The sequence below is a fragment of the Mauremys reevesii genome, linkage group 5 (genome assembly GCF_016161935.1).
Source record: "Mauremys reevesii isolate NIE-2019 linkage group 5, ASM1616193v1, whole genome shotgun sequence".
Classification (NCBI taxonomy): Eukaryota; Metazoa; Chordata; order Testudines; family Geoemydidae; genus Mauremys; species Mauremys reevesii.
Window position 1 is genome coordinate 114,091,788 of NC_052627.1, and position 1,052,649 is coordinate 115,144,436.

At 41.5% G+C, this 1,052,649-nt stretch overlaps 9 protein-coding genes and 2 long non-coding RNA genes across 39 annotated transcripts; 7 read left to right on the forward strand and 4 right to left on the reverse strand.

Moving 5' to 3' along the window:
- Positions 1–34,865: 34,865 nt before the first annotated feature.
- C5H4orf50 (chromosome 5 C4orf50 homolog) lies at positions 34,866–102,421 on the reverse strand. Its single transcript, XM_039542653.1, has 18 exons — positions 102,138–102,421; positions 100,210–100,348; positions 98,045–98,749; positions 92,767–92,896; positions 91,528–91,667; positions 84,984–87,530; positions 83,578–83,679; positions 81,269–81,415; positions 77,127–77,288; positions 73,000–73,056; positions 72,361–72,543; positions 64,103–64,151; positions 62,930–63,060; positions 61,654–61,899; positions 60,090–60,513; positions 41,217–41,347; positions 37,970–38,023; positions 34,866–35,132 (listed from the first exon to the last, which is right to left on the reverse strand). Exons 1-18 carry the CDS (start codon positions 102,419–102,421, stop codon positions 34,866–34,868), a joined length of 5,898 nt encoding a protein of 1,965 aa, XP_039398587.1.
- Positions 102,422–109,232: 6,811 nt separating this feature from the next.
- JAKMIP1 (janus kinase and microtubule interacting protein 1) lies at positions 109,233–379,191 on the reverse strand. Of its 3 annotated transcripts, XM_039539676.1 has the most exons (24): positions 378,944–379,191; positions 282,497–282,687; positions 246,867–247,072; positions 238,920–239,198; positions 219,649–220,143; positions 205,652–205,861; positions 204,705–204,824; positions 195,788–195,934; positions 195,007–195,147; positions 192,559–192,618; positions 175,299–175,427; positions 172,697–172,825; positions 167,621–167,704; positions 163,657–163,719; positions 161,479–161,577; positions 158,196–158,297; positions 156,097–156,150; positions 155,186–155,251; positions 149,788–149,856; positions 146,088–146,165; positions 144,177–144,380; positions 117,479–117,544; positions 112,772–112,816; positions 109,233–109,296 (listed from the first exon to the last, which is right to left on the reverse strand). In XM_039539676.1, the coding sequence occupies exons 4-24, from the start codon at positions 239,046–239,048 to the stop codon at positions 109,264–109,266; spliced, it is 2,523 nt and encodes an 840-aa protein (XP_039395610.1). In that variant the 5' UTR covers positions 239,049–239,198; positions 246,867–247,072; positions 282,497–282,687; positions 378,944–379,191; the 3' UTR covers positions 109,233–109,263. The 3 variants fall into 3 exon arrangements, with proteins under 3 accessions (XP_039395610.1, XP_039395608.1, XP_039395609.1); XM_039539674.1 differs by lacking the exons at positions 109,233–109,296; positions 112,772–112,816; positions 117,479–117,544; ... (5 more) ...; positions 158,196–158,297; positions 246,867–247,072 and having other exon boundaries at positions 161,404–161,577; positions 378,944–379,074; XM_039539675.1 differs by lacking the exons at positions 109,233–109,296; positions 112,772–112,816; positions 117,479–117,544; ... (8 more) ...; positions 282,497–282,687; positions 378,944–379,191 and adding an exon at positions 220,260–220,373 and having other exon boundaries at positions 161,404–161,577.
- Positions 379,187–416,680, forward strand: LOC120405841 (SWI/SNF-related matrix-associated actin-dependent regulator of chromatin subfamily E member 1-related-like). 8 transcript variants are annotated; one of them, XR_005598914.1, is made up of 14 exons: positions 379,654–380,006; positions 386,396–386,487; positions 388,488–388,621; positions 388,966–389,045; positions 389,579–389,702; positions 389,792–389,918; positions 391,251–391,300; positions 394,052–394,160; positions 396,330–396,521; positions 402,276–402,367; positions 403,444–403,573; positions 410,975–411,037; positions 412,230–415,037; positions 416,432–416,680. XR_005598914.1 is itself a non-coding variant. In XM_039539678.1 (13 exons), the coding sequence occupies exons 2-12, from the start codon at positions 386,463–386,465 to the stop codon at positions 410,986–410,988; spliced, it is 1,077 nt and encodes a 358-aa protein (XP_039395612.1). In that variant the 5' UTR covers positions 379,187–379,278; positions 386,396–386,462; the 3' UTR covers positions 410,989–411,037; positions 412,230–415,327. The 8 variants fall into 8 exon arrangements, 7 of the variants coding, with proteins under 7 accessions (XP_039395612.1, XP_039395616.1, XP_039395611.1 ...); XM_039539678.1 differs by lacking the exons at positions 379,654–380,006; positions 416,432–416,680 and adding an exon at positions 379,187–379,278 and having other exon boundaries at positions 412,230–415,327; XM_039539677.1 differs by lacking the exon at positions 416,432–416,680 and having other exon boundaries at positions 412,230–415,327.
- On the reverse strand, positions 379,701–381,016 carry LOC120405843. The gene is made up of 2 exons (XR_005598915.1): positions 380,739–381,016; positions 379,701–380,555 (listed from the first exon to the last, which is right to left on the reverse strand). It is a non-coding gene; the product is annotated as an uncharacterized LOC120405843 (long non-coding RNA).
- Positions 416,681–441,429: 24,749 nt separating the features above from the next.
- WFS1 (wolframin ER transmembrane glycoprotein) lies at positions 441,430–486,189 on the forward strand. 6 transcript variants are annotated; one of them, XM_039542102.1, is made up of 9 exons: positions 441,954–442,157; positions 443,805–444,011; positions 446,015–446,224; positions 469,199–469,281; positions 474,355–474,499; positions 475,364–475,534; positions 476,355–476,438; positions 481,352–481,497; positions 483,495–486,189. In XM_039542102.1, the coding sequence occupies exons 3-9, from the start codon at positions 446,020–446,022 to the stop codon at positions 485,304–485,306; spliced, it is 2,646 nt and encodes an 881-aa protein (XP_039398036.1). In that variant the 5' UTR covers positions 441,954–442,157; positions 443,805–444,011; positions 446,015–446,019; the 3' UTR covers positions 485,307–486,189. The 6 variants fall into 6 exon arrangements, with proteins under 6 accessions (XP_039398037.1, XP_039398038.1, XP_039398036.1 ...); XM_039542103.1 differs by lacking the exons at positions 441,954–442,157; positions 443,805–444,011 and adding an exon at positions 441,430–441,630; XM_039542104.1 differs by lacking the exons at positions 441,954–442,157; positions 443,805–444,011 and adding an exon at positions 441,834–441,945.
- A 5,225-nt stretch (positions 486,190–491,414) lies between these two features.
- Positions 491,415–504,084, forward strand: LOC120406187. Its single transcript, XR_005599127.1, has 3 exons — positions 491,415–491,603; positions 493,506–493,552; positions 503,963–504,084. It is a non-coding gene; the product is annotated as an uncharacterized LOC120406187 (long non-coding RNA).
- On the reverse strand, positions 501,327–781,066 carry PPP2R2C (protein phosphatase 2 regulatory subunit Bgamma). Of its 6 annotated transcripts, none has more exons than XM_039540603.1 (10): positions 776,980–777,139; positions 776,664–776,744; positions 576,941–577,038; positions 575,138–575,303; positions 570,413–570,525; positions 569,602–569,779; positions 545,307–545,471; positions 524,087–524,256; positions 516,598–516,689; positions 501,327–504,088 (listed from the first exon to the last, which is right to left on the reverse strand). In XM_039540603.1, exons 1-10 carry the CDS (start codon positions 776,993–776,995, stop codon positions 503,797–503,799), a joined length of 1,371 nt encoding a protein of 456 aa, XP_039396537.1. In that variant the 5' UTR covers positions 776,996–777,139; the 3' UTR covers positions 501,327–503,796. The 6 variants fall into 6 exon arrangements, with proteins under 6 accessions (XP_039396537.1, XP_039396539.1, XP_039396541.1 ...); XM_039540605.1 differs by lacking the exons at positions 776,664–776,744; positions 776,980–777,139 and adding exons at positions 634,563–634,714; positions 700,045–700,117; XM_039540607.1 differs by lacking the exons at positions 576,941–577,038; positions 776,980–777,139 and adding an exon at positions 780,956–781,066.
- MAN2B2 (mannosidase alpha class 2B member 2) lies at positions 777,200–836,040 on the forward strand. Of its 2 annotated transcripts, none has more exons than XM_039540602.1 (19): positions 777,200–777,318; positions 788,372–788,518; positions 797,620–797,725; positions 800,062–800,234; positions 803,710–803,825; positions 805,150–805,327; positions 810,335–810,533; positions 816,860–817,050; positions 817,950–818,136; positions 819,966–820,099; positions 821,432–821,688; positions 825,627–825,818; positions 828,147–828,399; positions 828,505–828,615; positions 828,725–828,917; positions 829,494–829,637; positions 830,139–830,251; positions 832,062–832,179; positions 835,773–836,040. In XM_039540602.1, exons 1-19 carry the CDS (start codon positions 777,313–777,315, stop codon positions 835,868–835,870), a joined length of 2,916 nt encoding a protein of 971 aa, XP_039396536.1. In that variant the 5' UTR covers positions 777,200–777,312; the 3' UTR covers positions 835,871–836,040. The 2 variants fall into 2 exon arrangements, with proteins under 2 accessions (XP_039396536.1, XP_039396535.1); XM_039540601.1 differs by lacking the exon at positions 777,200–777,318 and adding an exon at positions 781,136–781,278.
- A 7,624-nt stretch (positions 836,041–843,664) lies between these two features.
- Positions 843,665–853,608, forward strand: LOC120406526. Its single transcript, XM_039541437.1, has 5 exons — positions 843,665–843,824; positions 846,990–847,334; positions 848,273–848,389; positions 848,921–849,036; positions 852,125–853,608. Exons 1-5 carry the CDS (start codon positions 843,770–843,772, stop codon positions 852,233–852,235), a joined length of 744 nt encoding a protein of 247 aa, XP_039397371.1. The 5' UTR covers positions 843,665–843,769; the 3' UTR covers positions 852,236–853,608.
- An 18,916-nt stretch (positions 853,609–872,524) lies between these two features.
- Positions 872,525–886,842, forward strand: LOC120406492 (S100 calcium binding protein P). 2 transcript variants are annotated; one of them, XR_005599318.1, is made up of 2 exons: positions 872,525–872,755; positions 886,562–886,694. XR_005599318.1 is itself a non-coding variant. In XM_039541376.1 (2 exons), exons 1-2 carry the CDS (start codon positions 880,678–880,680, stop codon positions 886,709–886,711), a joined length of 288 nt encoding a protein of 95 aa, XP_039397310.1. In that variant the 5' UTR covers positions 880,489–880,677; the 3' UTR covers positions 886,712–886,842. The 2 variants fall into 2 exon arrangements, 1 of the variants encoding a protein (XP_039397310.1); XM_039541376.1 differs by lacking the exon at positions 872,525–872,755 and adding an exon at positions 880,489–880,815 and having other exon boundaries at positions 886,562–886,842.
- Positions 886,843–939,772: 52,930 nt separating this feature from the next.
- KIAA0232 (KIAA0232 ortholog) lies at positions 939,773–1,043,777 on the forward strand. Of its 8 annotated transcripts, none has more exons than XM_039540133.1 (9): positions 939,773–939,851; positions 965,179–965,220; positions 988,075–988,212; positions 1,012,072–1,012,138; positions 1,014,208–1,014,289; positions 1,017,641–1,020,917; positions 1,039,001–1,039,109; positions 1,041,420–1,041,517; positions 1,042,492–1,043,777. In XM_039540133.1, the coding sequence occupies exons 3-9, from the start codon at positions 988,165–988,167 to the stop codon at positions 1,042,669–1,042,671; spliced, it is 3,861 nt and encodes a 1,286-aa protein (XP_039396067.1). In that variant the 5' UTR covers positions 939,773–939,851; positions 965,179–965,220; positions 988,075–988,164; the 3' UTR covers positions 1,042,672–1,043,777. The 8 variants fall into 8 exon arrangements, with proteins under 8 accessions (XP_039396067.1, XP_039396064.1, XP_039396069.1 ...); XM_039540130.1 differs by having other exon boundaries at positions 939,834–939,851; positions 965,179–965,682; XM_039540127.1 differs by lacking the exon at positions 939,773–939,851 and adding an exon at positions 940,197–940,342 and having other exon boundaries at positions 965,179–965,682.
- Positions 1,043,778–1,052,649: the final 8,872 nt, after the last annotated feature.

Here is a 1,052,649-nt window from a genome sequence, read left to right on the forward strand (position 1 = left end):
GCATGCTTTTTTTTCTGACTGTGTCAGAGAGGACAAAGTGCAGCCACTCCCTCTGAGATGATGATCAAAATGGCTTCTGCTGACCCTTCCTAGTATGTGAGGTAGGCTCAGCTCAGCAGTAAACAAGAAAAAAACAGCATGTGATTCTAACCATTTCACTTCCACTGTGTGATCGATCCCAGCGAAAAACTTACAATTTGGAATGCATTGGAACGTTGCCTCACAATGTTCTCAGACACTTCATATGCTTAGGGCCACATTCGTCAGTATGCTCCCCGTGCTGTGTGCTGCTCTATGTATAAATAGCACCCATAAACCCATCTTCAAGCCAGCTTTCCAGCTGCTTTATGTCACTAGAGAGGTGCAAACAGACCACGACATACCAGTGAATCTGGCTCTTTATGTTAAACATCGATGAAAATAACACTGCTGTGACACTTTTTTGAAGACCCTGAAGGCTCAGGAAGCAGTTCACACTTCCTGAACAGCAAAATCCAAGTATTATTAATTTCCAGTGGAAAGTGCTGCTCAGCTCCAGCTCTGCCCTTCCTAAGGACCGGAAATTCCTCTCACTTTTGCACCCACTGAGGCTCTACTGACTTCCATAGCATCACTCCTGATTTACACCAGTGTGAGAGTAGAAACAGGCATTAAACACTTGTGCACTTAATGTCATTTACTAACAGATGCATTGAAAACTCCCAGGGTAGAACAGATATTACATGCAATACAGCTAACAGAGCCATATTCAGGCACTTTTCCATTTAAATTGCAGAAAAGCAAACTTCTATGTGGCATTATCTTAGTAGAAAAAGATCCATGGTAAATGATTTCTTACGTGTTCCAGGGTATTTTCAGATATTTTCTAATACACAAAAATTTTGTTTACAATAAATATGATGACCCATCAATGACAAAATGGACAAAAAATGTACAATTGCAAGAAAAGGAATTATAACAAATCTGTATTTAGTAATGAAACAGATGGGAACGCTCAGCAGCACTGTAAGATAATGTTACATAACTAGTGGCTTATTGATATTTATGAAAACCCTTTGATTTCTGTGTTTCAAAAAATCAAATGGTATTCCATGTACTCTTTTCATTAGTGGCCTGCTGTGCTTAAACTTCGTTTTTAATTGATGGATTCATGGGAGAGCTCAAGATGGGCTGATTCTCATTAAACTGCGGTAGAGATGTATTGATCCCACTTACAAACAAAGGACAACAAAGCTTGCTTATATGTCACAGAAATGCAAAAGCTTTCCCAGTTGCATCCATGGAAAAGAAAAAAAAAACATTGCAGTTGTTGAAATTGTTGTGAATCAGTTATCTTTTCCTTTATTAGCAAGGCGTAAGACTATTTTCTATTTTCATTTAAAAAACTTCACAGAGCGTAAAGTTTATGGACCTGATTTAAAACTGCTTTACTCTAGGTATATGCCAGTTTGTTCTAATGAAACAATGTAGGTACACTGGTGTAAAACTGGAGTAAAGCAGTGGTGAATCAGGCATTTTTTAGTTTGACTGTGTGTAAAATATGGAAGTTACTTACTTGTAACTGGAGTTCTTCAAGATGCACTCTGCATATTCATACTCTTAGGGATGCTCCAATCCAGAGAAGCTAGGATGGTGAACCTTCTAGTAGCAGTGCCCGTTAGAGGTGCCTCATGTCTCCCTTTCTGTCCCTAGTGCTCCCACCAGAGCCTGGGCATAGCTACGAGAGAGGTATGGCTCAGTTGCCACCTCAGTTCCTTCCAAACAGTAATGTGGAATACCAGATTAGGACTACAGAGAAGCAGGGAAGGCAGGTGGGCAGCTTGAATATGCAGAGTGCATCCTGAAGAACTCCAGTTACAGGTAAGGAACTTCCACATCTTCTTCAAGTGTCTTCTGCATAGTCCCACTCTTGGGAAAGTGTGATGAACAGTATCTCAATAAGAAAGGAAGGACAGAGCCCTACTTGAACAATGATTGAAGTCCCACCCTACCAAAACAAGCATCGGACCTGGATTCCAAATCTACAGCATAGTGAATTGTAAAAGTGTGCATTGTTGTCCATGTGGTGGCCTTGCAATCTCAACAATAGCAACATGCTTGAGAAATGCTGTAGATGTGGCCACCCCACTGGTACTATGAGCTCTAAGAAGATCAGGAGGGGAAAGCGAAGGTGATCTAAAGCTCTCCTCAATACAAAGTCTGACCCATCTAAATAGTGATTGAGCTGAAGTGGCCCTATCCTTTGAAGAACATGTATAAGAGAGAAACAATTTAGAAGAAGATCTGAAGACCTTGGTTCTATCCAGGTAACATGAGAACTCTTTTTGTGAATAAGGAATGTAATCTAGCATCTCCCTTACTCATATGAGGTTTCAGGAAAAAATAAAAATATGTTTATATATTGATTTACATTTAAATTGGAGGCAATCTTTGGAATGAATCTGGAGAGTGGTGTAAGGACCACCCTGTCCCTATGAAAAATAGTATAGGGAGGATCAGCCATTAGTGAATGCAATTCACTAATTCTTCTAGCAGCGGTGATACATCAATTGAGTCAATACTAACTTCAACTTCCATATGGGGACAGGATCTCTTGTGGGCGGATAGAGATTCAATAAACAATCACCCGTCAGGAATGGTTTAGATAATATAGTGCAGGGGACTGGACTAGATGACCTCTCGAGGTCCATTCCAGTCCTATGATTCTATGATTGCTATTATGAAAGCTGTTTTTATCAAAAAGTGAAAAAGGGAGCAATCTTGTAATGGATCAAAAAGGGTCAGGCATCAATTGAGTCAATGCTAACTTCAACTTCCACATGGGGACAGGATCTCTAGTGGGTGGATAGAGATTCAATAGACCCTTCAAAAATTTCTTCACCATGTTATGTGAGAATATTGTGTCTCTAACCTCTGTATGTACCGATGAAATAGACACAAAGTGTTCTCTAATAGATGACAAAGATATACCCTCTTTTTTAAGTGTAATAGATATTCTAAGATCATCTGTATGGGGACTGAAACTAGTCGAGGATTTCCTAGCATTAATAAAAATTTGCTGAACTTCAGTGGAGCAGGAAATTTCTATTTCTGTCAAAGTCCTATTGCCCAAGCTGTTAGATGTAGTGATTCGAGGTCTGGGTGGAGCACTTTCCCCGGTTGCTGTGATAAAAGATCCATTGATAGTGGCAGAGTCGAATAGTTGCCCTTGGATAAGAGGAGTCAGTGTGCCATTTTTGTCTTGGCCACTCCAGAGCATCGAAGATCATCCTAGTCAAATCTTGCTTTACTTTGTTTAGAACTTTGGAAACCAAAGTGAATGGGGGAAATGAATATATTAGATCCAATCCATTCCCCAGTTTAGGAGAAAAGTGTCTGTCAAAAACTGGCTGTCCATACCCGCTCATGAGCAAAACAGAGGGCATTTTGTAGTGAAACTGGTGGCAAGATCTATAGTCAAGAACCCCCAATGTTTGAAGATATCCTGAATTACTGGGTTTTTTACAGACCATTCATACATCTCAGATGATCCTCTGCTGAGGCTATCTTCCAGGTCATTGTATTCTCTTAAAATGTGTAAAGCTATCGGGGAAATTTTGTCCAGTATGCACCAATCCCATAGCTCTATCACTTCATTGCACAGGTGGATCGAATGAGTCCCCCATTGTTGTTCACGTAATAAACTGCAGCCATGTTGTTCGCGGCAACCTGGATAACTAACTTGCATATCTGTGGAAGGAATGCTTTTAGAGCCAAATAGATAGCCCACAGCTCCAATACATTTACATTAACTGGTATTCTTTGAAACTCCTTGAAAGTCCTTTACTACCTGAGTGTGGACATGTGCCCTCCAGCCTGTTTTTGATGCATCCCTGGTTACTATTAGGCATAAGTCCTAGAAAGCTAGCTGTGGACTGAGTCTATTTTAATTCTCCCAGTGTATCATCTATCTTAATGCTAACTAATCCATTTCCTTTGAAAGGTAAGTCCTCTGTTTTAGCCCTGGTGTCTAGTGGGAGAGAGGATGAACATAGCCAGGAATGTCTACGATGAAATACTGCTATTGCCAGCAATCTAGAGGCAGTATCCGACACTTCACATGGTGCCCTAAAGATAGGGTGATGATAAAATTGGGACTGTCCCGATATTTAGGCATTTGTCCCGATTTTTCTCAGCATTCTTTTTTTTTTTTTTTGCTTCGCTGGCGAACCCGAAATCCCCCCCACACACACACGTGTCCCGATATTTTCTTCCTCTCATCTAGTCACCCTACCTAAGGGTGTGTTTGGCCACATTTTGGCCTTCATGAATAATGGCTGATGTTAATTTCCTTTGGTCCTCTGGTAGATGTTTGGTAAAAAGAGACATCTTCTCCCACAATCAAAACTGATATCTACCATCACAGCTTGTTAGCTGTGTAAGCATGGGCAGACTCACCTGGTGGCACCTCCCACTGGTTGTCCTCGGGAATTAGCATCCAGCCTCCGCAGCGTGCTCTTCAGGCCAGTGGCTCTCTGCCACTGCTGGCCCCCGTGTCCCTCCCAGGACCCCAGTGCCCCTTTAACTGGATGCTGCCCCCTGGCAGTAACACCACAGTTCTGGGTCTCCCCCTCCCAGGGGAACCCCAACCCACTATCCCCACTTTGCCTGAGTCTTGGCTACTGCCCAGTCTCCATCTAGCCTCCATTCACTGGGGGCAAACTGCAGTATAAACCACTCATCACAGGCAAAGGGGTTCAGACATGCTGCCTCTGCCTACCCATGGGCTGCCCCGTTGCAACCCTGCACCTATTCGGCCTATAATCAGGCCTGCAGCCTGGGGCTTTCCAGGCCGGAGGTCCCAGCTCCTCTGGCCCTTCCTTAGCCCATATGAATGACCAGAAAAGCTGCTAAAAAGATGCTTAGCTTTCTTAGAACTCCAGAAGATATTCTGAGCACAGACTCTTATGACTCCTGTCCAAATCCAGGGCTGGTGTAGGTTGTACTTTGGCTGAGGTTATATCCAAGGATCTGACCATCAGAGCCTCAACTGACTTGGAATCACAGTCTGGCACCAGAGCCAAAGCTCTTATCACAGATCTGGATGACTTCTTGGATCTGGAAGAAGACACAGCTGCTCCAGTCTCCTCCTTTTTCCGCCGGATCCCTTTGATGTCTCAGATCTGGCAGGCATAGCAGTTAGTACCTCCTGTAACAGAAGGACCTGCAGTCTGTTTTGTCCTTCCTTCCTGGCTCAGGCAGTGAATGTGCTGCATATTTGGCAGCATGCCAGTGAGTTGATATAGCTCATCAGTCTTTTTGGAAACTAGTTGACACCACAAGGGTTTGGACCAAAGGGACTTTGCCAGTTGCCATAACCCTTCTAATGTGGGCAAATTCAGCACTGATGCCATCCTATCCACTAACTCGTGGAAATGAATTGTGTCCTAAGAGGGAGATGATGCTGCTGTCATTCCAACATTGTCATCAGGAGATGAGCTGCTTTGCAGTTCTCCTGAATCATAAGGAAACTCATCTTGTGGAGATTCCTCTTGGTATTCTTCTTCTGAGATTATCTCATGTTCTGCAGGCAGGGAACAATCTGATGGTCTTTGACCCATACCTGAAGGATCCTGACCTCTCTGTTACATAGAACGTGGTGGAATTTGTTCTAGCTTTGGATAGTTAAGTGATCTAATATGTGTAGAAAATTGAGGAGTTGGCCAATGCGGCCATGGTATCCAGGGAGGCATAGGCCATAATCTTGCCATCTTGTCCAGTCTGGTATAGCAGTGCATGAAGTATACCTGGGAAATTTGGGATCCCTCCTCAGAACACTTCTTCCAGGAAATGAATATCCAGTCAACACCCATTCTGTATCCAACTAAACCTCTAACCTCGGATCTGATCCCAAGGCCAACCCATCCTGGACAATAATCCCTCACTTTCACAGGCCTTGGGTGGCAGGCCAGTCCTTGCCCACAGACAACCTGAAGCATATTCTCACCAGTAACTGCACACCGCACCATAGTAACTCTAGCTCAGGAACCAGTCCATGCAACAAACCTCGATGCCAACTCTGCCCACATATCTACACCAGTGAAACCATCACAGGACCTAACCAGATCAGCCACACCATCATCGGTTCATTCACTTGCACATCCACCAATGTAATATACGCCATCATATGCCAGCAATGCCCTTCTGCTATGTACATCGGCCAAACTGGACAGTCCCTACGGAAAAGGATAAATGGACACAAATCAGATATTAGGAATGGCAATATACAAAAACCTGTAGGAGAACACTTCAATCTCCCTGGACACACAATAGCAGATTTAAAGGTAGCCATCCTGCAGCAAAAAAACTTCAGGACCAGACTTCAAAGAGAAACTGCTGAGCTTCAGTTCATCTGCAAACTTGACACCATCAGCTCAGGATTAAACAAAGACTGTGAATGGCTAGCCAACTACAAAAACAGTTTCTCCTCCCTTGTTTTTTGTACCTCAACTGCTAGAAGAGGGCCTCATCCTCCCTGATTGAACTAACCTCGTTATCTCTAGCCTGCTTCTTGCTTGCATATATATACCTGCCCCTGGAAATTTCCACTACATGCATCCGACGAAGTGGGTATTCACCCACGAAAGCTCATGTTCCAATACGTCTGTTAGTCTATAAGGTGCCACAGGACCCTTTGCTGCTTTTACAGATCCAGACTAACACGGCTATCCCTCTGATACTTGATGCCAGTGAGTGTTTTTCACACAAGCATTTCAAGCATTGTACATGTGCATCAGGGGAAGGAAAGACTACCAGACACGGCCCATATATCATGAAGCTGTATTCCCTTGTCCATCATAGTTATAATTGATTTTTAATCTAATTAAGAAAAATAAATTTTGTTCTAGCTATAAGCTATACTAATTACTTAACTACTAAGTTGCTACTGTATCTACTCATCTAAAATTACTATCACTAGCCTATTTATTTATTATCTATGCATTTTATTTTATTTTAGGCTATGGCAGAAACTATAGAAAGAAGCAGATGTAAGATAGTTCATGTCCTAATGCTGCAGCTATTAGAAGGAACTGAGTCAGCAATGGCACCAATGCCTCTCCTATAGCCACCTCCCATGTTTGGCGCAAGTACTAGGGACAGTAAGGGTGGGGTGAGGGGCTTCCAATGGGCACTACTGCTAGAAAACTCCACTGTCCTAGCCTCATGGGATCAGTGCATCCCCAAGAGCGTGAATATGCAGAGGGCTTTCGAAGAAGAAATGTTTGTTCTTTAAACAATGTCATCAGATCCAAAGTACGTAACAGTTATGAACAGTGCCCCCATTGCTCAGGTTATGGAAATCTTTGGGTAAAATATCATGCTCTCTAATTTTCATGTTGCTTGAAGAAGAACAATTCTTAAAGAGTTCTAATTGGGGCTGGATGAACACAGTGAAAATAAAAAAGGACGTGCAAATATCCGCACAAATTTGCATGAACAGTGAAATTCATCTTTGGGTCAATTGCCATTCTATAAGTGCAACCTACCTTTTTTTTTAAATCATGTTCTGTAAACATGCATAGGACAGATACATTTGTTTGCAAGAATATCTGTGAAAGTGGATATTCTTGCAAATACTTATGTATGCGTGCTAGGGCATAACAGTAAAGCTGGAAATGCTTGCAAAGCAATCCACGATCACTTTGATTTCTATCCTCTTATTTTTGAACATTTCAGTCTTTTTAAACAGCAAATAGAAACAACACCATGTGACTCAGGTGACCAATCACCAGCAAAAAATATTTGAAGATGCAGTTAAGGCCGATAGTTTGCAAACAACACAAATTCAGATATACATTTATGTAAAGCAATAAAAAATTGCAAATAAACAAATTAACAAAAAATCAAAGCTTCTTTGAAGATAATTTTGAAGCAAAGAAAAGGGCTAGATTCAGATAAAAGAATGTTCTCTATATGTTCACCCAACTATGTCTAATTAAAGAGCAACACTATTCTATCTTAAAATAAGAATCAATTAAGACATCCTTGCATTCAAAGTATCCTATCATGGGTCCCCTGTTCCTTTACTGATTTCATTTTCATGTAAAGCCATCACTCCATTTTTACACCACAGATCATTTATTAGTCTTGAAATCTCTACAGATGTTTACTAGGTATAGTTTGGATTTTTTGTTGTTGTTCCAAAGGTAAACTAAGGACATGGATCTAGTGTTATTTACCTCTCATTAAAACAATTATAATGGATTTAAAGGCTAACAACCACATATTAACCTCATACAACAGCTAAAATAACAGTATGGCACTGCTTACACATGAGACATAGCTTTTGTAAAAAGAAAATACATCTCAGAACAGTGAGGTATCCAAGTATAATAAAAACATTAAATTCTAACAGGATTACATTTTTAAATCAAAACTGTGACTATCTTACAAACAGGATTATCATAAAATAACCCATGAAGATGGTAACAACAACAGCAGTGGCAACAAATACCTCACATTTATCTAGCGTGTTTCATTCTAAAGGACCCCAATCTGCTTTACAAGTTTAAACTAACATACAGACCATATTTTATTCAGTGCCGAAATGCAAATCCCCGTGTAAATCTAGCAACTGGTGAACAACCCACAGGAACAAAGAGACTCTAGATGTATTTGCTGTATCACTGGACTCACTCTCCCTGGAGCAAGGAGATATAAGTTGCATCGTCCAGATCTGAGGTGAGCTGGGGTGGAATGTTGTGCCCTAGATGGGCTACATCTGAGTGGGAGGCGAGGTAGTGTTTGTGCCTTGAGAATCCTGCTGGGGAAAGCAGTCACAAACTGATGTCAGGACACCATAGGAGCCTTGCAAGCGCAGGTTATCTAGATATGCCTTGACTCTGTACAGTCTCCACTAGCTCGGGGAGGCCACCTTCCCAGACAGCAGCACTGACTTTTTAGACTACAGTAGAAGAACCAGGGTTGCATTCACCCTCACCCCAGATGGAGTTGGGACTGCTGAGAGCACTACATCCTCATGTAAGACAGGCTTGGATCTGGTCTCTGGTCCTTTAACACTTTTTATGAACTGAGAAATTCTACATATATTGCTAGAAGAAAACCAATTTACGTAACTCATTCAATTCAGCAAATGTCATCTCATAGGTATATGTTTAAAGTCAGGATTATTAAAAACATCCAGCTAAACATGGAGATCAGTATATTATGACTCATAGCAGAGTGGGGGAAATATTAGCAAAACTGTGCATTTATAACATCTTGGTATTAGCACTTAGTCACTGAAGATGGAAGACGCACAGAACACTTTCAAAGAGATATCGCTTCCTTAAATATATTTTCTAAAATTGCTGCAATACAACTGCAGCAATAACAAAGGAAACACTTCCCTCTAAAGTGTGGTCATAATTTAAATGAATGGTCTATAAACAGAAGATTTGCTTTTGCTGTTGGCACTCAAACACTGCCTTCTAAGTGAAGTCACATTTCATCAGACAGTTTCTATATTCCAGTTTCCTTTAAATAGCACACTGATGAAATGACGTATGTTCACACAAAGAACAGATGATGCAGCAGAAGGAAGATTTGTAGGTGCATTGCACCATGGCTCAATATTTCAGCAGTTTGTCACACATTCTGATCTATTTAAATGCCTTTTTCAACTGACCTTTACAAAGTCCTATTACAAACAAAAGACACTGCAGTAGGTTGAATTTTGTTTTAAACCAGAAGACAATTCAGTATCAGTATGAATGTTAGCTAGTTAACAACAAATCTTATTACAGCTTCAAAAAAAATTCACATACAATAGCTCAGTTTCTATATAAACTATAAACAGATTCACCAAATAATTTATCCAGGATCAAGTTCAAGTTTAGAAAAGTTTAATCTACTCATAAATACATACTGCTCATGAAAACCCCCCACAAGTCTAGAGCCTTACATTAAGTAGTACTTTACTATTTGGTTATTTCTGCTGAAACCAACCAGGAACAAGATATGACCCAATGTGAGCCAGAGTATCAGAATCCAGCCTATGGTTTGTTTTTAATAATAAGGGTTTTTAATAAAGATTTGGACTTGCACCATATATGCTTATTCTGTAAATAAAGCTGGAGGCTAAACACAGATTCCAGTGAACAGGTGCTAGATTTGTTAGCTGCAGTTCTGTCTAATTCTTAATTTAACTAAAGAGCTGTGTGTGTTGTGCTGAGAGTTCAGATACTCTGGATAACAGCTGGAAGAACTTCACGTTCTTCAAGGTAGGTGGCTTTAGTCATCTCAGTCACACAAGGTGAAATTCACTCCACCACATGACATCCAAATATTCAGGCTTTATGTGAGCGGAGTCCATGGAAGTTGGAGTCCATGTAGTCCAAATTCACCTCTAAATCCAGGAGCGCAAGGCTGCTAAAGCAGTTCCCCATGGCTGCTGCTGCAACCAATCCACAGTGATTGTGACAGGGTCACAGTCTCTGTTGCCCCTTCCCTGTCTTGCTATCAGACCAACCCCACCTGTCCCTAAAAGAGATTTCTGCACCCGTCTTTACAGGGCCAATGCAGAGACTATTTGCTTGGTGTCAAGTATCAGAGGGGTAGTCGTTTTAGTCTGGATCTGTAAATAGCAACAGAAAGTCCTGTGGCACCTTTAAGACATCTGTTAGTCTTAAAGGTGCCACAGGACTCTCTATTTGCTTGGTGTATATGATGCGTGTAGGCACGTCTACACAGGCTCTCAACTGGCAATCCCCATAGTTAGTCCTAGTGCAGGGTTTATGTGATGCAAAGAGTCTTATGAAGGCCCTCCAAACTAGGAGTGAATTTCACCCGTAAGCAGCAATATTACTCCTTACAGAGCTGTTGGGCAACACACAGTGTTGCCCTGACACATTTTAATGTATTACCAGGAATAAAAATGTAGATCTTTCTTAGAATCTAATAACTTGAAAATTATTAGCTAAGCAAAGACATTTGCTATTTGCATCAATAGTTACAAAGGCAAGAAGCTGTATGGTTAAGTTTTACTTCTGTAGCAAAGGATGCAGCATACACCATATAACCTCCATAGTGAGAAGTCAAACTTCTTTGCGACCATTTCCCTTTGGGCACTGAAAAACTTGGAAACCTGACAAGCTGAACATATTGGCACTCCAATGGTGCAAGATCACTCTAAAGTTGGCACAGCCTGTATTGGGAGGATCACCCCAGTGGTGGGGCTCCTTTGAACAGGTTAGGGCAGCTGTACCCTATGGCTGGCATAGGAACATGGCCAAGGGAGAGGCCAGACCCTCCTGCATCCCACTGATTCCTCATCTCTGTAATAGCCCCTTTGTGGCCACTGGTTATTAGCATAAGTTAGAGAAGTCCTAAGGCTTCTCTAATTTACACAGATGCCAGCCCAGTGCATGGCTGACCCAGCATCAGCAGATCACAAAGGTGGTTTAAAGACCTAACAGGCCAAGTTCTTAGTATGGGGCTACTGTGTACAGATATTGCTGGTGTGCGGCACATCGCAAACTCAGATCCTACAGATGAACAGAACTCTCATTACCTACCAGATTATATTTTCACTTTCATATTCCCTTCTCCTTATTCCCTTCCTAAGGATCCCTCCCCCCTGCCCCATTATTTTTGTTTAATTTTAGATTGTAAACTCTTCAGGGCAGAGACACAGTCTTTTAAAAATGTATCTGCATAACTGTGTATATCTGCACAACAACAACAGCAGCAGCACAGCAGCTGCCACCACCTAAATAGATGTTCGCTTCACTTCTGCTAGGTTGAAAGGGACTTACACATCTCGTATTCCTATCAGCACAAAGCTCTGCAGTCTGGCCAGCAGGCTTATGTAACAGTGATGCATCTGGCAAATAAGAAGTAAGCAGGATTATTCTGATACTACTGCAATAAAACTGGGTCCCTGCTCATCTATGCCTTCATATTCTGGGTCTTTTGTTCAGTGGGAACCACTGAAACCACAACATTCAATACTCCAAGTACCTGCAGTAACCATGGTAACATCTGATATTTACAACAGGAAATAGAATTGTTGCCATGTGGCAAATACTGCGTTTTTATTGATGTCAGCTAAACTTACTATAGTTTTTCTTCTGGATTGTGCAATTTTCAGGACACTGGCAGTATTTTACTTTACGTTTGTGCAGTTCCCAGCACAAATTGGAGAGGGTGCAGAAATAAGCCACACAAGTTATTTGAGGGCTAAGAAAATGTCTTACCGTGAGAGATTTCAAGAGGTCAATCTGTTTAATTGATCAAAAAGAAGATTGAGAGGTGACTTGATTACAGTGTATAAGTACCTTCACGAGGAGAAAATACTGAGTACTGAAGGTGGTCAGTTACAGACAGTTGACCTCTTGTCAACTGTCTGCAATTGACCATCTTGATTTATCACTACAAAAGTTTTTTTCCTGCTGATAACAGGTCATCTTAATTAACTAGCCTCTTAGAGCTGGTATGGCACCTTCTCTGTATGCATATATATACTCTTCCTATATGTTCCATTCTATGGATCCGATGAAGTGGGCTGTAGCCCATGAAAGCTTATGCTCAAATAAATGTGTTAGTCTCTAAGGTGCCACAAGTACTCCTGTTCTTTTTATGGATACAGACTGACACGGCTGCTACTCTGAAACCTGAGTACTGAAGGACTCTTTAGTGGAGAAACACAAAACAAGAACCAATGGCTGGAAGTTAAAGCCAGATAAATTCAAACTGGAAATAAGGCACAATTTCTTAGCAGTGAGGGTAATTTAACTATTGGAACGACCTATTAAGGGAAGTAGTGGATTCTCCATCCCTTGATGGCTTCAAATCATGATTAGATGCCTTTCTGAAAAGCCAAATACAAGTTATTGAGTTCAATACTAGGGTAACTGGGTGAAATTTTATGACCTGTGTTATACAAGAGGTCATTATGGATAATCTAATGGCCCCATCTGGCTTTAAAATCTAAGACTTTATACACCTACAATTCTAGAGGATTTTGATAAATTGGAGAAGGTTCAGAGAAGAGCCATGCCTTATACTGATATACTCAAAGAGAACAATCTTATGTGACAAAGTCAGACCAGACAGCTATAAGAGAGTGGTGGAACACAGGTATATCAGTCCTAGAAAGGTGAAGAGCCTTTTCCCTATGAACTGCAAAAATGTTACCTCAGATTAATTAGATACGTGAGCCCAGTTAAGGGCTGCTGGTGACCTTTAAAAACTCCTCTTCTGGTGAGAGAGAGGGAGGAGGGATGAGAAACAAGCTGTAGCAGGGAGAAAAGGCTTCTCCTAGGTGGAAGGCTGGTCTTTTCCCCATAGGGGAAGTAATCCAGTTTACTTTTGTTTGGGGAAGGGCTGGCAACCAGAAGCCAGTGTAATAAATTGGTGCTCTCGGGAGAGGGCAAGCAAATGTTTATCTTTTGTATTGTGAGTTTGTTTTTGCTTAAAAGAACCACTCAGGCCTATCCTGAGGCCCCCCTTTAAATACTGAAAAACAAACCAAAGCAAATAATTAAAAACATCCAAAGTAGGACTGATTTACGCCAGGTCCACTCCCCAACCACCAGAGGGAGAAACACTGCGGGTGACGAGGTGAAGGAGGTTAGCCACATTATTTAGCTTAACAAAGAGAAGGTAAAGAGGTGACTTGATCACAGTCTGTAAGTACCTACATGGGAAACAAATATTTAATAATGGGCTTGTCATACTGGGAGAGAAAAAGTAGCTCTTTGGATGGCAGATCACCTAAATGTATTTAAAGACATTTTACATAGTCACATGCAAAAGTCTGCAGGATTGACTCTAGAACAGTGTTTCTCAAACTTTAGCAACCCAAGGACCCACATTTTGTTTGAAAATTTTTCATGGACCCTTAAATCCCCCACTCAGCCCCAGGCCCCGTCCCCACTCCACCCCTTACCCTAAGGCCACACCCCTGACATGCCTCTTCCCCACCTCTTTCCACCCCTCCCCTGAGCGTGCCCCGTCGCCGCTCCTCCCCCTCCCTCGCAGCGCCTCCTGCGCGTCACTGAACAGCTGTTCCCCGGAGTGCAGGAGGCACTGGGAGGGAGAGGGAGGAGTTGATCAGCAGGGCCGGCGGCCCCAGACATGACTCTCAGACCCCTGGAGTACCCGCGCGGACCCCCAGGGGTTCACAGACCACAGTTTGAGAAACCCTGCTCTAGAATCCACCATACTCTCCCTGAGCAACATTCCACCAACACAAAGGAGCAGTGAAAGCCCGTGGATCTGGACACGATGGAATTCTCACAGTACATCAGGAATCCGTAGGTGATGTATGGGGCTAATCAGTGACTCTATGCCAACCCATCTGTAGCCCCAGATGGATGGGGTACAACCCAGGGAAAAGTGGGTGTGGATGGACAACCTCTGAACTCTGATTATTCATGTCTGCCTAAGTGGCCTCTTGGGAATGTGAGTAGTTAGACATAAGTTAGGGTGGTCCTGAGACTGCTGTAAATGTAGATCTGGGGTCTACCTGACCCAGGTCAGGCCACAATTAGAGAACAAAGGACCATGTTGTGCCCCCACACCTATTTTCTGATGAGCACTGCTCAGCCAGACACAAGAATAGGGGTTCTATCTGGTAGATTAAACTTTCTTCTCAGAAAAAGTTATCCTTTAGGGCATAGGACCCATCCAAGTAACAAAGGAGCTGGGGGGACATGGAAAGACTCCTTCAGCCATGAAGTCTTAGCTCCCTTCAGGGTCTTTGCTGCAGGCGTCAACAAGAATGACTCTGTGGGCTAGCCAAGGTTTAGAATGAACAGCTTGATCATGTGACGTCTGTGACCTTCAGTTAAAAAGACTGATCCTGAAAACTCTCCTCTCACTTCTGGTGAAGTGCTTTAGAAAGAGAAGTAGAGATCTGTATCCACATGACTTGTACAATTTGGCCCAAAGTAGTAGAAAGTGACAGTTTTGTTGGCAATAAACTATTGCCAACAGTTTTATAACTAATCCCAGGCAAGAACAACATTTCCTAGAGTCTGTTTTTATAGCTTTTCCCTGACTTGGCATATAGTAAGCAGATTGTTCCCTCCATTTCTTATGCATTTTCAATCTGGCTATTTATAAAGCAATTAACCTTTAGGAATGACCTTTACACTAACATTAAAACCTGTTTGCCCTAGGTTTTGAAAAAAACACATTTTCAACTTTTGAAAAATGAATTAAATGCCTTGAAAATATTGTGATCATAACCAAAAAGGAGATCAGTGTTCTAATATGAAGAGTGCTGGCTGTCATACAGTATATGAAAGATGGAGGGAATATAGTCCTGAGATTCAGACAACTGATAGTCAGATGGTGATAGTGTAAAGCTACTCAGGAAAATATGCCAGGATGAAAGAACATTATTTTTATGCTTTCCTGACATAGCGAGTCTTTGCAGTAAACTATTCCCATTGATTCTTTTTACCAGAATAAACAAACATAGCATACTTTATTTTTACAAATCAAATACCTGCCAAAATTAACTAAGAGTTGGATTCCTTGGCAGTTTCATTTATCCAGTTCTCCTAAGCTGAGACTGACAAACTTGAAGCAATGACTTGGCATGGAGCTGCTTTTCTGACCTTACTTTCGCTGTTTTCTTGTTTCTAGGGAAACCCACAAAGCGAAAGAAAGAAAATCTCGGTTTTAACCTTTCTTTTCACATTTAGTGTAACAGTTAACCCTTGACTTTAGATATAGAAATGAAGGAGCAAATGTAATTCAGAATCACAATCATACTGATGTAAGATACATACTATCTTTATTGACCGCAACAGCGGAAAAAATTAATGGAAAGAATAAAGCGAATTGCAACTCTGCACTGATTTCCCCATGCAGCTTTGCACGTTAGCAAGCTATTTCATATAAATAATCCATGCAGATACCTTGGGTGCTGTACCTTCACTGTATTTTCTTTAGTTTCTTTGGTCATCCAAATTAATTTCTTCAAGGAAGACAATGGAGCTAAACCTTGCCTTCCATTCACCTTTAAAGAAATAGACAAACAGTCAAGCAAGCTTAGGTTTTCTCCAAAATAAAATATATACATAAAGGCTCCAAAATGCATATTTCTATTATATGTAATACAATGCCACAGCAAGTAATGGAAACATTTAATCAGGCTTAATGACATTGTGACAATATGAAATCAGAGAAGGAATATAATCAACCACAGAAAAAGCAGAATTTAACTAAACAGCAATGTTGTTATTGCATGTGCACTTCACGGACACTAACGACTAGTTCATACCTTCGGGCCCAGCCCTGAGCAAGAGGCAGGGCATACACAATACCCATCCCAGGAATGGCTCCAGGACACACACTGCCATTTCTTGTTCCACAGATGGGTAAGTAAGCTATAGCAGCCCTTGAAGAAGGCACAGCTTTGTTTCTGCTCACATCTGGCCAGCTACTCAGGCCAGGAAGTAGGAGGAGGTAGAGCCATGGTTCTGTCTGCTTCCTACTTCTGTCTGCGCAATCTCCCTCTCCTCCTGCTTGCTCACAGTGGGGAGTACCTGGAGAGCCATGTCTGTGCTTCATGGCAGATCAGATACCGTATTCCCCCTCACTTCCCAGCTTGGCTAAATAGGACAGGGACATAATCATGCCCTAACTGATTGTCTCACAACACCTCTATGAGGTTATTAGGGTAAATATTATCTCTGTTTTATAGATATGGAAACTGAAACACAGAGTTTAAGTGAAATACCCTAGCCCACACAATACAGGATAAGGGGTATGCTGAGAGATTAATGAATGTCTCTGGCTCCACTCCTTGATGCTTCAGTTTAGCATAACATGTTTTAATAGTGCACGGGGAAGAAAATCATTTGGATTTAGATCAAGGTTAAGGGCTTTGGCCAGCCACATAGCTGTCCCCACAACTCACTTAAGTATGGACTGAAATGCATATAAGGTGGGTTTGGAGGGGAACCGCTAGAACTGACAGAGCTGATTGGTCCAGAGAAGAGGCTAACAAGCAGATAGCAATGTGCACTGGGAAGCTGGTGAGAGGCAATCATGAGGCACAAAGGATGAACTTCCTAATCTCTCTCATAAGGCTGGAGTGTATAACTCTGATGTGGGTGCAATGTACATCCCTAGATGCTTGAAACTGTTTGTGGTTAACCCATTGGGGTTCAAGGAGTGTCTGTCCAAGTTAATCTCTGGCAACCCTAATAGCAGGAATCCAGTGAGGTACAAGGACACTAGCTGGGGCAATTTAACTCACTCCTGTCCCTAGTATAAGACTGAGAGTGATCAAAGACAGGACCGGCAGTGAGGATTGAGACAAGGTGTTGGATTTCTACTTCCAGCATAGACTGAAGCATCCATCATCAGTGTCATAATTCTGAGTATGAAGAAGAGGCAAGAGTATGAGATTTTGGTACAAAGCCCAATCCTGATGGCTGGCTTTGTGAAGAGAGGTTATGGGTGGTCTCTGTCCCACGGGTGAAGGACCTTTATGGCAAGCTGCTAAGTATGGCATACTGCATGGGACACGTTTGCTGCTGAGTAACAACAGCAGTGATGTTAAATGTCAAATATTCACAGTTCATAAGGTTCGGTTGATTTAATTAATAAAATTGAGACTAGGCATAATCATCTGGATGGTGGCTCACCACTTCATGTCCTCTCTCTGCTCCTACACAGATGCGTAAAGGGGAAAAGAACTTTCACATTCCCATTTGCTGATTTTGAGTGCTACCTTATCTTTCCCCCCTTGTGGACCTGAAAAGGAGTGGTATTAATCATCAGATAATTTCCTTCTTTGACTTAAATTTATTCTTCATTTGAGATGAAATATGACCGCACTCTGACATGAAAATCAAGGTCAGAGACCTGCATGCGGTCGATCAGCCAACACTTTCATGCAGATAGCAATATTTGAAAAGGAAAAACTGAAAAAAACCTCTCTCTCTCAACCTGCATAAGTACCAATATGTGTTACACATACTTGATCCTGTTTCCTTCTGTTTGGAAGATACCAGAAGCATAAATTGTATCACAGTAATGTAATCAGGAAGCTTAACATTAAGTTTCAGCATGCATCTCCTGAGAAAACCATTACAGTGTTTATATAGGGAAAATCCAACTTAAATAGAAATACAGAAAATGAAAAATGAAAATATAAATTATCAATGCAAGTGTTTTTTAATGTTAACAGATGGCTCTTTTTAGAGATTGAGGGCTGATGCACTCTCTCTTCCATACTCCTCATCAAAATATATCGCATCCCCCTTGATAGCTACTATTTCTGCAGAACAGAAAAGACCATTCAAATCTTCTTTACCCCCAACAGAGTAACAATATTGTAAGCAAACAATACTGAAATATCAATCAGGGCTTGATGGGGAGAACATACTGGAAAAAAATAAACTTTCCATTTCACGTATGAGAAAATTTTAAATATATTTTTTAAAACAATTATAATTTTCTTCTCTGTTTCCTCAAGTCTCATTGGAGCACTGACATATAGCAACTAGTTAAAGTGATAGGATTCCCGGCAGATGTAGAATGACATGACAAATTGTAGTCTGGCTTATTTCTTGCTTTCCTGTACATGCATCTGTGATCATCAAGCTAACCAAGCCCTCCAAAGTTTTAATCCCAAGACAGCTTTTGAAATTGTGGTATCAGACAGCAGAGCAAAAAGGTCAGGTCACTAAGCCATCTTAGCCCCAAACTGGAAGGAAACAGTCATAACCCATTAACCCTGAACTCTGCACCCTATACCTTCTCTTGATTTAAAAAGTTGCTGAGGATTTTGGATTTCCAGCTTATGCCCAATTATCCTTGCAAATCCTTTGTCTCTTCTCAAGTTCAATGCTATGGAATTTATTAAGAATGACACCAGAGAGCTTCCAGAGTGCTGTAAATGCACTGAAATGCTTACATATGTTTTGGAGAAGTTACACATTCTTTATTTGCTTCAAAATATGTGAACCATTGTCTTTTGTGGGGGGGAATGTGTGTGCCTTTAAATGAGGGACATCCCCACCTACCACCATTAATTGCAAATGATTTAAGCATATAGCTGCTATTTCAATTATTCAAATAATACGAACTCTTGCATTTATGTATCCCAATGTATGAGTGGATGTCTCTCTCTCTTACTCTGTGACAGATTTTGATAGGTATTCAGCAATTCTGAGTGTATGCTCTACACATCTACATACGAAACAATTTTTACATAAAGGTAATGTACACAACAACTCCCACTGTCATCTATATCTATCTGTCTGTCTGTCTATCTATCTAAGAGAGAGAATAAATTAAATGAACATAAGCCAGATCCTGTGAATACTTATTCATTTAACTAGACTTGATGCAAATAGTTTAATTCCAGCCTGAGTAAGGGGTTTTCAGGATCACATCTTTTATCAACAGAATTTATGGCCCAATCCTTCTCATATTGAAGTTAATGGGAAAATATCTATCAATTCAATAGGTGTCGGACTAGTTCCTTTATTCATCTCTGCATGCAGTATCTGGGAAGTTGGCTGGAGCTGTTTGGAAACAAAGGGAAGTGGAGAGTTCACAATTCCACTTTTCACCAACTTCCTGCTGAAACTTAGTTTCAGTGGAATTTTTCTGACCAGCTCTGAAGCTTACAGTCTTATTAAAAAACAACAAAAACTTGAATGATCAAACAAACATAAATAGCCATTTCTTAAAACCAGCTTTTAAAAAAAAAGATGAAAATATGGGGAAAGTACTTTCTCTCAAGGCTTTTATATTCAACAGGATCATGAAATCATTCCTATCAAGGCTTCAGCAAAAGTGTGTGCTTTTTTGTTAGCTATTCAGCAGCTGTGAGGAACAATCTACCACATAGTACAAAAGTCCCTTTAGTATGTGAAAGACAGCAGCGGTGAGGGGAACTTAGCATCCAACAGATTCAGGCCATGTGCTCTACCCATTTCAACATTCTCAAGGCAGAGTTAATTTCACAGCCAAACTTTTTAGCAGGATCCTGAGCACAAACAAAACATCCTTTGTACTTGGAGGGAAGGAAAGCAATACAAGCTGAATTTCTGATGCAGGGTCCTTTTCCCCCCTCCTAAATGTAAAATGCAGCCAATACAGTACTAGACACTCTCAGAGAGCTGGTTGACAGTCTCAACAAAGCAGGTAGCAAAAATGATCTGGCTTTTCAGGGTATCACACAAAGACGAGAGCTGGGATCCTTTTAAAGAAATGAAATGCTTTCTTTGTAAAACAGAAGATGTCAAGAAGGTTCACAAGAGAGAACAATTTTAACTCTGTTTCATTTAGCTGGCTTACACTTGAGAGTTATTTCATTGCAGAGCAGCGTCACTCTGAAATTCCAAATGGAAGTACAATTCAGATGTGTCTACATTAAATTATTTTCCTTAAAATTTCCCATCAATGTTACAATTGCTACAGCTCCCTCAATGGAGTAACAATAATTTAAGTGCTAGATAGAAAAGGGTGCCTGCATTTTAATCACTGGTTTGTCTAACCCTGCTCAGAGCAGGTTTTCCTATAGGAGGAAACTATCTGGCCCTCTACTGGTATTGCATTTAACTTTCTGTAGTTTGGTATCGCATCGGTACTCAGTGTAGCCTTTCGTGCAATAATTTAGTGAACTTACCTTTGCCTCACAAAAAACATCCTTTCTTGATCAAATATACCCAAACAATATCTCCTTCCCTGAAGTCAAGTTCACACCTGAGGTGAATTTTAGGATCATCTTCCAAGGACATATAATTGTAGACTGCAACAAACTAACATAATGTGTCATAACACTAGAACACTTCAATGAATGGCACCTTTGTAATTAGTACCATGTCCCACATGAACAGCCACACAAAGTCTTAACTTTCAAAGCTCTCTCTGATGCAGGGCAAGCCAAGGGCCTAATCCAATGATTTACCCGCCCTTAACATTAATCAGGGAGTGTATGCCTATATATATATATATATATTATATATTATTCCTCCCTCTTTTGGCTTGCAGGGTTACTATAGCAACCTGTATGTGACCTGCATAATCAAGATAGCTAGGAAGAGCTGTTAGTTAATGTATTTATGGGAATGAATGGGAAACTTTAAAGATTAATGGTCCAAGGGATTCAGATATATTATAAACATAGCTTTAAAACACATTAGGCCAAATCCATGCTTGGTGTAACCCCACTGAAGTCAGTGCAGCTACACATCATGGATGAATTAGTCCCACTGCAGGAATATCCTATCATTAAAGTTTTGACTTCAAATATGTAAAAGGCAAACTGTATTTTGCTCTTGGAGTAATGTGCAGCAGGCAGATGCTTAAGGGAGTATGGAAAGTTGGACCAAAAAGGGCACAAATAACTCAACTCTGTCATCCATCATTGGTGGCTTTATTTTGCTAGTAGCTAGTTTTGTAAATTAATAGCTAGTGTACTGTGTGTATGTTTTTCCATTTTAGTCTTCTTAGAGTCTCATTTCATCCATTACACCAAGTAGGCTATACAGAAAGGACAGTCTCGTCAATGCAACAGTCAGCCCATGATAACTTCGTATGCCTTAGGGTACGTCTACACTACGGGATTATTCCGAATTTACATAAACCGGTTTAACAAAACAGATTGTATAAAATCGAGTGTGCGCGGCCACACTAAACACATTAAATCGGTGGTGTGCGTCCACGGTCCGAGGCTAGCGTCGATTTCTGGAGCATTGCACTGTGGGTAGCTATTCCGTAGCTATCCCATAGTTCCCGCAGCCTCCCCCCACCTTTGAATTTCCGGGTTGAGATCCCAGTGCCTGATGCAGCAAAAATCATTGTCGCGGGTGGTTCTGGGTAAATGTCGTCAGTCACTCCTTCCGCTGGGAAAGCAACGGCAGACAAGCATTTCATGCCTTTTTTTCCCTGGATTGCCCTGGAAGATGCCATAGCATGGCAATCATGGAGCCTGTTTCGCCTTTTGTGACTGTCACCGTATGTGTACTAGATGCCGCTCACAGAGGCGATTCAGCAGTGCTACACAGCTGCATGCTTTTGCTTTTGCATGATAGCAGAGATGGTTATCAGCCATATTGTACCATCTACCATACCATAAATTGGTAATAAGATGGGCATGGCTACCAGTCCTTTTGCACTGTTCCATTTGCTGCTGTCATAAGTGCCCCTGGCTGCTCTTAGCCAGGGGCAAAGCAAAAATTGGGAATGACTCCTGAGTCAATCCCTCCTTTTTGGTATCTAAAAATAGAATCAGTCCTGCCTAGAATATGGGCAAGTGTACTAGAGAACCACTGTATCAGAGAACCAGAGAGCACAGCTGCTCTGTGTCAGATCCTGCATAGATTATGAGCTGTATGCTATTCACAGGGGGTGCTCCTGCAACAACCCCACCTGTTCATTCCATTCTTCCCCAGCCTTCCTGGGCTACCATAGCATTGTCCCCCCACTTGTGTGATGAAGTAATAAAGAATGCAGGAATACTTGTTAGTGAGAAATGAGTGGAAGGCAGCCTCCAGTTGCTATGATAGTCCACATAGGACATTAAGGAGTGTGGAGGAGAGGAGCCCAGCATCCTGCTGCTAGTCCAGGGGCAATTGAATCTTTTCTTTACACATGAAGGGTGGGGGCTGATGAAGCTCAGCCCCCTGTTGCTATGATGATGATGGTTATCAGCCATATTGTACCATCTACCAGGAAAAATTAGGACCAGGCGCCCTTGATTGACCTAACAGATGCTGGTCATCATGGTTACCAGTCCTTTTGCACTGCCCCATGTGCCAATAGGCTGATGACGAGGACAGATACCAGTCGTATTGTACCATCAGCCAGCCATAGCGTGGGGGGAGCAAGGATGTTGGTGTTGAGTGCTGCACCATCGCGTCTATCTGCAGCATTCAGTAAAGATAGGGTGACATGTAAAAGAGTCAAGAGAGGATTGTTTTCCCTTTCACTTCTGGGGATGGGTGGGGGGGGTGCATAAATTGCCTAGCTATGCCCTGACCCACCGCGGACACTGTTTTTGACCCTAGAAGCATTTGGAGCTCAGCCAAGAATGCAAATGCTTTTCAGAGACTGCAGGAACTGTGGGATAGCTTGAGTCCTCCAGTCCATGAGCGTCCATTTGATTCTTTGGCTTTCCGTTACGCTTGCCACGCAGCAGTGCGCTGAGTCCCTGCTATGGCATCTGTCTGGAGATATTTAAAAAATGATTTTGAATTTCGTCTTCTGTAACGGAGCGCTGATAGAACAGATTTGCCTGCCCTTACAGCGATCACGTCCGCATGGTCCATGCGGGAGCTCTTTCTTTATTTTGATTTTTAACTGCATCACCACCCATGCTGATCGGAGCTCCACGCTGGGCAAACAGGAAATATTCAAAAGTTCGCGGGGCTTTTCCTGTCTACCTGGCCACTGCATCCGAGTTCAGATTGCTGTCCAGAGCGGTCAGTGGTGCACTGTGGGATACCGCCTGGAGGCCAATACCGTCGATCTGCGGCCACACTAACCCCAATCCGATATGTTAATACCGATATTAGCCCTACTCCTCTCGTTAGGGAGGAGTACAGAAACCGGTTTAAAGAGCCCTTTATACCGATATAAAGGGCCTCTTAGTGTGGACGGTTGTGGCGTTAAATCGGTTTTACGCGCCTAAAACTGGTTTAAACGCGTAGTGTAGACCAGGCTTTAGTCTGCAGTCAGTCACAGCTGGTGTAACATACCCATTTGATTTCACCAGCCACACACAGCAAAGAATGGCTGACTGGCCAAGTGCACTGCTGCTCTTTCCTCATACTAAAAAGACATTTGCGTCACATACTAAAAAGATTGTACGTGGTAGATTGTTCCACACAGCTGCTGAACAGCTAACACACACACACAAACACACTTTGGTGAAGCCAGCAAAACAATTTTGAAAGTATAAACATTGGCGGAAATGGTGCCGGAGTAAGCTAGTGGATAGCTTAGAGCAGTGTTCTAGACAGATTACAATACATGTGACTGGTCAACCACAAAGCCAAGGAGTCAGGGTTGAACACATGGCAAATATTGGACCATAGAAACAGAATGAAGACTGGAAAACGAAAGAAGAGGATGCTGGCTTGGTCATCACCTGGCGAAACAAAGGCCACTTTCACCGATCATAAAGAAAGGTCGGGTCAAAAAGTATGAGAACAGAACAAATACAAACATAACATGGAACTACATGATGTAAGATTATACCAGGCTGAGGCACTTGCAGTAATGATGCATGAGTTGAAAAGTTATTAGTGGGAAATCAATCGGTCTATGCAAAACAAGGTGGGATGGTAAAGGAAAATTCTACCATGATGAACATAGGATATTGACATCGGGAAGAGAAGATGATGGACACCAGGATGGACTTGCATTCGTTCTGAAAACTGAAGGCAAGCCAGGCTCTTATGACATTTAACCCAATATCTCCTTGTATGTTGAAGGAGAGATTCAGAATCAAATCTGGTGCAGTTACAATAGTACAAGTATATGTGCTGACAGTAGCGGAACCCAAAGAAATTGACAAAATTTATAACAATGTAAAGAAAACAATACAGGAAGTTTTAAGACAAGTTATTGGTGATGGGAGATTTTAAGGCAAAACTGGAATTGGACTGGAATGCCTGGGCTAGCATAATAGGCATGTCTGAACTAGGGGTAGAAAACTAAAGAGGAGAAAGGGTACTAAATTTCTGCTTAAGCAACAACCTGGTGATAATAAACATGCTATTTCAACAAAGAAAGGTGCAGAAGAAGTGGACATGGGTATCTGCTGATGGGCAAATGAAACGCATGGTAGATTTGTATTTGTGAATCACAGATGGAAATCAAGTGTGTTTCTGTACAGATCATTGCAGCCAATGTCGAATCAGATAATAAGTTAGTGCTGGTATCAATAAGGTTGAGGCTGAAAGCAATAAAAAAAGTGCCAAGAACTAAGATCTGTGAAGGGGACAAATTGAAAGAGCCAGATTTCAGGAAAGAATACAAAGAAGATGTAGAAAAAGATCACACATCTGGTGAAAGAAGAAATGAACATTGAAAAGACATGGGACAGTTTAAAAATGGGATTTTCAGAGCAGTTGAACAAGTGTTGGGCTACAAGGCCAAAATGAAGAAACCAAGGTGGACAATGGATGAAGTGCTGTAGCTGAGTGACAAGTGTAATAAGATGAATGAGAATAAAAGGAGGACATAAGAGCTGAGTACAACAGGCTGACCAGAGAGAGAAAGCAGAAAGTGAAGGGGGGGGGGGGGGAAGAGAGAAATAACTGGATACGTGAACAATATAGAGAAGCAGAAAAAACACATGAAGAGAAATGCAACACAAGTGAAGTGAGTAAAACATATGAGTTGAAGATATTGGCAGTGAAAGACAAATTCAGACAAATAACTGAAGATGAACAAGTAAAGAATAAGTGATGGAAATAATATTTTGAAGAGCTATAAACTGTGCAGAACACAGTAGATGAAACAGTCCTGGAGAAGCTTCCCAGAACAAATGAGGGAGAGCAGATGCCAGAATTCTTAGAAGAAAAAGTAAAGATCTCAATAGGAAGTTTGAAAAGGAAAAAGGTGCCGGGAAGTGACAACATAACCACATAGCTGCTGCATGCAGGTGGGGAACCTATGGTAAAGGCAATGCACAAGCTATTCAAGAAGACTTACAAACAAGAGCAAGTGCTGAGCGAATGGGGGAAAGCAATAATAGTACTGATCTATTAAAAAGGAGAGCAATCAGCTTATTAAGCATGCCGGGAAAAGAATTCACCAAGATGTTGCAGAGGAGAATGAAGAGGTATATGGAAATAGCAATTGCAGAGGAACAAGCTGGATATAGACCAGGATGAAGTACAATAGATCAGTTATGTGTGAGAGGACAATTATCAGAGAAGTACATAGAACAACTTTATATACTTCAGACAGCTTTTTTTACAACATTTGGCAGAAAAGATTATGGCAAGTTATGAGAATATATGGCATCCCCAAAAAATTGATCAAGCTGTTAGAAGACATCTACAGCAAGTCAGTGAGTTTGGCAAGAGTCGACAAGAAGCCAATGGAATGCTGCAGGATGACCATAAGAGTGAAACAAGGATGCATGCTACCACCAGATTCGTTCAACTTGGTGAAGGAAGCAGTAATGGCTGTAGCACTGACAGATGAAACAGGAGAAGTCATATTATGTGGTAGGAGAGATCATAATCTTAGATTTACAGACAATATTGACCTCAGAGCATTGACCGAGGAAGATTTACAGAGAATAATTGATAAGGTAGATTGGGAAAGCAGAAAATCTGGATTGAAGATCAGCTCAGGGAAGACACAAATTACAAAAATTGAAAGACAAAAGAAAGAGGTGAAATTAAACTCAGAGGGAAAGGATAGAACACATGTAAAAATGATGTACCTTGGAGGAATAGTACTGAAGAATGGGAATTGTTAAAATGACATAAAAAGAATTAGTTTAGCTGCTACTGCATTTGGAAACCTGCAAAATCTGGAAGGCTAAAAACATTTTGCTAAAAACAAAAATCAGCATACATGAGACAACTGTCATGCCAATACTTTTGTATAGATTGGAATGCTGGAGTATGTGGAAAACTGAGGAACAAAAGATTTTGATTACAGATATGAACTGGCTGAGGAGAATACTGAGGGTTTCGAGACTACAGAAAATAAAAAACGAAGAGATAAGAAACCAGCTAGGGCAAAAAATAAGGCTGTTACAGAAAATAAAAGAAAGACAACTGCAATGTTTTGGACATGTGTCAAGAATGGACCCAGAAATTATACCATACATGGTGATACACACCAAACTGCAAGAAACAAGAAACAGAGGAAGACTGAGTATGCATTAGATAGACATGGTGAAGAATGACATGGAACAGAAAGGCTTAAAGATGAACAAAGCCATGAAACTCTTACAAGATAGAAAGTGGTAGGCAGACTTCATACAGCCCCATGATTGCTGTTGAACTGATGGATGGGAATCAAAGAAGAGGACTCCAGAAAAAAATCATGTGCCAAAATGTTTTGCCAAATTGGTATCAGAGCTGGCCAGGAAATGATTTTCCCATCTTGCAAATATTTTCAAGAGCTTAAAATGTTTTCCTATCACAAACCAGGATGAAAAGTCAAAATCTCAAAAATATTCATGAACCTAAAACTGATTTTTGAGGAGGGAGGTTTCAGCTAAAATGTTTTGTTTCAGTTTTGACCTTTTTATTTTTTAAGCTTTTTTTCATTTTTTATTACCTTAAATTCCAAAACAAAAAGTTTTTTCAAACCAGAAAACTGGAATTTTTTTTTGGAATCGTTGAAACTAAATGTTTCAACAATTTCAAACCTTTTTTTCTTGACTTTTTTTCAAGTTTGGAAATTAATTGAACACAACCATGTTTCATGACTGGTTTTGGTTTTGACAAATCAGCATTAAAAAAAATTAATTTCAAAAGTTGTGACCAGCTCTAACCATGATGGGTATTTCTATTTCTACCTCTGTCTATCATTGGATTATGAAGTATACATTTTTCATTTTAAAATCATGAACTGATTCAATATTTTCTTGTTCAGTCTCCAAATAAACCAGAAAATTCAGTCTCTGTGTTAAACAAAAGAATATTGAACCTAGTTGCAAATGTCCAAAATAGAGCTTGTTAATCTTTGTTTTTTTATCGCCAATCAAAGAAGAATCTCCACTCATAATAAATAGAGGGTAATAAATGCTTTTTGTGTTAAAACCAAGCTGTAATTCACTCAAGAAGCTCTGCTGATGTCAAAGGATAAGACTGCAGCTTGACAGCACCGAAGGCAAAAGAGTAAATTTGCCTGTGCATTCAGGTATTTATCCTGCCTTGTTGAAGCTAATGGGAGCTCTGCCATTGATTTTGATGGGAGAAGGCTCTGACCATCATTTTGGGAAAAATTATTAACAATATACAGTTAAATATCGGGGACAATGAAGTATTAACACCACATAAAACCTCATGCCCCCCAAATAACCATAGTTCATTTAGATTATAAGCTTATTAAGGCAGGGATCCTGTCTTCATACCTATCTGTAAAGTATCAAGTACACTTTTTACACTTTATAAAGAATAAATACATAAATATTACTTTAAGATGGCTGTAGCATTTATATGTATTTAAAGAGTTTTCCTGTTTTATTACATATATTTAGGTGGAAGGAAAATTTGTTCATTTCATAAAGTTAATCATTTATCAGGTCCATTTTCAATTGTGTTTCACCTGTAGATACATCAAAATGAGTTTATTTCTTTAGGGTCAGATTTAGAAAGTCACCTAAAGATGCAGAGAGGTACTGTAATGGGGTGTGCTGAGTCGGAAGCTAACAGCACCCTGTCACTCAAATCCCCACCAGTTTATATAAACTGAGCTCTCATTGAAAGACAGGCAGTTGGCAGAGGAGGCCAATTAATGGAGTGGAGATACAACTGAGGGGCTTGTTGGGTGGAAGTATCTCCAGCAGCTAGGACTATATAAGCAGACAGGAAGGAAGTGCTGAGGAGAGCAGGGAGCCTGAAGGAAGGCAGAAATAGGCTGCTGCTACTGTCCCCTTCCCCAGAAGCAATTGGGGAAGCCTGCTACTGATTGTGAATATATTATAAAGCACAGTGGTGGTGAAGTGGTCAGTTACTGAGGTAGAAAGGACTCTCAGGTAACAGGCACCTGGTGGGATTTTCAAAAGTGTCCATATAGACTGTGTGCCTAGCTGCCACTGACTTCAAGAATTATGGGATTTAGGCACCTAACTTGCTTAGGCACCTATCTGTATCTTCAGGCACTAAAATACCTTTGTACATCTAGCCCATAGTCAGGCACACATGAAAGGGAAAAATCACATTCCCATCTGGAAATTTGCTATCTACTATTGCTACAAGAACACTTACAATTACTGTAACTGAAAAGAAAAATATATTTCTTTTTTTCCAGAGTATTTACTTCGGATAATAACACTTTGTGTATATTCAGTTTCACTCTTTGTTTGTTTTTTATGGTCACTTGCACTTCCTGTCTCATGTTACTAGCATGATTACATTAATCTCATGCGCCACTCTGGACAGATCTCACAGGAACACGTTTTCCCATGCCCAACAAGAAGCTCTTCAGCAGCAGCAGCAAAACTGAAACTGAAGAGGCAATTTTGGAGAGCACTATAGTTAAAGGTACTGGCTTGCCTGCTGCTGAGGATGAGAGAGGAAGCAGGAGCCTTTTTAAAAGGCTTCCTAAACATCAACTGGGTGGTCTCTTTTGACATCATCTGTAGGTCTCCCTTCACGCCCACAGCATGTAGAGCAGTGAAGTAAGCCTTGTTTCAGGAGTCTGCACTGGAGCACTAGTGAGAATTAGTGAAGTTTGGGGATTACTGGATAATAGAAACCAGGCCAGTACAGGTTACACACTGTCCCACACTGCCCTGTGGGGAGAATTATTTCACTCACATTGGCTCTAGCACTCAGTAATCCATAGACCTCACCGTGTACCCTCCCCTGTTCCCCTTTAGCATGGACTAGTGATGCCTAGATACTATGATGATGGGAGAATGAAAAAGCAGGCAGTCACAATATTCTAAAATGACTACAATTCTAAGCCAAACAATTGGAACAAAGGGCTTGAAGGACTATTGGGTGGCACAGAGGGTAAGTGCATTAGCATGAGAGACAAGATTAATAAGTACACATGAATTTGTTGTCTCACTTTGTCCACATTATGAAACCAGCAGCCAGTTCAGCATGATGGTCCTTTCTTACTCGCACACTGGGCTAATAGGGATACTGCAGGTCAGCACTGAGGTGCATATCAGAACTATGCTGTCAGGGATCATGGGTCTTGAATGTGGGTCCTCATATTGCAGCCACCATCTATCAGCATACAAGTACCAGGATGAGTGTGGGCTAGTGGACCCTAGCTCACCGGAGGCACTGCCTATGAAGCTCTTGATTGGAAGAGATATCCAGCTTCTCTGATTGGCTCAGACTCACTATTTAAGCCAGAAAGAAGGCACAGGAAGTTATCTCAGAAACTAGGGGAATCCCTGGCTGGCTGCTACATTGGACTTGTCCCATCCTGTTCCAAATCCCTACTTATATGCTCCCACCCATGGCAACAGATGCTGATTCCAACCTTTGGCTTGACTTCTGACTCCATCTCCGACCCTTGGCTTGACTCTTGACTCTGTTTCTGGTTCTGCTACATTCGTCTCTTGGACCAGATTCTGTGCTCCACTTAGGACTAAATCAAGAATTGCCTCTTCTCTTGTGGGTTCCAGGACTAGCTGCTCCAAGAAATAGTCATTTATGGTGTCAAGAAACTATCTCTGCATCCTTTCCTGAGGTGACATGTACCCAGTCAATATGGGGATAGTTGAAATGCCCAATTATTATTGAGTTCAATATTTTTATAGCCTCTTTAATCTCCTGGAGCACTTCACAGTCACCATCACTATCCTGGTCAGGTGGTTGGTAGCGTATCCCTACTGCTATATTCTGATTAGTCAGGCATGACATTTCTATCCATACAGATTCTATGGTACCATTTAGTTCATTTACAATTTGTACTGCATATATTTGTACTATATATATATATATATATATATATAGTACACCTTTGAAAGCTTTGAGCTTCACCATCTTTGAAAGCTTCAAGTACTAAACCAAAAATGGTAAGCAGCTAAAATATTGTGAGTGACTTTAATGTTAATGGATATAAATGACTGATAGCACAGGCTAGAGGCAAGCAGAGTACAAAATTTCCTGCATATGTTATGGATTGGGACGAAGGTGGTCAGACCTAGGGCTCATAGTTTGGTTGAAACTATAGTAAAGAACAGACTTATGAGACGCATTGAACAACACAATTTGTTGGGGAAGAGTCAACATGGCTTTTGTAAATAGAAATTCTCTGAGGGGGTCAAACAAACATGTGGGCAAGGAGGATCCAGTAGATACAGTGTACTTGGACTTTCAGAAGGCCTTTGACAAGGTCCCTTATCAAAGGCTCTTCAACAAAGTAGGCAGTCATAGGATAAGAGGGAAGATCCTCCTACGGATCAGTAACTGGTTAAAAGGAAACAAAGAGTAGGAATAAATGGTCAGATTTTAGAATGGAGAGCAGCAAATAGTGGTGACCCCTAGGGATCAGTACTGGGGCCAGTGTTGTTCAACATATTCATAAATGATCTGAAAAAAGGGGTAAACAGTGAGGTGGCAAAACTTCCAGACAGTACAAAATTAGTCACAGTAGTTAAGTCTGAAGCAGACTGCGAAGAGTTTCAAATAGGGATGTAGAAGGTTAATTGGTTAACTGGAAAGCATTAGGCTTACCATTAACTGGACCTTAACCATTAATCGTTTAACCAGTTAACTTTTTTATCTGATATTTACATCTCTAGTTACAAAGGGATCTCACAAAACTGGGTGATTGGGCAAAAAAATGGCAGATGAAATTCAATTTTGATAAAAACAAAGTAATGTACATTGGGAAACATAACCACAACTATACATTGGGAAATGGTGGGGTCTACATTAGCGGTTGCCATTCAAGAAAGATCTTGGAGTCACTGTGGATAGTTCTCTGAAAACATTCACTCAATGTGCAACTCAAAAAAGCTAACAGAATGTTAGGAACCATTAGGAAAGGGATAGATAATAAGACAGAACATATAATGGCTCTATATAAATCCATGATATGCCCACACTTTGAAAACTGCATGCAGATCCCATCTCAAAAACAATATATTAGAATTGAAAAAGGTACAGAGAAGGGCAACAAAAATGATAAGGGGAATGGAAAAGCTTCCCATATGAGGAGAGATTAAAAAGACTTGGACTTTCAGCTTTGAAAAGAGATGACTAAGAAGTGATATGATGGAGGTCTATAAAATCTTTACTTGTGTGGAGAAAGATAATAAGGAAGTGTTATTTACTCTTTCACATAACACAAGAACCAGGGATCACCCAATGAAATGAATAAGCAGCAGGTTTAAAACAAACAAAAGGAAGCAGCAAAGAATCCTGTGGCACCTTATAGACTAACAGATGTTTTGCAGCATGAGCTTTCGTGGGTGAATACCCACTTCTTCGGAAGTACTTCTTTACACAATGGACAGTCAACCTGTGGAACTCGTGGCCAGGGGATGTTGTGTAGGCCAAAACTATAGTAGGGTTCAAAAAGGAACTAGATAATTTCATGGAGGATAGGTCCATCAATGATGGTCAGCTTACAACCTCATGCTCTGACTGCCCCAGACTCTGATTGCCAGAAGCTGGAAGTGGATGACAGGGGAGGGATCACTTGATGATTGCCTATTCTGTTCACTCCCTCTGGGGCACCTGGCATTGGCAACTGTCAGAAGACAGGATACTGGGCTAGGTGGACCATTGGTCTGACCCAATATGGCCATTCTTATATTCTAACATATGCAAACATTTATCAGAGGCTGATGCCAAGGGATTTGGTTTAATGAGAAGAATAAACTTTATATTTAAACAGACTTAAACACTATAAGTACTTATTCAGAATTTACCATGTGAAATGAGTGACTCAACGTAATCAGTACATGCTCCCAGTTTAGTGAGAACAGGCCAGAATGCAATGGGTAGTTCCATTTAACTATCATTCAGCTACATAAATGGGCTGAGCAAGTGAAGCTAAGAAAGAAATCCCTATCTTATCTGCCCATGAGAAGGTTGTTTTCCTTTGTTTCTACTATCAGATTTCTGAGTATGCTGAAGCCCAAGATTTGTTATAAATGACAAATGACAGTTTTATCTTTCCGATCTAAAAGGAGAAAAATAAAGAAAGCTCAAGGTTTAGATGAGGATGTTTGCATTACATTTTAGGTGATCATTTTAATTTACATGGAGACATGGACAGTACATCATATTTGCACTCAGCGTGCATACATAGCTGATACAGGGAGATGTTGGTCTGTAAGTGATAAATTGAAGGATTGAATAAATTGGACAGTACATCATATTTGCACTCTGCGTGCACACATAGCTGATAAGGGGAGATGTTGGTCTATGAGTGATAAATTGGAGGATTCTCTTTCTAAAGGAAAGCTAGGACCAAGAAAGGGGACCTTGTAAAGGATGTTCACACCTGAACAATTAATCATGCTGCACTCTGTAAAACTTGCCCTTATGCCTCACTATCATGTCATGCATTCATAAAAAGTCAAAATTCATTATATAGTCTTTTAAGCTAACATACCTCTCATGATTATCTTATATTTATGTGAAGCCCTGAAAATAACCCTTAAGCAAGAGGAAAGCTTATGCAAGCTACCTGCTTTGACAAAGTATGTTGAATTAGAGCTAGCCTGCATGCTTTGTACTGTGTTCACACAACAGCACACTCACACTTTGCCTCCATTTTCATTCTGGGATGTATATAATGCAGAATCATTCAGGGAATGGAGGAAAATCTGAGCAAGGTAAGCTGTTTATTGTCTCAAATAGTGCCATGTGAAGGATTCACAACAAAACCCCCTTCCAACCCCAGATTTCAACATCTAGGAATTAAAGGCAAGACATTCTTGGGGAGGGCCTCTGACTCCCCAATTTACTGCCCTTGTGAGCTGGGTGAGCCTGAGTTTTCTGATGTTTGGGGTATGTATTTCTGTAGCCTTGAGCTGGAACACCAACAACAAACGCCAACTAGGAAAATTTGGATTCAGGTCCAAATCTGGATCCAAACTCTGCAACCTACTAACACCTTAACCACAAGGCCAACCTTAATCTCCTCTCTGCACAAAGTGTACTATGGTTTTACTTACATTCTTCCTCAGTGAGACAGAAATCTATTGTGCATCTTTTACTTACAGTGTTTCCCAAAATACTTCAAACTTTTATTTCCTTATATTTCTAATCCATGGGACCTTGAACATTAACAATCTTAATTTCTCTAGCTGTGCTTTCCCATAGCTGAATACCTTCGTACAGCTCCTTACTAATAAACCCTCTCTATGGTATAGTGAATTCAATCTGTTCATTGTCACTGATCCAAGATACCCCTTATCGCTACACTATAGATCATCTACTCTTTATTGGTCAATACCAGAGCTAACCAGTCTCACTTTTAAGCCAATCGGCTAATTTTACCCCACACAGTTGGGACGGACAAGAAGCTAGCTCTGCAGATACCCACAATCCCAGTTTTCCTCATCATTAAATTAACTCCAGCACTGACATGCCAAACCGGCAAAAAAAAAAGCAGAAACTGGGCTTGTTTTTGGCTTAATTGGCTTGTAAATTGCTTGTTAGCTAGTTGTTTTTGGCTTGTAGCTTGCTACTTCTTTTTTTATCAGCTCCCAGGAAGTAGGGACATCGGGGGGAGAGAGTCAGGAGTGCACAGCAGGCCCACCACAGTCCCAGACACCACACCGGGGGGATCTAGTCACATAAGTGTTGGGTTCTTAGGGATTTGGACTTGTTTTGAAATGGGATTAGCTTGATTTTTGGCTTATTCTGAAAGTTGGGCTGCTTATTTACCACATGAAAGTTGGCAACTGTGCTCCAGCAGCACCTCCATCCACAGTTACATTACAAATTTCCTTTTCTAAGGCAATGAAACTCTAATGTGTGTATGCAAGGTACATATTAATGAACAGCCATTATATGCTTCACTAAAAATGCAGCAGAAAAATGCTTTTCATTTCTGTAGAACTACTTTGATGTACAGTGTATTACTGATAACCCACAGGTTCTTTGGTATTACAACTGCCTAGTGATTAGAACACAAACATGCATAAGTTGTAAACAGGTGTTTGTCAGACAGGTGCCTACTGATTAGAACACAAACATGCATAAGTTGTAAACAGGTGTTTGTCACGAGGACAGTAAAATGTATTCAGTCAGAAATGACCAGAGGATAAGACTTTCCATTGATAACAGAGCAGTTGCTGTTACCTCATGGGAGCTGGCATCAGGCTTTTCGTCTTCAGGGTAATCACTAGAGGCAAATGATGAAGCTTCCTTTTTTGTTAAAGGACAACTAAATTGAACATTCATCTTCTCAGAAACCAAACCAGAAGAACCAACAGTCTGAACGCTGATTTGAAATGGCACAGAAAGATCCAGATTTTCTAAAATAGTCTGAAATGAGAGATCTCCATTTTAAAATGAGCTTAAGTCATACATTAAAGCAATACTACTATTTATATAGAACTTTATGTAACATATATTAGGCCAATTTTCCACTGGTACAAATGGGCACAAGCGCCTTTGATTTCAATGGAGTTTTGCCTGTTTACATTGCAAAGAATTTGGCCCAGTGTGTGTGCACATGTGCCCGTGTAAAATAAGGGGGCAATGGGACAGGGTGAAATGGTATAAAGCAGCGTAAGTTTGGGATGTTCACATTACTCATGAGTGTCAAAACCACTCGTGAGTAATGCAGGTCATCCCAAGCTCATCCCAAGAAAGCCTTTGCGCCATCCCCCCCCGTTCACATATTCTGTATATATCACATTACATAAGAAAACATTTTACACATGTTTAGAAAGATTTTAAACTATCTTCTTCTCATCTTCCCCTTTTGGGGGGAGGGGAAAGCACCTATTGGCTGCCTGGGTGCATATGTGGGCCCCGGGAACCCAGCTGTAAAGGGCTCAGAGGGAGTCATAAAACTCTTTAAAAGAGCTTTTCCATTCCTAAAGATATCATTGTTGTCAAGTCTGTGATCTCAGTCCCTTCTAGGGCTAGAAACTGTTAGGTTGTTTTCTTATTTTGTTTTTTAATGGAAGCTGTTTGAAGTTGCTCAGTGGTCTGGAATGTTAAAATAAGTCCTCAGAGTAGAGTGCAAGCAAGGCAGTCAAAGGTGCACAATAAATTAATTTCTCACATGTCTCTGCAATTTAGCACATCTCTCCTCTACCTAATGCATATTACCTACACATATGTGGTATATACATAAACAGGAAGACTAAGAAAAACTAATCCACATAATCAGTTCTGTTAAAAGAATTTCCAGTGGATTGACTACACTTGGAGTTCATTACAAAACATGTTTAAAAGACCAAATAACCAAATGTTGCCAATTTATTGTCTACAGACAAAGCAGTACAGTACAGAAAGGAAAGCATTGATACCATACTAATCCTTCTGAGGAGCTTGTTTCTCACAGCATGTAGTTCATCTTACATGGAAGATGTACTTCAAAATATGTCCCTCGAACCACTTATATTTATAGCACAGTTGCTTATAAGTTTGAAAGCAACTTATATGTCACTTAAGATCCAACCCATAAGTTTAGGATGGAGGGGGGAGGGATAGCTCAGTGGTTTGAGCATTGGCCTGCTAAACCCAGGGTTGTGAGTTCAATCCTTGAGGAGGCCACTTAGGGATCTGGGGCAAAAATTGGTCCTGCTAGTGAAGGCAGGGGGCTGGACTCAATGACCTTTCAAGGTCCCTTCCAGCTCTAGGAGATTGGTAGTCTCCAATTATTACCTATTACATACCAGTTCCTTAACTTGTTCTGTACCTTTCCTTATCTCTGTTTTGGATATTATACTTTAAACCAGTTGATCATGAAGATACCTGTACTAGGACATAGAACAGATGTATCTTGCCTTTGACAGACTTTATATTTGCTAATGCCAAAAGCTACATTGAGCTTTGCAAAGCATATAGCTCTTGACGCATGTGAACAAAGTGAACAGAGTTGTGGGAAAGAGAGATCATTCAGTTAACATAACTGACTACATGCTGGGCATAATACAATATTAATATGATATGCTTTACAGCTAGCATATATATATTGGCTAACAGTCACTTAAGAAAAAGCATACTATTTAATTTTTAAAGGCAGTGTGTTCACCAGAACACACAAGGATATTAAATAAACAGTAAACACATATTTATTTATAAATTTCATACTGAGTCAAGGACAATTAAGATGTCTGGAAAGAGAGACATGTATGAAAAGCATGGCTGAATGTTCCATGATATTACATGAAACAAATTACTTGAGTCACATGTTCAGTTAATCTCTACTGCCTAATATGATAGCGCTGGTCTCTGTATACTTTCAGTAATAACAGGAAATGATACTATGAAATTGCTGTCAATAGCTGACTTGGAATGAGACGGCATTAAAACCCAATGATCGATGTTGAAATGACTAACCAGGAATCAGGGGCGGCTCCAGGTCCCAGCACGCCAAGCGTGTGCTTGGGACGGCTCCATGGGCCATGGGCGCGGTCGCCAGGCGCAGGCAGAGGGCTCCAGTGGCTCTCCCGCAGCGGCCGCGCGGGCATGCCTGCGAGGTCCGCTGGTCCCGCCGGTGGATCCGCGCATCCACGCTGCAGGAGTCCCCACTGGCCGCGGGACGGACGACGACAGCGCGCGCCGCCGTGGCGTGCCGCCATGCTTGGGGCAGCGAAATTGCTAGAGCCGCCCCTGCCAGGAATCATGCTGGTGGAAGGAAGCTGACTCTATCTCACCTGTGGTTATGAAAAGCCACAAAGCATCTGATGGCAGATTTTCAAGAGGTGATAGGAAAGAAGCACAGAAACTCCAGGTGGAATTAATGTATGCTTGATGATGCGCATCATATATGATGTCCTGGGAACTGACCTTGCAGTGTCTTGCAACCCATAAGCAACCCAGTAGACCGGGTAAAACAAGCAACCATATCCTCAAAATAATTTCAGGCAAATGATTTAAGAGATATATATGTAATACCAGGTACAATTATCTTGTTTCAGGTTCCTCCTCTTCACTCTAATACAACATCCAGTGATTATTTCTATTAGTTACATTGCTGCAAAAGGATGATGCTACGAAGCACTATCTTCAAAAATTACACTGTAATCAAGGAAATAACATACTCCCCATCACTGCACTGTCTACAAAATTATGCAGCTCAATGGTTTCTCCAAATTAAACAGTGATAACAAATAATATCTTTTCACAAAAAAAACTCTGCTTACCTTGGTGCAGGCTGAACTCATAACAGATTTGTGAAATTCTCCACCTGTATATATCTGCAGTGTAATATAAAGTTCAGTTAAAGGTTAACGAGAAAATAAATAGCTTGTTTAAATTACCTAATGTAGGTTGTGGAGGCTATTTGGAAATTTACCTACTGTAGCTGTGAATTTTTAGATACTTATTCAATAGTGATTTACATTTTACTACATTTCATTTAGGGTGACTTGATTAAGTGAGATTAAGAGGCACATACCCTTATACTGGCTCTCTGCCAATGATTTCACAGGAGCTCTATGATGCTGGCAACATGGCGTGTGTTCACATGGGTAACTGCCATTGACACTAGTCTATGAATGAGTAACTTGTGTGCCAAAAAACTCCAGCCTTTAAACATATCGGGCCAAATCCTAAAGTCTTTGCACTGATTTTACTCCGGGCCAGATTTTAATGGGAGTTAGGCACTTAACCTTCCTAGGCAATTTTGAAAATCTACTAGGTACCTATCTGCATCTTTAGGCACCTAAATACCTTTCCAAATCTGATCCTCAGTTCTTATTCAAGCAAATACCAACTGAAACCACTGGCTAAGGGCTTGTTTATAATGACCTGTAGTTCAGATTATGAGGCTGTGAATTGCAGTGCACACTAACACACTGTGCGCTAATTGCCCTTAGTGGTTGCTGCTGGTGCAAATTCAAAAGTTCCTAGCTCGTGTTAACAGAGTCCTGTTTGAAAGAGGACTACATTAAGGAGAACTAGGTAAAAATATTATCTAGGTACCTTTTAGTTCACTCCAGCAGTGTCCACAAAGGTCAGTTAGAGAGCAACAATTTGGGCACTCTGCAGTGCAATTCACACCTCCATAGTCTGCACCGCAGCGCAGTGTAGACGCATCCTAAGTAAGGACCACAAGCCATGTTCTGCCACTCATATGCGCCAGAAGCAGTAATTGATTTCAGTGGGACTATTTAAAGAGTAAGGGGCTATTCAGCAAAAGACAGCGCTGAGCAAGGGCTTCAGGGTCTGGAGCATTGTTTTGTACTTGCCACAGAGTTCCCGCAGGAGTACCACAGTGCAAAGACCTTACACAAAAAATCATCTTGGTTTTTTTTCAAAAATTTCCAAAGTCTAGTACATACACAACAGTAAAGTGGGAAATGTAAATAGCATTCCAAAACTACTGCCCTAAAGTTATGACACATGTAAGGTACAATTTAAGGCAGTTTCAAGTAAAGGCCCCGTATAAAATATATACCTATGTCTGCCATAAGCCTGCAAACTATACACTTACTGTACTTTGGAGACTGCACCTGCTCCTAGTGAAATCAAGAGGAGTTTTACCATTGTCTTTAATAAGACATGATCAAGTCCTTGGTTAGGAGATTGCAATCACATCCCTTTAAAAATTCATCAGTGAGCTCAGCCTATATATACATGAATTCAGGTGCATGCATGAATAAAAGAAATGTGTGATAACTTATTACTCTCACAGAGACTACAGTAAAGGGAGATGGGAAGGCAGGGACAGCATCTCTTTCAAAATTGATTAAGCATATAATTGATGTAGGAGAATTATTAATATTATACCATTTTAACTACAAAAAATGGGAACAAAATATACCATGCAGCCACAGGTCTTAAATGCATCAATCATTGATATAACTGGGATGATATATATTACACAATCACAAATTGACACTGGAATAGGCTTTCCAAAAGTCACTTCAAAAGGGAGTTGTTCATAGCTTTTTAAAGAAAAAAGATACAAATTTATACCAAATAAAATAATTGAATAATAGTTAATTGAGTTTATTCTTGCCAGGTTACAGGTCAACATTTTTTTTCAAATTATGGCAAATATAATTAAATTATATTCACCCCTTATTCTGGACATGTAACTCACATTAATGTTACATGCTCTGATTGAGGTAGCATGTTATATTGCAGAGCAGCACGTTATTGACAACCAATGTCTTGTATATCCATGTATAACTATGGGAAATGAAATATTTTTCTTATTACATTAGCATATTTTATATTTCTGATTAGAGCCATTTGCACCCTAGAATTATGAAGGGAAAAACTACTTGCTATCTTTCTTCTCCTGAAATGAGTTAGAGAGAGAGGCAAAATGTATCACAACAAGTGGCAATTCAGCATCCAGAGAAAAACAAAGAACTGGAGTGTGGAGACTGAAGTACCCTGCTCCCCTGAGAAGTACCTGCCTTCCAGGTCTGGAGAAGCCTGCACTGTACAGCTGATCTGCTCTGCTGATATATAAACGATTTCTATCTTCAGGGCTATCAATCTGGCACCTTGTACAAAAATTAAATTAACTTAAAAATAAAGTAAAATCAATTTCCCGCATTATTATGGGCCAGATTATGATACCTTTACTCATGTTGAGTAGTCCTTCACTTCTCAACTAGCCCTATTCAAAGGATGACCCAGTGGTTAGGGCACGGACTTAGGAGACCCAGGTTCAATTCCCTCATCTATTACAGATTTCCTGTGTGATTAAGACAAGTCACTTAGTATACTTCTCTGTACCTCAGTTACCCATCTCTAAAATGGGAATAATAGCACTGCCCCACCTCACAGGGGTGTTATGAGGGTAAATACATTAAAGATTGTGAGTAAAGGGGGGCTATAAAAATACCTACAATAGACAGATATTGAAATATTTAGCAAACCCAATGTAAGTGTAGCAGAATCAGGCTCCATTAATGTATCTGCAAAGCACAGACAATGAGCTTTTCACAAGCATTGCAGAAGATACAAAATGAAGAATTTGAAACCTAAACTTCTGCAATTAATAATGACCCCTCACTATTTCTAGGTTCATTAAATGGGAATTTTAAGTTTAGTTAGACCCTTGAAAAAGAAATACTCTTAAATGTCATTTTAAAATATTATGATATTTAAGCAATATCAAGACTACTACAGGGGAGCATATTATTTCTACTTGTTTTTTTTCTAAATTAAACTCAGTAGCTTTTGCGTCAATAACCATTGAACAAGAGTGTAAGATATGCCTTTGTAATAAAAAATGACTTTATGGATTTTATTGAGTGTTTAAAAATCAATGTGCTATACTAGGTAGCATCCAAATATTAACACTTTGAGTATTTGAAACAAAAAAATTACGCATGCGAAAAAAACTACTCAGGAATATTTAAGAAATGTTTCCTATTTAGCATGGCATAAAGCATTTTATGTAGTGTTTTACCTGGTATTTAAACATACCCTGTATCCTGTAATGAAAGTTCCATTGCTACATCCTAATTCATCTACCACGGGTCTCTCCCAGCCAATCATCATGCTGCTATTTCCCACAGCTTTAATAATATAGACCGAACCAACTGGAGCAGGAGGTCCTAGAGAGAAAACATAAAAGTAATGCAGCAAGACGTTTCTGTCCAACAGCTTTTTAAACCACTGACATAGCATGGTCCTAGTAGTGGTAAGCTACCTTTTTCTCTCCAACAACAACCAGGAACAGGGTACTACGTTCAATAGTATAAATTCTAGAGGGTATATGGAAACTGACATGCTATGTCTCTCCCTCCTTTTATTCCAGAAATATCATATCCTTAACAACAAAGTTCAAATAGGCTTGCAGGCCTGGACAAAATAAAAGGGAGGTGAACCAGTTGCTCTCAATGGGGTATTATAAATAAAATGGAACTGACCAAGTCTAAAATGTTGTTATGAGCAAATGTACGCAGTGTTGGTCCCAGGATATTAGACAAACAAAGTGGGTGAGGTAATATTGGACCAACTTCTGTTGGTGACAGAAACAAGCTTTTGAGCTCACACAGAGCTCTTCTTCGGGTCTGGGAAACATACTCAATGTCACAGCTAACTAACAGATTAAACAGATTATTTAGCATAAATAGTTAACACATATTTCAAGGGACCATTCAAGGTGCAGTGACCAAGTAACAGCCCTCCAATCATAGGGAGGAAAGGAATGGGGGGCGGGGAGAGCGGAGACAGTAGAGGCAACTGTTATGAACAAGTGCAATTTCATTGTCAGATAATGACAGACCCAGAACTTCCTGGCAACCACTCCAAGTCTGGAATTTCAGAAAGCTCTTGACACCACACAGAATGGCCAATATGGTTAAAATTGTTATAGGCCCAAATTGTGGCTTCCTCATAGACTAGTCAATGCCACTCTCATCCACGGTTACACACTTTTCACAATGCTGTTCCATTCCTGTATCGTCAACCTTATTGAAAAACATGCAGTTGAGTGGAACGGAGCAGATGGTATTTTGAGCCCATTCCTACTTTCCTTGTGCACAGAAAACACCCACTAATATTAAGCAGGAGCTGGTCCTTTGCTGCTTTTCACTTGGTTAGCGAGAGAAGGGGATTAATCTTTATAGCCCCAATTCAGCAAAGCATTTCAAGCAAATGCTTAACTTTAAGCAAGTGAGTAATTTCATCCCTAGTCAGAAAAGCTCTTAAGTTGCATTGTAAACTTAAGCACATGCTTAAGAGTTTTGATGAACTGGGACCTATGTTTTTATTATCAAAATTTGCTTAATTTTTTATAATTAATTAGTAGTAGTAGTATCACTGTAAGTTCCCTTCTTATTTCTCTATCTCAGGCAATCAAAAAAGCTTTGTTACTCATCTTTGTTCCTAATTATATCCAGTAACTAGCTTTCCACATTGAAAGCTACATAGTCTGTAATCATTTTGATCGAACTGTTGAGTCATGCATGCTCCATTTGATTACTTCAATGAAGAATGGTTAAAGGAGACTCCTATTTAACAGGCAAGCAGTAGAAATATCAAGGAGAAAGCAAGATGAAATTGTAGAATATACAGCAAACCTGATAATGCCTGAGAAAGAGAGCTGACAAACCCTCAGTGCATTAATTGGAAAAAGTGACACTTTTTATCAGAGAAGGCTGATCCTGCAACCATAATAATGAATGACAGAACTCCTCTGTGCTTACATAGGAGCAAAAGCAGGACTTAAAAATGTAGTTGCACTTAACCCTCAAAGGCCTAATTTAGGACAGATAGAGAGGGCAGATGAGATCGTATGAAACACTAAAGCTAGAAGCCCATATTTGAACTCTGAGGAGCTGAAAGAGAGGGTACTCTGAGCCTGGCTTTACCTTTGACTCTGAAATTCACTTCCCCATTAGTGTGAAATTGAATCTGAGTCAATGACCTTCAGGGCTAGTTTTAAGGCCTATTTAATCGCTCAGGCCTAGATCCTTGGCGTCTGTTCTGGCTGCTTTGCCCTGAAGCAGCACAACGCAGCTGGAGAGCTCTCCAAAAGAGGTTGCTGAGGAGTCCCATGACACAGAGGAATGCTAAATGATATGAAGTAGCCTCTGGCAAATGGAGATCAGCTGGCACAGAGAAGCAGGCCCATTCAGAACCACAGAGAGTAGTTCTTCTATCCCTCATTTATTATTGTCTTCCCCCTCACCCTTCATCTTGCATTGTCTATGATTTGTCTAGCAAACAGCAAGGCCCTTGAGGCCAGGAACTTATCTTTTCACAAGGTTCACACCTCCCAAATACAGAAGAGTTTGGTTGTGAGCTGGAATTAACCCCAGGGCTGTACTTTAGCCTTTTTAAATTTAAGAAGGGGTGGGGATCAAAAACATGGCCATTAAACTAGTGCCTGCAATTCTGAATGAAGACGATTTGGGGGCATCATTTTGGGTGCCTAGAAGTATGCATTGACCATAAATAGCAGGCACCAGATTCAGTGTTCTGGTTGTGGCCATTTTGAAAATTTGGTCAAAGATGCCAGCAGTTAACAAGACCTACCTTTGTTGGCTGCTAGACAGAACCAGGCATATATTTTATGTGTACAAGTGGAATGCTGTTTATTTGTGAAAGTAAATTTAGTATAAGAAGTGCTGCAGGAAACACAAGAGTATTTGTCTAAAATGTATCATGCCAATTTCCAGGCAAGAAATTTAAAAAACTGGCTATTTGCTGTCCCCAGATACCTCTAGGATACACCAGCTGAATACTTAAAGGATGCAACTGCCTGAGAAAGCATAAATCAAGCTTCAAGGAAATTATTGCTAAAACTGCAGCATCAGTTGCCTGAATGCTGTCACCATCAATCTACCCAAAGCATGACCTTGGTACTTCCATAGATGTTGGCCTGTCGATTGAGCTCAGCTTCTTAGGCTGGCTGCACTACCTGTGTATTGATGTCTTTATTACATTTTACCTTTCTCTGTTTTCATATTTTTGTGGTATAAATGAAATAGAAAGAGTCTGTACATTTGTGTGAATTATGACTCCAGGGCAGTGACAACAGTATTCATGTCCAGGACCAACTATGGGATCATGCTTTTTATTGAATGTTCCATTTGCACAAACAATTGGAGTTCGTTCCCTTTTGTAATAAGTGAAGAATGGTCTGGATCCTCAGGTGCACCCAGTAAGTGCTGAGCACGGCTAAGAGAGAAAAATGCAAAGGAGCCATTCACAATTCCCTGATCCTAGGGCAATTTTGGGTATGTCTACCCAGCAGTTGATTTAATTAATTGTGGTGTAGATGTTCGGGATCGGGCTGGAGCTCAGGCTCTAGGAGCCTCTGAGGGAGGAGAGTCTCAGAGCTCAGGCTGGAGCCCGAGCTCAAATGTCTAAACAGCCTCTTAGCCCGTATCCCACAAGCCCAAGTCAGCTGGCATGGGCCAGCTGTGGGTGTCTAACTGCAGTGTAGACATACCCTTTCTGCTGGCCCATACCCAACATAGTTAAGGAACCATTATATTGACAGGAATTGCTGAAGCGCAGTTAATTGTATCCATACCCGCTTCTGTTCTTGGTATATGTCCCCACTCAGAGCTAGGAGCAGACAGCTCCTTTTATTTTGGCCTGCAGGGCTTTGATTGGCTATTGCTGAACCCCAGCCCTTCTAGTAGCGGAGGACCAGATGTCAATGGTTCCCAAGATGGCTCCTCCCAAGATGCTTTTCTAGGCAAGGCTAAAGCTCTAATAATACTTGCTGCTCTTTTCCTCTCAGAAAGCTGTTTCCTGGGGCAGGGTACAGAAAAGCAATGGGTCATGAAGGCCTGGTATGCCCTGTCACATAGATTATAACATTGTTCTTTGTAGGCAACACCCAGTCTTATGTGGGACTCAGGTCAGAACCCCATCCAAGCAGGAGCCCAAGGAGCACTGAGAAAGTGATTCTCACAGCTTCTGAACAGAGTGTGGGATACACTTTGTTCCATTGCACTTTGGGGAAATGGAAGATAAGCTCTGTGGGGAGCCATATTTCCATTTTCACTACAATGGAAACCTACTGATTGCAAACAGGATGGGATCTGTGGACTTTCCGGCTGGATGCCTGGGACATTGCTCTATCTGGCAAGAGTCCTCAATGGAGGTAGGTAAGTAGTAGATAAAAAATGGGTTTTCAGGAAGGGTTTGGGCTAAAGGCTCACTCCTCCATTCCCTCAGCTCCAGGATTTGTGGATTCATTTGGATTATTTATTCTTATTATTCATTTTATGTTGGGCACTCCACTCAAATACACAGCATAAACATTTAGAACTTGATGCTACACAGAGAGGATGCAGATATTGCACGTATAAATGCAAAGTAAAATGTATGTCACAGGGCAACCAATTCCATTAATGAGAGCACCACCGAGTCAGCCCTGTCTGTTCACAGGAGCACTTTATCATGAGCAGGATTGCAGTTAAGTCCTTGTCTGGCTATAGCAAAAGAAAAACAGGAGACACTGATATGGATTTAATCAGGCTGCAACTTTAATATTAGCGGTCTGGGACTACCTAGCAGATAAAAGTGTACAGTGCAGGCAACTCCATGTTCATTCAAATAACTACCTACAGCTTCCACCGGCCCCCTTTTATTTTCCATCCAGGTCCACCAGCCAACCCATGGCTTGGACCTTACCATCTACCCCCTCTCCCATCATAGGAGGGTTAAGGTGGGCTAAAAGAAAGGGGGGTTGGCTCCCTGCTGTACTATTCATAGGTGCCCCACCTTCCCCCCCCCACACACACACACTTGTTTCATTCCTTTAACAAGCACTTCCTTTACCAGGCCATTTATCTGGTCACTGGCTGCCTGCCAATGTACCACCTGCACTGGACATCTGCCCTGCACTTACAAAATAAGTTGTGACATACAGCCTAACCGCTCTATTTTCCTCACCATAATAGGTCCTCCCTGACACCCGCTGTGAAGAAGGTGAAAAAACCTCACTCCACAAAGCCGATATGGTGGTGAGGGAAAAATTCCTTCCCAGTCACCTTACAACCGAGCGACTAGTGTAATGCCCACAACAAGTCCTAACCCAACCTGATATTCTCACCTCGGGATGAGGGAGGGTGTGTGCTGCCTTGCCTGCTGCATGGAGAAAGGACTTCCCATGCCAGGGCTTGCACCTTTTAAAGCCTTCCTGCTCTCACATTCCCAGGGTGCGAGTCAGTACCGCAAAGCTGAGCATCACCCACCTTTTTGTAGCAGTTTCTGATCTTTCTCCCCCTGCCACAAAGCACTGCTACCCCCCCACCCGACCCACAGTGCAGTCAATCCCCTTAGACATGCCAATTCTCTCTCCAAGCCTTTTTTAACCTGCCTTCTTGAAAGGAAGTAGGTGTACAGAGGGCTTAAGATTTACTATACTTAGCATATAACCTTATGTGAATTCATTTGTGGCCTCCACTTGCACTTATGCTGGAGTAAAACTACCTTGCACAAGGTCTTAGTAGTAAGTGACAACTGTTTGAGAAAGATCGAAGCTGAACAAAACTCTAGATACAAGAAACAGCTGTACTAAATTTCCTATTTTATGCTGAATCAGCACATTTGGAAGCAGTACTTGCTCTCACTGATCAGTGCCAGTGGGGTTGTCTCCTGACACAGCAATTTAGCAGCAGCAGCAGCAAAGCTATTTTAATTAAGAGGAATTCCACGGGTAAGTTTCCAAGTGATCTGAGGCTGATCAGCCACTCTTCCTTATGGCAAATTATTAAAAAACAACCAGAATACAATCATATTTACTTAGTGCTATAAAGTATTCATCTCCAATATCTGCATTTCAGATGTACATGACTAAACAGAAATCAAACTGAGCTATTCTTAATGCCCAGAGAAACCAGCCATCTGAACAAAACTGGGAAAGAGAAAACAACTCAGAACACCTGGTGAAAAGAAAGAGGCCAAAATGATCAAAAACATACAGGACTGAATGCTAGACAGGAATGACTCACTGTCTATTTTTTTACAGACTAAGCCCCTGCAGTCTCCTTGGCCGGTCTCCATCTGGTCATGCTGCAGCGTCATTTTTGCAGCAGTGTAACACATGATATTTCCAATTCAAAGTGTTTTTTAGATATAGGCCACTTGTCGATCTATGTTTATCTGATTTGTATAGCGTGCCCTTTTGCTGCAATGTACTAGCACCTCCAAATGTATCTTGTGAAGGGAAAATAGGATTCAGTATGTATATTTTATATAAACATGCACGGAATTATGGAATGGGATCTCCTTGACTGAAAAGTGAAAGCTGTTTTCTCAGACTCCAACAGAAAAATTTCTAAGTGGTCCAATGCAATCTAATATTTTGCATTTAGAATTCAGCAATTTCATTGCAACAAAACACAATTTTCTGTGTAACAGCTTTGCAAATTATCTCTCACAAGACTTCACATCTTTGATGTCCATAACAGAATTGTAGAGTCAAATAAAAAACAACAAAGGCAGAGAGAGAATTTAGGAGATATATATGTCAGACAAAACATGTATTTTCAACTAGGATTTGAAAGGAGATGGAAAATCTGAGCAGTGGAAGGATACAGGATAGCTGCTTCAGATAACAAAAGCTTCAGGGGAGAAGGTTCTCAACAGACACAACAGACACAAGCTTATGTGGCCAGCACTTGAGAAATAAGAGAGGTGGGAAGGAGTTAAAAGAGACAGAAGGCCTGTAGGATGGCCAGGCATGAGTCTATGGAGGATTTTAAAATCAAAGAGGGCATTTTAGAACTGAAATGAATGAGGCTTCAGGTGAAGTTTTCTGAGGTTGCACTGAAAGTCTAAGTTGTCTGAGGTGATTCTTAATGTGATAATGCTTCTTTGCATGTTTGAGAAGGGCAAAGAGGGGTGTTTTGCATCTGTTAGAAAGCCAGTCCCACCAAAGGCCATAGAAAAGGGGATTCATATACTAAACAAATCTAAATGTCATAGTATTTACATTATTTATGTTTTTATTTTTCATATGCATCCTTCTGCTGGTTATTTAATTAATATCTGTATATAATGTTGGGGTCAGAAAGAAATTTCTCCAGTGTGCAGATTATTCCACTGTAGAGTTTCTTGAACCATTCTGTCAAGCATCTGGCAGTTGCTACTGCAGTGACAGGATCTTAGGCTAGATGAGCCATGGTCTGAGCCAGTATGGTAATTCCTATGTTCCTATAGTGGACACATGGAAAGCATGACATGCATATCTCTCTCCCCAATCCTGAAGAAAATCTCTGTTTTAAGAAGTGGTCCCCAGTATGAAAACCATTAATCTAACAGACTATTCTTTTATTCTAATCTATTTTATGTTTTTTAAAATATTTCTACTCTAGTAAAATGTCTCATATTTTACAGAAGCAATGACCACCTGCCTAAATGGAAGAATATGGACCCAAAACAGAGCAAAAACTAACCTGCACCCAATGTCTTTTCCTGCCACCCACCTGAGACAACTAAATGTAAGTCTGCACTTGGGGGAAAAGAGTCTTTTGTTCCAAAAATTAAGAAATCTGCTTGGAGAATCTGAGCAACTCATAAGTGAGAGACAAACAAAGTGCAACATCTGTGTTAAATGTAATAATGCACACCTCATATGGATGGAATAGCTAAATTTCCCTCTGGGTTGAAAGAAATTGAACAGATTGCTTAGAAATATGTAAACCCTCATTTTCCTTAGTGCAAGGAAGCAACCGCCATCCAGATGGAGAATATCAAAAGTATCAACTGGCACATTTTACTCACATTTTCTCTACTGATCACTCAGTTTACAAGAGGGTTCTATTATGGCCAAGTCCCCCGTGCACAGAGAGTGGTAAAGAGCACCATTTGTCATTCACTCATTCAAAACATAGCGCATTTAAAGGTTTCCCCAATAAGGGATTGATATCACCTGAGAGGGGGAAAAAAAGTCTCTCTCAATATGTCATCATCATCATGGCAAATACTAAAGGGACTTAAGCCTCACTGCAAATGGAGCACCAGCTAGGTCCTTAAGGCGGCCTAGCTGGATACTCAGTTTATGTCTATCACTGACCATCTTATCGTGCCACTGAAACTTTTGACAACCGTATGCTCACTGGCTGTGTAGCAGCATTCCTTGGTAAACATACTTCAGAATTCATTGGTCTCCCATCCTAATGTGTCCATACCAAAAAAGCCACCAAAACTGAACCAGTGCTGAGGGAGGTGGTTGCTGGGTTTGGCTTTGAATATCCTCATTCTTGATCGTGTCCTGCCACTACTATTGAGCAGCTAAGGAAGATGACAAGAATCAAAAGCATCATTCTGGTGCTCTTCAGCCTTCCTCAGTTCCCAGGTTTCACTGCCATACAACAGAGTCGGTATAGCCATGGTTCTATAGATCTGCAGCTTCATAGCAAGCTTAATGTCACAACGTCCCCACAGAGGTTGCCGAAGGGCCCCAAACATAGCAACAGTTGCTGCTACATGAGTGTTCACATCTTTCAAGTATCCTCCAGCACTGCCTATGACACTGCCCAAGTATTTGACAATTGCCACCTGTTTGTTGTCCCATCCAGACAAGTTAACACTGAGCTGGTTGTAATCTGGAGCTAGAGACTGCTTAAGGATAATGATCAGGGGACTTTGTTTTGTCTGGATTAATAACAAGACCATAACTGCTGCTTCTTGCCTGACTACATTGGCCATCAGCAGCAGCGATTCACCAAACTGAGCCAACAAGACAATGCCGTTGGTTCTCCAAGCAAAGTGGTGGTCAACTGAAGGCCATCCAATATGTGCATTTGTTTAAAAACTAGAGTCCTTACAGCTTCCTATTAACGCCACATTTGGTTGAGGGTTACATTTTCTTTGTAAATTGGAAGTCAATTCCAGAGCCTCTTGATGGTTCACAGTACAAGCCTTTTCAGCAGTGCTATTCCTTAATGAGTTTTAAGAAAAACAAACCCACAGTCTCAATGAGTCAAACCCTGGTGTTCTTGCTCAGGTGGCTTTACAATGTGTGACACTTCAATGTGAGCTTCCCGTAATAAGAAGACTGAATGCTTGGCCCAATATGAATCCGTGACTGAGTTAAATCATTCAGGGGGAAGATTTTCAAAGGCAAAAGGGGCAGTTAGGCACCCAGCTCCCATGAAAAGTCAATGAGATCTGGGCACCTAGCTCCTCTGTAACATTTTTAATACTTTAAAATTATTTCTTTGTAATTGAAGCCTTAAGAGGCATTTTCTTATGTTTATTAATATTTATCTCTTGTATTATTGAGTCAGATGGATGTCTCCTGGCTATGTTTTTTTTTCTTCTTGTAACATGGTTTTCTTTAGCCTGGAAGCTTAATACTACACAGGTCCAGCCTTTTAGATGAGGACTGCTATACAAGAACAGCTGTGGCTGCGTGACAGAATTAGATAAAATGCATCCTGTCTGACTGGGCCATGTAGCACAGCCCTTTACTTTCCATTACTCTTTGAGTAAAACTAGTGACATAGGGCTATGGGATAGGGCTAAATTGATACATAAGGACCACCGGTCTTCAAGGTGGTGGGTGCCCTCAAGTCGTCAGCTTCAATCATTCTAAAACATCAGGTTTCCCACTGTTTCAGGAAAGGAAGACAAGCAAGAGTCACGAAAGTGAAAATGAACAAAGCACCAATAACATTAATCATGGCTCTGGGGTCTATGTAAGAACGCTCAATCTAATAACAAAAGCGCTCAGTGGAACTGATACATGTAAATTGTGCATGAGCTATGATTACAATGGTGTCCTATTACCACAGTATCATGGGTAAGCCCAACAGGCATGCTGCACATGGTTGCACAATATGCTCCTCGAAAAGCTCAGGAAATGAAGAAATTAAATGATAGAGAAGGGGTGGGTATGGAGGATATTATGCATATGGAACCCAATGTAAAGCACATTGATGGAAATGGGATTCTTTGCACTGATATCAAGGGGCACTGCCTCAGTCTCCTGGTTATTTTGCTCAGTTATGTAAATTTGTGAGGATTAGAAGGAACAAGCCCCTAAGTTTCCAGGGTGTGTGAGGAGAGACAGAAAACAGAAGTATTATGACCTTGGTTTAACAGAGAACATAGAAATAGTCACGATCTGATATTCAGCATAGGATTCAAATCTAGTTCTTAATATCCAATATGTAAATTATATGGATGAGATTATGTGACCTCTTTTTTGATTAGAGTTAGTTTGGGGAACAAAATCTGAGTTTCTTTATATTCAAAAGAATATAACACAAATTACCACTGCATAATAATAATAGTACAATTACTTTATTTACAAAGTGCCTCACTTCCAAGGCACTCGGAGTTGCACAAGCAATTGAAATATAGTCCTTTTAAAATAAAAAAGAAAGAGCTTCTCCCTCACTGGAGAATTTTGATATCTTTTTCATTTACTGCCATTATCTGAGGTGGCCAATTCTTTTACTCATGGTGGAGCAATTTATGAAACTGAAGGCTGTGTTTTGTCAATGTTATTATTCTCTCCTCAGTACCCAGCTTGCCATTGTGGACAGTCATGCTCATCCTCTGCAGACACATATTCTTCTGGCGATTTGTAGGAATAGGAGAGATTATTTTTATTCTGACTTTCCTCTCCCTACATAGGCATCACCAAAGAAGTGAATAAACCAGCTTCATTCTCTTTTTAATAGCTGCTTATTCAATTAAGGAGCATGGGAATTAAGGGAATTAGGAGGAGGACACAAAGCAGGCCTACTGACCCCAATATGAAAAAAAACCCATATGCTTAAACAGCCTCATAGAGAGAGGAGGGTACTTAACTACAGAAGGAATTTCACAACAGGTCAGGCTTAATCTTCCCATGTATTTGAATATGTCCCTTAATACACTGTTCTTCTGCCTTCTGCAGCAGAGATGTTTCATATTATGTAAGAGGAAATATGTGCTCGGCTCTCAGATAAACAGTGAGTTTGTCTTCACCTTGCGCAAGGGCTCATGAGTATTAGTGCAGCTGTTAGACCTGACAGATGCCTATTGCCTGACCTGCATGTGCACATAATCTCTGACTTTCTGGGCATGAAGAGAACCTCTTTCAGGTATGTATACAGGGCCGGCTCCAGGCACCAGCTTAGCAAGCAGGTGCTTGGGGCGGCCACTCAGGAGAGGGGCGTCAGGTCCAGCTATTCAGCGGCAATTCAGCAGAGGGTCCCTCACTCCCAGTCAGAGCGAAGGACCTCCCGCTGAATTGTCACAGATCGCAATCGTGGATTTTTTTTTTGGCTGCTTGGGGCGGCAAAACCCCTGGAGCTGGCCCTGTATGTATAGCTGAAGGCTTCTACATACATATGTGAGATTTTCCTCTGTATTTCACATAAATGTAAGACATTTACCAATCGACACCTGAATACCTAACAACAAAACCAATACAGCTCATGTGTCAAAATAAAGGCAGAAACATACGGCTAACCTGAACCAAAAGAACAAGGGCAAACCCATTAGTCCTCAGGCAAACCTCACAAAAGGGACCAGTTCCCAAATAATAGAGAACATAGGGATGAAAAGTTGGTAACAAATACAAGCAGACAGAAAACAAGGGAAAGGGGCCCAAAATGCTATAATTATTTCTATGTACACAGGAAGGATGGTCCAGTGGTTAGGGCAAAAGCCTTGGTTTTGAGAAGCCTGACTTCAATTTCCTGCTCTGTCACAGACTTCTTGTGTTACCATGGGCAACTCACTTGGCCTCTTGGAGCCTCAGTTTCCCATCTGGAAAACAGACATAATAGCACTGCCCTACCTCTCAAGCGTTTGGGAAGGATAAATACATCAAAGATTGTGAGGCACTCAGGTACTATGGCAATGGAGGCCATATAATTACATTCCATAGATATATTTAGCATCCCCATGGGCACCCCATTTTACCTCCAGACATCGTACACTGCCCCACAACCCCAGCACAAGTTCCAGCATCCATCAAGGATCCCCCACACCCAGGAGAGGAGGAGTGCAAGAGAATTGTAAAGATGGCAGAGATGTACAGAACTCAGCCACACAGCAGCCCCTTATTCAACACTTCTTCCTATACAGAAAATCATATAAGAGGAAAGAAAAATAGCAATAGCCCCTAACAAAGCTCCAACCACAAAGAGCCAGACAGCACTGGTGTCATCCAGCTGCTGCCCCACCTCTAGCTTTTTGAAGCCTGCTCACCAGAAGGGACTGCCTGCAACCAGCTGTAAGTGTAGGTGGGGGCTACTCAGAGATGTAGTCCTAAACCCAGAAATGGGAAAGCAGAGAGGCAGCACACAGCAGATGTTTAGGACAGTGGAGAGCAATAAAAGCTAGCAAAGTCCTGCCTTTCTTGTTGCTTTGCAGGTAGAGTGGCTGGTTGGAAACACGAGAGAAAGAATTTCTTGTGGTTCTCAGGTTCTGAGAATGTGCTTACGGAGCTTCCCACCTGAAGCAGCTTTTACCAGCCAGTCATGAATGTGCTGCATCACACTGTGAGGCCTTGGCCTTTCAGATGCTCTTGCTATTGTCTAAATAAAATTAGTAAAAACCCAAGGAAGGTGGAGGCATGACAATCTCTGTATTGTAATATAATTTTCATGCAACAAGAGTAGGACTTCTGTCAGTCCCTCCATCCATGTTTTCATACCATGTCCATCACTACTGTGTTTGGGCACCTATTTCTGTTCTTGTGAGAACAGGAAGCTAAGAGTCCTTGTTTGCTTTTATCTGTTGATGTTAAGCAGGGAGTCACTTGTCCAAATCACATGCCTAGCCTACCACACAAGTGATATATCTAATCTGAGGTAATTGATTATGCTGATTAATTGCTCCAAGTAATGAGTAGAAGGGAACATTTAATATACTGAGATTTGGGGCCAGATTCATCCCTACACTGGCTGCTTCAAGCCATTCCTGTTTTAACCTACTGAGTAAGCCAGGCTTACAGCTGATCTGCATCACCAGAGTGACACGAAGTTGCTGAAGCATAACGGTGAATCTGACCCATCATCTGTCATATGATGCTCTGGTTTGTCTCTGGATTGCTATAAATTGTTTACTCCAGAAGTTACAACTTTTTATCTCTTCAGCATTTGTTTCACAACCCTGAATTCTGTAAGGAATGAACACATCATTTTGCTTGTATTATGGGGGTAGAGGGGTTAACAAAAGTCCTCTAGAGATTAACTATCTGAATTTGGATTTTCCCAGGTAGATTTAATCCTGGACAGCAAAGGTGCACAGTGTAAGGTATAAACACATGGTTAAAAAAAAATAATGTGAAGGACACATGGATCCAGTCATTCATTATTGAGAATGCTGATTCATAGCTGCAAAGATACTCCCGTCTTGTAGAAGTAGAGAGGCCTAAGAAAGAACTGTCTAGCTACGTCCCTTATTAGTTTGATTGGGTTTAAATGTAGGTCTTCTAAGGCTATGTCTACACTATGAGCTAAGTGTGTGATTCCCAGCTCACATACTCACCCTAACTCTCATTGAGGTAAGGCTGGTCTTCACTATGGGGAGAGCGACACTGCTGCAATCGATGCAGCAGAGATCAATTTAGTGGGTCTGGTGAAGACCTGCTAAATTGATGGCAGAGCGCTCTCCGGTTGACTCCGGTACCCCACCTCACCAAGAAGAGTAAGCGAAGTTGACCGGAGAGTGTCTCCCATTGATGCAGTACAGTGAAGACACCTGGGTAAGTCGACCTAAGCTATGTTGACTTCAGCTACATTATTCACATAGCTGGAGTACCGTAACATAGGTCAACTTACCCCCGTAGTGAAGACATATAATGTGAGTATAAATAGCCGTGTAGCTGTGGTAGCACAGGCAGCAGCATAGCGTAATAGTGCCGAGTATGTATCCACTGGCTTCAGGTGGGTTTGTATTTGGCATGGTTAAGCTGTGCCACCATTGCCCATGTTATGATGGCTACACTACTATTTATACTTTGACTAACTCAAGGAGACTTAGTGTATCAATATGATAGCTGGGAATCTCAACATTAGTTCAGAGTGTAGACATAACCTAAAAGGCTTTCATTCTCTTCCTGGGCCCCACTTCTTTTTTCCCTTTGTATTTTCAAGTAGACAAGGGGGCCATGCAAAGAGCTCTGCCTACTATTTAACACTCCTGGTGCTTATGCCAAGCCTACACTTGTAGTAGAAGGCAACAACCTTACACACAATGTACTTCACCATGCAAAGACATCCAGGATCAAGGCCATAGAAAGGACAATGGTAATCTTCCTAGCACAGTATTATGAGCCAGAGCTTCTGAAACAGTCAGTTTTCCATTCTAGCACCTTCTGTCATCCTATTTATACCCCTGGAGAAGAAGTTGTCTCAACAGAAATGGACTAAAATCAAAGCTACCAGCTGGCTGACCTGATGAGACTGTCGATGTACAAACAGATGTAGGCGTTTCTTGATTTAATCAGGCCTTTAGCAAAAGGACTGCACTGTATAAATCTTGCTCCACACTTCCTCTGGCTTCAATAAGTGGCTTTAATGCTAGTCAGCTTAAGGCCTAAACAAAAAAGCTACCTCTAAGGAGAAATTAAGTCAGTGTCTTTCTACAGCAGGAGTGATGTCCACAAGATACACATGCTTTCTTAACTACAGAAGAAATATGTTGCATTTTACCTTAAATATAGGGGTCCAAATTCTACTTGTATTTACGTTGATGCCAGTCAAGAGAAACCTCACTAACTCAGTTTCTTCATAGACCCGACGGACTCAGAGCAGGATTTGACTCTGGTTTTCTTATGCAAATTTCATGATACAAAATACAAGATATGCAGGACATGAGGATAGGAAAATAGTCCTTAGTTATAATGGAATTTAATATCCATTTCATGGGAACTCAAAATCCTCAAGTGAACATGCAAGTGGATGCTGGTATAACCCACCACCATGAGTTTTGCCACCTTATCTCCTTTCAAAGGTTTTCCAGATCCTCCTCCTTCCCCAGTGGAGATTCCTTGACTCCCAACAGGCTACACAGACCATGTGTGTCCCGTTGGGAATCTCTTGAATGTCCTGGAATTAATGACACTACAACTGGGACTTTATTATTTATGGGAAAGCTATTTCATGTCTCTTTTTTAGAGGTTTCTAAAATGTTATTGGTAATCATTTTAATTTTCCCTTTCAAACCTGCACACTAAGGGACCCTGGAGTTATAGGTAGTAACTCATTTATGGCCTGTCAAGATATGTATTGTGTCTTTTTAAATTTGTAGCCAAAAAAAAAAAAAAAAAGGAGGCCAGGAAGGGAATGGGATTTAGGCATGAGATTTTTAGTGAAGCTGAGAGTCAAAGAGGGAGAAAGCATCATTAGAAATATTATTGGTTTTCTTGTTCTAATAAAGTTCCCTGTTCCATGTTAGAAGAAAGTGAATGCTTTTTTTACCATTCTCACATGACAATGCCTATGAATACTTTATTCATCAGATCACCATATACTTCATATTATATTTATACTCTATTGATTTTTTTAAAGAGTTTGCCCTTAAGATTAAATGCTTTGGCTTTAAGACCCGGAATCTCATATGTAAAAAATAATATAATCTGAGCAAATATTGCAAAAATATGCTCATGAACACTCATTTCAAAAGGTACTGTCAACTCTATTTGTTTGTTTTCTGTGAACTTTTAAACGAGTTCTTTTTCTGTGCAAGAATTTGAGTGGGAAATTAAAGTCTTGTGAATCTGTATGCAGCTTCATGCTAAAAGTGTTTGTGTGGCCATATTGGAATCCATTTTCCTTCCATTCATAAATGTTTTGATCATTCAGATGGAGCAGAAATAATATCATTTGATTAAGGTAACCACTCACAGGCCACAATTAACAAATAGAGAATCTCTAAAGACTTAAATAGTGGGAAAGCAATCCATGGCCACATGTTCATGTAACTTATTTATCCAGGTCTGATTTTTATTGAAATTGTTCACACAGAATAAAGAGCTACAGTCATTGATTTATTCTTTATGAACAGTTCACCAAGCCCTAGTCCCAGAGGCCTCAACTTGGCAAGACACCAATATATGGACCATCTGGCCTGTGATTGGCACAGTTTGGAGCTAGCTTTTATACATAATGAATTATTATATTTAAAGAATTTGAAGGACGCAGTTTGTTGATGTAATATATCCTCTAGTCTTTATTCATATATATAGATACAAACTGACCTATCATTTCTCACTTGAACACTCTATTGGGGGCTGTGCTGGAGAGGGATGGAGGGGAAGATTAAGGAAGTAAAACTTAAGGTGAACTGCCTTTTCTTATGTTGCTGCATACAGCAACCTATGGAGGTTACCATTAAAAAATTGGAGCAAAGAATCCTGTGGCACCTTATAGACTAACAGACGTTTTGGAGCATGAGCTTTCGTGGGTGAATACAGATCCAGACTAACACGGCTACCCCTCTGATACTTGACACCATTAAAAAATTGGCATTTTCCCAGCGCAGTATCTAAAATTCTACATTTGTCCATTATACTGATAAGAAAGCTAACTTATAACCATTAGCCAATGGTAACTAATGGCAACCACTATATTTGCACTTATTTTTGCATTTAGAAATAATGTACTTGCTACATAGATTTTTTAATATGTAAGGGTTATTAGTATTTAATCAAAGTCCACTGTGTCTAAAAAGACACAATCTTGCATTCGTTTAATTAATCCATTTGCTTTATTTAATAATTCTCTTTTACACTATAGTGATGGTGTTCAAAGGAAATGTTTATCAGAATCTATTACACTATATATGCTGGTGCACATATGCAAAAAAAACTCTGGTAAGTAACCCTATTCACAGAAGTATTCCCACTGATTACTTACAAGAAAGACCCTACAATGGTATGATTGGGCCAACCTTCTTATGTAGTAACATGTTTAATATACCAGGGTTTGGCCTACAGACTAAATTTATGAGTAAACATCCCTCTCATAGCTTATATCAGGAAGGCAGAGCTTCAATAAAAATGGCTATTAATGTACTTTATCATTTTACCAGCACACATATTGCCATTTTTAAAATATACACGTTTTCCATATTGGAAGCTTGTTAGCATTAAGCAAGGCAGTTTGATATTTTATTTACTATGTGTTTGTGTCTATAGAATTGTTGGCTAAGCATTAGGAATTGCAGGCAGAGATCCTGAGTTTTGGAGCCCCAAGGGGAATCTTATCTGTCTGGAAAGCATGCTGAAATATTCTGCTTTTCCCTTGGCAGCTGGTGCGTATCTATTATAGAATGCTCTGAACAAGGATCAGTTTCATTATTACCATGTGTAATTGTACCCTTACCGTCCCAAGCAAAAAACAGATGTTTCCCCATGAAAATACAGTCCTTGTACATGTGTGTTAAGGTGTCCTCACAACAAGTCAATGCCCTGCATTTCTGATCTCTGAAGGGTAGAATAATGAGCAAAATACTCCTCTGCTGGGCCAAAAGAATGATCAACCAGCTCGGAAAGGAGGAGCATGTAACTGACATGCCAAAATGGGTACTTCACTGATAAAAAAAAATAAAAATCTTGTTTTAAAAAGTACAGAATGATGGTTCCGTTACATCTTCTGAACTGGCAACACAATAGAAAATTTCCACCAGAGCTAGGGCTAGTGGGAACTCAGTATAATCCAAGGCTCCAGTGGCTTTGGCATTTTTACTACCCTGTTCATGGTTTAAGCTGCTAAAAAAAATGACAGAACTGGCAGGAATGTTTTCCTAAAATTCACTAATACAGGCGTATATAATTTTAAAAGTTATTCCTTGTTAAATAAAGCTTTCCAAATGGTAATTAAAACTCGTAGAGCTACTCCACTGAATCACTTTATCCTTCTTCTCGAAGCACTAAGATTACCCTGTATCACCCTATATATCCCATATTGCCTTTTTAATATCATCTGTTCACATTTCTATGTCAAACTCTGACTCTGAGAACCAACTGCCTCCATCACTGACTGATTTATGGGGTGTTCTGCTTTTATGCATCTCTTCCAGGTGCTATCCACAACTAAAAGAGAAAGAGACTACACTGCAGGGATGATACAACAGGCTAAGCTTAACATGTGTGGATGAAGATATCACTTAGACCAGATTGTGACTTCCTTTAGTCACAATGATAAAAAGTTACTCTCACCAGTACTTATATTTCAGTCAATGGGACACCCTGAGTGAGCGAATTTTCCAATATGAGTAAGGGGCATCCAATCTGGTCCTTAGGAAACAACTTAAACAGCCATGCAGTGATATTTTTCAGATCTTAAACCCTGCAGGAATACACTGCTTTATCATTCAGCTAAACAGAAAAATGTATAATTTAAGATCCACTGACAATAAACAAAACTACCTGTCATAAAACCTATGTCCAGTATATATTTCGTTGAATTCCAAAGGAAACAGTCATTAAACAAATAAAGACTCTCCTGTAGTATTTGCCATTGTACATTGAAGCAAAGGGCTATAAATAAACCTGAAACTGACTTAATTGATTTTCATAATCCAAACCAAGAGAAGTGAAAAATAGTAAACTAACAGTAGAAAGAAAATTGGAAGGTAAATTAGATGTTGAAAATTCTGTAGGTTTGGATGGTTTGCGGTGTTATTAGCAGAATTGGTGACAAAATGGAAGAAAACTGTTGGTAAAATTTTATTCAATTTGTTGTAAAAATTTTGTTTCCAATACCTTTTCTAGCCACCTCCAGTTATTAGTAACATAGGTCAGAGAATCTGTACGCTTAAAATAGATTATTTTAAAGTTGGCACGTTCCCTTAGTGGTCTGTCTCACAGAGAGCAGACACAAAAGATTAATGTCTTTATAACAATGGGAAAATCACATGGTTAAGGCTTTTTACCTTGTTTTATTTCTGATGCTTTTACTCTTTCCAGTGAAGCTGATTTCTCCCCAGTAGGATTTTGACCTTTATTACTTGCTGACAACACATCTGACAAATAGCTTTTTGCTGTGGTAGCTGAGGTTGAGCCATCTGGTTTTTCTCCCGAGATCCATGTGTTATTCATAATGACATTTTTCTTTCTCCTTCCCTGGAGAACAGCACCTGCAAGCTGATTTCCTGGATGACTGTGGAATACGTCATCAAATTTAGACAACTGGTACCTCCCATTTATGAAATGGAAAGAGCTCCTGTCTGAAAGTTTCAGTGAATTGTTCATTTTTGACACTACAGGCTGGGAAGTCACATCTTGGGCTGGATGACAGACTGAGGACAAATTGCAATCCGCCTTCAGTTTTGAACTGGAAGAGGCAAATGAAGGTATCTGAGGAGGACAGAGGGAAGAGTATGTAACCTTTGAATGTTCGCAACCACAAAAAGGCATCTATCAAGATATAGTAAAACAGACCACGTGATCCTGTGCATTACGACAGCTTTCAGCAGTACTTCTCCATTTTATGAGCTGTACAGTATGTCTGTTATGCTTTCATTGGAATTTAACTCTCAAGCTCCTGCACTAGCAGGGAAATGGACTAGATGATCAAAAAGTTCTTTGCTTTTTGCCATCTCTAAGATCTATAGTTCTTTGATGATAATGGTAACATCATTGGTCCTTTATATACATGATTTATTGTAGTATAGATTGCCAGAAAGCAGGGGCTGAGTGGCACAAATATACAGCTGTCTAAATAGTTCTGTTTGCTAATACATTGTCAGAATAATACATCTGTTACTGTGCTATTAGTATAAGGAGCAGTTTCTTGCCTTAAAACACACGTCATTTGGAACATGCTTGACTCTTTACGTGGCTACTATAATAAAACAGAGAATGTGTTTCTGGTGGGTTTATTTCAGTTATTTATTCTCAGGTCATCATGAAAATTCAGCAATGTAATGTTGCAAGATCTGGCATGGATGTTTTTTATTCCAGCAGTCTCTCATCTTCCTTGTACAGTTAAAAGGTGGTTGTATTGCCTTGAAGTGGATAAAATCTCTTGCTTGTTTAGTATAGCAGCAGACTGTCACAAATGCAATTGCAATTGATCAGCTCTGTCCTTAACAGAATTCCTGCAGTTAATGGAAATTACTACAAAGAGCTTCAGGGCACAGGAATAATTGGATCATTAAAAAAAAGGGAAGAAAGAAAAAGGCAGATCAGTAGCTACATATTGGTTAGGTTTTGCCATTATCTTTTTGTTACCATCCTGGAATTTCCAAAGCTGATCTTACTGAGAGCTGCAAGGGTAAAAACAAACCTCATTTTTTTTCACATCCTCTAGGAGCAACTATCAATTCTTAAACAATAGGTAAGAAGATTCATAATGAAATACAATGTGTGTTTATCTGCCTCAGATTGTCCTAACTACCAATAAAGAAGTTATTTAAATATTTATGTGATTCATGAACTGACAGCTAAGAATAATTGATCTCATTAAATTAATAACTATGAAAGTGATTTATTGACCTGGTAATTACTGCGATGGTTTTGTCTAAGCTCTCGATGCAAGGCTATGATCCTCTCTGGGCACGTTAATTTTAAAGGAGAAGTAGTGCACTTGTTTTGAGTTGTGTGAGCACAGCAGATGTCATCTGACTTCTGTAGAAAGCTTGCAGGAATTGGCCTTGCCTTCTCATTCGCTTCAGCCTGGTAGGTCCCATGATTATTTGGCAGTCTATTGACCTGTGAAGTGTCTACAACAGGATGCAGTAACTGCAACCAAAAAAGCTGTTATCAGGAATTCAGGTTAGAAAATGTTTCTGATAGGAATGGTTTGTTTTTCGATCAACAGTAGTCATTACATTGAACATGTTGCAGGAATATTTATAAAAACAATTTTGCAGAAACCACATTTACGGAATTCAAGAAGGATAATACATTATTTTTACTTTGAACATTTGTAAGTACCCTGGAAGCATCCTTTTGTCAATCCAAAGTGGAAATGTCTCTTACCATAGTATATGCTTGACTCTAGATAGCTCCTAGAAATCCCTCTCACTGCCCCACTTTCAATCCCAAAATAAAAAAGCTAAGTGAAAATATCCAGAGCTCTCCTACCAAACAAACAAAAATCCCCTGACCTACTTTTGTTCAGAGATCTTGGATCACCTGATGCTATTTCTCATTGTAGGGCCTAATTTTGGCCTAACGATTGATGGGAGCCCAATAATTAGGGCCTAATAGTTAATGGGAGTCTCTCTTTTGATTTTCAGTGGGGGTTAGCTCAAACTGTTATTGAGTTAGGGCTTGTCTTCACTACCGCACTACATTGGCGCAGCTGCCTTGATGCTTGTCTTCACCAGATGCGCTATGTCAATGGGAGAGTGCTCTCCTGTCAACGTAATTACGCCACCTCAACAAGAGGCAGAAACTATGTCAGTGGGAGAGTCTCCCCTGACAACATAGCCTGGTGTAGACACTGCTTTAAGTCAATATAATTTACGGCACTCAGGGGTGTGTTTTTTATCACACCCCTGAATGACGTAAGTTACATTGACTTAAGCAGTAGCGTAGACAAGCCCTTAGTTGTTATAATTAAATTTATTAGCAAGACTAGTATGGAGACAGTGAGGTAAGCCAGAGAAGGCTTCAGGAAGTCACAGCAGGTCTGCCCAGTTACTCACATACATACATTAGAAGGCTGACAGGCTGTAAGGGATGGAGAGATTACAAAAGACACTCTTCAAACATTTTAGGGCATGAAGAGATCGGTTCTAAAATTAGTGGATCAGAATTTACTCACTACAGGAAGCACAGTTTGAGGCATCTCTGGTGACAGATGAAAGTCAGCAGTAGCAGTGCAGGTTCTAGAATGCAATGACCCACTCAGATGCAAATCACTGTCTTCCCCAGTAGGCATAAGAGTCTGTGACGCTAAGAGAAAAACACAGCAGCAAATCATCAAAAGCTTTGTAGTTGTGATACATTTAGTTTCCTACACGCTACATAAAAATCCACTTGGATCCAAAATGACCTGATACATGAAGTGTCCTTTTTACAAGCATCTGTTTCTCAGTACCAGCACTGTTGTGTGTCTCAGGATACTGAGGGCTCCAGGAGTCAAAGTACTAAAACTCAGTAGTGAGGTATATAACCATGAGCATTACTGAACAAGAATGATGTAAATGTTTATCTTTACAATATGGACTAAACTCCCAAAGTATACACTGCGTTACATTTAAAACCTTGGGTGAGTTTCTGGGGACAGGCTCTACTTTAATTGTCCTGAAGTCCTGGTCAAGAACCTGGGGCGGATGGGAGGGGATATCCCTAGAGCATTACAGGCAGCACTGAGAATTTTGTTCCCAAAATGTGACTCAACCCTACCACAAGTCATTTCCCTATCTTACTCTCAGGGTACATGTGCTTCCCCCTCAAAGTTACATGTTGAATTTTCTTCTATTAGTTAATTTTTGCCCCTTCATTTTTTCAATAATTAATTCCACCTTCCCAAACTCTCTTTAGAACGAGTTTCATCTTCCTCTATAGTTTCTTTAAACTATGCCAAGTGGGAGGGGTGTAGGAGAAGAATCTGCTAGAATAGTTCAAAGAATTTGCTATTCCACCAGTGAGGTCACACAGTGATAAGACCTGAAAAGCATTCACATTTTTTTTTAAGCATTTACATGTTTGGAGAAGAAAGAGTTAATGCTTCTGGGCAATTTTCATTGCACATTTTGTCTGAAGCTAGGAGGCAACACTTACCAGGAAAATAAAAGACCATCAAGAACTTTAGGAAAATACTTTAACAATTGACTATGGATGCTACTTTACTAAGCTTTTTTTTTTCCTGCCTATATATTGAAGCAAAACCTGTTGCTAGACATCTATAGTGTATTATGTGTGAGGTCAGAAAACAATTTCCAAACTACCTAAGCTACAAGCAGTTTTATTTTAAAATAAAAATGATACTAACCTCGTCTGTGTGCTGTCTTCTCAGGCATTACAAATTGCTGGGATCGTCTCTGAAAGAACAGACATTAAAACAATTATTGATCAGAACTGCTTATCTGAATCAAATGTGACATCTAAAAGGGCACTGGGTCCAGCACTTTATATATATATGTTATTTTGTATCCCGCTATTTTCAATCATCTTTTTGAAGGTCAAATATAGCATGCCTCGCCCAATGGATTTGCCCTCGTGTATTTAAAAAAAAAAATTACAGTCTTCTCTATTCCTTCCCCTTCTCCCCCTAGGATTTCTAATAGAACAAAAGTCACCTTTGTCTGCTCCTGTGATGTCATAACTAGAGGCCTGATCCTGTGACCAATCTTAAAAAGGGAGTCAAAGGCACTCATCCCCTTCCAGGAATGATCAACACCTCACAGGAACAGGCTTTAGAGCTGAACCGGAACTAGACTCCAAGATCCGGAGCAACTCTCCTCCCTAAATGCTGGGTAAGTTCAGATTCTGACCCTTTATGCGGAGATCTTTTTTTATTATGGGGGTTTGGAAAGTCATTTCAAACCTATTTTCTTCAAATTTGATACACATGACAGTAGGAGATAAAGCTGTATTTATACAAAGATAGACCAGATTCCATTGTTCCACCCAAGAAGCCTCAGAAAAAGTTGTCCTAGCACGGTGGAGGAAGCAATTCTACTGTTCTGTTCATCATTTAGCCCCCGCCCTAGAAATCAAAGTGCTAACTCAATTGGAGAAGTTCTATACCTGGTACTTCCTTTCTTTAAACCTTTAGGCAAATGTATAAAAATCAATGTGTCCCATGAAAGCTGAAAACTTCTGGCCTGCGTTGTCTCAGGATCTGCTCTGGAAAGGAAATGTGATTCAGTCACAATTCCTCCAGAGCTCCAGGTTTGTAGGAGGGAGAGAGAAGAGAGGGGAGTATGCGGCATTGGCTCATTGCCTGGTTCAGCTCAGAGGTTGGAGAGGTGGAGCCATGGCTATGCCCACTCCTTACCCACTTGAAGTATTGAACCTGCAGCCAGGGGCGGCTCCAGGCCCCAGCACACCAAGCGCGTGCTTGGGCGGCAAGCTACGCGGGGCGCTCTGCCGGCGCCGCGAGGGCGGCAGGCAGGCTGCCTCTGTGGTTTGCCTGCAGAGGGTCCGCTGGTCCCATGGCTTCGGCGGACCTCCCACAGGCGTGCCTGCGGAGAGTCCGCCAAGGCCGCGGGACCAGCGGACCGTCTGCAGGCAAGCCGCGGAAGGCAGCCTGCCTGCTGTGCTTGGGGCGGCAAAATTCCTAGAGCTGCCCCTGCCTGCAGCCTCTACTCTCCCCTCTCTGCCTGGACTCAAGACAAGATCTAGACAGATCATGCATAGCTGGCAGGGCGGGGGTAGTGGTGGTGGTGGTGGTGGTGGTGATGGCAGGGGCTGATGGAGGCCATGTTAAACTCTCTTAGTCCCCTGCACTGCCATGCAAGCAAGTCACAGTTTAGCAATCTGAAGCACAAGTGAGATATAAACAGCCCCCATTCATGCCAGGTGAAGCTGGTGTTCTTACCATTTAAACTATTACTATTTACCCTGAAGGCTCGCAGGTTGGTTTTCACTGATATCCAGCCCAGATTAGAATATTATCTCCAACTCTGGCCACATTGTCTCCTTGTCGTCCAAATTCTCCCTCAGAACTTGATACATATCTCAGGAAATTTGGAAAATATGCAATAGAGGTGGTGCCCCTGACAGCATTGTTATGGTCCAAAACAGAATGGAACGGAGTAGGGAGGAATGATACATAATTATCAGGACACGTTGACAGAGTCTTTATTGGGAAGGGCTTATTTATTAATTATCCTTATTATTCTGCAAGGCATGTTATAAGCAGGGAGGAAGAAAACCTGCTTAGCAGAAAGATCTTCCAATCTAAACAAGCAACACTCAAAGAAAGGACAGACAAATTGGATGCAACAATTGACCATGTTACTATTAATTATTATTAATTTGTATTACCATAGAGCCGAGGTAACCTAATCATGGACCAGGACTCCATTGTGCTAGGCTCTATACAAACAGAACGAAAAGACAGGCCCTTCTCCAAAGAGCTTATAATCTAAGTAACCGTTGGTTACATACTTTTTTATTTTTTTAAAACTTCATCATGTTTTGTGTTTACGATTTTCAGTTGTCTAGTTAATTACAGTTATGGACCCACAGATCCTCAGTGCTCTTGAACTGCTCTGGAACTGTCCTTGGGAGGACCCATTTAGTGCGTCAACCCCCTTATAGTCACACTCTCTCACTGGGGTAAGCCCCTTGGCTTCACTGCCTCCTGGGTCTGAACTTCGGAGCTTTCAGCACCCCTGCTTCATGCCATGAGCGCCCTTCAGTGAGTCCACCTGAGTTGGGCACCTGAGGGAGACTTACACACCCAAAGGGAGCAAGGCACCCCCAACTTGCTTTAACTGGAGTGATGCTCAGTCAGTGTTGTAAAAGCAGGAGGGTTTATTAGATGTCTGGAACCCAGCATAGGAAGTCCTTAGTTAACATAGAAAACAGAAAGTGACAGCAAAGAACATCTGGGTCAGTCCTGAGCCAAGAGTCCTCTCTCACCCCTCTGTAGTCCCAGTCCAGAAGCTTCTCCTCCCCTCCAGCAGCCCACACTGAACAACCCTAAGGGACCCTGTCTTAGTCCTTTGTTCTTGTTCCAGGGAAACAGGGTCACCTGGCCAGCCTCCTTAGCCCTTTGTTCTCCAGGGGGTCACAAGCAGCTGACTTCCTGCAGAGGGTGGGCCATCCATGGTCGTTAGTTGCTAGGTACCAAATGTCTTGGTAATTGGAATGGCCATTGTCTTTTTCAGGCTCTCCATGGGCATGGGCCCAGTCCCAAACCCCACACAGGCAGGCGTCAATCACACCTGAATCTCTGCAGAGAGTAAACAACCTTTCCCCCCTCACGTAGTTAACCAGGCAGCTCATAGGGGAAACTGAGGCACACACAGTATTCATACAAAATATTATGAAAAATTCCCACTCCATCACAATTACCATTATTATAAGGAGGTCTTCAGGAGTTTAGGCCTTTTGGAAGAATTCACAATGAGACCATGTTTAGAAATAAACTAGTTATTTCTCCACCTGCCCAGCTCTTCCTGTTTATATTAGACACACATGAACATTAAAAGTGCCCCAAACAACATATGCGCCTCTAACACAACTTGTAGAATTGATGCAAGGTCTTGTGTACAGGCCTTTATTTTTGGCCACACTGAAATACATTCTGGGGATGAACAATAGCTGAAATTAATCTTACAGTTTAGTTGTGGCTTCTAAGCAAGTAAATTAATGATAACAAACAATACTGCATGTGGTGCATTGTTTAGAAGTGAGGAAAACCTTCCAGCGCAATTTAAACTGAAGCTGCCCATCTTATTGGACTTAGACCATGATCCCAGAGGTGTTTCTTCCGTTAAGCTTATTAGTTCAATTTGTATCCTGGCATTAGTGGGAAGCCTGGTATTTAAACAGGGATACTGAAGGTTAACTTAGGAAAACACAACCTCATTGTGGCTACCCCTCTGATACTTGACAACCTCATTAGTCAACTGAATTTGCTGTGTCACTGAAAACCAGTTTAAATATATAATGTTGAGCTGTAAAACTAACCAATCCAGGAAATTCAGAGTGATGGCTGCTACCCTGTGCTTAACTCAAGCTAGATCTTTGGCTGCTGTGAATCAGCATAACTCCTTTGAAGTCACTGGAGAATGCTGATTTACACCAGTTGAGGATCTAGCCAGCACTATGAACTCAAAGTCACATCTTCCAGGTTGTTCATTTCATATCATATAGCCTTAATATTGTTAACAATTTTTCAAATATAATTTAGTTGAGAGGGTTTTTATGGCAAAGAAAGCATTTTTTGTCAAGTAGTCTTAATAAATTCATACTCTATGGAACACAATGGTCACCAGCCACTTGGGCCCCAATTCAGCACAACACTTAAGCACATGGTTAACTTTAACCATGTGACTAGCCCTAGTGATGTGCATAAGCCCCTTGCTGCACTGGGAACTGTACTAACTCAAATGAAGTGGAGAATCAAAGCTAGCACCTTAAAAAGGGATCTAAAATAGCTTTTCTATGAACCACACTGTTATAATTTTAAAGTCTGATATCTCCTGAACCACAAAAACTAAGTACAAATTGTTTGTGGGCCTTAGACTTCAATGGGTTTAGGATCAGCCCTTATATCACTGCAAAACCTTGAATTCCAGCTCCCCAATAGGATAAACAAGGTGTGTTGAGGCCTGATAAGTTTCAAGATATCAGGCCTTAAATTAATCTCTGGTCAAGAAATGAGTAAAATCAATTCTCTATCGGGAATCTTAGGAGGGGGAACTCTGTCTATGTGGGGGTTTTCTATAGCACCCTTTGAAATGCTGGGGATGATTTATGAGGAAAGAAGGAAATGTTTGGGTTAGATTCCTTTCTGATTGATTGTTTAGTGGCAGTTTGAAAGCTGGTCGTAGCTTTGGAATGTTAGAAATAGTTTTTGCTGAGAACAGTAGTGACAAAATGTCAGTGAAATGGTCAAAGATGCAAAATAAATTCAATTTACTATAGGACTGCGTTATTAGTTGATTATGAAAATCAAAAATGTATCACATGGATATAAATGAACGCTCTCTGTCTCCTCAGTCACTGCAATCATTATTTGTTAAATTATGAATTAATTTAGGCTCCAATTTTGCTTTGTAATCTACTAAATTGGCACATCTGCACCTGTACAGAGTTCCATTGCTACAGACTGGAAGCCCTTGGGAGCAGATATCCTCTCTTTTATTTGTCTGTTAAGTCGCATGAACAAGTATAATCTATCACAGGATATATATATATTTATTGAGCCTGATCCTGCTGACAGCGAGGCCAATTACAAAACTCAATCCATTATTTTTATGCTGGTACCTATATTTATTGAACATTTCTGAACACATAACTGGGTAAACATGTCTTTCAGCACTGTATTTTTTAATACAATTGATTGGCTTTTCCATGGCGCTCATCCACAGCAATATCTGAACACCTCACAAATATTAATTAATTTGTCTCCCCAACAGCTAACTGGGAGCAGTGAAAGGTTACCTGCATTTTAGATGAGGAACTGAGGCAGACAGAGAATAAGTGACTTGTCTAAAGTCAGACTCAAAGCATAAGGTAGAACCAGGAACAGAGCCCAGACTAATTCTTCAAGTACAACACCACTCTTCCATCTCACATTAACTTTGAGAATAAATATTTTCCAGGATAGAATGTAATCACTCCACTTGTCATGTAAATTAGTGATTAATCTCTTTCTAGTTATAAGATTTTTGTGACGATAGATTAAAAGAACAAAGTTTACCAATTAAAACTCTGTTCAAGTTTTTGCATACAAAATTACAGTACACACAAACACAGAGAGAGAGAGAGAGAGAGAGAGAGAGAGAGAGAGAGTAGCTGAATGATAAACCTGGTTGGTTTTGGGGAGTACGGGAAAGTGAAAACTCCAAAAGATTATGGAACCAAATGACAATCTTAAATCACTTTCCTAATTGTAGTAGTTAAACTGAACACAGTTTTGAGTCTTATCAAGACCCCAATGTACAACTAACATACAATTAACTCACTCTTTTAACAAGATACAGAAGCAAGTATTATTTCTGGCAGCTCTTAAAATGTAATGGATTAGAACAACAAACAAACCTCTTCAGTGCCATATGAAATACAATGAAACATGCAGAAAAACACACCAACATAACCTTATGGTCATACTTTGCCATAAGTTATTGTGTTGCCTTTCCCTGAATGGCACTACATTCCAAAACCCCATACAACTTCATGTTGTTTATATATGTCTGAGCACAGCAGGAGCTAAGAAAGTGCTTTAGAAGCATGAAACAAGTAGTTCTTATTGCATATGTGTGTCGCTTCTGCTCTTGAGTTTCTTGGTGCAATTTGTCTGCCAAACAAATGAAGTACAGTACTGAGAAAAAGCCTTTCCTCGGTCAATCTCTTAATGGACACTCCTAGCAGAAAGGCCATTTAATAATAAATACTTTAAAAATGTAATTAAGTTTTGTTGCAAACAGGCATATCTGCAGTAACCTGGCATATATCCATGCTGAACCATCTCTGTTCCTGCTGGTAAATAAACTAGAAGTTCATAAGTGAAAAATGAATAAACTTTCTAGGAACCAGTCCTGCAATGCTACCCTCAGTATAATGCTGGGAGGCTTTGGAGAAAAAATAGGGCACCATATATCTTTCATCTTTAATTTGTATTAATATTATCTACAGGGTAAGCACCTCAATTTTACAAAACACTCTCTAACCCAAATGTCTTTATTCCTCCAGCTATACAGTAGGCTTCTGTATGAGGCTACCTAATGTTATGAATCCTGGCACTTACCAAAAGTATTTGAGAGACAAGGTGTGGGAGGTAATATCTTTTTATTGGACCAACTTCTGTTGGTGAGGGAAACAAGCTCTCGAGCCACACAGAGCTCTTTGTCAGACCTGACCCATCTTGTCTCTAATATCCTGGGATCAACACAGCTACAGTCATTCTGCATAGAACTGCATTACCCAGTTCTGAGGATAAAGGAAATTGAAATCCAAAATTAAAAATTGCGCTGTACGACAAGTGTGCCAGCTCCAAGATGTCTTGTTTGGTGCAGTTCTTCAGGAACAGCTTCTTTGGAACCTTGCACGCAGACCCCAGATAGTTATGCAGTTAGTGCTTCAGTTGCTTACAACATAGCTGAAATCCAGCTTCACACAGTATTGTCTCCATCATTCTCTTCACCTTCACTCTTTGCTTCTCCTTTGCCAGACAGAATTTGAAGTCATAATCTCTTTGGCAGTCAGTGTATTACTGGCCAGGGCAATCCCCCGGGCATGAAGCCAGAGTTACAGTATCTCCATTTGGAGATTTCTTCCCTATCCCCAGCAGTCCTGGATCAGTTGCTGAGCAAATGCTGGCTGGATTTGTTCAGAAGTGCCACTGTCACAGCAGAGGTAGAATAAACACTGAATGCTGAGCTGTTACTTTTCCATCCTTTTCTCTATTATGTTGCAGCCAGCATAAAACTGGAGGAACACAATGGTGAATCAGCCTCAAAATGTGTATATTTGACAAGGCGGAAGCACAGGAGATTTGAGGATGGCCGCCAGCCAAGACCCAATAAAGGGTAGGTTGGACACTAGGGTCAATGGAGCATTAAAAGAAATGAGAACAATAAATCAGAGTGAAATAAATTTACCTTCAGCCCAGCCGTATGTTCCATGCTCTTCAAAGGAAGGATTTCAAGAAGTGTGGAAGGAGGGTGAATCCATTAAAGATTGTGAAGCCCTTTGAGATCTACTGATTAAAAGCACTATATAAGTGCTAGATTTTATTATTTATGATTATATTATAAGTATTAAACTGAGGACAGCTGCTCCAGTGCTCTGGAACACAGAGTGCTCATTCCACTAGGGCACTCACAGGCAGAAGTGGTAGCATGTAAACAAATAGCTTGGCAGCCACACTTTCAAACGTGACCTTCAGCACTCAAGCCGTCACTGTTTCAGTAAAGGGAGTAACCTACAAATTTGACCTCAGACCCACTGCCCCTCACCAAGGATTTGGTGCAATAAATAAGTTGAGGGGAGCTACTGGAGGCATACTACGTTCAGGCTGAGGAGGGCGCGGGAAAACAGGAAGAAGAGCAAAGGAGGACGAGAAGAATGGAGGCAGGATGGGTAATTCTCCACTCTATTAACAACAGTTTTCAACATCAGCGGTTATGTACTTTTTTGGGGGTAGTCTTCACCTAGCCTAGCACAAGGTGTATCCCATCACAAGCTTACAGTGATGCCTCACTTCTTATCACAAAATAGAAAATCTATATTTGGAGATGGGTGAAGAAGACATTTTAGGGAATTTGAGCATATTATGTCTATTACATCTTCACCTCACAGTCTTATGGGTGGCAGACATACCATGTGACCTCCTCCAGAGACGACAGCCCAGTCTACAGCAGGGGTAAATTGGCATAGCTCCACTGATTTACCACAACTAGGAATCTGGCCCCATATATTTTCTGATAAATGATACTTTGGGCCCCCCAGCATTGGTTTAATAAAAGTCAGTAACATTTAAGAATACACATTTCACCATCTGGCTACATACATTTTATACAGAGTGCAGGTATTGACTGGTATGATTGGGAATTTGTATGCACTTACCTCTCGATTGCATACAGATGTAAAGGTGGTAGTGTACTCTGCAAGCGCCATGTCATTCACCAAATTCTTTGCCTCTTCATTGAAAATGGAATCCATAATTCCATGCCTGTGAAATTCCCTGACCAGCTGGGTAATCAAGCTGTTTCTTTCGTGGCATTTCCGGACAAGGCAAGCCAGCTTAGCCTATGTAGCGTAACAACAGACAAATAGACTTCAGTTCCCCAGTGTATTTATATTTTTTGTCTAATCTGACTAAGCAGATTTTGATATCAAGGTTTAAGACATTGCTCATATTCCTATATTTCTGAGCCATCAATCTCTGCAGCATCACAACCGCAACCAACACATGCAGGTAACTAGTAATGGATAGTTCAGTTCTCTGTGTACTAGTTCCCTCTGGTGGCAAGATGAACAGCAATAGTAGCAATGATACCAGCTTCCCCTCCTAACTCCAGGCCTGCAGTCCAATTAAAGTCAAATGGCTAACATTCAGGAGGGTCTTCCTGGAAACAGGCATACCACACACTACAGAAAGAGTGTGGCTACGTATACTGTTACTAAGAATAACCAAATTAAGCTTGCTTTGTAATCAATGAAAAAGATCAGAGATGCTGCAACAGTTTCAGCAAAATACATTACCTTGAGCGGAGCTACTGTCAGGTCAGTTTCAGTCTTTCTTTTCTGAAGTTCCTCAGTCTAAATGAATGAAAAACATTTTGTACTCAGTTATTCAAGATTCCCTTTACAATGTTTTGGTAGTTTAAGGAGCTCCTTTATCACTGGCCACCTCAGGTTACTTAATCACAGCAGCACCACATTAAAAGCCTTATTCTGGTATCCATCATTATGCATGCATCTCTTCAGGTACCCTATGAATCTTCTATCCCGCTTCTCCAGAAAGTAGTTTCCCTTTTTCTCATCTATAATGTGTGGTAACATGCCGGAACTCAGGAGGGATTTTCTCCATGAGCATTTGATGACAGATTTCAAATGTGTGCATAGAAAAAAACCCATACTCTGCACTCACCTGAGGTGGTGAAGGTACAACTTTCAAAGATATATGTACAAGATTGCATACTGTACAGCCTAGGATAACAATGTTTATTGCTTTTAGGAAATCTGCTTTCAGATCTCTAGGACAAAAGCACCCACTATTTTCAAAATATAAAATCAGCTTCATATTAATAACTTAGAATTACACAATAAAATATGGATTTCTTTATGTTCATGTGTATATATTTTATTTGACTGATAATGATTTGCATTTATATAATGCAATTATGACATACATTGTGTGTGCACATGCACACATAAAATAATTATTGCATGAGAACAAACATGCTCATGCTGGAAGTGCTCACGATGCCATTTTACATTATTATTTGTGGGTTTGGGAAGGAATATAGTATGTAGCAGAAAAGAAAGAATTTTTTAAATTGTATTATGATTGGGGGAGCAAAGAAGGGGGCCAGGGAGAGATCCTTTCACTGGACACACTTCATTTATGTTGAAGCAAGAAGTGAAATGCCAAGATGGTGAGGTGGAGCAATTAACTTTGGTACAAAGATCTTTATTTCATCCTGTATTCTGTTGCTCAACTTTGACATGTTGCACTGATAGTGAGGCTGATAAACCCTGCAGGCATGAGTCAGAGATGGGTGTAGGCAAGTAGTAAAGGATAATAAGTAGGCCACAATTTCAGCAACAGCAAGGTGGGCAACTGGTGCATCTTCTACAGGGCCAGCTCCAGGAACCAGCGGAGGAAGCACGTGCCTGGGGTGGCACATGCTAAGGGGCGGCATTCCGTCTATTCTTCGGGTGGCACAGTCTGAGCATTTTTTTTTTTGCTTGGGACAGCAAAAATGGTAGAGCCGGCCCTGATCTTCTGCAAGGTGTTGAAGGGGTCGTTGCCATTGCTGTGAGATACAACTCTAAACGCTGCCCTAAATGGATAGTTGGGAGGATGACCTGGGAGCTGTGTCTGCTCCTCCTGCTGTTAGGCAGAACTCTTTTGCCACTCTGACTACTCCTGCTGTTGAACGGGATCATCTATTGACAAAGCCCATTATCCTGGAGTGAACCAGGCAACCCACCTAGAACCCAGCGTGACCTCTGAACGATGGCCACTCCCATCTTCATTTATGTTTATTTGCTTATATTGGTTATTTAATGTGTGTGGGGGGGGGTTAAGTGTAAAAGGTTTTTTTAAAAAATAAAGTAAAATAAAAATAAATTAAACTAACATAACTAAAACCCAAACAAAGCAACTAAAACTCTAGCAAAGCATCAGGAGATTTCATTCTAAAGGACATATCCGCAGGCTTCATCAGAAGTATAGTATGGCTCCCTTTAGTTGTTCAGTCATCAATTCTGTTTTCAGAATAGTGAACAACAAAACCACCTTCTATTTAAGCTATTGGCTTTTGGCTTATTATATTTTTTAGTTAAAGTTTTTATATGGTGAATATTATTCAAAAGGCAAGGAGTTACCACACAGTGGTGTCTGTAATGTGAACATATTCTCCTGCACTTAGGAACAGGAAATAACTGTGGCATCTCAGATGGCACTGTGTGGTAACTGGGGGCAGATGTAGACTTTTTAATGTGACCACTGTGTTGTTAATTCACACCTTCTTGGTGCACTGCTGGGTTGTCCAAGAAGTAGGGTGACCAGACAGCAAGTGTGAAAAATCAGGACAGGGCATGGGGGGATAACAGGCGCCTACATAAGACAAAGCCCCAAATATTGGAACTGTCCCTATAAAATTGGGACATATGGTCACCCTACAAAAAGGAAATATATTGTCTGCAGCACTCTGCCTGCCCTCAGCAGAAAGACAGCAGAAGCTGAACTTGTCTAGGCACTTAACAGTGAGGTAGCTGCAGACTATACTGGTGATAAGGAACTAAAAGTTATGATCATTAATAACTTGTCTCTGAACCTCCAGTCATCAAACATAGTAGATCTTCAAAAGATGAGATATGATGAGATATGGAACTGTGGCACTCCTTGCCTGAGGAGGTTGTGAAGGCTAGGACTATAACAGGGTTTAAAAGAGAACTAGATAAATTAATGAGGATAGTCCATTAATGGCTATCAGGGGCGGCTCTAGGTATTTTGCCGCCCCAAGCACGGCAGGCAGGCTGCCTTCAGCGGCTTGCCTGTGGGAGGTCCCCAGTCCTGTGGATTCGGCGGCATGCCTGCGGGAGGTCCGCCGAAGCCACGGGACCAGCAGACCCTCCGCAGGCATGCCGCCGAAGGCAACCTACCTGCCGCCCTCACAGCGACTGGCAGAGCGCCCCCCGTGGCTTGCCGTCCCAGGCACGTGCTTGGCGTGCTGGTGCCTGGAGCCACCCTGATGGCTATTAGCCAGGATGGGTAAGGAATGGTGTCCCTAGTCTCTGTTTGTCAGAGGGTGGAGATGGATGGCAGGAGAGAGATCACTTGATCATTACCTCTTAGGTTCACTTCCTCTGGGACACCTGGCATTGGTCACTGTCGGTAGACAGGATATTGGGCTGGATGGACCTTTGGTCTGACCCAGTATGGCCATTCTTATCTTCTTATGTGCAGTGCCACTATAATCATATGCATCAGAAATGAGCACACCTAATTAGAAGATAACTTTTATACTGTGTTATTGGGCATAACTTTTGCAGTTGGATTGGCTTTGAGAGTATGATCCACTGGGTTTGACACAATATTTTAGTTTCATGTTCTTTCCCTCACCAGGACAGAGAGCAGAGGCTACAGCTTTTCACCACAGCTGCCGCTGTGAGGAATAACTCCTAGGTGGTTCTACACTGAGGCTACCTCCCCTTTCACGAGGGGTGTGGGGAAGGGGAAGATGAGGGAAAGAGATTTTCCCCAGTGAATGCCACATGATTTGCTGTTAACATTTTGGCAACACTGATCATGCCCCATTTAGGGCAAACTGTTAACACTAATCAACTTGCCACGGGAATTTCTCAGATAAGTGGCACTGAACAAAAATTTGATGACACACAAAAACAATTAAGGCCTGTCTATGCTTAAAAGTGTTGCTGCTTTTACTATGCTGTTATAATTAAAGCAGCAAACCCTCCTCCCCTAGTGTAAGCACAGTTATAAATGTGCTTATACCAGCATAGTTTATTCTGGTTTGGTGAAATGAAATAAGCTATACCATTATAAAGTAGCTTCTACAGGTATAACTGCATCTACACTAGGCTTCTATCAGCATAAATATTTGAATAAAAAATAATCACACTCCTAACTGACATAGTTATGCTGGGAAACTTTTTAAGTGCATACAAGGTCTAATACCTTGAACAAAAGAAATGCTGGTGGATCTTGGCACAACTTTGATAGACTTTGCTAAGTTTTGTAGTCTTGTACAGCATCTATATATCACAGTGATGGGAATTTTAGAAATCCAGACATTGGAGAGAGGAGAGCAAGATTCCCCAGAGAAAAAATGTGGATGCCATTTTGCCTGCAGTTAGGCTACAGGAATTATAATGGAATTTGGCAGCAGCCTTAACCATGGAAAGACTATCAATCTTTCCATGTCAGCCACTCAGACATTTTACCGTCATCTTTTCTCTCCCTTCAGATGATCAGCTTTATGTAGCTGCACTGCACACACCATTTTATTGCCCTTATAATCATTCCTTAGAAAGAAGAATATTTTGGTCCTTTCATGTCAGAAGAATAAAGTGGAATCAGCAAGCTAAGCCCATGTTAGTCCACTCAGTTAAGCACATAACAGCCAGCTTTATTATACCTTTTCACACAGCTGAGCCTGAAGGCGTTCCACTTGGTTTTGCAAGTCTTGAAACTGACTTTGTAATAAAGTCTGGTCTCTTAGTTGGGATTTCAGGGTCCGCACTTGCTGTTCTAATCGCTTATTGGCTATTCTATCCTCTTTCAGTTCTTCAGCTTCCTTCTGTGTGTATTCAAGAAAACAAATATACATATATATTTTAATCTATAAACTCATAAAACTATTCTTAGTACAGAATACTAAAAGAATACCCAAAATCTGTCAATCAAAATGTGCACTCACCTCATAAGTCAAAATTATTTTTTTACCTTTAAAGCCAGTGTAGGTGTATAATTAAAGTATCATAAATATATTAACGCCTGTCAAACAACAAAGTTAAAGCACCTTTGGAACAATGAATTCACAACACCCTTGTGAGACGGCTATAAAAAAATACCTATTTCACATATGGGAAAACTAAGGCACAGACAGTTTAAATGAAACCAGAAGAACTTCCAGAGTAAATATAGTATTGTTCATAGGTTTTTAAGGCCAGAAAGGATAATTTATGATCATCTGAATAACCTCCTGAGTAACAAAAGCCATTGAAATCACCTGTTATGGGGTAAGATTTTCATAACGGCTCAGCTCCCATTTAAACCCCCAGATTTTCAAAAGGCTCAGCATCCAGCAGCTCCCACTGTGAAACCTATGGCCAGATTTTCAAAATATCACACCACTAACATGCTGAAGTTTTAAAAAAAATATTGGGCACATCATTAGTTCTCTAAATGAGAGCTAAGATCTTCTGAAATATCTGGCCGTGATTATGCCTACTGAGCAGTTCTGAAAAAACTGTCACAAGATTGGAAAGGGAGCATGTCTAGTGGTTAGAGCACAGGACTTGGAGTCAGAAGTTTTATGTGGGCTCTGCCATTGATGTGCTATAGGACCTTGAGCTTTCCTCTCCTATAAAATGATTACCTCCTGTATGGCAGCTCAGTGCCCCATATCAACTTACTGCATGGTGATGCAGAAAATCTTATATCTGCACTCAGTACTCGAGTTAATATCACGAAGTGTGCAGACTCTGAGGTAAGTGATAAACTTCAACCAGTGCTTTCTGTAAGCAACAAACACTCATTTAAGAGCAAGCTGACAAGCAATCCTAGCTATATGCCTGAGATATCTTATCTCTCTCATCTAGACCACTAAACACCATCGCATCCTGCATCTGCATTAAAGGCTGTGAGATAGGGTAGCTTAGCACTGAAATTAAGCTATAGTTATTTATTGCAAATTGATTATGTAACTATCTTCCTGGGGTGAAGTGCGATCTTTTGTCTATGGTGGCAACCAGACATGCCAAACCCAGGAACAAAACGCAGAAATTGGGCTTGTTTTTGGCTTAATTGGCTTGTGAGTTGCTTGTTGGCTAGTTTTTTGGCTTGTAGCTTGTAGCTTCTTTTTTTTTTAATCAGCTCCCAGCAAGCAGAGGTAAGTGGGGGAGAGAATCAGGGGTGCACAGCGAACCCACCACAGTCCCAGACTGCACGCCGGGGGGGTGTCTAGTCACATAGTGTTGGGGTTCTTAGGGATTGGTTTGTTTTGGCCTTGTTTTTAAATGGGATTAGCTTGATTTTTGGCTTATTGTGAAAGTCAGGGTGCTTATTTACTGCATGAAAGTTGGCAACTGTGATAGTAACTTACTGTAAATACAGCTGCAATCCTCAGCCCAACAAGTTACAATCAGCAGGGGAGATATGCCCAGACAAGCAGCTCATGGTAGTCACAATGCCAAAACTCTTACATTTGTTTGTTTTAATTAAGAGATGACTTTCTTCCAAGAAAATTCAGATCACTTTCTTCACATTGCACAAAAAGTCATTAATATTTAGAGCTTCATGGCTATAAAAAGGTTTCTTGTAAAACGGAAAATTCAAACAGAAGCAAATTGAGACTAGAACACTTATTAAAATAAACTCACTCTGTATCTCAGCAATAGAGCCTTGGCTATTGTTAAGATAGTTTGTGTATAATAAGAGCTTTTCTCCCTTTCAGTTCAGTTTCCGCTTTTGTTTAATCTTGACAGCGAAGTCAATATCCTGTGTTTAAGGCATCACAGACTCTTGCCATGGAAATAATTGCGGTGTCACGTACATCATAAGGGAGCAAACTCTGCCTTCAGATGTATGTTTGTAGCCCCTTTGATCTCAGTGGGAGCCGGGTATGTACATCCAAGAACAGAATTTGATCTCACTACTTGTTTGAGTTGGACAAAGAGAGGGACTCTGAAAGGGGAAGGGGAAGCTATTGCATAAATGAACATCAGTAATTAGCAAACACTAAAAAAATGTATGAAAGCAGGACAAGATCAGCAATGAAGATATTTAAGGCTTGGTTTCAGCAACTTGTCAGGCATTAACATATTATTGGGCGGGAAGACCAACAAATTAGAAAGTGTGTTTACTAAGGAATGCTGCTACATGGCTGGCGATCACATGGTCACCAAAAGTGTCAGTGGCAAGATAATATTGCCAATGACAAAGACTGAACATCCAGATAGACTGTCTTAAGGACCTAGCTAGAGATGGATCTGGGTAGCACTCAATCTGCAAGGAGATTACGTCTCTTTGGGATTTGCCTTGATGGTGATATTTATTTGAAGGTGTTCCTCAATACAAATGTTTATTTAAAACTTTGTCCATAGCACTTGTTGCAATGCTGAATGAGCACCTCATGAGCATTAACTTACCTTCATGACACGCCTGTGAAGTATGGAAATATTACTTGAAGGGCTGGTTTAAAATTTTCCATCCAAACTGGTTTTTGATGGAAAATTGGATTTTCAACTAAATGAAAGTTTTCAAGAAACAATTCTGCTTTCTTCAAAGTTTTTGATCTTTCATCAAAAAACTAACCCCCTGAAAACCAAATAGGTTTTGGTTTAAGGACAAAAACCAAATTATTTAGATTCAGATATGCCACATGCCTCATGGGAGATGAATTTCAGTTACTTCGTGTCTCTATTCTCCTCTATGAGCTGGGCTCTCCTAGACTACATCTCCCACAAGTCCCGTGACACAAAGAGGGGAGACTGTGGTGTATCCTGGGAGATGTAGACATGCCAGGGAGCTGGATCATAGAGGAAAGTGGAAGCATGATCAGCTCTAATTACTACTGCATCTCACCATTGAGGGACTGAGGCACAGAGGAATTAAGTGACTTGCCCAAGGTAAACAGGAAACCGTGGCAGAGCCAAGAAAGAGAATCCACATGTTCTGAGCTCCACTTTAGTTCCTCAATCTCTTATCAAGTCCCTGTATAAATCTGTTTTTATATTTATTTTGCTTGAATTTTCATTTACTTTTATTATATAATTTCTGCTGTTTACTTTTTTTAACTATATAATTGAGGATACTGGTCAATGGAGTTACTCAGGATTTATGCTGGTTGAACTGAGAGCAGAATTTGGTTCAGCGGTTCCTATCGTTCCTTTTAAGATTGTTTCTCAACTCCCCTGAACTGGTATGTATTCACCCCAAAGTTCAATATGTAAATGTAAAGGATTCCATAAAGCCTAGCTGGCATCATGGCAAAACTCCCATTGACTTCAATAGGGCCAGGATTTCACCTAATGTGTCCAAATACCAGAACTGATCTTGAGAGATGCAGAGCATCCATATCTCAGTGGGATTTGTGGGTACTCAGCACCTTCCAAGATCAGGTCGAACAACGGTAGTAATGCCAACAGCAGCAGCACTCAAATACCCCTGTGGAGTGAGAAGACAGCAGCCAGGCAAATAACCAGGGTTCATCACATAATGCATAATGGTGAGGAAAGGGGAAACTTTAGCCAAGGACAGCAGGGTGATCCCTGTTATAAAAAAATATGTGAATTCTTTAGTGTCCCTGCAGAGCAAAAAGACTTTGCTTTTAAAGTTGTCATCTACAATATGCACAGTAAACTGCTCAACAGTCAATTCATCTATTTTGGAAAGGTGGAATCATCCCTGCCTGGATTTGAACCTCTGCTTCCAGTAAATCTAGGAGTTTCAGGCTTGTTTCAAAAACTGTTATTCTGAACACTAACCCATCTTCCGCATCCAAGTTGTCTTCCTCCAAGGAGTAATTTTTTTCCTCCATTCCACTTACATACATACCATTAATTGGCAGCACTGCTTTCTAAGCCTTTCCCCGCCATCTGCTAGTTTAAGTTGATGTAATTCAGAGAGTGTCTGTGTCAACTGAGTTCTGACCTCTTCATATCTTGCTTCCACAAAGCCAAGTTCTCGGTACCACTTCTGAGCCTACCAGAGAAAAGGAATGAAAAAATAAAATTACAGACAGTACTTAATATCACGTCCCAGTATGTACTTACAACCAATGATTCTGATCTTGCGGACACCAGCTTTACACTGATGTAACTCTACTGAATTAAATGGAATTAGACCACGTAAAGCTGGCCTCGCAACCAAAACAGAACCAGGCCCTTGGAATAAATCCTAAAAGAACATTATCCATCTGGAGCACATGCACTGGAAAACTCTGAGTGAAGCTCAAAAACTGATATACACAGTATTTCAAAGTATCTTAAGTGAAAATCAAACTAAAAGTAGGATTTTATCAGCAGGAAAAAATAAGATAATGTTGCATTAAAAAAACTGGGAATGGGGAATACAAAGGGAAAAAAATCTGTCTGTTTTTGCATTATTTCCATGATGCATTATCATAGATTCCACCATTAATTGTAATTTTGAAAATGTAATTGCAGGATGGCATGCTATTAAGCAGGCGTGGCCAATCTGTGGCTCCAGAGCCACATGCGGCTCTTCAGAAGTTAATATGTTGCTCCTTGTACAGGCACCGACTCCGGGGCTGGAGCTACAGGTGCCAACTTTCCAATGTGCTGGGGGGTGCTCACTGCTCAACCCCCTGGTTCTGCCACAGGCCCTGCCCCAACCTCACCCCTTCCCACCCCCTCCCCATAGCCTGCCATGCCCTCGCTCCTCCCCCACCCCCCAGAGCCTCTTGCATACCACAAAACAGCTGAAGGAGGGAGGGGGAGGCGCTGATTGGTGGGGCTGCCGCTGGATGGGAGGCACTAGGAGTGGGGGGCCGAAGAGCTGATCAGGGGCTGCTGACATATTACTGTGGCTCTTTGGCAATGTATGGTGGTAAATTCCGGCTCCTTCTCAGGCTCAGGTTGGTCACCCCTGCTATTAAGCATCTGACTATTCTGCTACCCCTTTATATGTAAGACCTCAAGTCTTCTTCCTTCTGACTGTTTGAAAACAAAGGCTACACCTTCTTCTAATTTAACAAAAGAAGTTTTTTGAACTTTTATAAATAAAAGAAAATGTTCAAAGGACCAAAGTTGGTCAGGTAAAGAGCCAGTTACTGGGACAGTCCTTTCACATGCAATCTAAAAGTTATTGGTCACCATCTGAACAGACAAATGCATGAACAGCATCACTCATTCAAAGCCATAAAAAACAACCACTTCTTCTCTTCCTGAGAGAAATGAGTTTATCTTTAAAACATTTTTTTTAAATAAAACTTTCATGGAACTATCCATACATAAATGTACCACTATGCAATCTTATTACTGTTAACCTTTCCCTTGCTCACCATGTCTGCTTGTTACTATGAGTTATTGCACCAGGTCTAAAATGATTTATGCCAACACCTGTTTTGCAGCAGCTAGGAAATGCAAACTTGCCATCAAGCTTTGGAGAAATATATTCCCATTTAGATAATAGATAATGTGGTTTGGTTTTGCAACAGGAAAAGACGAGGAACACTGAAGTTGGTCTGTTATGAAACTCAAGAAGAAGTTTCCTTTACTTGGAGTTAGGTGGGTGATCTTTGGCATTGTGATTCAATTAGATGGCTGCACACACCAAAACGTAGACTTCCAAAGGCAAGGGTACTCATTCAGTGAAGATTATTCCATAATATGGAACTTCATGGTTACTGTGTGGCCTGTGAGTGGACACGGCAATTTGTTTCTCTTTATCCCTTGGTAAAGGAAATGCTTTATGTGTGCCTCAGGTTTTCCATGTTTCTGTTTCTTGAATAAACCCTTTTTATTTGAAAACTGGAAACTTTGCATTTAGCACTGTCTTAATCATCAGAGTTTCTAAGTTACCACAACCATTCATATTTACCTTTCCTAACCGGGGCGGGGGGGGAGCTCTGCCCAGAATCTAGACGATAGACTCTTTGTGCAAGAGTCTCCTTATTAAGCACTATCTGTTGTGACTCTGATAAGGGAATGCAACTGTAATTCAAATTCTGACCAATAATCAATGACTGTGCAAGTCATCACTTAACTGGAGGCATCAAAGAGACACAGGTTGGTTCTCTAGATCAGAGACTTTTTCCTTTTGTAATTCTTTTGAACACTAGTGGAAACACGAAAAGTATGAGAAGAAAACAAGAAAAGGATTTGCTTCAAATTGGAGAGTACCTCTTTTTTGGCCTTTTCTAATTCCCCTTGTTGTATTTTTAGTTCTTCCTTTGACCTTTCCAGTTGTTCTTGCATTGCACTGTAGCTTTCAGAGGTGCTGCCCTGGATAAAGGGCAGAAAAAGAAACAAGTCCCTTCATGCATGTAAAGTAACACACAACTTCCTAAAGGTGTGTGAGAATTATCTCCAGCTCATGAAAGGAGGGCTTTAATTTAGGAAATGTAAGAGTAAGCTAGGTATGGTACTTCCATCTCTGTGTACTGGGGGTCAAATCAACAGCAAAAAGGAGACTTAAGATTGCCTTAAGGAATCAGCAAAGGATTCTCCTAGTGTACATTGGCTGCTCTTGGCCCCTTGACACAATGGAAGCCCTGAGCCAGGCTGGGGTGGGGTGGGTGTTGTGTCGAGGACAGGAATCTACTTGCTTCTTCTATTGCCCTCTTCTCTCCAGATGTGCTGAGCACTGCTCTGTTGCAAGTAGGGATTTAGCCCTGTGTCTTTTGCAGTATCTCAGGGCAAACTCAACATCGTTTGGATTCCCTTTTTAAAGAGATACAGACACTTCATGCAAAACTATCTGAGAACATTTTGGACCCGACTCACCAGTACATTTACTCCTATTTTAATGGGGTAAACTTGAGCCAATGTGGCAAAATAATTCTGCTGGTTTATAGTTTCTAGGGAGGTTTTTTATTTCTTATTTTTTCATTTAAATGACTAAGAACATTTGCATGAAAATAAGATCTTAGAGATAATCCTCAGCGGCAGTCAAATTCTGTGAAGAACCATTAAGGAACAAAGATCCTGTGTTCAGGCAAATATCCCTAGCAATCAAAATAATGAAGAGCAACACACACTTTTTTTTTCTAAATGTGAACATTTTTCACAGTTTGCCATAAGACATCACTGCTAAGGGACCCTAAACATTTCATTCCTATGGAATATGTACATGGACAGAAGAGCTGGGAGGGAACTGGATTTCCATTCTGAAATGGAACAGAGCCAAAAAATTTCAAAATTTCCTGTGAAACAAAATTCTGAAAAAAAAATCAGCTTGATCTAAATGCTTAGCTGTGATAGAACTGAAATGTCTCATTATGAATTTCAAGTTTTAAAAGGTCAAAATCATTGTTTTTATATATTTTTTTAGTTCAAAAAGTAATTTCAAAATGAAAAAATCAAAATATTCTGTTCTGACAATGTCAAAAAGGCAGGACATTTTGACATTGAAATGCTTCATTTGGTCAAAAATCAATGTTTTTAACAAATCATTTGTTTCAGCTAAAATTTTCCAACCAACTCTAGTGTAAATAAAGTGGCTTTCTACACTAGCAACTCTGACATTTGTGAAAAGAATGCATTTTTATCATAAAAATTGACAACTGGCCCATCTGGGTTCATTTTACCTTTGCAGATTCTTGTTCCATATTCTCCAGCACTTTAACACAACATTCAGAAAAACTGTTGCTTGATATTTTGTCTTCTGTTTCAAAGGCTAACTTTGTCACCTCCAGTCTCTCAGAAGTCTTTTGGGGCACCCTGGAGATCATAATGTTTTGATCACCCAAAAATGCACTTATCCCAACATTACTAAAATGGCATTTAGAAGTCTCAGTGTTTTTAGAACATCCCACTTGACAATATCCTTTAATGCTACCAATATCCTCTTCCAAACAGATTTCTTTATCTTTTCTAGTGAGATAGTTTGAGTGTTCTATAACTTGAATTCCTTTTTCTTTAGTCTGTATTTTACCAGAAGCCATCTCTGTTTCCTTTGCTTGCATTCTATGTGGTAGACTCTTATTTTCTTGCTTCAATCTTAACAACTTTCCTTCCATTCCAGAAATTTTATCTTTTATCAGCTCTTCATAGCTGATTCCAAGAGCAGACATTATTTCCTTCAGTTCATTGTTTTCTTGAAGAATGTTCTCAATCACTTTCTGAGATTCTAGAAGCTGTTCAGAACTTTCCCTGTGGACTCCATCCATATCATTTTTCAGTATATGTTTTTCCTCTTGTAGATCAGAAATTGTTTGGTAGCATTTGGTTTTGCACTCATTCAGTTCAGAAATCATTGTCATGTATTTATCTTGTTCACATTTCAGCTCACTCAAACTTCCCAATAAAGTTTCTTTGTCTCCTTCTAGTTGAGATATTATCTGTAAATTTCTCTCTCTCTCTTCTTCCAGTTCTTGAGTTTTTCTTATATATTTTTCTTTGTCTTGTAATAGTTTAGCTATTTCTCTGAAAAAGCTATTTCTCTCCTCTTTGAGACCAGAAAGCAGCTGGAAATATTTAATCTTCTTTTCATCAAGAGCTACAATTTTCTTGAGAAATTTATTTGATTCCATCACTGGTATTTCTTTTTCAGAATTTCTATCTTCCTCTTTAACCAGGTCAGAGACGTTCTTGGAAAGGATTTCAGTCTCACCCAAGAGAACACAAATCGCTCCTGGGCACCTAAAATTCTTTTCTTTTGAAACACTGTTATAACATTTACCATATATTTCCTCCTTGGCTAATAACTTTTGGGAAGAGTCAACATCAATTTCATGTACTGTTAATATGTTTCGAGAATATGCATCTATCTCCTCTTCTAGTGCACACATCTTCTGATAATATCTATCATTCTCTTCCTGTAACATGAGGAGTTTCTGTGAGTAACTCCCATTCTCTTTCATCAGTGCAGATATTCTTTGAGAATATATATCCACTAACTTCTCTAACTTATCTATTTCCAGGGTATATTCATTGTTTTCTGCTGCTGCTGATAGATGACCATGTTCAGAATATTCTTCCTCTAGTGCTAACCCTTTATTTAAGTATAAATTTCTCTCTTGTGCAGGAGACAATATATTCAGTGGATACATATACTTATCTTCCTTCAGTGCAGATAGTTTTTGAGAGCATTTACTATATTCCTCTATCTGACGAGTCATTTGTTTGCATGATGACTTATCCTCATCTTCTCGTTCATACAGTTTCAAACATTGCTCTCTCTTTTCTTTCAGTTCAACCCTTTTTTGTACACACACTTTTATTTGGTCAGTTAGATTCTCAGGTTGTTTACCCTTCTCTTGTGTCACAAAAATGTTATTTTCTAGGCATTTTCTGTTCACTTCATCAAAGGTACAGATTGCTAAATGTTTTCCATGTTCATCCTTAAGTTCAGAGTTCTCTTGGGGATATCCCTCTAATTCCTTGTGTAGGACAGACAGGTTTTGGTCACCTGGAATGCTTGCTGTATGAAATGTTGGTTCTGCTTCTTGCGCCGCAGTTTCAGCATGTGCAGCTTTGTTGGCTTTTTCAGAAATGCAAGTTATTGTTCTGATTTGTGCTTTCTCATCCCTTTTTTCTTCTCGCTGAGATTTCTCTGGACCATTTCTACTTTGATTTTTTCCATCATTTATTTCTTTATTTGAGTTTTTCTTTTCATCTGTGCTTTTTTGTATAGCTTTTTTATTTTGCAAACATTTTTCCATATAATCTTTTTCAACCTGGAGTTTGAAAATTTCAGTCTCAGTGTTAGCAACCTTTTCTTTTAGAGCTTCAGAATCTTTACCAGAAGAAACTCCTTTCACAACATGCAAGACACCATTAGAAAGACAAAAGTTATTATGATATGTCTGGTTGTAATTCAAATTCAGCATTTTGTTCACTGGGAAAACAGATTCTGATCTGACACATAAGACTCTGTGGATTTCAGGTTCTAGCAAGACAAACTGAGGCTCAATCAAAGTGGCAACCGTGAAGACAGGCAAAGGATTAGCTGGTTGATTTATAGATTGTTCCTTTAAGAGAAAGAAATATTCTTTTTCTTTGGTCCTCTTACTTCTCCCATCATTGCTTAGTCTCTCAGAGCAAGATAAGATTAGCTGTCTGTTTTTAAGCTGTCTTGGAGTACATCCAAACAACAGAGAAGCACCAGCTGATCTTTGTGCACCAAGTATGACCTGGTAATAAAGAAAAGAGAAAGTGTCTCAAATTGAAAAACATAAGCTATAAGGAAAGTTGCCATATTGCTATTTCATATATACTTGCCTTTTGACTTGACCATCTTGAAACATTTTAATACATATATATTGTTAGCCAATATCATATAATCTCTGAATGTCTTATACTCAAGCTAAGCTTTCTTGTGGAAATCTACTAGTAGTTAAAGTGTGGTAACCTCTGTTCTTTATATGTGTAGAATTATCAGAAACAAGATGTATGTGCTGTTAAGATTTGCCAAATAGGAATTGTGTGCTAGGTACAGTTAGTGTAAATGTCTCTATGGTCTACTCACATCTGGAATGTTATATATAAAACATAGATTTAAAAAAAAGGGTGTGTGAGGTCTGTGGAATCTGTGAAATTTTCTGTCATAAACGAGGGCAATATAAATATGGACAGAACTGAGTTCATAATTTGGAACAGAGTAATGATATACCTGCTGCAAGGCTCTGTTCCAGACTGGTAATGTATTAACCTTTCTGTATTGTGCTTATCCGTCTTTAATTAATAAACTAATTAATTAATTGAGCCCAGTTAACAGACCTCTTATCAATAAAGTAATTGAACCCTCAGTAATATTATTATATATTTCGCATATATTATTGAATGCAAAAAAATCCTTTGCCATGTAAACTTCCTTAACACGGGAAGCTAGAGAACCTAGAGAATTGTAATGAGATAGAGCTTTTCCCTTCTTGGCTGCTAGTTTAATCTAGCCCAGGCTGGTAAAGAATGAAAGTTGACATCCTTGTAAAGCTGTTGGGTAGCCAATGTGATGCAAGTTTGTTGTCATTAGTGAACACGGGTGAAATCCTGACTCCACTGAAGTCAATAGCAAAACTTCCATTGCCTTCAAAGGGGCCAGAATTTCAGCACAAGCATCTGAATCACATCTGTTACCACAACTGGCAAAAACTGATATCCTTGTCTGCAGACTCAGTAAAGACAAAGAGTCTTGAATGGACAAGGAGTTGAACCTCTAAGGGATCCCCGCCAAGTCTGGAGATGTCTGTTCACGTTCTGTGGAGAGTAGACTTCAGAAAGCCTTTCTCTTCTGCCTCCAGAGCTGTCAATGTGATACTTTTCATAAGCACAAAACTCACAAAATCCACATGAAACCTGCACTAAAAAGGTACTGCATAGTCACTGACCCATCAAGACAAGAGTCTTCTAACAATGGTGGAAATAATAGTAATTATATTTGTAAATTGTTTGTCTTTAAAGAAGTCCTTGAATAAAACCCATAGGGATAGTATTAGAGGGAAGGCTGACACTTCCCATGATAAGACCCCGTTTTCAGTTGCTTCATTCCAAAACTTACTTTAGACTGAAATTTTCTATGCTGGGTATCTGCCTCAGGCTGAATTATTCTTGAAAGTTTCAACCAAAACAGTTCCACCATTTTTGAGAATTTGGCAAGGGAAAAATACATTGCTTTTCCACTAAAACAATTATGGAAAACTTTTCTTTGAGAACCTCTAATGCCCCCATGCTTTGGAGCAGGGACTTGAAAGTGCACAGATGGGTGCCCTTTGTGTCAGGGATGTATCTTTTACTGTCCTTGTGAAAAACTACCCACATTTGGCTAAATTATATGTCTTTAAAAAAATCTTAGTTTGCACATGCTCAGGACAACTCAAAAGTCAGAGTCAGAGTTTAATGCCCGAAGGGACCACTAATCACCTAATATGACCTTCTGTGTATCATAGGCCACCAACATCACCCAGCACCCACACGATAAACCCAACAATTGAAATTTGACCAATGTATTTCAGCCCACAAGAGAACTCTTTTCTGCAACTGTTTCAGTTTTAATCCATTTTTCTTGAACATAGGTGACCAGACTTCTACACAGCATCCCAAATTAGGTCTTCCTAGATTGTCCATGCAACCTTAATTCAGCCTCCTCGTGTGTCTGCATTATGATACAGTATTTAATTACATGATTACATATTATTTTTTCCATAGGATCCCTGCCTCATTCAGGGTACAGGATAGACCTGTTCTGGGAATGAATGAGGGCTGATTAACTGTAGGAATTCCACCTCATTTGTTGCAGAAGTAGAAAGTTGTGCAATGAATGAGGTGGGAAATTGCAGGAAGAGAAAGGATGGTCCCAGGATTAAGGCAGTTGAATGGTTTCCGAGAGAATTAGATTCTATTCCTGCCTCTGCCACAGAGTTTGTACATTATGCTAGTCAAGTCACTTAAACCACATTTTTCACAGGCGATCACTGATTGTCTGGTCCTCTTTTTCTGAGCATCCAACTGGAGACCCCGGTGTAAGGGACCAGGGCATAGGTGTTCACACATCAGGGACAGTGGCAAGAGTTGGGGTCAAAGTCAGGCTGGGGTTGGATACTGTAAATCAGAGGTAGTACCAGGCTATAGTCAGGATGCAAGAGTCAAGATCAGAGTCAGGCTGGGATCAGAGGCCAGCAATCAAGATATGAGGTGAGGTCTGGAGAACCAGGAGGCCCGAAGTCTGTGTTATTGCCCAAACAACTTCCTAGGACACCCTCCTTGCTTAAATGGGTGGTCGGCCAATCAGAGGGCCACAGCTACTGTCACTCTAGCTGCCTTGGGCAGTACTTCCAGTGGCTCCTATTCTCCACAGTGCTCCCTGGGTGTGGCTCTGCATGGTCTCCCTGTGGCACTGTGAGACCATCAGTCTACCAGGCTCTGCAGACCCACATTAGAGTTCCTGCATCCTTACACCTCTGGGGCCTGAAGTGCTGAATTCATAGCTGCAAGTGAAGTCAATGGGAGCTGTGCTTTGAACATATAAAGTGCTAGATAATGCTAGGTACTCTGCAAAATCAGACTCTAGGAGTCTTAAATTGGGTACCCAAAATTAGTGGCTACTTTTCGCCTTAATCTTTTCTGTGCTTCAGTTCCCCATCTGTAAAATGGGGATAATACTATGGATATTGTGAAGATTAACACATTAACATTTGTGAAGTACTCAGATAAAATAATGGTAAGTATGGCTACTTTAAAGTGTAATTAGTGCAAAGGAAAATGACTGTTTGCTGACTATGTTTTGTCTACCCCACAGTAAATAGTTGTTTTCCAGGAGTCAGTTTCATATCTTTAGGATTGTTCTCACTATACACATTGTTATAAAAACAAGAAACTGTGGTATTAAAATGCAAATACATATTTTTTCATATATATATATATCCCTCTGGTGTCCTAGGTAACATTAGTACTATGCCTGTAAGAACTGACTGCATGAGTGAACTCACTATCATGAGTATAACTCCCTGTTGACTAGAAACACTGCAATGATGATCACTCTCCAATCGCTGGACAGAACAGACAGCCTTACTGCACTGTAAGAGCAATATTTGTTATCAAATGCTGTGTGAATTGTCCACTGATTTTCATAATATGCTAAGTACAACACTACAATCCCCAAGGTTTTATCAAAGTAACTTTTCTCTTTCTAAGCAAGGACATAACATAAGTACTTAGGATAAAAACCTACCCTTCCATATTCACTGTCGCTCTCTATTGCCTATTCTGCACTCGAACATTATGTGGAGTTCTCACTGCCATTGAAGGTGAAATCCTGGCTCCATTGAAGTCAATAGTAAAACTTCCATTGATTTCAATGGAGCCAAGACTTTACCCTGAACACAGAATATGTCATCAGGATCCACAGTAGAGATCCAAGAGCTGGAATTCATTATTTTATTATACAATCAGAAAATCTCTGTGTTATATATGCATAGTAATAATGTCTGTAAGGGGAAAATACCAACATGTAAATAGTAATTTTCTCGGTAGATCTGTCTTCACCTTAGAGCAAAATTTTGACAGCTTGTTCTGGAAGACATACTTGTATACTAATTCCTAAATTCACTCTGTCTGCTCCTTATTTATCTTGTGAGTCAAAGATAATGCTGTGCTTGCAAAGTTAGCAAAAAATAGCAACAACTTTCTTCTCACCTGTTCAGCGTCAGCTAGCCTGGGTTCTTCAACAATTTCCACCAAGGCACTGGAGCTGTGCTCTAAAAATGGTATGAGAAGTTCCTTTGGCAAACCCTCCACATTATTAAGCCAGCCATAGCCACATTCTGATGCTATCTCTGTTACGATAGAGCATTTGAAAAGGTGTAAGGCTGCTGAATGACGTAAGCCAAGTAACAAAAAATCTGGCATGAAGCATGAGAATGAAAAATATTGTAAGCTCTATACATGCAAAACCAATATGATATGAGATTAATCACACACATTTTGATGGGCAGATGAACACTGTGATTTGATAACAACATATACTAATTAATAATATTTACAATATAACCCCTTTTTCACAAACTAGTTGGGAATTGAGGAGTACATAAAATTGAAACTTTCATAAAATTGGACATCACAAAATTACAGTAGGTACGATGCATATGTTGCAGTATGGTACACTTTCTTTTTGTCCTTCAAATGAGTGCAAAGTAATTTCCAATGCACTGGAGGCATGAGAATGAGAAGGGATGTCAACTTGTTTATTATCAATATAACTTTCACTATGTGATTTTTCTTCCATCTAGAAAAATGGTTTGTATAACCGGCATTTATAAGATTGATGTTTGTAAAAACTGAGGTTGTACTGTAATAGTAATAAGTTCTTATGTAGGGTTTTTCATCCACAAATCGCAAAGTGCTTTACAAAAGGAGGTTAAGTGCTATCCACATTTTATAGATGGTACAGAGAAGTTATAGATGCGATTTTCAAAAACGGCCTACATTTGCTTCCATTGAAATCAACTGAAAAATTCCTATTGACTCCAATGGGAACAGCTGGGTGAATGCTGAGCTCTTTTGAGATCCAAGTGATCAAGACGTTAGTTTTGTATCTGATCTGAAAGACAATTCCTCCAGTCACACAGCACACACAAATACTGCACTGCAACACTGGTTCAGTAGTGACTTACAGGGAGACGTGTCTCGTAATGAATCACCTCTACAACTTCTTGCAGCTCCTAGGCTTTTCCTCAGAGGTCTCACATTCAAATACTACCAAAGCCCAACTCTCTTCAGCTTATGAGATATGTTGGGATCAGAGTTCACAATAGCACGGCAGCAGACCACATACATCTGATAAATCCAAACATCTCCTTAGACACATACAGATGCACCCCTTAATGAAACACTTCCATAACTAGTAGTGCATATGAAATAAAACAGAATTCCTACTTGTTGTTGTATGAGACTGTTTGGTATGTTGTAGAAAAGATGGAGTTTGACTAGCTTTGTTTCTGACTGGATCCAAGACTGCCTCCCTCTTCAGAGTTAGCTGCTCATCCTGGAAAAATAGGTCCGCATTCTTAATGGGGGAAAAATGGGGAAAGGAAAAAAATAGTATAATAAAACTATAAGTTTTAGTAATATATCACAAACTGCTGCACAATTTTCTTTATTGTGTTCCTTACATTTTTTTCCCAATCCCAAGTTCTCCTTCCCAACCAGTCAAACTTTGTAACAATAAATATTTTCTTTTCTATAGCACCTTCCAGCTAATGTTTTCGGCATGCTTTATAAATGTGCAAAGAAAGTGGAGGTTGGTATTAGCCTGATTTTATGCATGCGGAAACTATGGCACATGGCAGCTAAGGGACTTGCCCAAGTTCATAGCAATAGTTTGAAGGAGTTGGGAGTAGAACCCAGTTCTGTGACTCACAGTCCTGTAAAGACCACAAAGACCATTCTTCCTTTCCTAGATGTAAGAAACCATTTAATTATGCATTTAACTTGGAGGTCCCTGGTGTCAGCTGAGATGACAGCAATCGTACTAGTGCAGCTGAGGTGGTAAACCAGTAGCAAATTACTAACCCTAGGGAGGAAGGAGAGCATAGAAGGAATTGTGCCTTTCAGATCATGCACCCCTCGTGGCAGAGTACAACAGCAGAGGAGATCCATTTAAAGGACTTGCACAGGAGATAGGTATTGAAACACAGAAATTTCCATTCATTTCAGAACAGAAGTGTTCACAGATGTGTGTGACAATGCAGGAATTTTGAAGTTATTTGATAAATTCACAAAAATACATCAGACAACCTTTTTTTAAAAATTAAACCCTGTTTTTCTAAATTTCAGGGTGACTTTTCATGTCTAAACACCCCTAGGCAGTGTCACATTGTCCATACTTTATAAGGAAATAATCCAAAAGATAAGATGGCTTCACAGCAGTGATATAATAGAAAATGCTGTGACACCATAGATTGTTACATGAAAATATATATTATGGAATTACATTGCCTACCAAATCAATTCAGCTGTCCCCTCCCACATCCTTCTCCCTCATTCCATCCATTCACCTGGGCTCTGATCTTTATTTCTTGTGAATACCTAATTAACAAAGGAACTGATGTTTTCCGTCAGTTGCCTGTCAAAAATTTGTTGTTCATGTGCACACTGGGGAAAACGCAGCCGAGCTGAGCTCAGTGCCCTGCTCATATCTCTGAGAGTGCGCCATAAGAATCCAGACCTTTCAATGAGCTTTGCGTGATTACAATCTGGACCCACGTGGAGCTCACTGCAGGACCAGAGCCTAATTCAGTAATATTGCATGAAGCCGTTTAGCAACTAACTAGCTTTCAAGCATTGTAGACATGCCTATTGCTTGATGCTTTTACTGATAGCTTTACCATCCTTTATGCCTTACGATGATATATGTATGTAGGCACATTTCCTTTCTGAGTGGAGAACAGTCAAATGTTCCCATTCATTGCTTCAATAACAAGTATTAAATAATGATTAATCGCATGGACTGGCAGAAAAGTTACCAAACTTTAAAATCCTCCTTTTTATATTTCATACTGTTCGTCATTTTACAGTAATGATGGGACACTAATGAGATTAACATGTAAATCATGACACTTTGCAAGTTCTCCGTCTTGGATACTACAAGACCAGTGCAATGAGAAGATCAGTGAACCCTACTGAAATACAGGGGGAAAAAACCCTCAGCAGTACTACAATATACCACTGGAGGTCTCCCTCCTCCTTTTACTATACACAGCTTATAGCTGTGCCTCAGTATCCTAAAGTAACGTTTCATGCTAGAATACTTCTCATTAATGTTTTACAAAAGAGAAAAAATATAACCACCAATCCAGAAAATTACATGTAGTGTTGTTGTTGCTGTTTGACATGGCATTTAAGGGATTCAACCGTCTATCAAACAGAAAGAAATATGCTGTGTAAATCAATCAATCAATGAATTTAGGGACAATTTGCACACTGAAGGATACCAATAGTTCTGTTCCTTGACATCTTCCAACAATACAAGGCTATATATTATAATATATGGAGATATACCTACCTCATAGAACTGGAAGGTCATCAAGTCCAGCCCCCTGCCTTCACTAGCAGGACCAAGTACTGATTTTTGCCCCAGATCCCTAAGTGACCCCCCTCAAGGATCAGCTCACAACCCTGGGTTTAGCAGGCCAATGCTCAAGCCACTGAGCTATCCCTCCCCTATTAGTCCCAATCAAAAGCCTGTCAAAAAGAAGTTATTAATATGAGAGGGAAAATGGTCTTGTGGTTAAGGCACTGGAGTGGGACTCAGAAGATTTGGATTTGATTCATGTGTGTGACCTTGGGCAAGTCAACTATCCTCTTGGTTTCCCTTCTGTAAAATAGAGAGAATAAATACATCCTTTATCTGGACCTTTATCTGCCTTATCTATTTAGAGAGCAAATTCTCCAGGCCAAAAATTGCTCCTTAACATGTGTACTATAGCACTATAGGGTCCCAGTCTCAGTTGGAGCCTTTAGGTGTGTATGTGATATAAATATTAATAAATATGTTTCAATGAAGCCCAGCTAACAATGTAAAACAAAGTGCACTTTAAAAAAAAAAGCCGTATCTTTTAAAAACTTCAAATGTTAAAAAGCCTGGAATATCTGAAGTCTGCCCAAGAGATAATTGGTGTGCAGGGCTAACCTGCAAGATAATTAAATTCCCGTGTTATAAGTTCAAACACCATCACACCCAAATATAGTAGTGTTACGGCACATTGCTTCTTTAGATACTCGGTGTGAGATGAGATTTTACACAATATACCATGTCAGCCTCTAGTAATTGGATGTCACTGTCTCCACAAGACTTCTTGGCAAGTGATAACTTGCACTGGCACAAAGAAACGAGCCCACATTGCCCCTTTCCAATGTGAGGCACATCTCCACAGTAAATAGACTTCACTCTCTTCTTTAGTTATGTCCCTAACTGTTCTTATTAGCCTAACAGCACCATAGTTATGCAAAGGTAAGTATTGTCCTCCAACTCCTTATTCAGGCAAAACTCCTAGTGGCTTCAATACTTGGAAAACACTGGACTTCTGTGAGAGTTTCTGCCTCAATAGGGATGGCAGGATCTGGTCCTAAATGAACAGTGGGCTCACTGAAGCCTTTGAAAGGTAGAACAAAGCTTTGGCAGATTGTTAGGGAGAGGGTCAACAAATTCAATTGCCTCAAACAAGTCACTGTTCTACTGAATGCTGAGAAGTCGGAATTTTTTTGTGAAATTTATCAGCTGACTAGAGTAACCATAGGATAAGATAAATCTCATTATCCTGCAATAGGTGCAAGGGCAAGTTAACCTCTTCTCAGGCACACACTACAAAGGTGGTACACCTCTACCCCGATATAACGCTGTCCTCGGGAGCCAAAAATTCTTACTGCATTATAGGTGAAACAGCATTATATCAAACTTGCTTTGATCCGCCTCCCCAAAGCGCTGCTTTACCGCATTATATCCGAATTCATGTTATATCGGGTCACATTATATTGGGGTACAGGTGTACTTCAAAGGAAGAAGAAAATTGAGCTTTATTATTTCTTACTAATAAAGCCATGAAGGCACCCTCGTTGTTAGCCCAGAGATAAGGCAACAAAATTGTCCTTCAAGTTCTCCTTTTATACACCCTGCATCATATTTTAAAAAGCTGGAGAAAGAGATGGGCTTCCTGTTTCTTAGGCAGCTTTAACTTTTGTGACCAACACTAACAGAAAACCAAAGCTCAGACCTTAACAGCTTTACAGATATTTTTTTCCTGACTCAATTTTCAAACATGCTGTGACAGACTGACAAAATCCTACCTTATTAAATTAAGTTTGTTGTATTAAAAATGCAAATGTTTATATACTATCATGGACTTGCATGGAACTTCCTTAGCTGGAAGACAGAATTAATACAATCTCTGGGAGACATGAGGAACCTCAAAGAACTACTAGGGACAATGTGTGTATAGTGGATTTCCTAGAAAATATCTGAGGGTCAGGGGAGGGCAAATAACACACTTCAAATGCATCCTTTTGAAGCTACCTCCGGGAGAGAGAAAACAATTATCTGTTAATTACCTGATCCTGGAAACTCCAAATTAGAGACCCCAAAATTGTAGGAAGGGCGGACTGAATATGTAATGAGTGTGCTGTTCTGACCTGAAGCTGAGAGTAACTTGAAACTACAAAGAAACCCCTTGGGTTAGGTTTTGAAGGATTATTCCTTCCGTATTAGAGTTGGTGTGATGTCTGGTAAGTAGGTTCTTTTATTATTTTCAGTATGGTTTCTCTGTAGTGCTTTTACCTTAAGAATAAAATAGGCTTGCACAGGAAGTTCTGGACAGTAACTTATAACTCTGGGCAATCACTCTAGTATTAGTCTCTGAAAAGAAGGCAAAAGAAGCTTGCTTAGAAGCCTGTCTTTTGCTGGAGTAACACAGTGAGGGTAAGGAACTGTTCAGCCTGGAGATACTCCATTCAGAAGGTAGAGAGAGATGTGACTCTCTACCTATGAGATGTGACAGCCAGGGAGGCTGTACCACAGAGTGGGAGAACAGGTGCAGTTGCCTGAACTGTGAAACATGCATTCTCCATCTCATCCATACAGACTTCCTTTTTCTACCTACTTTAAATAAACAGCAAAGAGTCCTGTGGCACCTTATAGACTAACAGACGTATTGGAGCATGAGCTTTTGTGGGTGAATACATGCATCCGACGAAGTGGATATTCACCCACGAAAGCTCATGTTCCAATACGTCTGTTAGTCTATAAGGTGCCACAGGACTCTTTGCTGCTTTTACAGATCCAGACTAACACAGCTACCCCTCTGATACTTTAAATAAACAGTCCCTCCACAGCACACTTCATTGTCCGTGTCTGAGTGCCTCTCTGCCCCTCTAACAATGTACCAAGGACGCAACATATTGGCTTTCAAGTTTCTCTGCCTTTTACTCTCCCTTGTAATAGCAGAAGTCAACAAATGCTGTAAAATATTACTTTTGGGCCCAAAGTTGCAGCAGTGAGCAGAAGAGTGATGCTTCCCACTCAAGCAGATGATAACCATTCATCCCGTCAGCCCAGAACTGTCAAGAGACACACGCAGTGAGGTCATTCTTAAACATGTGGGGCTCTCTTTCACACCGCTCCCTATTGAGCATAAAAGTAAAAGTTAATCACATTCTGTACCCAGTTACCACTTACAGCTTTATTTTCTCCATTTTCCATTCCTGCAGGCAATAGCTCCTTTTCTGCTTCTTTTGGTAACTTTGCTCCCAGTTTGTCCTTTAACATGCTGTTTTCTTCCATAAGTTCCTCCACTCGTTCCTGAAGGCCGATCTCAGACAATTTCAGCTCATAAACACGACAGCAAGATTCCTCGAATTTCCTTGTCAGGAAGTCTTCGTTGTCCTGGGAGTGCTGAAGTTTAGTTAGTAGGTCTGCTTGTTCTCTATTATTACCTTCTTCTTTTTCCTGTAACCTCTTCAGATTTTGCTGCAGTGTCTGTAGGTGGCTTTTCATGTAATGATCCACATCTTCAATGAGAGTTTTTATTTTAGTTATATTCACATCAAAGTGTAAAGATCCCTGAATTCCACTGAATGCTGCTTCCAGTTTGCATCGGAGATATTGTACAGTTCCCTCTCCTAGCTCAGAGAACAGAAAAGCTGTAGTGGCATTGAGATCTAGGACTTCCTTTTCCAGCCTGGACACATGACCCTGAAGGGACAACTCCCGTTCTCTCAACACTGCTGTCTTCTGCTTCTGCTTTTGTTTGTAGTGCTCAAAATATGCTGACTGACTCTTTTCTTCATCCTCTTTTGTCTTCAACTGGTCCTGAAGTCGCCATAGCTTTTCTTTTTGTTTTCTTTCTGCCTTTTCTTGTTTTTGAACCTGCAAGTTTCAGGGATTAGTATGGGAATGAAAACAACAATAGGCTCACGTCTATGATTCAGAATCTCTTTTCACAATATTATTTCCTTTTCTTAATTGAGCGATAATTTTGCCCATCTCTTCTGAACCATCATATGGCCAAAGCCCAGGAATAATATGAACAAAAACTTTTCAGAAATCAATAGGACTATATTATGTGGAGGTCAGAGCAGAATTTGGCCCATTACCTTGTCGCTTCAGCCACCATCAAAACATCTCAATTAAAAACCATGTTTGCTTTGATATTTAATATTTTAGTTCATTTTGCATAATGTAGGATACTCATCAAATCAAAATCCTTTTATGGACTAAAACACATATAATCAGTTCCTAACTATACAACATATTATTGTTTAATATTTATACTGTAGTAGTGTCCAGAGGTCACAATTAGGTTCTTAGTCCCTGTGTACTAGGTGAGGGGGTCTCAAAGTCCCTGCCCACAGGCCACCTGCAGCCCGAGAACCTCCCCAATGTGGCCTGCAGGGCTCCAGCAATTTTGGAGCTGAGTCTCTCCCTTGACCCTGCCTGCCACCCCCGGGAGCTCCACCCTCCATGCGTCCCCCGGGCAATTTAAAATGGCCTGGGGCCCCATCCACCACCGGCAGCGCAGCCCCTGGCCCAAGTGTCCCTGCGGCCAATGAGAAGCTGTGGGCGCGGTGCCTGAGGGCAGCAGTGCACGGAAGCCCCCCAGCCTTCCCCGCCTTGGAGCCCCAGGTAAGTGCCGCATCCCCCCTCCCCACATACCCCCTCCTACTCCCAAACTCTCTCCCAGAGCCTGCACCCACTCACCACACACCCCTCAACCCCAAACTCCCTCCAGGAGCCTGCACCCCTCCCCTGTCCCAGATCCTGCACCCCCACCATCTGCCCCAGCCCAGAACCTGTACCCAGCACCCAAACTCCATCCCAGAGCCTGCACCCCAGACCCCCTCCCCCACTCAAACTCCCTCCTAGAGCCCAACCTCTCACCCCTTCTGCATCCAAACTCCCTCCCAGAGCCTGCACCCTGTACCCCAATCCCCTACCCCAGACCTCCTCCCCCACTCAAACTCCCTCCCAAAGCCTTAGGCAAGTGGGGGGCAGGTTCTGGGAGGCATGAGTGACATCATTGGCCTGCTGGGAGTATTTGAGGACTGCACTGGCCCTAAGGTAAATTGAGTTTGAGACCCCTGTACTAGGTGCTCTTCAAACACATGTGAAAAAACAGTTTCAGTCCCAAAAAGCTTACAATCGACATATGTGGAGGGAAGAGGTGCAATGAAATATATAAATCAGAATTTATATAATCATAAGAGTCAGTTAATCCATTTGCCCTCTAATTTAGCCATCATTAATCAGCTCAGTTATTACAGATTGATTTGCAAGTCATTCACATGGAGATAAGCAAAAGCATTTCATTTAAACAATATCCAACTTACCAAATCTGTCAGTTCCTCCTGAAGGTTTCGGAGCTTCCCTTTAACACGTAGGTTTGCATTTTCTACCTGCTGTAGCTTTGCATTCAGTTGGTCAACTGTTTCGAAAAGTTTCTTCTGTGACCCTTCCAGCTCCTTTGCTCTACATCATTGAAAAATAGGATTGCTTCTGAATCAATACCCACAATATTGTTTCAAGAGAATAATCTATCATCAATTCTCTATTTACACTTTTTTCTCTCGCAACAATAATAGTAATTAACACTAAATCACTGATAATTGATAGTTAATAACTGATCATTGATAACTAATTAACAATTAATTATAAATAGTGTTTGCATGCATGTAGCACATTTCACTGGAAAATCTCAAAGGCCTTTATGGGCTCTACTTAATTGTAAATATCTACATTTAATCTTTCTCTGGGATGCAGAGATGCACAAGGAGGAAAGGATACTTGCGGTTTGAAATGCATAAGCAAACAGAAGCATTTAATTAGTGGTTTATGGCAGCCCATTGTGGCATACAAAATGGACACCTACCATAACTGGGCATACTTTGTAGCCAAAAGAGACATGGTTATCTGACACCAGGATTCTGCTAGACCCATGACTGGTGAATGTAAATGTTACCATCATCAACAGTAACATCATATATTCCTCCTGTTTAGAGAACCAATAGGAAGTACCCCACCATGAGTTATGCTGGCTTAATGCAAGACATACTGCCATGTAACATCTCTTGTAACATATCTTTCATACTGGATATTAAAGCTTGCTATGACTTATACCCATCTGCTTTGGCTTTTGGAAATAAAACTGAGATTTAGCACAAAATATGTTCCTTTCCTTGTTAGTAACCTCTCTGTAGCCTAAGCTCACAACATGGGAGCCAGCTTAGACTCCTCCCTCTCAAACAGGCCATATTCAAATCTTCTCCACATTCTAAACACTTCTAAAACACAAATCTTCCTCTGGCTTATGGGCAAAAATGCTTTTCTAGTCTCTGATCATCTCCTGTCTTAAAAATAGCACAAACTCTTTTTCACCAGCCTCACTGATACCCACCTCATCTTCTGCCAGCCTGTATCCTACCTTAGATTTTGTCTCCTTGTTATGTCCTCCCACAATGATGCCCCATTCCTCTCCTCTTCTCAATCCCATCTCCATACGTTTTACCATATAGTCTTCTAGGAGTGAAGGGCCCTTTCTAATCTAATATGCCAAGTCACTAGCCTCTTGTTATACAAGTCTCTCTTGGAAACCCCACTTCTTCCACAAAGCATATGTTTAAAATAACTATACACTCGCTTCTCAAACAAACAACCTTACAAAGTCCTGCCCTCCTCTAGATTTCTCTGTGCATCCTGCAAGATCTTCAGGCCACAGACTGTCTTTATTTGTGTGCACACTGTACAGGCTGAGACTTTTGGTAATAAACAAATAAAATATACTGATGCAGGCAATTAGCTTTGAACGTCCTTTCGAACCTACCCGTATATCTTCTATCTCATCTAGCTTTGCTTTGAATAGCACTATTGCCATGCATCAAGAACCATTCACCCAGGGCAACTGATGCTTAATGGAGTCATTTGTTTGAGCAATACTGTTACTGATTTTGTTTGACAATACAAAGCAAAATTACAAATGGACACATAATTGACATCAACCATTATTTGATTCCAAAATAAACTTTTCACTTTGAAAAGAGGAAGAAATATAAACTATGTTACCAAGTCCAGTGGTCTTGAATGTGTGAATTATGTAATAAAATGACAGACTTTGATCATTAGAATTATAATCTGATAATTCAGTCAGTCTGGAATTCATGTTTTCATTCGTTCTAGAACTGTTAAGCTATATTATGACATCCAATAGAAAAAGCACATATTTAATATACTTTAAAATCTAAAATACAAAAAATGTATTTACCTGTTTCCTAGTACAGAATTTGACTTTGTGTAGTCCTCTAAAATGTCTTTCAGTTTTTGCTCTGACTTTTCCAGCTGCTTTATTCTGAGATTCAAGGTCTCCACTTCAGCACTTTTTACTGCCCCTTCAGACTCCCTTGTACTTCCATGCTCTACATCTTCTAAATCCTGGAAAATCCAGGAAGTATCAATTTTAACATTAAGATTCAGAACATCAAATCCTTCATTACTGGGTGCTCTAACACAATAACAAAATTCTTGTCCTCTTTCAAACGAAGGCTCCATGATTAAAAAAATATACTGTTTAAGTTTAAGTTTCACCACTTGTAATGCAATCTGAATATTTTCTTTTTTCAGAAGATGTTTAAGTGCTCGCCTTAGCGTCTGTGGTGCTCAGACGAATGCCTTTTATTGATACTGAACACGTTTATTATTCATGAGAGAACCACATACATTTCATTAGCCCAAAAGTCATTGAAAATATATGAAGGGAGTCTCAGTTTACAGCAAGAGAGAATGCCATACAAGACGTTATGAGTCGAATTCATGGAGGAATTATGCATCACACCTGGGACTGAAGTGGATGTAATTTCCTGGTAAACACAGAGGAAGATAACAATATGAAGTACTTTTATGGGTTTACAATAGTTCTTCTGCTCCTAGCACAACTGTGTCATTCTTTGGATTGTCTGAATGCAGAAAAAGAGAGAGTAAGCAGAAGAGGCATTTACTGGTTCAAAAGGCAAATTATGAATATTTATGAGAAACATTCAGAATCTTTAATTGATAGTTAAAAGCGTGCAGGGTGAAAATGTATTTCTGCTTTGGTCTTTTATAGAGTTATGTTCCAAAGTATTTTCTGAACAAAAAATGTTACAACAGAGATAAAGTGACTCACACACAACCAGAGAAATACTGGCTAAAGTCTTCTGATATACAGACATCTCATAACTTTAAAAAGTCTCCTATGCAACAGAAGGAAAACAAGAAAGTCTTGCTTGCAGCTAAAAGCCTACAGAAGAATGTTTTCAAGATGGTATGAGAAGATGCACATAAAAATTCCATTACTTATTAGCAGGATTTTATCTTCACATTTCCAGTACATCTCTACCTCGATATAACGCTGTCCTCAGGAGCCAAAAAAATCTTACTGCATTATAGGTGAAACCACATTATATCGAATTTGCTTTGATCCACCAGAGTGTGCAGCCCCGCCCCCCTGGAGCGCTGCTTTACCACATTATATATGTATTCATGTTATATTGGGTAGCGTTATTTTGAGGTAGCAGTGTATATCATATTGGAAAATATATTAATTATTATTAATTTTGTATTGTATTTTCGTATTGCCTTGAAGCCAGAGTGTTATTGTGCTAGACATTGTACAAACATATAACAAAGAGATGGCCCCTGCCCTGAAGAGTTTACAGTCTAAACAGCGCTTGCATTCTAAATCTAAGTCCTGCAAGTAGAATGTTTGTGTTCCTGCACCCACACAGAGCCCTACTGATTTCAGTGGGGCTCCATGCAGGCACAGGGGTTCCCTCAAACATTGTAACAAGCAGGATCAGGACCTTAATCTACAAAGACAAACAGCTTATATGTTGCTCAAAGTGTGGTTCCACTCTGAAAAATGTTAAAATTTGCACCATAGGTTTCCATGTTTACTGCCTCATAATTAGGGTGACCAGATGTCCTGTTTTTTAAGGGATGGTCCCGTATTTCAGCCCTCCTGCAGGTGACCCGACTTTTTCTTATAAACGGGCAAATTGTCCCATATTTTCTGTCTCCCTCTCATCAGTACTGGTGGGGCCTGCTGCTGTCCGGATCCCTGCTCAGCAGCCACCCGCCCACCAGCGGTGAGTGTGGGAGTGGGGTCCAGTGTCCGACTATAGGGGTGGGGGTGCAAGATTAGTGGTGGGAAGAAGCTGCAGCATGAAGGGCCGGCCACTCCCTCTACTGGTGCCTTGGCACAGTCCCCACTGTGTGCTGTCTCTCAGCCAGCAGGGCTCCATGCCCCCATCCCATTTCCAGCCGGAACTGGCTGCGTGCTGCGGCGGCCAGTGAGTGCGGGCAGGCGCCAGGTAGCATCCAGTTAACACCCATCGGCCCTTTAGGTGCTCCCCCTCTCACTGCCCTCTCCCTGCTTTGCCCCTTTACCCACCCCCCCAGCCCGGCTGCTCCTCCCTATCCCCCCCCAGCAGGTGCGTTCTGCTCCCAGTGCTGTGCGGAGAACCAGCTCCTGTTCAGAGCTCTCAGCTCACCAATAGCCTGGCCAGCAGGTTCCCTCCTTCCCCCACTGCCCCTGGCTGGGCCGGCACCCTGGGAAAGCCCAAGACCCTCCGGCCCGGAGCTCTAGCCAGGAGGAGCCAAGCCCTGCATGTGCCAAAGCCCCGCACAGCGCTGGCACAGGGAAAGAGGGAAGCAATCTGCAGCCTGTTCACACCCCAACCCTGCAGGCTGTACAGCAGCTTCCCGGGAAGAGTTTAGCACTATCTTCACCTGCCCCTCCCATCCTGGGTCCTACCCCCAGGCAACACGAGGCTGTTCCATCCCCTAGGCACCCTCCTCTGAGCCACCTCTCTGGCTAGTTCGCTGAAACCCCTGTAGTCAGGGTCCCTGGGCCCTGGTGCACAATCCATCCTTAGGGCTTACCCCCTTCCTGCCCATGCTGTAGCCAAGGGACAGGAGGCAGCTGGGTTATGTCGCTGGCCAGCAGCAGCCTGGAGGTGTTATTTGCCTTTCGACACTGTGTAGGCAGGAAGGGACAATCTGCTTCCCGCCACAGGGGAGCGGGGGTGAGAGATGAGCTCTGCAAAGGCACAGGCCAGGGCATCCCTTCCCCGTCCTCCTCCCCTGTGCCCGGAAGCAGCTCCCGCCCCCGCACAGGGCCAAAAGGCTGCTGTTGGCCACATTCTGGTGTGAACCCTGGCAGAAATCTGGGCAGGGGGGCATGTGACCCTGTGTGCCCCCCATGTTACTTCGGGAAGACATAGCACCAGGTACGGGTTCATCCCGGGGGCTCAGCCAGGCATGGAGGGTGGAGAGCGCTGGGCAAGGCGGATTGGGTTGGTCAGTCACCCTCCCTATGTAAGAGAGGCTTACGGGAGTGTGTGTGCATCATCCCTCCCCATGTGAACCCTAAAGCCATAAAGATAAGAAAGTAAATAAAAAGAATCCAGCTAGGCAGTATTTCTTTTTAATAGGGGCTCAGTCAACTTGACGTTAATCTGAATGTTGCATGGTTTTGATTGGTTGCCGTTGGACTCTCTTGAACACGAGTAATTTTACCAGGTGTCCCGTATTTAGCATAGGGAAATATGGTCTCCCTACTCATAATGATTTCCTGCTGCAATCTGCCAGGTTTGTAGTAAAAGCATGTTGATTTTTTTTCCTAACTGCCAGCCCTGCAATGCCAACCTGGGTTTTGAAAGTCAAGCTGCATTTTTTACTTCATCGTCATCAACAACAGTACTAAAAGTTCTTCAGGCCCTACTACATCCTCATTTACACATTTCTTCTTCAGCATAGGCCCATAAGTGACATCTGTGCAACTCCATTGCATTCCATAAGTTTGTATAGGTGTAACTGATAACGGACATATAATAGAAACATTGAATAAATGCTGATAATGGACCCATGCACACTAGTGATTTTATATGCATAAATGAAGGACAAATTAAGGGTCTTTTAAAAAAATTTCCTTAGTGTCCTGCCATAAAATGTAACTCAAATGGCAACATGAAAACAATCAGTAAAAAGTTCCTAGTACAGGGTCTCATGTATTGTGAAAAGTAGCCTACACATATAGGAGGAGAGGATGGATTGGCCATGATATAACTGTCAATTTAAAAATCTGTGCATTTGTTTCCATCCACATAAATCCATTAGATGTTCTTGCTAATAAATGAATTTCTATTCATCAGTATGAATATAATGAAATCTGATGCAACATATTTAAATAGAAATAGCATCATGAAGCGTCTGACTAGAACTAAGCACCAGCAAGCTTCTAATACATTCATGACTTGATCCTGTAAGGCGCTGAGTGCTCCAGACACAGTCCGGCAAAGTACTTAAGCAATTTCTTGAACTTTAAAAACCCAAGTGGTTCTATTAGTGTCAATGGGACTACTTTTGTAATAAAAATTAATCACGTGCTTATATGCTTTCTTGGATGGAGCCAGAGGGTAATACATTATAGCCATTAATATAACTTGGTATTTTTAGTTCACATTCACTCTGAATTTTGAACGCACAACTAGGTGTGCAATTTACACAACCAATTGATCATAAAAATCCAGACAACTCCATTGCATAAGTAGGAACAAACTTCAGTGCAAGGCTCATATTTCAAAAGTATTACCAACTCTGTATAAGTATCTGACAGAGAAAGGTCTTCCCTTAGTTAATTATACTTAGAATGAGGAGGATTAACCTAACCTGGATTTCTGTGTCCACTAGAAATAGATTTCTAGGTGTACCCCATCCCATTGATATGCTTTGTGAATGCATTAGATAGGAGTGCGTTCTTTTTTTCCTCCTCTAATTTTTTTAACATGAATTTAGTGTATGTACATTGCATGTCCTCACTTTAGATCCATCCCGCAAAACTGAGGCCATTCAGCACCTTGCAAGGGTGCTACGTGTGGTTCAAGCCTTTTACCTGCAGGACATTTACAGCACAGGTAATAGTAGAATTACCAGCTTCCGACCCATGTGCTTCACACTTGATCACGGAGAATGCAATGCATTCTTGCCTTAGCATATTTCAATGGGGAGGTGTCTACACTGATGTCCAGGAAGACCAATATATTTTGCACTGGGTTTAATACAATCAGTTAACAAGTGATGATTACTATCATTCCTACAAGAGATACCAATTATGAAAGGTTAGTAAGGTGAAAGTAAACATCCCAGACTTCAAAAACCATGAATCCCATCAGCCCAGCAATAAGACAAGACAAAATGCCACAAACTCTATGAAGAAAATTCCACCTGTATCAGCAGATTCCATTGCTGCAAAATATAACACATCAATTCAAACACAAGAATTAAAAGGTACAAAAACAAACCTGTTCCATACTTTTGCTGCTGTGCAATGAGACCATCTCCTGTCCTTCCAGAGCACTTTCTGCTGAACCAAATGCTGAGTGACAGTTTTGTTCTTGTGCTTTTAGTTTTATTTCCAAAGTGGTGATAAACAAGCAGAGTTTCTGTTTCTTTTCTATGTGAAATGCACTTTTCCATTGTACTCTCCTTGCTTTTTCCCCATCACCTGCTTTAGGTATTGGCTTTCTTCAACAGCGTCAAGTTATGTCCTTCCTTTTTAATGCCTAAACATCTTTTTGCAGTGAAGGCGTCTTCGTTCCAAGTTCCATCACTGCACTGCTGAAGTCTTTAAATTAGATAGGAAATTTCTCTATCGTTTAAAAAGACACGTTCTCTAAACTCCATTTTCTATTTGATTCATGCACACTGTAGGGGGTCAGAATTTTCCAGCCTATTGGATCATGCATTTGACTTGTTTGATTGTATATAAATTCAATTGTGCTTTGTGTCATTAAAACAAATCATCTTCCTTCTGTTTAGTTCCCCACATAAACCAGTTTTTCTTGCATAATAAGCCTCTTGGAGTCTCATATTTCTTCAGCAGCTAATCTTGACTGATATCTTCATTTGAAGTCTATGTTCATCTTATTTCATAGCCCAACCAATATCTAGGTGGATCCTCCTACTCTGAGATTTCTAGTCCTCTTTTACATCCAGTATTCAGCTCCAATCATATACCTTTCCATCAGTTTTTTTTGTCATTATCATTTTCATCCTGCCTCCCAAGTGCTAGAAACTATGAGAACTACCTCTATTTCTTGATACTGTCTTTCCAGATCTGATATAATGCATTATAATTTATTTTCCTTCCTTTGACTATAGAATCTCTGTTGACTTTCTAATCACTATCCACCTTTAACAACTTTCCCCATATCTGATTATTTTTAATCTGTAATTTCATTTTGTCTGCTAGTTCAAATGGTCAATGTTAGCATTTGTGTTTATCTAACACTCTGTTGGTTGGGGTAATGTCATGTTTACTTCTTTGTGGTTAATGTCATTATACTTTCCCTTTATTTCCCCCAGGAGCCTATTGTGTTTCTCTTCGTATTCCCTTTCAGATATTTCTTTTAGCTTCATGTTCCTCTACTTTCCTATTCCTTTCCTATGTTGAAATTTTAGGTCAATCTCCTCTTCATGCTTTAGGACATAATTGACTGTGGTGTACTGCCTGCTCTGCAGAGTCATATGTTGTGCTTTCCTGAGCTTCCATTTCATCTCAAGATCATTCATTCTTCCAAAGGAAATCCTTCTAAGTGATTACTTTAATTTTCAAGTGGCATTCAAAGATTTGATTCGCTGATGCAACTCCTACTCTCCCCACAGTTTTACTTTATCCAACAATTCTAGCTTCTTCTGTTGCTGCATGTTAACCTCTCCATGTCTCAGAGTCAACCACTAACTTCTGAGAACTCCACTTCACCTATTCGGTTGCTTTCTCTAAACAGTGATTTCCTCTCTTTTCCTAGCGGGGTGGTTTCAGACTTTAACAATTTAGTATGAATTTTACCAGTGTGTTTTTAAATCTCTATTGCCAATTTTGTACAGTTTTTCCCCCTTCAGATATTTACTATGGCATTTATTGTCAGCATTTAACTTTTATATATATATATATATTTAAAAGGAGCTTCTGTAGTTCTTCGGTGAAATACAAACCACCTTTGTTTGAAAGCATGCAATATGGAGACACAAAGGACATGGTATTATAAGGACATGGTATTATAATAAAACCATTTGGTAGATAATAGTTCACAAAGCAGCCAGTAATTGCACTTGATATTTTTTCCCAGTGTTTGATTCTTTTTTGTAAATTCTGTATAGATTTTTTTAGCGTTCATGGTGTGCTGGTCCTTATCTGATTATCAAATCATTCCAGTTTGAAACTATATCTTTATAAAATTCCTAATTTTAATTCAAATATCTTGCAGCTTGAAGTATTATGCAAATGTTTCATGACAAAAATGCTCCAATTTAAAGCTGCTCAAATAATTATTTTCTGGTTTTTGCACATGGATTCAGTTGTTCGCTCCATAGGCTCTTTTAATATCCTACAGGACAAAGAGAACATTATAAGTTAAATCTGCTTTATTTAGAAATTTATGTTGGCACCCATCCCAAGCACCCAAACATCACAACTTCTTAAAGGGTGGAGATCCTCCTGTCTTTACAACAGAAAGCATCAAAGATTGGCATCACTAATAGACTTCAAACTTCCCTGCTTGTCTTTACTATGAGGTGCAAGAATCCAGCTAAAAGTTATCTGAATGCAGTTCCCTTAATATGACTTGGGGCAGGTCTACACTAAGGGCGGGGGTCGAACTAGGGTACGCAAGTTCAGCTACGTGAATAGCGTAGCTGAATTCGAAATACCCTAGTTCGAACTACTCACCCGTCTAGATGCCGCGGAATCGAAGTCCGCGGCTCCAAGGTCGACTCCGCCACCGCCGTTTGCAGTGGTGGAGTACCGGAGTCGACCGCGGCGCTTCCGGAGTTCGAACTATCGCGTCCAGATTAGACGCGATAGTTCAAACTCCGAGAAGTCGAACTCACCGCGTCGACCCAGCTGGTAAGTGTAGACTAGCCCTAAGATCTTCTCTACGCACAAAAGTTGTATTGCTATACCAGAGTAGTTAAAGTGGTACAACTTCCACAGTGCAGATGTAATACTACTACTATAAATGTACTAAGGCCTGGTCTACACTGGGGGTGGGGGGGTAATCAATCTAAGTTACACAGCTTCAGCTACGTGAAAACATAGCTGAAGTCGACGTATTTAGATCGACTTACTGCAGTGTCTTTACTACGGTGAGCCAACTGCTGCTGCTCCCCCGTCGACTCTGCCTGCACCTCTCGCAGCACTGGAGTACAGGAGACGACGGGAGAGTGCTTGGGGATCAATTTATCGTGTCTAGTCTAGACACGATAAATTGATCCCCACAGGATCGATCGCTGCCCGCCGATCCAGCCAGTAGTGAAGACATACCCTTAGATAGCTTATTCCTGTATGGGAAGGGGAATAAGCTATATCCGTATAAGGCACCTTTATACTACTATGACTGCATCCACATTAGCAATTGTATCAGTATAACTATAGCAGTTAAAAACCCTCCTAAACGGCATAATTGTATTTCTACAAAAATTGTGTACAGACCAGGCCTACAACTATAGCTAGAGCTGGTCAACATTTTATTTTTAATTTTCAAAATTGCAAAAAATGTTTGGTGATTTTTTTTTTTTTTACAAAAAACTTTTTTTTACTATCTTTTTCTAAAATTTAAAATGGTAATATTTTTTGTCTTTTTTGGGGGGGGAATTGTTCAGCATTTTGTGACTAGCTCTAATGAAGATGGGGCTAAACAAAATTGGATGAAACTTTGCTAGAGAAAATGATTTGGGGATTGCTTTTATTCTAATACCCCATTCATACCCACCACCAGCCAAATTAGCTGTTTCTTTTGATTTTAGCAAAACAGATTAAAATCTCCTCAAAGTGAGAAAACTCAACTCAAACAGTTCTAAGGCATGTCACATCCCAACAGACTCTCCACTGCTCCAAACAGTTCCTCTCCACAAGACTTTACTGGGGCCATGGCAGAAGTTAAGAATAACTTTTGTCTCAACCACAGTCATAGCATGGGAGTATACTTTTATCCACATGACAGGTATTCCACACAGATGCTTTAGCCTCCTTCCTTATTGCTTTATTACTCACAGGTCACCTGTAATCTCTGGACACCCCAGTGATTAATTAATTAATGAGGCAAGAAAAAAGCTGGAACAAAACTGTATGGTTAATACAGAATATTGTCCTATTCTTAGGTATAACATTGCTCAATGCCAGAAAAGTAGCTGGTGTTCAACTTCAGCTTTGATTTTTCATTGGTCTTTTGTTTCATCATCTCAGCAAGACTATTTTCACTTGCACCAAACCAACAAATAGTATTGGAATATATTGTGCCCATCAGTGCCCACCATTATTTTATTGAAGACCAATAAACAGCACGGGGAAAATGTAAAATACAAAATATACATAGCAGTTCAACATATTGAAGGGCCTGCCCCAACTCCCATTAACATCAATGAAGAGATAACCACTGATCTTACTGGGAGTCAGTAAGTCCCAAACAGAGTACAAGCTAAAGTTAGATTGAAATTTCATATTCTGTAAAAGTCAATATACAAATGTCCCCATGACCTCAATATGCAGAAGAATGTTCACAGGTTCAGACTTGGATCTCAGCATAAACCAAATATGCTGGTAAAATTTCAGGGGTGACCATTATCATCCCCTCCTCTGCATAGTGATGTGAAGGTCTGGATATCAAGGGCTTGCCCTGGAGAGGTGCTGATTATCTCCATCTCCCACCCTAGTCAATTTCCATCAGTGGAGTTCACAAAAGATCTGAATTCAGTAAAAAAAAACCTGCCCTCCTCTCATTTGATTGCAAGCAGTGCTGAGCACTCACAGTTTCCATTAACTTTAATGAGATTACTGGATTCTCAGCACCAATCAGAATAAGCAAGAGGGCAGAAGATGTGATTCCTTCATCAGGATCTTTGGAGATCATCAATGGATATGGATAAGGATTCCAGAATGCTACTCATAGATGCATTTTCACCTGTTTGATAATGAAGCTTTTCAAAAAAAACTATCAGACTCCTTCAGAGTCACAATTCAGCTGTTTCCCCTTGCTAAGGGGAAAAGTAAGCCATCTACACTTACACATGGCACACATTACATTCCCATTCACACTGTCTCATCTCTGCTGACCAGCATACCATGGAGGGGTTGGGATAAGAGCCAACACTCAAATTACTGCTGGCTCCATCCCAGCCACCTGCATGGGAAGGGACCTAGCAGCTCTGTGGCAGCTTTCTCCTCTCACATACAAACTGGTGATGAAAGAAACACACAGGGAGAAGTAAAGAGCTGCCTTGCACCCCTTTCCCTTGTGCAGGTGTATAAGGCAGGCCCTATGTAAATTTGCATTAAACCTTTATACCACATGGTGAAATTTCATATTGCTTTGCTGAGATGCACATAGGTGATTCTTCTCTAAGCAAAAATGTAAAGGTTGAAATATTTAGGGCATGCATAACGTTATTTTCAGGCTGCAAAAAGTTTGAGGAAAAGCAAGATAAAGAGTGAACAAATGAACTTTTTTTAAATTTGTGGGCCAACAGTTTTAATCCCGGGGGTTTGGAGTTAGGCACCTACATCATACTTAGGCACTTAAATGACAGTGACCTGGTTTTTAGAAGTCCTAAGCTCCAGCAACCCCCTTGGAGTCAGTAGGAGCAGCAGATGCTCAGCATCTTTGAAGGCTGATATCCAAGTCAGAATTTAGGAGCCACATTTTAGACATCCTGGTTTGAATGTGTTGCTTGTCATTGTTTCTCTTCATGTAGGCATTGACATGGCACTCTTCACTATGGTCTTCAGCACCTTGCAAAGAAGAGTCTCAAAATGCAGCAAGATCTAACAGTCAGATATTAAGTACATAAAATATAAAGAATACCAACCACATTTCTTGGCTCAGGAGCATCATCAAGGCCACACAATGAATGCTAGTGAAAAAAACAAAAAAAGGAACAAAAACTATAAAATAAGATCAAAAGAAAATGAGAAAAAAGAAAAGAAAAAAGATGTAAGATATGTAATAAGGAACTCAGTGACATTATTTTACAGTAGTTAGCCCCAATTGAATTGACTTGAAAAGTATACATGGCATTCTGGGGATTTTCTTCTGATTTTACACTGAAAACAGATAGCAATACGTAAAATTCAGTACTTGCAAACTGTAACACCCAAAGATTATGAACTCTACATTTAAGGAATATGAGCCTGGGCAATGAGACCCGAGCACATGCCTAAAGTTAATTATGTTCTTAAGTGTTTTCCTGATTCAGGGCCTAAATAGTCACAGGTACAAATGAATGGAAGTCAATGTGTAAAAAATTAATTATAACAACAGGTTGGTGCAAGCTTAAACAGGAAATACCCCTCAGATATTATCTGATGGAATACAAAACAAATTTTAATATATATTTTTCTCTAGATATATATTTTTTGTGGAGTCTCTTCATTGTTGAGTAGGCAGGCTGGCATTCCACAACATTGTTGTGTATAATCTTAAGGAAGGAGACAGATTGGCTGAAGAACCCAAAGTGCAAAAATGCTAAATGACAAAAACAGAAAGTCAGCTGACAAAGAAACCTACCCCTAAGCACAGACTTCAGGAATAAATTACTACTGTGTCAAAAATGTACCACTTCACTTGACAGCAAATTCATTATGCTCAGTGTCATCTGCATGCAGAAATCACACTGCATTCACTGACATGATACATTTCCAGTAGAATAATGAACTAGAATTGATGCCATTCATTGATTCACTGGCTGCTTGACCTTCTCTGGGTGCAGTCAAATGTGGAATTTAATACCTCAGTAGCCCACAGAAGGAAGTCAAAATACAGCTTAGTGCACGCACACATGCACAAACACCAAACAGTGTTAGAAATGCTGTACCAATGTTATATCTGTAAGTAGTCACAGAAGCAGTGCCCAGTGACAGAAGCTGGAGATCACAAAAATAATTCTGCAGGGAAGAGTGGGCAATCACTGGCAGTAACAATGCCATTTTATGCCAGACAGAGGGAAGTCCCCCAAAGAAGATGGCTCTCAGGGTTGGGAAATTTCATGCTATAGTAGTACAATATGTGAACATAAATAAATGGAACCTGCTACCAACATTCTGCCAAGTGAATGTGGTTAACCTTTTTCTCTGTAACCTCTTTTGACATTTTCCTTCATTCACTGTCTTGGCGAGTCAGCACTGACAACATCCATCTAAAAAATAGCAATCTCCCTCTTACATCTGTTTTATGAACTATAATTATTTTGTGCCCATGGATTAATAAAATATATTTTTGTCAGAATTCATCTCTTCATATTAAATATTAACATCAAGCTCATTCTAATATTGTGGAATGACCTTGGAGAGGATACTGTGGAAAAGCCAACACTGGTGAATAGTTCCAATATAGTGATAGCTGAAATACCTCAGTGTTACTCTTCTGTACTTAGGTTAGATGTTAACTATATTGTCCCAGACATCACTGGTTGGTAACTATTGGCAAATACTTTCTTTTCAATGGAGATCAAAACCTCTTGTGAAGAGCATCCCCTGCCCACTTAGAGAAGAACAAAGACAGGAATAGAGAGAAAGAGCACCACTCCAGGGACCGAGAGGAGGGTAATGCCCTATCCTTTCTCTTAATGCAGCATGTTAAAACCAACCCAGGGTTGAGTCCTGGTAATTCAAGTAGGAGTCATGGTACCACTACAGATGAATGACTAAATGAAAGTGGCACCTCACTCCTCTAGGTTTGACTGCTCAGTTTAATCTCTGCAAAAAAGCTAATTGTTTGCTTTTCTAAAGGACTTGTGTATATGGCACAAATGCATTTTTATAGACCTTACTTATCTGAAAGCCCCTTTTATTATAGGTGGTGCTGGTGTTACTGCCTATTACCATTATAAGACCCTGTTTTCTGTTGCTTCCAATTTTGTGAAACTTTAATCATTTGAGTTGAAGTTCTCCATGCCAGTTGTCTCAAGGAAAATGGGTTTTTTTGGAAAATGTCAGCCAAAATGGTTGTACTTGCCAAAAATAAGGCTAGGGGAAAACACATGGTTTTGCCCATGCTATAAAATTTGAGACCTTTTCTTCTGAATGCTCTAGCACACCCATGCTTCAGGGGAGGGACTTGACATTTGGCAAATCAAAACATAGAATAGCAAGTTGGGCACCCAGAAAATGAGGAATAGACACTAAGTGTCCACCTCTGAAAAGTTTGGTTTAAATGACTTCCCAGCAACACATAGGAACTCTGTGGCAGAGGCGGGGATACAATCCAATTCTCCAAGGCAGCATTCAACTGCCTTCACCATGAAACCATCCTTCCTCTTCCTGTACATGTCTGCCTCATTCACTACACCCCTTCCATTTTCTAAAACAAATGAGGCAGAAGTCCTCAAGGACAACAGCCTCCTTTACTACACACCCCTGATTCATCCCCAGTGCAGGTCCATTCTGTACACTGAGTCCTGTGGTGAAAATAACTGTGATTATGTAATTAGAGACTGTATTGTAATGAATACCCACAAGGGGGCCTACTTAAGGTTGCAAATGCTATCTTAATTCTGGTGCTTCCTAACTTTTGCTTGTCTTTGCAACTTTAATAATTCTAGTAACATAATTGTACGTGTTTGTGTAATCTAAATAGTGTCATGTTCCATGAGCTGGGAACCTGACCAATAGGGTGTGTCAGTGAGGTTTGGCAAAGGGACTCTCAGTAAGCTTCTCCAAGTCCAACTGGCACAGCAAGGCTCAAGTGATTTAGCCCTGGGTCTCTCAAGTGATTTAACTGAGGTGGTTTTAGCTAAAACAATTTAGCTGAGAGCCAGTGCTAAAGCACCTCAACACTCCATCTTCCTGCTGAGTCCTCCAGAACTAGCTGTCTACAATCAGGGGAGCTAGGAGGCATTGAAGCCTGCAGTCCTGAGACCCCATGTGTCTGGCGACCCCACTGACACAAAGCTTTTGCATGTCTTCTGAGACCATATGAACTTCTTCAAAGCATGGCAGCGGTTGAACCTAGGGTATTGATTTGGGACATATCTACTCCTAAGCAAGGAATATATCCTACCTCCAACATTCATCCCATACAATATGAAGTCTGCTCCTTTCCCATTCTCCATTAACTATCTGCTTCTAAAACAACATGAGCAATTGTTCATACCCAGGTTACCCTGATGTTAAGATTACTTCAGTGTTGCCAAATGTAAACCTGTTGTCTAGTTTCTGCCTGTAATTTTGTGCACCTCTTTAATCTGGGCTACCCCACCCCTCCTTCTCCTCTACATCTTTTTTCCGATCTTTCTACTTCCTTTCCATATCTGACATACAGCCAAAAACAAGGTGGCAAAATAATAACCGTGTGCAGATTAGAAAAAGTTAATATTCACATGCTCTTTTAGTTTATATAGTGCATTGAATATGGAAAGAACAGGCTGCATGAACCACGGAAGGCCAAATTCTGCTATCCATAAAATCAGGGGGAAGACCAGTTTTGTGCTATAGGACTATGAATAAAGACAACTGGTTGTATTCTCAGCTTTGCCACAGACTTCTATTGTAAACCTGGGGAAATCATTAGAGTGTGAATCTATAGGAGCCTATGACTTCAGTGGAAGTCCAGGGCTTCAAAATTAAGACCTCAATCTCTCGAGGCCCAGTTTTCAAATTTGTGAGCCTAAAGTTAGGCACCTGAATATCCACTTTACAATACAGGTTTTTTAGTGCTTAAATATAGATTTGGTTTCCTTATTTTGGGCAAACACATTTGAAACCAGGCCTACAATGCCATAAGATAGCAGGGCCGCCCGGGGGGCAATTTGCCCCAGGCCCCGCAGGGGACTCCACAAGAATATAGTATTCTATCGTATTGCAACTTTTTTTTATGGAAGGGTCCCCTGAAATTGCTTTGCCCCAGGCCCCCTGAATCCTCTGGGCGGCCCTGAAGATGGGGATAAGACGATTTCCCTACCTAACAGGTGTGGTCTGAGTCATTCAAGTTTATGCCTCACTGAGGCCCTCAGACTAAAGGTGCCATGAAGCCAGTGGGGCGGGAGGTTGCTCAGGTGTCCAGAGTTTCTCCAGAACATATTTATGGTAACTGACTATTTCTTAAATCTAAATTAAAGGACGTTCATATACTAGTCCATGTTAGTCAGATTTTTTTTTCCAAAACCCAGTTAGTGAAAATATAATCAATGGGTATTCTGAGCTGGGTTTCTCTCAATATGTAATGATGCAAAAGGTTTGTACTCATACCCCAAAGTGCATGACAACTCTTTGTTAATTTGGAAGTTTCTTTGAAATCTGAATAAGAAAAGTTTACATGTTAATATAGGTAATCCAGATCTAGTGACAGCACATGACATTGCACTTCCACTGTGCACTGGAGCTTCCTGAAAGCAGCTGCAGAAAACTACATTGAAAGGAAAGTGGGGTTAAAAAAATGATGGGCAGTTTGCAAACTTAGTGTTTATATTGGATCTTTCATGCAGAGAAATTATACCTCTGGAATTTAAGGACAAATTCCGTGAGATTAGAAGGCAATATTATAGGCTAAAACTCAGGTATGACTATTGCTCAGCATTTACCTTTTCCTCTATTTCTTTGAGTTGCCGCTTTTGAAGTTCTATTTTATCTTCTAGCTCTCGAATCCGCTACAACAAACAGGCAAAATAGAATGTAAAATGTTTGCAAAAACTAATATTTATCCAGGAAAATGTAAATAACTTTTAAAAACAATGGATGAAAAGATACTCATCAATGTGTTCAGGAGTCTTATACACACAAAATACTGTGCACAGTTTAGGTCAGATACTCGTCTGGAGTAAATCAGCATTGCTCCATTGACATCTTTGTCTCATTGACTTCAATGGCGTTACGGTGATTTACAACAGAAGTGGATCTGGCCCATTCTGTTTATTAGCAGAAACACCCAAGCATTAGAATATGGGCTTTTCCCATCACCATATTGCCAGTTACGTACAGACAAAGGGCCAGATTGGTACCAAAATCTTGTGGCTAAGAGTGAAATAACCTTTCCCAGGATTATTGGGGGAGTTTTCCTTATCCAGCTAATTTCTAGTGGATACTATTTCACTTCACTTTAATCCCCTTTCTCTCTTTCCTATTCTTTTGGGGATACTCATATGATATCAGTGGAAGATGCAAGCAGATCTGGGCCTACGGTCATTCCTCACAGAGCCTGAGAGGATCATCTTAACAATGCTCTGAGGAACTTGCCTGAGCAGGAATCCTGAGAAAAGTTCATCCTATGTAAGGACCAGTTCCAACTCCCACCGAAGTCAGTGGAAAGGCTCAATGGGAGTTAATTGGGCCATAAATGATGGTGCAGTTCTTCCTACTTTTAAGTAGACTTCAAAGAATTAGATTTTTATTTGTAAATGTCAGTTTCACAGTACACAGACACACAAATGGACAGATAATAATCAAAATGTATAGATAGACAAAGTAAGAAAAATGTTTCTTGGGAACTTCTTAGAGTTTGATTTAAGTATATTTACATTTTATATTTTGAGAGTCGATGATGACCATTTGTGTTTTTAATGGTTATAAAGCTTTAATTTTCAGAATCTCAGCATCTACTGTCATTAAATAGTTATTGTCTTCCCCCAACTCCCTGATAATTTCCCATAATGGTGAAAATTTAAATAGATGAAAATTTTAAAAGTGCTTACAAATAAATATTGACATGATTCTTTAAAATTATAAAAAAATAAAAAATGAATTCCACCAACCCTACCATTAAGAATGATCTTACGCTTTGTTACCAGAAAAAGTTCCTAAAATGACAAGTATTGGCTCTACATTTCCTACCTTCCTTCAGTCCTTCTTTTCCCTGTATATAAATCACATCCCTTCATTTGCTTTTATGTATTTCTAGGCCTCCTAGAGTGGGTATTGTATTATGTTTTTAGTATACTGTGTTTGGCTTAATTACAGGTACTTTGCTCTGAGTGCTTTGCTTGTGGGGTCCTATATAAATAATATTAAATTTAATCTGTCAGGTTGCCCAACCACCTAGCATTGTTCAATCCTTCTGAAATTGCTCACAATCCTCTTTAGCCCTTATTAATCTCATATGACATATAATAATTGAACCCTTTCCCACCTCACTATCCACCCTTTCTTCTAGCTCAATGGTAAATATAATAAATAACACTGTCCTAGTATGGAATCTTGGAGCAGGTTTGAAAATGTTGTCCTTGGGCTGAGGAAGAGTTGAAAGACAACCACAGCTTTCTTCGCTCTGACTGATTCATCAGAAAAGGGACTTAAACTGAACTTTATTAAAACAAGGAAGATTCAAAAACAAGATCAAAGCAACTCAGAACATTGGTTTCAACCACCAGAGGCCTTTCTAGCTTTCAGCAAGTTGGGCAGGGAGAGCACAAGCCCTTCCTTTTCCTTTTCCAAACCATCCCAGATCACCTATGTGGTAAGCAGAGAGCCTGGGCTCTCCTAATAACCCCTGAGAATTTGGGATTCAGGGAGTAACTTTATATCTTGTCACAGGTAGAGAAACTTCTCCTCAGCCTCTTCTATAGCTAAATTTGGTTTTGCTAAATAGATCTGAAGGCCAGAAAGGATAATTATAATAATTTTGCATAATACAGATCAAAGAACCTCACCCAATAAAATTCATAACTTCTGTTTGCACTAGAGCAGGTCTTTTAGAAAGATTTCCATCTTTGATTTAAACAGTTTGAATGATGAAGAACCTACCACATCCCTAGGTACATGCGACAGTCCCAAGGAAGAAACAAGTATAATGATCATACAGCATTGTCTTGAGAATCACATAAAGATGGAGTTATACATTTCAAATCCAGAGACAATGCTCCGAAGTTCAGGTGTTTTCACATCTTGGCCCATCTCTATTTAGTCTTACTTTAACATGCCACTTTGCACACAGCTATTTCATGGAGAAGTGGTCAGCTACAGCTTCTACAGATGCACAGTGTTGTAAGTTTCTATATCATTACTGGTTTTGAATGTTGTGTGATTGAAATATAGTCAACTAAAATTCCTGTTGTATCATGCTGAGCCACAGAGACACAGACGGATGTTCAGCGTTAGTCCCAAAATAATTAATACAAATATACAAACCAGATTGCTATCATATGAAAGTAGCATGTGTACCTTTGACAACAGCAATAAATGCCTGGAGCAGAGCTGAATTAATTTCACTCATCCCCGTTAGATCTGAATTAATAAATGCTTAATCTATTTCTCACTTGAGACATATCTAGCTATCAAATGCTCATTTTTCTATGTATTGCAGGGATTTTGCTGTCACCATAAGCAGCCCATGTGATGAGAAACAGTTAGCAAATGTAATCACCTTTGAGATTATGAATACATGATAATGTTTCCCTCCATGTTATTTTAAATTATGTTTTGTTGATTCCCACTTACCACCATATCCCAAGTTTGAGTGACAGACTGTTTAATTCCCTGCACTGCCCGTCTGTGGTCTTTGTGATAGAATTTGACCATGCTGAGATAACTAGAGGGAAAAAAATTGAAATACCCTTTTGTCTCTCAAGAACTATCATGTGGACTCTTTTTTAATATATCCTTCAAACTTGTCTCTTACGGATATGTCAGAACTTTAAAAGAACACCTTATTGACCCAATTTTTTCTAATCTTAGAGGGAAACCCCAAGCACTATAGCAAATGCTTTATATATAAGAACATTTATATTAGGACTGATGAGAATTTTTCAAATTTTGACAAAATTTCAATATGAGGAGGAAAATCAGGGCAATTTTTGACTAACTATGAAGTTTTTAACCAGCTATAGTCCTGATCAATTTTTTTCTAATTAAATTGTCCTCGTATACACCAAATCATTTTAAAGTTGCATAACAAATAAGTAATATGATGGAGCCAAACATCAACCAGCTCATGTTCTACTGTTCAATGTAATCAACTCCAATTAAAATACTGAATTTCTCTTTTAAACTTTTTACTTTTGTTGTGTGCCTTTACTTGCACTTGGTGTGTTTGCTAAGCATGTTAACATTAAGAGTGAGTCAGCATAATATATATAGCATGACAAAAGAAACGATGATGGTTTGAATGTGATAGGAGTAAGTTAAGGTTCACATAGAATGGACAATTGTCCATGCTGGCTATGTGCCCAAAAGGTATATTGAGAAGTAGCTTGTGCCTCTGTGGGACTGATTGATTGTATGTGTATTCAATTGTATGTGTTTAAAATACAAGCAAAAGCCTTAGAGAAGAGAGAGTTTCTTGACTTTGTCCCAGAAAAGGCTCACAAGGACTGTTGAGTTTATGTTGTGCACATGGATAGGTATGATTCTCTTTTCTGATTGTGCAAAGGGGAGCTCTTTTGGTGATCTTCTAGTTGGACTGGTCATATGACAACTCTGCTAACCCAGGGTTCCCAATGAACTGATCCCCAATTTGGTTACTGATAACAACCTATTGCATTTCTATACTGTAACAGTTCACCCTATCAAGCTGCTGTAGCTGCAGTTTGTATTATAGAGGCTTTGTAGTCTATTGATTAAAGCAGGGAGCAGCTGTTTAAAATCCTGTCGTGAGTTCTAATTCTACCACTCGACCACTCTGTGACTTTGGGCAAGCTGTTAATCCTCTCTGAGTCTTTGCATTTCCCATTGTAAAGAAAGAATAATAATAATAATAATGTCCTACCTGGAAGTGGTATTGTGAAGATTAGTCTGTCTGCATTTGTACAGCAGTTTCATAGTGTGAACTGTTAGGTGATCTGGTCTGTTCTCTTCCAGTGCAAGGATGTTCTCTGCAGAACACTGAAAATCTACTGTGACAATTACTCTTTTAAAAAGCACACTTTGTATAAGGGAGGAATATGTCCAAAATCACACTTGTATGCTTTTGGACTATTCAAACAGCATACCAGCTACAGTAGAATTTCGGTGTTCTGAATTCACTCCAAGTTTCAAAAAGCCTGCAAATTAATTCTAATTGGTTTGTGTTTTTAAAAGTCTGAAATCTGGCATCAAACTATATAGGACTATTCTATTGCTAACTCATGCTTTAGAGCAGAAGATGATGGCCAGCTGAGACAGGAAGATGTTTCCTATCATTATATAATATTATAAAATTTTATAACGGTTGAATTAATAAAGAATCTACTCAGGCCTATGTCCTATCATAGGCTCTCGGGACACTGAGCAAACAGTTAAATTGTAATGCATTTTCATTCAAACAGAAAAATGAAATATTAAAGAATTAAACTAGGAAAGCAGGAACATCGACAAAAGATGTGTTGTCTAACAGAACAGCAGCAATTGAGAAGAAAAATGTGTCTAACAAATTTAAGATTATTAAGTGTTTTTGTGACAGGATAGAAGAGGTAGATGGTCAATCTCATATTATAGTGGTTTTATGGCTTCCTCCAGCACTGGTCACAGTCAGAGAGATGATTTTGGACTAGTTGGACTCTTCTGGAGATTCCTGCCTTTCTAAAGTTACTAGCTGTCCATTGGGTCATATGAATGCACTTTTGTTGGGCAGCTCTAGCTTTTTTGCTGCCCCAAGCATGGCAGGCAGGCTGCCTTTGGCGGCCTGCCTGCGGGAGGTCCCCGGTCCGGCGGATTTGGCAGCGTGCCTGCGGGAGGTCCGCCAGTCCCACGGCTTTGGTGTAACCGCCACCAAATTGCTGCCAAATCTGCGGGACCAGCAGACCTCCCGCAGATGCACCGCTGAAGGCTGCCTGACTGCCACCCTCGCAGGGACTGGTAGGGTGCCCCCCGCAGCTTGCCGCCCCAGGCACTCGCTTAGAGTGCTGGTGCCTGGAGCCGCTGCTGGTAACAATGACGTCAATGCAGATTCTTAACATGATTTTCCTTCATTCAGAACAAGATTGAAGGTCTGCAAAAAAAATCTATCAGCTGGTTTTACTGCTGTAGCAATGGGATCATCATCAAACAGGACTCAGTAACTAATATCACCATTGGTAAGATTGTGACTAGGCCCCTCTAATCATTCTATCCACATGATCATTCCAGCCATACATATGTTATCAATTATCACACATTAGCAATTATCTTTGAAAAGTCATGGAAAATGGGAGAGATTCTAGAGGACTGGAAAAGGGCACATATAGTGCCCATCTATAAAAAGGGAAATAAGGACAACCCAGGGAATTACTCAGCTTAACTTCAGTATCTGGAAAGATAATGGAGCAAATAATTAAGCAATCAATTTGCAAACATCTAAAAGATAATAAGGTGATAAGTAACGCTCAGCATGGATTTGTCAAGAACAAATAATGTCAACCAATCTAACAGCTTCTTTGACAGGGTAACAAGTCTTGGTGGGGAGGGAGGCAAGGGGTAGATTTGGGCTATCTTGACTTTAGTAAGGCTTTTGATACCGTCTCACGTGACCTTCTCATAAACAAACTAGGGAAATACAACCTCGATGCAGGGGTGCTGGAACAATTTTAATAATGGGGGTGCTGAGAGCCTTTGAACCAAATTGTAAAACCTGTATATAACTGACACCATTTCAAGTCAGGGCATCACTCCCCCGCAGCCGAAGTTCCAACAACTATGCCTAAATGGAGCTGCTATAAGGTGGGTGCAGAACGGATTGGAAAACCGTTCCCAGAGAGTAGCTATCAGTAGTTGAAAGTCAAGCTGGAAGGGAATATCAAGTGGGGTCCTGCAGGAATCAGTTCTGGGTCCAGTTCGATTCAATATCTTCATCAATGATATTGATAAAGCCATAGAGTACACTTATAAAGTTGATGGACAATACTAAGCTGGGAGGGGTTGCAAGTGCTTTGGAGGATGGGATTAAAATTCAAAATGATCTAGACAAACTGGAGAAATGGTCTCATGAAAATAGGATGAAATTCAATAAGGACAAATGCAAAGTACTCCACTTAAGAAGGAACAATCAGTTGCACACATACAAAATGGGAAATGACTGCCAGGAAGGAGTACTGCAGAAAGGGATCTGGGGGTCATAGTGGATCACATGCTAAATACAAGTCAACAGTGTAACACTGTTGCAAAAAAAAGCAAACATTATTTTGGGATGTATTAGGAGTGTTGTAAGCAAGACACAAGAAGTAATTCTTCCGCTCTACTCCACACTGATTAGCCTCAATTGGAGTATTGTGTCCAGTTCTGGGTGCCACATTTCAGGAAAGATATGGACAATTTGGATAAAGTCCAGAGAAGAGAAACTAAAATGATTAAAGGTCTAGAAAACATGACCTATGAGGGAAGACTGAGCGGGGACATGATAACCTTTTATGTACTTGAAAACTGTTATTAAAGGAGAAGGGAGAAAAACTGTTCTCCTTAACCTTTGAGGATAGGACAAGAAGCAATGGGCTTAAATTTCAGCAGTTTGGGTTGGCCATTAGGAAAAACTTCCTGTCAGGGTGATTAAGCACTGGAATAAATTGCCTATGGAGGTTGTGGAATCTCCATCATTGGAGATTTTTATGAGCAGGTTAGACAAACACCTGTCAGGGATGGTCTACATAATACTTAGTCCTGCCAGGACTGGACTAGATGACCTCTTGAGGTCCCTTCCAGTCCTATGAGTCTATGATTCTATACCCTATGCACTCCCACAGATCACTTAAGTGGTGCAAAGGGCCTTGCACTGGCACTCTACATCAGAGGGAACATCACTAGAGTTGACCATCTATCTTGGATTGGGAAAAACATCTCCTGCCAGTTCTGAACAGATGCTGGCTGTAAACTAAACACTACAGAATTAGAAAGAAGTTAAATTAAGGTATGTTACGCATGGCGCCACATAGTGGCGTAACAGTGTAATATAGTTTAGTATTTTATTACAAAACATCTATTCTAAAAACCTATTGCTGTTCTAATCTCAGAATCACCCAGCAGATGTCTCTGCAGGTCAAGCTCTGACCAGAATTGCAAAATACAGTTAAACAAATCATTAGAAATAAGTATTAAAAATGAAATTTGTTTAACTGGTTTGACAGCTGTAAAATCAAATGCTTCCAAATTTAAAATATTTATTAGATACCACTGTTACTTATTACTGTACTTAGTTACATCTTAGTTAAGAGCTTTATATATATATATATATGCAACATTTAGATTATATACACAAGCAAAACTAGGTGGCACTCATACTACAGTATGGGCACCGTAGAAATGCCATAGATTAGATGAGAGACATACAAAAAAAGGCATATAGAACTTAAGACAGGCAGATAGGAGTTTTCAACACCATAGACATTTAGAGAAAATTAAAAGGGCCCATTATTGAAAGAACCTCTTACATCTACAGTGATTTATGACTTCACTTAAATGAACAGAGCATTCAACTGGCTATTTATTATTAATCATTCTCTTCAGATTTTAAAAAGATAGAGGTTTTCCTTACAGATAGGTGTAACAATCACAGCTGACTAAAGTCTCTAATGGACTGAGATGAAACCCCAGATCTCAACTTTCTCTGAAATCTGGTCAGAATTTGGAACCAACTTTGGGCCAGATCCTGTCCACTGCTCTGGCAGTGCAAAAGGCTGTAAAACTACCATACCAGGGCAGTTGGGGAAATCTTCCAGCATGGCAGAATCCTCAGATGGGGTAAAGCCAGCATAGGTGGGTATTCCCACTTTTGCCATTTTTCTTATCTCCAGGAAGGGGAGCACATCTCGCTGGTAATGTCCCTTGAAGGGCAATTATTAACAGAGGTAGGTTAGAGCAGCCCTGAGACTGGCTCCAGCAGCTTTGAAGAGAATATAAAAAATGTGTAGCCTAATACTACAAATTGTTGGATATTTATTACCCAATGATCCTTTGGTAATCCTCCTGGGGCTGCCTGGTGGAAACAGTCACACAAACAGAAATGAAGAACTGACATCTCATTTGTTAGTGGCTGCTAAGCTACTGATAGCCTCTCATTGGAAGAAGAAAAATAGCCCCAAAATAGAAGATTTTTTAAAAAAAATATGAGAGGTTGTAGTTTTTGAAAAACCAACGTATCAATTATGTACCCAGTGAAATAGATACTTAGATAATGGCTACAATTTATTCAGCACTCAGATAAAGTACATTCACCTGCAAACCTCCCCCCCCCCCAGCACACCTGTCCAATTTTTTGAACACTAGCGTTTGATACCCCTGCATGCTGTGATGAATGGGTGTAATCGTAAGTTTTGTACAATTTAATAAATTACCAGAAACAACATGATAGCTAGTGTAAAGAAGGTTGCTCTGCAATCTGGTAAACAGAATACTGAGGATTACTGTATAATTTTCTCTAAAAAAGCTCCCTTGTGTGATTATCATCATTTTGTCTGTGATATTTACATGATAAGGATTTGTAAACCTGTTAAAACTTCCTAAATAAATAAATAGATTTTTAAAAGAACTACATTTAGTTCCAGAAGCAAAGTGCAGTCCTATAGTGGATATACCCTAAACCACAATTAACTGATCGGAGGGCTTTAAATGAAAATGTCACTACCAAATACTGGGATATAATATTTTAAGTACTTCCAGATTCAGGGAGAAAGTCTCAATAACACTGACTATAGTTTAAAATATTGCATAAAAGGCAATGGATTCCAAGCAGATTGTTCAAATATGTGGCCAGATCCAATGGAGCTATATCAATTTACGATTGATATATCAAGCAAACTGCTCTGATTTTCGGCATGGTTTGTAGTCACACTATTTACAATTCAGCCTCAATTAGACAAATGTCATGGGGACCACTAAATAAGGTCTGAAAATGAAGGTTTCAGATAAACAAGAGAATAACCATGTAATGAATAGATGTCTGGGAATATTACCCTGTTTCCAACAACAAGGAGTTTCCGATAACACGGGTTTAGATAATTGAGTTTGTTTTATGGAACCAAGGACCATAAATAACAGTGCTAGTAGTGAAAAGAATAACTCTGTGCTCCAGTTGTTTAATACCCTTGCATGGCTTAACTGAAATAAAAAAAATCTATCCCATTCAAAAGATAAGTGGATTGCACTCCCAGTACCATGCATGAAGAAATAATTGAAGGGTTCATTGCAGAATAGAGATCCATCTATGTTAAAAGTTTGATTCCATGCATATAGCGCCTGTTCCAAAAGACACTGGAGTCCCTTCACTGACTTCCATGGACACTGGATTGGATTCAACTATAATCAATCAACTCAATGATTTGGGAGATTTTGATACAAGAGGGATTTCTGGATATTAAAAAAAAATTATATGAAGTTGCAATTTAAATTAGTGTCCATATTGTATAAAGTAGGCTCAATTATTTTAATTATATTTTGACCTTATTCACTTTTCTCTTGTATATGTGTGTGTGTGTAGCTTTGTAAACTCCTGTTAAGTACAGACCACGTCTTTTTTCTACATATGCAGAGTGCCAGAAACGGATGAATTCTGTTATTCTTTCTTCTTGATCCCTTTTTAGACTCTCATGCACATAATACATATATTATATACAAATAAATTTTGAGACATGGATTCCAAGGAATTGCTTTGATCTGGATATTTCATCACTGTGTGTTTTATGTTTGTTTGAGTGTGTATTGAGAGAGACAGATATTCTCTGGCTTGGCAGAGCTGCACATGAGGCAAGAGCCAGGAAGTGAGGATTGGGGCAAAGACACTTCAAGCCAGCCAGACACTCATGCCTCCCTACACCAGCTAGGATGGTTTTACACCACAAAAAGATGCCCAACATAGTGAAAATCTTCCTGGGGGAAATTAAGACAAATTTTTGGCTGCTTTGAGGCACCAGAGCACTGCAAAACAGCTGGACTGTATTGATGGGGGGGGGGGGGTGTGCGCACGCGCGTACACAAGCATGTAGCAGTATCCAGGGATATACTAAATTGCAACCTGTCTAAGATCTGGTCTGATTTTTCACCCTTAATACAGCATCATATTAACACTGAAGGTGAATATTGTCTAAATTACCATGTTACTCCCACATTTCATAAACCCACACACCTCCTGGGTGTCGTGTTCTGCCCCGTCTGGTGGCACCGAGACCACTTAAAGGAGGTGTGCGGGTTACACAAGTTACAGGTTTTTATTTATTAACTTGGTTGCTGTATTTTTTTATGTTAAAGTCAATATCTATGTGATCAATGACAGTGGATAGTTTGTGTGTTAAGCAGTATAACAAAGGTGTTTGCACCTTCAGTTATATGTTTGACCAATTAGTCTGCTTTACTGCATATCCTAACAAATGTACTTTATGATTGAAAACAATATGGTCAAGAAGATTTGTTGGTCTGGCCAAGAAATGTTCTCTTAGCAATGCTATAGGAGTTGTGAAAACACAAGAAGAATGTACTAAGTAGGAGTTCAGAAATCACCTTACTAGTTCCCGTGACTCATTCTTATTGGATTTACATTCATCAGCAAATCCAAGAAAACAATTCGGTAATTTTAGCACAAAGCAGACGAAGAAGGATTTGCTAAGCTGATTAGAGACTCGGCTGTGAAATGTGTGAAAGGTTCAGTTTGATATACATTTACAGGATATGCACTATGGATGGGCTCTCTCAGAAACAAACATTATTTTGCAACCAACCTACGCTCTAGAATGTATCTTATTTTGAAGCAGAGATTAGCCAGGGAAATGTTTTACCACGTATAATGAACGGTAAGAGGCAAGACTGTCTTGTTATATTCACACTTTTTGTCAGCTTCTCAATAATATTAATAAACAGATGTGTCTGATCTTTAATAATGTTAATGCAACAAAATTATTTTCAGTAGAAATGTGGGGATTTGTATGTTAATGTATAGATTAACACAGAGGTTACTATAGACTGACTTGTCTCTGGCAATTACTCAGATCACTAAGCTGATGAGTAACATTCATTTATGGCAATAAATACCATATTTTCTGACTACATTTATTCTTACCTTACCCTCTTTTTACCTCTTTATTAACCTATTGTATTTTTAAAGCTCTAGTAATCACACATTCTATTTACTAACCTGCAAATTAAAACAAACCTTTAACTTGATATTTTGGCTGATTAAATAAAAATATTATATGAGTGTTACAGAAAATGTACTGGACAAAATAGCTCCCATGTAAAAATCTTCACTGTATTTCAGTATTTCATACTGCACATCATAAAGACTTAACACATTTCTCAGTGCACTTTCCTTGTGCCTCACTCATAAAAACAGATGCATTTACTCACACTGTTAGGGCCTGATTCTGCAAAATTAACTTCACTGTTAGATAGGATGCACAGCACCTCTCACAATGGGCTCTGCATATTGCAAAACTGAGCACTCAATTATCAACTTATTCACCTCTATCTCTCTCTTGTACATGGGGAAATGAGAAAGGCAATGACAACAGCATTCCCTGATGGTAGGCATGGGGTCATCTTATTTCTCTTAAAGATCCAAAATTTGGGATAATTTCAACTATCAAGACATGTCAACAATACACCATTTGGAATGTACTGTAGCATCCTAAACCTCAGCACAGACCTTCATTTACATAGCAGGTAACTTAATTCCATTTCCTCCTCTGCACCTCAACCAAAGAGGATAATGCTTTTAATTTTACTAATATAGGAAGACTGTTCCTGCTAATCTTTATTATGCATTTGCAGTTCCTATTTGTCTTCCTAAATAGAATGAATCTTCCAGCAGCTCCAGTGACGCATTTCATTGAACAAAAATTAATATGTATTAAACCACATTTGTCTTGGTAGTAAAATTAGTGAAGTTTATTAATACAACACATCTTAACATGATTGTTTCCCACATGCTGATACTGGATTACTTACTGAAATTGAATGTGCAGCTCTTGATATTTACTAGAACGTTAGGTTTTTATTAGCATTGGTGCTCTTAATTTATGCTTTAAGAAAATTACATCAAAAAAAGGACTATCAACCATCCTATTGTTTCTCATCATGAGTGTAGTTAATTTGAAGTTTTTTTCATTATTGTATCACCATAATACAAGCTTGAAGTTGTCAATAGTCCTATGTTAATATTACTTTATTTTCTTAAAGCATGAATTCAGAGCATCAATACTAATAAAAAGCAAACGTGAAATATGAAATGAATGTCCATGCTGTTTAATAAGTTAAACTTTTTTTTTTCTAAATCTCAAAGTTGAGTTGGGCCTCTTAAAATTATTAAACTTCATTGATACTCATTTTTTGGCATAACAATAACCACATTTGGTTATCTCAATGTTTAATTTAATTTAGAAAGACACATTCAGGAAATTGGATAATAGTTTTTCATCAAAACAATTTTTGTTTTTCTTGACCAATATGCATCAGTAAATTTTTTTTAAAAAATAAGTAACCTTTCATCTCTGTAACTGTAAAATAAATTTTGTTAAAGCCCTGATTTTTAGAACTGCTGAGCACCTGCCACTTCCACTGATTTTGTTTGGAGAGATGAGTGCTCAGCAATTCTGAAAAACAGCAGAATATAGAAAAGTTCTGAGCTTCACATACCAGAAATTGGAAGAGACCACTAGAATGCCACTTAATAGGAGGTTTTCAGAGGGGTAGTTGTGTTTTTCCTGAACAGGAGGGTTCACAATTACTCTACATTTTTAGCAACACACTAATAGTTCACACTGAAGCTTATCACCCATTGTATTGCTTTACTTCAGATGATAAAAGCATCTATTTGGCTGGCATTTGGAAGGGGTTAGATTTATTTAGCGGAATTCTGTCCCCAAACTGTACCTGGAGATTATGCTGTTCCATAAGTTTATGTAAGCAAGTTGCTTAAACTGTCCACTTTATCACATTATTGTTTAACCAGAAGATAGAGTTGTCCTACATGCTTTGAGTGGTTGTTTTTATAGTTTTCCTCAGTTTGGATCTCATGGATAAACTTTGTCAACCTTTTTGTTCAGTAATGCTAGAGTCTATCTGTCAGATATTATCCTAAAGCACATTATTGTTCCAGTCAGAAAGATAATGAGTGAAAAACCTGAAAACACAGGTAAGTTCTAGTTTTCCATCTAGATATTCAATCAGCACTGATTAGAATATATCATGGACCCATGTAATTCTTGAACGTGCTCGGTTGCCATGGTGATGAGTGCTCTATAAATGCCCAGGTCACTACTGGAGATAAGATGCTATGTTTTGCATTGTTCTCTATTACTCTTTGAATGTATATGTTTGGCAAGTGTGGCATAACTGTACTCAGTTGTACATTTCATAAAAATAGTTTAAAATCAGATATTGTATGAGAAAGGATGAACCCTGGTTTTGTAGAGCAGTAGCTATACATCACCTTGAGCTCACTAGATGCAGATAGCAAACGTAGTGGTCATACTTTTATTTATTCTCTTCATTCTATGACACATCTATGAGTTCCTGAACAAGCCAAGATCTTTATGGCTCAGGACAACTCCCAGGCCTCATCATATCCTCTGCCTCACAGCCAGTGTCTTCTAGTTCAGCACTGGAAAAGCCTCTAGAGAGAGAAATGAATTTCTCCCTACTAAAACAGAGTACTTTAATGACTCTAGTGGGGGAAAGAATTGCCATAATTGATTATATGGATACCTGGAGAAATAGATCACCTCCTGGACTCACCCGAGATCGGTTTGAGCTTATTCAATACATTAGTTATTGAATCCAATGCCTCTGCACCAGTCTGACAATAAAGACAGTTTTAAGTACGAAGAGAAAAAAAAGAAACCTTGAAAGCCCAGATGTGCAGTCTGAACACATGGACTGTTGGGATTCTGAATATGCAGGGAGATACTGCATATTATAGATAATATAATCTATATTATATAGATTATATAGATAAACCAAATCTTATATAGATAAACCAAATCCATGACTACTAGATCTTTACATGAAAGAAGTGAAGTCTTCTTCATGGAAAGTTCCTACCAAACATCTCTAAGGAGTGTCCTGAAAAAGCTAACATAAGAATCACATACATTATAATTTTTTTTATTCTCATTTCTCTTCCACTTAAGTCTGGATATCCTATTATAGTGGAAAGACCAATAGAGATTAAGCAGTAATATTATATTCTGCAAAACTAGGAGACATATTTGGTAAAGTGGATGCCTTCTGGAAAAAAGACCTTGGCTCTTTGACTATTGCTGAAAAAAAGAAAATATCTGAGGACTGCATTTGAAACGCGTTATTCCCTTGGCAAACTTTAGATAGCTCAGTTTTGGGGTATAGCCATTTATCTTTCAGGTGAAGTATAATTCTTCATTTTCTGTTCATATCCATTCAATTTGCTGTAATTTCCTATTATGTGGGATGCACTGCTGAATGCTCTAATGGGGTTATATGACTAAAGGATATACTTTAAAGCTGTGGTTTAAAGTTGCGGCATATGTGAAGGTATGTATTACAATTATATTATTTTAGGTATGTGGGAGGTAAAATATACGTGTGGAAGGGAGATAGTGGTTGAAACCCAAGGACTTTGTGAGGGCCCAACTGGGTTACTAGAAGCTACTCCAGAATGCTGGTTCAAAAGTCAGTAGTGGGACGAGGATCATTGGAGTGGGGAATGTGGAGACTTGCCTGCTGAAGGTGTCCGTGCTGGCTAAAGGTGCCAAGAAAGGCCGCTCCAGACTCCAGAGACTGGTACCTCAGGGATGCAGAGGCTGCCGAGAGGGTGGCGGTGAGACCAGACTGAGAAAACATCAGATGCCAGGGTTTATGAAAAGGAAGCCTGAGAACTGGGGTATAAAATAAGACTTTACAGGGCTTAAAAAGGACACTGCCAGATGGCCAAAATTGGAGTTCATTCATAGGCGTTAATTGTAAATAGGAAATAGTAAATTACAAGCTTATTAATTCAGGCTGGTGTGGAGCTGTGGTAAATAGGGTTTTTCTATAGCAGGCATCAAAAATCAGCTACCCTACCTATCAGGGGACAACCCTCATGCCACCACTCTGGGCCATACCAGGTTCTTGTAACAAGGGAGCAGGGGGAAGGGTGCCCCTTCTCAGTGAGAAGCTTGGTGGTGGCAGCAGGTATCTGAGACTGGGCTGTAGGAAATCTGGGGTCATGACACAAGTAAACATAGTTAAGCTGTTTATAGGCAGGAATGCTTATGCTCTCAATCTTCCACTTACGTGCATGTCTTATGCTCAGGTGTAGGATAGTAAAGATATTCTTTTTTATGGTTCCTTTCTTTCTGCAAAGCTGGGCCCAGCTAGGGTAACCAGATGACCCAATTTTATAGGGACAGTCCTGATTAGGGGGTCTTTTTCTTATATAGACTCCTATTACTCCCCACTCCCTGTCCCGATTTTTCACACTTGCTGTCTGGTCACCTTAGGCCCAGCACTGGAGAACATCTTTTACGTATTTATAAAGCACCCGTCACTATAATATTTAAATTCTAATGTGGCATTGGGGAAAATCTGTTTTGTAGAGGTGATGAGATGAACTAATAGGTCTTTTTTATTTCTTTCTCCTATAATTTGATAAAAGGAAGATGAGACAGAGGAGATTGCAAGGGGGAAATTACTTTTTTGCATAAATAAATTTCTCTCCTTCTTTCTCTCTCTCTCTCTGATTGACAGCAACCATTTCTGGAGCTAGGCATGTATCAATCTGCTATCCTTTAAAGATTTTCCAGCCCTTTGTCTGCATCATAAAATACAGTAAAAACAAAAATAAAGGTAGAAGTAGTTCGTGTTTTATTACACTTTTCTCTTGTGTTTGAATACTGCCAAATGAATTAACCTATCCTAAGTTAAGGCCATGTTCTGTTCACATTAGGTAGGTCGCTACTCCATAAGCACCCTGGGAATGCTCACAAAGTAAGATCCTACAGAGTGTCAATGAGGGTGGCAGAACCTGATCCTTAATAACTTACTCATTTCAGCAGAGAACACAAATTTACACAATTATTTCAGTGCATTGATACATGCTGGTCATTTTGATTAAATCTGCTTTCTTAAATGATATTTAACCTTACTGCGGCTTTTGCTCTGGTAGCATATTACACTGTGTTCTATTAAACTGCTGTCTCTGCTCAATGTTCTTTTTTGCCACAGCATGGCATTCTCTTTTATTTATTTTTTGTTACTATGAAGGTTACTGTATTTAAAATTATATTTAAAATGATCCCTTTGCCAAATATCCAAAAATCATGTCGCTGTGCTGGCTAAGATGCAAATTAATTCTTTTAAATGAAGTTCTTCGTTGAAAAGTTTAATAATATGCACACCACTAGCTTTCAAAGAGCTGCGCAACACAACAACACATTTTTGTGGCAACATGTGTAGTAAAGCAGTTGGACTGCACTTACCTTATTGCTAGAAGCAAATATCACAAGCTGCTCGCAACAGATTTTTAATTAACATATGTTGCCTCCCACAAGTATAAAGAGTGGTGTAAATCAATGCACCGCCATTGAATTCAATGGTGCATTGCCAATTTGCACTATCTGAGGATGTGGCCCAAAGTCTGCATGTTGCAGCTAGAGTTTAATAAAAGCAGCGTATGTCTTCTTGAGCTGGTATAATTCCACAGAATTCATGCACAGCAGGGATACATGAATGATTCCCATTATGCACGGATGGGTTGGTTGTACATAAATCCCCACATAGCAAGATGAAACTATACTACCAATCTGAAGTGTTTTAAATGTCCCCATACTAAGTTCATTTCAAATGTTGAATACATACTAGGAGAAAAGCCAGCATCCTGTGGCTGAGAACTCACTCCTTGTATCTGGACCAAGAGGAAGATGGAGAGATGTAAAAACTCTCTCTCTCTCTCTCTCTCTCTCTCTCACTCACCCCCCCCCCCCAATTTCAGTGAACATGGCACTCCTCACAAAGAACACTTTGAGACCCAGCATCTCCCCCATAAAACAAATGCCACTATCACGTTGAACCACTAAGACTTTTATAGAGACCAGCTCCCTTCATTTGAGATACTGACAACCCCATGCTCATTGATAAGGCACACATCCTGCCCCTGCTCCCCCCCCACCTGCCGGGCTGTCAAGGCTCACTTAATGCAGAAGCACAGCGCTCACCTTGGCTTCCTCCTCCGTGGGACCTTCTCTGCACGCCCCTCAAGACACTAAGCTTGCTTGTAAACAGCAGCCATTCAGGTTAAGTAAAAGCTGCATCCATTCTCCCAGAAGCCATCACGGCTAGAGCATCAGAAGGACGTCAGAGGGAGACCAGGCCAGATGCCTTGTAGGAGTTGTATAGAGAAGTGGGGGTTGAAAACCCAATTTCAGAGAAACTCAGACTTTTGAAATGGCAAAATGAAGTTTCTATTACAAGCTCTTCCAAAGTGTCTCCGAAGCGGGAAATAGCTGTGTCAAGCACTGCAGCCCCATCAGGGGCCACCTCATTCTCCTTAGTCCTGCCCTGCCATTAGAGTTAACAAAGGGGCAGGAAGAATGGTAAGTGCTATTAATACAGTAGAGGATGTCCAAATATACAGATTGTTACAAAGGCACACATTTTTAACAGTGAGGGTAATTAACTATTAGAACAATTTACCAAGGGTTGTGCTGGAAATCTTTAAATCAAGATGGGATGTTTTTCTAAAGGATCTGCTCTAGTTCAAACAGGAATTAATTCAGAGAAGTCTTAGGGCCCGTGTTATATAGGCGGTCAAAGTACATGATCACAGTGACCCCTTCTGGCTTTATAATCCATGAATCCCCGTGACACTATTACTCAGCATTTGTTTTTTAAGAAGTGCACAGAACATTGGGTTGTTATTTATAAGCACTAGACTCACAGGAAACCCACCAATACTGTCACTTGATTAAGAATAAATGCGTTTGCTATGAATTATTCTGATTCCTGTTACAATGTTGAGGGTATAAATAAATTAAAAAACCACAATGACTTCATTTGAGACTGTGTAGTCTGGCAGACTATGTACCCAACTGGAGCCAAGAAGATCCAAGTTCTGATCCAGTTCTGCCACTCGCATGTTCTCTGTTGTCTTTGGCAAATTACTTAACCTCCCTGACTCAGTTTCCCCACCTGTAATACAGGAATAGCAGCTATTTGATAATATTAAGTACCTGTTTGGTACCAGATCTCAATTTCATACATCCTGCTTTTGTTACACAGGTGCGTTCTACAAAGTCACACTGCATAAGGTGATGAGCATTGTACAAAGACTTCAGATACCTATAGATAGATAAGTGGAGAGATATAACTACAGCTGTGTCCTAAAGAACAACAATGCCTATCACAGCAAACTAATAAGAACTAAAAAGCTGTCAAGCACTAATGGACACATTTAGCAAAGTTGCTCCAAGATCTGCTCCTCCAAACAGGTGCACCAGGAAGACCTGATGGATTCTGGGGAGGGAGGGAGAGTGAGCTGGGAGGGAAGGAGAGAGCCTGGAGGGAGGGGATGAGTTCTGTAAGGAAAAAAAAATCCTAAAACATAAGACCTGATTTTCAGAAGTGCTCATCACACACACTACCCATTGCTTGAGGCCAAGAACTTTTCTTTTCGTACTTTCGTAGCTCAAATCTGGCCACAAAAGATTTGAATTAAGATTATATGCATTGGGTTCCCTGGGGTTTATATTTTCTATATTCAGTTTTAACAGAGAAGGAATGATCAATGCCTGCAAATAGGAACCTATCAGAGCAATGCTGACCTGATCCCACTGCAATAGTGTGACTGTAGCTCTAGTAATATTGTTCTTTCAGGCCAGAAAGGGCCCCGAGATGTTTATATTTAATTTCATAGGTTTCTGATCTGGTGTTTCAACAAAAAACAACCTATTTAGCAACAGTGTTAAGTTGGGGGATGTTGGGGGACTGTCATTTGAAACTTGGCTCCTTTGAAAGATGCTCTGGAGTATATGGTGCCAGGTTGCATGTTTCAGGGCTAGTCTCCTTAATTACTATGTCTACAGCTTCTTGTCAGCAGGCCATATCATGCCACTGATGTTTAAGTAAAACTCCCCAGTGATTCAATGAGGAGCTCTGCTTAAAAACTGATGGCATTATATAGCCCAGTGTAATTTCTGAAACATTAATTACAGCCCCCACCTTCATGCATTTCTGCCGACTGTTGGTATCCAGGCTGTGAACCACTGCAACAGAGCATTTAAGGCAGGGGCAGGCAAACTTTTTGGCCTGAGGGCCGCATTGGGTTTTGTAAATTGTGTGGAGGGACAGTTAGGGGAAGAGGTTGTGGTCCGGCCCCCACCTCCTTTCTACCCCTCCGCCCCCCCAAATCCTGCCCCGTCATAGAATCATAGAATATCAGGGTTGGAAGGGACCTCAGGAGGTCACCTAGTCCAACCCCCAGCTCAAAGCAGGACCAATTCCCAACTAAATCATCCCAGCCAGGGCTTTGTCAAGCCTGACCTTAGAAACCTCTAAGGATAGAGATTCCACCACCTCCTTAGGTAGCCCATTCCAGTGCTTCACCACCCTCCTAGTGAAAAAGATTTTCCTAATATCCAACCTAAATTTTTTTTTTTTTTAATTGAGATATTCCTGTCTCATAGAACTGGAAGGGACCCTGAAAGGTCATCAAGTCCAGCCCCCTGCCTTCACTAGCAGGACCAAGTACTGATTTTGACCCAGATCCCTAAGTGGCCCCCTCAAGGATTGAACTCACAGCCCTGGGTTTAGCAGGCCAGTACTCAAACCACTGAGCTATCCCAACCCCCCCATTCCCTGACAGTCCCTCTGGGATCCCTACCCCATCCACACACCCCCACTCCCTGTCCCTTGACTGCCCCCAGATCCCCACTGCCCCATCCAATCCCTCCTCTCATTCCTGATGCCCCCCCGGGTACCCCTGTCTCATCCAACCATCCCTTCTCCCTGTCCCCTGACTGCCCCCGCTGCCGAAGACTCCAGGTCCCCTGAATTCTCTGGGCAGCCCTGGATCTCTCCCGCCCATTCCTTGAGTGGTCACAGCAGGGTAGTTTTAGTGGCTACTGCCACCACTTCTAAGTCTGCTCTGTGCACCATTTCTGCAGATGTGTTGATCTTTGGGTCCAATTCCTCCCCCATATCCCTGGACCCCTGACCAAGAGAGAACTTCTCTGCCCTCCTGCCTCACTTCAGGCTCCTGAAGCTCACCCAGTACCATTAACAGACTATGCTGTTCTCCCAACTTTGACTCTGTCCTGTGAGCCATCCCTCTGAAACCCTACTGTGATGCTGGCAGACCCAGTGCCAGCTTATGCCAAGGCCCCTGGGCCTCACTGACCACTGACAAATGAATAATCTTGGCAGAATTCACATGCTGCGGGTCAGCTGAATTTATAGAGCACAACCCAGCACTATTAAAAATTTAAACTTGATATTGAGAGATTTTTAAAAGTTAAAGATTAGACACAATGAGTGAACCACACTCGTATGATAATCTTGAGACAAAAGATCTTGAACATCTCTGCTTGCAGAGGGGAATATCCTATAAAAGGAAAACCCCAGATCAGGAACTGAGAGCTTTGCTCAGAAGTTTTGACCAGACATCCAAAGACTTTCCTGCACCACTTGCCACAGAGATCACTGCAGGGGAACTTGCCTGACTGCAGGACTTGGCGGCCCAGGAAGAACGTAAGCATGAGAGACTGATGGCAGAACTGTGGACCAGGGAAACTGATTCAACCCAAGCAGCAGTCAAAGCCAGTGAGGAGGCTGACAAGAGAGCCCACCAAAGACGCATGGCCAGCAAACAGGTTGAGGAGAGAACCATCAAAGACACATGGAACAAATAGCAGCAGTCAGAGGCAACGCTGAAGCTGAAGAGAGGGCACACCAGAAGCAGATGGAAGCTCACACATTGCAGTTCAGAGTACTGGAGCAGCAAAAGGAGATTCCCCAGCCAGTGAATACAAGCTCCCCCCCACCCCCGCCCCAAGACACAAGGGAGTGGGAGAACGTCTGCCCAATTTATAAGGAGACTGACTGTATAGAAGAGTTCCTGTCCTCCTTTGAGAGACTGAGTGGGATCCACATTATCTCAGAGAATAAATGGATGCCTATCCTCTTGACCAGAGGAACTGGGAAGGCAAGATACGTTTTTAATGATATGGAAAAGGGTGATGCTATGAAGTATAAGAAATGTAAAGAAAACATATTGAAAGGTTTAAGATTACCCCTGAGTCCTGCTGAGGTACAGAAGTGTTAAAGTGTCTGACAATTTCACACATGTTGAATATGTACAAAATGTGTAATTTTATGAGAAAATAGATAATGGTGACAGGGGTTGAAGGTGACTATGAAAAACTGTTTGATCTGATGGCCCAGGAACAATTGTTAGGGGTAGTTACAGACAAGCTAAAGGCAAAAATAAAATAAAGTAAAAACCTTCCACATTTTTGGAGGCTAAAGAAATTGTTGAATCAAGGGCTCATGGGGGGCATAAATCCCAGGGGGGAGGGAAACCCCACCTGTGCCCCAGGTTCAGAGAGAGGAGGGATCTGGAAATAAACCTGTCCTCAACTTTGATTTAAAAAAATGCAAGCCCAGGTTTTAAACCCCCCTGCACTAAGGGAAGGCAGGTGAACTGTCATCACCCTGGGGCTCATGGACATATAAAACCAAATTAGCAGAGGAGGTGAAAGGTCCAACTGTATTAGGACAGAGCCTTGGGAAGGAAGAGAAGAATGTATTAAGAATGCGGAGGTAAAGAGCACAGATTGTACGGGCTGGCAGGACACGGCGTCCCGAGTAAAGGAAAGTTTGGTAAGGGAGAAAAACAAACTCCCTGGTAAGAATTTAAATATATTAGCTTTGGCTGAATTCTCTGTAACCGTACCTCTGGCTAAGATCCACAGCAAGTGGGAGGATATTTAGAGAAATGTTGTAGGCATTAGGAATTTGCTACCTGCTGATATTTTAATAGACAATGATATTTCAACCATGTCTAAGCAGGTTAATGTCATGGCTTGCAGCCAGAAAAAGTCTGTGGGCAGCAAGGAGGGCTGTGTGAGAGATGGGAAATACCCTCACTCCTTTGTCAGCACAAGGTAGCAGTTTGTCCTCAGAGGAGGAGTTTGAAAATTCCACTGCTTTGCCAGAATCTACTCTCAACGTCAGTGAGACTCAAAAGGAGTTTACTGAGGCTTAACAGGCTGATCCTTTCCTGGACAAGAAGAGAAATGCAGCTCAGAATAATACCCTGGCTAGGGAAGGGAAAGGTAGATTTTTTTCTAGAAGGTTTGTTGCACCAAGAAGCTCTCACAAGTAAAAAGGTGTGTCCTGGTGAAGTACTAAAGTCTTATTTTATACTCCAGTTTTCAGGCTAGTACTAAAGAAAAAATGCAAAAGCAGATCCAGGAAGATGTGGAAAGCATACTGTTTATGGGGGAGAGGGTAACTAAATCAAAAAGCCTCTGGGCATCTATTATTGTGATGGTACCTAAAAAGGATAAAACCCTTTCTGAGATTGTGTGTGGATTTTAGGAAGTTAAATGTTATCACCCAACTTAACCCTTACCCCACACCCTGGATAGAGGACCAGCTGGACTTATTGGGTGGAACAAAATTCATGAGCATGCCAGATTTGACTCGAGGGAATTGGCAAATTCCCTTAGATGCTGAGGCCCAGGAAAAATCAGTTTTTATAGTAGAACCTGGCCTATATGAGTTTAAGGTTATGCCTTTTGGATTAATTAATGCAGGGGGGCTACCTTTCAGAGGCTTGTCAATGAAGTACTGCAGGGATCAGAGACCTTTGCCGGGGCCTATGTAGATGCTTTGGCTATTTTTAGTGACTCTTACCAAGACCACCTGAATCATGTGGGGATTGTATAACAGAGGCTTAAAGATACCAGCGTCACTGGTAAGGGCTCCAAAAGCAAGATGCAGAGGTATCTTATTTAGGACACAGGTTGGACAGTGGGTTTGTTCACCCTGACCCTTTAAAAGTAGAAGCTATTCAGAATTGGTGTGGCCCACAAACTAAGAAGCAGACCCTATCCTTTATTGGTCTGGCCAACCATTATCGGGGAATTGTAAAGAGTTTAATGACATGGTAGCACCCATAACAGAGCTTACAAAAAAGAAGAAGCCAGACTAGGTGGTATGGACCCAGGCCTGTGAGAAAAGCTTCTAGGACATAAAAGATGCTTTGTCTAAAGAGCCAGTTTTAGCCAGCCCTGATTTCAGCAAACCCTTTGTGCTGTGCACTCATGCTTCTAACATTGGGGTGGGGGACAAGAGTAAAAACCTGCCCCCCCCGACTGAACAACCTATGCTGTCATCGAGTGGGACTGCTATGCCATCGTTTGGGCTATTAAGCAACTTAAGCTTTATTTGTATAATAAAAGAAATTGATGTTTTGACAGGCTAGCTCACTGTAACCATATTAGTTGGGAGTAGAGACCAATTCCAGATGGTTACGCTAGAGCCTAGCTCTGCAAGAGTATAACATGGAAATAATCCATATCAAGGGGAAAGAAAATGTGTCTGATGAAGTGGGTATTCATCCAAGAAAGCTTATGCTCCAATACTTCTGTTAGTCTATAAGGTGCCACTGGACTCTTTGTCGCTTCTCAAGAATAGGGGGGTGGGGCCTTGAAGCGTATTCAGGAGTGTTGGTGACACTCCTTCCTGCACCCGTTTGGTGTTAGGAGTGTGACGCTAGCAGACCGGGTTGTAGCTCATTCCACGGCACCTGGGCCTCACTGAACACGGAGAAATGTATAGCTGGAAACCAGTCTGGCTCGCCTGTGTTAGTATTGTTAAAATAGATGTTAAGTTGAAAAGAATGTGTTTAGTATTTAGACTTTATAAAAATGTGTGTAGGATGCTGCATGTATTAATCTTACATATAATATCTGTATCCCATGTTATAAGATAATATTTAAGAGTTTGCTCTTTAACTATAAAAATGTTCGCTAAGACTGTAAACCCCCATGATCAAGAGAGAAGCATTACCAAGTGTGAAATACTAGTTTACCACAAAAAGGTGTCATCTCCTCCCCAACAAAAGAAAGCCTATAGACACCAGACAAAGCATTGAGGAACATCAAAGACTTTGTTGATTGCTTCCCCCACATTTTGAAGAGGGTACGTGCACAAGCCCTTGTCCCATCACAGGTAGGGAATAAATATCTCTGTTAAGGAGAAATTGTCATCACTATACTGCTTGAACACTCGGGGTAGGGAATAAATATCTCTGTTAAGGAGAAATTGCCATCACTATACTGCTTGGAATTCAGAAAGGTCAGTATTTCAAAGCATAAGCAAGGGATCCTCAAGCTGCTTAGCTAGGGTTAGCCTTAAATGGCATATAGAGTGTGCATATATAGCAGCTACTATCACCTTTTGGAAACTAAGATTGTAACTCCTTTGTGCGTGCATGTTTACCTGCTTTAATCTTGTAAATAACTCATCTCTTTTTCTTAGTTAGTAAATCTTTAGTTGTCATTATAGGACTGACTACAAGCATTGTCTTTGATTTGAGATCTGAGGAACAATTGATCTGGGGTAAGTGACTGGTCCTTTGGGACTCAGAGTAACCTGAATATTGTTATGATTTTTGGTGTAAGGGACCATCTATCTCAAAGGCAGGCTTGCCTGGGTGGCAAGATAGACCGGAGTGCCCAAGGGGACTGTCTGTGACTCCGTGTTAAGACTGTTCTAGTGCTTGAGGAGTTCACACTTGATACTGTGTTGGTGTACTGTATAGAACACACAACTGGTTTGTGTCCTGTTTCTTAACAGACTACCCTGAGGTTGGCACTCACGGTTGTAAGCCACTCTAGACAGCTTGACGGCTACATTCAGAGCTAAGCAGGATTTGGTCCCCTTGAGAGTTTTCCCAGCCTCCCCAGGTCAGAGCACCTCCTATTCTCACCTTCCCCAGTGAGTACTGCTGGTCTGCCTTGCTGCTCAGCTCCCTTGGCCTCCACTCTGTCCACTACCTCTCCCACAAATCATGGCTGAAAATGCCCTACCCAGCTTTGGGCTCCCACAGGTAGAATCTGCAAGAATTGTTTCAGAACTGTCAAGCTTATGATTGTCTCCATAACCAATGGGTGATGAGGTCTCACTATCACTGGGCCACTACACATGGGCATATTCCTCATGGAAATGGCTCAGTCTGGAACAGATGAGGATATGCCTCAAGACAGTTCCAGTCTGTCTACAATGTCTTTTATCCCCAGATCTGAGCCAGACTGCTTGTCACTCAAGGCTTGGTATACTGCCTGGGCCTCTCCTGTCAGAAATGGTGCCACACTGGCCACCCAAGTTGACTCCTTCCAGCTTGCAGCACTGGACACTCACTCAAAGGTGCAGAGGAAGGCCTCAGGGTCATCTTCTGAGCCCAACTTCACCTATCATGGCCAGGGCTACCTGAGCTACCCTCCCCAGGACCAGCAAGATTCCCTGGAGCCCATTTCTCCAGGTGCTTCGGGATCTGTTTTTGTTGACCCTGCAGGAGTTGTGGCTGGCTGTTGTGATGCCAACAGGTGGATGTCTCCTCCCATCCTATCCTACTAAGAAAGTAAGGGGGAAATCCACCAGGCAAACCCTGCTAGCCATCACTTCTGCCACTGTCCTTTCTATAACCACTTTCCTATTCTCCTCGACTTTTTCTTATGCTGCCTCATCTTCCTCTCAGTTCCAGAAGCTGTCTGCTTGCCCACATTCTCCACCACGTGTAGGGCTGCCAGCCTATCTTCCCCAGCCCAGGAAGGAATAACACGATGTCCAAGTCTCTTTCAGACCCTTCCTTCAGGGCATGGTTTATTAACTTAATCAAATAAAATCATGAAGTAACACAATACCAAATTATTCCCCTGACCAACCCAGGTTGCAGGGGGTCCAGAAGCCTTTCAATGTGCATCTCTCCCTGTTCCAGGGCCAGTCACAAGAGCCAGCCTCAGCTCTCAGCTGACTAAATTCTCTCAGCCCTTTATCCACCTGATCCCATCTCAGCTGGATTAGATTATCAAACAGGGCTGGCTGGCCACAGGGTTACTGGCCCTTAAAGGTGCAGACGACCCTCTTACAATGTTCTATTGCAGGCAGACCCCGTCTGTCCATGGAGCCCGCTTGAAGTCAGCATAGCTGTGCCCACACGGAACAATTTACAAGATGGAGGGCTTAGACTATAAGCTCTCTCGGGCAGTCCATTATATTTTTTGTCTGTATAGTGCCCATGCGGTCCCAATTCTGATTGGGGCTCCCTGGAATGACAGCAATATAAATAAGAAGACTCGGAATAACTTGGCAAGGTGACAGTGACGTGGTATTCTTGTGCTGGTGATGGTGGTGACAATGGTGGTAACACTGATGTGGGGGGAAGGAGTGGTGAGTTACCTGCTGTGCCTGCTGCAGCAGCTCCATGCGCTCATGCAAGATCTGGCTATCAAACTCGCGGCTCTGCCTCAGGATCTGCCTCCGTACCTTCTCCACCGCAGCTCGTATATCCTCCCTCTGCACTTCATTCAATGACTCACTCGCCCGCCTTCCAGGGTCCTGCTGCAGAGCGTTATATAGCGTGGCTTCCAGCTCCTGGATTTTCTAATGCCAACCCAAATCACACACAAACAGGCTCACGTTTGAATACAGCAGGCAAACAAACCAACACGACAACAACAATGCTTGCAAGCCAAGCTTAACAGGGAGGAAGGACACAACTAGAGAGCAGAAAAGCAGCACTCAAGTGAGCAGCGAAGAGCATTCCATATACAGTGCACATGTTCTTATGAGACTGTTTCCAGCATGGACCTTGTGTTCTGTTCAACTGAATGAGTGATTTGTTTAATTTAACCAGAGTTCACAGTATGTGTTGGGAAAGACAAAAGATTCAGCATTTTCCCACATGCCAAGTTTTTGTTCAATTCGCGACAGGGCCCCACTGCCAATTCTGAGTTACAAGGTTAGTGCCAAACGAGTGTTTTCCCTCATTGCAGCTGGATTGTTAAATCAGATTAGGGAATAAAACTGAATTAGGCATCAAAAAGAAGAACTGCAAGTGATATAGTAACTTACTGCAAGTTAAGAAAAAGCCAGTCACTCATTTCTCTTTCGCTGACCCTACAGTTCTAATCTGCGGTTATTCCAGGTTTCCTTCATTCTCTTTGTTCTGAATTGCCATAAGCAATTCCAAATACTTGTCTCTCAAGGGGATCAAAGGTTAAAGCACAGAATCAGAAATTTCATCAAGTAAAGAAACACCTGTGTTTTCTGGTCTGTCGGGGTACTTGAGGGCTAGGGCACACCAATAGATCTTTTGTTTCTTGTTAGTTTCTAGTCAATTTTACTTTCAGTTTCTCGTGCACTAACCAAATGCAGCAATATTTGGGAGGCAAACAGCAGAGAATGTTAAAATCCAAACAGAAATCTATATTCACCAACTAAAATAAGACATCTTATTTCTTTTACAATTATGTTTTGTATGATCATATGAAAGAAAACCATCCAGAACAACATTATTTGGATCTAAACTATCTGGCAACAACCCACTAAACTTCACAACACCTTTGTGAGGTAGGTAATTGTAGCCATTTTACAGATGCATAAACTAAACTGAATGGGTTGCCCAAGGTCACATAGTATGGAATGGAACCCAGGTGCCCAATCTCCCAGTTACCTCCTTTAAACACTAGACCACACTGCTTCCCTAAGAATCCTTTTCCAATTTGAAATGCCTAAAATATGTAACCAATTCTTCATGCCACAATACTTCTGTTTCTTGAGGTTTTACTCCACCTAATGAAGCTGAGTGCACTAATGTGCTAATTCAGAGGACTTTCCTTATTTTGTTGTTCAACCTGAGAAGACCAAAGCCTGTGACTTTATTTAAGAAGTCTATAAGAGGTTAGAATAGATAGGATGGAAAGGATAGACGTCTCTGGGTTTGGAGAAGTTAACGGCAAATATTTACAAATAGCTGGAAAAACAACATTTGAAATGTTTTATAGTCATTTTCTGCATATTTTACTCATGATCGCTGTGCACGCTGTTAGCCTATCTCTGGCAACCAATTCTACCACCAAAATGTTGCCTTTTGCACATTTTAGAATAAAATGCAATGCAAAAAACATTACAATTCCAATTATTTTAACCCATTTCCTGTGGCATCTATCCTCCATGTAAGTAATTTTTGGTTTCCTAATCTAGCAGAACAAAAAAATCATTTAAAAAAGAACCCTATGTAAATTTTTTTCATCTGTATTTTATCAAATCTGATCAAGCATGAAAATTTAATGACTGTTCTTTTCCTACCATGTAAGCCTGGTCCAGAGCTTGTTTCCTGTAGTCGAGTTCTTCCTCTAAATAACCCTTCTGTTTACTGAACAGGTCCTGAGCAATAATAAAAACAATGGAGGGTTTGTTCTTTATCCTAACTCATGAGGAATCATAAAGTTCACCATTTTTTTGTATGCAATCTCTCAGTCACTTTCACCTGAAAGCAACTGAGAACCTAAAGCCATGGGTCATATTTATTGTTAGGGTATTTAAAGTATTAGATGAGTATTTTTTTTAAACCATCATATTAACTATGTGTATCTAGAAAGCACCTTTCCTTTGATGATCTCTAAAACATGGCATAAACCTTAAGGGCAAGATCCTGCCTTTATCTGACAGAGGCACACACAAAGGAGGGAGAGAAGGGTGAAGCATGTCCACCATACATGTAGTACAAGAGCCATTATTTACACAAGGCAGGCCAAGAGAGGGGAGAAAATCATGTTAAGTGCACTTCACTGCTCCTTTGAAAAATGAGTAATATATGCCCCCCTGAAGGGTTCATGCTGGAGGCCTCAATCTACGTACTAGCTAGCTGAGTGTGCAGCTATGTACTTTAGCCAGCAAATTGTATTTGAATTAGGAAATGGGAGGACGACTTGATGTGGAGTCCAGGACCCCTCCTTAGTGCAAGGCAGAGATCCTGCTCCACTGCTAGCATAGAATAAAAAGAGGTTCTTTATGCCCTCTGGTTTTCTGTCAGACTTGCCTCGCAGAGGGCAAGCTTTGGTTCTAAACCTCACACTACCCCTATAAAGGTAGGTAACTCTAATCTGACTCAAACTGAGGGTCAGAGAGGTTAAGGGACTTTGCCTACACAGTTGCAGAAGCTAGTATTAGAACTCAGGATTCCTGAGTACTTTTCAATCACTAAACTCACTTACCTGCAGTAATAACACCTTACCTGTACATTGCTATAGCACAGTTTTTCCTGACCAATTGGGCACAAGGTGTTTTACAGGCCACCTATAGGTTATAGATGGATCATATCTGCTGTCACTGAAATGCTGAACAGATTAGGATTCCCTGGAACTCAATATCCAAAACTGAAGCTATAGGAAGACTCATAGTCTTCCTATAGCTTCAGTTTTGGATATTGAGTTCTAACTATTTAGAATGAGACTCTAAATAGTTAGAACTTAACCAGTACAGAGAGGCCAGGAAACTTGATCTTGAAAAAAGTGCTCTGGAGCTTTTAATGAGCACAAGTAAACACAATAATCAGGTTGGAAAATACTAGCTTTATATCATTCTTTTTGTGGTGATGGTGCCCATAAACAAGTAGTCCAGAAAGCGGAAAGGCAATTTGGTCAGACTTACCATTTACAGTCATTTTTATTTAAAGATAAACTTTTGTGTTTCCTCAACATATGGAACAAAAAAGCAGTTTAAATATAAATCCATGTACCTTATGATAAAGGCCTTTTAGCTTTCATTAAAAATACAAAATGGTGTGTGTACGTGTATAACAAAAGGCTTTTAAAAACAGAAAGCGTTGCCATTCTGGATAATCTATGTTAGTAGCAGAACCACTCCAAAATGGTATCGCCAACAGAAATTATTGGCCTATGTCAATAGTAAGAAAAGATGTTCAGATTGACTCCGGGTCTTGTTTGCATTTACTGGGCCAAATTTTGCTTTCAAATGCAATGCCCAGTAATGTCCATGGGAATTGTGCACATAAGCATAGGGAGAGAATTTGGTAATTAGTAATCAGTAATTAGTAATAAATCAAAATTCCTGTTTGAAATGTTATTTGGCTTAAAAGAAAACTGCTCAGCCCAGTAATCTGACAGCCTGAAGAGTCAGTAAGCATAAGAACTAATTATAATATATATTGTTCCTTGTTATTGGAAGTACCCCAGCTGTTGGAACAAGCCATTGTTTTTTACAGTGGCAGCATGGAAGTCAAATAGGGGAGACTAGAAGAAGGTTCCATGCCATTTTCATTCTGATATAATCCATAAACAAACTGTAATGTTTAATGTTTTAAAACTTTATTAAACACTGGAGTTCTTTCAATGATCCATGAACCAATATACAAGCAGAATGGGAACTTATTTCAGTCTTAGATGCTGAATGTTCATATGGCAACGGCACAATTATTATTAATTATTTTTTCTATTACAGCAGCACCTAGAGGGGCAAGATCCAGGCCCCACTGTGTGCTGTACAAACATACAATAAGAGACAGAAGAGCTTGCAACCTAAATAGACAGGAGAAAGGGTGATAAGGGAAACAGGCACAGGGAGGGGAAGTGACTTGCTCCAAGGTACACAGCACGTCAGTGGCAGAGCTAGGAACAAGTCCCAGTCTAGTGCCCTAGCCACTGTACCACACTCACTCGCAGGTGATATCACCATCATTTCAGCAAGGGGCCACTACCAGCAATAGGAGTCAGAAATTGTAATAAGGATGGGATTTTCAGAAGCACTCGGCATTGGCCTAACTCCGCTCCCAAAGGAAGCAGCTTGGCCAATGGTGAGCACTTCTGAAAATCTCACCATTAATCTCACGAATAAATTTCATATTCGTTACACAATTTATGCCGGGCAAGATGTGACTATTGCTTTTCAGACTGACAGATTGCTGAGCTGAGCAATTACATACAGTTCCTTGGTGCGTAAATACTCAGAAGCTTGAAGTGAACATGAATTACAGATACCACAGATTGCAAATGAAAACATGTATATGTCAAGTTAGAGAGACACAACATATTTGTTCTAATTTACTTTTTAAAACATTCTAGTGTTTTCCATTTTCCCCCTAAAAATGTGTTATTTTTTTACATTTTCCAACTCAGAGTTACAAATACAGTAATTCTTGGTGTAATACAGATAAAAGGGACCACACCTTGCATTACATGAGTATTGGTATCGTACCCCATTCACAAAGGCAGTGCACCAGACAATGAGCCAGAAAAGCCAAATTCTAATCTTGGCACTGACAGCCAAAGGCAAGAAAGTCACTTCACCCATCAGCCTCAGTCTCTCTTTCTGTAAGATGGGGATAATGTTGTTTATGTATCTACTGGGGAAAATGTATGGCAAGGTTTAATCAGTATTTGTACATCAATTGGAAGATGAAAAGCACTACATGTGTGATAAATCAACAAAGCTAAACATTCATTCAGAAAATCTTCATACAACATACTGCAAAAGGAGAGTTTAGTATCATATCAAATTTGTAGTGAAAGACTTAATTGCACTTTGGAATTCATCCATCCTTGACAGAGAAGAGAGGTTAAGACAAAAAAAGCGGAAGCAGGAAGAGGACTTCATTAGTTGAAATTACACACCATAGGCCAAATTAATCCCTGGTGCAATTCTACTGAATTTGATTCCAAGACTCCGAAGAACCTGCTGTTGCCAAACAAAATAATATACATAGAAAGCACACAGACGGGTTTCATACCATTTGCTTATTATACCTGTTTGTGTGGTATTTTGCAGGTACAGCCATGTTTCAGTCTCAGTTTAAATCCTTTTTTTCTCTACACATCAAAGGCATTAGCTATTAAACAGAGTTTTATAAATCTATTCCTGACAACACCATGCAGCCGTCCCCACTACAAAGAAAACAGCAACAACTTAACATGTCATCGTATTTACAGACTTCTCTCTGAAACGCAGTTCTAGCTGAGCAAGTGACTTTTTAAAAATGATTATTTCTCACCTTTTCATTCTCCAGGTCCATCATCTTCTGTGTCAGTGCCGCTTCTGTTCCCTCTATTTGTTTTAGCCACTATATGAACACGGCAGGAACAAGAGGAATAGAAAAGATGAGAATACAGCCTTTGGAAGAGCGTCATTGAAAGTGATGTAAGTTAATTTGTTGATGAGAGTGCTAACTGCATGCTTCACCCATCCCCACCCCCATTAACTGTTCAGCTTTTTCAAACTACAGATAAATAAATGAGGAGGAGGGAACTGGGAAGACTGATTATGAGTGGAGGCTGATCCTTCCCCCTCTAAAAGCCTAGGTCCAAATGTGACTGGGGTCAAGAAAGCAAAATTAGTTGATGGTTTCATCCTTGCTGCTCCCCAGGCCCATTTGTCCACATCACAAACCCACCATATGGTGTCAGGGCCCCACCTGGCAATCCTTTCTTATGGTAACTTAAACCAGAGGGAGTATTTGCATGAGGAAGGATTGCAGAATCCATCCTTTTATTTGGCACAATTCACAGCATTTGCTGGGAGCAAGCTCATTACTAGAACGAGAGGGGCTTTGAAGGTGAACAGGGGCATGTGCAAGAATTTAAATTTGACCGTCTTTGGAGGGGCATGTTCTGTGCCCCCACCGCAGCCCTGGGGCCAGAAGAGCTTGCTCTCCTCACTGCAGGCCTAGGGCTGGAGGAGTTCTGTGTCCCCTGTGTCCCTGCTTGCCCCCGCCCCACTTGGGCACTGCCCTGGAAATGAAGATTAAGATGGGTAGGGAGAACTGTGTGAAGAAATTCATGCAGTGGCTACCATCTGATCAATCTCTTATTATTATGCTTTAAAAAATGTGACCAAAATGAAAAGAAGAATGGTCGTTCCATTCCAACTGTCAGACGATACATAGAGGAAACCACAGTTTTGTGCCTTGAATATTACTGATGGCTAAGAGTATGCTAACATTCAGCTTTACGGGTTGTCAGGGCGGATGGGAATTCTCATTCTTGGTCATGGTTTTATTTTATTTCATTTCTTCACTGGATTACAGGACTCCCTGACAGCACAGTCTGGAGATATATATATATATTTTTGGTAGGGCCAGTTCCCACTGAAGTCAGTAGGAGCTTCACCATTGACTTTAAAAGGAGCAAGGTTGAGCACTTAGAATATTAAGTAGAAGAATTTTGGGGAGAGTGATGAATCTTTGTTAACTTTTGTTTAAATAGCTTGATTTAAGTCTGATATGTGATGTGATTTAGGGGTCTATTGATATTTAAGGATGGACATTGGGCCAATAAAACATATTACCTCACCCACCTGTGTCCTATATATACATACAGACACACTAAAATGTCATATGTTTTTAGCTGATAGTGATTTCTTTCCTCACTACCTGGTAAGACCTAACTACAGAATTCTGCATTTTCCTGCTAGCACCTGAGATCAGTAACACCTAAGCATTCACCATGCTGCACCTTTGACCTTAATTAACAGCATCAGAACAATAGGCAGCATCCTGCCTTTTTAAGCATTAGACCCCATGTTCAGCAGCACTTTTTCAGTTCACATTAAAGCCCCTTAACAGAGAGGCCCAGAAAGCTTAATTCTTCATTTGCGGTGTTTGCCTAATTAACGTGCTAAAGAAGGAGTCAATGGACTGAATGGTTGAGTTGCTCTAATTACCAAATCCAAAAGATTTACATTTGTGACAGGATCAGAAGGAAACTGTTTCTACAGTAAAGAGGAGGGGGGAAATCTGATTTCTGATTTAAATGGCTCTGTGATTGAAATCCAAGATATCTGTGATTATAATATGCTTCCCACAGATACATTTTAACATGCAGAAACTTCAGTGACAGGGGCGGCTCTAGAAATCGGGCTGCCCCAAGCAGCGCGGAGCGCTGCGCCGCCCTTACCCGGTCCCGCGGCGGGTCCCCTCTTCCCGCGGCTCCGGTTGAGCTCCCGCCGGCATGCCTGCAGCAGGTCCACCGGAGCCCGGGACGAGCGGACCTGCCGCAGTCGCGCCTGCGGGAGCTCAACCGAGCCGCGGAAGACGGGACCCGCCGCAGTCATGCCTGCGGCAGGTCCGCTCGTCCCGGGCTCCGGTGGACCTGCCGCAGGCATGCCGGCGGGAGCTCCACCGGAGCCAAATGCCGCCCCCCCGGGAAACGGCCGCCCCAAGCGCCTGCTTGGCGCGCTGGTGTCTAGAGCCGCCCCTGTTCAGTGAGTTACTGCTGCCTCCATGTATTAGGAGGATTTTCTAGTGCAGGGGTGGGCAAACTACAGCCCAGGGGCCGCATCCGGCCCTCCAGACATTTGAATCCGTCTCTCGAGCTTCAGCCGGGAAGTGGGGCCCGGGGCTTGCCCCCCTCTGTGCAGCACCCGGAAGCAGCAGCATGTCCCCACTCTGGCTCCTATGCATAGGGGCAGCCAGGGGGTTCCCCACACTGCTTCCACGGCTCCCATTGGCTGGGAACTGCGGCCAATGGGAGCTGCAGGGGCAGTGCCTGCAGACAGGGCAGCATGCAGAGGTGCCTGGCCATGCCTCCACATAGGAGCCAGAGTGGAGACATGCCGCTGATTCTGGGAGCTGCTTGAGGTAAGCGCCACATGGAGCCGGCACCCCTGACCCCCTCCCACACCCCAACCCCCTGCCCCAGCCCTGATCCCTTTCCTGCCCTCCAAACTCCTCGGTCCCAGCCCGGAGCACCCTCCCGCACCCTGAACTCCTCATTTCTGGCCCCACCCCAGAGCCTGCACCCCCAGCTGGAGCCTTCACCCCCTCCCACACACCAACCCCCAATTTTGTGAGCATTCATAGCCCACCATACAATTTCCATACCCAGATGTGGCCCTCGGGCCAAAAAGTTTGCCCACCCCTGGTCTAGTAGACAGCATATGGTGTGACCTGGGTTCAATTTAATCTTCTTCATGCCACAGTTCCCCATCAGTAAAATGGGGATAATACTTCCCTGCCTCACAGGTGCGCTAGGTGGATTAATTCATTGCTGAGTTTTAGTCATTGATTGATTGTGAGGCACTCAGGCTACAGTGGTGTAAAAGTACATAGATAGACTCTCATGTTAAAATCAGACAATGTGTATGTTAGTTAGAAGGACAGAACCAAACACTCCTCCTTTTTGAACAAGCTGATTAAACAGTAAGACTACCATAGAAATCCTCCTCTGGTCAGCTGAGGACTGACAGAAGTACTGTCAATAGGAATAGTTCCTTTGAGGTAACCAAAACTAGATTTTTTGCAGAGGAGGTGTAAAAGATACCTGCTATTTTCAGAACTTTGAAGCCCCTTTTGTAATTTCTTTTTCTATTGTTATAAAGGATTTCCCATATTGACAAACTCACAGTTTATTCTTAGAGGCAGGATTGCTGTGATTGGACACTAATGGAAATAACCTGCAAGAAGTCACTAAGCTTCTATATGAGAGGGCTAGCTTGCATGACCCTTACTCTCTCACATAGTCCCATTGATTTCAGTGATACTACTCTGGTGAATATAAACCAGCTTGAGTGAGGACTGCACAGTCCAGCCCTTAATGCTTGTGTAATTTTGCTCTTCCTTTTGTCTACTTATCTAGCCTTTTACCGTCTATTTTTCTCATTAGAGTTTAAGATCTATGATTGTCTGTTGTAACACCGTGACAGCTACAACATTTGTAATTATTTATTCAGTTTTATTTTGTTTACACGAATAACTTGGTTGAATCATTAATCAATTAATCTGAATGGTGGAGTTTTCATGCTAGATTTCCATTCTGAAGTTCAGAAATGGACCTGTGCAGGTCTAGATATAAACCTATCAATGGCAGACTTATTGGGATGGGGCCTCTTCAGTAGAAAGGAAATGACTTCCTTCCTAGCCAATTTAAATGGAATTATTATTGGGTCATTACTACATTCGCTCTACTAAGGATGTAAGTGGAGAGCAAGTTCTACAGTCACCTGGAAGTGGGTGACTTGTCTAACTTATCTGTCCTGTGGAAAATATTTTTGGTCATATCCTATGACAACGTTGAACCAGTGAAGATCACATTTACTAAAAGAAAGTTATCCCCTCTTGGACCTCTTCCTTCTTCTTTCACTCGTAAGTATCAGGAGATCATAATAATCTGTTCTGTTTGATCACAGATCTGTTACTGAACGACATGGACGATTATGACACAAGAAGGAAAAGGCAGGAGGATAAAGTGTGTGTGTGTGTGTGTGTGTGTGTGTGTGTGTGTGTGTGTGTGTGTGTGTGTGTGTGTGTGTGTGAGATATCATACCAGTGATTCTCAGCTTGAGAACTAAAACTATTATTTGAGTGATAAACGGTTTGTTATATTACATTTCAGTTGTCTGATGGCTACAACTGGTTTTTAAGACTCTGGGGAAATGGAGTTGCTATTTTCCAAGACCAATTGACTGTTTATATTTTTATTTTTATGCTAGTGAAGACTGCCAGGCATACTAATTGGGAGATAAATATTCTTTAGTAAGGAGTTTAGAAACCTCTCCACTTAATACACAGCAGCACAAACCAGCTGCACTGTACTAGCTCAGTGAAGTCCCAGGAGAGGACCAAGCCCTAACAACAGAAATACTGAATCATGTTTTTATAATTCTATCTTCTCCATGTGGCACAAGAAGGGAGATAACAAGAGATGAATGCAATTTTCAAAAGTGCTTGAACTGTGTGATCCAAGAGGTAAAGCATCATGCAAGTTAAGGTTATAATGAATTTCTCACTAACACACTGTTAGGTAAAGGAAAGAGTGGGAAGTTAAAGGGCAGTATGTATTTTTAGACCATTTGAGACACATACATTTGTGGCTGCGTAATGGAAAGATATTGAGGCTAATTTTTCAAAAACTAGCAGCCTGCGTTCTTACAAAATAATGCACAGGTGGCACACGAAAGGAGCAATCCTGTGAGGTGCTGAGAACTTTCTTTTTCTACTGACTTCCATCGTAGAGGCTGGTATTGAGCTCATTCCAGGAGGTTTTCAGAACGTTGGAGAAGTGGGCCCAGAACAGGTCTTCATCGTAACCCTGCAAAGCACTGAGAACCTCCAGTGATGTGCTGATCACCCTCAATTCCTCAAAAGGTCACTGGGAGTTGAGGTTGATGGTATTTCCCAGATTAGGCTTTTTTTATCCAAAAGTATTTTACAGCTTTGTTTTAATGGCAACGTCTCCGGAGGAAGTTTTCACTTTTAAAGTTATATTTTAAATGTTTGAATGTATGTTCGGGCCCTCCACAAGTACAATCCCAATAAAGCCATGGGTTATGATGCCTCCATGCTCACATCCATGTTAATTTAACAGAAAGGCCATGCGTCACTGACAAATCATCCTTCCAGTTCGAGGATGGTATGCTCAGTGTTTATGCAAACAAAAATCTTTACCGAAATCTACCTTTTCACAGAGGGAAAGTACAGTTCCAGCTTGGATTATTGCAACCTGTTCTTCATTTCTCAAATTCTAAAATACAAAAAAGGTGCAACTGTATTTCACATTGGGCTGTAAATCCATTCTTCAAAACTAGTGAGATCGATTCTGATTTAATTGTATGTATCACAGAGCATTGGCTCTCTTTATTTTTAAAAAAACAAGCACAGAAAATATCCAGTGATTACAAATAATAACGCTAAAGTAAGTGAATACAGTCCCTACACTTGCTAGTTCACTGCATCATTCTCACCATGCCTTGCAAAAAGTGCATGGTCTAGGGTGGTCTCAATCCAGTGATTTTTTTTAAATGGGAAAAATATCAATTCTTTGGATTGCTGTCTTAATGCAAAAAAATCTTGCACTGAAGCCAAGGGAGCATTGATGAATTAGACCTGTCATTGAACAGAGCAACATAGAGTGCTTTGAAAGTACTTTTGGATCTCACTGCATGGAATAGAATCTAGAACCAACCCTCAAACTTTGTGGATCAGACTCAAGCTATGGTAAAATCTTTCCTGTCTACGGTATTTCTAGGGCACTCTTTGTTGTAGAATCTAAACTTCTGTGTTACTATTTCAGGGAATCAATATAGAAAAATGAGTTAACTTATTTCCTACTCTTAATTTTGTCCTAACCTTTATTATACCATGTCTTGTGCATTCCCTGTGCCACGATTTTTAGTGCCACTCACCAGTGACCCACATCTGTCCTGAAAAACACAGATGTGACTCCCATTGAAGGGATTGCATCTATGCTGGCAAAAATGGGTCCTAACATTTGGTATTGTGTATGCAAATATAGCCATAAAAAGTCCCTTAATGCATATTTGCTGGCATGCCATTCCATGGGAATAATTGAAATAAAGAAACTGTTACCCCATTATCTCCAAGAATATCAAGCTTCTTCATAAGTTCAGAAATATTCACATCCTGGAAAATATTTTTAACATTCATTGTTCATAAAGGAGAAAACACATCATTAGATAATAATTTTTTGCATGGCCTTTATGCATCTTTGCATGCAAGAAGACTCCAAAAGCTGATTGTTAGTTTTGGATCACAATGACGCAAATGCTGTTGTTACGTTTACAGTGGATCAAATAGTACTCTCTGTTATATCCAGCAACCTGGGTATAAACGAGGACAGAATATGTCTTAGCACATTTAGATTTATCAACTCACTGAAATGTTGAAATTGGGTAACAGGCTTAGACCTGGTTTGAGGAGAAAAAAAGTGCAGCAGATTGGGCTATTGACATTTGTGGGACTAGTGTGAGGCTAAAGAGAGCATGAATTGGCCCATAAAGTAACTAATAACTAATGATCTTTAAATTTAAATTAATTTGTTTTAACACAATGACAGGGTCACATATCGGACTTCTAGTGGCAGGAGTAATGTCTGTGACTGTCCCACTAGCCTTACCCATGATTACAGAAGCCACCAAAGAAGTGTGAATTTGATCCCTATTGAGGCCTATTGATTACCTTTGAAACCCCACATGCAGCTAGTTTTCTCTGTATAAAAAATCAAAACCTACTCTTCTCTTCCTTCCTACATTCCCACGACACACAAAAGAAGAAACAAAAGGAACCCTCCTTATTAGATACCCAGTCTTATTCATTGAAATCAATAGGAAAACTTCCACTGATACAACAGGAACAGTAATGGACCCTGAATGCCCAAATCTTTACAGAGCTGAGAACCCTCAACTCCCATTGATGTCAGGGGGAGCTGATTGTGCTCCACATCTCATGAGAAATGTCAAGCACTTTGCAGGGTTCTGTTTTATACAACTATTTTCACTACTTATAGTATATAAAAATGCTGCTTTGTATCTGTAAATTGTGCAATCACTTTGAGGGGACAACACTGAACACCAAATTTTGTGCCACATTAGCTACTCTTGCCTCAAACTTACAAAATGTGTAGGTGTTGATTATTTATTTTATTATATGCTCATCTTGGGCCTGATCTGAAGTGAACATGAAGTCAAATCAAACATGCAAAGTCTACTAGGACCATTGCACCATGGTTGATGACATCTCACCAGGCATCGTGTAATGAAGTTCCCAGATCAGGATCGATCCTGCAAATGCATGGATCTCAGGGGTAGTGCCACAGGCAACATCAGGAAGGAAGCCAGATTGTGGTGAGATGGTGACATTTTGCACATAGTTAAGCTACTTTTTGCTTAAGACTTGACACTCACAGCACATATAGGAATACCTCTAGCTGCTCCTCGTCTGCCCATAAAAGGGGCCAGGTTTCTGACCCATATAGCGGTACAGGTAGTACACAGGTCTGATAGATCCTGAACTTTGTCTCAGCGCAAAGATTTTGTGTGTGTCCATAAGCAAGAAATGGACTTCATTCAGGAGGTGGCGAGATCAATGGGAAAAGGTCCCACTGAGTTGAATGGACTTTGGATCAAGTTCCTTATGCTCCAAGGCTCTGATTCAGCAAAAAACATAAACACATTACTTCAATAGGACTTACGCAGGTGCTTAAGTGCTTTGCTGAATTAGGTCCTCCTAAATACATTATATGGATCATAACCGATGATGGAAAAGGAGCCACTTTTCTGACTCCAACTGTACATTCAGTATTGAATAAATGTGGAGCTGTAGGACAGATCAATTAATCATATCATACAATTATGTTCTTCCCTGCCGTATATTGTTTACAGTTTAGTTTAAGCTACTTCTACATATCTCAAGTGACTGGCCTTCATTTCATTTGGAGGAAGAATACTTGACAGTCTAGGAGACCTCTTTCCCTATTCATCCTAAACCCTCCTTTTCTCAGAACTTGATCATATCTTTGTCTTTGCAGAAGAAAAATATTTCTTACATCTGAATCATTGCTGTACTTTCTAAGGTAACCGTGATTTAAAGTGTTCATATGAGTACAGGGGTGTTTCGGATAATGCTCCTGGTTAGCCAACCATCGCAAGAGCTAATGAAGCCACATCTACCTTTATTCCTTCCTGTTGACAGAACAGTTGAAGTGCACTTCCATTGTTTTCAGGGAAGGTGGTTATATGGAGGTTAAATGCCGGTGACCTTCGTTCTCTCTCCTGAGGAAAGATTTCGTTTAAAAAACAATATATGTGATTATACAATAATGTCAGTTTCTTTCCGACTACCCCAAGTTATTCAAGACAAACCTAAATTTACTGATATTAAGAAATCCATAGATCCCTATTTGCAGTCAAAGCACAAAGTTTTCATGCTCTTCTGTGTCCTTTAAGGTTTTGTTGCAATTTGAGCACTAAAGTCCTGATTCGACAATAGAATCCATGCAAGCAGAGCCTCTGCAACATTGAAAGTAACAAGGCTCCACATAGATACACAGATCCACTTATATGGATCCAATTGTAGGCATGGGTGACTTAGACATTCCTCTAAAGTATTTCATGTTAGGTGGGATCTTTTATTTAATTTATTGCTTTCCTGAGCAAATAATGACTATTGTGAAGAGGCTACAGAACAAAATATCAAACAGTGTCAAATCATATTAAGACCTTGAGGAGATTGTCTTTTCTGAAATAACATGCATTTTTGTTCTGAAAACGTTCAGTAATAAAGCTAAGTGTTAACCACAGTAAACCAGCAATGAAGTTAGCTAAACCTTACAGTTCAGCATTTTAATTCCTCAAGCCCAGCAATTCACCACTCGCCCCAGTTTTGTATAATACATTCTACTTTCCGTTTACCATTTTCTGTGCCAAGAAGAAATCCTTTCACATATAATATCTCAAAAATTATAACATTTTAAATATTTGCAGCACATTTCATGCACTTCTTCAAAATACCGATCCATTATTTCAGTGGAATAGCTGTATTCCTACTTTCAGCACATGAGGATCTTTTGTTACATTTCGATGTGCTTGTGAAAGTGGCTGGATTGAAAGATCTGGAAGCTGAAGCTCTAGGCCTTATTCTAAATAAGGGTAACTGTGCTGAAACCAGTGGAATTACATCAGTGTGAATGAGATTAAAATCACCCCACATCTCCTATTCACAAAACAGAGGTAGCCTGGGAAGACAGCGGTTCTAGCTTCCCCACAACTCCCTGCAGAAGAGCATTGGCTCTGTTCTGCAGAGATAAGTAGCAGTGAAGGGACAGTTCAGTTTCCATGCCCATTCCGTCCACAGCTTGGCTTCCAAAACTACAAATGAGGGAAATTTTGTTAGTTGATTTGTGAGATGGACACTTGTCCTTTGGGAAAAGGGCTGCAACCACGGTGTCATTTCACAGATCACCAAAGGAAAATGAGTTGGTTAATGAATTTGAAGCTGCAACCAAGAGGTGAAAGGCTCTGTTTGACATTACCTTTCTCCCCATGTACTGTCTCCTAAAAAGTTTTTTTTTTGGTTCTTATTAGTCCAATTTATAAATAGAGCCATGCCAGTAACTGAGCTTGATGATATAACGCATATACAGAAGCAGGGATTCGATCCTAAATTGACCTAATTTAAAATGAAATCTAAGTTTAATCTTTTGGCACATTAAACTTGTCAGTATTTGATTGTGCTAAATGATAGACAATTGACCCTGTTTTCTAATCCACCCTAATTTTCATCTGAAAGAATTTTGTTTATCACCATGCATGAAAATACTTTCACCAACAGCTGCATAATTTTGCTAAAGCAATCACTCTGTAATTTTTGTGCCTACGCATTTGTCCATCAGTGAGAGATTTCTTTTGCTGCTTTATTTGCAATTTAATGAAAATGCTTCAGTTGTTATTCAGTAAATAGGTACTCAACAAGGAGAATAAACACATTGTACTGTGATACAGTTCAGTTTTCATTTGATTCTTTAGTTAAATGTAGTATGTTCTTATGCTAAACATGCTTTGAAGAGTTTATTTTTAAAGATGTAATATGCACCAGGTTACTTTTACCAAAAACACGTAAATTTTGGAAAACTGGTTGTTAAAGTAGCTGCCAATTTTACCTAACTTGTTCTGTATTTTAATCTAAAGTTGCTTAATAAAGTATACAGAATACAAGTTACTTTGCATTTTTAATTTTCCAGAATGACTAGTCAGACACTAATCTCTCAAATGCATAATCTGTATTACATGCTATGGACATCGACTATACAGATGGTAAAATAAAATGGTAAAATAAAAGATTTTAAGAAGAGTCAAAGATTAAAAGCAGAATGACCACATAGCATGATGAAAATAAGATTTTCATCTTCACCATGGAGGTTATACATGCCAAGGATTTTGGTGAAATGAACCGGATGAAGAAAATTATGCAACAGTAACACAGAGAGTTTTGTAGAGTTTATTCTAAAATGTAAACAGTGTTAAAATGTTGATGGCCTTTTCAAACTGGATATGCTTGTTCTCAGTTAATGTGACAGTGTGACAATGCATCACACCCATATTGTAACAAAAGTTTAGCATCCCATTCCCTATGGTCCCATCTGCGAGGTGATGAGCACCATCCGTTCCCATGGAAATTATAGGCCCTATGTTAGAACTATTTTAATAAATAGCCTATTATTCCATTTACTCAAAGGAAAGTATTTGTGAAAGAAGCTTGCTCTGAAGAACATATTACTTTCACTTGCACAAGTTATATTTGTGCCTCACACTTATAATTTGCAGTTCTGGTTGGAAGATTTGACTTTTTGACATTTATGAATGTCTCATCCACGTTCTATATCAGCAGAGAAGAGACTTCAGGTAAGTGAAATTCTTTTAAAAATGTGCTAAGAAAATGTGTTCTTTTAAGTTTGTTTTATGTATATTAGTGCTGTCAATTTGAAAATCAGCTTAATTAAAAACAATTACAGGTTGATGTGATGGAGGTGTCAGATCCTCAGACTTCCTTGCATGCAAGATGTGAGAAGATGTGTTAATTGAAACAATGCCAACCAACCAAGTCTGTAGTATGCATACCAAGTGATTTCACATGCAGGAAAGGTGTAGTTATGGAAATGAAATAAATAAAAAAGGCAAAATATTGCAAAACAAAATATTTTATTAGGTGCAAAACAAACTATATGCAGTATATATTAGCTATTTTACATCTTCATAAAAATTAGTGAGCATTCTCTCCAAAACATATTAAGGCAGTGGTATTCATTTTCAGAATTCAAACTTACAGCATTTTAAAAAAAAAACCTAAAATATTTCCACCTTACACATGCACCAGTGCACTTTACATGAATTTCAACTTGGGTTCAAACATAATTTCTGCTCCATTTGAGAGTTTACAACTGAGAGAATCTCTTACTTCAAGTTCGAGCACTCTGAATTCTAACAGCTCATTCTGGTCTTTTGCATCCTGCATCTCGTTCTTCAGCTGATTCTCTTCCAGCTCCATTTTGTAAATCTAAGATATAATAAAATATCATAACACTAAGCTATGGAAAAGTGGTATATTCAGTTAAGTGCATTGATTCTTGACACTTAGAAGAAGAAATTAAATCCTCAGCAAAGAACCCCTTATTAAAATAGTAGCAAGAGTTAAACTGTAAGTAAAAAAACTTAGGGCCCAAAACTCCTTACCAAGCTCCGAATCCAGGAAACATATATGCATGTTCTTTACTTTATGCATCTTAGTATCATCATTAGAGTGGATTTTATTGCACACGTGCATAAAGTTAAGCACATAAGTGAATGTTTATAAGATCAAGGCCTAAGGCAAAACTTTCACTGACTTCAAGGAAGGACCACATGGTTGGATGGCTGGGCCCCAAGTCTTGGGAATGAAGAAGGAGCATCACATTAGGAAGCACTTTACTGGCTCATGAACAGACACAAATTGCTCACTGAGAGGGGATAGTGATTATCCTTGCCTGGAACTTTCCTGAGACAAGTCTACATGAAGCCATTTTGGAAGCAGATATCAGAAGCTGTGTATAGACTGCAACTAAAGGAAAAAAATTGAATGTTGAACTTACTTTTAACAACTCACTCAATAACACTGGGTTAGAAGTGAAGAGTATTTAAACTCAAGCAGTCTGTTCATATTTACTTTGCACCACTTTTTAATGTCATAGCACTTGCACTTAGTTCTTTAAATCTTCCCAACACTAACTAAATAACATTCACAACACTCCTGTGAGGTTGGTAGGCAAGTATTTACAGCCTCCATTTTACAGATGGAGCAACTGAGCCCAGAAAGATTACATAATTCGCTGAAAGCCATGCAGCAAATTGAGAGCCGTGCAGCAAATTGAGACAATTGTATTGTTACAATTCAGGACTTCCTGGCTCTCAGTGATGTGCTCAGGGCAAAAAGTATAATGTTGCTTTCCTATGGCCTCATCTGGGGAGGTGCTGAGTGCTCTCAACACCTGACAGGGTCAGGTACTTAACTCTTTACAGTCAAATCAGATTTCCTCTCAGGCCTGATGATAATTCTCAGATGTTGTGCTTTGAGGCTGTAGGCTATTTAAACAGCAAAATAGAATATCACAAGTGCATTACAGACAGGGCCGGCTCCAGACCCCAGCGGCGGCAGGTAGTTCCGTGGAGCATCCGCAGGCCTGCTCTGCAGGAGGTCCACTGGAGCCGCGGGACTGGCGACCGCCAGAGCGCCCCCCGCGGCGTGCCACCCTGCTTGGGGCGGCGCAAATTCTAGAGCCGCCTCTGATTACAGACCCTTTTCCTGAGTCCAACCAAAAGCATTCTTATTATTGTCTGACCTTTTTATTGATATGAAAACAAGTGGGTGTATGACAGCTAATATAGCATATGACAGTGCTTATAACATCAATAAAAGTGTCTCAATAGGGTATAATTCTAGTAGTTCTTTAGTCGTGGATCTTTCTTTGGCTCTGTTATTTCTATTGAATTAATAATTTTAATTCACTAATTAAGAGGCCTCATTCTCTGAGGTACTGAGTGCCCTCAACTCTCTCACTAAAGTCCATGGAGGGTATTCAGCACCTTGAAGAAGTCACTCAGCATCTCAGGCCCTAAATGGCAATTTTCTATTCTTTAAAACATCAAATAATACAATTTAAAGTGATCAATATTGCTTGAAATACTTGGTTCTGCATTTTTTAAATCAAATTAAAACAAGTGATCCTATTCAATAGAGAACACTTTAAGTGGTACTGACAAATAATCTGAACTTTCTCTCCAATTTTGCTATATATTCTTTTTTTTTTTTGGCAATGCCCAGCTACCATTCCTTTATTACTATTGCTTTACATTTATATTGTGGTGGAAATTCAACCTGATTGAGTCTCACTGAGCTAGAGATTTTACAAACATATATTTCGCAATAGCCCTTCCCCCCCTAAAGTGCCATAGAATTGTGAGCTCTTTTACCTCAGACTCTCAAAGTAACATTTTTTGGACAGGAAAAAAAAGTTAATTTTACCTTAACACTTCAACACTTAGCACATCAGTTTCCTTTGAAGAGTAAAGATTAGATAGTACCTAGATTCTGAACACATACCTTTTCTAACAACTCCTGGTTTGTTCTGATAAGGAGCTGCTTTTCTTCTATCCATTTGGAATCCTATGGGAGAAATGTAAAAAAAACACCACACCTATTTTTTCAACAAAGAACTCAGTACAGTAATAAGAATTATATAATTTCAGTCATTACTGCACAATCAAGTATAAAATGGGTTAAAGAGCAAACCCGTTGTAAATATTTAAAGGATTGAATAGCTACCAAAACGGATGAAAAAGTACTAAATCCCTGCTTCTTTTTAGTTTGGCTTTTCTCCTTTCCTACTTTGTTCAACCTAATCATTTAAATGTTAAAACTTTCAATGTTGACCTCTACCAATTTTGGAGGAATGTGGTCAATGTTCATTTAACATATATGCTGTCATGTATTTGCCCACCTTAGTTTAATATTACTGGTATTGGAAATTGTTCCTTCTCCTTCACTCAAATGAGCTTGCCCAGCAGCTCTGCTTTAAAATGTAGCTCTTTGAGCTGCCATATATATTCCCTTATGGGGAAGTGGAAGGAAAGCATTTAATGATTCATAAGTAGTGCAACTAGAGTCCAGAGACCTGCAGTTAGAAGTCCTCAGCTGGAAGTGAAAATGAGTCTTATTTTCAGGTGTGGAATAAAAGGGAAGGTGATGGTGGCAGGTTAAATCATACAAGACCACCTTCCCCATTAAAAGCTCTGTATTTCCATTTGATAACATGGGGGCCTGAACCAAAGTTCACCAACATCAGTGAGTCTCTTTCCATAGACTTCAGTGGACTTTGGATCAGGCTCATAAGGTCCAATCCTAAAAAAATTTACCACCACTGCTCAATACTGTTTGCAAGATCAGGCCCATATTGCTCTTACAATCACTTGAAATACTTACATGAGTGACATACTTATCCCAAATCAACCAATTAATTTTCTATCTAATGACAGGGAAAATGTACCTGAAATCTAAAATAGATCTAGTTCAGTGTTAATGGCTGAGATTTCCTAAAATGGCAAGGGATTTGGACACGCAATACCCATTAGAAATTAATGAGAGCTGGGCAAGAGAAGTCCAAAGCTGCTTTAAAATCTCAGCCCAAATCATGTTGATGCAGTAACTATTTACATCAATGAGCCTTTGCAGACACATTTCACACGGATTTTTTAACGATTGCCACAAAATAAAATGATCAGTTATTTTAGGGCATTTACTAATTTTGCATTGCCCCCACAGACACAAGACTGGAAAAGTTCACATTTATTTTCATGCAGTCGTTATTTCTTTGAGAGATGGAGGATTGTTTTGATTTGTTTCAAAAGAATTTACTAGACCGAATGTTTAAAAGGCCAGGAAACAGTTAAGATGCATTAACTAGAATTAAAAGGACAAAGTAAATTGTGGAGAAATGCAGCCTAAACTTTAACATTTAAAAAGCCTTCAGCGATCCTCAGAGGGAGGGAGGAATACAGTGGCAAGTGTTCTTCTCCAGTTTTGGCCTGCAAAGCACACAGAAAAGAGCTCCGTGCATCTAGAGACTTAGGTGAACACCCCCATCCATTAACATGCTGAGGGGCCAATTGTCTTTCCAGTCTGCTTTGCACGTATTTTCCATCTGCAAGTTCAACTATTTTGATCTACAATGAAACGCATGCCTGAGATGGATTTCCTCTGTTAAAAGTTTAATTTTGGGTGACAAACAAGATCCTTTCAAAACTATTTGGGATCTGATCTTGATTTCAGTGGAAACTGAAGGTGCTCAGCACTGAAGAGGATCAGGTCCTTATGTATCTCTTTCCAGGGCCTTATGTTGTCTAATATTTTTGAGACGTGATATTATCATTATTATTATTATTAAGTGATGGATAACCCTTTTCACTTACTGTAGTGCCTTTCATACAGGACCCTCAAAGTACTGTACAGAGGTAAATAATTATCATTATTCCTATTTCACATAGAAGGAAACGTCGGCAAAAAAGAGCTCAAATTAGGTTAATGAGAGCCTTTGGCGCATTTGAAAATGGGATCACTTATTTAGCCATCTAAATATAGATTTGGGAGCCTAACGTGAGGCACCTATTTTTGAAAAGCTTGGCCCAGATTTCTGATCTTGACTCTTTTACTGTCTGCACGTTTAACTTTAGAAAAGTCATGTAAATGCTCTCTGCCTCAGTTTCCCTAGCTGAAAAATAAGGATGATAATCTTTAGACACCCATTTTTAAAAATCTGTCACCTGATTCATAGTGCCCTGCTCTAAGCATTAGAGAGGACTGCCTGACCTTAGAGTGAACAGTTCATATTTACTACTAAATAATAATTATCCCAAGCTAAATAACAATTTAAAAAAATCACATTGTGCACAGAAAATGAGTTTGTTTCAAATAGAAATTTATTTAGTCAAATATAGGTTCTAACAATTTAGTGTTACCGTGTAACCAGCCAGTAAGCAGATGTGGATATGTCAGAGCCCACAGGAGTGATTTCTGATGAAGTTTTAAGGCTTAGTTTACATACAAAGCCACAGAGACAAATTTTTTTTATTGCACAATACCACCACCACTTGCACATTTAATTTCTCTTGATTACTGGGTGATTAAAGAGTGTAGTGTGGTTAAGAATCTTCAAAGGTAATAAATGATCAAACCTAATTTCCAAGCAAACCTGTTATATACATCAATTTGGAAACAAGTCACAAAATTTAATTTTTTTACATATATATTCATGTTCACTCGGATCTAATTTACATGCATAGTGTTTAGACTTTACATCTTCATAGTCAAATAGTATGTTAATGCTTTAGGTATGAAGCAATTTGTCTTCAATACCTGCAGCTTTATTTACCAATAAACTAAAGTGACAACAGTAGATCCTCAAGAGGAGGTAGTCCTTACAAGTGTATTTACTCTTGGGAGACCTCAGGGACTTGGAAGATTTTAGATTTTATAACCTACTGCCCAATTCTGTTGTTGTTTTATTTTATTTTACACACATACACACTTTATTTACACAGCATTACTAAGAACCTTAGCGCTTATGTGCAAGCTAACACTATTGTTTATATTCTCCTTAATTTGGTAAAAGGTTTCTTTGGAGTCATGCAACATTCTTAAGGAATACATCTTGCATAGAATAAAACATCATAAAGTGAAGTGAACTTTAAATAAAAAGGTTTATGAAATATTAGTATATTAACATTATGTTTTATTCATCTTTTACACATTTACTTTTGGATATATCTCTATTTTTCATCTTATTACTATGCATCACTTCAATTTGTAAATGAATTTTTCAACAATAAACATGGTATAAAAATAATACATCCAAAACATTCTGAAGAGGTACTTGTAGTTATGCAACTGAACATCTTTAAAGTGCACAATCATAGTTCTGTGCTATTTTCCTGAAGATCCTGAACACTATATCTGCCAAGAGCCAGGATTTATCCTTGCTAAGTACTGCCAAAAAACTCCAGTTAGATCTAGGTCCCAATTTCAATTTAAGTGATGTGGATAAAATGTTGAAAGTAGCTCCTAGTAATCAAACACACATTCAGTGGTTCATTTTTCCAGCTGAAATGTGTGTGGCAGTAACGATTTTATAATTCTTCCAGCCAGGGCACCAAAAATGGTCTCCATGGGAAATGCACAACATTCATTTTGTTGAAATTATGGCCAAAATTTTCCAGTGAAAATAGAAAACCAGAGGAAGGAGAAGGGCCTGGGCTGGGCAAGAAAAGGGAACGGATTTTTAACAACCATGTGCATGCAGATATTAGCATATTTTGTTTTGGAAGACGAATCTTCAATAGGATTTTTTCCAGTCTATACAATATGTTCCTTTAATCAGGTGGTCTAACTGGTGGAATGGTAACTAAGTTGCATCAGACACATGAATACACCAGCAAGCAACGAAGATGACAAGAACACTGCTGCATGCAAGGGAGAAGATGATTTGACAGAGGGCATTAAGAGAGCCTTTTACCTGTCCTTTTTCAATCAGAGATTTCTCCAGATCTTCAATTTTCGCCTGGTACCTGAGGAGATCAGCTTGCAGTTGTTCACGAGTCTGAAAAGGTATAAAAGTGTGCCTATGCTGTCACAATGGCCAACTGATTAGGATGTACACTTCATATGTAGCTCCATATGCTCAAATATTCAATTACTGCAGAATCAAATATTGATCAAATATTGATAAGTTCAATATGTCCTGTCCATTATCAGCCAGTGAGGTGAACTTGAATTGTTTTCAGTTAAAACAAACATGTTTATTTGTATTTTATTTGATAAAATATTTACCTCATTCATTTCCACACAACTCTTTTCCTTCAAAAGCACTTTCTAAAATTGAGTAACATAAAGCCAGTAATGATGCTGTTTGCAATACTTGGTATTTACTCAAGGTACTTGAAAAAAAAATGAATTGCAATAAGTACTAAATAAGTCTGCTGTGAGTAAAATGTGTATGATGATAAACTTAAATACGGCTCACCGTACCTGAATACTGCATACCACCCACAAATAAGAATTCATGCCATATGCCACTGATAAGCCAGTCAGTTTTATTTATATGGTCTCAATCCTTCAAGATAAGTACTTCCCTTATGGATGTTGAGTTACTTCAGCTGCAAAGAGTCCCCAATTGGGGCTTGAACATATGGGGCTTGAGCACCTCCTGCAAAGTACTGAGGCCCTCATCCCTAAAGGACGAATGGAGGCACTTAGGCCAGAATTGTAAAGGTAGTTTGGTGCCTAGAGACACAGGTAGGTGTCTAGTGGGATTTTCAAAATCCCTATTAGGCACTTTTAAAAATCCCACTGCGCACCTACCTGCATTTCCAGGCATCTAAATACCTTTATAAATCTGGCCCTTGGTAACGAACAGGATCAGGCCCTTGCTGAACACACTCAATTTCACCTAATAGATGTTGGGGACATTCGCTACCTCCCAGAATTGGGCCTCCTAAGACATAACCAATTGAAAACCTTCTAGACCAGTCAGCTGTTAAAGAGATAAAAAAGCCAGCTAGGCCATAGGGTAGAAAGAGTGACTATTTCAAATTCTATAAAAAAAAGTACATTTCTCCAAATAGTCTAAAATGCTGTTAAAGAAAAAAATTCATCTCCAACGCCTCCCTCGAACACAAAGAAAAACATTTAATGATTTTATATAACTGTCAAATACATAAATGCCTGAGAAATCTTACTTTAATAAAATATATAATTATGTCCTTTTAAAAGAAATAAAAATAACTTCTTTCCTCATCCTGGGGACAAAAATGAAAGCCAGCCATGATTATGTGATTAAGAGCTGCATGGCTGGCATTATGTTAGCAATCCACTGTGCCCAACAACACGGGCACAAATTAAAGGCAGAAATTGATAGCAGATGTGCAAGGAAAGACTTATTTTCTTATTTAAACTAAAATGCCACTTATTAGTTTTAGAAGGCAGAATATTTTCATGAGGCTCTGACTATGAATGTTAAGAGTAATGTTCCAAGTCAATGGATACAACGAGGAAAAACAACAGGAAACAATCAAATGCATCTGTAAAAATCAGTTTTAATCTGATCTGGGACCATAAACATAGGAGGCTGGTATGGCCTCCTAGATAAAGTTCTGCACTAGGACTTGGGAGATCCAGGTGCTATTCCCATTATGACCACTGGCCTACCGGGTGACCATGGGCAAGTTTATTTTGTCTCGCTGTCTCTCTGTACCTCAGTTTCCCCATCTGCAAAATGGGGATAATGATATTGGCCTCCTTTTTATCAGCTGGTCTCAAAAAGCTCTGCAAAATGCTAGATAAAAGCTAAGTATGATTTTTAATATATGTTAATCATTATTGCAGAGCAGAGTTAAAGTTGCTTGGGAGCCTGGCTCCCCCGCAGCCCACTAGGCAGGTTGCCAAGGACACAGGAAAGGTTTCTCAGCCCTCCTGATTTCCTGAGGGTTTGTCTGTGACTTTTGGTGACCTCTGCAGTGACCAGTGCACTTGGCTCAGGGGCAGATCAGGCAGCCCCTGTGCCAGATGCACCAGCCACTGCTGGGGCAGTCTCAGGCCACCACACCTTCCTCTGCGGCAGCAGAGTTTGGATGTGGGAGGGGGCAGGAGGTTGAGGCATGGGACGGGATGAGGCAGGATCTGGGCGGCGCTTACCTGGGGGTCTCCCTGGAAGTGACGACATCCCCCTCACTCAGCTGCATCATCATTTGCAGATGATACTAAACTGCTCAAGATAGTTAGGACCAAAGCAGACTGTGAAGAACTTCAGAAAGATCTCACAAAACTAAGTGATTGGGCAACAAAATGGCAAATGAAATTTAATGTGGATAAATGTAAAGTAATGCAGATTGGAAAAAATAACCCCAACTATACATACAACATGATGGGGGCTAATTTAGCTACAACAAATCAGGAAAAAGATCTTGGAGTCACTGTGGATAGTTCTCTGAAGACGTCCACGCAGTGTGCAGAGGCAGTCAAAAAAGCAAACAGGATGTTAGGAATCATTAAAAAGGGGACAGAGAATAAGACAGAGAATATATTACTGCCCTTATATAAATCGATGGTACGCCCACATCTCGAATACTGTGTACAGATGTGGTCTCCTCATCTCAAAAAAAGATATACTGGCACTAGAAAAGGTTCAGAGAAGGGCAACTAAAATGATTAGGGGTTTGGAACAGGTCTCATATGAGGAGAGATTAAAGAGGCTAGGACTTTTCAGCTTGGAAAAGAGGAGACTAAGGGGGGATACAATAGAGGTGCAAAATCGTGAGTGATGTGGAGAAAGTGGATAAGGAAAAGTTACTTACTTATTCCCATAATACAAGAACTAGGGGCCACCAAATGAAATTAATGCACAGCAGGTTTAAAACAAATAAAAGGAAGTTCTTCTTCACACAGCACACAGTCAACTTGTGGAACTCCTTACCTGAGGAGGTTGTGAAGGCTAGGACTATAACAGCGTTTAAGAGAGAACTGGATATTAGCCAGGATGGGTAAGGAATGGTGTCCCTAGCCTGTGTTTGTCAGAGGGTGGGGATGGATGACAGGAGAGAGATCACTTGATCATTACCTGTTAGGTTCACTCCCTCTGGGGCACCTGGCATTGGCCACTGTCAGAGGACAGGATACTGGGCTGGATGGACCCTTGTCTGACCCAATACGGCTGTTCTTATGTTCTTATGCTAGGCAGAGGTGTGGCCAGGCAGCTCTGTGCGCTCCCTCCACCCAGAGCGCTGGCTTCGCAGCTCCCATTGTCTGGGAACTGCGGCCAATGGGAGCTGCGGGGGCGGTGCCTGCAGGCGGAGGTGGCCACGCCTCTACCTAGCAGGCTGAGCGAGGAGGATGTCGCCACTTCCAGGGAGCTCCCCAGGTATGCACTGCCCAGAGCATGCCTCACACCATCCCATGCCCCAACCCCCTCCCATAGCCAAACTCTGCTGCTGGGGGAGGGAGGCGTGATGCCAGGTAACGACCTGCCAGCACCCCCAATCCGCCCACTCCTCCCCAGTGGGAGTCCCAGGCCGTGTGCTGTAGCCCTCCTCCGTCCAGTTTTAGTCAGGGGTATATAGTAAAAGTTATGGACAGGTAAACATAGCCTTAGTCATAATTTCAACAAAACATATACGTTCCTGCAAAGTGTTTGGATTTTGACAAATCGGCAAATTTTGACAAGAAAATGTTATGTGAAAAATTTCTGATGAGCTCTACTAGGCAGTATGGCACAGCAAATGGAACATGCAGAGACTCTGAGAAATGGATTCTGTGTAAAGCAAGGCACAGATGGATAAACAAGGTGCTTTTTAAATCCCCCATGCCCGCTACTAGATCACCAATTAATCATGCTTGGGGCTGGAACTAGGTATTTCTAATCCTCCAGAGTTTCACATCCAATTACAAACAACTCATATGTAAAGTAGGATGTGAAAAATTAGTTAATGAGCAGAGTGATACTGCACTGCTATGCATTTTACTCCAGTCAGATCTCTTCCTCTGTGGACTGGCAAGAACTGAAAATGCTTGAGATGGAGGGGAAGAAGTTTATATTAGTTCATCTCAGTCAGAAAAATGGTGCCTTTTGTCTAGAGAGCGAGAATGGATGATGTCAAGCAGGAAAAGAATGGAGTGATCCAGAAAATTCGCAGACACAGGAGACTCCAAGAAATCATTTTCAAGAGCATTTTGAAACCAGAAAGGATTTTATGGACTGATCAATAAGACAATGCTTAGCAGTAGGGGAAGTGAAAAGATTATGTGTGTGTGAATATAAATCCCCTTGCTCTGTCAGATGGAAGCCAGTGACGCAGCACACACTCTTCCCAAGTCTTCATGTGGCCCTGCATCTGAAGTAATTTACCAGAGGATACCAATTCAAGTTTTAGGTCCATGACGAGCTGTGCTTGGTGCAGGACTGGTGGGATGAGGCAAAGGGTCACCTTTGCAGCTCACTGATCCTGTGGCCACTGGGAGACCCACTTGGTCTGTAGCACAACTTAGATTTTGCTTAGGTCCCCAAGGAGCCATTAGAGTAGTCAGTAACCACTACGGCACAGCAGTGTTCTGGCCTTCCCCCATTTGCTGGGCATGAGGGGGTGGCATAGAACTGGGAGAATACAGAGCCTTTCATTTATCCTACTAAATGCCTGAAGAGAAAGATTTTCAAGCCCGATTTGTGTGAGGCTCTTTGTTTACTTGTCTGACACAAATATTTATTGTAATCTTATCATTGATTTTTCTTAAATCCATTGTTTTAGCAGCCACATACAATTTCTGTTGGATTGTCTTTTTGAATTAGAGAGCATTACTTAAAAACAGGGCTACTTTAATCCATTATGTGTGTGATTAAAAAAAAAAGAGTCATGATAAGATGCATTTTGAAACCTCCTTTCCATACAGGTCTGATAAATCTAGAACAAATGTTTTACTATAATATTATCTAATCCTCAGAAGTATGTAATACATTTACTGCATGCAGTCCACTGACCTGCAAAGGCACACTTAGCATGAGAGATATCAGATTTCTGAGAAGTTTAAATAAAAAATGGCTTACCCTTGCTTCTCTCTCTGCATCCAGTGTCCCACCAACTTGCTCTTGAAGTAATGCATATGCTCTTTGTAAAGCCTGATATTCTCTGGTTAGTTGACAGAACCTTAAATCAGCTTCTTCTTTAGGCGTACTCTTAAAAGAAGAGAAAAGCAAAACAGTGTATTATCTTCTGTTGCTTCAAACATTAAGCTCTCTTTGCAGCTCAGAGATTATACAGTAGCTAGTTGAAAATGTAAAATATCCATCGATTTCTGTAAAGATATTGATAGGTAGAATTGCTGGGAGGGAGCAAAAAGGACAGGCAAGAACTTTGTGCAGGACCCAGGCTTACAAGAGGGCCAAAGACTCTAACAGCAGAGTAGGAACGTTTGTTAAACTGTTGCTTCCATACTCACGTATATAGAGATATAAAGGACTGCACAAATCTTCCTCCTACAGCACTGATGACTCTTCCCCCCACTGGCAGACCCTAATCCCTACAAGCTGTCCTTGGGGCAGAGCCTGGCACCCGATGCTGCTAGCTCAATCTGCAGGACACTATCCCTACCTTAGATCCGAGAAAGAACTCCAGGAACCCTAGAGGGAATGAGGAGAAAAAAGTCCCTCACTCCAATCAGCTCTCATTCTTGCATCACCTTGTGTTCTGAATGACAAATTTTGAGTTGGAGGAGTGGGGGATGGGGTGGAAGAGAACAGCAAGAAAGAATACAAACAAAAGAAACAGAAATGCAGGAGGAGAACCTTACAGATTCCCAAAGTTCGATGCAGCTTTAAAATGCTAGCAGAGATTAGAGGAAAGCGGACGTTGGGGTGGAGAGAAAAATGCAGACTTCCCTGTGTTTATGTTTAGAATTTGAGTGCAGCATAAATTGGCTTGACAGAAAAAGTGAGGAACAGTATGTATAGGAATAGAGAGAAAACACGGGACAGTGGAAGTTAAGAGTGCTGAATGGAAAGCATTTGTGTGAAAGGTGGGCAGAGAGTGAATGGCTAATGAGAGAACTGAGGCAAGACATGAGGGAGGGAGGGAGTGATGTAGGGTGACCAGATGTCCTGATTTTATAGGGACAGTCCCGATATTTGGAACTTTGTCATATATAGGTGCCTATTACCCCCACCCCACGTCCCGATTTTTTACACTTGCTGTCTGGTCACCCTAGAGTGATGGGGCGTGAAACAGAGAAGGAACACAGACTGATGGGGAGGGATGAGAGAGAATACGACTCCCCACAATTTTATTCACTGACAAAAGTGCCATAATTTTGAAGAACCCACGTTGGTCCTCACTGCTCAACACCATGGACCTGCTACATGTGCACGTGGACAGAGAGATGCGCACCTGCTTCTCTCAGTCACCTAACCCGAGGGTTTTGGGGCAAAGTAATTTAAATACAGGATGATGAGCAAAAAGTTGTATACTGGTTACAGAGCTCTAAGTAAAACAACAGTATTGCCAACTCCAGGCATGCAAAAAAAATACGTCATTCCCCAAAATCATAAAATTTGCTTTAAAATCATTAAGATTTCTTTTAAAATAGTAAACATTGGGGTCTTTTCATTTGCCTTCTGGGTTTCATATTTTCAAACTTTTCTCCACAATCATGAAGGCTAGAATTTTTTTTTTTTAATGAAAGCAGAGATTCTCCTGACTCCAGGAACTGGGGCTCCAAGAAAGAAAACCCCAAACAATATCATGAGACTCAATAAAAATCACAAGGGTTAGCAACCCCAAATAACAATAAAATAAGCTGAGTAGAGGAGGGGAGATGGGGACATGAGTATAAGATAGAAAGGGTGTAACTGAAGGGTAGAACATACGAGTTAGTAAATAGCATAGGGAGACCTTGATTTCACATCTTATCTTAGACCTTGCCATTCCTTACTGTAGCCCGGTTGCAGTGCATAACATACAGGTCCAGCAAAAACATGTCTACATATATTTACTATTTAAGCCTTAATAAATTGACAAAACTTCTCTCGATATCAAAAGCATAGTGAGAAGGACCTAACAGTACCAAAATAGTCAAATCAATCATAATATTCTAGGAACAGCTATTGTGGAGCAGCTGTGGATTTTGTCAGTTCAAGTGTCCACTGATTTTCTTATTTTGACAAGCAAGAGATATTGTGATAAACGGAATTCTATTTCTCAAGCACTGCTGATATTTACCAAGTCTGATTTAATTAACTCTGAACTCATCAAGAAGACAGACCCTAATGCTGTCATTTATTAGTTGGGTTGCAATGGCTGAGCTAAATTAGTGTGTTATTTATAGATTTCAAGGCCAGAAGGGACCACTGTGATCATCTAGTCTGATCTGCACAACCCAGGCCACAGAACTTCCTCCAAATAAGTCCAGAGTATATTTTTTAGAAATCATCCAATCTTGATTTTAAAATTGTCAGTGATGGAGAATCCACTATGACTCTTGCTAAGTTGTTCCAATGGTTAATTACTCCTACTGCTAAAAATTTACACCTTATTTCCAGTCTTTTACTTGACTTAAAACAGCTATTCAAGTTGCAAATGCAGAAATACAGAGAAATAGGAAAAATATTTCCATTCATTTTGTATCTTTTGTTATGAAGACACTTCATTACTTACATCATCCAAGTCTTCTTCTGGTGTTGCTGGTGTTCTGTCTGTTTTGTCCGTGTTATACGAAGTTACAGATGAGGTTTCAGAGTCAACAGATTCTTCGTCAAATCCAAAAAACGTCTCCACAACATGCCTCTGAAAAGTCAGTTTTTCTAGATTACTAATAGGACATTCAGCAATAATCTATAACCTGGTTAAATAGACAAGTAGACAGCAAAAAAGGTCTTCAGTAACCCCATGTCTGCCTTTACTCCCAAGATGCTTTGATTCTTACCCACAAGGACAAGAGGCTCAATTGGGACATCTGAGCAGTCCCGTTGATTTCAATCGACCTACTAAGGACTGTAGGATTAAGTCCCTGGTAACAAACTGAGGGAGCCTGGGAAGACAATCATTAGGAAAAGAGAGGAAAGACGAGTGTTGCTCCCTCCATGTATATGCCCCATTTGAATGCCGGTAAATAAATTATTCCTTTCAGCATCTTTTATTCCAGTGCTTCAAAACATCAGGCTGCACATTGCACTGGATAGCTGCCAAATACAGGCATGCTCTAACACAAGTATAAAATACACTTAACCACACAGAAAATCATCCATGTTTTGAGATATTAGGTAACCAACCTATTGAGATGCAACATACAAGAGGGTGTTAAGAAGAGGGGTATATTGTATTAAAAAAAGTTATTCATTGACATTTGTCATTCACATTATTAATAAAAACAAAAACAAAAAATCAGAAAGCTTAAAAATATCTATTTTTCAAAATTATTGCTGCCAACTTGAAGATATCAGTTCATATAACTTCATCTATCTGAAATACTATCATTTTAAAAATGAGAAAAATGGATACTCTAGAAAGAAAAAATAAATACCAGCATGTTTAAGGAAGATTAATCTTTAGTGAAAAATAATATTTAAATTATTTTTTTAAATCACAGATAACATAACATTGAATTAATGGGTACAGAATATAAAAGAACCACATTAAAATATATAGGCAAGTAGTGTATACCTAACACTCATCATGAAAGATATTAGATCAGCTACCAATGTCAGCAGGCAAATAAAAAGTCATAACTGCAATGAACCTTTATAGGACTGATAAAAAAGTAAACTGGTCTTAAAATTATCAACCTTTCTGTTCTTCCCTTACTTCAGTTTCTTGATACATGCCTAGAAAACAGTGACACTGCAGAAAATTCTACTTTGCTTCAAAAATAAAAGCATTGTTATAATTGGAGATATACCCATCTCCTAGAACTGGAAGGGACCTTGAAAGGTCATTGAGTCCAGCCCCCTGCCTTCACTAGCAGGACCAAGCACTGATTTTTGCCTTAGATCCCTAAGTGGCCCCCTCAAGGATTCAACTCACAACCCTGGGTTTAGCAGGCCAATTCTCAAACCACTGAGCTATCTCTCCCATCCCTCAAATTATAATGTTTTCTACCTCACTCCATAACATGCCCCCACAGAGCAGCCTTTTACCTGTCAAGACCAAAACATACTATGACAGAGATCTGAGGCTTAAGCTTAGTGCCAGTGACTGCAGCAGTAACAACAATTCTAATAGATTAAAAAATACTTCTGTCTTTACACATCGGGGACAGCAGGAATGAAATCAGCATTTACAGCACCCTGCAAGCACGCAAAATACCAAACCAAACATCCATTCCTGCCTCCCAGCAACGTCCATTCCTGCCTCCCAGCAACGTCCATTCCTGCCTCCTTAAACATTCAATTGTGAAAGTTAAGCTCTCTTAGTTCTTACTCTTCAAAATTATTTGAAAGTTGACATCAGTCAATACACAAAATTTCTGGAATTCTTCACAAGCAAAAACGACAGCATCTCCTCAACCACTGAGCTTAGAATAGTTTAAAAAATAAAAATAGGCTGCCAACCAAAATTATTTGATTTGATACAATTCGCCAGTCACCTAGTGAATTCAAGACCAGAAAGTATAAAATAAGATAAAATTAGCCATCTTTATATAGAGTTGTGAGCTGTCCTGCTCACCCTACAGAAAATTCTAGAGTCCAGCAAAACCAAGCCCTCCTAACAGTTCACAATTTACTCACTAACCTCTCTTCAACATCCAATTACAGTTAATTCTACCAAATAGCGATGCCCTATCTCTAATCACAATGACTCCATGTACTCCCCTTCTACTGTAGGCCTCTAGACTATTCTGTAACTGTATTGTTGCTTTCAACAGTCCTAAGAACATAACCTCAATGTTCTCATCACTTCTGTTCTAATATTTGAGAGTTGTCTTCATTTCAGTGCTGGTTTGAGGCATGATTGGAGTGTTACCCCTAACTCAACTCCCGTCTACACACAAAAATCTCTAGCTTGAGCTAACTGGTACTTTCAACTTGAGTGAGCTGGCGTTTTGGGGCTATAGGCTGAAGATCAACAGTTGCAGGAGGGGATACAGGCCACAGCTTAAATTAACACAACTCATCCACTGCTAATCCAATCATTCTGTGCTGCTAATCAAACCATTCTCTGTATGATGAGTGTTGAGACAGGCAGCATGGCCTAGTGGATAGAAAACAGGAGACCTGGATTCAATTCCTGGCTGTGCCATTGGCCTGCTGGGTGAACTGGACATGTCACCTCTGTTCCTCAGTTTCCCCATTTGTAAAATGGAGACAGTGATACTGACCCCTTTGTAAAGTGTTTTGAGATATACTGATGTAAAGCACAATAAAGAGTGAGGTGTTATTGTTTTGCAGCATTACCACTCTCACTTAAGCTAGGCTGATTTAAGCAGAGCAACTTGAGCGGAGTAACTTCAGCTAACTGATGCTGTGAAGACAAACCCTTAGAATAGTTCAAAATTTCATTCACAGACTGAATTAAGAGCCTAGTGTTTGTAGTATAAAAATCCCCTTTCAAATAGGTTATGTTCATGTTGAAAAAAGTTCAAAAACTGAAAGCAAGTAGAAACCTGAATAAAGCCTGGACTCTTCATAACTCTGCAGAGGCCACAAATATAGACCCAGGCACTTGAAAGATCTCTAGAGATCAGCCTTCCCTTTGCAATCCATTGATTGGGTCACTAGGAATTGCTACCCAATCTATACAGAGGGAGGCAAAAAGGAAAGGGATTTAAGTACTAAAATCTGCTCAGGTACACAGCTATTTTTAGTTACTCAGTAAGCACCAGGACTTTTCTATGTTATATTTAGGACTTTTCTATGTTATATGTTAGAACTATGTTTAAGACAAGACATTTGGAATAGAAATTAATCCGAGAATTTTAATTCTTTCCTCTAGCATTCATATTCTTCACAATCCTTAGCTTTAGAGAAAGTTTGTTTTCCTTCATTATAAGTCCCTTAGAAAAGAACAAATAAATCATGGTGCACAATCTGTATCTGAACCACTGAAGAAACATCCAGCAATACCTACAGGAGCATCAGTAGCTTCATTAAACTCAGGACAAAAAGAGTGTTCATCAACACTGAAATGTTCTTTGCAAATATTCAGACAAATCGTAGCTAGTTTTATAAATAACTCAGCTTGAATATCTGCTGCTTTAAGGTGTTTTCAGGGAATAAAAACAAACACACAAAAGATTGGTCCTTTTGGTTTACGTAACATAGCCTCGTTGATTACAGGGATTATTTAAAAATAATAGCTACTGAACTATCAGTATACTGATATATTTGTTGCTCAGCATATTTAAACATATCATTGGCACCAGGCCTCCAGGAAACATCCACACATTTTAATAAATAATGTAAATGATAATTAACTAGGGGAAATTAATGTTTCCCATAGCACGGAGACACTCTAAATCTTCAAGGATAGTCAAGGATTGCTAAATACTACACACACTTGTGTATAATATTTTGGGTTTAGAGTGAATCTTTCTCATTTACTTTTTATAAACACTGCTAATTACTATGCCTCAATGGTGAATTTGCCTGTTTGTTTTTATTACATATTGGGACACAATGTAGTATTTAGCCATTGCACATTAATGGCATATTTATGAATTACATCATGAGATAATCACACAATTGTCATTCACATTATTAATAATAACTATTTATTGTTGCTAGTGTGATAGTCCAATATTTGTAGCAATTGGCTATAAAAATGGATTCAGATCCCACACACAACAAATTAACTGACCGGGAAACAGCTAGAGGGGAAAAAAATCAGAGAGACAATTGACACAAAGTTGATAACGTGTTAAGAAAATTTTACTACCTGATAATAAATATTATGGTAAACAATACACACACACACATATCATGGAAGATAGTACTTATTAATTCAAAACACTGATTTAAAATAGATTTCTAATATATATATATATTCTAATGTGGCTTTTATTATTCTGCTTGCTCTTTTTAACTATACTATTTATGTTAGAATTTTTCTTAAAATATGTAAAACTGTTGAAATTATATTTGTATATATTGTTTATAATTCTAGAAGGTTGTTAATTAAAGGTGTTATTTTTATGTAAAGATATTCCATCCTAAAGTTTAGATCATAACTGTCAGAGTAAAATGTCCATCTCAATAACTGAAAATATGAAGAAGTAAAATATGAAATATTTGGCAATAGCTGGTGGAAATTAGGACGTAATTTTGGATTTCTACACCAATGTTTTCACACATACTTTTACAGTATAATTGTGTATTACATTTTTGCAATTGAGTTTAGAAGCTCAGTAGGACTTATGACAGATAAATATATTTTCAGAATATGAAGATCTACAAAATATTCTGTATATTAGTTGTGATTCCTGTTGAGTCAAAACTAGTCAATTTGATTAATGTTGACAAAATTTGTGATGCAGAGTCTGTCTCTTGAAATATATAGAGGATATTGTATACAAATATCTATATCTATTTTAGTACTACATTTAATTGAATTAGATAGGTCTACATGCATATGAACCATCTAATTTCTGTATAGCTGCAGTAGCTTCATCTTCCCACATGATTTAAGTATCACATATTATTTTCAAGTGATTAATCAAAACAGAAGAAGTGGCTAAATCATAATGAACTGTAATTAGAACAAATCAGCTATTAATTTATAGCTTCTTACCTTCATGTTTATAAGTCATTTCCTGGCAGCCAGAAAAATATAGGCACACCAGAGCACACAGACAGATAAAAAAAGAGAAATATAAGACAAGTAGTATGTACTCCATTGTGCTGGTCTGAAGAGTGAACACTTTCAGTTATAATCACAAATATAGCCCATTTAATAAAGCTTACAAAGCAGAAATTAGTCTTCAGAGTCCCACAGTTATGGGCAATTTTGTAGATTTCAAAGCAATGACTCCAATTTTCATTTTATCATTGTAATTCCATTCTACAAAAAAAGCCTTTCCAGGATTTCATGGTTATTTCTCTGTCATATATTTCAAAAAAATGAAAAAATGCCCTAAGCTAAAGTGACTCCTAAGCAGAAAAGAGACCTTTAAAATATTTTCTCATTACTTCAAGGGATCTGATGTTGCCTGCAATTATTAAGAAATTTCTATCAGCTCTGGCTGCTTTTTCTCGCAGAAGAAAATCTAGGAGGATGAGTGTGTGCGGTGATTGTATTTCTTCTCTGGGTACCCTGCACTCAGATGTTATAAAGCTCCACCCCACTGTGCTCCTCTTTACCCCTTAGAGACCTGAGCTGGTTGCCAGCAATGTTCTACAGATTCATACATCCCCTGACAATTAGAAGACTGCTCAGCAAAAGCTACAGTAGCAACAGTAACCTGGGAAAAACAGATAAGTCTTTGGCATGTCCCAAAGTGTGCCAGCTGAACTAAAACTACTCACACCTGAGAAGACTTTAAAGTCTACTGGACCAGGCAAGTAGACTTCCTATCAGATGTCTTAAGTACCACAATATGAATTTAATGTACTTTGTTCTAGCTAACAAGCAAAGCTGACTGCAGGCTATCAACATTAAAAAACAAACATGGAGGAGTTGTTGCTTCAGCACAACCTTTGCATACTGAGAATTATGGAACACAGAGCTTAAAAGGTACCATCTCAGGGACAAAGAACAATTGTTTGGATGAGTAACTTCCCACTCATGAACATATCCATCACCTATTTATTAATTAACAGGTTACAAAATTAAATCTTCACTGCACAGCAATCCTTCCAACCAATGTAGAAAAGTTACATGTTTTCAGTATTCTGGAGTCAGCACTAACCGATAAATGGTTAATTTAATATCCCCAGTCCTTGTATTTAACAAATCTCTCTTTTTGCCCTTGGTCAGGGTTCTACTACTTGTTTCCTGATAGCGGCACAACTGAAGGTGCATGGGAGCCTGGTGCTTCACTCCACCTCAGGCTCCACCTCCAATGTCCTAACCAGTGAAATGACTATCTGCTTCAAGCTCATTCATCTGTGTCACTATTCCCTTAGAGCTACTTACAGAGCTCAGCTGGCCCCTTGCTTAGACCTTTACCCTGGGCCTTCTTTTGGCTTCTCCAACCACTTCTTCCTACATCTTCCCCTGGTCCCTTTCATGTAAGACCTTTGCATGTAAGCCCCTCACAGGTTCTGTTCCAAGTCCTCTGGCCTGGGCACTGTCGAGAGCCCTTTCTAAAGCCTTTCTTTGCCCCTGGTCTTTCTCAGACTGAAACAAAGCCAGTCCCTTTTGTGGCAGATACCACTTTCCAGCTTACATGTATCTGAACCTGTTCATGTGACCCTTCTCAGTAAGGTGCTCCCTCTAGTCAGATGCTTCAATTCAGGTCTCCCCATTTCCCTTGTTCAGGAAGAAGGTCCAACCTCCCTCCCCCACATAGGCTAGCTCATGCTGTGAGCTGTAGGTGATTATATTGAATTATTCTCAGAAGAGCCAGGCACAAATCCTTTATTTTCCCCAAGAGCAATCTTAGTAAATTTCCACTAGTGTCAGCCCTCCCTAATCAACACAGCCATCCTGATAATTACTTCTACTATCGTACACCTATGTTATCACGGTCAGCTATGGATACAAATATCCAGCCCATCTGACAGACAAAGCCACAAACTAATTTTCACGAATGCTGAACACTTTCTGGGTTTCCATATTCACATTGTTCTAAACAACATCGTTGCTTTTATTTTCATTGCACGGTGCTTGAAATCTGAGTAAGCTATGAACAGATTAAGTGTCAGATGCTGTTCTGTCGATATTGACTTATTTTTTTAGCCTCCATTCTGAGACAAAATTGATTTTATCAGCGTGTTTGTGTCTGACTTGTTGAGCTTGGGTCTGGAAGACAATTTCAAATCAATCCAGTCTGCCTATGTTTATCTTCGCTTCGCTTATTTTTCTAAACTGTTGAAATAAAAGTTTTGTGGGAGATCCATCTTGCTTGCTTTACTGTTGAGCTGATTTCTATTAATCTTGCTGGACTTGACTATTTAGTTACCAATTCTAAAACATTCCAGATTCCTTGTCCATGAAACCTGGGAATTGAGACAAAAGCATAGGCTGACGGCCAGTTACTGTCCTCAGATGTATGTGTAAAACACTCATTAATTTACTTCAGGACAAAGTTTTGGCTCCTAGTGAATTTCGCAGGCAGCTTGTCATAGACCTACATTAGATCTTTGAGACACGGCTGCCTTAAGTGGTAGTTGAGCTACTATGGTTCCCATTTACAGTGAGAGTTCTACTCAAGATACAACACCACAAGGAAAAACCATGGCAAATCTAATGTGTCTTTAAAAATCAGTTTAATCTAATCTGGAATGACAGGCACTAAAATACATTAACCATAATTGTACGGTGATTTCTCTGCATCACTATAGGGCAGAAAAATAAGTTTGTTTGGGTGCCCTAACTGCATTTCCAGAACTTGAGATGTTTGGATTACTTTTAGGGTTAATCCTAACTCTGAATTTCCTGAAATTATAATGCTTTTTTCTGTGATAATTACAACATCTCTATATTACATTTTCCCAATGTACTTTCAACCTTAAGTCTATCAATGTAGGGTTTTTTTTCTCTAGGAATTAAAGAGAGTGGAACAAAAATTATATACACATGTAGGGCTTGACCCTGCATCCTTCATTCAAATAATTTTATACAGAAGATGGAAGATACAGTCTTCTGATATTACATAGCTTCCTTCTAGTTACAACTTCACCCTTCATTACTTGAAGTCTGTCAGACAAAAGTAACCTAATCAAACACACCATAGGTGGCCTAGATTCTAAAAACTAGTCTGTGATCTAACTATAAATGATTAATTTGAAGTACATGATCTCCCACTAGCAACAGAAATGTGCAAACATTTACAAGAAAGTATTTACATTTTCAAAGCATAAATCAACATTGCAATGCCACTTGCAGCTAAGGGGGAAAAAAACCCTTGTTTTTTATTTCTTCCATAATCCAAAGCAGTAACACTATCTGTATAGAAATTAAGTATCAGAGGGGTAGCCCTGTTAGTCTGGATCTGTAAAAGCAACAAAGAATCCTGTGGCACCTTATAGACTAACAGATGTTTTGCAGCATGAGCTTTCGTGGGTGAATACCCACTTCTTCGGATGCAAGTGGTGGAAATTTCCAGGGGCAGGTTTATATATGCAAGCAAGAAGCAAGCTAGAGATAACGAGGTTAGTTCAATCAGGGAGGATGAGGCCCTGTTCTAGCAGTTGAGGTGTGAAAACCAAGGGAGGAGAAACTGGTTCTGTAATTGGCAAGCCATTCACAGTCTTTGTTTAATCCTGAGCTGATGGTGTCAAATTTGCAGATGAACTGGAGCTCAACAGTTTCTCTTTGAAGTCTGGTCCTGAAGTTACCAACAGGACTCCACTGGCCATCACATACAGTCCCCAGCTAAAACCCCTCCAGCGCATCATCAGGGATCTACAACCCATCCTGGAGAATGATCCCACACTTTCACAGGCCTTGGGTGGCAGACCAGTCCTCGCCCACAGACAACCTGCCAACCTGAAGCATATTCTCACCAGTAACTGCACACCGCACCATAGTAACTCCAGCTCAGGAACCAACCCATGCAACAAACCTCGATGCCAACTCTGCCCACATATCTACACCAGCAACACCATCACAGGACCTAACCAGATCAGCCACACCATCACCGGTTCATTCACCTGCACGTCCACCAATGTAATATATGCCATCATATGCCAGCAATGCCCCTCTGCTATATACATCGGCCAAACTGGACAGTCTCTAAGGAAAAGGATAAATGGACACAAATCAGATATTAGGAATGGCAATATACAAAAACCTGTAGGAGAACACTTCAACCTCCCTGGCCACACAATAGCAGATCTTAAGGTGGCCATCCTGCAGCAAAAAAACTTCAGGACCAGACTTCAAAGAGAAACTGCTGAGCTCCAGTTCATCTGCAAATTTGACACCATCAGCTCAGGATTAAACAAAGACTGTGAATGGCTTGCCAATTACAGAACCAGTTTCTCCTCCCTTGGTTTTCACACCTCAACTGCTAGAACAGGGCCTCATCCTCCCTGATTGAACTAACCTCATTATCTCTAGCTTGCTTCTTGCTTGCATATATAAACCTGCCCCTGGAAATTTCCACCACTTGCATCCGAAGAAGTGGGTATTCACCCACGAAAGCTCATGCTGCAAAACATCTGTTAGTCTATAAGGTGCCACAGGATTCTTTGTTGCTTGTATAGAAATTGCAATGCCGACATGGGAAAGAGGGCTCCTTCAATAGCGTCTTTCTGCTTTATAATCACTTATTATTAGCATGTTCCATTATTCCCCTATTCTTACTCTTTTTGACCTCCATACTAAGGCCAAACCGTATCATCAACTAAGGGGCTAAAAACTCTGACTTCATGTCCATAATTATGCAAGAAGCTTGGAAGGAAGCTAGACTGTTTGCCAGGATTAGACTTTTGAAGTTATTGTTGACAGCATTTAAGCTTCTTCGATGAATGCTGCACGAATGAAAAATAGCCTATAGGTTACATGACAATATGGGCAGCTAGAACATTTGCAAACCTATTCCTGAGGACTTGAAGGCATCAAACCCTTAGAGCCTGTGGACATTCGTGCTTTTATTTATGGGTTTTAAGTCAAACTGGTGAAATTTTGTTCAATTTTTTTAAAAATAAAAAGTGGACAATTTTTCAAAACCAAAAATTTTCACCCAAAATACTTGCTTATTTTGAATTTTTCCACTGTTTCAAATGAGAAAACAAAAAACATTGATTTTCAGTTATTAATTTCCTCCAATTTTTCCCTTTTTTCTCCATTTTTCAGTGGCAAAATGGAAAAAGAAACAAAGAGAGGGAAGGGGGCAGGGGGAAGGAGACAAAGCAGGAAAAACAAAAACACATTTATATTTTTGCTTTTCCCCCCACCTCAGAAAAATCAGAAAATTTAACAATTTACCAAAAAGCACACTTACCACTTTTTGACCAGCTCTACAGTGAGCTGAACAAGCATCTTTTCTCTCTTCCTTGGATTATCCTTTTTCATGAGATCTGCCTCCTTCCACACATCTGTTCCCTCAACCTCCAGAATTCCTTCCCACACAGAAGTACCAAAAGAGCCAGCATCTCCTCCTCTAAAATTAGGTAGAGAATTTCTTGCTCCCTCAACCTAGTTCCCAAGAGCAGGGTTCACTTAACCCTTCTGTTTAGCTGGCTTTTCTTTGCATCTCTATCTAGTGCAGCATGCCACACATCTCCCGGTGTCCCTTGGCCTGCAAACAGGCAGAACCAGTCAGAATTTATCACGGAAGATCAGATTTGGCCCATTCCCTCACCTGCTACACACCCTCCCTTCCCTTCTCCTGCCACATTATCCCATGTGGACCCCCTAGGTACCATAGATACTGACCACTCATCCAGGTGTTTAATACTTTAGGTGCAGCAAGTGTCCTAAGGGTTAAAATGTACTAAGTATGGGCAATGGAGCTAAATGCTGTTATTTCTCCTAGAACAACTTTCCTCCTCTTTTCAATACAGTACTCTGGTATTTACAATTCAACCTCTGATCTGCGTAGATACTGTGAAATAATATTCTGTATTGCATGTCTGTTAGTAGTTGTACCATTCTCCCTCGTGAAGAGGGGATGGAGTCTGTAAACACAGCTATTGCTTGATACTTTATGTTTCCTCCTGATATAGTTGTTATATTCTTACTAAAACAATAGAGAAACCCCACCTGCATGGTGGGGCACAGATAATGAGAAAGCAGAATACTGAATAATTCCATCTTTTTCAGAACACTGACTCAGAATTGGAAGACATATTAGTCAGCAGCCGTTTACAAATGTTAATCAGCAAGACAATGGAAATGCTCCTAAATATTTATTTAAACATCCATAGTTTAGAGGCCCTTGGCTTTAGCACACACTGAATGGAGAGCAATTTTAAAAACACAGGCGGGAGGTGGGGCAATTGGAACACTGGAGGTCAGGACATTTGTCTTCACTAGGTTTTCTGGTAATATTACACCTTTCCAAATCAGAGTTTATTCATCTCTCTTTTTCCACTCTAAAACATCAAGGACAAGACATAGTAGTTTATCTTATTTTGGCAAAAATATATTTTCAGGGACAATCATGTATAGCTACTGACAGTTACGGTCACAAAACAAGTAGCATAGGGTATAACAAGAATGCCATTCAGAAGGATATTGATGTTTTTACTGGCCTGGACCTTTCTAAATTGTCATCCCATTCATGGGGAAAACAAGGAGTAGATACGAAAGTTTCTTTGGCAACTGTGGGAGAAATTATTTAAAATGTGAGATTGATAGTTTGTTGATGTGATAGGCAATGACCACTCAAATTGAAACTAATATGCTTTTTTTAAAAAAAAACTTATAAACTGGGAATATGTTCAATTTATGGGGAAACTTTCAAAATCAGCAGCTAGGAAAGGTCTGGTCAAGCATTCCCCATTAGCAGCTCATTTAAATAGTAATGTAAAAACATCATCTAGGAATTGAATGAAATGTTAAGAAACTACATAAATGATTATCATCATGTTCCCATTACGCCTCAGGCATTTAGGGCAGCGATGAAGCTCCCCCACTCCTGTTTCTGGCAAGTCTTTCAATGATTCCCCAGCTGTGCCCCAGGTTTTTCAGCTCAGCTTCCACAGCTCTTAGCCATGTTGTTTTCAGGTGGCCTCATTTTTGCTTGCCTTCAGGTGTCCATCTTATTGCTACTCTGGTGATGGAATCAGTTTCCATCCAAAGCATATGGCCAATCCATCTCCAGCACTTCCTGGCAATGATGGTGCTCATACCCTCTTGACTGCACCTGTGTCAATGGATCTTGGTTTGAGATAGTTCTGGGCCAAAAGATACAGAGGATTTTTCTGAGGCAGGCTGTAGGGAATGAAGACATTTTGGACATGTCATACTTTCTTATTCCCCAGCATCCCGCGCTATAAAGTAATGCTGAAAGTATGCAGCTCTGATAAATCTTGAGTTTGGTTTTGATGTTGTATTTTGATGATTTCCAGACTGTAATTTAAGCTCCTGAAGGTGTTCCTGGCTTTATTGATTTTGTTCCGGATGTCCTGGCTGATGGTGGTGCCCAAGTATGTGAATGTTTTCTCATTGGTGAGAACATAATCCTCTATCTGTACTGGTGATGGTGAGGCAATATTAAAGGTCATGATATAAGTCTTATTGTGGTTGATTTTCAGTAAAATTTGCTGGCTGAATGCATTGAGTCAAGATGCTTTTTCTTGTGCATGGTGTTGGGTATGTGATAGGACAGCAAGATCATCTGCAAAGTCTCATCTTCAAAGGAGGAGAAAGGTGTCCATTTAATGCCTCGTCATGTCTTCTGTTGTACGCTGCATTACCCAGTCGATGGCAATGCAGAAGAGGACTGCAGACATGACACACCCCTGACGTACTCTTGTTTTGACTTCAAAACTGAGCTCACTGTGATCAACACTGCATGTAAAGTTGAAATAGAAGATTTTGGTGATGTTGATTATACAGAGAGGGATTCCATATGCCTGCAGAATATGCCATAGGCTGGTCCTGTGAATGCTATCAAAAGCCTTCTCAAAAGTCTATGAAGTTTATGTAGAGCTGCCGTTGCCATTCTAAGCATTGTTCTATTATGTTTCGTAGAGTGAAGATCTTGTCTGTGCATCCACGCCCTTTCTGAAAACCGACTTGCTCTTTTCTGAGAATGCTATCAACTGCCTCTGATATACGCTGGAGTATGATCTTACACGATACTTTGCTTGGCACAGATAAAATTGTGATACCACGCCAGTTATTACAATCTCTGAGAGGTCCTTTCTTTGGTATCTTCACTATAACCCCATTGGTCCACTCATCTGGCACTTTTTCCCTTTCCCAGACTGACGTAAATAGAGGGGTCAGGATAGATATTGCTAACTCAGGATTTACCTTGAACCATTCTGCATTACAGTTATCCTTGCCAGGAGCGTTCCCATTTTTTAAGGATTTGATGGCTTGAATGATCTCTTCCTTAGCTGGGGTGTCTGTGTTGATATCAAGATCTTCTGCCTCCTGGATGTTTGCTTCCTCTTTAGGTGGCTCCCTGTTCAGCAATTCTTTGAAATGCTCTGTCCAGCGCATTTCTTGTTCTTTTTCTGTTGTTAGTAGGTGGCCTTGTTTGTCCCCGATGAGAGTGTTTGTTGGTGTCTGCCGTTTACCACTGATAAGCTGCATCATTTTGTAGATGTTTTCTTGTTCACCCTGAGCAGCTGCATCCTCTGTTTGTGTTGCCAGATTATCAATATAATGTTGTTTGTCCACTCTCACAAAAGCATTTGACCTCCTGGTGTGCCTTGCTATACTGCTCTTGGTATGTGTCCTTTAGCTTCTGGGATTTTGTATCAAACTTTTTTCTTCGGGGCTCATCTGGTTTCTATGGCGTCCCATGTGCTTGGTGTAATCCACTTCTGCCTGTAGCCTAGACTGGCTTCACTGCTCTGTTTATAAATTGCTGTTACTTTGTCCCACTTCTTGTTGATCTCCTCATCTGCATTCCCCTCCTCTTCATCAAGATCTGCAAGTGCCTGAAACCTGTTCTTTAACTGCAGAATGAAGGCTTTCTGTATTTCAGGGGACTTTAGCTTGTCACTGTCATAAGATCTATGTCCCTTGTTTAGTGGACTCACACTTCTCAGTTTTAGCTCGATGGAGGCTGTCACCAGGTGGTGGTCACTGCCAACATCTGTCAGTGAGCACTGGCATTTGCTGTTGATCATCATATGGTCAAACTGATTCTTATCTCTGCCATTTGGAGAACACTATGTCAGCTTATGAATTTCACAATGCTGAAATAGGGTTCCACCGATGACTAGGTCATTCATATTGCAGAAATCAACACGCCTCTGTCTGTTTTCATTCATGGTGCCACACCCATGTCTTCTCATTGCTCTGTTTGTGTTGTCCTTACTGACCTTGGCATTCAGGTCTCCCATGACGATAGTTAGGTTGTGGCATGGTACTCTCTCTAACTCTGCCTGTAATGTAAGGTGAAATTTGTCCTTTACTTCTTCATCACTGCCATTTGTCAGAGCATAGCACTGAATCAGGGTGATATTGTGTTGCCCTTTCAGTCTGGCTCTCATAAGTCTCCTGATGATGGTCTTCCATTCAAGCAGGGAATGCGTCACTCCCTTCTTCAAAAGGATGGCAACACTCTCATGGTGTTGTCCATCATCCCATCCAGAATACAGCAAAGTTTTTCCCAAGGCGGCTGTTAATCTTTCTGCCCTGTCCAGCTGCTCTCGCTGACACCCAGGATGTGTAAGCTATAGTGTCTCATCTCTGCTGTGACCTAAGCTAGCTTCCCTGTTTCATACATTGTCTGTACGTTCCAAAAACCAAGTTTGGTTTTTATCTTGGTATTGAGTACTGCAGTCTTCATGCCAGTGGCTTCATATGGGTTATTGATTCCTGAAGGTCATCACACACAGTAATGGGCGATTTCTCCATCAGTGTTTCCGTAACATATTTTGTTTTTTTACGGGACAGGGTTGTTAGCCCTGTCCCTAACCCCCAACCTGGAGGACCAGGGTGTCTGTTTTGTTTGGCCCCTCCCTCACAGACCAATCCAGCCTGGTTGAACCTACCAGGAGCAAAAAGACTGCACAGACACAGACTCTGGGGATCGTTAGAGCACACAAGCTGTCCCACCACCACAAGGCACGGACACCAGAGGACATAAAACTACATAAAATTGATTCGTAATCACTCAATGTCCAAGTGAAACCGTCCAAAATAAAATAAAAACATCTCACTGTAATCTCTGCAAAAGTCAATCAACAACTGTGCTATGACATGGTCAGAACAAAAGTAGAACAACAGAGTTTTTGTTGGAATAATGAGGGCTAAGCCACACCAAACCTCATTTGCTTTCTGAGTCAAATTGTTCCAAATCTGATTTTGACTAGCCAGAGTAAACAGATGGCAGCACCCACAATATGCTATGCACATTCCAGATACAGTAACAGGCATTAGAGAAGGCACTCACAACCAGAAAGAGGGCAGGGAAAGGGTGCCATGTATAAGAAAAGTGAGTCAAGGTGGTTTTACTATGTTTTGGCAATACATGATTATATTAACACAGGATTTTTCCAATAATTAAAGTATTGTAGAAGCTGGCAGCCCATCTCTTTCCTTCATTACTGATATTCCTAGTGTCACATAATATGGCTATCACCATCTCATTAAAAGAAAATGAAAGTAGTAAACTACTTTTAATAAAAACAAGTATTTTATAATCCCAAAGACTACAGTTTAAAACTGTGTTAGGGCTCTTCATTGTACAATATTATAGTATTTTAATATCGAACATATGATCAGATACAAAAATATTAATTTTATTTTTAAAGGGCCCCACTTTTATCTCTGCCACAGATGAACATCCAAGTATGTCATGCTGAGCATGAATGATACAGATCTGCTATAACCTCACCCTATATCAGACTTTTGCGAGGCTTATGGATTTCTTTGAAACTATTCTCTCCGTATAATACAAATGCAATATTCTGAACACTGTTTAAAAATATTTCTAGTGAGATACAGAATCAAAAATATATCTGAAGTTGTTCTTTCAGAACCTATTCACTATAAAACAGAAAGTAATAAAAAGCGCCACCATGAGGACATAATGAGGATGCCATCAAGAACATACAATAAATAAGACTAAGATTTTGTCATGGATTTTTTTTTAGTAAAAACCACAGACAGGTCACGGGCAATAATGAAAAATTCATGCAAGCCTGTAACCTTTTACTACAAATATCCATGATACTGACTTTTACTAAAAATATCCATGACAAAATGGGGAGCCTGGGCATCTACCAGTGGGCTGGGAGCTCCAGGGGCCCCCACCACCCATGGGGCTCAGAGCTCCAGGGTCCCCCTCAAGGGTCCCCCTTGCCACCTGCCGCTGCCGGGAGCTGTGAGGGGCTGCCACTGCCTGGGGCAGTGGGGGTACCACTCAGCACCCTGCCTCCGCGGGTCTTTGGAAGTCACGATTCTGTGACTTCCACAACTAAATCACAGCCTTAACTACAAAGCAAGTGTTATTTCAATGTACAGCAGAACCACACTAATTCTCACTTCTACTAACCCACAAATGTGCAGTATGTACACACCCACACTTGTTAGCAACTAGCTTTTCAGGAAAGATTTTATAGCATATTTCATTACTTAAAAAATATATTACTACAATAAAACTACCATTGACTTTGAAAGTATACACTAAAACAAAATCTACCATTGTCTAAATAAATGAATACCACCTGTTTTGTTTCATTTTTGCATTCCATATTGCATTCTAGTTCAAATTAGTTATGCTCCATTTTACTACCTATACATCTAATACTGTTCAAGTTAAAATTCTAAAAACATATAGGCCTAAATTTTCAAATGTGACTAGTAATTTGGGGCATCCAACTTGTGACACCTTAAAAGGACCTGATTTTTAGGAAGTGCTAAGCACCATCCCTGAGAAAAATCAGATCCCTTTTAAAGTTGCCTCAAGTCATGTTTGAAAATTCAGGTCATTGTGACTACAAACTATTTAGATTTTCTTTTAAGGGGTATCATCTGTGTGTGTTTGTGTGTGTCACAGAAAACTTTGGCTAGGAACATTCACTTAAGGAGTGTTAATTATTACTAGTTAGAAATAATAGGTAAAATCCTGGCCTCATTCATGTCAACGAGAGTTTTGCCATTGACTTCAATGGAGCCCATATTTCGCCCAAAAAGTTTGTATGAGATTCACAAGGTACAGAAGAGTTGGTACACAGACTCTCACCTTTGGAGGTTTCAGACTTTTCCTTTTCGGTTTTTTTGGGCGTAACAACCGTTCTCGTTCCTAGAGTAAAAGAGAAGATTTTACTTCTTTAACATGTATTTAGATTACACATGACAAAAGGAAACACCATTAAATGTTTTCTTAAAGCATGAGGCAAAGTTACAAACAACAAAGACTTCTTGTAATATTTAAACAGGAAAATTCCCTTGAATGTTTTTCCTTTGAAGCCCAGGAACAGTCAGCAACATACTCCACAGGTTTATCTTGAAATTGGCAGGCAAAGGTAAAATACTGGGCACAGGTTTCTGACAGTTCTTTTTTCTCTGAAAATTATGGAAATATAGCAACACCCATTGAGAGGCAAGAACGTGCACTGCCCTTCTCAAGCTGAAGATCAATAGCAAAGGCTAGCTCAGCTTTATTAAACCTAAATCAGCCTGTCACATACATTCTGACACAGAACCACATATGAAGATATTCTTTGTTTGCTGCTTTTTTTTTTTAAATAAAAAAGGAACACACAATGTAGGTTACTCAGCCTCCTAAGGGCAGAAGCGCTAAGAAGGTAAGGCACTGACTATTCACACTTACAGGACTCAGTTCTGAATACAAATTAGGAAGCTCACGCACAAGTTTGTTGGCTTCTGATCCCAGTTCCCTTGTGCCTTTCTTTTAGCATCAGCTTTGAAGAAGATTGTAATAAATCTATGTTGTAACGTAAGGAGGTCACAAGTATACCTAGGACTTTTAGGTCTTGTGATCATTCAGCCAAAGAATACTGACTTGACCTTCAGAGGGGGCAGCAGGAGAAGGTAACAGAGGCAGAAAGAGACAAGAAGAGGGAGGGAGGAAGGAAAAGGTAATAGGTAGGTCCTCCCTCCTAAATTTTTTTTTAATCCTCTTTTACTCTGCTCCCCCCGCCCTTTACCCTAATTCTATTATCCTTTCCAGCTTTACTCTCATCTACTAATTTCTGTGTCCTTCCCTCTGATTCTTCTAGTTTTAAAAGGATTACAGTGATTTTAGGTTTCTAACTCTAATTGCTGATAAAGCAGCTGTCTCTCATCTGCCGATATTGAACTACATCCTGCTGGAATACTTAAGTGAGGGCTTCATTTTAGTAATTGAATCCAGAAAGTGGAAGAATAGTAAACTACCAATGATACAATGCTTGTTTTGAAATGGTGAAGTAATCCATCTCTGCCAGCACACTGCTTCAGAGGAGAAAATTTGGGAATGTACACAGCAATTCAGAATAATGATGGTAACTTAAAAAGCACCTTTAATTCAGATGGTTCTTCAAAGTATTTTAGAAACTTTTATGGGAACCCCTTCATCTTCACCTAAATGCAACAGCTTCTGGGGTGAAATGCAGCAGGTATTTCATGTTGCACAGCAACACAACAGTTTAGAGACAGAAGTGAAAAATACATCTGGGGGAGTTTTAGGTGCAGTCACCCACATCAGAATCTGTCCAAGGCCTGGTCTACATTGGGGGGGAGTGTGGGATGTCGAACTAAGGTACGCGACTTCAGCTATGCGAATAACGTAGCTGAAGTCGAACTACCTTAGTTCGAATTTCCTACTTGTCCAGACGCCGCAGGATTGAACTACGTGGCTCCCCCATCGACTCTGCCACTGCCGTTTGCGGTGGTGGAGTTCCGGAGTCAACGGGAGCGTGTTTGGAGTTCGAACTATCGCGTCTAGATTAGACGCGATAGTTCGAACTCCGAGAAGTCAAATTCTCCGCGTTGACCTGGCGGGTAAGTATGGGCCTACTGCAAGACACAGATTGGCAGAAGCCCTGGGGGTTTTTCACCTTCCTCTGCAGTGTGGGATGCGGATCACTTGCTGGAAGGTTCTCTGCACCTTGGAGTCTTTAAACCATGATTTGAGGACTTCAATGGCTCAGACACAGGTTTGATACAGGAGTGGGTGGGTGAGATTCTGTGGCCTGCATTGTGCAGGAGGTCAGACTAGATGATCATAATGGTCCCTTCTGACCTTGAAGTCTCTGATTCTATGATTCTATGTTACAGCCCCCTGTCCTGCAAACAGTATTGTAAGCACTTTGACCATGAGTGGTCAAGATCTCAGTTTCATGTCTTACTTCCCCAATACCACTAATGATGCAATCAAGAGCACCACTTGCTGAATCTTCAACATCATTTTCTGCAGGACCTTAGAAATCAACTTTTCAGGTACTCACCAGGCAAGCCTGAGTTATGAGATCACCACTTGGTATGGCTGAAATAAGACCATAGATGCTCTGTGGAAACTCATAAATTTACTACAAAGGGAATAACCAAAGTGTTGAAGAATTATTTTTCATGTCACTACAATGCCAGTTTTAACTGTACTCAATTCAAATTAACTTGGATATTGCTCTCTAACGATAGGTTTGAATGTAGGTTTATGCACGTGTGTACTGAACATGTTTAATATTACCACTGTGAGATCATCAATAACATGCTGTTGCTCTATGACTTGCAGTCTCAGGAATTCCATTTCTTGTTCCTCTCGTGTGCTACTGAGATCGTTCAAGGAAGTGTGTCTCTTCAAAGTCGGCTGTGTGGATAACTTTTCTTTCTGCAAAAATCAAGTTTATTATTAACACAACCAACTCTTAAATGTCTTCCTGCAGCATTAGGTAAAACCCTCACCTCTGATACATTAACATGATGCTTCAGAAATCTGCTCCAGCACAACATAAGGTCCTTTTTCCACCAAGCAAATATTTACACCTTAAACACATACAGAGTATATTCTGCATCTCACTTGGACATCTAAAACTAGGATGGAGAAAGCACTGGTGAATATACTCTAGAGAACAATCCTGAAGAGGATCTTTACCATCTCTAGTTTATACAGGTCAAATTCAGCTCTGACATATACATCCATGCAAAATCCCATGGTATGCCAAGGTTAATTTTAGCCCTCTATTTTATACCCTTTTATACCCTTTACACATTAAAACCACAATGGTCCTTATTCTTAATCAATTTTGTTTAATAAATGACAAAGCAAATAAAATTAAACAAACACTCTGATTTTTGAATACTACCCACGACCAGCATATTGTATTTGACGCTGACACCTTCACATGGCTTAGCTTTTGACATACCAGTATTTATCTGAGTAAAAGCCACACATTTGTTTTCAACTCTAAGCTACTAAGAGCAGCTGCTCTTACAAAGTAACCTCTGATACGTATGAGATAGTTGCTTACCATTTCTGCATTTTCCCTTGTGAGATTTTTAATTTTTTCTTCCATCCTCTGGATACACTGCAACATGTCCTCATTCTTTTTGGTCATCCTCTTGTTTTTCTCTACAAGGGGCTTCAGCTGACCTTCTGTCTCCCGAGAACGTTTCAGCTGCAAAGGAACCCCAAAATGTCAGTTAATCATAATCTGGGCTACAATGACTTGAAAGGAGGAGGAACACTTGGATTTTCAGTCCCCCTTCATTCATTCATTCATTCATTCATAAAGACTATTTTTCTGCTTACACACCACTGCTAAACTAAACTGTATGCATCTAACAACTTATAGCCTTTGCTTGTTACCAAAGTGAAACTAACATGGAAGTCAATGCAGGTTTGAATTAAAAAAAAAAAAATCAATGGTGAGGATGCAGCACTCACTATTAACAGAACTGAAAATGCCCTCACTGCTAAGGCTGGTCTTCGCCATTATACATCATATTTTGTTCTTGGGAAGCACACAGATTTATATGGTTTATCTCTTGATAAACTGTAAATCTTATTATGCATGTGCTTCCAGTGAGTTATTAGCCCTTTTCCTAGAGAAGGGAATATAATAGTTACCTTTCACCCATTTAAATACCCTTTATTAGAAATATACCACACTCCCTTATTTTAAGGAAATTATACCTAATGTGTAATTAGCACAATCAGGGAGTCAGCCAGAGGGCACAGATTCAATCTCAGGGTTCTGCTGACATTTTCAGCTGCTCAATTTTGTTCTCCTGTTTTTATGATGTCAGACAATCGTCTCAAGTAAATTACTGCCCTTTCCCAATTTGTGGTATTCAGTATTTTACTAGTTTTATCTCCACAGTCCTTGAACTGTTCTGTTTCCCTATTTTTATCATCAAAAAGACTTTAATATGCACTGGGCTTTAACTGAAACTTCAGGAAGATAACATTTTTCTTAAAGATTTGTTTCTTTGTTTCATCTTGGGAAGGATATACATTTTTGCCTTAAGAATTCAAGTACAGCAGTTTACAAAGTGCCTCCTCATATGGCAAAGCCTGCTTTACTTTTTTAAAAACATATTGGTGATGCCTTCACTCCAGGCACCCAGAAGAGTGTTTGTTTGAGTCATACACGCCCCACATCCTACTTTAATGGAATAGGCCCCACAGATTTCAGTCTGCGGTATTTTAGCATTTCTTAAGGGTGTGAAGGAAGGTAAATAGCACGTTCAGGGAAGCGACCCAGTTACTAAATAACCTTTTCCTCCCAACAGCACACCAGATAAAAGAAGCTAAGTATTACTGAAAGAAAAAAAGTAAAGAAGAGCTAGAGCAAAACAATAAGATAGTCAAGAGCACAAAGGATATTCAGTATCGAAGAGTAATATTAGGAAAATTACTTAGAGCAAAACACCACCTTACCCTGCCACGCCTGCTCTTATGCTAACACGCATGAACCATTAAGGATCATGCAATATGATCCTAAAAATACTACAAGGGTGCTAGAACAATTTGTATAGATCGGGTGCTGAGAGCCATTGAACCAAACTGTGAACCCTGTGTATGATGGAAAACACTTCTAGCCAGGGGGTGTGACAGCACCCCCAGTACTCCTAGTTCCAGCACCCATGAAAGAATATAGGAAATTATTTGAAGAGAAAAGCTATCGGAGAAGGGCATGATATTTCTCTCACTTACTCCAGTTTTTATACTAGTGTAGTGCCATTAATAGCATTAATCCTGATTTGCACCAACTCTAAAGTGTCTAGTTTCTTTAAGCAGCCTATTGATTATCCTTATTGAAGAAGCAGAAGACAAGGGATGCATCAGTGCTCTGTTCCAATATATATTCTTTTAGAATATGTATGATAAGAAATGGCTATTTACTGTAATTGTGGTTCTTCGAGAAGTAGGTGTGCACATGTCCAGTGAGACTTTTGCCTAGCAGTACCCATAAAGGGGCAGTGCTCGTGCCTCATGGCTATATGAGGCACTGCCTCAACCCCCCTCAGTTCCTTTGCACAGACGTCCATGAGAGGAGACTCCGATGCAGAGGGGACAGCGAGTGGGTCATGGAATACACATCTGCATCACATCTTAAAGAACCACAGTTACAGTAAGTAACCATTTCTTCTTCGAGTAGATACAGAGACATATTCCACTTAGGTGATTCACAAGCAGTACCCCAATCTTCACAAGCAGTACCCCAATCCAGAGGTGAGGCTCGGAGTCTACTGGAATAGGGATTGCAGGACTGCCCTTCCAAGCCTTAGGTCCACATCTCTCTGGAGCCACCCTTCAGTAACCAGTCGTTGAGGTATGAGTGGATTCCTTCGCTCCTGAGATATGCCACAACCAATGCCATGCATTTGGTGAAGATTCAGGATGGCAGAAGAGAGATCAAATGGGAGAACTGTGTACTGAAAGCAGCATTCTACCACAAAACGAAGAAACTTCCTGTGACAGCAGAATTGCCACATGAAAGTAGGCATCAGAAGAACCAGAGCAGTGAACCAGTCATTCTGAGACAGTGCTGGGAGGATAGCCAGAAGAGTAACCATGCAGAATCTCAGGTACTTGATGAATTTGTTGAAGCTATGAAGGTCACGAATGGGTCTCATCCTGCCCTTGGATTTTGGTATCAGGAAGTACTGGGAGGAGAAGCTGGGGCCCCAGTGTTCCTGCAGGAGTTCCTCCACCACTTCCAATGTTAGCACAGAGTTGACCTATTCGACGAGCAGTATCTTGTGAGAGGGGTCCTTGAAGAGAGACAGCGTGGGTGTGTGTGTGGGTGGGAAGGGGTGTGAAGAAGAACTGGACTGGATTGCTAGGATCCAGCTGTCGAAAGTAATCAAATCCCAAGCATTGTAAAAAGGCCAGCCTGTTCCCAAAGCAATAGGGGGGATAAAGAGGGCGGAGTAACGACTGGACTGGTGCTCTGAACTAAGGAGTCAAAATGGGTGCTTAGCAGGCCTGAGCCCGACTGCTTTCTTTTTATCCCTCTTTGTAGGGTAGTCCCACTGTTTCAGTGGGAAAGGTTGAGCAAAAGGAATGCTTCAGGCAGTATTGCTGCTGTACCCCATAATGGTATCTTTGCACAGAAGGCATGTACACTCCCAAGGCCTCAAGGTAGCCCTGGAATCCTTAAAGAAATGCAAAGTATCATCAGTCTTGTCCAAGAACAAGACCTGGTTGTCAAAGGGCAAGTCTTCAATGGCTTGCAGGATACCCAAAGTGATCCCACAGTTACCACTGAGGCCATCCCCTGGCCAAGGTGTCTGCAAAGTCAAGGGTGGACTTCAGGGTCATTTTGCTGCAAAGCAGCCTCCACAACAAACTCCTGAAATTTCTCATGCTAGACGTCAGGGCAGGCAACTGGTCCTCAAATTTAGATTTGGCTGACCAATAGAGGAAATTATACTTGGACAGCAAAGCTTCTTGATTCACGATCCTCATCTGAAGGGACAAGGAGGTATAGATCTTTCTGCCCAGAAAGTCCAACTGCTTGGAGTGTCTGTCCTTGGGGGTAGATTTGAACCTATTCTGATGAGCCCTAACATTTACTACCATTACAACCAGGGAATTTGGGACTGAGTGGAAACAGAACCTTTCAAATTCCTGCATAGTGTGGCAAATTGCCGGTACTGTTATGCTGGGTCTCGCGCTTTCTCTTCTTTGGGGAAGGTTTTGGGGAAGGTTTGCTTGCCTCTAAACTGGTATTTTTAATTACCCCACTAGTATCCTTGAGGAGTGGAGTCGAGAGGGAGGGACCTGGGCCCGCCCTCTTCTCCAGGTCCCAACTAGGGGCCCTGAGGTTAGTGGTGAACCACTTGAACTGGTGGTTCCTTCCCCTGGGCTACTTCCCTCTCCTGCCCTTCAGCTTGTGGAGGGGCTTCTTGCCTTCCTTCTACACAAGCCAGGTGCCCCTTACCTAGGGTTTTTGGACTTCTCAGCCCACCGCAGCACTCTTACAAACTTTCCTTTTGTCTCTCTTCAAAACTGTTCTCTGCTTCAACTCTTTGAAACCGCTCTCTGCTCCAACCAAACCTTCCTGCTCCAACCCCCACACTGTCTGACTGAAGCAGGGGTTTATATCATGTGACTGACTGCTGGAGCTCTAATGGGCTTCAGGTGCTCTAATTGGCTTCAGGTGCTCTAGTTAATCTATAGCAAACCTTCCTCCCCTTGCAGGGAATAAGGCTCCCTGCTAACACTCTCCTGCTGCCCTCTGGCTATGCTGTATCACAATAGGAACAAAATAGTGCTTTTCCACGCACTTAACCACTGGTGGTACTAAGGCGGTGGACTCACGCCAGCTCAAGGAGTGCATCTTTAATCAGTATCAGAGGGGTAGCCATGTTAGTCTGTAAAAGCAGCAAAGAATCCTGTGGCACCTTATAGACTAACAGACGTTTTGCAGCATGAGCTTTCGTGGGTGAATACCCACTTCTTCGGATGCAAGTAGTGGAAATTTCCAGGGGCAGGTATATATATGCAAGCAAGAAGCAAGCTAGAGATAACGAGGTTAGATCAATCAGGGAGGATGAGGCCCTGTTCTAGCAGTTGAGGTGTGAAAACCAAGGGAGGAGAAACTGGTTCTGTAATTGGCAAGCCATTCACAGTCTTTGTTTAATCCTGAGCTGATGGTGTCAAATTTGCAGATGAACTGGAGCTCAGCAGTTTCTCTCTGAAGTCTGGTTCTAAAGTTTTTTTGCTGCAGGATGGCCACAGGTCTGACTACCAAAAGGAGGCCGCCAGACAACTCTCCAATACCAAATTTTACAGGCTACTTCCCTCAGATCCCACTGAGGAATACACTAAGAAACTGCACCATCTACTCAGGACACCCCCTACACTAACACCGGAACAAATCAACATACCCTTAGAGCCCCGACCAGGGTTATTCTATCTACTACCCAAGATCCACAAACCCGGAAATCCTGGATGCCCCATCATCTCGGGCATTGGAACTCTCACTGAAGGACTGTCTGGATATGTAGACTTTCTACTCAGACCCTATGTTACCAGCACTCCCAGCTATCTCTGTGACACCACTGATTTCCTGAGGAAACTACAATGCATTGGTGACCTTCCAGAAAACACCATCCTAGCCACCATGGATGTAGAGGCTCTCTACACTAACATCCCACACACTGATGGAATACAAGCTGTCAGGAACAGTATCCCTGATGATGCCACAGCACAACTGGTTGCTGAGCTCTGTACCTTTATCCTCACACACAACTATTTCAAATTTAATGACAATATATATCTCCAGATCAGTGGCACTGCTATGGGCACCCGCATGGCCCCACAATATGCCAATATTTTTATGGCCGACCTGGAACGCTTCCTCAGCTCCCGTCCACTCATGCCCCTTCTCTACCTACGCTACATTGATGACATCTTCATCATCTGGACCCATGGGAAGGAATCTCTGGAAAAATTCCATCACGATTTCAACAGCTTCCACCCCTCCATCAACCTCAGCCTGGACCAATCTACACGGGAGGTCTACTTCCTAGACACCACGGTGCAAATAAGTGATGGTCACATTAACACCACCCTATACCGAAAACCTACCGACCACTATGCCTACCTTCATGCCTCCAGCTTTCATCCCGGACACACCACAAGATCCATTGTCTACAGCCAAGCACTGAGGTACAACCGTATCTGCTCTAACCCCGCAGACAGAGACCAACACCTAGAAAATCTCCACCAAGCATTCTCAAGACTACAGTACCCAGACGAGGAAATAAGGAAACAGATCAGCAGAGCCAGACGTGTACCCAGAAGCCTCCTACTGCAAGACAAACCCGAGAAAGAAACCAACAGGACTCCACTGGCCATCACATACAGTCCCCAGCTAAAACCCCTCCAACGCATCATCAGGGATCTACAACCCATCCTGGACAATGATCCTTCACTTTCACAGGCCTTGGGTGGCAGGCCAGTCCTCGCCCACAGACAACCTGCCAACCTGAAGCATATTCTCACCAGCAACTGCACACCGCACCATAGTAACTCTAGCTCAGGAACCAATCCATGCAACAAACCTTGATGCCAACTCTGCCCACATATCTACACCAGCAACACCATCACAGCACCTAACCAGATCAGCCACACCATCACCGGTTCATTCACCTGCACGTCCACCAATGTAATATATGCCATCATATGCCAGCAATGCCCCTCTGCTATGTACATCGGCCAAACTGGACAGTCTCTAAGGAAAAGGATAAATGGACACAAATCAGATATTAGGAATGGCAATATACAAAAACCTGTAGGAGAACACTTCAACCTCCCTGGCCACACAATAGCAGATCTTAAGGTGGCCATCCTGCAGCAAAAAAACTTTAGAACCAAACTTCAAAGAGAAACTGCTGAGTTCCAGTTCATCTGCAAATTTGACACCATCAACTCAGGATTAAACAAAGACTGTGAATGGCTTGCCAATTACAGAACCAGTTTCTCCTCCCTTGGTTTTCACACTTCAACTGCTAGAACAGGGCCTCATCCTCCCTGATTGATCTGACCTCGTTATCTCTAGCTTGCTTCTTGCTTGCTTATATATACCTGCCCCAGGAAATTTCCACCACTTGCATCCGAAGAAGTGGGTATTCACCCACGAAAGCTCATGCTGCAAAACGTGTGTTAGTCTATAAGGTGCCACAGGATTCTTTGCTGCTTTTCCATCTTTAATCAGGAGGGCCACTCTCCCCGAGACAGCAGGCCGCAAAACGTCTAGCAGTTTGAGTGTGATCCTGGTACAATTTAAAGTCCTCTAGAATAGAAGATGAGGACGAACCAGGCAGCCTGGCATCAGCCTGCAACAAGGATGAGGGCTCTTGCTCAACAACTGGCTCTTGCTCCCAGGAAGAAGTACCCAGGAGGGAGGACTCTGGTGGCTCTGCAGGGAGGAAGACAACCAATGCTTGGGCTTTTGGCTGAGGCACAGTCACCCCCGTCAACCTGACTTTGGCTTAGATCGGGCAAAGGAGCAGGATCTCCACAAGCAAGCAGTATCCCACTGAGTCCAAGGAAGCCACTAATATGGGTAGAACATTGGTGGACAGTAGGGGCCGGGCCAGGGACCTCTGCCCCAGCCATGTGGCACGTGCAACCCTGGTCCATATTGATCCACTGGCCCTCGGAGCTTGTCAGGGGATGCAAAGTGGGAAGATGATGACCCTGACGTGGATTCATAAGAACTCTGGGATCTTGGGGCCAAGGTGGAGTGATGCCTGAGGCAGTCCAATTCATCTGACGTTCCAGGAATGTCTGGACACGGTGCCAACACACATGAGGATTCAGTGGCTCACTTCATCAGAGGGGCTACAGATTTTCCCTACCACTGGCACTTCGAAGATATATCTACTATGACACATCCAAGACAAAACTGGCACAGTCATTTTCAAACAGAATGACTAGTTATTAGGGGGAAAGAAAAGAGTACTGGATTTTACTAGATAACATTTTAGTTATGGTAGGTAAGTTGGTCTTTGAGGACAGGTATTTTGTTACTCAAGAATAAATAAAGGAAGACAAAACCTTCATATTGTTTCACAAATGAACTCTTCTGAAGTTTTCATGTAAATTAAGTCAAGGTATCATAGCTCAATTAAGTCCATTCATCACAAAGCAGAGCCTTTCAATACCAAAACAATAGCCTAAAACCAATAAACTGGTAAGGTGATTTGAAAACCATGTACAATATCCACACCTGTCAAATACTGTACAAATCACATGAAGAGCATGTTACATTTACCATGCCAGAAACATGGTGTCACTTTAGAAACAAACACACAGCTCCAGTGGAGTTGGAACAATTTGTATAGTGGGGGTGCTGAGAGTCATTGAACAAAACTGTAAACTATGTATATAATGGAAACCACTTCAAGCCACGGGATGCTGCAGCACCCTCCGAACCCCTGGTTCCTGCACCCCTGCATTGCTCATGTTATGGAACATTCTAAACCTAGACAGAGTGAATGAATTATCCTTTGCTACTGCCAAGACATACAGGTGGGATTTTCAAAAGTTCTCAGTGTTGTCATAATTCTGCTTCCATTGCAGTCAATGAGAGTTTTACCATTAACTTTAATGAGAGCAGAGTTAGACCAACACTGAATGCTTTTTAAAATTGCACCCTAACTATCCAGGAAAATACATTTCTTAAATGTTCCTCATTTCCTTCCATGTCTAAGTTGCTATCTCTCACCCACAATACCTCCTCTTATTTCAAGAGTTTCCCTAGAGATTAGGCAATGGTAGATTTTTTCCATTAGAAAAACAAGCTTTGTAGCTCTTAGCCAGCGTAAGAAGTTCACAAAACAATGGTGGCATTGTCAAGTTTCATTACTTCAGAGAGTAATACAGTAAATTAGTTACATAGATTACATACATGTCATGGTGCAGTATATTACCAAATGCTGCATGCAAGCTACCACTCATAATTTGATGCCTACTTTGTGTGAACTATTTGTAGACAGTTCAGAAGAAGATGAAAAGGAGGAGCAATCATTTCTAAACCTTTTCCAAAGTGGAGTTTCTTATGTTAAATTTCCTCCTCTTTGAAAAAGGAAAGTGACTTTTACATGGAATGACAGACTGGAGGACAGCCTGGAGGACAACAGATTTAGCTCTGAACCCTGCAAATGCTCCATCCCTGTGCCCAAACAAACCATTCAGTGAAAAGGAAAAGCACCCAGAAAATAGCATAATACTGTTCTCTCTCTACACCAGCAGTTTCGAAGTCCTGGCCAAATAGGAACATTTAAAAAAATCTTCAAGTTCTACAATATTTCAGTGTGTTAGCAACAGAGACAAATAAGTTAAACTCTGCCTGAAAACACAACCTCTGAGTACAGTTAAGATATTGTCCTGCAAGTCACCATCTGTGTTATTACTAATTATTTTACCAGTTCATTTCTTTCATCTGCTAAAAGGGTATTTCTGTCTTCCAGCTTCCGTATTACAGCATTCAGTTCAGCGATTTTTAGTTGAAATCTCCGTATGTCTCGTTCATCCATATGCTGTTCCTTTAAAAACATACAAACCAAAAAGGGATTTTTTTTCCCTTTCAAATATTCATTTACTACACAGAAACATGTACTTAGATTATAGCAGGCAGAGTTTGCATTCAGTGTATGCAATACAGCATGAATACTGTAGAGAATATCAATAGGCATTTGTATCATTGACTGGAAAATATTTTTAATTGACATGAACTGTTGCAAATATTTCTTATAAGAGTCGCATGGTTGTACAAGCTGAAAAAGGGCAAGCAGTAAAAGGTTAACTCTAAGCTACATGACATAAAAAATTAAAATCAAATCTTAAATTATGTGTGTAAGACCTACTGCTTTGTACTAACTATATCAGTCTCATGCCAGAATTAATAGTACGGCACACAACATATTTATAAGATAGCACCTTATAGATTTGGAAAAGAATAAGTACAAATTCCCTTTTAATGTCTACTCTTATTGTATAGAATAGTTCATATTCATAAAATAAATAAATGTCTGAAGGAAACAAATGGTTCATCATTGCAGTTGGAGAAACACACTTAATCAGTCAGCAATTACAAGTAATAACCTCACATTGTGGCCACATTTACCAGTTTAAATGGTCTAAATTCAAATGTTTTAAACATTCTTCAAAATTCAAGAGACGTGGAGTTTTTGATACTCAAAAAAGTGGAGTTATTTTTACCACAAAAGTGCAACGTACAGGGCTGTTACCAGTGCAATGCTCCTTTGGCAAGAATTAAACCTAACTCACAATTCCATGTTTTCAGAGTATCCGGAAACGCTATGAAAGCAGATACAGTAACTGACCTATGAAGACTATTTGCATCTCTTACCGGGCTTCCCATCATTTCAGTGATATCCCCTACTCCAGGAGGAAGTTCCTTCTTGGGGCTACCATGGTACCGTTCTGCCTCCTTTACTTGGACAAGCTGTTCATCCAAAGCTTCTTTCTGAAGCAGCAGCTTTTGTGCATGGCCCGCCTGGACACCAAGATCTTTTTCCAAAGCCAAAATCACTCTGTCTTTGCCTTTTATCTCATCCATCTGCGAGAAAATAGAGCCAGAGAGAAACTTCTGTAACATCTCCAAGTATTTACAACAGGCAGCAAAACAGACCCACAAAAGAAAGTTCTGCTCTCAAAACTACAGTGGCCACCTAATTGTGACTTTAAAATCAAGCTGCAGCTACCTGAAATAAACATTCTTTTTCCTGCAGAAAACGTCAGTCTTCCATTTGCTAAGGTCCCAATCCAATGCCCATTGAAATCAATGGTTACTTCAATAGAGGTTGGAGTAGGCCCTATGTAACAAAGTGCTGGAAGCTAATAAATGAGCCCGCACTCTGATCACTTAGGCACCAATCAGCTCCCCTGGAGGCGGCTGATTGGGGATATGCAACTAATTAGCTGACCAGGCTAGTGAACCAATTAGCCATCAGATGAGAAGTATAAAAGAAGACTCAGGAAGGCAGTGAGGGGGGAGGACCTGGACTAGCTGAGCCTCGTATGCACTGAGTTCTCAAGGAAGGGAGATGCCTGTTCATGCTTGGTCCAGTAGGAAAGAGCCAGGAGCCTTGCAAATACTTTGCTGCACAAGACTGTATTGGAAATGGGAATATAAATAAATTCATATAATTTGCCACCTACTGATGGAGTCTGAGAGGTTTCTGGGGCTTGTCCTATTATGCCCTACATGAGGTAGGTATAAAACAAAGAGAAAAAATGCTCTCTCTTTGAGGATGCATAATTTCTCTGGACAAAAAAAAAGAACCTTTCGTCACTATATTCTGGGAAAGATATTCACCTGTGGTGCAGAGGGCCAGGAGGAAGCCAATGTACCATTTAAATCCCAACTAAGCCTTATTTTGAGGCTTAAGTGATACATCAGCCTCCTGCTGCCCCTCGAAGAGTGAATTTCAGACATGACGACTCTATCCACAGACAAAAACGCTGTTAAACCAAAATGTGTACATTTAATCCAAAATTCGGAAACATACCTAACTACCTTTCTTCTTGCTCCTTGTGATAAGATTAAAACGTAGATTAGTCTTTGAACAGAATGAAAAAGGAAATGTTTTATATCACAGCACTCTGAATGGATGAGACGCTATTTCAGCATGGTAGGGAGAAACGTTTCCCTAAATCCTATCTCTGGTTACCCAAATGTGTTGCTCATGCATCTCAAAACCACACAGAGCGTACTACCAGCAGTAAACTACTGTAGCCTACACTGATGTGCCCCTCACAGCATCAGCAAAATTGACTTTGGTAATATTCCAAACACTAGGGGAAGTGGCAATCTACACTAGTTACTATAGAAACAGATTTCTTAACATGTACACTAACAATGTACCATATATTTATTGGGAATGTGCTACACGCTTTCTTTTTCAGTTTACTGCCTCATTTCCTTCCTCCCTTCAAATGTAAATCCATGGGATCATTAGAAAACCCAAAATTAAGTCCATTAAGTCATATCATATGTAACATATTCTTTATCCCAATCCTACATTAAGAGTGCATTAACCTTAAACAGTCAAGTGCTCAAAAGTCAGGAAAAGCCAGAATTAAAGTCGTCCTTGCAATTGTAACACTAGTGCCTTGTATGTTTGCATTGCAATAAATTCTTTATTACATTATCACAGACTATTTGTTTGCCTAGGGATTCTTGCCTTACTCAGTTCCAGTGAATGAGGCAAGGCTATGCACTGACTCAGGCTGGTATCTTACTTCAGACACTGCAGAAGTTGGACCCTGTGAAGCAAATGGAGACATGATCCATGATATGAGGAAGGACAAGCTTGTTGTTAAGAAACTGGACCGGTCCCAGAAGATCTGGATTCTACCACCACCTTTGCCACAGATTTCCTAAAGGACTCTGGGTAAGTCACTTAATTGTTCTGTGCCTCAGTTTACCCACCTCACTAAATGCATGAGAACAAATTAATTAATGTTTCTAAGGTTCTCAGCTTTTATGGTGATGAGTGCAAAAAGGAAGGGTTCTCAAAAGAAAAAATTCTTATTCATGGAACGATTTGTATGATGTGTAATCTTTGAAGCAGGGAAACAAAGAACAAAAAAAATATTGAACAGCTGCCTTATTCACTGAGCACCATCCATCAAGTGCACTGAACCCAACAGTGGTCCTCTGGGAAAATAATATCCGATCATGGAACTAAACACTGAGGGCAAAATTCTGCTGTTAGTTACACAGGTGCTGTTCCCATTGAACCCAATGACAGCCACTCCCATGCAACAGAAAACAGAATCAGGCCCTGTAACATAATGCATATGCATAAGGAGGAAGAATTTAAGTTGCATGGAAAGCCTTAATTTTAGCAATGGCCATCTTCTGGGCGCTTCACTTTACAACCCTAATGTTCTTTTAATTTAAACTTTAAATGCAATTTCGTAGCTGTTAAAAGAAAAATGAAAAGACGTTTCAGCATGTGTTGCTATTTGCTAAACAGCAGCCGAATGCTCTGTTCTATGCAATACATACAATCATTGAGGAAGAAACTCAAGCCCTGGTCTTTTTCCATGTACAACTTCACAAATCATATTCCACAAGCCCACACATATTAAAACTGAAGTTCCATGAAGCAACAGAAGTTTTGGGGTGTGTGGCGAGGGGCCAGCGGGAGGGGTGTTAAGCAGAAAAACTGCTTCCCTCCAGCCCCGTCTTTTTCCATGCTTAAAAACTGAATCTATTTTGGTGAAACTTTCAAGCAAAAATAATCACATTTCAGTCAAAAAAGTTAAACTTCAATAAAGTTACAAGAAACTGAAATGACCTGTTAGACTGGAAATGTATGGGCAACCTATTTTTTAATACACACATACATATTATATATATATGTGTGTGTGTGTGTGTGTGTGTGTGTGTGTGTGTGTGTGTGTGTGTGTGTGTGTGTGTGTGTGTTAAAATTATATATATACACACACACACACACACACCCCTACACATGCTGTAATGCATGTTTCATTACAGCCACAAAGAAACAGAAGAGGAAGATTTTAAGAAATCTTGCACAGTTAATTCAATTCATAAACATAAACAGAACAGTGGAACAGTTGCAGTTAGATACCCATCTGTCTTATGTTGCTATGAGCAACAGTATCTCCATGTTAAAAAAGAAATATATCTGAGGATGGAATAATGGAAGAGAAACTATTGTTATCTTGGAAGGTTTTAGACAGACAAATTGGATCTTTTGATGGTGAAGGAATAGTGTGTCTATTTATTGGGTGAATCTATATTAAGAAAAACATTTAAATATGCATTTTGAATCCAACTCTCCTCTCTTGGATCCTTTCATTTCTATCTTTACTAAGCGAGAGTTATGAAATATCTGATGCAATATATTCTTTAATGACAGGTTAATCCTATTTCAGCAGTTTAGGTCAAAATTCAATTCCCCCCCTTTCCTCAAATGAAGAGTTTCACCTTTGATCTGTTCAACATAAGTAATGCAATATAGCTGCTTCCTCACATTCACAACCTCAACCTGCCTCCACCACTGTCTCAAAGATTTCTGCCTTCCTTCCACCCTGACCAAAAAGCAGCAGACTTCTCCATTTTTACTTGTCTCCCCATTATACACAAAGACTAATGCATTGCCATGGGGACTACTGTGCATCCAGTCTAACATAGCCTATATCCTTGTGAAGAAAAAGTTAAGTGTTGCCCTCTGACATTGCATATAGTAGTCCAGATCTTGGCTACATGAGCACACATACAAGTCATGTACAAGTGTGCACAACCAATACTTAGCATAAATTAGACCAATCCTCTAGCTACTCTGACATAAATCGGCTGATAAAAGCCTCTGGGAGCCCGAACTGTATCCATCAAACAGTTTGGCTTAGGTGTGGTCTTGACACTCCCATCTCCTCTGGCAGCAGCAGAGGGTTGGGCATGCCAACTCTATGCCACTGGAGGATCCCCTTTTGCACAGGAGTGGTCTTGCCAGAGCTGGTCTCACTGAATTTACAGGCAGCACGTGCTGGCAGCGTGGTGCAGGTTTCATTTAATAGGGGAAAAAAGAACATATTCCTGTATTAAAGTGACTTAACCATAATGAATTAATCTCTTTGGATCACTTATACCTACCTTACATGAATGTAACACTATTCACTTTAATAGACTTACTCCTGCTTTATGCTGGTGCAAATGAGTAAGCATCATCTCTCTCCCCACGAGAAAAAACCTGCAATGCTTGAGCATTTGAGCCACAATCTGTGGTTCCATTACAGTAACATTCATTCACTGGAACAGATTCTGAATTTGGTTGCATTACATGACTGACAAGATTCTTTCCAAACTGGGCAGTTAGGTTTTGAGCTCAAAAAGACGCTTCTTCAGTTTGGCAGATCAAGAATGATGCCTGCAACTAAGCCACATAACAGGATGATATAGGCACTCACCATTGCTCACATTCTAATGGCATTCAAAGGCTTTAGACTATTCTAATTTTTCGTTTACACAACAGTGTATAGTGCACTTGCAAATAACAGATGTAGGCAGGGAAGAGATGGGGCATCATCGGATTCAAACTGGTTTGAAATTACTCATTTTGATTATAACCATAACCTATTACACACCCTGACCCCCAAAGTAGTGTTATGGGGAAAAGAGGGGTCATCCACCAGTGACTGCAGAAGTATATCAGTGCAAAATCACAGCATAGGGTATTCCAATGTAGTTTTAGAGTAAATCCTGTGCAGTTGGTTAAAATTACAGTTTTCTAAAATATCATTGCCAATTTATATTTAAAGGGTGTTTGTTGCATTGTCAAATGGTTAGTTGTTAAATATAGCAATTACTTTTATCATTTTGGTGAGGAGATGACATTAGTAGTCTGTGTCAACATCAAAACTAGCTTTCTAAGAACGGGTATTTTCCCCCAAACACTGGAAGAAACAACCAGAAATGAATGTTTTGACAATATTCATCTTTCAAACATTAATGAGACTCAATACAACCATGCTGAAGAAGATCTCCTTTGGCAAATATCTCATATTTGCATGGCTAACAATAAGATTAAGAAAGAGACCTTTAAAAGAGGAACTTTTAAAGTTGAAAGACAAATTACCAGGGAATCAAAAGCTAGATTTATCAAGACAGTGACATGCTCAGTTTTTCAAAGTGGAAAAAGCCAGCTGCTTTACTGCCAAGTATAGCATCTTCCTCTCCACTCATCCATCTCAAAGCAATCTCCAAGCAACTGTAGAACAGAATATACAGTGCTTTTCCCAGAAGCCAAAAGTTTCTCTATATTACATCCTTGAGATTAAGAATAAGGATACCATGACAGTGAGATGGATTAGTTGCTGGACAAGACTACCAAAGAAGGGAGGTGGATTTCAGATGAAGCATTTAAAGGCGGAATTAATAAAGAACAATATCCTTTATGTTGCAAGGGAACAGCTTAGAGGACCTAAATGGTCTCTCTCACCTCTGCCATCTATGATTCTAAAAATACTAGTCGTGAACACAAAATATGGAGTGGGGAAGTGAACTGGGCAATGACTGTAGAAACAGACATTCTCTACAGTAGATCTATTTAAAGCATGCTTTGTTGCTAATACAAATAAGAGCATCTAATGCCAAGATCTAAGAACAATAAAAAATGGACAGTTACATTTTTAAAAGTGCCCAAAAGTCCCTTTGTGACTTGAATGACAAGTCATGCAGTGCTTTAAATTTTTTTTAACCAAAATTTTACAAACCTCCCCAGCCCCCTTTTTTTTTTTAAGATGGGATATAAGCTCTTATGCTTTAAGAGTATACATGCTAACTGTTTTGTACAAACTTCCCCATGAGCAGGTTATTCCACAAGTGGTCATTACAAGGATTCTTGCATATTTCCCTGAAGCAACTGGTACTGGCAACTGTCAGAAACAGGATATTGACTAAAAGATGGACCGTTGCTCCAATATATTATGGCAATTCTTATGTTCACTGAGAAAGATATTCAAAGTTAGAAAAACCCAAACTATTACTGATCATGGCAGGGAAAAATGAAATGGGGTAGGAAGAACAACTGAAACTTTTAAAACTAAGAGTTTTCTATCTAGATTCCCTGGCTTAAAATAATTCATTCTAAGGACTTCATTCATTACTTCATTCATTTTTGTTAAGAAAGAAGTATAAAGAATTACATACTTTGTAAAGAGACATGAAAGATGAGTCACATTTCTGGCCTACCAGCCTTGACAGTGTTATGTGTGAATGCTAAGAATAAACAAGGGATGCTTAAGTTATAATATAGGAGCCTGCAACTGGATCTGCTGGGTTCATGGTAAAAAATGTCATGGTGGAATGTTTTATCCTTTAGCTTCTGGGCTGAAGGGTAAAAATCTTCAGAATGTTTAGACAACTAGTAATTGCAACAATGAAATGCCGAATGAGGAAGTAAGGTCTTTGCAGAAGGTCTTCGAAGGTAACTGTGAAAAGGTCTCTGGAACAGATGGCAAGATCCACAGCAGAAGCCTTCCCTAACATTAGCAGCAGTGCATGACAGAGAGACATACATGTTTAAGGGAAAGACTCTGAGAAGTACACCAGGGACTCCACTATGCTCAGCCCTGCATGACTGCATAAATTGGGGTGGATCGTGGGAGCCTCCCCTTTCAAACCCCCTTGTACTCCTGTACAGGGGCAAAGCAAAATTGTAGCCCTTGCACCAAGAGGGACCAAGAATCTTGAGTGCAGCACTCTTGTTTCAGAGAGAGGAACATGCCAAGAGGAGCCCCTTCCCTGCTCTGCAAAGGCAGTGGTGCAGGCTGCATTCAGGATTTGTGTGCGTAGTGCATCTTGTCAAAAGGTGGTACAGTGGCTGATGACCCCCTATACTCCTGGAGTTTTTACAGGAATAAGGTGCCTCTATACAACCATCAGTGTGGGCAGTACCTTAAAGGTGCAATTTAACACATGTAATGTGAAGATGCTGGGCTCCCTAAAATTAGGAGACTGGAGTATTTTCTTAGAAGGTGATTAGGATGAAACACAACATTTGTTTCTGGTGGAGAGTTAATCTTTTGCTAGTGGTGTTTTTGTGTTATTTTGTTTTTAAGAAAGATAGTTACCTGAGAGCTCAGAAGGGGAAAAGGTTTCTCTGAACACATTGTATCAATCTACAATAGTTTTATCCTTTTAAGAAACTGGATAGAACAAAGTTTCTAAACTGATTCCGATTACTTGTGCAACAGATACACGTTATTATTCTGAGCTGTTACAGACAAGTGCAGTAGTCTCAGTTAGAGCTGTGTGGAGAATGGCAGTTCCATTTCAGGAAGAAATTAGAGATTTTGCAATTTAGATTCATTACAAAATGTAATGAAAACTGAAAATATTGAAATTTGCCACACAGGAAAATTCTAAATTTTTATTTATTTGTTTCAAGTAATTGAAAGGTTTCATTTTGACAAAATAAAGAAACTTCACTTCAATTTATACTTTTTATATGTACAAGTCTGTATTATAATGCATAATAGAATACAAACTAAAAAAATAAAAACAAAAAGTCATTTCAAAATACAAATTTGAAATTTTTTGTTCTGACAATGTAAAAAAGGGATGTTGCAACTTTTTTCCTCCTCTTTCATCTAAATGAAATTCCAGAAAAATGTACCTGATTTTGCAATACATTTCAATTTTGACAAAACTACGTATTCTGATGCTGTAAGGTTCTGTCAAAGTTTCTCTGGCCAGCTCTACTCTCTGTGAAGGCGCTGAAGTTATTAATTTATATTATATAGCTTCTTGTTTGTTGGAAAACATACAATTGGGGAATATAAAAATAGATGAAAGGATCTGAAGTAGAAGTTCTTCCTAATTCATACAATTACGTCTTTTGGACTTGGAGGTAATAAGGATATTTAATAATTGTCCATCTAGCTTCAAAGGCACACAGCTGATCAGTGCTGCTCTTGAAAAGAAGCTATTTCTGCTCTGATTCAGTTAACAGCAACAAGGATTTTTTTTTCCTTACTGGGATGAAGGTGAAGTAATATCACATTACAGTTCAACCAATTTTGTGAGGTTATCAGAATATATGGTTATACAGTAGCAACAAATAATCCTAATTCATTTAATGTTCAATATTCCAATCTGTTAATATGGGCTTGATCCTGTGTCCAATGAAGTTATCAGGAGCTTTGCCATTGATTCAATCCATGGAAAATCAAGCCCTGTGAGCCCAATCTAACTCTCATCAAAATCAGTGAGAGTCTTTCCATTTACTTTAATCAGAGCTGTTTTTGGGACTTAATAATTAGTAGGACTACATGCACATAATACTCACCAAGTTTGACTGGAGTTTTGCATGTGAAAGAATTGTAAACTCTGACTTTATATGGGCTTTTCTATTAAAGGAATTACAATACCTTTCAAAAACAAACTAAAGTCTAGTTACCTTCAGCATGGAACAGAAAAAAATGAACATTTATTCATTCATTCATTCGTTCAACACACACCCCCCCACCAATGCACGCGAACTGTGTGCCTAACTTGTCCCAAAGTTTATGCATATTACCGCATAAAGTGCAACTGACCAATACTCAGCTTCCCTCTTACTAAAATAGTACAGCAAATGAACAGAGTGCAAAATCAGTGACAAAATCAATTTAATGCATTTGTAATGACTATCTTTTGTATTATTTTCCACAGGAGGCAGCATGAAGCATCCACTGTGTATTTTAACACAAAGCATAGAGAGGTTCGTTCTGTCTAATAAGGGTCCTGCTGGTAGCTGTATCCCCACAGTCACAATGAATGAAATTGTATTTGTTCTTTCCAACTAATACAGTATAATAATGGTAATCTCCTTTATACAGTCAACAAAAATGGTTTGGATTGTGCTACAAAACTCATCAAGTGTCTGGCTGTAGTGGCGTAGAATGATTTAATACAAAATGTGCATCTCACTGAGTATTTTGGTACCGAATTTTAAAATTCGGTATGTCAATCAAATATAAGCCTTAGTTGACACTCAAGTAAGAGCAACTAAGATACATGTTTTAAAAATTAATAATTGAAAAGTTTAGATTGAGTAAAATACTAATTTTAGTAAAATCTGCTGTATAATCAATTCAGTAAACAGAACGTTTTGTCTTCAGTGTTAATCTAAGTTCTATTAAGTTTCTTCACTACCAATCCATGCTGTTGGTGTGTGCACTGAAAGATGCAGGAAAAACTGCTTAGAAATGTGACTGTTAATGCAGAGCTCAATCTGGAAACTAAATTGGTATTTTTTCCTCTTTAACAGGCTGGTGGACTTCTTTCTGGTGTAGCTTTTGATAAATGTCAGGTGCAAATTGCACAAGTCACTAATAACGGGTTCGTTACTCAGGCAACTACATATATTTATTATAAGAGATGAGGTTGGTGAATTGCACAGAAACATGAGGACTTTATTGAATACTTAAAATATACAAGTAAAATAGAACTCATAGAAAAATATATTAAAGCAAGATAAATATAACCAAACAACCCCCTACTCTGTGCATACTCACAGCCTTATGGATACCCTTAGAAGAGAAAAGGGGAAGAACAGTACATGGAGAGCAGTATGAGTGGGCTTGAGAGTACTAAGACTTCAGCCATTCTGTCATCCCTGATGTCCCAACTAAAGGTTAATCAAACACCATATTTTATATCCCCTTTTCCTGACCACGCATGCCTGGGGATCATATGTTTTCTGGCCTTTTGTCCATGTACAGCTGTCTGGGAAACCATAACTGGAGTTCCAATCATTGACACCAGGCATGTGCATAAATATTTCTAGTGTATCAGTGAGGTTAAATTCACGATTACATATACTAAAATCCCACCAAAATCTGTTGTTTCATCTTTCTGAGCTGTACTTGTTTATCAAAAGCTACATATTGCAAAAGCTCCTACAAACCTAATGACATTAGGTCAAATACTTATGCTAATTTATGCTAAATGCCAGTCCTTGCTAAGCCTCATGATAACCATTAGAACACTACTGGGCCTTAATTAAGCTTATTGTAAAGCCTATTTTGTTTTATTGTATTCCCCTGTTTTCATTATGGCGTTTCTTAAGCAGCTTAATTTAGTCTAACATATAGATTACCATTTATTCTCAGGTATGTACCTCCCAAGATCAGGTCAATATCCAAAGGTCAATACTGGTAAAGGGCACCTTTTGATTTTCAGCATGGACTGACATTTTCAAACAAGCATGTGCAAAGTACACGGTTACTTTTGCTTTAACTTAGATATGCAAAACTTCCAATGCACACATGCACACTGGGGTTACGCATGTCGGTGCATGCATGCCTGCACAACCCTGATTTGCAACTACAATTCAGAGGATTTCCACACTGAAGCTATATATACACAAAAGTGCAAACGTGGCTTTGTGCACATCTGATTGAAAATCTGAGCCATAGTCTACAGTTCCAGAGAAGGCAGCTTGTATTTTTCACTTTACTAAAGATACTTGACAGTTGAGTTATGTATAAACATGGATATTTCTAATTTTAACTATGTGAATGTTGTTCACCTACTATGGTAACTGGGGAAATACAAGTACTTAGATATATTAGATAATGTAGACGAGGGATATAATACAGTATTAGGTAAACATTTTTAAAAATACGATTTTAAATTGTTACAAATACATACATTGCAGCTAATTTTCTTATTACTATTCACATTGTCTCCTCATTGTATTTCTCTCTCCTAGGGCAATGAAAAAAAAAACTTTCCAGTTTCATCTCTCTGGTATGTTCTGGTAAAATTCATTTTCAGGTTCTCATACATTAGCTAACATGAGCTGCAGTGTTTGGATTCCACATTTTGTAAGAGAATGTCTGCTTTTTAAAAAAAGTTTCCATAGGATTTTTTTTTAAATAATGAAAACATTTCTATTGCTCCTGTCTGAAATCAATTATATGAATAACACTGATATGAGCAAACAGTTTTATACAGAATTTATTTTAAAATATTATTTTATGACTGTACTTTTTATAGGTCAGTAGGAGTCTACAGAAGCATTGCTTATGTGAAAAATTTAATTTTAATAATATCTGTACATATATGAAAGCTCATTATCCAGTTTTCAAAGCTCATTTTCATTTCAGCTTGCAAGGTCCACACCTTCAATAAAAAAATGAATACAGCTTTATTTTATTGTATGTACAGTCTGCTTGTTTTCAGATAATAGCCAACATGATCGACAGATAATGGGTGGATACTGTGTTATCGTCTTTCATATTAGTTTTCCTGGTTGCAAACAAGGGAGGCCAAATGCTTGGACTGAAATTACTTGAGGGTGTCAAAAATCAGTCTTGAAAACTGGAAGTGAGCCTCAGCAATAACTATGGAGAGACTAGCTTTTTACTCTCATCAAGATAAAGCATGTGTTTGTCCAGTACCTTGTTGCATTTAAATGACTATAAGGCAGTCAGATTTTGAATCCTGAGTTTGATCCTTTACTCTCAGGACAGTCCTGGCTCTAAGGCAGAGGGCGAGCCTTATTACAGTGCAGTGATCTGTACTGTTGCTAAACAGCAAGACATGAAAGCAGACAGTGCACAAATTGAATCTCATTTTCAGATTTGTGCTGATATTATGTGATGCTTGTGCAGAAAAAGGGAAATAAATGAAATATCCTCCCAGACCCAAATCAGATTGATGATCTTCATTGGAAAGGCAGGCAGATGTTATTTTTTGCCAAATAGAAGAAGGGAAAGCATTTGGGGTGTCTCCACAGTTAGGAGGAAGTATTACAATGAAAAGGAAAAAAAAATCACCACCAACCATGAGCTGCTATTTAAACTAAAAACTGAAGCAAGACTACAGAATTAACCCCATTCAGAAGAACTAACCTATTTCATATCATGTTGAGACTCTGCCAAGTATTTAAGAAAGGCCACTAATTCCTGTTTTGTCTTTTTGTATACTTCAATGGAGCTTATCCAACTGATTTTGTGCTAGTAAAAATTCTGTCCTAATTGTAATTCAATAACAAGATGTTTTCAGTTGTTGGCAACCTGAGTAAGATGGACTAGGTATTCTGTTTGCAGAATCTTAACTACCATGAGGCTGGAAGGCACTCACTCAGACCAAGAGGCTCCATCAGTTGTGGGTGGAGCTTACTTTGGTTACGTTACAAATGACACATGAGTAATGTTGCAGGCTTTTGCCATTTCTATAATCATTGTCAGATCATCACTGTTCAGACAATCCTGCAGAAGCACTGACTTTGATTCTGTTCTATTACTATTCTGCCTATTTAAAACTTGATCTTCAAATAATAAAAAAGGACACTGCCAAGGATGTTAGATGTAACATTGTTTTATTCTGAGGGAGTGTGCACATGAAGTATGTGCTGTGTCCTCCCTCCCCTAGCACTATTTATCTGCTTTCTCCCAAGCAAGGATACAGAAATCAACAAGAACCTTGTGTTCTCATGGAGACAGAGTATGCAGAGTTCCATCTTCTATGCCATGTGATCACTTACAATCATTTGGATTTCAACTCCTGTACTTTGTAGCCCTGTTTTTAGGATTACCAGATTTTTAGGGATGGGGAAAGAAGTATGAAAGGGTAATTATGCTCACTAAAGTCTGAGGCCTGACAATCTTTACAGCATCCTTAGCAAGTTGTAACACCCAACAGCCTGTCAATAACCAATTTACCTAAGGAACAAAGTAACTGCATTATAAGCTTTATTGCCTTAGACTGCAATTACTACCATAAAATGTTATTTGTCTGTAGCTTGTCATTGCCATCATTTATCTAAAGGAGTGGGAGAGAGCATGTCTGCATGTGCACAAAATGACTAACCTGTTCTTGTTTTGTACTCCATTCAAATTCTGGTCTTGACACAAGGTGAAATAAAGAATGTCCTTAACATTAAATGAGAGACTATTCCTCTTTTATCATTAATCTTGCACGGTATTTGCATTCTTATCATCATACTGAAAGTTAATTCATTTTAGTAACCAAATCTCAACACTCCATACTTGGAAAATATGATGATGCCAAATAGAACGGCCTTTTCATTATATATTACTGTAAGTCTACTATTGTGTCATAATTTGCCCAAACGTTGCAGTATCACTAGTGTAAAATGTAGTGGTTTGGATCAGTACGGTTGGATACATTACTTTACTTCTGTTTTGTTCATAAGGGGAAGGCTGCTGCCTATGGTGAACTTTATGATGGAGGAAAAGCTCTGTTACCCTGGGCCCACACTAATACCTCTGCCATTTAAAGGAGTATCAAGAACAAGTGACAAGGGGCAACAAACCTTGCTATTTTAAGAAAGTGAGTGATATGGGCAATACTTTGGAAGCAGAAGAGACTATCTTCTCTTCGCTCTGCCAGAGTGGTTCCCACAAGGACAGACTGCTGCAGCACGCACGCCATATCTGAAATAGCTAGCGTGTCCATCACAGAAAGGGAACCTCTGCTCTGCAGAGGGAACACATCTTGAATCCTTCAATAGAGAAGGTCTTGTAAGGAAAGGCATTTCAGGCAAAGAGGAAGAGAAAGCTACCCAATAACTTGGATCTCTTGAGCGGAAACACACTGCAGGGATTTGGTACTTCCACTCTCTTTATGTGACAGGATATAATGCTGTAGACTGGGGTGTGGTTAGTGGATTTGGGTGAAGCCAATACTCCTCCGTGCTGCAGGAAAAGAAAGAAGTGGGACTAGGGTGTTTATTATCCAAACAACAAACGATTAAATATGCCACTTCAAACCGAACTTTAATCTCTCTCACAGGCAACACAATAATGTTCTAATAGCAGCTGTAAACTGAAATATATTTATTGTTTAATTACGCTTACCAGCCTGCGGATATCCCTCTCACATTCACGCTTTATTCTATTAACCTCATCTTGATGGGACTGATAAGCCGTGCGCAGATCAGCAGCCTTCATTTTATCTGCCTGCATAATATTGTTCAAAGTTTCTTCAAGCTGCTTTTTACCAGACTTCAGCTCCAATATCTCCTGCTGCATCTTTATACGTTCACAATCAAATGCTTTCCGAGCTTCTTCCCTGGCTTCATTGAGCAATGCAGTTTTCACTTTGTCGGCTGCCCCATCCCGCAGCACGTTCACTGTAGACTGCAAGCGTTGAATTTCACTGTCTTTTATTTTTACCATACGAGCTACTTCCTGCTCATGCTGCCGGATAAGCAGCTCCCTGACAGCCTGGAGTTCCTTCATTTTCTCCTCATGGAGTTTAGCCTTCAGTTCAGAGATGTAGGCAGTGTGCTTGTGCTGCTCCTGCTCTCTTTCTTGCTTGACTTCCTGGATTCGCTCTCTCAGTTTACCCACCTGGAACATAACAATAAATAAAACTTGGTTTAACATGACTGCTCATGATGCCGACTCTCCAAAACATACCATCCCAGGTGCCCTTGATATAAAATGGAAAAACTAGATCTGAGCACCTCAGATTTAGGGGAAGTTTGCATCTGGATCCAAACATTGTAACTTGGGCCTCTCTCCAGCCAAAATCTAATATACTTTCACCCTTAGGAAACTTGCATATTTTCTTTTAACCTGTAAAACAGACTAGAGAATTTCCAGGTTTTTTAGCAATCCACTAGGGGGCACTCTACTGGCTGATCGTTTCTTGCTGTTACAAGGCATGGCAAGATATGACTCAGGAAAAGTGAATCCTGTTTTCTCCTGACTCCCTCCACCAAAGTCTATTGCCAGAGCCTATTTTCTTGATGTGACCCGATCACCGCAAGCTGCCAGTTCTTGACTGTTCCCTTTGGGCTGGAACCAGTTTAGGGAGATGAGTCAGATTGGGAGAGTGGCGCTGGGATTATGGAGAATCAGGAAGCCTCTTTGTTTGTAGTGGGGGAATGTTAGGAAGCATTCCAGTGCTTGATGGAGTGGTGGATAACTTATTTGCTTTTTCTATGGTGTGCATATTGTTTCAGAATTACAAAACCATTAAAGTATTATGCTCGTTTTATAGATGGGAAGCTGAGGCACAGAGAGGTTAAACGACTTGCCTAAATTCACATAGGAAGTCTGTGACAGAGGAGGGAATTGAACCCAGAACTCCTGAGTCTTGGTCCACCGCTTTAACTACAAGACCACCAATCCTCATCTTACTGCTAAGGATGTGAGAAATAATCTCTCCTTCAAGGGATGAAGAAAGGAGTAGCAACTAGGAAGGAGGAAAGCCTCCTCTCAGTAGGGTGAGAGTTCGGAGGTAAAAGCTGAAGACTAGGGCCTACGTTTTCATTTACTAATTTTGAGACACCTTAAAGAGGCCTGATTTTCAGATGCCTGGTACTCACAGCTTTTTGAACACTGGGCCCCTTCAAGGTGTTTCAGGTTGGGCACCTAAAAACTGAGGCATCGAAAAGCACTAGACACTTTTTAAAATGTAGGCCAAGGACTGTAAGGGTTAAAAGCAGTATTATATCCTATTGTATCAATGCACACTGTGATCAAACCTCATTATGACAACACTCAGCAGGTTGCATGAACAGTGATGCTTTTTCTATGTGGAATTATACACTAATTCAGAAAAAAGTCCAGAGGTAAGTTTGCTCCCCCTACAGAAGCATATTTGGCATAGTATAATATATTCCAACATGATCACTGTCAGTAACACACTCCAGCTATCTCCATCACAATGAATGCCACAACATAGTCACGGCATACGAGTCTGTAATCTAATGCAAAGTTACGGAGCCGCAGAGAATTCAAAGACCTGTGCTCTTGAATGACACTATAAACATGCATACCACATGGTGCTTCTGCTAGAATGAGGTTATTGCACAGCAGGGGAAAGAAAAATGAACCCTGAAAGTGAGTAAAACCACTATTAATGGATTAAACAGTGATCCTGACTGCAGTACCCAAAGCTAGGCATGCAATAAAGTTCTAAACCAGGTATGTTAGAGCAGGATTTTACTGCACCAACACTACCATCTTACACCAAGAATCTGCCTAATAGATGCAAAGAGAAAAGAATATTGCCCCAGAATTATATATCTCGTTATTGGAAATAGATCACATAACTTGGTCTACCCTAATTACATTTTATCCATATGTAATTGCATCTTCTGTAGCTGATAGGGATGATATTTATTTCCAAGACTATAATCAACAAGTCCAGTTTTCAAACTTCCATGTGAGGCCACCCAGGTCTGCATGTGGGCTTAAAATAAACCTTAGACCTCAGATTGGGTATTCATTCACCTATCCACTAATCTAAATGGCCAAATGTAGAACTAGAGGCTGATTTAGGCATCCAAATTTGACAACTGAGGCTAATCCCACACTGATTTAAATATATTATAGCTATTTTTTTAGGGATGGAAAAAGAAAGTTCATGGAATCTTGTTAAAAGAAAACCAACACGGTCCCATGGATAAATCAGATGCAACAATTTATCAAGACAGAGAGTAGTTAAAAATCAGTCGTATTCTACGTATATTGTAGGTGAAGGGTAGTTTTTAACCTAAAGTAGTCCTGAGTGTGGTGGCTTCCAAGAGAATTTATTAACAACTGAGAAATTAGTCTTGAAATACATGTTTCCAAACAGCATTTACCCTCAAATGACTGAGCAGAGAGGAAGCCAGCAGAATAAGCAAGGAGGGCCGAAGTTACTTAGGAGCCTACGTCCCATTCTCAAAAATGCCTTTTGGATTTAGTGGCCTAAGTCTCATGGGAAAATTGTTTTTTATTTCAAGAGATAGTTCCATGTATGCATGGAACCATGTACTATAAACTGAAGATAACAAATCTGTCAAGACAGCAGCAGCCAATAAAAAAAATGGTATTTTTCACCCTGGACATCACTGATTTGAACTTCTGTCCACTGGCCTTTGTAAATTAAATCTTTAGCTTATGCATGTAGATACAACAATGATCCCAAAGCAACAGTTAGATTTTCGGCAAAAGAATGCAAAAGGTCATTCTTCCTTGACTGTTTTATACATTTTTATGTTAATCTGTATATGTTTAGGTTTGGACAATGTCTGAAAGACAAACATTTTCTTTAACCCACAGACTACACACTTGAAGAATATGTGATTCCAGCTTTGTTTCCCTTTACAAGCCATTCGCACATGTGAAAGATAAAATAAAACAAATCAATAGAACTGTTGGGATCTGTTAATCAAAACAAAGTTTTCATAGTAATCAGAGCTGCAGTCAAAACCAGACTGATCAGGCATATAAGTTATATATGTTGTTTTATCCTCTATAAAAATAATTAAAATCCTCACCGTGACTTGAACTATTTCTTTTCTATTTACTTTTTCTCTCGCTTTAACTTAAATTTTAAAAATACTTCATTCTTGCCATAATGATCCTATACAATATATTGTCAGACTTTTAAGTTTCCTACCATGAGCTATTGTCCATTACGATGGCCAGGAGGATGGCCATCCATTTAAGGTCATTTTTAAATCAAGTGCAATAGCTTTCCCCAAAAACTAAAATCTCCAGTCTGTATGTTTTATTACACAGAATGTGCACACCAGCTTCACTTATTTTCTGCCAGCACACAAACGGCCTGATCTATTGCTCACTGAAGTCAACAGGAGTCTTTCCATTGACTTCAGCAGGCCCTGGCTCAGGCTCTAAATGAGAATCACTCAAACAATAGCAGAGCTCTCACAGTAACAGCAACAGCCATCCTGGATAAACAAGATCACTTTAGGACAACTTATTGGACTACCAACTTAGAATTCAATTAATAATTATGTCATGTTCAAGGCCTACAAAGAGAGAAGTTAAATAAAAACTTAAAATTCTCAGGAAGGTTGCAACATAACATTACTGTAGTTCTTCAAATCCAGAACTTTAACACATAAGAACCAGAGAGAGAGAGAACAGACTGCTCACTAAGGCTAAGAGGCATAACTCACTCCATCTTGCTCTAAACTGGATCTTTGCAGACTGACTGCTGAAATACCTAGTTTGCACACTTCCCTCAGAGCCTCTAGCTTGGAAGCAGGACCAAGAAAACCGCTGAGAATTCACGGTGATAATATGTAATTTTAACATAGTTTTAATACACCACAGTTTAATACACCATAAACAAACACGAACTTTTGAAGCAATACTATCCACTTAAACCAGGGAGTGAATAGAGCGGTAAACATACTGTCTTTGAACTGACCACACTTGACACAATCATCATTAAAGTCGACAGTGGTTTAGAGGCTATGGTTCATACAATGCATTTCCAAACCAGATTAATGAATGTTCGGTTATATGACAGACTACACAGCAGGACTAAAATCACACACGGTGAAGAAAAGCTTGTACCTTTCCATAATTACTTTAGAAGCAATGCTAGCTAAATTATACTAAAGAAACTGATACTTTTAAATATTCATCAGCTTCAAAAAATAATGAATAAAACTATTTATCATGTAATATTGTAATTTCACCCATTCTAATGTGATTAGTCATATTTTCAGATACAGACAGATTGCAATTTGATAACTTGTGCTGGGATCTCAGAAACATGTCGATCTTCCCTGCAGATGAGGGACAAAGCTTATCTCTATGCTCCACGCATCTTTGTATTGATCCAGCTACAGGCAGTCTCATCAATAAGCTTCCAACATTTTTTCATATCGAAAAGTTTATAGCATGAGTAGATTTGAAAGGATAAGCTTTTTATTGATAAAGGTTAGTAAATGTTGATTTCATTGCGCGCACGCACACGCACACACACACACACTTCCATCAACAACAACCAAACTTTACAGATAAGCAAATTAAGAAAAATGCTGCTTCAGAACTATTAGAGTTTGATTTAAGGATGTTTACTTTGTGTATTTTGATATGTGATGTTGATAATTTGTGTTTTAATGATTATAAGGTCTCAATTTTTTGATATCAACATCTGCTGTCGTTAAACAATTCTTGTCCGATCCCCCCACACCCCATAATTTTCTGCAACTGTGAAATTTTAAATTGGTAAAAATAAAAAGATGCTTAAAACCCATACTTCTATGGAATTGTGAAAATTTAAGTTGATAAAAATAGAAAAATGCTTAAAAAATATCAATATTATTGTGATCTACACTACACAGTTAGGTCAACGTAAGGTGGCTTATGTTGACCTGATTATGTCAATGTTCACACTATAGCCTCGTCCCACCAATCTAAGTGCCATACTACACTGATACAATAACTCCACCTCCAGGAGAGGTGTAGTGCTTCTGTTGGTGTACTGAGGGCAATGCAGCTTCTGTTTTAGTTATTCTACTTATATGCTGTTGACTGTCTTGTCAATTTCACATCCTGTCAGTTTCACAGTGCCATCCTAGAACCTGACTGCCTTGGCTCCCCACTCCCGGCTGGGCTGCTGCCCAGAGGCTCCCTGCTCAGAAAGCTGAGAAGCTCAGGTGGCTGCCCCCTGCTCCCAGCTGAGAGCCCAGGGAGGTGCGCAGAACTGAAAGCCCTGGCTCCGAGCTTCCCCACCCCACTCACACACTGCCCCATATCAGTTGGTGGAAGCGCTCCTAGTGAGGACGCGCACCATTGACAGAAGGAGGGTAGGGTGGATATCAGCCACTGCAGTAATTACTGCTGTGGCTGTAAGTCGACTTAACATAGGTCGACTTAGGGCTGTAGTGTAGACATGCCCTAAACCTTAAAGCCAAAACTTAGAGCATAAGTAAAATATACTCCTAACTTTTAACATTCACCCAGAGCCTTAACTCGATTTCTTACATGAACTTAATTAATAAACCTCTAACTGTATGTAACAGGACAGGAAATATCAAATACTCCACTAATGACTAAATCATGGGTTCTCTGAAATAAAGGAACATTTATTGGAAATAACCATCCTGAAAAGCTTAATACATTAAAGTATGTGAAATGCTCTGAAACGAGTAGTTTTTGACTATGTTGCCGACTTATAATGAATAACATTACAATAACAACGCTAGAACAGGGATGAATTATCATCTCTTTTTTTTCCCAACACCTCTATCCTCTGACCCCCCCAAATCAAACCAGTAAAAACTCAATCCTGCGTCCTCTAAAATCAACAACAAATTTTTCAGTGAGTTTAATGGGAGCAGAATCGGGCCCTATCTAAACATTGCATCTTGGTCCTGACCTTGCAAATTGATGAGCACCTCCTGTAAGCTATTGTGAATCATTAACTCCCAATGACTTCAGAGGCAATGAAAGGATGCCTAGCACCTGGCAAGATCGGATCTTAGTGTTTCTAACTAAAGATATCCACAATGAATAACACTCCTTCTGTTCTATTAATGTGACATGTACTATTGTTATCTCGCTTAAAATTTTATTTTACTGTTATGCATAGTTTCATAGGGCTCTATCCTGCAAGGTGCTGAGCCCACTAATTTCCTACTGAATTAAATGTGAAAACATTCTGAAATTAATTGTGTGCTATTGGACAGTCAAAGCCAAATTGCAATGCAGTTCTTCTGGACATCAATATATTGTAGGTTTGCAAGCTTGCCCCCCAACCCAATGGAATTTAACAGGACTTAAACCTTAAACAGAAATGTAAGAGTTTCTATTAAAATCACTCTAAAATGCCTATACATTTAATAGAAAATTGCAACCTTTCTCTCACCTTTGTCCTTCCCCAGTAACTACCTTCAAAAGGTCCAGTATTGCAATAATGCTTCATTTGGGGTCCATCACTTCTACCCTGTTGCTGGCTAGCAGACATTGTTTTCAGTGCCTACATAGCAGCGACCTTGCCGATGCCAGCTTGAGGGTTGAGGCATTAAGCTGAGGATCTGAACTCTAATAAGCTGTCGCTAGGCCACCAAGAAAGCCTTTGATGAAATGCTGTTTTACACCCACATTGATCACACTGAAACTGTAGCTGTTCCAGTCCAGTCAAAGAAGCTGTTTTGTTTGATCTTTTCCAAAGGACTTAGCTTTATGCTGAAAGGAATTGCTCTTGGAAGAGAATCAATCACACATTGTCTGCAGAATGGCCTCCCATGTCTGGAATCCATGGAGAATGAGAAAGCAGAGATTCATCAAGGACGTTGCTTTGGAGTGATTGTAGCATCTCTATCGTGGTGGTATGTGGCACAAGGATGAAGACCAAGTGCTAAGTAACCCAAGCCAGAGTGAAGGACACTCAAAAACCCTACCACATAGGGGAGCGAAGTAGAAAGAGGTACCCTATGGAATCTACAAGCTCTCCCCTTCTGTCTCTATATGGGGAATTACTCAGCTCAGCCTTGGGACACTGGATGACATATAGCATACATTGTCAAGAGCTGCAGGACGCACTTTAAAATGGAATACCATACTGCTATGGTATTATAGCTGGAAGCAAAAACCCCTGAGTCAGGAAGTTCAAATCGGAAATAAGATGCAAATTTTGAAAATGAGGGTGTTTAACCATTGGGACAGATTATCAAGAGATGTGACCAATTATCCATAATCTAGAACTGGATTATGATTTCTGGTGCTAAAATGCACTGAGCTACAGAGACCAGAAGGGACATCAGGAACCTCTATGGAAAACCCTCTATGGAATTTAATAGGACTTAAAGCAATAGGCTGCTACAGAAATGTAGCAGTTTCTATAAAAATCACTCTAAAAATCCTCTACATTGAATAGAAAATTATAATCTTTTTGTAAGGTTTAGAACCATCCTATGGGCTTTAATTTTTAAAAATGTTGTATTCCTGCAACCCAAGCAAGACACAGAGCAGAGGAAAGCATTCTGAAGGGTTTACAGACAGGGAGCAGTCTCCTTTAGCTGACGGTACACATCCACAAATGGTCAATTCAGTCCATAGTTTAGGAGTGCTTCTGGATTCCTTGCCGATGTGGAGTGATCACATACCACAATCTGCCAGTAATACTTTCTACCATCTCTAGTTGTCTAGGAGACCTCATCCCATCCTGGCAAAAAATGGCCTGGCCTCAGTTATTCACATCTTTGTCATCTCTTGGCTGCATAACGGCAATGCAGTATTGTTGGGCATGTAGCACTCAGGCCCAAGCGATCAGCTGGTAGAGAACACTGAGCACATCTCCTCAGCATCAGTGGGTACCACAAACATATCAAACCTATCTCCGCTCCTTACACAAGCTTCCCATAGGATACTGAACCAAGTTCAACGTCTCCGTCCTTATCTTCAAGGCCAAGATGAAGACCATGGCCTACAACTTTGCTCCTCTGGCAAAATGGAACTTGCTATAGTAAGGGTAAATCTTGTCTGTATAGGAGACAGCTTTTTGGGATGCTGGCCCAAGACTTTGGAGTTAACTCCCTCAGAAACTAAGGACCATTACAAATTTCACCACCTTCCACTCCAAGTGCAAGGCAGATTTCTTCGACCATGCCTTCTTTAACATAACCATATAGCTCCATGCATATGTGTATATATATGCATATACAATATATGCATATATATGCATATACAATATATGCATGGAGCTATATGGTTATGTTAAAGAAGGCAAGGTCGAAGAAATCTGCCTTGCATTTGGAGTGGAAGGTGGTGAAATTTGTAATGGTCCTTAGTTTCTGTAATGTAATAATATATTAGTTTCTGTAATGTAATATATATTACATTACATATTTTAAAACTTCCAGAACAAAACACTCCACTGCACACGTCTCTCCCTGGGTAGAGGATGGCAGACCACACATCACAGAAGTTAGTCACGCTGCTTAATGTTCTCCTGGAAGGCACTCAGATACTACAGTAATAATGAGCATGGTATATGATCCCATATAGAATATCAGAAATAAAAGAGTAACCATCCTATAGAATTTAATTTTTATATACAAATCCTACAGAAAATGTTCTATTAAATCCTATAGGACTTTTCTGTAATGGACACGGCCTGCCCAGCCTCCCATGGCCTCTCCACTATTAACCAGACACCAAGTTCTGTGGCCTCCCAACCTGCAGTGTCTACCAGCCACCTCCTTCTCCATGCCTCTATTTCAAACCTGAGGTTAAAAGTGGCAGAGGCAACAGACAGTGCATAAGTTTACAGCTACACTGCCACCACCTCAGTCGTCCTGTTGTCAGAACCCGTACTTTCCATCCCACCATCAATTACAACTACCTTGTTGCCACCAATCATTTTTACCCATCAGCCTTGCCTCACCCTGCCACCCACTTTTATCTATATGACCTTTATCACCATCCTTTTCCCACCACATCAACCCTCCTCTGTACTCCTTTCCTCATCAGACCCAACTTCACTGCTCACTTCTCTGCAGCACCCCCACACCCCCAACAAGATGTACACATGTCAACCCAAAACTTCCCTTTCCTCCTCTCCCTATTCTCTCCCATTCTTTATCACTCTTCTTCCTGAGATCTTTTTAGCTTGTAAAATTTTAAGAGAGTCATGTCAAAGAATCACGGAACAAGTTGCTTTATGCTCAAAACTGAAGAAGGGACTTTTATTAAATTAAGGAAAATGGGACCTCTTATTCCCAAAGCCACTTGCCTGTCTCTGCTTCACTGTGAAGCTTCTTCCTAGACTCTTACTAAGCCCTTGCAGTTGGGCTTCTTACTACATATTTTAAGAACCGGTACACAATCTCACATGGGGCAGTGTATTTATTGTGAGGCACCTAGCTCACCTTTGGGCTAGAATATTATTAGAAATTATATCAAACTGCACTACAATATCATCTAATTTCCTGTTCTCCAGAACCTCAAGGTCTCTTTTGGTATTATGACCTTCTCATTATCTCCCTCCCACTGAATGTACGGGAGTGTTAATATCTTCCGCCAGATGTACTGGCTTGAATTTTATATTGTTATCCCTAGCAATATTTGTAACGCTTTTCGGTCCCATTGTGTTGTATCTCTATCCAAACCACCTCCCAACTTGGTGCCATCTGTGAGTTTAATTAATGTGCTTTATTACACGCTCTTCCTAAGAATAAAGAAGTCTGTCAATCCTTGGATCATATACCTTCTCCCCCTCCCTACTGAATCATGTGCTACTGTTTCAGAAATCAAATGATCAAATATACTGTATTCCCTTCATTTACTAATTTTACATTATAATCCAAATGAGGCTGGACTTATTTATTCTTTATAATTTTCTGCTGCTTATTGTTCATATTTTGTTACTCTTCAGATGCTTACAAGTACTCTCGTTCCCCCCCTCCCATTATTTTATTAGGGATTGAGAATGTAGGTTTACAAGACACAAACATACAACTAGCAAATCAGAATATCCATCTTTTTCAATATATCCTGCCTCTAACCACTGGTCAGGTTCAGATACTTCAAGAAAACCCAACACACAATCATGGAATAACTTACCCAGAGAGAAAGCTTCTTTCTAACTCCAGGCAGTTAGTGGTTAACTTGGGCCCTGAAGCATATATTTTTAATACTATCTAATACAAGCATGGATGGGATTTACCAAAATCTTCTTTTCTTCCTTATCTGAAGATGGTTACTATATTTGTTTTCCCCCTTCAATTCTCTGGTACCTCTTCATTTCTCTACAAATTGCTTATGGTTCAGAAAGTTAACTAGATAAATCCCTTTGTACTTGGCATATACATCAGACAGAACTACTGATTTATATATATTCAGTTCTTCCAAGTAATCTCTTCCTTGCTTTTTATCAACAGCTGTGTTTTAAATTCTTCTTTACATTACATACAGCTTTCCATACTTTTCTTAATATAAAGGAAGATTTAAAAGTATTGTTGCTCCTATAACAACACCATGTTGTTTTCTTAAGTTTCATCCATCAAAAAAGTTAAGTTTTAAAAACTCACTTTTCAGTCATAGCATTGTACTGCCTATTGAGTCCATCTTGGAGGTGCCAATATTCCACATCCAAAAGAAATGTCAAGAAATGAGGAGATGTTATGAAGCCAAGTAATTTAGAAATCGTAAAACTAATACACAGAATACACTGGGGTGAAACATCTCAATTAGGCTGAATCCCAGGTGCTATTTCAAGATCTCAAAGCTTGTAAAATTTAAGACCAAAAGTAGAATTGCAACGACCCAGGCATACTTAAACAGTGCTACCACTGTTGCATTAATTTAGGTAGAATATATGGGCCAAGAATGTTAATATAACAGCCACTGTCCACCATAATAAGCAGTTTTATACAAGGTTCGGAGTTTGGTATTCAGAAGACTCATCCTGCTTAGCACCATGGCAAACACACCATTAAAAATCCTTTGTAACGTTTGAATAGAGATACAGAAAAGAAGTTAAATTGAGCAAGAATTTGAAAGACACAATATTAAATAAGGCTTTCACTTTAACAACATCCCTTTCTCTTTAGCTGCAGAGAGTTTTTAGAAGAGAAAAATACCCTTTTTGACAGTCTTTTAGATGGTATCTAAGATGGTAATAACTGTCCTTTTGAGGAAAAAAGAGAAGTTAGTTAAGATGGGCTGAAGCTATCGCTGCTGCTCCTGCTGTTTCAAAGAAGACAAAACTAAACAAACACAAAAGGGAAGAGAAAAGAATAGCAGAGACAGAAAATGCTTCTGAATGAGGAGATATCAGGAGTAGGCACTCCATCTCCTGAACTTTGGTGGAACCTCCTCTGTGGCTCCTAGATGAAGCAATGAGGACACTTCTGTCTGTAACAGGCTCTTGTGAGAACGGACCCTGGAGCGGGATGTGGTAGTCATGGGCAATGATTTCTGACACCCATCTGTCTGACATCAAAGCTGATCACACCTGATGGAAAAGGGCAAGGCAGCTTTCAAAAGAGGTGATCACTTGACTGGATCTGATGTGGCTCCATAAATTTGCTGATGTGTCATAAGAGTGCAGTGTGCTGCTGCTGCTGAGGAGGAGGAGAATATTGGGGTCCTTTGTTGTATTTTGAGTTTTTCTTGGCATCATATTCTGGTGGCCTGTGGTGGTCGGATGCATCTGTGGCCTCAGGTAGGCTTGCATACAGCATGGCTTGCAAAATAGAGCTGGGATGTAAATCCCCAAGCACCACAAAGTGGCCTTTGAGTCTTACAAGAGTATAGAGCATTTTCTTCAGTTGCTAAATAGCTCTGTGCTCTCAAAGGGAAAATCCTCAGCTGTAGCTTGTACCACTCTTGAGATACACGGTGCCAGGAGCTATAATGCTCTAAACATTGCCATCTCTGTGGCCACAGACCTCGCTGTGGTGTCTGAGGCGTCCGTTGTAGTGTCTCACTCTGGTGTCTGCTACTAGCTGACCTTCCTTATGTTGATTAGCTCTTCTCTATCATTGTACAGGAGCTTCATGAGGAAAGGCATCACCCTGTCCCAGGTTAGGAAGTCACATTCAACCAGTAAGGCCTGGCCATTACCCACATGCAATTGCAGACAGGCAGAGGAGTATGATTTCCTCCCAAATAGATCCTGGAATTGGGGTCCTTGTACTTTTCTCTTATACTTCCAACTTGACTAAGGAGCCTGAGTTGGAGAGAGCACAGAAGCACTCAAACCCAACTGGAGATATTTGGTCCCTCTTCTCTATCTGCATCGCATCGGGTGTTATCATGGCCAGCACCGGCCACACATTAGCTGAATCAAGTAGCGCCTCACTTATGGTGAGAGCAATCCTAATTGGGCCAGAAGCTGAGGATGTCAAATAGGTAGTGGGATTTCTGCTATATGAATGACGTCTTTTTCTACAGAGTCTCGGCAATCCTCACAAAAAGCTCTTGGAACCAGGGCCGGCTCTAGGCACCAGCCGAGGAAGCTCGTGCTTGAGGTGGCAGATTCGACAGGGTGGCATTCTGCCCAATCCTAGCGCAGCACGGACACTTTTTTTTTTTTTGTTCGCTGATCCGGCCACCCTGTAATGGGCGGCAGCGCGGAGGAGGGGAGCGCCCTGCTGGGAGCGGGCTGCGCGCTCTGTCTGCCCCAGCTGGTGTCAGGTCTGCAGCAAGCCCGGCAGAACCACATCCTTCCCTCCTTCCTTGCCCTTCCAGCAGGCAGCGTGGCGGTCAGGGCCGCTTGGCGAGCACCCCGCTGAAACCCTGGCTGCCCCCCTTCTCTCTCTCCCACTGCTCCTGCTCCCTCCCTCCTGCTAACCCGGGGCACGTCTACAGCGCAGGGAGTCTCCCTGCACCCGCGCTCCGGCTGCCCTGCAGGGTTTTGATTTTTTTCCTGCTTTGCCGCTCCATGCTTGGGGCAGCAAAAAAGCCAGAGCCGGCCCTGCCTGGAACAATTTAGAGTTGTCAGGCATCATTACTAGGCAAAGGATTCTGCTTCATCGGGAAACAAAAGGGTATGTCTACACTGAAATAAAAGACTCATGGCACAGCTGCAGCTGGCTTGAGTCAGCTCACTTGGGCTCATGGAGCTCAGGCTGCGGGGCTCTAAAATTGCAGTATAGACTTTTGGGTTCAGGGTGAAACACGGGCTCTGAGATCTTCTCCCCAGTGGGGTTTCAGAGCCTGGGCTCCAGCCTGAAACCTAAAGTCTACACTGTGATTTTATAACCCCGTCGCCCAAGCTCAGTAAGCTGACCCAGGCTCTGAGACTTGGTGCTGCAGGTTTCTTACTGCAGTGTAGACATACCCAAAGACAAGAAGTGCTTTGGCAGTAGTACAGGCTGCTGGTGTTTCTTTGCCTGTGGATCCGATTCCTCCTGGTACTCCAGCAGTGGTGGGCTAGCCAGAGACACTGACAGGGAGAATGACATCTTTCTCTTCCCTCAGTGCGATGAAGAGCAGCTTCTCATTGTATAAGATGGTGGACCCCAGTAACTCCATGGTAACATACTATAGGAATATGTCTGGCTCATTGGGTATTGGCCAGTCCAGTGCCAGTCTTGACGGGCTGGTGGTGGCAGAGCCCTGCAGGGGAAGCTGAAGATCTTTCCATAGTGTCAACCACTGACCCCCAAGGAGAGGGCTCTCTGAAGACCAGGAGAACATATGTCCCACTTACAGTGAAAAGGAACAGACCTCTAGGGCTGGCAGCAAAGTGTATGGCACTATCAGTACCAGTCTGTACTTTGGCATTGATGATGTTGTCCCCCCAGCTCATACTCCATGGTAGGCATTGATGCCAAGAGGTGTATTGCCAGAGCCAGTGCCAGCAGGGTACACTGCCATAGACCTCTACTTCTCCCCAGCCCTTGACACCATGCAGGTCCCATTGAATTTATTTATAGTATTTGCCTCTGTTCGGAGCTGCCCCAATCAGTGCTAGCTTTGATGCCACTGATGTTAAGATTGGCTTTGGCACTTTGAACATCTGTGCTAGTGCTGGTACTGATTATTTTCTTGGTCCTGACTTCTCTGCACTGGTCAATGGTGTTGCTTTTCTGTTAGATAGGCTATTGGATGACGCTGGCTCATCTCCTCAGAGTCAGATGAGACCTTCATAGATTGCTCCAGAAGGTGGAGCTTCAGCCTACGTATCCCTGGAAAAGAGGAGACTAAGGGGGGATACGACAGAGGTGTTTAAAATCATGAGTGGTGTGGAGAAAGTGAAAAAGGAAAAGTTATTTACTTGTTCCCATAATATAAGAACTAGGGGCCAACAAATGAAATTAATGGGCAGCAGGTTTAAAACAAATAAAAGGAAGTTCTTCTTCACATAGCGGACAGTCAACCTGTGGAACTCCTTGGCTGAGGAGGTTGTGAAGGTTAGGACTATAACAGGGTTTAAAAGAGAACTAGATAAATTCATGTAGGTTAAGTCCATTAATGGCTATTAGCCAAGATGGGTAAGAAATGGTGTCCCTAGCCTCTGTTTGTCAGAGGGTGGAGATGGATGGCAGGAGAGAAATCACTTGATCATTTCTGGTTAGGTTCATTCCCTTTGGGGCACCTGGCATTGGCCACTGTCGGTAGACAGGCTACTGGGTTGGATGGACCTTTGGTCTGATCCAGTATGGACATTCTTATGTTCTTATCCTAGTGGAGAACGACGGCACACCAAACATTTTCTCAGTATAAGCGATTCTTCTAAGCAGAAGAGGCACCTAACTGTGCCCACATTTTAAGGAGATTAACTCATCACAGGATGGACAGAGCTTGAAGCCCACAGGCTTAGAGTATACCATATCAAGGGAGCAGGTCTAACCAACAATCCTTGATCCAGACAAGTAGATATGACCACAGCAGTCATAAGTCAAGGCAAATGAGATGAGCTATGAAGGTTTTTAGAAGATTTGTAGGTTTAGCCAAAAACTAAGAACTAGTGGATCAGAGACTCGCTAGGTTCCATCCTGCTGCCACAGGCGGCCACCCTTTCTTTTATGCCTTTGTATGGGACATCAGGAGGCACAGAGAGCGTGTGAGACAATGATGGACACTGCTATTCAAAAAAATCCAATCTCTCACACAAGGCACATGCGCATCCACGCCCAGATCCACATTGACACATACTTGAACTACACTCTTCTCTGCTTTGCTTTTCATTTTAGGTATCATCATGCATGCGCACACGCTCACACACGAGTGAATTTGCAGGAGTCAACAGCTTAAGTTGTTCAACAACAAATACAGCCCATTGGGGAGACATACTCTGGTCTGTGATGGCTCAGGTAAGATTTGGTTTCACAAAAGCCATTGTTTTTTAGTGTATAGAAATATGCTAAAGTTAATTTTTAAAAGTGTCACAATTCATAATGTAATCTGGGACTGAAATATATCCTCTTAATGATTATACAAGCAGCTAAGAACATTTCTAACTTGTTATCTAATGATGTTAGGAGATAATTATGTCCCAGGTAAATTTAGAAGGCTTTTCCTCAGATAAATCATTAATATAACATATGTATACATGGATATCCCTAAACAGAAAGACAGCATATTTAAGGGATTTAAATTAAGTTAATTAACCTCAAAAGACTTTGTTTCCTTAGCTAACATTATACAAGTTCCTGATGCCACTGAACTGTTTCTTGAGCAGCCTCAATACTTTGCCATTCACCTCTGTGCCAATAAAGCCATTTCATTCATTTAAGTTCTCTAGGAACAGTGAGTGCTTCTTGCTTCCTGAAATTGTTTATTTTTATCTTGAATTTCAGTTAGTTTTTTTTTCACTATTCAATTTGAGTTACTCCATAAAAAGAATTAATCCCCCAGGGCTCAGTTGTATCCATATTTTGATAGAGAACTCTCCATTACTTTACATATGCTACCAAATTTCCTGCAGTATCCTTGACCAGCTCAGACACAGCACGATAGCACAGAGGACTCAGTGACATAGCACACCAGGTCATTCCGTCAATCAAACCCACTTCTCTCTAGGTGAAATCCTAGCCCCATTAATGTTAGTAGAACCAGGATTTAATCTTCTGCCTCAGTCCCTATCCCTATACTCTGACAAGAAGAAACAACTAGTATGGCCTAATCCTTTCAGATTTACTATTACTCACATCTACCCTTTTACTCCTCCGTCAGACACACTGATTATGTAGCATGCCCTCCCTCACTACTTGGATGGCAGGGGAGTGTGGTTTGAGGGAGAGTAGGGGTCATGAAGTGTGGATGGTGTCACCCGCATTGTAGGGGATACAGGTATTGCTGTGCAATTACTCTGGCTGCATTAAAGAAGTGCTGGATTTTAGGGCAATGCAGTCTGGCTTCTTTCAATCACATATCCCTGATACTGCCTTTCATAAACACAGAGTTTCCACCATAGCAACCATGGATGGCAACTCTCCAGCTGGGAGAATATAAGTTTAAGGTAACTTCCAAAGCAGACAGTCTCTAATGGCAGAATAATGCAGCAGTCACACAATCAGGCCACTAGCATTGCCTGTACATATGAGCTACTTTAAGAAAGAAAATGAAGCAAAATAGCTGAGAAATTAAAAACATATATATATTTTTCAGATTAATTTGATAGAATGGTGAAATTTAAACAGAGAATTGTCTTTTAAAACACAGTAGCACTGAGGTACTATAAAAAGATATCAGGGCTACAGCACAACTGTCAGTCTCTCCCTGGGTTTACAGGGCCTGAATGGCTGGCAAGCTTTCTGGCCTGTTGTACTAAGACGCACAGAAAGCTTTGCACCACCCCCAGCATCACAGTGTACTCATTTTTTCTGTGGTGGAAGGGGAGGCAGGGGGGAACAGCAATAACATTGGCTACACTGTTCTCAACCCATTCTGCTGACTAATCCATGAGAAGCATTAAGAAGGGATCAGGCTGCAGCTCAAACTCCACAGTTTAAAAGTAAACTTTAAACAGGAATGTGCAAGAAGGAGAAGTAAAAATTACTATCTGTAAGTAGGCTTTTCATAACTTTCTGTTCTGCAAAATATTTTAATATTTCAATATTTTGTCCCAATTTGTGATGAAAAAACAAATGTCATAATTTCCTAGGGGACAGAAATTCTGATTTTCCACCAGCTCCATACTGAATTTATTATGGCAACTGAGTAAGAGTTTGTTCGAAAGAAAAAAAAATCTGATTTTCATCTGCAATGTTTTATTTAAATTAATTATATAAAATAATAAGACTGTCTAAGGGTTTGTCTACGCTGCCAATTGAACGACAAAACTTTTGTCATTCACAGGTGCTCAAAAAAGCACCCCGCAAGACAAATGTTTTGCCGCGGCAAGTGGCAATGTAAATGGCCCGTTGTTGGCAGGAGCACTCTCCTGTTGACAACGCGAACCCCACTCGTAGGGGGTAGAAGTATTTTATCAGCAAAAGTGCCGACAAACAGCGTTTACACTGCCGGACTTTTAGGGACACAGCTGTGTCGCTAAAAGCTGTGCAGTGTAGATAAAACCTAAGATCCAGCATCATTACCCTCTCAGAAAGTTATAGAGGGCACAGAAGAGGAAGTAGAGCTGGAGATCAGCTAATGCAGAATCACAACTCCAAAGATCTTATGAAGATTCTCCCATTCCACTGGAGAACAGTCTTCAGATGAAAGACCAAGCAGAAAAAAAATGTTACATTTGAGACCATTTTTATATATTGTAAATGGCAGAGAGAATTTTTTGCTTCTGCTTCAAAATCTACCTTAAAAATAATGATGGAAAAAGACAATGTTACATTTGAGACCATTTTTATATATTGTAAATGGCAGAGAGAATTTTTTGCTTCTGCTTCAAAATCTACCTTAAAAATAATGATGGAAAAAGACAATGGGAGCCACCTGGAAGAGTTAGTGGGTAGTGATAAAATGTTTGCTCTGATTACAGGTCTCTGAATCTGCATGCAAAGGGATGCATGTGAAATCTTTTACTCAGCTATGTGAAAAATTTAGCAGAGAGATCAGAATTTCTTCTTTACATGATTATCTCACACATATTTATTCATGCTATGGGTTACATATAACACTTCTGAGACTACCTTTAACTGCAGAAAAAATACCTAGAGTAGATCTGGCGGTCTATAAAATTCAGTGTGTTTTGTAGGGAGTCAAGTGCCCTGATGCTCCTCAATGAATTAATAAGCCTACTGGTCCATCCACCTCTGAGATGATGCAAGGAAATAAAATTATACATGCTAACAGCTGTTTAAATATATATAATTGATGAATGAACAAAATCTCTTGGGTATGCCACTGATTATTCACATATCTGGAGCAATTACAGTGTGAAGAGAAACATTTAGACCGCTGTTCCAAATGCAAATAGCCAATAACACATGCAACCTAATGAGGTCAAATCAGGACTGCATCCATGATTTCCACAGTCAGTCTGCATTCTGCATATGCACTTAAGTGGAATGCTTTGAATGTGACTTAGGAGTTCAACTTTCCCTTCAATTCCTTTCAGAGGTTCAAATACTAAGCTCTGATACAAACCTCCTGATCATTCACTTTATTTCCTTTAGTCACATTTAGTTAATACCTCTCGATTTATCAACACTGCAAATTTAACAGACAGACATTTACTCCCTCTTACAGGTTATTAATGAAGATTTTAAATAAGACTGGACCTCGTACAATTACATTTCACTGCACACCTCACTGTTTAATACTTTTCTCTTTATTCATTTCATTCTGGCTATGGTCCCTCAGCCAGCATTCAGTCCATAAGATAGTGCACAGATCCAAGCCAATATCAACTCATTTTGAAAGTACGTTGTTTTTGAGAGACACTGGTGTCAAATTGTCTGCTGGTTCAGAACCGAACATACCACTTTGAAACATTCTTAGAGCATGCTGACACATACCTTGCTTTTTTCTTGCTGGAATTCTATCTGGATGTTGGTCAGTTTAATTCGTAGTTCCTCATTAGCAGCCTGAACTGCTTCTATCTCCATGTCGGACCTCTCTCCCTTGACACGGCTTTTCTTGGACATAGTTATTTTTAAAGTTTACAATAAAAATCCCTCACGCCACGCTGAACCAATAGCCAAGCAGCCCTCTGTGCTAGACATTAACAATTCAAGTAGTCCTCAACACAGTCCTGCATGTAACACTTTTCGATCATGGCTGATTTCTTTCATATCCTGAAAGAAACAGAGAAGAAGAAACAGACCTATTAGACTGCAGCACTGTTTGACAGAATGAGACATCAACAAACAAAATGCATATGATGGATTATAAAACAAATCTGTGTTACTTCAAGCAATTAGATAAAAAGCATTACATAAAAATTTACAGTACTTTTCTCTAGAATACCCAGTAAGTTAGAGTATACTGTGCTTTTATAGAGGAGGAAAACAAAGACCAGAAAAGTAAAAGTTGCACATATGTAACTTTTCCCCCACACAACACCTCATTATCTAAATATGCACCCATTTCAACCCCATTTCCCAGAAATTCATTTCCTTCTTGTCATGTTAAAGAGCAGATATTAACAAAAACATGAATCACTTCTTATTTAGGACCTGATCCTGAGAGAGGCTGAGCATTCACAACTGACATTGGGCCTGATCTTGTGTCAACTGAAGCCAGTGGGAGTTTGCCACTGACTTCAATAGGAGTCATTACATTTAATTCATGTTGTAAATAGAACAGGAAATTGTACAGTATTAACTTAAAGTTCCATTACAACCTCTTGCCTTAATGGAGTCAGATAATAAGTCACCATTAGTTATTATTTACAGAAACAATTCTGTAATTATAATAGTAATATATTATAAGAGTGCATATGGTATCGAAAATTGAATGCCACTGAAAATCAGATCCAAAAATACTAAGCTCCTTTAACTCCAGTTAAATTCCCAAGCATGTCTCCAGGTGAAGTGTTTGTTTATTTAAATCAGATATTCCAGGAGTGTATCAATACTATACAAAGAACTCTAATTCCAAATAAGTAGGAAATTGTAGATTTGTTTGCATACTCATTAGTTATAGAAACTAAATCTGATTTTCTTCCTGATCACCTACAGAACACCAAGTATCAGAGGGGTAGCCATATTAGTCTGGGTCTGTAAAAGCAGCAAAGAGTCCTGTGGCACCTTATAAACTAACAGACATATAGGAGCATGAGCTTTCGTGGGTGGAAAATTGTAGTGAAAATTTCCAGAGGCAGCCTGATTCTTGCTTGCATACATATACTTGCCTCTGGAAATTTCCACTACATGCATCCGACGAAGTGGGTATTCACCCACGAAAGCTCATGCTCCAATACGTTTGTTAGTCTATAAGGTGCCACAGGACTCTCTGCTGCTTTTATAGAACAGCAAGTTATTCACAGAACACAGGAACAGCAGCACTAAGGCCTGGTCTACACTAGGACTTTAATTCGAATTTATCAGCGTTAATTCGAACTAACCGCTCAACCGTCCACACCAGGAAGCCATTTAATTCGAACTAGAGGGCTCTTTAGTTCGAATTTGGTACTCCACCCCGGCAGGTGGAGTAACGCTAAATTCGCACTTGCTAGCTCGAATTAGGCTTGGTGTGGATGCTAATCGAACTTAGCAGCTCCGGGAGCTATCCCACAGTGCACCACTCTGTTGACGCTCTGGACAGCAGTCCGAGCTTGGATTCTCTGGCCAGCCACACAGGAAATGACCCGCGAAAATTTGAATTCATTTTCCTGTCTGGGCGGTTTGAATCTGACGTTCTGGTTGCACATCGGGGCGAGCTCCGCAGCACCTGCAACGATGCAGAGCTCTCCAGCAGAGGAGTCCGGGCAATCCCAGACTAGAAAGAGGTCCCCAGCATGGACTGACGGGAAGTCCAGGATCTGATCGCTGTGTGGGGCGAGGAGTCTGTGCTCTCGGAGCTGCGCTCCAACAAGCGGAACGCGAAGACCTTCGAGAAGGTCTCTAAAGCCATGAAAGACAAAGGATACAGCCGGGATGCGATGCAGTGCCGCGTGAAAGTGAAGGACCTAAGACAAGGGTATCAAAAAGTCAGAGCGGCAAACGGACGCTCCGGAGCCCAGCCCCAGACATGCCGCTTCTACGAGGCACTGCATGCCATTCTAGGTGGGTCTGCCACCAGTGCCCCACCAGTGACGGTGGACTCCGAGGACGGAATAGTGTACCGGGACAGTTCCCCCTCCCTGTTCGCCGATGGGGAAGATGAGGAAGGGTCTTTAGAGGACGGCGCAGGCGACATCGAACCCACTCCGCTTTCCCTGACAGCCAGGATCTCTTCATCACCCTCACAGAGAGCCCCTACCAACCGGCCCCGCCCGTTAACCAGGACTCGGAATCAGGGGAAGGATCAGGCGGTAAGTGCTACAAACAGGGAAACATTTATTTTTTTAAGAAACAGGGATTTATATAAAAAATAGAAATACTATATAAACATTTTTAAATATGAAACTAAACAAACAGCAGGTCTACACAAACAGCAATGGAGCAATAGTCCTCTGGGGATATTTCAAAAAGCTCTCAGAGAGCAGCTGGAAAAGCCTCAGCAAGAGGTTTCTTGGGAGAGGTGCTTTATTGGGTGCTCCGTTGAAGCACACTCTTCCGCGCCATGCCATCCTCAGGTAGAGGGGACCATCGCCTCTACGAGCATGGCAGCGTAGGGTCCTGGTCTGTGCAGGGCTTCTATTAACATCCGCTCTCTCTGTGTGCGCCTGACACGCCTCAGGGTGATGTCGTTGTGGAAGTGCTGCATCTAATTAGTGGAATTAGTGTACTGTTACTATTGTGCATGGTAGACTTTTACTTTGCATAAGAATGACCCTCGCTTAACAGAGTTTTACTTTGCATAAGAATGACCTCGCTTAACAGAGTTTTACTTTGCATAAGAATGACCCTCGCTTAACAGCCACTTGTGGCAGGCCTCAGAGGAAAAGCATACAGGGTCTTTCCGTTCACTGGCGGGAGATGCCGCATAACGCTCATCTTTTCTGCTTTGCACATTGCCTCCAGCAGGAGAGCACAGCTAAGCACTAACTGATAAGCACTCTGTACTGTAAGGCTTACCAGGACTTTGTGCAAGAGGGATGCAGCTATCTTTCCTCGCTTGTGCGCTCTCCAGTGCAATGGCGCCGCCAATGAGAGCGTATTCCGAAATCTCGGACTAGTTCTGAGATCTCCTGAGACTTGGTTCCCTCTTTGGTCTTGTTCACTGAAACTGACTAGACTGTGTTTACTGTTGGCAAACATGTATGTGTTCAAGGAAATCACCTACTTTTTCACATCACACAGCTTCGGCTCCTTCCCGGACTGCCCCGCCATCCCCCTCGCAGAGGCTGGCTCGGATTAGACGCAGAAAGAAAAAGACAAGGGACGACATGTTCCAGGAACTGATGGCCAGCTCCAGAGCGGAGGCGCAGAGCAGAGACAGTCGAGGGAGAGCCTGTGTCAGCAGCATCGCACACACCTGGAACGGGAGGATAGGTGGCGGCAGGAAGACCAGCAGGCGACTCAAACGCTGCTTGGTCTAATGAGGGAGCAAACGGACACGCTCCGGCGCCTTGTAGATGTTCTGCAAGACCGCAGTCAGGAGGAGAGAGCCCCCCTGCAGTGCATCTGCAACCGCCCTCCAACGCCAAGAAGTCCTGTCCCCCCCTCACCCAAAGTGACAAGACGGAGTTGCGGTAGGGGCCGTGAGAACTGTCCCTGCACCGCAGCACACCGATAATGATAGAGACAACTGTCGCTGTAAATTTGTACAAGCTCTTTCTTTACAGCATCAACCAGTCCCAACTCCAAGTTCAAACCCCACTGTGTATTACATTATTAAAAGCGGTTTGGTGTTACTGACTGTTTCCGACACGTTTCTGGTGTCATAACACTTTGTGTTGTTCTGTGGGGTAATTGTAATGTCACTGCATAGCCCACAGTGCCATGCTACAGACGTGGCTGCAGGGTCAACTGCAGGGCACACACAGACTGCAGTCACTAGGCACCAGGGACAGTCTGTGTGGTGTATGCTGCCCGGGTCTTTCCTTGAGGTGTATGCTTGTGCAGGGTCCTGGTGCCTGACATCCCCGAATGTAAAGGCAGGCTTCCCTTCACATGCATTTGGACCGTAGTCACGATCCTCCCCGGTGCCCCGAGCCCCAAAAATAGACCTCATCCAGGGGCAGATACTCACCCTTCCCCCCCACCCCTCACCCCTTCCAACGCCCAAACCCACAGCCGTCATGGTAACCCCTATCCAAGGACGGCACCCCTCGCCCCTTCCTGCAAACCCACCCATCAGTGCACACCTTAACCAGCACAGAATGCTTCCATGTTTCAACGAATAAACAGAAATGAAAAGTCAACGAAAGATTTATTATTAATTACTAAAACATGTCCTTAGTTTTAAAACGTCCTTGGGAAGTGGGGAAAACTTGGTTTATGATCAGGCTCTCTTAAAATCAAGTGGACAGTCACAGGTTACCCTGCTCTGCGAGGAAACTCGCTTTCAAAGCCTCCCTGATGCATATCGCTTCCCGCTGGGATATTCTCTCAGCACGGGTGTCTGGCTGATCGTAAACAGCAGCCAGGCGATTTGCCTCAACCTCCCAAGCGGCCAAAAAGGTCTCGCCCTTGCTCTCACAGAGATTGTGGAGCACACAGCAAGCAGCAATAACTACGGGGATATTCTTTTCGCTGATGTCCGAGCGAGTCAGTAAGGTCCGCCATCTCCCCTTGAGACGTCCGAAAGCACACTCCACCACCATTCTGCACTTGCTCAGCCGGTAGTTGAAGAGTTCCTTTTCAGTGTCCAAGGCGCCTGTATAGGGCTTCATGAGCCAGGGCATTAGCGGGTAGGCCGGGTCCCCGAGGATCACTGTAGGCATCTGCACATCCCCAACCGTTATTTTGTGGTCCGGGAAGAAAGTGCCTGCCTGGGCGTCTAAACAGACCAGAGTTCCTGAACACACGCGCGTCATGAACCTTGCCCGCCCACCCGACGTTGATGTTGGTAAAACGTCCCCTATGGTCCACCACAGCTTGCAGCACCATTGAAAAGTAGCCCTTTCGGTTAATGTACTCGCTGGCCTGGTGGGCTGGTGCCAGGATAGGGATGTGAGTCCCATCTATAGCCCCACCGCAGTTTGGGAATCCCATCGCGCGAAGCCATCTATGATGGCCTGGACATTTCCGACAGTCACTACCTTTGAGAGCAGTTGCTCAACGATTGCGTGGGCTACTTGAATGACAGCAATCCCCACGGTAGATTTGCCCACGCCAAAGTGGTTCGCTACTGACCGGTAGCTGTCTGGCGTGGCAAGTTTCCAGAGGGCTATGGCCACTCGCTTCTGCACAGTCAGGGCTGCTCGCATCCTTGTGTCCTGGCGCTTCAGGGCAGGGGACAGCAAGTCACACAGTTCAAGGAAAGTGTCCTTACGCATCCTGAAGTTTCGCAGCCACTCTGTGTCATCCCAGACCTGCAGCACTATGCGGTCCCACCAGTCTGTGCTTGTTTCCCGGGCCCAGAATCGCCGTTCCACACCATGAACTTGACCCATTGCCACCATGATCTCCACTGCCCGGCGTACCCTGCTTTGTGAGAGGTCTGCGCCACTCTCCTCACCGTGCTGCCGGAGCCTCCTCGCCCGGTTTCTCAGCATCTGACTGTGGAAGAGGTGGACGATAACGTGCGAGGAGTTGACAACGGCCATAAGTGCAGCGATGATCGCAGCGGGCTCCATGCTCGCAGTGCTGTGGCGTCCGCGCTGTAACCGACCAGAGAAGGGCGCGAACAGATTTCCCGCCGGCGCTTTCAAGGAAGAGAGGGAGGGCGGGATTGACGGTTCAATGACGACACATTTTTCCCCCCAGCATGCATTGGGGTGAAATCCCACAATTCCAATGGGCAGCGGGGAGTGCGGGAACTGTGGGATAGCTTCCCACAGTGCACCGCTTCCAAAGTCGAAGCTGGCCCCGTGAATGTGGACTCAGAAGTTCGAATTTGTGTATTTAGTATGGATACACAAATTCGACTTATTAAGGTCGAATCCACAAATTCGACTTAAGTAGATTCGAAATAGTCCTGTAGTGTAGACAAGCCCTTACTCTTGGCAGTGAATTAGTTGGCAAATTGACTTCCACTTTTTAAATAGCCATTTAATCTTCATCACCAACTTATATGCCACAATTTTGGCATTCTTAAGGTATTTGCAATTGGACATGCAAATATTGCTTCAGTACCTAATGTGTTTGATATTAATTTTCCTCTCAAAGAATAAGCCGTGTTTCTCCCCACTTAAATCTATGTAGGAGTTAATTCAGGGATTGCATTATTACACTGCTCTACAGCCAAAATGCTTCTGAAATAAATGTAGTTCAACTTTACTAATTCTGGGTCACTGAGAATGAAAATGATGCTTAAAATTGTTGATTGGCTCCAGTTTTCAACATATGCTATTGGGTCAGTATATACGACCCTTGACTTGGGAATAGCGGAGGATAAGTGAGTTATAAAGGGAAGGGATCTCAATTTAAACCAGAAATGACTAAAATACATCTTTGACTGGATCTATGAATAAATCTATGACTGGGTTTGGACAGTACTTGCTTTTTAGGCAAAACAATGAATGATGCAATCTGAAGCTGGTATTGTGTCATACATGATATGAATTGCATCATGTTATTCCTAGAAGTCATGGATGATGCAATCATAACGAAGCTTACATCACTCTGCTGAACAAATTGCCCTATATCAGCTCTAGAAATCATACAGTGTCGCGCTCTTTTATTTGTCAGTTTTTGATTTTGCAAAGGGACACATTTCTGTTTAGCCAAAGTGAGCAGAGATGCCTCGTACTTGTGTGAACAGTGCAGATAACTTCTGCTATGTTTGTGGTGAAGTGACTTTTGCATCACAAAAGTGCAGTATAACCACTATGGTTAAGAAAGCCTATTTCTTAGAAATGGCTCAGGACAAAATCACAATAGTTAGCAACACTGTCAGGATGAGAAGTCCAGGCACCTCCCACTTCCTGCCCCTCCCCATCCTCTTCCCTGCTCACATCCTCACAGGGAGGAGCAATGGGCATATATAGCCTGCTCTCAACCCCCACTCTATACCCGGCACCCGGATGCAGGTAGGCCATGCAAGGAGAGAGTGTGTATTACTCCCCATATTCCTCCTGTGCAGCTGCATTAGGACCAGCCATGGTCTAGTCCTAAATTGGATGAATATCCCACAGCTGTCAGTGCTCTTCATCCAGGGCATGAGGCAATGCAGTAAGATTGTGAACAAAATGACATTAAAAAAAGGAAGGAATATTCCACAGTTTGGCAAAATTTGAATCTTTCTATTCAGAAGCTTCAACAACTCATTTAATAATTTACAAGGTGCAACCTGACACATGGCGTCACAAAAGCACCCAGTGTGTAATCCTGCAGTCCGTTAAGACAGAAAACTGCCATTGTCTTTGGTCAGAGTTATAGGTGTGTGTACTATGAATGTATCATTGCCCTGGCAATGGTAGAAAATGATGGAGGAAAAAAGTTAATTTGAAACTGCTCCCTTCCCCCCTGCAATAATTACAAGTTCTCCTTTCAGCAATAGTTTGTGGATTCTCAGTCTCTTAATTCCCTCTGCAGTGTAGAAACCATCACCCTTTTAATTAAAAGAAGCATGGAAGAAAAATGTAAAACAAAAAAAAAAATCTTACAAAATGATCTAAGATTCAACTGGTGACTTAAGTTTTTGGTTGGGGATGAGGAGATGGGAAACATTTTATGTGGTCAGCAAATCTCACCTAACCGATTTATTTTACAATAACTCTGCCAAGAAAAGATGGTGTCCAATTTTCATACCATTCCAGTGATGTTAGTGATGGAAAATCCATTAGACTTCAGGGGTATCAGGAAACCCCATCAGCTGAACAATATCAATCAATAGTTCCAATTTCTCTTCTTCCTACTTATCTTTTTATGGATTCAAAGGATGCACTCTGTCACCATCAGAAGCCATTCCCTGCTTCATCACTGAAATGATTAATACATGGTTCAGACTTTTCTTCCTAAAAACAAAATGAGAAATTGCTGTATAATACGCCTAGCAATCTACAGATGTTAAACTTTAATGAAACATTTCATAAATGTGTTGTACCTTTATAAATACTATACAACATGCAAGTTACAAAAAATCATTTTTTCTCCAAAGGAGTGTGTAGATGTCGAAAGTCCTAGGGCTAATGTTTGCTTAAAAGTTACAAAAGCATGACTTCTATTGTGTCTCCTTTAAAAGACACTCATTTCTAAAAAATCCAGAAGTATGCAAAGCAATTCTCTGCTGAACATACGAAATTTACATGGAGAGAAGTATCTTTAGGGTACATGAGTCATATGCTTTCAGAATAGGAAATAGTGTGGCTGGCATGTTATTTTATGCCAACATGCAAAATGTACTACAAATTTCCATGCACAATTCAGAATTTCAGCCTTGATTTAAAAATTAACCAACATTAATCAGATTCAACTTGATTTCTAGCAGGTAAAATTGTTAATTAGTCATCATGACTGAAATATTAGAACAAATAAAGAGAAAGGCAGAAAATGTGTGGGCAAGAAATAATGTCAGTTAAAAAGAATCTTCCTACACATCAGGCAAAACCAATTGCTGTTCTGTTTGGTTAGTGACTAAACTGCCAGGCAGAGAATGCCTATTCCACTTAAAAAATGTCTCTTTTACCAGGATTTTTCCTTCAGAGAATGATTTCATCTTCTGCCTTTAAGCCAAAGATTAAATAATACAGTAGTCTACATGCAGCAAAAGACTCTTTCCTATCATTTAGTGAATCCCAAGAAGGGAAAGTCAAGGACCAATAATGAAACTAACCTTCTATCCATCAAGATGCTAAAGGGATTTTTTTAAATTAACAACAGAAACAAGCATACTGATCTGTTTTGTTTATTTTTAAATTTTCTTTTGTATCTTGTAAAAATTATAACTGCCTTTCAGAATTTGGATTTTTTTTAAAGGAATATCCTATTTGTATAGATCTAATAAGATCAACATGATGGTCTTAAATAAAAGGCACTTGCCTCGGGGAGACTGAACTAGATATTTTAGCAGTTTAGGACTGATGTTTAAGCATATTAAAACCAATTTTGTAGACCAGATATCCATGGCTTCCTAGTCTCAGACACTCAGTTTATAGAAGCATTTTCAGCACATACTCTTATTAGGAATTTTCAGCAAAAGCATGCTTGGATATTTCTCCTTGCAAGTAACTAGCTTGGCAAGGATTTATAAAGTATTCATAAAATGGATGGTAAAATTTCTTAGTTCAGTTTCTAATACTTTATGAACATAAATTGGCCTATACTAGTCAAGGCTATTAACACAGATAATAATTACAAGGCTTTAATTAAAATGTCTTACATTTTCTAGCACACAAACCCAAACTGTGGTTTTAACTGTAGAAAATAGTAGATCTGTAGAATGAGGTAACGTAATCAATTGAGATGAGCTAATTGATTAGACTCTTCCTGTTGGTATGCATACTTCCACGTTTTCATGTTCTTTGTATGTATAAATATCTCCTGTCTGTGTGTTCCATTCTATGCATCCGAAGAAGTGAGCTGCAGCTCACGAAAGCTCATGCTAAAATAAATTTGTTAGTCTTTAAGGTGCCACAAGTACTCCTGTTCTTTTTGCAGATACAGACTAACACGGCTGCTACTCTGAAACCTGTCATTTTAGGAAGAGTAACATCTATTCTGAATCCTAAACTTGCTGTCATTCTGAACACAAACCCACTATCTGAAATAAACAGATGTTTCCTTATAGTAATAATTACTCCATTAATTAAATATGTAGCAAAATTAAAATCTTCCATTGTACAGTAGACAAAGATTGTATGGGTCCCACATAATTTTAATAAAGAACATGAGATGCCTTATATCTAAAGCTCTCCAAAAGCAAACTAAGGGGGAAAGTTTCAAAAGCACCTCAGGGACATAGGAGGGATTTAGATGACTTTCAGTGGCTCTTGTTTTCCTAACCCCCCTTAGGCATTTTTTGAATCTCTCCCCATAATTACTTACTTGCATGTACCTACTATATTGTTAGGAGGAAGCTACCTTGAATATAATGAGAGGGGAAAAAACCACGCCAAAATTAAGATGTGGCAGAAAATCTTCTGTTTCTACACACCCAAAATAAATAGTGTATTTTGAATTTATTGATAAAAAGTAACCACCACAAATCGTTGGAAAACAAAACATAAAAATTATGTAATGCAAGTCCACACACGCAAGTAATTCTACCAAAAATAAATTACATATTTACTTCCCCCCCTACATATACAGTGTTATCCTCAAAAGCAGCAATTACAAGTACTTCAACAATTTTAGCGTCACTGATATGTTTTATTTCCTATTTAGCACATTTCTTTAAAAATACAGATCAAAATATCAAGAAAAAAATACATAAAAAACCCAATAATCCATAGGCCAGTGATAAGGTTATTACATGTTGTGGTGAAACAGCAATTTCTTTATACTTGGAAAGACTGTTTAATTTGTGAGCATTGTATGATTTCTGACAGCTTAATTATTCCTTCTCTTGTTTTTAAAATACTCGGGTTCTATAAACAATGTTGTAAGTGATTACCTTTTGATCAGTTAGCAACATTAAGTGCATAATGCAATGAGTAGAAAGTCCAGAGAGCTTGGGTATATTCATAGTTCTAATATTGACCTGTTATGTGATTTTGGACAAGTTGTTTCACAGCTATGTGCCTCAGTTTCCCATCTATAAAACAGGAATCATACCACCTATCCTCTTTTGTAAAGTGTTTGGGAAAAAATGCTAAGAATGTTATTTTGGAAACAAGTGTCCTGGTTTTGGGATTTGCAATACTTGGGGTTAAGTGGGGGAATTGAGAGTGGTTTTGTTTTGTATGTATATTTTAAAAATACATCTTCCTTTAGGTTAGGTTTATTTTTTAAATAATCCAGTTCAGGTTCCACACCGAGTACCTTTGGGTTGCATGCTTTAAACATGACTGTGAAATGAATTGCACCGGCAGCTTCAATACATGAAGAAATGCAGTATTCCGTTCATCACTGACATATAACACACACAACAGCTGGGAAAAAACCTCTATCTTCCTAAGCTTCATACTCCATTGATTCCTAGATAATAGTAAGATGCATGAAAATCACATTGCTTTTCTCTTTAGGAAAGAATGCATCCATCCATCACACTTACAACATCTAGCTCTCCTTTCAAGTATAACTTACTTGTAGAGTTCTAAGTGCTATTTGGAAAACAGCTCAATACACTGCATTTGGTGTAATACAGAAACTGAATGCATAGTCATTAGTCTCACACACCACATTCCTTTTACATATGACAACATGTACAATTTTCTTCCATTTCTGATTATTTTTATAAAGCTAAACAGAACATCGCCTGAGAAAATAATAGATGGAGGTAATCACAAAAATTCTCAGCTCAATAGCTTGTTTTGATCAATAGTTTTGTGGTTTTTTACTTTAGATTATTTTAATTCCATATGTTTCTGGTGTTCTTTAGCAAATTCTTTTAACAACAACAACAAACAAAAGACGACATGTAAACTGAACAGATAACCTGTTAGGGAATTCACCCTCTCCCTCTAGATTTCCTTCTCTACCTGGTCAATACTGTGTTATATTAAATTGATCAAAAGTATTGTCTCTTGTATCTCATTACTTGAAATAATATAAAAACCCCTTGCTGTATTCTCTGAAGTTTCATTCAAGAAGACAAATAACTCTTATGTATTAGATTTTTGTAATCTACTTATCTTTATAAATTTGTGCTTTGCAGCAATATTAATATATATATTTAAATTAAGGCAAAAATATTAGTGTCTCTATTAGCTAACGTTAATTTACATAGTTCAGTAATTAACTGGGACTGCCCAGTGTTAAGTGATTTAACTCCTTCATCTTGAGCTCTTTTGTATAAATTTGCAGCCACTAATCACACTGTGCCTCAAATCAAATGGGAAATCCAATGTAGTGAAAGCCAATATTTATATATCATCAAAATATTCCCAATCATGCAGACTTTGCTTAATTATACTTTTAAGGCACTACAAACACAGTAAGCTAATTATTGTAGTTATACTTCTTCTCTGTATAAAACTGAACCTTGTTTAAACACCATACAACAGTGTAGGAACAGAAATTAAGAAGAAACTATAAGTTACAAACTGGAGTGTGAACTGTAGCAAGCAGAACAATAATCAGCAAAGGCGGACAAAATGCTTAAAAGTTACCCTAAACCACACATCAATTTATTAGGCCGCACGGCATTCCCAGTTTATGGAGCTTTGGATGCATACATTCATTAGTAACCCATATTTTTTTTATATGCTTGAAGATAAGAACATCTGTACTGTAGTCAAATTTTCCAAAAGAAAATTTAGTGTCAGTAGTCAGGCTCCAACAATAATATTAGAGCTGCAAAAATAAAATATTTTTTCTGTTACCAAAACTAAGCATTTGTGGTCTCTGTCCTACCTGAGTGATCCACATAAGAGATTTATGAATCTGCTACTGTTTTTACCTAATGCACATAGTTCTTGAGCTCTAGCAGTAGGGTCTTTGGTTTTAGCTCTGAAGATCCTGGGTTCAATTTCCACTCTTGGCCCAAGCAGATTTGGTGAGGTTAGAAAAATAAAAATACTTCAGACTACTGGGTTATCGTGAATGCCCACTATCAGAAAAGGAATTGATGGATTATAATAAGTATAAATGGAAATACTGTATGTGCTAGTAGACGTATTGTCTCTCTTCCTCACAACGGTAAGAAAAAACAAATCATCATAACAACCAAGGAAGACCTTATTTGAAGTCCAGGAAAATGGATTTTAGTGGTGACCTTAAGTTTCTAGTAAGAGTTCTAGTCCAATTGTTCTTAGATTCAGAGTCACCAAATTACAGTATAAAATTATAAAATGGCACATTCTGAAAAGTATGAGTTCAGCAATGCAGAGAACTAGAGAAGGGCAAATATAATACCTAACTTCACAAAGGGGAAAAAGGAGGACCCAAGGAATTCATAGATCAGTCAGCCTAACTTGGACACCTAGAAAGATATTGGAACAAATTCTCAAATAAACAAGTTCACAGATTTGTTCAAATCTGTAGGATAACAAGGTGGTAAGTAATAACCAATATCAATTTGTCATGAACAAATCATGCCAACTTGTATAATTTCCTTCTATGACAGAGTAACCAGCCTAGTGGATACAAGGGAAGCAGTAGACATGATATAGCTGGACTTTAATAAGGCTTTTGACAATCAAGTTCTATATGATATTCTCATAAGCAAATTAGTGAAATATAATCTAGATGAAATTACTATAAGTAGGGTGCACAATCGGTTGAAAGACCAAACTCAAAGAGTAGTTATCAATGGTTCACTGTGAAGCTAGGCAGGCATATCAAATAGGGTCCCCTGGTGATTGGTCTGGGGTTCGGTACTATTCAATATTTTCAATAGTGACTTGGAGGATGGAGTGGAGAATGCGCTTATACAATTTGCAAATAGCATGCAACAAGGTTTCAAGCACTTTGAAGGACAAGATTAGAATAAAAAATGACCTTGATAAATGGGAGACAATCTAAAAATCAGTAACATGAAATTCAGTAAAGACAAATACAAAGTACTAGACTTAGGAAGGAAAATATCAAATGCACAAAACGGGGAATAATTGGCTAGACAGAAGGACTGCTGAAAAGGGTTTGAGAGTATACTGGATTATAAATTGAATACAAGTCAACAGTATGATGCAGCTGAGAAAAAGGCAAAGGTCATTCTGGGGTGTATTAACAGGGTGTTATACGTCAGACATGGGAGATAATTGATACATTCTATTTGGCACTCATGAGGCCTCAGTTGAAGTACTGTGTCCGGCTTTGAGCACCACTCTTTAAGAAAGATGTGAACAACTTGAAGTCCAGAGGAGAAATAGTTTAGGAAATATGTCTTGTGAGGAAAGTGAAAGAACTGGGGATGTTTAGTCTAGAGAAGAGAAGTCTGAGGAGGGACATAACAGTCTTCAAATATGTAAAAGGTTGTTACAAAGAGGGTGGTGATCCACTATTCTCCATATCCACGGAGAATAGGACAAGAAGTAATCAGCTTACTTTGCAGCAAGAGAGATTCTGGTTAGATATTAGAGCTAGAAAGTGTTGTTTTCTAAGGATAGTTAAGTACTGGAACAGGTTGCCTAAGAAGGTTATAGAAGCCAATTTGCTGCAGGTTTTTAAGAACAGGTTAGACAAACACCTGCCATGGATAGTCTTTGTTTACTTAATCCTTTTCCATGATTTTGCACAGTACTGATGTTAGGCTACAGTTATCTAAATCCTTTTTAATATTGGCACAGCATTCGTTTTTTCTGGGGAGGTTGTTTGTTTATTTTTAAGCCCTTTGGGACTTTCCCAGTATTCCAAGATTTGTTAAATGTTACTATTAGTGGCTCAGAGAACTCATTAACTGATTCTTTTAAAACTCTTGGGTGCAGTTTATCCAATCTGAAGATTTTAAAATGTTTAACTTTACCAGCTGCTGTTTAAACGTCCTCCCTTGTTACTGTCAAAACAGAAAGTACTGAATTATCTTTCTAAGCAGTGCATAAGTCATCCTGCAACTTTCCAAATACATAACAGAAATATGTATTGAAGGCTTCCACCTTTTCTGCATTATTAACAATTTTACTATTTTTGTCTAGTAATGGATCTATACCATTGCTATGATTTGTTTTCTACCTAAAATGTTCTTTAAAATCCTTCTGATTGTCCTTAACCCTACTGGCCACAGTGATTTCTCATTGATAACTTTAGCTTCCCTTATCAGTTGTCTGCTTTTTTTTTTACTGTTAATTTATAGTCATTGTGATCAGCTTTCCCCCTTTTCCATTGTTACATATACTGTTTTTTCTATATCTTTCTTGCTGCTTTCACTCCCCTTCTTAACCGGAATGACTTTTTAAATGCACAAAGCCTTCCTTTGTCATTGCAGAATTGATGGTTTGGAGGCATCTATCAGAGTTTACTTAAACAATGCTCAATTATCATTTACATTATTTTGTTTACATTTTTCCTCCTAATAAACTTTGCTCGTAATTGTTTTCAGCTTTGGCAAGCTGACCCTTTTAAAGTGTCATGCACATCTTCCTGGTTGGGACTATATTCTGTTTGCATATAAATGAAGTCAGATCATGATCACTTGCACATAGGTAATAATTTAGTTCAATAATCAATTCATCATTGTATTTCAGAATGAAGTCTAATATAGAATTATCCTGAATAGTATATACTTTTTGTAGATTTGCAATGCATGTCGTCCAGATTTAAATATACCAGGATAGCACAGTTTTTCTTTCTTACAGGTAACTAGCAACAGTTTCCAGGACACTGGTAATCATCCATGCAGCAAGGAGTGGGACAAAAGGGCGCTCTCATTCTCTAGGATGCTCATCTTGCCTGGTTATTAGGGAGCAGGGAAACATTATGAACCTCCTTTTATTCTCCCTAACCTGACAAACCTCACTGTGTATTCAGACCATCCAATGAGCCTAGTTAGGCTTGTGAAGGTGAGAGAGTAGTTCTGTGCTAAATATGCAACCCTAACATGTATTCAACATTACAGGAAGCTGGAAAAAGAAGGAATATTTCTGGTTTAAAAATTACCACTATTCTGACACACAGCAATAAAGACAAAGTGCCAGGGCACAACGTGCTGATTTTATAACGTGACTGCCACCTCACCTATGTTCTAGAAAACACCCCTTATAATCAGCCAATAACTTTCTATGTGAAAGACAAGTATCAGAAGCCTGGTCTACACTAGGCGTTTAAATCGGTTTTAGGAGCGTAAAACCGATTTAACGCCACAACCGTCCACACTAGGAGGCACCTTATATCGATTTTAATGGCTCTTTAAATCGGTTTCTGTACTCCTCCCTGACGAGAGGAGTAGCGCTAATATCGGGATTAACATATCGGAATAGGGTTAGTGTGGCCGCAAATCGACGGTATTGGCCTCCGGGCGGTATCCCACAGTGCACCACTGACCGCTCTGGACATCATTCTCAACTCGGATGCACTGGCCAGGTAGACAGGAAAAGCCCCGCGAACTTTTGAAATTCATTTCCTGCTTCCCCAGCGTGGAGAGCTCATCATCACAGGTGACCACGCACAGCTCATCAGCACAGTTAACAATGCAGTCTCCTGAGAATCGAAAAAGAGCCCCAGCATGGACTGCATGGGAGGTTCTGGATCTGATCGCTATATGGGGAGAGGATTCAGTGCTAACAGAACTGCGTTCCAAAAGACGAAATGAAAAAGTATTTGAAAGAATTTCTAAGGCTATGACGGATAAAGGCCACAGCAGGGACTCAGTGCAGTGCAGAGTGAAAGTTAAGGAGCTCAGACAAGCCTACCAGAAAACCAAAGAAGCAAACGGAAGGTCTGGGGCAGGTCGAAAAACATGCCGCTTCTATGCTGAGCTGCATGCAATTTTAGGGGGCTGCGCCACAAGTACCCCACCCCTGACCGTGGATTCCGAGGTGGGGGTTGTAATCTCTGCCATGTCTGAGGATTATGCAGACGGGGAAGATGAAGATGAAGAAGAGGAGGAAGACCTAGCAGAGAGCACACAGCACTCCGTGACCCCCAGCAGCCAGGAGCTTTTTATCACCCTGACGGAATTACCCTGCTCCCAGCCCTCACAAGCAACTATCCCAGACAATGACGCCATGGAAGGGAGCTCTGGTGAGTGTACCTTTGTAAATAGCAAACATTGTTTTTTAAGCAAGCGTTTTTTAATGATTGATTTGCCCTGAGGACTTGGGATGCGGTCGCAGACAGTATAGTTACTCAGAAAAGTTTGTTAACATGTCCGGGGATTGAGAGGAAATACTCCAGGGACATCTCGATGAAGCGCTCCTGTAGGTACTCCAGAAGCCTTTGCAGAAGGTTTCTGGGCAAGGCAGCCTTGTTCCACCCACCATGGTAGGACACTTTACCACGCCATGCATGTAGCAAGTAATCAGGTATCATTGCGTGGCAAAGCATAGCAGCGTATGGTCCCGGTGACTGCTGGCATTCAAGAAGCATCCGTTCTTTATCTTGTTGTGTTATCCTCAGCAAAGTGATATTGTTCAGGATAACCTGGTTAAAAATCAGGAATTTAAGTAAGGGGGGTGGCCATTTTTCTAATGGGTTCGTGGACTGCAAGCTTAAAAAAAACCTTTCCTGCACGTGGAGCGGGGAGGAGGAGTGAAATGCCGATGATCTTTTTTGTGTTTGGTCACCGGCGATCTTCCCCAAGCTACCAGCCACGCAGTGGGTGGGGGGGTGGGAAGGTTGTTGATTAGCAGGGAGCTAGCGTGGTATTAGCCATGCGTTGTGGGGGGGAGGGGTAAATCACTACAGAAGCTGAAAGACAGTGGCTTACCATGGCTGCATGCAAGCTGAATTCTGATGCCTGGACCTGTGTCTGTGAGATCTGTAACTCCAGAGCTGCAAGCACTCACTATTAAGATGAAAAATGCGACTTTGTAGGGAAATCACATGTGCTAGGTGAATAGTGCTGTTCACTGTGAAAGAGTATAACCATTGTTCTGTAAAATGTATCTTTCTAAATATTTATCTCCCTCATGCAGCTGCAAATTTTTCAACCATCCCTCCTCCATCCCAAAGGCTAGCACAGATAAGGCGGAGGAAAAAGAAGACGCGAGATGAGATGTTCTCGGATATTATGGAAGTTACACGCAATGAAAGAGCTCATCTGAATGAGTGGAAGGACGTGGTATCAAATTACAGGAAAGAGGCCAGTGAACGTGAGGACAGGAGGGATGAACGTGAGGACAGGAGGGACAACCGAGATGAGAGGTGGCGGCAGGAAGATCAGCGGTGGCGGGATGCAACTCTGGGGCTGCTGCGTGATCAAACTGACGTGCTCCGGCGTCTGGTGGAGCTTCAGGAACGGCAGCAGGATCACAGAGTGCCGCTGCAGCCCCTGTGTAACCACCCTCAACCCTCACCATGTTCCTTATCCTCCTCACCCAGACGTGTAAGAACGCGTGGGGGGAGGCTCCGTGCACCCGCCCACTCCACCCCCGTGGACAGCCCAACCAGAAGGCTGTCGTTAATGTGAAATTTTTTTAATGGCCTTCTCCATCCTTCCTATCCTCCTCCCAAACCACACCCTTACTTCTCTCCCTCTTTTTATAATGAATTAATAAAGAATTCATGATTTTTAAACGAGTGACTTTATTTGTATAAGTTAGCGGTACTCAATGGGTGAGGGAGAGTTGCTTTCAGGGAATGAGTCAATCAAGGGGGGGTGGGTGTTCATCAACAAACACAGCAGTCACACTGTACCCTGGCCATTGATGAAGCTCCTTTTCAAAGCTTCTCTGATGCGCACCGCTTCCTGGTGTGCTCTTCTAATCTCCCTGGTGTCTGGCTGCGCGTAATCAGCGGCCAGGTGATTTGCCTCAGCCTCCCACCCCGCCATAAAGGTCTCCCCCTTACTCTCACAGAGATTGTGGAGAATACAGCAAGCAGCAATAACATAGGGGACATTGGTTTGGCTGAGGTCTGAGCGAGTCAGTAATGTGCGCCAGCGCCCTTAAACGGCCAAATGCACATTCCACCACCATTCTGCACTTGCTCAGCCTGTAATTGAACAGATCCTGACCACTGTCCAGGCTGCCTGTGTATGGCTTCATGAGCCATGGCATCAAGGAGTAGGCTGGGTCCCCCAGGATAACGACAGGCATTTCAACATCCCCAACTGTTATTTTCTGGTCTGGGAAGTAATTCCCTTGCTGCAGCCGTTTAAACAGAGTCGTGCTTCTGAATACGCGAGCGTCATGAACCCTCCGTGGCCATCCCACGTGGATGTTTGTGAAACGTCCTTGTGATCCACCAGTGCTTGCAGCACCATTGAAAAGTACCCCTTCCGGTTTACGTGCTGGGTGCCCTGGTGCTGCGGTGCCAAGATAGGGATATGGGTTCCATCTATCGCCCCACAGTTAGGGAATCCCAGTGCAGCAAAGCCATCCACTATGGCCTGCACGTTTCCCAGAGTCACAACCTTTCGTAGCAGCAGCTTAGTGATTGCTTTGGCTACTTGCATCACAGCAGCCCCCACAGTAGATTTTCCAACTCCAAATTGATTCCCGACTGACCGGTAGCTGTCTGGCGTTGCAAGCTTCCACAGGGCTATCGCCACTCGCTTCTCTACTGTGAGGGCTGCTCTCATCTTGGTATTATGGCGTTTCAGGGCAGGGGCAAGCAAGTCACAAAGTTCCATGAAAGTGCCCTTACGCATGCGAAAGTTTCGCAGCCACTGGGAATCGTCCCACACCTGCAGCACAATGCGGTCCCACCAGTCAGTGCTTGTTTCCCGGGCCCAAAATCGGTGTTCAATGGATAGAATCTGCCCCATTACCATCAGGATCTCCAAAGCGCCGGGGCCCGCGGTTTGAGAGAATTCTGTGTCTACGTCCTCATCACTGTCAATGCCGTGCTGCCGTATCCGCCTCCTCCTAGCCTCGGTTCGAAGGTCCTGGTTCAGCATATACTGCACGAGAGTGCGCGAGGTGTTTAAAACATCCACGATTGCGGTATTGAGCTGAGCAGGGTCCATGCTTGCTGTGCTATGGCGTCTGCACAGTTCACCAAGCAAAAAAGGCGCGAAACGGTTGTCTGCCGCTTTCAGGGAGGGAGGGGTGAGGCTGTACCCAGAACCACCCGCGAAAATGATTTTTGCCCCATCAGGCACTGGGATCTCAACCCGGAAATGCCAAGGGGCGGGGGAGGCTGCGGGAACTATGGGATAGCTATGGGATAGCTACCCACAGTGCAACGCTTCCGAAATCGACGCTAGCCTCGGACCGTGGACACACACCACCGATTTAATGTGTTTAGTGTGGCCGCGCACAATCGATTTTATACAATCTGTTTTACTAAACCGGTTTATGTAAATTCGGAATAATCCCGTAGTGTAGACGTACCCTTAGGGGTAGCCGTGTTAGTCTGGATCTGTAAAAGCAGCAAAGAGTCCTGTGGCACCTTACATCTGACGAAGTGGGTATTCACCCACGAAGGCTCCTGCTCCAATACGTCTGTTAGTCTATAAGGTGCCACAGGACTCTTTGCTGCTTTTATGTGAAAGAAGACATTCATAGTTCACAATGCCTAAGGCATACTTTCCACAAGCTTCAGATGACCTAAGTTTCCTGGTTCACTTCTCTTCTCTCTATAATAAATAGTGACTGAATGGATAAAGCGAGAGCAGTCACAACTTCATTAAGTTAAACGTAATAATACTCTGTTTCCAGCCATCAAATATAAATCAAATTCACTAGAATCATTTACTGACTATATTGCAGACCAACCGTTAGAAATAGCAATTTATTATGTTCCTAAACAGACAATCCTATTTTCTTTTTAGTGGACCTATGGAGTGGAATTTTCAAAAGCGCTCTTGCAGCAGAGTTGGGCCAATCCCGAGTGTTTTTAAAAATACCACCTGTGATGTTTTACGAGAAAGCAAAAGTGAAAATGCCTTTATCCTTACGTAAAAACTGCACAGGTTTCCTGTACTGAAGTTTCACAAGTGCTGTCCCAGGTAGTCATATTCTTAAATTGTATGAGAGACCTCTTTTCAAATAAGGCATGTAAAAAACTGTAAAAATAATACATTTAAAAGTCCAAACACCACAGAAAGCAATGATCAAGAAGCACTACGGTTGACATTTGAATGGCTGTGTTTGTTGCAATGACAACTTCACCGTAATGCAAACAGGAAATGATACAATGTGCTAGGTGTTGTAAAAACCTATGACAATAAGTCCCTTACCATACTGAGGCCCCTGTGTGTTATTGCAATTAAAATGTTAAACAAATTAATAAATATTATTTGACAGCATTACATGAGCCCAAAATAGTTTAATGAACCATCTCTCACAAGATAATTCCCTTGAGTCAGGAATCTCTTAAAAAAGTTGGAGGAATGTTAATTTCAAATTGGGGGCAGAGACCGTTGCAATCTAATGTTGCCCCTGCAACAAATACCCAAATCTTTGTCCCCTCTGAACAAGTCTAGTGCAACCACTGTACTTAATGAAGCTCACTAGGGAGTTTCAAATGGTGCAGAACACATCTGATTGACTTTTCAAGTAGGATGGGCAATGTAGCCATTAATATATGTACACATCTCTGATCTTGCTCTCTGTGCTATTTGGTTCTGGATTTTAGCCAAGGTGTTGTCATTATCTTTGAGACCCTCAGTCACCTGGGCCCATGTTATCTGAAAGACTGGGGGCAGTTGCAGGACTCATTTTTTGGAAACTAGATTACTGTCAGTGAGCAATATAATCACCCTACTATGGAAGTGTATTGCTTCTCTTACAACAAAACCCCTTCACTGAAACAAGCAGAACTGGGGCCAAAGCCACAAAATGTGGGTCTAGATTTCAGACTGCCCAGAACGTATGATATGTTGACAGTTTGGTCACTAGTCTTGGTTTTTTTCCTGCACTGTAAAGGAGTACCTCTGATATCAGGTTCCTCTGCCCCATTGGTCTGGAGTTTTGGCAGTTCTTTGGCCTTCAACAGCCTTCCCTCAATACTAATCAGCTAGACTTTTTATAGCTTCAGAGATTCCTATAAACCTTCATATCTCCAAGGATTTACATCTGCATTTTAATTTTCTGTCACAAATTCCTAGAATCTCCCCTCCCCAACCCTTAGAATCATAGATCATCATCAGGGTTGGAAGGGACCTCAGGAGGTCATCTAGTCCAACCCCCTGCTCAAAGGAGGACCAATCCCCAACTGAATCATCCCAGCCAGGGCTTTACCAAGCCTGACCTTAAAAACCTCTAAGGAAGGAGATTCCAGCACCTCCCTAGGTAACCCATTCCAGTGTTTCACCACTCTTCACCACAACCCTTGCTTGACAGCTACCAGAGACAGAGTTTGGCAGAATTTAATTTACAATGTGGGGCTCTTATTTACTGAATTTGGCTGAGGTATTTTTTGTTTTAAATTTTCAATTATTCTGGTTATCTATGTAATGTATATGTTTGTTAAAATTCGCGCAATTACAGTACCTAGCTTCTATGGCATGAGGAGCTTCAGAAATCAATAATGCACACCAGCATTGCTTTAAAACAGATGTACACACACTGCAGCGTGTTCAACACCACAAACCATGCATTATTCAATAATGAATGCTGATTGGCATCCCTCAGGGCTCCGTCCTGGCCTCGATAGTTTTTAATCTATACAACACGGATATATCAGTGACAGAGTCAAGGAAATTCATGTATGTGGATGACATTGCCCTAGTTGTTCAGCATACAAGCCTTCATACCATCAGCTGTGCCATAACTTGAGATCTTAGCACAATGGCTGATTATTTCCAATGCTAGAAACTTAGGCCTAACCCGAAAAAACCCCATGGTAGCTGCTTTCCATCTGAACAATAAAATGGCTAATACCAAATTCAATGTGCAATTCTGAAGTGAAATCGTCAGCCATGAGGCTAATCCAAAGTATCTTGGCGTTACACTGAACTGGAATTTGACCTTTCGACAACACCTCGAGAACACCCGCAATAAGGTCAAGTGTCATGTCGCGCTTATCAGGAAACAGGCCAGAACATCATGGGGCTCCAGTCCACAGACCCTACTAACCACAACAATTGCCTTGGTACATTCTGTGGCTGAGTATTGTGTGCCAATGTGGTCTAACAGCAGTCACACTAAACTCCTTGATACTCAACTCAATAGCGCTATGTGCATAGTGTGATAGATGCTCAAATCGACTCCAGTTGCCTGGCTCTTAGTCCTATCACACATCTAGCTTCCACAGATTAGAAGAGCTGCCCAGACATCTCTCTTTCTAAACCATGTCAATGCAAACATGCGGATCCCATTGCACAATGACCTGCAGAACCCACCAAAGACAAGATTAAAATCCCACAACCCTCCGTGGAACCTCATCAAGATGCTTACACTCAACTTCAACGCTGAGGCTCAATGGAGAGCCACGTGGAGTGTTTCGACCACTCAAAACAAACAGCTCATCATTGACCCTGCTGAGGAATCACCGGGAATTTGATTTATGTCGGAGAGACTGGTGCAGATTGAATCGCATCAAGACATCTCACGGGAGATGTGGACAAACCCTCTTTAAATGGAAAATGAGGCAAACACCTGTATGTGACTGTGGTCACCAGGCACAAATGATGGAGCACATCATTTCTGAGTGTCTCCTTCGTTCTTTCGTTGGGGGCCTGAAGGACATTCATCAGCTCACTGCTACGGCAATGTGCTGGCTAGCAAATCTAGATACAACTTTGTAGTCATTACTACCTACCCAAACCATACAAAAGAAGATTGGCACTACAGTAATAAATCATCAGACGGCGGCCCCAATGTGCAAGACACTATACAATCACAGAGTAAGACAGCCCTAGCCCAATAGAACTTACCTTTTAAATAAAGGCAAAATGTTACAATTAGATGTAACAAACAAATGCAGAATGGGCGGGGAGGAGGAGGGGAAGATTAACAATGACAGAGGCACACAGTTACATAGACTAACTCCATGCAAAACTTGCTAAATAAAAGAGGTTTTTTTAATTATATCAACAAGACAAAAGATAATATACATAATCGTTACAAGCCATTTGCAGCAGGAATCACGGTATAATTGGATCTTGAGAAAGGATTTGAAGGGAGGACAAGGTTTTGACTTTACATATTACTTCAGGGAGGGGGTTTCTTGCGGAAGGAGCGGCAAGTAACTGTAAATATATTGGAATGAATTGTTTGTCATGTTTTTTAAAATGTTTTTGTCACCTCCATTCCATGGATAAGAACAATGGAAATACTGTATAATCATGGTGGTATCACAGGTCTGCAGCATGTAAGCCTCTGACATGAAAAAACTCCTAGCAGTTCCAAAACAGAAAATCTGATCAATCACTACAGCTGCTGAGACAAAAGTTCCCAGGGCAGAACCTTGAGCAATAAAAGGCCATGTAAATCTACACAGGGAAAATGACATACACCATAGTAACCCAATGATCCAGGTTTACTTACTACTAGTGCATGGAGGTGGGGGAAAACAGCGGTACTTAAAGACCAGTGGCTCAGCAACAGCCCTGCTAGCAGAAGTTGATGACAAATGGAAGCTGAACAAGGGCATCCTCCAGCTATTGTGGCTACATCCCCTTCCTGGCTAGCGTAGCCCAATTTGGGGGCAATGCTGGTCTGTCATGGGTCTTGGAAAGAGGGCAGCATGAGGCTTCTTTCCATGTCAGGCAACGCACTAGGATTTCTTCCAACAGAAGCTGGTGGAACCATAAATTGAGCCTCTCTGTACAAGTTAATAACCTGATCCAAAGGCCACTGAAGTTAATGGAAAGACTTTCATTGTTTTCAATGGATGTTGGATCAGGCTCTATCAGAACAGCACATTTATAAAAGCTTTACCAATATTTATTCAATTGTAGCTGTTCTTACACTCCATGTACTAAATGCATGTTAAAAATATATTAACAGTAGATACTTAACCAATCATGTCACAACAAGCAGTCCCAAGGCACACACAAAAACAACACTCTAAAATGTTCCTCTGATCTTCCTGCCAGCTCCTCTCGTGAACCCACAGAATATTTAAGCCGACAAGATGCCTGCTCTCTGAAGCAACATATGCCCAACTTTCTGTCACTCAGATAATGCCCCAGCTTTGTGACTTGAAGAGATCCCCAGGTGAGGAAATGGGACTTTCACATCCAAGCTTAAAACTCTCAGTACTTTTCCTCCTGCCATTAAAGAATAAAGCTATAGGAATTTTCTAGAATGGGGAGAAAGGTCAAAGTTTAAGGACTGTTCACCTACACCAACAATGCCTCCTTTAAGGAGCCTTCTCAAAGAAGACTATGGAAGTAGCAAATAATGAGCCAAATTCTAGTATGCCATATGGTGAGTAGCATTATTGAAGTCATGCTTCTGAGTTAGCTGGGAGGTTGGTTTTTGTTTTGGGCAGAGTTGCTTTGTTTTGGGCTTGGATTTGTTTGTAGATTTTTCTTTTAGGGTTTGTTTGTTGTTGTTTCGCTAGCTTACTGTATTTTTCTTTCAGCATCAGGAAAGGGCTTTTGTTTTCTAGTTGTAGTGGGTTAAGTTATTTGATTATTTACTTAATTTGGCAACTTTGTATGTTGCCAGGATAATTCCTGCATGAGAAAATTGCAAACCAATTGGCAATAAACTGAGGAAGGGAGTTGTCTCTTCTAATGCAGTGGATGGGAGATGGGGGATTGTGATGTGCTAGATTAATGGAACCATAGTGGTAGACACCTTGGCTTCTCTTACCCCTTTACAATGGTGAAGTATTTACAGGTTATGGTGTAAGCCTTAATAGGTCAGATGGACAAGTAAATATAAGGAGCAATTTAGGGGTGTCTTGTCGTCTCTCAGTTATCAACTGGATAAAGACGTGGCCTGTGATCAAGAGATTGGCTTTCACCATCCCTTGCTGCAAGAATTATATGTTTTCCTACATTGTGTAATTTGTTTTGTTTAATCATAGTGGATCACAGTGCAACACTGTTGGGAGGGGGAAAAAAAGCAAACATCATTCTGTGATGTATTAGAAGGAGTGTTATAAGCAAGACATGAGAAGTAATTCTTTCACTCTAATCTGTGCTGATTAGGCCTGTAGTATTGTGTCCAGTTCTGGGTGCCACATTTCAGGAAAGATGTGGACAAATTGGAGAAAGTCCAGGGAAGAGCAACCAAAATGATTAAAGGTCTAGAAAACATGACCTATGAGGGAAGATTGAAGAAACTGGGTTTGTTTAGTCTGGAGAAAAGAAGACTGAGGGGGGACGTGATAACAGCTTTCAATTACATAAAAGGTTGTTACAAGGAGGAGGGAGAAAAATTGCAATGGGCTTAAATTGCAGCAAGACGGTTTAGGTTGGACATTAGGAAAAACTTCCTGTCAGAGTGATTAAGCACTGGAATAAATTGCCTATGGAGGTTGTGGAATCTCCATCATTGGAGATTTTTAAGAGCAGCTTAGACAAACACCTGTCAGGGATGGTCTAGATAATACTTAGTCCTGCCAGGGACTACATGACCTCTCAAGGTCCCTTCCAGTCCTATGATTCTGCAGCCTGTGTGTCATTCTGCCAATCAGAATGAGTACCCCGCAATCCTTACTCTGAGCCAATAACACTACTAAATAAGTTGTACGTAAGTAATTGATCTAGAACAGACAGAGATAAATTTAATATAAGAATTCAGCCTGATCTCTGGTTACAAAAAAAGAAGTCTAAAGACAGAAGCCGCAATAAGAGGATACCATCCCTCAGGAATCCAGGATCTCATTGCTTTCAGTTTGAGTATAAAGGGCTTTTGATATCCTGCAGTAACAATACACGCAAATAGCATATTGCCTATGACAAAACTACCTCAGACTGTTTGAGAAACTTAAAGAATCTAGCTGAAGGAATGGATATTTTTGTGGTTAAGGCACTGGGCTGAGACTTGGGAGATTCTGGTTCAATTCACAACTCAGTCATAGACTCCTTGTTTGACCTTGAACAAATCACTTAATCCCTCTGTAAAATAGGGATTACACCTTATAGAGGTGTTATGAAGACAAATTAAAACATAAGGCTTTTAGACACTGAAGTAATGGGGAATTATAAATACTTAGAGAGTGTTTATCATTATTCCTAGAGATATTGCAGGAACAATGGCAGTTAACAGCCTACCAAAACTACTGTTCTTCCCCTAATATCTACAAAAACACATAATAAATCTGTTCTGAAAACAATGTTTTTCTTCCACAAGTAGCTCTGGAAACAGAATAATCAAATAAAAGCTTTTACTACATAGAAGAGTAACCAGGTGACTGACTCCCACATACATCACTGAGTATCATTAGGTAGCCTACATAATACCTTAGACTGGGATTAGATACCATGTGAACATCTTAAAAGCCTGAGAGAAGAGGAGGAGCCGAGCTCTTCTGCATGTATCATTGAAATTAATATCCCTTAAAGTTAGCAAACACCAAAACACAAATCCAGACTTATACACTGGCCAAATACCCTAAGCATTTGGAAATGTATATATTTTAAAAATAGAGAGAGAAAAAGAAATGGAATGTCTATACTTTGCTGTCTTCTACAGTAAAACATCCAGCATCCCCATTCTCAACCCTGTTTCTCTCAGAAGATTGTAGCAAGCAAAGAGCAAAATAAAACTGACTGACCTAGTTCAATTCTCTTTTGTTTGAACCTTGAAATCAAACACCAGATGGGGAGAAAGACAGTGCTACTCTTCCAAGCTCCACCCACAACAACAGCCTCCAGTTCCCTGCACTCATGGCAGGACTATGTATTATCTAGACCAGGGGTGGGCAAACTATTTGGCCCTAGTGTCACCTCTGGGAATAGAAATTGTATAGCGGGTCATGAATGCTCACAAAATTGAGGTTGGGGTGTGGGATGGCTCTGGTTGGGAGTGGGGCAAGAAATGAGGAGTTCAGGGTGCGGGAGGGGGCTCCAGGCTGGGGCGGGGAGGGGGAGACCTCCAGCTGGGGGTGCAGGCTCCAGGGTGGGGCTGGGGATGAGGGGCTTGGGGTGCAGGAGGGTGCTTTGGGCTGGGATCGAGGGGTTTGGAGGGCAGGAGGGGGGTATCAGGACTGGGGCAGGGGGTTGGGGTTCAAGGGGAGGCTCAGAGGTGCAGGCTCCAGATGGCACTTACCTGAAGCGGCTCCTGGATGCGGTAGCATGTCCCGTCTCTGGCTCCTATGTGGAGGCGTGGCCAGGTGGTTTTCCACACTGCCCCATCCGTAGGCACCATTAGAGCGCCAGAGGGGGCCATTGGAGGGGGGCCATGCCACTGCTTCCAAGAGCCTTTGGAGTGTCTCCCAACCCTGAGCCTCAGCTGGAGCGCCAGAGCAGGGCAAGCCCCAGACCCCGCTCCCCAGCAGGAGCTCAAGGGCCAGATTAAAATGGTTGGCGGGCCAGATCTGGCCTGCGGGCCATAGTTTGCCTACCCCTGATCTAGACCATCCCAAAACATAACCACTCATGCTCTCTGGACTCAGCTCCTCTCAGTGGAATCCAAATACAGCCATGGGCTTTACTAGGTCCCTCAGGCCTGGTACTCCCTCAGTGAGACTCAGGTGCCCGGCATGGCTTCTTGAGCTTGGCTCATCCTTGAGGGTGCTCAGATGCCCCAATGGGCTTTCCTGCTTGGGCTTGACTCCTTCCTGTCTGGGGGGTAAAGAGCGGTGGTACTTCCCCAAGCCCACTCATCTATGGTGCTAAAATGAGCTGGCATTCACAGGAGATTATACAGATCTGCACAATCCTCCCCCCTCCCTTTTCTTACATGCTTTCATGAGCAGTGAGTTAACAGTGTTGATATTTAAAGTATTCTCACTGGCATCTGAGTTAGCACTCAGAGACAAATGAGACAGGTGACACTCCTCAGAACTACTGTTTCAGGGTCTGTAGATGAAGGCCTATGTCACTTTGCCTCAGAAATGTAACCTGAATGTATCTCAGTGAGAGACTTACCTCTCACCCCCATTGAAAGCTTAGATTTTGACAGCATTAAAGAGGTGCCAGTATGCTGTACTGCTATGTACTGCTGAATCAGAGCCCTGAGTGAAACCCTCACACAACCTGCAAAGATTAGATGTTTACAAAATATCTCAAGCTTTGGCATTACTGGGCAGATCTACAGTACCCCTGCCTAAAACTGAAAGCGAATTACTTAAGAACAACACCTTTGAAAAGCAAGCAGCCTTGGAGGACAAACTGCCACTCTCTCTGCAGCTTCGAACAGCAATGACATAGGTATGACACCGAACAATAAGAGGCAGAATTTCGGGGAACTAACAACTATCCTATGTGTAAATATCCTCCATCATCCACAAGCTGCAAACTCCTCCCTACCACAGAAAGAATGCCAATAAAATGCACTTCTACCCAACAGCAACGGCCAACAAAACTGATTCAAACACTGCCAACATTTGCTGGAAAGGATGTTGGCAAGTAGTTCACCACACATATGCAATGTTTTCTGGGAATGACAAGAGAGTCAAACACGTTGGTCAAAAACGCCTCCTCAAAATCTTTTACTTTTATTTTTGGGTAAAATGCCCAGCCCTGAATCCACAAACCAGAAATATATTTATTCAGAAATATTAACAGTAGCAAAAAATACATCACTACAATATGGTTCACAAAAGAGAAACCTACAATTAGTTACAATTGCAAAATCTAGAATTACTACGTGGCAAATCAGAACACAAGCGTGTTACAGACTACAGATCAGATTAGACAGTCCCAAATATATTTTCAGGATATTTGGGATTTAGCCAATGTAACAGACAAGAAACACTCACAAAATAATCAACCACCTAACGGTGAAAGCTTGATTGATGTATGCAAGAGATTATTGCACATGCAATTTAAAATCTCCAAGTGAATAATTTGCACTGGGGCATCCAACTGCAAATTGTAAGAGTCAGTAATTGGCACACATTTTTACACTGTACCCATGGATGAGTTCATAGCTTGGTTATTTGGGGCATTCAGGGGATTTAAAAAGTGATTTGTTGTTTACTAGAAAAATGCACTGATCCTTTCTGCCTATGAAACTATTATTCTTTATCAAGAAATCAATCTGCTAGTTGAATATGCTATTTCTCATAGGAGAAAATGAATAGGGTGTATTGTTTACTTGTATAAGTCTTAACATGTCAGCCAGAGCTCCTACAGATGAATGAAAGAATGTTTATTCTCCTGGTTTCCTTATATATACAACCTTTTCTCCTCCCAAATGACTATCCTAACAAGAACACTCTGTAAATCGTTAAACTGTTCAGTAAGCTACCTAATTTAGATTGATATTTTTGGCCATTTATATCAGATTAACGTGTCTTATCATGTTAGACATCAAGATTTATTCAATTGTATTTATTGCTTATAGTACAGTCATATTTATAAACTCCACACAATCACTCCTCTTCCCTCAACCCAACTGAGTTAATAGCACTCTCTTCCCCTATGCCAGCCTGGGTTTCCACAGATACGTTCACTTGCTTCTGCCATCTCAGTTCCATTAAACTAAACTTCTCGGAATCCTCACTTCCGCAACGCACAGACTCTTCTGGTGCCAATTGTTCTCTCTAATCCCACTCTTGGGCCTTCTTGACAGGGAAGGATGTTTTGATTTGCAGGACAGTAGAGAACAGTATGAGGGAAGCTTCTGCAGTGCACGGTGACAAAACTATAGCAAAACAAACATAACATCAAAGTTACTGGTAGAAGAGACCTCTTAGTTCAATATTTCCCAAAAGCCTGGGGCATGGCCAAAGGAATATCATCAGAAGTGAATGGGCAGCACTCTCAACTCTTCCACAGAGTCTCAGCTGTCATTAAAAATATGATAGCCTCTAGCAATATGGTCGCAAAGAAAACCATGAAAACATGACCTGAATTTAACTAATGCAGTGATGTTTGCCTGTGTTTGCAGACGACTTGAAAACCAATAGCTCCAAGGCACAGGCTCATAAAATCGTAGGACTGGACGCGACCTCGAGAAGTCATCTAGTTCAGTAGTCCCTGCAATCATGTCAGGACTAAGTATTATATGAACGACCCCATTTGTTTGTTTCAAAAGGTACAAATTCAAATACCAATCATGATACTTTAAATGTTAACTAGCTTAGTACAAAAAGCATGAAAGGAGATAGAGCATTCTCAAGGGCCAGCACAAGACTCTGGAATGAACACTCACAGGAACTAAGGACCATAACACACCTGATAACTTTCTGCTCTAATTGCAAGGTGCATTTCTTTGACCTTGCCTTCTCTGACATGTGTGCGCGCACGTTCACATGCGTCTTCACAGGGTCCCACAGCTCAGGCTTCAGACCAAGCCCAGATGTCTACACAGCAATTTTTCAGCCTCAGAGCCTGAGCCATGCAAGTCTGAGTCAGCTGCAGGTTTTTTATCCTCGTCTAGGCATAGCCCCAGTCTGTTTTTCTGAAACCTCTTCAATGTCTTGTTGTCAGTTTAGTATATATATGGGAAAAACAGAACTCCCTATCTTTTCTCCAAAACTCCTGCCATGGTTTCATTACCAACAAGCGATTCGGCAGGCAGAGTTGTAGGCAAGACCTTAACTGAGCATACATAGAGGCTGGCGTTACACGCCTAAAGGGGCCTGTATTTGTGTGATTGCAGTCTGGCCTCAACTTGCATTCCTGAACTCTAGATGTGTCACATCTAACTTGGTACCTCCTTAATCCTGACCCTCGCTCTCCAGTCCCACTAATAACACTACACTTCCCCTGTGTTCTCACTATTGACACCACCTTCTCTCAGTCACTCAGGTCTGCAAACAGGGAGTAATTTTAATTCATTCCTCTCCCTTGCCCCACACATGTAGGCAGAGTTCAATTCATGCTGCTTCTTCCTCCTCCTCATCTCCAAGATCAGTCCTTTTCTCTCCCTCACAAATGTCTTATGCAGGTCATCATTATAACCAGGGGCAGCTCCAGGCCCCAGCACACCACGCGCGTGCTTGGGGCGGCAAGCCACTGGGGGCGCTCTGCCGGTCGCTGCGAGGGCGGCAGGCAGGCTGCCTTCAGGGGCTTGCCTGTGGAGGGTCCGCTTGTCCCGCGGCTTCGGCAGACCTCCCGCAGGCACGCCGCCGAAGGCAGCCTGCCTGCTGTGCTTGGGGCGGCAAAATGCCTAGAGCTGCCCCTGATTATAACCTAATTATAACCTGCAACATCTTCCTCTCTGGCCTCCCAAACATGCATGTTGCCCTTCTTCACTCCATACAGAACATGGCTGCTAAAATAATAATAATAAAAAAACCTAACCTTCTTTGCTGTTGATTTCATAGATTCATAGAACATCAGGGTTAGAATATCTAGTCCAACCCCCTGCTCAAAGCAAGACCAATCCCCAAAAGCAAACTTCACAGCTGACAATGAGCATTTCTTCAAGAGCGAACCTATTATATAATCAGATAAACTGCGAGAGCATCTGCAATAGCACAATCTAGTGTCAAATATAGCAATATTGCTATCTTTGCATCAATGTTATCCCTGAGATATGGGTATATTACTCAATATTGGCTGCTATTTTGTATATACTATAATTTTAAAACATTTCCTATTTGAAGCATTCTGGTACTATGGTGATAAGTGTCACAGAAAAGCAGATAACGTCTGCAGAGCTCTGTTCAAATTCAAAACAGTGCAGACATTGCAAACACTGACAATCTCAAAGTTTCAACACTCAGAAACAACAAGCTGTAGAGGAAGGAAAACAAAGAGAGACCATTAGCCAATTACTCTTTTGATCGGATTTATTTAGTAGTTCATCTGACAACAGCAGATTGGGAGCATAAAAATCTTCAGGAAGTATGGGCTCGAGCCTGGGAGGTGCTGTGCACTCTTAATTCTTAGCAAAATCAATTACACCTCCTTGGATCAGGCCCTGAAAGTGCTTAAAATTTAACAGAAGCACATTTTAGTAATCTTACCTCAAACATACAGCTTTGCTGAGATTTCCAATTCATTACATAACTGTAATATGTTCCACAATCATTTAAATTTAAGCTCCACTACACTGAACTGTAATCGAGTCTGACAGCCCCATGGTACCCCTAACAAGATGGCTTTTGGGATTGTAGGTTTAAACATTAGCTCCCATCTACACCTGCAAATTGATGTGAGGACCTCCCTCGCAAAAAAAATAATCACAGGACTTGTAGCAATTGTTTACACAGACAACTAAGGCAGGAACTGGGTGGCTCAGAGGGAAGTTTAAATTATGATTGATATTTGGGGAAAGGACGGGGAAAAGATCAGTGGCATTTTCAAGGGTATTTTCACAAGCAGTAGAGTTGTGGTTTGTTTTGTCTTGCTTTGTTTTTATTTTCAAATGAAAACTGAAATGACCCAGCCTTTTCTAGGTATCCCAGATGAGAAGGTAGGGCCCAGGATCATAGAGTCTGATAGTGGCTGGCCAGTGGCTGGCTCTGCTAGTTATTGTCCCGTTTAATACACACACAGCAACTAACTTAAATTCCTCTTTGTCTGAATTGTCATGACAAACCACCACACATTCCTCCTCACATGGTGACTACATCACCATTGTTGTTACAAAGCCTAGAATCTGTTTTCTACAGCAGAGAAATGCCCTTCACTGTGTCACCAGTTGAACAACAAAAGTCTATGCACTTGCAGAACACACAAGAAAATCAACAACATATCACAGGAAAATCTCTGAAGCATGATTCAAACACAGGAAAAAGTTTAAACAATTTTACTTTTTAATGACATCAACACCCAATACTGAATGTGATCAAATCAAGTTGGTCTTTCTCCAATTATGCTGCTTTTTATTTCATTGCTAATATTACTATTAATAATAATAATAATTAAAAATAGGAGATATACTTATCTCCTAGAACAGAAAGGGACCTTGAAAGGTCATTGACTACAGCCCCCTGCCTTCACTAACAGGACCAAGTACTGATTTTTGCCCCAGATCCCTAAGCAGCCCCCTCAAGCATTGAACTCACAACCCTGGGTTTAGCAGGCCAATGCTCAAACCACTGAGCTATCCGTCCCCCCATATTGGCAAGTAGCACTTTGTTGCACATATACATAGATACTAAACTGAATCTATGTCCCTCTGACATATTCATGCATATCTTTGGGGGCCTACGTGCATGGTTTCCCTTCCATTCCATAAGTGAGCCAAAAGAGATACAGCGGAGTTGCTACTATGTCTTCAGAGAGGAGAATGTTAAGAAATATTATGTTATTAAACATGTTATTAAGAGCCTGTGGGTACAGCTACAAAGCAGTCAGAGGTGTTACTGCAGCATGTGTAGACATACCCAAGCTAGCTTTGATCTAGCTAGTTCAAACAACAATAGGGGTGAAATCATGGCAGCATGGGTGCTCAAGTATATATTCAGGGATCCTGGGCGTGACTGTACAGCCCATGCTGCCGTGGCTTCACTATTAGTATTATTTGGGCCAGCTACATCAAAGCTAGCTTGGGTACGTCTATATGGGCTCCACTCACACCTCTGACTACACTGCGGACATACACTGTGTAGCTTCGAGTTATGACTTAGCACAATGTTTCTCAACCTTTTTGATACCAGGGACCAGCTTGCTACTTTCCTAAACTGTGTCAGGGAGATCTCAGGGACTGGTGCTGTTCCACATTGAGAAATACTGATTTAAAGTATTATTGAAACTGTATGCAGATTTGCTCTTATTTTTATTAAACTTCAGTTTTAACACAAACACACACACACACACACTTTGATAAATTAAATAAAAAAGATTGAACATCTTGAACTCAAATAAAATGGGTGGGATGTTTTTGGTTTTTAAAAAGGAATGAGGCCAAATTTAACATAAAATATAGGTTCTATAAAAAGCTTTCACACGACCAATAGAAACATTTTTGTGAATTAAGCAAGAGATCTACTGGAAAGCTGTTTCCTTATGGCAATAAGATATGGCACCCTGAAGTGTCTGATTGCAAAACTTCACTATTGTGCTAAAGGACAAGAACCTGAAAATGAAACTAGATTATTTTCATTGTCCAAGCTGATTGTCATACAAAAAAAATGTACAAAATAGTGAAAAGAAAATATTTTAAAAATGTTTTTTGTTTAAGAATTCACTTGTAATACAAGGTTAGCGTTTTTTAAATATTTTTTAAAACATGCTTATATGATGATCTCCCAGTAGCAGGTGTAGATTTTTTGTTTGTTTTGTTTTTTTGGTTGATTGGTTGGTTGTTTTTTTATTTTTGTTGTTTTGCTGGACTGCCCTAGTACTGTTTCTTTTTTTAAACTGTTCTTCTGAAAACCAAAAACTCATGGCACTTATGTAAATGTTTCTTTGTACGTTTTAAACCTGGTTTAAAATTCTTTAATTTTATTTAAGAATAATCATCTATAAATATAGACATTTCTTCAAACTTTTTATTTAAATAGTCACATCCCACTTCATCCTATCCTTATAGAACTATACACGTACCTCAACTCTCACCAGTGACTTACATGTAGGACAAATAATATTCAAATTTTTGAATTATTATAATTATTAAAATTATTATTATTATTAATTATTAAAATTTTCAAGCCTTGAATTTACATCTTCTGGAAACCACTTTTACCATCTAGAATACGATTAAAGACGCATTCATATAATAGTTACTGTAGTTTTACTAGTGTGGACATTGAGCCTGAGAGAAAAAAACTGAGTCTCCTGACTTCCTGTCTCCCCTTCCTTGGTTGTTTATTGAGTGTACACCATACAAAGCAATACAAGTGGTTCACACTTTCTCTTCTGTATGAATATACAAGAAGCTTGATAGTACTCTGAAGATCCACTATCTTTAATACGGGACCATAAGTCTCAGTCAGTGATACGAGGTAGAACTTTTTATGGCCACAGAAGCTGCTGGTTATGTAACTCTTCCTTTTTTTCTTGTTTGTTTGTTCACAACACACATGAACATCCAACATGGAGATTAATTCTTGTAAGTCACTGAGCATAACATTGCTTAACTTATCTCACCAAGAACACTTCTACCGCTACACTTATCTAACTGTCTACCACTACACTTATCTAACCGTGAAGTGCATGCTGAAACTGTGCCAGCACTTGTACAGCCATCCAACACTAGTGCCTTGCTAGCAAAGCCCTGTGCTTAGAGGGTAGAAAAAGCTACCCAGGAATTAATACACTGCACTATTACTTTGCTGTACTTGGAGAATTTCTGGGCTCTACAAGGTAGGGGAAGTAGCTCATATTTGTACGGAGAGCTTGTCAGATTACAGAGTTTTACAAACACATTATAAAAATAAACAATTACATCTTTGTTTTTAATGCAAAAATCTAAATTTTATTTAGGATTTTTTAAGATGTACCAAAAGGGGAGGGAAAAAATGTAATTTTGGCAAATTTCCGCATTCATGAAACTGTGTAACTGGTAATAGTAGAGAAAGCCACGCTGAACAATACCTGGCTTTCCAAACAGCAGATGCTAGGAGACAGAATTTTCCAGGGAAAAGAACAGCCTTCCACAAAAGTAAAACACACACACAGTTTTGTGGCAGTGTTGCAAAGTTCTCTTTTTCTATCCACCCCAAACTCAAGAACAGATGCACTAACAGTTGGGAATTCTCTTGCATTTCTGTTCCCATTTCTATCCTTGTCACATAGACCTGCTGGAGCTTTAAAAATCCACATGTCCCACAGGGTGAATTTCCAAGAAGTCAATATCATTCAGTGAAATTCACCAGGATAAGTGAAATTAAGACTTCTTTACTCAAATGAGTAGTTTTTCTAGCATCATCATGAAAAGCCAAATTCATTTGGACGATGTATGTAAGATAAAATGTTTAAAAGCACCTAACCAACTTAGATGCCCAAGTCCCATTTTGAAAAGGCACTTAAGTTCCTAAGTCCCATGGAAAGCTATGAAAATGGTCAATAATCAAAACACACGCACAATAGTCAGGAAAGCAGGCATAATGCTACAGAGTGGATTTATTTAAATAAGGCAATTTAAACCATGATTTAAATCACCAAGTAGAAAGTTTTTATTGAAATCATCAATTTTAATCAACTTTTCCATTTTTACTTGTTATTTTCTAAAAATGGCACACTCTCATTGGTTGATATTCATGTTTAAATGGTATGATTTACAACTAAAAGAAGCTTTTGCGCTACATTTGGTAAATCTTTTTGCTACCTAGGAGCATACATTGTAACCATATACATTTATTTAAGCAATTCTATAGCTTGCTATTTTCAGATTCTTATTAATTGTACATTTTGGTATGTTAGAAAATGGAGAATGATATATTGTAGGAACTTTACACTTCTCAAGCAAGCAAAAAAGTGGAAAACCGCCCCAATTTGAAGCGGTTGAAGTGGTTCCACCCCCACTCGATCCACACACACACACACAGACCCAGTGGTGTGTACCACTGGAACACACGATGCAGATAGAGCACCAATCAGAGGGGGGGAGAGTTGTTGAGAGGTTGCACATGCATATATAGAATGATTTATATTAAACATTATAATAAAGGAAAGGAAAAAAACCCGCTTGGGGCGCTCCACTGGAACAGACTGACGGACTTGGCTTTATTTATTGCAACAATATATTATATAATTAACTTTTTGCTCATGATTTGTGTCAAACTGCATTAGCATGGTAACTGGAATTTAATTACACACAAAACTGCACCCAAAATTTAGTTTTTTTATTAAACAAAACAACCTTAAATGTTTTGGGTAAATAAATGTCTCTTATTGAAGCATAGAATCATAGTTTATTAGGGACCTCAGGAGATCATCTAGTCCAACCCCCTGCTCAAAGCAGGACCAACCCCCAACTGGCACCCTCCTCAAGGATTGAACTCACAATCCTGGGTTTAGCAGGCCAATGCTCAAACCACTGAGCTATCCCTCCCCCCTTGTTTCACATTTACAACTAAATGAGTTATTAAAACAGACAAATTAACTACAGTCAGTGAATTAAGCTGATTATTTCAGTTCAGTAGCTAGTCTTAATGAGATACATGACAGTGTTTCCTGGGGTCAGAGGCCAGGGTCCCAATATCTGTGATGATTTTGCCAGTCTCTTGCACCCCACAGCATAGCCCCTGAGTCCCAAGCAGGATCAAAGCAAGATGCTTTTAATACAGTACATGACCTATTGTGCCACATTTATAAAGCTCAACCTCAAAAGTTAGATGTTTCTCCCCAATTCTGTATATAGAAAAGCAGCCCCTTTAACTCAAAGTTTTTGGTCATAAAGGTCATGAATTCAGCATATTTATTTTTTATTTAAATGTTTCAAGAGATAATAAGTTTAGACCTTAACATATTTTGTATTCAATTCAGATTTCATTTTAAAACTGGTTTGTTTTAAAAGAAAAAAATATCATTTAAATAAACTCAAAAAATTCAATTTAAATAAAAAAATCTGATTTTTTTTTATCTACCCTGTAATCCAGGGGCATGCACAGGTATAAAACTTTAAGGCTTTTGGAGGGGCACATTCTGTGACCTCCCTCTCCCCCCTACAGGCCCAGGGTCAGAGGAGCTCGCTTTCCCCATGCAGCCAGAGGAGCTCTGTGCCCCTGCCGATTACTGGGGGGGGTCCATGCCCCTGCTTGCCCCCATTATGCACGCTCCTACTGTAATATTAACCTCCATGTCTTATTTTTATAATGCTGAATTCCTATTACAATCAACATGTGAATGATTTCCAGTGGCCATTTTCATTAAGAAAAGGAGAAGTATTTATACTATTAAAAGTTGATTACAGCCAGATTTGGGAAAATACTGAAAGGAAGAATTAATGAACCATCTTTTGATCATAACCAAAAATTTGCTTTGAAACCACTTGTACCCTCCACCCATTTGCTTTCCTTGAACGATCACACAATAATAATCGCCAGCTCTTATCTAGCGCTTTTCATCAGTAGATCTTAAAATGCTTCACATTCTAATATACTTAGTCTTACAAGCTCCCAGTGAGGTGGGGAAGTACTATTATTGCCATTTTACAGATGCGGAAAGGAGGTGGAAAGAGGGGTAAGTGAATTGCCCAGCTTCACACAAAGTCTGTCCTGGAGTGGCAATTGAACTTGGGACTTTGAAGTTCTAGGCTAATGCCCTAAGCACCAACCCATCCTTTCTCTCTGACTTTTGTACAATTTTGTTTGCAAGACTATCTCCATAATGGTAAAGTGCTGTGAATGCCCACGCAAATGTGCATAGTCATATAAGCAGTCATTTATGAATATGTTTCATGCAGGTCTTTTGGATTTCAGAGTCGTTGACTCAAGGAACAAAGACCATGTGACTGACTAACCTGTCCGTTAAGACAAGACAAGTAGCAACCTACTGATGGCAACAGCCATAGCAACAGTGCACAAGAAATTCACAAGATGAAATACCTCTGCACAAACCTTTCACAGAATACCACCCAACAAACAATTTTGTAAAAGATGAAGCTTGTTCATGGATAATTTTCAAACAGAAAAAAAGACAAATTTGTCAAATACACTGGTCATTGCAAATAGTTTTCTCACCTCTATTTGAAACATGTGTCTTAGACACATAGCCAGCTGAACAAGGTAATCAGTCTAAATCAATTTGCTAATGTATGTTCAACTCTTGCTTTTTAGATGAGTAAGAACATCACAGACTCAAGGATAAGAGTATCTTTAAATAGCATTGCCTGTGAGATTTAAAATCAGAGAGCTTTTGCTTCATCAGAAAACTAGTTTTGAAATGCAGCATTATTTTGCCTTCCTGCAAGTCAGCATCATCCATTTTTTATTATTAGCTTTTGCTTACAAAAATCATCCCATTATGTCTACCTGTGACCTAAGTTTGATCCTTATGCAATTCATCACGAGGAGCTAAATCACATTGCGCAGCCAGGAGCAAATGCAGCTCATGCCTTCTTATTACAAACTAGAGAGGATTTGGAGTCACATTAGTTTATCATTTCCTCCAAAACTTTATTAGCTAAAACAACTCTCTGTTCCATATTAAAGCTAATTATGTTAACGAATGTTGAAAAACCTTCGATCTTGCACATTTTTTCACTAGTTACATGTGTTTATAATGATCTAGCTTTAGTTAATCCACACTCAAGCATTTAAATGTAAGATATCAATGAACCACCAATTAGCTGTACTTACGTGTCATACAAGACAATCAAACAGTACCCCAGTAGGCCCTAAGGCACGTTCTTTGCTACTTCACTATTTTCTTCTTCAAGCAAGTTCTCAATTAAAATTGTCACCCATTGTACAGATGACAATTTCCTGTAGCACTTTTCTTACATGGGGTCAGATTTATCCTCCCATGATGAAAAAGCCACCAGAAGAGGAAACTCTGTGTTTCATTTTGTGAAGTTGTCAACACAGTGGAGGGGTTTGGTGACAGTGGAGGTGGCAGAGCTTTTGGCATGCAAACCTTAAAAGAGCCATGGGGAAAGAAGGTCCAAAACTGACAGATATTCTCCCCTCCCTCTCGCCCCCTGGGTACGTAACAGCTGATATTAGCCTTTGAGTCAGACTTCTCCCTCCTAGAAGAAGGGACCTTGCAGTGTGGAAATTAATATTGCTTCCAGTATCAGTTACTATCTCTGCTTTGCCACTTTCATCTCTGATGATCTAAAAAGAAGTAAGCCATGTAGAGTGGCTGCTACCTGGCCCTCCAGATGCAGGCAGCCTTATTCCCATAACAATACTGTAGAAGAGATGAGGTAAATTTGAGAGAAGGAGCAGATGAGTGGATGGAGCTAAACTGTTGTCCCCACCCATTTTCCACTACCTTTTTTCTGCGTAAACAGAAGGGAACATCCAGTGCTCAAATCTCTACAGCAGGTACCATTTACACAAATGGTCCATGTACATGACCATTCTCTGACATGTAGAAATCCAAGTCTGGATTCCTATGCATTACAAATACACAAAGGTCACCTGACGGACTAGAAAAATCTTTGTTAAGTAAGTTTAAGCATCTGAATGAGATGAAACAAATTCAAACCCTTCTCTTGCCATTGAAGCTCCTATGCCAGCATCCCTCCCTGTTCCTGGAGTAAAAGGCATGGCTGGAATACCAGTGTGCATTGATGAACTCCAGATTTTGAAACAGCCCCCACAGACTGTTGACAGTCAGTGTAAAACAGGCTGGCATGCACATTTTAACACCAGCTTGTCATCTGCTCTCTTTAAAATCCAGTATTTCCCCATTAGCCTCAGCCGCCAGAAAGGAAGTGGGTCCAAAGAACAGGCTGTGGAACTAAATTCTCCCAATCTATCCTGAATGTCAGTGAACATCACTAGTCTAGACAAAAGCAGAGATGACCTAACCTCTATCTTCTCAAGATGTTGCTGGACTACCACTGACAAACAGCTCCGGTTATAATCTGATCCATTTTCTCTGCAAAGTCTCAAGACGGTTCCTCACAATGGGAAGTACTCTACTTAGTCACAAAGGAAACAACTTGAACTGAGCAGGTATGGAGTAAATCTGCAGCTCAAGATTTGGCAGTTCCTATAGCAAAGGCAAAGAACCTCTCCTTTCCCCCCTGCACAGCCACCATGCAAGATCTATAAAAACACTATCAGTAACATGCAGTTGATAGCCAGCTCTACATCTCTTATGGCAGATGTAAAACAGCACCTTCTCCCAATGCCTAAAAAAAGATCAGTGCCTACACAAAGTGCAACTGGCTAAAGATGAACCCAGAAAGACAGAGGTGATGTCAGTAGGACAAAGGAAGAGCTTTGAAGAACTTGTCTCCTTCATAAATTCCCACACTAAGATCTCAAAATATATGTTTAAGAATAATCTAGGAAGCATACACAAGAAACAACTGATTATAACAATGACTGCATTTGCCAAAGCTAAATTATTTTAATTCACTAATAACTGATGCACAAATATTATGTTTTATCATGCCCCATACAACTTTACTTTTGGAGTTGCGAAGTCCCAGATCTAGCATTGCCACTTATTGTGTAACCCTGGGTAAGTCAGTTATTTGCTTTATAGGAAAACTAGCTGCCTACGCAGGAGTGCTATGTGGATTAATTATTTCATGTTTGTACAACCCTGAATATACAAAGATCTCCTTGCTGCGTACCCTTGGAACCTATACTTTCAGTATTGAAATTTAAAAACAAGAAAATAGGGGGTGGGATGGAAGAGGAAATGTGTGTGCATGTGTGAGACAGAGTGAGAGAAAAATCTTTCCACCACTAATGGCAAGATAGGCAACACCACCTTCACACTGGAAAAAAGTAGTGAAGTAAAGCATGAGAGAGAAAGAGGCTGGATAACAATAGTGTTTTAACCAGACATAATGTTTCTGAAGCATTTAGAATTTACAAAAAAAAATGTATTTAAACAATTTAAATAACTAGCAAGAGGCCAGTAAATGAGAACTAAAAACCTCTAGGAATGGAAGAAAAGACTGGGAAATCTCTTATTTATGATCCGAGTAAGCCAGTTAGACACAATCAAAAATTAAAATAGGAACAAGATGTTACATGACTGGGGAAATATTTTGTAAAAATATTTATTTCTGATATTTTTTGGTTATCCCCTTGTTTTGTTCTTCACTGTCCTCTCTACTCTTTATCTCTCCATCTTATTTTCAACCATATGTTACTGAAGCCCAATGAGTCACTTCCCTCAATGCTCTACACTTAGGCTGTGCCTACACTATGAGCAAAAGGTGCGATTCCCCTGCTCAGGTTCACGTACTCACGCTAACTCTCGTCAGGCTAGTGAGAGTATAAATACCAGTGTAGCTAGCAGAGGCACAGCTGAGTTGTGCCTAGTACAAATCTGCCGGAAACCAGATGCTCAGCTGTGCCTCCACTGCCAGTACCTATGTTACCACAGCTACATTGCTATAGTAGAACTTCAGACTTACGAACTGACTGGTCAGCCACACACCTCATTTGGAACTGGAAGTACACAGACAGCAGAGACACACCGAATAAAGCAAGTACTGTACAATACAGTAGTGTGTTAAACGTGAAACTACAAAAAAAAAATAGGGAAAGTTTAAAAAAGATTTGACAAGGTAAGGAAACTGTTTCTGTGCTTGTTTCATTTAAATTAAGATGGTTAAAAGCAGCATTTTTCTTCTGCATAGTAAAGTTTCAAAGCTATATTAAGTCAATGTTCAGTTGTAAACTTTTGAAAGAACAACGACAATGTTTTGTTCAGAGTTACGAACAACCTCCATTCCCGAAGTGTTCGGAACTCTGAGGTTCTACTGTATTTATCCTCTTGATAGCTCGATGAGAGCTAGCATAAATATCACAAGCAGGGGACTCTCAGCCCTAGTTCACAATGTAGTGCAGACACAGCCTAAGTTAAACTAGCAAAGTAGATGGGTCTAAGACTTCATGCAAGAAAACAAGCCTGAAAAAGCATTTTTCAGGGGGCAAACTGCTTGATTTATAATGAAAATGAATTAAAAGATAGAAACGGTAGGACAGCATGCCTAGGAGAAACTCTGTTCAGTTTGATTCAGTTAGAACTTCCTTATTGAACACACAATCAAAGGCTCTATCTAAAAAGCATTAGACTAACACTAAGAAATTGTTTTTGTTGTTTGTTTGACTGCAAGGTGGGGTTGTGTCTCATTCTCAAACACACCAAAAATAAAAGTTTGCATCATGTATTTGGAATAAAGTTGTCTATAGTTTATATAGTTTTACATCTAAAAAATGTACACATCTATAACATGCTAGCAATGCCATACCTTTCTCTGGTCCACAGGCTTCCAAGACAGTTGTGTCCTATTTAAAGATGAAAATATGTACCGTGGACCATGCAAGTAGATGAATTACTGAATATTCAAGTATGGGACATTTTCCCCCTCAAGTGTGATTTCTATTGATTCATCCTCTTCTTCTTCAATACAGAGAAAATCCTGCACAGTATTAGTGACATCTGTCAAAACACAAAAGAACAAAGATATAATCTAAACCATCCTGCTTCACTATATGACAGAAGTGGCATCAGTATTGTCTAAAGATATGTAGACTGTAAGAATAACAGTGAAAAGGCTTTATTTTAAACACTTGCTACATATGGTGGCCTCCTCTTGTGCTATCAAATTAAATGGAGGTTTTTAAGTTATAATACAAAGTCATTAGTCACACAGATTGTCCAGCATCTTCCCTGTTGCTATATACCAGCATAGAAGTTTCTAACTACCAGAAAATAAATGTAGGTAATCTTACAAGTAGAAAATGTCAGATTAGACACCTTATTGCTGATACACAGTATAGCATAGATTAATCTGATGTAAAATATCCTCATGTATAGAAAATGTGTGTTACAAACACAGTGTTCTTTAACAAAGATAGCTATGGAGGCAGCCAAATTAAAAGATTTAGTCAAATTACCAATGATGCATATTGCTTAACTTTGTTTCGTTTTTAGAACTCCTAAACACCCACAGGAAAACCCTAAAACCAATAGTGGGGGTACAGGAAAGGTAAACCATTAAAAGGCTGATATGTACTTCCAAAGTTGTCACCAGCAGTCTCCACTCCTGGTGCGAATTTTGGGCTACAGTCTTGTTCACTGCGTATAGAAGGCTACAGAAGCAGGACACCAGAGATGCCAACACTGTTTTCCACAGGACAGAATCCACTTCAGTTGATCCATCTGAAATTGGTATTAGCTGAAATCCCTGATTTATAAACCCCAGTAACAATGTGCCTCCCGGAATGCTGTCATCATTCATCTCGGGGGGCAATAATATTAGACACTAATGTGGGATTGATTGTTAACATGAATAGCAATGAGTTGAAGCTTGCATTCCTAGCAACCAAGATAACATATTCTGAGCATTTACAATAGTAGCTGTGCATAGTGACTAACAGACCAGTGGTGGCAGAACAGGAAACTCAGGGTTATGGAGCTGAGTGTTCAGTTGAGGACAAGGCTCTTCGGCACGAGGATATCACAGGTAAAATGATTCTGTTCTGATAGCATGCATATAGTGATGTAGATTGAAAACAACTAGGATTCAGTGTGCAGGCTATGCTGCTAATCTAAAGGCCACATGCATCTGTGCGTTCTTGCAGCAGGGAATATATTCATTCCCTGACTGAGGTTAAAATTATGCCATGGTGGAGAGGTTAAGTCTGGTTTCCAAACCATCCAGTGGTTTGTAGAGGGCTGATACTTTCTTTCTTGGCTTAGGCATCCATCAACCATCCCAGGTGCAACCCTAAGCACCCCTCAAATTTCAACTGACAAAGGATTCACTGTCCTGTAACAGCAACTCCTCTTAGGCCTGACAAACTCATTAAACCCCACATGCTACTTTCTTAGTACAGTATTCATCTAAAAGAGATTGTGAGAGGCATCTAATAAAAGCTTATATCATACTGACCTTCATAATCATTGTGAGATGTATCTACAGATGCTATTTAAGGAGTTGTGTGTATGTACTGAAAATATGTATAATGACTGTGTCTCAGGCAGAAGTGACAAACAGGTTTCATGCAGTCACGTGTAAATTATGCATTCCAAGTCAATACAGTGGAAGCCACACCTGCATACACAGTAAACAGGAGTATGTGAAGACACCTTAGAGCCAGCACCACAGGAATGAAACCGCAGAGGGTCAGCCCGGCTCTGGGGATAAATACAGTGAGCTTTGAGGTATAAGAGGAAGGCAGAAGGACACCTTTTTTGTCCATCACTGAGGGACCAAAAAGGACAGGGCTTTTTGCATCCATGAATAGTGGATCCCAGCCAGGTGGGTTGGTGACAGTGGAGGTTTGCTTTAGGTGAGAAACTACTTTAGTCAAGGGTTTTAGCCTGTTAAAATTGAGTTTTGAGGCATGTTATACTTTTGATTTTGTGTCATTGTGCCAGTCAAGCTATGTGTACACTGTCACAGCTTACCTAGCAATTTCTGAGAGCATCCAGTGACAGGGTCTGGATCCCGTAGGGGGCACGCTGAGGGGTTGGGGGTTGGTGTGTGTCTATCACTACTCTGCACAGAGAGGCCAACGTCTGCAGAGACATGAACGTTAGGGCTTGTGTGCGGCCAGAGGCTGTTGGTTTCAGGGAGCTGAGCTACAGCAGGCACAGACAAGCTGCTTCATGCTGAGGACAGGTAGTTGAGAGGTACCTCACATCCCTTGATACCCCTAGGGAGAGGCACAGGTAGATTCTTTTTTGGACTAGGCATCAACCAATTGTCCCAGATTGATGGTGTCTGGATTCACGCAAGCACCTCAACTCTCTATGTAAGACTTGATTTCCCAGCACATTAGTTTGCTGTTTAGGCCCTTTTGTCAGTTTTGGGGGGGCCGATTTTGACCTTGCTAAATTCATAAGAGTATGGCCTTTTGAGGATTTCACTGTGTTTCCAACAATATATCTATTGATGGTCTTCAATACATGTAGAGTGTTATGAAAATATTAGCTAAAATAAATACAAAACAGACCCTGAAAAATCTGGGAGCTGATTTACATTACAGATAAGACAGTTACCTGTTCTGTAACTGGTGTTCTTCGAGATGTGTTGCTCATGTCTACTCCACAGTAGGTGTGTGTGCTTGCCACGTGCATGGGTGCCAGATGTTTTTCCCCTAGTAGTACCCATAGGGGAGCGCTCCAGTGACCCCTGAAGTGGTGCCTCCATGGTGCGGTATAAGGGGCGCTGCACACTCCCCCCACCCTCAGTTCCTTCTTGCCAGACAACTCCGACAGAGGGGAAGGAGGCTGGGATGTGGAATAGACATGAGCAACACATCTTGAAGAACACCAGTTACAGAAAAGGTACCCGGCTTTTCTTCTTTGAGTGATTATTCATGTGTATTCCACAATAGCTGATTCTGAGCTGTACCTGTTGGAGGTGGGTAGGAGTTCACAAACTCTTGGGACGAAGCACAGCCCTGCCGAACCCGGGGTCACACCAGCCTGGGAGACGATTGCATAATGCAAGTTGAACGTGTGAACAGAAGATCATGTGGCAGCCCTGCAAATGGCCTGAATGGGGACATGGACTAAAAAGGCAGCGAACGAGGACGAGCAGACCTTACACTCGACAGTGGAGGGATTTCCGCCAGGTCATAACAGGTACGGATGCACAAGGTGATCTGGTTGGAGAGCCGCTGAGTGGAGATTGGCTGACCCCTCATGCATTCAGCCGAGGATATGAACAGCTGTGAAGACTTCCTGAACGGCTTAGTCCATTCCAGGTAAAAGCCCAGAGACCATTTCACATTCAGAGTATGGAGGCGATGCTCCTCACCGGATGCATGGGGCTTGGGGCAGAGGACTGGCAGGAAAATGTCCTGACAAATGTGGTAGGCGGAGACCACCTTCTGGAGGAACGAAGGATGTGGATGGAGCTGGAACTTATCCTTATGAACATCGTGTACGGGGGCTTGGATGTCAGGGCCCTGAGTTCTGAGACCCATCTAGTAGATGTGATTGCCACCAGGAAGACTATCTTCCATGAGAGGTGCAACCAGGAGCATGTAGCTAACAGCTCAAAGCAGGGACCCGTCAACTGGCCAGCACCAAGTTCAGGTCCCATTGCGGGACAGGGGGCCTAATGTACAGGAAGAGACGATCCAATCCCTTAAGGAATCAGCCAGTAATAGCGTGGGAGAACACCGTGTGCCCCAGCACCAGCGGGTGGAAGGCCGATATGACCGCCAAGTGCACCTTGACGGATGAGGGCTCCAGGCCTTGAGCTCTAAGGTAAAGGAGATAGTCTAAAATGAGCTGGATCGGGGCAGCCACAGGGGAAACACCCCACTCAGCCACCCATTGGGAAAACTGAGACCACTTTGCCAAGTAGGCTCGATGCATGGAGGGTCGCCTATTTTCCAAAAGGATGTGCTGAACCCCTTCCGAGCACATCCTTTCCTCCCAGCCTAACCATTGAGCAGCCACGCCGTGTGGTGGAATGCCACTAGGTTGGGATGGAGGAGACGGCCCTGGTCCTGGGAGAGTAGGTCCAGACAGGACAGCAACAGCCACGGCGGGGAGACTGCCAGGCTTGTGAGGGTCTCATAGCAATGTTGCCTGGGCCACACTGGGGCAATCAGGAGGACCTGAGCCCTATCCATCTTTCTCTTTTCCAGGACCTTGTCAATCAGCGGGAATGGGGGGAAGCATAGAGAAACCAGCCTGACCAGGATAGTAGGAAGGCATCGGAGACAGCGCCCAGTCCCAGCCCCACCTCAAGCAGAACTGGGGACATCGACGGTTCTGCTGAGTTGTGAACAGGTTCACCTGGGGAGTTCCCCACCTTTGGAAAAGTCTGTGCACCACCTCTGGGTGGAGAGACCACTCGTGCTGAGAAGAGAAGTCCCGGATCAAGTAATCCGCTCGCGAGTTCCAGGCACCGGTAGGTGGTAGGACTGTAGGCAAATGTCGTGGGCTATACAGAAGTCCCACAGCCTGAGAACTTCCAGGCAGAGGATCGGGCCCCGCCTTGCCTGTTGATGTAAAACATCGAGGCCATGTTGTCCATGAAAACCCTGACCATCCTGTCCTCCAGGTGTGAGCAGAAGGCCATGCACACCAGCCCTGAGTTCCTTGATGTTTATGTGGAGGGCCAGCTCCTGTGCAGACCACAGACCTTGGGTCTGAATGTCCCGCACATGGGCTCCCCACCCCAGGTCCGATGTGTCAGACATCAGTTCCATTGACGAGGGCCTGCCTCTGAACGAGACCCCGCAGAACATGTTCCCCAGGGAGGACCACCATTGTAGGGAGGCGCTTGCTGGCTGGGGCACAGTGAGGACCTTGTCCATCCTGTCTCTGGTCTGGGAGAACACCGAGGCCAACCAGAGCTGGAGGGGCCTCATCCTGAGTCTGGCATGGTGAACCACATATGTGCATGCCAACATGTGACCCAGGAGCTGGAGACACGCTCTGGCTGTTGTCACTGGAAATCTTGTGACTGTGGCGATGAGCCCTTTCAGGGTCTTGAACCTGTCCGGTGGGAGGGAGGTCCTGGCCGACATGGCATCCAGGACTGCCCCGATAAACTCTATGCACTGTACTGGGACTAATGTGGACTTGGTGTCATTCACCAACAGGCCCAGAGCGGCGCACATGGACAGGAGGAGCACCACGTGATCCCACATCTGCGACCAGGAGCTGCCCTTGACCAGCCGGACAGGGGAAGATCTGGACCTCACGGTGTCTGAGGTAGGCCGCCACCACAGACATACACTTTGTGAATATCCTGGGGGCATGGACAGGCCAAATGGGAGGACAGTAAATTGGTAGTCTTCCTGCCCAACCATGAAACGGAGGAAGCACCTGTGCCCCTCGAATATATGGATGTGGAAGTACATGTCCTGCAGATCGAGGGCGGCATACCAGTCCCCGGGATCCAGGGAGGGGATGATGGAGGCCAGAGAGACCATGCGGAACTTGAGCTTCACCATGAACTGGTTCAGGCCTCACAGGTTCAGGATGGGCCTGAGCCCCCCTTTGGCCTTTGGTATAAGGAAATAGTGGCAGTAGTACCCCTTGCATTTGAACTCCACTGGCACCACTTCCACCACTCGTAGGCAAGAAGCCGCTTCACCTCCTGCTCAAGCAGATCCTCCTGAGAGGGGTCCCCCAGAAGGGACGGGGGCAGAGGTAAACTGGAGGGTGTAGCCCCAGGAGATGGTGCTGAGGACCCATCGGTCCGAGGTCAGCCATGACCACTCTGGGAGAAAAGCACACAACCAGCTGGAGAGGGGAAGCTTTATTGTGGGTTGATCCCTGATGCGAACTGGTAGGTCACCCCTAGGCATCCCGTCAAAACTGCCATTTCCCCGCCTGTTTGCCCTTGGAGTATCCAGGCTGGGGGGCGGACTGGGACTGCCTCTGTGGGCATTTCTTATAGTCTCACGATTTTTTATAAGGGGGCTCGTATTTAGCCAGGGTGGCCAGGGTGGGAGCCTGCTGCCGCTTAAACTTAGGTCTAGCCAGAGCCGGAACATAGAGGCCAAGAGTCTTAAGCTTAGTGCGGGAGTCTTTCAGGCCATGCAGTTTTATGTCCGTCTGTTCCACAAACAGAGCCTTGCTGTCAAAAGGGAGGTCCTGCAACAAGTTCTGCACCTCGCTGGACAGCCCATACAGCAAGAGCCACAACACCCTTCTCATTGACACCACATGATTGGCTGGGGGGGGGGGGATAGCTCAGTGGTTTGAGCATTGGCCTGCTAAACCCAGGGTTTTGAGTTCAATGCTTGAGGGGGCCACTTAGGGATCTGGGGCAAAAATTGGTCCTGCTAGTGAAGGCAGGGGACTGGACTCAATGACCTTTCAAGGTCAGTTCTAGGAGATTGGTATATCTCCAATTATTACCTTTATTAGAGGCCATGGACCACACAGCCATGTCCACCACATTCAATGCCGCCTGCAGGGTTGCTCTGGCAGCCGCTGTACCCTCCTCCACCAGAGCTTTGAACTCCTTCCTGTCACACTCCTGGAGGGAGTCCTCGAATTTGGGCAGAGTGCCCCACAGATTGAACACATACCAACCCAGGAGAGCCTGATGGTTTGCCACCCATACTTGAAAACTTGAGGACGAATACATTTTTCTTCCAAATAAATTCAGCCTCCTTTATTTTTCGGAGTAGGGGCTGGTCGGCCCTGCCGCTTCCTGTGGTTGACCGACTCGACCACCAGGGAGTTAGGGGCAGGGTGGGTGTATAGATATTCATGCCCCTTGGCGGGCACAAAGTACTTGTGCTCTGCTCTCTTTGAGATGGGGGACAAGGAGGCCGGGGTTTGCCACATGGAATTTGAAATTTTTGCCACCCCTTTGTGGAGTGGCAGGGCCACCCTGCCCGGAACTGAGGCAAATAGAACATTGAAAAGGGAGTCCAAGGGCTCCTTCACCTCCTCTGCCTGAAGGTTGAGGTTTGGTGCCACCCTTTTCAATAGCTCCTGGTGGGCTTTAGAGTCCTCCTGCGGGACGTAGGGAGGAGGGGCCATAACAGCCTCATCAGGGGAGGGTGAGGAGGCAAGGGCGGTACTTTACATGTCCACCAGCACTGCAAGATCCACCCCTTGGTCACCCTCCGGCGCTGAAGATGCATGTCCCATCGACTCCTTCCTTGGAGGCTGGGAGAGGGAGGCCGATGGCCGTTCCGAGGCTCTGGCCACCAAGCAAGCCCCCACTGGGGGCTGCGTCGGGGGCCACGGGGCCTACTGGTACCACTGTGCCAGCCACAGAGCCTGGTGCCACTGCACCTGCTGTGGCACCGGCGGAGCAGGCTGTTCGGCCTGGCTGGACTGTCCCATTGATCGATGACTACAAAGGGAGGCCGGGCTGGCGTACAACCTACCGCTGTCTCTGGATGGGAGGAGCGGCAGCGCCGGGAGCAGTACCAACCACGAGACCGTGATCCCGACATGGAGGAATGGTTTTGCCGGTAGCAGCTGCTCCATGATTGGCTCCAGTGGGCAGATCTGCGATGGGGCTGCGGGAGCGGTGCCGTGGTGGGGTCCTGGAGCAAGACGACAAATGGGAATGGCATTGACATTCGGAGACGAGGACCTTTGGCAGCATCTGCCTCGGTCTCGTCGTGTCCGCTCCTCAAGGCGGAGCGGTGCCTGGAGTCTCTGTCAGTCGGAACCCAGCCAGACATCCTGGTGGGGGTCGACACATGGGATGGTCGCTGAGCAGCAAACAGTGTTGGGAACATTCCCTTGACCGTGACCGGTACTGAGTCGGGAAGACTGCAGAGATCCCAGTGGCAGCTTGCCTCTGGACCATGGAGCCAGCGTTGGGGGTGCCCCTGGTACTGGCATGGACATAACATCTCAGACCACTTGCAGGGTCTCCGGTGTTGAGGGTATCAGACATCCAGGGAAGCCTGCTCTGAATGGTCCGGGCTACTCTGCTCAACCTGAGTCAGAGGCCTAGAGGCTGATGGGGACCGAGGACTGCCCAGCATGGGTCTAGCCTCTCCCCCAGTTTTGCTCCAGTGCCGCGGCGGCGAAGGCCTCTTCTCAGCCATCTTGGCGTGCCCCATGGACGGGGAGCAGTGCTGACTAGTAGACGGCTCTGGGGGGTCACCGCGCACCAACACTGTGGTACCCAGTGCCGACTTGAAGCTAGAGTTGGGGTCAATGCCGACTCCATCAGGATGGCCCAGAGCCGAATGTCTCTCTCTCTTTTGGTCCAAGGACTGAACTACTTGTAAATCTTGCGGCGATCGCTGAGATGGGTTTCACCCAAACCACATGAACTGTCTGCGTGCGGATCACTCACTGGCATCAGTCACCTAGAAGTGTCGCATGACTTAAAACCTGGGGCACGGGGCATGCCCCAGCCTGGGCGCACTAAACTAAACTACTTTAACTACAGGTACTACTACACTGAACGAACAAGCGTTCTGGAGGAGAGCTGCAGACAAGCTGGAGCAGAGCAGTTCCGAAGCACCTTCACTGGCGGCAAGAAGGAACTGAGGGTGGGGAGAGCGCGCAGAGCCCCTTATACCACGCCATGGAGGCGCCACTCTAGGTGTCACTAGGGGCGCTCCCCTATGGGTACTGCTAGGGGAAAAACGTCCGGCACTGGTGCATATGGCGAGCACACACACCTATTCTGGAATACACATGAGCAATCACTTGAAGAAGAAATAAGAAATACCAGATTCCGGAAGAGCATCACTAAACTATTAGATCCTCACATCAAGAGCATGCACCAGCAACAAGAAGGATCAATAAAAGGAGAGCCTTATTTGCAGTTAATGAAGAAATTATTTTCAGCACCAGTGTAAGCAAACAGCCTCCATGCTATGTGAAAAGTAAAACCCAGTTGAGAAAGAGTTATGAAATATGCATGGATCTGAGATGCTTACTGTAAGAATAAAATTAAGGAGAAAGTAATAAAAAGGAACACTGAAACAATATTGAAAGAGATGACCTGCTCAGTTAAACCCCCTCTCGCAGGTTTCTCTGAGCAGCGTCTGCCACAAGTAAGGAAGCTCTTAGAAGGAAGAGACTATGGATGCTGAACGATCCGCTGTTGTGACCTGCACAGGATGCGCCATGTTTGTCTTCCTTCCACAGGATAGAAGCGACTTAGTCTGTACAAAGTGCAAGCTGATCTCCATATTGGAAGAGAAGATTCAAGGTCTGGAGAAACAAATATCAACCCTGTGTTCCATAAAAGAAAATGAGGATTTCCTGGATAGACGTCAGGATCAGCTTCAGCGGACACAATGTTCTGAAGATTCAGAGCAGGCTACGCAGCGGGGACAGAAGGCCAGCGAGGATAATTGGCGGCATGTGACTTCCAGAAGAGGAAAGAGTACCAGAAACATCCATGTACCAGAAACACAGATACAGGTGAGCAACTGTTTTCATGTTCTCTGCGCAGGTACTAGTGCAGAGAACGGAGTGGATGATACATCTGAGGGAATAGAGCAGAAGGAGACTCCACTGATTGGAAGGCATGAGATGCACTGTCCTAGGGATGGGGGTTCCACGACCACCACTCCCAAGAGGAGGAGGAGAAGGGTGCTGGTGGTCGGGGACTCTCTCCTCAGGGGGACTGAGTCATCTATCTACCGCCCTGACCGGAAAAACCGAGAGGTGTGCTGCTTGCCAGGGGCTAGGATTCACGATGTGATGGAGAGACTGCCAAGACTCATCAAGCCCTCGGATCGCTACCCCTTCCTGCTTCTCCACGTGGGCACCAATGATACTGCCAAGAATGACCTTGAGCGTATCACTGCAGACTACGTGGCTCTGGGAAGAAGGATAAAGGAGTTTGAGCCGCAAGTGGTGTTCTCGTCTATCCTCCTTGTGGCAGGAAAAGGCCAGGGTAGAGACCGTCGAATCGTGGAAATCAACGAATGGCTACACAGATGGTGTCAGAGAGAAGGGTTTGGATTCTTTGACCATGGGATGGCCTTCCAAGAAGAAGGATTGCTAGGCAGAGACGGGCTCCACCTCACGAAGAGAGGGAAGAGCATTTTTGCAAGCAGGCTGGCTAACCTAGTGAGGAGGACTTTAAACTAGGTTCACCGGGGGGAAGGAGACCAAAGCCCTGAGGTAAGTGGGGAAGTGAGATATCGGGAGAAAGCACAAGTTGGTGAGTGCAAGAGGGGAGGGCTCCTGCCCCATTCTGGGACACCAGGACGATCAGTGAGTTATCTTACATGTCTATACACAAATGCAAGAAGCCTGGGGAACAAGCAGGGAGAACTAGAAGTCCTGGCACAGTCAAGGAATTATGATGTAATTGGAATAACAGAGACTTGGTGGGATAACTCACATGATTGGAATACTGTCATGGATGGATATAAACTGTTCAGGAAGGATAGGCAGGGCAGAAAAGGAGGGGGAGTTGCGTTGTACGTAAGGGAGCAGTATGACTGCTCAGAGCTCCAGTATGAAACTGCAGAAAAACCTGAGAGTCTCTGGATTAAATTTAGAAGTATGAACAACAAGGGTAATGTCGTGGTGGGATTTTGCTACAGACCACCAGACCAGGGGGATGAGGTGGACGAGGCTTTCTTCCAGCAACTAACAGAAGTTGCTAGATCACAGGCCCTGGTTCTCATGGGTGACTTTAATCACTCCGATATCTGCTGGGAGAGCAATACAGCGGTGCACAGACAATCCAGGAAGTTTCTGGAAAGTGTAGGGGACAATTTCCTGGTGCAAGTGCTGGAGGAACCAACTAGGGGAAAAGCTCTTCTTGACCTGCTGCTCACAAACAGGGAAGAAATAGTAGAGGAAGCAATAGTGGATGGGAACCTGGGAGGCAGTGACCATGAGATGGTCGAGTTCAGGATCCTGACACAAGGAAGAAAGGAGAGCAGTAGAACAGAGACCCTGGACTTCAGAAAAGCAGACTTCGACTCTCTCAGGGAACTGATGGGCAAGGTCCCCTGGGAGAATAACATGACTGGGAAAGGAGTCAAGGAAAGCTGGCTGTATTTTAAAGAATCCTTATTGAGGTTGCAGGAACAAACCATCCCGATGTGTAGGAAGAAAAGTAAATATGGCAGGCGACCAGCTTGGCTTAACAGTGAAATCCTTGCTCGTCTTAAACACAAAAAAACAGCTTACAAGAAGTGGAAGATTGGACAAATAACCAGGGAGGAGTATAAAAGTATTGCTCAGGCATGCAGGAGTGAAATTAGGAAGGCCAAATCACACTTGGAGTTGCAGCTAGCCGGAGATGTTAGGAGTAACAAGAAGGGTTTATTCAGGTATGTTAGCAACAAGAACAAAGTCAAGGAAAGTGTGGGCCCCTTGCTGAATGAGGGAGGGAACCTAGTGACAGAGGATGTGGAGAAAGCTAGTGTACTCAATGCTTTTTTTGCCTCTGTCTTCACAGGCAAGGTCAGCTCCCAGACAGCTGCACTCTGCAGCACGGTATGGGGAGGAGGTGACCAGCTCTCTGTGGAGAAAGAAGTAGTTTGGGACTATTTAGAAAAGCTGGACGAGCACAAGTCCATGGGGCCGGATGCACTGCAACCGAGGGTGCTAAAGGAGTTGGCCGATGAGATTGCAGAGCCATTGGCCATTATCTTTGAAAAATCATGGCGATCGGGGGAGGTCCCGGATGACTGGAAAAAAGCTAATGTAGTGCCCATCTTTAAAAAAGGGAAGAAGGAAGATCCAGGGAACTACAGGCCAGTCAGTCTCACCTCAGTCCCTGGAAAAATCATGGAACAGGTCCTCAAGGAATCAATCCTGAACCACTTAAAGGAGGGGAAAGTGATCAGGAACAGTCAGCATGGATTCACCAAGGGCAAGTCATGCCTGACTAACCTAATTGCCTTCTATGATGAGATAACCGGCTCTGTGGATGAGGGGAAAGCAGTGGATGTGCTATTTCTGGACTTTAGCAAAGTTTTGATACAGTCTCCCACAGTATTCTTGCCAGCAAGTTAAAGAAGTATGGGCTGGATGAATGGACGGTAAGGTGGATAGAAAACTGGCTAGATGGTCGGGCTCAACAGGTAGTGATCAATGGTTCCATGTCTAGTTGGCAGCCGGTATCAAGTGGAGTGCCCCAAGGATCGGTGCTGGGGCCGGTTTTGTTCAATATCTTCATTAACGATCTGGAGGATGGTGTGGACTGCACCCTTAGCAAGTTTGCAGATGACACTAAACTGGGAGGAGTGGTTGATACGCTGGAGGGTAGGGATAGGATACAGAGGGACCTAGACAAATTAGAGGATTGGGCCAAAAGAAATATGATGAGGTTCAACAAGGACAAGTGCAGAGTCCTGCATTTAGGACGGAAGAATCCCATGCACTGCTACAGACTAGGGACCGAATGGCTGGGCAGCAGTTCTGCAGAAAGGGACCTAGGGGTTACGGTGGACGAAAAGCTGAATATGAGTCAACAGTGTGTCCTTGTTGCCAAGAAGGCTAATGGCATTTGGGGTTGTATAAGTAGGGGCATTTCCAGCAGATCGAGGGATGTGATCATTCCCCTCTATTCAGCACTGGTGAGGCCTCATTTGGAGTACTGTGTCCAGTTTTGGGCCCCACACTACAAGGATGTGGATAAATTGGAGAGTGTCCATCGGAAGGTAACAAAAATGATTAGGGGGCTGGAGCACATGATTTATGAGGAGAGGCTGAGGGAACTGGGATTGTTTAGTCTGCAGAAGAGAAGAATGAGGGGGGATTTGATAGCTGCTGTCAACTACCTGAAAGGGGGTTCCAAAGAGGATGGATCTAGACTGTTCTCAGTGGTACCAGATGTCAGAACAAGGAGTAATGGTCTCAAGTTGCAGAGGGGGAGGTTTAGGTTGGACATTAGGAAAAACTTTTTCACTAGGAGGGTGGTGAAGCACTGGAATGGATTACCTAGGGAGGTGGTGGAATCTCCTTCCTTAGAGGTTTTTAAGGTCAGGCTTGACAAAGCCCTGGCTGGGATGATTTAGTTGGGTTTGGTCCTGCTTTGAGCAGGGGGTTGGACTAGATGACATCCTGAGGTCCCTTCCAACCCTGAGATTCTATGAAATATTGCTACAACAAGAATGTCTAAGTTTTTAGGACAAGCACTTCTTTTCTCCCTGGCTAAACTTTCTTTTAAACTGAACTATCAACACTTCATCTTCCTCTTGATATTTTAAAACATGTAGTTAGGAGAAGAAACAGGAGGACTAAAGACTTGTCTACATGGCGTATTAGTCTTAATTAGAGGGGAGTAAATTCTAATGCGCAATAGTGTATGGCACACTAGCTGACCCATTAAAGCACACACTAAAAGTTCCCTAGTGCACATAAATGTAGTAGCATTTGAAACAGCACTACATTAATGTGCACTAGGGAACTTTTAGTGTGCACCAGCAGGGTTCACATGGGCCAGTTAGTGCATGACATGCTAGGGCACACTAGAATTTACACCGCTCCAGGGCAGACTAATGCACCACGTAGACAAGTTGTAACTTGTACATTTGGGGCACAATCCTGCATGGTGCTGAGCACTTCCTGAAAAGCTCCAAGTACCCATGACTTCCTGAAATCAGTAGAAGTGAGTGGAGAACAGTAATCACCTTACAAGAAAGGTCCACAGCAGACTCGGAAACCTAGCTAGACCCAATTAATATGTGAACTGAATATTCTCCTATGAAGTCCAAGTCTCCAAAAACCAATGAACACGAGATTTGTGGGAAAAGGGAAATTATAATTTAAGATATGTAATGGTCTAATATACAGCCATGAAAAAATGCAAACCAGTAACTAGACACAAATTAATAACACAAAGTAAGATCTGAATTAGAACTTGTATCCCCTTTCATGCTTCCCCAATGTTTTCATCTTGCTTTTATAGCAGATGTCATTAGCAATAAAAAATAAAATATCCAGTTGTTGGGTCCAGTCCTCCAATCCTTAGTCACTTGAAGGGGACAACTAGCGAGTAACTATTGCTTGTGTAAGGACTACAAAATCAGGCCCTTCATAAATACATCAGATTGACAAACAATTGAATCTTAGTCACAATAATCAAGAAACAATCTTACAATTTTCAAACATATCATTAAGCTTTCTGTCAGGTACTGAAGTGGTCCCAGAACACATTTCGGCCTTCTCTAAACTAAGGGGTTTTTTAAATGCGTTGGCTAACATATTTTAATTAAGTACTTTAAAAAAATGTATTAGCACCTAACGTAGACAGAGTTTGACACCTTTAATAATGTGATGGGGGCTAATTTAGCTACAACGAGTCAGGAAAAAGATCTTGGAGTCATCGTGGATAGTTCTCTGAAGATGTCCACGCAGCGTGCAGAGGCGGTCAAAAAAGCAAACAGGATGTTAGGAATCATTAAAAAGGGGATAGAGAATAAGACTGAGAATATATTATTGCCCTTATATAAATCCATGGTACGCCCACATCTCGAATACTGTGTACAGATGTGGTCTCCTCACCTCAAAAAAGATATTCTAGCACTAGAAAAGGTTCAGAAAAGGGCAACTAAAATGATTAGGGGTTAGGAGAGGGTCCCATACGAGGAAAGATTAAAGAGGCTAGGACTCTTCAGCTTGGAAAAAAGAAGACTAAGGGGGGATATGATAGAGGTATATAAAATCATGAGTGATGTGGAGAAAGTGGATAAGGAAAAGTTATTTACTTATTCCCATAATACAAGAACTAGGGGTCACCAAATGAAATTAATAGGCAGCAGGTTTAAAACAAATAAAAGGAAGTTCTTCACGCAGCGCACAGTCAACTTGTGGAACTCCTTACCTGAGGATGTTGTGAAGGCTAGGACTATGACAATGTTTAAAAGGGGACTGGATAAATTCATGGTGGCTAAGTCCATAAATGGCTATTAGCCAGGATGGGTAAGAATGGTGTCCCTAGCCTCTGTTCGTCACAGGATAGAGATGGATGGCAGGAGAGAGATCACTTGATCATTGCCTGTTAGGTTCACTCCCTCTGGGGCACCTGGCATTGGCCACTGTCAGTAGACAGATACTGGGCTAGATGGACCTTTGGTCTGGCCCGGTACGGCCGTTCTTATGTTCTTAATGTGTTGGCTGGTCCTGGACAACACCAAACATCTATGCTAGATGCTAATAAAACCCACATGCTTAAAAAATAAATTGTTGCAATATACAAAAGGGAGAGCAGCACTGGTGAGATGGAAGGGACTGAAGACTGCCAGGGTACCTGATAGTCTTCAAATAAGGGCCTGTCTACTCTTAAAACACTGCAGCTGTGCTGCTGTCGTGCTTCAGTGAAGATGCTACCTATGCCGATGGGAGGGCTTCTTCTGTCAGCGTAAGTAATCTACCTCCCAGAGAGGCGGTAGCTAGGTCGACAGGAGAATGCTCCCATAGACCTAGTGTTGTCTACCATGAGGATTAGGTCAGTTTCACTGTCTCGTTCAGAGTTATACCGACCTAATTTCCTAGCATACATCAAGTCTAAGTTAAGGGCTATCATACAGAGGATTACTCTTCATGTCCACTGAAGACAGGACAAGAAGTAATCTGCAGCAAGGGAGATTTAGGTTAGATATTAGGAAAATCTTCCTAACTAGAAGGATAGTTAAGTACTGGAATAGGTTACCAAAGAAGGTTATGGAATCCCTATCACTGTAGGTTTTTCAGAATAGCTTAGACAAACACCTGCCAGGAATTGTCTAGGTATACTTGGTTCTCCTCAGCATAGGGGGATGAACTAAATGACTTCTTGAGGTCCCTTCCAGCCCTACATTTCTATGGTTTGCTTGAATCTATGTCTCTGCATACATTGAAAGATAAGAACCAAGAAAATCCCAGAAGGGTGTCAGTTATTAAGCATGTTCAGTAGGTCTCTTCAAGCCATATAGAAAGTATCTATTATCGGTTGACAGTTCTGCACGTCCTACAGATTCCCAGCCTCAGAGCTGAGCCAATCTGAGCTCAGAGAGGAAATGGTATAAAGACAGGAGTTACCGAGCCCTACTCTAAACTTAAAAATTAGATCCACCTAGCTACATCATTCACACACTGAGCATTGTCAATAGGTCAACCTAACCCCCAGCATAGATGTGGCTAGATCAACAGAATTCTTCCATCAACCTACCTACTGCCTCTCAGAGAGATGGATTAACTACATCATTAGAAAAGCCCTTCTATTGATGTAGGAAGCACTGTAGCTATGTTGCTGTAGTGTAGACATGCCCCATTAGCATTAGGGGATTTGGCAACAGACCACAACACAAGGCCATGAGGTGTGCCAGCTGGGACATCAGCATCTTGGCTTCAAGGATGATATTCCTGTCTGACACACAAACTGAGGCAAGCCAGTCGTTTATTAATAGAGGAATGAAAGCTGCTTGCTAGAAGGATGCACTGACTAGACTTTTTTTTATATAAATTTCCTATGATGCAGCTATCAAAATGCAAATTTAAATAAATAGATAATCTTTTATTATATTGCCAGAACCTTAAAGATCACCCATGACAATTATAAAACACAGAATTAGTTTCAATGGCAATTTTGTCTTTAAGGTTTTATTTTAATAGCCATGTTACATTTTAAAGTTATGGTAAATGGTCTACAGCATTTTTTTTTTAAATAATGTTTCCATCAGGATTCAGGGATACTGATCACAAAGCTGTTGTACACCATACGTCAACAGTGTGAAACGACCTGAACATTACTGCTTTTGCATGTCCAGCAGAATTTGGTTATGTTGCCACACCTATGTAAGCAGCACATTGCTATCATTGTTAATCACTGTTTTACTTATTCTGCATTCATAGAGACAGAATAATTAGACATCTTAGCACTATACTTTCTTCATTTTTTAATCTTTTACCACCTTTTAACCACATCCTGAATTGAAAACAGAGTCATATCCTCAGCTGGTGTAAATCTATATACGTACTCAGTGGAGCTGTACTATTAATACCAGCTGAGGATCTGTCCTCCTTAAAAAAAAAAGAAAGAAAGAGCGAGAGAGAGTCCCTAACTGATATGCCATTTCAACAATTTATTATCCTTTCAGTGAAAAATTGTTTGAACTCTTTCTACAGTTAGTGTAAATTTTTTTAAAATACCAATCCATTGCAGCCTATGTTATCAGCTAGGTGGAAACCACCACTCATAATGGCATTCTCCATGGCAATTAAAGTGTTGAGTATTTTAAATGAAGCTCCTTTTTGTCTGTCTTTTCCTACATTTCAGTTATTAAAATTGTATGCCTTTGCCACACAGCTGATGTCTAATATGCATACTGGTGCTTCCTATGCTGTAAGAATGGCAAAAATTCTCGGGGAGGTAAATGAATTTGGCATGTTTATTTAGATTTTGGTCTTTCTGGGACTTCCAGCTAGAAAGTCAAGTGTAATAGCAGTTTTGGTGTTGTGACCATCTGTCTCAGCGAAGGTCCTAACTCATCTCACATACAGTAGATCCCTAAATATCAGACAACCAGGAGCAAATTCAGAACAGTGACAAAGAAGCGAGAAGTGATAAATCCCTGACCCAAACCTCTGACACATCTAGCCCTTCAAAATGTTTCATTGTTCATGTCAGTTGCCAGTATGTCATTTTAAAAGTTGGTCAACATAAAGCATGAAGCACTGGAAATGAGTCAAATGATAACTTAGTATCCTGTTCAATTTCACTTACTTTCTCTGTAAATTTTGAGACCCTACATCAGCAAGGTACACAAGCACTTGTCTAACTGGGACTGCTTATTTATATAAGTACCTCAGAGAATGTTCTCCAAATAATTTTAAAGTAGCACTTAATGAAAACCATTATCCATCTCTCCATTGATCAAAATACACTTTTAGCAATAAAAGTAAATTAGTAAGATTTCCCTACTAATTCCATTCTTTCCCAGTTAGAGACACAGCTGAAATTTTCCTTTACTGCAAAGAAGTTAAATTTAACTTCCGTTTATAGCTTCTGACACTACTTTTTTGTGTACTGTAATAGCTGATTTGAGGGAGGAGTCATTGTTTGGTGCTTAAAGCAGTAGCTGTTAAAAACAACAATGAAAGATCATGTGTTATGCTTGTTATGGAGCTAATCCTAAAGCACACTGAGTCAACGAAAAGACACCTTCTTTGTCAATCGATGTTGGGTGAGGTCCTATGTGCACATTTCTTAATTCCTTATTAAGTCTGGATTTTATTTATTTTAAAATTGTGAGGTGAGTTTGGCACTAATGCTACTTTAACTCACATGATCTGAGGCTTCCAATCCTCTATGTATCCTTATGATCTCACGGATCATAAGGATTGCAGGAAATGGGCCTCCTATATACTTTTAAATAATACATTTGACAGGGCACAAGCGTGAACAAGCAGCAACAGTGTGTAGCACCACAGTACAATTGTGAAAAGTACCTAGAAAACAAATGTGATCAGGATGCAACAAACAAAATACAGGAAATTGTGTAAGGAATACGTTTCACAACCAGTTGTTCACCCTATAAAATGCATTGGCTCAGTTATGAAAAAAAGGCTATGAAAAAAGGTTGTAGCTCTCAGTCCAGGTCCCGGAGGCAAGTGTTGCCCCCCAATAAATCACCTTATTAACACCTCTGGCAGCTTCAGCATACCCCAAGTACTGTAGACTAAGAAGCTCAACCCTAAAGATGGTCCCATTAGCTCATGATGGGGATGGGGATGAAGCACATAGCTTGGGCAGTGCGGTAGGGAAGCTTCCAATGCCGCTGTCCCTCTTCTGTGGATAAAGAGAAGACTTCTATATCTAGGACTGCTAGTCTGGCACATCTCACAAACAAGCCATCTAAATTCACACAGACATGCACACCCCTAAAACGAAACAAAGTTGATATTCATTTCCTACCTAAAGGCTTCTCTGAAGATTCCACTAAGTAGTCCTTTCAATATTACTATATTATATATGTATGTACAATTTTTATAATATTAATTACATATTGTTCTGAATAAGATTCTCTGAAAAAGCGGAATAATGTACCTATAGGTCACCATTCAAAAAGGAAAGCTCAACTGTGACAAGTTGATTCCTCTGTAACATACAAAAGAGCAGATTCCAGTGTCAATGATCTATGCAATGTAAAGTAATAGGAACTCAAATGCAAATATAGAGCACCAAACAATATTCTGATGACAATAAACCCCTGTTTTCCTTTTCTCACCTCACTCTTTGTGAAATGTGGAAGTGAATGTAAAACAGAGTTATGTGGCTCTTGCAAATGAAAAACACTCTTTCCTCTCTGGCTGGAAAAGCGCAGTTTCGTGTGCTCAAGCACTTTTATGGTGGGTGTTAAGTTCATAAGTTCACTAATGAAATTTTCTTGTAGTAAAAGAAGGAGGGTGTAAAAGGAAAGAGACTATCTAAAAATGTGTGACCATGCTAAGAGCTCAAATGGGTAGATCCCTCCCTCATTATAATGAAAATATCTTACCCAACCACTAAAATAAATATTGGCTCTCCAAAAATAAAACTGCAGTAAGTGTGACATCTGTGGACAACCTCTTAAGTCTGGTAATGCACACATACAGTAACTCCTCGCTTAACGTTGTAGTTATGTTCCTGAAAAATAGGACTTTAAGCTAAATGATGTTAAGCGAATCCAATTTTCCCATAAGAATGAATGTAAATAGCGGGGGTTAGGTTCCAGGGAAATTTTTTTCACCAGACAAAAAACTATATATACACACGCATACACACACACATATTATATATACACACACACAAACAAACACACACACACAGTATACGTTTTAAACAAACAATTTAATACTGTTCACAGCTATGATTGTGAAGCTTGGTTGAGGTGGTGAAGTTAGAGGGTGGAAGAGGGAGGGATATTTCCCAGGGAATGCCTTGTTGCTAAATGATGAACTAGCACTAGGCTGAGCCCTCCAGGGTTAACACATTGTTGTTAATGTAGCCTCTCATCAACGCAGCATGAACAAGAGGGAGAGGAGACAGCATGGCAGACAGAGACAGACACACACCTCTCTCTCTCCCCTTGTGTGTAGGGGAGAGAGAGAGATGCACACTGCCCCTTTAAGTAAAGGGACCCACTCTTATGTGCATTGTCTTTTTAAGTGGATCAGGAAGTTTTTTTAAATAAAAATAAAAAAAAAAAAATGGGTTGAGACAGCAGCTGCTGCCCCAAGCTCTCTCTATCCCTGTCCCCTCCCTGCTCTATATGGAGAAGGGGTAAGCGGGGTGCAGGAGCAGGGGGGAGGGGGACACCCTGACATTAGCCCCCTCCTCCCCCCTGCACAGCAAGAAGTCATTTCTGGGAGCAGCTCCAAGGCAGAGGGCAGGAGCAGCACATGGCAGTGGTGGGAGGAACAGCTGAACTGCCAATTGATAGCCTGCTGGGCAGCTGCAGCACAGGGAACTTAGGGAAGTGGGGAGCTGATAGGGGGGCTGCTGGTTCACCCTGGTTCCAACTGCCCACCAGCTAACTGCAACAGGCTGCTCTTCCTGCAAGCCGTGGACAAAGCAGGAAGCTGCCAAACGACATTAGAAGGGAGCATTGCACAACTTTAAGTGAGCATGTTCCCTAGTTGATCAGCAACGTAACACTGAAACACAGTTAACTGTGACGACTTTAAGTGAGGAGTTACTGTATAATTTAGAAGATCACCAACTAAAAGTGGCTGCCATCTGCCCAAATGACACATGAATAAAAAGACAGATTAGCCCAACTCTCCACACTGGCATAAAATAAGTCGCAAATATAAATTCACTGTTATGTAAAGCCTCCGCTCAAATGCAATTGTAAGATCTGTAACTTGTATCATTAAGTTCTGCAACCTTTTTGCAGACTTTGTAACTTCAGTTATTGTTAGCATAGCCTTTTACAGATCCAGACTAACACGGCTACCCCTCTGATACTTTTAAGTTTTGTAACCTTTGCAAGCTCTGTGGCCTTTTCTGGTTGCCACTTGTATGAACTTCCAAGCTTTGTAATATCCCATCCCTCAGAGAGAGTGTGAACAAGGGAGTGTATGTGGGACTGGGCGGAGAGGAACTGCAAGGAGAGAGGAGCCCGGAGACAGGAGCTAGGTGTGTCTTATATAATCTGCCCTGAGAAGGCAGTCATGAAGTGCTGTAAAGCAAAGAAGAACCTGGTATGCATGAAAGGAACTGGTCTGGGAATGCTTCTCGGTGAGGGACACAGAAAGGAAACTCAGTGTACGTGACAGGAGCTGCCCAGTTCCAAAATAAGAGAGAGAAGGCATGCACTGCTTCTTGACCCTCTCAGCAGCCTGGATTCGTGACCACAGACGGACACACCAGATCTACCATGCTTCAGCTTCTCAGTCTCCATGCTGTCTCCGGTAACTCTCTGCCTGTGTAAGTGTGTGGGTGCATGAGGGTATGAATGCAGTAAATGTGTGCATGTATGAATAAGCTCCATCTCTTTTCTATCTGACCTAACAATGGCACTGTAATAAAACTAATACAAGTGTGACCCTGGGTTGGTTTTTAGGGGAACTTAGGTAACATTCACATGCAGGTAGTGTAAGTTCTTGTGGAAGGTGCAAGATTGACAGAATGGAAGGCCAGTCAGCATACTTTATACACAGAACAAACTCAGCAGGGACTCAAGTCTGCTTCCAGCTTGTCAAGCTTGAATCTGAAAGACCTGATCCTGAAAACACTTACTCATATGAGTAACTTCACTTATCTGAGTTGTCCCATTGTCAGAAAACTCACTCACATGGAAGTAAAGTTATTTCCACATGTAAGTGGTTGCACAGATAGATCCACAGTAAACTGGGTAAGAACTGGATCCCGTAGGGGGGGAAACTTTCAAGGTTAGTTATTCAACAAAGTCATCCATCCACAGAACATTTAATGAAGCCAAAAATACAGTCAGCGCATCCATTTCCTTATTGCCAAGTTCTCTACTGAGAGGAATATATTTGATGAGGATGAAGGAGTGACTTGGATCAGATATAGCAAGAGACCAACATGCTAAAATAACTTAGCACCTTTTAAGAAGTATTGCAGGTTGGGCTGAAGAAAGTGCATTCTTTACTACTAAGGTGAGGAAGAGAAGGGCATTTGTAAGTGCCTAATACTTCCCAGGTAATATTAATCTATTATATTAGATCATTTTTCAGTTGTCCAATTCAATATTTTGTCAATACATATTCCAACTATAATTGTTGTACTATCATAATGTTACATTATATACGGTAGTCTCTTACTATTCATTTGTAAGGGCTCCCATCTATATTATCCTACTACAATAAAGTGCTCTTACACATTCTTTGGACAATACAAGAACTGATCATTTGTGGATTGTGACATGGTTTAAATTCGTCTCAAAATAGAACTTGGGATGACACTCCATACCAATAATTAGTGTGTAACGAAATGTTCAGGCACATGGTTTGAACACACTTGTTTCATTTGAGTCAGGTGAGGAAATTATTGTTTTTTAAAATACTAAACAGCAACAGCAGAGTCAACAAGGAGAAAGTTTGAATCCGCCAGTCAGCCCTTTCATAGGAGATCTGAGAAGGAACAGACTACAGATCCATGATGCTCCCCAAATAGCAACATTTCCAAACACAAGACCTTAAAAAAAAAAAAAGGTTCAGTTGGTCAGCTGTTCAAAGAAACTTTTCTAATTTTTTAGAAATAAAAACTAACTCAACTGGCCCATACTCTATACAGTACCAGTACCTTCAATTTAGGCATTATGTTTCTCAACTTTTCTAGGAAAGTTGTTTTATACAGAAAGTTAAATTTAATAAAAGCAATGGTTTCTTGCCAATGTAGAAGAAAAAAATACATCAATTGCAGACAGCTTTCCTATAGCAATGAAATGCCCATTTATGACATGATGGGAAAAGAATTTGGATAGACAAATTACTGCAGAGTAATTGGCTTTGATCTGGAAAAAGAGGATCAGCAACCTCAGTCTGTAGCAAGATATAAGAAAAATTCTTCAAGATACTGTTTTAATAGTAACTCACACATTAGGCTGAAAATAGAGAGACAGAAGGGGAATAAATGTTGATATTGTGGTGAAAGACTTTATATGGAGGACATGTCCAGCCATTACAGAATTTTGGGATGCAATTCATAACCAAATATTACAAGTTGGATATTTATTATCCAGTGATTTTCTGGTAATCCTCCTTGTACTTCCCTGCAGAAATGGTCATACTCAAAGAAATGGAGGTGTCCTAGTAGCCGCTAAGCTACTGATAACCTCTCACTGGAAAAAACAAATAGTCTCAAATTAGAAAAATGTTTCTAAAACATAAGTGAGGTTATTATGGAAAATGTAACCCATCAATTCCATATCCATCAAAACAGAGGACAAAGAAATATTTAGGTATTTGGCTACCATTTATTCAATACTCAGACAAAGTAACTGACTGGCAAAATCCATACTGTATTTTAAATATTAACATTTGATAGACACAGCCGGTTTTATAAATGAGCACAATTAGCAGTTTCACTCAATTTAATCAAGTCACCAGAAACAACACATACTGGGTGGTGTAAAAAGGCTCACTGCAATAAAGTAACATCCTGCTAAAAAGAGATTGGAGGATTACATTACAGCATGATGTTTCTCTAAACAAAAAAGAGTAAGTTCAGCGGTAGCAATAACATTTTCTTTCTGATGTTTATATTACTACGGGTACGTCTGTTATAACTTCCTAAATAAAATTGTTATTAAAAAAAGCCAGAAAACAATCCAAGATAAATTCGTAAGATTTGTTTACAAATTGAAATATACACAAACTCCAGCTGCAGTTTATGTGCCACTATCGTGACCGCATACATTATGAGATCATTTCAGGTAGCACAGTGTTCCGAAAGCAGAAGGAGTGAGGAGAAGGTTAATATTGCACTCCTATATAAAAGAGCAGCAGAATTTTGGATTCCACTTCCTCTCCTATGACCAACCCACTCAGAGTTCTGGGGGTTTTGGCTAGGTCTCTGACCATCAACAGTCCAGTCCACTTGAAACCTTGTTCTCAGTAGTTTGTATCTCCCAAACTACCCACAAAAGCAATTTATAATACCAGTAAGATGAGCAGTGAAGCACAAAAATATGGTATTGCCAAGTTGGAGTGAGAGGAGCTATCTGCTAGGGCAGTTAGGTAATGTTGGTTGGAGCTACAAACACAGGCAGAGACTTCCCTAGCCACCCTAAAAGCAACAGTACCCAGGCCTCCTCCCTGTAACAATGGCATCGCCACGGTCCTTCTGCAGAATTTGGAAGCCTTCCCTAGTTCAGCTTACACCTGGCTCAGAACTAAGGCTTTTGTTTTAAATGAAAAAGCAGAAGGTAACGGTACCCAGCCATAGAGACTACCTCCTAGCACTGGCGCAGAGAATGTTACATATCCTGAAGGTGAGGCAATCCCTTTGGGGAAGTGGGGACATGAAGCTGCTGTGTCCTAAGTAGTTCTTGCTGCAGTAACAACCACTGCTTTATAATGGAAAAATATGTAGCCATTTGTTCCAATACTCGGCATTCTAATACACAGTCGGTTTTCTTTCCTTCTTGATTCATCACCATATGTTCCATTATAAAAGAGCCACTCATCCTTTCAAAATGTGTTAAGATGTGGTTTATTTGCTATTCTAAGCCTCTCTCTCATATTCACGTACTTTGTATTATCAGTAAAATATTTGTATATTTGTCAGATTGTGAGGCAATACTTTGTATTTTTCTCATTCCTGCCCCCAGCTGTGGATTTCTGGAATACGAGATGTTTGTTGCTTCAGGGCAGTGTTTCCCAAACTTGGGACACCGCTTGTGGACCGAAAGCCACTGGCGGGCTGGGCTGGTTTGTTTACCTGCCATGTCCACAGGTTCGGCCGATCGCAGCTCCCACTGGCCACGGTTCACTTCTCCGGGCCAATGGGAGCTGCTGGAAGCAGCGCGGTCTGAGGGCTGTACTGGCCGCTGCTTCCCGCTGCCCCCATTGGCCCGGAGCAGTGAACCGCGGCCAGTGGGAGCTGCAATCGGATGGACCTGCGGACGTGGCATGTAAACAAACCGGCCTGGCCCGCCAGTGGCTTTCCCTAAACAAGCGGCGTCCCAAGTTTGGGAAACACAGCTTTAGGGCAAAGTAAAGTAATACTCAGCATGCATAAAAGTGGCAGATACATGGCCCTTAATGAATACTTGGTAAATATGCTGCACAGAACAAACAAGCAAGAGATGCACTACATATTGTAGTGACACAAATTACACAGCTATTGCTTTTCCCTCTCCCTGACATTCAGTCTTCATCTACAATACCAACTAGCACTTCAAAATGTGGAACCCTTCCCCATGGGGCCACTAAAGGCAACAGCTGAAGAGCGGCTGCTGAAAAGCAATAGAAAAATGGATGTCTAAAGTAAACACCACAAACAGAAAAAGCCTAGGCAAAAGTATAAGTACAAAGCTGCCTTGGCACAAGCATCATGGTGAAAGGCAGGAAGAACAAAGATGACAGTGAAAATCAGCCAGGAATCATTCATCTGTGCAATATTTACAACAACATGAATAAGATTCTCAACCATTTAAAATGAAAACACTTACTTAGCTCTTACAGAGCACCTTGCATTTCCAAAGAGCTATACAAACATTGGCAAATGAACCGAGGCTTAAACAAACAACACTTGAGAACATAAAAATGGCCATACTGGATCATACAAATGGTCCATCTAGTCCTGTATCCTGTCTTTTAACAGAGGCTAGTGACATGTGCTTCAGAGGGAACAAACAGAACAGGACAATTATCTAGTGATCCATTGCCTGTCATCCAGTCCAAGCTTCTGGCAGTTCTAGATTTCAGGAAACCTAAAGCATGGGACTGAATCTGACACCGTCACGGCTAATAGATCTTGGTGGACCTTTCCTCCATGAATGTATAGTTCTTTTTTCATACTTTTGACTTCACAAAACCCACTGACAAGTCCTACAGGTTGACTGTCCATTGTGTGAAGAAGTACTTCTTTAGGTTTGTGTTAAACCTGCTGTCTATTAATTTCATTAGGTGATACCTGGTTCTTGCATTAAGAGAAGTAGTAAATAACACTTCCTTATTCACTTCCTCCACACCATTCATGATTTTAGAGACCTCTGTCATATCCCTCTTTAATCGTCTCTTTTCTAAGCTGAACAGTCCCAGCCCAAATGGAAATTATTCCATGCCCTTAATCATTTTTGTTGCTCTTCTCTATTTTTTCCAATTCTAATATAGATTTTTTTTCAGCTGGAGCGACCAGAACTGCATGCAGTATTCCAAGTGTGGGTGTACTATGGCTTTATTCAGTGGTATTATGATATCTTCTATAATATTATCTATCCCTTTCCTAATGGTTCCTAACATTCTGCTAGCTCTTTTGACTGCCACTGCATATTAAGCAGATGTTTTCAGAGAACTACCAACATTGATTCCTAGATCTCTTTCTTGAGTGAATTTAGACTCAATTATATGGTATGTATAGTTGGGATCAGGGGCGGCTCCGGGCACCAGCACAGCAAGCATGTGCCAGGGGCGGCCTGCCGGTCGCTGTGAGGGTGGCAGGCAGGTGGCTTTCGGCGGCACACCTGTGGAAGGTCTGCTCGTCCCACGGCAATTCAGCAGCAGGGATGCCAATGGCGCAGCACTGGCGGACTTCCCGCAGGCATGCCGCTGAATCCACGTGACCAGCTGACCGTCCACAGGCATGCCACTGAATCCGCGTGACCAGCCGACCGCCCGCAGGCGCACCACCGAAAGCCGCCTGCCTGCCGTGCTTGGGGCGGCAAAAAACATAGAGCCACCCCTGGTTGGGATTATTTTTTCCAATGTTTATTACTTAGCATTTATCAACACTGAGTTTCATCTGCCATTTCATTGCTCAGTCACCCAATTAAGTGAGATCCCTTTGTAACTCCTTGCAATCAGCTTTGGACTTAACTATTTTGAGTAATACTGTAATGTCTGCAATCTTTGCCACCTCACTGTTTACCCCTTTTTTCTAGATCATCTATGACTATGTTGAACAGCACAGATCCCAGTACAGATCCTTGGGGGAGCCCACCATTTACCTCTCTCCACTGTGAAAACCGACCATTTTTTTCTGACTCTTTGTTTCCTATGTTTTAGCTGGTTATTGATCCATGAGAGGACCTTCCCTCTGATCCCATGACTTCTTATTTGGTTTAAGAACTTTTGGGTGTCAAAGACTTTGTGAAAATCCACGTACACTGTACCAGCTGGATCACCCTTGTCCACATGCTTGTTGATCCTCCTCAAAGAATTCTAATAGATTGGTGAGCCATGATTCCACTTTTCAAAAGCAGTGTTAATCTTCCCCCAACATGTCTTGTTTATCTAAGTGTCAAATAATTCTGTTCTCCTCGTCTTTTAATGGTTTCAACCAATTTGCCTGGTATTGAAGTTAGGCTTACCATCCCTTAAGTGTCAGGATCACTTCTGGAGCCCTTTTTAAAAAAAAATCAACATTACATTAGCTGTCCTCCAGTCATCTGGTACACAGGATGACTTAAGGTGACATACCACAGCAATTTCATATTTGAGTTTTTCAGAACTCTTGGGTGAATACCATCTGGTCCTCGTAACTTATTACTGTTTAATTTAACAATTTGTTCCAAAACCTCCTCTACTGACATCTCAATCTGGGACAGTTGCTTAGATTTGTCACCTAACAAGAATTTCTCAGGTGTGGGAATCTCCCTCCCATCCTCTGTAGTGAAGACAGATGCAAAGAATTCACTTCATTTCTCCCCTGTGGTCTTGTCTTGCTCGAGTGCTCCTTTAGCAGCTCAGTCATCCGGTGCCCCTCATTGTTTGGTAGGCTTCCTGCTTCTGAAATTTTTAATAAAGTGTTTGCTGTTAGTTTTTGCATCTTTTGCTAGTTGCTCTTCAAATTGTTTTTTGGCCTGCCTAATTATATTTTTACTTGACTTGCCAGAGTTTATGCTCCTATATCTTCTCTGGGATTTGACTTCCAATTCTTATAGGATGCCTTTGTCTCTAACCACCTCTTTTACTCTGTTGGTTAGCCATGGTGGTATTTTTTGATCCTCTTACTGTTTTTTTTATTTTATTTTTATTTTATTATTTGGGGTATACATTTAGTTTAAGCCCTGATTATGGTGTTTTTAAATACTTTCCATACAGCTTGCAGGCATGTTATTTTTGTGACTGTTCCTTTTAATTTCCATTTAACAAGCTTCCTTGTTTTTTGTGTAGTTTCCCTTTTTGAAATTAATGGTAGGTTTCTTTGGTATTTCTGCCCTACAAGGATGTTAAACGTAATTACAATATGGTCACTATTACACAGCAGTTTAGCCACATTCACCTCTGGGATCAGATCCTGTGCTCCACTTAGGACTAAATCAAAATCTGCCTCTCCCTTTATGGGTTCCAGAACTAGTTGTTCTAGGAAGCAGTCATTTCAACATGGCTTTCATATATCTCTAAGAGAATCATTCCCTTCTCATCCCTGCTTATACAAGGGATTCATGCTGTCTGATATAGAGCTCAGAGTGGTAGCTGTGTTAGTCTCCACAAGGACTCCCCGTTGTTTTTGCTGATACAAACTAACAAATTTATTTGGGCATACACTTTTGTGGGCTAAAATCCACTTAATCAGATGCATGGAGTGGAAGTGGGCTATTCTCAATAGTAGAATACAAAGGGAGGAAAAATCACTTTTGTAGTGGTAATGAGGCCAATGTAATCAGGGTGGCCCATTTCAAACAGTTGACAAGAAGGTGTGAGTAACAGTAGGGGGGGAATTAGTATGGGGAAATTAGTTTTTGTTATAATTCTTGACCTCTGATTTGTGTCCATTTATTCCATTTATAATCAGGATATAATAAACATCAAGAATCAGAACATTCAAAAACACTTCAATCTCCCTGGACACTCAATAACAGACTTAAAAGTGTCAATTCTTCAACAACAAAAAATTCAAAAAAACAGACTCCAACAAGAAACTGCAGAACTGGAATTAATTTGCAATCTGGACCCCTTCAAATTAGGCCTGAATAAAGACTGGGAGTGGATGGGTCACTACAAAAACTAATTTCCCCCTAATGTTACTCACACCTTCTTGTCAACTGTTTGAAATGGGCCACCCTAATTACATTGGCCTCATTACCAACACAAAAGTGATTTTTTCTCCCTTGGTATTCTACTGCTGAGAATAGCCCACTTCCACTTTAATTGAATTGTCTTGTTAGCACTGACTCCCCACTTGGTAAGGCAACTCCAATCTTTTCATGTACTGTGTATATATACCTGCTACTGTATTTTCCACTCCATGTATCTGATGAAGTGGGTTTCAGCCCACGAAAGCTTATGCCCAAATAAATGTGTTAGTCTCTAAGATACAGAGGTGTATTTCTTCATTTTAAAGACAAATAAATACGTCACTAAATATTAGGCATTCCACTGGCAATAGAGCTAAGCTATTAAACCAAAATCCATTTGATCAGCCTAGAGGTTATAAAGTACAGAATTGCAGTTTTACTAAAATATCACTCAGACATGATGATACCACAGTAACTGCCAACACATTTTATGGGATTTTTTTGATTAAACAGTAAACAAACCTAGTTTACTACTCTGTTGGCCTTACTGTCCGGGTTTAGTGAGGCCCAATGTTCTGACTTGTCTTTACGGGGGTGTGGGGCAGTGATTTTGGAAGCTCTTTCCACTTCCTTTTCTTCTTTGTCACCTCATGTTCCCCTCAGCCTTACATCTGGACCTGACTAAAGCTTAACAAGACCACAAGTAGCACAAGTTCCTGAGTATAAAGACTTCTTCAACAGTTCCACCAGATGAGTGGAACAAACATGAATGTTCCTAGTTGGTTTTAATATGCAGGCTAAGTAGGTGTTTGGAGGATCACTCCATTCATTTAAGTTTTTCAGTCAGATACAAGAAATGGTGGCAGTGCTGCTTCTATTCCCAATCCTGCCTCCATGGCTTCCTTTATTTCTGCTCCTTATGCAGTCTCATCAAGCCATTCCCCTTACTTAGCCTTAGAAACTAATTTCTACTATTTTCTCTACAACAGGTAATTGAGAAGGAAAGGTAATATTTAAAAAAAATAAGTGACCAAGCTGAGTAACATCCCTTAGTGAGGAACTATGAAATCTTATTACTGTCTTCTCTTCTTCCTCCCACATTTTTTGTCTTGGCTCTCTGTTTACTACCCCTCGCTTATATTGCCATGTCACATTTAGGCTGTAATCTCTTCAGACCAGGAACTGTGACTTTACTTGTTTCTATCAAGTATATTTCAATTGCTCAAAAAACATATTAAGTGAAAAAGCCCACAAGCTCCTAAAATAACTGTATGAACTGGATCAGCAAAGCTCTTAACCATGTGCTTGAAGTTAAACACTTATTTTAAGTCCCATTGAGTCATGTGTAAGAAGTCTATGAGATATAAACATGTGCTGAAGTGCTCTGCTGAATCAAACCCATGTTTGCTGGCCAGTTGGCTCAATAACCTAGGCTCTATTTCATAAAAAGTTTAATGTGGGAAAATCCAAAAAAAGACAAGTGAAAAATCTATATCACCCAAACCTCCATGCCAATGATTTGTATTCCATTTTTTTCTTAAAACAGATGTTGCTTACACAATCCACTACTAGAAATGAATATGCTGCTTAAAGCCTTCATAGAATCACCATAACTGCCTTCATTCTTATTTAAAAAAAAAGGAAAAATACTAATTTTCACACCTTGTTAGCCCTGTGAAATTCAATAAATTCCATCAGTAGCTTCTTCCCCAACACAATTCTATGTCATAGTTTGACAATCCACTTCAGACACACAGATACCAAGGTGATGGACATTTACAGAGACCAAAAACATCCAACTCACTTGCCATAACAAAAAAAGAAACCATCTAACTCCACAACAAAAGAACATTTTTAATACAAAAATAAATAAGAAAGAAAAAGACTAACAAAAAAACAACTAAAACAAACATTCCCCTAACAACCTCATAATCTAAAAAAAAAACAACCAAACAAAAATCCAAACTAACCCTGGGGATTCCTCCACCCCGGCTAGGCGGCCGGGAGGCCTTCCCCCCAGGGATTTGGGGGGACCATTTCTCTGGGTAAAGTTCTGGCAGCACTTCTTGGAGAGGAGGTGGTCTCAGCTAGAGGGTCAGAGGGGGTATTATAGCCTCAGGTGGCAAGGGGTAAAGCAGCCTCAGGAGAGACAGGTCAGGGAGTGAACAGACAGGTGGGAGTGAGGTGCAATCCTGGTGAAGTCTGCCAGGGTGCAGCTGATGACTCAACTGACCTGGGGTCAGCTGGACTCGCATGACCTCAGTCATGTCAGATCTGCAGTCTGCTCCTGTGTCAGGTCTGCTTCAACACTGACTGACTGACCTGGCAACAGCTGCTCTGGCTGTCGATCCACTGCCGGTCTCTGTGTCCCTCCTGGAAGTCTAAGTCCAGTCCTGGACTGTGGACTGGCTGCTAAATTCCCATTTAGCTCTGGCTGACCCAAGTCAGGCTGCTGTTTGCTGCTTTGCCAAAGGTTTTGTCGGTTCATTGCTGTGTCTGGCAGACATTGCACAAGGCTGCTGCTGTTGTTTGTAGGAGGGAAAAGGTTTCTGAAGGAAAGGTCCAAAGAATGTAGAGGCGTAAGAATGCATCAAGCAGCTTTGGGTGTTTTCTTTCTGCTTTTTGAAAATTTCAATGTTTTTTGCAGAAATCTTCTTTCAGCGCTGATGATATGTGTTTGATTCATGCTGATTTCAGCTTTTTGTGCTCATCCCATTTGCCTGATAAGCTAAGAAAAACTGATGTGTCCTGAACTGGCGTGCTGCGGTCCGTTGTAATGTCCTTGTGTAAAACTGCACCAAAAACTCTAAGAAAGTTTCGTAGTTTCTCTCTGCTGCAGTGGACTGCAGCAGACCAACTAATCTGTATTTAGAGCATGCATTTGTTGGGAAGAACTGCAGGACAGCCATTTCAGGCCAGCAACGGGCCACATAAGGCAGCAGTTTCAGGCCCAGGGTTTGCTTCATGTCCCATGCCCACACCAGTCAACACCATTCTCATGGTGGGGTGCCACCCTGCAGCTGTCATGCTAGGCCCTTCAGGCCACCATTCCAGAGCCCCCAATCCACCATGTGCAATTTCCTTCATTCACAAAATAGCTCCCAAAATGTTCTCTTCGTGAGTTTCTTTCCACATCAACGTCTTCTCAGTGGTGGTAACAGTGAACGGAATGTAAATGTTCTAAACACTGTGTGAAGTTCACCAGATTGACGGAAACCGGTGGACCCATGGGGAGCCAGATGGAGAGATACCTCCAGGTTGGGAGAGAGGTTCCATGAGATTTTCCAAGGCTTCCAGGGGTTGTGATCTTTCATGCATTCTCAGGTCCATAAAAGTAGAAGAAGCTATCTCAAAGTTTGAGATTTCTGAGTTCAACTCTACAGATTTTTTACCTCTTTCCTGTTAGTGCATTTTTTTTCATTGGCGCCTTAGAGCATTGCGTGGCATGTGGATGCAAGATTGCCCATATGTGTGTGATTATGTGTAATGTAATAATAAAATGTGTGTACAATGCTAATGGAATAGCAGCAAATGGGGGGTAAAAATGAAAGTCCAAAAATGGGGTCAAAAAGTCGAAAGTCTCAAAAAAGTAAAAAAGAAGAAAAAAGATTCTCAAAAGAGTACAATGCCTCAAAAAAAACTCCTAATGCCAAATGCCGTTGACGCCTGGTCGTTCTCTGGCGTAGTTCTGTGCTGAAGCAAAAGCTCTAGGTCTCTCTTCTCTCGGTCTCTCAATCTCCAGGGCATCATATGTGGAGAACCAGGGCATGGGTAACAGGGAGCATCGTGGATCAATCAGAATGTGACATTGAAATTTAACAATTTTAGAACTTCAGAATTTTAAACTTCACCTTTAGCTTCAGGCTTCCAGCTCTTGCCAGGCCTTGCTCATGAAGTGGTTTTAGCAGAAGTAGAGGCTGATGAGTGGTTTTAGTAGTGTGTTTAACAGTCCAGAAAACTAGCGATAATAGCTTATAGCTTTACATTTGTGGGGGGAGAGCAAATAGCTTTAATTTTGCCTTGCAGGACCCTTAGAGAGACCTGCAGAAGGACCTGATGAAGAAGACACAGACAGAGTGCTGAACTCACTCTTGTCTTTTTAAACTCTCTACTCTCTCTTCTTCTTCTCTTCTTTCTTGTAGTTCTAAATTCTTTAAGTGATCATTTTCTTTTCTTCTCAGTGATCCATCCAGATAGCCCTGATAGCACTCCCTGACACACAACACACTCTCTCTCTGACAATAGGGCGGGGACAGGGAGCCGGAATGTTATTCGAGGTAGGCAATGCAGTGCCAGATCGAGAGTCTCATGAGTCACAATAGTCAGCAGCTCTTGGACTTTTCAATAGCATCTTTCTCTAGATGACTCATATCAAATCTATCAAACTTTTGTCCCCCCCCAGGCCTGCGAACTGGTCTTTTGTCGAGAGGCGGGTAATGCTCTGCACAACACACTGTTGACACAGACTTCTTAAAATCTGACAAATCCGGAGAGACCATCTTTCTTCACTATTGGAACATGAGAGTGGGACCATGGGTAATATGGAGGAGGCTATAGGGGACCCCAGGGTAGCTTCCAGTCCCAGGTCTGGCGCCCAGGGGCTGGTTTATGGCACATGCATATTTTTTGGCATTTTGGATGGTGATTTTGTTGGTTTTTTTGTTCAATGTCACAGTGATTCATTCATCTTCAATGCAGCATTCAAAAAACAGCAATTTCCAAAAACAGTCCTTAGTAGCCTTAGTTTTTCTCTTAGTTTGGTTTAGTCACTTCTCTTTTCTTTCAGTTCATCTTCATAAATTCTGCCAGCCCATTCTGCTTGGTAGGGTGGGTTTACTCTCACCACAAACAGGCTGGCACCCCCTGCCTGTCCATTCCACCATGGCCACAGCTTCTCCCACCACAGCTTCTCCACACATGCTTTCTTGATCAGCAGCTTTTTTTTGTTTTGCTTCTTTAGTTGCTTGCTGCTTCTTTTTTGCACACACAGCTAGAGACAGCCCAGAGACAGTCCAGTTCCCATGCTTGTTTGCCCTCCGTTCAGGGTCCAAATAAGGGGTCCCCCCAGTTCATGGGAGCCAAGCTGCCAAGACAATGAAAACATGCAACTGTCTCTTGTGCATGGTCTCTCTTGTCCTGGGGTCTCCTCTGGGTAGGCAAGGTCTCTTTCTTTTTTGTGGCCCTCTTTTTCCTTTTCTTTCTTTTTGTTTACTTCAATGTGTCTTGTGTCACACTCCTTTTACACCAGGTCCACACCACCCAGCACACCCTGCATTCTGGTGTCTTAACATTCTTTCTACACAGCGGTGACCTTCACAGTTTTTGTGGTTTTTTTTCAGTGTTGCTTTTTGCACTTTTGACAGGGTGCCTTGCTGTATGTGCCTCCTTGCCAGCCAGTTCCATGAGACAGCAATATCAACCAGAGCCTCTTAAGGTAAGTAAGCTCTCTGTCAGGCGCTTAAGCTTCACTTCACTTCACACACACTACACTGCACACACTAACATCATGGGCATCATTTAACATTTCTTTAAATTCACAGTTTTCTGTTCTGCTTTTTTTTGTACAACTGTTTTCATCTTCCTTTGGTCTCTTTTTTTATCTTTTTCTTGTTCAGACTTATCAGCAATTAAAAAATGGGGTTTGGGGGGAAAAATGGGACACAATGTCACTGTTGTGCTAAGTTAGTGTAGCTGCTGGTGTAACAGTGTGTGAGTAGGTTTAGCAGAGACAGGTTTTAACTCTACAACACTTAATCTTTTCTCTAATCTTCTTTAATGTAAAAAAAAAAAAAAAAAAAAAAACTCAGTATACACATACACCCTCTGCCTCTGCTCCTCATCAAAGGGTCAGAAGGCTCAGTCATGATTTTAGTTTTTTTTTTTTTTCCACTTCAGTCAGCAGTGCAAAGAAGTTTTGTTTGTTTGTTTGTTCTCTTCTCTTCTCTTCTACTTTTTACTGAGCAAGCAATCCCACCACCTTGTCCACCACTTATATATATTTGGGGGCAGCCAGCCAGGAAGAGAAGAACTTGAGGCAGAGAGAGAGCACAGCTAACAAAACCACCATTTTATTTACAGACCATAATACTCTAACTCAGTTGCCATAGCAACAGAAACCATGACAACCAAATACACAACAGACATGGTTTAAATGTGTCCAGAGAACAGTCTCCTCTCCATGCAATCACAGAGTTGTGACTGCTAACCCCTGTAAAACCAGGTCACTGAGCCTTATTTCAGTACCAAATAAACTGGTTGTAAATAATGGAAGATATCTGTAACACACCTCCATGGACACGATGAATCTGACTTAGATGATGCTGTACTCTGCTTCCTTCTCTGCACCTGAGCAGTACAGGGCCATGTTTACACCTCCCCCTTGTCCTTCACTGGCCCGAAGCATTGACAAAGCATGTTAAATGCTGCTATGGATTGACTGAACAATGACCACCTTGGTCCAAATAACAAACAATAAGCTGTGAGGCAGTATCTAATGCAGAAACAAACCTATGTTAATTTAATGTTCACTTTATAAATGTAAACAAACAGGGTCAGGAAATGCCAAGCTTAAAAATAACATCAGTTTATTGCATTGTTCAATATTCTGCAACCTGTACTAAAGGATAAACATATCATCTGTTTAACCAGCAATCAAAACACATGCAGTGTTGAGTAGAATCTTGTACCAATCTTCATTTTTGCATTTCCTCACTTTAGTATAGAAATAAGGAACAATGAATTAACATGCACAATTTTTAAATAAGGGAATCCCTGATTCCTTCTGATACTACTTTCTCTAGAGTCCTTCCCCTCGGCCAATCAAAGTTTAAGAGCTTGTCTACACTTACCAGAGGATTGACGCTGCAGCGATCGATGCACTGGCGGTTGATTTAGCAGATCTAGTGAAGACCTACCTGAGGGTGGCTCACAGAAAGGATAAAGGACTCCCTATTGCTACCAATGAAAGAAGTTATTCTTTAGTTCAAGTGGTAGCAGCTTGTGTTTTAGAAACTTGAAGAACAAAGGTTTTCCCCAAATGTATGCTTTACTGCAGCGGTTCTCAACCCATGGCCCAATTAGCACACAGCTGCAGCCCAGCTAAGCTGTGTGCTAAAGGCCACGGGGGCCAGGGCCGTCTGACTTGCCATGCGGTGGGCTCTGGGCTCCTGGCTGCCCTGCTGCCAGCTGCTAGGGTTGCCAACTTTCTAACTGCACAAAACCGAACACTCTTGCCCCGCCCCCACCCATGCACACCACTCCAGCCCCCCTCTCTGTTGCTCGCTCTCCCCCACCCTCACTCACTTTCACTGGGCTGGGCAGGGGTGCAGGAGGGGTGACAGCTCCAGCTGGGGGTGTGGGCTCTGGGCTGGGACAGGGGATGAGGGGTTTGGGGTACAGGAGGCTGGGGTTAAGGGGTTTGGAGTGTGGGAGGGGAGCTACGCAGAGCAAGAGCAGGCTGGGAGCCTGCCTTCGCCCCACTACACCACCAATCAGACTTTTAATGGCCATCAGTGGTGCTGACCAGAGCCGCAAGGGTCCCTTTTTGACCAGGCCTGGTCAAAAACCAGTCACCTGGCAACCCTACTGGCCACCACCACCTGTCCCGTCCCAGCAGGCTCCAGGGTCCCTACGCAGTAGGATCCAGGGTTGGGATCCCTGCCCCACGTCCAGATCTTTGCTATGGCCCCACTCTGTGGAGGGGTCTTTGGGTGGGGGGTGCTGGACATAGAGGGTTAGGGGCGAGTTAGTGAGGGGCACTGTGGTTCTCAACCTGAGGCCCAGGTAACAGTTTGTGGGACGTATATGTGGCCCACAGTGATAAATATGTTGAGAAACACTACTTTACTGATATGCAATTGTGTCTGATGTCTGCAGCCCTCACGTTCTTTACATGGTGATAAGCTGAAGGCACCAACTTCAGATGTCCACTTACTCAATTCCTCTGGTGGTCCTCAGAGCCTAGCTATAACTGTTGTTTGGACACTTTGAAAGGTATGTGTGTTTAAAATTAGATTAGCATTTCAATAAATTCTGGTTCCAGATGCCTAGTCACTTCCACAAGTTAAGTAGTCTGACTTTCTTTAAAACTTGGAAGCAAACACATACTGATTAACATTATTAGTTGCATTTAATTTACATTTTAATAGAGTATAATAAATTTAGGCTTTAATATAGGTGTTAATTTCAAATGTAATTTTAAATAGGTTTATTTTTAAAATATAAAGCTGTATTTAAATAAAAACTCTAATTTAAACAAAAAATATGATTTATTTTTATTAATAATAATTGGAGATATACCTATCTCCTAGAACTGGAAGGGACCTTGAAAAGTCATTGAGTCCAGACCCCTGCCTTCACTAGCAGGACCAAGTACTGATTTTTGCCCCAGATCCCTAAGTGGCCCCCTCAAGGATTGAACTCACAACCCTGGGTTTAGCAGGCCAATGCTCAAACCACTGAGCTATCCCTCCCTCATTGGTTTCTATCTACCCTGATAAAATCTTTACATCTGTAAGGGCTTTATGGAATAGATATGCCTTAACTGATTAATAACTAATGATTGCTTCTAGTCCTTAAAAAAAAAAAAACATTATACACCTCTGTTTATCCCAAAATAGGATCCACTCGCAAAGAGAACAAGAAAAAATTGTTCATATAATAGGAAACACTTTGTTTAAGGACCCCCAAATCAGCCATGGTGCGGCATTCACCGCTCCAAGTATAGAAACTAAAATGGCTAACAGAGTATTGCTAATCACCTCAGCAAGAATCTCTCATAATATGCATATGGATAAAGCCTCTTTCTCCCTCCCAACCTATGCAAAGTTCCTATACCCATTGCACATTGAGTGGATTGACACAAGAGATGGATAGGGAAGCTGCAAGTTAAATTAGAAACGTGGCTAATAAGACTGAAGGTCGAAGTGGACAAACTGTTACCCCAAGAAATCCAAGCCATATGTTTTAACCCCAAATTATAAACCAGACATTGTTTCCTTGTAAATCAAATATACTGTAAATAATTTGTCTCCCAATCTTTTTAATCTCTCCTCCTAATCATTTTTGTTGCCCTCCTCTGTACTTTTTGCAATTCTAATCTTTTTTGAGACAGGGTAACGAGAACTGCACACAGTATTCAAGGTGTGGGTGTAACCATATTTTAGATTTGAACTCCTTTGTAAGTCCAAGCAAAATGGCCTAAAAGAAATGGAAAAGAATTGTTTTAAGCAATTGCTTTTAATACTCTAAACTTGTCCTTGGTGGATCAATCTAATCAATGAGAAGTAACCACACTCTTCAAAGTGCCTTAAAGACAAGTGTGATAAATGTGTTAAGTACTAAGGAATTGAGAATTGTTGATCATAAGTAAATATAAAAAGAAATATTGGTGATTTGCATTGTTCTTTGATGTAACTGCCCTCAAACTGTAGACTCTGATAATGGCTTGCAAGACTGTATTGGTTGTGCCTACGTTTCAGTGGCAAACTGTTGATTATATATTAATGTGTTTCTGGGTAAATTAATAAATTGTTGGTTGATTACAAATAAGCAAGTGTCCTGGTTTGAGAAATACTGTTCAATATTAAAGCTGACCTGAAAAGAACTCAGGGTTAAACTAACCTGGACTCAAGCTAACACTCCCTGGACCCAGTAAAAAAGGGGTTATCCTATTGGATTCTATTATATGTTGGTACCAGGCGTAAGGATGAGGAGATAGGGCCTGGCCAGGACACTGCATGCAAATGACAACCAGACTACCCATTCTCATTCATTCAGAATATTCCTGCTGCTACCCCGGAGAATATGCACAAGAAATCCACCTACAGATTATGAGACTGGACACAGACACAAATATACACATACTTCTGACATGTACCATAAAATAACCTCTCTCGCAGCTTTCAGTGCCTCGTGACATATGCTGAGCACAATATTCCTAATGGCACATTAACCAACAGCAACATACCTCACACTTTATTCCACTTTACTAGATCATAAACTCCAAGCTCAGCAGCGGTATTTGGGGCTGTTCTCTCACTTCCATACTCATGCAAAATCAAGTCCAAAATTTTCATCATCTTTTACTGTGTCCCTGACCTCTTGATTTTGCAGGTGTGCTGCTGCTCCATTATTCCAGCCAAAGAGCACCAGAAGTGTGAACTCACTCTTTCCCTGTTTATCTCAGTGAAGTATGAATTAGATGAATTGGGCCCATTTCTTCTCCTTCAACCTCCCTCTTTTCTTTAAAGAAAGGCAATTCAATGCAAAACAAAGACACAAAAAATGAGAAAAATATCATTAACAAAAGACATGAAAACTAAGGATTTGCAATAGTCACTGTACTGAATATACTGCATTTATTTACAATATTGGCAAGTTAATGTTACTATGAAAGCCTTCAGGTTTTCCTTTGTGTTTCACGACTTTAGCATTTAACCTTCATGTTCCATAGACAGGGTTTTGAGGTGTTTGTTTTGCATTTAGTAAACTCTAGAGTACAGAGATTTAATACTGTGCCTTCTTTACTGAGAATTTGGATAATCACTTCCTAGTGAACGAGACTTCAGGTGAAACAGACCACTGCTTGGGTCAGCAAAGCCTTAAAAAAATAAAGAGAGAGAGAGATGTATGCAAATGTGCTACTGCACCAAAATATCCATATTTATTAAGGCCAATAGAGCAGTAAAGACAGGAAAAGAGCAACTGTCAGCAGAAGTGCACATGTTGCTAATAAAATAAAAACCACAATGTAAAGAGGCTAAGTTTTCTCAGAGGCATTTCAGCTGGTTCGTATTGAATGCCCTTTCACACATTCAGTGAAAGTTGTATGAATTAACATGTGCTAAAGAAAAAAATCTTTTTTTTAAACTATCACACCACTTCTTGTTCACCTCTTCTCTAAACCCTGTAAACCTCTCTTGTCATAAAACTGTAACAGCCAAAAACCAACAGTCATTTGGTAACTATTTAGCAAAACACCAATAGGGGGAAAAAACATAAAACTTTAAACTTTGCATACTTAACTCAAGGAAAAGTAGAAATGAAATCATACAGTTTAAGTGGCTCTCTCAATAAAAATACGGTTAAGGAACACAGGATAACATGTTCAAAAGCATGTCAGAGACTTGGCAGCCTAATTCCCATTGATTTTCAATTAAACTAAGGTTTCCAAGTTACTCAGATGCTTTTGAAATTTTTACCCTACAGCAAACTCTAAGCAGAATTCTGTCCACTGATGTACTGGCAATATTTTGATAAAAGCCTCCGACAAATAAAATTATCCTCTTACCCCATGGAATGTAGGGAGGCAGGTTGAGGGGTAGTGTAAAATATCCATTTGTTTTCATGTTTATACAATAATGCTTTTGCACTGCTGCAATCAAAGAGGAAGGAGACACCATGAACACACAAAGCTGCACTTTTCTGGATATAGAACAGGAGTACTTGTGGCACCTTAAAGACTAACAAATTTATTTTAGCATGAGCTAAATGTTAGTCTTTAAGGTGCCACAAGTACTCCTGTTCTTTTTGCAGATACAGACTAACATGGCTGCTACTCTGAAACTTTTCTGGATATGTTCATCATTTGTTTTTGAAAAAATATATGGATAGCACAATGCTATGAACTGGTGAAATCTGTTGTGGGAATTCCAGGGTGATGACTTTTTCACCTGGGGCAATATCCAAAGACAAAAAAACCACCTGCCCTTAAAATTGCTATTTAGAAGTATTTTATGACCCCAAGGATAAATCCAACCATTCCTGACAGAAATAACAAACAATCTAGAAAGGGTGAGTTCCACTAATCAGTTTGGTTGCAGCGTTTTAACAAAGGGCTTCCAGGAGATCAAGACCACTTCTCAGAATTTTGAAATACAGTTTAAGCATTTGAAGGGCTAATAATATAAATAACTATAGCAATAATAAAGCACCGTAGTCAGTTGATCTATAGTATTTTATATCCTCAAATTTTAAAAACCCAAATCGTAGACATGCACACAGACCACCAAATCAGCATCTACTGGTTTTGTCATGGTCTACACCCAAAAACAGAGCATGGGTCAACCAATAGCAATAGCAAACAGTTTTTGTTTAAGCATGTCACATATTTAGAAAAGAAAAAGAAAGAGGTGGCCCTTAAGCTAATTTAGGGCTTATCCAAAATACAAATACAACCAAGCTGGGAAAACAGGTTACAACACTTGTTTGCTGACCTAGCTACAACCCAATTACCATTTGTAATGCACATGGGACTTCAGCCCAGTTAAGAAACACAACTAAATTCTTGTCTATGCTACAAATGACAATTTTGTTGTCGGTGTAACAGTTTACTGACATGGTTGTTCTGTTAGCATGGATGGAGCCTTAGTGAATGTCATTTGCAGGGCAATTCTTTCCTGGATGAGCATATGCTTATGAGCCTCAGCTGTGTAGCCAGAGAACTGCTTTCTGGCTAAGTGTACACTTCTAATACCTTCCAGCTAATTTAGAGATCCAAATATGAAATCCAGCACTCAGGATATTATGTGGATTAGTGAAATATCCTCTAGGATTTGTAGGTCCATAAACCAATAAAAAGGATTACCATGGCTGCGAAAATGTATTCTCATTTGTAACAAAAATCATCTTGATCCCATATAATTTCACATTATTTAACCATTTCACACCACTATGTGTGAGAGAGTACATGTACTCAGTTCCATAGAATAGTGGTTCTCAAGCTTTCCAGACTACTGTACCCCTTTCAGGAGTTTGATTTGTCCTATGTACCCCCAAGTTTCTCCTCACTTGAAAACCACTTGCTTATAAAAATCAGACATAAAATACAAGTGTCACAGCACGCTATTACTGAAAAACTGCTTACTTTCTCATTTTTACCATACAATTATAAAATAAATCAATTGGAATATAAATATTGTACTTCCATTTCAGTGTATAGTATATAGAACAGTATAAACAAGTCATGGTCTGAATGAAATTTTAGTTTGTACTGACCTCACTAGTGCTTTTTATGTAGCCTGTCATAAAACTAGGGCAAATATCTAGATGAGTTGATGTACACCCTGGAAGACCTCTGCATACCCCCAGGAGTATGCATATCCCTGGTTGAGAACCACTGCCGTAGAGCTATAAGAACAGAAACAGTCCCAGCCTCAAAGCAGTTACAACATAAATACAACAGAGTGGTGACAGGACTCTCTGGGAAACCCAGAGGATAGAATTATTAGTGTTATTATGAATTCATTTTTGAGGGTATAGAGGAAAAAAGTGAGCTTTTAGGAATGATTTGAATAAAGAGAGTATGGTGGAGTTTATTTTCTTGTTGGTCTATAAACCACTTTAGAGGTGGCATATCTAGAGGTTAGAGCAAGGAACTGTGTGTGTCAGGAGATCTAGATTATTATTCCTGATTCTTTCGCTGCATGAACGTGGGCACTTTTACCACCTCTCTGCCTTACTTTCCCCATCTGTAAAATAGGCATAATACTGACTCCTCCTTTGTTAACTACTTTGAGAGCCACAGATGTAAGAAGATAGAAAGGCAAAGCATAATAATTATTAATGTTAAACATTACAACTAAGACACAAAAACTGGGAATATTATGTACCTTGTCACTGCATTGGTCCGCTTGAACTCCAGGCATACCACTCAAGCTACTGAAGTGCTATATGATACATTTGCTTTAGCAGAGAAGACTGCCTCTCCAGTACAATGCACTGGAGCGGTCATGGTCACTGCAGAGCTGATGTATACCACAGGTTTGAAGGTGGTTTCCATGAAGTGGACACCTATCTGCTATCTGTCTACAGGTGACAGAAGGGCATGAATTATTAAAAAGAAAATTTAAAGTTGACAGATAAGTAAAAATACAGAAGTAGCAGATAGGTGCATTTCCTGGCAAAGCCTAACTCTCTTACTGATAGAGTCCTAAACAGCATTTACCCCAAATAATGTTTTTGGTAAATTCACAACATACAGATGCACAACTTTTCTCAAAGAGCTGTCTGAGAAGTAACTTAATTATCCTGAGTACTTCCCCTTAGTTTACATAAGATCTTAACTTTTCTTTTTGTTTGTTTTTTAAGCATTAGTTTGAAGATGCAGTCACACTTGTAGCTGTCACAAAGTACAAAAGGTAGCCATTTTCTGCTGCGTTACACATTATAGAAGTTAAAGGATGTGACTGGAGTAGGTCAACTGACTGAATAGCCAGGAGTCGAGAATTTTATTTTTACATTACAATCCAGCTTTTATACACACACACGCACACACACCCCTTCCCACTAAGCTACCAACCTCTCAGAAGCCAAGAGAAGATATTTCGATTGTTCCTAGCACTTTTCGTATATCAGGAATCTTAAGACACTTTCAAAGGGCAATGAGCTAATGGACTTTGCCTTAGCAATCACTACACTTGCAATATTTATGTGCATAGCAGTGGACATTAGAACCCATTTTAGTCAAAGAAGGGGAGTTTGTCCCCAAAAGGCACAATCCTTCTCTCTCTCTCCTGCCTCCACTCTTTTAGACTTCTCAAAATAAATTTAGTGCTTGTGAAAGATACTAGCTTAACAACTGTATGTAAGATGATTTTTTGTTTATTCACAGAACAGATGATGAATTGCTAATGGCAATGCAACATGTCCCTCACTACTTTGATAAAGTGTCTCTACAGTGATCTGCAAGGGACAATGTTTAGGCCCCTTCTACACTAAAAGAACCAACATGTTATTTGGCATGATGGTTTTGGCCACAGCATATTGTAACCTGGTGTTTCTCCTAGTGTGGACAGAAAAGCAAAGTTATAAGCATGTTAAAGAACTATATTTTAACTCTACCTAAGTTTAAACATTTAATCATGTTATAGCATGATGCAGCCACAACCATGTCGAAAAAACACGTTTAAACAGAATTGTTTGTGTAGTACTGACAGGGCCTGAGCAATGAGAGTATTTAGTTATCTGTGGACCTTTGCTTTCTTGTGAAGGTAGCTAAGGAGGCTTACTAGTGAAAAATTGCAAAGGTTGCTTCCATGTAGTGGATGCCTGTCTGCTGGGCATTGGAATGAGACCATCGACTCATATAAAGCATAAGCCAGATATTCAAATTTGGACATAGCTAGAGGACATCTCTTATGTTTTGTGAATGGCACCTAAGTTCTCTTATGACTCTAGCTCTTCATTTTCTTTTATTTTAAAAAAAGGTTAAAGATGCCTGCTATCAAAATGAAACAAAGTTTCTTCCAGTTTTGCAATTAGCTGAAAATATATTTAAAAAAAAAAGTCTCAAGGTGACCTGAAATTTTTTGGTTTTGATTTTTCAGAACTGCCAGTGAAGCCAAAATCATTCACTAGTCATTACCCAAAACTCAGAACAGAAACCAGTGACTGAGATTAAGATCTTCACAGCCTAACAGCCATCCACTGAGCAATGCAATACCTTCCCATCTCATTCAAAAAACTTCTCCTTTTCAGCCCAGAGCGACCCCCTCTCTTTAAGTCCTACTTAAACTCCCTCTGTCCTCTGGTCTCTTACAGTGCCCTCTCTGTGGGCAAAAGAAGTGCTAAGTACATTTTGTCAAGTAGTAAGAGATTTTTCCCCCAGCTGAGGCAGATAACCCCAATGCAATCTCTTTCCAATAGTGGAACATTACACTATGAACCAACGGTATTAGGATCTAAAAGAGGAATAACACAGGAACTTAGATTAGAAGAAAAAGTACTGTACAATATGAAGTCAGATTTATGGATGACCTAGAAGAACCACACCCATTTGTAGGAGAACTGGCACTCCCATCTTTATCTTAATGATGAGTCATTAGGTCTACCTTCAATCCATGTCAAGGTACTACTGAGTGTTTTCCATTAATTTGTGCACAATCTACCCTAAAAAACCACTTGGGCTCAGGCCAACTACATAAGGATTTATGCACCCAGTTTCAAAAGTCTTCGCCCAAATATTTATTCTGGTAAAAATGCATTTGCCCAAAAAGGTTGAAATCAAAGCTCTATAGTAACATGACCAAGTATATATGTCCAATATGCTCCTCCATTAATTTCTGAATAAAAACATACTTCACTTGTAGTGAACTTTCAATCTTATTCTTACAACAGTCTTTTCACCACCAGACCAGGATAGAATAAAATAAGATCAGAATAACAAACACCACTTATGGAAGCCATCAAGACAAAAAGAAATTTGACAGTTAAAAGTATTTTCCCACTGAAAGAGTTAAAATCATCAAAACAAAACACTCTTTTACTCATAAATCACAGAAAAGGAGGCGAGTACAGTAAGTGACATGCAAGGACAGTGAGATATGTAGGTCATTCTATGTTCCAAACAGACTAGCTGCCTATTGAAAAGCTTTAACTATCTGTTTTCATATAAGCAATACTACAGAACACAGTTCAGACAGGCACAACAATCCAAGACGTTTAATTCTGGCTCCTCACATAAGCAATTCAGCAAAGAGTACAACTCCAAGTGTCAAGAACGTCTCTCAAAAATGAACTTAATGTCTCCTATTTAAATACAAATTGCTGCTTTTAAAAATTAACTGCTTAATAACTTATAATGCTATAATTAGGAACTCAGTTAAGTAGTTATATTTCTACCATACACCAGATGCTAATTTTTACTTCAGAATTTGGATATACTCCTTGAAATGATGGAGATGTGAAAAGAACATATTATTTTGATCTTTACATTCTTGATCTTTTAAAGCAAATGTAGCATGAAAATATGTCAACACACAAACAAGCAGAACTCCAGAACAATCAAGAACCACTCTCTCGCAGTTCAAAGAGCTGTATAAGGACAATAGATGAGAAGAGAATACAAATATTTGCTAACCTAATACATGAAAACAGCTGTAAGTGACACACAGATGTGGTCTTGATTGTCACATGCACCTTACACTTTTCCCCAATGTTTCCTTTAAAAAAGAAAAAAAGGGGATGGGGGAGAGGCAGGAAAACCTATGCAAACCAAACCAGGCCATAGCATAACACTTTTTATGGGTCTAAATTTCTTGGCAACATGCCATGCTTCATTGCAGGGCCAGGTGATGGAACAGCAAGCCTGGTACAAATTACTCTTTTCTATTCCTTGATTCAATTGGGGTACAGGCTCTTCATTCTTTAGTTACTCCGGCAAAAGCCAGACACTGAAGGGGAAGCATAGGGAACTCAGAAACTCAATGCTGAAGAGTGCACCTTGGTGTTGAATATCGGTATTTGGGAGCTGCTCAATGAAATCAAACCAGCTGACTCAGATCAATTTCTCTCCTGCAAAGCCACTGTACTTTTCTTCCCTCTCATTGAGCATTGGTAAAATGAAGTCAAACAGCTTTGCAAAGAAGTAGTGAACAAAAAACAGCAGATTGAATATCCATCAACTGGGGTTAGAGGGAAAACATATAATCTTGGCTGTCCTTCATATACCAATGAGAACATCAGAGCTCAGCTCAGCGCTTTCAGGAAATTATATTATCCATTCTTTTAGACTCACAAAGAAATGCCTTAAGTGTTGGGGAAAGAATGATACTCCACCTATGAAAACACACATTAAATTTCATATGCATTCTTCACAACTTACATTTAGAACCCTACTTAGCCATTTTCCAGCCATCTAACAAGTACATGTTTTGTTGCTTATTAAGGCTTATGCCATTAGTTCAAGAAACAGAGTTCATCTTGATGGGAGAATCAAAAGACTCTTTAGAACCACGTTGCCCGAAACAAGATTAGGTACTGGAATGCGGTCCTCGTTTCTTTTAATGTTATTTTTCAATCACTAGCAGCCGTAACATAACCACTGGCTATAAATGTTAAGCCAAGCTTTTTGGTAATGTCTACCTTAAGGAACACTGCAAAATTAGCACAGCCGCAACCTCCCCAAAAAGTTACCAATATTCTGTTTTATAAATTGTACTGTCAAGATATTTATCTGAAACACAACTTACTGTAAATAGAACTGTAAAATAAGAAATCTAAAAGACTTGGTCCAGTCCTGCATGAACTGTAGCAGAATACTGCAGTAAATAAAGAACACCTCAGAACACAAAACCACCAAGCTCGCTCTAAATATTTTATGATGGAAAATTAATGTTTGACACAAGCCAGACTAATAAAATATAGACATAAGACCTGACCATACATATTTCATGATTAACTTCACTTAATCAGATCAAGCATTTTAGTCCTCTTGGTCTTGAACTTGGAAAGGTGCTAAGCACCAGATCCTCCCAACAACTATAATGGAATTTGCAGTTGCTCAACAGCTCTGAAGTTTAAGACCTTTATTAGTAAAACGCTAGGTTTTGTTAAGGCATGGAAGTTATTCAAAGAAATGGACAATACTCCAAATATATAATGTAAAATATACAACAGATTAAGAAGCTTTGTAAAAGCCCATATACTGCACTTTCTGAGAATAAAAAAAACTAAAATAGCATATAACTCTGTGCTACTCTATTTCTCGTAGCCCTTAATTTAACAGGAGGGATGTGCATACTAAAAGCAAACTGCATTATTGGAGGACGAGGGGAACTGAAGCAACTCTGTAAATTGGTGGAGTCCCCATCTACACACTCTAAATAGCAATACATGCACTGAGGCAAAGAATGATCCTGGTCTCTGGTTTATTCACAGAAAGGTAATTCCAAAATAATATTGCATGAAATCCTAGCCCAGGGGTAGGCAACCTATGACATGTGTGCCGAAGGCAGCACGTGAGCTGATTTTCAGTGGCACTCACACTGCCCGGGTCCTGGCCACCAGTCCAGGGGACTCTGCATTTTAATTTAATTTTAAATGAAGCTTCTTAAACATTTTAAAAACCTTATTTACTTTACATACAACAATAGTTTAGTTATGTATTATAGACATAGAAAGAGACCCTCTAAAAACATTAACATGTATTACTGGCACGCAAAACCTTAAATTAGAGTGAATAAATGAAGACTTGGCACAGCACTTCTGAAAGGTTGCCGACCCCTGTCCCAGCCTAAGCCTTCTTCTCACGGTTGGCTGCCCTATGGTTAATTTACTCCAGGTTAAGCCTTCTCCACAACTCAGTTATCCAGTGATTCTCAAGCAGGAGTATGCGTACCCATGGGGGTACACAAAGGTCTTTTAAGGGCACATCAACTCATCTAGATATTTGCCTAGTTATACAACAGGCTACACAAAAAGCACTAGCGAAGTCAGTACAAACTAAAATTTCATACAAACAAAATGAGAAAGTAGGCAATTTTTCAGTAAGTGTGCGCTGAGACACTTTTGTATTTTTAGGTCTGATTTTGTAAGCAAGTGGTTTTTAAGTGAGGTGAAACTTGGGGTATGCAAGACAAATCAGACTCCTGAAAGGGGTACAATAGTCTGGAAAGGCTGAGAACCAATGGCCTAGGAAGCCTTCCTTTGGAGCCTGCCTGACCCCCGTGCACTGTGCCTGAGAACTACTCTACCTCTCCTATATCGGGATAGAACAACAAGCTGTCTGCACAAGATAGATGTAAGTCAACCAAATCCACTTTCGATTTTTCCCAGCAGGATCAACACCTGCTAACAGGGTGTAGTACATCTAGCAAACACTGCCAGCTTATTACAAGCATTGTAACAGACACTGATTTTAGAACATACCACATATGCTTGGTTTTAAAATCCTCATGGTTTCTCTTAAGTGTAATTGCTTCCTCTGGGACTTGTCACAAAGCTACTAACAGAGTCAGCAGTATGCTGGAGAGGACTCCTGGGTGATAAATTCTACCATTAAATTCAAGGAAAGGTTTGGGACAAATTTCCCCACTCTCTGACGGAATTCACTTCATTTTTGCATGCTAGTCTTCCCTGCCAGAGAGGATTCCTCACTGGGACTGAAAAATATTTCTGAAGAATACATGCGTTTCCGTTTGGAATACAGCAAATTTAGTTTGATTTTTAAAAAAGTCCCAGTAAAAGATACCAGAGATAGCAGGAAACCTAGTTAACATGGTGTTGGGCGTGTTAAATATTTGTATAAAGATATCCTTTGTACCACAGACCCCTACCTTGAGGTCTTAAAAACACACACACAGACACAGACACACACACACCTTTCCCTATTGCACAACTGCAATGCTAATTCCCTACTTCTACAACCAACCAGTTACACATGCTTACTTTTAAGCATGTGAGTAGCCCCACTGAAATCGACAGGACCAATGGGATTATTCATGTGCTCAATGTTAAGCATATGCTTAAGTGTTTACAGGAGCAGGAACTATGTTATACCCCCTAATATGCTGGGAATGTTGTTTGCTCTGGATAAACAAACATTTCCAGCAAGTGCACTTAATCTAATTTTGTTTGCCAAGAGTTGTGGCCTCTGTCCTCAGTGACAGTTATGAGAAAATATTCTTCTCCAAATGAGAATACAAATAAATGTTCTGTATTACCTCACTCCCTTCTGCAACTACATGCTCTACTTACAGATTCAGAGATTCCAAGGCTAGAAGGGACCACTGTGATCATTTAGTCCAACTTCCTGTATAACACAGGCCATTTCTTCACACCCTGCCCACTACCCATCCCCACCCCCTCAAACACAATAGATTTATCGCAGTCTAAGGAGGAAATTTTGTGGCTCCTTTGTGTTAAAATATTGCTAGCACATCACTAAATAGAGGCTTGTTACTATCATGGATAGCTTCAGAATGAAGTATTGTAGATATTGAACAATTTACGATTACAACTACAGAGGCAAGGGAGAAGGAAATGAAATGGCTAAAGTCCATATATTCTACTTGAGATACATAGCTTGATGCTTCTTCAACACCAACGGCAGGATATGTTCAAAAGCTTAGCTAAGGTCTGATTTTTGGTGGGTTTTGTTTTTGTTTTTTTAAGTTCTGCTTCCAAACAGCCCATTTCACTGGACTACCAGAGTTTTTGTTTTATGCAGTGTCAACCCAAAGTCTAATGTTAAATCAATTTAAAACTATTAAAAGTATCAATTTCTAATGCAGCCTTGAGTTCTGTTAAAAATATATAATATGATTCCCCAATTTCCCTGTTTGCAGACAATCCAAATACTACAATTGCCAAAGCATTTCCATAATTAGAGTTCCTCCAGGCATCATGATGTGCATGTGTCATTTGTACAGAAGCAAATTTCTTTGGTCAGAGTGTGTAAAAAAGAACATTTAATTTATTCATTACCTTTTCGCTTATTGTAGGTTTTTTAGCTCTTTGAAGTGGCTGGCAGTTTTTCTACATAATAAAGATCAAAACACTTCATTAGCTTAGTACAGTACTTTAAAATGTTTGAAGACTGTGCATGCAGCACTCATTGCTCAGCAATAGTTCTCTTTTAAACTAACTGACCTCACCAGGCGCATCTAGAGTAATGGGCTAATTTAGATTTTCCAACTTCCACTCCTTCAGGACAATTTTTTTTTGTTTGTTTGGTTGGTTGTTTTTGTTATTAGCTCTTCTGACCTCCCTGAACTATACAAGTTTTGTAGCTGCATCACAAAGAGGAAACATGCAGAGATAAAAAGCTTTTACCACAGGGGCGGCTCTAGAGCCCAGCGGGGCAAGCACCCGCCTGGGGCGGCCCTTTCCCAGGGGGCGGCAGGCTGGGCCGGTGGACCTGCCGCAGTCATGCCTGCGGCAGCTGAACCGGAGCCGCCAGACCAGCAAACCGTCCGCAGGTGCGGGAGGTCCAGCTGAGCCGCGCGACCAGCGGACCCTCCGCAGTCATGCCCGCGGCAGGTCCACTGCTCCCGCGGCTCGGGGGCGCCTCCCGGGCATGATTGCTTGAGGCGGCCAAATTTGTAGAGCCGCCCCTGTTTTACCAGCATTCCCCTGCCTTTACATGGCTATTTATATAGAGTGTTTAAAATTCATATTATACTTTCCTTTGCCAGTGTTATAATAACATGCTAGATTTCCTCTCTCTTTAGTTTCTATCTGGTGACGTGAAACCATCAGATTTTTCCATTGCTGGTAAATTCATCACTTGATGTCTTTAAATCAATACTGGAGGACTTTCTAAAACACATAATTAGCTCAACCAGAAGTTATGGGCTTGATGCAGGAATCACTTGGTGGAATTCTATGGCTTGTGTTATGCAATAGTTCAGACTAAAGGATCATGATGAGATACAACTGAACAAAGACCAAAAATGTAACCAAGATTTTGTTGCAGAGAGGTCAGGAAAGTCAGGAAAAAATAAGAAGAAATATGTAAGAGATTTCTATATTTCTGTGCTAATTATCTCTGCAGGAATGTTGTGCAAGCACAAGACTTAGATCATATATATAAAATTTTCCACTGAATCAGATGAAAACTTAATGGATATTATCCCAATAGCATAAACCATTCTTGCAGTCCATTACAGTTCAGGTGCCTTCTACCAGTGATATCATCCCTCCCTATTATGCCAACTATCTGAAGCTGACAATCCCTAGATTTGACAGAGAAATCTTGGTGGGGGGGGGGCCTAGCTTCTGGAATTCACTTCTTCTCTTTAGTCCAACAGAATCGCAAGATGTTGATCCTTGGGGTATTTAGAGAGTCCACCTACTTACCCAGGCTTTTACTGAGTTGGTGGTTAAGTGGGCAAGTCTTGAAGTTTTTCCAGGATGGAGAGAATAGCTGACACTGACAATTCTGATATATTTGTATTTAAAATGTACATGTGCTTGAGTACTCACCAAGTCTGTTGCACACATTTAAATAGTAAAATATTATTTATATCTGTTTTAGATGGAATAACAGAGATGGAAAAGACCTCCTTGAATACTTCATCCATTACTCTGCCATGCAGGACTGCTCTATAAAGTATATTTTTAGCACCTTGTCTTATCTAGTTTTAAAGGTCTCCAAAGATGGGGTTTTCATTATTTCCCATACAAGAGTATCCCACAGTCTTATAGATCTCACTGAGAGGAAGTTTCCCCTGATATTAAGCCTAAATTTTCATTTGTCTAAATTTCATCTTATTAGTGGGATACAGAGAGGCAGGGGCGGCTCCATGTTCTTTGCCGCCCCAAGCACGGCAGTCAGGCAGCCTTCGGTGGCGTTTCTGTGGGAGGTCCGCTGGTCATGCGGATTCGGTGGCGTTTCTGTGGGTGATCTGCCAGTCCCGTGCCTTCACGTACCCACCGACGAATTACTGCTGAAACCGCGGGACCGGCAAACCTCCCGCAGGCATGCCACCGAAGGCTGCCTCACTGCAGCCCTCATGGCGACCGGCACGCCACCCTCCGCGGCTTTCTGCCCTGGTGCCTGGAGTCGCCCCTGAAGAGAGACCTCTCACAACTGCATATCTCCTAAGGCTCTTCAGAGCAGAACTGCATCCTGTGACCATTACAATGCCTCCAGCAGCCTCCACAACCCACTCTACAGTCTTTGAGACTCTTCCCCTACCCCTAGGTTTCCTTAATGAATTGCGGCAACATATTAGATTAGACTTTTTCACTGTGTGGCTAACCTAGCCATGAACATGCGCACACAGCAAATTCTTTCCAACTGTGCCCTTTACAAGTCTAGTGGGGGGGGGGAGGAAATCTACTACGCATCTTCATTATGCAGTTTTCAAAGACTTGTAAATCAGTCCAAGCAAAGTTGCTCTGGAACAAGTAAAATTACTTCACTTCAGAGTTATTTAAAGGTCACATTTCACCTTTCATCCCCCTATCCACTTTGGTTATAGGCTCATTCAAAGAAAGACTTAGGAAAAAATTACAGATTTTACAAACAGACACACAAAAACTGCTGAACCATATTTTCCCCATACTTTCAAAATAAATTACAGGTATTTTACAAAAGTAAATGTCACAGGCTTTGCACAGACCTAGTGAAGCAAGACACTTGGTTATACAGAGTTGACCTGATTCATGCACCAGATGTGTTTTTCCCTTACTGAACAGGAGTTAGTCAAATATGAATGAAAAAGAAAAACTCAGTCCCTAATATGATGTAACTTATGTGGTCAGAAGGAAATAGGACATGTTGTTCTAAATCCTTGCAGATTAGTATATTCTGTACAGCACATGAATACTTAAAAATGTGTGGGCATTTTAGAACACACAGATTTCCCACTGGAGAGAGAGATGTACGCTGTAGTGTTAAAATTACAGTTTCAGACAGGTTCTCCCTATCTCACTATACGGTCCCCCCCAACACCTACACTTTCCTTAACAATTAAAGCCCAAAACACCAAGGTGTGCCTATTTTCCTTAGCGCTACCAGGGATTTTTTCAATATGCACAATGCCAATCAGGATTGCAAAGACACTCTCATTTTTAAACCTCAGTTCATCACCCAATAAATAATTGAACAGTATTCTACTGACTCCTCAGCAATTATTCAAACTTGCCAGAGGAATATTTCATAAAGCATCTTAAATACAATTAAAACCACACAACTTCAAATGCTGTATATCAGCCTACTGAGGGACAAATTCAACAATTATCACCACCTTATATTATACTACAACAAAATAGTGATCTAGAGTATGGATAAACTATAAATATATGAAGTATTGCAGGACCCCACAGTCAAAATCAACTGGCAGCTCTCTGAAAACTGCAGAGTATATTTTTTGAACAGAGCTGTACAAATGTGTACAATTTGAATTTGTGTTTTACATACAAGCTCCTACAAACCAGTTGTTCGGTTTAGTGTGTGGCTGCTGTTGATGGCCTGTGATATACAGGAGGTGAGATGAGATGATATTCTGGCCTCAAATTCTATGACCTATATTCACTTTGAGCTTAATCATGCAAAATACAGTGACATCAACTCCCATTCACTTCAGTGGAAACTGAGGATGCTCACTGCCTCTCAGCATAAGAATGACTCTATTTTAAGATGCTAGTAGGACCAAAATTCAGCACTGCATTTTGAATATGTGGCTGGTTTGATTGGTTGGGAGGAGTACCTTTAAAAATATTCGGTGGGTGCCACAGTTGGGAAGAGGTGGTTAATATTTTATATATCCCTCACTTTCCACTATAGTGCAATACAAATACAAAAAAAAGCCAATTAAAAGCATGACAGATACCGATGCAATACGATAAACTGATTTTAAGAGCCTTTTACATTAGCACCAATACCTCCAGTATTAGAGAGAAAACAACCAAGTCCAAATTTCACAAATGGAAGAAGCCAATAAACTATTCTTTGTTTTACAGTTTGTGAGTGGGAAATTAAACACATCAACATAATTATTTCCTTTTAACCTTTTTACTAAAAATAATCTGTACAGTTTAAGATCTATGATCTGTCCAGTGTACTTTTCTCTAGTTCTTGCCTGGCTAAATTGGTCTTAATCTGATATATAAGGGATACAAACCTATATCTGAAAACAAATTTTAGCTCCTGACCCTGTAAGAAGAGGGACTCCCTCTCAAATTCCAGGAGGCAATGAGCTCCCCCAAAGCAGCAGGCCCTTCTTTTATATAGAACCTTCCCTAACCAATAAGAGTTTAGCTCTATCAGTAGGATATCTATTTTTGTTGAGCACATAATTGAACAAGTACTGGCAAGCCGATTATTTTTAATCTGATTTCTGATGTAATAAATAGTGCTCCTGTCTATTTTGCAGAGTTGCATGCATATTGCAAGCAGACAAGTAAAGCTCTGTAGTTCTGAGAGGAGGGTGGTATCTAGTTGAATGCCATTGCTGTGGAGACTTTCATCAAATTGTTGCTTACTGATGGGCATGTAAACAGGTTAATAGAGCAGGTGTTTTTTTAAAAAGAGGAGTAGAAATCACCCATTATGGCAACAGCAAATATTTCCTGAATTCCAACCCATTTATATTTTTAACAAATTGACAACTATGATACAGAAACCAAGAAACCCAATAATTCTCTTACTTTCTCTTGTCTTTCCATTATATTTCAGAAAGCAAGCAAACCAGTGGAAATAATGTGTTAGTTTAAAATATTAATATTAAAATACTATCAAAAATTTTCAGATTCCAAATAATCTGTAATATATAAATCACAAAGATTGTGTCCAACCCAGCAATCCTTACATCAGTTCACTCTGTGTTTTTGTATGAGTAAGAATTATCAGATGGATCCCAATATATGATGTTAACAGAACAAGTGAAATATTTTTCTCATGTCACAAACCACCCTCTAATGCTACAGTCACATGACTGGACTGGAACTTCATCTTAAATATAGTGGTGCGGCAGCATAACTAAAGTTGAGTTTGTATCACAACTTCCATTTAAAGGTTGACCATTCTAAGTCATCTAAAATCAACATGCTTTGTTGGATTTCCCTGAAGGGTGAAGGGTCGGGTTAGTGGCCCAATTTGGGGTCATTTGAGATTGGAGTTGCAGAGATATAAGCCTCCCAAAAATAGACTTTTTTCGAAAAGTTCTAGGTAGGTTATTTTGCACAGTGCTAGAGATCAAACTATTGATTTGGTATGGATCAAAATGGTCTCAATCTGTCGAGTTTTACCCAAGGTTGTGCATGGCACCCACTAAATCTTTGGGACACCCAAATTGACAATGGTATTTAAGATGATGTTCACTTCTTCACTTACGTAGATGTGTATTCTGGAAGGATTGGAATACACATACACCAATAAATCAAAAAAAAAGTGAGAGGTTTCTATGCAGTCACTTTATGCTTGCCTGGGCAGTTTAAGGGAATGTGCCTATGTCATTGCCCCAGTGAACATCCCTCCACTGAAATTTCTAATCCAAAGCTTTGTACACCTGTACAATAAAGATTTAATAACTCATGTTGTTTTCTACAAGTCATCTCTGTTACCCTATAACATGTTTTTATTTTATATACAGGTTTACTGTGAACACAGGAGAACAGTCAACAGCCAGTCTAACCAAAATTTTTGTTATATAGAATGGTAAGGAGATGGAGACAGAGGACGTTAGGCGGGTGGGAGAGGGTGGACAATGAGTTGAAGCTGCAGAGGGGTTAGCAAATGAGGATGGGTGGTAGAAAAGCCTTAGATTAGTTGTCTGAGAAAATCTGTATTTTACTAGCCCATGGTGGAAGGCTGAGGGCTGGGGAGATGGCAAGACAAGCTACTTCCTCATCTGGAGACAGATAAATGTGTTTCCAAAGACACACAGTGCAGAGGTTTGGTAATAACAGCACAGGTACCTTGACCGCTGGGGGAAAAGAAATATATGCACTGCCAAGATTGCTAGCATGTGGATTCTGGGCAACTTCTGAATCACAAGATTTCAGAAGTTTGTGGGAGACTGTGAAGCTCACCAGGACATGGGGATTGCTGACTACAGGCTGATTTGGATGCAAAGAGGTGACCTGCACTGGCATCACATTTTTCCCATTCTGTTGCATGTAATCGGCGACTTAAGAGGTTGTGATCTCTCTGACATTGTGGTGATTCATTCAGGCAGAAATGATCTGGGCCATATTCCTGGTGTACACCTCACGCAACATTTGAGAGCAGACTTGGACTACAACAGAGATATGTGTCCAGAAGCTGTGATAGTTTTCTCCAGTTTGGCTGAGTGTTTGAATAATTGCTACAGGGACAACATGAAAGCTATTAATATAGTGTTGGAAGAACATCAATCAGGAAATGGGACGGTTCATGACTGACCAGAAAACGTGTACTGTGTAGCATAGAAACATTACAAGCTCTGACACCTCACGGTTTCTCGAAGATGGGATACATCTATTGGACAGGAGCCAGAGGATCTTTCTGTCTTGGCACAGAAACCCTGTCTGGAATTTCTCTTTCTGTCCCTGCAACAAACTCCACCCTCCAACCATTCTAAAACACAACCAGGCCCTCCAATCCGCTTAAACACAGTTGTCCTTCACTCCAGGCACTGCATGTGAGTCAGGTTATAGGAGGGGGAGAAATAACAGCAATAGAAACGTTTATATACCAGGTACTGAAGACTTCAGGGAGATGCATTCCCTGCTTGCGGTTAGAGGGTGGGGCGGGGGACCTTAGTACAGTAGATGGAAGGAAGTCAGGTTGGAGGGGAGTCAATGAGTTAGGGGCATGGCTGGGGAAGTGTGGTGAAGCAGGGCTGGTAGGACCAAGCTGATGTGGAGGCGGGGGAACTGGCTGGCTCAATATGGAAATTGTGGGGCATGATATGTCCAACTACCTAAATGACTACTAACAACATACATCTTTTTTCCTATTCAAAAAAGTAGAAAATTCAATGGCAAAAAAACTATGTTAACACAGAGTTAAGGCTGATTGGTGGTATGTCATCCCTATGTAGAATGCTGAGCTGAGCAAAACTCAAAACTTCTGAAAACCAGAACCATTAGAGGTTGTCCATGCAACATTAACTCTGCCCTCTTTTAACAATGCCCTGTCAACACACATACATTTACTTTGCCAACTCCACAGTGGGTGAGATGTACAAGGCTCTTTACCTCCTTTTTACAAGCCATTCACTTTCACCCACAGGATTCCATCTAAGGGACCATCATGATAACCTGCATATTGCAGGCCACAATATTAAAGGGGGGAAAAGGAGAGCAGGGAAGACTGCCCATGCCACCTTCCCTCTATCCTCTTCAAACAATGCCTCAATATGCACATACTCACATTGGGTGTCTGGAAAAGGGGGTGAACAGGGAGGTGGCAAACTTTGCAGACAATACTAAATTACTCAAGATAATTACGTCCAAAGTTTATTGTTAATAGATACAAAGAGATCACACTAAATTGAATGACTGCACGACAAAAGGGCAGATGAAATTCAATGTCGATAAATGCAAAGTAATGCACATTTGAAAAAATAATCCCAACTGTACATACCATGTGATGGGGTCTAAATTCACTTTTACCACTCAGGAAAGAGATTGTGGATAGTTCTCTGAAAACATCAGCTCAATGTGCATTGGCAGTCAAAAAAGCTAACAAAACGTTAGGCACCATTAGGAAAGGGATAGACAATAAAAACAGAAAATATCATAAAGTCACTATATTAAATCCATGGTACATGGGATGGACAGGTATGGTGTCCCTAGCCTCTGTTTGCCAGAAGCTGGGAATGGGCGACAGAGGATGGATCATTTGATGATTACCTGTTCTGTTCATTCCCTCTGGGGCACCTGGCATTGGCCACTGTCAGAAGACAGGATCCTGGGCTAGATGGACCTTTGGTTTGACCCAGTATGGCCGTTCTTATGTTCATCCACATCTTGAATACTGCATGCAGATTTGGTTGCCCCGTCTCAAAAAATACATGTTAGAATTGGAAAAGGTGCAGATAAGGACAACAAAACGATCGGGGGATGGAACAGCTTCCATATGAGGAGAAATTAAAAGGACTGGGACTGTTCAATTTAGAAAAGAGATGACTGGGGGCAGGATATGTTAGAGGTCTATAAAATCATGAATGGTGTGCAGAAGTTAATAATAAAGTGTTATTCACCCCTTCACACATCACATCAACTAGGGGTCTCCTGATTAAATGAACAGGCTGAAGGTTTAAAACAAACAAAAGGAAGTACCTCTTCACACAATGCACAGTGAACCTGTGGAACTCAGTGCCATGGAACACTGTGAAGAACAAAAGTATAATTGGGTTTAAAAAAAAGAATTAGATACGTTCATAGAGGATAGGTCCATCAATAGGTATTAACCAATCAGTGATGCTACCTCATTCTCCAAGTGTCCCTAAACATCCAGTCTCAGCTTTTGGCAGTTGGAGAACAGGGAATGCATCACTATATAATTGTCCTGTTCTGTTCACTCCCTCGGAAGCATCTGGCACTAGCCACAGTCAGAGACGCGATACTGGGCTACACAGATCATTGATCTGGCCCAGCACGGCCATTCTTACATTCTGATATTCACTATAAGATTCAGGAGGTTCCAAATCCCTTCCTCCCCCTCCCCCTCCCCCTCTCCCTCCCTCTACCCCTCCCCCACACACACACCCCACACACACAGAGCCAACTCCCCAGAAAGAATATCATACGTGTACAACTTAAGAATCACTTCACAGATTTTTACATCTTTACACTTACTCCCAGGATACCATCTCAACATACACTTTCGCTGAACCATCAATAAAGCATTATACACCTCTCGTATTCCACCTCACTGCTGACAATATCCTTTGTAATAATAAAGCCTTATTCCCCACTACCAACAGAGCCTACACGATTCTACATAGAGATGATGCATATTGCATCCTGAAGGAACACATGCATCTTTTCCCTTTCTTCACATACACGAGGGGGTGGAAAATAGATCCATACCACAATCACTGCTCTGCTATACACTTCTGGCCTACTTCACTAAGCAGGTTTGCATTAAGGTTACTAAAGAGTGCAAGAAACTATCCTGCTTAAGAGGACAATCAGATGCTGATGAAACTAGCAAACAGCAAAGGGAATGAACAACAAACAATTTATCTTCAAAGCATTAGCTTCAGATACTAACAGATTATATTGTTTTTATTTTTGTAAATAGTCCAGACAGAACTGAATGGAAGTATTGCAGTATTACTTTGGTTTACTTTAAACAAAATTTAAAGGCAGATTTTTAAAAATATCATCAGCTTTCACTGGAGACCACTACACAAATGTGGATCCTTAGAAATTCTTGTCCTTATGATTGAATTAGATTAAAATTAAATAAGATTAACAACATCTAAATAAGCACAACTGAGCCCCCACTCAGAGAACTGCCATAGGAGGAACAAATGAACAATGCAAGCATTAAGCCAATGCAGAAGAGGAATTCTTATAATTGTATTATCAAATCTACATGGTGCTTTGCAAAAATATATGAAAAGATAATGAGTCTGATTCTCCTCCTTCTTCCATCAGCGCTAGTCCAGTATAACTCCACTAACTTCGGCAAAATTAATCCTGATTTACACTGGAGCTTACAGTCTAATTCTGATAGTTACTATATACAGTGAAACGTAGGACAACTATTCAGGCACAAGTAGTAATACAGACACCACTAGCAAGACCAAGAAAAGGAGGGTTGCAAACACTTTCATTTTAAGGAGGAATCTGGAGAAAGAGAATGAGTACTTGGCACATGGGAACAGCAAAGCTGGTCCAAGCATGGTAGGGATAATGAAAAAAGAAAAATATAAGTAGGTGTAAATTAGCCTGTGGAGGACAAGACAAAGGAAGAGTATAGGAGAGGAGATATAGCTGAGTATAATGGGGGAAGCACATAGGATTCTCTCCTGGAATTTATTCTTCAATAAGAAGCCAAAGAGGATTAAATTTGGCTGGCTTGAATGTTTTACCCTCTAAAATCATCACATTCATTTGACTTAAGAACAAATATTTATATATTAAAAGGAAAAAAACCCATAATCACAACCATATTAGAGCCAATTTGATACGTCATTCACATTTATGAACTAGAGCATACTAGCCTTACTTGAGTTCAGCCTTCTAGAACTGAAATGAAAATTTACCAGCAGAAGCACAAAGTCTATTTATTTCTCTTTGCCTTGATGGATTGAGGAGAATAGTTAGGGGTGGGCAGTAAACCTTTATGATATTTTGCTCATTGGAAAAAAAAATCTACTCCTCCAGAACAAACGGCGAGTAGAATTTTGTAAGCTTACTTGAATCTACTAGGCATGTTTCCTCACTAAGCAAAATTAGGATTCAAAGATTTCCCACAAAACGGGTGAATTGAAATGGATTTATTGCCCTCCTATTGCCTATTTTGCACAGGCTTCCTGATGCTTTGCCCAGCTCGCCAGAATTAAGTTCCTAGTCCCCACCCCCATTTAAAAAAATTCAATTCATGCTTGATAAGAATGGGTTTTAAAGTTAGACAATAGGTAAAATAGTGTTGTCACAGTGAGAGGGTGGTTTAAAAAAAAAGTTTTATTTTGCTCCTTTTGCAAAGATAAAAGAAGATACAGATTTTAAATAAGATGACTGGGTCACTCAAATATTTTAAAGGCACAAAGATGCAAGAGGTGTTAGTGGCTCCTGTAGAGCTGTGTCTCCTTTAGCACGTACCTGACAAGAGGTGTACTTCACAACACAGATAGATTAGCTTGCCGAGGCATGGGTGGCATGCCAAACTGCACTCTGAAGACTAGAAAGCAAGCACTAATACATACATCATGTCGATTTCAGTGTCAGAGCCAAGACTAGAAGCCAGTTCTCTTGGTTCTGCAGCCACTACCCAAACCAGCAGACCCATACTGCCACCCATCATCTCCATACTTTAGTTAACTCCATCAGAAAATATGGGTTAGACAGAACTTTTTCTAAGTCTTTGGATCTCAAAGACCTTTGCAAGGAAGCAAGCATTGCTGGCCCAATTAGAGAGAAGGACTAAAACTAGAATTTTGAAGTAATATGTATGACAGCCACTTTGATTTAGTGACTATGAAATGGGTCCATCAGCTCAGTGTTCAGAGTTTTGCTCCTGGCTCTGTTATGAACTTCCTATGTAACCCTGGGCAAATCACAAACTTTCAGGTTTTGTTATCCCAGCTTGAAAATGAATCTATATACATTTTTCATAACGCAAGAAGGCATTTTGTTGGGGATTGCAGGAGAAGAAAGCATTCACACAGCTGCTTGTAAAATGTCCTCCCCCCAAGAAGTTTGGGCTTTTTCATTGGAGAAAAAAAAAACATTTTCTGCTTTCTGATTTTAAAAAGAAAAACTAATGTTTTCAAGGAAAGCAGACACTTTCCATAAAATAAAAAATAAAACTTCAGTCAAGAACAAATTGTTGCTGAAAAATAAAGCTTAGGGCTAGTCAAGAATTGTTTAGTCATTTTACCAAGTCCTGATGTATCCTTTCATTTATGAAAAGGAGAATAGGTCAGTGCTAATGTCAACATAGAAATATTCTCCATTTCTTTTTATTTTTTTCAGTGAGCTTCACTGATAAACAATCAGGTCTAATTTTCAAATAGTGGCAATTCCTTAACCATCTTTCTCTATCTTCAAGATCTGTGTCTTACATAGGCACGTATCCTCTAAGAGAAATTCAAAACTGATAAAAGACAATAGTCCTTTGCATAACGAGTGATTTGACTGTGAAATTCACTGGCATAGAATGTCACGAAAGCAAAGAATTTAGCAAGATTCAAAGAGAGATTGGACATTCATATGGAAAACAAGTTATTTCTAATCATTCTAACAAAAAAATTGGAAAAAAATATAAAACCTCATGCTTCAAAGTTTATGGACAATCTCTATCAGAGATTAGGATGAAACCTTCATGAGAGCAGATTATCCCACTTCAGCTACTGTGGGATTTCTTGCTCCTTTTTCTGAATCATCTGGTTCTGGCCCCTGTCAAAGACAGAATATTGGACTAGATAGACCATGAGTCTGATCCAAAATGGTAATTAACTATATTCCTTTGCTCAGCACTACAGAAGACTCACAATGAAAACACTCATGCCAGTCTGCTACCTTTTACGCTTCTTTTACAGTGCACAAAATACATTTTGAAACCCGGAGGAAAAAGTAACTACCATCAGTTCATGGTGAAGAGTTACTTCCTGCACATCAGTGTTTGGGCTAAAATTTCTGAAACATCAAATTGCTTGAATGTTGTTTGTGAGCACTTCTGCTCAAGGTCTAGTGTTCAAAGTGTACATTAAACAAGTTGCTCTAAGAAACTACCAGGGAAAGTAACCTGGAAAGGCAACAGCATCTCATAAAGGATTCCCAATGGAATTCAAGAAGAACAGACTTTCACAGATGTTTGACTACTTGACACTCCTATATTTTTTATTTGCAGGAAGTCTTTACTTTGATACCAAGTTCCCTAAATCCTGTTCTCTTTAATTAGTTTTGTGCTGGTCAATGATCCAGTGAAAGGTTAGTAGCAAGAACATACCATATTTTATATTCTTGCAAAAGCTAATTAAGCTGTCATAATTTCCCCTTAATGGTTACATGCTACTTGATAAAGCTTATACTTTTATTTTATTTATATTTGCAGGCAGAACCTTGATGCAGATTTTCTTTGACTGAATAAAACAGGAAAAACCTTATTACTTCTTTCAAAAATGAATAATGGACATTAAAGGTGGGGGGCAGGGGACAAAACAACCGCCTAAACACTGGTTACAGTCTTCACCCTATATTATCATGTCAAGCTGTCAGCCTGAAAATCAGTATAAAAAAGGACAAGAAAAAGGAAATCTGACAGTAATTTATACAGTAAAATCCTTAAAGCTGTACACATAATATGAGTCCCGTTTGGTTCGCCAAGTACTTTTATTCATAACCTGGGGGTTTTCTTGACACAATTGAAACATTTCTTAACAAAGGCTAGGAAGATTCAAAGCTAATGCAACCCCGGAACAATCTGTTATTGCCCCCTTACTCCCCCTCTGAGGCATTTACTATTTCCCAGGTTCTTTGGGAGGATGCTGTTGTTCATGGCTATAAAAAAATGCGTCATAGACCATGAAATCTGGTCTTCCCCATGAAGTTTGGTCTTTTGCATACTTCTATCCTATACTATCATATACTATAGGGTAAAAGTATACAAAAGTACACCGTATTTCTCAAACGGGGGATCCTGAGCCAAAAGAGGGGTCAGAGTATTGCCACCCTTATTTCTGCACTGCTTTTAGAGCTGGGCAGCCAAAGAGCAGTGGCTGCTGGCTCGGTGCCCAGCTCTGAAGAACACACCCATAAAATTTGCTATTTATGCCGTGACCAACTCATGAAATGTGTGTCGTTTCTCCACAATTTAAGTAGACCCCTACCAATAAGTATAGGAGAAAAAAAATCACTTGAGATTTGCAGCTCATGTTGCCAGAGTTGGTTAGAAAAAGAAATAAAAGCAGTTAGATATTTAATCCCCAGAACTTTGCAAACAATACCTTAATCATTAAGACGGTGGTCCCCAACCTTTTTCATCTGGCGCCACAGAGGATCATGGCGGCGGACAAGCATCCGCCGAAATTCCACCAACAAGAGACAATGTCAATAGGCATCGCTGCCAAAATGCTGCCGACAAGCAGCATCACCCAGAGGCATCGCCGCTGAAATACCACCAAATTTTGCGGCTTGTCAGCAGCATTTCAGTGGATGCTCATCCGCTGGCGAGTACGCGGGCGCACTTAGATGCCTCAGGCATCCACGGGCACCTTTGGGGACCCCTGCATTAAGACTACACAGACTGATATTAGTTACAGCACTTTTGATCCAAATCTATCCAAGTGCTTTACAAAGATTAATTCTCACAACATTCGTATGGTCCCTTGAAATGTATTAACTACTTATGCTAAGCAATCTGCTCCACCTTGTAGAAGTGACAGTCTGTATTAGTTTCCCAGACCTGAAGAAGAGCTCTGTGTGAACTCGAAAGCTTGTCTCTCTCACCAACAGAAGTTGGTCCAATAAAACATATTACCTCACCCACCTTGTTTCTCTAATATCCTGGACCAACACAGCTACAACAACACTGCATACATTTTATATATTTTTATGAAGGGCTCATGAACACATTTACTTTAGAATCCAGACACAGCTCGCGTGGTACTGGACATTAAATTAACATGAGGATATATATTTTCACAGCATGCAATACCAAATATACTTGTTAATAAAAGTATATTTTTCTCTTTTTCTTTTGAGGATTAAAAAGAAAAACCACACACACACATTTATATTCTGGGATAAATACAATCCTGTTGGCACCTCCTGTAACTTCAACAGAGCTACGCCAGGAACAAATTTAATCCCCTGTGATTTTGTCATTACTCATTGGTCAGGTAGTATCTATCTGTAAATTTCTATCACATCTGTTTATAATTATACTAATTACGTATAATTGTAATCAGTAAGTCCACATTACGTTATGTAAAACACAAATATAAAACATGCTAAGGGACAATAAAAGAAGACGCTTTAGAACTGCCTGCTGGCAATGTCCTTCCATTACCATTAAAAGACATAATATAGTATAAGGCTCATCAGAATTTCTATTTCATATTCTGTTTCCTCTATAACACACTGAGATGACAGAAGCCAGATCAAGTGTTCTTTAAAAAATAGATTACATAATCTTCTGATTATATACATGCATACTTCTATTATATATGTATATATTTCATCTCATTTAAGAGAAATTTAAGGAAGAGAGGTCAAAACACATGTTGGGCTGTCCTCGATAGTGCCATAGTTTCTAAATCTGATCTTTAATCCCATTCCTCCCTACCTACAAAAGATGAAAATCTAACAGCTCTACCTCCATAAACTAGCCACACAAAAAACTGTAAAATGTGCAGTTATATTTGTGCATATGCTACATAAACACAAAAGGGAAAAGCTACACATTTAGGCTGACTTGGTCAGTAGTAATGTGTCCTGTATTTTCCCTTGGACTGTAGAGGAAGAAGGAAAATGATCCGTCAGAAAGTATCTACTCCACCGGCCTTGGCTGCTCTGTCATCTTCTAGATCACGAGTCCTGATGCCATGAAATACCTACAGAGAGAACTTCAGAGTGTAAAAGGGAAAATGAGATGGGAGAAGCATGCCATTGAGCAGACTTTTCCCTGTTCCTTTCCTGTCTTGTCTCCTCATATGTTCTCCCAAATAATAGGCAAAAGGAAGTATTATATCATTTTACAGGTGGGGAATTGAGGCAGAGATTAAGTGAGTTGCCTAAGGTCACACAGGCAGTATATGAAAGAATCAGGAAATGAGCCCAGGTCTCTCAAGTGCAAGTCCAGTGAATCATAAAAGATTAGGGTTGGAAGAGACCTCAGGAGATCATCTAGTCCAACCCCCTGCTCAAAGCAGGACCAACCCCAACTAAAACATCCCAGCCAGGGCTTTGTCAAGCCTGATCTTAAAAACCTCTAAGGATGGAGATTCCACAATGTCCCTAGGTAACCCATTCCAGTGCTTCACCACCCTCCTAGTGAAATAGTTTTTCCTAATATCAAACCTAGACCTCCCCCACTGCAACTTGAGACAGTTATTCCTTGTTCTGTCATCTGCCATCACTGAGAACAGCCTAGCTCCATCCTCTCTGGAACCACCCTTCAGGTAAATTGAAGGCTGCTATTAAATCCCCCCTCACTCTTCTCTTCTGCAGACTAAATAAGCTCAGTTCCCTCAGCCTCTCCTCATAAGTCATGTGCTCCAGCCCCCTAATCATTTTTATTTTTGCCCTCCACTGGACTCTCTCCAATTTGTCCACATCCTTTCTGTAGTGGGAGGGGCCAAAACTGGATGCAATATTCTAAATGTTGCCTCACCAGTGCCAAATAGAGGGGAATAATCACTTCCCTCAATCTGCTAGCAATGCTCCTGCTAATGCATGCCATTAGCCTTCTTGGCAACAAGGGCACACTGTTCACTTATGTCAAGCTTCTCGTCCACTGTAATCCCCAGGTCCTTTTCTGAAGAACTGCCGCTTAGCCAGTCGGTCCCCAGCCTGTAGCAGTGCATGGGATTCTTCTGTCCTAAGTGCAGGACTCTGCACTTGTCTTTTGGCCCAATCCTCCAATTTATCTAGGTCACACTGGACCCTATCCCTACCCTCCAGCATATCTACCTCTTCCCCCAACTCAGTGTCATCCGCCAATTTGCTAAGGGTGCAATCCATCCCATCATCCAGATCATTAATAAAGATGTTGAACAAAACCAGCCGCAGGATCGACCCCTGGGGCACTCCACTTGATACCGGCTGCCAACTAGACATGGAGTCATTGATCACTACCTGTTGAACCTGACAATCTAGCCAGCTTTCTATCCACCTTATAGTCCATTCATCCAGCCCATACTACTTTAACTTGCTGGCAAGAATACTGTGGGAGATCACATCAAAAGCTTTGCTAAAGTCAAGGTATAGCACGTCCACCGCTTTCCCCATATACACAGAACCAGTTATCTCACAGTGCCTTAATCACAAAGCCACCATTTTCTCAAAGTAATTCATTCTTCCAATAAAGTAAATTGGAAAGGACATAAGAATCGGTTTCCTAGTTCAGGGTTTTCTTGCCTTCAAACTCATCTGTGAACTCTTGGGATCCAAGTGTTCTCCCTCAAAACACAGATGTACTGTATCCAACTGTGTGTTTTAGAATTTTCCCTCTGCACAAAGGACAAGACTAGCTTACCAGGAAGGTTTGAACACAGAAAAGACAAAGTAGTCAGAAATGCAATATGTTGACAACTACACATAAGAGACCAAGGCCAATAAATAAAAGCCTCAAAGAAAGGTATTCCAAGGCCCTTGCATTTTTACATTAGTTTTGCGGTCAACCCTAATGGAACATTTAGAAAGCCACACAAATTTCCCAGCAGCGTTAATAAACGTATCCACTATCCTGAAGAAATAAAGGGAAGGCTTTTATAAAGAGATTATTAATATTATTACGTAATTTACAAGGTCCTTGTCCTCTCCAAAAGCACTTTACAAAAATCATCATATTAAATGTAACTTAGAGATTTTTAGAAGACAGTTGCTACAGAAGTCCAAAGTGCTTTACAAATGTCATTTTAGCTTCACTACATTCTAGGTGAACAAGTATTATACCCATTTTAAAAATAAAGAAAACAAAGGCACACAGAAATTAAAATACACTTAGACAGCAGATGCAGAAAAAAAATCCTCACAATTTCCAACTCCCAGTCCTCCAATTTAATCACTAGATCACGTCCACTTGCAAAACAGAATCTACCTATACCTTTAATAATGCCACTAAGCTTGATTCTTGTAACCATCAATTTTTGCAATATTGCTTCTTTTCATTTTTTTCTAAGTGTGTCCTTGTATAAGTAGTCCATTCCTCTTAGTCAGATATTCATTCATAACTTCCATTAACATTAAATGGGCTTGGAAGCAGAACAGAATTGTAATATCTCTAATGAGTTCCCATTTTAATACTTAAAAACCACTGTTTTATTTGGCTTTAAAACTCCACTTTTAAAAATATCCTGAACACAGAGTGATGCATAAGAAGTTACATGCAATACTACATCTCTCTCCTCTCATCACAGCCTTTGCTATGGACTATTGTATGCATTTTCATCTGGGTATTCCATAGCATGCAACACTTTTTTGGTATACTTCTCAGAGTGTAAAACTTAGGGTGGCTAATTGTTTTTTCTATTTCTGAAAACAGCTGCAAATTATTGTGGCCAGTTGGGAGAAGACTATAGTCCCCCTTCTGGGGCATTATTTACGACATAAAATAGGTAGTTATTGCATCGCAATTTAATCATCATTATGCGCCTCTGGCAATGACCCAGCCTAATCCTACTACACCTCTACCCTGCTATAACATGACCCGATATAACATGGGCTCGCATATAGCACGGTAGCAGCGGGGCTCGGGCAGTGCTTTAAAGGGGCTCCGGCTGCTGCAGGAAGCCCTGGGCCCTTTAAATCACCGCTGGAGCCCTGCTGCCACTATCCTGGGGCTGCAGCCACGGGGCTCGGCCAGCGCTTTAAAGGGTCCGGGAATCCGACTGCTGCGGGAACTCCCGAGCCCTTTAAATCACAGCTGGAGCCCTGCCGCCGCTACCCTGATATAACGGTGTTTCACCTATAACGCAGTAGGGACTTTTGGCTCCCCACAACCATGTTATATCAGGGTAGAGGTGTACATAGCAATAATATAACATTTTTCATCTTCAAAGAGTTTTACAGACTAAAACTCTCCTTAAGTAAGTGGATCACACAAATTGGCTCTTTTGTAGGAGAACAAGAGGCTGCAACTGCATATACTGTGCATTCAGGTGTTCTTCACATATGTTGGGCAATTTAAAAACTGGGTTGCAATTGGAACTGTGATATCTAAAGAGCAACCAGTTACAAGTTGTAAATACTCTGGGGAAAGCAGAACACACCTCATTGGTCACATGTACTTCAGACAGAACAGATAGAGAGGATAATCCCACCCTTTGACATAGAAGAAGCCTATTGCTTTGTGGTCAACATCACATTTCATATACACCTCCTTCATTCAGATCTCTAAAAGCTAACCTTCAAACTCTAAACTGCAGATCTTTGCTCAATAACACCACTTACACAACACACATACACCCCTGCCCCTTCCCCCCTCCTTTGCACCACCACGAACTAGCATTTCATCTTATTTACATATTCGTGATTGGGGAGGGAATGGTGAAAAAGAAATATCCTCTAGACTTGAACAAAGACAGACATATAAACCACTTTTACAGACACATATCAGCAAGCGATCTATGATGCTGTTCATCTCATACAATAAATTACCCTGGTCTACAGAAGATGCCAAACGAATTGAACAATTGCTGACAACATAGGGACAAAGGTGTCTCTCCGTAATGGCACTGCACCTACCTCTTTGCAAGCACCCCCTTCTGGTCAGGTGCCTCTGCAGTCTTTCAGTTCTGGTGACCCTAGTCCTCTATCCGAGACTCACACATAGTCTGTACGTGAATCAGAAAACACGCCTTCCAGGATATACCGTCCACAAAGGGCCTATCTCAGAACCCTTCTGTTGGTGTCTCTCTAGCTCTCCTTGGGCTCAGTCTTTAAGTAGTTTCGGCCCTGGTATGGGGCCATACCCCCAAGGCTTCCTCCCTGGAGACACCATCGTCCTGCAGCCCTCCCAGGGCTCAGTCCTTACTCAGTCCCAGCAGCCAGTCAGGTTCTCTCTTGCTCCCCCAGTCCCTGCCTACACTGAGCTGTCTATGATCCTGCTGCTCTTTCCGCCAGCCAGTAACCCCAAACTCTCCCTTCCAGCTCCAAGCAGCAACTAACTGACTGGCTCTACTGCTCCTTTTTATATGGCCCTCTTGGCCCCTAACTGGCCATTCCTGCAGCCTCTCTGATTGTCTGCTTCTCCTGCAGCCACTCTAGGCCACTTGGAGGATTTATCTTCTGTTCCTCTCTGGGACTGGGTGTGGCAGGGCCTTGAGGCCTCCACTAGGGGTGCTCCGGGACTAGTCCACCCCATCACAGTTTCATACAAAGATCATGTGCAAAAGATCATTTCTAAGAGTACTGGGGGTGGCATTCCAGAATGATCACAGCACGCTATATTCTCTCTCAATTTAGATCAAATCTGAAAATGTAATACAAATTGTTCCTGAGCAATTTTGCAGGCAACACACCTGATACAGAAACTGGAAGAGTCACTTATTGTCTTCACTTAAAATCTGGTGCATGTGCATGGCTTAGATTGTGGCATTTGAATGGATCGTTCATACTTGAAACAGCACTCGGTATCTTTACAAATATAGGCAATAAGCCAAACTTGACATTCTGGATAAAAGAAATAAAAAAAGGCTTCAGGATGACTCAGTGACTCAACTTTTGGGATATTTGGCATCTTAGTTAAACCCCCAATTGCTGGAGATAAGTGATTATCTGAGAATCTTAGCTTTCACTTTGGGGAAAAAAGGATTCTAGCCCTTATAGTTGGGGAGATAAACTAGAAGATATGACCCAAGTTTGCCCTAAACACCCAGAAACCAAATGAAAAGAACCCCAATTTTTTTCTAATTTCATAATTTTTAAGCCAGTTTGGGACTTCCCTTGCTTCTCAAATCCCCACTACAGCCACCACTACTATATCTCCAACCCAATTATTGATACAGTAGGAGACCCCTTCTGTATAATCTGGAACAGAATTTAAAATTCCAGCTCTCTGATCCCTCTTCCTTTCCTCCCCCATCCTATCCTCACATTTCTTCCTCCACCTCAGTATAAGCATTAAGCTTTGGTTCTTTTATTGCTTGCCTAGATTTGTCTTTCCTCTTGTTCCATAGTAACTCGTATTCTCCCACACCACGTATCTGGATATATTTTGCAACACCTCCTACCAGTATCCTGGAATCAGCTCTTTAAAGGCCTAAGGAAAGCAACAATTACTTTTTTTCTAAATGCCCTGGATAGTTCAGGTGAAAGAGGGAAGAAATTGATATATGGGCCTTTCTAGTTGAGTAATGATAACCTTGTTAGGCGCTTCTTCTTAGCGTATGCACAACATGCCTCAGGTGGCACATGACCAGGATTCATCACTGTATTTGGTCCACTGGTTGGATCATTAGCTTCCCCGGCCCGGGCCAGGTACTGCTACTAGGATGCTAAGTATTATATAACTGCATAGAGAAATTCTAAAGACTTCAGGGTCACTCCTTGAGTTTTACTCCTGAGTTTATTCTATGTGCATTCATTTTCTTCTGCTGACTCAGCAAAATCGTATAGCAAGGAGTACTGTTTATGTGTGTTACTTTCAGGCATTTCAAAGACTCATTATGGTATTATCTCTGGATGTTCAGAATACAGAAAAAAACATTTAAAATGTTAATGGTGATGAGTAGAAAGGTTTTTCTAAATCTTTTCATTTAATTCATTTTCACAGACATCAGGGGCGGCTCCAGGCACCAGTGCAGCAAGCGTGTGCCTGGGGCAGCAAGCTGCGGGGGGATGGCGTGCCAGTCGCTGTGAGGGTGGCAGTCAGCCAGCCTTCGGCGGCATGCCTGCAGGTCTGCCAGTCCCATGGCTTCAGCAGCAATTCGGCGGCAAGTATGCCAAAGATGCAGGACCAGCAGATCACCCGCAGAAACGCCACCGAATCCGCGTGACCGGCGGACCTCCCGCAGAAACACCGCTGAAGGCTGCCTGACTGCCGTGCTTGGGGCAGCAAAAAACATAGAGCCGCCCCTGGACAACATCCATCAAGACCTGCATTTGTTCTCTGCTTTGAACAGTCCATTTATTAAAGATGGCTAGAACTTTCTTAGCACTGAACACTTAACAAATTTTGCAAATAGTTTCCAAGAGACTAAGTATCCAAATAAAAAATAGAAGTTCTGAAGTGCACTTCACTGGGCTTCCCTAACAAAATGAACACCACACAGCAGCATATATGTCTGACTTTTACACCATAATTACTGAGGATTAATTAAAGGTGTTAATTATTTCCAAAGGTTTCTAGCTTTGCTCTTTCCATATTTTCTCCTGATCAGGGATTCAGCTGGTTAAAAGTATGACAGGGTAACTGCAAAGGTTTTAGAATTGCTGTAACCACAGATAAACCTGCTGAAATCCTGAGAAGAATCCTGGTTTATCATCAGAGAGCCTACATCCAATCACATTAAGACTACTGATGTGCAATGGAAGCAGCAATTCTCTCAGGCAAAGAAAGGCATGAACAATTTTATTGGTATGCTAAAAATATTCATAAAGTATTCAGGGCTGGGAGATGCACTTTGTGAGTCTTAGCATTTATTAGGACCACACGCATCCAACCGCTTCTAACTCTTAGAAATTATGAACTACAGTACTGCAAGTGGAAAATTATATCAATAACGTAGTCATTACCATACAAGTAGCATACACCCATTCTCACTCACCAGCTGTACGCAAGTTGATTGGAATAGGATAACCCCAAACTCACTTTTTTTCCTTTTAAGTAGTCCAATATTAAATATTTTGATTAAAATATACTTGTATTAAAACCTTTTTTAAATCTAGAAACTAATTCAAAGCTATAGGAGCTATATTGTGACATCACTAAATATCTTGGGTGGGATAAATATTGTATAGTTTAATTCACAGAGAAGATGCATTATAAAAGATAACATCTAGTGGTAGAAGTTCTAGCAGATCAGTTCAGAACTACAATACAGCATTTTGGGAAAATCCTTTAATGTAATACCAAAAACTGAATGCTTCTTATAGGACTGTATTTTACAGTAGAGGAGAAAGTGGCAGGACAACATCAGCAATGATGATATTTGTAGCCAAATCCAGAAACCACCTCTATCAGCCCTGGTTTGGTTCCATTGGCTTTCTTGGTATGGACACCTGATTAGAATGGAAGACCAACAAATTGCAAAGCATGTTTACCAAGGAATGTCGCTACATGGCCAGCAATCACATGGTCACCCAAAAATATGGTGGCATGATAACAGCACCAATGATGGACATAATCTGAATATCCAGTCAGTCAGTCTTAAAGACTTAGCTAGAGATTCATCCGGTAGCACTTGATCTGCAAGGAAGCTACTTCCCCTTGAGATTTGCCATGGTAATGAGAATGATGAGATAGAAAACCTGAAATCCTGGGTGAAATTTCCAAAGAAAACTTAATTACATATTATATTGGCAGTTAATCTTCAAAAAGGATATAGCCAACTTTAAAAAAAAATTAAACCAGATTTTGTTTAGCTTACTATTATTACAAGTGATATCTATGGTTATTGTATGTGAAAGAAGCCCAGGAGGAAAAATAATTCTACTTTTTCCATCTGACAAAAAATACCTTCCACGGTTTTGGAGGCTGCAGAAATTGCTGATTGATATGTTGAATCAAGGGCTCATAAAAGGCACAAATCCCAGGGGAAGGGAAATCCCCCTTTGTCAAGCTGTCTAGAGCAGAGGTTCTCAAAGCCGGTCCGCCGCTTGTTCAGGGAAAGCCCCTGGCAGGCCAGGCTGGGACTGTTTACCTGCCACATCTGCAGGTTCAGCCAATCGTGTCTTCCACTGGCCGCGGTTCGCCGCTCCAGACCAATGGAGGCTGCAGGATGGGTGGCCAGGACATCCTTCAGCCTGCGCCGCTTCCCGCAGCCCCCACTGGCCTGGAGCGGCGAACCACCGCCAGTGGGAGCCACGATCGGCCGAACCTGCAGGCACGGCAGGTAAACAAACTGGCCCAGCCCACCAGGCGACTTACCCTGAACAAGCGGTGGACTAGCTTTGAGAACCACTGGTCTAGAGTAGCTCAGGAGCATGACTGCCAACTCAGAGGAGACTGTTAAGAAACAGGGCAGAAAACCCCAAATTGTGTGTTCTATAATTAGATTTCACCAATCAAGTATCAAGTGTGAACTCCTCAAGCACTATAACAGCCTTATGATGGAGTCACAGACAGTCCCCTTGGGCATTCCAGTCTATCTTGCCACCCTGACAAGCCTGCCTTTGTGATTTTTGGTGTAAAGGAGCATCTATCACAACAATATTCAGGTTACTTCCAGTCCCAAATGACCAGGCACTTTCCCAGGTCAACTGCACCTCAGATCACACTCAAAAGGTAACACTTGTAGCCAATCCTATAATAAACTAACTAAAGATTTATTAACTAAGAAAAGGAAACAAGAGAGTTATTTACAAGGTTAACAAAAGTAAACATACACACACACACACAAATGAGTTACAGTCTTAGGCTCCAAAAAGTAATAGAAGCTACTGAAATGTACAAGTTCCACATATCCTTTAAGGCTAACTCAGTCTAAGCAGTTTGTGGGTCCCTTGCTTATGCTTAGAAATATTGCCTTTTTCAAATTCCAGGCACCATAGCGATGACAATTTCTTCTTGACAGGTATTTTTACTCCCTTGTGCCAGAGATCAAGATGTGATGTGATGAGTGTTTGTGCCTGTCCCCTCTTCAGGGGTCTGGGGAAAACAATCAACAAAGTCATTTGTCCATTGATGTACCACACCAACCTTTTTTTGTTGGGCAGAAGATGACACTTCTTGTGGTAAACTAGTATTTCACACTTGATAATGCTTCTCTCCTGACTGTGGGGTTTTATAGTTTTAGCAAACACTTTTATAGTTACAGAGCAAACACATAAAATATTACCTTATAAACACATAATACAGATATTATAAGTAAGATTAATACATGCAGCATCTTAGTGATTTAATACAGACTAAATACATTCTTATCAATGTAACATCTATTGTAACAATGCTAACACAGGTGAGCCTGACCGGTTTCCAGCTATGCATTCGTCAGTGTCCAGCAAGGCCTACGGGCCTTGGCATGAGCTGGTATCTGGTCTGCCAGCATCACACATACCACCACTGAAAATCAGGCTCTCTGAATATACTTAGTTTCTCAGATCTTTCAAACGGGTGAGAAGAGGAAAAAACTCTCATTGACTTGTATAGCGGCAGGATCTCACCCGTTAAGTGTCAAGTTAACATGGTTGGGTGTACAAAAAAAAAAAAAAAGGTATTGGCAATAGGATGAGGGGTTTGGGATGCAGGAAGGGACTCCAGGTATGGGGGGACTCAGGGCTGAGGCAGGGGATTGGGGCACAGGCTTACCTCCGGCAGCTCCCGGGCAGCGGTGCAGCAGGGTGCTAAGGCAGGGTTTCTGCCTCTCCTGGCACCATGGACCGCACTGCGCCCCAGAAGCGGCCAGCAGCAGGTCCAGCTCCTAAGCGGAGGCGCTCAAGCAGCTCCGTGCAGCTCTTGCCCACAGACACTGTCCCCTCCTCCCCCATCTCCCATTGGCCGGTTCCCAGCCAGTGGGAGTGTGGAGCCAGTGCTCGGGGCAGGGGCAGCTCATGGAGCCCCGTGGCCCCTCCCGCCTAGGAGCCAGACTTGCTGCTGGCCCCTTCTGGGACACAGCCCGGTGTCATAACAGGTAGGGACTAGCCTGCATTAGCCGGGCAGCACCACCGACGGGACTTTTAAAGGCCCAGGCAACAGCGCTGACCAGAGCCGCCACGACCCAGTGCCTTACATTCTGTGACTCAGTACTGAGTCGCGACCCACAGTTTGAAAACCACTGCTCTACATCACAAATTATCACAAATGGAATTCTTGCTGCATCTCGGAGTAGTCAAGGACTTGAATGATCATTGAACTACTCATGGTTAGAAGTGATCCCTTGAAAATAAGGAAGAGGAACAGTAGCAGTGTGTTATAGGGACAACTGCATCTTTCACAAGCACTCAAATTCAGTACAAAATAAAACTATATTTAAAAAGATAGAAAAAGAAGGATTATGGGTCCAATCCAACTCCCACAGACATCAACAGGAATGGAGTCTCTCACTAGAATATAAGAACTGTCATACTGGGTCAAATTAATGGCCCATCTAGCCCAGTATCCTGTCTCTGACAGTGGCCTGTACCAGAACTTCAGTGTGAGTGTACTGAACAATGCAGTTGTTGTGATCCACACCTATCTTCCCCCCCGCACCACAGTTTCTGACAGAGGTTATGGGTCACCCCAAGCATGGGATTGCATCCCTGACTATCTTAGCTAACAACCACTGAGGGACATAGCCTCCATTAACTCATCAAGGGGGTTTTTAAACCCCATTACACTTTTGGTCATAACAACAAGTTCCACTATATACTTTTGGAAATCGAGCGACCAGAAGTGGACACAGAATTCAAGATGTGGGTGCACCATGGATTTATTTAGTAGCATTATGACTGGGCTCTTTTGACTGGGGCCAACACCCATCTTACTTAAAACAAGACATACATGGACTGGTAATCATTAAAAACTCAAAACTTGCCTCAAGTTGCCACAAAGTGACATCTAAGATTCACTCAAGTTTAAGTATGATAACCACTGGTAAATCAGTTTTTAAATAGTGGCTAAAAATTTTCACTGTAACGGTGTTAGCATATTTCCTATTTAAGTGCTTAAAAGGACTCATGGGCCTAATATAAATAGTGATGCCGAGCAATAAATCAGGCTATTTCAAAAGGTAATAAAAGAGTATGGCATTAATCTGAACAATACTGATATGTCTAAGCATTCTCCATCTCAAAATATGACGTGCAGCAGGGGTTCTCAACCTTTTTCTTTCTGAGGCCCCCCCACCATGCTATAAAAACTCCACGCCCCGTCTGTGCCACAATAACTGATTTTCTGCATATAAAAGCCAGGACCGGTGTTAGGGGGTAGCAAGCAGGGCAATGGGGCTCCCGTGAAGCTACAGTGCTCAGGCTTCGGCTTCATCCCCGGGTGGTGGGGCTCAGGGCCCTGGCTTCAGCCCCATGTGGCATGGCTTCAGCTTTCTACCCTGGGCTCCAGTGAGTCTAAGGCTGGCCCTGCTTGGCAGCTCCCCTGAAACCTGCTCACAGCCCCCCAGGAGACCCCAGCCCCCTAGTTTAGAAACAATGATGTACAGCATCAGTCCCACTTGTATCTTCCAACACTGATGCCTATATGTAGAGCTGCATCTAGCAATAATCAAGGATGAAAGAACTCAAACACGTCCCAATTCAATATACATCAATATACATTTCCCATAATCACTGAGACACAACCCAACATGCAGCAAAAAGTCAGATCAACATTTTAAGCATCTCTAAGAGAGGTTTTCCCTTCTACTGTATGATATTATTTCTTCAAGGCAGGGACTATCTAAATAGGCAAGACAAAGATGACTGGACTAGATGACCTCTCAAGGTCCCTTCCAGCCCTATGATTCTATGAAAGGAAGTATTACCCACTTTTAACAGATGGGAAATTGAGGTACAGAAAGATTACAAAGTCAAGATTTTCAAAAGTGACTAGTTATTCTGGACACTTATTTTAAGACAGACAATCTGTGTACCTTAGGTGCCTTTATTTTTGGGTGCTCTGCAGAAGAGTCTGAAAAGCATGCTCCTTTAAAGAAAGTGCTAAACACTCATCCCTCTGAAAAATAAGGCTTTCATTACAGTATCACAAGTTGGGAAACCAAAAACTGAAACACCCTAAAATCACTTTGGAAACTCTTGCCCTAAGTGACTTGCCCAGGATTACACAGGAAGAATTTGGCAGAGCAAGGAACAGAACTCAGGTCTCTCGTGCCCCTATCTAGTACCTTAACCATAGGACCAATCCTCCTCAGAACTTCAACAGAGGGTTAAACAACTGTAGTGCCCTAATCATTATATACAATCTTATAAATGGACTGGGAAAAATGATACTAGTTAATTTCAATGTGGCATTAAAATATTGTATGAAAGAAGAATTTAGGAATTAGAAGAGATGCAATTTCTTTATACAGAAGTGAGACTAACTGCTAACAACAAAGGTTTAGATTATACACTGTTTATTAGCTTTAAATATTTGGAAGAAAATATATTATGTGGAAACATATACCTAATTCCAAAGAAGGTCTGGATCTATGTAGTCTCAAAGCCTTTGATCAACCTAACTTTTTTGTGTGATTATATCGTGTCTAGCAGGAATTTAACCATGTAAAAGCGAAACCTGCAAGTACATTAAAAAAAACCTATATATTTATTTTTAAGGGAACAACTTAGATATGTTTCTGAAACATCTGCAGGTACTTGTGAAGCATGATAACTGAATTTAGACTCTCATTTTAACACCCAGCATAGTATTAGCACAATGCAATTTTATATCCTGTTTTATTGTAAACACAAGCTCTACATAGCAAGCTAATCAAGGACATAAAAAAAATCTAACTTTAGCCAAGCTACAGATAAAGCCAAGGTTAATAAATTCTATCCAGTGCCAACCATACCCTTAATTATTAGACAGCATGGCTTACGGAAAGCTGACAGATGGTGAATGGAAGAAAACTAGGACAAGTCCTCAAACTATTAGAATGCTTAAAAAGACTGAGTGTCTTGCCATTCAACAGGTATTACAATAATAGGCACCTTTACACACAATTTTGAGAATTGAAAACATTTCATAATATGTGAAATAGAATCAGATGCCTGTTCCCTTGAAATAAAGAGCCACATTGATAGATTTTAATCCCTTTACTTAACCTTTAAGGAATTGAGAACTGCTACATGATTTTACATTACATAGTTTGAATTGTCCTAATGAGTGCTCTAGGAATAATTTTACTATAGTCTCCCAAGGACTGTCACAAAAATGTGATGTGTTTCTAATGAAAGTATCCCAATGAGTAAAAATGTTATTGTACGCGTAGTAAATAGGGTTTCCACAATTCTAGGTCATCGTATTCCATAAATTTAAAACCTAACTTTTTTTTAAATTAGTAAATAATTTCTTTTTTATCAGTTAATTTAAGATTTTGGATTAATCTAGTGCTTGAATGACTTTATGGTCTGATTGCTCCGGATGGAGCTAGGCAGTGTGCAAGCTTCTCCACACAAGCTTCGCCATGCATTATGAATTCTGACCTCACTATACACCATCTCTGCTATTCTAGTCTTGAGTGGAGGCTTTCAGTCATGATTAATTGTGTGTTGATTTTTAGATGTGGACAAATATCCACTAGGATGACACCACTATTACCAAAGGTGAAACAGAGAAAAATTTCACATCTTTGATGCTTATGGTCTTCATGCATTCGCTGCTGGAAACCGATACTATATCAGGGAAATCTGATTCCTGACATAACAGAACTAAGCTGAACCCTTTAAACTCTATTAAAAGAGATGCTGTTTAACCAAAGAAAGGATTATATCTATTAGACTACCCCAGTCCAAAACCTAATGAAGTTAAAGGGAGCCTTTGATTTGACCTCAATGGGCTCTCAGTCAGGCCCCAGGATCCACCAAGACTCTTCTATTGTCTGCAGCCACTTGTTTTTCTTCTTCAGCTAGTTATGTAGAAGATTCCCCACAACCTCATGCCAAACTGTAACCTTCTAAAAACAAAGACATTGACAAGAGTGCACTAAGTTTATCTGACTAATATGTATAATCATAACCTACAAGGCCCAATTACAGGTGTCAATAGAGAAGGTTTTGGAACAAATTGATAAATTAAACAGTAATAAGTTACCAAGACCAGATGGTATTCAACCAAGAGTTCTGAAAGAACTCAAATATGAAATTGCAGAATTACTAACTGTGGCATGATATGTACCTTATCTCTTAAATCCAGCCTCTATACCAGATGACTGGAGGATAGCGAATGTAATGCCGATTTTTAAAAAAAGGCTCCCAGCAATTACGAGCTGGTAAGCTTAACTTCAGTACCAGGCATACTGATTGAAACTACAGTATAGAATTATCAGACACATGGTACTTGACGATATGATGGGATCAAGTCAATACAGCTTCTGTAAAGGGAAATCGTGCCTCAACAATCTATAACAGGGGTAGGCAACCTATGGCACGTGTGCCGAAGGCGGCACACAAACTGATTTTCAGTGGCACTCGTGCTGTCCGGGTCCTGGCCACCGGTCCGGGAGGCTCTGCATTTTAATTTAATTTTAAATGAAGCTTCTTAAACATTTTAAAAACCTTATTTACTTTACATACAACAATAGTTTAGTTATATATTATAGACGTATAGAAAGAGACCTTCTAAAAATGTTAAAATGTATTACTGGCAATGAAAGCCTTAAATTAGAGTGAATAAATGAAGACTTGGCACACCACTTCTGAAAGGTTGCTGACGTCTGATCTATAAGAATTCTTTGAGAGGGTCAAAAACATATAGACTATAGATCCAGTGAATATAGTGTACTTGGACTTTCAGTAAACCTGTGTCAAGATCTCCCACCAAAGGCTCTTCAACAAAGTAGGCAGTCATGGGATAAGAGGAAAGGTCCTCTCATGGATCAGTAACTGATTAAAAGACAGGAAACAAAGGGTAGGAATAAATGGTCAGTTTTCAGAATGGAGAGAGGTAAATAGCGGGGGTCCCTCAAGGATCTGTATGGGGACCTGTGCTGGTCAACATATTCATAAATTATCTGGAAAAAGGAGTAAACAGTGAGGCAGCAAATTTGCAGACACTACAAAATTACACAAGGTCATTAAATCCAAAGCTGACAGTCAAGAATTACAAAGGGATCTTACAAAACTGGGTGACTGGACAATAAAATGACAGATGAAATTCAGTGTTGATAAATGAAAGTAATGCACATTGGAAAATATAAATCCAACTACATATACAAAATGATGGGGTCTAAATTAGCTGTTACTACTCAAGATAGAGATCTTGAAGTCATTGTGGGTAGTTCTCTGTCTGCTCAACATACAGGGGCAGTCAAAAAAGCTAACAGAATGTCAGAAACGTTAAGGAAAGGGATTGATAATAAAACATAATGCCACTATATAAATCCATGGTACACCCACATCTTGAATACTGCATGCCGTTCTAGTTGCTCCATCTCAGAAAAAACGTATTAGAATCGGAAAAGATGCAGAGAAGGTGATGAAAATTGATTAGGAACATGAAACAACTTCCAACTGTTCAGTTTAGAAAAAAGTTAACTAAGGGAGGGAAAGGGGATATGACAGAAGTCTATAAAATGGTATGGAGAAAGTTATTAAGAAAGTGTTATTTACTCCTTCACATAAACACATGACCCAAGGATCTCCCAATGAAATTAATAAGCAGCAAGTTTAAAACAAACATAAGGAAGTACTTCTTCACACAATGCATAGTCAACCTGTGGAACTTGTTGCCAGGGGATGTTGCAAAGGTCGAAAGTATAACTAGGTTCAAAAAATAATTAGATAAGTTCATGGGGATAAATCCATTAATGGCTATTAGCCAAAATGGCCAGGGATGCAACCCCATACTTTGGGTTTCCCTTAGCCTCTGACTGCCAGAAGCTGGGACTGGACCACAGGAGTTGGATTGCTCGACAAACTGCCCTGTTCTGTTCATTCCCTCTGAAATACCTGGCACTGGCCACCACAGAAAGACAGGATACTGGACGGGATGAAACACTGTTCTGACCCATAGGTTGTTCTTATGTACACCGAATGTATTAACTTCTCATTTGAAAATGATGCATACTGCAGTTAAACGAATAGCCATTAATTGTTTTTTGGCTGTAGGTCAAGGCTGAACAGCTTTGGGAGATGAAGAACTTGTTTAATACCTGTCTGGATTGTGCTCTGACTGTAATTAGTATCATCAGTCTCCTACACGGTAAAAAGATATTCTAACTTGAAACATAAAACTGATAAGTGCACAGATAACACTGCTTATAAATATCTAGCAATATAAATAATTAACAAGCTATTTTGTTCCACATTATTTATATAGCATTTAGGTGTGCATGATACTGTATGAAATATGCAGGTCAGATATCTGTCAATTTACCATCTATGGGTCCAATCCCGCTTTTGTCAACTACAAAGAGTGAAGGATCGGACACATGATTTCAGTGGGAGCTCAGCAACTCTCAGGATCATGCCCATAAAAATTTTTTGAGTCAGAAACTTCTTTTCTTTTGTCTCATGGGGTGCTACATAATGGAAATAAAATGGAACAAAATAACTTATTTGTACTGATGAATTTTCATAATTAGTCTTATCTATGCACTTGTTAGCAGCAACTCTCAGAATCAGACCCTAAGACATAGCAAGGGATGCTGACTATATCAATGAACGATCATGAGAAATGAATTGTCAGATCCACTTCTTGATCATGCTGATTGTATTTTTATTAGTAGGTATACTGAGATGAAGAGACGTGTCCAGAGTGACGTCTGGAGTGACCATATATCTGTGGTCAAATAGTTGCACTGTATCTGAATAGCTAATTAATATTTAAATTACAAAATAACCTCTACCTCGATATAACGCGACCCGATATAACATGAATTTGGATATAATGCGGTAAAGCAGTGCTCCGGGGGACGGGGCTGCGCACTGCCGCGGATCAAAGAAAGTTCGATATAATGCGGTTTCACCTATAACGCGTTAAGATTTTTTGGCTCCCGACGACAGCATTATATTGAGGTAGAGGTGTAAATAAATAAATAAATACAAAATTTTAATTTTGAATCCACACAAATTGGAAAAAAACATATAATGAATAAAGAAGCCAGGAGCAATTTTGTCTGCACTTCACTTTTTTAAAAATTGCTATGTTTTTAAATTGCCATAAAGGTAAACAAGTCAGATAATTTGTTTGTCCAACTACAGTAGGATGTCTTTGGATTGTCCACATATTAGTTTTACAATAGAACCACAGTGCACCATATTTAACTTGACAAGATAGGGTCCCGTCAGTGTAATCCTGCATACTTTAGAATCTTCTAATGAGTTACCGAAGCCTAAACCAGATATGCCAGGCAGCAAGACCACTGAGTTTTCTTCTTTCTAAACAACAGTGAGAACAATTTATTTGTCTAAAATTGCTGCACATTGTAAAGAGTTCTCCAGTTAAAGATTTTGATCATCAATATATTCAATACGTGCATGATAATTTCTTTCTCCATTAACTCACATTTGCAACATGGGAGGTTTATTTTTCTTTGCAGTAAATTAGCCAGACTACTGCTACTAATAATCATAACACCACATAGATTATCCATAGCACTTTTCATCAGTGAAGCCCAAAGCACTTTACAAAGGAGCTCAGTATCATTTTCCCCATTATACAGATGGGGAAATCAAGGCACAAGGAGGTGACATGAATTGCCCAAGGTCACCCAACAAACTGATTGCAGGACAAGGAACAGAACCAAGGTGCCAAGAGTACTAGTCCAGTGCTCTATCCAGGAGGCCACATTGCCTATCCCAACTAAGAGACTTTCTGAACCATTTAACAATGAGAATAATTAACCATCTGAATTAGTTTACCAAGGGAAGCAGGGGCGGCTCCAGGCCCCAGCACGCCAAGCGCATGCTTGGGGCGGCTCCATGCCATGGGGGGGCGCTCTGCCGGCCGCCGGGAGGGCGGCAGGCGGCTCCGGTGGACCTCCCCCAGGCGTCCCTCCAGCCGTGCTTGGGGCGGCGAAATGGCTAGAGCCGCCCCTGAAGGGAAGTAGTAGATTTTCCACCACTTGGGGTCTTTAAATTGAGAGTGGGTGCCTTTCTACATGTTCAATTACAAGTTATTGGACTTGATGGAGGAATTATTGTGTGAAGTTCTACAGCCTGTGTTTTGTAGAAAATCAGATTAATTACTGTAATGGTCCCTTCTGGCCTTAAAACCTTAGAACACAAACATTCTTTCATATGAACAGTTTAGTTTCCTAAAGGAAGCACCCAGTGAGAAACATTCTTTCCAGTTTCAGGCTCTGTCATTCACCCACCAACATGGCAGATGCACAGGGCATTACAGATCATCTGTGGGAGGAGGTCAGCCTTGTGTCATTCAACAACATCTGCCAGATGATCAGGACTGACATTAATGAAACACTAAAGGGAGCTCAGTTCACTCCTTTGTGCAGAAGGACAGCTGTAGTGACAAAAGGCATATGTAAAATAGCGAGAAAAGGTAATAAAAGGGTAGTGAGAGGAAAACGAGAGTAAAATGCTCATAAACATGCATTTCAGACCCAGGCCACTTGCCACAGAACCCCTTCCAGACCCCTTGAAGACACACAGTTTGTGGGACTGGAAAGACAAGGCAGAATGCAGGAGACAGTGATATCACAGCTTGGGATGGGAAAAGGAAGAACACCTCTAACAAAAAAAAATTAAGAATGTGACATGATGATTGGCTTATCAGTTTAGTACCTGAAGATCCATATCTAACGTTTCTGTGTTTGGTTACAGCCAAGATTGCCCGAAGCTGGGAGCAGAAGACAGGGGATGGATCACTCAATGATTGCCTGTTCTGTTCATTCACTCTGAAGCACCTGGCATTGGCCGCTGTCGGAAGACTGGACTAGATGGACTAGATGATCCAGTATGGTCGTTCTTATGTTCTTAAGATATTATATCAATTTTTTAAAGTAATTTATATGCTGCACTTTAAATAGGACATCATTCAACAGACTTGAAGGGTATGTGTTATATAGATCATCTTCATTTACCTTAGAAGTCTCTCGTTAACAGTGGCTATTTTTCTCAACACTGTTTCTAGTGATAAATTGCTACTTTGCATCACCACAATGGGTGCTATTTTATACTGGAGATGTGCTTCACAAAAAGCAGTGTTCAGAGACCCAGGATTTTAAATTTCCACATCTTCTCTCAGGTCTTCTGATTCAAGTCTCTGCTGCTGCATCAGGTCAGCAGATTTCAAGAAAAGGAGATCAGCGATGACAGGGATGAAGCGGAGACATGGAATTCTAAAAGCCAAACAAGGCCAGCAGACAATAAACATGGAATCTTGGCTTCAGATGGTAATTATGTCTCAGCAAAGCTAAGGCTATCATTCAGTGAAAAATTCTTCCACCAATGTATCCCTCTACCAACCAAATACAAAACTGCTTCAGAGGATAGATATTTTACATTTATTTTACTAAGATTTTTTTTATCAGAAAAAGTAGTGACTGAAGAAATAAATGGCTTCATTTTGAAAAAATAATTAGGGTAAAAAGGGTATGGAGGAGGGGAGGAATAGAATATATTTGGTGACTGGCAGCCTGAGCCCTAAGCTTGTTTAACTATTACATACAAACAGATCAGAGATTTGTTCTGTGATGGGAATCAGGCAGCCTGTGAATCCTATTATTTCTTCTACCACATGGTCAATCAATCAATTAAGGTGCTGCTTTTTAATCATGAATATGCAGTCCAAACACTTCTATCAGGACAATAGTCTGGGATGTGTCTCAGCACAAAGACTATTTTTGTTAAGATTACCATCCCAAGATTTCCTGAATTATATTTCAGGCATGTCATAAGCACCTGGAAAGTGACAGAGAGTGTACATGGGAATGTGTAACAGCAACACACAAAACAAGGGGAAAACTAAATCCAACATCTCTTTTGTTAAAGAACCTATGAATATCTTTCCAGTGGTTACAAATGACCATGCAGCACAGAGCTTGAAGGATTAGTATTTTAATTACCCTGAACTCATCAACTTGGCTTCTCTCTGACTTTAACTACTACACTCTTTTCTCCATTAAATGTGGCCACACTATATTATTTTCATTTTTCTGAAATATCATCCAGATTAACTAACAGTTTGGTTAGTCACAAAAATAACTAAAAACAAAAGACATCAAGTTCCATGTCTATTTTGTTTCCAACTTCTATATCAGAGTTGGTCAGTTGGCAAGTGAGGAGGTGATTTTTTAAGTACCAACAATGCAAATTCATGCAGGAGTAGAGGAGCGTGGTCACACACAAATCAATTCTGTCTCTTATACCCAGCCAGTGAAAATAATTCAACAAGGACCAAATTCTCAATCGCCTGTCAAGAGCCATTCGCTTGGCGTTTTGTACTCAGCATCTCCATAGGTGTGGAGGACAGACTCCTCTCCACCTTTATAGGTACCAACATGGCCATTACTGCAGACTTTAGTCTGCCCTGGCATGTGCCATATCTCTTCTCACCTAATCCAAGACAATGGAGCCACACTGCCAGGGATGTACAAGTCCCACTTCCTGGGTGCTGCTACATAGATCCACAGCATGCAGAGACGTTCTAATGCCCCACTACATGGCCTCTGCACCCCAGGCCCCTGGACAGAAGAACCACAATACATTTAGAACCCCGAAGGGGTCTATCCATTGAGCGTTTTCCCATGGAATGAAAGGTAGAAGGGTGATGGAGGCCTGATGCTAACAGCACAGCTGAAACCCTTGCTAGTGTGCACATTAGAGGTTTGTTATTAAAGAAAACTATTACTTGGACACACACAGAGCAGATACCCTGAGAAAAGTGATACAGTTTTTAGGGTCGCTTTTCTAGCTGTAACCACACTTAGAGAAATTCCATTAAACACAGACATTGCATGGTATCTGTTAATTATATAATATACAACCTGATATCCTCATATACAAAGATTATATTGAATTCAGAAAGACAAAAAAAGGCATGTTTGTTAACAGTAATAAAAGCTACACATTTAAATAAATATGAAGTTATGGCCTTGTAGCGTAATCTGAATACAAATATAAATCCATATAAGATTATAATAATCACATCACATAAATTCTTATAATAATTTTGATACCACACCCTACCCCCAACATCTATGTCACTAACTCAGTCTCATAAGGACAATCTCATTGGAGGAGAAGTGGAGAAAGTGTACATTATATAACAGAGAAAACACCGAATGCACTACATACTGAAAAAGGCTTAACTGCATTTGACACAGGAGGCTGATATTTATCATGCGTTAAGAGGAAGAGAACAGCAGTGAATGAAAAAGCAGGTTATGTAGGAGGAAATTTTTTTTTACTAAAGCTACTGTGAAAATAAAAGCAGATTACCCTGGGGGCCAGGAGGAAAGCATCTGAACAAGTTCTTTTTCTCAAAAGGAGAGCTTTATAAGTGATGGCTATAAAATGCAAAGACAAGAAAGAGCTCCTACCATACATACCTATGGTATCTACATGAGGCACAAGGCATTTTCCCGCTAGACCAATGTCCCATATGAAAGCTGACAAAACAATTTGTTTTCTTCCTGCCATGCCAATACGTGAAACGAGCACCAGTTTTCAGAACTGTACTTTCTGTATTATGGGGAACAGACTGACAGGTTTGTCTCCTTGACATATTTCTACAGTGATTATTCCAAGCAGATCAAACTCTTCTGACATCAGAGAATGAAATAATGTTTCTGCACATAGCTTACTATTCCCATCAGCCTGATTCAAGAGAGGAACAGAGTGTTTAAACTCAAATTACAGGATTGTTTCTCCATTTATTAAAAGTAAAGATTCAGGCCCTGATCCTGCAATTCATTATATATGACAGGACTAATGTCAATGGGGCTCCACACAAATGAAAAAAATCCAGCCACAACAAACTGCAGAATAAGAGCCTTGAACAGCCCAATATTGTTAGAAACGTTATCACAATTTTCATTTTTAATTCAAAGCAAACTGTTTGCTTGGATCTAAACATTGTACTGCATTGCCTGTGACACTGTTCTAGCACTGGAGAATCAGAGAATGAAATGCATAAGTGAAGACTTGAATTCTTTAAATTCATTCGCTTTTAACAATCTAAGCAGTTGTTAGAAATACAAAGTGTTGGTTGTGTTTGTTTAAAGAACATGCAAATTTTAACTTGACAGGGCCCCTTTAAGACCAGCATTGATGACTGATATATCGTCGGCAATCCCTCGAGGTTGAGAATGATCTCTTACAAAGGTTTTATTTTTCATGGGTCCTTTGGTGGCTAAGGAGTACGATCCTTGAGTCACAGACTCGTTGGCAGACGCTGCAGGTGGTGTTGGAAGACAGGGTTGGGCTGCGATTGCTGCGTGACAGTTGTCTTTCCTCTCTTTTCTGGCATTTTTCTGTGACCAGGGCAAGGCGATTTTCCTCAAATGTGGACATTCCCTCTCTGACAAGTCTTCGCCAGTTATCCCTGTCCTAAGCTGCTGTCTCCCAGTGTGTGGTGTCGATGCCACATCTTTTGATGTTTATCTTGAGGGTGTCTTTAAAGCGTTTCTTTTGGCCTCCCCGTTTCCTTTCTCCTTTGGTGAGTTGGGCATACAGCAGTTGTTCTGACTGATATATATGTTGATATAGCTAGCAGCCCTGTTAGAAGCATTCCGCAATCTAACATTTTAACATATTGGATAAAATGTACTCTGGGAAGAGGCTCTGTGCACCACTTTATTCACTCCTTAAGCTTAAGTTGGATGAAAGCCTTGGGACCCTTAGGCTCCAATTAATTTTAGTGGGCTTTGGATCAGGGCCCTAATAGTATTTGCCCTTTAAAGGCTGAAGTGGGACATAAGGTCCTCTGCCCTGGGTGAATTTCACCAACTGAAAATTACCTTCAGCATGGATAGGTAATAGAAATTAGAGCTAAATTCTTATACTAGGGCGTGTCTATATCCCTATATACCCAGGGATAAGAAGAGTTCTGTGCCAAAATTTTCCCATCTCATCAACAAGGCTACCTACTCAGACACCCACTCCTTCCTATTTTTTCACTCTCATTCTTTTACTACTCATCCAGTCTGTGTTTCTCTCACACTCACCAACATATCCGTTTCCCACAGTAGCTATAGTGGGATAGTTGTTCTGAAATTCTGGATTAAAGATGCTTTTATTTAGGAGTAGAGTGTCTAAAGAGGGAGTTATTCTAGAATAGCTAGAGAAGAACATTATTTTCTTGCTATAGTTATGCCAGGAAATTTTCCCCGTGTATTTTGTCTTTGTTGTTATTAATGTAAAGACGAGACAACTAATGTAAAGGCAAGACTATTGGCCACACAGTCCTCAGGTAGCATGCTACTGTGAGTGAGAAATCCTACAAGCTTACTACAAAAACCAGAGGCTGTCAAAGCTTCTATTTAGTATGATGCCATAACAAACAACAAATGAGAAATGCTGCCATGCAGAAATTCTACAAAAATAAAAAATGGGACTGCGTAAGGAGTCAAGGAAAAAGACAAAGTAACATGCATAATACCCTTGGGGGTTCTCAAACTGGGGGTCAGGATTTATAGGGAGTCACAAGGTTATTACATGGAGAGGTCGTGAACTGTCAGCCTCCACCCCAAACCCTGCTTTGCCTCCAGCATTTATAATAATGTTAAATATATTTAAAAGTGTTTTTAATTTATAAGGGGGGGTGACACTCAGAGGCTTGCGATGTGAAAGGGGTCACCAATACAAAATTTTGAGAACTACTGCCCTACAACTATAAGATAAGTTACTACAGGAAAAAAAACATTGTAAGTCATTGCTGTCTGAGAGCCAGATTCTTCAAAATTCCACTCAGTTTGGCACATTCACCTCTCAGCCAGTCACATACTTCCTGCACCAGGAGAGTCAGGACTACAGAAGTCCAGATGGAACAATCCCCCCCCATTCCCAATTCTGACATCACCCCCCCTTTCCAATTCTGACATCAGTGTAAAACTGAAGTTCCCAAAGCTGTTAACATTCTTCATGACAGCCCTGAATGTCATATTCTTAACAGACAAAAAGAATATAAAAATAAAACCTACAAAAATATTTCCTCACTAGCAAAGAGACAAATAAAATGTGTGTTAAGCGGAGAAAGACAAAATACATTCATATAAATAAATTATTATTAATAAATAATAAATATGTAGGTCAAGATCTGAAGAACTAAAACACTGGACACCGTTTACACTATTTAATGTAAGAAAAAAATAAAGTTTACTCTTTACTCTGAAAGAACTCCAGACGTTATAAACTCTATGATACAGTAGTAGCCAAATTACCAAGCAAAAGTAAAGGGATTATGTTGAATAGATGCAGTGAATGAGTTTCTCTAAGTCTATCATTCATGTTGGTCCACTGAATACTCTTAATTTCCCATAGTCAAATTGTGTTTGCATTTATTTTTCTTAAAACAATTCTCATGAGAGCTAATATGTACAAGTAGGACAGAATGCACTTCTGATTTAAATAAAGAGTCAAGGAATGGGAGAGAGATCGCATGTGAATGGATTCTTCTTTAAGAAAGAAAGATCTGCAATGTATTTGGATGGAATCCAGTCAAGAAGAAAACAGTTATAACAAAGCCTACATCAAGCCAGTGCCACCCAGCTGTTAATGAAAGATGAAGACAGGATCTGTTCCAATGGAAAAGTCAAGATGCAGTTAAGAACATAAGAACGGCCATACTGGGTCAGGCCTAAGGGTCCATCTAGCCCCATATTCTGTCTTCCGACAACAGCTAATGCCAGGTGCCCCAGAGGGAATGAACAGGTAAGCATCAAGTGATCCATACCCTGTTGCTCATTCCCAGCTTCTGGCAAACAGACACCGATAGGGACACCGTCCCTGCTCATCGTGGCTAACTGCCTTTGATAGACCTATCTTTCATGAATTTATCTAGCTCTTTTTTTAAACATAAGACTTGGCCTTCACAACATCCTCTGGCAAAGAGTTCCACAGGTTGACTATGCAGTGTGTGAAAAAATACTTCCTTTTATTTGTTTTAAACCTGCTGCCTATTAATTTCTTTTGGTGACCCCAGTTCTTGTGTTATGAGAAGGAGTAAATAACATTTCCTTATCTACTTTCTCCACACCAGATATGATTTTATAGACCTCAATCATATCTGCCCTTAGTCGTCTCTTTTCCAAGCTGAAAAGTCCCAGTCTTATTAATCTCTCCTCATACAGAAGCCATTCCGTACCCCTAACCATTTTTCTGACCTACAGCAATATCAGCATCACAGATAATTCTCTCCACTCTATGGGATGGACTTTGAAGTGCAGTTTCACACACAGGGAGGGCAAAAAGGATTAAATGAAGAAAGTATTCTGAATTTCAGGGCTATTCAGAACTAATGACCAAAGCCAAATATAAAATCACAGTATCAGAAAAATAATAGACCCCACCCCACATACCCATCTATATGTATCTGCTTAGATTCAAAGTGCAAGGGAGATTATTTCCCACCCCTCTGCAATTGTTGGTTGGAAAAGAAAAAGGAGATAGTGAGGAGAGGGACAAGATGATATAGGGGATTGGTAATGGAATAGGGAACCTTGCACCTTTAGCCCATCAGTTCAAATCCAGCCCAGATACATGGGGATTTAAATAGCATCTGACAGCATATATGAAGTGTTATTGTGACCTCACAATAGAAATCCACATAAAAAAAATCATTGCAGTTGTCACCATCTTGGGAAGTCTCAACAAAATGAATGAACAGAATGAAACGCCCCTCAATCTACATGTGGTCACTACAGAACACAGCTAAGGCAACACTGGTAAAGAAGCATACAGAAGATTGCACTATAGCTGCCTGTTCTTGCTCCCATTATATGGATAAAGGAAAGGACTTCAGTCTCCAGGGCCAGCAAGCTGCCACCTAGGTCACTTTGCTTTAAAACAAGATGATGACAGGATACTAGAACAAAATTTCACAGAGAGGAAAAAAAAATGTTCCTCGTTCTTACCTGAATAGCTAAATCAAAGCAAGGAGAGGAGTGGGTAAAGCTCAAAATGTATACATGTAATTCCCATTAGCTTTAACAGAAGTAACATATGTGCATCCTGTAGAGGATATTCCCAGAAGACAATGTATTTCCTCTTCAGCACATGCTGAAAATTCAAACTAAAGCAAAAGCGAAACTACAACATGCAGCAGCGTCACACTGCCAATGACACTTCCGTGCAGAACAAAGAGGTAACAGTTAAAATAAAACAAGGGTAACTGGAAATATTTGACAGCCAATACCTTTCGAGAGTGGCTCCAAAATACTCAAGAGGTAAAGGGGAATATGGCTGAATTAAAATGGCACTTTGAAATATGACACATACATGAGTTTCAGCTTGGGAAACTGCAGCTTGGGCAAAAGATTGCTAAAACAGTCTGAAAGAAAGCAAAAAAGAGTGAGACAGGATAAAACTTGACAAAGCAAACAAGAAAGTTGCTTAGTTGATCCTGCAATGAGCTGCACTAACAGAACCTGCACCTGTGCAGTTAACTGGGGCTGCAGTTAGCAACACCTGAAAGAGGTTCACACAGAGATGACCAAGCAGATAGCTCCTCTTTTTTAACCTTTACATTGATTGATTTATCAGAGTTTCACCTCCAGGAAAAAAAATTAAATCGATAGTACCAGATCTTAGCAAGAAAAAAGATCAAAATATCTTTGCTGCTAGCATTTCACATCAGTCACCCCAGAACCTCCACAAAAATAAAAGTAAAAAATAAGCCTGTAATGCCAGAGAACGTCCTTCATTTTCAACCATTCCCCACCATTAGACTGACTTAACAAACAAGGACACTGAACTATACTACCTGGAAGAAATGAAGCTCACCAAACTAGTAATTTGTTTATTCATCGTTTCTAAAGGCCTTTAGGTCACATGTCCTTTGCTAATCTTTCCAGGCTCCTGACCTCAGAAATGTAGTTTCAGTGAATCAGGAGAAACCCAAGTAAATATAGCGGAACATTTAAAAAAAAAAAAAGTCTACATATATTTAACAAAATCCCTCCACAAAGCCAAAGGATGGGGAGGTAGATAAATTAGGGATTGCCAGGAGGCCCAACTGTGTTTTTTCCCTTAATTTCAAAAAAATTCCCCTCCACAGTCTCTTACCATATTATGGAGACATTGTGAACAATTAACAAAATGCACTGTGACTATATAGTGATATGCCCAAAAGTAGCAAAACCAAGCATCAAACAGCAGGCAAGATAACCTTTCACTCTGTATTCCTGATTTCACAAAGTGCCTTCTCCCAGCCCCTCCACACTCTAAATTCACCTGGAGACGGGTGCCTCCCAAAATATATATGTAAAAACTACACACATACCATATTAATGAAAGAGTATGTAAAATTCAGAGAAGGTTGTGTAGAGAAATACATTACCTCTAGATTGGGGGAGAGATAGGGGACCCAGGCATAAGAAAAGTTCTGTGCCAAAATTTTCCCATCTCATCCCATAAAGGGAAAAGTGAACCCCATGCTCCAGAAGGTTAAGAGAATGGATTTTCAGAACTGTCCCTGAACACAGCAACAGGGGTAAGAGAACTCTGTGTGCTTCCCCTTCACATAAACTGTAGGTCCCAATAGAGTAAAAAGGGAGAGGACATAGGACTTTAGATGAGGAACTGAGCTACCGAAGCCTTCAGAAGTCTTGAATTAAGATATTCACGGTAATTTTTTTTCCAAAATTCACCATAATTCACACAAAGCCTCCAGCGGACATAACTGTCCCTGGAATACAGTGGGTTAAAAACTCCCAAATACACACATTCACATAAACACAAAATATTATATTGTTTCTGTTTTTCAGAATTCAGAATGTATTCTTCATTTTTTCCCATGGCATTTTTAGTTGAAACCATTAAAGAAATTCTGCATTTATCAGGAACTAGATTTTCAGAATAGTTTTTCAAAATAAAGAGTTGTGAAAATTTAAAAAAAAAAGGTGAGCTCTTTCAATTTTTTGCTAAATTTTTCAATTCATTTCTGAAAAGAAGCCATTTTTCAAAAAAAAAAAATTCTCTTACAAAAAAAATCAGCTCTACCTTGGAAAAATATTGGGTTGGTATCACTTCCCTAACCTACATCATGCATAGCTCTGCGGGTGTTTTACTGGGGTGGGAGAATGAGTTAGGTAATGATGGCTGTGAGATATGTTTTTCTGTATTGTTTAGGAAAACTTATACGAGTGGGTGGTGTATGTTAATGATTATCCTATATTTGGTATTAATTTTTAATGTACAAATTAGAGTTGAAATCTTCATATTTGTGTCTGTTGGTGTATGTCAGTGGTTCTCAAACTTTTGTACTGGTGACCCCTTTCATATAGCAAGCCTCTGAGTGTCACTCCCCTAATAAATTAAAAACACTTTTTTAGTATATTTAACACCATTATAAATGCTGGAGGCAAGCGGGGTTTGGGGTGGAAGCTGACAGCTCTCGACCCCCATGTAATAACTTCACGACCCCCTGAGGGGTCCTGACCCCCAGTTTGAGAACCCCTGGTGTATGTTTTTTATGGCTGGAATTAAGGCTGCTGTTAGTTGTTCAGAATGATGGTGGGTTGTGGGTGGATAGAGAAAATGGAAGATGAGAAGGGAAAATGATGAGTAAAGCATAGGTCGGGCATTGAATGACTTTGCTTATTTCCTTGGTTTTTAGAGCATGCATTGGAAAGCTGAACAGTGTAGCAACCTTACCTCAAAGTTAAAGATTTTTTGTGCCAAGGCCCCATTAAATTATATAATCAACACCAATATATATACACATAGGTAGCAGTCAATACATGTATGTATTATATACTCCATATGCCCCCTTGCACAGTGCCAGTGTCCAACATCCCTGAATACATTCATCCCCTTTAGCTCCTCAACTGCACCACTTCACTTGCGTAAACCATGAAGTGCAGTTTCTGTCTCCGCCACCTAAGATGTACGGAAGTCTGAGCAGAAACACCACTCCTGAAAACATAACATGTATATAGTATCAGTAGATCACTAGTTTCAATATCATGTAAAAAGAGATACCATATATGCATATTTGAAGGAGCAAGGCCTAAGAACGTGATAATGATCTCGGTGAGGGAAAGTCACAAAAGAGAAGGAATCCTGAAAGGAAGTGGAATTAATTTTCTTCCCAGCCATAAAGTTCACTAGATGCATTTTACAAAATCAGTTTTATTAGGAGGTTGGAAGGGGTTGGGTAGGGGAAGGGTTGTTTGTTTTACATTGATGGCATTTTTTTATTTGCAGGCAACAAGTTACATTTGAATCAATTGGAATCATTTAAGGGACTAATGATCTATGGTTGGCTGATAACTGTGACAAATTGTAAATATTTAACAGCATAATAATCAGAAAAACATTGCATACTTGCTGGTTGAGAACTATACCCTCCTTCACTTCCCTTTTTAAATAAAAAATTAACCCCTTCTTCTCCACTGAGCTTCATGCAGTTGCAGAGGCCTAAAATCTGAACGCTGCTTGTGATGCCAACATGAAGGGGGGTGGGTGGGGGAAAAGAAAACAGTTCTCAAATCTCAGTCAGTCTTTAAAGATATATAGACAGGCCAACAAACAGGAATTACATTGAAAATAGATGTCCAAACTACTCATCCAAATCTCCAGAGCAGTTTGTTTTTTAAATGTTGACACAGAAAAGGAAATTGAAGACAAATGATGGTGTGCTTTAAAGCAAGTACATTATATAAATAATGCTTATTAGGAGCCCCATCACCCTCTGAACACCTTGCATAAATGAAGGCCTTATCCTGTAAATCCTCTAAGTGCAGGCCTCTTATCTACTTCAGGGGGGAATTCCATGCTTGTAGGGCTTGCAGCTTGGGGTCCAAATCCTGTTGGCCTCTCTCAAATGAATAGTCCCCATTGAAATTAAGGAAAGCAAGATTTGGTGTCAAGTACTGTAATATCAATTTTAAAAGGAAATAAACAGAACAGAAACCCTAAAAATACAGAGGAATGGATATATAGACATAGATAGTACAATTGTCCCACCCCCACTCTGAAGGCGAGATGGATAGAGCTAGAGGAATAGCTCCGGCTCATTCATGCCAGCTCCCTCTCCAGAACAGAGCAGTGAGGGGAGCAAAGGGGCTTTGCGATCTCACCCAGAGAGTTTGTTTTTGGGGGGGGGGTCCCCACCGCCACTTTAAAGGGGTGGACAATGGCACCTAAGGAGCGATGAAATCCCTTTTAACCAAGCCGCTCCCAGCCCCACCCCAGCTCTTCTGATGGCTGCTCCAGAGTTGCAGAGGGGTGGAGACCACATTCCGCTGTACAGTGAGACCATCCTGCATCAGGATGAGCATCTGAAGGGCTAGCACCGGCGGCCACCCCACAGCCTCCTGAGTGGGGATGGCTGGGGGAGTCAGGAGGCAGCTTTCCGCAGCGAGCAGCAGCCCGGTGGATGAATGCAGCAGGGTGGGGATCCCCCAGCTCTGCTCACGGCGGTGCTGGAGGTGGCAGCGCAACTTACTGCACCCCACCCAGCAGGGCCGGGGGTCCCGGCGCCGGGTCCAGCTCGCAGTGGGCAGAAGGGTGGGCGGGGAAGGGGGGCCCCACTCGCAATGGGCTACAGACGGGGGGGGGGTAGAAAGGAGCAGCCTGGCACACAGCCCAGTCGTGCCCGCCCACCCACCAGGGCGGCACTTGGTACCCACTCGCCCCACGCCATCAAAGGCTCCGTGCCCAGCAGTAGCATCCTTCGCCCCCTACCTTCCGGCTCGCTCCCCCCGCCCCGAGGTGCTCACCAGCGCCGCAGCGGAGCCAGCTGCCCGCCGGGATTCCTGCGCGCTCCCTGGGACGCTGCCCCCGGAGGAACCTGCCGCTGCGGCTACAGCGCCGTCTGGATGCAGCCGGGGAGCAGGCGGCGCCGCGCCGCCCAGTGTCTGCACCTAGAGGCCGGCTCGGGCCCCGCCCATGCTCTCCAGCTGTCACTGCCGACCCGCCTCCGGGAGGCGGAGAGCGCCGCTCCCCGTACGGTGCCCGCCCCTGCCGCGGCCCCTTCACCGCCCACCGACTCCCGCTGCAACTCCGGCCGCCTGGGCCCGGGGGACCGGCCGCCGCGGCTCCCTCCAGCGGGCGGGTGAGGAGGCGAGGCCGGGGCGGGGAGAGCAGCGGCTGCTGCAGTGGGCGGGCGGGCAGGCGAGCTGCGGCGGCCGCCGGGGCTGGCCCAGCTCCTGGGGTGCAGAGTTACCCCCGCGCTGCAGGAGGGGGCGGCGGCCGCCCCGGGGCGGGACTGCACGCGCTGGGAAGGGGCTTGGGCAGCGCTGGCTCGGAGCAGGTGCCTGGCTGCGCCAGGGCGGCGTAGGGCGCAGTACGGGCGAGGGGCTTAGTGATACGCCCGGGGCCCAGCCCCGGCGGAGGGAATCCTCGTTCTCCCCACCCCCGCCGGTGCACAGCGCCTGCTGCGCGGAGCCTGCCTGGGCCGGCTAGTCCCAGAACCAGGCCGCCCGAGGAGCGGGGCATTTAGCGGGGCTGCCAGAGCGCTCACGGGACGCTGCGAGCACCTCCTGTTCCCCGGGAAGCAGAACGGCCTGATCGCTTGCTGGTGTGGGGCCATGCTGCTGGCATTGCTATAGCGCCCCACTACCCGCCAGGCGTTGTATTACTACTTGCCGATTAAACCCCGCGGCACAATCAGCATCGCAGATCAAACGGGCCTTTAACGCCAAACTCAAACATAAGGCTCCTAATGAATGAGACTTTTCACTGTAATTTCCCTTTGTTGCCGTGCTTTGTCCAATAGGCATCTTTTTGCAACGGGTGTGTCCCACCTCTTTTTCACCATAGCTGCTTACTGCCATAAAAGAGGTAGGTGGTGGTGTGCACAGCAGTTATATCTGTTAATCAGCACCACTTACATCATATATAGGTGGTATACTGCTGTCTTAAGAAAGCCTGCTTATAGCTTTCTGAAAGCTACACTCAAATATTAAGATTCTAAGAAGATGCTATTTATAGGTCTCCTTTTATTATTTTTCACACTATCACTATCTACAGATATTTGGCACAATTGTCAATTTAATGCAATTGCTAGCATTTTTTCCTTAAGGCCAGACAGTTGTACTTTCTAATCCCCTCTAAAGTCTTGTTCTATTTAGAGGCTGCTGTTAAATATAGTATCTGCGGGAGGCTCCCAGGCCTAGGCTTTTGCCTGCTCTATTGTGGTCTAGACAGACTGTGACTTTTATCTACTGCTGTAAATTGGCTTTGAGCACAGCTTTGAGTTTTGCTTTTTGAGTATCTGCTTTCCAGTATTGTCATCCTCTGCTGGTCATTACTACAGAGCACTCTGGATCAGTTGGTAAAATGGGTGAAAGCAAACAATTTTTCAGTTCAGCCACATGTAGGGTCATCCATCTAGGAACAAAGAATGGAGACCAAGTTTAGAACATGGAAGAATCTGTCATGGGAAGTAACAACTCTGAAAAAGATTTAGGACTGAGGAGTCAAGTCAGATGAACTCACAACACATACACTGTCATAAATTGGATGGTGCTTTAAGAGTAGCTGAGCTCAACCACACCTATCCAGATTACCTACCCCAGCAGCAGCAGCTGGTCCTGATCATCTGGGTGATGTTTTTAACAGGTCTGAGAGAACTCCCTTTGAGAGAAGTCATAAGGAGCAAGTTGGGCTCTTGTGGAAGGACTTCAGGAAAATAGCCTGGGAGCCAGTGCTCTATGCCAGAGTCAGAGGGCATGTCTGCACTGCAATTAAATACCCACAGCTGGTCCATGTCATCTGACTTAGACCCACAGTCCTCAGGCTATGGGGATTTTTAGCTACAATGTAGCTCTTCAGACTCAGGCTAGAGGCCAGGCTCTGGAACCCTCCCCCTTTAACATTTGTTACAGCAGCAACTAAACTTTGAGCATGTCCCCTCTGGAAGCCTGAGTCATATGAATCCCATGGGAGGAAACTGAGGCAGGGAACACCTGCAGCACAACACTTGGCCAGGAGGTGGTACAAGAGGGCAGCTATGCTCTATATGACAGCGATTCTAACATGTATAATCAGTAATATTGAGAGAGGTTATGTTACCTCTGTATTTGGCACCAGTGCAACTGCTGAAGTCTTGTGTTCAGATCTGATGTCAGCAGCTCAGGAAGGATGTTGATGAATTGTAGAGAGTTTAGAGAAGAGTCCCAACAATAATTAAGAGTGGCAAACATGCCATATAATGGGAGACTCAAGCAGCTCAACCTATTTAGCATATCAAAGGGAAAGTTAAGGAATGATTTGATCAGTCTGGAAGTACCTGCATGAGACACAGAAATTTGAAAATAGATGGCCCTTCAATCTAGCAGACAAAGGCATAACAAGATCTAATGGCTGGAAGTTGAAGCTAGACAAATTTAGGCTAGAAATAAGGTGCAAATTTTTAACACTGAGAGTAATTAACAGTTGGAACAATTTACCACCAGTCATGGTGGATTCTCCATCACTGGCAATTTTTAAATCAAGGTTAAACTATAGCATATCTTTTAGAAACATCCAAACTACAGGACTTCCTTGAATTCCTTCTTGTCTGTGTTATACACAAGGTCAGTTTAAATGATCACAGTGGTCCCTTCTGGCCTTAAAAGTCTGTAAAGTCTATAAAGGGCCTGATTAGCATAACTGGTCTCATATACTTCCCATTGTTTCAAGATGTTACATAAATGCCAAATATTAGTTTTATAGGAAATGTAAATAAATGTGAAGTATACAGAGGAGTCAACATGATCTAGTCCCATTGTCCGTTATGAGAAGTTTTGTACCAGGCGCATGTCATCAAAGAGAGAGGGTGCTTTTGTGATCCAGGGGGAAGAACCTATAGGGTAATAATCATGTTCTGTATTAGAACTTGGGCTCATAACTAGTACTTCTGTTGCAGCACTTGCATTATAGCACAATACAGCTATTGTTCTGATTCAAATAAGATGTCTAGTTTCAATGCTGCACATGGCTACCATATTGAAGTCAGATCCTTTCTGCTCATCTTTGATATCTGTCTTAGTAAAGGTTACATATCTCATGCTGCTTTATATAAAACTAGTAGCCTGACCAGCAGTCTGTTGCTCAGTAAAATAAAGTAAAACAGATTCAAGTGTTCCCTTCCTGCACTCAGTCACAGAAATGCATAGGACTAGTACTGCTTTGTCAACATCAGTGGTTGATATATTGTTGCTGCCTCCACAGGCACTGTGCTACCAGATTTTAACTAATTTTTCAATACTTAGTGAAGCATATGACAGAGAACACCTTGTAGATGAAAGGTGCTATATAACAGAGGTTCTCAACCTTTCCAGACGACTAACACCTCACTTAAAAACTCCTTGCTTACAAAATCAGACCTAAAAATCCAGAAGTGTCTCAGCACACTATTACTGAAAAATTGCTTCCTTTTTCATTTTTACCATATAATTATAAAATAAATCAATTGGAATATAAATATTGTACTTACATTTCAGTGTATAGAGCAGTATAAACAAGTCATTTTACAAAATTTTAGTTTGTACTGACTTTGCTAATGCTTTTTATGCAGCCTGTTGTAAAACTAGACAAATATCTAAATGAGTTGATGTACCCTGGTTGAGAATCACTGCTATATCACACCTATGCAAGAAAATGTTAGGCCCTGCCTTGCTTCCATTGAAGCCAATGGGAATTTTGCCATTTAGTTCAATGGCAGCAGGACTGGGGGGACTATAAAGAGCAACTTTTGAAATAAAATAATTAAGTCTTTTACTATCTTCAGAACTAAATAGTTTGGAATTACAAAGGCACTTTGATTTCATTATATCCATATTTCTAAAGAAAAGGTATTGCAATAGTAAGGAAATAAACTCTTTAATTCTTCTCTTCTTGTGATTTTTTTTTAAAATACTGATGCTCTGATCTTAAAGAACCTGCACTGAAGTCTGGAGCTCACTCGCAGCATAGCAATGTCTTCATTATGAGTTGTCCTGACTCTACATGAACTGCTACAATTGAAAATTGGCCTGTCACAAAAACATTTTTTAAAATCTACCGGCCCTCACTCTCTATTGAAAGTCAAGTTGTAAGACGTTCTTAAAAGTTCAGCTCTGAATAATTACAACTTAAACTTACATACCGTCCTTCATGACAAAGGATCCCAAAGGTGTTTCCAAACTGATTTATAAAAAATGGATTAAATCCTCAACTTGTGAATTTAGAAGGCTCTCATTGATTGATTATTTATTTATTTTTGTGTTAATTGAAAGTCAGATGCACAGGTCCAAAAATAGACTTTAGCTTTATATTTTATGGTTTTCAGCCACCACTGAAATGCAGCCACCTGCAGGCAACTGTTTAATAGTACACAGCAACACTGCAACAATTGTGTATAATATATTGCCATATTTAAAACTTCTCACAGCTTGACAATGAATATTATAACTGTTCAGGACAGGAAACGAAGAACAAACTATTCCTAGGGGAAACTTAAGGGAGGCAGAATATAATTATCCACTGTAAGATAATAAGAGTTGGTCACTTGGGTAATTCACATGTGTGAATGACTTTTTTTTTTTCTGTGAAGGCTGATTGCAAGACCTTTATTTCAATCTGAGAGGTTCACAGTAGCTCAACTAGTAGTTGCTAGAGGGTCCTGAAACCTGCAGTATATTTTTATGTATTCACTTTTTAAAAATATAGTCGAAAAATTATTAATTACAAAGTAATAACACTGAGTGACACCCCCGCTGAGGCGGGCTGACAGGGATAGAATAGGGATTGCCCAGGCAAATGACTAGGTGCATATTTGCACATGGGGTGCCTGTAAGCCCTTTGAACACCAAGGGAAGATTCTCTGTACCAATTCTGCCTAGGCAGGTGTGGGAGGTCACCTTAGGGCAGGCCGGGGGCACAGCTGCACCAAGCACCCCATGCAGCTGGTGCAGAGGGGCAGCAGCTCATAGAATGGAGTGGTGACGGTGAGCACTCTGCACTCTTGCATTGGAGGCTGTGTTTCTACCTCACATTTCACTTGCCTAGAGCCTAAATGCTTGTGCTTTGTGTGGGTGGAGTGAATGCATAATTTGTTGGAACCAAATCTTTGTTTTAATAGTAAAAGTACTATTTTATGGGTGACACTATACTCTCTATCTATCTAGGATGTACAGCTATAAAGATGCACTTCCTTTTCACTCAGTCCACTGACTTAATGTGCCATAGGTTGGTGTATGTGTGTTATTTTAAAAATAGCACGTTACTTGAGTATTCATTTCAAATAAAGAACATTTACAAGGTACTAAACAATCAAAGCAATCTAAATACAGTTAAGAACTAAAATGTTTCCCAAATGTAGCTTTAATCATTGTAGGTTGAAGTCAATATTAACAGAGCTATACAATTCTAGCTTCCCTGTGTTTAAATATATATGTATATAATTTTCCCATCATCATCATCCCTTGTTGCTCCAAAAACATGGCCACGAGTTGGTGTTATCACTTAGCTCATATAGTTCTTAAGGAATACAGGATGTTGACAGGGGGCACTGCATCAGGCACTGTTCAAAGATTTGTCTAGGCTCTCCTTCCTCATCTCCTGCTTAGTCATGTTGTCACCAGTCTTTCCTACCCTGACTTTTGCTCGATTTAGAGTACACATTGTTTTTGTTTGAGGTCAGTGCCTGGAGGGAGTTGTTCTGAAGCAACCAGGTTATCCGTGATATGTGAACTTCTGATAGCAATATCTGGGGAATCACATTTTTTAATTGAAGAAGAATGCTTTGCAAGTACAGTGCCTAAAAATTCTCATGTACTATGTACATAGAACAGCTGAGTTAAGCAAAGTCTGACAAACCATGTCTTTGCACATTGTTGAATCACATAACATTGATAGTGATGTTAACATATACAAAAAATTAGTGGTCAAGCTGCCCAATAGTGGAATAAAGCATTTGGAAATGATACACGGTAAACTGAAGGGGAAACCAGTGAAGAGTTATATTAATCCATTGCTGAGGAGGAGCAATAGCTGCATCAAAGATACAGCTTTTAAGAATCCTTGATGATTGATTTCTAATGCCACATACATGGCTCTCTTGAACATAGATCTGTATGTTTAGATGATTAGCTGTAATAAAAAGAGGTCAGGGATTACAGAGGTAAAAATAGAGACTACTATGCTGCTTAAGAAGAAAATCCCCAAGGACTTGTATCTGTGGCTCACTCGAGCTTGTTTTAATACATAATGCACCACTCAGCTGTTTAGAGTTCTGCTAGAGAAAGGCTGCTGAACTGGGTCTCTCTAAGACAGGAGAAAATAAACACCAGTTTTTGCCCCATTCCCTCTTTTTAGGGACTGTTATGTTGGATGGACCTCTACCTTTGTCCTAAGACTGGGGTCTCTCCGGCATAGAGCTCTTCTTTATATGGGCAATTTGAAAAATCGCTCTCCTTTTAAAAAATAAAATAAAAATTCTGGATGCCAAGAAAGAAAGACAAAATTAATGTCCTGAAAAAATCTAACTAATCCCAGTGTTTAATGACCATCTTAGGTACTGCTGCTGAAAATGATTAAACAGTCAGATGTGCTTGTTCTAATGGCTGAAATCAACAGCATGTTTGCTAAATTTTTACCATCAGGTCTTCTCTCTTGTCATATCAAGCACTCTTTTTTATTTTTTGCTACTAGCATTCAGTAGTTGCTAAAGATTGCAGTTCAAAAAACATCACTGAGGTCTTGATCTAGGAAGTACTGACATCAGAGGGAGATGTGCATGTTTAACATGTGGCAAGATCAGGCTTGGAATGAAGGGCTTGGGGTCAAATTCTCTTCTGTTGCACCCATAAAATCTCTGTTGAAGCCAGTGGGAGTTGCATGGGATTAAATGATAGGAGAATTTGGCTTGTGTCCCTTGTCTCTGTATCTATCTCTGAATATACGCTATTTTGATATATATTTATGTGGTCAGAGCTTGTCTACACTAGAGGTTTTCTCCTATGCAGCTACATCCAAATACACCAGTACAAAAAAGATTAGCGTAGGTGAGTTCTTAGTGTCCGAGCAGGCTAGTAATTGATATCTGGGATTTTTAAAAGCACTCTGCTTTGTCTTAGTTTTGTTTCTACTGACTTCAAAGGGAGTGCAAGCATTTTTATAAAATTCCACACTAACATGCAGCTTTGTACAGTAACAGTAATTGTGTATTAAAGCTATAATGCATAAGAAATATCTTTTCCCCACAGAATTCTGTGTATTGCGGCAAATGCCAATAGAGATGCGTTGTCATATATAGGATAGATAAAACTAGCTATGGAGTTGGAACAACAAACAGAAGGTACATGTGACTTTTGATACATTGTTTACACTACTTGTCTATCTTAAATGCTTGTGATACAATTGACAATAAAAGTACAATTTAGTTTATCTTTGTCTGTTGCTTCTGATTTTGTATAAGGCAACTCACTTTCACGATTGCAATATTTTATCTCCAGTACTAACACTTCAGTGTGGTTTAGGTTTACTGTTGATGAACAGCCTTTCAGTGATGCATTTTATAAACTTTATGGCTTTTGAAACTGCGTCTGATTCCCAGTGGAGACTGAAAAGAGAACTTGTCTGCATCAATAAGTTGAATAGCTGAGCTTCTCAGAGTCATTGTCTAAAATAAGATGTTTTGGGGTCTTGATTATGTGCTGTAATGCCCGTGTTGCATAGATCATGTAAAAATGAAGAAGGAATGCATATTTTGAAAGTATGTGATAAACACGGGATTTTTAGTTAGTTACATCTAACATGAAGATGTTCTAGAAAATCAGTATAACATTGATAGATAGTTGAGTTTACATACAATCAGTGTATAATACAAACATGGATCATCTCCAAAGACCATAGCAGTAAAATAGTGCCCAAGAATAGAAATAGTTCAGTTTTGTGGTGTATTGTCTGAAGATTTAAGCCAATATGCACAATGAAACAAGCTATTCTATTACAGGGATTTTTAAAAAAAAATCTGCTGTTGCCCTGGCAGTCAGTCAAGGTGTGTGTCATTTTGGGGAAGGTTGGGTGGTTGCCTCCTGTAGGACTCACCTTGTCTTACAAGTAGTGGGGGGAGTCTGGTAGAATCAGTCTTATTTGGAGCTGCAGGGGGTGATGGGAAGAATCAAGCTGCACATAAAAAATAGGAGAGAGCGCCCAAAAAAAACCCGCCCTTCCCTATTCCCTAATTACTGGATCTACCACTGGAAACTTAGTCCATGTTGAAATGTGGGAGGGGAGGCTTCAGGCCCACTGTCCCTCACCAGGAGCAGTTCTTTTGGGGGATTAAAGGGAGCTGGGAGGTGAATAATAGACTACTGCGGTCTCCTCTCCAACATTCAACCCACTTGCTATTATGGCTTCCACTCTCCAGCAAGAGAACTTCTCTTTCCCCAGAAAGAGCCCTTGGGTTAGGTCCCCTCCACTCCAAGTGGCGGGGGTGGGAGGGAGTGATGGAATTGGTCAGAGGTCAGACAAGTACCTTATTAGTACCCTTTGTCAGTGATAGTGCATTTGTACATAATTCTACATTTGTAAGTTCAACTTTCATGATAAAGAGATTGCACAACAGTACTTGTATTAGGTCAATTGAAAAATACTATTTATTTTGGTTTTTACAGTGTAAATAAAAAATAAACATAAAGTGAGCAGTGTACACTTTGTATTCTCTGTTGTAATTGAAATCAATATATTTGAAAATGTAGAAAACATCCAAAAATATTTAAATAGATGGTATTTTATTGTTTAACAATGTGATTAATTGCGATTAAGTTTTTTAATCATGATTAATTGCAATTAAGTTTTTTAATCACTTAGCCCTAATATTTGGAAAAAGCATATTAAGCACTGTTCGGTGTCATGTTCACGTTTTTTATTTCCATTTATAGTGCAAACATTTAAGAATAAATTATAACAGCATAAAACATGATTAATAGTGAAATTCATCTTACATAAAAGGCTACATCTTGGTGAAATACCATGTGACTGCCAGCACTGTTCTACCCTCTTTACAGTGATTGCAGCATAATTGCACCTACATCCTATGAGAACAGGATTTAATAGACCATTATAGAAGATCAGAAAAAAAGGTTAGATAGGGCATTTTTGTTTAGTCCATTCTTACCAGAGGCACCCTTAAAAATAAAAACAACCTACACATTTCTCAAACCCATGATTGAGCTGTGGATAGCCTAATTAAAGTACAGGGGTCAGTAGAATTTTTTTTCCAAATATCGATATCTGCAGGCTGATTTTTTGTTTTTTTTACTTTAATGACACCACAGCCCTTTTTTTCTCCAGGTGGAGTCAGAGGAATACCTTCAGGAAATCAGATACTTCATGGGTATCCTTGCAATCTGCCATCTCGCGCACTGCAACACATTGTATTAGCAGGACATCTGGACATAAAGGAACAAGCTTCCAGTGAGCCAAAGGTACGTGTTCAGAGTAACAATACAGGACTGGACAAACTTCATATAATTTAGTAACAGCCACTAGTGTATATGTTAAGTGACTACTAATGGAAGGGAATCAAGCTGTACTTTAAGCATGAGACACCTCATACAGGGGCATATATAACATTCTAATTAACCATAATTGTACTTCATACAATTTTAAATAGTAGTAATGTGAAGATGGTATAGTGAAGGTTCCCATGTAACTGCTCTGCATATATAATAGTTCACTAAATGGGAGTCCTATCTGTTCACGAAGTGAGACTTTGCTTTGAGACTTGCAAATGAAAGGCAGTGTAGTCCCAAGTATTTTACCTCCCCAGAAAAGAAAAGGTGGCTGGCCTAAAGGGAAGAAAAGGAAACCTCCAAAGGAATTTTCCACTCCTCGTGCCCCTACAACAGGGTAAGTGTGTTATAGTAGCATTATGTTATTCAGATAATTTACTGTTCTCTTAATATGCTCTCTTGTATGCAGTACTAAAGCAACTTGGGGCTCTGAACTGTAGAGATTTAGAGAATGCTAAAGGCTTTGGGAACGGCCTCTGAAGTCAATTAAATATTTATAGCTTGGAAATGTTAGAAATCCTCAAACTGCGTTTTGATGGACACCTTTTATTAGTCCCACCAATAAAAAAGTGCAGGGATACAGTGAAATGGCTAAAGGGAATGTATTGTAGGTTGAGCAGTCACGTGTCCTTGCAATCTATAGGTTAATGCAGATTTGTGTACCCACATGGGAATTTTTCTTTAAAATGATTTGAGGGAAGGTTCTCTTAGCCATGTGGGAAATGTATAACCAGCAGTTCCATAACTTTATAAAGGATTAACTACCAGGCAATATTTCACATATATATTTCAATATATATGTAAGCACAAATGAATCTTACTAGTTTATATATTGTTAATTGCTGATATATTGCCCACTGTTGGTATTAGGTATGTAATATTCTTGAATGAGCGGAGAATTAAAACGAAGGCTAAACATCCAGATTTGCCTTTTACTGAAATAACCAAGATGCTGGCTGCTCAATGGTCTCAACTTTCTCAAGCAGGAAAGCAAGTAAGCCTTTTCATTATCATCGTATAGCATTAAAAGAGGCTGCGGACTAGAAAAGGTATGTTTTAGCAAGTATTGTATCTCTTTTGCAGAAATATATTAAAGAAGCAGAAAAGGATAAGCAAAGATATATGAAAGAATTGAAAGCCTATCAAGACTCTGAAGTCTATCAAACTTTCTTAGAGAGAAGAGCAGTTCACAAAGTGAAGACCCTGTGTGGTAAGTTAGAGAACAACCATGTCAATTATTTTAAAGAAATGAAGGAATATTCCATTCATACCCTAACTAAGATTGCTAGGAAGAGAGTTCTGGGAGACCCCGGTTTTGAAATCATCTCACTGTTACTACAGTTTTTTAATTTTGTCAGACTATTAATTATAGTATCATAATTATTAAGCCTTAAAATTGAAGGAAAGCAGAGCTATATTGTGGATGTGTTGAAGGTCTCAGTTGAAGAAATATTTGGCAATGATTGTTTACGCAAGTATATGTGATATTGTAGATTAATAAAAAGGTGCTTTAGTGTCTACATTTTATCTGATTTGCCTTTTAATTATTATTATTAGGCTTACTGTCTGCCTCCTTGCTTGCCCTTTAAGGCTGAATGTACTTTTAGAAACTGACACTCCATGGAATAAAGTGAAGAAAGAAAATAAATATTGGATTGCTAAAACAGTGCACCTCTTTGTACAAGAGAGGGAAAAGGGGCTGAATTGTCAGTGATTGTCTTTCTTTACACCCTAAATTTGCCCAGCTTGTGCCTATTCTTTTTCAATTATGCATTGCAGTGCTTACAGCAGATCCTGTAATTCAAGTTTACAACTCCTTGACCCTGTATTCTGTAATTCAGATTAGAATTGTGGGTATTATATCAGTAAATATCCACAGCTAAATAGAATTACCGTACTTTAAGTTTCTATTGCCTGTGCAAAGAGCTCTTGAAAAAGACAGGCACTTCATTTTCATTATTGCTTGTATTGCATTGTACAGTAATTTCGGTAGTTATCTTTGCAGTTAGCACAGCAAGCTGCTTTCTGCTGGGAGCGGTTCAGTACACTATTTCGGCAGTGATGTGACCTGAGCAATTTAAAAAAAAAAAAAACTTTGTTAAAGGAATGTCATGCTATGTTTAAGATTTTGCTAGGGAGTTGTGAGAGAGAATCTTGGACACTTCCTTTCAAACTCTCTGGAGGAAGAAAAAGATAGAGAGGGCACATAGCTATTTATGAAGATTCAGAGAAGTGTCTTTAAAAAAAAATACACTTTTGTGTAGATCTTATGCTTGTTTGGTGTGCTTTTTTATTTTAATGTGCTTAAAAATCTAACCCCATTGAAAGAAACAAGTATTGTTCCTTTGGGGAAAAAAATTAAGATTTTTTTATCACATTATAAAATATAACGGATGGTCCCCTTAAGATTCCCACTTGTATGTTGTGGCAAAACCTGGGGACCACTAGACCAGTTATTAATTGAAAGTCCCCTCCCTCAAGTTGCTTAACTTGTTCTCTGTATTACAGTTAAAATAATAGAACTTGTTTTTTCCATCAATATCTATAGGAAGTAGATCTGAGAATGAAGCTCTTGCTTTGTCAGCAATAGATGTAAGTACATTGAAACTGTATTTGAGGTGAGGGTGAGATGGAGAAAGTTGATAAGTTTTAGCTAGTTAATGTCAGCTAGTTTATTTTAATAATGACATACAGTGTTGTACTCACACAAAAACTATTCTAAAAGAATGTTAACATCACAAAGTCAGGAACTCAAAATTTAGGAAAGGCCAGAATTAAGATTGTCTTTACAACCCTATTTTTACCTCCTTGTGTGCACGCCTTATGATTAGGGCGTCTGAATTTTTATTTTAACTCTGCCAATATAAAAAACAAAATGAAATTGGTGTTTATCCAATGAACAGCAGAAATGGCTATTTTTGTCTACAGTAGAACCTCAGAATTATGAACACAAGAGTTACAAACTGACTAGTCAACCACACACCTCACTGGGAACCGGAAGTACACAATCAGGCAGCAGAGACCAAAAAAAAAAAAAAAAAGGCAAATACAATACTGTGTTAAACATAAACTACTAAAAAAATAAAGGGAAAACAGCATTTTTTTTGCATAGTAAAGTTTCAAAGCTGTATTCAGTCAATGTTCAGTTGTAAATTTTTGAAAGAACCACCATAATGTTTTGAACAACCTCCATTCCCAAGGTGTTTGTAACTCTAAGGTTCTACTGTAATGACTTGTCTATGTGGACCAGTAATTGTTTATTACGGGGAAACAATTTCTGAAGTGCACCAATGTGTTGTGCATTAATTGTCCTGTGTAGATCCTGTTGGTGCACAGTGAAGGTACATCTACACTGCACACTTCTTTTGGCAGTGTGTACAGTACATCCACTACATGCTCCTCCTGGCACAGGTATACATAGCTGTATAGATGGTGAGGCACTACATAAGCAAGGGAAGGCATGCCTGAGCCCTGTGGCTGTTCCCTTCACGGCACTCTCCTTACCCAAGCATTGCCTCCGTCATCATCACTGCTATTTTAGCAATGTGTCCCCCACTGCTGGAGCCCTTCCCCACCAGAGCCTTTCACTGATGTGTAGCTACATGCCACCGTGTGGACACAGCCTGCGTTTCAGTACAGCAGGTAGCAACACATTCACAACATGCTGCCACAAGTGATGTGCAGTCTAGACGTAGTCTAAATGTTCCTTAGTGCCCTTTAATGTAGTGCTGTTTGAAATAGTGCTACATTAAAGGGCACTATGGAACATTTACAAAGGGATTACTCATACTAGTATATTCTACTGTAGTAAGTAACGTATATAATTTACATTATTCAATACAGTATATACAAAGAGAGAGCCCAAAAAAAACACAATTTTTGGACATCTTCATAAAACTCAAAAATTGCTAAAAATAAACTCCCCAAAATAAAATTATTAAACCCTGAAAAACAGAAGCCCTAATTATGATAAATCTTTAACTAAATGATCACATATTACTTTTCCCATTAGGATTCTTCCTCATTCAGTGCACAGGATGGACGATGCTCAGTGCATGAATCGGTGTTGCATATAATTCCTTGTCTGATTTTAAAAAAAGCAAAACCAAATTCTTTTACTTGGAATTGTGGCAACTTGGAATCTGCATTCACTTGAACATAAAGCTGTGACAAAAATTTATGGAAAGTAATTGCTCTATTGAATATACTCAATTATTTTTCAAATGTACTGCTAATAATGGCTTATAAATCACTTTACGGAGGTGGGTAAGTAGTTTTACTCTACATATTTTCCAGTAAAGAAACGGGGCCAGAGGACATTTAAGTGTGTGACCTGAGGCAGGCTATCAAGTTAGCTGAAGAGCTGGGAGTAGAAACCATTTCTCCTTACTCATAGTGCCAATCTCTCTCCACAGGATCAAATTGACTCTTTACATGGACTATCTTATTCAGTTGTTTTACTGTGCATGTTATTCTGTCACACTTAAAGGAACCTCTCTTGACTGCATTTCTCTGTTGTGGCAGCCCAATTTTTCTTGTTTCATTCACTGTACGTGCCTCAGCACTAATACTGCACCATACATCTGGATAACTGTAAGCATATTTTTCCCATGGTGGCACTTTACACCTGGTTTATGTGTTTTATAGTGACCCACCTTCTGTTTTAGTGACTTCTAACCCTCATTACAGCACATTTATTTGTTATCAGCTTAGGGCCTTGACCAGTAAACAAGAAGACAATAATAGTGCTCTCCTTTGACATTATTGCACATTTCAGCACTTCCTTAAAGGAAGAAATAAAACTACTTAGGCCCAAATCCTCTGCACGGCTCAAGTAACTTATCTCAGTACTGATGATCTCCCATGAGAAAAAATGGATGGAATCCTGCATCCCAGGCAACAGAGCTGCTTTGGGGGTGGAAGCCCATTGGAGAGGGACTAAAAGACTTGAATAGCAGTGGATTCTCCAGCCTCCACTTTCACCCACTGCAGCCTCGAATATCCCCAGAGTGACAGGACAAAGGCGCTCCCATGGTGAAGTCCAGTTAAACCAGTATCATTGTCCCCATGGAGAGCTTTATCTGTGTCCATGGAGTCAGGATTTGCCCCAAACCAAAAAAAAAAATAAAAAATACCCTAAATAATTCTGTCTTGTGAAATCTCTTTGTGACCCATGCCTCGATGGGATTTGGTTTGTATTAGGAGCAAAGGAGGTTTGGGGTTCTTTTTGTTTTGTTTTTATTTTTTTGCTTGCAATAGGTAATGTTTCTTAATTACTCTATATTTAGCAGATATTGACAGCTCCTTCTAATTCTCCCTATTCTGCCTCTTTCATCAAAACAGAGAGATGAAAGCAATGACCTGTATTGTCGGACATGTAACCAGTTTTTCAGTTCTTTTCATAACAAGAAAGAACACCTTATGGGAAAGCAACACTTACAGAATTTAACAGGTAGTGTTAAAATTATTTTCAATTGTATGCTAATCAAGCTAGCGTGCAATTCAAACAGACTATCAACTGGTATTGGTACTAATATAAGATGGTTCACAAATCTAGTGTATTAAATAGCTGGCTCTTAGAGCATATAGCGTTTTCATAGTTAATATAATCGGGGTCCCATTATAAGACTGATTTTTCTCAAATATATATTTGGTAACTGAAAAAGAAAAATCATCATGCTTTCACATTTTTCGTTGACTGGAAATTTTTTTTAAATAATTAAGTGTATTTAGAAATTTAAAACATAGTGACTCATTTTTCTTAATAATTTTGTGGGTTTTTAATATTTTGTATAATCTGTTTTCCCTCTAGTAGCCCAGTGACCTCACAAAATTCTAATTCATAGGCACTTCAGCTTATGTATCAAGGAAAGGAATAATAAAATGTTCAAGAAATTGCTATTTCTAAAACTAGGCACAAAACTCCATTCTGTGATGGCCCTTGTCATAAATTAGTTATTTCAATGACAAAAGCACGGAGACTCTGATTTTTGCTTGTGATGGACCGTGCTTTATTCATCCAGAATTTTCACCATCCTTTCAAATGTACAAAGTGATCTGTTTCATTTTCTCTGACACAATTTTCTTACGATTTCAGTACTAGTCAGAGAAATGGGATTTTGGTTTCCTACCATTGATAGCTTGGCAAGTACTGTCCACTCCTTCAGTTTGATATGACCTAGTCTTTCCACCTTTAAAAAATTGGGAAATTTTGTCCTTTTGTGACACACAGGCACACAAAATAAAAAGTTTTAAAAAAATGAGTAGGCAGTTCCAAAAAACCAAAACCACTTTGAGTTTTAAAAGATAAGAGTGCTAAATGTGAACAGGACACTTGCCTATCATCACTTTCAAAACCCAGGCATTTCCTTATTAATGTATTTGCTTTTATTTGTTTGTTTGCTTCACATTCTAAATCTTAAGGAGCCTACATAATGAATGTGTTATTCTTATTGAGAAAAGGAAATGCATATGGCATCGCAACAAAATAACCTTAACTCTGATAATAATGCTACTGGTTCTACAGTAATAAAAAAAAAATCACAAAATCCTCTAGGGAAAAATAAGTAGTGACATATGTACACATTAGTGGCTGGGAGGGATAGCTCAGTGGTTTGAGCATTGGCCTGCTAACCCAGGGTTGTGAGTTCAATCCTTGAGGAGGCCACTTAGGAATCTGGGGCAATAATTTGTCTGGGAATTGGTCCTTCTTTGAGCAGGGGGTTGGACTACATGACCTCCTGAGGTCCTTTCCAACCCTAATATTCTAAGTCCATATACATATATTTGTACAAAATCAACAATATTGTACTCTTTTACTATTAAAATACATGTATAGCAGTTTTTCCAAGCCAGACCAAATATAATTATTGTACAAAAAAAATTTCTGCTGCCGATTGATAAATATATTTAACTGATACTTGCGAGTTTATACTAGAAGATGACCTCTGAAAGTGTGTTTTGAACTTCAGTGCCTATAAAGCTCACTGATTTCAGAGGTACCATTGAGAGACCTGACTGCAGCATGTACAACCGTGCTCTTAAGTATGGGGTCTGAAATCCACTTTATTAGATAGTTTAGGTGGGTTGTCTGATGATAACATATGCTGAAAGGCCAGCTATTCTGCAGAAGCTATGTGTTGGAATCATCTCTTTTTTTCCATGATTTAACAAAATGTAAATTACTGGCTCAATTTGAATTCATAAGGTCCCTTTTACACATCAAAGTTTTGCTAGTCTAATAAATGTTATATAATATCAGGTTATTTCTGAGGAGGGGAAGGCATAATCACCAATAAAGGGGGCGAGGGGAATACATCACCTATAAAATATCAACAGCTACCAGAACATTGTATTTAGGATCGTTCACTATTTTTCCCTGTTGTATGTGTAAGGAAATGTCGAATGCTGTCGTATGGTAACCGTTGGTATGTGGTGACTGTTTAGTGCTCACCATTGTACCATCTAAAAGTTTTACTTCATATAAAAACTTCAACTACAGCCAGGCAAATCTTTGTTATTCCAAAAATGTAGAATGTGTTGTAACATCTTTGATTTAAGAAGAATTAGTTAATTTTTGAAACCTGTTTCATTGTTTTATTTATTTTATTTTTTTGTCCAGGAGAGTTTGAGAAAGAAACTGCTGAGTTCTCTAAACATCAGAAACTGCAAGAAGAAAAGGAGGGAAAAGATGAGTCAGAAGAAGAAATTGACTCTACAGATGTGTTTCAGTTTGGGGGCCTGACCTCCCAGAAAAACTTTGCGTCATCTGATTTTTGTTTTTTGCAGGAGTTTATCTTCAGACTTCTGAAGTGTAAGTTGTATATTCTGTAAAGTAAGTTGCAGAGAGAAGTCTTTTTTTATATTAAATGTCATCAAACTGGAGCTAGAAGTGATCCCCATCACTAGGACAATATTATTCAAGACCCATTACCTCAGAACAGCCTCTGCCTCAGAAGAAATCGGTATCTAGTTCTTCAAAGTCTGGATTGTGGAACTCCTCTACAGAAGGTCAGTCTTGTACCTTTGCCTTGCTGCTTCCTAGTATTGGCTCATACAGACAGACCTGAGCTGTCAATTCAGTCCCCTCCCAGTGACTGTTGAGACTGCTACCTCGTTGGCTGCAACAGAGTGGTTATCCCTGATTCCTGCAGGTCAGCAGCCTACATCTGTTCCAGCTATGCCAGAGGCTATGCTGTGACTGTCAGTACTGCCTTCACCTTTGCTTCAGGCTGAGGACCCTCATCTGGGCTAGGTGCAGTTCCCCATTGGCACTGGAACACTCTAGTCAGGCTCCATCGCCTTTGGGCCTGGTACCAACTCTTTACATCTTCTGGGCTGGTACCAGTTCCTCCATGCCACGCTTTACTGCTGGCTAGGAAGCCATCCGATCTTCCTCCAGTATTGTGTCCTTGACATGGATCCAGACTTTGGTCACCGTGGACCCTTCCTGGTTCCTGGAATGCTCTGATTCCTCGTCAGACTCCAAGGTAGGCTCTCAGGTATCCTGGTACTGAGAGTCCAGAGCTTCCTCGCATTCCCATTCCTGCACTCACTGACAGGGTTCTGAGAGGATCTTAGACAGGGATTGGGATGCTTGGGACAGATGTGCCTAGGGCCCAGTCCTATACAGCACCCTCAATGTCTCCACTGGATGCCCAGGAGGATGCCTCCAGGTTCCAGATCTACTTCACCACTTCCCAATACAAGTAGGTTTTCCAGGAGGGGGCCTTCTCCTCCCAGTACTGGGAGACCAGTCATGGTTCATATCAGCGAGCCTTTGGACCTCAAGCCCAAGACTTCTTTCAGCCCATTCCAGAACAGTATAATCCATTCTGGACCATAAGAGCAGCGCTGAGAGCTTTCACCCTTGCCTGTCATGCAGGCATTATGCTCATCACCTGACAAGGTACTGGTACCAGAAAGATCCTCCCAGGTACTGGATGACTTCAAGGTACATTAGGAGCTCCTCAAGAAGATGGCAGCTTCCATGGGCATTCAGGCTGTTTGATTGATATTCTCCATCCCACCGCACCAGGGAGGTTGCCCTGCCCATAAGTTAGGCCATTATGCAGCCGGCCAAAACCATCTGGTAAATCCCTGCCTCTATTCTAGTTGTGGCCAAAAGAACAGAACATAAATATCAGGTTCAGTTCCAGGGGTTTGAACAGTTCTGTTTACATCCCACACCAGATTCACTTGTTGTGGCTGTGGTGAGTGAGGGGAGCCATCAGGGCAGAGATGAGGCTACCCTCAAGGACAAAGATGCCAAAAAGCTTGGTAGAAAAATGTATTCTACAGCAAGTTTATAATTTCACATTACCAGCCATGACACTGTGTTGTCACAGTGTAATTCTTCAAACTGGGAGCCAATATCTCAGGTTGCTGGCAGACTACCGAAAGACTCAACAAAGTTAATAATGAAATCATAGGGGGATGCTTTGATCATTTTTTCCTATTTGGTTTGAGAGATTTGAATTTGAGATTTTTTTGGATTGGGATTTTGATTTGTTTTTGGGGGATTTGGACCTTGTTTTGGTGCTTGTTGGGAGGAACCTGAATAGTGCATCTGAGACTAGAAAGCAATGATGAAAAATGAATTAATAACATCAAATTTATTTCAAAGGCTAGTGAAGTGGACTGGGCTAGACTAGTTACTGGACTGTAAGGATGGATGGGGGATGGTAAGGCCAGGGAATTAAGGGCACTAGTTAGGTAGATGGGGAGGAATAGGAGTTATGGTAGCAGTTTATCCCCGAGAGGGATGAGCAAGGAAAGTTAGGAGGTTATTAGAGAGCTGGATGAGCAAAGAGAGAAGGAAAATTGGAAAAAGCAGGGATAAGCAGGGGTGGAAAGGGGGAGGAGGGGTGCAGAAGGGAGGAAAAAGGAAAGCAAGAAGTGAGGGAGTGAAAGTGGAGAAGGAGAGGGACAAAAAGGGATGGATTTTAGGATCTATAATAGGGATAAAAAAGAAAAAAAAGAAGAGGGAATAGAAAGAAAAAAAAAAATGGATAGAAAAAGTGGAAGGGAAGAATTAACACAAAAATTGGAAGAAACTGGGGTGGTCTTTAATTAGGCTAATCTTGGAAATAGGAATAGTGGATAGAGGTAATGAAATGGGTGGCTAAGGATGGGGATATAGGGGACGATGGCTGGTGCTAATGAAACTGGAGGGAAGCAACGTAAGTGAGGTAGTGGCCCGGGTAGAAATCATCCTAGAATAGTAAGGAATTGGGATAATAATAATCTTAATGCTAGAAGGATAATTTTAATAAATAATAAATTACAGGAATTGGCGAATAATATTTAATAAATAATAATCTATTGATTCCTAAGAACTAAAAGGGGTGATGAAGTATAGGGGAATATAAAGTCTAAAAATTATGACCCTGGAAAAAAAGGTCATGGAGTCTAAAGAGAGAGTAGTAAACAAAGTGCAAAAAAGATGGCAACTGGGAGGAAAACGAGCATGAGGAGTGGCAACTGGGATGGATTTGACAAACTGGATTTCTCTCTTGAGATGAGTACAGATTTTTAGACAAGGGAAATTTGAGGATCTAAGATTTTTAGAGAAGTAAGATCTTTGATCTCAGTACAAATCGTGGATTGATATACTGGTTTAATTGGAAAAGATGTGAAGAAAAAAATCCAGAGGTGAAAATGGAAAGAAAAAAAGGAGAAGGAGTGGTGAAAGAGGGAGGAGGGGGACTGGGGAGGTAAGGAAGGGGGAGGTTGAAGGGGGAGGAGGGTTTTGAGTCCAGTTTCTCAAGTTCTTTTTTTTATTGACCTTTTATCCAATGATGGATATTTATGACTAAGTGGATGGAGGACAGGACAGGGGGTTGATTGGAGGGAAGGATGAAATTTTTGGATAATATTGTCAAGAGGATATTGTATGGGAGTATTAGAGGGAGGATTAAATTGAGAAGTGTAAAGTGTAAGTGTTAGTATTAGTGATGAAGATATGAAGAATGTAAGGTTAAAATTAAGGATGTCTAACAAGAACTTTAGAGATAAGGCAGGAGAGAAGGGGGAGGGAGGAGAGGAAGAGGACCTAGGGAGAATGAGTCCTGGATGTGATGACTATGGCAATGTGATATGTTGGCAAAATGTTAAATGGTTAAAGGTATTTAAGGTTCTATTAGGAGGGTATAGTAGTAAGGGAAGTAGGAGTTTGGTCCCTTTATAGTGAATAGTTTGCGCAGATTTGGAGTATTGTGTGCAGTTTTGGTCTCCTATGTTTAAGAAGGATGAATTCAAACTAGACTAGAAACAAAGAAGGGCCAGAGAGAATGATGATGAAGGGAGGAATGAGTTTGTTTTTGACTTGAAAAGCTCGGAGAGTTTTCCTGAACCAAAAGGAGGATGAGAGATTATGATTTGATAAATACCATATAGGAGAGGAAGAATAGAGGGAAGAGAGAAGAATGCTCAGTGCTCAAAGTGACATAAGGGAGGATATGAGGAAATAAACTGTCAAATTATTCAGGCAGGCTTGAGGCTAGAAATTAACCATCAGGGGGGAATCAGCTACTACCGAACAGGAACAGGGGGAACAGGGAAAAAGGACTCCACACTTTTTAAGATAAAGAATAAGAAGATAGAGTGGATAGGGGGGGATGGATAGATAGGCGAATCAAGTCATCAATTATGTGCCTGGTATGATGTAACCTTCAACCTTTGGTGTTTGAGTTGAGCTTGCTTGCGCATGCTCGGGGTTCAGCCCGCCGCATTTGGGGGGGAAGGGAATTTTTCCTCCAGGGGAAGATGGGCCTGGGCCCTTTTTTTTTCGCCTCCAAGCATGGGGGGGGGTTCTGCTACTACTTGGAGTGGGTGGATCATTATGGTGGCCTGCATCTTGCAGGAGGTCAGACTAGATGATCATAATGGTCCCTTCTGATCTTGAATTCTATGATTCTATGATTCTATGATTCTATGACTCCAGTCACTCATTGCAGAGGGATGCCTCATTTCTTGATCAGTTCTATGACTTCTTTAAATGCAGCAGATTCTACAGCTAGGGCCATGGCAACAGTGGTGACAGTGCACAGATCCTCCTGGCTGCAGTCCTCCAGGATTCCTGGGGAGATGCAACAAACAATTGATGACTTCCCTTTCAGGGGATGTGCTCTGTTCTCATCTAAAACAGCTAAGGCTTTGCATACACTAGTGGACTCAAATAGTGTTGAAATCTTTGGGCCTCTATATGGTGATGACAGAGGAAACAAGATATCGTCTTCAATACCAACCCAAACAGTAAAACTGTCCTTTTTTGTTAGGCTGACCAAGGTCACAGAGAAGAAAAACGATGTCTTCTACTGCCTTGCACTCTTCAGCTTGGCAGCCGCAGGCCACAAATTAGTCATTTTTACTCTTATGTCTCAGATGGCATGCTATTTGACCTGGATCTCATTGGTCTGTCCCCATCTTTCTGGGGCAGGTTGTCCTTTCTCCTACATGCCTGGCAGGCCATCACCCTGCTTAGCACCCTCTTGTCTGAGGTGGAATTGAGATATACACTCCAGTTCCTTTCTATCACCACCCATAAGCCTCTGCATAAGGACAAGTAGAGTTTCCGCAGAGCATTGGCTGTTTTCCTGGATAGGACGAAACCCTTTTGGGTGTCTGCCCTGCTCCGCATTTCTTATGCAGCACGTATGAGAGGTCATCTGGTTACAACCGAGAGGCTCTCGTAATGGATCACCAACTGCATTACAAAGTGTTATGCTGTCAAAGGAGTAATGCCTCCTGACAAACTTACGATGCACTCAACCAGAGCATGTTTGACCTCAGCAGCATTTGTGGCTAACATCCCAATTATGGATCACTGTAGAGCAGTGATACAGTCTTAGACTCAGATGTTCGCCAGGCATTATGCAATGTCTGCTGTATCCTAGGAGGCTACAGATATAGGGAAGGCAACCCTACAGTCCCTGTTACGCTGAGACTCCGAGCCCCATCCCCTAGGGTAACAGATTGGCAGTCACCTACAGCGTGGATACATGCAGGCACTCAAAGAAGAACAAACAGTTGCCTTCTTGCGACTGTTCTTTGAGATGTGTTGCATACATCGATTACACGACTCACCCTCCTTCCCTGACGCATCAGAGTCTACCTTTGGTTCTGGTGCAAAGGAACTGAAGCAGGGGAGGAGTGACTTTGCCCCTTTATACTCTCACTTTGGAGCACAAGGAACAGAGTGGGTGGGGCCGCCCCTATGCATACAGCTCTAGGTAAAACTCCCATGCACCGGTGCATGCAATGCGCACACACTACAGCGTAATGGAACACATCTCGAAGAACAACAGTTACAAAAAGATGAGTAACCATATCTTGTCTTTATTTCAATACCTTGATAGTCATCTGGCATGCTATGACTGTATAGTAGTTCGCCTTTGCTTTCGTATGTCTATTATGTGTAGAGACCTCTAACTTTGAAATTGACCCTCAGTGGGCAGCTTTGGTGTAGGTAGGGTTAGCAGTAATTTCAGTTCTGTTTCTTTTATGGTTTTTGTTCAAAGGTATGTCGAAAATATTACAAACTGAATTGAAAATTATTTTTTAACAGTTAAAGAGTTTGAACTTTGTGAACTAAAAAGAAGTTTGACAAAGGCGTATGAAGAACAGGAAAGTTTAAAAAAGCAGTTGGAGGATCTAAAGGTAAATAATCGGATGTCTGAACACCAAGCGTGCACACAGACATTAAAGTTTCTGTTCCTTATGTAATCCTACTCTACTTATATGAATTTTCTGGTGAGTTTTTCTGTACTCTGAAAACATTTGAGATCTGGTGTAAATTGGCACAGTTCCATTCAATTCAGTGAAGCAACAGCAGTTTAAACTAGCTCAGGCTCTGTCCCCTTGTTATTTTATATCACTCTTGTTGTTCATCTCTGAATTCTTTGAGGTATGTAGTGTCCAGAACTGAACTAGTGAGGCCCAAGTACAGCAGAATAACCACTCTGTTTGTCTTGCATGTAATAATCCTGTTAATGCATTCCAAGGGCTTGATCCTGCAGACAGGCATATGGACTTTTACCCCCACATGGAGTCCTGATGATTTCAGTGGGACACTTGAGAATAAGGCTTTGTGTGTCAATGTCGATTTGAGTGTTGAGGAAATGGCATTTGATTGTTTGTGACCAGCATTAAATTTAGCCAGATTCAGACGTGTTGTCAGCAGGTCAACTCCACTGAAGCAAGGAGTTCCTCATTTACACCAGGTCTCTTTTTGGCCTTTCCTTTCATAATCCACTTTAATTCTCAGGTCTTTGCTGCTCTTTTTCTGTCGCTTCCTACCCAGTTGTCTCTCATTTTTACCACTATGTTCATTACTGCTAAACTTCTTGAATTTCAAATAATTTGTACTTTAGTTTTAATCAGCTGGCTCAGTGTGCTGTCTGATTTTTCTCATTCATATGCATGTTCTTGTATTTGCAAATCTCACCCCCTTTCTAGTGAAAAAATAATTTGTCCTCCCCCTATCACATTCCACTGTTGTACAAATGAGAAATGATGAAATTACCAGAATAACACTTGTGAATAGAACCAAAAGTCAAATAACTTTTTCATTACCGTGCTGAATTTATCTGATTAGTTCAATTTGGTAAATGGGTTCTGTGGGCCAAATGCTCAAATCTGGGAATAAAAATGAAATTATTTTGTCATTTTTTTTCATGTACTGCGAGGTGACTGTGTTCTGTTCTTAAGCTAAAACACCTTTTGTGCAATTTTAGAATCAGCAGCTGAAGTTGGAAATGGATTTTGCATCCATAAAGGCATATAGCGGTACTTTAGAAAAAGAGTTTGAAAATTTAAATATGGTTCCAATGATGTTCCAGTTTCATCTGCAAATAGTGGACACTAGTAAGTCATTTTTTGTGTGTGTGTGTGATTGATCTTTTGTTTTACAATTGTTCAACAGATATCATTAAAATCTTCTTCTGAGATAGTTTCTGTGAATATGACCATGGGACATCTGGGTCATCGACAGTATGTCAACACTACAGTACAACACCTACAGCTGGCCCACATCAGCTGACTTAGGCTACTGGGCTGTTTAATTGTGGTGTAAATATTTGTGCTTGGGCTCTGGGACCTCATGAGGGGGAAGGTTTTTTAATGCAGTATAGACATACCCTGACTCCAGTCCCTTGCTGTCACAGGCAACCACATTCCATTCATAAACTTGTCAGGTTTTATCTTATATTTAGTTAGGTTGTTTGACCCCATTACTTCTGTTGAAAGGCTGTACCTGAACTTCACTGTTCTGATGGTTAGAAAACTTCTAATTTCCCGCCTACATGTACTCATGTACTATTTGTTCTTGTGCCAACATTGTTCTTGAGATTAAATACCCTCCCTGGTGTTTATGCCCCTGATTTACTTATAGAGAGCAATCATATCCCCTCTCAGCCTTCATCTTGCTAGGCTGAACAAACCAAGTGTTGTTAGTCTCCTCTCGTAAGATGGGCTTTCATTCACCTGATCATCCTAGTAGCCCTTTTCTGCACCTGTTCCAGTTTGAATTCACTTTCTTGAACATGGCTGACCAAAATTATACATAGTGTTCCAAATGAGATCTTACCTTGCTCAGTAACGTTAATACGAGTGCCTTGCTCAGTAACATTAATACTTTCCTATCTCTACTGGAAATACCTTGCCTGATATAGCCTAGGATCACATTTGCCTCTTTCATGCTGGCATCATATTGCTGGCCCTTAGTCATCCTGTGATCAACTAATAAACCCAGGACTTTCTCCTCCTCTATTTCCAACTGATGAGTCCCCAGCACATAGCTGAAATTCTTATTAGTTCCTAAGTGCATGACCTTGCACTTTGTACTATAAAATTTCATCTTACTTCTATAACTCCAATCCTCCAGGCCATTCAGTTAATGTATAATATTCCAGCTTTTATACATTTAATCTGTGCCATGTTAATTTTATATTATTCTTGTATTTTAATCAAAATGTCATGCGATGCCAAGTCAAATGTGTTACAGAAGTCTAAGTATATTACGTTGACACTTACCTTTATCAACCAATTGTGTAATCTTGTCAAAAAGATTATGAAGCTAGTTTGACAAGATCTGTTTTCCATAAACCAAGGTTGATTTGCATTAATTACCATTTTTTATTAACTGAGTCCTGCATCAACTGCTCCTTTATCTTGCCCAGGATCAATATCAGGCTGACAGGCCTATAGTTACCCAGGTCATCCCATTTACCTGGGAAGTTAAAGTCTCCTGTAATGACACAGTTTCCAGTAATATTTATAGCTCAAATAATATTAAAGAGATCTCTATCCACATGCAAATCAAGCCCTAAGAATCTGCTATATAACTATTTCTACAATCCTTCACCAAAGTTATTTTGATCCAAAACAATTCTGTTTTACCCATGCAATCACTTCTTATTTCTTTACAGTCTACCACGTTATTGATACACAATGAAACTCCACCACCCTCACTTTTCTTTCTTTCTTTCCTGAACAGCACATACCCTTCAATACCTGAATAACAGTCATGATTGCTATTCCATCATGTTTCTATTCTTTCGATATCTGGTGTCACGTTCTCTACCGGGTGTTCTAATTCCTCCATTTTGTTGTCCAGGTTCCTTACATTATTGGACAAGCATCATACTCTCTGACCTCACCCTGTTGCTAGCCAGATTAGTTATAGTCCTTTTGCTTCCCATGCTCAAGTGTTTTGAATTAAAGCTGGAATAGTTACCACAAGCAAAAGAAAATTTAAAGCCCTTCTGGACTGGATCCCACCATACCTTACTGAGCTTTTGACTGTCACAGTTTCCAGGCAACTGCATCTCTGACCCCTCCTGATTTCTTCTTGCATATCCCCTCTCTAAGTCCCAGGCCTTGAGCCAGGGCCGGCTCTGGCTTTTTTGCCGCCCCAAGCAAAAAAAAAACCAACCACCAGGGTGCAGGGAGGCCAGGCCGCAGCTTCACTCTGGCTAGTGGGACTCCCTGCACTGCAGACATGCCTCAGGCAGTGGAGTGTGAGCCTCAGCTAGCGGGGGGGAGAGAGAGAAAGGGGGTGGCCAGGGCTTCCTTCAGCCGGGGCATTCGCCACTCAGCCCCTCCTGCCACGCTGCCTGCCAGGAGAGCTCCGCGCCGCTCCCGCCTGCAGGTGAATTGCAAGTCGGCGGGGAGGGAAGGACGCGGGCTGACGGGCTTGCTGCAGACCTGGCACCGGCTGCGGCAGACGGAGCTTGCGGCCCGCTCCCAGCAGGGCACTCCCCACCTCCGCGCCACCGCCTCCTACAGTGACGCACTGAAAGTCGTCGGCGAAACAAAAGAAAAACAAACAAAACAAAAAAACAACCAGGGCGGCTGGAGCGGCAAACCAAAAAAAAAAGGCGGCCATGCCACCCTAGGATTGAACAGAATGCCGTCCCTTAGAATCTGCCGCTCCAAGCACAAGCTTGGTTGGCTGGTGCCTGGAGCCAGCCCTGCCTCAAGCCATCACCTCTCTCTTGGGGTGAGATCATGTGATGGTTGCACAACCATGGTTTCCCTCCACGTATCCAACTTATGTCAACACCCTGCAATTCTGTTCCCTTTGAGACAGTGACAGCGGTAATCAGTGACCCAAAAGCCACCTTAAAGCAAAGCATAATTTATTTAGAACAAAAGTAGTTAAGAGAAGACCATCTTAAAAACATTAGGACACACTACACACATCTAGCTTACCAGGCGTTTAACCGTATTCTACCTGGGGACTCTTCCGTAGAGCCTCTCTCTGTCAATTTGTCTCCCTGTAGAATTCACTGACATTCCCTGAAGAGCCTTGGCAACTCAACGGCCCCTTCACAGGAATCAAATAAACGTTTTAACTGTTTGTAGCCCATTTGATTCCTAGTCTGGGAAAACAGCTGTGTCACTTCAACCTAGAGACTTGAAGTATGCCCTTGTCTCATCAAGTATGCCCTGGTGTTTGCTGCAAGATTGCTTATCTGGGACCATTGTGTACTGCCTTCTTGCTTGTTCTTCCCACAGCCCCCTATTAAGCTAAATCAGTGCATTCATACAGGAAACTTTTATAACCTCAGTGTACAGTAACTTCCCCTCACTGACCAGTGTTCATAACATTATTGCATATCCACATCTATCACACTGACATTCTATGTACCAGCTCACATTAGTAGGTGCACATCTTTAAGGTATGTTGACATATAAAATTTCTGCCTTTATTTTTGCCTCTGCTGCTCTGAGGCTCTTGATATCCTGCACAAATATCCCAATATTAGTCTTTTCGTCCCTTCAAGAACAAGGGTCTTGATTGTTTTCTTTTCCAAAGGCTTTTGTGCACATTTTAATATTTTAGTGTTTATTTCTGAGTGTTATGAAACACCTAGAAAATTGCTAGATAGACACCATATAGACACAATATTATTAAAATGTATTCATGTAATAATGAGGTCCACAGCTGTACAATAACTATTTCAGTGATAGAGCGCAATATCCTTTAAATCTGGCATGCTAGAATTTGAGATGTCTTTGTTGAGGACAAATAAAGAATGCAGATTGACCTAGAGAGAACAGAAGTACACAAAACTGAATAGCATAGAAGTATGGATAGAAAGCTAGGAAACAAGGTTCATCTTGGAAAAATTAATCCTCCTGGAAAAAAATTATCCAACCATCATATGCTTAATGGGGGACAGATCCTTGGAAAGCAGTAATGCTAGAAAAAGATCTAAAGGTGATAATGCACAGCAATGCAACATAACAGGAAAGCAGCCAGTCTGTATGTTGGGTTGCATATATGCAGTGGTATCATGTATCGAGGAGATGATAGTCCCTCTCTCTGCACCAATGTTATATGGAGGTAGGTCAAGATGCTGGTAAACTAGAAGGAAGTCCAGAGAAGATTAACAAAAATTCTTGAGACTGTAATGATTGATGTCTGAAGAAAGAATGAAACAGCTAAACAGGAATAGCATGATTCTAAGACAATAGAGGTGTATGATAACTATGTACAAGTGTTTGTAGAGTATAAAAAGCAAGTTAGGAAAGAATTGTTTTAGGATAGTCTCAATGGTTATAACTAGAGCTGGTCGAATAAGACTGAGGAAATAAAAAATTAAGGTGAATATCAAGTAACAGCTTTTGGTAATGAGATCTGTTAGACTTTGAAATGGACTTTTAAGGAAAGACAAATTGATAGAACCCCTGTTGCTTGTCACCTGACACTAGGCCAGGGGTCGGCAACCTTCCAGAAGTAGTGTGCCGAGTCTTCATTTATTCACTCTAATTTAAGGTTTCGCGTGCTGGTAATACATTTTAACGTTTTTAGAAGGTCTCTCTCTATAAGTCTATATTATATAACTAAACTATTGTATGTAAAATAAACAAGGTTTTTAAAATGTTTAAGAAGCTTCATTTAAAATTAAATTAAAATGCAGATCTTATCAGTTTAGAGCAGTGGTTCTTAACCTGGGGTGCATGCACCTCCGGGGGATGCGAGATGCCATTTCTGGGGGTGCGAGACATGCGAGATTTTTTTAGAAGGTAAATCATTGAAAACACAAATTAAGCACAGACACATAAGTACCACTACTTTGTTTCATCAAACCTATGTATTATTGTACATGTTTTAACGATTACTGTAATATACAAAGTTTTTAAGTTAGTTAATTGTAGTGTAATTATTTATAAGGGCTGGGACCAGGCCAGGAGCAGAGCCCTGGGCTGGCTGCCGGTACCCCAGGCTTGCAGGAGGGCTGAGCAGGGCCCAGACCCTGACTGGCAGGGGACTGGGTGGCTGGAACGCCAGACCAGCAGCAATGTGATTGGGGCCAGCACCTGGTATCCCAGGCTGGCAGCAGGCTGAGCTGAGCCAATGGCCAGGACCCTGGCTGGCAGGGTCTGGAACCCCAGACCAGCATCGAGCTGAGTGGCTCAGGTTGCCGACCCCGGCACTAGACTGAACAAAATACTTAGAGTGAGATCCAGGCCCCATTGAAATCAATGGCAAAACTCTCATTGACTTCAGCAGGACAAGATCTGCCCCTTAATGTTCTTTGTGCAACAATCCTGTGTTGCCTTCCATGGCTTAGATAAGATAACCTAATAGGTCTCCTCCTCCATTTCTAAATTTTGTGAGTTAAATACTGAAATCCTTAACTCAGGCAAAATGACCCTTGACTCCAAAAAGAGCCCTACCTTCAGAATTTAGCCTTATGGACACTTTCTTAGTGATAGAAACTACAATATGCTAAAAGCCAAGGCCTGAGAGATATTTTTATGTATGGTTCCCTTTGCTCACAACTGAACTTGACGTCTGAATCTTCTCATCTTTCTTTTTTTTAATAAGTACTTATAATAAGGGTTTTGCATAAAGTGAGACTATGCAGCCCTGTACTATGTTAAGTGGCTATACGAAGTCATGGACACTTCAGAAACAGTCAAACAATACATTTGTTTTATTAAATCTGAAAATTTCTAAGACAAAAATAATTGAGGCAGTGAGATGATCACTAATATATAACAGACTATTATTTTTGTTACAGTACATTCACATAGAGCCTTGAATGGAAACATTTGTAGTTATTAAATCTTTTACACTTTTTTATATTTGCAAAGAACAGCTCAGTTTTTCACCCTTTTTTGTCAGTTGGGAGCATTATTTCCATATGAAAATAATTTTTCTCCAGTACTTATTCAAATTACTTTGCTTACCGCTGCTATAATTCCAAATTTTCATTAACTGTCATTATCCAGCAGTAGCTCCTCACTTTAAACTGGCACCACCAATTGCATAGAAGTGAACATCTAAAATGTACCAGTTGTCAGGTTGTTAATAACAAAAAGTAGCTGCTTTTTAAACATGCTTGTTTAGCATAAAACTAAACTACAATCATTTGGCATAAATAAAATGTGTGATTGCTCTTTAAAATGTAGCTTGAATTGTGGTTATTTGATTTAGCTATTCCATCTGCATCACTTGCCTATCTGGGATAAAAGTCTAGCATTTTTTCTTCCTTCCGAATACTTAGCACAAACAAGCGTACGGTGTTTGTTGTTGTATCAGATATGAAAATGTGAAAAGTTCCTTTGCACTAGTCCTGCCTCCGATGACCAGAAATGATACAAATATCAGATGGCAGATCCTCAGCTGGTGTAAATGGTCATACCCGTTGTCCGCTGGAGATAAGATAATAGTTCCAGATCTTCCCCCAGGATTTGTGACAGAGGACAGAATTCAGCTGGGAGGCAACTGGAGAGGGAGTTCAAGAGATTTTGTGGGAGGGAATCTACAACTGGGATAAGGATGGAGTGAGGAACCTGAATTTCAGAGGCAGCTGGGGAGGAATTTGAGGCAATCTTGTGATGAAAGTAGATGTGAGGGAAACTGGGAGACTTTTCAAAAGACAGGAGGGAGTCTGCATCTGGGGGAAGAGGTTTGGGGACCTCTGCATAGTCCAGAATCAGGATCATTGGAGAGGTAGGTGAGAAGGGTGACCCAGGACACTTGTATATGGGAGGAGAGAGAGAAAGTGCAGTGAAAGAACCATAAGAGCATGTGGATGGGGTCAGGAGACAGTTGGAAGTGGAAATAGTTAATAGAGGCAGGAAGCAATTTCTCAGTTCTTGCTTCACGATCAGCAGAACATTTTTTGAAATGGGTATTGAAGGGAGACAACACTGTCACAGGGCAGTGTTGGAAAATAAAAAAATAGTTTTAAAGAAACCATTCTGGCTACAGTTTCAGGCAGTGGGAGAAAGGTAGTAAGTGTCTGTACTCTCCACAGCAACTAGACAAAAAAAACTCATATCTAGATGGACAGAAGGGAAAACAAGATTTTTAAAAGGTATCCATAAATTGGGATTTTCAGAAATTCAAATTACTGTGAGAATTATGGGTCATCTCCTACAAGTGCTGATTTAGTACCGCCTCCTCAGCAGCTTTGGCTAGTGGCGCTCCAGCTATGAACTAAAGCTGCCTCCCACTTTCTGGGCAAAATTTCCGAGGAAATGCGATGGCAAGAACACCTGCACTCGTTCAGGTGTGTGTAGCTGAATGATATGAAAGAATCATTTGTAATTTGTTAAATTCTACATCTTGAAGGTTTACAGAATGTTGAAAGTATCAATTTGTATGCTTGGGTATTGCATATTAAGTGCATAGGGTACAAGATATGATGGGTTTAGAGTATGTTAATCTTCAATTTCTGTTGCTTTCTCTGCAGTGAGATAAGTAGTCAGACAGTTTTTCATCAACTCTTTTCTCTCTCACCATAGCAACACATGCATAAAACAATCTGACCTTGTTGTAGAAGAGTGGTTTTGTCATTGAAGAACATTGTATCCTTTCAAACAAACAGCAACTGGCATTTACACCGTCTTGTTTAATGGCTCTGATGTCTTAAGGGCTGAAGGAACCTTAGTCCAGAAACTAACATTCTCCCCCTCACCCCCAACCTCCTGTCGTCAGTTGTTTTGCTTTTGCAATCCAAATGTGAGCTTCAGAAAAATGAAGGAGAATGTTCCATATATTAAATTCCAAAAACAAAGTTAATTCAGCACTGTAGTTTGGATATTCTTTCTTCAGTATATTTAAAATATCAAGTTATGTTTCCCACAGCAACTGTAATTTGTACGGGTCCCATTGAGAACATGCAGTTAGCTACACAAGATATTATATATGGTGGTAAAGTTTTCTGCATTCATATCAGCACACCCCAGTTCAGTGAATTACCGTACTTAAGCATATGCCAAACTACACGTGAGTATTCCCATTAAGATCAATGGGACTCATCATGCGTGGAGCTAGGCATGTGCTTTAAATACCTTGCTGAATTGGAATTATGCAGTATGGCATATGGATGTATGCAGTATGTAACAGGATCCCTAGATTGGAATTTCCCTACTTTTGAGCAATTCAGATCTTAACTACAATGTTTTATTAGAATTGTTTTGATTAAATTTAATTTATTGGTTGTTTTTAAAGAAAAGCACAATGGGAAAACTATGAGTGCATGTTCAGAATATTTGTGCAGTGTTCAAAAGAATACACTGAACATTTGCTTTGATAACGGCTCAAATTCATATAAATGCATTATGTACATGAGATTCAAATAAAAGTAATGAGTACATTTATCTGTATGTCTACAGGTATGTATGTACACAGAGAGAAAAAAATACAGCTTTTACTGCAATGTGCAGTTCTCCAAATCTAAGCTAGTTTTGGATTTATTTTTTCTTTTACAGAGAAATTTAAGATTTGAAAGATGGGAAAATTCTAACAAACATCATCCCTCTTCCATGAATATCTTCCCAAGTCTTTATTATTTTTAGGTAGCCTTCTGTGTTCAAAGGGTTTTCTTCAGAAAAACATAAAATATGACTGGTATTAAATGATTTACTGAATATAATTATTTTTGTTTATGGCTGTTTTATGGTAAACTCAGTCATCTAAAACTAATGGTTGTGTTTCATAAGCTGTTGTATTAAAGTAATAAATTGCAGTCATTTTACATTCTCCTTAACCCTGAAGCATAAACCAATATACCCTTTCAGCTAGTACTGTAAATTACACTCCTCTGCTCTGAAGTTTGAAAATAAAAATAGCTAGGATGGAAAAGATGAGTGTGATGATACGGTCTTCTAGGTTCTTGCAAAAGTCTTTACCAGGATAGCAAATATAGGCATTTGAGGGAAGAATAAATCAGGAAGCTTGTTTGGTCACAGAGTTCCTGATGGATGGAAGGCTCAGAATGTACAGTGTACATCTTCTGGGCCCTTTTTTCATGTTATATTCAGCAGAAAGTATTTGTGAAGCTTTGCTCCTATATAAACTTTTTGGGGGAGCGTGAGTTGAAGGAGAATGCACTGTCAGGTTCTGCTTTCATAGGACTTGTAGAAATTACTACATGGTGGAAAACTGAAGGTACAACTTCTGGGATGGATTCTGCTCATTGAAAACCCGCAAGAACATTTGATGTGACATGTTAAATATGAAGCAAAAAATTGTGATTTGCCTTCAGCCCGGCTGTAAAGGTGAAGAGTGTTCTTTAAAATCTACATTAGATGACGTTTTACTGGCAGAACTTTGAAATTGCACCTTATTGTAGAAATGACTTTTAGCCATAGGTATCTGTATTACTGGTTTTAATGATAATCATGTCATCTGTCAGATTTTTTTTTCCTAACTGTAAAATGAGGATACTTCACCTGTTTAAAGGATGTCCAAGATTAATTAGTTAATGAACCCAATGCTTCAGAATTCCTGCTCATATGAGTAATACCATTGATGTCAAAGTGATAACTCACAAGAGTAAGGCTGTTCCTACAAGTAAGGGGTTTTCAGGATAAACACTGAGTAGAAGTACTTTTATTAATTTTATAATGTAATAATACTCGTTCCCTTTATTAAAATTGTTTTTATAGCTCTGGTCTGCAGCACTGAGGATGTACCAGGGGACTGATATTACAGCCCTTACTCACATGAGTATTCCTGCTTAGTAAGGGCTACTATATTAGCCCTGTGTATGAGCACACTGTTAAATTATACCAAAAAATGATATTGTGTTAGCAGTAACATTATAGAATAGGGGGAAATCTAGTATACTGCATATTAAAATGTTTCTGTAATAAAAGGTCTATTTTTCTGATAGACCTCATCAAAAAATGAGATGTAATTTTCATAACATTGACAAAAAATTCATCCTGCAGCTTTTCATTGGAATTTCTTTGAAAAAATTCATCGAAATGGTGAATTTTGAAAAAGTTTGACCATTTCTACATATGATGGGTGAGACACATAATATTGGAGGCTGATACCATCTCCTTATTTAATTGCAAGGGGTGTGTGTAGAGTCTTCCAGCATAGCTCTGGACATTCAGTTCTACTTCTGTGCCGTATACTTTAATTGAATTTAAAAAGCAGCATGATACTCAACCAATAAAAAGGGGTTACTGTGTAAGATCACTACTGCAAGGTACCGACACCTCTAAAACCCCATTGATTTCTGTGCAAGCTGGAGATGGTCAATACCTATTCAGAGATAGTCCGCACCTTGCAGGATTGGAGACTGAGATCTCAAATTGACATCAGGGATTGTTTCCTATTAAAATACTGTTTTAGAAACAACGCACTTTTAATATCACTTACTTAGACAACATCATTTGCCTTGAGTTCAAAATACAGTACTTCCTCTGATATAAAAACAGAAGATTAAGATGAGAAAGGACAAGTCCTCATCTTAGTTTTGCCGCCACCCCCTACTCTTTGGACAGAAAACCTGCCCAATAACTCCATCCTGTGACTCTTCTTATTTATTGGTGCCCCGTTCAGTAGGTGTAACATGGTCTTTGACAGAAAAGCAAAAGGACCTTTTTTCTGCCCCAAGATGTCTACAATACAATTATCCATTCAAATGTAATTTCAGAATGGCTAAATTATTCTTAAACAATCCCACTGTGTTTTCTGATAGACTCTTCCACATGCAAATAACTATATTAAATTGGGTTCATGGGGGAAAATGATGGTATGGGCGACAGAGCAGCTGGCTAGGACTTAAAAGAGAAGAGAGCAGCTACCTCCACTCATACATTAGGGATTTTATTTGGCCTAATTGAGGTGGTGTACTAGTAGGAATTAGTCCATGTGTGAATTGTTTGTACTTTGCTTTCATTCTGTAGACAGTTCAGTGTAATGACTTTTCCCCAGAGTCTTTCCTCTATTATGGGTTTTACTTCCCAGTAGAGGCTTTTTCAAGCAAAGTTTTGTCTCCAAGGTTAATGCTGAAGGAGGTTTTCCCTTGGGACAGGCTAAAAAGGTTGGGGTTTTAGAGCAGGGAATGAAGAAGTTGAGATAACCCAGTTAAATCTTCCAGGAGGGGGTTCCTATGTGTCTGGAAAACCCTCTTTTATTGAGAATCTGAACTAAATATGCTGGAAGTAGAGGAATTTAGGATGCAGTATTTTGTGAGTTTGTATTACTAACTCTCTCTCTCTCTGTGCATAATAAACACTTGTGCACTGATTGGTCATTTTTTCTTTGGGGACTATTTAATTTTCCTCCATTAACAGAATACCCTACACTCAAACCTCCACATCTCACCTGAGGCCATCCCCTCATTTTTTAAATAAAAAGAGATGTAAAAGTTCAGTGCATCACACAACATCATCGTTGCTCGTGTTTTTGATTGTTCATATGATGTATTCCATGTGTTTTGCAGATATTTAGATTGTTCTTTTTTGGTCAAAGACTCTGTCTTTCTGATTGTTCTGTAAGATACCCCACTCCAAAACAATAATCCATTCAAATGGCATGGTGACATCATCAGATAAAATTTCTGATGTAAGTATTACCTCTATTCTAGAATAAAGGAGTCTGCTGTTTTAATTTGATAACTTGAAAGAGAGCAATTTATATTTTTAATGGAGGAAAAGGTTCCTCTATTGTAAACATTAACTCATAGTGTGTGTGTAAATATTAAACAGCTTTATTATACAGGTGAAAAAGGGATGTGAATTATCCATACTTAATATAAATAAGATACTGTAGGTATTTATTCTGTCAGGGTCAGATTACTTGTAAATATGCAATAAAATATTGATTTGATTTTTTTGTACTGTTACTTATTTGGGAAGGGTTCAATTTGTGCCTCTCCGCTTAGTGAGTTATGCTCTCCCAGACACTTCAGTGACAGATCTGCCCCAGTTTTCCATTCTGTAGAACCAGATGATTCAGGGGCCCATGAGGCATTTTGCGGGTTCTTTTGAAGATGTGTGCCTGTGCAGTGAGGCATCCTATGGGCTCACAGCTAAGGCTAAGATTTTGTCATGGATATTTTTAGTAAAAGTCACAGACAGGTCACAGGCAATAAAGAAATTAATGGAAGCCTGTGACCGTTCCCTGACTTTTACTAAAAATATCCATGACAAAATGGAGAGCTGCTGGGCAGTTACTGGGAGCCCGGCTGGGAGTTTTGGGGCTCCACACCACCCATGGGGGCTTGGAGCTCCAGGGTCCTCCTTCACCTGTGGCTCCAAGCTGTGGGGTCCCCCCAGCCACCTGTGGTGGCCGGGAGCTCTGAGGGCAGTGGGGGTCCCCTGCCACCTGCAGCAGCTTGGAGTTCAGGGGGCACAGGTACCCCGCAGCTGCCAGCCACCACTGGCTGAAGTCATGGACTCCGTGACTGCCATGACAAAATCCTAGCCTTTCTCACAGCACATAACACTCCTCTGATGCTCAGCAAGGTGCTGAGTGATGCAGTTCCAGGATAAGAGCTTCAATCTGGGCTCCCTGCACTTTCCCAGTGGCAGTTTTAGAGCATGGAGAGTGGGGGGAGCACAGATCAGTGCTGTAACTCCCTCCTCTGCTTCCTGAAAGCTGAGAGGGGAGTGAAGATTCATTTAGCTACCCAGATGTGAGTAAAATGAGGTTAAAGGACTTGCCAAAGTCGCACAACGAGTCAAAGGGAGATAAAGCCTGGAGCAGAACAATTCCTCTGATACAATTTGGAAATCATCCCAGCAAGTAAAAATACCTACTATGAGGTAAAGGGGAGAATGTAGAAGATACTTCAGCTAGTGAAAATAGCAATTCCTCGTTTTTTTGTGTGCACCTTTATGCTTAGTAAAAGTATTAATGAAAAACAACCTCTACCAGCACTTGTAATCTGTCTGTGGATACAGTGGCCAATCTTTTCATCTGTTGATCTGTGCTGCATTAGTGTAATTTTCTTATAGGGTCCCAGTGAAGTCTACTGGCAACATCTACTACTTGGCAGTTAAGAAGAGGCAGAAAGAAGATGACCCAGAGCTGCCAGCTGGAATATGCACTGCTACTTTCATTTGAATAACCCACAGAACTTGGTTTCTTTCTTTTCAGCCTTTGTTTCAAGTGACCACTATACTTCATTGTAATAGATGCTTCCTGAATAAGCTGGGGGTGGTGTTTAAAATGGGGGCTGTCTTTTGATTTTATAGAAGAGAGAGAAACTGAAAAAAACTCACTCAAAATAACTTTCTGTTCTGGCAATAAAGAGATTTGAAGGTTAATTGAAACACCACCACATCCCTAGCCTTATTTTTCTATGTTGTCTTTAATCTGTATAAGCAACTGTATAAATAATGCAGCAAAGAGTCCTGTGGCACCTTATAGACTAACAGACGTTTTGGAGCATGCGCTTTCGTGGGTGAATACCCACTTCGTCAGATGCATCCGAAAGCTCATGCTCCAAAATGTCTGTTAGTCTATAAGGTGCCACAGGACTCTTTACTGCTTTTACAGATCCAGACTAACACGGCTACCCCTCTGATACTTGTATAAATAATCTGTATACATAACTCTCTTTACTATGCATTTCTGGTAACAAGCTAGATTGTTGTAAGATATACCTAGCTCAGTTCGGGATCTGAAACTTTCTGTTGGAATCTAGGAAAACACTCTGATGCACCTGGTGCAGATCAATGGAATTGTAGCTACTTAGACCACAATTTGAGTTTGACCTCTAAGCCTATGTTAATATTTAGGTGCATCTTTTACTGTGGATATATAAAATCTCCTTTTTCCTAATCTTTGGGCTATCTGAGCATATTGACTTTTTTTTAAGCTAAATGGCTAGCAAAATGAAAAATGTACATTTGTTTTTTTGTGAGCACTACCCAAGGTGGTCAGGGATCTAACCAGCAGCACCCGTCTCTACTGGATGGGGATGAAAAGTAGCTCTTGCACCCCACCCACTCTTCTGAATGGCATTTTAGCAAGGGAAAAGCACAAACATTTTTAAACGTGTGCAAGGCTGAACCTCAGCCAAGGAAGATTGTGCTCCCACTTTAGGACATTGGAGGACTTTGTGAAAGCATTGTGAAGTCCCCTACCATCAGTTACAAGAGCTTGACTGTCATATGTGGCAATGGGCCTGTCCTGAATCACACTGTTCCCTTGAGAAAGGCTAGGTGTGAAATGTCTAATGTAGGATTCTGTTACCACAGTAAAGGATTCAATCATGAGCACCTTGATGCCCACGGAGCCCACAGGACTTCAAGAGTTGTGTTTACATCAGAAAAATAAAAAGAACTATCCGTTTCATTGGTTCTAACCTTTGGTGTGAAATAAATGAATAATCACATTGCCAAGTGCCTTGTCCTACTGCTAGTGACTGCAGTTTTGCTTTAGATTTGCTTTTTTGTGAGATAAGACTTTAAACTTAGTATGACATAGTTAATGCGTTCACCCAAATGGAATGCAAGTGCATGAATAGGTCTCTCTGTGCCACAGTTTCCCACCTGAAAATGGAGATATTAAGCACTTCCCTACCTCACAGGAGTTCTAGGAGGACAAATACGCTAAAGAGCATGAGGTGTTCGGATACTATAGTATTAAGAGTCAGATAAGTATCCAAGAAAGAATATTTTAGTAATGTTTATCAAATCACTCAGTAGTAAATCTCTTGATAACTATTTATATTCTTCTTATGGTTATCCCCACTTTAGCCTAGCAATTGTAATTTCACATTTCACATCTTTCATTGTACAAATGGATTGATTTTCAATACTTGTTGGCTTGACCTAATAGCCATTTTTCTTTTTCCCCCCTCCTCCTCCTCATACTAGGCTTTGGACTTCAAAGCTTTCATTAAGGCCTGAACAAGCCAAGGTGAATGGAGCAGACATTCTTTGGGGAAAGCCCACTCCTCCCCTTGGACAGCCAATGCCCATCTTTTAACATCATCCCCCTTTAGTCAATTATGGTCTCCAAATGGGGTTTCATCTAAGTCCTCATCCTGAAAGATGATGGTTTTGCTGCAATGACTTGAGGGCAAATTGGTTCAAGTAAGGCTGAAATATAAGAATTTGCATCTCTCCATCTATGATACAGACAGCACTCCCTCTACAAGCGAACAATTATTCATTGTAATTAAACAGAAGCAGCAAAGAATCCTGTGGCACCTTATAGACTAACAGATGTGACTTGCATCTGAAGAAGTGGGTATTCACCCACGAAAGCTCATGCTGCAAAACGTCTGTTAGTCTATAAGGTGCCACAGGATTCTTTGCTGCTTCTACAGAACCAGACTAACACGGCTACCCCTCTGATACTTGTAATTAAACAGTTATTCTAATTAAAAAGAAACCTAAATTGTGGATCTCAGTTACTCAAGTTTTGTTTTAAAAGAAATGTTCTAAAGGACAAATTTAATAGACGTGTACTCCTGATGGGTTTTTTTAATACAGCTGAACCAGATTTGCCTTCAAACATTCACCGTCATTGTTGCAACATTGTACTAATGGATGAGACAGCCAGACTGTGAAACTGCTGTATGATGGCTTAGTTCTGTTTCTGTGTAAGCTAAGGCTTCTTCTGGCCTCAGTGGGAGCTGGATCAGACCTCAACTCTATTTCCACTGTGAAAACTGTGTGAAGAGCAAAAAAAGTAAACAAAGGGCATAAATGGTGTATGTATATAAAGTTTGATTTTTAAATCTAATCGTAGGGCTAGTCTACACTGGCAACACTAAATCGCTGCCGTGGCTGCACTTTAATAGGGCTTGTGTAGTCGCGGCAGAACGCTGGGATAGAGCTCTCCCAGCGCTCTACAAAAACCACTTCCACAAGGGGCGTAGCTACCAGTGCTGAGAGCGTGGCTTCCAGCACTGATGCACTGTCTGCACTGATGCACTGTCTACACTGACACGTTACATCACCGAAACTTCCTGCGCTCAGGAAGGTGTTTTTTCACACCCCTGTGCAAGAAAGTTGCAGTGCTGTAAATTGCTAGTGTAGATAAGCCCTAATATACAATTAGTAACACCGAAAGGAGTTAGGTTGGAGGGGAGTGCAAAATGCGATTCTTCTTTGAATCTTTGTATGTGGCCCATTTTAGATACATATGTTCCTCATGCTCATAAGCGCTGAATCTTTGAGCGGCAGTGTCCATTGGGGCCACGCTTGTGCTCTGCGTGTCCTCGTGCCCTGCTCACCTGTAGGTCTATAGAACAGAGCATCCCCAACCACCCTCTGTTCCCTCTTGCCATCTGGGGCAGCGAGACAGAACTCTGCCTGGTCTGCCCACTGCTTCATAGCAACCTCTCTTTGTAGCATTCTCCTGGACTTTGGCAGATCCTTGTTTTTATTTCCATCAGTTTAATTTTACTAATGTGGTTCATTCTAGTGCCTCAGTACCTTCCTGACAAATGACTGAGCCCAAACCAGGTTTCAACCCTCCCTATCATGCAGTGGTCTTAGCCCCTTAACCTTTGGACATACCCATTTCTGTTGTTCGAGTTAGGGCCCTGTTCTAGGCCTTTGCTCAGCATATCAGTCCTTCTCCAAGAGAACCCACCTTTCCAGAGACACTCTGCTAACACTTTTTTCTGTTGGAACAATCAATGAGGGAGCATTAGATTTAGAAACATGTACCTTGCAGAGGCACCATGTCCCCGAGGGATGCTTGACTCCCACTCTGCTCCAGTCCTTGCCCCCAGTCCACCCCTTCCCACAAACCTCCTTCTCTTCCTGCCCCCGCACTGCCCCCATTCTGCCTTTTCCGACGCCTCTTCCTGCCCGCACTCCTCCCACCCCGAGCCTCGTGCACGCCACTGAACAACTGATCACAGTGGGTTGGAAGTGCTGGGAGGGAGGGGAAGGAGCTGATCGGCGGGACCCACTGCTGGGCAGAAGGGCTTGGGGGGAGTGGGAGGAGCTGATCTGTGGGGCTGCCGGTGGGTGCTAAGCACCCAGGTTTTTTTCCATGGGTGCTCCTCCAGCCCTGGAGCACCCACAGAGTTGGCGCCTATGGTACCTTGGGCTCCAAAATGGGATTATCCCCACAAAAACGCCCATCCCTTCAGTGCCCCAGTAAGTACAGACTCTTCCCCCAAAAGCTCCCTTGGCCAGTATTGAGAAGAGAACCTCAATCCCTTTGACAAGCCATCAGTCCCACAGATTGAAGTCTGTACTAACAGGGGCTTTGGCATTGACGCTTGGTACCACCTCTACCTGCTTAAGGCAGGGCACAAGTGAGCACTGTAGCAAGGGTGAGTCACAGCACCCATCCTCTTCCCCAGATCAGGAGAAACCTAACGAGGAAAAAAGATTAATGGGCCATTTGACTCTTCTAAATCTCAGGGAAAAACCTGATCAGGCTAGTCTGACAGGCTCTTTGACTCCTCCAGCGCATCTGGAGCCAAGTCAACCCCAGTACCAAAGACCAGCACTAGTAAGGGCTCCCTCTCAGCTCTGGTACTGATATCATGCACCCCCGTCTCCAGTACAGGACTGAGTATTGATATCCAGGTCTTAGCTGTGCCTGTGGATCTACTATTAACTACAGCTCTAGAGTCCTGACCCCAATCACAGTGCAGATGTTACCAGTGCTGGCTTCTGTACTGCTGAGAAAATATAAGAAGACCCCAGCAACAGTTCTCTCCCTTCCACTCTTCAGAGATTGTTTCTTTAACTATAAACCAGCATAAACCACCCTGATCTGACAGACAGCAGGAGTATTTCCTTTGAAAAGGAACATCAACTTGCCCAAGATCACACAGGGAATTTGTTGCAGGGAAGGAAACTGAGACCAGGTTTCCCAAATCCCAGGCTAACACCCACATCCAGATCCAAACTTCATCCAACGTGTGGGTGTGTTTGGAGCCAGAGGTTGGGCTAGGGCTATTTCTATATCTATATCAAATTTATTTTGCACTGAACAGTGAGACTAACTCCTGTTAAAATCAATGGGAGTTAGGTGCCTCAGTACTTTTAAAAATCTGGGCCTCTGGGCCTTACTTCCTGCAACTGTATAATGGGTGTAATACCACCTTTCTACTTCAATAGGGTAGTGCGAGGATAAATACATGTAAGACTGCGAGGGGCTCAGATACTAGGCACTGGAGGCATGTAAGTACCTTTGACAGACTGACATATCCAACAGGGGGCAGGTGAGGCCAGAAGAAGTGGGAACTAGCTAGCAAATTGAAACACACAGTAATTATTTGATTCTCCCTCCCCCCAGTCCCTCCATATTTGACATGCCTCTGGGCACAATGGGCTAAATTTATCCCTGGTGCAGTATAATGCAGCTGACTTCAATGGAGGAATGACAGCACTTAGTTTGATCCAGTTTGATCAGCAAGGGCTTGATGCTGCTTCTATGGAAAATCGATAGCTAAACACCCACTACCTTCAATACCAGAGCCAATGTAGTGCAGGTAGTTAGAGATCTAGTAGCCTGTTCACTTGAGGGCAGGAATTCATTACAGTAAAATACTAAAACAATCTTAAGGGTATATTGTAACGGAGAATCCTCTTCAGAATACACTGCCTTCCAAAATCCATAACTTATTTAGGCACTTGGATACCACAGTAATGGATCTGGAGTAAGACCCTACATGGATTTTTCATTCATTTCATAGCTGGAGACATGGATTTGATTTGGTCTAAACATTTGCTAGTGAGATTTGTTTCATGTCTAAGCTTCTATCAACTTTAATCAGTAAAATAAAAGTTTGTACTGGGTGTGCCTTACACGGTTCCTGGAAAGCCAAGATGAACCAATGCAAACTCTGCCTTGAGAATGTATTGTTATTCTTTATATTGTGTTAGTATGTAGGAGCACTAGTCAGATACCAGGACCCCATTGTGCTAGCATTGTATAACAGAACAAAAAGTTAGTACCTGCCCCCCAAAGAGCTTACAGATCCCTCTTTGTAATATAGCTGAATTGATGTTTGTACTATGAGGGTTTGGGGAAGCTGCTTTTTCTAATTATTTTAACTTTTCTATAAAGGCTCAATTTTTCCCACGAGTATCACTTGGCAAATAATAAGCATTTTTACCCTCTCCCTCTAACTGTAGAGAATGTTTTAGCAAAGAATGAGGTTTTCTGGTGCCATCTGGTGGGAGTTTTATAAATGTCAGTCAAATAATCAGGATCATGATTGTAAATAAAGATGATAGTAATCCAGTAATCCAGGGGGGAACGAATCCATTCCCTTGTTCGTGCATAATATAGTTTTGTCCCATACAAGTTTGTCAGATGACAGTGAGAATACATTTGATCTGATAAAATGGTGTTAATGGAGATCTACTCTCCATGGAGTCCCGCGAATTTTGTAGCCAGTTGCAGGAGTGGAACTCTAACTCCTGAAATGTATAATCAAAATGTGCATGGGAACAGGTGTTACATACAGCAGCTAAATTATAAAATCCTTCTCTTGGAGGTAAGGGATTGAATGGGCAGAGAGGCTATTTCAATGTACCTGATCCCTATTGCAAAATGATTTGCATAGAATATCAAAGTTGGAAAGGACCTGAGGAGGTCATCTAGTCCAACCCCCTACTCAAAGCAGGACCAATCCCCAGATCCCTAAGTGGCCCCATCAAAGATTGAGCTCACAACCCTAGGTTTAACAGACTAATGTGCAAACCACTGAGCCATCCCTCCCCTCATTGTAACTGTAATGGAAAAATGCAGGGAACTTTTACAATTGTTACAAATCACGAGCTTCTATATTCTAATTATTTACTACTCTTCCTTTCCTTCCACATCTCTGTCTATACATTTGTATTCAAAGATCATTTAGAAATAAGAGTGGTCAGCTCTCTGGGCAGGAAACAGTAAAGGTTTGAAGGTAGCCAACACAGTTTCAGTTTGAATGTTTCATTGCTAATGTAATGCTTTTAAGGTTTTAAATAATGGGCCAAATTCTGCTCTTCTCTATACCAGCAAAACCCCAGTCAAGTTACAGGAATTGCCCTGTGATAAAATAAGTGAGAGTAGATTGTCACCTAATATCGTTTTTGTCTTCTGTTTTATAGTCAGGTTAGAAGCTTATTTTATAGTATGGCAATTTCACATTGTAAAAAATCTTAATTGAATCCTAAAAACATCTCTTACAACATCCTTTATGGTAAAGGTATTCAAACTTAAGACATGCTGATTAAGCTTCCTATGCAGGGATCATATGGGACCGTACAGAGAGAGAGAGAGAAATATGGGGATAAGTTTGCTGGCATGTACAAAGTGAGGGTTTGGAACCAAGCAAAACAGCTTGTGTTCTTGGAGGAAGAGAGTAGTTAGCTTGTGCCTGTGTCGTGCAGTTTAGAAGAGCACAGATGGGAGGCTCAGCAGAAAAGTTTTTCACCCTGCAGCTAGACAGAAATGCTTTAGTCAGACCAGTGTGGGCTGAAACTGAGCAACTGGACAAGAGGTTGTGCTTAGCTGAAGTTTTATTCTGTTGGGGTTAATCATTTATTTATTTATTTATTTATTTATTTATTTGGTGAGTCTGTGCATTTTCGAGCACTCTTGGTAGAAGACTATTGTGTGAGCATCACAACTGTAGCTCGGAGGCCAATAAGTCTGATGCAGAGCTACACCAGTTCACAAGGCAAAATAAACATTTTACATTCTGGGGTTCTTGGAGGGTGTTGGAAATTCCCATAGTTACCAAAATATCTAATGGGCACATGAAGGGAAAGTAAACCAAACTCTTTAGAAACCCCAGCAGATTTGTAAGTTCTATTTTCCTCCTACTGGTTTGGGGGGGTTCCCTTTTTTTAAGGAGAGGTAGGAGTTAGGAATCCATAAAAGACAGTTAGGCATATATTGTGTAAAATGTGGCATATGTGTCTTTTTAAGCTGGCAGCCATCTCCATTGATAGAACACTCTAGGCTTTGATGAATCATTTGTTGATGGATATGGCATTCATTTCCACTAGAGGTCACTACGTGCAAATAGTTACGTCTTCATTTTAATATCAATTACTTTTATTGGTTTACAGGAGAAAATTTGTAGCACACTTTGCAATTCAAGAGGTTAATGGGGCCCAGCTGCATGAAATGTACCAATTGACTGAAGAGATGACATTTTTTATGGGCCCCAATTAAGCCACAGATTATTTCATTCTAAAATAAGGGAAGTTGGCTCAGCCATGTACATTTTATATTGAAGAGTGTCAAATTAGTTTCAGCCAGAACCAAATCCCTACTAACATTGCCTAACTTGAGGAAATTTCAGATACAAATCCAAACATACCTGGTGGCCTCTTTTTTTATAATGATCTGAGCCATCGTTTCTGATCCAAGTATCCAGGTACGCTGGGAAAGATTGAATTTTTGGGCCTACCTATTTAGATGGCAGCATGTGGAGTGAAAACTATTTTGATGCAGAGGCCACTGCAGTTCTCATAGGACCAAATGCTGATGCCACTAAAGTTAACAATATCAGTAGAAGCAGTGTTTGGCTCTTAGTGAAGTTGTTATGTGGGGGAAAAAACTTCTTCACCCTTATAAAATTCCAGTATGCTCCTACAGTTAGACAGAACCAAAATTCTGGCTAGGTGAGTAGATGCAGCATTTCTTCATTTTATTAATCAAAACAAAAACAATTCAAATATAACATCATTACTTAATGATGCCACAGACGCCATTTACTTATCCAAATTAAATGAGACATACTGTATATCGAGTGTAGAAGCTTATACTTGGTTCATAAATAGGCAATTAATGTGTTCTAGGATACATAAAAGCCTGTTGGGCAGGGCAAAATGGAAAGATATTTTAATAGAGATTTGACACATCAATTTTTTTAGTATTTATTGGATATAAAATATGATTCTTCACTGGTGACGAGGGGGACGAAAGGGAGTTGCGCCTCTGGGGAGAACTTGATTGGGAGGAAAAAAATAGACAGAAAATGTGACAGGTTCTGGTTCTGTATATACTGCAGGATAATGTGCATGGTGTTTACAGTGCTCATAATTGCTGTGGTGATCTGAGTGGGCTTCATGCTTGCCGTACTATGGCGTCTGCGCTGAAAAAAGGTGTGAAACGATTGTCTGCCATTGCTCTGATGGAGGGAGGGGTGACTTGGCTTACAGGGAATTAAAATCAACAAAGGGGGTGGGTTAGCATCAAGGATACACGTATGCAACTGTTGCACAGAATGGCCCCCTCAAGGATTGAATTCAAAAGCCTGGGTTTAGCAGGCCAGTGCTCAAACCACTGAGCTAGCCCTCCCTCTCCCCACCATTCAGGGAGGGAGGGGGGGAGCAAATGAACACAAATGAATACAAAACAAATCTGGTCTCTTACTTGTTTTGATCCACTCCATTTCTCTTTTATGCATCTTAGGCTGGCAGCAGATGGTGCAGCACGACTGCTAGCCATTGTCGTCTCCTGGCTGCTCGCCAGAAGATGGTGCAGTACAACTGCAGGCAGGACTGAATCTCCATGAGACGAAACTTAAAAATAGAATGACCTGGAGTCACTCCCATTCAGGGCCGCCCAGAGGGGGGGGCAAGAGGGGCAATTTGCCCCAGGCCCCGCGTCCCGCAGGGCCCCCCCCGAGTGTTTTCCAGGGCCCCTGGAGTGTTTCCCGTCTTCCCGCGGCTCCGGTTGAGCTCCCGCAGGCATGACTGCGTCAGGTCAACCGGAGCCGCGGGACCACGGCACCCGCCGCAGTCATGCCTGCGGCAGGTCCGCTCGTCCCGGGCTCCGGTCGACCTGCCGCAGGCATGCCTACGGGAGCTCAACCGGAGCCAAATGCCGCCCCCCAGGGAAAGGGCCGCCCCACGCGCCTGCTTGGCGCGCTGGGGTCTAGAGCCGCCCCTGAGCGGGGGCCCCCCGCCGCCGAAGACCCCGGGCCCCCGGAATTCTCTGGGCGGCCCTGCTCCCATTTATGTCCAGGTGCCCCTGAAACACCTCACGAGGTCTGCCAGGAGCATCCGTGTCTGCCCAGGTGCCCCTGACCGACCTCACCGAGGTTGGCTAAAAGAGCACCCCGGAGACGACGATGACAGCTAACAGTCATAATGCACCATCTGCTGCCAAAAGGCAATGAGCTCCTGCTGTGTAGCAATGCAGTACCATGTCTGCCAGCACCCAGGAAACGTACAGTGAAGGTGAGCTGAGCGGGCTCCATGCTTGCCATGGTATGGCGTCTGCACGGGTAACCCAGGAAATAAGGCTCAAAACGATTGTCTGCCATTGCTTTCACAGAGGGGCCTGATGACATGTACCCAGAATGACCCGCGGCAATGTTTTTGACCCATCAGGCATTGGGAGCTCAACCCAGAATTCCAATGGGTGGCAGAGACTGAGGGAAATGTGGGATAGCTACCACGGTGCAACGCTCCAGAAGTTGACACTAGCCTCGGTACTGTGGATGCACTCCGCCGAGTTAATGGTCTTAATGGTCTTGGAGTGGGGACACACACAGTCGACTGCATAAAATCAATTTCTAAAAAATTGACTTCTATAAATTCGACGTAATTTCGTAGTGTAGACATACCCTCAAGAGTGTGAAGGGACACACCCTCACTCTAGTGGAAAGGAAACTAACAAACTCTTCTGGGCCTGTTCAGCACTAATGAGGTGCCTCTGCAAGGCTTGCTCTGTCTGGAGGGGGAGAAGAAAACATGCCACAGGAAAGAGTGGTGAACAGAAGGACTGCTCAACTTCAGAGACTGCTGACAGCAGACAGGTTAGCTAAGAAGGAGACAGTCACAGTCCTCCCCACTCCTGAAGCCGCATGGACTAGCTGCAAAGCAGTACACCTCAGAAAAGGAGCCAGAGGTTTACCCCACTCAGGGACAATAGACTCTGATAGACCAAGCTCAAAGAGCTGGATCCTGAAAGACTGCTTGAGAGACCGGCCACCTGTGTTTTTCTTTATTTTCACTCAGATTCCCCTCTCTCATAAGAGATAGAGAGGACCTTTCTTTTGTCTGTTTTACTCCAAGAACTCCTCATGTGCTACAAAGTGGGGAGAAGGACAGTATAAATGACTGGCAGCAGTGTCTGGAGAGGGCTTGACTATGGAGCCCCTGCCTCCCACACTTGAAATACCAGGAAAATTTCAGAAGACTAGGAGAGCACTAAAGTTGTCCCCATATTTAAAAACAGCAGCCGGTTTACCCAGAAACTATAGGCCAATTATCCTGTCATCAACCCTGGGCAAAATTATGGAAAGGCTTAATCAGGTTTCAGCTCATAAAGAATTAAAGGATTGGAATATAAGTAATGTCAGTCAACAGGGCTTTATTAAAAATAGGTCTTGTAAAACAAACCTGATTTCATTCTTTGATGAGATTACAAGCTCGACCAGACCACATGATGCTGAACTCTATTTTGGTACCTGTATTTTTCCACAAACTGGACTGGGAACTAAGTTTGGAACAGAGGGTTTCCACCATATGGAAAAGCTATATAAGGTGGGGAGTGACATCATTTCTTGGCCTCACTCCTGACACAAGAGAACTCCTGGAAACACCTGAGGAACAAAGACTGAACTGGGGGAAGTACTAGACCAGGCTAAAGGGATTTCTAGCCTGTGTATGGAAATTTAGGATTTGAATTAGTAATTTCTCACCCTGACTGATGATACAAGCAGACCCTAATATACTAGATAGTGGAATCTTGTGGGGGGGGGGGGTTTGTTTTGTTTTGTTTTACTAGGTAATCTACTTTGATCTGTTTGCTATCACTTATAATCACTTAAAATGTATCTTTCTGTAGTTGTTTTGAGTGAAGTGTCTGGAAAAATCTCAGTTAACAAGGACTGGTGTGCATATTCTTCTGCACATTGGGGGAGATGTGAACTGGGTAATAAATTCATACTGGTTGGGTTTTTGACCAGGGCAGGACAATACAGCTCTGGGGTCCTAGGCTGCAGAGTTGGGGGTATTTTGTCTGTGGCCTCTTTATTGTTGGTTCATGCAGTGGCTGGCCAGAGCCTGAATGTAACTGCAGCCTGAATGTAACTGCTATGTGAATGCTGGTTTGCGTGTAGGACCAGGAGCAGTCTGCAGTTTGTCACAGCAGCATAATGTGAGGGAACCCAGCCTGGTGAGTTAGGGGGCTCAGTGGTACCCCAGTTCCAGGTTGCACCAGGGAGGGGACACATCACATCCTCCACTCCCTATTAGCCACTGGGAGAAGTGCCCTAGACTTTGATGCACCCCAGAAGGGAAACTGAACTCTTTAATGGCCCAGCAGGAGAGTTGGGGCCTGAAAGGCTCAGAGAGGGCAAGGACATTTCCTTTAGGGGAAGCCCTGGAATATGGTCTCAGCCCTGGTATCGAGCCATTTATAGGCTGCAGGATTAATTAAGGACCTAAGACCAAGGAGGGCTACAGGGAGAGAAAGTGCAGGCACATACATATTTGACTGGTGGCGCTCGTGAGAGGTGAGTGCACCTCATTTCGGTCCCATTCTTGGTTGGTCCCTAGGCACTACCATAATACAGAACCTCAGTTGTTCAGGATGAAATCAATAGAATTTTACAGGTGTAAACTGGTCTAATGGAGCAGACAGTCAGGCCCAGCTCTGGACTAAATGGGAGACAAAATATAAAATCTCTATTATAATCTCTGAGACAACTTTGAGTACAGATCATCTGAGATCATTCAGAAATTACAAGATTTACTTCTTACGGTGCATCACCACTCGTAATATACCTGATTGTGTACACTGAATATGCAGATGCCACACTGCCATGCATTTCTGAATCCTTACCAATTTCATAGCAACAGACCTCTAACTAATGCTGCCTGAACATGTTTAATTGCTTATCAGCTTCTAGAAACAGTACCAGTCAAGTACACAAGTCTTGTATATGTCCAAATAGTCTTAAGTGCCTATACACAAATGCAAGAAGCCTGGGAAACAAGCAGGAGAACTGGAAGTCCTGGCACAGTCAAGGAACTATGATGTGATTGGAATAACAGAGACTTGGTGGGATAACTCACATGACTGGAGTACTGTCATGGATGGATATAAACTGTTCAGGAAGGACAGACAGGGCAGAAAAGGTGGGGGAGTTGCACTGTATGTAAGAGAGGAGTATGACTGCTCAGAGCTCCTGTATGAAACTGCAGAAAAACCTGAGAGTCTCTGGATAAAGTTTATAAGTGTGAGCAACAAGGGTGATGTTGTGGTGGGAGTCTGCTATAGACCACCAGGGGGATGAGGTGGACGAGACTTTCTTCTGGCAACTAGCAGAAGTTACTAGATCACAGGCCCTGGTTCTCATGGGAGACTTCAATCACCCTGATATCTGCTGGGAAAGCAATACAGTGGTGCACAGACAGTGGTGCACAGACAGTTTTTGGAAAGTGTAGGGGACAATTTCCTGGTGCAAGTGATGGAGGAACCAACTAGGGCAGAGCTCTTCTCGACCTGCTGCTCACAAACCGGGAAGAATTAGTAGGGGAAGCAAAAGTGGATGGGAACCTGGGAGGCAGTGACCATGCGATGGTCGAGTTCAGGATCCTGACACAAGGAAGAAAGGAGAGCAGCAGAATACGGACCCTGGACTTCAGAAAAGCAGACTTTGACTCCCTCAGAGAACTGAAGGGCAGGATCCCCTGGGAGAATAACACAAGGGGGAAAGGAGTCCAGGAGAGCTGGCTGTATTTTAAAGAATCCTTATTGAGGTTGCAGGAAAAAAACATTCCGATGTGTAGAAAGAATAGTAAATACAGCAGGAGACCAGCTTGGTTTAACAGTGAAATCCTTGCTGATTTTAAACGCAAAAAAGAAGCTTACAAGAAGTGGAAGATTGGACAAATGACCAGGGAGGAGTATAAAAATATTGCTCAGGCATGCAGGAGTAAAATCAGGAAGGCCAAATCACACTTGGAATTGCAGCTAGCAAGAGATGTTAAGAGTAACAAGAAGGGTTTCTTCAGGTATGTTAGCAACAAGAAGAAAATCAAGGAAACTGTGGGCCCCTTACTGAATGAGAGAGGAAACCTAGTGACAGAGGATATGGAAAAAGCTAATGTACTCAATGCTTTTTTTGCCTCTGTCTTCACGAACAGGTCAGCTCCCAGACTGCTGCACTGGGCAGCACAGTATCGGGAGGAGGTGACCAGCCCTCTGTAGAGAAAGAAGTGGTTCAGGACTATTTAGAAAAACTGGACGAGCACAAGTCCATGGGGCCGGATGCATTGCATCCTAGGATGCTAAAGGAGTTGGCGGATGTGATTGCAAAACCATTGGCCATTATCTCTGAAAAATCATAGCGATCGGGGGAGGTCCCAGATGACTGGAAAAAGGCTAATGTAGTGCCCATCTTTAAAAAGGGAAGGAGGAGGATCCGGGGAACTACAGGCCAGTCAGCCTCACCTCAATCCCTGGAAAAATCATGGAGCAGGTCCTCAAGGAATCAATTCTGAAGCACTTAGAGGAGAGGAAAGTAATCAGGAACAGTCAGCATGGATTCACCAAGGGCAAGTCATGCCTGACTAACCTAATTGCCTTCTATGACAAATTAACTGGGTCTGTGGATGAGGGGAAAGCAGTGGATGTGTTATTCCTTGACTTTTAGCAAAGCTTTTGATACGGTCTTCCCCAGTATTCTTGCCAGCAAGTTAAAGAAGTATGGGCTGGATGAATGGACTGTAAGGTGAATAGAAAGCTGGCTAGATCATTGGGCTCCATGGGTAGGATCAATGGCTCCATGTCTAGTTGGCAGCCGGTTTCAAGTGGAGTGCCCCAAGGGTCGGCCCTGGGGCCGGTTTTGTTCAATATCTTCATTAATGATCTGGAGGATGGTGTGGACTGCACTCTCAGCAAGTTTGCAGATGACACTAAACTGGGAGGAGTGGTAGATATGCTGGAGGGTAGGGATAGGATACAGAGGGACCTGGACAAATTAGAGGATTGGGCCAAAAGAAACCTGATGAGGTTCAACAAGGACAAGTGCAAAGTCCTGCACTTAGGACAGAAGAATCCCATTCACTGTTACAGACTAGGGACCGAATGGCTAGGAAGCAATTCTGCAGAAAAGGACCTAGGGGTTACCGTGGACGAGAAGCTGGATATGAGTCGGCAGTGTGCCCTTGTTGCGAAGAAGGCTAACAACATTTTGGGCTGTATAAGTAGGGGCATTGCCAGCAGATCTTGGGATGTGACTATCTCCCTCTATTTGACATTGGTGAGGCCTCATCTAGAGTACTGTGTCCAGTTTGGGGCCCCACACTACAAGAAGGATGTGGAAAAATTGGAAAGAGTCCAGAGGAAGGCAACAAAAATGATTAGGGGGCTGGAGCACATGACTTATGAGAAGAGGCTGAGGGAACTGGGATTGTTTAGTCTGCAGAAGAGAAGAATGATTTGATAGCTGCTGGGGGGATTTGATAGCTGCTTTCAACTACCTGAAGGGGGGTTCCAAAGAAGATGGATCTAGACTGTTCTCAGTGGTACCAGATGACAGAACAAGGAGTAATGGTCTCAAGTTGCAGTGGGGGAGATTTAGGTTGGATATTAGGAAAAACTTTTTCACTAGGAGAGTGGTGAAGCACTGGAATGGGTTACCTAGGGAGGTGGTGGAATCTCCTTCCTTAGAGGTTTTTAAGGTCAGGCTTGACAAAGCCCTGGCTGGGATGATTTAGTTGGGGATTAGTCCTGCTTTGAGCAGGGGGTTGGACTAGATCACCTCCTGATATTCTCTGATTCTATGATTCAAATGAATAAAATTTAATCCATTTCTGATTGTAACATGGGATGATAGAAGAGATCTTTGTTTAAATGTATGGTGTTTTTGTATAAAGTAGAAGGGGAATAGACCAGAGTAAATACTGTTCTCTTGACTAATCTGTTGAATTTATCACTAAGAATTTCTTTCTCATAGGAACTGTGGGTTGTTACTTTCTCCTCTGCACTGGTGTGATGTGACCCTGAGGTGGCCGCATTTCAACAGCGGTGGAGGTAAATAATTGTAAAGTGGGTTTTTTAATTATTATTTTAATCATTAAATGTCTTTATAAATCTGAAGTATTATAGTTCACTGTGATCCCTTCTCATGCCAAATTGCCTTTGTGATGGTATGCAAAACATACCTCTAATGTCATGCGTCTGACAAAGTGGGTATTCACCCATGAAAGCTTATGCTCCAATACATCTGTTAGTCTTAAAGGTGCCACAGGACTCTCTGTTGCTTTTTACAGATCCAGACTAACACGGCTACCCCTCTGATACTTGATACCTCTAATGTTACCTGATGTCCTCTTTGGAGTATAGATAATCCAATAGAAAATCAGAACTTCAAAGACTGCATCACATTTTACATCCAAAGTGAGGTTGAGTAGAGGCCCCCAATGGGGGTTAACAGATTAACAGATTAACAGATTCACCTAATAACTTATCTTCTCTGTTCCTAGAGTTCACTGATATATTGTATGTGTACTAAGACAGGCAGAAATAAATTACTTTATGCCAAGTACCTGGTATATATGGTCACGCAATTACTTGTATTACTGTCTATCATATCTTGAGTAAACAGCATTTAAAAGAATTGGCCAGAGGCAACTAGTACTGACTATGTAACTTTATTCAGTATTTGTGAAAGTGGTTGTTTTGTTCCTGCACAAAATGACATGGAGGGTTCATTTATGGGATCCTTTGTTCTTGTTGCCATGGCATTTTGTATAAGCACAGTAAATGTCTAAAATGGGCTTGTAATCAAAATTCTTACAATATTCTGACTTTTGTCTTCTCTTCAGATGCAGTGATTGGCAGCTAAGCTACTGCAAAATCTGACAACGGCAACTGCAAACCAATCATGCGTGGTAAAACTAATCGGGCCAAAATGAAGCCACTGGAGTTGACAATGAAAGTTTACACCATGGGTGAACTTGATTCATTTTCAAAGTATATTTTCAGCATGTTATATTGAATTTTAGCTGGTTATTTCTGTAGAAGTTAGTGAGCCAAATTCAGCAGTGATGTAAACTACACCTAAATTTACATATTAGATGTAAGCTTGTTATAAGTGGCAATGGCGTGTACTTTGCACCACCTTTTGCACTGAATAGTTTAGTGCAATGAGTGGGAGTTACTGCATGCTGCTGAGACCATATTCAGCCTTGAAGTCAGTGGGAGTGACTTATACGATGGGTGAATAAAACCTTCGGAATAGTATGGGCATAAGAAGCAGAGGAAGGCTTAATTTTCATTTTACACTTTTGAGCTAGTTGTTTTTCCTGCTGCCACCCTCACTTCAGCATGTAGGTTACACTTGTTATGCACACCCACTGAATGCCAAGTCAGTTGTATAGAATTCTATCTTAAAGCAAGTGTAAATTGGTGGGTGGGGGAAGCAAATTGCAGTAACAGGAGTCCTATCTAAATAAACCCAGACTTTCAGCCTAAGGAAGCAACTGAACAAATAACACAATACATATATTTAAGTCCCTGATAAAAGCCATATTAGGTTCAGACTACAAAAACTCACTTTCTTAAAAACAGCCCTGTTTTACTAAAATGTCATTCATTTATTCAAAGCGATTAGAATTTTAACTGCATGGCTGCTACAGCCAGTATACTTTTCAATTTGCCTCTGAGGTAAGGAAAGAATTAATACTGACAGGCTTCCAAGTGGTCAGGAAAAATTGGAATACAGGGACCATACCTTTATCTCTGGGCAAAACACATATCAGGGCCGTTCTTAGGCATACACAGCATACGCAGCTGTGTAGGGCACCATGAAATTTGGGCACCAAATTGCCCCAAATTTCATGGTGCCCTAGGCAGCTGCGTGCTGCATACGGCAGCACCAGCCCTGGTGGCCAGCCCTATCCCTCGGCTGCCCCCACCCTACAAGGGGCAGGGCAGTTCCTAGGGGGATGTGGGGCCCCAGACAACTCCCTCTGCCCTGCCTCTTACCCTTTCCCCCTGCTCTGCCCCGGCCCAGCCCCATTCTACCTCTTTCCCTCAGCGACCCCGCACTCACTGGCAGTGGCGGGAAGCGGAGCAATCCAGCCCCAGCCCACTCAACTCTGCCAGCTCCCAGCCACGTGTGGTGTTTAGATGTTGCTTGAAATTATTAGAACTGGAAGCACTGGTTGTTGGGAGTCTGAAAGGACAGGAAACGGGAAGGAGGGGGAGGAGTTGAGGAGGCAGAGTGAGAGTTACAGAGGGTGCAGCAGCAGCTTGGTAAAGAGGTTTCCACTTTAAAAATAAAGTCCTGTTGAAGTTTGTTAGTACCTTGCCTGGTTGATACAACACCACGGCGCTCCGCTTCCCACTGCCGGTGAGTGCGGGGAAAGGATGCCCCCCTGCACTCACCAGCAGCGGGAAGCAGAGGGACGCAGCCCCAGCCTGCTCCACTTCCCTTGCCCTGACCCCAGCCATGTCACTCAGGTTGGGGAAAGGAGCGCCCCCGGCTCTCACCGGCGGCAAGAAGCGGAGCACCGTGGCTGGGAGCTGGCAGAGTAGAACGGGCTGGGGCCAGGCTGCTCCGCTTCCTGCCTGTGGGGGGCAGGGGGGATCCCTTCCCCCAAGCCCCTTCCCCTGATCGACACGGCTGGGGCCGAGGCGAGAGAAGAGGGAGCAGGCTGCTCCCGGCTCCCCACTAATCCCCCAGGCCACTCTGGGCCTGTGGGGCCCCCAAAAGTGGCCCTTAATAGCTCCTTCCTCCAAGACCTTGGTGGGGGGAGACCTGGGGCCCCACAAAGTCTCTCGAGGGTGGGGTGGGGGGGGGGCGATGTAGGGCACTCAAATGGCTAGGGACGGCCCTCGGAGGGATATCTATAAAATGGAGATAAATGACAAGATTTTCAAAAATTGGAGCCAAAAATTAGGCTCCCAAATTCAAGGCATATTTCTTATAGCTCTGATTGACCTGTTGGGTGCACGGAAATTTTGAAAATCAGGCAGCTACTTTAGCTGTGTAAATATGGATTTAGGAGCTTACATTTAAGCTCCTATTTCTGAAAATCTTGGCAAATATTCACATGGCTGTGTAAATATTTTTAAAGCACTTTAAAGATGAAAAGTGATTGTATAAATGCTAAATATTATTCCAATTAAACTTAATTTAGTACCAAAATAGCAACACTACAGCACAACTATAAAGATACCCCTTTCAATACACTCCGAACCCTATTGTCTTCTGTTTCCATGAAGTTTTATATCATACTGTGACACCATGTTATTAACCATAAATCCTATGCACAGCTAGGAGATATTTTTCAATATTTTTCATAGGAGCTCTTCAAACATGCTGTTGATCTCACCCAAGAGACCTTCAGTAGAGTATGCCCAGAGGGCAAGAGATTAAAACACATAAAATGTCTCAAATTGTTTAGTTTCCTCTGAAGAGGAGGAAAAAACTGAAATGGGTTAATCTGTTCATCTGGATTCAATTGTTTTCAATAAAAAGTTCAAATTTGTTCAGACTGTATTGCCAGTTGCTCCTCAAATGAACTCTAATTTATATCAAGTTTCAAACCCATCTAAAAGTCCCAATGAAGTGGAAATAGCTGACCTTTTTGGTGATTCACCACTGATTAAATATTACTACACAAGTACAAAGTAGTGGTCAAGGGCGGCTCTAGACATTTCGCCGCCCAAGCACGGCATGCCGCGGGGGGCGCTCTGCCGGTCCACTGAAGCCGTGGGACCAGCGGACCCTCCGCAGGCATGCTGCCAAAGGCAGCCTGCCTGCCGCCCTCCCGGCAACTGGCAGAGCGCCCCCCGCGGCATGCCGCCCCAAGCACACGCTTGGCGTGATATTAGTGTAACGCAGACTTCCCAAGATTCCCCTTGGAATCTGATAGATGCTGTAGGGGAATCATTGTAATATATACTTTTTCAGATCCTCCACTATACATAGAATAAAATCATAGATACAGTGGATTGAGTTTGTGATCTTCATAAAAGTGCTTTAGTTTCTAGAGAGAACTTCTCTATGCCTGTCTTATCCAACCTATTATCAAGTTCTGACTAATGGCTGCTGTCAGGAGTGAGTAACAGTGCCAAAAAACAAGGACTAAATCCTCCTACTGCACTAAAAAAAAAATCTAAGGACCCAAGATAGGCTGAATGTCAGAAATATTTGGTTAGGAGCAATTCAAGCAGAATCATTCCCATAGACTGACAGAAATTAAGTGTTTAAAATATCACAAATGTAACCAAGCAAAGTGATAAATTACAAAGAAATGTAGGGATCTGAAGCACAGTCCAGAAAAAATATTAATATTGGAGCAGGGATATATACACAGAGAGGAAAAATATATTGTAAAAATATATTGTTTATGTATGTTCATTACATTAAGAGTTAAAATTATTTAATCAAATTAAATCATGGAAAATATGATTTACATAGAGATAGGAACAGTTTCATTTCTGTGAATTGTTTTATTTCTGAAAATGACATTCATAACCATACATTTGGAAATATACAAATGTTAATATTTCAGAATGTATAACTATGAATGTAATTTTCAGTATATATCACGTTTTCTTCTCACTAGATGACATTTATTTAACACTTATTGCATCTGTTCATGTTTTAAAATAACAATTCATATAAGAACATAGGAATGGACATATTGGGTCAGACCAATGGTCCATCTACCCCAATAGCCTGTCTTGTTACAGTGGCCAGTGAAAACGGCTACAGAAGAAATGAACATAATAGGGCAATTATCAAGTAATCCATCCACTGAGTTCCAGTCTCAGCTTCTGGCAGTCAGAGGTTTAGGGACACACAGAGCATGGGGCTGTATCCCTGGCCATCTTGGCTAATAGCCATTGATGGACCTATCCCCCATAAACGTATCTACTTCTTTTTAACCCCAGTTATACTTTTGGCCTTCTCAACATCCCATGGCAATGAGTTCCACAAGTTGACAGGAATTGTGTGAATGTCTTATGTTTGTTTTTAAACCTGCTGCCTATTAATTTCATTGGGTGACCCCTGGTTCTGGTGGTATGTGAAGGGATATGTAACAATTTCCTATTCATTCTCTCCACATCATTCCTATTTTATAGTCTTCCTATATCACCCCTTAATCATCCCTTTTTCTAAACTGAAGAGACCCAGTCGTCTTAATCTCTCTCCTCATTTGGAAGATGTTCCATATCCCTAATGATTTTCGTTGCCTTCTCTGTATCAGAGGGGTAGCCATGTTAGTCTGGATCTGTAAAAAGCGACCAAGAGTCCTGTGGCACCTTATAGACTAACAGATGTATTGGAGCATGAGCTTTCGTGGGTGAATACCCACTTCGTCAGATGAATGTAGTGGAAATTTTACGAAGTGGGTATTCACCCATGAAAGCTCATGCTCCAATACATCTGTTAGTCTATAAGGTGCCACAGGACTCTTGGTCGCTTATTGCCTTCTCTGTACCTTTTCCAATTCTACTATATCTTTTCTGAGATGGGGTGACCAAAACTACATGCAGTACTCAAGGTATGGGTATACTATGGATTTATATAGTGGCATAAGGGTATTATCTTTCTTATTATCTATCCCTTTCCTAATGGTTCCTAACATTGTTAGCTTTTTTTTTTTTGACTGCCACTGCACACTGAGCAGATGTTTTCAGAGAACTATCCACTATGACACCTCACACTGTATGTATAGTTGGGATTATTTTTTGCAATATTCATACTTTCCATTTATCAATACTGAATTTCATCTGCCATTTTGTCACCCAGTCTAGTAAGATCCCTTTGTAACTTTACTATCCTGAGTAATTTAAGTATTTGCTAATTTTGCTACCTTACTGTTCACCCATTTATCCAGATCAGTTATGAATAGGTTGACCAGTACAGATCCTTGAGGATAGTGGAAAACTGACCATTTATTCCTGCCCTATTCCTATCTTTTAACAAGTTAATAATCCATGAAAGGACATTCCCTCATATCCCATGACTGCTTGCTTTGCTTAAGAGCCTTTGGTATAAGACCTTGTCAAAGGCTTTCTGAAAGTCCAAGTAGACTGTATCAGCTGGATCACCCTTGTATATGCTTGTTAACCCCCCCCCCCCCGAAAGAATTCTAATAGATTGGTAAGGCATGCTTGCCATTTACAAAAACTGTGTTATTTCTTCCCAACATATCCTGTTCATCTATGTCTAATAGTTCTGTTCTTTACTGTAGCTTTCAACCAATATGTTTCCACTGTGTATGTTACTATGCTTGTTTAATGGTTCTAGGGCTTTTTTTTTCCCTTCTTGAGTCTTGCACAAAAGGGTGTTTGGGCCTAAGTCAACAATGCAATGTTCTGCACTAGCTTAGATTCTATGATTGATTTTTGGCCACTTTGACAATGAGATAACTTCACCAGTTTGCTCTGGATTGCAACCACTTGCCGCATGGTCACGCCTCAAAGTTTTAAGTTAGGCTAAAAAAAACTTCTGCTCTGTGCAGATTGAGTACTTTGCAATCCCATCGTATGATACCATTAAGCCTTATTCCTGTACATAAGTGGAATTCGACTCATTTTCTAACTTTGTACACTTTCTCCCACTCAATGATTTTTTCAGCTTAGAAGTGCCAGCATAGAACATTAGCACTTCATAGAATGCTGCCTTCTTTAACCGGAGAAGAAAAAATACACTGAAGACTTAGCGAAGGGAGTAAGAGATGGCACCCTTCCTTGGTTTCCCCACACCTATGCAGATGCAGACACCTTTCTTTAATGCTGAACAGAAGGTACAGAGGTATCACCTTCATGGAGCATACTGGGGCAAATAAGTGCCGACTTCCCCTCTTCCCCGTGGCTGCTCGACCCCCTCTCTGTCCCTGGCCCCACCCCCACTCCACCCCTTCCATGAGGCCCCACCCCTGCCTTGCCCCCATTCCAACCCCTTCCCCAAAGTCTCTGCCCCAACTCCGCCCCCTCCCTGCCCCTATTCCAACTCCTTCCCCAAATCCCCGACCCAGCCCTGCCCCCCCAAGTGTGCTAATGCTGCCAAACAGCTGTTTGGTGGCGGCTGGACGGGAAGCGCGGGGAGGCAGGCAGAGAAGCGGGGATGCAGCGCACTCAGGGGACGAGGAGGAGGTGAGGGTGGGGGGTGAGGGGAGCTTGGCTGCCAGTGGGTGCAGAGCACCAACTAATTTTTCCCCGTGGATACTCCAGCCCCGGAGCACCGACGGAGTTGGCACCTACGCTGGGGCAGGCTCTCAGCAAGCAAGAAACCAGGACAGGGGAAGGCAGTAAATTAACTGTTTTTAATCGACATAGGAAAGAAAAAAGCAATTAAAAGAACTTGTATGATCTTTGATATTCAAGACCAGCTCCTACTATGGTCTTTATTTAAAAAACAAAACACACATTTAGGTTGAAATCTTGACCCCACTGCAGCCAATGAGAGTTTTGCTATTAATTGAATGGGGCTAGGATTTCACCTTTTTGAGTATGTGTGCACATCTATTTGGAGAAAATATTTCAGGGAGAATAACACACATGCTGACCCCACTGAAATATCCATCTGTATATCAGAAAGCACAATTTAGCTCATAAAACAGGAGATGGGGATTAGAAAACAAAAGTATGATAGAGACCCCATTTTTCAAGGAAAGCAACACAGATCTCAGGGTATGTGTACATTACAAGCTCTACAGTGGCAGCAAGGTCTGCAGTGCTGCAGCGTTGTATTATAAACACAAATGGTAGGGGTACTTTCATTGCTGTAGTAAGTCCTCCCCCACAAGAAGCGGAAGCCAGGTTGACAGAAGAATTCTTCCTGACACCTATGCTGGGCTTAGGGTGGCTTAACTACATCTCTGAGGTCTCCGTGCTCCAGTTAGGTCAATCTAAGTTTTAGGTGCAAACCAGGCCTCTCACACAAAACTTAAACAACTTTGCCTCCTAAACTAGAATCATAGAATATCAGGGTTGGAAGGGACCTCAGGAGGTCATCTAGTCCAACCCCCCGCTCAAAGCAGGATCAGCTAGTGAAGATATTTCTCCTCCCCAGCAGGAAGAAGGATATTGGTATCTGTAAACATGTGAGTGGCACTCAGATACTAGAGCAGAACCTTAGAGTTATGAACACCAGAGTTACGAACTTCAACTGACCAGTCAACCACACACCTCATTTGGAAGTACGCGATCAGGCAGCAGCAGAGACGAAAAAATAAAAGAAAGCAAATACAATATAATACTGTCTTAAATGCAAACTACTAAAAAATAAAGGGAAAGTTTAAAAAAAACTGACAAGGTAAGGAAACTGTTTCTGTGTGTGTTTCATTTAAATTAAGAGGATTAAAAGCCGCACGTTTCTTATGTGTAGTAAAATTTCAAAGATGTATTAAGCCAGCATTCATTGTAAACTTTTGAAAGAACGGTACCATTTCATGCAGTTACAAATATTTCAGAAGTATGAACAACCTCCATTCCTGAGGTGTTCATAAGGGTGAGGTCTTTTTAGAGTATGTGCAACATGCCTCAGGTGGCACCTGACCAGGATTCATCACCAACTTTGGTCCACCAGTTGGCTCATTAGCTTCCCTGGCCTGGGTCAGGCACTAACCAGGAGTGTGACATGAACACTGATCCCTGCCCTCCACTCTGAGATACTGATGGGGGCCATGTTAGTACCTAGATAAAGCTATTACAGGGGAAGCTATGAACTACTCACTTGCACCAGTCATGTACCTGACCCCTTGTTTCTGAACAGGCAAGTCTGGGCAAAACATGTTAAAGTTTATTATATTTATTGTCTGTCCCACCAAGCCCTATAGCTCAGGCACTGCTCTGGGACATTGGAGAGCTGGCTTCAGCTCCCATACCACAGCCTTCCTGGGTGACTTCGATCCCCCCCAGAAGGTGATGCTAGGATGCGCTGGTTAATATTTGGGCAGGCACTAGGATCCCCAGCTGATGGGAGTTATTAAGTACTCTGTTAGTCTATAAGGTGCCACAGGATTCTTTGCTGCTTCTACAGAACCAGACTAACACGGCTACCCCTCTGATATTAAGTACTTGAGATCTGTGAAAGCTGGGAGATGTTCAACCCTCTCTCGGGGAGGCACTTCAGCGCCACACAGACTCTCTGCAGGCTCAACTCCGGGCGCACGTAAACTCCACCGTCTCCCTGCGGGGCCAACGGGCCGGACTTCGCTCCCATAGTCTTGCAGCGCGGTAACGCCTCTGATTCCAGCGTGTGGGCGCGGAGGGGGAGGGTGCAACTTTGGCCGGGGTAAGCGAGGACCTGCTGTGCCTAGGGCTGCCCTGGGCAGGTCACGTTGCACCGCCCCATTTGTCCCGCCCCCGGCCCTTGCCCTGCCCCCAGCGGTTCCCAGGCCCGCTCTCAAGGCCCAGCAAGTGCAGTAACCTCCGGCCGCGCCCCCCTCTCTAGCTGCAGGAAAACACGCAGCGCGACTCTGCCCGCCCCGCCCCGCCCCGCCCCAAGGCCGGGCCCCGCCGCACCGGCTCTGCAAGGTCCCAGCCAGCGCCGGGGCAAAGCACCTCCCCGGGCGGCTTCCCGGGGAGCGGGGGCGCGAGCCCGAGCGCGGTGAGTGGCAGGCGGGCTGCCCCTGTGCGAGGCGCCAGCTGGCTGCAGCCGCGGCGGGGGCCGGGCAGGGAGCGGGGGGCGGGGTCGGCAGCTTCCCCAGCTAGGGCTGCGGGCTGCCGGCGCGGCGCGCTGAGTCTGCGCGCAGCCGCGGGAGGAGCCGGAGCCGGAGCCGGAGCCCAACTTTGCCGGGGACTCTGCCCTGCCGGGCTCAGGTTAGTGTTCGGAGCGGTAGCCGCGGCCCTGAGCCTCCGGCAAACGGGACCCCCCTCCCCTCGTTCCGACGGGCACCGCCACCTCTGAGGGCTGGGTACAGGCCGGGGGGTCTCTCCGTCCTCGCAGTTCTTGGGGGGCTGCCTGCACCCCCCCTCGCGGGACCTGGACCCACCGCCTGCGTCCACCCCGTTTCCCCAGTTGTGCACCCCCCTAGAGAGCGGGGCCCACTGCCTGCGTCCCCTAGCTGTGCACCCCCCCCTTCGGGAGCAGGGACCCCACCTACGAGCCGTCCCCAGCTGTGCACCCCCCTCGGGAGCGGGACCCACTGCCTGTCCCCCCCCCCCCCCCCCCCCGCTTCTGTGCAGTCTCCACAGTGCCCACTGGAAGCAGGACTCGGCACTGGGACCCTGGACCCAGCCCTGGGCAGTGCAGTAAGTTGCATTGTCATTTCTAGCTTCTTTTCTATGAGCAGAGATCCAGGATCTCCCCAGTTTCATCCATTCCCCGGGGCTGCTGCTCACTGCAGAAACCTGCCTCCTAACTCTCCAGCCTACCCCACCAGGAAGAGGCTGTGGGGGCCAGACGTGGCAGCCCCTAAGATGCTCTGTTTCGTCTCAGGTTGTCCTTGCCCCCAACCTGCTAGCCTCGAGCAGCCATCAAAGTACTTGCTGTTCCAGAAGGATACAGCTTCCCTCCCTCTCCTGTGCTGCTACTTTGATGGATGCCCCAGAGCTGCCAGCTTGTAAGTGGTTGGCTACATCAGGAAGGATAGAAACTTTGGGCCCTGCACTGCTGAGTTTCAGTAGGGTGCCCCCAATAAACTGTTCTGACTGGGACAAGCAAAGCATCTGCTCTTCCTCCCCCTTTTGAGATAGCTGCGGTGGCTCATGAGAGAGTGTGCCAAACACCCTTTTTTGGTAGGGAGTCCCAAACAATCCAGCCTCAAACTCTGTTCCTTGCATTTGTGTTCAGTATTTTACACTCCTTCCTGTCCTTTGCAGGATAACTTTAACTGTATTCATGCTTATTCAGAAAGTATTCTGAGCATATACAAGGCTTTATAGGTGCAGGCTTAGGACCTTTTTTAAAACTCGACCCTCACCATCCATCCCCTTTTCAGGGTTTCACAAGCAAATCACCGGGATGGGTATTGTCACTGGACTTGTCTGTTGCTGAGGGCTTTTAACATGAAAAGACAGTGAGAGCACATGAGAGATTAGGTCATTGAATACATACTTGTAATGTTTTGCATTTTTAAAAGGCTGCTCATGTTATAAATCACATGTTGTAAACAAATTTGCCTATTCTACTAGTAACCCTTTCGATCATAAAGGTAAGATTTGTTTTTAAAATCCAGTTCACGTTTGTCTAAGCTCTTTGTTTACTTTCTGTATTTCTTTCAGCTTGGACAGTGAAGTCAGTGGAACTTTTGTTTATACCCAGTTTTACATTCAGACTCTTGGTGCTACAATGGCTGGGTTTTAAACACTTCAGATGAAAGTTTACTTGTTTAAAAACTGTATTTATTAATACTTTTTAATTTAAAAACACTTCTAAAGGGCTGGTATCTTATAAAAACTTTATAAAAAAAAGTTATAATTTTTAGCCTAATTGAAGGTGGCAATGTCTCTTTATTTTTTTTATAGTAAGTTACGTTTTCATCCTCCCTGGAAATGCTGGGGAGATGCTTTCCTCACCTGTTGAAGTAAAGAACTGAGAGGAAGTCCCCAAATCAGTTATGGAGAATTCAGTTCACTGTGGCCAGGGAAGAGGATTCTTTCTTACTCTTTACTATCAGGGATCCTAACTTCTGCCTTATTTTCCCCACCGGTGTTCCCTTTTAAAGTAGCAAGGTTAAGTATGAATCCAACTGAGAGAGAACTTTTGTATCATAATGATTACAAATAATTCTGCTGCTTTATTGGGAAAGGGCATTTTAATCTCTGCATTTTCATGCATCTGTTAAGGCAGAACTGTTTTAGTTATTCGTCTTATGAAATAGAAGTTATAATATAATACAGAAAGCGAGTAGTCACCATTACAAGTGAGTTGTCTAAATTACTTAGTACCTTACAAGGTAAATATTTATCATAGACATGTGTATTGCTTTATGAGTTAGGATTTTTAGTGATCGCTATACAAGCAGAATTCAAGTTGTCAGCCCAAATCATTGAAGTCAGTATTTATCTTTGTGACTATAATTAGAGTTAATATTTTTGGGCTATGTGTTTATAGTTTGTTTTTTATTACACATGGGTATGCATGTTTTTGGAAAATCAAAGATTAGAAGAGAGAGTTTAATAGGCTGATTGTTAAAGTAGCTTCTGCAAAGTTTGTTGTGCTCAGACTTCAAATTCAGTTAAGTCAGTTTCAGACATATGACTTATCACACTTCTTGCTATGGTGACACACATCCTTCTGCTTCCAGTCCTGTAAAAGAAAAAGTTCAGCTAACTTTTTTCTGTAAAGGTTACATATTTAAGGAACGACAGAGTCCTGTGGCACCTTATAGACTAACAAACGAATTAGAGCATAAGCTTTCGTGGGTGACAGACTCATATTTAAGGAACTTTTTACAAAATAGCAGTGACCTTTTGATCTTCATGGGGGAGATTTTCAATGGGCGTTTGGTTCCTAACTGCCCTTTATGCCTTTCAAAATCCACCCCCTTAAAGATTTTGTCAAATGTCTTTCTATGAAACAGTGTTTACTTTGGGGGTGGGCAGGGAGGTAAAAAGAGTTTGCTCACTTTGGATGAAATTCACCCCTATGTATGTAAATCCGAGTCCTTTGGTTAAAGGATTGGGGTGGGGAGTTGGAATTTTTCTTCCCAGCCATTTCATGGGCATGCCTCAGGGTCTGCAGCACATCTTTCATGATTTGTATACGGAGTGCAGATGGGCAGCCACTGTTTTTTGTATAGATATTTGTGCACTGACACAGGTATGAGAGTAAATTTGGTAGTCCCGTCCTCTGATCTGCATTTCAAACAACTGTCCCATCGGTGGTAAACTATTTAGGGGCAGCAGAGAAGCACTAGCTCAGGGGTAGGCAACCTATGCCACGGGTGCCGAAGGCAGCACGCGAGCTGATTTTCAGTGACATTCACACTACCTGGGTCCTGGGCACTGGTCCGGAGGGTTCTGCATTTTATTTAATTTTAAATGAAGCTTCTTAAACATTTAAAAAACCTTATTTACTTTACATACAACAATAGTTTAGTTATATATTATAGACTTATAGAAAGAGACCTTCTAAGAACATTAAAATGTATTACTGGCACGCAAAACCTTAAATTAGAGTGAATGAATGAAGACTCGGCACACCACTTCTGAAAGGTTGCCGATCCCTGCACTAGCTATTCCTGACAGGGGCGGCTCCAGGCACCAGCGCACCAAGCGCGTGCCTGGGGAGGCCTGCCGGTCGCCGTGAGGGCGGCAGTCAGGCTGCCTTCAGCAGCGTTTCTGCAGAAGGTTCATCGGTCCTGCGGTTTCGGTGGTGGGTATGCCGAAGGTGCGGGGTTGTCGTACCTCCCGCAGGCATGCCGCCGAATCCCCGTTACCAGCGGACTTCCCGCAGGCATGCCGACGAAAGCCACCTGACTGCCCTGCTTGGGGTGGCAAAATACATAGAGCTGCCCCTGATTCCTGAATAATTCCATGTGTAAAAGATGCCTTAGCAAGCTTGTCAATGCTTTTATGTTGATTCTGACTTTTTGTACATATTATCAGAACAAGAATCATAACATGTATTTTGGATTAAAGAGGTTTGCACTTTGGTTTTACATAAGATGCATGTCACTTAATTATTAGTGTGTGCTTATTTCTTAATTATAAATTTAACTCTTTGCTTGCAGCTGAAATGGATTCAGATCCTGATCCTTCCTCAAGTCCTTCTCACCCACAGCCACAGCAAGGAAGGTCTCAGCTAAATGCAGCTGCTACTGTGGGCCATAGTGAGAGTAATCAGAAACCTGGTTCACCTTCAGGAGATTCATTGTCCTCTGCAACTTTTTCCCCATCAGCTACCAGCCATTCTAACAGCAGGGACAGAGCTGAAAGAAGTGGTGAGTCTGTAATACTAATTATGCAAGATCTGCATATTCTAAAATCAAGATATTAGAGGTATTGTTGCAATAAACTCCTATACTTGAAGGGACATCTTCAATTTGAAAAATACATTCCTGTGTGTATTTTTTTACATGCTATAAGATGGAAGATGAGAGAAAAAATTTTCTTGTTTGTTTTGTGTAGAATTGTTACATTGTTATAAACTGTTTCCCCTGTGTAGTTTATCTATTTCTCTGTTTGTGTTCACACAGCAACAAGAAAGAGAGAGGGGTTTTTAACCACAAAAAATAAGGGGATTCAAGCACATAGGCAATATGATAGCAGAAACTGCTTTTAACTAACTTCTTAAAATTAACTAGATTACACATTAGAGAGACAATGAGGGTGAGACAATATTTTGTATTGGATCAATTTCTGTTGATGAAAGAGACAAGATTTAGCACTTACACAGAGCTCTTTTTCAGGTCTAGTAAGGGTACTCCAATGTTAGCTATATACAAGATTGTTAAGCATAAGGGGTTAATGCTTGTTGCAAAAGACCATTCAAGGTGAGTTAGGCAGTTAACAACTTTGCCTTTGTAGGACAAAGGAGGGTTAGTGGGTTACAGATTGTTGTAATAAGCCATAAATCCAGTGTCTTTAAGTCCACAGTTTTTAGTGGCTAGCAAAGTTATGAAATTAAGCTCTCAGGCTTATCTTTAGAAGGTGTTGTGCAAGGTTTCTGTTGAGGACGAGATCTGAGAGGTTCAATATGCAGTGATTGCTTTGTGAAAAGTGTTCACCCATGGATGATATGGTGTTTTTTCTTTTATTTTTCTGTATGAGTTCATCTGAGAGTATTGTGATTGTCTCGCTTCACCCACTTAGTTGTTGCTGGGGAATTAAATGCCCTAGATGAGGTACACCACATGTTGTGGTAGGTATGTATGAGTGTACCTATGCTCTTGAATGAATTCACATGGAAAAATGTGGATGGGTTAGTACAGGGTTGGGCAAACTTTTTGGCCCTAGGGCCAAATCAGGTAAAGAAATTGTATGGAGGGCAGGGTGGGGAAGGTTGGGGGAGGCTGTGCCCGTGATCCCCACCCTGACTGCTCCCCAGTACTCATGCATCCTATCCAAACACCCCTGCTTTTTGCCCCCTGACCATCCCCCCTGGGACTCCTGTCCCCTGCTCCCTACCCTCTGACTGCCCCCTATCCAACCCTCCCTGCTCTCCCTGCCTCATGTTACCTGTGGGGTGGGGGAAAGCAGGGCTCAGTGCTTTCCCTGTGCATTTCCCCTGCTCATTTGGCTGCTCTCCCTGGCAGTCAGGCAGGGCTCACTCCCTGTCTGGGCTTGGCTGCTGGGGTCAAGGGCCAAACATGCTGGAGGTGGCGGGGACCCTGGCTTGCTCTACCCCTGTTGCTGGCAGCAGGGCCCAGGCCCCTTGACCACCTTCCTGCAGCCCCCCTGGAACTCTCCCTGCTCCCCATCCCTGAGTGCGCTGCCCTGGAGCACCAGGTCACTACAGCCATGCTGCCTCCAGGCACTGGGGGAACTGCAACTGCGAGGGAGGGAGGAAGGGAAGGGAGCAGAAGGGGATGGGCCAGGGGCTAGATTCCGCCCTGCTCTCCACACTGGCGGGGAGTTGGGCTGGCTCCTCCGCAAGCCTGTCCTGACCCCGCTCCCTGGCAGGAGTTCGAGGGGCAGAGGGAAGGGTCCTGCAGGCTGGATGTGGCCCACGGGCCCTAGTTTGCACCCTCTGGGTTAGGTATGTAGGAGTTCTGATCAGAATTCATGATACATTTTGAAACTCAAGATGGAGCTTTCAAGTTGCATAGAGAGAGACTTAATAAATTATTAAAAGTAATGGAAAGTGACGGTGCTCTCTCCATAGTTCCTCAATGAGACACGTGTCCATTTGCAGTATTCTGGACCCCTGAAGTCAGGTTTTAAACTTAGTCTGGAATCACACCTACGTACCACACCTGTGTGTTCCAGACTTAACCAGACCACTGGGTTTTTTTTTGTTTTTTTAAGCTCTTTTAAGTATTTGCATGACTGAGCCCAGATTTAAATTTTTTATTAATTTTAATTAATATTTATTAATTAATTAATACATACTTTTTAACATTAGCTTTAATAAAATTTTTAAATCGGGGCCCGAGTCTTGCAAATACTTACACGCTTGCTTAACTTTACAAATGTGAGTAGTCCTATTGAAGTCCCTGAAAATATTCATAAGCATAAAACTAAGCACTCATATATGTGTTTGGCTGGGTTTCCTGGTAGGGCCTCAGTCCTACAAACTGCTGCTCTTTCTTGTTCTGGGTTTAGGATGGAATTCCATATGAAATTGAAGTGATTTAAGTATATTAATAATCCCAGCTCTAAACTTGTATTTCTCGTTTAGAAGTTCCTAGAGGCCTTAATCAGAAAACAGGGACCTATCATGCTAGGTACTGTACACACAATAACAAAAAAGACAGACCATGACCAAAGAATCTGTGATCCAAGTAAGAGTTTACAATCTAAGCAACTAACCTTTTGCTTCCCTAACTTCTAACCGTTTAAATTATTGATTCCCCAGAGTGCCACAAAACATAATTTTAAGCAAACACATCTTTGGTTTTATGCCCACAGTTTTCAGATTTAAAGTTTTCACCTAATTAGGGAGGGGTAACTCTGGAATTAAGGCAGTTCCCTTGGGCCAGTGAGCAAATTTTGGGGGGGGGAAATGATTTGTTGAATTCCTGACTTTCTAATTTGCATCCTTAATATATCATTATCAGTTTTCTAATCTCGCCCACTAATTAAGTAGTACAGAGCTGTTGAAGAATTGACACTTTTGATGTTAATTACGTGATTATTAAGTTAGGATTAGAGCTGGCAGGTACTTGTTTCCCCTCTCCCTCATCCCCCAGTTTCTTAGTACTCTTCAACGTGAAGAAGAGAATAGCAACAATATGAAAAATGTAGCATTGAAATGTATCAGCTTTTGTTATAGTATCATTTTAAAACAGAAAGGCATGGCTTCTATTCGTGTATTATGCAAAATTATGAAAATAAATACCTCCTATCAATCTACTGGTATTCTATATAAAGGATGCTGGCAGGTATGATATTCTCCCTTTCCAGTCAATCTGGGTAATTTCTGATTCTGTATAAATGTCTAATTTTATAAAATCCTACTAAACTCTTTGTCAAATACTGAGGGGCCTGCAAAGAGATGTAATTGAGACAATCATAGAATATCAGGGCTGGAAGGGACCTCAGGAGGTCATCTAGTTCAACCCCTTGCTCAAAGCAGGACTAATCCCCAGACAGTTTTTTGCCCCAGATCCCTAAATGGCCCCCTCAAGGATTGAACTTGCAACCCTGGGTTTAGCCGGCCAGTGCGCAAACCACTGAGCTATGCCTCCCCCGATGCATTCTGTTAATTTAAAAAAAGCATTTACTTTGATTTTAAATATGTTGCTTCTCCATTTTATTGAATGTGCCCTTGTTCTTGTATTATGAGGATAAACAGGAGCATCTGAATAACCTGTATAATCATTTTGTATACGTCTATTATGTTTCTTCTCTAAATTATGTGTGTTAATCCTTTTAACTCTCCTCATTTTGGAAGTCTTTTTTGATACTTCTAATCACTTTAGTTGCCCTTTTTTCTGGAACCTTTCTCTTTCTTTTACTATTCTTGAGATATGAGAAAAACTGAATACAGTATTGAGGGTGCAGGCATACCATCAATTTATATAGTAGTAGTATGTTTTCGGTATGATTCTCTGTCCCTTTCATAACTTACCCCAACATTTTGTACATTGCTGAAGATTAAGCACTTGTTTCCATTGAACTGTCTACCAGGATGCTTGAGTCTTTTTCCTGCCTAATTGATAACATTTAATTTAGGCAATGTGTCTGTCTGGGTCAAATTATTTAATGCGCTATGCATTTCTTTGAATTTTTCTACAACAAATGCTACCTACCATAATACTGGTTCCTTGGATTTTGGGGAAGGAAAGTCCCCCCTCAAAAGGAAAGTCCTCCCCCCATCCCTCCCAAAGTAACACCAAACGTACAACAAAACCCAACCTAAAGCCTTATTTGAAACAGGGAATAAAGTTCCCTCTGCTACAACTTGACACATTAAAGTTTAAACATAAAATAGGGATATGGATAGAGTTTTAAAGAGATTCTGGTTACAAAGAAGAATAGGTTACTCAAAATGCATTTGTTTTTTGCAAAGTAGTAACACTGAAAGAGAAGGTATTCCCAGTGGAGAAAGATGGAAATCAGAATATCTTAAAGTTGTTTTTAAGTGGAGAGATGCTTTGTTGCTGATGGGCCATGGAAGAATGAGGAATCCAGGCTGTAAGTATCAATGTTGAATTATATAGTCTTTCCGTTTTTGAAAGGAAAAACATAAGATAGCAGGCTCCTCATGAAGGGGCAAAGGTTGACTTTTTACTTGGGTGGATTAAGGAGTCAGTAACTTGGAGCAGCTGCTGTGTGTCATTAATACCTTTTTGGTGGTGACTGAAACTGTGAACAGGTAGAGGAGAATGGAAAAGTCCACCAAAGTGTAATTCAGAAATATATGCAGAGCTGCTTATTGTAGATAACTCCAGATGAAATACAGTTAGAATTTGCAAAACATTAAAGGTACTGACCACTTTCAGCTGACTCATTACATATATTTTACATATTTCTGTCAACTCTACAGACTTAAATTTGTAGTTGAAGTGATTTAGAAGCAGTAATTTCTGAGTAGTAATGACTTCGACTTATTGTGAGGAGGGAGAATTTATATACATTATGGTTCTTTTAAGAATGTTACTTTAAAACACGCTTACAGTATCTCAAGCTCTGTATGCCTTGATAGTATGGTATAAACATATTGGCACTTGTCTGGGATGGCCTACGTAACTCCCTTGTGACTCTAGCACTTCCATACGCCTGCCAATAAAATTTTAGAGCACGTCTATTTAGCTTAACAAAGAGAAGATTGAGATGACTTGATTAGTCTATAACTGTCTGCTTGGGGAACAAATATTTGATAATGGACTCTTCAGTGTAGCAGAGAAAGGTAGAACATTATCCGATGGCTGGAAGTTGAAGCTAGACAATTTGAGACTGGAAATAAGTCATACATTTTTAACAGTGAGAGTAATTAACTGTGGAACAATTTACCAAGGTCCTGATGGATTCTCCATCACTGACAATTTTTAAATCAGGATTGGATGTTTTTCTAAAAGATAAACTCTTGGAATTATTTTGGAGAGATTCTGCAGCCTGTATTATATAAGTGGTCAGATTAGATGATCACAATGGCCTTGGAATCCTCTGCATCTGTGTAGTATATTTTCCCTAACTTCATCTGTATATGCTGTGTTTAAGGGTATAATAACCTTATGGAGATGTCAAGAGAACTTGTGTTTTCTGGGTAATTTCTTTCTCTTGATCTAGGGGATAGTCCTGCAAGGTGCTAAGCACTCTGCCCCAATCCAACAAATACTTAAGCACATGCTTAACTTCGAGAATACAAGTAGTCCCCTTGGATCAAGCTCTTGTGTTGAGGGATCTTGCATCAACAAGTCATGCAATTTCTCAGTATCTCTATTAATTTGCTGTTAGGGAATCTGTTTGCTTTTCAAACGTTTTTCAAATAGTTGATTTCACAGTGGGTGGTAACAATAACATGAGGTTTCTTTATATAAATCAGTACTGATTTGAATGTAAACCTCAACATGCAACTGGCAGAGACTCAGCAAACCTAAAATATAGTCTGTTTTCAATAGAACAAACTTTCTCTCCCATCTCCCACCTCCCCCTGTCAGGAATGGTTAAAGTCTTTCTGGAGAGCACCTGCAGAAATAAGTTTGTGTATAAATTAGGAATGGGAGAAATGGTACTGGCTGAATACTAAATAAAAATCAGAGTAGTTAACTTTCTATTGATTTAGCAAAAAATGTGCCTTGACAGGGAATTTGTCAGTGAATGATGTGCATACATGATTGATTAAGGCTTCTGGAGCTTGGAATCAATGAGTCATCTGTATACGTGTCTGCAATATACAGGAAAGCTAGTAACTGCTTAAAACAAAAACAGTCCTGGCATTCCTCAGAATTGCAAAAGGCAGTGAAAGTACACAATACCTTGGAGAACATGGGAATTGGCTACAAAGACTAGTCTGGACCCTCCGTCCCACTTACGATAACTTTTATGTGGTAGCTTGCAAATAGCTTTTGACCAGTTAATGCAACAGTCTCTCCTAAAGGATGTTGACTGATAAGCTTCCTCCCCATTAATGATAGGGACATCCTGGGGCCTGGAGAAAGCCAGAGAATGGAGTGAAGGAGATTGTTTTTGTGCATATTCCCTTGTACACAGCAGAAATACTTACCTGCCATGGCCATTGTGTTCCACCACTCAGCAGGGTTTGAGGGGACTAGTAGGCAAAGGGGGGATTCAGAAAGTGTAACACTTTGTTTGGGGAGTTTGAAAAGATTTTGAGGATGTTATGGCTTTAGGGTTTAAGAATTAGGTACATCAATGGTGATTAGCCAGGATGGGCAGGGATGGTGTCCCTAGCCTCTGTTTGCCAGAAGCTGGGAATAAGCAACGGGACGGATCACTTGATGATTATCTGTTCTGTTATTTTCGCCTCTGGGACCAGACCTGAGAGTGTAGATGTGAGTGGCTTAATATATATGGAGAATAGCGTCTCCAAAGTTAGTTGCAGACATTTTCAATTATAAAATTTAATATTAATTCCTCTGGTAACTCCTGTCCCAAAAGATATTTATGCTTTTCATTTGTGGAGTTAAGTATCTTTGACAACTATAGCATCTGGAGGTAATTTTATAGAGTAAAACGTTAAAATGTTTTTTTTGGGGGGGGGGGGGGGAATAAATTTCTAATGTTTCTTTGTATCCCTCTGTCTGCCGTACAAAATTCTCATTATACTACAAAAATTAAAACACGGGGAAGTTTTGATATTGGCTGATGCAAGGAGTGGCCTTCAAGACAACCCATTATTTGAAAACTGGATACAAATATTTTCCAGTGAAGCTGACTGAGAATACTTTCTTTCACTACTGCCAAAACAGCATCGGCTACTCCTCAAAAGTGAAATGAAATTCCAAGGTCTTGTTTTTTGTGGTGTGAAATCTGGTTTTCTGAGATTTCTGGTAACTGACCCAAATCAGTACTATTATTTTAAGGTTGTAATCTAATAATTAATCATTTGGCCATTAATGTAATGATCAAAGGTGTAAAGTTCCAGTGGTTTGAAGTTGGAAAAATCAAATTGGATGTGACACAGCTTTTATCCATGAGGGTAATTAACTGGTGGAACTTCCTACATTGATCATTACTTGGAATCTTTAAACTGAGTTTGTGTGTCTTTCTTAGAAAGATGCTCTATTTCAACTGTAATTCAGTACTATTCACTTATGTAATAATGGAGGAATAATTCCCTCCATTTCTGGAATTATTGAAATTGTGTGTTGTGTAGGAGATCAAACTGGTTCATAGTTGTCTCTTCTAGCTTTAAAATCTATGAATGTATGAGGGGAATGCCAGATTTATGATCTTAACTATTCAAGCGCTTGGGTTTCTTAAATTCTGTAATAAATTTTAAGTAAAAATTATCCATTGTTTTTAAATAAAGATTTTGTTTTATGGGCTATATTAATGACTTATCCCGACCCTAGAATATAGAGATCAAGAGTTTGGTGAGGGATATGTCTGCAAAAAGAATCTTGTGCAGAAAAAAAAGGCATAGCTGTTTTTAGAATTATAGTTGTGTGTGTGAATTATTTTAAATGACTTAAATGTTCATTGTACAATAATAGCTACACTGGAAAGAAATGCAAATTTTTTTTGTAATGCCTTTAGAATCTTGCTTTTTTTGATAACTTTTAAAATATGTAGCCTATATGATATCACCGCTTTCATTTTTCCACCTACACACTTTTTTTTACTGCGCTCTTCATGATTTATCCTCATTTTGTGGGGCTGCAGAACTTGCTCCCTTTGGAGCTTAATGCGATTTGATGATTTGAAGTTGTGGTGTGACTAAGACAATTAACATAACTACAAAGACACTACTGCTCCTGGAGAAAGCGGGACTGAGTTTCTAGACTCTTAACAGCCCTGTCAGTGTGCCCCTACATGATACTGAAAATGGAATGTCTGACAACATTCATCATGAAAATACTTTATTCACAGTATTAAAAAAATATATATATATTCCAGGCTTAATTTGCTCAACAAATTGAAATGCTGCTTGAAAGGTTACATTAACTGTGCCTTTTATAGTATTAAAAGGCTTTATATTAAATTTTATTTACTAGTATGGTTAGTATTGTCTGTTAAGCTGCTTTCCTTATGCTTTGACCTGGGTTCTGAGACTCAGTGCCATGGGTTTAGTGTAAACTGTAGCCCATAGAACTAGCTTTCGCATTTTATTTTACTTAGCAGTAATGCAAGAAACCAACAGGCCTGTTTCCTGTAAGACATTGGCTTAAACAAGTTAGCATAAGGCTTGAGACCTGTGAACTTCAGCATAGATAGATGTCCCAACTGTTGCCCCAAGGTTTTGGAGAACTGGGAATAGAGTGTTTAAGGAGGAGGTTTGTATGTAAAGATACCAGGCAACAGCAGGAACGTTAAACTGATATCAGGTTTGGATATTTTAGGACAAAATTGTTGGCAGATGCCTAACCACAAATTTGCATTGGCAATTAATTGACATCTATGGTCATAAGGTAAAGCCATTAATATGGTAACCTATAAGATAAAGGCACCCCAACATTATTAGAGTGAGGAAGTTAGATGTGGAGATGGGAGGCTGGGTGCCTGCATGAATATTCATGACAGTAATCTTTAGGCCCTATAATAGACCAGGCCACTATGTAGAGAGAGTTGATCAGGTAGGTCGATCTGGATCTGGATCATTGGACTTGATTGGCATGTCAGGGACAGAGCGAGTCTTTTCTCTATCACTACCATATCAAAGGAAGCATGTGAGTATATAGGTATATGAGCATATGCCGAGAAAGATATCAAAGATATCACTAATTCTGTATTACTGCTATTTATTTATTTGGTTTGGAGCTTTCTTGTATTTTCTAATTGTGCTTTGCTTTGCCCTCAATGTGAGTGTTGCTGTACACGATGGGGTTTCCCACCAAATTTTGAACTTGTTAATTTTAATTCTGTTGTATCTGATTCTGGGACTAGAACCCTGCTACCCCCAGCTCTTTAAATTGGTGTTCATCGGCAATCAGGAATAATTATTAACCACTAAAGAATCAGACTACAAAATGTATCCTACACGTGCTGCAGTTACACCTTCCAGCTGCAGTGTGGACATACCCTACCCTCCAGTTGCAGTGTAGACATACCCTAAGATCATGTAACATGGAAGCTGAATTTGTGGAATTAAAATATGATATTGCACCTTTATATATCACCTTGATATTGCAATGAGATCTGCTTTGTTAGACCTCTGTGCCTGCACAGAGCTCAGTTGGAACCAATAAGTCTTGAACCCACCCATGCAAAAAAAGTCTACCCTCATGAATGAGCAGCTACTGAGTTCAAGGCTAGAGCAAGCTGAAGAACAGCAGTAATGTTTTGCAAAAATAGGTTGTGACCATCTCCAGTCAGGGTCTGCGTCAATGTGCATGCTTTCCTTATACTATAAAGCATGTGTGTGAACATAATGCTCAAGATCTGCTTTTAAATACTTCATTCCTATATAGGCGCAATGCAGAACAGTAGAGAACTTTTTGGAACCTGTGGAATGTGAGTAGGAGTATTTCTCCAGGGAGGCTGAAACTGGCTCTTCTGAATGCTTAATAGTACAATCTGATGACACTTAAAAGCTATTAGAACACTAATTTTTGTTACAGAATGTACAGATCACTCTTCAAAAAGTGCATTGATAATAGTCTAAATCTGCACCAGAGAGAACCATTTTAAATCATACTTCTAGCAATCTTGCCCTCCCAAGGGACAATATGTCAAACTCCTTACTTTTACTTATATTTTGTAGCTACGTTTTCCGCAGCACCTGTTTGTAAAGTAAATCTTTTATTTTGTTATATGTTTTTATCTGCATCTAGAATCTGGATGGGAGTTTAAAAGTAGCTTATTTCATTGCTCAAATCATCCCAATTAAAGAACCACAGGCTGTTACTGGATAGAGTGCAATGCAGCATCACTTTGTAATTCTCTCTCTTTTTTTTTCTCCTGAGTGGTGCTACTTCCATCCTAAACAAGCACACACTATTTTTGTTTTTGAATTCTCAACATGTGGGATGAGAGAGGTTGCCATCTCAGCTCAATATTATTATGAGGGGTAGCTAATAGTGACCCTATACTTAAGGCTATGATTTTGGCATGGGTATTTTTGTAAAGTCACAGATTGGACATGGATAATAAACAATAAATTGTGGATTTATTGAAGCCAGAGTCCCAACGCCGCGGGGCTGAATTATTGGAATTTGCAGGAAGTCATGGAGGTCTTGTAAAATCACAGAATCTGTGACTGACTCATAGTCTTACCCATAGTCTGCCTAGCTCTTTCCATTATCAAATATTCTTGTTACCTTTTCTTTGAGAAGCTCTCAGCCCTCCATTGTTTGCAGCAGGCCTTTGATGTTTGGCAAAGGGAACTCCCTCAGGAAACAAAAGTTCCTTTTCATGTCCGATTAAATTCCATTCAGCTTTTGCTGACTGAGGAAAGTGTTAAACAAATTCCCATTTCCTTCTCTTGCTTATATTCTTCAGGAAAATTCTGTCTGTCTGCCATAACTGAACATATAACATTCTAAGCTGCGTTGATGCTGTCCTTAAAGCAACAGCAGCAGATGCTGTACTAGTAACAGTTGGAAGCTGTTGGTGGTGGTGGAGGAGGAAGAACATAAGAACAGCCGTACTGGGTCTGATCAATGGTCCATCTAGTCCAGCATCCTGTCTTCAGCAGTGACCAAAACCAGAGAATCAGAGGGAACAAACAGAACAGGGCAATTTATCGAGTGATCCATCCCTGTCTTTCCCTCCTGTCTTCTGGCAGAGAGAGGTTTAGGTTGCCCTGAGCATGGGGTTGCATCCCTGATGCTCTTGGCTAATAGCCATTGGTGGATCTATCCTACATGAACATCTTTTTTGGATTCAGTTATATTTTTGGCCATCACAACATCTCAAGGCAATGCGTTCCACAGATTAATTGTGCATTGTGTGAGAAAGTACTTGCTCTTATTTGTATTTTATCTGGTGACTCCTGGTTTTTGTATTGAGTCAGAGGGCAAAAAACACTTTTCTGTTCACTTTTTCCACACCATTCATGACTTTATAGACCTCTATCATATCCACCTTGGTCAGCTTAGAAAATAGATGACTAGCTCTAATCCTTTTAGTCTCTCCTTGTTTGGAGCCATTCCATACCTTTGACCATCTTGGTTGCACTTCTCTGAATCTTTTCCAGTTCCACTATATCCTTTTTGACAAGGGTTGACCAGAACTGGACACAGTATTCCAGGTGTGGGCACACCATGGATTTATATAGTGACATGATGCTATTTTTTTCTTATTTTCTTTCCCTTTCTTAATAGCTCTTAACATTGTTAGCCTTTTTCGATCGCTGCTGAACAGTGAGCTGAAGTTTTCAGAGAACTAGGCATGGTGACTACAAGATTTCTTTCTGATGTGAGTTAACAGGAACACATTATGACTTAATGCTTCCTGTACAACTCTTATTTGACCCCCTTGCTTGTGAGTTTTATCAGGGCAAATGCCAGATTTGTGGCAAGCATCTTTGTACATGATGCAAAAACACTCATATTTACATTTTTTCTAGCTATGTATTAAATAGACTGGAAGCTAGTTACTATTGGCCAAGTGTGAACTTAACTTGCATATTTACACATATAGCTGCAGTTGATTTCTTGGCTCTCCTTGACTATGAGAAGGTGTTTCTGAAGTATCTGCTGTGATGTTAAAATGTGAATCTAGTACAGAATTTTTCATATTTTGCCATCTAAAATTTTTCCAAACACTGATTTCTTCCTCCTTCTACAAGTCCTTGTCACTGTCTCCTCTGAGCCCACATACGATGCTTGTAGTCGTGATCATGAAAATTGGGTATGCCAAGCAGGTTTCCCTCATACACTTAGTGTGGGTGTCACCTAATGCATTAAGATCTTTTGTTCAATAGTATTTTCCATGCAGTGTTAACATTCACTTGTAAAACCTATAATTTCTTTTAAAGTTACATATACTGCAAATGAATATTTTACCTCCCTTATTGCTTCCTGTTTGAGAAGCTTCTTTAGTGCACAAGTTGGTGCTCATGTCATCTAATAATTTATTGAAGTTTCCAGTCCAAAAGGACTTCAGATCCTTGACCTGTGTTTGTGTAATACACTGGCTTGGTATGTGTGAAAGCATGACTCCCTCTAGCCCCACTGACTGTACAGCTGATCACTTTCTCACAGCCAAACAAGAAGTTCTTTAGCTCAAATGGTAAAGGCTCATGATTTTTGATTTTTGAAGGTTGTGGGTTTGACACCCCTCCTACACCTAGAAACCCCTTCGCCCCATATGTAGGCTGCTATAGTTGGTAAGTAGGTACCCAGTAAACATGCTTATTTCTCCTTCCTTTGTGCTTTGTACTGCATTATCTCTCTATGTATGTTAAATAACTTTAATTTAAAAAATGACCTGGAAAGCTTTTTTCTTTTCCTGGGGAGAAAGCGTTGTCTAGTGGTTAGAACAGGGATAGGAGGCAGTTGTTGTGGTTATTATTTCTGACTGCCACTGATTTATTATTGTGACTTTATGCACATCACTTAATCTCTACCTGTTTCCTTACCAGTAAAAGACGAATATTAATACCTAACCTTTCGTAAAGCACTTTAAAATTCACAAATGGAAGGGACCAACCTGCTACAGTAGAGGGCAACATATAAATACCTGTAATATAAAATGCAACATGCATTAAAGAAAAACAATGGTAGTATGTTCTGAAGTATGTGTTAATATGTCTGTGTAATATACTTTCTGCTGTTCAGCTTTAAATTGATGTATGTGACTAGAGTCAACTTAGTTACTGTAACTGACTTACACTTCCATCTTGCCCTACAATGGGAATGGGCGAATCTGGAATTCCGCTGCCATTGACTTGCACTGTGAAATTAGACAGGATAATATATATATGTAATATAGTATAACCTATAATCATAGGTATTTCTTGCCCTTTTTAGTTTTGGTGAACCTAGGAAATCTTTTACATCTTAGACTCTTGCATCAGAAAGGCTTGCCCCTTCCAGATGTATATGCTCTTTTTTGAATATTTATATAGTTTAATCTTGTGACCGCTGTAATACTTTGGTCTAATTGTGGTTGTTGGGTATAGTGTGAAGGTGTTCAGTGGTCTGTGCTATATAGGAAATCTCACATCATGATCTGGTCGTCCTGTCTGGCCTTAAACTCTGACTCTGTTAATGCTGAAGAGGATTATCTTGCTGTCTCCCGAAGATGGTGTTCATACACAGTGCTTAATCAAAGTTTTCTCTCCATATTTTTTACGTAGATGTTATGCAGTAAAAACATCACAAGCTCAATCTGACTAGGAGACACATAGCAGACTTCTGGCTTCTGTAAATTAGCAAATAAATGAACAAATATGGGGGGGTGGAGGAGAGGATGTACTGCATCATAATTAGGCTTGGAAGGATTAGATTTTTATTTGTAAATGTTGGTAAATGTCCGTTTCACCCAACACCCACAAACCCATGAAAAAATATTTCTATTGATCATAATTGAAATTGACCGATAGGCAAAATAATGCTGCTTGAGAATTTAATAGTTTGATTTAAGGTTATTTACTCTGCTTGTTTTGACAAATGATGTTGACAATTTGTGTTTTAATGGCTATAAAGCTTGAACTTTTTAATCTGTCTCTATTCTCATTAAATAATTATTGTCTTTGCCCCATAATTTCCTGTGATTATGAAAATTTAAATAAACTTCTGAAAAAAATGCTTAAAAATAAACATAGATAATATCTACCAAAATTATAACAAATCAGATTCTGCCAAGCCTAATCATAATGTGCTTTTAATTTTCGCAAATGTAGTTTAATTATCCTTAGTATTTACTAGTAAATGCAGTGTAGTCATGTTTTTAATACCTAAGATTTTACTACCGTATTCTCTCTTAAATTTTGCAGATAAGTGGAATGGGATGGCTGGGGGATAGATGCTGTAAAAATAAGTGCCTGCTTCTACTAAAGTTAAGGATAACTTTCACAGAATTTATTGTAACATATTTGAGTGCCACTCTGCGTTAGTCTTATTAAGACAGGTTATAGTTAATGGATATTTAACAAATATATTTTTACGTAGTTGTAAATGTAATTTATGTCTTTATTTTTTTCAAGCAAATACCATATGTGAAGTACTGTATAAAATTCTAAAAACCAAATAAGGATAATGGTCTGGTAGCTTTGCTCTACTTATTCTATTATATAAAAAACTATATTTACATTTAGCTTGTATTTTGAAAGTCTTTTATGAGAATTTATATAAATGTGTTTACCTTTTGACAGAAATTGGTCTAATAGCCGTATCTCAATAATAGCTTAAAATCTGATTTCAGTTAGTTTGTTGAAACTTGGAAGAGTTTAAAAAAAATTGTACACAATTCCTGATATTGTGAAATATACCACCTCTTATAGGTTTCATTATGGGGGGTTTTCAATAGCCGTTCACAATGCATTTCTGATTAAATAACTCTGAATCCTCCTTCTGAAGCATATTTGATGTGACAGCTTTAACCTTTAAATGAAACACTTAAATGCCTACAGTAAATACTTCAGCAGCCATCCAGGGATCAAAATATCTTTTAGTAACATGAGGGCATAAAAGCAGCAGAGTGGAAAATCTGCATCTGCTCACTCCCATGCACTTCAGAAATCATTTGTATTTGCCTCAACTTCGACACACTTCTTTAGCACACAAATGATGTGAAAAACTAGTAGCCCGTATTTTGGACCCATTTCTTTAGACCCTTCAGGGTGTTTGTTTCCTCTTGGTTTGTGCAATATTTGAAGAGAACACTTTGTTTTCTGAGTAAGTCTTTTGATGTTTGTATTCAGCTTAGGGGAGTTCAAGAAATAAAACTGGCTTCTAAATGGGAGCAAAATATTGTAAGTAAATGTTTACTTAGTATAATGTGGATTTACCATATGACAAATTACGTGACGGATGCTGTCCTTCTATAGACCAAAAGGGTAAAGATGACCTGACACCTTTCTGTAGCAGCCTGCAGAAAAATGGTCATCATTCAGTTTAGTGACTGCCATTTATTGTGTTCCATTGCAATGGCGAGCTAAGAAAAGCAAAAAGGTGCTTCACAAAAAATCTTGTGCCTGAGATAACTTTATTGCACTTTATAGTTAATTTATTATAGCAACTGTTATGCATCGAAAATCATCTGACAATAACATTACATTTCAAAAGGAATTCTCTAGCTACGGTATTTATATGGCCCTCATCCCAATAGCATCTGAACACCACATAATCTTTAATATATTTATCTCAGAAGAGAGAAGTGGCTGGGAAGCTGAGGCACAGAGAAATTAAGTGATTTGTTCAAATTCATAGAGAGGGAGTCCATGGCAGAGCTGGGAATTGCACCTGGAACTCTCAAATCAAACCAGGATCTCTCACTTTCCAGGCTACTGCCCTATCTACTGAAAACTGTCCTTTCTCTCTGCTTTATCTTGTAGGTGGGTTACAAGCAACACCTGCCCAGTTGTCTTCACTTGCATCCTGTCACATGAATGATCATCCCTCAGGCCAATGCTGTTACGTAGAGCAGTAACTGATAGATGTCTCTACTGATACCAAACAGCCAGAAGAATCTGTATTAATTATCAGAAAAGATGCATGAAATTTTATGCATGGAGCATTCATTTTTTCTGGAAAATTTTTATATTCAAGATGGAGTAGAATTTGGCATTTAAAAAAATTCAATGTTTTTAGTGAGGCTGGAAACTAAAAGCTTTTACTGACAGCATTCCCATTGTAACACTTTAGTGTGGGAGTAATACACATCAAGAGATTTTCTAATGAAATGCATGTTAAGGAACAAGGATGATAGATTACAAACTGTCACTGAACCATTTTAAGATTGGCATAGTTGCTCTTGTGTGGTGTTTGTCCTCCCAATGTTTGAAAAGTTGTTGTTTCCATCATCCATTCTAGTTCTCAAATGTTTCTTGGTGCTTTTAACTTCAGTGGTTGACCTAAATTGGCAACCACCCAACTTGAATCTTTTAGACTTTATCCCTTCATTCAATCTTTTGTGTCAGGCCTGCCAGTAGACAAAGGAAACATACTGTTTCTTCTTTCAAATCTCAATAAGGCTAATGTTCTGCTGGTCTTTCTTGCTAATATTTTAAGCCTTGCTCAGTTAGTCTCTCCAGAACATGCCAGATGTGGGCTTTTCACCTCTGTTCTACCACTACAGAACACAGCCTAAGGATGTATCTTAATTGTTTATTATACCCACCATCGTTCCCATCTATTGATGTTTATAGAACATACGTGGAAATGAGATATATTGCGATATTTTTGTATGAAGAGAGGTTCAGAGTGGCCTATTGGGTTAGAACAGGATGCTGAAAATCAGATCTGAACTGTAGTCCTGTCTTTGCATCTGGCCCATCGCATGGTTTTTGACACATCACTTTCGGTGCCTCATTTTGTGTTGTGTTTAAAAACAAAAAAATCACTTAACTTTTTGTAAAGTGTATTGAGATAATCTGAACAGTGCTCAGACTTAGTGCTACCAAACCAGTTATAGTGGTTTTCCCTTTAGAGACTTTCCAATTTTGCTTTAGATAACTAAGTAACACTGCTACAGTATTTTCACTTTATCCAAGAAGTGTAATGAGGGATAGAAAAATGTTGGGGATGGGGACCAGGACCAGTATGGCTGCAAATTATGATTAAACTAAAGCTGTCTTTATTTTAAAAATAAAAATCAGAAAGAGAGGCGTAATCTTTACCCATGTTTTATGACTGAGATAGGTAGAGTGAGGTAAATTCCAGTTTCTTTAAACATTATGCGGTTTGTTTTCAGTAATTTCTTTGTTTGTAAGTTGAGCCCATGAGTGGAGTGCAGCAGCTGAGCATTGCCATCTGGAAAGTCATCCACTTCAGTGTTCAGCTCTCTAGGTTATATCTAAAATAAAGAATACTTTATCAGTTAATTTAAGTGGGATAATATTTACTTGTTTTGCACTAATATATGAATCGTTATCTGAAAAGATAAAGAACTGGATGATGATAGTGATTGATGATTATGTACACCATCTAGCTAGATGACATACTATAAAATATTAGACTTCTACCAAGTAAAGGTTGGTAGACAAAACTGTGACATGGTGGAGGTCTCAGAGTACTTATTTCATGGTGTGCTCATGTTAAAATATAGCCAGTTAAATGAAACAATTGACTTCCTGCCAGATCTTAATTGGAAAGAGTACCAGTGAGATTTAGAGGTTCTGAAATGCTGTTTTGGTGTGATTTTTTTTATTTAGCTAATTTGCAATTTTGTGTGTTGTCCTCATATCTCCCCCTTCTTTGAAAATAACTAACATGACACAGTGCCTCGTTTAGATGGCATGCTTGCTGAAGCCCTCCATTATTGCCATCCATGTTAGACAGAGGCTGAGGTCAGTTTCTTTGAGAGGATACCAGTATGTTTCTCTAAATCTCTTCCTATGATTATGAAACACTTACTAACCCTGTCTTCTCATTCTGCTTATGCCTTAAATATGAAGCTTACCCAGTATAGTGCAGTGCCTGCTGACCTTGTAAGATTGTGTGGTGCAGGTGAGGTTTTGGAATCAGCTTTGGAACTTGCAGCTCACATGTGGCTACGGTAGAACTGGTTGGGAATCTTTTGACAAAACAGTTTTTCGGCAGAAATTAAACTTTTAGCAGGAGTGTATCATGGAGTAATAGTTGGTATCTGCTACAGACCACAAATCATGCTAAGGAACAGTATGACCATCTTCTTATGCACCTATGTATAACGTGTAGGGGGGAAACGCTGTGTAATCATGGGGGATTTCAGTCTGAGTGACATTTTGCTGGAGATCTGTTGCTGCCAATACTAAAAAAAAACCTTGGAATTTCTAAATTCTATACATGGCAGTTTCCTAACTTAAAAAGTGTTGCAGCCAACCCAAGTGGCTTCTTTCTGTTAGGGCAAGGTCTAATAAAGAGGAATGATCACAGAACTAAAAATTAATGTTGGATTTAGATTCACTTACTCAGCAGACAGTCTAACAAATTTATTACGTCAAAACATTCAGCAAGTGGACAGTGCAATGGACAATACAGCTTAAACCTCTCTTTGTTACACAAACTTATTTATAAGTCTTTTGTTATCTTTTCTTATACATACGTATTAGTGTCTCATTTCCATGTTAACTTTCCTTCCCTGTCAGTACTGATTTAACGTTAGTTCAAACTGGCATTACCTAGCTTTTTAGTTACTTTTATCTTTTCTTTTTCTCACAACCATGATGACTCTACAATTTCTTATATATGCACAGTTGTTCTTATGCACATGCTCTTTAATGTTATCAAAAGAGACTCTTCAAATTCTCAGACTTCTATCAGTGCTAAATATGCCTTCCCTCCCAACACTTCCCACCACGAAGCCATAGGATCCTTGCTGTTTTCAGCAAAACCTGTATTTCATGTACATCTCTTCTTTCCCAACCAATGCAAATTTAACTTCAATTTAATTTAAATTCAAATCAATGCATTTAACACTGCTATTAGTATGACTTGCACAATTACAAACCCATTGATGATATCCATATCCACATATGTTCCCTCAATATTGTATGCTAACTCCCACCATGGGGCATCTCCCAGTATATTTATGTCACTTTGAATATTTCGACTTTCCTATCTTAAGGTTAGTGAATGTTCTGGATGTCTGCTCATTAAGGACTGCACATTTAAATGCAGTGGTGGGACAACTCTGCTTAGCTGTACCACAGAGTCTAGGGCAGCACCAGCTTCAGCTGATACATTGTGTTTTCATGCTGGGGAACTGAAAAAATTTTACCTTATCCGCTATTCCAGTAACCTTTATTGGAACTAAACGGAACAGTGGCCAGTCATAACAACATGTTTGTGTCCCATATTAGAAGTATCCGACCCACAAGGTTATCCAATATTTGGCTTCTCCAGCCTTTGCAGGACCTTGTTCCCCATTGCCTCAGCCATATTATGCAATTTCAGGTTTCTTCATCCTAGGTGAACCTAGGTGCTGGAATGGACTCTGCAGTACATCACGACATAACCAGATGTACCACACCTCTTGGAACAACATGAGGAATCTGGGGCTTTCCCAACTCCCCTAGCCCATCCTTAACAGTATCTCAGGATGAGGGACATATTCCTTTAACCATGATAGGTTTCAGTATATCTATGATCCAAACACTATACACTCTTAATGCCTCACGTGGTGCTGCTAGTACCGTAGGAATGATCCATGTTTTATCTAGCTTGCATCTTTTCTCAGCATAATAGACTCTTGAGTAGCGGCTAATCTGGCACCAATCTACTCCTTTTATTTTTGTCCATTATTCCAACATCTTATTTGTTATGAACCCCAGGCATTTTCCCACCTTGAATTTCCTTTAGTCCTATCTACAGTTCCTGTATTAAGAAATTGCCATGCCACAAACAGGTCATTGCCTTTGATATATTAGGATGGTTTGTGGTGTTCTCCCCCTCCCACCCACATTTAATTGCTAGCTGTTTCCACTTTCCTAATCAGATGTCCTGTTATACTAGTTTCCTGAACATCCTTTAAATCCTTCCCTATATACTCATTTTTTTGTTTAAGGTACAATCTTTTCTTATACATCTGTATTAGTGTCTCATTTTCATGTTAACATTCCTTTCCTGTCAGTACCGGTCTAGAGTTATTTCAAACCCATCTTTTCTAGCTTTCTAACGACTTTATCTGTTTTTAATTCACAGACGTGATTACGCTGCAATTTCTTACATGTGCAGTTTTACCTATGTTTACTCTGTTAAACGTTATCAGAACAGTTTTAAAACTCACATATAGCTAATAGTGTTAATAGATATAGCTAACAGTGTTATCATACTTATCCTTCTCCAAAGATTTGACTTGGTATCACACAACATTTTGCTTAAAAAAACAAGAATGATATAAAAATAACATGGCAAACATTAAATGGATTAAAATTTGGCTAGCAAATCTCAAAATGTAATTGTAAATGGGGAATCGTCATCGATTGGGTGTATTTCCAGTGAAGTCCTGCAGGGATCAGTTCTTGGCCCTACACTATTTCAGTTTTATCAATGGCTTGGAAGAAATTATAATCATTGATAAAATGTGCAGATGACACAAACTGGGACAGTGGTAAATAATGAAGAGAACAGCTCACTGATTCAGAGCAATCTGGATCATTTGGTAAACTGGGTGCAAGTGAACAATATGTGTTTTAATGCAGCTAAATGTAAATGTAGCCATCTAGGAACAAAGAATGTAGGTCATACTTATAGGATGGGGGACTCTATCCTGGGAAGCAGTGACTCTGAAAGAGATTGGGAAGTCATGGTGGATAATCAGCTGACGATGAGCTTCCCTGCATGATTCTGGCCAGAAAAGCTAATGCAATCTTGGGACGCATAAATGGGAATCTTAAGTAGAAGTAGAGGTTATTTTGAAACTGGTGCGACCACTGCTGGAATACTGTGTCCAGTTCTGGTGCACACAATTCAAGAACGGTGTTGATAAATCGGAGAGGATTCAGAGAAGATCCACAAGGGTTAGAAAATTTGTCTTAGGCTTGTTCTACAATGCCACTTAAATCAATGTAAGTTAAGTTGCTTGGAGGTGAAAAAATCACACACCCTTGAGTGACGTAGCTTATGTCGACCTAACACGGTTTCTGCACCATGCTATATTGGTGGGAGACGCTTTCCCACCAACTTACCTTCCGCCTCTCGTGGAGGTGGACTACTGAAGTCAACGGGAGCGCGCTCTTCCATCTTCACCAGACCTGCTAAATCAACGCTGCTGCATCGATCGCAGCGGCACTGATTTAGCTTGCAGTATAGACAAGCCCTTAGATTGAGGTCCTGGAGTCTGTGTATTTAGCTTAACAAAAAATGTTAGGTTACTTGATTACAATCTATAAGTATCTACATGGGGAACAAATATTTGATAATGGGCTCTTCAATCTAGCAAAGAAAGGTACAACACAATCCAGCTAGTTGGAGCTAGACAAATTCGGGCTGGAAATAAGATGTAAATTTTTAACAGTGAGGGCAATTAACCATTGGCACAGTTTACGAAGCGTTTTGGTGGATTCTTCATCGCTGACGATTTTAAATTCAAGATAAACTGTTTTTTCTAAAAGATATGCTCTAGGAATTATTTTGGGGAAGCTCTGTGTCCTGTGAGCACAATGGTCCCTTCTGGCCTTGGAATCTGTGAATGAATTTCACAAAACTTTCAACAGGAAGGCTGCTTAGGTCAGATGGAGAGAGAGCCCCCAGAATAGCCAATAGTCTAGCGGTTAGGGCACTCACCTGGGTTATGGGAGACAACCCAGGTTCAAGTCCCTGATACAAGTTAGGCAAAGCAAGGATTTGAACCTTGATGTCCCACATCCCAGGTGAGTACCCTAACCACTGGGCTATTGGCTGTCTCTTTCATTTGTCATGACAAATGTTGAATGGTCTGTTTCATCCCAATGAGTAACGAAGTTTTTTTGGAAACTCTTCCCCGCCAGTTCTAGGCTACAGTTCTGGGCTGGCTAGGTAAGGTGCTTTACTTCCTGTGAAGTGGTAATTTTTCCAACTCTTTCTCCCCTCCCCACCCTAATCTCTCTCACTCACATCCATATTGAGCGTCTAAATTTTGACACTTGATATTTGAAATCAAATTAGTGAGAATTTTTAAGATGCATCCTCACAGAGCTTTCGCAGTTCTGCCAAGCTTCAACTTTTCCAAGAAACTAGAAGGCAGTAGCTCATCATTCACAAGATAAATCAGGTCATGGAATTCCTAATAAACACAAAATGAGTTAAGATCATGCAAAAATCTGATTACCTTGTTTTTAGCTGGGTACATGGACAGCATTGTTGTTTTTCTTTTTAGGAATGAAAGCTAAAAATCACTCTGATCTGGTAAACGTGGAAAAGAATGGGGAGGCAAACAGAAATGTGGGACAGGATACAAAACAATGAGTTGTTTAAGAAAGAGACATTGATACTGGTGTTTCATTTACTCCGAGAATTAAAAAACTGACCTTTCAGATGCACTGAATGTGTTTTTGAAGAGTAGCTTCTCATTCCTCTGATTCAAAACTCTGAAAGGCCCCGTTTCTGCCCAAAAGAAAAATTCCCTAAGAGCTAAGGGACTCTTGTTTTTTGGGGGGTTTGAACAGTGACAAGATTACTAATACAGACAAGCCATAGTATTGTTAAATACAAATACAGATACTTATCACATATAATGAAAACTTTTCTGATTGACAGTTTTATCCTATATAAGTAGTTGAGATAGTGTTAACAATATGTGTTAATATTTGTAAAGGATGCCAAATAACACTTAAGTTTTCTGAGACACATCTTGGTTAACATAACTGAATTTCATATTATCTTAAAGGATTTTTTTAAATGGAAATGTTGCATCGTGAGTCGCATTCCAGTGAAAATTATGGTTTGAGTAATTACAGCTATAAATGCAATAACTTGCTAGAACTGCATTGCTGTTTCTATAAAACATCATGCTCTACATTTAGGTGTGCTCCTTAAATTCTCCAGCCAAATGCACTGAGGACTCACAAAAATCACTGAGTATTGTTAATAAATCAGTTTTGTTCTTGGGTTGCTTTGTAGAAGCCATGAAAGAAGAACCTGAAGTACTCTTTGAGGATCAGCTTGAAAAGGCCAAAGCTGGAGAACCAAAGGCCCAGACAGAGGTAATTTTATATGTTGTCACTACTTTTTTTTTATACTCTTTAGAGGCCATTTATTGACTATAAATAGATAATATAAAACGTTTGTTAGCTGTATCTGAAATCATATCTGTAGAGAGCACTGCAAACAGCTTTGAACATCTCTGAACACTGGCGAAACTTCATCCAGCATTGTTGTGGTTTCAATTCAGAAAACGTTACTACATACTTCCAACTCTTGTGGAGTTATTATCTCTTCTAAAAATGGTTCAGTTGAACCACATCCTTTGTTAGAATTTTAAACTGTTCAAAGTGAGATAATGCCAAATAGCTTCTTGGCCTGGAAGAATGATCCTTATTTGGGAAGGATATCAGATTTCCCAGGTTCCAGTCCAGTACCAGCCTTTGGGGTAGATGTGAAAGTTAATTATAGATTGTAAGCATCTTGGGGCAGGGAATGTCATTTGTTTTTTGTCCAGTATCTAATACAATGAGATAAGAGGGAAGTGTCCATATAGTGACTACTGGATACTGTTTTGATTTCAATTTGTTACCATTGGAACAAAATGCAAACCTCATTCAGCACTAAGGCTCCTAGGCGCTACAACAATACAAATAATGAATAATACTAGAGGAATGCTATAAACACAGTAACTCTGAGTTGTTTCAAGGTTTGCAAATGACTCAACAGCACCAACCTTGAGCCATTTGAAAATGTACAAAGTATGTTTCCTGATGGATTAGTAACGGCATTATATACATGGGTTGAGATCTTTCTGTAACTTTCCTCATCTATGCTGAATAAATGCATTTTAAAAAAACCCTTTAGTTACTGAAACTAGCTACCATTTGGCTGCTCAGTGGCCTATGAGAATTGAGTCAGTCTTAGTTCTGTCTCTGAAGATATTTGTTAGCAGTTTTACAGTGTTTCTATACTAAAAAATTGCATCAGTTTCATTAGATCAGGTTAAAATTCTAACTAAACCGGTACAAACACCTAATGGAGTTGCGCGTAAACTAGTTTAATCCTCACTTTAAATCACTTCAGCTAAACTTGTTAAATTACTGACTTAAATTAAATCAATAGAAACATATATATGGTCAAACAGATGTGCTAATTTAGTAGACAAGGCCTGAATGACACGGAGACTGAACTGTCATCTCACCCTCACAAATGGCCCTTCTAAGCTGAGATGCAATGACATTTAAAAAAAATTGGAGGTGGGGATCAGGAGTGAGAATTATGAGTGCTACTGCACTGAGAGAGAGAGAGCCCAACAGAATAGTAAAAAAATAATAATCTCTAGAACTGGTGCAAACATCCTGCACACTCACCCCTATACTTCAGACCTCGTATTTGAGGGCAGCCTCAAAAAGGGAGCGGTCTGAAGAGTTCCTAGCCTCTGAAACAGCCAACACCTTTGTGGGTAATGGTATTTTGAACCTAGAGGATCCTTGACACCAGAACCCTCAGTTTGGTTGCAATTCCAGCAAAGAACAAAAACCTGTAATTTCTAGTTGATTAAGAAATATATAAGCCAAAATAGTAGGAGAGTGAAGCTTGTGGAGATGCAGAGAAAACTAACATGTGTTGATGATTTGTCCATTCTGGCTGACAGCAAAGAGAAATTAGTAAATATGGTATCGGAATGGACATCTGTTTGAAGATCATGATTTGAAGGTGAACCCAAAGAAAGCTGAAGTTATGCATGTAGGCAAGATGGAAGAAGAGAAGTGGTTGACTGAAGTTTCAGGAGAGAAGCTGAATTAGTTTGTGTACTTGAGAACTACACAGTGCCATCCTGAAGAGATCTTGAAAACTGAAAAGAACCCAATGTGCCTGGGTGCCCGTGAAAAAGGTGGTAGGAGTATTGTGGGACCAGCAATTAAGTAACAAACTGAAGGCAAAATTGTATTTTGTTTGTGTTTATCCCTGCCTGCTGTATGGTTTGGAAACAGTAGGTCTTATGGGGATGGTGCGGGGGTCAGGGGGAAGAAGACATGGGTAGCAGAAGACATGGGTAGGAGAATGGCGGGCAAGCAGAGTGTAGACAGTGCACATGGAAGAAATTAGGGGCAAGATGAATTTGGGACTCCTAGCAATAGGCTGGGCATATGATAAGAATGGGAGAGGAACAACCATTAAAGAAAGCATGGGAGGAAGAGGACAGCAAGAAAGGATATATTAGACTGAGGATACAATAAGAGACTTTAAGGGAAATTTGAAGAGAAAAGACTGGAACTCCAAGACAGAACACATGGGTTTGGAAGGAGTGACACAGAGTCGTGGGCACGGATGACCCTGTGTCAACGGGAAAAGGAATCGTGAAGTGTAAGAAATATGTAAACAGAACCCCTGTGTTACGGCTGGAAAATCCTTCTCTATTTTCTTCTATAAAATCAAAACCTATTTAAATAACAGGCAAGCCACAGTCCTGGTTAATGAGATTCTGGACTAATAAATAAACTGGCTATCATCCTAGAAGTTTATTAACATAGAATATGGGCTTTGCATTCTCGTCAGGAAGACGTTACTGTTGCACTGCAGCTTTAAACATTTTTAAATGGAAGTTGAGCAATAACAAGCAAAATGGTCTGTCAAAACACGGAGAAGATAATTGGTTTAAAAAAACTCAAAATCTCTCTACCTTTCCTGGTTCACCCCACCCTTATTGCCCCTCCTGTAATGCCTATGTGTCAAAAAGGCTCTCGTCTTGAAGATAACAGTATGTTTTCAGGTTTAATTGTGTTTGTCTCAAAATAAACAAAACAAAAAAATAGGAAGTTGGAGCCCTACTGTCCTGTGGAGAGGGACAAGAGGAAGGAGGAAAACAAGATTTTTTTTAAAAAAAATCTTGTTTAAAATATTTAAATAGATTCACTTTTGGCAGTTTGATAACCAAGAGTGTGTCCATTGTGTGTGGGAGGCAGGATGGGGAGAGTGCATCTTCAGCAGGAGTGAGTGAAAAGCCAAGGTGGTGGTATTTGTAGCTTGCTTACAGCCTAAAAAATTGACTAGAAAAATATCACTCAAAATTCAGGAACTTGGACAAATCACTGTAAGGTTATACTGAAATAACTTTGCGCTCTGTGTGTCTCAGACTCTGTTACAGGGATTTGCGTACAGTACTTTTATGGAAAAATAACGGTATAGTAATTATGCAGATGAGATACCCACAGTCAGAGCTGCATAATGGAGCAGAGGCAGTGATGTGACCGTTACTGTACAGGGTCTCTGTACTATTGACTGGTTGTGACCACTCTATTTCAGTTAGCAGAGCACAGCGGTATGAGGGAGTGAGTGCTCATCTTAGAGGAGTAACCTGAAGATGTACTCTGTTAATTTGGTTCTGAGTACCTCTTCTGCCTCCCAGTTTTACCTCATGATCTAAACAAAGAACATCCTCAAGTTAACATTAAAACTACCTGATAAATTGGAATGATCAGGAATGGATATTCTATAATCCCCTCAAGTCAAAAGGCTTCTAGCCATTTTAAATTTTGGTAACTTTAAAATGAGAACATTTGTGCAAAAGTTTTATCACTAATCTCATTTTAAAGCCATGGTTGCACAATATTCATTCAGAGAGGGCAGATCACAGTCTAGCATATAGCCTCTTTCAGTGCAGTTTCATGGAAAGGCTAAATACAGGTTGCTCTGGTTTTTCTATTAATTAAAAAAAAATCACAAACTCTTGGAATTAGTATCTTTAAATATAAACACACTGTAGGAATAGCTGTTCTTGGGACAGGTTTTATTGACACAATAACTTCCCTATAAATCTGGCTAACACTTTCTACAGTGATGACAAACTGCCAGTATGGTACTTGTACCTAAGCTACATGCTTGACTTTCTGCCATTTACTCTCTTCTCTCATCTGCTACCGCATCAGTGTGCTTTTCCACTTCATTGGGTTGAGGTATTCCATGGTAGTGATTTACACTGTCAGTTTGGTTTACTTGGTCTGAGTTTCTCTTGCCTATTTGCATCTTTTCTGGTAGCTTCAATTTTATGTAGTGTACATTTAATCACAAAGTCCCTGATCCTGCACCTGGATCTGTGTGGATTGGTAGTGTAAGAGTCCACCTGTGTCTGTCCCCAACCTGAGAATTGGGGACCAAGTCAGACCTGCTAACCTTCCAAGAGAAGGCCAGGGTTTTTGTAAGGTGGGGACGTTTAGCACTGCAGAATCATTCAGAAGAATAACTAGCAATTCAGTTCTACAGCATAGATTCAGTATTTTGGGATTCATAATGGTATACTCTAGGGGGTTGCATTTATTTTCCTTTCATGTGTAACCATCGCCATGATGATCTCCCCCGCACTCAACCGTCATGATGGAGGGTAGGCCAAATTTGAGTGAGTTGCACTGCAACCCCATGAGCCAGGTCACAACTCCACTCATACAAAGTTGGTCCAGTCAGGGGGGCGGACCTGCGGTGCAACCCTGGAGGTTCCAATGCCCGGACTGGAGAGCCAAGCCCAGCCAGCTCCATAGCACAGGAGCTGCTACTGTTAGGTGAGTGCAGGGCAGGACATGACCGAAACCACTCCAGGGCCTTTACCCTCAAATTATGTACTGGGTCATGACAGGCCATAAATATTTTCAAATGTGTCCTGACTCCAAAAAGGTTGAGAACAACGATATCAAGGCCCTCTACAGAGATTACTTCATCTAAATTCCTGTCCATCACTGATACCTTGCTATGGCACTTCATTTTCCATTTTTAAAGTTGATCTAGCAGTATTGTATAAAAATGAATTAGCTTAGCATCTGCTCTTTCTGTCTAGCATTAGCAGCCTTCACTGTTGCATTTAGCCGTATACTACCTAATGTTAACTCATTTGTTGACTTCATCAAATGTGCCAGAAATCAATCATGGCTTCTGCTTGCATCTTGTTTTGGAAGTTGATCCCTGATCTCTTGCCAGTTTGCCGAGGACAGCTTACAACTGTGCCCCTTAGTGTTGATTCAGCCTATTTGACCTCCTCCTTCACAGATACAGCCTTCACTAGCTGAGATAAAGAGAACAGAAGATATGTAAATAGCTATTGAACTAATTAAGGAATTCTGTTTGCTCGCCATTTTTTCTAGATGGGAAAACACTACCTGAAATTGGCAGAAGAACAGGATGAAGAGCTCAACAACTGTAGTGCTGTTGACTGGCTGATTCTTGCTGCTAAGCAAGGTCGAAGGGAAGCTGTCAAACTGTTGCGGAGATGCTTAGCAGACAGAAGAGGTATGGGTTCTTTAGGAGCTTTAACTCTTGTATTTTTAGTTTGTACTTTAGCTACAAATAATCATCCCATTAAAATATTGGAGAGACAGGTTAAAATATACTTTAAAATCCGGGTATATTTGGAGCAAAATTATGTGAACAGCTGCTGATAGAATGTTAGAGTAGTTAATTAAAAGAATGACATATGATTTTGCATATAGAAGTATTAGTGTCAATCATGTACTTGAATTCCTTCATTAGATTCTTATTTCTTACCAGATCTCATTGAAACTCTTCATCTTTGTCTTTAAGGTTAATTTCACACCCCGCCTACATATCTGCTGTTGTTCTCTTCTCCTGTCCCTTTCATTCTCCCTTTATTCTTCTCAATCCTCTCGCCTAATTGGTTCCCTGTACCATATTCTCCCATTTCAAGATTCACGCCTTCCTTCATCCCACTTCCTACGCTTGGAATAGTCTTCCTCATGTCTGCCAAGTATCTGATCTCTTCTTGAAACCCACTTCTTTACATAATACTTCCTACCTTGTTCTCATCACCAGTGCTCTATCCATGCCATCTTTTACCTGAACTGTTGTCCTTATGTCTTGTCTCCAGGCAAGATTACAGACTCTTTGTGGCAGGGAATACATCTTATGCAATCCGTAAAGTGCACGGTACATTTTAAGATGTGTATATTTTTTGTTGGGAAGCCCTGGACACAGAACAATGTAGGAAAAATTTAGTTAACTTGAGAAGATGACGTGTGAATCAGCTTGTCCAAAAACTTAGAACTAAAGTGGAAAAAAAGAACAAATTGTGAGCATGTCTATCACTTGTTTCCGAGATGTGGGATGATAATATCTAATACACTTTCTTTTCTTGAGGCATCACTTCTGAGAATGAGCAAGAAGTGAAGAAATTATCATCTGAGACTGATCTGGAGAGAGCTGTGAGAAAAGCTGCCTTAGTTATGTATTGGAAATTAAATCCGAAGAAGAAGAAGCAGTTAGCAGTTTCTGAACTGCTGGAGAATGTTGGGCAAGTTGACAATGAAGGTAGATATCCAGTACCCCAGAAAAGAAACAGATCCTATCTAAAACACAAAATTAAAAGCAGAACACAACTTAAAACCTAAATGACCATATACAAAATAAAATAAATAAGTGTGTAACCCATTCATGGAAAAATAGTTGTGATAATGACCTTTATCAGCTGCTCACTCTAACTCATTAAAGCTGATTCATATGCTGTCAGGAGTTTTGCTTATGCATGGTGGCTCACTTAAGTACCAATGAGAACCACTAAAGATTAGAAATGACTAACCTTTTAATCAACTCAGTGTTTTTGAAAAACACTCTTATTTACTTTGATTTTATCAGTAACAAAGCACTGTGAGTATCTTGCCAGATATTTGAAGTTACTAACTTAAAAATGCATCACAAATTAAGCATATACTAATAATCTAAACACTATTCCTCTTTTTAACGCTGTAGCTGAAATAAAAATGTACTGTTATGGCCACTTTCTCCACTTTCAAAAAAGTACATGATGAAATGAGTTCTGTTTTTGTGTTGCCACTCAATCTATACAGTTCTTTCAAGGAATTCAGCAGATTCTCGCTCAGTGTCATGTTGTTGCAAACAGGTGGTGGACCCTAAGGATCACAGCTGCTCTGGAGGCAGCTTTGCTTGTCCCTAAGTAGAGCCTTCTTAGAGGATTTCTGCCACAGTAGGACCTGGTAGCATATGCCCTTGAGTAAACCTTTATCTCATTGGTTTGAGGTGCTACTGTCCTCTCTATTTTTGCTGCTTTAGCTAATGACATTTGTTGGCGTTTGTTCGCTTAATGACTACTTTGTGAACTTCTGTTATCTAGCAGATGGTGAAAAACAACCTGGCCCAGTTCCAAAGTCTGTACAGAAGCAAAGAAGAATGCTGGAACGATTAGTAAGCAGTGAATGTAAGTGCGCACATCCCGTTTGAAATGTAATGACCATGATTTCATTTTGCTTTGTTTTGCTAAATAATTTTGCACCAGCTGTAAGTTTTTTTCTCAACTACAGTATGTTAACCTAATGCGTTTTTAGCTTCTGATTACACAGCATTTAAGCTTAGCATCTAATGTACACAGCTCTTTGTCCTGTTACCTTGCTGTAACTGTTAAACCACACCTCCTCACTGAGGATTTCTCTCTTTGTCTCCTACATAAATACTTGATTTAAACAGACCTTCCGTACCACACCAGTCCCAAAAAAGCTGTCCTTGTGATTAGCTGTCTTCACCTATCACTCAAGAGACCCAGATTCAAGCTGTTGGACTCCAGGCTTAAATTTAAGGAAGAAACATCTCTTCTTATGACCAAGATAGATACATTTTTCCTGGCATCTGAAGGGCATGTCATCCAGCCCTGCCCAGCCGAGAAAGATCACAGTGCAATTCATTTCTGAAAAGAAAGGAGCAGTTACTGAAGACACATCAAAAGTATTACTGTCTTGGCTCTTGCTGAGGAGGGAGAGCCTCATGCACTTTTTAACTGGTAAAAATGATACCACTAGAAGGAAGCTGTATCTTCTATGGGTTAAAAAGTTCTGGCTCAGCTCTTATGACACCTGTACAAGAAAACTAACAGGTTTTAAATTTCTGATCAGGGCATGAAGATTCCAGATTGTTGGGAAGGAAGAGGGAAGGACCCGACTCCTAACTAGTTCTCAAAATCAGGACTACTACTTGCTTAGTAGATGAGATAGGAAGGTAGATAAAAATGATGGATGTAGAGAGAGGTGCTCTGTTTAGCCTTTCTTGCAGTACAGGAACAAAGATATCTGACTCTATGAAAAGGCAGCAAATTTAAAACTGATGAAAAGAAATACCCTCCTCACTCTCATCCATTTATCCCCACAAAGCATTAAGCTGTGATACTTGCCACCACAAGATTATCGAGGAAGGGGTGTCATAGGATTGAAAAAAGGATGAAAAATTTCAGATGGGAAATAAAAATTACACTAGCTAGGATTTTAAAACAAAACACATTTATAAGGGATATCAACCTTCCTCCTTCAGGATGCAAGTCAACAGTCCATTGCTTGGTGTTAAAGATAATCCCCTCCCTTCATTCCCCTTCCAGATATGTAGGTATGTTAATGCATAATTATGAATTATGTGGTTTACCTCTTCCTCTGAATCTTCTGATATGGGCACTGTCAAACAGGATGCCAGACTGCATGGAGTATTGGTCTTGATCCAGCATGGTATTCCAACCATTGCTCTGCAGCTGCTAATCTTCATATACATTACCTATTTTTTTTTAAAAAAAGGAAAATGTGAAGAAATGATAGGAGGATTTAAAGACTGAAAACGAAGATGGTGAAGGAACATAGTTACAAACAATGCATATTGTACTGAGTGCATTGTAGTTAAACTAAACTTCAGTTAAGGCCATATACAGAACAGTTCTAATTCTGTTTTCATACTAATGTATAAAATGTAAAAATTCATATAAAGTCAGTCTCACTCTTCTTTAGGGCTGTTTTAAATGTCCTACAGTTTAAAAACTAGTACTATATACTACTAAAACTTCCCAAAACTTCAGGTTGAGATTCAATCAGTGTCACTGTAGTCCTCTCCTTCCAAGTAGCTTGTGGCTCATCAGATGTATGTGAGACTCTGCACTTAAAGTAACATTCTCAAGATGAACTGGGGCTTTTTGGTGGTTTTACATTAACTTGTCATATTTATGAAAAGTGCTATAGTATAGTGCATGTAAGAGAGAGGAAAGGACAGTACTCTGGATAGAGATGGGAGTCAGGCCTGAATTTTATTCCCAGTCTTGACAGACTTTTCATATGGACTTGAGCCACATAGAGCTTAGTGTGACCCAATTTCCATTTCTTGAAAAAATGTTTAGGGCCAAGTTTGCCACATTTCTTTTTTTCTCTCTCTCCATTGGAAAGCGTGCTGTGGTCTGAGTTCACTGGAGAATCTTCTGCTTTGGAACATATTGGATGATGCTACTGCACATTCCATCCCTTAGCTGCTGATCTTCTGAATCAGTGCTTCTCCTTCATTCTGATAGCAAATAAATGCAAAACAAGCCACTTTGTTCTGAATCCTTCAGCAGCTCATAGTGTTGTGGGGGGGAGGGGGGTCAGTAATTTTCTGAAAGCTTAAATGGCAGATGAAATAACCTACATGTAAGTGTAGGCAGAAATTGATGTGCACATTTCTTTTTTTTACTGCAAATGGGGGAGGCAGGGAATTTGTCATAATCAAACTGAAGAAAAATCTGAATAATAAAGTGGAACCTACAACATATGCTTTTAATATCAATTGAGAGACTTGGGTGTCAAGTTACTAATGGCATTTGAAATGAAAAGTTTTCATCAAACACTTAAAGCAGGAGGTAGGCTGTTCTCTCCTCTCCAGAGATGGAGTTGGCTGTCCGTGCATGAGTAGAAGCCGCTATTACTAGCTAATATTCACTTCCCTGACCCAATCAGTTTCACGCTGTGCATTTTGTCTGAGGCAAGTTTTCTTCTGATTTAATGCATTGTCAACACTTGGAAGCCTGATTTAAGCCTGTTTGCAAAGATTTGAGATGGTGTGAACTCAGTAGAAGCACATAGAGGCAATTACAGGTGACATTGTCTGACTGTGGACAATGCCTGAGAATGAAAATGTCATTACATTTGATTTAATATGTCAGCCATGCATGATAAACTAAGAACTCTGCCTATCAGTGTATCCCAGAAGTGCTGTCAAATAATTTTGCTCTATTCCAACCCTCTCCTCTTTTTGAAAACTTCCAGTGAAGGAGATTGCATGACTTCCCTAGGCAATTTTTTCCATTGTCCTTCCTGTTTCTCATTCTGCAGCTGAGAAGAAACTGTTTTATAAATGTCTTCATGTATGTCATGACAGGACAAGCTGTCTATTCCGTAAGGTGGTGCAAGATTACTTTAAAATATACACTTTAAATATGCAAACAAATCAACATATATCCTTGTGAGACTGAAGATTAAGGTATACAGTGCTGCTTTTTTTGTTACATTCCTGTACCTTTTGCTTTATACCAAGAATGCCTAGAATGCTGCTAGTTTGCTATAAAAATGTAGCATTTTATGTAAAAACGTTTTAAAATTACAGTAAGACCACAAATCAAATACATTAAATCCTATACTTTTAAACTCCTAGTCGATTGTTTCAATTTCCTATATGCAACTTGTACTCAGATAAGAATTAAGTAGACGAGCCTTGATATCTTTTGTCAGCTGACTCTCTAAACTTACTGTGTGGGAGGCTTGTTGTAGGTTTTTGTCATTCAAAAGTCTTTCATATTTGAAGCAATATCAGGTGCTTCTGTGTGTGGGGAAAGTTGGCATTAATTCTTCCTTATAATTGACATCAAACTTGTTTACCATGGAAACTGGCTAATCTACACTGACTGGGACAGGCTGTAGGAGGCGATTGAGACAATTGTGTACATGATCTTGTATCCCAGTACTCCTCTGGAGGTTCACAGGGGTTAATCGAGGCCCTCCAACCTCCATTCTATTCATAGGGCTGGAGGGGAGTCTCCTTGCCCTCTTGGTATAGAAGGAGCTAAGTGGCAACCTGTGAAATGCCCCCACTCTTTGAGCTCCGCTGCAGCAAGACTTCAGGAAGTTGTAAGGAGCATAACTTCATAGCAAATTCCTGAGTTAAAAATATGAAATGTATTACTTTGTATGAGTGTCTGGTGTACTTTGGGTGGACACTTCTTGGCAGAGTAGTAAGGGATTTGTTTTTTGGGGTCCTTAGCCAAAGTCGTCCTTCCCCCTGCTATTGTATACAGCAGCAGTCTTGTGGCACTTTGTCCCCAGCATGCCTAAATTTAAGTAGTGGTATTTGTAGTGTATTTAAATAATTAATGTGTGCGCTTCTGTATTTGGAGAATTAGTAAATAGGCAAACAGACAAGATGAGAAAATCACGCTACTACATTATGTAAATGAGTAATGTTCAATTTGTTGGCCATTCAGTTTAGATCACTTCTAATGATGCTTCATAGCATGCTGATAAATATACTTCAGTATGTTTGGAAAAAAGTATATAGTATCCAGCCTCACATCATATCAAAACTATTAGATAGAGGGAGATGATATGGGGTCTTGTGTGTGTGAATTATGAGGCATTGCTCATTTTACTGAGTTAATGAGATTTCCTAGATATAAAAGGAATATATGCAATGTATTCACCAGAGAACTGACTTCTGACTCAGTGCAGACTTTCAGTTAAACATTGAGGAGTTCTTTTCCTGTGGCTCTTTGTGTCTTTTTTTAACACGGCAGAGCTACTGAAAATTTAATTATTTTTACCCCAAAATGTTATAAAGGGAGGGGAAAGCCATAGTTATGTTTCAGATAAAATTGCAGGGCACTAGAATAAGCATACAAATATCTTTGACAGGTGAAAATATCTGCACTGCAGCTTTAATCCTGATGAAACTTGGACACAAAATATGAAATTCATGCAATCTAACCAAATGCAATACAATGTATTTCATACTGGTCTCAGATGAACATGTTGGTTCACTTTATTTCTTCTTTCTTATAATTTGTGTATTATAGTAATATATACTGCTCTAAATATGGCCACTGCACTTATAAGATGTATTGTGACCACTTATTGCTACCAAAATTAATTTGCTATCTCTGAACAGGTCATAAAATAAACACCTGTTAACAAGAGTTCAATTTCTCCATAACATAAGCACGAAGTTTGTTGGTAAATAATTTCCACATCAGTCCTAGAAAGGCTGGTCTATGCCTTGTAATTAAAGGGATGCTAGTACTGTAATTTTTGAGCTCTCTTTTGTTATCTTCATTATAATTTTCAGCTAAGAACTATATCGCTTTGGATGATTTTGTTGAAATAACCAAGAAGTATGCAAAGGGAATCATCCCAACTAACCTGTTTGTGCAGGAGGATGATGATGATGAATTGGCTGGAAAGAGTCCTGAGGAACTACCACTGCGACTAAAGGTGAAAACTAGATAAGCACCTATTGTGTGATATGTATTGAAGGACTCTGAGGCTATTTTGGCTGTAAATAAATTAACTATCTTCAAATGATCTACCTTCAAAACTTCTATCTAGTCACCCAAAAGCATCATTTATAGAACTTGTGTGAGTGTAGAATTGCATATATACACATACACTGTGTGATGTTTTTGTACATATGGCATAAATTTAGAAGGAAGATGTTTTGAAAACATAAAAATTGTTCTTGGAAGATGACAATACATCTTCATACTCACTTTGCAGAGGACAACAATGCCTCTCTTTTGCCATATTTTTTATTTAGATGTATATCTGCATTTATTAATTACAGAGATCAGTAAATAAACGAATGAAGTGTGTAAACATGCATATACAAATGGGAAAACACAACCGTGGACTAGATGTGTAAGACAGCTCACTTTCTGTTGTGAGGGAATTAAAGGATGAAACTGGCTGGCAGTGGTTTGTGCAGGCCAACACTTCACTGTTAAACAGTACAAATAAAATCTATACAGGAGAACTGAGACACACATGCGTTCATTGATCTGAATTCCAAAATGGCAGCAGGTAGGGAGCAGAATGCTGCCATCAGCAAATCAGTTCTTTATTTGTCTTCCTTGGACATTATGTCCAATGTTAAGGGACCAAAAAAAAAAGGACTATATCTCCTCTAGTGCTTCCAGGTAACTGACCTAATGTTCTGAAGGAGATGTACTTAGGAAGGGACACTTCACCAGTGAATAGCCTTACGCTTAACTTCCTGGGCTTTCTGCCCCAGTTAGTATGATGTATAAATCTCTGTTGAAAGCTTCTTGGCCTCTCCTGTGAAGTATTTGATACAAAGGCATATGTTTGGCACACCATGGAAACTGAACTCTTTTGTGTTGTTTTGGGGCTGTGAAGCTACACTTGCCAGCATTTTTAGTTCAAAATTTGCTTGAGATGTAATTTCTTTCTAGATGCTCCTTTCCATCTGTCCTGCAGAAAGGGAGTGTCTTTTCTTACAATAACTTCAGTGTTGTTTGACAAGTCACCCTGCTGGGCAGGTAATCCCCTGCAAGATAAGTGGAATATTAAAGGCTCTGTGATATAATTGATTGTGGTTAAAGGACTAATCCTAGATCTGTGCATAGGGAAGGAGATGAAATAGTACTAGCTGCTTATAATAATAAAGAGGTTGAAAAGGACTAGTAGTTTTTGATAGCTGCTTGCTTACATATTTGGGAAGGAACATTTTGGAAAAATGCAAACTACCCGTAAAGACTTACGGCTTGTCCACATGACAAGTTACTGCATAGCAAGCCAGGATGTGAATCTACTGTGTGGCAAGCACCAGCTTAATGTCCTGTGAGAACACTGCTATAGCACTGTGAAAGTTCTGGAATGTGGCTTAGCATACAGCTTAGCATGCTTTCACTGGGCTGTAGCACTGTACAAATGGGACACTACTGTGCGGCAAGCCAGCGTGCCGCAGAGTCACACGCTGGCTTGCCTTATAGTAACCTGCCGTGTGGACAATCGCTTAGTGTAAATGGGTATAGCAATGCAGTGTGTGACGGAATCACTGGAGAAGCTGACAGTTACAGCTGAAGGAATGGCACAAGATGGTACAGAATTGCAGCGCTGCAGTTCATCTTTATAATACCAATGGGCACTTCAGTAGGAACCTAGTTGAACAGAATGCTAGATTAGGAAGCCTTTTAATAAAAAATGATGTGACATATCGATTATGAGATTTGTCTTCCTTTCTGAAAACTTTTTAGATATCAAAATGGAGAGGTAACAATCTGTGCCTCATCTGATGAAGTTAATATCAAAAAATGGTCATGGAGAAAACCCCATTTTGTTGTGCAACACCTCTTGAAACAGAAGTATTTCATCCAAGCTAGGCTTGACTTACTGCTACTGCTTTAACATGAATATACATACTGTACATGTACAAAAATGTTGTTAAATAAACTGTTTTTCTTTCTTTTCAGGTTGTAAAATATCCACTTCATGCTATTATGGAAATTAAAGAGTACCTTATAGATATTGCATCTAAGGCAGGAATGCATTGGCTGTCTACTATTATTCCAACACACCACATCAATGCCCTCATCTTCTTCTTCATCATCAGTAATCTGACAATCGATTTTTTTGCCTTCTTTATCCCATTAGTCATCTTCTATCTGTCCTTCATTTCCATGGTGATTTGCACACTGAAAGTCTTTCAAGACAGTAAGGCCTGGGAAAACTTCCGCACCCTGACTGACTTACTGCTTCGTTTCGAGCCAAATCTAGATGTTGAGCAAGCAGAAGTGAACTTTGGGTGGAATCATTTAGAGCCATACGTTTACTTTTTGCTCTCAGTTTTCTTTGTCATTTTTTCTTTCCCTATAACAAGCAAAGACTTCATACCATGCTCAGAGTTGGCTACCATCTCTGTTTTCTTCACAGTGACAAGTTATATGAGTTTAAGCACTTGTGCAGAACCCTACACGCGAAGAGCTTTAATGACTGAGGTGGCTGCTGGCTCCCTCTCCCTATTGCAGATACTACCTATAAATTTGGGCTATTTGAAATTCTTAGGTAAAACCTTCTTTACTCTTCCGATAGGCCACTTCTTCATACTAAATGTGAGCATCCCTTGTCTTCTGTTCCTGTACTTGTTCTATCTCTTCTTTAGAATGGCACAACTGCGGAATTTTAAAGGCACCTACTGTTACCTGGTTCCCTACCTGGTGTGTTTCATGTGGTGTGAACTCTCAGTGGTTATTCTGCAAGAGTCCTCCTGCATTGGTCTCATTCGTGCATCAGTTGGCTATTTTCTGTTTCTCTTTGCTCTCCCAGTTCTAATTGTAGGCATTGCACTCATGTGTCTTGTGCATTTCATAAAGTGGTTCATATCTTTGGAGCTCATGAAAATTGTGGTGACTCTTGTGTTGTGTGGTATTCCTTTGTTTTTACGATGGTGGACAAAAACTAATTTCTCCATGGTTGAAATGATAAAATCCCTAACCAGGAGTTCTATTGTGAAACTCATTTTGGTGTGGATTACAGCTGTAGTGTTGTTCTGTTGGTTCTATGTGTACCGATCAGAGGGAATGAAAGTCTACAACTCTACCTTGACATGGAATCAGTATGGCTTCGCCTGTGGACCCCGGTCATGGAAGGAGACTAACATGGCACGCACCCAAATTATATGTAGTCATCTGGAAGGACACAGAGTTACATGGACTGGGCGGTTCAAATATGTCAGGGTTACAGAAATTGACAATAGTGCAGAATCTGCAATAAACATGCTTCCGCTTTTTATTGGTGATTGGATTAGATGTTTGTATGGTGAAACCTACCCTGTGTGTGACCCAAAAAATGTTACCATGGAGGAGGAGGAGCTGTGTCGTCTCAAGTATCTGACAAAGCATGACTGTCACATGAAAAAGTTTGATCGATACAAATTCGAATTAACTGTGGGCATGCCTTTCAATGGCAAAAATGGAACTAAAGCTGTAGAGGAGGAGGATATAACCAAAGATATTGTGCTGAAGGCAAGCAACGAGTTTAAGAAAGTGTTGTTGAACTTGAGGCAAGGAAGTATAATTGAATTCAGCACAATTCTGGAGGGTCGTCTTGGCAGCAAGTGGCCTGTCTTTGAACTGAAAGCAATCACTTGCTTAAATTGCATGTCTAAACTTACACCCGCAGGAAGGCATGTGAAAATAGAGCATGACTGGAGAAGCACAGTGCAAAAAGCCATTAAATTTGCTTTTGATTTTTTCTTTTCTCCATTCCTGTCAGTTGCATATTGAGCTCATATACTGGTTCAATGGTATCTTCAATGTATACTGCATTAACACTACCAAAGGTTGGCTTCTTAACAAAACCTGCTGTAGCAATGTTCAAAATGTATGCTATTCCAGAGTATTGGTTGAGTTTTGTAGGTGTAAACACTGTACCCAGTCCTTGTATCCCGTAGGATTGAGGTTATAAATTCTATTTAAGTATTACTATAAATTAATGCACAGAATTGCTGCAGAGTAGATGCATGAACTGTTTTTTATCCAAAATGAACTCTTTTTCTGTGGTACAGTGCTAGGGTATATTCATCTGCTTGACATTAAAAGCACTTTACTCGTGAAATATTCACGGCATTGCCCTTATGTACTTTCACATGTAGAATGGATATCTTGTAGGCAACCTAAGATGTAATGTTTCTTGTATTTATTCAGTGGTTTCTAGAGAAGTATTAATTGTACAACTAGATTGAATCTGGTGCCATGTGATTGGGGTGTATTGAACTGAACTTCTTTGCTATTTATTAGATTTTATTTGAATGGATCTTTTGGTGGTGGACACTACTTCACACACCAGCAAGGTTGCAACAAGAGCTCTAGTTTCCATTTCACTTTTATTAAGTATTCTTCTTAAAATGAACATGCTATTCACTGTAACTGGTTATGATAGCTACAGTTTTATAATCCATGATAGCATGTGAATGATAGGCACAAGTCAGTAAGACTGGTATTGTGGCGGTACTAGTAATAGGCAAGCCAAATCAATTGAAAAGCTCTGTATAAAAAATCTACAATGGAGATGAAATAAAATGTCTGGTTAATAATATGTATTGTGCAAACATATGTAAATATAAACTTGAATTAAAATGGGATTCTACACTCATTGTTTATGCTTTGACATTGTGAGTAGTTACTTCCAATCCAATGGTAACAGCTTTAAATTATAAACCATATTACATTTTAGTATTTGGTTTAAAACACAATTCCAGTTTTGGCATGCTAGAAATTATTATTCTTATTTCAAGATACAGCAGTAAAATCAGAATATTGCGAGCTGCAAACTTCTTGTAGCTACATGATCTGTACATATACTTTCCTTTTTTCTCCACTTTATTCCAATTTGTACAGTCGTGATGATCAAGATGCAGTATTTGACTGTCAGAAAACCCTCCTCTTGACCCAGTCTTTCATTCCTCTATCCTTCCCTTCTTTTAAACATCTTCTTGCAAGGTCTGTTAAGCCCAGTTTTTCTCTTCAGAGCACTACCTATCTAGACTCCAAGTTGTTCAAGGCAAACACTGTTTTCATACCTGTATTTAAAGCCCCTATCATATTGCTGAGGCTGTACAAATAATAATGGAACTAATGATCTATAATTTAGTAAAATTAATATCACAACAAAAAAACACACAGCCATTGTTTTGGTATAGTTGGCCCCCCTTCTCTCTCCCCACCCCCACAGTTCTGTTCTTTGGTGTGGTTACTGTAGTTCCCACATATTCAAAAATCCATGAGTGAGGTCATCCAAAATCATTGTCTTAAAATGTCACGAGACTGGAAAATACTTGGAGGGGGTGGGGGCGAGTTGTTGCATTTGTTATTTTGAGCTGTGGGAAGCCATCTGCCTCAAAGTGCATGTGAGGCAAAGTTCAACTGAAAATTCACATGCAAAAATGCAGGCCTCTTTGCTGATGTCCTTTTATCCTCTCCTAACCTGTGGAGCAGAGGAGCTGCCATTCTATCCCTCTGCATGCCCTCTCCCCTGCCCTTATCGCTGTCCTGTCTCCTTCCCCTCTCTAGCTTCCTCTTTAGCATACTCAGACTCCTACCCTACTTACATTTTCCCTTTGTGCTCCCCCGTGATCTCCCTTTCTCCAAACCACCCCTTATATATTTCCTTTCTGACATCCCATATTCTCCAAAACCCTCCACCAATCTCCTCCTACTCCCTTTCAGGCTATGTCCTGCTTCAACCTGTCTCCTTACAGATGTTGGGCTAGAGCAAAAACTGGAGTGAGAGGTGGTAGCCATCTTCACTGGGTAATCTCACTTCCACATGCAAAGTCCAAAGTGAATGGTAGCTGTCTCGGCTGGGAGGCTTGCATTAGCTCCCTTTTGGCCATTTTGAATAGGGAAACCTCATGAGTTTGGAAGCCAGGATTCTGAGATCATGTGAGACTTTACCTTGACTGTGGCAGGTTTGCTTGTTTTTTAAAATCATGGTGGTTGTCCCTGATCCTAATTTCCATGCGTTCTGTTAGGGGCCAGTGGCCAACAGGCAAAGCCCTGGCAGTTCAGTTTCACTGCAACTGTTACAGGAGCTAGAGGAGACCCACAAAAGAGGGCTGGTGGCACAGGGCTTCTGTGGCTCTGGCTTAAGAGCAGAATCTTCTACCAAATAAAAGGTGATGGGGAGGGATGCTGCCAGAGGGACCATGAAACACCACAAGGTTCCTTTATGAAAAAATCTGGCATGAGGCATGATGAGCCTTGATTTTGAAATTGGTCTGTGTGTGTGTGTGTTCGTGGTCTTTCAATTCCTCTTCAAAAGAGGGAGGGTCAAACAATGTTTGCACTTTTTTAAAATGTCTATGCTTACTCTCACTTTGAAGTTAAGTGCTTGCGGTTTTTAAACTACACACATTTGAATGTCTAGCTTTTCATATGTTTTGAATCAAGAAAATTTGCATTCTCACTATTGAATAATGTTAAAGATCCTGCTATTCTTAGTTTTTACTCAGACAAATCTATCCCCTTCAATGGAAGTTTTGCTTGAGTAAAGGAAGTCGGGCTAATGATGCATCTGGAAAGCTATTTAATGGAGCACAGACAAATGTACAGAGCACGGCACTAGCATTTAGAGGTGGCACTATTCCTGATTCTGGCAAAAATGGTATGTGATGCTAGGCAAGTGATTTAGTCACTTCCTGGATCCCAGAACGCCCAGCTGCCAAGAAGAGGGGCTGAGACCTCTGCAGAGGGCTAGTGCTCCCCTATATCCCAGCACATGGGCAGAAGGGGAGAATTCAGGGCTCATAGCCCTGCCCCACCCCCCATTCTCCAGCTTCCTTCACTACTCTTCATATTTTCCAATCCCTCCCCATTCCTTCTTTCCCGTACCACCCGTTCCCATTTATTCCCCCCTCCCCTCCCAATATGTGTAATTTATTTTTTCAGCACATTCTGAATATTCTGTTGTACTCAGATTACATGTCTCCTAAATAAACCTTGAGAGAGGCAGATTCCCCTCCTCCTCCATGTTTAAGATTGGTTTCAGATTTCAGCCCAGGCTGGATTTCAATCTTCAGAGACTCAGAGGTGTCCATTGGTCCATTCATTTTAATGAAATGTTCTCAGCTGAAAGCAAATACCCCATGGTGCTAAGTACAGCCTGAACTAATAGCTCTGAGATGTGCAAACTGCTCCATTTATGTCTGTGGATGTTTCTTTTGCCCGTTGCCATTGCTGGAGAGTGTCTGATACAAGTTGAGCATACCTGTTGTTAGATACTTCTTGCCCTAGTGTCAGCTGTGTGGGTTTTTTGGTGCTCCTACCATGCCTGTTGTAAGCTTCCCCTCTAAAGATACAGGGCTTCCACCATCCTGGTTCACGGTGGGGAGGGGAGAGAAAGAGGGTCTCAGATACCACTGATGGGACAAAGACCCCCAGATCACATGGAGGCATAGGGAGAAAGGTCCAGTCCCCCACACCACTCCACCCATGTCTCGCAAGGGAGGTCAGACCACCATAGATGGACAGAGGGCCCTCCAGCTCCTGATGTGCATGCACACAGGCAGGGAGAAGGGCTCAAACACCCCCAGAAAGGAAAGCTCCCCCTGAATCTGGCTTATGGGGGGGGTGTCAGATCCCCATGGATGGGTAAGGGCCCCTGGTGCACAGATGGGGAGGGCAGCACTCAGACACCTCCAGTAACAACTCCCCAGAACCTAGTTATGGAGGGAGTTTAGGGCAGACTCCTATACATGGGCAGGGTTTCCCCAGCTCCTGGCACACACATGGAGAAAGGGAGGAGGAGTTAGACACCTGGAGGGGGCAGGTGCTCCCAGATCTCAGCTAACATGGGGATAGGAAGAGGGGCTCAGACACCTCTCAGAAAGTTAAGTTCCCTCCAGAACCAGGCTTCCATGAAGGGCAGCAAGGAGGATGTCAGGCCCCCATAGGTGGGTAACCCTCCCCCCCCCAATCCTGGCATGCATATGGGGAGTGGTGGGGGGGATCAAAGATCCCCAGATCCCAGCTTGCATGGTTGTAGGGAGAGGGGCTCAGATGCCCCAGATCCTGGTGTGCACATAAAAGGGGACAATGTCAGGCTAACAGGCACACTGCCCTTATTCTCCCCCTGCCATTCACCATACATCCCTCCCTTCCTCACCTATCCTACCACCCATCTCTATTTATCCCCCTTCCTTTGCTACAGCCCCAAATCCCTCTCATCCCATTTCCCCTCCCCCCCACTTCACCACCTAAATTGCCCCTCCCCTGCCAGCAACATTGACATACCTAATTTTGTTTTATAAAAATACTTTGAACATATTCCCCAAAAATAACCAAAAAAAAAACCCCACCACTCTTCCAGAGACAGATTTTAGCAATATGCTATCTAATCTCCTCCATATTTCTGCTTCAGGTGGTATGCAATGTGGTGGTAGCCGTATTGGTCCCAGAGTAGGGGGAAGAGAAGATAGATGAAGTAATATCTTTTATTGGACCAGCTTCTGCTGGTGAGAGTCAAGCTTTTGAGCTTACACCGAGAGGAGAGTCGTGTCTAAGCTCGGAAGCTTGACTCTCACCCACCGAAGCTGGTCCAATAAAAGATATTACCCCACCCATGTTGTCTTTTTGAGGGGAGGCTGGGTGTGTTTAGAATCCAAACACTCCTGCTTATCTGCTTGAGCTATTCAGCTGGTGTGAAATTGTGAAAGCAAACAATCCTGTTAACTCCTCTGCCCCTGCATGCCTAGTTTAATTCCTCTGGCACTTCAGCTCGAGAGGCTTTTGAGACACCAAAATAAAGTAGCAACATCTTTTTCAAATAAAGTTTTAATTTGATTTCCCTGGAAGGGCTGGTGAATACTATGTCCTCTGTTGCGGGTAACCCTCAAGCACCGGCCACACTGATAGGATGATCTGAGCTCTTGTTTGCTGTCTGTAAGCAAAAGTCAGTTGCCAGAAGGAGGGCACGGGTCAATGTTCATGTCACACTCCCTGTCAGTATCCAGGCCAGGCCAGGGAAGCTATTAATGATCCAACCAGTGGACCAAATTTGGTGATGAATCCTGGTCATGTGCCCCCTGGGGCATATTATGCATATGCTAAGAAGAAGCCTATTGTTTTAAAAAAAAAATTTTTTTTTGGAGGGTGGGAGCTGTAGCTCAGGAACCCCTTTATCAAATGGCTACAGATTTGGATCAGTAACAGAACCTCACCTACCCACCCCTTGAGGCACACCAAATTTCAAGGCACTCTGAGTCACTCAGTAGACTTAGAGCACTTAGAAGAACTGAGCTTTGACTTGAAACCTGGCTTGAACCTTAACTAGAGCAAGGCTACTGCCCTGCTATAATATGAAAGAGTAGTTCAGTCCCTGCAGCCCAATCAGTTTACCTGGGACAGCTGAACATGGTGACAGCTAATGCCCATCCTAGTGCGTGAGAGGTTTTTGTGATTGGGGCACTGGTCAGGCTGGGACTGGAATGAAACCACCCATTCGTTTCACATCAGTCATTAGGCAGTAATCAGGGAATAGCACCTAAGTAGGGACAGCAGGAGAAGGCTACCACACTTCTTCAGGAACTGCTGGGCAGTGCTTGCCCTTTGTACATGCTAGGGCCCTAACTTGCACCCTTGCTACAACTGTGAAACCTGTCACGATTTAAAAATGTGAGTTTCTGCCCATTATGGTTACAGATAAAAGCTGGAAAACATGATCCGAGCGTAATCTAGAGGCTCAAAAACCAGAAGGCAAACAAAAAGAACCCCAGATTTATTAGTATGTAAAGTCTCATGATTTTTAAGCCAATTTCATGATGGGAGGGGCAGAGTCATGATTTTTGAACACTTGGGGGTTAACGGTACTGACACCACCTGGCCAGGACTTTGAACCAGTGATGTACCATACACATTAAGAAGTTTGTATCCAGCTGTTAATTGCCTGCACCATCCATCCCCTCATCTACAATTTAGCATTGTAGCAAATCAATAATTTTACTGTGTCCAAATCACACCTAAGAGAATGAGATGTTGTGTTCCTTCAATATATGCTTGTAAAAAATCCAGAAAAGAGAATGCAAGGTAAGAACCTGCTTATTTTATACTGATTTATGGTCATTTGAGGATTTCTCCATAAACTGTACACAGTCCAGTAGCCTCCAGCTGGTGCACATACAGATCTAGATCATCTTTTGTCTTTATTAGGAGCTCAGCAAATTTTGCAGAAACATAATGCAATTAGGCATATATTTTCTCTTGTGAGGCCAATCATTTATTTGGTCAATTACCAGTGACACTTTCTGAGAGCCTGGAATTTAAAGTTGTTCATTGTCTGCTTCAAAATAATAATAAAATAACTGGATGATTTTCATCCATGCCATCAGATGGCACTCAAAGCCTGCACTGCATTCTCTCTCTGTTTAATGTTTTCTGAAGAGGAAAACGCTAAAAGACTAAAAGGAGACCATGCTTTTACTGCTTCTGAGAGAGAAATTAAAATGTAATTTAAAAATCTCCCTTAGAAAGAACATGTCACCATTTTCTCTGTTTTTGTTCTGGTTAACTCTTTACAGTGAGAGGGATGAGCAGACTAGTTATGCCAATGGTTGTTCCCATATTGAGGCCACAGCAGTGAGATAAGTATTTGCTCCAGTTTGTGGAACCCTGTGATGAAGGCGCATATAAGAACCATGGAATACATAATGCAGCTATAGATAGTGAGGCTGTATTAAACATGCTATCCAGACAATTTGCAGACTAGCTGCTTCTTGAGGGGCTTACACGCCTCATTAACATTGTTTTAATGTAGGTTTTAGAGTTTAATTTGATTTGGTGCTGTTGTAACTTTCACCGCTATACAGCACAGCCCTGATGTCACTCCAGGCAGGAATCATATTTTCTTCTGGGCCTTGTTTTGCATCCAGCACACCATCAGCATTTACCAGATAATTAATAGAACTTGACTACAATACCTGAACAATAAAGGTATGTACAGAGTCCAGCTTACAATGGTGCAATTAAATTAGGAATGAAGTACAAAGGCTATCTTTTTTTTTAAGGGAAATTGACAGCCTTTCTTACTTTAGATCTATGTTAAATTCTCCAAAGCCTCCCTATGCAATATAAATCGATTGGCATTTTGTTTGACAAGACGGTAGCTCAGGCAAAGGCCCCATATGGCGAAGAGTTCAGAGTCAGCATTCTGTCAAACAGATTGCAAATCAAATGGAGATTCTGTAGCAGGTGTTTCATAACAGCAGTTTGTTACTAGTCTTTTGGCTTAGTTTGAAGATGGTGGTAGGCAGAATTTTCTGACAATAATAGCAAATTCAGCAACACAAAGTGCCTTGCAGATGCTGCTAACTATGGGAGATGCCAGTTCTTGGAAGCAGTAGCTTAGTGTCACTTTAAATTAGACATAGGCCTGAACCAAAATCCTGGCTCCTAATACCCTTGAACTTTGGATGGGTTGGAACCAAAATCCAGATCTAGCTCTCTGTCTTTGCTTTAAAAAGAGAAACATTGCAACAAAGCATTTCTTCTTTAGATCCCGCTTCAGTTTCTCCCTCACTTTTCAAAAGGATCCCATGCTTGTGATAGCAGAGATGTTTCCATGACAACAATCCATTATGTTGCCTCGGGCAAAGAATTATAACTTCAGTAAATAATTACTAAAATAAAGCTTCAAATGACAAATTGTTTAGGTATTGGAAATATTGTTTTAAGAGGTTTTAGCCGCTTAAGGATGTATCCCCCAAACCTATGTCGGAGACAGCATCTGACTCGTATGTAGTTCAGGCTTGGTTTGTGAAATGATCCCAGTAATAAAGTGAGAAGTAGTTTACAAATGCTTTAAAGAGGTAAATGCCTGAGATGAGCACCTCCACTTTAGCTTGGACTGTGTGGTTTTTTTTTCCCCCTTGTGTTATCTTTTACATCACAAGAGTGAGTTCTGATAACTTGTATGGTATGTTCCACTCACAGGAATCCTGCCTCCTCAAAGAGCTGTGAAGAGGTTGTAGTGGACAAAGGTAACTTGACTCTGTAGTTGTGATGTTAAGGTCTGCTCTATTCCCTAGTCTGATAAAACCGGTCATTGCTGTCTACAAGAGCAACCATTCAAATTAACCTTGGACAGTAAAGTGACAAGAATCAATACAGCTTCCCTTGCAAGTAATGTCAGGACATTTTACTTAGAGCTATAGTAGAAAAGCCAGAAATTAACCTTTGCCTCACCAAGTGACATGCTGCTGAGGTGCAAAGCATAGTTATTCTGTGTGTGTCGACAAAATGCAACTTTTGGCAGGGACAAAGTTGCAAAGGTGACTTAAGTTTCTTATCAGTTATTCTACTATACTGCATAGTTATTCTAATATGCTGCATACACAGTGTACTTGTAGATTAATAAAAGGGAAAAAGTACAAAAATCAAATCAGGGCTGTGTAAAATATTCAGTGAAAATTGCATATCTTGAAATATGGATTTGGACCAATTTTGGAAAACACTACAGAAAAAACATGGGTTTTTTCTCTCAAGAATGGGACCACAAATTTTTGAGAAAACCCTCAATTTAAAAAATTTCAAGGTTTGAAATTTATTTCCTTCCAGTAAAAATGTTTTTAATTTCAAAACATATGTAATTTCAAAAATTGCCATTTCATAACATGTTGAGGTCACAAAATGATGCAAAATGATATTGTGAATATTTTTGGGGGAAAGAGCACATTTTGCAAAATCTCTATCTTTGCATGGTCTTGTGAATTCAGTCAATATATAACACATCTGTATGTTGATGTGCATCTACAGCACTTCAGCAGGACAAATAGTGGGCAGATGATGATGATGATTCATAGCCAGATTGTCAGTAAATTGATTCTTCAGCCTTCTCTTTGCGAAAAATCCTTTCCTGTGTTTATAAATGTCTGATTCATAAATCTTTCCTAAAGCTACTTCTGATAATTGCTCAAGTGATCCTTATTTGTGCTACATTAAGTGGGGAGTCTCAGTGGAAATATTTCAGTCCTTTATTCTGAAAACTCTTTATCCTGGGATAACTGATCTTCTGATTCCAGCTGTTATGTTAAAACATCTTAAAAGATGGACCAGTTAACTGCAATACAGGTACCCTAATTAATACAGCATGTTATGGTTCTGTCATAAAGTGGACCTAATAGTTGACCCTGAACTATAGTTTTACTTATATTCCCTTTATTTTTGACATTAACAATAGAAATAACATCATTAATGATACTAAGTTTCCCAAAATAAGATAGTGGTAGGTAAGGTAATGCTTAACCATCTTTCTGAAGCACCTTGAAGTCTGTGGATGAAAAGGGGCTATATCAGGGTTTCTCAAACTGGGGGTCAGGATCACTCAGGGGTCACAAGGTTAATACATGGGGGGTCACGAGCTGTCAGCCTCCACCTCAAACCCCGCTTTGCCTCCAGCATTTATAATGGTGTTAAATATACTAAAAAAGTGTTTTTAATTTTATAAGGGGGGTCGCACTCAGAGGCTTGCTGTGTGAAAGGGGTCACTAGTAAAAAAAAAGTTTGAGAACCACTGGGCTATATAAATACTGATTGTTATTATCTCAGAGGCTATGCAAAATATGACTCAATTGTATTCTGGATTCACGTTTTGCTCCTTGCTACACAGGGGGTGGGAATGGGTAAGTATCACAGGAATAGGTCATGCCTTCCTAAGGAAAAATCTGTGGGAATGGTTTCTGGGATTAGGAGAATTTTGCAAGGTTCTTCTTGTGTGGAATTTGTCTCAAGTAACTCCTTGGGAGATTAGGGTTGACACTTAGTCCCCAAATACCTAGGGTCTATGCAGGAGGCCAGTACAATCTCTGTGGAGAGCTTGTACCTCTGCACTGACTCTTAGGTCCCCCTGTCTCCCCAACCTCTTTCTAGACAGCATGACTCAGATAGCTATGAATAGCTTGTTCGACAGAAATTATGTGAAATTCATAGGTAGGGCCTATGGGGAAAGAGAATAGATTCCATTGTTCAGACTCATTTTTGAGACTGTATTTATATAAGACAATTGTGTTTCTATATAATGAACTGCTGGAGTAGTTTTGTGCATGGTACTGAAGGCTGCCTCTCTGTGGTAGATTTAAATTAAAAATTGAAACAGTCAAACGGGGTTTATAAGCATCTGTGGTTGCTAAGATACAGTCACTCAAATCCGATAAATCTTCCACTTAGAAAATATCCTGCAAAATTGGCCTTTCAGCGCTGGCAGCACAGGAAAGAAGTATAACTTTCAGAAATGGACTGTAGAGATGCTCACCCATTTAGCCTCCTTTTGAATAGAAAAGCATAATGAATTAGAACCATGCATATTTGTTTACATAAAATGTATTTAGTACAGTGAAGTTGCAAAGTGCTTATGGCTGTTATCAGGTGAGTCTGTGATCCAAAGACGATAAGGGTGCATCTACGCAGCCGGCAGTTCAGCGTCAATAGACTCGGGCTCACAGGGCTCACGCTACTATGTTAAAAGCAGCTGTGTAGAGAGTCAGGTTCAGCTGGAGCACAGACTCTGAAGCTAAGGGAGGGGAGCCTGAACATCTGCACAGCTATTTTTAGCCTTGTACCATGAGCCTGAGTCCGTCAACCCAGGCTCTGAGATTTGCTGCCACCCTAACAGACCCTGTTAAAATCAATGGGTGTGCCAAGCATTCTTTCAGATCCAACAGAAGGAGCAATCAAGTCACTTTATATAGGAAGCACCAGCTGCAAACAATGGACGGTCAGAGCTAAATGTGTTGGCTGTGGGATTTCCCTGGCTGCAAACACAGGAGTTAGGATTTCAGTTTTGCAGCCTGTGTGTGTGTTAGGATATGTTTACACTGCACAGTTTACACACGTTCTTACCTGGATTTTAGCTTTAACCCCCCTAACCTTCCACATAGAAAAACCTCTAACCTGGCTTTAGGCTCAGGCTGGGATTTACCCAGCTGGGGGTGTGGGTTAGAACCTGGGCTCCCCTGGAACCCGCCCGCCCACTTTGCAGTGAGGATGCAGAGTAAATCACTTGAGTGCCAATGATCCTCCAATGCCTTTCTCACTGTTTCCCCAGCAAGACAGACAAATTCTGCAATTGACCAGGAAAGAATCCTATAGTGTCCCAGCACAAAGAGCCATAGGCTATGCCCCCACACATGGGCAAGTGCAGAAGCTGTGAGGTTGCAGTAACACAAGTAGGGCTTTGTGGTGGGGACACTCACACCTGAGTGAGGCTAATCCGGGTGCCAGTCGCCCAGGTTAACTCTGCAGTATAGACACAGCCTTAGGGCCTGAAAGCTTGGAGAAGCAGATGTGAGTGCGACTCTGAGAAGAAGCAGAGAGACAGAACTCAGTGCAGTTGTACACCTGGGGATTTCTGAGAAAGGCAACTGCATGTTGTTGTTCCTGCTCAGGAAAACAGGACTCTGTGTATATTGTTTATAAATAAACAAAATTACATGAAAGAATTTACCTGACTCACATCAACTATTCCTCCTCCTAATGGAAACAAACTTATAAGGCCTTAAATGTTGGCTAATGTTGGGCCAAGCGGAGCGCAATACATTTACTTACCTATTCACTTACTATTGCTAATTAATTTATTTGCTTCTGATGTTCAGCCTTTGAAATCTCTTTTTATTTAAACTTTGTCCCCAATTGGCCAATTTTTCTATTATTTTTAAGTTTGATGAACCAAAGAATTTTCAGGATGGTGGCAGTTGGGGTGAGAACACAGACCCAGAAGTCAAGAGTTTGGTATTCTGTTCCTGAATCTACTGCCGACTCACTGTATTAACTCATTCTCAGGTGGCCTCCAGATTTTAGATACCCCTTTTCTGCATTTTGGGCAGCAGGAGGCAGGCAGGTAGACACTGTCAGGGTTACCAGCTGAAGACTAAATGAGGCCCAAACCCCCGAACACAAAATACTGTGTATTTTATTGTAAAGACTTTTTTCAACTAGGCGAGGTGGTCTGAAGTTTGAGATGAAGTGAAACGTCTGCCGATTACACCTAAGAAATGCCACTCATAATATAAAGTAAAGCCTGGGCTTTCTCATTATTTTTGCCATTCCTAAAAGTGCCCACTATCTCATATTGCTCCTACTGGGAAGCTACTGAAGCCAAACAGGGAGATTTTAGGCTGCTAAAAGTCCGGTGATGCAGTGGGGCTAAGACTGGCTCCCTGCCTGCCCTGGCCCTGCGCCTCTCCCAAAAGTAGCAGGCACATCTCTGCGGCATCTGCGGAGGGGGCAGGGAGTCTCTGCACGCTGCCCAGACCCCGAGCGCTGACACTGTAGCTCCCATTGCCTGGGAACTGCAGCCAATGGGAGCGGCAGTGGCACTGCCTGCAGGCAGGGGCAGTGCACGGAGTCTCCTGGCCCCTATCCCCAGGGGCCGCAGGGACATGCCGGCCACTTCTGGGAGTGGCATGGGAGGGCAGACAGGGAGCCAGCCTTAGCCCTGCTGCGCTGCCCATCGGGAGCCGCCTGAGGTAAGCGTCACCCAGCTGGAGTCTGCACCTCTCACCCCTTCTTGCACCCCAGCCTTGACCCCCCCCCCGCACCCAAACTCCCTCCCAGAGCTTGCACCCTGCACCCTCTCCTGCATCCCAACCCCCTGCCCCAGGCTCAGCCCAGAGCCCCGTCCCACACTCCGAACCCCTCGACTCCAGCCCAGAGCCCGGTGAAAGTGAGCAAGCAACGGAGGGGGGGGGGGGATGGTGTGAGCGGGGCGGGGCCTCGGAGAAGGGATGGGGCGGGGGCGGGGCAAGAGTGTTTGCATTTCTGTGATTTAACAGTTGGCAACCCCATTCAAATCCCACCAAAGTTGAGCCAAATTCAAGATTGAGGCTCAGCAAGACACATGATCATCTCTAAAGTAGCTGCCGCATCTGCTGCGAGTGGTGTTTCATTTGGGTGACGTGCATCGGAGGAGCTTATTTTGTGGGTGGAGCTTGGAAGAGTACCAGCCTTTTCCCACCCCTGGCCCCCCCCATTTTGGCCCCTGAGTCCAGGTTAAATTATTCTTTTTGTTTGTTATTTAAATTGACTTTTTCCAGAACAGCTCTGTCTTCCAACAGTTGAATCCATTGATCTATAGAAGGTGATGACAGATTTATTTTTTTAAGGATATTATGGGCCAGATCCTCAGCTGGAATTGCTCATTGGCATCGTATCAGTTTATACCAGCTGAGGAATTTGTCCCTGCATTTGGAGCTATTCTGTTTTTGGCTTGAAGAAACATTTGTTTCCGACAAGGTCTTTTCAGATAGGGCTGCTATTTATTGCTGTGTTAGAAATTCACGTTCTACTTGGTATGAAACCAGTGCGCTCTCCTCTTTTCAGATATTAGTTATTTTTAACGAAGGTGATGGCTTTTCACAAAAGTGCTTAAAAAGAGCCCCCTGCATATAAAAAAAGAGACATTCTTTTATTTACTTATTATTCTCGTTAGCAGTAATGTTAAATGAAAATAAAATAAATGGTCACTGTGGCAATTAAAATAATTATTTAATGGAAATGTGATCAGTTACATGCCTTGTACCTTCTATTGATTGGCTGCACTTAGCAAATGACAAGACAAGTCATTATCAATATCGTGACTGCTTAATCTGTAACCATGGGAACACTTATAGATCAAGGAACCCAAGTCAGTCTGCCTAGGTCAGGTATACCTGGCCTGAAAGGGTCCTCACATTGGGCCACAATGTGGAGTACGTGTTTACAGTGGATAAGTGTGTAAAGACTGCTCACCCACAATGACTTTCTGGCCCAGCAGCTGGGACTGAGACAAGAATACAAAGGAATAAGGTTTTTCTGCATTACATCCCAGAGGAAAGTATTTCCAGCACCACTTAGTCACTGTCATTAGTACAGTACCCAAAGCATTGCATGAGATTTACAGTACAAAGACAACATGTACCCTGCCCCCAGGAGTCCAATCCTGCAAACTTTTCCTTGTCCTGTTGCCTTCTGAGGGCCTACATAAGTGTGTGCAGGATCAGACTCTAATTTAGATATGAGACAATTAGTGAGAAGAATGCAAATGGGCAGGGGGTGTAATTATGGAATCGGGAGGATGAGGGAATCAATAACATAGGCTGAAGCTAGGAATTAAGTGGGCATAGTTCTTGTGCTGGCCACCTCTGTGGAGGTGGGGGTGAATTTCATCCTAGCAGTGGTGTTGGAAGGTTAGAAATGTCATCTCAGTGTCACTAGCTGGGGGAACTATCCTCAAACTGAAAGTCGGAGCCAAGTGGCTACACTGACTGCAAATAGCAATAGGAGGTGGTACTGAACCAAGAGAAGGAGCTCCTGTTGCCATTGTTTTTCATTAATCAATAGCGTTAAAACAGCTTATCATGTGCTGTTAATAAATATATTTTTGAACTTTCTAGAGCACTGGAGGTTGGCATCTGGTTTATGTTTATCCTGCTGGGCACTAGGGATGAAGAGAAACTGCAAAGGGAAATGGGCATATTGCTTGATGTGTTTATTTGCAACTAAGTTTTATCCCACTATCTACTCATATTTGATAAGCCAAGTCCAAGTTCAAGGACTGGAAATGTGCCAGGTGAGGGGAAACAAGAAGCGACAGATAAACTAGGGGAGAGATGTGTAAGACTGTACCGCTCTCTCCTACCGCCCTTTACACACAAACATAAAGACAGCTACAATCTAGCCGTGTATCTGAAGAAGCTTCATGCTAAATTCTTTTGCTCTCCCAGAGTTGCTGAGCGCTGCAGTCACTCTGTGGGTCAACTCAGTCTTACATAGATGAACTCATTTTCTTCAATGGGCATTTTGCCGCACTGTAGGATTTGGCACTGCAGGTTTAATTTGTATCACCACCGCTTAATAATACTGCTTCTTCGAGGGAGTTGTCCTGCCACGTTGTTTTCATCTTGACACGTGACTTGTTTCCCAATTAAGTATTAAGTCTCCCCGGAATGGCTCGGTGCCGCTGTTTAACCATGAATCTCTTCTTCCCAGGTAGCTCTAACCGAATTTCTGCTTCCATATATTTGATGTTAGCTGTTGTTTAGTTAATACTTTTAAAAAATGAGAAAACTAAATATTTGTGCCTCTTTTCTGATGGACAGGGCTCGCCCTTCTCATTTTATAAACCCGTACACTTCTTCTGTCAGGTGTTAAAATAATTACAAATGTGCTGACAGACACACACGTGTTCCCACTTCTGACAGAACTGGGGCTCCTCCTCAGAAGAATGAACATTTAGGCATTACAATATTCTGTTAATATTTTAATGTGTTTTTCTAAACTTGAATTACCTGCTGCATCCTGCCCTCTTTAAAGTGGCAAAGTTCCTATTGACTGCAGTGGGAGCTTTGTATGCAAGCTGCCATACTTGCCTCTAGCGCTAGATAGATTTAAAATGTTTTCTTCTTCATTAGCATTTACCTATCATAATTATTTTTTATTTGTTTCTTTCTGATTTGGGGTGATTTTAAAACCACCTATGTAATTTAGGAGTCTAAGTACCCTTTACAAAAGTGACTTAGGCAGTTTTGTCTACACTGCCAAAACAACAAAAAATGCCTCCCCAGCTTTCATAGCCTGTGCTACAGCCCCAGCTGGAGTATCTACTCTGCTATTTTTAGTGCTGTAGTATGAGCCCGATGAGCCTGTGCGTGTAGACCTGGGCTCTGAGACGCTCTGCTGCATTTTTGTTGTTGTTTTCCAAAGCACCTACATGCCTAATGCCTAGCTTAAAAATAAGGCATAGCTCAGTCATTTGTTTATGCAATTTTTGCAGTCATTTTATTGAAAAAGCTGGTATTAACATATTTATATCTTTATTCAACAACAGTTAGCTAATTTGTGCAACACAAAGAATGCAGCCATGAACAACAGCTTTCCGAACAATCTGATTTACCAACTTTACCATTCTTTACTCTACACCACTGAAAGCTCAAACCAAAAACGAAAAAAAGTTTTAAAAGATTCACAATGACGATGTCAACTTTCTTACATTCAAAAAGACCAGGAAACTGAATCATAGCAGTGATATCAGAGTCATGAATGTGATACTGGTCTTTAAAAGGATTTCCATATTTTCCTCAATAATCACATCATATCATTTTGGTCTGGAAATCAATAATTTTGTAAAGCTCCAAAAATGTATTTTATTCGTTAGTTATCTGTTTGGTACCCAAACCTGAAACAGAATAAGGTACTTGAAATAAAAATAGTATTACTGTTGTATTAAGATCTGCTTTATAATAAGTTACATGTAGACTCTAACCTGAGGATGTTAGAAGCTAAATATGTTTTACAGTACTTGTAGCAGTAAATGCCAGTATTAGCTGTTAGCATTTTTGGGCTACAAAGATTAATGGAGGCGGCCAAAAGTCAAAGAAAGTGTATGACACCCTTGAAGCAGTAGTTTGGCATTAACAAGGTTTCTATACAATTTACCATATTCTTAAACCTTTTTACAAGAACAAAAATTGATTATTAACTTTAATTAGAATAAATATATACATATAATACTGCCCATGTCTTCTAGGGTATACAGTATTTTATAAACAAACATTCCTCATTCCCTTTAAAATTAACCTACATATTTCATACTGTATGTGTATAGTATGGCTGGAAACTGATGCACATGCGTTTGTGCTTCTACACACGGAATATACAGTATCAATCTAAAAAAATTTAAACATACATAGTTCATGTGTCATGTCAAGACTTCATATAAAAAGTTGTCACCTCTTTTTTTTTTTTTGTAAACCTTGGTGGTAGATTTTCCCCCAAAAATCATAATATAAAAGCATGCAGGTTCAGTTATTAGTTCATTCTCCATTTTCCAAAAAGTCAGTGAAGAATGGGGTAAGGTTGTTAAAGAACCTTTTCTAAGTGAGGGATTTTTTAACAAGAGCAGATCAGCCCAGGCATCTGCATCAGTTACACTCCTTTACTCATGAGTTGAGAAGAAATCATTTGGGGTAATAATTTTTTGGCAGATTTTATTAATCATGCAGAAAGATTTCCTAGATTAAAAAGCATTTCCAAAATGGTACACCATTTCTATACACTTCTTAATGGAAATATCTTCCATTTACATTGAATTTTATTTGAAGCAAGAACTGTATAAACCAATATAAGTAGAATTTTAGTTTTCTGTTTCACCCAGGAGTCATCTTGTAATTTTACAGTCATTTTAAAATTCACTGAGCCATGCTAAACTCCTGAGTTACCATTCATAGTAGTTAAACCTGTATTTCCTTGGGATTCTGCAAATACCAAGTTTAAAGTAATAAGTGTGATGCAGTAAACATCACATGTGGGATTTTCAAAAGGGCTTAACTCACTGTTTTGTTACTCAAAATTGTAATAGCACATATGTATATGCATTAACAAGTGTATCTTTATATGTGTTGAATAGTCACCATGGAGTGGCAAATCCTGAGTTTTTAAATGGCACCCACTGAAATTAGTATTGTCACATTCTACAGTGTGATTGGAAATGTACCTGCAGAACAAGCTGCCTTTTTAAACTAAGGTAGCTGAGATTATCGACAGCACTCTTCATTTTTTGACTCAGAAAGTTGAAATACAAAGTCAGGATTTGTAGCAGAAGTACAAAATTGTAAAAGTGTTTGTGGAATTCTATAATGAGGGCTCAATGCTAGGGACGGGGAATGTGATAAGGGAAATAGGGACAACTTGTCACTTGTTAATAAGCAGAATAATTTATTTTGCTTCCATATTACTAACTGTCTAGGGCCTTCCTTCTGTACGCAGCAATGTATGGGGGACACGGCTATTCCTACACTCATAAATAAGTCTACTTGACTTTGAAAGCCCAGAAAGCATTCCTGAAAAAAATCAAGGGACCAATGTGAAAAGCTGTAATAATGTGGTAAACACTGCAGACTGTGGAAGAATGCAGCACAGCAGGATGCTGGTCCTGTGAAGCATTGTCCCTTCAAGAGTCAACTGGAGTTTAGGGTACTCAGCACCTCACAGGATCAGTCCAGAAATGAATACCCGATTGTTTAAAAAATAGACATAGACCACAGTACTGAATTCACAGTAGTGCCTTTTTACTTAGACAATTATACAGTTGCAGTGATTTAAAACAGTTGGTTGCCACCAACAATGATACAGACTGAGGGGTGGAGGGAGGGAATCTAGAAATTCCACCACAATGACCACACTTTTGTGAAGATCATGTCCTTCTACAACTCTCAAAAGGCTGGTTTATAAATACAGAAAGATATTGATCGATCTAGTGCATTTCTGAGTTCACTTTATCCTGAAATATGTACAGATTGTTTGTCGCTGCTATAGCAATTATGTTCTCAGTTGGGTGCCAGGCTGTGTGCAAGATCTTCTTCGTAAAGTCCAAACTGTCGACACTGATGTCATCTTTCCTTCGCTTGCCCCCTACACAGACTCGGCGGGGTTTTAGAATGGCTCGTGGCTTACTGCTCTCCCGAGATGCTTCCAAGGTAACATCCCGCTTGGTGTTTCGGTCAAACATTCGAAAGAAGTTGTTATATGCACCTGTCATAATAACACTGAAGCGGGAGAAAACAAAAGCAAGAATAAATAGCAGAATACACTAACTCGACCACGAACGGGAGTGGATCAGTACAGTACAATTATTTTTCCCTGCCATGTAATTGAAGTCTATGGAGTTCAGAAACTTGTGTTACGGTGCAGTTTAATATATATGGACTTTTGAGTTTACATGGTTTCTCATCATCTCATGGCATTTAATATACGGTAAGGTTGCTTCAGTATCGCTAATCCCAAGTATTCAAAAATCATGAGTCAGAACCCTAAAATCACTGGATTGATTAGAAAATAATGAGATTTAAAAATAATAATTCTTGGGTTCTTTTTATTTGGATTCTAATTCTTGGGCCTTTAAGGTTCAAATTTTCAAGCTTTCTCCATAACTATGAAACTTTTATTTGAATGAAATGTAAGCTCATGACTCCCAGAGCTGTGTCTTTAAGAAAAGCAGCAAATATTGCATGACTTGCTATAGAATAGCAAGAGTTGACAGCGTTGTTTACTTTCACATTTGCTTAAATGAATGTTGCCAAGAAAGATGTTTGAGGAATTACTGGGATCAGGTAAAATTTATTGCATCTGTGAATTTTGCATGTGAAATTCATTTCCTTACAGACTTATATTATTATTATTTATTATTTGTATCATCATAGCACCTACAAGCCCCAGTCATGGAGCAGGGCCCATTGTGCTAGGCACTGTACATACACAGAACAAAAAGACAGGCCCTGCCCCAAAGAGCTTACAATCTTAAATATAAGATGAGAAAATAGATGAATACACGTAAATGGGGGAGTACAAGAAAACGATGACACAATATTGTTTAAATAGACAAGCCAGGAACAGGATGGTGGAAGGGGTAGAACACACATACAGGTGAACAATGTGATGGTAGCAGACGTCAGGTTAGTGCCACAATTTTTGTGTGTGCGGGGGAGGAGGGAGATGGATTTACTTAGGGGGGATCAGCTAAATGGAAAGAAAAGGAGAGAGGGATGAGAGGAACAGGGTAGGGGAGGAGAGGGTAGTCAGGTGTGAACCTGAGGTGAAGAGGGTATGAGAAGGGATGGAGGTTGAAGCAAACAGCGAATCAGTGCAGGGCAGAGGGAAGTCAGAGAACATTCCAGAGCTTTAACTAGATGTCCAAAGGTGCCTACTTGGTCTGCTGCTGCTTCTACCAGGTGGAGTCTCTGGCTGCCTCCTCTCTGCAGGTCCCTAGTGTCCCCAGAGTGTGTGTGTGTGGGGGGGTCTCCCCTCCACATTCTAAATTCAGGGAGGTGTGAAAGGGGAGAAGGACTGGTTAGGTCCTATTTTACCCATCCCCACCCCCAATGCAGCAGTCCTTGCTTTGGACACTTTTAATACATTTGGAGAAACAAGTGCTATGAGAACATTTATCCCCAAATAGGTTAATAAAAATATGTTTACCGATAAACTTGATGTGACAGCATTTGATATACTACACAATGACAAATGGAGATATGTATCCTCTCAATCCTTCCATCCCTCTGCACAAAGCCTGAGTAGTTACGCTTTTTGCAAGGCTATCTGCAAGGGCTGGAGAAAGAGGGATGGAATTTATCTTCTCCCCAAACACAAGCAGACCCCCTAATCCAGCCCATAGTCTGAAATAGTGATTGTGTCCTGCTCCAAAATCCTCCAAAGGGGGGTGATAGTCTGGCTCCACTGAAGTCAGTGGGTCTTCAAGTCACTAGATCCACATGGTCCTGGATCCTATGGCCTTGCCTATAACCCCCCCCCCCCCTTTCTCTCTCCCCCACAAAACATTGACTTATTGCGGGCCAATGCAGACATTCCCAAGCAGTGGACAGAGGGTTTGGAGACCTTACGGCAAAGCTGCTCCACAGTTATACTCCCCCCCATTGCAGCCCCAATGTAGGGTTTCAGTGGTGTGGAGAGCATCCCATTGGCTCTCTGCACTAGGGAAAAATGTTGCCCAGAGCTCATATGGTCTTGAAAGGAGGAGCTATAGAACCATAGAAATATAGGGCTGGAAGGGAGCTTGAGAAGTCATCAAGTCTAGCCTCCTGCATTGACGCAGGACCACGTAAACCTAGACCATCCCTGACAGGTGTTTGTCCAGCCTCCTCTTAAAAACCGCCAGTGTTGAAGATTCCACAGCCTCTGTTGGGAGTCTATTCCAGAGCTTAACTGCCTTATAGTTGGAAAGCTTTTCCTAATATCTAACCTAAATCTCCCCTGCTGCAGATTCTTGTCCTACCTTCAGGCGACATGGACAACAAGTCACGTTCCCCATCATAGTCTTCTTTTCGCAAGACTGAACACGCCCAGTGTTTTGTTTTGTTTTTAAACCTGGCCTCATAGGTCAGGTTTTCTAAAACTTTTTTTCAGTTTTGTTGCTCTTCTCTGCATTCCGTAGCCACTCTCCCATTTGTCCCCATCTTTCCTAAAGTGTGGTGCACAGAATTGGCCAAGTAGGGCGGGACAATTACCTCCCTTATCTTACATACAACACTCCCATAAATACACCCCAGAATAGCTGCCTTTTTCACAACTGCATCACATCGTTGACTCAGATACAATTTGTGATTCAGTATAACCCACATCCTTTTCAGCAGTACTAACACCTAGCCAATTATTCCCCATTTTGTAGTTGGGCATTTGACTTTTCCATCCTAAGTGAAATACTTTGCACTTTGCTTTATTGAATTTCATCTTGTTGAATTGAGACAACTCGCCAATTTGTTGAGGGTATTTTTGAATTCTATTCCTGTCCTCCAAAGTGCTTGCTACCCCCTCCTAGCTTGGTATCATCTGCAAATTTTGTGAGGATGCACTCTAGTCCATTAGCCAGGTCATTAATGAAAATATTGAATAGTACCGGACTCAGGACTGACCTCCAGGATCTCACGAAATACATCCTCCCAGTTTGACAGCAAACCATTGGCAACTACTCGTTGAGTATGGTCTTTAAATTGTGGGTGCCTAACTGATTGAATCTGACCCACATTTCCATAGTTTGCTTCTGAGAATGTCATGTGGGACTGTGTCAAAAGCCTTTACTATAATCAAGCTATATCACATCTACTGCTCCCCCCACAATCCAACAGGCCAGTAATACAGTCAAAGAAGGAGACCTGCAGGGTCACTTCACCTCTTCGTTTTCTTTGTCTGCCTTGTCCACATCAATTATAAGCTCTTTGATGAAGGGACAGTGTCTTACTATACATACAGTGCCTAGCACAATGTGGCCTTGATCTCCCTTGTGGCCATTAGTTGCTATGTAATGCAAATAATACACTAAAACATTAATAGAACCATGCAACTAAATGACTTTGCATCATGTCTACTGAGTCATAGCTGCCTAGCTCAGTGTCTTCACTTCAGAAACAATACAGAGAAGCTGCAGAACTCAGGCAAGCTCTATTCTGCATCACGAATCATTAGCAATATTGCCAGCTATGTTCTGATTCAATGTAGCTGATGAGAGCTTAGAATTTGACACAACAGGATTTTATTTTATATAGCACTTTTCATAGAGCAAATATCCTGATATGCTGAAGAAAGCAGCAATGGGTCAGATATTGATAGTGTAGGGACTGTATAGGACACAGCAACCACTGTACTCAGCAATAACTTGCATACCGATTTGGATGGGTTGTCGCGGTGCTTCCTAGAGTTCCCAGGCATGAACTGGGAGTGTGACTTGCTACACCCTTCAGAGGGTGCAGCATGCACGCCCACTCCAGAGCCATCCAGTTCTGCTGGCTAGGGCAGAGGGCAGGCCAATGCTCTTCCCTTTCTCACCTACAGAGACCCTTACAGGAAAGCGTCTCTAAACTCAAGAGAGTGCAGCAACAGCAGTTGTGGTCAGATGCTGTATGGAGCCAGGCTTCTTCTCCCTTCCACCATGCTCTCGTTCACCCATGCAAGGGCCAGGCACGATCTCACCTTTACGCAACAAACTAACAGTAAAATTAAAGACGCTTGTGTGAACAGCTTTATAAACTGTATCCAAGGAGCCCCATAAAGCCTATTGATCAAGATTAGGCTTGTTTCAGAAAGTGACTCAGCAGCAGTAAATCTGACGTTGCGCTCCTTCCAAATCACCATGTCTTGTCATTAAGACGCCTGCTGTAATGGTTAGTCACAACAGGAAAAAGAAAAAGGGTATTTCAATCTCTGTGCTAACACACACAGTCTTTGATTCTAACTGTCTTATGCAATACTGTGGCTTCTTCCCCTGGGCAAAATTTTGAAACTGGTTTGTAATGATGGGGCATCATGGACTGCAGAGCTGTACGTGGCTGGAACACATTTCCTCCCACCCTCCCGCCCAATGAATCCAGAAATAGCAAGGGGAGCAGTTTTCACACAGGCAATGTGCCAGCTGAACAGCTCTCAGTCATGGTCAAAAAATCCTCTTTTTAACAATGTTTAGTATGCCGCAGAGCTGCCTCTGCAGTCCATTTGATTTGTTATTTCTTGAACTTTCACATAGTAAAGAAGTCTATTTTCTTTGTCTGGCTCATTTAGAGCTATAGGGCCATTTTTTAATACAAGCATCCCTATTGCTTTGTATGTAGACGATTACTGTTCATGCTTCGCCTCATTTCTGCCATTTAATGGCATTGTAAAAATAGCATTATGTAATGAAAAGGGGCCATTCTTGTTGAAGGTCACAGACAGAGATGAATTATAACCTTACCTGCTGTTTACAATAACATGAAAAGAGGGAGCCTCTCTTAGCATTTCTATAATTCTTGTTCAGAAACACAATTCTGTCTCATATGATGACAACATGATAATATAGTGTGTATTTTATAGGGAGATTCAGTAGATCCCATATTATACCTGGCAGCCATATGAGGTGAGAGGGGAAACACAGGCGTGTGTGTATATATATATATATATATATATATATATTTAGTTCATTTTACAAAAGTGTCCTCTATATTTTTAGCGAGACAAGATGGATGAGGTAACATCTTTTACTGGACCAACTTCTGCGGGTGAGACAAGCTTTCAAGCTACACAGGTCTTCTTCAGGTCATATATACATAGTTTTAGAGTTTTGTTCTGCACAGCAGTGCTATAACCAGCATATTGACAAAATTCTTGCAATTAGTGTTCATGCTAGTTAATTTTTCATGTGTGTGTGCTCTGAGCAAAAATTGCTGTTAATTGTTCCACCTGGTTTACTCTGTTTAAGTGCTGCATTACCAGTGTCACTGAACACTGTGTGCTCTAGTCATGGCACAATTATCAACTACTGTAGACAAAGCCAGGCATTGCTGAGTCCTTATTAGAACTGCAACATAGAACTTTCTAGAAACTCGAGGTAGAAAAACCCTTAAGCTACCTTGCCTCTCCCCCTGCCCAAATTGGAAACATTATAATACTGATACTTTGCCCTCCCCAGGGTCACACTTGGCCAGAAGGTTCCTCCATTCCTGGAATGCTGTCAGACAAATCTTCTCTCTTTAGCTTCCCATTGCACGAAGGAAAATATAACAAAATGTAGGAACTCAAGTGAATTATCTACGATGTGTACTTGTGTTTGTTTTCCTCCTTTTGTTTTTCTGCTTCCTTCTTTTCTTGCCCCCATTCTATTCTCTATTTCCATCTCTTCCCCCAGCCTCCTACTTTCATTCTTGGTCCCTATTTCGAGTTAGGTTTTGTTCCTTCTTTTTTCATCATTTTTCTCCCTGCTTCATTCTTTATTAAAATGCCCCTTTTTACTCTTCCTTTCCCTCTCTTTCTTTGTGCTCTTTCTTGTTGTTTGCTATTCCCTGATGTCCCTCTTTTCCCCCATGTTCTGTTATCGCTTATCAAGTGCTTTCCCCTCGTGCCCCTTTTCTGCCCTGCCCTGTTCCTCCATCTTCAGTCTCCCCTTCAGTTGTCTGGACATTCTCTCTGCCTATGAAACCTTTGTCTGCTCTCACAGCCTGTCTCTTGCCTTCTCCTAATGCTTAATTTGTAATGAAAGAGGGGCCGGGACTCAAGCAATTTTTTTTACATTCATTCACCGATGCAGTAAGCCCAGAGGTGTCGGGGCTATGAACTGCCAAGCCTAGAGGTGCCGGGGCTCAGCCCTGGCAAGCCCTGGCACTGCCTCTTCCACTAACGATTTCTTTTTTTCCTCCCACTTCCCCTCAAATCTTTCTAATTTTCTTTCTCTCCTTCCCCTTCGGTATGAATCTAATTGCTTCTGAATAAAGTAACTGAGTGGCAGACTTCCTCTCTCATCTTATGTGGAGGCCTAGTTTCTGTGCTTATGAATTGGCATGAATATAGGTCTCTGCACACAACTCCACAGCCTTGGACTCCTGTTGCAATGGACTTAATTGCAGAACTACCACATCCCCCGGACACTCGGTAATTGGGGGTGTTGTTGAAAGATGCCAACACTTCATCCCATGCCATACTATTTCTACTGCATGGAAGATGGATTGGCTCTTCCTGGAAAATGCCTTCCACTATCACGGGTTACAATAAAGCATTGTATCAGACCAGGGTCCCAGTTCATTTCCCAATTCTGGTGGGAATATCTCAGACTCCTTGGTGTTGAGTCCCTCACCTTAGCATAGACTAATGGGCAACAGAAAGAGTCAATCAACTCTTTGATGCTTTTTGAGCTACCACGAGGATGACTGGCTTCTCCTTCTGTGCTATGCCAAATTTGCATAAAACAACACAATCCATGCCTCAATCCATCCATTCATTGCAAACTATGGCTTTACCCCCTGCTTCCTGTGAGTTGCCTGTGAGTTCATCAGTACCAGTCCGCCGGATTTACCTTCCCACCTACAGCAGGTGCACGGGGAGCTCAAGGAACACTTGCAGTCTGCCAAACAGGCCTATAAGCACCATGCAGACCCAGACCATCAGGTTATCTCAAATCTGGCCACAGGGGACAAGGTGTGGCTCTCTGCCCAGAACCTTAAATTGAGCTGCCCAACCACCCAACTAGACAACCAATGCCTGGCCAGTACAGAATGGGTAAAACCACTGGCCTTCAGTTTACAGTTGCACAAGTCTCTGGAGAGCCACCCCATCATTCACATCCCACGCTGAACACCCTGCACTGAGAACCCATACCCAAACCACGCCAACCTACTGCCACCACCCATAAGATAACATGGACAGAAGGAATACTTGATACACCAAAGCCTCAACTCTTGCTGAGTTAGGGGAAGGCTCCAGTACCTGGGGAACTGGGAACGCTGTGGTCAAGTTGAGCAGTCTTGGGAACTGGTAGAGAACAGTCATGTCCTAGACTTATTGTGAATGCTCCATTAAACGTATCCTGAGACACCAGCCCTCACTTTCAAAAATCAAGGCCTGCAACGGAGCCAGTCTGGAAGCCAGGCAACCTAACAAGCACAGCCAGCTTGACTGGATGGAAGACCATCCTTTGAGGCCAGCAGCAGTTACTCAGCAGCTGTTCAAAGCAGTCACCCCTGGCTGTGATAGCTCCTGCAACTGCTTGTATGCAGCCTCAGACTCAGTACCACACCTGCCTTGGCTCCAACCCTGCCCCTGCCTTGCCTCACTCCAAGTAACCCAGTTCTGATCATTGACTCTGTATCCTGTGATGCCTGCTCTAACCGTTGGCACAACTGCCCACATCGCAGTCACTCACATGCCCTGCCCCTAAATTCACACATGGAGGTGCTTTCCTGATATGGCTTTCCTAGTTCCTGCAGGGTATGGGGTGTTGGATGATTCTCCCACCCCACGGCACTGTTTTTCCCCTCTCAAACCAATCTCGATCACCTGGAGGCATCTGCAACATGGGAAAGGGCAAAGACTGGGCAAAGTTAGGGGAATAGTGCTGCGATGGCTGGATGGCCCAGATTACCTTCTCTCTCGCCTCTGGACTGCAGGCACAAAAGATACACCTTGGTGCTGTATTAGCTTTTCTGCAGTGCCCACCCTGGTGCTCACTGTTGCCAGACGACCTCATCGCCATCCTGTGTGATTGCAGAGGAGATGCCTGGATTCCAAGGCCAGAAGGGACCACTGTGATCATCTAGTCTGAGCTCCTGTGTAACATCTGCCATAGAACGCTCCCAAAATAATTCCTGGAGCACATCTTTTTAGAAAAACAACCAGTCTTGATATAAAAATGGTCAGACTCCACCACAACCCTTGGCATATTGGCCAATGCTTAATTACCCTCGCAGTTGTGCCTTACTTCCAGTCTGAATTTGTCTAGCTTCAACTTTCAGCCAATGGATTTTGTTATTGGGGTCCAAGCCAGTGTGGAAGTGAGGGGATTCTGACAGATTTTCTTCCTCCCTGGCTGCGCCTGTCGATTTTACCATGGGACATGGCAAACTAGACTTTTCAGGTGCTCAGCAACAAGAGGGTATGGATGCTGCCATCATGGCAAGCTGGCCTTTTCAAAGGAACCCAGTGACTTTCCAAAACTCTGTTGCTTGGGAGCAAATTATGGTGTTTCTTAGGGAAAAGGAGGGCGAAGCTCTGCTGCACTGAGTTTCCCAATCCCTATACACAGAATTATGTCTATTTCGCAGGGCAGCCAGTCTTCACTTGGGAACCATACAACACGGTTTGGTGGCAGTGGGGAACGGACTGGCTTGAAGTGAAAGAGAAGGTTCATGACTATAAATCAGATGGTGCATTGGTGGGGAACCTTAGCACCATTGCTGATGGACAAGCTTAGATAATAGGCTCAGGAGCTATGGGGCACATATATAACTGGCCTGGATGGGACTGGGCATGAGAAACAAGGGACTCCCAATCTGAGTGATGTCTTCTATATTTTAAATGTGAATTTTGCTATCAACCCACCACTGCATCATACAAGGCTGGGGTAGACAAGTGTACAAAACCAAATCTTTATTAAAGCAGTCATAGGCAAATCAGTGGTTTAAGTCCACTGCAACGTGCCACTTATGTAGATTAAGAGTAGACTCAAGAAGCTAACTGGATGAAGACATAGGACTCTTTGATAATTGTATGTGATTTCATCTATCTACTTATATGGCCCTCACCACCATGGTAGCTGAAAGACTCCTTTGAAGGCTTCCCTCCAGCAGTTAGTTTTAAAAATATATATAAAGGTATTAATGTATGTAGTTTCTAGAATCTAGACTGTACAGGAGGAGGTCAGGTGAAACAGAAATTCAACAATGTAATTCACAGATAACCTGTTCAACTGCTGTTAATTCCAGGGCATTTGAGATAAACCTGAAATAACAATGTGTGCATATTTGCATTCCAAAGTTGGTGGTGGGAAGGGGACACTGTTTTACACGTTATTAGTTAATTCTTCCATTCACTTGGACTCTCAAATCTTTAAATAAAACAGCTATATACAATGTTCTGAAATCATGTAAGCATGCATATATATATATATATATATATATATATATATATATATATATATATATATATATACACTATACATGGCATGTGTTTATTCTAACACAGTCAACAAACATAATATCTGCTTGGCTGATTGCATTATTTTTAAGACCCCCCCTCTGCCCTTTTACCTCCTACAATTGCTGTTCTTGCCCAAGTATATAATGATTAATGTGTCCTTCAGCAAATGCGATCGGATCTGTCTGATTGTATTAGTTCCTGTTCATTGGAGTTACTGAGCATCAATCACGTTTTAATCAGAGCTTGTGTACATTGACTTTTTTGTAAACAGCCTCAACAATGGGGCTAATTGTGATCCTGAATTAAGTCCTTAATGGCAATGAAAACTAACTAAAAAGAATACAACTTTCATATATAATCATGCTTTTAATTTTTAAATGCAACCATGTCTGTTTCTAATGTGCCACTTAACCTGTTAAATACCCTAAAACTAGATTAGCATTTTTAAAGAAAATGCCATCTTTATATTTGTAATCATTTTTATTAACGCAAATATCATTATGGGACTCCCCTTAAAGTCCCCAGGTGTAATAGGCCTGTCTTACCTTTTGCAAAAAGCTGTATTTAAAATATATATATTCACTTATCAGATCATCCATCTTAATATTAATGTGTATTTTTTAAAAAAGATGGTTACTCTTCCTTAAAAAACACCAGTACAGAATCCATATATTGTGCACTGAAATAACAAAATAATTGCCACTTATATGAGCAAGATCACATCTCCTTGTTCAGAAGTGTCAATGCAAGTGTCACCCTAATAATGAAAATTGGTTGTGATGTATTTAACGCTCATTCAAACTGTTAAGAGGAAGTGTTTTAAGTTTAGAAAAGAAAAACAAAAATAAACTAAAATAAAATGAATGTTGTCTTTTGTCAAATGTCTGGCCAAAAGTTGTGCTCATTGGTTTCTTAAGATCATGCCAGGTATCCCATCCATTTTAATAAGCAGTGTTTAGTGATGGATTCAGAATTGTGTAAGATTAACTATGCTCCCACATATAAACAGTGTGATAAATTAAGCCTTTAAAAATGGAATTCTCCCACTTAATGAGGACCAGTTGATTTCATACTTTGTTGACCTTTCTGATCTGTCAAGTAAGGATTAGACTGAAACAATTACTCTCATTTTAAACCCAATATTGAATAATTCTTGTATTATTAACATGTAGCTATCCAGATACTTAGAGGATGACAGCATTTTTGTTCAGCTACTGAAGGAAATACCTGAGAGTGCAAATGCTGCCTACAAGCATAATGTCTTAGAGCTCCCATTTAAGGATGGATGAAATGGTTTTGAAGATATTAGGAAACTCCTGAAGCTTTGTGATGGTTTTGAAATGTCTGATTAACTCCCCTTTCTTGCCCATACCCACACGTTTTTGCAGTTCTGCACTTGCAGGTTCTGGCTGGGATGTGTGTCAATATCCCCCCCTCCCCCCCAAAAAAGGCTATTCAGGTGGTCTTTCCATCCTGACTGGAAGCAAGTAGTACTGGGACTCTCATAAGAAAGACTGTTGTTCTGAGGTTTCTATCTACTTTCTGCAGGTTCAAGAGGTTCAGAGAAGCACCCAAAACTCTGGATGCTTAGCTCACGCTGAGCCAATCCTAATTTTCAAACGTCTTGAGTCATGCCCACCAGCAGTCTTCTCTAGGACTGGTTAGCCCTGGCACAAGAAAGCCTACACCCAAGGTGTCACAAGACAATGGAGGATTTTACCCCAATGTGGTCACTGGTTGGTAGTCCATAAAATAGAACAATTTATGCAATGCTGAAACATAGCTAATTCCCAGTATAAAATAAATTAAACTCAGGTAGAATATCCCAAAGGCAATGGTCTTGTAGCTTCAGTTGACTGAGTCACTTAAAACTAGGCTGGATGAAGTACTTGGGAATATGCTATAGGAAATGTTTTTACATTAACAGGATGATCCAGTAAGTCTTTCCTGTTTCTAATTTCCATGATACTCTGGGGAATTCTATGAATTACATGAGTTGGTATATCTGTGGAATTGTGAAACACCTGTGCACCTATTGGGCTAAAGAATAGCTAGAGAAGGAACCATCAACTCAGTAGAGCAGTTCCAGGTCAGAGATTATAGAGGAATATAGTTTTCTCTGCATGAAGAATATGGTGGAAGGTTGTAGTACCTCAGTAAAGAGAGAACATCTCTCCCTGGAGGAAAATAGGAACTGAGCAAAGGCAACTATAGTCCAAAGAAAAGAATGTATCTAACATTATAAAGCATTAGTTTGTGTCTCTATGTGTGTATGAGATAGAAACTCGGACCCATTTTTAGATGTATGAGGGGATATGGGTCACATGCTCTGTTATGTGTTACATACTCTACTCAGTCCTCACAGGGACCTGCCATTCGTGTCAATGGGAATGCTGTGCAAGGAGTGAGAGCAGTATCTGACAACTAGGTGATATTTAGAAAAGGTAAACTTATCCTTGTTGTTATGAAGGAGACAGTGGTATTAATTATATTAACTTGGTATATCATAATACAGAGATGAGTTATAACTTTATGGGACAAATCCTGCTCTGTTCTACCAGAATGAAGCTAAAGCCTAAGAAATAAATGAATAGAATTTAGTCCTGTATCTATAGTTCCTCCACACAAAAAATTACATGACATTAGAAGAATGCTTCATAAACGGTGACCAGTGGTCTGCAAAGCACTGACTGGTCACGTGACACTGGCTCATCCTCCCTCCTTATTTTCAGCTGCTAGATTGGATTTACAAGGAAGCTACTTTGTTAACTTGCCTTAGCAAAACCCCTATGCAGGTGGGTTGTGAAAATGTTTTTTTTTAGTAAGTCCTGGTTTTCTTTTGATTCTTTCAGCCCATTTTTGGTGCTTTTGGTGAAAATGAGTGGAATTTGATTTTCTCCCAGTGGCTGTGTGTGGAGAATAATGATTCTTAAATTGTGGCTGAGGGGGTGAAATGGTACAACAGCAATAAAAGACTGGACACTGATATGGAGAAATGTAAATTGATATGTACAATAACCACAAGGTAAAGATGATTTATTGATTATACTCCATCCTATGGCAGCCCCTCAGTGAAATTAAAATAGTGATGAACATAAGGATGGGTTACCTGTCTGATCCATTCCATGCACATTCAAACTTGTCAAAGATGCAGTCATTTTCATAAAGGGAACACAGCTTGCTCCTAAGGTAATCATGGACCTGTTTAACAGAAAAAGACAGTGCAGTTTTTACAAATCTTTGTTTTAGAGTATGTCCTATACTATTGCTCTTACAGGTTGGTAGAGTTTACAAAGATAGAGCATACTTCTATCTCTTAAACATGAAGTCTGTGCTTTTCTATAGTTCAACTAGAAGAGTGCTATAGAATTAATGTAGCAGGAAAGCTCTGGCTAGAGCATGCTCTTCTGAGCATACTGTAGATTACTTCTCTCAAACATGGCTGGTTCCCGTTAGTGTGACTTTCTGAACTTTAGCCTGATTCCAAAACAGATCTTCCTAGCTGATACAGCAGCTGTGCTAATGAGAGAATGAATTGTCTAATTTAAATAGTAAATAATAATAATCCAAGATCTATAGACTTTCACTTACAATATAGGGCTCTGAGAGAGAGGGCCCTGCTCCATTTATAAGGGGGAGGGATAGCTCAGTGGTTTGAGCATTAGCCTGCTAAACCCAGAGTTATGAGTTCAATCCTTGAGGGGGGCCATTTAGGGATCTGGGGCAAAATCAGTACTTGGTCCTGCTAGTGAAGGCAGGGGACTGGACTCAATGACCTTTCAAGATCCCTTCCAGTTCTATGAGATAAGTATATCTCTATATGTTTGTTAAATGTTATAAAAGCTATAATCTGAGGTATTACATTATACAGCAATTAAGAAATAAAGGATGGTAAGATACATGGTGTCTTATTTACATAGATTAGTACCCAGAATACTCTCCCGCTCTGATAGCTACTTCATATCAGTGATGATGTCTGAGATCTGAAAACAAACCACGAGTTCTTATTTTGCATGCTTTGAAAGTAAGATTTACAGAAGACCTTATGTTAGGCTGCATATTTCTATGGAGTGTGAGTTTATCATAGAGGACACAACTCATGTGCATTGCATCAGTCCTTTAATTAATTCAGTTTTTTTCTTCTGTATGATGTTCTTCACCCCCACATTGAAATAAGGAGCCAGAGAATTCCTGCCTGCACAAGGCCTAGTAATCCAACACCTCCATCCGATATGAATGTTGTATAGATGACTTCTGAGGAAGTACCATATCAATGCAATGTAGCATAAGGACCAAATTTAGCCCTGCCATAAGAAAGTACCCCTTCCATTGAAGTTCATGAAAAGTATGTCTGTTTCTGTCAGAGGTAAATTTGGATCTCCTGACTGTGGTGTTCTCAACACGTGCAGTATCCTCTGCTGGTCGAAGGCCTAGAGTCTTCTCCAACAAGATACTTTAATACCAGTTTCACTGTTCTGTCTGGAGTTATTAAAACTAGAACTGTTTGCAACAGCTGCACTGTACTGTAGTGAACAAACTTGCACATTAACTCAATTTTTATGGGCTATAAATTTCTGTCATGGATCAATTTTCAGAATTAGATTAATGAGCATCCTAGGCTATATACGATCAGTTAAAGTATGTCAGCTGAACACGCTATTTACTTAATAGCTAATAAACATGTGGGAGATGGGGGTAGAATGTTTCCCAGTTAAATGCATTTACTGAATGTTGCACATTGTGGTGCACATTCATAGTGGGTGCTTCATGTAACCTTCATAATGAGATCATTTCGTCTTCCCTTTATTGATAGCCACCAGATTTTTTCAGCAGAAATTGGCTGGGTTCCCTAATTGTCACTCATCTCTAAGGCGACAATCATTGTCTCATTTGTTAATATTTTTAAATGTGTTACAGGATTGGGAGTATTTGTGTTAATCGTGTTTATTGAGTTAATTTGTGTTATAGGAGTGTGGCCCTTTCATCAGTATTCTGATTGCCTCGCACCAAAATCAACACATGGAAGAAATTGACAAAAGGGGTAGGATGAGAGGATGAAGCAGCAATAAAATTATGTACATAGTATTCAGTGGTCTCAGATCTCCACCTGCCTAGCTATTTTCATCTTTTCATGATCTTTTTTCTGCTACCTGTTCCATGTACCACCTGTCCATTGTGACTAATGCTCCCTTTGAAAAGTGCGTCCAGCTCTACAACTTTTAATCAGCTATGCAGTGCTTTGTGTTTCCTCCACTTTCATTCGTCCTTCTGAATTTCAGAAGTTCTTAACTCCTCGTTATCAAGGTGTTAATGCTCTATCCACAGGCTTTCACAAATGCCAGTGCTCATTTGTCAGCTCTTCATTCCGACCTTTCTTTTCACTCCTGATCACACTGATACCCTCCAGGATAACTGTGAGAATCTTTGTGGTTAAAAATTTGAACATCTGTCCTGTTTTTCCATTGTCATCTCCCACTAATGGAATGCTGAACTGTCATAAAGATGAGGTTATCAAATCAGCATCCATTGCATCAGTAAATTAAACAATGTACCAGAGGCAACCATGCACCAACATTACCAAGATCACTGCTGTGTTGGCCTCTGCAAAGGCAGCACAGCAGTCGTGTGGATGATTCCAGATGATGACTTCATCCCTCCCTGCACCAGTCAGCACAGTGGCTGTGGAAGGGAGCACACATTGCTACCTCCTTAAGACTGGCACAGGGGTGGCTTTCCCTGGAAACTTTTGGAAGCTCCACATCACCTCCGTGGTAGCTCAGTGCTACAATTTTGCCCTGTATCTCCTACCCTCAATGCAATGGATTGATGTGACTGACCATTTAGAAACACGGTTTCAATGGGATAATCTGTGGCCAGTGGCATTGCAAGAAAACACATTTTAAAAAACAAAAAGTCTAAGACCACAAGCAATAAAAGTACTTTTGTTTGTACACTTAGGTTGTTTTTATTAATTATTATTATTATTAATTATGATAAAATTGATCCACTGCTTAATGAATTCTGGAGGTAAAGTCCACACTATCATGGTTTGATGATAAAGCTGGATTTTATTGTCCAAATATTGCTCGTATGTGCTATCTCACAATCTATAAAAAATGTTCCAATTTCCAGAAAAGCTGTTCTTAAAGAATTGCTACCAGAATTTTCCTTTCTGGAATCATGCTCCTCTGTTATGTAAGCCCTTGACAGAATTATCCAGACAGTCTACGCTCTAGGAAAACACTAGGGAGCTATTTTGTTGGAACAAATTATTTCAGGCAGTGATTGTCATGACAAAAGGCACGTTAGTCTGAATTATTGTCATTAGGCCTGGCCCACTTTGGGATCGCACCAATACTAATCACAAACATGGTCAAGTTTGGTTGTTGCTAACAGAGGTCTGTATTATTCTGACCCCAAGGTGATGAGGCCTTAGAGAATTACATGACAGAGCTTGTTTAGAAGATGGCCAAGAAACTAAATTCTGTCAGTGGAGCAGTTATAAAACCTTTCTTTTCTTGACCCCTATGGAAAATCTCCTATGGTGACCCTTCACGGAAACAATCTCATCTAGCCTCCAAAATATATACACTGCATGTGTGCACATGGCACTTCACAACAGTCCAAATTTAGACATCAAGTAATATACAATGATGACTACAACAAGGGAAGACCAGGCACAGTGGATTAAAAAGGCCAAGGGTTGCAATAATATACCATGTTGTTGTTTCAGTTAGCAATATGCTTAACAGTTCTCTGAGAGCAAGACATATGAGTGACGTGAGGAGTAGAAGGAAGGCCGGTAAAATGGTGAATGTGTCAGAGCAATAGAGAGGAAGGGAAGGTGGATGGAGTGGATAAGGGTACAGGCAGCAAAAGAAAGACAGAAGGATGGTTCTGTAAAAAGGAGAATGTGGTAGGGGAACACAGTGAGGGCAGGATGAGCCACCAAAACTGAGCAAAGTCAATATGAGAGAGTTTTAATATTAGTTAACTGGGCTGACTATCGGGGTGGCTCTAGACATTTCGCCGACCCAAGCACAGGCATGCCTGCGGGAGGTCCACTGAAGCCACGGGACCAGTCTGCCTCCCGGCGACTGGCAAAGCGCCCCCCGTGGCATGCCGCCCCAAGCACGCACTTGGCGTGCTAGGGCCTGGAGCCCCCCCTGCTGACTATGGGAAGTTGTGATGGCTTCCTCTTTACTGCTAGTGCAAGTGCCAGCTGATTCCAGACACCTGAGGCTTTTTCTTGGCCACCCCCTTGAGGGAGAAGGAGGCTGGGTGCTGAGCATGAAATGGAATCATGTTATGTGGATTCCTTCTAGCAATTAAAGGGAAAACAGAGAAGAGAAATAGAGTACAGTTCAGAGCATGTCAGAGGGATATAATTTTTCTCTAACTTTATTTAGTGGCAATAAGCTGAAGATAATGCAGTTCAGAGTCCTGCACAGGATGTATTGGAAGTCTGCATGTCTTTATAGTTGTGCCTTGTGAGAACTTGGCATTTGTTAAAGTAATTAGTGCTAGTATGAGACACATTACAAAGACTAGTCCAAAATACAATATAATATTGGGACTGAGTAATGAATATTATTGATGGGATGTGAGGATAAAAATAGCCCCTGACCTTCAGTTACTTAATGTACATAAGTTCTTGTTATGAAGAACACATTTTTATAATGGTTGTCCATAGCACTACCTAGTGTAAAATAGGATTAAATTTAGACACAAAATAGTAGCAACATGGAGAGACTGATACAGTAGATCAGTAGTTCTCAACCAGGGGTCTAAGGCCCCCTGGGGGGCCTTGAGCAGGTTTCAAGGGGCCTTCAAGCAGGGCCTGCATCAGACCTCCTGGGGTGCAGGGCAGAAAGCTGAAGTCCCACTGCATGGGGCTGAAGCCCAGGGTCCTGAGCCCCGTCACCCAGGGTTGAAGCTGAAGCCTGAGCAATGTAGCTTCATGGGAGCCCCTGTGGCGTGGAGGCCCAGGCAACTTCCCTGCTTGCTACACCCTAAAGCCGCCCTGGCTTTTATATGCAGAAAACCAGTTGTTGCAGCACAGGTGGGCCGTAGAGTTTTTATAGAATGTAGGGGCAGCCTCAGAAAGAAAAAGGTTAAGAACTCCTGCAGTAGATGACAAAGCGAGCCTCTTTTAACAAGTATCTTATATCCTGAGTACATGATGATTCACCACACTTTAAAGCAATATTAATGTTATAGATGAGAAATCTTTTTACCCTACAGTAAATAATTGCTACATGGGTTATGATGCATTAGATGAAATGATGTAGTTCAAATATTCTTATTTATCTTGTTTATCATCTTATGTTTCACTCCTCTTTTTTGAATGTAGGCTTTTCTTTGTTATTTCTTCGTTTGCAGTTGGAAAGATACAGTCCACCAAGCCCAGATTTTCAGAACTGTGTTTGAGCAAATACATGTCCAATTTGTACCCACAGTTATTGTGCTTACATGTGCAGTTGTACTAATGACATGTACAAATATCAATATGTTCAAAAATGCACAGTTCTGAAAATCTGGGCCTTAATTGCTGCCTTCTGAGTACATGTCAAGGTGTATAATAATATTTCTTTCTTAATTTGCATTTGCTATCCAGACATTCGTGTGCCTATGGCCTAGTGGACATAGTATTTGCATGAGAAAAAATATATTTTAAAAAAGTATATTTTTTGAACATTTTCTCTTTTCTATAAAATCCAGAACCATCTTTTCCAATGAGAAGAGGACAAAAGGCTGCAGAAAATAGCCTGAATTTACTGAATCCTAATCACTGATGTTATTCTGTCCTACGAGGCATCCTCTCATAAATCACTTGTGATCTTCCTTGTTTTGTTAGCTGCAAAGGATTTATTTATACCAATGTCATCACTATCCTCTCTAGAGTGGGTAAGTGTTTGAAAAGAAAAGACAATCTATAGTTTCACTGAAGGCAGCAAGACCTAGTTTTAGACTTTCCATCTTTTTATAAGCTTCTGATTATTTCAGTCAGTACTGACAAATTTACATTTTACTCATTTCCCACATCTCTGCATGGAGAAATATAACTTTTTAATTGGCCCCACTGCTAGGTGTCAGGTTGATTTAAAGGTGGCCAGCTTATTTCAAAGATTCCTACATGAGGAAATAAAAGCAGATGTCAGACTCAAGACAAACGGGTTGGCCTGCCCATTTCTTTCCCTCCAGGGAGAAGGCTGCTTACCACATTAACATCTATGCAAAATAACACATTGCCAGAGGTCCTAAAATCTTAGACATGGATGTAACATACCAAATACTGTTTTATTTCCCTCACTTCTCATCATGTTTCACATAAGAACCAAAATCTCTAACACATTTATCACTATCAGGGCAGTTAAGTTACTGAAGAAAGTCAGTTTTGTGGCTTTACAGGAATGTAAATTGGCATTTTCAAAGGCTAATATGGGATTTAGCTACACAGCTCCTACTGAAACTAATGGGATGTGTCCCAGAAACCTGAGTCTATATTGGCTGCTTGTACAGTTAAAGAAAAACAAGACCCTAAATACTATTATGGTGGGATTTGGCACTCCTGATAAGCCGGACTCCTGAGTTCTTATTAAATGTTACCAGGAGTTCAGGTAAATAAATAAATAAATAAATAAATAAAACCCAAACCCCACAACCCTATTCCCAAGGCAGGGAACACGGGCTTTACCTCCACTGACTTAGAATGTGGGATATATACAGCAGGATATTCATTTTCAACTTCTGATCTCCTGCACGGCTGTCCATAGCTAGGCATTACTGACCAGCCCAACTGTACTTTTAAAGATTATCATTTTACATGTGCTTATGCAGAACACAGTTTTCAACAGCTTTTTCCCATTGTATTTTTGCAACAAGGACTTTTGGGGGGCACACTTGTCCCACTTTGAGTGATCTTAGAATATTTTAAACTCAGATTGTTCTTACCAGATGGCACAGACTCCAGGGCCCAAATTAACTATTGGTTGAAGTCAGCAGAATTGCATGCTCCAACATTGAATTAGTCACTTCATGTGAGTCTCACGGGCGTTAGCCAAACTCCCATAGTGATGACAATATTATGATGTAACAAGGGTTTCTTTTGGGATTAGGCCAGTTCAGAACTCTAGGAAGAAATCTACACGTGGGATTTTCAAAAGCTCTCAGCACTGGCCTAATTTTGCTCCCCCTAACTTAACGGTGCAGCTCTCATTGATTTCAATGGGACCAGAGTTAAGCCAATGCTAAGCACTCTTGAAAACTCCAACCTACATCTTTATTACAACCATTAAATTGTGGAGTTGCATAATGAACATCTTGACACAGAACTGAAGAGATGATTCCCCTGGATATAGACAGCAGTTGTTTTAAGGGACAAATTCAACTTTGGTATAGCCCCACTGACTGCAGAAGAGGTAATGCTCTCTCACCAGTGCTCTTAAGGCTCAAGTGAATCATATCTACTATTTATTTTAAAGTGACTCTTGTATAACAGTCAGAACAAGCACTGAGGATCTATAGTGCGCTATGAATATATTTGGAATATTGAGATTTTTTGCAGCGTTGCGCTTCAAGACATAGCAAACATCTACCTGATATGTTTCTATAGGCTTCGTTTCCATGTTCAGATCCCAAACTTTGACAGTGAGGTAATCCCTTGTTAGCATATATCGGCCACTGTGACTGAATTTAACATCCGACACTGAAGAGATAATTTCTGAAAAAAACGATCTGTTACTGGGGTCTTCCGGTTCTTCAAAAACTGTTTTTTAAAAAAAAAGAGAGAAAAAGAAATTAGAATATCATAAACATCTTTCTCTTTAGAAATAATATGGTTAAAGTTACAAATCCATATCCTATATCATGAATGATTTCGCTGTTAATGTCTTCATGCTATATTTAAATAAGAATACAAGATTCACATTTTAGAACATGGGCTTTGACAGTTTTGGAGGAAGCAAACATGATGGCTCAGTTAAATGGACTACAGATTATGTCAGTTTAGAATTGAGTAACAATGATAGCTTAGAATTATCATTTATTCTGTGCATTACACTAGTGCTTAGAAGCCCCCGTCATGGACCAGACCCCGTTGTTTTAGGTGCTGTATAAACACAACAAAAAAAGCCAGTCCCTGCCCTAAAGAGCTTATAATGTGATTAAGTGTGTGTGGTGCCTTTCATTCGGCATGATCCCATACTGCGTTACAAAATTATACTCATAAGAATCATTTCATCCACCAATGAAGTACAACCACCTCTGTGTTTAAAGACAGCAGCCATTGAAACTCTTTAAGGTAAAGACTATCTTTTTGTTCTGTGTTTGTATAGCCCTATGAAAAATCTGAGGACAGGAAATGAAACAAATTTTCCATTTAAAACTGGTGAGGGAAGGTATGTATTAAATGGAAATTAGTCACGATCCTGCAAAACGTGACAAGGGATCGTTCATGTCCACAAGAAGTCAACAGAGCTGTGCAAATAACTTACTTTTCAGTTCACTGGCCAAGTCAAAAACTAAAACTGAACTGTTTTGGGTCAACCCAAAATGATTTTTAATTTTTTGGCAAACCAAAAAGTAAAAGAAAAAAAATGTTTTGGGTAAATCAAATGAAACAAAATGTTTTATTTCATTTGACCAATTTTAACTTTTTTTTTAAATTGCAGCAACTTTCAAAACTAAGTTATTTCAAATAAAAAATTGAAATGTTTTATTTCAAAAATGTCAAAACAAATTTTTTTTGACTGACACAATCTTGTGAATTTGACATACTTTCGCAAAATGTTTTGGTTGACTCAAATCTGCATTTTGGCAAAAAAAAAAAAAAGGTTTATCCAAAAAACACTTCCCAGCTCTAGTCAAGAACTTCATTATATGTAATATCTCTAGACGCAGAGGGCCCACATGACATGATGGGATCAGCTGGTTCAGTAGCGACACAGTTAGTGAATCACCATTGCTATTCTTACACCTTGTTTGTCCTGGGAGGGCTTCCATCCCATTACTGACCAGCTGCAACCCTGCTTACACTGGGAGATGTATATATTATTAATGATTTTTTTTCTTATGAAAAAAGTCCTCTGCCAAGGCATTTGGAGTGCTGTACAATATAATAAAACATTAATTATGGCTGAGATTTTCAAAAGGTGCCTAAGGGAGGGAAGTACTCAACACTTATGAAAATGGCCTCTCTGAAAAATTCTGACCTAAAATGGAGAGTTAAAATTAGTTAAATATAGTATACACTACAGTGTACAACAACAGTAATAATACACTCAGGCCTTTAATCTGACACAGTAAGGAGAGGTTTTGAGCATCAGCTTGCTAAACACAGGGTCATGAGCTCAAACCTTGCCCCATTTAGGGATCTGGGGCAAAAATCTGTCTGGGGATGGGTTCTGCTTTGAGCAGGGGGTTGGACTAGATGACCTCCTGAGGTCCCTTCCAACCCTGATATTCTATCTGGAGTTCAACATTATTTTTCAAAAGGAGAATTATCATCCCTATTTCACAGATGCAAAAACTGAAGACCTGTAGCTAACAATAAAAGATATCAGGTATATTTCAGATATCAACATGAAATAAGTATTAATTAATGTTGTAACATGGGGTCAACAGGCCTCAGGTCTATAAGACAATAGCTTAGCTAAACTGAGGCCTAAGGCCTAGAGACTTGACAGGAGCAACTACCCAGTAAGTGATCCTAGATCATAAGTTGTCACAAGATAGCAATGACCGTGTATTACAAGATGTCATAATACAGAATACTGCATTAAGCAAGTGTTGCTAAACTGCTGATATTTAGGAAACGTATATTGCAATGTACCAGTTAAAGCCGGTTAGAATATTATAGAGATTTTTGCAAACATAGGAAATCAGCAATGTGCCAACCACAAGTTGTTATAGTGACTGAGTGACATAAATGTTAATGAGTACAAGGAGAACTAATAGCCCAAGCACCTATCAGGGTCAGGAAGAGACCATGGGTCTCCTGACTCCCAGCCACCTTTGCTGACCACTTAACCATACTTTTTCTGTATGTTAAGTTCACAGTCTGAGGTGAGATGTCTGCAAGTAACTGAGGAAAAGCGTTTACTAAGTATTTAGATAAGTAAAGTGGCTTTCTCTCCCACCGCACCCTTAAAGCAAAATAATTAAAATGCATTTCTGTGTGATTACTTTTTGTAGTCCACCAAGGATTTACTTCTCAACAAAATTCAAAGGATCTAAGTTACAGCTTTGGAGAATCAAAATAATGTCACGCTGAAAAATGAGAGAGCTGATTGTCTGTGGGTTAGCTCAGAAAATGATGGGCAACTTCCTTTGCGGATGGTGTGTCAAATGCAGCCATGCTTTCACATGAGAATAGACTCTCTATATTTAAACACATACAACAAATCTAAATGATAATTAACTACATCAAAAGAAAAAAGAAAGAAAGAAAAAACTTTTCAGCCTGAGAGTAAACGAACACCTTTAAACAGCTCTCTGGAAATGTGCGGAGACATTCAGTAAGGTAGATATTTTGTAATTATCCTGTCAAGTTTTCAATAGAAGTCTGATGAGCACAAAGCAATTATCATCTCTCACACCTCTTCTCTTTAATCTGTCCAAACCGTGTATTGCGAATGGCAGGAATTTCATCCTCCTAATTATGATGTAAAGTTGTTATTAAAACCAGGAAAGAAAAAAGCCACTAAAATGCTCTTTCATTTATGGCAGTGATGAGTTTTCTCCGTGTTTCTCAGCTTAAAAGCTCTACAGTTCTGGCTGAGTTCTGCTAATGATTTCAACAGGAGTTAGATCAGAACTGGTGTGCTCTCTATTTTATTACATAGTCATAATGGTCATGTACAATAGTGGCCCATATTTGTGAAATACGCAGGGTTCTCTCATCATCTGTTGTTTTCCTATATTTACTACAGTAAATACCTTGAATACTATAAATCATGAGGTTATTTATCGCGAATATTGATTTAGGTATTAAAGTCAAGGTTCACTACCTTTTTTTTAAAAGGGGAGGGATAGCTCAGTGGTTTGAGCATTGGCCTGCTAAACCGAGGGTTGTGAGCTCAATCCTTGAGGGGCCCATTTGGGGATTGGTCCTACTTTGAGCAGGGGGTTGGACTAGATGATCTCCTGAGGTCCCTTCCAACCCTAATAATCTATGATTCTTTATATGAGAGAAAATGGATTTGAGTAGCCCTGATCTGCCATAAGCAACTCCTTTAAGCAGAGTATCTAGCCCCAGAAAGATCACCTCAGTGTAGGGAGCATCTTTGGGTGGTTTTGTGACCTCTATAACACCCCTGTGTGCAGTGGATATAAGAGACATGCTAGAGGAAAGGGGAGTAGCTAGGGCACCCCAACACACTGAGCATCTCTGCCTGCTATATTAGTTTGCTGGAATCGTTATCATCAAGTGTAAGGTAAAGTGGCCTTTGGTCTTCTCTAGTTCACATTGGGAGACCAGTACTGTAGAGCACACAGTAGCCCAGGATCAAGAGAGTGCAAAGCTGCTTTAATTTTATATAGCAAGAGAAGTCTCATTAAACTGGGATTTGGAAACAGAGTTTTGCTGAAAGCTGCTTAAAAACTAAGTTATAATTCTCTAGCAATTACTAAACAACTTAGATAACTTCTGTCTACCTTCAGTTATGAAAAAAATGGATTTCATACTCCAAATGCAACTGTCCCTTCTCAGCGTTAATTAGATCAAAATGCTAAAGCTAATTGTCCAATTGCAAACCATTGCACAAGCTAATGAACACAATCATCAGTAATCGTGTGTCATTTGAATTTTCATTTAACAGTACCTAGATTTAAATATGGTCTTGATGGTAGAGGCAGTGCTATCATTAGCTATGAATTTATCTGATGCAGTTATATTGATTTGCTGTAACTTGTGTGAAACAAATATTTTACAAAAGTTTGATTTCCTAACTTTGTGACTCTGTAGGTTTAAACTCAATAACTTCCCACTTCTTTCTGTTGTTTCCACCCTACTAATCTCACTGCCTGACACAATGGAGAGGACCATATGCAGGACAAGTAGGGAAAACAGCATGTACAAGGGAGATCAGTGGCTCTGTGGAATAATCCCCATCTGTCAGGCTCTGCAGCTTATAAGAGAGCTGTTATGTGAAAATGATACAGAATGACAGAGAAATTTACTTTCTTCTAACCCTTCCCAAGGACTTTATTAGAATAAACAAGGAGCATTAGCCCTTAAATTTTGCTTCACTGAAGAACTTCCACCTTGAACCTCTTCTAGCTCCTGCTCCAATCTCCCTGGCTTCTTGCTACAGATTTAAAAACAGTACCTATTTTCACAGAAAAATGTCTGTGTGGAAAGGGGAAAGATTGGGTTGATGGATGTGCTCCATAATATTGCTCCCCTAAAGTCTGTAGACAATTTGCAGCCTAAAATCATATTGTTTCCTTCTAAGAAAAATCTGAAGGAAACTCCGTGAGTTGAAATCCAGATTTCTTTGCCTTTCCATAGGTTTCTTAATGTAGGGGAGGAGGAGACAATACAGGTCAATGTGTGTAACATAATGCCTCTGTAGCTCGCTTTTCCACCGTTTTAACTTGGGCCTGATTTTGCAATTCCTTACTCACATGTTGGTGGGCTTACTCATATGAAGAGGGACAGCCTGTGCTGGCAGCATTTGCAGGATCAAAACTTACAGAGGCAGCAGTTTTGTCAACAATACACATTGTCATTCAGTCAGACTGATACTCATTTTGAATGCAATATCACTGCTATGTTGCTAACATTTACTTTATCAAGACAATTTTAAATACAGACAATCATCATTAGTTACATGAGCACATACTATTTCTTAAACTATATAATACATGACAAGTTTTTTTCCCCTACATCCTTGTAAGACGCATCATCTAAAGTGCATAGTGAATGAGACACTAGTGTTGTATGTAAAGCAAAATTTATTTTAACACATAAAATAGCCCCAAGAGGCACACCTTATCAGTATAAATAAGGGGCTCTTTTAATTCCTGTAATACTCCTTTAAACGAGAGTATGTAATATATAACGATGAGTATAATTAATCGGATAGTGGTGCGGTATTATCAGAGTATTGGCTAGCCGGCGTATCATTGGTGCGAGTGCGGCATCATCAGGGCACAGCTGAACTCCTGACAGGCAATGCAGCCCAGACTGGACATCAGCCAGGTGTTGCCCAGCGAGCCTTTGCCCCGCGAACTTTTGAATATTTCTTGATGTGGAGGTGTGAGCTCTGAAAAAAAAAAAATGAAAAAAAAGAAATGAAAATAAAGAGAAACCATGCATCACCATGCGGGTGGATCACTCGCAGGCACAAAATTTCTATCAGTATTTGAACATGAAGTTAAAACAGAAAATAAAATCATTTTAAAAATAGGGCAGACAGATACCAGAGCAGCGCACTGTGACGCAGGCGTGGATAAGCGAATCATCAGCTGGCAGACTGGAGGGATCAAGCTATCCCACAGTTTCTGCCAGTTCTGACAGTTCTGCATTCTTGGCTGAGCTCCAAATGCTTTTCAAATGCTTCTAGGGTCCAAAATTTACGCTCCCCCCACCCCCACCCACCCCCACCTGAAGACTCCCCACTCTTGACCCTTTCTCATTTTTCCCTATCTTTACTGAATTTGCTGAATAGGCCCGATGTGCAGCACTCAACACACTCCAGCTTCCAAACGCCATGGCCCCTGGCATCGCTGTGGCCTGCTGCTCCTGGTCGTCCTGCATCATATTGGGTCATGGGGCAGTGCAAAGGCAAGGGGGCAGTGCTGACTAGCATGACCAGCATCCGTCTACCATGCCTGGTCTGGTGGGTCCTGGTTTTTCCTGGTGATGGTTGCTCTTGGCTGATATCCATCATGGGCTGGGGGGCATCGGGCGCATTAGCCCCATCAGAGCCCCATAAAGAAAGCCACCTGAAGCCCACAAAGCAGAGGAGGCTCTGCTCCCCTCCTCTCCCTCCTGTACACTCCCCTGTCTCACTGTCTGGACTATCTGGCTCTCTTCTCATATCTCACTAACAAGTCACCTTGTCACTTATTCCTGTCTTTATTCTTTCATCTTCACACAGTGGGGGGGGACAACTAGATCACAGGTGGGGGGGGGGGAAGCTGGGGGGAAGGAAATGAATGGGTGGAATGGTTGTGAATAGTGGGCAGAATAGCAGGCACAATAATTTCTGCACAGGCAGGCTCACAGAGCTTCTCTGCTCTACTCTACTTCTCTTCTCTCTCTTCTCTCCTTATTCTAGGCAGGACTGATTCAGATTTGATTCTATTTTTAGAGGAGGATTGATTTTAGAGATTGAGGAGTCATTTTTGATTTTGGCTAAGAGCCCTGGCTAAGAGCATGACTTGGCAACATAGCACAGCAAATGGAACAGTGCAAAAACAGGGTAGCCACGGATCATTTATTATTTATGGATTGGGAGATGGATGTACAGTATATGGCTGATACTCATCTGCTGTCATGCAAAGCAAAAGCATGCTGCTGCTGTGCTGCTGCTGTCCCTCTCTCTCAGCTCGCACATAGTACACAGGTACACATACAAAAAAAGGCACAACAGGCATGGATTTGCTATGGCATGCTCCAGCCAGGGCCAGGGCAAAAAAAAAAAAAAAAAAAATCTGCCCGCTGCTTTGCCAGAGGAAGGAGGAGGAGATGATTTGACATTTACAGAACCACCCGCGACAATGATTATTGCCCAGGCAGGCACTGGGATCTCGGAAATTCCAAGGGGCGGGAGGCTGGCGGGACTATGGGATAATAGCGGAATAGCTACCCACAGTGCAACCGCTCAAGTCCATGCTAGCCTCGGAGCGTGGACGCACACCACCACATTTTTGTTGTGTAGTGTGGCGCGCGCGACTGATTTTATACAATCTGTTTTACAAAACCGGTTTATGCAAATTCGGATTAGTCCCGTAGTGTAGACGTACCCTCAGTGATTTGGACATAGTCTTTGTGTGGCATAACACAGAAGAACAATAGGTTCCATGTGAAATACTGACCTTGAGAATTTCCTGACTTAAAAGTCCTTAACTGCAACTTTAGCGGTTCTTCAACATATTGTTCCATGTGGAATTATATATTATGTAAAGATAGAGAGGGATGTGTAGGGGAAGATTTTCAAAGGCACAAGCTGGAGTTAGGTGCCCAAGTCCCACTGATTTTCAACCAGAGTTCAGCACCTAACAGTCCTTTGTGCCTTTGAAAATCTCCCCTATAATTACATCATGTGTATTCAATGGGGAAAAAAAATCTAATATTCATGCAACTTTGATGAGGAATCAACCATTAAAAAGTTAATGAGTTACAGAAATTAACATTGAATACACAACTTTAACTCTTCCCATTTGTGTGTTTGCGGTAAAAATGTATTTATTTTATATTAATTGCCAAAAATAGATGATAATATGCAAATTGGACTTGCTTATTCCACCTTATATTCAATATACATATATTTTAGGTCCAGGGAATACTAGTGCAGAAGTTTTCAGTCTGTGATTTGTGGCCCACAGGTGATCCACAAAGTAGTTGCTGATGGTGTGTGGAAAGACAGCCAGTCATCTCTGGCACCAATTCTTCCTCCTTATTTCCAGATGCTAAATTACAGTAAAATACAGCTAAAATACTTTGTTTCCCAATATTATTTTCCACATATGAAATAGCTGTAGATGAAACAGGGATGTGAAGTCATTGAGAATAAAAGAGAGGTGGTCCTACAAAACAACACTGGTATTTATGCACTCTCCACTATGGAAAAAATATGTGAGGGCCCCTATTCTGGTATGTAAAACAGATTGGAACTAAGGGAATATTTTAGAAGTCATGTGCCCTCTTTCCCAAGGGGAGCCAAAACATAATTTACACCTGATGAAAGTATATTAAAAAAGTTACATGCTTGCAGAATGTTTTCCTTTGTTTGGCTGGACTGATTTTTTGAGACAGTGGGCACATGCAATTTTTACTAGACTCAATGGGAGTGGTGGGTATTCTGTACCACAGAAAATCAGACCACTTTTGTTTGGTTGCTCAATGTTAATCATTCAAGTGCCAAAATTTTAGCTGATCTGTTCATGATTCTACACACACACACACACACACACACACACACACACACACTTTTCACAGTATAAGGATGCAGTATTGCCTCAATGCAACACAGCAAATTCATGTATCTTAACAAACAGTTGAAAAGAAACATCCATGTACTTTATATTCCATAAAAAGACCTCGTTTAAGACTTCAAACTTTCTGAAAACAATTACTTTCCCCCCAAGATAGAGAGTTTCTGTCCTCGATACTTCTGACTCAATTGACATAAAGCACAGGCTCATCAAGGCATTGCTATAGGACAGACAGTTTCAAAATAGAAATATTAATAATGCTACTCAAAAAAACAAGTGAACTGTTTTAAAATTAAAGCAATAACAACCCCCTAAGATATAATGGGCGATGGTGTTAGAATAACCATCTACAATCTAAAGCTATGCTACACAGTTATAAATTCATATGAAAGAAATAGTATATTGGTAATTGTGTCAGGTTCCTCAGGGGCACCTGGCATTGCCCACTGTCGGTAGACAGATACTGGGCTAGATGGACCTTTGGTCTGACCCGGTACGGCCTCTTATGTTCTTATGTTCTTATGGTAGGATAAAAGAAATGTCAAGTCTTTCATAGAACTAAAAAGGAGAGACCTAGACAGCACAATCTCTGAAAAGAGCTGTTATCAAGACCCAGGAACTCTGTGGTAACTGCCAGGCTTTTCTACAGTTGAAATACCACTAAACTAAAACAAGCAAATGTCACATAATGTCACATAATTCTAAACAAGAGAGGTGAGCCTTGGAACTTGTGTTACTGCAGACCAAGAGCAGGATTATAGACAAAAACAAATCTCTGCTATTTCAAAGCAGAATGGATTCCGGGTAAAGCTGAATCATGCCTACATACATTTGATTACATGTAGTTATCAGAAAAACATAAAAAACAAAAGTAGTCCTGCAAGATGATGGAGACTCCATAAAGATGGCATGAGATTCTACTGTGCAAAAGCTGAACTCATAAATGACATAGAAGGATGTTCCACAGAACATGCAAATGCAATCTCCTATGACTGGACTTAAGTCGTGTCATAAGTATGGTGGTTCTTCTAGGATTCAGCTAGGATGACTTAAGCTATTTGCTTCCCTAGCTGAAAACATCTGGCTTTTCACTAGCCCAAAAACCAGGATAAAAAATTAAGAACTGGATCCTTAGCTGGCCATTTATGGCACTTCCTTCTGGGCGTAACTCAAGATGTGCCACAGAAGCACCATATTATTATATTTAATTATTTATATTGCAGAAGCATCTAGGAGAGCCAGTCATGAACCAGGACCCAATTATGCTAGCTGCTATACAAACACAAGACAGACAGTCCCAGCCCCAAAGAGCATCTTATAACCTAAGTTAACTCATTCCTTCTTTTAAATCCTTGAGGGAAGGCCTCAGTGATCTCAGAGGAAGACATACAATACTACTTGAAATAATGGTACCTTGACATTAATGGAATTTCGAGACACCAGCCATTGCAAGTTTTCAAATGGAGCTGGAGAATTTATGTACCTTCATTCTGCTTGATAGGTAATAAAAACTTTTATACATGTAGTTTTATTTTCAGCTGATTAATTGGCTTTTCTAAGGGTATGTCTTCACTACCCGCCGAATCGGCAGCAGTGATCGATCCAGCAGGGGTCAATTTATCGCGTCTAGACTAGATGCGATAAATTGACCCCTGAACGCTCTCCCGTCGACTCCTGTACTCCAGCTCGGTGAGAGGTGCAGGCAGAGTTGACGGGGGAGTGGCCGCAGTCGACTTGCCGCAGTGAAGACACCACGGTAAGTCGATCTAAGTATGTCGACTTCAGCTACATTATTCACGTAGCTGAAGTTGTGTAACTTAGCTCGATCCTCCCCCACAGTGTAGACCAGACCTAAGTTAAATGCTCCTCAGAAAGTATGACCTTGAGTTTAAAAGCCTGTAAATGATTTCAATGTATACATGCCAGATCATCAGCTAATATAAATCAGTGTATTCCGTATGCTGATTTATAACAGCTGAGGATCTGACCCATAATGTGTATTTACTTCTCTTTCACTAATAAGATTCATTTTATAGGTCTACAAATAATATTTTGATTTAATATGTGGTTAATGAAGAATCTTGAGCCTAGAACATTCATTACATTAGTTCAGCATGGTACATACTTTAACTGTGCTTAGGGGCAGTGAAAATAGAGCTTAGGGACAGTGCATCTTCAGTTGTGTCAAATGAAATAGGCAACTTTTCAGACAAAGATCGAGAAGTTTGAACAAATTAATGTATGGTTTTAAAGAAAAGGGCCAGAACCTCAAATTAAGTGAATCAGTACAGCTACTTTCATTGCAATGGAACTATACCAATTTAGAGAATCTCGTTGACAATCTGGCTGAGGATTTTACCATTGTTTTAACATTTGGTTAAAGTATTGTAAGGGGTTATTGTAGACCAAGATTACAGTTACAGATCACCTGTAATTGTACCTTCTTGTGAATTTTAGAAGAAACTAGAAGTATTTTTGAATCATTAAGTGCATACTTGGGATTAACAAGTGGTATTTGGGTGTGCATGTGTGCGAGAGAGAGAGAGACGAAAGCTTAGTTATTAATTATCCTTCTCTAGGTGTGGTAATTTAGAACTGAAATGAAACTGTATTAACTGTTAGCAGTGTTGTTGTAGCTGAGTTGATCCCAGGATATGAGACAGACAAGGTGGGTGAAGTAATATCATCTATTGGGCCAACTTCTTTTGGTGGAAGGTACAAGCTTTCTTTCTTCTTCAGGTCTGGAGTTGGAAGCAGATGCTTCCTTCCCCAGATCTGAAGAAGAAAAAAGAGCTCTGTGTAGCTCGAAAGCTTGTCCCTTCCACCAACAGAAGTTGGCCCAATAAAAGATACTATCTCTCTTACCTTGTCTCTCTCTATTGTATTAAGTAAGTCATGGTTCAAATTTCTAACTTTGGAATAATTTTTGGTTGAGCTGTCACTGACAGTTCAATAATTTTGTATTGAAACAAAGCTTGACTAGGAAATATGCAAGAAACATGAAATTCAATGATTTCATATGAAATATATGAAATATAGCATGGGTAATTAATTAATGACAACTATTTAACCAATATGTTTTATGCTATATTAACCCTAATCTTCTCAGATTGCCTATCCTGTTTTAAATCAAATACTTTAGTGAAATGCAAAAACATCAAAAATTAGTTTTGAGGGCTGCATGTCCATTTCACTTTCATGTTATCATCTGTCCTTATATGATAAAAGGTAAAATTTCTCAAAAAATAATCCCACCCCACCCTTTAGACTGAAAATACCAACCGCCAACAAGCACACCTCTGGCCAATGACCCAGGATTAAAAGGAAGACTTCTCATCAATACAGCTAGACAGTATGAATTTTAAATGTAAACCATCAGATCAATATCTAGGAATCTGTTTTACTATCTGGTATTCTACAGTGAGTTGCTGCAACTTGTCACGAAATGCAAAGGACAGTGCAAGAGGGCTGAACTAGATCAATATGTAAAGATCAATGCGAGAGAGCTTCACTGTAGAGCTGCTTATATTAAATGTTGCTTCACTAGGGAGTTTGTTAATAAAGAGTGGTACTAAAGAATCACATGCAAGGAAACGGGGGAAGGGATGGGGTAATCTTACAGGCAGAGCATCATTAAACCGCAATCCTGCAAAGATTTATAAACATGTTTAACTTTGAGTAGGTCCCACTGAAGTTAATGTGACATGAGACTACCTGGTACGTACAGTTAAGCACATGTATAAATCGTAGAGACTGGGGCCTAAGACTGGGAGAAATAATTTTTTCCCCCCATTGAAATGGCATCTTGCATGAAAAATGGAAATTTGGAAAGAAAATGGAAGAGGTTTATTTAAATATATTAAATTGCAATAAAAAACAAGACAGCAGTTTTAATTGAATAATTAAAGAAATCTTACAGTAATTATTTGCTCTGACTGGGTGTATGCATTTTGGGAGGTTAATGAAATGTCTTTTTAATCATAAATCATTTATGCCTGCTTCAGTACTATATTTTTTTCTTACTATTTGATAGCTGCAAGTACATAAATCAGACAATTTTCTTTTTACTTTTATTTAATTTTAATATATTTGCATAATCAAAGACCAATAACAGTCTTTCTGCAGTAGCAGTTCCTAATTTTCATTATCTATTTTAAATTATTATCACAGAAGTGCTCTACGCCAAAGACAATCTTACATTCATGAGGCCCAATCCTACAGATGCTCCACAGGGTATCTCCTACAAAATCCAGGGAGATTTCTGCACAAAGAAGGACCCTTTACAGGATTGGGTCCACTATGTGTGAAATTGGAGTGACAGATCTTTAGTGACAACTGTAATTAGGAAATTTATGAGAAGTAAAATTACCAAAATGTGGGCACATTTTTATATCTAAGTTACATAAAATGGGAGACATGATGGAACAATGGATACTTGCATTAGCAACGCACTCTTAAAGCCCAAGTCCAGCCCTTCAATATGGAAAACAAACCTTTATTAACACATGTGAGTGAAGTGTTATGAGCGCTCAGATTAAGTTGAACTGTTTTTTGTCCAATGTCACATGACCTCACAGTTCTCACTTGGAGTAGACCTACTTTTACAGCTGCCTCTGAACACATATAATGTGAATATTCCCTCCCGCCGAACCAGTCTCAGATGACAGACTTGCACGAGGACAGAAGCAGTAATCAGAAGATAATTTCTTAAATGTAAAGCCCACACAAAAAAGGAACACAAGTTCTCTCTTTTCCAGTCCTACAACAAGCATCATTCATTTGGAATGGTCAATATTAATTAGCAAATCCAGCAGGGACATTCTGTCAGGGTTTGTAGATGTGCGTGTCTGGTTGTTCTTTGTTTCAAATGAAGGATAATCCATATTCAGTTAGAGGTCAAAAAACTGTCGCTACTATGTAATCCCAGTGTCCTTTCAAAGGATGTTATTTTGATTTTAAAAATCAATGTGTTCCTTTTATTTTCTGGTTCTATGGTTTGGTGGCTGCTTTAGCTTTCTTGAGTTTAGTATCTCTAGATTCTGTCAACAAAAGAGATGGTATGTGATTCCTCTAATTGCCAGACTGGGAGTAACTGGCTGAAGTTCAGGAGAAGTGCTGACCATTGTAAGGAGGAAAGTGCATGAAACTTACTGAAAGTGCATCAGTCTTACTGAACTTTGAACTGTTGATTATGGTCTAGATTTTCAGAACTGCATGAGCAGTTGCTGGTGAATGCGTGCAAATGGTCTGTCAGATGTCCAAGTGATGACCTGCATGCAAAATTCATGTAATTGTGTATATAAATTAGGCAAGCAATATGCCCGCTCATTCTTCATATTCAAGTTCTGAAAATCTGGACCACTTGTATACTGATAACATGCAAATACCTGCAGCAACACCAAAAAATGGGAACATTAGTGTTTCATTATAATTTAACATTAGTTAAGTGAATGCCGTGGCCTCAGAGAAAACAGCATAATTGGACTGACATCTCTTGCTTGTTACCACCCTTCCCAGGCTGCCCTGCACAAGTCTCCTTGTAAATGATGGCTCTTACAATAGTTACAACACAACAGAGAAACCTCTAATGGAAAATTATTGGAGACAGTAACATCATTAGTACCTAAAATGGTGAAGTTGTTTCATGCCTAGGATGAATAGGCAGGGCATTTAGAGAAGTAAAATGGATGGTTTGAGGGCCCAGGTTAAAGGAACAGATTCCAAAATAGCAGCATTAAGAGAGCCGCAAGTCTACAGATGATTGAGCAATTCACTGCTTTGGAAAGTGTAAATCATCAGAGGTCAAAACTGAGACCACTCTATAATTTAAGAGTTAGCTGGGTAAAAATCTGGGAAACTACAATTTGAACATTATAGGCCCATTAGGAGTCCTGCACTGCAAAGAAATCAGGATTTCTCTTTCGGAGAGGTTTGAAGAGATATTGGATAAACCTGAGGAATCTAAACCACAGGCTGTTAAGGTCTCTCAGGTTCTCACTCAGATTCATAGACATAAAGACTGAACAAAATAACAATTAGTGTTGATCTTTTCTAAAATTGCTCAGTTGTGACACAATTGTGAAAATCTGGACTACTTGTATACTGATAACATTCAAACACCTGCAGCAACACCAGAAATGGTGATACAGAGTGGCAGAATTTTCTCTTGCCTTCCTTCACAGGAAGGTCAATGGTAATTACCACTGTCATGATGGCATTTCTTTGATGACTGGGGCACAAAAAGTGAGGGGAACAGTCAAGGGAAAGATGATAAATGACAATCTCTGAACTATGATCTCATAGGAAACTCATTTCTGCACTGGCTTTGGAAGACCATTTTAGGGATTTAGAATGAGTTACTATCCATATAGTTGAATAGAGGCGGTAGAGGGTGCTAGCGCCGCCTCAATTCTATACTCACACTTCCTTTAAGGAAGGGGGCATAACTGTTAGATGTTTTGCCTTTGGGTCAGGACTGTCCTGTCATCTATAAACTTACATAAAATGCTACAAATGTACTTAGTTTTAAAATATGATTAAAATAAGCAATGTTTTCATCATTTTTCATAAAAAATTGCAAACATTTCCAAGTGGAACATTTCCCAGGCCTCCCTGTGGTGGGTGATTTCAGGGTTGCCTTCTCATTTTAAGATCTTCCTCTGTTCTTGATACACCAGGCCATGCACGGAGACCAAAAGGGTGTTTTTAAGTGGTTCCTGCTTGAGGCCCTTGGTTCTCAACCATGTGAAATCTTTTAGAGTTGAAAGCCTGAACTCTGATGGAAATTTATAAGCCATGAGAGTTATGTGCTAGGGGAGTTTGTAACTTCTGAAAGCTCCATAGGACACACTGATATTGCTTATAACTAAACAGATTCCATCTTCCTTGCTTCAATCACTTCAACACTGTTCCTCCCTCATATAACACACTTTGCATGTTGGCAATGGATCTCTAGAAGAATCTTAAATCAGCTGAGTTAGCTGATTTAAAACACACCATGAAAGAAGTATATATTTTATAGTCTACAGGAATATCCAGGGGTAAAAGAAAATTCAGCTTTAAACAAAATATGTAGTTTAAACAGATTACATACAAGGCTGAATTTTCAAAAGTGCATAAGCTTTGTCAAGTCTCCAGTGACTCTCATTATTTATTCACAGTGGCATATTCTTTCCCTATCTTTTGCCTCTAGCTGTCTGCCCAATTCTTCATTCTAACCTTCAAACACCTGCTAAAACTGAAGTAAAACAGCTGTAAATTTAGAAATATGTATTGAACTCAGACTCTTAATTAAAATAGCTTGAGTCTTGATATTGCACTTGCTTCTAAATTAAAGCTCTAGATTGAAAATGTAGGCCTATAGAAGTAGGTCATGTACAAAGAGAAGGATGATCAGAGCCAGATGCATGTGGTCCATTAGCAAAAGTAGGTGAACATTGACATGGCTCCAATACAGACAGACTTTAATGAACATTTCAAACTTGTTTATCAAATGTTAGTATTTGATGATCCTTCAGTGAGCTATGTAAATAGATCTGGTGGTCTCGGACCAGTGTCTAGGACACAGGTGTCCATATCACAACTAACTGCGCTAATTGGCAGCCTATTAGTAGCTCTGGCAGCGGCAACACTATATGAATGGGCATGAAACCCTCTTGTCCCAAGATTTGCACCCTTCAGGTCAGGGTTGTGACATATTGTTGGGGGGAATTTTGCAGTGCTGCTACTGCCCATGCTGGTTTCTATTCTATGAATATACAGAGGACTTTGAACTGTTTGTCTAGCAATGTAGCAGCCTTCAAGATTTTTTACTATACTGCATTAATGTACTTAGTGTAACCCATACTAAGTATATATTTACACAGTACTATATATGTGCATGGTGCATAGATATCTACAAATGAAGGTTCCTGCCTCAGAAAGCTTAAAATCTACATTAAACAACACAGGAAAGGATTAAAATTAAAAGGTGTGTGGGGGGGGAGAAGCATAACGGAAAGGAGTGTAAAACAGTAACAGTTCATGAGATAGGCTTATTACTGATATGATCTTATAAAAGTTACTCATTGGATTTTGTTTATTTCTAATACTGTAATATGTTTTAATCTGGGGACGGTGTCTGGAAAAAGAGGCTCTGGAGGAGGTCAGTGACTGAAAATTGACTAGAAGAAGTGAATTTTGAGGGGAGATTTGAAGTAGGAGAGTGAGGTTGCATCATGCCCCAGGTCAAAGAGTCTGTTCTAAATATGGGGGTGGAGTAACTTATGGGGAAAGGTTGCATAAGGGCAAGCTGAGTTGGCCTGGGGAGGATATTGGGAATACACAGAAATCATTTGTAAAACAGGTGTACAGTGGTATAAAATTCATGGTGCAGATATCAAAGAGATTGTCCTGCTAACATCTGAAAGCCTGGCTGATTTATTTTAAGATGAATGCTTTAGACTGCTGTAGAGTTTACGGAACTAGTGTTGCATGTCAGGGTGAGCTATAATCAAACCAATCCAATCAGCAGTCCTCAGTACTCTTCCTTGTAATGCTTTGAAAGTTCTATCATTAACCTTATCAATTTTTCTGTTGTACATGCTCCACACTTAGTTTCTTAATGAGCTTGACTCCAGTTTAGTGCAGCAATGCTACATTAAAGGGCTATTTTCTAACTCACAGATCTGGAAAATAGGGTTTAATCAATGACCTTGCTTTCCCTTCTGGCATAAAATGCCTTCTTTTCATTCAGAGTTCCTGTATTATTGTTTTAATAGGTTATGATTGGCATTTGGCACTGTGTTACAGGGGCAGACAGGCCCTATTAATAGGAAGAAATGAAAGTATTATGAAAGAAAACAATGTAAGCAGGACAGAAAAACTCACAACTAAGATCCAAATTCTGTCACGCTCACTTCTTTCCTCATGACATCTGATTTCCCCTCAAAGCACAAAGGTATACAGCTAACAAAGGCAAAATACCGCCAAAAATTATTGTGGAAGGTTATTTTCTAGGAATAAGCAATAAACAATCCTAACCAATGCTAAGAACATGCTTTTTTCCTTGCATCTGATGGGCTCAATCAAGACGGTTTTACTCAGTGTCTACTCCTGAAGAAATTCACCCCTGTGCAGAGACCTATGCACCACTTACAGTGCATTTACACCCTCAAATGCTTATTTCCTATTAATAAGACCTGTCTGCCTCAAAAGTCTTCAGTGGCAGCTGAGTAGTACATATGCTTTTTGTGTTCCCTTTACACAAGAAAGATTTCCAGTTACTCCGTAAACCTCCCATTGACTTCAGCAATGTCAAGTAGACATTGAAGGCCTGATTCTGTGAAGTGTAGAGTGTCTCAGAAAGGCTCAATCCCAGGATTTGGCTCCATGACAGTTAACAGGTGCTCATCAGGTTCTCAGCTTCTCATAGGAACTGGCCACATGACACTAGCTCAGATCTCAGCAGACTGTGAGAAAACAGGTTGTGAGCTCAAGAAAATGTACCGGTGCCAACCTGCAGTAACAAGCACAGAGCAACTCAGCAGTTGTTAAATTACTAGGAGGAGGAGCTCCCCATTCTGCTCCTCCTCCACATGATGTTTTGGGCCACTCTTCCCCGGGCCCAGTCACAATACATATTTCTGCTGCAGCTCTCTCATTTACACTGAATTTTGTGCTCCATGTATCTTAATAGCCAGAAAACCATGAAGATACTAGGCATTTCCACTAATATGAAGGAATGGAATAACACAATATCAGTTTTCTTCCTAGTCAAGCCAATGGGGATTCCGAAATTGACTTCCATGGGGCAGTGATCAGGCCCCACATCAGTACTGGGCCTATCTGAACACTGATGTGAGTGGAATTTTTTATAATTGGACAAAAGGACGAAAATGATTTCATTTATAGTTTCAATCACAAACACATGGCAATTGCTACTGAAACAGGAAGAGAATCAAATGGGAACTTGGGTCTAGATAAATATAATAATTCTATATGTATTCAAGTATTTTGTGAAAAGCAGGAAGGAAAAAAACTTCACAGGCTGGTATGATCCCACATAGCACATGTTCCCTTTGTTACAGTAGTAATTATTTCAGTTCATGCACTGTATGAAATGCAGACTGGATTTCATTTTTATGCACCCTGTGACTGGATGGTCTAGGCTCAGAAGGGTCTCAGGGTCCTGCGCATCCTTCCCAGGAAAGGAGCAGTGGAGCTAAGTCCTCCAAGCAGCCTAGAGAAATCGTGTAGCCAATCAGGAGGCTAGCCAATTAGAGGGTTGCAGGCTAGTATAAAAGGAGTTACAGTGCAGACCAGCATCAGTTCCTTGCTTGTGTCAGAGGAGTTCATTTGGTGCTCCTGGCTGGCTAAAGGGAACTGTAGCACCATGGACAGCTCAGTGCTGGCAGGGACTGGGAGAGAGAGAAAGAGCTCCTGGCTGAACATAGAAGAGCCTTGAAGCACTGGTGAAGACTGGGGCTGCAGGGAAGTGGCCCAGGAAACTGAAAGCAGTTTTGTTAGAGACATGGTGGTCCCTGTGCTAGAACCTAGAGAAGTGTGCCGGCCTGGGTCCCCATAGGCCACTGGGGAAGTGGCTTACAATTAGACGGCAACAAATCCCCAGAAGGTGATCTGAACTGTTAAGAGGCCCAGCTGGAGAGCTGGGGCCAGACCAGAGTGGGCAAAGAATCTCCAGGGAGGAAGCCCTGGGGGCATAGTCCCCTACCAGGACCAGGAGTGCTTAAAGACGTTGGACTAATACCCAAGAAGGGATCTGTTTGACTTGAGTTCTGTACAGGCTGTGAGTGACTTGGCCAGAGGGCTAAGTCACTAGAAACTGCTAGAAGAGGGTCACCATAAACTCAGAGAAGTGCAGACACACCTGACCAGAAGGGAGCGCTCACAAGAGGTGGGTGCCATGCTGTTACACACTCGTTCACACTGACTTAATTATAAACAAATAATTAAAGATCTTTTTTAACTTCTACTTTTTAGTAGCTCCATCAAAATTCAGAGTCCTAGTTAGATAAATATTTGAGGTGTGGCAAGTCTTGTACCATTAAAAAATTTTTTGCACCTGTTTCATTCTTAACTCCCTATGTATGGCACTCACTGTCCACTGTTCGCCTGCTTCTTTATGTGCATGTACGGCCAATATCAATGCTGACCCCCGACAGGTTCAATGGGGAAAGTGATGCAGGGAACTCCTTTTCCCCAGTTCACCTCTGCTGGGGGGTCATCATGGTTTGTCTGCGTACACTCTGTGAACAAAAGGCCTGCAAAAGCACTAGAACTGACAGAACTGCGTAGGGCAGTTTAGAGACGTAGCCAGGCCCCATCCTCCCAGTGTATTGACTAGTATCAGGTGGGCAGCAGTGGGAGAAAGCACATAGTACACTTTTTGCACAAGTATAGTAAGTGCTGCTCCCTGAATGTCCCATTATGCCTCCCTTTACCACCACTTGGGCACTAGAGCTGCTAAGCTTCTCCGCAGGTTTTCCCACTGGCAGTCAGAGCTATAATTTAACCAATTATTTTTAGGTTCAATATTTTACCCTCACTCCATGCAAGAAAACATATCAGAATGAGGTAACGTGAGTGCCATTTATTGGTTTAGTTTTCTCTTTCATTATGTATTAACCTCGGTCCATTTAAAAAGCTTCTCAATGGCAAATGCCCTCTCCATCATATCACCTCGATATCTTTACACATATCACACTTAATCCACTCTCCAGCTGGGTTTCAAAGGACTCCATATGTCTATGCTCTCCTATTTGGATTCTAAGGAGCTGGTAGCCAGATTATTTCATACTGTAATGTATTCCATACCTCATTTCATAGACTCTTCATGAAAGAAGACAGCCTCATGGTAATTTATATACTGGTGTTATCATGAATTTAAGATAACTCCCTTTTTCCATTTGCAGATTCCACATTCCTCATTTGGTCATCAGATGAAATAGCTACAACCTCTTGATATGAATTTCACAAGCTATATACATCCACATTAGGCCAACTACAGAATACTTTTTATAGTAACACAACGTTTTATTCCTTTTATTGTTCAATTTTGAAGTAACCTCCTTTCCTATATTACATGCCTTATATATTATTAGTTACTTCATTTGTTTAGTTGAGCAAAAACAATGCTTAAAAATTACATTTATCTGAAAAATTTGGGGCCAAAACTTCAAGTGATACCTTAACATTCATAAACCCTGAAAATTCTTCCCTTGATTTTTTTTTGTATAGTTTGGATGGACAAAATATGCTTGCCCCAAAACTCAAATTTGCACTTTACAATAGCAGATGCACATCCATACTAAACAGTACTTTCATAGACTCTTCACAAAGTGTCTATCTAAATTGTTCAGAACCAACTGTCTATTGATAGAGGGTTGTGGGCTTTTCACTCAGCTGTGTTTGTAGTATGAACTGCAAAGAGAAGGAGTTAGAGAAGTGCTTCCAATCAACTACCTAAATAACTCTTGTATAGATTCAATGGTTTGCTCAGGTTTTGTCACTGTTTTGTTTTCTTTAGCATGTCTGCAACTGACAAGCTAGCACATTTTGTAACATGTTGCACTCCAGTACATACACAGAGATGCACTATCTACAAATGATGAACATTTACAAGCGCTTGCAGCAAAACATAGCTTAGGAACTTACGTTTGGAATGTTTGTCACAAAGGGCTGATGCCCTCATGTCACAGAGTCTCAAGGATCCTTTGCTGCTGCTGTAGACAAAGAGATTGCAATGGTGGGGATGAAACTCGGATGCAGTAATCACTTCCGTCAGGTCTTCCATGTTGGCTGGCTTTATATCTACAATGTCTGAATGGAGGTTTTATTAAGGAAAATTAAATTGGTTACAAGTAAGTTATGAATCTTGCCACCTCTTTGAAGGCTGCATGTTTGCATAGACATTTTCCACATGTTTACAGACAAATAAATTAGTTTTGAATAAAGCATTCTCATTTGTTTGAGAAGAGACATTCAGCATTATTCTGTTTGGCAGTAGCTTTTCTTATTTGATGGTTGCACCACAGAGACCATTACATTTTCATAACAAAATTAATCTAGGATCATTATCTAACATACCTTACTGTGGGTGTCATTAATATGCCTACATTTGCAGTAAAGTGTTGGTGATGGAGATATGGCAGTTGAGGTTTTCAGATCTGTTCAGGGGATCTGATCATCTATCTTTCATTTAAACTAAAGGAGAATCAGTAGCTAAGTACCCTGCACTGCTTGGCAAATCACAATCATCAGTATTTCCCCATAACTGCAATGGCAATTACTGCTGTAGCTCAGATAACACTGATGTATAGATAGCAGCCACTGTACATCTCACTTTCCTTCCATCCAGTCTACTTAAAATATTGCTGCTAAGATAACTTTCCTCTCCCACTCTTTTGACCTCATCATCCCCTCCTTCACTGGCTTCTTGTCCTTTGCTGTATCAATGGGCTGGTCTACACTGGGGGGATCGATCTAAGATACGCAACTTCAGCTACTCTATTCGCGTAGCTGAAGTATCTTAGTTCGACTTACCTGGCCGTCCTCATGGCGGCAAGTCGACTGCTGCGGCTCCCCCATTGACTACGCTTACTCCTCCTGCTGAGGTGGAGTACGGGTGTCGATTTGGGGATCGATTTATCGCGTCTAGACGAGACACGATAAATCGATCCCCAATAGATCAATTACTACCCGCCAATCCGGCGGGTAGTGTAGGCGTGGCCAATGTCAAGGCCCTTGTCCTCCGCTTCAGTGCTTCACAGTTTGCCCCAGCCTGCTCCACTGCTCTTATTTCCTCTTTCTTTCCCTCGTCTCCTCTAATCCTCAATCCTAGCTCCTCCCTTGGGTCTCCTTCTCCCATTCCCAGCTTCATACCTTTACTCATGCCCCTCCCTGCGCTTGGAATTCCTCCTTACAATACACTCCTTTCCTCTCAACCTAATTCTATGCTATATACAACACTGGGTGGTTAGATAACCTAGAACAACGTTTCTCAAATGCGGCCACCAGAGGCTTTTCTTGCGAGAACCCCTGACCTAGAGGTTGGATGGTAGTAATAAAAGAAGTTGGTTTTATATTGTTTACAGTGCATGTTCTTAGAATCTCAGGCCAAGCAGATGAAAAGTTGTGGGATGATACAGGCTCTTTGCTGAAACAGCAAATGGAATTAGAACCATAAACTGACATTCAGAAGTGTTATGGGCTATCACAAAATGGTAGATGAATGTGAGCCACCAGGATATTTCAGACCTAAAAGATGCAAATGCTATGTAATGAGGGGGGAATAATTGGTTATAACTGACATTGACATATATTAATAGATCACAGAAGCTAGATAGACTGGAAGACCTAACAGTTTCCCCCGCCCCCCTTATCTCCATCAGTGCAAGTGTCAAGAAAGTCTTTCTACTGGTAAAGGATATCAAGAAGGTCACTAACTAGTATAGCTAAAAGACTTTCAGCTAGATTCTGGTCTCATTTACAGCAGTGTAACTCCACTGTGTTTGATGAGTTCATCTTGATTTACACTGGTATGTAAGATCAGAATCAAGCCTGTAGTCTGGACAATTTGTATGGTTGCCCTAAAGTTATGGGAATCACTGCCTTACAGCATCATGCAACTTAGAGAGGATTTTTAAATAGGTATGTGCATTTTTTCACATGCAAATTGTACACAAACTCAGATGCACTTATGCAAACTGATGAGTGTGAATATGTACCAGTCTCAATGCAAAAATCAAGGTTTGTGCATGCACAAGAGTGCACAATTGTGTGCTGCTTTTGAAAATCGCACTCAGGGCTAAATTTCAAAAAATGGTATAAAAAAACTAGTTCCTCCAATTTTTCATGTCTCACCTTTTCCAAATAGAATTTCTCAAAAAGAGTCCAATCTTGCTCCCATTGAAGTCAATGGGAATTTTGTCATTGACTATAATAGGAGCAGGTTTGCGTCCCGCAGTTGTGAATACAAATTATGTAGATGCCTAACTAATCTATCTGCACAGGCAAATGCATTATAAAGCATAAATCAGAGTTCTGTGTGTGCCAAATTATAGATGTGAAAATATGTAGACAATTTCAGGTGCTGAGTAAAGGACCTCTGAAAATTTGCCCAAATGTCCCATTTTGGTAAGAAAAAAATCATAAACATAGACTATACTATTAGCTTCACTACAAATTTAAGTTCCAGCAGTGCAGTCCATTGTGAAAAATTCCCCATGAAGATAATACTTATTACTGAAATCAATCTAAATGTCTGTGAAAAAAGGACTGTAGCTCTGAGCTCTTATCTGGTCATATCTGAACTATATAGCACACCAATTAAGTATCCCATGTACACATCAGCCAATCCAATCACTATTATTAAAAATGGATATGATGCATAACTTACATGGTACTCCTCAGTCACAGCCATTCATATAGATCACATGCTTTGGTGATCTTATGCTCTGGGAAAGACAAGAAAAATAAAAAACAAGAGAAGGTATGGAACAACAGCTCAGGAAAGGGAAAGTGAGAAGAGAGATTTCTGGTGAGGAAAAGGATGAAGGAATATTTCCTAGAAGAAGAGGATTTTAAGAAAGCAGTAGTTGAGGAGGCATTGTGATGGAGCGTTCATTCCTACACCAGCCTGAAGGGGTGAAGGTGGCCCAGAAGGGACCAATTAACCTTCACAGATGCACCTGATGGGAGGCCCAGGGATTGATAAATACTAATTGCTGATGATGCCCAGCTGGCAACGGATTATAAAGAGGAGAAGTTTCTAGTACCAGGAGGCTGCAGAGAGAGTCTGTAGTCACTCTCTGGGAGCAGGTAACCCAGCAGGGAGAATAAGTCCTGGGATCCTGCCTCTGGAAGAAGGGTCAACCCCAGAGAAGTTGTGGAGAAAGAAAGCCTGAAAAGGAAGTGTAAGAAGCTCACAGAATCAGCAGCAAGGTGGACGACTGTGTAGACCTTGGCTGCTGGTTATGGGGTCGCTGGACTGGAATCCAGTGTAGAGAAAGGACCTGGGTTCCCCTACCAGCCACTGGGAAGTGGTTCTGAACTATTTGAGGTGCAATCTGAACAGCTAGTCCAGCAAGACTTTGATACCCCAGAAAGGAAAGGGGGCGTATATAGTGACTTAGCCAGAGGGCTGAGTAGTGAGTAGGGAGCAGTGTGAATTACTGTAGCGACGGAATGACCACTGGCCATGCATGTGCCATGCAGGAAGAACTGCTATGCCATGCCTGCCCAGGAGGAGGAGGTGCTCTTGTGGTGAGTGAACACCATTACAGGCATACAGTGAAAAGAAAGAGTAATAGTAAGGCAGAGTATCTGAGTAAGACTATATTCTCATATGATCCTCATCGTTGTAGTGTCTGCAAACCTTCCAAACACTAATGAATTTATTTTCACAATACCTCTGCGGAAGAGGAAAGTATTACTATTCTATCTTTCAGATAAGGAACTGGGGCAGAGAGAATAAGTGGCTTGCCCAAGGTGACACCGAAAATCCATGATAGAGCGGTGAAGTGAACACAGATCTATTGAATCCCAGATCAGTGCCTTAAACATAAGACCCTCCTTCCCAGCTGTCATGCTTCCCAAAACATAAAATTTGAATCAATTGGCATAAGAGATAATTTGAACATTCCTGGAGAATGAGATAATAGGAAAATGTTGTTTTATTAATGGCCAGAAAAGTCATATGTTGTCTTACTAAGCCAGTCCCTGTGCTTGTTGAAATAGACAGAAAAACTTTAATTGATTTCAGTGGGAGCAGGGTCAGGTCCATCATAGAAATTACAACTACTCTTTGATCTTTCCTGAGCCTGTAGATTTCAGAAGCATTAAAATGAAATTAAAATTTAAAAGTAACAATATGCAAGTGTAGATAAAATTATCATAAGTTTGCTTGGCGTCATACTGACCATATCATATATTACACTGAATTGGTTTTAAAAAGAAAAATGGCAGTGAAGAATGGGAGTAGCTGGTGACATTTCATAACAAGAGGACATGAATTAATGTTGCATTTCAATGGCATTCCTAAGAAATTACTTACAGTATCACATTTGCATCCATCTCCAGGAATCCATCATCATTAATGTTAGTACAATGAATACCAAGATGTGGTAACACTGATTTACCACCTATTATGAAGTATCCCTAAATGTTCTTAAAATTCGAACGGGCAGAAATATCCTTTATTTGGTTATTTGCATTTGGTAAATCTATCTGTTAGTAAAAGCAATTGCTTTCAGTGATTGAATTGCTTTCAGGAGATCAGAGGAATTACAGTAACTCGATGCAAGAATTTCACCTGTTAGTGGAGAAGATGAATAATTGCTGAGTGATGAGAAAGACATAAAATATAAATAGAGTGTGCAAAACAGTCAGACCAAGTATCATTTTTCTGGAAGCTGAAGATGGTATTGATGAATTTCCCTTCATTGTACAAAATGAATAGCCCCATGCTGAATAATGAAATTAAATATTCCATTTCCCCAGCTGAATACATAAGACACTTGGAACACAAGGCATTTCTAGATGTGATCTACATCTCCATTGAGACAGCGTAGACTTCATTGCCTTTCATGGATCATACATTCAATGTATGAACAAAACCCATAATTCCATCAGATTTAAGCAAAAATAAAACAAGTGTATAAAGTAAAATAATCAAAAGAAATATGAACTGTTGAAGAGATTTGCCCCATAGTAAGTTTGTAATATGTGTAGGAACAGCCCAGTACTTTGACAGCTACATAACCCAATGTATCAGAAACAGATTATGTCACAAAAAGGAACATTTTTCTCATCTTTTAATTTTTGCCATCCATCTGACAACTATCAAGTATGGCTCGACAGGTGATGTGTGGGCACTGTATTTAAACTAGTATGACAAGAGATGGGCAAGAAGAACAGAAGCATCTCCCACAAGAGACTTTGCATTTTTATTTTTCCATTTCCCCCTCATGCTGTGTTTTACCTGGTATTCTATAGCAAAGAAATACAGAACAAATGGGCCAGATACTCTGTTGTAGATCCAGCACCCTTTGTGCAACCTGAGCTGCTCAAAAGAAGATGGAAGCTGGTAGTAGCCAGCCAAATGAAAAATTCCTCTGCTGGGGGGGGCTCTTTTAAAGCTGATGGAAGCAGCTCCTACATTAACTGCCACCCCCCAATACCAGTGTACAGGGTGTGCTGGAGGCAAGGAGGGATGTCTTGTGTAGAGCACAACTCAGCCACAACAGTGCACAGCTGGCATATGGACCCTTAAGTATGATAGCGAGCTGGTATAAATGAGAGAAGTGCTTATATTGGGTCTGATGCTCTGATATCCCCACTTTTCTCTTGCACCAAGTGGATCTCAATGCAGGGGATAATCTAGGCACGCTTTAGAGAGCTGGAAAAGCCATACAGTCTGATTCACCCATGGTAGTTCAAAGGACTGCAATTCACACTTCCCTGAACAAGCTGGGGTTTCTGCGCTTAAGTGGGGGAGATTCACCCTGGGGAAAAGGCAAGTGGTGTTTACACGGCTGCTGTCTCCCCAGGGGCCTGACAAGGGAGATGAATTTTAATTTATGACAGAGGCCAAGGATGGGAGAGGGGGAGGACTGAATCAGCAAATCCTCACAATCCTTCATTGCTTTGGAAGCTATGCACGCTCCAGACACCATGTGCTACTGCTGCACTCCCCTTCAGGCCCTTCTTTCCTCATTGGCGTGGCGTGCACAGGCAGAACATTGATTCACATGAACATAATAATAAAACAAAGAATTGAAAGTCACCAAGGAAATAAAGTGTCTCAGCCCCTCCTAACTCATTTCAACACTATCTTGCTCCATACAGGGCTGCTTCTCCAGTGCCTGGCTCAGTGATATGGGATGAGGCTACTAGGGAGCTGATGGATTTTCTAGCAGTTCTCCAGGGAAAGATGGACATGAAAGATTGAACATGCCTGCAGACGATGGTGGAGGGTGAGTTCTCACAGCTGGATCTGCAGAGCTGGAAGGAGTTAGTAGTGGTGGGAGTATTATTACAAGAGCAGAGAGAGCACACCGAGGCCTGTGAAGTTAGTGTTCAGTCTCTTACAGGGGTGCCTTGAGTGTCTCCAGGAGTAAGTCACTTGCTCCAGGAGTAAGTTAGTCCCCTTGTAGGTTATGCGATGGAATACACAGCTACTCCACTGGCAGGACTGCACAAAGCTGGATGTACTCAACCCCTATGTACCCTCTATCAGCAACACCATAGGTAGCAGAAAAAAGGAGCATTTAAGATGGAGGAAAGAAAGACTGGGTCTCTGAAGGCCAATGGAGATAACCTCATGGACTCCCAAATTGGATGTTACTTAACCTTCAGACCTAGGTTAACAGTTACACCTACTGGGAGTCTGACAGCACTGCAGCTCCCACACCTCTCCTCCAGCACTAGTTCAGCCAGGCGGTTGACTCTGCAGCTTCATAGGACGTCAGTCAAATACGGGAAGGAGTCCCACAATCAGTTTGTTTATTTCATTGCTTAGACAGTGCTAGACCTGTGCAAAGCATTTTACCCAGTCAGAAATGGGCCCTACCCATAGGACCTTCAGTCAAACACAGATGGGAACAATATAAACAATGGAAGGATGATCTCTGGGCAGGGTGCAGACAGATTCAGAGCGGAGCAGAGATGGGAGGAAAGGTGTAAGAAAAGGGTTTTAAGGAGGACAAGTAGGAAGCATAACGAAAAAAATCAAAAAGGAGGAGGAAAGAGCACAAGGGGCAGTGTGATAAAAGGCATGTAGCTTTGAGTGGACAAATAGGGTTGGGTCACTAAAAGGCTGATATGAGTGAAGTCGGTGGAAGTTTTGCCATTGGCTTCAGTGGGAATGGATAGGTTCTAAAGCGAGCCTCGGCATTATTCATAGTACAGGACTGGGACTAACAGGATTAGTGCCAACAGCTGTTGTGCAGATGATATTAAAATGAGGACAACATGACAGGAGATTTGTTCCACTGCCTTTCAGCCATTGCATCCAACAGGAACATCCCCTTCTGGGAGAAAGTATTCAGTAAAGTCTCTTTTTATTGCAGGTTATGAAGATGACCTGCCCCCAATCCAAAATTTGCATTAATGAGACTCCCTCACTTGATCAGCTAGAATATAAATTAGTGGGTCCACTTTATGCTTGTGCCAAAACATGTATAACGAGAATGTGGAAAATAAGCAGGGCTCCTGCTGAATTAAAAGAGTTCCAGGATGTTTCCTTTTATGATAACGGAAACATTGCACAGTTTCCTGAAAATAGATTATCTCCTTTGAACTGCAGAGTATGTATTAAAAAATCTAGCTATTTCTCCAGCAGATACCACCAGGGATTCCTACAATGAACCAGGTTTAGCAGAAAACTTGTAACTGAATAAAATGCACAAATCAAGCTATACCAGGGGTGGGCAAACTATGGCCCGTGAGCCGGATCCGGCCCATCAGGGCTTTAGATCCAGCCCACGGGATTGCCACCCCTCGTGGCGCTGCGGGCCCCGCGCCACTCCCAGAATTGGCCGGCACCACATCCCTGTGGCCCCTGGGGGAGCAGGGGCAGAGGGCCCTGCGCGCTGCCCTCACCTGTGGGTACCTCCCCCCCCACAGCTCCCATTGGTCGGGAATGGGGAACTGTGGCCAATGGGAGCTTCGGGGGAAGTACCTGCAGGCGAGGGCAGTGCACGGAGTCCTCTGCTCCCCACCAGGGGCCGCAGAGACTTGGTGCCAGCCACTTTGGGGCCAGGACAGGCAGGGAGCCCGCCTTAGCCCTGCTGCACACCGCTGCCACCCTGGAGCCGCTCCCGGTAAGCAGCGCTGGGCCGGACCACTACCCTGAACCCCTCCTGCACCCCACATCCCAACCCCCTGCCTTGAGCCCCTTGCCGCACCCCGCACCCCTCCTGCACCCAACCCCCTGCCCTCAGCCCCGTCCTGCATCCCAACCCCCTGCCCTCAGCCCCATGTACACCTCGCACCCCCTACCACACCCCGCACCCTCTCCCACACCCCAACCCCCTGCCCCAGCCCTACATTCATGGCCCTGCATGCAATTTCCCCACCCAGATGTGGCCCTCGAGCCAAAAAATTTGCCCACCCCTGAGCTATTCCATGTACAGGACTGAATCCTCCAACTCTGGCAAGATCTTCCCTGGCTTCAAGGGATTTTGCCAGAGCAAATATGAGTGAGGGCTGGAGGATTTGGCACTCAGAGCAAAATGCAGTGGACCCCCATTTGTCCAAGTGGCACAGGGACATGTACTTTGATTAAACAGGGGGTTTGGAATGGTGAGTTTTCCATAAAAGCGATGCACATTTCAGAAAATAAGCTGAATTCAGGTAATGGGAATTTTTAGACACCAGGGAGTCAGCAAATGCAGCTCTCATCCTAAACCAAGACTTGCTAAAGTTTGTACTGTTTTCATTTAGGCATTTCTGAGAGTTGTTTCCTTAACTAATCATTTGATCACAATATTTTCATTAAAAGAAGAGGGTGGGGAAGATTCTGTGCTATGATTCCAGAGATAGAGCCATACCACCATGCATGCCCCTACACCAGTTATGTCAGTCCTATGCTACTCCTGTGCTGAGGGAATTTTCCCCCAGCCTGTTGTGGTTTCTTTACCAAGTCTGTGCACTGGGGGAGCACCATATATGGTGAGAAGCCAGAATCAGCCCTCAGTATGTCCAATGACACAGTGTCAATTTATGTTTTTAAAAAGTAGTAAACTAATTATCAGACTTTTCAACATGGAATTATATGTAAACGCTTTCTTTCTTTCTTTCTTTCTGGAATACTATGTGTTTTTATTGTCCTATCAGAATGTCCTCTCTTCTGAATCTGTATCTTCCAACCTGTTCTCGAGTCATAGCTTTATGGAATGGATCATCAATAGGTTAATGTGTCTGACTTTTTCCCCCGATTATACTGTCTTTCCTCAGGCAGAGGGATGCCCCAGTATTTATATTCTAACTACTCCTAATAGCCACAGTGACGGTCCTTTTCTATCAGTACGCAGCTTTCTTCCACCATTCTGCTAAAAGCATGTAGCATATGGGATTATTTTTAAACCTAGAGTTCCAATTACATCATCTGCACCATTCCGCTCTTCTTAGCCACAGCAACACTGACTGCAGCATAACTGATGCTCCTTCAAGCTTTCTTGTACCCAATATCTGCTAATGCTAGGTATTGATCTAGTGCTCTAAAATGACTTAATGGTACAAGGTCAGTCCAATCCACTTCTTTAATTCCATGATCTTTGGGACAATGATTTTTTTGATGTCACATCAGACGTGGGAACTTTGGTGCAAACTCAGACTGCCTGGGCTCTTTGCTGGAAATTTAAATCTCAGCAATCTCTGCCAATTGCTATCTATCGATGGTACTTATATGGTCCCCATTACTGTAGAATCTGACCACCTCAAAACCTTTAATATATTTATCCTCACACCATGCCTATGAGGCAGGCAAGTACTATTATCCCCATTTTATAGAGAGTGAACTGAGGCATAGCGAGACTAAGGGACTTACCCAAGGTCACACAGGAAGTTTGTGGTAGAGCACGGAATTGAATGCATGTCTCCAAAGTCTGAGGCTTGCACCCTAACCACTGGGTTAGGGACTTAATTGAGAGTTGGGAACACTCAATGATGATAATACTACCTAGCTCTTATATAGCACTTTTCATCCCTCTATCTCAAAGCACTTTACAAAAAGGTCATGATATGATACCCATTTTACAAATGGGGAAAACTGAGGCACAGAGATGCAAGTACACTTGCTAAAGGTCACCCAACAGGCCAGTGGCAGAACCAAGACTAGAACTCAGGTATCCAGGCCACTGCTCTGTCCACTAGTCTACATAGTTTAAGTGCATTAGAATGCCATCAGTTAATTTCTCCATTATACTGATCCTCTAAATACTCATCTTCAATTAACGTTTTCCATGAGAGTCCAGGTCTCTGATTCTGATCTCCTTTACAACAGTGTAACTCTGTGTCTTGGGCCACAACTGCACACAACTGGTTCTGTGAGAGTGTACTTGTGGGTTTAAACGTTTGACTGCATTTTTCAACATACAATATTTAATCATCTGGTTGCATGGTCATATATACTTGATGCATTTGCATGTGTAATTATGATTGTCTAAAATCACTCGGGTTGCTTTGTTCTCCATTTCCCAGCCCTCAGATAACTGAACACTCATAGGATCATATAAATTAGAAATGGAAAAGCCCTATTAAATCATCTAGTCCAGCTCCTCTTAGGCAGGTTTAGTCTGTACTCTTGTCTTCTAGCACTCTGTACAATCTAATTGTAAGGTTTGCAAGGAATGGGGATAACAGTATAACAAAGAACAGAAAAGGTAGAGTACTCCAGGTGAAATCAACAGATGAGTAAAACAAGCAGAATTTGGCTCTCAGGACTGTTCTACAACCTATAAGATTTCATTGTCAGGAAACTTTTCCTGATGTCTAAGATGAGGCAGTGGAATTTCCAGTGGATCTGTCACTAGTCAGATGTACAGGTCTATATTTCTGACATAGAGGAATGCAGGGCCCCTAGTCCATGGGCTGGCAAGGAGGAGCCTTTCCTTCTCAAATCCACTTACATGTTTTGCACAAAGAACTTTGATGCATGTTTTGTGTAATCTAGTTAGAAACAAAGTTGTAGGAGTGTAAAACTATTCCCTCCTATTCTAAGTGCTCAGATAACTCAGTGATGGACCCATACATGTGAACGTAGATAATTCTATAAAATAGGTGATTGTTTTTAATTAGTAAAACAAAGCCTAGTCTAGATTTGGCTTTTGTATATAGGATTTTTTCATACAGAAGGTAACGGCATTGCTGCAGCAGAAAGCACCCAAAAATGAACAATACAATGGCAATAAATGTCTATTTTAGGTATCTATGTAAGGTGAGATTTTTTTTTCTCAAAAGCACTTAAATGGCTTTGGAGAATTCATCCTATTGAAACTCAATAAGGCTCATTCTCCTAAATCACTTAACCACAGTGGGTGGTATTTCTAAAAATATCTACCATCACAGTATCTAAGAACTACACAATTATGGAGCACAAAGATCTTTTGCTTTCTCTGGTACTCCAAAGCTGAGGGTGGGGGCGTTGTTGGATTTATTTTAAGAGCAGTGATTTTGGGCAAGACTTGCAGTTTATATTCAGTATAAAAATGGCAGCATTCCATTACAAATAACAACCCTACTGATGATCTACCCTACATTTATAGAGCACTTTTCATCCCAAAAGGATCCCAAAGCAATGGCAATTGCCCATACATTAAGCACCTGAATAGATTGGCGGGTGGCAGCAAGCACTGCACAAAGAGCTTGGGAGACGAAGAGGAACTGTTGGCCATGGAGAGTGGGGTATATATCTACTCTGACCAGAAGTGCCATGGGAATTTTAATGCAAAGAAAGGCAGCTAGGACCTCGGTTTTGAATGTCTCTTTGAAAGAAAGGGATGCACATACATGAAGCTGCATGGCATTCCATTTATATACTCAGATGACTAAATCTATATTGAACAATTTGATTACATCAGACATTTTACCCCTTTGCACTGTATATCCTTTATCTATCCTAGATAGATTTTTACTTATGAGCACTGCAAGTTATACTTTGTGCTTCTTTATGGTTGGCTAAAGCTAATACTCTGCAAAAGATTACATTTTGCAAGGTTAATTTCAAGTCCAAAATCACATGGGAATGAGAATAATTAGATTCATTTAAGAATTTCTCCCTCTGGCAAAGCTGATTGAATTATTTATACATTATCTTTTCATATAATTGTATCTAGAACCGTCTAAATGGCTTTTTTGTCTAACTTACAGTAAATTAACAAAACATGTTTTTCTATGTGGACACATCTCCTGCACCTGCAACATTAGTGATTAGTATATTTTTAAATCAGCACAATGAGAAATGAATAGAGAGGAGAATCAAAACATAAAAGGTAAAAGCCTCACACAGGCACACCTTATTGGCAAAAACTCATCAGCTGCAGAAATAAAACCAGTAAGATCGTGGACCCAAATCTGCAACCCTTTTCCACACAAGTAATTCCACTGACTCCAGCAGCAGTACTCTCCACTGTAAGAGCTACTCGTGAGATAAGATCTCTCTGATTTCATTCACTGTAGGCTATTATCTGGTGCTATATTTCTCAAGTCTCTCTGGTTGAAGGATTTCAGAGTCTGAAAGGGCACTGAAGATTCCAGTGGAACAAACCACTGGACCGTGATTTTTGGTGGTACCCTCTGCTCGCTCATTCCAGTGGTAATGGACATGAGGAAGTCTGTGCTATTCCAGTATTAAGAAGTATTCTCATGTATAATGTAGCCATTCACCCATGCCAAATGGAGTGGACCAACCACATGACCCTACACAAACTGGAAAATAATTCACGCCGAGCAATCTTTACCAAATGACTTATTTGTACATATTGTAAAATGTTAACCCTATTATATAGAACACACAACACCATCTGGAACAAGTATTACAAACATACAAGAAACTGGGTGAAATCCTGGCCCCACTGAAGTCAATTGGCTTTATCTTATAAGCACAGAAGTTATACTCTGCGCTTCTTTGTGGTAGGCTAAAGTTAATATTCTGCAAAAGATGACATTTTAATTTCACTCTATTCTTTTTCTTCTGTCCCACATTCCGTCAGTTTCCTTTCCCACTAAACTGTTATCAAACTCCTTGAGGCTCTTTGCAGAGTTTCCTACATTTACCAGGTGAAAGCGGGGAAGGAGTATGGGGTTTGCTCACCTACTCTCTGGCCTGTGGAAGAAACTGGAAGCCTGGCCCACAAAACCACATGCGTCTTGAGGATCTGCCAGTTTCTCAGGGCAGGAAATAAAACAAAGGGCCCAATCCTGCACACATTACTAGGCAGCATCAACAGGACTATTCTTTTTACTCAAAATTAAGACCAATAGTAAGCGTTTGCAGGGGTGGGTCCTTTGCTCCAACTCCACTGTGCTTAAAAAATCCATTTTAAAGACACTCCTTTGTCAAATTCACTGCACAGTTCTGAAATCCAAGAGAATATTAATGCCAATGCTTATACTTGTCTCATCACCGCAACAACTTAACGAATGGTATGTGTTTCTATTTGGAAGCAACTACATTACAGAAAAGTCTACATGAATGAGTGATAGATAAAGAGGAAATCCATTAAAAGGATAACTTAATCACATACTACTTAATTGTGCATGGACAGGAGCGATAAGTAAGAAAATTAGGTATTTTGATTAACCATTTTTTTTTATTAAACAAATCTGCAGTGCACGTCTTATCCTAAGGCCACAGCTATAATAAAACCATCCTACATTAATTGATTCAAAGGCAAACCCTGTTCTTTGCCAAAATTAGTTAGGCCTCAGTTATAATTATTCCCAGCCAGGCCCAACCCTTCTAATTTATTTTTTAGAGAGCTAGAGGTTGAATGTTGTATAACTCCCTCCCACATCCTCCATAAGTGGCCATCCAGTACTGCAGCATCTTGCCACCTGCTTTTGATACAAAACTTGTTTTAAATTACTCAGAGGATGGTCTCAGTCAGGGGCCCAAGTGCAAGAATTCTGCACCGGACTTCTCAATCCCCTGCTCTCCTATCCACTACTTGGCTCGATGGTAGCCATGAAGCAAGTTTTTAAGACAGATTAGAGTTTAAAGTAATGGAGAAGGTAGAGAACCTGGTGATTCTGACAGGGATCGTTTAAAAAAAGTCACCAAACCAAACTCTTGAGTAAAATCCTTGAATATTAGTAAACTCTTATCATAGTTCCATAGGGCTGGGCCTTGCAAGTTGCTGTGCACCTCTTAAAAGGAGCTATTCTACGTAGGTTTTTATACTGCACTCATCACCGTGGTATCTGAGCCCCTTACAGCAGTGCATTAAGCAACATGACTACATACCTGTCACATGTTTCTGCTCTCATCATCTCCCCAGAGGGAGAAGTGTGTGGAGTGGAGTGTCTTGTTTTGGTAGGTCTTGTTTTGTAATATACCTGTTGCTATATGACAGGAGGCAAGGTCGAAGGAATGTATCTTGCACTTAGAGTGGAAAGTGGTGAGGTTTGTGATAATCCATAGTTCCTGGAGGTGCTGATATCTCCATTCCCATTGACTCCAATGGGAAATGATAGTACTCAACATCTTCTTAGATCAGGTCCTGTGTAGTCATTATTTACCTAGGCTATTTGTTGTTGTCACTATTTATTTTTTTTATTGTAGTAGTAGTTAGGGATCCTAATCACGGACAAGGGTCCCACTGCACTAGGTGCTATACACACACATAAGAGGATAGCCCCTGCCTTGACAAGTTTACAATCTAGGCATAAGTTTTCAGTTAAGGCACTCAAAGCAGGGTGAGCATGGTATAAATGCCTCCTCAGGCAGACGAGGGCCCAGCCCTAAACCTACAGAACTAATTTGAGTTTTGCCAATAACTTCAATAGGAGCAGGATTGAGACACTAATCTTTCCTCATAAATTAACCCCTGCAACCCCTTTTCATGAGAATGTTGCATACATGTGGGCTACTTACGTAAATGTTTGCAGGATCAAACCCTTTATATAATTCTAGAAATGCAATAGGGCTTATTCCCCTTATGCACTTTGCAAAAATAAGATCGAACATTTCTTGCAAATGTCTATTAGCATTTGTGAAAGATTTTGCTTATAATATTTGTTAAATTGAGAGATGCCAGGTAGTTAAGTATTGTTAATAAATTACTTATTTCATTCTTTGGCTGATGCTGTTAACATTTTCATGTCATTTCCATAAAAAAAAGAGAGAGAGAGAGAGAGACCCTCGCTAGATTCTTTCCTAACAGGCAGTGACAAACTACCCATCAGGGTATCTTTCTGCAACTTTATTTCTAAAATCCATACTCTGGTAACAGCATGAGATACTCTGTTTCAAGCTCAGAATTCTTTAATTTACTCCATGTGTTGAGTGCACAGTGGTTACAAAGAACAGGTATATCTTACAGGTTATTTAACTGCACACCCAGGGAGCCAGAATGGTCGAAGGACCATCAATCAGGAGAATTCTTTATTCCTTTTATATTCTTCTTAATTATTGTTTAGCCAATGTTACATAGCCAATTGGTTTGGGCCCCATGTAGCATCTAAAATAGTTTAAAGAAAAACCAGGCTGTATGCAATAAAGGTTTTCTAATAGTCTTTGCTTAAGGGCTCCATTAAAAAAATATATAGGATTTCATTTTCTCTGAGTTAGAAGTGTTTTTCTTCAATTTAATGCAAAAAAGAAAAGCATGCATCATTTTGTTTTGAGTCTGGGCAAATTTGTTTGAGCCTGTAGGTAAAGTTCTCTGTGTAGTAACAATTTGCTGCATAAGTAAAATAAAGTCTAGCGATCAATGTATTTTGTTGAAGCTACCATTGTTTGGGGGCTTAATTTAACGTTACAAATAGCACTATGTAAAGTAAATACAAACTGTTTCATGAAGATGTATGACAAAACCAGGGGGGCAATATATATTGTAGTTTCATCTTTTCTATTTAAAAATCCACTGTTGAATTTACTCTCAGGAACTATTAAATCAGCTAACCAAGACTTCAATTATCTCCATGGTGCTTCTATCTGCTAGAGAAATGCAGAAACCTACAGTAGTTAGAGACCAAGACTATCCTGCCCATCAGGTCACAAATCTATACTGCCTTGATTTCCACTGGGATTTATTACTGATACAATCGGCTGGGAACTTCTCAGTACAATAAGAAATTCAAAGGTCCCTTTCCCAACAACTAATGAAAACAAGAATTGGTTTTACTTTCCTGGAATCTAGGATTTCATTCTAAATAGCTGACAAGAGCAGAATAAAAGTAGAGTTTGTGTGCATGTTGCTTAGGATGTGGGATGAGGAAAAACGTAAATACAGGGCTTTATCTTGCTCCATAATCAACATAGTATGATCAATTAATACAACCATTTTGTCCATGTCCATGACATTCATAGAAAAACCTGTAAACATTGGGGATAAAAACCACAGACCAAGATTTTAAAATCTTCAGTGGGAGCTGGGAGTTGCTCAGCACTTTTGAAATTCAGGCTACTTATTTAGGTGCCTCAATATGAATTGAGGAGCCAAACGTTAAAATCTTGGCCATATTTGTGAAGCTTCCAACTACCAATACAATAGGGAACTAGCAATTTAAAAAAAGCCAGAATGCAATATGATGGATAGCAGCAAACACTTAATTTAACCTTACAGAAAACAGCCTCAGTTTCGTACATCAGATGGAAGAATATACTGATAAGAGACTAGTTCCCAAGGATGAATGATAAAAAGGCTTCTTCCAGAAGTTAAACTGCTTTGCAGCACTTACAGAATTCTCCTGAGTTTCCTCCTGCTTCAGACCTTATGTCAACAACCAGATGGATTTGGGAACGAACTCTCTCCCTATCCAATACACAGTACCGCACAATTGGCACATGCCCCATGGTGGGGGTTTTCACCGATCTCTGAGGCATAGGCCACAGCCAGAGGCAGGACACTAGATTAGATTCACTAGTGATCTCGTACACATAGATGTTCCTAGGTGATACAGCAGGAAGGATTCATAAATGTTGCTAACCTGCCACTGAACTAGATTTCAGGGAAACCAACCGCTAACCTTTTATCAAATGGTCCCCAGACTACTGAATGCATGAAAAGCAGCAATATTCTTGGTAATTTCAATACCTTTTTAAAAGCATAGCCTGAATTTCAAAGGTGCTGACTCCTGCAAGTCCTATTGAAATCAATGGGACCTGTGAATTTGCAGCATCTTTGAAAATTAAGCCACTTTCTTATTGAAGATTATCAATAAAAATAAATATAATGCCAAACATGAACTCCCAATCATTTTGGAAAGGTGGCTTTTCATGTGGCCCTGGTAAGGAAATTAGGACTATGGGGTACCGGAGACAGCAACTGAATAAGACAGCCCTCAAGTGAGATTAAAATGTTTAGGTAGCAGTTTGTCCATGAATGCAGCATGGCATTCTAATGCAATGCTAAGCATCAGCAATGTATCCACTTCTCTTGATCAGCAACAAGACATTTGCTACTTTACTCCATTTAAAGGCTTGCAGTAGTCACACAGAAATAGTGGTGCAAGTAGGATTCTTTACTTACTGGTACGCTGCACTCATGGGAGGGACACAAAAGGGGAGCACCAGCTAAAGGGGGGGCACATGAGCTCCCCACATGACTCCTCCCTGCCCCGCCCCCAGCCTGGGGCCCCCACGCTCCCCTCCCCATGATCCATCCCGCCCTGGGGGGGAGGGCTTGTCTCCGGTGCAGCGGGAGGACGACATTCTGAACCACAGGGCTCTCCAGAACTGCAGTGGCTAAAGTGGCAGAATGTGGGACTGCTGGGCGGCCCAATTGGCAGCAGCTCCTCCAATCTGGCTGTACCACCCCCAACCCCGCCCCCAGCCTTGTCCTCTGGCAGGGCTGCTGTATGGATCACAGACAGGAGATGCAGCTATGTGGAAGGGCTGGGGGCAGGACAGGGGGTGGTACAGCCGCGCTGGAGTAGCTGCTGGTGTGGGGTCACCCAGCGATCCCACGTTCTACTTCTCCTGTGTCTTTCCAGTACAGAGTACTGGCTATAAATATCTTACTGGTAGGGTGGACCGGACTGCCATACTTGCACCACTGCATAGAAAATAACATCACAAGTTACTTCTGCTGTAAGCAGTAAAAACACAAATCCCTGACAATATATCTATCCATTGTTGGTCCAGAAGCAGACAAATAAAGAAATATTATTCCCAGTACATCGTGACACTCAGTTATTATTTTCCTAGAGATGTATTGGCTTGCTTTTTCCCAAGATGAATCACAGTTTTTCTAACATCTCTGCAGTTTCCTTATCTCCATAGATTCCTTTGTATGATTTCTCTGTCCTGAATGGTTTTCACAACTTCTGCCCATTTTGCATCTTCTGCTTGTGGAAGGAATTGATTGAATATTTGTTCTCATTGTGACTTTCAGGTGTGGTTTCAATACAGGGGTAACTGGGTGAAATTCTATGTCCTGTGTTATACAGGAGGCCAGAGGAGATGATCTAATGGTCCCTTCTGGCTTCAAAAACTATGAGAATGATGGATCTGCTATACATATTTATGTATAAATTGGGACTTCACATGCCTTTTGCTGTCATATATGTATGTACAGCTTGAATGCACTTAGCAAATATTTAAGGAGAAAAAGTCTCTGCCCCAAAGAGGTTACAGTTTCAACAGAAAATGAGGAAAAGGATGTCTCCTGGTGATTAAGTGAGCCAGGATGGCTGGTATCTACTTTCTATTTCCACTTTTTAAAATCTGGCTTGTTTTTTTGTTTTGTTCTTTCTCCTCCAAACATACTCACTGACACTATATTGGTGGGGGGAAGGGCAGCATCGCAGCCCCTAGTAGAAATTACACCTCTACCCCGATATAACACGAATTCAGATATAACGCAGTAAAGCAGCGCTCCGGGGGAGGGAGGGGACTACGCACTCCAGCGGATCAAAGCAAGTTCGATATAACGCGATTTCACCTATAACATGGTAAGACGTTTTGGCTCCTGAGGACAGCGTTCTATCAGGGTAGAGGTGTACCATTAGAATCTGGAAATCCTCCAACTGACTTCAATGGGCTTTGGATCAGGCCCCTAGTCTCTGTTGGTTTCTATTGGCAACTCTTATTTTCATTTGGAGGACCAGTAAACTCAGAAAGCAGCAGACAAATAGATGCCTTACACTGCTCCAAAACCTAGTTGTCCAGCTGAATTAATTGAAGTTTTTCAACTCAAATTCTACTAAGGGTGCTCCAATTTTGGGTGTGTGCCAGACCCTAGGGAATAAGGTGGCTGGTAGCACCTCAAGTCCTTTTCTTCGTAATTATAGCCCTGACTTTAGCTTTGCCGACTGATACTTATTTACGCTTTGACAGAAAGAGAGCGTATGAGAGAGACATTGTGATAGAGTGAAAGGGAGAAACAGAACAAATAAAAATAAAAATTAAGGCTCAAGATTCAGCCAGCAGCAGCTCTTCTGGCAGAATATCCCATGCTCTAGTATGTCTTTAAATGCATGATAGAGTGGCACAGCCTGCCTCTGATTACAGCACTAAAGGAAGCATTAAAAATGGATTTTATGCACTTTCCAACTGCAGATGAGAAATTATTTTTATATAATAATTCCCAAACTAAAAAAGTATTTGTATGAGAAAAATGATCATGTGAGGAAAGCGGGGCTTTATGACAGTGCATTTGTCCATGGGAATAGAAATGCACTGCAAATAGTCTGTGCACAGTCATCACATTTGGAGACTTTTATAGAAACAACCTTATCTCATTCCAAGGACACAAACTTGTCAGCACACCGCACCACAAAAATGTCAAGAGAATGCTGTGTATTAGCTTTCAGCTTTGCATCCAAAGGCACTGCACTGAAGGAAACAAGCCTGGCAGTATTATAAGAGTGGGTATTCCTCAGCTTAGGGGCTCCATTACAGAACAATGTGTATGTATGTGTACTGTCTTAATGAAGTTTTCAGATGCAATTGTACCTACCACAAAGTAGATCATGCATTTGTGTGCAGTGCTATTTGGGGCTCCCTATTTTTGTGCCTTTTTTCTTTTTGGGTATATTTCCAAAGTAAATTAATTCCCACAAGATACAGAGCCTAACGATGTGACCATCCATGATATGCTTCAAATGCTGGAATACATTAGATTATAAGAAGGACCTATAGTGATTTGCTAATTAATGTAACCCTTTTGGGACATTAAAGAAGGAATTTTTTATTAAAACAGGATAACCCTGGACTATATTGACCTGACTGAGAAATGAGTATTTTAGTCAAGATGAGTCTCAAGATGAGCACACGTATAGGAACTGAGGCTGTTGTTACCATAGCAATGCCACGGCAGCCTCTGGAGTGAAATACTGTAGCATGCTACCAGGAAATGAAAGGAGTTCAAGTGCTATGATCTGCATAGTTGTGTGAGCAATCCAAATACATGCTCATAAAGAATATTTAGTATGGTTAGATCATCCAGAGATTACCACAGATGTGAAGTAAGCCTTATCAGTATGCTTCCAGCAGTTCTGTTTTCTTGTTCACCATATTCAAGATAATTTATCTAAAGGTTCAAGCTATGGGCAACACTGCTAAGCCATTTCAGACAGAACATTAACAAATGTAGCAATCTCTGCCTCAGTACAGAATATGTATAATTAAGGATGCAGTGTCTCTCTCTCTCTCTCTCTCTCTAATGCAACTAAACATGTTAAACCTCTTAGCAAAGAAAGAAGAAGATATACTAAATTCCTCTGAGGATATGACTTATTCTGCCCACACCAAGGTATGGAGGAAATCTGTCTGCAAACAGAGAGAAAGGTTTAAAGTTGTCTTGCAATTATTTTATGGAAATTTATCAGCCAAAACGTGAAACTTACTCAAAACTTACTTGTCTGCCTTTCACCAAAATGAAAGTCATGCTAATGAAAAAAAATATTTTCCTTACTTGTCAAAAAAATTACTTGTCTCAGGCAAGCATCCAAGTTGAATTTTGCAAGATTGATTTAAAAGTATTTTCCAAAATGAAAACAAGCCTAAGATCTACACTGGCTTATCATTCTGTTTTCACAGAAATGAATATTTCTCAGTGATTTGTAAAGCTGCTGAAATAATGGCAGCAAACCATTTTATTTTAATTTCAAATAAAATTCTATAAATCAAACCTTCCTACTTTCTTTTTAAATTACTCATACTGGTGCAATGCTGATAGCGTTGACAGAATACCACTGCTTCTCCTGCTCTTTTATGTAGCTCATAAAGATGTTCAAATGTGTGTGAGTGTCCAGAAACTCTTCTGTTATATTTGTTTGTGTCATTGTCACATCCAGCCTCTTGGGCAAACAGAATGTAGTTCATTATATGTAGCAGAGCTGCATCAGAGGGAAAGAGTAAGACAGAGATGTATCACTGCCAGATCATTTATTTAAAAATGCCATTTCGGCTAAAATACATTCAATTCATTCATTTGTTGTAATTGGGCCCTGTGTACATCATGTATCTGGTGTACTCAGGCCACCATATTTTGCTTTGTGTTCATTCATGTTCCATCTAGCAAAAAGGTTGGGAAACAAACCAATATCTTTAAAATTGTTTGACTTTATCAACTTTAAAATAATCTTCTGATGTGCACAGAAGAAAGCATTGAGTCCAGTGGTATTTATTTATAATTTAAACTTTATGCTTAGCAGAATTTCTTCTTTTAATGTGCCTGGTCCTAACTGCATCATGCAACACCTCATGCTTTACCGAGAGGCAATCCACCTAAAAAACCAGACAGTTTTATATGAGAGATGACTGTTTTCTGCAGAATGGAAAGGCAGGCAGAATGACATCTAGTTATTGGTTCCTTAGTCCTTAATGTGCCAGACCGAAATCTCAGGGAGACAGGTGCACCTGCACAAATGCATAAGCAGGCTGGGTAACTGTATGGACAAAAATATATTCTCTCCACAGACTGATGCAGATCTAAAACCACCTCTTCCAGTTGTCTTGTCCTTCTTTTACTGCCATGATAGGGGTAATCTACAGCTAATTCAATCCCAAACTTGAGGGAAAGATTGGAGGGGCTTGGTGCTAGGCTGGCTTAGGTTTATAGCCAGTACTTTCTAGTCACTCCTATTTGTCTGGTAGAAAGTAAGGACCAAATTCGTCCATGATGTAACTGCAGTGCCTTCAAAGGGAAACGTTACATGCTCAGCAACTCTGAAAAATCAGCCCACTTCTATTTAAGTGCCTAAATATGGATTTAGATACCTTATTTTAATCAACCAAGTCTGGACATTTTGGCTCAGATCCTCAAAGGTATTTAGGCTTCTACCTTCCACTGAAATGGACCTCTCTCCCTAGTTATACTGGGCCTGATTTAACTCTCATTAAAGCGGTTGTAAATATTTTCATTGACTTTAATGGTATATGAATTAAACCCTTAGTAAACATATAACCACATAATAAAGACGCCAGACAATCTGGCACAATTTGACGATCTCTGGATTGATGCATGGAGGCAGAGTTATGTGGGGAAGTATGCACAGAAATTGTCAACACAATGCTAGGCTCCAGGCAGTGCAATCAGTCTCTCACTCTCCCGAGCGATGGAAATTAACCTCCCAACCAGTGAACAATAGAAAAGACTTTAAAAAGAAAATTGAATGAAAAACATTTGAATAATAGAGAAGCTGTGACAGAAACTGACAGACGCCAGATAATGCCATTGGATTCTATATCCTGCCTTCTGTCATCTTGTGTCACAGCCTTAATGATATTTAACCCTGGTTTTGTATTCAAACACAATTATTGCAGGGGATGGGATGCATGGATTCCCTATTCTTTTATTAGAGATTTGTAATAACAGACTGCCCTACAATTTCGTGATGTGATGCCAACACTTCAGCAAGGGGTTCCCAACAACATTTTCCCTTTTAGCTTGTAATAAACAACATGAAGAAGAGGTGCATGTATTGCACAGAGAAGGGCTGGTGGACAGGGGGAAATGTGCTCTCATAGCCATAATCAAAGAGGGAGGTGGCAGTGCTTGGAAATCAAATTTGGATGGAGCTGCACTTTGTTATACTTTCCCTGCAACACACTCTTTGAGTAGGTTGGTTTTTCAGGACACAATTCAACATGCCTAAGCTGAAGAGGGTCTGGGGGATGAGGGTCTAAACGGGAGTTGGAGGTATCTTGGCTGGGGGCATTTTATATCGCACCTGCCATCTGGTCCATTCCAAAACAAAAAACAAACCAAAAAATTAAGGACCTTCTCTAAAGCGCACTGAAGCTAATGGGAGTCTTTCCACTGATTTTGGATTAGGCCCCACAGATGATTTAGAAGGGGGGGGAGGTGTAACTCCATCAGTGATGAGGAAATCATCCCGAACTTCCCTTTGTTGGTAGAAATGTAACTCATCACAGAGATCCTCTGCTGGCAGATCACTGCCTTCACTTCCAATTCTCACAGACTTATATAAACACCCACAGAAATAGAATTTCACCTGCATTAAGAATACTTTAAAAATTATCATAAGAATGCAGTAATGCAGGGCAGGCTGACCCAGCATTCTGCCCTGGCCTCAAAGTAGGTTGTGCCTCTCCTTAATGGTCCTTTTACACTCCACACAATACAGACACTTTAGTCTGGGCTATATTTTCCTCTCCAGGAAAATGTCAATGTTTCCTCTCTACATCATCTTCCTCCACGCTGATTTCCCCTCCCCACTCTGCTGCACTGCAGGTGGTGCCCTGTCAGGTTGTTAGAATGCCTCATAATGCACAGCACCGTGCCAGCACTACAGATAGATGCAGCTGCTGGTCCAAACTGGGAGGAAGGGGTCTGTGTCACAGGCAGGCCAGGCATGTCACAGAGAGACCTAAGCCTGGTATGACCGTCTCTCATTCAGTGTTTCTCATGGGGGTGAACATGCAGGGGTAAAGATTGTCAATTCTGAAAACCGTTTTCACCCACTAAGGAGCAACTCAGAATAAAAGTCTGTGGGAGATGGGGGAATAAGGTAGCCTAGGCAGGTGATGAGTGATCATTCAGACTTTGTCAGTTTCCTGGTAACTAGACACTAATCAACTTGGAGGTTGGTAATTATCTATAAAAATTCCCCAGTGCTTTGAACTGGTAACCAACTTTACTGCCTGTAGAGTAAAATGATGTATTTATCTGTTACAAATACTCCCAGAGACTGTGATGGGGGAAGTATTTTTAAAATAAAAATGAATGTTAAAATATGCATTTCATTTTAAAATAGATTTTAAAAAAGCCCTCTGAGTGTGAATAGCAGTGGAGCACACAATCATAATAAAGGATACTGAAACTCCGGTCTGTGATTGCTAAGTGCCAGAGGTTAATCCTGAGATCATCAGCTGACATGTATGTCTCACAGTCGCTGTTGACAGAAATTGAGTTGACATGATAGGTATGACCATTAGCAAAGATTCTCCTGGGGGTGACTTCTACCATCAAATCCATAGGTTTCAATACAGGCACCTACAAAAAAATATTAAATACGAATTTTTGAAGTAATTTCTGTGTATATGTTGAGAAACTCAGCATAGTGCAGGGAATGAGATATAACTACATTTTAAATAATTTAGTGTATTTCTTTCACTGCTTTATGCCTCATCAAAAACTGTCAAGTGACAAAAAGGCTATAATTTTTCTGATCCATAATAAATTAAGTCTTTGAAAACAAATGCTAGATATGTATAGACCAGCTGTACATAGATTATTATCGTTCATTATTTGTATTATCATAGCACCCAGCAGCCTAACCATGGACCAGAAACCTACTGTGCTAGACTCTGTACAAACACATAACAAAGATGGTCTCTGCCTCAAAGAGCTTACAATTAACTAGCTAGAATAAATTGTCAGTAATTTTTTTACACGCTTTTCATGGCGGTTACTACACTATAAAATATTTGCTGCTGAGAGAAATCAGGGATTCTAGACAATATTTTAGGATCTAAAGCTCCAATCCACCATATAGGACTACTCACATGAGTAAAGTTATGCATGTGCTGAAATCCTTTGCTGAAGTAGGGCCCAGGGCATACACTTTATCAGTTAGAGAACAGCTGGACATTGGACAAAGAATTCTCACAGGGTCCAATAGCTCACCTGTAGTGATGTTACGGTAGACAGATCTTTAAGTTTCCCTTCTTCATCTTTTAAGTTGTATCCTTCTGGTCTCTTATCTCGTTCAGTAACTTTCCACAATTTGATAGTTTTATCTTTTAAAAAAAGAAACCAGAGTTTCTATTAGCCAGGCGACTCTGTTACTCACCTTTAAAATAAACATTACAAAAACAGAGCACTCACCTAAACTCAATTTTGCAAATCAGACCCACTTTTCTAATTGCAAAAATGCTGACTCATGAAGGGTTTACTGAATCTACAAGTGACTCAGCCCATTCTTGCCTGCTAACAAAATGAGCAGAAACTGCTCTCAGAGCCCTGCTCCGCACTTGATAGGGGGAGTGCACCAAAACTGCCCACTGTGCACGCCCTTGAGAACCTATGTCCCTCCCACCATGAAAGGTGCACAGCCGTGTATTTTGGTCCAGTTTGCTGGGATATTCAGAAGCAACGCCATAGGAGTATTCGGTGGATGGGTTGTCTAGCTGATGAACGGCCTGTTGCAAGAATAGGCAGAAACTTATTATCTTTACCTCACAGGCTCATGCAGACAAAAGACCAGGGAAGGACAGAGGCTATATTTAGGAGTTCCCCATCTCCAAGACAGAGGCATGGACAGAAGAGCAGCAGCCGGGAGATACAGAAGGAGAAATTCTAAAGGAGAGGTATCACACTGGGATGGGTATGAGGCAGAGGAGTGGGGAGGAAAAAGGACACTAATGTTCTAGGAGTTGATAATCATTTCAAACCCTTCCTCTGAACTCACTGGCTGGGTGTGCCTGACTTTTATGCTGCTCTCTAGTGGCTGGCTCCTACAGAGGCTATGGGACCTACCACTAATGTCAGCTGGGGAACAATCCTTTCACTTCAAGTGGTAGAGGCCTGTATATTTTTTTTGAAGCTGAGGGATCAGGGCTCCGATCTGAGCTTCCTATGTGTGTGATCTAATAGTAATAGTGTCTGTTGCAGTGTCCAACTTCATTGCACCCCTACAAAGAGTACTGCTGGCATGACAAAATTTGCCAGGAGAAGTATGGCAGCATTAAAAAGAGGTAAAATAAACAACAGGACAGACATTAAAGGGCACGGCCCACTCATGTAGACTGCAGCTTTGTTCCACACAGTCCCTAGAAAGAATACAATCTGATAGGATAAAAAGTGGTCACATTTCATTTCTGTAGTGTGTTTAACTTTGACATTCTTTTGTTTTAAAACTAATTGACCTACCTCTCCCAGAAAAGAAAACAAACTGCATTATAGCTATGATGTAGCTTATGTAAAAGTTTGTATTCACCCACTAACCCTCATGCAACAAAAATCCTAACACTGAACCATTATAGTCTATGACTTTAGTTATACAACCTATATTTGAGCAGCTGTACTTAGCTAACATCAAATATATGTTACAATTACACCACTTTGTGTTTCCTTTGGCAAGTTGGTTTTCTTTGTGACTTGTAGTCAGATTTATTATGAAGTGTGTACAGTTCAATGAAAATTCCTAACTACTATGGTATTCACAAGTTTTTAAAAATGTAATGATCCAACTTTCACTTTTCACTATTAAAGCCAATGCACACCATAAGAAGAAACAACATTAGATGCATCTCTTTCATGGTAGGATTTGACCTCTATTGATTAGCACATCAATGTTTGCAGGAAAACTTGATTGTTTAATGGTTAAATGGATCATATTTGCTGATTGTCTTCTCTGTGTGTATGCCCTCTGGACTCACAACATCCTTAAATATTCAAAGTGTCAACATGTTTTGAAAAGGGACTGCAGAAATGGCACTGTGAGGTTCCATATTCATTCAGTCTCAGTGGGGTTGTGAAGTTTAAATTAATTAGTGTCTGGAAAGCAATTTGAAATCCTCAGATGAAAGGCTTTGTATAGGCTACATTCTGAGCTATCTGATGTAACTCAGTCAGAAACCAGCCTCGGTAGTGCAAAGAATTACCAACGAATCACAATGATTTGTTATTATAATATCTAATTAGCTCAGTTTACAAGTCAAACTTTAATTTTGCTGACTGCAAGCACTGCTAGCCCAAGCTGGGACTGAAAGTCACAGTGTGGTCCTTCTGTCTCCTTTAATAAAGATGCTGCAATCAGAACTTAACTGACAAATTTTGCTGGTGATGTGTGAACTGGAAAAAATCCAACCCCCTCTCCCATAGCTGTGTAGCCCCTGCACAGTTTGCTGTACTGAAAACTGGTTTCTCTTAGAAGCAAATATGATGTGAAGACATGTGGGGCCAAATTCAGACCTCAGATCCATGGGTGTGTCTTCCATTTAATTCAGTGGGAGCTACACATCTGTATCTGTGGGTAGAATTTGCTCTGTGGGAGAAGATCTGCTGCATAATTAAATGCTATTTTTACACACTCACTTTTCTGACCACAACCGTGCTTTAGATTCTAAACATAATTTTCTAGAGCTGCCTTATTCTAATTTTGCATCCAAGTACTGGATTCAGAAAAAAATGTCTGAACAAGAACCAGTTGCTGCTGATCTAAAGTATTTACATGTCCCCCACTTCTGAAGTTCCTGAACACCTCAGAATGTATCTTCACAACACTTCTATGAGGTAGGGAATTACATGGTCAAAGCAGCATGGCCAAAGTCACACAGGAGTGGCAGAGTAGGGAACTGAAGCTAGGTCTCCTGAATTCTAGGCTGCTGCCCTACCAACTAAACCATCCTTCTACATATACCACGGGCTCAGTCCTCAATGACGCCAGTGCCAAGCAATGAGAAACTGCCCTCAAGGGGCAGCTAAGGATTCCCCCAACACAGAGGAATCTTTGAGTGTCCAAAGCCAGCATGTTCAGGTCTATGCCACCTGTACTTTCCCCACTCTCCTCTGCACAGAAGGCATGTCAGGGTTGTGCCACAGCTGGGAAGGGGCAGAGCAGAGCACATAATATTTTGCCGAATCTTTGGCTGGCTGTGTCTGGCTGCAACCAGGGTAATTTAGGGCAGCCCTGAGACAGCTCATTTCAAACCCACCAGCAAGCCCACAATCAGGGAAGCAGGAAGGTGACTTAGAGTTTGTGCTAAGTTTAAACTCAGTAGAGCCTAGGACTGAGCCCCATGTATTTTCTGAGGTTTCTAAAAACATACTTTAGAATGGAAGTAACAGGGTTTGCTTTCCAGAACAGAGAATCAACTTCTGCCTATATTAAAATAAGATTCTTTTGTTAAACTTGTTTGAATTAGGGAAGATATTTGAGACTAGGGAGATGTACAGAAATGAACTCTCAGATGCCATGTTTCTTTTGTGAATGATAAATTTAGCCCTCACTGTAGCTAGCTTTTAAAAATCTGCTTCATGTCAGCTGCCAAAAGGAAAACAGATAGTAAAACCATTCCATATGCATAAGGAGAGGTGACACATTTAGGGTGACCAGATGTCCTGATATAATTAGGACCATCCCGATATTAGTGTATTATTATAGACACAATTATACTTCCCTGAAAAAAAAAAAGGGTCCCAATTCTTCACACTTGTTATCCGGTCACACTAGGTATATTCTGCTTTTGGATGCATCAATGCAGCTCTCATTGACCCTTAATAATTAATATAATACCAAGAATTGTGTATTATGTCAGGGTGCCCCCCAAAAGTTTATGTATTAAAAACCCAGTTCCAAGGCAAGAAGACTGAGAAACCCTGATCAATATTAGACATTAATGTTCTAATCTGTGAATACTGTTTTATTGTTGTAAATCTTGACTAGAAATAATGACCTTGCCTTAAAGAGCAGTTCTGTTCTGAAAAGCAATTGTCTAAGATGGCATTATGGTGTTCCATGTTTATTATCTGTCAGTGATTTCTAAATTTGCTCAGTTTTACAAGTAAAACATTTTTATATCAGAGTGCTGTCAACTCAACCTGGCATCTGAGAATCAAGTTGGCTTTTACCCATGTCATGCATCATCAACAGTAATAAAGGTCCTAGAAGTCAAATTATCTCCTCAGTGACACTTGTGCAACTGTATGCTTTCAAATTATTCCCACAGCGACACCTTTACAAACCCTTACTTAGCTCTTGTAGTCCACTTTTCATCTGAAGATTTCTAAGTATTCTGCAAAGAAGGATCAGTATCACTAGCTCTCTATTTTGCAAACCCAAGTGTAACTGTTTGGAACTTAGTAAACAATTCTGTTGATAATACATTAGAAGGAAATGTAATTAATCCATCTCTCTCTCAGCTGAATTGGTTCTGAAGGGCTAACAGGAATAAAAAGTATTAAAAACCCTATTTTTTTTTACTTAAGTCAGCAGATATAGTTCTGCATACACATACAAAGCATAGTTATTGAGTAAGATGGTCCCATTTTCACATAGTTGCTTTTCCAAACAGAACAGCATATTATTAACAAAAGTAGATGGCTCCCTAAGTGGAGCTGAACAAATGATTTTTCTGTTTGGCCACCGAAAAATTTCACCGTTCTCCATCCCTAAATGCCTTATGAACATTCAAATAGGAAACCTCGTCTGTGAATGTGAATAAAACTTAAAGATAGTAAATATCAAAATCCATGTAACAATTTTTCTTAGTAGACTCTGAAACTGGAAACTATTGAAATGCAAATTTAATTTTAAATGAGATTGGGAAATAGTGGGCAAGAGAGACTAGCAGGGTTGGAATGGGCCAGAGCAAAATATTGATACTTGTATTGGTTCTTCCATCTTACCATTTGTTGACAGAAGGGAGTGGGCTGCATTCTGTTGTGGTAGCCACTTGATCTTGTTTATTTTTTCCTCTATCTCCAAACTCTTCAAATAATCAAATTCAGGCTCATGGCTCTGGAACGTGCTGTAAACATTGTACTCCCCCTGATTGTAAGGCTCATTTTTACTCTGTGAAGAACACGGAGAAACAGAAATGTGTCAGTATTTTATCTCCAGCTTCTGAGCTGACTGAGGTAAACCAGTAATCATCATAAATATAACAATCCTAGGAAATATTTTATTTTAAATTTAAAACATGCTGTTGACAGATTGCTTTACTATGACAAATAAAATTTGTTTTTCCGTGGGCATTAAATGGTGTTCAATACCCAGACAAAAGCCTTTGTTGAGATCATTAGGAATGCAAAAATGGAATTACTTCAGGAAAAATCTTATTAAAATGTTGTGGTTATTAAAAAATTGCATGTGACAATCTGGGAATTCAGAATTTAATTTTCACAAGCAGCCTTAACTCTGATCATTCCCCGCATTCCTGGAAATGTTTAGCCACACCCCATAACTTATCTCCATTACATTTCTACATGCCTCAGAATAATATCCATACTCCCCATACTAATGTACAAACCATTCTTCCAAAGAGGAGCTACAGACCCTCCTCCAATCCATCCTTCTTTTATCAACCAGCTGTACACTCCTTACTTCTCATCGTTCATGTACTAACCAAAGAAAGACCTGTCCTCTCCCCTCACAGGTCCCCACTACACAACAGTCACAACACTTTCACAGTCTATCCGCAACATAGAAGGTCTGATTCTCATGAATACTCTCTGGCAGTGTAAAGGACTCTAAAGTGGGTGTAAATAGGTGAGAATCAGGCCAAGATTCACCAGCCAGCTTTCACTATCTACCTAATAAGCCACCAAGGATATCACAAATACAAATCTGTCCAAACCATCCTGTCTCTACAGAGTACATAGACTGCTATACCTGACTGATTCCCCCCTCAGTGTGCATCTGAGACTGAAGTATCCATATATAACCAAGTCTTCTGGCTAACCCCCTTCACTGGCCAAATACTGGCTGAGATGACAGTGTACAGCATTCTCCAAAACAAAACCAGGCAGGGTATGACATTACTTATTCCATAGTTATGATACAAGGGAAGGTGAGCAGAATTTGAAAAGGAAGAGTGAAAGATATCATAGGAGGGGTGTAATAACATATAGCTTTGTGGTGTGATTGCTACTAAATGCAGAGCTAAGCTTGTTTGTGGAACCTTAGCTATGAATTTCAGACTAAACAAGAAACAAAAAACAAAAACAGCTTTTTCTTAACTTAGAAGTTCTGTGCTTCCGATTGTTGGCCTTGGATAACAACTAGGAATAGCAGGGAAATTCTGAATTAAGACTCTTATCTTCTTTTATTCACCTAATTGAACCTAAATATTACAGGCTGAAAGGATAACACACTTTGAACAAGACTCTTTTCTGAGGCCCCTTTGTCACACAATCCTTACGGCAAAACACCTTGGGTGATGACATTCTGGCTTCACTGAAGTCAATGGAAGTTTGCCCTTGACTTCACAGGGCCAGGATTTCACCCCGTTTTCTCAGCCAAGATCCGCGATCTCCACAACAGAGCAATTAACAGAATGCTCCATGGAGTGACACTGACCTCCCACCCCTCTCAAAATAGGTAACATTCAGTTTTTGTTACTCCTGATAGCATTCAAAAATCGATTAGATCTCAGCAGTGTAAAAAAAAGCTTAGCGAGCAATTATGACGGGAAGCAGTAACAAACATACCTCAGGTTCCCTTTGGAATATAACAACCCGACCTCCCTTGTCCCCAGTAGCCAGTAGTTCTCCAGTGTGATTGAACTCAACTGTAGAAATAATATCAGCTGGAAGGAAAAAGTGAGAAAAGGCAAACCATTAGAAATGTCAAGGGCTCCATAAAAATACAGGAAATTAGGGACTCAAAAGATATATAGAGGAATGCAATAGCAAGCTACCCTTTTAAAAGTTTGCCCTGCCATTAAAATCTGGCAACTAAAACAACTGAAGACTTCTAGAGGCGAGATCATGATTTCAGGCACTGCCTGCGTTTTGAGAGTAGAGGGGTTATATGCACCAAAAAGAGCACAGACATAGCACAGAGAGTTTCTTGCTACAGACTCAGCTTTGTCACAAATTATATTCCTCACCCTCTATGAGGCATTTAGCACTCTTGGAAGCACAGGAATCCCCCTGTCCTGATATGCAAGGAGTGCAAATGCCTAGTCCCTCCACAGAGGCACGAATGCAAGACTGAGTCTCCTTAGGTGCTTTGCACGCTATGCACTACAAAACATGGTCTGTTCCAGGGCAGAGTTTTTTGCAGATCATTTCAACATCATAAAAACATATCATGAGAAATTTCTAACACACCAGTTTTTGTTTGTTTTTAAATATAGAACCCCAAGAACAATTTTTTGAGGTGACGTGAATGTCATCAAAACTGCAGGCCAGCCTATTTTACCGAACACTGTAGAGTTGAAATGAAAGGGGAGAAAAAGAGCTAGAAGGCAGGAAGAACAAATTATTTCACTTGCATGAAAATAAATGTTAGAATCATAATCTGCAGTTAATCCTCACTATTAGCATAATTTAAATTAAAATGTCCAGTGTGATGATAAATTAGGGATCCATCATATATACCAAGTTATAGTCAAACATATAGGATATTACCCACATAAACATGTTTTGGCTTACTATAATTATCAACCTTCAGTGATATGGGACAGATTTTTAAGAAGTGCTCAATACTCAACAGCTCCCATTTAGGCATCTAAAAGAGTAGCCAGATTTTCAAATCAGCTCAGCATCCATCAGCTCACATTGAGAACAGTGGGAGTTAGTGGCAGCTGAGCCCTATTGAAAATCTGGACACCCTTTAGGTGCCTAACCAGGATATGTAACCAGCTCTTTTGCAAATCTGGCCCTAAACATAGTCACTAAAATTCAAAAGTATCTAAATGAGAAGTAGAAGTTCCATTTATTTGATGCACTTTATGAATTAAAAGTACCTGTTCCTATTATTCTTTTACTAATCCAGCCCCAAATCTCAGAAAGCTTCTATTGCCAGTAGCTTTCCCTGTGAGCTATCAAAAAGCTAGGGGGAGGTATACAATTACTAATGTAAAAAGAAAACCTTGTCCTATTACTGAGAAACAGAAAGTTTATCTAAAAATAAACCCTTAAATATAGGATTTTTGAAAACAAGATATATGATAGGCTCTATTATGATTTTTCAGCTTGAGTGGGTGTATGTAGGTGCTAGTATTTCATAGACTTCAGGATGGGACCACAAGTGTGTCACTTATCTTAAGTCGTATAAAATGTGTGGCTACTCACTAATCCTGGGAGGAGACGAAAGGGCAGGGAATTAATTGTATTCTGTTAATATGGGCATGTGTGTAGGAAAAATATCCCTAGGCCAAGACATGCAGAACTCTAAGTGTGCCTAATGTGCTTCCTAAAACTATGGGCAAAATTGCTGCCAATGCTGGAACATTTTCAATTTAAGAATCTGTCTGGGAAAGGAAAGGGCTCAGCAGAATCCACTGCTTCTGTTGGACGCGTTATGTCCTCTGCACAGTTCTGAAAGTGCGCCAGGCTGCAATAGGTTGTAGACCCAGGAAATAAAATATGTACAACTCAAGTTGTACATGAGTCAACAGTGTGCCCTTATGAGTCAACAGTGTGCCCTCATTGCCAAGAAGGCTAACGGCATATTGGGCTGCATTAGTAGGAGCACTGCCAACAGATCGAAGGAAGTGATTATTCCCCTCTATTCGGCACTGGTGAGGCCACATCTGGAGTACTGCGTTCAGTTTTGGATCCCCCACTACAGAAAGGATGTGGACAAATTGGAGAGAGTCCAGCAGAAGGCTACGAAAATGATTAGGGAGCTGGAACACATGACTTAGGAGAGGCTGAGGGAACTTGGCATATTTAGTCTGCAGAAGAGAAGAGTGAGGGGGGATTTGATAGCAGCCTTCAACTACCTGAAGGGGGGTTCCAAAGAGGATGGAGCTAGGCTGTTCTCAGTGGCGGAAGATGACAGAACAGGGAGCAATGGTCTCAAGTTGCAGAAGGGGAGGTTTAGGTTGGACATTAGGAAAAACTTTTTCACTAGTCGGGTGGTGAAGCACTGGAATGGGTTACCTAGGGAGGTAGTAGAATTTCCATCCTTACAGGTCTTTAAGGTCAGGCTTGACAAAGCCGTGGCTGGGATGATTTAGTTGGGGTTGGTCCTGCTTTGAGCAGGGGGTTGGACTAGATGACCTCCTGAGCTCTCTTCCAACCCTAATCTTGTATGATTCAAGCCAGGTCACTGAGAGTGCATTCGCTTACCTCCTGGGCCATAGCAGCCATCCAGTCTGCTCCAGGAGAGGCAGAGCTCTCCCCCTCCACACCTCAGGAGCCCAAAGCTGTTCTCACGGGAGGGGACGGAGAGCAACAAGAGCCCAACAGATCAGAGCGGCTCCAATTCCTCCTCCCCACCCTCTTCTGTGAGCAGCATATCAACTCCTTTGCTTCTCTCCCCCTCTGGAAACCCCCTGGGAAGAGGGGAGAGGGATGAAGAATCCCTGAAGCTACCCGTCCAGTCTGTAAGGTGGGAGGGGACCCTGCAAGAGCCTCCCCCACGGGCCTCGGAGAGGAGGGGGTGAAGAATTCGAAAAGGAACAGAAGTGAGGCTGAGGGGGTGGGGTCAGAATGAATTTATGTGGGGATTGGGAGGGCAGAACAGAGAAGGGGGCAGAATTGATAGGGGCTGGGGACAGGCAAATGTGATGTCACTTTCATTTCTGTAGACAATGATAAACTGCCCCCCCCAACCACACAGCCACTTTTGTCTGACCACTTTCAGCACTGTGGGGAGAGATAGCTCAGTGGTTTGAGCATGGGCCTGCTAAACCCAGAGTTGAGTTCAATCCTTGAGGAGGCCATTTAGGGAACTGGGGTAAAAATCTGTCTGGGGATTAGTCCTGCTTTGAGCAGGGGGTTGGACTAGATGACCTCCTGAGGTCCCTTCCAACCCTGATATTCTATGAGCATATATTGGGACACACAGGATTTCTTCTGCATCCAGGATGACAAACTCTGTTTTTTGCCCCAGCTAATAAAAATGTTGATGCAAATTATAAATGATGATGTGGGGATGTAAATGTTGGGTTTACCTGATACTTGAATTTTGCCTGCTGATCTGAACTTTAACGTAACAGAGCATTAGGACCTACTGTATTTGGGCCCAATCCAAAGCCCGTGAAAGCCTATGGCATTTGACTTTTATGTGGACTTCAATGCGCTTTGGATCAGGCCCTTTGTTAGTAACTGTCCTAAAAGCAAGGGTCTCACTGCAGCATAGGGAGAGAGGGTGCACTGCCCAAGCTGTGGGGTAGGAGGTTTTGGGGTAAAATTTATTCCTGCTAAAGGATTTACTTTTCATTTGCTTGTCAATTTTTTTTTGTGGAAGTTTCCTGACCATGTCTTTTGGTGTGTAATATCCTCTTTCGTAAAGAGATATTTATGAATTCTTTTGTGACCCTGTGAAATTCCTACTGACTTTAACAGCAGCAGCCTTTTATTGGTAAGATGATATATGCATGTGCTCATCTATGTGGGACCTCATCATAGCTCCACCACGTAGACAGAACTCTTGTTGAAATCAAGAGTGGAGCAGTCTCAAGATGGGGACCCCTGGCTTAAGTGCGCTGAGTAAAGCATGACAATGAAACACACTTTGGGAGAGAGAGAGAAAGAGATGGACAAAAAATAAAAATAAGGGGCTTTTTTAGGATGGGCCAATCACTGATCCCCTGAGTAACAACTGAGTAACAGTAACTCATTCTGGGCACTGGTCCTGAGAAAGGACTGAATTAAAACAGATTAATGGCAGGAAGATTCAACCATATAGTTCAGTGCACTTGCTAATGGCTCATTCACAGAGTATTTCCTTGAATTGTTTGCATGATATAGAGAGTCTCACAATAACACATTATAATATGCACAGGGCCTGAGCCAATGCCCATTGAAATCAATGGGAGTCTTTCTGCTAATGTCAATAAAAACTGGATCAGGAGACAATGACATGTTGGTATGATTATAATACTATGCATAGGTTAGGTGTCAATTTCTGGAGCAAAGGTTTAAAACTGTAGCAGTTTAAAAAAAATTAGCAACAAGTGTCCATGAAGTACCATCGCTAATGATGGCATTTGGGGGTAAAACTCAGGCCTGATCTACACTTAAAACTTAGGCTGACATAGTAAGGAGTGTAAAAATCCACCTCCCCAAGTGCCATAGCTCTGCCGACCTAACCCCCACTGTAGATGCAGCTAGGTCAATGGAAAGTGCTTCCGTTGACCTAGCAACTTTGCTCGGGGTGGTGTATTTCCTACAGTGACAGAAATCCCCCCTCTGATCGCTATAGTTGGGGTCTACACTATGGGGTTACTTACAGCAGTGTAGTAACAGGTGCCGTAACTATGCCGCTGTAGAGCCCATAGCACAAACGTGGCCTCTGAATCTCGCAGGTGCTTTGGTTAATGCCTTTCCCCCTAGTAATACTATGATGGTAATTCTGAACTAGAAATTCTAAATATATTTAAGACAATTAAGATGTTCTGGTAAAGAGCAGAGGAAATACTTCTTCATTGTTTTCTATTGAGCATGTTAGTAAAAAATTAGGCCTCTATTAGATAATTACCTTTATTGATCCAGTAAATAAGGGATGAAGATGATCGCCACACAGAAAACACCCCCCATGCAATATATCTGTCCAGCAGGTAAACATTAGTCATGCTCTTTCATAAAGATTAGGCAGCTTGGCTCTTTTGCAAGGGAGGGAGTAGGATCAATTAGAAAAGCCTTCCAGATAATTCCTCTTGGAACATTCCCCAGCACATCCATCAGTACTTTGGGAACTCCAGATACTGCGGTAACATCCTTTGTGGACTCCTACACTGGAGAACTATTACTGCAGTGCACAGTGTGGCTAAGTGCCAGATTCCCCCTTCAGAATATGTAAATGTTCCATGCTGGAAAAGTTGATTCACTCACATGTACATAGGGGTAACACGTTTGAAATGCAAAAACCCCCGGCATCCACCCCACCCACATCCCCGCCACATCCCCAACCTCCAACTACAAAGCAACTCCACAGCGCACCCCCCCAATATCCACGTATAGTATCTAGAGAGATAACACGTACAGATAAGATTGATAACATTAAACATCTCCTCACTCTCACATGACTCAAACTCTCTCACACACATGTGGTGCGCTTGTGTGTTGGTGGGCAGACAGTTGCTGTATTTTCAACAGTTTTGATCTATTATCACTTAAACTGTGGAAGTAGGAACACTGCAGCATTGTTAGCTGGACACAGAAACGTTTAACATTAGATATGCCAGTGTATTGTGATACTAATGCAAATTTTTAGATCCACGTAAAAAAAAATGACGGCAGATTAAATTATTTTTTTTGGAAACTGGCAAATCCATAAAAAAAAAACCTGGTCAGGCTGGTCAAATACCAGCCAGGAGGTGTCCCTACATGTACAGTGAGCTAAAATAGATGGTTCCAATAAACAGCCCCCCGCATCCTTCTTCAAATACATATCTTTCATATCACACTTGGCAGTGCCAAGCTTTCCTCTAACACACCAGGATCAGACACAGAGAGAATTCACCAAGTAGGGAACAGTGACTGTGGCCTCAATAGCCAATGGGCAAATGCTGCTGGCCAGACTGTAAACCCCAGCTCAGCTTTGTAAAATATATATGAACTGGCACATGAAGAAATATTTTGAAGCGGCAGTGCTGAACATCCTCACTTGATTAAAAAACAACAATGGTACTTTGGTTCAAAATACTGTTGTTTTTAAATTAAATCTGCACAGAATAATCTAAACTAGAGATGAAAAGCCATATTTGGTCATCTACTCCATGGCTTGCCAAAGCAGGATTGTTTCAACCAATACTGCATATTATCTAGTGCTTTCTTCAGTCTAATTTTACATGGTCACGTGAATAGGAACTCCTCCTTGGGAGATTATGCTACAGACTAATCCCAGTCAGAAGTTTTTCCTGATTCAGCCTAAAGTATCCATTTCTTAAATTCATCCCATTACTACTAGTTATATATGCCCTTTTGCACCTCTCTAACTAATCCCTCTCCAACGTTGGTGTTTACTCCCTTTCAAAACTTGTAGTCCATTCTGCTGTTACCCCACAGCTGCTACTTAGTTATACATATTCAGTTCTTTCAATGTTTTTCTTAAATCAGTGTCAGACAGATCTCTCATGCATTGCGCTTCTCTGTGCTCCCTGAGGTTTGTTAGTACCTTTCCAATATTCATGTAGGCAGAAATAATTGCAGCGTTCCAGGAGCAGTCTCACTAGATCAGTCGTGGGGTGACTATAACCTCAGTGTTCTATGATGGAGTCTCTGCACATGCAGATCAAAATCACATTGGCCTTTTATCCACACTCATAATTTACTGTCCAGTCTCTCTCTCTAGGGTTGGTTTGGCTTCACAACTTTTCCGGTTTCTTGATTTAAGTAATACAGAAAAGACACAGGTCAAAATACTTAGTTTATGCACAATATGAATCTACACATCATGTACCTCCATAATATTTTGATTATTATACCTTAGATGAATATTGTTATCCTCATATCATACATCCTATGGGCCAAATCCTAAAGGCCTTACTCATTTTTACTCAGCTCTTACCTTTTGTCAGACAAACTCCCCATAACTTTGACTAAAAACCTCAGGATATTTTCCATCTCTATGGTAACACTGAAACATTTTCAAATTGTAATTGTTCCTCAGAACATAAGGCAAGTAAGGGACATTTCAGAATCACTTCACCCACTCTGAAAATGCAACCTCTTGGATGAACCGTGGCAGCTTTTTTTAAGAGCAAACCCCAATATCATGCAACAGTTTAGGGAAGAGAATGGAAATAAATATTATATCCAGTTGAAATTGCAGGGGAAATCTGGATGGTCAATTACTGGATTTGGAGTGGGCCAGAATACTGGAATTAACGTCACTACTGTTACAAAAAATGCAGTGGGATCTGTATTTATCAGAACAAGTCAGGATACCTCTGACTCATGCCTCATCCAAAAGACAGCACTTTCAGCATCACAGTGTCCCTAACAATATACTGAGGCATTGATTCAGTGCTGACTCAGAGGGCAAGAGTGTCATCTACAGAATCACCAACTTCATTTTCTGTAGCAGCAAGGAGCTCCTGGGATGTCTTTGATCCAAGTACTGACCTGGTGTAAACTTGGCTTGTGAGATCTAATAAGATCATGCCACAACCTGTCATGGCTGCAGGCAATCCTCTTTCACACTGATATAGAAGTCCCTGAGTAAGCATAATTTGAAAATGTAACAAAGAAGCTCACTACGCAGACGGAGATACAAAACAGAGGGACATAAAAGTAGACAAGAGGCAGGCCAGACAAAATATCACACAAGTTCTTGTATAAACTGAATATCACAATGAAATGCATTATGGGAAATTTAAAGGTGATCAGAAAATGGAAAACTTTTTTTGCAAAAAGAAAAATTTGCTACTTTCTTCTGTTTTTCACTAAAAGTTCAAAAGTTTCTGAGAAACTAGAAAAGATCATTTTAAAAACCAAATGTTTGAAGCTCAAGGGAATCTTCATTTTTTTAAATAACTGAAGGGTTATTCTTTAACAATGGCAGAATTTCCCCCCTTGAAACTGTTGTGGCTGTGTACTCTAGTAGACAGGGAGTACATGGGACCCAGGAGATCTGGACTGTGTTCCCACCTCACCACTGAGGAAGTCACTTCACCTCTCCATGCCTCTGCTTTCCCTCCAAATCTCTGTCAGTCTTGTGCTTAGGAGTGTAAGCTCTTTGGGGCAGAGACTGTCTTTTATTGTGTTTGTACAGTGCATAACACAACAGGGCCCAATCTCAGTTGGGGCCTCTAGGTGCTACTGTCATGCAAATACCAGTAGCATTCTATGACCCTAAGTGTTTCAGGGATTGGTGAAACAGGATCATCAACCAACAAGAGGATGGAATCCACATTAAGTAAGAATCAATGCATCCACTCCCTTTGATGAGGTTGTGTTCCTAACTAAGATTGTGACTGGCTCCATTGCTAGCATGAGCAAATGTATTCATGGCAAAATCTAAACAGCCTAATTCAGTCCCATCCAACATTTTTTCTCATCCAAGGACAACATGGTTTCTGGGTCTAAATGGTTCTTTGTTTTCTAAATGTAACAAACTCCTGATGTGAAATCTGATATCCTTGGCCTTAAATGCTGAACAGCACCCTGGAAAAGTAAGGCTGCTGCTGTGGAAAGGTATGGAGAATACTGTGAACTTTAGCCTTTGCCTGGCCTGTCCACCAGCACTGAGCAGGGCTGCTTCTTTCCCTGACAATCCTAACTGGGGAAATAAGGTGGGTGAGGTAATATCTTTTATTGGATCAACACGGCTGCAGCTACACGGCATACATCCCGATTGGGGCTTTAGTTGCACTATGCACTTTGCAGCCGCTCAGCAGGAGCAATGCCAGCTCCCACCTGATTAGCAGGGAGCTGGGAGAAGAGCGGCTGAGCTTGCCCAGAGTGAAGAACACTGTAAGGTTTCAAGCCATGACACAGCTTGGACTAGTGTATGCTGGGTGCTGCTCATTCGACTCAACCCTGCTACCGGCTGCACAAACATGTAATCAGGTGTCCAAGGCCGGTACAGGAAAACACTTCAGTGTGTGCTTAATCCCATGTCTATAGCAGACAACACTTAAACAAATGCTCATGTGCTCACCCAAATAGGGATCCTATCCTAAACAGGGGGTTAAAGGCTGTCATTAAGGGCCACAAGTATTAGGTTTTTTAAAACAAATTGTTCCTACCTGATTTACTGCGCAAAACCAATAACTTAACGATCGTTATCTCTTTGCATTGTGATTTTTAAAAGAATATTTACAACATTTAATAAATTAAAAATCTACAAACTAATCAGTAATGTAGGGACTATTTGACAGATAGAATGAAGCAACTAGGACAACAACTCTTGGAGCAAAGTCAATGGGGAGAAGATGGTCTTTCAGCTAACGCACAGGCCTACTAGTCAGGAGATCTGGATTCCATTCTGAGCACTGGGAAAGGCTTCCGATGTGAAAACAAGTTCTTACGGTCTACATTTTTTAAAGTGGCATTGATTTTCATGTCCAGTTTAAAACACCAATGGCCTGATTTCAGAGGTGCTGAGCACCCATCTATGTCTGTAATACTGAGAGTTGTGGGGACCCCAAACCTCTAAAAATGAAACTGAAGAGGCTTGATCCTGTGCCCATTGAAGTTAAGGGAAAAGCTCCAACTAACTTTAACAGTGCAGGTTCAGGCCACTATTGTTTCAAGTTGAATATCCAACAGTTCAGATGCCCAAAATGAGTGGCCACTTCTTAAAATGTTTGCCAGAAGTGCCTCTGTTTCCTCACCTATAAAATAGTTTCCTTAGCTCAGCAGGGCTTTTTAAGGCTTAATTTGTTAATTTTTAAAGCACCTTGAGATCCCTGCATGGATAACTCTTAACTATTGGTCCTACTGAGCCCAGGAGCTCTTTACTACTTGACTCTATGAAACTCCGACCTTTGTGTATGAAATACTCCCTGGATTGGTAAAGAATGTGCTACATTCCCTTTTCCTTCACCTTTTTCATTAACTACTTCAGCAGTTCTCGAACTGTGGGTCAGGACCCCAACGTGGCTGATGTTATACTTGCTGGGGCCCAGGGCTGGACTCCCACCACCCTTGGCTGAAGCCGAAACCCCAAGGGTGTCAGCCCTGGGTGGCAGGGATCAGGTTACAGGTGCCCCCCCGGGGCTGAAGCCCTTGGGTTTTGCCCGCCCAAGCCCTGCCCAGGGTGGGTTCCAGCTTCGGTCCCCCCTCCTGGGATCATATAGTAATTTTTGTTGTCAGAAAGGGGTCACAGTGCAATGAAGTTTGAGAACCCCTGAACTACTTCATTATCAGTGAAGGAAATAGATTAGCTGATTTGCTAAGCCCTTCATCTCAGGTGATTTTAAACTGTTCAGTAATGTTACTAGATGGTTAGTCTAGATATTTAACCTTTAAGACCAGAAATACAATTTCTAAGTTTCATAAATATTTTACTCCGAAACTATCAACAGAAATATCGGTACTGAACATACACAAAAAGGTCTATATAATAAATATTGTACAACATACGCTATGCAAATTATTCCTTGCTGATGTCTGAAAAATACAGCTGGACATTTATTTCTCAGTGTTTGCTGGCAAAAAGACCATTTTAATTGTGAAAGATCAGGATTCAACAACAGGCTTAAAACACCCTGCTCAAATGCTATGGAAATTTCAAAACCGTGTCAGTCCTTTCCCATTACCAAGTAACCATAAGGTGCAAGAAGGCAAAACTTGCCATGGGCATCACATCATGTATTGGGTATAAACTGATGCTCATTGGATAAACCTTGCCTGTGCTGTGAGCTTTCAATCCCTCCCTATTAATTTCACACTGAGGAGCCACACAGCCTGGCAGCCAGTAACAGACAGATTAGAAGTGGTGCTGCCAAGTGTTAAAAAATGCTAGGCAACAATGCCTGAATGGGATCATGGAAAGCCCTAGCAGATACCCTCTCACTTCTGAGCAAACAAATGCCCAAACCTGAAAGGACTTAATTTATTAAAATCCGTCTTTCAGTATAGACTAGTCTTATTGTTTTCTTTTTCGTTAACATAAAACAAATACAGTGACGGTCTGTGTCCAGCAAGCATCAATTTTGCGAAAAGGGGCTATTGCAATTCAAACATAAAAAGAAAAAGATTATTAGGACCTTAAAGGGAACTCTTCCATTTAAAATATATACAAGGAGCACTGAAAAGTCATCTAAAATTTACAATCCTGTATCAAACGATGTTCAGAATGGATACTTCCTATTTAATAAACATAAACATTAACAGGATTTGACTGTCAGCTAGTTCTGAACTTAAAAAAAATGTTTTTAAACTGAGCAATTAAGAGCTGGGGCACAGGGGAAGCAAACATTTCAGACAGGCACATTGGTATTACAAGTAACACAAAATAATCGTATTTAGCACTAACCAGTTTTCATGTTCAAGATTTTTTGTTTTTTTTTTATACAGACAATACTGCATTAATCCTCCCAACACCCTGTGTTACTATTTCCATGTTACACACGGGGAAAATGAATAGGTCAAGTGACTTCTGCAAGGCTACACACTGAGTCTCAATTATACAAACACTGAAAGACAAACAGTATAGACCATGGCTCAGCAAACCAGCTCTGTTCATAAAAGCATTTAAGTGCACGCTTTACATTAAGCATATGTTTAAGCCTCGTTGATTTCAGTTCAAGCTCATGTTCGAATGTTTTGCTGAATTGGGACCCCCAACGAACAGGGCACATTAGTAACATGACAGGCCCTGTGCAGAAAAAGGGCAAACAGCCCACACAAATGGGTGGTACTTATTTGGGTGGATCTGGGAAATAGGATCGTAAGCCCCAAAATGAAAGAGCCAGGGCAACTGAGCAGCACCTGCTCAATATGGAGCGGTGATGGGAGAAGCATCAGACACAGTCTGCTGTACTGAACGTGAGCCATGTGGATCATAGCTGTGCATTGACCAACTGGACACAGCCCTAGTTTGCCAAATTTCCCACTCTGCTCTGCTGTGGGGACTCTAGCTGGAGTTTTCTTCCTCAGCGTGCAGAAGATGGGGAGTACAATTGTGTGGGTTTTCTCTAGCCTGTGCTACAAGCACAGCAGAAACAATGCATGTCTGCGGCCTTCAGTCCTGATGGAGCCATGTAAAAGGGAGAGGATTAGCTATATTGTACATGAGACTGAACACTGGAGCCTTTGTTCAGAACACTTACTTTATGCACAAACATCAACGGCTTAGCAAATTTTTAGTTTCTAGCGCAGAGAGTGTGCAATTTTTCCTCATTTCACGAACAAACCCTATTCCACCTCATCACGCCGCTCACATTTTGAGGAGGCTCCCAAACACTCCTAGGCCTGATTCCAAACTCTCAACAGTTTTAAAACAATGGATTTGCTCATGATTTACACTGGTATAAGTGAGATAAGAACCAGACCCTGTATTTAGAAGAGGTGAAGTGGCCAAAACCAGCTGTATTTTATCCCTATTATCTAAAAACAAAATGCAAGCTGAGTTAACTGAGTGGCCTGATCCAAAACCCATTGAAACTAATGGAAAGATGGTCCCTTACTTCAATGAGCACTGGACCTGGCCCAGCATGATTAGCAGGAACATGAACAGAATCTGAAGTATTCTTTTACCATCCTTTCATCTCTACACATCCAAGCACATGAAGGTAAGTACCATGGAAGATAAAAAGTAGGGGAAAGGCAGTCAAAATGTACATGTCATTACTAATTTTCTGGTCCAAGTAAAAAGCACATTTTTGTTCTTTGTGAAATAGAAAGTGGAATACTGGCTATTGCAAACAGCAATAAGTATTTGATGAGTTGTTTTTTTTAATCAAATATTCATCTTAGAGAGCTATCTGCATATAACCTTCAGATGCCATTTTATTATTGTTTTTTTTTTAATTTAATTTAAAATAAATTATCATATAAAATGGTGTATATTCCTTCCCCTCCCTCCCCACATATATCCCAGGCTTCCAGATAAATAAACTGGCAATCAATTTTTTTATTTTAAATAACAATTAGAACTATTCATCCTTCCCTATTTTCTCCTCTGTGATTTCCAGCAGCGGGTCAGCAGCTAAGGTCATAACATGGGGCTTGTTGGCTGTCACAGGAGCTTGATGCCAAGCTGTGTTAGATACTCATCTAGTGTTAGCATCTGTTTGCTTGGCAAGCTCCAAAGGCAGTTGAGCTGACAGCTCTGAATTTGCCTCTGGGTCTGTCACAAGATTATATGGCTGCTGGACTTTGGGGAGTGCCTGATACTGCTTTGATGAGTATCCTACACATCACAAAACATTACATCCTTCCTTAAGAGCTTCTGAAATCAATAGTTGTGATCTTTCAGAATAATCTAGGTGGTGCGGTTAGCTGTTTTGAGAAAATTAAAAACAAAAGCAATATATATAAATAAATAAATAAAGATAACTAATTAACTCCCATTGCTTAAATCAAACTGCCTTCATGTTGATCCAGTTTACGTAATATGACCTGAGGACCTCATAAGGGGGCATGAATATCAGTAGAATACCAAGAGGCAAGGAAGTCTGTTTCAGTAAATAGGCTGATATGACAATGAACAGTGCTTGTGTTTTTCAAAGTGTCATTACCAAACACAGACAGGCTGTTTATAGAATTGATGCATTGGCCTGATACATCATTGCCAATGCCATGTAGTGATTTACACAAATGTAAACAAAGTGCCAATAAGTGCATCCAGCACAAAAATAATAATTTGGTGGTGACTTGCATCCATTTCACACTAGTGTAGGAGCTCAATCCTACAAGGTGCTCAGAGCACTGTGAGCTAATCCAACGAACTGCTTAAGCTTTTGCTTAACTTTTAGTATGTAAGTCACCCAACTGACCTTGAAGGAACCACTCATGCTTAATGTTAAGCATCTGCTTAAGTGCTTTTCTGCATCCAGGGTAGATGCTCAGCACCTTGGTGGATTGAGCCCTGTACCAGGTACAAAGCAATGATGAACCTGGCTCGTTGTATCTGAATACATTACGGTGCTTTAATTAGTGATAAACAACAATTCAAAAAACATGCTAACTCAAATACAATGCATCAATCCTAGCCTGTGTTTGTGTTTTGTAATGAAATGTCAAAAACTGTATATAGCCTCAGAAATACACATCACATTTTGTATTAGTCCCAAGGGACAGCAGTCATCTAGTGTTACTAAATCAGAACACAATGTAAATGCAAACAGTACAATGCAGGACACAGTCTAAAACCGCAGCAGCATTGTTGGCTGGTGGGGCAGGTTGTGATTTCACCTGGCCTCTTGCACTAGAACAGGGGTGGGCAAACTATGGCCTGTGGGCCGCATCCGGCCCTCCAGACATTTTAATCCAGTCCTCGAGCTTCCACCGGCCAGCGGGGTCTGGGGTCTGCCCTGCTCCAGTGCTCCAGCCGGGGAGTGGTATCAGAGATTTGCCCTGCTCCGTGCGGCTCCTAGAAGCAGCAGCATGTCCCCACTTCAGCTCCTACACATAGGGGCAGCCCCAAGCTCCCACTGGATGTGGTTCTTGACCAACGGGAGCTGCAGGGGCGGTGCCTGCAGACAGGGCAGCATGCAGAGCTGCCTGACTGCACCTCCACATAGGAGCCGGAGAGGGGACATGCCACTGCTTCTGGGAGCTGCTTGAGGTAAGCACCACCTGGAGCCGGCACCTCTGACCCCTCCCATGCCCCAACCCCCTGCTCCAGCCCTTATCCCCCTCCTGGCCTCCGAATCCCTCTGTCCCACCCCGGAGCAACCTCCTGCACCCCTAATGCTTCATCCCCAGCCCCACCCCAGAGCCTGCACCCCAGCTTGAGCCCTCCCCTCTCCCCCCCTGCACCCCAACCCTCTGCCCCAGCCTGGAGCCCCCTCTCACACCCTGAACTCTTCATTTCTGGCCCGGCCCCAGAGCCTGCACCCCCAGCCGGAGTCCTCACTCCCTCCCGCATATCCCAACACCCAATTTTGTGAGCATTCATGGCCTGCCATACAATTTCCAGACCCAGATGTGGCCCTCAGGCCAATAAGTTTGCCCACCCTTGCACTGGAATCTAGCAGCATACAGTTATGCTACTGCCATGTTAACTCAGCCTTGCAGAAGACTATTTCCAGCCAAACAATAGCAGCAGCAAAGGTGGGAACTCATTTGTTCCCTATCACATTCAGTTAGGAGATGTGAATTTCAGAGCCTCACATCATTTAAATACTAACAATACTAGAAAAGAAATTAAATGCAAAAAAGCTCCAGTACTGCAACATTAAGGATGGAAAGTTAAAAGCAAAAGAGTCGGGAAATGCAAATTGTCCAGATCTCTGTTTCCTATAGAAAAACCTGCCTGAGAATCACCTCAGATAATTTTCTGAGAAACATCTCTTCAGGTCGGAGGGGTTTATAGGGTCATGGTGATGGCCTCCCAAACCTGCAGGTCCTGCGAATCTGCACCATCCCCAGGTCCACAAATACTGGAGCTATGTGCTCGGAGAGCTGCTTCTGAGGGCTGCAATCAGTTGCAGGCACACATAAATTGCAAGCCACACCAATAACATTTAGACAACTAACTCCTGATCTGTATGTGCAATCAGGTAGTTAGATGTACAAGTGCTCTTTTATGCATCCTCGATGAGTTGACCTGCAATCAATACTGGGTTTTAAAAAACTTGGCCCATAATGACTACTGCATTCCCCACAGTACAGAGTAGCGTTGTTGCAATATGGTAGCTTGAGTGGTCCAAAATACTACAATGCTAGTAACTAGTTTGAGCACTAACTCCATTATATCACAATGCAAACCTAAATTTCTGATATCTGGTTTGGTATGTGCCTGATGTTTGGATTGTATCCCAAACCCAGAATGTAAAGGAAAGGGGCTGGCAGCCAATGCAGGTGAGAAGAAGGAGGGTTTCTCCTTCACTGGAGGTTGCACCTTCAAGGATCATCTTGCCCTCTTCTCATCCCATGAGTAATAGGTCACCGATTTTTAAACGCAACTCCCCACTGAAACCAGTGAGGGAAGGGACTCACTATCTGCATTACAGTTGATCTAGAATTCCCCCCCCCCCCAGATTCTATTGTACAATCACAGTGATAGATAGTCCGTGACTCAAAAGCGACAAGACAGAAAAATGGTGGAAGAAATAATATATAGACAGGGAACTGAGGCACACAGATTATTTGCTCAAAATCACGCAGGAATTCTGCAGCAGAGGCAGGAATTGAACCCAGATTTCCTAAATCCTTTTAGCCACAAGACTACCCTTCCTCTTTATAACAATCACTTAAAACCAATAATATGATATAGCACCATCAGAACTTCTGAAACACATTATCTATTTTTTTAAAAAGCTGACTCTGGAATCTCTTAAAAAGAGAATCACTGGTTTAGAATAAGCCTCCTTCTTCATTAAGGTAGTAACCTCCCCAACAGAGAAAACTGTAGCTGCTTCCATTGTCCTAGGAAGGCAGAAGCTCTTTCATTTTAACTGCCCCAGGGAGGTAATCCTGCCCTTAGAGAATCAATGAGAAATCCTTGTCAGGTGTAAGCAGAGGGATAAGTAAATCAACACATTGGGCTAAACTGAATACACTGAACTGCAACTCACACAAAGGCCAGGGTAGGAAAATACATGTTCTCTCTTTCTCAAAGTCAGCCCATATGTGTCTTCAGGCTCCCTGCAGGGAGACTATCTGCCTTTAGAAAAAAGAACAGGAGTACTTGTGGCACCTTAGAAACTAACACATTTACTTTCCTCTGTACAGTGTTGTTGTAGCCACGTTGGTGCCAGGATTTGAGAGAGACAAGGTGGGCGAGGTAATATCTTTTATTGGACCAACTTCTGTTGGCAACAGAGTCAAGCTTTTGAGCTTACACAGAGCTCTTCTTCAGGTCACTTGCCTCTGGTATTTGCACTGAAGACCATGCAGGCCCCGCAGTCCTCCACCAGCCTGCCTACTTCCAAATCCCTCCACAAGGGCAGGTCTCTCAATCCCTGAAGAGCTCTGGAAGGTAGGAACACACTGCTGTGCTGATCTGCCCATGCGGTGTGGAAGAGGTAAGATTTTGGGGGCACAGTCTGGCTCTGAGAAATAGGCCAAAGACTGAGGTCCTAACTGTACATGGTTCGCATGGTGAAGCTGAAGCAGACAATACAACTGGGCTCCTCCTATTTAATTTGCACAGAGATCTAAGCTGATTCCAATGGACAGCACATTTTCACCTGCTCATTGTTTGAAACTCATCCTCCTGCTGGTTCCAGGTGCACCACATTTCCAGCTGGGGATTGCTCTGTCATAAAAATCCTACTCCAGGGAGTTCCTAAAAAAGTCATTTTTTTTCAGAGAGCAGATGAATGAGAAACATTATAGTAGAAGCCCATCAGATGAAAAAGAAGTGTATTATACTAACACTGAGTTTACACAAAGGTCGCTTTGAAGTATGCCACAGTGCCCGGTGAGTTGGAACCTGACAGTTACACAGGTTCACCACCAAAACACATTTTTTTTTTTTATAACTGGCAATATTTAGTAAAGGAAAACAAGACATTACAAACCACACTGAAAATCTCACATTTTTCTGCATGTCTCTTGAATAACTAACATGATCTGGAAGCCAGCTGGTAAAATAATGAAGACAAGAGGGCCAGTAAAATGATGCTGAACATAAGAGGTACTACTTTGTACTAATTAGAAACAATGTGCAGTTTCATGACACTTTATAGACTTCAATTATCATACTCTGCAGGAAGGAGCTCTCAAACATCTGTATAATGATTATTATCCACTGGGATGCCGTTTACAGTGCAAAGTATTAAAAACAGGGCCAAAAATCAATTATAATCTCTGTAAATGAGCATATTGTTCATCTAAGGGATTTGTTGGAAATTGCCTTAAAAAGAGAGAGAAACTGATTTAACAATGAAAAATAGGCAAAAAAATACATCTGATTTGCACAAAAATAAGATTAAATATCATTTTAATGACAATTTATTTATAAAATGCATGTACAAAAGAGTATTATTAGAATTCATGGCAAACAAAACAGATCCACTAAAGTCATGAATCAGAGTCAAGTTGAAGATGTATTTATTTTTTTAAAATTTTAGGGCAGAGGAGAATCCTGAAAACATTTCCCGTTGAAGCCATGAAATTATTCACATGGGTTACATATGTCCTTGAGTGTTTGTAGAATCAGAGCCTTAATTGTTATTACATTTTATTATATTCTTATTGAAATAAAAAATTAATGCATTAACATTAATACATATATACGAGAATGATGGCAGATGTACAAGTCATTCCATAGTTAAAAGCATCATATCAATCATCAACATTTAACAAATCTGCCATTGAGAATTATATCGATGAGAATTCCATCAATTGATGAATTAAATATATTTATCATTATTCCCTGGAATTAAAGGAAAACATATACATTACAATACCATATTAGTACAATACAATAAACCTCACTATTATGAAAACAAGACTGGAGTATAAATGTTTTTTTCCCCTCAGTAGTTGATCTTAGTAGAAAGTTGTAGTGTTCGATCTTCACAATGCAGGATATTTATAATGGGACATGGATGACAGTGTCTTCTGGGGACTGCAGTGAGGGTGAGGTTCAGTCCAGGTCAGACAGAGGTAATGCTGGTAAGTATGGTGAAGCAACTAGAAGATGTGATAGGCATTACATGAGAGAATGCAACTGGCATCAATTTGCTGTTTGAAGGTAGCAGTCATGACCAAAAGTCTCTTTCCATACATATGGTGAGGTGAGTGCAACCATTTCTTTTAGATGCTGCCTTCATTTTACTTGACCTTTGTCACCGTAAGCATAGATTAATTAATGTATTATATGCACATGGCTACACCTTGAGAACGCTCTGAAACTGGTGCAGATCACAATAGCTTTCTTGGCAAGTGGAGTTTCATGCCAAGAGCACATGACGCTCAGGAACTGCAACGAACTGTCTGTGACTGCCTGGGGAGGGAGGAATCCAGTTCTAAGTGGTTTGGGAATCAGGCTGAGAGGCCAACTCCCTCTCTGCACCATCCTTACTCAGTTGCGATCAGAGGAGGTTCTCCAGCTGGAATTCCCCTGTTATCAAAAAGAAGCAGCTGCTGGTCCCCCTGTGAATTTCCCTCACCTATAGGATGTGCTAACTCCTAGGTCCACCAAAGCCTACCTGTGATATCCTTCTAGCCATACTTCAAAACCCAACTTTCCTCTTAGGGCAGTTGGAGCGAGAACTGTCAGGGGGATGTGCTGGCAGGGTTACTATGAGATGTTTAGAAATTAGCGTTTTTCTACTGTGCGTATAGATGGGCATTTCTTAATTTTATTGTGTGTGTGCGGGGGGGAATAGAACAGTCTATTGTTTGCTGCTGTAAATTGTTGACTACGTTATGGGAGGGTGCGCAGCACATAGCATGGGAGTTTCCTGGTCATTTATAAATAAAAATAAATAAAATACATAGGATAGTTTCACACCCATAGCCATCTGCTTTGCAATGAGATGTCCAAGCCCAGCTGTGAGGCTGTGCAGTTCCCTTACTGATAGCAATATGTTTAATGCCATGTACTGCATGGCAAAAAAACAAAACAAAGCAAATCCCGAAGAGAGAGGGAGAGAGGATTTTACCCAAAGATCAAGAGCAGCCTTTGCAGCTGCCTGATGCAGGAAGTCTGGTGCGATACTTCCTTGGGACAGTAGTTCAAATAAGCTATATTCAGCTACAACTCCTCCTGATTTAAGTCAAAACAGCAGGTGACCATGCTCAGGATAACAAAGCTTTGAATGCCTCTAACAGGTTACCTGGGGACTACTACTGCTATAGATAGACCGGCTAAATGAAAAGGAAGAAGACAATTATGCTGCCTGACATCACTGTAAAACTTTTGTTCTCATTCATAGTAGTGACAGATCAGCAGAGATTATTATCAATAATTTTCTGCTGCAGTAAGGCTCATTCCTGCTCTCATTGAACTAAACAGAGCAAGACTCCCACTGATTTCAATGATATTAACCATCAGCAGTTGTTAGCACAGAATTATGAGCATAAACCATATGGACTAGTTGATTCAAATAGTTTATCTTCATTCATCAAAACACCATGCGCCAAATGAACATAGACAGAGAACTGATCCCAGTCCAAAGGTCATGCTGAACATACAAATTAGAGTGTCTGCTGACACACGTTACCATCATCATCAGCATAACCCTGGTGCTGCCTCCTATCAGTCTGATGGCCATTATCGTAAAGGGAAAACTGAGAGCAACCCTGCGGTAACCTCTAGGGAAATCTAGTACCTTTTAGAGACTGGATGCCTCGGACAGAAAACCCTCCCCACTAAGTGTAATATGAAATAGGTCATAAAAATGATTTCTCACATCAGACTACATGTTTGTTTCCTGAAAGCCCAGTCTTTAAAAAGAGAAATGTTAAAATCAACTTGTGATTTCACTGCAGCTCTAGTGAAAAGCTCTTGAAATACTTTATGTACTGAGTAGGGCAAAAACCAGTGACAAGGATTCTGAGTATAACTATATGACTGGTAATCCATACACATTTAATTGCATAGTAGTAACACAACTGCTTTCATTACTGTTTATAGCTTCAGATACCCATTAGCACAATCCCCAAGGTTCCTTGTGAATAATTAGATTAGGAAAGGGGGAGCTCTGATGAAACACAGTAGGATGTGATGCTTATGAAACAGCACATCTTGAATCCAGATGCTGACATGCCAACACCATGAAAAGCTAATTTACACATCCAAATTAATACCATCATGATGATAATATAAAAGGAAGATATGCAAATAAAATGAGCTGTGGAAAATAATGACAAAAAAGAATTGAGCGACAGAGGATATACAAATACACATTTATTTATTTTTTTTTACTTTTTAACCTACGTGGGTAGGTGTAAATAGACTAAATGCAATATTCATGAGGATAGTTCTTCTTATCCAGTATTATTAAAAATGTATTCTATTATGTAGTAACACAACGACAAGTGGCTTGATAAATAGAGCCATGTACGTAAGACACATGTAGCACTCATATAAACAGGTGAAGAATGTTATTAGATTTTCCTAATAACGCGTTTCCATTTGACACACAGAATGTTTCTGTATTGTTCGGCACATCTCAGACAAGTGTTATCAATAAAATTAACACTGGTATCATTCTTCAATTAGAACAGTGTCTAAACACTGTGTATGTGTACACAGACAAAGGACCAGATTTGTAAAGGTATTTCAGTGGGAGTTAGGCACTTAGGTACTTTTGAAAATCCCTATCTGCATCTTTAGGTGCCTAAATACCTTTAAATATCTAACTCTAAGTTCATTTTAGCAGGAAATACTGATATCTTTGTGTGACAGGACATTACTTCTCTCTTTCTCTTGTATGGTTATCTTGGATTTAAGGTTGTTAACTTGAGCCTGCATCAAAATGCAAACATTATGGGGCAGATTCTGATGCTCACACATGGATCTCAGTGAATTCAGTTTTCGTTCTGTATTTTTGATAGCACCTTGTGTATAGGCCACTTTCCCCTGTGGCTTACTTTGTGCATTTGACAGCAGTTTCTGCATATAATCAATTCCACTATTTTACTATGGTCACTTTCGCCTGCTGTTCTTTATCTGGATTCTTTCAACACAGCAGCAGCAGGAAAAAACAAATTGTGAGAATGAGACAAATGCAGTTGTAAATCCACAAGTATTGGCAGGAGGACTCAGGGGTAGGTGTAGTAACAAACTATTATTAACCGTTTTCTAATTGATTAGAGTTCAGCTTGACAAAGTCTGTTTAATAATGAGATATTTTACTGACATCTGGTTGAGGACCTTATATTGAAATCTCACACAAGCAATCTTTACTCATTGATATCCAGTGTGATTATCTGTATGAGCAAGGGCTATTCACAGACATAAGGGTCTGTGAGATTAGGCCCTACTTCTGTGAAAACTGCCTAGGATAAATAAAGAAGGGTATGTCAACCCTAGAAATGCTACAGCTGCAATGCTGCTGCTGTGCCGCTGTAATGTGGACACTTACTACAGTGACAGAAGGGGTTCTTCAGTCGCTGGAGTAAATCCAACTTGCTGAGAGGCAGCAGCTTCCCAGTGTCTACACCAGGATTAGGGTTGGCTTAATTACATCACACAGGGTGTGGAATTTTTCACAGCCCTGAGTTATGTAATTAAGCCAACCTAACTTTGTAGTGTAGACCAGCCCTAAGCAACATCATTTAGATTGCAAAGCACATTACAAAGCACTTTTCGCTAGAGTCACAGTTATCACAAAAAGGAAGTGATGTATTCAATAATATTTCTGTACCAATTGGTATTGCTGTGAACTTCATATTGCTCTATGTTTAGTCGCATTAACAAAAGGATAAACAATAATACTGTAAATAAACTATTAAATAAATACGCAGTGTCCCTCATCTTGAATACTGTATTCATTTCTGATCACCCTATCCCTAAAACGGTATTGCCCAACCTCAAGCATTCAAAAACCATGAGTCAGGCCTGCAAAAATCCTGAGACTAGCTTAAAAAAATCATACCTCTTAAAAAAATTAACAAATGTTAGGTTATTTTTATTTGCCTTCTATTTCTGCAACTTTAGGGTGCTCTTGTGTCACATTTTCTGGCTTTTCTCCATTACCGTGAGGACTAGAAACTTGTTCTTTTTTTTAATGAAAGCTGAGATTTCCATGCCATCTCTTCCAGCAGCTGGGGCTTTAAAAAAATCACCAAATATCATGAGACTTGAAATGAAATTGCAAGAGTTGGCATCAGAAATCGAAAAGGACCACAGCACAACAAAAATGATTAAATTAGATAGGAGACCAATGAGAAGTGACACGACAAAGGTATATAAAATAATGACTGGCATGGAGAAAGTCATCTGGGTATTTTGGTTTGCTTTTTTTCATGGTACAGAAATAAGTGGGACCTAATGAAGTTAAAAGGCACCAGATTTTAAAAACTGATGTTAATTATGCTTATAATGATTATAATACTTATTGTGCTAATGTGTCATTTACCTGTGAAAACTCAGTGCCACAGAAGATTACTGAGGCAAGGAGGTTGGTAGGATTCAAACAAGATTTAGACATTTATACATCTAAAATAAGAATATCTGCAGTTATACTAGTTAGTACAAAAAGAACATAGAAGGTATCGACCCAACCCCATATCAGCAAATCTCAAGATATAAACACAACACAAAATTCTTTTGAAAAGAAATATACACATTTATATATGTTTGGATTAAAGACACACAAATTAATGATGGAAGAATAGTATTCATTTTGGGTCAGAGTGAAGGTTGTTGTGATGAAATAAGCATTATTTTTATATATAATATTGTATTTGCTACATGGGCACTGTAAAATGTATGATGTCCTTTTTATTGCTTTCTTTACTTACAGAGTGCTTTGTATTCGGTGTGATAAACAAGAACAATGTTACTCAGCAACTTTATTTTTGAAACAATTTTTATATATTTTTGGAATATATTATTTATTATTTAATATTTTTGGAATATATTAAAACGTATTGAAGTGGAACCAACAAGATGAGCAGATATGATCGCCACTTGTATGTTTCCTCCCAACTTTGTCTTTTTGGACTGTGTGCTCTTCAGAACACTGACTGTGTTTTCCAGGGGTTGTACATTTTGGGTGCTACTATAATATGAGGAACAATTAAGTACATGGGAAAGGGTTATTAAAGGGTTATTAAAGTGAGGGACTTTTAGAATCAAGGAGCACTGTCTATATAGTTGTCTCTGGGTGCTGAAACTATGGAGTGTTCTCCCTTTGGGCCTGAGAATTAATAGAGAATTATTCCCTTTTTAAAAAGGGTTACAATTCTAATCTCTTCACCATCACACCCAGCCTCCTGACAGACTTTGCTCTCTCAGAGCCTGATCTGGCACCATTAAAGTCAATGGGAGTTTCTCCCTGGCTTCAAGGAGAGCATAGAATACAGTAAAAAAAAAAAACCCAAAAATCTAATAACCAGCAAGATGTGTAGACAATGTGTGTGTTTGTTGGAGGGGGACAACATATGTAAAAGCAGAAGTGAAAGCTTTTTATGTGTATGTGAAAGCATTTTCATAAGTGTTTGCCTTTGTAACCCTCATCCTCCCCATACTCGTCTGCCTTTTGTTTGTCAGCTCTTGCTGTGCTCTGTCTAATTTATAAGTTCCTTGTGGCAGGATCCTTTTAATTGTCTGTATGACGTTATGAATACCTATGGCACTGTACAAAATAAATGATAACAAAAAACCCTTCATATTTCAGAAGGCCTCTGGTACAGCACATTGATTTTAATAATGCTATACTTTATATGCTGATATGACCGGTTTCCTTCTACATTATTAGCTATTTAATCTGTATTTGAATTACCGCAAATCTGGGAAATTTTTGTAGGCAGATACTATGTAAATAAAGTGTATTATATTATTCATAGATATCATGTCTTAAATACCATAGTGAGTGTATTATATATAAAGAACTTAAAAGACATGGATTGTTAATTTCAGCCTTCCTCTTGAAATAGAATGCAGGAAGCCGCCGAGATGCCGCAGAAATTCGGGGGCGACGCCTCTCGATGACACCGCTTGTCAGCAGCAGGCGTCGTCGTCGAGAGGCGTCGCCACCGAAATGCCGCAGAAATTCGGGGGCTGCGCCTCTTGATGACACCGCTTATCAGCAGCAGGCGGCGTCATCGAGGGGCATCGCTGCCAAAATGCTGCCGAATCTCTGCTCCACCGCCGGCCAGGACGCGGGCGCATTGGGGACCCCTGCACTGGAGGGTAGGGATAGGATACAGAGGGACCTAGACAAATTAGAGAACTGGGCCAAAAGAAACCTGATGAGGTTCAACAAGGATAAGTACAGAGTCCTGCACTTAGGACGGAAGAATCCCATTCACTGTTACAGGGTACGTCTACACTACGGGACTATTCCGAATTTGCATAAACCGGTTTTGTAAAACAGATTTTATAAAATCGAGTGCGCGCGGCCACACTAAACACATTAAATCGGTGGTGTGCGTCCATGGTCCGAGGCTAGCGTCGATTTCTGGAGCGTTGCACTGTGGGTAGCTATCCCGTAGCTATCCCATAGTTCCCGCAGCCTCCCCCGCCCCTTGGCATTTCCGGGTTGAGATCCCAGTGCCTGATGGGGCAATAATCATTGTCGCGGGTGGTTCTGGGTAAATGTCATCAGTCACTCCTTCCTCTGGGAAAGCAACGGCAGACAAGCATTTCGCGGCTTTTTTCCCTGGATTGCCCTGGCAGATGCCATAGCATGGCAATCATGGAGCCTGTTTTGCTTTTTGTGACTGTCACCGTATGTGTACTAGATGCCGCTGACAGAGGCGATTCAGCAGCGCTACACAGCAGCATGCTTTTGCTTTTGCATGATAGCAGAGATGGTTATCAGCCATACTGTACCATCTACCATACCATAAATTGGTAATAAGATGGGCATGGCTACCAGTCCTTTTGCACTATTCCATTTGCTGCTGTCATAAGTGCCCCTGGCTGCTCTTAGCCAGGGGCAAAAGTTAAAAATTGGGAATGACTCCCTGAGTCAATCCCTCCTTTTTGGTATCTAAAAATAGAATCAGTCCTGCCTAGAATATGGGCAAGTGTACTAGAGAACCGCTGTATCAGAGAACCAGAGAGCACAGCTGCTCTGTGTCAGATCCTGCAGAAATTATGAGCTGTATGCTATTCACAGGGGGTGCTCCTGCAACAACCCCACCTGTTGATTCCGTTCTTCCCTCAGCCTTCCTGGGCTACCGTAGCATTGTCCCCCCACTTGTGTGATGAAGTAATAAAGAATGCAGGAATAGACACAGTGACTTGTTAGTGAGATATGAGTGGAAGGCAGCCTCCAGCTGCTATGATAGTCCAGACAGGACAGTAAGGAGTGTGTAGGAGAGGAGCCCAGCATCTCTCTGCTAGTTCAGGGGCACTTGAATCTTTTCTTTACACATGAAGGGTGGGGGCTGATGGAGCTCAGCCCCCTGTTGCTATGACGACGATGGTTATCAGCCATACTGTACCATCTACCAGGAAAAATTAGGACCAGGCGACCTTGATCGACCTGTCCCAAGCAAGTTGGTATGGTTACCAGTCCTTTTGCACTGCCCCATGTGCCAATAGGCTGATGATGAGGACTGGTACCAGTCATATTGTACCATCAGCCAGCCATAGCGTGGGGGGAGCAAGGATGTTGGTGTTGAGTGCTGCACCATCGCGTCTATCTGCAGCAATCAGTAAAGATAGGGTGACATGTAAAAGAGTCAGAGGATTGTTTTCCTTTCGCTTCTGGGGGTGTGTGTGGGGGGTGAGTAGATTGCCAAGCTATGCCCTGACCCACCGCGGACACTGTGTTTGACCCTAGAAGCATTTGGAGCTCAGCCAAGAATGCAAATACTTTTCGGAGGCTGCAGGAACTGTGGGATAGCTTCAGTCCTCCAGTCCATGAGCGTCCATTTGATTCTTTGGCTTTCCGTTACGCTTGTCACGCTGCAGTGCGCTGAGTCCCTGCTATGGCGTCTGTCTGGAGATTTTTAAAAAAGGATTCTGAATTTCATCTTCTGTAACGGAGCGCTGATAGAACAGATTTGCCTGCCCTTACAGCGATCACATCCGCATGGTCCGTGCTGGAGCTCTTTTTTTATTTTGATTTCGGACTGCATCGCCACCCGTGCTGATCGGAGCTCCACGCTGGGCAAACAGGAAATATTCAAAAGTTCGCGGGGCTTTTCCTGTCTACCTGACCACTGCATCCGAGTTCAGATTGCGGTCCAGAGTGGTCACTGGTGCACTGTGGGATAGCTCCCGGAGGCCAATGCCGTCGATCAGCGTTCACACTAACCCTAATCCGATATGTTAATACCGATACTAGCGTTACTTCTCTCGTTAGGGAGGAGTACAGAAACCGGTTTAAAGAGCCATTAAAATCGATATAAGGTGCCTCCTAGTGTGGACGGTTGTGGCGTTAAATCGGTTTTACGCTCCTAAAACCGGTTTAAACGCCTAGTGTAGACCAGGCTACAGACTAGGGACCGAATGGCTAGGCAGCAGTTCTGCAGAAAAGGACCTAGGGGTTACAGTGGACGAGAAGCTGGATAAGAGTCAACAGTGTGCCCTTGTGGCCAAGAAGGCTAACAACATTTTGGGCTGTATAAGTAGGGGCATTGCCAGCAGATCGAGGGATGTGATCATTCCCCTCTACTCAGCACTGGTGAGGCCTCATCTGGAGTACTGTGTCCAGTTTTGGGCCCCACACTACAAGAAGGATGTGGAAAAATTGGAAAGAGTCCAGTGGAGGGCAACAAAAATGATTATCGGGCTGGAGCACATGACTTATGAGGAGAGGCTGAGGGAACTGGGATTGTTTAGTCTGCAGAAGAGAAGAATGAGGGAGAATTTGATAGCTTCTTTCAACTACCTGAAAGGGGGTTCCAAAGAGGATGGATCTAGACTGTTCTCAGTGGTACCTGATGACAGAACAAGGAGTAATGGTCTCAAGTTGCAGTGGGGGAGGTTTAGGTTGGATACTAGGAAAAACTTTTTCACTCAGAGAGTGGTGAAGCACTGGAATGGGTTACCTAGGGAGGAGGTTTTTAAGGTCAGGCTTGACAAAGCCCTGGCTGGGATGATTTAGTTGGGAATTAGTCCTGCTTTGAGCAAGGGGTTGGACTAGATGACCTCCTGAGGTCCCTTCCAACCCTGATATTCTATGATTCTAAGAATTCCTAGTTTAATATAATTGGCAGTTTTGCGTGTCCTCTATTGTTTTCACCATTATTTTTCCATATAATAATATTAGAAAACATAATGTAGAACAGGAGTCGGGATCCAAAGCCCGCTGAATTCAATGGGAATCTTTCCATTGACATGAATGGGTGTTGGATTAGGCACTAGCAGAGGCCTAGGTCTCAGTGAAGGTGTTTGCAGGTCTCAGGATTGGGCCCAGTGGATAGATGTCCACATGGCAAAACCCACCACCATTACTGGCACTCATGTTGGCAGAGTTCAGGGTATCTGTGGATGTTAAGTTCTTCTGTCACCCTGAAAAGTTGTTCCTTTCAGGTCAGAGTTTAGACTATTGACAAGATAGTGAGGAAGGCAAAGTAAGGTTGGCCTGGTGCTGCATGTGCTGGGCACCTCTCATGCGCTGTTCCATCAGTTCTATCGCTCTTTTACGAGCACTAAATTCAAACAGGATTTTTTTTATAAAGAGTAATATACAGATTAGAAAATCTTATGTAAGGCTAGTTTATTTAATCTTTCCTACCACCCTCACCCCTCCTTCACCATCCAAACTAATACTATGCACCACTGTTTCTTTTATACTCGATGGCCCTGATCCTCCAAGTACTTACACATGTTCAGTTTTCCTCACTTGAATAGTACCATTGAAGTCAATAGAACGGTTCGTATGACTAAAGCCAAGCATGCGTGTAAATCTTTGCAGGACTGAGGCCCTATTTGAGAAGTCAGTATCTTTTACGCTAATTATCATAGCTGAGCAGTAACATACCCTCCCAGAGCAGCAACCTCTGCAGCACGGTGGGCAAGTAAAACTTGATGCAGGTAGGTCTGGCCCCATGGCAGCATGTTTTACTCTTCCTCCCCAGCCCATTTATAATTCTCTGAGACTCTTGGGAATCTAGGGGTCAAATTTGTACTCAGGCCTCACTGCCTCAATTACATAGCCGCCTAGACACTATGCTCATTAGAGAGAGATGGTTATTCACCCCCTCAGGATATAGGTCCCTCGCTATGGAACTTTAAACAGTGAGAGCATCCTGTCCTGAAAAAAAAAAAATCTAGAGACCATTCAAAGAGAAACAAAAAACGTGAGTTGTTAGCAGTCCGAGGGAGGGAAATTAAAGTGTCCAGCTCACTGCTGTTTAAAACACTGAAACCCCAAAGAAACGGCTTTTCAGAAGAGTCACCTACTGGATATGGAATTTGAAAAAAATGTGTTGGACTGATTACAAGCTTAATTACATCTGGGATAGTACGTCTCAGAAGTCAAAGGAAAAATGAATTGCTAACTGTCAATATGCTTAGATGCCCACCAGTGAGCAGTCCCTCCTCTATTCCTGTCTTTTAGTGAAGACAACATATATGTCAACCACAGTGGAAAAAACACAAAACTAATGAAAGTGTGTGTAAGCAGTAATTACATTGTCTCAATGAATGGCACTCAGGGTATTGTGAACAGATTGTACATGTTAATTCACACAGGGCTTAATGAAGCATTCCCTGTTCTACAAACTTCACCACTTGATTTAATTAACCCTTATACCTATACATGCACTAGTCACCAATCATAATTGTTGAAAAATTCCTAAATACACGAGAGTGCATTGGAATTACTTTACTAAAATAACGTGTTGTGTTATTGCCTTTTTCACCTTGCCTGCTCAACAACAGTGGGTCAGATTCAGTGGTTCTTACATGATGAAAATTTCCACTGTAAATTTGGCCCATTATCAGATCATCCATGCTTGGGACACAATCCTTTATAATTTTCCCATGGATTTCAGTAGGGGCAGGAACAAGACTTTGCCAGTGACAAAACGTTAATTGGTGCCAACAGAAGCAGGATGTGATCCTAGGATAGACTGATTTGAGACTTTGATGGATTTTGCTGTTGCTGTTGATTTTATGTGGAAGACACTCAAGTACACTGTATGGTGATGAGCAGCAATATAAGACACACAGAGACACAGATATAGGCAGAGACAGACATGTTACATGGGTTTGTAGAAGTAGCTTTTTAAAAACCAAGACAGAAGTGGCAACATTAAGTTGCTTTCATCTGTCGTAAGAATTTAAAGGACACTTAAGATCTAATGTAAGTTTCAGTGGAGTTACTCTGCATTTATAGCAGTGTATCTGAGAGAAGAATTTCATCCCTTTACTCTGCATCATCTAGTCTTAATGTTTTAAAACAGACTTTGAGCCTGATTCTTCACTAACACTATCGGTGAGGTCAGGATGTCACCCGTGTCAAGTGTATATAAAATGCTGTCATTCTGACTGGCTAGCATTTTACATTCACTCTGGGCTAGGCTATACCTTAGATCAGTGCTTCTCAGTCGGGCCGCCACTTGTTCAGGGAAAGCCCCTGGCGGTTTGTTTACCTGCCACGTCTGCAGGTTCAGCCGATTGCGGCTCCCACGGGCCGTGGTTCGCCGCTCCAGGCCAATGGGGGCTGTGGGAAGCAGCACGGGCCGAGGGATGTGCTGGCTGCCCTTCCTGCCGCACCCACTGGCCTGGAGTGGCGAACCATGGCCAGTGGGAGCCACAACTGGCCGAACCCGCGGACACGGCAGGTAAACAAACCAGCCCGGACCACCAGGGGCTTTCCCTGAACAAGCGGCAGACCGGCTTTCAGATGACATGCCTGCACAAAGCAGTAAGAACTACACACACACACTCACCCCTACCTTACAGCTCTGCTCAAGCTATCTGGAACTTGGTTCTGGGCACACCGGAGTAGTCAAGTAGGCACCGTGTCTCTGTTTGTTTCCCCCTTCCTTGGATCAAGTGGGAAAAAGTGAATGGAGAGAAGCAAGGACCACATAAAACCTTGGCTCTACCCTCCCCACCTTACTGCTAATGTGTGTGCAGCTTGAAGAGGAAAGGTCTCAATTTGTCAGCAGCAAGTTACTACCTCTCTGCAGCTAGAGAAAGCAGGAAGAGAATTGTCTCTCTCTGAAGTTTGTTTCTGAGGAATGATGCCTCCAGGCCAGTCTGCGCCCATGTCCTTTTTCAGCACTCAGTCTGGCCCTTAAACTCACTTTTACACAGGTAGAAATGGGTAGATGAAGTGCAGGGCAGAGGAGACTCAGGGTCCCTTGCTTTATTTTAGTTTCTGACTTACTTTAAATAGGAAATTAATCATTGAGGAAAGCACATATTTATTCAAATGACACCATCATAGGACCTAATCACATCAGCCACGCCATCAGGGGCTCGTTCACCTGCACATCTACCAATGTGCTATATGCCATCATGTGCCAGCAATGCCCCTCTGCCATGTACATTGGCCAAACCGGACAGTCTCTGCGCAAAAGAATAAATGGACACAAATCTGACATCAGGAATTGTAACATTCAAAAACCAGTAGGAGAACACTTCAATCTCTCTGGTCACTCAGTAAAAGACTTAAAGGTGGCAATTTTGCAACAGAAAAGCTTCAAAAACAGACTCCAACGAGAAACTGCTGAGCTTGAAGTAATATGCAAACTAGATACCATTAACTTGGGTTTGAATAGAGACTGGGAGTGGTTGTCTCATTACACATATTGAATCTATTTCCCCATGTTAAATATCATCACACCTTCTTGTCAACTGTCTAAAATGGACCATCTTGATTATCACTACAAAAGCATTTTTCCCTCCTGCTGATAATAGCTCATCTTAATTAATTAGCCTTTTACAGTTGTTATGGCTACTTCCACTTTTTCATGTTCTCTGTATGTATATATATATTCTTACTATATGCATCTGATGAAGTGGGCAGTAGCCCACGAAAGCTTATGCTCAAATACATTCGTTAGTCTCTAGGGCCTGTCCTACAGTACTCGGTTATTTCAGAATTAGCCGAGTTAATTCGAAATAAAACTGATTCCATCCACATGACCAAACCATTTTTTTCGATGTAAAGGGCTCTTTAATCCAATTTCTGTACTCCACCTCAGCAAATGGAGTAGCGCTAAAATCGAGATCGCAGATCCAGTACTGTGGATGCAATTCAACGTTATTGGCCTCCAGGAGCTGTCCCAGAATGCTCCCTTGTGACCGCTCTGGACAACACTCTCAACTCTGATGCACTAACCAGGTAGGCAGTAAAAGCCCCGGGAACTTTTAAATTTCATTTCCTGTTTGGTCACCATCAGCACAGGTGACCATCAACACAGTCCACCATCACAGGTGACCATCACAAGAGACCACACAGTCTCGGATTCACAGACGAGCTCCAGCATGGTCCGAACGGGAGGTACTGGATCTCATCGCATGTTGGGGAGATGAATCTGTTATGGAAGAACTATGTTCCAAAAAAAGAAACACAAATACGTACACTAAAGTCTCCAGGGCCATGATGGAAAGAGGCTACTCCAGGGACACAGAGCAGTGTCGTACAAAAATCAAGGAGCTCAGGCAAGTGTACCAAAAAGTCAGGGAGGTGAACAGGTGCTCTAGGTCACAGTCACATACATGCTGCTTCTACCGTGAGCTGCATGCAATTATGCGGGGGTGACATCACCACTACCCCACCACTGTCTGTGGACACCTGCAAGGGGGGAGTTGCACGGAGCGAGGAGGATGAGTTATTGGAGGACAAAGAGGAGGAGGAGGAGGACAGTGCACAGGTGGCAAGTGAGGAATCCATTTTCCCCCCTAGCCAGGAACTATTCTTAACACTGGAGCCAAAAGCCTCCCCCCACTCCCAAGCGGGGTCCCAGACCATGACCCTGGAGAAGGCACTGCTGGTGAGTGAGAGCCTGATTGGAGCTATGTGGTGAGGGGTGGGGGAAAACCCAGCTGCACTGGGCTGTTCGCGTTTAGTTTAAAGGGCTCATCCCTGCTCAGAGCCTCATTGGAGCCACGTGGTGGGTGCAGGGGGGTGAGGGGTGTTGTGTGAAGCGATCATCCCTGAGAGCCCACAGGCCCTCCTTTTATATGGCAAACCCACTAGGCATTGCTCGCTATGGGAAAGGGGGCCCAGCAGTTTGAAAGCATTGAAATGAATGTGGAAGAAGCAGAACCCCGCGTGCCCCTAGGGCTTACCAGGGCTGCCTGCAAGCTGAATTCTGTTGCCTGGCTGCGTGTGATGGCTTACTCACACCAAAGTGGCAGGCACTTCAGTATAAGAGGCAAAATGCAACCTTGTACAGAAAGAACATGTGCTGTGTACTATAAATTGCCTGTTTCTTTTAAACAATGTCACCTGAAAGTGAGAACAGGCGTTCACATAGCACTGTTGTAGCCAGCATTGCAAGATATTTATGTGCCAGATGTGCTAAAGATTCATGTCCCTTCATGCTTCAACTACCATTCCAGAGGACATGCGTCCATGCTGATGATGGGTTCTGCTCTATAACGATCCAAAGCAGTGCAGACCAACGTATGTTCATTTTCCACCATCTGAGTCAGATGCCACCAGCGAAAGGTTGATTTTCCTTTTTGGTGGTTCGGGTTCTGTAGTTTCTGCTTTGGAGTGTTGCTCTTTTAAGACTTCTGAAAGCATGCTCCACACCCCATCCTGATCAGATTTTGGAAGGCACTTCAGATACTCAAACCTTGGGTCAAGTGCTGTGGCTAATCTCACAATGGTACCTTCTTTGCGTTTTGTCAAATCTGCAGTGAAAGTGTTCTTAAAATGAACAACATGCTGGGTCATCATCCGAGACTGCTATAATATGAAATATATGGCAGAATGTGGGTAAAACACAGAACAGGAGACATACAATTCTCCCCCAAGGAGTTCAGTCACAAGTTTAATTAACAAATTATTTTTTTAAAGAGCGTCATCAGCATGGAAGCATGTCCTCTGGAATGGTGACCAAAGCATGAAGGGGCATACAAATGTTTATCATATCTGGCACGTAAATACTTTGCTATACTGGCTACAAAAGTGTCATGTGACTGTCTGTTCTCACTTTCAGGTGACATTGTAAATAAGCAGCGGGCAGCATTATCTCCTGTACATGTAAACAAACTTGTTTCTCTTAGCGACTGGCCGAACAAGAAGTAGGACTGAGTGGACTTGTAGGCTCTAAAGTTTTACATTGTTTTGTTTTTGAGTGCAGTTATGTAAGTTATGTAACTTGCACTTTCACGATAAAGAGATTGCACTATGATACTTGTATAACGTGAAAAATACTATTTCTTTTGTTTATCATTTTACACTGCAAATATTTGTAATAAAGTGAGTACTGTACACTTGGTATTCTGTGTTGTAATTGAAATCAATATATTTGAAAATGTAGAAAAACATCCAAAATATTTAATAAATTTAAATTGGTATTCTACTGTTTTACAGTGAGATTAAAACTGTGATTAATTGTGATTAATTTTTTTAATCACAATTAATTTTTTTTTTGAGTTAATCGCGTGAGGCAACTGCGATTAATCGACAGCCCTAACAGAAACTACAAGAATAGGGGTGGAAAAAGTGGCAATAAACCAAAGCGTTCTGCTCAAAATATTATTTTCAGCCTTGCTACTCAAACGGGAAGCCCACTTGGATTAACACCATCAAGTCCACAGTTTGTGGGTTTGGTTTCTGGGGATCACACCACTGGGAGTCTTACTTTAAGTTTCTGCTTTGAAACTTTGAAGTAGTAACACGAAGCCTGATCCTGCACTACTAAAGTCTGTGGGAGCTTTACTATTGAGAATTAAGCCTATAGTGCTCATAACATTCTGAATACCATCTAGTGGTAGTCAGTTATGGTACTTGTGAGGAGTGGAAATGCCTGCTGAAGTACTCTGAGCAGGATGATAGGTGCATCTGTGTTTAGAGCACAGTGGATTGTTAGCATTAGCATGGAAGTCTCCATCTTTCCTTGCAAAACAAAATCCCAAATGAACAATATACCATAGAGACCACCATATTTTAGCTGGTTTGGATAAACAACTAACCTGCATTTGTTTAGAACATGGGCCTGGTTTGCCCAACTCGGGTTCTGGCTGGTTTCAGGCTTCATTACAATTCTAAAACATTTTTCCCCTTCCTCCTTTCTAAAGGTCTCTTTTGCTGTCTTTCAGTAATATTCCACAACAGGCCTGGATTTCCCTTTAGTGCAACCAGTGTCTGAAAGTTACAGAAGATACAAACAGCAGTAAGAGGGGAAAGTATGGCGCATTCCATAGGCTTGTGTGCCACAGAAGCCACGTATATATTTAAAGAGAGCCCTTCATCTGGAATGGCCATGCCCACAGTAGGTTTATCATTCTACTGATTATAGACATTTGTGTGTAGGTCTGCAGGTTTACAATACATTGCAGAAAAGGATAGAAGCAAGAGACTTGGAAAAGCTATTTATAGTGCAAATGCCCTTAGGAGACTCAGCTAATAACTAATTCCCCTCACATAGCACATGCGAATGCAGTATGAAGAACTTCCCAGTGTCTTATCAGTACCGGATAAAAGACCTCACTTGTGGCTCTCTTTAGAACAATTAAAGATTCTTTACCAGAACATTTTACTCACTGTGTTTGCAGCAGTCTTTCTTTCCCTGCACTAAAGTATCATTCCTTCCTCTGGAGGATGGTGTGGACTGCACCCTTAGCAAGTTTGCAGATGACACTAAACTGGGAGGGGTGGTTGATACGCTGGAGGGTAGGGATAGGATACAGAGGGACCTAGACAAATTAGAGGATTGGGCCAAAAGAAATATGATGAGGTTCAACAAGGACAAGTGCAGAGTCCTGCACTTAGGACGGAAGAATCCCATGCACTGCTACAGACTAGGGACTGAATGGCTGGGCAGCAGTTCTGCAGAAGAGGACCTAGGGGTTACGGTGGACGAAAAGCTGAATATGAGTCAACAGTGTGCCCTTGTTGCCAAGAAGGCTAATGGCATTTTGGGTTGTATAAGTAGAGGCATTTCCAGCAGATCGAGGGATGTGATCATTCCCCTCTACTCAGCACTGGTGAGGCCTCATCTGGAGTACTGTGTCCAGTTTTGGGCCCCACACTACAAGAAGGATGTGGACAAATTGGAGAGAGTCCAGCGGAGGGCAACAAAAATGATTAGGGGGTTGGAGCACATGACTTATGAGGAGAGGCTGAGGGAACTGGGATTGTTTAGCCTGCAGAAGAGAAGAATGAGGGGGGATTTGATAGCTGCTTTCAACTACCTGAAAGGGGGCTCCAAAGAGGATGGATCTAGACTGTTCTCAGTGGTAGTAGATGACAGAACAAGGAGTAATGGTCTCAAATTGCAGAGGGGGAGGTTTAGGTTGGACATTAGGAAAAACTTTTTCACTAGTAGGGTGGTGAAGAACTGGAATGGGTTACCTAGGGAGGTAGTGGAATCTCCTTCCTTAGAGGTTTTTAAGGTCAGGCTTGACAAAGCCCTGGCTGGGATGATTTAGTTGGGTTTGGTCCTGCTTTGAGCAGGGGGTTGGACTAGATGACCTCCTGAGGTCCCTTCCAACCCTGAGATTCTATGAAAAGTTCCATTCCTACTAAAGAGTTGATAAAAACAGTTCACAACATAGCAGACCCCAAGCTGCCAAAAACGGGTAGCCCATACATTTAACAGCTAATCAGATTTCCAGATTTTAAAAAAAGTGTACCAAATTTATTTCTATAACGCTGGATTCAAAGCCATATAAACTTTTAGTCACACCAATTGGTCACTCATTGAACAATCTGTAAAAAACCGAACAAAGCTACTTGTAACATCTGCATATTGTGAGCTTTTTATTGGCACATGGTGAAACCAGATTGTTTTAGTCAGAAAAATGTTTTTCAATGGACAACTGAATATTCAGTAATTTTATTATGGAGAACTAAAAAATTAAATTAACAGTCAAGAAAGGCAGGTAAAACCGCAGCACAAAAGAGAAAGACAACTGCATTAAACTTTCTCTTGCTCTGCAAAAGTAGCACAAGCAAGGCAGCAGGTAGGCAGACCATATTTCCCTATGCTGAATACAGGACACCTGGTAAAATTACTCGTATTCAAGCGAGTTCAACGGCAATCAATCAGAACTATGTAGTACAAACATTCAAATTAATATCAAGTTGAACGAGCCCCTGTTAAAAAGAAATACTGCAGAGTTGGATTTTTATTTACCCTCTTATCTTTAAGGCTTTAGGGTTCACATGGGGAGGGGTGACACACCCCTACTCCCTCACACATACAGACAGGGAGAGGTGACACACACACACTCCCGTACACCTCTCTCACACAGGGAGGCGGCGGAATGACCGACCCAACCTCCCTGCCCTGCACTCTCCACACTCCATGCCTGGCTGGGCCCCCAGGACGAACCCACCACTCCTCTCCTGGTACCTGGCTCCGCATCTTCCCAAGGCAACAGGTGGGGGGACATGCAGGGTCACATGCCCCTCTCCTCCAGATTTCTGCCAAGGTTCACACCAGAACGTGGCCAGCAGCAGCCTTGCGGCACTGTGTGGGAGGGAAAGGACAGAAGCTGCTTCCAGCCTCGGGGTGGGGGGGGGAGGGCGCGGAGGAGGTGGGGAAGGGATGACCTGGCCCGTGTCTTTGCAGAGCTCATCTCTTCTCCCCCCTGCACCAACCCCTGTGTGGCTGGAAGCAGCTTGTCCCTTCCTGCCCGCAGTGTCAAAAGGAAGCTAACACTTCCAGGATGCTGCTGGCCATTGACGTAACCCAGCTGCCTCCGGCTACAGCATGGGCAGGAAGGGATTACACCCTAAGGGTACATCCAGACTACCCGGCATCGAGATCCCCAAACGCGCTCCCCGTCGACTCCAGAACTCCACCAGGGTGAGCGGCAGAAATGGAGTCGATGCGGGAGCCGCGGCCGTTGATCCCACACGGTGAGAACAGGAGGTAAGTCGGAATAAGATACGTCTACTTCAGCTGCGTATCTTACATCGGGCGCCCCCCGCCCAGTTTAGACAGGGCTAAGGATGAATTGTGCACCAGGGCCCAAGGAACCTGACTGCAGGGGCTTCAGACCAAACCTGGCCAGAGAGGTAGCTTAGCAGGGGAGAGTGCCTAGGGGACAGAACAGCTCCAGGCTCCCTGGGGGCAAGGGGATGGGGGGCAGGGAAAGAGGGTACTAATCCCCTGCCCCAGGGGCTGCTGTGGGTTCAGGGCATGAACAGGCTGGAAATTGCTTCCTCCACATACATAACCCCCCACAAGTGCCAGCCAGAAATGGGCTGGGGGGCTGGGGCCCTGCTGGCCAAGAGCCAGCACATGGTGGGGACTGTGCTGGCAGACCAGAAGTGGGGGAGCGCCTGGCCGTATGCGCTGCATCTTCACCCCGCCACCAGCCTTACACACCCACCCCCATCGTTGGCCACTGAACCCACCCTCACTCACTGCTGGTGAGCGGGTGGGTACGAGCAGGGATCCAGCCAGCAGCAGGACCCGCCAGTACTGATGGGGGAGAGGGAGAAGAGACAGAAAACAAGGGACAATTTGCCCGTTTTTAAGAAAAAGTCGGGACACCAGCAGGAGGGCTTAAATACGGGACTGTCCCTTTAAAATCGGGATGTCTGGTCACCCTAAGCAAGGCAGACATGTTCCTCAGTATGGTTATAACCTTATTTCCTCACATCTCACAGTTTTTGCCTTCTCTTTGTGTTCTCCCCCATGCTGGTACCAGATGAGGCAACAGCCTGTAACCAGAAAGCCCTTAGAGTGCTCAGGGATCATCTGATACTGGTGTCAAATCTGTACCACAAATAAACCAGTAGGGGATGCTGCAAAGAGACTCCACTGTCGGAGCCACTATTGTCTAGGCACAGTACTGTATTTTGACATCAGATTCCTTGTGAAGAGAAAACAAACAACAGTACAGAATCTGCTGTGGCTTCACAGACTGAATGAACAGAGACCTATGATTAAACCTGGAATTCTGTTACTTTATAATTAAAAGGCAAGTTTTGTTCATGACTTTTATACTCTAGTTGTAATTAATTGCTACACAAAACAATATGAATTGAGTTAACTCTTCCAATTTGTACTTCTGTGCCCCCCAGGGCTCTTTTTTATTTAAACCAAGTAACATGACAACATCCTAATTTACTTTTATTACAGCAGGTGCAGCATTAAAAATTATTTAAAATATAAGTTAAACATAACTGGATATCGTGGGCTTATGTGGTAATTTATTTAAATTGAAGGTTTCCTGGCATTTTCACTGAACAAACAGGAAAAAATAAATACATACACATGCTAATGGTTTAAACATAATTACCTATTTATTAAGCAATCTGGTATCAAAAGCAGTTACTTTATAGCTGTGAATACTTGGTTTCAATTTTATCAGTCAAAGTATAATGGGTAAAACCTGGATAAACATATTCTAAATCCCTAATTAAATTTGCCAAAGAGAATGCAGATTTCCTTCAACATCCCTTAAGGGTATTCCATCTTTTTCTTTCACATAATAATGTATGTGATAGTATTAGGCACTACTGATCGGGTAATATAGCAGAAGAATACCATTGTCCATAGGCAAACCAAAAATAACTGGGCTGCAAAGGAACCAGCATTTTTATTTAATTTTGCTGTTTCTTCATTTAATTATCTTTGTTGTATTTTATTCCTATTGTTGTGACTCTTTACATTGATTCATTATATTAATTATGAAAGAAATGAATCCCGGTAGCCCAGCAATGAGGCAACAGCAATTTACTAGTCAGATAATTAAAGCGAGCCATTTAAATTGCACAGTACTGGCAAAAACAGATTACAACCATCAGTAATTTAAAAATGTAATTATATATGTTTTAATAACAATTATTTAAACTAAGAAAGTAATACCCAGCTCATCTTTTCAAATGCTAGCCTGAGCTAGAGTAGGTCTAGGACAGTGTGTGAGGTGTGTACACACACATTTTACAGTGACTCTGTATGCAATTTGAGTATGCAATTTGTAAAGATATATTCAGTGTAGCTGAATTTACATTTGCAAATATATGCTATAATGGTGGACATTCAAATTTCAGTGTTTGTCGATAGTCACCACATGGCAGTACTGGTGATACAAGTTTTTCACTTGTACTTAAAATATGGAATGTCAGCAGTAGCTCAAACAGCGCTGCATAGTTGCTGTTGATAATGTTGACTTTTTATTGGTGACCACTGCACATTAGTTCAGACAGAAAGCTAAAAAAAATTGTTTTTAAATGCTTTCAATCTTATCAATCTTTATTCATTTCTAGTATACAGCTGCACCTCACTTCAGCCTGAGATCCAAGAAACCATTTGTGATGCCCTAATGAAAACCTGTTTTATGGCTTCAAAACACAAAAGCTTAAAAAAGACAAAAGAGAATACATGAAAGCCAAATAAGTAATAAAGGTATAGGGCTAAATCCTGTTTCTGCTTTAACCAGTATCAAAACTCCCATTGATTTGAATGGGGTCAGGATTTTACTCTTAAATGTTAAATGTGACAGCAAAGAGAATAGAGCAACAGGAGTTGTTGGGTTATGAAAAGTTTGGGGTTTTTTTGAGAGACAAGGTGGGCAAAGTAACATCTTTTATTGGATGAACTTGTGGTGGTGAAAGAGACAAGCTTTTGAGTTTATACAGCTCTTCTTCATTCTGTGTAAGCTTGAAAGCATGTCTCTTTCACCAACAGCAGTTAATCCAATAAAAGGTTATTACCTCACCCAGGTTGTCTCCCTAATATCCTGGGCCCAACACAACAACAATGCAATAACTTTTTTTTTTTTGGACGAAGAGATGTCAATTTTGCAATAATCAAATTAATTCAGGACACTGTCACAGAATATTAGGCTTTAGGACTCCATGTGACTGTGCAGAGGTCAGGTCAATCTCATTAATTCCAAACTCAAGGGCATAAAAGGCTGACAGCATCTTCAATGCAAGAGCAAGGAGGAGGGTTCCTCCTATCAGGACCTCTTGAGAGGAGGGAGCTCGTGAAACAGCTCAATTTGTCAATGAGGTGATGAAGAACTACTTAAAATCACTTTGGTCTCTTATCACATTGCCTCCCTATCTTCTATTCCACTACTCATGCTGACTTCTCATGCTTGTTTGTCAGCTTCTCACCCAGAGCTTTCCCTGCCTTCTTCGGCACTGCCCCTTCTGCACTGAATGCCGCCACTGAATGGATCAAGGACACTACCCTTTCCTCCCTCAAATCATTCCTCAAGACTACCTCAGCTGAAATGCCTATGAGAAATCAACCAGTTAATAAATGAGGTTGAGAACCAAAAGGGGACAGCTGTCAGTTACTTTTTAATAACTGAATATGTATATTAAATTGCATGTATTTTAATGCACAACTCCCCCAAAACCTTGGCCTGTCATTTGTCATCTTAGATTGTAACATCACTGAAGCAGGCATTGTGCATTTGAATGTGTTTATACATGTGTTCACATCCAGCACAATAAGCTCCATCTGGACCTGGCTCTTAGAATTCCTCCCTTAAGGACCTCTGCCTCTTGCTCTTGCTTCAGAGAAATGTTCAGTCCTCTATACGCTTGAATTGGAGCTAAGATGACCCATCTCTACACCATCACATTCTAACTCTAGCTAGCATCTGGCTGGGGATACTGGGTGTTATTGTAATATATTAAATTACACATTAAATGTGAAAAGAAAGTTATTTAGGTTTCAAAGTCAAACGCTCAACAGTTAGGAAATGCCAGATTCTGTGTCCTGAATAATGCTGGCGTTCACCAATATGTGGGGTGAATGAGGATGAGGTGCTGGAGACATATGCCAGGCCCAGAGGTAGGTCAAGATGGGTGAGCCCAACCCATTCCGTCTCCCTCCCCTACTCTTGCCGTTATAGCTACTCTGACAGTTCCCAGACATTTCCAGTGCAGAGCGGGCTGCTGCTCTTTAGAATGTTCATATTCCATTATTATTTTGACATGCTGTTTTCTCGAGAAATGCAAGCAACAGAGGGAAACGGCAATTTTTAGCAATCTGTAACACAGCTAAATATGAATGGAATTTCCTAGGACAAATACATTTCCCTAGCACCAGAGCTTTGTACCTGCCAAATCTGAAATAAAGAAGGTGTTAGAACTTTCTTTAAAGGGGAGTGGGGGAGTCTTGCAACCTTTTCTTAAGTATTAGGCAACCTAAGTATAGAGATCACTGCTACCTCTACCTGTAATAATGATCATCATATAGCTCTCCCGTTACATCACATAAGCCATCTGAAGATGCACAGGAACAACATGCAGGATCTGACTTCAGTGATCTTGAAATAAAGCCCAATTATAAAATTTTCACAATGTAACCTTCAGTCCAAGAAATACATTTGCAATTTAATTACCTTTGGATTTTTCTATCTGAGAGTGCTAAACTTTCTGATAAATGAGTCCAGTGCTTAGAAGCACTCAGACCACTATGAGCAACTTGAATCATGTCATATTTAGCATCATCATTAAGCAACCAAAGATGTGATCATCTTCATGTTCCACTAAAAACACACAGAAAATTGCCAATTATCCAAATGTCAGAGCTGTGACCTTTTCCTATCTACTGAAAGGAAATAGCTGTTCTTCAATTAATTGTTGTGTTGCACTCATTAGACAAGAAAATTATAGGACCCTTGCATTAACTTCTCAACAAAATATGTATATTGTTAAAGAGTCATGTCAGAAGGAATAATCACTCACAGCCCAAAATTACAATCCTGAACCCCAAGAATCTCATTCTTATTTTAATCTTTGCTTGCTGGGAGTGGCACTCTGTGCCCCAGTGGTGGCTAGGCCAGCTAAAGACTGATGAGCCTGCTATAACCTTAGCTAGGAGATGTGTCTTTTAGCTCATGCAGCAGAAGTTCATGCAGTAAGCTCCAGAAGTCCCAGGTTTGATCCCCGCTGCCGATGCCCCTGTGTGGGTCAGCATTACAAGTGGGGCGCATCAGCCACCACCAACAAGCAGGGATTACATTAGAATAAAAAACACCTTTGCTGATCAACGGAAAGCACATCTAAAGGAGTGATACTCAACCCAGGCCATAAACAGCTAAGACAGTGAAAACTGACTAGTCTGCTTTATTTTCATGTATTATCACAGTACTACAGCGTTTAAATCTAAACTCAAAGGGAAGTGTTTCAGCAATTGAACCACCACCCTTAGTCCGAAAAGACATCCCTCCATGTCTCTCATACAATTAAAGAATTTTTTTGCCACATACTGCCTACTAGCATTAGCTCAGTCTTCTCTAGACTGAGTCTTAGCCAACTGACCCTCTGCCAAGCATCAGTCTCAGCTAGACACTGGGTAAGTCACCATGATCCAAACAAATGGAGATGCAGAGCAAGATGTCATCTTCACAGAGGAGGACTAGTCTAAACCCTCTCACTATCTCCCCAACAGCTCACATAAAGGTTGAACAGGAAGTATGACAGAAAATAACCTTGTAGAACTTTGCATGACAGAGCCCCTGGTGCAGTTGGAAATGAGGCACCCAATACCATTCCCTGGGACCTTGGAGAAAAAAGGAAGAGAGCCACTGAAGAACAACTCTGTCTACCCCTGCAAGAGTCTCAGAGCGACAGTATGGGAGGAGCAAAGGTATCCAGAGGCAACCAACAATCACTATAACCCCATTGCATCTTTGTCCATCATTTGGAAGACAATTTATCAATGCAAGCAATGCAGCCTGTATATTGTATTTAGGGCTAAACCCAGAGTCCTTGGATTTCCTTGATCTGAATCAATGTGTCACGAGAGTTTCCTTGCACACAGCCCTCTTGATAGCCCTTCCTAAAAAAGTGAGATTCAAGACAAGGAAAAAAATGGTGAAAATTTTCCACCTCCAGGGAAGGTTTCTTGAACAAGGGCTGAACAATTGCTTCTCCAAGCAATGCTTGGAGAATAATAATGCTTCCAGTAATACAGAAGCAATTTCCAGGGTAGACTTCTTCAGCCAAGACAGACATGGTTCTAATTCACAGGCTGCAGCCAAAAGCTCTCTGGCCTTACTATATTATTCTCCATGAATGTAACTGGCTCAGATTCAAGAAGATAACAGTTTTCAAGTACATAAAAGGTTGGAGGAGGAGGGAGAAAAATAGTTCTTCTTAACCTCTGAGGATAGGACAAGAAGCAATGGGCTTAAATTGCAGCAAGGGCAGTTTAGGTTGGACATTAGGAAAAGCTTCCTAAGTGTCAGAGTGGTTAAGCACTGGAATAAATTGCCTAGAGAGGTTGTGGAATCTCCATCACTGGGGATTTTTAAGAGCATGTTGGACAAATGCCTGTCAGGGATGGTCTAGATAATATTTAGTCGAGCCTTGAGAGCAGGAGACTGGACTAGATGACCTCTCAAGATCCCTTCCAGTTCGATAGCCCCTCGTTTGTCTCCCACACTAACTCCAAAGCTTATTCCTACTGTTATCCCAGTCCTGATCTGAGCTATCTAATTCATGAAGTTCAAAAATCCCTCACTGCAAGATTCTCATTCTGTTACTGTAGAACGCCCACATTAACCAGTTTATTCTCCACCCAGAACAGTTCAGCTGATAGATATGTGGTGGATACTCCATAGTGGAGATGAAGAAACCCCTCTTCTCTTCTTGCACAGCAAGAGCATAGGATTTCAACAGTCAGTGAAATGTAATACAGAGCCCTCAGGACAGCAACCTATAGCACATAGATTACGCTCCTTTCCTTTTGTAATAGCACAGGGACTACAATGACAAAAAGCATGAGATAGAAGCATTAAAAAAAAAACCTAAAAGTAAATTAATCACACAACCAAGCAAGTAAAATACTGTGTTACAAAGAAACAAACTGTCTCAGATAAATATTCAGAATGCAAATAAATGTAGTTAATTTTTTTTTTTTAGTTTGGGTGTCATCTGCATAGAGGAGAAACAGCAACCCAGAACATCTTAGGGCAGGTCTACACTAAGAGCGGGGGTCGAACTAGGGTACGCAAGTTCAGCTACGTGAATAGCGTAGCTGAATTCGAAGTACCCTAGTTCGAACTACTCACCCGTCCAGATGCCGCGGAATCGAAGTCCGCGGCTCCAAGGTCGACTCCGCCACCGCCTTTTGCAGTGGTGGAGTACCGGAGTCGATCTCGCTTTTCGAGTTCGATCTATCGCGTCCTGATTAGACGCGATAGTTCGAACTCCGAGAAGTCGAACTCACCGTGTCGACCCGGCTGGTAAGTGTAGACTAGCCCTTACTCTCACTGCAACAGCTCATATAGTGGCTGAACAGGAAGCATGACAGAAAATAATCCTGACAAAATACTTTCTCTGTTTTAATTTGCAGTTTCACTTTCTTTTAACCTTTTTTTTTAGTACTGGTAGCTAAATTAGAAAGCAAATAAATGTATTGAATATGAAGAAATATTACTGTACATACGAGGATGGTTTCAATGCTTATTTACAAATGTTTATGTCTAAATTTGCAATGCTTTGAAAAATCAGCAAGATAAAGCACTGTATCAAAGTGCTTCTTTTTATGAAGACATTTATCATTTTGTAGGAAAAGTATGACTCTAGTCCTGGTACATAACAGCAGCAATCCATTCAAGTTAGTCAAATGTGTGCTTGCATGCAGCCTACTGATGGGGGGAGGGGAGGGTTCTTTGTACTTGTATTTGCAATATTAGAAGTAGCACCTTGGTTAACAGTGAGACTGGATCCAGCTAAAGATATTCTTTCTTAGGCAATGAGGCAGGTCGTCAGCTGGGGTAAATTTTTCTAGTTCCTCTGGACTTTAACGGAGCTAAGACCATTTCCACTAGCTGAGAATTTGCCCCAATATATTACGTAAAAAGAAATGCATAAGCACCATACTGTAAGAGTGGTATATGTAAAAGGTAAATTATGAGCCTTTAGCTGGACACTCCCCTGAATGAAATATTGGAACATGAAATTTTCTGCATATAACCAAACTGAAAATTTTTTTCAACCTTTTTCAATATAACTTTGTTTAGAAGAAGATGCAGCTCTATTAAAATGTAATCACTTTCCCTTGTGGCTTACATTATAGGAGTGTGGCCAGTAAACAAGGATGATTATTAATGAAAGGCAGCAAAAAGCTATTAACAAATTAAACCAATAATCTTTATTGAAATTAATATCTGGTATGGAGCTTCCAACAGATGAGTTAAAATGCAAGGGCAACTGCAGAAGATAATCCCAGTATCTGAATTGGCTGGATTACCAAAGCATGGCCTGATTTCAGAGGGAGTTGTGAGTGCTCAGCACCTTGAAATGATGCCCTCAATGGCTATGGGACTTGAGTAGGGAATAAAAACAATCATTACTAACTAGTTTCACTCATTACACTGTCTCAAAAGCACACATTCATTTAAAATGTAATAAGTAATTTTTTTATTAAGTCAGTCAACACCCAAACAACTTGGCAGCTGCTTGTCTTTTGGTATAAATGCTTCCGGAGTGATAATCCAAACACGTTCCTAGAGAGGAACTTTAATTTGTTTGGAGCCAAATTACATCTAGCAGCAGTTATGAATAGTTTTGTAAAAGAGCAGTTTGATGGGGCATGAAAACACAGCTGTATAGTGCTACTATTTCTATAATATTTTTCACTGCAATATCCATTTCAGCTGATATCCTAAGTTTTGTTGCTGCTTTTTCTCATCCTTAATCAAACCACTAATATGAACTATGTGCATATCTGTAAATAAATATAAAAGTAGATAAAGTAAAACTAGCTAGAGTTTGCATCCACTCCTTTCTCTCCCAACAGACCCACTCCAGAAACCCAAACCTTTCTTGCCTGCTTGGATCTGAAACTGGATCTGAACCCTGTACTTTCTTTTTAATTGTCAGGAGACTAGCATATGGGAAATATGCAAGAAGTAACTTAAAACTGAGTCAAATTTAGCGCAATTCCTTTTGGCTCAGCTAGATGGAGACTCTTTTTTTCAGTGCATACGGCAGCGGCTTAAGGAACATGACATGCACAGCTCGAGTACTGGCTGCAGCAATATGTAGGATGTATAAACAGCAACTCTACAGTGCACTCTGCTATAACAGGTGTGATACAAGGAGGGCCAAGGAGCAGTGGGAGATATATAGAGGGGAAATATATAAGCCCTAGGCTAATTAAGACGTGGTTCCCTGTAGACTAGGGAGGCTGGCTACAGGTTAATTGGAGCACCTGCAGTGAATTAAGGCCCTGTCAGGAATCTAATAAAACCCCATGCTTCAGGCAGTCAGGAGGATGAGGAGGAAGGAGAGAGAGGACTGGAGCTTGGAGGTGTGTTGTGAGATTTCAAAGACCAGAGAACCGAAGTAAAGGAGACCATCCCCCAGCGGAGGAGGGAGACTCCCTCCCCCAGCGTCTAAGGACCGAAGGTACCACACCCAAGCAGGAAGCGCATCAGGGGCTGAGAGGGGTGGAGGCTCAGAGTGAAGAGCAAACCCAGACTGCCTCTCCTGCTTCCCTGTTTTACCACCTTCCTGGGCCACTAGCAGGGCCCTCGGTGCCCCAAGAGCAGGGGCAAGGGGTGGCATCTTAGCCTCCCCACACCAAGAAAAGCGCAGGACCCACCATACTAATATCGGCCATCTTGTCACACAGGCTAAATGAGCTCTGGTGACTGGCTGTCAGTTGGAAGAAATACTATTTCCCGCTAAGTGGATGTTGTGCACGTTACAGTAGAGTCTGTTAATTATATAGCACAGACAATTAATGGACAAGAGGAAGGCTGGCTGGCTTGCAGCATTTTCTCCACCTGCTTCTGGTACAAGTATTTGGTCTCTGAGGACTCCAGTGTTCCCTTATATAGGGAACATGCACAGTAGGGGAACATCTATGTTTAAAAGGTCTTATTTTATTTTCTTGAGGATGCATAGCATCACCTTACCTTCGTAGTACCAGCACTGGTACGTAAGGCAGTAGGACAGATAGTCCATCAAACACAGAGTCTAGGCATGTGTAGTTAAGATGGCTTTAAGTCCATGGTTCCAAGCCCAGTTGCACATAGAGGATGGACATGGCTTCCAAGTCCCCACCTTCTAAGCTGGCTTCACTGCTGTGCTGTCATTGGTGCACTAGCAGTGGGAGCAGCTTGTCCATTTAAGAGCTCATGAGGGACGTTAGAACTGCACAGAGCAAAAATAATGTGCACAATGGGCACAGCCTTGGGAGGGAACAGCACATATGGCAGCTGGTTCCTGATGTCTTCCTCCTGCCCACAGTCCACGACCTCCTTCGCTATGTGAAGCGGCTCTAGCAGATTAATTATTCAAAGTGGCCGAAGCCAACATATGCCAGTGGTAGCAGTTGATGCTATGTAGCTACTTTCCCTTCCTCAGACTCTTCTCTGCCTCTTTTATGCCATTTGCTCACCAATTCTTCCTCTCATAAGGGAGAAAGCATATGGTTCAAAGTGTGGAAATATATTTTGTATTTCACAATGAAGGGTAAAACTCCACCCACAGCTCTCATGCAGTTACAGAAAGTCCTGATGGCAATGGAACCAAGGTAGTTCAATGCACATGGGTGGGATGATGTAAGGAACCTGCACAAGAGGCATTCCCTGTGCACCACAAAACTGTACTCTATGGTGGCTCTGTCTGGCTAATGTGCAGGGTTTCCATAACTATGTCGATCCATTGGCCAGGCGCCTTCTCAAAGGGTGGGTAAAACTGTAGAGGAGGCTACTGCTGCTTTGAGGCTGCAGCAATGGCATACCTTGCATTAGCCCTAAATACTGAACTTTCTATATGCAAATCCTATGTAATCAGGCTTGGTACATGGTCCAGGATTTGCCTCAAAAAGGAAAGATTTTTAGTAAGTCATATTTCTGTGATAACAGTATATTTGTGGATGTTATCCATCTCTACAGTGTTTGGGTGTACAGGTATATAGTAAGTTTGGAATATAATGTACAGTCAGAGGGTGAAATTCTAGCCCCACCAAAGTCAATGACAAAACTCCAGGATTTCACCACTATTTTTTTCAAAGAGAATACAATACAAAACAAATTTTGTGAGGCCCATGCTCATGCAGAATGCACAGCAATTTAACAACAGCAGTATGATGAAACAAGAAAATTTCAATGGTTATTAAGAAAAGTTTGCCAGCATAATAAAATGCTGATAGAACAGACTGAAATTCTTAAATTTAATAATCATCAGGAAATGTTCCATGAAGTTTCCAATCTATTTAATATTTACAAACCAGTAATATTTTCCATAACTGTGCCTGTATAAATTTGAGTGCAACTCACAGATCCAGTATGCCCACTAAAAACTATTCAATCATTTCTTTCTCCCATCTCTGCAAATTCAGCTCCAGAAGAAAGTGATGGCTGATATAAAGCATCTCACAGTTCATGTCACGACCCAACCAAGTATTTTACTTGCTACACTGCACTATTTGTCTTTACCACACATTGTGTAATTTAACTTGCCTCTCTTGGAGCAAAGGATAGACCACTGGTTCATGAAAATAAAAGGAACAACGAACAATCACCTTGTATCCAAATATGAAAAAATAAATTGCCAGTAAACTGCTCCAACCACTGACCCACCTAAGCACAAAGTACTATAAAAATATCATCCCCTTTTGGAAAATATACCTAGCATACCACGATCTGGTTTTATTTGTTTGTTTGGTGATTTTGTTTTGTTTTTTCACAGTCTAATGGCTCAGCTGTGTCCTTAGACCTCCAATGATTATTCAAAATGTGAAAGAACATAGGTGTTGGACCAGCAGCCTCCACAATGAACCGTTGGTCCACCCAAATTCTTCCATTCTCCAAAATCCATGATCACCAAATACACATCTTCTATGGCTATACCAGTAGATAGGCACGGTTTTACCAAAAGTAGAGTTAGTCAAATGAAATATGCTTTTCTGTCTGAAATGCATGGATCTGGAGCTAATATAAACTGCGACTGACCAGAAGCAGAACAATTTAAGCAAACAAGCCTGTGTAGCTCTATAGTCAATTGGGAGCAGTTTTGGTTCTGTTTATTTTTAAACTTATCTGTACCCTAGGGCAGATCATTAAGGTTTGCAGTTTACCAATTCTGTAGATGGGGCCACTTTATAAATATATAACACACACACCCTCCCTCCTTACAATCCGCGGGACCTGGACTTTTTTCTGTTCTTTTTTGTTGGCATTATTGTGGGAAGGCTAATAAGCAGATTTTGCATTTTGTTTGAAATGAACTGAAGTTCGTGGTCATCCTCATCTCTTTCAGGAATGAGTTCCAAATTCACAGACAAAGAACTGAGAAAACTCTGTCTCCTGCACACACATGTTACACTCTTGAGGTTGACAGTTCCATTGTTCTAGTGCAATATCACCATCAAAGGTGGCCAGGGTCACAAAGCGTAAGGTGGCTTCTTGGGTAACTGGGACCAGTACCGTGGAGGGTTTTGCAAATAAGGATCCAATGAAGAGAGCACGACACACATTGGGGTGAGTGTTCTGGGCAGACTTTCTGGTGGAGCAAAGGATTTACTGCATTCTGAAGCAGCTGTAGCTTTTTTAAAGTCAGCAGTTTCATAAGCAGACATGAAGAATTACAGTAATCAAGTCTGCAGGTCACGAATGCATTGATCACTGTGGCTAAGACTAAATCTGACAGGAAAGCGCATGCTCATCTTGTCAGCTGCATATGGAAAAGGGTGCTTCTTGTGACCGTCACTATTTAGGTATCCAGAAGCTGTGGGGAATCCATATGCACAATGAAACTGTGGGCTTCAACAATCTGAAGGAAGATGCTGTCAGTGCAGAATGATATTACAGAGGTGGCAAATTCTTCAAAGTGCTTCCCACTCCCCACTAGCATCACCTCTGTCTTCTCAGGACTCAGCATCCTGCAGATACTTGTAATTCAGTTGCTGATCTCAGTCAAACCCTTAGACTGCTGGAAGATGATGCTGTTTAATGATGATGGGAAATGGTGTAAACCTAGATGCTATTTGCATATTACTGGCATTTTAGTCCATGATGTGTCACAAACTCACTCCCCTCATGGCTTCAATAGATGAAGAACAAGATTGGGGAAAAGATGATTCCCCATAGGACTCAACAGGTGGGAGCTCTGGAAGTGGAGATGCAAGGGCCCATCACCACTCTCTAGGCATAGCCCAAGAGCAATAGGTGAAGGTGTCTCAGTGTGATCCTGTTGCCTCTATTGCACCTATACATTGAAACAGGGGGATTCCACGGCCAATCGTATTAAATGCTGTGGAGAGCTCCAGCAATGCCGGTTTGGATGAACCCTGTCAGTGGACTTCTGTTTAGATGCCTGCTTCCATGTGCAAATGCAGTTGTCCATGCTAATGGTTATGCACATTTTTAAGCCTTTTGAAACCATAACCCTTAGTAGCTGCTATTGTCTACAGCTTAATACATTTCTGAAATTACACAAACTAAGAAAGTGTGTCCACTATACAGCCATAACTTTAAAAAATGTTTTTACATTACTGGAGAAGTCTTGCGGCAGTTTTGATTAGCCAGATAACAGTATAATAAGGAAGCAAACAGACAGCATAGTCTGGGAGTCTTCCATTAGTGGCAATAATATACTTCCATTTAGTAGCTTGAAAGAAGAAAGACTGGTATGCACTGTACTGTGATGAAAGGCTGTAACTAAAGTATGATTCTGTGCATTGCTGTAGTATACACATTTTTGTCCAAATGGTGGGGACAATTTACCCCACTTACTGAATTATGTTTTTAAACAGTTTACTGTTGATAGGAACACCCCAACTTGTTTAAATTCAACGTATTACAGAATATATTGCATTGATACAGTACTGTACATTTCCTCTTCTAACACAAATATTTCTGTTCTCATAGGCTCTGTAGATTTTAAAACCAACAATAGCTGCTGCTTTGATTACAGCTCGAGTGCAGTGTGACTGATTGGTTACTCCTGGGCTGAATCATCCTGAAAGAGAGCTGATTGGTTAAAAAAATGCTGACTACCATAGCAACTAAACTTGTGACCTAGCTAATGTGCAATGGGTATTTCTTTGCTTGAATCAGAGCCACAAGTGAAGATAGCAAGCCAAATCTGGGCCTGGTGTAACACCACTGATGCCAGTGGAGTTACACCAGAGATTGATATGGTCTACTCTCTGTAAGAAATGGTTTTATTTATACCTTTTTTTCTTGGTATGCTTGGTGCTGGGATGCAGAACAAAATCCTCAAATATTTATTAAATTGCAGAATGTCAGTAAAGTACAGTATACAGACAGCAAGGAAATGTTCATTCCCTGGTATTGATTCTGCATTTTTATATTCACCATCAGACCCTTTGCAAAAACAAATAGTATTGTGTATTAAAAAATCCCTCAATCATAGAAATGTAGGGCTGAAAAGAACCTCAAGAGGCCATCAAGTATACCTAGACAATCCATGATGGGTGTTTCTCTAGCCTGTTCTTTAAAACTTCCAGTGACAGGGATTCCAGTCCTTGGAAGCCTACCCTTATAGTTGGAATGATTTTTCTAATCTCTAACCTAAATCTCCCTTGCTGCAGATTAGGATGATTATTTCTTGCTCTATCTTCAGTGGACATGAAGAACAATTGATCACTGTCCTCTTTGTAAAAGCCTTTAACATATAGGAAAATGTATTATGTCCCTTCTACCTTCTTTTCTCAAGACCATACACATGAAGTTTTTTTAACCTTTCCTCAGAGGTCAGGTTTTGCAAACCTTTTAGCATTTTTGTTGCTCCTCTCTGAACTATCCCCAATTTGTCCACATCTTTCTTAAAGTGTGGTGTCCAGAATTGGACACACTACTCCAGCTGAGGTGCCAAGAAGAGTGGGACAATTATCTCCCATGTCTTACAGCACTCCTGTTACTACATCCCAGAATGATATTTGCCTTTTTTGCAACTGTATCATGTTGTTGACACATATTCAATTTGTGATCCACTGTAACCCCCAAGTCCTTTTCAGCAATACTGCTGTCAAGCAAGTTATTTCCCTTTTGTAGCTGTGCGTTTGATTTTTCCTTCCTAAGTATAGCACTTTGCACTTACCTTTATTAAATTTAATCTTGTTGAATTCAAACCAATTCTCCAATTTGCCAACGCTGTTTTGAATTCTAATCCTGTCCTCCAAAATGCTAGCAACCCTTCTCAGCTTGCTGTCATCCACAAATTTTATAAGCATACTTTCCACTGCATTATCCAAATCATTAATGAAAATATTGATTAGCATCAGACCCAGGCCAGACCAGGTGGCCCAGGGCGCCATTTGATATGTCCTCCCAGTTTGACAACAAATGGGACTGGCTGAATAAGTGACAGATAATCTAGTCATAGTTATCAGAATATAACAAAAAGGATTAAAAGCCTCTCAAGAAACATCTGAAGAGAATACTGAAAATCCACACTATTATTCAAATGGTTATTTCCTGTAATGAGCAGGATGAGAGGGCTGAGACATCAGAAATGGGGACAATCACTTACTGAAAATAAAATTTGAGAACTAAATTGTGCCCACCTGGCACAGGCCCACAGTGAATGTGGGGTATAGCCACACTGTCCTAGAAGGACATGAGGAGTCACAATGCCTCAGGATGATAATGCCTTCTAGGGCTCCTAGGATGAAGGAAGGCACTGGGACCGTAATTGTGGTTGGCCACTGCCTGGGAAGAGGGGAAACAGAGAATCCCTGCCCCCACCTGGATCCATTTAAAGGCCACTGAAAAATCTGCCACCAAATGGGGAAATGATGCATCCAGTTAAAAATGCTCTCACAATGCATCCAATTGCATTAACATTAAAGGCCAACACCAACAATTTTAAAACTTGACAGCATAAAGTTAAGCACCTCAATCTGTATCTAGGCTCCCAAATAAGTGGCTTCATTTGCAGAGATGCTGAGCATTCACAGCTTCCACTGAAGTGAATTAGACATCAGAGGTGCTGAGTACCTCTGAAAATCAGGCATTTATTTGGGAGCCTAAATATGGATTCAGGCACTTTGCTTTAGGCTCCCAAATTTGAAAAAATTGGCCTGAATTTCCACACTTGCATACAGTGGATAAAATATTGCACTATAGAGTCACTTTTTTTCCCCACACTTTGGATCTGATACGGAGCGGCTGCAGAGCTCTTGAAACTTCAGCTGATGTCAGTGGGTGTTCAGAACCTCTGAGGATCAGACCCATTATGCATTAAAATACATTCATCTTTAAATAACACGCTTGCAACAAAAACTCTTGTATCTAGAATCAGTGAAACCCAAATGCCATTTCATTATTTGGAGCCGTTAATTTCCTTTGACTCATTCTAATGATGTAGCTAAAAAGGGACATATATCTGGTTTTGTCACCAATCACTGAAATGTCATCTGTTAATGTCATGCTGATGCGGAACCTGTACTTCTACCTATAAACATATGTAATTCTCATAAGTCTCAAATGAGAGTCACGAACCCTTCGCATATAAAGTACACACATTCCTTAGTAAAAAAGAAAAACAAAACCCATACATGTTATGGAAAATGAGGGCTGACACTCCATTTATAAGCTCTATTTTTATTTCATGCAGAACTGCAGTGTGTTTGGTAAAATTATTTAGAATTCCCTCTTTAGTTATTTGATTCAAAAACTGTCGACACTTATAATCTTGATATATGAATATCAATGAGAAAACCAAGGCAAAATGGTTCAAGAGACTTACCCAAAGCCACATTCGAGGTCTGTGGAAGAGCAAAGAATAGATTCCAGCTCTCTTAGGTTTTATTCACAAAATCATTCTTCCCCTCCAAATCTCATACAGTTCTTGGTAGGCTTTGGAGCCCCAGCAGGTCAGCTTTTATCATTTTTTTATATTACCATAGTGCCTAGGAACCCCAGTCATGAACCCCCACGGTGCTAGGTGCTGCACAAACACAGAACAAAAAGGCAGGTCCTGTCCCAAGGAGCTTTTCCCCATAGGAGGAAATGTTTTCAGAATGGAAATCGTTTTGTTTCCCTCCCCCTCACACACATCCCAATCTTGTACTAGAAGAAAAGCATAAGCAACACAATGTGACCAGTTATTTTGAAGCTGAGGCCTGGTCTACACTAAAGAGTGTGAAAAATCCACGGCCATGAGCAACATATTTAAGTCAACACCCTCCCACTAGGTCGATGGAAGAATTCTGTCATTGGCCTAGCTACTATCAGGATAGAGAGCATCTATACTGAAGCACTACAGCAGCACAGCATTTCAAGTGTAGGCAAGCCCTGAATCCTGCTGAAGTGAGTCTCTTTTTAGCTCAAGGAATCATTACAGACCTTTATGATAAAAAGTGCTGGCATTTTCCTGAAACCAGTAACAAAACAAAAAGCCCCGTATGTGTTGGTCCAGATTCTGTTCTCACCACAGTAACTCCATTAAACATGTGGGTTGCAGAGTTGTAGCCGTGTTGGGAGACATGGGTGAGGTAATATCTTATTGGACCAACTTTTTTGGTGGAAGAGACAAGTTTTCGAGCTACACAGAGACCAGTTAAAGTGAAGTGGGCAATTAACACCTCTGCAGTCATAGGACAAACAAGGGTTAGTAGATTACACATTGCTGTACTGTAGTGAGCCATAAAGCCAGTGTCTCTGGTTTTATGATTTTTTGGGTCTAGCAGAGTTACGAATTTAAGTTCACAGGCTTGTCTTTTGAAGGTTTCCTTTGAGGACAAGGACTGAGAGATCCCATACGGAATGATTGCTTTGTGCAAGTGTTCACCCATGGATAATAGGGTGTTTTTTGTCTACTTTTTCTGTGTGAGTTCAGTTGAGAGCATAGTGATTATCTCATTGCACGTAGTTGTACCTAAACCAGAGCATCAAATGCCCCACCAACAACTATGTGGGTGAAACCATACCAATCACTATGCTCTCAAATGAACTCACACAGCTGAAAACGGCTTGAATATCCTCAGTGCCAACAGAAGACAGTGCAACACGCTTCTAACTCTACCTCTTCCCTCCAACAGAAATGCACAGAGCCCAATACCAGCATTGAACCTGTAGTGAGGGCTCCATAGTAGTCTGGGGAATTTAATAATTGGAGATATACCAATCTCCTAGAACTGGAAGGGACCTCGAAAGGTCATCAAGTGCAGCCCCCTGCCTTCACTAGCAGGACCAATTTTTACCCCAGATCCCTAAGTGGCCCCCTCAAGGATTGAACTCACAACCCTAGGTTTAGCAGGCCAATGCTCAAACCACTGAGCTATCCAAGGAGACAGCACCCACTCTTTCTCCAGGCGTATTTATATACTCTTCACTCACCTAACTGGAGAGGCAATTTTGGCATATCTTTTGCATGGATAAATATCTGTACAGTTTTTGTTATAATTGCATACGTCTCTTACACAAGTAAACAACATTTACTTTACCATTTGTTAGTAACTGAAAATTACCAAGAAATTTTCAACAAAAATTAATTAATTTGACATGACCATTAGTAGTTATCTTACTTGGTTTTACTAATTAAAAATTACTCAGTATTTTCTGAGCGTTCATAATAGAAATAACTGAGGAACACCTGCAAGCTCCTTGTTGCAAGAAGAAGGAAACTAACAAATTAGTGTCATTTAAGTAAGCGAAGCCATTCTACCGCCTAGCATGTGCGGAACTGCTGGTGCAGGTGGTCACCATGTACTGGAAACTGCTATATGGATCACTGAAAGGGATCAAGTAAACACAGATGGAGAATACCCTGACAGGTTTCCAGTGTAGTTCAGTAACTAAAATACGATTATGTTGCTGATACGCAGACTTGGAGCGGAGCTCTTTCCCATAATACTTGGATATGCATGTTCCTGAAGGTTCTGAGGTTTAGCAGTTCATGACGTTCATGTAGTACAGTGAAACAGGCAGTTCAATATACAGTTCTATGTTGGATAATGATGTTCGCAGAAGTTACTGTGAGCAGAGCTTGGGCTATATTAAGAGTTGGGAGTGAAGCAGCAGCATGCACTGTTTTTGCCATTCTGTAATACCTGTCAGAGGTTTCTAGAGCACTTCACAAATAATTAGGCCTTGTTATACCCAATGAAGTATAAGAGGGGTGTTAATCAGATTTTCCAGATGAGCAAACCGCAGCACAGAGAAGTTAGGTGAATTGTTCCAGAACTCTCATATAATCAGTGGTGAGCTGGGAAACAATGCCCCTTAAGTACACATGTTCCACAAGTAACAGAAGAAGCTGCTTCCTGCAGTTTTCTTCACTCAGCAAAGGCTATGGCTACACGTAGCGCTGCACAGCGCTGCCGCGGAAGCTCCCGCGGCAACGCTTTGAAGCGCAAGTGTGGTCAGAGACCCAGCGCTGGGAGAGAGCTTTCCCAGCGCTGTCCGTACTCCACCTCCCTATGGGGATTAACGTACAGCGCTGGGAGCCGTGCTCCCAGCGCTGGGGCTCTGATCACACTGGCGCTTTGCAGCGCCGCAACTTGCAGCGCTGGAGGGGGTGTTTTTTCACACCCTGCTGCAGCACTGCAAATCTGCAAGTGTAGCCAAGACCAAAGAAAACTGTTGACAGAAGATGGCAAGCAGAAAAGAGTGGAACTCCTGAAAAGTGACTAAGAAGGAGAAAAGTGAAAGTCTCATCTACCTTTATTTATAAATATTTGGAATTTATGTCACCTATAAAGAAATCTCAGGCTCCAGCTAAAAACTCTCAATTACAATAAAACACATGCGGACTCTGGATAGGTCACTTCTTCTAGGAAGCAACTGCTTTCAAAAAATACCTTTATTCATTGTATGTATTATAGGGTGACAATACACTCGATAAACTGAAGAGAACCTTAACACTTGTTCCTCTTCTGTGGAGTCTGCAGTCAGGTCACTGGACGGACTCCCTGTAATCAATCAGCCAGCGGGGGGAAACAAAACAAGTGATGGCACCCTTACCTCCAACCCCATCTTCAGAATCAACCTCGTAGATGCTCTCCCCTTCCATGTTCTCTGCAGGGTCAGGCTGAATGCAAGGTTTTCTAGTGGTGACCTGTTTCAGGCTCCAGAAGGAAGATGAATCCACACACTCTGCAGCCAGCAAGTAGTATCTTTCAAACAAAATGTAAAAATAAAGCCATTGGATTATTTCTGCTAAACATTTTGGAGTTTGCTTTGTCTCCTTGCCCCCCAAAATTATGAGATCTTCTGTATCAACCAGTTCTGATGGCAGAGATCCTCACCTTGGGCCACGGAATATCCCTGGACAGCTCTAAGAGTGAGGTTTAAGCAGAGAAACCATTTGTCATAAACATACAGCCAAGGGTAGCATAAAATCTCTCTTAATCCTGTAAAGGATTAATTCCTCTTTTACCTGTAAAGAGTTAAGAAGCTCAGATAACCTGATTGCACCTGACCAAAAGGACCAATAAGGGGAGAAGATACTTTCAAATCTGTGGGGGAAGGTTTTTGTTTGTGTCTTTGTTTTGTTCTCTTCGAGTCAGCAAGGAACCAGGGCAGGAAAAATACATCTTAAGCATATCTGGACTAAGCATCTAGTTTTGCAGAAATAGTAAGTAATAGCAAAGAAGTGTGTTAGATTATCCTTTGTTTTAGCTTGTGAATTTTCCCTATGCTAAGAGGGAGGTTTATCCCTGCTTTCGTAACTTTAAAGTTTTGCCTAGAGGAGAAATCCTCTGTGGTTTTGAATCTTTTGTTATTCTGTAAAGTACTTACCATCCTGATTTTACAGAGGTGATTCTTTTACTTTTTTTCTTTCTTTATAAAAAATTCTGGGGTTTTTTAAGAATCTGATTAGGTTTTAGTGTCCTAAAACCCAAGGGTCTGGTCTGTGCTCACTTGTTACCTGTCTGATTGGTAGAGTATTCTCAAGCCTCCCCAGGAAAGGGAGTGAAGAGACTTGGGGGGATATTTTGGGGAAACAGGAACTCCAAGTGGTCCTTTTCCTGAATCTTTGTCTAACTCACTTTGTGGTGGCAGCATACTGTTCAAGGACAAGGTGGAATCTGTGCCTTCATTCCAATTCATCCAGTGGACATTACATCTGTAGATAGGTGTAAAGATTGGAGTGCACAGAAAAAGGACAAACAAAACCCCATATGTATCTAAAGATGAAGGGAAACAGAGAGTAGGATAGCTCACTCCTTTTCCCAGATTGGACCTAAGTATCTACCTCTTTCCATTATCCACCTCCAATCTATGCTTGTGTCTCATACTCATGTAATTTCCACATCTTTCTTTTAAAAACAAAAATCTCACACGGATGGAAAAATATACTGATGAATCAGGACATGTCCATGTCTCCAAATGGAAGAAACCAACAGCAGTAGAGCAGAGAGGAGTTACTAGAGTAGTTTTTGAAGAAAGAGGTGGAGAACTATTCCCAACCTTCACACACCATTCTCAGATGCTCATGATTTATATAATATGAGAGGTGAGACCAAAACCACTCTTCTTCTCTGGGTATGAATTTTGCAAACCCGTTAGAGAAGAAAATGGAAAATGAAATACAGCATTAAGAACACATTGGCAGACCTGTGTCGTAGATGAGTGAATTGGGACAGGACAGGAACACAACACAAGATCGATGGCTTGGATCAAATACATAATGATCTGGCCTACAGAACATAGGTCGGGTACTACAGGTTACAGAGCAGTGCATTGACAATCTTCAGCCTTTGTCACTTTCACATGAGCAAGTAACTAATTTCTACTGATAAATCTGTGGCACCAAACTGAAGGTTCTTCTCTTTTGCTTTCCCACAACATTAAGACTCCAGCCAAACTACTCCATCCAACAGCCTTTTACAGAGAGGGCTGAGAAGAGGACAGAAAATTCACAGTGACAAGTGAGTTGGGCCCATCTATGTTTTGTTGTTTTCAGTTTCCTTTCTTCAACTTATTAACAAATTAGTACAATGGCATCAACAAATCAGTGTGTATACATATATTAAACAGTCAAGTGCTAGGTCATTTTGTTGGTAAAAGAAGTGCATACCTAAGTGTTTTACAACAGATGATCTCTACATCTTCAATTGCTTCAAGCTTCCCACTCAGCTTCTGCGTGTTTTTGTCCACTTCCCTCTAGTTGAGCCAGCTCTTTCAACGTGCCAAGTGTGAGCCATGTTATACTGCATGCAAGGCACTGCAAAACACTCAGCAGACGTTCCATAGAGCGAAAGTTGTTGTCACCCTTCTTGTAATGTTCTGGCTTCTCAACCTCATTTTAATGTTCCAAAAAAGGTATTTCAAATCAAGGCTCAAGTTTATCAGAACGATTATATCTACCATTGGCTGGGGTTTGAGGATTGAAAAAGGGTCTATATAGTAACACTGATTTTCAGTGATGAAATATCCATTAGAAAAACTCTTAGTTTGGTAAAGAATCCATAATAAATAAGTTCCATTTAATAAAAATAATATTTTAACATACTTACCAAACAACTGGAGTTCAGTGGCCATAATATCAACATCTGGGTGAGTGTTCACATCTGAAATATTTAGATGTCATATGTAGATCTAGGGTATTTTGCAAGAATGTTACAAATTATGGTCCCTGTTTATAAACTACGGTGCCATCAACTATGCATCCCATGGCTTGAAAAAATCTGTTTTATTCTTTCCAGGATTTAGTAATGTTTCTGTACAATTAAATGAATTTTTAGCTAAATGTTTTTAGAAAGTCTGCAGTGCAAATTCTCATAATTTGAATTTTCAACCAAAAGTACTTGTGAGTTCTTATAGTGGAAATGTTTCCTGGTTTCATTCAGTTCATCTGACTGTAAACATTGTCTGGACAGATTAGTCCTTCTATAAAGTGATAGATATTGTTGTGAGATTTGTATAAAGTGGCTGGTGGCCAGAGGGTATAGCACAGTGTCTAGAAACAAACGAAGTTACCTTTACCCATTGAAATGTACCTAATACAGACACAGACTTCCACGTCTAGTGCTGAAATGTCAAAAAGACAATGACTTGAGCATGGCTTGCTCTCCCAGAGACTAGATCACAGAGGTCTGAGATATCTTTTTTATCCAAATAGCAAAGATATAACTATGCTCACATTTGATCTACAGTAGTTTTTTCTATTCCCCAGATTTACCAAACAATGTAAGGTGTATGCTGGCAGACAGAATATTCTCTTCAGCCTGCACTACTTAGAGCTATTAACATCTAATTCATTTTGTTCTACTGTGATATCAGTCAAAGGAAAGAAGTCTGATCGAAAACGTTCAATATATATGATGCAGGTGTTATGCAGCTTAATATGTTTGTTTATCTGTGTCTAAATATAATTGTGTGCCTTTGTCAAAACCTCCTTAATGTAGCTCACTTTACAGTGTGGTACTAAAATAAATCAAGTTTATATCCCTTTATGAAAACATATGTGTGCAGAGTAGTAAATTACAGAGATTCCAAAGTATTAAATGTATGACTGTTGGTTACCAATACCTAATTTGAATATTATATTACAGTTCAGGTACTTCCCAAACAGTGAATTGCTAACTGTACTGAGAAATTAATTCCCAGACAACTCATCTTCCTCTAGCTACAAAATTATCACTAGGCCTATTATGGGAAATGAGTGAGGTGAAGAAAAAAGGGAAAGAGTAAAACTACTTTTTAAATCGTATTAATTTTACATTTCTTCCTTTTCTAATATACTTTTCTTTATTTCATGCTTGCTGAATCTCTCCACGTTCCATCTGCACAATGGTTACTGTTAACAGTACTTCAACATTTTTTATTTAGGGGAAAAGATACTCTATTGTTCAGTTCCCTAGTTATGAGAATTTTTTTAAATTAAAAACTGAAACCAAACTGCTGCAGCACTACTGAAAACTTACAGCTGCTCAGATGCAATCACAGCAGCGGGTAAAAGCACAGAGGTGGATTTTTTAGAGCAGAATTGCTTCACACTTGGCTGTGTTGGGGATTAGCTTTGCTTTCTATTTGAGACACATGAATTTGGAATTTAAGAAGTTCGCTGCTCCTCTGTTTTTTCTTCTTGGCTATAAGGCTACGTATGAGTCATGAACGGAGTTAGTACAGAACAGAAATGATTCACTGATGGGTTCCACACATTCCAAATTTGCGAGGGTCAAAATACCTACAGTACAAGTTATTGCCTTTGGCTGCGTCGTCTCATTTTTAAACAGTATAAAGCTCCTTTTTCAACCTACTGCATGCCCTCCTTAACACCACACAATGGGCACATTTTAACACCAAGTTCCAGGAGGTAGAGCAATGATGTGTAACCTGTGATCTGGGTAGGTTTGTTTCCTTTGAGGTGCTACACTGTTATCCTCCAGGGTGACTGTATTAAGAAATGTATTTGAGCATGGGCTACAGCCCACTTCATCAGATGCATAGAATGGAACATATAGTAAGAAGATATATACACACACATACAGAGAACATGAAAAGGTGGAAGTTGCCATACCAACGCTAAGAGGCTAATTAATTAAGATGAGCTATTATCAACAGGAGAAAAAAAACTTTTGTAGTGATAATCAAGATAGCCCATTTCGGACAGTGTGTGAGGAAACTTAACATAGGGAAATAAGTATCCTCACACCTTCTTGTCAGCTGTTCTCTATATGTATATATATCCTCTTACTATATATTCCATTCTATGCATCTGATGAAGTGGGCTCTAGCTTATGCTCAAATAAATGTGTTAGTCTCTAAGGTGCCACAAGTACTCCTGTTCTTTTTGCGGATACAGACTAACACGGCTGCTACTATGAAACCTGTATTAAGAAAATGTATATTTGATTATGATCTGAAAGTGAAAGCAAACTGAAGTGTTTGAATCTGCACTGTTACTATGGGGAGGATGCAGGGGGACAAAGGTAGGAGCCTGACAGGCTCAGGGAGAGCAAGGTAGCTCTCTGGGCTCTACCTAAACCTTGGGCAGCCCACACAGCTGGCCAGAGCATGGGAAAAAGGGAAAAGCTGAGAACCAGCAACCGGCTCTAACTCTCTTAGGGTATGTCTACACTACGAAATTAGGTCGAATTTATAGAAGTTGTTTTTAGAAATCGATTTTATACAGTCGATTGTGTGTGTCCCCACTTAAGACCATTATCTCAGTGGAGTGTGTCCACAGTACTGAGGTTAGTGTCGACTTCCAGATCATTGCACTGTGGGTAGCTATACCACAGTTCCCGCAGTCTCCGCTGCCCATTGGAATTCTGAGCTCCCAATGCCTGATGGGGCAAAAACATTGTTGCTGGTTGTTCTGAGTAAATGTCATCAGCTCCCCCCCCCCATGAAAGCAACAGCAATAAATCGTTTCTCGCCTTTTTTCCTGCGTTACCCGTGCAGATGACATACCACAGCAAGCATGAAGCCCGCTCAGCTCACCGTCACCGTATGTCTCCTGGGTGCTGCCAGACATGGTACTGCATTGCTACACAGCAGCAGCTCATTGCCTTCTGGCAGCAGACGGTGCATTACAATTGGTAGCCATCGTCGTCGTCTCCTGGGTACTCTTTTAACCAACTTCGGTGAGGTCAACCGGGGGCGCCTGGACATAAATGGGAGACGACAATGCACCGTCTTCTGGAAAGCAGCCAGGAGATGATGATGGCTAGCAATCGTACTGCTCCGTCTTCTGGCGAGCAGCCAGGAGACGATGATGACTAGCAGTTAGGCTGGCAGCAGACGGTGCAGTACAAGATGTATAAGAGAGATGGAGTGGATCAAAACAAGAAAGAGACCAGATTTATTTTGTATTCATTTGCTCCCCCCTCCCTCCATGCTCAGTGGTTTGAGCATTGGTCTCCTAAACCCAGGGTTGTGAGTTCAATCCTTGAGGGGGCCACTGTGTGTGACAACCCTGTAAGCCATGTCATCAGTCACCCCCCCTCCATCAGAGCAACAGCAGACAATCATTTCGCACTTTTTTTTCAGCACAGACGCCATAGCACAGCAATCATGGAGCCTGCTCAGATCACCACTGCAATTATGAGCACTGTAAACACCACGCGCATTATCCTGCAGTACATGCAGAACCAGAACCTGCAAAAGCAAAACCAGGCGAGGAGACGATGGCAGCGTGGTGACAAGAGTGATGAGGACATGGGCACAGACTTCTCTCAAAGTACGAGCCCTGGCAACGTGGACATCATGGTGTTAATGGAGCAGATTCATGCAGTGGAATGCCAATTCTGGGCCCGGGAAACAAGCACAGACTGGTGAGATCACATAGTATTGCATGTCTGGGACGATTCCCAGTGGCTGCAAAACTTTCGCATGCTTAAGGGCACTTTCATGGAGTTTTGTGACTTGCTTTCCCCTGCTCTGAAGCACAAGAATACCAAGATGAGAGTAGCCCTCACAGTTCACAAGTAAGTGGCAATAGCCCTGTGAAAGCTTGCAACGCCAGACAGCTACCAGTCAGTTGGGCATCAATTTGGAGTGGGCAAATCTACTGTGGGGGCTGCTGTGATCCAAGAAGCCAACGCAATCAAAGAGCTGCTGATATCAAGGGTGGTAACTCTGGGAAATGTGCAGGTCATAGTGGATGGCTTTGCTGAAATGGGATTCCCTAACTGTGGTGGGGCGACAGACAGAACCCATATCCCTATCTTGGCACCAGAGCACCAAGGCAGCGAGTACATAAACCGAAAGGGGTACTTTTCAATGGTGCTGCAAGCACTGGTGGATCACAAGGGATGTTTCACCATCAATGTGGGATGGCCAGGAAAGGTGCATGACGCTCGCAACTTCAGGAACTCTGGTCTGTTTCAAAAGTTGCAGCAAGGGACTTTTTTCCCCAGACCAAAAAATAACCGTTGAGGATGTTGAAATACCTATAGTTATCCTTGGGGACCCAGTCTACCCCTTAATGCCATGGCTCATGAAGCCACACACAGGCAGCGTGGACAGTAGTCAGGAGCTATTCAACTATAGGCTGAGCAAGTGCAGAATGGTGGTAGAATGTGCATTTGGACATTTAAAAGTGCGCTGGCGCAGTTTACTGACTCGGATAGACCTCAACAAAACCAATATTCCCATTATTACCACCGCTTGCTGTGCGCTCCACAATATCTGTGAGAGAAAGGGGGAAACATTTATGGCGGGGTGGGAGGTTGAGGTAAATCGCCTGGTTGCTGATTACACGCAGCCAGACACCAGGGTGGTTAGCAGAGTACAGGAGGGCGCAGTGCGCATCAGAGAAGCTTTGAAAACCAGTTTCATGACTGGCCAGGCTACGGTGTGAAAGTTCTGTTTGTTTCTCCTTGATGAACCTCCCCCGCCCTTGGTTCACTCTACTTCCCTGTAAGTTAACCACCATCCTCTCCCCACTTCAATCACCGCTTGCAGAAGCAATAAAGTCATTGTTGCTTCACATTCATGCATTCTTTATTAATTCATCACACAAACAAGGGGATAACTGCCAAGGTAGCCCGGGAGGGGTGCGGGAGGAGGGAAGGACAAGGCCACACTGCACTTTAAAACTTATTGAATGCCAGCTTTCTGTTGCTTGGGCAGTCCTCTGGGGTGGAGTGGTTGGGTGCCCAGAGGCCTCCCCACCGCGTTCTTGGGCGTCTGGGTGAGGAGGCTATGGAACTTGGGGAGGAGGGCGGTTGGTTACAGAGGGGCTGTAGCGGCAGTCTGTGCTCAAGCTGCCTTTCCTGAACCTCAACCATACGCCGGAGCATATCAGTTTGTTCCTCCAGTAGCCTCAGCATTGCCTCTTGCCTTCTGTCACCAAGCTGATGCCACCTATCATCTTCAGCTCACGTTCATATTGTGCTTTCCTGGACTCTGACACTGCCTGCCTCCACGCGTTCTGCTGGGCTCTTTCAGTGGGGAAGGACTGCATGAGCTCAGAGAACATTTCATCGCAATTGCGTTTTTTTCGCCTTCTAATCTTCGCTAGCCTCTGGGAAGGAGAAGATAGTGTGAGCGTTTAAACATTTGCAGCTGGTGGAGGAAAAAAAGGGAGAGTGGTAGTTAAAAAGACATTTTAGAAAACAATGGGTAGACTCTTTCATGGTAAACCTTGCTGTTAACATTACATAGAACATGTGCTTTTGGTACACGGTCGCATTTTGCCTCTTATTGAGGGTATGCCAGTTTGGTGTGAGAGATCTTTCACGCAGGGCCGGGCAACAGAATTTGACTTGCAGGCAGCCATGGTAAGACACAGTCTTTTGGCTTCTTTAACCTTCATAACATGGGGGAATGGTTTCAAACAGCAGCACCCTCATTTCCCATACCAAGCTGCCGTTGGGTTGGCCATTTAAAAGCAGGAGGGGATGTGGTTTTCGGGTTAACATGCAGCACAAACCCAAATACCCCCCCCACACACACACACAATTCTCTGGGATGATCGCTTTACCCCTCCCCCCACCACGTGGCTAACAGCGGAGAACATTTCTGTTCAGCCACAGGCAAACAGCCCAGCAGGAACGGGCACCTCTGATGTCCCCTTAATAAAATCCCCCTATTTCAACCAGGTGGCCAGGAATGATATCACTCTCCTGAGGATAACACAGAGAGATAAAGAATGGATGCTGTTTGAATGCCAGCAAACACCGGGACCATACATTGCTATGCTTTGTTATGCAATGATTCCAGACTATGTGCTACTGGCCTGGCATGGTAAAGTGTCCTACTATGGAGGACAGAATAAGGCTGCCCTCCCCCAGAAACCTTTTGCAAAGGCTTTGGGAGTACATCCAGGAGAGCTTTATGGAGATGTCCCAGGAGGATTTCTACTTCATCCCCAGACACATTAACAGACTTTTCCAGTAGCTGTACCGGCCGCGAATGCCAGGGTAAATTAATCATTAAACATGCTTGCTTTTAAACCATGTATAATATTTACAAAGGTACACTCACCAGAGGTCCCTTCTCCGCCTGGTGGATCTGGGAGGCAGCCTTGGGTGGGTTCGGGGGGTACTGACTCCAGGTCCAGGGTGAGAAACAGTTCCTGGATGTCGGGGAAAACGGTTTCTCCGCTTCTTTGCTGTGAGCTATCTTCAATCTCCTTCTCATCATCTTCCTCATCCCCAAAACCCGCATCCCTGTTGCATGCTACTCCACTGATGGAGTCAAAAGCACAGGGTGGGGTAGTGGTGGCTGCACCACCTAGAATGGCATGCAGCTCATCATAGATGTGGCATGTCTGGGGCTCTGACCCAGAGTGGCCATTTGCCTCTCTGTATTTTTGGTAGGCTTGCCTCAGATCCTTAAGTTTCACACGGCACTGCTGCAAGTCCCTGTTATAGCCTCTGTCCTTCATGCCCTTGGAGATTTTTTCAAATGTTTGGGCATTTCGTCTTTTGGAACGGAGTTCTGATAGCACGGATTCGACTCCCCAAACAGCGATCAGATCCAGTACCTCCCGTTCGGTCCATGCTGGGGCTCTTTTGCGATTCTGGGACTCCATCATGGTCACCTCTGCTGCTGAGATCTGCACTCACCTGCAGATCACCACGCTAGCCAAACAGGAAATTAGATTCAAAAGTTCGCAGGCCTTTTCCTGTCTACCTGGCCAGTGCATCGGAGCTGAGAGCACTGTCCAGAGTGGTCACAATGGAGCACTCTGGGATAGCTCCCAAAGGCCAATACCGTCGAATTGCGACCACACTACCCCAAATTCGACCTGGCAAGGTCGATTTCAGCGCTAATCCCCTCGGAGGAGTACCGAAATCTATTTTAAGAGCTGTTTAAGTCGGAAAAAACGGCTTCGTCGTGTGGACGGGTGCAGGGTTAAATCAATCTAATGCTGCTAAATTCGACCTAAACTCGTAGTGTAGACCAGGGCTCAGATTCTCTTACCTAGACACAATTAGAACAGCCTTGTTGTTGCTCTAAACTTGTGCCAACTAGCTATGTTCCCAAGGATGTGTGATCCCACAACTCCCTTCCCAACCCCCAAACACATTTCTGGTGCCAGAGGCTGCAGAGAGGGAGATGTAGAAGCTGTAGATGCTAGTTTTACACTCACTGGAGACTCCCATGAACTGGGGGAATCTCCAGCCATGCAGAGGCGACGTGTGGGGGGGAAGGGGCCATGCAGGGTCACGTTCCCCCACCTCCCCCACAGGATTTCTGCTTTCCATTTAGCACAGAGGTTTTCAAAGTGTGTGGCACACCCACTTAGACCCCTCCCCCCCACCAGTTTGAAAACCATCGCTTCCTCCCAGGAGCCAGCAGATCAGAAGCTGGTGGGAGCTGCCCATGCCCCCGGCTCTCCATGCTGTGGGAGCTGGGGTGCTGGCTGGCTGCCCAGCAGCCCTCCCTGCCCTGCTCCCTGAACAGGGATGCCTTTGCACAGCCAGGCGCTCCCCAGGCAAGACAGGCAGCACAGCTCCAAGATGCACCCTTGATGTGCTCTTGCCTCTCCCCAAAAGGAGCCTGACACCAGCCAGCGATGCCCCCTGCCTGCGGAACCCAGATGCCACACGATGCTCCCCAAGGCACTCGCTTGCTGCTGCACTGGTGCTTCTGGCTCTGCTGCTGCTCCTCAGCCCAGAGGAGACGTATGTGGCAGTCACATTCCCCCCCCCCCACCCCAAGAATTATGCTTAGTCTCTGACAGCCGGACATGTGCAGGTCATCTTTGCTCTCTTTGTGCTGCCTGCGCCCCAGAAAATATGTTCTACAGTACTGACAGAGGCCGCTCGACCTTTCTCAAATAACACGTTTGGCCCTCTGGCTGGTAAGGTTGGACACAGAAGAACTTAAACATTAATGCTCGGTAAAGTACTAATACTGCTTACAGCTACATTTTAAAATACAAATAAACAAGCAAACATTTAAAAACAGTGACGTGCTTTCTGACATGATATAGAAACATGCAAAAATCAGGGCATGGAAAAAGTACTTAGCATTTATGAGCACTTTCAGTTGCCAAAGCACTTTGCAAACATTACCTCTGGAAATCAGAAAGACTTCCACTGATTTCAGTGGGCTTTGCATCAAGCCCCAAGTGGGCATCCAGGCAATAAGTGTGATATGAAGAGAAGCCCAAATGTGGATATTTACCACAGTGACCAACCAATACATACACCTCTTCTGCAGCAACAAGCATCACAAAAAGCAATGTAAACACAATTATATTGATTGATGGATTTTATTTTCAAATACAAATACTCTACCAAAACAGGGCTCAATCTTCCATTCAGTGGAAGTTCTGCCCACACTGGGAAACACACTGCCAACTCCTTTCTATGGACACTGCAGGACCCGCTCTTTTCGCCTATATGAACAGAGCCTGACACTTTTACCCACTCCATGTTCTTTTTGTCTCTTTGGAATGCACTGTATGGGGTGTGGACAAGTATCTGGGGAATAATGAAAGATCAGTTTCCCTCTCCCTTTCCATTTGTCTTTTTTTGTGAAGTGTTTGTTTTTGGGGGTACGGGCCTTTGGTATGACTGGAAAATGGAACTGAGGAAGACACCTGCTCTTAGGGCAATCCTCTTGGGTACAGAAGAATTCTATTCTATTCAAGTTCTTATACCAACCTCATCACTGAACCAGAAGGCACCTGTTTTTTAGGTTCCTTCATCAATTCACTTTGACTTGAAGAAAATTCATGTGGGTGAATCTGAAAGGAGTATTTTGCATTCCTCCTGAATGACTATTTAATTTAGTAATGCCAGATCTGTTAATAAAGCCTATGCCCTTTAGCAGAATATCATTGAGATCTGGTCTGCATCACCAAGAACTAATGTATTGTTCTTGCCCTTGGGTAGACATCACCTACATACAAGGAAGCTTGCCCTGTCTACCTAGGTGTTTATACCTCTCCATTTCCCCATTTGCTGAGGGGATTTGTTCAAAGGAATGGAATCAATCTCGAGACTCTTGACATAACTTTTGACTTCATCCTTCCATAGAAAGCCTCCATGTGTTGAACATCGTTGGAAATCTTTTGACCAGTTGCACAAGTTGTCCTGACCATACTTTAAATAATTAACTCATAACACATGCCCTCCTGATCCCAAGGCTTGGAACAGCAATCCCTCTTAGCAGGGCTTTCAGTGATGTTGCACCATCACTCACAGAAGCATAACTGTTTAGTGGGTTGGACCTATTTGACTAGCATGATACCTTTTTTTCCCCAGACAGCACTATAAGTAGGTGCCAAAGTAATGGGGGAATTCTTCTCTTTCTTTAACATTGACAATAAGCTCAATATTTTACAATACACAAAAAAACCACAAAGCTTGCAAACTAATCTAACTAGCGTGGGTATTGATCAGTAGTGGTACAGCTGTACAAGCCCATGCAGAACCTTTCTTGTGCACTGCTGAAGCTTTGCTGCTCTGGCATCTGAACTAGCTAGATTTCTGTCTAAAGAAGAGGCAATCTCAGTCTGTAATTGCACTGTAGGCATATACTAAAATGAAGCTACAGGGTCAGCCACACACTTTGAATAGCTTGCTCATGGTTCCCGTTAAAATCAGTGCATGTGCTTGAGTTAGGGCAAAATTTGGCCCAGAAAGAGAAGGAAACTAGCTTACAAACTAGCTGTACCAATTCCCTTCTCCAAACCATTATTTTAAAGATTATTGAAATAAAGAATTTTAACTTAGAACTGTTTCTATTTTCATACAGTTGACCTATCTCTGAACAATCTCACTATATATGCCAAACTGTTTTCCCCCAGCATCAGCCATAAAATCTCTTTCTGCTTGTTTTTCTTTCAATACATATTGCAGCCACTACAAAGAAAACCATTTAGTGCACTAAATGTCTGAGTTTTCCTTGTGTTCACCATTCGATCTCTCTGCACTGTAACAACAACAAAGAGTACAGCACAGCACTTACATTATTTTCTCTCTGGAATGTAGTGCCACTGAGCAACAGGGAGTGTTCACTGTGTAGTGTGTGTGTGGTGGGGGGGGAGGAAGTTCTGTTTCTTTTTTTCTAAGCCTTTTTTTTGGGGGAGGGGGGGATTTAAACTCAATAACCTCATTTGAATATAGTGAGACACCAGAATGTCCCACTGTCCCCAAAGAAGTGAGCTGTAGCTCACGAAAGCTCATGCTGAAATAAATTTGTTAGTCTCTAAGGTGCCACAAGTACTCCTGTTTTTGCGGATACAGACTAACACGGCTGCTACTCTGAAACCTGTCCCATTCCTGAAGCCTAAACAGAATGGAGACAGCAGGAGCAGCAGTTAGTGATTGTGTGGATGCAATTCTGCTGGCCATTTCCCATGATTATATACGCTACCATTAGGTCAAGTTGCCGCTCTACGACAGAATACTTTATAAAGGTGTGGCATGAACCGTAGGCTCAGAGTCAGGAATTCTAAACTGGCACGATTCACTCTCTGTTACCTTGGATTAATCATTTACTCTCTGTGCCTCAGTTTCTCTAAATGGAAATGCAGATGATAAATGCTAGCATTCACAGGGGTGTTATAGGGATAGTTAATATTTGTAAAACACTGTGAAGATGTTAAATATTAATTAAGACTATACATTGCGTATTACATATTAAGACTTGAACTATTCATTTATGATATCAAAAATGGAATGCAGGGTGCCATATCAAAAATCTTTAGTCAAAAGCATAATCAACTGAAGTTCATGACAAAAGGTGGATGGTTAGTTCGGATGTCTTTTCTACAATACACTACCCAAGGGGTCGGCAACCTTTCAGAAGTGCTGTGCCGAGTCTTCATTTATTTACTCTAGTTTAAGGTTTTGCGTGCCAGTAATACATTTTAATGTTTTAGAAGATCTCTTTCTATAAGTCTATAATACAGAACTAAACAATTGTTGTATGTAAAGTAAATAAGGTTTTTCAAATCTTTAAGAAGCTTCATGTAAAATTAAATTAAAATGCAGAGCCCCCCGGACCGGTGGCCAGGACCCGGGCAGTGTGAGTGCCACTGAAAATCAGCTCGCGTGCCGCCTTCGGCACCTGTGCCATAGGTTGCCTACCCCTGCACTACCCAGTTAGTTCATGTCACATGCAACATCCCTAGGAAGAAAAGTTATACATTCATACTTAAAAATTATACAGATTAATTAATGCACAGAATAATACCATAGTATAAAATTCTACTATTGCTATCATCAATAACAAAGCCTTATCTTGAGGAAACCCTTTGCCCTGGTGGCTATTCATTTCATTAGCAGAGAGATTCAATTTACAATCTAATCATATTTTAAGTCTGACTATATTATTGTGCTCTGAGTTACAGTAAGGTAACATAGCAACAGGATATCTATTTCTAGGTGAAGGGGCTTGTATTCCATTTTGAAATCTACATTCTTGTTAGCCACATTTAAAGGCAGAAATTAACAATCTGGAAGCATATAGTAAAAACAAGAAAGCATACGAAAAGTGCTCAAAACATAATTTACCAAAAATTGAATAATATTTGATGGCCAAATAAAGATACATTCAGAATGAAGAAAGAATACAGATGAAATAAAATAAACCTCAGATCAGTAACAATAGGGTTACATTTAGAAGCCTGCAGAGCATGAACACTTTGCTTTTCATGGGCAGTCTTAGCTGATGGGCTAAATTAAACATATAATGTACACAGAATATTTTCTCATTTTCTTTAACATGAGTACTCAGATAATGATGGAAAGCTGAATTTATGTCCAGCTGCAGCTTTTAAAACCAACCAAGTGAAATTTAGTTTGTATGCTAGAACAACTGTGGAAATCAATTCTTAATCTATGACCTTGCTTACCACAGCTTGAAGCCTTGCAATAAATAAATGCCTTGAGCCACAAATAAGAAACATTTGGCGAATCAAAGAGACAAATAACACAAATCTATATGTGTATATATAGCATTAGAAAGGTCGTGTAAAATACAATATCAGCTCCTTTCTTGCTCTAATGTAATAATGTTTGAAAGGCAGGACACAGTAATTGGCTGCATTAATACCTAGGTGGTGAAAAGTCACAAGTACCTATTTTCTTTTCAAATGACAATGTTTCATCTTTTGAGAAGGATTCCTTGTAGCCTGCATGACATTTTAATACACGCAAGTGCTTTGAAATACAGAAACTCCGAAGGAGGTCTATTTTCCTTTGTGCTAACAAATGCAGAAGTCCTTTTCTAATTCACATTAGAGTTTCATCATGAAATTGCTGGCTGTTTTGTGTGTGGTTAAAGGGGGGGAAAAAGGTCCAGGCTTGTGTGTTAATCTACCCTTATTTGCTACCTATTTGTACATATGCACCACTCCATCTTTGCTCCATTGTCTAATCTGTATCTCTCGATTTCTCTCCTTCTGTTATTATTTATTTCTCTAACTGTACTGTTAAACCAAAAATACGGGATTAAAAACAACTATTACTCATGTGAATAACCTTTGATTTCAGTACTACTACTCACTTCAATAAAGGCTGAAAGATAGAGGCTCTACAGTTATATTTTATTATTTATTGTACCCTTTTAATTTTTAAAAAACAAATATAAAACATTTAAATCCCACACCTCTTTTTATCGTATATCTGACTGATCCTATACAATGACAACAGGATACCTTGAGAGAGATTTTCTCTTCAGATTCCTTTCTAGCAACTGCTTATTTTTAAAATTAGTTAGTATGAAAGAGTGCTATTTTCAGCCAATTTCACTTTTACTAAATTATCTCCTCTCTGTTACACTGGGACTCAAAAGTGACACTAGCGCACACTTCTTTGTAGACGACATGCTACTACCAGTTTGCACAGCGGGTATCCAAAAATGCAGATGGTGACGTTTTCCTTTGTTTTTAACCTCATGTCATATGAGGTAATCTAATCTGAAATGAAGGAATCTGGTGGGCCAAATTAGTCTTCAAATCAGATTTTTATGTAGATGTTCAAATCGGAATAAAGCTAGGCTGTGCCTTAATCCTGCTCTGCTGGAATTTTGATGGAAGTTTTGACCCTATTAGGAGTGCAGGATCAGGCCCTTAGTGATAACACATGTTTATACCACATGATATAGCAAGTTTAGGGTCTGGATCCTACTCCCACTGAAGTTAGACGTTTTGCCATTGACTTCAATAGAACACAATTGGAAAGCAATTATAACCAGTGTACTGCAACAGAAGGCAACCTTTAGTTTCTCAAGGGAATTAAACGGTGTATGTACAGTTTGCTTCTTAAATCACTTTCCAGTAGTCCCATTTCACAGGCACAGAGGTGAAGTGATTTGCCCAAAGTCACCCAGTAGGCCAGTGGCAGAGCCAGGAACAGAATGCATGTCTCAAGTCCCAGTCCAGTGCTTTATCCAGTAGGCCAAACTACTCCGAAGAACCAGAACTTCCAGAAAGTCGACTTGGGGGCTTTGCTATTGATTTTACATGAAAAAGTGCTTAGCTACTATGGTGATGGGTGACAGTACGCAACTAAGTAGAGAGACAACTTGTTCACTCTCTGAAGCCCTTGGGAAAATTCCCCCACCAAACTGAAGGGTGAGTTGGAGCAATTTCCCTGTCCGTAGCAAAGTTCATCCGCTCTCTGGATATTGTTCACTTAGGCTCACATAAACACTGCTGGGGAGCAAAATTTTTTACTTTGGGATGCATCAGACTGAGCCAAATGTCAAGTAGTTTAAAGTAAAATTGCCAGTGGAGAAAACCCTAGACCTTGGCCTACTACAATTCCACCAATTTCAATGTACCCAATCAATCTGAACATGAAATTTCATGTTCAAATTACCCTCAGCTATATCATCATCAATCATTACAGGATATTTGTATTTGTTCCTGAAAAGTATTGCCAGAAAAGTGCATTTAATGTTCGTTGTTTTGCCCAGTGGTGCTGCTACCTTCCTAGGTTATAAAAAAATGTTTTTGTTCACATGGGAGAACATATTAAGATTCCCAGTCATTCTGCACTCTTCTACCTGAGCACACAGGCCTCCTGCCCCCAGTACATGGGTTTACCGCAGGCTAAGGGGGAATTTTTGTGGAAATGGTGCAAAGAGGGCTTAGCATGGGTGAGGACCTAACCCAGTGGTCCCCAACCTTTTTGTGGCCAGTAGCACATTCATGTTTTCAGAAGAGTGTGGTGGGTGCCAGCAATTACTCACATACAGGCCCGGCTCCAGGCACTAGTGGAGCAAGCACGTGCCTGAGGCAGCACATGCTACGGGGCAGCATTCCGTCCATTCTACAGAGTCGGAGTGGTTTGGGGTTTTTTTGTTTTGTTTTTGGGTTTGGGGTTTTTTTGGCACCAGTTCTGGGCAGTGCAGAGAGAAGCCGGAAGGACAGAGAACACCGGCGCCCGCAGCCTGCAGCCCCGGAGTTCTCTGTCCCCAGCAGGCGCAGTGCCACGGCTTCTCTCCCCTGCTGGGCACTAGGTGGGCGCACATAAATGCCCTGGTGGGCGCCATGGTGCCCATGGGCACCACATTGGGGACCACTGACCTAACCCAATATGTAGTTTCAAAATCTGAACTCTAGAAATAAAGGAGATAGTTAAAATCTGGCAGTGATAACTCACACAATGGGTTGAACCACTATGGGAACAAGTTTTCCAACATTCCCTCAGCAACGGGTGCTAAGCACTGTCTGACCCCATCTTCACCAGCAGCCCAACAACACCAGCTGAGATGGAGCTGAGGGAATCAGATTTCACTATAATAAATTGTCAATCATAGGTCTTTTCATAGTGTAAGTACAGCCTGGGAGTTTTAAACTTGTAATGAGCCCAGCTCCAGTCTGGGTGGGGACCAAGAACCCAGAGAAGTCTTTGAAAACCTGAGTCTCGCAGGTAATAATCATAGTTTGCATTTATAAAGCACCTTTCATGAGATGATCTCAAAGAACTTTACAACATGTGTTAATTAGGCCTCTTCACAAGGCCGGTAAATATTAGCATTCCCATCTCAAAAATGGGGAAACAGAGGCATAGCAAGTAACTTGCTTAAGGTCAGACAGTGAGTCAGCTGTAGAGCCACAAATATAACACATATCTCCTGACTCCCAGTCCTATGTGCTAACCATTAGATAACACCCCTTGCCAACATCTACTATGCCACAGCTGATTTTCTCTATTAGCCATCCTGTTATTTTTTGACAAACTAAACCTCCCTTGCATAGTGTCTGAAATAAGCCCCTAAACAAACACACCCAACTCCCTTTTAAATCAATAGAAATTATGATCCTTATTGCAGAATCAAGGCCTGTGTTTATAGATTTGAATCTCTAAGTATAAGGAAACAATTTTTTTCCTTAAGAAGCATGTCATGTTTACATGGCAATATGCAGCTGATCATAGAAAATTATTTTAGATGCAATATTTGTGGTATAAAGAAGTGCACTCACTGATAGCCCTATATCACCATAAAAGACTAACTGCTTTAATCTGCCCTCAAAAGAAAAAGATATTGATTTATTATAACTACGGGGCGCAGCCCTCCTGTACAATGATTTGTGACACGTATTGATTTATGGCACTATTTGAAATACCTTTTTTTTCTTTTTCTTTTTTTTAACATTTAATCAATTAAATGAAAAATGGATTGAAAAGTAAATCATGATTCAAAAATACTATTTTACTGCATTGTACAGGCAATTTTCATCCATCTATTTATTTTTTAGTATTTCCCCAAGAACAAAGATAGAAATATTTTGAATACCTGCAGTTTGATTTATTTGTATCTCTTACACAAAGCACTTCAAACAAGTCAATCAAGCTAGAGAGAAAAGTAAGGACTTTGGCAAGACTGAGTAAGAGAAAGAGACTCAGTGGTAAAGACAATGATAACAACAAGTGACCTCTGCTTACTAGACATCTTGGTTACAGCTACACTTCGGTAAAAAACCTGCAACATGGCCATGGCTGGCCTGGGTCAGCCAACTTCGGCTCCTGGGGCTCACGCTAAGGGGCTAAAAATTGCATTGTAGACGTTTGAGCCTAGGCAGTGAGGGCAATAGGTCTCAGAACCCAGGCTGGAGTCCAAGCCCTAATGTCTACACTGTAATTTTTAGCCATGTAGCCTGAACCCTGCAAGCCCAAGTCAGTTGACCCAGGTGCAGACTCGGGCCAAGGGTTTTTTATTGCATTATAGCTGTACCCTTGAAAGAACCCATAGCTGAGACAAACTGAATACAGTTATCACCTGGTTAGCTAGATGCAGTGCTCAGATACAATGGTGATTGTCAACTTAAAAAGTACTTCAGATAAGATATGTTTTGGACACTCATGGTCCAAGTTGGTGTATTGGATCCTGGTTCAAGTCTTGGATGCAGTAACATCCAGAATACACACACAACAAATTTAGCCACTGGATAGAAGAGACTTAGCTACTCATTTAAGTCTGGGATCTCTGGCCAGCAGTTAGCAAGAACAGTGACATAAGTATAAAAAGCCTAACAATACAATGCAATGCAATACAATAAAATGCTGGCCCATAGTAGCAGAATATTTTGACAGTACAAGACTCTTTAGAGTCCATTTGATCAAATTTGCCCATCAAGATCCACCACAAGCTACACTCATCAGGGCACTGCAACTATACTGCATTATAATGAAAAAAGGACTTTGTATGTGGTTAGCTGGTGTGCTGGAACCACTGTGTATCAAGCTGATCAGTGCTGTCACCATTACCTTGTGCTCCACCTATCTATTGTACCCACCTGTTGTCCCTTGTCTTATACTTAGCTTGTAAGCTTTTGGGGGCAGGGACCATCTCTGTTATGTGTTCACACTTGAACCCTTGGTGCCACTGAAATACTACTGCTACTAATAGTATATAACTGAGCATAATTAATTACTTGTTCAGCCAGGCAACAAATTGAATGAAATCCTGGCACCATTAAAGTCAATGGGAGTTCCGCTGTAGACTTCAGCAGGGCCAAGATTTCACTCATTATATCATCACTGCAATGGTCTTCTTTGAGGGTATATCCTGTCCCTCAAAAGGGAGGCTTCTCTTTTCACTCATAACCAATATCACAAATTCACCTACTTTTTCTGCTTGGACTGATGTTTCTCTCTGTCAAGTGTCTCTCCCCTCAAACAGTGAGCCTCCAGCTTTTAAAATATTTTTAAAAAGACCTTCTTTGGTCCATATAACCAGCTTGGGCAGTGTTTTCAACCTTTACTCATTTGTGGACACCTAAAAATTTTTAAACAGAGGTGTGGACCCCTTTAGAAATCTTAGACATAGTCTGACCACAGGTTGAGAACCACTGAGCTAGGGAATTGATCCTCAAAATGTCCTTTTTTTCCCCCACTATTCACCTACGACCACAGACACATGAGCCCGGGTGTACACAGCTAAAAAAAAAAGAAAGAAAGAAAGAAAAGAAAAAGCTACTGTGCAATTAATATAGTAAAAAGGAACATGCCAGTATTGGATAATCTCTGGTCTAAAATAGACTCTTTAAAGCTTTTTTTTTTTTGGTCACCTGCAAACCGTTGGTCTCAAAGAGGACAAGCCTAGCTGCAAGGTTATGGGGCATCTTTAAAAGGGGCCAGTTCAATTCAGTGCTAAAGCTTGTGGAAGGCTGAAACTGCATTTATATTCCCAAGGACTGCTACAAAGCTGGATGATTATTTTTCACTTTTTTATTTTTAACGTACTCAGTTAATGTCTTATTTAAATCCCTTTGCTTTTCAGTAAACATCCTCCAGCCACAGAAAATCAACCATCTGGAGTTGTGCAACTCCTTAAAGCCAGTGTAATAGAGGTCAGATAAAGAGAGATGTGGTGGGTGAAAGACTGGGAACAAAAGGAGAAGAATGCAAACTCACATGGACTCTGGCCTGTAGGTAAGCAGGAAGGTAAAATAACACTCCGCTATTTTGGGTCAGGTAAAATTCAGGGTTGATTAAATTTAGCTTAAATATGCAATTTATTATAGTACTGCCTAGGGAGTTGATGGTTTTATGAACACTTTTCCTGCCTACAAAACCCCTTTAAAAGGAGTTATGTCACAACAAGAAAGTTGGCTTTCAGCAGAAACTTGACATTAAAGATATGATTTAAAAAGACACCTTTGTGGTTTCAGAAAAGCTTCAGTTTTAAAGCCAGGTTTTCCAGGCATTTAGTTTCTATTTTGAAGTTTTTGGAACCAGATTTTTCCCCCCAATATTTGACAGTGCGCAGAGTGGGCCAAATACCCCTGTTTTGCTTTTCTACGGCCAACCCCACTGGGACTATTCAGAGAAGAATGTGGACTAGTAATTTTTGGAATGATAGGCCAGGTTCTCGAGTGCTCTGCTTCTACTGGGCTCAGCGGAGAGGGAGGGCTGCCATGGACTCACTTAGGGCCCAAGTCCCAGCTTGAGCCTACTTGGACTTGCACCATCTGGCAATAGTCCCTCAGGGACTATCACACCATGGCCACTCCCATCTTTCTTACCCCTCGCCAGACCTTACGTGCCCCATGCACTGGAGACTGCAGGGAGGGAGGTGTAGGAGCACAAAGGGAGCAGAGTAGATAGAGAAGCTAATCCCAAATATTTTACTATGCATTCAGGATTATATGCTGATTATCACACTGCATTGATGATCGAGGGGTTAGCTGCTTCATAATGCAACAGACTGAAAGGATAAATAAAAGACGGGACCCTTGCAATCGTAAAGTGTCAGTGACCCACAACAGATGCACCCACACCGCTCCTATTTCTTTATAATGACTATGAAGAGCCTATTTCATTATTCTACTGTCGTGGTAACCCCTGTAAGCATCCTAAAAGAATGACTGCTAAGGAAGCATAACACAGCAGTTTAAGGTTCAGTAATGGAATGGGTTGCTTCTCTCGACCCGATTTGAAAAGAGAAATCAAACAGAAAAAATATTTAAAATAAAATGAGTGGCCCCACTTTAATTCATCAAAAAAGTCAATGTAGAGTTAAGGCTCCTCTAGCTTTAATTTACTCTAAGGTGTATGTATCCATTCAACTGAGTGGCTTTCTATATGTACTGCAGCCTTACATTTGTAAAGAGACAACTTGTTGCCCTTTCAGGAAGCACAGCAAATGCAGCACATTACAGTAGGTGCACACTCCGTACTTTCTCATGGAGACTTTGGGGTGTTTGTTTCTTCCTTGTTTTGTCATTCACGCTGAAAGTCTATGGTTGGCCCTTAGGTGAATGCAGACTGATATGTTTACATTGAACAGCACCTTACTGTATAGAATCATAGAATTCAAGATCAGAAGGGACCATTATGATCATCTAGTCTGACCTCCTGCAAGATGCAGGCCACATAAGCCGATCCACCCACTCCTGAACTAATTCTCTCCCTTGACTCTGCTGTTGAATGCTCCAAATCATGATTTACAGACTTCAAGTAGCAGATAATCCACCAGCAAGCGACCCCTGCCCCATGCTTCGGAGGAAGGCGAAAAACCTCCAGGGCCACTGCCAATCTACCCTGGAGGAAAATTCCTTCCTGACCCCAAATATGGCGATCAGCTGAACCCCGAGCATGTGGGCAAGACTCTCCAGCCAGACCCTCTGGAAAAGGCTAACAATATCCCAACATTGACCCTTTGTACTAATTACCAGTGTGGCACGTTATTGACCTATTGACTAAACCCGTTATCCTATCATACCATCCCCTCCATAAACTTATCCAGCTTAATCTTAAAGTCATGGAGGTCCTTCGCCTCCACTGTTTCCCTCGGTAGGCTGTTCCAGAATTGCACTCCTCTGATGGTTAGAAACCTTCGTCTAATTTTAAGCCTAAATTTCCTGACTGACAATTTATATCCGTTTGTCCTCGTGTCCACATTAGCACTGAGCTGAAATAATTCCTCTCCTTCCCTGGTATTTATCCCTCTGATATATTTAAAGAGTGCAATCATATCTCCGCTTATCCTTCTTTTGGTTAAGGAAAACAAACCGAGCTCCTCAAGTCTCCTTTCATACGACAGGCTTTCCATTCCTCGGATCATTCCAGTGGCCCTTCTTTGTACCCGTTCCAGTTTGAATTCATCCTTCTTAAACATGGGAGACCAAAACTGCACACAATACTTCAAATGAGGTCTCACCAACGCCTTATATAACGGGACTAGCACCTCCTTATCTCTACTAGAAATACCTCGCCTAATGCATCCCAAGACCGCATTAGCTTTTTTAACGGCCACATCACATTGCCTACTCATAGTCATCCTACGATCAACCAGGACTCCTAGGTCCTTCTCCTCCTCCGTTACTTCCAACTGGTGCGTCCCCAGCTTATAACTAAAATTCTTGTTAGTCATCCCTAAATACATAACCTTACACTTCTCATTATTGAATTTCATCCTGTTACTAATACTCCAGTTTACAAGGTCATCCAAATCTCCCTGGAGGATATCCCGATCCTTTTCCGAATTGGCAATACCTCCCAACTTGGTGTCATCCGCAAACTTTATCAGCCCACTCCTACTTTTGGTTCCAAGGTCAGCGATAAATAGATTAAATAAAATCGGACCCAAAACCGAACCTTGAGGAACTCCACTGGTAACCCCCCTCCAACCCGACAGATCACCCTTCAATACGACCCTCTGCAGTCTCCCCTTTAACCAGCTCCTTATCCACCTCTGGATTTTCATTTCGATCCCCATCTTTTCCAATTTAACCAGTAATTCCTCATGCGGTACCGTATCAAATGCCTTACTGAAATCAAGATATATTAGATCCACCGCATTTCCCTTGTCTAAAAAATCTGTTACTTTCTCAAAGAAGGAGATCAGGTTGGTTTGGCAGTATGTGTATGTGTCCCCCTTTAAGTGTACTGACACTGCTCATGGAGTAAAGTGATCAGCACTGAGACCTAAATGAGTAACCCATATAATTCTATTGCTATAACCCTCATCCTCCTTCCCTCTCCTCACCCTACTGTTCATCACTCCCATTCTTTAGGTCGCATCTAAAATTTATATTGTAAACTCTGTCTGGAATCCTAGCCCCATTGAAGTCAATGGCAAAACTCGTATTGACTTCAAAGGGGCCAAGATTTCATACCATCTCTTTTTTTGCCTTCTGAAAAAACATTAACATGCCTTTGAACACTATAAAATAAACAACAGTGATCCTTATTATTACATGCCTGGTTTGGATTTTAGGTTTTCTAACTTTGAACTGATGTCTGGTAATAGATATCATATGACCAGTATCCCAGATGAGAAATAGTACAGACACCTGCATGTCTTGAGTAGAGCTAGATTCACCATTTGTCTTGCATTACTTAAGTACAACGTGGACTGGTGTTTTCTAACCTAAAATCCAAACCCCCAACCACAGGAGAAAGATACACCTGTTAGCTGGCACTGTTTATCAAGTTTTCAGGATGGATGAGCCTTGAATGGCCTGGATTTTGTTGATGCTAATCAGACCTTCAGCATCATTCCAACATAGTTCTGTGCCTAAATCACCTAAAATAGTCACTCAGCTGTTTTTCTTGAAAGGCATTTTAAAATTAACTTGGATAAATTCAATTAATTTATGTTATAAAGCTGGTCCCTTGAGTGGAGAAGTCATCATTTTTAGTTAATATTACAGCATTAACATTTTACTCACTTACCATTTTTCCCTCATAAAAATAGGTCAATGACTTAGAAGGAGTGAGAACAGATTTCCACATCTCAGTCTAGTCTATAAGCACATTTTAAATTCACTGACCCTGCATAATCCAGCTGGCATTTACCACAAGAAAAATATTATAAATATTGTAAGAGAGAAATATCATTGGGAGGGAAATGCTGCAAATAACGATCTGTATCAGTGTGAAATCAAGAACACTGTGGATTGAAAAATATTGTTACCACAGGCAAGGTACAATTCAATTTGTGTTCATACTTCTCTTTCTCTGTGCCCCTCAGAAGTGTTAGGCTCAAAGCTAGTAGGAGATCTACTTTGAACTCGTCAGGTTCTTCTGCAACACATAAGGAAATGCATACATCAGCCAGTGAAGGCAACTGAGATTGTTCCAAACAACAAATTACTTGCATACTTATGCTTACGGTTTGTTTGGCAAGAGACGCATAAGGCCAGATTCTGCTTCCTCTTGTTCATGTGTCTGAGGGGATGGAGTGAGGACAGTGAAGGGAGTCCTCACATACATGTACACTTGGGCATCCTTGCCAGGGCAGCCCAATTCCCGCCTCATTACTATTCATAAGCACCCTTAGTGCAAGCACCTGGACAGTCAAAGCACAGCCAGCAGCGTGAACCCCAAAAGGGGAGAATATGAGGGTATCAGCCTCACCTCCTTTCTGCACAGGCTGGTGGTTCAGAAAGCTGTGTCGCGGAGTGCACAATGCACTTCCAAAAAAGCAGCAGCAGCAGCCGCCACTCCTCAGCACCCATGAAGCATTCTGCCTCCCTCTATTCTCTCCAGGGACGATGCCTTTGGGAAGTGCCACTGATGCTACTAGGGACACAAACTAGCCCCTCCATTTTTATATTCCTCCTCTAATACAAGACAGGGATTCTCTGAGACTAGCATCATGCTCACAATAGAATGCTACCAGGCAGTCATTGTGAGCCATTGAGTAGGGTCTCTGTAGCAGGCAGCAACTTGGAGCCAGCTTCTCCCAGCTGGCCCTTTAAAATACTCCTACTTAACTCTGCCCAGATTGGAAACAGCCTTTCAAAAAAACAAAAAACCTTGAACAAAATCTTCACAAGCAAACGTCCCTTCTCCCCAGAATTCCTGCTGGGAGAGGGGTGTTCAATCCTCTTCCATATTTTTGGAGGCAGTCACATAGTTCCATCTCATTCTGCCAGGCCTGGGAGTGGGAGAGGTTACCAGGCATCTCTTTTCCTTCTAGCACTTCTCTATTAAAAGGAAAGAGGCAGAGCTCCTTCCCAGAATTACTCCTGATTGTCTGAGAAAAAGGGAATCTCTGCCCCAAGAGGCTGATGTTAGTGGTAACATGAACAGTAACCTGAGACTTTCCACTCACCAATTATTACCCAGGGCCAGTTCCTCTCTCTCAGCATCCATCTCTGTTGCTCCTTCAACCTCTGTCTGCCCCAGTCCTTGAAGAACAGGGCAGCCTGGCCTCAGTGACTTTGGGCAAGTATGCCCTGTAACAGTCTCCTACTTTTGATAAGAAAAATAAACTGGATCCATCTTCATCTGCAAACCAAGGGCCAAAATCTGCCTTCAGATTTGCCACTAAATCAACAAGGATTTCATGCAAATATCCAAAGACAGGATCTGATGGGTAACTAGAGTGACCAGATAGCAAGTGTGAAAAATCGGGATGGGGGTGGTGGGTAATAGGTTCCTATAAAAGACAAAGCCCCGAATACTGAGACTGTCCCTATAAAATCAGGACATCTGGTCACCTTATGAATAACCTGAGTATTGAACTCTATCTCAACTTGCCCTGTTCATGTAAATCCAAGATATCCTCACAAATCTGGTCTAATTTTTTTTCTTGAAGCCTAAATCAGTTCAATTTCATAGGAACTTAATCTCTTTTCTTTCACTAAAGATAAACTTTCATTGACTCCTTAATCTTTTGATTAAAGTGTGTTCTCTTTTACAAAAACAATTTGTCTAAAGAACATTTTCCTACATTTCATAAGCAAACACAAGCATTGGTTTAGCTTTTTTCTTTGGAAGCACATATTGGACTAGACTATGCTATAGCCAGTCTATAAAATGTCAGAACTGCATGGGCCAATACCCACTGAAGTCAGTGAAAATCTTTCCATCAACTTCAATGGGCACTGTATTGGCCCTAATGTAGCAATTGAGGACAACATTCAAGAATAAATACATCTGGTTTTTTATGCCCTCTCTAGAGGCTCTAGGGCCTGGATCTCTCTGCTTTCTGTTGGATTAACGCTAAATTTGCTCTACCCACCTCATCTGACAAGTTTCACATAGGCCACCATTGTCAGTCACTAATGACCTGTCCTGGATTTAAACGTGACACGGAGATCAATAATGAGCAAAAACTTAATCATCTGCAAAACTTGGAAAGAGAGAGGCAATAAATTAATTCCAATGACCACACATTATTTGTGTTAACATTCTGGTAGTTAATGGTAATTACCTGATAAATCATTAAAACTACCCTTTTATATCCTGATCACAGATAATTAGTTTAAAGATCCAAATGATATAGGAAGCACAATTATTTCCGTACAGATTGTGGGGACATATGCTTTGCTTATAAACATCTTCCCTCTGCTGCATTTCAGTCATTTATATTTAGCAGACTATTGGTGACATGTGAAACATTTTCAAGAGCATCAAATAAAATGCTTGCTTTTGAAAATGCCTCCTTAACACTTCTTTCTAGAGCATTACAAGTGTTAACTCTTTGAATGCCCCATGCCAGGAATTAATGTGTTATGGAGGATATTTTTAGGCATCTAAAGTAGAATGAGGGTTAAACATCATCATCCCTGGATCATCGTGTTTCTGAAAACTTTCATGGTTTTTATCTTTATTTATCTGGATGATTTTGAGGTAAAATGGACATCTCACTCACTCTAACTCAGACTATGTATAAATTTCAGAGTCTAGTTTAACTTTCCATTACACCCAACCTCTGCACATCATCAAGAATCCTATTAAAAAGACTAATATAAAACTACTGGTAAATAAGTGATACTAAAACCATTACACATTTCTAACTACAGCATAAACCTAACCCTGCAGCCCTGATTCAGGAGACGAGTCCCAATTTAGTCATTTGAACTAGTCATGTGAGTAAGGCTACAGTATCATTCTGCCACACTTACTTGCATGGACTAATACCTTGATTTGCAAACACTCTTATTGAAATCAATGGAACTATTTGTGGGGTAAGGTACTATTCAATGTGAGTAATGGTGGCAGGATTTGGCGCTATATGAAGTAGAAAAAGGAAAATTATATAAATATGAGCAGAGTGAAGTTCATCACAATCCTCTTGTACTATTGTTAATCTAACTATATTTTGGTATTTAAGTTGAAAATGGAATACACTGCAATACTGCTTTATTTGAGGTAAGTTATGCAATTATTTTTAAAGATACATGTAAACTAGAGATGGATTTAAAGCTAAAGTCTAGATTCAAACCCTCACAAATTTGGGGAAATTCAGCTCTGGATCTGAATACTGCAGTTCAGGCCTACCTTTAAACAAAAACAATGACAGACTTCTGATCCGTGATACATTCACAAGAGCTGAAAATCAATTTCACAGTGCTTTGGCAGTCTTGTGCAAACTTCATTTAAGGTGACTTATTAATTATGTAAACTGAATACTTCCTAATGTCACCCTACCATCTATAACAGACTCCCAAACAGATATTTACTTCAAAATTTAAAAATAAAAGTATATGTTCAAGCATCTTTACATAAGCACTGATTGGGTGTTCCACATATGGTGGTAATTTATCATATAAAATTAAATATCCATGAAAAATTCTTGGATTATTATAAAATAGGGGTCCAATCCTCCAACCTTTGTGCACCCAAATTCCACTAAAGTCAGTAACTGTTTTGGATGTACAAGAAAGGCAGAATTAGGTCCCTTAGGGATATCACTGATTTTGTTTTCGTTGTATATTATATATACACAATTTCAAACAGGTCTTTATAAAGAAAAACAAATTCTGCAATAAATCACCCCAGATAGTTTTATTTCTAGGTATTTGTGTATGTTACGGTAAGTATATGATTTTTCTTATTTCTTCAAGTTTAATGATGATCCAAAATTATGCGTTTACAAGAAAAAGAACAGGATTAAATAGTGTTATATTTTCTTAGTATCCATATACGGCTATAAACAGTCACAAACAGAGTCAAGCAGACTCAGAACTATATCCCATCCCCAGCACGATCAAGAAAAAAAAATCTAGTTGCTGCAATGCAATATCCTGGACAATGCATCGAAAGCTGTAAAATATATATTTTCAATTTTAGGTGAGCAAATCCAAGAAGATAAACAGGTTACAGCTGTTTATCTGCCACACAAGTGAGCTGCCATTGTCTTTATACTGACAGCTTATCAATGCCATCTTCAGTTTCTTTCAAGTGTTCTATCTTATGGCTTCTGCATTAGATGACAGTTGCCTACTAGAATTCAAATGCTTATCTGGTAGCACTGACTATCATTTCATAGCAGTTTAGGATGCTGCAAATTATCACTTTCACTGAATTCAAAGAAAGAACATTAATTGTTCTAATAAATGTTAATATTAAGTTACATTGTAGACATGAAAAAGGAATGTGTCAAGATATAGTTTTATATTAAATCCAAGTACAAACACTCCCATTAGAAGAAGGAAATAGAGATTAATTTATTTAACAAATTGTTGGTGTTTCACCCCAGTTTATTACAGCAGGGTTCTCTAAGAGAGCTGGGCTGCTTGCTCTAGCTGGTTTTGCTCATGAAGTTTAGGAAGGAAGCGCATTAAGCTATCTGCATGCATGTGCACACGTGTTAATAAAAAAGTAGGACAAATTTGGGTCTGCCAATTAACTACACAGGAAATTTGACTGCAGTCTACTAAAGTACTGCAGATCACTATGAATCCAGCTCACATAGGTAGTAAGAGAAAGTTACTACCCACTGAAGACTTATGTAAGTCAAATGGTAATCTCAATCCACTCTGTAGTGGACAAGCGTCCACTTAATTAAAACCACTTGGCAGCCTTGTTGGCAACCATCGGAGGCGGCAGTGACTGAAGGGACATAGACACTAAGCTACCCACTCACCTCCAGAAGAGATCTCTTCAGAACAGGGTTGAGACACATTGGCAGGACAGTGTGGGGAAGCCTGCATTGCTGCTGCCCATGCTATACCTGTCCTGTGGAGAAATAGAGGACTTCAATTTCCAGGGCTGTCAGTCCAGCACCTTTCACATTACAAGTGTCGGAAAAAAGAAGAGTCTCAATGCCCAATTCACAGTTATTGGGTACTATAAAAAGCCCCCCTTCCTTTTAACGAATGTGGCCAATTTCATGTCTTCAATGGAGTTTCATTTGCTTATCCTAGCAATGAGTTTGGTCCTTGTTTTGTGAATTTCTGCTGCTCTTGCTGCATCTGCCTAATACATATAGCAAACTTAACAACTAAAGAACTAGAATATGCAGTACAAAAGGAAATTAAATTCTGTGGAAAATAATCTTTCAATCCCAAAGTGGACAAGCACTCACCAAGGTCCAATATCTTAGCCTTGCAAAAATTAATAGATGTTCAGAACATACAAAGATACTGTCTTCACTCTGGATTTTCCCATACTCTGGTGTTTATTTCAAAGCAAATTTCTCTCTTGCTCTCTCTCCCCGCCCTCATTTTAAGATGGAAAGTGTCTTCGCTTGTCCCTGCTGACTGCTTTGAGGAGACCATTTGTGCACAGATTATTCTAATACAAGAGTAGCACTTTTTCATTCTTGTCCCATCCTGCACATTCCATAGCTGCATTTTGTTTTATTACTGCAGTGATTCAAATGTATTCATCCTCATGAAGCAATTACACAGTCAGAAAGCCAAGTTTAAAAAAAATATCTTCCATTACTTCTTGCTGTTTCCAGTGGGAAAGACAGTTTTTCCACCCAGCAGTTTTTAGTTTGACACCCATACAAATATAGCCCATTAAAGAAAAAAAGAGAGAAAAATCTATTTGAAATACATAAATAAATAATTATTTTCAGTGTGGTGATTAATTTAATGTTTTACTGGATCAAAAACAACTTCCCTAAACCTTACTAATGCATGTTTGTCTGCTTCCAAGAGCAATCTCTTTGTAATATTCAGAGGCATTACATTTTTTAATTATTTTTTTTTTGGGTGTCACGGGAACACACTGGTGCTAGATTTAGATACACAAGATAGGCAGGTTTCAGCTCAACTGTTTTGTTTTACTAGGCATTGGCAGTACATGCCAATGTATCTAGGGCAGGCCCTGTTTACAAGAACTATTTAGAGCCACTGATATTGCAGAACTTCAGCTGACAGCAATGTGAATTTTGCAACTGGATCAAGAGCTAGGATATTGCCCATAAAGTGAATGTACATATATTATCCAGAGCTGGCTAAAAGCAAGTATGTTTAGCCAAAAAGGATTGGTTATAGCTGTATAAAGACTGTGACAAACAATTTCTCCCTATTAGAAAAAGGGACTTGTTTTAAAATATCAACACACATTAAATCTTGCGTCTTAAAATCTGGCTTTCCACATCTCAGTTCTCCCAGTCTCTTACACAATGAGCACTACAGAGCAACAGCACAACTAGTCTTCCTGGAGTCATATTACTGTGGGCTATAATGTCAAATTTAAAAAACTAAGCAGAGTCAGGCTGGGGTCAGTAATGGGAGGAGAGATCTCCAATACAAACTCAAATTCTCATGGAATTTCTCCGAAGAGTGGGGACAATAGAGGAATTGTTCTGGCAAAATTCTAAATGTGGATAATTACACTTTGCCTGCCTAAGATTCCACCAGCAGTTTCAACTTGGTAAGTGTCCTTCAAATCCCCTTCAAATCTGTGCACTGTTGCTGTATGTTGTTGAACAGTTTCTGTATTTCACCCCAGAAGAGGGTCTGCTACTCAGTCTAATTAAGTAATTCCTGTGTACAAAGTCTGATTCCACAGACCTTAATTGTGCAGAACTCTCCTTTGCTTCACTCCCATTTTGTATTTCAATGAGGTCTGAAAAGTTGGCGAAAATGTTTTTTAAAACTTTGGTAAAGATACATGGGATCCTTTTCAATGAAAGATGCTATCTAAATGTAAAACTTAGAAATCAAGAGCAGTTACTAGAGTGGGCGAATCTGTTATAGTGATGAACACAGTGTAAGAACCTAAACAAAAGAGAGAGAGCACTACAAAATATTCCAACATTAAATGTACCATCAACACCAAAGAAAAAAAACCCATAACATGTAGTTTAGCGTAAATTATATGAAAACTGGACACCTTAGGAAATACCATAGCAACACCATCACATGCACATATATGGTTGGTAAGAGCTGCATTTTGGAGTGAATACATATATAGATGACAAGTATCAGAGGGGTAGCCGTGTTAGTCTGGATCTGTAAAAGCAACAAAGAATCCTGTGGCACCTTATAGACTAACAGACGTTTTGCAGCATGAGCTTTCGTGGGTGAATACCCACTTCTTCGGATGCAAGTCCGAAGAAGTGGGTATTCACCCACGAAAGCTCATGCTGCAAAACGTCTGTTAGTCTATAAGGTGCCACAGGATTCTTTGTTGCATATATAGATGAGACAGTCTCATGGCCTTCAAGGTAGCCTTAGGACAAAAATAAAACAGGCTGGCTTTTCTAGCTATTCAGGACCTTGAAAATGAATTTAAAGTTTTAGCTTACTCAGAGCAGAATGCACATAAGGGGAAAAAGGAAAGTTATTCTGGTTCCTTCTGACTAGGAATTTTTTAATGTATAGTTTTATTAAGTTATCATATCTTAAATCCAGATGATTACCTGCTGTGAAAAAAATCATGGTAGAGGAAAGGTTGTTCTTGGGGAGTTTTCTACACACCTTTCTTTTGAAGGAGAAGGGAAACAGACAGTCACAAAATCTGGGGAGGAGGAAGCATGCAAACACCATAGATACCTAGGATGCAAGAGAACATGAGAGGCCAACAACATAATCCAGGAATCCTCCACGTTGGCTACAGGGTGCCCTTTTCCCCTACACAGTAGGTTGGCTCTGGAGGAAGGCATGCTACCCTGGCTGGCAGGGGTGGGGGATGAATTGATGTTACACCTCTACCCCGATATAACGCTGTCCTCGGGAGCCAAAAAATCTTACTGCGTTATAGGTGAAACCGCGTTATATTGAACTTGCTTTGATCCACTGGAGCGCGAAACCCCCCCCCGGAGCGCTGCTTTACCGCATTATATCCAAATTCGTGTTATATCGGGTTGCGTTATATCAGGGTAGAGGTGTATTTCTAGCACTAACTGCAACATTAAGTTTGCACCGTCACGAAGTGAGCAACCCATGGAGAGTGACCGCTCCTCTACTCTGCCAACCTCACTGTGTTGGGTGAGTGCAGTTGGGCTTCCAAGGGGTTGTAGGGATTGGGAAATATGCAGCAGAGCTACCAATCCCCCATTTCTGTGTCCTCTTCCCCAAGATGTCCACTTTTGCTCTCTTCTGCCCACATACATAGCAGCGAGCATCAAGCCTTGGTAAGCCACATACATATTTTCTGGTGAAGAAGGTATAAAAAAAAAATGAGGGTTTCAGTAAAGCTTTTAGAAATGTACTTTTACTCTCTCTCAGAAAAAAACAGATGTGTGGGACTTCTCCCAAGAGTGCCAGTCCAGCGATTTCGAGAAGGCCTCAGAGATTGTAGTTCCCATTCAACAGTAAAAGAAAGCAGTGACTTTTAGACATTTCAGGGAGCCATGTTCACGCTTCATTATTATTCGTTAGTTTAATTTAAACATAGGAACAGCTTAGTTCATTACTCATATTTTAAACAGGGGAAATACAGTGGTGACAAATGAGACATCAATTCTGGTTTGTTTGTTTTTTTAATTATCTGTTGGTTTGTTTTATACTTTGAAATGTTTTTTTTTTTTTTTTTAATAATTGAAAAAAAAAAAAGTAGCAGGAACTTGGGAATTCCTCAACCACAAAAAAGGCAATCCAATAAATAGGACACAGTGAAAGCTCCACAACAGTCATTTGGAACAGTTTCAACTTTGGTTTTTACTCTAGTAATCTTCAAAGGCATTGAGTACTGAGAGTTTCACACTTTGAAGGAGACCTATATTTGTTTCATAAATGAGATCACATTTTTTTTTTTTAAACCCTGTTTTATGTTATCTTATGATTTTTTCATTGTTTTGTATTTTAAATTGTTGTACAGGGTCCAAGCATCTCCCCAGGTCCTGGGATGGTGGGCACTTTGCTGTCCTTATTATTATTATTACAGATTTTAAACTTTGAACAACACAAGACAAAAAGTTTCCCCTTTTTCTGATGATTAAAAAAAATAAAGTTTTCCCATTCCTGGGATCCCAACCTGAAATGAAAGTCTTCTTTCCAATGTATAAACATCAGAACATATACTATTCTCAGGATGAATTTGGATTTTCTCCCACTTCAGCAGTGGCCACTGTTTTTAGAGTCAGTGAGTTCTTGTCCCACAGTGATGTTTCAGAGTGAATGCTACTTGAATATCAGACCACTGATGGAGCAAGGAGCCAATTTCTAGAGCATCAGGTGTGATAAGGGTTCCATTATACCATATATTCACTAACTAAACATTATTTTTTTTTTTTAAAAAAAAAAAAAAAAAAAAAATAAATATTTTTTTATAATATCTGTTGCACACCACCTGCACTCCCCTTGCTATGTTAGGCATTCAGTAGACAAAAAATTCATTTTGAATGAATAAAAAAAAAAGAGAGATCACAGATTAACAACGTTTCTGATCCTGTCAGATTCTGATGCTATATTACTCATGTTGAATGGCACCCAGTGGCCAGGAGCTGCAGGGGGCAGGGACAGGTGGGGGGGGCGGCCGGGGGTGACCCCCCCCTCCCCCGCCCTGCCACCTCCTAGGAGCTGCAGGGCCTAGCCCCCTTCCCCCAGACCCCAAACCCCCACTGCTGGGGGGCTGGCCCAACCCGTGACTTCGTGACACAAACACACACAGGTTTATGCATAAATAGTCCCACTAAGGTCAATGGGACCTCTTATGGAATAAAGTGTTACCCAACATGAGATAAGGATATGAGAATATGGCTACACAGAGATCCACATTCATCCCATCTAAAGCGCCACTAAGTACCCAGAGGGCAAAAAGTATCCAGAGGGCACAATTCATACTTGGTGTAGAGTAGATGCTAAGTCCATTAATGGTAGTGGAATTGGACCTACTTGCAGCAGGTCTGATTTAGACAGAAGTTTTAAGGGGTGAATTCACTGATGAAGAAATTATCTTGATTTAAAAAATAAAACCCTAATGAAGAGAGCTGCTCCCTGTGGACATTGTGCTGTCACTAGATTTCTTAGCCTCTGCCATCCCCATTCGATTGTTAATTAATCTTGTCACAGTAACAAATGCCTACCAAATGCAGAGAGAGACAAGGCGAGTGGGGTAATATCTTTTACTGGACCAACTTCTGTTAGTGAGAGAGACACCTTCACCTCCTGCAGAAGAGCTCTGTGTGGCTTGAAAGCTTGTCTCTCTCAGCAACAGAAGTTGGTCTAATAGAAGATATTACCTCACCCACCTAGTCTCTATATCATCATGGGACCCATACAGCTACAATTACACTGCATACCAAATGTATGGCCAATCATACAAACATCCCCAAAAGTTCTCCCAACCTTAGTCTCAGTTCTGAGGGAAAAACTTATATTGGTTATGCAACTAGAGCCAAAGCTTTGAATGCCAAACAGCAAATCTCCTCACAAATTATATAAAATAGGACTGAGTCCCGTTTAGTTTGCCACTCACTAATCAAATATAGAATTTCAAAAGTCACCAACATTTAAAAAAAAACAAAAAAAAAACCCTTAACCATGGAAATTCTGAATGGATAAGAATCCAACGTGAAGGATAAAGCTATGGCTCACTGTTAATATAGGAGGGTGGTAGGGTCTTCAGTTTACAGTAATCCTAGATTTTAATCACACAATTAAATTCAGTTTAAAATACTGTTCAGCTGTTTGATCCTGTTGTGGTATAGATGCAGTGAAATAATTAAATAGAAGGGCAGGAACATTTAGAGATATTTTCAACTGAATTTGAGTATGAAGTTCCCACGAAAGCTAGATACTTTGAGATTAACAAAGGACTAAGGCAGCACAGTTTCCAAGAAGCTATCAGATCCTATAGAACTACTAACAGCAACCCATTGGTGGCATAAGCAGTCTCTGTCCTGGGCTACACCAGGCTTTTTTGCCCCAGATTTTCCACCATTGCTACCACCAGTTCAATTGCACTGAGAGTAGCAATATTGGGAGCAGCAGACAACATGGGGCTTAAAACATCAGTGGCCACTTCAAATTGTGTCTACTCTAGCAGTCTTACTATTACCACCACTAGTGAAACAGAACCAGTGGGAAGTTTGGGGCAAAAAAGCATAGTGTAGGCAGCTCCTGTGTTCCCTTGCATGGTCTAGAAATGGTGAGTGTATGGGACTGGAAGTTAACCGGGCTCTGCCCATGAATGTGTGACCAGAGACAAGTCACTTTAACCAAATTTTTCAAAATTACAGGATTTTGAGTGCCTCTGTTTCTGGAAACCCAACTTGAGTCTGCATGGGTCTGAGATTCAGAGGTACTGAACACCCAACAACTTCATTTGAATGCAATGGGACTTACAGGAGCTCAGCAATTCTAAAATTAAGGCCCAATGTGTCATGCTGGCACCTGAAATCAGTGGCCATTTAAAAAAAATTGTGGCCCTAATCCGTGTGCCAGTTTTTCCATCTGTAAAATGGGTATTAACCTCAGAGGTTTTGCAAGGCTGCATTAATTACCGTTGTAGAGCATGCTGAAACGCAACCTCCTTCAAATCCCTCCTCAAGAACCAATTTCTACTATGATACTCACAGGAAATAATTTACTGATAATGGATAAATAGAGGTCCTGTGGGGATTGTGGCCTTAAAAAAAAGCATGTATATGATTTGGAAACATCAAATTATGCACATAACTGCCCTTTGTGACCATGTCCTCTGAAAACTGTTGCTCTCCTCCTTACTCCTACTGTTTGTCAAAAACATTTGTTTCAGATCTTGTGTTAAATTAGACTGAAAATGCTTTGGGTAGAGGCCATATCGTCCTGTGTTTCTGTACAATGTGTAGCATGAAGGGGACTCTCAATAGTATCCAGATCTTGATTGAGGCCACTGGAAGACTACTGCAATACTACTATTAATAATAATAATTCCCAGATAAAAACTAAGTGAAATTGGAGTTAAAGTTGAGGGCAATATCAGTAATGAAGGGTAAACTACATTACAGAGATGATGTAATTATGCCAAAAACAAACATTGTAAGCCTAGGAATTTCAACATTAAGGTTGCACTTAAAAGAAAACATGTTAAAGTATGGAAATGCATAGTTAGGGCACTCAAACAACCTTAACTCTGCCCTGTAGTGACACCAAAAGGGCAAAAAGAAGAAAAAAAATCAGATTAATCTAATCTGGCACCATAAACACTACGCTTTAATCCGAATAATATGGTTATTGTAAAGTGAAACTATAGGGGACAGTTAAGGGTGTTTGAGTGCCCTAAACATGCATTTCTATGCTTTAATATATGTGGGTTTAAGTTTAACTTTAACTCAATTAAGAACAATGGAAGATTGTGCCCATTTTGAAAGATTCTTTCAAAGATCGTTTTGTGGAATTCTCCTAAGAACATTATTCTTCTACCTGCTTCTGAAGGAGAAACTTTCAGTTATAAAGAATAAAGGGGGGAAATGGCCCTTATGCTTATAAAAAAAAAATCTTCAAAAGTAGAATATACAGTGATTTTTAACTGCTGTGGAAGTTTAAAGAGTCTGCGTTATTCCATTATTAGGATCATTAGGAACCTACACACGAGTCAAACAAGGCACTGAATTTCTTAAAGGACCCATGTTTAAATTAACTACTGAGTAAACTTCGAAAGTTGAATTATATAAAATATTCTCAACATTTACACTCATTTTACTATAGTTCTAGCACTGCCTATTGTGCTCCTCACAGATACTGGCAGTCCTGTCAATGAAATAGTGCACATATCCCTCTCTTTTCCAAAATACACCTGTTGTGGGAGAGGTGTCCGGATCAAACTGGGAACTGCATTTTATTTTGTGAACCTTCATTCTGACCTTCAGACTGTAACCTCCCTGTTGGTTAAGATGGCCAATTTATACTGAAACGTAGTCTGGCTGCTGGCTGTGACAAGGCCAGTCTATTCTAGACACTCCCCTACTGGAACAATGGGTTTCCTACTAGTAGGGCCATTGACTATGAATGACTGTCCACACAGAAGCTCATGAAATGTCCCCAGCTCAGGCATATGGGCACAAAGGGGACAGAGATTGTTTTTAGAAGGTGGATGCTTCTCTGAGCAAGACCCAGATCACCAACATATGCAAAAAGACCAGGTTAAGGAGAGCAAAGGCAGGAAGAGCTGTTTAGCCTAAGCACGTTGATCAAACCCACAAACCACAGGAAGAATGAGATCAGGCTGATGGGACTTTGGCTAGAGAAAAACCTAAATTTGGACAAAACTGTGGAACTGCAATGAAATGACATTTTATAGGCTCTGAAAGTGATTTGGAGACAAATCTTGATAAAAATCAGGATGAAAGCAAAAATTTTGTTGTGTAACTAGCTAGCACTTGTAAACTCCCGAGGACACATGGGGATGGGGAGCAGGGGGTGACAGAGGGGGTGCAGGGTCACTGGGGTGAAGGGACACCTGGGGACAGGAAGGGGGTGCAGGGATACAGGTGAGAGGGGACTGATGGGGGAGGCTCACTAACATTGCCTCACACATCCCAAAAAATCCTATTCCATACTTCTCCCACCCACACCCTCCAAGTTCACTCCCACATTCCTTCCAAGCAATTACTTCCCTCTCCCTCAGCTCCTCTATCATCTGTGACTCCCCCAAGCCTTTGCGCTGCTCCTGAGGGGTACGGGGAATGTTTCTATATTGTAGTTTAAATTAGTTATTATTCAAAGTTCTGTATTAATATGCCTAGTAAGGAATCTATTTGTCAAAAAAACATTTAATGAATCTTTTTTGTTGTCTGTATTGTTACAGACATACTTGCTGACAGGTATTTTAAAATCAGTTACCAAAATAATTGAAACTGGTGTGATTATACTGTGTTATTTTGACAAATAAAATATGCAGAATTTTGCAGAATTTTAAACTATTGTGCGCAGAATTTTTTATTTTTGGTGCAGAATTTAATGATAGATCAGCTACTAACAGATCATCTGGTTAGCATTAATTTGAATATTATTACACATTTATTAATAACATTTGTGGTCATTGATCAGCTCCTTACAAATAAACTGATAACATGTCCATGCAGCAATCTTGAAAGCAAGAAAGAGACATATTTAAACGTGTTTGAGAAAGTTAAACTAAAAAAAGTAGCCTGGAGCAATGTTCTCATAGATTCAGACCTGAAGGCCACAAGGGACCATTGTGATCATCTAGCCTGACCTCCTGAACATTGCAGGCTACAGAACCTCATCCATCCACTCCTGTAATAGATCCATAACCTTTGGCTGAGTTACTGATGTCCTCAAATTATGATTTAAAGACTTCAAAGTTACAGGAAATCTACCATTTACGCTGGTTTAAACTTGCAAGTGACCCATGCCCCATGCTGCAGAGGAAGGATAAAAACCCCCAGGGTCTATGCCAATCTGACCTGAGGGAAAATTCCTTCCTGACCCCCAATTAGACCTTGAGCATGTGGGCAAGATCCACCAGCCAGACACCTGGGAAAGAGTTCTCTGTAACAACTCAGAGTCCTCTCCATCTAGTGTCCCATCATCGACCATTGGAAATATTTCCTGCTAGCAGTCGCAGATCAGCTACATGACATTGTAGGCAGTCTCATCATACAATACCCTCCATAAACATGTCACGTTCCATCTTGAAGCCAGTTAGGTTTTTTGCCCCCACTGTTCCCCTTGAAAGTCTGTTCCAGAACTTTACTCCTCTGATGATTAGAAATCTTCACCTAATTTCAAGCCTAAACTTGTTGATGGCCAGTTTATATCCATTTTTTCTTGTACCACTGTCACTTAACTTAAATAACTTCTCTACCTCCCTGGTATTTATCCCTCTCATGTATTTATAGGCAGCAATCATATCTCCCCTCAGCCTTCTTTTCGTTAGGCTAAACAAGCCAAGCTCTTTGACTCTCCTCTCACAAGGTAGGTTTTCCATTGCTCTGATCATCCTAGTAGCCCTTCTCTGCACCTGTTCCAGTTTGAAGAATTCATCTTTCTTAAACATGGGAGACCAGAATTGCAAACAGTATTCCAGATGAGGTCTCACCAGTGCCTTATGTAATGGTACTACTAACACTTCCCTATCTCTATTGGAAATCTCTCTCCTGATGCATCCCATGACTGAATTAGCTTTTTGCATGGCTGCGTCAAATTGGCAGCTTATTGCCATTCTGTGACCAACTAATACAAGCACTTCCAACTCATATGTCCCCATCTTACAGCAAAAATTCTTCTGGTTAGTCCCTAAGTGCATAACCTTGCATTTTGTACTATTAAATTTCATCCCATTTCTATTACTCCAGTTTTCAAGGTCGTCCAGATAGTCTTCTATGATATTCTGGTCTTCCTCCATATTGGCAATACCCCCAACTTTCCGTCATCCGCAAATTTTATTAGAACACTCCCACTTTTTATGCCAAGATCTTTAATAAAAATGTTAAATAAGATTAGTCCCAAGACTGATCCCTGAGGAACTCCACTAGTAACCTCACTCTAGCCTGACAGTTCATTTTTCAGTATGATCCATTGTAGTCTCCCCTTTAACCAGTTCCTTATCCACCTTTCAGTTCTTGTATTAATCCCCAATCTTCTCCAATTTAACTAATAATTTCCCATGTGGAACTATATCAAATGCCTTACTGAAATCCAGGTAGATTAGATCTACTGCATTTCCTTTGTCTAAAAAAATCAGTTCTCTAAGAAGGAGATCAGGTTGGTCTGGCATGATTTACCTTTTGTAAAACCATGTTGTATTTTATCCCACTTACCGTTTACCTCTATATCCTTAACTACTTTCTCTTTAAAATTTTGTTCCAAGGCCTTGCATACAATTGAGGTCAAACTAACAGGCCTGTAGTTTCCCGGATCACTTTCTCCCCGCTACCCCTTCTTAAAAATAGGAACTATATTAGCAATTCTCCAGTCACAGGGTCTGACCCCTGAGTTTACAGGTTCATTAAAAATCCTTGCTATTGGGCTTGCAATTTCATGTGCCAGTTTCTTTAATATTCTTAGAGAGAAAATCTGGATAGCAGTTTTGCTTCAAGCAGGGATGTAAAATATTTCAAAAAGAAAACAATAAGTAGTGAGTAGTAAAATTATATATGAATATTCAAGGCATGGAAGTATTATAAGATGGAGAAAGGGATGTGTTTTACACAAATTGGGCAATATGTCTGCCCAACACTTCATATAGTCCTATAAATAATAATAAATTTCAATTGTACCCTAGTAGTTATGAAAAGTGGCCTGCTAAACCCAGGGTTGTGAGTTCAATCCTTAAGGGGGCCACTTAGGGATCTGGGGCAAAAATCACTAATTGGTCCTGCTAATGAAGACAGGGGGCTGGACTCGATGACCTTTCATGGTCCCTTCCAGTTCTATGAGATAGGTATATCTCCATATATTATATTAAAAGAAAATAAAGACAATAAGATCTATATTCTAGAATGGTGCAATGATCTGCTCATATAGCCATAAATTAGGGATGGGCCCATACCATGAAGTTCCAAACCAGACATGTTTTTACCCAAAGCTCAAGGGTGTTGGGATCCAGTGTTTTGGTTTGCCCCTGTCTCTAATGCAAACATGCACACACTGAAATTGTAAGAAGACTTAACCTACTTAGAAACAGGGACACTATGAAAATAATTTTGATGGCATACTAAATTGAAATAGGACAATATTATCTATTAGTGTTTCTAAATAGATTTCTTAAAACCATTAGAGAAAGAAAGAAAAAGGAAGATAAGTATTCTAATTGTTATAGCAACTTTGGAAAACTGATTCTTTTGGTCACAGGCACAACTGAATATTTTATGGGGGGGGGGAATATAAGGTATGCTGATATTCCTAAATTTTCTCAATACAGTGGCAGTAGTCCAGGTTTGGAGATATACACGTTTCTACTCATTAACCTCATGATTTTTGTTCATGTTGAGATTTATGCTGAGACACTATTTTCTAAGCAGTTATTCTATCTGCTCTCCCACTGACTGTGATAAAATGGTCCAAAAGCTCTTGGAGTTTCAATGTGTACCTAGAATGTGTTACTGAAGACAAAAATAACTGGATTAAAAACGTCAAACAATGATTAAACAACAAACATCAGTGTTTCCAAAGTAAGAACCAAGGTGTGCGCGCATACATACACATACTGTACGTTTACTAGTGCCTGACCCAAACCCCACGAAGCTACTAACTTCATTGGGAATACAATTGGGCCAATATACAGTGTGTAATATTCTCTGTGGTCTTCAAAAAAGGAATAACTATTAGACTTGATGTTTGAGAAAATACACAAATTTCATACAAAGCGATTACACAAAAAACAGATCCACTGTTTTATTTCTAAAGCCTATTGTTTGTATGAGAAACACAAATTACTTTAAAAGAGATATTAAAATATCATTTTCATTGTTTCCTCTCCTTGTTCTACCAGTTTATTTTAATGATTTTGTGACAAAAATGGTACATTCGATGACAGAGGTTATATTTGAGAGGCTCCCTTAACCCAACAAGAAAGAGTTAAAGCTATTCCAGGGCTCCCTGGGCACTAACAAGTTGACTTAATGGCATATGTTTGTCGAATCACTCAAGTGGGGAGTCTAGTTAACCTTACCACTTCGTCTCACCTGATATGGGGTGAAATCCTGGCTCCATTTTTCAATAGGGGCATAGGCATTGACTTCTCTTCCCGGTGGGTGCTGGACCCCGCCCCCTTGCCCCTGCCCCACCCTCCCCCCGCCCCATTCCGTCCCCTTCCTCCAAGTCCCTGCCCCTGCCCCACTTCTTCACCTCCTCCCCTGAGCGCTCTGCATCCCCACTCCTCCCCCTCCCTCCCAGAAGATCTTAAGCACTGCCAAACAGCTGTTAGGTGGCGGGTGGGAAGTGCTGGGAAGGAGGGGGAGGAGCGAGGACGCAGCACACTTGGGGGGGAGTGGAGAAGGAGGGGAGAAGCTTGGCTGCCGGTAGGTGCAGAGCACCCGCTAACTTTCCTCTTGGGTGCTCCAGCCCCAGAGCACCCACAGAGTCGGTGCCTATGAATGGGGGGGGGCTGCCTCTCACTTCAGTGGGGTCATGATTATACCCATGGAGACTTCAAAACATTTTCCCCCAAAATCAGACATTTCTTTTCAACAGAAGAATGCAGAATGAGGGACCTGCTGAGCTGAAAATGACTCCCTTCCATCCAAAGCAGTGGTTCTCAACCAGGAGTCCAGGGCTCCCTGGGGGGGCTACGAGCAGGTTTCAGGGGTTCGCCAAGCAGGACCAGTGTTAGACTCGTTGGGGCCCAGGGCAGAAAGCCTAAGCCCTGTTGAGCAGGGCTGAAGCCTGGGGCCCTGAGCCCGCCACCTGGGGCTGAAGCAGAAGCCGGAGCAGCTTAGCTTCCGAGGGGTCGCTGAGGCGTGGGGCCCTGGGCAATTTCCCTGCTTGCTACCCCTTAACGCCAGCCCTGGCTTTTATATGTAGAAAACAGTTGTTGTGGCACAGGTGGGCCGTGGAGTTTTTATAGCATGTTGTGAGGCCTCAGAAAGAAAAAGGTTGAAAACCCCCGATCTAGAGCACAAATGTGGACTCATCAGCCCTTCCAATTCCAAGGCAGTTTTGCCTGTCACCTTCATCACGTAATCAGAGGAGGAGAGTGGCCTTGGATGACAGCCCAGGCTCATGCTCTTACAGGATTTAACGGATGTAAACACACAGTCAAACAGCAGAAGGAATGGCATTTGCAAACCAGGTGGGCAAGTGACTTGTTTTTTTGTTTTGTGTTTAAAATAGAGTTGCTTTCTAGAGTTCTGCAAGCTGCAAACTTTGCTGTTTATTCTTCTGCTGTAAAATAGTCATGAGACCTACTCAGAGTAATAACAGGGATATGTATACATAGCAAATAAATATAGTCAAGGACAGGCTATCCCAAGTCTGTGTCCATTCATTTCTCTCTCAGCAAAGAAATAAATGTGCTGCTGATGTCCAAATATTCCTGAGTACTCAGAAGCTATGACAATTGGTGTCAAACAGTGGACAAATATTTCCAGCGTGAGAAATTTGAATTGGTAAAGTTTTGAGGTCCTTACTTGAAAAATGAGATGAAAATATATAGTTGCCTGCTAGCAGAAATTAAAGCTGGTATGGAAATGTCATAAGAGGAATTAAAAGATGGCCTGGAAACTGGCCAAAAAGAGATCAAAGCAGCTTTAGCAGCATGAAACAAGGAATCAGCAACACACAGAAGAGGACTTCAAGGCAGAGATCCACATTAGGTTAGGCACAAACCTGCAATTTGGGTACAAGGCTAAATGAGCCACGGCTAACTCTAACATGTTCTTGTGAGACTTTGGCCCCAAATGACAGGAATCTCAAAAGGGTCAGTCTTATATGATTTTCACCACCCTTGTCACAGCTGAAACAGAAATATTTTGGATCCAGTCCAGATTAAGAACTATAGGAGTCAACTTGAATCCAGGAAATTGAATTTAACCTCCTTCCCCAACTTCAGAGGATTATTGAATCTGAAGTTCTGATTCAGGGACATCTTTAGTTGAATGTCAACATTAAATGTGGAATTTGGAGGAATTATATAGACATATTGGTACGAATATGAGATGCATTAGATCCAGACCACCTAAAAATACGGTGAGGAAGAGGTTTTAATATTGAATCAAGGCAATTACACATGGAAATGGATGGTAGCAAGTGGCTTTAGAAGAAGATATGGTGGACGATTTAATAAGTATAATTCTATGGGGGTACAGACAAGGTGAGCATGCAGAGTTTCTCCAGTGCTGTTCAGTACCCTTCAAAAGGTGGAGAAACAAAAGGGCAGAAACAGAAGAAAATCAGGATTTCTTCTAATTCAACTAAGAAATAGGTTGCATCAATTCGTGCAACACAACATTGATAGTAGACGATGCCAGCTTAACCAAGAGGTCCCTTGTTTGTCAATTACAGAGATAAGAGGCTCTACTAGCAAAATGAATCTGAATCTGAACCTTCACCCAGTTCCTTGGACTCACCCATAATTCTAGTTAAAGAAAAAAACATGGCAGGTGGGAGTGTCAAAAGCACTCTGTGTTGGCCTAACACTGCTCCAGTTGAAGTCAGTGGGGGAGTCCCAGCCCTACATGTGTAAGTGGAGTCACTTAAAAGTTTAAAGGATTTATTTTCCATGAACAGATGATTCATTGGATGCAATAACACAATGTATCTGAAAAGTGGATGCCAATGAGAGGAAGTGGATCCAGAAGACAAAAGACAATAGCAGCAAGAAGGACCACGGACTTTGGTAATTGAGAGCTGCTAATATAGCTGCATTAAAATCTTTTTTGAAAGATGGTGAAACATTATTAGCTTTTCATCACTATCATGGTCAGCGTGTGTGAGCAGATTTAATATTTGGACTCGTGTTATTATGGGAGTTATGTAAGGCTGATTTTTAAATCATACCTTGCATCTACAATCTTCGAACAGCTCATAAAAACAAGCACTGCGAGGCATGCTCCTGACAGCTTCTTTGCTACCCCGGGTGACACTGTGGTTCTTGCTAAATCTTCTGAATGGGAACTAATGTTCTGTGATAAATTCAAGAATACTGAAGTGAAATGGAACACAAAGAAATGTGAGCTATTTCAGAAGCAGATAGCCTACATGTCATACAATCTGCACTGAAGAAATTTTCACTGACAAATCACAATGGAAACAGTAGAAGTCTGGCCAACTTTCCAAACAATCTCAGATGCACAGAGCTTTCTAATGCACTGCTCCTATCACAAAAAGAAGGTATTGGGCTTGATGCAGGAATTATTGAGTGAAAAATCGATTGCCAAAAATTCATTTTTAGTCTTAACAATACAGAAAAACTACTAGTAAAGTGCAAAGGTAACCCCTTTGAATGGTCAGATTGTAATCTGGTGCTGGCAGAGTGAGAGGCATTTATGACTGCTCCAGTGTTGGATTACCCTTCTTAGGTTTATTTTAAATCCCTTTCCTACTACACAGGAACAACAGATGTACCTCCTCACAGATTATCTGTGATTTTGTTGCAAGTGCAAGAAATAGAAATAGAGGTAGGAATAGAGCTGGAACATTGCAGCAGTCTAAATTCTGCAGAGAGATTTATTTAACCAGGATGGCACTTTGGGCAATAATAAAATCCATTAACAGTCTCTATTATTTGTATGGAAGGATAAATATGCACACATAGACCACTGGATTTTTACATAAAAAGTGCTGCTGATATATAGGAATGCCTATTGGCAAATGAAGATTTTGCATGACAACTGTCTGCCTTGTCTTTAACAAAAATACAGCCTAACTATGATTTTCATCTGAAAAGGATAACTTCCAAGCAACAAAGACCCAGCCTCTACAAGTGCCTGAATCTTATAAATTGGTTGGTTTAATTGAATAAAATGTTCTCCCCTGCTATGTAATGTGGAAGGCAGCAAACGGGCAGGAATGGTGGGCTGATGGGGGTAACTCATAAGAAAAAGGTGGATACATGCTGGTATTTTCTTCCCCCACTCCCCCCACACAATATCACTACATTGTGACAGCAACTCAGGAGTTCAGCTCCATGTAGAAGGGAAGAGGAGTTGATGTAACAGCCATTAAATGAACCGTTCCCCTTTCAGGGCAGCAGAACTGGCAAAGCAATGCATTGAAAGTTCCAGCTGGCCTGAGCAGCAATAAATTCCCTTCCTGCCCTGTGTAGAACTGGCAGCAGCACCAAGCTGGAGGTATCCACCAAAGTGACATGCTGCAAATGGGACTAGAGAACAAGGGAGGGAGCACAGAGGCAGATGGAATCTCCATGGTCAGCTAAAGATCTGCTGTATCTACTGTGCTTTTCCCTTTGAGTATTAGCTGACATCCCTGACCCCTTTCACAGCACTGCTAGTAGCAAACCTAACAAAGGGCATGGCTACACTTGCACACGTAGAGCACTTCGAGTTAAACCAGCCTTTGTAGAGTGCAGTAGGAAAAGCGCTGCAGTCTGTCCACATTGACAGCTGCAAGCGCCCTGGCGTGTCCACATTTGCAGCACTTGCAGCGGCATTGGGAGCGGTGCATTGTGGGCAGCTATCCCACAGAGCATCTCTTCCCATTCTGGCACTCTGGCTTGTGGGAAGAGGGTGTGGGGTGCAGGGCATTCTGGCTCCTGTCCCAACGCCCCATGATGCATCGTTTTGCATCCCAACAATCCCTCTGCTTCCAATCACAATTGGCGCCATCTTTCAACATTTTTTTGTACTGCATGCTCTGTCTTCCCTTTCAGTCTTAAGGAATGGAGCCTGAACTGCTGAGGAATATGCTGACGAGTCTCGCCAGCACGTTACGTTTGGCAGTTGAGTTATTCCTTAAGATCCAAAGTGACAGTGAGGACTCCGACGATATAGACTCGAGAAATGCATACAATGAGATTGCTTGTGGCATTCTCGGACATGCTCACCACCACGGAATGGCGCTTTTGGGCTCAGGAAACAAGCACTGAGTGGTGGGATCACATCGTCATGCAAGTCTGGGATGATGAGCAGTGGCTGCAGAACTTTCGGATGAGAAAAGCCACTTTCATAGGACTGTGTGATGAGCTCGCCCCCATCCTGTGGTGCAAGGACACGAGATTGAGAGCTGCCCTGCCGGTGGAGAAGCGGGTGGCTATTGCAATCTGGAAGCTGGCAACTCCAGACAGCTACCGATCGGTCGCGAACCAGTTTGGAGTAGGGAAGCTGACTGTTGGAATCATGTGGATGCAAGTTTGCAGGGCCATTAATCGCATACTTCTCAGAAGAACCGTGACTCTGGGTAACGTGCATGACATTGTGGCTGGCTTTGCACAAACGGGTTTCCCTAACTGCAGAGAAGCGACAGATGGGACTCGTATTCCAATTCTGGCACCAGCCCACCTACCCTCCAAGTACATTAATCAGAAGGGCTATTTCTCTATGGTTCTCCAGGCACTTGTGGATCATCATGGGCGTTTCATTGACATTAACGCAGGCTGGCCCGGAAAGGTGCATGACGCACGCATCTTTCGGAACACTGGCCTGTTCAGGAAGCTGCAAGCCAGGACTTTTTTCCCAGACCAGAAGATCACCGTAGAGGAAGTCGAAATGCCCATTGTGATCCTCAACAACAGGCTGAGCCAGTGCAGAATGACTGTGGAGTGTGCTTTTGGCCATTTAAAGGGCTGTTGGTGCCCTCTGTATGGGAAGCTGGACCTGGCCGATAACAGCATCCCCACAGTTATATCCACGTGCTGTACTCTCCATAACATTTGTGAAGGGAAGGATGAAAGATTCACTCAGGCATGGAACTTGGAAGTTCAACACCTGGACGCTGAATTTGAACAGCCAGAAAGCAGGGCTATTAGAGGGGCCCAGTGTGGGTCTGCAAAGATTAGGGATGCCTTGAGGGAGCAATTTGAGACTGAAAGCCACCAGTAATGTCTGGTGCCCTGCACAGGAGTGAAGTGCAGTGGTTCCAGTATTAGTAGGAATCTGTGTTTGCTACGTATGATTCACTGACTTGCAGTGCCTGTTGCTTTCCTGGGCTAAGGTATCTTATTTTGTGCAATAACAAAGAATGTTTTCAAAGCAAAAAAATCCATTTATTGAAAAGAAAATCCATTTATTGAAAAGAAATAACTGCTTGGGGAACAGAAAGGGCAAGGGGGTGGCATGGGGAACGGTACAAACACATATTTCCTATGTCCTGTTATCATACTCAGCCTTCCTGTCTGGAGTGCTGTGCAATGAGTGCTGCACTTCAGGATGGCTATACTGCATGGTGATGAGGGTTGAATGCAGAGGGTAAGGGTCATAGTTTTCAGGGCTGGGTGGTGAAGCTACAGGTGTTGGAGGCAGCTAGTGGCGATAAGAACCCGGATGTTGGGGAAAGTGCATTGGAGGTGACATGGGGGCACAAGGGAAAGAGTTTTGGAACAAAGGCTGCAGGGGGTGGGTGCGGTGGCGCACCTGCATTGCTACAAGTGCCTGGATCAAGTTCGCTTGGCACTCCATGATGCTTATCAGCCGCTCCATACTTTAGCGCCGGTGATCGGCATTCTGCTGGCAGACCCTCCTTTCACTCTCCTGCCACTCCTGCACTTTTTCATTTTCATTAAAGGAGTACTTCATGCAGCATGTCCTCTTTGCTTCTACGTGGCCTCTTCCTGATTCTTTGCAGCCTCGCTGAGATAATTTGCCCATCCCAATCAACCCCCCCAAAAATGTGAGTAAGCACAGAGTCAGGGTCTACTGATTGCTTCATGGCTTTCTGGTCTTCTTTCTGGTGTTTGTGGGAGAGAGAGGGAGAGACACCAGCTGCAGCCCCTGTCCCCACATTTTCCATCCCCATTTTTCCCACTTTCTTTTCTCCCAGGGCCAGCTGCTGGCTGGCAGCTTGCCACCTGCCCAAAAAAAAAAAAAAAAAAAAAAAAAAAAAAAAGCAGGGCAGGGGGGCGAGGGGGGGGGCCGGGGGCGGCGGGGGGGGCGTCGGGGTGGAAGGGGAGGAGGGGGGCGGGGGCGGGGGCCTGGGGCGGCAAAGCAGAGGGGGGGACGGGGCGTGGCTGGGGGTGGCTGGGAGCGGGCTGGGCTTCAGTGGGGTGCTCGGGGTGGCCCCCACGCCACGCCCGCCGCGCCGGGGAGGCTCGCGCCCGCTCGGTCGGCGGGGAGGGAAAGACGCAGGCTGCCCTGCCGAGTTTGCTGCAGGGCACTCCCCTCCTCCACGCCGCCGCGAACAAAAAAAAATCGGTCATGCCGCCCTAGGTTTGAGCGGAATGCCACCTTGTAGAATCTGCCACCCCAAGCACGAGCTTGCTCAGCTGGTGCCTTGAGCCAGCCCTGCTCACTTCTGAGGGTGAGCTGGGAAGCAAGGGAGGGTCTTCTATTACAATGTGGCTTCTGCCCTGGCCCATATGCAGCTTGCCTGTGTGGCATGGACATGTTAGCCTGACTGGGACAAGGACTCTCCCATGAAACCTGTGCAAGCGCATTGCCCAAATTCTGGCTGAGACCTTTGAAGAGATCACTGAGGCAGATTACTGCGATGTGAGAGAGCACATCAACACCCTATTCCGCGTCTAGGCATGCATGCAGTCCTAACCCTCCTTGCCCCAAGAGCCCACACCGAATAACTTCCTTCCCAAAATAAAAGCTACTTACTGGGAACCTCCTCTGGTGTTTGTCCTTCCCCAAGCACCAGCTGCCGCGAATGGCTACCTTCCTCCTGGCTTGAGAGCAACTCCTGGCTGCATGCATCTAGAGATGCCAGGGTGTCTTCTTCCTCTTCAGCACCCTCGCTCCCGCTTTGCTGCTCCTCCTCCTGCCTTGTTGGACTGGGCTATGAAGTGTCCATGGTGGTACTCGGAGTGGAGGTGGGGTTACCCCCAGTATCAAGTCCAGCTCTTTGTAAAAATGACATGTCGTGGGGGCAGCACCAGAGCAGCTGTTTGCCTCGCAGGCTTTGCGGTAGGCGCCAGACCAAGGACCACTGCGGCAGTAGAGCACCCGCCAAAATGCCGCCGAAATTCGGGAGCGACGCCTCTCGATGACGTCACTTGTTGGCAACAAGCGTCGTCATCGAGAGGCATCCCCGCCGAAATGCCGACGAATTTCAGCGGCATTTCGGCAGGTGCTCTTCTGGGGTCCAGGACGCAGGCGCATTAAGATGCCCCCGTGGGCACCACGGCGTCCACGGGCACCACGTTGGGGACCACTGATGTAGCTGAATACTCTTCAACTCCCTTTCGAACATTTTCAGAGACATGCATTCAGAGACAGCTACAAGGATGCTGGTTTGCAGGCTTCTGTGGGGTTTCTATACAAATTCAAACACAGAAAGCTTTGTAACTCTCTGAGTGATGGTTGCTAGACTGCATAGCAAATCAACAGATACCCTAAATAGCCAGGAAAGAAACAGGTATGTCATTCAGTTCACCATCCATGCTGCACTGATCAGTTCTCTTGTTCCTCTCTGTCTCAGCTACCTGCATTCCATTACTGACAGCCACCCTCATCCTGAACAACAAAGAGTCTGCCTTGACTTCTGCCTCTGTTAATTGGTTAATGATTAATACAGAATTGGTGTGGTTTTCATAGTTGCGCTGTACAGTGTTTTGAATTAGAGTGTAAAATTAGTCAGGCGTCAGATTGCATAGAATGATGTCAGTTTGCAAATGGTAGGTGAGGGATGTTTTTCTGAATGCTTTGGAAAACTTAACGTTAAAAGGATAATCTATGCTGTTCGTTACTGTTCTGAAGTTGTCGGTAATTTTTATGTAGAAATTACGGAAGTTTATCAAGAATGTATCAAGAAATTATTGAAGTCTGAAAATGGCTAACCTTGGCAAAACTCAGACTGTGTGTCTAATTTAAAAAACTTTCAAAAGTGCCCTATGTCCTACATGTTATCAGACTGTGTGTGCGCGCGCGTAAATGTGCACAGACCAGTATGTGTACTTTGGAGTTTGTGGCAAACAGTCGTTTTTTAGCTATAGGAATCCAAAGAAAATTTTGGAATTTTTTTTGCAATATTTCAGAAAGGGAACATTTTTAACCATCACTCATGAAATATTTATTTTACTAAAGAAAATCACATACACTCAATTGTCCTCTGAAGAGTTATTGTGCCATTCTGGAAAAAGAATTCAATCATTAAAGTGTGAAATGCAGGAATTTTAGTCCTGTTATACGGGCAAATCTCAATGCAACCTGAACTATGGAGTGACACCTCTATAATGGCATGTACAATAGAAAAGGTCATAGAGGAGTTTTTAAACTAAGGGCTGGGGAAAGAAGGTACAGAAGTGTGGAGGAGCACAGTTCAGACAAAGACATCCCTCAGGGAAGGATTTATTAAAAGGATTCTCAATATCCTAGTAAAAAGGAGAGGACAGAAGTTGATAAAGTATAGGTAGGAACTGAACAGAAACAGTCAAATGAAAAAGTCCATTTAATTACATCACATGAAGACAGACAACTACATATTGACACATTTTATAAGTTCTTTTATTCAAATACTATGTCTCAATACTAAGGTGGGTGAACTTAAGTTCCTGGTATTAAATGAGGATATTGATTGTATCAAGGAGGCCTGGCCTCCCTCAGAGGCGGATGCAGAGGGAATGCCGCAAGCCACCTGGTCAGGGGCGGCTCCAGGCACCAACACACCAAGTGCATGCTTGGGGCGGCAAGCCGTGGGGGTGGCCTGCCGGTCACCATGAGGGCGTCAGTCAGGCTGCCCTCGGTGGCGTGCCTGCCGGAGGTCCACCGGCCCCGCAGTTTCGGTGGCAATTCAGCAGCGTGTACGCCGAAGGCACAGGACCGGCGGACCTCCTGCAGGCATGCTGCCGAATCCGCATTGCCAGTGGACCTCCCGCAGGCATGCTGCCGAAAGCCGCCTGACCGCCCTGCTTGGGGCGGCAAAATAAATAGAGCTGCCCCTGCACCTGGTGGGTGGAACCAGGAAGGCCATGCCCCACATGGCGGAAGCAGAGGGGTGAGACAGGAAAAGGAAGTATAAAAGGCTGGCTCAGCAGCTCAGTTGGGAGGCAGCTGCTGAGGAAGACAGACGCTTCTTCTGCGCTGCTGGAGCGGGACACCAAGGAGAACCCCTGAGGACTGGCCGAGTTTCTAGAGAGCCCTGCCACTTCTGATGCTGAGGAGCTGCTACCATTACCCTTGGCGGCATATCCCGTGGAGACTGAGGATGACCCCTGGATGCAGATACACCCGAGGGGGAGAGTAGGAAGGAGCCCAGGGGAACCAAACTACCACCTGGCTGTGGTGCCTCCAGAAACACAGTCAGCATGTTGTGGGTGGATTCCCCACTGACCCAGTGGCAGACCACTCTACCACTGTTAGGGCCCTGGTCTGGGACACGGTGGAATTGGGCAGGCCTGTGTCCCTGACCCCTGGGGTGGCAGTACTCCCCCTCCTTAGGATAAGAGGCCTGTGCTCTTCAGTCACCCCTGCTGGAGCCCCATAGACTCTGTTTGAGACCACAGTTCTGCCTGACTGCAGGCCAGAGCCCTGACTGTTGGCTGCCCTGCCCTACTTAAAAGCTGGGTATATAAACTGATACAGCTCTGCCTGACTACAGAGCTGCCCCACCCTGCTTGATGTCTGGGCTTATAATTTAGTACCGCTCTGTTTTAACCACCAGCCAGAGCCCAGACTGCTTGCAGCCCCTCCCTGCTTGAAGGCTGGGGCCCACTGATTACCGCTAATTCCCCCTTTCTTTGTTTTGAGCGTACTCTAGCAGGCCAGACTGAGAGGAGGCACAGCCTCCCTCAGAGGTGGACACAGAGGGACAGCCACGTCTGCTTAGATTGACATAACAGGCATCACAAACAATGATAATCAGCGGGGCATGGTAACACTAGGGTACAAAATATACAGGAATGACTGAATAAGTCAGGGGAGTGGGCTGGTGGGGAAGTGGCATTATATATGAAAGAAAGCAAACAGTCAAATACAATAAAAATCTTAAATGAATCAAACTGTACCACAGAATCTCTATGGATAAAAATTCCATGCTTGAGTAATAGTATAACAGTAGGAATATACTACCAATCAACTGACCAGAATGGTGACTGTGATTATGAAATGTAGAGAGGCTACAAAAACAGAAAACTCAGTAATGAGAGATTTCAACTATCCCCATATTGACTGAGTATATGCCACCTCAGGATGGGATTCAGAGATAAAAATTCTAGACACCAGGATCAGCTAGTCCTGGAACCCACAAGGGGAGAGGCAATTCTTGATTTAGTCCTAAGTGGTGCACAGGATCTGGTCCAAGAGGTGGCTATAGCTGAACCACTCGATAACAGCAACCATGAGAAAGCTAATTAAACTGAAATTAAAAGGAACAGTCACAAGAGTGAAATGCCTGCAAGCTGCATGGAAGCTTTTTTAAAAACACCATAACTCAAATTAAACGTATACCGCAAATAAAAAGAAATTTAAACAAACAGAAAGAGGATCAAAAAAATGCCACCGAGGCTAAACAGAGCAAAAGAGACTGTTAGAGGCAAAAAAAGTCCTTTAAAAATTTGAAGTCAAGCAGTGCTAAGCGAAATAGGAAGGAGCATAAACCCTAGCAAGTCAGTATAAAAATATAATTAGGCACTCCCCTCCCAAAATTTGAAGAGCAACTAGCAAAAAGACACAAATTAACAGCAAAGTTTATTTTTAAATACATCAGAAGCAAGAAGACTGTCAAACAATAAGTGGGGCCACTGGGCGATCAAGGTGCTAAAGGAGCGTTCAAGGGAAACAAGACCATTGGGGAAAAGCTAAATGAATTCTGTGCATCAGTGTTGACCTCAGAGGATGTAAGGGAGATTCCCACACCCAAGCCATTTTTTTAAGTGACAAATCTGAGCAGCTGTGCCAGATGGAGGTGTCAGCAGAGGAGATTTTGGAACAAACTGATAAATTAAACAGTAATAAGTCACCAGGACCAGATGGTATTCACCCATGAGTTCTCAAGAAATTCAAGTATGAAATTGCAGAACTCAGATATGTAACTTTAAATCAGCCTCTGTACCAGATAACTGACAGATAGCTAAAGTAATGCTGATTAAAAAAAAAAAAACCCCACTCCAGAGGGGATTGTGAAGGTTAAAAGCTGGTAAACCTAACTTCAGTACCAGGTAAATTGGTTGAAACTATAGTAAAGAACAGATTTATTGGTCACATAGATAAACACAATATGTTGGGGATGAGTCAACACAGCTTTTGTAAAGGGAAATTATGCCTCACCAATCTATTAGAATTCTTTGAGGGTGTCAACAAACATGTGGACAAAAGTTAACCCATTGATAGATACAGTGTACTTGGACTTTCAGAAAGCCTTTCCAAAGGCTCGTAAGCATTAAAGGTGTGGAGAAAGTGAGTAAGGAAATGTTGTTAACCTCTTTACATAACTACTGAACCAGGAGTCACCCAATGAAGTTAATAGGTAGCAGGTTTAAAGCAAACATAAGGAAGTACTTCTTCACACAATTCACAGTCAACCTGTGGAACTCGGCAGGGGATGTTGTGAAGCCCAAAAGTGTAACTGGATTTAAAAAAGAATTAGATAATTTCAGGGAGGATAGGTCCATCAATGGCTATTAGCCAAGATGGTGAAGGATGCAACACCATGCTCTGGCTGTCCCTAAGCTAGAAGCTAGGACTGTATGATCACTCAATAATTGTCCTGTTCTGTTCATTCCCTCTGAAACATTTGGCATCAGCCCTGCCCTGGCTCCGCGAAGCTCCCAGAAGTGGCCAGCATGTCCCCATGGCCCCTAAGCAGAGGGGCAATCAGGAAAGCTCTGCACTGTTGCCCCCGCCCTCCAGTGCTGTCTCCGCAGCTCCCTTTGGCCAGGAACCATGGCCCATGAGAGCCGTGGGGGCCTACGGTTAGGAGCCAGACATTCCAGCCTCTTCTGGAGGGAGCCTGCCTTAGCCCTGCTGCATCGCCAACCGGACTTTTAATGGCTCGGTCAGCGGCGCTGACTGGAGCTGCCAGGGTCCCTTTTTGACTGGGTGTTCCAGTTGAAAACTGGACACCTGACCACCCTAACCCACTCCCAAAAGGAATTGTGCAGGGTGAACTTAGTTGCATGTGCTGAGTATTGATGGCCCTTTCCTGAGGGTTTTGCTCTGAGAGGAGAGTATTTAGGTCAAGCATTTGTAGGTTCCCTTACATTTCTGAAGTGCCTGAAAACAAAATTAATGTATGAAGAACTTGATCCTTCTTTTAATTATATGGCCAAACAGGATCATGAATCTTGCAAAAATGACGAGAGCACATTCTATCCAGAAGCTAAGAGCTGGCTATATGAATTGCAGCAGCTGACAGTAAAAAATATTCACTATTGCCGAGGTCTGTTGCCGGCTATGGGGCCGACTGGGAGTCGTGTGAGGTAAGTGCTGCCTGGCTGGAGCACGCTCCCCAACCCTCTGTCCCAGGTCGGAACCCCCTCCTACACCCCAACACCCTCCTGGAGCCTGCATCCCCACCACCTGGATCAGCCCTGAGCCCCCGACCACACCCCAAACCCTGCATTTCTGGCCCAACCCAGAGCCCACACCCCCAGCCGGAGCTCTCATCCCCTCCCGCACCCCAACCCCCTGCCCAGTGAAAGTGAGTGAGGGTGGAGGAGAGGGGGGATGGAGTGAGTGGGGGTAGGGCCTCGGAGAAGGGGCAGGGCAGAGGTATTCGGTTTTCTGCAATTAGAAAGTTGGTAACCCTAGAGTGGGTAACATGCAAGGGAAAGGGCACAGCCTAAAATTCATGCAGTCTGAAATCCATGGGGAAATCTGGATCCAATCCCTGTAGTTCCCAAGGCATCTACATGGGGGGGGGGGAAATCATCCCCTCCATGCTGCTTCAAGGGCCCCAATACCCCGACAGCCTGGCTCTGAGGACACCTGGCTGCCACAGTCTCTTCCCTATCTCCCTGAAGGAACATTAGCTACCACATGAATTGAGGGAAGTGTGCTATATTAAATAGATGCTTGCTCCTTGTTCTGTCATCTGCCACCACTGAGAACAGCCGAGCTCCATCCTCTTTGGAACCCCCCCTCAGGTAGTTGAAGACGGCTATCAAATCCCCCCCTCATTCTTCTCTTCTGCAGACTAAATAAGCCCAGTTCCCTCAGCCTCTCCTCATAAGTCATGTGCTCCAGCTTCCTAATCGTTTTTGTTGCCCTCCGCTGGACTCTTTCCAATTTTTCCACATCTTTCCAGATGAGGCCTCACCAATGCCGAATGGAGAGGAATGATTATGTCCCTCAATCTGCTGGCAATGCCCCTACTTATACAGCCCAAAATGCCGTTAGCCTTCTTGGCAACAAGAACACACTGTTCACTTATGTCAAGCTTCTCGTGCACTGTAATCTCCAGATCCTTTTCTGCAGAACTGCCGCCTAGCCAGTCGGCCCCCAACCTATAGCAGTGCATGGGATTCTTCCATCCTAAGTGCAGGACTCTGCTGCTTCTGGGAGCCGTGCAGAGCTAGAGCAGGCAAGGAGCCTGTCTTAGTACCACTGTGCCACTGACTGGACTTTTAACGGCGCCAGTTCCTTTTAGAATGGGCATTCCAGTCGAAAACCGGACACCTGGCAACCCAAGTACAGATCCAAAACCTCTGTTGTATAAATAATTCTCAAAAGCCACTGAACTGCATGACATGTGTTGTGCTGAAAGATTTCATTAAGGTATTCCCGTTGATGTGCATTGTTATTAACTGAATTTGCTGTAGTTAAAGTAGCCAAAAATGGCATCTTATTATTTGCATCTAAGATCCAGAAAATAATCTAGGCAATAGTCTATCAGCAGAAACAATCCTGCCAAACAAAATTCTCTCAGTATTTTAACATATATCATAAAGTGGCTTGCCTGCTCTTCACCACTGTACAAGAAATAAACAACTCTAACATGGGATAAACAATACAGAGAAAATGTCCACTAACGTAAAGATATTTAGAATCATGGCATTTCCTAAGCATACCCAAATCCCCACAAAGTACGGGATTCTGGGTCAAGGAAAATATTAAAAGACAGCTGGAAGTTACAATGCACTTCAGCCAAAATATTTTCTGATTTAAAAATAAAAGGCTCCGCAACCAACTCCACTGTAATTTTCAGATTACCCTAGACAGTTGAATCACCTACTGAGCTCTCAATTCCCTGTCCAAAAACAACTCTGATATCAATCAGTAAATAACATGTTGGCTTAGAATAAATTCTCTATTCAAATCCTTATTAAAGTGGATGAATTAAGCAGAGGCAGAGAAATCAAGGATCCAGAAACCACTAATGATGCAGTAATGCAATGTAAGCAGTAATGATTTATTATATTTTTATGACTGCAATAAAGATACTCTTCTTCTTCTACTATAAAATATTCAGTGTTATTTTATCATGTTTCTCATCTTAAATTCATGTAAGGACCATATCTATTATACTCTAAATTCACCATTTATGTATAGAATACATTACTGAAAATATTAAGACCTAAGGTCTGTATGGAAAGTAAAATCTAATGCAAGATATGCCTTCCTTTTCATAATGATGCATATGCTGAATAAACTGCTCCTGCAGTGAACGATGACAGCTGCTCTACTTGCACTATGTTCTTTAGTTTTACATTATTCAGTGCTTTTGAACTGTCAGTTTCAATTAGAAGAAAATCTACAAAGCTTGCATACATCAATATTTTATATATGCTTTTTATACATGCAATGTTGACCTCTTGAAGTTCAGAATTCATGACAAATATTGGGTTTGTTTTTTTAATTACTGAAACAAACAAGGGACCTTTTTGTCACTGAGGCACCTGTTGGCAGTTCTGGCAACTGGGAATTTGCACTCCTCACTTACATTTTTGTAAGGTTCATGATTGTGGAATTGGTATAACTTGGTCATTCTAGTGTGTCATGTTCTTATGCTAGATAGTTCCTTTCTTTTGTTTAGTCATCTCCTTCACCCTTCAGTGTCTCCACACTGTATATTAACTACATATTGTTCTTTGTAGGATGTATTTGGGTGAGAGACTAACAAGTTCATATTCATATACACAAGAGAACATTTACCACTTCCTAAAAAAACGTGTACAATTGGTCTGACATGGAATATATAACCCTGGGTCCAATTTAAATATGAGTCCAATTCCCAGTGTTGTGCACCTTGTGTGTAGTCATTTATGCCTTTGCAAAATGAAAGTAACAAGTGATGTAGCATTCTAATTTAATATCATCTTAAATCCACTTTTCACAGGTATAAATGAAAATATAATTTAGAAAGCACTGAAGAATCACCCTCCCCACACACCCTAGCATTAATCTGTAGGGACACTACTTTCTCCAGCTGCCAGCTCCAAAAATACAATCCAAGCCCTCAAACATTTCACAACATAGTGCATAGTGGAAGGAGAGAGCCTGGAGCACTGGACTCGTGTAAGACCTGAGGCCTGAACCATAGTCAGCAAAGTCAGGCTATGCTATGAGCATAAGTCAGGCCCTGTCATAAAGCAGATGCTTGCTAACAAGTTCACTGTCCAGTACATGAACTTGGCAAAAGCAGAGCTAGCATTGTTAAACCACAGGCACTCCTAAGAAGTACTAGGTACAGCGTATTCATGTAAGCACATTCTACAAGATGTACAGGTACATCCCAACATAGACTAATGGCATAAACACAATCCTGGGAGATGATACAGGAACACACCGACACTGAGTAAAGACAAGGATAAGAGAACAGAATGATGGATGGAGATGTTTTGTTTGAACCAGCAGGTATAAGGTGTTAGGGCTGGTAACTAACCATGTCAGGAGTGTAATAACTAAGTTGTTTATATCAATGTATACAAGAGAGATCATAGGAGGGGCACCTTTGTCCAGCCAAGGGCCCAGCAGAAAGTCTCACTGCTGACTGAGCTGAGTCCATTGTCATGGGCATACATGTAGCAGTGTACTAGTACCATGCTTCGTCAGCAATAAACCTGGCAGAGCACCTTCACCAATGAACCGACTCAGTGGTCTTTCTGGGTAGTACTATCAAGATCTGCTGAGCCAGCTATCTGCAGGGTAGGTACAGTATACAATGAGCACACACATAAGCCAACTGACAATACTCTGTAATGCATATATGAACAGAAGACTCTGGGAGGCCATCCCTTCGTCAAATAAGGAAGATCTTTTGTGTTTTAAGATAGTTATTAATATCAAGCTTACATATAAATTCCTTCCTGGCAGATGAAGATGGATAATTTCCTCCATCTTGGATTAAACAGGAATAGATATTAATTACTTAAAGTGCTAGACAAGACAGACATCCTATTTTTTGTATGTCATGCTCTAATTCTCCTCCAAAAATCTTCATGAAACCGTTGCAATGTTTCCAACATGTACAACATTTTACATAAAAATGGCATTTTCACTCCGTACAATAAACATTTGTTTTAAATGATTATAAATATGGTTCACTACTATATTCTATGCTTCATTACTAATAATTCACATATTTCACATGTTAATACATCACTAGCACAACTACCACCTTTTAATAAATCTAAACCCAGGGTAGGCAACCTATGGAACACATGCCAAAAGCGGCACGCGAGCTGATTTTCAGTGGCACTCACACCGCCCAGGTCCTGGCCACTAGTCCGGGAAGCTCTGCATTTTAATTTTATTTTAAATTAAGCTTCTTAAACATGTTTAAAACCTTATTTACTTACATACAACAATAGTTTAGTTATATATTATAGACTTAGAGAAAGAGACCTTCTAAAAACATTAAAATGTATTACTGGCACACGAAACCTTAGAGTGACTAAATGAAGACTCGGCACACCACTTCTGAAAGGTTGCCGACCTCTGATCTAAACTATGGAAACAAATTCTAGAACTGTATCATTTGGCCATATAAATGTATGCATAATAAAGGCCAGATTCTGCTCTCAGTTATTTCCATGAAGCTATGCTGACTTTAACTGGACTTGTAGGGCCATAACTAAGGAAAGAGTGCTGATCCATTTCTGCAAACAATGCAGTACATCCATCTTTCCATACAAACCCTTTCTGCCAGGAACAGGAATGATCTCCAACAGGAACAGTAGAATGTGAAAGTGCCACTGATAAACAAATGTGCAGACCGCACACTCCACTGTTAGGTCTTGTTGCAGAAAGTGACTTTTCCGTGTGTTTTCAGAGAAAAAGCTTGAAAATGTGAAAACTGAAAGTTAAACAATACCAGAAGGCAAATTAAAAGAATCCCAAACTTATTACTTTTTAAAATATCATGTTTTTTAGGCCAATCTCAGGATTTGGGGGGGATCTAACACATGGATTTAAAACTATTAGGGTTGGCAATGCCACCAACTTTCTGAAAAGTTTTCTGAGGATCAATTCTCCAGGTAAATTTGGGCCTTGGAGATGTTGTTGCCCCTGGATCCTCTCCCCCACCATCCTGCCAAAGAGTTTTGTAGGCATCGTGGTGAATTTTTGTTAATTTTCTCTTTGTTTTTGCCAATTACTAATCTACTGAACAAAGAATAGCCAGAAATATAGTGCACATGCTTTAGAAAGCCATCTTATCCCTTGCCCCCAAAATATCCTCTCTGCCAGAAAAACAAAACGAATTGTTTTTTCCCCTTCATCTAGGTCCCAGTTCAGAAGGTGCTCTAACTTTATGAACGTGAATAGTCCCATTCACCTTACTAGGACTATTAAGCAAACTAACTTTAAGCATGTGAAAAGTCCCAGTAAGGCCTTATCCTTTTCTTGTTCTCTCTATTCTTCTCTGATCCATTCTAGATAGGGTGACCAGATGTCCCGATTTTATAGGGACAGTCCCGATTTTTTCTTATATAGACTCCTATTACCCCTCACCCCCGTCCTGATTTTTCACTGTCTGGTCACCCTAATTCTAGACAGCACTGTACCATATTCAAGTGGTTCTCAACCAAGGTTCCGGGGCCCCCGGGGGGCAGCGAGCAGGTTTCACGGGGTCCTCCAAGCAGGACCAGCATTAGACTTGCTGGGGATCAGGGCAGACAGCCAAAGTCAAAGCCTGAGCAACTTAGCTTTACAGGGGCCCCAGGCAACTGCCCTGCTTGCTACCCCCTAATGCCAGCCCTGGCGTTTATAAGCAGAAAAATAGCTGTTGTGGCACAGGTAAGCCATGGAGTTTTTGTAGAGTATGGGAGGGAGGGAGCCTCAGAAAGAAAAAGGTTGAGAACCCCTGACATATTCTCTTCTACTTCTCATTTCTATGGGTCATTTCCTGATAGTTTATTATTACTCTTTATTATTTGTATTACAGTTATACTTAGAGGTCCCAGACATGGTTGAGGTTCCATGTTAAGAACCTTCTCTGTCCCAAACAGCTTCCAAATCTAATTTATTCTCCTTCCATTCTTCTCTCCTGGTATCTCTCTGTTTCTTTACTTGAAAAACACATCTTCTGCCTTTCCTGTTTTAGTCTGTGTTACAATAGCCCTAATCCTCTATTCTTCACCTCCTTGTTCTGTCCTTTGTTAACCTGTCTCTTCTCCTTGTTTCCCTCTTCTCTTTAACGATCTTCTATAGCTATACAGGTTGTACATGATCTTTACAAGATATTTTCCCAGCACTGGAAAACTGTTCTCTGTTTCAAATGACATCCCTATGGTTCGCACAGGTCCAGCAGTTAGGATGCAAGAGCAGAAACAGTACTGATAAAAATATAACACAGCAGTGAAATTCACCTTTAGATTTTTTTTTAAATATCTACCTCTTGCACATGAAAACTTTGCAAAATACATTTTATGTTTCAACTGGACATTTGAGTTTTTCTTTTTTTTAAACTCATTTAAATGTAAAACATTTTTATGAGCTAAGATGAGAAAATGGCCCAAATTAATGCTTGTTGTAATGCCATTAACTTAAGTGGAAATTTGCAAACACAATAGCAGGATCAAGTCCAAACAAGACACAGTTATGCTAAAACCTACTTCCCAGAAGAACCTTGACAAGCCAAACAAGAAGTTTTTAAAATAATTAAGGTAAACTCATAATTAGCCCAGATAACTCCAAAGTAAATAAATGATGTATAAACAAAGCTGCTTGGAAGAGCTACCTTGGCATTACAAGTAGAAAAAGTATATGCTCAAATCCTGTGTGCTTTACTCATGCAAATAGTACCACTGAAATCAACTGGTCCACTAGCATGAGTAGAATGAGCCAGATTTAGCACATCATTTTCATATAAGGTCTGGATTTGGATATCAGTTGGTCATTTAGCTTTATAATAGTACTGTTATCCATGCACTGAAATGGGAGTGTGTGTGAAACAATGCCAGAATTAACTTCAGGTGTCCTCTTGATTGTTGATTTATTTTCCCTAAGGAAAGGAGAGGGAAAAGTAAATAAGACGTCAGAAATGCCTTATTTCTGGAAATGAATTTAGTTTGCTGTATGGTGTGGCAGGCATAGAAGTGAAGATTGAGGGAGTCTCTTACAGCAGTTTTAAATGTCTGAGTGCAGGAGAAAAAAATTAAGTTACATGTGGACTCAAACATATCAAAACAATGGGTAATTTTAAAAACTGTTATGAATAAAAAGCAAGACTTGTTTATTTTAAAATCAACGGGATCACAAAACCTCTGCTTTGATCTACTTTCATGGCAGAGGGGGTGGATAACAGGAAATTTGTATTTACGCCCTATCAAAGAAAACCCAAGAGTTGTTTTATGCCAAAACAAAATTGTATGCCAAAATATAAGCAATGCTAATTCTATTTCTTTGCCTGAATGTTCAGTGTTAATTAATTTATGCATAATACTGAAGTGTGATAGGATAATGTGTGATGATTGCTGTTCCCCTGGGACTTTTATGAAGGAGAAATGTTATCTTAGGAGGCTATTTCAATGATCAAAATCTTTGAATAAACAAATACTTCTTCATACCCCAGTATATGTTCTAGCAAAGTTACATTAGTGAGAGATTAGAATTACTGGTGGTTCTTTTTAATGGGACTTTAAAACTGAAGGTATCCTCAAGAGCATGGTGGATTTCAGAGAAGAAAACCTTATTCCTTACTTCCTGCTATTGACCTGTGTGGTCTTTTAATGTGTGTTGTGATCTCCAAGGTGTGAAGTTTATGAGATAATGGAGGAGAGAAGAGTTGTATGTCAGTTTTTCCTAATTCAGTCTTTTCCACTGAAATGTGTTACACTAGATGGAGCTGCTGAAGCAACACTTCCCTAACACAAGATTTCCTCTGCTCCACCACTCCTCAGGTTCAATCAACAAAATGTGTCATCCGGATTTCTGGTCATAAAGACAATATAGCTGCAGCTGACACTCCTGTTGGAGGGTTGTTCTGATCTGATTCAGGCAGGTCAGTCCACACTTAACAATCATGGAAGAGCATTACTACCTTCTGCTCTGAATATCAACTGAGGCTAAAAAGTGAGCCAGAGCCAAAAAGTGAGTCAGCAGTGTACACAGCAATGCTGACTAGATATAATTTTTTTAAAATCCACATATTGCAACACGCAAACATATTTTACAAAATGTTATTTACAAAATCCAAAGGGATTATTTCCTTAAAGTTTCCAAAACTATTAAACATGTTACAATATACCCTGTCTTCTTGCAGTCTTCATCCAAACAAAGGCTCACAAGTGCACCAAACATGCATTAAAACCTCAATACGTAATTCACTGCAGACGTCATGCTGTACATCTTTGTAACTCTGGTATACATTTAAGAGAGAAAGTTTTGTCAAATGCTATTTTAAGCAATCACAGCTCAAGAGTAAAAACAAAAAAAGTAAATCATAAAGCACCTTATAAACAACAAAACATGATCCAAAAAAACAACCAAGGAAGAATGCAAGAAAACATGAACCAAAAAGCACGAAATACCCTACAGGCAAGATTACCAAATGATTATACTGGCCAATGGTACTGCTTATAGAGAACAAGCACAGCGTTTTATTATTTTCTCTTTGAAAATCTGCTTTGTATTTCTAGTGCAGATAAATAATCCTGCTGTGCTCTGCATCCTGAAAAAAAATGCAAATCACAAATAATCAAGCTATTCTCAGCTGATCAAATTTCAGGATGCAGCATGACAGCATTAGATGACTAACACTGATCAAAGGACGACACAATCCAGAGATTCAGTCTCAAGTGGTATTCATTGAACATGATGTTAAATATGCTCCTATTACACAAGACTACACTTACAATACTGTTGCAAAACACTGTTAAAACCACACACACAAATACATATTTAGAAGTCCATGATCTACAAATAAGCATATATTTCCTCTGTTCAAGCAATATCATGATGGCCTATTTTTACAACCGACTTTTCAGCAATGAAACATGAAGCTGTACAGTATCACGACCCAAGCTATGTACCTGGCTGGAAGGTAAGTTGGCTCTCAGTGTAAAATATCTGTCACCTGCAGGTGCATCCTCTTTTATGTAACAAGCTACCAGCCATTGAAAGACTCAAACTGCAGTGCTCTCTTTTCCTTTAATCCTTTGCATGTACATAGAAGCTGGGAGGAAGCCACTAGTATTCCAAAGATGATATATACATATTGCTTCTAGATTTATACTGTTCAAGGAAACAAACAACACAGCAATTTCTGTGATGTTCTGATACAACTGTCAAAATTAGATGCACATCCTTCAGTAAACTACCAATACAGTTAACATTACAGATTATTTTTGAGTTTTGAGCTAACAAGTCTTTAAAAAAAAAAAGTCACTTGTCTCTGATCTTTTCCAGTGCATCTGCTAGGCATGCAATGCTAGGTACTGCATACTTCACTAGCGCAGATTGATAACACCCTCTCTAACCCATGTAGGTCAGTATACTGTGGTAGCATGACAGAAAACCCTTTGGGTTTAACAAATCCAAACTGATTCTGCACCATCTACTACACAGAATTTTTTTAAAAACACATATCCAACCATGCAGTGCATTCTTTGCTTGGAAAGCACAGACAGTCAAGAGCAGACGAAGAGAATAATGACAACATTTATGTTACCTTCAGTCACATAGTTGTGGTCTCGAAGAAAGCTGTGGTTAATTTTTCGTGTGTCCGTGTCCTCGCCCATTTACAGCAGGATTACTCAGCATGCCTATCCGCAGTGGACTGATAGAATCAGCAGAGGTCGTCACAAGAGCACCATCCATGCTGCCACTGCCTAGCAGAGGCGGAGAACAGACTGGGCTACTGAGCACAGCATAATGAGAGCTAGTGATGCAGCACAGATTTGGGGGGTGAATAATAAATAAGTAATAAGAATAATTGCAAAAAAAGAAAGGGGGACAAAAGCTCCTATAAATTAAGAATGCAAAAACCCCAGGAGGTGATCTGTGTGGAGAAACTACAGGCACTTCTCCTGCAGTTAAAGAATAACCCAATTCTTTAGTCACGTACTCCTTAAACAAGCTCCCCTGCAGAGTCTGCTCCAAGTGCTTGCTGCTGTGGAATCTTGCCGGATGCTAAGAAAGTGGTAATCAGCGTACTGCAGCAAAGGCTGCCCGGTGAAGCTCTGTGATTGCTGTTGCAGCTACTGCTGTCATATGCCTATGCTGCATCACAGCAGGCCCCTCCCAGTCAGCTTCTCACTACCCAACCACACAACATCTGCATGTAGTAAAGTGAAAAATGAGACTGCAGGTAATTATTTTAGCTCTTCTGCTGGTGAGATGGGCAATGAAAAATTTAAATAGGGGGGAAGGGAACTTCAGGCTGCTTAAATAGGTTTGCATTGACACATATTCCACACTAGCGTGAAGGTACAATTTGGTACTGGTCAATACTATCATAATCAGCAAAAGCAACAATCATGCAGTGTCAGTATGTGTAAACACCAGTGAACTTCCAAAAGCTGCCTATGAAAAATTAATTGTTAAAAGATTAGGAAATCTAAGGAAAATATGGAGGTAAAATAAACCCAATATATAGAGTTTACGTGCCACAGTTCTGTACTAAAAGGCAAATTATAATGTATGAAAGAATCAAAAGCAAGAAGGAACAGAAAACAATCTCAGGTTTCTTAGCAACTTGATAGTACAGGTAGGGGGAGGTGGATACAGGCAATGCTTGCAGATTACACATATGGACGGAGTTCCTTAATGCTGCTGTTCTCACCCACTGTATTTTTCCCTCACTCAGTGAAAGGAATGCCGGGAATGAGCCTCTTCAGAAGGAAGAGAAGTGTCACTGAAATATCATTCATTTGTAATGTAAAATAAACATAAAAATAAAAGACTTTTGCCAAAGCCTTTTAAACAAGTGTAGTTACAGAGATTCATGTTACTGAACTCTTTCAAGTGAGCGGACCAGCCACGTTCCTCAAACTTTTGGGCAATCTTACCAGTTCACCAGACCAAGCTCTTTGATGTACTAACTAGGTGCTTGTTTTAAAAGACTAATATTTGAAGCAGTGCTAGCACCACTATGGTTTGAAATATGCAGATCTGATTAAGACAAATGGCAGTGCACCAGGGTCCACTATTAGTGTAGGAAGAGGAAAGAGGGAACACCAGTCACAAAAGCCTTGAAGTACTATTACGGCAGAGAGACAGTCTTGTGGTTTAGTCATTGGACTTAAAACAAAAGAAATTGGAGTTCAGTTCTCAGAACTGCCACAGACTTCTTGTGTGACCTTGGACAAATCCTGGTAAGGTCTCTGCATCTCAGCTCTTCTTTTGTAACTAACAGGATGGTTGTTCAGGATAAATTCATTAACAGTCTGTGATGGCCTGTGACAACACTGTGATAGGGGCCATATAAAGTAAGCAGAAAGATTAGTGCTATATAAGCCAGTTTGGGATCACTAGGATAGATAATATTAATTATAGGGTTCTAAAGATTTCAGCACTGAGTAAATGAAATGAAGACAGATACTTCACCTTATCATTGATTAAACACACGTACAGCACAACCTCATGTTATAATCAGCACTACAGAGCAAACATTGTACCTTCAAATTTCAGGTAGAAGAACAGTGCTTCAAGTAGAGATGGAGATATTTGCTGCTTGTGTTTTGAAGTTACCACCTATCACTGTATAGACTTGTCGTCATGCCTCCCACCTTTAGAGCACTGCTGCATGCCTGGGTGCAGTGTTGCAGGGCTTCTTCAGGTCCAGTGCCCCATGTCGTTGTTCTGGTGCCACAACAGTCTGTCATGGTGCTCGACCTAGACCTCTGGCCACGTCACTGCTCAATCCATTCCCCTTCCAGGGATAACAGAAAAGTCCAGATACAGGAAACTTAAAACCTAATATCTTCCAAGTCCATCACCTGGCCTCTATCAGGCACTTGCCATTCTTGGCTTCTTTTACTCTTAACACCCACGGGAAGAGAGAGAGGGAAACCCAGGCCCACCCTCCCCTCTGGGTTCCAGCCCAGGGACCCTGTTTAGGCAGCTAAGCACCATTCCATCAGTCCCTCCACTGTTTTCCCTGGGCTGCTCCTACCTTTACCTCGCTCATTGGTATCTCCACAAGATCTACAGACGGCTGCCCTCAATGTGACTTTGCAGTTCCTCACAGCTTCTCCTGGGACCAACTACATAAGTGTTTTCTAAAAGCCAGTCTCAGCTCTTCCCTGTGGCAGATGGATCATACGGTTAGCAGCTCTCTGCCTGTTGCCTTAAGACAGTCAGTATCTCTCTCCCTCAAACAGCAGTTCCCCTCAGCTCTCTCTCTCTCTGGGACTGAGGTTGTATCTCAGGCCTCTTGCCTTAGCTTAGTCAGTTGTGGCCAACTCCCTTCCGCTGAACACCCTCTCCAAGTAGCCTTTCAATCTGGAGGGCTCAGCAAGCCTGCCTTCCCCTGTCAGCATCCAGTTACTGTGAGGCAGGAGGCAGCTTTTACGCTGTTCCCCTTCTCCCAACTCTTTCTCAGTTGGTTTGGTCAGAGGAGAGCCTTCCACTGCCTCCTCTGCAAGGTATCAGGCCCTTAAAGGTGCTGTGTTCAGACTCCTTCCCTAATCACCATTCATTTGCAGGACCCTTAGGTCACTATGTGTGTCTATTGGGACCTTCCAAACCCTTAAAAGGGTCAAGCCATGTGGAAAGGATAGGCTGACCACTTGGCACTACCCCATCACAGGACCATTTTTCCTGTATTTACCAAACATACTAACCCTGAAGTGGCCATTCCAGGAATGCTGTTTCTGCATTTAAAACGTCACTTAAAACCACAACATTAACAGAAATACTGACTTCTGACATGGCACTTTGAGGCATGACATCACAAATGATGCAGGCAGCACTGCCAACTTGCAAAGACATAACAGTTCTAATGTAGTCTCCAGACATTCTAGCAATTACCTTGAACTGCAAAAATGCACACAAATAAAATATATACCTTTCTGTCTGCCCCAGAAAAGGGTCATCTTGTAGTTAAAGCACTGGACTAGGACTCAAGCGATCTGACAGTCTCCTGCTAGGTTCTCATACGGTGCCTAGCACATCAGCAAGGACGGATAGTCCAGCAGTTAGGGAACTAGCCCAGGATCTAAGATGTGATTCCCTGCTCAGCTAGACTCCCCGTTTTATCTTTGGCAAGTCACTTGGATTCTCTGTGACTCAGTTGCCCATCTGTAAAATGGAAATAATAGTACTTTCCTATCCTTTCCCATTAAAGAGAGATCAGATACTACAGTAATGGGGGCTATACAACTATCTAAATTATTACACAATCCCCCAATCTAAACTGCAGCCTCTCTTATTGTAATACAATAACAAGCAAATTCTAATCCCTCTAATACAGTGGTTCTAAAATTTATTTGATCGTGCCCCCCTTTTTTGTGTCTGTAGTAGTTTATGCCCTATGCCCCCCCCACACACACACACACGTACATATACAGATATATGTGACAGTAGTGCTTCACTTGAATCAGCTTTGGCTTCTTTGTTTTTTGCTTTAGGGTTTTGGGTTTTTCTGTTGCCCAAATGAGCCAATTAATCTATTGTAATAAGAGTAAAAGCAAAACTGTGATTGTGGTCCATGCTCACAATTAAATGTGCACACCACATTGTAGCAAACGGATTAACATACAGATGGCAACAACTTGGCATAATACTATGCAAGCTTAACAGAAATCCGTCAAAATGCACAGCGCCATCTAGAGTCAAATGCACAGCGCCATCTGAGGACCTGATATGCCTGGAGGAATCAGCTTTGCTAGTTATGAATTGCTGTGGGTAAAATGTGCACAGTAAGGTTTTTTCCTAAAGCTTCTGGCACTCCACCCTTCCCCGAATACATTCTGCACCCATCTCCAAGAAGGGCCCACTCACCCCCACTCCCAATTTGAGAACCTCTGCTCTAATACTGTCTCCTGCTGTTACTCAAGTCAGGTCACTTAATCTCTCTTCCTTTATTTCTACCTATTAAATTATAGTGCTGCTTTCTACTCAACTCCTGCGGGTATGTTGCTAGTTTATTCTTTGTAAGACTCTTTAAAAATGAGAAGTGCAATTACTATGAAGAATATCATCTAATTTCAGTATATAGATCAAGTTGCAATTTTGATTTTTCTATATTTGTAGGAAACTAGTATATCATAAATATTGATGACAATATTAGCTACAGTTCGCAGAGTACTGTCAGATCCTATAAATATAACAAAATGGAAATTATACCTAGCATTCCATTAAATTAAGAAAGTAGACTCTGCAACTAATGACATTTGTTTTGTATAAAATACTCCTAAATCAATCTGAGAAAGCTTGAATATTTCCCCCACATTAGTTTACCTTCATTGGTGCCAGGATTTCACCTTGTGAGCTCACGTCCATCCCATTGCTCTTATGGTACAATAAGAAAATTTTTAATGGACATTCAAAGTTATACTTCAAATTATTCAAACTCCCACAGTTTGTATAACTTAAACCAAGAGGACCTTCCCACCACCATCTTTAGACACTTGGGTCTAAATTCTGGCACATGGAAGTCAATGAGATGTTTGCCATTGACATTAATGGGGCTAGAACTTTACCCTACATATATAATATTCATACACTTCCCTGGTTATCCAATTAACCAGAAGCAAACAAATCATTGCTCAAAATAGACATCTGTTGGAACCATAGAGGTGCCACGAGTGAACTCCCTTAAACAACACAGTTAAAGAGGAGCATAAATAAAGGATTTATATCCACTATGCCCAGGAACATATAGGAAACAAACATGGAAGTGCTTGTTTGAAAATATAACAAATGGGTGGTGGAGGATGGTATCATGGTCCAACTGGAGGTAGGAATCAACCATCTTGATAGTGAATGCCAGATGACAAATAGGATGTGGATAGGCTGCGAAGAGCCTAGGAGGTGAAGGCAGGTAACTTATGTTTGATGCAATAGATTCATTCACAGATTCCAAGGCAAGAAGAAACTAGTGTGACTAGTCTGACATCCTGAATAAACATAGGCCATAGAACTTCCAAAACAATTCTTGTTTGAACTAAAGCATATCTGTTAGAAAAACATCCAGCCTCGATTTAGATATTGCCAGTGATGGAGAATCCACCACAATCCTTGGTAAATTGTTCCAGTAGTTCATTACCCTCACTGTTAAAAATATACACCTTATTTCCTAGCTGAATTTGTTTAGCTTCAACTTCCAACCCCTTGATTTTGTTGGCTGGAATGGGATCACTGGGGCAAGGGAAGGGGACAGAGAAGGGAAACAAAGGAGAAACCTCTGCAACTGTGACAGGGGAGGAGGAGGAGGAGAAAGCTGTTGGAAGAGAAGGGAAGGCAAGCTGAGTGGAGGGGCAAGGTCATGTTGTGTTTTGTCAATTTTCTCTTGGAACAAATCAGTGAGATCCTGTGCAGAGAGATGGGGAGAGCTTGAGGAATGAGTCAAACATGCTGCAAAGGCAGCAGGGACTGAGAATTGGGTTGCAGAAGTAGAGGTGTTTAGCTAGGAAGAGGAAAGAACTGAAGAAGGGGAGAATGAATTTGTAGTGGAGGAAGTCAGCCTGATCATGGGATTTCCACCAGAGATGCCCAGCAGCGTGAGAGCAGGAGTGAAGGAAGCAAAGGTGGGAGAGAGCCAGGCTGAGGGTTCAAATATGGCCCTGAATATAAACAGGGCTGTGTCATAAATAAACAGATCAGTCCCCCTCCTGGAGTAGTTCCTACCATCCAATTAATTATTTTAATTAAGGCAGATTAGTCTTATAATTTGATTTGTGTATTTTGCAATGTTTTGTTTTAGAAGAATTTTTTTCTTCTGTACTGTTATTGCTTTTTACTGAGAAAGAAAGGAGGGGATTCTATTCTTTAATAAATCTTTTCTGTTAAGGACTTGGTTGATCTTTCCACATTATTGGGTGGTGGCAGCTTTTACCAGATCTAAACTAGGATTTTAGTTTAGAGGAGTCCATGCAGGTCCCCATCTTGTGAACCCAACAGCTCTAAGTGGGGGTGAGACCTATGACAGGCTGTATCCTTCTTGTAAATATTTTCTAATGGGCTATTGTTTACTGAGCAGGGGCAGCTCCAGGCACCAGCACGCCATGCGCGTGCCTGGGGCGGCAAGCCACGGGGGGTGCTCTGCCGGTCGCCGCGAGGGCAGCAGGCAGGTTGCCTTCGGCGGCATGCCTGCGGAGGGTCCGCTGGTCCCGCGGCTTCGATGGACCTCCTGCAGGCATGCCACCAAATCTGTGGGACTGGGAACCTCCCACAGGCGGCTGGCAAGCCGCCGAAGGCAGCCTGCCATGCTTGGGGTGGCAAAATACCTAGAGCTGCCCCTGTTACTGAGGGCCATATATTACTAAATGCCACATATACAGAAGTCCCATGGAAGTGAACAGGAGGTATTTTAGAAACGGATCTCAGGATATGGCCCTGAAAGACAAACTCTAAACATTTGAAATAGGGAACAGATGATACACTAAGTCCCATTTAATTAGATGACTCCAAGTTTCCCAATCTGATCATCATTAGAGCAATTAAACTTTGATTTCAGCCAAAGGAAAGAGCATCTGGATCCTAAATATTCTCTTTGGGCTGACAATCTTTTCCCATACAAATCATTTTTTCTATTTGAACACATTAGTTAAATCTACAAGACATAGACATAAATTTCCCTTCAAAATTTCATAGTTCAGTGGGATTTAGCCACACAGCTGTTCATCAACATGTTATGAAGAATGAGTAGTTCAAAGCAACTTGTTGAATAAAAATATTTAGCTGGAAGCTATGCAAATTATAACAAAAGCAGAACATTCCTAAGTATCTTAATTCATCAAACATAGGATTTTATAATGTGCTCATCACAGTAGCCCTTTACTAATATCCTAAACAATTGTAAAATGCATCAGAGTCAATGCACCAGTTTTTCTTCACACCTTGTAACAAAGTAGGACAAAATACACAATTAGAGCCACAGTTACAAAAACACAGTAAAAATATTTACCCAAATCCTTTTAATTTACACTTATCCCAGATTTAACTGGGATATTTAAGAACCAGATACTCTTTCCCTTTATCCACATTTAGCTTATGTAGTAGGATGTAAATTGCTTGCCGGATATCTCCCCCAATTAGGCCAACAGCTATTGTTTTCAGATTTTTTTTTGTCCTAAATAAATTCAGATAAATTATATTGTACTGTACAGTCATATTGCCCTATTCAGACTGCATCTCTGATTTAAATGGATAAAGCAGCAGGGGATCATACTGTGAGAAACAGCTCTCCAATTTTGCCTCCAGTCTCACTCAACTTTTTGTAAAAGAGACTTCTTCAGGGTTCAGGGTCTTGCTGTGGAAATCCCTGTATTCGCTTTACTCTTCTATCTGAATTTATCATAAAAGTCATTGAAGCAAAAGTGATAATAAATGCTTCTCTTTTCTATCACTTATTCTGAAGTCCTCAAGAACTTTGCATTAGATGCTCTGTATCTGGGAGAAGAATTGACGTAATAGTTTTGCTACTATGATGGGTGTGTCACAAATGCCTAAAACAGAGTTATTATCAATTAAGAACAACACAAACCACCACATACTTGCAAATGGTTATTTATTTTCTTGTGGATTGGCCTTTGGTGTGCAGATACTGGTGGTAAAAATTATAGCCATCCTTATAACATACAGTACTGCCATGCCATTTCTCCTTTTTTTTTCTCTTTAATAGGTTAACCTTAAAAGAACAACAATTAATGACTGCCAAAAATGTGTCCAAGTATAAATGACATGGGGTGCATAAAAAAAAAAAAGAGGTCAGCAATGAGAAATAAGTTGACTATGACCCTGAAATAGAGAAAATGATAATTTGTGTGTCAGTAGGGTGTCCCAATTTTATAGGGATAGTCCCGATATTTGGGGCTTTTTCTTATAAAGGTGCCAATTACCCCCCACCCCCGTCCCGAGTTTTCACACTTGCTATCTGGTCACCTTATGTGTCACTATTATTTCTCCACGGTGTTTCTAATTAGCAACTACAAACTCCAAAACTCTGTCATGCTTCGTTATACATCCTGGTTTGCTTTTTCATTAAGTTGGAGTATCAGGAATGTCTAAAATAAAAGACATTGCTGTATAGCCCAACAAGCTGGGGAAACATAACAGGTACAGTTGGAAATCCTCACAGAAAAATCAAAGATGATGTTCTCCTCATGCTATCAACATGGCTTCAACCTGAAAATAAACCCTATCAACAAATTATTGATCATATTTACATTAATGACAAATAGATAATTAATGACACAGTTAATTAATTAAGGTCAGGCTTGTCGAAGCCCTGGCTGGGATGATTTAGTTGGGGATTGGTCCTGCTTTGAGCAGGGGGTTGGACTAGATGACCTCCTGAGGTCCCTTCCAACCCTGATATTCTATGATTCTATGAGTACTCACCCTCCACTGTTAATACAGAGCACTGAGATTTTTTTTTAACAAAACAAGAATTTATTAATAAAAACAGGTATTTAAATGATACTAAGCAATGAAACAGGTGTGGTTACAAACAAAACAAAACATGCTATCTAGTGACTAAAACTTAATTTTACCAAGTTACAATCTTTGTCTAAGTAGGTTTCTAACTTGCATAAAGTTTCCAGCAGGAAACTAAGTTTCCTCTTGCCTTTCAGACCAAGAGGATCCACCTTTCATTGTCTCAAAGGGTGCTATCCTCGTATGTCCCCAACTGATGAATAATTCAAATGTCTTTTTTGCTCCCCTTCTATTATTCAAAAGTCCATTGTCTTTGCCTCAAGAGACAGGAAGATCCCCCAGAATGACTGTTGAATAGTCTTCTCCCCTGCTCGTTTGGCTTGATGGCTTTGTTTACCATATGTAAATGTACTTTCGTTGTTCTCTGCCTGTAACGAAGCTGGTCAGATAGGTAAATACACATTCCTTTGTCTAGAGCTGGCTGGTTTTATACTCCAACTGCCCAACACATTTAAGAACATATTTCCAGCACACATCTATAAAACTCATTCATTATGTATAACCCATACATACATCACACAGTGATTTTCACGACCAATGTCTCACCAGTTTACACATGATACCTTACGTGACACCTTTCAGATACATATTATGACAATGGCGTGTTGGGGCAAGGAGCATGTCAGTCCTGATGTGAGTTACAGTATGGGGTGCCCTCTGCCAATTGACATTGAGGGACTCCAGGGGTCATGATTAGCAGCTCCAAGACTTGGCACGTCCTTTAACCCCCAGTATGAATCTGGCATAAGGTGGTTTAGTCAGAAAATTAACACCATCTGACGGTTTTGTAGGAGCCAATAAGAAAGTATTTTTTGGTTTCATTCTACATTAGTCTATTTCATAGTGAATGGGTTCCCAGAATTACAGCAAGCATAAACTGCAGCCTTCTACATCAATGGTTCAAGTTCAGCCACGATCAGAAAGTCATAACTAGAGGATTGTCCAGTGCTCCCTAACTGATGGGTTAGTGATCTAAATCCAGTCCCTCCTGAACAAGAGTGCCAGAAGCAGATTCACACGACTACAATGTAGCCGAGGCATAGAATGGATTTCCATCTCGAACAGTCCCTTGGATGTTTTCTTCCTTCGGCAAGAATCAGCATGGGAGATTTAGGCTTCTTAAATCCCTCAAAGTTTGATCTTCCAACCTTGTTCATGGTCAGCCTCATGTTTTACTTCCTCCAACCTTAGCTCTACAAACCTTCTGTAAAAGTGTGCCTTCTGCACACCGGTCATTACCCTACCACTGCAATCATCTTATTCTCAACTGGTGCAAGGCTGCAAATTGCCTCGATCATCTAAGTAGTTCCTCATTTGTGACAAAATCAAACTAACAGTTGTTAAGAATACACTAACTTTTCACACGGAAAATCACTTGGTTTCCTTGTCTCAATTGTTAACAGCCATGTTTCTGCTCCATCTAACAGGGTTGTCATCGCTACCGCATTGAACTAACGTAACGTAGGTTGTCATGCAGACATCCTGCCACCCAAACAGAAGTCTTTGAAGATGCTGAAATGTCACTGACGCAAGACTGATCTGACATGTGACAACTTCTTCAACCTCCTGCTGTCAGCCAGCTACGCAGATATATAAAACTATTCACCCATTCAATATCATTGCCCTCTACCTGCAGCTGGCATCCACATTACAAAAATATCCACCTCTGTTGGCCCCTTTAACAGTCTCAGCAAACAAGACCAAGGACCAAATGAGCCACTATGAGATCCCTAGAATAGAAAGTTTTAGAAATGGGTTCATATTGTTTAGATTCCGTAATAATTTTGTTTGAATATTTTATTGTTGTATTTGTATTGTTGTATTTAGTATTTTTGTCAATAGCTATATAAATTATGTAATGAAAGAAATATGAGCTGTCCCTTTAAAAATAGGGTGGGAGCACCTGGAGTGACCTTGCCCCTCCACTCAGCTTGCCTTTCCTTCTCTTCCAACAGCTTTCTCCTCCTTCTCCCCTGTCACAGTTGCAGAGGTTTCTCCATTTCTCACCAGCAAGAAATCTCACACAGGAAGCATGGCTGCCACGTTTTGTGCAGCTCCATTATAGTTAAGAGACAAAAATTTCAAGGGGTTACACAGAGACATTACTTATTCATACTACCCTCATTGTCAGTACATAACTGAGATGGGGGGATTGATTACTCCAGTTGCTCTGGCAAAAGGTTTTAGCAGTATTTCAGCCCAGTGGGTTCCCTTATACAGTTCTCCTCCATCCTGGGTTGATCCACACCATTACCTTTTACCTTCATCAACAAAACTCTTCATCTCCTAGCAATTTTTCTAATAAAAAATAAATCCACCAATAAAGGAAAAGGGAGAAGTTATTATTTGTTCTTGCCCCTCTGAATGCTCAAAAAGAAATTACTATTTTGGTCTGCAAATTTAATTCATCTTCCATTACTTCTGATTCTTCATACTGCCATTCAATGAATATTTCATCAAGCACTTAGGTGCTGCCTCATATACGTGGTACATCAGGCCGAATATGTCAGGCAGTGCTGTGCAGATATATCGGATGCCTCCTCTTTGAAGTGACAACTGAGATGGCAGAGATGGCATCCCCTTTGAATTCCCCTTAGAATGCCGGTGCTTCACCACCATGTTCTACTGCAGCTGGCCTCCACTGTATCGTGAAGGCTGAAGTTTAAGACTTTGAGTGCAACCCGAAGATTGTAAGATGTGAGCATTTTTCTAAAGCAATGTCACCATTATAATCCTGTTAACCATTTACACAACACCAAAGCTCTACATGGACACTTAAAACTGACTAATCAATTTAGTATTAACAGGTGAGCAGAGGTGGATTTACAGTCCTGCTGAGATGGCTGTAGGTGACCAAAACAGGAAATTCTGTGGCAATTTAGGAGAAGTAGAAGGATGGAGTGTGGTGTGGAAAACTGTTGGCAAGAGGTAGAAGGGCCAACCAAGCCTTAGCAGCTGAATCATCTACAACGCTTGCCTCTCAAGCTGTGGTACCTCTGGCATGCTACCAGGGACTGTTTCCAGACAAAGACCTGGTGTACCAAATCACTAAAAAACCCTGTGAGAGGGCAAGTACAAAAACAACTGCCTCCAGTAAGAAGACAAGATCCTTGACCCAAGTCGCTTGCTATTGAATTTAGGAAGAGGAGGCAAACAATTAATGATCACGTGTGAAGTTGGGAGAAGATGTGGCTGGAGAGAAGACTGGCTTTAAAAGGCTAAGTGAAAGAACAGAATTTTAAGAAAGGATTCAAAGTTTGTTTGGTTTATGGAAACAGGGAGTCTTTTCCATGTATACACATAGTGTGACATAAGTACAAAGCTGTAGGTAGCTGGAGACAGACAAAGTGAATCCTCAGAAGAGAAGACTGAGTGAAGCATAGGTCGGGCGTGGCATGAAGGCGGCAATGAGAACAGAGATGTAGGCAATGGCAGAGCTGTGCAGCTCCTTTGAACTCTATATGGAAAGAGAGAGAGAGAGAGAGAGAGAGAGAAGGAAAGCCACTGAAAAGGATTCAGGCCCCTCTTCAGGAAAGCACAAGCTTAAGTACTTTTCTGAACTGGGATGGACTGAAGCATGTGTTTAAGTAGTATCCTGAATCAGGGCCTTAGAGAGCAAGGATGTACGGGAGTGACAAGACCAGAGCACTGAGATAGGAAAGTTACTTTAGCTATAGCATATTAGAAGGACTAAGCTGGTGAGAAGTGGGGACTCTAGAGTTAAAGGAGCAGATTTTGAAGATATACCAGCAGAAATAAAATGCTTTCTACAAGAACGATCACATCAGAGCAAGCAAGGAAAAAAGGGGAAACCCCTTCAAATAATGCAGCACCATCATAGTAAAATATCCAAAACTGCCTGAGAGTTTCTTTGATATTGACAAGATAAACTGTAATAGCAAGGGTTTTTTAAATGTAGGAAATTATAATCTGAAAAATTTAGATTAGCAGATTAGTTTAGTGTCCACATTAAAAAGTAACCTCAGACATGTTTTGCTAATTTAGAACTTCAGATGTTTCAGGGAAATTTCTAGCAAGCACCAAGTCTATTTAGCAAAATCAATAAACAGGATACTATGTTGTTTTCTTTCCAGTCCTCTCACAGGAAACAACTTTAAAGGGAACTACAGGATCTACCTTTCCTTAGGACTGCAGGGAAATAATTTATCCTCATGGGGACTTTGACAGGACATCTATCCCGATTCCTTCCCTTAGTCAATATCTTTAATTAATTCAGATAGGTATACTGTAAATTACTTGTTCTCTGGTACTAATTTACATGACTAAGAGCAGTTAAATACTTCTCTCTTCCATATCAAGCTGAAAGAAATACATTTATTATTTCCTTAGATTTGTATACAAAAATAAAAAGAGGTGCCTATGTCATGTTCCAGATGTCCCTGCCATAAGTGTGTAAAACAGAAATAATATTAAACAGTCAGAAGAACACAAAACTCCCCTCTCTCATACACAGATCAACCTCCATGAAACCCCACCCTACATCTCAGCTCTCGCAGATACAGCATGTCCTAAATGGCAACACAGCCAAGCTATTCTAGAACAGAGAGGGAAGCCTGTTTCAGAGACAAGGGTCCATTCCAGAATATGGTCTAGTGCCAGCTCCCTCTCTTTTACATTGAGGGAGAACCAACTCAATCAAGCACCTCTCTGGCTCACAAGTGGCATGAGGGGTGAGGCAAATCTGTCAAGTAGAAACACCTCAAGCCATATAGACATAAACAGGGATTTAATAAGTGAATTTATCTCCCAAACTATCTTGATCATCAAAATTATTAATATTAAATATTTATGTTAAACTAAAAGCAGCAAAGAGTCTTGTGGCACCTTATAGACTAAGGGCTTGTCTACACTACAAATTTGTCATACTAAATACACAACACAATGAACTTGAGTCCACATTCACGGGGCCAGCGAACTGTGACTGCTGTCCCCCCCCCTGAAGCGCCAGGGACACACGGATCGAGCAGCCCTGAGTGTGCAATGTCCAGGTCATCATAGAGATGGGACATCCATCCCCCACCCCACCCACCACCAGCCAGCGAGTACCCGAAAGGGCTACTTTTTTTCAATGGCTGCAAGCTGTGGTGGACCATGGGGACGTTTTACCAACATCATCTGTTTAACGCCCCAGGCCAGCACTTTCTTCCCGGACACAAAAATAACGGTTGGGGATGTGCAGATGCCTACAGTGATCAATGCTGGCTCCCTGGCTCCTATACAGGCGCCTTGGACAGTGAAAGGAACTTTCAAACTACCGGCTGGCTGAGCAAGTGAATGGTGGTGGTGCGCCTGGCTGCTGTTTACGATCAGCCAGACACCCGTGCTGAGAGAATATCCGAGCAGGGTACCCCTGTGACTGTCACTTGATTTTAAGAGAGCCTGATCATAAACCAAGTTTCCCACATGTTTTTAATAATAAAATAAATCTTGACTTTTTTTTTTTTCTTTTCTTTTTCGAACAAACATGAGCATTCTGTGCTGGTTAAGGTGTGCTGATGGGTGGGTTTGCAGGAAGGGTAAGGGGGTGTGGGGAAGGGTGAGGTCTCTGCCTGGATGAGGTCTCTTGGGGGCTCAGGCACCGGGAGGGGGATCGTGACACGGTCCAAGTGCATGTGAAGGGAAGCCTGTGGGGATGCAGGCACCAGGACCCTGCACAAGCATACACATCAAGGAAAGACGAACAGAAAGTCTTCTGACACCAGAAACGGACGGAAACAGTCAGTAACACCAAACCGCTTTTAATAATGTAGTACACAGTGGGGGAAGAACTTGGTTGGGACTGGTTGATGCTGTAAGGAAAGAGCTTGTACAAATTTACTCATTAGACCAAGCAGCGTTGAGTCGCCTGCTGTCTCTCTGCCGCGCCACCATCCTCCGTTCCAGGGTGTGTGCGATGCTGCTGACACAGGCTCTCCTCGACTGTAGAGACAGCTGCATCCTCTTGCACAAAGTCCTGCAAGCCTTACAGTACATACTGCTTATCAGTTAGTGCTTAGCTGTGCTCTCCTGCTGGAGGCAATGTGCAAAGCAGAAAAGATGACTCTGTGGCCTGCAACACGTGGCTGTTAAGCGAGGGTCATTCTAGTAACAGTACACTAATTCCACTAATTAGATGCAGCACTTCCACAACGACATCACCTGAGGCGTGTCAGGGAGGACTCAGAGAGAGCGGATGCTCAACAAGGCACCTCTACCACGGAACCTCCTGCTGAGGCTTTTCCAGCTGCTCTCTGAGAGCTTTTTTGAACTGTCCCCAGAGGACTATTGCTCCATTGCTGTATGTGTAGACCTGCTGTTTGTATAGTTTCATATTTAAAAATTTTTATATAGTATTTCTATTTTTTATATATATATCCCTGTTTCTTAAAAAAATAAATGTTTCTTCCTCATCTTCCCCGGCGAAACAGGGAGGGGAACTGTCCCGGTATCGCGACAGGAGGAGGAAACTGTCCGGCACACTATTCAGAATGGCATGCAGTGCCTGATACCCTTGTCTTAGGTCCTTCACTTCACGCGCACTGCATCGCATCCTGGCTGTATCCTTTGTCTTTCATGGCTTTAGAGACCTTGTTGGAGCGCAGCCCGAGAGACAGACTCCTCGCCCCACACAGCGATCAGATCCTGGACTTCCCGGTCAGTCCATGCTGGGGACCTCTTTCTATTCTGGGATTGCCCAGACTCTCTGCTGGAGAGCTCTGCACAGAGTGGTGCACTGTGATAGAGCTGCTGTTCGGTTAGCATCATCCACACCAAGCCTAATTCGCTAAGCTAGAGCGAATTTAGCGTTACTCCACACTGCCGGGTGGAGGTCAAATTCGAACTAAAGAGCCCTCTAGTTCGAATTAAATGGCCTCCTGGTGTGGACGGTTGAGCGGTTAGTTCGAATTAACGCTGATAAATTCGAATTAAAGTCCTAGTGTAGACCAGGCCTAACAGATGTTTTGGAGCATGAGCTTTTGTGGGTGAATACCCACTTCGTCGGATCCGACGAAGTGGGTATTCACCCACGAAAGCTCATGCTCCAAAACATCTGTTAGTCTATAAGGTGCCACAAGACTCTTTGCTGCTTTTACAGATCCAGACTAACATGGCTACCCCTCTGATATGTTAAACTAGTGTCTAAAGGCTTAAACCAGATTGTGTCACCTTGTGTTAGGCACTCTTCAAACATATAGAAATGACAGTCCCTGCCCTCAAAGAGTTTATAATGTAAAAGATGATATTCATCCGGTAGAATGCAAGCTAAAATTAAATTAAATTAAATACAAGCAAATAAAAGCAATTAAAACCTGGCAGAAAATAATCCACAGACATTCAGTGGGTGGAAAACACAATGCCTGGGGAAGCAAAAATGCTGAAAGAAACTAGCATTAGAGAGGGGAGTAAACCTATATGAGAGTGTGCAAGATAAGAAGTTACAAAAAAATGTCAGCATTCACATGGGGAAGTGTCCAATTCTGCAGCAATAAAATGGAATCTACCTAAATACTGTGTTCATTTCTGGCCATCTCAGTACCAAAAAGAGCAATCAGATTTCAAAAACGCAACAAAAAATGATTAGGAGTTGGAAGGAATGATTTATAAGATAAGAACAAAAGAACAAAATATGTATAGCTTTGGTAAATGATGACTCATTTTAACCTTCCATGAGTATTTAAAAGGAATGTACTAGTAAACATCAAGGAATGATTAACTGTTTAGAGAGGTTCAAAAAGGAAGAACTAGGAATTAACAGGAAGAAACTAAGCAATGGAAAATGTTCGGTTGCATATTAAGAAATTTACTAACAATGAAGGGTATAATTTTCAAAAGTGCTAAGTGATTTAACCACCTATATCCCATTTTCAAAAGTCACTTAGCACTTTTGAAAATTATAGCCAATGTCTCTTACAGTGTGGAATAGTCTACACAAAGGAAGTTGAATAAACCCCTTTGGCTTGAGTCATTTAAAACTGCACTAGAGAGAGTACTGTCTAAACAATCTTTTAATAGCAGGTCTTATACCTTTAACTCCTATCCCTTCTCCAGGTACTAATTAACAAAATGTTCTGTAACTCTTCCCTTGTACGTATAATAAAACAAGATGCTTAACATTTGTTTGGGCCAACGTAATTAATGAAAACAGGCATTTCAAGTCTAATGAAAGCCTAGCCAGTGTATTAAACCAGTCATTTAATTCAATTCATTACTGTTTTCAAACAAAGCAATCGTAACTAACAATATATTGGTAAATAAGGTAGCAATTGCCGCAGACAGTTTAACTTGAAAACTAAGTTCAAGGTCTTTGTTGACATAGCTAAATCTGATTATTCATTCAGTTCACTCATTCACAATCAAGCTTGCTCAAATTAATAGCTATATGGTACCATTCAGTAGCTTATATTTGTGAACACTGTCAGTGGAACAGATAATATGGAAGATTTGGGGAGAGGTGGTTCCCTCTCCTCCTTACTTGGTTTACAAAAAAAAAAAATCACAAAGCTACAAAATCCTCTTCATCTTTGCAAACTGAATTAAAATATTGTGGTTTTATCTTTAAAAGCTACAGTCTTTTTTAAAAAACTAAACAAAACACTAAGCTACAGGGAACCTAGTTACTTAGCAACAGTTATAAATCAACAGAATATGCTGGAATTACACAGCTCATAGAAACTGCTTTTTAATTCAAACACAGTAACTTCAAGTATCAGCCACATTCATTCTGTAATTTTATCTGAAACACCTAATTTATTAAGATAAGATTTTACTGATAAAAAAATGAATTAAAAGAAAGGATTCTGACTCTAAGAGAAGAGTTCCATTGAATGATATATTCTTTGGATTTGATTCACAGTTTTCTGCATCCTCTAAACCAAAACAACAGATTTTTTTACTGATATCACCAAGAATCTATCTTTTCTATTTACTGTAACTCCTTTTTACTGTACATAACTTCCCAAAGCTAGTTTCAAATGTGAAAATGGTCTGTTTCATGACAAACCTATGAAAAAAATGCTGCTTTTGCATGAAACAGATTTCCACTCAAATGGTGTCTCTCTCTTTTAAAAAAAAAAAAAAAATCTCCACATTTTCACCATTTTCAAATTGGATAAAAATCAATTCTCACACTGAAACATAAAAAATAGTCCGATATTTCCATATATTTCAGTGAAACTGGGCACCCTCATAAAAAGTTTCCATAAAAGCAAAATTTATCAGCCAAGAAATAATCCAGAATGCAATTGTTTCCTCCCCATCGCCCCTCCTCCCACATAAATACAGAGAAAACAACCTTTGAAAGGGAAAGAACAGTCATTCTCCTTTCAAAAATACATAAACCAACCGTGTCTCTCACAGGTCAATGTATGTGCGCCTGTGATTGTGTGTACTCTCCCTCGGGGTGGGGAGGTAGGGATACTGCAGCGGCCCTGGAACATATGTGAAAAGTGAGGAGGGGAGGTGTAGGGATGTCCCAGAATCAATAGGCTGCAGTGGGAGGTGAGCACAGGTGACTTGGACCTGAAGGTCTAAAAGAGTCTCCGGCATGTCCATCTGGTGCTTGAGAAGCATTAGCAAGTACTGCTGTCCTTTTGCTGCATTTCTCCTTGCCACTCTCTCCCTTTCCATTCTGTTCGAAAGGGTGCTCCTCCAAGACCTCTGCTCTGTATCTGCAGCACCAGAGACTTCCAGGATCTCTTGGAACAAATCGTTCATCTTCTTTCTTCTCCTCCTTATCTGTCTGAGCTGCTCCGCTGGAGGAACCCACAAGGCCACATTTCCAGGGGCAGAAGACACAATACACAGAGCTACTATTGAGTATTTTCACTCCTCGTGATCTACACAAGTTACAAGCACTACATTCTCACTTCCCCTAGGGATTCACGGAACACAGCAGCAGCCCAAGTCATGGTAAGTACGGCCCAGGGTAAAGGGATCAATTTGGGACAACAAGGTGGGGAACACATGGCCACCAGTACATGTGAAGAGGGCATTTAAACTGAATACTGGCACTGTTTTCCACAGGTGGTGGTGATTATAGCTGATATCTCACTCCTGAGGGTATCCGAGGCTGAAAGGCAACAGCTCCTGCATGCATCTGGCTGCAGACTGGGTCCATATGCTGCTAGCCTGTGTGCTGCAATGGTGCCTGCTGAAGTAGCTGCTGACTGGCAAGGGAAAGTGTCCTACCATGGTGGAAGAAATAAGGCAGTCCTCCCCAGAAGCCTTCAGCAGAGGATTGCAGCCTGTGTCCAGGAAAGTTTCCTCAAAATCTCTGGGGAGGATTCACGAGACATCCTGGTGCATATAAATCAACTGTTCCGCTGGGCCCCCTCTGCCTAACTGTACAGGGGAATGTAGCAACTCTACCTCTATTGGTTATTTCACTCTCTCTTCAAGCTGGATTGTTTCCCTGCAATATCAAAGCAAACAGCATACTTACTGGAGGTTCCTTCCCCAGTATCAGGCTGGATGGCAGAGACTGGCTCAACTGTTCCGGCATCAGAAAGAGGTCCTGGCTCACCATGCCACTGGATCCCTGGTCGACTATCCTCCAACTCCTCCTCATCCAACACCTACTCCTCACTGTGCACTGCAGGGACATGTGACTTCAGCTCCCTTGAAGTCTCTTCAGGGCTCTTGGGAGCGGTGGTGGGGTCTCCCCCAAGGATGGCATGAAACTCCTTGTAGAAACGGCATGTTTGAATATGAAAGCCCGAACCTGTGAGGTGGTGAGAGCCCTCACGTTATACTGAAATCAATGGAGTGATGGACAACATACAGCACCTGAAAGGATGAGGCCCTTCAGAACAAAGCTTGCCCTAGAACAGTGGTCCCCAACCTTTTCCGTGGAGCTAGCTGCCGAGGACCATGGCCGCCGGACAAGCAGCCGCTGAAATGCCACCATGAAGCACCAACATCAAGAGGCGTCGCCACCAAAATTCGGCGGGATTTCGGACGTAGCGCTTCTTGACGTTGCCACTTCTCGGCGGCATTTTGGTGGCTGCTTGTCCAGCGGCCAGTAGATGGGCGCACATGGATGCCCCGGGGGGCACCATGGTGCCCGCGGGCACCCCTCCCCTAGAACTTCAATGAGAGTGGCACATATCTGGGAAAACATGTCCTACCCAACAAACTAGTATGACATACCCAGCATACAGTCTAGACTGATAAATAGCGGTGTCACTCTATCCCTCTTACCTAGGCTGCCCTTTACACTGCTCTGCTGCTATAGCCTCCAGTCTGGACTGCTCACTAGCAGCCTCCAGCATGCAAGTCACTCCCAGCTTCACATTGGCTCTCAATGACCAGAATTACACTGCAGGGTGTCCCCCAAACACTCTCATCCTAGATTTTCCCCCAAAAATTTATGTCCTGTGCTGCCCATCCCTCTCCTGGACAATACAAGTTTGTATAGGTCAGTTATGTCATCAGTGGAAATAATATGCACAGATCACGTTACCTCACATTGAGTTTCCCCAAATACACACTGGTTTAGATAAGCCAATAAAACAGGTCTATTAACTACATAGCGAGAGATTTTAAGTGAATACAACTAAAGAGGTATAAAAGTCAGAAATGGTTACCAAAAAAAAAGGATAAAAACGCAACTGATGCCTAAATTAAACCATGTTAAATTTGAAGTAAGGCTTTCTCACCACATTCCAGCTTCCTTATTGAGGCCAGCTCTACACTACAAACTTACATCGGTATAACTACATCACTTGGGGTGTGAAAAATCCACACCCCTGAGCAATGTAGTTATACCAAGCTAACCCCCAGTGTAGACAGTGCTATGTCGATAGGAGGGCTTCTCCCATTGACATAGCTACTGCCTCTTGTGGATGTGGATTAACTATGCTGATGGGAGAAAAATCTCCTGTTGGCAAAGGAGCATCTTCACTGAACTGCTGCAGTGGCATAGCTGCATCGGTACAGCTGTGCCACTGTAGCTTTTTAAGCGTAGACTTGCCCTGACTGAAGTTCTTTCCATCAGGATCCCTCTCCTATTCCAACCTGCTTCTTTTGTCCTTCAGAAGCCAGGAATCTGTGAATGCCAAGGGCAGAGAGAAAGGGAGGGATCCTTTTGGGGTATCTACTCCTCCTTTTATAGTCCTGTGTCCCCTTTGAGAAACATTTCCAGATGGGATTCAGGAAACAAAGTCTATGGGAAGGGTGTTGCCTGTTGTTCTATCACCTGTTTGAGCTTCCTTCATTCCTGTTCCCGTCTGATGACTCTATTTATGGCTTAAATAAAAATTAAGCAGAGTACACATTCTATTGTTTGAGACCGACCTTTTTGCCAACTTCTGTTTGGGCAAGCCTATGGAATCCTATAACTTTACATACTATGCCGCTACACATTTTATCAGGACAATATGGACCAGCAAATTATGGGTTTTCAAATGATACTTCATAAGGCATACTTTATACAGAGATCATTATAATAGTGTGCAAGCAGTGAATGCAAAGGTACAGTCTGTCACAGTATGCAAGTATAGGATTCCTTTTATTATGAACTAATTCGTATTTGTTTTTATTTAATACTACCACAATACACCCTTTAAAAATAAGGAAATGTACAGATATCATTGAAGCCCTCTCCTTAACTCACTGCCTCTCTGTTTTTAATTCACTCCTCCATGCTTTAGCACTCCATGTTTTATCGTCAGCAGATGACGCTACAGTGCCCTAGAAATACTGCAGTCTCTAAATACAACAGCAAATTGGAGATGGATTCACAGCAAGTTAAGGCTAGACTTTGACTCTTAACTTTGAATTTGCGATGTTATCGTAACTGTTTATATTCAATAAATATTGAACCTATAGTATGTGAAATCTAGGCTGTGCAAACGCTCTAGGTTACCTAGGGTTATAGGTTAAAAACACTGACACCATGACAAATTGCTGTAATTTGAAGAATAATCTGAAATCCTGCTGGGACACAAGTGAGTATGTGAGCCTAGTTGTTAATGATAATAAAAGCTGACACTGTAAAAATAAAATTGAAGACAGCAGACACCAAACACAAGCACCACCAACAACACAGGACTTCAAAGATGCAGTTAAGAGATTTGGTTAAAATCACATGGACAAATAACTTGATGTTCTATTTCTAATATTGAAAACTATCTCATCTGCTGAAATGTAAAAGTGCTTTTGTCCCTTCTTGTTTTTTTAATTTTAATTGTTTTTCAATTTAAAAACAATTTAAAAATATGTTACTGGTGTTTGCAGAGTATAATTCCATAAATTATTTAGACTCTTCCATTTTCTGACCAGTTTAAATTCATGTTCCCGTAGATAAAAATCTGTATTTTAATGTATTATACCCAAGATACCTTTCTCTGTGGCTTCCACGTCTCAAACCAGCTGGCAACATAAAATATAAACTGGCTAGTTATATGAACAGATGAACTGCTAATTACTTATTCTGTATTGAAATAAAAAAGAACAATTTACAATATTAAATGGCATGTCTAGCCAGTAGTTTAAAATTATGCCTAAATAAAACACGCTTGATACACAATATTTTAAACACCAACACATACTGTGCAGCAATTCAAGTCTAGCTGCATAAAATATTACTGCAGTTAGCCTCTTTTACATTTACAACTTTAAAAAATATGGATTATTTAGTTCTGCTACACCATTGCTTGTGTAATCTAGTTTTCTCTGCCGTGATGCCTTGGCTTTATCTATCCATATGTACCATAAAAACATACCTTAATATGTTAACCAAAAACTCATACCATGTTGTATCATTTATAAATGTAATACTTCAGATTATTGCTCTCAGCTTTGCAGCTTTGGCACAACGTGCAGTTTCCAAAAAAAATTGAGCTCCATGGTGCTAAAATTCACATAAATCCCAATACACTAAAAAAAAGCAGTTAGAACTCTTAAATATGGCCCTCTAATCTGATGACATATTCACGTTGTTTGTCCAATGAAAATAATGAATAATGCAAAAATGTGTATAACTAGAGAGTTAGGTAGGTCCAAAATTTCTAAGAACATTAGGATTTGCTCTACAGATGTTGGAAGGCTCATACTGATCCTTTTGGCTTTCAAACTTAGATGCTGTAGTAAGTTATAAAACATTCATACCATTAACATTGGCCTGCATCCAAACCTTTCCCTGCTTAGTCCCTAAAATAAACACTTAAAATTGAAGATTGTGTTGTTGGAAAATGTTACATCTTTATTCATAATTAACAACCAAATGCTACTGATGTCTTCCTTAACACAGCATATAATGTAACCTAATGAACTTACCTTTGAACAGCATTTGATATTATCTTCCTGCTGTTTCCAACAACGGAAGCTGTGCATGGGAATCCGCAGCTGAAAACAGACCTTATCATCTTCATTCAGTGAATTTTAAAGGCAACAGTATATGTAAGTATCTGTGTGCAGATTTCTGTATACATACTTACCTGCTATGAAATAATTTTATAGTATGGTTCTCAGAGAAGGTTTTAGCAGTTTTTATTGAAAAAAAGTATTGAAAAATAGTATTATAATGGGACAAAAATCTGTTCTGCACTAAGCTAATGATTATAATGAAATGCCATGCTTCTAGGCTTCAGGTGGTCGCTTGCAGGTCAGGAAGGAATTTTTTTCCCCCAATGCACAATTGGTTAGAATTGAGGTTCTCAAACGTCATTGCACCGTGACCCCCTTCTGACAACAAAAATTAGTACACAACCCCAGGAGCGGGGACCAAAGCTGAGCCAGTCCAACCCCCACAAGCCTTGGCAGAGGGACCATAGCCAAAGGGCTTCGACTTTGGCTCTGGGGCTTAGGCTTTGGCTCTGGGCCCCAACAAGTCTAAGCCAGCCCCGGTGACCCCATTAAAATGGGGTTGTGACCCCCCTTTCGGGGTCCAGACCCAAAGTTTGAGAACCACTGGATTAGATGCATTCTTTTGTGTGCTGGGGGAGGGGAGGAGTAGGTCCACCTCCCTCTGAAGCATCAAAGATTGTCCATAACTGGAAGCAAAACACTGGACATGGTGTATTCTGAAGCGGTACAGAAAATCCTCTTTATAGATACTTGGCTGGTGTGTCTTGTTCACATGCTTAGGGTCCTACTGATCACTGGATTTGAGACCAGAAATAGATCCTCCCCCTTGTCACTTTGGCTAGCACCATGTGGGGGGTGAAGGTTGCTTTCCTTTCAGCACGGGGCATTGGTCTACCCTGGCACCTTAGTCTACCCTGTTCTCTGGCTGTGGCACACAGATTAGTCTCATGAGGATCGAAATGCTTTGGTATAAAAGTCTTTGGGCTTAGTAATAGAGGTAGCTGGGTGAAATTTAATGGCCTGTGATAAACAGGAGGTCAAGCTAGATGAAGCACTTAAAAAACAAACACTAGTTGTATCACTTAAAGCCCTGGAAAGCTCAGCAGCAAAAGTCAGCCTGAAAATTAATTGGGGTAAAACCAAAATTCTTCTGGTTGGTGACTTGGGGCATGCTCCTGGCTCTAACATCTTATTAGGCAATAACCCAGTACAGATTGTTGGTGATTTCACCTACCTCATCTCTGTTGATGATACCATAGGTGGTACTGAAGAAAGAACTTGAAGCCGACACTGCAGAAAAGTGTTGTCAGTAATGAAGCACCTCATAAAGAACCTCTTTCCCAAACCAAACACCCTGACGAAGAGAGAGATGAAGCTCAGGATATATAATGCTTCGGTGGGCAGTATTCTGATCTATGGGACTAAAACAAGGCCCCTCATTCTCAAGACTGAAACAAAGTTGGACACCATTCATTTGTTGTATCTCGAAATAATAAAAAACACCAAATAGTATGAATTCAAGTCGAATGAAGCGATCCATTTTTCTAAGTAAAGAGGTCCTTCCTTCTCTCTGAAACCATCACCCAAATGCTCTCTCAGGTGATATGGGCATCAGCTCTGAATGCCTATCAACTTCCCTGCAAGAATCATGTTTGACTTTGATCCAATGAAAGTAGAATGGAACAGATGTCTCCAAAGACTTAAAACACAATGGTTGGACAGCATCAGACACCAGACTTTTTAAAAAAAAAAAAAAAAAAAAACAAAAGAGAAAGAGAGACTGCTGAACTTAAATTAAAAACTAAACTATTAACAATGTTTAAAACAAAGACTGGAAATGGTTGGGTTTTGGTCATTACACCATTGAATCTATTTTCCTATGTTTTCCTCTCACACCTTCTATGGGCCATCTTAATTATCTCTTCAAAAGTTTTTTTCCCTCTCCCTAACTTAGCTCATCTCTTCTCAATTGCCTCTCTGCCTGCATGTTGCATTCATTCCTTCTTGTTCTCTGTGTTCTCTATATAATATCTCTGTGTGTGTGTCTATGCATTGCAAGAAGTGAGCGAGCTAGCTCACGAGCAGCTCATGCTGAAATAAATTTGTTAGTCTCTAAGGTGCCACAAGTACTCCTGTTTTTTTTGCAGTCTCTCACTGGCATTCTACCCCATAACCTGTCAGATTTGGCTCTGCACTTAATATCATGGAGGTGCATAATGCATTCAGTGGCCTTTACGTGGTTCAAGAGACAATATGAGAACTAATCACACTAGATCTAATAGTCCGTTCCAACCTGAAACTCAATATAAATGGAGAATGGTTGCCACTATAAAAAGAGATCTACTACTGAGTTTCTGTGCCACTTACAATAGAAAATGGAAAAGCAAATTCTAAAAGTTATACTACAGTCAAAGTGCTCAGAACTACAGGAAGGTTTGTGAGGGAGGTTTGTTAGCTCAGTGGTTTGAGCATTGGCCTGCTAAACCTAGGGTTGTGAGTTCAATCCTTGAGGGGGCCATTTGGGGATTGGTCCTGCTTTGAGCAGGGGGTTGGACTAGATGATCTCCTGAGGTCCCTTCCAACCCTAATAATCTATGATTCTATGAAAGACAAGCCAACACAGACTTACAAAAAATCCACTGCTTCAGGTATACAGGCTTCATATTGTCACCTATGAAGACAACATGCTTCATCTTGAATCCCTTCATAAGAATATAGACACACTCAGATCTAGCCTTTCTAGCTTTGAAATGTAGTTTGACATATTAGCAGTGAGAGTGAACATTATCCAGAGGAAAAAAGTTGACATGAAGCATCTTTAAAAAAAAAAAAAAAAGCATCATCATCAGCTGAAGATAACAATGAGTAATCAGGAGTGGTTGACTGTATTTGATTCAAAGACAAGAAGCCACTATTCAAAGGAGGTTTAATAAACAAACAGTAGAAATGTGAGATTTCTGAAAATGTCCTAGTAAGAAAGACCTTGAAGGTTATTCCCTTTATAGAAAAAAGTCCAACACAAGAGAAAAACTTATATCTTGCAGACAACTCAATATATGTATTGAGCAGGTGTTTGGACATCCCACTAGCAATCTTCACAGTAGAACAGAAACAAGACTAACCATGATTATGGCCTTTTCTGATTTCGGTACAGAGAGAATTTTACCAGAAGCAAAATGAATATGAGAGCTCAAAGTTATTTTTCTTTCCTGATCTGAGCACTATCGTTCAAGGGATCTGCAGTGCCTGTCTATTGGTTTCAAGATGGTGTTTAGGAAGAATTCGCAATCTATAGGCCAGATTGTCTGACCATTACATTGAATAATACATTATTCTACTCATTGATTTCAGTGATTCATTATTAACAAAGATGCAGAATCTAAATAAATAAAGATATAACATCAATTAAGAGAAAGGGGCAGGTAGGCACTTGTTTTTTCTGTAACTGATTGAACAGGACATTGAATCAACACTATTAACAACTGATCTATAAAATGCCTTTTGTAAGCTTCATACCTCTTTCAAAAACTACAACTCATATCCATGTAGAAATCAGTCCTTTCATCACCAAAATGCGGACAAGTCTGGGTGAGAAACAGCAACCATTTTAACAGCACCAGCAAAACTAAACATTTTAGGGAATATCATTTGTAAGTAACAGAATAGTTAGGTAAATGGAATTAAATTAGCCATGTACTGAAATGTGGTTAGGTCAGTGGCTTCCAACCTTTTTTTTAATTTGCAGATCCCCCCCAAAAATTAAACGGCAACGCAGATCCCTTTAGAAATCTTAGACATAGTTTGCTGACCCCCAGTGGGCCGCAGACCACAGGTTGAAAACAAAACAAAACACTGGCCTAGGTAGATGTTCCCAGGTATTGTGAAATTCTGCTGGATATTTATTGATCACAGGGTCAGAACCTTGGTTTTCTCTCTCATTAAAATATATCTTTAATTAAACAAAAGAACCAATAAAATGAAATAAGAGAAAAATGTAGAAATTATGAGGATGTGTCAGGGAAAATAAACCCTCAATTAGCAGGGAGTCTTTAATACTAAAACAAACAAACCACACATGCACGCCTTGGTCTATGCAATTTGTGAATTGCAATTCTTGCAATATATGAAGTTCCCACCTTAATAGCATTCAATGTGGAGTTGATTTCTAGTTTAATGGGTATTGAACTTATAATAAACTTTAATCAGGCTCCCAGAAAACAAGCTATATATTTAGGATGCAACAGGCTTAATATAGAAAATACTGTATATTACTTAATAGAGTAAAAAGCAGTCAATGCTCCAGCTCCAGTTCTCTTTTATAATTTAAGAAATAATCAGTACACGTAATTAGTAAATTCGATGGATAAAGAAAATAGATGAGTTATTACTGTAGCTAAGACTCAATAGATAGGGCACAATAATTGAAAAAAGAAATGGAAATGTCACTCAGAAATCAATAGTAGCTGTAAAAGAATCACTTATCCAAGTGGCAAAAATGAATCCATGTTGAGGAAATAAACCAATATACTGGAGGGAAAGGGGTTTTCAGTAAATCTGCTCAGAAACACAAACCAACTAATCTACCATCACTTCAATGTTATTAAAGCAGCAGTACATAGGTGGGTGGTCGCATCATCCCCAAAGAATCTCCTGTTGGCCTTAACCACATGATCTTTTTAAGCAGTGAAATAGTAATTTATGCTCACAAAAATACAGTAAAAAAGGGTAAAGAAATGCTATGACTGACTGTGACAGGGTGGACTAGGCCCTGAGGCCCACTGCAGAAGGTCTGTGGCCCTGTGGCACCTTGCCCCAGAAAAGGGCAGTAGAGAGGTCCTCCAAGCTGCTTCCCACATAGCCGCTCTAGGAAACCAATCAGGGCCCAGCAGGGTAGTATAAGAAGAGCTGCAGGGCTACTGAGCTCAGTTCCCTGCTTGAGCTGGAGGAGAGTGGATGGTGCTCCAGGCTGGCTGCTGGGACTCCATAAGGACAAGGCCCTGAGGTAAGGGTGAAGAATGTGCAGGAGCCACGGGGAAGTGGCCCAGGGAATTATAACAGCAACGCAGTTTATTTAAAGGGACATTGTGAACGGCTGTTATCTATAGGGTCGGAATAGTGGGCAGGTCCCTCCCCACCAGCCACGGGGAAGTGGTCTGGACATTGAAGCACCTTCAAAAGGTAGAAAGTGAACTGTAGCAACCCAGCTGGAGAGTTGTGTCTGGAAAGGCCCTAAGAGTGGGAAGACTGTCATCAGGGAGGGAGCCTTGGGGCACTGCTCTACCCCAGAGCAGAGACAACTTGTGGGAGACACTACAGAGGGCACTGAGACCCCAGTTAGATTTGTACCCTGAAAGGAGTTTGCATTGCTTATATCTCACAGACAGACTGTGTATGACTTGGCCGGAGGGCTGAGTCAGCGAAGACCCACCACAAACAGGTAATGAGAGAGTGCAGGCACTCACAGTTGGCCAGGGGGCACTCAAGGGAGGTGAGTGCAACCCCGTTACACAGACTTAAACCAATAAACTAAAGACGACCATATTTAAGCCTATAACTGCATTCTCAACAAACACCAAATGGTGTTAGTGTTGGACAATCTTGAAGATCAGAGAACAGTAAACTAGTTTTTACATGTCTATAACTCCAATACTCAGATTTTTAATTTTATGAAATTGTTACCCAATTTACTCAAGAGATTATTTAACCAGACTAAAAACTTATACATCAGGTGTTAACCCAGAGCAACTCTTTTGTAGTCACATTACCTTAAAAACAGAGCTTTATGAGCTGCCCGTAATCTACGGCCCTGATCCAGCAAAGATTTACACACAAGGTGTCTCAGGGGCTGGCTCAAGCCTGTGGAATAATCTCCTATAGGAACTAAGGACCCCCACAAAAATCACCACCTTCTGTTCTAAGTGCAAGGCTCATTTCTTTGACCTTGCCTTTTCTAATATAAACATATATTTGTAAAAAAAATCCTAAACAAAAACACTGCACTGCACACACTTCTCCCCATGGAGAGAGGATGAAAGAACAAATACATGACAAATAATTGTCACATCGCTAAATGCACTAATGGAAGATGCTCAGCTACTACAATGATAGTCCGGGTAGAACAGAATAGGCATAGATTAGACCAACTATCTACTGTAGTGCCAATCAACTAATAGCAGTGCATGAAGATCCCAAATGGGCATTTATTTATTTCATGGATTTCTCCAGGTCTGCATCTCTCGTACAGTTGGTAAGTTAGTACTGGTGTACAGCTAAATTCAAAAATTCCAGGGTCAGCTTCATCTTGCAGTCTTTTGGTGGAGCTCACAATTTCCTCCTCAAAATGTTCACCTATCTCTATGAAGTACACTAATTAGAAAGAAAGGCACATGATAGCCCTATTATGTACACCAAAATAAAGTTGAAACAGCTGAGGATGGAAATGTTTACATTCTAATATTAAACACTCCTATATTATGATTGCTAAAAAAAACTCTTGTGCTTTTCAACTAGGTGGTGCAATTCTGAAATACATTTAGTAGTACATATTCATAATAGAAAATTTAGACTCTGTGCCAACAGGGTCTGGCAAGCAAGGAGTTAACACCATGTTCTTAATGTCTAGTTTTCTTGATGCCTGGATAGCAGGGGATAAAGCTAGCTAATAATTGCAAGGATTTGTTCAACAGGAGCTCATAAGGGAAAGGCTAAACCTAGAAAGTAGGTCCCAGTCTCCCTAGTTATGGGAAGAGATACAAGCACACATAAGAGGACTAAGCCAACTCCAGTTGAAGTTAATAGAAAATACCCTATTTAATGGGAGTAGGATGAGGCCTCAGAGCTGTAAAACAATTGTGTGTCTTGCTCTCCCCACTCAGGACTCTAGCTGCCAAGGGCCTATCTCCTCTCAATATTCATGGCTCCACCTGCACAAAAACCCAACTAGGATATTCTCCCCTAAAAATTAAACTGATTCCCCCACTCTCGAACTCATCCCCATCCCAGTTTATTTTCTCAGTTAGTTACTTCTTTTGCCTAACCAGTTCAGTGTTGTGTTAGAAATATTTGCCTCAGACTGATACGTGAATTGACTATACAATAGCATCTCAGAGTTACCAACACCAGGGTTACGAACCAACCAGTCAACCACATACCTCATTTGGAACTGGAAGTACGCAATCAGGCAGCAGTGAAGACCAAATAATAATAATAATAATAATAATACATCAATACAGTACTGTGTTAAATGTAAACTACTAAAAGAATAAAGGGAAAGCAATTTCAATTTCATTTTGTTCAGAGTTACAAACATTTCAGAGTTACAAACAACTTCCATTCCAGAGGTGTTCATAACTCCGAGGTTTTACTGTATTTTGTAAACCCATGAAAATATTTTAAATAAATATCATTTCCACCATCAGCATTAGGGATCTTGGGGCAACACTTATAATAGAACAGATGACCTATCATAGACACATATCAAAGACCTCTGTTGTTTGAAAACAAGTAAAAGGAAAATATAGATCTCTCAAGGAGTACAAAATTAATTATGCATAAAGAGAAGGGGAATTTATGTCCCTGAAACAGATTTCACACTAGTAAGTACTCTCAGCATCTTAATTGGGTTGTGCTATTTCTATGTACCCAAATCATAGGGCAAAATTATTGGGCAATTCATCTTTTCAGGCATGTCAGCCTAGCCTTAATAAGAATCATTATTCTGATACAGCAGAAAACATGAGCGCATTTTGGGTAATTGATTTTAATACTTACAAATTTAAAATAACCAATGACAAACCTCTTCTTCCAACAGAAAAATTAACATTTATTATTTGTCATACATTGCAAAGCAAAATCCTAATCAGTTTCTGAGAACATCTAGCACATTCAAACCTTTGAAATGTAGTCTTGCAAAATGATCAACTTCAAGCTGGTAGAACCAGGGATTCAAGTACCTGCTCATTGAAAACCTGTTGAGTTACAGTAAGAGTTTTATTTTGAAATAATGAAAAAATAAAAACCATGGAAAGAATTAAAGCAAGTACAAAATTGAACTTAAGTACAGAGAATCGGGGATTGGATAGCTCGGGAAATTGGTAATGGGAAATGGAGACATTCTCCTGTAGATTGGAGTCTGACTTCATCCCAAATCAACAGTAAGTGAAAGCTGACAGCTGTTTGGTAACCTAAGTGAAATTAATTTGTAGTCTCAACCCAATTATTTGTTTAACTGATTTTCACATCACAACAGCTTGTAGCAGTACCAGCAGAAAGGCTGAAGACTGAATAAGCATAAAGACTGAAGCCTCTTACTCCTGGGGTTAGAGTTGAGACACCATTTGGTTAGGCTGCATGAGCAAGTTGACTTTGTTGCTGCCCATGCTTTAGCTGTTTGGTGATGAACAGTAGCCGCCAGGGCAGTCAATCCAGCAACCTCCTCAAACAAATTCACACAGACGCATGCACCTCTGTTAAAATATCAAAGTTGATGCACGTAAATTAAATTAATACCATAAAATTAATGAAAAACCATTTCTAAGTAAAGATTGCTAAACTGCATACCCTCTCCCAATTGTGGAAAGCAAAGAAATAAGCAGCTAACTCATTTACATTCCACTCATCAATCCTCCCTTCCATCATCCACAGACCACATGATAAGAGCTCCTGACTAGAGCTAGTCAAAATTCAGATGGAAAATTCCAATAAGTCAATATTTGGTTTTATCCCAAAACAGGACGAAAAGTTGAAATATCAAAATTTTTCATGGATTAGCAAATTTAAAAAAAATAGATTCGGAAATGCTGAGAAGTATTGACATTTTTTATCAAAATGAAACATTTTGTTTCTGTTGAATTAAGCCAAAATGTTCAGTTTCAGCTTGGTTCAACATTAATCTGTCCCCCCCTGAGCTGCTACAGTGTCTCAAGAAGTCCTAGTTCAGGTGCTCTATGTAGGCAGGCCATTTATCCGGTTTTAAGACAGACAGACCTGTTTTTCTACAGTTTATCCCTGTCCATATAAAACAAGATGTGGTTTTCTCCAGTATCATTGGGGATGCATGGAGGATGTCATTTTGCAGAGTGTGCTGCTCCACTCCAGCGGAGAGAGGGAGGTGCATGATACACCATGGCTGTTCAACCGGAGACGACACTTTGGTGCATCATAGGAAATTTAGTCCAGCCAGGGAGCTGGATCATAGAGGAGAACAGGGGCATGAGACATCAGAACTACCGTTCCTACAAGGCACTGAGACAACTCAGGCAGACTCAGATTAATATCGAATTGACCCAAACCAAAAAACATTTAGACTTGGTTCCACACACCAAAATGTTTCAATTCAAGACTACCTGATCCAAATTCAAATATAGTACCTATGTATTACTCCAGTTTGGCTGCAGCTGCTGACAAAAGAAATATAGAACAAGGGAACTCTGCATAACTGCTGGCGATGTCAGCTTAACTGAAATACTATATACAAGACTGTCTGCTAATTTTTTTTCAACTGTGTGTTTAAAAGCTTCTGGATGCCTGGCTTCAATATGTTCTCTCACAGCTAATGTAAAGTAGCCAGAGAGCAATCCCCACAGAAAATGAATTCAGCCAACTTTTACAGTGCTGTTCACAGAAAAGCTCCTAGCAATGATTTTTTGTTACTGCTTATTCTACCCAGAGATTCAAGAGACCTCTCACATGAGAAGAGAGCAGATTGGCTAATTGAGGTTTAAGAACCAGCCAACACAAAGCAATCAAGGCAGGTCGTCTGAGTCTTATACACATGCTGGGGGGGGGCATTGACTTTCAACAGATTCCACAATTGCTTCAGAGGCACTAGAAATGAAGTATGTATCAAATCAATTTTGGGGCTTGATCACCTCTCTAGCTAACATGGTCTTATTCTCCTGATTCTATGAAGATGAATGGAGGGAATGTACAGTCCAAATAGCAAGTTATCTGAGTTAATAAAGCATCCATCATTTGCTTTCCAACTACACTAGACAGAGTTTCAATTGTTTTTTTTTCTTTTGTCATCAAAAGTGCCACTGATTATGTATGTTCCCGCCCACTTCCATCATCTGAATGTCAGAAGATTTTTGAAAGCAAAGTTTATCCTTTCTGCAATATTTGATTCCTCATCAGGATTCCCTCATAAGAACGGCCATACTGGGTCAGACCAATGGTCCATCTAGCCCAGTATCCTGTCTTGGGAATAAACAACACAGGGCGATTATTGAGTGATCCATCCCCTGTCATCCAGACCCAGATTCTGGCAGTCAAAGGTTTAGGGACACACACAGCCTGGGATTGTGTTCCTGACCATCCTCCCCAAATTATTTTTTGAATCCAGTTATACTTTTGGCCTTTGCAACATCCAGTAGCAATGAGTACCACAGGTTAACTGTGCGTTGTGTGAAGAAGTACTTCCTTTTGTTGTTTTAAACTTGTTGCCTATTCATTTCATTGGGTAACCCCTGTGTTCTTGTATTATGTAAAGGAATAAATAAATAGTCCCTGCCACAAGGAGCTTACACTCTAAGCAAATCAAATGATATACAATCCAGTCTTACATTTTCCAAAATGCTTTATTCTAACCAGTGTAAGATGGGTAATTACAGCTAATGATTGTATTAATACAGTTAAAATATTATAAAGAGGAAGTTAGTTAGAGAGATTAAACATGGCTATGAAACTGGCTTATGATATAGAGGTCACACTAGATGATCTGATGGTCCCTTCTGGCTTTAAAGTCTATGAATCCGCAAGTGAAGGGAACAGAGGCATTGCTATATGAAAGTATGTACAACAAAATACTCTTGGACTCACTGCTTACTTTTTTGCTTTTCTTTTTATTGGCACAATACAATACATAGCTGAAGTTAGTTACAGAACTTTAAAAATTCAGAAGAGCATTTGACGCATGTTATTTAATTTGCTCCAGTTATAGTTGTGCATCAGCATGAGCCAGGGCATCCTGATATGGAGCTCTGAGCTTGGCATTCTCTACCTATTGCAATCAGATATGCCTTGTCTGTCTCATCGAGCAAGGCAAGACTGGAGAAATATGTTGACTTCAGCTTTTAACTATCCACAAATGCTAGTAATTTTATCCTTTTGAACTTTGTATAGCACCCTGGGGCACTGCTGTAAAGAAGAAGAGAGAAAGGGTCCACTGTAGCTGGAGACAGAAATAGCACTGGCAAGTACTGTAGTCTTCCTTTCTATACAAGTCCTTATACTGCCCTCATCACTGATATTATCCAAGCACCTTCCAGTACTGTATTGCATTAAGCGACGTAACTAACATCTGTCATGTGAGGTTTGTTCTCTCAGCTTCTCCGCAGGAGAGAGGTGTGTGCACTGTATCATTTTGTTTTGGTAAGGGTTAGTTTGGGGGAATTTTTTTTTTTTAAACATACATGCTACTATGTGCTTATATTGGAGAAGGCAACGTCACAGAAGCATGTCTTGCGCAGTGAAGGAGTGAAGAATTTGGTGGCGGAACAATTTTTGTGGTTTTTTATTAAACAAACGCTTTGTAGTAAAGAGCACTGATGCTAAATGACATTTAGAAGGAGCACACAGAAGATTAACTTTTTTAAAATATGCCAGCGTTTCCAAGACTAACACTACTACCCAAATTGTTACTTTTAAGAGTGTTTAGTATAATTCCACAGGTTGTTTAACGTATTGTCTAGATCAATGGTCTCCAAAGTGGGGTGCACAAGCGGATCCTTGGAGGTGCGCAGCAGGAGGAGCGCTTTTTTTTTTTTTGCGCTTCGTCAGGCGGGAGACCGAGCAGCTTTTTTTTTTTGCTTCGGCATGGCGGGGGTGCATGCTCAAAAAAATTTTACTGATAGGGGTGCATGATCAAAAGAGTTTGGAGACAACTGGTCTATATGTGTAAGGGGTATTGTACAAAATATTAACTTGTCTAATCTTGGAACTAGGCTGAACCCCAGGAAGTAATCCCACATTGTACTAAGAATAATCTTGCACTATTTGTTTCATATCCTCTAGCAGGAATAACAGACAATTCTAGCTTCTCCTTGTGTCCCCTTTGAATGATAGTTACATTTCTGCCATTGTCCTTTATTTTTCAGTTACACAACCCTCCTGGCTGCACAGTCCTGAAAACACTTTTTACTGGGCACAACACTTAAATTATAAAGTCGTATTAATGAAATCAGCAGCTTTGTCTATTGAATATGGTATTAATTTCAAAACTCTTGTTGCTATTCTTATTACTAGATCAGTTAATCCTACAAGGACAGGAAGGAAATTTCCCAGTTAAATAAATTTCTAGCATAATCCACAAAAAAACCCCATAAACTACCTTTTTTCTTCAAGGTAGAAAATACACCTCCTGTGGAGTAGTCTCCGATTTTAGTTGCGTAAGAGAAATTTTGTTTATACAAAAATTTACCACCACAATATCCCTTTCATCTATTCAATATATAACTTTTCCATTCATACTTATAGCTTGACCAAGTTACAAAAGATATAGGAATGACAGAGTAGATCATGCTGGTGGGGAAGTGGCACTCTATGTGAAAGAAAGCATAAACTCAAATATAGTAAACATCTAAATGAACCAAACTGTACCACAGAATCTCTATGGATAGAAATTCCCTGCTTGAAAAATAAGAATGCAGCAGTAGGAATATGCTACCAGCCACCTGACCAGGATGGTGATCATGACTGTAAAACAGTCAGGCTGATTAGAGAAGCTACAGAAAACCCAATAATAATGGGGGATTTCAACTATGCCCATATTGACTGGGTACACGCATTTCAGGACAGGATGCAGAGATAAAATTACTAGACACCATTAGTGAATGCGTTTTAGAGCAGCTAGTCCTGGAATTCACAAGGGGAGAGGCAATTCTTGATTTAGTGCTAAGTGGCACACAAGGTCTGGTCGAAAAGGTGAATATAGCTGAACCGCTCGGTAGTACCGACCAAAAATGTCAAACATTTAACATCCTCATAGGCAGAAAATATTAAAGATTTAATATTTAAGAAAATATTTAATGCTACCCAGCCAGGGTAGCATTTATCTTCAAAAGGGGAACTACTCAAAATTGAGGAAGTTAATTAAATGGAACTGTCACAAGAACATAAGAATGGTCTGACCTAGTAGGGCCAAAGGTCCATCTAGCCCAGTATCCTGTCTTCCGACAGTGGCCAGTGCCAGGTGCCCCAGAGGGTATGAACAGAACAGGTAATCATCAAGTGATCCATCCCCTGTCGCTCATTCCCAGCTTCTGGCAAACAGAGGCTAGGGACACCATTCCTGCCCATCCTGGCTAATAGCCATTGATGGACCTAGCCTCCATGAATTTATCTAGTTCTTTTTTGAACCCTGTTTTGGTCTTGGCCCTCACAACATCCTCTGGCAAGGAGTTCCACAGGTTGACTGTGTGTTGTGTGAAGAAATACTTCCTTTTTATTAATTTCATTTGGTGATCTCTAGTTTTTGTGTTATGAGAAGTAGTAAACAACACTTCCTTATCTACTTTCTCCACACCAGTCATGATTTTATAGACCTCAATCATATCTCCCCTTTTCCAAGCTGAAAAGTCCCAATCTTATTAATCTCTCCTTATAGAGAAAACTTCCAAACTCCTAATAATTTTTATTGTCCTTTTCTGAACTTTTTCCAATTCCAATATATCTTTTTTGAGATGGGGCGACCACATCTGCACACAGTATTCAAGATGTGGACATACCGTGGATTTATGTAGAGGCAACATGATATTTTCTGTCCTATTTTCTATACCTTTCTTAATTATTCCCAGCATTCTGTTCGCTTTTTTGATTGCTGCTGCACATTGAGTGGATGTTTTCAGAGAACTATCCACAATGACTCCAAGATCTCTTTCTTGAGTGGTGACAGCTAATTTAGACCCCGTCATTTTATATGTATAGTTGGGATTATGCTTTCCAATGCATTACTTTGCATTTATCAACATTAAATTTCATCTGACATTTTGTTGCTCAGTCACCCAGTTTTGAGAGATCTTTTTGTAGCTCTTTGCGGTCTGCCTGGGCCTTAACTATCTTTAGTAATTTTGTATTATCTCCAAATATTGCCACCTCACTGTTTACCTCTTTTTCCAGATCATTTGTGAATATGTTGAATAGGACTGGTCCCTGAACAGACCTCTGGGGGACACCACTATTTACCTCTCTCCATTCTGAAAACTGATCATTTATACCTAACCTACCCTTTGTTTCCTATCTTTTAACCAGTTACCAAACCATGAGAGCACCTTCCCTCTTATCCCGTGGCAGCTTACTTTGCGTAAGAGCCTTCGGTGAGGGACCTTATAAAAGGCTTTCTGAAAATCTAAGTAGACTATATCCACTGGATCCCCTTGATCCACATGTTTGTTGACCCCCCTCAAAGAATTCTAGAGTGAAAAAGAGTAAAATGCCTGTAAGAGCTGCATGGAAACTTTTTTTAAAACTCCATAATAGAGGTTCAGAATAACTGTATGCCACAAATGGGAAGAAAAAAAAAAACAACAACAAGACGACAAACATTGCCACCAGGGCTAAACAGAGTAAAATACAGTTAGAGAGAAAACGGCATCCTTTAAAAATTGGAAATCAAATCCTACTGAGGAAAATAGAAAGGAGCACGAACCCTAGCAAGTTAAGAGTAAAAGTATTATTAGGCAGCTCAAAAAAGAATTTGAAGAGCATCTTGCAAAAGACACAAAAACTAATAGCAAACATTTTTAAGAACATCAGAAGCAGGAAAACTGCCAAACAATCAGTGGGGAAACTGGACAATCGAGGTGCTAGAGGAGCACTTAACGAAGACAAGATTGTGGTGAAGAAGCTAAATGAATTCTTTGCAACAGTCTTCACTACAGAGGATGTGAGGGAGATTCCCACATCAGAGCCATTCTTTTTAGGTGATAAATCTAAAACTGTCCCAGATTGAGGTGTGAACAGAAGAGGTTTTGGAACAAACTGATACATTTAACAGTAATAAGTCACCATGACCAGATGGTATTCACCAGAGAGCTCCGAAAGAACTCAGATATTACAGTTAGTTCTGCAATTTCATATGTAACCTATCGCTTAAATCATCCTCTGTACAAGATGATTGGAAGATAGCTAATGTACCACTGATTTTTAAATAAGGCTATAGAGGCACTTCTGGCAGTTACTGGACAGTAAGCCTAATTTCAGTACCAGGCAAATTAGCTGAAACTATAGTAAAGAACAGAATTATTAGACACACAGATAAATGCAATATGCTGGGGCAGAGTCAACATGATTTTTATAAAGGAAAATCATGCCTCGGTCTATTAGAATACTTTTGGATGTAATAAGTATGTGGACAAGGGTGATCCAATGGATATGGCGTACTTGGACTTTCAGAAAGCATTGGGCAAAGTCCCTCACCAAAGACTCTTAAGCAAAGTAAGCAGACTTGGGATAAGATGGAAAGTCCTCTCATGGATCACTAACTGGTTTAAAGACAGGAAATAAAGGGTAGGAATAAATGTCAGTTTTCGATGGAGAGACATAAATAGTGGGATCACCCAGGGATCTATACTGGGACCAGTGTTCAACAAATTCATAAATGATCTGGGAGAAGGTGTGAACTATGAGGTGGCAAAGTATGCAGATGATACTAAATTGCTTAAGATAGTTAAGTCCACAGCTGACTGCAGAGAGTTACAAACGGATCTCACAAAACTGGGTGACCTGGCAACAAAATGGCAGATGAAATTCAAAGTTGATAAATGCAAAGTAATGTACATTGGAAAACAATCTCAGCTGTACATACAATATGATGAGTTCTAAATTAGCTGTTCCCACTAAAGAAAGAGATTATGAAGTCATTGTGGATAGTTCTCGGGAAACATCTGTTCAATATGCCGCAGCAGTGAAAAAAAGTTAAAAATTAGGAACCATTAGGAAAGGGATAGATAAGACAGAAAATATCAGAATGCCACTATATAAATCCAGGGTACACCCATACCTTGAATACTGTGTGAGTTCTAGTCACACTATATTAAAAAAAATATTAGAATTGGAAAAAGTACGGAAAAGGGCAAACAAAAAATGATTACAGGTACAGAACAGCATCCATATGATGAGAGCTTAAAAAGACTGGGAACGTTCACCTTGCAAAGGGACAACTAAGGGAGGAATATGATAAAGGTTTATAAAATCATGAATGGTGAGGAGAAAGTGAATGGGGAAGTATTATTTACCCCTTCACATAAGACAAAAATTGGCCAATTAAATTAACAGGCAGCAAATTTAAACAAACAAAAGGAAGTATTTCTTCACACAACAGAGAGCCACCTGTGGAACTCATTGCCAGGAGATGTTATGAAGGGCAAAAATATAACTGGGTGCAAAAAAAAAAATTAGATAAGTTCATGGAGGACCTATCCTCCATGAACTTATCTAATTTTTTTTTTTGCACCCAGTTATATTTTTGCCCTTCATAACATCTCCTGGCAATGAGTTTAGCCAAAATGGTCAGAGACAACCTCAAGCCATGGGTGTCCCTAAACCTCTGACTGCCAAAAACAGGGACTGGATGACAGGGAAAGGATATTTGCTCTGTTCTGTTCATTCCCACTGACGCATCTATCACTGTCAGAAGACAGGATACAGGGCTAGAAAGACCCTTGGTCTCATCCAATATGGCCATTCTAATATTGACTTGTATATCCGTCATTTATGCAATTGTTTTGTGGTTTTCTAAAGTTCAAAATTGAATATTTTGAACACAGAATAATGATAAAAAAGAATGGTCATAATGAAATGGTTGTATTAGATTGATTATATAAAAACAGAAAAATAAATAAATACCCCTTATATCTGTAAAAAAACAAAAAACCATCAGAGCACCGACTGCTTTAAAAAGCAGGGAGACTAACTACTAAGGTAAAGAAGAACTTCCTGCATCTGTCAACAGCAGTTAGACTCTGCTGCTTCTGTCAGTAATATGCCCACCCAAGTTAACATACAATTCTGGTGCAAATAAAAAATAAATAAATTTGTTACAAAGATTTGCTCTTCGCTTAAAACTCTCCATTCCAAGATCTTACCTGGCCCCCAGGGGCGGCTCTAGGCACCAGCAAACCAAGCTGTTCCCTAGGGCGGCCAAATCTAGGGGGCGGCAGGCTGGGCCGGTGGTCATGCCTGCGGGAGGTCCACCGGAGCCGCGGACGACCGGACCTGCCGCAGGCATGACTGCGGAGGGGGGCTCGTCCCGCGGCTCGGCTGGACCTCCCGCAGGCATGACTGCGGCAGGTCAAGCGGCGCCGCCGGACCCGTCCGCAGCCGTGCCCGCGGGAGGTTCGCTGTTCCCGCGGCTCCGGTGGAGCTCCCGCAGTCATGCCTGCGGCAGGTCCGCTCGTCCCGGGGCTCCGGTGGACCTGCCGCGGGAGCTCAACCGGAGCCGCGGGAAGAGGGGACCCGCCGCGGGACGGAGGAAGGGCGGCGCAGCGCTCCGCGCTGCTTGGGGCAGCCTAATTTCTAGAGCCGCCCCTGCTGGCCCCTGTGCCAAATTAAGGATATTTGGTGCTTCTTACGAATACCAAGATCATAGGCCCTCACATCTTCAAAATAATTCATAATATTTTGAAAAGTATGCCTGTTTAAATCCCTGCTTGTATTCAGGAATTCCTTTGGATTTGGAGGAAGGAAGATTCCCTGACAGCTGCAGTTTAATGTGTGGCTAGGATTTTCTAAAACAGTAACATTAGATGAGATTAAGTACATTTAAGACATCACTGCCACCTTCTTCAAAGCATCCAGCTACCTCTCTTATGCTTTCATAATATGCCTATCACTGGTATCTAGATAGGGTTGCCAGGCATCCGGTTTTTGACTGGAATGCCCAGGAGAAAAGGGACCCCGGTCAGTGGCCATTAAAAGTCTGGTTGGCTGCCCACAGCAGGGCAGGCAGGGTGCTTGCCTGGCTCCACGCAGCTCCCAGAAAGTTTCCAGCATCTGCCTCTGGCTCTTAAAAGCTTAGGGATGGCCACGGGGGCTCCGCAGCTCCCGTTAGCCGGGAACCATGGCCAATGGGAGCTGCGGAGGTGACACCTGCACACAGGGGCAGCGCACAGAGCCGCCTTGCCACACCTCTGCCTAGGAGACAGGGAGACGCTGGCAGCTTCCTGTGAGCCATCTGAGGTAAGCGCCTCACAGAGCCTGCATCCCAAAACCCCTCCCGTACGCCAACCCCCTGCCACAGCCCAGAGCCTCCTCCTGCACCCCAAACCCTTCATCTGTGGCCCTGCCCCAGAGCCTGCACCCCCCCTCCCATACCCAAATCTCCTGCTCCAGCCCTGAGCCCCCTCCTTCAGTGTGAACCCCTCAGCCCCAGGCTGGACCCTCCTCCTGCACCCCAAACCCCTCAGCCCCAGCCCGACCCCAGAGCCCTCACCCCCTTCCACACCCAAATCCCTGCCGCAGCCCAGAGCCCCTTCCTGCACTCTGAACCCCTCATTTCTGGCCACATTCCAGAACCCACATCCCCAGCCCGAGCCCAGACCCCCTTCCACACCCAAACTTCCCCTGACCCAGCTTGGATCTCCCTCCCAAACTCCAAACTCCTTGGTCCCAACCCCCAGCCTGGAGTGTCCTTCCTCCACCTCAAGCCCCTCCTCTCCAGCCCCATCCCAGCTGGGGGAGCCCTAACCGCCTCTCACACTCCAAATTCCTGCCCCAACCCGGTGAAACTGAGCAAGGGAGCAAGGGTTGGGGAGAGTGAGCGACAAAGGGAGTGGGGATGGAGTGAGCAGGGCAGGGCTTCAGAGAAGGGGCGAGACAGGGCAAGGGCGTTCGGTTTTCTACAAATAGAAGGTTGGCAACCCTATATCTAGGGAATCAAATATACAACTTAAATTGCAGCAATCATTAGAAAGGACTCTTCTCCTGCACCCCACATAACTATTCAAGAAGGGCTGTTCTTTCATTTAGTTACCTAACAAGATTATGCTGTCTGTTCCAAGTTGATACTGTTGCAGGAAAGTTTGCGCAAATGGTCAAAGTCTTGCATTGTGCCCTCAAAGTGGCAAGAGTCGAGCTCAAACTGATCTCTGGAGCAAGGAATTATAAAGCTGAGGGCCTGCTTCTGAGGATGCTTGGCTCCTGCCTTTCCAGTGCTTTGCAATACTCACATAGAAAACACAGGGATTTATTGGAACTCTGCAAGTACCAAGTCCAGTAAACGCAGGCAGAACTGAACATCCCACTACAGCCCCCATGAGATAGCATCTTCAACAGATGGTGCAGTGTCTGCACTGATCATTACAGCTTCACTTGGGCTGCCAGCCTCAGGAGCTATGCTGATCACAGCTGGCAAGGTGGGCTGTGGAGAAAGCCCTAGATCTGTCTCCAGATATGGATATACCCCCAAATTAATGGACTCTTTAGAAAAATGTAGCAGATTTTAAATGTATTTAGGTGTCTAATGATACAGATAAGCACCTAGTGGGATTTTCAAAAAAACACTAGGTGCCTAACTCCCACTGAAATCACCTGTGACATTGCATTCTATATGATTTTATGAAAGTATGCTAATGAGCATAAATATAATGTAACTGGAATATGCTTTATGCAAAAGGTTTTTGTAAAGTATCATTACAAAGCTTATAATTTACTGAGTGTGGCTATCCTATTTGTATAAATGTATCACTCTTCTATTTAAAACTAAAAATATAAAAATATAACTCTGAGGGCCTATTGTAATTATGCAACATGTGAGCCATTAATGGTGGTTTGGAATCTTGATGGCTCCCATCAGCTAGAACAATTAACTACAGATGGCTCAGTTTTACTTGTAAGTTTTCCTGTATACATGTGTGCTGGCAAGTGAGTAATAAAGTTTTACAGTGACGTGATCATGTCACCTGAGCTGGAATTCATTTTTAACCTCGTGCTTTTTCATTGAGAAGGAGGGGGTGGGAACCCAGAGAGGGACAAAGGATTTCCGCCTTATGCAAAAGATATATAAGTGGGTGGAACAGAACAAAAAAAAGCCATCATGAGAAATCCCCCAGCTATCACCTGAGCTGGAACAAGGGCTGTACCAGGGAAAGAGATTGTGCCCAGACTGGGAAGGCGTCCAGTCTGTGAAAGAAACTTATTAAAACATCTCTGAGGGTGAGATTTTATCTGTATTATTACTGTATTAGGCTTAGACTTGCATGTTTTATTTTATTTTACTTGGTAATTCACTTTGTTCTGTCTGTTACTACTTGGAACCACTTAAATCCTACTTTCTGTATTTAATAAAATCACTTTTTTCTTACTAATTAACCCAGAGTATGTATTAATACCTGGGGGGGCAAACAGCTGTGCATATCTCTCTCTCAGTGTTATAGAGGGCAAACATTTTGAGTTTACCCTGTATAATTATACAGAGTAAAACGGATTTATTTGGGGTTTGGACCCCGTTGGGAGTTGGGCATCTAAGTGTTAAAAACAGAAACACTTCTGTAAGTTGCTTTCAGTTAAGTTTGCAGCTTTGGGGCACGTGATTCAGACCTTGGGTCTGTGTTGGAGCAGACGGGCTTGTCTAGCTCAACAAAACAGGGTGCTGGATTCCCAGTCTGGCAGGAAAAGCAGGGGCAGAAATAGTCTCGGCACATCAGTTGGCATTTCCCAAGGGGGTTTCTGTGATCCAACCCGTCACATCACCTACAAGCCTAAATACATTTAAAAATCTGGTCCTAAGTGACTTGACCATGGTCACAGTAGGGGTCAGTCTCAGAGACAAGATGAGAATGCAGGACTCCCTTCCTCTCAGTCTTCTGCTTAGTACACCTGACCATAATGGCTGCTTAGTTTCAGGTAACCAGATGGCAGCTGGGAGGAAGCCTGTTGTGATGCTGGTGTCATTGGTAGCAGCTGATTCAGCAAGACCACCACCACTACAGGTTGATCTGGAGTCTAATTATTTAAAAAATAAATAATAAATAATAAATAATAATAATAATAATAAAATCACTGCCTCACAGCCCCAAGCACCCCGGGGCTAGTCAAAGTTTGGGACCCTGCTGATATTCCTGCTGGGAGTAGAAATTGACGTGGAGTCTGATATTTTCTTTGATGCAGTCCTGTTTATTTACAAGGAATGTACAAAGTCTCATTTCTCTGAACAAAAGACAGCTTCTTCGCTTATAGCACCACATTCTTTCAGCCAGTTCATTCAGGCTATGTGCATCTGGCTTTCCTTCTGCTTCTCTTCCTTGCTTTTCCTTGCCTGAAGTGTTTCAGCTTGTGTTCTCTCTCGAGCGCATACATGCATACAAGTTCCACCAATCAAAGCCTTAGTCCCTGCATTTGAAACCCCTTGGTCCACGTGATTCAGCTTCTCCACGTGCCTGTGTTTTTCAGTGCTACTGCTATTATTTTAGCCACCTGATTATAGTGGTGTCTATTTATTCTGAATAGAAGGCAGTGGCCACACCTGATCCATAATAAGGTTACCTCCAGCCCATAACAGGCCAGTCCTGGGATGCAGTATAGGAGAACATGATTTGTGATGAAATTGCTGAGACAAATTTTCAACCATTGTAATTAGTTGACATTTTCCCAGCTCTCACATTAGATTACTCATGCTATTTATTGATGCCTTAAAGTCAGATAACCTGCAGCCAAGTGGCAAACAATTTTAGGAGTCAAAACTATTTACTAATTCTAAAAGGGCATGGGGGCCTAATCTAATACACACTAAAGTGAGCACAAAGACTCCCATCATCTTCAATGGCACTGGATCAGGGCAAGAGTGCAAAGCTATTTTAAAACTCTAAGACTTTGGCTCAGCTAACGGGGTTGTTTAGCAACCCAAGGCTGTGTGCAGGCACGTCTCCTTATAATGTATTCACTATGGGCCAGAATGTGAAAGATCTTGGTTCGGTGCATAAGAGGGAAGCAGGAGAGTGGAAGTGCTGCTCCATGATCAGACTACAGATGGTGCTAGTCTCCCCAAAAGAGACAGGGTTATGGTGGGGCCATAGTGACTCTTCGAGCTGCCGTTACAACATGCATTCCGAAGCGGCCCCAGAAAGCATTCTAGCAGAGCCAAAATTCTTCCTGGAACACCTAAAGCACAGCACAATCTAGCCATTAAGAACTTCTGCTTAAACCCTTAAGGCAATCAATTCAGCAGTCCAACCCTTGAACTCTATTACAGAACATTCCTTTCCCCGGGGACATTAGACATAGTTGGTGCCTGTTTGGACATAAGATGCCTTTATAATTGGGCACCACTTATCAACAAGATACTTATGATTCTTTTTACCATAGTTCAATGGAAACAACACTGGCCTTTTTTCCTCTGCCCTACAACCCCATTCTTTCTAACAATAACGCCATGACAATGGTGACTGACAAAACTGCTATTCAATGTCAGAGACTGCATCCAGCCATGAATAGAAATAAGCACAACAACAACAAACCTTGACGTTTGTGGTTAGATGTTAACAGATGTTTGGCTGCGTGTGTGTGTTCCCTTGTGTGCCACGCCAGCCCTGCAGACCTCAGGCGAACCGCCCAATGACCACAAGGTCTGTTAAGGGATGAAGGAGTCAGCCAGGTTTATTGTCCATGAAGCACAGTACTAGTATCCTACAGACTCTACCGAACTACTAATACATGTATGTCCATAACAATGGACCAGCTCAGTGAACGGCAGGACTTTCCGTTCCCCCCTAGACTAGGCAAAGACACTCGCTCTGAGATACATCTTTATACCATGATACAAATAAGTTAGTACTGCCCCCTCATGTGGCTAGTTATCACCCATCACCTTGTACATGTTAGATTGATTAAAACATCTCTATTATGTACTGTCATTCTGACCGTATCTTTTAGTTATGAATAAACTCCCAGACTTGTCTTTTGAAAGTGTTATGCAGCTTTCATTTGATGATGAGGATGGATACGTCAGATGTAGAGTGATCACTTTGTGAAAAGTGATGTGGTGGTTTGTTTGGTTTTTTTTTTTAATCATTTTCCTGTGTGAGTTTATTTGAGAGCATAGTGATTGTCCAGTTCGCCCACATAGTTGTTACTGTGGCATTTAGTGCATTGGATGGGGTATACCACATGTTGTGATAGGCATGAATAGGATACATGGATCTTGAAAAGTATGTTGTTTGAGGTGTTAAGCATTGTAACAGTGGAGATATATCTGCACATTTTGCATGTGTTGTTCTGGCAGGGTCTGGTGCCGCTTTGAGTTGGTGTGTCCTGGTCTGACGGGAGCTTGCTTCTGATGAAGAGCTTGGAGAGGTTAGGGCAGCGGGGGGTGGGGGGATTATTTGAAGGCCAGAAGAGGAGGTTCACAAAAAAATTCTTTCATGAGGGGATCCCGGAGGAGCTCTATGTAAGCTCAAAAGCTTGAGTCTCTCACCAACAGAAGTTTGTCCAATAAAGTTATTGCCTCACCCATCTTGTCTCTCTAATATCCCGGGAGCGACATGGCTGCAACACCACCACATGGTAACCTCAAGTAATTTATGTTACAGATTAAAAATATAATCTGGATTAGGGCAATATTTTATTTTGATTATATAAAAATTCTTACTGACTAAACAGTTACCCATTACTCTTAATTGAGTTATACAATAGACTCATGTATTAAGACATTAAAAATATAATATTTGCATTTACTTTTGTAATATGTTAGCATGTGAACTACATTTCCTACTTTTTCCTTATTTAAGCATTAATAGAATTATAGTCCTACTGCAACCAACTGCCAAACTAAAACAGAAACATCTTTAACGGCTCAAATCAGTCAGCCCACAGCATTTCACCTTCAGAGTAATAAATGATTTCTCTCCATTTACTTAGAAGTTTAATTTTTTTAGTTTGCTGTAACTGTGGCTGCTAAACCTCACAAACACACAAAATATTCTCTCAGTACAGAGAGCGGTGACTGAATAGCTCCTTAAAAAGTCCAAATTCACTGCTAAATGTTGTATTTATGAGAGAGCAGGACAAGATAAGATGATGGAGTTTGGGCTCCCACTTACCACTTTAGACATGCATTAAATTATCACAGGGAGGGGAAATAGGTGCACTTTTGATCTGTATCTCATCTGAATATCACAGTAACTGAACATTGTATATAGAACACAAGAATGACAGCCTTAAAATAAATTTGCAACAGTGAGCAATGTCCTTCAACAAAACAGCTTACTAAAATTTTGAAATCCGTATTGATTGTATAAAAGGACAAACAACATACTTATTTCCTGACACAAAACAACATACATATTGCCTATGTCCAAAATACATCTACCTATAAATCTATGCATGTGGCTTTTTAGATCAGATCTAAAGATTATTCTAAGAATCTATGGGCAAAATTCAGAGTTCGTATGAGTGGATATTGCCCTATTGAGTTGAATGAAGGTCTGAAATTAACCCAAAATTTATCACTGCTAGTATTTTATATTTATATTGTGGTAGTGCCCAGAGGCCTTAACCAGATCAGTGTTCCATTAAGTGAGGGACTGTACAAGCACATATAAAGACACAGACCTTGCCACAAAGAGTTTGTGGTAAATGTATAATTTAAAATTCTTTAAAATAACTTCCAGCTATAAAATGTAAGAATACTAAAAGAAACAAAAATGCTGTACATGTTTGCTTGGTTGTTATTCTATGTCAGCACAACCACCCTACACCTAAGTCTTGAAGCAGATTTAAATATGCAATATTGGAGAATTCAGAGAACTTGAAAGCACTCGATATATGAGCTACACCTGTAAAAATAACAGGTACTCACTCTTGTTTGAGGATCTCATGAGTAACACATATATAATAATTAATCAGTTTTCTATAATTCAGTCTAGGTATTTTGTGGTTTTGCTCACAGAACAGGTTAGTATAATTTTTCCTTATACTAACACACATAATCGAGTGAATCTTCTCAGCTACAACAATAGTTCTCTCTGTTTTTAGGCCAACTAATTTATGCACACTCCTCTGGTATCCATACAATGACAAGCCGGTGAGAGGGAACATAGCTGAATGCCATAATTAGAAGGTATGTAATTGGTTAAAACCTACAGGTGGCATATAATGTTACACAGTTCTAAGAACCTTTCTTGATTTTCAGGTTTTTAAATTCTAAACACAATTATGAATACCAATTGGAAAGCAGCCTTGGCATTGCTTGCACAACCAGCATTGAAAGTCTCAAAGCATACATTTTCTTACATCCTCCATGAATAATGATCACTACACAGCCTGATAATTAATAGTTATGTAAGATGGATTACTACCAGAAACTTTTTCAGGTACAGTAGCTATTCCAGAATGTCTCATTGGTCCAATTCTGATGCTGGTTTGAAATCATCACATTTATCAGCTAGTGTAGCAAGATTTTGATAAATGCTGGCAGAATTTGCATTCCACTAAACTCAATTCCCTCGTCTGCGTAACTCTTACTTCTCTCAAATGGCATTTCTCAAACGTTCATCCTGATGTTTGGAATCGGGACCAGAGGTGATTTGCTTCTCTCAGGGGCGGCTCTAGTAATTTCGCTGCCCCAAGCATGGCGGCACGCCACGGGGGGGCACTCTGGCGGCGCGGCTACTGGAGCCGCGGGACCAGCAGACCCTCCACAGGCACACCTGCGGAAGGTCCACCGGAGCCACGGGACCAGTGGACCCTCCGCAGGCACGCCTGCGGGAGGTCCACCGGAGCCGCCTGCCGCCCCCCTGGCGGCATGCCGCCCCAAGCGTGCACTTGGCGCGCTGGGGTCTGGAGCCGGCCCTGGCTTCTCTTGTACAGAAGAGTTTTTGGTTTGGTGTGATTTTTTGTTTGTTTTTATTTGGAAAGATGAAATAGATGGAAGAATCCTTCCCATGCTCAGCCAAGTTTGCAAATTCAATAGAACTCTGCTGAAAGGCAAGTGCAGAGGGTTTCAATGCCGAGATCGACTCTTTCCTGAAGGTCTTTCTGAGGTTCATTGGTGAGAAAAAATAAAATCACTCCTCCTCCTAAGATATATTTAGTAGTCAGGCTTTGAGCAGAAGAGGCTTATGATCTTGGCTGGCAGTGGCTTGATGTTTTTGGCTGAGAGTCAGATGTCTGGCTGATGCTCTAAGGTTGTTTGTGCCTTAACCTAGACAAAGAGAATTTGCAAATGCATATTTTATTTGAAATCAAAACACACACAAACATAATTCCAGGATAATTATTTATTGAATAAATTGTCTTACAGAGAGTCTATAACATATATTTAAAATTATATGCAAGTTTTTTCCACAGTCTACAGCTTTATATTATGCAATACATACATATGTTCCTAATTTGTATATTGACATAATGGAAACAAAAGGACTTTAATTTTTATTATTTGTACTATGGCTCCAACCGCTGTGATAAGTTCTGCAGTGACATATAGGGCTTGTCTATAGGGCACCAGCAAAGCTCACCAAAGGGGGGTAATTTGTAAAGCTCTCTAATGCACTGTGCTCTAACTGTCCCATGTAGACCCAGCTGGTGTTCTGCCATCCAGAGGGCTACCTATGTTAACTTATCTATAGTATTCCTGTGCTGTGTACCGTTGGCAAGTTAGGATTGCATGACTCCCTCTCTTGTTGTATTATTTCCATTGTGGTAACATCTTAGGAGCCCCAGTGATAGGCCAGAGCCCATTGGACAAACAGAGAACAAAAATTTGGCTCCTGTTTTGCTCATTTCTGCAGTATAACCGCATGGTTAATGGCAATCATTTCATTACATTATTTGCAAAACCAAGAAAAACTGAGGGCAGAGATATGAAGGCTAACAGGTTTTAAAACAACCAGTGAGCATTTTGGCCACAAGTACACAAGGGAGAAATTTGAAAACTAGTCTGTGAATGCAAAAAGAGTGTATTTAATTAATGTCCCTAATGTTCTAAGAGACACATGGTAGTGAATGAACAGATGATTGCTCTTGAAATTTGGTGTACTCAGAATTGCATGAAGACAACCCTCCTGTCTTTGTATAAAACTTAATATGTATATTTATACAGTACCATGCTGAGAAGGAAGTTTTAAATAATGTCAGGGTAGTGCTCATTAAAGTTACAATTAAACTGGATTTTTCTGCTTATAATGTCATTTGGAATTAAAATACGATTCTACCAGAGGGATGGGAGCTGAGTGGGTTAGTACAGTTGCTTTTCACCTCTGGAGGCCTACATGCACAAAGCCCAGACAATTTGGCACAGTTGTCACTGACTGCTAAAGAGACACAAGCCTGGGATTGCATGCTGAGACTAGGAGGCCTTGATAGAGCTAGACAGAGTTTTGTACAGTGGTCTCTGTGCATTATCCATGGTTTTAATGCACCCTACTGTCTGATTTTTATGAATACTAAAGCTCACAAAAGTTAAAGTGAAAGGGACAAATTACGTCCTTGAATATGCAACTACAATTTCTACTGAAAGTCAGTGGGAGATACTCAGATGTATCCAAGGGACAAAGGGCTATGTAACAAAGACTGAGGGCACTCAGATTTAAGATTTTGTTGTGACTCACTGTAGAGAAATGGGCTAGCCAGAACATTTTCATCAAGATCCAAAGTTTCCCAAAGTTTGGAGTTGTTCAGAACTAGGACTTTGTTTTGTATCTCTGTCTAAACAATACAAAGAGAAGTTATTCCATGAGCCAAATTAGAGCTGACTAATTTTAAACTATTATGTCAGTTCCTAAAGGGATAGACGGCCAAACAGTACTACTAGGTCTAGGAGCAGAAAAAGTTCACCTCCAAAGAGTGCAATAGCTGACTGGTGGAAACTAGGCAGAACACCCAAAGTGTGCATGAGAGAGCGAAAACCAAATCTGCCTAGGGCTACATTGAGTCATTGTGGTATTATCTCCTCAGTATCTCCCTCATGTAACCTCACCTAAAGTAACTGCATGCAGTTCTGATCCTCACCATGTAGGAAAGATACAGTAGAACCTCAGAGTTACAAACACCTGGGGAATGAAGGTTGTTTGCAACTCTGATATGTTCGTAATTCTGAACAAAACGTTATGGTTGTTTTCAAAAGTTTACGACTGAACATTGACTTAATACAGCTTTGAAACTTTACTATGCAAAAGAAAAATGCTGCTTTTAACTATCTTAATTTAAACAAAGCAAGCAAAAACACCATTTCCTTACCTTGTCAAAAACATTTTTAAAAAGCTTTCCCTTTATTTTTTTTAGTAGTTTACATTTAACAGGGGACTGTACTGCATGTGTGTGTGTGTGCGCGCGCGCACGCCTAATTGCGTACTTCCGGTTCCAAATGAGATGTGTGGTTGACCGGTCAGTTCGTAACTCTGAGGTTCTATGGCAGTGGTTCTCAAACGTTTGTACTGGTGAACCCTTTCACATAGCAAGCCTCTGAGTGCAACCCCCCTTATAAATTAAAAACATGTTTTTATATATTTAACACCATTATAAGAGCTGAAGACAAAGCAGGGTTTGGGGTGGAGGCTGACAGCTCATCACCCCCCATGTAATAACCTTGTGACCCCCCGAGGGGTCCCGACCCCCAGTTTGAGAACTCCTGTTCTATGGTATAGAGAAACTAGATAACACAAAAGGAGAATGATACAAGGTGAGGAGAATAAGGTGAGGAAAGACTGAACATGCAGAATAGAGTGTGTTCATCTCTTTTCTTAACTACATTAGTTACCCACATTTTAACATAAATGAACAAAGGGAATAACTTGAGTCTCAGAAGATGACAGTAAAAGGACAAGCCGCCAAGGAAGGCAAAGTTAAGCTATTAAGAAAAGTTCTTAACAGGTGACTGAAGGAGACAGTCAAGGTGTTGTACATGGAACATTTTAATAGTCAGCGTATTTTTATAATGCAAGAATAAGGATTGGTTTAACTCATGCACATCTGTTACTGTCCTTAAGCATATTAGGTAATAAAGGTATATGTGCTTTCCAATACCCATATCTAAAATTGTTAAGTAATATGCATACAAAGCTCAAATAAATCCCTCTGACATGACATGCTTTCTTATCTAGTATCACTAAAATTTTGGCTAAATAATGGACACAACGTTAATTTTCCAGGAGCCGTAAAGGAAGAGATTTCATCTCCCATCAGCTGGCCATTTGCATGAGGATGAATTATCATGCTGGGACCCCGCTGCAACTTCTTTCAAACCACTCTGCCATATTAAAGATGAGGGTGACCCTTGTACCCCACTGAACTCTGTATGCTGCATTTATCCTGCAGACTACGCTGCAGCAACCCAGAATTCTTGCGTGGAAATGTTAAATGTCAAAACGTGACCTAAGGCACCTCTAGTATCATAAACAATCATTCTACAATGCTCAAATGTTGACCTTCGTGACTCCAGGCAATGCTGACTACCCAGTGACAGGTCAGAAAATATGATCTGACAGACTTGACCACAAAACTGCAACAAATAACCTCTCTTACTTTATGACTTGTCATATACCCCAACTATAAACATTTCTAAGCAAAACTCCTCTGGGTACTGTGAAGAGCTCCGATTTAACAGGCATTTCAGTACTTCCAGAAAAAGATGCAGCTGTGTTTTATGACCCATAATCCCACATCAAATAGGGAAACAGTGGCAATTTGACCGTGTAGAGCTTTACTTTACAATTACTCCCTGTGGAAGCAGGATTGGGCCCCACACACTAGCATGTAATTTTCAAAGAAGTTTACCTTTTACCAAAATAACTGTGTGTATTATAATTTTTTCTAAATGTTCATTAACATAAGCCGCAGCTGATTACAGTAGAGCCTTGCTATGCTCTCACTAATGAGGAGGAAATCCATGGAAAATGACAGTTCTGTAAATTTGAGAGCAAGTGAAGGAACACTGAAAAGGCAAGGGGTAATTTAACAAGTTTAGTTTAAATTATTTATTAGTAAATGTACTATAAATGTATTCTGTAAAAATAATGAAGTCCCAAGAATCTGAGACCTCAGTCCTACATTTGCTGAAAATAAAATCTCCCTGCTCCTCGGGAGAGATTTGAGAGGTAGGGCTAACTAGCAGGATTCTATTTTATAGTAAAATCAAAAGAGCTTAAACTTCCAAGGTGTTTATCTCATTTCATCTCCTTGGCTCATTCAACCAGAAATGGGTCTAAGCCACAAAACTTGGATCCTGATGAAAACTTTTTTTTTTTATTAATGGGTTATTTTTACCTACTATTGTTATAAATTTATAACTAACTCAGAGGTCTTCAAACTGTGGGGGTTGGGGGGGCACAGCTGGAGCCTGGGTCAGCCCTCATAAAGGCAGGAAGAGAGAGCCACCCAGCTTCACTCCTGGCCCTTCATCTGGGAACCCGCTGCCGACTCCTCCCACAGCTGTGGCCCCAGCCTCAGCTTCCTTATTCCTGTCCACATCCCCCCTCCCAGAGCCATGGTCCAGGAATGGGTGGCAGGAGGCATGGACAGGAGTAAGGGGTGGGGGGCATGAGGTTAAAAGTTTGGGGACCACTGCTCTAACGGTAACCTGCTACAAGACTGAGAGCAGAGGCGATACAAACAAAACAGTCTTCCTATTTTCAATTCCGGTGCCAGGACAAGGTCCAAGGAAGTCCACAGCTGCAACTGCAAGGAAATTCCTGCTCAGCCTCGAGCTGGACCATGCTTAGTCCTGGTGAAATCTTCGGGGAATCTAGCTGCGGAGCTCTAGCAATGTCTACTGAGCATGTGCAAACTGCATTTTCACAAAGGCTTATCACGTGTCCAAAGTTGGATAAATTTTCATGAGGATGGCAAAAGGCACACCCTCGACACAAAGGCCATCAGCCTGCTAAATTTTAAGTCCCTGCTCCAAAGCATGGGGTGTGCTCTTCTCAAAGGAAAGGTCACTAGAAGAAGGTTTTAAAATGAGCAAAACAAGTTATTTTCCCCTGGCCTCATTCTCAGAAATGTCTGGAATTTCCCTGCCTCCCCGCTCCCCCATATCAACCTGAGGCAGACACTTGGCATGTAAAATTTCAGGCTGAAGGGTTAACGTTTGGCAAAGATATATGCAACTGAAAACAAGGTCTTACAGCATCGGGCAAGCTTAATAATAGGCAATGCTATATTAAATACTGCAGTACTTATATCAAGGTCAACAAGCAAAATTCAAACTTGGCATCTGTTTTGGTAACTGCCTGGGATGATAGACTTTAGGACTCTGTAGGGAGCCTCAAAGCTATTAAGTTGACTCACTCTAGAAACAAACCTCACTAATGTAGTTCCAACTCAGGAAGAAATCAAATCTACTAAATCCTGGAAGTTTTCATTTAGATTTTCTAATTGGCTACAACTGACAGAACTAAAAGTTATTCAAATAAAGAGAAATGAAACAAATCCCAGAATATCCTGCACAAGAAAATTATATGCACTGATGATGATGAACACAACTATAGGCCAAATCATGCCTCATTCATAACAACCCACGAAAGGGCTGAAGGGAAGATTCAGTTTTCACCTCATTAAGTTGTATTTTCATGTCCAGAGAAAGGTTTAGGTGATCTAACCATCCAACTCCATGGATGTCCTAAATTCCACTGGGAAATCTGCACCTTAGGCCATCTGCACAAAAGCAGGGTATTTGCTTGGAGAAATTATGTATCCCTGCTATCCCACTGGCTTTCCCTCTCCTCTGGCAGCACCCACGGCACTCCTATCCGAGCCTACTCTCCATCCACCATCCCCACACTGGCAGTGGATTTTATTGCACCAATACTCTTAGTATCAAGAATTTCTGCCAGTGCACAGAGAAGCTGTTGCCCTGGAACAAAAACTGTTGAGGCAGACAAACTCCTGTGTGTTTGGTGGAAGTGGGGCAAAGGCTGCAGATAATTCTGGCTAGCACATAGCAGCATTTCCTCTCCCCTGTACCTAAAACCAGAGGGCGTGATTTGGCTGTACCATTCTATAACTCCACTAAGTCATCAGCAAAAGTCAAAGATCAAGGATGGTGTCAGTCCGTTGCTCAGTGGAGAAGGTGAGCTGGTAATGGAAGAGGATAGGAAGGCAAAGCTGCTCAATGCCTACTTTGCTTCAGTCTTCTCCCAAAAAATAACATGTGACCAGCTGACTAGCAAAGTTACCGTAGACAATAAAGAGGAAGGGATGCAGATTGGGATAAGTAAAGAACACATCAGAGATCTTCTGACCAATTTGAATTAATTCAGATCAGCGGGGCTTGATGTTAGTCACCTGAGAGTACCAAAGGAATTAGCTGAAGAAATCTCAGAGCCACTGGCAATAATATTTACAAACTCACGGATGACAGGAGAGGTCCCAGAAGACTGGAGAAGGGCTAACGTGGTGCCCATCTTTTAAAAGGGGAAAAAGGAGGAGGCAGGAAACTATAGACCAATTAGCCTGACTTCAATACCTGGAAAGCTACTAGAGCAGCGGTGGGCAAACTTTTTGGCCTGAGGGCCACATCTGGGTGGGGAAATTGTATGGTGGGGACCATGAAGGCTCATGAAATTGGGGGTTGGGGTGCAGGTGGGGGGGTGAGGGCTCTGGCTGGGAGTGCAGGCTCTGGGGTGGGGCCAGAAATGAGGAGTTCAGGGTGCCGGCGGGGACTCTGGGCTGGGGCAGGGGGTTGGGATGCAGGAGGGGTGAGGGCTCCAGCTGGAGGTGCAGGCTCTGGGGTGAGGCCAGGGATGAGGGGCTTGGGGTGTAGGAGGGGGCTGAGGGCTGGAGATGGAGCAGAGGTGTTCAGAGTATGGGAGGGGGCTCTAGGCTGAGGCACGGGGGTTGGGATGTGGGAGGGGGTAAGGGCTGGAGGTGCAGATTCCAGGGTGGGGCCAGAAATGAGGAGTTCGGGGGAGGGGGCTCTGGGCTGGGGATGAGGGGTTTGGGGTGTAGGAGGATGCTCCAGGCTGGGTCCAAGGGATTCAGAGAGCGGGAGGGGGATCAGGGTTGGGACAGGGGGTCGGGGGTGCAGGCTCCAGGCAACGCTTACCTAAAGCAGCTCCCGGAAGCAGTGGCATGTCCCCCGCCTTCAGCTCCTACATGGAAGCATGACCAGGTAGCTCTGTGCACTGGCCTGTCTGCAGGTGCTGCCCTTGCAGCTCCCGAAGCAGCGGCATGTCCTCCCTCTGGCTCCTACAGTTTCCAGCCAATGGTAGCTGCAAAATCAGCGCTTGGGGCAGGGGCAGTGTGTGGAGCGCCCAGGCTGCCCCTATTCGTAGGAGCTGGAATGGGGACAGGCTGCTGCTTCCGGGAGCCACAGCACGCGCTGAGCAGGGCAAGCCCCCAACCCTGCTCCCCAGCAGGAGCTCAAAGGCCAGATTAAAAGGTCTGACAGGCTGGACGCAGCCTGCAGGCCATAGTTTTCCCACCCCTTGTACTATAGCAATGTAAAAAATAAATCAATTTGCGAATACCTGTAGGATGAAGGGGTAATCACTAGCAGCCATCATGGTTTACCAAGAACAAATCCTGCCAAACCAGCTTCATTTCTTTCTCTGACAGGGTAACTGATTTGACGGATAGAGGAAATGTGGTAGACATAATAGGTTAGTAGCGATTGGACATCTAACAGTGAAAATTAGGTATGATCAGAGGCTAAAATGGGGAAAGAACAAGTTAAAATTACTGAGGGTTTATCTGCACTACAAAATTGGGTCGATTTTATAAAAGTTGATTTTTAGAAATGTCCAGTTTTGGGCCCCACACTAGAAGAAGCATGTGGAAAAATTGGAAAAAGTCCAGCGGAGGGCAACAAAAATGATTAGGGGCTGGAGCACATGACTAATGAGGAGAGGCTGAGGGAACTGGGATTGTTTGGTCTGCAGAAGAGAAGAATGAGGGGGGATTTGATAGCTGCTTTCAGCTACCCGAAAGGGGGTTCCAAAGAGGATGGTTCTAGACTGTTCTCAGTGGTACCAGCTGACAGAACAAGGAGTAATGGTCTCAAGTTGCAGTGGGGGAGGTCTAGGTTAGATATTAGGAAAAACTATTTCACTAGGAAGGTGGTGAAGCACTGAAATGGGTTACCTAGGGAGGTGGTGGAATCTCCTTCCTTGGAGGTTTTTAAGGTCAGGCTTGACAAAGCCCTGGTTGGGATGATTTAGTTGGGGATTGGTCCTGCTTTGAGCAGGGGGTTGGACTAGATGACCTCCCGAGGTCCCTTTCAACCCTGATATTCTATGATTCTATGGAAGGAGATCTCAAATGGGGTTCCACAGGGATCTGTTCTGGGTTCAGCACTGTTTCACAGCTTTATTAATTACCTGGATGTAGGTATAGAGAGCATACGGATCAAGTTTGTAGATGACACAAAGCTGGGAGGGGTGGGTGGGGCGGTGCCAATACTTTAGAGTATGAATCTAAAATTCAGGTGGATCTTGATAAATTGGAGAATTGTGCTATAGACAACAAAATGAAATTCAACAAAGACAAAACGTAAGGTGCCACACTTAGGGAAGAAAAAACAAATGCACAAATGCCAAATGGGGGGAAACTGGCTTTGCAGTAGCACTACTAAGAAAGATCTGAGAGTTGGGCTGGATCACAGCCTCAACATGAGTCAGCAATGTGAGGCTATTGAAAAAACAAAAACAAAAACAAGCTATTTTAGATTGCATTAACAGAAGCATAGTATTCAAGTCACAGGAGGTAAGAGTACTGCTCTACCGGGCAATGGTTAGGCCTAAGCTGGAGTAGTGTGTCCAATTTTGGTCACCAATGTATAGAAAGAATGCAGAGAAACTGGAAAGGATCCAGTGGTGAGCGACAAGTATGATCAAAGGGATGAAATTCATGCCATATGAGCAAAGACTGAAGGAACTGAGTACGTTTAGTTTGGAAAAGAAGAGATTAAGAGGGGATATGATAGTGGTCTTCAGATACTTGAAAGGCCACCATAAAAAAGAAAGATGGAGAAAAGTTGTTCTCTTTTGCCACAAAGGGCTGGACAAGAGGCAATGGGTTCAAACTACAGCACAGCAGATTTATCTAATCTCAGGAAATTTCCTAACTGTAAGAATAGTAGGACAATGGAATGGACTGTTTTGGGAAGTTGTGGAAGCTTCTTCCCTGGAAGTTTTCAAAAGGAGCCTGGATAGCCATCAGTCTTGGATGGGATAGATACAACAAATCCTGCATCTTGGCAGGGGTTAGACTAGATGACCCTTATGGTCCCTTTTAAACTATGATTTGTAATTAAACACGTATGTGAACTTAGTGCTTTATTTAAACGCCCTGAACATTAAAGTAATCTGCTTATTCGCAGATGGCTCAATTCTGCAGTGGTTGCAGAAAAAAAATTCCCTATCAGCCAGAAGCAGTACAGCACAGGCAGGAGAAGTTTCCTACAGCAGCCTGCCAGTGTGCCTCAACCCTGTCTAGGAAGGTCTGCACTTAAGGTCCAAGTGGAAGGCATTTCCACAGTCAGTCATCTTTGGATTCGGCTAAGACTGATACCAATGAAGCCAATTAGGGTGACCGGACAGTGAGTGTGAAAAATTGGGACAGGAGGTTGGGGGTAATAGGCATCTGTGTAAGATGAAGCCCCAAATTTCAGGACTGTCCCTATAAAATAGGGACATCTGGTCACCCTAAAGCCAATTGTGGTGGGAGTGGTTTAGTGGTGTGAAAACAGTCCATTATAAACTAGTCCAAGACCAAACTCACTTCATGCAGACTCGGCAGCTGCCGTTCAGCTGTCCCTCCCACCCCACCCCCCCCACCCCCCCGCTGTGCTGCTCCTGCCCTGCCCTCTGCCTTGGAGCTGCTCCCGGGAGCTTCCTGCTTGCTGGGGGGAGGGGGTGTTGATATCAGGATGTCCCCCTGATCCTGCCCCCACACGCTCCGTACCCCTCTCCACAAAGCGGAGAAGAAGGACAGAAAGGAGACAGCTGGCTGTCTGAACTGGCTGGTCTGCTTAAAAGGCCAACATACTTGAAGCAGGGTGAGCATTCTTAAAGGGGCAATGCACATCTCTCTCTCGCTCATGCACGCACTCCCCAGCACTTTGGAAAGTCAGCACCTGTGCAGCCATGCATGCACCATCAGGAGGAGGGAGGGGTGCGTTCCAGCTGGATAGCGTGGGCTCATCATCATGTTCAGTTTTTGCAAGGAAGTGTTTGCAGCTATTGCCCTGCATCTATTGTGTTTCCTCCCTCCTGCCTCAGTCCATGCTTCCTTGCAGAGTGTGAGGCTACATTAACAACAGCCTATTAACCCTTGAGGGCTCAGCTGAGTGCTGGTTCATCATTTAGCAGCCAGGCATTCCCTGGGAAATACTCCACCCTTACACTCCACCACCATCACAATCATTCATTGCAGTGTACAATATTAAACTGTTTGTTTAAAATTGTTTAAAACTTATGCTGTATATGTATATAATTTCTTTTGTTTGGCAAAAAAAAATTCCCTGGAACCTAACCCCACTATTTATATTAATTTTTATGGGAAAACTGGATTCGCTTAACATCGTTTCGCATGAGGTCGCATTTTTCAGGAACATAACTACAACGTTAAGTGAGGAGTTACTGTACATAGTCAACTTCAGAGACTGTGTGATAGTAAAAATATTGTAAATGGTAGGAATGTAGAACATAAAGGGGAAGATGTAATGCAGTGGTCCCCAACGTGGTGCCCCCGGGAGAGCACCCGCCGAAATGCCGCCGAATTTAAGCAGCATTTCGGCGGTGACGCCTCTCGCTGACGCCGCTTGCCGTAGACAAGCGACATCATCGAGAGGCATTGCCGCTGAAATTCGGCGGCATTTCGGTGGGTGCTCCACCGCCACAGTGGTCCTTCGGCTGGCGCCCGCCAGCCAAAAACGTTGGGGACCACTGATGTAACTGAACGCGAAACTGTATTATACAGTTTGGCCACTGGGAGGCACTGTGTTAAAACACCTTATTTAAACTTACAAACAGCCATAGCTGGCAGATCATTAAAGGATCTTATGATGAACACACACAGCTTGGCAGCCAGTTCATATCTGATACAGAAACATGACAGGCAAACTCTAGGAAGGGGCTTAATTTTGTCTATAACCTACTGGCTGTGCACAATATAAAAGCGTAGCGGGGATCTCTTCCATTTACAAGTTGATTGGGGAAAGACCACTTGAATTAAACAGTCTTCTTTCAGTACACTGAATCTATAAAATGTAAGTATTATATGGAGACGTAAATGCACAAAACTCTGGAAATTAAAATTTATAGTACCTCACACCCTGGCACACATGAAATATTTTGTATTACTGTGTTGGATATGAGCTTTTATGCTTTCACAGGTGACAGCAGTGTAGCTGAATTACGGTTGCTGTGGGAACCAAATCTTTGAATTTTTTACTTTTGTGTTAGGATCTCAACTGAAATGTTACATTTATATAGCTGTGTGTGTGTGTGTGTGCGCGCCTTATGTAGCCCTTGAATTAAAACTGTGGCTTTCAGTATACAGGGCTCCAAATACTCTCTTCTATGCACACAAGAAAGCAAAGAATAAAGGACCTATATAACCTGTGCTCTGAAAGAGTCTGGGTCCTCTATAAATTACAATAGGAGATTATATATTCAAAAACTGTGTCAGGCATATGTGCATACAGCAAAAGAAAGATTTCATGGACAACCTTAACTTTAGCACCTCTTGACTTTTGAGTGTTCAGCTTTGTCACCTCAGCATTCTATTCCCAATGGTTCTTTAGTGTTTTGTATGTGAAGGTATGTTTGTGTGTTACACACACTCTTTAGTTATCCATATTTATATATATATATCATAGTACAGCCAAAGGGCCACAGTCAGAAATCTTCAATATAAATTCAGGTTACAGGATAATCTGGAGCCTCATCTACATAAGAAGGGGCTCATGCTTTTACTGGAGATCTTCGCTGGCGGGAGGTGGCCTTCCTCATGGTGGACTCAAGGACCAAGGTAATCTCTGGGGCCAGTTTCCAGTCTCCCATCCCAAAAAAGTTTTTGGCACTATGTTACTCTATTGCAAATGTATATGTTTTTTTGTCAAAGGGGAGTTCCTCTGGCCATATGTTAACCACACAGCATACATATAGCTGCATATTTTGGATTTATCACTTACATACCTATTATGCTGCGAGGATCAGCAGATAACATTGTACATGCCAACTCCATTAGTACAGTCCATTTAAAACACAATAAAATGCTTTGTTTTGATACACAAGTGGGTGACTCTAGAATTGTCAATCTATGCACCATATTTTTAAAGTATTATTTTCACTCTATGAACAAATCATAGGTTTGCAAAGTTACTAAGACATAATGTCAGATTCCAGTACCGTGCATGGAGATGCAGAGCTATTCTGTCAACACACCTGACAGTCTGATCAGGAAGGTCTCATTATCTCCAATATAGAGGATAAAAGTTGGAGAGTCTCTATGGCAAGAGAAGCTAATCAGACAAGACAGGAAGTCTTGCAAGAAAATCCTTAGGAACAGCCAACTCAGGAAGAAGCTCACGGTAAGATTTATGTCTGTTGCTTTTAAGTTAAGAATAAAGGAAAACACCCCCTCATAGCATAACTCATGGATACTAAGCCTGTGTGTTGAAAACAATCCAGATTTCAGAGTTTATAACAATTTGGTTTTTTTATGAATCATGTAAAAAGAAAGGAGTTCAAGTTTTTAATGTGTCAAACTGCAAGTGTAACCCACACACCTCCTGGGTGTGGTGTTCTGTCCCATCTAGTGGCACTGAGACCACTTAGAAAGAGAGAGATTATGGGTCTGCTCCACAGCCTTAGTTAACAGCCAGTTGGCTTTTAGCTCATGCAGGAGAGGCTCATGCATTTAGCTCCAAAAATCCCAGGTTCGATCTCGACTGGGGTCTGTCAGCATTACACAAGAACATGAAAAATGGAAAGTTTAGCTCAAACTGGAGATGGCCTCAGATTTTAAATGGATTACACTGTCTTCTCTGCACAGTATTATGAGTGAATCCAGCCTAGTGCTTCTTGCAGATAAAATAATCACATGGTATTTTTAAAGTAAATATCTGTTTTCAAATGAGAGGTTTATAATGTCTGAACAAATGGTACATGTGCTGGGGCACCCTGGGAATTTAATAGGGCCATCTGGGCAGCAAATCTGGAACTTGAAAAATCCCCCGTGCTCCTGGCCTCCAAATTAAAATTTACGAAAATCCCAAAGGTCACTCAGTCATCCAGATTTAACAAGAAACCTTCAAGCACTACAAGCAAAAAGAATGACACTCCAGCCAGTGGAGTTTCAGGTAATTAGAATTTTCTTCTTTTTTTCAAGAAGGAGTAATTTGAGCCCTCTCATTCCAGAAGAAATTACTCTCAATTTTAAGTGAAGGAAGTTTAATATGCTTTACACCTCCCAAATGAAGTTTGGTTTATTTTAGCTCTAGGTGTTCCAGAAGATGGCACTAAATATGGTAATTTGTTATGGCTATTATTTGAAATGGAAAAAGCACATGACTAAATACAATTATGCTAAACAGTTTTTACAACTCCCTTTTGATAAACTTGTGCCCTCCATAGGAATAAAACTTCAAATCACTGATCCCCTGTAGTGTCTAGATGTCATTGTCTCCAAACTGAATATACTATCTTTAACTGCAACACCAAAATGATTTCAACTAAGGTAGGGGCACAATGTCTTGCATAAACACTCCCAACAATTCTTGTGAAAGTTACATAAATGTAATAGAATGAGAAACATTTAGGATGTTAGTATCTGCTGCAATCATTCTGATTGTCACGTCTATTCACTATGACATGAGCCAATATAAAATGTGCTTGGACATAGATTCTAAATAATAGCTGGATAGAATTTTATCACATTCTGAAAAGAAACTGTATTAAACTGAAGAATCAAGAACATATAAAGAGATCTTCAAATATAAATTGCTTTTACAGATCTTGTGTTGGGTTTGCCTATTTAAAACATACATTAAATAGATATCTCAAACAAGATCCTAATTAGCGTGTACACATTCACACACCAACTAGGATCTTGTTTTATTTCACATGCTGATATACATCGGCTTCCTGGAGGAAGAAATAATCAAACATATGTTACTATCTTGATTTTAGTAAGGCTTTTGACATAGTCCCACATGACACTGTCATAAGTAAACCAGAGAAATGTGATAGACGAAGTTAATATAAGGTGGGTGCACAACTGGTTGAAAGACTGTACTAAGAGAATAATCATCAAAGGTATGCTGTGAAATTGGGAGGGCATATCTAGTGTGGTCCCCCGGGGGCAGTCCTGGTCTTGTACTAGTTCATATTTTTTATTAATGACGTGGACAGTGGAGTGAAGAATATGCTTAACAAATCTGGGAATGACTCCAAGCTAGGAGGGATAGCAAGCATTTTGAAGGACATTATTAGAATTCAAAATGACCTTGACAAATTGAAGAACTGATTTGAATTCAACAAGATGAAATTTAATAAAGACAAATGCAAAATACTTCACTTAGGAAGGAAAAAATCAAATGCACAACTACAAAATGGGGAATAACTGGCTAGGTGGTAATGCTGCTGAAAAGGATTTGGAGAGAAGAGGGTGAGAGTGAATCACAGATTGAATGAGAGTCAACGATGTCAAGGGAGATTTAGGTTAGATATTAAGAAAAGTTTTCTAACTATAAGGGTAGTTAAGCTCCTGAATAGCAGAAACCCCATCACTGGAGGTTTTTAAGAACAAGTTGGACAACACCTGTCAGGGATGGTCTAGATCAGGGGTTCTCAAACGGGGGGTCAGGACCTCTCAGGGGTCACAAGGTTATTACATGGGGGGTTGCGAGCAGTCAGCCTCCACCGCAAACCCCACTTTGCCTCCAGCATTTATAATGGTGTTAAATATATTAAAAGTGTTTTAAATGTATAGGGGGGTTCACACTCAGAGGCTTGCTATGTAAAAGCGGTCACCAGTACAAATGTTTGAGAACCACTGGTCTAGATTTACTTGATCCTGCACAGAGCAAGGGGCTGGACTTGATGATTTCTCGAGGTCCCTTTCAGCCTTACATTTCTATGAAAATTATCTCACTTTAGTTTCTTTGATGAAAAATCCAACAAGCATAAGTACACAAGTGTGTATGATACACACAATTTTCAGATGAAAGAATGCTAGTGTGTAATAAAAAATAAGCTACACAGTTCTTCACTTTGGTACATTTGAACTGGAAAGTGTTGCAAGTGAATTAACCTTAAAAATGTTTATACTGAAAATCTTTACAAGAGCCTGGCAGATTACTGATATGCCCTGAGGCCACATAAAAGATATCACATGCAGACATGAAATAGAATCCACTGGTACGCCCCACAAAGGCAAAATCTTACTTGGAGATTTACTAATTGGAAATCTGAAGTAACTCAGCAGCAGGAATCTACCACATGCAGTGGTACTCAGTCAATGTTGATTGCTACTCTAATATTTTATTCCCACATTTCAATGTTACTGCTGCAATTCAAGTACTTACATTATCCTGTACTCATCTCCAGAAAAAGAAGCTGCACTGGAATCAGGAAATCCTCATTAAATTTATTAGGAAGTTCCCCCCAAAAAACTAAGAAGCACACAATTGTATTTCTGTTTTTCTGATGAGAAAACAAAGCAAAGCATTCTGCCAGACCAAAAGAAAAAGAAAAGAAAAAGAAACGCACCTAATTTGTGAGGACTGTAATTACTTTATAAAGATTAACTAATCAGCCATACTGCTGCATCAACTGTTAATAAGATATGTCTGACAATGAAAACCCCACTGGTAGGTACTAATACTTTGATAGGATTTATCATTATAACACTCAGCTCTTGATCAATAAGTTAATAAATAATAATAATAATAGCAACCTCACTACGAATCAGCATACGCTCAGCTAAACAAAATACACAAGAACATAGCTAATCCACAATTTTTGAAATCTGAATAAGAATTGTTGGTCTCTCTCCACCACTAAATAAAGATTTAATAGCACATGCTGTAGTGAGGTTTCCTACTATTAAGATTTCCTTAATTTTACAGCATTTGCAAGCACCTTTACTAATATATTATGAAGAGTTATAATAAAAAAGGTTAAACTACAATTGTCAGATGAACAAAGTACACAGAGATAAATTATCCTTATTTCTTTTCTTAAGGTGAAATATACCTTATGGTGCAAGGAACACCCCCACAAAATTCTATGCACCTCTGGGGAGAGGGGAAGCCAGCATGAGGCTAAATAAGCCATTTATACCCCACATTTGGATTCCATGGATGAGTATCAGATGCCAGAAAACATATCCTGCATACTACAGAAAGGGTCTCGACATCACTCCTATACAGGCTGGCCTGGATGTAGATAAGTTCCCATTTGTCCTCAAGATCCATGTTTACAGTGTCATGAACACAAAGGACAGCAGCCACTATGCCAGACCAAGGCTTTATATATTTGCCACTGGAAGATGAACATTGATACCAAAAACACGCAAATAAAGGAATAAGTCTCTGAGGATAATCTCATGAAATAAATGACCAAGATCATCACATAAATGCTCAGTTTTCCTTTTTCCAAAAATCCTAACAGGGTTTAGAAAAAGACCTTGTTGCTCAGATTGCTAGTAATTTATAAGGTAGCTCCCTCTTCTGGCTCATTATATAATGACTTGGTGAACAACAGGGTTACTTAAATTATAACATGCAGAGCTGAAATAGAAAGTAACATCTTTCCTCCATTTCTGGTCAAGTACTATCAAGTGTTCATACTGGGACTATAAGAGTTGCTTATCATTATTTTATGTAAGGGATTTAGGTACAATATATCAGAGTAGCACACTAAGACAGACAGGATAAAGCTGCTTGAATCTCATGTACAACTCATTCTCACTGCAGAAACAGTTTTTTCATAATACAGTATAAATATGAAAAACAGCAGGAGTATCACAACTGCTTTAAATCCCTGTGCAATTTACTCCCCAGAAAATAATTGATAAATATAGATATTAAGGAGGCTTTACCATTTGTACCTATATAAACTGCATTAACAAACTTAGGATTTCTTGAGTTCCCATTTACAGAATTACTAATTGGAAATTTAAAGTCCTGCAGTGCAGAACTGTACTACATGCTGTGGTTCTTTCAGTTGTGTTAGTTCATTCAGTACTCACACATTTAAAAGTTATCCTGGGATACTGCACTCTGGAGAAAATTCTGATCCCCTTCTCAGCAGTACAGAGGAAGCAGAGTCCAGGCAATTTTTCAGCACATAAAAAACAGAATTTGGAGGGGACATCAAAGGTGCACTTGCCCTATACAGACCCCAGCTCCTGGGGAGCCCCGGATGATTACATAGACCAGGCTTTCGGGTGGAGTGGACAATGATATGGGAAGGGTTGGGCCAGAGTTAGTGATTCTGCTGCTACAATAGATGCATCCACAGGCCACAGCCCTCACCTAGATAAGAGTACAGTACAGGCCACATATTTGCACTAGTGGCCATGGAGTAGCTCTCACAGCCTCTCAATGGCCCAGGAGCAGGATTCATTAGTACACAACTCGATCCTCAAATGGAGTGTCTATTCCTAGAAGGTGGAAGTTTTCTGCTCCCGGTATTTATCTTCAGGGGAAGTTATATAAAATAAGATTACATTGAACATATGGGGCTAAATCTTGGCCCCACTGAAGTCACTGATTTCTCACTTTATTAATGTATTACTTATAACAAAATCAGTGCTTATAGCTAGTTATAACATGTATACACACAGAAGCAGATCTCTATTAAACTATGGGCTAGATATTCAAAAGGTTGCAAGCACATGATTTTGGCTGACTAATATATGTATATTAGAGAAACAAGGCAGGTAAGGTTATATCTTGTATGGGACTAAATTCTGTTGGTGAAAGAGGCAAGCTTTTAAGCTACATGGAGCTTTTTGTCAGGACCATTGAAAGTGAAAGAGTTAAGATTGTGTAGCTCAAAAGCTTGCCTCCTCCACCAACAGAAATTGCTCCAGTAAAAGATATTACCTCATCCACCTTGTCTCCCTGGTATTTTGGGACCAACACCGCTACAACACTGCAAATAATATACATAGAAGCAGACCCACAATTTTCAGGAAAGTTATAGCAGGATGCTTCTCCACAGGATGCAACTGGCAAGAGCATGCAAGGGAAGTTTTACTATCCAGACACAGATAAAACCCCAGGAGTTGTGGAGGCAGAGCTGAATGGATCATGTGGAGCACTGAGCCTTAGAGACCTGGAGGTGGTGAGAGAACGCAGAAAGATCCAAGCACTGCTGTGCAGGCACCTGCTGCAGATGGCTGATTTCCAACAGAATGGAAGCCCCACTCTGGCAGACCTTGTAAGAATCAAAAGAATAAGGATTCCCACCTGCAGAACTTGGCAGAGTGAAGAGAGTTGACCGGAAGAGGCAAGAAGAGGGCAGGCTGGAACTGGGGAGTTGGTACTGCCCTAAGTCTGAAGCTTGGAAATTAGGCTGGTTGGATAACCACATCTGGTACTGAACCATGGAATGGTACTGTCCGGCCCAGGGAACAAAGACTAGTTAGAGGCTGGAGCCAAGAAGTAATGACCGGTTGAGGAACCACATCTAGAACCCGAGGTAGTCCAAGCACCTGGAAGCCAGCTAAACAACCATAGCTGCTTGGGCAGGGAAGCAGGAATTCTTTGGATGCCTGGTAAAAGTTTGCTCAAGCTTTGTATGAACAGTGCACAGAGCTTTTTACGTCAAGTAGCAAGAGACCGACATGTTTAATCAGAGATTTACAAAACAAAGGAAAATCACAAGATAAAAATACTTTAAATTACAATTAGGTTACAATTGCTAAGTGCCCATTTAGAGGAAATATATAATTAAACTAATCAGTTAAAAAAATTCCATTAGAAAATCTGAGTAAAAGGTTCTATAAACCATTCTGATACCAATCATTGCACCCAAATCATGCGCACACACACACACCATTAAACTTAACAGTTCTCAACAATCAGCATCCAAACAATCTTAACTCTTTCACTGCAAGAAAACACAATAACTACAAGTGTAAATGAGCCAAAACATCCTTATTCCATAATGATATCGTAAAGCTATAATGCATCTTAATTAAAACTGTCTTTAGATAGGTTTTTTTCCTCAAAAGCATTTTATCAAAAAATCTGATTTAAATTTAAAAAATCATTGCTTTTTATCCATCCTGGGAGTGGGCGAAGGTAATATTACTTCTGTGTATGGTATTAATTAGATTATTACTGGAACACTGTGTCCAATCCTGATGTCTATGTTTAAAAAATTGGAAAGGCTTCAGAAAAGTATGATTTGTGGTCTGGAAAACATGTAGTATAGTGAGAGATTAAAGATGCTCAACCTATTTAGTTTATTCAGAAGTACCTACATGGGGAAAAGATTTCTGATTTATTTTGATGTTGGTTATTGAGGGCTTGATTTACGTTTCTTTACTGCAGTTTTAGGCTGATATAACTCCATTAATTTCCATGGAATTACACTTATATAAAACTAGAGTAATGCAGTGGTGAATCAAGCCCAAGGTTATTTAATTTAGGTCTTGTTTTGTTGATTTTGAGAGAAAACTATGGCAAAGAAATGGGTCTTGCAACTATACTTGAAGGTGATGAAATTCAAGTTAATTAACTCCTCCATGCCTTCTAACCCCCTCAAATGGCATATTTTCCAAACACATTTTTATAACCAAATTCTACATATTAGCACATTTCACAATATAGAAAAATGCTCTAGTCTATCACATACTGTTTATTCATGGAGTGAAAAGGCTAGTTAGTGTCTGTGAATCAAGTGGCACCAACGTCAATAGTGCTGCTTCCAATTCCTAAAATATATAAAGTTTCAAAACCAGGGAGCAGAAAATTCGCATTGTAAGCAGATTTTAAGTTGTAAGTGCCTACGGCGTTCACTTTAATGAGGATAACTAAAATGTGATTTTTTAAGTCAACAGTTCCTTTAAGCAAATTACTACTACATTGAATTTAAAGCCATATGCAACTTATATGAAAGCTAACAGCTTACTGTAAATCAAAGACTAAAAGAGTTCATTGTTTAGAATATTATAAAGCAGCGTTTATATTTTAATATGGAGGTAGGGTGGTCTAGAACTTACAGCAAGAGACTAGAGTAGAGTCCTAGGTTCTGTTCCTGGCTCTGCTAATAACTTATGTAATCTTGGGAAGGTGATTTAGAGCAGTGGTTCTCAACCCCAGGTCCGGGGCCCCCCTGGGGGGCCACAAACAGGTTTCAGGGGGTCCACCAAGCGGGTTTGGCATTAGACTCACTAGGGCCCAGGTCAGAAAGCCGAAGCCCCACCACATGAGCCTGAACCCTCGGGCCCTGAGCCCCTCCACCTGGGGCTGAAGCCAAAGCCTCAGCAACTTAGCTTCATGGGAGCCCCTGTGGTATTGGCCTGCTTGCTACCCCCTAACGTTGGCCCTGGCTTTTATATGCAGAATACCAGTTGTTATGGCACGGGTGGGCCGTGGAGTTTTTATAGCATGTTGTGGGGGGCCTCAGAAAGAAAAAGTTGAGAACCCGTGATTTAGAGCCTGATTTTCAGAAGTGCTGAGTACTTACAACTATGTCAATATTAACTGGGGGTGTTTAGCACCTCTGAAAATCAGGCCCTTCATCTCTGTGTCTCAGTTCATCCATTTGTAAATAGCATATAACCATACCTCTCCCCACACAGCTTTTTGAGGCTTAATTTAATTTAATATGCATAAAATGTTTTGAGATCCTTGGTAGAAAAACAGAATGTCAGTGTGAAATTCATTTCATTCATGCTAGGTAGAAATAATATCTGAAATAGGGTTTTTGTTTCAACACAGCAAGACTAAATCAAACATGATTATCTTTGCTTTGATTGTTATGTTTAACTTACTGTGCTCTGCATTTTAAATATTCGCTTCTGTTTTCCATTATGCAAATGAATGTTTTTCATCTCATTTAAATCTATTTTTGATAAAGAATAATTTTCATTCCTAATCTAAAAGAGAAATGTCACTGTACACAATTCTGAAATCTAATTGATGGAGCACCACAAGGAATTTGCATGCATTCAAAAGTACCAGAAGCAAGTAGTGCCTAGAAACCACATTGATTGGTAGAATATAAATATAGAGATAGATACATGTGCATTTACTGTGGTGTCTAGTATTGTAGATAAGGCCTAAATCATCATCAGCTGGTGTAGCTACACTGATGCAAACTCTAGTACACCCAGACAAGCCACTATGTCCACTAATGCAGTTTCCTGCAGGAATTTCCAACCTACGACTATAAAAAGTGTTGCAGCCTCCCTCTGAGGCAGAAGGAAGTAGGGGTCGGAACAGTGAGGTCCTGCAGGAAAAATTTTAAGAGCAGCCTAGCAGCTTATATTTTTTTGTTGTTGTTGTTATTATTTAAATTCCTATTCATGGCACAGTTCAGGAAAGGGAAAAGTTTGGTCTTTATCCAGAGTTCTTATTCTTTGCTTGTAGCAAGGATAGAATCCCACCTATTATGGTGATGCTTCCTTGTAAGGGCTGTATGCACCTCTGCAAAGAATACAGATTACTGTATGTGTCCCGAGATGTAATCTAAAAAAATGGAAAAAAGAGTGTGTGCCAAATTCATCTCAAAAGTAAACCCACTGAAGTGGATACATTTACAATGCTAGGTGTTAATTTGACACTATAGGTATAATTTGTTTGGTCAAACTACACTTGTCTTCCTTGGTTTCCTGCGCTTGTCCTAGCAAGTCATCTTCTCTCTGAAGTTCATCTAACCTCCAGGAGGAGAAAGAACCTCAGAAAGATGTACGAGAGTGCTCTCATTTTAAGTCATGGGTCAAAACTGGATTTACAATATCATCACTGATGTCGAAATGGGATTCTTTGTTCCTATATTGAATATTTATGATCTTCTTATTCTTAAGGAATGAGTAAGTCTGGTTCTGGTTCCCCGGTCAGTGAACTGGCCTTGTTTGAATCTAATTTATTTAATATTTACTTTTGGGTTTTCAGCAATTTAAATGTTTTCTTTAACACTGAGCTCAAAATAGACCTTGTTAGCAAGTTAATTGAAAAAAATAGCACTGAACATACATTTCATTCTGTCCTGTACAGTGTATGATAACCCACTAATCAGAATTATATTATTCTAAGTAGTTTGATACACAAGGATACACAATAGACAAAACCTTCCTCTTCAGGCCTGTAACGTTGCTTTGTGACAGTTCTTACTCATCCAAATCTTAAAAAAAAAAAATCAAGGAAATGCTAAGTTATGACAAGTCTCCAACATTACATGCTGCCTGGGAATTATGACAAATGCTTTCAATCACATACCATATTGTAGTAGGTTTCTCTGGTATTTTCCACTCTTGCAGGGGAGAAAATATCAAAGAAACACTAGCATTTAGGTTCAAAAAAGGGAACTGCACAAAAGTTGAGAACGCCAATTAAACAGAAATTAAAAGAAACAGTCACAAGACTGAAATGCCTGCAAGCTGCATGGAAACTATTTTAAAACACCATATATAATAGAGGCTCAAACTAAACGTATACCCCATATAAATAAAAATAATTAAAAAAAAAAAGTAAGAGGACCAAGAATATGTCACCATGGCCCTACCACAGAGTTAAAGAGGTGGTTAGAGGCAAAAAGACATCCTTTAAAAACTGCAAGTCAAATCCTGATGTGGAAAATAGAAAGAAGCATAAACTCTGACAAGTGTAAAAGTATAATTAGCTAGGCCAAAAAATAATCTCAAGAGCAACTAGCAAAAGACACAAAAACTAATAGCAATTTTTTTTTTAAGTACATCAGAAGTAGAAAGGCTTCCAAACAATCAGTGGGGCCACTGGACGACCAAGGTGCTAAATGAGCATTCAAAGAGGACAAAGCCGTTGGGTAGAAACTAAATGAATTCTTTGCATCCTTCTTCACTGCAGAGGATGTGAGGGAGATTCCCACACTTCAGCCATTCTTTTTAGGTGACAAATCCGAGGAACTGGCCCAGACTGAGATGTCAATAGAAGAGGTTTTGGAACAAGTTAAAAAATTAAATCGTAATAAGTCATGAGGACCAGATGGTATTCACTCAAGAGCTCTGAAGGAACTCAAATATGAAATTGCAGAACTATTAAACTGTGGTATGGAACCTATTGCTTAAATAAGCCTCTGTACTAGATGACTGGAGGATAGCTAATGAAACCAATTTTTTTATAAAGCTTCAGAACATAGCCTGGCAATTACAGGCTGGTAAGCCTAACTTCAGTACCAGGCAAATCAGTAGGAACATAGATGAACACGATATGTTGGGAAAGAGTTAACACAGCTTTTGTAAAGGGAAATCATACCTCACTAGTGTATTAGAATTATTTGAGTGAGTCAACAAGCATGTGGACAAGGGTGATCCAGTTGATATAGAATACTTGGACTTCAGAAAGCCTTAGACAAGTTCCTACATCAAAGTCGCTTAAGCAAACTAAGTAGTCATGGGATAAGAGGGAAGATCATCTCATGGATCAGTAACTGGTTAAAAGATAGGAAACAAAAGATAAGAATAAATAGTCCACGTTCAGAATGGAGAGGGGTAAATTGTAGGATCCCCCAAGGATCTGTACTGGGACCTGTTTTGCTCAACATTGTCACGGTTGAATCCCAACACTGGCACTTTGACTACAGAAGGTGGGGGCCTGCACAGATTCTAAAAAGTAATACAAGCCTGGAGTGGCAAGTATTAAACTCCCAAGGTTACAGCTTTTCTCTGACCTTGGCTTGGTAAACGCTGCCACCACCCCAAAAAAACCACTCCCTGGGACCCAAGAAGGAGCACTTGGGAATTCCTCCCTGTGGGGTACCCTCAAGCCCTTTCACACACACCCTGCCCCCAGGGAAGAGCTGAGAAAGAAAACAAAGGAAATTAGTGACTGCCACCAGCTAATTAAACAACATATGCACAAACCTCTTAGGACACCAAAAATCCAGTCCTGTACTTAAAAAAGGTACATTTTATTAAAAACAAAAAGAAAAAAAATACATTTGGAATTTAGGCTTTTGCTAGATTTTAAAAGAGCAATTCCAAAAATTAAGCACCCAAAATAGCTTCTTGTGGGTTCAGCTTAAAGGTTACAAGCAAACAAAAACATCTGGGGTTGGCACAGAGGAGATCCACAAGCCAAAATAAAGAAATAACCTGATTGCATCTACCTAAACATTCCCTATCCCAATGAGTCCTGCTAGGTATGGAAAATAATTTTTCACACCTGGTTCAAACCTTACACAGCATTCCTGCTTATATCATTGCTGCTCTGTGTCCCTGCAGCCCAGAGAGAACAACAGACAAAGAGAAAGTTTCTTTCCCCATTTTAAAAAGTTCCACCTTCCCATTGGCTCTTTTGGTCAGGTGCCCACTATTTTTTCCTTTACCTGGGGTACTTTTTAACCTTTTACAAGTAAAGCAAGTAAAGAACAACTACCAAGAGAGATTTTACAGCTACCTGGCTGGCTGGGTGTCCATCAAAGGGAGCTATCCCCCCACTTTATTTATCACAAATATATTCATAAATAATCTAGAAAAGGGAACAAAACAGTAAGGTAGCACAATTTGCAGATGACACTACATTACTCAGGATAGTTAAGTCCAAAGCTAACTGCAAAGTGTTATAAAGGGATCTCATCTGACTGGGCAACAAAATGGCTCATGAAATTCAGTGTTGATAAATGCAAAGTCATGCCCCTTGGAAAAAAATAATCCAACTGGATATACAAAAAGGTGGGTTCTAAATTAGCTGTTACCACTCAGAAAAGACCTTGGAGTCATAGTAGATAGTTCTCTGAAAACATCTGCTCAATGTGCAGTGGCAGTCAAAAATCTAACAATGTTAGGAATCATTAGTAGGGCCCTACCAAATTCACAGTCCATTTTGGTCAATTTCGCAGTCATGGGATTTTTTAACTTGCAAATTTCATGATTTCAGCTATTTAAATCTGAAATTTCATAGTGTTTTCATTGTAGGGGTCCTGACCCAAAAAGGAGTTGTGGAGGGGGTCGCAAGGTTATTGCAGGAGGAATTGCAGGATAGCTACCCTTACTTCTGCATTGCTGCTGGTGGCAGCACTGCCTTCAGAGCTGGGCAGCTGGAGAATGGCGGCTGCTAGCCAGGAGCCCAGCTTGGAAGGCAGAGCCATCGCCAGTGCAGAAGTAAGGGTGACATGGAATGGTATTGCCACCCTTACTTCTGTGCTGCTGCTGGCAGAGTGCTGCCTTCAGAGCTAAGTGCCTAGCCAACATACGCCGCTCCCCAGCTGCCCAGCTCTGAAGGCAGTGCAGAAGAAAGAATGGCAATACCGTGACCCTCCTAAAATAACCTTGCAACCCCCCTGCAACTCACTTTTGTGTCAGGACCCTCCAATTTGAGATAATGCTGGTCTTCCTCCCCCCCCCACACACACACACAAAATCTGTATAGTATAGGGTAAAAGCACACAAGACCAGATTTCATGATGTGTTTCTCATGGCCGTGAATTTGGTAGGGGCCTAATCATTAGGGGAAAAGATATATAATAAGACAAAATATATCTTAATGTCTATATATAAATCCATGGTACATCGACACATCAAATACTGCACGCGGTTCTAATCACTCCATCTAAAAAAAAAAGATACATTAACATTGGAAAATGCACACAGAAGGGCAACAAAAATGATTAGGGGTATGGAACAGCTTCCATACAATAAGTAATTAGAAAGACTGGGGCTGTTCAGCTAAGAAGAGAGACAGTTAAGGGGGGATGTGATAGAGGTCTATAAAATCATGAATGGTGTGGAGAAAATGAATAAGGAAGTGTTATTTATCCCTTCCCAAAGCACAAGAACTAGGGTCACACAACAAAATTAATAGGCAGCAAAACAAACAAACAAAAGGAAGTATTTCTTTACACAACACACAGTCAACCTGTGGAACTCATTGCCAGGGGACATTGTGAATGCCCAAAGTATCACTGGGTTTAAAAAAGAATTAAATAAGTTCATGGAGGATAGGATTAATTGCTACTAGAGAAGATGGTCAGGATGCAACCCATGCTCTGGAAGTCCCTAAATTTCTGACTGCAAGAAGCTGGGACTGGATGACAGGGGATAGATCACTTGATAATTGCCCTGTTCTGTTCATTTCCTCTGCATGATCTGCACTGACCATTGTCAGAAAACAAGATACTGGACTAAATGGACCATTCGTCTGACCCAATATGTCTTATTCCTTACGTTTACATTCCCTCCCAGCAACCATTTCCACCTCCAAATATTTTCATCATATCTGGGCAGCTGAGCTGTTCACAAAAAAAAAAAAAGTATCTATATTGTGAATAACATCATCTTCTGATTAACCAACATCTAGCACGAGAAATACAAAACAAAAACCTAAAACCAACTTGTAAAATATACCATGGAACTTGAGCTATGGTGGTATAAGTTTAGTAGAGAAAAGTACACATAGCCCACAGCCATTACTAAATTTTAATTCACTACTAAAATGCTGAATCTAAATCCCACCTGGAAGCATATCCACTTTGCAAATCCAAATAGCTGAATACAGGCAAAAATCACTTCTGATCTGTCATGCAGACAGCAAATGCAGAATCCTAAGAAATCTATGCCACAAATCATCATGTTAAGGCTCTTATTCCATATAATTCACATACCACTGAAAAAATCAATGGTACCACTGAAACATGCCCCTTAGTACCATATAATAAAACAGATTGTATCATGCAGGCTGACATTTGTTTTGTTTTTACATTTTTGCATATTCAAAATCATATGTAATAAAATTATTTCTTTTTACACAAAAAGAGGGGCTATTCCGTATTCGGTCACTCGTACCATAAACAAATACATTCCAGGTTACCTCCAATTCCTCTTTCAGTGTTGAAAAGAAAAATTAAAATGTTACAACCAGATATTGCAAGGCCTCACTCAAGTCAGTAGTCTACTGATTTCAAGGGTTAATCCAGTCAGTAAAGGATGACAAGCTGGACCCTTAGTTACCAAACCAGATGCTCCCTAACAAAACAAGAAGAGTTGCAACATTTTCCAAGGCCTCTATGTATTCCAACTGTGCAAAATGTTAGAATCCACCCACGGCTAACCAAGAACAGTAACATTTCTCCATCGCTCTGGGTGACACATTCAGAAATGTACACCTCACATCTTTCCAAACCAGCCCACAGCTCTTAGGTTGCCTCTTTCTCTATCATTACAGCAGGGTTCCCCTCATCTAGACATGGCTGAGTTTAAGTCCATTAGATAGGATACACCTGCCCACAGAGCTCTGTTGTTGTAGGGCAGGGCTTTTTGCAAAGACCAAACATCATCAGTTCAAGCATCGCTTACCTTCGGAGACCTCAAACTGTGCCGTCCCATTGAGCTGATAGAGGCACCAATCAACTGCATCCTCGCCAGGGGGGCAGCCAACTAGTCAAACAAGCAAAGCCACAGTCAATAACTGTGCGGCTCACACGTTAGCGCTCCCCACAGAAGGCCGAGGAGAGGCAAGAGGGAGGAAGGCTGGGGAGGAGGACAGAAGGAAAGAGGAGCGAGGGGGGAGGGAACAGAGAAAGGGGAGCAGGTGGGGGAGAGCTAGGAGGGATCGAGGACGAGGAGAGATGGCTGAGAGGTGCCTGGGGGAAGGGAGAACGGTTCCAAATACCCTGCTTGTGGGACATGTGTGTGTTGCCCTCCGAGAGGCGCCCGGAACGGCTCTTTGCTTTGCTCTCGCTGCCAAGCGCTCGGGGCGCCTCCTCCTTCTCCCGGCGGAGCGGGTGGCGCTTGCCGGCAGCGCAGGCTGACTTGGGGCGCCCAGAGGAGGCTCCGCCCGGAGATCCCGCAGAAGGCGGCGGCGGCGCAGCCTCCCCACGGCTCTGGGCACGGAGAGGCCGCGCAGCAGCCCCAACAGGTGTGAGCGGAGTCCGGGCCCGGGAGGGGGATTGGCCCGGGCACAGGGCCGCACCTCAGAGCGGCCGAACCCGGGGGCGGAGGCTGCATGCTGGTGAGGGGGCCGCAGGCGTGTACTGGGGGAGGCGGGGCCGTGTCAAGGTGTGTGGACGTGGGCGTGTCAGAGCGGGGAGCATCCACCAGGCCGTCGGAGCCTGCGTGTGCGGGGAAGGGGATATCTGCGTGGGTGGGTGTAAGCCCCAGGCATGAAGCCAACGCCCTTAGTTACCTCTAGCCCGTTTCTGGGCCTCCCTTAAGTATCAAGGAGAAGGGATGTGTGATTTCAGTTCAAGCCCCTATCTGGCGTCATGCATACATGATGTATGATCACTATGAAAAACAAGACCATTACCATTTGCAGGTAAAAATGACTTGACTGCAGCATTCAAAGCATTCCTAGACTTGGACCATTCAGCAAATATGATGAGTAAGTGCTGCAAATACCACAGTAACTGTCAGGTTTTATTGGGGACCTCTCTGTGCTATATGTCACTGTCAGAGATATGTATGCACACGTGCTGGTAGCATGTGAATGTTTTTGTACACTGAGACCATTGTCAGATTACTGTAAACCACACACTGTAAATTTCCATATTCCTGCATACACACACTAAAAACAATTCTAGGGGGAAATTAAATGTACATTAAATGTTCTGTTCACCAGGTGGTTTTCTTGGCATATGATTTAATACTAAGCTTCTGAGTTATTAGTTTACAGCTGGCAGCAGCATCTTGCTGAAGCATTCTCTCCTTTCTAGGTGATTATATGTCAGAGGCCCTCTGTCCTTTGCATGGTGAGACCAGTGTTCTTTGCATGGGCAAATGATAAAAATCACAAACATACAGTAGAGAGAGAATATTACCAGCCCTGGACTGAAGGTCAGCCACAGAAAAAAGTATCAATCTTGCCCTGTTGTAGCATAATCACACTGGGCTCGCCTCTAGTTTTTGCCAGTTGTGCGGCAGTTTATGTGGCTTGGAATAAGCATTTTCTTCTGTACATTTTCTGCTTGCCATGCTTAGTCTCACCCAGTTTGCCATGCCCATTTTCCTATCCACCGTTCTACACGGTCTTCTGACACTGGGAGGTTTTTGTGCACTTGCACTGACCACTGAATAATTTGACTAATTCCCTTGTCCCACCCAAATTATTTTCCACTCAAATTTCTCTCCCCCCTTTTTCTGTTCCACACAAGATAATGGAATATTTGGGCCCTCGTGAAAATGTAGGGAAAGGACTTAGCCATTTAGAAATAAATATGTGTAGTAGGTTTAAGATGAAAGCAATGTATTTTCCAGAAATCCTCAGCTACTTTTAGAAATAAATCAAAATGCCTGTGTTTAACCCCTCCTGTGACATTAACCCAAATCACCCAGGGTTATAATGCCTATCGAAGTATAGTCAGCAATATTAATGGATTTAGACATTGTATGTCCCTGGGCCACATTTGCTGGATCTTCACTTGTTTTCTGGGAACTGAAAAGGTTAATGAAGAAAGATATGTTGATGATTAAGAGGCGAGAGGAAATTTTTGCAGCTGTTTCAAGCCTAAACTTCATCCAGCTACTTTCAGTACTATTGACTCCATCTACAAAATACCTGTGGACCGTGATTGTACTTCATGCAAAATATTATAGCCAATAAAATCAACCTTGGCACTTCAGCAGTTTTATTTTCTCATAGTGTTTTGGGAGAAGTCATTTCACAATCCACCACATTAGCTGGCAAAATAATGGCGCTACTCTGAGAGAACTTATCTGAAAGTGGATTTAAGCAGAAATGAGTCTCATTCTGTGTAACTCAATAAAACTGCCTAACATTGATAAAGTGCTTTTCATTCAGAACATCAAACTACTTTACAAACTCTCTGTATACACATAACTTACTGGCTCTTTATCTGGGGTTTTACACTGCACAATTTTTTTTCTCTTTTTTAAGAAGGGACAGAACCTGATGTCAGTTGTAGTGAAGTAAATCTGTCCATACAGATGTCTTGGATTAAGGCTGATCTACATATGAGCTTCCACCAAAATAACAATTCAATTTTAATTCATGCCTTTTGTTATTATGGAGCACTTCTCTGTGTGGGTATATGTGTATATGTATTGTATGAAAGTACTTTGGGACTGTTTGGTGCAGAACGTGCTATATAAACTCAAATTACTTAGACTAGTTCACATATGTCAGTTACTCAGGGAAAGGATTTTAACCAAACTCCGACACACAATGTGTAATTATATTACATTATATTCACAATTGACCTACAGAGGGTCTGGGGAAGATAGACAAGTTCTCCCCAACACACCACAAACCAATTCCTAGAGCTGCTACAGGTAGTGAGGCACTAAGGATACACACCCAGAAATCCTAGCATGAAACATATAATTGCAGTGCCAGCATGGACACAGATACACTGGTTATGGATGCGAGCAGCTCTGCAGTGTGAACTCTTGATGGTGGGCTTGGCTAACATACAATAGCACTGATTTAACTAAATCAGTTTCTAATCCAGTTTTGTTAAATTGGTGCACAAACTGTATGTAAACAAGACCTCAGGTACATATAACATACCTATGACATAACATGCCTACAGTATCTAAGCACCAATTTCAGCTGTTACTTCAGTTTTGCATTAGTGTAAATGAGATCAGAAAACAGTCTGAAATGTTTTAGCTTGTCCATCAGAAATTATAAGGTGAATTTTAAGTAGACATAATTTGCCCAAAGCAGAATTTGACCAGGATACTGTGGGGAACACTCCTATGCTTTTTGATAACCAGAAGCCATATCAGAAATAGGGCGTTATTTGGTCCTCAGTGCTCTGTGTGTATATTGATTAATCATGGGCTTATGATATCACACCCCAAACTGGTATAACATTGCCTCTTTGGGTGCGAATCCCATGCAGCATCTCTGGATGATGTTCTCTATCTTTCCCGTTGGTGTCAGTGGGGCACTACACAGAATCAGAACTCTGCCTATGCAATTCACAACACAAACCTAGGACCCTAGGGTGTCATCTTGCTTATATAAAACTATCACTGTTTTTAATGAAGCAGGAGTGGGTCCATAGTGTAAAATAAAACTTAATTTTGATTGGAAATGTAGAAAATGGCAAGTCTTGGAGTCTGGACTTTAGAGCCCTTTAACATTTTTGAGCCATCAGCCATTCAGAAACAAATTTTATGAAAAAGGTTTTTTAAAAGAAAAGTTATAAATTGTTTGAGATTATGAAAGACTGTTTGTTTGAATATTTAAGTCTCTGAAAATTAATGTCACATTTGCCAACAATATATAATGAGCTACTCAGTTCTGCAGTTTTGGATGGCCAGTTTCTTGCACAGAGCTACAATTTAGAAAATCGTTTAATATTTGCAAAATGCCATGTCTGCACAGTGCGAGCATACAGAGGGTTCTCTACAAGTACAGCAATGCAAAATATGGGACATCATTGTCTCCCTTGTAAATATTACTAGACAGGCCAAAACCTTCCTCATTTGGAGGGAGGCAGCTGCCTTGTTTTCGTTTAGTTTTATGGCACTTTTTAAAAAGCATCTCCCTCTGGTTATAACGTCTCTTGCTGTGTTTCAGGGAGTCATGTCAAAATCTTGGTCACTCTTTTAAATCTCCTTGCGATTGCTGCGCGGGTGGGTATTTCCCAGCTCTGAATGCCTGGTTTGCTTTTACTTACCACTCAGACAACAGTGCTAGAGCGAGCCCCCACTCCCAGGCCCCACGGCGTCCTGGAGGAGGCGTGGTTGCATGTTGGGGGCGGGAGGAGCCCAGGACGTGCCGTAGTGCTGCGGCGCAGGCTGGGTGCGGAAGTCAGGCTGCAGTAGCCGCTGCAACGTTGCAGGCGGTGCCCGGCTGATTGTTGCACCGCGGTGCGGGCGCACAATGTATCTCCTGCTGGCGTTCCTCAGCCTGGTCCCGCGGGCGCCTTGCCTGGGGGAGCTGAAGGCTTTTGTGGTCGCTCACAGCCACATGGACGTTGGCTGGGTTTACACCGTGCAGGTAGCTCCCTCCAGTATTGTCTGGGCTTTCGCTTCACTCTTCCGCTTCTCCCAGCGGTTACTTGAGTGCCTGCGGGGACTCCAGGAGTGTCAGATCAGCCACCCGGAGATGAAGCTCCTTGGTGCCCCCGTGTTTGCATGTTCCCAGTGAGGTTTGCGTCCTGGCTCTTTGTGTATTCATCTATCTATCTGATTACTACTTTTATGTGAGGTGTTGCCCTGTTTGTGTTTCCTCTCCCCATGCCTCCCCCAGCGGTGACAAAGTAATTTCAAACTTCTGTAACTGACTCAGATGGGAGGCTTTCTCTTCTTCTTTTTTCCCACTGCTGTAAGCTACAGGCCGCGCGTTTGGGGTGCTCGGTGGAAATAGAATTAGGCCCTACCATAATAACTCTATCAGGGGTTCTCAAACTGTGGATTGGGATCCCTGGGGGGGAGTGTCACAAAGTTATTATATGGGGGGTTGCGAGCTGTCAGCCTCCACCCCAAGCCCCCCTTTGCTTCCTGTATTTATAATGGTGTTAAGCATATTAAAAAGTGTTTTTAATTTATAAGGGGAGGGGGTTGCACTCAGAGGCTTGCTATGTGAGAGGGGTCACCAGTACAAAAGTTTGAGAATCACTGCCCTAGATTCTCTGAGGTCCTGTCTGCAAAACAAAGCAAACCATGTAACAGAAGTTTAGCTGAGAATATTCTCCCCTTATGCCTGCACCTGCTTCAAGGATAGTTCTGTCTTGTTATGCAGACTGAGATTTGTACAGGGAAAGAGCACAGTTTGGGTAAATGCTCCAGGCCCAGCCAGAGGATGGCAGTGTGGTTGTGCACTTCCACCAGCGATAGCAACAGTGGGAACTCTAGAGAACACAAGGCTGGGAAGCAACATTTTCCATTTAGTCAGGTTTAGACCAATGTAGTATCTCCATTCAGTAACCTTCAGCTAAACTGGAGCAACTTCTGGCTGTAGTAGGGTGACCAGATGTCCCGATTTTGGGGTCTTTTTCTTATATATGTTCCTATTACCCTCCACCCCCGTCTCGATTTTTCACACTTACTATCTGGTCACCCTAGTCTGTAGACGTGCCCTAATGATGACAGCATTTGGAAGTTATTGCACAATGGATATAGTCAAGGCCTTTCATTTTCATTTTTTATGTTTAAATTAAAATTTCCCAGGAAATTAAAAATGAGTGAAAATAGATGCACTAAATTAACATTTTTGGGTAAATATCAGTTAATATTGGGAGATGGGAGGACAGAAAAAATGCAGCAGAGAAAAGGAAGAGTATTGAATGTAAAAGCAGTGATTTATTTAATGAACTGTACATTACCAGTATGTTATGTACAGTCTTCCATTACATTGTTTTATTTTAACAGATAGCTTCACATTAACGCTTAGGCTAATTTATTAACATAAACACATATATCTAATGTATTGGATTTTTTTAACATAATCATATTTTCATTATCTAAAATTGGGGTGAAAATAGGTAAAAATAATGAATAATAGCTTTTGTAAAACCCTGGATTTTTTTTTAAATCAGTAAAAACTGAAAACAAAGGGCCTTAGGTAAAGCTTAATCATAGAATCATAGAATTCAAGATCAGAAGGGACCATTATGATCATCTAGTCTGACCTCCTGCAAGATGCAGGCCACATAAGCCGATCCACCCACTCCTGAAATAATTCTCTCCCTTGACTCTGCTGTTGAATGCTCCAAATCATGATTTAAAGACTTCTAGTAGCAGATAATCCACCAGCAAGCGACCCTTGCCCCATGCTTGGGAGGAAGGCGAAAAACCTCCAGGGCCACAGCCAATCTACCCTGGAGGAAAATTCCTTCCCGACCCCAAATATGGTGATCAGCTGAACCCCGAGCATGCGGACAAGACTCTCAAGCCAGACCCTCTGGAAAAAGGCTAACAATATCCTATCATTGACCCTTTGTACTAATTACCATTGTGGCATGTTATTGACCTATTGACTAAACCCGTTATCCTATCATACCATCCCCTCCATAAACTTATCTAGCTTAATCTTAAAGTCATGGCGGTTCTTCGCCCCCACTGGTGTTAGGCTTAGGTTTCAGGACCTACAGAGTGAAGCCAAGGATTTAAATAATGTTTACAGGGTTTTGTTTGTTTTTCTGGGGTTTGGTTGGTTTTCCATCCTGCAAGCTAGACATGCAAGAATTAGCCTGCGAAAATCATAATGGATCCATAATGAATACCTGCTTATATTGATTCACTTAGATCATTCACATTATATTTGAGTGAGGAAAGTTATGGGGGGGGCATGGTAAATTTAGAAATATGTATACATGTTTCTTTTGTTTTGTTTGTATATTTATTTGAGAAGACACTCCTGATGCTATTTTTAAGAAGAAGAAAACATTTCTGGAGTATGTGCTGGGATTGTTGTTGATGGGTCAGCCATCTGAGAAATTGTGATTATTATTATTTTAATATTCTTGTATGATTCTTTTAGAGGAATTATAAGGGGATGAGGGAAGCATACTAGAAAGAGACATTTTAAAACAAAAAAATTAACATTTTGATTGAGGAGCCTAGAATTGTAGAAGGAAGTTAACAAAATAGTTTCAGCTAAATAAATGAGATACTAAGCAAAATAAATCAAACACCTCCTAAATGGCTTTCATGTCTCCTTTTCTAAATACTGTCTCAGTTAATTATATAGATCCCTTTAGTTATACGAATGATGTTTCAGACACTTTACATACTAGATAGGCAAGGAATCAGATTTTTTTCTGGGAGTTTTTCTCCCATAGCATGACAGGGAATCACTGCCGTTACTTGATTTTATTTTATTTTTAAACAGGGTTATTGAATTATTCCTTTAGTATCTTAACTCATACTCAGTAACTGCATGGATGAACACAGAAGCACTTTGTATTTTGGATCTGTCAGTGAGTGAAGATTCCTCCAGAAGAAATGAAACTTTAATTATCAATTTCTAAGAAGACAAAATTGCTTGAGGCTTCAGCTCCTCTATTATTAAATCATGAGCATCAATGATTCCTTTGGTCAAAAACCATAGAGACTATCTATAGATCCTTTCAAGTGTTTCTCTAATAAAGTGAAACCTAAACGTAATTCTCTGTGGGACACTGATGTCCTAAATTCTATGTATTGTTTCTTCAAAGTTTGCATTGTTATTACATGTCACTTCTGATTGACAATATCTTTTGGACCTTTCATTGTTCACATTCACAGCATGAAAAATAACATAATTTATTTTATGAAAATAGGAAGCTTTTTTGTGTTCTGGAAATTTTACCCTTGATGCTGAATTCTAACTTTGGATACACCCATAGAATGCAGTTGACTTTAAGGGGAATTTTGCTTGTCTATATGAGGATAGCATTTGATCCACAGTCTACGTAATATAACATTATGGATTCTGTCCTGTACACCTTACAGCAACATTGAAGACAATGGGAGTTTTGCCAAAATATAGCGTGCAGAACAGAGTTTCATGTCTCTATGTAATTTCAGTAGTATACTGCAACCCCCTTAAAATATTTTAGTATTTTTCACAACTAATGCAATCTATATAGGACTAAGTATTTATACTATCCCTATCACAGAGCTATTTAAGCTCTTCAGATAAACACCATAATTGTTGTTGCATGCCATCTGTATATTATATTTTAAAACAAAGTCAAGATAACTAGTTTTTTTTAATTGCTGCAAAGGTGTCTACATCCTGGGATATAATTTATCCTGAAAAAATATTCACATGTTCAAGGTCATCTGTTCTGCCTTCATGAAGAAACTCATTTGTTCTAGGATTCAGCAATCAGAGTGACTTCTGGCACTCATAGACTTATGGTCAGAAGGGACTATTATGATCATCTAGTCTGACCTCCTGCACAACGCAGGCCCCAGAATCTCACCCGCCCACTCCTGTAACAAACCCCTAACCTATGTCTGAGTTATTGAAGTCCTCAAATCGTGGTTTAAAGACCTCAAGGTGCAGAGAATCCTCCAGCAAGTGGCCTGTGCCCCATGCTGCAGAGGAAGGCGAAAAACCTCCAGGGCCTCTGCCAATCTGCAGAAATGAGCATCTCTCATCTTCAGTCTCTGTGGGCCTGATCCTGAGAGATGCAATGTGTGACAGTAACTACTGAAGCCAGTGGATACTGACCTCTGTCTTTTGGCAGGGGAGTTAATCTCTGTAACCCTGATTTATGTCAATTTACTGAGGTTAGTAATTAGATTAAACTCTTATTTCACATCCTATTACACCGACCGCTTTCCATTCCTGTTGAAGACAATGGGAGTTTTTAGCTTTCAGCCCTTAGGAAGATCAGGTTGTAGATTAGCTTCTGGTTTCACCCTGGCAAGATCTTTGTTAAATCCAAGATTATTTTGACTGATTTTTATTAAGACAATCCTAGACATTCTCTTAGATCCTAAAGTTCCTAAACATCGCATATAGTCTCTTAGCCAACAAAGCATTTTGCAGGTAAGAACTCTGGCTGTGAAAGCCTCTTTAGAAATGATCATTGTTCAGCTTTTAAAATTTAGGTAGTAGGCTTTTTTTTAAGGAATATGAATTTAATCTGTCTAAATTGGTATTAAAACATCCTTTCATAATCTTTGTAAAAAGTTGAGAACTCTCAAATATCACCATATGAACAAGTAATTTATTTAGGCAAGTGCTAAAAAATGTTTTGGGCCACCTTTTCTATAGTCAGACATGTTTCCTTTATTCAGTTAATTGTTAAAATATTACAATAGATTTCTAATTTTAATGAATTTTTATTGGAATGTAGCCTTTCATTTGGATGAGGTCCTGCAGTCCTTATTCACACAAAATTCTCTTTGATTTCCATGAGAATTTTGCTTGAATAAGGACAGCAGATCTTGTCTCCTTATTTAGTAAATGCACACTGATATGAAGAAAGGTTAAGAGGAGCATGTGGGTGGGGCATATGTAAATGTGTGTGTGTGTGTGTAGCATTAAGGCCTTTTCTTTTCAGTCATTTTTAAAGTGTATATGTAGTATGTATGTGATCAACATGATGCATGCTTAAATGAGTACCTGTAGCTATATCTAATTTCCTATTGTGTAGGTCTTTTTGTAATAGTAGTAACAGTGTGGTTGAACAAAAGACCCATACAAATGTTCCTTGCGTTTGCTTCATGCAAAGTAATTTTCCTTTTTTAGTTGATTTCATTCTTACAAGTATTTGTTTGTGTGCTTTTTTATTTATAAAACCAGTATTGTTAAGAAAATAAGTTGTGTATCACTGCAAATGTATGCATTTCTTAGAAGAAAATTCACAGAATCATTTGGAGTGTGTTGTTTTTTTTTTTTTAGAGTTCATCTCTATCATTTGGAAGTTGCATAGATGTTGGCAGATTCAATTTGGCTGGTTGTAACTTGCCATTAGAGAAAGAGTGTACCCCAAAATGTTGATTATGCACACAAAAATAAACAAGAAGTTGTTCAAGCCCATGATAGTTTATTTGATGAATAGAGCCCAATTATTATTATTTCAGTTGTAGCACTTACATGTCTCAGTCAAAGCTTAGGGCCTATTGTGCATACTGTACAGACACAGTAAAAAGATGTTCCCTGCCCTGAAAAACTTACAATCTACATGCAAGATGAGAGTCAACAGACATACAGGGTGAGCACTATTATCCCCATTTGACAGATTGGGATCTGAAGCAGAGAGAGACCCAGAGGTTTTCTACATGGAGCCAGCAAAGAACACTAGAGGAGTATGATTTGTAGAGCATTGTAACATGTTGCACTCTAACTGCCCCATAGAGATCCTGCCTGCACACTCTAAAGAGACCAAATTCATGTTAACGCCGTCCTGTTTGAGATGGGACTACATCAAAGCAAACTAGGTACATTTTAGAGCATGCCAGTAGGGTCTATATATGGTAGTTCTAGAGCATTCTAGCATGTTGCACTCTACATCACGCCCCTATAGTGGGCTTTGCTGGCAACGTGTTGGCACGCCCTAAGTGACTTACCCAAGGTCACATGGGAAGCTTATGACGCAGCAGAAAATTGAATCCAGGTCTTCCAAATCCCAAATGAACATTCTAACCACTGGATCAACATTGCCTTCTACACCTCTACCCTGATATAACGCGACCCGATATAAGGCGGGTTCGCATACAAGGCAGTAAAGCTCTGACGTGTTAAAGGTGCTGGGCCAGGCTGGGGCTGAGGGGTTTGATAAGGGGCAGAAGGTCTCGGGGGTGGTCAGGGCCCCCCCCCCAGGGTCTGGGGTAGCAGGAGCTGTGGGAGGGCACTTTTGGGGGCCCCACAGTCCCAGAGTGGCCCGGGGGGGCTGGGAGCAGCCTGCTCTGCTTCCCTGGCCCCAGCCGTGTCGCTCAGGGGAGGGGGCTTGGGGGAAGGGATCCCCCTGCACTCACCAGCAGTGGTGGAAGTGGAGCAACCCAGCCCCAGCCCGCTCCAATCCGCCAGCTCCCAGCCGCAGTGCTCCTCTTCCTGCCATAGGTGGGTATGGGGGGCATCCTTTGCCCAACCTCCCTGCATTCACCCGCGGTGGGAAGCGGAGTGCTGCGGCTAGGAGGTGACAGAGTGGAGTGGGCTGGGGCCGTGTCACTTTGCTTCCGGCCGCAGGTGAGTATGGGGGGCATCCTTTCCCCAACCTCCATGCACTCACCGGCGGCAGGAAGCGGAGCGCCGCGACTGGGAGGTGGCGGAGTGAAGCAGGCTGGGGCCGGGCTGCTCCGCTTCCCGCCGCTGCCGGTGAATGCCTGTCAGGGGGCACGGAGGGTGGATAGGGGTCAAAGCAGTCAGGGGATAAGGGGGGTTGGGTAGGGGATGGGGTGCTGGGGGTGATTAGGGACAGGGGTCTCTGGAGGGGGCGGTCAGGGAACAAGGATGGCCAAAGCCAGTTTGATATAACGCGGTCTCACCTATAACGCAGTGAGATTTTTTTATCTCCCGAGGACCACGTTATATTGGGGTAGAGGTGTAGCTGATATAGCCAAATGTATTTTAAACAAGCAGATTAATTCAAAAGGTGTGAAATATGTCTTTTTAAAAGTGCAGCATTATACTTTTTTCAATTGCCTTGCAGGAAAGCATGCATGCCTATGCGGCCAATGTTTATACTTCTGTTGTAGAAGAACTAATGAAAGGAAAGCAACGCAAATTTATTGCTGTGGAGCAGGAATTCTTTCGCCTCTGGTGGGACACCATAGCCACAGATATACATAAACAGCAGGTATGTAACTATAGTTACTGTTTTAATACTGAGAGTCAGCCCCTCTGCTCTTGCCTAACTACATACACTGCAGAGGGCAGGGGTGGGGATGGGGGGGTGTAAGGCAGCTGAAAACTGACCATGCTACTGCCCTGATCCTGCTGACACTATATGCAACTCTGGTCCCTTTCTCAGACGGCTTCTCTAATTTACACCAGCTGCTAACCGCTCCAAGAGGGTACAACCACAACTGGTAATCAGAGTGATGTAGGAGCATCTCAGCCACGACCCCTTTCCCCTGCTTTGTTAGCAACAGATAGAGGACGAACTTATTCCTTCAGAGTGATTTTTTTTAGGGCAGGATGCACCAGTTTTAGGGTCAGATTGTGCTAGGGGAACTGAACTGCATTAGAAGATACTGGACTAATATCTGTTAATCATCTCACATTTCTGAACTGCAACCAAAACATCAATAGCAAAGAAAAAACACTTATCTTTTTACTCCAGCATTACACCCTCATTACTGTTGCGAACGAGGCTGATGTAGCAACAAGAAAATGTAAGGATCAGCAATGATACATTTGTGTACTACTTGTGTTTGAGAACAATGACTCTTCTCTGTTGATCTTTAAAACGTGGTTCTACTCAGAAAAATGATTCTGTATTGATGGCATTGTGGAGGTTCCATGTTTCTTAAATCTCAGTGACTATGAATTTAATACAGTTGTTGGGTCTCAAAGTTTGGGTCGCTAGGCTAGTGGCAACACATTGTGCTGTGATACATGTGATCCAAGTTTAAGTCAGGCATCAGAAAACTCGGTGAGCTGGAAAGATACAAAGGGCTGTATTATGCCATATATTCCCAATATGCCAGAGATCCTCCTTTGTTTCATTGTGAAGTTCTGTGTAACAGTACAATATGATCCATTGTCCAGGGAGAAAAAAATCTCAGTTTTGTTTGTTTTAATTGAGGGACATTGTTAATTTAAAATGACACCTCTTATCTGAATTTTTTTTTTACCTACTATTCTGTCCATTTGCACCTAAGATTTCTATAATCGAAAGATTGGAGAGAAAAATAATTTTGTCTTGTGCATTTGACAGCATTCTGCAGATAGTCAGTTTCATTGTTTTAGTCAGTTAGCTTCTCTTAGCTTCTCCTGTTGTTTGTGTGGGTCTTTTGCACCTCAACAGAAAGGAAAGAATCCTTTCTAAATCAGAAAATGTTACTGCAAATCCACAAAAATTGGCATAGGTACTCCTCCATGTGTAGTGGTTGAAAATGTTTTGAACTTCTAATTAAAATTGTTTATGGTGTCCCTATAACCTATGCTCTAAGGAAAAGGCTTCTCTTTCTAATATTCACGTGTAGTATCTTCAGGGAAGCTGAAATTGTGCTTCTCTCTCTGGATTTTACAGAACCAAGCAGTAAGAAAAGCTTTCATTTACCAATTCTGATCTCCGTAGTGCAAAATCAGTAGAAAAATTAAATGTCGTGTTCTCACTTCCCAGAACAGCTGCTGCTTTTTAGTAGCCTCATACTCTCATTCTATTTCCCAGTCCATTTCAAAAAAGGATTGAAAATCATCCTGGTCCAAAGCCCAGAATGTGCTCTATTCACTTTTAGAGCAGTGCCAAAAAATGTACTGCTGGTTTAAAAAACGCAGTGATAGTTTTGTGATTGGTTATCTTATAGCCATCACAGTTAGAAACAAATGTATTTTTAATCCTTAAGTGTCACAGATATTATTAAAACTAAATTAATGATATACCATTAGAGAGCTATGATACTAGCTTTCCAGTGATTATAACATTTGTTATTAACACTAGTGAGTTGCCAGGTATTGGACATTGAAATCACATCAGTCCAATTACTGGCCTGCTTTTTTCACTTGAATTCTAACAGTGGCTACTGTAACAAAATTGCTACAGTAATAGTTATATTATTTGAAGGCTTAAAGCCCAACTTTCAAATGGTATAAAGTATTAATCTAGCTCCAGCCATTTGTGAAATATTTGCTTGTGACTGGAGTGTCATTTTTATATATATATACACACATATAAAAGTGAGATAATTGGAGCTGATCCTGCAGTGTGGAAGGAGGAGCACACGGGATGATGTGCACCACAGCATTTGGGCTCAGAGACAGACAGATATGACCCTCTTTAACTCACATCATGTGCAAATTTCCACACTACACATTCACACCTGAACCATGCCTGTACTTCCAAGGTTTGAGTTTGTGCATTATAGTAGGAGGGCAGGGAGGAGAAGGGACATGGGGCCACCTCCTTGTGACTGATCCTGGCCAGTATGCAGCAATCATTTGGGATGAAGAAAACAACTCTTGCCTGGTTGTAGCTGGAGATGAGCAAAGGGGAGTAGGTGAATCAAATTGCTCAGAAGTATATGTTGGACTTAGAACTGGGCTCAAAACAGTTCACCCTTTGCTCCTCTCTTCCCCCCCCCCCCCAAAAAAAACAAAAAACAAAAAAATGTTAGTACAGGATTTGTCCCCAGGTTTTTTGGGGGGAGGCTGTCTAAGGATGGGTGTCATCTAACTTAATAACATTTAAAAAAATATTTTCAATCTCCAAGTAGTTCCACAAAACTTAAATAAAAAAAGGCTTCCATGCCCAGAAGTCTGGGCCAAAGGTATCTCTCCAGGACATGCCCTCCAAAAGAGCAGTAATAGCTTCAGATGCTTTTCATGCAGATCAGGAGGCAGTTCTGTGCCTACCCCAGATATCGGTTATCTGGTTTCCCAGCATGCTAATCATTTGCCATATTGAGCTGGAACTAATTGTGAATGCTCCAGCCTTAAAGCACTTTTACATCATGATGAATGAAGGGATGATTATGACCAAAATTGACAATATGGCATCATTTCTGAACAGCGATGGGGGCATTCACTCAAAGATCCTGGGGAAAGCAGCATAATGGCTGTGGAACTGCAACGCTACATGACAGGTTTTTTAAATTAATTGATAGCAAAATATATGTTCAGACAGACAGTGTTTGATGATACCTGGGACTTCAAAGCTAATATAATGTTTCAGCAAACTGTCCTAAAAATGCAGATAACAGCCTTATGGTGTTACCTTTGGTAGAATGGAACCAGATTATTATCAGGTTTTTTCCATATCTAACACATTTGCTAAATTTTGTAATCAAGTTGTGGTTGATTAAAGGGGTAGATGCTTCCAATTTCCAGTAGCAATAGATTTTTTTTAAATGTATTTTTCAGGGGCAGGTGTTAAAATATACTTTTAAAATAGAATATAGAGAAAAAAGATGAGGGAAACGCGTCTGTTTTTAATAAAATATCCAAAACTGCTACATGTGGAATAACTCAATATGTATGTCAGATCTTTAAAAAACAAAACAATGAATCTCTTATGAAAATTGTATCAGATCTGTGTGCTACTTTGGGAGTATATATCTACTGGGCTATAGAAAGGATGAATAGTAATTATATAGGAAACAAAAGGGAACATGAATTAATATTCAACAATGTTGCATTATTATTTTTATTTTCATGACAAAGCTGATATCTAACACATTAATAAAAGCAGCAAAAAGTTGGAAAGCATGCAAAAACTGAGTTCAAACCATAGAAATGGAAGGGGCATTTAGTTCATCCCCTTGTGCTGAGGCAGGATCAAGTATACCAAGATCATCCCTGACAGGTGTTTGTCTAACTGGTTTTTAAAAACCTCCAAACCCGGGATTTCCACAACTTCTTTTGGAAGTGTGTTCCACTGCCTAACTATCCATATAGTTAGTTTTTTCCTGATATCTAACCCAAATCTCTCTTGCTGCAAATTAAGCTGATCATATCTTGTCCTATCTTCAGTGGATATGGAGAACAATTGATCACTGTCCTCTTTATAACAGTCCTTTCCTCATAAGTCAGGTTTTCTCAGCCTTTTACCACTTCTGTTGCCTTCCTCTAGACTCCCTCTAGTTTGTCCCCACCTTTCCTAACGAGTGGTGCTCAATATTGGGCACAGTACTCGAGCTGAGAAGTCCCCAGTGGTGAGTAGAGCAGGACAGTTACCTCCCTTCTCTTACATACAACAGTCCTGTTAATACACCCCAGAATATTAGCCTTTTTCACAACTGTATCACATTGTTGACTCGTATACAATTTGTCATTCACTCTAACCCCCATATCCTTATCAGCAATACTATCACCAGTTATTCCCTATTTTGTAGTTGTACATTTGATTTGTTCTTCCTTTACGGAATTTCATCTTGTTGATTTCAGACCAATTCTCCAATTCATCAACTCGTGAAATCTCATTGTGTCCTCCAATGTGCTTGTAATCCCTCTGAGCTTGGAGTCATCTACACATTTTATAAGCATACTCATTTCCCTAGTTAGCTTATGAGAGTGTTATGTGGGATTGTCAAAAGCCTCATTAAAATCAAGATATGTCGTATCTATTGCTTGCCCCCATCCACTAGGCCTGTAGCCTCCCTAAGGAAGAAAATTAGGTTGGTTTGGCATTATTCTTGACAAATCCATGATGGCTGTTCCTTATAATCTTATTATCCGCTAGGTCAGAGGTTCTCAAACTGTGGTCCACAGACCACCATTGGTCTGTGAGCTCCATTCAGGTTATCTGCGGGTAGTTCCCTCTAAAGTGCATGCCTGGGCAGCCGCACACAAGAGAATGAAGGACCACTCACCTATTTAGCGGAGCCGCACAGGCACGCACCTTAGAGGGAACTATCTGCGGATCACCTGAATGGAGTTGTTCGGGAGCTGCTGTGGCGGGGGAGAGAGGGCACACCCATCTCATTAGAAAGGTAAGACTACTGATATTAAAATATGAGTTGTACTTTTATTTGTAGAACAAAAAAAGTTAATTATTATTCAAGTTTTTTTTATATAGTGCTTTTATCCAAAGCGCTTTACAATAGTTAGCTAACGGTACAAACAACATTTGGAAAGATCATTAAGTGGTCCACCAAGACCCTCAGCAATTTTCAAGTGGTCCGTGAAGACAAAGCACTGCTCTAGGTGCTTACAAATTGATGGTTGAATAATTTGTCTTAGTATCTTTCCAGGCGTTGACATTAAGCTGGCAGGTGTATAATTCCCCGGGATCGTCCTTGTTCCCTTTTTAAAGATAGGTACTCTTTTTGCCCTTCTCCAGTCCTCTGGCATTTCACCCATCCTTCATGAGTTGTGGGAAATAATTATTAACAATACTAAGATTGCCTCAGCTACCTTAAGTATCTTTAAATGAATTTCATCAGGCCCTTCTGATTTGAACATATTTAACTTATCTGAATATTCTTTAACCATTTTTTTCCCTATTTTGGCTTATGTTCATTCGTCCTTGTTGTTAATATTAATTATGTTGGGTGTCTGGTCAAAATTTACCTTTTTAGTAAAGAATGAAGCAAATAGGCATTATGCACCTCAGCTTTCTATATGTCATCAGTTATTAGCTCTTCTTCCCCACTAAGTAACCTACACTTTCCTTCAACTTTTTCATGCTCATAATGTAGAGAACCTCTTCTTGTTGACTTTTGTGTCCCTTGGTAGGTATAGCTCATTTTGTGCCTTAACCTTCCTGAGTTTGTCCCTATATGCTTGTGCTACTCTTTTTGTACTTCTCCTTAGCAATTAGTCCACGTTTCCACTTTTTGTAGAATTCTTTTTTGATCGTTAGGTCATTAAAGAGCTCCAGATGGAGCCATATTGGCCTCTTACTATTCTTCCTATCTTTCCTTCACATAGGGATAGTTTGCTGTTGCACCTTTAGTATTGTCTCCTTGAGAAATGGCCAGCTTTCCTGAATACCTTTTTCTCTTTACATTTTATTCCCATGGGACCTTACCTACCCATTCTCTGAATTGTTAGTCAGCTTTTTTGAAGTCCATTGTCATCATTCTGCAGTTCTCCTTCCTTTCTAAGAAAATCTATTATTTCATGGTCACTTTCACCAAATTACCTTCAGCTTTCAGATTCACAATCAATACCTCTCTCTTGGTCCGCATCAAGTCTAAAATGGCTGTTCCCCTTCATTACTTCTTCCACCTTCTGAAACAAGAGGTTATCCCCAATACATTCCAAGAAATTCTTGGACATTTTGTGTTTTGCCATATTACTTTTCCAACCAATGTCTAGGTGGTTAAAGTTCCCCATTACTACCAGGTCTTGTGTTTTGGATATTTCTGTCATTTTTTCTAGAGATACCTCAACCATTTCCTTCTTCTCATCAGGTGATCTGTATTAGACCCGCAACATGACTTCACCTATGTGTTTTCCACTTTTATCTTCACCCAGAGACTTTTACATGGTCTGCCTCTCACCTCCTTCTGGACCTCAGAACAAGTGTAAATATTCTTGATATATAATGCACCCCTAACTTCCTTTTTTCCCTGCATGTCCTTCCTAAGCAAGCTGTTTATCCCACCAAATCTCAGTGATGCCAATTATGTCATAATTAACTTATGTTTGTTCTTGCCTATACTCCTTGAATTTGTGTACAGACATCTAAGATGTTGAGTGGACTCCCACACTTTTCCGCTCTTGTTGCTTCTATGACCCTATTGTAATTTTTGATTCCCCACCCCCCAATACGTAGACCTCTGTTAAGATCACCTCTTTTATATCTATCAGTGGGCTTTTGTCACTTCCCTTCTTTGAACCTAGTGTCCAAAGATGCCCTTTCCTTTCTGGGGTCCCTTCTGGGGGTCCCTTCTGGGTCATATGGACCCCATCTCTTCCCAGCAGTCCTCCTTCCTGGAACAGCTTCCTATGATTGAGGAAACCAAAGCCTTCCTGTCAACATCATCTGTGCAGCCATGCATTCATCTGCAGGATGTGTGTGTCCCTGTCTGGACTCTTACAATCAACCAGAAGAATGGACAAGAATACCACCAGTGCCCCCGACTCCTTCATCCTTGCTCCCAGAGCCATGTATTCACTGCTGATCTACTTAGGGTCATACCTGGTAGTATCATTAGTGCCCACGGGGATGAGAAGCATAAGGTATTAGTCAGGGGGACAGAGGAGCCTTGGCAACCTTTCCAAAATGTCTCAGATGTGGACTTTAGCCAGGCAGCATGCCTTCAGGACATCATGTCAGGTTGGCAGATGGATGCCTCCATCCCCCTCAGAAAGGAGGCCCAACCACCTCCTCCCCTCTTCCCCCCCGACACACACACACATCTCCTCCTGTTAGGGTTGGTGGTCATGAATCTCCTAGCTTGGGGGGAAGGTGACTCCTCCTCAGACACTGGGGTCTGCTCCTCTCCTTTCGATGCCAGTACAGCATACTGGTTTTTGACGTCAATGAATGGGAGAGCTGAGGTTGTGTGTGGAGCACTGTCTGCTGCCTTAGGTGGCCAGCAGCCAGTCTCCTCCCCATGGAGCAGCCGCTTGTCCTTTCTCCTCTGGTGCCTCTGTAGTTGGCTAGCATTCCCCCATTCCAGATGTCTCCCTATGCATCCTGTTGATGAAGTCTTCGTGCTCCCAGATGCTACACAGATTAGCCACCTCCCCCTGCAGCTGTCTTACCTGCTTCCTGAGGGCCTCCACCAACAAACATCTCTCACAATGGGTAGTTTCTCTAGCCTGGCTTTAGTCAGTAGGACATGCAAGCCACATTCCCAGCAAGTCAAGTAAAGGACCCTGGGTAGAAGCCTCCAGGGTCAGGATGCCCGACCAGAGGATGCTCCCACAAGTTCAGGCAGAGCAAGAGCTAGCAGTGGCATAGATAAAAGTGATATACTGGGGAAGACTCAACATGGCTTTTGTGAATGAAAATCATGCCTCACCAATCTATTTGAATTCTCTGAGGGGGTTAACAAGTATCCAGGCAAGGGGGATCCAGTGAGTATAGTGTACCTGGACTATCAGAAAGCCTTTTACAAGGTCCCTCACCAAAGGCTCTTAAGCAAAGAAAGCAGTCATGGGATCAGAGGGAAGGTCCTCTCCTGGTTCACTAACTGGTTAAAAGATAGGAAACAAAGTGCAGGACTAAATACTCAGTTTTCACAGTAGAGGGAAGTAAATTGTGATGTCCTCCAGGGATCTGTACTGGGACCAGTGCTGTTCAATGTATTAATAAATGATCTGGAAAAAGGGGAAAACAGGTGATAAAGTTTGCAGATGATGCAAAATTACCCAAGATAGTTAAGTCCAAAGCAGCATGAGAAGAATTACAAAGGGTTCTCACAAAACTGGGTGACTGGGCAACAAAATGACAGATGAAATTCAGTGGTGATAAATGCAAAGTAATGCACATTGAAAAATGTAATCCCAGCTATTAATACAAAATGATCGGGTCTAAATTAGCTGTTATCACTCAAGAAAGAGATCTTGGGGTTTTGTAGATAGTTCTCTGAAAACATCCACTCAATGTTCAGTGGCAGCCGAAAAAGCGGTTAGAAAACATTAGGAAAGGGATAGATAATCAGACAGAAAATATTACAATGCCACTATACGAATCCATGGTACGCCCACACCTTGAATACTGCATGCAGTTTAGGTTGCCCCAGATCAAAAAAGATATCTTAGAATTGGAAAGGGTACAGAGAAGGTCTACAAAAATGATTAGAGGTATAGAACAGCTTCCATTCAAAAAGTGATTAGAACGATTGGCACTGTTCAGCTTAGAAAAGAGACGACTAAGGGAGGGATAAGATAGTGGTCTATAAAATCATAAATAGTGTGAAGAAAGTTAATAAGGAAGTGTTATTTACCCCCTCACATAACACAAGAACTAGGAGTCACCCAATGAAATTAGTAGGCAGCAAGTTTAAAACAAACATAAGGAAGTACTTCTTCACAATGCACAGTCAATCTGTGGAACTCATTAGTAAGGGATGTTGTGAAGGCCAAAGGTATAACTGGGTTCAAAAAAGAATTAGATAAGCTCATGGAGGATAGGTCCATTAATGGCTGTTATCCAAGATGGTCTGAAACAATTTTAATTCTCCATTTATATCCCCACCACTCTGTACGCTTTGGTAGAGCCACATTTGATAAATGTCACACTTAGATAACATAAGTCCTAGACTGTATTTATAGCCTTGGTGGTAAAAATTGACATTATAATTGTGTTATCATTTGCCTTCTGTATATTCTGTATCGTAGGTACATGAGTTACTTCAAGAAGGGCGACTAGAATTCATAATTGGAGGTCAGGTGATGCATGATGAAGCTGTGACACATATCAATGACCAAATTTTACAGTTAACAGGTATGTTTCTTTGGTGTTTAACTTAGTTCTCGTTGTTATACTTTTTTTTCTCTGAATTCATTTTTATTTCCTAGTTATTTAAGAACTGACTTAAGTTTCTGTAAAAATTAATATCTACTTTATAGTGCAAACTTACCATAAGGTTCTTTGCTTAAAAAAATACAAAAAAAACCAACAAACAAACTGCAGTTTACAGGAAAATCATTGTAAATTGGCTTGTAATTTAACTGCTCACCATTATATACTCTCTTAGAACATGGACAGTTTTACTGATTACAAAGTCCTTGGTTCCCAAGAACAGCCTTGAGATAAAGATGTGTATTTGAAATTTATTTAAAAAATACATATAAGATAAGTTCATGGACTTCCTTGCCATAATCTACTTAGACTTCCAGCATAACAGACAGTAGAATTTCACTCAATAGTTCCTGCATCAGGTTTGTGTTGAGCTACTGCACATCTTTCAGAAAGACATCTTAGCTTAATTTAAAAACTTCAAATGGTTAAGAATCCACTATTTCCAACTATTAATTAACCTCACTCTTAACAACTTGCAACTCATTTTCAGTTCAAGTTTTCTAGCTTCAAATTCCTGCCATTGGATCTTTTTATGCCTTTTGTCTGCTAGGCTAAAAGGTTCCTCTAATATCTAGGATTGACTCTATTGTTAATATGTAGGAAAGGTGTACAAATCCCGCTCCCTCTGTACTGCAAAGGCCCAGAATAACTCAGGGGAAGTGTCATGGTTTTTCAGTGAAGACCAGGCAAGAGACCTGAGATGGAATTATTCCAGCTAACTGTGGTGACTGGCACCCCTGCTCGCTTCAGAGCAGTGTTCTGTGGCACTTCTCCCTATGGCAACGTAAAGGGGAATATGTAGAGAGGGCCAGAGGAGTAGCTTCATCATGGCTGGTGGGTCTGACTGCACAGAACCACTGGCCAGAACCCCACACATCAGTATTTACAAGGAACAGCATTTATAAGAACAGCAGCTGCTGTTGCATCCTAGTGGGGTAACTATGCTCCATGAGCAAGTGGAGGAGTGAGAATAAAGATTCTTTTTTCTCTGACTCCTTTGGGGATTTTTTGGGCAAAGTTAGTTAACTTGGGCTGGGGTTACAGACTAGTGTTTGTCCCAAAATAAACACTAATTTTGGCCAAAAAGAGCCTCTTGCTAGATATTCAGTCAACACTTCCTTTTTGGGGGGAGAGGTTAAGAAGTTTCTAAAATCCATATTTTATTCTGTGCATATAATTTTTTTAAAAAGGGAAATGCAGTTTTGGTAGCTATTTTAACAGGAGCAAATGAAACTAATAGATTTTGATTTCTAAAAAAGCTTAGCATCACATGTTCCCCTCCAAGATCCTCAATATTGCCTGTTCAGTCTTTGCCCATGTGACTAAATCTGAATCACACATGCATTCCTGTGTTGTCTGCTGAGTTTGTTTTGGAATTAGATAGTGCTTGGGCTCTTGGAGCCTGTGTTTCAAATTCTCTCCTATCTGTGTAGTTAATTGGATCACAACAATCTTGTTCACACTATACACACTGTTCCTTTAAGTAACATACATTTAAAGAGAAAATCTAAAGCAGGGGTAGGCAACCTATGGCATGTGTGCCGAAGGCGGCACGCGAGCTGATTTTCAGTGGCACTCACACTGTCCGGATCCTGGCCATCGGTCCAGGGGGCTCTGCATTTTAATTTAATTTTAAATGAAGCTTCTTATACCTTTTAAAAACCTTATTTACTTTACATACAACAATACTTTACTTATATATTATAGACTTATAGAAAGAGACCTTTTAAAAACGTTCAAATATATTACTGGCACTCAAAACCTTAATTAGAGTGAATAAATGAAGACTCGGCACACCACTTCTGAAAGGTTGCTGACCCCTGATCTAAGGACTTGTCTACACCATGCGGCTTTTAGCAACAAGGTTGTGTCGACAGAACCTTGTCGCTAAAAGTCAGCATGTGTAAACATTCTTTTTTGGTAATTTGTTCCAAATTTAGAAACTATAAAATGACAATCTTGCATTTCTATAGCAGTGATGATCCCAAGCACTGTACTCTGTCTCCTGGGCCTATAATCTGATCATAGTCTCTTTTCATTAACTCTTTACTGAAGTTATACTTGGGATAGCAAAGCAGATATCACCAGTGTGCACCTTGCTGCTGTGAATTTTTTGGCTTTGTTAAATTCCTCAAACCTTCAGGTGTATTTGAAAATAAAAATAAATCTTCACTGTGCTTGGCTTGTAGTACCACATGCCAATTCAACTTTTAAGATGAACGAACGTGTTACTAATAAAAACAAATTTTATTTTACAGAGGGTCATGGATTTTTGTATGAAACCTTTGGGATGAGGCCTCGATTTTCTTGGCATGTAGATCCCTTTGGAGCTTCTGCTACTACACCTACTCTTTTTGCTCTGGCTGGATTTAATGCCCACCTTATCTCTCGCATTGACTATGATCTGAAGGACGACATGCAGAAAACCAAGGTAAAACTACACAAGAGAATGGAGCCAGTGTTTGGCATGCAAACACTTTTGCAGTCTTTTCCTGATGTATGTAAACTCTGACTTCAAGAGAACCATGTCTCCGAGCTTAAGAAGACAAAACTGTAGATTTTTCTCATGTGAAGAAAATGCATTGTTTGTGAGACTGTTTGTGAAACAATATTTGTCAGACTCTGCTCTGTTGATCACTTCGTCATGACCTCTTGTCAAAGACAAAGGAATTTATTCTAATCTTAAAAACATACACAATAAATAGTGGGCAATAGGGCAAGTCGTAGGAGAACAGTCTCCTTGAAATTGCAACAATCGTCTTAAATACATAACAAGCAAGATAATGCTGTTAAACGTAGATAGCAATTTAGGCTTCAGGGCAAGAAATCTTTCTTTTGCTCCCTTTACTTAGACTCTCTATCATTAAGTGAATACTGATACAAAGAATTTTTTTAAACCTAGTGAAATTAATTTATGTTTGTAAAACTGTTGGATAGTTATTATGGACAAAAGTTGTGATAAAACGTGGGTTGGAACTGAGTAGATATCTCTCAGAATTAAGCCCTTCTGTTCCAGTTCTGATCTTGAGCAAAATCTCGCAGATATACCAAATCTGTTGTTTGTTATGATGGGCCATAGTCTACCCTCAGCTATACATGATGAACCCTGTGACAGGTTGGATTACAGAAACCCCCTTGGGACTGCCAACTGATGTGCTGAGACTGCTTTTGAGCCCGTTATCCCTTTCAGCTTGGGACTTCAGAACCCTGCCTTGTTTGAGCCAGACATGCTTGCCTGCTGCCAACACAGACCCAGGTCTAAACTACGTCCCACAAAAGTTGCAGGCTTAACTGAAAACAGCTTAAGAAGTGTTCCTGTCTCCAACACTCAGAGGCCCAGCTCCCAGTGGGGTCCAAACCCTAAATAAATCTGTTTTACCCTGTACAGTAACTCCTCACTTAGTCATCCCGGTTAACATTGTTTCAGTGTTACGTTGCTGATCAGTTAGGGAACATGCTCATTTAAAGTTGTGCAATGCTCCCTTCTAATGTCGTTTGGCAGCCTCCTGCTTTGTCCAGTGCTTGCAGGAAGAGCAGCCTGTTGCAGCTAGTTGGTGTGGGCTTGGAACCAGGTTGGACTGGCAGCTCCCCACTCCCCTAAGTTCCCTGTGCAGCAGCTGCCCAGCAGGCTATCAATTGCCAGGCAGTTCAGCTGTCCCTCCCCCCCCCCTGCCATGTGCTGCTCCTGCCCTCTGGCTTGGAGCTGCTCCCCAAGCCTCTTGCTAGCTGTGCGGGGGGAAAGGGGGGAGTAAGGAGAAGGGGGCTAATGTTAGGGTGTCCCCCTCCCCCCTGCTTCTAAACCCCGCTTACCCCTTCTTCTCCATATAGAGCAGGGTGGGGACAGGGACGGAGAGAGACAGAGAGAGCCTGGGGCTGCAGCTACTGTCTCAACTTCCTGATCCCCTTTAAAAGACAATGCACTTAAGAGTGGGTCAGCTTACTTAAATGGGCAGTGTGCATCTCTCTCTCTCTCTCTCTCTCTCTCTCTCTCAAACACAAAGTGTGTGTCTGTCTCTGTCTGCTATGCTATCTCCCCTCCCCTCAATTCCTGCTGCGTTGTAGAGTGAGAGGTTACATTAACAACGTGTTAACCCTTGAGGGCTCAGCTGAGTGCTAGTTCATCATTTAGCACAGGGGTTCTCAAACTGGGGGTCGGGACCCCTCAGGTGGTCACGAGGTTATTACATGGGGGGTTATGAGCTGTCAGCCTCCACCCCAAACCCTGCTTTGCCTCCAGCATTTATAATGGTGTTAAATATATAAAAAAGTATTTTTAATTTATATGGGGGGGGGGGTCGCACTCAGAGGCTTGCTATGTGAAAGGGGTCACCAGTACAAAATTTGAGAAGCAGGGATTTAGGAGCAAGGCATTCCCTGGGAAATATCCCACCCTCTAACTTCACCACCTCAACCAGACTTCACAATCATCATAGCTGTGAACAGTATTAAATTGTTTGTTTAAAACATATACTGTGTGTGTGTGTGTGTGTGTAGTTTTTTGTCTGGTGAAAAAAAATTCCCCGGAACCTAACACACATACCCCTTTACATTAATTCTTATGGGGAAATTGGATTCGCTTAACATCGTTTCGCTTAAAGTTGCATTTTTCAGGAACATAACTACAACGTTAAGTGAGGAGTTACTGTATAAAGCTTTTACAGGGTAAACTCATAAATTATTTGCCCTCTATAACACTGATAGAGAGATATGCACAGCTGCTTGCGTCTCCCCCCCTCCCCAGGTATTAATGCATACTCTGGGTTAATTAATAAATAAAAAGTGATTTTTATTAAATACAAAAAGTAGGATTTAAGTGATTCCAAGTAATAAAAGACAGAACAAAGTGAATTACCAAGTAAAATAAAATAAAACACGCAAGTCTAAACCTAATACAGTAAGAAAGTGATTACAGATGAAATCTCACCCTCAGAGATGTTCCAGTAAGCTTCTTTTACAGACTAGCATCCTTCTAGTCTGGGTCCAGTAATCACTCACACCCCTGTGGTTACCGTCCTTGGTTCCAGTTTCTTTCAGGTATCCTTGGGTGTGGAGAGGCTATCTCTTGAGCCAGCTGAAGACAAAATGGAGGGGGTCTCACAGGGGTTTAAATAGACTTTCTCTTGTGGGTGGAGACCCCCTCCTCTCTCCTATGCAAAATCCAGCTTCAAGATGGAGTTTTGGAATCACATGGGCAAGTCATGTGTCCACGCATGACTCATAGATCCATTGTGAGTTAAGTGTTTCTTGATTGGGCACTTCATTTGCACATTCCTTTCTCAAGAAGCTGACCAAATGCTTTACTAAGGCTACTTAAATTCAAACAAGTACACAGCCAATATTCATCACTTCGAATACAAAAATGACACATGCCTACAAATAGGATGCATATATTCAGTAGATCATAACCTTTTCAGAGAGGTTACATGACATATGTAACATAAAACAGTTATGTCATATATACATTCATAAGCATATTTCCATAAAGAATTATGGGGGTGCAACATCACAAACCCCAATGAAGGTAAGGAGTTGCACACGTGTACTGAAGGAAGACTCTTGCCCAATAAGCTGGGCATTAGGCAGCGATTATATGAATCTTGGATTAAATCCTGGCTTCACTGAAGGTAATGGCAAAACGCCCATTGACTTCAATAGGCCAGGATTTTACCCCTTGTGCCTCGTCAATGGAAGACTCTCCTTGTCTACAGTGGGAGTTGGGTTGGGTCCTCCTAGCCCAAATCTGTTACATGTGCACAGCTTCCATTGAAGCCAGTGGGAGTTGTGTTCATGCAAAGGAGTGCAAAATTGAGTCCCAAGGTGTTATTAATCATGGTACTCTGTTATCTGCAGGTTTGGTTTCTTACCGTGATTTCTTTTTCTGCAGTATTTCTTTTTGTCTTTTTTAGAAGCTTCAGTTCGTGTGGAGGGGCTCTCCCTCTTTATCTGAAAACCATGAGATCTTCACTCACGTTATGGATCAGTACAGCTACTGCACCCCATCGCAAATACCCTTTTCAAACAGGTTTGAATGCTTCCAAATCCTGCAGAAATATTGGTCACTTCAATAATATCAAATTTTCGGCCAGGTCTACACTACAGACCTATATTGGTATAACTGCGTTGTTCGAGGGTGTGAAAAATCCATACCCCTGAGCAATGTAGTTGTAGACCTAACCCTTCACTTTGTCTACAGGAGAGTTTCTGTCGGGGAAGTGGATTAACTACACTGACAGGAGAAGTGTCTTCACTTGAGCACTACAGTGGCACAGCTGAAGTGCTGTAAGTGAAGATGAACCCTTAGGATTTTAGGCAAAGTATAGAATGACTGACTGGCTGCTGAGCTTATTAAGAGGACTGAGAGGCTGAGTTTATTAAGAGAACTTTGCATTTTCTCTTTTGTCAGAGGCTTCTATTAGGCTTAAAAGGTGGCTAGACTCTTAAGACTCAATCCTGCAAGATGTTAAGAACCCTCAACTACGACTGGCTTCAATGGGAGGTGAGGGTGCTCAGCAACTCACAGGATTGAATCTTTATTTTCCATTCCTGACATTAAAAGTTAGTGTTAGAATGGATTGGCTTTTAAAAAGCCTTTCCACCATAGCAGTAGTGACACACACAACACTTAGAGCTCTATCTATCCTGACATGCCCCCATGCCCCCCCAAAAAGTTAAAAAGGATATATAACTAAGTAAATAGCCTGAAGTGAACAAATCAACCAGCATAAACAGAAAATACCCCCAGACAGAGGTTTGTTTTTATCCCTGAAGAGGAAAGGAGCTAGAGACTCCATGAAGTCGGACAGGGATTTCGCTATTGCTAATGATTTTACGTGGAAGGTGCCCACAGTGATGTCGGCAATCTAAAATGCTCTGATACATTGTAAGCTACATTGATCAAGAAATGGACCTCAATAGATGTGGCTTGCAATCTGCCATATAGACCATGCTATGGAAATGTTTAAGAACTCTTGCATTAAAACAAAACCATGATAGTCTTAAACCTACAATCTCTTTCATACTCTGTTTTAGCCAGCAAATAACATTAAGGAAAAGCAGGGGCTGGGCAGGAAGATTTTAACTCAAGCCAAATATATCTTTTATCAGACCTATATACCGCTTCCTACAGCTTTAGTTTTCAGTGTGTTTATACTAGCACCACTGGAGGCCCATAAAGTCACATGGATGTAATAGAAACTAAACACAGAGAACCAGTGTAAACCGGAATTGTGCTACTGAATCCTCATGTGCCAAATTGGATTTGTATCCCTGCATGATTTCATCCATTTTTTCCCCCAACTTGATGTAAAAGTTCTTTTTGTAGTGTATTGCTTTCTCTTTCCACTTAGGTCTGGGTTCTATTGGAATGGAATTGCAGTTTTCCCAGATCCACCAAAAGACGGTGTTTACCCCAACATGAGCGTCCCTGTTACCGATGCCACCATTCACCTTTATGCACAGTCCATGGTAGCAAACATTAAAAAGAGGGCAGCCTGGTTCCGAACTGCTGATGTCCTATGGCCGTGGGTAAGTATATCACTTTAGAATTTAATGACAGATCCACAAGCTAAATATGAGTCAACAGTGTAACACTGTTGCAAAAAAGGTGAACATCATTCTGGGATGTATTAGCAGAAGTGTTGTAAGCAAGACACGAGAAGTAATTCTTTCGCTCTACTCTGCGCTGATTAGGCCTCAACTGGAGTATTGTGTCCAGTTCTGGGCACCCATTTCAGGAAAGATGTGGACAAATTGGAGAGAGTCCATAGAAGAGCAACAAAAATGATTAAAGGTCTAGAAAACATCACCTATGAGGGAAGATTTTAAAAAGATGGGTTTGTTTAGTCTGGAGAAGAGAAGACTGAGAGGGGACATGATAACAGTTTTCAAGTACATAAAAGGTTGTTACAAGGAGGAGGGAGAAGAATTGTTCTTCTTAACCTCCAAGGATAGGACAAGAATCAGTGGGCTTAAATTGCAGCAGGGGAGGTTTAGTTTGGACATTAAGAAAAACTTCTTAACTGTCAGTGTGGTTAAGTAGTGGAATCAATTGCCTAGGGAGGTTGTGAAATCTCCATCATTGGAGATTTTTAAGAGCCGGTTGGACAAACATCTGTCAGGAATGGTCTACATAATACTTAGTCCTGCCTCGAGTGCAGGGGATTGACTAGATGACCTCTCGAGGTCCCTTCCAGTCCTATTGTTACCGAAATATAAGGAAAGATGCTTTATTTTGCAGAAGAAAGGAGAGCTCTGTAATAGATACAGAAGGCTCTGCCTTACACAAGTTTTACAGATTTTTTTTATATACATTTAGACAAAGACATGCCGTGTTAACACTTAATTGGTAGTTACCAGACCCCGTGAAACCGTTATCTGGTCAGGGAAAACTGGCTTGGAGCAAGATTTTTTTGCTTTGTAATTGAAAAGAAAGGCTAGTTAAAAAGTTTAGGGTACTGTGTATGTGAGGCTTTTGGAGGCTTCTGCCTTCACCTACTGGCCGTTTGCAAAACTATTAAAAGGGCGGGGGGGCACCAAATAGCTTTCACACTATGATTCTATGATAAGACAAACTGTGCTAGTAAATGGTATTCCCTTATGATCAGGATGCCTCTAGTTTTTTGTCAGAGGATTGCCTGTCTGGGGTCAATCGGAGGAAGGCTCTTCAGAGAAGAGAAAGGTGGGGCTGTGTGTTCGTTGTCAGGCCACTTTGGGGCCCTTTCCAAACCTAAGTTGACTTTTGCAGACCAAAAAATAATCCTGAATTCACACTGATTTGGGGGCAAGTTCATGATTCTGTGCAAACTGTCCACCCAAACCTGTAGTATTATGAGTGCAGACTGCAGTTGGTGCTGTATACTAACATTTATGAAGGTGCTCTTCCTTCCCCAAGATGCATACAGAGATGTTGTGGTTCACGCATCAGGTGAAGATGTGAGGTGGGGCTTGTGTAGGAATCTTGCAGAGATTGTTGAAAGAGATTGTTGAAGTCCATGCATCTGATGAAGTGGGTTCTAGCCCACGAAAGCTTATGCCCAAATAAATTTGATAGTCTCTAAGGCAAGGGCCAGCAACGTATGGCACCAAAGGCAGAACACGAGCTGATTTTCAGTGGCACTCACACTGCCCGGGTCCTGGCTGCCGGCCTTGGGGCTCTGCTGCCAGCCTGGGGTTCTGTCCGCTGGCCTGACTCAGCCCGCTGCCGGCCCTGGGTCCCAGCCACCAGTCCGGGTGTCTCCACTGCTGGCCTGGGGTCCTAGCCGCCAGCCCAGCGCTCTGCAGCTGGCCCCAGCTGTGGCCCACTGGCCCTAGCCTGGGGCAGTGAGGGGTGCAGACAGGCAAGAGGGGGTGCAGCTCAGCACCCCCCACCTTAAAAATTGTTCTAGCGCCACTGGGATATTCTGAATTCCTGCTTACATCTCTATCACGCCATGTGGAACAGCGCACTGCGTTTGACGTCAAGTATCTTTACAAATCCCTTCTGTTTTCCGACCATGGCAGGAGCACCATCTGTTGTCACACAAAATATTTTTCTGATGTCAACTCCTCGTTCTTCAAAATGGTTTACAAAACTTTCCACTATATCTTCCCCCTTTGTCGTGCCATGCAGGGGTTTTAGGCAACAAAGTTCCTCTTGGATTTCATTGGAAGCACGATATCTTGCAAAAACTGCCAAACATGGAATGCCATTTATATCCACGCTCTCGTCAACTGCAATGCTAAATACTGCTGTGTCTTTTAATGCAGTCGTCTGCTTTTTGTTAATGTTTTCTGCCATTTCGCTTACGCGTCTCTCAACTGTTCTGGCAGAGACAGGCAGTTCTTTCATTTTAGATACGATGGTATCTTTATTTGGCAAAACATTGAACAAAACCCCCGAACTGCTGAGAAAAACTTCTTTTATATATTCCCAATCTGTAAACGGTTTTCCGTTTTTTGCAATGCACCATGCAATCTTGTAACTTCCTTCTGTGGCTTATTTTTACTTACACTTAAGCATTTAAAAACACTGCTTTGCTTCTCATATCCTGCTACTGCCTTTTTGATCAATTCAGTCTTGTCTGCTTCGTCAAGAAAGGTTTTCTCTTGCTTTGTTTGAAAATGTCGTTGAACACCTGATGTGCGACAAACAGCACTTTCACAACAGAGAGCACTGTTGTGAAAGTGCTTCTTTTGAATAAATCCAAATGGGTCTTTCCAAGAAGGCTGAAATGAACAGACATCTAACTTTGCTTTCTTAGGAGCTGACATTTTGTCAAATATACCCCACAACTCACAGTAGAAAAAAAAAGTCTCGACAGACAAAACAACCCCAAACCATGTAAGCTAATGTTTCTAACTGACATCACCACTCACCTAAACGAACTCAACCTCTGTCTCCAGGGTGCAGGGCAAATGATTCTGGATCTTTATGAAGCTCGGAAGGCATTTGTTGTAAAACTAGCAGTTTTTTTCATCAGATATTCAAACTTAGACTTTCCGCTACTTCTAACACATAAAAGAGCTATCGACACGTTCCACTGTCAGTGTTGATGAGATTGGAAGGTACATGCAAGAACTGGAATCAGAATTTTCTGACAGATTTCAAGATTTCCAGCAATTTGGCCCAACGCTTTCTTTTCTAATTAAACCTGAAAAGTTCAACAAAAGCAACTTGGATTTGTCTGTATTTCAGTGGATGGGTGTTGAAGATTTCAACATGCAGCTCATTCAGTAAAAAGCTCAGAATTGTGGGCATCAAAGTTTCGAGATCTGCAGAGTACACTTGAAGCTACTGAGAGAGATCATGGGGCCTCTATTCTGACCTGCTGGATGTCCTGCCAGTGAAATTTAACTGGTTGAAGAAAATCGCGTTTGCGATACTTTCAGCATTTGGATCCACATACCTGTGTGAACAGGTATTTTCACACATGAAATCTGTCCTCTGTCCCCCTTGGAGCCAGTTAACTGATCACTCAGAAGCCTGTGTGCAGCTTAAAGTATCCAAATACGTGTCCAGACATTGAAAAACCCAGCAAGGAAAAGCAAGGGCAAGGATCACACTAAACTGATAAGATCTGCATTTTAGTTTAATTTTAAATGAAGCTTCTTAAACATTTTAAAAATCTTATTTACTTTACATACAATAGTTTAGTTATATAATAATGACTCAGAGAGAGACCTTCTAAAAATGTTAAAATGGCACGCGAAACCTTAAATTTAAGTGAATAAATGAAGACTTGGCACACCATTTCTGAAAGGTTGCCGACACCTGCTCTAAGGTGCCACAAGAACTTCTCGTTGTTTTTGAAAGGTAGTGTGTTCAAAGAAGTTTGTGTGCACAAGAGGAAGATTTCCAAGAATATATCATGATGCGTCATACAAATCTATAATTAAACTGATTTTAAGAGTGTACACATAATACACTGGCTGAGTAATTTTAATTGTGTGCCTAATTTTCCTGTGCATTTGCTATGATTGAGCACACAATAATAATAAATAGTTAGCTGCGCTTCGTATTAGATATACGTGTACATACATGCTCAGTATGCAGACGCAGTCAGTTCAAGTGGGCATCCAAATTAAGTGTGTAGTTATGCACGTGAATTTTGGATAATCAGGCCTTCTATATTTTGTGCATTCATTATTCCATTTAACTATTCATTTATCCACTTATTAGACTAGGGATTATCATATTCTAGGCCGGGGGTTGTCAATAAATTGTGTAACATGTGGTTATTCTGTCCAGATTGTTAGTGTGCTTTGTTGTTTCTTTCCTCTCCACCAATTACTGATGTAAGATTGTGTATTCTCGGCTCACAAAAATACATACAAACTCCCTCTCTTTTTGTCAAGAGCAAGGAAAGGAATGAGAGAATTGCCAGATATCAGATAGACACACTGGGCAACCTCCCTGCCAAGGAAATGCATGCTCTTGTGAGTTGTGCAGTGTAGACTACCTTAATTCCTGTCGGTCATGGCAATTGGTCAGTGTTGCGGTAGCCATGTTGGTCCCAGGATATTAGAGAGACAAGGTGAGTGAGGTAATCATTTTTACTGGACCAGTAGATTGTCAGTTGTCCTATTTGAATAACCAAACCCATTCTTGTTACTTTGGGCCCTTAACTTTTGACTGGTTTATGCAGATGAGCTCAGAAGGAAGAACGATGTTTTACAGTGGTTAAGAATTATAATATAAGAACATTGTTAAACTACCTCATCATGGAAGTTAATAACCTGTGGGCCACTTGCTGGGATCTTCTGGGGGATGGCTCGCTTCATCAATTCCCAGCCATTACAAGGGCACCTCAGCCCCTCCTGTTCTTTGCCTGTGGCACACAATGATTCAGTCTCCTGAGGTCTGTAATATTTTGGTCTAATTCTGATTCTTGGGCTTGGTGTGGGGGTTGACTAGAGGGTAGTTAGTAGCCTGTGATATACAGAGAGGTCAGATTAGATGATCTGGTGGGCCCTTCAGGCTGTAAACTCTTGGAACTCTGACTATAACTACAACTTCCAGTAATTCATACAGATGTGTTATTTTCTAAATTGCAGGGCTGTGACAAACAGTTCTTTAATGCATCAGTTCAGTACTCCAACATGGACCCATTATTAGATTATATTAACAAGCATGCTGATCAATTTGGAGTGACTGTCCAGTATTCCACTGTCAGTGATTACTTCCAGGCATTGTATAACAGAAACCTCACATGGGACATTCAGAATTATCAAGACTTTCTTCCGTATTCAACAGGTACTTAACAATATTTTTTTTTTATACACTGCATATACTGATGGATATCAGTAGCTGGCATTAGGGTTAGTTTATTGTAACACAGTGTAACAGGAGCATAAGGAGCTTTTTTCCTGACTTACTCTTTCTGATTTGGTGGGCTCTATTAGCTCCAATTCTGAAATATAAGAGGGATTGGAGTGTCTTTCTGAGGCAGCAGGAACTAGGGATGGAACCCAAGGGGTCCTGAAAGGAAAACCATGGCTTGGGAGAAAATTTAGCTTGAAATTTGTCTTTGCTGTGTGAGTATCAACAAAGGCAAACCCCAGGAAGGCTAAGGTTTGGGGTATATCTATATCTGTATGTGCTGCCACTGTTGGTTGACTCTCTGATGACCTGAAAGATAGAGAGAATAATGCACTAATCAGATCCCCTGACGATTGCAAGTCAGGGATTTGGGAAAGCCATGTACAGTGGATTAGAAATGCAGAATTTAGAACAACTAGGCAAAGTTCAGTGAGAATTCAGTGGGAAGATACAAGAGTATGTGTGATGAAGGAGCAATAATACCAAGCATGATCACAAGCTGAAAACTGGTTAGCAAACAGCAATGTGAAGATGGACTTGGGGAAGAAGGGGTGATGGCAGGTGCACTAAACATAAGCGTGTAGTGCAATGCTGTTGTTTATATATAAAAACTTGTTTAAAGCCATGCTGCTGTGGGGTATATTTACAGAAGTAGGTCTTAGGAAATCAGAAAGGTGATAACTTGTGAACTCTGGGGCAGGGATCCTGAGCCAAATTCTGCTTTATTACACCAGTGTAATCTGGAGTAACTCCACTGAAGTCATCAGATTTACACTGATGTAACATAAGAGGAGGAAATTAAGCTCTGTCTTTGTAGGGATTTGGCAGTATTGGGTATGCTTATTGTACTGCCTAAAAAAAATCAGTCTCTATTTATTGTTAGTAAAATCACTGTGCTTTGAGCTTCATGGCACAGAAGGGAAAGTGATAAACTGAAAAATACCCAAAGAGGGATACAAAGCTGATGAGAGAAATAGAGTGCATGTCCTGTAAAAGGATTCAGTGGTAGCCATGTTAGTCTGTATCAGCAAAAAAAAACGAGGAGTCCTCGTGGCACCTTAGAGACTAACAAATTTATTTGGGCATAAGCTTTCATGGGCTAGATAAATGATTTATCTCGTTAGACTGACCTAACACTTGGTTAAAGCACCCCATCCTCCTGTATTTTTTACTTCATACACATCTGATGAAGTTGGTTCTAGCCCATGAAAGCTTATGCCCAAATAAATGTGTTAGTCTCTAAGGTGCCACAAGGATGCCTCGGTTTTTTTGTCCTGTAAAAACAGACCAGAGGAACTGGAATTGCACAGATAGGATAAGAGATGGCAAAGAGGGGACATGAAAGCGATCTATAAATATCTGAACTTTTATTTGCCACTGTTAGGGAGGGTGGAATCACCCACCTTAGAGTAGTTCACTAATCCTGTTGTCCTCCTATGCCTCTGGAGCACTTGACAGATATATAATCTGGGAAGCCTGTTAAAATTATCTTTATTCGAGTTGGTCAGCACTTGCTGCACCATGTGGTGCTATTCAGGTTGTCGTAGTGCTGCTGGGAACTCAAAGTACCCATATGATTCTGGACATCTTGGGTACAAAAGTGCAATATTTATACCAGAGAAAACATCATAGAACTATAGGCCTGGAAGGGACCTTGAGAGTTCATCTAGTCCAGCCCCTGGCACAAAGGCAGGACCAAGTAAACCTAGACCATCCCTGACAGGTGTTTAGCCAACCTGTTCTTAAAAACCAACAACAGAGATTCCACAATCTCCCTGGGAAGTCTATTTCAGTGATTAACTATCCTTATAGTTAGAAAGTTTTTCCTAATATATAACCCAATAGTCCTTGCTGCAGAGTAAGCCCATTACTTCTTGTCCTACCTTCAATGGATGTGGAGCACAATTGATCACCATCCTCTTTCTAATAGTACTTAATATATTTGAAGACTTGTTATCTGGTATGCCCTCAGTCTTCTTTTCTCAAGACTAAACATGCCCAGGTTTTTTAACCTTTCCTCATAGGTCAGGTTTTCTAAATCTTGTATCCTTTTTGTTACTCTTCTCTGGACACTCTCTCCAATTTGTCCACTTCTTTCTCATAGTATGGTGCCCAGAACTGAACCCAGTACTCCAGCTGAGGCCTCACCAGTGCCAAGTACAACAGAGCAGTTGCCTCCTGTGTCTTATGTATGATACTCTTGTTAATGCACCCCAAAATTATACTGCCCTTTTTCTCCACTGCATCACATTGTTGACTGATATTCAATTTGTGACCCATAATAACCTCAAATCCTTTTCAGCCGTACTGCTGCCTTAGCTAATTATTACCCAATCTGTGCATTTTATTTTTCCTTCCTAAGTGTAGAACTTTGCACTTGTTTTTTTTAAATTTCATCTTGTTTCAGACCAATTCATCAAAGTCATTTTGAATTCTAATTTTGGCCTCCAAAGGGCTTGCAACCCCTCACAGCTTGGTACCATCTGAAAATGTTGAATATTACCAGTCAAACCATTGTAGCACTCCGCGAGGTATGCTCCCCCAATTTAACAGGGAGCCATGGATAGTTACTCTTTGACTGTGGTCCTTCAGCCAGTTTATAGTTAGGCTTGGTGGAATTTGAGGTTTTTAAAAATAATTTCAATGGATAATATCAATGTTTATTTTTAAGTATTTTTTTTCAATTTTTATCAATTTAAATTTTCACAGTTATGAGAAATTATGGGAATAGTGTCAGACAAAATGGCAGGTCAGACAATTATTTAATGATAGTAGACATTGATTTAAAAAAACTGAAGCTTTATAATTGTTAAAACACATTTTCAACATCGCATGTCAAAACGTACAAAGGAAATATCCTTACATCAAAGTCTGATACGTTTTCAAGCAGCATTTTTATTTCTTTGCTTATCTGTGAATTTCAGTTATTATTGAGGGAAACATTTATTTTGTCATTTGTGAGTGTACAGTGAAACTGACATTTAACAGTAAAAATCTGATCATTCCAAGCCTACTTATAGTGATTTCATTGAGACTACATTTCTCTAGTTTGCTTATGAGACGGTCACACGGGACTGTGTCAAAAGCCTTACTAAAATCAAGAGATATCACATCTGTTGTTTCTCCCCTATCCACTGGGCCAGTAACCCTGTCTAAGAAGGAAATTAGGTTTATTTGACATGATTTGTTTTTGAGACATTCATGTTGGCTATTCTTTATAACCTCATTATTTTCTGGGTGCTTACAAATTGATTGCTTAATTTCTTCCAGTATCTTTCAAGGTATTGAAGTTAGGCTGACATCTCAGTTCCTAATACTGGGAATTTGCTTCAGGGTGCCTACAAAACACCAGGAAAGTATTCTTCCAACTCAGAGGCAGATGTGGCTACTGGTGGATAAGGGTCAAGCTAGCCAAATTTCATTCACCCATGGCAGTAACCGTTTGTTGCTTCTGTTTCTGATGTAAGTTTAGCCATGGCTGTTTCATCATTTTCCTTTGCACTCTGGATAGACACATGAGTATTCTGGACTATATTTAATTTGCTTACCCAATATTCTGTGGCACTTCTGATGTTAACGTATTTTTTTAATTAATAATGAAAAGGGATCATTGCTTCCCATGACTAATTATACAGAATGATCCCCTGACTCACGCACCTCCATCTAGGGATTGCATCATTTCAGGTAATGCACTGATAAATGTACTGTGAGTACTTGCCATGAGCAAACCACCACAGTCCCGCCTCTTGCATGTTTTACCTGCCTGTACGTTCAATGTACTTTACATGCTGCAGTTGGCTGTCGTTACTTATTTGGGTTATGGTAGCACCCTCAATGTGCTAGGAGATCTAAACATACTCTGTGCCTGTCACCAGCTCCTGGTGTGGTCTTTTGAGCGGTCTCTGCTGCTCCTGACTGGTCCTCCTTAGTTTCCCCTTGGTCAGGGCAGTTCTTGGACCCGCACCTCTAATTAAGTCTAGCAGTCTGTTTCAGTCTTTGGGCTGTGTTTGTGGAAGCAGCCAGGTGCAGGGGTGCCGCCCCATTGCTGTCCCAGGCCTTTCTGCCTCTCTCCTTTATAACAGGCCATTGCCTCTATTGGCTGCAGCTGTGGGTGCCTTCTTCCATGACTGGCAGCTCTGGCAGCTGCATGGGGGTGTTGTCAAACTTCTTGCCTGTAGACAGGAGAGGCTCTTCTCCCACTTCTGTTTATGCTCAATAGGGGGTTTGTAGACCCCATTACAGTGACCCAAAGGGCTTACCCTGCCTCATTATGAGCCTCACCTCAGTAAGTGAAAAATCATGGAGCAGGTCCTCAAGGAATCAATTTTGAAGCACTTTGAGGAGAGGAAAGTGATCAGGAAGAGTCAGCATGGATTCACCAAGGGCAAGTCATGCCTGACTAACCTAATTGCCTTCTATGATGAGATAACTGGCTCTGTGGATGAGGGGAAAGCAGTGGACATGTTATTCCTTGACTTTAGCAAAGCTTTTGATACCATCTCCGACAGTATTCTTGCCAGCAAGTTAAAGTAGTATGGGCTGGATGAATGGACTATAAGGTGGATAGAAAGCCGGCTAGATTGTCGGGCTCAACGGGTAGTGATCAATGGCTCCATGTCTAGTTGGCAGCCGGTATCAAGCAGAGTGCCCCAAGAGTCAGTCCTGGGGCCGGTTTTGTTCAGTATCTTCATTAATGATCTGGAGGATGGCGTGGACTGCACCATCAGCAAGTTTGCAGATGACACTAAACTGGGAGGAGTGGTAGATACACTGGAGGGTAGGGTTAGGATACAGAGGGACCTAGACAAATTAGAAGATTGGGCCAAAAGAAATCTGATGAGGTTCAACAAGGACAAGTGAAGAGTCCTGCACTTAGGATGGAAGAATCCCATGCACTGCTACAGACTAGGAACTGAGTGGCTAGGCAGCAGTTCTGCAGAAAAGGACCTAGGGGTTACAGTGGATGAGGAGCTGGATATGAGTCGACAGTGTGCCCTTGTTGCCAAGAAGGCTAACGGCATTTTGGGCTGTATAAGTAGGAGCATTGCCTGCAGATCGAGGGACGTGATCATTCGGCATTGGTGAGGCCTCATCTGGAGTACTGTGTCCAGTTTTGGGCCCCACACTACAAGAAGGATGTGGAAAAATTGGAAAGACTCCAGCGGAGGGCAACAAAAATTATTAGGGGGCTGGAGCACATGACTTATGAGGGGAGGCTGAGGGAACTGGGATTATTTAGTCTGCAGAAGAGATTTGATAGCTGCTTTCAACTACCTGAAAGGGTGTTCCAAAGAGGATGGATCTAGACTGTTCTCAGTGGTAACCAGATGATAGATGAACAAGGAGTAGTGGTCTCAAGTTGCAGTGGGGGCGGTTTAGGTTGGATATTTGGAAAAACTTTTTCAGTAGGAGGGTAGTGAAGTACTGGAATGGGTTACCTAGGGAGGTGGTGGAATCTTCTTCCTTAGAGGTTTTTAAGGCCCAGCTTGACAAAGCCGTGGCTGGGATGATTTAGTTGATGTTGGTCCTGCTTTGAGCAGGAGGTTGGACTATATAATCTCCTGAGGTCCCTTCCACCCCTGATATTCCATGATTCTATGATTATTGCAGTATATATTTAAATGTCTGTGCACTTTGTACGGCCACATATTCTGTTGTTAGCCTCACAAACAAATAATTGAAATTCTCCTCTTTGACCACGTGAGGGCATCTGTTGATACATTTTGCAATCTCACATCGTCTTGAATGGGTGTTGCCAAATCACGCATTCCACTCCAGCCAAGGAAATGAAATTAAAGCTTATTCTGTTTTCTCTCCTCTTTTTAGTCAGGCATGTGGATAGTTCATAACAAATAATAACTAGCAATCATAAAGCCCTTATCTTATTAATTAAAAATATAATGTGCTCCAATGACGCTGCTGCATTTGGCTTGTACAATTTCATGGGAACTTAATTTCAGTAAGAAGAGGCTTATTTTCTCAGATAATTGCCTCAGATCAGCAAGCAGATTACTGGGTTTGTAGTACAAAGTACTGTAGCTTCCTGGTTGTGTCTATTTAATGCTCCATGGTGAATGGGTGGGGAGAGGGTGCTGTGACTTGTGCCTCATGATGCTTGGCTTATTTTCCCCTTACCAGCTGTTGCTTTTTATAGATAAGAAGGTGCATAGTCAAGGAGTATAACTAGTCAAAAATGGAGTAAGCACAGGCTGAAATGTTCAGTACTTTACTGTGTGTCATGTCTCTCAAATTCTTCATAGAACCATTTCAAGCATGGACTGGGTTTTATACTTCCCGCAGTGTTTTAAAAGGAATTGCACGAAGAGCAAGTTCACTTCTCTACGCTGGAGAGTCGTTTTTCACACAGTATGTTCAGAAATACCCAGCAGGTTCTGTTTGTAAATTCTGGGCCTTACAGCAGCTCCGCAGTCTTAGATGGGCAGTCTCTGAGGTAAACTTACACGTTTTTGCTTAGGAACATTATATACACTGTTACCAAACGTCACTTTTGAAGATGAATTCACAAATTATAATTGTCATGCAAGTATTGGGCCATAATTTGCATCTGCAGTTAGTTGGTGGGCACAACTAATAGGATTCAGTCAGTCAAGGACCGGATTGTGCCCACAAATCAAGTTGTTTGGTGATGTACTGTCACGTGTGTGTGTGTGAGAGAGAGAGAGCTAGTAGTAGGCGTCACCAGTGTAGAAAGGCAAATAAGTTCCAAACCTCACCCCTATTAAGGCCCTTGCCTCAGGACTTGTTTTATTATTCACAAAATGGTCATAAAACAAAGCAAACCTAGTGGGAAAACACTGGGTAACAGCCTCAGAGGCTTTTCCAGCTTCAACCAGTGTAAGAGAAGAGACACTCCCCTTCCTCTTTTTGACCCAGCTTCCCCTTTTACACTCTGACCACAGCAGCCATGTGGCCTGTTGGGACCTGTTAACCCTTTATATGCTGCAGCACCTAGTCACAGGGTGCAATGAACTGTGGAGGTCATAGTGTGCTGTAAAATTAAAGGCTAAATTGAGACCCAGAAAAAAAAAATCTGTCCTTATGTATTTCACTTTTTGTGACCCAATCGCTGATTATGTAGGCAGGCATTTATAATAATCTCACACTGAAAGGCAAAGGGAGATGGAAATCTGTGTGTCTTGTCTTTGACTATCTTGCTTCATTTATTACTCTTTAGGAATAGTCAAAATACAAATTTGGGACTACAGTTGTAGGAAAGCATTACATTAAATTATCTCACTTGTGGGGATGACTTATTCATAGTAATTCAAGTGCAAACCTAAACTTGGGATTCAAGTGGATTGTAACTTTTAAATCCCTTTCAAATGTAAGGTTCAGCACCATGATGGTATAACAGGGACAGAATCCCCCAAGGTGAAGGACATGTATATGAATCACTTGATGGATGGAATAGTTAATGTGAAGAAACTGATGGCATCCATAATTTTAGACACAGACAATGCCAAGAAGAATGGAAAACTCTATTCTTATGTTTACAATAAAGACACAGGAAAACGAGGTAATGTCTTAAATTCGTTTTGTTTTTCGAGATTGGTGTATGAAGGGTAGCATATTCTCCTGCTCACTTCATCCACATCCACATGGATGAAGTGTTATCTCTGTAAGTAGAGCTGGGCAAAGTTTTTCGGGAAAATAGTTTATTAAACGAAAAATGCAATTTTGGTCAACCCAAATCCTTGATTAAAGGATTAGAAAACATGGCTTACAGTGATAGACTCAAGGAGCTCAATCTTTTTAGCTTAACAAAGAGAAGGTTAAGAGGTGTCTTGATCATATTATATAAGGACGTACATGGGGAACAAAAATTTAATATGGACTCTTCAATACAGCAGAAAACGGAATAACACAATCCTGTGGCTAGAAATTGAAGCTTGACAAATTCACACAGGAAATAAGGCATAATTTTTTAGCAGGGAGGGTTAGTTAAATATTGGAACGGTTTACCAAGAGTCATGGTAGATTTTCCATCACTGACACTTTTTAAAATCAAGATTGGATGTTTTTCTACATGATATGCTCTAGGAATTATTTTGAGGAAGCTCTGTGGTTTGTGTTACATAGGTCAGACTTAATTATCATAATGGTCCCTTCTGGCCTTGGAATCTATGAATCTATTAAAATACTTGCAACTGTTGGACACACATAATTTTGACCATTCACAAAATGGCCAGAGGAGGAGCTGGTGCTGGCACTGCCACCAGTGCTGCTGTCCCGTTCTCTCTCCTTCCTCCCCCCCACCCGCCCCAAAATAACCTTTAGCCCAATAGTTAGGACACTCAGCTGGGATGTGGAAGACCCCAGTTTGAATCCCTGTCTAGAACAGATCCAAAACTGATTTTTTTTCATCTCCAATTAACTGAAAATTCTAAAAAGCTCAAAAACCTGAACTGATTATTTTTCTGGATATGTGTGTGTGTCTCTCTTTTATTTGGAACTGAATGCTCAACTCTAATTGTAAGCCATAGTTTGGAAGAGGCCATGTACCAAGGATACCCACCAACCCTCAAGCAAACTCAAGCAAGGCAGCTGAGCCACCAGGTGTCAGGCACCCAAAACCAAAGATCATGCAGTAGGGACCCAGAGCTTTGTGTGACTAAACACTTCAGGACTGGACCCCAAATTCTGCCTTCAGACATGTGTCCAAAGGAGAATGTGGCATGACGAAGACAGTTCCTTAACTAATCTTCCTATCTGAAGGAAGGCGTCTAGGATATCCAGTAGTCAACTTTATGGAAGATTTTCCTTACGATTTACTGCCAGGATATGCAAGAATTTATTAATGTGTTCTAGGAGTCTGTTTATTCCAGGAAGATTATGGAGTTCCTTAAAAAAAAAAAAAAAAAAAAAGCTGGCTTGTTTTGGAGACTTTTTTATTATTGTTGAATGAAAACAGTGCTTTGGGCAGCAGCTTGTGCATTGTTTATGGTTTACTGAAATCAGGTTTCCCTATAGAATCTCCTGCATAACACTGCTGGTATTTAGGCTGTATAATTGTAAATAGAAGAGAACTTTTTATTGTCATCACTTAGTGTCTAATCTGTTGTAATTAATATTAATATCAAATGTGTTTCTCTGAATTCTGGGCCTTTGTGTGGTTCAAACAGAAGAATAATATACTGTACCAAAGGGGCATTGGCTTTTTGCTGTATTATAAATATAGCTCTGAATGTGCAACCATGATGCACTCTTTGAGACGTATTTTTTTTAGATTGAAACCTTATACAATGGTGATGCTATTGTACCTGAGTATGTTCCTTAAAAGAAAAATGACTGTGCACTACTGTTTCTTATTTTAAAGCTGTATTTTTACTTTGTGTGCATGAAAAGGTACAAGGAATGTTGAACAATACATTATTGTCTATAATCCCCTGGCATGGAACATCACTACCTTTGTCGTTGTTGCTATGAGCTACTCAGCAGTCAGTGTGTATGATGAATTGGGACATCCTGTACCGGCACAGGTACTGCATGGTTATGTTAATGTATATATTGCATTTCTCTTTGTAACTGACTCATTACAGTACAGTCATTTCCAATTCCTTTTTTTTCTCTTCCACCTTCTTAGCAAGACCTGATACTTCTTCTGTAAATTAGAAACAACAACATGATTATATTGGTGTTGCTCATGTAATCAAGCAGTCTGCCTATAAATCTGTTATTCAGTCCAATTTACTTTCCCAGAACAGAAAGTATCACCAAAACGTATAATATTAAGGATAAGGGGGAGGATCCTGTATATTTTACAAGGATTTGAAATTATTTGGCACGTTAAGGAAACAAAAGAGGCCCCAAGGGAGGAGTGTGTGGAATTGGGTGAGTGTGGGGCGGGCTCTCTCTCCCACAGTGGCAGTTCCTGTCCTGCAGGGCTGGGCCCGGCTCCCTCCTCCAGGCATGTCGACTTGATGAATAAGCTTGAAACGTCACTCAGGTTTGACCTGGTTCCCCTGTGTTACGATGGAGGGGTGTCCAGGTCAAATTTCAGTGAGTGGCATTGCAACCTGGCACGCGGGTTCACAGCACCAATCAGGTTTGTCCCTGCCTCCTCTCTGCCATGACAGAGGAGCAGTTGGACTAAACCTGCTTGGCATTGCAACCCTGGGTGCCAGGTCACAATGTTCAGAGCGGGCAAGCAGGCCCAGACCCGCAGGACAGGAGCCATTACTGAAGAATGAATGTGCAGCAGGCTTGCTCTTCACCCACCCAGGCTGGAAGAATTGTATGTTTGTCTAGGCCAGGGCCCAGTGATAGGTTAATCCAGCCCTAGGTATGGCGACCGATCCAGAACCTTTCCATGACCATTGGTAGGTTGGGATCCACTGTTTAGGAAACAGTGATTTAAAACACAATTTTGAAGTGTGTAGGCAGCCTCTGAGGGAACCCCCCAGATGTTCCAATCATTTTTCTGTCGTTCATCTTTTTTTGTTAGTTTCAAGGGAGGTTTGTTTGTTTTTTGTTTTTTTCAATTTCACTGGTATTTTAAGATGGATTTGATTTAAATCAATAGCTTTGGTTTCATGTTGGCAAGGAGTTGGTTAAAATATTATCTAATCTCATAGTTTGACACTAATATTAATTCCCAAACAAAACTGTGAATCTTAAATTGAGGTTGCTAAATAACTCCCCCCTTATCAAAACAGAACAAAAGAACATTATAATTCTAAATTTTAAAGGTGGACATGTTTGGAAATTCTCCTGTGAAAATACCAGGTGAGACTTTACAGATATGCACATTAGACATATCTACCCATTAGCTCTGTCTGAAATACAGTATCATTCTCTCTCTCAACTTGCAGATCCAAAGGTCAGCAGAATCCCCCTCGACCTACGATTTGTATATTCTTGTCACACTAAGTGGTCTCAGTTACCAAAGATACAGTGTTAAGTTATCAGCTGACAAGGAATCTGCATTCATTGCGAGATCAGTTAAATATGGACGAAAAGTCATAAAGCATGCTGATCGTCAGAGTAGACGGCTGATTCCTGTGCTCAACGACTGCTACACAGTGATGTTGGACCAAAATACTAATCTAATGCACAGCATTACTGACAGGTGAGGCTACCATCGTTTTTAATTTTAGTCAAACAGCATTTTAGGATAAGCAAAACCCTTTTTAAAAAAGGAAATCCAGGTACTTGATCACATATTATGCTCTGAGAATTAACGACTAACAAGAGTGCTTTACAATCAGAGGACTTGACAACTTCTCCCTTCTGCTCATTTTGTGAAGCGAGCAAATGAATGGTCTTATTCCTAGATCATGCTTTTTTCCCCTGTGGGATTGAATCTGTGTAGTCAGGGTAATATTCATTGATTCATAAATCCAAGGCCAGAAGGAATCACTGTGATCATCTAGTCTGACCTCCTGAATAGCATAGGCCATAGAACTTCCCCAAAATATTATGGTTAACTAACTTAGATTTTATAATGTACTAACTTTAGGAGATTGATTCTATTTAATAGATACTATAACAGGGTGCCCAGGTCGCCCCTTATGGCTTTGCAGGCACCCTTCTCATTAGCCCTTTCTGATGGACCCTTAAACACTCCACACACTCTCTGATGTGGTTCACAGCACCCCTTCCCAGGGCTGGTTTAACCTCAGATAAAGTTCATGCAGTCCTCAGAGTCCTTAATCTCAAAATAATTTCCAGTGAGCCCCCAACATGAAGTCCATAAACACAATTCAGCAGTTCATACTTAGCTCCAGTTCTTCTGCCATGCTGAGAGCTCTTCCTCTGCCAGTTTGCACCACCCAAAGCCATCAGTGCCAACCCTTTCTGTCCGGAGCTCAGCCCTCTGGCCCTGGCTTCCTTCTTCTTTAGTGTCTCCCCTGTTCTGGGAGAGAAGGCAGTCTATATACTGCCCTCCTCCAGAATGGTCCTCCTGATTGCTAGGAGAGAGGGGAAACCTGCCCCACCCAACACTAGAGAGCTCCTGATCCTGGGCCCTTAAAGGAACAGTTTCCTGGGGGTTTTCCCCTCTCATCCAACTCCCAGTACCCCAGTCCTGCTTCCTCACTTCTGCTACCAGGTCATTTTCTGGGTCTTTGTTTATTCCAATACCCTGGAAATGGGGTCTTCTGGCCCCCTTTCCTCTTACACCAGTACATCCTGTTACAGATACAATATGAATCTACAGTGAATTTATATGATCTCTCATGATGTAACAATAGCCAAGTGCTCTTCCCCCCCATCAGTAATTCCTACTGTGTTCTCTAAAACTGCTAGCTCTAGGATGGGAACATAGAGAACTTCTTAAAGTGAACCTGACATTCCTTTTTATTTAAGCATAAATAAAAGGAAATAAACCCAAAAAAACTGACCGAGTGCAAGCTAACTGAATACATCTGTCGGTTTACAGGTCTGGATCCTCATATGGTGTAAATTGCCATAGCTCCTTTGACTTCAGTGGAGTTACGCTGATTTACACCAGCAGATGGATCAAGCCTATAGTTTTCAAGGCAGCACATGCATCTTACTAACGATCTTGGATCTCATTCCCAGAGGTGTTTTTTCTTAGAATCATTCCCCTCACAGGGGTATTTGGAGGATTAACTGGTTACTAGTTAATGTTTGTACAGCACTTTGAAGATGGAAAGTGATAAGCATTATATTATTATTAGAGATGGGCCTGAACCAAAGCTCTGGATCTGAACAATGAGAGAGATCAGATTCCATGTCCACATTTTAAAATTGGGCCCTCTCTCTAGAATGGAGATAAAATAAAAATCTGGATTCAAACACCAACCTTAATAATTTGGAGGATAGAAACTGTGAATCCAGATCTGCATTTGTGTGGCTCAGGCCTGTTATTGTGGTGTGTGATATTGAAATGTTACAGTTCACTGTTGAAGTTTTGGCAGGTCCCTTGGCATGAGAAAAGCTTGAGGAATCCATAAATAAACACTATATCTGAAGGCTCTTCTTCTCCCCTGTCCCTCTCTATAACTTTTCTCCACCCCCTGCTGATGTATGATAGTTTGTGTCTGATGGGGCACACCATCCCTGTATAAACCCTCATACGAGGAAAGGGTGGTAGGGGTATCAGCAAGGGTGTTTAATACCATAAGGCTTGTTTTGAAATGGCGGGGAAAGGTAGTCGTCCCCTGTGGCCCTGTTTCTTCCCCCCTCCCCCGCCCCCCATGGTATTTAGCTGGATGTCCACACTGGACCATTTTGCAGATAGTTAGTGTTTGAGGTGGTTTAAAACTTCAATAAAGTGTCAGCCTCCAGTTGAGCTAACTTACTGCGTGGAGTCTTCATTCCTGCTATGTCTGAGTCAATGACTGTGGCAGAACTGCTAATGGTTTTGTGGGAAATTAATGCTTTACACACAAATGGTCCATTAATAATGTTAACACTGACATAGAGCTTCATAATCACTAAGCCCTGGTCAACACTACGAATTTAGGTCGAATTTAGCAGTGTTAGATCGATTTAACCCTGCACCCGTCCACACAACAAAGCCATTTTTGTCGTCTTAAAGGGCTCTTAAAATCGATTTCTGTACTCCTCCCCACCGAGGAGATTAGCGCTGAAATCGACCCTGCTGGGTCGAATTTAGGGTAGTGTAGATGCAATTTGATGGTATTGGCCTCTGGGAGCTATCCCAGAGTGCTCATTGTGACCGCTCTGGACAGCACTCTCAACTCAGATGCACTGGCCAGGTAGACAGGAAAAGCCCCGCAAACTTTTGAATTTCATTTCCTGTTTGGCCAGCATGGCGAGCTGATCAGCACAGGTGACCATGCAGTCCCAGAATCGCAAAAGAGCTCCAGCATGGACCGAACAGGAAGTACTAGATCTGATTGCTGTATGGGGAGATGAATCCGTGCTATCCGAACTCCGTTCCAAAAGACGAAATGCCGGAATATTTGAAAAACTTTCCAAGGGCATGAAGGACAGAGGTTATAACAGGGACCCGCAGCAGTGCGGTGTGAAGCCTACCAAAGAACCAGAGAGGCAAACGGCCACTTCGGGTCAGAGCCCCAGACATGCCACTTCTATGATGAGCTGCATGCCATTCTAGGGGGTGCCCCAACAACTACCCCACCCCTGTGCTTCCGCCCTCCTCCACCCCTCCCGGGCTACCTTCCAGCTATCCCCCCATATGTGTGATGAATTAATAAAGAATGCATGAATTTGAAACAACAATGACTTTATTGCCTCTGCAAGCAGAGATCAAAGGGGGGGGAGGGGAGGGCGGTTGGCTTACAGGGAAGTAGAGTGAACCAAGGGGGTGGGTTTTCATTAAGGAGAAATAAACAGAACTTTCACACCGTAGCCTGGCCAGTCATGAAACTGGTTTTCAAAGCTTCTCCGATGCACAACACGCACTTCTGTGCTTTCTAACCACCCTAGTGTCTGGCTGCATGTAATCAGCGGCCAGGCGATTTGCCTGAACCTCCCATAAACGTCTCCCCCTTACTCTCACAGATATGGAGCACACAGCAAGCAGTAATAACAATGGGATTATTGGTTTTGCTGAGGTCTAACTGAGTCAGTAAACTGCGCCAGTGAGCATTTAAACGTCCAAAGACACATTCTACCACCATTCTGCACTTTCTCAGCCTATAGTTGAACTGCTCCTTACTGCTGTCCAGGCTTCATGAGCCATGGGAGCAAGGGGTAGGCTGGGGTAGGTGCGACCGCACGGTGCTGCCGACTGGGAGAGCAGCCTGAGGCAGAAGCCTCCAGCTGGCATGATGTTCCAGGCAGGACTGAATCTCCATTAGATGAAATTTAAGAAGAGAATGACCTGGAGTCATTCCCATTTTTGTCCAAGTGCCCCCAACTGACCTCACTGAGACTGGCCAGGAGCACCCATGTCTGCCCAGGTGCCCCCTTAATTATTAATTATTCATTTTAGCTAAAGAAACAGATATTTTCTAAGATTCCCATCCTCATTCCCCTTGCAATTAAGCGTTGCAGATAATACTTACACTGTGTATATCTGTATAATACATTTTCCCCTTTATGAATTTACAGGAAGACTAACCAGACTGTTGAAGTAACTCAGGAGTTTCTTGAATATCATGTGAATGGAGATGTGAGGAAGGGGCCCGTTTCAGATAACTACTTATTTACCCCAAATGGATCAGCTGTTGAAGAATCAAAAGCAGTGGGACTAGAAGTTGTTTCTGGAAACCTAGTGAGAGAGATCAGGCAATATTTTTACAGGTAAAGGTACTTGGGTGTGATTGAACCTCACTTGAATTTTTCATCCTCTTTACACATGTGGGAGTAATCCTGTACAGCAGTGGTCTCCAACCTTTTTACACCAAAGATCACTTTTTGAATCTAAGGGCAACCCAGGATCTACCCTCTCTCTTCCCCGAGGGCCCCGCCTCTTCCCCAAAGCCCTGCCCTGTTCACTCATCCCCCCTTTCTCTCCATCGCACTCCCCTACCCTCACTCACATTCACCGGGCTGAGGTAGGGGTTTGGGAGGGGGTGAGGGCTCTGGGCTGGGGCTGAGGGGTTCGCAGTGTGGGAGGGGACTCTGGGCTGAGCCTGGGGCAGGGGGTTGGGGTGCAAGAGGGAGTGAGGGGTGCAAGCTCTAGGAGGGAGTTTGGGTGCAGGAGGGGGCTCCTGGCTGGGACTGGGAATTGGAGTGCGGGAGGGGCTGCGGGCTCAGGGAGGAAGTTGGGTGCAGGAGAGGGCTCCAGACAGGGGCAGAGTGTTGGGGTGCACGAGGGGGTACAGGTGCTGGCCTCTGGAAGAGGGGGTCAGGCCCGGAGCAGGGGTTTGGGGTGCTGGCTCCAGGTGGGGACTCATGCTGGGGGTTGGGGTGCAGGATCGGGTACGGGGTGCTGGCTCCAGGAGGGGGCTCATGCTGGGGGTTGGGGTGCAGGAGGGGGTTCAGGGTGCAGGAGGGTGTATGGGGTGCTGGCTCCAGGATGGGGCTAGGGGTTGGGGTGCGGCCTCTCGCCGGGCAGCACTTACCTCTGGCAGCTCTTGGTCAGCGGCAGACGCAGCAAGGCTAAGGCAGCTCTCTGCCTACTCCAGCCCCAAACCACTCCCAGAAGGGGCCAGTGCGTCCCTGGGGGGGCACATGTGGCTCCAGATGCTGCCCCTCTCTGCAAGCACTGCCCCTGTAGCTCCCATTGGCCACAGTTTCCCATTCCTGGCCAATGAGAGCTACAGGGGCAGTGCTTGCAGGCAGAAGCAGCAGGCAGAGGGAGACCCCTGTCGCCCCACGACTGCACTGGCTGCTTCCAGGAGGTAATCAGGGAGTTTGCGTTAGTGGCAGCCCCACTACCATTGGAGATTGCGATCGACTGAGAGATTCTCTAGGATCGACCAGTCGATCGCAATCGACCGGTTGGTGGCCGCTGCTGTACACTCATCTCTAAACAGTGACATATGTGTGTTGTACAGCTCTTAGTGGATTCCGTTTAACATGTGACTGGTGAAGAAGACATTGGTTAAGTACCTAGTTTAATGGTGCAACTGTGGGTTTTGTTGTTGAGGTGAGGAAAGTTAGAAATGTGTGTTCAGTTGTGGGTTGGTTGGGTTTTTTTTAACATGGAGCGTCCGTGCAATTCAAAAACAAGATTCAAGTCTGCTGAGATCATGAATCTTCTATTTTGGTTGAATTTCGACGGGTCTCTAATTAGAGTACAAACTGCTATCTGCACATTGGTAAAAGAGCTAATTAAAGACAAAAGAGGGAACTGAATCCCCAACAATGAGGCATTCGGATCTCTTTTCTTTGAACTCTGAAGAACTAGCTACTTTTTCCTCTATTTAAGAGTATTTACAGTCAACTACCTTTTAATTTTTTTATTAGCTGATGATGGTTTTATTGAAGTTTTCTGTTACTTGAAGTGAAATTGCAATGCACAAGGATGGTTATGTCAAGAAAGATTTGGAATTACTGTACACATAGAAGATATAAAATGGAATTTGTATATGAAAATTCATGTTCTTTATATGGGAAAACTCAACTCAGGTTTATTTATATTTTCTCCGAATGTAAACATATTGTTTAAATTGCTATTTACAATACTTGTCTGTGTAGGAATTCAACTGGAAAGTAAATATGTTCTAGATAGACTTTCCATTTGAATAATATTCATTTTGTATGTAAAGAATTATTATTTTTTTTGCTCTATAGTAATAGAAGTGTCTACTGTAGTCTATACTTATTATCTTGTTTTCACTCTCATAGTCACATCCTTCCACTTAAGAGTGTATTAAGGAGAAATGACAGAAAAATAGCTTTAATTTTAAACAATCTAAAATAAGAACATGATGTAAAATGAATGCCCCCCCCCCCACACACACACAGCACCTGGGACACCAAGGAATACTGTAGAACTTCCCTTTATACAAACTGGATCTCTGAAATTTGAAAAGCTAAAAATCATTTCACTAGTTACACAAAGCAGATGAAATCCAGACAAAATACTGCAGGTTTATTAATAATACAAACTGACCTGATATAACTAATCAAATATTAGTTTAACTTGCTAAATTTCACATTATTTACCCTCTTGTTTTGTAGCAATATAACCGCTCAGGATTACATGTATGTGGCATATTCAAGAATCTACAGTGTACCAGGAGGTTATGATGATAAGCTGCTTTGCCACAGGATAGAGCAAGAATACAGGGTTGGACCTTTGGAACTAAATCGTGAGGCAATCTTCAGAACAAGCACAAATTTAAACACTAAGCAGACACTTCACACTGACAACAATGGCTATCAGATGCAGAAGAGACCATACAAGGCCTTTGTGAATAATAGCGTGGCTCGGGTAGGTATAAAGCTGTAATCCAAAATCAAGTGTGTATGCTGTTCATGCTCCATTATGTTGCACAAACTTAATGTTTTTGTCATTTGATTTATTGTGTGTCTTCAGAACTATTATCCTATGGTCCAGACTGCCTACATTGAGGATGACAACATGAGGCTGATTCTGCTTGCAGAAAGATCTCATGGTGTCTCAAGTCAAGGAAATGGGCAAGTGGAGGTAATGAATGAATATGTTTTTACAATAAAACAGTAATTTCATGGCTCCCTGTGATCTGAATAAAGCATGATGGCTGATGACCGTTCTGGCATTTATCTTCATCATGCAGGTGATGCTTCATAGGAGACTGTGGAATAACCTTGAGTGGGACCTGAATTACAATCTCACTTTGAATGACACCTCAGTGATTCGGCCAATGTTCTGGCTCATTTTAGGAACTAAGCCGGCCGCTGATGTTCTGTATCAGTCAAGTGCTCTGGCTTTAGAACACAGACCAGTTGTTATGTATGGAGAGCTAACAGGTAACTGTTCTACTTACCTTTTTTTAAAACTAAGAATTGTTCCTTTGTTTTGCCTAAAGTCAGACTCCTAAGTCTATATTTAGGTGCCTAAACAGCTGGCCTGCCTTTTCCAAGGTGAGCACCCACGATTTCTCATTAAGAGGAGGTGCTGGATGATCAGCACCTTTGAAAATGGGGCTACTTTTCATGTGCCTGGCTCTGTAGATTTAGGACCCTAACTATAGGCGTCCATTGGCTGAAAATCTTGGCCACAGTAGCTAACTGAGAGAACTTTTGAGTCCAAGTTTAAAACATCTTTCAAATAAAAAAGACGTGTAGTAGAATAGCAGCAGCCAGGCTTGATGAAGCGTGCTTTACTGGGCACTAATATACTTTTCAGCCAGTTCAAGTCATGCTGCTTTCAGCTTAGTACTTCAGAACATCTGAAGAGAGAGTGCCTCACCCACTCCTGGTCTAGTTCAGACAGGGGGAGGGCACACTCTTCCCCTCCAAAAGCAGTGTGGTGCCACTGGCCAGGGTCCTCTTTCTTGACATAACCATATTACACGATAGCTTTTTTTAAAATTTCACATTCAGACAAACCAAAGCTGCATCGAGAACGTCATTCTGTTCAGAGAGATCCTGTAACCCTCCCAGCTAACCTACATCTCCAGACTCTAAGCATTCCTGGGTGGACATACAGCTCCAACCACACTGAGCAGCTACAGAATATTTACAAAGGTAGGTTCTCTTTTTTAGCAGTCAGTCATTTGTAGCTGGAGATTACTCAGTGTGTAACACTTACAAAGGCTATTTTTCTCTACCTCCTTTATTTTGTGACTATTGTTATTAATTATCTGTATTACAGTAGCACCTGAACTAGGTCAGAAGCCTCTGTGCTGCGCAGACGTATAATAAAGACAGACCCTGCCTCAACGAGTATAAGGGTCATTTAAGCACCCAACTCCCTTTGAAAATATCCCCCTGAGATCTTTGAGGTAGAGTCTGTCTCTTACTAGATGTCTGTGCAGCATCTACACAATGGGGCTTGGGCTGGATTAAGGCCTTCAGATTCTACTGATGTACATAAGTCAATGCGAGTTGGACATTCCCCTGTATTTTGTACCTTTGAAAATCTCTTCCTGAAATCTTAGTTTAAGACAAGAGATCTGAGGTGAGTAACTTCCAACAGAAACCTTGAGTTTTTAGCATTAAATAATAAAACCCGTTTTGGTTTTTTAGGTATACGAAAGCAAGAGGATGCAGACTTCAGACGTGTACTTCTAAGAATCAGGCATATGTATGAAGTGGGAGAGGATCCTGTGCTATCACAGCCTGCAACAGTGAATCTAAAAGTAAAATTAATCACTCCTGCTAAAGCACCGCTTAGGGGTTGTCTACAAAGTGGGGTAATGCACTCTACTGAAGTGTGATTTCTAAATGCACTAATGTGTTGTGCATTAATTGGCCCATGTCGAACTTTCTGGTGTGCACTGAAGTGTGCTTTAATGTAGAACTTTTTCAAATTGCACTATGTGAAAGTGCAATAGAGAACCTGTAATACACAGACCAGATACCGTGCATCACATTAGCAGGCTTTAGAAATCACCCTCTGTAGAACACATTACCCCACCACGTAGATAAACCCTCAGCCTATCTTTGACTGCTGAAGAGGAATCTTGTTACAAAAAACATAACCTTCCTCTTCCTTTAATTGGAAACTATTCAAAAAATGGACCCAGTAATGCTGCTACTGAGACTACTGGCAAAACTCTGCCTCTGGCTGAGGTTAGAGTTCATTTTTTCCCCTACCCTTCACCACAATAGCCATTACTAAGGCTACGTTTTTAGTCGTGGGTATTTTTAATAAAAGTCATGGACAGGTCATGGGCAATAAACAAAAAGTCACTGCTCCGAGACCTGTCCACTAAAATACCTGTGACTAAATCTTACCTGCTGGGAGGGGGGCGCTCCTGAAGACTGCTCCTGGGGTGGGAAGGTAGCGCAGGACGACGCCTCTTCTGGAGGGGACAACCTGGGGCCCTGCTGCAGCTGGGGGGCGGCCTGGGGCCTCCTGCCATTGCTGGGGTGGGGAGCGATCCATGGCCCCACTGCCGCTGCTGGTCCGGGCAGTGAGGCGGCCTGCAACCCTGCCACTGTTGGTCCAGACGTGGCTGCCGCTGGTCTGGGCAGGGGGCAACCCGGGGCCCCACTACCACTGGACCCGGACTGCTGCTCTAGGGCAGCACTGGGAACCAGCTGCCTGGGGCTGCCAGAGCAGCGGCCGGTGTGGCTGCCCTGGGCTTCCCCAGCTGCTGGGGTGGTCCTGGGGTTAGCCGCACCAGCGCCGCAAAATTCACGGAGGTCACGGAAAGTCACGGAAGCTGTGACCTCTGTGAATGATTCGCAGCCTTAGCCTTTACCTGAGCTGAACAGCCATCACATTGACAGTAGAATAATGTGCACAAGCATCTGTAGGATTGGGCCTATTGTGTAGATATTAATGTAATATTTGCTGTGATAACTTGAATGTTATAGACACCCATCTGTGATTTCTTTGTGTTTAATGTTACAAGTAACACCTGAGATTACTGAAATGTGAAAAGTTTAGAGAAGATAAACGTTATTTTTTTCTCTTTTTTTCTCAGTTGTTTTTTGTGTATTTGACAGCAATATGTGTCTGATCACTTTGACTGTGTCTCCTGTAGACAGTTTCCCCTTTTGATTGTTTGGGCAGCGATATTTTTTTTATTTTATTTTTCAATAGGAGATTGTGATTGTGACAGCACAAATCCTGGCTGGGGAACACAAGGGAAGATATAACACCTGACATGGGATTTCTGCTTGACTGGGGATGTGGCAGTTGAACCAAAAGAGGAGGCTGCCCTCCTCAGTGTCAAGAACACAGTATCTAATAAGAACAACAAGGAGTCTATCTAATAAGTGCTCTGGTGACTTAAAAAGGGGGGATCCATTTGTGCTGAATCATCTGTAGTGGTTTTAAAGTATACACAGCTCTGATAGTAATTGCTGAGAGTGTTAAATCTTTTGAGATTACAGATCAAAATTCTACCCTTGCCCAGCTGCTCACTGAGCAGATGAGAGCTGCAGTAGGCATTCCCTTAAGTAACAGTAATTGGATATCTTGGGTTTGTTTTTATATAGTCTCTGCTGAAAGGGTTGGGAACAGTGGAGTTGGTGGAAGAGCGGTCGCTCACAGGAACCTGGGACATAAACACTTTGGAGCGATGGAAATGGAAATCAGCACAACATATAAGCAAAGGTGGGTGGGAAACTAGATTTTGTTTCCTTTTTTCAAGCCCCAAGCTGTTGACAGGACGTTGATGGTATTTTCGTTGGATGTTGCAGCTCAAGAAACAGTCTCACTGAGTAGATTGAAAGGACCTAAAAGAGTTGTTATAGGTGAGGTTGGTAGCACAGCCTATTATTAAATTTGCCTAACATTTCCCATTATAAGACCCTGTTTTCATTGCTTAAAACTTTGCCATACTTTAACTGTTTGTGTGAAACTTTATATATTGGGTGTCTGCCTCAGGCTAAATGTTTTTCATAAATTTCAGCCAAAATGATTCCACTATTTCTGAGAATGAGGCTCGGGGAAAATATGTAGTTTTACGCGTGATAAAAATGGTGGTGACCTCGTCTTTGAGACGTTCAGCCAGCCCCCTACTTTAGAGCAGGAACTTGAAATTTGACAGATGAGTGGCTTTTGAAGGATATCCCTTTTGCCAGGCCTGTGAAAATCTGCCCACATTTGGCCAAACACTGCAGATTGCACGTGCTTGGGAGACTTGCTAAAACTTGGCAGCTAAATTCCCCATACATTCCGTCTGTACTGAGCATGCTCCTATCTGGGGCGGAGCAGGATTTTCTCTGCAATTGCTACTCTGGGCTGCTGTGAACCAGGCTGGATCCAGGCATTGGTACTGAGAGCAGCAAGACTGTCTCTCCTGTGCTCTCAGTGACTCTCCTACTGGGCCCAGGCACCATGGAAGCAACCTGATTCAAAAGCAGAGGGTGACAAGAGCTAGACCTTGGAGGAAGGGTAGGGGAGTAGATTGGGACAAGGATTCTGAGGGGAGGGTGGGATACTGGAGGCTGGCTGGGGAGGATGTAAGGGAAAGGAAAACTATGGGATGGGAGAGTGGCAAAATTGAGGTTGGCTGGGTGCGGGAAAAGAACAGGGATTGGCTGGGCAAAGAGACTGGGACATGGAGCCAAGGGAGCCTGATGCTGAGACTGGAGGAGGAGCCCGGGGAGGGAAGCTGGGAGCCAGTGGGACAAGGAATGTGGGTGCGGTAGGGAGTGACTGGAAGCTGGGAGAGACAGTACAGACAAGGAAATGAAAGGGGGGAAATGGGACTAACTGGGCAAAGAGGTGGGAGAAGGAGCTGGGGGAGTTGTAGTGGAACTGGAAATGGTTGGGCAAGGAGACTGGGACAGGGATGAGAAACCTGTGGAGACTGGAAGCCCACAAGAATAGAACTGGGTAAGAAGCTGGGTGGGGAGGAGACAGAACTGGGACAGGGATGGTGCAGAAGGGGTCAAACTTTGGGGGGAAAGGGTAAAAGAGCACAGCCCCCTTGAGATCCTGGAATAGAACTCAAGATTCTTGAGTCTTACCATTCCTCTGATGTCAGCAAGAAGACTGAGAAACCCCCTGGCAAAGTGTCTATCCGTGTTGATGACTCACATCAGTGTCAATATGATGCCACGTGACGGAAATTCTCTTTTTTTCACTTGGTTGTTTTAAGAACCTAGGATATCTTACCCCAGAAAACCCTATGTTAAAAGATCATTATTAAGGTTGCAAAGTCAAGCATTCAGAAGCTAGGAAACGCTGAAATATGGTTGCCCATGCAATCTTAATTCAGTCCTGTTATGAGGATACATTACAATACAGTCTTTAATTACATGGTCATGTACTATTTTTTCCACGGGACACCATCCTTATAGCCCAGGATGGGCGTCCTCTGGAATGAGTCATGGTTCTGTAGTAAAGGAGGCTGTTTTCTGTAGGACCCCTGCCTCCTTTGTTGCAGGAGTTGGAAGGTGCGTAGTGAATGAGGCAGGGGATTGCAGGAAGAGAAAGGACAGTCTTATGATTAAGGCAATTGAATGTTGCTCTAGAGAATTGGATTCTGTCCCTGACACAGAGTTCCTATGTGATGCTAGACAAGTCACTTATATCAAACTTTTCAGCTGTAGTCACTAATGGTATGTTCCTCATTTTTCGGGTGCCTGATTTGAGACTGGGACCTGATTTTCAGAAGTAAAGCATTTACATCTGCAGCTGAAGTCAATGGGAGCTGTACTTTGAACATAGAAATACTGTATAATGCTAAGTGCTCTGAAAAATCAGATCCAGGTGTCTCAAATTAGGCATGCAAAGTTGGGGTACTTGACCTTAATCTCAGGGTTTCTCAGTTTCCCATCTGTAAAAATGGAGATGATAATACCCCTCCCCCCTTATCTCAAAGGGGTGTTGAGAAGATAACAATGTTTTTGAAGCACTTAGATACTGTAGTGATGTGCACCATAGGAAAGCCAATGAGCAGGGTTTGTATAATGTAGTAAATAAGGCCTGGAGCCACATACTGAACAATGGAAATAAAACAAAATATTGAATAGTTGCTCATTATGTGAGCACTGCCCATTCTGTGCACCGACTCTCAGTAGATGCAATCTTGGACAGAGGACTGGATTGTCAGTGTTCTGCACTGAGCGTCCTTGACTCTAGAATGTCTTTCCCTTGGATATTCATTGGAGTGTGTCTGAGGCATCTATCACAGTAACGCTCAGACCCGAGTTGGTGCATTTGTTTATTTTTTACCATAATTCATATAAGAGGTGGTTAGAAACCCAGATCAGAAAACCCACAGACTTTGGGGAAGTTGAGTTCCGTATCCAAACTGTGTGGTCTGGACTAATTTCAAGTTCGTTTGTGGTTGTGTATTTGTTGTATTGCACAGAGGCTCGGGTGGCGGTATTTTACTTTGTTTCTGACCTCTATTGTGTTTTTTTCCTTTTGTTAAGCATCTTACTTTATTTGTGGTTCTGGGTTTTGAGTTATGGTTTAAGGTACACAGAAGTTGCAGTAGTTAATATTGAATGTTAATATAAAAAAAGAGTTTCTTGAATTGTAATCTTGGCCAAGCCACTGACTGCATGACCTTGAGAAATGTAGGCAAACATAGGTAAGACACTAAGAGCTCGTCTACACTTAAAATGCTACAATGTCACAGCTGCGCTGCTGTAGCGCTTCAATGTAGACTCTCCCTAGAGTGACAATGTAGACTCTCCCATTGGCATAGGTAATCCACCTCCCAGAAAGGTGGTAGCTAGGTCAACAGAAGAATCCTTCCATCGATCTAGTTCTGTCTATACTGGGGATTAGGTTGGCTTAACTACACGCTCAGGGATGTGGATTTTTCACACTCCTGAGTGACCTAGTGAAGCAGATTTAATTTTTTAGTGCAGGCTTAAGTGAACTGCAGAGCCACCTCAGTAAAGCAGCAGTTTTGGAATATTAAGTGTTGGATTTTTATCTCCATTAGCCTGGACACTCTGGAAATGTGCACCTTTTTTCTGCCTGAGTGTATCATTAGGGTGGGACTAGTATCAGTAGCATGAGGCAAAGGGTGACAGGTGGATAATGTACAGTATATTTTAAAATTATGAATGTGTGTTCCTTAGAGTTATAGGTGCAGCTGTTTAAATTAGAAAAGAAAATCTGTTCAAACATAAGTGGATCAAAAATGTTGAGACAGCAAAATACTATGTGCATTTGATTTGAAATAAAGTTTTTCAGAATAAATGACAAATCATAAACACCTGCCTATTTGCATTTTATAGGGCTCTCCTGTAATACAAAGAAGACCACAGAAAACTCTACTGTGACTATTCACCCAAAGGAAATTAGGACCTTTTTTGTGTATTTTCAAGGTCAATGAAAGTTTGCAGAGTATTCCTGGGCCAACTGTTGAATAACCTGCTGTTGGTTTTTTTTTGTTTTGTTTATTTTTAAATGAAGCAACTGTTTTGAGAACCTTTTTCCTAGTATTGTAAATGGAAGGAATAATTATTCTGTAATAAACTGTAAAACTTGGTTAAATCATCAAAATTAGTTGCTGGCTCATTTGCTTCTTTTTAAAGGAAATGACCCCTTACTTTCTTAGGTCAGCTATTTAAAACATGCTTTTCTTGACATTGAAAGTGTTTAGCTTGAAAATAGAAAAAAAGAGGAAAAGATCTGACTGACTGTGACTCCATCTATACTGCAGTACAAATGTATCAGCCAGGACATGAAACTGGGAGGCTGTGACTGTATTTCTTTGCATTGTTAAATCCATTTCAGTTCTATCTATTTTTAAATTTTAAAAATGGTGGGCTTTGCCTGGATTATTTAGTCTCTTGTTCTCATAAAGAATGTAAAGCTACAGTTGCCTGCCAAGTTCAGACATGTACACTGATTGTGAGAAATGTTCATTAATAATTATATTGGGAAGGAGTTACGTGTGAAGGATTACATTTAGGGTTATAGAAACACACACCCCAATGAGCCCCACACACCCAGACTTCCCCCTGCTGAGCCACAACCACCTTCACCTGGACCCACCTGCAGAGTCCCAATCCCCCTGCTCCCAGAACCCCCCAATGACCTCTTTGCATCCAGATCCTCCATGCACCTGGAACCTCCCATTGAGCTTTCCGCACCCAGATTGCCCCATACAGAACCCTCTCACTCCACACCTGGTTTCCCCCCCACCCACACACACACTAAGTCTCTCCACACTTGGATTCTGCCAGGCTGAGTCTGCCTGCCTGCACCTGGATCAGGGACCAGGGCTGGGCATGTGTGCAAGACTCTGTCCCTCTTACTTGCTATCTTGGTGGGTCTGGTGTGGAGAGGCAGGTCCCCAGGGTGTTTCTGGGGAGGCTCGGCACTTGCACTATGTCAGTGTTGGGTGCAGCCTCACCGCCAAGTACATGTCTGGAGGCAGGAGGAAGGGGGCTGCAGGGTGATCTCCCACCTCCATACAACCAGGGGCTTATGCTCCCCACTGCCATGCTGGAGCCTCCACATTTATTGACAAATAAAATATGCAGAGTTTTGCAGAATTTTAAAATATTGTGCGCAGAATTTTTATTTTTTGATGCAGAATTTCTTAATTTTTTTGCACAGAATGCCCTTACGAGTACTGTATAGCACAGGCCATAGAACTTCCCCAAAATAACTCATAGAGCAGATCTTATAGAAAAACATCCAATCTTGATTTTAAAATTGTCACTGATGGAGAATCCACCATAACCCTTGGTAAATTGTTCCAGTGATGAATTATTCTTACTGTCTTTATGCCTGATTTCCAGGCTGAATTTATCTAGCTTCAACTTCCAGCCATTGGGTCATGTTATACCTTTCTCTGCTAGATTGAAGAGCCCCTTATTAAATATTTGTTCCCCATGTAGATACTTACAGACTGTAATTAAGTCACCCCTTAGCTTTCTATTTGTTAAGCTAAATAGATTGAGCTTGAGTCTGTCACTATAAGGCATGTTTCTTATTCAAGTGATTGTTCATGTCAGCTGTGTGCTCGCCAGCCAGAAGATTTTCCCTTAGCAGCGTCCTTAGGGTCGGCCTGGGCACCCCCTGGAGTGGCGCCTTCATGGCGCCCAATATAAGGCCCTGCCGACTCTCCACCCCCTCAGTTCCTTGTTAACCGCCGGTGACGGCTAGCTGGAACTTCGCTCGCTTCTGTAGCAAGTGCTTTAGCAGTGTCTGATAGCATACCATGTAGTTTCTCAGTTAGTTGATAGTCCTTTATAGTAGTAGTTAGTTGGTTTGCCCCCCAAACAAATGTTTCCCCTCCTGGGGTATGCCCGGGTTTCCAGGGTTTATTCATTGCTAATAATTTAACAACTGTCCGTATCAGACACATAGTTAATATATATACAGAGCATCTTATCTCAGGTCAATCTGTCAGTCTACTAAAACCAACTGCCTCCTCAGTCTTAGTTCCCATGGCCTGAAGATTCTATAGCAGGGGTCGACAAACTCCCCCTGCTCCACACCCCATGAGTCCTCTTCCCCCATCTCAGTAACATCCCTTATAGAGCCCTCCCATGCTACACCCCATAGAGTCCTCCTCCCCCACTTCGGTAACATCCCTTATAGAGCCTCTCCCCACCCTCCAGTGCCCCACTCCATGATCCTTCCCACCCCACTTTGGTAACATCCCTTACTATATACAAACTTTTAATGAATGCAGATTTCCACAATGAGAATGACACCGGACTTTGATGCCATTGTAAACAAAGGTGACCAGCTGCACTGTTCACATTAATCAAAGAGGGCGTGGAAAGGGGGTAAGTTTGGTTTAATTATGATGGTATGTTTATGATGGTATATTTATAATAGTAAGCAAGCTTTAATGTTTATTTCCACTAAAATGTATCTTTATTAAATAGAGTTTATTTGAATATCTCTGAATTGTTAATTTTGTGAGCATTCATGGTCCCCGCTATACAATTTCCATACCCTGATGTGGCCCTCAGGCCAAAAAGTTTGCCCACCCCTGTCCTAAAGCCACAGTAACACCACATCCCCTTTCTTCTAATTTTTTTTAGCACAGATTTATTCGTGTGTGTGTGTGTGAGAGAGAGAGAGAGAGAAAATTCACAACTTTCTATGAGCTTTTTAGCAGGTCTCCTTAGACGCAATGGATATCTAAAGTGTATTTGCTGTATTATTGAAGTTATTCTTGTTACTTAGAGGAATTACATCCTTTTGATTTTTTTGCAGTTCTTGTTGCAGTATTATATTATCTCTTCTGTGAGCTAAGTCTGATCTTGCAGATAACATTTGCAAATGTCTCCAATTTTGCCTATACACTTGAGCACCATTAGTCATGACATCATAAGATTGAGGGACTACCTATTTCTGAGCCCAGTTTCTACCATTATAGATGTACTCTCTCACACTTGGTTTCAGATAAAGTAGTTTATGTGATCCTCTATCAAAATAATTCTTTTGACTACAAACTTGACTGATATTTATACTTATACCCTTCTTGAAAAAACATAGGTAATGTGTTTCTAACCTTTCTGTAAATAATTGTGCAGGGGATAAAACTTGTTGTAATGGCAATGTGCTATAATTTAATAATGCCAAATGTAAATCAGTATTTGTTTCTTCGCTTTTATTAGTAATTTTTTTACTATTTTAACACCATTTTCAACCAGCCCATTAGACTGTGGGTAACCTGAACTTGATGTGGTATATTTGAAATCATATGCTATGGCAAATCTTTTAAACTCTCGACTGAAATAGAAGTCCATTCTCAGTTATTACTATATTGGGAATGACATGCCTTGCACAAATTGGTTTCATTTTATTAATGACTTGTTTGGCACATAGTTTTTTAATCTATATATTTCAAGAAAATGCCAAAAATAATCAGTAACTATAAAATATGTATGTCCTTTATATTCAAATATCTCTAAACTTACTTTAGGCCAAGGTCTTTTGTTTTCTTGAATAAATGTCATAGGTGTTTAGACTAAGCATTTCTATATTTTTAACATATGTCACAGTCTTTTATATAATCTTCCATGTTTAGTTCATTTGTGGCCAATACAGAACTTTTCTTGCTCAACATTTACATTTTTCTATGTCTAAATGTCTCTCATGTATACATTTCAACATGTCTGCTGTTAACCCTAAGTGAATTACTATTCTATTACCTTTAAACAGAATTCCTTCAATTACTGATAAATCTTCAACAAATTCATTATGTGGCTCTGGAATTAGCACATCAATTTACAGAGTTATTCAGTGGCATTGGTAAAGTGGATACAATATAGAGCTAAATGAAACAAAGAAACCAGTTATTCATGCAACTAGAAAAATACCCAGAAACAAATTTTCTTCCTGTGTAATATCAGTTCTGTAATCCTTATTTGGTATCATCTCTGAGACTTTTGAATTTTAGCTCAGTGTGCATTTCTAAGTTTTTCCAGACTTCTCTATTTACAAACTTTTGCAAAATGATTCTGTTTCTTGCAGATATGACAGGTTTAACCATATGCTGGACATTGTCTAGATTGGTGCCTCCTTTCACATCTAGAACATTCTTTCATGTGCTCATTTTTAAACTTGAATACTTTCACTCTGTTTTCCCTCTATAGACTTGTTTTTCACTTTTTCTTATTAACTCTATATTCACATCTTTGTGTGTTTTCTTTCTAAAATGTGCAATAGTTGTTGATGAAGTTCAGCAAATTAGCAAATTCTCACTGCTTTTTCCAGATTTAGATCTGGTTCTTGTAACAGTCTTTCCCCCTCTCCCCCACACTGATATCTTTTGTACCCATCACAACTTGATCTCTTAGTCTTATCATTGACTCAGACAGAGTCCGGAAATTACACATCTGGACTTCTTGTCTTTAGATCAGTGAAAAATGATTCAAAGTCTCTTCCTCCATTTGATTTCTTGAGTGAAACTGAAGTCAGACAAGTGTTTGTCTAATTTGTTCATAAAAACCTGCAATGATGGAGATTGCACAACCTTCCTAGGTAATTTGTTCCAGTACTTAACTACCCCGACAGGAGGTTTATCCTAATGTCCAACCTAAAACTCCCTTAATGTGATTTAAACCCACTATTCTTGTCCTGTCCCCAGTGGCTATGGAGAACATTTATCACCCCGGTCTTTATAACAACCTTTTATGTACTTGAAGACTTATTGTCCCCCTCAGTCTTCTCTTCTCTAGAGTAACCAAACCCAATTTTTTCAATCTTCCATCATAGGTCATGTTTTCTAGACCTTTAATCATTTTTGTTGCTCTCCTCTGGACTTTCTCCAATTTGCCCACATCTTTCCCGAAATGTGGTGCCCAGAACTGGACACAATAATCCAGTAGAGTGGAAGAATTACTCTTCTTCAGTTAGTGTCCCTATGGGTCCTCCACTGTAGGTGTGTCTGCACCCCTGTGCTGCTGATCGGAGAACTTAGGTCGTTGTCTGTCCCACCCGCGCATGCACTGCTCCCCACTAGCCATCAGGTTAGACAGTGTGCATGGGCATTCCTTCTTCAGTTCCTTCTCTACCACCCCTGGCTAGAGATGGAGCTAAGAGCTGTCTGTTCATGGATCCATTCATTCTATTTAGTTTCGTAAATTTTTCACTTCTCTTGAAGCATTTTCCTTTGTTATATTTTTTTTGTTGGCCATACCAGAAGAAGAAAGAAAGAGAGAGAAAGCAAGGGTACGCCTCCCACCAACCCCCTTGGACAAAGGTATCTTTGGGCTTCAAAAAGTGCCTCAATTGAAAGGAATCTATCCCAGTGACTGATGGACACTCGCAGTGTGTTTGCTGATTGGGAGAGAAGCACCAACCTCACCTCGGTGCACCTCACGGCGTTGATACTGTGTACTTGAACCAGGAGTGGGCCTGCTCTGATGAGGTCCAGCAGGTCCTCCTGGACAGCAAAAGCCTTCCACCAGAGCAACCTACCTGGCTAAATGGATGAGGTTCTCCCACTGGGCGTCTGAGCATAGCATCTCTCCATCGTGCTCCTCCTTACAATCTATCTTAGATTACCTGCTTCATTTTAAGAACCAGCGACTGGCCCTCTCTTTCAATAGGGTGTACCTTGCGGCCATCTCTGCTTTCCACCTGCCAATCCAAGGTCAGATGGTGTTTTCATATGACATCTCGATTCTTGAGAGGTTCTTCCTACTGGTCCGGGCTCCTATCCCACAATGGGACCTTAACTTGATTCTTTCTAGGATTGTGGGCCCGCCCTTTGAGCCTATATGCTCCCGTTCCCTTTCCCACCTGCCATGGAAGGTCACTTTCCTTGTGGCGGTAACATCAGTGAGACGAGTGTGGGAGATTAAAGCCCTGATATCGGAGCCACCGTATATGGTGTTCTACAAGGACAAAGTCCAACTGCGACCCCATTTGGCCTTTCTGCCAAAAGTGGTGTCTTCCTTCCATGTCAACCAGGACATCTTCCTCCCAGTGCTTTGTCCCAAGCCACACACCACTAGTGAGGAAAGGAGGCTGCACACCCTGGACGTCAGACATGCCCTGGTGTTTTACCTGAAGCGTACCAAGCCCTTCCGCCAGGGGCGGCTCTAGACATTTTGCCGCCCTAAGCACGGAGGGTCTGCTGGTCCCGCGGCTTCGGTGAACCTCCCACAGGCGTGCCTGCGGAGGGTCTGCTGGTCCCGCAGCTTCGGCGGAGCCTCTGGTCCCGTGGCTTTGGTGGACCCCGGGAGGTCCACCGAAGCCGCGGGACCAGCGGACCCTCCACAGGCAAGCCACCGAAGGAAGCCTGCCTGCCGCCCTCACAGAGACCGGCAGAACGCCCCCCGCGGCTTGCCGCCCCAGGCATGCGCTTGGAGCATTGGTGTCTGGAGCCACCCCTGCCTTCCGCAGGTCAACCCAGCTCTTCATTGTGACAGAGGACAGGACGAAGGGCCTTCCCGTGTACTCGCAGAGGGTTTCCAACTGGATCACCTCCTGCATCCATACCTGTTACAAGCTGGCACAGGTGCCACCGTTCATGAGGGCCCATTCGACCAGAGCCCAGGCGTCTTCGGCGGCCTTCTTCATGCACATTCCCATCCAGGACATTTGCAGAGCAGCAACATGGTCTTCCGTTCACACGTTCCCAGTGCATTACACAGTCACTCAGCAGGCCAGAGATGATGCTGGGTTCGGCAGAGTGTTGTTGCACATCCATGAACTCCTACCCACCTCCACTGGTACTGCTTGGGAGTCACCTAACATGGAATCAACATGAGCAAGCACTCGAACAAGAAAAGACAGTTACCTGTTCCATAACTGGTGTTCTTCGAGATGTGTTGGTCATGTCCATTCCATAACCCGCCATCCTTCCCCCGCCCATCAGAGTTTCCGGCAAGAAGGAACTGAGGGTGAGGGGAGCCAGTGGCGCCCCTTATACTGAGGCCTGTGCACACCACTCCAGAGGGTGCTAGAGCCAGTCCCCTACGGATACCACTGAGGGAAAAACTTCTGGCACCGGTGCATGTGGCAAGCGCACACACCTAATATGGAATGGACATGAGCAACACATCTCGAAGAACACCAGTTACAGAAAAGGTAACTGTCTTTTTATTCCTACCCTTTGTTTCCTATCTTTTAACCAGTTACCAATCCATAAAAGGACCTTCCCTCTTATCCCCTGACAGCTTACTTTGCTTAAGAGTTTCTTAAGCGAACTGTTGTTTATACTCGCCCTCCGCCATTGCTATTGTCAGTGGAGCTGCACTGGTGCAGTATGATGACACTGGAATGTGTAGTAAATAAAGTAATGGGAATGGTTAGTGTCAGCCATATGCATGTTCATCTCATCCTCAGATTCAGACAGAATTCTTTAGAAAAAACAGATGCATGAAGTTAATGAAATGGATGAAGTGTATTAGGAGAGGGATGAAGCAGCTGAGGGAAATTAATCTTTTTCAAAGGAGTGACAGTCAAGAAACTGACTTGAAAATGGGACACTTACATGCGTGGAAACTCAGCGCTGCGTTCATACTATAGGAAGAAAACAAGAGACTGCTAATGTTCATTATTAAGGGGCAAGCAGTTGGGCTTCATTTAAAAAACAATGTTCAGCAATTGAGACAGATTGGGCTAGGTTTTGAAAAAAGAATGTGTCATTGTAATTCAAGAGATGTGTTAGAATAAAGTTGTTTTCCTTTCAGATGTTATGAAGTAACTACAGCAGAAGGAACAGGAAGTTAAGTTTCACATCTGACACGTTCTCTCTCACTGACTTTCAATTGAGAGGCACTGATGAGAGCTTTAATAATCCTGAGTGATGACCACAATTATCCTGAAACTCATCCTTTTGACAGAGTGCTTTGGCTACTTGGGTAAGTTCTTTGAAGTTTTTTTTTGAGGGGGGGATTTGGTGCAGTTGGTATATCTGTAATTCTCTAAGGTTAATCAAAAAAATCATCTTGGTTTTAAAAACCCAAAAGCTAATGCCCAAAATATGTATAGATCAATTAAAACATATGTAGCTGCTGTGCAAGCCCCCCAAATAGATTCCATGTATGCATGTTTGGGAGAACATTACTCAGGTTTTTATAGTGCAGAAGGCAAAATTATTGTTTGTGCCGAATCCAAGCTATCGTTCGCAAAATACCGTGCAATTAGAAGAAGTTGCTCAAAGAGCATTAGCCCAAAAATGTTTGTCTTAGAGGAAATCCAAAGATTAAAAATTGCATTGTACTAATTCCAAAATGACATCACCAGGTTAATAATCATGAATTTCCTGCATTTAAAATTAGACCTTTATAGTAAGTTCTTCATTGAGATTAACTCTCAGTGTAAAATTTTAAAATATTGTGGAGACTTTCTTCCAGAACAAATAGCTACTGAACTACAATACAGTTTAGTTTTTGTATCACAGCTTTCATACAAACTGTATTGCAAAAAGCTGAACAGCATTAAATATTATAGTAACAGCACTAAATAGTAAAGCAGAAGAAGAGAGAGATTAAGATATTTAGATAAGAGAAAAAAAGAATTTTTTCTGATGTGTTTTTAACAGAGAGAAGAAACCTATAAGGCAGGGATGCAGGAAACCTGTCCTATACAATAACAGTAATATTAAAAACAAAAAAAACTAAAATGAATTAGCTCAAAACCCTTGAATTAATGTGATATATTCCATGCCACTTTAGCAACCCAATAATCTTACTATTTAAATATTCTTCCCTTCCTTCCCCCACCCCCATTTTTTCTGGTGTTTAATCACCAATATGTTCTATCTTGGTCATTCTGTATTTCAGTTCTAATATCTTTCAGGTGGATAGTACATTTTTACCCAGCATTTAAAGTGCCATTCAAACCAATGATACGATGCACAAGTTTTAAATATTAATAAAGGCAAGAGCTGCTTTTTCTGAAAGAGAATATATTGTAAAGTAGGAAGGGGGGAAATCAATGCTTTCTTGTGGATGTGCTCTTAAATCTTAATAAAATTTCAAGTGAACTTTGCAAGTCTTGGGGCTGATGCTGCTGTTACTGTATTAAAAATGGGAATGTTGCCATTGTTTTTGGTGGGATTGGAATTGGACCTTCACGGTAGGACTATAAATGATCGAGCTGGATTAAATAAATAGCTCGTGTGAGCCACATTGTGAAAAGAAAGGAGGAGAAACATTTCTTATAACTTCTCTAGGTGAGAAGAAAGCGTCATCAGTTCAAAAGAAGAAGAAAAACCAGGTTGACACTTTCAAAAGGGATTGCACAGCTCTGATAAAACGTGACCAATGTCTTTAAGAAATTAGTATCAGGAAATTAGTTTCTGTAGTTTTCCCCCCCATACTAATTTCTCCCTACTGTTACTCACACCTTCTTGTCAACTGTTTAAAATGGGCCACGCTGATTACGTTGGCCTCACTACCACTACAAAAGTGATTTTTCCTCCTTTGGTATTCTACAGTTGAGAATAGCCCACTTCCACTTTAATTGAATTGTCTCGTTAGCACTGACCCCCACACTTGGTAAGGCAACTCCCATCTTTTCATGTATTGTGTATATATACCTGCCTACTGTATTTTCCACTCCAAGCATCTGATGAAGTGGGTTTTAGCCCACAAAAGCTTATGCCCAAATAAGTTTGTTAGTTTCTAAGGTGCCACAAGTACTCCTCATTGTTTTTGCTGATACAGACTAACATGGCTACCACTCTGAAACCTGTCATCGTTCAAAGGGACAGTTAGTTTCAATATGATCAAAGTGTGACCCTTCTCGGGGTTCCCAGGACTGAGAGCCACTTTATTATCTCCCTGTCTCAGCAAGAGAAAGAATTGCTGGTGCTTAACGGGGTGTCAGCACCCTGACACCATCAGTCTGTTAATCACCCAACCAATTTCCTCAGGGCTTGGCCAGCCCTCACTTTGCCTGGCAGGTTAACAATAGATGCACCCCAGCCGCTGTGAAAGCATCCCCTGTCCTATCCAGATCCTGTCACTGGCACACTGAGAAATTACCAGGTAAACTATCCCCAAAAGAACACATTAGTCCCTTCGGTTCAACAGAGGTCAGCTCCATATAACATCGCAGCAGCGAGATATAGTTATAGTGAAAACAATCATACCTTTATTATCAAAAGCTGAAATTTAAGAGATCGTGACTAAGGATAACTAAGGATAATTGTTTGGGGGTTGGACTAGATGACCTCCTGAGGTCCCTTCCAACCCTGAGATTCTATGATAACAAATGGAAACCAAAATGGTTACATATAAAACAAAAAGTATAACACCCTTCTTAGAGTCTAAACTTAACTTCTACAGGCTAAAATCCTTGTCTAAAGTATTTCTCACCTAGAGCAATCTCCCAGAGTCATCAACCAATGTGGCTCGGAGCCACCTTGCATGAATGCAAAAAGCACTGTCCTTTTGCCTTCTTATATCCCTAAAGTTCATTGGTTCGTCCCCAGAGTCAGGCTGACTGCCCGTGGTTTATTCCCTGGGGTGCTGATACCACATTGTCTTCACAGCCTCATCTTGTCCTAGACAAATGGACTTTTACTATGTTGGCTTACAATGCTTATTTTACAGGCGAACCAAGGCAGACAGGTGAGTATATATCTCCTTGTCTGACAAAACCTTTTTGTGAACCCTGCCTGGGATACTGACTCAAAAACATATTTTCATTACCTATTCACGATTCCTTAAATATCATCCGTACCTACATCGTGCAAAAACAAGTTTTTATTAGATACCTCACTTGACCCTTTTTGGCTTTGGTTACCATGACAGCAGTGTGTTGGGTTTAGTGAGTTTGTCAGGCCTGTCAAGGGTTGCTGTTACAGAACAGTGAACCCTTTGCCAGTTGGCACTGAGGTGTTCTCAGGGTCACACTAAGGTGTTTGTACTTATTCAGGGGAAAACAGGAGTAACTAAATTTTAAGAAGTGAGGGTGTTGTCATAAAATAGGCTCCATAATGCCATAAATTATTATTATTATTGTGCTGTTTTATTATGCCTGCGCTAAACTTAAAATTCTTTGGTTTTTGTCAACAGCAAATGGTACCAATGAATTAACAATCAGTCAGACACCATCAGAAATTAAGGTATCCACTGGAATGTCAGCTGAAATTACCTGTTCCTGGAAAAACAATGAGACGGTTGAACGGTTTAGAGTAACCTGGAAAATACAACATCTCACCTGTAAAGAGGGCACCAGCAGAGAGCTATCATCAAAACTTTACTACACAGCCAATGCCACACACAAGGATAAGACAGTGTTAAAGATCGAAGTTGTGAAAAAAAATGACACTGGAAATTACTTCTGTGAGATAACTACGGAAATACCTTTCATGAAAAAAGGGCTGGGAAATGGAACAACTCTGATTGTTGAAGAGAAAGGTAAACAATCAGTTGACATAAATTGTTCTATAGAGATGCCACTTCATTTGTCCCCCTGAAGACTTTTTAGTCAGAAATGTGTTACTTACTCTTTTTATCCCTTAAAGGTTATAAAACCAATGATCTGACAGAAAAACAGGCCGTTAGGAGCACCCATGTCCTTATTCTGGCTATGACACTAACTCTTTCTGTAGCCTTGGGCAATTCACTTAACCTCTCTGCTTTAGTTTCCTCAGCCGAAAAATGTTTATTTACTGACATCACATGATTGCTGAGAGGATTCATTAGACTATTATTTATAGCACCCTTAGTTCTGCTGAGTGCTTCACAGAAGACAGAGAACGACACAGTGAAGCCTGGAAGAGCTTATAGTCTATAATTTAGATGAGGCAGTGAATGAGGATGAGAAATGCTAGGGAGAGAGATGGAGTGAGGAAGGAAAATGGTTCCATCACTACAGTCACCCTGTTACTTAGGTTAGTCATGAGTTCACCCCAGTGGTAGTGTTTTTATCATTTATTACGTTTTATTAATTTATAAAAACAAGCAAAATTAGGAGATACAATAGTGAGTATTTTTGATTCACTGATGGCAAGCATTGCAATGGTCATCAAATGGTTTAAATAAAAATGCTACACACCTGCAATATTTTATTATTTTATTGTATAATTGCAAAATATTAATAATTTTTATTTTAGGGCCCAAAACTGCAAACACTTAAGCATGCATGTAACTTTGTTTACGGGTTGTCCTATTGAAGGGATTATTCACATGAGCAAAATCACACACATGTTTAAGTGTTTGTGGGATCTAATATTTACTAGGTTTGAACCTAGCCATTGAGGCAATAGGACACACAGATATCTAAAAACCTAACAAGGTCTTAATATATTGTGCTTTTAGTAATAAGTAACTTGAGTTGAAATGTTTGATTGCAGAAGCTGGATCAATGGAAAACTATCATTTTATGGCAATTCTAGCCATCTTTCCTTTCCTAATATCAGGCGGCTGTTTCTATCTCTGTTACAAAAAGCAGCAGAACTCAAAAAACTCTGGTAAGTGGCACTGCATTTTTACATATAGTCCCTAACAGCAAAATGCTGGTCTCAGAGTATGTGTGCACCTAAAAAAGCAGCACTAGGAGAAGAACTGCATGGTGCAATTGTTTTGCCTCCATTCCTGGCTCTTCATGGGTACTCCAAGCAATTTATTATGAGGCATGATCCATGTGTATTTGCATGGACCCTTCTTATGCACCCACAATCACTATGCACCCTCCCTTGCTTGAATTACTCATAATCCTGGAAAGAGTAAATGTGTCTCTACAACGTGCTGCCACATATGGACCCTGCAGATCTGAGCTGTATGGTATATAAAAGGGACCGCAAAAGTTTGGTGTCTGGGCACCCTTCACTAGCACACAGTAGGTCTACACACTTCTTTGCATTCCATGTAGACCAATGAAAGATCAGTCCCCATCAGTCTACCCTCACAAAGCACTGATATGACTCCAGAAATGTGTAATAAACAAAATAATGGCTCTGCTTTGTATTTATGTCACATAAATGTGTTCCATCCACCTTCAGTTCCAGAGAGAAGGACCCATGAGGAACAGACACTTCAGGTTACTGAATTGGATGAAGGAAATGAGATAAATGAAGCAGAGGAGAGAAATTCTTCTTCCTCCAACTCATCAGAATGGGTAAGCGATTTACAGCAGGGGTCGGCCTACAAGAAGTGGGCTCCAAAATGAGGTTTCATGGAGGTTCAATTGAGCTGACAGAATTTAACAGGAACAGGAAGTTGCTGTTATTTAGTACAGTCCAGTAAAACCATGAAATAAAATGAAATGCATTGTCAATAAGAGCAAGGCAAACTTGCTTAATTTTATTTAAAACTGTGCATGTTGGGAAGGCTGTATCATACTGTTCCCCCAGAAGTGCTATAGCATGCCACAGCATAGTCCCCCATTGCTACTGCAGCCGTGGTTAGCAGCTTCAGTGTACTTGACATTGTGGGAAAGCAGAGAACACAAGTATGTATGTCAAGTAAGCAAGAGGAGTAAGGAGGCTATACCATATTGTACTCAGAGGTTCAGCTCCTCACTGGTGCTGGAGTAGCACCCAATGTAGCTAGGGACTGAAAAAGTTGGCTTTACACTGCCCTTCTGCTCCTTCCTTTGGTCCTGGTTCAGCTCAAGGTACCATTCAAGCAGCTGGAGATCACTGGAGTACAGTAGCTCTCAGCCATGCCCCTTTTCCCTGGCTATGCCTAGGACATTCCTACATTGGGGTGGCATAAAACCAGTTATACCTGCCTCCATATTCCCCTGTTCTGGGGAGACCCCATGAAGCTGGTTAAGCCATCTTTATGGGTCTTTGTACTGCCATCAGGGCCCAGATCTGGACCAGAGTCAGCAGTAAAGGTGTCAGTAAAAATTCATAGCTATGTCTGATTTCCATTTGTTTGGAAGTTATTCACCTAACCCTAAGCACACTAGCTGTAGCAGGATAACAATGTGTGTGGGGGGTTGGGATGAGGGGGGGGGGGTTAGCACTTAAATATAGCCCCTGACATCATCAAACCACTGTATAAACCTTATATAATAAATTCTCACAATACCTAGGTTAACAGATTGGGATACTGAGACACAGAGGACCAAATTCAACCCTAGCAGACACAGTTTCCATTGAAATCAGTGGGAGTTTCACAGGCTTACACTAAATGTAGCCCAGAGTGGTTAGGTAAAGTGCCAAAGGCCACAGAGGTGGTTATAGACAGAGCTGCTGATGTTAAAACACAGAATTTCTTGGCTTCTCACCTCATACTCAGTCTCACATTAGCATTGTTACCACTACTGAAAATCCACTGGTAATTGCCGTGGATGGCACAAATGGTCAGTCAGGATGAGTAATTTTTTGGAAAAATGTATAATTGAGAGTTTCTTCACCAGAATGCATTGATTCACCCTGGGTCCCTTCCTGACCTCTCGAGGTCCCTTCCAGTTCTAAGATTCTATGATTAAACTGTTTATTTTGTAATACTACAGGAAATATCAAAATAATTTTTGCACTGTTGTCATAGCCATGTTGATCCCAGTATATTAACGAGACAAGGTGGGTGAGACAAGGTTGGTCCAGTAAAAGATTTTACCCCAGTCAAAATATTTTTTTAAAAATCTATTAATTTCATTTAAAATATAAAAGTAGACCTCTTATTATGGTGGATAGCTCTGTTACTTGTTAATATTTGATGATGACATGAGAAAAAATGTGTTGAGAATGAGAAGGCAAGGATCAAAGCTAGGGTGCAAAACAATCAGTTCACTGCTAGCCATTAGCTGCAATGGACTTGCATGGACAACAAGAGTCATCCAGAAGACGTGAATATAATTATGAAAGATTTATTATTGTTGTTGTTTTATAAATAAATGGCTGTTAACCACAATCACCTCTTGTCATGTATCTGTTAAATTAGAATACAGATTATGATATTTTTAATAAGAATTGTGATCTTTCATTTCCAAGACTACCTTGTTATTAGTTGGATCAGGTGACAAGTATCACAAAGTTTGCAGCAGTTGTTTAGAACGTTTTTTGCTTTCTTTAAATGAGGTTTTGTTGTTTTTTTCCTGGGTTGCATTAACTACCATTTCTGGAGACTGCAAGTGTCATGCTGCTGCAACCTAAATTTATTCATGTCTGAATCCACAGCTTATATCCAGTGCAAATCTATCTGCCATCTCTAATTTACGTTCTTACAAAGTGGATGCCATGTGGCTGTGAGCACCATGGTTTCTACTTGTTTAGGTATCATAGGCAGTAGTAGTTTTCTTCTACCTCTTGGGGAGAAAGGACGATCATGTGGCTGAAGAACAGGGCTGGGAATCCAGGCTTGGGTCATATTATTGGCTCTGTCACAGATTTCCTACTGCAAGTCACTTCATCTATCTGGGCCTCAGTTTCCCTTCTGTAAAAATAGGGATGATAATACTTTCCTTAAAGCGGTATTGTGAGGACAAATTAAAAAACATCCAATTCTTGACGTCCATTATCACACTATTGTGTACAGCACAAGGCTAAGAATTTTGGGAGAGTCAACGAGATGATTCTGTGGTAAACACCCCAGGCATAACAGAAGCTTGTGCTGTGGGCCTGCACATGTATGTGGGTTCTGGGGGAGATGTTTAGCTCTCCCAGCATTTTGTTGCAGATCTCATCTAAAGACCTCAAAGACTTTACCCACAAATACTCATGAAATGAAAATCGGATCATTTTGTATAGCTCCGAATTGCACCTAGATAGCACAGTAACTGGACACTAGATAGATAACAGCAAAAACAGCAGCTAAAGGAAACAGCACTGTGGTTTTGTACGTAAACCCATGTATAGCGGGGATATTACAGGACTTGAAAGGTCATGGTGGTAGAAAACCAAGCCCGGTTCTGGTGCCATTTAAATAAGAATGGAACTGAACTAAAAGTCAGGATCAACCACTGCAAATTTTGTGGATTCAAATCCAAATGAGAACTTTGCATCTGGCCTCTTCCTATAATGGGATAAATGAAACCCCTGGTTCCAAACATGTGGAAAACTTTGCATTTGAATCCAAATATTGTGGCTTGGGCTTATTTCTAAATGTAGAACTCTATGACTTTTGAGATGGGTCAAATCAGGTTCCTTTTCTGTTCCTTGAGTCCTATTCTAGGTGACGTGTTAGATAATTATTCAACTTAAAACACACTTTAATAGTATAAGTTAATTTGATGGGAGTTTTCTTTGGTTTTCAAGGCTATTTCCACACTTTATGAGTCCCTTGATTATTTTGCAATGAAGCAAGATGAAGATAAAGATCAAGACAACAAACACTCTGTCACTTTTGCATCAAATGCAGAAGATTAGTAAATCTCATGACTAACAGCAACAGCTGGGAAATCTAGAAGATTTGAGGAAAACAGCAAGGACCCTCCATCCACTTTGACATTCCAGATTTGAAAGTTCATATAATTAATGAGAGACAGATAAAACTGGCAAGGCCAGTGATTACAATAGCATAATTTGCTTCTTGATCTCCCAGCGTGCAACCGAAATGCAGTGAAGTCTGTTTGCTTCTCCCTGGCACACCATTGTGACAGTGAAGCGAGTATGGTACGAGAAGTAAGGTTGGTTCAAAATAATGGAGAAAAGTATTTTTGTTATTGACTTTCATGCAAAATTCCCGGAGTCTTTTGTTGTTGCTGTTTTAAAAGTTTGATATCTCCCTATATGCTTGGGGGGTTATTGTCATGTAGTGGCTTCTCTACCCCCAGTTCCTAGTGTGCAGGAGTAAACATAGCGATGTGCAATCATTCTGTAAGCATTTGCCAGACTGAATACCATTGAACCATTAAAAGTGTTGCTTCAGGCAATGGACAATACATGATGGTTTAGAGGAAGGTGGAGAAAAACCCCACACTGATAATCACCCAGATAGTTGGGCAATACTGTGCATAGGATGAAATCCTTCCTGACCACTGAGGGGGATCACCAGATGCACTGAAGCATGAGATTTCATTAACCTATCTTAGCATGAGTGAGTTTGCAGGACAGCATGACATCCTATATAGAATATGACAGTTAATGTATTAAAGAAGCTAGCTAGAGCCTTTCTGAGTAAAGTTATTCTCCTACGTATGCTAAATATTATCTCACAGTTTAAATATTATACATAATAAAAGCTAATTATAACCCACTTTGTGGGGATAAGATTTGGGGTGCTGCCGGTTTTCTCCCACTCCGACAACCTCAAAAATAAGCACTGAAAAATTGTCCAAAAACTAAACACAAGATTAAAAACTGACTTCCTAAGGAGGCAAACATTAACAGCAAACATACGCAGCGGCTAATATTTTAGGCTTATTGAAAACAAGAGAAAGTGGCTGAAACATCAGCGTGTTTGTATAGCAATCACTTTTGTCTGCTGTTAAGGTTCATTCTGTGGACAGGTGGCCAGTGGATTATTTTCCCAACAGTGGGCACAGGTAAGCAGACTTCTTCATTATGTAAGAGAGTGCTGATCCAGACGGTCCTGGAGGGTGCCAGCAAACACAGACTGGCTTTTCCAAACTGTCCAGGAATGGCTCTGACACTAAATGTAATTCTGTATCTTTTCAGTGAATATGGAATGGGTTCCAAGTATTTTCTGTGTGTAGCTAAATGTGTAGAGTGAGAGAGACAGTGTGTCAATTGGCAACAGTGCATCTCTCTGTCTATCAGTAAATCTAAATCTATCTGTATTTAACTTGTATGTAACTAAAATCAGATTTTCTTAGTTATTTCTCTTCTCTTTTTGTTAAATTTAAATCATTTAAACCACAAGCCTCAGCGTCTCTCATCATGATATTAATTATTACAGGCTTGTTCCCTCCACTGCAGGATAAAACCCTCATAAAAGTGTCATGAAGCATCTTTGTGACTGGTGACGTTTCAGAGTGGGACAGATTTCTGTGGGCTTGTCCTATGAGTGGAAAGTCCACTGTTTTGTTTGCTCATTATTTTATATGTATTTTTGTTCTCTAGTGTTATCTCAGGGTTTGAAGTAACAGTTACTTTGCTGTGGAAAACTGATGAGTGGGAGCTCTACATTTACAATGTCATGCTGCAGAATCCACTGGAAATTGTACATAGGTTGCAGGAGGAGAGAGCAGAGCAGGGAGGAACATTTTAACACATCTGTGTATTGCTGATGACACACACAGTGGCTATATAAACCACACAGATTTGGGGAGCTAGAAATAGAAATCTGACATTTCATGAGCTCCAAAAACAGTTCTCTACCAGTTGAGCTAAAATACATTTCCCTTAGCTGCTAGTAACAGTAGGTCTCTTATTCTTTCCATGATCAATCTCTTTCTCTATCTCACTCACAAAGAGAGAGAGAGATGGAGAGAGCACCAATACTTTACAAAGGGGAAGGAGTAAAATGAAATTACATTGCTCACAGATCTGCAGTTCCAGGGCTGAAATGTCCTGTCCAGTATTTGGGAAGTAGCATAGTTGAAAATGCCTGTTGGCCTAGTCAGGGTGAGGATGTCAGTAGTCTGGAGATCAGTTTTATATCAGGCTCAGTCCATGGATGGACAAGAATTTAGGAGACGTATACAATTGGTAGAGCTGAAGGTAACTTTAATATCATGTCTTAGCACTTGATCCAGGAAGCTCCCAATAATGCAACAGAGGTAAGTAATAAGTGGTTAGCCACAAATCTGTTTTTCCCATCTGCCAGTGGTAGGCCTGCATTTAAAATACTTCAAGGAGATGCACTGTAGCCAAGAAAGCCAAAGAGATGTTGTGGCTACATACTTAAGAATGAAGGGGCATGCTCTGAGCCGCAGGTCAGCAGCATGTCTGGGAATCATGTTCTTGCTGAAAGTGACAGAGTCCTGTGGCACCTTATAGACTGTGGGTATGGCTACACTTGCGAGTTGCAGCGCTGGTGGAGGCTTTCCAGCGCTGCAATTAGTAAGTGTCCACACCTGCAGGGCACATCCAGCGCTGCAACTCCCTGGCTGCAGCGCTGGCCGTACACCTGGCTCAGCATGGGGAATAAAGATTGCAGCGCTGGTGCTGCAGCGCTGGTCATCAAGTGTGGCCACACACCAGCGCTGTTATTGGCCTCCAGGGTATTAGCAGATATCCCAGAATGCTTGTGTAAATTACTCTCTTTGTTTTGTTATGCAGCCTCTCTTTGTTTTGTTGTTAACTCGGAGCTCCATAGCTCCATTGATCCCGGAGCTGCTTATCTACAAACACAGCTCCTGTTTGCTGTGATCAATCTGTGAACAATCAAATGAGATAATGAGGCAGGCAGGGAGTGAGTGTTTGCTTGACAGAAACGGGAGGGAGGGAGTCCGTTGGCTGCAGGCTGTTTGCAGTTAAGAGTTAAGGGTAAGGGAACATGTTCTGATTTTTCAAGGCAGGAAGGTAACACACAGTGTTGGCTCCAAAAATCCACTCTCTCTCGCCCGCTCCCTGTCACACTACGCCCCACCCCACCCCCCTCTTTTGAAAAGCACGTTGCTGCCACTTGAATGCTGGGATAGCTGCCCATAATGCATCACTCCCAACAGCGCTGCAAATGTGGCCACACACCAGCGCTGGTAGCTGTGAGTGTAGCCACACACCAGCGCTGGCCCTGCACAGCTGGACGACCAGCGCTGCAACTACCAGCGCTGCAGATTTGTAAGTGTAGCCAAACCCTAAGAGATATATTGGAGCATAAGCTTTCGTGAGTGAATACTCACTTCATCAGATGCAAGTGAGTATTCACCTACAAAAGCTCATGCTCCAATACGTCTGTTAGTCTATAAGGTGCCACAGGACTCTTTGCCCTGGTCTACACTGGGGGTGGGGGGGTGTCAACCTAAGATACGCAACTTCAGCTATGCGAATAGCGTAGCTGAAGTCGGCATATCTTAGGTCAACTTACCTGGCCGTGAGGACGGCAGCGAGTCAACTGCTGCAGCTCCCCCGTCGACTCTGCTTCCGCCTCTCGCAAGCTGGAGTTCCGGAGTCGACGAGAAGCGCATTTGGGGATTGATTTATCCACCTCTAGATGAGACGCGATAAATTGATCCCCGATAGATCAATCTCTACCCTCCGATCCGGCGGGAAGTGAAGACCTGCCCTTTGTCACTTTTTACAGATCCAAACTAACACGGCTACCCCCCGATACATGTTATTGCTGGACATTATTAGTAAGTATTAAATTACATGATGGCCTCCCCAGTAAGGATTTCTGGATCTGCCCTAACTAACAGCTGCCTGTATTGCAGTATATGACCAGCATTTCTATGTTCTGGCTCTTAAAGGTTACACCCAGTTGTCCTGACCTACTTTTATCCATGAGCTGACTGTGGCTAGAAGCCAGCTGATTTATTTTCTGAGCTCACACCCTTTGCCTGTGCTCTACTCAGTCATTTCACACATGTGCTGCATTTCTTTTGTGGGTTCTTATATGAGATAAGACTTAGCAATCCCTATCGAGGACTTCACACGGCAAGCACACATCTGCTTATTTTGCTTGTTGTTTTAATTTTCCCCCTGCTGCCATGTTCGTTATGGACGTGCTTTAAAACAGACAGAACGCTACAGTTAATCTCATGTCATATTCTGGCACCCAGCATGATATTAACACTGGCTGGTCAGACAGTCCCTTGGACTATTTGGTGATCATTCAAAACTGTATGCCTAATAATAAAACATTTCAAACTTCAAGAGAACCTATGAGGATTTGATTTCAGCCACCACTTTGGCCTCTTTCCTCCTGAGCAGGGTGTATCCAGAGCCACATATCAAAAGGTTTAATTTTAGATTCAAAGTGCCTCTCTGCACATAGGTGAAAACCTTAAACAATAAGGCAGCTGTGATGTCATGGGACCCACAGGATGCTGTCGCTGGGGGTTGGTGCACTGGCCACAGCAATTAAGTACTGCAGTTTTCAGTACTCAGCTCACATTTAAATTTGTTTTCCTAATTTTGAAAAATCTTTTACCCTCCATGGGGAGGTGGGTTCTCCCTCCCCTCACCCAAAGCTACTTGAGCACTGGCGGGGGCCTTTCTCCAAAGTCATTTGTGGAAGGAAGGTGTGAAGCAGATTTTCCTTTTTCTGTGGAGTTTGGGTGCATTGGCAGAGGTGATTGGTACTATAGACCAGTGTTTCTCAACCTTTTTGATACCAGGGACAGGCTTGCTGGCTTACTAAACTGTGTCAGGGAGATCTCAGGGATCGGCACCGGCACTGGTCTGTGGCCCGATCATTCAGAAACACTGCTATAGACCACCCAATGCTAGGTGCAGTGGTATTGCTTTTATGGCTGATAATGTGACTGAAACGGATAAGGGTGCTGTCAGAGTAGCAGTGCTGAGGACTAAGGCCTTGTCTACACACAAGGTGAATCAGTTTTAATTGGTTTAAAAACTGATTTTATTTAAACTGGTGCAAAACCTCTGTGTTGGACACAATTAAACTGGTTTTATCTGTTTAGTTTCGGCTGGTACGTTTACCAGTGTGTGCTAAACTGCTATAAGTCAGGTTTCAATCAATTTAAGTGTGTCCACAAAGAGTTTAGTTAAACACTATGTCACCTTAAAAACACACCTTTAGTTAAACAGGTGCATCATTGTGTGTGAACCAGGCCTATATACAAAGTCTGTTTAATGCAAACAAGAGAAGGTAATAATTCTTGCCTTGCTCCCAGCACTACTGGGAAATAAAAGTTAAACTAATGCAGCAGCCCACAATCAACAATTTGCCTGAGCCAAATGGAATTTGAATGTGAAAAGCTTTTATAGCCCTCTTCTAAACCTAAACCTGTGGTTTTCAACTGAGTCCTAAATCTGGAGAAACAAAAGTCTCCCATCACTACTGACCACCCTAATTTGGACGTACTTGGAGGAAAGAAATGGAAACAAAATCATCAGTTGTTATGACCACACGATCTGTTTTTCCACTGAACTAGAGAGCCTGCCAAATTCCCCATCCCCTTTCTGCTCTGTGCATGGGGGTAGTGGAGGTGAAACCCAAGGATGGTTTTCCATACCATAACCATTTTAGTATCAGATTCTAACTACTTATGTGAGGCCACATCATCCTTTATGTGGGCGGGGAAAGCGTCAATGAGGACCATACAACAAAGAAGCAGATATGACTCTATGTACCCATTTGTGCCCTTGGCTGATAACAGCGGAGGGGGGGGGGGCAGTCTTTGAAGGTTTAAGAAATTCATTAAGCCTTGTAGCAATCTCCTGTGAAAAGTGAACTGCAAAGTAAAAAACTTCAAATCTATTTTATTTCACCAATATGTGCTGAATGTCCCCACTAACCAGGATGAGAAATAAATTAACCAGTAAATTAAGTGTTAAATTAGTTTATGGTGGATTTTTAAAGTTTTTAAGGGATATGGCTGACTCCACTGTATTCTGGCGCCATGCTCCAATGGACTTTGTTGGCAGGTAGGAAGTGGCAATAATTATTTCCTTGGCTTTGTAGCAGAGCAGAGTTGCTTAGTGGTACTTTGGAGAATCTACAAATGATAGCTTTAAACACAGGGGCCTGGAGAAAGTGGGTGCTACTCAATTGACTTCAGTAAAAGTTAGACCCACTAATGTCAGCTCTGAATTCGGCCTGAATTTGTTTATGTGCATTTCACACAGGCAGCCCAGCAGGGCGGTTGCTGCATGTGTTACTACACCTCTACCCTGATATAACACGACCTGATATAACACGAATTCAGATATAACGCAGTAAAGCAGCGCTCCGGGCGGGGGGGAGGGGCGGGGCTGTGCACTCCGGCGGATCAAAGTAAGTTTGATATAATGCAGTTTCACCTATAACGCAGTAAGATTTTTTTTGGCTCCCGAGGACAGCGTTATATCAGGGTAGTGGTGTATTTGTAAAATGGACTTCAGACTAGAGCCCAGCGCAGACATAAAAAAATGTGTATCCGCATCCGAACTGCAAAAGTTGTCTGCAGATATCAGCATCCGCAGATATTCACGAATTTGCAGGGCTCTAAACAGCTCCACAGGTCACCGCACAGCATTGACCAGTGATGCTTTGGGGGGGTGGGTCTTTCCTGTCCACTTTTCACAGGGGCAGCCTCCTTCCCCTTCCCCTCTTCTCCCCCCCCCCGCCCCCAATTCCCCCACCAGGCCAGCATGGACCCTCCGTGTGCCCATGGTATGGGGTATGGAGGGCTGAGAGCAGCCCTCAGCCATATCTCCGCCCCCTCAGACTCTCCACCCAGTCGAGGGCAGGTGGGGGATCCACGACTCTGCGCTGGTCCCAACAGCTGCCTGTGTGGCTCTCCCCGACTCGGCTCTGGCAGGGGTGGGGCTGCAGTGTCTCGAAGCCTCAGCCCAGCCACCGTAAGAGCTGGATGGGCAGCTGTGAGAAACCACGGCAGGGACCCTCCACCTGCCCGGGGCGGGAGGTCTGGGTGGCCAGGACACGGGCCAGGGACTGCTCAGGGCCCCCCACCCCGGGCAGGTGGAGGGTCCACTTCAGCTTCCCACATCTGCCTGCCCAGCTCTTATCATGGCCGGGCTGCGATTCTGAGTCCCACCCCCCTGGCTGGAGCCAGAGCCGGAGCTGGAGCCGGATTGGGGGGAGCCTGGGTCTCTCCACCTGCTTTGGCGAGTCTGTGCTACAGCTCCAGAGTCCTGCATGGTTACAAAATTTGTATCCACATCCGAGCTGCTATTCGCAAGAATGGTCTACAGATATAAAGTGGATATCTCCAGATTTGCAGGGCTCTACTTCAGACTCCAACCTGAATCTTCGTTTAGTGAACATGTACCAGCTTGGTTTTTGCAAAGAATAGACAAATGCCCCGCCTTTATTTCTGCAAACAGTTTCACTGCAAATCTCGCACATACTCTGTTATTGAGAGCTGAGGTTTCCTGAGGAAGCGGACATGAGTCATAAAAGGAATAAGATTCTCATCTGCATGCCACGGGGGTCAATGCCAACGTAAAAGGTGGTGTTTATACAATGGCTATTCTGTGACTTGTGTAAAAAAATAATAATAATAATAATAATTAGTGGTCTAAGTCCCCTATGCACATCATGGTTGGCACCCCTTTTTGGTCACCTCAGTATAGACGCTACAGAATAAATAAAAGCGGTGAGGGGTGGGTGAGTCACGTCCCTAGGGCACAATGGGGAGCCTGAATTGTCACTGCATAGGCTGTGAGTGTTCTATGGGTACATCTACACTACGGGATTATTCCGATTTTACATAAACCGGTTTAGTAAAACAGATTGTATAAAATCGAGTGCACGCGGCCACACTAAGCACATTAATTCGGTGGTGTGCATCCACGGTCCGAGGCTAGCATTGATTTCTGGAGCGTTGCACTGTGGGTAGCTATCCCGTAGCTATCCCATAGTTCCCACAGTTTCCCCTGCCCCTTGGAATTCTGGGTTGAGATCCCAGTGCCTGATGGGGCAAAAATCATTGTCGTGGGTGGTTCTGGGTAAATGTCATCACTCATTCCTTCCTCTGGGAAAGCAACGGCAGACAATCATTTCGCGCCCTTTTTCCCTGGATTGCCCTGGCAGACGCCATAGCATGGCAACCATGGAGCCTGTTTTGCCTCTTGTCACTGTCACCGTATGTGTAATAGATGCCGCTGACAGAGGCGATTCAGCAGCGCTACACAGCAGCATTCATTTGCTTTTGCATGATAGCAGAGATGGTTATCAGCTGTTCTGTACCATCTACCATACCCTTGTAAATTGGCTATGAGATGACGGTTACCAGTCCTTTTCTGCTGTATCCTCTGCTGCTGTCATAGGTGCCCCTGGCTGAGATCGGCCGGGGGCGCAAAAGACAAGCAGAGACGGTTACCAGTCATATTGCACCGTCTGCTGCTATCATGGGTGCCCCTGGCTGAGATCGGAGAACCAGAGAGCACAGCCCCTCCATGTCAGATCCCGCCGAAATGATGAGCTGCATGCCATTCACAGGGGGTGCCCCTGCAACAACCCCACCTGTTGATTCCCTCCTCCCCCAGCCTTCCTGGGCTACCGTTGCAGTGTCCCCCCATTTGTGTGATGAAGTAATAAAGAATGCAGGAATAAGAAACAGTGACTTGTTAGTGAGATAAAATGAGGGGAAGGCAGCCTCCAGCTGCTATGATAGTCCAGACAGGACATTAAGCAGTGTGGGGGAGAGGAGCCCAGCATCCCGCTGCTATGATAGTCCAGGCAGTACAGAATCTTTTCTTTACACATGAAGGGCGGGGGCTGATGGAGCTCAGCCCCCTATTGCTACGATGAAGATGGTTACCAGCCGTTCTGTACCATCTACTAGGAATGACCAGGAGTTTTTTACCCAGGCGCCCCTGGCCGACCTCACCTGAGGCCAGCCAGGAGCACTCATGGGCTGATGATGAGGACAGGTACCAGTCCTATTGTGCAGCACCATCTGTCACAAGGCTGATGATGAGGACGATTACCAGTCATATTGCACCATCTACCACCAGTGAGGGGGAAAGAGGATACTGCAATTGAGTGCCGCAGCATCGCGTGTACCAGCAGCATTCAGTAGACATAGGGTGACATTTAGAAGAGTCAAGAGACAATTTTTTTCCCTTTTACTTCTGGGGGTGGGTGGGGGCTGTAAATTGACGAGCTATGCCCTGAACCACCGTGGACAATGTGTTTGACCCTACAGGCATTTGGAGCTCAGCCAAGAATGCAAATGCTTTTCGGAGACTGCAGGAACTGTGGGATAGCTTGAGTCCTCAATCCCCCCTCCCTCCATGAGCGTCCATTTGATTCTTTGGCTTTCCGTTACACTTGTCACGCAGCAGTGCGCTGAGTCCCTGCTATGGCGTCTGTCTGGAGATTTTTTAAAAATGCTTTGGAATTTCGTCTTCTGTAACGGAGCTCTGATAGAACAGATTTGCCTGCCCATACAGCAATCACATCCGTATGGTCCATGCTGGAGCTCTTTTTGGATTTTGATTTCGGACTGCATCGCCACCCGGGCTGATCGGAGCTCCACGCTGGGCAAACAGGAAATGATATTCAAAAGTTCGCGGGGCTTTTCCTGTCTACCTGGCCACTGCATCCGAGTTCAGATTGCTGTCCAGAGCGGTCAGTGGTGCACTGTGGGATACCGGCCGGAGGCCAATACCGTCGATTTGCAGCCACACTAACCCTAAACCGATATGGTAATACCGATATTAGCGCTACTCCTCTCGTTAGGGAGGAGTACAGAAACCGGGGTTTAAAGAGCCCTTTATATCGATATAAAGGGCCTCTTAGTGTGGACGGGTGTGGCGTTAAATCAGTTTAACGCTCCTAAAACCGGTTTAAACACGTAGTGTAGACCAGGCCTATGAAGAACTGGGAAGTGGGTAAACTGCCGAAGAGCAAGACACTCTTTACATTGTCTCTGTTAGGGGTTTGCACTACATCAGTGTGGCTAAATGGGTGCAAAACCCCCCAATGTAGACAAGGCCTTAGTCATAAACAAACAAAAAATGGGGGAAAGGAGAGAAAAGCGAGGGTTACACTGATAAGCTCACCAAGGGACTTGGAAAGACTGTCATTGACTTCAGTGGGTTCTGGATTTGGTCTTTGGTTACTCAGTAACCTACAGGCACATCTTGAGGGCTCCCTTAAATTAGTGTTGTTTGGTTGTTTTAAACTCCGCACAGGTGACACAGCATGGACAAAGGCATGAGGCTGGAATGGAACAGGAAATAAGAGGGTGCCTAAAATTTGGCATCATTGGCACGTCAGGAAGTGAGGTCCAAGATACTGAAGTGGGACTGAGCAATGGAAGCCCTTGAAAACAAGGACGAGGAGTGTGAGCTGTTGTGTTTATCTGCTATGAAACTCATTGACTTTAAGATCAAAAGGGCCCATCATGATCGTCTAGTCTGATGCACACCTCAGGCCTATCCACTCCTATAATAGGCCCTAACCTCTGGCTGAGTTACTGAAGCCCTCAAATCATGATTTAAAGAAGTCAAGTTACAGAGAATCCACCATTTACTCTAGTTTAAACCAGCAAGTGACTCTGCAGCATGGATTCGGGGCAGGCAAAAAACACTACCCCCACCACCCTGAATCTCTGCCAAGCTGACCTGGGAGGGAAATTCCTTCCCAATCACCAAATATGGTGATCAGTTAGACCCTCAGCATGTTGTCTAGACCCACCGGCCACTACTTCACTGTCTGGCTTCAGCTCATGAAAATCCCATAAATAGTAGTTGTCAGTTTCCAGAACCAAAGAAGAGAAAAGGACACAAGATGAATGTGTCTCCTTTATGGACTCTATGCAGCAGAAGAGGGAGAGTGTTTAGATAATGTAGCGACAGGCACTTTAGAAATGCCATTAGCTTCAATTAGATTAGGTAGTATTCCTACCTCTTCTCTGGTTGACAGTTCAGCCTATGTTAAGTATACTTTGTTCTTTATAGTTTCATGAAAATACTGATTAAAACCAACCAACTGATACTGAGCAAGAAAGGAAGTGGAAAGAGTGGCTACACTCTTCAGGCCAAATGAGAAGATCGCCCCTGGGTAAAGAGAAGAGAAACTGGTTTCCGATCTTGCCTTGAGATCTGTGATGTGGTGAGGCAGGCTGCAAGAGCAGTGAACAGTGAGGCTAAAGCACTGTGAAGAGGAGCATTAAAAAGGTAGGTTGTTTGTAAGAGATCACAGACCACATTCTACACATACTCCTCTGATGACAATAGAGTTATACCCAGTTCACAGCCGTGTAACTGAGAGTACAACGTTCATCCGTAACTGAAGAATTTTTTGTTCTCTAAATTCATTTTAACATTATTTAAAAGCAGTGTCCTTGGCAAGTTGTATCCTAATAAGTTGTTTCATTGTTGTGGTAGGCATTCTGCAGCTCCTTCACTTTTACCCTACATTGCAATGTGTCCCAGTCATGTCCCCTCTCTGTCATGCATCGTGAAATCTGTCCGTAGGTATCATAATTCCAATGGGTGGAGCGCAGCTGGAACTGCACAGCTTCCTCTCCCCAAATGCTGACAAGGTCCAGCAGCTCAGCATTGCTCCAAGTAGAGGATCACCTGGTGCATGGAGCAGGCATGGCCACCTGGAAAAATGCGTTGAGACCACTGCACTTATCACCAAGCAAACAGGAAGGGAATTTTCAAATTTGCAAAGGAATTTACAGGGTGGGGATGATGGTTGGTCACCTGAGGGCAGGGCAGTAGAGTTCAAATTGATGACAGGAGAGGTGAGAACAGGCATTGTGGGACACCTCCTGGAGGCCAATCACAGCGCTGTAATTGCCAATGTGTTTTCACTGGCACGTCAGCGCTGTAGCCCTGGTGTAGAAAGCTGTACGCCTCTCATTGGGGTGTTTTTTTTTTTTAAAGCGCTACAACTGCAGTTTCTGCGCACAAAGTGGCTTGGCAGTGTGTACGCCTCATTAGAGTTGGACTGAATCTGGTTCCAAACTCTACAGCTTGAGGCCATCTCTAATCATGATATATTTTTGAGCTTGTAATATATTTAATAGTGATAGCAGAAGTTTTTTAGTGGGAGCTGGCTCAGATAGATTCCCCTCCCATTACCACAGTTACAATCACTTATTTTTAGAATCAAACCTGAAGCAAACCCTTTTGGGGGGTCATAAATGTAGTGGAGTGCTTCTTACAGGATTGCAAGGCAAGGAAATTCCTGATGAGCTGATCCTTTAGTAGTACTAGGAATTCTAGTTATTACAGTAGCTCTCCAAAAAGTGGCAAGCAGAATTTTGGTAGGAAAACAAATCCCTCTTCCATAATTATATGGTATAAAAGAATCTGGTTATGGAAAAATTGAATTAAATTAAATAACAATGTAGTGATCAACAGCTCGATGTCTAGTTGGTATCAAGCGGAGTGCCCCAGGGATTGGTCCTGGGGCCGGTTTTGTTCAACATCTTTATTCATAATCTGGATGATGGGATTAATTGCACCCTCAGCAAGTTCGCAGACGACATTAAGCTGGGGGGAGAGGTAGAAACGCTGGAGGGTAGGGATAGGGTCCAGAGTGACCTAGACAAATTGGAGGATTGGGCCAAAACAAATCTGATGGGGTTCAACAAAGACAAGTGCAGAGTCCTGCACTTCGGAAGAAAGAATCCCAGGCACCGCTACAGGCTGGGGACTGGCTGGCTAAGCAGCAGTTCTGCAGAAAAGAGCCTGGGGATTACAGTGGACGAGAAGCTGGATATGAGTCAGCAGTGTGCCCTCATTACCAAGAAGGCCAACGGCATATTGGGCGGTATTAGTAGGAGCATTGCCAGCAGATCGAGGGAAGTGATTATTCCCCTCTATTCGGCATTGGTGAGGCCACACCTGGAGTATTGCGTCCAGTTTTGGTTCCCCCACTACCGAAGGGATGTGGAAAATTGGAAAGAGTCCAGCGCAGGGCAACGAAAATAATTAGGGGGCTTGGGCAGTTGACTTATGAGGAGAGACTGAGTGAACTGGGGTTATTTAGTCTGCAGAAGAGAAGAGTGAGGGGGGATTTGATAGCAGCCTTCAACTACCTGATGGGGGGGTTCCAGAGAGGATGGACCTAGGCTGTTCTCAGTGGTGGCAGATGACAGAACAAGAAGCAATAGTCTCAAGCTGCAGTGAGGGAGGTCTAGGTTGGATATTAGGAAACACTATTTCACTAGAAGAGTGGTGAAGCATTGGAATGGGTTACCTAGGGAGGTAGTAGAATCTCCTTCCTTAGAGGTTTTTAAGGTCAGGCTTGACAAAGCCCTGGCTGGGATGATTTATTTGGTTTTGGTCCTGCTTTGAGCAGGGGATTGGATTGGATGACCTCCTGAGGTCTCTTCAAACCCTAATATTCTATGATTCTATTATTCTAATGTAAAAAATAGAAAAAATAATCACTGAATATTTGGATACTTGGCTTCTGCCCATTGATTTTTTCAGATAGGGAACACTTGCCAGCTGCAAAACCAGAGCTTCTGCATAAGAATTTTCGGTACGATGATGGACTGAACATGGATTCTGTACCACACACTGGGTACAAGCTTCATGACAGATACAAAATAAACATCATGGCTTGTCAGAAGCTTGGAGATAACATCCAAGGAAAATGGACCATCCAAAAAAAACTCGTAGAAAACACATAGAAGACACAATGGTGAGTAAAATTTATGACTGTCTGTGATACTTGTGCAATGATTATGTTATAAAACTAGTGCACATGGATATGCCAAAATGTGATGCAAGCTAAGCTTGCCTTTTGCCTTTGGGTCCTTCTGCATGCAGAGAAGCAGGACTTTGTACATTCCTTGTAAATAAACAAGACTCGTCATAGAAAATACCAGACTCCATCATAAATTTCTACTCCCACTGGAGTAGGGCCCTGAACTTTGACTAACCACTCAGGTCAAAAAGGAGTAACATTGTATTTGACATTTTATTTTAATCTGTTTGAGAACATCTGTTTTCAAACCAGATCATAAAAAGAATGTTGAAACCACTATAATCATGCTTATACAACCATTATTCAAATCCCCACCATAACATCTTCATACACTAATAACCACATAGGTACAGTGTTTCCATAGTCGTAACACTGGGCCAAATTCATCCCTGGAGTAACTCCACTCAAATGAAAATATTAAGACCACTAGAATTGTTTCCATGGGAATTTTATTTTTCTTCCAGCTGTTTTAAAACAAATGAGTGTGTACAACTCACACACTCCCTCACTGGGCTACTGCATCAAAACCAGTAAGTGAATTTTACTATAAACATAAGTGAAAAGTTGTTACTAGTATCATAAAAGAAGTAATGTGTTTGCAATGTTTGGCATTTAATTTTTATAATCATTGAGGTATTAAGCTGGAAAATAGATCTCAAACTTAGAAGCTTAAAATAAGTTTAAGTTGTGCTTAAATATTAGATAATTCTTCTTCGTGTGTATTTAGGGTCTGGCTAAGAAAAGGCACCTTATTTGAAAGAGATGATAGATAATGGCTATCTACATCTGCTGCAGGTTTAGCAATTAGATATAAATAATAATAGTAATAATTAATTAATAATAATACCACAGCAGTAAGCACTGTATTAAAACCTAAGAAAATAGATCCTTTCTCTTCTCATTTTTTAGCCTGTCCTGAACATCAAGGGCCTGGATTATTGAGTCTTTTCCTCCTTTTCCCTAAGGTGGCAAAATAAACAAATGTTTTTAATTAATGCTCTGTTTCTGAGAGTAGAGTAATTACTGCTATCACATTCAGCAGGTGACATTATTGCTGGAGACACTCCAGATTTGCTCAGACATTTTACCTCTATTAACCTGTAAGCTGCATTTTTCAGTTATTAAAATGTCAGTATTTACTAGCTGAAAAAGTTATTGCTGTCCTTATCAGTTATGTTACACCCTCTGATTACATATGAACAAGCTGAGAAATTGTTACTCTATTAAATGTATGTTCCTTCTGGAGAGCTCTTATCTGCTCAAGCTATAACTTGAACAAAGAAAGGGTGAGAGAGAGGCACATATGGAAAATACCTACTTTCACAGATGGAAAGTTACCTGATGATGCTGAAACGTTTCTCATTTCCTCAATATCTTCATAAGTGAATATTGTGCATCAAAAGAAAATATTTTGTATTATAAATGCAAAGATGTTAGCTTGACACCTCTGGGTCCCCCACACTCTCACGGACAGTGGGCAGTTTCCTCTGTCATGTGACACCTGAGAGAATGATGATGTGTAGCAGAAGACTAACATTATCATTTACCTAGGTAGAGCCCAAGGGAAGCAAACTATTCCCCCTGGTGTTTGGAATTCCCTTGGAGGGGTTAGTGGGCCTGCCTATCTCATTGCTAACGCACTTACTGCTTTTCCCCGGCACTGGCTGTTTGGAAACTCCTCTGAGTAGTTCAGCCCGATTTAAAAGAGTTTTAGAAGATCTTATTGTACCTCATTTTGTCCATTGTCAGCCTCGTTGATTCCTGGGTCATGCACTTTCTTTTTACTACTTGTGAACAATTGGCTGAGAAATTCTCAGACATTAAAATCTCATGTAGATTGTTTAAGTGGCTGCGTATGTGACCTAGGCATAGGATTAGATGACCATGTTTTCTAGCTCCAGTTCATAAATCCCAAGGCCAGCAAGGACCATTGTGATCATCTAGTCTGACATCCTGGTATAACAAAAGCCATAGAACTTCCCCAAAATAATTAGTGCATGAACTAAAGCATTTAAAAAAAATCCAATCTTGATTTTAAAATTGTTGCCATGGAGAATTCACCACAACCTTTGATAAATTGTTCCAATGATTAACTTCTCCCACTGTTAAAAAAAATTGTACCATATTTCCAGTCTGAATTTGTCTAGTTTCTACTTCCAACCATTGGATCTTGATGCATCTTTGTCTGCTAGATTAAAGAGCCCACTATCAAATATTTGTTCCCTATGTAGGTATTCCTAGACTGTGACCAAGTCACCCCTTAAACTTCTCTTTTTTAAGCTAAATAGATTGAGCTCTCTGAGTCACAACAAGGCATGTCTTCTAAGCCTTTAATTATTTTCATGTCTCTTCTCTGAACCCTCTTCAATTTACCAACATCCTTCCTGAATAGTGGACACCAGAACAGGACATAATATTCCAGCAGTGGTCACACCAATACCAAAGATAGCGGTAAAATAACCTCTCTGCTTCTACTCAAGATTCCCCTGTTTATGCATCCAAGGATAGCATTAGGCCTTTTTGGCCACAAGCGTCACACTGGGAGCTCATGTTCAGCAACTTTCCACCATGACCCTCAAATCTTTTTCAGAGTCACTGTTTCCCAGAATAGAGTCCCCCATCTTGCATTCTTTGTTCCTAGAAGTATATATTTACTTTTGGCCATATTATAATGCATATTGTTTGCTTGTGCCCAGCTTACCAAGTGATCTAGAGTGCTCTGTATCAATGATCTGTCATCTTCATTATTTACCAGTCCCCAATTTTTGTGTCAACAGAGGTGTGCGCAAGGGGGGGGGGGGGCAAGCAGCGGCACTGGGCCCCCAATAATCAGTGGGGAACGCAAAACTCCTCCTGCCCCGGGTCTGCAGCGGAGAAAGCAGAAATCCTGCAGGGGGTGCCCCCCCCCCGCGGCTCCGGGGCTGGAGAAGTTCTGCCCTCTCTGCTGCAGCCCTGGGGGAGAGGCGCTCGCTTGCTGTCCCTGCCACAGCCCAGGGACAGGTGTTCTGCACCCCTCGCTGGGGCCCCAGGCCTGGAGGATTTCTGTGTCCCCCACTGGGGTCCCAGTGCAGGAGGAGATCGTTCTGGGTCCCCCATCTGGGCTCTGGGCCTGGAGAAACTCTCTGCTCCCCCATCCCCTTTTCTGCTATAGTATTTCCTCCTAACATGCAGTGCGCAAACTCAGTGAGGTCAGACATAATGTGAGGTTATGGATGCCTGTGTGCCTACTTGGTTTGCACACGTTCCCCCCACGAGGTTAAGGAGCCTGTATGCAAGGTGGATTAAAGGTATGATTCGTTGAACTGGTGAATATACTGCAATTTATTGATTTGCATATGATGTATGTGCATGTGTTGATATGGTTTAATGTGTATAATATGGGTGTGTTTAATGTCTCTCCCCCCACCCACCGCAAAAGCGGTAAAATTTTAATTCCTGCCCACTGTGTCAGCTACAAACTTTATCCGTGTCAGTCTTATGTTTTCTTCCACTCATTTTTAGAAAGGTTAAACAGCACAGAGCCAAGAACCCATCCCTATGGGACCTCATTAGAAACACACCCACTTGATGATGATTCCCCATTTAGAGTTACATTTTGGGACTCTAGCCAGTTTTTAATCTTTTTAAAGCGAGCCATGTCCATTTTGTAATGTTCCAGTTTTTTAACCGAAATGTTTGTGAAGTACCAAGTAAAATGTGTTGCAGAAGTCAAAGTATATTACATCAACACTATTCACTTTATCAACCCAACTTGTAATCTCGTCAAAAAATCTCATCAGGTTTGTTTGACAGGATCTATTTTCTATAAACCTGTATGGAATGGCATGAATTATGCTTTAATTCTTTATTAAACAAGTCCCATATCAGCCACTCTGTTATCTTTCCCCAATTTTAGATGTGCAGGTATTGTAGCTTTGTCTGTATCTCTTTTATTTTGCATAACTGAGTTCTCTGGGTGTAGCCTGCTTTTCTGTTTCTCTCCACAGAAAGCTTATTGCAAGTAAATAACAGGAACAGTCTTTGTAGTCTCACTGTTGAGTCATTTAGAACTGGACTACAACAAAGTACTAGAGAATAGCATGCAGAAAATAATCTTATACTATCAAGGAAGTGGACTGGATCAATGGTTCTCCCACTGTCCCAGGCTTTGATTCAACAATGTACTTAAACACATTCTGCATATTACTCTGTAGGAGATATCCATTCATGGACCAGTTTCCACTGCTCAAACCCTAGCGTTCCACTGCTTGGTTCTCAAAACATTTCCTTCTAGGGATCAGTTAAAAGGGCTCTTCAAACAACAGAGAGCCAGTGGTTAGTAAGTTGAGAATCACTTTACTAGATAATTTATTGGACGGGTTTTTGCTTGACTTAGATGTGGGGAGGAAGAAGAAAAAAATTATGTCCACAGACTATAGTATAACCCAGGGTAGGCAACCAGTGGCACATGTGCCGAAGGTGGCATGTGAGCTGATTTTCAGTGGCACTCACACTGCCCGGGTCCTGGCCACCGGTCCAAGGGGCTCTGCGTTTTAATTTAAGCTTCTTAAACATTTTATAAACCGTACTTACTTTACATACAACAATAGTTTAGTTATATATTATAGATTTATAGAAAGAGACCTTCTAAAAACATTAAAATGTATTACTGGCACACGAAAACTTATATTAGAGTGAATAAATGAAGACTCGGCACACCACTCCTGAAAGGTTGCTGACTCCTGGTATAACCAGTGCTTAATTTGTGCCAGGGCTTGCCAGGGATGAGCCCTGGCACATCTGCGCTTGGCAGTTCATAGCCACGGCACCTCTGGACTTGCTGCATCAGTTGTAAATGTAAAAAAAATTACTTGATCCTCAGCACCTAATTGCTTGAGCCCCAGAATCTCTTTCATTACAAATTAAGTTGGAATATAACACTACCTTTAGAAAACCAAATATTTGTTTGCAATGAAGGTCATCGACCACAAGGACCTTATTCTCCAGCCACTTAGTTTCTGGGTTAATTAGATGTTATTTGTACACCCCAATGCTCGAGCTAAACATAGGTGTCTTTTCCTATGGTTTGAGGCTTTACGTTTTTAAAAGCCACATGCAATGAGAAAACCTTTTACTTTATTAACTTAAGCATTCAAGTGAAATTGTAACTTTCACAACTAATTGGGTATTTTAAACTTATTTTAAAAGGCTGGTCTATGAAATGAGTTACAACAAAACATTGTCAGCTTCCTCACATACCTGTTAGCTTGGTCAAATCTATTTTTCCAACCCATTACAGACAAGAGAAGATAGGAAGAGGGAAAAAAATAGATGCTCTTTTTTTGTGGTCTAGTAATTGGCTTCTGGCCATCGCTGTAGCACTTTCCTCGTACAAGCTGAGTCACTGGTCTGTCAGAGGTCAGGTAGGAAGACTGGCATGAAATTCTGGCCCCTCTGAGTCAATGGAAGTTTTGCCATTGATTTCACAGGACCAGAATTTCACCTCTGACGAGGAGTCAAGTTCCAGTTGTTGGGTGAAGTTTCCTTCTCTCTTCCGGTGTCAAGGAATCACTTGGGATGAAATCAGATATGAAGGCAAAGACCAAATTCAGGACCAGCTAAGGTATGTTGTTAAATCTGAGAAACACCACAGCCTGAGGTCTGTCATAGTTACCAAAGTAACTGTACTTCTAACTCCTTCATGGCCTCCTGGAGGGCACCCCACTTAGGTGTCAGGCTTGTACCACCACCTTTCTCAGTGTGAAAACTTCTGTTCCTCTCCCTCCAGAGATGAGGGATTCAGGCTTCAATTTCCTCCTGAAATTCACTGTGATCACCTTAGCAAGCCTGAGTTTAGTTCAGCACCTGGCACCCTGCTCTCTCCCAGGAACTGACAGAGATACCAGTGACCAGCCTGCCTTCAGCCAGCAAGGTATTTATTTAGAACAAAAGCATTACAGAGAGAACATATCTTAAAAACAATAAATAGCTTACGTGCCTGCCTGTCTTACTAGGTGTCACCCATTTTCCATATGGAGACCCTGGTAGGTTTCAAGGGCCTTCAAACCCCTCCAGCAGGGTCTGTCTCTCTTGGTCCCTGTGTCAGATCAGTGCTTACGTTCATTAGAGTGACCCCTCTCTTTATCAGGCTGGCCACTCCATACTAGTCTCAGTTTTTTGTTTGCTGGGTCTCTTGAACAGAACCAATATATATGCACTTTCCCCCAAGGGGTGGTACTTCTGCAGACTTGTTACCTGTCTAAGGGTTTGCAATAATTATCCCCCAATGCTTTAATTCCTGATAATTTATTCATGCTTTAGGTGACGTCTCCATAGTCATTTCATTGCTTGTTGTTTCAAGAAAGGAAATTAACTCTGTTCCTCCTGACAGGTAACAATACAAATGAGTGGAAACTGACTCAAACCTATTTTTCCATTTAAAAAAAAAATCAGAAATGTCTCAGGTCTCTACAAGGTTTAACACTTGCGGTTTATTAGACTGATGCCTTCCTGCAGTCGAGAGAGAGACTCTGCTTCAGTGAACTTAGATCGAAGTCTTGAAGCAAAAAAAAAATGAAGAAAAGGACAAGCACAAAGGAAAAAAAAATAAAACTGACACAAAAGGAAAACACAAACCTTCCTGCCCCCTTCCTGGGTTAAGCAGTTTTGGAAACAAATGTTAATGAAAAACAGTAAGTACGTCATTGCTTAAGCATTTACTTAAGGAACATTGAAGATAATTGATAGGAACTGAACCAGTACATTGTCAAGCATCAAAATAAGATCATAAGAACTTGTTTTTTCTATCTGTACCTCAGTAGCCTCACTTCATTAAATACTTCTGTCTGCATGTTACAAAATCATGTGGTGGTGCTGTCATTTAAGAACAAGAGGTAACTGAACTTAACCACAGGTGATGGAAACTGAATGACCTTTTAGACATTAACCAGATCTGAAGTGAGTTTTTCACGGGCAAATATAGATAAACCTCAACCTCTAATAAGCAATGCATACAGATTCTATAACTTCAGCAAACAGTCCAGTGCACTGGAAAATCTGTCTTATCTATGTTACTTTACAGACTGAAAGGTCTCTTCTCCTCTTGATGTATGCATATAAGCCTATTAGTGTTCACAGAACTCACGCAGGTGTGCATGGTGAGGAAACCAGAACGTTTTTAAACCTGTAGCAAAGGTAAGACTTGAGAGATGAAAACCAAGAACCAGAAAATTCAAAATGTGTGTTCAGTTCCTCCACATACACTACTCCTGGGGGAATTCTGTGCCAAAAAATTAAAAATCCTGAACCAAAATATTAAAAATTCTGCAAATTCTATTTGTCTAAATAACACTATATAATCATGCCAGTTTCAATTATTTTGGTAATTTATTTCAAAATGCCTGTCTGCAAGTATGTCTGTAACAATGCAGACACACACAAAAATTTCCCCAGGAGTAGACGGTTAGAGAAACACCTACGACAACCCAGTTCCTGTTTCTCTGTCCCCTCCACTCCAGAGCCCAGTCGTGCTCCCCCAGCCCAGAGACTTTCACCCCTGCCCCAGAGTCCAGCCACTGCCCTCCTCAAGCCCAGGCACTCACACTCCCAAACCCTCAAAGCCCAGCTGCGGGGCCCTCCCCAGCCCAGATACTCACACCCCCAACCCCCCTGGAGCCCAACTATGGGGCCCCTCCAGCCCCGACACTCACACCCCTACCCTCCTAGAGCCCAGGGATCCAGAGAGAAAAACAATCTGTTGCTGGTCCCGGGCTTGCGCGGAGTTTCCTGCGCACCACCAACTCCTTCCTTCAGGGCAGGTGCCAAGAACCTTCCAGCTCCTCCTCCCATTCCCCCCCACCCCCGGTAGTGTCTCCCACTTGTGAGCTGGACTCTGCCAGGTCCAGTGGCACCTAATGGCGGCTAGCAGCTCTGCAGCCCATTTTCAGGGGGGGGTGGAGGGAGAGAGGAAGGAAATTCTGCGCGTGCAACATTAATTTCTGCCAAATTCTGTGCTGCACAATGGCGCACAGAAATAATACACACATTAAAAGACTCATTTGTGGAAATGTCAAAAGCTCATTCTCTCATGTAACTTCCTTCAGATTTAGAAATAAACTTTTTTAAATGTTTTGTTCTTATACAAGCTTAACATTTTCTGAGATTCAGAAAGTGCCTTCCAATCATTGCCTAAATTGACTTATTTCTGCTATGGAGAGACAGGGATACACTGTGTACCCAAGGATAAAATTCACCTCTCTGAAGAGAATCAGAACAAGGTCTCTGTATAACAGAAATCCTACCAAAGTCCTATTTTTTTGGTCTTGTGCCATGGGAATTCAAGGCTTAGGTGCTTTTGAAAATCCCAGTAGATGCCTATCTGCATCTTTATGCTCCTAAATACATGGCCATAAGCAGGAACTTCAGCATTTGCCATTTGGCCCTATGAACACTGCACCACTATACCTCTCCTCCAGACAACCACAGTCCACTGTACCACCATTCTAATGAAGAAATACGAACGGAGCATCTTTTGCACAAAAAATTAAATTAGATACATTTAAATAGGCCCAAGGCAGGTGGTTCATCTGCCTATGGAGCTTTTAATAGACAGAGGGGCCAGAATTAAAATGCTACCCATTTGTATTGTATAGGATACCTGTTCATACTCTATTTTACCTGCAATACCAGCAGAGATAGCAAAGCTGTTCTATGGATATTTTTAATGGAAAATAGATTATGAAAAAATATTGAATTAGTAGAAACAGTTTGACATACAAATTTAAATGTTGTGTGGGGGGTGGTGGGGAGGGAGGGTTGAATGAGTACATATCAGTAGGTCATGCCAGCATGGAAAAAGGTAGTGCTGGCTTGATGACATTTCACTTTCTAGAAATTCAGAATGCTGTGGTTTATTTAAAACAAAACAACACAAACAAAAAAACCCATATCACTTTGGTTACTTAACATGTGAAAAAGATTGTCACTTTTTTTTGGCAGACAAATACCACTCTTTGTGACCACCAGGTTGTGTCATATGCATATGGATAACACAGTATTCTATAGATTGATCAACATTATTGATCAATATTTCTCTCTGTGGCTTGCTTTTCTCTCTGTCCTAATACAGTTATATGAGTCAAGATTTACACTGATCTTCTCGGAAAAAATAGTCGGGTGCCTCCTCATTGCATCAGTTACACGCGCATATGCACAACTGTCATTCAATTCAGCAGAAGTTTCTTTTCTATTCCGTATAGGTTCTTATACCACGATCACCACCATAGTTATCTGAGCACCTTCCAGTAGTGCATGAGCAATATGTCTGACATTGTCATGTGCTTGTTCTCACATCCTCTCCTCAGGAAGAGAAGTGTGTGCAGTGGAATGTCTTGTTGTGTTGGGATGGTTTGGGTGTGTTTCTGATTTTGTTTTTGTTTTAATATATCTGTTGATATGTATTGATACTAGAGAAGGCAAGGTCAAAGAAATGCCCTTTGCACTTGGAGCAGAAGGTGTTGAGGTTTTGTTTGTGCCACAGATTCAACCCTTAAAGACATATTGGTAGATAATGTTTGTGGTTTTGTATGTTTACATATGTATTGGTAGGGGTCTATGCTGTATTCTGTTAATTCAGAGATCACAAGGATATCTTAACATTTAAATGAACTGTAAACATAGGATATCACTGTATTCAGCTCTCTTTGAAATGTATAGCAAATCATCTGTGAATGGTGGCAAAACAGGCAATTGCCTTATGTTAATCTGTGTAGATAATTACCAGCAATGCTTGGAAATGGATCTACTTCAAAAGTCCCCATGATTGCCTATTGTTCATGGAAGGACTCTGAGCTGTCACAAGAAGGCCTGAAACTGTATAAAGATGCTTTGGGTCCTGTAGTAAGGCGGCTGCCCCACTCCAAGGTAAAAGGGATTAAGAGCAGCTGAGGGTGGCTGGTGAGATAGTTGGCCCCAGGTGTGGCTGGCTTAATCAGCCGACAGCTGGCCTGGATAAAAGGGCGGTGGGGCCAGGACACAAAAAAGGCTCACTCTAGCCCTGGAGTGGCAAGGGCTAGCTGCCTGAGAGCAAGGGACCTGAAGAGGGGCAGTGCTGGGGAAGGGCAAAGGGAGCTGGGGAGCTCTAGCCTGGTAAACCCCCAGGCTGAAGGCCTTGTTGAAGGCCTACAAAAAGTACTGGGGCTGCAGAGGGGCAGCCCGGGGATAGGCAAAGGCAGCAGGTCCTACTCCCTTGCCAATGATGAGTCACCATTACAGGCTGCAGTTTGCCCCAGTGAAAGGGGGCTAGATGATGACTGGCAGTAGTCACTGAGGCAAGGTGGGTTTAGAGGTTTGGGGGTTCCCCTGGGAGGGGAGACCCAGAGTAAGGGGGTACTGCTGGGGGCAAAACCCTGCAGAAAGTGGCACCAGAGTCTGGGAGGGACACAGGGCCTAAGGCAGGTGAGACACTGGCCAGAAGGAGGCACTCCAGAGCTGGAGTTGAGCTAATTTCCAAGACGACCAGCAGGAGGTGCTATGCCGGTGAGTGTCAAACTTGCTACAGGTCCCAATCCTTTTTATCTCAGATATGCTTGAGGCTTCATGCAGGGGAAGCTTAAACCACAAGGCTGAGATCCCAGTCCTGACTAGACCACCCTGAATATAAACATTGGTCTGTAACCTATGAACTAATACTGAAAGAACTCTTTGCCACTACAAAGCTCACCATCTCAGCTATGAATCTGAATCTCAAGAATTGTATTCATGCCTGTATGAATAGTGATCTTTTAATCAATACTCTCTCTCTTCTTTTTTAATAAATTTTAGTTTAGTTAATAAGAATTGGCTGTAAGCATGTATTTGGGTAAGATCTGGAATATTCATTAACCTGGGAGGTGATGTGTCCAATCATTTGGGATTGGTAGAACTTTTTAATATGATAAATATGATGAGGATTACTGAAAATCTTATTCAACTTGGGTGTCTGGATGGAGACCTACAGCTGGGTTGCTTTAAGGGAACTGTGTTGTTGGCTTCTGGGTAACCAGTGAGGTATTATAGAAGCTGTTTTATACTAGCTTGGTAAATCTAAGCCCTGGAATATCCACCAGCTTTGGGGATTGTCTGCCCCATTCTTTTCAGTTCACCCTAATTGAGTGACTTCAGTTGGCTCCCCTGGAACTCCGGTCACTGTGTGTGTGTGCGCGTGCGCGTGCGCGCACGTGCACACATGTCATTTATTCTTTCACATAACACAAGAACCAGGGTGAACTAATGAAATTAATAGATAGCAGGTTTAAAACAAACATAAGGAAGTGCTTCTTCACACAATGCACAGTCAAGGTGGAACTTGTTGCCAGGGGATGCTGTGAAGGCCAAAAGTATAACTGGGCTCAAAAAAGAATTAGATAAGTTCATGGAGGATATGTCCATGAATGGCTATTAACCAAGGTGGTCAGGAATGCAACCTCATGCTCTGGGTTTCTTGAAACCTCTGGCTGCCAGAAGCTGAGCCTGGACGAGAGGGGATGAATCACTCTATAGTTGTCCTGTTCCGATCGTTCCCTCTGAAACATCTGGCACTGCTGGAATGATAGGATACTAAACTAGATGGACCATTGGTCTGACCATTCTTATGACATGATGTCATTGCCCAGAAATCTAATTTAGGGCCTAATCCTTATTCCTACTCATTACTCATTCCAGACAAATTCCATTGATTTCAACAGAAACTTGGCATGAGAATGAAAGGCTTTACTAGAGACCTTATCAGTTCAGCCTCAATCATCAAAGGTACTTAGGTGCCTAACTCCATTGATTTCCCATTGAAATCAATGGAGTTAGGCACCTGAATACCTTTGAGGATCTAGGTTTTAGAAGACAGCTGCAGTTAACCTATGCTAAGTTGACTATGATCAATAGTAGGGAAATATAGCCTAGGGGTGCAGCTACTATAAGGTGAATGCATAAATGATTGGAAAACCGTTCCCAGAGTTACCAGTGGTTCACAGTCAAGCGCAAGGGCATATCGAGTGGGGTCCTGCAGGGATTGGCCTTGGTCCGGTTCTGTTCAATATCTTCCTAAACAATTTAAATAATGGCATAGAGGCCACAGAAAGTACATTTATAAAGTTTGCGGACGATACCAAGCTGGGAGGGGTTGTAAGTGTTTTGGAGGGTAGGATTAAAATTCAAAATGATCTGGACAAACTGGAGAAATGATCTGAAGTAAATAGGATGAAATTCAATAAGAACAAATGCAAAGTACTCCACTTAGGAAGGAACAATGAGTTGCACACATAGAAAATGGGAAATGACTGCCGAGGAAGTAGTGCGGAAAGGAACTTGGGGTCATGGTGGATCACAAGCTAAATATGAGTTCAGTGCAACACTGATGTTTGATTTTTTGCAACATTCTGGGATATATTAGCAGGAATGTTGAAAGCAAGACACAAGTAGTACAGTAACTCCTCACTTAACATTGTAGATATGTTCTTGAAAAATGTGACTTTAAGCAAAACGATGTTAAGCGAATCCAATTTCCCCATAAGAATTAATGTAAATGGGGGGGTTAGGTTCCAGGGATTTTTTTTTCACCAGACAAAAGACTATATATATAATATACGCACACACAGTATAAGTTTTAAACAAATAATTTAATACTGTACACAGCAATGATGATTGTAATTGGTTGAGGTGCTGAAGTCAGAGGGTGGAAGAGGGTGGGATAGTTCCCAGGGAATGCTTTACTGCTAAATGATTAACTAGCACTTGGCTGAGCCCTCAAGGGTTAACACATTGTTTTTAATGTAGCCTCACACTCTACAAGGCAGCACAAATGGAGGGAGGGGAGACAGCATGGCAGACAGACACACACACCCTGTGTGTGTGTGAGAGAGATGCACATTACCCCTTTAAGTATGCTGACCCCACTCTTACGTACACTGCCTTTTTAAGTAGACCAGCAAGTTGAGACTGCAGCTACTGCCAGTAAGCTCCTTCCGTCCTGAGCCTGTTGTCCCCCCATGCTCTATAGAGATGGAGTAAGTAGGGGGCAGGAGCAGGGGAAAGGGGGACACCCAGACGTTAGTCCCTCGTTCCCCTCCCCCCTGCCCCAGCAAGCATGAGGGTACCAGGAGCAGCTCCAAGGCAGAGGGCAGGAGCAGCACATGGTAGTCGAGGGAGGGACAGCTGAACTTCCAGCAATTGATAGCCTGCTGGGCGGCTGCTGCACAGGGAGAAGGGAGGTGCGAGTGGCAGGGGAGGGTCACTTGGGGAAGGAGGCAGAGAGGTGCAGATGGTGAGATGCCTTGGGAGAGGGGGAAAGAGAAGTGCGAATGGCAGGGAAGAGGGCCAAACAGGAGCAGGCCCTGTGGCGGAGTGGGGATGGAGTGTGGGCAGTGTCTTGGGTGGAGAAGGCCAAGCGGAGATGGGTCTCAGAATGGAGCAGGGGAAGGGGCCATGGTCCAGGCACCAGTGTCCCCCCTCCACCCACCCACCCACACACACACACACACACACACTTTACTTCTAGGGAGCTTCTGGTGCTCAAGCCCAGCCTTCCAGATGTGGAAGTCACATGCCACCCATGGTTATACAGGATATACGAAATTACAGACAAGGGAGATGTGATAAGGAAAGTTACATTCTGATTTCAGGATGGCTTCAGTGACACTAGTTTTTAATGTGCCCATGCTAGATCTTCTTGCTCTATGATCTTTTGTGGGTGACATGCCACAGGCACTTGCTGATGTACAACCAATTATAAATTTCTGTGAGTAATTTAATTTTTTTAATTCCCTCAATTAAAAAAATCTGCCCACTCGTATAAATTATGCTGTACATAACTAACCTCAATCATAAAGAGGTAAACTTTGCAGTGAAGACAGCAAAACTCAGATTTATCCTAATCTCAGGTGACAGAGTTCCAGAGCCAGGGGTCTTCTACAGGTAATGTTTCTGAAAGTTTCCCTTTGGGCTCCATCCATTTCAATGTTCCTGTAGGATCCAGCTGCCTTGATGGGGCTCTGAAATCAATCTCTGAGATACAGTAGCTAGAGTCAGTTGACATTTTAAAAAATGTGGACTAGCCTCCTCAAGTGAATCACAGATGAGATCAGGAATCACGGAAGACTATGGAGTTTTGGTGTGACTTTGTCTCTTAGAACAGGTGATGATGCCGTAAGGTTGAAAAGAGCCACCTTTTGCAATGAGTAGGAAGTAATTTGCTGCTCTTTCACTGTTGCAGGCCCAATATACATTCTTTTAAGGGTTGGGCTGTTAGCCATTTGCTGATTAAAAAGCTTAAATTGAATCACACTTAATCTTGAAGGAGTGGCTGGTTTATGGTGATGTATAAATCATTGTTCCAGCTCTGCCCTACTGATAAAGCTTGAATTTTTAATTGAATTTCTTTAGAAAGGAATTTGATTTCAAGCTGCACCTAGATGATGAAAAGCGGTGCTTAAGGTGTAGATATTTGCTAACTGGCTCCACTCACTGTGTAACCATGAGATGTGACAGCTATTTAAAGCACCCCAGAACCCGTTCAGTCTCTACTCTCTAAGGGAGTGCCAGAGGCTATTCACGCAAAGAAAGAAGCCAGAATCCATTAGCAAAGATGTCTGAACTGGAAACTGCAATGGGAATGATCATTGATGTCTTTGACAAGTATTCCGGGGCTGAAGGCAATAAGCAAACCCTCACCAAAGGAGAACTAAAGACCCTCCTGGAAAAAGAGCTACCCAACTTCCTCTCGGTAAAGTGATGGTTCCGTATATTTTCTCTGTCATAGACTTAAAGCAATATGGAGAGAGACATTTTTGGTGCTTTGTGCAGAGAATAAGCTACAGAAATCATTACTGTTAAGGGAAGTTGTGTGGGACCTTTTCTTGTGCATCATGCTGACAGTGTGGCTTTGAAAGTGAATGCAGATCACAGAACTGAATGCAGTAGTCAGAATCAATACTGATTGTCAGGTTTTCTGTATTTCTTACAGGGCTGTCGGGGGGCGGGGGGGAGGAAGTGGGGCAATTTTCCCGACGCCCCACAGGGCCCACCACAAGAATACAGTATTCTATGCATCCGATGAAGTGTGTATTCACCCACGAAAGCTCATACTCCAAAACGTCTGTTAGTCTATAAGGTGCCACAGGACTCTTTGCTGCTTTTACAGATCCAGACTAACACGGCTACCCCTCTGATACAGTATTCTATAGTATTGCAACTATTTTTATAGAAGGGCCCCCAAAATTGCTTTGCCCCGGGCTCCCAGAATCATCTGGGCAGCCCTGATTTCTTATTCCTCCCTCTAGTTTTCAGGGTAATGGCATTTAAACAGAATATTTACTTCTTCAGAAGTCATCTGCTCCTGCTGTTTACTCCCCAACAGAATTTGTAATCCCATATGATGTCTCAATTAACTGATGTGAAAAAGGATTGTGATGCTAACAATTGAATATAATGACAGCAAATGGGGAGTCTCTTGGTCTAGGCATTTATACCACACTTCTTACTGTGATATCTGGGCATGTATACAAGTATGGTATTTAATCAGCACTGGGACAGAGTAGATGAACTTGGAAGAACTGTTTGTGAAGTGTCCTTCTCAATAACAAATAAAGGGAAAGAAATAAAGAAAATGTTTCAGATAACAGCATTGTTAAATAATCAGAATGTGCTCTTAAGTATTTTTCATCTATCTCTGTAGCACGTCTTCACTGGCAACGTTAAAGCGCTGCCACTTGTGTAGTCGTGGCACAGCGCGTTCTTAAAAAACCACCTCCATGAGGGGCGTAGCTATGGTCTACACTAGTGCTTTACAGCGCTGAAACTTGCAGCACTCGGGTGTTTTTTCACACCCCTGAGCGCGAAAGTTGCAGCGCTGTAAAGTGTCAGTGTAGACAAGTATTCCACGCTCTGCAATGTGGTATCATGATATTTTTACCATTCTTAAAAACATTAAGTTGTAAAGGATATTTTCTAGAAAACAGTAACATTAGAGGTGGTTGGAAAAATTTTGTCAGAATAATTTTCCAATTAAAAACACCTTTTTTCACAAAACTGAAACTTCCTGTGAGAAAATTTCACTTTTGATGAAAAATTTCAATTTTCCATTGGGAATATCAGAATGACAGCTTGCCTGCTTCCCTGTTGGAAGGCTCCTGTCTGACAAATCTTTCCAGAAGGGCTGCAGAGGCTGGGCACTCTGGCTCTCTGCTCTCTGGCTATCAGCCTCCCAACACTAGCTGGAGAGAGAGATCCCAGGCCCCCAGCCTCCCCACCTCCCTGCGGTCTAGGGTCCAGAGAGCTGGAAAACTCTGTCTCCCCACTTCCCTCACACCCACACCCACCCCTAGGCCAGAAAAGCTGAATGCCCCAGCTCTCTGTTTCTCAGGCAGCTGGGCTGGAAGGCTCTTGTCAATTTCACTTTCAAAGTAAAGACTTTTGTTCCAACCTAGCCACATTTTTTTTCAACTTTTTGAAATTGACAATAGCCTTTCAGCCTGGCAGCTGGAAAATTCCACTTCAGTTCCCCTGCAATGGAATTTTTTTTTTAATTTCCTTCCCTAAAAAATTTCATGTCTTTTTACTTTTCAGTTAGAAAACAGAAATATTTCCACTGTCGATACCATCATTTTCTGGGGAGCTCCAAATAATATGTTTGAACTTGGCCATAGCCACCAATAATCCATTTCTAAAATTTGTGACTTGACTTGAATTTAATTGCATTCATATATTTTTAGACTGTTATACAGACTTGTTTTTATCAAACTTCATTCAGTAAAGGGAAACCATGGCTTCACATATAGACACCTGGTTCTCAATGAGCAATAAGGCATACATATGTAAGGGAAGAATGTGGCCCATTAGGTCAAGATACTGCAATACGGGAGCATGCCTGTGGCTGTGGCCAGTGTCCTTGTATCACTTTGGGGATTATTGAAGTCTTGCACAAGTCTCTGCAGCATGAAGATGGCTAATGCACATTTTGCTGAATTGGGCTGAGTTTAATCCCTACTATGGCTTGCTTATCGCAGTATTCAGACTCAGCTTCCAGATTTAGTGGTTTGGGTTTTTTTAAAAGAAAGATTACTATTTAGCAGCAGAGGTTAGTGAAGGTTAGGTTAGAAGAGAAAATATATTTTTATCTTTAAAAATTCACAAAATCTTTCTTGCAAATTAACAAATGTTAAAATCATCACCCATAATGTGTGTTAGCTTCCCAGGATGTAAATGCAAAAGTTTGACTTCACTTCTCATTATTGGTTCTCCTTATTTACTGCACATCACTTTACTTGTACAATAACAATTTTACTTGGTTCGAAGTCATAACTTTCATTCTTGATTGTTTCCATTTCTTTTATATTACTAAAAATTCCATAAAGCTGTTGGGCCAAATTCGGCTTTCACACACCCTGGTGCCTCACAGCAGTTACATTTGTTTGCCTAAATGTAAAATCTTTCCCATTAATTGCCACAGCCTACGGCCAAATGTTCAAAAAGTGGTTCCATTTTGTACACACCCAACACTGAAATTCCAAACAACTGTGCATGCATTCTTAGAGCACTAAGATCTGTGTGTGATGTTCAGTGATCACTCAGAGCTTCACTTATTTGCAAGAGCTCTGCTTTATTGTGTGCATCTACATAACAAATTAAGGTGTAATTGTAGCACAGGTAGGCATATCCATGGTAGCTTTAATCTAGTATGGAATAACACTAGTGAGGATGTGGTGGCATGGACTTCAGTGCAAGCTAGCTGCCCCAGTACAACCCACCAGGGACCCTGGGTATGGACACAGGTCCACAAATAATTAATTGAATAATTTAAAATTAAATCTGTTTATGGATAATTTGAAAAAATAAAAAGGAACAAAATTTTGATCATATATTGTTCAGCCGGGACTATTCACATAACTGAATTTCTGGTGGAGTTTTTGGCATATCTCAGGTTATAATTTCTCATTTTATTTAAAAAAAAATTAAATCAATGAAAAATAAAATAATGATTATTGAACTACTTAGACTCTGACTCTTCAAACCCTTCAGATTTCAGTGAAGTTAAGTATTTAAAATTCACAGTAAAACTGATCAATATTTACATAATTTCATATTTATATAAAATCAACAAAACCACAGTAGTTTAGTTAATTATATTTTACAGGTCGCTACTGCCATCCTCTGTTTATTATAAAAACTGCATCCTCTTAAATTCATTGTATCCAGTTTTGGGCCTTACACTACAAGAAGGGTGTGGAAAAATTGGAAAGAGTCCAGCGGAGGGCAACAAAAATGATTAGGGAGCCAGAGCACATAATTTATGAGGAGAGGCTGAGGGAACTGGGATTGTTTAGTCTGCAGAAGAGAAGAATGAGGGGGGATTTGATAGCTGCTTTCAACTACCTGAAGGGGGGTTCCAAAGAAGATGGATCTAGACTGTTCTCAGTGGTACCAGATGACAGAACAAGGAGTAATGGTCTCAAGTTGCAGTGGGGGAGGTCTAGGCTGGATATTAGGAAACACTATTTCACTAGTAGGGTGGTGAAGCAGTGGAATGGGTTACCTAGGGAGATGGTGGAATCTTCTTCCTTAGAGGTTTTTAAGGTCAGGCTTGACAAAGCCCTGGCTGGGATGATTTAGTTGGGGATTGGTCATGCTTTGAGGAGCAGGTTCAACTAGATGATCTCCTGCAGTCCCTTACAACCCTGATATTCTATGATTGGAACAAATCATCACCAGGCCACAGATTAAAACTGAATTTTATTTATTTTTTTTTAGTGAAAAATGCATATTTTGCAAAATCAAAATGTTTTACGAATTTGTGCCGATTTGGCGACATTGTTAATTTTAAAAAAATCTGAAAAAATCAAAACATTCCATTTCAACATTTTTTCTGAACATTTTTTCCTCAATTTTATTTTAAAAATTCAAAAACATTTTAAAATGGACAAAACTAAAATAAAACATTCAATTTTGTTTGAACCTAACCACATTGTTTCAGACTTTTTGAAATGGCCTGCAAACCAAAGGCTCCATTATTCACCCAGCTCTACTGAAGCTTGAAGACCTGTTGTAATCCTTTTAAAAAAAAAAATCTTTAAAACATTCTCAAAATAAGTTATTTTTTCCTGGAAATTGTCATGTTTAATTTCAGCCAGAGGTGAATTGTTGTGGGCAGTTTGAAACAAGTTGGTCAATTTAAATTATGATAGGCTGAAAACAAAAGGACATGGCTAGGATACCATTTTTTCATCTCATAATTCAAAATTTGCTTTACTAAAGCTTCAGAGTCTGCCTTGTGTGTGCACAGCTCCTCGTGACTAACATGTTCAAGTCACTAAGATCAACTGGAACACTCAAGATGACAATCCCAAAATGTTCACATGTGGGGGCTGCATACAGGTTATTCTCAATGAAGAGGCCTTATTTTAATGCTCCCACTCTTGGCCCGTGTATTTCAAACACTTATTTTGTTAAGGGGTGTGGGGTTTGGTTGTTTTTTGGTTGTTTTTTTTGTGGGAACAGGCTGTGAAAGGATGTTTTTAAATTCAGGTGTGAAGATTTTAGCTGGGGTTGGAGTATTTTGTTTAGCATCTTTAGCATTATGCAAGTTTGATCATTAAACATGTTTTTAAAGCAGGTACAGTACATGCACCTATAGTTTTGTTGATAGCTACAGCATTTATTTATTCATTCCATATATATAAATATACCTTTAAGGACAGGATTTGGGTCACAGACCTTTTAAATGTGTGTGCACGCATGCGCGCACACACCACTTTTATGAACCCACTGCTCCATTTGAAGCTAATGGAACTTTTGGCATTGACTTCAATGAGAGGAGGATTTGGGCCCCATAGTCTTCCAAGTATTGTTCTGTTTTCTCCAACAAGATCAACAAGTTACACTACTATCCTGATTAAATTACAGAGCCTTGTCTTAGCATAACACAGAGTTCCAAAGTTCTGCATATCCTACTGTGAGCTGGTGGAATGACTCAGCAGAAACAAAGCCCTGGGGAAGCCAGCCAGGATTTTTTTCCTAAAGGAACCTAACCAGAAATCAAAACAAGTTAACTGAAGCAAAACACAATATAATGCCTGCATCTGTAATTTTCACTTGATGCATCTGAAGATGTGAGGTTTTTTACCCACAAAAGCTTATGCCCAAATAAATCTGTTAGTCTGTCTTTAAGGTGCCACCGGACCCCTTGTTGTTTTTGTGGATATCGACTAACACAGCTACCCCCTGATACTAAGCAACTAATCTATAGTTAGTCCCTTAATCACCTGTGGAAAGGTACAAAGAAACTGAGCTGAGGTTAACACTTTCTTCACCGGGGACCAGGTGGTGCCCCTAAACCCAACACACACTCATACTAAGATGTTTGGATCCACACCACATCATTTCTATTGTTCAGATAATTTATAATTTTGCTGCTGTTTTTAGGACCTCAGAATAAATTGCATGTCTCACTATTGACTGCTTCTTTTCTCTTTTAGTCGGGAAAAGATAAGGAAGCTGTTGACAAACTCTTCAAGGGTCTGGATGAAAATGGAGATTCTGAAGTAGACTTCAATGAATTTGTCATCTTTGTGGCAGCCATGACTTGCTGCTGTCATAAATATTTTGAGCAGAAAGGACCCAAATAATGTAAAACAGCTCATAAGAAGCTGGTCTTTTGCTGTATTCCGTATGCTAATGTTATTGCTAGCTTTATTTGCTCCATGTACTGAAATACTGTGTAATCATACTCTGTTTACTCCCTGTCTTGCATGTTAAGTTTCTCCTCCTTCAAATAAAATGCTAGTTTTAGCAATCTTGTGGTGTATATTTTTTGGTGTCTCTCTCTGTCTCGCTCGCTCTCAAAAAAAAATGTGGTTTATACCCCTTCGTTTTTAAAATTCTGTTTTTATTCATAATGGAGAATTTCATCCCAGAGCTCCCCTAAGGATAACAGCTGTTGGAGGTGCAGTGCACTGATTGTGCCACCATCCACTGAGCCTCAATCGAGGCCTTACCCCTACAACATTTTAGGGTAAGGGCTCACCTTCACACCCAGGGTGTACCACTTTAACACTATCAGTATTGTTAAGGTCTAGGAGCTACAACCTCCCTAGTGTGGACGTGGTTATATCAGTATAAAGATGCTTATATCAGAATAGCTTATTCCCAATTGGGAAGGGAAAAAAGCTATAGCAGTGTAAGCAGCAAAGAGTCCTGTGGCACCTTATAGACTAACAGACGTCTGTTAGTCTATAAGGTGCCACAGGACTCTTAGTCTGGATCTGTAAAAGCAGCAAACACAGCAACCCCTCTGATACTATAGCAGTATAAGGCACCTTTATGACAGTATAAATGTATTCATCCTAGGGATGATATGGTATACATAGGTCAGTAAAAATGAAAAAAAAAATCACCCCTCTAAATGGCAAAATTACATTGGTACATAAACAGTGGGTAGACCAGACCCAAATTACAGAGACTGTTGCCTCCTCACAATCGACTGAAGCACTTATGTGTATGGATTCAAAGTGCTATTCAGTCAATTGGGTGGGAAAGAACATGTGTAACTTCTCTTGTTTGAACAAGGCCTAAGTATAAGGTGAACAATAATACTTTGAACGTCCTTCCATCTGAGGACCAAAGCACTTTACACAATGAATTTATCCTCACAATTCTTTTGTGAGGTATTATCTCCATTTTACACAGGAGGAGACTAAGGTGCAGTGGGATTAGGGCCATATTTTCCGAAGTACATGTACAATATGAGGGCTGTGTGTGTGTGTGTGTGTGTGTGTGTGTGTGTGTGTGTAGAATTGCTGTGACTGCCACTTGAAGTCCACGAGGGGAAAGAGTTACTGGAAGTCTTGCCCTCTGAGTACTCCCAAGGAGATGGAGGACCTGCAGAGTACAGAGTGGGGAGATATGGTAGGAAGTAGCCCAGGGAAGCCAGACATTGATCTGGTTGTGGTACTGGGAATAGAGTCAGTGTGTTTTGGTGGGATCCCTGCTGACCCAATGGTGGGACTACTTGCCACTGACAGGGACCTGGTGGAGTAGGGAAGGCCTGGGTGCCTCTACCCATGGCTGTGAACCCCACTATTGGGTGGCAGCCTGCTCCCTTCTGGCAGCAAGGCCCAAGCTTATTGCTGACTTGCCCTGGTCAGGAGGCTCTGGGGCCCTAGATGATGAGGGTGGCTTGCCCTGCCCTATCGACTCTGATCACTAGGTTGTGCGGCCCAGCACTGGAGGGCTGCTCTATTGACTCCTGCAGCCTGCACCAGAGGGTTGCCCTATTGATGCCCTGTGGTGGGATATACTTACTCTGCAATGCCCTATAAAAGATTTAAATTGGGTTTGGTGCTGGGATTAGGCTGGCTCTTATTTCTTCTGAAGATTTGCCCTTCTTCTTCCTATTTCTCCTTTTTTGAAGGGGTCCTGTTGTAGGAAAGCACTGAAATAAAGAGCTGACATTCTTTAGCTATAGTTTGGTCAAGAAAAGTAGTTTATGGACTTTATTTTAGACAATGAGCCAAATGTTTCTGCTTATTTCCCTACTTGTCTTTTCTTCAAAAGAGCTGACAACTAGAAGTGAAGTTAATTATCCTAATAATTTAATTTCACTCTATTGCCTATCTGCTGCAGTAGATGTTTTAAACCTTCAGTGGGATATTGTCAAGGTTGATAGATCTCAGATATTACCTACTGAACTTCTTCAAAATCCTGTGTTGCAAGACCTGGTAATTATAGTTATGGTGGGCTTTTTTTGGTTGTCCCGTTTTCTAAACCAATCAGTTGTTAGATTTCAAGCAAGACTAAACTAACAAGTTTTACCCAATAGATTAAAATATCTTTGGTAAGGATTTCAGCTTCAGTGCTTCCAAGGGACTCTTGTAAGCAATAAGATAAAAAATATTTATGGAGAATATTTAGTAACTACCCTCTTAAATATCTTTTTTTCAGGCTGAGTTTCCACTTCCCTTCCTAGACTTGTACCATCTATTTTCCTTTTCCACTCAACTCGCCGCCTCCTCCACCAATCTGAAAAACCTTGGGTCGCATTTCCATTAGGGCTAGAGCTGTGCTAGCAACCAGTGTCTGAAGTCTGAGAAGCATCCAGCCCTTGTTCTCTAGGACCCTCATTTCTCTGTGGATGTCATACAGCTCTCTGACAAGCTTCAAAGAGGAGACTAGCTAGCAATATTCTGTAAGCCTACATAACTGAATAATCTGTAAATAAGTTTAATGTCTGTCTAGTGTCCCTTTCCATAGCATCCCTACAGGTGTGGGTTTTTTTTCATTATTTTAGAACTTGCTATTTGGGTGCAATTGCCAGTAACATTTTAAGACAGCCTGAAGTGGCAGCAACTGACTGGTGCACACAGAAAGAGCAAAATGTCTCTGGTTCCTAAAGGGAGGCCGAGAAATAACTAGGTATCCCCCTGGGCAGAAGCACGAGATGACTACAACATTCCTCTTCAGAAGTACCACAGTAAGGGCCACTGTGAGCACCAGGAAAGCCAAGCATGTGATAACCCTCAGGTTGCTTTAGCAATTGCTGCCAGCATGGTTTCAGCCTTGCTGTGCAAAATGACTTCATTTTGCAGATAATTTAAATCTGGGGTCATATCTTACACACTTTTTGATAGATACATGACTTTTGGAAGCATTTCAGTAATAAAAAGTAACTTTCCTTCTTGTTCCTTTAATTCTCAAAGAGCCACTGGATCTTTATTGCAGCTGTTAAGGTCCCGCTATTGTTCCTCATTTCAGATCCCCTACTGTGACCTACATGTAGATACCATCCTGACTAAGTTGGATCAAATGAAAATGCTTTTAGAGTCTATTGATGCCTTAATCAGCAACGGGGTGTCACTATTGCTCTTCTCAATTATCCCTTGTTATTGGGATTGACCCTGATCTACCTTAGTTCCCCACAGACTCATTAATATTTCACTATTGTCATTGTAAATAATTAATATGCAAAATGCTGAGTCACAAAGGTGACCGAAAATGTTATATGCTAAATGCATTGATTCTACATCATTCTAAGTGCCCTCCACTGTCACATTAAGGCCTAGGCAGTATTGAGTGAGGAAATAAATTCCTCTCTTCCCTTTGCCCCAAGACAGTGGCCAAGTGCTGTTTTGCTTCCCAAATGCACTTGGCCTCTACTGGCTGAGAGAGTAAGAGATCAGGGCTGGAAGTGAAGCAACACCTTCAGCCTGGCATCACTTCCAAATCCCAGTTATGGGAAGTCATCTCTCCTGCTTTAGCAGGGACTAAGTATTAACCCTGAAAGGCCCTGCCAGTCCCGAGTGGTCTCTTCACAGAGGGAGTCTCATAGCTGTGCCTCTGCACTCGCATTGCCAGGGAACAGCACAAGCTCTCTAAAGAGGAGGCGAGATCACAAGCAGATTCTTCAGGGACATTTAATTTCTTCAGGCTGAAGATGCAGAAGAATATTACTTCAAAGGAGAAGATGAGGCAAATTTAGCACTTATAGGCCAAAATCAGACCTGGAACAAGGATAGTTGCAGCCACTTACACCTGAATTTGGCCTTATGTTTTTAGTTTTGCTTCCTTTTCTTTCTCACCCAATCATCTTCTCTTTGTCTTCCTTCACTTATTTTCTCCTTCCCTTTCCTTTCTGTTTTAGGCTAAGGCCACCTGCCTTAGTTTTGTGAATAGTTTTCTCTTGTCCCCAGGAAGGGAAGTGGAAAATCAGCCCCCTATAACTGAAGCAGAAGACTCCTGTTTTGGCCCCTTTTCTGATAATTGGTATGATGTAGTCAGTTGCAGTGGAGCACCCTGTCTGTGCAATGAGCATTGTTGTGCTGTGCTGCTCAAGCTCAAAGTCCAGAGACAATGAACACGTTAGCAGCTGAGCATAAGCATGTTTGCTCCCCGTTTGTGAGCCAGGCTTGGGCTTTGCCCAAATACTTTTTTAGTGGGTCATTTTGCTGCATGGCTTGGTCAAAACAAAACAAAGCTCTGTTTAAGGTTTGATTGCTGCTGTAAAGCCAGGAGATCTGCAATAAAAACACTAGAGATAAACCAGGTTATTTTCTTCTTTGGGGCACTGTCTACAGAAGTGTAATCCTGCTGGGTGAAAATCTAGCCACCAGCAGCCCATTTCTTAATAGCATAATGTTAATAAAACCAAAATGAGAGAGAGCTATTTCTGAGACCTCAGGCTTTAAAGAGCTAGTTCATGCACCTCACGTTTAAATGTCTGTCTAGTGATCATTTTACAGTGATGGATGTGGTGGTTGCTTTTTCCTAGATAAGTCTGAGGCTTCTGTGACTTGCCTTTGCAGCCCACATACAGTCCCTTGCCAGTTTCACTTGTGGATTTAATCTCTCCTCCACAACAGGGCTTCCCTAGGCAATCTGTGGGGAAGATGCTTTAGTTGGAGTTCTTCATAAATGACTTTCTGCCCCACATCCTCTACCATCACTATACCCATGTCTGAGGCATGTTTCTGCCCAGTGGAACATTGTATCTATCAAAAGTTTCCTGGAGCCGTGTATTGGGCATCAGTTCTAGTCTCCTATTCCATAAACTATAAATATAGGCAGAATTCCCCTCCTATTGTGTATGTATCTATGACCTTGTCTACACTACAGGTTACTTTGGTAAACTTACGTTGCTCAGGGGTGTGAATAATCCACACTCCTGAGTGATGTAAATTATACCGACCTACGCACCAATGTAGATGTTGGTGGGAGAGCTTCTCCCACTGACATAGCTACCACCTCTCACAGAGGCAGGAGTTATTAAGCCAATGGGAGAGCTCCTTCCCATCCACTTAGACTAAAGCATCTCCACCACAAGCGCTACCATGGCACAGCTGCATCATTGCCGCTGTAAGTGCTGTAGTGTAATATAGCCTTAGGGCAGGTCTACACTATGGGGGAAAATCAATATAAGATACGCAACTTCAGCTACGTGAATAACGTAGCTGAAGTCGAAGTATCTGATATCGAATTACTTACTGTCCTCATGGCGCGGGATCGACGTCCGCAGCTCCCCATGTCGACTCTGCTACCGCCGTTCGCATTGGTGGAGTTATGGAGTCGACATGAGCGCGTTCGGGGATCGATATATCGCGTCTAGATGAGATGCGATGTATCGATCCCAGAGAAATCGATTGCTACCCACTGATATGGCGGGTACTGAAGACGTACCCTCAGTAATTGTTATGATTTTGTTTTCTATCTATTCCACCTTTAAATTTCAGAGTCTGCTATTTTGAGAGGCAGCATATTACAAATGGGAGACCTGGTGTGCTCTTTCTCATGAAGACCTTACATGCATTCTTTGATGTTTCCCTTAATACTTGATTAGGAACAAGTAGTCTGTCTGACCCAGTATAACAAATCCTGTCTGTTCTATTTTATATATATAAATGTCACACTCATCACTGTAGTATTCGAACACCCGTGGTAGTGCATTAAGCAACACAGTATCAAATCTGGTATCCTGCTTCCCACAGTGGCCAGCACGTGATGCTTTTAAAGAAGTTGAAAAACAATTGTACGATGTTGACTAGGGCTGAAAAGTTCCTCCCTGACCCCAAAGTGACCAGTTTATTTCCTGACACACAAGATCTGATTACCCTTATTTTAGCATGTAAATACAGATGTTGTTGATCATAATTATCCAGGCTTTTAAAATAATCCAACTACTTTTACCTCCTATTGCAGTAAATTCTTCAAATTAACTACATGCTGTGTGAATTATTTCCTTCTGTTTGCTTTAAATCTGCCATTAATGTCAACAAGTGTCCCTTTGTTCTAACATTTGAGAGTAGTGTACAAAGAAATTGATCTTAAATACTTCAGCCAAGTCCCTGGTAACTATTCTCCTTTTCAAGATAAGAAGTTACAAAAAACAAGGCTTCATGTGCAAGAGCAACTTTGTTTGGAGCACATCTCATTCTCTGCAGGAAAACACAGATTTTGGGCTTGAGTCTCCATTGCTTTCTATCTTGTGTCATAACTTACACCTATTTAAGTGTACCATTCTGGTGCAAGATAAGGGGCCTAAACTTGTTCTCAAAAAATGTGTTTCCAATTAGTACTAAAACCCTCATGTACATAGGCCAATTTGTATTTTAACAGTTAGCTGGTAGGTTATCCCTAGGCCTTTGTGCTCACTGCTTTAAAAAAAAAAAGTGTCTATACCATAGGATTACTAGCACATGTTAGTTATCCTGCTGTGGAGAAAATCCTAGTGGAGACAAAACTCCTGTAGTGTTTACCATGAGGTAGCTAGGCATGGTCAGCCCTATTCCCACCATGTGTGAATAACCTCATGTAATTACCTTGCAGTAAAACTACAGTACCTTAGCTCCACTAGCATTTTAGCAAGATAAATATCACATTGGTCATGTCCCTGCAAAACAAAACCAAAAAATCCGTTTTTGGCAGTGAAGACCTAGGTCTGCTGGTTGAGGTAAGCCTTATGCTATGTTAAACTACAACTTGGCTTGTCTACACTAGGGTATTAGCATGTATTAAAACACGCCTTTTTTCCTTGTGAAGACAAGACCTGTGTCACATCAGTGCAAGCCCAATGATGTGACCAAAATGATGTAGTCAGTCCCCACTGGCTTCAGTAGGTTTGTACCTGATGGTAGACTTAAGTGTTGTATTTATTTTTCAAGAACAAAAAGAAATACATCTGCTACTCTGAACTATTTCTCCCAGATCAATGTATTCTATCTTCAGCAGTGTTTCACTTTGGAAAGGACTGTTTAAGCACAAGTGATATATCTTGCGTTAAAATGGCATCAAAACATGAGTGTTACTACTTAGCAGTCTCTCTCTCTCTCTCTCTCTCTCTGCAGTGATCAAAGGCCTTGGAACATTTGCAAACAATAAGTATACAAACATTAAGGCCTTGTAACTACCCACAATTACACTGTACTAAACATCTTGACTCAATTACTTTCATTTCTCCATTTACCACTTTGCAAGTTTCAGAATTACTTTAATGTCGCTCCATATTTAATTAACAAAATATGTAGGGCTGTCGATTAATCACAGAAGTGAGCTGTAGCCCACGAAAGCTTATGCTGAAATAAATTTGTTAGTCTCTAAGGTGCCACAAGTACTCCTGCTCTTTTTGATTAATCACAGTAATTCACGCAATTAACTAAAAAAAAAGAATTGTGATTAAAAAAGTTAATCATGATTAATTGCAGTTTTAATTGCACTGTTAAACAATAGAATGACAATTGAAATTTATTAAATATTTTGGATTTTTTCTACATTTTCAAATATATTCATTTCAGTTACAACACAGAATACAAAATGTACAGTGCTCACTTTATATTATTTTTATTACCAATATGTGCACTGTAAAAATGATAAATTTTTCAATTCACCTCATAGAAGTATCATAGTGCAATTGCTTTATTCTGAAAGCGGAACTTATAAATGTAAATTTTTTTTGTTATATAACTACACTCAAAATATTATCATGAAAGTTGAACTTACAAATGTAGAATTATGTACAAAAAATAACTACACTCAAAAACAAAACAATGTAAAATTTTAGATCCTACAAGTCCACTCAGTCCTAGTCCTTGTTCAGCCAATTGCTAAGACAAACAAGTTTGTTTACATTTACGGGAGATAATGCTGCCTGCTTCTCATATACAATGTCACCTGAAAGTGAGAACAGACATTCGCATGGCACTTTTATAACCAACATTGCAAGGTATTTACATGCCAGATATGCTAAAGCTTCATATGCCCCTTCGTGCTTTGGCCACCATTCCAGAGGACATGCTTCCATGCTGATGATGCTCATTAAAAAAATAATAATGCGTTAATTAAATTTGTGACCGAACTCCATGGAGGAGAATCGTATGTCTCCTGGTCTGTTTTTTACCCTCATTTTGCCATATATTTCACATTATAGCAATCTCGGATGATGACCCAGCACATGTTGTTTGTTTTAAGAACACTTTCATTGCAGATTTGACAAAACACAAAGAAGGTACCAATGTGAGATTTCTAAGGATAGATACAGCACTCGACCCAAGGTTTAAGAATCTGAAGTGCCTTCCAAAATCTGAGAGGGAAGGGATGTGGAGCATGCTTTCAGAAGTCGTAAAAGAGCAACACTCCGATGCAGAAACTACAGAACCTGAACCACCAAAAAAGAAAATCAACCTTCTGCTGGTGGCATCTGACTCAGATGATGAAAATGAACATGCATCGGTCTGCACTGCTTTGGATCGTTATTGAGCAGAACCCATCATCAGCATGGACACATGTCTGCTGGAACATTTTCAGGCAACGTACTGTTTTCTGGGGGGACTGCTTGGAAGTGATACCTCCTGCAAAACTGTCTGAGAAGTCATGAGGCTGAAGAAGCCATGTTGTAACGAGCCACAATAAAGCTGGAGTTTGTTAATTAACCCTGTGTCAGAGTGAGGTCTGATCTGGCAAAAGACCCAGACACAACGAAGTATAAAATGCAAGGATCAGCAGCAAGGCTATATGAAAGTGAAAGAACTTTGCCAAGAATAGCAAGGGAGGGAAACAGGAAATCTGGTGCTGCACTGCAGACCTGCTGCTTTTACAACGAACCACATGCCATATTTGGCATAGACCCCACCAACACCCCAACCATACAAAACAAAGTATTCACTTTTCATTGCTTTACTGGTACATTGGTGGGTGAAGTAATATCTTTTATTGGACCAACTTCTGTTGGTGAGAGTTGCAGAGCACTTTGTTTATGTGAATAGGGAGGTCCTTTTATTCCTTCTGAGAGATATTGATGAAACTTCCATGGCGGTGCTCTGCAATCCTCTTCCAAAGGTTTTTAGGGATGGTTGCCTCATTTCTTCCACCACAATAGGACTAGGGTTGCCAACTTTCTAGTCACACAAAATGGAACACCCTAGCCCTGCCCCTTCCCTGAGGCCCTGCCCTCCTCGCTCACTATATTCCCCTCCCTCAGTGGCTCTCTCTCTCCCACCTTCACCCACTTTAACTGGGCTGAGGCAGGGAGTTGGGGTGCGGGAGGGGGTGAGGGCTCTAACTAGGGGTACGGGCTCCAGGTCACCCTAAATAGGACACCTTCCCAGGCCACTCTGCAATGAGTTCAGCTGGCACCATCACAACAAAGAGGCTGATGGCATACAGGCACAGGCAACGTCAGGACTCCAGTAGCAGCTGGGTTCTTTGTGACCCTCAGGAGTGAGATATCAGCCAAAATCACCACTTCCTGTGGAAAATAGTGCCAGTATTCATTGCCATGCCCTATGCTCAGACCCTGGAATAGGGGCCAGAATTTTATCACTTCATGCAACAGAAAATCCACATCCCTTCCTGCCAGGCTGTAGTCACCATGGAGAGCTGTGCTGTGCTGAAGGGTTGGTAAGCATTTCTTATTAAAAGTATTTATGGGACTAAGGGAAGGGCGTCCTGAAACTTATTTTTCACTTTCCATTGTGACAGTAAATCTAATGGTGCATGTCTGTTTTTAGCAGCAGCTAAAAACATGGTTCCCCTCCATGCCTGCAGAACGCCTGACCCTGATGAGGAGGAGAAGGAAGAGGACTAGGGAGGATGTGTTCTGCAAGATCCTGCAAGCCAGTGCTGCAGCAGACCATGAACAAAGGACTTGGAGACCCATTATGACCAAGAGCATAGAGAAAAACAGAGGACCCGCAAAAGGCCTGGGAGCCCCAGTGAGACAAGGAGCTGGAAATCCACCAGGATAAAATGGGTCTTCTAAGGCAGCAAACCCAAATGCTGCAAGCCCTGGCTGATATACAGGTCCAAATATCCTGGACTTATCAGCCTTTGCACAACTTGGAGAACTTCATGGTCACTGCTCCCTACCCCACCCACCCCAGCACACCATTTATCATCATGGGCCTGATCCTTACCACTCGACACCAGGGGACAGCAAGGAAAACCACAGCTTCACATACACTGCCTGTGAAAACCACAGATACGTGTATGCATACACTGAACTACCTTTTTCTTCACACAAATGGACATAAATATTAACTTGCTTTCCAACAGGAATTTTAAGTTCTCCCCCTCCCATTAAATTTTTTTGATGTTTGTATGACATTATATAGGTTTGTCTGCACTTCAATTTTGAGCCTTGAATTTTTGCACACAAAGTTCTATTTTTGGAGACTCGAAGTATCTTTATTGGCAAGATTGTTAAGAGTAACAAGAAGGGTTTCTTCAGGTACGTTAGCAACAAGAAGAAAGTCAAGGAAAGTGTCGGCCCCTTACTAGGAAGCAACCTAGTGACAGAAGATGTGGAAAAAGCTAATGTACTCAATGCTTTTTTTGCCTCTGTCTTCACGAACAAGGTCAGCTCCCAGACTACTGCACTGGGCAGCACAGCATGGGGAGGAGGTGACCAGCTCTCTGTGAAGAAAGAAGTGGTTCAGGACTATTTAGAAAACCTGGATGAGCACAAGTCCATGGGGCTGGATGCACTGCATCTGAGGGTGCTAAAGGAATTGACCGATGTGATTGCAGAGCCATTGGCCATTATCTTTGAAAACTCATGGCGATCCGGGGAGGTCCTGGATGACTGGAAAAAGGCTAATGTAGTGCCCATCTTTAAAAAAGGGAAGAAGGAGGATCCAGGTAACTACAGGCCAGTCAGCCTCACCTCAGTCCCGGAAAAATTATGGAGCAAGTCCTCAAGGAATCAATTCTGAAGCACTTAGAGGAGAGGAAAGTGATCAGGAACAGTCAGCATGGATTCACCAAGGACAAGTCATGCCTGACTAACCTAATTACCTTCTATGATGAGACAACTGGTTCTGTGGATGAGGAGACAGCAGTGGATGTGTTATTCCTTGACTTTAGCAAAGCTTTTGGTACGGTCTCCCACAGTATTCTTGCCAGCAAGTTAAAGAAGTATGGGGTGGATGAATGGACTCTAAGGTAGATAGAAAGCTGGCTAGATCATCGGGCTCAATGGGTAGTGATTAATGGCTCCATGTCTAGTTGGCAGCCGGTATCAAGCGGAGTGCCCCAAGGGTCAGTCCTGGGGCCAGTTTGGTTCATTAATGATCTGGAGGATGGCGTGGACTGCACCATCAGCAAGTTCGCAGATGACACTAACCTGGGAGGAGTGGTAGATATGCTGGAGGGTAGGGATAGGATACAGAGGGACCTAGACAAATTAGTGGATTTCTGCTTCCACAAGGCCAAAAGAAATCTGATGAGGTTCAACAAGGACAAGTGCCGAGTCCTGCACTTAGGACGGAAGAATCCCATGCACTGCTACAGACTAGGGACCGAATGGCTAGGCAGCAGTTCTGCAGAAAAGGACCTAGGGGTTACAGTGGATCAGAAGCTGGATATGAGTCGACAGTGTGCCCTTGTTGCCAAGAAGGCTAATGGCATTTTGGGCTGTATAAATAGGGGCATTGCCAGCAGATCGAGGGACATGATCATTCCCCTCTATTGGACATTGGTGAGGCCTCATCTGGAGTACTGTGTCCAGTTTTGGGCCCCACACTACAGGAAGAATGTGGAGAAATTGGAAAGAGTCCAGCAAAGGGGAACAAAAATGGTTGGGAGGGCATGACTTATGAGGAGCACATGACTTATGAGGAGAGGCTGAGGGAACTGGGATTGTTTAGTCTGCAGAAGAGAAGAATGAGGTGGGATTTGATAGCTGCTTTCAACTACCTGAAAGGGGGTTCCAAAAAGGATGGATCTAGACTGTTCTCAGTGGTACCAGATGACAGAACAAGGAGTAATGGTCTCAAGTGGCAGTGGGGGAGGTTTAGGTTGGATATTAGGAAAATCTTTTTCACTAGTAGGGTGGTGAAGCACTGGAATGGGTTACCTAGAGAGGTGGTGGAATCTCCTTCCTTAGAGGTTTTTAAGGTCAGGCTTGACAAAGCCCTGGCTGGGATGATTTAGTTGGGGCTTGGTCCTGCTTTGAGCAGGGGGTTGGACTAAATGAGGTCCCTTCCAACCCTGATATTCTATGATTCTATGATCACAACAAATATTACAGAATGCAGAAAGACAGTCAAGAAATCAAACAGTACTTATAAATTCACACCAAGCACCACAGAATCCATAGCCTCAGGAAAACACCCAGCCAGTTTATAAATGTACAGCAGGCACCCACTGATTCGTAGCATGAGGCAAAACCCCAGGCCCTGCAGTATTTAGAACATGCAGCAGGCAAAACAGAATAGATACTAGCTCCAAAAACAAACAATAAGTGATTTAAATTACACAAGACAGAACACCAGTGTGTTTGACTGGAAAAATGAACCTTTAAAGCCTCTCTCAACTGCATAGCTCCATGCTGGGCTCTTGTAATAGCATCAGGTGATTCAAGTTCAGCAGACAGCCTCTGGTGGCAACTTCTTCTTTGCCTCACAGATACTATGCAGGAAATAACAGGCAGATATAACCATTGAGATTTTTTTGTGCTGGGATCCAATCTAGGGAGTAAACAACACCAGCCACCCTTCAATATACCAACAGCACACATTCCACCACCATTCTTCACCTATTGAGCTGGTAGCTGAATCTTTCCTTGGTGTTGTCAAGATGGCCAGTGAATGGCTTTATGAGCCAGGGGACCAAGGAGTAGGCTGGATTCTCCCAGAATCACGACTGGCATTTCCACATCAACCATGTTAATCTGCTGCTTAGCAAAGAATGTCTCTGATATCGGTGATGCATCCCCAGTGATTCATGAGCACTTGCATAACTGTGGAAAAGGTTGTGTTGATGTAGCAAGGTGAGCTGGAGCCAAAATAGGGATATGCGTGCTGTCTACTGCCCCACCCAGGTTTGCGAACACCATTGGTGCACATCCATCGACTATTTTCTGCACATTGCTGAGTGTCACAGACCTGCATGGCAGGAAATGACTAATGGCCATACATATTTGGATGACAATGGCCCCCACTGTGGAATTTCCAACTCCAAAATGATTTCCCACTGACCAGAAATAATCTGGCATTGCAGGTTTCCAGAGCATGATTTCCACTAGCTTCTCCATTGTCAATACAGCTCTCATTTTGGTGTCACTGTGCTGGAAGGCTGGAATGAGCTCAGCAAACAGACCCAGGAACATGCCTTTTGCATCTGAAAGTTCTGCAGTCACTGCTCATCATCCCAAATCCGCATTGTGATGTGATCCCATGAGCCAATGTTCATTTCTTGGGTGCAGAAGTGCTATTCCTGAATGCCAGCAGTATGGAATTTATTTTTTGCTACATCCATCGACAAACTCTCCTTGAAGTTAGCCGCATCTTTCTCATTGTGATCCCAGTTGTTGTGGTACTTCCTGAAGGTCTGCAAGTACTGGAGAATTTGCAACATTCATGAGAATAGTGCTGAGTTCTGTGGGTGCCAAGCTTCTGTCAGAGATGGCAGAGATCGAAAAGTGCTCCATGGGTTTGTGGAATTTTCAAACAAACAGTGCAGAAACTATGGGATGTGGAATGTATTATGTGATGGAGAAAATTGCATGCTGGGCACTTCATCCCTAGGTCCCAGAAATCTCTGGGCAAATTGTTACAATTCCACAAAATGCTGCAAATATGTCCCAAAAGGCATTGTGCTTGTCAGCAGAGCATGGAACACTGGGATACCTACCTGTGGTGCAATGCACTTTACATCGATGCAAGCACTGGTGGTGCATATGCATAGTGCCAATGCAAGCAGACAAGTATCTACGCACCCAAGCAAAATACAAACTTCAGACGGTGTAAGAAATGTAACTTGAGTTGACTGAAGTTTGTAGTGTGTGAACAGGGCTTCGGTCATAAAAGCAATTAGGAAAAGCATATTGGCCCCCAATTCCAATAGAGAGCAAACAGTTTTAAGACTATTCATTAGCATGAATTGGTGCAAGAGGATCCGTGGTGGTACACAAAAGGAATCACAGAGGCTCTGTTATAGTACATCATTTGTTCTGTGTTTATATAGCGCCTTTGTTTCAGGCATAGCAGTGACATAGAAACTAATAACCAACAATGAAAGCAAACAAGTCATCAGCTGGTGATCTTGCGTGAGAACAATATATTGGGCTTACAAGAGGAGGAAGGAAAGAAATTAGAGCTGTGAAGCGATTAAAAAAAATTAATTGTGATTAATCACATGATTAAAAATTAATCACAATTAATTACTCTCTTAAACAATAATAGAATACCATTCATTTAAATATTTTGGATGTTTTCTACATTTTCAAATATATTGATTTCAATTACAACAGAATACAAAGTGTACAGTGCTCACTTTATATTTATTTTTATTACAAATATTTGCACTGTAAAAAACAAAATAACTAGTATTTTTCAATTCACCTAATACAAGTACTGTAATGCAATCTCTTTACCATGAACGTTGAACTTATAAATGTAGAATTATATGCAAAAAATAACTGCATTCAAAAGCAAAACAATGTAAAACTTTAGAGTCTACAAGTTCTCTCAGTCCTACTTCTTGTTCAGGCAATCGTCCAAACAAGTTTGTTTACATTTGTAGGAGATAATGCTGCCCACTTCTTGTTTCAGTGTCGCCTGAAAGTGAGAATAGGTGTTTGCATGGCACATTGTAGCTGGCATCAGAAGATATTTACGTGACAGATGTGTTAAAGATTCATATGTTCCCTTCATGCTTCAACCATCATTCCAGAGGACATGCAACCATGCTGATGACTCAATAACAATTCAAAGCAGTGCAGATCAACGCATGTTCATTTTCATCATCTTGAGTCAGATGCCACCAGCAGAAGGTTGATTTTCTTTTTTGGTGGTTCAGGTTCTGTAGTTTCCGCATCGGAGTGTTTGCTCTTTTAAAACTTCTGAAAGCATGTTCCACATCTCATCCCTTTCAGATTTTGGAAGGCACTTCAGATTCTTAAACCTTGGGTCAAGTGCTGTGGCTATCTTTAGAAATCTCACATTGGTACCTTCTTTGCATTTTGTCAAATCTGCAGTGAAAGTGTTCTTAAAACAAACAACATGTGCTGGATCATCATCTGAGACTGCTATAACATGAAATATATGGCAGAATGCAGTAAAACGAGTCGGAGACATACAATTCTCCCTCAAGAAGTTCAGTCACAAATTTAATTAATGCATTACTTTTATAACAAGTGTCATCAGCATGGAAGCATGTCCTCTGGAATGGTGGCCAAAGCACAAAGGGGCATACAAATGTTTAGAATATCTTGTTTGTAATGCCGGCTAGAAAAGTATTGTGCAAACTCCTGTTCTCATTTTCTGATGACATTGTAAATAAGACGTAGGCAGCATTATCTCCCATAAATGTAAACAAAATTGTTTGTATTAGCAATTGGCTGAACAAGAAATAGGACTGAGTGGACTTGTAGGCTCTAAAGTTTTACATTGTTTTGTTTTTGAATGCAATTATATAACAAAAAATTTGACATTTGTAAATTGCACTTTCATGATAAAGAGATCACATTACAGAACTTGTATGAGGTGAATTGAAAAATACTATGTATTTGTTTATCATGTTTACAGTGCAAATATTTGTAATAAAAATAATATAAAGTGAGCACTGTACACTTTGTATTCTATGTTGTAATTGAAATCAACATATTTGAAAATATAGAAAAATATCCAAAATATTTACATTTCATTTGGTATTCCATTATTGTTTAACAGTGTGATTAAAACTGTGATTAATCACGATTAATTGTTTTGAGTTAATCATGTGAGTTAACTGCGATTAGTCAACAGCCCTAGAAGAAATCAAATAATTTGAAGCAGCAACATTAAGAAAAGAAAAATAGTTTTGTTTCTAGGTTGTAAGAAAGGATTTAGAATGATGAAGAAAGCATTGGACACATCCCTTCAATGCAGGATACAGACTTCCTAGATCAGCTGCTCCATTAGGAAAAAAGATGTATTGATAATTGATCTCCTGACCTGAGATGCAAACAGCTTTGCAGTCAGGTTGCCATTTGTTGGAGTCCATAAAAATCACACAAAGCCAGACACACACGCCACCAAACAGGCTGTCACCCCTGCCTCTCCAGTAGAAGAGGGGATCCTATTAGCTGTGGTGTGGGCATCTGGTTGATTGGATGGGCAAAGCCTGCTACAATATTCCCCTCCTGCCACATTCATCTCCTCCTGGGGAGGCAGTGCTGGTAAACTCCCCTCAAAGCAGCAGATCTTGGAATTAATATCCTTTGAGCTGAGTAGGCAGTGCTGTTATTTCAGACTGTCTGCAGACTCAGGCAGACACCATTGCATCAGTTATATGTATATCACCTTTTAAAGTCTTGCTTCAGATTCACAAGGACTTTCTTTAAATGAAAACTTAGATTCTGAGGTAATCATGTGATTCTAGGAGCTTGCAGCCTAACTCTATGCCTTAAACTGGACCTGGCTGCTAAGTAGAACCTGTGCTGCTGTCATTTTCACATCTAAGGTCCATTTTTGAAAGCTTTTTATAGGCTTTGATGTGAGAAAGCAGACACACAAAGCAGTGCTCTGCAGAAGCCAGTGTTTCTTAATGTGTAGTAATTTCCAAATGGAAGAAGCATTATTCATTTAAGAGACTCTTTTCTAACTTATGATGGGGTGTTTGTGCAGAATGCTTAATGCAATGGAGCCTCAGTTCCTGACTGAGGCCTTTAGGCACTGTGGCAAAACAAATAACAAATAGGAGTAATAATGATAATCATTACACTTTGTCAGTTGAGTTTTAATAGATATACTGAGTGGGATTTTCAAAAGTGCTCAGGGTTGATTTAATTCTGCTTCCATTGATTTCAGGGATTCGGTGATGGGGTATCTATCCCACACAGGTGGGCCAATTAACTCCACAGACTGCACCTGGAGGAGGAGCCAGGGAGCAGAGGATTGATTGGGAACAGGCTCAGCTGGGCAGGAACAACTGGGACTTCCATAAAGCCAGGGAGCAGACAGCAGAAGGGAGCTGTAGGGAAACAGGTGGCAGTCATGCCCTTGGAGGAGGGAGGGGCATTAGGGGTAGTCCATAGTTACTCCCTGAGAGGAGGGAGTTGAGAGGCTGGCAAAGCTGGGACAGTAGAAAAAGTCTTGGGGGAAAAAGCAGCAAAGGAGGCCAGTGCAGGCCTTGGCTGCTGATCAGAGGGCCCCTGAGCTGGAATTTGGAGTAGAGGGTGTGCCCTGGTTCCCTACCAGCTACTGGGGATGTGGCACAGGCCAGGCAGAGGATGGTGGACTGCCTGAGATGGTTTGTCCTGGAAAGATTTTGTTACACAACCCCAGGAAGGGGAATACATGGGTGACCCAGCTAGAGGGCTGAGTCATGAAGAGGAGGCTACAGTTCTTGGAGTGAGAGGACAATGGGAGAGACACTGCTGGAGGAAGGCACAACTGCCTGCCAGAGCTGATGGCCAGGAGGAGGCACCATTAGTAGTGAATGGACACTGACACAGATTCGTTGAGATATTTATCCAAATAGAACATCTTAAGTATAGCAACTGCTTTCATCCTAATCAGGTCAGATTCAACTACTCTTACCTCAGGTTGAGGGCAGAATCTAACCCTAAATTATTTTAATTTGGTACACTTCATATTTGAGTTAACTTCACCTTGCTCTCATTTAAAAGAGTCTACATTTGATAATCAAAATATCTAGTCAATCTAAATCCTTAATTTGTGTCAGATTAGATGAAGAGTGCAATTGGTATCATAATCAAGTAAAAATCTGATACGTGTGAGAAATTATTAGAGGTCCATTTTGTGATCTAATGCATACTGCAAGATTAGTGATTATCAGTAGCTCAGTTGTTATTTTACTAGGTTATCAAAGCCCTTGGGAGGATTTTGTAAAGCTATTTAGTCTGAAGGAAAGGATTAAAGAGGTTTCTTCCTATGAAACATCTGTTGCAAATGTGTCTTCTAATATTCAGAGCAGAATGTTAAAATTAAAGAAGGAAATGGTAATTTCCCTTTTGGTAATCGTACTTTCATGACCATCTAGCTGCCTCAAGGTTGAGTCGCTGCTTCCCATTCCCACCCAAAAAAGAATGGGGATATTTTGCTCCCCACCCCAAAATTCCCCCAATTTTTTGTACAGTATGGCCTCTAAAAAGTAATGGGATACTCCAGTTTTTTCTCACGTTTCCCTTCTTTTTTTCAACTTCAGCTCTTCTTTCCTGTCTCCTCCCCTTCGCACCCCCCAAGTTCCAGACTCATAGCAGAAGGAATAGGTATATAGAATAATTATCTAGAGCTTCTAATTTTGAGCACTGAGGATCTCCCAAAACAAGGCCCAAAGAAGTTACTTTATCCTCCTCTTTAACTGTGTCGTTTGGTTTAGTTTTTTTTACCTATGTCCATTGAAGTCAAAACTGTACTCATCTGATACTTTATGGCCCAGCCTTTTCTTTATAGCTAGCTGGTGGTTGGTGCTCCTCTTCACATGCAGCCTCTGGTGTTCTGTCCAACGTGTAATCTCAGGATTTAATTTGCAATCTAGAGATTATGGAATATTCTACCAGCTGGATGTCAAACTCAGTAACATAGCACCCTGCATTGGCTCGGTCCTTTCCCTCCAGCTCATTTGGGTGGAGGAGAGAAGGTACCCATCAATAAGCAACAAGCTTTGTTACAAACCCAGTAGTGTAGCTACAGTGGGTGCAGGGGAAGCAGCCGCTTCCCTTCAGCACATTTTCCAAAAGCAGCACCATGGCCTCAGCAGACCTATTGACAAGTGGTAGAATCCTTTAAAAATGTAGTTTTATTGCCAAACAGTAAAGATTAATAAGCAGCATGAGTCTGGGCAAGAGAAGCTGCAGAAATATTAGGTGGCTTCATTTTATAATTCGCTGTGCTCCTGTGTCAGGGGAGAGGAACAGAGTAGTGTCTCTTCCTTGTGCTGTGTTCATCAGTTCCAAGTGAAACTGCAGTCAGAGGAGAATTGGGGGCAGAAAGAGCAGGTGAGGTATATGTGCATTGAGGAGATAAAGGAGCAGGGAAACTATAGCCACTAAAACCTAGTGCTGTACACTTCTGCTTCAGTAGGAGCTATGCCATAAGGTCACCAAGGAAGTTTTCTTTTTGCATGCAGGGGCGGCTCTAGGGATTTTTGCTGCCCCAAGCACGGCAGGCAGGCTGCCTCTGGCGGCTTGCCTGCGGAGGGTCCGCTGGTCCCGCGGCTTCGGCGGACCTCCCACAGGCACGCCTGCAGGAGGTCCACTGAAGCCGCAGGACCAGCGGACCCTCCGCAGGCAAGCCGCCAGAGGCAGCCTGCCTGCCGCCCTTGTGGCGCCGGCAGAGCACCCCCTGAGGCTTGGCGCCCCAAGCACGTGCTTGGCGTGCTGGGGCCTGGAGCCGCCCCTGTTTGCATGTAAGATTTATGGTAGCAGGAATTAGATATGCAGTAACAGTGAGGCTTGCAGGCAAATTCTGAAATGGGATGACTACTTTTTGTGTGCATGTTCATGTCCCTACCTTCTTCCCTTTGGGATGCCTAGCATGCTACAGAGACTAGAAAGAAGTTCTTGTACTCTCCTTAATACAGGGTCTACCACTGCAACTAACCCTTGTGCAGTGGTACAAGTGGGATGAAACCGTTTGCCACATATGCACACCCTGAGAATCCATGCAAGAGCCAGTCACAATCTTGCCCTTATTGAGCACCTAGATTATAGATTCTCAGATGACACTTTGCTGATGAAAAGGAAGTTGAGAAAATCTTCAGATACGCTCTATCTGTCTACAGGAAGCTGCTGTTGCCTGATTTTAGAGAAGGAAGTACAACTTGAGTGAGCCAAAAGGAATCGTAGCCCCATACTTGACCTTTGCAGCTGAGGTTCCTGCATGAGATGATAAGCTTAGAATATCCACATGCAGGGAAGAAAAAACTTTTTGATCACTCAATATGTGATCAAGGTGTCCAATAACCCTGTAATTGCCAGTTAAGTAGGATATGGTTACATCATGCTACCAAGTATAGCAGAACCAGTCTTTGAAGGATGAACAAGGGCACTTAATCCATGATATGTGCCATTTACCTAGACCTTTGCAAAATAGGCCTTGGGAGTGAGGGGAAGGGAAGTCTTAGACTCTGCTTGCTAGACAATACGAATGAGCATGGCAGGATTTTTAACCCGGGTTAACAATATGATGAATTGGATGAGGAAGTGTTTGGTCAACAGAGAGCAGTGTAATGAATCTGCTGTTGCTTTCCTGGCTCAAGACTGGAGGTTTGATAAGTCAGGCAGGAAAGGAAGGCTCTGAGGTGGTTGATGTGAGAGTAGGTTATGGGGCAGGGTGTCTACAGAGAAAGATGGTGGCAGTTGGCAGAGTGCTATTTGGGACCCAACAGGGGTTAGGGTCTTGGGGCCCAGCAGCTGCAGTATTGGCAGCTGTTGCCTGACTCATGGCACCCTACCCAAGACTATTTCAGACCAAAGGCTGATTCACCGCAGGACACCTGGGGAATGGTTGCTTTCTTCCACGTGAGACACAGCCAGAATCCTATGTTGGGTGAGTCCAAACCTAAACCACACCGACAGAAGAACCTCATGTGCTCCCTGTGTTAACCACTGTGGCACTCTGTACCTCAAAGCAGCACACTGGAACCCCCATATTCATCCTGTCATATAATTAAGATATATTTCATACAAAGCATGCCATGGAAGACATCATATGAAAGGTCAGGATTTGCTGAAACACATTGTTCAGTCAAAATATTTATATTGTAAGTGTGTATAAAGTTATGAGCTTTTGCTGTATGGTTGTTACTGAAATATGTTATAAGTTTGAGAGTCTCTACTACTAGTTCCCCACTAACAACAAAGGAGGTGGTCCACTTCCTGGAGGGTATTAAATGACCATTAATCAGTAAAGGAGTTGTAACAAGGGATTTATTGTACTGTAACAGGGCTGTGCAACATCACACAATGGCGGATTGCTCAACTCTGTGAGTCAGCAAAGCCTACCAGGATATGTTTGGGCTAGTGTGTTCCAAGCACATAGACTGAGGACAGTGGAATTATGCTTTTACCTTTCTCCTCCCCCAGCTATGTTGGAAGCAACAAGAATGCTGGGAAGATAAAGATTTGAACTGAGGAGACTGGTCCCAGGCTAAAAGGGGAAGCCTGTGTATTAAGAGCAGTAACATCTTGTGGGGTGAGAACTGTTTGATCCAAATACTGCCTTGTCTAAAAGGTTTAACATTTAGATTATTCACTTACATTTTATTTTCTTTGGTAACTATCTGTAAGTGGTAGGCACAAAAGGTGAATCACTTATCTATCTTTCTGTAGTTAATAAATCTGATTTATATTTTACCTAAAACAGTGCGTTTTGGTTGAAGTGCTTGGGAAATCCATTCAGTTTACAAAGGCTAGTGTGTGTCCTCTCCACATTGAGGGAGGGACGCATTAGATAATAAACTTACACTGGTTAGGCTTCTGACGAGGGCAAGATGGTACAGTTCTGTGCTGCAAGGCTGAGTGCTTAGGAGATTTGCTGGTGTCTTTATCTGTGTGATTTGTGAGTGGCTGAGGGAGCATTCATACAATTTATTTGGGTGTGGGCCTCCACATGCTGTTGTGCTGTGGGATAACAGTCCCTGGAGGGGTTTGCTGCTTGTCACTAGCAAAGCATTGTGAGAGACAGCCCAGGCTGGAGAGATAAGGGGGCACAGTGGTACCCCAGTTCCAGGAAGCAGCCCGGGAATCCTGTCACACCCACCTCCTTCATTTGTCAGTGTTACCTAACATTGTAGCTGGACACTAATGGAGCTGAGTCAGATTAGTTACTGGAGTCAGGTAAGAACCAAAACGAGTAGACCAGACCAGATCAGGTAAATGGGCTGATAGCAGTGGGTAAAGGGAGGGAAATGGCCCTGATGAGAGCAGTTGGGTGATTCTGTAAAGGGAAAGAGAGAGATCTGGTGTTGGGGGAGAATGTTGGTGCTTTTAGTAGAGTGTGGCATATAAAGAGTTAAAATTGAGTATGCTTGTTCTCAGTGTGTGGGAGTTAAAGCCCTAAAGCATTTTTTACAAGTATAAACAGACGAGTCTTTGTAAGGCATATTTTCTCTAGGACCGTGAAGTAGAGCACTGCCCAAGTACCTGCTTTGGAAGCAACCACATTGGTTTGGAAGCAGTGTACTGAGGCTTAAAAGAAAGCGTTCCCATAGACAGACACCTGAGCCTGAGTCACACAGCCAGAACTGCAACTCCAATGAAAAATATGTGGGGTGGGGGAAATCAGGACAGGAGTGAGAATTCAGGAGACAAGTGCTATTGCACTGACACGTATACCAAAAGAACAGAAAACACTGAGATCCCTCTCAGCCTCTCCAGATGTCATTCCTATGCCAACAGCATCCAGTGATTTGGAAATACTCTTTCCTAAGTGTCTAAAAAGCTGACACTGAATGTAGTATATGAGGCATATTCTTTATGGGCAGTACATCTTTGTTACAAAAAAAACTCTGCAACTTCAACTGTCTATGCTAGTGACAAAATGATTCAGAACAAAAATCACTTCTTTTTATATACCATTGTGAAGAGTTGCATTCTCATTATTCCTGCTAGGCAACTACCCATAACAATACTCAATAAACAAGGCAATCTACTAATAGCAAATAAGAAAAGTTAACATCCAAATGTCCTCTAGTATGACTCCACTTACTGCAGAGCAGGCACGCCAGGATCAGTTTATCCTTTAAAAAATGTTAATTATCACTCTCCGAGGTTTGGATGTCTTTCCAAGCTAACATACTTCCCCAATAAATATATTTAATGTTGTACAGTTCAACACAAGTACAGCTAGGTCAGGCATGTAGAACATAGAATTACCCACTCAACCCTGCCTGTGTTTTATAACTTCATCCCCATATGCATGATACCTGGTGCCATTCAATGATAAAATACTGCATAGGTCAGGTCAGGGTTACTCCACAGTCTGGTGGAGCAGCGAGGAGCTTGTAAGCTAAGTGACTTTACTGTATCTATGAGTAACAAAGGATTTCTATTGCCAGGGCTGTCAAGCAAGTACTTTCATGAGCAATATATTTCTTTAAAAGATAAATGTATTCCCTTCTCTGATAGTTTAAAAATTAAAACTAAAACATCCCTATTATTAAAACATTCCTCACATTAAACTGAAAGGTTACTTGTACTCCTATGAAGCTAACAAGAATGGGTGGATGACCAGCATCTACTTTGTCATCTGTGATTTGATTAGAGCTTTGTGTCTGCTTTCCAGACATTTCTTTGAAAAAAAAAAGCTAGAGTGGAAAGCATTGTTTGTGCATTCCAGTGAACGTGACAAGTGGTGAACCCATAATTGCTCTGTTTCTTGTAACAAACACCTTCCATTTCTCTCACAAATACCCCAATCCCCTGTCACTTCTGTGACCAGGTCATCATAATTGTTTCTTTTAAAATACATCACAAAAGGGAACTGGTTGAGCAGTAAACCTAAGCAAATTGCAAGAGATTCAGTAACTGCAGAAATATGGTGAGGCAAGACAAATGATGTTAAACTTTCTTTTTTGGCACATTTTAAATGTATACTTAACTTGTCAAGCATTGCATGCAGGCAACTGGCCAAAGTCAGGACCATATCAATGATTTTTAATTGTAAGAACCTTTCATTTTAACAGCAGGTGTACTAAAATTCAAGCCTGCTGCCATCACAATCAAAGATTCTTTATTAAAGAATAAGAATATGTATATGCCTGGGAATTTCTTTTGTCCTTCTAGTACTCTATTTGGAGGGAATAGAAAAGTTTGGGCAGGGAGCAGGTGGAGCTGGGTTGGCAGGTGCCGAGTCAGCCCATAAAATTGTGATGCTTCCTTCCAGTCAGACACCCTGACAAACTATCCCATCAGTATCTGGCACACTAGTTCTTCTCCCAAGCTCAAACTGGCCTCTGCCTCTGGTCCCCTTCCTTCACTGGATAGGTGGGTTGTCAAAGAGAGAATCTTTGTGTGCACCACAACATCCTACCACCATTCCCTTCAATTTACCAGGGCTTAATGTAGGCACCTAACTGCCACTAAAATTCAATGGGATCTGGTTGCCTCTCTTTCTTGAGCTCTTTTTGAAAATTCCAGCCCAGAGCCTTTGGGCATAATGAGCAGAGATATAAAATGAGGGGAGTTATGGGAGAACTTTATGGGTCACTCAAAAGAGTGTGTATATGCGTAGCAAACACTTGGGGGGATTATGTATTGTAACACTTTGGCATTAAAAATGACTGAATAAAAACATTAAGGGCCAACTGGGCCCTTGTGTGAATGGCATCTTACTCTGCACATGGTCCCTTGCTTTGTAGTTGAGGCCTCATTTTCATTAACCCTCAGGCCCCTTTGCACCACTCTAGTAGTGTAAAGGGTCTATACAATGGGTGTGAATAATATTTTTATTCATTTCTGTTTTCCCAAACAAATGCAAAAGCTTTATGACCTCCCCAATTGCAAATATGTGCTTGCCAAACTTGGGCTTTTTACCTGCTCTATTGTGGTACTGAAATGTTTTGGACTGAGAGCTTATCTCTGTTAAACTGTTCTCTCAGCTGTATGCTGTCTTGTTGTAGCTGATCCCAGGATATATTAGAAAGACAAGGGGGTGAGGTAATATTTTTGTTATTGGACCAACTTCTGTTAGTGAGACAGATAAGCTTTTGAGCTTACATGGAGCTGCTCTTCAGGTACATGACCCACCTTGTTCTCTCAGCTGTCATTTTGCTTATTGATTGTTTACTGCTTAGAAATGTAGTAATATCCAGTGTAAATTCCATATGAAATCTGGATAGAAATTCTTACATTATGCCCATGCAGGCATGCAATCAGGGTGGCATGCTCTCATAAGTTTTTTTTGTTTGTTAATTATATTTTGCGGGGGTGGGGGGCGGGTTTGCACACACAAATCCCTGATTTACACATGCCCTAACTGAGACTGCTCAGTGGCTCAAAGCTACAGCTCAGAAAAGGAAATATTGCTGGATTTAAGTATTCTACAGATTTTTTTTGGTTAATCTAACTGAGATGTTTCAGATTTGCAGTTGATGTTGGCACACCTGACATATGACAGGAGAGGTTGCATGGCTTTCAGGAATCAGAGTTTCATTGACTTTCAATGAGACTGAGGCCATATCTACACTACAAACTGTGGTCAACCAAGTTACATCTCCGTAAAGCGAGCAAAGTTTATGTATTGCTTGGGCGCATATATACTTGGCTGCTTGTGCTGGTGCTGCATGTACTCACCAAGAATGCTTGTGTGGATGCAAAGTGCAGTGTACCATGGGTAGGTGTACCCATGTGACACACACTGCTGTCTGGCACAATGCTTTCTGGGAAATGTCTGCAATGCGTTGTGGGATAGAAATGACTCACCCAGGGATCTCTGGGGGCTATGGGTCATGTTCCCAGCGTGCAACTTTCTCCATCCCACAACCAACCCACATGACACTTTTTAGTCTCTGCCATCTCTGACAGAAACATGGAGCCCACAGCGCTCAGCACTATTCTCATGAACGTTACAAATACAGGATGCACAACTCTCTTGTATTTGCAAATCTGCAGGAAATACAACAACAAGGGGGAACTTGAGGATTTCTTTGAGGACAGCTTGGTGAGGGACATAGTGAAAACCAATTCGAGGTTATTGGTGACATTAATGGAACAGCTGCAGATGGTGGAATGCTGCTTCTGGGCCCATGAAATGAGCACTGACTGGTGGGACTGCATAATAATGCACATTTGGGATATCAAGCAGTGGCTGAAGAACTTTGGGAGGCAAAAGGCCACATTCCTGGATCTATGTGCCCAGCTCACCCCCATTGCCCTCCAGCACAGCTCACCAGAATGAGTTGCATTGACAGTGGAGAAGACAGTGGCAGATTAGCCACTGTGCCTACAGGGCCCGTACCCAGGAGCCCCAGCCAACTCAGGGGTCCCAGAGACCCAGGCGGGGAAAGCCCCTGTGCCCCGACCCTGCTCCATCTAAATCACTTGAGGCTTGTAGTCTCCAGTGGAGCTGTGTCTCAGTACCTTTAAAGACCTGGGCCTTGGTGCACTTCTTAGGTGGCTGAAGGAACCCAGCCTCTGGTGATGCCTTAGTTGAATGGAGCCAATGACCTATTGATGTATAGATGGGTGTGGTATATTACTCCCGGGGGGAATTCTGTACCACTGCGCATATGCAGAATTTATGTCCCCGCAGATTTCTTTGCTTCCCTGCAGAAAAATCACTTTCTGTCATGTGGTCATGCGACCCTCCCCAAGCAGTATGTTTCAGGTGCCCAGGGCAGCCAGCAGAGAAGTAAATCACTGTGGGGTAGAGGTGGGACTGGGGAAGACCTGATTGGTGGCTTCTACCCTGCACCAGACTCATCTGCTAGTCCCGGGCCATGTCAGACCCAGGGGCAGCTCCAGGCCCCAGCACGCCAAGTGCGTGCTTGGGGCGGCAAGCCGCAGGGGGCGCTCTGCTGGCGCCGCAAGGGCAGCAGGCAGGCTGCCTCTGGCGGCTTGCCTGTGGAGGTTCCACTGGTCCCGTGGCTTCGGTGGACCTCCCACAGGCGTGCCTGCGGAGGGTCCACTGGTCCCGCGGCTTCGGAGGACCTCACGCAGGCATGCCTGCGGCAGGTCTGCCGAAGCCATGGGACCAGTGGACCCTCTGCAGGCAAACTGCTGGAAGCAGCCTGCCTGGCGTGCTTGGGGTGGCAAAATCCTTAGAGCCGGCCCTGGTCAGACCCACTCCTAGATTGCAGAGCTTCCTACAGCCAGGGGAGAAAACTCCTCCCCTCCCCCATGCTTCCTGCACCCATTGCTCCTCAGCTGCAGAGGGGAGGGAAATCACTGTACAGAGAGCTGCTCCCCCATCACCCAACCCCTGTACATCCAGACCCCCTCATACTCAAACCCTCCCACTGAGTCTCATCCTCCTCACACACTCAGAAACCCCCTAATGAGCCCCACTCTCCCTGCACCTGGACCATCTTGACAATCCACCCACACCCGATCCACCCACACTGAGCCCATCTCCCCCAGCATCTCAACCCCCTCCCTGATCTTCCCACATCCAGACCCCCACCCCACTGAGCCCCAATCATCTTCACCTGTACCCTCCCTGCAGTGTTCCATTACCATTACATCCAGAACCCCCCAACAAGCCCCGTGCATCCAGATCCCCAACCAACCGGATCCCCCACTTAGCCACCCACACCCTGATTGCCCCACACAGAACCCTCTCAACCCACACCTGGATCCCCCAACACTAAGCCTCTCCACACTTGGATCCTGCCTTGCTGAGCCTGCCTGCCCACACCTGGTGAACCTGGCATGGAGGGGCAGGGCCCTGGAGTGGTTCTGGGGCAGGCCCGGTCCTTGCACTGTGTCAGGGTTGGGTGCAGCCTCACCACTGAGTCCACATACCCGGGGGGGATGGGGGGAGCTGCACAGTGATCTCCCACCTTTGTGCAGCCAGTGCCTGTGCTCCCAGTGCCATGCTGGAGCTACCACATTTATTTGACAAATAAAATTTGCAGAATTTTATAATATTGTGCACAGAATTTTTAGGCGCAGAATGCCTTCAGGAGTAGGTATATTAAGGCAGTCTGCAACATCACATGCCAATGCTCCAATCTATTGCACAGGTCATCACCTTTCTAAATCTCCCTTTTGCTTACAATACATTAATAAAAAAACCCTAGCCTGCCTATAAAGTGATAACTAGAATAAATGTCTACTAGTTATCTACAAAGAAGTCAGATTCTTTTTTAAAAAGATTAACTCAGCTAGTGTCCTTGAGACTGTAACTAGATGTGTTTACTTAGACAAGCTTAATATGAATTTACAAAATCTGCTTGGCTCAGTTGTATGCTTTCAAGAGAGGAAGCTAAGCCTTCAGGCCACGAAATATTGTCAGGAATAAGTAGATGTCTTGAAGGAAACCATGAAAAAGAGGTAATTATTTTCTGAGTTGATTTTTAAAGACAATTCTATTATCTTTGGGAAGAATTCCAAAGGCTGAGCAGGATGATGTGCAGAAAGTCAACAGGTCATTGGAAGAAAGGCAGCATCTTAGCCAAAGAATATTAAAGGTCTTGCAACACCAGGAAAGAATGAACTTTGCCTAAAATATAAACTATTCCACCTGCAGTACTACAGTACAGATCTTTTTTACCATTACCTAGCGATTAAGATTCAAATTTGCTGGAGAATTATGGCAATAACAAGGGACAATCATACTACTAAAGACAATTGAGGAAAAAATTGAGAATTTCCTGATTGTTATGTACAACCCAAAAAATCATCATACAGTCTGATTCTTTATCATTGTGGAGCAGAGAAAATCAGAATTCCTTGAATTCACTGGTTCTTTGACAGTTACTCCTTTTGTCTCTGCAGATAGATGAAATGGTAATTGTATTCTAGATTCTAATCCAGAATTTGTATTTTTGTTCTTTGTAGGTATATTAATGTGTCATGTCATCTAATCTCCCATAGTTGTTCATTTTGAAACTATGTTTTGAGTAAAGGTACAATAAATCATGGCAAACATTGGTCATTAACAGGGACAGCTCTAGCTTTTTTTGCTGCCCCCAAAACAGCAGGCAGGCTGTCTTTGGCAGCTTGCCTGCGGGAGGTCCCCAGTCCCGCGGATTCGGCGGCTTGCCTGCGGGAGGTCTGCCGGTTCCGCGGCTTCGGCGTACCCGCCACCGAATTGCCACCAAATCCGCGGGACTAGCAGACCTTCCGCAGGCAAGCCGCCGAATCTGCGGGACTGGGGACCTCCTGCAAGCAAGCCGCTGAAGGCTGCCTGCCTGCCGCCCTCGCAGGGACCGGCAGGGTGCCCCCCGCGGTTTGCCGCCCCAGGCATGTGCTTGGAGCGCTGGTTCCTGGAGCTGCTGCTGGTCATTAAGGACAGGTAAACTTAATCAGCCTGTTCTCAATCTTGCCAGCTCAATTGGCCAATAGTTTCTTGAAGTGGCAAATCTGTAAAGGTTTATTAAAATAATTCTAATAACAACTAAGGACAAAATACTGTTTTTTGTAAACCTGTAAGGGGACACATGACGATGCCATAAAAAGAGAAGCATTTCGGGTTTTCAGGGACACATGATCATCCTACCACCTAGAAGCTGTAACAACCCAGATCTATCAATATTACAAAGAATCTGATGTCCTCAGCTTTTATATGTTACAGCTAGATTTAATTCTTCACATTACTTTTAAGTAAAGGTGAGAAGACCTATATGTTAGCATTTTGTTGCTGTAGGTCCAAATCCTGCATCAGTATCCTATAGGGTTGCCAACTCTGACTGAAGCTATTCTGGGAGATTTTTTGTTTTCCAATATGATGTAATGTTATTAATTGTACTGTTCAACCCATTCACGGTATCGAGCCATCATTTTATATTGGGGGGGTGTATTTTGAACTGCTAGCTAACTAGCTAATGTAATTTTTCTAGTACTCAGCATGGAAATTCAGTGAAAAAACAGGCAACATTCATGAGCCCACGTATGCATCTGTCATGATAGTACTACCGGTTTACATTACGTATTATGTCATTACGCTACCATGGAAAAGAAAAATACAATCAGATGACACCATTATATTTTAATAATTAATGAACTTCTGTATGAATTACATGCATATATTATATTAATTTATTTTCTTAAAATATTCTATTAAAGTTTCCCAGATTACTTTCAATAGTCACTGGAAGATCAATGCTGATTCCAGTAGACTCCCAGCCAATCCAGTAGACTCCCAGCCAATTGGCAACCCTAATCTGCTAGCACAGATCCTTGTGCAGATTTGGGGGTACATGCTAGCAGATCCAAAAGCAGGATCAGGGCCACAGTTGGCAAGTTGAGGACAGTTTTCAGGACCATGCCAGATATGACTTGGTATGTTTTATAGTGGGTACCAAAGTCAGCTGTTTATTTAAAGAGAAAGAGAGACATGGATGCTTCACCAACTGGAAAGAATGAATTTGTCTGTGACTCAGTAAAACATCCTTTTCTAAATTCAAGTAATATTCTTGCGGAGAATATCTACAGTAGCACAAATGGGCATCGCTACAACAGTAAAAGTTAAGAAGCTTCTTTCATTAAAATTTGCTATTTTAAGATGTTTAAAATCTATGAATAAGAACACTCATACCTTTTTACAAAAATTACTCTGAAATTGCTTATGTATGTCACATTTTTAATTTTATTTAAAGAGGAACTCAATAAAATACTTGTTTAAAAAGTGTCTAATTTAGCGCATTTAATGCAACCAAACAAATGCATAGTTCAGCAGGGTATTTCCCTCTGCTACTTATAATCTGAGTTTTAAAATATAAACTTGGCTCCTAAATATGAAGTCAAATTACTTTCCAATAACAGCCACTTAGAGCACACCAATTATAGTAACACTGCATAGACCTTTTAAACAATCTCTGCCAGAGGTTTTCACTTAACTAATGTGATTAGCCTTCAGAGATTACCCTGATCAGATAATATGCAGGTTAAACCTATAAACCTCTTGTCATTTTCTCCAAAACACTTTGCACATGGTGGTAAATTCTCTCCTATTAATCAGCAAAAATTACAGACTAAATAGGTTTTTTCCATCTACAACTACTTTAATTGTGATGGTTTGTAAAACTGTAAATAGAGGTGAAAAGCTACAGTACCAGGCCTTTGCAGTGGCTCTTTGCTTAGTGCCCTGCAGCGCTCTGCAAGATACCTGGGTTTGATTTGTTATATCTAGGATCAGTGGGTACTGGGAACAGTGAAGAAGCAGCATGCTGAATGGAGGGAGAGAGTAATGTATTGCTCTGCAGAGCTGCTCCTCTGGCCAATTTAGGAATGGCTGATGGTCAAGTTATTCTATTCAAGCAAATACTCTGATTACATGTACTTTTTTAAAAAGTAAATTTATGTCAAGTACAAGGTACAAGCCAGAGACTCTTCTGCCAATGTGGCACCCTGTGATATTAGGGTTGCCAACCCTCCAGGATTGTCCTGGAGTCTCCCGGAATTAAAGATTAATCTTTAATTAAAGACTATGTCATGTGATGAAACCTCCAGGGATATGTCCAACCAAACTTGGCAACCGTAAGTGGATTGGCATCAGAAGTGTTGTAAGTATTGGGTGCAGTGATTGGAAATAAACATGAATTAAACTTTTTAAACCTGTTCTCTTCTATGGTGTCTGATCCTAGATGGTGTCAATCACAGACCTCTGTGCAGTCCTATTTCCCTTATCAAGAAGGGTAATGCACTATCTCTGTTCTTGCTTAGCTCCTTGTTTGTTGTTCTAAATGTAATTAATTTCAAGTCTGTATTACTGTAAATCATCAGCAGGATCTTGGTACGGAATCTTCATCAAAAAGATTCTTCTGGGTCCATTTTCAAGCAGATGAGCTTCTCCTCCTGACTTCATATTTTGTGTTTTCCTGATGTGCATTTAGTGCTTGTAAAAGATTGAAAGAACTGGAAAATGAAGTTCTTTGTCACATCACCTTCTCTTTCTTTGTGTATCCTTGTTAAGGCATTGCAGCAATCTTCCTCTCTCCTAGAGTTCTCTATTCCTCTGTGCCATTTCCCTCACAGGGTCTCCATCCATCACCTATAGGTCTCCATTTCCCCAAGATCCTAATTTTCTTCTCTCTGCCCATTTCCCCCCCCCCCCATCTGCTTTAAGCAACAATTACAAACACTCTGCTTGGTGATGAGTTGCTAATGAACAATTTTATTTTACTCCAAAATCTATGTGCACCAGTGAAGTAGCTAAGTTGGACTGTGTTCAAGATTTCAACATACATCTGGTGTTGACACCTCAAATCTGTAGATGTTATGAGTGGATTAAGAACATTAGTAATATCTGTGGCATCCTGGACTCTTCTCTTTTACAGTAAGGACTCAGTTTTCTGTAGTATAGGAAGAAAATGTCTTGTTTACTCTTTTGCTTCCCCAATGAGTGATCATATGGAATAAAGTATTTATTTCTCCTATTCAAATGACAGCACTGCATAGTCTGTTTATCTGTCAAGCCAAGTTAATACATTTATGGTCTCTAGAGCTCTCTTCACTCCCAGCCCTCAGGCTTACCATGGAATCTAAGGTATGTAATGATGACATAGATATGATATACTTTACCATAACCTGTACTACAGGGCAACTGTTATTGCCAGTCTAACTCTCTGTTTACTCTGCTGCAATCCCAGCCAAGGAAACTTGTCTGCTGTATACATATAACACATTGTGAATCGAATGATGCACTGGAGGAGGCTCTTGAAATTCCCAGGGGCTAAATATGAACATTCCATCTGCTGCGTATAAAGAAGCTCACCCCTGCATGGCTAAATTATTAATAATTTATTTTTGTATTACAGTAGTGGCTCGAGACTCCAACAAAAATCAGGGTGCCACAAACACAGAGGGAAACAGCCCTAAAGAGCTTAAAATATAAAAGGACAAGACAGACACAGGATAGGAAACAGAGGCAAGGAGAGAGGACTCTCCCAAGGTCACAGAGCAGGCCAGTGACAGAGCTGGGATAAGAAGCAAAAATCTTTTGACTGTCAGTGCAGTGCCCTGTCAACTAGTCTATGCTGCTGCCTTTAACCTAAACCATCTTCTGGAATGACTTTTCCTGGGTCTCAAAAACCTACTTTTGAGGTGCATATTAGGGATGTAAATATCCATTTTAAAAGTTAATCATTTAAACAATTACAATTATGTCATTTAATTGGTTAACTAATTAAAGGGAGAGGAGCTGGGGTCGCTGTAGCTGGGTCTGCTCTGGCTGGCTCAGGGCTGGGGCTGGGGTTGGCCAGAACAGGGCTGGGGTTGGTGGGCCGGTGCAGCTGGGGCTATTCCAGACGGCCCAGGGGCTGGGGTCCTGGGGCTGGAGCTGCTTCGGCTGGCCCCGGGGTTAATGGTTAGGGTTGGTTAACTGGTAAGACTAATGCTTACCAGTTAACTCTTTCACCATTTAGTATGTTACATCCCTAGTGCATATGTTTGCCATTTAAAATGGACTAGAGTACACCAAATACGTGTTTTGGTTTTTTATTCTTTTTAGATTTCTTGGCATAGAAAACCTTCATTCCCTGTCCCCAGTTACACAAATTGGAAACTGCTGTGTTAACAATAAGCTTATGTCTAAAGAGTGTAAACGTTTCTAGTTGAAGATAATATGTTTGTTACCATCTCCTTTGTTCATGAGGAAAGTATTGTAATGAATTATAAAAGCAGTAACATCAGCAGAGGAAGCAAAGTGGTTAATCTGCTATGGGTGAATCTTTCTACTGTTCTTCTGGCTCCTACGTGGAGGGGACAGATCAGTCAGAGGAAGGTTCCATAGCACTCAGAGACCTAGAGGGACAAGTTCAGCTGTTCCTTGCAGCTGCTCAGTGTGACCTAAGCTGATGTTTCCTGGGTTGCCTGTGTGCATTTTGATCTATCTCAGTTTGAGAGTAACAACACTTATGTACATAGTGAAGATAAGAACATGTGCATAGTGTAAACAAAAATTACACCACCCCTGACCATGTGATATCAATTTCATATGATATCAACAGTGTTTCCCAACCAGTGGGTGGTTCCCTGATTGGGGGAACAAAAGGCACTGAGGGGGGTTGCAAGGCATTTTATGACCATCTAAAGCAAAGAGAATCTTGTTACCCCACTCACTGCACCCCATTATCTTTTATGGTCAAATATTCTCTGTCAGTCTCTTGAAACACAGACACAAATTATACAGGTTTCAGCTCTAGAGAGCTCTTCCAGCCCTATATTTCTGATTCTATCAGACTGCCAAAAGCTTGAGAAAGGTATAGACAGGTCACCCAACACATTACAAAATACAAATGATTGGAATTTATTCTTAACTTTATTTCTATGTTGTATTGTGTTAAACAAACAACAGTAACAAAACTGAATAATGTTAAAATTACAAAGATTAAACCATATTTGCTCTGTCAAAATGTGTACTGTAAAACATTTTTCCATAGTAAATTTCACCAAGAAGCATTACAAAATAATATATAAACATAATTAACTTTTGGTAAATACTGGATCTTATCTTCCTTTCACTTAAGTCAATGGCAATGCTAATTATATGTTGGTGACAATATTTCCATTGTGGGTTTTTTGTTTTTATTGGGAGCAAGATTGGGCCCATTATAATTGTCAAGATAAAGTCTTACGTGCTAACCTTCATTATCTTACAACTGACCTGGGATAACTTTAAATGACTAGCAATAACATTTTCCAGTGTACTGGCTCAAATTAAATGCCTTGAAGGACTGGGTGCACACCAGAAGTTAGGCATTGTGATACTGAGTGTCACTGCACCTAACATCTAAGAGCCTAGAAAATCTCTGTGGTTCACAAAGCCTGAGCTGGGAGCCTAGGCTCCCTATATAATGAAGGGGGAGACATAGGTGTCTTAGACTGAGATTCATAAAATCCAGCATGCTAGGGGACTTCCCACCTAAGATAGCCAATGGGAGATGCCAATCTTTTTTGTTGTTGTTGTTGTTGCATCCTTTCATCTATGATTGCATCCTATGATGTAAATGGTTTGCAATGTCTCATGTGACTGAGTAGTCCAATCCAAGATTTGCATGATCCTTGGCAGTTATTGCAAATGTATGTCTTGGTTGGGAGCTGCTTGCTTCCTACAGGCTCTTTTCTTCAAGCTGTAAGAGCCAGCTCCTGTCATGGGCTTTGATACCCTGATGGAGACGATGGCGACACTTGTTACGATCACTTGCCAAGATTTCCCATTGGTCAGGATCAATTCCAAATTCCTTCATATTTCACTGGCATGTGTCTTTATAGTGAAGCTTGGGGCATCCTGTTGTTCTTGTTCCCTCTGATAGTTCCCTGTATAGCATGTCCTTGGACATGCATCCATCTTCCAACCTACTCAGATGGCTCAGCCAGCGCAGTCATCTTTGCTTGAGCAGGGCTGTCATACTTGGTAAATTTACCCTTTGAAGAACCTCTGCATTGGTGACTTTATCTTGCCATTTGGAGTGGAGTATGTGACATAAAGAGCATAGGTGGAAACTGTTTAACCATTTCTCCTGATGAGCATTAAGTTGTCCATGTTTCCCCACCATACATGAGAGTACTGAGGACGCAAGCTTGGTACACTAGCATTTTGGTCTTGATGGTAAGCTGTGAGTTGTTCCATGCTCTTTTAGTCTACTAAAGGTGGTAGCAGTCTTTCCAATGTGAACATTTAGTTGTTCATCCAGTGAGAGGTTGGTGGTCACTGTAAAACCTAAGTAGCTGACCTTTTGGACTACTTCTAGCTGGTTTGCATTTAAGGTGTGTGACAGGGTTTGACTCGCCATCGCAGGCGCCTCCAACTAGTCACTCCGGAATTAGCTCTCAACCGCTGTGGAGTCTGGCCCATCATCTCTGCTGCTGCCCTGGGACCCGCGTTGCTCCCTGCTCGGCAGTGTCCTCTTCAGGACATTCTCCATCCACTTCAGGACACTGCCCTCCGGCAGTGCCCAATAGTCTAGTCTCACCCCCTTCCGGGGGTTGTTGTTAACAGCAGTCTTTCTGTCTGCACCTGCCTCACTGGCCAACCACAACCCTGTAGTCTAGCCCCTTATCTCAAGGGCAAGTTGCGATCTATCTTGGCCCCTCTCCTCAACAGCCAGGTGCAGTGCAAAGGGGGGACCCAGGCCCGCCCACTACTCTGGGTCCCCACCCAGGGACCCTCTAGCAGCAGCCTCCCTCTTCCTTTCTTCCTTCTTCTCTTGCCTGCCTTGTTTCCCTGGGCCACTTCCCCTTTGGCCCTATGCACCTTCTCGACCCTTTTCAGCAGGGCCGCAGCCTAGCAGGTAATGGGCTGGAGCTCCTATCTGCTCCCCCAAGCCTGTCCAGCACTGCTCTGTCCAAGGTGCTGCTCCTTTTATCAGGAGCCAGTCCTTCTCCCTTGCTGGCCAGGGATTGACTGCCCTCTCCCCAGCTAGGCAGCCTTTATATAGGATCTAGCCCTGTCCTGATTGGCTGCCTCTTCTCCTGCCTTGATTGGCTCTCCCCAGGCCTTCACTGATTGGCAGCTGGTCCGCGCAGCCTCTCTGGCCTGGTTCAGCCCTTTTTCTCAGGGCGTGGGGCACCGCCCCACCACAAGGTGATTGAAAGACCTTGTGGAACCCTCTGTCCTAATACAACCATTTTCTTAATGCTGATGGTGAGAGCAAATTCCTGACAAGCTCTTGAAAGGCAGTCTATGAGTTCTTGTATTAGATCTTCATCATGGGCTATGAGGCAACATCATCAGCGAATAGAAGTTCCCTGATTAGTACCTTTCTGACTGGTCTTTAACTTAAGTCATGAGAGGTTGAAGAGTTTCCCATCCAATCTTGTGTGGAGATACACTCCATCTTTCATGTCCTTAAATGCTTAGTTCAAGAATACCGAGAAGAAGATTCCTAAGAGTGTAGGGACAAGAACACATCCTTGCTTCACTCTGCTTTTCTTCTCAAAGTGTCCAAAGTGGACCCATCAAACTGGACAGTTGCTCTCATGTTGTCATGGAATGAATGTATAAGACTTAACAGGGCTGGTGGGCATCCTATCTTTTCTAGTACTGCAAATAGACGTGCTCTTCTGACTGTGTTGAATGCTTTGGTTAGGTCTACAAAGGCGATGTACAATGGTTGGTTTTGCTCTCTGCACTTTTCTGCTGATCAGGGGTGTCTGAATCACTCTGGGACGCATGTGGGCTTTAGACGTACAGACACCTAGAGGAAGGCAGCAGTACACATGCCCACAGGCTGAAAGATAGGTGCCTAGGGAACTTTTACTCTAAAAATGGCTTATGCATTGAGTCAGTTTAGGTGCTTACATAGTTAGGCAGGTTTTGTGCATCCCAGTGATCCTGAAACCAGGATTTAGGAGCCTAAAATATAGACATAGATACCTAATTCCTTCTGTGCATGCAGCCCAAAGTTAATATTCCAGGATCTCCTTGAAAGGGGCCAAAGACACCTCCAAGAACATTTATTTCCCTTCAGAAAGATGACCATCCTGACAGCTAAGTTCCTCTGGAACTAAGTTCCTCAAGGGGGAGGCTTATGAAAGTAGGAGACACAGCTTTCTTGGCTACAAGGGCCACAGTTCTTATGGCTGACTTAGAACAGCGCTTCCTCGGCTCTCCTCCCCTTATGCCCCTACTCTACTTGCACTACATTGATGACATCTTCATCATCTGGACACAGGGGAAGGAGACCCTTGAGGAATTCCACCAAGATTTCAATGATTTCCATCCTACCATCAACCTCAGCCTGGAGCAGTCCACACAAGAGGTCCACTTCCTAGACACTACAGTGCTAATAAGCGATGGTCCCATAAACACCACCCTATACTGGAAACCTACTGACCACTATACTTACCTACATGCCTCCAGCTTTCATCTAGACCACCATCACATGATCCATTGTCTACAGCCAAGCGCTAAGATACAACCGCATTTGCTCCGATCCCTCAGACAGAGACAAACACCTACAGAATCTCTATCAACCGTTCTTAAAACTGAAATACCCACCTGATGAAGTGAAGAAACAGATTGACAGAGCCAGAAGGGTACCGAGAAGTCACCTACTACAAGACAGGCCCAACAAAGAAAGTAACAGAATGCCACTAGCCGTCACCTACAGCCCCCAACTAAAACCTCTCCAGCGCATCATCAAGGATCTACAACCTATCCTGAAGGACGATCCCTCACTCTCACAGACCTTAGGAGACAGGCCAGTCCTCATCTACAGACAGCTCCCCAACTTGAAGCAAGTACTCACCAGCAAAAACACCAACCCAGGAACCAAACCCTGCTACAAACCCCAGTGCCAACTCTGTCCACATATCTATTCAAGTGACACCATCATAGGACCTAACCACATCAGCCACGCTATCCGGGGCTCGTTCACCTGCACATCTCCCAGTATGATATATGCCATCATGTGCCAGCAATGCCCCTCTGCCATGTACATTGGCCAAACCAGACAGTCTCTACACAAAAGAATAAATGGACAAAAATCTGACATCAGGAATCTTAACATTCAAAAACCAGTAGGAGAACACTTCAATCTCTCTGGTCACTCAATAACAGATCTAAAAGTGGAAATTCTTCAACAAAAAAGCTTCAAAAACAGACTCCAACATGAAGCTGCAGAACTGGAATTAATTTGCAAACTGGATACCATCAGATTAGGCCTGAATAAAGACTGAGTGTCGTTGGTTCATTACAAAACCTAAACTTAATTTCCCCAATACTAATTTCTCCCTACTGTTACTCACACCTTCTTGTCAACTGTCTGTAATGTGCCACTCTCTTACCACTTCAAAAGAGATTTTTCCTCCACTGGTATCCTGCTATTAATTGATTTATCTCATTAGACTGACCTCACACTTGATAAAGCAACCCCCATCCTTTCATGTATTTATACCTGCTCCTGTATTTTTCACTTCATGCATCTGATGAAGTGGGTTCTAGCCCATGAAAGCTTATGCCCACATAAATTTGATAGTCTCTAAGGTGCCACAAAGACACCTCATTGTTTTTGCTGATACAGACTAACACGGCTACCACTCTGAGTTCTGGAATTGATTACTGGAGGAGATGAGTGCCCACAAATCTTGCAGACTTCGGAACATGATACAAAACTCATTTCTTGGACTTAACACTGCCACAGACATAACTAAGCACAGCAGAGCAAATAAGAGCAAATAGTGAAAGTGAAGAAAAGGAGATAAAAGAGAAGTAGTAGGATGTGAAATAGAATAGAAGAAAATGAAAGGAAATTAAAAACCTCACAATCCTTTTTTTTTTTTTTAAAAGGTAATTTTCTACAGAATTTTTTTTAGCATTTAGAATGTTTGACAAATACAGATTTGCATTATGAACAATACTTGACTTCAGTAAAACAGTGTCTGTTCATTCCAGTGGTAAATATGACCCATAGAATCGAAACCAGTATTTCTCAGCAACTGGTCCGTGGACTGGGCCGGTCCCTGAGATCTCCCTGAAATGGTTTAGGAAGGCAGCAAGCCAGTCCACCAGTATGAAAAGGTTGAGAAACACTGATCTAGACCACATCATTTGACTAGTGGTTTGGCTCTTAGGCCCAGATCCTCAAAGGCATTTAGACCCCTGACTCCAATTGAAATAAATCGTAGTTAGCACATCAACAGAAGTTGGTCTAATAAAAGATCTTACCTCACCCACCTTGTCTCTCTAGTATCCTAGGACAAACATGGCTCTAACTACACTGCATATTAAAATCAATGCAAGTTAGGCACCTAAGTACCTTTTGGGGATCTGGGCATTAGTTATTTGATAGCATGCTTAGGTTCTACTGATATTTAGTCTTCTGGGATACTTTAACCCAAAGTGGCATGGGTTATGATGGTCAGCTATTAAAAATATCTTACTTCTTTGTGTGACATAAAAATGGCATTTGCCAGTTTATGTGCATTATTAAATTGGTACAAAATGAATTAAGCATGCAATGCATTTTCAAAGGAGGTACTACTCTTCATGTACAGCAACCTGAAACTAGTTTAGCACTCTGCAGACATTTGGTCAGAGAGCAAAGTTGCACATTTAAGCATGCCGATTAAGGCCTGGATCCTGTGAATGCTTACCACCAGACATAATCCCTTTCAAATCAGTGGGACTATTCACAGTTGTAAAAGCTATGCCTGAAAGTAAACATTTGCATCTTTGAGACATGTTGTATCTTGTAAATTGATTGCATACAAAATGTCTGTTCTAGATGGACAACATTTAATTGCCTGCAATCCACACCTAAGATATGATATATACTATAATCTTGGAAATTAGACAGGCATGACTGCAACAGTGCTCGATAGCCACTTAAATGGCTCTGGGGTTTAGATTAGAAGAAGTACCTGTCTAAATACAGGAAATGCCAGGTTGTTAACGTAACAAATATATTAAAATATAACTAGTTGTACTGGTTGTGCACATTTTGTGGGCAAACTCAGATTTTCCGAACATCATTTCATGACTTAAAGCTTTTGAAAGTAAAGATAATTGTTTAATCTGTTTTTAATTCTCTGATTTAGGCTTTGTCTAAACTAGAAAGTTGTAATGCCCTAAGTATACTGGTATAGTTAAATGGATGCAGTTGTACCAGTATAGAGGTGTCATATACCAGTATAATTTATCACGTATGAAAAGGGAAATAAGCAATACCAGTATGAGGCACCTTTACACTGGTATAACTGCATCCATGCTAGGGGCTGCAGTGATATAAGTACTTCAGTGAAAATTCACACCCTGTACTGACATAGTTCAATTGGTACAAAATTTGTATGTATCAGAACTTCCTCTTCACTGGCCCAAGCTTCTTACATGAAATCTGTGCATCGTACTCCCATTGCCTTCAACAGGAGTGGGGGATAGCCCACTGCATGGGATTGAGTGTGTGATGATTTGGGGAATCTATGTATGATTTATGAATTCTGGTTGATATTATGAAGTTGTTGCTATGAAAATTACTGGATCGTAAATGCCACTCTGATAAGCTGTATCCACCATGGGATGGCAGGGTTCTGTAAAAGTCTCTGCCAGACCAAGGACAATTGTGGGTTGCTAGAACTCAGTGACCATCTGTTCAGGGAGAAGCACCTTGGGACAATGGTTTTGCTAAGGAGGTTGGCTGGAGCTGGGAAAAGATACTTCCTCCTCTTTTCTGAAGGGAGCAAGGAAATGGAGAGAGTGGAAATTTCCCAAGCAAGTCAAACAGACAGAGATGACAAAGCAGGATGTTATAAAAGGTATACAAGGACTCACAGGGAGGAGACATTGAGACACCCATGAAGTGTTGGGCAGGAAGAAGGAAAGGGATAGACTGGCCAAGGTCAGAGAGGCAAACTGGGGGGAGGAAGGTTTGAGAACATCAGCCATGAGATGCAGCAGAAGAATTGTGGATACCTCAGGGCTTGTCTACACTTGAAACACTACAGCTGCAGCGCTTCAGTGCAGACAATATCTATGCCGACAGGAGGAGTTTTCCCAGCCATGTAGGTAATCCACTTCCCTGAGAAGCAGTAGCTAGATCGACTGAAGAATTCTTCCATCAACTTAGTGCTGTCTACACTGGGGGTGAGTTCAGCTTAACTACATCGCTCAGAGGTGTGGATTTTTCACACTCCTGAGTGACACAGCTGGGTCAATTTTATATTTTTAGTGTAAACCAGGCCTTAGATGACTCTGACCTCAGTCCAAAGAATGCTCTGGAATGATAAGAACACTGATGCAGGAAAAAAAAAATCGTGGCTCCCAGTGGCCACGGCTCGCTGCTCCAGGCCAATGGGAGCTGCTGGAAGCGGCGCAGGCCTGCATGATCGGCCAAACCTGCAGACGTGGCAGGTAAACAAACCAGCCCGGCTCACCAGGGATTTTCCCTGCACAAGCAGCAGAACAAGTTTGGGAACCACTGGTTTAAACTATGCGGGGAGGAGGGAGAGGGGAGACTGGTGCCAGAGCCCAGGTATTGGGCTTGTGGACAGGGATAAAAGTAACTTAAGGGACTTACTGGTATGCAGGGCGGGGTCCTGAACAAGGGGGTGGGGCTCATCTGGAAGGGGCGGGGCCGGGGGGCTTTAAGTTGCTACGCCCTTTAAATCACCGCCACTACCCCCAGGGCTCCAGGAGCAGGGCTCTGGGGGCGATTTAAAGGGCCTGGGGCTCCGGCTGCTGCCAGGAGCCCACCCTTTTAAATTGCTGGCCTGGGGAAGCTGCCAGTACAGTCGGCTGTGTAACGGCTCTTGCCGGTACGCCATACCGGACCATACCAGCTTACTTTCACCTCTGGCTGTGGGGTCTAAGTACCTGGAGGGGAGGTTCTAGACAGAATGTCTGCTCCCCGAGTGTCCATCTAAGGACTCCAAGACAGGGGCAGTGCCTGGACTCTGTTCAGATCTCTGAGGCTTAAAATACCCAGGCATCCAGCAGCTGGATCCCCTAAGAGAAGTCTGGGGTGAGTGGCCTAGAAGGGGCACTCTACTGGATTAGTGACAGATTCTTTTATGTCTACATATCCGCAACTTAATTAGTATTTGCAGCTCAGTGAAATGCATTGTATTTCTTTGGTCACTGCATGTAAAAATACTTGAAGCAGTTTGTCTGATCATTTGAATGGGACCAGAGGGAAGACATTAAAAGCTAGTTTAAAAGGGAAGAAGCTGTGAATTTAAGAAAATATAAAGGTACAGTAGCTCTTCTCCTCGTTCCTGCTGATTAGCAGAGCTGGACCAACATGGGACGACATGCATATGCTGCACCCTGTCAAAGCATGGCAGTAGGGCTGATCCAGTGTGCTCCTATCTTCAGAGCCCATGAAGGACTCCAAATTCAATTCAGTTGGAATTAAAGATTAATTTATTGGCAATTTTACAGGAATAGAAATAAAAAGGCACATAAATATACCTGCACAACTACTACAGAATGGGATGAAACTTTATTACAAAATACTGAAATATTACCTCTTTTGTCTCTTCACTGCTTAATTCTGTCTGCCAATACGGCAGTCTAAAAAGCTTCTTTTTAGTGAAACTGAAGATCCTGTAGTTTTGGAAATTCACATGTTAGGTCTCAATTACTATTTAGCATTGCATTCTGTTTTAGACTGGATCACAATGGTAACTTCCTTTGTTAGGAGTCCACACTCCTTTTCAAATATTAACTTTGGTTAACTTCTGTCTCACAACTGACACAACATTCTCTTTAAGAAATCCCTGTATTATTGTCCATCCTTAGTGATACCAAGCATGTCTGAGACCTACCTATTTTAAAATGTTTATTGTGCAGTCTTTCCTGTCTGAGTTACCCAGTCTATTAGTAAACAACAGTATGTAGGGGAAGGATTGAGAATAAGCACTAACAGTGCAGTTGATTCAGATAGAAAATTATAGAAAAGAGCTCAGACAGGCTCATAAGTTTAGTGCAGCCTATAAATCATACATACAGAGTCAGTTAAGTGCCACAGCTTTCAAAAATGTGCATTTAATTTTTAAAAAATATCTGTGAACACGCTCTACTTTTACTTTTCACCCTAAAAATAGATAAGGAAGCCTTTTTGATTATCCAAGACAGAATGTCAAAGAGCCAGGCCCACAAAGTATTAATATACAAAGAATCTTCTCTTCAGAATGCTAATGATTGCAACAGAAGAATCATGTTAAGAACATTCTGGTAGAGCATACGTCAAAATGAAACAAATAACATTTTAAAATTCCGCTACTTAAGAAAAACAGAACATTTTTGTTGGATTTTATTTTTTTTCTTGTGAAAATGTTAACAAATACTGCTGACGATTGGTATAGTATTCTAAAACCTGTGGCCAAATCATCAGCTGGTATAAAGTGGCACATAATTACTGAAATCAATGAACACCAGCTGAGGCTCTGGCCCACACTCTTTAAAATTCTCTGGTGTTATAACTGAGGAATAATCATATTTCTGACTATTCAGGGAATGGTTGGTTTGATGCTGCAGGCTACTAGTACTCAGGGATTGTTAATTGTATTCATGAACTACTTGTAATACAGCAAGCTGCCAAAACCTGAGACACTTCAGACATGGTAAAATTAAAAAACTGTAGTAAAAAGAAAAAAAAACAGATATCATAAATGAATTTCATCTAGTTTAAAATTTAGAATATAATTAATTTAATTACTTGACAATTGCTGATGTAGCAACAAATGTAAAACTATTAAATTAGTACTTCATTATGGCATCAAACCCTTCTACACACCATTTTCAATTAAAATTGTCAGATTACTTAGAGAGAAGTATGTTTTACTGTGACTAACTATCCTTAAAATTCAATCACAAGCTGTACTTGTTTTGTATTTTATCACTTGTGGGAATTGTGTTTTGATTTATTTTAACCTTAGGATTTCTATATTCCTTTCATATTGCATTACTACTGAAAAGATGTTTCTTGGTGTGTTGTGCCAACATTTATATCCTCTAGTTTTGAGCACTTTTAATTTCATTATGTTCTATGAAGACTTCATTTTCCTGGTGTTTTGTGCCTCTTGAATGGTTATCCAAAGTATTGTGAATAACTGTCTCACTTCTTCCACAGCTGTTTGTGTGTTCCTTATAGGCAGATTTTTGGTGTTTTATTTTATACAGAATTTATGCCAAATCTTTTGTCAGACTTTTGTTGCAGGGTCCTTTGCATGCACTTTAAACTTTGGACTAGAGGCTTCCCAAATATAAAATGCAGAGGCTAAAGAAAGAGAGGTAGAGAGTGTGTTTAAGCAGTTGAATCTTTTTGAGTTTTATGAGAGTCCTAGGGAGAGAGAGGCCCAAGACACCTGTTTCTTGTTGCAAGGCAGCAGTGCTTGAGCTGAGGTTTCTGCAAAAGGTGCGTTCCCTATGTGAAGTTTATCACTTTCTCTGTTGAAGGAAAAGACATGTACATCTTGTAAATAAACAAATGGTGCTATGAAAATATTCTGACTCTGCATCACCAATTTCTCAGAGGATTGTAGAGTATTTATTATGCACTGTCATGATGTCTGCCTATTTTATGAGGTATATAAATCTGCCATAGTAGAACTTGAAAGAATAAAGCTCCAATTGGCATCTGAGTCACAATCTATTAAAGTCAATATAACTCCTTGCATGGGCTTCAATGGATCAGGTCCTTGATGGGGATTATACAGTGCTATGGATACTGCTTGCTTTCCCCTTTTGTAGTAATATTGTAAAGAAAGAGGAGAGGGATGAATGATATGGAGTAAAAAACTTGATCTGGTATAAAAGAAATGGATGAGTGATAGCCTTTCTGAATGCATCCGAAATGTATTGTGTTCTATACCTGGTCTATACTTAAAAATTAGATTGCTCTAGCTATCTCACTCAGGGCTATGAAAAATTTCACGCCCTGAGCGCCATAGTTAGCTCAGCCTAACCCCTGATGTAGATATGGCTAGGTTGACAGAGGAATTTTTCCATTGACCTAGCTACTGCCTCTTGGAGAGATGGATTAACTACATTAATGGAAAAAACCCTTCTTTGTTGATATAGGAAGGGTCTACACCAGGGGTCGGCAACCTTTCAGAAGTGGTGTGCTGAGTCTTCATTTATTCACTCTAATTTAAGGTTTCGCGTGCCAGTAATACATTTTAATGTTTTTAGAAGGTCTCTTTCTATGTCTATAATATATAACTAAACTATTGTTCTATGTAAAGTAAACAAGGTTTTTAAAATGTTTAAGAAGCTTCATTTAAAATTAAATTAAAATGTAGAGCCCCCCGGACCGGTGGCCAGGATCCGGGCAGTGTGAGTGTCTCTGAAAATCAGTTTTCGTGCTGCCTTTGGCACACATGCCATAGGTTGCCTACCCCTGGTCTACACTACAGAGCTAGGGTTGCCAACTTTCTAATCATACAAAACCAAACGCCCCTCCCTACTTGCTCCATCCCCCCTCCCTCACTTTCACGGGGCAGGGGGTTGGGGCTCCAGCTGGGGGTGCGGGCTCTGGGTTGGGGCTGGGGATGAGGGGTTTGGGGTGCAGAAGGGGGCTCTAGGCTGGGGCCAAGGGGTTCATAGTGCGGGAGAGGATGATGGCTCCAGCTGGGAGGTGGTGACGGGGATGAAGCATTTGGGGTGCAGGAGGGGCTCAGGGCTGAGCCGGGGTGTTGGGGAGGTGTGGGGTGCAGGCTCTGAGGGGGAGTTTGGGTGCGCCGGGGGGCTTGGGGTTCAGGGCTGGGGCAGGAGGTTGGGGCGCTGGAGGAGTTTGGGGGTGTGAGGTCGCAGCGGCGCTTACCATGGTTCCCAGGAAGCGGCCCCTAGGTCCCTGCAGCCCCTAGGTGCATGGGCAGCCAAGGTAGCTCTGCGCACTGCTCTCGCGCCCACAGGCGCTGCCCCCATATTGGTTCCCAGCCAATGGGAGCTGCAGAGCCAGCACCAGGGGCAGGGGCAGCGCACGGACCCTCCCTGGCTGCCCATGTGCCTAGGGGCCGCAGGGACTTGGCAACGGCTTCCGGGAGCCACGCAGAGCCAGGGCAGGCAGGGTGCCTGCCTTAGCCCTCGGCCCTTACTGCACTGCCGTCCAGACTTTTAATGGCCCGGTTGTCAATGCCAACTGGAGCCACCAGGGTCCCTTTTCAACCAGGCATTCCAGTTGAAAACTGGACACTTGGCAACCCTATACATAGCTCCAGTGGCACAGCTGCAGCCGGGGCCCGATTCAAATACCTGGCAGTGGTCTGGGGCTTCGGCAGCACTTTGGCGGTGGGGGGTCCGCTCCGGGTCTTCTGCGGCACCTAAGGACTGCCCGCAGCCGAAATGCTGCCAGAGACCCGGACACACACACACACACACCCCCGGCCGGTGCCGGATGAGTAAAAAAAAATTAAAAAATTAAAAAGGCGCCTAAGGCATGGGGCCCTCTTAGGCGCGAGGCCCAATTCCTGGGATTTGGGGGAATCAGCCTAAAGCTGGCCCTGGCTGCAGCACCGCAGCTCTGCTGCTATATTGTGGGCAAGCCCTTAGTCATAACTTCTAGGAGGTGTAAACCTTTTGCATGAGTCCTTGGAGCAAGAGGGAGACTTTGCTCAAAGCTTAGAGTGCCTCTGCTGTGAAGATAGTAAAACAGGTTGTGCAAACCATTATACAATTAAGCAAAATAGTTTCAAAAGGAAGATAATTACATCCTTGCAAAGCTGTAAATCATGATGTCCAATAAAATGCATCATGCACAAAGGGTGTGATAATTTGACAACTACTCTCCTCTGGAGTTGTTTCATTACTTCCAATATTTTATTTAGACTTTTAAAAAAATCTTTAATTTGCTTTATAGACTTGGATATAAATTCTGTACAATTAGAAGAGGGAAGGGTGGTTTTGATTTCTCTGAAATTAGATTTATTCCCCCTGAAAGTTGTTTCTCTACAACTTTAAAATGCCAAACAGGCAGACTGTTTCTTTTAAGCATTTTATGTGGAAGATTTATGAGGGATGAATAATTGTGAACATTTTAGAGTATGGTTATCATGGTTTTCAGAAGTTTAGACTGAAGTAAAAATCCTTACTTGGAGGAAAATAAAGCTTTCATATCCCCACCCTTCCATCCCTAGGGATTTTTAAGGTATTTTTGTAAACTAGGCAATTTTGGGGAAGTAACAGGAGAAGCTGATAGTTAAAATTAAATATTCATAAGCATAGAAAGCAGTACTTCCTTTCACATTGATCTCCCTCACATCAGTCCACCCCAGAATAGGCAGCAGCATTGTATAGAAGAAATGTTGGGGAGGGTTTGTTTTTTAAATGAATATACTGTACCTTTTATTTAAGGCCCTCTCCACCAGGGGTCACAATAGAAAAAATAAGTGGTGGTACTATGGCTGAAGCTCTGCACAGCGGGGAAAACAGACCCATTTTGTCATCCTGTACTAATCCATTCTGCCACTTCCCACAGCATAGATCACTTAATTCTTCGCCCCAAAACTACTTCTACCCCTACAAAGATTAGATTGGTAACCAAATGTCCAAGGCCACACCCCCTGCTCTTCCTCTTCCCCCTGAGGCCATGCCCCTGTGCTGCCTCTTTCCCAGGCCCAGCCCGCTCCACTATAGATATAGACACACACACACACACACACACTTAATGCAAATTCCTCCCTATATATAATCGACTCCATGTACCTCCATGTATATTACAAGACCCTGCCCACAAGGCCTTCCAGAACTGAAAGACCACCTGACAGAGCCCTTCACAATTGATTAAAAGACCTTTCCTACAATTGATATGTAGCCCTTCCCAGGCCTGTGGGTAGGCAACCAACATTAGGGAATCTTCACCTCCCTCCCATGCCTGAGAGGGACAACCACATAGGGGAGTGGGTGGGGAGTGGAGGGAGTTAGAACCCCTGGTCCCAACCTTGGGTGTTTCAGCCCTGTGTTTCCAGAAGGGGGGAGGCACTAGCTGCTCAGTTCACATGCTGAGACCAGCTATGGTCGTGGAGAAGCTCTGACTGGCCAATGGAATTGACAAGGGTGGGACATAGGGTTGCCAACTGTCTAATCACACAAACCCAAACACCACTGGCCCAGCCCTGGCCCACCCCTTCTCTGAGGCCCCACCCCCACTCACTCCAGCCTCCCTCCCTCCGTCCCTCACACTCCCCTACCATCACTCACTTTCACTGGGCTGGGGCAGAGGATCAGGGTGCGGGGGGGGGTGCAGGTTCTGGGCTGGTGAGTGGGGCCGAGGGGTTTGGAGTGCGGGAGGGGGCTCTGGGCTGACCCTGGGGCAGGGGGCTGGGCCAGTTCCCAGCCAATGGGAGCTGTGGAGTCGGCACTTGGGATGGGGGCAGCGCGTGGAGACCCCTGCTCCCTCTAGGGGCCACAGGGACATGCCTGCCACTTCGGGGAGCGGCGCAGAGCTAGGGCAGGCACGGAGCCTGCCTTAGCCCTGCTGTGCCGCCTGACTTTTAGTGCCTAAAATCTCCCGGTTTGGCTTCAGTAGCCTCCGGAAGATAGAGCCTGATTGTGGGAGACTCCTGGCGAAACCGGGAAGGTTGGCAATCCTGGAACAAAATAGCTGTGGGCTTACAGCAATGCCAGTCTGGTATATGGACATGTACTAGCTGTTGCTGAAGTCCTCTTCAAAGTGAGGCCAGGACCAGGTTAGCAATAATTTGTTGGTTGTACCCAGGAGTTGAACTAGGAAAAAAACAACAAAACCCCCAGACAGCAGTACTTTTCCAAGCTCTGATCACAAAAGGAGCTCCATTCACTGGAGATGCCTCTCGCAGCACATTGTGCATACATTCAAAATACAAACATCTGATTTGCTTGACTCCTCTAACTGGGCTCCCACTCCATAGAGTTGAGATGCTTCCCTGCATCCTATGAATTTTTGGAATTGGTAAATTATTGAATTAAACAAGGGTTAAACCAGTTTAAGTGCATCTGTATTAGTGCTAGGCATCACTTTAATTAGACTGATTTTATGTAAAACTGGTGCAACTTTTTTATAGACAAATCCTTATTAGTTTTTAGGGAGAGAAGTAGAGATGAGTTTAGACACTTTCTGAGGACAGAAGCAATGAGAGAGTTGATTTTGATTATTGCTTGCTTTTATAGAGATGCCAATTGGTGAAAAGACTCAATAGAAAATAATCACCAATGTTTTTTCTCCATGTGTTATGGTTCATAACAAGAAGTAAAAAAAATATTCAGTAAGTAAACAGGCAAAACTACTTAGCTTTGTGTTCAACAGTTCTATGACCACTGGTTTTGAAACCCTACCTTCTTAATAGACATTCTTCTGAACATCTGTGCAAAGTCTTGGGAGAAGGCTAAGCTAGAGTTCATTCTTTGTTCATCTGGTATGAGGTATTGCCCCAGGCAGCCTTTTCATAGAAAGTGTCAGGCCAATATTTTTTTTAATTGCTACAGATTTTTTGGTATCTAACCTTAGAAACTTAGGTTTAATTTTTCCAGTTTAAGTCAACAGGTGTTGGACCAGCTCAGCACTTCAGAAAATCAGCCCTAAGGTAGGCACCCAAAATAAGTAGCGTATTTGAAAAATTTGGGTCTAAACTGAAACAAGCCATTCTTATACCAGAATAAGAATATGCAGGCAGGGGGTTATACTGGAATAACTATACCACTTTTAATTCATACTTTTGTTTATACTGGCATAACTTTCCAATGTCAACAAGGCCTAAAAAGACTACAGCACTAAAAAGAATCACCATTTCAGGATGAGTACAGTTTCCCCAAGGTGATGTCTGATGCATAATTTTTTTGTATAAAGGGAACACCATTGATCAATTTAGATGACAAACTACATTGTAAGAACAGAACAGATCTGTAAGAACAGAACATTTGAGACTTGATAAGTGCAAGAGAAAATAATTTGTATTGTCGGAATAAAGAGAACTCTAATTTCAGCATCCTACGTATTTACTGTCCTTTTACCTGTATGTATGCCTATTTGTGAAAAACAATTGAGTTTCTAATTCTGGGGGGCTTTTTAATTAAAATTTCATATTTAAATAAATGGCTTCATTAGTGTTTTGGTGTCTTCTGTTTCTTTGGAACACAGGCATAGCATAGCATAGTTTTTCTTTTACATTTAACACCAACAGATAAAATGTAGTTCTGTCTTTTATTAATTCGGTTGTGTAGAAGTTTTTTATTAAGGTGGCATTAGTCAATTGAAATATAGTTTTACAGGTTCTGAATTAAATTAATAGAGATATCCTATCTTCTAGAGCTGGAAGGGACCTTTCAAGGTCATTGAGTCTAGCCTGCTGCCTTCACTAGCAGGACCAAGTACTGATTTTGCCTCAGATTCCTAAGTGGCCCCCTCAAGGATTGAACTCACAACCCTGCGTTTAGCAGACCAATGCTCAAACCACTGAGCTAATAAGTGGTCAACTGAAAAAGGAAAAATGTTATTTTTAGTCAAAGGATTCTTTTGAAGGCGATTTTCTTTCCAGACAGGGGTTTGTGGAACAGCAAAATCAACTTTATTTAGCTGCATGTACTCCAACTTTCTTTAACATACTTTGTGTACTTATATAATACTCTTGCCTAAGAATCTCAAAGGCCTTTCAAAATATTTATTTATTCTTACACTAGATAATTATCCCCATTATACACATTGGTAAACTAAGTTAAATACAGATTTTGACAGAACCATGAACAGAATATATCAGGACTCGTAGGCCTGGTCTGTACTGCAAAGTTATATTGTTATAGCTATATCACTCAAAGTGAAAAAACCACACCCCTGACCGACATAGCTCTGCCAACATAACCCTAGTGTAGATGCAGATATGTTGATAGATGAGGGCATCCGTTGACATAGCTAACTTCATTCAGGGAGGTTGGTCCTACACCAATAGAAAAACCCCTTCTGTCGGGGTAGGCTGTAGCTACACTACGGAGCTATGCTGGTATGGTCTCTGTAGTGTAAAGACGGTTTAGCTGTTAGACAAAAATTCCAGGCTCTCCATAGTGCCTTGTAAGGACACCATTCTTGAGTTTTACTTATTTGGACAATGGACATACTGGGAGAATCAGGCATGTTTCCTAATTCATGACACTACCCAATTTCCTAATCTGCATTCCTGTACCTGTCCTGCATATTTTCCCTATGTACAAACCAGTATGATCATTAGTAACCAAGTGCCATGCCTTAGCAACCATTGCTTTCATAAATTAAATTAGGGTGGTTCCTAATGTAACCTGCTATAAGAGACAATGAACACATAGTATTCCTAAACTAATTAGATCACACCTTGAGATGGTGACTTATCTGCATAAGGTATTTAAACAGAAGTTGCCATAGCTAAACTGCCCATATATGGCCATGTCTACAATACAAACTTAACATCGACTCAAGTTATACCAGCATGCAGCCACCAGTTAGTACATTGCTTGTGAGTATGCACACTTTGCTCCTTATGTTGGTGATGCACGTAGTCACTAGGAGTGTTTATATCGAGACAGAGTGCAGTGCACCATGGGCAGGCATCCCACTGTGCAACTCGCCACTGTTCAGTGAACTGACTTTTTGGGAAGTTTTGGCAATGCATGATGGAGTCCAATGCAAGTCAAACATGGGTGACTGGGAGCACGGGGTCAATTTCCCAGCTTGCAGCTGTCTCTATTCCATAATGATATCTATATCCCATAATTTTCATGCCTTTTTTCAAAATTCCACAAACTTGTGCTGCCTTCCTCACTGTCCATCTTCTCTGACAAAAGCATGGCATCTCTACACTATTGTCACCATGAGCATTCAAGCAGAGGGCACATGATCCTGGAGTATTTACAGAGCGACAAGAAAAACGGAATGAGTGGGGAACGTGACAGTTCCTTGGAGGACAGATTGCTGTGGGACACACTGAGAACCAATTCAGGGTTGTGAGAGGCATTCACAGAGCAGCTGCAGACAGTGGAGTGCTTCTTTTGGGCCTGAGAAACAGTCACTGACTGGTGGGGTCTCATCGTAATGCACATTTGGGTTGAGAAGCAGTGGCTATAGAAGTTTTGTATGCACAAGGCCACATTCCTGGATCTATGTGCTGAGCTCACCCCAGCCCTCCAGCTAGGGACACCAAAACGAGAGCCGCGCTCACAATGGAAAAGCAAGTAGCAATCACACTGTGGAAACTATCAATGCCAACCCACCAACACCTGAGAAGTCTGCAAAGCAATTAAACAAATGAAGAACAATAAAGCACCAGGTCTTGATAGCATACCAGCTGAAGTACTGAAAGTGGGTGAGAAAACACTGACTAACAAGCTTTACTTGCCGCTCCTCAAAATCTGGCACACCAAAGAAATCCCTGCTGACTTACTTGTGGCTATATTCAGCATGTGGAAGAAGGATTTGTGCCCAGCTGTCTCTGACAATCCAATCTTCCCAGGTATTTAAAAATCCTATGGTGCAAAGTAAAATATTGTACACACTGAAGGGGACTCATTGGTCTGCACAACATCTGCACATCATACATGGTTACAGAGTTGTATTAACAATAATGCAGATAGAAGGGGAAATGTTGTTACATAGACATCACCCCTTCCTCTTTACTAATTATTTAATTGGGGACTAGAAAAGAGGTACTCTTCCAATCCCAGAGGCTTAAAGCCAGAAATCAGTCAGTGTGGCTGCGTATAACTTCACTGAAGGAGCAACTCTCTTCTCAGGGGCTTTGACCAGCAAAGAAATAGAGAGGGTGATCGCTGTGGCTAGGCTTCAGAGTTAACACCCAACGTAAGGCTCACTATAACTACACCTTATACTAACAAGTGCGGTGATGGTGGGGCCCCAAAACACCGCAGCCAGACAAAGCCACTATCGGCTCCGCCGCTGCGGTGAGACAGACACCCGGAGGGGAGGGATTGGAGAACACCTGTCTGCATGCCGCCTCTCCAGACCGCCCGCGCCATTTTGCCCTGGGCTGTATTGCGCAACACGGCGCGGCGGTCTGCTGAGGCGCCCTCTGGGCGGAAGGATACGGGGCGGAGCCGCCGGCTCGGTCCGCCGGGGCGCTGAGTCCTGTTGCCGGGTGACGGAGCTGCCGGCCCTCCTCCCTCCCCGTGGTGCTGGGAGCCGCCGCCGGTTTACGTAACGCCTCCCAGGGCAGGTCCCGGCTCCGTCCCGCCCGCCTCACTCGGGGACGGCAGCAGCGGGACGGAGTCCGCCGCCTCCTCCGGCTGCTAGAGGCCCCCGGGCCCCGCTGTGCGCCTCCACCGCCACGGCAGGTAACTAGCCGCCAACGGGCCTGGGTGGAGGGGCAGACGCAGGGCGGGCGGGCCGGCCTCAGGGGAACGTAGGGCCCCGCTCTGCGGGCGGGCGGGCTGGCGGGTCCGGTGTCCCGAGATGGTCCGGGTGGGCAGCGGGAAAGAGCCGGGGCTAGCGAGGCCTGAGCTGGTTCTGGCTGCTCTTGGCGCGCGCGGATGGGAGCCGTGCGGATGCCAGGCAGGTTCGTGCCCTTCAGCGGCTGGGGCGGGGGTCCCCGGGACAGAGCTCCCGGCTCCACGCTGCCAGGCGCCTGCCTGGAGGAGCGGGACGGGGAGGCCCAGGGCGCGAGGGGCGGGGCGGGAGGGAGCGCGAGGGGCCGGCGAGAGGGGCTGGCGAGAGGCCGGTTAGGAGGGAGGGCTCGGGGGCGGGGCTGGGGGCCCGTCCGGGGTTCCCTGGCCCGAGCGCGGACTCTGCCTGGGAGGTGATTCCTCCTCGGCGTCTCCGGGGTCACCGTGCCAGGTAAGCGGGACTGCGCACGGGGCTCTGGGGAGGAGAGGAGGGCCTGGCCCGGCCCGGGGTCAGGAGCTTTGTGCAGGGGCCTCAAGCGTTGCCTCCCCGCGCTCTGATGTCCTCAGGCCCGCGCTCTGGCAGGGGGCAGCGGCCATCCGGGCGCTTCCCTGGCCCGCGCCGCGGTCCCGCTGTCATCCGGGCGCAGCGGGTAGAAACCTGGGGATTTGCCTCGGGAGGACTCAACGCCCCAAGCTTCCGATTAAGACAAGCAGGCCCTGCCCGGCTTGTATGTGAGGCGGCGGTGACAGGGCTGGCCTGGCCCCAGCGGCCACCAGGCCCAGATGGTGAATAGATGGGGTTTCACTCCGTGACCTTTCCTCCTGCGAGTTACTGTACAAGGCATAGGCGGCGGCTGGTGCTGCCCTATCGGGAGAAGCTGTGTGATCGGTCTCAACGCTTGTAATGAGGACGCGATAAAATATCAGTATCTAATGTGCAATAGATAAGGCTTACGCTAAGGGCAGACTTGGTCGGACACTCAAGTCTGTCTGTCTTCCAACAGCATTGTCCTTTAGGGGCCTATTGAAGGAAAAGGCGGATAGAGAAGGTTGGGGCTGGGGGCTGCTGCTGCTGCTTAAAGAGGAGGAGCTACGATGGCGGGAGATTGATGGGGCGTTATGTCCTATGGTAACTGAACTGTCCTCCATCTGGGCGGGCTCTAAAGTGCTGCAGCCTCTTACAGGCCATGGGCGGAGAGGCAGAGGTACAAGGTTTGGCGAAGGTTACGGCTGAATGCAGAAGTGGCACAAACTGACACTTCGTTCCAGGAAAGTCGGCCTCACTTCTCCTCACCACGTCTTTACTGTTTTAAAATCATCTATTTAATCTGCCTTTACTGACTCTTGTTTTAGTTTAGTTTCAAACCCTCATATCTGGCACTCATTTGAAGGGGGTTGATTCTGCTCTTTTAGTAAGGGCAAGCAAACTATCATATCCTATGTTTTAATATTGTATGTTAAAGGATTTGGCCTGCAGTTAGCAGAATTAAAGATTACTTTCGTACCAGAAAAGTGTTGTAGATGCAACTTTTTCTGCCTTCAGTCTTGCATCATATTCTATACATTACTTTTATAAAGGGGTAGTATTACTGGCTTGGGGTGGACATTTCTAGGTTAAACTTGGCTTCAGATTGTAGATATGTCAAAGCCTAACCCATCATGATTCCATGGACAGTTTTGTAAAATACATATTTCACTGCACTGGTCACCAAAGCATAGAAGTTTTGTGTTAATGTAGGGTCAGTCCTAGGACCAATCCTATTCAATTTATTCATAAATGATCTGGAGAAAGGGGTAAACAGTGAGGTGGCAAAGTTTGCAGATGATACTAAACTACTCAAGATAGTTAAGACCAAAGCAGATTGTGAAGAACTTCAAAAATATCTCACAAAACTAAGTGATTGGGCAACAAAATGGCAAATGAAATTTAATGTGGATAAATGTAAAGTAATGCACATTGGAAAAAATAACCCCAACTATATATACAACATGATGGGGGCTAATTTAGCTACAACGAGTCAGGAAAAAGATCTTGGAGTTATCGTGGATAGTTCTCTGAAGATGTCCACGCAGTGTGCAGAGGCGGTCAAAAAAGCAAACAGGATGTTAGGAATCATTAAAAAGGGGATAGAAAATAAGACTGAGAATATATTATTGCCCTTATATAAATCCATGGTACGCCCACATCTCGAATACTGTGTACAGATGTGGTCTCCTCACCTCAAAAAAGATATTCTAGCACTAGAAAAGGTTCAGAAAAGAGCAACTAAAATGATTAGGGGTTTAGAGAGGGTCCCATATGAGGAAAGATTAAAGAGGCTAGGACTCTTCAGTTTGGAAAAGAGGAGACTAAGGGGGGACATGATAGAGGTATATAAAATCATGAGTGATGTTGAGAAAGTGGATAAGGAAAAGTTATTTACTTATTCCCATAATACAAGAACTAGGGGTCACCAAATGAAATTAATAGGCAGCAGGTTTAAAACAAATAAAAGGAAGTTCTTCTTCACGCAGCGCACAGTCAACTTGTGGAATTCCTTACCTGAGGAGGTTGTGAAGGCTAGGACTATAACAATGTTTAAAAGGGGACTGGATAAATTCATGGTGGCTAAATCCATAAATGGCTATTAGCCAGGATGGGTAAGAATGGTGTCCCTAGCCTCTGTTCGTCAGAGGATGGAGATGGATGGCAGGAGAGAGATCACTTGATCATTGCCTGTTAGGTTCACTCCCTCAGGGGCACCTGGCATTGGCCACTGTTGGTAGACAGATACTGGGCTAGATGGACCTTTGGTCTGACCTGGTACGGCCTTTCTTATGTTCTTAGGAGAATCTGAAAATAGATGATGGACTTAGTTTCTAGTCAAAGTTGAGAAAAATTCTTTGTAATAAAATAAGGAAATGTTTCTTGTATTTTAAAATGACGTAATCTAATAGTGTCCCTTGAAATTTTAAATGGGACCAATTATGCACCTGCCACATGTTTGTTCGGTTAATAGAACAGACTGCTAACATAGTGTTGTACAGGAAAGGCTAATAAATAAATGTGTAATATACGAAGTGAGATCCTTCAGGTACAATGGAGGTGAACAATTTTAATAAAATAACTGTGTAACACCACCATGCATTTATAGTACACTTCACATTGTATGAGATCAAACATTATGGTGAGAATCTGTGGACTTGAATTGTGGGGTAGGATTTCTGACTGCCTGTTGCCCCACATCTTGCTCATCAGCAGGTTGGTGCCTAGAATCAGTGAAGGGATTTTTGGGTGATGCAGTAGGAATGTTAAAGAACTATCCCTGCTTTGAGAGCTGCTGGCTTGGTGGTCTCTTCACCTCCAGAGAAGCAGCAGGAAATACAAATGTCCTTTCCCTCTTCATAAGAAGGAAATTCCAAGGATGCATCATGAAGGGGAACACACACAAGATAATTCTGATTTGGTCAGCATTGTCCGGCAGTTGTTTACTCTGTGGCTTTAGTGGGAAGTGAGACAAAGGAAGGAAAATGATGCCACTGAGAGCAGCCAACCTACCATCTAATTTGCAGATTTGGATCTTTTTGGAATTTCATTGAGTTTTAAGGAGTACAGTAACTTCCCACTTAACAACCTCTCGCTTAACGTTTCGATCGTACATCCCTGCTCAATTATAGAACGTGCTCCATTTAAAGTAGTGCAATGCTTTGCTATAACGTTGTTTGGCTGCCTGCTTTGTCCACAGCTGACAGCCCCCTTCTCAGCTCCCCACCCCACCCCACCCCCCAGCTCCTCTCACTTGTTGGCAGACCCTGCAGATCAGCGCCTCCCCGCCACCTCCTGACCATGGCAATCAGCTGGCTTGTGGTATTCAGGAGGGAGGGGGAGCCTGCATGTGTGTCCTCGTTCCTCCCCCCTCCCTTCAGCCTCCAGGAGGTGGGGGGGAGGAGGAGGAGAGAGGACACGGCATGCGGAGTAAAAGGGGAGGAGTGGGGGAGGAAGAGGCGGGTTAAGGGTGGGGACTTGGGGGAAGGGGGGACATGGGCGGGCTGAGGGGTGAGCCCCTGGTGCTTGCAGAGTAGGGGAAGTTGCCACTCAAATGCTTCTCCTAGCCTACAGCACCTTCAGCCTCCTTGCCTGCCTCATTGTCTCCGGTGCCAGTGGGCTGTGCCTGTGTGGGGTAAGGTGGGGGCACCTCCCAACTATAGTACTGTACAGTATGGCAAAAAAAAAAAAAATCCCTGGAACCTAACCTCCCCCCCATTACATTCATTCTTATGGGGAAATTGGATTTTCTTAACATCGTTTCACTTAAAGTCGCATTTTTCAGGAACATAACTACAACGTTAAGTGAGGAGTTACTGTATACCACAGGAGCCAGCTTTTTTTTTTTTTTTTTTTTTCCCGAGCTTTAGCAAGGATTTAGGCTTTGTCTACACTCGAAACTTAATGACTCCCCTTCCCCTCCCGAAAGGACAAAATTTTTGCCAGCGAAAAGTGAAAGTGCCAGTGTGAACAGCACTTCATCAGCCAGAGCGCTCTCCTGCCGACAAAGCTACCGCTGCTTGTTGGGGGTGGAAGTTCTTTGTTGGCAGAAGAGCTCTCTCCTGCCAACAAACAGTGGCTATGCAACGTGCCACGGCTGTAGCGGCACAGCTGGGAGGCTAAAAGGTGCGTAGTGTAGACAAAGCTTTACTAGTTTTGTCTCCCTTTCATTTAACAAAAGTAAAGGAGAGCATTGGGCTATAGTCTAGAATGGTGGGTGTTAAAAAGGAATTGATATAGGGGTTGATTAACAGCTTTTAAAAATATCGTATCTGGCTGTTAACAAAACGTATTAAATGTCTAAGTGTTTGAAAGATACTTATTTGTAAAGTAGCTGTTTATTCAGAACAGGGAGTGAAATTATCCTCTTTTACTTAGTACCTGATTTTTTTTTTTTTTTTAAATGAAGGCTTACAGAAAATATAAGTTTTGTAGTGGTCTAACAGAACAATGTAGTAAAGTCCTTAAAACTGCCTCTGAGGGAAATGGTAACTACACTTATGGATGAATGTCACTGTAATAGGGATAAATAAATGACAATGGAGAGTAAAGTGAAATGCACATTAAGAGAAGGAATAGGAAATACTCTAGTTATCCATACCACTAATGGATCTCAGAAAGCAAATTGCTTTCAGAAAATGCTTAGTGTAGTCTCTCTACCATATTTCCTTTAGAACTGTTCAGTGGTGGTTGGAGCCACCATTTAGGTCAATAAAACATTGTGTCTGGCCTAATAAATAATTTGCAAGTAGAGCTATTATAGACAAAACTTAGACTTCTTGAAATTCCCCAGAAAATCAAGAGGAAAGTAGACTTTACCCATAAAATTGTAAAGATTTAAATGGATACTTAATTTCTGTGTTCAATTTATTTTTTTAATGTTCAATGATATTTTAATTGACAACAATTTGAGGAACAATCTTATTTTCCTGTATTCATCACATTTTTTTTAAGTGACTTACAAATTGTTCTTGGGAAGAATTACGTAGTAACTGTAGAGTGGTTTGATAAATGCCTCAGACAGCAAGGTTATTCCTACAGTTACTGACTCTAAAGAGGATTTATAATTAATATTTTATTTTGAATTTATGTTGCAGGAGATGATATCACAAAAGTGGATTCAGCACATCAGCACTAGATGTTTAGGGGTTAAATGTATGGTGTAGTGGTCCATATTATATGTTGTGGTTTTGTTAAGATAGCTTAAGCATTTTAGTCAGACAGCTCTTATTTCACAATAGTTAAAACTAGAAATCCAGTTGGAGGAGGAGTCATTGAATTCACTATAAATACTCAATTTAAGTCTATCAGTTATTTCTTAAATAATTTCAGGCAAAAATATCTGAATTTATGCATTTGAAAACTTCTTGAACTGTCTTCCAGAATTCTTACATTTTAATCTACAGCAGTTAATATTCCAACTTCTCTGCCTCCACTATAGTATCTGCTTTGCTGAAGTCTTCGAAGGAAGAACAGTTTATTTCAAAGTAGGTAATTCACCGTATACACTGCTTAAGTTCTAAAACTGTAGTTCTAAAACTAAAGAATTAAATTGGCCCTGTACACAACTGCTACAGTGAATTTCAACCTAAATGATATAGCATCATTTGGATTTTTTGTCTTTTACATATTAGTCCACAACATTAAGGGAGAAGCCGTCATTTTTCTTAACTGTGTAATGAGTATTTATTTAATAAATATTTATGTTCCAATAATGCCTACAACTTTATAGGCGGTGTGCATATACACAAAAGAGCTTACAATCTAAGAAAACTAATAACATACACACATTGGAACTGAGATAAAATCTAACCATACACTTTTTATATACTTAATGTTTTAATATCTCCAGTTTATAACATTATACATGAAATAATGTTGCCTATTAAGTAGAGTGCTGAATTGAGACGTGGGAGACCTTGGTTGTCAGTGGTCTGCTGGGTTATCTTGGGCAAGCAATATCACCTCTGTACTTCCATTTCCCCATCTGTAAAATGAGGATATTGATACTGACTTACTTTGAGATCTACTGATGAAAAGTACTGGATAAGAGTCAGGTATTATATTACATGTTGTTAGTTGGCCAGTTTCTTGTAGGTTTCATGGAAGAAGTTGCTCTTGACAAGGGGTTTTGAAGGAGATGGTAATAGCCTTACATACTGGATTAGGGAAGGTGTTCCATGCCTATTAACCATGGAAGAAGGTGTGAAGATGTGTGAGAGATGGATCATTGGGTAGCAGGAAACTGGAGAAGAGGAGGCTCTTTATATAATGCTTTACATTTCTACAGTGCTTTGACATTAAAATTGTAAAGTGAAGCATACAGGAAACTTATGAGCATACCTTTGCATGTGAACTTTTTTTTAATATGTTAGCTAATCACTTTAACAGTAAAGTGATGAAACTGACTTACTGGGTTAAGGTTTTAAGCTGTCATGTATGTACTTTTTTTGTTTTAAAAACACCTAAACCACCTTTATTGATACTTCAACTAGCCTTTTGGCTAGAAATCAGCAAATGGATCAAAAGTAGTTATTGTCACTAAATGAGGAACCTAATTCCAGTGATCTCTTGTGACATTATAAATTGTCATCAGTTGCTTGAAATAGAGAAGTTTGAAATCTATAGGAATGGAGTAGTTAAAATGTATGGTATGTAAATAAGAATTCTAATCTTTGAAGTGTTATGTGGCTTTATTAGTTTAGTATTTTGGGATGCGTTTAGGGATCCATACCTTGAAGAGAGAATTTCTTATTAACGTTTTACCTGATACAACTGAAGATCACAAAGTAAGTCTGTTGCATTAGAACCACATTGTTCACTGCTGTTTTCAGTATGGGATACCATTAACCTCCTAACTTGTAGACTATTTACACTAGAACAGTGTTTTTTCAAAGCGTGGGTCGTGGCATGTAAGATACTGGGTTGCCTTGCTCTGGTCAGCATTGCTGACCGGGACATTAAAAGTCCCGTTGGTGGTGCTGCCCAGCTAAGGCAGGCTAGTGCCTACCTTTTCCAGCACCATGCTGTGCCCTGGAAGTGGCCAGCAGTGGGTTTGGCTTCTAGGCAGGGGGGCCATGGGGCTCGATGCACTGCCTCTCACTGAGCACCAGCTCTCTACTCCCATTGGCTGGAGCTTGGGGTGGGGGGACGGTTCTTGCAGGTGAGAGTCGTGTGAAGCTGCTTGCACGTGCCTCCGCCTAGGAGCCGGACCTGCTGCTGGCCGCTTCCGGGGCACAGCGCAGTCTGCGGCGCCAGGACAGGCGGGAAGCCTGCCTCTGCACCCCGGCTGCACTGCTGACTGGGAACTGCCGGAGGTAAGTCTGCACCCTGCGCCCTTGCCCCAGGCCTGAGCCCACCCAATTCCAGAATGCCTTCCTGCACTCCAAACCCCTCATCTCTGGCCCCACCCCAGAGCCTGCACCCCCTGTCCAGAGCCCTGACTCCCTCCTGCCTAAGGTTAACAAACCCAGGGTCTGCTAACTTGTGTTCTGCTAACCCTGGGCTTATGTTGCAATGTAGATATGCCCAGAGAAACTTCAAAGTTCTAATTTTTAGTAACTTGGCTCAGTAGCTGTGACTTACATACCTTATTTAAGAACAGAAGTAATTTTCTTGAAGGATGTAGTCCTGCCATTTTTGCCAGTGTTGTCGTCATTTGATGAAGCGATATGTAAATGATCAGCATGTTAATGAAATGCTAAGAATGTGCAGTTAAAATACAGTTGGCAATGGGAGAGACAAGGTGGGTGAGGTAATATTTTATTAGAGCTACTTTGATTGATGGACGAGACAAACTTTTGAGCTTCACAGAGCTCTTCTTCAGGTCTGGAAAAAGTAACCCAAGTGTGTCAGCTAAAAACAAGGTGAGCTAGATTAAGGATAAGGGCTTAACAGATGTTACAAGAAACCACTTAAAATGAAGTGAGCAATTAATACTTCTATAGTCATAGGACAAAGAACGGTTAGTACACCTCTACCCCGATATAATGAGGTCCTCGGGAACCAAACAGTCTTACTTTGTTATAGGTGAAACCGCGTTATATCGAACTTGCTTTGGCCTCGAGCATCTCCATTATGAATAGTCAGCAAATAGCCCTGCCCCCATCAGACCCCCACCTACTTCCTGCCCCCTGACTGATCCCTCAGAACCCTCAACCTATCCAATCAGCCCCCCTCACCCCATGTCCCTAGTCACCCCCAGGACTCCCACGCTGAGCCACGCGCCACACCAGGTTGCGTGCTAGGACCCGGGGAGCCGGCACACAGAAGTGCTCACACCTGCTCGACCACATCAGTGGTGGCGAGCCCCTTGGGGGCGGGACAGGAGGAACTGGCCCGGCAGCCGCTGCCCTGTCCACGGAGCACACCTAGCCCGGCACAGTGGCTGAGCCCGCGAGGGGGAGCAGCCTCGCCCGAGGTGCCCGTGTGCGCCTGATTCCCACTCCGTGCCAACGCAGTGCCGGGGGAGGGTGAGCCATCGGCAGGCAGCTCCTGCCGTGCGTGCCTGCGCTCAGCCATCTTTTCTCCTCTGCAGAGCCCTGCACTGCCCGTCTCTGGTGAGGACGCTGTGGCCAGCTGCTCGCTGGGGTGCATGGAATCCCCAACTGTGGGCAGGTAGTGCAGCATGCTATGGAACCAGAGAGCCTGCGCAGCGCTGCTGCAAGTGGGGCGCAGCCTGCCAGCTGGGCCTGCTGTGTTCCGAGCCCTCCAGCGCAGGGACAGGGGCACCTGCACGGCGCTGTCTAGGATGGGCACCTCTCCCTGCCCTGGATCCGCAACTTCCCTGCATGGACCAGTCTACCCCAACTTCTTGGTGCCGGCTGGAGCCCATGTGACATTTCCCCTGCACTGCAGCTCCCTTCCTCGGCCTGTGGCTCCCCCCTGCTCCCTGTCCCCTGACCATCCCCCGAGACCCTCTGCCCCTTATCTAACCCCTCGGCCCTGACCTGGCACCCTTAACACGCCGCTCACAGCAGCGTGTTGGAGCCAGACACAGTGACATGCTGATCCGCTAGAGCGCGCAGCCCTGCCCCCCCCGCCGAGCGCTGCTTTACCGTGTTATATCCGAAGTCGTGTTATATTGGGTCGCGTTATATTGGGATAGAGGTGTATGTCATAAATTGTTGTAATGAGGCATATAACCAGTATCACCCCCTTTTGAGGCCATGATTTTTAGTGTCTTTCAGAGTTATGAATTTAAGTTCCTAGGTTTGTCTTTTGAAGGTGGTGTGATGGTTTCCTTTTGCGGAAGGTCAGATATGGAGTGACCACATTGTGAAAAGTGTTCTCCCACAGGTGATAGAAAAAAATGATAAAAGACAAAAACATCCTGAGAGTTCATTCTAGAGTGTAGTGATTGTCTGATTTCACACACACAATTGTTGAGACATTTGATGCACTGGATGAGGTAGGCCACTTGTTAATAGGCATGTGTAGGACCTACGGATCTTGAAAGGTATTTTGTGGAGGGTGTTGATTATCATATTACTGGAGATATGTCTGCAGGTTTTGCATCTGTTGTTCTGGCAGAATCTGGTGCCTCTTAGAGTTGATGTTCCCTGGCCTGTGGGGAGCTTGCTTCTGAGGATCATCTTGGTGGTGATGGTTTTTTTTGGGGGGGGTGGGGGAGGCTTGGGGAAAGACTTCTTTCAGAATGTAGTCCCCATCAAATATGAGTTGTAATTGTTTGATGATACCCCATCTGGATTCCATTGTGCGGGGTTGGTGACAATTAAGGGTGGGTGGTCGCTGCGTTGTTTTTTCCTGCATTGAAGCATGTTCTTCTGAGATATTTTGAGCAGCCCATTCTATGGTGCGTTCTACTTCTCTGATGGAGTGTCCTTGTTTGATTAAAGCAGTTTTAACTTTCTCCTCAGAGCCTATTCTGTGATATCTGAATAGTTGGTTGTAGACAATCGATGGAAGTGTGAAGATAAGTGTGGTGATCCGTGGGTTTCTTGTATATAGTTATCTGTAGGATTGCATTGCTGAAGCTGATCCTGGCATCCAGGAAGTTGATGCTGATGTGGGAGTGTTCTAGACAGAGTTTGATGGTGTTGGGCTGGCATTGCTCACATGCTCAGGGTGTAACTGATTGTCATATCAGGAAGGACTTTTGCCCCAGGTCATATTGGCAGTGACATTGGGCAGATCTCACCTTCCTTTGCAACACAGAGTGGGGTCACTTACTGGGATTATCTGGGTATATCTCACTTAATCAAGTCCCTGCCTTTGTAGGGGGATGGGGGCTCTGGTGTTGGTGCACCTCAGTGCCTCCTATTCTTTCCCTATGGCACATGATAGTTTAGTATCCCATGGGCTGTAATACTTTGGTCAAACTGTTGTTGGGTTTAGTGTATGGGGGCTGAGTGGTGCTGATGGCTTGTGACATAAGGAGGTCAGACTAGATGAACTGGTGGTTCCTTCTGGCCTTAAACTCTGACTGTCTTTAGTTAAAAGTTAAGGTACACAGAAAAGTAAAAAGCTCACATTCATGCACTAACTACATTGGATTCTGAAGAGTGTGTGAACTGTCTGAATATTCTTGCAGTGTAACAGTCTTTCAGATGTGGCTGTTGGAAACTGTTGCTTTTTGTACACTGGGCATCCAAATTATCTTGAGCTGGAGCAGTGCTTAAGCAGAGGTCACATGTGACAGGGCCTTTCAAAGTGACATAATATAAACCAGAAAACGGTACTCTTCTGGCATAAGTGTGTTTGCACTGGAAGTTATTTCTGTGTAACACTAAGTGGTATAACTTAGGCCTTGTCTACACTGCCACTTTACAGCACTGCAGCTTTTTTGCTCAGGGGTGTGACAAAACACCCCCGAGTGCTGCAAGTTTCAGTGCTGTAAAGTGGCAGTGTAGATATTGCACTAGCCTGCAGAGAGATCGCCCAGCGCTCTAAAAAACCCCATCTCCACGAGGGGCGCAGCTACCAGTGCTGGTGCACTGTCAACACTGGTGCTTTACAGCACTGAAACTTGCTGCACTCAGGGGGGTGTTCCAGCCCCCCCCCCCCCCCGAGCAAGAAAGTTGCAGCGCTGTAAATTGCCAGTATAGACAAGCCCTTAAGTTCCACCTCTCTTCCTCCCATCCTCACTAGTTGTAAAAATGAGACTTTTTTTTTTTTAAAGCTGAGGTTTTGGAAAACAAGTTAGCAGTTTGAGAGAGATGGCAGTGTGTTGTAACAGTGTACCAACTCAATCCAAGCCTTGTTGTGTAGTGGATGGATCATTGGACTGGGACCCAGGGCACCTGGATTGTGTTCTGTCTCAGCTACTGACCTGCTGGGAGACCTTGTGCAAGTCATGTTACCTGTTTGTGTCTGTTTTTCCCCATCTGTAAAATGGGGAGAATAATGCCTACCTGCTTTGTAAAGTCTACTTTCATCAGATCTACTGATGAATATCACTGTCTAAGAGCAAGGTATTAAGAGATGCAAGTGTTTGATCCTGTCAGTCCAGTAAGTAGCTGGGTAGTAAAACAGTGCTACTAGAAGGTGTAACTGTTGTGAATGCAGTCCACATCAGGTATGCTTTGATCTTATATTGTGCTTGTGCAGGGTTCTAAGGCCTTAGAATTGTATAGACCTAATTGCTTATTAACTAAATTTTCCACCTATCATCTCTGCACTTTCTCCCATGTCTCCTTTTATGCATGGGAAGAGCTCTTTGCAAAAATCCATGAAGCCACTACATTATCCCCCTTCAGATCTCGCTCTCAAACTCACCTCTGTCACAGTGCCTACAAAGCAAATGACAATGGCTAAAGCAGTGAATGTTCTGTGACTGCTGCTACTTACACAAATCATAATAGTTTTGCTGATGCTTTGTGCTCTCTGCATCTATTCCTATCTGTTGTTTCTTGTCTTGTACAAAGATTGTAAGCTGTCTGGGTATGTCTTCACTGAAGCGGGGGAAGGGGGAAAGAGAGTGTGTTCTTAGCTCTGGTTAGCTAACCCAAGTTTATAGATTCAAAGACCAGAAGGGCCTAGCTACTAGACCATCTAGTCTGATCTAGAGCATAAAAACTTCAGTCTTGATTTTAAAGTTGCCCTTGCTGGAAAATCTACCACAATCTTTAGTAAATTGTTCCAATGGCTAATTACACTCACTTAAACATGAACATCTCAGTTCTAGCCTGAATTTGTCTACCTTCAACTTCCAGCCATTGGATTTTGTGATATCTTTTGTCTGCTAGGTTGAAGAGTGTATCTTTGTTAAACTAAACAAATTGAGCTCCTTGAGTGTCACTATAAGGTATGTTTTCTAATGCTTTAATCCTTGTCGGGGCTCTTTTCTGAACATGGTTTGATTTATCAGCATCCTTCATGAAAATTGAAAATCAACTATCTCAGGTTAAAATAGCAGTGAAGACTTGTTTTTTTTAGCTTGGGTTAGCTGCTCAAGTTAGAGCCAGAGGTTGAACTCAAGCTGCTAAGCAGAATCTCTCTGTATTTTCACTGCTATTTTAGCCCAAGTTAACAGAGTTAAAAATACTTTTTTTTACTTTAGTAGAGACATACTTTGAGGCATTGAGCACTGTTTTGTTTATGTGCACAAATGGGGCCCTAATCTGACTGGAGCCTGTAGGTGCTACTGCAGTGCAAATAATTATAAAACTTAAGTCATAAACGCATCATTCCACTGCAATTAATAACTAGTGCAAAACCCTCCACCTAAAGAATATGGTTCTGGACTATAGGAAACAAATGATACGGGATTCCAGTTCCTTACTCTGCTCATTGGCAGCAGTAGAGTCCTGTGAGAATTCACTAGATGAAGCAGACAATGATAGTACAGACCAATAAGAGCATTTTGTAGAAGACTTAGTACATGTCAAAAATGTACAGCCCTATGGATGGGCTAACAGTGCAGATTGCCTTTGACTCTGCATGTTCTCCCTCATAGTTATGTTGGAACTTTCCATTGCAGCTGCATTTCTGTATTAAGATGGATATTCTCGATCTTAGATTCTGTGTCCTATTACCTAAATATTGGAGGGGGGGGGGTTTCAAACAAAGTTGAGAGTCCTTAGACTTAAAAAATTTACAGTCTCTTTCATGCCCCTCTAAAAGTCTTAAACTAGGACTAAGTTCTTTGGAACAGGAAGTTTTAGTTAAATTAACATTCTTTACAGCACCTAACCCTCTGGGTGCGTGATGTTTTTGCAGGTCTCTTGCTGCTTGTGAAATGCAAGTAATAAGGCTGTTTTAGATACAGTTTCTGTATCTGCTTTGTTTCCCCATGACAAAAGACTTTTTTTTTTTGTATTGAAAAAAAGATGTAGAGAAAGGAGCTGTTAAAGACATGGAGAGCCCTGGCCCAGCTTGCACTTTTAACTAGTCTGCTTTGCTTGTTGATAGTTTGAATATAAATACATACTCCTAGCACTTCTGTAGTGAGCATATATTGAGGACAGTGCTTCAGTAAGGAGTGAAGTGATTATAGCTTTTCCACTGTAGCGAGGCACCTTATAGCGATTTTTTACCCGGTTTTAGTGGCTCCCTAACGTATTAACGCGTTAATGAACAACGACAGTATCGGTAAGGAACATATCGGATTAGGGTGATCGCATCGCGCTCTATCAGTTCGATTCAGTGTGAGTGCTGCACCATCGACGTGACCTGGATCCTGCTATCCACATGGGATGGTGGTCAGGTCTGGACAGCAAAAGAACGCGGATGCAGTGGTCTTTTCCCCGGAGCAGCAGCGTGCACGGTGGGCCAGCAGTCCAAGGGGCAGCGTGGAGTCTGGAAAGCATGCAAATGCCCAGCGGAAATGTGATAAGATGCCCTCGCAGGCTCATGCTACAGAAGATGAAATTCAAAAGCGTAAATTAAAGAGAGAATCCTTTTTGCAGACAGGAAACAGACCAGACAGCAGACATAGCAGGGCAGACGGAAGCAAAGACTGCAGGAAAGCGAAAAGCCCAGAAAGATACTGCTGTTATCATGGACTGGATGCAGCCCAATCCCACAGTTCTTGCAGCCTCCGAAAATTATTGCTGCTTAGGCACACACTCCAAATGCGTCAAAGGTCAAACACCGTGCAGGGTCAGGCAACCAGCCCAATCCTCACCACACCACCCCACCCACCCCCCTCTCTTACTCCTTGACTCTTTCTTTAATCATGTCCTCTGCACTACTGAATGCTGCATAATGCACACAGATAGTGCAGCATCCTTGTCACATCCTGCAGCTGACCAACGCCATGGATGATGGATCATGGGCATCATCAGCAATCAGCTGATGGAATCAGCATCTGATCATATCCATCGATGGAATCAGCTTCAAAGGCTGGGACAATGGGACATCTTCAGCTGTCGTCACAAAGGGCTGGACTTTTCTGGTTTTTGGTGGATGGATGATGGCAATTAACCTTTTCCTCATGGATGCAACAGGGGCTGAGCATCAATCATCCCCACCCTTCATGTGTGGGCTGAGATCCATCAGCCCCCAGTTGCCCCTGGAAAGAAAGGCAGCTGCCCTCCTCTACACTCTCTGCTGCAGGGCTGTCTGTCTGGACTATCACTCTGAGGCTGCCTATCTGTCTCCTGCCTTCACTGCCTTCTCTCAGTTGTATTATTCTTATTCTTTATTATTTTATCACACAAGTGGGGGGGGGGACAACACAAGCCAAGAAACAAAAAGAAGAAGAAAGAAAGGGGAAAGAACGGGTGGGGAGGAGGGTTGTTCTGAATAGCATGATAAATTTCTGCAGGCTCTCTCTGACAGAGCAGCTCTGCTCTCTGGGTTCTTCTCTCTGGTTGGTTCATACGGTGGTTCTCTAGCACACTAGGCCTGTATAGGCAGCTTTGATTCTATTTTTATTAGGGAAAAACAGGGGTCAGGCTTGGATTCATTTTTTGCGCCGGCCTGGATGGGCATGGGGGCAGGGGGCAGCAGCAACAGATGGAAGGCTCAATATGGAAGGTTCAATATGGCTGGTAACTGGCCTTTTTGCGCCCTGGCTGATTGGGCCAGCATTAGCAGCAAATGGTACAAAAGGACTCATAGCCATGATCATCCTCAGTTCCAAGGGATGGGAGGGGTTTGATGGTGCATATGGCTAGTAAACATCTCTGCTGTCAAAAAAATGCAAAAAGCATGCTTCGCTGCTGCGCTGCTGAATCGCTCTGTGAGTACACATCTAGGTGAGAGAGACAACAAAACAAAAAACAATCCATGATTGCCATGCTATGCATCATGCCAGGCAATCCAGGGAAAAAGTCGAAAAATGCTAAATGCTGCCGCCGCTTTCCAGACCAAGGGAGTGACGTGACTGACGACATACCACCACACCCCACAATTTTTGCCCATCAGGCACCTGGGATCTCAACCGGAAGTTTCAAAGGGGGGGAGGCTGCGGGAAATGGGATAGCTAGGGAATAGCTACCCACAGTGGCACGCCAGAGAAAAATCGACCGCCCACGACGACCATGGACGACACCACCGATTTAATGTGTAGTGTGTGGCCACACGCACGATTTTTATAAAAAAATTTTTTAAAAAACGTTTATGCAAAAATCGAAATAGTCCCGTAGTGTAGACGTACCCTGAAATCTACCCATGCTAGTATCTAGATAACTGTTTGATATACCCATAGCTATAATTGCCAGTCTACCACAAAGCAGGATGGCCGCCTTTGTCTATTTTAGGTACTTCCATGGTCCCAATTACCATAGTATTTGAATACCTCACAATCTTTAATGTATTGATCCCCACAACACTACTAAAGCAGGGAATTACAGTTGTTCCCATTTTATAGCTGGTAAACAAATGCAGAGAGACTTTGCCCAAAGCCACAGAGGAATGTCAGTGATGGAGCAGGGGATTTAATGTGGGTTTCTCAACTCCCAGGCTAGTGCTACTGGATCATCCTTTCTCTCTTCTACTAGGGAAACTTTAATGTGCCCTAAAGATGTCTCCCTCCAATTGCTAATGAAAATGCAGTGGGCTCAGTTTGTCAAGCATATACAGAGTAACAAACAGTAGAAATTGTACCTATGTATCCTGGGTCAAAGAGAAAATGTGATGATATATTAATGTACTATTTGAGAAATAGTGTATGGTCACATAATTAAAGTCTCTTGTAATGCATGCACACAAGGGACAGAGTGAAGTTTGTGTGTGCACCCTTAGTTTTATGTTTTCTGATATTGCTTAACTATGTAATCTTAAAGTTCTCTATACATCTTTTATATGGAATTTTGTAAATTTATTGTATATTATACTTGTGGATGGCAGGGTGGATAAAATCAATTTTAAAAAAAATCGGTTTTTTTGATAAAATGCTTTTTGAGGAAAAGAGAGTTTTAATTAAGATACATTGTAGCTCAAAGATACCTCATCATGAATAGGGATTATAAATTTTAATTCTATAGTATGAGACAATATACCCCTCTATCCCGATATAACGCTGTCCTCAGGAGCCAAAAAATCTTACCGTGTTATAGGTTAAACCGCGTTACATCGAACTTGCTTTGATCCTCCGGAGTGTGCAGCCCTGCCCCCCCGGAGCGCTGCTTTACCGCGTTTATATCCGAATTCGTGTTATATTGGGTCAGAGGTGTATTCATAGAACAAGAAAAGTTTTGTAAATGAGTTTCAATAGTTTGTGGATTAGGGACCCAATTTTATGGGGTTCCAGGGGCTTCTGTATAAATTATTTAGGTTAATCTTTCTATCTACCCAATGGGACTCAGTGCTCAGTCTAGAAGATATCATCAGAGCTGCTTAGTTTTGCAGTTCTCAAACTGTGGATTTGTGTCTTGAGATAATATGCTTGTTAACAGAAAAAATGTTTTTAAATAAGTAAATATATAAAGGTGAGAAATAAGAGATCTCGACCCTGTTGTCCCGCTGCAAATTTGTGTACACAGTCAGTCCCTTACCTCTCTCTAAAAGTGCAAAGTTTCAGAAAGTTCAATTAATAGAAGATTGTTGGGAGCGGAATAGATCTGGACAAGGAGAAGTCTGGAGATAAATGTGAGAAGGGAGGGGACAGGCAGTAGAAACAAAAGTGAAACTGTTTGAACAGTATATTCCAGAAGTCTTGAGGTCTTTCTGAGTGTAGCCTTCATTGATTTGAGATCTACCATACCATTCTCTCACTAGAAGGGAAAACCAATAATGGCAGCAGGCCGTAAAAGAGACCCAGTTTGGGAATATTTTAATGAAGTTCCTCTGCTGGTGGGTAAGACAGGGATGCGTGCAAAAGAAATGCAAGGCCTGGTGATGTTCTCCTCCTAATACAGCATGGCAAGAAAATCCTCCAAATATTAATGATTAACCTGTTGAACTGGAGATCACTTTCCAGTGACTTCATAAATATCTGCTTCAATTACCTTTGGTAAATGAAATAACCAAACAATCATTCATTTTCTGATATAGCTGTAAAACTAATTTGAAAAACGTTTTCAAAATCACTTTAAAAATGTATAGTGTGTACCTTCTAAAAATGAAACCTACATCTATCTCTGAGTTGTGAAGAATATTTATTAAGGTTCTAACAACCAACAAGAATGCACTTTTATGTAGAAATCCATGATTAGTTTTCCTGACTACTGATTTTAAATCATGATTAAAATCGGTTTCATTTTAAATCAAATCTACCCTGGTGGATGGTATTTAGAACGACCCTTAACAATAGTACTTTTTTCAAAGGGGAAAAGGCTAAGTACCAAGAAGGAAAAAGGGAACCAGAAAATTGAATAAACAAGTATTGCCACACTACAAAAACTTCACAGAAATTCTTTGTTTGAGAAGGGTGGCATAACTTAATCTTGTTTCCACTAGCCATAAGTAAGTGAGTTTGTCACAGAAATCACAGATTCTGTGATTTACCGTGACTTCTGCAGTGGCTGGTGCAGCTGGCCCAGGGGCTGCCTGAGCCGTTTGGCCAGCCCCTGGACGAACCGCACCGGCTGCTGCTGTGGCAAACTCAGGCCACCCCCCAGCAACAGCAGCAGGAGTTTGGGTGCATGTGGGAGGGGGCTCAGGGCTGGGAGTTGAGGCATGGCAGGGGGTGAGGGCTATAGGTGGTGCTTACTTTTGGGGGCTCCCGGGAAGTGGTGACATGTCCCTTCCTCAGCTCCTAGCTCCAGCCAGTGGGAGCTGTGGAACCGGCACTTGGGGTGGGGGCAGTGCGCAGAGATAAGAGCTGAGGGAGGGACATGTCACAGCTTCTGGGGAACTGCAAGGAGCCAGGTAGGGAGCCTGCCAACCCCCCCCCCCTCTACCTGCGGCACCTCCTGGGCCTCCCCTTCCCCAAGATTTAGTCAGGTATATACTACAAATCATGGACAGGTCACAGGCTGTGAATTTTTGTTTACTGCCCATGACTTTTTACTAACAATACCTGAGACTAAAACGTAGCCTTAATCATGAGTAATATGCCAACTGTTATTAGAGATGGTTAATTTGATCACTTCAGACCATACTGCAGTTTCTCCCTTTTTGGGTGTCTTAAGCCATGGCCACAAAAGGGAGGGGGGAGGTATATATATATATATATTTTTTAATGCAGTAGCTAATGCATGTTAATCCTAGTGTAGTCAAGACAAATTTGTAGTTTTTAACATGTATTAAAAATTCAACTTGTCTACATTAGAATACACATTAACATGTTAACTGTGATAAAATGTCTTTTTCCTAGTGAAGATGAAGCTTGTGATACCAACCCTTCTCCCTCTGTCACTTCTAAAATGATCTTTTTTGCACATTTGCCAGTGTTGCCCTTCTCTAAGTCATGTCAGTGACTTCTTATTGCCTTACATATCAAACTGTAACTGCTGGGCGGGAACTGGATTTTTTGTTTTGCAGAGAATTTTGGAATTTCAAAGCTGCTGTGAAATTTCCTGCAAAAAGAAATCCCAAAATAATGTTGCAGGTTGATTTAAATGTTTCATTTTGATGAGATTGAAACATTGTTTCAATTTTGACTTTCATTTTGTTATATAATATAAAATTAAAAAATTGGAACAAAGTTATTTTGGAATGGAAAATCAAAACATTCCATTCTGAAAAGGACAAAATGGAACGTTTCAACCTTGTTGAAATGTTTTTCCAATTTTTCTTCTTACATGAATTTTCATCAAAAGTGACAACACTTCTGCAAAATGTTTTGCTTTCTATGAATTGTCATTGTCATTGTCTGACGGGAAGAATATTCTGTTGGAAAATTTCCAAATGACACTGTTGCTTTCCCCTTTTTAGGCTTGCTTAGCCTGATCCCTGTAGGTAAGTATTCTCAGGAACCAAAGTACTTGAAGTGTGTTTGTGTGAACTCTCTATTCTCCATCCCACTGCAGACCTTGTGAGAGAAGAAAGAAGGGAACAGGAATCCACTGAATTAGAGTGGGCTTTTTTGTTTTGTGTCATTGAGTCTGCTTTTGATTTCATAATTCAGCTTCTTTCTGCTTGATCCTGCTACGCAGAAGTAATCCATGTACTTTTCAGGCTACTGCTATTAAAGTTAGTGCTGAAGTTTTGATATTACTGTTTATTATTTATATGGCTTCAGTGTGTTAGGAGTAGTTAATATGAAGACCATATTCTTTGCCCCAAATAACTTTAGAATCTGAGTAGACACTGACAGGTAATGATGAGGAAAGGGATGCATCAAAAAAGCAAAGTGAGAGAACTGATAGTGTGGTGAAGTTTAGCATATTTCTTGTTAATTTCACAATTTTTGTAACTCCTTATTTGTGTATTCTATCAGGTTTTCTGGCTACTTTGCCGGAAGACTGGAGCATTTAGGCCTCACTCCTTTAGAAAGAAGAGAGCTTTGAGGGAATTTGGAGGAGTGGGTTGAGGTAGCACATATTGAGTCAAGGGAGGGGATTTTATCACATGCTGTAGCATGCAGATAATGAGAGAGGCTGGAAGGAAAAGTTAATTGTGCAGCAGTTGACGTTGCTGTAGGGCTAAATAGGAGGATGTGGTTTAAGAGAGAGGTTACTTTTTATTCAACAATTCACATTGATTTCAGAGGGATTTGTTGGTTCCCAGCATTTCTGGACCTCTGTCTACTATTTAGATGCCTAAATATGGTTTTAGGTACCTAAGTTTAAGCTTCTAATTTTGAAAATGTTGGCCTCCATATAAACAGAGTTTTTGAAAGTTTTGCTGAACTTAGAATACACATTAGCTATTTTTTACTTTTTTTAAAAAATGCTTGGTGAAACAATATTATCTTTCAGCCCTTCATGGCATTTTTGCTGTCAATTTAGCTAACTCATAAGTATCTGCCTGATGTAAGTCTGATACTGACCAATTCATGTTGACTATTTTAAGATTAAAATGTACTATTTTTATTCATTCACTCTCTCTCAAAATTAGGCTTATGTATTCCAACAGACAAGGTGGCAGGGACTACCACTGGCAACTTTAATTGAAAAGTTGTCTTTGTATTAGGTGCCCTGGCTAGTAATGACTGTAGTGTTAGGTTTAAAATGGGTGTCCTGCTTGTGACAATGTCTATATTGAACCACTGAGGATCTTGATTTATCTTCCAGGTACTGGGAGCTATAATTGCACAAGGGGCAGTGGAATAAAGAAAGACATTGTGTATTAAGACTTCAGTTCTTTTATTGGCTAGAAATAGTGTAAGCATGTACTGATAGGCCAACCATTGGGATATGAATGGCAGGGATTGAATTTGTGGGAGCAGTGGCAGTTTGCAGTACTCTTCCAAGCATTGGCCACAAAATAAATGATCTCCACATGAGATGCCACACACAGATTGTGCAGATATGCAAAAATATGATCATGCCTGTCCTGTGAGCCCCTTGGGATCAGTTATTTGTAGTGGGGTCAAAATATACCCATAGGCTCTGCTGGGATTCCCCTCAGTGAGACCATATTCCTGGCTAGTCATCTTGAGCTTGGCTCTCCCTTACTTGGCGGTTGAGGGGAGGAGGAGGGCTCAGATGCTTTGTTGGGCGTTTTGGGTTTGGCTCTTACTTGTAGGTAGTTGATAAGAAAATTTACAGAAATCTGGTAAAAATCCATGGCTGGCAAGGGTAAGGAGAACAAGAAACTTTGTAAGTATATCAGGAACAAAGGACATCCTAACAACAGTGTAGGTCCGTTAGTAGATGGAGACAGTAAAATTGTTGTTGATGCAGAAAAGGCAGAAGCATTCAAACATTTCTATTCATTATTTGGAAAGAATTCTGAAGTACTAATATCACATGAGGATGATAAACTTAGTCCACTTTTAACTAAGGAGGATATTAAACAAGATCTAATAGGGATAAACATTTTTAAATCATCAGGTCTGGAACTGATCCCCAAGAGTCCTAAAAGAGCTAGCGGAGATCTCTGGCCCACTGATATTAACTTATAATAAATCTTGGAAACTTTAGAAGAGTGCAAGAAGGCTAATACAATGCTAATTTTCAAAAATGGCAAGCAGGGATAACCTGGATAATTATAGGTCAGTTATCCTCATGTCAATGGTGAACAAAATTCCTAGAAAAAGCTAATACAGGATCCAGTGAACGAGGAATTAGTTTGGTGGTAATATTAATGCCAATTGATATGCCTTTATGGAAAATAAGTCATGTTAAACCTAACTTCATTTTTTGATGAGATTACAACTTTGGTTGATAAAGGTAACTGCATAAATGTAATATGTAGGAACAAAGAAAGTAGGCCATACCTACGGGATATGGGGTTCTGAAAAAGGTCCTGGGGGATAAATCAGCTGAACATGAGCTCCTAGTGTGATGCTGTGGCCGAAAATGATAATGCAGTCCTTGAATGCATAAACAGGGAAATATTAAGTAGGAGTAGAGAAGTTACATTACCTTTGTATTCATCACTGATGTGATCACTACTGGAACACTGTGTCCAGTTCTGTTTTCCACAGTTCAAGAAGGATATTGAAAAATTGGAGAGGGTTCAGAGACAGGACATGAGAAAGATTAAAGGATTAGAAAGCACGCCTTATACCTGTGTTTCACAATCTTTCCAGACTACTGGACCCCTTTCAGGAGTGCGAAGCCTGAGACCTATCACCCTAAATTACATGCTTAGGCAATGAGATGTCTACACTGGCACTTTGTCAGTAAAACTTTTGTCAGCAAACATCTCTCCTCCGAACGACACAAGTTTTACCAACGAAAAGCACAGTGTGAACAGCGCTTTGTCGGCAGGCGAACTCTCTCCTGCTGACAAACAGCAGCTACACTGCACGACTTTTAGCAGCACGGCTTTTAGCGGCACAGCTGTGCCGCTATAAGCTCTGTAGTGTAGCCATAGCCTCAGTTTCATGGGGCCCCCTATGATGTGCAGCCCAGGCAGTTGCCCTGCTTGCCACCCCCTAACGTTGGCCCTGCACTTGTGACCCCCACAAACTAGCCCTGCAACCTCCAGATTGAAAAACACTGATCTAGATGAATTGACGTACCCCCAGCAATACATGTACCCCGGGTTGAGAACCACTGCCTTATAGACTCAAAGGTCAATCTATTTAGTTCAACAAAGAGGAGATAAGGGGTGACTTGATTAGTCTGCAAGAACCTAAATGGAGAAAAGAGATTTCAGTCTAGCAAAGAAAGGCGTAATACTAGTTGCTGGAAGCTGAAGCTAGACAAATTCAGACTGGAAATAAGGCGTAAAAACAATGAGCGTAATTAACCATTGGAACAATTTACCAAGGATCATGGTGGATTCTCCATCACTGACTATTTTAAAATCAAGATTGGATGTTTCTGTAAAAGATATGCGCTCTAGGAAGTATTTTTTGGGAAGTTCTATGTCCTGTGCTATACAGTAGGTAAGATGAGATGATCAGTGGTCCCTTTTGACCTTAGAATTTGAGACACTATGCCAATGTTGCGAAATACTAAATGCAATTTGTTCTTAGTCTTAAAAAGACTAGAAAACATGCCATATAGTGAGAGACTCAAGGAGCTCAGTCTATTTAGCTTAACAAAGAGAAGCTTAATGGGAACAGAAATTTGGTGATAGAGGGCTCGTCAATCAAACAAAGATACAACAAGATCCAATGGTTGGAAATGGAAACTAGACACATTCAGAATAAAAATAAGGTACAATTTAAAAGAGGTGAGAGGAGGCTGGCTCATATCCTTGGAACAAGTAACCCAGGGTTATGATGGGTTCAGTGGATTCTTCATCCCTGGAAATCTTTAAGCCTAGATTGGACATTTTTACAATGAGCAACTCTACACTACAAGATTAAGTAAACTTAAGTTATATCAACGTACAGCCAGTGCAGTAATTAAATCCATTTTTCATGTTCAAGGTAGGTTCATTCTCTTGGCAGTGTACCTCCTCACCAGGAGCATTTCCACCAATTTTAACTGACAGCCTGGAGCCCTGCCGCCTGGGGCTGACACTGCGTTGACCTAAATACACCAACCTAAGTGCTATGCCTCTCTCAGAAGTGGAGTTAAGTCTGTGTAGTTAGTGACTTACGTTGGTGAGAGCAACATTGTAGTGTAGACACGGAGTTACGTTGACATAAGCTGCCTTACATTGACCTAACTTTCTGTAGCGTACACCAGGCTAAAAGTGATACTTGCTAGTTCAGCCACAGCTATTGGACTTGAAGCAGGAATTAATTAATGAAAGACTTGTCGCCTGTCATATTGGAGGTCTGTCTAAATGATTACCATGGTCCTTATTTCTTCAAAATCTATGAATAGATCAGAAAAGGAACCTTGGTATTTTAGTGGGAGTTACCTTTTTGAGGAGATGTGACTATGATCATTAGGCCACGTGGCCATATAACTCAACAGGGATGATGTCTGTTTACAGAATGGTAAAGCTTTCTCTTTTGTTTATAAAATAAATGAAAGAACCCCTGAATTTCAACTGCTCAGCAGTCTTCTGTCAATTGATTAATAAAACTGTTGCTTCCCAAAAACCAAAACTGAGTTGCTGTTGCTCTAAGTGCTATTTCTAAAGTGATGATAACGATAGTAATAAAATTGAAACTTTCATACAAAGCCAGGTCAAGCAAATAAATTTCAAACTGTGAGTTGGTTGTTAGTTGCTTGGTAAAGTGCTTATTATCCCCCTCTCATGGTGTGGTATGTTTGTGTTTAAATGTTGCTTGAAAAGTTTCCTGGAAACTTGGAATTTCATAAGAATAGTATACCTACTGTGTGTCATTTGGAAGCAAGCAACATGTAAATGACTGCATTCTTGAATGTTTGCTCATTGTTCATGTTTGTTGTATGGATACACATCACAACTTTTCTTTTTTTTTTACTCTTTATAGGTCCTGCTGGGGACTTGCATCTGGCCTCAATGTGAAATTAAGGTAGAAAAACACATCTTCATATGTGTTTGCTAGTAGGATTTAGTTTATTCACTGGTCATGCCTGAAGAGTGATGTTCGTCTCTAGATGGCTAACTGCCAGGAAATATAAATGATTGTCCTAGAAGTCAAGCCTCTCTCCTATTTACTGGAGTGAAAATCACCTCCAGATATCGACGGAATATCAACTACAGAAAATGCTTCACGTTATAAGGATGCCAACCACCTAGATTCATGCGCCCTATCTGTACAATTGTTGTGGATGGTTTGCCATCTGAAAGCTCCTCAAGCTCTTATCCAGGCCCTGTATCTGTTTCTGAAATGTCTCTGCTTCATGCTTTGGGCCCAGTGCAGACCTGGCTGGGACAAGAGCTAGAGAAGTGTGGCATTGATGCCATGATATATACTCGGTATGTCCTCAGTCTTCTGCTGCATGATAGCTATGACTACGACCTGCAGGAACAGGTATTTACATATTTTAGATGTTGTCCAGTGAAAATGGATGCTTGTATCTCTTATGTATTGTGTATTATACATTGGGTACAGTTTGGATATTTTAAATGTCTTTCATCATTGAAAAACCATGACAGGATCCGATTTGATTAGATGAAAAATCAAGTTTGATGTAGGTAGCTTACTATAACAGCAGATATATGGTATTAAAGAATTTTATCACTTCCTGACTTCTATTACATTATGAAATTAGTCCTTTGTAATCAACACTGGTATTTCATGAAATATAAAAATAGAACTTTGACATACATCCATTGGCTGCACTAATTTGGTGTAGAAATTTCTATAAATTGAGAGAGCCTTGCCAATACGGGTCAAATTGGGCTGGATCATGGTAATTTGTAACACCTTTTCCTGATGGATATAGTCTTTTACTCTAGAATGTATGCTGGGATCGGGGATATGTAGGGTCTAGTTTTTGTGTTTATAGGTCTGCAGATAACTTGAAACAAAAAGCTGAGGTATGAACTGCATTAATGTAACGGGATGTTGGCTGTATAGCCTAATAAAGAATATACAAAAAACTGGCTGTGATACAGTTGCTCTGTTCATGACTCAAATCCACAAAAACAAGGAAATGAAAAGTTAAGCCACCTAACACTATGTATAACTTCTGTTCCTCCACCCACAGGCACAAAACTTGCTGTGGGGCATCACAGACGATGCACTGCAACCTTAATTTTGCCCACAACCTTTCCTTTTCCACCCTCCGTTATCCAACTACTCCTTCTTAACAATATTAGGTGTAGTAGTGTGTTGGTTGTGGAGGGTACGGGGAGGGAGAAGAGAGATGGCTTGGTAGAGGGTATGATAGAAGCCTGCCTGGCATTCATGAGGCAGGGATAAGGTTCTGGTGTGTGGTTCATGCTATAAGGTAATTATGATAAGGGATGTGCTTCTGGGTGGAAAAGTATGAGGTATTATTAGATGGCTTAACTTGTCATATCCATGGGGGTGGTTTTGAGTTTAGTAGGTACAGAGTGTGTGATAGCAAGTCTAACAATCAAAATGAAAGTTTATGTATTTCCCACTGGTTTGTTTGTTATTTAAGCTTAAGCAGGTGCAGGGATTTGGAACTGTGGAGGGGGTCTAAAGACAGCCCCTGCCAATGCACTCCTTTATGCACAAGGAGCTGCTGCTGCACATAAGGTCTTGTCTTTACATTAAAACCTTTTCTGTTATGCACAGTACACTTTCACATAATATGCATATCTCTTGGTGCATAAATTCTTGCTTATGAATTATAGCAGTCAAAAAGACCCGAAATTCAGTTAATACCCTCCCCCAAAAAACCCTGTGTATTGAACCAGTTCTGCTCAGGATACGTTGTCTGAGTCCCAAGGAAATATTTCAACCAGAATCCAATTTCTAACTAACAAAAGCTGCACAGAAAATGCAAAGGGTCTAAAATTTAACACTCTGAAATCTCCCAGGAGACTGCCACTTACTGTTAGAGGAAAATACAGATTTATGCCCCATTTTAAGCCCACTTTGAAACACAAGCCTAACTATACAGTTGCTACCAGGCACCTCCATAATGATTAAGTGTCAAAATTATTCATTATTTATCAGAGCTTGCAAAAAGCAGGATAATCATAATCTGAAGATCTGTACAACTTACTGTGAATGACCTTTTGGTTTTGGTGCCTCAACTAGGTACAGCTTGTGTTGAGAGCAGAGCTTGGAAGAATGCTGCCACTTTTTAAATCCTCTACCCCTACCTCCTAATCTAACATTAGGATCTAATGAACCACAGGGGAGGAGTAGAGCACGGGAGCCATCTGAATGCTCTCAGGTTATCTGGAGTGGCTCACAAATGGGTGCCAACCTCAGGGCCGACTGTTACGAATCAGGGCACAAATCCCAAACTGGTTGTGTGTTGATACTTGGTTGGTGAAACCCAAGTATAAGTGTGAACTCGTCTAGCACTGTAACAGCCTTAACAAGGAATTGCAGACAGTCCCCTTGGAAACTCTGGTCTATCTTACCACCCAGGCAAGCTTCCTTTGTGATAGATGGTCCCTTACACCAAAAATCACAATATTCAGGTTACTCCCAGTCTCAAAGGAACAGTCATTTACACCAGGTGACTTGTATCTTGTCTTTGGTGAGAGAGCTAATGCTTGTAGCCAATTGTCAGGGGGTCTACTCACTGCTAGTGGCACCTCCTCCTGGCCATCCTGGGGATTAGCTTTGCCAGGTGCTATGCCCCCCTCTGGTGGTGCCTCTCCTGTCGTCCTCTTGCCCTGCAGACCGCTCTTGCTCCAGGAACCACAGTCTCCCCTTCGTGAATTGGCCCTTCAGCCAGGTCACTATCTGTGTTTTCCCCCCTTCAGGTATCAAAGTCCTGCTTGGCAAATGGACTCAGGCAGTGTTTCTGCTCATTGCTTCCGCAGTACCACTTCGTCAGCAGCTGGTACAGGGACCAGAGCCCACCCTCTATTCCAGGTTCTGGGTCAAGGGCCCTCTCATGAGTAGGCAAGGTTTGACCTACCCCATACCTCACTGCTTTTCCCCTGAGCCTTTTCCTACCTTCCTGGCTCTCCCTCTTCTCTTGGTTTTCCAGCCCAAACTCCCCCTCCCAGGTTACTTGCCTCTAGCCCCAGACACACCTCCCTTTTCCCACAAAGTGAGGCTTCTGCTGTCAGCTCCTGGGCTTTATACAGGCCCCACTCTTCCTGCCCAGCTGAGCCTGCTTCCAGTCAATCCCTGCTCCCTGGCTGCAGGTGCAGCCTGGACAGTTAATTGGGCCTAATTTACCCTCTCAGGGTCAGCATGGGGAGTACAATCCATCACACTAATCTTGTATTAACCTAACGATTTATTAACTAGGGGGTGGGAAATGTAAACATACACAAATGAGCTAGTCTTAAGTTTCAAAAGGTTAATAGAAGCTGCTGTAATGTGCAAGCTTTATATGTCTTTAGGTGTAATCCAAGTTAAGCAGTACAGGGATCTCTTGCTTATGCTTAGAAATAGTGTCCACTCCAAATTCTAAGCAGCATAGTGATCCAGTTCCTTCTGGTCAGGGATTTTATTCACTTCCCCGAAAGTGTGATTGAATGAGAATTTGTGCAAGTCCCAACTTCATGGGTGTGGGAGGAGCAATCAACCAAGTCTTTGTCTGGTGTATACAGGCCTTTTATTGGGCAGGAGATGGCACCTTTTTTTGGTAAACTAGTATTTCACACTTGTTAATGCTTCTCTCCTGAGTGTATGGGGTTTAGGGTGACCAGATGTCCTGATTTTTGTAGGGACAGTCCCAGTATTTGGGGCTTAGTGTTATAGGTGCCTATTACTTCTCTCCCCCCCCCCCCCATCCTGATTTTTCATACTTGCTGTCTGGTCACCCTAATGGGGTTACCAGTTTCATAGCAAACACTTAAATATTACCTTATGACATGGGATACAGATATTATATGTGAGATTAATGCATGCAGCATCCTACAAACATTTTGTGACATCTAAACCTGTTCTTATAAACTTAACATCTATTTTAACAATGCTAACACACAGGTGAGTCAGCTGGTTTTCAGCTATCCATTTGTCAATATTCAGAGGCGCCTAGCGGCATTGGCATGAGTTGGCACCTGGTCTGCCAGTATCACAAGCCCCACCAAAGAGAGGGTAGCCAAAATCTGCCTTGCCCAACACACCGACTATTTAACATCTGTATAATCTACTTGTGGGTATATCTCAATTGGACAGAGCTTGAAAGCGTACAACTCCTCCTTCCAGTTTGATCCCAGCTTATAAGGAACCTTTGTGATGCTTCTGCCCTCTATCCCACACAGCCTTTTCTTAAATTGGATAAGCGTCTGTTTTCCTTCAAGTGATTGTGCACATATACATTCAACAGTAGGTTTTGTGTGCCTGTTATTCTTGGGCGAATTCTGTGCCAAAAAAATAGTCTGCACACAATATTTTAAAATTCTGCATATTTTATTTGTCAAAATAGCACAATATAATCAGACCAGTTTTAATTATGTTTGGTCATTTATTTCAAAATACCGGTCAGTAAGTATGTCTGTAACAATTCAGACAATACAGAAGATTCAGGAAATGTTTTTTGACAAATAGATTCCTTACTAGGCATATTAATACAGAACTGTGAGTAATAATTCATTTAAACTACAATACAGAACCTCAGAAGCAGTGTTAAGGCTTGGGGGAGTTAGGGGTAATGGAGGAGCTGAGTGAGAGAGAAGTAAATTGCTGGGAAGGAACATAGGTGTGAACTTGACTGTTATTGGGTATGGGTGGGAAAGTATGGAGCAGTTTTTTGGGAGGTGGCGGGGTGGTGGCGGGGATTGTTAGGGAGCTTTGCCCATGCAGACCCTGGCTGACCTCTAGCCTCTCCCATTCAGTCAGGCACATCTGCCCCACCCCCATGTGTTCCTGCATCCCCATGTGTCCTTGCACCCCCTGTCCACATGTGTCCCTCCACCCCCACTCAGACACCCCCTCCCCCTTTCCCTATGTGGCCCTGCACCCTCTCCCCCTGTCCCTTTGTGGCTTTTTATCCCCTCCCTGTCCCCATCTGTCTATGCCCCACCCAAACACTTCCCTGTTCCTATATAGCTCTGCACCCCTCCCCCATCACCATGTGGCCCTTCACTTCCGTCCCCACTGTGGCCCTGTGCCTCCACTCCCATTCAGTGCCTGCCCCAGTGTGTCCTCCCCCACTAGCCCTTATGAGCAACTGTCTGACCTCCCCAGCACCCCACGCTGTCTGTCTCCCCCTAGCCCCTGTCTCCTGACCTGACCTGCTGCGAAGAAGGCAGGCTCTCTCTCTTCCCTCGCTGGCTGGGAGCTGCTGCTTTGTTCTATCAATACAGCACCCTCTGGTGGGCAAAAGGCAGCAACATTTCAGTGGAAGTTTTTTCTGCGCAAAAAACTAAAAATTATGCAGGACTCATTAATTATGCACACACGCAGTAGCGCAGAATTCCACCAGCAGTACCTAGTACACTTGAGTTGACTTTTGCCAGCAATTGCAGTAGGCTGCTCATGAGTCCCTGCTCTCCTTACTGTTGGAGAAATTCTGTGCCAAAAATTAAAAATTGTGTGCATAATATTAAAATTCTGCATATTTTGTTTGTCAAAATAACACAGTATAATCACACCAGTTTCAATTATTTTGTTAATTTATTTTGAAATAACTGTCTGCAAGTATGTCTGTAACAATACAGATGACAAAAACAATTCAGGAACTGTTTTTGACATACCGGTATAGAGTCCTTATTTGGCATATTAATACAGAACTTTGAATAACAACTCATTTAAACTACAATACGGAAACATATTTCCCACATGCCTCAGAAGCAGTGCAAAGGCTTGGGGGAGTCAGGAGCAATGAAGGAATGGAGGGAGAGGGAAGTAATTGCTGGGAAGCAGCCTGGGAAAGAACCTGGAGGGCAGTTTGTTCTGGGTGGAACAAGTAAGGAACAGTTTTGATTTTTGGGAGGGCAGAGAAGTAAGGATTGTTAGGGAGTTGGGGTGCCTCCTCCATGCAGACCCTGGCTGACTCCTCTCCAATTCAGTCAGGCACCTCTGCTCTTATCCCCATGTGTCCCTACACCCCCACTCCCATTCAGTCTGTGATTCAATGTCACCCCACTAGCTCCTGTACCCCGGCCCCAGTCTGTCCCTCACAACTAGCCCGAGTTGCAGCAGCCCTGTATGTCTCACTCTGTCCATCTCCCCATATTCTTTGCTGCCTCCACCTGGCCCCGTGGGCAGAGTGCTATGAGGAAGGCAGCTTCTGTCCTCTCCTTCTCCGCAGCTGGCTGCTCTAGCCTGTGAACCAGCTGCCCTCTTTTCTAGCACCACATAAGCCCCTGGTGGGCTAAAGGTGTTATTGCAGCATGACCCCTCATGGCTTCCCAGAAGAATCAATTCTTCGGGGGAGGAAAAATCTGTGGGGAACAGTGGTGCAGAATTCCCCGGGGAGCATCTCTTCATGCTCTCAGGAGAAGGCATAAAAAGGAAGTGGTCACCACCTCCCATTAAGGCTTTGTCTACACTAGCGCTTTTGTTGGCAAACTTTTGTCCGTTAGGGTTGTTAAAAAAACCACAATCCTGCCTGACAAGTTTCACCAACAAAAGCGCTGGTATGGACAGTGCTATGTCAACTGGAGTGTGTCTCTGGCTGACATACAACTGCCGCTTATTAGGGTTGGTTTAATTATGCTGGTGAGAGAGCTCTCTTCCACTGGCATAGAGAGGCTACACAGGAAACCTTAAGTTGTGAAGTGTGGATGTAGCCGAAGTTCCTTCTCACCCACTGAGATACAAGTTGCATTTGCTTCAATTAGCAGTTTTCAGAACTTTGATTAACATAGTTATTGTTTTAGTAGTTACCTGGAGGATTTATTATGAAGAAATCCCTGGGAATTAAGTAGCGTGCCATGTGCAGCACCGTTTTTCCTGTCACAGATAGATACAAGAGATGCTTTATTTGTCGGGGTGAGAGCCATGTGAGGGACAAACCTTCTCCACCAGGACTAAAAAAGAGGGACTTTCATCTTGAACTTCACCTCATGAAAGAGGCGATGCATCCTGAGTCAAACCCCCACCATGATGCAGGGGACTCAGGATCAACCAGGAGTCCCCCTACAACTACTTCTGATTCGAAGCACAAGTCTGGTGAGAAATGTCACACTTTCTTTTCACTGTCAGGCTCACTGAATCACTCTATGCATTCTGATGCTGACAAAAGCAAGAAGTCTTGGACTTTACACAGAAAATCTGGTAAGCCCTCAGGTGCCAATATAAGATCATCCTCCATCATGGATCATGCTCTTGGAGAATCTCCTACTCCCCAGCTACTAGAAACCTCTACTTGACATCCTATTACCATTCCTCAACCCTCTGAGCTGGACCCCATGGAGGAGGGAGAATTAATGGAGGAAACCTTATCTTCTCACCATATTTCTTTATCTTCACCATGTATAGCTGTAACTCCAGTGTCCTTGTCTCCCCCCTCTTCTCTTCCCAGAGGACTTCATAGTTTTTTCAGAATCTCAGGAGTGTGGCCACTTCTCTAGAGGTTCAGGTGGAACTTGTGCACAAGAAGCTGCACATTCTCCTAGATATTTTCCATATGTGCACCACGATCTGGAAGGCGAACTCTCGTGAAGAAAGAGAGCTGGTTGGCGCACATTCAATTCTATCAAGGATGTTCTCCAAGGAAAAATCAACAAGGCAACACATGCCAACCTTTTCAACTCAATAGTACTGCCGGTAATGTAGTACAGCTGCAAAAATGGGTGCTGACGAAGATAGTTTGTCACAGAGAGGACGATGGAAAGAAGAATTCTGGAGATTTCAATCTGAGACCAAGTCCTCAATGAAGTGATGAGACAGCAAAGTGGAAATCAGTGGACTGCAGCTGTTACTAAGTGATATCCTTGGGAACTGAAACAACCACTCGGCCAACCTCCAAAGAGATGGGAAGATTTTATCATGAAAAGGCATGGTCGCACATGGAGAAGGAAGGCCAGGATAAGAGAAGAATGGAAGACGTGTTATGATCGGTGCAATCTATATGAGGGCTGAAGGACCAATTGATCAAGCTCCTGCCTCAGGAAGGATTCCACGTCCCATCAGTGAAGCCTTAGTGGAGCCACTGAAAACTCTCTTGCAGACACTAACCTCTGTACCTCCTACAGCCAAGCATATGGGCTGTTCCTTCTTTGGTGGTCACAGCTTCTAGTGAGCAGTCCCATCAATCCCACCATAATGCCTCTCTTCTGGATAAGGAATTTAAAAGGTTGGATTCCTACAGCTGAAAGGTTTATTCCACTGCTACTCTTCAAATGATTAGCTAATTATCAAGCTCTTTTGTCAAAATACAGTTTTATTTAATTTCTCTGTGGCTTTTAAATTTGCTGACAAGTTGCCAGAGGCATATAAGGAACAGTTTTTAGCTTTGGTTGCTGAGGGATATTTTACAGCTCGTACATCCCTTCAGGTAGCAAAAGACACCCCTGATATACAGCCTTGTGTTCCATAGCCACTGCAGTCTTCATGGAGAACACAATAGAAAACTTAAATTTTGAGATCCAAACTATATTCTACTAAAACAGATGACACTTGGACTCTCCTGCAATACTTCGTTTGTTAGGAGTTTATGCTCCAGTTACAAAGAGGAAACTGTTTAGGCTGCAAACTTATTCCAGACCTTCTTTCTGATAAAGGTCAGTGTGCCTGTAAGGGTTTGTCTTCACTACCAGGATAAGTCGACCTAAGTTACACTACTCCATCTACGTGAATAACATAGCTGGAGTCAACGTAGCTTAGGTCGACTTATCCTGCTGTCTTCACTGCACTGCATTGATGGGAGATGCTTTCCGGTTGACTTACCTTACTCTTCTCAAGGAGCTTGAGTACCGTAGTTGTTCGGACAGCGCTCCGCTGTTGATTTAGCGAGTCTTCACTAGACTTGCTAAATCAACACCCCCGCATTGATTGCAGCATTGTCGATCTCCCCGGTAGTGAAGACAGGCCCTTAGAGAAGGTCTCCCCTTCCCATTCCCAATCCACCTTCTCCCTGTATTTTCAGGGACCCTTCTCATGAGAGAGTGTTTCTTCAGGAAGTTCAGTCTCTTCTAGAATTGGGAGCAATAGAAGTTCCTCACCAAAACAAGAAAAGGCTTTTATTCCTGGTACTTTCTGATCCTAAAGAAATCTTGTGATGTCTGGTCCATTCTAGATCCATGAAAGCTGAACTATTTCATCAAGAAAATCAAGTTCAGGATGGTCACCCTCACTTCTGTTATCCCTTCCCTAGAGATTGGTATGCTGCCCTTGCCTTACAGGACTTATACTTCCATGTGGTGATACCCCCTTGCCCCTTTCTAGAAGAGGAAAAATTACTTATAGGACTCTCTTTGTGTCTTAAATGTCTGGGGCTTTTTTTGTATAGGAGTTGTGATATGTTCTTGGTTTGCCATCTGGGCAATCTCTTCTGTATGCATTCCTAAGCTAGAATCTAAGGGGAAAATGTGCATATGTTTTGTGCATTTAGGAGGTAATGGGTATGATTACTTATTGCTCTTGATAGGAATTGACCCTCAGTTGCTTGTGGCTGGAGCATGCTCAGTTGGAGCAGTGCCTTTGAGCCACCTACAGGTGTTTTAGTGGGCCAAGAATCCAAAACCATGGGAGTTCTCCAAATTACTTGTACTGGAGGCATGAAGCCCAGAGTGAGAATCCTTCCAGATGTTGCCTGTGACTCTGTTTCTTTGAAGATAAGGAATGTTTCCTTTTGGGCTGAGACAAGCATAGAAAATGTCATCCTAAAAGGACACCACCTTTTGAAGTTTCATTAGTAACTCTAATAGCAATATTGACTAAGATCATCTTGTCCTGTAGAATTCACTATCTGTGAACATCCTTTGATAGTGCAATGTACAGTGAGATAACTAATTAGTACAATCTTTATCTGTACTTATATGCAGAGGGGTGAATTATGGTTTCCATGGGATCTGTTGCTCTGAATTTCCTTTTTACATATTTATTTATTTATTTATTTTATTCATTTAAATTCTCAACCATAGCACTACATTGATGTAGTTTCTCCATTACATTAATATGTTTACCAAGCTGTTAAGTCTGGTTCTGTCCTTTTGGGTTCTTCTATGGAGGCAGAATCCAACCTGTTTGTTATACCTGAGTAAATGTCTATTCACCCAACAGTTCTGTAAAATTTCTGCCTTTATTTAGCAGGAAAGTTGATTTACTCTCTCAATATTAGTTTTCTTAACACTTGGTTAGTTTTACTAGTTATATAACTTCATATTGGAAAGATCAAGACAAACTGAATTTGTTTTGTTTCGCTGGATAAATAGTGTAAATTATAATACTTTGCTGGAATTCTGCTGCAAGTCAGTGAGAACAGAGTCGTGACTTGTGCAGCTTCCAGATACCTGAGATGTAACTATAATCTACATAATTCAAAATGTTTGTTTGAACGATATAGACAAAGAACCTTAAAACAAACAAATATAAACTCATTCCTTTACATAGGCGCAACACAAGGTACCAATTTCTGCTCTGTTCCTCAAAATGGTTATCTGTAGCTGCTGACTCATCTTCCCTCCCTCCTTCTCTCCTCATTATTAACCACTGCCATACTAGTTTTTTTGTCTCTTGCTCCAGCAAATCATTAGTTGCTGCTGGAAGGTTTTGCTACTCTTGTACCTTTGATTTGTCAGAGTCTTGCAACTTACAAAACTGTCACACTCATTAATTAGAAACTTTTATTTATATGGATTGCAAGGGGTTTAACACTACATCTGTATGTTGGTTTATTGAGGATTGAATTTTAAGTACTCCAAAGCATTGGAATTGCTGGAACATAAAGAATTATAAGGTTTTGGTAGACCTGTTAAGAGTGATAAAGTATATGAATTATAAAATAATAAATACTGGCTATGGTAACACTAAGTTGTCCTTTTTTAAAGACCTTGCTTTTGTACCTTCCACAAAACTTGGCACATTCCACATTTTATACAAAGCTAAATTTCCCACTGTAAAGTTGTCCAGTTACTAGGAAGTTTCTGGTGGTTAAAATGTGACATTCGAAAGTGGAAATTGGGCTGCCTAATTCAGATACACAAGTCCTGATTTTCAGAGGTGCTGACTGCGACAGCTCCCATTGGCTTCAGTCTTGGGTGTATGGCACCTCTTGAAAATTGAAGGTTAGGTTTTTAAAATTGGATACTCAAAAAATCTAGGCTAGCATTGAAAATTTGGGCTTTATCACTGCTGTATTTCTGTGGGTTTTTTCCCTCGTCGATCTGTAAAAATGGGAATAATATGTGTCTTTGTAAAGTGCTCTGAGATCATCTAATGAATGGTACTACGAAAGTGCAAAGTTATATAAACTCTGATTTCAAAGTAACCGTTACTATGAAGTGCTATTTCTTCAGCTCTGTATAAATGAGTCATGCTGTTATGAATACTTAGTTTAAAAACTAGAGAAAAGGTAGTCTCATGGTGTACTTACTGAGACCAAATCAGAGAGGGCAGCTAAGAGCAGAGTGGAATGCAAGTGCGTGCTAAGACAGCAGTGGGAGGCAATATTTCTGTCCTTTGGTGAAAGTGAGCAGGAGAGGGACTTGGCCATAGAGAGACAACAGAAGAATAAACACCGCTTTGCGCTTTCTTGATCAGTTAAGAATAGCCATCTTGTACCCATTGGTTAGTGAACATGAGACTGACCATACTGGGTCAGATAAATGGTTCATCAGTCCAGTAGCCTGTCTTCTGACAGTAGCCAGTGCCATCTGCTTCTGAGGGAAGGAACCAAACAGGGCAATTTATTGAGTCATCGAGTCCCAGCTTCTAGCAGTCAGAGGTTAAGGGATACCCAAAGCATGGAGTTGTGTCTTTGACAGTCTTGGCTAATAGTCATTGATGGACCTATCCTCCATTAACTTAACTAATCCCTTTTCAAACCAAGTTATACTTTTGACCCGCACATCATCTCCTGGCAATGAGTTCTACAGGTTGACTGTGTGTTTGTGAGTAATAGTACTTTTTGTTTGTTTTAAACCGACTGCCCATTAATTTCATTGTGTGACCCCTGGTTCTTGTGTTATTGAATGAATAAATAACACTTCCTTATTTGCTTTCTCCACACCATTCATGATTTTATAGCCCTCTGTCAGATCCCTCCTTAGACATTTTCTTTTCGAAGATGAACAGTCCCAGTCTTTTTAATTCCTCTATGTATGGAAGCTATTCCGTACCCCTGATCATTTTTGTTACCCTTCACTGTATCTTTTCCAATTCCAGTATATCTTTTTTGAAATAGGGCAACCTGAAATGTATGCAGTATTCAAGGTGTGGGTGTATCATGGATTTATGTAGTGGCATGATATTTTCTGTTTTATTTTGTATTTTGACTGCTGCTGCACATTGAGCAGATGTTTTCAGAGAACTATCCACAATGACTTCAAGATCTTTTCCTTGAGTGGTAACAGCTAATTTAGACCTCATCATTTTATATGTATAGTTGGATTATGTTTTCCAATGTGCATTATTTTGCATTTATCAGCATTGAATTTCATCTGCCATTTTGTTGCTCAATCACCCAGTTTAGTGAGATCCCTTTGCAGTCAGCTTTTCATTTAACTATCTTGAATAACTCAGTATTGCCTGCAAACTTTGCCACCTCATTGTTTACTCCTTTGTTCTGATCATATACTAATATATCGGACAGTATTAGTTCCAGTCCAGATCTTTGCAGGACCCTGCTATGTTTACCTTTGTCCATTGTGAAAACTGTCAACTTGTTTCTACCTTTTGTTTCCTATCTTTTAATCACTGATCCATGAGTACTATTCAGGCTGGATAAAAATGGATTTAAAAAAAAAATAAAGATTAAAAAAAATCAGATTATGATCACCTAGATTAAGGCCTACATTTACTATATTTAAGTTAAATTATTTTAATAAATTAATGTCCAGGCAGTACATGTTTACTGCTAAAGTTTTAAAGAAAGTCAGTTCAGTCAACTGGTGGAAGTCACTGGCTAAGCATTTGGAACCAGATTTTGACTGCAGCAGCCTCTTCTGCAGGTGCAGAGAGAATATTTTCTCAATTTCAGTTTATTCCAGTAATTCAGTTCAATACTAGTTTATGTAAAGTAAAGAAAGTGATTGGAACTTTTTAAAAAAAAAAAAAAAAGCAGGAAAGCTTGTTTTTCTCTTCCAGTCTGAATAAGAACTATGTGTGGAGTTAGTATCTTCTAGTTCTAAAATTTTGAAGAACATTGATGACCAGGAACAATCAGTTCAATTTACTGACTACAGTAAAAACTTCAGTTGTTGAATAAATTATTTTTATATTTTGATAAACAATTTTATATATCCAGCACATTTAAAGTAGTTTTATTTAATAAAAAAAAATTTAAAATGCTAATTTTGTGCATTTTAATTCCAGCTTCTATCCAAATGCAGCTTTACATAAATCATGAGCAAAAAAATTTATAATCATTTAGTAGACAAGAAATGCATCATTCACCATTTTCTTAAAAAAAACAACAACAACAAGACATTAAATAAATGTATATTAAGGTACGTAATTGCTTAAATGAGTGTGTATAGACATAATGTATCCTCTTGGTAGCAAAACAGAAATAGCAAATTATACCGTGTAATTGGAATCAAACTTTCTTTAGGAAAAGAACTTCAAATGCAAAAAAAATAAAATAAATTAAAATAAATGAATTTAATCATGATTTAAATCAGCAAATAAGAAACCTTGATTTAAATCACTTTGATTTAAATCAATCCATCCTGGTGCTATTCCTAAACTAACAGATGTCACTGATCAGTACTCCATTTTAATCTACTTAAAAGACTTGGAGGGCAGAGAGGATTTTCTAGAGGAGTGTATCCCATTCTGAGCTGTATATTTTATATTAGATGAAGTGCCTGGCACCCCAAGGGGTGTCGTCGTCTTTTTTTTTTTAATTCATTCAAAATGGTTCCAATGTGTTTGCAAACAAAAATTGAAGAGGGATAGAAAGTATTTTTCTTCATTATTTAAAAATATCTTATACATTATTTTTTAAAAAATGTGTCTGGTGTCCAAAATAGCTTTGTGTGGAAAGACAGTTTCCCTGCCAAGTGTTGCCAGAGTGTTCTTGCGGGTGAGGTAATACCTTTGATTGGACCAACTTCCGTTGGTGAAACAGACAAGCTTTTGAGCTCAACAGAGCTCTTCTTCAGGTCTGGTAAATGTAAATTTTGATTTGAGAGTACTAAGCCTTTCAAAAGTTTACTTCTTGCATATGTAGTGCATTTTGTACACTTAAAGTTTTGTGAAGTGTCTGCCTTATGAGGTGGCAAACTTAGTTATGCATTGAGAAATTGAGATTGTGTGTGTTTTCAATACTGAAAATTCTGTGCTGAGTGCATTAAAATTCCCAGATGAAGCATTGGGGAGCCTGATTTCATTGAAAATAATATGTGATGGGGACAGAGTTTCCATAACACACTCTGCATCTTGTCTAGAGTGCTGGGATAGAGAATGCCTGTGTTTGAGCAAGAGGTACGGTGAATGAGGATAGAGCAATATAAATCTGCAGTTCCACAAAAGTTATTGTCTCTGATAAGGTGGAAAGGTATTGTCTGGCAAAACATTTCCATGTTAGGGAGTGAGTTGTTCTTTCAAAAAGTAGGAATTTCCATAAAAAATCATTGTGTTCAAAAATCAGAAAGTGACAAAGTTAAGGTTGAACACTCTTCACTCTGCACTCTTGTGCATATGAATTAGTATTTATGATGTAATGAAAGACTATATTCTATCTTGTAGAAAAAAAATCATTATATTTACAACCTTAGGTAAACAGTAATTTTTTTTAGTGCTGCATGTGCTAGAGATGAAAAGCACATATGAAAAATATGCCACTAATTATTCTTGCACAATACTTAATTTATAAAGTATAACATGAAGTAATAATGAAAATTTGCAGGAATCATAGGCTATATAGAATGAAGTTGTTTTTTGTTTTGGTTTTTTTACAAGTTTCTATTTGAGTACCCCAGGTTACAGAAACAATTTGTTGATATTAGGGAGGTACCAATTGCAGCTCCATATTTAAGACTGAGTTGAGTCTTGTACTTAAAGCAGGAATTCAGCTTCTTTACCATGTATACAAATTAACATATTCTTTCCAAAATTTCAGTATTTATTGAGTATAACAAGAATATTCTAAGAATTTACAAGTTACTTCAATAAATGTTTTGTTAGTTAAAATTAATTAAAAATGGTCTCTCAAACTTTTTAGTAACCTAAAATGTTTTTTTCATTAACGATGTTAATAATGGAATAACTCAGACTGTTCGTAATTCTCATATAGTTAATACTTACTGAAATGTTGTGCATACATTAGAAAAATGTTGTGTTTTTTATAGGAATTATTGGTAACTTTTCCCGGTTGTTCTTTAGAACCAAAAGTCTCTGCTTCAGCAGAGACAGATGAATAGGGTTCTCCTTTTGAGAAACTCTCAAAAAAGTCCCTCTGTCAAAAAGGGAGTCATTTCCTTTTGTTCTTAATAGAACTGAGACCATAAACTGCCCTTTCCAAAGATGGCTACTCTCTTCACCTTCATTTCTCTCTGCCTCCTGACAGCATAGGAGACAATTATCTTCCCTGAGAGCTGGTTGTCTTCATTCCAGTTTGGAAATATGGGAGAGGGTGGCAATTTGAAAGAAGGCCTCTTGTGTGAGGGCAGTCCCTAGCCCTCTTGTGTGAGGGCAGTCCATTAAGAGGAATGGAAAGTGGTAGGCATTCTGAAAGCCACCAGTTCTTTGGGTTTCTCTGAGGAAAATGTGTGCCAGCCTTTGCAGAAAGAAAATCTTTGTTATTAAAAATAACAGAAAAAAATGACCATTAATCCTAAATGTTTTTGTCAAAAATATTAATTGCACTCCATCTGCCAAACAGGGAGGGAGGGAAATTGTGTGAGTACCCATCCATGTTCAAGAATGTAATGAGTGGAAGAGGGATGGGGCATCTGGGGTGTGTGCATGCATTCAGGGGAATATAGTGGATTCGTGCATGACATTTTTAATTTAAGAAAAACAAGAAAATTTTCCCCATGGGGATGAAAAAATCTATCTTCAGAAATTATTTGAATTTAATCAAACTTTCATTGTCCTGATTGCTTTATGCTATCACTATAGGGCAGAGTTAAGGTTGTTTGTGGGACATAACTGTGAATTTCTATACCTCAACATGTTTAGTTTTCTTTTAAGTTTAACCATAAGTCTGAATTTTCCATGTTTGTTTTTGAGACAATTAACATCTGTATAATTAATTTTAATTTAAGTTACTGATGTAATTATCACAGATGGGGAATATATATTATATTTGATAAATAGAATCATAGAATCTCAGGGTTGGAAGGGACCTCAGGAGGTCATCTAGTCCAACCCCCTGCTCAAAGCAGGACCAAACCCAACTAAATCATCCCAGCCAGGGCTTTGTCAAGCCTGACCTTAAAAACGTCTAAGGAAGGAGATTCCACCACCTCCCTAGGTAACCCATTCCAGTTCTTCACCACCCTACTAGTGAAAAAGTTTTTCCTAATGTCCAACCTAAACCTCCCCCTCTGCAACTTGAGACCATTACTCCTTGTTCTGTCATCTTCTACCGCTGAGAAGAGTCTAGATCCATCCTCTTTGGAACCCCCTTTCAGGTAGTTGAAAGCAGCTATCAAATCCCCCCTCATTCTTCTCTTCTGCAGGCTAAACAATCCCAGTTCCCTCAGCCTCTCCTCATAAGTCATGTGCTCCAGCCCCCTAATCATTTTTGTTGCCCTCCGCTGGACTCTTTCCAATTTATCCACATCCTTCTTGTAGTGTGGGGCCCAAAACTGGACACAGTACTCCAAATGACTGAGCCCTAGGCTGGGACCAGTTGCTGTAGTATGAGTGTAGGGAGTCTTTTGGCTCATTTTCTAGTTTGTGCCCAGCAAATACTGATAGCTGCTTTCAACTACCTGAAAGGGGATTCCAAAGAGGATGGATATAGACTGTTGTCAGTGGTAGCAGATGACAGAGCAAGGAGTAATGGTCTCAAGTTGCAGTGGGGGAGGTTTAGGTTGGATATTAGGAAAAACTATTTTAATAGGAGGGTGGTGAAGCACTGGAATGGGTTACCTAGGGAGGTGGTGGAATCTCTTTCCTTAGAGGTTTTTAAGGTCAGGCTTGACAAAGCCCTGGCTGGGATGATTTAGTTGGGAATTGGTCCTGCTCTGAGCAGGGGGCTGGACTAGATGACCACCTGAGGTCCCTTCCAACCCTGATATTCTATGATTCTATGAAATGAGGCCTCATCAGTGCTGAATAGAGGGGAATGATCACATCCCTCGATCTGCTGGAAATGCCCCTACTTATACAACCCAAAATGCCATTAGCCTTCTTGGCAACAAGGGCACACTGTTGACTCATACTCAGCTTTTCGTCCACTGTAACCCCTAGGTCCTTTTCTGCAGAACTGCTGCCCAGCCATTCGGTCCCTAGTCTGTAGCAGTGCATGGGATTCTTCCGTCCTAAGTGCAGGACTCTGCACTTGTCCTTGTTGAACCTCATCATATTTCTTTTGGCCCAATCCTCTAATTTGTCTAGGTCCCTCTGTGTCCTATCCCTACCCTCCAGCGTATCAACCACTCCTCCCAGTTTAGTGTCATCTGCAAACTTGCTAAGGGTGCAGTCCACACCATCCTCCAGATCGTTAATGAAGATATTGAACAAAACCAGCCCCAGCACCGACCCTTGGGGCACTCCACTTGATACCGGCTGCCAACTAGACATGGAACCATTGATCACTACCCGTTGAGCCCGACCATCTAGCCAGTTTTCTATCCACCTTACCGTCCATTCATCCAGCCCGTACTTCTTTAACTTGCTGGCAAGAATACTGTGGGAGACTGTATCAAAAGCTTTGCTAAAGTCCAGAAATAGTACATCCACTGCTTTCCCCTCATCCACAGAACCGGTTATCTCATCATAGAAGGCAATTAGGTTAGTCAGGCATGACTTGCCCTTGGTGAATCCATGCTGACTGTTCCTGATCATTTTCCCCTCCTTTAAGTGGTTCAGAATTGATTCCTTGAGGACTTGTTCCATGATTTTTCCAGGGACTGAGGTGAGACTGACTGGCCTGTAGTTCCCTGGATCTTCCTTCTTCCCTTTTTTAAAGATGGGCACTACATTAGCTTTTTTCCAGTCATCCGGGACCTCCCCCATCGCCATGATTTTTCAAAGATGATGGCCAATGGCTCTACAATCTCATCAGCCAACTCCTCTGCCACAAATACTGTGTGATGAGGTGGTTAGACCACATTGCTGTACGAGAGGGTAGAATTAAGGGTCCCCATGAAACCTTATTTTTGACATTTCTTGACTTTTGAGTGTTCAACTTTAACATTTTTGTAACAGTTTTTACTTTTTAATGGAAGTGATTATATTTGAACAAACAGCAGATTTGAGTAAGGGTGGAGTGACTTTTTTCATTTGCAAAATAGACTGTCCTTCCGTTTTGACATTTTGGGGCTCACCCAGACCATTAAGGGTTCTGTCAGCCCCTGCCTTGTAACCCTGAGTGTCTTATTGTTATGCTGCTATGGCTCAGACCCTAATACCAGTAGCAAGCTTAAGACCATTAAGATCTCACCCTAGCTTCCGCCAACCTAATTCTCCTGGCAGGCTCATCACCCCTGAAGATGTAAAAAAGCCCCTCCCTCCCCATTATCAGTTCATTTTTGGGATACACTCCTCACAGTTTGCACAACAGAGACCTATTTGGGATAGAAGTAAAAAAAACCTTAATAGAAAAAGCATAGATTCAAAGATGAAATAGTAAGGAAAAGCAAACACGTACAAGTTACACAGAAAATAAACAGAAAGACTTGGGCTTTACACTTGTACGTTACTTAAATTCCCTTTTCTAATACAAGTTACGAATTGCCTCTGCACAGTTTCCCAATGGCCCCTCTGTCCTATAGGGGATCCACTGTTTCACGGACTATACCCTGCTTAGATGTTGGCCCTCGGTTTTTGGATTAAAAACCCAGACCTAAGCCTGTTTTTAAAATGTCTTTTCTCTTGTCTTTGTGACTCAGTTATTCAGGGTGGGAAGAATTCCCTTCTTTCTTAGTTTTCCAAGGCTGTGATTTTCTTTACATTTTCAAGTTGTTTCAGTGTTTTCCCATTAACTCGAATGGTCCACTGTTCTCTTCCTGGCTGAACAGTGGATGGGTATTTGAAATTGGTTTCCTATAAAGTATTGGCTTAGAAATCATAAGAACATAGGAATGGCCATACTGGGTCAGACCAAAGGTCCATCTAGCTCAGTATCCTGTCTTCCGACAGTGGCCAATGCCAGGTGCCCCAGAGGGAATGAACAGAACAGGTAATCAAGTGGTCCATCTCCTGTCGCCCATTCCCATCTTCTGGCAAAAAAAGGCTTAGAGACACCACCCTTGTCCATCCTGGCTAATTGCCAGGATGGAACTATCTTCCATGAACTTATCTAGTTATTTTTTGAATCCTGTTATAGTCTTTGTCTTCACAACATCCTCTGGCAAAGAGTTCCACAGGTTGACTGTGCATTGTGTGAAAAAATACTTCCTTTTGTTTTAAACCTGCTGCCTATTAATTTCATTTGGTGCCCCTAGTTCTTGTGTGACATTTATTTACTTTCTCCACACCAGTCATGTTTTCATAGACCTCTATCATATCCCCCCCTTAGTTGTCTCTTTTTCAAACGGGAAAGTCCCAGTCTTATTATCTCTCCTCATATGGCAGCCGTTCCATACCCCTAATCATCTTTGTTGTCCTTTCCTGAATCTTTTCCAGTTCCAATATACACCTCTACCCTGATATAATGCTGTCCTCGGGAGCCAAAAAATCTTACCGCATTATAGGTGAAACCATGTTATATCGAACTTGCTTTGATCCGCCGGAGTGTTATATCCAAATTCATGTTATATTGGGGTAGAGGTGTATTTTTTTTGAGATGGGGCGACCACATCTGCACACAGTGTTCAAGATGTGGGTGGACCATGGATTTATATAGAGACAATGTGATATTTTCTGTCTTATTATCTATCCCTTTCTTAATGATTCCGAACATTTTGTTCTTTTTTTTTTTTTTTGACTGCCACTGCACATTGAGTGGTTGTTTTCAGAGAACTATCCACAATGATTCCAAAATCTTTCTTGACTGGTTGCAGTTAATTTAGACCCGATCATTTTATACATATAGTTGGGATTATGTTTTCCAGTGTGCATTACTTTGCATTTATCAACATGGAATTTCTTCTGCCATTTTGTTGCCCAGTCACCTAGTTTTGAGAAATCCTTTTGTAGCTCTTTGCAGTCTGTCTGGGACTTAATTATCTTGAGTAGTTTTGTATCATCTGCAGATTTTGCCACCTCACTGTTTACCCCTTTTTCCAGATCATTTATGAGTATGTTGAATAGGACTGGTCCCAGTACAGACCTCTGGGGGACACCACTATTTAGCTCCCTCCATTCTGAAAACAGACCATTTATTCCTACCCTTTGTTTCCTATCTTTTAACCACTTACCAATCCATGAGAGGACCTTCCCTCTTATCTCATGACATCTTACTTTGCTTAAGAGCCTTTGGTGAGGGACCTTGTCAAAGGCTTTCTGAAAATCTAAGTAAACTATATCCACTGGATCCCCCTTGTCCACATGCTTGTTGCTCTCCTCCCCCGCCTTTGCCCCTGCCGGAGGGGTGTCTTGCTGCCTGATAGCTACATTACCCATGTTGTGAGGTGATGCTATAGTTGCATCATAGTTACAATTTCTCTCTCTGGTGATGCAGCTACACGCACACATTCTTTAGATATATTCATGACCATAACCTGTATACAGATCTGCCAGTGGCCATCAATTTCAGAACGTTACAAGCTTTCATAAAAGACCTTACTTGATGCAATTTTGTACACAATGACATTACATGCAACCAGTTGAGTCAGTTGCTTATTCTTTGGGATTCAGAGACCCCCTGTTCTCCCTTAGAAGTGTCTGGACCCTGATTGTCACAGTCAAATGTGAAGTTGTGAGACACTGGAAAATGAAGTTAGTCTGTAGCAAAAGTATTAAGTTTTTCCTTAGCGTTTAAGTGATAAAAGAAAATATTTACTTAGTAGCATGTGTTAAACAGGGACAGAACTATAAGGCTGTGAGTTTGTCATGGAGGTCACAGAAGTCACAGATTCCATGACTATCTGTGTGTTCTGTCACTTCTGCAGCAGCCGGTGCGCCTGGCTCAGGGCAGCTTAGGCAGCTCCTGGACCCGGTCCATCAGCTGCTGCTGGGACAGTCTCGGGCCCCCGCACTCCCCACCCAGGAGCAGCAGAGTTTGCGTGTGGGAGGGGACTGGGGCACAGAGCGGGGTGAGGCGGGCTCTGGGCGGTGCTTACCTGGGGGGCTCCCCAGAAGTGGCGACATCCCCCTCACTCAGCTGGTAGATGGAGGCATGGCCAGTCAGCTCTGTGCGCTGCCTCTGCCTGCAGGCAACCACCCCCACAGCTCCCATTGGCCAGGACAGTCATGGACAGGTCATGGGCCGTGAATTTTTGTTTACTGCTGGTGACCTGTCGGTGACTTTTACTAAAAATACCCGTGACTAAAATGTAGCCTTAACTATAAGATAATACAAGTAGTGAAATGTAACCTGGAGTAAACATAAAAATGGGTTGACATAGGCTATTAAAGATCATTCTAAGTATCTGTTTCATGAAGCGTAAATAGTTGAGAATTAAAAAAAGATACAAATTAATGTTAAGGAAAGAAAGCATTTTAAAATGTAGGCTATAATATTGTACATCAGCACTGTTTCTGCCCCCTTGTCTTCCCCAACTTATCTGATGTCAGTTCCAGATGTTTATTCTCATTGCTTTAACAGTTAATGGAACAGCTTCACAGCAAATGGTTGCTAAAAGCTTATTTGAAATTTGTAAATTTTCCTTTAAAGTATTGTAGGGGAAGATATTTTTCAATGAGGTATCAGTCAATTTCACGCAACTAAGGGTATGTCTGCACTGCAATCCAAAGTGTGATGGCTGCAAGGGTAGACTTACCTGTGCTGATATAGCTAAAAATAGCTATAGTGTAGATGTGGCAGTGTAGACTGTACAAGGGCTGAGGATTGAGAGTACTTACTTGCATTCCTAGCCCATGGTGAAACCTGGTCTGCTATTTTTAGCCATGCTAGTGCTGGTAAAGTTAGCAAAGGTATCTCTACCTTTGCTGCAGTCACCGTTGAGATTGCAGTGTAGGTATATCCTGAGTCTCAAGAAGCAGCATGGTCTAGTGCAGGGGTAGGCAATCTGTGACTTATTTTCAGTGACACTCACATTGCCCAGGTCCTGGCCACCAGTCCGGGGGCTCTGCATTTTAATTTAATTTTAAATGAAGCTTCTTAAATGTTTAAAAACCTTATTTACTTTAATATATAACTAAACTACTGTTGTATGTGTAGACTTACAGAAAGAGACCTTCTAAAAACTTTAAAATGTATTACTGGTGTGTCAAACCTTAAATTAGAGTGAATAAATGAAGACTCGGCACACCACTTCTGAAAGGTTGCTGACCCCTGGTCTAGTGGACTAAGCGAGGTATTGGGAGACAAACTTCTCTATACCTCTATTTTCTCAGATCTGAAATGATAGCTGTCTACTCGTTTCATGTGGGTGTTGAGAGGATTATATAAGTGTTATAAATTATGTTTAATGAAATCTTCTTTCAGTTAATTTTGATCCTTTTTCCTTTAACTTATTTTAGGAGAATGACATCTTCCTGGGCTGTGAAAAAGGAGCTTACAAGAAATGGGGAAAGAGTAAGAAAAAGTGTTCTGATCTAACACTAGAGGAAATGAAAAAACAGGCAGCTGTCCAGTGTCTTCGCTCTGCTTCTGATGAAGTAAGTTTGGATTGTTTAGTAATGCTCTTCAGAACTGGCTATATTAACTTAAGGTGTTTAGCCTTTTAATAAGTGGACTTCTTACTTGAGTTAAATTGTTTAATTAGTTGCCTTAGGTTTCTGTGAGAGCTCTTTATGTCTCTGTATGATGTATGAAATCTGGGTACAGAATTAGTCATCTATTTAAGCCTTCTATAGTATATACTGTGTGACATGTTGTTCTATCTACAAGCCTCAGTTGTTCTTGCCCAGGCCCCAGACACTTCTGAAGTCTCTGCACTGCCTATATAGCAGTAGACTTACATAATGACACTTTTAAAAAAATCTTAAGTTTCGCTTTGTAGTTAAGGATATACACCAGCACTGGGGAAAGGACTAGCCGGCTCTAACACTCAAAGAGCATTCATGGCTGTGTTTTTTTTTTTTTGTTTTGTTTTTTTTCCAGTGGGGAGCAGTGTCCCTGATCTCTCATGTCATTTCCATGAACAAGAAAGGAATTGCTTGGTGGTTCTGTCTCTGAGAGTGGAGGGTGTAATTGAAACAAGAGATGGATCCATTTATTTTGTTTTTATTTATGTTTGCCATTCTTTATTTTCTTATTTTATAATCATAAATTGCTAAAATGGGTGTATAATACTTGCTAATTAGTTTCCTAATTGTTAGTAGAAAATCAGATTTTATATATTATTTTTCTGTTAAGTTTAACATTTAAATATTCATCTCTAACAGAAAAGGAAGTCCCAGGACCGTGTGTGTGTGTGTGTATAGAGGGAGAGTACATCCACAAGTCAAGGAAATTGAAATGTTTCAAAAGGCTGCCCCTTCATCAGGGTTGGTAGAGACTGGACATCTTCTGTATTAAATATTTTTAACAGGAGAAGACCAAACAGTTTATAGCACCTGTTAGTGAGTGCATGTGAGAATGTGGATGGGTGATGTAAAGTTCAAAAAATCTCGTGTGTGTACATGTGATAAAATAACTGCTAGGGTGGATCTGTTTACTTGTAAGACAAACGTTGATGCCTCCAGTTCTCCATGTTCATCTGAATATTTCACTATAATTGCTGGTGATAGTCAAAATGTGTGAGAGGACGTAAGTGCCATGCAACTAGTTTTCTGACAGAGAAGTCCATACTACTAAGATGAGGAAAGCAGTAACATAGCTGTTGTGAACACACTTTGAATTTCTTGTCCAAAAGACTAGTAAGGAGTATAATTACCAGTTTGAAAAGAGATGCTGAGGAGATGGCAATCTCATGTAAATGTCCTGAGAGAAAAGAAGATATGTAATCATAAAAGTAATGTCTGCTAGCAGAGTGATTGTTTTCATGGCTCAGCCTGGTGCACTTTAAAGATTAGAAACTACATGAGAACAAGTAGGGCTTCAAAGTTGGTTTTACTTTTCAAGTATTTTAACTCTGAAAGCCTTTAAAGTGCCCTCTGTGAATAAGACCTACTGGTAATTGACTTGATTTTTGACCACTATTCTAATTGTTTAAAATGTTGCATTATGACAATATTGTATTAACATATTGTATCTCATTACTGTACCTCATGTTGAGGGACCTCATTCATTTTAGGCCATGTCTCCACTACAAACTTTTTCCAAAGTAAGTTAGGTTGACATAAAGCTGCTGCAGTTTTAGTATATTGCTTTTGCGTGTGTATACTTGGCTCCTTTCGTCAGTGCTCTGTGTACTCACCAGGAGTGCTTGTATTGATGCACAGTGCTGTGCGCCATGGGTAGATATCCCAGTTTGCAACTTGCCACTATCCAGCGCATGGTCTTTTGGGAAGATTTGGCAGTGCACGGTGGGGCAGAAATAGGTTTCTCAGGGTGACTGGGAACAGTTTCCAAACATGCAACTTTCTCCATCCCATAGTGTCATCTGTATCTCATAACTTTTGCACTTTTTAAAAAAATGCCACGAACCCATGCAGCCCTCCTCGTTGTCCACTATCTTTGACAGAAGCATTGAGCCTGCACAGCTCTCCACTGTTGTTAGCAGCATTGCAAGTACAGGATGCACTCGCAGAGCTGAAGAGGAAACAGAATCAGCAGGGAACATGACAATTTAATGGAGGATAGATGGCTGTGGGACAAAGCGAGAACCAGTTCAAGGTGATTGGTGGCATTCATGGAGCAGCGGCAGATTGTGAAACGCCACTTCTGGACCCAGTAAATGAGCACTGACTGCGGGGATTGCATCATAATGCAGGATTGGCAGACAGTGACAGCAGAACTTCTGGTTATACAAGCCCCCATTCCTGGATCTGGGTGCAGAGTTTGCCCCAGCCCACAGAATGAGACCTGCACTGACAGTGGAGAAGTAAGTGGCAATTGCACTGTGGAAACTTGCAACACTGGTCAGTGGGAAACCATTTTGGAATTGGAAAATCCACTGTGGGGGCTGCTGTCATGCAAGTATACTGGGCCATTAATTATCTCCAGCTACTCAGGAGTGTGACTTTCGGCAAGGTGCAAGATATAGTGGATGCATTTGCAGCAGTGGGATTCCCAAACTGCAGTGGAGCAAGAGATGGCAATCATATCCATATTTTGGCACCAGACCACCTTGTCATAGAGTACATCAACAGAAAGGGCCACTTTTCTTTCTATGGTTATGCGAGTGTAGGTGGATCGCTGGGGATGCTTCACCAACATTCCCTGGTTAGGGAAGATGCATGACACTCGCATCTTTAAGAACACAGATCTGTTCAAAAAGTTACAAGCAGGAACTTTGTTTCCTGACTGCCAGATTACCAGTGGTGATGTTGAAATGCCAATAGTGATCTTGGGGGAGCAGCAAGGACAGTTTCAACTACCTGCTCAGCAAGTACAGAAAGACAATTGAATGTGCTTTGGTAGATTGAATGGATGCTGGTGTTGTTTACTCACAAGATTGGATCTGACAGTCATTGCAATGGTTATAACTGCCTGCTGTGTCCTGCATTATATCTGTGAAGCAGAGGGGGAAAGTTGCTGCTGGGGTGGAGGTGGGAGTGGCTGTCTGCTGAATTTGAACAGTCGGATACAAGGGCTATTAGAAGAGCTTAACGCAGAGCTGTACAGCTCAAGCAGGCTTTACAGTGATGTATTTTGGTTTATTGTGCTCCACCTGGTTAAATTGTTTTGGGACCTGTTAGGAATTGTGTGGTGCGTGGTGTAGATCTATGAATAAAACCCTCTCAATGCAACTTTTAATTTTGTGATGTTACTACACTGATGATTATTACACTTTGTCACTCATCCTATGAGTTGTTGTCAAACTTTTAGAACAAGTGGGCGCTTTCAGTACACATAGGCATTCTGCAGCATATGTTGGGAGCTAATAAAGGTGAATTATTTTCAGCACAATAGAATTTTGTTAACAAAACACTGCAAAAAACTCTATGCAAATTAAAAATGTACTAAATATATGGAGCAGAGCTTAGGAAGGGGGAAAAACATTTGTCCTTTTAGGTTCAGATGAGCAACCATGGCGCTGAGAGGCCAGTGTAAGTGAACCTGCTGGGGCTGCCCAGACATGCTGTGGCCAGGGCAGCCTAGACATGCTAGGGCAGCCCTCCACCGGCTCCCAACTCTGCTGCGGCCTGAACCGACCGGGGTGGCCTGGCCCAGCCCCAGGTGCGGCCAGGGTGGCCCTCCCCATGCTCGAACCCAGCCTGTACCTGTTGGGGCCGGAGAAGGGGCGCCTATCCTGCAGCCCCAGAGCTGCTGAGGTGGGGAGAGATGCTTCTCCTTCACTCCCCCTCTCACAACCAGGTTCTTCTGCGGGGAGAGAGAGCGGGGAGAGTCTTCTCTCGCCGCCATAGCCCCGGAGCACCCGCCTGCACTCCAGACCCCTCATTCCCGGCCCCCACCTCAGAGCCCGTGCACACACACCCCCCGGGCCGGAAACCTCACGCCCTGCATCCCAACCCTCTGCCCCAGCCCTGAGCTCCCCTCCCATGCTTCAAATCCCTTGGACCCACCCCCACCACATGAATTTTGTTATGCACACCCATATATCACCTCCATATTGGTGCACATAACATTCATTCTGCACATGGGTGATAAAAATTAGAGGGAAAACTGCCCTCCACCCCGACTGCCTATCTCACCTTGGCAACTCGGGGCTTGCCTTGGTCCCAAGGGTTCAAACCCTGCAATTCCTGCAATAAGCCCATGCCACTTGTCTATGTTAGAGGGCTTATTTCTTCACTCTCCCACTTCCCTGGGAGGGTGAACAGAGAGCAACAATACCTGAAGTCCAAAGGTGCAAACAATTCAATGTTAATTGGGGTGAACTTGCAGCAAGCTTAAATCCAAGTTCCTTTTTCCTTATTTTTGAATCCCAACTTACTTCCTGTTTGCCCCTAATTTATATAGTAATATTCTTAGCTGTACCATAACCAATCTAACCAGTACTAACATATTGTAACATAAGTCTCTAACCAATTATATCCCACTACCCTAATTAACTTACACCTAGCAAAATTAATTATACAGCAGACAAAAACAATTAGAGAACCAGACAGATTAACAATAGAAAGTGGGGGCCATAAAGATAAAACATGCAGAAATGAGGGTTTCACAACCACAACTATTGAGAAGTGATTTCTTGCCAGACAGGATGCTATGTTAAGTTTACTTTAACTATCTTTATCTGGTGGTGGTAGGCATTATCAGGACGGGACTGTATTTCTAACAGCCCAATACCACCTTATTTCAATGTGACTAGTTTGGAAGGTGAGGATGTGACCGTTCGCTTCCCAGCTTATGGCTGCCTCTGCTGCTTAGCCAAAGGCTAAGAACCAGGCCTCAGACTGTCACAGTGAGAGAAGGCCCAGGAACAGGCGGACTGTGATTTTGATTCTTTGTTTTATAACTCTATAACTAGCTAAGTGATAAAAATACACCTAAGTTCTTAAAGTATAGGCCTTTACAGACAGTCTTAAATAACTATATCCTAACAGTCTAACGTGTCTGGTGGGAGGCGCACCAAGACAATAGGTGCAGGATTTGTAAAGGGTTTCGCCCTAGAACACAAAAAGAGCGGGACTTCTGTTTAAAGCAGCTTCTTATGGAGGTGACTCTGATTGCAGTCCGCCTCAGCACGGCAAGATCCGGCACCAAGTTCAATCCACCTCGGTACGACAAGACCTGGTCCCATCCCTGGCACCACAGAAGCGGCATTGCAAGCAGGGTAGTAGTGGATTTCCGCCTTGGAGACCCACTCCTTTGGGGAGCACCTGGCACAGAGATTTGGAGTTGGCACTGTTGACTTCGGATCTGCAAATGGGACCATTGAGTCCAGTGCCGTTGGTCTCCCCAAGCCATATGGTCGAAGAAGTAGGGCTACCATGCACCCCAGACACCTTTTGAGGCCATGAGGGACCTCATTGCCATGACACCAGTAGGGTCCCTGGCCCTCTGCAACAAGCCTCCGGCACCACTGAAGGAGGTATAGTCACAGGGAAAGCCAGCAATGTTGCGTCTGCCTGCATCTCCAAGGCACTGTTTGCCGGTACTGACAGGGAAGCACTGCTCTGAGTCCCGTCACCGATCCATCTCACAATGACACTCTGACTTGCAGCACTGCTCACCATCCCGGCACTGATCTCTGACTTGGTGGAGGTACTGTTCTCGGCATCAGACATCATGGCACCATTCAAGGTCTCTGCACCAGTCGTTGTCATGGTGCCACCCTGGATCCCAGCACCGCTCCCCATCCTTGTGGCACCAATCACCAGCCCAGCTTCGCTCAGCACTGTCATGGCCATCTAGATCCTGGTCCTCATCTTCGGACTTGGAGGCAGGGTTCAAATACTCATGCTGGAACCGGCACAGGTTGGCACGTAGATGTCCTGATGTAGGCACAATGCCATGGCCAGCACAATGGCAGAGGCTGGCACAGTGCCCCTTTTGGACCCCTTGGGCATATCACGAGGCCCAGGGTACCTTGTCCAAGGTCTCCTGGTCGGCCAGCCACCCTGCCCCCAGGGGTGCTGAGAGTACTGCAGCCTCAGTGCCTTTCCTAGAGCTGGCCCTGCTTCTTCAGTGGATCCAGGGATAATCGACCCGGAACAGGAGGCTGGGCAGGAGGTCCCAATGGACCAGGAAATCCAGGATGACTCTGTTCCTCTGCTTGCGTTCTCATTGTCCTCTCTGGAAAAGGCTGTGACAGGGACTTCTGCTTCAGGGCCGCTGCCATTAGAGTCACGCCCACCAGGACCTGCTGTGCAGAGTGGCGTGCAACATGGGCCTACAGGCTGAGGAGGTGGCAGAACAAGAGGACCCGATGGCGGACATGCTGGCCCCGGAAGGTCCATCCAGAGTGGGCCTGCCACTTATCAAGACCATCCATGTGTAGAAAAGATATACTTCATCTCCTCTAAGGGATACAAGTATTTGTACACCGACCCATAGCCCTGCTGCATGGTAGTGTCGGCAGTGAATGAACGTGAGAGGCAGGGGCAACAAGGACTCACTCCAAAGACTCTAAAGGATTCAACCTTTTGGCAAGAAGGTCTATTCCATGGGAGGGGTTACAGCTCAGGATTGCTAATCAGCAGGCAATCCTGAGCAGATGCATCTTCAATTCCTGGAACTTCATGTTGAAATTTAGGGAACTGTTGTCCTCGGAGTCCAGGGAGGAGTTTGGGGCCATTGTTGAGGAGGGCAAGGCAGTGGCATGGACCTCTTTACAGGCCTCACTGGAGGCTGCAAACTCAGTGGCGTGCACCTTGTCCTCTGGCTTGGCCATGAGGAGAAGCTCATGGCTGCAGGCCTCAGGTCTGCCACCTGAGGTTCAGCAACCCCTCCAGGACCTGGCCTTTGATAGGGCAGGATTATCTGCAGAGCACACTGACTCTAGGCTGCATAGCCTAAAAGACTTGAAGGCTACGCTGAAGTCACTGGGTGTGCACACCCTCGCTACTCAGCGGAAACATTTTAAACCACAGACCTCTCAACGTCCCTACCAACCGCATCCTAGACAAGGACTTTTCTAGGAAGTGTGGTAGGAATGGCAGGCAGAAGCCATCCCAGCCCTCATCTACTCAGGGCCAGGCATGTAGCTCTTCGGGCTCCAAGCAGGTCTTTTGAAGGTGCGCCCGGGGATAGCGTGCCAGACTATGGACCACATCCTCAACCCTGTTTTCTGAACTGTCTATCCCACTTCTACCGTGCTTGGTCCTAAATAACATTGGACTACTGAGTTCTTCGCATGGTACAAGTGGGCTATTCTCTCCAGTTCTACTCCTACCCCCTTCTCCGTCCCTCTTCAGGGATCCTTCTCATGAGCAACTCCAGATTCCTCGGCAGCTAAGGGGCAAGGGATTCTACTCAGACAGTACCCTACCTCCACAGCAAGAGCCTGCCTGAGACTACTCGGTCAAATCGCATCTTGTCCATACGTGGTACACAGCATGCCAGAATGTGTCTCAGACCTCTCAAGATTTGGCTCACGTCAGCGTACCACCTGGGACGTGACAGTCTGGACTCTGGTCACTCTTCCAGGTCACATCCTCCAGTCCCTGGACTGGTGGCTCAACCAAGACGTGTGCAAGGGAGTCCCCTTCCATAGACCTCAGCCCTCCCTGTCCCTAGTAACAGATGCATCAGCATTGGGGTGGGTTGCACACCTGGGGAACCTTCAGACACAGGGCCTCTGGTCTCAAGACAAGCTCTCACTCCACATCAGTATCAAGGAGTTGAGAGCCATTTGGCTAGCATGCCAACCTTCCAGGCCTGCTTCAGCGGTCAATGTGTGGGAGTCATGACGGACAACACAACTGCAATGCTTTACATAAGTAGGGTGGCACCCGTTCCTCTCCCCTCTGTTGAGGACAAAGTGCAGCTCAGGCCTGACCTGGAAGTCGAACCAACTATTCATGGCAGTAGCAGACCGTATGAAAGGTCTCCCGGTCTCGTCGCAGAGGATCTCATTGTCGCTTATGTCCTGCATTCGCACCTGCTACAAATTAGTTAATGTTCCAGCCCCAGCTCTCATGACCCATTCCATGAGGGTGCAGGCCTTATTGGCAGCGTTCCTGGTTCAGGTGCCAATTCAAGAAATCTGCAGGACGGCACACATTTGCCACTCAGTATGCTATAACCAAGCATGTTAGAGATGATGATGCAGCCTTCGGCAGAGCAGTGCTCCAGTCTGATGCTCTATAACTCCAACCACACCTCTGAGGTAGGGCTTGGAAGTCACCTAACTGGAATTGATGTGAGCAAGCACTTGAAGAAGAAAAAACGGTTACTCAGCTACTCATCACTGTTCTTCGAGATGTGTTGCTCAGATCAATTCCAGACCCACCTGCCTTCCCACCTGTCGGAGTAGCTGGCAAGAAGGAACTTAGTAGGCCCCGGATTGGCAGGGTCATATATTGAGTGCCATAGATGTGCCACTCCATGGGGCTCTTACAGCCGACCCGATGGGTGCCGCTAGGGGAAAACTTTCCGACAACTGCACGTGGCGCGCGCACACACCTAACTGGAATGGATGTGAGCAGCACATCTCAAAGAACATCAGTTACAAGATGAGGAGTAACCATTTTTCCTGATGGAGCGTTGTCTTCAAAACATTCCCATTTTACCATCCTTCGATAATTGTTTTTCAGAGGAGAGGCAGGTTTTTTCTTCACCCAGTCTCAATCAGTATCATTTGATCTTAAATGTTCTCCCAGGGTGTCTCTCCAGGATCATGATAGCAATAATGTTGGCTTTATGGGGAAAAGGAAATTCATTTCTCTTCTTGGACAACTTTTCTGATTCAGGTTCAGAAGCAAGCGCACAGTGATAACGTCCCTGGAGTATCTTGGTTTCAGGACAGACACTTAGTACCAGGGAAGTCTATGATAGACCCTGGCTGAGGATGAATATTGTCGGGTACCAAGGTCTCATCTCGGAAGAATGTTAGCAGAAGGTGGAGATGTTCATAAAGGAAAACAAGTGGTGCCACAGAAACAAAAATTCAGTTCTTATGCAGGCATGCTTTAGTGATCAAGAGTTCATATGCTACCTGTCCAGTAATTCCAGGTATCCCCTCCGCATCATATCTTATCTCAGCTGTTGGGAGAGATTTAGCTTCAGATGTATAGCTGTGCCCCCACAGCTAGTGAATGCAGATTTGTTGTTGTTAACGATCTTTCTGATTCAGTTCAGGGAATGGATGCTAGAAAGAGACAGCACAGCATCCAACCTCTGAAACACAGTGATTCACTGAGGTCTCAGAGCACTGCTCCTTCACCGTGTAACAGATTTGTTCTGGTCACCACAGTCAACGTGTCTGATAGAGTTTTCATGATAATTGGGAAGAATATGATTAACCCTACTCCAAAGAGAATTTTCCTGCGTTGGCTGGATCAGAATTTCCTAGCTGTGTGTGCTGACTGTCAAAGGGGAGATAAACACACAGACTTGCATTGCAAAAGATGGATTAGCAGAGTGGCACCTGCACCTAGAAATATCTCATTCATTGTAAGTTAATTGTTGAGCTGGTGATTGACCTCTTTGCATCTGGAAATAGTAAATAAAGTGCCCTGCTTACTCCTCTCTGCATCTGGACCAGGGAAATGAGGTGGTGAATGACTTCCCACCATTTTCACTGCTTCTCAGGACAGTACAAAAAGATAGGAATGAGAGAGCTGGGCATGGATACTGTTTATGCCTTTGTCTGACAAGGCTATGGCTCTCAGGCTGCCTCACATTAGATATTTGACGGTCTCACAGAAGTCTTCTGTTGCAAGACCAGTCCTGCCATTCGAAACTAGACGGGTTTATAGTGAATACTTGGATGAAGTGATATTGGGTTTATGGATACCAAAATAGAAGACAACAAATAGAACTTATTCTGCTGGTTGGTGTAACATCCATAGTTTTAACTATTGTGTTAAACCAGTGAAACATAGCCTTGAGCAGGGGCGGCTCTAGGAATCCCGACGCCCCAAGCAGGGCGGCGCGCTGCGGGGCGCGCTCTGGCGGTCGCCAGTCCCGCAGCATCGGCGGACCTCTTGCAGACGTGCCTGCGGAGGTTCCGCTGGTCCCGCGGCTCCGGTGGAGCATCCGCTGGCATGCCTGCGGGAGGTCCACCCGAGCCGCGGGACTAGCGAACCCTCCGCAGTCATGCCTGCGGGAGGTCCACTGGTCCTGCGGCTCCGGTGGACCTCCCGCAGGCATGACTGCGGAAGGTCCGCCGGAGCCGCCTGCCACCCTGCCGGCAAAATGCCGCCCCAAGCGTGCGCTTGGCGCGCTGGGGTCTGGAGCCGGCCCTGGCCTTGAGTTCCCCCAGCAGGGCTTTATTTTGTGTGTATAAAAATCCAAGTAAAAAGATGAGCTTTCTGTAGTATAACGTTCTCAGCATTTTCAAGAAAAGGAAGATTATACCAATCCCAGCACTAAATGCTTCCTTAGGGCATCCACTGTATTCCAACCCTGCAAGGTTATAGAGCATAATCTTGAAATCTCATTCTGCTCCTTGCCAGCACTACCCAGATTGAAGCCCTACAGGAGGCTTCGTTATACCACAGATCTTTTAGAATAGGCCTGCTGATGTTACCATCTCTAGTCAGATAAGGGTTTTTTATTTGAAGTTGGGAGCTTTCTCTCTCTGTCAAGACCCAGTATTGTATTTTTAATTCAGGAATGTGATTCTCACAACTATCATAACATTCATTCCCTAAGTAAATTCAAGAAATATTTCTCTTTCTAGGAATTATCAAAGCACTGTCAACCTCAGGTCAGACAGTCATGTCTCCTGTATTGAAATCTGCCAGTCAGCCATGTGTTCATCAAATTCTGCATTTTGGTTATCTAGTCTTAGCAAATGCCATTTTCTTTATTTTGGGAGAAGTCTTTTCTATGGCTTAGTACTAGGGGAAGATGAAGACGATATTTACCTCCCACCCTGTGGGCACACTGCTTTGAAAATTCCATGATAATGGATCTGTGGACCTTTAGAAAAAGAATAGGAAAATATATCTGTGCTTACCTGAAAAAATATTTTAGTCAAATAATAAGGGCCACAGATCCAGCCAAAGACAAATGAAGACAAATTAATCATCTGGCAGAGCAATGAAAATTGACATCCAAGGATTTAGGTTCGTTGTCAGTTAGCGGAAATTACTATGCTCTGCAGTTGGAAAAATTGTTGTTCCCCCACAAATTATATTTAACACAATCTGTGATGTAGGAAAGTAGATTTGAATTCCCTGTCTGTGAAAGTTATCTCAGCCGGAGGGAACTTTAGGAGTCAGGGCTTTCCCTTGCTGCTAGTGGTTGACGGAGAGGTCTGGTTCTGCCTCCAAGTTGGAAGCAGACTGAAATATCCATTTTAACAGATCTGTGGATGTTATTACTTGAAAGAAAGGAAATTTTTAGGTAAATATGGATACATTTTTCTATTCTTTGCATTAAATTTTATATTCAAACTTTTAAAAACGTTTTACAGTGCAGTTAACGTATAATTTGTATTTTGTAACATGTAAGCAATCTTTTAGGCAAATGGAAACATTGACTCTTTAAAAACTGTCTACATTTGACAGAGTAAGTTTAGCAACAAATGTACAGTTGCGGTGAGTCACATTTTGTACCTTAGTCAGTTCATATGTCTTAACAGTTGATTCACCCAGAACAGCTGCTTAATCTTTCACTTGGTGACAGGCCACATGCCAAGAAAAGCAATCTGGTGCACTGCAGTTATACACTATCAAAAAGTGAAGCAAAGAACTTGTATCTCATTGTTCAAAGCTGTATTTTATGAAAGTGATGAATTGCTTTTTAAGATTTAAAGTATACTATGAACCCAAAGGGAAGCTGTAGTGACTAATTCTCATATCACTATTATAATTATCATTAACAATTAAAATATACTGCCTTTAATTTACTGTGGTGCATCATCAATATAGAAAAGACTTGTAGCTAAATAAGATATGACAGACAAAGAAAAGGCTAGGACACAGTTCAGGGCAGAACAAGGAAGACTTTACCTTGCTTCACATGGAACAAGATGCAAAGCCATAGCTAGCTAAGTAGATTATATTGTACATATATTTTTAAGTAATTTTAGGAAGATGTCATTTATAATATCTAGCTCTGAATTGTTCAAATGTCTCAGTACAGGCAGCTGTTTCGCTGATATGTCATAGAAGGCAAGCTCAGTCAACTGGCCCCTAGCCAAATAATACCATTGAGAGGGAATAGGTAATGACTTAACAGATCCACTGAAAATAGGATAAAGAGCCATATATCCTTACTTACTCATGCTACCTTCAGTTCTGTAGACTAGAAACTTGGTAAAATAATCATGAGATGTGACCATCATGGTAGCAGAAACTCTGAGAAAACATGCTAAACCTACTGGATGGTAACTGTATTCAAATAAACTTTAGAACAGTTGTTCTCAAATGTTTGTACTGGTGACCCCTTTCACATAGCAAGCCTCTGAGTGCGACCCTCCCCCCTGCCCCCTTATAAATTAAAAACTCTTTTAAAATATATTTAACACCATAATAAATGCTGGAGGCAAAGCAGGGTTTGGGGTGGAGGCTGACAGCTCGTGACCCCCTGTGTAATAACCTCGTGACCCCCTGAGGGGTCCTGACACCCAGTTTGATAACCCCTGCTTTAGAATGACTATACTGGGCCTGATATACTTACCCTAGATTACAGCTTATCTTCAGGCTCCCAATGGGACCCAGTCTTTTGAAGCTCCTGGCTGAAGCCTTAAAGACACAAAATATAATCTCTCCTGCCTACAAATGTAACTCTGACAGTTGCGTTTTAATGGGCTGGAACTTGGCATAGATAATTGTTGACAGAGACAGTTTTTGTCTTTGAGTTAAAATTGGTTAAATCAACATTTTTAAATTGTATAAAGTATTCCAAACACAGCAAATTGGTGGACTTATTTTTTTTTAAAGGCAAATCTTCTGTACTAATTGAAGACCACAAATTTTAAAAAGTGTGCAGGCTCTCTTCTCTTTAGAAGCAAAATAAGCAAAAACTTTGCCTTTTTTTCCTCTCTTAAAAATATTAACAGATACTTAAATTTGGAAATGAGTATATGAAACCTACCACCTTTCATAATGTTATATAAAGTGTTATGTTTCAACCGGATGCATTTCATTGATATTGCATCTGGCTGTACATGTCACTTTGAGGGATTTTATAGAGGTATTAGTTACTTTTTTAAACTAGAAATGAAATTCTACAGATCTCATATTTAACGTTATTTCTCTTCACCTACTGCAGGAGACTCTTGACAGAGGAGTGTAGTATCTGTGCTCATGAATATAGACTTTTTCACAGCACTGACAGGAATCTAGTGAAAATGTTGAACCATCACACCAGTTTTGTTTGTCTGTGGGTGCAATGGAGTAGAGAAAAGGAGAGAGAGTAAAGGAGACTCATTCAGTGGTCTAGTAGCAACAAATGAGAGTTTAGGTGTGAATTTAGTGATCTCCTTTTATCTTGCGTGCTTGAGGATTGCTGCCTTTGATTTCTCTCACTCTTTGGTTAACTGAAAGAGTATATTGTTGATTTGCTCTAGATAAAGCTATGCCATTTTGTAAGCAAGAGGCAGGTTGAACGGAGAAAAGTCACAGAAATCTTAAGTTAACAAGCAGTCAGATTGACTGCTTGTTTTTTCTGATTGGGCAAATTCAGAGGCTTAATTTATCTATTAGTAAGGCTGTGTTTTAGTCACAAGTATTTTTACTAAAAGTCATGGATAGGTCGGGGCAGTTAACAAAAATTCACTGCCCGTGACCTGGCGATGACTTGTACTACATACCCCCTGACTAATCTTGGGGGAGTGGCGGTGTGGGGGTGCTGCGGGTGCTGTGGGGGGAGGAGCATGGTCTGAGGGGCTCCGCAGTGCTTGGGGGAGGGGGAGGATTGGCGGGACTGGCAGACCTCCTACCCAGCTCCTCTCGGCACTCCCGGAAGCAGTGACATGTCTCTCCCCCTGGCCAAGCGCCAGCTCCCATTGGCCGGGAACCACAGCCAATGGGAGCTACGGGGGCGGTGCCTGTGGGCAGAGGCGGCACGTGGAGCTAGAAGCTGATAGGGAGGAACATGTTGCCACTTCCGGGGAGCCTGTCAAAGTAAGCACTGCCCAGAGCCCTCACCTCCTCCCGCGTCCCAGCCCTGAGCCCCTCCTACACCCAAAACTCTGCTGCTGGGGGAGGTGGCCCAAGACTGCCTCAGCAGCAGTCGGTGCGGCTGGTCATGGGGCTGCCCGAGCTGCTCAGGCGGCCCCCGGGCCAGCTGCACTGGCCACTGCAGAAGTCACGGAGGTCCCAGAAAGTCACAGAATCCGTGACTTCCATGACAAACTCTCAGCCTTATCTATTAGCATAGTCACTCCCAAACTAGTAATCTGGCACCTATCCTTATATGAGCCAGTCTAGCCCTCAACAAGTGGACAGAGTGCCAAAAAAGAATATCTTTGATGGATTGGGATGGAAGTAAAAAGAGGAGGGATGGGAGTAAGTGGATCCTGGAAGATACTAGAACAGAGAGGGAAAACGAAGGATTGATTTGAGGGGAAGGGAAAAACTAAAAATACAAATTTTAAAAGTGGTGGGTTAGAAACCTCACCTCCAGATCTTGAAGGGGGAAAAAGAGGGACTATTGTTGGAAGCTAGCTTAGTAGCTGAAATAAGTTTAAACAATATTTCATACTCCACCCGAAGACAGAAATCGTGAGAGTTAACCACATGATATTGTTGTAGATGCTATTGTGTTTAAGTTCTGTGTATTTCATGTTGGGATAAATATTTCTTAAAATAATCAAAACCAATATAAATATTGCAGAGCTTAAAACTAAGAAAAGCAAGGCACTTCAGGGGTAGATAATTTGTAGTGTTTTAAATTCATATAATTACATATCCTACTGAGACAAACGGACACTAGCTGGGTTACTTTAGATTTTTCTGAAACTTGGGGTGTAACGGCTAAGATATATCCCTTAACAATACACCAGAAAATTACTTTTATATTGTATTGATTTGTTAAATACATCTCACAGTCTATAAGAGAATATTAAAGCATTTTATCACTGCTTGTGAGGTGTTACTTTGCTAATCTGCAGCCTGTTTTACACAGTGTGGTAAGAAGTTGAATAAATGATCTCTAGAGGCTTGACATTCTGCACTGTAGGCTTTTTTTTAACCTAGTGCTTGCTACATAGGATTGCTGTGCATAACAGCATGCAGTATGTCAGCTGATTTAAGTATTAGTTTTGTGATGCAGGCGGAAACTGAGTGTATGATTCCAAAACTTTTTCATTTCTTCAGCATAATGGTAAGCAAGATTACCTTTTTCTTACATGTATTTGTGTTAGGTTAGTGTAGTGATTTTAAATTGCTTAGCTTTTATAAAGTTGCCACAGGTTGTCTTTCATGTAGTCATTCTTCAGAGGAGAGTGGAAACAAGACCAGCTCTTTCTGTGCTACTTTTTAAAACAAACAAACAAAAAAGCTACTGTAGATGGTGCATGTATATACTGACAGCCACTGCAACCACACATCCATAGTATGCTATTCTTTTCTACCTTTTTAAATAGTAGGTAGTTCATAAACATAGGAGATATAACCTAATGTTCAATATTGCTGAGTCATCTTGAGTTAAGTATATGCTGTGAAGTTTTATATTTAGCACTTTCAACCCTGCAGTCGCAGTTAACTGGGTTAGGTAATTGCTTTGTCACTTTAACTTTAACTTTAAATAATTAAACTTAGAAATTGAAGAGCTCAAGCCATTACTTCAGTATGACTTTTCAAATGAGCATATTATTTCAGAATGGAAAAGCAATTTTAATTGTACAGTTTGGTCCTTTTTACACAATGAAGTTTTAAGGGATCAGTATCACCTTATGTTCTCATTCCTGCCAATTCCTCTACTGAGAAGTAAGCGGGGAGGGGGGTGAGTGTGTGTATGTAAATCTTTTTTTTAAAAGAAATGCATTGCGCCAACACGGCGATGCAGGCAAATCTGCCTCTTTTGCATCTGTTTAATCACTTGTTAACCTCTGTGTGCTGTATGTAGTACCTTTGGAAAGAAGTGTACATCACATTCATACATACCAAAAAGGTTAAAAAGATGTTTGGGTCAAATTCAGAAGGTAAATGGTGATGGTAGCTATTGCCAGTAGGTTTGTCTAAGGGTACGTCTATACTACCCGCTGGATCGGTGGGTAGTGTTCGATGTATCGGGGATCGATTTTATCACGTCTCATCTGGACGCGATAAATCGATCTACTAATCGCCGCCCATACTCCACCTCGGCAGGAGGAGTAAGTGTAGTTGACGGGGAGCCGTGGCAGTCGACTCGCCACTGTGAGGACAGCCAGGTAAGTTGAACTAAGATACTTCAACTTCAGCTACGCAAATAACGCAGCTGAAGTTGCATATCTTAGTGCGAAACACCCTCCCACACCCTCCGCTAGCGTAGCCCAGGCCTAAGTCACAGTAACTTCAAGTGCTGTGAGGACTGAAGGTTGGAGTTGTAATAGGAAAAGCAACCTACATGTGTTTTTAAGAAGTGTGACAGTGTAAAGGGGGCTGCACGTACAGCTTCTTACATCCCCCAGTATGATGCTTTTTCTATTACAACTCCAACCTTCTGCTTCTGAGTGTACGTTGCTATTAGTGGTTTCCCCAGGAATTGAAATGGGCGGGGGGCTCAGGGCTGATTAGGGGTGAGACCATGAGGGTGAAGGTGTGCTGTATGGCACTATAGTAAAAACTTAAATCTAATAAAAAGGTCATGAAATACTTTTAACTCATGTTTTGAAATCATCACGCAAATTAAAGTTGACTACTCAAGCCTTCTATGAAGCACTACATCTACAACCTTCTTGGTTTCTTGTTATAATTTTGCATAACTCTGTTAATGAACTTCTTGAATGCAGTGTGTTCATCTTTGGTGGCTTCTCATGTGTCCGGTACTTCCATTCCTTCAGTTGATATGCTGATTAGTTCATTCACATGATCAGGCAGAAGACGACTTCTTTCAGAACACAACATTCTATTCAATGATGAAAAAGAATGCTCAACTGTAGCTGTTGTGACTGGGAGTAGCAAGAGATGAATTCCTACTTCTTTCATCCCAGAAAACAGAACACAAAGATTGGGTCGAGCCACTAGTGATGATAAAAAAGAAGTTGAAGTCAAATCTTCCTTCATTCGTCGTATGATATTCCACTCTGTTCAAATTCTCTATTCTGTCTTGATCACATGGCAGCCCCATTGCAGGTAGTGCCTCACTCCACTCAACTGTTGTTGATTTATAGGACAGGCATCTGTAAAAGCTACATAGAGGTTGAGTGGAATCTAAAAGTCGCTGTTGTAGATTTTTAAGAATCATGTCTGTGTACTTTTTCAGTTGTCTTAACAAACACTTCTTGTCTTCTTCACTTAAGGATTCAATATAAATGCCTTCATTAGTCAACTTCTGGACTGAAGTCTTTGCTTCTTCCAGTACCTTTTCAATGGATAGCTCTCTGATCCAAATGTAGCTTCTATTGCTGGACAAAGATCTATTACTGTTGTAGCAGATGCCTGGATGGCATTGTTTAATGACTCGTGGTTTCAAAAGAGAGAGAGAGAGAATGGCAATAGTCTTCTCTGAACGTAGTAGCAAAAGTAATCCACCAGCCTCACTTCTTAGATCCATCCCATCTTGATAGATAACTTTCCAGAGCCAGTAGTAACGGCTGGAGTAATTTTAAGACAATAGCCAAGGATCGCTCTTGAGAAAGCCAGCGGGTTTTCCCAGGTTGAACTAATTTGAACTTCAGTCCCAGTGTATCTTCTATATTTTCCAAGATATTTAGTCTTTTTGGACTGCTGCTGAAAAAAGAATATAGTGAAGACATTAAATTTATAGCTTTTTAATGTCTTTTGATGATTCTGCAGCTCGTACTAGAGCTAGTTGGAGTAGATGGCCTCTGCAGTGTGTATAGGAGAGATTAGGGTTACACTTTTCTCTGAGCAAAGCTTGTACTCCACCATGTCTTGCAGAGAAGTTTGCAGCTCCATCAAATGCACAAGCAGCCATCTGTTTGGGGTCCAGTTGACAAGCATTTAACTCTTCTAAGATGTGGGTTGTCACAGATGCAGCCAATGTGTCTTCTATAACAGGGGTCGGCAACCTTTCAGAAGTGGTGTGCCGAGTCTTCATTTATTCACTCTAATTTAAGGTTTTGTGTGCCAGAAATACATTTTAAAGTTTTTAGAAGGTCTCTATAAGTCTGTAATATATAACTAAACTGTATGTAAAGTAAATAAGGTTTTTAAAATGTTTAAGAAGCTCACTTAAAATTTAAATTAAAATGCAGAGCCCCCCGGACCGGTGGCCAGGACCGGGGCAGTGTGAGTGCCACCGAAAATCAGCTTCCGTGCCACCTTTGGCACATGTGCCATAGGTTGCCTACCCCTGTTCTATAACTTGAACATCTAGAAATGCATTTACTGGCCTACCTCTGACATCAAGATAACGTACACAATGACTTAATACTTGATACCCATTTGCATCTGTGCAGTCATCAGCCATGTATGCAAATTTTTGAATGTGGTGAGAGAGTTCTTCACTTTTTTTCAACAGTTGAATCTTTCACTGTTGGACCGCATGCTTCTAGCCAGTCGAGTTTCTTGCAGAAAGATAGTGAACATTTGCTGGTCTTGTTTGGAACCAGTGTTCAACTTCAGGATGAACAAGTGACAATGCACTTAACATTGGCCTCCAGTTTGTAGTGTGTGATATCTCTTGCTTAAATAGAAAGCAGGAGTCCACAGCCATGGTCGTTCGCATGAACTGTGTTGTGTCTCCAGCATTCTTAACAGCCTCATTAAGTAGTTCTAAAATTGGCTTTAAACGTGGGCTTATAAGGCTTTCTGCATGTTGATCACCCCAGAGTCCTGGTGTTTTGCAGCCTTTTCACATAGTTTGTCAGCACTGGTTTTGCTGATCAGTTTGACAAACCAAGCTCCTCCACTTTTACCAATTATAGCATTGGGAAGCTTTCCTTCTTCGTAAGCTTTTTTGCAAGAGATGCACCAGTACCCATCTTTTGTAACTTCAATAAATGGGAACACTTTGACCGACAAACATCGGGAACTGCCTTTAGGTTTTGGAGACACTGTTTCTTCAGTAGGTAGCTGTATTTGTGCTTTGGGCCGGTCAGATGTAGATATACCACTTGAACCTTCAGGTGACATGTTGATGTATTCTTGGTTCTTGATGTGTTCTTCACCTTGGTTAGTTTTTAAGGCCTTTGAGTGGAAAAAATTTTGTATTGTTTTTTGTCTTTTCATTTTCACTTTGACATGCAACATATAAAAGAGATATGAATTAAGTAAATGTTTTGTTAGGATAATGCAAATTTAACATAAGGATAATGCAAGTTACACCAAAACATATAACAGGTCTAGATTTCTAAAAAAATATAATTTTAAAAAAATGTATTTAATTTAAATTGACTTTTGAAAAGTAAGCCATCATGGGATAAGAGGGAAGTCCTCTCATGGATCAGTAACTGGTTAAAAGATGGGAAACAGGATAGGAATAAATTATCAGTTTTCAGAATGGAGAGAGATAAATAGTGGTATCCCTGAGGGGTCGGTACTGGGACCATTACTGTTCAACATATTCATAAATGATCTGGAAAAATGGGTAAACAGTGAGGTGGCAAAATTTGCAGATGATACAAAACTATTCAAGATAGTTAAGTCCCAGGCAGACTGCAAAGAGTTACAAAGGGATCTCACAAAACTGGGTGACTGGGCAACAAAATGGCAGATGAAATTCAGTGTTGATAAATGCAAAGTAATGCACATTGAAAAACAATCTCAACTATACATACAAAATGATGGAGTCTGAATTAGCTGTTAACGCTCAAGAAAGAGATCTTGGAGTCATTGTGGATAGTTCTCTGAAACCATCCACTCAATGTGCAGCGGCAGTCAAAAAAGCAAACAATGTTGGGAATAATTAAGAAAAGGATAGATAATAAGACAGAAAATATCATATTGCCTCTATATAAATCCATGGTACATGCACACCTTGAATACTGTGTGCAAATCTGGTAATCCCATTCCAAAAAAGATGTATTGGAATTGGAAAAGGTACAGAAATGGGCAACTAAAATCATTAGGGGTATGAAACAGGAGGAGAGATTAAAATGACTGGGAATTTTCAGCTTCGAAAAGAGACGACTAAGGGGGGATATGGTAGAGGTCTATAAAATCTTGACTGGTGTGAACAAAGTGAATAAGGAAATGTTATTTAATCCTTCACATAACACAAGAACTAGCAGTCACCCAATGAAATTAATAGGCAGCAGGTTTTTAAAAAAACAAAAGGAAGTACTTCTTCATACAACATAAAGTCAACCCGTGAGACTCTTTGCCAGGGGATGCTGTGAAGACCAAAACAATAACAGGATTAAAAAAAGAACTAGATAAATCTAGCATTCTGGAGCAAAGTCACTAAAATAGAGTTCAACAAACAAATGTTTATTTAACATGCCCCTCACTTTTCCCTCCACCACACCCCACTCACCGATGTTGTCCTTGGTCATGGAGACTCAGAGTTCAGAGGTGCTTTCTCGTGAGTACACCTCCCAGGTGGGGGGCAAGAAAGCACCTTGCTCGTTCCTCCAGCTGCTCACTGTTCGCTCTGGCCACTGCTGTTTGTTGTGCCACTGTTCACTCCACCACTCTGTTCCCAATGGCCCTGCGCAGTCACTTTCTGCTGCCACCTGCCACTGTGACCTCTGTGAGTTGGTCTCTTGAGGTTCCACCAGCTCTCAGTGATTTCAGCTGAGCTCTCAGTGGGGGAACCTCGCTGCTAGTGCAGTCTGGGCTGTCTCTTCCACAGAAACACTGTCCCCACAGCAGGACTAAGCACTTAGACCTGATTATCAGTGGTCACTTAACAGAACAAAAGACTATCTATGGAGCCTAATCAGCTCTGTCTTTAAACATCCCACTAAGTGGGTATTCATGCCGCAATACATCTGTTAGTCTATAAGGTGCCACAGGACTCTTCGCTGTCTTTAAACAGTGGAGAGGGACAGGTCCCCACCCTCTCTCTTGATGCCCTCAATAAGCACAAGCTAAGTAAAGTTCTACTGCCCTTTACTCATACAATAAGAACAACAACATTTCATTCCTCCACCCTCTCGCATTCAAGTTATTTGTAACCCAACTCCAGCCAAAATCTATCATTTGGGCAACACAGCTCTGTTTGCTGGATATCTAGGTAGATTAGGTGTGAATGTAAATACAATCTGGTCTTGAAGCCTTTCCCTCCAGCCCCAGCTCATCTCTAGCTGTCAGGGAGAGCTCATTTAGACTTTGCTTACACATCATCATTTGAAATTATTAGGTTGGCCAACATCACTGAAATGAATGCACTGACATTGTCATAAAAAACAGCTGTATAAGGAAGCTAGTTTATGTTCATACTTTTCAAATCTATTATACTTTTTCAGATACACGTATTTTACCATACATTGTATATGCTTTTAAAGTGTGTATTAATGTTTCAATTTCAATTCAAATTTCCAAACAGTCACTAAATTGGCATGTAACTAGTTCACAAAACTGGAGGGCGGGAGGAGTGTTGGGGAAATTCAGGGGGTGTAGGGAAGTCACCGGTTGCTATACCATATTGTCTCTAAACATGACCCTTTCAATTGGGTTTCTCTTTAGATATTTTTCTACATATACCATCGTGCTCTGCTCTTCCCCAAAAGGTCATTTCAGGCTGTGGGTTTGCATCCTGTATTGTATTGACTGTCTCACACCTTTTATTCCATTGAAACACTATGGAATACTACTCCATCAGATTGCTGGTAGTATTACTAACATGCTGCACTTCTGATGTTTAACATCTAACATTGGTAGTACAGCTTTCTCTAATTCTAGAACTGCTTCCAGGGTGGCGGGGGGTGGATAAAGAATGAAAAAGGTTGGGGGTGAGAGTAATGGAGGAAAGGCAGTTAATAGAAAAGAGGCTGGAGATGAGAGGCCAACAACAAAAATGAGGTGGATAATAAAAGCATGAGAAAAGAGAGGATGAAGAAATCACTTACAGAAAAGCTAATTCAGGCATGGTAACTAGAAAGAGCAATAGGGTAGGGCCTGAACTGAACTAAGAACTTTGAAAGTCATCTTCACAGTCCCTTTCTGAAAAAATATTTTAGGTGAATCCTGCAATAGAAGTCATTCAACTTCTTAAAGTAAATTCCATAATCTACTGATACGATTTTTACTATGATATTCAACTCAGTCCTAATTGACAATAGTGCGTGTATACATAAAAGTATACAAGTGATAAACTCACAAATACTTTACCGTAAATTGCATAGTATGATACTTGCATTTGGAAAACCTCTTCTTTATGTTCATATATTAACTTGTTTCACTTGATCACATTGACTCTTACTATGAAACATTTCTTCCTGGGAACAAATGCATAATTTTAGCCGTTTTCTGGTGCTGTTTGATGCATACTTAACCTGTGAAACATAGAAAATTAATGACTGACTAGATATTTATACATTTGTTTGCAGAATTGTTGTAACTGTCCCAGGTACCAGGATATGAGAGACACAAAGTAGGCGAGGTAATATATTTTATTGGTCCAACTTCTGTTGGTGGATTTGTCCAAACCCTGGGAACAGGCATGGGTACTAGGATGCCTCCCCAATATGCCAGCCTCTTAATGGGCCACCTTGAGCAAGAATTTCTGGAAAAACGCACCACAAAACCAACAATATACATGAGATACATCAATGATGTTTTCATTGTCTGGACAGAGGACCTACACGCCCTCATTGATTTCTACAACAACTTGAACAACCATCACCCCCATTCATCAAAAACTCTCTAGAACACTCCCACACCAGATTCAGTTTTGTGGATGTCACAATCAGCTTCAACAATGGAACTCTACCATACAGGCTATCATCAAATAATTACAAGCCATATTTGATGAGGACCACATCCTGAAATAAATCTTTCCCAGACCCACTCTTCTGGCCATCAAACAACCTCCTCAGCCTTGCCAAGTTCATGGTCAAAAGCAGGCTCCCCATAGACTAGGACATACCAACTCAAAATGGCACCACCCTTGCCAGAACAGATGAAAAACGTGCAGGCCTATCTCCACTATTATGATGATCAAGACACCCAATATAACACCTTTGAAGAGCCGTGGGTTCTACACATGCATGTCATTGCATGTGTTGTACCTCATCCAGTGCACTAAATGCACTAAGAACAACTGTGGGTGAAACCAGACAATTACTACATTCTCAAATGAACTCTCATAGAAAAATGATATACAAAAACGCCATGGGTGAACAGTTTTCACAGAGCAAGCACTGTGACCTCACTCCTCTTCCTCAAAAGAAACCTACACAACATCTTCAGAAGCTGAGCCTGGGAACTTAAATTCATAGTTCTGCTGGACACCAAAAACCATAGACGTAACAGAGATATTGGTTTTGCGGCTCATCACAACAATTTTGTAAAACACTGTACTGCCTGCTATCTCTTGATTGCCCACTTAACTTTAAGTGATCTCCTACAGCATGTGTGAACTCCTTATGCTGAATTATTTGTACCACATTGTATTCAACTTGGACATTCTAATTACCTTCCTCAGACCTGAGGAAGAGCTCTGTGAAGCTTGCAAGCTTGTCTTTTCCACTGACAGAAGTTGTTCCAATAAGAGAGATTACCTTATCTATTTTGTCTCTTAAATATTTATACTGCATTCGTAATTTGGTATACCTATTCTTTTTTATATTTTTTTAGTAATTTGCACTTCTGTTTTTTGTTGTTGTTGTACAGAGCTCTGGGATCGAAACTTTAGTGGAGGAGCTTTGCTCCAGACTAAAAGACCTTCAGAGTAAGCAAGGTGAGAAGTATACTGAGTCTTTTGAGGCCAAAGAGCACATTTTGTAAAGTATACCATTTGGGGGTTTTCAGGTTGAGATGTTCTCGTCCCATTACTCTCCTCCCTTTAAACAAGGCGAACAGTTGGAAAACAAAATGAATAATCTTGTATCAATATGTTCTTTTACCTGAAAAATGGCTATCTTTAAATGGCACTTTCTTTATGAACAGATATGCTTTTGTGTGTGTGTTAAGTCATAACTTCTGCTTGCTTTGGTGAATTTTTATTCCTGGTCACATTGCAGCCTCAACAAAGATAAGAGATTGTGAGCTGGATTCTGTTCCTTTTTGTACAATGCCACTCATTTACTAAGAATAGATTACTAAATTACAGTTATGAAACAATCAGGTATATCTGTGAAAACCCACTAACATGACGTGAGCTTGCTTAGGTGTCAGGTCATAATTTAAAGACTACATTGAATGTAACTGAGGCTGTAAATGGGACTCGCCAGGTCTAAGGGGAAGAATCTTTTACTTACACTTGATATCTAAATTGAGACTGTAAAAGTGGAACCTCACAGTGCCATTCTTGCACTTTTGCTTCTCAAAATGCTACTACTTCACTATTTTCTCTCCATAAACCTCTCTTGTTAAGACTTTAAAATGCTTGATCTTCATTATACTAAAACTTATACTAAACTTTATACTAAAGTTTATACTAAAGTTCTGCATATTCTGTAATATTCACATATGATTTGGAATGACTTCATACTGCTTTACAAAAAATATTGGTTGTAGACTCTACAACTGAGTTCATAGTTGCTTGAACATTCATCTAACCATAAGGCAGCATATTTTGACAATTCAACAGCAGTACACATTCAGTCAAGTGAAAATCAAGTGTCTTGCACCCTCATGAAAAATAGAAATAATAAATAAAAATGAATAAATATTTCATTCTTTCTTCAATAAGACTTCTTTCGCTGAAAATTAGAATAAAACAAACCAAGAAAGTTGAATTTTAGTAGCCTTGTTCCATTGTACAGCCAAAAGGCTGTTGTGGCAATACTTCTAAACAGACACCCTTTTAAAAAACCGAAAACAAAAACAAAAAAGTTAAAATCACGTAAATATTTTTCCCCTTTTTGATAGTTCTCTTTTCTATACTTAAATATGCAACCCTAATTCACATCTTAAACTGTTACTTTCTTTTGCTTCAGTCTTTCAGAAGAAATAACTCTAACTGTTCTAAACATAATTTCAGATGTTATGTCATGCTCTTTGGATTTCAGTGTTTATAAGAACATCTGTGTATCACTGTGAGCACCCAGGATAAGTATAACTCTTTAGCCATAAAAAGGAGCACACACTCAACATTCATAGTGAGTTCTTCGGGTTGCTTTTCAGTGGCATCCTCGAGCTGCCTCTGTGTTGTTGATTATATAAAACCATTAATTTTGATATGAGTAAAAAAGATAAGTATGTACATCAACTGCATTTTTATATCTTGTATATTTTCATAGGAAAATTCATAATCCTATATTATACACAGCCCTTGCAACTAAAATCCCCCCTCTGCATTTCTCCCTCCCGCCACAAAAAGAATTACACTAATTGCTCTGGAGTTTAATTTTTTCCCACTGAAATACATGAGCAGTTAGATGCCAAAACCAATAGCAATTACATGTTAAATAAATGGACAATTAGTCTTTTATTTTACATGTAGAATTTCCAAAAGAGGTTAAGGACATTGACAAACTAAGTACAGTAAAATGCTGAATTGGAAAAGAGTGTAGCTAGGGCATAGTGTAGCCCACAGTTGCATCCTAGTCATCTTTGGTGAAATTAATGGGGCTTAATTAGATTATTTTAGAAACTCTGAGTCTTAGGTTACACTTTATAACGATTTCTGTACATGAAATTGTTTTTATTGCTAAGTAGTAACAGGTTACCATATATTATTGTAAATATTTAACTACTGGTGTATATCCTGTGTTTTTGTTAGATACTTTTAGTTTATATTTAATAACTTTCTGAATTTCTCTGTAAAACTAAGGTATAACTTTCTGGCATTTTGTTTCATAACAGAGGAGAAGATTAACAAGAAGTTAGAGGGTTCTTTGTCTCCTGAGGCTGATTTATCTCCCACAGCAAAGGATCAAGTGGAAATGTATGTTTCTTTTAACTTGAAACTTAACATCTTCTAAATACCGTGGTTAAAAAGTAAAATGTTTAATGAAAGGAAATTTAAAGTTATTCCTACAGTCCCCTTTTGCACATGCAGTGTTCTGTATTCTAGGTGTTTGACACCTTATATATTTGCAGCAAGGCCAACTTTATTTTTGTTGACACTTGTGGAATTGAATTTTTAAACTGTAGTGTTCTATTTATTTAAATTTTTCCAATTTTTATTAAGGGGACTGTGTCAGCTAGACAACTTAAAGTGCTAAAAGTAGTTTCAGGTACTATTCCAACCTTTTTGTCCCCATTCCAGATTTGTGGTGGTATAATTATGGTATTATATCTTTTAAGACAGTGTTATCTTCCATACAAAAAGGGGAAAGTGTGAAGTCGATTGTAAACAAAGTGCTGCTACCACTGAAAACAATAGGAGTTTTGCTTTTGACTTCTTTGGGGAAAGACATATGAATTTGACTTTATCTTTCAATTAAAGAATTGTAAGCAACCTTTCAGATACTGATGTAGCAACAGGTAAAATATGTCAGACAGAGGTGTCATTAAGTTGGCAATATCTCTTTTTTTAAAAAAAGAGAGAAAATTATCATACCTTAATGTTCAAAATAATATTCAAAGGAACTTACATAGTGAGTTTAATGTTCAGATAAGTGACCCCAACACTGCTTATTACAGCATTACACTTATTACACTGATAATTGTGCCAATTTACAGATCTCATAGAATTGTAAACTTTTTTTGAATGGGTAGTCATTGGGGGGGGGGGGGGTTCCCTGTACAGATATCTTGAATATCAATCTCAGAAATCATTTAAAGTTAAGGAAAATAATGTATTTCAGACTTGTCTGCATTCGTGAAACTTAGCCAAAAAAATTGCACCTAGTGCAAGCCCTAGTGTAGATAAAGCTGAGGTAGCAGTGCTTGTTATCATAGAAGCACAGAATCATAGAACTGGAAGGGACCTCGAGAGGTCATCTAGTCCAGTCCCCTGCATGTTAATTTAAACTTCACAGATTTACAGGAGACAGTTTGGCATTCTGTACAAACAAGTACAAACTTATCTAAGCAGATCATGTGTGTGTTATATGGTTTGTTAGTGGGAGGCTATTTTTGAAATGTGGGGGTGGGGCATGGTGGTGGATTGAGAAATGTGCCTTTATTACAGGGGCTTTTAAGACTGGATCCCATAACTTTACAGTTGATCTAAATGATATATAACATAATAATTTTAAGAACATATAGGGATCATGGTGTTCCTACTTGTGATGTGCATTCCAGAGAATCTCAGGTCACACATGCTTAGGACCCTGATTTTAAAGTAGTATTTGAGTAGGCTGTTTTCATGGCTTGACTCAAATGAAAAATATATTTGAAAAGCTTGTCACAGTGGCTATAACAAGCAGTTTATACAAATGTTCCCAGAGTTTGGGGTTACTAGAATGTATATTTAAAACTTCTCACTGGTTAATGCAAATTAGTATCATGTATTAGTCATAATTTGCTTTTCTTTTAAAAAATTTAGATATATCAAACTATAGAATCATAGAATTGTAGGGCTGGAAGGGACCTCGAGAAGTCATCAAGTCCAGCCCCCTGCGCTGTGGCAGGACCAAGTAAACCGAGACCATCCCATAAAGGTGTTTGTCTAACTTGTTTTTAAAAGCTTCCAGTGATGGGGAATCCACGACCTCCCTTGGAAGCCTATTCCAGTGCTTAACTACCCTTATAAAGATTTTCCCAATAGCTAACCTAATCTCCCTTGCTGCAGATTAAGCCCATTATTTCTTGTCCTATCTTCACTGGACATAGAGAACAATTGATCGTCATCCTCTTTATAATAGCCCTTAACATATTGGAAGACTGTTATCCGGTCCCCTCTCAGTCTTCCTTTCTCAAGACTAAATAGGTTTTTCCACCTTTGCTCATAGGACAGGTTTTCTAAACCTTTCATCATTTTTGTTGCTCTCCTCTGTGGACAAACTGGGAAGAATCCATTCTTCCTAAATTGTGGCCCCCGGATTTGGACACGGTACTCCAGCTGGAGCCTCACAAATGCCAAATAGAGCAAGACTGTTACCTGCTGTGTCTTACATACAACACTCCTGTTAATACACCCCAGAATCACATTAGTGTTTTTTTGCAGCTGCATCACATGGTATTCAGTTTGTGATCCACTATAACACCCAGATCCTTTTCATCAGTACTATCTCCTAGACAGTTATTCTCTCATTTTATAGTTGTGCATTTGAATTTTTCTTCTTAAGTGAAGTACTTTGCACTTCTCTTTATTGAATTTCATCTTCTTGAATTCAGACTAATTCTCCTAATTCGTCAACATCATTTTGAATTTTAAATCTGTCCTCCAAAGTGCTTGCAACCCCTCCCAGTTTGGTATCATTTGCAAATGTTATAAACATACTCTCTACTCCATTATACAAGTCATTTAATTAAAATATTGAATAGTACTGGACCCAGGACTGACCCCCTACAAAACCCTACTGGATACACCCTCCCAGCTTGACAACAACTCATTGCGTATGGTGTCTCAGTCACTTTTGCGCACATATCTTATAGTAATTTCATCTAGACCCCATTTCCCTACTTAACTTATGAGAATGTCATGTGGAACTTTGTCAAAAGCCTTACTAAAATCAAAGTATATCACATCTACTGCTTCCTGCCTATCCACTAGGTCAGTAATCCTATCAAAGGAGGAAATTAATTTGGCTTGACATGATTTGTTCTTGACAAATCTATGCTGCCTATTCTATATAACCCTATTATCCTCCAGGTGCTTACAATTTGGTTGTTGCTGATGTAGGAACTGTCTCGTGTTGCATTTATGCAAGTCATTTGACAATTGATAGATTGGCTTTAGAGCTTCTGTAGGGCATTGAATAATGCAGTTTTAATAGGGAAATCATAAATTCCAAACAGCTAAGTTAAAAATTCCTAGTGAAAAGCTATGTCATCTGATAACTTTATACCTGAACCTTCATGGTTTTGAACATCCTCCGCTCCCATTGGCTTCAGTAGGAATTGAGGATGCTCAGCAGCTTTCAGGATTGTATATATTGTGGGTTTTTTAAAATATAATTTTCTACATATAATTCTGTGCACACTTTTAGGTGGTTTTCTGTTGTATCATCATTCAAATACAATAAATTATGCTTGGTATTTGGGAGCTCTTCGGTTGTAGAATATTCTAGTGATTATGGAAGTAAAAGAACGTGGAAAAAAAGCGAAATTGGAAATTAAGTATTTCAAAAGTGCCTGTAGAAGTTCTAAAAACTGAATTTAAATATCTCTTTTCTTTTTCTTTCAGGTATTATGAAGCATTTCCTCCTCTTTCTGAGAAGCCAATTTGCCTGCAAGAAATTATGACTGTATGGAATAAATCCAAAGTTTGCTCTTACTCTAGCTCCTCATCTTCATCCAATGCTCCACCAACTAGCACCGATACATCCTCTCCAAAGGACTGCAATAGTGAAAGTGAAGTAACTAAAGAGAGAAGTAACAAAGTGTCTGCCACTGTACATGAAAGAACCCAGCAGAAAAAAAGTAAAACTGAGAGAGAGAACAAATTCAGTAATGGCACTGTTGAAGATAAGCCTGCTTTATATAAAAAGCAAGTCCGACATAAGTCTGAGGGAAAGATGCGTCCTCGCTCCTGGTCGTCTGGTTCCAGTGAAGCAGGCTCAAGTTCAAGTGGTAATCAAGGTGAATTAAAAGCACCAGTGAAATGTATTAAAGTAAGACATAAAACAAGGGAGGTTCGAAATAAAAAGGGGCGGAATGGGCAAAGCAGGCTTTCAGTGAAGACTGGTGAAAAGACTGAAAGAAAAGTCCATAGTGGAAGTAGCAGCAGCAGTGGATCGATCAAACAGCTGTGTAAAAGGGGTAAAAGACCATTAAAAGAAATTGGAAGGAAAGAAACTGGCAGTAATGATGGAAAAGATCTGTATTTAAACAGCAGAAACGAAAAAGAATATAAAGAAGAACCCTTGTGGTATACTGAGCCGATTACAGAATACTTTGTTCCTCTGAGCAGAAAAAGTAAGCTTGAGACTACGTACCGCAATAGGCAAGATATGTGTGATATAACATCAGAGGCTGTAGAAGAATTGTCCGAATCAGTGCATGGTCTTTGTATTAGCAACAATAATATTCATAAAACATACCTCGCAGCAGGTACTTTTATTGATGGTCACTTTGTAGAAATGCCTGCAGTTCTAAATGAGGATATTGACCTCACTGGGACCTCAATATGTTCTCAACCAGAGGACGACAAATATTTGGATGATGTTCATCTGTCAGAACTAACACACTTCTATGAAGTGGATATTGATCAATCCATGTTGGATCCTGGTGCCTCAGATAAAATGCAAGGAGAAAGTCGGATTTTGAATATGATTCGACAGAAAAGTAAAGAGAAATCTGATTTTGAGGCAGAATGTTGCATAGTGTTAGATGGAATGGAGTTGCAAGGGGAAAGTGCAATATGGACAGATTCAACCAGCTCTGTTGGTGCTGAAGGGTGGTTCTTGCAAGACCTTAGTAATTTAGCTCAATTTTGGGAGTGCTGTTCATCTTCTAGCTCTGGTGATGCAGATGGAGAAAGTTTTGGAGCAGATTCTCCTATCTTAGACAGCACAATGCTTAATTCACACATGCTTGCTGGCAATCAAGAGCTCTTTTCGGATATTAATGAAGGGTCTGGTATAAACTCTTGTTTTTCAGTGTTTGAAGTGCAATGCAGAAATTCTGTTTTACCATTTTCTTTTGAAACACTCAATTTGGGAAATGAAAATGCAGATTCTAGTAGCAGTGCTAATATGCTTGGAAAGACACAGTCTAGATTGCTAATATGGACCAAAAATAGTGCCTTTGATGAAAATGAACACTGTTCCAATCTTTCAACAAGAACTTGTAGTCCCTGGTCACACTCGGAAGAAACACGTTCAGACAATGAAACTTTAAATATTCCATTTGAAGAATCTACACAATTTAATGCAGAAGATATAAATTATGTAGTTCCTAGGGTGTCTTCAAGTTACGTAGATGAAGAAATTCTAGATTTTTTTCAAGAAGAAACCTGCCAACAACAAGCTAGAACTTTAGGAGAAATACCCACTTTGGTTTTCAAAAAAAAATCTAAACTAGAATCTGTCTGTGGTATTCAGCTAGAACAAAAAGGAGAAGGTAAAGATTATGAAACAACACAAGTGTCTAGTGAAAGCAGCCCACATGGAGATGGCTATAGCTCAGGGGTTATTAAAGACATTTGGACAAATATGACAGACAGAAATTCTGCAGCAATGGTAGAGATAGAAGGAATAGAAGATGAATTGTTTTCAACTGATGTAAATAACTATTGTTGCTGTTTAGATACTGAAGCAAAAGTTGAAACCCTCCAGGAACCTAATAAGGCAGTGCAGAGATCAGAGTATCATCTTTGGGAAGGTCAAAAAGAGAACTTGGAGAAGAGAGCATTTGTTGCAAATGATTTATCAGAAATAGATGGTGGTGATTATACTACACCATCAAAACCTTGGGACATAAACCAGGATAAAGAAAACTCATTTATACTTGGTGGTGTGTATGGGGAGCTCAAAACATTTAATAGTGATGGAGAATGGGCACTAGTGCCCCCTAGTCACACAAAAGGAAGCTTATTACAGTGTGCAGCTTCTGATGTAGTGACTATAGCTGGTACAGATGTCTTCATGACACCAGGAAACAGCTTTGCTCCTGGTCACAGGCAATTATGGAGGCCATTTGTGTCGTTTGAACAGAATGAGCAATCGAAGAATGGAGATAATGGATTGAATAAGGGGTTTTCTTTTATCTTCCATGAAGACTTATTGGGAGCTTGTGGTAACTTTCAAGTTGAAGAACCTGGACTTGAATATTCATTCTCTTCCTTTGACCTGAACAATCCATTTTCACAAGTTCTTCATGTAGAGTGTTCATTCGAATCAGAAGGAATTGCATCTTTCAGCCCTAGTTTTAAACCCAAATCAATTCTGTGCTCTGATTCAGACAGTGAAGTTTTTCATCCCAGGATATGTGGGGTTGACAGGACGCAGTACAGGGCTATACGGATTTCTCCAAGGACTCACTTTCGCCCAATTTCTGCATCTGAGCTTTCTCCAGGGGGTGGAAGTGAGTCAGAATTTGAGTCAGAAAAAGATGAAGGAAATATTCCAGCCCCTTCCCAAGTAGACGTGTTTGAAGATCCACAAGCAGATCTCAAACCACTAGAAGAAGATGCAGAAAAAGAAGGGCATTACTATGGAAAGTTAGAGCTTGAATCTGGAAAATTCCTTCCCAGATTAAAGAAGTCTGGAATGGAGAAGAGTGCACAAACATCACTGGATTCCCAGGAAGAATCAGCTGGAATGTTGCCTGTTGGAAACCAAAATCCCTGCTTAGAGTGCAGTATGAAAGAATCACTAGGTATGAGGGATATGGAAAATTCCAAAATAAACTGCAGAATAGTGGAGCAACATGAAGAAATTAACAGGTTTTGCAGTTGCAAAGCAGGTTGCCATTTCCCTACATATGAGGATAATCCTGTTTCTTCAGGAGAGATGGAAGAGGTATGTGTCGATGTAAGATTATTGGATTTGCAGCTAGCAAAAGTCAATAAATAGACTATTTATGCAACACCTATTCTGGTAATTTGGTAGTTCGGTTTAATGGATGAGATCTAATTCTTCGATAGCAAAGTTAATGATCTAATGGTAGTAATTATTGAGTCATCTTATATAAGCAAATATATCAGTGTTTTAAAAATTCATGCATTGAAAGATTAAGTAAACTTTCCCTTTTTTGGTTTGTCTGATTTATATGTAATCTGATGAAAAAATGTGTTTAAATTCCTATCTTGACAATACTGAAACATGAAGCAAGCGTGTTAAATAGAGTATTGTAATCCTAAATCAGTTCTTTCAATATGTTTACTAACAGAGCAGTATATATTTTAAGTAGTCAAAAGTTTTACATTTTGACACTTGAGTAAAACACGTTCATTTGCCAAACAGGACAATAATCAGTGTTTTGATCACATCTGTTTTAGCATATTGAATTGCCATGTCCTGGTCAATACTTCAAAGGGGGAAAATGAATTATAGGCTTGGAATATTAATTAAATTCTAGAAAAACTAAGTTTTTTGCTGAGCAGAATCTTTCAAAATGAAAATACAAAAATATTGTTAGCTTCTCAGGTTAAACTTATGTGAATGTGTTCTTGTATCAAGGATTAAAAAATTAAATCCTTTATAGAAGGATACTAATTACAGTTAATCATCAAGCACTGTCAGACTTAATAAAAACCATAATTTTAAGATTTAGCATTTATATAAAACTTTTATTTAGCCACAGGTTGTCATTAATTACTTAATTTGATGTGGTGAAGTAGACTTCTCTAGTGCACATCTGTAGTCACCACAAATATACTCTCAGGTTTTGTTTTTTTTCTGCATGTGGGATGACAGCACAAGTTGAATTCTCATAAGCACAGTTCATACTGCTGGAATAACACCTTTGCCCCAAACCTTGCTATAGGAGCCACCAAGATTGTAACTACACTTCCTACATCGGTTTTGGAATAGAAATGCTGGAATTTTATACATGCCTCTCACCCCTTCCCTGGTGAAGAGAACCACTAGGATCTTTATTCTCAACATTTTTCTTCCATGTCCATCCATCCATCCATCCATCGCATGTGTGTCCTTGATAAGGAACTTTCCTGCATTACTTCCCCTGTTCAGTGCCTGGTGCCAGATAAGCACAGTGCTTAGTAAGAACCTTTGGCTTGAGCTGCTGGCTGAAATTATCCGGTGATGTCTTTCCTCCCTAATCTTCATTCTGTGGGGGAACACTGAGGGGCTTCCCACTCTTGAATCTGCTTCCGTCACAGCCAGGTAGAAACTCTATAGCTACAAAGTTCTAAGCTTCTGAGCCATATGAAGCTCCAAATCAGTCATTTGATTTAGTGTTTTAGACTGTAGAGTGCAGCCTAAATTTAGCACCTCACTAAAGTGGACAGAGGAACCTTGTTGCAGCTTCAGCTGTGGAGAGGCTGTGGATCAGGTCCCCAGGAGTACCTCTTCCAACTCAGAACAGGTCAAGAGGATAGGAACATAAAAGGCTTTACAACTCCCTGATTCTGTCTCTAGGTGTAATTTAAAGGATTCTCTGGTCTTCTCTAAGTTGCACTGGCTGGGTTGTGTTGGAACCACTGTGCCAGTCCTGTGCCACCTGAGGATTCTTGCACATTGAGAGAATCATTGGGTAGTTAAGATGAATTTACAACAATGGACTTACAAAAATGACTGTATCAGAGGCCATGTCTTGACCCTGTTTCTTTTTAATAAGAAGTCTTTTAAAATTATTTGTGTTTTAAGTTGAGTGGAGCAGAAGACACAGCAGAATACCTGGGGATTGTTACAGAAAGCTTAAAACTATCACTCTAAGTCCATTAGTAAGAGAATAGAGTTCTAAGATTTGAAGCAAAGTTTTTGATGACCTAGACTATTTAGTAAACTTTAATAAGCGGAGAGGACTACTATGAATTGTATTCAATGTATAAACTCCATGTTGCTAAGCCTTTTGTGCAATGAATTTGTTTTATTTGGTTTGATTTTATTTAGTGCTCGTGAAAATGAAAAATCTAGAGCTGGGATGACTCAGGCATTTGGCAGGCAGGGCTCCCAATACATGTGAATATTACTGGTAATACAGTTCTTCAAGTGGCTTTGCATATTGCCACTTATGGGTAATGCATTGCCTGGTGCTGCCTAACAGTAGAACCTTCTCTAAGCAGTGCCCTTTAATAGTGCATGTGCACCCTCTCCTACCTCTCCATTCAGCATTTTCAAACATTCTGAGGGAGTGGAGGGGAAAGGAAAATTAGTGGATCCCTGGACTCATGGAGTGAGGAATAGCTTTGGTTTTTTGGATTTAGTTTAGCTTAGCCCTTTGGCCAAATTAAAAGCCAAAAACAATAGAAGAAACAAAAATCCAACAACCTCCATTTCCAGATAAACAATTTCTGAGAGTCAGAGGGAGACTGCCATCCAGCAGGAGAACTTACACATGACTGCAGCCTGTTCAGGAGAGAGAGATGTCAACCCTGGGAAACAGGAGATGATAGAGACAACCTTTCTTGTTACCTAGACTACTCTGACAAGCTAGAAGACTCTTCAGGTGCACTCCTCCTTTTGACTGAGACTAAAGAGGAAGACAGGAGAATGTTTCCTCCCTAACTTTCACCCTGGGAGGATACCAGTATCCTTTAATTTTTTTACTAGGAAGGTTGTGGTTTTAATCCATTTATTTCATACATCAGCAGACACTCCTGGGCAGAAATAATGTGAAATAACAATAAAGCAATAAAAAATAATAAATAAAAGGTCCCTTGCATTGTATCTGGAATGGACTAAAGCTCCTAAAATGTCCATGGTGCTCTATTGCTTTTGACCTTGGATCAGAAGGCTTTGAAACAACCATGGCTGACTTTTTTTTTTTCCCTCTCCTTTTTTGGGTTTTTTTTTTTTAATTGCTTCTTGGCAGACTTTCAGCTTCTAGGTCATGTTAGGATACATTCCATCCAAGCCATGCATACTTTCGAAAACAGCCTGAGATCTGTTCCAATTCAAGAGAGATACAATGCAGCCAAACCGTTACCTTTGATTTACAAGATGGGGCTACCGGGATTTGGTCTCCTGCTACAACTCCGGCCTTGGTTGTTCAAGTAGCTTGAACTGACCCCTGTGTAGGTTAGGTTGATTATGTTCATCTATAATAGACTGGACTGCATTGTGAATGTGTAGTGAACACTTACATGTGAATAAATTTATGGAGAAGATAAGTGTGAACTCAGAATCTAACACAGTAATCAAATATTTGCATTCTTTTTTTTCACGTCTGCTTCAGTCTCAAGTTTTGCTTGATGTATCTTGCATACACAGGCCAAATTTAGGAAATAAGATGGCTTTCTTTTTAAACTTCTCTCTGCTACCTCTGGCTGCTGCACTTTTATTTATTCAGCCCCAGGGTTTTAGCTTTGATAATTCCACGTTTACTGTTAGAACATTCAGAAGAAATAATATGCAAGTGTGCTTTCATAGTCTACATAAAGGCCTAGTCATCCTCCTCTTTATATCAGTCAGTCTCTTTTGCTACCTAATATCCTTGCAAAAGCTAAGCCTGGAAGAAGCCAAGCTCTGATTCTTTTAGCATTTCTATCAAATATCAGCTTAATCTCGTACAAGATTGCAACTAAATCCTATCCAGGTCTGTTAACTGATGGTGCAGTTTACATGTGCTATTCATTGGGCTGCCAATTAGTCATAGTAGAAAAATGTAGAGTTGGATACAATCCTTGCTGTGGCGAGTGTGGAACATTCTATGCAAGCAAAAGCAGGAGTGTGTGTTTGTGTGTGTGAGGGGGGGGAGAGAGAGAGAGAGAGAGAAAGAGAGAGAAATGGATTGAAAAGAGGGAAAGGTAGAAACAGCCGTTATTGTAATGGTTTAGGTGTTCTACACCTCTTTTAAAATAATTTATATTTATGTAGTCGCCAGAAATTTTAATGGTGACAGACTAAAATGCATTATAGTAGCTAACTAAGCTACCATGTAATTGAATTTTTTTTTTTTGTCTTCAGTAAAAAAACCAACAACCTTGGGATGTTCTGGAAACTGTATATATCTTACCAGTGAATACTTCTACACCATTGGTGCTTGGATAATACTACCACTTTTAGAATAGACTGCATATTCCCATTTAGAAAGCAGTGCCCATTCAGGCTGCATGAGCCATTTTTCTCACGTCTGAATATTTAGATCTGAGCTTATGAAATAATAGTGGTACTTAGCATTTTCATTTCAAAACCTCAAAGCATTTTAGTAAGTAGGTATGCATTGTTTGCATTTCACAGGACTCTTTTAATAATACCCCCAGTTGAGAATCTCAAATGCTAATAAAATTCTAATCAACAATCCCTCACAAAACACCTGTGAAGTAGAAAAGTATTATCCCTGATTTACAAATGAGGCATGGAGAAGTGGTGACTTGCCCCCAACACACAGTAAATCAGTGGTAGAGCTAGGAATAGAAACCAGAAGTCCAGGCTCTGCTCACAGTTGTCTTTTTTTATCTATCACTGACAATAATGTGTTTATTTTTTTCCACAAATTCTATGGGAAAAACTCTCCTTTTAAAATAAGAAAACAAATCTTCATTATTATGTAAACAGAATGCACCAAAACACATTACAATACTTCACATTTTATGTGACAGCTTCTCTTCACAGCTGATTATTTTTTAAATGACTTTGTTCTGTTAAGTCTAAGTGTTAGTGCACGGTGGGTGGGTGTTTTTGTTATAGGTGGGGCCTGTTATTAAAGTTGCGAGACACTTCCCGTTATGAGATCCTGTTTTCATTTCCTTATAACTTTGCCAAATGTTAATTGTTTGGGCCCAAATTTTACATACTGTCTCCTTTTTAAAGAAAATTTCAGCCAGAAAGGTTCAGTGGTTTCTGAAAAAGAAGTAAGGCAAAATACAGTGCATGTGCGCATAGGAAAAAAAAAAACTGGAAACCATTTTTGAGACACTCTAGAGCCCCCATACTTTTGAGCCGGGATTTGAAATTTGGCAGGAAATTGGCCTTTGTGTCAAGGACATGCCTTATGCCATCCTGTGAAAATGTACCAGGTTATAAGAGTTTTTAAAAATTGCATTTCTCACATAGAATTGTAGAATATTAGGGTTAGACGGGACCTCAGGAGGTCATCTAGTCCAACCCCCTGCTCAAAGCAGGACCAATCCCCAGATTTTTGCCCCAGTTCCCCAAATGGCCCCCTCAAGGATTGAACTCACAATCCTGGGTTTAACAGGCCAATGCTCAAACCACTGAGCTATCCCTCCCCACCAGAGACCTACTAGAGCTTCCCAGCTAAAAACTTGCAAAGTCCTATCTACACTGGATGTATTCCAGCCTGGGAGTGCAGGAAACTAAGCAGGACTTTCCCTGCAACTGAAACTTTGGGCTGCTATGGGCCAAGCTAGTTTCAGGCACTTGAAGTGAGAGGAGGGAGTCTCTCTCTCCTATGCTCTCTGTGCCCCCACGCTGGGTCCAGGTAGTGAGGAGGAGAAAGCTACCTGTATCAAGTGCAGAGGGGGGAAGAGTTGGGGGAATAGACTGAGACAAGGAACCTGGGGTTGTAGTGGGAGAGCTGGGATAGAACTCAGGAGTTGCTGGCCGCTGGCCAAATGACTATACTAAAGTTAAGAAAATCAGTTGTGATTCCCACAGCAATCATAACTCAGCCATGTGGCAAACACTCCAAGTACAATTGTTACCACTACGTACAGATGTAGTATTTTCTATTTTACTGTATAAAGGGATGGACTTCTAGATTATGTGGGAAGCATAACTTTGATTTTATTAATATGCCTGTAAAATGTCCACAATAAATTGTATTAATGTAGTGTTTGCATTTAGTATTTGTAATTTCTTCTTAGAGTGCAGTGTGCTACTTGTGTCTGTATGTTGTTGATATAGCAGGAAAATGACCGCAATATACAGGACACAAAGAGTCAGGGCATATAAAACAATATGTGACCAGAATCTCTTTAATTTTAACATTTGGGAGTAATGTATTTTATAAACTATTATGTTCATACCATGGAGATTATACTTTTCTCACAAGAATTTTAAGTTTCTAAGCACAAGTATTCTTTAAGCCTGATTATGTATCAAGCAAGTTATTTTTAACACATGTACTACCATGGAATCTGAACATGCAATAATGCTTTTGTTGACAAGACTAGTACTGTTTTTTAGAATTTTCAATGTTGTTCATACGTTTGGTACCATGCTCTATTGAAATAAAAGTGTAGGAAGACATGTTTTTACAGTCGATAAATACAACACAATTAAGGATTGGCACCAATATAGGAGCAGTTCTCAGAGGAGAACCATGTTGGAGGGATATCTTATCAATGGGAAACCATCATGATTCTCCAACAGTTAATTTACTATTACTATATGTGGTGGTGTAGCTGTGTCGGTCCCAGGGTACTAGAGAGACATGATGGGTGAAAGAGACAAGTTTTCAAGCTTACACAGAGCTCTTCTTCAGGTCTGGGAAATGTACTTAGTTTCACTGCCAAATACAAGGTGGAACAGTTTGTTTAACATAAGTACTTAACAAATATTTCAAGGGACCGACCATTCAAGGTGAAGTGGCCTGTGAACACCCTCCAGTCCGGGGAGGGAGGGGGAGAGAAAGCTGCCTCCCCTGCTTCCTTTCCCTCCTATAACTGGAGGGATGTTAACGGGGCACTTCACTTTGGATGGTCCCTTGATATATCTGTTAAGTACTTATGTTAAACAATCTGTTCCACCTTGTATTTAGCAATGACACTGGAAGGCTGTGTCTACACTGGCAGAGTTTTTTCGCTGAGAGCTTAGTCACTGATGATAAAAAAAAAAAAGCGCTTGAAGAAAACTGCTGTTGTGTGTTCACATTGTCTTCCACTGGCGGCATAGCATGTTCACACTTCAGCACTTGCATTGCCAATGAGAGCAGTGCACTGTGGGTACCACTGTGGGAAGGCAAAGGGAATTGTGGTGCATCATGGGCCTGGGCTCTATTCCCCGTGATGCCCTTCTTTCTGTCCCAGCATTCCATGTGCTTCTGTCTCCAGTTTGTGGCATTTTTCAACGTCCCTTGTTTTCTGCTTTCCCCGTCACATCTGTCTGCAGGAATGGATCCCACACTGCTCTCCATTGCTCTGCTTGCTCTGCCTAGCACATCGCAAGTGGCAGGGGAGTTATTCTTGAAGTTACAAATGCAGCGGCAGTCACAGTTGCCTGACCTGGTGTCCGACATGGAAAGCAGCAACTTTAGATTGCTTTTGGCTTTCACGGAGGAGTTGAACACAGTGGAACATTGCTTTTGGGCTCGGGACACTAGCACACAGTGGTGGCATCACATCATTATGCAAGTCTGGGATGACTAGCAGTGGCTGCATACGTTTCGGATGCGGAAAGCCACCTTCCTGGAACTGTGTGCTGAGCTCTCCTCATCCCTGAGGCGCAAGGACTCGTGAATGAGAGCTCCCCTTTTGGTGGAGAAGCGCATGGTGATGGCAGTGTGGAAGCTGATGACTCCAGACTGCTACTGGTCGGTCACGAACCAGTTTGGAGTGGGGAAGTCGACCACTGGGGCTGCATTACTGCAAGTGTGCAAGGCCATTAATTGCATCCTGCTGCGAAAGACTGTGACTCTTGGTAATGTTCATAAAATTGTGGATGGCTTTGCAGAAATGGGTTTGCCTAACTGCAGAGAGGTGATAGATGGCATGCCTATTCCAATTCTGGCACCAGACCACCTTGCAACCAAGTACATCAATCGGAAGGGGTTCTTCTCCATGGTTTTGCAGGTGCTTGTGGATCACTGTGGTTATTTCACTGACATTAACATGGGTTGCTCCGGAAAGGTGCATAATGCACAAATCTTTAGGAACACTGGCCTGTACAGAAAGCTGCAAGCAGGGACTTTCTTTCCAGACCAGAAGACTACCATAGAGGAAGTCTAAATGCCCTGGCTCATGAAGCCGTACACAGGAAACCTGTATAGCAGTAAGGAGTGGTTCAATAACACGTTGAGTAGGTGCAGAGTGACCATTGGATGTGTGTTTGGCCGATTAAAGGCATGCTGGCGAAGCCTATATGGCAGGTTAGACCTGAATGAGGAAAATATTCCCCATGGTTATAGCTGCATGTTGTATGCTGCATAATATTTGTGAAGGGAAGGGTGAACGGTTTATTCAGGGGTAGACTGCTGAGGCAGAAGGCCTGACTACTGATTTTGAGCAGCCAGATGCCATTGCTATTAGAGGGGCTCAACTTGGGACAATAAGAATCAGGGATGCCTTGAGGCAATACTTTGAAGATGAAAACCAGTAATGTTTGTTGCTGTGCTGGGAACTGCAAGGGTTAATTACATTTGGTATGCTAGGAAGCAGTTGTGATTGTTAAGGCCTAGGATTCAGTGTAAGGAACTAATAAAAGTGCCTGTTGATTTGCAGGTGCCATGTGTGTAAATAAATAGAGTGCTTATAATTCAAAAAACTTTGCTTTTATTGCCAAATAAACCACAACACCTCTCTCTCAGTGGGGTTGACGGTACCAGGGGTGCTGATTTTCATAGTATAGGTCCAGTTTTCATTTGAAAAGCTGTCTGCAGGGTGGAGTGTAGAGGAAAGCGCAACGTGCCAGAAAGCGGAAGGGAATACATAGAGGGAGTGCATGGGAAAGAGTTCTGAATGTGCTGAAGGGGAGGGCAGGCATGCATCTGCGCAGTCTGTAGTGTTATGAAAGTGTGGAGCATGTGGGTTTGATGCTCCAGAACTTTAATCAGCTTCTCTGTGGCATCTCTGTTTTAAGAATCCTTCTCTTGTCTTTCCTGCTTTTCGCTTTCCCTCCACTTCTTGCATTCAGTGTTTTCTGTCTGACTGCTGCAGCACCAGCTGGAATGTTTCTTCCTTGGTCTGTCTCAGTCGTTTTCTTATCTTGCACAGATGCTCTGCTGCTGTTGGGGGGTTGGTTCTCAAGTTCAAGTCTGGAGAGGCATAATTAACAATAGACAGAAGCACTATTGTCAACTACACATCTTCCCAGCTGACCATGGCGGCTCCTTGCAGCAAACTCTCCTGCTTGGAGCACATCTGAGTTGTTGCATCTGCTGTCACTGTGGGGAGAGGAGGCTGTGCAGTCCCATCTCTGCTCCGGCTATAGGAACTTAGATATCTATAGTCAGGTTTCGCGTGGCTTGTTGGAGAAGGGCTATTAGTGGGATGTGCAGCAGTGCTGTGCGAAGATAAAGGAGCTAAGGCAGGCATTCCAGAAGGCAAGGGAGGCAAACCGTCGCTCTGGTTCTTTGCTGAAGTCCTGCCACTTTTATAAGGGGCTGGATGCCATCCTTGGGGGCGACCCCACCTCCACTGCTAAGAGCCCCGTGAATACTTTGGCAGGACTGGAGGTGGCAGACAGTAGAATCAGCCGCAAGGCCAGTGTTTCTCAAGATGCATGTGTCATGCACCTTTCCAGACCCACCCTATTGATGTCAGTGAAACACCCACAATGATCCATAAGTACCTGAAATACCATAGAGAAGTAACCCTTTCTAGTGATATACTCCATTGCAAGATGGATCCGGGGCCAAAATTGGAAAATGCATTCCATCTATTGCTCTGCTGCAGTTAGGGAATCTCATTGCTGGGAAGCATTTCATGCACATTGCCAGAGTCACAGTGCTTCGTAGCAGAATGCCATTAATGGCCCTTCACGCTTGGGTTAATGCAGCCCCAACAGTTGACTTCCTGACTATAAACTGATTTGCGACCAAGTGGTAGCAGTCTGGAGTTGCCAGCTTCTACACAGCAATCACCACTGAGAGGGCAGTTCTCATTTTGGTCTCCTGGTGCTGCAGGTGGATTTCCGCATCCGAAAGTTTTGCAGCCACTGCTCATCATCCCAGACCTGAATAATGATGCGATCTCACCAGTCAGTGCTTGTTTCCTGAGCCCAAAAGCCATGGTCCACCATGTTCAGTTGCTCCATGAATGCCAAAAGTAATCTGGTGGTGTTTCTTTCCATAGCACACAGCAAGTCAGGCCATTCTAATTCCTGTTTAGAGCTCGTGATTAAGGCTGAGAGTTTGTCACAGAGGTCATGGAAGTCACAGATTCCGGGACTTTCTAGGACCTCTGTGACTTGTTCTGCGGTCAGTGCGGCTGGCCTGGGGACCGCTTGGGCAACCCATGGGCCAGCTGCTGCTGGGGCAGTCTTGTGCCACTGTGGCCCCTCCTCCAGCAGCAGGAGTGGGGGAGAGGGCGTGGGAGGGGGTGAGGGCTCTGGGCGGCTCTTCCCTCGGGGGACTCCCCGGAAGTGGCGACGTGTCCCTCCCTCAGCTCCTAGGCCCGTGCACTGCCTCTGCCCGCAGGCACTGCCCCCACAGCTCCCATTGGCCATGGTTCCTGGCCAATGGGAGCTGCAGAGCTGGTGCTTGGAGTGGGGACAGTGCGCAGAGCTAGGAGTTGAGGGAGGGTCATGTTGCTGCTTCCGGGGAACCACGAGGAGCTGGGCCGGGAGCCTGCCAGTCCTCTTCTTCCTGCCGCCCCTCCCCACCAGCAGGGATCCCAGGCCACTCCCTCCCCAAGTCATGGATAGGTCATGGGCCATGAATTTTTGTTTTCTGCCCATGACCTGTCCATGATTTTTACTAAAAATACCAGTGACTAAAATGACAGGTTTCAGTGTAGCAGCCGTGTTAGTCTGTATCCGCAAAAAGAAAAGGAGTACTTGTGGCACCTTAGAGACTAACAAATTTGCTCAAATAAATTTGTTAGTCTCTAAGGTGCCACAAGTACTTCTGTTCTTTTTGCGTGACTAAAATGTAGCCTTACTCATGATATACTGCATGACCATCTGCAATGTGTTCATAACAGTAACCACAACAGTAGAGAGTAGTGTGGGATCCATCCTTTCAGACAGAGATGGTGGGCGCGCAGTAAACAGAGGCCATTGAAAAATGCCATGAAATGCAGTCAGAAGCCCAGGGAATACTGGGACAAAAAGAGCAGCATCATGGGACATTGAGCCTGTACGCATGATTCACTGCGATCCACTCCATCTTCCCACAAATTCTAGCTGCAAAATGTGGCGAGTACCACAATGGGATAGCTACCCATAGTTCATTGCTCTCACTGTCAATGCTAGAACACCAGCTGTGGATGCGCTCTGCCAACAGAGGGAGCTTAGTATGAACATGCACAAGCGTTGTAATTATACCGGTTTTTGATTGTCAGCTTCTGTCAACAAAACTCTCTAGTGTAGACAAGGCCTAAGTACGTTTCCTAGACCTGAAGAAGAATTCTGATTAAGAAGTTGGTCCAATAAAAGAAATTACCTCATCCACCTTGTCTCTCTTATTTACTATTACTACTGAATCGAATGACAAATTCATAAGAATGTGGTCCTGCAGACACTTCTGAGTACAGTGCTTTGTTGTGTGAGTAGTTCTGTTGATTTCAGTAGGAATATACACTCAGTAGTAAGTATTCTTCTTCAAGTGTTTGCTCATGTCCATTCCATGTCAGGTGTGTGTGCTCGCCACATACACTGGTGCTAGAAGTTTTTCCCCCAGTGGTATCTGTCGGGCCAGCTCTAGCGCCCTCTAAAGTTGCGTGCATATGCGCCAATACAAAGGGCACCACCGGCCTGTCTTCCCCTCCCCACCCTCACTTCCTTCTTATGGCCAGTGATGGTGCTGGAATGTCCATATCAGTGGTCTTTCGTATCTGTTTTCAGTAGTGATTTTAGTGTATATAGTTACTTCAGTGTAAGTTATAGATAGTCCCCTGAGGGACTTAGCCCAGGGATAGTGCATGCCCAGGTCCTTGGGTATCAAGCTCTGCAAGAAGCCCGTGCCTGTCAGTGATTCTCACTAGAGCTGCTGAAGTGCTTTGGGGAGACCCACATATGTGACATGCAGGATCTGTAAAGGGTTCAAACAGCGTATTAAGAAAGAGTGGGACAGCAGACTTAGAGCGCTTCTCATGGAGCCACTTAGCGCCAAGTACATCAACATCAGTAAGGCATTCCCCTTCACTACCGCCCTCACGGCACTCATCCCAGTCTCCGGTGCCTGCCAAGAGACGTAAGAAGCATGCACAAAGAGGGTGCTTCCCAGTGTCCCACAAGGGAAAGATGGGGGATGAGCTGAGACCCATGCTGGGGTGCTTGTCTTCTCCGGAACTTGGTGAGGCAGCAGCCTCACCCAGCAGACTGCCAGGCATGTCTCAGGACCTGTCTCCCTGGGAGCAGTAGGGGTGTCCGACATCTGACAGTGCCGTCTACGCCCGAGGCGTTTCAAGCAGCCATGGACATTGTTCCCTTGCTGGTGACACTGACACCTTATGAAGAGAGATCCTAGGACCTCCCATTGGTAATGTGGGTGGTGGTCTTGTCTAGAGGCAAGCTGGCGATGGGACCCCTGCAGCAGTTCCCATCCCCACAGCACCAGACGGTCACCAGAGTCTCGTCAGTGATCTCTGGAGCCATGCAATCAGAGACCTGATACTGCTTGCTGAGTTACTGGCACCAGTCCCTCAGCGGTGGTCCCAGAGGTGCACCCCGGTCCCCGGAGTGCTGCCGCTGATCCTCTGAGCACTATCATTGGTCGCCAGACACATAGCTTCGCTCCATGGAACCCCTGTACTGCTCCCCAAGCACTAAACACCAGCCCTCCCGATACTGTGTGGAAGCGGAGACGGCAGCAGCACCACCCTGGTCACTGAGGGAGGACCCTTGCTCTGAGGGCGAGGAGATTGATGTACCCAAGAGCAAGGTGTACCCTGCATTGCCAGCGGGTTTTCCCCCAGGCCCGTCAGTAAGCGCATGGCCACAAGGCCAATGGCCTGTACCCTGGCAGTTCTGGAACCCGTGGGGGTTCCTCCCTGCCCTGGAATACCAGGTACAACACTCAGTCTCTGGTGCCTCAGAAAGGTGGTCAGCAACGGTATACCGCCCAACTCAGATGAAGGATCGGTCTAAGGTACCCATGCGCCTCCAGTAGCCTCGGACAAGTCTGCCCCAACTGGGGAAGTGGAATTAGTACCTCCCCCTATTCTGGCCTCTTTTTCCTCCTCACCTGATGAGGCAGTGGTGGGACCATCTCTCCTGGTTCCACAGTTCCACAAGAACTACTTAAGCGTGTTGGTTCAAACTTGGGCTTAGAAGCAGAGGATCTAAAGGATCCCACTGACGCCCTATTCAATATTTTGGCAGCAGCGTCCCCATTGAAGGTCACCCTTCCCGTCCATGAGGGGGTCATGAAACTTGTCAAGACCTTATGGTAGACCCCATCTTCTCTGTCCCCTATTTCTAAGTGCACAGAAAGTACTATGCCTTGCCAAGGGCTTTGAATATCTGTACTCTCATCCCTCCCCTCAATCCTTTGTAGTCACAGTGGCCAATAAGAGAGAGAGACAAGGTCAAACCAGTTCGACCCCCAAAAAAGAAGTCAAAGAGTCTAGATCTTTTTGGCAGAAAAGTTTATTTGACTGCCAGCTTGGAAACTGAGCATATTGAACCACCAAGCTTTTCTCGGGCAATATGATTACAGTGTGTGGCACTTTATGACCAAGTTTGCTGACTCTCTGCCACAGGAGTCCAAACAGAAGTTCTTGGCCCTACTTGACAAGACAAGACTGTAGCCAGGGCCTCTCTCCAGGCAGCCTCAGATGCTGCCGTCTAAACAGCTGGAACAAAGGCATTGGCTGTATCCATGAGGTGGGCATCGTGGCTGCAGTCATCTGGCCTGTCCGTGGAAGTCTAGCAATCCATCCAGGACTTCCCCTTAGATGGATCGGCTGTATTTTCAGAACAAACTGACGGGCTGCATGGACTAAAAGATTCTAGGGCCCACTATGCTCCTTGGCCTTTACACTCCCACAGCCTCAAGGAAGCATTTCAGGCCTCAACAGCCTCAGAGGTTTGGGGGCTAGGCCAGGGCTAAGCCCTATAGAAAGGAGGACAAGGGCTACAAGCACCGCCAGGGCCAACCATCAGCCACATTTGACCCAATCAGGCTCTAGCTGCCACCCTCCTGGGAAAAAGCAGGCATTTTGAGGATGCGCCCAAGGGCAGCCTCCCAGTCTACACCAAGGATCCAACCCCCCCTCTTATTTTCAGACTGCCTATTGCCCTCCCTTCTTGCTTGGACTATTATAATATCAGACCAGTGGGTGCTCAGCACTGTAGCAGTGGGGGGTATACCCTCCAATTTATTTCCATTCCTCCTTCCCACCCCATATCCTTTCCCTCTTCAGGGACTCTTTTCACGAGCAACTGCTTGTCTAGGAGGTGCAAACCCTTTTATGGGTGGGGGCCATAGAGGAAGTGCCCAAAGAACTGAGAGGGAAATGCTTTTACTCCTGCTACTTCCTGATATCGAAGGCCAAAGTGGGTCTATGACCCATCTTGGGCCTACAAGGCCTCAACAAATGTCTCAAAAAGTTGAAGTTCCGCATGGTATCTCTGGCCTCCATTATCCCTTCCTGGATCCTGGAAACTGGTATGCCGCCCTTGACTTAGAGGATGCATACGTCCACTGTTTCTATGTTCCGTGGCCACAGAAGGTTTCTATGGTTTGTGGTTGGAAGGACTTGCTACCAGTTTGCAGTGCTCCCATTTGGTCTAGCAACAGCACCAAGAGTGTTTACAAAATATATGGTAGTAGTCACAACCTATCTCAGACATTGGGGTATTCAGATCTTACCTGTATTTTGACAATTGGCTCATCAAGAGTCACTCGAGGCCACAAGTCCAACACGGTGTTGTAGTAGTTTGAGACACCTGCCAAGTTCCGGGCCTGTTGATAAATGAACAAAAATCAACACTAGTCCCAGTACAAAGAATGGAGTTTATCGAAGCAGTTCTTGACTCTACCCGAGCCAGAGCTTTCCTACCAGAAGCCAGATTCTTGGCAATGTCAGATCTGATTGCCCGAGTCATGATTCACCACAGCCCAAGTATGCCTCAGACTGCTAGGGCACATAGCAGGGTACACCTATGTAATACAGCACGCAAAGCTATGTCTTAGACCACTACAGATGTGGCTGGCATCGGTCTACTCTGCAGCCAAACATCACTTGGACATGGTCCTCATAAAACCACCGCAAATTCTTACCTCCCTAGCATGGTGGTCAAACCCACACCATGTGACAGAAGGGGTTCCATTTGCGACTCCATGTCCCTGGTGTTGGATGCCTTGGACTTGCAGTGGGCAGCCCACCTCAGTACACTCACGACCCAGGGCCTGTGGTCTCAAGAGGAGCTGTTATTACATATAAACGTGAGGGAACTCAGAGCCACCCGTCTGGCTTGCGAAGTGTTCTTTCCCCAACTGTCGGGCAAAGTAGTGCAGGTATTGGTGGACAACATAGTATCAATGTTCTGTCAACAAGCAAGGGGGAGCACAGTCATCAGCTCTCTGCCAAGAAAGCCCTTTGTTCTGTATCCAACATGTCCATCTATAAGCCTCGCATCTCCTGGGGATCTTGAACACTTTAGCAGGTTGCCGCAGCTGATCGTCGTCCTCACACCACAAGTGGTCCTCTACCTGGATGTCACTGGAACACCTTCCAGAAGTGGGGAACTCCCCAGGTGGACCTATTCGCTACCAAACAAAACAGAAAATGTCATTGGCTTTGTTCTCTGCCCGGCCTCAACAAGGGCTCGCTTTCAATCCCTTTCTCCTGTTATGGATATGCAACCTGATGTATGCCTTTCCACCAATGCTTCTCATCAACAAGGTTCTTATGAAGATCAAGAGGGACAAGGCCATGAGTCATTATGATAGCCCTGGCTTGGCATGCTTGTGGATGCTTCCAAACCGCCTGAACCTGCTCTCGCAGGACCACAGACCACTGCTGCACCCAAACCTTGCCTCCCTGCACCTGGCAGCATGAATACTGCATGGCTAAGCCTCGAGGAACAGGCTTGCTCCAGACAGGTCCAACGTGTTCTTTTAGAAAGCAGAAAACCTCTACCAGGCACTCTTATCGATCAGGGTACACCTGGCAGCCATATCAGCCTTCCATTCTCACATCCAGAGCAGATCAGTCTTCTTGCATGCAGTGACAATCAGATTTCTCAAGAACCTGGAAAGACTCCACTGGTCCTTTCCTCGTAGCAATCACTTCTGCGAGACAGGTCTCTGAGATCAAGTCTTTAATCTCAGAACCCCCTTACACAGTGTTCTGTAAGGACATGGTTCAGCTGCGCCTCCACCCAGCCTTCATCCCAAAGGTGGTATTGAAGTTTCATGTCAATCGGGATATCCTCCTGCCAGTGTTCTTCCCAAAGCTATAGAGCTCTGAGAAGAGACATCTACATGCTCTGGATGTTGGACATGCCCTGGCTTTCTACCTTGAGCGAACCAAGCCCTTCTGTAGTTCATCTCAGCTTTTCATTGCAGAGGCTGACAGGATGAAGGGACTCCTGGTGTCATCTCAGAGTACTTTACCCTGGATCTCCACCCATGAGCAGGCAAAGGTTACACCTTCGCCAATAACGACAGCTCATTCAGCAAGAGCACAGGCTTCCTCAGCAGCATTCCTGGCTCATGTTCCAATCCAGGACATCTGCAGGGCCGCGACATGGTCAGCTGTCCATACTTTCATGACACACTATGCCATCACTCAAATGGCCTGAGATGACACTGGCTTTGGCAGAACAGTGTTACAATCGACCCATCCATGAACTCCTGGCTCACCTCCAGAGGCACTGCTTGCAAGTCACCTGACATGGACTGGACAGGTGCAAGCACTCGAAGAAGAAAAAATGGTTACCTACATCTTGTAACTGTTCTTTGAGATGCGTTGCTCATATCCTTCCTTGACCCACTCTCCTTTCCCTTTGTCGGAATTCCAACGGGGAGAACTGAAGGGCCCCTTATACCGGCACATATGTGTGCGACTCCAGAGAGTGCAAGAGCCGGCCCTTCGGATACCACGGGGGGGAAAACTTCCGGCACCGGTACATGTGGCGAGCAGACACCGGACATAGAATGGACATGAACAGCACGTCTCAAAGAACAACAGTTAGGAGAGGTGGGAAACTGCTTTTTTTCAGGATCAGGATTAGGCTCCAGATTTGTAATTACCACTTATTGGTGTTACCTTTTTTCAGCTAAAGGATGAACAGAGCAACTTGTTCATGTTAGTGTATTTTTTCCCTATTTCATGATCTTCAGCTTTACATAAAAGCGGAAGCTGGACGTTGAGCCAGTGTTGACGTTTGCAATATGGCTCATATAAAAAACACACAGGCTAACTTCTTTAAAAGGCATTACATAAGATTCACAAGCTGGCACAAAATACAAATGCTGTTACCACAAATCTGATTACAGAATTTCAGAGTCATGCCTATTGTGGCAAGCTTTCAGTATCTCAGCCATGTGCATTAGTATTGCAGGAACTAGTTTGTGACAAACATAAATGAAGCATTAGAATTCAAAAATAAAATTTGTGACATTTTATTAATGGATCAAGATTTTTTAAAACATGATATAACTTTTTTTTTAAAGAAAGATGGAGTCATTGTTTTTATAACCAAACTAGCACTAATTAACTCCTTAACAATCTAGATTTCCTTCAATGTATCCAAATGATGGCACTATTGCTACATCCACTTTCAGAGGGTATTAGAGAGCAAACATTAGGAGGCTAAGATCTTGTCAACACTACAGGTTACTTGGGTATAACTTGCATCACTCGGGTGTGAATAATCCACACAACTGAGTGACATAAATTACCTGTGTAGACAGTGCTATGTCGGTAACAGAGCTTCTCCCACTGACATAGTTACCATCTCTCAGAGGCAAGAATTATTAAGCCACAAGAAGAGCTCTCTCCTGTGGGCTTAGAGCATCTCCACCACAAGCACCAAGCACAAGAACCTTTTTCCATTATAATTAGAAACTGTACCATAATATTTCCATAGGTTGCCAGATTGTTTTCAAGAGAGACCCTTTGCCCTTGGGTGTCAGAGTGCATTGTTATTTATGGGATACTAATGTATGGTTATTGTCTAAACAGTTTCCTATATTGAACGCTGATCTGCAAACAACGAGTGGCAGCCAGGAAAAGCAGTCCTGGTGGGAAAAGGCACTCTATTCTCCGCTCTTTCCTGCATCACAGTGTGACGGTAAGAAGACATCTATTATTGAACTAACTGTGTTAAAATTGCTAACTTTACAGATGACCAGAAATAAAACTACCAGCTACATATAACATTAATTTGTTTTTATTATAAATGCTAATTTGGGGGATAACAGCGGCATGGTCAGATTAAATCACATTTTTAATAAACATCTGCTTATCAATATCACTGATAACTTTAGATTTATTTAAAATGAAAATTAAAAAAAAAACTTTCTACAGTTTATGCCAGTTTGTTCACTTTTTGCTTTTTTTTTCTCACGTTGGACTATAAAATAGATGAGTCAGCTTCACTTCTTTTTCTATTTATTTTCTAGTTATATTAACACAGTGCTGCAATGTTTGGATTGCTCACACAAAGGGGAATGCTTTTTAAAAAAAACAAAAACAAAAAAAGGGATTCCTTGAAGGTCTTTGATCTGTAAGAACTTGTCTTTAGAAAAACTTAAATTTGGGGCCAAAATTGACCTGATACCATCCCTTTAACATATGTGACTTTGAAAGCACTTCACTAAATTTTGGTACATTTGTCAGACTGGGTACATTTGTAATCAATTGTCGGACTGGTTTTTAATAAATTCAGCCTTTTTTTTCTTTGCTCTAAAATTTAAAATAAACTTTGGATCCAGTTTGAGATTGCCTAATAGTCAGTTGTACTTATTGTAGACTAAATTGTTTCAGTATTTGGGGAAGTAGTGGTAGAGGCCACAGTAGTAGCAAGGATAGAAAGTTAGTTGTCAAGGGAGTAATTGTAACTTGGCCTGAGATGCTGCAGCAGAGGGTCTGGCAGTAGGGCCACAAGTGCTTTGTTGACTTATGGTTGGAGGGGAAAGGTTGCTGATCGATTTGCCCTTCATGAAATTGCATATCAAATACGTTATTCAAGGAAATGGTGGTACATCTCTCCCAGCGAGGGGAGTAGCGCTAAAATCGACTTTGCTGGATCGAATTTGGGGCAGTGCGGACGCAAATCAATGGTATTGGCCTCCGGGAGCTATCTCAGAGTGCTCTATTGTGGACAGCACTTTGAACTCCGATGCACTAGCCAGGTACACAGGAAAAGCCCCGGGAACTTTTAAATTTAATTTCCTGTTTGGTCAGCGTGGCGAACTCAGCAGCACAGGCGATCATGCAGTCCCCCCAGAATCGTAGAGCGTAGAATGTTTCTACGCTCCCCCTATCATCTCTGTCCCTGAGGTTATCGCAGATTAGAAGGCGAAAAACACACTCGTGATGACATGATTTCCGAGCTCATGCAGTCCTCCTGCACTGATAGGGCACAGCTTAATGCACAGAGGCATTCATTGGCAGAGGCCAGGAAAGAATTGAGTGAGCGCCAAGAGCAGAGGCAGGATGCGATGCTGAGGCTAATGGGGGAGCAAACAGACATGATCAAGTGTCTGTAAAGCCAACATGAGCACAGACCCCCGCTGCATCCACCGTATAACCGCCTACCCTCCTCCCCATGTTCTATAGCCTCCTCACCCAGCCGCCCAAGAACGCGGGGGGGAGGGGACTACGGGCACCCAGCCACCCCACTGCAGAGGATGGCCCAAGCAACAAAAGGCTATCATTCAAACAGTTTGATTTTTAGTGTGGCTACAATAAGCAATGTGGCCTTGTCCTTCCCTCCTCCCCGACCCCACCCGCGCTACCTAGTCCATTATCTCTTTTTTTTTTCTTTTTTAATTAATAAAGAATGCATGGTTTCAAAACAATAGTTACTTTATTTCGAAGGGGGGAGAGTGGTTGGCTTACAGGGAATTAAAATCAACAAAGGGGGCAGGTTTGCATCAAGGAGAAAAATACACAACTGTCACACCATAGCCTGGCCAGTCATGAAACTGGTTTTCAAAGCCTCTCTGATGCGCAGCGCTCCTTGCTGTGCTCTTCTAATCGCCCTGGTGTCTGGCACGAAACGATTGTCTGACATTGCTTTCACGGAGGGAGGAGCGACTGATGACATGTACCCAAAACCACCTGCAACAATGTTTTTGCCCCATCAGGCATTGGGAGCTTAACCCAGTATTCTAATGTGCGGCGGAGACTGTGGGATGCACCGCTCCGTAAGTCGATGCTAGCCACAATAGTGAGGACGCACTCGGCCGACTTAATGCGCTTAGTGTGGACATATTCAAACGACTTCTATAAAATCGACCTAATTTACCCTGAGATAAATCTGAAGAAAACTTATTAGATGTTATGCATTTTAGTGAAATGTAGATAACCTTGTTTCTTAATGAGATTTTCCTCTTCCTTTTTTGTCTCCTCCACTCTGAAACAAAAACACCTCAAGAATGTTACACAAATGCCAAGGGAGAGAATGGTGTGGGAGAATACCCAGATATAAAGGAAGTTCCCAACAATGAAGAACATCTTTTAGATTTTAATATGGTGAGTGATTTATTTTTATCCTCTGTCATCACAGTCTTTGTGGCTGGCCCCAGTTATATTCCAGACTACAAATTCTGATTCTCTCCACATTTTCATTTTGAAGCCACTTTCTTGTCCTGGCATTTTTTGCAAACCCCTCACCATACTTACCTGTCTTTTGGCCAGGAGGGTGGAATGTAAGCCCTCTGGACTGATTGTGAATTGATTGGTCAGATGTGCTGGAAGAGTGCTGTATTTTTTCTTCACAGAGCTTACCTTCTGTAACTAGGGTGGGACAATGTGCTCCTGCAAACCACACAGAGCCAGCTGTTATGGGAAGTTAACAAAATATGTCTGTTGAACTTTGTGTCCTCATAAGTGACAAACTGCTGCTTTAAAGTGAATGCTACTTTTGCAGTAGGAGAAAATGCCTTTTGTCCCAGTTATTGCTACACTTCACTTTTGCCAAGAATGATAGCTTGGATACGCTTCTACTTAGTGAATTGCCCAACAGGGTATATTGTGTAGTGCTGCTAGCATCTAGATTTTGCACTCAACATACTCCTGTAAGATCATTGATGCAGCTGCAAATACGATGTGTTTCCAGAAGTGTGGCGTGATGCAGACAAACTAGCATGATGTGAGACCTTAGGATTTGGGAATGACTTGGAGAGTTACTCTCCAGTTAGCAGTGATGATGATGATGTACTCAGAATTACAAATGTGGTTCAGAAATTGGCAAGAAAGTCAGAAATGGAAGACGTTGAACGAAAGGATGGGTGAAAAAAATGCTGTCCTGAATGTGGACTTGTCATCACAGCCCAACCCTCGCTATTCATGTCTGTTAGAGAGCAGAAGTGAGAACTGTAACTCTGAATAACTCTGGCATCTTGCCCCAACTCCAAAAATAAATCATTATAAAATCTGCCGGCTTATAAATAGACAAATCTGTTGTTTTCCACTGTATGAAATAAACTGTCAATTTAAATCCTTAGGTTTCTTCTGTTCATGAAGCAAGGTGTACAGATGGTAGAAATTCTGGAGCAAAACCAAATGGCTTCAGGAAGAAAATATACTCCAGTGATAGCTCCAGCTCTGAAGAGACAGCTTCAGAAGGTGGAAGTGAATGGGCTGATCCTTGTGAGGAGGAGCTTTTTTCTCGAACTCACCTATAAAACTCCAGAATACAACAAATGATTTAAAAGTAACATGAGATGGAAAACTGTCCTTCCTGAGGGTCTGTAGCTCTAAAACAACAACTTGAGTTTCTCTTCAGTTAACGGATTCAGATATGTATTTATCTTTCTCTTCTTGCTTATTTTATAGTTAGGGACATAACTGTCCTGTTGAATATTTTACTTTCTCCAAACTGTTAAATTCTTGGCTATTTGAACTAGACTAGATTGTGTTGTCAAATCAAGAATGGATGTGCATGTGCTTGTCTTAGTGGTACCACTGCTTTTTTGCATCTTAACTGCAGTTATTATCATTCGTAACTGTAGCCCTACCACTATTACTATCTTACTAGCATTGCAGTGTCTACAACTACTTCTGCTATTCAGACTTTAGCTTTTGGCACATTTAGGATTTGTTCTTTGAGAACTGGGAGATAAATACTAAACACTGTAATCTATCAGTGCCTTTCTGAATGCAGGAGAAAAGCATGAATGACTTGTCCAGTCTTCATTCAGTAAATCTCATAACTTTGAAGTAGGAACAACAGGGTTGTGCTTTAGAGACTTACAGAAACTGTGTTTTCTATCCTATGATTTTTCCCTCCCTCCCCCCATCCTGCAAACCAACACTGAAAATGCTATGGTTTGTAGTCTTCTTGCTAACTGGAGAAGCCAAGGATTTTTGTAGGTATGGAGGCAATGTGGATTTTCTTTTCTTCTTCTTTTTTTTTTTTTTGTCCTTTTTAGTGACCTGCCATTATAAGGTAGAAGTATTTTAAAAAAAAAACACCAAACCCCTCCCCCACTCCCCCAACCACTGGGGTTATGTGGGGATTGTTGTACACTTTGTAACAAGTAATAAGGATGTTGGCTTGTTGCAAATGATTGCATTCGTGTAACCTGCAAATGCATCTTATATTGAATTTGAGCCTGATGACTAAAAGTATCTAAAATGCTCAGAATGTTCAGTGTTTTATATGCAAAAGGTCAGTGCTTCACTTGAAAGAAATCCTGTGGCTGCTGCAGTTAGCTGCTGTTGTGGCTGTAATTTAGTAAATCTCGTAGTTCATTTTGTGTTCCTGAGAGAATGTTAGGGGCAAGTTATGTGTGTGGTGGGTGGGAGGGTGGGGAGGGCGGGAAGTGATGACTTACAACATACATGTGTGATTGCAGTAGTGATTGTTGCTTTATGTGACTTGCTTTTAAATTTTATTTTGTTAACCTAGAAAGTCAATACATCATCAAGTTGCATCTGTACAAGACTATCAGCTCCTTGTGCTTTTTAACACATTATGCAAAATTTATAAGACAGGAGGAGCAATATTTGCAAAACTAAACATCCTAAGTTTTTACCAACTATGTTTTTTAAAAACTAATCTATACAATAGCAGCATGTCTATAACAGCAGGAAGTGCAGACAGTCTAGTACTGACTTGAAAAAGCTTAACCGTTAATTTTGACAGGCAATAAAAACTCCTAAGAATTATAGCTGTTTGAAATGTGATCTGAACTGGCTTTGAAATATGTTCTGTGGCAGGGAAGTGAATTGAATAACTAGGTTTTGTTGCCTTTTCTTAATTGATAGTACAAGAATTAAGATCTGTGGTTATAAAGCCATGCGAGGCTGCATGTATCCTTTTTGTTGAAACCCTTACTTAATTGGCTTTGTTTGTTCTTACCAGGAAAAATTTTCTGATCCTGCTATTAAAGTACATTATCTTAGGGTTTATATTCATACAACAAATCTTTTGACACTTTAAATTTTTTTTAAATTTTATTTATTTGCAGATTTTGGATAGGTTTTTATGTATTTTACTTTCTTCTGGAGCTTCCTTAAGAGGTTGTGTAGCACCTGCACTGAAAACTATTTATCTGTAAATGTAAAAGTAAAATGAACATAACATGTAAATTCCTCGAATCACTACAAGGAAGAATGGAATTGAGCTTCATTCTAAAATAAAAAATGACCAAAAGGACATATTTCAAACACAATCTTTAGCTCGGTTTATTTTGGATAGAGCTGCTTTTTTAGTAAGAAAGGGCTCAAAAACAACAAAGGTGTTGACTTTAGTTACATTGTGGTGTAATATTCCAGCACCTTTGGGGGGAAATAAAATGGTATATAAATGAGCTTGGGCAATAACAAATTGTCTGTACTTGTTTTCATAGTTTAATGGCTAAAGCTCTGAAGCTTTCAGTGAGAGAGTTGAGGTGTGGTTTTTAGTTTTTCTGTATGGATAGAGACACAAAAAAGCATTAAAGGTTGGCAAACGCTGAACTGCACTGTGGTATGAAGCGCATTGCATATCCATAGCACTGAAATATCAGTTTTCCATTCCTGGGCTGAAATTTGTTTCTACTGTTTTGCTTCAAGTGGTTGTATTTGTTCTGATTTCATGTACACCAGAGTAACTGATTTTGTTTTCTTGTGGGGTTACTTAACACCGAATAAAAATATAAAAGGACAGTCGGATGGCCTGTGTGTATTCTTTTTGCTTTAGTTAAAATATATAATTCTCATTCAAATTTGAACATACAACACTTAGTAATTAAATATTTTGAGGTAGACAGGGGCGGCACTACGAATTCCGCCGCCCCAAGCAGGGCGGCGCGCTGTGCCGCTCGCGCTGCCGGGCGCTGGTCCCGCGCCTTCGCGGGACCTCCCGCAGACGTGCCGCTGGTCCTGCGCCTACGGTGGAGCTTCTGCAGGCATGCCTGCGGGAGGTCCACACGAGCCGCGGGACCAGCACACCCGCCGCAGTCATGCCTGCGGGAGGTCCGGTCGTCCCGCAGCTCTGTTGGACCTCCCGCAGGCATGACTACGGAAGGTCCGCCGGACCCGCCTGCCGCCCTCCTGTTAAAATGCCGCCCCACGCGCGCGCTGGGGTCTGGAGCTGGCCCTGGAGGTAGAGGATACAGAGTTCAGATATCTAACATGACTCCTCTTTCCATTGCTACATGTCTTTCTGCTCTTCCCTTGTGTTTTAGTCTAATTGAGACAAATATGCACTGCATGTCTCATTGAAATCTTCGGACCCTTGAACTTCTCTTAGGAAAAAAAACATTTGAGAAGAGGTGAGCACACATCAGAATTCCTGCCTAATTACTGTTGTAGAAAACTTCATACCCCTAGGTTTAAAAGAGTCAGAAACCTGTTATTGAGAGAAGATACTGGATCACTACAAAGAGAATTAATAAGAATAATCAACTGGGAAACACTAATCTAACCTCCCTGATCAGTGAGATTGAGAGAGAATTTTTTACATAGCACTCTTCCCCCAACCTAAACTCAGCCATTTAGACTCAGAATATATTTGATTTGTAGAGCTATTGTGAATATGATTCTTGCTTTTTGAAAACCACTAATCTTAACCAAGTGCCTGAAAGTGAAGTAGAAACTTCTCTTTTGTGTCATCTTGAACTGCAGAGGTTGGATTTTTTTTTAAATTGATACCTAAAGTCTCTATATATCCATAGTTAGACACCTAAACTAAATGGCTTCATTTTCACTGATTTCAGTAGGAAATCTTCTGTAGATGATGGGTATTATATGCCCTAAGTTCTAACAGCAGCTCTAACACACACAGCATAATGAAAAGTTTAACTTGGCCCTCCACACAGAATGAGTCTGACTTTCATGTACTAGAGAGTGTGGAAATAGTACAAAAATACACAGGTATGTGACACACATCTGTACAACATGTGTATTTAATTGATGGTACCTGTTTTGCAGTGTTCCAGTGTCTTGGTCATTTTTCTCAATTACCTAAATCCATAGAGATGAAAACAATATACTTCAGAGAGAGAGTTCCAAACAATTCCCAGATTTATCTGTATGAAGGTCCACTAAAGTCAATGTCCATCATATAGCTAAATCTTTGCACACATCTAGCAACATTTACCTCTAATTTCAAAGGTTGCAATAATTTCCAAATTGAAAATCTAATCCTAATAATTTCAGACATTAATTGTTTTAGAAAAATAGTTCATTTTCTTTTTGTGATTATAGAGGAGTTTTGTTAAATGTATTAAATTGGTCAACCAGGCCTTTTGATCGAGAAATCTGTAGTAACCATTCAAATATAATGAACAGTCAACTTCTCCTTCCAGTATGTGATACAAGCAACACCTCTATTTTGCATGGACAGCAAGTCATTTTAGTGCCAAGTCAGGTCCATCTGGTTATAATTGACTTTAATGTGCACTCCCATCAGCTGTAATAGTCTTTAGCTTCAAATAAGCCTTTTTTCAGTAAACAACTGTGCTGATGCTTAATTATAAGTTGCTCTTAAGAATTGCGTGAAATTCTTTCCTCCCTTTGGAAATGTCAGAGAAATTATTCTCAGTATAATCTTTATACCAAATGCCTTTGTCAACAGGAAAGGGTTTTTGGAAAGTACCTTTTGATCCACGGGACCAAATCAGTACAAGCAGTACTGTACGGTACACTGTACAAGCAGTGATCCTTAAAAGCAAAGTCCAGTGAATGAGTTTGACCATTGCTCCCTTCCCTCCAGCTTTTGGATGTCTTTAGCTTGTTTACTTTTGTCTCAACCTTTCCAGACTAGTATACCCTCTTTAAGAGTCTGATTTGTCTTGCATACCCCAAGTTTCACCTCACTTAAAAACTACTTGCTTATAAAATCAGACAAAATACAGAAGTGTCACAACACACTACTACTGAAAAATTACTTACTTTCTCATTTTTACCATGTAATAAAATTAATCAACTGGGGGACTGGACTCGATGACCTCTCGAGGTCCCTTCCAGTCCTAAATATTGTACTTCCATTTTGGTGTATGGTATAAGGAGCAATATAAACAAGTCGTATGAAATTTTAGTTTGTACAGACTTTGCTAGTGCTTTTTATGTAGCCTGTGATTAAACTAGACAAATGTCTAGAAGAGTTGATGTAATCCCATGAAGACATCTGTGTACCCCTTTAGTATAATTCATAATTTGTATGTAAGAGACACCTTTTGCTGAAAATCTCAAACTGCTTTACAAAGAGAGTAAGGATATTATCTCTGCCTGTTGCAGGAGCATAAGTCTAAGGCACTTGCCAGTTGGGCAACCCACTTGCTGGGTAAACAAAGAGCTAGGAGTGCTCAGCTCTTTCATTTGCTGGAAAGCTAGCTAGGGAGCGGCTCACCCTCCTGGCTGTCCTCCCCAAAGCCTACTTTGTTTCCTCTCATTCGTGAGGTCACTGGCAAAGCTCATCCCAATTTAGCACAAGATGTAGAGGCAGAAGTAACTGATGTTGCATCGCTTCCTGCTCTTCTCTGCAGAGGGCGCTGTGTGCATTGGAGACTGAATACAGTTCATTCTCCCTTCAACCCTTCCGTGATAAAGGAAGGAGGAAAAAGACTGCAAAAGGAACCTCAGAGACCCGGGGGAAGGGTGGGCAGAGAGACCCACAGTAGTGATAGAGAGCCTATCCCACCTATGAATAAGTACACCTCTACCCCCATATAATGCCACCTGATATAAGGTGGGTTTGCATGCAAGGCGGTAAAGCTCTGACACGCTGCTGTGAGCAGCGTGTCAAGGGTGCCGGTCCAGGCCGGGGCTGAGGGGCTCGATAAGGGCTAGAGAGTCTCGGGGGCGGTCGGGGCTCCCCCCCAGGGTCTGGGGGGCAGGAGCTGTGGAGAGGCACTTTTTAAGGGCTGCGCAGTCCCAGAGTGGCCTGACGGATTAGTGGGGGGTCAGGAGCAGCCCGCTCTGCTTCCCTCGCTCCGGCCCCAGCCGGGTCGCTGGGGGGTGGCTGGGGAAAGGTCCTGCACTCACCTGCCCAGCGGGGAGTGGAGCTGGCTGGGGCTGGGCTGCTCTGCTTCCCACCGCCTGTGAGTGCGGGGAGGTTGGGGAAGGGACACCCTCTGCACTCACCTGCGGTGGGAAGCGGAGCGACAGTCCCAGGCCACTCCACTCTGCCACCTCCCAGCTCCACTTCCTACCTAGCTAGTTAATAGCTTTTAGTGTTTGAACCTGAGACCATTAACTAGCATGTAGATTATTGAAAGATCAGACTTCTATTGATAAGATGTCTATTACAACATGTTTACAGGTAAAAATAAAATATGACGAGATATTTAAGCTTATTGATGAAACAAAAATCATGATGTTTGGGAGGACAGAAGATAGAATAAGAATAAATTAGAATGCTGTTAGGTTGTAATTCAGGAGCTCAGGAGATGGCTGCAGCAATGCAAGGGTAAATGTGAAGAATATAAATCATAAAGGCTAATGGATATTTTAACTTACATTCACATGAGATGGTAATTGCTGGTGCCCTGCTGTTGGCTTAGAAGGTCATATGAACCTACAAACCAAATGCTTAATCCTGCAAACCTTCCTGAGGGAAAAATTCCATAGACTTGAAAGGAGTTTGCATGAGGATGTACTGTAGAATTGGTCCTTTAAATAAAGCAGCCTTTAATTGGGTAACTGATGTTGCACACCTGGGGCAAAAAGACATTTTTAAGGAGTATAATAAAGCATATAAATATTGCCCTATCATACAAACTCACATGCAAATAGCGCTTATTCAAGACACCACTCATATGAGTATTGTTTGTAGATAGGTTTTGGATGCTCTGTCTTAGTATCAGTGATGGGGGGAAAAAGTATGCATATAAATTATAGATGGGGTTCTGACAGTTTGAGAACCATTGAGCTAGGAGATGTGATATAACAGCAGATACAATTTATTTAGTGATTTGCTAATTCCTTCTAAGTTGCACTATTGGGTTGCCCTCTTACAGAAGCTTTATTTCCCAGAATACCTTTCTGGAACAGGCCCTTTAAATTTGGCAGAGCAATGGCACAGCATGACTGCAGCCCTAAACTTGGTATTTTAGAACTAGGGGTTGTCTACACTGGCTATTTTCAGTGCCGCAACTTTCTGGCTCAGGTGTGAAAAAGCATGCCCCTCGTGGAGGTGATTTTTTTTAGAGTGCTGGAAGAGCTCTCTCCCAGCTCTGCACCATGATCACACAAGGCTCATTAAAGTGCTGCCACAGCAGCGCTTCAGCGTTGCCAGTGTAGACTAGCTCAGTAACTTCTGTTTGTATTTGTCTCTTTCTTAGCTGGTAAGTATCTGCCATGTTTCACCTTTTTAGTGCTGAGGAGATGGCACATTTCCACAGGGACTAATAGCACGAAACTATTTTTGGTCATGAAACTTTATCTGTTTGGATTCTGTTTAGTAATACAAAAGTATAGTAATAAAAATACACATACAGCATTGACATATAAATCAGGGTTCTCAAACTGGAGGTCAGGACCCCTCAGGGGGTCGCGAGCTGTCAGCCTCCACCCCAAACCCTGCTTTGCCTTCAGCATTTATAATGGTGTTAAATATATTTAAAAGTGTTTTTAATTTATGGGGGGGCACTCAAGAGGCTTGCTGTGTGAAAGGGGTCACCAGTACAAACGTTTGAGGAAAAAAAAGCTATCCTATTTGCAAATGAGGGGAACCACAACAGACAGTGTTTGTCTGACACTGACATTCAAAAGTCAACATTTTCTAACAGATTACCTCCAACCATGAAAATTGTCCTTATCCCAAGTTCTTAATAAAATCAGATGTCATGGATAACAACAACAACAACAACAAAAAAAAAGTAGGTTCTTTTACTTTGATCAGGACAAGAATTTTGTAAGATCTCAGAGGCAGGGAGTGAAATGTTCTGTTTTTATACTGTGCCTAGCCCAATGGCATCCTGGTCCATGACTGGGTTCCTTAGGTGTTACTGCAGTATAAACAGTACAAAATAATAATACTGTTGCAGCTATATGTTTCCTGAAGGGGAAGAAATGATGGAGGGGCAGAGATGGAAAAGACCTTTTACAGTAAGTCATCCAAGTTGAGATTTTCAAGGAGCATAAGGGTGTTGGATGCCTCTGTTCAAATTGGAGTTAGATGCCTAATCGCCTAAGGCTGTGTTGAAAATCCCAACCCTCATCCATACTCTGCTAGTACAGGATTGTTCTATTGCTTTCTTTAGTCTAATTACAAGTATTTCCAGGGACTGGACTTCAATCTTTCTCTTGTGAACCTATTTCAAAGTCTTATAGATCTCATTGTCAGGACTTTTTACTCTATTATTAATCCTAATTTGTAGGAGACTGTCCAGTAAATTAAATAACTATGAACCAAAATGTACTGTACTAGATTTTTCCAGTTGAACAATTCATCCCCTCACGGCAAAACCGAAAAAGCAAAGTTGTAAACGCATTCAGATGTATACACAACAAGGAATTAGTTAGTCAGTGCACTGAAAAGAATATTCCTCTTAACTCTTATGCAGAGCATAAGGAGGTTTATAATGATCCAAAACATCATTTCACTTTTATTTTCTGTTAATGTAACTAAAGTAATACATGCTGTTCTGTAAAGATGACATTGTGGTTCAGAGGGAAAATTCTGTGGTTAGAAAGTGTGAGAGGAACATTTCACAAAGTTTACAGATCATGATTCTTTTCTCATTTTAAGATTTACGTGCAGTGTACTGTAAACACATCTCAAGACAAGACTATAATTCAGATTTGTTAAATGGCTGTAAGAATACTGCATACCTAAAATCCTAACCCAAAGTGTCAGTTCTGAAAATCAGTTAAAACAAAATTTTAAAAATTATCAATACAATGTAATGAAAAAAACAAATAATGTCCCTGACATCTCAGTTTTCTGCTCTCTCATCTTGGAAAGGTGATCTGAAATTCTGATCTTACACCAAGGTAAATCATGGGTAATGCCAATAGAAGTCAATGGAATTACTCAAATTAAAATTTACATATGGCCTGGTCTACAGACAGTTTTTGTACCAATTTAAGTATTTTGGTTAGGAGTGGTTTTAATTACCAAAATACTTATATTGGCACAAGCCCTAGTGTGAACACAGTTGTATCAGTATATAGGTGTTTATATCAATACAGCTTTTTCCCCTACATTTATCAGAATAAACTATAGTGGTATAAACACAGCAGTACTGGTATAGCTGCAGCCATACAAAGTTTTTTTACAGCTTTAACTATACTAGTTTCAAGCTAATATAATTGAAGTTGTATAAAAACTGTGTGTTGACAAGTCCTAAGTAAGTGTGTGACCCTTCAATTGGTCTCAGGGCAGGTCTACACTACAGTGGGGATCGACACTCTGAGATCGATCCACTGGCGTCGATTTAGTGGGTCTTGTAAAGACCCACCAAATCGACTTCAGATCGCTCTCCAGTCGACCCCTGTATTCTACCCACGATGAGAAGAGTAAGGTAAGTCGATGGGAGATTTTCTCCCTTCGACCCCCTGAGGTGTAGATCCCATGGTAACTCAATCTAAGGTACGTTGACTCCAGCTATGTTATTCACATAGCTGGAGTTGCGCAGAGTAGGTTGACTTACCGCGGTAGTGCAGACATAGCCTTAGATCTGAATAAAGGACTGCTGCTAGAAATACAGTCAAACTGTGGTGCCTTCTTTCCCACACTCAGGCTATGTCTACACTACCGTGGTAAGTTGACCTATGCTACGCATCTCCAGCTACATGAATAATGACAAACGTTTTGCCAATGAAGTGTCGGTGTAGACAAACCCTAATTAATAGATAACAGAACAGACAGACCTGATCACTGGTTTGGCAGTTGATTGATTACACATGAAACTTAGGGTTTGCCTACATTGGCACTTCATCGGCAAAACTTTTGTCATTCAGGGGTGTTAACCCCCCCCCCCCCCGAACGACAAAAGTTTTATGGCTGAAAAGCGCCAGTGTGAACAGCGCTTTGCTCCTGCCGACAAAGCCGCTGCCACTCGCGGGGTGTGTGTGGCTTTTAATGATATGGCGGCACAGCCGTGTCACTAAAAGCCTCGCAGTGTAGCGATAACCTAAAGCAAGCGTGTGTTGTAATTACATTGATGACAGCATGGAGAAAGGAAGGAAATGTTAGGGGTCTGATCCTGCAATATGCTAAGAGCTATACC

Excerpts from the sequence above, each read along its gene's own strand:
- C5H4orf50 (XM_039542653.1), bottom strand. The coding sequence starts at position 102,421 with ATGGAGCCTTCGTTTGAAAGAGGACAAGAATTTTGTTATTGTGTTAGA. Across the intron at positions 92,897-98,044 it reads AAGCTGTAAGTGGTAACTGG|AATGCGGACCTATTTTTCCA; the intron begins GTACAGAATGTG and ends TCCCCCATTAAG. Across the intron at positions 61,900-62,929 it reads CTCAAACTGTGCTTCCTGTA|TTACTGCATCCTGTTGTAGA; the intron begins GTGAGTAAATTC and ends TTTTGGTTGCAG.
- JAKMIP1 (XM_039539676.1), bottom strand. The coding sequence starts at position 239,048 with ATGTCCAAGAAAAGCCGTGTCAAGGGAGAGAGGTCCGACATGGAGATA. Across the intron at positions 172,826-175,298 it reads CAGAAGAAGACTTGGATGAT|AGTACGCCTAAAGAAGAAGC; the intron begins GTAAGTAATGAA and ends TCTTCTTTTAAG. Across the intron at positions 155,252-156,096 it reads ATATTCTTGGAGATAATGGG|AATTTGAGAAATGAAGAACA; the intron begins GTAACAGTTTCT and ends TTTGTATTTTAG.
- LOC120405841 (XM_039539678.1), top strand. The coding sequence starts at position 386,463 with ATGGAGTTGGAACAACAAACAGAAG. Across the intron at positions 388,622-388,965 it reads AAGCTTCCAGTGAGCCAAAG|AAAAGAAAAGGTGGCTGGCC; the intron begins GTACGTGTTCAG and ends TTACCTCCCCAG. Across the intron at positions 391,301-394,051 it reads TTGCTTTGTCAGCAATAGAT|AGAGATGAAAGCAATGACCT; the intron begins GTAAGTACATTG and ends TCATCAAAACAG.
- WFS1 (XM_039542103.1), top strand. The coding sequence starts at position 446,020 with ATGGATTCAGATCCTGATCCTTCCTCAAGTCCTTCTCACCCACAGCCA. Across the intron at positions 446,225-469,198 it reads GGACAGAGCTGAAAGAAGTG|AAGCCATGAAAGAAGAACCT; the intron begins GTGAGTCTGTAA and ends GTTGCTTTGTAG. Across the intron at positions 475,535-476,354 it reads TGGGCAAGTTGACAATGAAG|CAGATGGTGAAAAACAACCT; the intron begins GTAGATATCCAG and ends TCTGTTATCTAG.
- PPP2R2C (XM_039540603.1), bottom strand. Across the intron at positions 577,039-776,663 it reads ACAGTTTGAGGTCTCCGAAG|CTGATATTATTTCTACAGTT; the intron begins GTAAGCGATGCT and ends TTTTCCTTCCAG. Across the intron at positions 516,690-524,086 it reads AGCCTATAGAAACATATCAG|GTCCATGATTACCTTAGGAG; the intron begins GTAGATGTTTGC and ends TCTGTTAAACAG.
- MAN2B2 (XM_039540601.1), top strand. The coding sequence starts at position 781,162 with ATGTATCTCCTGCTGGCGTTCCTCAGCCTGGTCCCGCGGGCGCCTTGC. Across the intron at positions 788,519-797,619 it reads CAGATATACATAAACAGCAG|GTACATGAGTTACTTCAAGA; the intron begins GTATGTAACTAT and ends TCTGTATCGTAG. Across the intron at positions 829,638-830,138 it reads GCTACAGAATATTTACAAAG|GTATACGAAAGCAAGAGGAT; the intron begins GTAGGTTCTCTT and ends TTGGTTTTTTAG.
- LOC120406526 (XM_039541437.1), top strand. The coding sequence starts at position 843,770 with ATGACCACAATTATCCTGAAACTCATCCTTTTGACAGAGTGCTTTGGC. Across the intron at positions 843,825-846,989 it reads AGAGTGCTTTGGCTACTTGG|CAAATGGTACCAATGAATTA; the intron begins GTAAGTTCTTTG and ends TTTTGTCAACAG. Across the intron at positions 848,390-848,920 it reads GCAGAACTCAAAAAACTCTG|TTCCAGAGAGAAGGACCCAT; the intron begins GTAAGTGGCACT and ends ATCCACCTTCAG.
- LOC120406492 (XM_039541376.1), top strand. The coding sequence starts at position 880,678 with ATGTCTGAACTGGAAACTGCAATGGGAATGATCATTGATGTCTTTGAC. Across the intron at positions 880,816-886,561 it reads AGCTACCCAACTTCCTCTCG|TCGGGAAAAGATAAGGAAGC; the intron begins GTAAAGTGATGG and ends TTTCTCTTTTAG.
- KIAA0232 (XM_039540130.1), top strand. The coding sequence starts at position 965,452 with ATGCGCCCTATCTGTACAATTGTTGTGGATGGTTTGCCATCTGAAAGC. Across the intron at positions 1,014,290-1,017,640 it reads GCAAAGGATCAAGTGGAAAT|GTATTATGAAGCATTTCCTC; the intron begins GTATGTTTCTTT and ends TTTTTCTTTCAG. Across the intron at positions 1,020,918-1,039,000 it reads CTTCAGGAGAGATGGAAGAG|TTTCCTATATTGAACGCTGA; the intron begins GTATGTGTCGAT and ends TTGTCTAAACAG.